This window comes from Bos mutus, chromosome 13, assembly GCF_027580195.1.
Source record: "Bos mutus isolate GX-2022 chromosome 13, NWIPB_WYAK_1.1, whole genome shotgun sequence".
Classification (NCBI taxonomy): Eukaryota; Metazoa; Chordata; class Mammalia; order Artiodactyla; family Bovidae; genus Bos; species Bos mutus.
The window spans coordinates 59,208,777-60,362,209 of NC_091629.1; the positions used below are offsets into that span (position 1 = coordinate 59,208,777).

Here is a 1,153,433-nt window from a genome sequence, read left to right on the forward strand (position 1 = left end):
CCTTCAAGGAAATACTGCACAGACTCTTCCAGATAATAGGAGATAATAGGAGTAACAAGAGGGAAGACTTACTTTCTGAGAGTAGCTAAACTTTGATACTAAAGTCTGACATGGGAAAACAGGAAAGAAAACTCACATGCAAATCAAAGTGAGTAACATGTAAAAAGGATCATCCATCATCACCAAAGAGGGTTTATATACAAGATGAAGATATTTTAAAACATTATTTTTGTATTTATTTTTGGCTGTGCTGGGTCTTCCTTGCTGCATGAAGGCTTTCTCTAGTTGCGGCGAGCAGGGGCTACTCTTCTTGCAGTGCACGGACTTCTCATTGCAGTGGCTTCTCTTGTTGCAGAGCATGGACTCTAGAATGCATGGGTTTCAGCAGCTGTGGCTCCTGGGCTTAGTAGCTGTGGTTCCCGGACTCTCGAGCACAGGCTCAATAGTTGCGACACGTGGGCTTAGTTGCTCTGCAGCATGTGGAATCTTCCCAGACTAGGAATCAAACCCATGTCTTCTGCATTGGCAGATGGATTCTTTCACATCCATCTGCCATCTTCCCATCCCATGAGCCACCAGGGAAGCCCAAAGATGCAGATTAACATTAGAAAAAGAATAAATGTAATTAATTAACAAATGAAATAAATCCTATAATTACCTCAACAGATCCAGAAAAATGTATTTGATAAAATTCATTTCCGCTTATGATTTAAAATTCCCAGGAATTGTGAATAGAAAATAAATTATTTGTAAACAACCCAGAAACCGTCCATAAATTTCAGATATAATGATGAGTCATTGGAAGCTCCCCTTTGAGTTCAAGAAAAGACATGAATGTTCATTACTACTTTTCAATTCAGCATTTTAGTAGTGCTCCTACGCAGAGCAATAAAGCAAGAGGAAGGCACAGAAGTTTGATGATTGGAAAGGAAGAAATTAAACTGGCATAATTCAGGTATGACATGGTTGTGTTTGTAGATCAAACAATGTAATTCACAAATAAAATATTAGAGTCAGTAAGAGAGTTTAGCAAGGTAGCTCCATATAAAATCAGTATACAAATTCCAATTTTATTTCTGTAAAGCAGCAAATTCTTAAAATTATGATTTACAACAGCATCAAACAAAGTCAATTATCTATGAATACGTCAGACTAGGGATACACAAAACCTTTAGAGGAAAAAAAAATAAAAAATTTCAGAGACATTTATCGATTTAAATGGGCTTCCTTGGTGGCACAGTGGTAAAGAATCTGCCTGCCAGTACAGGACATGCAGGAGACTTGGGTTCAATTCCTGGGTTGGGAAGATCCGCTGGAGGAGGAAATAGCTACCTACTCCAGTATTCTTACCTGGAGAATTCCATGAACAGAGGAGCCTGGAGGACTCAGTCCATGGGGTCGCTTAAGAGTCAGATGTGACTTCATGACAAAACAACTTCGGGAGGTGCTTTCACACTACATGGTTATGTTCAGGATATGCTTACCAGGAATGACACAGAAATTTCACTCCTAGCTATACCCTGATACATACACAAGAAGGTTCACAGCAGCATTTTTTATAAAATTAACCCAAACTGGAGACAATTCAAACTGTCATCACTGGCAGACAGGATAAAGATATTGTGGGATTTTTTTATAAAGTACAATTTTTATAGCAATGAAATTGGATAAATTACAGCTGCACACAAAATAGATACATCTTATTTAAAAAATTAAGAGCAAGAGAAAATTTATCATCCCACTTAAGAAATTTGAAAACAAGCAAAACTAAACACATTATCTATGGATACATGCATGTATGATGATAATATAATGTAAAGCAGGAAATGATTAGCATAAAAGTCTGGATAAGTGGTATCCTCTCATGGATGGGAGGGGAGTTGGGAGTAGGAAAGACAGCACAGATGAGTCACTTCTGTGTTAGATAATTTCTATTTTTTGACCTGGGTGGTGGTTGTACTGGCACATGGTTTTAAACTATTTGTTAAACCATACATGTACATTTTAGACATAGGTAATATTTCACAATAAAAATACGTGTATGTGTGTGTGTGAGAGAGACTGACTGATTCTTGGTTTGGTTTATGTGGCCCCAAGAAACTTACTATTTACTGAAGCAGGCATTTTCCAGCAATAATAAAAATTTTTGCTGTCTTAGAAAATGCACTGAAGATGAGAAAAGAAACATCCAGCGTTCCCAGATAGCGCAGTGGTAAAGAATCCACCTTCCAAGCAGGAGATGCGGGTTCGACCCCTGGTCAGGAAGGAAATGAAGAAGAAAATGGCAACCCACTCCAGTATACTTGCCTGAAAAATCCCACGGACAGAGGAGCCTGGCAGACTACAGACCTTAGGGTTGCAAAGAGTCAGACATAACTTACACATAACTACACAACAACAAAGAAACACTGAGTTATAGGAAAAGCAGCACGTAGTTCAAACATAGACAAGGGTTGAAATGCTAAAGAGCCTATGAACTTCAGCATTTCAGTTTCATTCAGTGCTATTCTTGCCCCTATGTGCTGAATTTTTCTAAGTTCATAGTGGCTTCTCAAATACCTGCCTCCCTGTTTTCTCTTAGAAGTTGTCAACTGGGGGAAAAAAAAAAAAAAGCACAACCTAAAAACTGAGTTATGTTTTATTCAGCAGATACCCTGAGGACTTCAAGCCTGGGAGACAGGACTCTCAGATCACTCAGTGAACACTCCGAGGAGGTGAGGAGACAGCCAGGATAGATAGCAGTTTTTGCAACAAAGACCAGGTAGTTGGAACTTCAAGAGATTACTGGTAACTAAAGAAAATCAGACAACTTAAGGTAAATAATTTAGCTCTTTTTTTTTGTATGCTATGCTATGCTAAGTCACTTCGTGTCCAACTCTGTGCGACCCCATAGACAGCAGCCCACCAGGCTCCCCCGTCCCTGGGATTCTCCAGGCAAGAACACTGGAGTGGGCTGCCATTTCCTTCTCCAATGCATGAAAGTGAAAAGTGAAAGTGAAGTCGCTAGGATTTTCCAAGCAAGAGTACTGGAGTGGGGTGCCATTTTTTGTATGGGAAGATGCAAGAGTTTGGGCTCACTGAAATCACTGCTTTGATCTGCATCTTAGCTAATGGGGCCAATATCCTATGCTTTCTCATCCTGAGTCTCCTTGGGATACGTTGTTGAGGTGGGGGACAGGGGGTGGCTGCAGCAGTTGACCACTAGATGGCAGGCATCCTTTTTCCAATTGAGTTCCCTCAGGGTTCATTGTCATTGGCTGTATTATGATGACTTGATGACTTCAGTATCCTTTGTTCACTGATATGGCAGGCGACATTTTTTCCATGGACAAAGTAGATGAAATTAGAACAAAATAGTTTTATTTTTTCCCCAGCTGAAGCTCTCCTATTACAGGAGGTAGTGAATGAATCCTATGTCTTTGAAGCTATGAGTTTACAAAGTACAGTAGCAAAAAGGAATAACAGGATAATTCTTGAGTTGTGTTTCTAGAAGTTGTTGTTGTTTAGTTGCTAAGTCATGTCCAATTCTTTGCCACCCTATGGACTATAGCCACCAGGCTCCTTTTCCATGGAATTTTCCAGGCAAGAATACTAGAGTGGGTTGCCATTTCCGTGTCCAGGGGCTCTTCCCAACCCAGGGATGAAACCTGTGTCTCTTGTGTCGCTTGCATTGGCAGGCAGATTCTTTACCACTGAGCCACCAGGGAAACCCATTTTTAGAAGTTAGACGGTGCATATTTTTATTTCAGCAGCTCTCCACTGCTATGGAAATACTACATTCTTGGTTTTGTTCTTCACACTTATAAAGATAAACTGTAATTTTGTAACTATATATTTAAAAAAACTGTAACTTTAAATAGCACTAAGAGTTCACTGTGAAACTTAACTCCCATGAAAACAAACAAATATAAAACTAAAACTACCTTCAAACACATGAACACAATAAAACCCTCATCAAAATGACTTCCTGTAACTGGAACAAATATGACTCTACATTCTAAGAAAGTAAAAAAGATCTGTATGTTCTGTTGAAAATAATCACATTGAACATTTGAGTAAGAGGAAGTTAAGGGAACTACAAATCCTTTCAGGGGAGAATAAATAGCTAAGAGAGTTAATGAAGGGTAAGTTTATGCATTCAGGCCAGGATATTGCTAACTTAGAACAAGCTGTCTTCAAATGTTTAAAATAATCATCCTGGAAAAGATAAATTAAATCACTGTAATATGGTTTAAATTAGAGTAGTAGAGTAAAATTAGGCAAAAACAAAATTATATATTATTTTACTTTAAGGCTAATTGAAAAAAATCTTTCCAGGATGATTGATTACTGTATGAAAATGACTTTTTAGGAAACAAATAATTTTCTCAAAGATTTTTATAAGACTGCTCCTTTCTCGGCTTGGAGAACACCAATGAGTTAAAGTCTGTTTGTTCTGGTGAAGGATTTTTTCCCCTTTTTTGCATCCCTACTATGCCAGGCTGGAACCTCCAGTTCTTTGCCACTGAGATGAGGAACTCAAATGAAGAGAACTGGAAGGAAAGGACCGTAAGGTAAACTTTACATGTTTGTGTACAGAACTCCAAGAACTTCAATCTGGATCCTAAGCTCTTAATAGCCACATAATTTAGAACAAGACACTCAAACTTTATAGGTCTGTTGCTTTGATCTGTAAGCTAGGGATAAAATTACTTATCTTGCCTACATCATTGGGTTGTTAAAAGGATTCAATAAATAATGTGCTATGAAAATACAAAGTTAAGGAGAGGATCATTATTACTTCAGGACAACTCCAGGCTGCCTGTTTCACCCCACTTTCTCAGCATCCTTTGTCCTGATCCAGCTCTGGTCTTGCTGTTGGAGCTCCAAGCTCTGTCACTTGAGCCAGTCATAGGACAGCAGCAGTAGTAGTCTTGAAGCCACACTCCTTGGATGGGATTCAAACCTGCTGCACCTCAGATGAGACTTGAACTCACAATCCCTGGGCTTAAGAGAGCACTTGAACCAACAGTCTTCTGATTGAAACTGCATACCTGGTCTCAGGACTTACTGAAGCTCAGATTCTTTATGTTTCTGCAGAGAAAGAATTCATTCAGAGGCAAAGTGACAGGTAAGAAGTGCACTTAACACTATAGGATGCTTGTGAGAAATACAAGAGGGCAGGCAAGTGGGTAACGCACCAAGAGCTGAGTGGACTATAGTTTTATAATCAAGGGAAAGTGGAGAGGGTGAGAGTCTTTCCTCATTCTTGGAGTCTTTCATCATTAACTCCTCCTACACATTGGGCAAGGGAGTTTTTGACCCTGTTTGGCCCAACCAGGACTGTTTTGGGGCTCTAGAAATGAGCAAAAGGGCGGTAACATATACTAAAACATGATAAGTTATCTCAGGGTTCAGGTATAATGCCACCTTTGCCCTATGTTTCTGCTCTTAATACATGCAAAAGAAGCCTCTTCCCAAGGATCATTAGCATGCAGACTTCAATGGGCTAGATGTAAGTCTCATTCCATCATTGTTTTATTGTTTGGGGTCATGTCTCCTGCTTCTGCTGCATGATTTTGTTGCTAAGCAAACCTGCTTTCTTGAGTGATCATTATACAGATTCTCCCATACTTTTCTCTCTACTTGTGATTTCTTAGTGGGATTAACTATTTAATCACCCCCTTTGTCCATTTAATCTGTCCCTATCAGTCTGGACAATTGGAGATGAAGAAGCTGAACAGAGCAGTCCTAATAGCTAATAGCTAATAGCAGTCCTAATAGTTCCTTGTAGCTCAGACAATGAAGAATCCGCCTGCAGTGCAGGAGACCCAGGTTTGATCCCCGGGTCGAGAAGATCCTCTGGAGAAGGAAATGGCCCACTACATTATTCTTGCCTGGAGAATCCCATGGACAAAGGAACCTGGCAGGCTACAGTCCTTGGGGGGTCACAGAGAGTCGGACATGACTGAACAACTAACACTACACTACTGAATGGCTCAGTTACCACCGGTTACCAGCTATGCTCTGTTAGATTCACAACCAGAAAGAACATTCCTGACAATTATTCTCTAATAGTAGAAATGTTTCTGAAGAATTTTTTTTTCTAGCTTGGAGTCCTCTCATTCTGATCTCTAAAAATGAAGACCTGGGATTTTTGTTATCAAGCGCAACTCTTCACTCTGGTAGAGAAGCCATCACCTTCTCTACCAGAAAGAGCTCCATCCTCATAGTTGAATCATGAAATGAGTAGGGGATGGTGGAATTTGGTCTACTGAGTATTGTTAGAGATAGGCAGCGCTGTTCAGGCCTACGAAATGGTGACATGTTACAAAATAAAATATATCCTCTAGTGGGTTGTGGAAGAGTGTCTAATGGCAGTGTTTTCTAGACTTTTCTGGGCAGAACACAAGCTTTGTATTGGTATTACAAGTAAAGAATTTATATGCCTAAATATATAATTACAGGGTCAATTTAGAAAGGAATTTTCCCATTCATTATGAGAGTTCACAGGCCTAGGAAGGAATACATTAAGGTTCAGGAATGTTAATAGGTACTTGGGCATCAACAAAGTTGAAATCAAGACTAACCAGACTAACTTGCCTTACTGTTAAAACAAGATTTCTCAACAGTGGTGCTGTCCACATTTTGAACTGAATAATTCTTTGCTGTAGGTCTGTGTCCTGTGTATTGTAGGATGTTCAGCAGCATCCCTAGCCTCTGCTCATTAGATGCCAAAAGCATCTCCTACTTGTGACAACCAGAAATGCCTCCAGATATTGCAAAGTCCACTGGGAAGCAAAATCAATCCTGGTAGAACACCACTAGACCATTAATTTCACTTACTGCATAAAAATACTGTTTTTACTTCTGGAAGTTTTCTCTCCTAAAGTAATATACTTTACAAATAATCAGCAAATGTTAGTTCTCACTAATTTAACCAACAATGTTTATGACTTTCTCTCTCTGTAATTGCTAAATCGTGTCTGACTCTTTGTAACCCCAGGGACTGTAGCCCACCAGGCTCCTCTGTCTGTGAAATTCTCCAGGCAAGAATACTGGAATGGGTAGTCATTTCCTCCTTCAGTGGATCTTCCCAACCCAGGAATCAAACCCAGGTCTTTTGCAGGGCAGGCAGATTCTTTACTGTCTGAGCCACCTTTATGACTTTACAAGTTACAAAATACTTGTAAAAAATACTTCTACATACAATATTATGAGGTGAAAGAAGGAAAGGAGGTAATGTTTCCTGGGTATTTACTATGTGCCATTTGCTACAAATACATTTTGCTACAAATACATGTGCAATTTGCCATTGTTTCAAATACATTCATCTACTTCAGTTCAGTCAGTTCAGTTGCTCAGTCATGTCCGACTCTTTGCGACCCCATGAATCGCAGCACACCAGGCCTCCCTGTCCATCACCAACTCCCAGAGTTTACCCAAACTCATGTCCATCGAGTCGGTGATGCCCTCCAGCCATCTCATCTTCTGTCGTCCCCTTCTCCTCCTGCCCCCAATCCCTCCCAGCATCAGGGTCTTTTCCAATGAGCCAACTCTTTGCATGAAGTGGCCAAAGTATTGGAGTTTCAGCTTCAGCATCAGTCCTTCCAATGATCACCCAGGACTGATCTCCTTTAGGATGGACTGGTTGGATCTCCTTGCAGTCCAAGGGACTCTCAAGAGTTTTCTCCAACACCACAGTTCAAAGGCATCAAGGTGCTCAGCCTTCTTCACAGTCCAACTCTCACATCCATACATGACCACTGGTAAAACCATAGCCTTGACTAGATGGACCTTTGTTGGCAAAGTAACGTCTCTGCTTTTGAATATGCTATCTAGGTTGGTCATAACTTTCCTTCCAAGGAGTAAGCGTCTTTTAATTTCATGGCTGCAATCACCAATCACCATCTACAGTGATTTGGAGGCCCCCCAAAATAAAGTCTGACACTGTTTCCACTGTTTCCCTATCTATTTCCCATGAAGTGACGGGACCAGATGCCATGATCTTCGTTTTCTGAATGTTGAACTTTAAGCCAACTTTTTCACTCTCCTCTTTCACTTTCGTCAAGAGGCTTTTCAGTTCCTCTTCACTTTCTGCCATAAGGGTGGTGTCATATGCATATCTGAGGTTATTGATATTTCTCCCGGCAATCTTGATTCCAGCTTGTGCTTCTTCCAGCCCAGTGTTTCTCATGATGTACTCTGCATATAAATTAAATAAGCAGGGTGACAATATACAGCCTTGACGTACTCCTTTTCCTATTTGGAACCAGTCTGTTGTTCCATGTCCAGTTCTAACTGTTGCTTCCTGACCTGCATATAGGTTTCTCAAGAGGCAGGTCAGGTGGTCTGGTATTCCCATCTCTTTCAGAATTTTCCACAGTTTATTGTGATCCACACAGTCAAAGGCTTTGGCATAGTCAATAAAGCAGAAATAAATGTTTTTCTGGAACTCTCTTGCTTTTTCGATGATCCAGATCTTGGATAATTTCTATAGGAGAGTTATTTCCCTACATTTGTAGATCAGGAAACAAGCTTACAGATGTTAATCTTTTCCTAGAACTCTAACTTAGCATCTTGACTTCAACTTTTACTTATCCCACATAACAGCTGCCAGTGAGACACTGATCTCTTATACTTGAGGGTGAAAATAGCAGTTATAATCCATGTGTTAGAATTAACTGTCACGTTAAGGGCTCACTTCATTTTTTTATGGTGGTGTCACATGGAGAAGGAAATGGCAACCCACTCCGGTGTTCTTGCCTGGAGAATCCCAGGGACAGAGAAGCCTGGTGGGCTGCCGTCTATGGGCTTGCACAGAGTCGGACGAGACTGATGCGACTTAGCAGCAGCACACTTTTACAGCGTAAGAGTCTGGCCTCAAATCACCAAGTTGCAGGCATGTAGCACCCCACTCTAGTACTTTTGCCTAGAAAATCCCATGAACGGAGGAGCCTGGTGGGCTGCAGTCCATGGGGTTGCTGGAGTCAGACATAACTGAGCGACTTCACTTTCACTTTTCACTTTCATGCATTGGAGAAGGAAATGGCAACCCACTCCAGTGTTCTTGCCTGGGGAATCCCAGGGACAGGGAAGCCTGGTGGGCTGCCGTCTATGGGGTTGCACAGAGTCGGACATGACTGAAGCGACTTAGCAGCAGCAGCAGCAGCATTAAAAGAAAATTCAATTCAGTGTCCTGCAACAGGCCAGTTAACCAAATCATCCCACACTCCCCCTGGATCAGTTTGTAACACTAGAGGGCAAGTGTAACTAGGGTAGCAGATGTTACTGGGGATTTGCAACAATGGAAGGGGTTTTCATTGCAGCCACATGAACAATTGAGCATTAAATACTAGATGCCTCTTTTCTCAAAATTCCTTTGGCTGATGCATCTCAGAGTTCATCCCATTCTTCCTGGTCATCCTTTCCCCGGTCTTCAATCTGCCATCACACAGGTTAATCAGTCCTGTCCCTTGGGTATCCCCTCGTATTCTCCGATTCTCCAGATCCTTTCACCTTTGGCTCTCTCCTAAATTAGATTTCCTTCATTTGCAGAGCAATTAGCTTTCCACTTCCTTCTCAGGTTGGGGGCCACTTCCTGGTGGCTCAGATGGTAAAGAATCCGCCTGCAGTGCAAGATATCCAGGTTCGATCTCTGGGTTAGGAAGATCCTCTGGAGAAAGGAATGGCTTCCTACCTAGTATTCTTGCCTGGAGAGTCCCAGGAACAGAGAAGACTGGCAGGCTACAGTCCATAGGGTCGCAAAGAGTTGTACAAGATTGAGTGGCTAATACTTTCACTTTTTTACTTTTCTGCATATTCAAAGATGCATCTGTCACTCTGCCAAATGGAAACCCGTCTCCTCAGGAGCTCACCCTGTGCAGCTCTGAAGGACTCGAAGTCCTTGCACTGTCCGTGTGTCCTGTGTCCCCAAACCACCCCCATTTTCCTCCTCCCAAGCTCTGTGAGCCGAAGAGTTCAACACAGACATTTGTTTTCCCATCGATAAGAATTATCTAGCCACCCCCATGCACATAATGAAAGGAAGCAACGGTCATTTGGTTTTCATTTTTTTAAATACTTTGTTTTGAAGTATAAAATACAAACTGAAAACAGTGCACACTTTATACATATATATCCCAATTAATTTTTATAAACTGAACACACTTGTGTAATCAACACCTAAAACAAGAAACAGAACATCACAAGCTTTCCAGAACCTCTTTGTTCCCTCTACCAATTTTTGTAAATGACAGGGTTTGTATATGCCAGCATGTGCTTTCTATCCAAGAGCATTGCAGTGAGGAACTTGGTTTTATTGCTGTGTTGCATTTGATCAGAAGTTTACCATATGAAGCAGAAAGGTTCACATTATTTGCACACAAGTTACTGAGCATGTAGTGACTGTGTTAATATTGTGGTTTAGGGGTTCAAGAGGACAGAAAGACCTCCTAGGTCTTCTTCCTGGGGTCTCCTAGAGCCTCAGTCTTCCCTTGGTGGGGTTCTCTCCTAGTTACCCAAGAACTCCCCAATGTCTTTGAGTTCTATGAGTGTTATCTCTTCTGATAAGTGATTACAGCTCTTCCAGCAGAGCTCACACTAATTCCATGTGAAACTATTGCTCCCAGAATCACCACCACCACCACTTTACACTGTCTCAATGCACATGAGACCCTGAACTTGTAGAATTCTCTCCCCCACATGAATCTCATCCCTGGAAGCCTATGAGAATTATCTGAAGAATTACTACCCTCCCCCAGCTTCCTTTGTGGCCCAGCTGGTAAAGAATCCGCTTGCAATGCACGAGACCTGGGTTCGATCCCTGGGTTGGGAAGATCCCCTGGAGAAGGGAAAAGCTACCCATTCCAGTATTCTGGCCTGGAGAATTCCATGGACTGTATAGTCCATGGGGTCACAAAGAGCAACTATCATTTTTCCCAACCCCCAAAACAAAAATCATGGCCACCCCAAACCAATGATATCAGCATCTCTTGAGGGATAGGGTCCAGCATCAATAGTTTAAAAATTCCAGGTTTCTGGAGGGTTGGAAAGCATTGCAGCTTCTCTACTGGAGAAGTTGGAGCTCCCTTCCATTTCAGTTTGAGGCATCTCAGAAACTACACTAATGTTCTGAAGGTGACTAAACATGCAGACTAAACTTGATTCCCTAGCCACCTTTCAAACATAGGGTAGGGCATTTTTTTTTTGAAAGCAAGGGTTTATTTAATACTTAAGTTATCAGAAATTGGCAAAATATCTCCATTATCTCCCTATGGAAGGATGAGCTTAAAACTGTTTGCCTTGGGCCCAGTTTCAACGCTGGGGCTTAAAGGTAAATTTATCAAGTGGTATACACTTACTTCCAACAAAAACATCTCTTTGATCATTCTGAGCAGATCACTCAATGTATTCTCCTAGCGTTCAACAGAGGAAAATGTTAGGTTAAAAGGAACATGAAGGGCAACTGAAATGAGGGGAAAAAGAAAAGCAGCATGTAGAGACGACAGAAAGAAAAGGTGGGATTTCCAATTCCTTTCTTTGAAACTTGTGAAGAAAGATGTAACAGGGGTCAGAGGTATTTGGGGCTAAGTTCTTATCTGTATATGAGCCCCAGGCCAGAGTGACAAATCACCTCTGAGATGCTTTCCCACCACTGCCCATCCTTCAGTTACTGCATCACTCAAGTGGTGGAGGCAGGTTACAGTTCCAAGAACATCTTCTGGACCCAACATGTCCTATGGTAGAGAAAGCCTCCAGAGAAAGCAGGCGCATGATGACATCAACCGAAACAAGGACTGATTGTTTTCTGTGAATGATGTCCTCCATGACCCTGTCAGTGCTCACACCTCTCTCTGGATGCTCTGAGCTGAACTTCCGGGATGAGCTCTTTCCAGCCAGCCACCTGCAGCAAACCCAGTCTCCTCACTTCGCTGTCCCCCTCCCATCACCACTGACCGCTCACAAGCTACCAAAATGAAGCTGGTGAGTGACTGATACTTGTTGACAGTAAAATCGCCTTCAGAGACAAAAGAGAGCCACTTGTTTCCTGAATGGGTCAATTAAGGACTTTCTGGTTGACAAGTAAGGGAAACTCAAACTCACCCTGACTTGAGAGAAAAAAGACACACTAGCAAAATACCAGAAACACCAGAGCGAGAACGATAACTACAGTATTTGAAGTGAGCTACAGCTCATCTCACCACGTAGTTAAATCTCCAAAACATAACACTGAACATAACTGAATGTAAATATAACTTGATAGGGTCAAGATGAAGAACTGTCTATACAACTTGATAAAATTATACAGTTATAAAAAATATGTTAAAAAAAAGAAGCTTAAGGATAGATAGGTAGTAAAAAATATAATATCATGTGTGGGCATGATGAAGCCTGAATTTATGACAGAAACTGTCTCTGGGCTGAGAGGTGGGATCAGAGTATCTCAAATCTGTCTTTAATCCTTTATTTTTAAGACATCTAAAGAATGGATGCTTAACAGATTTGATTAAGCTGGCTTTCATCATACAATTCTCTACTCATATCTCTATGTTTAAAGTATTTCATGATTTTCTTTAAAAGGAGGAACTACTGGCTTACATGGCTTCCCTGAAAGGTCAGTTGGTAAAGAATCCATCTGCAATTGACCCTTGGTTGATTCCTGGGTCAGGAAGATCCACTAGAGAAGGGATAGGCTACCCACTCTAGTATTCTTGGGCTTCCCTGGTGGCTCAATGGTAAAGAATCCACCTGCAATGCAGGAGACCTGGGTTGGATCCCTGGGTTGGGAAGATCCCCTGGAGAAGGGAAAGGCTACCCACTCTAGTATTCTGGCCTGGAGAATGCCACAGACTGTATAGTCCGTGGGGTTGCAAAGGATCGGACACGGACACCACTTAGTGACCTTCACTGGCTTATGTAACAGAAGTAATTGGCTCAATCATCTTGCTCAGGAGCTTTTTGTTTCCATATCTTGGTTCTGCTTTCTTCTTCTGGGTTCTATTTCTTATTCAAATTCCTTATTCCTTATTCAAGCTGCCAGTAGCTGCACCCCCATGTCCTAACCTTTCAGCATCTCTTGTAAAATGGATTTCTCTCTTCTGAAAATTTCAGTAAGAGTCCTAGAATTTCATCCCACTGAATCGTGACTGGCCATGAACTGACTCACTTTGACTAGGGGAGTGAGCTGATTAGCTCAGCTTTGGTTGTGTGCCTCCTCCTAGAACTGGTGATTTGGAGATCAGCTTTTCCCAAATGACATTAAGGGAGGCACTTCATTAGTGTTTGGGCTTCCCTGGTGACTCGGTGGTAAAGAATCCATCTGCCAATGCAGGAGACGCAGGTTCAATCCCTGGATTGTAAAGATCTCCTGGAGAAGGAAATGGAAACCCACTCCAGTATTCTTGGCCTGGGAAATCCCTTGGACAGAGGAGCCTGGCAGGTTATAGTCCATGGGCTTGCAAAAGAGTCAGACATGAGTTAGCAACTAAACAACAACTTTCTGGAGGAAATTAGGAAAGTGCTAACAAGAAGAAGGGGAAATTGTTTAGGGGTAGTCAGAAACAGCATATGTCTACCACGATAAATCTGCCACAAAAAATTGCCTGTATGTGTGCTATTAATATATCTATGATTATCTTAGGACAATGTGTCGTGCTCCTTCATCTCTAAGTGAAAGTGACTTACAGGAAAAGATAAATCAGTCTCACTTAGGGATATATTTATATGTGCAAACTCACAGATGAAGTGCCAGAAAATATAATTGAACAGAAATAGAGGAATAATTTACCAAAATCAGTTAACATTTACCATGGCATAGAATAATATAACAAAATCCATTATTGCATCACATTGATAAGCTATGGTGAATGATAAACAGTAGGTAAAACTCTATAGATAGTCCTATTAAAATTGTTTAGTTGCAAAGTCGTGTCCAACTGTTTGTGACCACATGGACTGTAGGCTGCCACACTCCTCTGTCCATGGGATTTCTCAAGCAAGAATACTGGAGTGCACTGCCAATTCCTTCTTCAGGGGATCTTTCCAACCTAGGGATCGAACCTGAGTGTCCTGCATTGGCAGGCGGATTCTTTACCACTGAGCCACCAGGAAAGCCCCCTATCAAAATGAGGAACTAGAAAAAGTAACCCACATCATTATTTTTTCTGAAATGCTACTCAGTGCATTAAGCACATATAAAAAGTATCATAGATAGAAGGTGGGAGAATTTTTATAGCAATAAAAGACCAAAACTAACAAAAGGGAACATATTCAGTCCAGTTTATCAACAAGGAGAACCTGATCTAAAGGACAAGGATACAAGCTTGCTTTGGCACGAGGACAGTGGGAGTACAGATACAGAGTCAGGTTGTTCTCAGAATTATCTCAGAACTAGAGAGGAAGAACAACCAGACTCAGTCTCCTGGAAATGGGGTTGGCGGGGATGAAGCAGGAAGCAGGTCCAGCCAGCTGGCTAGATAGCCAGAAGACACTAACACCCTAGCATTGACAGTAGGGAAAGCCTGAGCCCTCAGGCCTTTCAGGTCAAAGAGAGTCAGGTTGGGGCCTAGTCCTGCCACGTTCTCTGTGTGTCAATGACTCTGGTGTACTAGAACTGTAGATACACCTAACATAAGCATGCTCAAGTGAAAGCAAAGGGCAAGAGGTTTTGATGTGGTGCTGGGCTGGCAGCCTACTCCTAAATGGACGCTCCTTTGACAATATAACTGGACTGAGAAGTTTTCTTCTCGTGAGACGAGTTTGGACAATGTCCTCCATGTGTATCAAAAATGTGAATTACATATTATAAACTCAATCTATTTATGAAAGACATTCTGTTGAAGTTTGAGCTTTTGACAAAGGTGGTCCTCCTCTTACTCAATAGTGCTAGCCCTGTGAATAGAGAGCCAGAGATTCCAAACTCCAAAGGTCAAGGGATCCAGTTTCAGGTAAGAGGGAATAAGTATATTCTACCGTTTCCCTCCCACTGAATGAAGTTATAAAACTTGGAATGTATATTTGGAGCAGCTATTTGAGGACTCTGAAAAGTAAATAGTTCCCAGGTGCTGCAGTGGTAAAGAATCCACCTGTCGGTGCAGGAGATGCAAGAGACCCAGGTTCGATCCCTGGGTTGGGAAGATCCCGTGGAGTAGGAAATGGCAACCTGCTCCAGTATGCATGCCTAGAGAATCCCATTGACAGAGGAGGAGCCTGGCGGGCTGCAGTTCGAGGGTCACAGAGCCGGACACGACTGAGCACGTGACACACACGGCATATGGCTTGGGGAAGACCTCAGGTCAAAGGGCCATGAAGTAAATATGTCAGCTCTCGCACCACTGAGGTAAAGGTGAGTTCCTTCTCTGGACTTCATTTCTTCCCCTTCTCCCTAGATAGGAAGCAACAGCAACAGAAATGGATCCAGAATTGGAAACCGTAACTTGGTATTGGTCAATCAACCCTACAGCTTGGGTCTGACTTGCTATCTGGAATACAGCCATCTGCCCCCACCCCTACACCCCTATTACCCAGGTCTCTTTGAACTATTAAGTAGGAAAGAAATTAACATCTTTCTTATCTGAACTACTGTATTCTGAGGTCTCTTTATTATAGCAGCTTAGCCTGTACTCCCTATGGGCTTCCCTGATAACTCAGTTCATAAAGAATCCGCCTGCAATGCAGGAGACCCTGGTTCGATTCCTGGGTTGGGAAGATCTGCTGGAGAAGGGATAAGCTACCCACTCCAGTATCCTTGTGCTTCCCTTGTGGCTCAGCTGGTAAAGAATCCACCTGCAATGCAGGAGACTGGGGTTCAATCCCTGGGTTGGGAAGACCCCTGGAGAGGGGAAAGGCTACCCACTCCAGTATTCTGGCCTAGAGAATTCCATGGACTATACAAGTTGGATACAACTGAGCAACTTTCACTTTCTTTCACTTTAGCCTGTACTCCAGCTTACATATTCCTAACATGATCAATGGATTCTTCAAGGAGTAGGTGCTTGTTATGTTTTGCTCTTCAACTCAGTTACCAAGATTAATAAAATGCTGAGTTGGAAGGGACGTAGGAGAGTTTACTGTAAGCTACTTGTTCTTTTGAGGCTAGGCTTAAGGACTGAAAAGCACAGTCTTGTGGCAGTAAGCCATTTTAAGACCCTGGAAACAACCCCTTAGTATTGGTTAAGATTCCTCCTTAACCTGCCCTTCTCTTCACCTATGCCAGTTCTCTGATCTACTCTGGTTGTCACCATTTCAGTGTCCTGCTCCCTCCCACCCACTCATGTGGCCTCTCAATGCCTTTGTGCTTCACTTTCTCTTTTATTTCTTTGGCTGTGCTGTAACCCTCCTCTTCTAATACAGCGTTGATGTGCACTGTCCTTTTATTGATTAACTTCTGGGCTCGATACTGAGAATCTTTAAATCAGAAACTATAAATACTCTTTCTAGTGACCAGTCCCAACCTTAAGCCATCCAGGAGCCTACAGAGTATTGCTTCATTAGAACAAAAGACGTGCCTATTGCCTAGGAAATCCCACAGGGTTGGGTGACTCTCTGTAAGAGGCTCGTATTGGTCTCACCACTCAGGAAGTTACAAGCGGTTTAAGAGCTCTGTATCAGGAACTGTGGGTGGAGACCAAGCATGTATTTCTTATTATGTCACCTTCCCAAGTCTTTACTTTTACATGAGGAAACATGTCAGAAAGACTAAGTGACTTGTCAGTAGTTACAAAGTCAATGTGTAGCAAAGCCAGGACTAGAATTCAAGTATCTTCACAGGACAAGAGTTTGGCCACTCTGTAATTTTGCTTCCAGGTATATCCATACTAGTTTATCTCAATTTTAGATTCTCCTATTACATTGATTAAAAAGTCACAATTAAGTTTACATTAAAAAAACAAACTCACCTCTAATACTATATTCTCTGTTGAAATACTTTGCTAGCTTATCTTTAGTTGGCTTTTTGTACTCTGAGTTATTAGCCATGGGCACCACGGTTGTCTTACTATTCAGTCTGAATTTTAACTATTCATTTAGTATGACTTCAAGAAAATCTACTGCCTGCCTTGAATCGTGGTCCATCTATTCTGCCCCATGTTCACATATCAGACAGCTCACACAGCATTTTGAACTGAAAATATTATCAACATGAAATATCTAAGAAGCTCTAGTCAGTGGTAAAAAATGAACATAATGCAAGTATCTGCATAGCCCAGAACTCATACCCATTGAATCAGTATTCTCCAAAGTCAAATTCTCTTCCTTTCTGGATTGTTGATGGTTAAAGGATGAAACTAGAAAATAACCAGAGGAGTTAGGACTTACCTTCCTATAATCAGGAACGGGTGAAATAAACTCTTCCAGTTCAGCTAAAGTGTGCACAGCGATGATGCTAATAGGCGTAATGGAGCCTATTAGGACAGCTGCACTCCGTTCTCAGCCCCCAGTCTTCTGACCCAGGGAAACCACTTCAACCCTGTGAGGCTCTGTCTCTTTAATTGTAAAGTGGGATTATTAGGTGTTCAGTTCACAGTGAAGATGTAAAGAGACTGGCGGTATCAGTCTGGGTCCCAGCAAGGAACAATCCAGTTCAGATGTCTCAAGACACTATCATTAAGGGGGCTATTTACAGCATTGTGGTCAAGGGAGGGCAACCAGCAAAGGATAAACTCAGAGATGAACAGAGTAGGAAGTCTTCCCCACTCTAGACCTGAAGGGGAAGAGGCAGGAAATAGTGCTACCAGAGCCCAGACAGATCAGGGGCCATGGTGGGAGCCACATAGGAGGAACAAGTAACCAGACCTGGGAAGTCAGATGCTCCCCGTGGACTATGAGCCTGTTAGGAAAGCAGAAGCATCATTGGTAGGCTGCATTCTGTAAGAGAGCACCCCAATCTCACCAGATACCATCAGGATATAGTGCCTGCTGGCACTACAATGGAGCCTGCATTAGGCCCTTCCAGTCTTATCAGCCCAGCTGCTTCTGGGTGGTGGGCTATGGTGGCAACATGGGTGAAGTCCAAGAGTGCACATGAGCACACCTTTTGTTGAAGAATGAATCCCTGAGTAGGAAGTGATATTGTGTGTGTTGTAACAGATATAGGGTCAAATGAGAATGAGATGGTTGGATAGTATCATCGACTATTCAGTAGACATGAACTTGAGCAAACTCTGGGAGATGATGAAGGACAGGGAAGCCTGGCATGTTGCAGTCCACAGGGTTGCTAAGAGTCAGACATGACTGACTGAACAAGGGTCAAATGTAGAATTAAAACACAAGACCATCTTCCCAGGCTCAGGTATACTGTCCCGTGGGCCTTGAAACAGCACTGTCTGCATAAAATAACAAAGCCTCATCTGGCTCCTCCAGCTCTTGATCCTGACCTCTCGTCCTAAGGGCTGGAATCTCATCCAAGGGGCCAAAGGGGCAGGCCAGCTCCCCACTCCTCAGACTCTCCCTCTCACCCATCTCTCCCAAGACCCCAAGTGTTAGTTGATCAGTCATGTCCAACTCTTTGCGACTCCATGGACTGAAGGGCACCAGGATCCTCTGTCCATGGAATTCTCCAGGCCAGAATATTGGAGTGGGTTGCTGTTCCCTTCTCCAGGGGTTCTTCCCAACTCAGGGATCGAACTCAAGTCTTCTGCACTGCAGGCAGATTCTCTCACAACTGAGCCACCAAGGAAGCCCCCAAGTCCCCAGGACCTTATCAATACAACTAACAAAGGAACAATCTCCTCCTTCACTGCAAACCAAAGTTCCCGTGCACAACAATGGAGGTAGGAAGATACCCGGAAGGTAGGGTGTTGTTCTGGAACCTCTGCTTAGCCAGGGGCCAATGGAGTTTATGGGGAGAGGAGGGGAGGAATGCTGTAGGACTCTTTCTCACCAGTAGCACCTGAGCTGTAGCCACAAAGGCCTCTCATACTTGGGTAGGAGCACCCCTGGACAAGCTGTGACTCACAGTGCTCATGCTGCCACCTGTTCAGAGCATGTGAATTCTGCAAGCAGCATTTCTAAGTCTTCTCTTCCCTGATGCTGAGAGGAACAGAAAAAGAGGCAGAAGAGGCAATGGTCCAAATTTGATCATTTTTTCCCCTTTGCTGACCTGGCCCCTTCTGAACCTGCTGCTGCTGTGGGAATGTTTGCAGACAGCACAGATTTAGGGCGCCCTCCCGTCACACTTCTAAGTCGTTTCATAATTACAATCCCTTCCTCCAAACTAGGCTTGCTCATGCTGCTGCTATGCTGCTAAGTCACTTCAGTCGTGTCCGACTCTGTGTGACCCCATAGACGGCAGCCCACCAGGCTCTCCTGCCCCTGGGATTCTCCAGGCAAGAACACTGGAGTGGGTTGCCATTTCCTTCTCCAATGAATGAAAGTGAAAAGTGAAAGTGAAGTTGCTCAGTCGTGTCCCACTCTTAGCGACCCCATGGACTGCAGCCTACCAGGCTCCTCCACCCATGCGATTTTCCAGGCAAGAGTACTGGAGTGGGGTGCCATTGCCTTCTCCGAGGCTTGCTCATAGGTCATCCCAAACTTCAAGTCTTAAAAATGTTCTCTTATGACTATGAGCTTCCTTGATGGTTCAGGCAGTGAAGACTCCGCCTGCAATGCAGGAGACTTCGGTTAGATTCCTGGGTGGGAAGAATCCTCTGGAGAAGGGATAGGCTACCCACTTCAGTATTCTTGGGATTTCCTGATGTTTAGACGGTGTAGTAAAAAAAAAAAAAAATCCGCCTGCAATGTGGGAGACCTGGGTTCGATCCCTGGGTGGGGAAGATCCGCTGGAGGGAGGAGGGCACGACAACCCACTCCAGTATTCTTCCCTGGAGAATCCCCACGGACAGAGGAGCCTGGCGGGCTACAGTCCACGGGGTCGCAAAGAGTCGGACACGACTGAGCGACTAAGCACACAGCATACACGGTGGTTGGAACTAAAATTAAGATAATCATGCCTTCGCGCACAAAACTTCCCACTGCAGTGCAGCTGTTCTGAGAAGCTACTGAAATAAAAGAGCACTATACGCCCCTAACTCACACCTCTTCCAAGCACCAGGAAAGGACGGTTACGTTAACTTGAGGCAGGAGAAATACTCTTCAGAATTGCGTGAAACCGAACCAGGGCTCTCTTCCTCTGCGCTTGCGCAGGGGAAGACGGTCCCTCCCCGGAAGGAAGCCCGGTCCTCCGGGTTTTACGCAGACGCAGAGCTCTACCTCCGGGCGGAACTGGGGCGTCCCGGGCCCCTGCAAAAGCTAAACACCCGGTGTGAAAGGAAGGTGGCCCCGGGCGGGGCGGGACGCATGCGCGGCAGCACGCGCCGGGGGGGGAAGGGCTGAGGAGCGGAAGGGGCGGCCGGCTGCTCGCGGTGCGGAGCAGGGTCAGGATGGACGAGGACGTGCTGACCACCCTGAAGATCCTCATCATCGGCGAGAGCGGCGTGGGCAAGTCCAGGTGAGACGGGTCTGCGAGCCGTGACGACAGTGGCGGGCTCTCCTCCTCGGTGGCGGCTTGTTTCTTGGGGCCCCGGCGGGAACGGTAAACGGCGGCGGGCCGGGCCGGGCCGGGCCTGGCCGGGGCGAACTCGGCTCGCGGCCCCGCGGCCTCGGCCCGGCCTGGTTCCCTGGATCGCGTCCCCTGCTGTCGCACCGGGAGAAGAGCGATTCCGAGGGCGCCGCTGGGCCGGCCGGGTCGCCGCCGCAGAGGCGCCTAGGGCGTGGCGGGCGGGTCGGGGCCCGAGTCCCGCGGAGGGAAGAGGCCTCCCAGCCCCAGGGATCGAGCTGCCTGTCACCCCGCGAGCGGAGAGCTTGTGACTTGACCATCGTGGGATTTCTGTCGGGCTTTCTCTAAATACGTGAAGTTCTGCACAGGAAGTTTCGTGACGCCATAGGTCACATTCCTGGCCTATTTGGGTGCACCCCGTAGCCAATTATTCTTTTTTTTTTTTTTAATGAGTCAGCTGTGAAAGAACTCGTAAGTCTTCTGACTGCTTAAATAATTCACTTTGGTCTAAGATGCAGGAGCTTAAGCTATGGGCCACTTTTGAGAATCCAGTGTAATTGTTGTTTCTTGCTCTGCCACGTCATATAGAGGTAACGAAACACGTTAGTATGTGTCTTTTCTTTTTGACGGTTTTTGCCGGGGGCGGGGGGCGGGTAATAATGTTGACAGTAGTTAAAGTTGAGTATTAGGGAAGACGTGGAGCCTGCTGGGTGTTGGGCAAGAGCTCTGATTTCATCCAGGTCTTAGAGCAAAGTTCTCCAGGTGATGTTATCCTTGTCATCCGATTATGAGTAGGGTGAGTAGGGTGTGTCCCAGGCTGCTTTGATCTTTAAATGAGATCCAAATTCCAGAAGCTGTAAACAATTTCATATTTTAGCTATGCCTCCTTATAAGCTTATCTTTCAAATTACTTCGTGAGATCTTATTTTTTTTAAGATATTTAAGCATTTGAAATCTGTAATGTGTTCTGCAGCTTTATGTACTTTTAAAGCATGACAGTATATTTTCATAGTTTCCCTCTTTTGATGTACTTTGTGTATTGGAATGAGGAATTTGTATGTAACAAGGAATAAAGAAATGAAACACTGCAGACTAAAAAAAAATAGTATGTGTGTGTGTATGTCTTATTTAAAGGGCTGAGTAATATTTTCATTATCAGTATCTAGTATATGTGAGAGTTAAAAAGTTAAGTAATATGTGAACATTGTCTTAGGAATTCCCTGGCCACGTGACCTTTTTTTCTTCTTGAGATGTGACTCCCGTTTAGGTTAAGGCATATGAAATTGCTGATTTTGAAGTCAAGAGTGGTTGGATGTTGTTTTGTGTGGTTCAGCCCAAAACATGATTGGTTGGTGCCTATTCTAAGTGTATTGGAGGGATGATTGAGTGAAGCTCGCTTTGTCATGCCCCACTCTTTGCAACCCCATGGACTATACAGTCCATGGAATTCTCCAGGCCAGAAGACGAATGGGTAGCCCTTCCCTTCTCCAGGTGATCTTCCCAACCGAGGGATTGAACCCATGTCTCCTGCTTTGCAGGTGGATTCTTTGCCTCTGAGCCACCAGGGAAGCCCAAAGTACACTCCTATTGTTGTTATTGTTCTGTAGTTGCTAAGTCACAGTGAAAGTTGATATTCTTTCTCTGGAGTAAAATCTGTTAAGTGGATTTATTGGTTTCCTTGGTCCCCTCCTGGCAAACAAATTTATTTGGAGCTTATCTGCTCCAATTTTAACACCCTTACCTCTTGAAGAAAGGATTACATTTAGGGAGAAAGTTACCTTATCTTTCCAGCTGGATATACATTACTGGTGGACATGATATGCTCTGGAAAAAAACTTGGAACGCTTATCTTCCTAGATAAAATGAGAATAAGTGACTTTAGAAGCCTGGGCTTCCCTCATAGATCAGTCAGTAAAGAATCTGCATGCAACGCAGGAGACGCAGGTTCGATTCCTGGGTTAGGAAGATCCCCTGGAGAAGGAAATGGCAACCCACTCCAGTATTCTTGCCTGGAGAATCCCATAGACAGGGGAGCCTGGCGGGCTACAGTCCATGGGGTCGCCAAGAGTCGGACGTGACTTAGCAACTGAACTACTACTTAGAAGCCTATGCTTTTTAAGGGGCCTCCCAGGTAGTGCAAGTGGTAAAGAAACCTGCCTGCCAGAGCAGGAGACACAGGAGACTTGGGTTCCATCACTGGGTCAGGAAGATCCCTACTCCAGTATTCTTGCCTGAAGAATTCCGTGGACAGAGGAGCCTGGTGGGCTACAGTCCATAGGGTTGCAAAGAGTTGGACATGACTGAAGCCATTTAGTGTAGCATGCTTTTTAAGGTGAGTTAGTACAAAAACATTTGACATCAATACAATCCTACAGGATTGTTCTAACCAATAGTTTCTATTTCTCTGTAAATCTAGAATTAATGAAAGTGAGGCATCACGTATGTTGTTGAGAAATCATTGCACAACAAAGGAGATCTTAACTCATTCAAACTAGTGGGTTATTTTTCCAGTTTATTTTATACTTAGAGTTAATAAAACATGTGAGAGCAGCCGGGAGATCAGAATGATGAAACTGGTGCTGCCACTTGTGTGACCTTGTGTGTGACACTCAGACACTCTAGGCCTTCATCTCTTTGTTTCAGAAGTGAGGTTGGAGTAGAAATCTCTCAAACCTATCTAGTGTTAGATGTGTAGTATTCTTTGATTCCGTGGCTAGCGCATAGTGAAGTAAAGAAGTAGCAAGGTGTTTCAGAACTGGAAGGGATTATAGAGACCTGCTGTTATTTACTTTGCTGTCCCTTCTGTGTCTCTTACATCCCTGTCCTTTTTGACCAGTTTCATTTGTAAACTGAGAAATGCACCTTAGTGATAATCACACTGATTAATTATAGATTTGGTCTCCTCCAAGTGGAATGGCAGAAGTTATTCCTTCCATCTACAGCTCAGTATTTTGCTCCTTAACCGTTGAAAATGAAGGCTTAACCATACATGCTTTAGAACGGTGTTGCTTAATCATTTTCGGGTTGTGGATTCCTTTCAAAATCTAGGAGAGAAGTAGACTCCCTACCTAGAAAAATGCACATGTAGAATTTAGGATACATTTTCATCTGACAGTGTAGCCATGGCTAAGATCTGCTCCCTTATCCTCAGAGCCTATATTAAAATTTGTTGTTTTACCTCCTTGCCTTTCCTGACAAAATACCGTTAATGACAAGTGATGTTTTAAGGATTAGTAATTATATAAGAAAACCCCCTGGCTCAGTATCTGGCTCGTTGTCCAAGTTCAATGAATAATAGCCCATACTGTTCTTATCAATTATGTTATTGTTATGGTATCATTACCACTAGTGCTAGGTAAGGGTCTACATTTTTGTAATATTTTCTTTGGTGACATGAGTATAAATACACAACTTTTCTATTGTTAAATTATGAGTAACTGAAATTTTTTGGCTTCCCTAATTTGAAGTTTAATGTTGGGGAGAGAAGAAAATTTTTATGAGTAGTCTTTTAAGATTCTTATTAGTGCTGTCACCTAATTCATGTTGGAATTAAATAAAATTATAGTTCAGTGTTAAGTAGAAAAAGCTCCAGTTTGATTCTTTTGTCTTACTTTGCTTTTGTCGTGCTGGTTTTGTGATCACCAGAAAGCAAAACTGGGAAAGGGAGAGTTAGTCCTTCAAATTGAATTAATGACACTGGGTTTGGAAAGTGCCAAGAGGCCATTATGTTTTGCAATATACCCTGTGGACAAAAAAAAAAAATCTTTAGCAGCAGTAATTACAGTCTATAGAAATAGTCATACATTTTTTTGTCCCCTGAAATTCAGACATAAGATAGTTATTGTCTTGATTTTATTAATACAATTAAGTCAATAGAATGGTGTCATCCTACTTAGGGATAATGTGAGGGGAGATTTATTAATTTTATAAATCTAAAAGCAAGGAGATCAAACCAGTCCATCCTAAAGGAGATCAGTCCTGGGTGTTCTTTGAAAGGACTGTTGCTAAAGCTGAAACTCCAATACTTTGGCCACCACATGCGAAGAGTTGACTCATTGGAAAAGACCCTGATGCTGGGAGGGATTGGGGGCAGGAGGAGAAGGGGACGACAGAGGATGAGATGGCTGGATGGCATCACCAATTTGATGGACGTGAGTTTGGGTGAACTCTGGGAGTTGGTGATGGACAGGGAGGCCTGGCGTGCTGCGGTTCATGGGGTTGTAAAGAGTCGGACACGACTGAGCAACTGAACTGAAAGGGCTTTAATAAAAACTTAGGTTTTAGTTTTGAAGAACTTCTAATAACTGACATTTCTGCCTTATATTAAATAAAATAATTCTGGAAGATAAAATCTTGGAATACTTTTGTGATTATCTTTTCCTTTCATTTCATGCCTTCCTTTCTTTCTTTACCATTTCCTAGGTGTACTCCTTCATTATCCCTTACTATAATCATGGCAGTTGTCTTCTGTTGATTTTCTTAGGGTTTTTTTTTTTTGCTGGCATTAACTTTTCAAAATATAGAGCAGTTCCTGCCATTCCTTTCTTTGACAGCCTTTGGTAGCTGCATATTGCCGACTTGCTTTCATGTGCCTTACCCAGCATTGCCAGAGGAAACCTACTCTAGCCAGCATGTGACCTTCAGCCTTTACTTTTATTGTATCTCTTCTTCCCACTTGGTAATAGTCAGACTACTTGTTTCAAAATGCTCGATTTCACACCTTTCTGTTTTTACCTGAATTCGGAGTGGATGAAGCATTAGATTTCTTAAAATTTTAATTTGTTGCATTCCAAGAGACTTCCTCTTCCCCTTTTGTCCATGTCGGTTAAAGCATTACATGTTTGCTAATACCATTTTCTCAGAAGAGCATACCAGTAGTTATATAAAAAAAAAACAAAAACCTCTTTTCACACTTAGGAAATGGAGCATGGGAAATAAGTTTTCTAGTAAACTACTTTGCTTTGGGGATTCTTTAATTGCCTTTCCAATAATTTAATTCCTCTGAATATACCTGCAATGAGGCCATGTTTCTGGAAGCTGACTACATTAGCTCTTTGAAGTTGTGTCTAACTTGTGACAAAATACAGCAGTCAGGAAGATTTATCAAATGTTGAGAAAGAAAAGTTGAATTACTAATCTGTCTTTTTGACATCTCTTTTAGCCTGCTCTTGAGGTTCACAGATGATACTTTTGATCCAGAACTTGCAGCAACAATAGGTAAGCCCATGTTTAAAATTTTAGTAGAAATGCCAAATACTTTGTTGCCTTCAGGCTGTTTTATCTAACTCCCCCTACCCATCCTCTCACTACCCCACTGCTTCCATGTCTGTCAAAATCTTACTTGTCTTTCTAGTGTTACCTTTGGTAGTCATTCAGTTTCCAAAGTCTTTGTAGATCTAATCAAGCAAAAATGTAACTTCCATTGCTGTTGTCTTATGGTTCTTTGTTAACACTGAGGATGTTATGATTATCTTTATACACATTCTTGTGCTGTGGGACGTCTTTTATTTAGCAGCATACAGTCATTTGAATGTTTATTGTATGCCAGGCACTGTCCTAAGAGGTGGGTTATGGTCATCAATAATACAAACGTGGTGTCTGTCATAATGGACCTAGCAGTGTCACTCACAGTAGAGTGTGTTGGTTTTGTATTTTTAGCATTTCATATAGTATCCAACATGTTTCTGGCAACATATTTATTGATATTAGTTATTAAAGACTTGTGTGCATAAATACCTTTTAAAAACTGAAGTTTAGATTGCCTGAAAGTGGTTTGCCATACCAGCTTATTAGAATATATGAGAAGATAGAGCTAGATAATTTGGTATCACATGTTTAGGGAATAGATGACAATGTAAAGGTTCAAGAGACAACTTGTAGTAGTAGAAAGAGCTGAGTCAGAGCAGTATGATCATCTTGGCTCTGCCTCAAACGTTGTCATCTTGAGGGAGTCATTAACTTCCTTGTCCTCATCTGTAAGTTGGAAGTAATTTGGGCGAGAGAATACATTTTTCTTCCAGCTCTAAAATTTGATGATCTGATGAGTAGAATGTAGTAAAGATCTGATCTTGTATTACAATTAGGGAAAGTGTCTTTATCAGATTCCTGAAATGTTCACATTTATAACATATGCTTTAGCATTCTCTCCACATACACATGCACAGTATTCTTGGTTTTTTCGAATTGTTTGAGAGAAAATTGCATTCAGTATCTTCAGTGTCTTTAACTCTAAGTACTTTAACGTATATGTCCTTGATGAGCATGGATACAGTTCTCCTGTATACAGATAGATTTTTATCAGTTGTCCCGCTAATATCGTATATACCAAAGGAAAGAATTGTTTCTGGTCCAGAGTCCAGTCCAGGATCCTACATTGAACTTTGCTGTCATTTTTCCTTAGTCTCTTTTAATCTGAACAGTTCTTCATTCTTTCTCTGTCTCTGTGGCCTTGGCATTTTTGAAGAGCATGTGCAGGCCAGTCATTCTGTAGAATATCCTTCCACTGCAGCTGTCCATGTGTCCTCATGGTTAGATTCAGGTTGTGCATTTTGGGCAGGAATTCTCAGCGGAGCTTCTCAGAGCGTGCCGTGTATCGGTGCCGTTAGTGGTGACTGGCCTCCGTTACTTGGATGAAGTGCACCATGTCTCTTCATGTCCACTGTCATTCCAGCTCCGGTGGTTGTTGAACTGTGGTTTTTCAAATCCTATCTTTCCATTTACATTTCTTACTTAGAATTCTGTAAGGAAGAGCTTTGGATGTGAGTCTGAGCAAACTCCAAGAGATGGTGGAGGACAGAGAAGCCTGACGGGCTACAGTCCTCGAGGTCACAAAGAGTCGGACAGGACTTAGTGACTAAACAACAACAGCAGAGGAAAGGCTCTTCTTCGTTTCTATCAACATGATCTCATGGTGCCTCTGAATTTAATAAATTATATCAGGCATTACTTCTCTTTTGTATGACATATTAGCATTGACAGATTTACCGTTATGTATGAAAATGGAATCATTTAAAACACTACTAGTTCAAAATCTGTTTAATTTGGTTTTGGTATATTATTTGCTTCTTTAAAAAATGAGCTATTAGTAAAACTTGATTTTACTCAGAACATCCCTGGTATTGGATAAGCAAAGAGTAGAAGAATAGTAACTGGCAGGGAAAAAAATGTACCTAGAGTTAAATACTGGCTTCCCTGGTGGCTCAGACAGTAAAGTGTCTGTCTACAATGCAGGAGACCCGGGTTCAATCCCTGGGTCGGGAAGATCCCCTGGAGAAGGAAATGGCAATCCACTCCAGTACTATTGCCTGGAAAATCGCATGGACAGAGGAGCCTGGTAGGCTACAGTCCATGGGGTCGCAAAGAGTCGGACACAACTGAGCAACTTCACTTTCACTTTCAGAGTTAAATACTAAGGGAATGATCCTATATATAATATAAACTTGTTCTTTAAGCTCTAAGTCTTGTCTGACTCTGAGACCCCATGGACGATAGCCTGTCCTCTGCTTGGGATTTCCCAGGCAAGAATACTGGAGTGGGTTGCCATTCTTTCTCCAGAGATTGTTCCTGTTCCAGGGATCGAATCCTCAATTCCTGCATTGGCAGGCAGATTTTTTATCGCTGCCAGGGAAGCCCATAGTATAAATTGTCTTCGTTTCAAACCCAAATGTCATTGGGTTCTTAAAGATTGACAGATGATTTGTTGTCTTTATTACTAAAAAGGTTCTGCTTTAAAAACAAATACTAAGATTAGCATACTGAAAGAACATGCATAATTTGTTCCCCCAGTCGACCCTGGGTCTTGAAAAGAATCTTTAACATTTTGGCATCAGATAGTTTTCTGCTCTAGGTTATAACCAATATACACATGAGGTTTTGAAATAAAAATAATTATCTTAGTTGTTAATGGCCATATGAAAAATAGTATTTTGTGGAAAGTTAGTATTTTACCTCACAATGTAATAGTAAGTAAAGCATACCTTTATCTTTCAGTAATGTAGTGAGACATTCAAGTTTCTATCATGTATAAAATACTAAGGTTAATTGTTGGACTTTGGGTTTGAAGATGGTACTATTAAGTTGGCATTTTCTTCTGCTTTCTGGGAATTGGCTATTAACAACAAAGAGGGAAAAACTAAAATACAAAGCACATGGTCTGCTAAGCCACAAAACTGGAATGGCTGCCTGAAGCAGTGGAGACCAGGCAGGCCACCTATGAGAGAAAGTGGACGATGCCATGGCTGCAGAGCTTGGAGCCAGCAGGAGATGCTTCATGAGTTTGAGAGGCCCACCTTGAGGTGCAAAACCTGTTAGCCTTTGTAAAAGCAGAATGGCTTCTCAAGCCAACGGCAGGAGTTTCCCTGTCTCTGGTTTGATTTTGAGAAGTTGGGAAATGAAACCAAACAAGGCGTCACACAGACAAGGGGAGGTGATGCCTTTGACTAATGTTAAGGCCTTCCGTCTGCTCTGGATGTTGAGAAGTAAATAGCTAACTGATTCTCATGTAAAACCCTGAATCAAAACAAAATTTTGCTGGTACAGAACTCATCCCACTATGGCCTTCTGTATTAGCTTCCTGTAGACAGCTTGTCTAGGAAAACCTCATCACTTTCAGTGATGAGTTGGCAGAAAGAATCCAGCTAAAGGCCGCTACTGCCATTCAAGAATTGAAAAAGGAGAAAGGAATGGAAAAACAAAGGACAGGTGAAGAATATTCATCAGAGGAAAATATTGCTGTAAAGAAGATGAAAATAATGATCCAACATCTTCCATGAATTTAAGACCCTTAATGGAAATATTTATCAGTGAGAACACAAAACAGTGGTATGAGGTCAGGGAAGAGACAATGTGACCACATGAGAAAGTGCAGTGTAAGCTGACTGAGTGGAAAGAAAAATAAGATAAAATAAAACTATGGCTGAAGTGAAGATGAAATTGGAGGGCTCACAAGGGACAGTAGAGACTGTGGAAAACACAGTAAAGAACAATAAGCTAGAAATGGATGAGTGGTAGAATTTACCCAAATGAATAAGAATGTTAAATTAGAGTGAGAAAACATGGGAATCACAAAAGAAGATTGTTATATAGTCTGTTTTCATCTTAAAGAAGAAACATAATGAAACAGCCAATATTCAATGATATAATCCAAGGTAACATTTCTGACATAAAAATAAACACACACACAGACAAAACTGTAAGAATATTTGACCAGGCTTTTGTTACATGGGAATGTTTTGGGGGGAAAAAAACATTAGATTTTTCTTTTTTCCATGGCCAGGCCATAAGATGATGCTTAATCATGTCTTTATCTGAAGTACTTAATCAGCTGCATTAGATACAGTTGGTTGAATTTAAGCGTGGATGTTAGATCTAGTCTGAGTAAGTAGCCACAATTTTCTTTATGTATTCTGTTTGTTTTTTTAATTTACCCTTCCTAAAGAAACCTTTGAATACAAAAAGTGCTTTAAATAAAACCTTTCAAATAAAGAGAAAATTTAGAACGCGTTCTCTACTTAAGACAGGTTCACAAACTACTTCTTAATTTGTAAGACTTAAAGTTGTTACAAATGCTAAATTATTTTGTGAGGGTTGATGCATTTCAGCTAAAGTTACACGAATTCTGGTTGTTGTTGGTTGACTTAGGTCAGTGATTCTTATTACCTCCTTAGTAGGTTTTTAAAAATACCCATTTTGGCTTCTCAGTAAAGCGTCTGCCTAAATGCGGGAGACCCAGGTTCAATCCCTAGGTCGGGAAGATGTCCTGGAGAAGGAGATGGCAACCCACTCCAGTATTCTTGCCTGGAAAACCCCATGGACAAAGGAGCCTGGTAGGCTACAGTCCATGGGGTCGCAAAGAGTCCAACATGACTGAGCGACTTCCCTTTCACATTTTGGCTTCTAAGGGCAGATATAAGATCTCCATCCACATGTTACTTTATCGTTTGAGCTTACGTAACAGAAAGATGACTTAATGAAAATAGAAAGCAGCTAATACATCTTGTTTAATGTCATAACATAAACTTGTTAAAATACTTGGAAATGTAATATAACCTAAAGAAAAAAAGAACTATTCTATTTCATATAATTTAATTTAGGTAAACATTTTAAATGGAGTAAAGCAATAAATACGGCTCTGACATTTCATTATTTCAAATAATGTCAAATGGTCTTCATCATATATAAATTGTTTCTTTTTTCCAGTCTACTTAGAGGCTTTATTAGGAAAGGTTGTGATTTTTTTTTCCCATGTGCTTTTCAGCTCCAACTTAAGGTTGATAGACCTTTTTATACTGAAACGTCCTTGCTTTCCTAGTTAAGTCTTTACTTGCTTTGTTTGATGTATTTCTGGATTTGGTATGTTGCTTTGGGTGGTGTAGTCATTTCCCCAGCACTGATTCTCCCAGTCCACGAACATGGTATGTCTCTGCACTTGTGTCACCTTTGATTTCTTTCATCCAGTTTCTACAGTTTTCTGTGTGCAGGTCTTTTGCCTCCTTGGGGAGGTTTCAGTTCAGTTCAGTCACTCAGTCGTGTCCGACTCTTTGCGACCCCATGAACTGCAGCACGCCAGGCCTCCCGGTCCATCACCAACTCCTGGAGTTCACCCAAACTCATGTCCATTGAGTTGGTGATGCCATCCAACCATCTCATCCTCTGTCGTCTCCTTCTCCTCCTGCCCTCAATCTTTCCCAGCATCAGGTCTTCTCAAATGAGTCAACTCTTCGCATGAGGTGACCAAAGTATTGGAGTTTCATCTTTAACATCAGTCCTTCCAGTGAACACCCAGGACTGGTCTCCTTTTGGATGAACTGGTTGGATCTCCTTGCACTCCAAGGGACTCTCAAGAGTCTTCTCCAACACCACAGTTCAAAAGCATCAATTCTTTGGCACTCAGCTTTCTTTATAGTCCAACTCTCACATCCATACATGACTACTGGAGAAACCATAGCCTTGACTAGACAGACCTTTGTTGGGGAGGTTTATTCCTAGGTTATTTTCTTTTTGTTTTGGTGGTAAATGGGATTGTTTCTTCAATCTGTCCTTCTTATCTTTCATTGTTAGTGTATAGGAATGCTAGCAATTTCTGTGTACGTATCCTGGAATTTTACTAAATTCACTGATGATCTCTAGTAGTTTTCTGGTAGCATCTTTATAAGGTTGAGGAAATGTCCTTCTATTTGTAGTTTGCTATTTCTACCTTCTGTCTCTATGAACCTTTCCTGCCTTCTGTCTCTATGAACTTGCCTAGTCTATAGAATCCTTGTATTAGACTCATATAATATTTTTGTAGACTCATACAGTATTTGTCAATATTTGTAGACTCATACAATATTTGTCCTTTTGTAATTGGCTTATTTCACTTAGCATAGTGTGTTTAAATTTCATGTGTGTTGTAGCATATATCAGAATTTCATTCCATTTCATAGCTGTGTATATCAGAATTTCATTTCATTTTATGACTAATAATATTACATCGTATGTACATACCACATTTTGTTTATCCTTTCATCTCTCCGTGGATACTTGAATTGCTTCCACTTTTTGCCTTTTGTGAATAACAACTGCTGTGAACATTGTACAAGTATCTGTTGAGTTCCTATTGTCAGTTCTTTGGGTCTGTACCTAAGAGTAGAATTGCTGTGTTATATGGTAATTATATTTTTAGCTTCCTGAGGACCCACCAAGCTATTTTTTACAGTGGCTGAACCATTTTACATTCCTACCAGCAATGCACAAGCATTCTAATTATGTCCTTGTCAATGCTTGTTATTTTTTGTTTTTTCTTTAATAATAGTTTTTAATCCATTATGATAGTGTCTCAGTGTGGTTTTAATTTGCATTTCCTTAATGGATAATGATGTTGAGCATCTTATGTGCTTGTTGGCCATTTGTGTTTATTATTTGAAGGATTGTCTATTCAGATCCTTTACCCGTTTTTAAATCATGTTTTCTGTTGTTGAGTTATAGTCATTCTTCATATTAGAAAGCTTTCAAATATTTTTTCTCTCTCTCTTTTTTTAATTTTTGGCTGCACTGGGTCTTCGTTGCGTCGTGTGGGCCTCTCTTGTTGTGGAGCACGGGCTCTGAGGACGCAGGCTCAGTGTTGTGGTGCGCTGGCTTCTTGAGTTGCAGCACAGGCTCTCCAGTTGTGGCCGCTCCCATTTTGTGAGATTTTTTTTTCATACCCCTTTGATGTTGTCCTTCAATGCACATAAGTTTTTAATTTTGATGAAATCCAGTTTATCTACTTTTCTTTTGTTGCCTGTGTTCCTGGTGTAATAGCCAAAAAAATCATCACCAAATCCCATGTCATGAAAATGTTTTTTCTATGTTTTCTAAGAGTTTTTAAGATCTAGGTGTTACATTTAAGTCTGATACATTTTGTGCTAATTGTATATGGTGTAAGGTAAGGGTCCAACTTCATTCTTCTGTTTGTGAACATCTAATTTTCTGAGCACCATTTATAGAAAAAACTGTCCTTTCCCTACTGCATGTTCTTGGGTTCCTTGTTTACAAAGTCAGTTGGCTGTATATGTGATGGTTTATTTCTGGCCTCTGCCATTGGTTTAAATGTCCTTTATGCTGGCACTGTTCATTTTAGTTATTGCAGTTTTGAGTCAGTTTTGAAGTTGTAAAGTTCGAGTCCTCAATTTTTTTCAGTACTGTTATGTTATTTAATGCCTCTTGTAATTCTGTATGAATTTGAATGTCAGCTTTTCCATTCTGCAAAAATGCTGTTAGAATTTTTATTGGATTGCATTGGATCTGTAGATTACTTTGGGTAATATTGTTATCTTAACAATATTAAGCCTTCCAACTCATGAACAGAACATGTCTTTCACTTACTTGTGTCTTCTTTAATTTCTTTCATCAGTGTTTGGAAGTTTTCAGTGTATAAATATTTAAGCTCCTTGGTTAGGTTTATTCCTGAGTAGTAGTATTGTCATCATCTATTTTTAAAATATTTTATTTTTTTGATGCTATTGTAAATGAAATGATTTTTTTTTAATTTTATTTTTGGATTGTTTATTACTAGGATATAGAAGGAGAAGGCGAGAAGGCAATGGCACCCCACTCCAGTACTCTTGCCTGGAAAATCCCATGGGCGGAGGAGCCTGGTGGGCTGCAATCTGTGGGGTTGCAAAGAGTTGGATACGACTGAGTGACTTCACTTTCACTTTTCACGTTCATGCATTGGAGAAGGAAATGGCAACCCACTCCAGTGTTCTTGCCTGGAGAATCCCAGGGACAGGGGAGCCTGGTGGGCTGCTGTCTATGGGGTCGCACAGAGTTGGACATGACTGAAGTGACTTAGCGGAAGGAGAAGGCAGTGGCACCCCACTCCAGTACTCTTGCCTGGAAAATCCCATAAACAGAGGAGCCTGGCAGGCTTCAGTCCATGGGGTCGCTGGGAGTCGGACACGACTGAGCGATTTCACTTTCACTTTTCACTTCATGCATTGGGGAAGGAAATGGCAACCCACTCCAGTGTTCTTGCCTGGAGAATCCCAGGGATGGGGGAGCCTGTTGGGCTGCCATCTCTGGGGTCGCACAGAGTCGGACACGACTGAAGTGACTTAGCAGTAGCAGCAGGATATAGAAATGCAGTAGATTTTTGCATGTTGGTTTTATATCCTGTAACTTTGCTAAATTCACTTAATAGTTCTAACAGTATTTTTGTATGTGTGTGGAATAGAGTCATTAGGATTTTCTACATATAAGAAATGTTGTCTACATGTGGTCTGTGAACAGAGATAATTTTACTTCTTCGTTCCCAATTTGGATACCTTTTATTTCCTTTTCTTGCCTGATTGCTCTGGCTAGGACTTCCAGTACTCTTGATAATAGAAGTGGTAAGAGTAGACATTCTTATCTTGTTCTGATCTGAGAGGGAAAGCTTTCAGTTCTTTATCAATGAGTATGATGTTAGCTATGGGGTTTTCTTATATATTCAGTTGTGTTTTTTTCTGCATGTCTTAATCTGCTGTTAATCTTATCCTGTGTATTCTCTTTTTAATCTCAGATGTTGTCATTTTTGTCTCTAGATGTTTGTTTTGGATTTTTTTAATCTAGCTCATGTCTGCTTAACTTTCTGAACATGTGGTATATGGCTAGAATTGTTTTTAATATTTGCTAGTTCTCACATCTCTGCTAGTTCTGAGTCAGCTTCTCTTGATCGCTTTTTCATCTTTGATAAGGCAGATGTTTCCATTGTTGTGTCCTGGTTTCCCATTCATTGGTATTTCTTTATGGTGCAGTTAATAATGCCTTTGGTAAATTTTCATGTCTCACTTGTTGCTTATTTCAAAGGCTTTGTTGATTATATTACCTAATTTTAGCCAATTTAACCTTCATAAAATAGGCCTGTGCCTAAGGAAAGATTCCTGCAAAGGAACAGAATTGAATATTGTATCAAAAATGCAAGCCCAAATGAACAATTAAAGAAAAGCTGAAGCAACAGTTCTGTGATTTTATAGTTTATGTTAAGAAATATATGTTTGATTCTTGCCACAGAACTCCTAAACTACTGGATTTTCTTTTTTATTATCATTTTTTACAATTTAAATCTATTTCGAATTGGAGAATAATTAATTCACAATGTTGTGTTGCTTTCTGCTATACCCTTGGATTTTCTTAAGTAATAAGAATCATTAAAGATGTCTTTTGTTTATCTGTTCTTTCTTTCATTTTTTTGGCTGCACCGCACAGCTTATAGGATCTTAGTTCCCCAACCAGGAAGTGAACCCAGGCCCCGGTAGTGAAAGCACCGCATCCTAATCTCTGCACTGCTAGGGAATTCCCAGGATGTTTTTTGTATTTTCAGGCTTTTTTCAACTACACCTGAATTTAGATTACTAATGTGACTTCTAGAAAGCCTCTAAGCCTGGAGGAGAACCAACCATGTGATTAAAGCATTGGAACTTTAGCTCTAGTTTATCTTCCTTACTCCCAGGGTGGGGAAAGGAGCTGGAGATTTTGTTTGTTTAATCATCAAAGGCAAAAGATTTAACCAGCTAAGCCTCCATAAGAAAGCCCATGGATTCAGAGAGCTCTGTGTTGGAGAACACATGGAGATACTGGGAGGATGACATGCGTGGAGAGGGCGTGAGAGCTCTGCCAGTTCCCCACACGGTGCCCTGTGCATCTCTGCCATCTGGCTGTTCCTGGGTTGTGCCCTTTTCTAATAGAATGATTATCTAGTAAGTCAGTAGACTGTTTTCCTAGGTTCTTTGAGCCACTATCTCAAATTAAGTGGGAACCTCTAGTGTATAGCCAGTTGGTCAGAAGCACAGGTAATAACCTGGACATGAGACTGAAATCTGACGTGGGGTGTGGCAGTCTTGTGGGACTGCACTTTTATCTTGTGGGATCTACCTTTTAATGTCAGGAAGATGATGTCAGAACTGAACTGAACTGTGGGACACACATCTGGTGTCCCCGGAAAGTCAAAGAATTGGTTATTAGTGTGTTCAGTGCTGTAGAGGAGGAGAGACAGGAAGGGGTATTTTTTCTAAATAGTCTGCTTCTTTTATGACCTCCTTGTTTGTCATCCACATGAGGTTGAAAAGATAGTTTAATCAAATACAGTGAGAAGTTGGCAAAATCAAATTTATCAGAAAGATTCCCACTGCTGCCACCAATAAAGGCAAATTAATAGCCACTTGCAAAATAGAAGATCCAGACATGGAGAAGAAGCAGATTGAGCATGTAAGAGCTAAAGGGGTCAATGTCTGCACACGAGATTCAGCGGAGGAACCAAGGGAGGATAAATGGAAACTGAAGGTTCTGAGTGTAGATGAAGTACCTTTTCAGGCTGCTTGTCTTTAACTTGGATAGTGGGACTCCAAGGGGAGTGTTTCCTGAGGGTGTTTTCTGTAGGTTTCAAATCTGTCAGAAGAGTAATTTAGAGACAGTTATTCAGAGACAGTCATTAGACTGCCAAGAAATAAACGCAAGAAAGTATAAAAGGGAAAGAGGAAGTGGGAAGGGAGGAGAACAAAAGCACACTGGAACATAGAGTTTCTTTTCCTGGGTAGACTGTGTAGCTGGAGGCTAGCAGGGCCAGTCTGCCCTTGGGCATGTTGTCTTAGGTGTTTAAGGGAAAATAAGTTCTTTGTATTTTCTCTGAAGAACCTTGAGAATTTAACTATAGAGTATATATGACAGGCTGTCTCTATGAAATGTCTACCAATTGCCTTCATTTAGTACCTTGACCAAGTCAAAACCATTCTCATTTGCATTTTTCAAGTTTTTTTTTTTTAAGCAAATATAAGTAGAATGTAAAAATTCCATATTTTTAATATAGTTGGTGTGGCATATTTCTTTATATAGGCCTGGTGGACACAAGATTTTTTAACATAAAATTTTTTTTGTTTGGCTACCAAGAAACTACATTTAGGCTACATCCTTGGACTTTTGCAGTCAGCACTGTCCTTTAACTCATGGTTGCCTGACATTCTAAACATGTCTTTATGAACTTCCTTATCACCTTAGCCCAAAACACCACAAACTGTTGTTTTAAAATCCTTGGCATACAGAAAGACCTGGTGTAATGCATGTTTTGAAATGCATTGTATTACCTTATTTGTGTATATAATGGATTACCAGAAGTCATCCAAGAATTGCTAATATATTTCCATATTGATGATAGATGTTCTAGGAAGCATTTAGTATATGAGCATGTATATATATCATGTTAGTTGTGGCTGTCCTGAATTAATTGCAACAAGCTAAAATCTTTTGCAAGTTTCTTTCCAAGTGTCTGGAGTTAATGTTTTCTCTGGCCAGTGAGAGAGACTGCTTATTATTTTGATACTGTTAAGACACTGGGCAGTCACTGCTCATTTAAGCCAGATGGCATGTGTCAGCTCCTTTTTCTGGAAAGGGAGAGGTTTTGCAGGGCTGCTGTAGTAAACCCTTATGACTTCTTATGGAATTCGTCTTCTCTTTACATAAATCAGTGCTTATAGAGTCTCACTGCTCCTTGAGCACTCCTCTTCACTTACGAATATTCTTGAAGGATTGGGCATAAATGTTTTTGTGTGTAAATTCTCTTTTTGCAGTCATACAGTAGCAAGTGATTATTGATAAAGTTACGTAAAGCGAATACTTTTCTTTAGGACAAAAAGAAAGACAAAGAATTCATAAGGCAAGGAGAGAGTGGCTCTTTTGTAATTTTACCAATCTTCCAAGATGCCCACAGTCAGAATCTGATTTAGGGTGTTGGCCAGCTATGGACAACACTCTTTAATGATAGCTTAGAGCACCTCTGGTAAAGTGCCCTCATCCAGAGATCTTCTCTGCATTAGCACTGTGAATTCTAGCTCTTGACTTTTAATGCGCAGTCACCACCTTACACTGAATTTCTTTTTTTTTTTTTAAGTTTTTCAAGAAGTACTGGTGGATGAATGAATTCTACAAGCATTTGGTTTTCATTTCCCTGATTAAATCCTAACCTGCTAAACTTTAGTGACACTTTTCCTTTCATCTTCACATCCATAACTAAGAATTTGGATGTGAATTTGGGCGTTTAATAAAGTGGCTTTTTTCTTTCTTGGTTTTCTTGATAATTGATTTTTAAAGTTTATTGGAATTCTTATAAAATTTTTCATTTTTTCAAGGTGTTGATTTTAAGGTGAAAACAATTTCAGTGGACGGAAATAAGGCAAAACTTGCAATATGGGTAAGAATTTTTAAAATGTATTTTGTGTAAATATTAAACTTGTACTTTTTGAAGACGCAAAGATTGATGTGTATAGTGTCCTACAGGAGAATGAGCAATTTGTATTAAATAACTTGGGAGATTTGATGCTGGTTACTGGATAGACAATAAGTAGTTATGTTTTATAATTCTGTAATTAGGCAGAGACCTGTTTCACCTGCTCAGATTTTTAAAATATGTAGTCTCTTCAGAATATTTGAAAGCAGTATTTTTTTAAAAAGTCATCTGCCGCAGAGAATCATTGTTATTGAATGTGTTTCTTTGAAGTTTTAAAAAAGACAAGTTACCCTGAACTAGTGCTGAAGGCGGTTGTTGGAGAAGGGAATGAAGTAATACTTAGAAAACATGATTTTTCATGTTTGTTAGTGTAAATATCTATAATACTTGAGTTTGCCAACTTTGGATTTTTTGAATACTGATGTCCAGTGTTTTTCCTTACTGGCTTCTTTTCATTTGCCTGTGAACCCAGCTGTTCTGGTCCACATTCTCTGCTAAGTCGACCCCTCCATGGCAGTGCTGAGTGTGGCAGCACTCGCTGTCAGAACCCCCAGGACGCCCAGTCTGTATCTGTTTGCTCCTTCCTGTCTCCGGCCTTCCTGTCTCTCAATCTAAATGTGATTGCTTATATAGTAAATGTGTTACATATAAAATGTATAAAAATACACTCATCAAATCCCCACATCTGCTATAGTTAAATATCTCAGTATATTTTTATAACATGATAATCACATTAGAACTGGTCTGCAGTCAAGTTGAATTATACTTCATCATGGTGGTTAAAGAGTAAATGCTGGCTGGGTGTCAGTTACAGATTGAACCAGCAAGTGTTCATGCATTGTATGATGTCATTCATGTTAATGGCATTCTCTGAATGGCACTCTATTTCCAACACGCATTTTATTCCAAATGACTGTGTGTCTTACGGCTTTTTTTTTCCCCCCATTAATTTCTTTCTAAGATACAATATTTTACATGATTGTATCTTGTTTGACCATTCCCCTAAATAAATACTATCAATCAGTACAGTAATGCCTAATAGAAAATAATTTGGAAAATGTTGGACTAGACCATAGTAAAATATATGTTGAGGATTGCTGCCTTCTTTCTGTCCTGAAGTGGAACCTGATTTTCCATGTTTTTCTTGCTTGATTTATAAACTCTTCTGCCCTTGCTCCTGCTTTGAGAAATAGTTTAGGGTGGGATCTGAGGTTTGATGGTTGCTGTGAGATCTTACTTTGATACAGGAGGTTTTTTGTTTGTTTTTAATTTACTTTCTAGTTCCTGCTCAATAAAAATACTAGCTGGCAAGTATTATTGTAGTGACATCTTTATCATAAGCTTATCCCTGTTTTTTTTTAAATGAGAGGCTTCTCCTGACTGTGAGGATAAAAAAATAGTCTCATTCTATTGATAAAAAAGGATAACCAAAGGATAATAGAGAAGAAAGTTCATTTTTAGTCAACGTGTGTATTTTAGTGAACATTCTATAAAATATGTTGAACGCATGCACATTGTCACATGTGTTCATATGCAATTTTCCAAAAGAAAGGATTGTATTTTAATCCTTTCACCTGCTGTCCCTCCCACCGCCCCCCCCCACCACGCACACATTGTATACATTGTTCTGTGTCAGTACAGAAGTCCATCAGTTTAAATGACCATTTGTATAATGACCAATTATCTTATGACTATAATTTAGTCAACCCTCAGTGAAAGATATTTACAGTGTTAATAGTTTTTCACAAAGATCATCAGTGCCTTGGTGAGCCTCCTGATTTTTACATCTTTGTGCACTTGTCCAGTTACTTTATGATGTATACTTAGAAAGTGAATTATTGGCTGAAAGAATGTGAAGATTTAACATTAAGATTTAGGAAGAAGGTCTTCTGTACTATATATTGTTAATCTTTCTCATTTTTGCCTCTCTCTAATAGTTTTTCACTTATATGTGCATTTCTTTTGATTAGTGAGATTTTTTTCTTATATATGATTGTATTTTAATGAATTTTTGTTAATATGCTTTGCCTTTTTATATTGTGCTCATTTTCTTCATGATTAAAGTCTTTATACAATAAAATTTCTAGCTTTTTGTCATACGCCACGTTTTTTCCACTCTGTCATTTGTCTTCAAAACCTTAAGATGAGTATTTGTTAATGTTCTTGTATGTGTAACACTCTGTTATATGCTGCAGATTTTTTCCCCCTAGTTTGTGATTTACCTTCAAATCTTGTTGAGGATGAGTGTCGGGGGCAAAAGGGGGTGAGTGTGGTGTTGGGGAGAGATTCTTAGGTCATACCAAGGTTTTAATCTTTACATGATTGAATTAGTCATTTTCTTCATGCTTCTGGGTGTCATGTCGTATATAGGAGGGCCTTCTCAGTCAGTATTAGAAATATATGAATCTGTTGTTGCCTCTCATTTTTCTGTGGTTTTATTCATATATAAATAAAATCAATTCCTCTCCCTGTTGGATGCACGTCCTGGGATTACTCAAGTAGAATAGCTGGGCCTCACCCTGCTCCTCCTCCCCTGGTGGTGCAGCGTGTTCATCAGGACCTACGCGGTACCCACCTTCTCTGAATCCTCCTGCCCTTCCGCTCCCCAGTTTCTGTTATTTAGCCTTTCCAGCTTTGTCCATTTCCTCTGTCCATTTCTGTCTTTAATATCCCTTCTGTCTTCTCCCATCAGAAAATAAAACCACAGATAATAAACTTTGCTTCTTTTATCTTACAAAGATGTTATACTCTTACTACGAATTCCTGTTTTGAAGGCAAGCAATGATCTAACTTCTGACTATTTATTGTATGGTTATCATAAGTCCTGACCCAGCTGAGCCTATGCTTGCCCCATAGCTAAACCCACACTCAAAATCAGAGGACTGGTTGATGTTTGATGTGTCTTTATTTTTCTTCAGGTCATTTTACATTAGCAGACTGCAAATTTTTTCTTTGAAGGCAAGATAGTAAATGTTTAGTCCAGCCCCAAGGTGGACCATACGGCAGTCCATATGGCAGTACACAAGTGAATGGGCCTGGCCGTGTTCCAGTCAGACATTTAATAAAAGCTTATGTAATGAAACAGGTGGTGGGCTAAGGCAGCAGTTTGCAGACTGCATATTTGCATAATCTTAGGTAGACTTGAAGCCACAGTCCAAGGATGGTAGAAGGAAGACAGAAGGAACCAGGCCCAGAAGAGACTTGTTACTAGTTTTCTTTCTTTTTTTTTTTTCCAACAAAATTTGAGCAACTGTCCTATGGCAAGAATTTCTCAGGCTCTGGGATTAAACTGGTCATTGAGCAGAAAAATTCCCTTCCATATGAAATTTACATTTCCTAGCTAGGGTACATCTTATATTATACCCCAGGTATGAGTCAGAAACATAATAAGGAGTGGTTTGGTTTTCATGCGTTTTTCTGGAAGAAGAGACCTAGAAAATATTTTTAAAAGTACAACCTAAACACTGCTTGTCTGAAATAAAACACCCCTGTAATTTTCTTTAACAGTAGTTCTCAACCTTTGACTTTATGTTAGAATCACCTGAGAAGCTTATTAAAGCTTCTCTCATGCCCATATTAAATCAGAATCTTTGTGGGTTGAACCTCAGTATCTGTATTTTTCATTTCCCAGGGAATTTTATTGTGCCACCAGAGTTGAGAACAATGGCTTCCTATGAATGGGTTTCATATGTGATAAAAATCTTGAGTCCAAGTGGTAGAAAATCTGAACTTTGTTACATTTTTTCCCTAGAGATGAGGCAGTACTTGTTAATTTAATTTTTATGTAGCATTTGTCAGTAAAAGAACACATTTAAATTTTAAGTTTTAAATAAGCTTGATGTTTTAACCATGCTATTAACTTTCTACTCTTAAATTAATATTTTGAAGATCTGTTATTTATCCAATGTTTTGTTTAATAATAATTGATTGTCACTTTTAGGATACTGCTGGTCAAGAAAGGTTCAGAACATTAACTCCCAGCTATTATAGAGGTGCACAGGGTGTTATATTAGGTAAGGTTTTACTTTACTGTGTAAAATATATTGTTATTGTATTACTGGAATTTCTGATTTTCCTGTTTGTGAAGGTCAGTAATTTTTTGCTTTATTTTTCTTTACGGCTGCTTTTATGTGACTTTATATTAACTTTATGTAATATTAGGAAATATTTAAACTTTTAAAATTTTGTTTCAGCCCTTTGTCTAGCAATTAAAAAATAAAGATCAGAAACATGTAATAAGAAGTGGTTTGGTTTTAATGCATTTTCCCAAAAGAAAATACATAGAAAACATTTTTTAAAGTACAGCCTAAAAATTGCTTACCTTTATTAAAACCCCTCTATTATTTACTTGGTTTAAAAGCACGTGTTGATGAGTACATAACTGAGGACCTGTCCTTGTGTCATTGATCTGTCTTAGAGTATTACCAGGGACTGATCTTCAGTTAGCAGCTTACTGATATTTACTGGCAGATTATAATGGAAGGAGTGTTGGTTGCTTAGTGGAATCTTTTTTATTAGTCTTGAAAAATAGCACAAAGCACTTAATGCTATTGGTTTATAATCGCACAGAACTTGAAAACCAAGTGTGGATTTTCGGTATAATTTGTTGAAAAGTGCTTGTTCTTAATATTGCTGGGAAACTGTCTAAAATGAATACTGTTCAACTGTAGGGAGAGACCTCATTTTATATCACAACTTGTGAGGCTTTGGTTTCATTTCTGTTAATTTGACAGTGACTCTCGGTTTTGGTTCAGTACCTCCTAAGTTTAGAAAACACTTTAACAAATTATTTCCTATAATGCAGAATGATGAATATGTAAATAGAGGAAGATAATCAGGGTTCCACCCACTGACCTTTTTTTTTTTTTGTATTTTGTATTGAGGTATAGTCAGTTAACAACGTTGCGATAGTTTCAGGTGGTCAAAAGGCTCGGCCATACATGCACATGTACCCACTCTCCCCCAAACGTGCCTCCTATCCAAGGCTGCCACGTAACATTGAGCGGAGTTCCCCGTGCTATACAGTAGGTCCTCATTGCCCACCCTCTTAACTTTACATGTGTTTTCAAATTTGCAAATTCTGGTCCTTGTAAGAAATAAGTTAACAGGTTCATAAATGTTTAAATTTATGTAAAACTTTTTTGTATTTTGCCACAGATTTGGGTCTAAACACCTTTTAGCTTTTAGACAAACCTTTTTTCTTATTGGGCTTCCCTTGTGGCTTAGCTGGTAAAGAATCCACCTGCAATGTGGGAGTGCAGACCTGGGTTTGATCCCTGGGTTGGGAAGATCCCCTGGAACAGGGAAAGGCTACCCACTCCAGTATTCTGGCCTGGAGAATTCCATGGACTATGGGTTGCAGAGTCGGACACGACTGAGCAGCTTTCACTTTCACTTTTTTTATTGTTATGAAGGCAGCTATTTCATTTCTGTAACAGCATATGTTAATTAAATTGAAGTGTGTATATAAATGCATTTTTTAAAAAAATACACTTGTTTCTTCTATCTGGATCAGTGGACATTGATTTTTAAAGCATTAACAGCTTAGAAAAACAGACTTGCCTGTATATTAATGTCAGTTCCTAGTACATATCAGAAATACAATGTCATTGCTTCTTGCTTTTGATATTTATTTAATAAATGATTCTTTTTATTTTAGTTTATGATGTCACAAGAAGAGACACCTTTGTTAAACTGGATAATTGGTTAAATGAGTTGGAAACATACTGCACGAGAAATGACATAGTAAACATGCTAGTTGGAAATAAAATTGATAAGGTGAGAAGTCAGACACTTGGCAGTTTGGTTGTATATTTTGATAGCTTTTTTTAATCTTTGCATTTATCTTTTAGGAAAATCGTGAAGTTGATAGAAATGAAGGCCTGAAATTTGCACGAAAGCATTCCATGTTATTTATAGGTAAGTGTGTGAATATTTATCTTTTCATTATTAATGAAGAGTTTTTAAATGGAGTTTCTATTACATTCTTCTCTTTATGAACCATAAAAAATATGTATTTAGTTCATAGCTGCACGGTAAAACTAGCTAACTGTAGAAGTAGGTTCCTTATTTTTCGCACTGTAAAAAAGAACAGGATCACTGTGAGGCCGTATGGAGCGCAGCACACCGTTCTCTCCTCCCGTGACCCAGTGCTGTAGGCGTGCATGCCTGCTGGGCCGTGTCGAGCAGCACCACCGTTGTCAGAAATGCTTCATTTGAGGCCCAAGCCATAGGTTCTGAATTAAAATCTGCATTCTAACAAGATGTGATTTGTATCATGCTAATATTTGAGAAGCACTGTAGAGCAAGGGTTAGCAAGCTACAGCCTGGACCGGATATGGCCCCGCCATTTGTAAGGAAGCACACCGTGCCCGTGCCCTGCCATCTGCATTATTGTCTGTGGCTGCCCTTGTGCTTCATGCCAGAGTTCAGTCATTACATGGAAACAATATGGCATCACCACCCAAAATATTTACTCTCACACAGAAAGTTGATTGACCCCTTGTCTGGCAGAGTGGACTGGCAGTATCACTTGGGGAGCTTTAAAATAAATTACAACTCTCTGGGCTTTACTTACGACAAGTCTGAAACAGAGCCTTGAAAGCAGTTTATAAGAAACACCCTAGCTGGTTGTGATGTCAGGCCAGCTTTAGGAATCAGTTTTCACTGTTCCCTACTGTATGAACCTAGTAGGAATCAGGAAATGGAAATGGGAGAACATCATATATGGATAGAAGTGGGGTGGTACAAATGGAAAGTATAGGAAATTTTAGAATGGGCTTGAGTAGCACTGCTGCTGCTTACTTGCTAGGTGTCTTCCATTTCCATGTATTAGTTTGTTCAATTAACATTTATTGAACACAGAATAGAACAATGAACAAAATGGTCCAACTCTCTGCCCTCAGGGAGCTTACAATTCCAGTATGGGAAGCAGACTCGAATTCATAACTAGTGCTCTGCGTGAAATAAAATGTTGTAAGGGGAGAGAGAATGATGAGGGTGGGAGGAAATAAGGAAAAGTTCTTTGAGAGAGCACCATTTGAGCAAGAATTCATGGTATGAAGATCTAGATAGAGAGCATCTTATTCCTGAGGCAGGAATCAGTGTACTGTGTCCAAGAAACAGGAGAAAGCTTGTGGGCTGGAACAGAGTGTCGGAGGAAAGGTTGGTGATGATGGAAGTTAGTGTTGGACTTCCTGGGATATGGTAAAGAAATGAATTGTATTTTAAGTGTGGTAGAAAGCATGGGAGTAGTGCTGTGGTGATATTCTTTTAAGATTCATTTGGCCATAAGAAGCAGAAGAAAAAGTGTGGCAGTAGTAGTGGGGGAAAGTTGGTAGATCCAGGAGACACTTCAAAGGTAAAGCTGTCAGGTGGATAGGTGGGGTGTGCAGGGTAAGGAAAGAGCAATCAAGGGTGGGTTCAAGTCTTATCGTGAGCAGCTAGGTGAATGGTGGTGCCGTAAGTAAGATGTGGAAGGTCGAGACAAGAACAGGTTTATGCAGAGGAGCAGGGACCCAAGGTTTCTGCTTAGACATAAGAATGAACTGTCTTTGAGACGGTGAGTAAACATCATGGTCATTGACATTTAGGTGGCATTGACAGTCATGAGATTGGAACAGTCACTATAAGAAAAGCTGGATAGAAAAGGACGAAGATTGAACCCTGAGGTACTCCGACAGTTAGAAGTCAGCAGAAAGAGGAGGTGCCAGGTGAACGGTGTGCCAGTGAGAGAGGAGCACCAGGAGTGTTCAGCTGTCTTGGAAGTCAAGTGGACAAAGTATTTAAAGGAGAAAAGTGACCAGCTGTATCAAATGCTGCAAGATGTCAAATAAGAAAAGGATATTGGATTTGACAAGCTAGCGGGTGTTGGTCACCTTTAAAAGAACAGTTTCCATGGAGTGGTGGAATCAGATTAGTTTGAAGAAAAATTGGAGATAAAGTGGTAACAACTTATATAGATATCTCTTTATCACCATTTTGTTTTGGAAGAGAGTGGGGAAAGTAGGTGGCTACTAGAGGATAAGTCGGCTGGAGGGCAGGTTGGTTAGTCGGGGGGTAAGTGATTAATAAGATGGACAGTAATTTTGGTGGGCTTTCAAGCTGGTTGGTGTATAATCCAGTAGAGCGGGTACACGGTCCTTCAGTGAATGAGGAGGGTTGGGATCCCGGGAAGTAGACAAAAGGATGGCCCCAGCCGGCAGCCAGGAGGGTTCCCCCATTGTAACAGGAGTGAAGGCAAAGCCTAAAGACAATGCAGGTGGGTTAGTCAGTCTATTAGTGGGGTGATCAGTAGTTCTTGCCAGATTGTTTCTGCTTTTCCCAGGGTGGAGCTGGATCATCAGTTGAGGTAGAGGAGCTTTAAGATGAAGACATAAAATAGTCATCAGACTGGGAAAAAGTCAGTGGGGAAACACAAGATGAGAGAGCAGTCCTGCGTATCCACATGGGTCTCCTGAGCATAAATTGAAAATGGAACTAGTGTTCACAGTTTGTACATCACTTATCCAGCCACCTATGGCTGTTCATTGCAGGCACAGAACAACCTGATTTATTGTTTAACTTGGAGTTTAAATTTCCTTATTCTAAAATGGGAATGATGTCTGCTTCAGAGGCTAATTTAACAAGTAACCAAAAAGTTAAGAACTTTGGCACACGTACGGATATTTGAGTAGGGCGTTAAAATGTACAATTCTACCACGAGATGTTGAGCTTACATACCACTAGTCTTATGGATAGAATTTAAATAGCTCAACTTTCAGAGTTGCAGGAGATTCACTTATATTAAACCTGTGGGGAGAAATCATATATATAAAAATATATTGTCCGCTGATATTTCTGCTATAATAGTTTTCCAGGAAAACATAGAACTATGACTAGAAGAGAATATACTTCTTGACGTTTTTCCTTGAATTTCAGAGGCAAGTGCAAAAACCTGTGATGGTGTACAGTGTGCTTTTGAGGAACTTGTTGAAAAGATCATTCAGACCCCTGGACTGTGGGAAAGTGAGAACCAGAATAAAGGAGTCAAGCTGACACACAGGGAAGAAGGCCAAGGAGGCGGAGCGTGTGGTGGTTACTGTTCTGTGTTATAAACTCTGGGAAACGCCATCTCTTGCGTATTTGATCAGATAATGTCATCTTTCTGTATATAAACTCTCTTAACTGCTATTTTAGGGACCTTGCAGTTTGCACATATTTGTTTTGTATCATGGCAGTAAATATTTGTGAGAAAGCCCACTCATTGACTTTTCCAGGTAAAACGTAAGCATGCAAAGTTTGCAATCTGCAGTTTTTTATGTAACATAAAATAGGTGTACCTTTATAAGTACATTTGATTTTATGATTTACATTCATCATGTGATTTTTTAAAAATCCACCTCTCTAGTATATGTTGATACAAGGTCTGGTTTTGGTCTCTTTTTCGCTTAAATACTTATCAATTACTGAATTAATTGGTATCGTAGAACTCCCAGGACTACTGGGAGATAAACAGATGTCATCAAACCTGGCAGATTTCCCTTCAGGAATAACAAAGAGCATGATTCCACAGCTTTCCTAGGATGTTCGCTGACGGATTCTCTTTAGTACTAAGCAAAATCCTCTTTGCAGGATGTGGTCGAGGCCAATTTATAATTAAATCCCCGTTTGTTCTGACGATACTTCAGAAGTAGCATTAATATGTTAAAGAAGTTTGGTCTTCCTTGACTTGAGGAGCAGCTCATTGCTTAGCTGGAGTTTTAATTCTGTGATGTGTACATGGCTTCATCAGCCTCTGTGCAGCGTTTTGGGTTGTGTGGTATTTGACAGAATCGCAATAAGATTCCCCCATTTTGGTTTCAGAAGGACAGGAGTAGTATGTTTGTGTAACTCATGTAGCACTTATCACCTTTAAAACCAACACCTTTTCCCATAAATGTTGGTGGTGTTTGTTCCGGTACTTCAATTATAGCTTGTGTAATGTTAATGAATATCTGTATCTTATGACTTCCATAAATGACTAGTTGATATTCAAAAACATATTTCTGTGTTTTGAGGGTTGGGGGAAAAAACACTAAACTATAATTTGAAAAAGGCATATTGCTTCCAGATTTCGATGTGTATGGAAAAATACTGTTGCAGTGAAAATCTTGGTACAAACTTGTACAGACTAATAAATCTTTTACACAGTATTCAGTTTTGTAACCTCCTGCTATTGTACATTGTATATTTTTTTCACTCATGTATTATTTAATATACATTGATCTCTGCTATTTTAAGCTTGCAGATAAGTGATTTGCCCTTTCAGGCAGGCCACTTTAATACCACTCAGTAAGATTAATAAGAAATACTAATTTCTGGGCGGTTTGTTCTCTATATACAGTTGCAAACGATAAACATTTTTGTGGGTCACCTTTACAATGCTTGTGATAATAGACTGAAATGTATATCTTCACATAAGAAAACCTTAACATACTACATGGTTCACACTTCTTAGACTATATTACATGGGATTAAAGGTTTTATGCATTACGTATGTTTTTACAGAAAATGAAACATATACTACTACTTTAATGTTAGAGAAAGATAGCTAACACATGTACTTATGATTTGTTGTTACATTAAAACTGTAGATTTGTATATGTGGTTTCTGTATTGACATTTCTGTTTATTGCTATTTGCTCCTTGAGCCATAGAATATTCTTCCTATGCATTGGATTGTCTTTATTTGGTCAGAATTTGGATACATATGAGTCACTTAACTTTTAACAACTAATTTTGTTTGATTTATATTGTAACCTTTTATAGTTTTTTAATAAATCTAGCCTGCTTTCCCTAGATGCATTTGTGCAGGAAGTATTATACATTTCCTTGTTGCTCTCATCAGCTGAGGAAGTCCTGAATGTTACACTACTTCCTATATTCTGTAGGAATATAGAATATATATTATATATATATAACTCTTGTTGCAAGAGTTATTCTTGTTGCAAGCTTCTTGTTTCATAGTGTAGGTTTTCTAAATGAAGTAGTTGTAATAGCTAAAAATTGTCACTTAAATAACAAGATTTTGTCAGTTCTTCATTTCTGAAATCATTTGAAGTTGAGTGCCTTTTGCAGATGGAGCAAATTAGAACGATTAGAAGTTAGGCTACCACTCCAGTATTCTTGGGCTTCCCTTGTGATTCAGCTGGTAAAGAATCTGCCTGCAATACGGGAGACCGGGGTTTGATCCCTGGGTTGGGAAGATCCCCTGGAGAAGGGAAAGACTACCCACTCCAGTATTCTGGCCTGGAGAATTCCATGGACTATATATAGTCCATGAGGTTTCAAAGAGTTGGACATGACTGAGCAGCTTTCACTTCACTTCATTCTGAGTTCTGGGAATATTCATATAGAGCTAAACAAACAAATTCGGTTTATATTAAGAGGGATAGTTAACATTTATTGAAGCTTCCTTGATGTCAAGCCCTGTTCTAAGTGCTGGTTTATCTCATTAAACCTCACAGCAACCTTGAGAGATTGGTTGGTACTGCTATTAGGCCCATTTTAAAGGTGAAAATAATAAAATACAAATATTTTAAGGAACTTCCCAAAGATCACAAAGCAAATCAGTGAGAGTTGGATTCCAGTCAAGGCATCTTCACTCCTGAGTCCATGCTCTTAACCACTGCTCCCTTTGCTATGGCTAGTCACTAGCTTTCTGTTTTAAAATAGCAGGGTTATCATTCTTTTGTTATGTGTAATAGGTGTATTTCAGATTTTTTGGTTATAGAGTAAATCCCATTGATGTAAACCAACTGTGTAAGTCATTTTACCTAAAAGTTAAGGTAGAAGAGTAGGTGGTCTCCTAGTTCTTTTACCTCCTCATGGTGGAATGAAAATCTTTGACCTAGAAAAGTCAGAACTTATGGCACCTTAATTTCCTGTTTATAATTGGACATGAGAAAAGTTATTAAATCTGGGAATGGCCTTTTGCTCAAAATTAAAATCTAGGGGATGTTTTCATTTCAGGTACTCAGCTGCCATGTTCAAATTCACACTTGGCTTTCTAATTGAACACAGTGGGATTGGTCTTGATTTTGATTCATTGTGACTCGTGTACTCAAATACACATGATTACATGATTCTGTTCCAAGTGTGGAATAGCACAGACCTACCTCATATCTATAATATATTTAAATACAATTTAATGTGTCTTTTTTCTGATTTTCAAATGAAGTGGGATAATCCTCTTGATCCTATAGGTTGTAGATCTTTGCAGTATTCAATCCTTATGCTTCTATATTTTGAGGTTCATTTCACCAGTCATACTTAGGAGATTTTTATGTCCTTCATTTATTTTCCCAAGTTAGAGATGGGAATAAGATAATTTAATCAGTTTTAGATGATTTTATACTAGTTCTGACCCCAGCTATGCTGAGGGTAATCAACTATAGATTTCATCTTGGATTTTGTCTAGAAATGTTGAAGGAACAGAACGGAAAGAATAAGCCAAGTCAAGATTTGGAGATAAGGAATATAGGTTTACCCAGAAATCTCTGGGGTTTTTTTGTTGTTGTTTGTTTTTAATAGTAACATCTGTCAGGTTGGAGGAAAGGAAACATGACTCAAGTTCTGTTACATTCTGGCCTTTAAGTTTTCCTATTTGTTGCTAGCCTTTTGTTTCATATTTATGAATCAGTAGTGTTTCTAGGGATGGTATAAGCTCGTTTCATTGCCTCTTGGAGTTAGAGCTGTTTTGTCACAGACATTTCCAGTAGTGGTTGAGCTTTTAGTTTTCGTGGGGCCTGCTTCCTCACCATCTCTCTCACACACAGCAGTGTCTTTTTCTTTCACTAACCTGATAAATAACAAAAGTATGCAATTTTATTATATTTCTTGGATTACTTGTGTGGTTGAGCACTTCTAGTATTTCATCGGATATTTGTATTATTTTCTTTTATTCCTTTTTCATGTTATGTTGTGTTCGCCTATCCACCTCCTTCTCAGAATACCATCCCCCTTTTCTTTGGATAGTGGCGGCCCATCACACACGCAGTTTGAATGAGACTGTCACACCGTCAGCTCCAGAGCTGACCTGGTTCTCTTAAACCAGTGCCACTGGCCCCCTCCCCCCAGGACATGGTTCAGGGATGGGTGACAGACCCGGATCAGGCCACTTAGTTACAGCATGTTTGCTAAGCCTCCCTCGGGAACTGCAGAAGGTGACACTTCGTTGGAGATAACGTGGTGTGATAACTCTGAACTTTTTGTAGCCAGTTTTTCTGATTTAAAGGAGCCAGCTTGAGGGCTGTACTAAGAAAAGGAAAGGGAGTCGGAGTTGGAGCTTTGATGAAGTCTGGAGCGTCTGGATCAAACTGCACCTGAAGTTAGCGTTACTTCTGGACTTGTCACTCACGTGAGCCAATAAATTCTGTTTTTGTTTAAGCCAGTTTGAGTTGGATTTTTTTTTCTTGTAATCAAAGCTTTGCTGTGGTGTATGTGGTCTTCGTGGGGACTCTTCCTACATGGAGTTCAGTGTATTGATCACTATCACTTGAAAAGCCATTATTCTTAAATAACTTGATATTTTAGTGGGGTTACTTTCATATATTTTTTTGTGGGTATATACAAGTATCTATTTAAGGCAAAGGAGAAGAGGGTGGCAGAGGATGAGATGATTAGAGAGCATGACCGACTCAATGGACATGAACTTGAACAAACTCCAGGAGATAGTGGAAGACAGGAAAGCCTGGCTTGCTGCAGTCCGTGGGATCACAAAGAGTCGGACACAACTCAGCAGCTGAACAACAGCAATATAATTTTGAGGGCTTGCTTCATAGGGTCTCGTGTTTTTTTTTTTTTTGGTTTAATTTCTTCTGTCATCCTAACACTCACTGTCCCCCTTTCCTCCCTGAGATAATCATTGTTACAATCTGGCACGTGTATCCTTTCTGCTATATATATGCATTATTTTACTCTTGCTATTTTACAAAAATGAGATTATCTGTATATTCTTCTCTGCATATTGGTGTTCTTACCTAACAGTAGATTCTGAAAATCCCTTCAAGCCAATTTGGATGCATCTAGCATCTATTTCCAGAGAAGGCAATGGCACCCCACTCCAGTACTCTTGCCTGGAAAATCCCATGGATGGAGGAGCCTGGTAGGCTGCAATCCATGGGGTCGCTAAGAGTTGGACACGACTGAGGGACTTCACTTTCACTTTCACTTTCATGCATTGGAGAAGGAAATGGCAACCCATTCCAGTGTTCTTGCCTGGAGAATCCCAGGAATGGTGGAGCCTGGTGGGCTGCCATCTATGGGGTTGCACAGTCAGACACAACTGAAGCGACTTAGCAGCAGCAGCATCTATTTTGGCTCCCCAGGTAGCACTAGTGGTAAAGAATCTGCCAATGCAGGAGACACAAAGAGATTCATGGTTTGATCCCTGGGTTGGAAAGATACTCTGGAGGAGTGCATGACAATCCACTCTAATATTCTTGCCTGAGAAATTCCATGGACAGAGGAGCCTGGTGGACTACAGTCCATGGGGCTGCAAAGAGACACAATTGAGCATACACAGCATCTGTTTCAATGATTTCACAATACTAATATTCGATGCTGTGGCTTATCACAGTTTACTTAACCATTCCTCTACTATTGGGCATTTATGGTGTTTCCATTTTTGCCTTTGCAGATGGTGCTGCAATAAATAGCCCTGTATGTATACCTTTTTGTTTCTGTGGGATCCAACTTCAAAGAGTTGCATCTATCGGCCAAAGAAAATTTATTTTTTCATTTTGATGTGTCTTGTAAATTGCTTTCCAAAAATCTGTAACAATTTACATTTCTACTAGCAGTATGTAAAGATATCCCCACCTGCATTCACCATCAGGAGCAGGAGGTGTCCTCAAGTTTTAAATTTTGCCACTTCGGTATTTCTAAGATGTTCGCTTACGTTAGTTTGCATTTTCTGTAGAGCATTTTTTCATGTTTGTAGGCTATTTGCAGTTGCTCTTTTTTGGAATGATTATTCACATCCTTTGCCAATTTTTCTATTCAGTTTTTTTTTTTTTTTTTTCTGATTTCATGATGTTATATGAGCTCTCTATATAGTACAGATGGGATTCTCCAGGCAAGGATACTGGAGTGGGTTACCATTTCTTTCTCCAGGGGATCTTCCCACCCAGGGATTGAACCCTGGTCTCCCACATTGGAGGCAGACGCTTTAACCTCTGAGCCACAGGGAAGCCCTAGTACAGATACTAACCCATATATTTAAGTTTTGAGCATTTGTTTCTACCCCAGTGTTTGCTTTTCAGTTTGTTTATGCTGTATTTTTTCTTACAACTTTAAAAAATATTTTATTATACCTGGTGGCTCAGACGGTAATGCGTCTGCCTACAATGCCTACCATGTGGGAGACCCGGGTTCAATCCCTGGGTCAGGAAGATCTCCTGGAGAAGGAAATGGCAACCCACTCCAGTATTCTTGCCTGGAAAATCCCATGGATGGTGGAACCTGGTAGGCTACAGTCCATGGGGTCGCAAAGAGTTGGACACGACTGAGCGACTTCACTTTCACTTTCGGGTTCCTCAGCTCTTAGACTATATGTGCAAATCTCCTTAACCTCTTCTGAGACTGTTGTTTTAGTTTTTTCTTTTTAAACCCTTAATAACTTAGAGTTCACTTTTGTTTATGACACAAGGTAGGGAACCATCTTCTTTCTCATATGGGAGCCAGCACTTGCCCACTGAGCCGAAATAATCATTTTGCCCTTGATAAAATTCCTGTAAGTAGTGGAGTCTACTCTGGCCTTCTATTTTTATTTTAGTGTCTCTTCACCATGGAAGGTTATGGATTTTAGTGTGTCTAGATTTCTTTAATCCTGTGTGTTTGATTTATGCTTTAAAAGCATTCTAAGAAGGGCTTTGCAGGTTTCATCAGACAACTCCAGAGGCCCGACAAAACCAAGGTTTTCATGGTAGTGGCTCTATAATATGTTCGTGACTGATAAGGCAAGTTCTTTCCCATTCTTTTTCAATTTGTTTTTTTACATATGATCCTTCATTTTATTATCCTTTGCCCATTTTTCCTTTTCGTGGTCTCTTTTTTTTAACACAGGAGTTCTTTATAAAATGTGATATGAGTACTAGTCTTTTGTCACTAATGTATATTGCTGGTCTCAAAATAGCAGTTTGTCTTTTGAATTTGTTTGAAAAGTGCAAAGTTAAAAAAAATTTTCAGTAAAAATTTAATTATAAAAACTAGAATGCTTATTGAAATCACTTGATAAATATTTCTGTGTTAATTGTGAGAAAACTGATAATCTAATGGTAAGACTTGCCATTAGGAAACAAGATATCTTTCTATTCAGAGTTTATGCTATTTTTATATTTATACTTTTGTTTACATAGGTTCTGAACCTTCTTTTTAAAAACTATTCCTAAAAACTTTTTTTTAGTGTGAATAGATTTGGTCTTCTAATTTTGGAATCTATGTAGTTGATGCTAATAAGGAAAAGCTATTCTATCCAGCTGACTAATCAATTTGGTACTTTGTTTTAAAATAAGATTTCTTTCGTTTTCTAGGTAAAAGAGAGAAAATGTAATTGTAATTTTGTCATCGTTCAGTCGCTAAGCCATGTCTGACTCTTTCCAACCCCATGGACTGCAGCACACCAGGCTTCCCTGCCCTCCACTATCTCCTGGAGTTTGCTCAAGTTCATGTCCATTGAGTTGGTGATGCTCTCTAACCATCTCATCCTCTGCCATTCTCTTCTCCTTTTGCCTTCAAAATTGCCTTAAAATTGTAATTTTAATACACATATATGTTTATTTAGAGGAAATTACAGCCATCTGTTTCATTTCTAATACCATTTTGAATTTGTTTTCTGACAAAGTGGAGGAAACCTCCCGTTTCACAAATGCTGCTAAGGTCTGCAACCTTCCATTCAGTTCCTCAGTAAGCCCTCCCAGACCCCTCCCAGGCCAGGGCTCTTAGGCAGGCCAAGCTCTCAGGGCCACCATTTTCTGCTTTTTACATATGCAATCATAGACTGGGCTGTCATTTCTATTGATGCTAGCTTCATGTCTTGCAAGATTCATAAACTTGAGGATTCTTTTTCTACATGCTGGAATACTTAATTTTAAAAATGGGTATTGCCTATTTTTTTTAATTATTTTAATTGGAGGCTAATTACTTTACAATATTGTAGTGGTTTTTGCCATACATCAACATGAATCAGCCATGGTGTACATGTGTTCCCCATCCTGAACCCCTCTCCCACCTCCCTCCCCATCCCATCCCTCTGGGTCATCCCAGTGCACCAGCCCTGAGCACCCTGTCTCATGCATCAAACCTGGACTAGCAATCTGTTTCACATATGATAATACACATGTTTCAATGCTATTCTCTCAAATCATCCCACCCTTGCCTTCTCCCACAGAGTCCAAAAGACTGTTGTATACATCTGTGTCTCTTTTGCTGTCTTGCATATAGGGTCGTTGTTATTGTACGTATCCTAGACTTGGGTCTCAGTTTGTTCAAATTGAAAATGAGATAATAATAGTCTCAACACTTTCTAGGGTTGTTCTGAGCACTAAATGAATTAAGACAGTATAAAGCTCGACAGTACACTTCAGTATGTTCGTGAAGGTGAAAGTCGCTCAGTCGTGTCTGAGTCTTTGCGACCCAATACAGTCCATGGAATTCTCCAGGCCAGAATATTGGAGTGGGTAGCCTTTCCCTTCTCCAGGGGATCGTTCCAACCCAGGGATCGAACCCAGGTCTCTCACATTGCAGGCAGATTCTTTACCAGCTGAACAACAGTACGTTTAGCTGTTATTAATAATAGCATGGTTGGTGATGGACAGGGAAGCCTGGTGTGCTACAGTCCTTGGGATCACAGAGTCAGACACAACTGAGTGACTGAACTGAATGATAACATATCGTGGTTATTGGTCTTCTCAGTTTTTCTATTCCTGAGTCCGTTTTTATAGTTAATGTAGAGGAAACAAAGTTGTTTGGTTTTATTTTTCCTTTGGAGGTTTAAAATTTTTCTGGAACAAAAGTGGATATACTCATTTGAAAATTAGTTTTGTAAAAGATTATAGTTTCTCATTCCACACATGTATATGTATATTTTCCTTTTTTCTTCAGCAAGTGCTTTTTCTCCGTGGTCTTTTTAACAAGCGGAAAGGTAGTGTAGAACAGTGAACTGAAAGTGAATGATAGAGTGATTTCCAAGGAGAGCCATTAAGTGCAAATGAGGGATCTGTTGAAAATGCTGCCAGGTTCCCTGCATTGTGAAGTCCCAGATGTTGTCAGCCAACCTCACATCAGGCTCTAAGGCATCTCGTGTGTCCCAGCCTCTGAAATTCAGACCTGCCACCACATCAGGAAGTGGTCTAGACTCCTGGCCATGAGGCAGTTGTCCTTTTGAGATTCATGTATCTTCAGCCATATTTTCTTCACTAGGAATTTTAAGCTACTTAAATATTCCTGTGTGTCACACTCATACCACCTCTTTTTTTAAGTTAGAAAACACAAGCAACATCTAAGTTTTCTCTAAAACAACACTACTAAATCTTGCAGTGCTGGGTAGAGACGATAACCATGTACATTAATAAACATGCCTGTAACCAGTCCATTCTGAAGGACATCAGCCCTGGGATTCCTTTGGAAGGAATGATGCTAAAGCTGAAACTCCAGTACTTTGGCCACCTCATGCAAAGAGTTGACTCATTGGAAAAGACTCTGATGCTGGGAGGGATTGGGGGCAGGAGGAGAAGGGGACGACAGAGGGTGAGATGGCTGGATGGCATCACTGACTCGATGGACGTGAGTCTCAGTGAACTCCGGGAATTGGTGTTGGACAGGGAGGCCTGGCGTGCTGTGATTCATGGGGTCGCAAAGAGTCGGACACGACTGAGCGACTGATCTGATCTGAACATGTACCTCTTGCACATTTCACTGTTCATTAATAGAAGTACAAATAAACGATTCTTACAGAATGACTTCAGAGTTGTAATACCAAGGGAACTACCAAGCACGAACCTGCTAAGAAAATGTCAAGATTCACTTACATTCTTTTTTGACCTTAAGGTGTTTATCTCACCATGGATATACCATCAAGTTGTTCAAATTACTTAGTTCATTTGTTCCTGCTTATATTCAATTTTGGCTGTGGTAAAGAATCTGCTTGCCAAGCAGGAGACGCAGTTTCGATCCCTGGGTGGGGAAGATCCCCTTAAGAAGGAAATGGCAATTCACTGCAGTATCCTTGCCTGGGAAATCCTATTTACAGAGAAGCCTGGCAGTCTACAGTCCCTGGGGTCCCAAACAGTTGGACATGACTTAGTGACTAAGAACAGCAACATAGTTGCAAGAATCTTCCTGCCAGTTCAGGAAGAGGAGATCTGGGTTCAATCCCAGGGTCAGAAAGATCCCCTGGAATAGGAAATGGCAATCCACTCCAATATTCTTGCCAGGGAAATCCACTGGACAGAAGAGCCTGGTGGGCTATGGTTCATGGGGCTGCAAAAGAGTCAGACACCACTGAGCATGCATGTGTTATCCACACTATAGTTGCTGTACAATTTTTACATAATTACAGTTGTCTTGAGAGTCCCTTGGACAGGAGGGCGATCAAACCAGTCAATCCTAGAAGGAAATCAACCCTGGATATTCATTGGAAGGACTGATACTGAAGTTCCAATACTTTGGCCACCTAATAAAAAGAGCCGACTCATTGGAAAAGACGTTGATGCTGGGAAAGATCGAAGGCTGAAGGAGAAGGGGACCACAGAGGATGAAATGGTTGGAGGCATCACTGACTCAATGGACATGAGTTTGAGCAAGCTCTGGGAGATAGTGAAGGACAGTGAAGCCTGGCATCTTGCAGTTCATGGGGTTGCAAAGAGTTGGACACAACTTAGTGACTGAACAACAACACAGTTATACAATACAATAAATCACAATTTTAAAAAGTTTTACTGCACTCACAGTTATTATTAAATAATGGCTATGTTCCCTGTATTGTCAAGTACATCTTGTGCATGCATTCTCAGTCACTCAGTCGTATAGCATGCATTTTGTAATCCCCTGCCACTGTACTGCTCCTCTCCCCGTTTCTTGCCCCAAGGGTAACCACCAGTTTCTTCCGTGTATCTGTGAGTCTGCTTCTTTTTTGTTATATTCACTAGTTGTATGATTAAATTCCACACATAAGTGAACAGTCATTGTTAACTAGTGGGGTCAATAGGAAATTGATTGGGGGAAAATGGTAGAATCGAAAAATGAGTGTTCCCCTTAGGCCAAATATTTCAGAATCAATATATTAAAGCTAGTGAGCTGGAACGACAGGCAATAGTGGAGAGATGCTTGATAATGAGATTCTGGGAGTAAATCATGATTATAAACGTGTGATTCCTGACATGGGTAAAATTTGGAAGTGAAGGGACCAAACTGGTCCTGGATGTTTTTTCAATCAATAGATAGGCAATTAAATAAGTTCTCAATTCTGTCCTGTTCAGCAAATGTATCCTGGGCCGAACCATGATTTGTAGTGTGTTTATAAAGCAAGCTTTCCCCCCCCGGTCACTACTTTTTTTTTTTTTTAACAACTTATCTTGGCAGTCATTTTATCCAATTAGAAAATAAAGTTCTTTGAAATTCTGACAGGAGCCTCATTACATTTGTGTATTAATTTATAAGCTGACATTTTAAGAAATCTTTTCATCCAGAAACATGGCATATCTTTCCATTTCTTGAGTTCTTATTTTATGTCTTCCAATAAAATTTCAGAATCTTCTTGATACACACCCCCTATAATGTATTCCTGGGCTTCCCTGGTGGCTCAGACAGTAAAGAATCCACCTGCAATACAGGAGACCCCAGTTCAATTCCTGGGTTGTGAAGATCCCCTGGAGGAGGGCAGGGCAACCCCTCCAGTATTCTTGCCTGGAGAATCCCATAGAGAAGCCTGGCAGGCTATAGTCCATGAGATTGCAAAGAGTCAGACATGACTGAGCAACTAAGCTCAGCGCAGCATAATGTAGTCCTAGGCATTTTATTGTTACTCTCACTGTGTTTTTTATTTTTCTCTGTAATTTAGCTTATATGTTTCTTATAATCCTACTGAAATTTGTTAATACTAATCTCTTTAGTGTTTTTTACTTTCTGGGTTCATAATAATCTTTTTTATTTTTTTTAGGTTTATTTATTAATTTTTGGCTGCGCTGGGTCTTCATCGCTGTGTTTGGGCTTTCTCTAGCTGTGGCGAGCAAGGGCTACTTTTTGTTTCCATGTGCGGGCTTCTCATTTCAGTGGCTTCTCTTTTTGTGGAGCCTGCACTCTAGGGCATGTGGGCTCAGCAGTTGTGGCTCACTGGCTTAGTGGCCCTGTGGCATGTGGGATCTTCCTGGATGAGGGATCAAACCTGTGTCCCCTGCATTGGCAGGCAAATTCTTTACCACTGGGCCACCAGGGAAGTGCAGGTGTGACAATTTTTATTTTACAGAAAAGGAAATAGAAAAATTAAGTAACTTTTTCAAGGTCACACAGCCAATAGAGTTGAAATTCTGATTCATTAAAAAAAATGTTTCATGGATATCAGAGGTTTAATATATATCATTATAGAGAATAAAGTTTTATACATTGTTATTTTGTGTATTTGAGCCATCAAATTCTGAAAGAGTTGTATTAATGGGTATTAGCATGATAGATGATTTTATCAAGTTCCTATAGAGCTGTAAGATTTAGCTTTATGTTATTTAGTCCATAAAGAAACAGAACATATATATTCTTTATGATTGTATCTTTTATCATTACATAAACTCCCTCTTGTTAAATCTATTTGCATTTTTAATTTTGTTTAATAATATAACAACCATGTATTTTGTTTTTATTTCATTAATTTTTTCATCTTTATAAGAGAATATGGATAATGTAGATATGTTATTAAGAATAATATGATGAACACCCATTGAGGTCCTGCTGTGAATGTGTCTGTATAAAACTTATTTTGGGAAATTTATTCAATTTCTATACAAATCAGACTTGGTAATAAAATTAAAAATAGACTTTTACCTTTAGATTTTCTCTTCCAACTTTGGAAAAATTTGAAGAATGTTCAAAATACAGGAATCCAGATTTGTTCTCAAATCATGTTAATATCTAAGTGGGAGCTCAAAACAGTTATAATAGGGCTGAAGTAGGGTCAAAAGTAGGTGAACAAAGTTATAAAAGTCTTAGTTTTTACACAGATTTGATGGAGAAGAGGTCCTTATTGAAGCATTCAAAGAAGATATGGAAATACCAAAACTCACTTAGTTTCTAAGAATTAAGATGCAGCTATTGGGAACCCCATTTCAAGCTCCAGTGATGAATATAATTTGTATAAATTGCATCTTAGATGCATCAATTAACTAGATGGGGGAATGCTTTCACAATCCATATTTATATCAAATCATCATGATATGCACTTTAAATATCCTACAGTATTTATTATGCTTCCAGTAAAGCTGGATACAAGGAGCTTTTCTTTTTTTCAAGAATGAGTCTTGACTTACAAAGCATAAGCATTAGGTTAGTATTTGAAAATAGAGATCGAAGTAAATTCAGTAGTTTCTCAAAGTTCATCCTCTTTGAATTTTTTTTTCCTAGACAGTTGTTTATTTTCATTCCACTATCAACCAGCCGGCAGCCTCCTGTCATGGGACTTTCAGAGCCCTAGCAAGGGCCCGAGGGGCAGCCCCATTCTGAAGAAAAGTCACTCAGCCATACACAGAGCAAGTCCAGGCGGGCAGCCAGTGCCCCCTGCTGGCCAGTGGGGGTTGCTGCAGCTGCCCATGCTGGTCCTCTCTTCCAGGTGGCTTGGGGCTAGGGTCACTTATACTGCAGGAGGGAGAAGGGCACAGCCCCCCCATCTTCTCCCTGCCCTTCATTGAGCTCAGCTCCACCAGGCTTACACACTCCAGCAACCTCAGCCCGCAAGTGGCCCTGCAGCTCACAGGCGGCGTGCATGGTTCCACCAGTGGCGAGCAGAACAGTCCACAACCACCACCTTCAGCTGATCCCAGGGCATCTCTCTGGATTTCCAGTTCAGCCTTCCCGTATTCCAGCGCATATGAGGCATGCACGGTGGTGGGCGGCAGCTTCCCTTGCTTTTGGATGAGAACGTAGTCCGAGCCCAGCTCCTGGGCCAGGGACAGACCAAACAAGGAAATCCGCGGGAGTCTAGGCCCGGCGGTGTAGTCGATCCTGCCACTGTGGGCCTTTTTCAGGTGATTCACCAGGAGGCTGATGGAGGCTCGGAAAGAGTTGGGGACCTTCAGGACTGGCGAGATGTCCCTGAACAAGACCCACCTTTGTCACTTCCGCACGTGTCATGGGCACGAGGGGCCGGCTCCTGTTTTAATTTTAACTTAAGAGAAAACTTACCTAGTTTTGTGGATAGATTTCTGTCCATATGACATCAGGTGCTTTGAAAAAACTTAGAAATGCAGCCAAGATACAGGTGCTAGTGGGAAAAAAAGTGATGATTGTCATTGTGTAAACACCAACGTTAATTTTTGCATTGACACGGAAGTGTTTTAAATTGCCTATGACCTAGAACGAGATAGACAAGTTCCCTATTTTCCTGGAATTTATATTCTAGTAGGATGAGACAGGCAATTAAAAGATTAGATTTTGAGGTCACTTTTTGCCTGGATCAAAATTCACACTACAGAATACTATTCTCCCCTGAAAAAGAAAAAGGCATGCAGCTTTGCTTTGCTATAAGATATGAAAATTTCTTGCAAGTGAATTTATTGAGCTTGCCCATTTCTATTGCTAGGATCACAGGGCTTGACATAAGACATGAAATTGGAAAGACAATACATAAGACAAGAAGGAAAGATTTTTGATTTTTCAGTCAGGTTGTTTCAGGAAAGGTGGATATGAGGCCATAACATCACTTTCAACTTTACTATTCTCTGCTGCTGCTCCTGCTGCTAAGTTGCTAAACTTTGCAATCTCACTGTTAGATTTGTAGAGTGTGTGTTCAGGGAAGAATTGTAACACATAACATCAGACTGTTCTCCCCACAGTCATGCTTGGGAAAAAAGAGTTTAACATCTTAATCCAAGTAAAAACTTACAGTGAATTTCTATATTTTATTCCTTTACTATGCATGTGCTATATAATACCACAGTCATCAAAAATTAAATCAGTTATTTTTAATTATATGTCAAGAATAGTGGGTGTTTTCTATAGAAAATGTTTGTGGCTCTTTAGGGGAAAAAAAAAAAAGTCCCGAAAAAGAGAAGTCAGGATATATTAATAAATGTGTGAGTGCAGAATCAGTGCTTCTAAATGAGATCTTTCAGTTTACCATGAGGGGGCAGCAGCACTTCAGTTATCTGAGATTTCCGGCAGTGACGGTCACAATCAAAGCCGTGACACTGTCCAATATTTTTGAGAATTTTTACAGCCTGTGGGGTTGTTTTTGTTTCCTTTGTTTTGTTTTGTTTTGTCTTGCCATCTTCCTCCTCCCTGTCTCCTGCCTTCTCTCTCTTTCTCGCTGTCACTATCTCTTGTTTTTGTTTCTTTTCTTTTTCCTTTCTGGCAAAGCTCAGGCACAGATCACCTTTTTATTAGACCTGAAGCTTTCTGTTCTGAAATGACCTACTTATACCAAAGTCAACGGATAGACTTTATAACAGTCCTTACGGTTGTCTTGGCTGGAGGTGGAGAAAATGGAAGCATAATTGACTAGTGTTTTGGAAGAGGACTGCTTCCTTCCTCTCGTGTGCCTTTATATCTTTTTAAAGAGAAGTTTTGGGGGATTGAATAGAGACTTTCCAGATAAGATGAGGATGCCACAAATATTCTGTGAAACTGCATTCATTTAAGGCTTTAAAATTATTGACTTTTTTTATTTTAAATCATTTTAGAGCTCAGAGAGGAGATTATATTAGGCTTCAAAAAGTGGGGACCGAGAACTTTTCTGGAAACACTCAGTTAAAGGATTTAAAATTGCACTTCATTTTCCACCAAACTTTTAAAACTAAATTGTTCGATGATTTTGACTCCAGTATACTGAATGCACTTAATTCTCATAGGCTATTTTTCTACAAATGTTTTGAATTATAAGACAATTCTGTCATTGTATTCTTCATCAGAATCTGGCAGGACCTCTCTTTCTCTGCTTACTTTGCTTAAATGGCACTGTTTCTGGACTGAGTAATGGCAGACATGCTTGGTATAAATATATGTTTATAATGTTAGTCATTTTTAGAAGGTTCAGAAGTCTTTTTTCAGTTAATGTTCTTGATCACCCTTGCCACTTTTAAACTGTTGGTTTTATTGATAATGTCTATACTTTTACTGGTAATGTTTCAATTTTGATTAATTCTTCCCTCTACTTAAGGAAACAGACTTTATTTTTTTTAATAGTAGTTCACAGTAAAAACTGAGCAAAAAGCAGAGTTTCCATATACCCCTTGCCCTACATATGCACGTGTGTGCATGCTAAGTCACTTCAGTCATGTCTGACTCTGCAATGCTATGGACTCTAGCCCACCAGGCTCCTCTGTCCATGGGACTCTCCAGGCAAGAATACTGGGCTGGGTTGCTGTGCCCTCTTCCAGGGGATCTGCCTCCCCAGGGATCGAACCCACATCTCTTGTGTCTCCTGGATTGGCAGGTGGGTTCTTTACCACTAGCACCACCTGGAAAGCCCCTACTAGCAATAAATTCCCTCAATTTTTGTTTGCCTGAAAAAGTCTTTATCTCTCACTTTTGAAGGATAATTTTGCAGAATACAGAATTCTAAAGTATTCGCTTTTTTTTTTTTCCTCTCAATATTTAAAATATTTCACTCCACTTTCTTCTTGCTTGCATGGTTTCTGAGGAGCTTTTTGATATAATTCATATCTTTCTTTCTTAATAGGTAAGTTTTTTTTTTTTTTTCCTGAAGACTTCCTTAATATTTTTTCTTTATCTTTGACTTTGTGCACTTTGAAAATGATATGACCAGGTGTAGAGTTTGGGGGGCTTTGTTTTATTGCATTTATTCTGCTTGGTGTTTCTGAGCTTCCTGGTCTGTGGTTTGGTGTTGGACTTTAATTTGGGGAAAATTCTCAGTCATTTTTTTAAGTTTATTTATTATTTATTTGGCTGCATTGGGTCTTAATTGCAACATGGGGGATCTTTGCTGAGCATCATCTGGGATCTTTTGTTGAAGCACTTGGACTCTAGTTGCAGAGCATGGGCTTCAGAACTTGTGACTTGCAGGCTCTGGAGTGTGGGCTCAGTAGCTGTGGTGTGTGGGCCCAGTTGCCCTGCCACATGTGGGACCCTAGTTCTCCCACAAGCATCCTCTGCGCTGTAAGGCAGATTCTCAAACACTGCACCACCAGGGAAGTCCCCTTAGTCATTATCGATTGAAATATTTTGTATTTTCTATCTCTCTTTTCCTTCTGGTATTTCTGTTATGTGTATGTTATACCTTTGTATTTGTTTCACAGGTTTTGGACAGTCTGTTACTTTTTTTTATTCTTTTTTCTCTTGAAAGTTTCTATTGACGTCTCCTCAAGCTCAGTGATTCTTCTCTCAGCCATATACAGTCTACTAACTAGCACGTTCAAGACATTATTCATTTCTGTTGCAGTGTTTTTGATCTCTACCTTTTTTATTGTTTTAATTTTTAATTAATTAATTATAAAGGAAGTTCATCTCTTTTTTTATAATTTTTTTCATTGTGGCAAAATAGACATAAAATTCACCATCTTAATCATTTTAAAGTATACAACTTAGTGATATTATATATATATTCTTAATGTTGTGCAACTGTCCGTCTCCATAACTCTTTTCATCTTGTAAGACTGGAATCCTATACCCACTAAACAGTGACTCTCCATTTATTTCCTGCCAGTTCCTGGCAACCATAATTTTAATTTCTGTCTCTATGATTTTGACTCTCTTCAGTATTTCTTGTTTTTTTGTGACTAGATTATTTCACTTAGCATAATGTCCATGGGGTTCATCCATATTAGAGCATGTTGCAGAATTTCCTCCCTTTTTAAGGCTGCATGATGTTTCATGGTTATACCACATTGTACATCCCCATTCATTCATTGATGGACACTTGGGTTGAAGCCATGTTTCAGTTGTTGTGAATAATGTTGCTACTGAGCTGTGCAAATATCTCTTCAAGACCATGCTTTCAATTATTTTGTGTGTATACCAAGAACAAATTGCTGAAAATGTGGCAATATTATTTTTAATTTTTGAGGAGCTGCCATAATGCTTTTCACAGTAGCTTTATGACTTGACGTTCCCACCAACAATGCACAAGTGTTCCCTTGCCAACACTTCTTATTTTCTGGACTTTTTGATTTGAAATGGGTGTGAAATGCTATCTCATTTTAGTATTGATATTTCATTTTCCTAATGATGAGTGATATTGATCATATTTTCATGTTTTTATTGACCATTTGTATATCTTTGGAGAAATGTCTCTTCTAAGTCCTTTGCCCAGTTTTGAAAGAGATTGTTTTTACACTGTTTAAATTTATGCTGTTGTTCTCTATATTTTGGGTTTTACTCCCTTATCAGATATATGATTTGCAAATACTTCCTTTCTGTGGGTTACCTTTCTAATCTGTTGAGATTGTCTTTTGATGTACAAAATTTTTAATTTCTCATAAAATCCAATTAAAATTTTTTATTCTATTGCCTGTGCTTTTGATGTCATATCCAAGAAATCATATTGATGTCATTCCATAGAAATCAATGCCAAAATCTAGTTTGTGAAACTTTTGTTCTGTGCCTTTTCCTAAGAGTTTTATAGTATTACATCTTACATTTAGGTTTTATTTTTGTATATGTTGTTAGGTAAGGATCTATCTTCATTCTTTTGCATGTGGATATCCAGTCTTCCCAGCACAATTTATTGGTAAGACTATCCTTTCCCCATCTAGTGACTGAATTGAAGCCTTTGACTGTGTGGATCACAATAAACTGTGGAAAATTCTGAAAGAGATGGGAATACCAGACCACCTGACTTGCCTCTTGAGAAACCTATATGCAGGTCAGGAAGCAATAGTTAGAACTGGACATGGAACAACAGACTGGTTCCAAATAGGGAAAGGAGTATGTCAAGGCTGTATATTGTCACACTGCTTATTTAACTTATATGCAGAGTACATCATGAAAAATGCTGGGCTGGATGAAGCACAGGCTGGAATCAAGATTGCTGGGAGAAATATCAATAACCTCAGATATGCAGATGACACCACCCTTATGGCAGAAAGTGAAGAAGAACTAAAAAGCCTCTTGGTGAAAGTGAAAGAGGAGAGTGAAAAAGTTGTTTTAAAACTCAACATTCAGGAAACTAAGATCATGGTATCTAGTCCCATCACTTTATGGGAAATAGATGGGGAAACAGTGGAAATAGTGGCTGACTATATTTTTCTGGACTCCAAAATCACTGCAGATGGTGATTGCAGCCATGAAATTAAAACATGCTTACTCCTTGGAAAGAAAGTTATCACCAACCTAGATAGCACATTCAAAAGCAGAGACATTACATTGCCTACAAAGGTCCATCTAGTCAAGGATATGGTTTTTCCAGTGGTCATGTATGGATGTGAGAGTTGGACTGTGAAGAAAGCTGAGCGCCAAAGAACTGATGCTTTTGAACTGTGGTGTTGGAGAAGACTCTTGAGAGTTCCTTGGACTGCAAGGAGATCCAACCAGTCCATTCTAAAGGAGATCAGTCCTAGGTGTTCTTTGGAAGGAATGATGCTAAAGCTGAAACTCCAATACTTTGGCCACCTGATGCGAAGAGTTGACTCATTGGAAAAGACTCTGATGCTGGGAGGGATTAGAGGCAGGAGGAGAAGGGGACAACAGAGGATGAGATGGCTGGATGGCATCACGGACTTGATGGGCGTGAGTCTGAGTGAACTCTGGGAGTTGGTGATGGACAGGGAGGCCTGGCATGCTGCCATTCATGGGGTCGCAAAGAGTTGGACATGACTGAGCAACTGAACTGAACTGAACTGAACTGATCCTTTCCCCATTGAATGGTCTAGGCAGCCATGTCAAAAATAATTTGATCATTTATACAAGGGTTTATTTCTGTGCTCTCTATTCTATTCCCTTTGTCTATGTCTGTGGCAGTAACACACTGTTTTGAGTTTTGATTATTGTAACTTTGTAGTAAGTTTTGAAATCAGGATTGTTCTTCCTATAAAAAATTGTTTTGGCTGTACAAGGTTACTTGAGATTCCATAGAAACTTTCAGTTCAATTCAGTTTAGTCGCTCAGTTATGACTCTTTGAGACCCCATGGACTGCAGCACGCCAGGCCTCCCTGTCCATCACCAACTCCTGGAGTCCACCCAAACCCATGTCCATAGAGTTGGTGATACCATCCAACCATCTCATCCTCTGACATCCCCTTCTCCTGCCTTCAATCTTTCCCAGCATCAGGGTCTTTTCCAATGAATCAGTTTTTTGCATCAGGTGGCCAAGGTATTGGAGTTTCAGCTTCAGCATCCAGTCCTTCCAATGAATATTCAGGACTGATTTCCTTTAGGATGGACTGATTGGATCTCCTTGCTGTCCAAAGGACTCTCAAAGTCTTCTCAAAGTCCAACTCTCACATTCATACATGACTACTGGAAAAACAAAACTTGACTAGATGGACCTTTGTTGGCAAAGTAGTGTCTCTGCTTTTGAATATGGTGTCTAGGTTGCTCATAACTGTTCTTTCAAGGAGCAAGCATCTTTTAATTTCATGGTTTCAGTCACCATCTGCAATGATTTTGGAGCCCCCAAAAATAAAGTCTGTCACTGTTTCCACTGTTTCCCTATCTATTTCCCATGAAGTGATGGGACTAGATACCATGATCTTAGTTTTCTGAATGTTGAGTTTTAAAACAACTTTTTCACTCTCCTCTTTCACTTTCATCAAGAGGCTTTTTAGTTCTTCTTCACTTTCTGCCATAAGGGTGGTGTCATCTGCATATCTGAGGTTATTGATATTTTCCCAGCAATCTTGATTCCAGCTTGTGCTTCATCCAGCCCAGCATTTCTCATGATGTACTCTGCATGTAAGTTAAATAAGCAGGGTGACAATATACAGCCTTGACATACTCCTTTTCTTGGAACCAGTCTGTTGTTCCATGTCCAGTTCTAACTGTTGCTTCCTGACCTGCATATACATTTCTAAAGAGGCAGGTCAGGTGGTCTGGTATTCTCATCTTTAAAGAATTTTCCACAGTTTATTATGATCCACACAGTCAAAGACTTTGGTGTAGTCAATAAAGCAGAAATAGATGTTTTTCTGGAACTCTCTTGCTTTTTCAGTGATTCAACGGATGTTGGCAATTTGATCTCTGGTTCCTCTGCCTTTTCTAAATCCAGCTTGAACATCTGGAAGTTCATTGTTCACGTACTGTTGAAGGCTGGCTTGGAGAATTTTGAGCATTACTTTACTAGTGTGTGAGATGAGTGCAATTGTGTGGTAATTTGAGCATTCTTTGGCATTGCCTTTCTTTGGGATTGGAATAAAAACTGACCTTTTCCAGTCCTGTGGCCACTGCTGAGTTTTCCAAATTTGCTGGCATATTGAGTGCAGCACTTTCACAGCATCATCTTTTAAGATTTGAAATAGCTCAGCTGGAATTCCATCACTTCCACTAGCTTTTTTTGTTTGTAATGATGCTTCCTAAGGCCCCTTGACTTTGCATTCCAGGATGTCTAGGTCTAGGTGAGTGATCACACCATTGTGATTATCTGGGTTGTGAAGATCTTTTTTGTATAGAAATTTTAGAATGAATTTTTCTATTTCTGCAAACAATGATGTTGGGATTTTGATAAGGATTGGGTTGAAACTGTAGATTGCTTTGAGTACTGTCATCTTATACTGAGTTTTCAGTCAATAAATATGGGATGTGTTTCCATTTACTATATCTTGTTTAATTTCTTTCACTAATTTTTTTTTTAGTTTTCATTGTACAAGTCTTTTACCTTCCTAGTTAACTTAATTTCCAAGTATTTTATTTTTTTTTTGATGCTGTTGTAAATGGAATAGTTTTTGTAATTTCCTTTTCAGATTATTTATTGCTAGTGTATTGAAATGCAGCCAATTTTTGTGTATTGACTTTAGATCCTGCTGCTTGCTCAATTCATTGATTAGTTCTAGCAGTGTGTGTGTGTGTGTGTGTGTGCATGTGTGTGTGTGAGCTTTATGTTTTTCTACATAGAAGATCATATCATAGGCTGCTGCTGCTGCTGCTAAGTCGCTTCAGTTATGTCCAAATCTGTGCGACCCCATAGACAGCAGCCCACCAGGCTCCCCATCCCTGGGATTCTCCAGGCAAGAACACTGGAGTGGGTTGCCATTTCCTTCTCCAATGCATGAAAGTGAAAAGTGAAAGTGAAGGCGCTCAGTCGTGTCCGACTCTTAGCGACCCCATGGACTGCAGCTTACCAGGCTCCCTCATCCCTGGGATTTTCCAGGCAAGAGTACTGGAGTGGGGTGCCATTGCCTTCTCCGGCAGACAGAGATAATTTTACTTCTTCTTTTCCAGTTTGGATGCATTTTATTTATTTATTTTTGCCTAATTTCTCTGGCTAGAACTTACTACTATGTAGAATAGAAATGATGAAAATGGACATTCTTGTCTTGTTGCTGATTGTAGAGGAAGAGCTTTCAGTCTTATCACTGAGTATAATGTTCACTCTGAGTTTTTCACATATGGCTTTTATTATGTTGAGATAGTTTCCTTCTATTCCTACTCTGTTGAATGTTGTGTTTGGTTTTTTTGTTTTTTTAATCATGAAAGGGTGTTGAATTTTATTAAATACTTTTTCAGTATCAATTGAGATAATGTACTGGTTTCATCCTTCATTCTGTAACTGTGCTGTATGTATTATATTGATCAAATTTTGCTTTTTTAACCATTCTTACATTCCTCTTTCTTCCTGTTCCACGAAAGGTACTTCTCTTATTTGTGTCTTTTTAACAAAATATGTTTTCTGCTTTGGTTATGTTTTGGCTGACGTTAATAGTGCCAAAGTGCTAACATTTACTTAGTTTATCTATTTCTATCCCATTATTTTCCACTTTTGTAGCATTTTGGTTTATGTGTGTATTCTGTAGACAGTGATTTATGTGTGTGTTCTTAAGTTGTTTATGCTTTCTATTTGGGTTCCGTCTAAGAATCCCCCTGCCCTCCCAGACACACTGGATTTAACCCATTTATTTTTACTACATTAATTGAAATATTTAGCATTATACTTCCTACCTTGGTTTATATTTCCCATTTATTTTACTTTCATTTTAAACTAATGTGTTCTTATTTCTTTTCCTGTTTCCTTTCCTCCTTCTCCCTCATCCTTTCATCCCTTCTGTCCTTCCTTTTTCAATATTTTTGTGGTTTGAAAGTTATACATCTTATTATTATTCTCCAAATTGGTAACCTTATGTTTTTCTATAAAAAACATCTTCTTTACTGTCTTCTCTCAACAGCTGAACAGTCAGCAATTTGGCACTTCAATCCCTCTTTTTGTCTACCCATTGGACTGACTTTCTGAAAAGCATGTGGAATTGATATTTGCAGATTTTTTTATTTTAAGACCTTGATTCCTCTACTTTTCAAGTAATGGTTTCTTAAGTTGTATTGTGCGTCAAAGCCATATAGAATAAAAATGTCATGATTTTACTGGTTTCATTACTTTGCATTATTTGTTGAACTTCATGATGGCTTTTCCCCAACTTTATTGTTATTTTGTGAAGTACGCCATCTAGTAATTCCATAGGAATAGGTTCCAGGAGAGGTCAACTTTCTATAGAATCTTCCTATTTGAAAATATCTTTTCTTTTTCTGCCTTTAAAATTATATGAAGTTTTGGTTCTGTATTTGAGTCCCAAGCTTAAAATTATTTTGCTATGGATATAACATATTGCTCTATGCACTTCTTGCAGATGTGGAGCCATATGCTAGTCTACTTAAAAACTTGTAGGTAACCTGTTTCGCACTTTGCCCTGTCCCCTCCCTCCCTCCCTTCCTTTGTTTCTTCCCTCTCTCCATTTCTTCCTTGTTTCATTCCTCATTTCTTCCCTCCTTCTCCCCCTTTCTTCCTTCCTTTCTTCCTTGGCACCTAAATCACTCTATCCTTACCAAGAATTTCAATTAGATGTATCTGATATGACTTTCCCCCAACAAGTCATGCTAGACTTTCAGTGGACTGTTTACCTATTTTTCCTTGCCTCTTTTTCCTTATAATTCATTACTGTTTATTTTTCACTCTATTCCTGAAGAATCCCTCAGCCCTTGTTTTCAGGTTCAATTTAATCTTCACATTTCCATTATGTAATTCAGCTTCAGTTCAGTTCAGTCACTCAGTCGTGTCTGACTCTTTGCGACCCCATGAACTGCAGCATGCCAGGCCTCCCTGTCCATTACCAACTCCCGGAGTTCACCCAAACCCATGTCCACTGAGTCGGTGATGCCATCCAACCATCTCATCCTCTGTCGTCCCCTTCTCCTCCTGCCCTCAATCTTTCCCAGCATCAGATCTTTTCAAATGAGTCTCACGTAGTGAAATTTGTTTGTGGAGTTGGGGAATAATGATTGTTTCTATTTTCCAACTACTCTGATCACCTTTGTGATACCCTTATTTTTCTTGTTGGGATAACCTCTCATCTCTCTAAGGATACTAATGACTATTTTCCTCTGGTCTACTATGAAAATCATGTTTCCTTAAGTGTCAGCTCTTTTTTCATGTTTTCTCAGGCATCTGTGGTTCTTGGAAATATCCTTATGTTTATGGGGAGAGATTTTTGTTTCAGTGCTTTTAGCTGAAAAGTATTCCTTCAGCAAATTGAGAACTTTTGTTTTCCTGGAAGGTAATATTCCCAAGATTGTGTCAGAAAGACAAGGCGGATGTTCATGCTGGTGGGTTTTTCTTACTGCCAGTAGCTACCTTGTCCTGTGGGTATGGGGCTCCCATGTTTCTTGTCAGTTGACATATAAGTGGAATAGTACCCGTTTCTGTGGCCCCAGTGAGAGTCTTTCACATTAGGTTCATAATTTGTTTAGAGGAAAGTATGTGCAGCATATTAAAACACAACAGGTTTTCCTCATAGTCAGTAATGACACAAACTTTGAAGCCTGGAGAGGCGATCAAGATTTGGAAGAGTGGAGCTATCCAACTCTTCGGTGAGTGGAGAGACATACTAGTTTCCTACTGTTGCTTCAACAACTTGTCACAGATTTGGTGGCTTAAACAACAGTTGCATTATCTCGCAGCACTAAAAGTCAGAAGTCTTAAAATCCATGTCGACAGGGCCTGATTCCTTCTGGAGGTTGTAGGGGAGAATCCATTCCCTGGCTTTGCTCTTGGCCTCTTAGAGGCACCTCCACTCCTTGGCTCATGGCCCCTCCTCCATCTTCAGAACCAGGATCTTTGATCTGCCTGTTTGTCTCTGAATCTTCCTCTGATCTCTGTTTTCCTCACCACATCTCCTTCAGTGAGTTGGATCCTTCTCCGTTTCTCCTATAAGGACCCATGTGATTACACTGGGCCCCTTCAGGTGATAGGCTAACCTCCCAGTCCCAACATCCTTAAGTAAGTCGGTTCTGCAAAGTCTCTTTGCCATAGAAGAGAACATATTCACTGGTTCTGGGAGTTAGAATGTGGACATCTTTGGGGAACCATCATTCTGTATCCTCGGCGCCTATAGAGATAGGCTGTTGATGCAGAGCAGGGGATGGTCTCTGAAGCAGGTGAGGAGGAGGCCTCCTAGGTTTGGGTGGATCCTCTGATTGTGCCTCTGCCCTTTCCCTGTCAGTTTCCCCACTCCCCCCTCACCCACCCTGCTATTGCTTCACTGCCCCCATGGAGCCCACTTATTCCTTTCCTCTCCCCTTCTTGCTCCTCAACACTAAAATCTCAAAGTCATCCTACAAGGACACAGAAGCCATACCACCCAATTAACACAAGCCAAAGGATAAATGTCAACGATTTACACAGAGTATTGTCAGAATATAAAATGTAGGAGGGTTCTTTATGGATTCTGTAAGGGCCTGTAAAAATCCAATTTATGTACCAGAAATGACTACATATGTTATACCATCGAAATACCTCTACCAAGCCCTGAAATGTATGTGTGTCAGGCCTGCATTTAATCTAGCGTCGTCTCTTTAGATTATGATGTGAAATGCACTTTTGAGGGCTTTGATGAGAACCACATGGCAGAGCTCTGCGGTCGGCTGTAGAGTGGGGCAGGCCCGCCCCAGCACACTGATTCCTGTGTAGGCTTCATGTGTGATGGATGGCTTGCTTTTCTGTGCGTGGAGCACATGCATCTCTCTGACCCAGTGAAATCTGAGGATAGAGCCTGTAGTTAATATATTTTAACCTGAGCTGTTGATAGAGTCAAACACTTACTCGTTGGGGTTGCCATTCTTCCTTTGCATTGAAAACAGACTGTTATTTGTTATTCAGGTTTCTTTGTTACTGTGTTTTCCCTGTTGATCTGGCCAGTGTTTTTTCCACAGCACTGTGCTCCCAAGAAAGGGCAGACAAGCCAAAGACCAATAAAGAACAGAGAGGTAGGAAGTAGTGTCAGGTCCCAGCTAGCTCATTTGCCACATATTTTGGATGGCAGCCAGCTAAATTTTAATTTCATCATATTGAAGAAGACAGTGTGTGATAAACAATTTAATAAAATAAACATAATTTCACAATCATATTTGGTTAAAATGCAATGCTCTTGATTAAAATGAAATGTTTTATTTTATAAAATAATATTTTTTTAATTACAAAATACTTCTAACAGAAAATCAACGGCAAAACATCTATGTGTTTAAGAACCAGATTTAGCAAATATTAATGTGTGCTTTGCTGGGGCTTCCCAGGTGGCACAGTAGTAAAGAATCCACCTATAAAGCTGCAGATGAAAGAGTCAAAGGTTCAATCCCTGGGTCACGAAGATCCCATAGATGAGGAACTGGCAGCCCATTTTGGTATTCTTGCCTGGGAAATCCCATGGACAGAGGAGCCTGACAGGCTACAGTCCATGGGTCATAAGAGAGTCGGCCATGACTAAGCATATATGTATGCACAGCTTGTTGACTTTAGATTTTTTTTTTTTAATAGAAGGTACAGTGTGTGTGCTATGCTCAGTCATATCTGACTCTTTGCAATCCTATGGACTGAAATCTGCCAGGCTCCTCAGTCCATGGGATTCTCCAGGCAAGAATACTGGAGTGGGTTGCCATGCCTTCCTCCAGCAGATCTTCCCAACTCAGGAACTGAACCCAGGTCTCCTGCATTGGCTGCAAATTCTTTACCATCAGAGCCACCAGGGAAGCCCTAGTGTCCTAACGTTCCTTCCAAAAAATGCTAACCGTTGATTACAGTAGTTTTGATTCCAGTAGCAAAAGACACTCCACAGTATTTCCTTTGAGATCAAACTGAGCACTATTTTACACACCCAGGAGTTGGCTCCCTTTGTTGACAGAATATTTCTCTAGATATGAGTGTGGCATCCCAGGAACAAGAGCAGGACTCTGCAATCTTGCTCTCAATTTTTCATCCCATCAGTGATGAAGGCTGAGTTTAATTTGGGATTTTCTTCACAAGCTAAAAGGGAATATTAGTTTAAAAGATATGCACATCTGGTCGCATTACCAAGGGATTAACTATCCTGGGCTTTCAGGCAGAAACACAGAGTTTATGCTCAAATTCAGTGGTAGAAGCAGGGTGGGTACCATGTCTAGAGATGAGGATCTTGGGCTGAAAGGTCCATGTCCTCCCTTATCCCTGTATTAACTCATCAGAGGAACAGCTCTGAGTCATTCTGCAAAGATGAAGTGGCTAGAAGTATCTGCGGTAGAATTTTTAAATTAGTTTATTTCACACACTGATTGTTCTTGTTCACCTACTCCATCACCTGGGTTCCAAAGAAGAATTTTGAGACATTCTTCCTTTGATGCTCTTCCAGGAGTCCACATATTTGAAAACAGATATATACTCACATATCCTAAAGTATAGTTGCTGTACCATATTATATGTTACAGGTGTACATTACAGTGACTCATAATTTTTAAAGGTTATATTCCATTTATAGTTATTATAAAGTGTTGGTTATGTCCCCTGTTATACAATATGTTCTTGTAGCTTCTTTAATTTGTGTCTCTTAATCCCTTAACCCTGTATTGACCTTCCCCCTCTCTCCTCACTGGTAACCACTAGTTTTGATACCGACCAGAATTCTTGGTCTTCCCCAAGCAACAGAAACTGACTAGCGGCCAGACAAGAAATTCAGAGAAGGCTTTACTGGGGCTCCTATGCCTGCTGCAGGAGGCAGCAAGAACAAGTAACAGGCTCCCTTGCCCACTCTCTGAGGGAACAGGAGCTTGTTCATTAAATGTGGTGTAGGGATGTGTCCAGGGGTCAGGCTGGAGGGGTGGCTTAGGTGGTTTGCTCACCCTTTGTGGCGTTGAGTGCAGGGGGCTTTACCCTGCTTTTGCTTCCGGCTCTTCAGAAATCCGGCAGTTGGGTGGTGGTTTTTTTTGGCTTTGTATCTTTTGGTCCAGAATTTGCCCCAATTGTGCGTGTACAGTTATTTTTAGTCTCATGCAGTTCCTTTGTATTTTGTAGCTGGAGGAGAGATGTGTCCAGGTGCAAGCTTTGCCTCATTGCAGCAAAAGGTCCCAGGTCCCAGACCTGTCTCAGTCTGTTCCCTATAAATCTGTGAGTCTCTTTAAATAAAATATGGTTCAACCATACATTGCGACAAATAAGACATCTTTAAATATACAAATTATAGAAAGACATCTTTAAATATCCTCATTTTAGAAAGACTTCATTTGTTAAATGAAGGAAACACATCGCAACGTAGTGTATGCTGGCTGCCATTTGTGTAATGAAGAACATATATATATTTTATTTGAAAATACAGTCTCCAGAAGAATATGTGAGAAATTGGCAACAGTGCTTATCTCATAAAAGAAGAACCATGTGACAATCAGACAGAGGAGAAAAGGGTGCTTATACATTCCATATATTATTCAGATGTTTATTAATTTTCAAATATCTGGAGACATTTTAGATATATTTTTGTAATTAATTTCTAATTTAATTCTATTGCGAACAGAATATTTTGTGTAAAATTTCAGTCCTTTGGAATTTATTGAACATTTTTATGTACAAGCACATATGATCTATTTTAGCAAACATTCCATGTATTGGAAATTGAACTCTGTAAATATCTATTGAGGTAAAAGTGATTAATAGCGTAGTTTAGTTAAGATTTTTTGTTTAGTTGTTCTCTCAGTCACTGAGACTGCAGTTAATTTCCCCAATTTCAATTGTGAGTTTCTCTATTTCTCCATTCAGTTCTCTCAACTTTTGCTTTGATTAATTAGGGAGATAAAATTATTAATGTTTATTTTGAAATTAAGTCCATGCACACTTAGAATTTTGCCTTCCTAATTAATCAGCTCTTTTATCACTATAAAATGATAAAATTCTCTTTTTCTCGAAGTCTACATTGATACCATAGACACAGCAGCTTTTTACAGCATGAAACACTGTTTTGATCCTTTTACTTTCAGTCTATCAGTGTCTTCAAATTTAAGTGCCTCTCTTGTAGGCAGCATATAATTGGATTTGGCTTTTTTAAAAAATCTGACGATCTCTGTAGTTTTAGTTAGAATATGTTGTATAGGGCTTCCCTCATGGCTCAGATGGTGAAGAATCTGCCTGCAATGCAGGTGACCCAGGTCCAATCCTCGATCCCTAGGTTGGGAAGATCCCCTGGTGAAGGGAACTCAGTCCAGGGTTCTTGCCTGGAGAATTCCATGAACAGAGAAGCCTGGCGGGCCACAGTCAATGGGTTCGCCAAGAGTCAGACACAACTGAGCAACTTTCATTCACTTACTTATTAAACAGTTATTGAAACAGTTGTACACATATCTACCATTTGGTGATTTGTTTTCTACTTGCACCATCACTGCTTTGAGTTTTGTGTTTTTGATGTTGTTGTTCCTCTCTTCTTTCCACCTCTAAAATCTAAGATAATCTCAGTTTCAAAACACTTTCTGAGAAATGTTTCTATTACCTTGCTACAGAACCACCTCGTGAACATGTTATTGCAAATATGACTGTCTCAACTTTCCAGGATGCCCAGTTTTAGTACATAGTGACTAGCTCCTTTTTTCCACTTCCTTTTCTTCATTTATATTATGTGAATTTAATTATTGGTATCATATCTTGATACTGTGGTTAATTTCTCCTGCCACTGCTGCTATTATTTTTATCAGAACAGGACTAATTCCACGATATTTTTTGAGTCTCTAAGAGTTTGAAGGTTTTTGGTCTGAGTCATGTATGGGATCTTAAGATAAAAATTGATGGTTTTTGAAATGATGAAGCTCCACCTTGGCTTTCTGAGATATCTTGCTATGGTGACAGGACGGCTGTGCCTCCAGTCTCTCAAAAAGCAGAAAAGTGAGAAAAAACTAGCATCTTAGGTTCATGTAGCTCTTAAGTGACTTCGGTCTTTCTACATTTCAAGGGGAAGTAAACTAGCAGTATTTACTTGCTTTTATCTTTTGAAACTTTTCCTCCAAGAGTCACTGACTTTCCTCCAGTTTTGTGAACTTCTATTTCTTCATGATTCACAGAGATTTAAATTTTTGAAGACCTAGTCCTAAGAGATAACTATTGCTTGAGTACAGATTTTTAATAAAGCAAAATAAAAACTCTTTCAGAATAACTGCCACCATATTTTTCAGCTCTGAATCCCAAAACACAAAATCATCATTTAAGAAACACAAGTAAGGGATTTTCTCTGGAAACCAATAACAACAAAAATCCCTTAAACAGCAAAAAGAAAAAAAGTAAATACATTATAATTAAGGAAATGTTTTAAACAATCCTGTTATTAATCTAAATGCTGATGTTTTTATCCTGTTTACAAGAGTTTAGGATTGAAACTCAAAAAGAATGCTTCAGAAGAAAATTAAAACATTAATTGTATCATCTTTGCCTATGTTCTCCTGAGTAGAGGTGCACTCTGATCTGCTCATATAATTGTCATACTAATAGTAACAGGAACAAAAATGGTTCTATTTAAACAATTTCAACTTAGCAGATGTCATCCTAAAACATTTTGTAAGCTCAAATATTTGTTTCAAGATTAATTGATTGGTTAGAAAACACTAGGATAAAACTTAATGACATTCATTTAAAATGAATCTACATGAAATTTATTTTTTAATTATGCAAACAATATAAGGTCATTTTAGGAAAATTAGAAAATTTAGATAGCCAGGGAATATGAACATATAAGAGTGAACTTACATATTACTGATTCCCATTCTTGACCCAAAAACCACTCTCAAAAAAAGACTAAAGAAACAAAGTTTGGGGGGCGGTAAGAGTAGATAAATATTGAATTTAGGAAAATGCCAACTACCTGTACAAAAATCGTGGAATTCCTGCTGCATAAATTACAGTTTGGACCAGGTGAAGGGAGTGTCACTTGGAAGGGAGTGTCACAAAAAAGGTCTCTTCCTTTTCTGAGAAAGCAGTAGTGTGTTTCTGGAAGTGAAAAAGGACATTCTGGAAGCAGTGGTGTGGTTGGGATTGGGGGGACAACATTGTAAGGGCTGGATCTGAAGCAATGGCAATATCCTAGTCTTCAGGGGCTGAGTTGTCAAGATAAAAAAAAAAAAAGAACAAAGAAGGAACTGGGTCAAATTTATCTGGGGATATTTCCACAGCTTTGTACCAAAACTAGGAAAGGGAAGAGAAGCTATGAATACCCTCATCACACAGAAAGCTGATGCTCACTAAGGTTTGTTGGGTGTTTTTGTTTGTTTTTTTGTCGTCATTAAAGTTCTTGGCAATATGGCTGGTTAACACTGCTGCAGAAAGACACACTGAAATCCCAGCCCTGTCTCCCTGATAAGCCATTTATGCACCTCTCAGTTGCTATACTTCCACCAGGAACATGGTTCAAGGAAACCAAACAAATAAACTAACAATAATATAAAAAAAAAAACAGAAATGAAGTTGCCGAAGACAAAGTTCCTGGGCCCATGACACTCACAATCCTCCATAGTATATGTCAGACTGTTATGTAGGCATGGATAACAACATAAACCTGCATCCTTCTACTTATTTTTAATGTAAATATTTTAGTTTTGAACATATAATACATATACATGTTAATTCACAGGATGCAAAGTTCATTTTAGTAATCAGAAATAATCCTTTTTTATTTTTTTATTTTATAATTGCAAAAATTGATGTCTGCTTCTCATAACAAGTGTACAGGAATCACTGACATGAAAAGGGAAAGCTGAGATGTATTAGTTTCCTATTGCTGCTATAACAAACTGCCATAAACCAGGTGACTGAAGCTGAAACTCCAATCCTTTGGCCACCTGATATGAAGAGCTGACCCATCTGAAAAGACGCTGATGCTGGGAAAGACTGAAGGTGGGAGGAGAAGGGGACGACAGAGGATGAGATGGTTGGATGGCATCACTGACTCGATGGATATGAGTTTGAGCAAGCTCCAGGAGTTGGTGATGGACAGGGAATCCTGGAATACTGCAGTCCATGGGGTCTCAATGAGTCGGACACGACTGAGCTACTGAACTGAACTGAACTGAACTGAAGGTGGCTTAAAACAACACAAATTTATTCTTTTATTGTTCTGGTGCTAGAAGTCTAAAATGGATTCGTTTCCTAATCTCCATTTGTGGTGTCAGAGCTTAATGAAACAATCTCAGACATACAAGGCTTCAAAAGGATCATTACACAAAGATCACAAACATTCTTCAGGAAAGTCTTCAAATATGAGGAAGAATGAATCTAGGAGATGCTACAAATAATATGGAAAGTTAGAAGGATCAAATAACTATGCAGATAACACAATATGTTAAAACAGAATAAAAGTGAACATAAATGAAATGAGGAAGAAATTGTGTATATCACAACTGAGAATTTAAATTTTAGGAAATATCACAAGACCCAGGTGACGAGGCAGGTAGAGAAAGGAAGGAACTTGAAAATGTGTGTATTTATTTATTATTTTTTGAGTTTTTAAACTTTGTATTTTGTATTGGGGTATAGCCAATTAACAATTTGAGGTCGTTTCAGGTGAACAGTGAAGGGACTCAGCCATACATATACAAAGTTCTAACCTTGGAAGGAGAATGTCGTGGGCTGAGTTTGTCCCCAGAAAGGTGGTTCAAGTCCTCATTCACATTACCTGTGAATGTGACCTTATTCAGAAATAGGGTCTTTGCAGGTGTGCTCCAGTTAAGATGAGCATCACACTAGATTAGGATGGGCCCCAGATGGGCCCCAGTATCTCGTGTCCTTATTATGAAGAAAACATTTGGGAAATTTCCTAGTGGTCCAGTGGTTAGGATGCTGCACTTTCCTGGCCAAAGGCCCGGGTTCAATGCCTGGTCCGGGAAGTAAGATCCTCCAAGCCCGCAGTATGGCCAAATTAGAAAACAACAATAAAAATAAAATAAACAGAGAGAAAGGAAACATTTGGGTGCAGAGAGATGCAAACACGCAGTGGGGAAGGCCATGTGAAAACGAGGCACAGATGGGAGTGTTGTAGCTGCAACCAGGAACTTCAAGGCTTATTGGCAATCGCCAGAGGCAGGAGAGAGGCAACTGATTTTCTCCCACCGAGTCCCGGGAGAGGGCAGGGCCCTGACAGCCCCTTGCTTTCAGACTTCTAGCCTCTGGAAGGGCTTCCCTGGTGGCTCAAATGGTAAGGAAGCACAAAGAGTTGGACATGACTGAAGTGACTGAGAGTGCACACACGTGCGTTACATATCACATTTTGCTGGTTCGTTCCCATCAGTGGACACTTGGACTGCTTTCACCTCTTGGCTCACAACTCTCAAGTTGTACATCTTTTTTTAATCAACAGTTACGGTGACCGACGAAGCAACCCAGAGTGGACTTCCTTCCTTCGACTGGACTCCACAAGGAACTGGAGCTTTGGTACCAGCAGCGGCCCCTTGCGCCCATCTGCCTCCTCGAGGAGTGCAGACGAATTTGGGTAAGTCTCTCCTGGTTCTTGGGCTTCCCTGGTGGCTCAGCTGGTAAAGAATCTGCCTGCAATGTGGGAGACCTGGGTTTGATCACTGGGTTGGGAAGATCTGGAGAAGGGAAAGGCTACCCATGCCAGTATTCTGGCCTGGAGAATTCCATGGACTATATAGTCCATGGAGTCACAAAGAGTTGGACACGACTGACTTTTTCTTCACTTCACTTCACCTCTTGGCTATTGTGAATAGTACTGCTATAAGCATAATACTCTTTCTTTTTTGAAGTTCAAAAACACACTTAGAATAAACATCTTTTTTTTTAAGTCATGTTAGATAAAAATATTATAAGATATCAAGAGGATGCTAAATAGAAAGTTCAGAGTGGTTGGTAATTTGAAGCAGGGTTGAAAGGCCAGGGGAAGAAATGGGTAGAAAGATGATCAGAGTTATAGTCCTGCGGCTGACCAGACACTTGTGACTCCTCATAACATTATGATAAATGCATAAGCAAAGAAATAAAATAAATAAAAGACAATGCATGAATCTTTTTATTTATTCAGTTGTGTTCACCTGAGTTTCACTAGCAAAACATTTGAGACAACCCCCTCTGTGGCATGCATCCATTTGCAGGTGCTGAGGCAGCTGGCAAATAATTTGATATGTTTTAATTCATAAAATTCAGAGTAAACTGCTTTCTATTGTATTTTGAATGGCTTTACTAAGGTATAATTGTTATACAATTTTTGGAAGCAATGCACTAAGGTATAACGGTTATACAATTAACTGCACATGTATAAAATAAATAATTTGATGTTTCAATATATTTATACACCCATGAAACCATCACCACAATCAAGCTAACTAACACAGCTATAATCCATAAAAGTTTGTGACCCTTCCCTTTTGATTCTAACCATCGCCCTAAGCCACCATTCTGCTTCCTATTCCAAGAGATTTGTTTCTGTTTTCTGGAGTTCTGTATGCATGGAATCATACCACGGACTTCTGTTGGCTGGCTTCTTGCATTCAGAATAATTGTTTAGAGAATCATGCATGATTTCTTTTTATTGGCAGATAGCATTCAACTGTATAGTTCTACCACAGTTCCTTTACCCATTCATCTTTTTAATTTTAGTCATTTTTGTAGGTGAATACTGTTGTCTTGTAGTTTTAATTGGCAGTTGCCTAATAACTAATGAGAGTGAGCATCTTTCCATGTATCTTTGCCATCTATATATTGTCTTTGTTGAGGGGTCTATTAAAATCTTATGTCATGTTTTTCAGTCAAGGTTTTTTTTTTTTTAATTATTGAGTTTTTATAGTTCTTTAAGTATTCTAGGTATAAGTTTTTCATCAGATATATAAACTGCAAATATTTTCTCCCAGTCTGTAGTATGTGATTTTTTGCTAAGAGTGTATTTTGAAGAGCAGGTATTTTCAATTTTTATGAAGTCCCATTTATCATTTTGTACTTATGCAGGCTGTGTTTTGGGTGTCATATTTAAGAAACGTCTGCCTATCCTAAGGCCACGTACATTTCCTCATGTAGTTTTTCTAAAAGTTTGATCATTTTAGGCTTTAAATTTAGGTCTTTGACCCATTTTGAGTTAATTTTTGTATATTGTTCAAGGCATGGGTGAAAGCCGATTTTGTCTATTGCATGTGGGATCCAACTGTTCTAGCACCATTTGCTGAGAACTGTCCTTTACCACTAAATTGCATCTGTATCTTTTTATTTTTGGCCACGCTGCATGGCATATGGTATCTTAGTTCCTTGACGAGGGATTGAACCCAGGTCCCTTGCAGTGGAAGCATGGAGTCTTAACAACTGGACTGCCAGGGAAGCCTCTGTGTCTGCATCTTTATTGAAAATTGGTTGTTGGTGTTTCTACGGATTTATTTCTGGACACTTTAATCTGTTCTAGTGGTTTGTTTGTTTGTTTCCAGTACCACTGTCTTGGTCAATATACACAGAGAGAAATAACATACTGAACACCAATAAATGCAACTTAACTGTCAGTTGACTTCCTACTTCCTAATAGCTACATCGAAAGCCAAAGGCAGTGGTAAGATATATTTAATGCAATAAGAAAAAAAAAAAAACCTAAGAATTGTATACCTACAAAAATTATCTTTGAAATAAGGGTCAAAAAAGAATTTTCAGTCAAACCAACATAAAACTGTTGGGTAACAGTAGAGGGGCCCCCACTATAAGAAATTCTAATGCCTGTTTTTCAGGAAAAATGAAAATGATCCAAGGTGGGTGATCTAAAATATAAGAAAAAATAAACAGAAAAATTGGTGGTAAAGAAGCAAACATTAGTCAATGTGAACATTAATAATAATGTCTAAGTTGAGTGTTAAAAATAAAGTAGTATCAAAATTGAAAGAAAAAGATGATCAAAGTAATGTTTCAGTGTTCTTATATTACTCAGGAAGAGAGGAAGGATATTAATGAGTTGTTAAATATGCTTATTAAAATATCTAGAGAAACCTATAAAGATTGATTAAAAAAATAAACATTAACTGAGTGGAGAGGAGAACTGTTTCATTCCAAAAGACAAGACCAGAGGTAGAAAATCATGGAAAAGGCTGGAGAAGGGAATGTATAAAATAATACAGGAGGAATAGCTATAAATGCTATATATTTAAACAATAAATGTAAAGATACTATGTACTATCTAGAAAAAAGAAAGATGAGACTTTTAAAAAAATTCAGCTGTATTCAATTTTTAAAGATATACCTAAAGCATAAGAACTCAGAAAAATTAGAAGTTCAAGATAAAAAATGGTATACTCACTAAGATAAAACTGGTGTTGCTATATTTATACCAGATACAAAATATTTTAATGCAAAACTCATTACTGATAATAAAGAGGGTTCCTGCATAACATTAAAAGACTCAGTTAACTAAGAAATAGGACACTCTCTATGCTTCTATGCCCTTATTACCATAGCCTCAAAATAAGTGAAGCATATATTGAGAAGTATGAACCCAGCATCATAGTGGGAGATAAGAGCACTTATTTCTCAATATTTCACAATAAATGTCTTTATTCTTTCAGCAAATATTTATTGAGCACCTACTATGTACCAGCCCTGGAGGATGAAATGGCAACCCACTCCAGTGTTCTGGCCTGAATGTTCTGGCAGAGGAGCCTGGGAGGCTGCAGTCCATGGGGTTGCAAAGCATCGGACATGACTGAGCGACTGAGCACGCACTATGTACTAGCACTGAGAATACAATAGTGGATAAAATAAGCAAAAATCCTTACCTTCAAGAAACTTTGATTCTAAGGTTAGATAGAGCAACAAAAAAATTAGTAAGGACAGAGAACATTTGAACAGCACAATAAAAAATCTTTATCTGATGGACATGTGTGGAACATGCAAAACACTTAATAAAACTGATTTTTTGCTAGGTTATAAAGTCAACATACACACAAAATCTAAGAATATTATACAGACCATGTTTTCTGACCACTATATATTAAGCTAGAAATCAAAACTAAAACTTTCAGTAAAGATTTTTCTGCCCTTCTGTAAAGCTAAAGATGTGCATATTCACTGACCCCATAATTACACTCTTAGGTTTCTACCTTTGAGAAAATCTGACACATGTGAGCCAGGACGTATGCACAAAAATGCCAAGGAAGTTTTTATTGTTATTGTTTAGTCACTAAGTCATGTCTGACTCTTTTGTGACCCCATGGACTGTAACCCACCATGGGATGTCCCAGGCAAGAATTTGGAGTGGGTTGCATTTCTTTCTCCAAGTGATCTTCCCAACCCAGGAATTGAATCTGCGTATCCTGCATTGGCAGGCAGATTTTTTTTTACCCCTGAGCCACCAGAGAAGCCCCCCATAGATGCTATACCTGTTTTTTAAAAAGACAATTGGCGATAGTTTGTCCAGAAACAAGTGTTTTCCTGCAAAAGATAGATTAAAAATAACTGTGGTCTATTCTTATAATCAGTAATAGACATTTATGAATGACACCTGCTTGGATCCATATAGATGCAAAACTCAAAAGGTTATTTTCATGTTATTTCAGCTAGACTAGTTTGAAGTTATGTACTTACTATGGAATGGCATGACTTCATGTTGTGTGCAAGTGTGATGAGGGGCAAAGAAAAGTAAGGGCAGGCGAAACCCCAAATTCAAGATTGTAGGAAGGGGTAAGATCAGGGAGGTACTCACAGATGATGAACAATGTTTCCATCTTTCTACCTAGGTACTGGCTACAAAGTGTGGCATGAATGATGGCCTCAATGATCTCTGTCCCCTGGTGTTCCACCTGTGATTATGTCACTTAATATTGCAAAAGGATTTTATAGTTGTAATTAAGGTGACTAGTCAGTTGATTCCGAGTTAATCAAAAGGAGATTGTCTGGCTGGTCTAACCTGATCACTTAAACTCTTTAAAAGCAAAGCATTTTCTCGAGCTAGTTGCAGAACAAGAAGTCAGAGAGTCAACACATGAGAAGAGTTTGATTGACATGTCATTGCTTTCTTGATGACAGAGGGGGCCACACGTCAAAGAAGTGAGGACTTAAATCCTACAGTTGCAAGGAACTGAATTCTGCCAAGAACAAGCTTGGAAAATGACTCTTCCCCAAGGCCTCCAATGAGAATTCAGCTTGGCCATAACCCTGATTGCATCCTTGTGGTAACTTCAGCAGAGAGCCCTGTCCAGACATGCTGGGCCTCCATACAGAACTGAGAAAAGGCTGCTGCTTGTGGTGATGATCAGTAGGGGACCGATGTACATGGACATTTATATTGTTGGACTTGCACCTTTTACTTATGCTACAAATAATCTTTTATTTATAGCATAACAGTGTGATTTCATTCTTTAATAATGTTTTTAATTTCTAGAATTAAAAAATTTATTTTTATGGAGACAGTTGAAAGATAGCACTGTGTGAGTGTAAAGTGTTCAAAGTGTTGATTTGATACATTTATATCTTAAAGATAAAGCTAGCTATGACTTCATATATTATATTCATATATTATATGAAGTCAATTACTAGCTTTCTCTTTAATATAATACATATTATATTATATCTTATATATTATATAATAATTTATATATTAAAGAGAAAACTGCCTCTTGACCGTACAGGAGCTTCTGAACAATGCAGGTGATGGGGCTAGTTGTGCGTGAAAAGAATTTAAAGTTGTGACCTACCCAATAATGACAAAGTGTCTTCAAGACAAATCATGAATTAGGAGCCATGCCCAAGACCATTTTTATGATGTCTTTTATTAGATTGCATAGTTACAATGCAAAGATTATAACACTAAGCCAAGAATGCAGACTGCTGTTTATGGAGGCCCAGAATTTGGGAAATGGTTCAGTCCTGTTTATTCTATGTAATGATGTTATCGTTGCACTAAACATAGGGGTTGTAAAGCGATTCTCTATGTTAGTTTAAGTGTGTAAATATTTCTGTTATGGCATCCTTATGTACACTGACCATGAATATTTTATTTTATAGTGTGCTTGAATTAAATCCGTTATAACCAAAGAAGGGATTTGAACATGGAGTAAAGTTGGCTTGACTGCCTGTATCCTGACCCCATCAAGCACGGAATCACTACTAACAACATACGTGAAACATGATCAAAAACCCTGGAGGCTTAAGACAGCAACTCCATTGACTCCAACAGGCACTTCAACAGATTTTAACAGATGTGAGATGAATGACACAAAATAAATAAAACCTAATGTGAACAATCAGCCACAAGATGGCATTTGAATACTAATGTATTTAAAGTTTGGGGCAGTAACTTAAACACATGGCTATTTTAATCTTTTCCCTTCCCCGGTCACTTTTTCTCATATTGCCATATAAGAAGATCACAACTTTATTTTCCCTGTAGCCTAAGTCTTAAACATTTATTTATCAGCTTACTTTTAATCTCTTGTGATGGTTGATTTTATGTGTCAATTTCACTGGGTCATGAGGTGCTCATTTTCTGTGTGTTTCTGTGGGGGTATTTTTGGATGAAATTAACATTAAATTGGTAGACTGAATAAAGCAGATTGCTCTTTATAACATGGGTGGGCCTCATCCAATCAGTTGAAGACCCTAACAAGGTTGATCCTTCATTACTTAAGAGAGAATTCTCCTCTTTGATGACCTCAAAACTGGAACAGAAGTTCTTCCTGGTTCTAGAACTGCCTATTGGTCTTCAGATTCAAACCAGCACATTGGCTCTGCAGATTTCAGACTTGCAGTCTCCATAATTCCATAAGCCAATACTTAATTATCTATCTATCAGCTACCATATTGGTTCTGCTTTTCTGGAGAGAACTACTGTATCCCTATATTTATTGTTAATTAACTGCCCACTATAGTAGAAGTTCCATAAAGGCAAGAACTTTGTCTTGTGCTATTACATTTCTAATGTCCAGACCAGCTCATAAAAATTATGCAGGCAATCATTTGTTGAGTGAAAGCATCGTGGCAGGGGAGCAATGATGCAGGTAGATGTTTTGAGGGTGGCACTGAAGGGGTACAGATACGTCAGCTTTAGAAAGTGGTATCTTTGGGTGGATGTTGAAATCATGCCACAGTGATATGAAAAATAAAATGGAGGAAAATTTTAAGAGAGTCAAAGCATGTTGCTACTAAATGGGGAAGTTTATGTAAACACTGCTCAAAGGAAGAGATCATCTATTCCTGAGTCTTAAACGTTGTTTACAGGCATTTGGAAATTATATACATTGGTAACAAAATTTGAGGCTGTTCTACTGAAATTTTGGCCAGCACCAAAGTCTGCAATCGCACGTTTCTGTTGCCCTAGAGACCCTTAGTCTCACCCACGTCATTCAGCTGAAAGCAAATCATAGAGAAATCAGCGTCGATTATGATTACAAATTTTGGTTGCCATTCTTAGAAAAAGATGGAGGAGACGGGAATCAAGGGAGTGAACAAAAGGGAACTTTGTAAATGTTTTGTTCATGGTGATCAAGACCGTGAATGTGAGTTGAGGGGATCACATGTCATGCTTGGGAGCTGCAAATTCTATTGCAAACCACCATGTCCTAGTACAGTGTTACCATGATAAAGCAGGTAAATTCTCTATTGTAACCAGTCTTACAAAGATATTTTTTTTAATTGAATGAGAACTCTATCCTGTGTAACTGACCGCCTTAGTGGGCTGAACAAAGTGAGGGTACATTCGGGAAACAGAGCTATTTCTTTTCTCACCACTGCCTTTAAACGAAGTCTCCATCACCTCCCTTTTCTCTGCTCGTCGATGACAACTCAATCCCATGCTTTTCAGTTCACTTGCAGCTGTGAGAACTGTCACATTTCCAGACACTAGAAGTCCAGTCCAGTATAACACAAAACTCAACCTCGCCTCCAGTTCTAGCCTCCTCTCTCCTTGCTTTCCAGCCCCCAAGGGTTGGTTCAGGAGTGCACAGCAGGGCGGGGGTGGAGGGCTGTGCTTTCATTAATGCTCCACCTTGATCTGGCACTCTCTTCCCCTCACTAACATTTTCCTAAGTGGAGGTGGGACAGGGAAGGAGGAGAAGGAGTTGGAGGAAGAGGGGCAGAGTTCTCTTCACATAGAGGGTACTGTTTATAGCTACAGTTCTCTGCACTGTCCAGTTGCCCTCTGTCATGTGCTCAATTGCTCAGTTGTGTCCGACTCTTTGTGACCCCATGGACTGTAGTCCACCAGGCTCCTCCGTCCATGGGATTCTCCAGGCAAGAACACTGGAGTGAGTTGCCATCCTGTCCTCAGGGGATCTTCCCGACCCAGGGATCAAACCCCTGTCTCCTGCATTGGCAGGCAAATTCTTTACCACTGAGCCACCAGGGAAGGCCCTAAATCTTTTAACTTTTGCCAAGTATATAGGCCTCAAACTGTATCTCCTTCCTCTAGTTTGAAAAAAATTATAAATGAAATCAAGCATTTTTTATGGCTAGCTCAGTTGATAGAGCATGAGACTCTTAATCTCAGCTTCATGGGTTTGAGCCTCACGTTGGACGATGTTTCTGGCTTCCCTGGTGGCTCAGATGGTAAAGAATCTGCCTGCAATGCAGGAAACCTGGATTTGATCCTGGGTTGGGAAGATCCCCTGGAGAAGGGCATGGCTACCTGCTCCAGTATTCTTGTCTGGAGAATTCCATGTAGAGAAGAGCCTGGCGGGCTACAGTCCATGGGGTCACAAAGAGTCAGACACAACTGAGCAAATTTCACTTTCTATATTGCATTCGAACTTCTATTTCTTCTAGAGTGAAGGTTCTTGCCTGGAGAATCCCAGGGACGGGGGAGCCTGGTGGGCTGCCGTCTCTGAGGTCACACAGAGTCAGACACGACTGAAGTGACTTAGCAGCAGCAGCAGCAGCAGGGATACTTTTTCCTTTCTTGCCTTTCTGTTCTCACTCTGGAAGTCCCACTAGGTCAGAGTTAGTACAGACTGACTGAGATGTTTAATACTCAAGTTTTTCAAGAGCCTGTCAAGTGGCATTACCTCGTGGCAGCTTACTGCACTTAGCGTGGTTTTACCCACACACAGGGGACGCTTTTTGTGCAGACAAGCAATTGTACACTGTCAGTCAGGCTAAGATTACCTAGTGCAGTTGGTGTGTGGGCTGGTGGGCCTGAGCCAGGCAGAGCTGTGGAGGCTGCTGTGTGGGGAGGGGTTTCAGGCTGAGGCTGGGGCATCATATCCTTGGTTCTCACTGGAATAGCGTCTTCAGGAAAGACTGAAGTGGGGTTAGACCTCCTCAAGCACTGGCGATGAAAACAATGTTTGCTTGCGTGCATACTGTTGCTTGTTATGTCTGATTCTTTTGCAACCCTGTGGACAGTTGCCTGCCAGGCTCCTCTGTCCACGAGATGCTCCAGGCAAGAAAACTGGAGTGGGTTGCCATGCCTTCCTCCAGGGGATCTTCTCAATCCAGGGATCAAACCTGCATCTCATTGTATTTCCTGCATTGGCAGGTGGGTTTTTTACCATTAGCACCACCGGGGAACAATGTTCAGTGCTATTAAACTGCAAAGGAGCTGCATTCTACCTGTGCCATAGGGCACTAGGCAGACTCCAGGCTGACGTGGTTACTGGGCCCAGGTAAGCAGCACTGGACCAGTTTGCTCCAAAAGGCAACTCCCATTAAGGCCAAGGGAGGGAGTGTCTGTCCTCAGGCTGAAGAGTCACCCCCACCACGTGATGTCCATTTAGCTCTAGATTGGAGTTGCCAGATTGAGCAAAATGGAGATACAGAATGCCCAATTAAATCTGAATTTCAAATAAACAAAAAAAAAAAATTGAGTTTCTGAGTATATCCCACACAGCATGTGGCATATGCTAGAAAGTATGTGTTGTTTATCTGAAATTCATATTTAACTGAGGATACTATCGTATTTGACTACTCTATATTAGATCTATCAATTATACATACTTTTAACATAGCTGTAGATGCCCAGGACTGAAACTGCACAGCTTATTGTATGAAGGAGCAGACTAAATAGAAGCATGATTTTCACTAGGGCTCTAGGAATCCAAACACAGTTAGCAACGGCAGTCTTGATCTTCTGGCTGAAACAGAAATGGAGAATGAAACCCATTTCATTCAAACCCATAGAGAAACCACCCCTGGAGGCGAGTTTGGAGGGCTTCCACACAAGAGTCCCTGTAACACAGCATTGAAGATGCCTCTTCATGCCAACAGAGAGACAAATGAAATGTTTCTTGTACTTATTTTCCAACACATTCTTATTTTCTCAGAGAACATTCTAGGAAATGGGTTTATGTAAATTTTGTACAAGTCTTCCTAGCAAAATTCTTGTTAGCTTACTTTCCAGTTACCTTCCTGAAAGAATAAATTCTGGAGTCTGGAAAAAAGAAAGAAAGGAAAGGACGAGAGGAAGAAAGAAAAGATGCTCAATATCAGTAATTATTAGAGGAATGCAAATCAGAACTACAATGAGGTATAACTCAAGTTGGTCACAATGACCATCATCAAAATATCTACAAACAATAAATGCTAAAGAAGGTGTAGAGAAAAGGAAACCCTCTTACACTGTTGGTGGGAATGCAAATTGGCAGAGCCACTCTGGAGAACAGTACGGAGGTTTCTCAAAAAAATAAAAATAGAGCTATCATATGATCCAGCAATCCAACTCCTAGGCGTATATCCAGAGAAAACCAGAATTCAAAAGGATACATGCACTCTATGTTCACTGTAGCACTATTAACAATATCCAGGGCATGGAAGCAACCTAAATGTCCATCGACAGAGTAATAAAGATGTGAAACATGTATACAACTACTCCTCAGCCATGAAAAGGAGTGAACCAGTGCCATTCACAGAGACGTGGATGGACCTAGATACTGTTATACAGAATGAAGTATGTCAGAAAGAGAAAAACAAATTATTGTATAATATCTCTTATATGTGGAATATAGAAAAATAGTACAAATGAACTTATTTGCAAAGCAGAAATAGAGTTACAGATATAAAGAACAAACTTATGGTTACCAAGGCTGGAAGGGTGGGGTAGGATCAATTGGGAGATGAGGGTTGACATATATACATTACTATGTATAAAGTAGATAACTAATGAGAACCTACTGTATAGCTCAAGGAATTCTACTCAGTGCTCTGTGGTGACCTAAATGGGAAGGAAATCTAAAGAAGAGGGGGCACATGTATAAGCATAGCTGATTCACTTCTCTATACAGTAGAAACTAACACAACATTGTAAAGCAACTATACTGGAATAAAAATTAATTAAAAATAAAACGAATGTTGAGATAGTTTTACCTTTCTTTGAACACACTGGACTTTTTAAAGACAGGCTAGTTTAACCTGAGTTCAAGATGAACCACATCTTTCAGAGGACCCCCAGGCTGCAGGTGCTGACCAATGCTCACTCTACCCAAGCACTGAGGACCGTCCAGTGATGCCAAAACCGTCTAGTTAACACAAAACGGCAAATGCTTTTGGATATTATCTTTTTGGACTGTAACTTAAGAATTTTGGATTTTTATCTCTTTAGGATTTAATCTTCAAATTTTAATTTCTCAGGATGAAATTCATAATAGGGTAAGGTTCCTATTCAAACTGGAAGTAGCAGTATATTATTGGGAATTTACCATTTAACTTAAATAATAAGGGATTTAATACAAACACATAATGGATTATCTCCATTTCATTGAAAAACCTCTAACAGCATGGGTGGATATAATTGGGTTGGAAAATATAGAAGAGGAAGTGAGTATTCAGCTTTGAATACAAATTGCCATAAAGAAAAGAATTTATCTATTTAAACTATTCTAGACTGTATTAAGGGCTTCCATGGTGGCTCAGCAGTAAAGAATCTGCCTGCAATGCAGGAACCTCAGGAGAAGCAGGTTCAGTCCCTGGGTCAGAAAGATCCCCTGGAGGAGGACATGGTGATCCACACCAGCATTCTTGCCTGGAGACTCCCATGGACAGAGGAGCCTGGCAGGTTGCAGTCCACAGGGTCGCAAAGACTCAAACAAGACTGAAGCAACTGAGCACACACACGGACCATATTAAAGGGTGCAAAGCTCGCTAATTAATTTTATGATGCTGGCATAATCTTAACATCAAACTCTGATATAAAAATAACAGATAAAGCTATACAGCCAGTTCTTGTTATTTGCAGTACTTATGTTCTATAAAGTTGTCATTAACACTGAATTAGTGAATACTGATCCACCACTTCAGGGAGAAATATATGGTTAGGCTTCTGTGAGCCTCTTGTCATAAAATTTTCTCAACTTACAGGTGCATAACCTTGTTTTATGTGTGTTTATGTTTAGAGAAACCTTGTTTAATACATACTGTTGGCTCATTGGGCTTCCCAGGTGGTTCAGTGGTGAAGAATCTGTCTGCAATGCAAGAACTGTAGGAGACTTGGATTCGATCCCTGGGTCGGGAAGATCCCCTGGAAGAGGAAATGGCAACCCACTCCAGTATTCTTGCCTGGGAAATCTCGTAGACAGAGGAGCCTGGCAGGTTACCATCCCTGGGGTCGCAAAGAGTCAGACACAACTGAGCAACTGAGCATGCACACACGTTAGTTCGTTAACACTGAGCTCACAGCCAACTCAGACCTATAACTCATGCCTGCAGAAAGCTTTTCTAATATACAAATTTTCTCTCTAAGGCACGTCACAGCTTTATTGCACCTTGGCACGTTGGATGACACTTCAGCACCATGCTCAGGTGGCATTTTAAATAGCAAAACCACCAATAAAAAGCACAAAAATGCAAAAGTATGGCACTAAATACACCATGAGAAGGATACGTTTATGGAATAAGCTGACACAGAAAGGCTGAGTGTTGCCTTGTTCAGCCTCAGCTGCTTGAACAAGTTCCCAGTCCTCAGCTGGGAACTTGCATATCAAGTGATTCCAATTTTTTGCCTGTGACTGTGAATGACGGAGAAGCACAGCCATACTGACTTGAGATTACAGGTACATTCTAGTGAGTAGGTGAGTTTACACATATGGGATTTGTGAATAAGGAAGATTGTTATTAACTACATGGCAAAGCTTCATTCATATTAGCAGCAAAGTTCTCTTTGTGGACAAATAACTCAAGTGAAGATAATCATAAAACAGTATTAGAGGGCATTAGACAAGATCTAGGTACATGGAAAGGTCTTAATCTCAGATATTTCTGGATGGGAAGACTTAATCACACAAGATGTAATTCCAACCAGAATTTCAGTGGGCAGTTTTTTAGTGCACAAAGTATTTTTTAAGTTTTTATGTAAAAATCGATATGTTAGAGTTGCCCCCAAATATTTAGAAAAAAATAGACTATTAAATTTTACTATGAAAGTATTATAAAGAAAACAGTGTAGCATAGGCACAGGAATTTAATAAAAGAAGTTTAGAAACAGATCCATGGGACTTAATATATGACCCAATGGTATCCCAGCTCACTGGAGACCAATGTGTTGTGTTATAGATGGCATTGTCGTGATGGACTTCACAGAGAAGAAGAAATAAACAAGACCCGAACCTCACATAATACACACAACAATAGATTTAAGATGGATGGGTTAAAGTTCTTGATCTTTTTAACTAAGTATTTTTAAAGAAAATTTAAGATACATATTTTATAAACTTGAGCGGCAAAAGCCAGAATCCATTAAGAACTGACTCCCTAAAAATTAAAAAATCTCTCTGTGTCAAAGGACAAGATTAAGAGCAAAAGTAAAAGACAAACAAGTCTGTGGGGAAAAAAATTACTAACACATGTGAAAGACCCAAGTGTTAATGTTATTCAGCTTTTGCAGATTCATAAGGAAAAGAACATAATATGGGTGAGAACAGGCATTCACAAAACCAGAAGTCATATGCAGATATGGTCAACCTGACATAAAAATGCAGACAAGAAGAATAAGATCATTTTATAATGGACACATGTATATACATGGCTGAGTTCTTTCTCTGAAACTGTCACAATGTTGTTAATCGGCTGCACTCCAATACAAAATAAAAAGGTTTTTAATTAAAAAGATCTTTTCATGCTCATCAGAGTGGGGAAGGGGAGGAGAACTAACCTGTGATCACAGAAATGTGGGAAAACAGATGCTTGTATCTACTCCTGGTGGAAGGAAGACTTGTTATTGTAAGTTTTGAAAATAACATGACAATATTTACTGAAATATCAAATGTCCATGCTTGTTAACACTCTTAACCCATTCTCAGTGACTGGAGGAATCCACCCTCTGGAAATTGAAGCAGCATTTTAATTTATATTAACATATATTTACTTATCCCTTGCTACATTGTTTATAACAGGAAAAGAGCCTGGAAACCCTGCCCACAGTAAACAGTGCAGTGGTGCCATGGAATAGTCTGCATCTGTGAAAAAGAATGTCTGTAGGCTTTTTCTTTTAATGCAGGGGCTCTTTCCCAAGATTATGCCTTTAAGACCTTGTGAGATCTTGCTCTAAATTTCTTTAGAAATTTCCTTTGCTTTCACTGCTGGCTGAGCCCCAGACAGGATAGTATTATGGAAAAATTGTGTTTGTGATCCTGCATTTAGTAGCAAAACAGGTGTCCCTCTCTGGGGCCACCCACACGATCCTGCTTATGTACTTAATGGGTTCATGGCTTCCCCCCAGACCCCAGGAGGCAGAGGAAATAACATCATCCTTCTACCAAACCATTTGGGTTTCACTGGCCCTGGTGTACCCTGCTCCATATCCTTAGCAACATGACCACTTGGGTGGAACCATGTTAAAAGGTTTTTCTCTTTTTCTCAAATGATTTAAGAAAACTCTGGGGGAGAGAGTAGGTGGGGATAAAAAAACACAATATGGGTTTTTCAATAACAACTTGAACTTATAACTCTGTGAAATATTGTCTTTGAGCCAGTAATGAAACCCACATTGCACCAGTGGCCTTGATGTTGAACAAAGAATGGGAGGACCACGCATTACTGTCCCTCGGAGCTCTGGGCTCCTCGTTGTGTTCTTGTTCCTTTTTGAACCTGAAGATGCTTTCTGGAGCTCCCATTGCTTTTGTGACATTTCTCCTGCAAAGACCTGGTTTAGAAGTTCAAATAGTGCTTGACTGTATGTCCCATGCCTGCCACCTGTGCAGCGTGAATAACTTTTGGGGACCACTGTCCCTGGCCTGCACTCCCCAGTTTGGGTTGATGAGAATTCTCCCAGAACCTAAACCTTTACAATCAGCCCAGTGCAGTAGCAGTCTTAAAAAACAGTAGGGGTCACAGGCCCTAAAGGAAATTGGAAATCTTAGAAATCAGAGATTTTTAGGCTGATAGAGACTTTGAGTTGTTTTTTTTTTAATTTATATTTTTTAATCTGCCCCCATTTACAGACAGAAAGGAAATATGAATTCAAGAAAGGAAAACCTAGTTTAAATGTCAGATGGTAACTCTGGACCTGGCTGCCCATTATGCTGTGCCTCTCCAGTGTGGTCTGTGGACCAGTTGCTACAAATCGTGGGAGCTTGTTAAAAATGCAGATTTCACAGGGACTCCGGTTTGGTAGGTCTGGAATGGGACCCAGAAATCAGATTTTAAAGTCTGCCAGGCGATTTATACATTCTCCAGACTGCAAGGACCAATGCACTAGTGGTACCTAGAGATGCTTCTTTTCCACTCAGCTGCATCTGAGATTGTTAGACAGCTGAGATTTAGAAGTTGAGCCCATAAGCCACCCAAGACATGTTCATTGAAAGGCAGAGCTGTTCTTCCCGATCATTGAAAAGATTGTGACTTCCAGTATAACTAAAACGGAAGCTGACATTTTGTCTTAGTTCTGTGTCTACACAAGCAAATTAGTGATGCTGCCCATTTAGGGAGGTTGCCATTATCCTTGGGCCAAGGTGATTTGATGCCTTGTCCACCTGGGCTTCCTTCTGCCTGCAGAGGGTGCGCGAGATGCTGGCATCCGGCAAGGTTGGATGAAAACAGGCAAGAATGGCTGATGCTTTTTTTGTGCAGAAACATAGATCTTTTGAATCTGATAGAAACCAGGGACATCCTCCCAGAAACATGTATATACACAAACTTTTGCATAAATTTCTGAAGGCTCCTGAATTCAAATTTAAGGGCCTAAGAGATCCTAAGAGAGGGTCTTTCCTACTTTAACTGAGTCTAGGGACTCACCCAAGGTATACTGTAGTGGATTTGGAATTTAAAAGAGCTAATTTTCAAGAAAACAATGAGTTGGGGAGCAGCAACAAACCTTGTAAAATGCTGGTCATTGTTGAGGCTGGGTGATGGTTGTATGAGGGCTTATTGCTCCCTTTGGGATATAATCATTTCTGCAGCAAAAATGGGGGGAAATGAAATATCTAATCTCCTTCTATCCAATTTATCTATTTGGTATCTCAGCTGCCGAGGGAATCTTGGGTGTCAATTGAATGTCAGTGAGGACCAGTCACCCACATTGATAAGATATAATTCCCAACTTTTGCTGCTGTAAATATCCTATTCAGTTCAGTTCAGTTCAGTCACTCATTCATGCCCGACTCTTTGCGACCCCATGAGTCACAGCACGCCAGGCCTCTCTGTCCATCACCAACTCCCGGAGTTCACTCAGCCTCACGTCCATCGAGTCAGTGATGCCATCCAGCCATCTCATCCTCTGTCGTCCCCTTCTCCTCCTGCCCCCAATCCCTCCCAGCATCAGAGTCTTTTCCAATGAGTCAACTCTTCGCATGAGGTAGCCAAAGTACTGGAGTTTCAGCTTTAGCATCATTCCTTCCAAGGAAATCCCAGGGCTGATCTCCTTCAGAATGGACTGGTTGGATCTCCTTGCAGGCCAAGGGACTCTCAAGAGTCTTCTCCAACACCACAGTTCAAAAGCATCAATTCTTCAGCACTCAGCTTTCTTCACAGTCCAACTCTCACATCCATACATGACCACAGGAAAAACCATATCCTTGACTAGATGGACCTTTGTGGGTCATGTTGCTAATATTCTGTGGACAACACAAGTCATGTGGCAGAGCCCAAAGTCAAAGGAAAAAGAACTTTTCACCTAGAAGGAAGAACTAAAATCACATGGCAAAGGGACTAGGTACAGAGGTACCAATAATTTCTTCACTGTAGGGCCAGACTTCCAATATAAGGAAATGGGAAGTGACCTCAACCTCTTTTTCAGGAAAGAGGGATCACAGGAAACTCTCTCCCCAGACCAGATTTCCCTAGGCTTTGGAAAGACCATTTTCAATCCTGGCTCTCTGATCTCCTAAAATTATTACATCGCTGAGTAGATGGTTATACTATGCAAAATCCAAAGGCTTTTGAATTGGATCTAGCCACCTAAGGGATGGGGGCTTCCCAGGTAGCTCAAATGGTAAAGAATCTGCCTGCAATCTGAGAGACCTGAGTTTGATCCTTGGGTCGGGAAGATCCCCTGGAGGAGGGCATGGCAACTCACTCCAGTATTCTTGCTTGGAGAATCCCATGCACAGAGGAGGCTTGATGGGCTACAGTCCATGGAGTCGCAAAGAGTTGGATATGACTGAGCAACTAACACTTTCACTTTCACCTAAGGGACAAATAGCACATTAACAGAGTGGGTGCATATGTGAACCCACCAGGGTGCCGAAGTGATGTCTCTGCTTTTTAATATGCTTTCTGGGTTTGCAGTAGCTTTTCTTCCAAGAAGCAAGCATCTGTTAATTTTGTTGCTTCATTCACTGTCCTCAGTGATTCTGGAGCCCAAGAAAATAAAAGCTGCCACTGTTTCCACTTCTTTCCCCAGCTGAAATCAGCCATTCCTGCCCAGATCAGCAAAGCTGCCTGGTGGACCCAGAGAACTTGAGCAAAGGATAAATGTCTATTGTTCAATGCCCCCTAAGGTTTTGTGGTAAGCAATAAAGGGTATAAGAGGACTGAGGGAGGCCAATAAGAAGGGAACCTGCTGAACAGAGGGGGATGGAAGTAAAAGACCATGGAGACCAGCCCAAAGGGGTGGACATTGGCAGAAAGAAGTGAATTTGTTAATGTTATTATGCCCCCAGGTTGGTTAATGATTACCGGAATAGCAGATTTTTATTCCACAATATCTTCCAAACATTGAAGAGTTGGATTCTCAGATAAAATAAGACTTTTAAGCAGAAGGATGCTTAAAAGCTAGTTTAGGGAGAGATTGAGTGTAGGGGAAGGGTGGTGAAATAGGGAAGACTGGCCAAAACCTCAGCCCATATTGCTTGCAGATGCCCACTTCCTTCTCCACAAGATGTGTCAGGAGAGTTCAAGAGAGTCCTTTCAACTGACTTTTGGATCTTGAGAGACTCTTCATGAGAGCCACAACTTAGCATGGCCAAGGAATTTTACAAGTGCCCTGTTCTTTATGGCACTGGCATTCTCTGGGTAGGTTTTAGATAAACTGGTGGGCTTTGTCTCCTGAAATGATGAAATCTAGTGTAAGATCAGGTATTTTCCTCTCCAAAGAATAATTCCCAAAGCTAGTTAACTCCTCAGTTCTTCTTGACGATGGAAGACAGATGCGTTAAAAAAGTGAGGCTGTGATTTTAGCAAGTCAGGCTTCCTCTGTGTCTCCTACATGGAAGAGGCAGGATTTCTCAAGCAAGCGCATGGCTGTCCAAGAGCTCCCAACCTGCCAGTCCAGCTGCCTGCATGCAAGTCTAGCGCAGAGTCACCCTGGAACTACCTTCCACCCCACACTGGCCACCATGAGAGACTAGTGATGCCTTCTCACCCACATGGTACTGAACTGTACTCTCTGCCCTGTACTCTCAATCTGGGAGCAATACATTTCTTGTATGTTTAAGGCACTTCATACTTTAAAAGTGCTTTCAGTCTCTTAACTCATTTTATCATAAACATTAAAATGATTCACAAGGACAGAAGGGTCTCCTTATTTTATAGATAAGTGAGAACTGAGAAACCTGTATATAGGTCAGGAAGCAACAGTTAGAACTGGACATGGAACAATAGACTGGTTCCAAATAGGAAAAGGAGTACGTCAAGGCTGTATATTGTCACTCTGCTTATTTAACTTATATGCAGAGTACATCATGAGAAATGCTGGGCTGGAGGAAGCACAAACTGGGATTAAGATTGCCGGGAGAAATATCAATAACCTCAGATATGCAGATGACACCACCCTTATGGAAGAAAGTGAAGAGGAACTAAAGAGCCTCTTGATGAAAGTGAAAGAGGAGAGTGAAAAAGTTGGCTTAAAGCTCAACATTCAGAAAACTAAGATCATGGCATCTGGTCCCATCACTTCATGGCAGATAGATGAGGAAACAGTGGAAACAGTGTCTGACTTTATTTTTCTGGGCTCCAAAATCACTGTGGATGGTGATTGCAGCCATGAAATTAAAAGACATTTGCTCCTTGAAAGGAAAGTTATGATCAACCTAGACAGCATATTAAAAAGCAGAGACATTACTTTGCCAACAAAGGTCCGTCTAGTCAAGGCTATGGTTTTTCCACTAGTCATGTATGGATGTGAGAGTTGGACTATAAAGAAAGCTGAGCACCGAAGAATTGATGCTTTTGAACCGTGGTGTTGGAGAAGATTCTTGAGAGTCTCTTGGACTGCAAGGAGATCCAACCAGTCCATCCTAAATGTGATCAGTCCTGGGTGTTCATTGGAGGGACTGATGTTGAAGCTGAAACTCCAATACTTTGGCCACCTGATGCAGAGAGCTGACTCATTTGAAAAGACCCTGATGCTGGGAAAGATTGAGGGCAGGAGGAGAAGGGGACCACAGAGGATGAGATGGTTGGATGGCATCCTGACTCAATGGACGTGGGTTTGGGTGGACTGCAGGAGTTGGTGATGGACAGGGAGGCCTGGCATGCTGTGGTTCACGGGGTCGCAAAGAGTTGGACACGACTGAGCAACTGAACTGACTGACTGACTGAGACACAAAAGCTCAGGGGTGACCCAGGAGTCTGGAAGCTTCCTGTGTGGTATTGACTCAGCTCATACACTTGTTAGCATAGCTCTCATTTTGGAAGGACGCTGCAGGAGACCTCTTCCCAGAGAACTTCTGGAATCTTCCTGGAGTGGCTCTTTTACTTTGCTCACGTGAAGCTTTCCATTTTGATGCCTTCGAGTGAGTGACAGCAGAAGGGAGGGAACGAGTGTGTTTTCATGCTGCTGAGTCTGATGACAAGTAATTAGCTCCACAGGTACTGTTTTCCTAGACCTTTCTTCACGTGGAGTCTCAGGAAATTCCATTACTATCGATCCCTTCCAATTTTAATGCTGTAATGACATCGTTTCCCCTCACAAAGGAAATGATTATGTGCACTCTGCATTGTGTAAATACATATGTACATATTTATGTACAGATCTCTGTTGTCTTGGCAGAGCTCTCAATGCTGTTAAAATGGTCTGTGAATGCCTTTCCAAAGCCCCCTCCAGGTACGTCCAACAGCATACTTAAACCAGACTTTCCTTTTTTTGTTTGTTTGTTGGTATCTGGTTTTAACGTGCTGAGCATTTTAAATTATACAAAAGAGATTCCTAGCAAAAAGTTTTCTTCTCTTTCTCAATTTCTCTCTCCCAACCCCTCACCTCCCAAAGAGCTCTTTTTCAATGTAAAAAGTCAAACACTTCCTGTGTTATTCTTTGCATGTCTCCCCACAACATTCAAACCTTTGTCTGGGCCAGAAGAAGAGTTTGAGGAGGCTCCCTTCAGACTGGCAGCCAGCTTTCAATGTTTCCCCTTTCCAAGTAGAGAAATAAATTAAAGCTGACACTGGGAGTGTGTGGACGCCCGCTGCCTTTCGATCTGTGCTCTTGCGTGCTTATTTATTTTTGTTCCATTGCAAAAAGATTTATGACCCCTAATTATGAATTCTGACACTCCTGTGCTACATGGATGCACTTAGATTAATTTTCACTTTCTGATGGCTTTGAAAAGCTTTTCTTTTCAGTTCTAAACCCTCAAGGGCAACAAGGGTCCCTTTTGAAAGAGGGTCTGGCTGGTGCCACTGCCTTCAAACGTGTGTTTTCCTGGCTTGGGCTTAATCTGGGCTCAGGGATTGACTGATGGGTAGTAACCTCAGCTTCTGCTTTATTTACTCTCCTGGCCTTTTTCTCTTTCAGAGAATCGAATATATTAAAAATGTGCTTCTAAATAAAAGCTGGCGAGCAGAGTGTCAGCGTGGAAATAACTTTTTCAAGACATTTCAGGAAAACAAGAATACTTAACAATTTGAAATTTTAAAAAGACAACCACTGATGGCTGGTTTGCCTGGGAGTGTGATGGTTTTGCAAAATAGGAAGATGCATGCAGACTTCATGAACAATGCTTCTAAGCCAAAATAGGATGAGGCAGGCCTCTTTGTTTTTCTTCTGTGAATGCACAGGTCATGGCTTTTCTTCAAAAGTTAGCAAGAAGAGAGGTTGATCTGAGGGCTGGAGCAATAGCTGTTGGACTTGGAGTCAGCCTAGGTCTCAAGGATTGCAGGAAAAATAGGGGTTCACCCCAGAGGAGGGGGTGCAGTGAAGCAGCGGTGCCCAACCGGGCACCTCACAGGAGGTGGGTGGTGGGCAAGCAAGTGAAGCTTCATTTGTATTTGCAGCCGCTCCCCATCACTCGCATTACCACCTGAGCTCTGTCTCCTGTTAGATCAGCGCTGGCATGAGATTCTCACAGGGTCTGGAACCCTACTGTGTTTGACTCATCCTGAAACCATCCCCACCCCATCCATGGAAAAATTGTTTTCCACAAAATCAGTTCCAGGTGCCAAAAATGTTGGGGACTGCTACAGTAAAGGACTTGCGTGCATGCATGCTAAGTCGCTTCTGTCTTGTCTGACTCTCTGCGATCATGTGGACTGCAGCCGACCAGGCTCCTCTGTCCATGGAATTCTCTAGGCAAGAATACTGGAGTGGGTTGCCATGCCCTCCTCCAGGGATCTTCCTCACCCAGGGACTGATCCTGCATCTCTTATGTCTCCTGCATTGGCAGGTGGGTTCTTTACCATTAGTGTCACCTGGGAAGCCCAAAGGACTTGAGCACCGTCTAAAATTCCAGGCGTATCGTGGAACCCGGGCAGGGTTCTCAGCCCCTCCTTTCCTACCTTCCTCCCTAAGGCAGTGTGCTGACCTGATTCTTGGGGCATGGGGTCGGGGGAGGGGGGCACTAACGGCCCTAGAACGTCACCTCTCACACCGGAAAGTGCAGCACCCTGGGGGGCTCTCAGGGGGTTGGAATTTTTTTATCAGAGCATTTTGAGGGAAAAACCAAATAGCTCAATTGATTAAATATTTCAAACTTTATAATTTTAAATTTCATTTTAATTAACTAATTAAACAACAGAATCTTATTTCTGGAGACTGGAAGAAATTTCAGTTCTGGAAGCTGGAAGGCTGAGGTCAGGGCACCAGCGCTATTGCAGACTTGTGTCCTCACGTGATGGAATGGGCTGGGGACCTCCCTGGAGCCCCCTTTATAAAAGCACTGACCCCACTCATAAGGGCTCCACCCTCATGATTTAAGCATCTCTCAAAGCTCCCCCAACTAATGCCAGTCCCTTTAGGGGTCAGCATTATAACACATGAATTTTGAGGAGACACAAGCAGTTCCAACCACAGCACCCACCTGAATCGCACTCATTCTTCAAGCCCTCCTCCATGACATCCTTGCAAACTGATGCTGGTCACCAAGGGCTCCCTCCACTGAGCTGTGAGCACATGGAATTCCGTCAGAAGAGCAGGACGTTAGTGGGAGCCGTGAAGACGTTTCTTTTCAAACTTTCCATATTTCTCCTCTTAAAAGCTCCATAGGCAGCCAATCCTGTCATTACCTGAGAACCTTCCAGGCTGCACCCCCCACTAGGAGGGACAGAGTGCCCAGCCCCAGGATGTGGGACATCTACCTCTGGATGGCTCCACTGTTCCCACAAACCCGACGGCATGACACATAACAGTCTCAGCTTCCAGGGAACAGGCTGCTTTCCCAGGGGCCACCCTCCCTCACTCCTAGGTGTTTGAGTGCTTTTATTTTCTGAAAAGTGATCGTCTGTGACTCTTGCTATGGCTGCCCCCAACCCTGCCAGGTGAACAGGGTTGAAATAAATTTCCTTGCTGAAGAAGATAGCTAAATTTCATTGGTAAATCCAGCCTTGTGGGAACTAGAGAAGCCACCCTGGCCTCCTCTTTCTCCCCCATATCCTCTGTCCAAAGTTTTACTGTTAAGCCTCAGAGAAGATGGCATGTGCCAGAGTCACCAAGTTTGGGTGTCTGGGTTCCTAAAAGGTTGCTTTAACCACAGGGAACAATGAAAAAATCACTGCAGATGGTGACTGTAGCCATGAAATTAAAAGACACTTGTTCCTTGAAAGAAAAGCTATGACAAACCCAGACAGCATATTAAAAAGCAGAGACATTACTTTGCCACAGTCTTTGCAGTAGTCATGTGTGGATGTGAGAGTTGAACTATAAAGAAAGCTGAGCACCGAAGAATTGATGCTTTTGAACTGTGGTGTTGGAGAAGACTCTTGAGAGTCCCTTGGACTGCAAGGAGATCAAACCAGTGAATCTTAAAGGAAATCAGTCTTGAATATTCATTGGAAGGACTGATGCTGAAGCTGAAGCTCCAATACTCTGGCCACCAAATATGAAGAGCCGACTCACTGGAAAAGACCCTGATGCTGGGAAAGATTGAAGGGAGGAGGAGAAGGGAATGACAGAGGATGAGATGATTGGATGGCATCACCAACTCGATGGACAAGAATTTGAGCCTGTTCCAGAAGATGGTGAAGGACAGGGAAGCCTGGTGTGCTACAGTCCGTAGTAGGTTGCATAGAGTCAGACACAACTGAGCGACTGAGCAACAACACTGGCCTCGCTTCTGCCACCCGCATCCCTAGTGCCTGCCTGTGTCCTGTAAGGAGAAGGAGCGCAGGAAACATCTGTTGATGAATAACTGAGCACACGAATGAGTGGACGTCTCAGGTACTTGCTGGTGGCTGAGGATCAACAGCAAGAATCAACACCTACCAACCTCCATGGAGAGGAGACAAACCGTCAGATGCTCACTCCCCCACCTTGGTTCCGTGGCAAGGCTGTGAAGGAAAATCTCGGGGTGCAGGATGGATTGTGACAGGAGGCTGGCCTTATGGAGGGGCCCAGGGAGTGCTTCCCTGGAAGAGCAATATAATCTGAAGCACCAGGGGATTTTTCCGCTTGATAACCTGGTGTTAACTTAGTCATTCGCTTGACTCTAAGCAGATTACACATGAGAGAAGGAAATCGTGTGTGTGTGTGTGGTGGGGCAGTGGCCACTCCGCGGAGCCCAGTGGAGTTCGCTGCACAAGGCTTTTTACACTTGAATTCACTGACTTTCTCCCTTTCCTTTCCTTCTTTTCTGTTTTTCTTTCTGTTTTTTTGAAAAGCATTAAGAAATTCTCCTCAACAAATACACTGATTTTTTTCAACCCACATTTGCATCCCCCCAGTTGTTTATATTTCCAACACAGGTATTTCAAATGCCTAGTCCTACATGTTTTTATCTTTTCTACTTGTCAGATGGTGACAATTTCATGTGTGTGTGATTGGAGCGAAGCTGCTCCTCCTCCTTCCAAAGTCAGCTCAACACTACATGGTAGCTTCCCCATGCGTGTCACACATGCACGCATACACACATACACGCACGCACACACAAAGTCAGAGTGCTGCGGCACAGGGGCCCCGGCATCTGTCATGGGCAGGTAGACTGTGTGCCTGAGTCACTCACTTCTCAAAAGGATGATATAGGCAAATAAGACGTCAGCCAGGCTCTGCCAGGTACGTTTTTGTTTCTCCTTAAACTCTGTGCAGGTCAAAGGAGATTTCTTCTGTGCATTTCCTCTTCATTTAAATCAGCTTCTGAAGATGGTGGTGGGAAGAGCCATCTGGAGCACGATAAGTTTCTCTGTCCCTTTTCACCTTTCCCAAAGCACTGAAAGCCAAGTTAAGTACAGGCTAGGGACTTAAGAGCTGCCTGAGGTTTTAAATGCTCTTCGCTAGGAAAATCAGTTGTTCCACTGCTTGTCGTTAGGGCTCCGCTTTTGTAGGGTGGTTCATCTTTTCAGCTGTCTCAACTTCAAGGTGAATGAAGCACTGAAGTGACCCAATCCTGCCCTCTGCAGAAAAACAGAACTCAGTGGAGTAAATTTTCAAGATCTCATTGCCTTTGTTCAATGATTCAATGAATCAGGCAGCATCCACCTAGCAGATAGAAATGAAAGATTTTTTTTAAGAAACTGAAATATAGTTGATTTTCAGGGCTTTCCAGGTGGCTCAGTGGTAAAGAACCTGCCTGCCAATTGCCAATGCAGGAGACGTAAGAGATGTGGGTTCAATCTCTGGGTTGGGAAGATCCCTTGGAGGAGGGCATAGCAACCCACTCCAGTATTCATGCCTAGAGAATCCCATGGACAGAGGAGCCTGGCGGGCTACGGTCCATAGGGTCACAAAGAGTTGGACATGATTGAAGTGACTTAGCACGCATGCACGCAGTTGATTTTCAATATTGTGTTAGTTTCAGGTAGACAGCATCGTGATTCAATATTTTTGCAGATTATATTCCATGGTAGGTTATTAGAAGATAGTGGGTATGCTTCTGTATGGATGCAGTACATATTCTAGTTGCTTATCTATTTTATACCTAGCAGTTTGTGTCTCTTAATCCCATACCACTAATTTGTCCCTCCTCACTTCCCTTTCTCCTTTGGCAACCACGAGTTCATTTTCTGTCTGAGAGTCTGTTTCTGTTTTGCATGTGCATTCAAGGTTAAAGACTCTTATAGCCAGAAGGGAGTGGGAAGAGAGAGGCAAAACAGTGGGCTGGTTTTGACAAGGTCACATTCCTTTAGGGGAAGAGGCTACCAGGCCTAGTGCTCATCAGGTGATTCCTGATTGGACTAGTTTAAGATTCCATTTTCTGGGGGAGGGTGGTCAAAACTGTAAATAAGTCTGATTCAGTGATGTGAAGTTTAGCCTAAGTGGCTCTATTTGGGGTTGTTGTCTTTAACACCTCCATGCCTTGACTACTTGTACACTTTGAGAAAAGGACTTCCTGTCCCAGAGAAAGACTTCAGTTATGCCCAGTTAGAAAACACTATTTTTCTGGACCAAGAGTTCAAGTTCCAGCAGTTAGACTGATGCATGAGCTCCTCTTTAGCCAACTGCCACCCTCCAGAGGACAGTGTGTTGGAATCCAGCACCTGGAATGTGCTGTATGGCATGAACAGATGGTTCCAAACTCTCAGGACAGTAAGTTCTCCACGTGCCTCCTAAATACAAGGAGCACATGAATCTTTTAGGAGACCTGAGGTCTCCTGTCCGGAGAAGGCAATGGCACCCCACTCCAGTACTCTTGCCTGGAAAATCCCATGGACGGAGGGGCCTGGTAGGCTGCAGTCCATGCGGTCGCTAAGAGTCGGACATGACTGAGCGACTTCACTTTCACTTTTCACTTTCATGCATTGGAGAAGGAAATGGCAACCCACTCCAGTGTTCTTGCCTGGAGAATCCCAGGGACGGGGAGCCTGGTGGGCTGCCGTCTATGGGGTCGCACAGAGTCGGATAGGACTGAAACGACTTAGCAGCAGCAGCAGCAGAGGTCTCCTGCTGTGCGCGTACACCTCTGTGGCTACAATGGAAAGATGAAGACGACTGTTGAAAGCCTGTGAACTTTGAACAACTGATTGAATGCAAAGTTGATGTTAATCCAAAAAACACACATTTTCACAAGGATCAGATCTTTGCAGGCAGTAATTATCACAAACAACAACAACAAAAGGAAGTCCTTCTTTGAGGGTAGGGATGCTTAGAAATCAACAAAAAAAAGTACTCTCATGAAAAAATTTTCTGAGATATTCCTCTAAGTCAATCTCAGTCCTCACTTTAGGTAAAAGTTAAGATGGGAAGAAAAACATATTCAGGGGAATGAAAAAGCTTACAACAGGGTTGTGGAAACGGTCTTTTTAGACAGATGGATGTAGTTTTAGAATTGTTTTTTGGAAATTGTTTCTTAACTCTTTGACCTGAAATTGTGCTTAACATTTTGCAGAATAAAGAATGCTTTTGGTGTTGGTTATATAATGTCTTGTTAAGAATTCAGCATTTATTTTTATCAAGAGATATTTTTATCTAATAAGATACGAATATATTTTTTCTCTGCCAGTTTCTTCAGACTGAGGGAATGAATGAAAACTATGGAGTTCATCTTTTAGGGGCTGGCTGGCTATTTAACAATGGGATCTCAATTCAAGAACCTAGAAAGCAGGAAGGTAGGGAGAAAGGAATGGCCCAGGCTCTCTGCACTTCTGGTTCATTTGAGATGAAGTAATATTCATTGAATTGCATGTCTTCCAGAATGTATTGTTGTTGTTCTTTAGTTGCTAAGCCGTGTCCAACTCTTAGGGACCCTATAGACTACAGCCCACCAGGCTCCTCTGTCTATGGGATTTCCCAGGCAAGAATACTGGAGTGGGGTGCCATATCCTTCTCTGAGAGATTTTCCCAACCCAGGGATCAAACCCACATCTCCTGCACTGACAGGCGTATTCTTTACTGCTGAGCCACCAAGGAAATCCATTCCAGAACATACAAGACACTGGTAATCAGGTACTTCTGAGTGTTCAGTTCCCATTTTTGCTGACTTTTCAAAATTCTGCTGAAGTTCTCCCACATGCTAGATTTCTCAATATATGTTTCTTGTTAAATGGACTCATGGTTTAGCTTTTGCTTGTTAAAGTTATTTACATGGCCTGAGGTCAGATGGTGTTTTTTTCACATTTTGCTTGATGGAAACCTTACTGGACCCCATTGTTTTTATAGCAAAAGATCGGTTTCAATGAAGTGGTAGAGAACTTCAGTTCTAATGTGTCTGTTTAGCAATACATTTACCAGGCACTCAAATCTCCTGGAGAAGATATAAAATCTTGAGGTCTGTATCTGGAGTTTTGATGTGGTGGTTCCTGATCTGAGCCGGGTGGATTCGCACATTGTCAGCCTCGCACACCAGCAAGGGAGAAGGTCAAGCATCACATTCTTTCCAACAGAGGCAATGGCGAGGTGGCTTCGCTTTCTGGAGGATTATGTAAGAAACTGTGATGTCTGGAGGTCATCGGTGGTAACTGGAGGAGAAAATTGAACTGAACAGGCTGCTTCCACTTAGCCAGGCTTCTCCAGAAGATTATTTACAAGTCTGGGTCCAGCTCTGGTGGAGCTCAGTTTCATGGAGTCAGAGAAAGACTGTAAAATAATCCTAAATCAGGCCATCCAACATTCTGAAAAAAAGCGAGGAGGGAGGGGGGACACTAAGGAAAGGAAGCAAGAGGACTCATTTCCAAATCTGCCCAAATTTATTCCTTTCCTCTTTGTCTTCGTCTCCTTGGCTCTCATCTCTTTCAAGAAATCTGCAAGCAGAGCAAACAGAGGTGAATAGCCAAAATGGTAGCCCACTCTGCTGCTCTGGTAGGAAAGCCTCCGGACTTAGGCAGCCATTTTCCCTTGGATCATGGATGTCCAAAGTCACATTCTATTAGCTCAGCAGCACATGCAAAATAATAACCATAAACCCAGAAATGTGCTGTGGAATTTTCTCCAGCTCTCTTAACGAGCTCTGCAAAGCTCCTCTGTCAAGGAGAGTGGGGAATGTGTAATTTCAAACACATTTTTAATAGTTTCTCTTGGCTCCCTCCGAAGAAGAGGGAGGCACGCTGACGCGGCCCTAGGAGAGGCAGCAACTTTACAAGAGTAATGTGAAACAAATCACCCAGGTGCTAGTAGCACTTGGAAAGCACAGGGAGCTGCCTGGGGAGCGGTGGCTCATCAGCAAAGAGCGATGCTGGGGTCGAATGTGTGGCTCTGGAAGTCAAACCAGTGTGGCATACGGTGAGGACAGAGGAAGCAAGGCACCCTCGAAGCTCTGACCAAATCAAGACCCTTTCCCTTTATAACCAAGCGGGATTTTGTAAAAACAGAGGAAAGAGGTAACTACAGTGGAAATGGTAGCAGGTGCCAGACCACCAAGGAGCATCCGTTAGGATGCCCGGAGCTCTTGGCTCTTGGCTGTAGCAACAGATGGACACCTGGTGTAGCTCAGTGTCTTAGGCACATTGAAGAGGACTCACAGCTGGAGACCAGGAAGCAGGAGGAGGAGGTGTGTCTCTCCTTGGCTTCTCTGGCTCAAGAATCCACAAAACAATGTATTGGAAAGGATATGGGGTCTTCCCTGGTGGCTTGGTGGTAAAGAGTCTGCCTGCCAATGCAGGAGACAGGGGTTTGACCCCTGGTCCTGGAAGATCCCACATGCCACGGAGCAACTGAGCCAGTGCACCATAACTGTTGAGCCTGTGCTCTAGAGCCCAGGAACCATAACTCCTGAGCCTGCGCCCCCCAACTATTGAAGTCCAGGCATCCTAGAACCTGTGTTCCGAACAGGAGAAGCCACTGCAATGAGAAGCCCGCACACGGCAACTAGTTTCACTAGCCAAAACTAGGAAAAAAGCCCTCGCAGCAATGAAGACCCAGCATAGTCAAAAATAAATAAATCAGTAAATTATTTAAAACAGTCACATGAAACATGAACTCTAGGCTCTTCTGTCTTTCTCCATTTTCCCACCAGTATTGTGAAGTACCTGACCATGGTTCCTTAACTGAAAATCAGAACCCATGGTGAGACAGCAGGTCAGAATATTTGAAATCCTGACAATTTTGAAAAACCTATGACTGTGGTTGGTCACCACACTATAGGCTTGATTCATAAATGTACTTAAGTGATTTGCTCTTCAAATTAGGAAATGCCGCTTTTGTTGAAATAAAACCTTTTCTTTTATCTGATAACTGATCTTGGAGAAGTTATTTCCTCAAGATCAATTTCAATGTATCACCTGTTGTGAAGGAAGAGAGGAAATGGACATTTACTGAATCCAGGGAACAGAAAGTTATCTGTTCCCAGCCCCTCCTCGTTTCATAGAAAATGAACCTGGGGCTCAAGGGAACAACCAAAACAGTGGCTGACTACCCAGAGCCCCTGTTTTTAAGCTCAGTGTTATTTCTCTGCATTCTGCAGCCCATTCTGTATCTGACTCAATGTGGGCTGATTCTGCCTTGAGAGGTCTGCTCCCAGCCACCTCCCCGCCCGCTCTCCGTGTCTGCAGTGGAAGATGGTGGGCTGAGACTTCAGCTCCTAGCCTCGCGTTGGGCAGCTCTGCAGCCCCAGTGGGAAGGGAAATGCTGAGTGGGGTCTGGCTTTGGTACAAGTAGGCTAATCATGGTGAGTGGCTGGTAGGAGCTGTGAGAAAGACATGAGCTCCCTGCGGTCCCATTTTCTTCCCCAAGCCCTGAGTTTATCCTCCTGGCCTCCTTTAGGTCATCTATTTCTTTCCTGACAAAAACATCTGGTTGTTTCAAAACTGAAATTTTCATGCATCTCAGCTCATGTAGGAATGTCGAAAAGCTGTTCTGAAAAACATAGCTCCTCCGGGTGCCAAACCAGTTGGGCTGGATTGAACAACTGTTGTGATAAATCTCTGCTCTGCTGCTTCAACAGCCCCAGAAGGTACAAAACAGAATGTTTCATGAGACCAGCCAGTCGAATTGAATAAGACCTGCCTAGAGGAGCCCTGTGCCTTAAGAGTGTGGAGCCACCCCTTTCTCTCCTCCCTCCTCAGGCTCTCTTCTTCTTTTAGACAATTTCTGGGACTGCTGGAAAGAGGACAGCGTGTCAGGATTCTCTGTGTTCACAACAAATTCTTTTGTATCCTTAAGTGGAAAAATATTTTATGACATGGCAGAGTAACTGCTTGTTCTATGAGTGATTCACAAGGAAAACTCAGCGACCTAATGATGTGTGTCCTTGCCAAGACTGAGGCAAGGAAAAGGATTAAAAAAAAAAAAGTGACCCAGAATCAAAAGTCTGAGAGGAACTTCTAAGATGTTAGACCACCTTTCCACTAAGCAGTTCCCACCATGGGCTGTGGAACTTCCACTTTTGCTGTCCTTTATTTCAAACCCACCCTTGTCCACAAGGTGAAACATCCACCCCCAGAAAGTCCATGCACAAAACCTCCTGACCACTCGGGCTTTGTTTTAGTGTTTTGTTCTCTGTTCCCTATTTCCTAAGATGTGCATTCTTATCAAAATGGTCTGTTGTAATGCTTGGAGCGTGCATGCGTGCTAAGTCTCTTCAGTCATGTCTGTCTCTGTGTGACCCATGGACTGTAGCCCACCAGGCTCCTCTGTCCATGGGATTCTCCAGGCAAGAATACTAGAGTGGGTTGCCATTTCTTACTGCAGAGGCTCTTCCCAACCCAGGGATAGAATCTGTGTCTCCTGTGTCTCCTGCATTGGCAGGCAGGTTCTTTACCACTAGAACCACCTGGGAAGCCCATGCTGCTGCTGCTAAGTCGCTTCAGTCGTGTCCGACTCTGTGCGACCCCATAGGCGGCAGCCCACCAGGCTCCACTGTCCCTGGGATTCTCCAGGTAAGAACACTGGAGTGGGTTGCCATGTCCATACTTCTGTATAATTCAGAACTGTAACTAAAAGCTTCCTTGGTGCTCCTGGAATCAGAGGACATACAGCTTGTATTTCACCACATTTTCTACAAAAATATTGTTGGATGTTTTGTCACATATTTTGCGGAAATCATTGCACAGCATGTCCACTCAGTTTCCTCATCTATCAACCTGCAGATGCTATAAAACTGGAACTAAATCTAGAATAGAAAACTGTGTTGGTCGTGTGGGCAGAAAATTTCTATTCTAAGTAACCACATGAACTTATTTGCTTCACTGCCTTTGCTGCTGGCATCCTTCTTGGTTTCCCTTTGGGATCCCCTTGCTTCCTTGTTCCAAGGACCAAGATACCTTTCATGTACCATGAAAGAATTTGCGTAATTTGTTCCCTGAGCTCCTGTTAGCTTGTCCTCTGAGATAACGCCTGCATTTTAACAGCAATCCTCTGTGCCTCAACCCAAAGGCATGGGGCTGGAGAATTTGTGGCAACACCAAGGACCAGGGTCGTCACATCTCATGGGATCTGCTGCTTATTCCATAGAGGTGACCTCTTCTCAATCTGCTTGTTTCTATGTCTGGCAACTCTTGCTGTGCCAACAACTCCCCAAACCTACCCCCACCCCCAGCATGGCAGACAGGCGCTCTGGTTACACAGTGGGACCCCTCCATGGGTCCTCAGCCAGGCTTATTTTAGCCAGTATTGGAAATGGCCTCAAGGGATTTTTCCCTTCAAAGCTCTTGCCTAAACTGTGCTAAACCAACTTAGACCAGCCAGCGGTGAAAAATCCCATCTCTTTTTTTTTTCTTACCTCCCTTCCCAACATGCTCCTTCATTACCAACAAGCAAGAGGGTTCATTCATTCAGCAAAGAGTTGTTAAGCATATTCTGTGCACCAGTCTGAGGTGGTACTGGGGATTCCGAGGTGAGCCACACAGCATAGTTCTGCTCTTGAGAAGTCACTGGGTCAACTAGGAAGACAGTTTTTAAACATATAAAAATGGCTGTGTGAGAAGAGGGTTATGGGGAGGACAAGCTCTTACCTTGCTCCAGAGGGTCAGGGCAATGATGTGGGAGGTGACATGGACAACTTGAGCCTGAGAGAGGCCAGCTGTCCCTGGGGACGGTGCCCAGAGTCCTGTCCACCCAAATTCTTCTGAATGCCCCTGTGGTTGAGGGCTCCCTCGTTGTCTTGGGAAGGTGATCTAATAAGATCTCACTTCACAGCTCATCTCAATTTAAATTCTGGGCTTGTCCCAGACTTTGTTTATCTGCAGAATATTTACCAGCCTGCAGGGTGATTTATTTTTGCAGAAGAAATGCCTGCAGGATTTCTGGCTCATTTCTAAAGTGGCCAGCTCTTCCCCTTCCTCTTTGAAACTCCAGCTACCGCTCAGAAGTGCCTCAAACTAACCAGTTAGAATCAGAATTCCTGACTGTTCTGTCCCAAGTGAAAGTCGCTCAGCCATGTCTTACTCTTTGTGACCCTATGGGCTGTAGCCCCGCCAGGCTCCTCTGTCCATGGGATTCCCCAGGCAAGAATACTAGAGTGGGTTGCCATTTCCATCTCCAGGGGATCTTCCCAACCCTGGGATCGAACTCTGGTCTCCTGCATTGCAGGCAGATTCTTCACCATCTGAGCTACCAGGGAGATATTAGATTTCAGAACTAGCGCTGGGACCTGGGTTTCTGACGACTCTAACCATAGCTCCGTGTATGTAGCCCAGTGGGATCAGCGGAGGGCACTGTCAGCTAACACCCTCTTCTGAGGGGGGCTTCTAGATCTTCTGACACACAAACCCCCTAGACCTGCAGAATCTACGCAGCCAGAAGAAAAGCGCAAGTTGATGAGAAGCGTTTGCTCAGCCTTGGCCATCTTGGGAAGGGGCTGCTTCACCCCTGGACGGCCCCCACCCCTCACCCCCTACTTGCTTGTCTTGTTCCTACCTCGGTCCCCTCCCCCTAACACCCCACGAGGCTGCACAGGCCCTTTGTCGCCTTGCTGGGCGACATTCCCGTTCCCGGACCAACCCGCGCTCTTTCCCTGCAGAATCTCCTTTGCACTGAGCCTGGGGGTTGGAGCGCCGCGAAAAGCATCTGCAAACGTGGAAAGTTTCCCTTGTGCGTTCTCCTTAAACATTTGACAAGAATTAAAGTTTCCCCCAGGGGAACCAATTTCACATATTAAAACCAAACTTTTTTCCTGCTTACAGTCTCTCTCCCTCTCCCAGTCGCAGACCCGGGAGGAATGATTTCCTGTGAAGTCCGGGCGCTCGCCGCCCCTGCGCAGCGGTGAGCGCGCCGCCGGCGGTCGGACCCAGGGCTGCGCGCGGCGCGATCTGCATCCTCCATAGCCACGCCGGGCCGGGGCGGGCACCGCTTTCGCTGGAAAAATAATAAAATGTGGGGTCAGTTTCTTTAAAGCTGGCTTTCTGTTTCACAATTCAAGTTTTCTGTCAGGAAATGAGTACCGGCTAGCCCTTTAGGGTGGGGGAAGGCGGAGGGGAGGGGACGGGGTGGAGGAGGGGAGGGGGCTGCGCCCTCTGTCCACAGCGAGGCCGCCTCCGGCTGCACTGGGGGGCGTCAGGCCCTCCGTTTGTCCCTCAAAACCCGCCCGCATGGACCCTTCCATCTGCGCGGGGGTCTTTTGTGCGGCTCCAGGAGGGGCCCCCTTTAGAAGGGACAGAGTCCAGCATAACCAGACAGAATATACATCCGTAATGAAGCCGGGCGGCCACTGGATGTCTGCAGACGGGGTCATTTTAGGACCATGGGGACGCGCCAGTAAAAAAAATCCCAGGCGTCCCTGGAGAAGTCTTCTTCCAGGAAAGCAAAAATGGAAATGGGGGCACGGGGCTGGGAGAGGATGGTGGGGGCGTGGGGGTGAGGAGACGCGAGGAGACTAAAGACAGAGTTCCAGCCATAAATATGCATGTCTGGGCAGCGTGTGTTTCAAATGGAATGTTAACGCGCACACGCAGGGTATCCCGGAGGTTGTTTGTGAACGTCCCCCAAAAGGGTGGAGGGGTTCGAACGCACATTTGGAATTTTCATTGGAAACACATGCACAATTAACAAAAATGAAAGCATATCTTAGAAACATTGAACTTGCACCCAAGCAATTAGCAAGCTGGTTCATTTTGATTTGCTGGGTTGTGGGGCTCGGATAGCCAAACCTTTATGCTGCGGTGCTGGGAGTCAAATACCTTTTAAGTCCAGGGAAGACTTTCCAGAGCCCTGCTATGGCTAAGGGGGCAGGATGGAGGCTGGGTTTGTTACAGTTAACATCCTATGATTCCCAAGCGATTCGGTTTGGAAACAGGATTTAGAGAGAAAATATTCATCCTGCTTTAAAACTTCTTACAACATGCGTGCAGAGAAGTGTGTCTCAGGTCAAAGCACTTTCTCATGCTGAACACGTCTGTATGATCAACACCCAGAAGCCTCACTCAGCTCGCTGCCAGGCACTGCTCTCTTCTTCTCATCATTATATTTTAAATTACAATTTTCTTGTCAGTTACTAAAGACGATAATGGTTTATTTTGTGCCAGAACTTCAGGGCAAAGTGAGTCCAGGCCAGGGGTGTGCTGTGCACACACCCAGAGCCTCCTCAGACTCCACTGGCTGCCTGCGTCTTCCTCAGGCTTCCAGCACCACCCAGAGCACAGCGTGAACACTGTGGCCCCAAAATCTATCCAGACCACTAGCTCCTCCATTCCAGAGGCCCTTGGAGTTTATAAAGTTACTCATTTTATATGTTGCCTTAATCTGTTCAGGCTGCTGTAACAGAATATCACAGACTAGGTGGCATTTCTCAAGTTTTGGAGGCTGGAAGTCCAATATCAAGGTGCCAGTAAATTTGGTGTCTGGTGAGGACCTTGATTCTTGCTCTTCTCCCTGTTGCTTCACATGATGGAAGGACTGCGTGTGTTAGTGTTAGTCACTCAGTCATGTCTGACTCTTTGCAACCCCAAGGACTATAGCATGCCAAGCTGCTCTATCCATGGAATTCTCCAGGCAAGAACACTAGAGTGGGGGCCATTCCCTTCTCCAGGGGATTTTCCTGACCCAGGGATCGAACTCAGGTCTCCTGAATTGCAGGCAGATTCTTTATCATCTGAGTCACTGAAAGAGGTTCCTATTCTACCGGCACAAATCCCATTCCTGAGGGATCCATTCTTATGGCCTAGTCACTTCCCAAAGTCCCTATCTCCTAATACCATCTACTTCAGAATTAGGATTTCAACATAGGAATTTGGGGAGGACATAAAGATTCAGTCCACGCCATACATACTGAGAGCCAACCAATACCAGGATCTCTACTCCTAAGGAGCTGAACAATCTATAAGAGAGAAAAACAAAGAAACAATAGGGTGTGATCTCTGCTAGGGCTGGAATTAGCACAGGGGAAGGGAAGGATCTGAAAGGGAACATTGGTCTTCAAAGGTGGAGGAAGTTTTCCTAGAAGAGCCTCAGCAGAATCCTGAAGGAACACCAGGTGAAGGCAAGGGTGGTAAGGAGAACAGAATTCCAGGCAGTGAGAACAGCATGTGGGAAAATGGGAAATGAGTGGGGTGAGGGAGGGGAGATTGGTTTGGATCAGCTCAGGAAGATCCCGTGTGCTCCGGGTGACCAGATAGCCCCACTTGCCCTGGGATGGTATCTACCTACATTTGCTGCTCTACATCACAGCCACCTTCTCCCCTCCTTCACTCTCGGTAGTGACTGATTTGGACCCTAAAATGATGTAGTCACCTCATCCAAGCCATGCCAAAGAAATTGAATTCAATCTTGAAGGTCCAAGGAGCTGGTGAAGGCCTTTGAGGAGGGAAGAAACCACAATCACATTTGCATTGTAGAAATATTACTTTGGCTGCAATGGAAGAATGTTTTGAAGAAAACAATGATATTTTAGGAGTTTATTGCCTTCATCCAAGGTAGAAGTGATGGTGGCCAGGGTTAAGAGTTCAATCATGATGATGGATGAATTCAGAATGAATGAGAAATATTGTGTAAGAGGACTTCCAAGGACTTGGTGATTGTATTTACTCTGTGTTCATTGAAAGTGAAAGTGTTAGTTGCTCAGTCGAGTCCGTCTCTTTGTGACCCCATGGACTGTAGCTCACCAGGCTCCTCTGTCCTTGGGATTTTCCAGGCAAGAATACTGTGTTCATTGGTCATTTATATATTGCCTTCTAAGATTTCAAGGAAACGGCAACCCACTCCAGTATTGGAGAATTCCATGGACAAAGGAGCCTGGCCAGTTACAGTCTATGAAGTCGCAAAGAGTCAGACATGACTGAGCAACTAACACACTTCAAGATTTAAAACTGGATTCTGCTGGCAGCCTGGTGCTCGGGTTCCAGGAGTACAGAAGCCTTGGAGGAGCTGGAAGGGACGACGAGAGTGAGCATAGGCCTGGCTTGGGGTTTTCCATCTCTGGAAGGCAGAGCTAACCTGTACTGAGCCAGGTCCCAGCAGTGGCCTGGGTTGAGGCCACGGTCAGGGCCAGGGCAGGGTGGCGCTACCTTGGGGTGGTACAGACAGCATGGTGGCACTGGGGTGCTCAGCAAAGACTTCACTCTTGGACTGGTAGGCAAGTTCACATCCTGTAAGTTTGAGGAATGTTACAAGCTTGTGAATTACATTGAAAAAAAAAGTTTTTATCAATACCTCTAAAGTAGTAGGAACTCCAGTCCTCACCACATGTGTTTTCCATGTGTGTTGCGACTGTAGAAAGTAACCAAACAACTCTGTATTGAACTTGTCAGAATATAATCAAAAATTCCGCTAATTACTTCAGCATGAAGCCCATTGAGCTCTCTCCCTTAATCATCAAAAGTTAGTGAGCACCAGCACTCGGCAACAGCTCTTGACTGTGTTTCTTGGACAACTGCAAAAGCTTATCTTTCACTGCAAGGTTTTCTCATTTTTGGAAACTCTGTCCCCATTACAGTCATCATTACTAACTACATCAAGAGTGCACGACTGAGAAAGGTACATGCAAAGAAATTCCTGAAATGGGAACAGACATTCACATTGCAGTGGTAGTTTTTGCCAAAAAAAAGTTAAACTCGAGCAAATGAATTGATTATCCTAGGCTGCTGGCTTCATTGCTCAAGAAAGCAGCAAATGCAAAATTCTGCCAGCGAGTCCACGCTGTTTAGCGCATTTGTTTTACCTCTGAAAGCCGGTAATAATCACAGAAGAAAACTGATGGAGTTTTGAGCCCAGAAAGAAAAATTAAGAGGCTTTTAATATTTACAAAGAAAAACATTATTTCCCTTTAATCTTTCTTGTCTCTCCTTTCAGTTACCATTAAGCATCTGCACCGTGGGGGTGGACAGGGGGGAATTGTGGAGAGAAGAAAAAAGAGAAAGTGAAAGCAGTGAAAAGAAATAGTAACTTCTCAAACAGAGAGAATGTATAATAATTTATACGGATATGAGAGAACCTTAGTGCAGAATCTGTAAATGTTTATATTTGGTTTCTAAATGAAATATGGTAAGCCCTATTTACTATTCAGAACTCCAAATTTATAAAACAGATTTTTTGTTATTGTTGTTAGTGGGAAGAGAAGTGGAAATGAGTTGGAATGGGAGTTTATTCACATTGCATAAAAATTCTGTACTTTGCAAAATGATTCACTGAAAGCTTCCTTTAAATAACAGCTCTGCTAGTGCATTTAATTTACCAAAAAAATCAATTTTAAACAGAATTTTAGGAACAACGTCTGTGTTATGCAGTGAAAATGCAGTAGGCATTTTAAAATAAAAACAGATTGGGGTGAATATGAAAATAAATGTGTATTCTTTGAGTAAATTCTTACTAGGCAAGTATCAAAATGGTGGCCTAGAAGTATGATGGGAGGGTCATTGTGCAGGAGAAAGTTGAAGGATTAGGGAAGGGAGTATGGATTTAACTTTAAAAACTGGACATGATATCATCTAAGGAATGAGTTTTAATAGGAGACCTTGCATCAGTAAAAGTAAACAAAGGGATTTCTAATTCAAGTTGCAGATAACCTCCCCTGCATTTAAGCAAGCAGATAATTTTGCTTAGATCCCAAATTCCCATTGAAATAACCAAATACGTAACAGAAAACTCTACATCAGTGTTCAAGTGGTTTTTGCAAAAGCAAATATGACAGAAAAGAGCAGTAAAGGGAAGGAAAACTGATCCTAATATTTGTAGATGCAGCTCCTGGGCAGATTGATAAAAATTACTGGGACAGTAACAAACATAATGTAAAAAATTAACATTATTAGTAACCTGGATCCAAAAGCTTAGATTATTTCAACAGCAATCTAGATCCGGGGGATATGAAATAAAAGGCTATTAAGTGTCTTATTTTACTGGCGGTAGGGGCAGTGCTTGATTGTGATCAAGAATTTTGGCTCAGACAGAGAGCTGTGGGTTCAAGATGGCGGGCGCCAAAGGCGGCCCGGGCGACGGTGAGCTGTGGCAGACCTGGCTGCCCAACCACGCCGTGTTCTTGCGGCTCCGAGAAGGACTAAAAAAAAAAAAAAAAAAAGAATTTTGGCTCAAATATTATTGAAAGGCAACTTTCAAGACCAAATGTAGGAATAGAGAGAGGTAAAAAATCATAGTGTAAGTTATGTCAAAAGGAAAAAAAACGTCTTTATATTGGTCCTTTCAACATATATAGACAATTCGAGGCAAAGACTGAAGTTAAAAACACATGTGGGGACTTCCCTGATGGTCCAGTGGTTAAGACTTTGCCTTCCAATGCAGGGGGTGCAGGTTCGAACCCTCATCAGGGAACTAAGATCCCACATGCCTTATGGACAAAAAAATAAAACAGAAGCAATATTGTAACAAATTCAATAAAGATTTTTTAAATGGTCCACATCAAAAAAAATCTTAAAAGAAAAAAAAAAAAACATGTAAATACTTTGGTGCTGGTAAGCACAAGATCCATAAAACGCATGCCCCTTTTCTAACATAACATGTTTTTTTAATTTTTCTAATGTGGACCACTTTTAAAGTCTTTATTGAATTTGTTACAATATTGTTTCTGTTTTACATCTAGCATAGCAAGTTAGTGAGTTTGGGGATTTACAAAGGTGGGTAGGCTTGACTAGGAATGGAGAGCTAAAATATCTGTGAAATGTGACTGTACAATGAGAGATATAAGTCAGATTTACATGGTGAGGAAACAATCACCTGTGGTGGAAGGTGGTTCACAAAGAATCTATAATGTCAGGATAACCAAAGAAGTTTTAAAGACAAATTTGCCTCATTTGATATTACTCATTATTGTGCTTCCCAGGTGGCACTAGTGGGAAAGAACCCGCCTGCCAATGAAGGAGACATGAGAGACCCAGGTTCAATCCCTGGCTCTGGAAGATCCCCTGGAGAAGGGCATGGCAACCCACTCTGGTATTCTCGTCTGGAGAATCCCATGGACAGAGGAGCCTGGTGGGCTACAGTCCACAGAGTCACAAAGAGTTAGACACAACTGAAGCGACTTAGCATGCACACATGCACTGCTATAAGTCATAATCTCTTCATCACCTCAAGTCTTCAGTAAAGGCTTTGCAGAAGGTTTGGAAGTAATTAAAAGCGTTAGTATAAGATTTGAAGGGGTGGAGAGGTTGAGGAGGAATAAAGAGAACGTGAACAGAGAAACATCTGGGCCAGGACAAAGCTGTGGTATCCCACAGCCATGGGAAATGCTCAAGAGATGTTGAGGGTAGAAGACACAGACAATCAGAAGCAAATTTGCCATGAAAATACAAGTCCCTATAAATTTGCCCAGATCATGGAAAGGATGGTAGATTTCTCATTGAATGTGGTAGCAAGGGTCAGTGGTTTTGTTTTGAAATCTCAAGAAGCCATGTGATATCTGTATACATAGTGTCTACAGTATTAGAGTTGAAAAGATAAATCTATCAAAAAGTAAAATGAAAAATAGCCACAAAGCATTAAATGAAATACAAGAAGTTAAAGGAAATAAAATAGTTATGTGAGTAGTTAAATGTGCCATTAAATGACAAGGACTCAAGAGACTTGCACTTTATGGCAGAATAGAGTAGGTCATAGTCACTCAATGTTCTCACTATATTATCTAGAAAAGTCCTGAAAATTTCCAAAATTACATACCAAAGACATAGGAGAGTTGTGGAAACAGAACTAGATGAATTGGAATTCCAGGTTTAAGGTCTTCTGGGAATTACCAGCGATTTTCTTTCTAAAACCAATTGTCAATTTGGTTTTCTAAAAAGAAATGGACACTATGCTGTTTACAAGAGACACGTTTTAAACAGAAGACCATTTACAAGAGACTTACTTTATTTATGAGGACACAGGAAGATAGAAAAATAGGAAGAGAAAAATGATATTCCATATAAACACTAACCAAAAGGTAGCTGATATAGTTGTATTAATAGCAAATGATAAGATTTAAGGCAAGAGATGTTAAAAGAGACAGAGGAAAATCCATAAAGAGTCAATTTATCAAGAAGACATAATAATTTAAAACTTGGTTATACCTAATAGTTACAAAAGATATAAAGCAAAAGTTGATAGAACTAAGGATTTGATTTAGGTCATACCTGAATGGCCTAGTGGTTTTCCCTACTTTCTTCAATTTCAGTCTGAATTTGGCAATAAGGAGTTCATGGTCTGAGCCACAGTCAGTTCCTGGTCTTGTTTTTGCTGACTGTATAGAGCTTCTCCATCTTTGGCTGCAAAGAATATAATCAATCTGATTTCGGTGTTGACCATCTGGTGATGTCCATGTATAGAGTCTTCTCTTGTGTTGTTGGAAGAGGGTGTTTGTTATGACCAGTGCATTTTCTTGGCAAAACTCTATTAGTCTTTGCCCTGCTTCATTCTGTATTCCAAGGCCAAATTTGCCTGTTACTCCAGGTGTTTCTTGACTTCCTACTTTTGCATTCCAGTCCCCTAAAATGAAAAGGATATCTTTTTTGGGTATTAGTTCTAAAAGGTCTTGTAGGTCTTCATAGAACCGTTCAACTTCAGCTTCTTCAGTGTTACTGGTTGGGGCATAGACTTGGATTACTGTGATATTGAATGGTTTGCCTTGGAAAAAAACAGAGATCATTCTGTCGTTTTTGAGATTGCATCCAAGTACATACATTCAGGTATGACCTAAATCAAATCCCTTATGATTATACAGTGGAAGTGAGAAATAGATTTAAGGGCCTAGATCTGATAGATAGAGTGCCTGATGAACTATGGAATGAGGTTCATGACATTGTACAGGAGACAGGGATCAAGACCATCCCCATGGAAAAGAAATGCAAAAAAGCAAAATGGCTGTCTGGGGAGGCCTTACAAATAGCTGTGAAAAGAAGAGAAGTGAAAAGCAAAGGAGAAAAGGAAAGATATAAACATCTGAATGCAGAGTTCCAAAGAATAGCAAGAAGAGATAAGAAAGCCTTCTTCAGCTATCAATGCAAAGAAATAGAGGAAAACAACAGAATGGGAAAGACTAGGGATCTCTTCAAGAAAATCAGAGATACCAAAGGAACATTTCATGCAAAGATGGGCTCGATAAAGGACAGAAATGGTATGGACCTAACAGAAGCAGAAGATATTAAGAAGAGATGGCAAGAATACACAGAAGAACTGTACAAAAAAGATCTTCACGACCTAGATAATCACGATGGTGTGATCACTGACCTAGAGCCAGACATCCTGGAATGTGAAGTCAAGTGGGCCTTAGAAAGCATCACTACGAACAAAGCTAGTGGAGGTGATGGAATTCCAGTTGAGCTATTCCAAATCCTAAAAGATGATGCTGTGAAAGTGCTGCACTCAATATGCCAGCAAATTTGGAAAACTCAGCAGTGGCCACAGGACTGGAAAAGGTCAGTTTGCATTCCAATCCCAAAGAAAGGCAATGCCAAAGAATGCTCAAATTACCGCACAATTGCACTCATCTCACATGCTAGTAAAGTAATGCTCAAAATTCTCCAAGCCAGGCTTCAGCAATATGTGAACCATGAACTTCCTAATGTTCAAGCTGGTTTTAGAAAAGGCAGAGGAACCAGAGATCAAATTGCCAACATCTGCTGGATCATGGAAAAAGCAAGAGAGTTCCAGAAAGGCATCTATTTCTGCTTTATTGTCTATGCCAAAGCCTTTGACTGTGTGGATAACAGTAAACTGTGGAAAATTCTGAAAGAGATGGGAATACCAAACCACCTGATCTGCCTCTTGAGAAATTTGTATGCAGGTCAGGAAGCAACAGTTAGAACTGGACATGGAACAACAGACTGGTTCCAAATAGGAAAAGGAGTACGTCAAGGCTGTATATTGTCACCCTGTTTATTTAACTTCTATGCAGAGTACATCATGAGAAACACTGGACTGGAAGAAACACAAGCTGGAATCAAGATTGCTGGGAGAAATATCAATAACCTCAGATATGCAGATGACACAACCCTTATGGCAGAAAGTGAAGAAGAACTAAACAGTCTCTTGATGAAAGTGAAAGAAGAGAGTGAAAAAGTTGTTTTAAAACTCAACATTCAGAAAACTAAGATCATGGTATCTGGTCCGATCACTTCATGGGAAATAGACGGGGAAACAGTGGAAACAGTGTCAGACTTTATTTTTTAGGGCTCCAAAATCACTGCAGATGGTGACTGCAGCCATGAAATTAAAAGATGCTTACTCCTTGGAAGGAAAGTTATGACCAACCTAGATAGCATATTCAAAAGCAGAGACATTACTTTGCCAACAAAGGTCCATCTAGTCAAGGCTATGGTTTTTCCTGTGGTCATGTATGGATGTGAGAGTTGGACTGTGAAGAAGGCTGAGCGCCGAAGAATTGATGCTTTTGAACTTTGGTGTTGGAGAAGACTCTTGAGAGTCCCTTGGACTGCAAGGAGATCCAACCAGTCCATTGTGAAGGAGATCAGCCCTGGGATTTCTTTGGAAGGAATGATGCTAAAGCTGAAACTCCAGTACTTTGGCTGCCTCATGCGAAGAGTTGACTCATTGGAAAAGACTCTGATGCTGGGAGGGATTGGGGGCAGGAAAGAAGGGGACAACAGAGGATGAGATGTCTGGATGGCATCACTGACTCGATGGACGTGAGGCTGAGTGAACTCCGGGAGTTGGTGATGGACAGGGAGGCCTGGCGTGCTGAGATTCATGGGGTTGCAAAGAGTCGGACAGGACTGAGTGACTGATCTGATTGAACTAAAAGTAGAAATTGATAATCCACAATTACAATTAGAGATTTAATACATCTTTCTCAGTAAATGATCATAATTCATAGTAATACATAGAGAAAAAATTGGTATGATCTGAACCTAATTGACAAATACTATATAGAACATCACACTCAACTGCAACGCAGTCTTTTCAAGTTTACATGGAACATTTACCAAAATAGATCATATGCTGGATCACAAAGTAAGTCAAAAAATTTCAAAGTACTAAGGGATATACAGGAAATGTTTTTTGACCACAGTAAAACTAAACTTGAAATCAAGAACAGAAAAGTTAGTAGAAAATCTCCAACTTCAGTCATATATGTATCAATAAAGAAATCACTGTAATAGTTATGAGATATTTTGAACTCAATAATGATAAAAATTTGGCATATCAAAACTTGTGGAATGTAATTTCTGACCAAAAAGATAGTTTTAAACGAGTACATACGAAAAAAGAAAGTTGAAAATCAATGATTGAAGTCTCTGTCTTAGGAAATTACAAAATAAAAGGCAAATTAAATCCTATTAATAAGTAAATGGAAGGAAAGCTAAAGCTAAAGGGGAAATCAATGACATAGAAAGCAAAGATATAATGGAAATGAAATAAAGTGACAGTACATACCATTTAAGAAAGCTGTATAGCAATATCTATTAAAGATAAACATGGGGTTATCCTATGATCCAACAGTTCTCTTTGGGTGCATACCAAGAAAAATCAGTTTTTACGGCATATATATATATGTGTATATATATATAATAGGATACATATAAGGCATGAACTAGACATATACAAGAATATTAACAGTAACATTTTTATAATAAGTATAAATGAAAGCAACCCACCTTTCCATAAATGAATAATGGATAAATAAATTGTATATGGAATACTGCTGCTGCTGCTGCTAAGTCACTTCAGCCGTATCCGACTCTGTGCGACTCCAGAGACAGCAGCCCACCAGGCTCTGCCTTCCCTGGGATTCTCCAGGCAAGAACACTGGAGTGGGTTGCCATTTCCTTCTCCAATGCATGAAAGTGAAAAGTGAAAGGTAAGTCACTCAGTCGTGTCTGACTCTTAGTGACCCCATGGACTGCAGCCTACCAGGCTCCGCTGTCCATGGGATTTTCCAGGCAAGAGTACTGGAGTGGGTTGCCATTGCCTTCTCCGAAATGGAAAACTATATAGCAATAAAAATAATGACTTTTGCTACATGTAGGAACATGATGAATCTCACAGACATATTGTCGAACAAAATTAACCAGAATGAAGTGACTGCATGCTTTGATGTTCAATTTAAATGAAATTCAAAATTAAACAAAACTAATTTGGGCTTCCCGATGGCTCAGCAGGTAAGGTATCTGCCTGCAATGCAGGAGACACAGGAAGACGTGGGTTTGATCCCTTGGTTGGAAAGATCCCCTGGAGGAGGAAAATGACAATCCACTCCAGTGTTCTTCCCTGGAGAATCCCATGGACAGAGGAGCCTGGCCAGTTACAGTCCAAAGGGTCGAAAAGAGTTGGACACGACTGAGCGACTAAGCACAGTCTACGGTGATAGAAGTTAGGATGCTATTTTCCTTGGGAGTTTACTGACAAGGAGGATACGGCAGACACAAGGAGGCACTGCCCAGGCCCCCCTTCAGGGAAAGACTTTTTCTCCAGCCTCTGGAAGTGCTGTCAGTGAGCAGCCTTCAGCTAGTTATGCAAATCATACCTCAGAAAAAAAAAAGAACAGACTCAAAATGCATTTAAAAATGCAACTATATGTTGTTTTCAAAAGACAGATCTCAGAATAAAGGATAGAAAAAGTTTAAAAAATAGTGGAAGCACACAACAGTGTATTGGAAATTCGAGTTCTACTCTCTCCAGAGATTCTCCTGAAATGGCTATAAAAGAATATTGAAAAGGTTTAAATCCACAAAGACAAGAAGAGAAGGATAGAGAACAACAGCAAACAATGTCAACATTCTGGAAGCAGGAGAATGGTGACTGACTTAACAAAGTAGAGAGAAAGTTGAAATCTAAGTCTATAGGCAGAGAAACCAACAGGAACTGAGGTAGTTTCCACACACAGCTCCAGAGAAGCTCAGGGAAACAGGAGCACAGCAAGCAGCTGAGATCAGGACAGTTGGTTGAAAGTCCTCATAGTGAGCAGTTAGACCCCTGGATCCTTTCCCTTGAGCCCACACTGTCACCATCTCTCCATTTTCAAGGGAGGTCTGAAAGCTTTCTCTTTGGAAAGGGTCAGTCTGACAGGCACACCCAACACAGCAGAACAGTGAGTGTGAGGTGCCATACTGAACACAGAGGATCGGATGAAAGTTGATGTCCTCAGTGGTGAGACCTTGGTCCTCTTCCTTCACGTAGATCTCAGAAAACTAACAGCCAGCATGAACCATCTAGCAGAGGATGAGTTGGTTCTTTTTCTCTGAGGAAACTGCCCAGCCCAAATAAAAAGACTGCTCTCATCCTTCCTTGCAAGAGCCCTGTGTTCTTGAAGCCCAAGCAACTGGGTTTCAGCAGGACCCAAGTGAGTCAGCCAGTCAGCTGAGGAGCCCAGGCTACTAGTTCGGTAGACTCTGCATGTCACCTGGAGAACTTTTAACCAATATCCCAACCTATCCCTAGGGTCCACCTATCCTGGGTTTTCTACTCTATCTAGGGGAAGGTTTAGTAGTGAAGTCGCTCAGTTGTGTCCGACTCTTTTCGACCCCATGGACTGTAGCCTACCAGGCTCCTTTGTCCATAGGATTTTCCAGGCAAGAGTACTGGAGTGGGTTGCCATTTCCTTCTCCAGGGCATCTTCCCAACCCAGGGATCGAACCCGGGTTTCCCACGTTGTAGGCAGACGCTTTTACCATCTGAGCCACCAGGGAAGTCAGGGGAAGGTTTAAGACAACTCAATTTGAATGTTTAAAAATGTGTGATAAATTTTAAAAGAGGAATTAAAAAAAAAAACTATAATGATGTTAAGTGCTCCCTAATTTAATACTCATTGGCCATGAATTTGAGCAAACTCTGGGAGACAGTGAAAGACAAGGGGAGCCTGGTGTGCTGTAGTGCATGGAGTCGAAAAGAGTTGGACACAACTTAGCAAGTGAACAACAATTTAATGCATTGGAAGGACCATTGCTGAAGCTGAAGCTCCAATACTATGGCCATTTGATTTGAAGAGCCAACTCATTGGAAAAGACCCTAATGGTAGGAAAAGACTGAGGGCAGGAGGAGAAGGAGGCAGCAGAGGATGAGATGGTTAGATAGCATCACCAACTTAATGGACATGAATGTGAGCGGACTCCAGAAGATACTAGAGGACAGAGGAGCCTGCTGGGCTACAGTCCATGAGGTTGGAAAGAGTCAGACATGACTTAATGACTGAACAACAATAACAATTTAATACATAAACCCTAATCGTCTTTAACAAGATCAGTCAGATGATCCTAAATTTCATCCAGAATAATAAATATAAAAGACAATACCTTACTTATCATGTAAGCTATTAATATTAATCATAAATTTGCAGAAATTAAAAGAGTGAGGCTCTGCTGCCAGAAAGGACAGATCAGTATAACAGAGTAGGATTAAATGTGAAAATTTCACAGATGACAAAAATGGCATTTTGTATTAGCAGAGAAAGAGTAGATTGTCCAGTGAATTGTGTTGATAATCAGGAGAAAAAGGACAGGAAAACGATTATATTTCTTTTTCAGTGGTTAATTAATGAAGATTTCTGGAAAACTGGGTGCTCGGTGTCAAAGCTGGTCCCTGTGACTACTCATGTTACCCAAGCAGTAAAATAAAACACAATCAGATGAAGTGCCCACGAAGATTCTGCTCAGCTCAAAAGTCCTGTAGTCATTCTAAACTAAGGTAGTTGCTGCTTTTGTTTGTCTTTTTCAAAGCTCAATTGAGCAGTGGCATTCTGAATGTCAAAATAGAAAGACAAAAGTAAAAATAAACTTGCCTGACTTTCTCCCTTGAAAGAAGAGGCAAGATGACTGGCCGTTCTAACCTCCAGGGCCTGAGGGACTTTGGAGCTTTTTGACATGCACTGTTTGTTTTCAATGGGAAATTACTCAAAATGTAATAAGGAAATATTTTGCTGAGTAAATAGATTCGTTTACATCTTGTGGCATGGACGGTTAAGAAGAATCCTGGCTTTTAAGCTCACTTGGCTGAAACTCCCAGTCAAAGAAAGGGATTTCTCTTCTCCCTAGTATTTCTGTCTTTCCAAGGGACTCTTCCTCCTCCCCCTTTTGAAATCAGATATTTTAAGATACTTGAAATCCAGGGAGGGAATAGAGACTTTATTCTACTGTGACGGGGAAGAACATCATTAATGTTTTGTGGTCACAACCTTTCCGGAAGCCCTCCTGCCTCTCCCGAGGTTCTGGCTTTGTCAGCTCAGAGTGTGCGATGTGAAATGGAGGCAACGGGTGGACAGACACACAACTGGATGAGCCAAAACGTGGGGTTTACGTTGGAAAGGACCAGATTATTCATGAGAAGGACCACTGGAGATGAAAGGGAGGAGGGACAGGGAAGGAGAGAGAGGAGCAGGACTTGGCCACGGAGAGGGCTGGACCGGGAGCTGAGATGGAGGGACAAGGAGGTTTCTGGAGTCAACTGCGATTCGGGGGTGAATATTGAGAGTGACAGAGGCAGAGAAAGGACCCAGCATGATTTCTGTGCATTCAAAGTGTAGTTCTCTCTACATTTCTTGGCAATTTTTCCCTAAGTAAAAGTTGGAGCTGATTTCATTTATATATTTCAGCAGAGTGTGGTTCTTTGAATCAAAATGTATGTGCTGAGGCTACGCCAAGTGGGTTTCAGTCATATTTGGGTTATGCCACAAAAGCCAAAGGTTGTATCACTCTTGGCCCTGTTCACTCACTTTTCTCTTGGCCTCGCCCTGTCTTTTTGCCTCACATAAGGGTTCTGCTGTTTCTTGCTCACGGGCCTTCTCTCCACTGCAGACTTGTTGCTATTTAGTCCCTAAGTCGTGTCCAACACTTTGCGACCCCTTCCTCTCATTCCAATAAAGGTAAAAATGTATTTAAAAATATCCATCTTGAAAACTACCAATATCATCTCATCTTTGTCCTCACTTGCAGCCTCTGAAGAAAGTTTGAGTTTGGAAATGATTATTCCTTTCAAAACAACTGCAGGATGGTCCCTACCAATGTTGTTACTCTGAATCACAAACCCAAACGACAGTGGAAATGCGCCACGCTGGGTCCTTGCTCGTTCACACGCCCATCCTCTGCCTCCAGACACACAAGCACCCACTGAAATGGCAGTTGCCAAGTATTATATTCATGCATTCATGCAGCAAATAGTTTCTGAGCACTGGGTGCCAGGCGCTGCTCAAGTGTTGAGGACATAGCAATACAAAGACAGAAAGCAAAACAGACGCCCCAAATCCTGCTTTCCTGTTGGTTATAATACCCACCAGGCTCCTCTGTCCACGGGATTCTCCAGGCAAGAATACTGAAGTGGGTTGCCATTTCCTTCTCCAGGGGCTCTCCCTAACCCAGGGATTGAACCTGGGTCTCTTGAGTCTCCTGCTTTGGCAGGAGAATTCTTTACCACCAGTGCCACCTGGGAAGTCCTAGTAGTGCAAGCTAAGACTTAAAACTGAGACAGGGATAAGGATGTCAGGATGGTTGGAGGTGGTTGATGTTTTAGATGGGGTAGCCAGTGGAGTTCTCACTGAGGTGACACTTGAGGATAGACCTGGAGCACGTGAGCAGGGGAGAGTTTCAGCGGACGGAATCCCTAGGGGAAGGCTGTAAGGCAGGAAGGTGCCTGACAGAGCAGCTGGAGCTGTGGATTGAGGCCAAGAGCTGCCCAAGATGTTTTAAGAGAGGTCTCAGGGGCCATGGAGGTTATAATGAAGACTTGAGCTTTTTCCTCATGTGAGATGGGAAGCTGTGAGAGGAGTTTGTGGAAAGAAGGGACATGATTTAAATGTTAAAAAGTTAACATTTAACAATGTTAAAATTTTAACATGATTTAAATGTTAAATGTGATTTAAATGTTACCAGGATCATTTTGACTTCCATTTTGAAAACAGACCAGGAATGAAGCAAGGAGATCAGCTATTGTGTCTGTGGATGAGACAGGATGGAGGTTTGTACAGGGATGGTAACGGTGGAAGTGAGAGAAACTCGATTTTGATTTATTTTCAAGCAAAAGCTGACGTGTTGATTAGTTTCCTTCCATTCCTAGTTTTTGAGTGTTTTTATCAATAAAGGGTTTCACTTTTTCAATTTTGTTTCTGCATGAATGGAGATAATAATGTGGGTTTTCCCCTTCATTCTGTCAATGTGGCATATCACATTGATTAATTATTGAATGTTTAAGTGCCCTGAGATCCCAGGAATAAATCCCACTTGGTCATAGTGCTTAATTTTTTAATATGCTTTTGGGTTTGGTTTGCTAGTATATGTTTGAGGATCGCTGTGTTGTATTCATCAGGGATATAGGTCTGTAGTTTTGTTTGGTTTGTAGTGTCTTTGTCTGGGTTGGGTATCAGAGTAATTCTGACCTCATAGAATGAGTTAGGAAGCGTTTCTTCCTCTTCAGTTTTTGGGAAGCATTTGAGAAGGACTGTTCTTTTTTTAAATGTTTGGTATAATTCATTAGTGAAGCCATCAGGTGCAGGGTTTTTTTGCTCTTGTTGTTGGGAATTTTTGATTACTGGTTCTATTTCCATACTGATATGTTATAGGTCTATGCAGATTTTTAATTTGTTATGAATTAGTCTTGTCAGGTTTTGTGTTTTTAAGAAATCATTCATTTCATCTAGGTTATCCAACTTGTTGGCATACAATTATTTTAGTGCTTTTTTTAATAATTCTTATTATTTCTGTAAATCAGTAGTATTATCCTCACTTTAATATCTGATTTTAGTATTTTTAGCCTTATCCTTTTTGTTTGTGGTGCTCTAGTTAAATTTTGTCTAGTTTTGTCTAAATTTGCTCTAGTCAATGTCAATCTTGTTGATCTTTTCAATTAAAAAAAAACCTGTTGATTCTATTAATTTTCTCTATCTTTCCCTGGTCTCTATTTATCTCTATCTCTCCTTTCTTCCACTAGCTTTGAGTTTAGTTTGTTTTTTTCTAGTTGCTTTACATATAAAGTTAGGTTGTTGATTTGGAATCTTCTTTTTAAATGTAAGTTAATATATATATTTTACTCAGCCTTGCTTTTGCTATATTGAATAAGTTTTGATACATTGTGCTTTCATTTTCATTCATCTCTAGATATTTTCTCATTTCCCTGGTGATTTGATCTTTGACCCATTAGTTGTTTAAGAGTATGTTGTTTGATTTCTGCATATTTGTAAATTTTCCAGTTTTTCTTTGTTAGTGATTTCTAATTTCATCTAATGGTGGTTGGAGAAGAAACTCTATATATTTATCTTCTTAAATCTATTGAGACTAACTTATGGCCTATCTAACATTGAAGAATGTCCCATGGGCACTTGAGGACAATTTGTGCATACTACTGTTGTTGGATGAATTATTATGCACCTTTGTTTATAGTTTTTATGTCATTTTGTTGTTAATATATAGTTTCCTTCTTTGTCTCTTACAATATATAGGTTCTTTCTTTGACTCTTGTAAACTTTTTTGATTTAAATTCTACTTTGTCTGATTTCTATAGTCATCCCAGCTCTCTTTTAGTTACTATTTTCATGGAATACCTTCTTTCATCTTTTCACTTTTTAAGCTATTTGTGTTTTTGGATCTAAAGTGAGTCTTTGTAGGATATAGGATATAGTTGGATCATTTTTTTAATATAAATTTATTTATTTTAATTGGATCATTTTTAAAACCCATTCTGCCAATCTGTGCTTTTGATTGGACAGATTAATCCATTTACACATTAAGTTATCACTGATAAGAAGGACTTCTGCCATTTTGTCATTTGTTTTCTATATACCTTATAGCTTTTTGTTGCTCATTTCCTTCATTTCTGTCTTCTTTTGTGTTTGATTTTTTTGCGGGGCAGGGGGGGGGAGGCAATGAAATACTCAAATTCCATCCTCATTTTCTTTAGTATATATTCTACAGATATTTTCTTTGTGGTCACCCTGGGCATTGCATTTAACACCCTAAGGTTATAATACTCTAATTTGATGTTAACTTCAATAGCATACAAAAACTCTGTCCCAATATAATTCTGTCCCTATCTCCTTTCACTTATTGATGTCACAAATTACATCTTTTTTACATTGGTGTCCAGAAACACAGCCTAATACATTTTAAATGAATTATATAGAAATTAAAAAGTGGCGTTACAAACCAAGATTACAATAAAACTAGCTTTTATGATTGCCCATAAATTTCTCTTCACTAGAGAGCTTTATTTCTTCATGTGACTCCTAGATACTGTCTAGCATGCCTTCATTTCAACATGAAGGACTCTTTTTAGTATTTCTTCTAAGGCAAGTCTAGCAGTAATAAATTCCTTCCATTTTTGTTTATCTAGGAATATCTTAAATTCTCCCTCATGTTCTGAAGGACAGTTTATGCTGGATGTAAGATTCTCGGTTGAAAGTCATTTCTTTCAGCACTTTGAATATATCATCCCACTGCCTTCTGTCCTCCAGGGTTTCTGACAACATATCTGCTGATAAGGAACACGTTAATTGTCTCTTGAATCTTCAAGATTATCTCTTTGTCTTTTGACAGTTTGATTATAATGTGTCTCTTGGAGGGTCTCTTTAAGTTTATCATACTTGAAATTCATCAGGCTTCCTGGGTTTGTAGATTCACATATTGTATCATATTCAGTAAGGTTTTGGCCATTACTTCTTCAATAATCTCTCTGCCCCTTTCTCTGTCTTCTACTTATGAGACTCTCACAATGCATATGTTGATCTTCTTGATAAGTCCTACAGGTTCCTTGGGCTCTGTTCACTTTTCTTCATTCTTCTGGTTTTGTGTTTCTCAGATTTGATATTTTAGGTTTTGGGGTTTTTTTTCCTTTAAATTCACTGTTATTTTTGCTGCCTGCTCAAATCCACTTTTGAGTCCCTCTAGTGAATTTTTCATTTCAGTTATTGCAATTTTCAATTCCAAAACTTTTTTCTATATTTGTATATTTACGTTTTGTTCATACATCCATTTCTTGAATTTATCTATATCATTCTTTAGCTCTTTGATGATCTTTAAGACAGTTGTTTTAAAATCTTTCTGGTAAGCTGCCATCTGATCTTCCTCACAGGTATTTTCCTTTGATCTATTTTTTTCCTTTGGGCCATATTTTCCTATTTCCTTACATGCCTTGTAATTTTTTATTTAAAACTGAACATTTAAATCTTACAGTGTGGTAACTCTGGAAATCAGATTCATCCCCTTCCCCAGGGTTTGCTTCAAAAATTCTCATAGGGCATCTCTGCCTGGGAACAGCATGAGGCATAACCCTCAGATCTCAGTTTTGTTTTTTTCTGAGTCTGTGTCTTTCCCTTGGGCATGTGTAATGACTTTATAAATTGCCTGGGGTATGTGGTTGCTTTTAAATGTCCTAATCCTTAAATGTTAGGCTCCAAAAAGGGAAAAAAGGAGAAAATGAAGAGTAGAGACTGTTTCTTTAAATTCACTGGAACTCACTGCAGTCAATGGATGTGTCTTGCAACATGGTGGCCCACTTCTGCATCTGCAACTTTATGATCAGAAACAGCAATCAGAGATCAGAACACAGATCCCCAATATTTGCAAGGTCCTTCTTGGCTTCTTGGCTACTCTGGTTCCCAGGAATTACTTTTGTTGGCATGGTTGCCTGCCGTGGGGCTGGGTCTGGGACCTTGGTAGCCATTACCCTACTAATAGCTATTATCAACTAAAATTAACCTCAGTTTACAGACCAAGACTTCCCCTGGAAGCTGCAAGTTTTGAATAGACTCAAGAGTTGTAAAACAGACACATCAGACAGATCCTCACAGGACAATTGTTGTAAAGGTAGAGAAATGGATTTCTGGAGATTCTTACCCTACTATATTCCCTGATGTCAGTCCTCCACTCTCTATATTTATACTATTTCCAGAAATAGTGTTAATAAAATCAGGCTAGGAATAATGCTTGATTACTGTCTGATTCAGCAAAGGAATTACTCACATCATGAATGTCAGTTGATAATTTTGTTTATTTTGATTAAGAAAAAAGTTAAGCAACATCGAAGCATGCCAGGTCTTTACTTGTTTGGTAAGGATGTGAAAAATTTCTTTGTTGAACTATACAATAGTTTTTTAATACTGGGAGAATATTTTCCCAATTTTTGTGCTAATCCTAACACTAAAAGTCACAACACTCTCAATTTTAACAATTAAGTATCTGCATCTTTGGGCATCAGTAATCTCAGATATGCAGACGACACCACCTTTTTGGCAGAAAGCAAAGAAGAACTAAAGAGCTTCTTGATGAAAGTGAAAGAGGAGAGTGAAAAAATTGGCTTAAAACTCAACATTCAGAAAACTAAGATCATGGCATCCGGTCCCATCACTTCATGGCAAATAGATGGGGAAACAGTGGAAACAGTGATGGACTTTATTTTCTTGGGCTCCAAACTCACTGCAGATGGTGACTGAAGCCATGAAATTAAAAGACACTTGCTCCTTGGAAGAAAAGCTATGACCAACCTGCTGCTGCTGCTGCTGCAAAGTCGCTTCAGTCATGTCCGACTCTGTGCGACCCCATAGACGGCAGCCCACCAGGCTCCCCCGTCCCTGGGATTCTCCAGGCAAGAATACTGGAGTGGATTGCCATTTCCTTCTCCAATGCATGAAAGTGAGAAGTGAAAGTGAAGTCGCTCAGTCGTGTCCGACTCCTAGCAACCCCATGGACTGCAGCCTACCAGGCTCCTCCATCCATGGGATTTTCCAGGCGAGAGTACTGGAGTGGGGTGCCACTGCCTTCTCCCATGACCAACCTAGACAGCATATTAAAAAGCAGAGACATTACTTTGCCAACAAAGGTCCGTCCAGTCAAAGCTATGGTTTTTCCAGTAGTCATGGATGGATGTGAGAGTTGTACTATAAGGAGAGCTGAGTGCTGAAGAATTGATGCTTTTGAACTGTGGTGTTGGAGAAGATTCTTGAGAGTCCCTTGTGCTGCAGTCCATTGGGTCACAAAGAGTCGGACATGACTGAGCAACTGAACTGAACTGATTCTTTGGGTTTCCCAGGTGGCGCTAGTGGTAAAGAATCTGCTTGCCAACGTAGGAGGTGCAAGAGACGCAGGTTCGATCACTGGGTTGGGAAGATCCCCTGGGGCAGGAAATGGCTACCCACTCCAGTATTCTTGCCTGGAAAATTCCATGGACACAAGAACCTGGAGGGCTACAACCCATGGGGCCGCAAAGTATCAAACACGACTGAGCACATCTGCATTCCTTACATTTCCTTTTTATTTCCTTAAATCTAGACCACATTGGAAAACTATTTTTGTAAAGAAGCACAAAGTAAATGTAAAAATAAAGTGAAAATGGCATTGCAGGCCTTACTGACTCTATTATAATGATTCCACTTTGGTGTTATAATGCAAGTTGTTGTTTAGTCAAGAAGTCGTGTCTGACTCTTTTGTGACCCCCATGGACTGTAGCCCACCAGATTCCTTTGTCCATGGGATTTCCCAGGCAAGAATGCTGGAGTGGGTTGTCATTTCTTTCTCCAGGAGATCTTCCAGACCCAGGGATTGAAGCCACATCTCCTGCATTGGCAGGTGGGTTCTTTACTACCGAGCCACCAGGGAAGCCCCAGAGCACAAGGTAGCAATCAGTTCAGTTCAGTCGCTCAGTCGTGTCCGACTCTTTGCGACCCCATGAATTGCAGCACGCCAGGCCTCACTGTCTATCACCAACTCCCAGAGCCATCTCATCCTCTGGTCATCCCCTTCTCCTCCTGCCCCCAATCCCTCCCAGCATCAGAGTCTTTTCCAATGCAATAGACAATACATAAACATGGCTATGTGCCAATAAAACTTTATGGATGCTAAATTCTGAATTTTATTTAATTTTCACATAATTAAATACTCTACTCAGTGAAATGCTTGAACTAAACATTTCTGACTACTCTGTTAAGTGTAGTCCCACCCCAACTCCTCATGCTCTTCTATACCTGATGCAGTCCTTCACATAATCCAGCACAAGCTGGAATTATTTTGTTCATGTGTATGTTTTCTTGTTTACTATTTTTCTCTCCGCATTAGAATGTGAGCATCATGAGAATAGATTTCATGAGAAATCTTACCTTCATATTGCCAGCACCTATAACAGTGCCTGTATCTAGTAAGTGCTCATAATTATGTTTTTGAAGACTGGAATTTCAATAGTAAACCCATATTCGTCTTACCATTGCTTTTATTCTGGTACACGTTTCTGTGAAACAGAGCCAGAGAATATTACAAATGGCGCAGAGAATTCCCACTCAGTTTTGCTCCTAAAACAGCTGCAAAGGGCCATGCCCTTCGAGTCTGCAGGAGGCCCTACAGCTCCTCACAGAACGAAAGCAGTGTTTCAGCCAGGGCGGCTGCATAAGGCAACGCTCTGTTGGAGGTTGGTTAAAAACATTTGGGAGAAATGTTTTCCTTAGTGTTCACAGCTAATGGAACGTTGTTATTTTAAAGGTGCCGTCCGGGGCCAGTCGTGTTCCTCGACCGTGTTCTCCCTGAAACAGCTCAAAATGAGTTTCAGGCTCTCTGGGGACTTTTTTGATAGAGACCAAGTTTGGCAGTTCCTGACTTGGCTGTGTTTGCTCAGGGAGACAGACTTGCCTGTCCAGCTTGGTCACTGTGAGCCAGAGCTTCTGAAGAGCCCAGCAGTCCCATGAAGGACTCCTGTGCGCGCAGATGATGCTTCTGCTGGTCCTTCCAACGTGCTTCAAGTTGCTCTTCTGACTCTAGATGCATCTCCTGACCTGCAGAACTTTGACTAGGTCACCACAAGGCACACTGTAATAAAACCGGTCATGGTCATAGTATGGAATCATGTCCAAGCAGAGACAGAGAATCTTCAGTTATTATTTGCTACTTGTTCAGACATTGCAGTATATAAAAGAATGGTATATTGTCAGTTGGAACCTCAAAATTATCTACATCAACAAGCATTCTTATGATATGTGTGCAGTGACTGTGCTCCAGAAACACAGCTTAAGCAGATGTTCCACAGGGTCTTGCAAGAAGTACACAGAGAGGATCACGAAGTCCACGAATATCCTCTCAGTCCAAGGGGAGGAGAGATGACCCAAACAGAGAAGGGAAGCCCCAGCCGGAGTCTTTTTTGGCCCCCCAGCCCAGGGCCCCTGTCAAAAAAGACGGCGCGGGGAGGGGGATGTCTCTGCAGCGGGGATAAGGGTCTCTGTCAACGTGCTCTCTCGGGGAGGAGCCAGGCCAGGGCAGGGCAGACGGTCTCGGGCCCGCGCATACTCAGGTTTCTCTGGCCACAGCATCAGGCAGAGGCTGAGCAGGAAGAGGTTGTCTGGGTCCAGGGCTGCGGCCCCAGGGAGGCTGAGCCCGAGGAAGAAAAGCTGCAGACCTCTGAGGGGGCGAGACTCCGGACCAGGCCCTGGGAATGGGGGTGGGGGTGGGGGTGGCCTCACCGAGGTCCCCAGAGCCTCTGCCTGGAGGGTCAGTCCTCGCCTCATCCCCACAGGTGAGCGGCCAGCGTAGGAAGCACGGCGCCTTCCGAGAGGAATCCTTTTGGCACAAATACTGGCTCCATATAGAACCCTCATTGTTCAGAAGACGAGAAAGGAAACCGGGAGGCAGGAACCGGGAGGCCGAGCTCCAGGATCCACTGCTCTGCCTCCGGGGCTATCTTGGTCCCTGGAGAGGCTGATGAGAGGCGGCGGGGGGAGGAGGGAGGAGGCAAGATGAGGCCCCTGGTAGGGGCTCAGGCTCCCAGCACACTGGCTCCTCTCCCCTGCCTGTGCCAGCACTACCCCCCATCCCAAGCCCCGCGTACCCCCGCAAACGTCAGGCGGCCGAGGCTCTGGCTTCCCCAGGCAGCCGGTTCCATTCTCCACCAGCACCTCTGCTTTTATCCTCCACCCTGGGCGGCACCTCAGCGTTCCTGTCTGACCTCGCACCTCCTCTATCACCACCTGCCGATTCTCCCTCTGTAACTTGCCGGTTTGAAATATCCAGGATGTTTATGTTTTCCTGATTGAATTCTGACTCACACAGGTCTTAGGAAGGAATTCTCTAATAAGAAGAAAAACACAGCAGTCCAAAGGGTAGAGGGAACCTAATTCTATAAAAGATTTATTGCAGAAAAAAGGAGCCAAGACTCAAAATTTAAGAAAATGTGAAATCTATGAATAGGACCAAAATCGGTCATCAAGCTGAGATTTTCTGAAAAAGCTAAATGGGATAAGGAAGAACGCTATGAGATACAAGATGAATGGAAAGATCCGAATTCCCCTCTTAGAATATCAAGTTGGTAATGTTGAAGATGGGGCTTCCTAGGTGGTGCTAGTGGTAAAGAACCCACTTTGCCAATGCAGGAGAAGTAAGAGATGTGGGTTCAATCCCTGGGTCTGGAAGATCCCCTGGAAGAGGGCATGACAACCCACTCCAGTATTTTTGCCTGGAGAATCCCATGGACAGAGGAGCCTAACAGGCTATGGTCCATTGGGTCACAAAGAGTCAAACATGACTGAAGCAACTTAACACACCCTCACAGCTTAAAATATTTGTCAAAATGAAGAGAAAAGGAAGAAAAATTATTCTGAGAAAATAGTTTTAGAAGCTATCTTTGTAGACTTAGCAACAAGTTCTACTAATATATTTTGGTAAATGCAAAATGGAAATGTATTATAAATCGGAGGGACCCTTGGTGAAATTAAAAAAAAAAAAAAGTTGGGTTCTAAAAAAATGTTTCACAGTTTGCACCAGGAACTGTGAATCTGATTTCACCTGAGAACAGTTAAACAGAAAGTCATGAATCCTGTTCTCAGAGATTTTATTGAGTGGATCTGGGACAGGGCCTGAGAATCTATGATTTTTGTTTGTTTGTTTGTTTGTTTAAGTAAAAAGATCTCACTCCGTTTTGACACAGCTGGTCAGGACCAGGGTTTTAAAGCTACTGGTTTCCAGGAAATTTTAAGCACTACTCCACCTAGTGGTGGAATACCCTAATTGCAGATTCTGTGGGGCGTGGTTGCTGGCTAGAATAAGACATTGTTTCTTAAGAGTTTACTCCATTGAGCAAAAGTTAGTAGCTGGCTGGAAATATTTGGGGAAGAAAGGAGATCATTAAGTGAACTGGAAGGAGAAAGCAAAAGAAATCCTAACTTCTGTAATAAATTTAGTATCAGCAGGGGACTCCCATTTTGGGGAGATACCCTGAGTCCCTGCCACAGAGCATCATCCATAGGGTCATGCAACCTCAGGGATTCACTGAATCCTTAAGACACTTGGACCTAAAATTTGCAATGAGATTCTTTCCTTGACTCCCTAAGAATCCTCTGATCATGGATGGGGATTACCAAAGGGAAATAAACGTAGAAAACACTGAAAGGGGAGGCTGTATGCTTGCTTTGTGAAGTAGAGTTGTGGCCCAAGGTCACAGCCAGGTGGGGGACCCAGAATGTCACATCTGGCCTTGCTTTTTGACTTTCTTTCCTAGGAGTCAGTTTGAAAACGCCACACTTAACAACCACAATTTAGGAGTATCCCCTGGATCTCAGACCCTGTGATGTCCAGACCAAGAAAAGCCAAACCCTCTTTTACACCTAACTGGGTTCGTGTTCTTGGTTCCAATTTCCTTTCTGAGGCTCAAGCTTCTTTCCCAAAGAAGTTGGCCCAGGAATCTCTCCATCTTTCCAGTGAGACTCCACCCACCAACGGGGGTGGAATCCAACCCTTGTGGATTCAACAGTAAAACCGTATTAAAACACAACAACAATCCTGTCATCTTCATTCTATGAGGTCCCCAAAGACAGTATAAGTTGGAGTTTTCAGAAAGAAGGTCTCACACTTGAGCTGCTGGGGTTTTGTGTATTGTGTGTGTTCTATTTGCTTTGATCACTAGAGCACTGACTTCTACTCTGAGACAGAAACACCAAGGAAAAAGGAGGGAAGGAGGAGGGGGATGGGCAAACAACTAAAGAGAAGTGAGAATGTGAAACAGAAGCATGGGGTCCAGGCAGAGAAGCAGCGAGCCTGTGTAGGCTGTTTGGGGACAACAGTGGCGGAAAAGGGAGTGAAATGTAATCCCAGGTTCTTTAGTGCCGTTTGTTGGGCTTTGATCTGAGCGAACAGCACAGGAAGCAGTCAGCTCCACTCTGGTTTAACGTGATCAGGAACCTTCCCTCTGGGGTGAAATGCTAAAATCCACTGGCTCCTTTCTGAAAGGTCTTAATGAGCCAGCTTGAAGCTGAGGCTGTTTCTCCATTGGCCAATGGCAAAAAGTATGGAAAATTCCAGACAGTGGATAAACAAAACTTTCCAATGTATTTGGCTTTGGGGGTGCATGATATACGACGGTGGAGCTCTCAGTAGCAGATTTCCTTCCTAATGATGTTTTTCTTAGGCTAATAGGCAGCCCCCTTATGCTCCTGCACATTTGTGGCTCTGGCGGCCATGCTGCCTCAGAAGCTCTGCCACTTCTTACCACCTCCACCTGCTCATGCGAAAGTTCCTCTGATGATTCTTAACTAATTTAAGCAGATATATGCAATAAATCTCCACTTCCTGTGTTCCCCAGAACCTCTTTGTCACAACTGAGTACAAGAATTTACTATTTAATCAATGCATTTGGCATACTACTTCTCTCCTGCTGTGGTTATGTGACACATTCGACTTTTTTGAGAAATCTGAAAATCAACTTAAAAGAACCAGCATTGGTTCTAAGGGGGAATCGCTGGGCTAGACACTCCCATTATCCGAAAGCAAATTCGCTAAACCTCCGCTCACTCAATGACTCACTTCTTGAATTAATAAGGGTTCCCTCCCCCCGCCCCCCTAGTTTTGTGCCATGGCTTCTGCACAGGTCTCCCACCCGGCCGACCTCCCGGCCGACCTCTGTCCTGTCGCTGCAGTGGTGAGACGGTTTCCTGTTTTTCCTGCTCTGGCAGAGCTGACCCCTGGCCTGGGCTTCTGCTGCAGCAGTTGCCCCTGCCTCAATCATGGTTTAGAAAGAAGAGAGGTCTTCTTCTTTGAGCACTGTTTAGGGATTTCTCTGTCTTGGCTGGTCTGTGCCCCACAGCTGTTCTTGAGGCCCTGCCCGTCCATGGCCTGGACCTGCCTCTTGCTCCTGGCAGTAAAACCACAGCAAACTGGCCCCCCTGACCTGAAGGATTAAGCCTGGAGGCAGAAGACAAATGGTCACCAGCCTACTTGGTGATTTGGAACACGGGCCCCAGCATGGCCTGGTTCCCAAGCGGCCGGCAGGGCTGAAGTTATGGTTCTTCACAGTCAAAAAAGGCCAAAAACTCAGGAAGTGACTGCTCCGAGTGCCCTCCTGTCTCTCTTGAGGGGCTGCAGAGGGACAGGAGCCACGGTGGTCTCTGCCCAGAGTTCTCTGAGCCAGCATAGAACTGGGGAAATGTGTTTTATTAAATCTCAGCTGGTTGGAATTGTCACAGCCACTTTCCCATGGCCGGGGGGCAGGGGCGGGGGTGTTGTGTGTGGGGAGGGTGGGGAGGGGGAGCGGGTGGGACTCCTGCAGGGAGTGTCACTCTGCTTCAGAAGTGAGCAGAGGGACTTTGCAGTGGGCAAGGGTGGGAGAGAGGAGCCAAGTGGGGCTCCTCCAGGAGGGAGAACCAGGAATGGAGAGGGTGGGGAGGGTGACGGTGAGAGAGCTACTAAGACGTAGTCCAAGGGTCTTTCTTTCTGAGTGAGGAGAAGGGGTCCCAGGCAGGACCTTCATGGTTCCCTCAGAAGGGCTGGAGGAAGTGGAAGTCCTGAAATGACATCCTGACATTTCAATTTTAGGTAAGTCTTTTTACAAACCATGGAGAGTATTTTAAAATGCACAGTTAAGTTGTTGCACAACTATCACAACTATCTATTTCCAAAACTTCATTGCCTCCCAAAGAAGCAGTAAATCCCCATTGCCGGCTCCCTCTGCAGCCCCTCAATTCAATTCAGTTCAGTTCAGTTTAGTCGCTCAGTCGCGTCAGACTCTTTTCAACCCCATAGACTGAAGCACGCCAGGCTTCCCTGTCCATTACCAACTCCTGGAGCTTGCTGGTTAATCTATAAAATCCACTTTCGATCTCTATGAATTCACTTATTCTAGGTACCTCAAGGGCTGCTGCTGCTGCTGCTAAGTCGCTTCAGTCATGTCCAACTCTGTGCGACCCCATAGACAGCAGCCCACTAGGCTCCTCTGTCCCTGGGATTCTCCAGGCAAGAATACTGGAGAGGGGTGCCATTTCCTTCTCCAATGCATGAAAGTGAAAAGTGAAAGTGAAGTCACTCAGTCGTGCCCGACTCTTCGAGACCCCATGGACTGCAGCCCACCAGGCTTCTCCGTCCATGGGATTTTCCAGGCAAGAGTACTAGAGTGGGGTGCCATTGGGGTAGTCATACAATATTTGTCCTTTAGTGTTTGGCTCATGTTACTCACTGTCTTCAAAGTTCATCCATATTGTAGCATGTGTCAGTAATTTCACTCTTTTTTGTGGCTAAATGTCAAGGCTGTATATTGTCACCCTGCTTATTTAACTTATATGCAGAGTACATCATGAGAAATGCTGGGCTGGAAGAAGCACAAACTGGAATCAAGATTGCCGAGAGAAATATCAATAACCTCAGATATGTAGATGACACCAGCCTTATGGCAGAAAGTGAAGAAGAACTAAAGAGCCTCTTGATGAGAGTGAAAGAGGAGAGTGAAAAAGTTGGCTTAAAGCTCAACATTCAGAAAACTAAGATCATGGCATCTAGTCCCATCACTTCATGACAAAAAGATGGGGAAACAATGGAAACAGTGGCTGACTTTATTTTTGGGGGCTCCAAAATCACTGCAGTTGGTGATTGCAGCCATGAAATTAAAAGACGCTTACTTTTTGGAAGGAAAGTTATGACCAACCTAAAGAGCATATTAAAAGGCAGAGACATTACTTTGTCAACAAAGGTCCGTCTAGTCAAGGCTATGGTTTTTCCAATAATCATGTATGGATGTGAGAGTTGGACTACAAAGAAAGCTGAGTGCCAAAGAATTGATGCTTTTGAATTGTGGTGTTGGAAAAGACTCTTGAGAGTCCCTTGGACTGCAAGAAGATCCAACCAGTCCATCCTAAAGGAGATCAGTCCTGGGTGTTCATTGGAAGGACTGGTACTAAAGCTGAAACTCCAATACTTTGGCCATCTGATGCAAAGAGCTGACTCATTTAAGAAGACCCTGATGCTGGGAAAGATTGAGGGCAGGAGGAAAAGGGTACGACAGAGGATGAGATGGTTGGTTGGCATCACCAACTCAGTGGACATGGGTTTGGGTAGACTCTGGCAGTTGATGATGGATAGGGAGGCCTGGTGTGCTGCAGTTCATGGGGTCGCAAAAAGTCGGACACGACTGAGCAACTGAACTGAACTGAATGTTCAAAGTCTCTTTTTTTTAACCATTGCATTTTCCCCACTTTGGATACCTTTGCAAAAACAGAAGGTCCTCAGTAAGATGTGTGAAGTCACGTATGTCATCAAAGGCTTTGCTTTAAGAAAAGACACCAAGGCTGGTGGAGTAGCAGCTGCTTACGAATCAGGCTAAGGAAGAAAAAAGTTCTGCCTTAGGAACCCAAAGAGGGCTCCATCAAGACTGACCACATATGACCTTTTAGAATTGGTCAGACTTGGAAGACTGACCCACCAAGGAGTTAATAAACATGGAGGAAAGACAATTTGATATCCATTTTAATCTTTGCCTACACCTTAAAGAAATGTTCCTAATTTGTGGTTATTTACAACACTGTAAATCAAGCAAACACCATGAGGTGCCAATAAAAATTTTTAAAAATCAGCCTTAAATAGCTAAACTCTCAACAGCAGCTCATAAAGTGAGGCTTGGCAGTTGTTAGGTAGTTATGGTTAAATTGACAGTCCTTTGGGGAGTTAAGATATCCAAAAATGCAGAGGTAGTTAAGACTATAGTGATAAATGGTTGGGCCTGTTGGTTGAAGAGATTTTACAGCACACATTTAAAGCTTAACCGCCTGTGAGAAAGTGAACAGGAAATAGAGGTTATCACTTCTTCGCGGCCACTCCATTCATTATTGACCTCAGGGGGTCGGTGACACACAAGGCAAGACTCAGGCTGTTTGAAGGAAGAAGTCATTTCTAGGTAACATGATACTTATCAGGCAGAAAGGGGGGTTAGTGCCGGAGAGTTCCGCAAATCTAGCAAAGGTACAGAAAAGAAAGTAAAAACAAAATATCAGAACCAGAATTTTTAAGACTACAATAAAGAAAAATACTAAGACTGTAATCCCCCCTGAGACCTCTGTTAGAAGATGACAGAACAAAGTTATATTTACTTGACTCCCTTTCCCAGGGTTTCCCACAAGTTCCAACAGGAAGAAAAACAGAGAGCAAAGCTTCATCTTTGATGAAACATGGCTTCGACACGACCAGGGAACATGAAGACTGTGTGATGTGTATAGAGACACGGGGATCATTCTAAGGGGTGATGTAAGAACTAATGCATAGACCTCTCTACATCTCAAGCAGGATATAGATTACCTAAAAGTGAGTGAAACAAAATCCTAAAATAGCCAATGAGTAATCTCTTACTTTGGAAGACCAGGGCTTGGGTCTTAGGCAGGTCACAGGAAAAGAGGTAAATCCCATGGAGCATTTAGTTTCATAACTTCAAGACTTATTGTCTACTATGAAAAAATGGACTAGACTGGAAAAGGAAATGGCAACCCACTCCAGGGTTCTTATTTGGGAAATCCCATGGACAGAGGAGCCTGGCAGGCTACAGTCCATGGGCCCACAGAGTGGGACACGACTGAGCACAGCACAGCAGCAACTTGCAGAGTATATTCACTGCCCTAAAACTTCATCTGTGCCCTGCCAGTTCATTCTTCCTTGTCTCCCAACCCATGGCAATCTCTAATCTTTTTTCCTATCTCCATAGTTTTGCCTTTTGTAGAATGTCATACAGTAGGAATAATACAGTATATTGCCTTTTCAGATTGACTTCTTTCACTTAGTGATATGCATTTAAATTTCCTCCCAGGTTTTTTCATGGCTTGATATTCATTTTTTTTCAGTGCTGAACCATGTTCCATTGTCTGTACCACATGATATTTATCTGTGTGCTTAGTTGCTCAGTCGTGTCTGACTCTTTGTGACCCCATGGACTGTAGCCCACCAGGCTCCTCTGTCCATGGGGATTCCCCAGGCAAGAATACTGGAGTGGGTACCATGCCCTCCTACAGGGCCCAACCCAGGAATCAAACCCACATCTCCCACATTGCAGGTGGATTCTTTACCATCTGAGCTACCAAGGAAGTCCAAGAATACTGGAGTGGGTAGCCTATCCCTTCTCCAGGAGAACTTCCCAACCCTGGAATTGAACCGGGGTTTCCTGCGTTGCAGGCAGATTCTTTACCAACTGAGCTACCAGGAAGCCTGATAACTATCTATCCAATTACTAAAAAACCTCTTGGTTGCTTCCAAGTTTGGGTGCTGCTGCTGCTGCTAAGTCACTTCAGTTATGTCTGACTCTGTGTGACCCCATAGATGGCAGCCCACCAGGCTCCCTTATCCCTGGGATTCTCCAGGAAGAACACTGGAGTCGGTTGCCATTTCCTTCTCCAATGCATGAAAGTGAAAAGTGAAAAGTGAAAGTGAAGTCTCTCAGTTGTGTCCAACTCTTTGTGACCCCATGGACTGCAGCCTACCAGGCTCCTCTGTCCATGGGATTTTCCAAGCAAGAGTACTGGAGTGGGGAGCCATGCCTTCTCCCCAAGTTTGGGTGATTGTGAATAATACTGCTATAGCCATCCATGTGCAGGTTTTTGTGTGGATCAGATTTCAACCCTTTTGGATAGATATCAAGGAGCACAATAACTGATTCATATGGTAAGAATATGTTTTGTTTTATAAGGAACCACCAAACTGTCTTCCAGAGTGGCTGCACCATTTTGCATTCCCACCAGCTATGGATAAGAATTCCTGTTGCTCCACATACACACCAGCATTTGGTGATGTCACTGTTCTGGTTTTGGCCATTCTGATAGGTGTGTAGTGGTATCTCATTTTGGTCTTAATTGCATATGATGTGAGACATCTTTTCATATGCTCATTTGCCATCTGTATATCTTCTTTGGTGAGGTGTCTGTTAAGATCTTTAGACTATTTTGAAATCAGGTTGTTTTCTTATTGAACTTAAGAGTTCTTTGTGTTCTTTGGACAAGAGTCTTTTATCACATGTGTTGTTTGCAAATATTTTCTCCCAGTCTGTGGCTTGTCTTCTCATTCTCTTGGCATTGTCTTTCAGAAGTTTTAAATTTTAATGAAGTACAGTTTAGCACTTTTTTTTTCTTATGTTTCATGTCTTTGTTGATGTATCTAAAAAGTCATCGCCATACCCAAGGTCATCAAGGTTTTCTCTTATGTTGTCTTCTAGGAGTTTTATAGTTTTACATTTCACATTTAGATCAATGATCCATTTAGAATTAATTTTGGTGAATGCATGAAAGTTCTGTTTAGATTCTTTTTCTTTCCCGTTATATGTGGATGTCCAGTTGTTCCAGCACAAATTGTTAAAAAAACTGTTTTTTCTCCACTACATTGCCTTTGCTACTTTATCAAGTATCAGCTGACTGTATTTGTGTGAGTCTATTTCTGGGCTCTCTATTCTGTTGCTCTGTTGAATTTGTTTACTTTCAGCAACACTACACTGCCTTGATGACTGGAGCTGGATAACAAGTCTTGAGGTCAGGTAGTGTCAGTCCTCCCACTAAATTCTTCTTCAATGCTGTGTTGGCTATTCTGAGTCTTGCTTCTATATATAAACTTTAGAATCAATTTGTCAATATCCACAACAGAACTTGGTGGGATTTTTCTGGGGATTGTATTGAATCTATAGATCAAATTGGGAAGCACTGACATCTTGACAATATTGAGTCTTTCCAATCATTAACATGGAACAAATTTTTTACTTCTTCTATGATCTTTGATTTTGTTCATCAGAGTTTTGTGGTTTTCCTCATATAGATTTTATCCATAGTTCATTAGATATACACATATTTAATTTTTAGAAATGCCTAGCTCATTTTGAGTGTCAAAATAAATTGCCAAGAGATGTAAGATTAAATATACAAAAATAAACCAAAGAACTAAGAGCAGAAAAGTTAGATGAATCTTTTTATAATCTAGGCACTAACTATGTACCAGGTACTATTGTTATACGTGCTGTTGTATATATAACGAATTTAACCCTCACAATGCTAGGAAGTAGGTATCATTATGATTCAAATTTTACAGATAAGGAAGCTGAGGTTAAGTGTCTTGTCTAAGATTGTAGAGCTACTAAGCAGAAGAGATAGAACTTGAACCTCAACAGTCTGGCTCTAGAGCCGAATTGCATCTATGATGACCAAATGTATGTAGTTCCCGCTTACACACTGTAGGTGTATGCACGTGTGATGTTTAAGGTTCTAAATTTTTTTAATATTATAAAGTGAAAGTGAAGTCGCTTGGTTGTATCTGACTCTTTGTAACCCCATGGACTATAGCCTACCAGGCGCCTCTGTCCATGGGATTTTCCAGACAAGAGTACTGGAGTGGGTTGCCATTTCCTTCTCCAGGGGATCTTCCCAACCCAGGGATTGAACCCGGGTCTCCCGCACTGTAGGCAGACGCTTTACCATTTGAGCCAGTAGGGAAGTACTTTCAATATTATAACAGAAATAAAAATATATTAAAAACTGGGGAACTATTTGCAACCTATATTATAGACAAGGTTGTTGTTGTTGTTGAGTTGCCCAATCATGTCCAGCTCTTTGCGACCCCACGGAGAGCAGCACCTCAGGCCTCCCTGTCTATCCCATCTCCCAGAGTTTGCCCAAGTTCATGTTCCTTGCATTGATGATGCTGTCCAGCCATCTCTTCCTGTTATGGTAATGAAGTTATAAATACACAAAGAGCTCATACACATCACTAACAAACAGACAAGAGAAAGAAAGAAAGGGAAAACAGACAGACAGGTAGGCAGTTCACTGAATAGAAATACTAATGGCCAATAAGCTTATGCATAATGTTTCTCATCATTAAAACAATGATATAATTTTTACTTATGACATTTTCAAGTATTGAAAAGCGTAGTAATATTCAATGTTTTGACCAAGAGGAGGAAAACGGACACTCATGCCCTATTGTTAGAAGTGTAAAATGGTAAAACTTTAAAATGGTAATTTAGCAATGAACATCAAAAATTTAATGTACCTATTGTTTGACATTAATTCCACATCTAGTTATCTATTTGACAGATGTATAAGTGGCTGAGGGCTTCTTAGGTGGCTCAGTGTTAAAGAATCCACTTACCAGTGCAGGAGATATAGGACACGTAGGTTCAATCCTTCAGTCAGGAAGATCCACTGGAGGAGGAAATGGCAACCCACTCCAGTATTCTTGCCTGGAAAATCCCATGGACAGAGGAGCCTGGTGGGCTATAGACTACAGGGGTCTCAAAGAGTCAGACGTGACTGAGCAACTTAGCACACTTAAGTGGCTGAAGACATATATACACAAATACAGAGCTACTCAAATATGGTCTGCATAATGATGGTAGTCTATAGGTGGCTTGTTATTTGTCTGCCAGGAGATCAGAGGCCAGAATGTAGATCAGTCTCACTTTTAAGAGCACTATGAGTCCAGGTGACAGTTTTTTTTCGTAGAAAGACTTTCTTAAGAAAGCAGTATATTGATTTGTATTTGGTGAAAGCCCCTCATCTCACTGTGAAACAGCACTTTGAATAGCACTAGTTTATAATAACTAAAAACTGGAAATAACTCAAAAGTGTTTAGGGGTATTTGTTGGATAAACTTAATAACCCCAAACCCAAATTCTATGCATTCATTTAAAATAAGGAAATCTACACATGGTATATACACATATACACTCTCTCTCTATATATATGGGCTTCCCCAGAGGATCAGCAGGTGAAGAATCCACCTGCAGTGAAGGACTCGCAGGAGATGCAGGTTCAATCATTGGGTCAAGAAGATCCCCTTGGTAGTTATGAAGAACTCACCTGCCAATGAAGGAGGCATGAGACCTGGGTTCAGTCCCTGGGTTGGGAAGATCCCCTGGAGGAAGGCATGGCAACCCACTCCAGTATTCTTGCCTGGAGAATCCCATGGACAGAGGAGCCTGACAGGCTATAGTCCGTGGGGTCACAAAGAGTCGGACACAGCTGAAGCAACTGAGCATGTACCCATGCACTGTATATGTATACACACAGGATGGAGTGGAAGAAATTTTGCAAAGCAGTAGGAATAGATTAATAGTAAGAAGTACAAGATGAAGAAGTACAAAAGTACAAGATGAAAAAGTACATGTACATAGAGTGTCTGGAAGCACACACAAGACGGTTTTGAACCATGGTTATCTTGGGGACATGGGATAGGGTGTGGGGCTTTTATGCTTATGTCCCTCTGTATAGCTTAAATGTGTCTACAACTAGCATAAGTTACATCTATGATGTTTTAAAATATGAATTAAAAATTTTGTTCAAAAGTAATGAATCAGGCTCACTGCAGAGTGAATTTCCAGAAACTGTAAATTTGAGCTGAAATTTCTTTCAGAATACTTATTGAGATAATCTTTAAATGGGATGGGATGAATTTCCATGGAGGCATTTGTGTGAAGATGTAAGAACACATCAGCTTGTCTTTCCTAACTCAGAAATCCATTTTTCTCACCTTATTATGGCCAATGCACACACCTCCCAAGGCAAATTTTAGTCCATCTCCAGGATGGATCTCAAAACTAGGAATTGGTGAAGTCAGGACTCTGTCCCTGCGGTGTGACAATCAGTGACCTAATTCAGATCGTGACTGTCACAAAGAAGTTCAGGACCAAAAGATACTTTGTGCTCAAAAAGGCCCGAAGATGGTGGATCATAGCAAGTCTTTTCAAAATCTAGGGTTCCTATATGCTTCATGGAAACCACAATTTATTCTGCCAGAAATTATGGGATATTAGGCCTTTCAGAGTCATCTGGAACACATTAATAATCATTAACATTTGTACAGTACCATGCAGTTTGCAAAGCACTTTCTTATCCACTGTCTTACTCAATCCTCATAACAGACCTTTGGGGTAGGTAGATTTTATAGATCAGGTTTTATAGATGTAAACACTGGGTACAGAAGGCTTATGTTTATTCCCAAAAGACACTGAGGAGTGAAAAGGCGAAGCCAGGCTGTGGCAGCCTAGATTCTTACCACCACCCCACACTGCCTTCCAAGGCATCTGACTTAAGTGGTGCAGACAGAAGCGCCTGGGCAGCTTGCTTTTATTCTCTGTGTTTATTTGCCTGATGTTATGCCTTTGAGCTGGATGAGTTTTAAAGCAGACCATGGCTGTTGCCACTGTTTGTTAAACATCGCTACTTGGAGTGAGCAGAGAGTACAGACAGCAGTTTGAGTTCTTGGTCATCTTGAACAGGATCAAGCAGGACAAACAGAGGGGAAAGCAATTCTTGTTGACGGAATGAAGGAAGCCATAGCACACGCTGCGTTTTCTATGGGCACATCTGTTCTTTCTACCTTGGTTCTACTTTAAGCTTTTCTCCAGGAAGTTCAAAGTGACGGTAATAAAATGATCTTTCTTGAAGGCCTAGTTTTGATACCTACTTTAACTATTTCACGCAATCTTCCATGTCAGAGAGCTTTTCTTTCCCAAGGTTCTTTATTAAACTATCTACATCTCGTATTCCACTTATATTTCTACTTCCTTGCACATAAGCTCCATAGAGAGGAATTAAAATTATATGATAATACCTTCCAGTTACTGAGCACCTATTAACTGCCAAACAATGTGGTAGGGGGCTTCCCAGGTGGTGGTAGTTGTGAAGAACTCACCTGCCAATGAAGGAGGCATGAGACCTGGGTTCAGTCCCTGGGTTGGGAAGATCCCGTGGAGGAGGGCATGGCAACCCACTCCAGTATTCTTGCCTAGAGAATCCCATGGACATAGGAGCCTGGTGGGCTGCAGACCCATCAGGTCGCCAAGAGTCGGACACGACTAAGCGACTCAGCACACAGGCACCCCCTGTGGCAGGCACTTTGTATATCATATATTATCTTTAAACCTTGCAGCACACTCTACGGGTTATAACTCATTGCTCTCACTTTGCGGGACTGGGTCTGGACCCATCGGTAGTGAGTGGCAGAGCTGGGATGGATGCAGGCACACATCTGTGTAGCCTCAAAGCCAAGGTTCTCTCTAACTCACAGCTCGCAATAATAATGCGTATTGTATTAGCTACTGGAGGAAGGTATTTAATGAAAACGTTCATTTTAAAGTTCTGTATTTTAACAGTGAGCATCATACATTCTTTTCCTCAGCTCTTAAAAGGTGGGTTGGTGGTGATCTCAGGTGGTCTCAGGTGATGAAATTCAACGCTGATCCAAATGTGAAGCTCCCACATCACATCCCTGACCAACCTTAGGAGAATTATGGCACATAATGGACCCTTTTGTTCTGCTTCTCTTTCCACCTGGTCAGCTCTCAAAGGAAAACAACATTCTTATGATCATTGTGAGGTCTAGAAATTAACTTTTATTTTAAATCTGTCAAGAACTCCTGGCAGTTATTAATTTTATTAAAATGATTACATATGGCAAAACAAAGAATAGAGGTAATTCTATTTCTCTACAACATAAATTATGAGTTAGGGTCTCAGCTGCTGACTCAGCATTGTTGAAGAATTTTTTTTAAAGGATTGGGGGGAGGACTTTAATTTCCAGAAAATATTAAAGCAGCATAAGAAAAAAAAAAGTAAAAGTAATTGCAACTGGAGATACTGCCTAGGATGTGCTAATTATATAATTGTCTTGATGTATTTATAGACCAGACTCCAAGCTTTGGTGTTTAAAAACAAAAAATCATGTGAAGAGCTGTCCTTATTGATTTGTCATCTGTAATTTATAACATAGAACAAATTTGCTGATTCTTTTTGAAAAGGTGGTAAAAATCAATTATGACTAATTTAAATAAAAAAGCAACCAGCATTCATTTATCTAACTGAAATATGTAAAAACAAAAACAATTTTATTAAAATATTTAATACCAGAATAACTTATAATAGTATGAAAAAGAGTGAAGTACTTGTCCTTAGTTTTCACTGACATGATCACATTTTGGCAAACTTGTTTTATAAAGATTCCAAAGTTTTTATCATGGATCTATAACTATTTAAGGATCTTATAAACCAAAAGAACTCATACTTCATCTGATCATACAGTCATAACTTACATATCTTGCTTTGCACTTACTCTTACTGCAAACAGCAACTTAGAAAACAAAGTAAAAATATATATATATACAAAATATTTTTATATCAAATTATTTTCATTACACTAAATAAAACCCAACCCCAAATGTTATGTTACATGAAAAAGTGTCCTACAATTTATATCAAGACTGATACTGTCCATATATCAACTAGAGCAGCCTTTGGTTTTAAATGTATTTTGCAAAATAAAGAAAAATATCACCATGCGGCTGCACTGCTGGCTGTCATTCACACTCACAAAAATGCTTTCCAGTTTTTAAAAAAAATTATAAAATAGATTACATACCCAGAAAAAACATCCCAACATAAGAGTCAAGGCTCTTTTACTTCTCTGAGCACAAATACTCTGTTATATTTGGCATCTCTTCTGTTTATTCAAACTTCAAGCCTCCCCAAGCTGATGAGAATACTAACGTTTGACTGAAAAAGATCTTCTTTCTTGATATTGATTATTCTCACTCAATGATAGCCTAATTTAGAAACAAAATGTACTTTATTTTAATGCATGATTTCATTTTAATGTCCTACTTGGCAAAATTCAGAGACTGTTCAATGTTTGTTTTCCATATGTCTTAAATTTAAAAATCAATGTTGTGTGTATATGTATACCCACAGAGATCCATTTCCTTTATTGCCTTGTTCTCAATGCAGTGTAAGTTGCCCATCAGCAATTGTGATTTGAAATGAACCAAATAAAAGGTTTTTCCATGTGAAAAAGAGCTATTCCGTATGAAAAACAGTTTCCATCACAAAAAACACTGACTCTAATGCAAATGGGATTATGTTTTAAAACTAAATTATAAATTGAGTTTTACACAAGAAAATTTCGAGTTACTGAGATAACGAAGTTTTTGAAAACTTCGGCAAAACTTGAGAAAAAAATCCATATCAATTCTAAAGAGCATCATGGTGTCTTCCAGCAGTGCTTAAAGACTTATTTTTCTGATCGCATTCATTGCCATTTTCCTTGAATGTATACATTATGTGATTCCCAAGCCTTTCCTTTTGGAAGTTTGTAACCTACCAGATATCCAGGCAGGATACATGCATAAAATTCTCACTGTCACTCTGCAAAGCACATTGAACAATTTTAAATATTGCAGATTTTTTTTTTTAAAAGGAACATTTCATCTGGGCTGAAGAGATTTCCAAGCTTTAACATGGGAACTAGTGAACACATTTCAAGGTGTTCAGCAGTTTTGGTTCCAGTCCTGGCACCGGTGGCAGGTCCATCCAGAATAAAGCTCACAGTTTAGTAAGCATTGTGGTGCTATCGTTTTGAGGCACTGCTGCTCTGCTGTGCCCACGTTGTAACTTATTTTCAAGAAGCAAGGCACTTACTGTAACGGCAACACAGACATTTTACGCATACTTGGAGTAACATAAAATAAGTTAATATTTTTGATTAAAGTGGAGTTTTATAATTTATATGTCTTTTACAGAAGCAACTAAATGATACATTTAGGATGATTAAAAATAAGAAGAGGTTTGAGAGGGAGTCATTGTCACTCCTGCTCCAGCTCTTAGGATGAGGGTTTATGAAAAAACACTGATGCGAAGAACTGCCATCCATCTGAAAAGTGACAAACTCTTAAAACTGCGGAACCAGGGGCACTTTGACCGTCTTCACTTCCGCAATGTGGGACGACTTCTGGATGATGCAGCTGGTGGTCCCCTGCGGCTTGTCCTTTCCCTGCGCGAGATTGGTTAAGGCCATGGCTGCGTTGATCTCCTTCCAGTATGTGTCATCCTTGCTCGGTCCCTTTCTAGTAGCTGCACTGGATTTAAGCAGAACAGAAAGAAAATGATCAAACTCACAGCAGCATACGTAGAAAAGATCATCACTGAAAAGCATGGATGGCAAATAAAAACATACCACTCACCTGTCACCCTTATTAGATCCATTTTCCAGAGTGTCTGTAAAGAAAAGCAAAGATTGGATTACTTTTCTTTTTTTGTTTTCTTTTTAAAAAAAAAAAAAAAAAACACCCAGTATTTACTTATTTCTGGCTGTGTTGGATCTTTGTTGCTGCTTGGGCTTTTTCTCTAGTTGGGGTGAATGGGGGTTCTCTCTAGTTGCGGTGCACGGGCTTCTGATAGGCGTGGCTTCTTTGGTTGCAGAGCACAGGCTCCAGCACACTCAGGCATCGGTAGCTGCAGTGCATAGGCTCAGGAGTTGCAGCTCCCAGACTCTAGAGTGCAGGCACAATAGTTGTAGCATACAGGCTTAGCTGCTCCACAGCATGTGGGATCTTTCCGGATCAAGCATCAAACTCTCTTCTCCTGCACTGGCAGGAGGATTTTTTACCACTAAGCCACCAGGAGAGCCTGAACTATAAAATAGGGGCTCCTGGATGATCTTTGGAGTGCCTGTAGCTCAACAGTCTATGGTTTCCTGGAAATCAAACCTCATCTCAGGAAAAAGACTGGCAAATAGTCCCCTCTGGCAAGTCAGCAGATGAACATGACCCAGTGCTGACAGCAACCTGGAATTCCTGGTGTATCAGAACAAGCAGCTCTGGTGTGTAAGGTCCACATAAGCCCTGCACCCTTCATTGCAGGGAATGAAGCGTAGGGTGTGGCCTCTGCTCATGCATTTTCACCTTTGGTTTAGATTGGCTCCTTCACTCAGAACACGCATGTCTATCAAAACCACATTATTACGAAGGAGGATGAAATGGGTTTCTGGTCTGGATTAAGCCTCTCTAGGGGAACTCCTTTGGCCAAAAGAACGAGATATTGGGAACACAAAAACAGACATGCTGGAGGGAAAGATTCCAGAGGGTAAAGAAGTGGGGGAAGAACAAAGAATGGGGTTGGGACTCCCCATCAGCCTTCAGTTCAGTTCAGTTCAGTCACTCAGTCATGTCCGACTCTTTGCGACCCGTGAATCGAAGCACACCAGGCCTCCCTGTCCATCACCAACTCCCGGAGTTCACTCAAACTCACGTCCATCGAGTCGGTGATGCCAACCAGCCATCTCATCCTGTCATCCCCTTTTCCTCCTGCCCCCAATCCCTCCCACCATCAGAGTCTTTTCCAATGAGTCAGCTCTTTGCATGAGGTGGCCAAAGTACTGGAGTTTCAGCTTTAGCATCATTCTTTCCAAAGAACACCCAGGACTGATCTCCTTAGAGACCCCAAAATACAGTAGTTAAGTCACTGCCATCAACAACCACCACTACCACCAAGAAGCTGCAGGAGGCGCTGTGCCACACATGAGAAGCACAAGAAACATGGCATTTGCTCACAGCTGTCTCTGAACTCGATGGTTTCTGGAAAGCTTTCTCCTGCTCCCAGTCCTCTCCTTTTCTTCTTCTCTCCTAACCCAGTATTTCTGAAGGCCATTTTTTTTTTCTCTGCAATTCTCAAGGCTAGTTAGGCCATGCACCCCAATGTCCAGCCCTGGGCTCCCAGAGGGTTGTGGAACCAGGAGAGACCTGGGGGGAAGAGCATGAACATGATAATAATATAGTCCAGCCATGGCGGCACTTCCAGGGACGAGATGGAAGAGAAAACAGCAATATGGCCACTTCGACATAGTAGCTAAACTTTGATGCCTTCAGAAAAGAGTCAGTGAAGTGTGTTCACACATCCTGAGTCAGGCCGTGCAGTGAAGACCTGAGACAATAATGGTCGCCGTGAGCTCTTTGCACAACCTTTTACTCAAGGCCCACCTCACCCCCGCACCAAAAAAAAAAAAAAGGAAGACATCAAGCGAAACAAAAGCACTTAGTGAATAAATGACAAAGTCGTTAAATGAATTTAATAAATAAATAAATGAGACTACGTGTGCTGCTGTGCTGTGCTTAATCCCTAAGTCCTGTCTGCCTCTTTGTGACCCCATGGGCTGTAGCCGCTAAGCTCCTCTGTCCATGGGATTCTCCAGGCAAGAATACTGGAGTGGGTTGCCATGCCCTCCTCCAGGGGGTTTTCCCAACCCAGGGATATTACCCTGGTGGATTCCTTACTGTCTGAGCCACCAGGGAAGCCCAAGGCTACATGTGTCTGGCCCCAAATGGAACAATAAATGTTAGTCCCTTTGGTTTTCTTTTAAGGCATCTTTGGAAAAATAAGTGGATCCGTGAGCAGTTGATCACCTTCTGGACCTTCTGGCCCCTGCAAGGTCAGCTTGGACGGTTAGCTCCACCTCTGCTGCTTGATAATTTTGGAATTAGAATATTACTCATGTAAATAGAAGAAAAACAATGACAACTTTGAATTCACAGAACTGTGATGATCCTAGCTTACTATGTCCTATGTTCCTTGTATGATTCTAGGCACTTTGGGTCTAACTTATTTGGTGTTAGTAACTTTGGCCACCTGATGTGAAGAGCTGATTCACTGGAAAAGGAGGAGAAGGAGCCCACAGAGGATGAGATGGTTGGATGACATCACCAACTCAATGGACATGAGTTTAAGCAAGCTCCGGGAGATGGTGAAGGACAGGGAAGCCTGGCGTGCTGCAGTCCATGGGGTCGCAAAGAGTTGGACATGACTTAGCGACTGAACAACAACAAAAAAAACTCTGCGTGTGGGCAGCAAGTCTCTGCTGTCTATTAAGTCTTTCTTTGTTTGGTGCTATTATCTGCAAATCTTTGCTCAATGATGACAGAGACAACAGAGAATAAGTCAATACCTTTGTTTAGGACAAGAAAAGCTAACAACATTGGACATTTTACACAGAGAGAGAATAAAAAAGGGGGTTAGCCTTTGCTCACTTTTGTCCACAAATTGCAACCATTCTGTTGCCAAAGAGAAACAATAGGTGTTGGAGATATTTATTCAATGGAAAGTCTTGGCAAAAGCAGAGTAAGGTCCATGATTCCCTAAACAACGTTAGGGAAATAACACAACCTAATTTAGAGAAGACCATGTGACTCACGTTCTGGCTCAGGGATGGAGCTCTCTCGAATGTTCAGAATCAGATTCCCCACCTGGACTGTGAACAGTGAGTGGTTACAGAGCAGAGGACAGGAAGGAAGCAGGTGGCTGCCGACTGCACATGCAAGGAAGACACAGACATCCCTGTGAAGGTCCACGGAGAGCTTCCTTGGCCCCCTTGCCAGCTAGACACTGCAAGCACTCCCTAACTTCATGACTGCTTGCTGGAAGCATTCCACCAACAAACACCTTGACCACAGCCAACTGTGAAACTGTAAAACTCTGCTTACTCTTGGGGCCTATGTGTTTTACAGTTTGGTGCTTATGAAAATACACTTCAAAGTGTAAGCACAGAGACCCCATCCCCATTTGGGAGTTCTTCATTAGTTTCAGGAATTTTCACAATGTCCTTGCAACAAAGAGGATTCCTGTGTTTTATTTCTAGGGCAGATGGGCACTTAGTGTCATTAGGTATGGGTTCAGGTTCCTTTCCCAACCACAGAAGAAAAGGTTTCATAAAAAAGGAATGAAAAGAAACAGTCTGCTTCTGTATCAGTCCAGTGTTAAAACAGCATGTAACAAATTTCAATGTCAAAGATTTCAAACCGAGAAGGAAAAGCTGACTGTGACTGCTTTTGGGGGTGGGGGTGGGGGGGTCTCTGAACCAGGTTTTGGTTCAGAACATACACTGGTGTTAGAAGGGTGTGCTTTTCCTACTACTGGGTATTATGTATCTGAGAGACACCCCCCACCCCCGCCCCCTCAGAGGCGCAGTTCCCAGAGGAAGCAGCCAGGGGAAGACAGCAAACAGGGGCCCTTTTACTCTGAAACATTCGTGCTTTTGTAGGAAAGCGAAGGACTATAAAGATCTGGCAGTTTGGGGAGACTTTTTTCCCCCCTATTCCTTGCGCTGAGATGAAATCTGGGGAAATGCCCCAGATTATCTGAGGGGAGTTCAGAAAATGCATGACCTGCTCATTCTATGAAATAATTGTGTTAAATGTGATTTTTTTTTTTTCACATGCTCTTTTCCTTTGAAGTATAAACCGGCTGGCAGTCATTTGGTTCAATGGCTTTGTGTCTTTTCAGCTGATCATCAGGATTTAAGGAAGGGTGGGTTTCTGAACACCCCCCTCCCCACTTCCAACTCAACGCCACTGCAGCAGATGGGTGGTCTCGTTGGCTCTCCTCCAGGAGTGGCACCCAGTAGCTCAAGGAAGGATCTGACAGGAGAAGGAAGGGCTCTGAACGCTGCTGAAAAGAGGGCAGTCTGAGCCAGAGCAGGCGTTTCCCTGACGCTAATTACCATGCACAGACCCGAGGTCTATGCATGTCCTACATTCAGCTCAGCCTATCTCCTACTCTGCAAGTAGCTTGGCTCAGCCTCTCCCACGTCTGAGCTAAAATGCCTTTTTAGATCCTCAGGTTCCAAAAATCAGCTACGCTGTCAATTACCATAAAAGCAACTGGTTGGCAGGAACAACTTACTGAACCAGCCAAAAGAGCATGTTTTAAGACCAAAAAAGAAAAGGAATGAAAAAAAAAAAAAAAAAAAAGGCTTGCGTAGTTAGGAAAATCTTGGATGCTGTAAAACCCAAACCATGTTGAAACTTAAAATGGGGCTATCCTCAGTTTGGACATGTGTTTCCTTATAAAGTTAAGTAGAGAAACAATTATAAAGGAAATTCAGTCCTACTGCACCTCAGAGTCCTGTGAGCGCAAAGCCCTGTGGGCAGAGTGTCCATTCAAGTTTGAGAAACATGGTTCAGAAATATTAACTCTGAAATATATATTCCTGAGGTAACATTTCTGGTCATAAAAAGAGACAAAAATAGGGCCAAAGCTTTTGTGCTGAGATGGTTTTCAAATTTAATCAGTTAAGTCCTAAAGTTAGGAATGTCTTGGAATGTTTCCCCAAAGACTACTCACACCACAGAAAGGTAAATAAAATTATGTCTAAGAACCTGAGTATCTCTAATTAAGTGATCTGAGTCATCCATCCATTGTGTGTTTTCCTAAATGAAGGGGGAGAGAGAGCTCCAGATGCTTGACATCTGTACCCTCTCACCCTTGGTCGGTTTGGGGGCCGCTGCTGGAGACAGCAGGGGTGGATACCCAGGCCCAGTGCTTCTCACCTCAGCGTCCTGAGGGCCCCTGGCACACCACCCGGATCATCTCTGGAGTTACTTACATACTTGGCGCAGCGGACATAAAGACTGAGACTCTTGGGGAATTGGCCAGATATGAAGCCTCACTAAGATTCCGAAATACTGATTGCTCCAAATTTTCAGGATCTCATAATAGACAGATCCCCATTCCCATTGTTCTGTCTGTCCCTACTTCCCTAGGCACTAGGTCTGGGCTGGGTTCACACACCTGGCTGACTGATTCCACTGTAACTCTACATTTATTTACTTTTAAAAACAGAATTTCGGGACTTCCCTAGAGGTCCAATGGTTAAGACTTCGCTTTCCAAGGCAGAGGGTGTGGGTTCGATCCCAGGTAGGTGAGCTAAGATCCCACATGCCTCCGGCCAAAAAAGAAAAACAAAACATAAAACAGAAGCAATATTGTAACAAATTCAATAAAGACTTTAAAAATGGTGGCAAAACTAATACAATTATGTAAAGTTTAAAAATAAAATAAAATTAAAAAAAAATGGTTCCCATCAAAAAAAATCTTAACAAATAAACATTTAAAAAAAATAAAAGTAGCATTTGTTGTTGCTCTCTAATAAGAAAGTCATGTAGGTTTGCTGCAGAAAATACAGGAAAAAGTGGAAAAGAGAAAATCGAGCGCAGTTTAGGGATAACTCGAATTAATATTTGGATGAATGGCCTCCCAAAGTAAGTTTATATACATTTTTTTAAAAAGAGAGTCATTTTGTACATGTTTTAGAACTTGCTTTTCCACTGAACGTCTACCTTTTCCTTACCTTTTGCTAACAAATAAGATAATACTCTATCACCTGGCCTACCCTGATGTGGCAACATTTGTTTTTTCTTTTTGAACCTATGAAAAAGAAACAGCTTGAAAAAATTCAAAATCTAGCTCCACTCAGTTTAAACTTGGATATTGAGAATCTTGAATGTTATAAGAAGGGGCTACCATTAACAATTACTAGCATTTCATCATTGAAGCGATCTTGGTTGATAAAGCCACCTTCAAAGACTATGGCAAGGTCAAAAGCATTGTTTACATAGAAAGCCTATTAAAAACCTATCAACATCTTTTCCGGAGAAGGAAATGGCAACCCACTCCCGTACTCTTGCCTGGAAAATCCCTTGGAGGGAGGAGCCTTGTAGGCTACAGTCCATGGGGTCGTGAAGAGTCAGACACAACTGAGCGACTTCACTTTCACTTTTCACTTTCATGCATTGGTGAAGGAAATGGCAACCCACTCCAGTGTTCTTGCCTGGAGAATCCCAGGGACGGCGGAGCCTGGTGGGCTGCCGTTTATGGGGTCACACAGCGTCGGACACGACTGAAGTGACTTAGCAGCAGCGGCGGCAGCAACATCTTTTCTGTACTTTTTGCTAGTATTTTAGACCATAAAGATACCCCCCGCCAAAAAAAAAAAACAACACTTGGTGTAGCGTTAGTTGCTCAGTCATGTCTGACTTGTTGCCATCCCATGGACTGTAGTCCACCAGTCTCCTCTGTCCATGGGATTCTCTAGGCAAGACTACTGGAGTGAGTTGACATTTCCTTCTCCAGAGGATCTTCGTGACCCAGGGTTCAAACCCAGGTCTCCTGAATTGCAGGCAAACTCTTTACCATTTGAGCTACAGGGAAGACCTCAAAAAGGCTTATCTCCTTCCTTATTATTTAATCTGTAATATTAAAAAAAAATGATCCAAATCACGGAATAGGAAACCTAAAGCTCTGTTGAGCTCATCCTTGCACTTGAATAATTTTATTCATTTATTTATTGGCTGGGCTGGGTCTTCATTGCTGCATAGGGTTTACTCCAGTTGCAACAAGGGGGACTACTCTCCAGTAGAAGTGCTCCCGCTCCTCACTGCGGTGGCTTCTCTAGTGGCAAAGCACGGGCTCTAGGGCACGTGGCCTTGGGAGTGGTGAAGGGGTTCAGTTGCCCTAAGGCATGTGGAAGCTCCTGCCATGTTTCCTGCACTGGCAGGAAGATTCTTTATCATTGAGCTACCAGGAAGCCCCATCTTTGCACTTTAAGTTAGAGTTACACTCCCTAGCAACAGTGGTCCCCAACCTTTTGGCTCCAGGGAATGGTTTCATGGATAACAATTTTTTCCACGGACTGGTGTGTGAGGGGGATGGTTTCAGGATGATTCTCATAAGGAACATGCAATCACTTTGCTGACAAAGGTCCGTCTAGTCAAAGCCATGGTTTTTCCAGTAGTTATGTATGGATGTGAGAGTTGGACCATAAAGAAGGCTGAGTGCCAAAGAATTGATGCTTTTGAACTGCAATGTTGGAGAAGACTCTTGAGAGTCCCTTGGGCTGCAAGAGATCAAACCAGTCAATTCTAAAAAAAAATCAATGCTGACTATTCACTGGAAGGACTGATGCTGAAGCTGAAGCTCCAATACTTTGGCCACCTGATTTTCGAAGAGCCAACTCATTGAAAAAGACTCTGATGCTGGTGAAGATTGAGGACAGGAAGAGAAGAGGGAGCAGATAGCATCACTGGTTGGATAGCATTACCGACTCAATGGACATGAGTTTGAGCAAACTCCAGGAGACAGTGAAGGACAGGGAAGCTTGGCATGCTGCAGTCCATGGGGTTGCAAAGAATCAGACATGACTGAGGAACTGAACAACAACAACCATCTAGCTCCCTCGCATGTGTAATTCACAGTAGGGTTTGCGTTCCTAGGAGACTCTAATGCCACTCCTGATCTGACTGGAAGCAGAGCTCAGGTAATGCCAAACCATGGGGAGTGGCTGTAAATACAGAAGAAGCTTTGCTCACTTGCCCCGCCCTTCACCTCCACAGGCCAGGGACTGGACCAGCCTTTGGCCCCGGGGGCCTCTGTTCTATGATCCCCCTTGCATCACCAGGAGGGAATAACTGCTAAGTAACTGCCAGACAGCTGTTACTGCATCACTTTTAGAGGAAATGTTTGTGGTTATCCTCTCTTTAAGGGTAGTGAGAGCTTTTGAATGAGTAAAGATAAATCATCCTGAGTGATTCTGCCCAAAAAGGAAGGGAAAAAAACCTATCCAACAACCTGTAACATTTATCTGTTGATGATTCAGCTGCTTTTTTTTCCAGCGTCACAGACCAAAAGTGAATTGCACTTTAAAAGTTCAGCATGACAGGAAAAGATTGCCATGAAAACTCCGTGACTATCAAGGCTATTGCTCATGGAAGGATTATGGAGCCTTTTGGAATAGTGAAGTGAAGTGAAGTGAAAAGTCGCTCAGTCGTGTCCGACTCTTTGCAACCCCATAGACTATACAGTCCATGGAATTCTCCAGGCCAGAATACTGGAGTGGGTAGCCTTTCCTTCTCCAAGGGATCTTCCCAACCCAGGGATCAAACCCAGGTCTCCCGCATTGCAGGCAGATTCTTTACCAGCTGAGCCACAGGGGAAGCCCTTTGCAATCGTGAAAATTACAAAATGAAACCCACCTCAGCTTCATGGATGGAAGTGGTATTTTTTTTTCCCTTTTGCAATATACTAGCTACATTATTTATCCTGGGGCCTTAAAGAATGAGTGGCTTCCAAAATTATTTGAGTTTAGAGAAAAATCTTTTCCAAAAATTAAGCCAGTGTTTCCTCTAGCCATGACTTCCACCATTTGGCTGAGGATTCTTCTCCTTCCTGTTACCTCTCATGTGGGCTGGCCCCACACTACAGCTATCGGTGCCCAGATGGCCTGCATCCACATGGTCCTCACCTTCACTTGCCTTTCTGTCAATGCAGCCTGCTCTCTATCTCCTCCCAGAAAATAAAACATTAGAAACCACACCCCTCTACTAGACCAATAGTGAAGAGGGGAAAGCTTTCAGGATAGGTTATAGTTGCATGAACAAAAGCAGAACACCTTCCTTGTTCCAGGAGCACACGTGCCTGTGGATAAACCTGTAAATGTTGTGGGGTCCTTATCAGTTAGGGGGCTACAGAGCCTTCCTGTGACTTTTCTGACTATGCAGAGGGCCTCCTTGTTAATTATGAGCTGAACCTTTGTTCTGGTAAAACAGTTATTTTGACCTCATCAGTCTGGACTAGAGGACTAAAGGCACAGGAAGTGGGATTTGCAACTTGAAAGTAACATTTCAAATATGCACAGTACCACCCAATTAGAATGTCTCAGCTCCACTTTCCATCTTTCCCACTAAAGATATTAAATGTCCTCAATCCTAAATTACTCTGCGTGGTCCCATTACCAAGATCGCTCCTCTGTGATCTCAAGGGCTTCACCTTCCCAAAGTTGAAAACCTTCAGTCTGAAATTTCACTTTGAAGATCAGAATGTAGTCTCTGGGGAGGAAACTGTTGGTAAGTAACCAGAAAGGGGGTCTGGAAATGTTAAGTATTCTCATTTCTATTCTTAGCACGTCATTGCTAACTCTGAGGGTGGTCTGGTGTGAAGTACAGAGGCAGTGTGGGCCAGTGGGTAAAGCCCAGACCCTAGAGCCAGAGGCTGGAGTTGGATCTCTGCTCCACCACTGATTCTCTGTGTGACAGTCTGCCATCAGATTGACCTCTCTGTGCTCTGACTTTCTTACCTAGAAAGTGGGGCTAATCACATTAGATTCAAGGTTGTTATGAGGACCGTGTGATTTCATATTTTCTGAAACTACTTACAAGAAAGCTTAAGCATATATACCAAGAACTACTGATACATAAATCCTTGTAAAAAATTAACCTCTCAGAGAGGTTGAATGTAGTCACCAGAAAAATTAGTATTGTTCAGAGATTTGATATGAAAACCATTATGTAAGACGGAATATTTTAACTCTGGGCAAAGCCCATCAGCCTAGATTAATGGATTAAGTGTGCAGAATCTATCATCTTCAAAGACAAAATGGCTCTTCTGATGCTATTTTGTGCCAAAGTACGGTAACATGCCAAGACAGAGAACACTGGAGCCACATTAAAGAATATCCACTGACTTTAAGTGTCTAATGGATTTTGTTACTTTATTTTCTCAAGGGGAATACTGGAGATGTCACCCAAATGTTTCATTCATGAAAGTGAAGTTTTCAGCCAAAATCTCAGAAAACGACTTCCTAATTATACACGAATAACTTGTGTGTGTGCCTGTGTGTTACAAGGAGCATTAATTGTTTATAAAAGTGCTCTCTTTTACATGCAAGTTGGGCTACTAGTTCTAAAAACAGGGTAGACTTACTCTGATTCTTGGCTAAACTTTAGTTTTGTCCCAAGGTGATGACATTGACATTCATCCACCAAGTTTTCCAACAATGCAAAACAGCCATGGGTGTGGCTGCCACACCGCAGTTCTAGGCGGTTGATGTTTAGTAAATATATAGCTGAATAGTGTTAGGTTAGAAAGTACTAATACAACTTCCTTTAGCGGAAAAAAAAAAAAAAAAAGGCCTTTTAAATGGAAAAATGTGTATTTGTTATAATCTAGAAAGTGGCTGGAAAATCTGGCTCCATCTATGTATTTTTAAGCTCGTCAGTATCTCTGAAAAATCATCAAAAAGTACTTCTGCTTTGATATATGAACTGTAGTGTATCCTTGACTTGGCTCACATTATGGCCATGCTTTTCAAATTCCTTAATACCATCTCCAGAAATGACACTTCAGACTAGGCGATCTTGCTGTTAAACCTGTCTGAATGCATTAACACCAGAAATGACACAATAAGAGAGAGGATGTTTGCCAACTTCTTGGCTCTTTCAGAAGAGGAGCAAATGACAGTTTCTCTACTCACAGTTCATCTGCTGTATTTATTAATAGAAAAGAAGCATATTTCAGACATAGAGGAACTGTACTACCAGTCCTTCTCCTACATTTCAAGTACATTTGGATGTTGCTAATACACTTGAAATGTTAAAACTATACTTGGCATGTCAGGGTTCTATGTTCACACATTTCTACACTTAAAAGGTTCTGTGATTTTCTGCCTTTAATTTCAGGGACAGTCATTTAAAGTCTAAACTAGGGTGGGGAAGGACTTTGAAATGAAAATTGGGAAGGTTTTTGTTGGTGGTGTGGAAGGCAGGAGGCATAAAGATGAGGTAGAAGATTTTGCTGGCCGTGGGTGCGGCTGTAGGTCCAAGCATTCCCCTAGTCTAGAAGTCTTCTGATGACCCCCTTGGACCAAGAGAAGACCACATAATCACCAGGAATCTATTTGTGAAATGGCATAGGGGCTTCTTAGGTGGCATAATGGTAAAGAATTTGCCTGCCAATGCAAGAGATGCAAGAGATGTGGGTTGGTTCCTGGGATTAGGAAGATCTAGAGTAAGAAGCGGCAACCCTCTCTGTTATTCTTGCCTGGAGAATCCCATGGACAGAGGACCCTGGTGGGTTACAGTCCATGGGGTCACAAAGAGTTGGACATGACTGAGCACACACACAATGGCGTATATAGGTCCTATTCCACTGCTATCACCCAAAGGTAGGATATAAAAATTTTCTTTAAAAAAGAAGGGGATAAGTTGCTTACCTCTAACAAGTTGATCAGTTTGGGGAGAAATCAAAAACATTTTATAGGTCAAGCCCATGATTTTGTACAGTAATTTCTCTAAGTCGTAGGATGTGTCTTAAGATCACAGGAAAGTAGGTGTGGGCTCTCTAGGAACAGGACTTGCGTGAGTCACTTACGTGAACTGCATCTGAAGGCCTCACCCAAAAATGGGGAAACAGTAACTGTCCCTCCTGGGCTTGCAGTGAGGATTCAACGTGGTGGCCAGCGCCCAGCTCTTAAAACAGAACCTGGCCTGTAGGAACGGCTGCTGCTGCTGCTGCCGCTGCTAAGTCGCTTCAGTCGTGTCCAACTCTGTGAGACCCCATAGACGGCAGCCCACCAGGCTCCTCTGTCCATGGGATTTTCCAGGCAAGAGTCCTGGAGTGGGGTGCCATCGCCTTCTCTGGTAGGAAGGGCTATGATGCTACAGTTTCCCAAGTGAAGTGACGCTGATGCTGTCAGCCACCCATCACCAACCGAGGGGGCCATTCCAGGCTCCTCATTGTTGCCAAGCGCCCTAGGCCTTAGTAGGGACAGCCAAGGCTGCAATTAATGCTCCAAGTTCCCGACTCTATCTTTGTATCAGTAGCAGATATAACACCTGTATTAGGAAAATCCGTTCAGAAATGGGTGACTCCAGGTTCAAAATGCTTTTGTCTATTTTTGCTTAACACCACTAAAAAAACACAAAAAAACAAAAAACCTGCCTTTTTATTAATAGGAGGAGTAATAAAACTTTGGGCTTCCTTGGTGGCTCAGCAGTAAAGAATCCACCTGCCAAGGTAGGAGATGCAGGTTCAATTCCTGGATCAGGAAGATGCCCTGGAGAAGGAAATGGCAACCCACTCTGGTATTCTTGCCTGGGAAAGCCCATGGACAGATGGGGTTGCAAAGGAGTTGGACACAACTTAGCGACTAAACAATATATAAAACTTGACTTGTGTTATTTCCCCCAGGTGTTATATTTTTTGCTACGGAGTGATGTATAATTTAGGAGGAGTCATTACAAATGCAACTTAAGAATAAAGGAACCCACCATTTCCACTGTAAAACATGGCACAATTCTTCAAAATAATCAAATCACCCTTTTTCTTCTAACTGGAACAGCTATGGTAATGACAGACTGTTACAAGATCTGTGTTTTCTATTTTGAAAATAAACATGTAGACCCACTTCTATATTGCTGTGATGGTAGGGCCTTTTATTTTCGAGAGTCTTATATTTTTCTAAATTTTCCTTTGGGAAAATAGAGTGACAAATAGTAATCCAGATGGGGGTCATCAAAAAGTAATTATTCAATGTAATGCAGATTTTTTCTTTCTAGGGTAGGATAAAAAGCCTTTATAAAGTAAAGTAAACTTAGTTTCTGTTGCCCTTAGTAGAATATTTTGTTCAGGCCTGCTTCAAAAAGAACAGACCTTGGTTTTATTACACACGGTGATGAGGTTTACAAACAGTTTTTGGTTATTTTTAATCTGTTATTTTTACAGCAGCCCCGAGAGGTAACTGGAGCTATATGATCTCTAAAGAGGAACGGGGACAAAGGGAACAGAACCACCATGCAAACAATGTGGTCACCCCCGGGACCAAAATCACTAAAATAGAGCTCAGTGGTCAGGATGCTGAGCTGAGCTGTGAAGGAGGTCGGAGGGGCTCCTGTCTCAGCCTGCTGATGGCTTTGCTTCTGAACAAGAGCAGAAATGGCAGAGACTCTGACTCAAAGGGCTGAAAAGGATCCAAGTACTAAGGGTTGTCACCTCGAAGCCCCCAGAGATCCAGGGGCAGGGTGAAAACTGGAAACAACCCTCAGCCAGTATCTGCTGGGTTCCTTCTTCCTGCAGAGGACATGGGTTCTTCCTGTGCTGGGACCACCACCCGCCAATGCTGACCCAAATTAGACATACAGGCTCCACACCACAGCCTGAAGAAGTTCAGTCTCCAAGGGGGTGTTTCTCTCACAAGATAGTAAAAATGTAGTAGTTAAACATGAAGCAAAGAAACTGTAAAGAGAGCACTCTTAGGATCTTAGATTAAAAAGAAAAAATCCAAGTGCTTGATGATCATCAGAAAGAAGAGTGAGCTTAATATACAGAAAAGTTTCTGCACAGCCATTTTATGGAAATTTAAACACAGAAGACTGGCATGCTCGCATGATTTAAATATATTTAAATGCTCAGCAGCTGCTGTTCACAATGTTCTATAAATGAGTTCCCTTCTCCAGGGGACCTTCCCAACCCAGGGATTGAACCGAGGACTCCTTCACTGCAGGGGATTCCTTACCAGCTGAGCCCTTAGGGAAGCCCAAGAATACTAGAGTGGGTAGCCTATCCCTTCTCCAGCAGATCTTCCTGACCCAGGAATTGAACTGGTGTCTCCTGCATTGCAGGCAGATTCTTTACCAGCTGAGCTACCAGGGAAGTCCTGTGTTATAAGTAAATAAGACACCTCAAAAATAAAAGAGAAAACATATTTGTTTTAATCATTAAAAGTGACTGATTTAGAGAAAAGGACAATGAATTCAATATTATTTTTGGACTAGAAGCAATCCTCTGCTATTATATTTCTACCCTTTCACATACTTTCTGATGACTTTTAGAGAGAAATATGTTTCAACAATCAGTTGTGTAAACTAATTTTAAAATAAAAGAGAGAGAGGGAAAGGCAGAAAGCTGTGCAAAAAAAGAGAAGAGAAACAAAAGTTACCTTTCCAGGACCAATCAGATCCACTTAGTCACACTTCAGCATTTGGTGATAAGATATATCATACATACCCAAAAGTGACTTAAGTATTAAATCTCTAGACAGCCAGAAATAGGCGATGAGTGAGCACAGTGAAGAAGACTGAAGTCATTGCTTTGAATCAAAGGACTAAATAAACAGCTTGCCTCTCATAATCAAGAGAAAACAAACTACATATTGTCATCATGAAAGGACAAAAACTTGCTCCTTCTTTAGGTACTAACAGCAGGAAAATCGTAATTCCTTGCAAGATCCCCAAGTTCCTGCAGGCAGGTGGCCTCTCCCCTCCCTTGTGGTGATTCTAGTCACTTTCTCCACACTTCTAGACAGGGAAACAGAAGGGACCGGTCTTGGACCTGAGGGCAGAACACTTACAAAAATAGCAGAGCTGTGAAGGCTCCTGAAACTACAAACGTGCCATAGCACTGCTCTCTGCATCCTTCTCTATGTCAGCGGTCTGTCCTGTTAGACACACCCCAGTTAAAGCCAGCAGGAGTGAGCCACGCTTTGCTACACATACGGTTTGCATGTGGGTCCCAAGCCAGGGAAGCTGAAGGCATCTACTGAACACAAGAAGAGAATCCATCCTTCCCAGGCCACCCACAATGGGAGCTGGACAGGGGACATTACAAACACGCAGGAAGAAGTGAGCCATTGTTCCTTGGGCTCTGGGGCAGCAATTAATTACACAGCCCTCAGCACAAGAGGAGAACAGGAGTCCGTCCATAGGGTATTTCTCTTATGTTTCATACTCTAAGTAACTGGATATATTATCTAGCTGATTTTCAGTCTACTTTAGGAGGTTTATAAAAACCCTCTAATAGAGAAAGACAAATACTGAATGGTATCACTTACAAAGTGAAGTGAAAGTCGTTCAGTCGTGTCTGACTCTTTGCAGTTCCATGGCCTATATAGTCCATGGAATTCTCTAGGCCAGAATACTAGAGTGGATAGCCATTCCCTTCTCAGGGGATCTTCCCAACCCAGGGATCGAACCCAGGTCTCCCGCATTGCAGGTGGATTCTTTTCCAGCTGAGCCACAAGGGAAGCCCAAGAATACTAGAGTGGGTGCCTATCCCTTCTCAAGCAGATATTCCCAACCCAGGAATCGAACCGGGATCTCCTGCATTACCGGCAGATTCTTTACCAACTGAGCTATCAGGGAAGCCCGATATCACTTATATATGGAATCTAAAAAATAAAACAAGCAAACGTGTACAGCAAGACAGAAGCAGGCTCACAGATACAGAAAACGAACTCGTGGTTACCAGTGGAGACAGGGAGGAAAGAGGGGCAACCTGGGGTGGGGGAAGGAAAGGTGCAAACTACTGTATATAAAATACAGGGAATATACAGCATATATATAATCCCTGTAGACACAGGGAATATAGCCATTATCTTGTAATAACTGTTAATGTAATAAGAGGATAACCTGTAAAAATACGAATCACTATGCTGTGACCTGAAACTAATATAAATATTGTAAATCAGCTATACTTCAACTTAAAATATAGAATGATCTGCTTAGAAAAATAATAAAATCATGAGATTAATTTTTAAAAATTAAAAATATTAAAGTTATAAGACAGTTTATTAGACAACATATAGATTCTTATTTGGACAAAAGGATGCCCAAAAATACTTTCAGGAACGTGTATTTGCGCTGATTTATAGGAGCTCATGGGTTTCCCTGATGGCTCAGACAGTAAAGAATCTGCCTGCAATGCAGGAGACCTAGATTCAATCTCTGGTCAGGAAGATCCCCTAGAGAAGGGAATGGCTACCCACTCCAGTGTTTTTGCCTGGAGAATTCCATGGACAGAGGAGCCTGGCAGGCTACAGTCCATGGGGTTGCAAAGAGTCAAACATGACTGAGCGATTAACACTAATAGGAGCCCATAGGAGAAGCATAAAGAAACGAAGGACGTGTAATGATGAAAATGCACTGAATTATTCACATGAATAGTCATCATCATTATAATAATTAGCAGGGCTAGGAAAAGCAGAAAGTGGGCCCAGAAATGGAAAAAAAGATGATTATTTTTACACTGGAGAAAAAAAGAGGTAACGGGAGTTGTGTGGGGCAAGCGTTGAAAGCATCTGTCAAAAGGTGGCTTTAGAAATGGGAGTCCCAGTTCATGATTAATTGAAAAATTATTCAAATGGAAATTCCATGCTAACATTAGCCGTCTTTAAGACAGAGAATAACCAATTAGTTACTCAAATTCCTACAGCTGCTTTTAATGGGATTCGTGCCTTTTATTGGGTTTATCTTGCATTGAGAGATTGAGTGCACCTGTTGGCTGCTCATCAGTGTGACCTGGGGAGGGTGGAATTCACTTAACCACATGTTACTCCTCCAACAGTAGGTGCACTGGGAAGAGAGGAGATTGGAACCAGAGAGCTGGGGGTCCTAATGCCAGTGCTGCTGCCTATTAGCGTGTGGTTTGGGGCAAGTCAGTTAATATCTCTGCGTGATATTTTTTTTTTCTCATCTGTAAAATAGACACAAAACAGGGAACAATGAAGGCTGTTGTAGAAATTAGTAATAGTTTCCCTACAAAACATCAGGCAGCCAGGAGTTCTGAATAAAGAGCAGCTACAATTATTTCACATTGGCAAATATGCTTCTTATAGTGGCAGCCATCAGGGATGCACGTGGAAGATTTACCCTGAAATGGAACAGATAACGAATAACACAACAGTCCAGCGTAGTCTTTGTATTAGAATCGTCTCTGCCAGGTCAAGGGCAGGCATGTTATGTCTATGACACTCTAGTGTGGAAAATTCCCTGAAGGGCAAGACTGCATGTCATGGAGACTTCAGCTTTGCAGTCCGCTTGGAGAAGGTCACTTCCGTTGCTTAGTAGCCATAATATGAAAAACATTAGGAGAGTGAGAATAAGCATACCCCGTGGCAAATTCCAGGATTATGTCAGCAACTGGTCTTTGCTATTCATTTCTGGGGTTGGTGCATGTGGCTGTTATCGGACTGGCAGTTCACACATGTTACCCGTGCCATCATATAGGTATGCTGGAGTAGTTTGCTCTTAATGGCTTGGAAAAAGTTTTAGATGTGAAGGTCTTTATTCAAGGTAGAATATAACATTTGGATGTGGGCAAACAGCTTTGGGAATGCCCAATTCTTAAAAGATAGGTCTTTAATCTCTGCTATTAAAAATTTTTTATGAAGAGCTAACTGATGTACTTCCACAAGGGAAAAATAACAACTTAAAACATACATTACCTAAAAGAACTTCATTGCTTCATCCTAAACAGCTGTGCACAGTATCCTTAAATTTTTAGGTTGGAGCAAGAATTTATTGATTATTTAAATACTCCTGATATCTTACAAAGAGACCAACATCCATTAACAAGTTCTTCCCACTTTAAAGAAGAATGTGAAATACTCAATTCCATAGTGTATAACAACACTGCAGTGAAGCTGAACTTATCCAAGTAAAACCCAAAATTTTTTTTAATGTCAAATGGAAAATTACACTTTGTACACATTTTACCCCCCATCCCTTTTGGGAGCATAATTAAGGTCTAGATCAACTTAACACAATTCACAGTGGTGACAACAATATTTATCAAGCATTTTGCAAGTCATAAATGTGCAATTAATCTAATTTCCTTTCTGTGCACACATATCATTTTCTCCATTTTATAACTGAGAAACAGAAAGGCTGACTGACAGGTCCAAGGCTAAGCTGTTAGTACACAATAGGGCTGGCGTGTGCGTGCATGCGTGTTCAGTTGCTTCATACATGTCCACCTCTTTGCGATCGTATGGACCATAGCCCACCAGGCTCCTCTGTCCATGGGACTCTCCAGGCAAGAACACTGGAGTGGGTTGCCATGCCCTCCTCCAGGGGATCTTCCTGACCTAGGGATCAAACCCTTGTCTCCTGAATCACAGGCGGATTCTTTATTGTCTGAGCCTTGGGGGAAGTCCAATAGGGCTGGTACTAGAAGCCACATCTTTCATTTTAAGTTCAGCGGACTGGGCTGTTCTTATGGGGTCTTCATTCACTACTTTAGGGGTTTACTGGTTGGTTCAGCAAACATTTACTGAATGCACCCTGACCATCAAGCACCATGAGAGGCCCTAGAAATCCCACAAATTACAAATGGGTCTCATCCCCATGCAGCTCACTGTTTACCGAGTAAAGGACAAGAGCTCAGTGTGGGAAGTGCTGAAGGAGCGATGGTGGGGGCAGGGGTACAGTGCTCCTGAAAGCAGCTCTGATTGAGACAATGCCCTTTGGGCAGCAGAGGAGAGGTGCTGGGCAGGTATGTCCAGCAAGCCTCTTCCTCTATTCATGCCAGGCCCAGCCAGTGTTACCATCGCCTGGGCATCAGGCCCAGGAAAGATGGGAAAGCACAGGCTGGGGAAAGATGGGCAGGAGAGGCCGAGGTAAAGATGGGGGATGGCGTTCCCGGTAAAGGGGCATCTGTGAAAGCACAGGTGACGACACTCTCACGGAGCCCTTCGGGGAGCTCTATCTTTGATGCAGCTGAATAATATGGGGTGTGTGCAGGGTCAGGTGGGAAACGACCCAAGAGAGACTATAAAGGCCAGGAACTGAGGGTTTCTGGGTTTGCAAGCCAAGAGCAGGAATGTGAATTTGATCCTGAAAGGTATCAAAGTGAAAGTATTAGTTGCTCAGTCATGTCCGACTCTTTGGGACTCCATGGACTGTAACCCGCCAGGCTCCTCTGTCCGAGGGATTCTCCAGGCAAGAATACTAGAGTGGGTAGCCATTCCCTTCTCCAGGGGATCTTCCTGACCAGGGATCAAATCTAGGTCTCCTGCATTGCAGGATTCTTTGCCAACTGAGCCACTGGGGAAAGGCATGGGGAATGACCAAAGGATATGTAACAGTGACAGGATCAGATCTGGATTTCAGAATGCTCCCTCTTGCCTTAGGGGAAGACGGGGTCAGAGGAGCCAGGCAGGATCTTGGCGGGAACATCAAAACAGAAGAGGAACCCTGGGAATAAGGAAGATCTCCTGGAGAAGGGATAGGCTACCCACTCCAGTATTCTTGGGATTCTCTGGTGGCTCAGATGGTATAGAATGTGCCTGCAATGCAGGAGACCCAAGTTCAAATCCTGGGTTGGGAAGATCCCCTGGAGGAGGGTATGACAGCTCACTCCAGTATTCTTGCCTGGAGAGTCCCATGCACAGAGGAGCCTGAGGGGACTACAGTCTATGGGGTCACAAAGAGTTTGACATGACTAAGTGACTAAGAACACACAGTGGAACTGTGGTGTTGAAGAAGACTCTTGAGAGTCCCTTGGACTGCAAGGAGATCCAACCAGTCCATCCTAAAGGAAATCAGTCCTGAATATTCATTGGAAGAACTGATGCTGAAGCTGAAACTCCAATACTTTGGCCACCTGATGCGAAGAATTGACTCATTTGAAAAGACCCTGATGCTGGAAAAGATTGAAGGCAGGAGGAGAAGGGGACGACAGAGGATGAGATGGCTGGATGGCATCACTGACTCAATGGACATGGGTTTGAGTAAACTCCAGGAGTTGGTGATGGACAGGGAGGCTGGGCATGCTGCAGTCCATGGGGTCGTAAAGAGTCGGACACGACTGAGTAACTGAACTGACGGGGCAAACTTGCTGAATGGCTAGAGGGGGTTTGGGAGCAGGAGGCAGGATCTGCCTTGGATGACTGGGAGGATGGTGGGTCTCTGAACCAGGGATTGAAGGAGGAAGAACGTGTTTCACCCAGGAGGAGACAGGTTGTCATGAGTGTGATGTTGACATGCTGAGAACATGAGGTGCTTTGAGGACCTTCACATGTGGATGTGATCAGGTGCATAGGATGTCGCCCTGAACAGTAAAGAAAGCAGCATGGCTGCACTGCTTAGCAACATATTTAGGAAAACTGTGGTGTTTCCTCCTCAAAATATTCATTTTAACATCGAGACTGAACAGCATAAGGTAAGAGAGGTATGTGTGTGTGCGTGCTCAGTCACTCAGTTGTGTCCGACTATTGCGACCCCATGGACTGTAGCCCGCCAGGCTCCTCGGTCCAAGCGACTCTCCAGGCAAGACTACTGGAGTGGGTTGCCATGCCCTCCTCCAGGGGATCTTCCTGATCCAGGGGCCAAACCCGAGTCTCCAGCCCTGGCAGAAGGGTTCTGTACCACTGGGCCACTTGGGAAGCCCAAGAGAGGTGTACATATAAATGAATACGGACAGGTCTTACATAAATCTAGCTACAGAATGACATTTTAGCACAGATATCTAAATATTCTCCCAAATGCTGGTTAATATCATTCAACACGTAATTTAAAAAACAATCTCCAACACAGAAGTCTCGAAAGATGAATTATTTTACAGTCTTCATGAGTCATGCCCTCTATCCACACTACATGTACTTTCAGAAGGAGGGTGAGAAGGAAAAAAACAGTTTCCTTCAATGAAGGAGCAGACAAGAGCAGCCTATGCACCTGGCGACCTGCCAGTCAAAGGACTCTGAAAAGCTAGGAGTTTCAAGGCAAATCTACACTAATCCATCTTTTACCAAACTTCTCACTTAGAGTCTACCTTTTAACATGAAATATTTAATGGGAACTTTAACCACGAAGTGCCCTTAAAAAAAAAATGTAACACTGGATTCCATCCTAGGCTAAAAGAAGAACGTATTAGGTTAAGTGGGAAAAAAAAATGTATTTAAAAAAACACAGAAGAATAAAAGGACTTGTGAAAAGCATAAAGCACTTAATGAGAATTTCCACCGAGAACCGAAAGTTACTGACAAGGCAAAGTTTTTTCACTATTGAGGACAGATGCTTCTTAGAGAATGGATAAGTCAATAAAGTCCATTTTCCAGTGGCATTTGGAGCCACAGTTTTAATCTGTTGAAACAGCACAAAGACAAAAACCAAAATACAAATAAACAACAACAAAAAAGGTTTTCTTTTCAAGAGGAACACCATTTAATTGGCTTCCACTCTCACGGTTTAAGTTGAGCTCCTTAAGCGGGAAGTTAACTCCCTCAGGAGGATGACTTTTTGTTGGGTATGTGCGTGATGTTCATCTGTCTTGCATCTAAAAATTAGAACATAACAAGCTTCTAATCATCACTTGTTAATTTGAAACAAAAAGAATTCTTTTTTCCATTGAAAGCAGATTGCTGTAAAAAAAAAAAAAAAAAAAAAAACCCAGCAGCATTCTCCAAGGTCATATGCTATTGGCAAAGCTCAAAAAACTCTTATAGTCCAAGTTGCTTATGTTCAGCTGTGTTTACTTAGACTTAACTCGACAAAGTCTGCCTCTGATTACTCTGAATAGTCATCTGCCCACAGATAAATAGATATTACACAAACTTTTAGAGGGAATGACATTTGGCCTCCATAATTTTGGAATAATTTACTATGTACCCTCCACTTAAAACACCAAAATGCTCCACAATATCTTTTGGGATTGGAACATAAATATTTCATTTCACAGAGGGAGCAGTGTCCATGACCTTCACGGATTTCAGGTGATTTACTAAAAAAGTGCCGCCTTGCCCCAGGAGGTGTGGAGTTGATCTGCAACAGGCAATTTCAAGGCAACATCTATTTCAGTCTTTTCAATAACCATCAAGATTTCAAGGAATTTCTGTAAACAAACTGTCACTTAAAGAAAAAAACTTTCCATCAGTATTTTTGCAACAAAGTCTCCAGAACAGAACATGCATATAAAAATAGGAGTTAACTAAATTATTTCCAGAAACTACATGTTAGAGTAATGTTTACAGTATTGGTAGAAAGCAAAAGCTCAGTGTTTTACCACTATTTCTTACACTAAATGTGAAATTTTGCTTTGGGGGTAATGTAAACCATTTGCATGGCAGAGAGTCTGTTCCTGATTACCTAAGAATTGATGCTGGCCCATCTTATTTACTTTGCTTGCTGTTATATTTACATAACAAAAGATATACACACTCTCCAAACTAAGATTGTCTCAGAGGTGGAAGTATTCATTAAATTCCCCAGTGATCAATCAATGAAGCATCAGTCAGCAGATCTTCACCGCATTTTGCCAACAACCGACAATACAGTAGTGAGCAAGGGAAGATGCTTTCTGTACTCTCAAGTCTATCTAACGAGAAAAGAGATACACTGCACACATACTGTCGTCTTCTATGTCCTTCACTTTATTTTATATGATTATGAAGTGTTTTCCCTGCTGAAACTAACACATTTTCTTCCCTGACTCTTGTCTGATTACTGAATTACCCTCGGGATGGGGCCCTTCATTTGGAATTGCTAGGTGTGTTAAGGGAGCCATGGATACTCACTGGACCAGCTCCTTCTAGCAGTTCAGGCTCCGTCTGTAACAGGGTTAGTTCTTGAGTGATTCATTTAATGCTCTCTATTTTGGCTTTTATACTAATGCGCTATTTTGGTTTGAAAAGCTCTCTGTGAAGTGAAATAATGTAAACAATGGTACTGCTACTCTTGGAGTGGCTGCCATTCACGCCTAACGAGACAGGGTTTCCAAATTTCTCCTGAAGGGACTGAATCCACTGATGGACCTCAAAGCACACTCTCCATTGTTTTCTCTCACGATACTTTGGCTTTGAGGTTCACAAAAGATGCTTTTGCATATATAAATAAAGAAGGAATATGCTTCCAAACATGCCTACCTTTCAAGATCAGCTAACAAATCCAGAACACATGCTGGAGACTGCCAGCCTTCAGACTAATCTTTGTGAGAGAAAACAGATAAGGCCTCCTCATTAGCTTTTAGTGCAAAACTGCACCCACAATCATTCTATGGACAGAAAAGGAGAGTCTTCAAATTCAACGTGTAGTCAGAGAACTGAATCCAGGAAAATGAGGGAGTACGAGGCTGACTTCCGAAGCCCAGCCATGTGACAAAACCAGAGCCCTCTCCAGAGCCACAGAGATACCAGCAAGCCAGATGAGGAAGGCTGCTGATGCTTGAAAAAGGAACTTTCCACCTCAGTATCTAGGTGCCCTGAGAGCCATCTAAAAAAGGAAGGTAAGCGGAGTTGGAGAACACGTGTGCTAAGTCACTTCAGTCGTGTCCGACTCTGTGCGATCGTATGGACTGTAGCCTCTTGGGCTCCTCTGTCTATGAGATTCTCTGAGAACGTGCAAGACATGCCAACAACCACACATTGTACATTTCAAGCATGGAGGGAAGGAACAGCTGATACCCTTCCAGTGAAGAATGTAGCCCTCTACTTGTGGGTGGTTTCTTACAAAGGAAAAGTCAATTGGCAAATTTTATCAGATTGAACAAAGACATAACTTCACAGAAACTAATACAGAAACTCATCTTGGAAAAGGAATACAAACCCCTACACATGCCAGATACTGTACACCAGAGCAAGTCTACAGAGAGCAGTGTGATGTTTGAACAGCCGACACATCTCCAGACACTTGGTTCATTATCTAAAATGCAAAAGAATTTCACAGAGAGGTAGAATTTAGTTATGGGTCACTGGCTGGAATTAGCTTGCAGAAGATCTGTTGTTGAATCAAATTTATATGGCCCTCTCAATGCTAACTGAAGTAGGAAAAAAAAAAAAAAAAAAAAAAAAAAAAGGGAAAGCTTTCACAACCAAAAATCTTGAAAATTTTCCTATATTTTTCGGTTTCGTTTTTCCCAGAACTGAAACCCCACAAAATAACACCACCTCAGTGCACTCACTCACATCCAGCTCAGTCAGGAAGTGCTGAGGTACATAAACATTTTTTATTTCACTTTTTTTTACAAGAAGGTGACCAACATTTTCTTAGCCTTCCAAAAAGCTTCAGGTTTGGAAGACATTTTGGTTAAATGTCAGCAAAGGAATTTGCTCATCATTCAAACAGCACTTTTTCTTTCCAGCCTTGGAGTATGTGTAGGAACTGTGCTGTGAATGGAATTACAAAACAGCTCAGAGCCACAGAGGGGAAGGCAGTCCTACAGCAGGGAAACATTCATGCGGGAGAAAACCGGAGTCACAAGGCGTGTTTACACACACAGCTCATCAAGGGCTTTCACAGTTATCATCAATAGCTTTGAGACACTGGGATCTTTCTTTCCCTCATTTTAAAGATACGACATAAATCAAAAAAGTTATATGATTTACCAGATGTTTCTTAGTTATTCATAATTACTGGTAGAGAAGAAAATCTGAACCCAGATCTTTGAAGTCTAAAACCATAATCTGAAAGGACAGTCACGGAAGCCCAAAATCCAGCATCACAAGTGATGCGAAAACATTAGCAGTATGGTCAGCAAGGTCAGAAACAAGGCAAGAATGAGCCCCATCGTTACTATTACTTAACACGGAGCTGCAGGTACAATCTAGGCAAGAAGCCAGAGAAAAACTTCATGGCAGAAATTTTAGAAAGGAGGTAGAATCATTACTATTTGAAAATAATAGAATTATATTACTGGAAAATGTAAGAAAGTTAACTGAACAAACTACCAAAACTGATAAGCAAATTCATGGTGGTGGCAGAGTACAATATTAATATACAATGTTAACATTGCTTATGTAAAAACAACAGTTAAAAAAGCTGTGGAAGAAAGGACCCTGATTACAACAACATGACAACAAAAAGATAACATGTCTAGGATTAAATTTAACAAGAAATGTTCAAGACCTAATAGGAGGACTCAACTGAAGCAACTTAGAACGTACGCATGTGATCAGGGCAGGTAGGTGCTCAGTGGTAAAGAATCCCCCTGCAATTCAGGAGACATAGGTTTGATCCCTGGATTGGGAAGATCCCCTAGAGAGGAAATGGCAACCCACTCCAGTATTCTTGCCTGGGAAATCCCATGGACAGAGGAGCCTGGCAGGCTATAGTCTTTGGGGTCGCAAAATAGGAGGACACAACTTAGCAACTAAAAAACAACAACGACCACAAAAGGAGACCTAAACAAACGTACCAAGGTTTTGGACGCATGAGTCTACATCCTAAATAAAAGTCCATTTTCTGTAATTAGTTCATAAATGTAACACAATCCCAATAAAAATAACATTTTTTTTTTGAGGAGACAAGTTGATCCTAAAGTTAATATTGAAAAATAAACCAGCAACAATAGCTTAAAAAGCTACGAAAAAAGAAGACTGGGGAAGAAATGAGCACAGCCAGGTGTTAAACATATTCTACAGCCTCAGTAGTTAAGACAGTGTGTGATGGGAGCATGAGAAAAAAAAAAAAAATTTCATAGGAGACAGAAAGATAAGATAGACTCAGCTTAAAATGTAGTATTTCCAAATAGGGAAGGAGGAGAAATTGATCAATAAACAATATTAGAATAACTAGGTAGCTCTATGGAAAAAAATTAAGTTGGACATTTTCTCTACACTGTATTATACCATTTCTCAAGCTAAGATACATTCCAATGAAATAAAATATTTGAGATACAAATTGAGACTCACAGAAACACCAGAAGAAAACCTGAGGCACTCCCTTTAAAAAGGTTTTGAAGTGAGGAAGTTCTATTACATAAAATCTAGCAACCATACAAAGCAAGATCAATACATGTAATTACATTTTGTTTCAAAGACTACATGGGGAAAACCGAAAGGAAAATCAAAGTATATATAACTAATTAGAACAAAATATCTGTTACTCACAAACATCCCAGGCTTATCTCCCTGCTCCATAAAGTGCTTTTCAAGTTAATAAAACATTATCAATGGAGGGTCGATAGCAAAAAGATTATGAATATATACACAGAATAAACAGACTGTTGCTGAAGCTGAAATTCCAATACTTTGGCCCCCTGGACATGAATTTGAATAAACTCCGGGAGATAGTGGAGGACAGAGGAGCCTGACGTCCACGGGGTCGCAAAAAGTCGGACATGACTTAGCCATTGAATAACAACTATATATATATATATCCCCTTCCTCTTGAGCTTCTGTCCCACCACACCCCACCCCCAACCCAGGTTATCACAGAATACTGGCTGGCTGGTTGGGCTCCCTGTGTTACACTAGCCACCTATTTTACACCTGGTGAGTGTATATATGTCAATGCCACTCACACCACGCCAGAGGCTGTGGTACTGGGGATCAGGAGACAGGAACCCAACATGCATAAAGAGACGTAAAAGAAGCACAAAAATTCAACCATGCCAATCTCATGGTTGTGGAAGCTCCCCTGCTTCCACACCAGTGTTTCTCTACCCTCTCTGACAATTACTGCTGCAACATTTGGCAACCAGTAGCATTAAATATCGGAGAAGGCAATGGCACCCCACTCCAGTACTCTTGCCTGGAAAATCCCATGGATGGAGGAGCCTGGTGGGCTACAGTCCATGGGGTCGCTAAGAGTCGGACACAACTGAGCGACTTCACTTTCACTTTTCCCTCTCATGCACTGGAGAAGGAAATGGCAACCCACTCCAGTGTTCTTGCCTTAAGAATCCCAGGGATGGGGGAGCCTGGTGGGCTGCCGTCTATGGGGTCACACAGAGTTGGACACGACTGAAGCGACTTAGCAGCAGGAGCAGCAGCATTAAATATGGGCTATATCTGCAAAAATATCTTAAGTTTTGAATTTCAAAAAAAGAAAAATAGAACTTTCTTCCTACCCTATGCTAAATATTCCTCTAGTTAATTCATTTGTTTTTAAGAGAGATTAATTTAAAGAAAACAAACAAACAAACAAATGTGTTTTTCTAAATGGAAGCTTATATCCTATTTTTTAAAAAATTTTGTTTGAAATCACAGTGACTCATGTCATATGGGTACAGGTTAAATTACACTGGGATCTGTATTATTCTATCAGAAGTAAGCAGGTTAAACCAGTGGCAAATTTGTGCCCTTAAAAAAATGAGAAAGTGCTATTGTACCATACATGGAACTCTGCTCAATGTTATGTGGCAGCCTGGATGGGAGGGGAGTTTGGGGGAGAATAGATACATGTATATGTATGGCTGAGACCTGTCGCTGTTCACTTGAAACTATCACAATGCTGTTTGTTAATCGCCTGTACCCCAATACAAAATAAAACGTTAAAAAAAAAAAACGGAAAGTGGATGATGCCAGCATTTATAAATTTTTTAAATAACGTTTTCCTACATTTTATCCCTGAAGAGGGAAACTATTTACCTCTCCTCACTGATTTAAAGAAATTTTTTTAAAGCTTAAGAAATACTTCCAACCATAGACTATTAAAGAAGTTAACAGCTGGTACGGCACATATACCAACCATTTCGAAGACATGTTGGCTGGAGAGACCGGGACACGGGTGCCCACCATTGAATATTTAACACGTGTTGTAGAAAAAGATTTGCTCCCAATTTCACGTGCTTTCTCCCCAATTTAGTTCACTGACCATCACAAGGTCTTCGCTAATACACCTGAACCTACAGAACCTATATTATTTTTGTGTACCATTCAGCTATGTATTTCTGTATTTCTTGAATGCACACAGAAAATCAAGCATACACCAGATTATGTTGGGAGCTCGAGGTGAATGAGACAGCCTCTATATTGTAGGGAAGTCAGAATCTAAGGAGGGCAGCCAAGTAGTTCTGTTCTTCACACTGATTTCTGAGATCTGGTGACAATAGTAAGACAAAGGTGAACTGACTGATAGGCGGCTATGGTTCGAGGCCACATGCATGAAGGACCCTGAAGACAGCAGAGCTTCCTTAAGATCATCTCTGCATCTTTCACCCACTCGTCTCCCGCCCCCCTGCACCACTAAGGCACTGCTGTCCAAGAGAATCACATGAGATGAGAGCACAATCAGGCGACAGCACACATGCAAACCTCAGAAGCAGTTTTAAATTGTCTGGTAGACATGCTGAAAAAAGGAAAAGGAAAAAGAAAACATAGTTTTAATAAAATATTTTCTTCAACTCAATACAGCCAAAATATTACCATTTCAACATGGAAACAATATAAAAATTATCAGTGAGATAATTCCCACGTTTTCTCCCTCCCCCTATCCATGCTAACACACATCACTTTGGACTGATCACATTTCAAGGGCTGTCACCTCACGTGGCCAGTAGCTAGCATATGGACAGCACAGTTTTATGTGGCCAGTAGCTAGCATACGAACACCACAGTTCTAAGAGACTCTGTAGAATGCAAACGTGAGCTATTCACTAAATCTCATAGTGAGAGAGTGAATTCTGAGGAATCTTCAAAAGTACAGAAATGTCCACAGTTTGCTATAGACTTCCTGTGAAAGCAGAGATTCCCAGAGCTGCCCTGCAATGAAACAGGTGAAGATAAGTTAGGGCTGGCTTGGTCACCAGATATTCTGCTTCCTGTTCTTAATCTCTGGCTTAGTCAGTCAGTTCAGTTGCTCTGTCGTGACCAACTCTTTTTGACCCCATGTACTGAGGCACGCCAGGCTTCCCTGTCCATCACCAACTCCCAGAGCTTGCTCAAACTCATGTCCATCGAGTCGGTGATGCCATCCAACCATCTCATCCTCTGTCGTCCCCTTCTCTTCCTGCCTTCAATCTTTCCCAGCATCAAGGTCTTTTCCAATGAGTCAGTTCTTCACATCAGGTGGCCAAAGTATTGGAACTTCAGCTTCAGCATCAGTTCTTCCACTGAATATTCAGGACTGATTTTCTTTAGAATTAACTGGTTGGATCTCCTTGCAGTCCAAGGGACTCTCAAGAGTCTTCTCCAACACCACAGTTCAAAAGCATCAATTCTTTAGTGCTCAGCTTTCTTTATAGTCCAACTCTTACATCCATACATGACTACTGGAAAAAAAATCTCTGGCTCAGTGGAAAGGATTCACTACTTAGGCCACAAAGACCAGATTTCTTCTTTCCAGTCTATCTTGGTCTTGGTACTGGCCTAAGAAGGAGCTGTTTGCTGAGGGTGCTGACTCAACGCATTTCAGCACACTATCTTTCCCTTAAAGATGCCTTCCCTTAAAGGCCCACGTTGCTCATAGGCCCCTGGGAGAAGAGTGGACAAACTTACACTTAAACTATATCCCTCAGTACTTGGTAAGTAAAGAATACCGGTGTAAAGACTCAGCAGTGCTCCTCTAGATGAGATCCGCAAACCTCTTCAAGGGCCCTTTCAGGCCTAATTTGCCTGTTGTTGCTGTTGTTGAGTCGATAAGTCATGTCTGACTCTTTTGTGACCCTATGGGCTATAGCCCATCAGGCTTCTCTATCCAGGGGATTTCCCAGGCAAGAATACTGGAATGGGTAGCCATTTCCTTCTCCAGGAGATCTTCCCAACCCAGGGATCCAACCCATGTCTTCTGCATTGGCAGGCCGATTCTTTACTGCTGAGCCACCGGGGAAGCCCGAACTTGCCAGTAACTCCTGGTATTTAGGGATCCTCTGGTTCTTAGCAGGCAGAACTTGACCCATCTCCCTGTTAGGTTCTGACTTTCTCTTCTCCCCCCAGCTCTCTCCTTTTTAATCCAATCACCTTTCCAAATGTCCTTTTCTCCACATCACTGTGAAGTTTTCTCAGATCTTTCTCCACCAGATTTTCTTTCCTGTTACTCATTGTTTCCTTTATCTTTCTGTCTCTGACGTCATTATTTCTTATACCTGGCATGCAATCATATTTATACTTAATATCGTTGTCCTGGATGGTTCTTTCTCAAAATCAGATTCTCTAAGTCTTCAGTGATGTATTTATTTGATACACAGTCAAATATTATGATATCCCTTCCTTGCCAGGAAGGAAATTTATAAATAAATTGTCCCAAGTGGTCATTGGTTAAAATAAAGAGGTGAACCCAGTGATTTTTGACCCTCGATGATTTTTTCTACAAAGGCAGGAAGGACTTGCAGAGGCCAGTCGAATCATGGAAAGCCAGTGAGACAAGACAAAACGTGTCTGAAGTCGCTTCTTTGGTTTAACATCCCAATCCTGCTTCCTCCCAGCCTTCTTCCAATCGATCAGAGAGTGGTGCCCCACTGGTGGAAGGAGGAGGTGTGGATAGGGCACAGTGTCCAATTTTAGAATTTCTACCTCTGCAATGCAACTTAGGAACAGCAGTAGGTATAACAACATCTCTGGTCTCACCCCAGCCCCAGACCTCTGTCAGTTTCTTAACTGTGTTCACCAAGTCACATCATGATCCTGGAGTTTCCTTCAGAAATATGATAAATTCCAGCTCAATCATATCACTGCTTTAAAGTCAGACAAAAACCTTTTGGGACTGCAGAGTCACAGCAAGAACAAAGCTGTACAGGCCGGGACACCCTGACACAGAGGAAGATGGCAGGAAATCCTCTGACGTCACAGACCAAGGAGGGGACCTCGTCACTGCCAAAGAGAATTCATCTCTCGGAATAACACAGCTTCAGATTTAAATCCAATGAAAAAAAGGAATGATCTAAAAAGACTCCTTTCTAAAATCGCTATGCAGCTTATTACACAATTTATGCCATTTTCTATTCCTATATCATGTTTTTCACTTCTCCTAATAATACATGTATCATTTTCTCTTTAAAGAACACAAGCATGAATCACAGTGGCTTTTGTTGGATTAATTGATTTGTCTTCTTTTTTTCCCAGAAGTTTCGATACCAATCCTCAGTTTCTAGTCTGGCCAGCTGAGTGGAACGAAGTAGTCCACAAGCAGGGGATCCAAGCCCAGGGATGGCCTCTACACCAACTCTCCCGACTGGAGAGGACTCTGCACTGGGCATGAGGGTGCTCTGCATCTGATCACTAAGTCTACCCCAAAGAGGAGCCCCAGTTAAGTCCTGAACTCACACAACCCCAAGCAGACCAGAAACCCCAGAGCTATATCCAAATGGTATTCCAATCCTAGTGGGGTTTTAGGAAATCGCTGAGACCCCTGAAATAATGAACAGGTATAAAAGAAGAAGGTAAATGGAGAAGGCAGCGGTAGAGAGTGAGATGGTTAGATAGCATCACCGACTCAAAGGACATGAACTTGAACAAACTCTGGGAGATACTGGAGGACACGGAAGCCTGGCATGCTGCAGTCCATGGGGTCACAAAGAGTCCGACACAACTTAGCGACTGAACAACAACCACCACAGAATAAGAAAATTAATTGCCATTTCATATCACAAATGTCTTAGCAGGAAGGTGACAGGTATGAACTACAAGCTCCTCTGATTTGCTTAGCACCTGGGGAGGGGCTGAGGACACACAGCAGGCCTGGGATGAAGTTTTGTAGCTAAAGCAAGAAAGAACTAGATTACACAAGCAAGAAAGAGCTAGACTGTGTGAAAGGAACCTGGAGACTTTGGAGCCACTTGAGAGTTAGGCAGTGAGCAGGAAAAGATGGAAGGGGGAGGCATGGGTCTGGAAGATGCTGTGCTGCTGGGGACCTGCTGGGCCAGAGAAGGCAGGGGTGAGTTCCACTTGCAGTGGCTAAGGAGAGCCTAGAAACAAGGAAAGCAGTGCTCTGTAGGAAGTGGGGTGAACCACCCTAATGTAAGGCCCTCCTGTGCTCTGGTATGCTCAGTCACTCAATCGTGTCCGACTCCTTGCGACCCCATGGACTATAGCCTGCCAGGCTCCTCTGTCCATGGAGATTCTCCAGGCAACAGTACTGGAGTGGGTTGCCACGCCCTCCTCCAGGGGATCTTCCCAACCTAGGGGTCGAACCCAGGTCTCCTTCATTGCAGGTGGATTCTTTACCATCTGAGCCACTAGAGAAACCCAAGAATAAGTGGGTAGCTTATTCCTTCTCCAGGGGATCTTTCTGACCCAGCAATCGAACTGGGGTTTCCTGCATTGCAGGCAGATTCTCTATCAGCTGCTGCTGCTGCTAAGTCACTTCAGTCGTGTTCGACTCTGTGCGACCCCAGAGATGGCAGCCCACCAGGCTCCCCCGTCCCTGGGATTCTCCAGGCAAGAACACTGGAGTGAGTTGCCATTTCCTTCTCCAGTGCATGAAAGTGAAAAGTGAAAGTGAAGTCGCTCAGTCGTGTCCGATTCTTAGCGACCCCGTGGACTGCAGCCCACTAGGCTCCTCCATCCATGGGATTTTCCAGGCAAGAGTACTGGAGTGGGGTGCCATTGCCTTCTCTCCTCTATCAGCTGAGCTCTCTCCAAATTTTCCACACAGTCCAGGACACGCACATGCCTTCTGGGGGTGGGGAGTTGGGCGGTGGGGGTGGAATCTTCTAGAATCTGAGGACAGGACCACATTGCACATCAGAATCAACGTGATAAAGAGCAGGGACCACAGGTGTGGGAGGGCAGCATGACCACAGACTGAACGCACTGTGGAAAGTAAACGTTTCCGACACGCTTTGAAGATAGAACCCTCAGGCATCGTCAGAAACCTTCAGAAGGGTCTGCTCTTCCACAGCAGGAACTGTGTCCTTTTTGGACCTAAAGAATCAGAGTCAGCCCTGTTGCTGTTCCTGGTTGCAGAGAAGTGCAGGCTGGGGACGTGCTTGTGCTTTTCTTTGGAGAAGGATCCAAAGCTTTTTAACCAGTTTTCAAAGCAGTCCATGTACAAAAGGAGGAACAGCTCCAAATAAGTTAAGAGTCACTGTTTTGGAGAGGTCAACTCTATAAATGATTTTTTTTTTTAATCTGAGTACACTTAACCAGGATGGAAAACACCGTAAAATCGAGTGGAAAGAGTCTGAAGGAGAAGTGAAAGACTCAAGTCCTCTTTCTGGCTCTGCCATTAGGTAGCTGGGCCCCAGCAGGCCCCCTCCCTCCCACCTGGTGAGAAAAGCCAAATAATTATCCTCACTTTTACCTCACAGAGTTGTAACGAGGATCCAATAAAATGACAGATGTCTGTGCACTTTCTACAGTACACAGAGCAACACAATATATTATTAAAGCTAATGTGGCATTAGATCTGCTAACCAAATACCAGAATAGTAAGTACAAAAATGACCTTAGTGAAAATATTTTTACAATTCAATCATGGACATTATCCCCCTCTTCTTGCCATAATAAATAAAGGCATCCGACTTTAAAGGATATTTTTATCATTCATCTGACTTTTGGAGTTTCACCGTGTTCTAGCCTCGCTGTACAAGTTCTGTTTGTGACTCTTGCTCCCTACTGCTTTGCTCCTCTGTGGGTGCATGCCGAATTTGTGCAATCACAAAGGAAGCTTCGAAGTTTTTTTCTATGCATGGCAATAAGCATGACATTCGATCTTACATAGGGATTAAGTCATTCATGAGCGGAGCCCAAAGGGAAGAACGGCTCCAAAATAACAACCAGCCTTGCTGGTACTACAACATTCAGAAATTCATAGTCACTTCTGCTACAGTTATAATTTGTAGTCTGTCTGGCACTGAGAAATCTAACTGCAGTCTCTGTGGTTTAAATAAAATGTATCTACAGTAACTTGGAGCCATGTTTTAAAATGTTCCATGTTATTTTAGTTCAAGGACAAGCTTTTAAAATTAAAAGAAAACTTTGGTTTTAATTATAGATTAAAAGTGAAAGTTTTTTGGTTTTTTTTTAAGGAATGCTATGGAGTCCCAGTTTTGGAGAAAACAATTGAAATTAGTTCTCCTAAGGTAACAATCTTTATTAATATAGGAAGCTGAGAGCACACACTCACACACAAAGACAACATTTTTGTGGTTTTTAAACTATGATAGTCACAGTTCATCTACTCAGTATTATATTTTCCAGTGATTTCAGTTGTATTTTATGACCAGGATGCAATATTTTAACAGGCACTACTGCTGAAACAATGACAGAACTAATAAAAGGCAGTTGATAGTGTTGTCTAACTTTAAATTTCAGAAAACCCTAGTAGAACCTAAATTTATAAAACACAGAAGTTGAGTTACATTGTTCATACAACAAAAGGATTCACTGCCGGATTGTTTTAAAATACCAAGTATCTGTGCTGGCCTTAAAATCTGATTTAATTTAAATCTAATATTTTTAGAATGTATCTATCTAAAAATTCAAGGCACAAGTTTATTATACTCTGTGGATTGATACAGAGTGGCCTAAAATAGAAGCTCTAAGTCAAGTGCACCAGCAGGAGCAGTAAGTAAATGCTTAGACCCCAGGCTCCAGGCAAGGGCTTCCCACTTTATGCCCTCGGCTCTTTTGGGCCACTCAGGATGCTACAGGAAGGAATCTGGTTGCAGTCTGCTTATTTTCTCAACTGATGCTCTGCTCCTTTCAAGGTTAACATCTCCCTCTACCCCATCAACTCTGTTCTGTGATTGTTTTTGGACTCTGTAGCTTAAGGCATGGTGCTTCCAGTAGTCATGTAAGGATGTGAGAGTTGGACCATAAAGAAGGCTGAGTGCCAAAGAACTGATGCTTTCTGAACTGTGATGTTGGAAAAGATTCTTGAAAGTCCCTTGGACTGCAAGGAGATCCAACCAGTCCATCCTAAAGGGAACCAACCTTGAATATTCATTGGAAGGACTGATGCTGAAGCTAAAGCTCCAATACTTTGGCCACCTGATTCTAAGAGCTGACTCACTGGAAAAGACCCCGATGCTGGGGAGATTGAGGGCAAGAGGAGAAGGGAGTGACAGAGGATGAGATGGTTGGACATCATCACCGACTCAATGGACATGAGTTTGAGCAAGCTACGATGGTGAAGGACAGGGAAGCCTGGCATGGGGTCACAGAGTCAGACACGACTGAATGACTTAACAACAGCAAGTTTTGTGTTCTCGCATCCTCAAAATAAGGATTGTAACACATGTATCATAGAATCACTCCAGGGACTAAAGTAACACATGCAGGTGGAGCACAATGCAGGCACAGAGTGAGTGCTCAGTAAACTGCAGCTATTCTCAGTAAGTGCAGACCATAGGGAACTCTCCAGCCATCAGCCTTAGACACACCCTGTCAATTGTCTGATGCCTGTCTGCATGTTATAGATAAGAGGTATGTACCCTTCAGAGAAGCAAGACTAACCGAAGGTATAAAGAGAATACATATGCGTGTTTCTTTGTGCTTATATGTAAATAATTATGTAAATTTTAACTAATTTACTTCGACAAGATTTGATTACTCAGTTTACAGATTATCCATACCCAAAGCATTTACAGCAATATCTTTCTTATACTTTATAATTAATGGATCACACTAACGATGACGCTTGTTGTCCAAACATTTGAGGTTGAAGAGGCAAAACCTCATTCAAATCCCCCTGCTATGTGATCTCTGCTGGGATAAGCAGAATTCTGCCCCCCATAACTTTCCCCTTTAGTGTCACATCTGTGAATGTGCTATGTTATTCATTAAAAGTGACTTTGCAGACGGAACTAAGATTACCCATCAGCTGATGTTAAATGAAGGGTGGGCTCAATGTAATCACACGAGCCCCTTAAACACAGAGCTTTTTCCTGGTTGGGGCCACAGAGCAGAGGCAGAGCAATTCAAGCTTTTGGAGGATTGGGCATACTGTTGCTGGTTTGAAAATACAGGGACCGGAGAGAAGGAATGGTGCAGCTTCTAGAGGCTGAGATGTGAGGGGCAGGACCTCAGTCCTACAGCCAGAGGGAAATGAATTCTGCCAGCTGCCTAAATAAGCTTGAGTAGGTTCTTCCCCAGAGCCACCAGGTAAGAATCCAGTATGACCAAAACCTTGATGTCAGCCTAGTGAGACTCTGAGCAGAGCATTCAGCCATGCTGCATCAGACTGTCCACTGAAATAATATATAATAATATTTATTATATAATAATTTATAATAATATTTGTTTTAAGTTGCTAAGCTTGTTAAGCAGCAATGCTGCTGCTGCTGCTGCTAAGTCGCTTCAGTCGTGTCCGACTCTGTGCGACCCCAGAGATGGCAGCCCACCAGGCTCCCCCGTCCCTGGGATTCTCCAGGCAAGAACACTGGAGTGAGTTGCCATTTCCTTCTCCAATGCATGAAAGTGAAAAGCGAAAGTGAAGTCGCTCAGTAGTGTCCAACTCTTAGCAACCCCATGGACTGCAGCCCACCAGGCCCCTCCGTCCACGGGATTTTCCAGGCAAGAGTACTGGAGGGGGTTGCCATCGCTTTACCAAAATATAAGCATATGATTTACAACCACAGTCATCACTTTTGAACCTGTGATGGTTATTTAACTAAAAAACAGCACACTCCATCCCTAACCGTGACACAGAAGCTGCCATTTCTGCCAATGGATGTGCTGTGATTTCAGGCTAGCCTTCTGACATTTCTCTGTCTGTCTTAGTTTCAGGGGCCTCACTTAACACTTTCTGAAAATAACTGCTTGGATCTGTACCTGCTCATGTAGCATCTCTAGCAGAGGGTGTGCAGGGTCATTGAAGAGAAACCACGTGGTGCTCTTAACCTCATCCTCACTGGGAGGATTCTAGTACTTCTGTGGATGTGCCAAAGCATCAGTACATCGTTCAGGGAAAGAACTCCTCTTCCCCCAGGAAAACAGACACCGAACAGATCATGAGCAAGGGACTCTGGGAACGTTAGACATTCCAGCAAGAGATGGTGCTGCTCTCAGAATGATATTGGCAACAGCAGCCCATTTTGAACTCATTAGTGTTTAATCAGCACAGTGTCCACATGCTGACAGCTGGACAATCAAGCATATCCTTAAGGGAAGAAAGAAACCTCATAGAAAAGTATTCTGTGGTCAGTCTACCGCTGCCCAGAGACAGAAATATGGTGAAATATCCATCAACTGAGCCACAGTTGAACAAACCGGGAAAGAATCTGGACAGCAGAGCCCTGAGCAAAGACAAGGGACTTCACTGTTAAAACAGAGAGAAGAAAAGAGACGGAAGCAGGGAGACAGGGAGAATAGCAGGAGGAAGGAAGGAAAGATGGAAGAAGAAATAAGAGAAAAAAGAAAGAAGAAAGGAAAGAAAGATGTTAGAGGAAAGACAAGATATTTAGACATCATTCAAATAACTTGAACATTTAAATTTCAATATGTACTTTTTTAATGTATTTTTAGGGGCTTCCCTGGTAGCTCAGAGGTTAAAGCGTCTGCCTGCAATGCGGGACATCTGGGTTCGATCCCTGGGTCGGGAAGATCCCCTGGAGAAGGAAATGGCAACCCACTCCAGTATTCTTGCCTGGAGAATCCCATGGATGGAGGAGCCTGGTGGGCCACAGTCCACGGGGTCACAAAGAGTCGGACACAACTGAGCAACTTCACTTCACTTCACTTCCCATGTCATTACTTTATTTTGATAAATAATTTTAATTAAATACATTTGTACCACTAGCTAAAAATCATTAAAGTAACTGAAGTATGAGAGGGGAAAAATAATATAAAGCAAATTTAATGCTCCATTGATACTTTGCTAGAAGGAAAGATTGGCAAAAATGAATGGAATTCTTAGCTTCCTGTTTTTACTTAAAAATTCCCAACAGTACTCGCTCAAACAAAGAACTTAAGTTTTCCACTGGAAGGACAAAAAGAAAAGTTAGTTCCAGCATGTCCTGCCACATGCTTCACTTCAGAGACTTCAGAGTAAAATGGTATTGATTTGGATTCTAATCACATTTCAAAAGTGAAGTATTTATTAGGTGCATGACCGTCAAGTACCACTATATCATAGTGTTATAATTAGAGGCCTTTTTAAAAAACTACATTGTATTTAGTGCTTTATTTCAAACACTATAGTTGATGGAAAGTCTTTCCCATCATAACATGTCATGTTTTTGTACATGAAATCCATCAGGAATTTTCCAGGAGTTCCCACATTCCACTCTGCACACAATTTCCTTTGATTTTCAGAATTGATGCCTAATTCTGAATGTATGCAAATTCCCAGTAAAACAGAAACAAAGGAAACATCTCTTATGATAAAATCATTTACTGGAAGTCTGTGCTAGAGTTCCCTTTAAGATGGTATACTGACTAAGCTTGATTTACTTCTCTCTCAAAACCCCATTAAAATCACAGACTGTAAATTTAAAACCAAATGAATGCCTAGCAGTCCTCAAAAACAATAAAGGGTACCATCGCCAAATCAGAAGAGTTGAGAAATTCATGGAAGATGAAATGCATGTGGCATCTAGCGGGTGGGGAAATTCAAACAGAACCACAACTCAAACCATGTGGAGGGCAAGACCGTGGCGGAGCATGAGCTGCTGCTCCCAGCAGGGCATAGAAGATATTCCAAGTCACAGAGTAAGCGGGTCAGGGCTCCTGAGGGTTACCAGTCAAAGGACAGCTAAGGGAAGAGCTAGGCCATGCTGCCTTCCTGAGTCTGGGGTGGGGGTGCAGGGCAGGGGGATATGCCTCTGGTTCATCTGGCCCAGGACACAGCTTCTGCAAATGTTCTTTACACAAGGTAATTGTTGTTTAGTCACTCAGTTGTGTCAATTCTTTCACGACCCCATGGCCTGTAGCCCACCAGGTTCCTCTGTCCATGGAGTTTCCCAGGCAAGAATACTGGAGTGGGTTGCCACTTCCTTCTCCAGGGGACCTTCCTGACCTAGGGATCGAACCCACGTTTCCTGTGTCTGCTGCATTGCAAGTGGATTCTTTACCTACTGAGGCATCAGGGAAGTCCTTACACAAAGCAGGAAACCTCTGTAAAGAGGGTGCCCTGCATGAAGGCCATAGAGACAGGCAGAGCACAGACCCTGGCAACTTCTGATCAACGTGGGATCATGGCTGCTGTGAAGAAGGAGTAATAAGAAAAAAAGATGTTCTTGGAAAACAAAAATGAGATACTACAATGAGAACTGCAATAGGTTGATTAATAAACTGGAAGTGGTAAAGGTGAAGGTTATGTTAGTGACCGGGAGGAAAAAGCTGAGGAAACTGTTCATAAAATAAAGAAGAAAATGAAAAATGTGAGAGGAAAAGGAGAGCACTAAGAACACCAGGCCAAGATCATTTCACAGGTGAATTCCTTCAAACCCTCAAGGTACCAGAAAGAGCTAATCCATGCTTCATTTTAACTTTTTGGAGTAGAAAAAGATGAAATACTTTCCAGCTCATTCCACAGTATCAGTGTGACTCTAACCTCAAAACTGTTCAAGGAGAGCGTTAGAAAAAGATAAAATTACAGACAAATCTCACTTGAGAATTTTGATATAAAATTACTAAGTAAAACGCTAATAAACTAAATCCAGAAATCTCTTTAAAAGAACAACATATCTTGATGGAACAGAACTTTTCCTAAGAATTCAAGGCCATTTGAACACTAAGAAATTTAAATAGATTAAAGGTGGACAACTAGATGATGCTCTTAAAAAAATGTGGAAAAGCATTTGATAAAAGGAGCAACCTGTTTAGTTACATGGGCAGGGGATTCCTTATCAAATAATCTAGGAATGGAAAGAGAATCCCTTAACATGACAAAGTGATCATATCAGAAGCTTGCTGTGAAAATTATACTTGAAGGTAAAATATAAGGAAAATTCCCTTTAGTGTCTGTCATCACTGCTATTACTCAACACTGTTTTAGAAAACTTGGTCAGTGTGATGCAGTACCTGGAAGATGGAAGAAAGGGAAAGCTGGGAGGAAATAAAAACCTGAAACTGTTACTCTCTGAAGGTTATATATGTTTGTGTGTCTTGACAATTCAACTGGATATAAGAAAAATATACAAAATCCAACAGATTTTTAGGATATCTAGTGATGACTATTATAAAATGTAACGGACAAGTCATTCACAATAGAAACAATAAGAGTAACAAAAGAGAGATATGAGAAATTAATGAGAAATATGCAGACCCTATGTAAATGAAAACTACAAAAACGTGTTTAGCATCATGAAAGATGCTCATAATAAATAGAGAAATAAACCATATGCCTGCGTGGGAAGACCTGACACAATAAAGATATTAAATTCTGTGCTATCCTAATTTCCAATGGGATTTTTTTAAGTAGAACTTGTCAAACGTCTTCCAAAGTCCAACTAGAAAAGTACATTCAATAGTCTAGACGAGAATACTTTGAAAAAAGTGAACATAAAGTAGACACAGCCTGCCAGACGTCAACATGTACAGCAAAGCCACAGTCGTGAAAGCAGTGTGCTACTGACAGAGGAGCAGCTTTTAGGTTTGACGGTATTCAGTACAGTCTATCGGAGAAGGCGATGGAACCAGACTCCAGTACTCTTGCCTGGAAAATCCCATGGACGGAGGAGCCTGGTGGGCTGCAGTCCATGGGGTCGCTAAGAGTCGGACACAACTGAGCGACTTCACTTTCACTTTTCGCTTTCACGCATTGGAGAAGGAAATGGCAACCCACTCCAGTGTTCTTGCCTGGAGAATCCCAGGGACAGGGGAGCCTGGTGGGCTGCCGTCTATGGGGTCGCACAGAGTCGGACACGACTGAAGCGATCTAGCAGCAGCAGCAGTACAGTCTAGAAACAGACACACACATAAGGGAAGCACCGCAAATCAGTAAGGAGCAGTGGATGCACTCAGGGTGTCCTGCTAGGACAACTGGCTATTAATGTGGGAAAAAAAATCAGATCTTTAGCTCATACCATTTATAAAAACACTTTAGGTAGATTATAAACATAAAAGTGAAAGTGTTAGTCGCTCAGTCCTGACTCTTTGCAACCCCATAGACTGTAGCCCACCAGGCTCCTCTGTCCAAGAAATTATCCAGGCAAGAATACTGGAGTGGGTTGCCATTCCCCTCTCCAAGGGATCTTCAAACCTGGGTCTCCTGCACTGCAGGCAGATTCTTTACCGACTGAGCCCCCAGGGAAGCCTGATTATGAGCATATAAGTGTACAAATAAAATAATACAAGCAGTAGAAGTAACTGTGGAAGCAAACGTTTATAAAATTAGGAGTCTTCCTAAAACGACACAGATAGAACCCCTGCAGATTTAACAAGGGTCCCTCGCCTACCTCCTGGCCCAGCACCTGGGCAGATGGTCTACCTGTCACCGGTGCGCTGACCCCTGCTGGGCTCCCTAATACTCCTGCGAGATGTTCCCCTTGTTGCTCAGAGCCTAGGTTCTGTTTCTAACAGAGATAATACGGTCTGTATTTAACTATGACTTTCAGTAAACTGTGGGCTCCCTTCTCTCCCTAAAAATGTCACAGGATCTCAGATGATCAAGGGTAATAAGGTAATTCCCTGGAGAAGGAAATGGAAACCCACTCCAATATTCTTGCCTGAGAAATCCCATGGACAGAGGAGCCTGGCAGGCTACAGTCCATGGGACCGCAAAGAGGCGGACATGACTCAGAGACTAAACAACAACAACAAAAAGGTACTTATGGATTATCTTGTCATAAGCCCTCATTTTACAGCTAAAGGAACCAAGGCCCTTGGAGCACATTATCAATTGCTAGCAGTTCTGGGTGAATATGGAGAGCCTAATGTCTAAGGCGATGCCATAACTTTCTATGGCTAAATCTACCCGATTTCAGGTCGGGTAAGAAGGGAGGCTGGAGAGAAATTTGGGGCATAGTAAAGTCATTTTCCAAACTACAGATGAAGTAGCAGATATTTCGGAGAAGGCGATGGCACCCCACTCCAGTACTCTTGCCTAGAAAATCCCATGGATGAAGGAGCCTGGTAGGCTGCAGTCCATGGGGTCGCAAAGAGTCAGACATGACTGAGCGACTTCACTTTCACTTTTCACTTTCATGCATTGGAGAAGGAAATGGCAACCCACTCCAGTGTTCTTGTCTGGAGAATCCCAGGGACAGGGGAGCCTGGTGGGCTGCTGTCTTTGGGGTCGCACAGAGTCGGACATGACTGAAGTGACTTAGCAGCAGCAAAATATACATTGAACTGGTCATGCTTCCACTGGGCGTCGACCCGGAGCTTTATACTATCGTTTTAATTAAAGCACCAGAGAGAGTGAGGTCAAACACAGATCATTTACCTTTCTGCTTCTTCTCTGAGTTTCCTATTAGCGTTTCACCAAGTGTGTGTAGGGGGGTGGGGATTAGGAATGGTATTTGGGGGTTGGTAATATGTCATGAAATCATAAAGTTGAGCTTTTTTTATATTTTCCTAATGAGAGAAAAGTTATTCTAACTATAAACTAAAAGTTTTACTGCTTCAATCATAGTAACCATGAAATAGAACTCAAACACCTTTCAAGATAGTTGAGAATGACTATTCCAGATGATTTACGTTTATACTTTTTAAAGCACATTTTAAGAAAAAAAAAAATCCTGGAAGAAAAAAGTACACAGGTTAGATAAACTGGAGGTCCCATGGGTCATGAGTAAATCTGAATTGGTGCCATAATTTCTGAAAAGGTCTAAAGTAAAGGAACCCAGGAGACACAGTAAAAACCACAACAAAACCAATTGCACTACTGACAAAGTTGTGAAAAAACTCCTTGATCCAGCTGGAGACATTTAGCAGCCCCGGAGAGGAGAAAAGGATGAAAAAATACAGCAAGACGAAATGCAACCAAGACGATTAAGGAAGATGCAAAACAATGATAACATTCGGCCTCGGCTGCAAACCAGGGAAGGCTGGTGGTTCTCAAGCAGCCATTTAGCTCTGTGCTGGGCGAAGACATCACAGCAAAGGCACTTGGCACCAAGTGACTTCTGGTCGGGAGTTTACGTTTAGAAATGTAAGACCCAGTAACATCTAAGGAATTCTTGTTCTTGCCAGACAGCCACCCTTTTGCCCCAAAGCCATGTGACAAATGATCCCGAATACCACTCTGCCTTTTACGCATCTGCTGTCTAAATCAGTGCAGAAACTGGAAGCAGCGACTCTGAATTTTGGCCTCAGCAAAAGGGTACATTTTAGTGTCATAATGACAGTCTTGGCAGAACAGGGTCTTCTTCCTTGCAGTGTCTCTGCCATACTGAGAGCTCTGTCCATCGTAACCTGCATCTGGCTCGAGAGAGGGACCATCAGTTCTCAATTTCAAATGCAGGGGCGATGGTGTGGGAGCTTGAGAGCAACTGTTTCTTGGAAATTCCACTTTATGAATGGTTGTCTCCAACTTTCAGCACTTTAAAAAGGTTTCCTTTTCATCTGCGTTGTTTTTCCATTTTAATTTTATCTCACCAAATGAGTCCTCTCAACATCACTGTTTTAAAATGTTATTCTCTTCATTTAAAAGAAGCTCAATCAAAGGCAGAACTGCTTTATACAATGGTGCTCAAAAAGGAACACAGTCTTTGTGTCAAAGATGTCCATCGTGGTCCCTCTATCCAAGCACTGAGTCAGTGGGCAAGAGGCTGCTCTAACCCCATTGCAGCCCAGGGGTTGTGGAAGATGCCACACAAACTCACAGGGCCATCTGGCCACACAGCAAGGTGCTGCCCAAACCTGGGGCCTGGTGATATCTACACTGCAATTCAGCTTTTCCCACACTCACATAGTGGAGTGTCTTACCTGAGGGAAAGCTGCAGGTGAACCTGACCCCAAAGCACCTTAGTGTTATCTTTGCACTTCAGCGTCCTACTGGCCTGACGGAAAAAAGACTCAACACTGTGAGGAGCCAATGAGTGACGTCACTGCTAAGCTGAGTCCAATCTAACTTCCCAAACCATCTCCAATTGGATTGTTGGTATCTCTCCCATGTTTTTCAGACCACTTTCAGGTAACGAGGCGAGGTCTTTAGGGTAGACCCATGACAGAGGAAGGATACCACTGGTCATTTTCAAAAGCCTCTTTGTTTTCCGAACTGTGTTTAATTCTACTGCTATGACTGCTACATACACACACACACACACACACACACACACACACACACACACACCAAGAGACTTCTGCTCCACAGCAGGGACCACTAGAGATCTTCTACAAACCATTTCTCTTCTCGGAGCAACACAGCATAAACCCTAGGTACCAGATGTCTATTACAGTCTACTATCTACCAACACGTGTGAAGACCTTTCCACTGCAGCCATTAAAACAGACAAGTTTCTGATTGAAGCCCGTGTGCCTAGAGCCTGTGCTCCAGAAAAAAACCCACTGCAAAGAAAAGCCTGTGCACCTCGACGAAGAACAGCCCCCTCTTGCCACAACTCAAGAAAGCCCTCACAGCAACAAAGACCCAATACAGCCAAAAGTAAATAAATAAATTAAAAAAACAAAAAAAGAATCAGGGAAAGGAAGGTAGCAATAAGAGACCTAAGCTATCAAAAAAGATGAGTTTTTTAAAAATGCACAACCATCTATCCTAAATTCTGAAAAGTTCAACACTAAAGACATGATTTTAAAAATAAAATTCAATTAATTGAAATATCCAAAAGCCATAGACGTACGGTACCAATCATCAGGATCACATTTCCAAGCAACGCGACCACCTGCATACAAAACCTCAGCCATCTCAGTGCTCAGCGTAGAACCCAAAGCGATGTCCTAATCTGCAAATTAAGGGATTGAACTGGAAGACCCTTTAAAGTTCACTGCTGAATTTATAAAAATCCTTGACCATTTTCCTCTTTAGTAAGATGAAAATAAGACAAATTGGGTAACGAAGAAAAGAAAGGTTCATTACACAGCTGCCATTTAAACATGCCATCCTTCATTTAAACTGAAAACCATGAACAATTCAAATGTGAAAAAAATTGAACAAAGTGAACAAAATTATTATTACTTTTCTTCCTCAAAAACCACAATTATAGATAATATAATGTCTAATAGAAAACAAGAACAAAATTTTAAAGTACCCAAATTCTGGGCTAGAAGAAAACACGTATTTATTCTGAGTGAAAATTCTGTTACATCAACAAGACAAATTTTGACATAGAAAAATACCTGTTTAATTTTAGAAACAAAGTCGGGAGGCAGAAGGGAAAAACTAACTGTGACTCACCAAAAAAGAAAGAAAGAAAAAAAAAAAGAAACCACTTCCATGTTCATTAAACAGAATGTCTTGTTATTTTCACAGACAGTAAAAACTTTTTGACATCCTTCTCAGTCCCAGGCTGGAGAGGTGTCAACAGATCTTATTTGGTCTTGTCAGTGTGTAAAGAGTTTACAAACCTGACTAAATTTAGAATTAGCAGGAGTTAGGCACTTATATTCCTTATACACAGAAGAAGGGGGAAAAAGGTCCTTTTATGCCAGCTTTGAGTTTGGCTTGAGTTTTTATGACTTATTTAGAAGCCCTAGGGAATGAAAAGAGTCTCTTAATGGAAACACTGACACAGTATTAAATGCAGTGACATGAACTAGCACTTCTATGAAACGACACCAGGTGTGACTGACCACTGCAAGTCTGAAATGCACAGAGTGTCAGAAAATCAATTACCATAGACGGAATGCCAGGAGACAGTCCTGCCAAAATACAGGGGATACCCCCACAGAATCAAAAGGTAACGCTGATGAACTTGTTTTTAACAGGAAAATAGGTAAAAATGTATGAGATCTATAGTCTTACATGTGGAGGACAGAGAAAATGTAAAATTTCTGCAGAGACTTTCTCCAATTTCACCTTAGGATTAAAAACAGTCATTCTTAAAAAGCCAAAGAAGTCATGTCAACCCTGACAGTGAATGGGACAGAAGAGTTTAAATCACTGGATCTAAATCTGCACTGTGTTTCTTAAATCTCACCCACAATGTGACGACCTAGATAAGTAAACAATAGATATCATTACTTAATGAAGTCAAATCCATAAAAGTTCCTTTTCTATTTGCCTGTCTGCTACACTTTTTTATTCTTCAGTGGATTTTTTTAAACTGCTAAACTTTTCCACTTATCATCCTTACATTTTCCTGAAAGTCACTCTTTTAACTTGAAAATTGGTTTCATTTTATACTTTCTAAGTTTTTGTTTCAACTCTCTTAAACATCTCGTAGTTCTAAGCTTCATTCTGTTTAGTTTTTTCCACGAGCTTTAACTTTCTCTGCGTTTGCCTATTTTTAAAATCCATTTAAACATATTTGGGACCATTTTCTTTCCCTTGTCATGTTCACAGACACAGATCAACATGTACATACGTACGTTACAATGTCTTTGGTGATTTAAGAGGCAGACAGATGAAATCATGAAAACACTAACTCATTCACTTAAGAAAAGAGTTCCGGAGCAAATATGTGAGACACACTGTATTAAGTGCTAGGGGGACAATAAAAAGGAATAAAATACTATTTCAGGGCATTTGAGGGCTTTTAATACACACAAATCGGTGAGTATCAACACAAAAGGAGAGAGACCATACAGCTGCACTCCAGGAAGCCGTCTCTCTACAGTCATACAAATTTGAAAACAATGTTGCCATCATTCTAAGGCTCCACTTGGAGAAAACGATATCAGATCAGATCAGATCAGTCGCTCAGTCGCTCAGTCGTGTCCGACTCTTTGCGACCGTATAAAAGGACAAAAAAATAGACAGCTCCAACACAGCCCTAAAAAAGGTGTACATTTTCTCAATGAAGCTGCTATGCATTTTCAATTTGTTTGTAAACCAGGCTGTTGAATGGGGTTGCTAAGTCTTAACATCTGCATATAGACTTTTTCCGGCTCTCACATGATACTATGAAATGAAAATATCTCCTGCCATATCAATAAATGAGAAATGTCACAGACATCAGTAATTTCTGGCCTTCAAATGTGAATGAGGCCTCCCAAAACTGCGATCCAGCGGATGCTGCCAGGCACCACGGTGACTGCTGAGGGGCTGGGGAAATGCAAGAAGTATGGTGAAGAAGGAAACAGGACTGATCCAGATACATGAGGTGCATATATGAAAGCAATGAATTCAGTGAGCCCAGAGGCTTGCATCTTTGCATACATAGTAAGCTCCGTAACTTTATGCCTGATTTTTGATGTTCAGATGGCCTGTTCCCTTTGTTGAAAACTTGTATGTAGTCTGTCGTTCCTCCTGCCTCCTTGGAGCAGTTTTCTCAGAGCTACTGAAATGGACTCGAGTCCTAAACATTCCCAGCAAATAAAACAACTCTACATTCAGGTTGTGACTATGTATTTTTTTAGTCGACAATACCAAATAACAAACAAAGAAAAGTGAATGAAAAACTAACCCCTGAAGGAGCTTATGCCAAACTGCTTATGCCAAAGCTTGTTCTCTTTTTCTATTTTTGTCTGCCACGAATCTCTTAGCCCTTTAATATTACGTGGAACATTTAAGCAGCTTCATTTAAATTTTGCAAGAAGAAAATTTACTTTCAAAAGTCAAGCTAATGTGCTACTTCAGAAATAATCCAAGTGAATGTGTTTTGCCATTGTCATCACTGATAAATATTTAAACATCTACAGTGTTCATAATATCATGCTTAAATTTTTATAATTCTATCCCAAGCCTCCCCAAAGGTCAGAATTTCTATAAGCCTCATTTCAAAGGTTACTGCTCTGGAATAAGTAATTAGGAAAGACCCCTTTATAAAAAGGTTATCAGAAAGACACTGTTCAAAGGTGTCAGGAGCAAGTTTAGTGTGGAAGCATATAAAAAGCAACAGGAGGAGGAGTTTAGGGAAGACGTGGGGATGCTGAGACACAACCCACAGGCTGTGTCTCATCCTGTATGTCCAGAGGAACAGAAAATTCTATCTTTTTAAAAATCAGTCCTGAAATATCTATCTGGAAATTTCACTTCGGTGGAAAACCTCATTTCCAGATGGTATCTGATAGGTGAGGTATTATTGTAGTAAAAGACACAAGACAGAAAAAAAAATTTGGATAACCTTTCAAGTATCCTTTAAATGTCACTAACTGGGCTGGTGACAGAGGGTTTTATTATTCTCTGCTGGAGCACATCAACAGTCATTTGCATGCCAGGAAAAGAATGTCTGGAATCATCCAACAGGGCTGAGCTTAATCTTTCACTAAAAACAAGGAAGTGACAAGCATAAAAAGGGAAATAAAAGAAGATGAAAGTATCCAAAGTCGACTTACTGGTCAACAAAATTCCAGAGAAAATAGCAAGGACACAGAAACCCACACCATCCTTAAGAGTAAAGCCTTCTCTCAGCTCCCATGAGGCTTTTTTTAAGCTACCCCCCAAACACCTGAAATTGATGAAACAAATCAAGCGTCGTCATTCAGTGTTCAAAAAGATCTGGCAGGCAGTTCTTTAAATCTTTCCCTCTGCTTCATTTAAGCTATGATTTTTTCGACAAGCAGCCCAGCATAAAACCCAGGACTCTGGAGAGCCTGGAGTGTTTTTGATAAGTGACATGAATGCCTGAAGGATACCTCGTACGTGTCTCAGAAGTGCACTGTGAAGTCAGTGGTTGAGAACGGAGACTGCCATTTCTCCAAAGAAACGATGCTATATAGATTACAGTTAAATCCCAGGTTAATCCAATGGTTTAGTCAACTCGTGAGCATCCCTATGTTTTACTATGGAAAATACCAGCTTAATTTCTAAAGTACACGAGAATGCAGGAAGAGAGTGAAAAAATAACATCTCCACCACCACCCCCACTCCCCACCTACTGGGGTCATCGTTAGCCAAGAACAAAATTTGGAAATGGCATTTAGCCTTGTGTCCTCACAGATTTACTTTCTGCTGCTTCGTTTGTCTTTCCCCAGTAACCAAAATCCCTAGTTCCCTCATTTTGCAGGCCATTCAAATGGACATTTCCTCCCAAAGACTCTGGTTTACGGAATAAATGATTTATTTCTTCTTTCCATCAAAATCTCCATTGCTTCAGGGATATTCACCTTCATCAAGTGGAGGGAAAGCTAATCTGGTTAATTCACACTAATACAGAAAAGAGTTCTCTCCACCAGTATGTTTTTGCTATACCAGATGTGTATAATTAAGAGGGATTTCAGGCAGTTTAGTAAGATGAAGTGGAAACATTCAGGCTTTAGGGAGCAGAGTAAATTTATGAATTACATACTGGGGAGGTACTGGGGCTCAGAGAGTAATCATTAGCATGTACTAGCCATTTATAAGCTGATCACTTGTGAACTGTGAAAAGGAATAGCAGGATAGGAACCTGTCTGCATGCCAGCAACAGAGCAGGGAGGTTCACACATTTTATTTCAAGAAGTGCCTGTCCTTCCCCTCATCAAGCATACTTCTTAGAAGTGACTCCTCTCTTCTTCACTGAAGAAGGAGATTTAACAGGCTTGGTTTGGAGGGTAAATTAAACTCGAATCCAAGTTAGGAAAGGCTCTATGGAAGATGCCCTCTGGAAGATGCTACAGATGTTCATAGATGGTTCCATTTTGAGAACTCAACTACTGAGTCAAGAGGAATGGAGGTGGGCATGAAGCTACAGCCCTTATCCTGATGTCTCTGAGAGCAGACCCATCTAAGGACTAGAGACCTGGAGGACAGTTTGCAATGGGAAGTTACTCCACCCAATATCTGAAAATTACCATTGGAATGGCAACCCGCTCCAGTATCCTTGCCTGGAGAATTCCATGGACAGAGGAGCCTGGTTACAGTCCATGGGGTTACAAAGAATTGGACACGACTGAGTGCCTAACCGGAGAAGGCAATGGCAACCCACTCCAGTACTCTTGCCTGGCAAATCCCATGGAGGAGGAGCCTGGTAAGCTGCAGTCCATGGGGTCGCTAGGAGTCGGACACGACTGAGCGACTTCACTTTCACTTTTCACTTTCATGCACTGGAGGAGGAAATGGCAACCCAGGGAAGGGGATGCCTGGTGGGCTGCCGTCTCTGGGGTCGCAGAGAGTCAGACACGACTGAAACGACTTAGCAGCAGCAGCAGCAGAGTGACTAACACTTAACCTAACATGATGAAGAGGACTGTAATTTTAATTTAGATGATTTCATTGAACAGATGAGACCGAGTGACTAGATTTTCTTGCATATTACTTAATTCTATTTAGAAGGAATAACCTTAATAATTCTGGTCAATTCTATGTTATGATTGCTGCTATCAGAATACATGTATATGTGTGTGTGTGAGAGAGAGAGAGAGAGAGAGCTCAGTCATGTCTGACTCTTTGCGGCCCCATGAACTGTACTGCCCACCAGGTTCCTCTGTCCATGGAATTTTCCAGGCAAGAATACTGGAGTGGGTTGCCACTTTTTTCTCCAGGGGACGTTTCCAAGCCAGGGATCGAACCCGCATGTCTTTTGTCTTCTGCATTGGCAGGCGGGTTCTTTACCAGCAGAGCTACCAGGGAACCCGTCAGAATACTTACTGATAGCCTGCTATGCCCTTGAAAAAATATCTTTTCTTTCTACATGATGTGATAGATTGCAGATTACAGAGAAATATTTAATATCTACATAAAACTTAAATGTTTGTATCTACTTGGATGGTGTCTAGTAATATCTTTAATTAGGATTACTGCTTTATGATCTCCCAGACTTCTCCCTCCTAGAATTTAACAAGGGAAATGAAATTCAGTGATTACCCTCCCAAAAACCAACTCTTTCTTTCACTTGGCTTTTTGCCTCCGTATATTTAATGAAATGCATCATGAGATTGCAGCTGTCTTACAAAAATGGGTGGAAGAAATGGATACAATTTCTAAGCACAGATAAACCAATAAATTGTATTTAAAGGTGATCGATCTCTTAGCAGTCTTAGAAATTTGCTGTTAAGGTGAGGAAAAAAGATATAATCAGAAAGAACTGAAGAAATTCGGAACAAGCCTGTGTGCCAGGGAAAACCAAAGCAGTTTCTCAGAAAGTATTTATTGAAATTCCCTGTTCTACTACTCACGCATGACTGCTAACCCAGCGACAACTGCAGCAACATTGTCAGTTTTCACAGAAGACAGTCATTTGGTGTTTTGGTCTGAAATTTAGTAGACCAGTCTTAGACCAACAGCTCTTGCTTCATTTTCCATCCACAAACTCTACAATTTTATTCTGTTCTTTTAAAGCTTATACACATGCAAGAGAAACCAGAAGCTTACGTGTCTAGGCTGTGATCTCATTGCTTGCATAACTAAAAGATAGGTTTTTATTTAAAAATAGAATTTGGCAAATGAATAGTCCATAACCCGAACCAAGTGCATCTGGAATGCTTTAATAAAAATAAATGGCCAGGCTATTTCACTTTGAAAAGCATCGCCTGTACAGGATGTTAGTCCCTCTCTGATTTTAAATTTTGTCACTTTTGAAAAGAGCTTGCATTTTCAGAAGACCCACACACGCTGGGGAAATTTCACAGGCACATGACCTTATTTTTACTGGGCAACATAAATTTATGAGAAAAAGAAAAAAAATTTTTAAAGAACAGATCTCAATTACCCCACCTCATTCAACTGTAATTTTTATTGTTTTTATCTTTCTTGTCTTGTCCATACACACTTGTCATATTCAGGGCATCCTCAATTAAAAATTTTCCACTTAACAGTAGATGATTATCAATATTTCCCACATTGTTTCATAGTCAGTATCAGTACCACAAATAAAAATTTTGACTTTATGCTGTCATCTGGTTTGAGGTTAGGAAAACATTTACATTTTTAAAAATTGAGATACTTCCCATGTTTTTATATGTTCCAGAAACATATACAAAGCATAGGAATTAATTATTTCTTTAAAGTTTGAAAAAGAAATCCAATGGCTTTATCAAGCATTTGGGAACTGAGTTTACTAAAAACCATAATTTTTCCTGCATTAGCAGTCATTTAAAAGTTTTCTTACTATGAATTAACAATTTGTGTGGATAATAGCAATTCACTTCATCCATACATTTGCATACACCTATACTGTCAAGCGATTGTGTATAGTACTTTATAATAATTTTTAAAAATACTATTTTAATCAAAAATATGTTGATTGCTATATCCTCTTTCTCACTTCCAACTTTAATTTGAGTTAATTTTTGCTTATTTCTTTTACTACTGACTTCGAAGAGCCAACTCTTGATTTATTTATCTGTTTTTCAGTCTTTATTTTACCATTTTTTGTTTTCTGTTTATTCCTTTTTCAATTATCTGTACTTGAATGACATGATTTTTTTTTCCTTTTTCTGAAAATAAACATTCTGAATTACAAGTTCTGGTCTGGCCACATCAGTTAGGTATTAACAGATAGTTTGAACTTTTTTGTTTTTGGCTAAATTATCTTTTATTGTATGTTTTACTTCTTTCTAGACACAATTATTACTTACAAGCCTATGTATTTCCGAGTGTCTGGAGATGTTTTAATCGTCAGAGTTGGAAATACAAACAGAAAATGAGATTAAGTCATTAAAAATGTATGAATCCTTCTGAATCCTCATAGTGTATCTTGTACATATTTGTAGACACTTGAAAATCAGATGACTAAATAACCTTAAGGATATATTCAGCAGACCAACTTTAAATGTCTTTATAAAGCTCTATTGTTTATATATCAAGGTTCTTGATATTATAATGACTAAGGGTAGTAGTACATGCATAGTATTTAGCATAGAACCTAGTATATCAAAAATATTCAATTAGTGACTGGTGACAACATGTGTAATAATAACAGTAACAGCAGTCTAGCAGTAATTACATTCCTCGGACCTCTGGTGCAGGCTCAGCTGCACTGCTGATCTATAGAAGAGTCACTAGCAGTCTGTTCTTCGTCTGGGCTTTCTTATCTGTGACATAATACGGTTGAACTCCATGCTTCCTGAAGTTAATTCACGGGGTAACATTTCTAAATCTCACTGCCTGGCATTTTCAGGACATGGACTCTACCCGTACCAGATGTAGGACACACACAATCCTTTGTCCTGAAGCAAACTTGCTCAAACACTCTTTACATGCAAAGCTTTGGGGGAATTGAAGTCAAGACAGAAAATTTTACCAAGCTTGCCACTCCATCTGAAAGCTGAGGACAGGTAGAAATTGATTCATTTTTTCTGAACTAAAAGTAAAGATTTCAAAGCTATTTATCAGCCCTACTTGTGCTTTTCAGAAATAAAAGTAAGATTTCCAAAGCAATTTAAGCCACTTTTCCTTCACAAACATCTCGCCATCCATGCTAGTTTATATTCATTTTCCATCAATATAAGCAATCAAAGAATTTAAGAGAAAAGATAGAATACAAAATATTTGCATGGCTAATTATGATCTGGGACATTCCTCCATTATAATTTATTCTTAAAGCCAACATTTATCTCCTCTAAGTAGGTTTATTGCTAAGATTGAAGATCTTCATTGAGGATGAAAACTTCCCTGTAGACCATCATCTGCTAACAAGCGTATCTGCTAATGAAGAACAAAATGAAAGGTTTCAAATCGAATTATGGGCCACATGTGCAAATCTGATGCGCAGGCTATAAAAATTCTGTCTTGACATCTGTAGAAAGAAGGCCCTCTGCTGCAGCCTTCATTCTGTTTAAACAAGGTTATCACGAAAAGCACAGACTTACCTGTGCGGTAGACAAAGTTGCCTTCCGTTTCTGATGACGAGGGAGATACCAACTCCTCCTCAAACTCATTGGAACTAAAAGATCCCGAATGGTTTCTTTGCCTTGTCTTTCCCATCATGGCCGCATTTGTGACCATGACGTGTCTCAAAGAGTCGTTAAGGTAACGATTCAACAAGCTGCTCTTGTATTTGGGGGGCGATACGTAGTCCTCACTGGCTCGTGACTCTGGCCGTACTCCAGCCTTTATGACTGAGCTCTCACTTTTAATTACGGGATGGTGAACTGGATTATTATAGCCTCCGTCATTCATGTGGTTTCGTGGAGGGTTTTCTCCATCTAAAAAGGAAAATACCACTAGGTAGTTCTTACATGTACTTTTCCCCAGACACCCAATTGTTATATTTAATGATTTAAAATATACATATAAGAAGAATATTTAAAGTGTGTAAAGTTATCTTTGATATTTAAGATTAATTTTTAGGCAAAGAAAAGCAGGAATCTAAGTAATTTCTCCCTTTGGTATTTTAATGTTAATAAACTTCACAGAAAATATTATTCTGACACATGATAAATCTATGAACAAGAGGAAACAGCCGTAATCTGGTTGGTCATTTATAGTATTATAAAAGTCAAGTTATCCTGTGCAATAAAAAAGAACCATTATGACAGCATTATGTTTTGTGGGATCAACCTTAGAAATAGGAATTGAGGTGAATGACTCCTTACAGAGGCAGAGTAAAGAAAGCAAGATAAAAATATTAACAAACCTTCAGAACAGGAGTCATCACTGCTCACACTGAGCCGCTCAGCATTCCCTTGAACATACTTGTTGTATAACTTTATTCTTAAGGCCCAGCTTAAATCTGGCTGTCGAACAGTATTCTTAAGCCGACGTCTTGCATTAGCAAACCAATTTGACACCTAAAAAGGTTTTATTTCTCAGTTAACACAACATAAAAAATTATCCATCATACAGTTACTTTCCCAGAAAGGACCTAAGCCTCTCTCATAATCTCTGATTATTACATATTCTCAGACACAACAGTACTGGAATTCATATCTGTTCATTCATTCATTCATTCAACAAATGTGCTAAGCCCTTACTGTACAGACTGAGCACTAGCTATATCCTAGGAATAAAAAAATATTAAAGGACTTTGCCCTAAAATTTTGAGGCTAGTAAGAGAGGTAGGAGAATACACAGATAACTCTAAAATCTATTCACCATTGCCAAGACATGGAAGCAACTTAAATGTCCATCAACAGAGAAATGGATAAGGAAGATATGGTACATATACACAATGGAATATTACTCAGCCATAAAAAAGAAAAAATGCCATTTGCAACCACATGGATGGACCCAGAGATAATCAAACTAAGTGAAGAAAGTCAGAAAAAGAAAGACAAATACCATATGATATCACTTATATGTGGAACCCAGAAAATGACACAAGTGAACCAATGAAATAAAAACAGGATCAAGGAATATATATGTTTATGTCTATAACGGAATACATATATATCTATAATATATAAATAGAACACATATATATGTCTGTAACGGAATCACTTTGGTGTACAGCAGTAATTAATACATTGTAAATCAACTATAATTCAAAAAAATAATTCTAATATAGGAAAGAAAGTGATAAAGGGCTTAAGATGCATTAAAATAAAATGTTACAGCAGTGAAACAGAAGGAGGGGTTACTTTCATGTGACTCAAGAGTTCATGAAGCTAGACTTTGAAGGAATATGTCAGGGATAATGGGGGGGAAGTGTGTTTCCAGTACAGACTTGGAACAATAGAAATCAAATTACAGAGACATGATGGGAGGTAAATAAGAGGGAAGAATTAGAGATGCCCTTGAGTTATCAAACTTATGTAAGAAGAGAAGACAGTGCCATTCTGAGGAAGAAAGAATTGTTTGAGGGTGAAATGATGGGTTTGGTCTGGGAACATTTAGTTTGAGGTACCAGAAGAGCATACAGGTGAAATGTGCCAGTGAGAAAATAAAAAGGCCGTCTGAGATTCAAGGGCAAGGAAGATCAGATCTGGGTCAAATGCACAGAAGTGAGAGCTGAGGTTGTGACAGTAGGTAGAATGAAAAGAGAGTCAAGGAACAAACCCTGGAAACCTCTAGCAATTAAGGAGGTAGCAACTGGCAAAGCAGAGATAGAGCAATCAGACAAGTAGAGAGAGAAAAAGCCAAATGACACCCAGCTTTAAGCTAAAAATTAAGTGCTTCTAAATAGGTGATGGCAAAGAAATGAATACTGCAAAACACAGTTAGTCCCGTTGTTTTTGTTTAAGGTGCTGCTGGATTTCTGGAGGGCTTCCCTGGTGGCTCAGATGGTAAAGAATCTGCCTGCAATGCAGGAGACCTGGGTTCGATCCCTGGGTCGGAAAGATCCCCTGAGAAGGGAATGGTTACCCACTCCAGTATTCTTGCCTGGAAAATCCCTTGGATAGAGGAGCCTGGCAGACAACAGTCCATGGGGTCGCAAAGAGCTGGACACAATTTTACAAAGAGCTGGACATAATTTCTAGAGGCTAAAATGACACTTGATATTTCTTTTTAAATATCATGTTCTTATCTAAATATACAGATATTAAAAACCTGAAAGGCCAATATTTGCCTTTAAAAGGATGAAATGTGGGAAGAAGATTATGTCTTTCTGTCAATTTTTTCTATAACATGATCCCACAGTATATTAATGGTTTGTGTGGTGATACTTGCTCTGGAATTTCTTTTTTTTTAACATTTAGTCTATAAATACACTCTTTTTTTTTTTGCACATTACTCAAGCCTTAATTATTGAATGAACCTGTGGTGAATCCTACTTAAAAAAAAAAATCTATAACTCATTTTTCTTTTTCCCCCCATGGGTAAAATAGGGTAGTCTATCCCAGTGTGTATACACACAAACCATATCATACATAATATATATATTCAATTCATATATAATATACATATGTTCAATGTTAACCTGTCTTTGTATCTTAAGCAATGATGATTGTCCTCAAATTTATGAGCAGTGGTATAATACCTCACCATGGCATTTCAGAAGCCTTAGACTCCACCGACCACTCTTCCTGCCAAACTGTGCTATTATTACTATGGTTTTAGCCCGACTTCAAATTCTCCATCTCCTCCAACCTCTACAAACAGAAAACTTCTGGGGCTATTCATTCAACAAATACACACTGAGAAGGTCCTGTATGCCACGGTGTTAAGTGCTAGGAATGAATAACCTTTGTCCCCTACACACACAGAAGGAAGTGAAGAGACTGATCGTGACACACGGGGGAACCTGCACGATGGAGGCATGAAATGCCTGGCCAATGTTTTCTCAAACCTCTCTCTGTTCTCCAGGTCATGGCCAAAATGTTCGTCCATGTCCTCGTCAGTACTAACATTTAGAACATTATTTTTTGAACTTCCTTAACTTTCCTTCTGCCCACGTGAATGGATCTTAACAACCGCCATCAAATTCAAGTGATGATGCACTGTTAGGATTTAATTACTTAACATCTTCAAATCCTCATTCATGTCCTGTCATCCTCCAACTGTGGTGTAACAGAAAGAGCCGGGTTTCCTCTTTTGACTTTACCAAAAACAGGCTGTGTGAGTTTAGATAAGTCATTCAACTTTTCAGAATTACATGGTTCCTGACATCCTTGCCAGCTCTGAAAATTAAAATCTGCGACTTACTGTCCACACTCTCCTACACAAGTATTAATCCATCTCCTTTATGGTTGGTACCAACCTACCTTCTGCCCTTGACTACCACTTCTTCAGCAATCACGGATGGGTGCTTAATGTCCTTCTCTGCTCCTCTCACACATAGGACAGCCTGCAACTTCCCCCATGCCATGTCACTTATGCTTAAAAGAATCCAACTCCAGAAATTTTTTGTTACTTTCTCTACTAAACACCATATAATTCAGAGGCTAATCTTAAATCTTAACTGACCTTAACTCTTAATACAACCAACACATTGTACCACATACTGTAAAATCCAATTCTTATGAAACTCTTCATATTTTTATTAAAATGCAGTGGACTTCTTATTTTAAAAAATCAACACACTTACAATTCTAACATATAAAAATAGGAACCTTTAAATGTCATGGTGGGATTGACCAGCTTTTCATATATAGGAGTCACATTTTTCTTTATGTTTTACATATTCATAGTTCCTACCAGAGTATATTAATCATACACCAGGAGATTTTCCATAAAGGTTTGCTGGTGTCTAACAGGTTCTTTCTAAACTGATTTCAGAAGTCTGACTGGCACCCAATCTACTAACACATTTACTCTGCCAATGTTTTATTATCAGAAATTTATAGTACAGCCTTAATGGCTGTATATAGTCAGGGGTGTTTAATATCTTCCTGTGTTAAGTTATGCAAACAGCAGATGATAGGTGGTGAACAAATCTACATAAGTATCATTTCGCAAGGTTTTTCCCAATTAATTGATGCAAAGGCCCTCTGTTTCACTGAAGGTAAAAACACCAGTTCAAATTTGCCACCTTTAACTTTCTATGGATTCCTTCAGGTTATCATTTAAATTCTCTTGAAATTCTATTTTACATGCAACAAGTCTCCTTACCAAGGACAGGTGCTGCAATAGCATTTTAATGTCAAATTCAGAGCTTTAAAAAACACTGTATTTTATAAGGAAAGCTTACAGAACCAAATATCTAGAAGCTGGAAGAAAAACTAAATCATTTTTATTCTACTCTAACTGAAGTGTTTACATTCATATTGGTAGAGCAATCATTATGGTAAACCCACGGGGATATTCTGGTATCTGTCTACCTTTGAATGCACAGAATTAACTTATACTCAGATGGCACCCCACTCCAGTACTCTGGCCTGGAAAATCCCATGGACGGACAAGCCTGGTGGGCTACAGTCCATGGGGTCGCTAAGAGTCAGATACAACTGAGCGACTTCCCTTTCACTTTTCACTTTCATGCATTGGAGAAGAAAATGGCAACCCACTCCAGTGTTCTTGCCTGGAGAATCCCAGGGACGGAGGAGGCTGGTGGGCTGCCGTCTATGGGCATAGAGTTCGACACGACTGAAGTGACTTAGCAGCAGCAGCAGCAGTAGCAGCAGTCACTCTACTGAAATACTGAACACCTCATTTTTACATCATGTAGTTAGTTCTCAGTTCAGTCACTCAGTCATGTCTGACTTTGCAACCCCATAAATTGAAGCATGCCAGGCCTCCCTGTCCATCACCAACTCCTGGAGTTCACCCAAACTCATGTCCATCAAGTCGGTGATGCCATCCAGCCACCTCATCCTCTGTCATCCCCTTCTCCTCCTGCCCCCAATCCCTCCCTGCATCAATCTTTTCCAATGAGTCAACTCTTCGCATGAGGCGGCCAAAATATCGGAGTTTCAGCTTTAGCGTCAGTCCTTCCAAAGAACACCCAGGACTGATCTCCTTTAGAATGGACTGGTTGGATCTCCTTGCAATCCAAGGGACTCTCAAGAGTCTTCTCCAACACCACAGTTCAAAAGCAGCAATTCTTCGGTGCTCAGCCTTCTTCACAGTCCAACTTTCACATCCATACATGACCACTGGAAAAACCATAGCCTTGACTAGACGGACCTTTGTTGGCAAAGTAACGTCTCTGCTTTTGAATATGCTATCTAGGTTGGTCATAACTTTCCTTCCAAGAGTAACTGTCTTTTAATTTCATGGCTGCAATTACCATCTGCAGTGATTTTGGAGCCCCGAAAAAAAAAGTCTGACACTGTTCCCACTGTTTCCCATCTATTTCCCATGAAGTGATGGGACCAGATGCCATGACCTTAGTTTTCTGAATGTTGAGCTTTAAGCCAACTTTTTCACTCTCCTCTTTCACTTTCATCAAGAGGCTTTTTAGTTCCTCTTCACTTTCTGTCATAAGGATGGTGTCATCTGCATATCTGAGGTTATTGATATTTCTCCTGGCAATCTTGATTCCAGCTTGTGCTTCTTCCAGCCCAGCGTTTCTCATGATGTACTCTGCATATAAGTTAAATAAGCAGGGTGACAATATACAGCCTTGATGTACTCCTTTTCCTGTTTGAAGAGGACTTCCCTGGTGGTCCAGCGGTTAAGAAATCTGCCTGCCAATACAGGGGACATGGGTTCAATCCCTGGTCCAGCAAGATCCCACTTGCCTCAAGGCAACTAAGACCATGCACGGCAACTACTGAAGCCAGAGTACCCTAGAGCCTGTGCTCTCAAACAAGAGAAACCACTGTGAAGAGAAGCCTGTGCACCACAAATAGAGAATAGCTCCTGCTCACCGCAACTAGAGAAAGCCCATGCACAGCAACAAAGACCCAGAATGTCCAAAATAAAAAAAGAAGAATGCAGGACCAATTTGAGATTTTGTTGAAAATTTAACAGTAGCCATAAGCCTTGCAGTTGATAACTGCACACATATCTCAGCAGACGCACTCAATATTAAGCAAAGGCTATGTCAACACAGAGGCAAAATCTTGCAATATAGCAGATTTCACCAAATGATACATGGCTATACGACAGGAATTTGGAATGTCTACTATAAGTGTATGGCTTCCCTGATAGCTCAGTTGGTAAAGAATCTCCCTGCAATGCAGGAGACCCTGATTCAATTCCTGGGTCAGGAAGATCCGCTGGAGAAGGGATGGGCTACCCACTCCAGTATTGTTGGGCTTCCCTTGTGGCTCAACTGGTAAAGAATCCACCTGCAACGTGGGAGTCTTGGGTTCTCTCTCGCTGGGTTGGAAAGATCCCCTGGAGAAGGGAAAGGCTACCCACTCCAGTATTCTGGCCTGGAGAATTCCATGGACTGTACAGGCCATGGGGTTGCAAAGAGTCGGACATGACTGAGCGACTTTCACTTTACTTCACTTCAGTTAAGTGAAGGGAGCATTAACATCCAATCACTCAGTACAGTCTCAAACTCTACTTGCATTGCATTCTGTATTGTTATCTGAAAAAACCCCATCATTTCACTCTTATAATCCAGAAAAAAATATTTTTTAAATATACTTGCATAACCAATAGGAAATATTGAAACCAGGTACAGCCCCCATCTGCCCTTCTTTGAAAAACTTCTTCAGAGTCAGTTATTGCCTGGGTAAGCTCCACATCCTAAAATAACACAAAACCCCAATCACATACTTGTTGTTCCACAATAAAGTTGTTTATATTTTGAGAGTAGAGAGTGTATTTTTACAATGTTTGAACAATGGTCAGTCATAGGAAATAAGCACAATGGAATTGTTTTGGTTGGTTAAAGTCAAAACACGTACACAAATCATCTTCCTGTTAATTTTTTATAAAAATCCTTATATCTTATTAGGATGATGGCAGATTAATAATGCAAACAGTTATAACTAATTAAGACAAGTTGCCAAGTCTAGTGGGTAGAAAAAGATGAAGTTTGCATAAATACCTCTCTCTGCTTCATCTTCCAGGGATGAACAAAATGTAGTCTTGTTTAATGTCCTTTAGAGCTTCTATTTATTGGAAAAAGTAACTTATGTGATCCTAAAACATTCCTTCTGTTAAAGTTTCAGCTTTTTGGTTCTAGGCTTAATGAAGATGACCAACCAGGTTTTATACCCTTCAGAGTAGCAAAATAAGGCAAAAGCACTTTTTATGAAAAGTTTGAGAGTTTGACCACACAACCAAAAGGGAAATATTAAGTATAAAAGCAATTTTCAAAAATATGACACTCTTGTAGTTAATGAATAAATATGCTGATAACTTAATATAAATTAGGAGAAGCAGAGATAAGAAGTATTATAATAAACAAAAAATACAGTCTGAAGCCAGAAATAAAGGAAATATTCCATGTTTATCTATAGACATAAAATATGACATATTTCTAGATAAACCAAAAATAATAAGGTCAGTTGCATGCTTGTTCTGTAGAACCAACATGTGTCATTAAAGATAATTCATTCATTTTCTGCTGCTCTCCATGTATTTCCTACAATGAGATAAAATTTCAAACCAGAATATCTTCCTCTGATTTCAAGACATTCTCCAGTTTTCAGAAATATGTCTGGGCAAGTCACATGGTGATTCCAGTAGTATTCCCAAATTAAAACCTATTCAAACATGTATGAAGAGTTTACTACATGGAAAGTACTGGACTGGGGTGAAATGGGAAGATGAAGATGGATAAAACATGATCACTCTTGTCAAGAAGGCTAAGTGAATAGGAGAAATTGATTCAATGGGAGAACCTGACTCCTGAAACAGAAGTCTAATTTCCAGGGCTCAAAAAGCTTCAGATCACAGCTTGATATTTTTCCCCTAGAAGTAAAAGGCATTGACATAATTTATTTGGTTTCCACAGAGTCAAAATTTGCTTTGGATGTTTAATACATGTCTGACTTATACAAACTCCTTATATTCATAAATACATATTTTTTCTTTGATAGACATTCCATTGTGCCTAACTGAGAATAAATAGATCCAAACTGAATGCTATATAAGGGTCCCTTGGTCATTCTATATATTTTGAATTTTTCCATTTATCACTTTAATGTTCTAGAAATTAACTTCATTTACTATAAAACTTGGAAATCATTAAATGGGTATCAATTATAATCATAAACAAGTACCTCTGCCCCATTTAAAAATGGCATTTTATTTTCTGAAGACCATAGTGTAATAGAAAAAATAATGGCAAAAGTTTTCATACATGAATAAAAACTTCATGTAAATTAGAAAAATGCAATAGTTTTACCAAGATCTTAACACAAAAAGAATTGTTAACTGCATTTGAATGACCATTTCAGGTAGAAAACAATTTGATTTTGTATTAAAAAATAACTTTCTATTGCAGCTCAAAAAATTATTGCACATAAAAATTTAAATGTCTCTGCTAATGACAAATACAGTTCATGTTTAAAAATGTCCTAAATATGTCATAAACATTTTTTGCTTTCTGTCTGAAAGAATGGCAAGTATTAAATATGGAACTATATAATCAATAATCTAATGCTTTACTGTTGACATCAGAGTGAAATATTCATACGGCTCTATAAAGTAGTGTATTTTCAAAATAAATAGCATACCAGTTTAAACTGAAATCTGAACACATGCATTTGTTTTCTTAAGTCAAGTTTTTCTGATTGGAATAATTTATTTAAAAACTAATTTTGAACATCACTAGTTTATGTTAAAATAAAAAATCATAGTTTTATGTTAAACATATATTAAGCCAAGAACACTAAATTAATTTTCCCCTCCAGTGCTGCAGCAAATCACTATTAATACTATTGACTGTTAATATAAAGCAAAACAGATGTTTTTCTCTACAATCATACTCTGAAAATAAGCAGAAAATGCATATTACAGTTTTAATAAGGCTGAATACAAGTCAATTTTCATGCTTTGTCAAACTTTCTAGTAATTCCTAAAAGGACAATCTTACACTCTGGAAAGAAATCTTTGTTATCTAATAGTTAAATATTCCCTTTCATTTGGGGGTTCTCACTATAACTTTCACAGAATGACCAAAATTTCACTGTGCAGTGATGCAGTACTACTATAATGCATGAGATTTCTTGGCTCATTTAGCGCCTCCTCCTCCTCCTTTTTTCCTCAGTTAAATGCTTTGTTTGGTGCATAAACGTTTATTTTACTACATTTATGAAAGAAAACTTGTGTGATAGAAAGAGCATTTGATATAGAATTACATTATTTCCAGGCCTTCCCTACCCCTAGGAACACAACTTCTTCCTGCCTTGATTATATCATCTACAAAATGCTGATAAGTGCTCTACCTATGTCACCCAAGCTTGTGATACGATTATGGAGGGGAAAAACTTGTCCAATGTAATTCACTAGACTGACAACAAACTCACACCATTTCTTTACATTTGACCAAGTAACCCTACCATTTGAAATCTGCCTCTTCTTAGCCTGAGTAGAAAGATAAACAGCGGCAAAACTGTGTGGATTCTAGCTAATGCCCTGGGTGTCATTTATTAAAAAAGAAGAAAAAGAAAAGAAAATCCCAAACCCACTTCTTGCCTTTCCAATCCACCTCCTAGCTCTGTCAGGAATGGTTAATTTAAAAGTTATCCTGTACTTGACCTTTAACATGGGGCCCTGATGTGGGGTGTCCTTCTGTCTGGTTTTCAAAGTGTGGTGTCGGGCCAGCAGCTTCAGCATCACCCCAAGAACTTGTTAGAATGCAAATTATCGTCCTCGCCCAAGGACTACTACAAACTCCGGGTGGGGCGCAACAATGCGTGTTTTAACAAGTCCTCTTGGTGAGTCTGATGCGTACACAAGTTTGAAAATCACCGCGGGGGTAGTCCCATCCGTAGCCATCTATACTTGTATAGAATCCGGACACCTTCTTGTAAGTCTGCCCTTGACTTTTCACTGCCCTCCTTAACGAACACCACACAATCCCTCCTGGACCAAACTGAGATAAGATGAGAGGAAACTCAGAGGCTCTTCCCGCATCAGAACTCTGCCCTGTGCCCGCCTCGCATCATCCACAGGCCGGAGGAGCGTCCGGACCGGCCGATTTCGGCCCGTCCTTTCCCAGCAGCGGGGAGGAGAAAAGCGGCCTGCGCCCCGGCCTCACCAAGAGAGGGGCAGGGGCTCGTGGCCCGGATTACCTGCACGAGCGTCATCTGCGAGCCGAGCGCCAGGAGAATCTTCTCGGTCTTGGTGGGATACGGGTTGTCGCGGTGCTTGTACAACCACTGCTTCAGGGGCCGCGCCATGTCCTGCAGGGCCTGCCGCTTGTGCCGCACCTTCCCACCGTTCTGTCGGGCCCTGGGACAGCCGGAGAGGAGGGGCCGTGAGCTGCGCCCTCCTCTGTGACCCCAGGGGTCGCGTCTGCACGCGTCTCAGCCTGCGTGGACTCCTGCCCCGCGAGCGCGGACATGGAGGAGGCATTGGCGGTGCCAGAGCGCGGATGGCCTGGGAGTCACAGGACAAGGCCACCAGCTTTATACTGAAAGGAGTGGGGGCGGGGGGGAGAGATCCTGAAGCCAGAGGCTGGAGAGTTAGGTGGTCAGATCTGCGCAGCAGGGCTGTCCCCGCCAGGGGCCCTGGCCTCGCGGGCCGTGTACACTCTCCAAGAACGTTCTTTCAGGGATTCAAGCCCGCCGCTGAGGCTTCCCGTCGTCTGTGGTCAAAGGTCACCACTAGACGGTGGGAATAAAGCTAGAAGGTGATGGCCGTCCCCTGCCCTGGTTCCTCTGCAAAATTTCCCTGTATCCTTGGTTCCTTTGGGTAAAGGAGAAACTGTCCAAGAAAGGGTTTGTGGAGGAAATATGCTGAACCGGAAAAAACAAGTAACCCAAAACACTGTTGGGGACTTTTCACGACATAAGGAAGAGCTTAAAAGTATGGACAGGTCTGTCCCACCTGCTAAAGTAAAAAGACCTCAGGAAGAGCTTTTTTCCAAGGAGGGAGAGCGGGCCGGGGTGCTGGGCGCTGCGCTCCTCGGCGGCTCCGGGAGGGGTCGCCGCGCCGCCGCCCGCGCGTCCTGGCCGCTCCGCGAGCACGCGCGCCTGCGCCGCAGCCTCCAGGGCTTTTGCCTCTTTAAACTCTTTGAAATCCAATTCCATCCGTGAGGACTGGTAGTAACATTTTGACGAAACCCGATCTCTACTTCACTAACAGGCAACGCTGCAGAACAAGCAGCTGATGCAATCTCTCAGATGGACCGGCCAGCACGGCCGCCCGCCGCCCCCCTCCCCGCCCCACCCCGCGGGGCGCTCCCGGAGTCGCCTGGACGTGGCGGGGCCGCAGACGGCCTCTGCACCGGAGCAGCTGGCGGCCTGCGAGCTCTTGCGCGCCTCCCACTCAACCCGCAGCCCTCAGCCCGCTAAACCGAAACCCAGGCCCGCGGCACCCACCCTCCGGGCTCGCGGCGGGCTCCGCCGAGCCGCGAGCGCATCCTGGGCGTCCTGCGCAGAGCCGCCCTTCCCAACACCTTGGCCGATGCAAGGCCCTGTCGTGACACAAGATGGGGAAGCCCACGGGGCCGGCCTGACCCGGGGAGCCCCGACTGCCTGACCCTGCCCGGTGCTCGTGCATCCCAAGCAGGCCTTTCTGCCTCGTCCTCAGCCGCGCAACTGCATCGTGGTCCGGAGAGGGACAGTCACCCCCACCCCACCCCCATCCCTGAGGTCCAGGCTTCGGATCACTCAGGGGCGCTTTCAGGTGTCCTCCGTTTCCAGAGAGCCTCTTTTGAGCTGTTCTAACGAATCGATCCCCCACCCCACCCCCATACTTAGAATAACTAGTATCTTAAAATGAGAATGAGCGAAACAGGGTGGCGGAGACCTGTCCTCCCAGGAAACTCTGGGCCCCTGACCCGCAGGCCCGGGTTGCCCCCAGCGCGCCCGCGTCTCTCTGTCCCCACCTCTCCCAGCAGCCGGCAGCAGAGGCCCCGGGAGAGTGAGCTTACCCGGTCCTCCGGTGTCTCAGGCCCAGGTTGTCCTTGAGGGGCGGGCCGTCCGTAATGCCCACCTCGGGGCGAGCGTGGGGACTGTCCAGGACGCCGCCGTAGGGCCGGCCGCCCCGATCCCGCTCCGGAGCCCCGCGGTCCTCAAAAAGCACCGCGCCGCTGAGCTTGTTGAAGACGATCGTGTTCATGGCGCGGGCAGGCAGGGGCGCGCGGCGCGGCCGCAGCGCCTTGGGATCGGGCCGCCAGGAGCTCCGCAGGGCTCAGGTTCTAGGAGATAAAGATGAATCACATTACTCGCGGAGAGTGCTCATACTCCGGAGCGTCCCGAGTCCGAAGCTGGCCTTGGCGCGGGGCTGCGGAGCCCAGGGGAGGAGCGACGCCGCGGCACCTGAACCCGGGGACTCCCGCCTTCCCCTACCTGGTTACACCGCTCCCCGGTAACCCGGGTCACCGCCCCCGAACACTCCCGGGACTGGTACCCACGCTCCTCTCTGCCCCGGCTTCCCAGCCCGCAAGGAATGTCAGCCAGAAACAGTTTACCCGCCTGACAAAGGAAAGTGATTCCTAAACAAGCCTTCCAGAGTTGGTTTTAATCTGGATGAAGCACACTCCGGAAAGCGGGGGAGGACAACGCGGGGCCGTGCGTGATTCTTCAATCACAACCGGAGTCTAAAGCCTCCCAGAGCTCCCACTCGGGCTCGTCAGGAAGGGTTGGAAAAAAGGAAAAATTGGGGGTAACACGAACGACCGCATCCGCCAGCCCCAGTTAATGAGTCCCAGTGCATAACAGGATTTCAGGGATTTGCTTGTTTGCTAGATCCTGGGTGGTTTGGCTGAAACCTCTGCGTCTTTTTTTTTTTTTTTTTTCCAGCTACAGCTCCTGGGGTGGGGGTGACGGCAGGGAAAGTTAGCAGATTCCACAGACAGAAAGTTAAGTGGCCTCAGGGAGTTAAGCGGCCCTCCCCCGAGGCTCCTGCCACCCCTCCAGTCGCTCCGGATGCGCAGAGTCCGCGCAGGTCAAAGGGGCCCGAGTCCCGGCCCTCGAGAGCTGGTTGTCAGCGCTGTCCTCTTCCGCAGCGCGGGCGCGAGCCGCGAGCTCGGAGTCCTTTCCCTCCCACCCCTTTCTGGGGTCTCGGGGAACCATTGCAGAAGTTGCAAAAGGTGTTAAAAGAGCGAGGGAAAGGCGTCACGGTCCGCGCTCCACAGAGCCTGCGGGGAAAAGTCCGTGGCTCACCTCCCGGGCCGAGACCGCCGGGAGCCTCTGCCCGCCGCGCGTGAGCCTCGCGGGCCGGTCCGCGCCGCCCGGGAGCAGCCGGGTGGCTGCCCGAAGGCGCGCAGCCGCCCCTAGCCGCCGCACCTCCTCGTCTCGCGCCTGGGGAGGAGCGGGGGGGTACAGCTCGCGTGGCTTCCGAGCCGCCCCCGCTTCGCGATCCGCGTCCCCTCACCCCGTCCCGCCCCGGCGAGGGCAGCCACCCCCAGGCACACACGCCGGGTGCCCACGCTCGCCAGCGCCCACGCCCCGCCCTCGGGCCACCGCAGCAGAGGCCACGCGCGATGTTTAGGGTCGTGACCGCAACGGTTAAACTTCAGCTTGCGGACAGTGTTCGTAGAGAGGTGGAGTCAGACCTCTGCCGGCTGCTGGGTGTACGGCAGCGCCGAGCCCTCCCGCGCACACAGGTACGTCTGGGGTTCAGACAGCCTCAGCGAGCAGCGGGGAAAGCGGACATCCGCGCTCGCAGCCCTTGTTCCCCTATCCGGACGCGCCTTGTTTATCTTTTATAATCTGTGCGTTAGTGATTTGCGTCCAGGCTGCTCTGTTTGGGAAGCACACTCGTTCCCGGCCCGCGGTTTGTCCCCACCTCAGCCCTGTTCTGTGTGCGACGGCGTGTTTTCCCTGGCCATTGCGCCGCGAGGTTCGCCTTGCCGACCCTCCCCGCTGCCCCAAGCCGGTACGGAAGGCCCACTGCAGATCCCAGCGCGGCAAAGGGCCGAGAGCTGGGTCCCCGACGTCCGGGGTCGTGTGAACTGCAGCTCCTAACCCTCCCCGGGGGCCCCCGCGCGGTCCCCAACGCCGCCTTTCGGATCCCGAGCTCCCCTACTTACCCAGATTCACTCCACTGTGGCTTGGGGAGAGCCCTCCCTTCGGATCCGTCCCGCCCAACCCCCGCGAACAATTTTAAGCAAAGGGGCGCAGCCAGGTGGGCTTTCCGAGTCCTCGCAGACCCTCCAGCCAGCCTCGGCCGCCACCCCTCCCCCCGCCACCCCCCTCCCCGGCGCGTCCCCGAAGGACCTCGGAGGGAGGTGGGGGAAGGGCCGGGAGCTCCAAGAGCCGGGCGCAGAGAGAAGGGGCTGCTAAAGAGGGGAGGGAGCCTCCCTTCCCGCGGCTCAGCGCGGTGATGGCGCGGCCGAGGCTGTACCTGTCGCGGTGGGGCCCGCGGCCGGCGGCAGAGCGGCTGGCTCTCCCGCGTCGAGGCTAGGCGCGCTCCCATCCCCGCCGCATGTTTTCCGCGCGGGCTCCGGCGCGCTCACCGCCGCCACCGCCAGCGTCGCGGCTTTATTTACCCGGACCGGCGCGCGCAGCCCGGGAACAGGAATAGCGAGGCCTTCTCATGTTTCCTGACTGCCCAGCCCAGCCGGCGAACATCCTGCGGGCGCGGTATACACGTTCCCGGGCCAGCGAGAGGAAGCCACCGCAGGGACCTCTGTTAACCCTCGCCGCAGAGGAGCTGCCGCAGCCGGCGCCGCCGGGGATTCCCTGGCCCGCGATTCCTACCCTGTCGGGCCCGGCTCCCAGATCCCTCGGCATCGCAGGCAGGGAGCAAAAGGGGCGATTTCCTTCTCCTTTCGGGGAGCGATTGGAGAAGATGCAGTAGCTCCCGGCTCAGGCTCTGGAGCTGAGCGGCTGCGGTGCGCATCCTGTGTCCTCGCTGGCCCGAGCGCCGGAAATTTCGCCACGGGTGGCTAGGCAGAAGTGGGCCCTGCGACGCGCCCCCCCTCTTTTTTTCCCTCCTCGCGATGAGCTGGAGTGAGGTTAGCTAGAGCTCGGTTTGTGCCTCTAACGCGTGAGAACGGATCGCAGAAGGTGTTTGTGCCCTTTTCTCGTCGTGTCCTTGGGCTTCTGCGGTCCTGGCTGCCTCCAAGCCAGGCACGAGTCACCTTCCAGGGCCAGCGCTGGAGAAGAGGGAGGCAAGGCGGGGTAAAGGCGGGCCCAGGTGCGCAACCCACGGCGACCCAGGTGTGGAAGAGGCGGCGAGTGCGTGGCCAGGACCTGCGTGGAGCAAAGGCGATGGAACTCGGAAGGACCCCGAGCCTGGACACAATGCAAGGAGAGAGAGACTCCTATCAGATTCTCTTACAGGTGAAACTTGCCTTCCCACCATCGCCTCAAATATGAGAGGAGCGAAAGCTGTGGTTTAGGTACTATTGAAGTTCGGGGCTTCTGGTAACCTGTATGGTCCCCACGGCGCGGCGCGCGTTCTCGCCGTGGGCCCCACTGCGGCAGCGACACCTTTCATTTTTTTTTTTTTTTCTTTTAAGAACGAAAGTAGATTTCCCCCAGGCCTGAAAGTTATGACATCATTTGTTCTTTTCTCCCCTAAATGTGTCTGGCCAGCCTGGCGCGGTGGCCCACCCAAGCTTCTTCCTTTTAATGTGGCTGGAAGTGGTTAAAACGTACACTAAAGCCATTGTTTCCAGCACTGGTCACCCCCGAATTTTCCATTATGTTATCCCCCGAAATACGCGACTGTGCCCCGGCAGAGGCACCGTCTAAAGCAGAGAGAGGCGATGGTTTAAATTTGTGTGCATCCGGCAGACAAATATTATCTATCATTTGTTCCCGTTTCGAGATGCCCTTGGTTCTCATTTATCGCACAGTTTGCGGTTGTGGCACTCTCACATCTTGCCCTGGGCACTGCACTTGACTTCTGTAGGGTGGGTTCAGTGCAGTCGTGGGTCTACAGACCTCGCGGTGGGGACTTGAAGTCAGGGATACACCATAAAATTTGAGCCACTGACTTGCAGCGAATAAGTTTCACAACTAAAGCAGATCCAGTTTATAATTCATAGGAAGAAGAGGCTGGTTCTCTTCAAAGGACTCTGACTGATGGTGGTCATCAGCCATATATAATGGAATTGAATCGGCTGTAACACGCCCCTCTGATATATATTTTGGTCAGCTGTGCTGGATAAGGCACCAGGCATGCATGCAGTTGCTTGCAATTTCACAGTATTCTACTGCTTACCTAACTGTTTCTTGTAGTATTTAGTCTAGTAGAGGACAAGTGAATTTCATTGTTTAGTCTTAACTGTATTTACTCAAATGTAAAATGTATTTGGAGGATTTTGACTTTTTGAGGCATTTTTACACGTAAGATCATTATAAATCTGATATACACAGCAAAAAGTTTTTCTGCAAAATGTTTTTAATTTGTCATAGGAATAACATACACCTCAGTCTCAAGTCATTGAAAAATTAATACATGGTAATTCCTTTAGACTGTAGCCTAATAATTGGAATCCATTTTAAAAATGAAAAAGAACAGTGGAGGGTCCATTTTAAAGTGAAATAGTGTGGAGAATCTCTCTCTAGTATACAAATGAGTGTATACTGTGTAATAGACCAGAATTTTATTTTTGCAAGTGTCATCTTCTATGCAAGAGAGAAATTCCTTCTTTTAATCCACAGTACAGATGCATTTATCATCTTAAATTTTACCTTTTTCTAAAATGAATTTTATTCAGTTTCTTATGCTATATTCCAATCTCCAGTATATGAAATACTGTTTTATAATCCTCAAAAGTAAAACTTTCAGTTTTAGAAAGAACTATCAGAAGATTTGAGAAAGTGTGTGTAGTTTGTGGATACTGGCCACATATGGGGGAAAAACCGAAAACTTAGGCCACAAGTCACAAAACTTGAACCCTAATCTTAATTCTAATTAATCTGATATTGGTTTAGCCTGAATTTACTAAAGTGTAAAATACAGATTTTAAGGTTTCCACAAACTTGCCTTATGCTACTAAGTTTTTTTTTTAATGTGCAAGTAACAATTGCTATTGCTAAAACTAGAAAAATGTTAAGAGCATTTGGCAGAAATCTTAATCCATCCTATTGAACTTTGAGTGTAATTATAAATGTAAGTAATTTGAACTTTCTCATAAAGAAAAAAATAAGAAGCCTTCATTATAAGCCTTTTGGTATATTACCAAGGAACCTGACATTTCAGAACAATTATTGGTCAAAGTTTTTGAAACTAATATTGCTTTTAAACTCTCTTTCAGTTATTACTTATAAGCAATGTAATGAATTACAAAGCCAGGGAATGACTGTTGCTCCCCAGCCAAATAGTATAAAGTGGTAAATTTATAAACAAATAGCCAGTCCTCCTCACACTTGGCCAGTTTGACTTGTAAAGATACACACTGGAGTGCGTAAGTGAAACAACAGAGCAAGCAGCAAGAGAACCAGCTGCAGAGACATCCTGAGCAAACTAGGAGAACGGATGGCCCTGACGTATCTCATTTTTGCTTTCTTTATAATGTAACTCTAACTGCATACACGGTACAGAATAAACTCCCTCAGAGAGGGCCTTCTCCATAAATGCACTCTCAAACATCAAAGAAAAGAGTACACGTGAGAGTTCTTCAGCCAGCTCCACCCAGTCACATTTCTGAGAGGCAACCGCCAAGAGGTGGCCATTCTTTTCAACTTTTTTTCCATGTAGTGACATACACAAATATAAGCAGATCATTGTTTTGTTTTATGAGTTTTTGAAATAAATGAGACCATACTTTACATATGTGTACGTACACACACACACACACACACAATAGTAAACTATAACTTGCTTCCTCACTCAATGATTTCATAAAGAACTTTCATACCGGGTCCATATAAATGGAACTCCACCTTTTTAACTGGTATGACATGCACCATAATCTGCTTATGCATTCTCCTAGGAGCTTTTCTTTCTTTTCAGTTTTCACTATTATAAACATTAAATATTCTTGTAGGGGACTCTTTCTGCATGTATGTGTTTCTCAAGGAATAAATAAATAAAGTAGAATTGCTCGACTGGGGGAAACAGGATTTAAAAATTTTGATAGGTCCTCAGAAATTTCCCCCCAACTTATACCCCCAATCTTCTCCCAACTTATACCCCTACAATGTTTCCATTTCCTCATATGCTGCCATATGTTTGGTTTTCATCACATTTGCTTGTATGATGAGTCAAAAAAGGTCTCATTGTTTGAGAGACTTTTCATTAATTTATAAGCCATTTGTATTTCTTAGTTGAAGAAATGTGCTTATATCCTTGTTAGATGCTTATTCATTTATAAAAAGGTTCTTTAAAAAACATTTCCCCATGAAATATATACTTTATATATTGACAATGTGAATTAAGAAGACTGCCTTTTACCTAATTTGGTTTTTGCCTTTGGTTTAAACATGAACACAGGTCAGTAGATGGCTTCCCAGATGGTGCTAGTGGTAAAGAACCCGCCCACCAATGCCGGAGACATAAGAGACATGGGTTCAATCCCTGGGTTGCGAAGATCCCCTGGAGGAGGGCATGGCAACCCACTCCAGTATTCTTGCCTGGAGACTCCCATGGACAGAGGAGCCTGGTGGGCTACAGTCCATAGGGTTGCAAAGAGTCAGACACAACTGTAGCAACTTAGCAAGCACGCAAAAGTCTATGTTTTCTTCTAATACTTCAAAAAATGGTTTTCACTCAGCTCCTTAATCCTTTTGGGATGAATTTGCATGTGCTGTAAGGGAGGACTCAAATTTGATTTTTTTTCTTCTCCAATTGAATGGTCAATTATTCCTATGGAATTTATGAAAGAGCTTTCCCCCCATCAGTTTGAAATAACTATTCTCATATATGTGGAGAATTCCTTTCCATATGTAGATTGGTCTAACAAGGTTTTGAGAGATGTTACACCCAATAGACTGTAATAAATTTAATCTTCAAATTTTTAAAATCGTCTTGGGCTCCCAAAACTTCCAATATTATTCTGTTTCTAATTTCAGAACATGTCAAGTATTAGAATAGTAATATGTGCGGCCTGGTTATGGTTCTCGTTTAAAAGGCTAATTCAGTACTGTTCTAGGATGAAGCTGCTTTTTTTTTCTGTCTTCGTCCTGCTAAGAAACAAGAGAGTAATTTCAGGCAGCCATATTCTCCAGGATAGAATACAGCTGATTGGAGCTCTTCAAACATACCAAGTGATAACCAACCACCAGCAATGTTATGTTTTTTGTAAAAGTGATGAGTCCCTGCCATCAGTGATTTGAAAAAAGAAAATTCATCTTTTTTCTTGCATAAATACTTATAGAATGTGAATTAACACCGCCACCGCCCCCACCAAAAACAGCAAGTCAAGAAGAGGACCTTTGATAGGATCGCAAACTAGGCAAGTTCACTTGGACAAAAATGCAAAAATTTTATCACTGCAATTTAAAAAAATTACCTACATACAAGTGCAGAAAATACTTGTAATAAGCAGTGAGCAGAGCTGAGATCTGGGTGAGTTCATGTCTTCTTCTACATCATAGAGCTTGAGACAGGACTGGAAGTAACTCTGGAGCCCTAACTGAGGCTTCATCTTTTCTCTTGCTTCCAGAATATTTTCTGTCTTTACTGCATGGGTCCTGAGGAGAACCTGGAGAACATTTTGTCCTCAACATGTGCATTGAAATATGAGAATTTCTTGCAGAAGTTCTAGCTTAAAAATAAATTTGTCTTCACATCAAAAAGTGGCCATTTTAATAAATATCGTGAAGACTTTTCATCATAAGCAAGGATGACTCTCCATATTTGGAACCTAAAATGGACTTAAGGCACTCAATAGGTCTTTAAGATTTAATTACAATATGTACTCCATGGCTGTATCAAGTTTTTGGTTCACTCCACCCCCTCTATCCACCCTCCCTGCTTTCACTTTCAGCTTCCTTGTTTTCATCTCTGGGTAGAATCTTTCTTAAACAATTTATTGGATGATTTACATGGTTGATTTACAGTGGTGTGTTAGTTTCTGCTGTACAGCAAACTGTGTAGAATATCTGAATAAGTTCACCAAAGGAAAGCTTGTGAACAAAACTGATGTGTGCAACTTCTGCTTACCATGCTGAAAAAGAAATTTTGTTTGCCCTTCTTTTTAATTGCTCTTTGTTAAGGAGGGCTGGGGCACAGGTGTGGGAGTGCCCTGAATGGGCACGGATGTAGGAGTGGCCTGAATCTGCCAATCGGAAAACAACCTCTAAAACGGGGGAGCCAGTGCAAGATGAAAAGAACCTGGAGCCTTGGATGGACCACCTGAGTTAGAGCTCCCTGGCTTGGGCTCAGCATACTATGTCTGTAAAAGGCCGGATAATAAATGCTCTTAGGCTTTGTAGGTCATAATCTCTCTGTTCTATTTTGCCATTTGTAGTGCAAAAAGTAGCAGTAGATAATACTAGACTGTGAATGAGTTGTGGGTCAGTGTTCCTGTAAAATTTTATTTAATGGACACTGAAGATTGAATTGTATAAAGTTGTCATGTGCCACGAAATATGCTACCTTTCTTTTTTTTTTCCCCCAGCCATTTAAAGATGTGGAAACTACTCTTACCTTAGACAGCAAACTAGATTTGACCCCAGGTCTGGCTTCCCTTGTAGCTCAGTTGGTAAGGAATCTGCCTGCAATGCAAGAGACCAGAGTTTGAAGATCCTCTGGAAAAGGAAATGGCAACCCACTTCAGTATTCTTGCCTGGAGAATCCCATAGACAGAGAAGCCTGGCTGGCTACAGTCCATGGAGTCCTAAGAATCAGACGCAACTTAGCACTGACTAAACCACCACCATGTTTGTTCCCCTTGCCCCTCTCTCCCCCCACTACCACCTAGGCTACTGAGCTCTGGACTCTACTGGGAGACAAACTTCCTCTTCTTTAAGTTGCTATGTTTTGAGGGTTCTGGCTAAAGGAACTTAGCCAGTACCCTATGTAATGCACTCCTGTGCAAAGATGATCTTAGTTACTTTGAGTGAGCTTGAGGTGTGCTTTTTGCGTGGCTAGAAGCTGCCACAAACAAGAACTGGAATGGAGATGGAGTGACAAATTGCTTTCTCTTCTCCTATGAACAGGCTGTGTGTTTAGAGAATCAGTCTAATTACTTGCACAAAAGTTTTGAGGCCATGTACATTTTAAATTTTAAGCGTCTTTTAAGGTATTGATATTTGATTTTTGATGTTTGTTTTTTGTAGTCATGTAAAATAGTGATTAGTTGATAAGAATGACTATTTCTGGCTTAGCCCTCCCCTACCAAAAAAGTCCCACAAAATTTGAACTGTTTTTTCATTGTTTTCTTTTTTAGTAATCAACAGTCAATATTTATGGGGCACCTGTATGCAAAATCCTGCCAACAAATGCATTAAATTTACTTTAAAAGACATGATCCTTGCCTAGCTTTCAGACCTGTTAAAAAAAAACACAGGGAGACATACCTACCTCATCTAAAAAGTTTTAGAGTGTCTGATATAAAGATTGCTTGAATCCAGTAATCTGCAAATCATCTGTGGAAACACATGAGGGACCTTGAAGATGATAGAAGGGCCATTTGGTGTGTCTGCTAAAAATTTTGTAACCATATTACAGACAGTCCTTCCCAAAAACATGCAAAAAGAGATCATTATTTCAGAAATTTGAGCCTGATTGAAAAACAGCATCTTGACCTCTTACATCAGACTTTTTCTAGGTTTATGCCCCAAACCTCTGGGTTTCAGGAGAGAATTTTAGGGCTTCTGTATGAAGCAATAACCAAAACAGTAAGAACAAATAAATATACAGAGGTTAGTGCACCATCTTTCTTCCTTCCCATGTCCAGGCCTCTTTGAACCTTCCTCCACTTTTACACTTTTAGGAAAAGTGTTGAAGGGAGGGAGAGAGAGGTTGCAGGGGAGAAATTATAACTGTGGCCCATATGTCTGGGCCACAGAGCCACAGGAAAGCAGCTGCACCTTGGACTGTGTTTGTGGCCCTGAGTAATTCTCTGTCTCTTTGTTTTGGTGTTCACTGACCTTCGTGAAGTGGGCTTTGATGTTGTTAGTTGCTAAGTCATGTCCGACTCTCTTGGGACCCCAAGACTGTAACCTGCCAGGCTCCTCTGTCCACGAGATTTCCCCAGGCGAGAATACTAGAGTGGGTTGCCATTTCCTTCTCCAGGGGATGTTCTCGATTTAGGGATCAAACTGGCATCTCTTGCATGGACTGGGGGATTCTTTACCACTGAGCCAGCAGGGAACCCCTTTGATGTTGTAGGCTATCACAGTACTGCTCAGAAGGGAGCTTGGGCTGGGAGAAAGGGAAAAGGAAAAAAGATGTTAGGCCAATTAATTATTCTGTTTAAGTGACCTAAAGTCTAGGATAAGGGGAGCCTTACAATGGACAAATAGCCCAGATTTTTTTTATTGGACCTGCAGTAGTGGTCTGCTCAAAACATATGACCTCATTTTTAATAACTTGGATGGACATGGAGGGTATTATAATAAGTGAAATAGGTCAGACAGAGAAACTGTCCGATGTCATATGTGGTGTCTAAAATATAAAACAAAGGAATGAATAACAAATTGGAAATAGACTCACAGATAACACTAAATAAACAGAGAATGAGCTAGTGGTTACCAGTGGGGAGAGGGCAGGTAAAGGGGTGAGATAGGGTAGAGTATTAAAAGAAGTACAAATTACTATGTATAAAATAAATAAGATATAAGGATATATTGTACAGCACATGGAATATAGCTAACATAATAACTTTAGATGGAGCATTATCTATAAAAATATTGAATCATCATGTTGTATACCTGAACCTAATATAATATTGTAAATCTACTACACTATAATTCTTGAAAAGACATATGTCCTAATACTACTCCTTCAGATCTTTTAAATGGGGGCATAACTAAGAATATTTTTTTTTGCCCTTACTACATGAGATGGTTGGATAGCATCACCGACTCAATGGACATGAATTTGATCAAACTCCAGGAGATAGTGAAGGACAGGGAAACCTGGTGTGCTGCAGTCCTTGGGGTCGCAAAGAGTCGGACACAACTCTTTGCGACTGAACAACAGTAACGCATGCTCCCACACTCTTCTAGGAACCCAACCCATATAATTCTCACAGCCATCCTTTGGGGAAAGTACCCATTAGTATCCATCTTGTAGAAGAGGGGTAGAAGTGCCCTACGTCCCTAGTTGGTAACTGGTGGAGTCAGGATTTGAGTGGAATCAGGCAGATACCAGAGCTTGTTTGCTGAGTCGCCCAGCTCAGACTAACTGCTTCTTTGAAGGTCCATAGGCAGGACAGAGAAAAAGAGCTGTGAACGCTTGCTGGATAATCGTAGGCACAGCTAACTGTGTGGTTGCACATCTTCTGGCTCCTCACTGAACCGCATGGCATTTGAGGCCACTGTGTTCTTTTTCCCTTCTGTCCGTGGCCTTTCTCCTGGGTGGGGAGAATGTGGACTCTCAGTGTTACCTGGATATGACATCCCATGGCTCAGACATGGCGATGAAAAGGCTGTAGGTCACGTCAGTCTGCCTGTGTGAGCTCACTCAAAAGTCAGTGACTTCTGCATCTTCTGCGGGTTCTCTAAATCCAGAGAGGATCCTTCCCATTTGGGTATTGAAGTGGTTCAGCAATTAAAAACAGCATGCTTTAGCACAATCGCAGCAGGCTGGAACACTGTCTGTTATAGGAGTGGGCACAGCACAGTTGAAAGTGGCATATCTTGAGTGCGGTTAAAGCCCAGCAGCTTTGATTAAGAGGCTTTGGTTAAGATGGTCCTTACAACTTCCTAACCCTCAGCTTGCTGTTTTGTCTCTGTTATGTTTTGTTTTGTCTTGTTTTCCTTTGTCAGGCCTGCCTCTAACATTTGCAGAGCCCACGGCAAGAGTACAAATGAACGCCCACAGACCGTATGTCTAAATATTTAAAAGTTATAAAATCAGCTAAAACACAGTTAAATAAAATATGTTCCATCCTTCTACCTTGACAAATATACCATCATGGTAAAAAGTGGAAAACTAAGTAAAGTTATGGCTTTTGTTGGGAAAATATCGAAGACAAGTAAGCGTAATTGTTATTGCATATGTCTGGGTGTTTTGTTGTTGGGCTGGAAATGTTTAGATGAGTGATGAAATGAAAGAAAAATAATTCATAATTTACTATCTATCTCATTGAATTGATTTTTTTGTCTGCATTTCAGTAAAAATCACTGTATCGTTATAATCAATATTCTATAATTTGTGTCCTGAAGGGTTGCAAATACACTGTAATTCTACTAAAAGTGTCCAAAAATTTGAATATATGTTTATCAAGAATGTGTATTAATATAAATATGGGAAAATTTAAGTTAAATTTATTTAATACATATTATTTATAATATGCTATTTTTTATGCTAAAATACTCAAATTATACATTCAAATAGAAAAGAAAAAATTATAACTAATGAATATAAGACTTTTATAAAAAGATGAAATTTTATTTAATTTTTAAATTTTTTTATTTATTTTATTTTATTTTATTTATTTAATTATTTTATTTAATTTTTGGAAAACAAATTTGAACTATTTTAAGCAAATAGAAGTATTTGCTATGCTAATGTAGCTGGTTTTCAAGGTAAAGTATTGGTATTCGATTTCATGAATTACTTGTGTGGATTTATAGAGTTACCAACCTGGTAGTGATATGAATTGACAGTAGAATGTTCTGCTGCCAGGGGCAACTATTGCAAGGATTTGCTAAACGTTCAAAACCTGCAGAACCGTGTATTGAAGAAGCAAGAAAACAGTGCCAGGCCTGCTGGGAAATGATACTGCATGAGGGAAGGCCTTTGTGGGGTCTGCCAGGTTGATTCATTTGTCTTTTCTGCCTGCTCTTGAGGCAGTGTTCACCTCCAGTGTTCTGAGCAGCATAGCCCAAACCTTTACAACGTTTCGATGTAAACACCTTCTATTTTGAGGACACACAGCAAACCCATTTCCATGGGTCCTGAATGGAGTTAGTCACAAGAGCAGATGTTGAATTTTAAAGTTTCACTGTATCCTTGTTGAGTCCTGACTCCCAAATGACAGAGATATCGTATGTTCTTTAATTTCCCTCTGCGTGTGTGTGTGTGTGTGTGCGCGCGCGCGCGTGCGTGTGATGCTGCTGCTGCTGCTGCTGCTGCTAAGTCGCTTCAGTCGTGTCCGACTCTGTGCGACCCCCTAGACGGCAGCCCACCGGGTTCCCCGTCCCTGGGATTCTCTAGGCAAGAACACTGGAGTGGGTTGCCATTTCCTTCTCCAATGCATGAAGTGAAAAGTGAAAGTGAAGTCGCTCAGTCATGTCCGACTCTTAGCGACCCCATGGACTGCAGCCCACCAGGCTCCTCTGTCCATGGGATTTTCCAGGCAAGAGTACTGGAGTGGGGTGCCATTGCCTTCTCCATTGCATGAAAGTGAAAAGTGAAAGTGAAGTCGCTTAGTCATGTCCGACTCTTAGCGACCCCATGGACTGCAGCCCACCAGGCTCCTCTGTCCATGGGACTCTCCAGGCAAGAGTACTGGAGTGGGGTGCCATACTGGAGTGGGGTGCCATTGCATGTGATGCAGGGCCTTTCAAAGAAAGGCTCAGGGCAGTGGCCCTTTGCCTCGGTCTAAAAGTGGTACCGTTTGGGGAAATGTTTTAAAATTTGTGTTATTTGTTTACTTACATTTTACTTTTTTTTTTTTTTTTAAGTTTTAAACTTGGACCCTCAGCTGCAACAAAATGAAATCACACTTGTGGGAGTCTTTCCATGAGTTTGTCCTCTGATGATCCTGCAATGGTTAATACAGGCCACCACTTCTAAAACTGCAGAAAGCAGTCATTTTTTAAAACTATTTATTTATTTATTTATTTTGGGTTGCTCTGGGTCTCCATTGCTGCTCTCAGGCTTTCTGTAGTTGCAGTGAGCGGGGCTACTCTTCATTGCAGTGCATGCACTCTCACTGCTGTGGGCTCTCTTGTTGCAGGGCACAGGCTCTAGGCACACAGGCTTCAGTAGCTGCCACACTCAGGCTCAGTATTTGTGGCACACGGGCTTACTTTCCGCAACATGTGGAATCTTCCCAGACCAGGGATCGAACCCGTGCCCCCTGCATTGGCAGACGGATTCTCATCTACTGTACCCTAGGGAAGTTCAGAGTCATTTTTAAAGCCCTTCTGGGGGCCACATAGATTTTCAACAGGGTGGATTATTCCAGAATCATCCTTTAGGAAGTAATGTCTTCACTGGGGGTCAGAAGTTCATACACTGGGGAGAGGTCAGTTTTGCAAAGTCTTTCCTTCAACTTTCAACAAGGCTAGCAAGGAGACAGCTGATGATGGTCATTGCCTATGGCACATGGCTGCCACACACAGGCACTTGTGGTCTCCATAGGAGGCTTTTTTTTATTTCCTTCAGTACCTTATATATATATATATATATATATATATATATATATATATATAGCCCATGAACCACCTGTAGTAGGGGTGCTTGTTAAAAAGGCAGTTTCTAGATCTCAACTATACATGCCCAAGTGAGGTTTTCTGAGCTTAGGGTCTAGAGTGATACTGACACAGATGCTTTTCAAACCAGGTTTTGAGAAAAATTCATCTAGATTAATGAACCTTACACTTTTTAATTATACACCCTTATCATTAAAATATTTTGAGCAAGTGGATCTGATATATAGTCAATTATTTACACACTGTATATATGGACATTATGCTAATATATCATGTAAATAGTAAAACATACAAAACAAAGTTTTCTAAAAGGCAAAATGATATAAACAATATTTTGAAATAATTTTGTTTTATCTCTTGATGATACAAAAATGCTTTTTGTTCCCATCAAAATGTCACTGTTAATGGATAAATAATTATTGATATGATAAATAGGCTATTTTTAGTGAAAACTATATAGTTTGAATTGCTTTATATATATTTTTAAAAATCTAGATTTAATAATGATTTAAAGATTGGGACTCAAGTTCAGGTTAATTAGAGACTTGTTTTTAATGCCATCTTTAACAGAGATACTTCAAGACAAGCTAGGTTCATGCAGAAGAGGTGAATTTCTGACTGTATTTGCTACCTGTTTTCAGTCCTATCCACAAATTATATAAATGGTTTGGCTGAAGTCATGCTTATAAGTGTTCTTTGAGATCTGTCAGTTCTTGTCAATTTGTCGTAAAGTGTTACATTTTTATTTTCAAAAAATTGACTTTAATAATTTGCTGAAACTTTTTGAGAGGTTTTAAAATAGATTTGAAAATTCTGTTTCCAAGTTTTTAAAATGTGATGAGTTTCTGTTGGCAATACAGTCATTTCCAGGAATAAAATCACACCACGAAGGGGACATTTTTAATCACATGCGTTTTAGAAAGCAGTTACTTTTGCAATTGTTGTGAAATGTCATCTTTACCTGAAGGGGGCAGATGAAGAGTGTTTTATGGTTTTCATTTTTAAATAACTGTAGATTCTCATGGAAATCACATCCTGGAGAAGGGGAACAAATTACTATGGTTTAGGCTGAAGTTGAAGAGGTACTGGGCTTCCCTGGTGGCTCAGATGGTAAAGAATCTGCCTGCAATGCAGGAGACCTGGGTTTGATCCCTGGGTTGGGAAGATCCCCTGGAGGAGGGCATGGCAACCCACTCTGGTATTCTTGCCTGGAGAATCCCATGGACAGAGGAGCCTGGTGGGCAACAGTCCAGGGGGTTACAAAGAATCAGACACCACTGAGCACTGACTGAGGAGATACTAAGGAAACAGTGAAAATCACGACACTGCCAAGGAATGGGCAAAGGCTAAATAAGGAGAGGCCTGTATTTTATGCCCAAGGCTGTTGTTTCTATCTTCTGAGAACAGAGCAGTCATAAATGGCAGTCCTGGACATCCCAGTTCACTGTGGAAGGGCTCGTGGCCCCAGCGGATGGACGATGGAATCCTCGCTGTGAGATAGAATAGCAACAGGTATGGGAGCTGACTGTAACAGAGCCCTTGGGTGCAGGCATTGTTCTGGGGCTTCCACGTGTAGCACTTCATTTAATACATCAACCTAATTAGAGATACCAAGGGAACATTTCATGCAAAGATGGGCTCGATAAAGGACAGAAATGATAGGGACCTAACAGAAGCAGAAGATATTAAGAAGAGGTGGCAAGAATACACAGAAGAACTGTACAAAAAAGATCTTCACAACCAAGATAATCACGATGGTGTGATCACTCATCTAGAGCCGGACATCCTGGAATGTGAAGTCAAGTGGGCCTTAAAAAGCATCACTACGAACAAAGCTAGTGGAGGTGATGGAATTCCAGTTGAACTCTTTCAAATCCTGAAAGATGATGCTGTGAAAGAGCTGCAATCAATATGCCAGCAAATTTGGAAAACTCAGCAGTGGCCACAGGACTGGAAAAGGTCAGTTTTCATTCCAATCCCAAAGAAAGGCAATGCCAAAGAATGCTCAAATTACCGCACAATTGCACTCATCTCACACGCTAGTCAAGTAATGCTCAAAATTCTCCAAGCCAGGCTTCAGCTATACATGAACCATGAACTTCCAGATATTCAAGCTGGTTTTAGAACAGGCAGAGAAACCAGAGATCAAATTGCCAACATCCGCTGGATCATCGAAAAAGCAAGAGAGTTCTAGAAAAACATCTATTTCTGCTTCATTGACTACTCCAAAGCCTTTGACTGTGTGGATCACACTAAACTGTGGAAAATTTTGAAAGAGATGGGAATACCAGACCACCTGACCTGCCTTTTGAGAAATCCATATGCAGGTTAAGAACCAACAGTTAGAACTGGACATGGAATAACAGACTGGTTTCAAATAGGAAAAAGAGTACATCAAGGCTGTATATTGTCACCATGCTTATTTAACTTATATGCAAAGTACATCATGAGAAGCTCTGGACTGGATAAACACAAGCTGGAATCCAGATTGCTGGGAGAAATATCAATAACCTCAGATATGCAGATGACACCACCCTTATGGCAGAAAGTGAAGAAGAACTAAAGAGCCCCTTGATGAAAGTGAAAGAGGAGAGTGAAAAAGTTGGCTTAAAACTCAACATTCAGAAAACGAAGATCATGGCATCTGGTCCCATCACTTCATGGGAAATAGATGGGGAAACAGTGGAAACAGTGTCAGACTTTATTTTTTTGGGCTCCGAAATCACTGCAGATGGTGACTGCAGCCATGAAATTAAAAGATGCTTACTCCTTGGAAGGAAAGTTATGACCAACCTAGATAGCATATTCAAAAGTAGAGACATTACTTTGCCAACAAAGGTCCATCTAGTCAAGGCTATGGTTTTTCCAGTAGTCATGTATGGATGTGAGAGTTGGACTGTGAAGAAAGCTGAGCGTGGAAGAATTGATGCTTTTGAACTGTGGTGTTGGAGAAGACTCTTGGGAGTCCCTTGGCCTGCAAGGAGATCCAACCAGTCCATTCTAAAGGAGATCAGCCCTGGGTGTTCTTTGGAAGGACTGATGCTAAAGCTGAAATTCCAGTACTTTGACCACCTCATGCGAAGAGTTGACTCATTGGAAAAGACTCTGATGCTGGGAGGGATTGAGGGCAGGAGGAGAAGGGGATGACAGAGGATGAGATGGCTGGATGGCATCACCGACTCGATGGACGTGAGTTTGAGTGAACTCTGGGAGTTGGTGATGGACAGGGAGGCCTGGCATGCTGCGATTCATGGGGTCCTAAAGAGTCAGATACGACTGAGCGACTGAACTGAAGTGAAGTACAGTCCAAGTTCCAGCCTTTTTATGGGTGAGGACCCTTAGCGTAGGGTATTACAGCTGGTTAGTAATGGAGTCAGGAGTCAGCATGTCTGGGGACACAAGAAGTCACAGTGTTGTCAGGGCCTGGACCTACTCAGTAGGACTCAACTCTGCCTTCCCAGTCAGATGGAGGAGGCGCTTGAGGACACCTGGGGTCTGAATGCTCCACACTCAGAACCCAAAGTTCCCTCTTGAAGAAGCTGCCCTCTTCGGTCTTAAATCTAGAGAGCAAAGACTGAAATATCTGAGATTATCAGCTGATCTTGTGGGGCATGGATTTCCTGAGGTCTGCAGGCACAGAAACCCAGTCCAGTATTCCTGCCTGGAGAATCTCAAGGAACAGAGAAGTCTGGCAGGCTACAGTTCATGGGGTCTCAAAGAGGTGGACTTGACTGAAGTGACTTAGCATGCATGCATGCATGCAGACTTCTTGGCAAGAATTTTCTGTCTGGCTGTTTTGGACATCATTAACTTCAAAATGTGTTTTTTTAATTTTGGTGACATATACAGACGTAATATTAGTGGCTGGGGCATTTTCTTAGACTGTTGTAAGTATTAGTTTATGTTTTCTTGGAACGCTTCCTCCAAAAGTGTCAATGTATAAGCAACCATTCTGTTCCAGATGTTGTGTTAGATTCTTGAGATTCAGAGGTTTCAAAGATCCGTCACTTACTCTCAGGAAAATGACAGTCTAGAGAAAACCAGATAAGTAGGTGTGTAGTTCATATACTATGTTGAGATTGTTTATAGGGACAAGTGGCTGTTCACAGGACTCCCAGGTGGTTCAGTGGTTAGGAATCTGCCTGCCAATGCAGGGGACACAGGTTCGATCACTGGTCTGGGAAGATTCCACGTGCCATGGGACAACTTGGCCCACAAGCCACAACTACTGAAGCCCATGTGCCCTAGAGCCAGTGCCCCACAACAAGAGAAGCCACAGCAGTGAGAACCTCGAGCACTATACCTAAAGAAAGCCTGTGCACAGCAACAAGGACCCAGCACAGCCAAAATAAAAATAATAATTTTTTTTAAATGACTGTGCACAGATGGGTAGACAGACAAGGCTTGCAGAAGGAATGGTCTGTGGCTGCTGGGTGGAGTGGTGGCCTTTTTCCATTTGTTCGTCACAGAACCTGAAAATGGATGTCACCTGTTCCTCTTTTCACTCCCCACTTCCCTTCCCATTTCCTCTGCACAAATTTCCTCCCATCCGTACTTCTATGTTTGTCTTCTTTTCATTAAAATAGAATTCCTTTACCATCAGAAGATATATTATTAGCAGTAAACAAGAAGGAGAAGAGCAAATCTTCACCAATACTTTTTTCCTGGGATTAAAAGTTCTCTGTTTAAAGGAATTTAATTTTATTGCAGTAATAGTGCCAGGTACCAGAAAGGTCTGAAACTTTAGGCTCATTGAATCAAGGCATGCCCAGCTTCAGCATGTGCTTTTGTTTTTTTAATAAACAAATATGTGTTATTGTTACAAAAGCTGTATATGGTCCTTGAGAAAGACAAAAATAAGATAAAAATAAGAAAATAAAAGCACTGAATTCCTACCACTGGAGATTATCTTTAATATAATTTTGGTTACATTTTCAGGTACCATGTGTGTGTATTTATTAAGATGAAATAATACTTTGCAAGTTGTTTCATATCCTGATTCTCTAGCTTAATGAACTTTACCTTTATAATTCAAAACTTCTGTTTGTCTAATAGTCTATCCACATGTAAATTTCCTCTATTTTACCCAAAATACCCTTTAGACCTAGATTGCCCAAATTTGAGTCTACTTCAGGCCCACATGTTGAATAAAGTTGTTACACCCCTTAGTTTTCTTCTAATGTAGAATCATCTCTAATTTTTTTTCCATTATACACTTGATCCCAGACCAAGGATCCCAGAAGAATGATTCACCTTCATTTGTCTGGGTGCCTTCAGGGGCAGTCAGTGAACTTCCCCCATTCCCTCTATTTTCTTACAGTGAAAATCAGGTCTAAAACTCTGCTGGATGCATGTTAAACACTCTGACTAGAATACTCTGCAGCCAATGGTTTGCACTTTGTTGTGTGCCACATCAGGAGACACGACATCTGATGGTTCCCCATTCATGGGGCTAAATGTGACCACTGCATTAGGTGATGAAAATCTGATCCCTCCAAAAATGTACGCTTACATTTATTGTGTGGCTGGGAGGAAATTTCTGTGGTGTTACTTCGGCACCCTGTGAAAGTCAGATTCCCTGCAAACCATGGCACTTCATGCTTTTAACACTAGTTGACGGTTCTTGCCCTGGGTCAATAATTTCATTAGGGAATGATAACAATTAAAATCTAATTCAGGGGTTTCCTTGGTGGCTCAGTGATAAAAAATCTGCCTGCCAATGAAGGAGACAGCGGTTTGATCCCTGGTCCAGGAAGATCCCACATGTTGAGGAGCAACTAAGCCTGTGTGCCATAACCATTGAGCCCATGCTCTAGGGCCCAGGAACCACATCTACTGAGTTGCAACTACCAAAGCCCGCTCACCACAACTACAGAGTAGCCCCAGCTCAGTGCAACTAGAGACAAGCCCTCACAGCAACAAAGACCTAGCACAGCCCAAAATAAATAAAATTATTTAAAAAAATCTAATTCAATCCTTCTTTTTCTCTTAATAGATAGCATGCTGCTGCTGCTGCTAAGTCGCTTCAGTCGTGTCCGACTCTGTGTGACCCCATAGATGGCAGCCCACCAGGCTCCCCGTCCCTGGGATTCTCCAGGCAAGAACACTGGAGTGGGTTGCCATTTCCTTCTCCAACTCATAAAAGTGAAAAGTGAAAGTGAAGTCGCTCAGTCATGTCTGACTCTTAGCGACCCCATGGACTGCAGCCCACCAGGCTCCTCCGTCCATGGGATATACTTCTGTAAAATAAAGCTTTCTCTCATCACATGAAGTTTTTTGGTGGGGAGAAGTTACTATGAAATACAGTCTTACTGGAAATGCAGGATAGAAATGTACTTTTTCCCATTAGATACATATTATCAGAGGAACTCACCACATGCTCAGTTGGCCAGTCATGTCTGACTTTTTGTGAATCTATGGACTGTAGCCCACCAGGCTCCTCTGTCCATGGGATTCTCCAGGCATGAATACTGGAGTGGGTTTCCATGCCCTCCTCCAGGGGATCTTCCCGACCAGGGATCAAACCTGCATCTCTTATGTCTCTTGTATTGGCAGGTGGATTCTTTACCACTGCACCACCTCGGAAGCCCATTGTCAAAGGAAAGAGATGACCTAATAACTACTTCAAGATGATGACATATAAGTGGGAGGCTGCTTTCTCTCTCTCTTTTTTTTTTTTGGAAAATTATTATCTATTCATGGATGTTCAGTGATTCAATCAGTGCCCCTACATTGCTGCAACATTTTTGGTCCAAGAAGTTGTTAAGTTGAATAATTCAGTATCAGTTGTCTTACTATTTAGTGTTATTCAGGTACAGCTCAATCTACAATTTTATGAACATTTTGAAAAAATTAGATTAACCAGACAGTAAAAATCACTTTCATTACACGGGATGGGTCACTCATCCCAGAAAATGTCCCCCACCAGGTGTGGTGCCTGATGTTCAATGTGTCAACATCACATGATTAAAATGAATTTACTCTTGTAAAATGGGTTTACTGAGACTTGAAGGGAAATATCATTTCAACTACTGTTCACCTGTATGCAGTGCAGAGAAGATGTTTCTATTTGAGGTGGCACTAGTGGTAAAGAATCCATCTGCCAATGCAGGAGAAGCAGGAATTATGGGTTCAGCCGTTGGGTCAGAAGATCCCTTGGAGTAGGATATGGCACCCCACTCCAGTATTCTTGCATGGAAAATTCCAAGGGCAGAGGAGTCTGGTGGGCTACAGTCCCCAGGGTTGCCAAGAGTCGGACACGACTGAGTGACCGAAAACCACACCACCATGGCTATTGAACTTTATACTTTATCCTTTTTTAAAAAATGAGTTGCTAAATGACTTAACTGCACAGTTCATTACATAGCACATCCATTGAAAAGAGATTTATATTTGGTTATTATTCTCCCCTCTAAAATGACTTTAAACCCATATGAAAACGATAATGGTAAACATGTGTGAACATGCACACACACACACACACACACACACACACACACACACTGATAGGTGTTTTGCTAAATTGTAGAGTGACCAGTTGTCTCAGTTTTATAACTAACGTTATGTGTCGCAGTAAGCACTCCAGTCCCAGGCAAAATGGGATGGTTAGTCACCCAAAATTTGTTAGATAAGTAAATTTGTCAGCCTGGCATTCAAGCAACAGATCTCTGATGTATTGTCCTAGTCTTGACTCAGATGTTAAACAAAGCCTTTAATTCAGAAACAAACTTATATGTCGAACTGGCAGGAAAATAACTTTTAAGTACATTTGAATTGTTAGAAATATCAAGAATGCACTAAAAGGGTCTAAAACTGCCAGTATAAAAGAGTCCAAGTATCTCACTACTTTCAAAGAGTTAATATAGTTGCCAATATTTTGAATATTTCAGCCAAAGCTTAGAAAATGGAATGGTGTAAGGAACAATGTGCTTGAGTTGGATTTTCACTATGGAATTTTATTTATAATAAGTACTATTTCTAGAGAGACTAGTCATTGAAGGTTAGGTTGAAAGGGACCTTGAGAAGAGATAATGTTTATCTTCCCATGTCTAGTCAAGGCCACAGTTAGACCATAATGGAATTCTGTCCAGTGTATTTTTAAATACCCTCAAAGAGGGAAATATTCTATTACTAATTTCATATCTTACCTAAAAGTTCTCACACTTTATGGAAGACCAATCTTTTTTTTCTGGATGATGCTAGTAATTGTGAACCACAGGGGAGCATTCTTTGACAAAAGTTTAGAGGTTATTTTTTAATTTCCTTTCAGTATTTTAATTCTGAAAGATTTTAAGTTTTTTCAAAGTTTGTATTTTCAAAACTTTAGTTACATTTGTGGCTCTCTGAATTCTTGGAGCATAGATTTGGGTGCCAACAAAGGTCTGTCTACTCAAGGCTATGGTTTTTCCAGTGGTCATGTATGGATTTGAAAGTTGGACTGTGAAGAAGGCTGAGCGCCGAAGAATTGATGCTTTTGAACTGTGGTGTTGGAGAAGACTCTTGAGAGTCCCTTGGACTGCAAGGAGATCCAACCAGTCCATTCTGAAGGAGATCAGCCCTGGGATTTCTTTGGAAGGACTGTTGCTAAAACTGAAACTCCAGTACTTTGGCCATCTCATGCGAAGAGTTGACTCATTGGAAAAGACTCTGATGCTGGGAGGGATTGGGGGCAGGAGGAGAAGGGGATGACAGAGGATGAGATGGCTGGATGGCATCACCGACTCGATGGATGTGAATTTGAATGAACTCCAGGAGTTGGTGATGGACAGGGAGGCCTGGTGTGCTGCGATTCATGGGGTCGCAAAGAGTTGGACATGACTGAGCAACTGAACTGAACTGAACCAAGCAGGGCTGCAAGCAAAGGTTTTTCTTTGGAAGAAAACAATTTCTACTTTGTAATATAGGTTTTTATAGTTAAATTATAGTGCTCATGAAACTGACATTTTTGTAATGGAGAAAGTATTATATAAAAACCTATTGTTGAAAACCATCAGTAATTTCACATATCAAGGAATAAAACTATTTAACTCATCAGAGTTTAATAGATTTTGTAGGATCTACAAATGGTTCTACATGTATGACATCTGATTCTTAGGATTTATCACTAAAATCTCATTCTTCATCTCAGGACCAGAGATGAGCCTAATCCTGATGCTTTCTAGTAAAAAAAAAAAAAAAAAAAAAAAAAAAAGTGCTTTGAGCACATAAAAGGGAAAGACTATGATGCTATGAGACATACATTTTAATTTTAGTCCTCTTTCTGGTTTCCAGATATTTGACCTGAGTTATTGCATTTGATGGGTTGTTTAGGGATTCAGTTCAGTTCAGCCGCTCAGTCGTGTCTGACTCTTTGCAGCACGCCAGGCTTCCCTGTCCATCACCAACTCCTGGAGTTCACTCAAACTCATGTCCATTGAGTGGGTAATGCCATCCAGCCATCTCATCCTCTGTCATCCCCTTTTCCTCCTGCCCCCAATCCCTCCCAGCATCAGAATCTTTTCCAATGAGTCAACTCTTCGCATGAGATGGCCAAAGTACTGGAGTTTCAGCTTTAGCATCAGTCCTTCCGAAGAAATCCCAGGGCTGATCTCCTTTAGAATGGACTGGTTGAATCTCCTTGCAGTCCAAGGGACTCTCAAGAGTCTTATCCAACACCACAGTTCAAAAGCATCAATTCTTCCACACTCAGCTTTCTTCACAGTCCAACTCTCACATCCATACATGACTGGAAAAACCATAGCCTTGACTAGACGGACCTTTGTTGGCAAAGTAATGTCTCTGCTTTTCAATATGCTATTAAAAGTATTTTATTTAGGTGGTTAGTATTTTGGAGATTCAAAGAGCTAACAGAAGTTAAGGGGTATTTTCCATTTGATGCTAGTACAGAAAAATTGAAAAACAGATTTCCCAGACTTTAACATGCAGGCAGATTCACATGAGGGGTCTTATTAAAATCCTTTCCAATACAAGGTAGTCCAGGCTCTATGCTACTAACAAGCTCCTAGATGGTGCTGATCCTCCAAGAACTACATTTTGAATATCAAGATTGTAAAGAATGTACCTACAGCCTAATTAGCCTTTCTCTTCTCAACCTAGAAAAACAAATAGCACCCAGTGAGATGATATCATTATCGAGATAGGTGGGGACATGGGTAGGGATGAGAAAAAAAAACCTTTATGCTATTATTGGTATAGCAAAATACTTGAATTTCTAATTAAAACTATTCATAAGCTCGGAGAAGGCGATGGCACCCCACTCCAGTACTCTTGCCTGGAGAATCCCATGGATGGAGGAGCCTGGTGGGCTGCAGTCCATGGGGTCACTAAGACTCGGACACGACTGAGTGACTTCACTTTCACTTTTCACTTTCATGCATTGGAGAAGGAAATGGCAACCCACTCCAGTGTTCTTGCCTGGAGAATCCCAGGGACAGGAGCCTGATGGGCTGCCGTCTATGGGATTGCACAGAGTCGGACACGACTGAAGCGACTTAGCAGCAGCAGCAGCACAATTAGTTTAATAAGTCCACTGATAAACTGATGAACAAAACTTGTAAAATTAAGAAAGCTATTTCTGTAGCACAGTGAGTAGAATGTGGCTATAAATCTGAATGCTATATATAATGGCAGCTGTAATTGCTTGATGTTTTATTAATAGTTTGAATTTTTAATGCACACTTTGCAGCTAGAGTTACACTTATTTTACTTCCCTTTAATGAAATTTATTTTTCTCTATTTTGTATCAGGAAAATACCAAATAACATTCTACAGAGAAACTTCATATACAGAAATTTGGTATTACAAATACCATAAACCAATTAAAATTTTATATTTTATACCCAAAGTTCACATTTAGATATTTTGAGCCATGTCTCAATAGCCTTATTTCATGTACTGCTTACTTGAATTCATGGTCACTTAATAATTCAGTGAAACATTTACTGAGCAGCTCTTTATTCATTAATTATACTTTTTAATTTTTGCCTGATCTGTTAGGATTGTTTGATTGTGAGGGACAGAAGAACACCAAATCAAAATGGTTTCAACAAGGTCCTAGCTTACTTCTTATATCCACAAGTCCACCTGGCATTCCAAGATGTCAAGGATCTAGTAACCTTCTGTCTTGTTGCTTCCCAGTGCTTGGCTTTCAGGCCAGAGATTATTATCTGGGCCAAAATGGCTGCTGGAGTTTCAACCATTACAACCACATCCCACGCAGAAGAAAAGGAGACAGAAGATGAAAATGCTTGCTTCTTGCACTCCCACAATACCTCTCTGTCTCCCATAGATGATGTGCCACATTTAGCTGCAAGGGAGGCTGGGAAATGTAGTCTTTATTCCAGGTGGCCATGTGCATATCTGCAAAGTGCAAGGTGCTGTTACTATGGGAGAAGGGATTGGCAAACTATGATTGGCTGGCTGAATCTGACCACTGTGTATTTTTGTAAATGACATTTGATTGGGACCTTACCATGCCCATTCATTTACACAACGCCTACTGTTGATTTCACAGTGCAGTGGTGGAGGTCAGCAGTTGAGAAAGCAATCACATGGGCCACAATGTCTAAGTATTTTCTCTCTGGCCTTCTAAAGAAAATTCTTGCTGATCCCTGCTATGAAAGAAAAGGAGGGACAACTTGAAGCCTCTGTTACATTTCTTAGGTGATTTCTCCCTCATGTCTCATCTTTAGCCAAGTTTCAGTCATTTATAAAATCCAGCAGCTTCTACAAAGTGCTAAGAAGTAGGGTCTGAGCAGGAGTTGCGCTTCCCATGGTATGTGCTATGCTAAGTCACTCAGTCATGTCCAACTCTTTGAAGCCCCATGAACTGTAGTCTGCTAGGCTCCTCTCTCTCTGGAATTTCCACAGGCAAGAATACCAGAGTGGGTTGCCATTTCCTCCTCTGGGGGATCTTCCCAACTCAGGGATTGAACCTGCATCTCTTGCATCTCCTGCATTGGCAGGCACGTCCCTTACCACAAGTGCCACTTACGAAGCTCCCCCCATGGTACAGGATATCAGGAAAAACTTACCAAGATGTCCCTCCATATCACTGTCTTTTTCTTTATTTTATCAAGGTAAGATGTATAGTTGTTCCACATCTGGGTCTAGTCTTAAACTGATGCAAACAGAATCCACTTTAGCTAGTTTAACCAGGAGAGGTTATTACAGGATATTAGTTCAGTTCAGTGACTCAGTCATGTCCGACTCTGCGACCCCATGGACCGCAGCATGCCAGGCTTCTCTATCCATCACCATTCCAGGACATTAAATGACATACAAAATCATTAAGACTTAAAACAAGAAGAAGGGATGTGCTAAATAATAAAGTCTGGGTCAATTTTTCAGAAATGACTCTTTACACCACAAGCAGGACCACCAAACAGGTTTCTATCTTGTCCCTATCCAGGAGGGATTTTGGAGGTTTGCCCTGTGACCTCAGTTCTCTGATGGATCTAAGAAGAGTTGTTGATTCTGTTTGTTCAGACTTTTTTCTTTTGAGTGGCCAGGAGAGGTAGATGAGTTCCAAGCTCCTTGCATGCTGGGCTGGAAACTGAAAGCCTTCAAAACCTTTTACAAATAAACTGAATAAATCCTATAAGAATGGACAACTATTGGTTGCTTCACTACCCTTGTTTGCTCTATTGTCACAAATCTGAACTGTATTTTAATCAATCACAACATAATTGTACAGGAAGAGATGCACTGTCATTCCAGCAAAGGGTGCTTCTCAGACATGATGGTGATCCCCTGTGGTTGAATATTTTAGTGCACCAGACTGTTTGCATGGTACAGATGCTAGGCTAAGTCACTTCAGTCATGTCCGACTCTGTGCGACCCCATAGATGGCAGCCCACCAGGCTCCCCCATCCCTGGGATTCTCCAGGCAAGAACACTGGAGTGGGTTGCCATTTCCTTCTCCAATGCAGAAAAGTGAAAAGTGAAAGTGAAGTGGCTTAGTCGTGTCTGACTCCTAGTGACCCCATGGGCTGCAGCTTACCAGGCTCTTCCATCCATGGGATTTTCCAGGCAAAAGTACTGGAGTGGGGTGCCATTGCATTGTACAAAATGTCTATATAAGTTATATTACCCATTTTAGTTAGTAATTCCCTGAACGAAAAGCAATGTATTCTAAATGTATTGATTACAGTATAGCCTAAGCTACAAAAGGAGGAGAGCATGGCAACCCATGTCAGTATTCTTGCCTGGAGAATCCAGATGGACAGGGGAGGCTGGCGGGCTACAGTTCATGGGGTCGCAAAGAGTGGGACTTGAATGAGTGACTAAGCACACACAAGCTATGATAATAAATACTTCTTATGTAATAGAGGTATACTTCTCTCTCAAGGGAACTTTTGGGAGAAGATAGCTGACCAAGATGGACAGGCCAAAGTTAGTGTAGAGACCTGGGCTCCTTATGTGTTGTGCCTGCTGCTGTGTTGTTCTATCTGCATGTTTGAAACTGGTTCAGCTCCTTGTCCAGAATTCAGCTTGCAAAAAGAGAAACTCTAGAGAGCAGGTGGTTTTCTTGATGATGCAGAGCTTGCACAATCACCTGTACTCCCTCCACTGACACAAACTTAGTCCAGTGGCCAACTAGCTCTGAGGGAGGCTGGGAAATTTAGTCTCAAGCTGTGTGGCTAGATGTCTGGAGGATGGACTGAGGGTCAATTCAGGATCTTCTCCAACACTATGTGACTCTGGGCCCATGCATGACATAGTCTTGCTTAGAAGTTTTAAAATGCATTTTGAAGTCTGACAAAACTACCTGTATTTATAGGTGATATCAACATTAGTAACTTTCTCTTCTTGAAAGTATGTTCAAATAAAAAATCTTACACAGAAAGCACTCTGGAAAATGCACTTTAGTGACTTTGCAGAGTTTTAAAGAATAATCAATATATAATCTTGATGCTGGCTGTTTACTTAGGAAATATTGCATATGATCAAAGTATAAAGTATGTGTGTGTGTATTGAGAGAGTGGCTTCAGATGAATCAGTTTTAACATGGTGTTCCATCTGAATAAATATATATTCCAGTGGCCCAAAGTAACTTAAAAGGAGTTTCAATATTTTATATGCATTTCTGCAGAAAGGTTAAGATCTATGTTATAACCCACAACTACTATTTTTAAAGTATTATCTCTCTTCCACGTTTCTCCATATTTGTTCCAGAGTCTCTCGAGCTCCCCCAGTTTTCCTAACATCCACTGTTTATGGTTTCTGTCTTCTATCTCCTGCCCCCACATCAAAGCTCCTTCTTATTTAGATCAATTTAGAGTTGAGTTTCTTTTTATAGTTTCATTTCTGCTTTGCTCATTACCTGGACTCTCCTCAAGAAGGAACCCAGGGCTGACCCAGAAAGCAAAAATCCTTTCCCTTTTCTTAATGCATCTCCCCTGTCTCCTAATTTCACATCACAAAGATGCCAAGAACTGGACTGGCAAAGAAAGGATGCCAAGATGGTGAAGGAAGGATAGAGTCTGCCCCAACAGAACAGGCAGGCTGTGAACGCTAACGCGTTCAAATGTCTTGTTCCCATCACACATATATCATTAAGAGCTCTAGTGAGGATAATGTGGACTGCTATAACTCCAAAACAGATGGAAAAATCTCTCAGTTTAAAAATATTCACAAAGCTGGATTTATACAGATGTTCCACCTGAAGGCAGAACTGAACAAATTAAGGCTCACAGTGGACTATGAAACTCTAATCTATAAAGTGCAAAGGGAAGGGACGGGAACTAAAAGTTATCGAGCACTTACTCAAGTGTTGTGTTAAGCTCTTTAAACAATGTCAAGCCATCCAAAACCCCCATTAACCCTTCAGATCAGTGTTCTCAGCTTGGGGATCTACAGATCATATTCTTGATAGTCCACGAGTGGTGAGATTCTAAAAGGCTTGTGTATTTGCAACAAAAATAGTATTAAAATGCTTAACACGATGTAGTGTAAATGCCTGACGATAAGTTGAATGGAAGTCCCTGACACAGCTTTTGATTTCAGAAGCATCCGTTTCAAAGATGTCATCTCCTATAAATAGATCGCCAGCTGTGTGACAGTTAGTAACTAAACAACTTGATAAGGACCAGACCGACCTCCTTACCCATGAAGTTCCCCTTTTAGAAAGTCTGGGGTAATCTTGACAGCTGACTGCTGGAGGGATTCCACTTTTTCCTTCCTGCACCCTAATTCCCACCTTATTTTAAAATTTACCAATAAAGAGTAAACCCATAAAACCCTAGGCACCTACCCTCAGACTCCAGTAAAGGCAGAGTCCCAGGTCCACGCTCCCTCTCTCTCCACTGGTGACCTTGCTATGTGGTACCTGGGCGTGTTGTGTACCCACCAGAACGTGTGAGCAGTAATCCTTGTTATTCCAGTCCCCTGATGCTTGTGGCTGAGGTGCATCTTGTATTCATAATAAGTACGACAAGGGCTGGTCCAGCCATGGCATTGGCTCTCATTGGTCAAGGTCTGCGGGGCCGCACGCCAGGTTATATGGGCCCTGGTAAGAGCCTTCTGCATAGGGATAACATCACTGTCAACAGATGAGACTAATACAAAACCCATGAGCATATTCTGGATCGTCAGGAGAACTGATTTCATAATCAAATACTCATAACCTAGGAGTCAGACAGTATCTCAGTGTGCTACTTTAACTGAGGTAGACCAATGAGAAAGGCGCAAAGGCAGACCTAATAAATGACACGTGTGCCAAGCAGAGGCCGAAAGACTTCATATTTTGTGAAATGAATGGTGGCTTTGCAGGAGTTTAGATTCAAAAGATGGCTAGGAGACACCCCTGGCATATGGCAGTAGAGTCATCTTCTAAAGGACATCATCAGGGCAGTGTCAGGTTAATAATTTTGTACAAACAAGACAATATCATCTGCTAATGTTGTTTCTTTGAGTTTTGTTATTTTTATGAGTATTGTAACGAATTTACAAATTTGTGTTGATTTACATTGGTGTGGTAAGTTAGATTTTTCTTCCCAATTTTTCAGTCTTTCTCTATTAGATTATGATACAGCCAAACTTGTGTCCTGTGACTTTGCAGTACCTTCTACCAGAGAAGGCAGAATGTTATAGGTATCTGTGAAAACAGCAGCCTATATTACTTGGCAGTGAAAATTAGCAAAACTGTCACTTTCAATGACCTAAAGGCCAAAAAACAAAAAACGTACCTAATGAACTTAAAGCATTGGACAGGGAGGTTCTGAATCAGAATGTGGAGTATCTGGACAGGCTGCAATTCACTGCATTTGAAAGGTCCAAGAAAGTGATGAGCTCAGAAAAGAATTGGCCAGTTTGTAGGCAAAGCTAAGAGGGAATGTGGAAGGCTAGAAATTCCAGCAGCTGTAGAGGTGATAAATAAAATCATTGTTCTGTTTCCAATCAGTAAAAGAGAAAATTGAAAAATGCCTTGTATTCGAAAGACCTACTAAAATAGCTTCAGGGAAACAACAAAATTCAAGTATAACCCCAGTAAGAGAAACCTTAAGGCCATGTCTGACAGTACATACTTTTACCTGGACAAAAGGACTTTGAGAAAAGCGGCTAAGTGCTCTTGATGGATACCTGGATTAAGAAGAGCCACATCTGGCCCTGGGGAGAGCACAGGTTCTGATCTGATCTGGCTCTGGGGAGAGCACAGGTTCTGAGCCTGATTCCAAGATCATGGGATGAGGCTATGATGTGTTTTGAGGGGTGGGGAGAGTACTTTACATAAGAAGACAAAGTGAATAGTTACTCTGAGGGAGATTGGTGAATTGTTCTTGATTTCTTCTCTGTAGACTCACACTTTCATGCTTTTCACTGTGGGACTACACAGCCCCTCCAATACAGAACACGCAGAGTGTATTTCACTGGAGGCTGAACTTGGGTGAGATGTTAATGAACGTGACACAAGATAAGGCTTTAAAAATGTATGCATGACTTGGTTTGATCTTTGCTGTCCTGTGATACATCAGAAGGCTTCCCTGACAGCTCAGTTTGTAAGGAACAGTGAAAACCAAACCAACTAAACAAACCCTAAAATCCATGCCCTGTGTCACCTCTGGTATCAGAGTGAAGACGCATGTGGGCGTGGGGAGCAGAATGAACCTACTTGTAACCTAGCGCTAATCCTTATTCAGTCCAGCGAAACTGAGCCAAACCCTGCTATGAACTGAAAAAAAAATTAATGTGTAAGTTGCTGAGATTTAGGGGCTGTCAGCTCTGCTGCACTATTTTAGTAGTTGTTGACTAACACAATTGGCATAAGCATAAGTATAAAAGAAATCATACCTAGTCTTCTATTTACACATCAGCAACATTACATTAGAAAACATTTTGAGTCAACACTAGAGTTCTTATTTTTTTCCTCTTTTTTTTTTTATTAAAAATTTTTTTTATTTTTAAGTGAAGGATGATTGCTTTACAATGTTGTGCTAGTTTCTGCTATACAACAGCATGAATCAGCCATAAGTACACACATGTCTGGGCTTCCCTGGTGGCTCAGAGGTAACTAATCTGTCTGCAATGCAGGAGATGAACCCACAGGTTTGATCCCTGGGTCAGAAGATCCCCTGGAGAAAAAAAAAAGCAACCCACTCCAGAATTCTTGGCTGGGAAATCCCATGGACAGAGAAACCTGGTCAGCTACAGTCTATGGGGTCACAAAGGGTCAGAAATGACTTAGTGACTAAACAACAAATACATATGTCCCCTCCTTCCTGAAGCTCCCTCCCACCTCCTACCCCATCCCCACCCTCTAGGTCATCGCAGAGCGTAGGGTTCTATTTTTTAAAGGTCTCCATATATTAATCAAGTCTTAAAAACCCATGAAGAGTCCTGATTAACCCCATTTCACGGATGAGGAAACTGAGGGCACTGAACGAGGCCACAGGGTCTGACTAGGGCCTGCCTGATCTTCATCATGAGTATTTTTCTACTACACACCTCACTGTCTCTTTTTATTGATTTCAAGTAGCTTCTCTTTGGTTTGGGTGACTATTAAATTGAAGTTTGACATAAGATCATACAGAGATCAAAGGAAAGAAAAAAAAAAGTTTTCCAAAAGGAAAGACAGAAAGGACAAAGATAAACTGCCAAATTCATATGATGAAGCCTGGAGCAAACCTGGAGTTATCCAAACCCTGGGGCATATTTTCACCATCAGAGGATTGTGTCTCCTGTGTCTCTACTGTTAGCAGTTAAACAATGTTTTCAAAATACTTCAAAACCTGTGACTGTCCACCCGTCTGACTCAAACATCAAAGCGTGCAGCCTGGGAAGGGCTGGACTCGGGGCGCGGGGAGTGAGGCCTGGACAGAGGGGTGTTCTGGAGATCAAAGGGCAGATTCCTAAACAAGCAGGTTCTTTTTACGCTCAAGAGAGATTTTCTTGTTTAAGTTTTTCCTCGTTGGAACATAATTTGAGTAGTTTCAGATGTGAATCACATCATGAAGGCGGGGGAGAAACCCCTTCAGAGGATTATTTTTTCCTGTGGCTTGGTGTTAACAGGTTCTTTTAAACGTGGAAGAAACTCATAAGCTCCTTGGGATCATTTTTCACAAACTGTCCGTTCGGAACCCTGTCGACAGTCAGGCGGTGATGAGAGTCTTTGCTTCCTTAAATCATTGCCTCCCTGCGTGAGGAGAGACCCTAAACACCTCGGATGTGTCAGCAGCCCAGCTCCGCCCTGTCTGTCTCGAGGGACCTGTGATGACTACATGGGGAGGCGAGTTGATAACAAGAATGTGTTGTTTATAAGCATCGCTTCCTCAGGGAACGCTGGGGGAGTGCTCAGTGGTGAAAGGAAGGAAAGGGAAGACTCATAGGCAAAGGAGGACAATAAATCCTCTCCTCCAGCCATGGATGCCCAGTTTCCTTCACTTTTGAAACTCCTTCTTTCTTTCTGAAACATCTCAAAAGATGCCCACTTCTTTTTTTAAAAAAGATTTTTTTGTTGCAGACCATTTGTAAAGTCTTTATTGAGTTCATTACAATATTGTTTCTATTTTAAATTTGGGTATTTTTTTTTTTTTGGCTCTAGGGCATGTGGGACCTTAGATCCCCAATCAGGGATGGAACCTGCACCCTCTGCATTGGAAGGCAAAGTCTTAACCACTGGACAGCCAGGGGAATACCCACCCATTTCTCAATTTACCCATCATCTCTTGGGCAAAGGACTTCCCTCTTTCGTAGGACACTCAGGGACACAGTTGCCCTGGAAACAGTTTTGAATCAGGACAGTCACTGCATGGATTGGGGGTGTCTCTTTCAGGAGCAAAAGCACTTTGGTTCAGGCTGGGGACGTGAAGTGAAAGTTGCTCAGTCGTGTCTGACTCTTTGCGTCCCCATGGACTATAGTCCATGGAATTCTCCAGGCCAGGATACTGGAGTGAGTAGCCTTTCCCTTCTCCAGTGGATCTTCCCAACCCAGGAATCGAACCAGGGTCTCCTGTATTGCAGGTGGATTCTTTACCAACTGAGCTATGAGGGAAGTGAAGCTCCTTATAAAAACTCCCTTCGTGGCCTCACTTACCATCCTGGGAAGGTCCCTTCAAAGTTTGGAGTTTCTCCCCTCAAGTCCCCAGTCCTGGCTCTTTGTCAGTGATGGCCTTGGGAGCAGAGAACAAGGAGAGGCTTCATTCTGCAACATCCTCAGGAAAATAACACTTCAGACTCTCATACTGGCATTGACAAAAATCAAGGATTTTTTTTTTTTTTTTGGACAAAATCGACACTCCCATGGATAAGTTCACTATTGATTAATGGATTGATTGCTCTTTCCTTGACTGTAGATGCATATACCACTGCCTCTTTTGCGACCACCCCCACCCCCACTCTTTTCTCTGAGTGCTAATTCAGTTCTTCATGTCCTGGGAAAAGACACAGACAAGGAGCGTGGCTGCGGAGTTTCAGAAGGAGTGAGGTATCAACCATCTTCTCTGTAGTTTTTGCAATAGACTTTCATTAAAAACTACGTCACAAGGCTTTCCTGGTGGCTCAGTGATAGAGAATCCACCTGCCAATGCAGGAGACACCAGTCAATCCCTGATCTGGGAAGATCCCACCTGCCTCAGAGCAACTAAGCCCATGTGCTGCAACTATTGAGCCTGTGATTTAGAGCCCAGGGCCCCACAACTACTGAAGCCTGTGTATCTGAGAGCCTGTGCTCTACAACCAGAGAAGCCACTGAAATGAGAAGCCCACACACCACAGCTCGAGAGCAGACCCACTCACTGCAACTGGAGAAAGCCCACACAGTGATGAAGAACCAGCACAGCCAAAAATAAATGAGAAATAAATAAAAATTTTTTTAAAAAACCACATCACATTGAGCTTCTAAGATGTTTGAAACAAACTGATATGGATATAAACACATATTTTGACAATTTTAAAACATATTTAAGTGAAATATCAAAATACTCTCAAATGCTTGAAAACATACGCCTAATTTTTTTTTTTATTGAATTAGACTTTTTCTCTGATCTAAAGTTAGATGCGAAATCATTAAAATAACTGTTAGATGCTTGATAAAATGTGGCGGACTAGGCGTAAATCTGAAATTAACACTATTGACATAGCTATGTCTTATGCGTGTATGGAGCTTCTTTCACAGCTTTTCTTTTTTAATAACCGAATTTAGCCTCTAGTTCCATAAGGATCTCACAGTTATAGTGTCTTTGTTTTATTTAGAGAACAGTTTTTCAGGCTTTTTTTGGGTGAAAATGCCACAGTTTCTGCGGGGTCCTAGCTTAGTACTATTGTAAAATTTTAAGTGCATGACTGTCTACAAGCCTGTAGCTCACTTTAACCTTTAATTGAGGCTGTTCGTGATGGAATGATGGTATTTTGCTATCTATCAGTCCTTGCCTACATGTGCTTGGGGCTATGGACACTCACCTCTGGTTTCCTTTTAATTCTAATTGTTTTTTGTCCTAAGAAATTCTTCAGCATATCTAGACTGAGCATATTATTATAGAAAACCTGGAAAATGAAAAAACATAAAAGGAAGGAAAAAAGATCTGTTACCCAATCACCTCAAAACGATGACTTTTTTCAGCCTTAGGAATTTTCTTGTAATCCTATGAAACAACTATTTATAATCATAATATAGGTATTTTTGTTTCTTTTAAATTTAGCCTTATACCAGAAGTCTCTTGTACTATAATGGCTTGTTTTGTAATGAGTGTATCATTTTTTAAATCACAATTTCCATGGTTCTAAAAACCCTATTTTTAAAATTTATACACACTTCAGCATCTCCCCCCATTTCCAGCCCAATCCTTGGCACCCACTGTTCTGTTATTTGCTTTTATGTATTTCACTATTATAGATGCCTCATGTAAGTGGAATCATGTAGCATTTGTCCTTTTGTGACTGGTTTATTTAACTTGGCATAATGTCCTCAACGTTCATGCGTATTTGTCACATGTGGTAGGATTTCCCTCACTTTAAGGCTGAGTAATATTCCATTGTATATATAGACTATACTTTATTTATCCATGTTTGTAGCATGTAGATGTACTTCATCTCTTTTTGTTTCCAAATAATATTCTGTCCTCTGGCTTTTTGTCCAGCTCTTTTTGACCCCATAGACTGTAGCCCGCCATGCTCCTCTGTCCATGGCATTTCCCAGACAAGAATGCTGGAGTGGGTTGCCATTTCCTACTCTAGGGGTTCTTCCCAACCCAGGGATCAAGCCCACATCTCCTGCATCTCCTGCATTGGCAGGAGAATTCTTTACCACTGAGCCACCTGTGAAGCCCATGACTTTAGCACATTTTGTTTATTCATCGTCAGTTAATGGGCATTTGGACTGTTTCCACCTTTTACCTTTCTCAAATAATGCTGGGATGTCTCAGGGGTCATAAATGGGGGGAAACCCTAAGGATTTTGGTCCAGGCATTCTTAGATGGTGCCGTGAGATATTCCCCTGGGTCTCTCCACTCCATCTTCCTATTCCAGCAAGCAGACTGTCTTTTCTTCCCCTTCTTTCTCCTTTGCTTTCTGTCTGTGTAAATCCTCGTTTACTGCCATCTGCGCCTCATGTTGACTGCTCCCCAGGGTCTGCCGCCTCTTTTCCTTGTCAAGATAGTCAAGAACAGAGAGTCAAATGTTTTCCCCTGTCAGTGGTGAGATGCTGACAAAGGGCTTGTCCTTTTGCAAGAGCTGCTTCTGTTCTTGTCCACACTGCTTCCCCTCTCTCCCAGTGAGCCTCTCCCCAGACTGAGTAGGGATCACAGCATGTTTGGGATTCCTTCTTCTTCACTTCCCCACTGTCTGGGAATGGAGAGCCAGGAGTTCATCCACATGACATAATTTATTGTCTCTCTCTTGCCCCGACTGCCACTTTTCAAGTATTATTATAAGAAGTTGGCCTTCTGAGTGCTGGCTTTTTCCTTCTGCTTTTACCTATTTGTGCTCATTTCACTCGTTTTTAAGGGGAAGGGCACTTTGCAAGTTGGCTTTGCTTTTTCTGGGAAAGTCTTCTCCAAAAAGATTACAAATTATTTATTTAATTGCTAGATAATAGTCCACTGAGCGAATTGTAGCATGATTTATTTAATAACTCCCCCTATTTTTGGACCTTACATTTGTTTCCATTTTTGGCTATTATAAATAATACTTGGAGGAGCAATCTTTGCAAAAATCTTTTTGTTTTGAGATCATTTTTTTTGGCTGAACTGCCAAATGTGTAATTATCTGACCAAAAACCAGGATAGTTTTTTAGATCCTTGGAACATCTATGCCAAATTGGGTCCCACAAAGATTATTTTAATTTATATTCCCACCAGCATGGGTTAAGTGTGCCTCTCTGATTGAATCCTTGCTTTTACTGAAACAAAACAAATCAATAAAACACACAACAATTAACTTCTCATCATTAGAATTTATAGTGCTTTGGGGGGTTAGAAAGACCATAGAAATAATTGCTATTGCCTTAAAAGGCATAAAGGTATAACTATGCTATTGTTACTGTTGTTGCTGTTATTATTGCTTTTTATATGTGCACTTTTAAATTATTTATTTCAGCCAAAAAAGTTGAAAGACATTTGTTGGTATCAGTGTGAGCTAGCAAATTTGAGTATAATTAAGTAGATTTTTCAGAATCTTGACTTTATTCAGGCTTCTTTTTAACAACTTTATCAAGGTAGACATATATACTTAATGTCAATCCTAAAGGAAATCAACCCTGAATACTTACTGGAAGGACTGATGATGAAGCTGAAGCTCCAATACTTTGGCCACCTGATGTGAAGAGCCAACTTATTGGAAAAGACTCTGATGCTGGGAAAGATTGAAGACAAAAGGAGAAGGGGGCAGCAGAGGATGAGACGGTGAGCATCACCAACTCAGCGGACAATAATATGAGCAAACTCTGGGAGGTAGTGAAGGACAGGCGAGCCTGGAGTGCTGCAATGCATGGGGTTGCAGAGTCAGAAATGACCTAGGGACTGAACAACAATGACAATAAGTTGCATATTTTAAAGTGTACAATTTGACAAACTTTGACACGTGTGCACTGGTGGAAGCATCACCACCGACATGATGAACCTTTCCATCACCCTTGAGTTTTCTCTTGGCCCTTCGTATGCTTCCCAGATCCTACCTGCTCGCCCCCCGCCCCCGCCCCGTTACCCCATTCGCTTTTTGTCACTAAGGACTAGTTTGAATTTTATGTTTCAAATACATAAAACCATGAATCATCTACTCATGTTTGTCTGGCTTTTCTTTGAATCAGCATAGTTATTTTGAGAGTCTTCAGTGTTGTGTTCCCAGTTCAGGGCTTTTCCAAAACTATTGCTGTGAGCATCCGTGCTACAAAGCCTTTGTAAGACATGTGCTTTCTCTTCTTTTGGGTGAGCACCTAGGGATGGGACTGGCCGGTCACAGGTGAGTGTCTGCTTAACTTTTAAAGAACTGCCAAATGCCATCCAGCGTGTCTGTCCTGTATCACATCCCACCAGCAAAGTATGACTCCAATTCCCCCCCAGCCTCATGAACACGTGGCACAATCTTCTGGGTTTAGAAATCCTAATTGTAGTGGGTGAGTGCTGGTTTGTCACTGTGACTTTAACTTGCCAACTGGGCTACTTTGATGCTGTAAGGAAACAGAGGTATAAAATTGAACTGTTCATTCCCTTTACAGTTTGGTGACATTGGATAAATTAATATCTCTGTGCCTTGGTTTACTCATCTAAAAAATAAAGATGAGGAAAACTGTACTGCATATTTTAACAGAGTTGTTATTAAAATTAGTGAATGCAGTGAATGTAAAATGCTTTGTAGGCTACATAAGTATTAGATATTATCATGATGATAGTTAAATTGCTGCATGATTTTAGGCAAATCACTTCAACTTGTTTGAGGATTACTTTCCAGCCCTATAAATTGAGGGGCTATGTAAGGTGACCTCTAAGTTTCCTTCAAGTACAAAAATGTTCTTGTCTAAAAAGTATACTGATGTTCCAATACCACATGTATATAACACATTTATGGAAAAGTACTCTTTAATGTGGAAAAAATGATAGCTAAATATTAAAAAAACACGCATACGTTGTAATTTCTTATTATTGTAGCTATGCCAGATTTTAAAAATCGACCACAGGTTTCTATTCTTCTGCATCCTATGTGGAGGTAGTTAGTACTAAATTGTTCCTTTATTTCTGTAATTAATCTGATCCAAAGATAAATCAATTTTAGCATATTCAGAGAAACATCTTTTATATTCCAAATCTTCAAAATAATGTGATAATTTCACCAAATATCATACAGTGAGTTCTAAGTATTTTTGCAAAGTTTAAAAAACTTTATCTGTTTATTCAGATCAAGAGTTATGCCAGATCTGGGGATTATAAAAGGTCTAAGAACCACATTTATTTGGATTTGTATATAAATGGAATCATTTAAAGAAATACCTGACTGAAGTTGAGAAGACCAAATGAACTGTGGTCTAAGCTATTAGGAAGATGCCAAGCTCTTTTTTGAAATAATATCTGCCAAGCATCTGCTTTATTACTTAAAGTCAGGTAAACAAGTAATATGAAATTTGATAGAATAGCAACTCAAACTTGATTGCTAAATTATTGAGAGCTTTAATATAGTGTCTTGAACCTAATTCGTGTATTTCTTAGTAGTTGACTACTAAGTATTTGTTTTGTTGTTGTCGTTCAGTTGCTAAATCATGTCTGACTCTTTGCAACCCCATGGACTGCAGCACGCCAGGCTTCCCTGTCCTTTACTATCTCCCAGAGTTGGCTCAAATTCATGTCCATAGAGTTAGTGTTGCTATCTAACCATCTCATCCTCTGCCGCTCCTGCTTCTCCTTTTGCTTCAATTTTTCCTACCAACAGGTCTTTTCCAGTGAGTTGGCTCTTTGCACCAGATGGCCAAAGTATTGGAGCTTTAACTTCAGCATCAGTCCTTCCAATGAATATTCAGGGTTGATTTCCTTTAGGATTGAATGGTTGGATCTCCTTGAAGTCCAAGGGACTCTTGAGAGTCTTCTCCAGTATTACAATTTGAAAGCATCAGTTCTTCAGCGCTCATCCTTCCTTATGGGCAAACTCTCAAATTCATACATGACTACTGGAAAAATTATAGCTTTGACTATACAGACCTTTTGTCAACAAAGTGATGTCTGCTTTTTTAAGATGCTCTCTAGGTTTGTCATGGCTTTTCTTCCAAGGAGCAAGAGTCTTTTCAATTTCATGGCTGCAGTCACCGTCCATGGTGACTTTGGAGCCCAAGAAAATAAAATCTGTCACTGTTTCCACTTTTTCCCCATCTATTTGCCATGAAGTTTATTGCTGATAGTTTCAGTGACTTCACTGGTATACTATGATATGGTTTAACTGTGTGCTTTGAAATATACTCACTGTAACATTTTTTTCTTCAAATTTCCTTGACTGCTTTATAATATATCCATATTTCACAGGGACTAACAGTCATATTTAGATAGATGATGGAAAATAGAAAGCCGGCACCAAGGCCCTCCTTCCCGTTCTCTAGTATTTAACAAAATTACCCAATGATTTCCATTTCTGTTTAAAAATTCTATCTTTCCAGCATTTATATTGAATGTATTTGACATATAACATTGTGGACATTGAAAGTGTACAAATTGTTACTTTATATAATGTAACATGATCATCATCGTAATGGTATTTATCACATTACATGATTATAATACTGTATTATTGTCATATAATGCAATATGTTTATTATACTGTACATAGAATAGCATACTGTCATATAATATGTTTATTATTCTGTACATAGATCTCTGCAGCTTATTTACTGCTCATTGCAGGTTTATACCCTTAAACAACATTAATCTTATCCCCCACCCCCATACGCTGGTAACTGCCATTTTACTCTCTGATTTTTATGAATTTGACATTTTTAGTTCCGTGTATAAGATTAATCATACAGTACTTGTTTTTGTCCATCTGACTTACCTCAGCACAATGTGCTTGAAGTCCACCTGTGCTGTCACAAATGGCAGGATATACTTTCGCTCATGGCTGAATAAAACCCCACTGCTTATATGTGTCGGATCTTTTAAAAATGTATTCATCTGTTGATGGGCAGATTCTCTCCATATCGTGGCTATTGTGTATAGGGCTGCAGTAAAAATGGGAGTGCATATACATCTTTAAAATACTGTTTTTATTTCCTTTCGCTATATACCCAGTAGTGGAGTTACTGGAGCGTATGGTAGATACATTTTTTAATTTTTGAGGCACTTCCATATTGTTCTCCATGGTGACTGAACCAAGTTACATTTCCACCCAGAGTGTACAATTGCTCCCTTTTCACCATCCTCGTCAGCATCCACTGTCTTTTGTTTTCTTAATAATGGCCAATATAGCAGGTGTGAGGTGCTCTCTCGTAGGTTCAACTTGAGTTTCTCTGTTGATTTGTGATGTCCAGCATCTTTTCATGTGCCCGTTGACAATTTTGATGTCCTCTTTGGAAAACTGTCTGTTTAGTTCTTCTGCCTATTCTTTAGTTGGACTTTTTTTTTTTTTTTTTGCTATTACGTTATATGAGTTCTTTATATATTTTGAACATTAACCCCTTATATAATATATGACTTGCAACATTTTTCTCCTATTCTTTTTGCTTCTTTTGCTGTGTGAAAGCTTTTGAATTTGACTGTAGTTCAGTTTATTGATTATTGCTTGTATTGTTTGAGCTCATGGTGTCATGTCCAAAACATCATTGCCAAGATCAATACTGAGGACTTTTCTGTACACTGTCTTCTAGGAGTTTTATGGCATCAGGTCTGTTGAGTTCATCTTTGTGAGTGGTGTTGAGGTAGGGGTCCGCTTCCATTGTTCTGCATGTGACTCTCCAGTGTTCTCAGCCCATTTGTTGAAGAGCCTCTCCTTTCCCATTGGGTGTTCTTGACTCCTTTGTTTAATACTAGTTACTCGTGTATACTGAGATTTAATTCTGGGCTCTCTATTTTGTTCCATTGGCTCACGTGTCTATTTTTGTGGCAGTATCATACTGTTTTTACTACTACAGCTTTGTAGTATGATTTGAAATCAGGAAACATTTTTCCCCTCACGATTGCTTTTGTTATTCAGTTCCATGCAAATTTTAGGATTGTTTCTTCTATTTCTGTAAAAAATGCCTCTGGTATTTTGAATTGTAGATGGTTTTGACTAGTATGGACGTTTAAACAATATTATTTCTTCTGATCCATCTTATTCAGTTTCTTTCACCAAAGTCTTGCACTTTTCATTGCACAGATCTTTCACTTCTTGGATTAAATTTATTTGTATTTCACTGTTTTTGATGCTCCTGTTAATGCGATGGTTCTTTTTATTTCGTTTTCACATGTTTCATCATTCATGTATGCATTCATGAATGCAACTAAGCAGCAGGTTTCTATATGTTGATTTTCTATCCTGCAACTTAATAGAGAAGTTGTTGGTTAGTGCCAACAGTTTTTTGATTGACTCTTTGGGATTTTCTCTGTATAAGATTATTTCATCAGCAAATTCTTGATGGCTTTTATTTCTTTGTCTTGCCTAATTGACTATTTAGGACTATCAGCAGATTTATTGGATAGGAGATGTGAGAGAGGGCATCCTTTTTTTGTTTATTTGCTCATGAGGTTCTTGCTATCAAATACCATAATCTGGAAAAGTCTCCCACCCAGCCCTTGGCACATGGTAGTACTCAATAAATGTTGCCTATAATAATAATAATTGCTTCAATTTCTATTATATTACAAAGCAGTTGGTTCTGTTCTATTCTACTGAGGAGCTTGTTATTATATTTAGGTAATCATGTATTTTCTCAGAACTTCCAAGGTCACAAATTTTCTTCTATGGAGTAATGTGGAATAAATGTAATATCTCTTCCAACTGAGGAGACTTCAACTATTTGGAAGAAATGTACAATGTTTTGTACTTTGGACATTCCTCCCCATCTTTCCCCCTTCTTTTGGCAGATTGCCTCTGCTTCATTGCATGCAGCATCAAGAAAAAGATAAGCCAAATGAATTAGTTTGCTCAGTCTGCCCTAACAAAGCACCACAGACTGAGTGGCTTAAACAATAGAAATTTATTTTTTAACAGTTCTGGAGGCTACAAATCCAAAATCAAGATGTCAGCATGGCTGATTTCTTCCGAGGCCTCTCTCCTTGGCTTATAGACAGTCATCTTCATATTCATGGGGAATTCTCCCTCTGTAGGTGTCTGTGTCTAAATGTTCTCTTCTTGTAAGGACGCTAATTATCTTAGATCAGGGCCATGCTGATGACCTCATTACAACTGTGTGTGTGTGTGTGTGTTAGTCACTCAGTTGTGTCCAACTCTTTGCGACCCCATGAACTGTAGCCCTCCAGGCTTCTCTGTCCATGGGATTCTCCAGGCAAGAATACTGGAGTGGATTGCCATTCCCTTCTCCAGAGGATCTTCCCGAGCCAGGGATCGAACCCTAGTCTCCTGCACTGCAGCCATATTCTTTACCGTTTGAGATACAGGGAAGTCCCATTACAACTTAATTACCTCCTTTAAGACCCCCTCTTCATATACAGGCATCACGTCCTGAAGTACTAGGACTTCAACATACGAATGGGAGGAGGGCACAGATCAGTCCACTTCACCACACTCCAGACTCTTCTCCAGGACTCTAAATCTCAAGCACAATGGCCAAGGGGAAACATGACTGCTCCAGCAGGGCAGGAGTGTCTAGGAGGGTCTCTCTATCAGATCCCCATGGTTGCTGTGTCTTAATTTCTGTCCTTCCTGACATTTATTTCTCTTTTTTTCTATGAGTAACCCTGGTATCATTATGTTAAATTATTTTTCTTTTCCTGTTTAAGATAGCCAGAGTCCATTTCTACTGTTTTCAATAAAAAGACTCTGAGACCTACCCCTAAGTCCATTCCCCAAATGTGTTTTCTAGACCATGGCTGCTAGAAACGAGTCTCACCTCTTAGAAGTTCCTGTTACCAGAACCAACACATTCCCAATTTGAGTTGGAACTAAAGAAAACTCTCTGATTGTGTATGTGTTTCTACAGATATTTCACTTTACAATTGGATTAAATTGTGTATATGTTTAATATTAATATGTGCTGTAAAGTATTAGGATAAAGTGCTCAATGACTTTTTAAAAAAATTATCGAGAACCATTATTATAGGCAAATAATCTTTTTTGTTTGCTTAGTTTACAACTGCGATCTGTGATGAAGACCAGGAAAAAAGCTGAGTTAGCAGCAGTTTCGTTGGAGCACAGGTTTTGTGTGCAAAGACAGGTATTGCTTGGGGATCAAAGGTTACAATGGAAGGTCAAAGCCATAATGCTTGACTCTCAGGAAATAGTTGGCGGCTCTAGCAGATACTGCTAAACGTAGTCAAGATCCATGTTTTGTCTTTTTTATATTGTTGTTATTGTTTAGTCACTAAGTCATGTCTGACCCTTTTGTGACCCCATGGACTGTAGTCCACCAGGTTCCCCTGTCCACAGGATTTTTCAGGCAAGAATACTGGAGTGTGTTGCCATGTTTTCCTCCAGAGGATCTTCCTGACCCAGGGATCGAACCTGTGTCTTCTGCATTGGCAGGAGAATTCTTAACCACTGAGCCACCTTTACGGTATTAGACTATTCTAGCTGGGCACATGGCCACCCAGAATAAAGGTGGTGTTTTCCAGTGTCTTTTGCTGGTAGGTGTGACTGTATATGACTGTACTCACCTGGATGAGATACATACACATGTTTTCTTGATGGCATAGGTGGTAAAGAATCTGCCTGCAATGCGGGAGACCCGGGTTCAATCTCTGGGTTGGGAAGATCCCCTGGAGAAGGGAATAGCTCCCACCCAGGACTCTTGCCTGGAGAATTCTATGGACAGAAGAGCCTGGTGGGTTCATGGGTTTCAGAGTCAGACACGACTGAGAGACTAACACTTTCACTCTCATCATATATGCAACCTCTGAGGTTTGTACATCGTCCTTTTTTTCTAATTGTCAATCTGGTGAGTTCTTCAGGGTTATGAATACAAGGCAACACTGCAGAGGATTACTAAGCTAAGAGAGAAAGAGCACAGACATCCAACGATCATACAGGATAGAGCTTTGATACCAGCTTGGATGTTTGTGTGATGCAGAAAAATAAGCATCTGTCTTGTTTCAGAGTCTGTATTTTTGTTTGACCTGCAACAGTTTTTATGTTCTAAGTGATATGCATGCATGCATACTAAGTCACTTCAGTCCCTTATGAACTCACCCCCATCTCTTATGTCTCCTGCATTGGCAGGCAGGTTCTTTACCACTAGCGCCACCTGGGAAGCCCAGTCAGTTCAGTTCAGTTTAGTTGCTCAGTCGTGTCCAACTCTTTGTGACCCCATGGACTGCAGCATGCCAGGCCTCCCTGTCCATCACCAACTCCCCAATAGTGGCCATTAATATGCTTTCTATCCTTGATTAAATATTGGGACAATAAAGACCATTTCAATGACTTCTGGTGGTTTGCTAAAGGAACATGTGTTTCAGTCTAATTGTTTTTGTTAATGTTTGATTCTACCACTTTAGAGCCAAAAATAACTTAATTTTTAATGTTGAGGATGAGAGAAGAGAATGTCTTAAGAAAACCCAACTCTGGTGCAAACAGCTCTATCACTATGTGTATGACTTCTCAAACACTGAATATTCAATTTTCTTCCATCTTTAGAGGGAAAAAAAATAATGACATCATATTGGGCACATTATAAAACCACATACATGTGCTGTAACAGTGGGAATGCTTTCCAGAGTCCAGTGAAACCAAAGAATGGAAACCATTTGCTCCAAACTCCCAAGTCGAAGCCTACAGCAGTCCAGCTTTTGAGTGTGTTATATTCCTTGATTTAGTCTTTGACAGAATGTTGAAAGTAGTTGGAAATTTCTCTATAATTTCAATCCAGATATCCACATCCATTTGTCAGAGCCAGAAAACATTTTCTGCCTGTTCTGATGAACTGTAATTGTGAGTTAGAACTTTCTTATCTGGTAGAATAAAAAAGAAAAAAAAATTTGGACCTGGACCCTGACCTAATACTTAGCTATTCCTTTTTAAGATTGATGTAGATTTTTGGTAAAAAGATTATAAATGCTGAAATCCTTTGACAATTACATATATTTTTCAATCCTTATGAATCTTTCTAGAGAAATTTACCTAAAAATGGATGGTCCCTATACACATCCAATGTCCAATTAGAAATATAAAGAAAATTACTAAAATTTAAAGAAACTTAAAAGAAATTTAAAGAAAAACTACTCAAAATCCTTTTTTTTCCCCCCTAGAGTTTTCATTCTCAGATTCCTTAGGATTGAGATTCTTAACTTGGATCCCTGAGTGGATTTCTGGGACTATAATATGGATAGAAATGACAGGCAAAATTTCGAGAATACAGATCCATGGGTTTCATCAGATGCATATAAGAGTCTATGACCTCCAAATAGATTAAGAACCTGTAAAGTATCAAATAATAGGTAGTAAATAAGTATCTAATATAAGCCTGGCTCTGTAGCATTTAGAAGATTAAAGCAGTTTAATCCTGTTGGAATGACAAAAGCAGAACATCTGTTGCAAGAGTCCGTGGTTTTCAAAACCTTGCTGTTTTTCCTCAAGTGTGCAAAATCCTGCTTGCTGTCTATGACACTGAAGCCAGAGCCTCGCAGAGGCTTAATGGAGGCTATAACCCAAGATTGGGATAAGAGTTTGATGTTTACTGCATCAGTTTCAAAGTCCAGCTGTAAATATACTATAGCTGAGAGATGGAGCAATATAATCTTTTCAAGCTTGAACAAACAGTGATGCATAGCCAAATACTTGGAACTGTTTGCTTATTTAAGAAGAAGTCTATTTCAAGATTTGATTACCACTAACTCAGACAACTTTTTCATCACTAAGTCCTTTCAATTCCATATCATGTGTTTCAAATTTAGTCTGCATAACTTATTTTTGTTCTACTTTTCTGTCAAAAACAATGTGGAAATCCCAGGTTATATAATTGAGGTCTTGGAGAGGCAATATACATGTAGCCAACCAAAATAAAATGAAAGCTATTATCATGAAACATGCTTAAGGAAGTCTATCCTTTGTTCAGTTATGAGTGCCAACATTTGTGATCCTAGGATGAAGTCAAAGGAAACTAAGATGGGTTTTCCTTAATGCAACCATGTGCAGAATCGCTCTTTATTGTAGCAGATGATCTGTAAAAATATTTGTGGATTTTTAAATACCCATGAGAAGAAATCAATTTAAAATATAACAAGAATATATTATTTTTATAATGTAGGTGGAAGCTAAAATCATTATATGCATCCTCCTTAGTTAAGTTTATTATCATCCCTATTAGACAAGTCAAATGAGAGACTCTTCTGCAAACCCACTGTCTTCAGGGCGGACACTAAAATGATCATTTCTTCCTTCCTCTTTCTTTGCATCAGGTTGATTACACAGTTCATTTGAGTTATGCTAGAAGGGATGTGTTGTATGGTTTTGCACCAATAGAATAAAATAGAAATCCATAGATTTTTAAATTCACATATGAGGAATGTTCCAGCAAGAAATCACCAGTGTGCAGAGTTGTGAAGCTAATGATGAGTAGACAAGAAGATGGTTAGTTTGGCAATACCTGGGGCAATTTCTTGCTCGCGTGGTCCAAGAAGGGAGTAAGAGACTCGTTTGATAATCACCTGATAGAATAAAGAAAACATTCCTGTGTGTGTGTGTGTGTGTGTGTGTGTGTGTGTGTGTGTGTGTGTGTGTGTGTGTGTGTGTGTGTGTGTGTGTGTGTGTGTGTGGGGGCAGCACAAAAAGGCTAACCATTACTGAACTGGCTATTTCTGTAAAATTGCCACAAAAATGCTTACTAAAGAGAAAATGAACAGCATATGGACTCTAGTTGAGACTTCACGGAAACACCCAGGGAAAGAAAGAACAGAGGGCAGTCTTCCCAATGAGCATGGAAGAAGTAAAATGTTTCCCTAAGTTTTTCTATCAATGTCAACATTTTGGATGGAAATATGCTATTAGGGGAAGATTAGCTTCGGTTTGCTTAGAAAGAATTTTCCCTGCAAATAATCCTGGGTGAGCTTTTAATATGTAGGGCTTACATTGTCAATCATTTCTATTTGGCTGTTTTTAATATGATTTCTTTTTTACCCATGAATTATTTAGAAGTGGGTTTTAAATTTCTGAATATATTGATTCTTGGCTATCTTTAGCTATTGATTGTATTTATAAATTGTATTTCTAATTTTAATGCATTATTTAAGTAGTGCTTTAGGGTGAAGAATATGATCAGTTTTTGAAGATGTTCAATGTGTACTTGAAAATAATATGTAAACTATATTTCTGTGGGATTATATACATGTACAGTGGGCTTCCTAGGTGGTGCCAGTGGTAAAGAATCTGCCTGCCAATTCAGGAGATGCAAGAGAAGCAGGTTCAATCTGTAGGTCAGGAAGATCCCATGAAGTAGGAAGTGGCAACCACTCTGGTATTCTTGCCTGGAAAATTTCATGGACAGAGGAGCCTGGCAGGCTATAGTTTGTGGGTTGCAAAGAGTTGGGCGTGACTGAGTACATGCGCCACACAGGGTGCTTAGAACTCAGTTGAAACGCAGCAGAAGAATGTTAAAGGAAAGTAAGAAAGACTAGTAAATCTGAAGTTATGACTTGTGAGTCTTAGTAACTTACCAAGGAAAAAGTTCTGCCATTTCAAATGCCTTTGAAAGCCAATAGCCTTTGAAAACCAATCTGTGCCTCAGTTTCCTCCTCTGTAAAATGGGATAATAAATAATACCAACTCCCTTTAGGTCTAGTCTGAAGACAGGGTGAACAGAGGTAAAATGGGATAACAATAATATTACAATTAAAAAAAAAAAAAAGGTAAAGTGGAAGCCACTCAGTTATGTCAGACTCTTTGTGACCCCATGGACTATATCCTGCCAGGCTCCTCTGTCCATGGAATTCTCCAGGCCAGAATACTGGAGTGGGTTACCTTCCCTTCTGCAGGGGATCTTCCTGACCCAGAGATCAAACCTGGGTCTCCTGCATTGCAGGCAGATTCTTTACCATCTGAGCCATTTGGGGAAACTGCCAACATCCACCAGATCATCGAAAAAGCAAGAGTGTTTCAGAAAAACATCTATTTCTGTTTTATTGACTATGCCAAAGCCGTTGACTGTGTGGATCACAATCAACTGTGGAAAATTCTGAAAGAGATGGGAATCCCAGACCACCTGACCTGCCTCTTGAGAAACCTATATGCAGGTCAGGAAGCAACAGTTAGAACTGGACATGGAACAACAGACTGGTTCCAAACAGGAAAAGGAGTTCGTCAAGGCTGTATATTGTCACCCTGCTTATTTAACTTACATGCAGAGTACATCATGAGAAACGCTGGGCTGGAAGAAGCACAAGCTGGAATCAAGATTGCCAGGAGAAATATCAATAACTCAGATATGCAGATGACACCACCCTTATGGCAGAAAGTGAAGAGGAACTACAAAGCCTCTTGATGAAAGTGAAAGTGGAGAGTGAAAAAGTTGGCTTAAAGCTCAACATTCAGAAAACGAAGATCATGGCATCTGGTCCCGTCACTTCCTGGGAAATAGATGGGGAAACAGTGGAAACAGTGTCAGACTTTATTTTTCAGGGCTCCCAAATCACTGCAGATGGTGACTGCAGCCATGAAATTAAAAGACGCTTACTCCTTGGAAGGAAAGTTATGACCAACCTAAATAGCATATTCAAAAGCAGAGACATTACTTTGCCAACAAAGGTCCGTCTAGTCAAGGCTATGGTTTTTCCAGTGGTCATGTATGGATGTGAGAGTTGGAGAGTTGGACTGTGAAGAAAGCTGAGTGTCAAAGAATTGATGCTTTTGAACTGTGGTGTTGGAGAAGACTCTTGAGAGTCCCTTGGACTGCAAGGAGATCCATCCAGTCCATCCTAAAGGAGATCAGTCCTGGGTGTTCTTTGGAAGGACTGATGCTGAAGCTGAAACTCCAATACTTTGGCCACCTGATGCGAAGAGTTGACTCTTTGGAAAAGACCCTGATGCTGGGAGGAATTGAGGGAAGGAGGAGAAGGGGACGACAGAGGATGAGATGGCTGGATGGCATCACTGACTCGATGGACATGAATTTGGGTAAACTCTGGGAGTTGGTGATGGACAGGGAGTCCTGGCGTGCTGTGATTCACGGGGTCACAAAGAGTCGGACACGACTGAGCAACTGAACTGAACTGAATGATGTTTTTGTTTGTTTCTTATGGGCACAACCACCAACTTTAACTTTTAATTTTAATGCTGAATTAACTGATTTCTCTTTGATAGAAGCTCTGGTCTGAAGGGGATCTTGGCAGTCACCGTTGGAGGGATGGCACTAATTACTCATAAAGTTCATGACTCAACCTCTCTATGATGATGTTGTCACTGTTGTCACCTGCCTGGTCAACGTAGGTGACAGGACACCTCAGCTTCACCTGTCTTTGAGGGGATGCGTTATTTGGTCACTTACTTGACCAGATCTGCCTATGGATATCCTGGCCCCTGGTAGTAACAGAGAAAAATATCTGAGTGGTGCCTCCATACCACTTCACATCCACAAGAACCGCAGGGCACACTTCTCGTGGGGTTCAGAATGGTTATTTAAGCAAATGGTAACATAGTCACTAATAACTTGGTTTTTATTACTGCAGCTGATTAAGTACTTTCTGATGTCTTTTATTTCTACCCTACCCTGTATTATCTTTCCCACTTTTGATGTGGTCCCTACACATTTGTTCATCCTTGGTGATCTGGCTGGATGATGTTTCTTAGTTCCCTAATTTGCCTTTCAGACCTTTGCACAGCTCTGGTTTGCCAATCTGGCCAGCTGTTCCCTGTCCCGCACGCCCTGTGCAGTCTGTTCACCTGCCAGAATTGTTTGTTTAAAGACCATCCAGCTCTTTGGGCTCCTTTCTTCCTAACAGGTTTTTTTTTTTTTTTTTTTGCCAATGCCCTAAACTTGCTGAAACTTGCTTTCCCAGAACTGATTATTTTTTTCTCATCAGCTTCTTTCCTTTTCCTTAGGAATGTTCAGCCTTTTAAAAATTATTACTTTCACAGACGTTTCAATTCTCTTTTAGTTCTTTATGAACCCTGCCATTATTAAAAATTGAATTAGAAAGGATCTTTGCCTTCTGATGAATTTGGTAACAAGTAATTATCTCCAGTGGACTTAAAATCTATTTCACAGTTTGTGGGTGACCTATTTTCTATAGCAAATAGCAGGATAGTTAGAAACCTGTCTGACTACCACAGTGGAATGTTAAGATGCATGTCCTTATGTAATTCTGTATTGGATAAAACAAAACAAAGAAGCCGTAAATATGTATTTATGTTGTTGGCTTATCTTAAAGACACTACAAAATTTAAAATGAAATTAACATCATAAACCCAGGGGACTTTTATTTTTAATGCCCGTGCCCCAACACACACACACTGGCCCTATTTCTATAAGTTCTTAGGAAGAGACAACCCAGAGGCTTCCTTGATGACTCAGAGGCAAAGCATCTGCCTGCCAGTGCAGGAGACACGGGTTTGATCCCTGACCCAGGAAGACCTCACATGCCTTGGAGCAACCAAGCCTGTGCACCACAGCTGCTATTGAGCCTGTGCTCTGGAGCTGGAGAACTACAACTACTGAGCCTACATGTCGTAACTACTGAAGCCTGTGCATCCTAGAGCCTGTGCTCCACAACAAGAAAAGCCACGACAATGAGAAGCCCTCGCACCGCAACTTGAGAGTAACCCCTGCCCACTGCAGCTCGAGAAAAAGTCCACGCAGCCGCGAAGACCCCAGCACAGCCAAAACTAACTAAATAAATAATTTCTTTTTTTAAAGAGACAACCCAGAACTTTAAGAGGTGGTCAAAAAATTCCTCTGAGGGGGGAAAAACATAATTTTTTGTAAAAGCAATTTAAGAATTATTGATTGTGGAAAGATAGCCCTAAGGATTTGTCCTGGGTGGGTTCAGAGTGAGGCAAAGAGAGCTAAATGGCTGTCTGTCAGGGAAGTGAGAAACTGTAGTAAATTATTGGCTAAATGCGCTGGTATTCCCCACCCACCCCCAGCCTGCCACGGGCACACCTCCTGCAGGGTGACTTGTAGCTCACGCCATCAATGGAGACATCGCACTTGCTATGACCGAAGAGTGCAGCGAAGAGATGGCGGATCAGTTGTTCCTAAGGTTCAAGAGCCTTGGGTGCTTCTGCTTGTTCTTATAGAAACCAGCCCAACGTCTTTGTGAACAAGCCCTGGCTAGTCCACTGGAGGATAACAGACTGCCGATGGCAGATTCAAATCAGCCCATTCGACCCAGCAGAAGCCCCAGGGAACACAAGAACTCAGCATCTAAAAACAAAGTCAGTCTGCCCTGTCCGCAGATGCCTGAGGTGCCCAGCCAAGTCCAGTCCAAATTGCTTCCCAGCAGATTCATGATTCATGAGGTCAGTAAATGGTTGTTTGCAATAGGTGACTTCCCTGGTGGCGCAGACAGTAAAGAATCTGCCTGCAGTGCAAGAGATCCCTGGATCAGGAAGACCCCCTGGAGAAGGGAATGGCTACCCATTCCAATATTCTTGCCTGGAGAATCCCATGGACAGAGGAGTCTGGCAGGCTGTAGTCCCTGGGGTCCCAAAGAATTGGATGTGACTGAGTGACTAACCCTTTCTTTTCACTTTTGGAATGGGTGGTGAAGCAATAAAAACTAGTTGATACAGAAATGTTTAAGTCTCTAAGGATAGCCTCATGGGGGCCAGGAGGTGGTGTGGGGGATGGGCAAGAGTCTGGGAAGGAAAAATAGGTAGTAAGGGAGAAAAGGCCAATATGCTGTGTTAGTTTCAGGCGCATAGCAACATAATTCAGTTATATTTTTCAGATTATTTTCCACACAGTTTATTACACGATGTTGATTACAGTTCCTTGGACCATACAGTAAATCTTTGTTTCTTATTTATGAATAGTAGTAATAGTTTGTATCTGTTAACCCCATACTTCTGGTTTACCCCTTCTCCCCTTCCTCTTTGGTTTGTTTTCTATGTCTGTGAGTTTGTTTCTGTTTGGGTATAGATTCGTTTGTAGCATTTTTTTTAGATTCCACATATCAGTTCAGTTCAGTTCAGTTGCTCAGCTGTGTCTGACTCTTTGCGACCCCATGAATCGCAGCACACCAGGCCTCCTTGTCCATCACCAACTCCCAGAGTTCACTCAGACTCATGTCCATCGAGTCAGTGATGCCATCCAGCCATCTCATCCTCTGTCGTCCCCTTTTCCTCCTGCCCCCAATCCCTCCCAGCATCAGAGTCTTTTCCAATGAGTCAACTCTTCGCATGAGGTGGCCAAAGTACTGGAGTTTCAGCTTTAGCATCATTCCTTCCAAAGAAATCCCAGGGCTGATCTCCTTCAGAATGGACTGGTTGGATCTCCTTGCAGGCCAAGGGACTCTCAAGAGTCTTCTCCAACACCACAGTTCAAAAGCATCAATTCCTTGGCGCTCAGTTTTCTTCACAATCCAACTCTCACATCCATACATGACCACTGGAAAAACCATAGCCTTGACTAGACGGACCTTTGTTGGCAAAGTAATGTCTCTGCTTTTGAATATGCTATTTAGGTTGGTCATAACTTTCCTTCCAAGGAGTAAGCGTCTTTTAATTTCATGGCTGCAGTCACCATCTGCAGTGATTTGGGAGCCCTGAAAAATGAAGTCTGACACTGTTTCCACTGTTTCCCCATCTATTTCCCAGGAAGTGACGGGACCAGATGCCATGATCTTCGTTTTCTGAATGTTGAGCTTTAAGCCAACTTTTTCACTCTCCACTTTCACTTTCATCAAGAGGCTTTGCAGTTCCTCTTCACTTTCTGCCATAAGGGTGGTGTCATCTGCATATCTGAGTTATTGATATTTCTCCCAGCAATCTTGATTCCAGCTTATGCTTCTTCCAGCCCAGCGTTACTCATGATGTACTCTGCATATAAGTTAAATAAGCAGGGTGACAATATACAGCCTTGACGAACTCCTTTTCCTGTTTGGAACCAGTCTGTTATTCCATGTCCAGTTCTAACTGTTGCTTCCTGACCTGCATACAGGTTTCTCAAGAGGCAGGTCAGGTGGTCTGGTATTCCCATCTCTTTCAGAATTTTCCACAGTTTAGTGTGATCCACACAGTCAAAGGCTTTGGCATAGTCAATAAAGCAGAAATAGATGCTTTTCTGGAACTCTTTTGCTTTTTCCATGATCCAGCGGATGTTGGCAATTTGATCTCTGGTTCCTCTGCCTTTTCTAAAACCAGCTTGAACATCTGGAAGTTCACGGTTCACGTATTGCTGAAGCCTGGCTTGGAGAATTTTGAGCATTACTTGACTAGCATGTGAGATGAGTGCAATTGTGTGGTAGTTTGAGCATTCTTTGGCATTGCCTTTCTTTGGGATTGGAATGAAAACTGACCTTTTCCAGTCCTGTGGCCACTGCTGAGTTTTCCAAATTTGCTGGCATATTGAATGCAGCACTTTCACAGCATTATCTTTCAGGATTTGAAATAGCTCAACTGGAATTCCATCACCTCCACTAGCTTTGTTCATAGTGATGCTTTCTAAGGCCAACTGGACTTCACATTCCAGGATGTCTGGCTCCAGGTCAGTGATCACATCATCGTGATTATCTGGGTCGTGAAGATCTTTTTTGTACAGTTCTTCTGTGTATCCTTGCCACCTCTTCTTAATATCTTCTGCTTCTGTTAGTTCCATACCATTTCTGTCCTTTATCGAGCCACATATAAGTGATGTCATACAATATTTGCCTTTCTCTGCTGACTTATTGCAGTTAGTATGACAATCTCTAGGCCCATTCATGTTGCTGAAAATGCAAGATTTCATTTTTTTATATGGTTGACTAATATTCCATTATAATGGAATATATATATATATATATTTTTTTTTATTTCTTAAACCAGTCATCTGTTGATGGGCCCTTGAGTTGTTTCCATGTCTTGCCTATTGTAAATAGTGCTGCTATGAACATTGGGATGAGTGTATTTTTTTTCCCCAAGTTAGAATTTTCTCCAGATAAATGCCCAGGAGTGAGATTGCCAGAAGTGGGAGGTTCCTGATGGGGAGAAGATTGGGAAACAGAGCTGAGGTTGGTATCACAGAGTGAAGTTTTCTTCATGCTGCCCTAACCCCAGAATCTTCTGCAAATGTCTCCTGCTCATATTTGTCTTGAATGAGTGGCATTTTTCAGAAATCAGAGAAAAGGAGTTGTGTTACATATCACATACCTGCCATCACACAGGGAGGAAGGGAAGAAGGAAAGGGAAGTTGCCAGAGGTGAGGCTGGAAAGAATTGAACATTTAAAGGAAGCAGGCAATGACAAGAATCATGAGGTCACTTGGAAGAATATGTCCTGCTCAAGAATTCCTGGAAATGCTCAGAGTTGAGTTTTTCACTCTATCGAGGTTCAAGCCAATTTTTGTCTAAATCTTAGTGGACAAAATCACACCCGCAAACCAGAGAACTTTCAGCCACCAGGAGCTGGCATCAAGTTATACAGAGTTTCTATTGACCATACACAATGTTTTTCATTTCATTCATTTTGAAATTGTGTGGCATATCAGTTCAGAATCAGTATGAAGTCGTTTTCATCGCTTCATTGCTAACATGTTTTTAATACATCTGGAATCAAAGGAAAAATTTCTCACCAACCAACATGAAAAGCCAGACAACAGCAGAGCGAGTGTGAAGTCAAAACCGAATTCCTGGATATGTTTGAAGGGACGGGAGCAACATGGGCAAGATGTGGAAGCAGCATGGTCCAGCATATTTGGGGGAATAGAAACAGTTTAGCTTGGCTGATTACAATGGGCAGTGTTTTGAAATGCCATACAATGTCTTTTTCCTCCTTAGTAGTTCCAGAGTTGGTTTTCATGTTTGTTTATTTGGTTAGTTGGTTGTTTTTAAAACCCTGCAGCCTTCCCCTCCATTGAGCCAAGAAGCTGAAGATATTTTTTTACAGGGAAAAGAAGACAAATACTACCCAGAACAAAAGAAAGCCTTGCTCGGTTTTGCATTTCAAACTAGATTTTTCAATATAAAGTTGATAGATAAATAGCAGTCTCAAAAAATTAGACTTCCAAGCAGGAATCGGGTATTTTTTTCAGACCTCTTCCAGCAGAGTTTTTATATAAAAAGCTTGGAGGGTTGCCTTCAGAGAAAAATGGAGAATATGTTTCTAGAAGGGCAAGCCACACAAAGGAGAACTGAGTGCCTGGCAGCGTTAGGAAGAGAAGGGAAAGCTGTTGCCCCAAAAGCTTGGCCTGCTTGGAGCTTTGTGGGAAATGAGATTGGAGAGAGCCTAGAGCGGCTGCGGCCTCCAGAGAAGTTCCGAGTCCGCAAAGGAGCAGGTGTGGCTGGGCTGATGTAGCTCAGGGAAGCTTCCCCAAGTCCCTACATCCGGCTTTACGGTCCCGGCCCCTCCGAGGGCCTGGCTCTGCCTCCCAGACCCTCCCCGACGCCAGAGGAGGCCAGGTTCCCAAAGGAGGCTGCAGAGATGGGGAGCAAGGGGACCCAAGGCACTTTCGGGGTCAGAGCCCCAAGGACACCGGCGGATCAGTACCTGGGAAGTCTCTGTGCGCTGCCCCCGACCTCCCGCCGCCCCCCCGCGCAGGGCGGGGCGGAGGAGGAGAGGGGAGACGATAAGAAGCAGGAAAACTCTTAAGTCTGTAGGAGTTAACCCCAAGGAGCAGTTTTTGTTTTTGTTTTTAAATCCTTTTTCACCTTTATTGGGGCTTTCCTGGTGGTTCAGCTGCCTGCAATGCGGGAGACCTGGGTTCCATCCCTGAGTTGGGAACATCCCCGGGAGAAGGGAAAGGCTACCCACTCCAGTATTCTGACCTGGAGAATTCCATGGACTGTATAGTCCAAGGGGTCACAAAGAGTCTGACGCGACTGAGCGACTTTCACTTTCACTTTCAAAGTGAATCAGCCATATATACACATATATCCCCTCATTTTTGGATTTCCTTCCCAGTTAGGTCACCTCTGTCCGTGGAATTCTCCAAGCAAGAATACTGGAGTGGTCACCATGCCCTTCACCAGGCAATCTTCCTGACCCAAGGATCAAACCCCGTTCTCCCACACTGCAGGCAGATTATTTATCATCTGACCCACCAGGGAAGCCCATTTAGGTCACCACAGAGCACCAAATAGAGTTCCTTAATGCTCTACAGTAGGTTCTCATTAGCTGTTTTATACATGGTATCAATAGTGTATAAGTGTTAGTCCCAATCTCCCAATTCATCCCACCCCGTCTTTCCCCTCTGGTATCCATATGTTGTGACTTCTGTTTGTTTTTGATCAGAGTACATGTGGAGTATATTTGGAGCAGAACCTTGAGGGGAGGAGATGGGATGGTAGGTTGAAATGAGCACACAGGAGAAACTCTGAAGAGAACGGTTGGGGTTATTCTTGATAATGTGGGAATAAATAGAAAGCTTTCTCCTGGAGGACATTATGCTTAGTGAAATAAGCTAGTCCTCGAAGGAGAGATAGCACACAATTCCACATCTAAAACTGTCAAACTCACAGAGGCAGAGAATACGGAGTGGTTGGGGGTGGGGAAACGGGGATATAGACGTTCAAAGGTGTCAAGTTTTATTTAGAGTTACACTGCCCTAAACAGTGCTAGAGAGAGACCTTTGTACCCATCATTCCTATAGTCCCAGACACTATGTACTTCAGATTTATTCAGAGGGCAGACCTCATCTTAAGTTCTCTCCACCCACAGCACACACACAAAAGCTGCACACAACTCTGGGAGGTGTTATATGTCTAGTACCTTGACTGTGGTGCTGGAGTGACTGGTGTTTGGTGGGACCAAAGTCCTCAAATTGTGCACATTGAAAGTGTGCATTATTTGTCTATCAATTGAAAGTGAAAGGGTTAGTCTCTTAGCCATGTCCAACTCTTTGCGACCCTAGGCTCCTCTGTCCATGGAATTCTCCAGGCAAGAATACTAAAGTGGGTTGCCATTTCCTTCTCCAAGGGATCTTCCCGACCCAGGGATCGAACCTGTGTCTCCTGCATTGCAGGCAGATTCTTTACTGGCTGAGCCACCAGGGAAGCCCACTGCATATCAATCAAACCTCAATAAAGCTGTTTTGTTTTGTTTTTCAAGAACTGAGGGTTGTCTAATGCTCATGAAGTATTCTTTCATTCTTTCTCTGAAATATCAGTCCTCTGCTTAAAGGGCATAATAAATACCCTTTTTGAGGAAATGATCGACAATATTATCCCCCCTAAACGAAAGTCTCACACAGCCAGAGTGGAGGGAAGGTCCGTTTGAGCACCTCTGGGCCCCTGTTCAGAACCTGCAGAACTCGGAGGAGGTGGGCCACAGTCTTGGCTGGAGCACATCTGTCTCCTGCATTCATTGACGCTTCTTTCCTTCTCACCTTCAACTCTGTTGTTTTAGCTCATAAGTAATTCAGTTTAAGAGAATAATCCGAATAAATTCACCTCAGGGATGACAGTGTGGTCGCTTGTCTTCTGTTTTAAATTAGTGGTGATCCCTTCATGCTTTATACCTTGCAAATGAAGATTAGGAACAACCATTGACGCTGAAAAAGGCAACACATTCCCTTCAAAGCAAAACAGGGGTCTAACTGTGACATCCTCCCCACATGTGCACAACATACAAGCGAGATTTGCTTGGGGCCAACATCTCTCTGTCGCGGAAGGGACGGCAGTACAGACACAGACAGAGGCATCTGCAAGCCGTCAGGGAACCAGGCACACCATCTTCATGGGGCCTGGATCACACCCATGATGCAAACTGAGCAAATTCCCATGGCAGCTCCCACCCTGCGAATAGTTCTCACAACTCCAGCACTCACTTTTCAAAGGCCTCCAGCCTCTTTTTCTCTCTAAAAGTGCTGAATTGTTCACAGGAGTTGCAGAAAACTCACATTTGCCTTTTAGCACAACCTAAACATCACCCAATGGAATTTATGAGAGTTATGATCATTTTTAGGCCATTTTGATACTATTAGTGGCACAGTGGTAAGACCTTACTATTTTTCCAAAGGTATGACTATGTCTTCTTAAATGCCTAATTTGCACCCACTGAATCACACACTGGGAGAACTTGGCTCATTCAGAATTAAAAATATACTGAACTGACTGAGGTAACATGAGAGGATTCTTTGTCTATGAGTCAGTGACTGTGTGACTGTTGGGATGCTTAATAAACAGAGTGCCTGCTAGAGACTCTGTGGAGTGCATCTCATGTCCACTGATTCTGCTGGTAAGGATACCCCGAACCAACTTTTTTAAATCATTATAGATTTGACTAGTTAGGCTTGAAAAAAATAATTTTATTCAATCCAGCTATTCCACTCTTGGGTGTACACACAAGATAATTGGAAACAAGGACTTGACCAGACGTTTGTACACTCATGCATATGGCAATGTTATTCACAACAGCCTCATGATGGGAGCAGCACAAGTGACCACCCGTGGACAGATGGGCAAGCAAAACATCGCAGGGCATACAGTGAAATATTATTGACCCATAAAATAGAAGGGCATTCTGACACTCGCTACAGCAGGGAAAAACCTTGAAGACACTGTGCTGAATGAAATAAACCAGACACAAAAGGACAAATATTGTAAATGGTGCTGCAAGGATCACTGGGGTAACACATGTCTTTTTGAATTATGGTTTTCTCAGGGTATATGGCCAGTAGTGGGATCACTGGGTCATATGGTAGTTTTATTTCTAGTTTTTAAAGGAATTTCCATACTGTTCTCCACAGTGGCTGTATCAATTTACATTCCCACCAACAGTGCAAGAGAATTCCCTTATAAAAGAGAACAGACCTGTTGACACAGCAGAGAAGGAGAAGTTGGGATGAATTGAGAACGTAGAGCTGAAACATATGCATTGCCATATGAAAAACAGACAGATAATGGGAAGTTGCTATATAACACAGGGAACCCAGCCCAATGCTCTGTGACAACCTAGAGGGGTGGGATGAGCTGGGGGGTGGAAGGGAGGTTCAAGAGAGACGGGACATATGTATACTTATGTCTGATTCATGTTGTTATACAGCAGAAACTAACAACATTGTAAAGCAATCATCCTCCAATTAAAAATAAATTAAAATTTTTTTAAATTAAAAAAAAAAACAAAATAGACAAATATTGTGAGTCCACTTCCATGAGGTAACTAGGAAGATCAAATTTATAGAGACACAGTGGTGACCAGGGACTGGAGGAACGGGAGATTGGGAATCAGTGTTTTTAAAGGGAGCAGAGTTTAAGTCTGGGAAGATGAAAACATTCAGGAGATGGAGAGTGTTGATGGTTACACACAACATGAAAATACTTAATGCCCTTGAACTGTACAATTTTAAAAAATGGTTGAAATGGCACATTTTGTTATGTATATTTTACCACAATAAAAAATGAAAAATAATTGTACACAAATATAATGTTGACTGTGGTCTTCTAGATGAATTACATTTAAAAATTCATATCAATTTGAATTTAAAAAGTCATCATGTCAACAGAAATAGCATGACTGAGGGGTCTGTCAGGAGAAAAAGACTAAGATGGCTTAACCCAGATAAACAGTAAAAACCCACATAAATTGAAACAGTCTTGATAAAAGAAACCAACCCCTTAAACTAGCTAAATGGATAGACTAAAACTTATCGATCGACATGGTACCCTGTGGCCACATAAATGTGGCTGGCCCTAACTGAACTGTGCTATAAGTGTAAAATACACACCAGCTTCAAAGATTTAGTGAAAAACAATGTAATATATTTCATTAGTAATTTTTATGTTCGTTAAATATTTTAAAAGTTAAAGTCAGTTGCTCAGTCGTGTCTGACTCTTTGCTACCCCATGGACTGTAGTCCGCCAGGCTCCTCCTTCCATTGAATTCTCCAGGTGAAAATACGCGGGTGGGTTGCCATTTCCTTCTTCTGGGCATCTTGCTGACCCACGAATCGAACCCAGGTCTCCAGAATTGCAGGTAGACACTACTGTTTGAGTTACCAGGGAAATGTTTACAATATTTGGGAGACATTTGGTTAAACTAAGAATACTAAAATTAATTTCATCTGTTTTATTTTTTACTTTTTTTTTACTTTAGCTACTAGAAAATCTTATTTTTTATATGCATGCAATGTGTGTATTTTATTTAAATATAACTGATATATAACATTATATTAGTTTCAGGTATACAGCATAGTGATACGGTATTTCTATCAATTGTGAAATGGTCACTACAATAAGTCTACTTAACACCTGTCACCATACAGAGTGACAAAAATTTTTTTCTTGTGATGAGAACTTCTCAGATTTACTCTCTTGGCAATTTTCAAGTATGCAGTTCAGTATGATAACTATAGGCACCATGTTGTACATTATATCCCCATGACTTATTTATAACTGGAAGTTTTGTACACTTTGAAGTTTCACCCATTTTGCTCACCCTCCAACTGCCCACCACCACCACCTCTGGTAACTACCGAACTATCTTTTGTATATCCTATCCTATCTATGAATTCAGTTTTATGGGGATTTTTTTGGGGGGAGGGTTTAGATTCCGCATTTATGGATCATATGGTATTTGTCTTTATGCCAGATTTCACTTAGTGTAATGCCCTGAAGTCCCATCCATATTGTAGCAAGTGGCAATATTTCATTCTTTATTGTGGCCAAATAATATTCCATTGTATCAATCAGTCAGTTCAGTCGTTCAGTCGTGTCCGACTCTTTGCGACCCCATGAATCACAGCACGCCAGGCCTCCCTGTCCATCACCAACTCCCGGAGTTCACTCAGACTCACGTTCATCGAGTCGGTGAATCCATCCAGCCATCTCATCCTCTGTCGTCCCCTTCTCCTCCTGCCCCCAATCCCTCCCAGCATCAGGGTCTTTTCAAATGAGTCAACTCTTCGCATGAGGTGGCCAAAGTACTGGAGTTTCAGCTTCAGCATCTGTCCTTCCGATGAACACCCAGGACTGATCTCCTTTAGGATGGACTGGTTGGATCTCCTTGCAGTCCAAGGAAGGGACTCTCAAGAGTCTTCTCCAACACCACAGTTCAAAAGCATTAATTCTTTGACGCTCAGCTTTCTTCACAGTCCAACTCTCACATCCATACATGACCACTGGAAAAACCATAGCCTTGACTAGACGGACCTTTGTTGGCAAAGTAATGTCTCTGCTTTTCTTTTTTTTTTTTTTTTTATTCTTCTTTTATTTCTAAATTTTTAAAAGAAAATCCATCCTGAACCCTCCTCCCTCCTCCCTCCCCATACCATCCCTCTGGGTCATCCCAGTGCACCAGTCCCAAGCATCCAGCATCGTGCATTGAACCTGGACTGGCATCTCATTTCATACATGACATTTCACATGTTTCAATGCCATTCTCCCAAATCTTGCCACCCTCTCCCTCTCCCACAGAGTCCATAAGCCTGTTCTATACATCAGTGTCTCTTTTGCTGTCTTGTATACAGGGTTATCGTTACCATCTTTCTAAATTCCATATATATGCGTTAGTATACTGTATTGGTGTTTGTCCTTCTGGCTTACTTCACTCTGTATAATAGGCTCCAGTTTCATCCACCTCATTAGAACTGATTCAAATGTATTCTTTTTAATGGCTGAGTAATACTCCATTGTGTATATGTACCACAGCTTTCTTATCCATTCATCTGCTGATGGACATCTAGGTTGCTTCCATGTCCTGGCTATTATAAACAGTGCTGCGATGAACATTTGGGGTGCGTGTGTCTCTTTCCCTTCTGGTTTCCTCAGTGTGTATGCCCAGCAGTGGGATTGCTGGATCATAAGGCAGTTCTATTTCCAGTTTTTTAAGGTATCTCCACACTGTCCTCCATAGTGGCTGTACTAGTTTGCATTCCCACCAACAGTGTAAGAGGGTTCCCTTTTCTCCACACCCTCTCCAGCATTTATTATTTGTAGACTTTTGGATCGCAGCCATTCTGACTGGTGTGAAATGGTATCTCATAGTGGTTTTGATTTGCATTTCTCTGATAATGAGTGATGTTGAGCATCTTTTCATGTGTTTGTTAGCCATCTGTATGTCTTCTTTGGAGAAATGTCTATTTAGATCTTTGGCCCATTTTTTGATTGGGTCATTTATTTTTCTGGAGTTGAGCTGGAGGAGTTGCTTATATATTTTTCAATATGCTATCTAGGTTGGTCATAACTTTCCTTCCAAGGAGTAAGCGTCTTTTAATTTCATGGCATTTTATATATTTACATTTTCTTTATCTGTCAACTGATGGACACTTCGATTGTTTACATATCTTGGCTACGGTAAATAATGCTGCAGTGAACAACAAGGTGCATGTATCTTTGCAATTTAGCATTTTCATTTTCTTCAGATAAATACCCAGAACTTGAATTGCTGGACCGTAGCTTAGATGGTAAAGAATCTACCTACAATGCAATCTATCCCTGGGTTGGGAAGATCCCCTGGAGGAGGGCATGGCAATCCACTCCAGTATTCTTGCCTGGAGAATCCGCATGGACAGAGGAAACTGGTGGGCTACCGTCAATGGGATCGCAGAGTTGCATACAACTGAGCGACTAAGCACATGGTAATTCTGTTTTTAATCTTTTGAGGAAGCTCCACACTGTTTTCCATGATGGTTGCACTAATTTACATTCCCAAGAACAGTGCACAAGTGTTCCCTTTTCTCGACCTCCTTGCCAACATGTACTCTCGGCCTTTTGATGATAGCCATTCTGATGGATCTGAGATGTTATCTCCTTGTGGTTTTGATTTGCATTTCCCTGATGATTAGTGATGTTGAGCAGAAAACTTTAAATTACACAGTGTCTTGTCTTGTGTTTCTGTTGGATGGCACTGCTCTAGAGGTATATGGGGTGGTTCGTGGTATGACAGCACAGAAGTAGATTTCATCTCATGACTATGGGCTTCTTCTTTAAGGCATAAGAGACCAAGTTTTAAGACTGTCAGTTCTGGTAACTTTCTATTCCTATGCTTTAGTCTTGGCCTCTATAGCAGCCCCCCTGTTCATTCTTTTCATTCCTCTCTATATTCTGTTCGTTGCACCCCCACCAGATTAACTTTTAGGAAATCCTTTGTATACATTTTCTTTTTCATGATCAAAAAAATTACCACCTGGGAAGTTTGCAGGTTTCCAGGTTTGCAGAAATCCAGGTTTCCCAGAAATTCTGTATGGGTAGGTTGGGGGCAGGACTGACACTTTGCATATTAACAGATATCCCAGATTGGCCTTATGCAGAAGGCCTGGGGAACACTGGCCTGTAGGATTAAGCCAATTCCTCAAAATATTTCTCAAGGCTCTTTTTATCTTCATAAACTGGTTAGTCTAATCTGTCTTAGAGAGAATGGGAAGCAAATACCTAGATATCCTTTGCAAGAGAATCAGCCTCTGTCCTGAGCAGCTTTGATTGAGGGCAGGTAGTTGAGCCCTACTGAGTGACTTCACTTTCACTTTTCACTTTCATGCATTGGAGAAGGAAATGGCAACCCACTCCAGTGTTCTTGCCTGGAGAATCCCAGGGACGGGGGAGCCTGGTGGGCTGCCATCTATGGGGTTGCACAGAGTTGGACACAACTTAGCAGCAGCAGCAGCAGCAGTTGAGCCCTAAAGTTATCTCCAGTTCTGTGATTCTTTGACCCTAAACCTAATCATGATTATTTACATCCTCGGAGTAATTTTTCCAAGCGTTAGCCTGAATTTGAGGAAGTCAGCCTCTTCGATGCTGCATTCTGTAGTGCTGACATCACAGTATAAATCAATATGAACCAAGACAGTTTTGACATGTGCCCTTTTCCACAAATTATTTTCCTTGCTTTTCTACTGATTAGCTCCAGGCATCATTAGGGATGTTCATGTCAGGACTTTACACTCTCATTCTAATAGATAAAGATGATGACATTGTAGACTGACAAGCTGAAGGCCATATTTGGCTCAGGGAAACATTTTGATTTTTCTGCATGGTTGCTGTTATTCACTGCATGCGGGTGTATGTGTGTGTGTGTGTGTGTGTGTGTGTGTGCTCAGTCGCTCAGTCATGTCCGATTCTTTGTGACCCCATGGACTGTAGCTTGTCAGGCCCTTCTGTCCAGGGATTTCCCAGGCAAGAATACTGGAGTGAGTTGCCATCCCTCCTCCGGGGGATCTTCTTGACCCAGCGATTGAACCCACATCTCTTATGTCTCCTGCCTTAATCCCACACGACTAGTGTTCTTATAGAAGGAAAATATACCAGAGATTAATCTCTTTGTGAGCACACAGCAAGCTGGGAAAGAGGTCTCATCAGAAACCAACCTGTCAGCCCCTTGTTCGTGGTCTCCCAGCATCTCGAGCTGTGAGAAAAAGAAATGTCTGTTGTCTGTCAACAAACTGGGTGGCTTAAACAACAGACATTTATTTTTCTCACAGCTGGCAAGCTACGCCAATACATAAAATTTGGGAGAGTGCCTATAAAAGTCTGAATTTCTCTTGAAAAACTATAAGATCTGGTACCAGTTAGCTAGAGATGAGTAGTCATTTGTCTTCACTCCCCATCTCTCCACAGTCTCCACAAGCCCCTCTTGTCTCCCAGACATGGAGGCTAACGGTCAATTGGCAATTGTATCAGTATTATGACCTTTAATCTAGCTCTTATCATTCATTTACATTACTTACCTTCAGATCAGTCCAGTCGCTCAGTTGTGTCTGACTCTTTGCGCCCCCAGAACTGCAGCACGCCAAGCTTCCCTATCCATCACCAACTCCCGGAGCCTGCTCAAACTCATGTCCACCCTACCATTGTGAATTTAGGTTTGCAACTGATATTGTAACTAATCTACTGACAAAGATCAGTTTTCTTCCAATAATGAAGGAGGACTTGCACTGAACTATCCACACTATCTTATCTGAACTCCCTTTTGATAGACGGTCTTTCTTTATGGGGACACTACCCAGCTGTAGATTCTGTATATATATGAACCACACTGAAATACACTATTATACCTGTCTATCATGAAAATAAATTAGGACATAAATCTAAATTGTAATGACAAATCTCAACTCTGAACACCATGAACCAATTACATAATTTGCAAAGGATGTCTTTTATCAACTAATAAATCAGGGTGGTATGAACTGGCAAAAGAAAAGCTCCCTTTTGTCTTGACAGATGTAAATAAAGAGTAAATTACTTTTACCTGAAAATTTGAAAATAATGGATTTGGAGTATTAGGATTCTATCTGTTACATGATTTCAAGTCATGTAACATCAGTCATGACAGTTACATCAGAAGCATATTGAAATATTAACTTTATATCTTGCATTTATAGAAATTAAAGCATGAGACATTTTAAGAAGCAGAAAATACAATAACCATTTGTCAGAGAAAATGGGAGCAGAATCTGGAGACACAGAAAGTAGAATGGAGGAAAAGCAGGGAAAGTAATTGCTTGAATGAGGGGAAATTAATGTAACAGAGGAAAGAAAAAATCACAAAGAAGAAAAACATGATGCTTTAAAGGAGAATAGAAGTTTATGAAACTGTACTATATTTATTTATTGATTGGGGGTGTATTTCCATTAGACTAATTCAAGCAAAATATATAAAGAGACAGTAAATCACAATAATGTTTGTCTTAGGGATCTACAGCAATAAACAAATGAATGGATCAAAATCATTCTTCTCTTTTCAAAACAACAATGCTGTATAAAGCAATCTGTCAGTGACTTTTGAGCTATTTTATTTGTTTTCAGTGCCCTTGGAATAGAATTCAGCTGTTAAGACAAAAATAAAAGTTCAGAATTTACTATGCGCCATTTCAGCATGCATCAAGTATTGCTGTTGCTGTTCAGTCGCTAAGTCATGTCTGACACTTTGTGACCCCGTGGACTGCAGCATGCCAGCCTTCCCTGTCCTTCGCTATCTCCCAGAGTTTCCTCAAACTCATGTCCATTTAATCAGTGATGCCATCCAACCATGTCATCCTCTGGTGCCCTCTTCTCCTGCCCTCAATCTTTCCCAGCAAGTTCACTGTATATACTTCAGTATGCTTCAAGTATACTGTACTATTCTTAGCTGTAGTTGAAAGCTATTACAAATGTCTGTTTTGTAGATTAAAATATATTATAGGATTTTAGGTGCTGAAACAAACTATTCTTATTTTATATATAAAAACTTATTTATTTTAGGTATGTTCATGGCATCTGGTCCCATCACTTCAAGGCAAATAGAAGGGGAAAAAGTGGAAGCAGTGACAGATTTTATTTTCCTGGGTTCCAAAGTCACTGTGGACGGTGACTGCAGCCTTGAAATTAAAGCAAACTTGTTCCTTGGAGGAAAGGCTATGACAAACATAAACAGCAAATTAATAAGCAGAGACATCACTACTTTGCAGACAAAAGTCCATCTAGTCAAAGCTATGGTTTATCCAGTAGTCCTGATGGATCTGAAAGTTGGACCATAAGGCCAAGTGCTGAAGAATTGATGCTTTTGAATTGTGGTGCTGGAGAAGACTCTCAAGAGTCCCTTGGACAACAAGGAGATCAAACCAGTCAATCCTAAAGGAAATCAACCCTGAATATTCACTGAAAGGACTGATGCTGAAGCTGAAGCTCCAATACTTTGGCCACCTGATGCTAAGAGCTGATTCATCACAACAGACCCTGATCCTGGGGAAGATTGAAGGCAAAGGGAGAAGGAGGTGGCAGAGGATGAGATGTTTATCCTCTGATGCATCACAGACTTAATGGACATGAATTTGAGCAAACTCGAGGAGACTGGAGGACAGGGGAGCCTGGTGTGCTGCACTCCATGGGGCTGCAAAGAGTTAGACATGACTTAGCACCTGAACAAAAGCAATGAGGAAGAATGTCTACCTTAGAAGTTTCCAAAGAACGAAAAAAAGAAAATTCACTGGGAGTGTTATCATAAAAAAGTAATTCATGTTTATTGTAAATTAGAAAACAGAGATGAACAAGAGAGACAACAGAAATCATTCTTATTCCACCATTCAGAAATAATCAGTTCTTTGACTTATCACAGTTTGGTGTGTATAAGTCATTTTCTTTCATTGTGACTGCTGCTGCTGCTAAGTCGCTTCAGTCGTGTCCGACTCTGTGTGACCCCACAGACGGCAGCCCACCAGGCTCCCCCATCCCTGGGATTCTCCAGGCAAGAACACTGGAGTGGGTTGCCATTTCCTTCTCCAATGCATGAAAGTGAAAAGTGAAAGTAAAGTCGCTCAGTCGTGTCTGACTCTTAGCAACCCCATGGACTACAGCCTACCAGGCTCCTCTGTCCATGGGATTTTCCAGGCAAGAGTACTGGAGTCGGGTGCCATTGCCTTCTCCTCATTGTGACTAGCTATGTGTATATAATTTTTAAAATGCACTCACACTGTATACACTGCTTCAGAATCTGCTTTCCAATTTAACAGCATCTTATGAAAACCTTTGTCATGAACTATTATCCTACAATACGTTTTTATGCTAAGGTTGAACCTGAATGGAATTAACCAATTTTTCCCAAATATTTTCATCACTATAAATAATGATGTTGTGAATACCCTTGTACATAAACCCTTGCATATAATCCAAAAGGCACAAAAATGTTTAGAGCTTCTGGTATGCATTGCCAAATTGTCCTTGTGGAATAACTGTGCCCATTTCGACAGACCCTAGTATGATCTGAGATTAGGTATTTCACCGTTTCTCTATTTTAAATGAGATAGAGGGTAGGAAGTACCTAACACAGTGCCAGCATTTGGTAGCATCATATTGCATGTTGTTCTCTTCCTACTCCTCTCATTTAGAAGAGATTTCTCACTTTCTGAACTTATGTATGTGAGGAACATAGTTATCTTCAGGAGCTTAATGCATTTGAGGCAGCAAGGTTCTTAAATAAGTGGGTGTCCCTACTGTTTTCACTGAATCATAAGAATGGACATCAACTACTCCATCCTAGTCTTTTATGGAATGAGATTACACACCGTCAATTATTAGAACTATGAAATAAGTTCTCCTAAGTGGAAATAAAATTTCCAAGTATTTTGAATCATTGACCTTCAAATCCATGCAAAGTCCATGCCTTAGAGAGGCATAATGGTAATTCCAAAATCTATCAAAATGATAGGATTTGCAACATCATCTTACAAGACATCTAACCTTCCACTCACTTTCAGAGCCTAGAAGAGTTTTAAAAAGAAATTATTTTAGTGCAAGTCATTCTGAAAGAGGCAAAATAATAGTGACTACAAGCAGCAGAATGATTGTGGCCAGGATTTCTAAAAGGAAACCTTGCAAACTAAAGACAGTGGAAAAGCAAAGAACATCTATTTAAAATTCCTTCCACCTTCAGGTTCTCCAGGCAGAAACAGTCAGCTATCACAGAGAGCATATTGGATTCCCAGGATGTCCTGGGGAAGAATAAAACCTAAAAAAGAACTTGCCGCTGAAAACTCAGAATGAATGTCACCAGCTTTAAAGCAGAAAATAACGCACAAAAATCTTATCCAGAAACCTAGGCCAAAAAAAAAAAAAAAACAACCCAAGGTGTTCTTCCATGGAGAGCGCCAAGAAATGGTCCTTTGGCTTGGAGCAGCAAAGAAATGGTGTGATCCTGGGCTTGTTTGTTCTGTTATCTCTGGATACTTTCACTCACTGCCTCTGACATTTTTCTAATAAGGTCAGAGTTTTCTGTTATACGGTTATACACACACATACACACACAGCCAAAACTGACCTTTAAATTCAGTTTCTCTTTTGTTTAAAGGTACTACATCCCTGGTACATGCATGCTCAGTCCTGAGTCTTTACGACCCCATGGACTGTAGCCCGTCAGGCTCCTCTGTCCATAGAATTTTCCAGGCAAGAATATTGGAGTGGGTTGCCGTTTTCTCCTCCAGGGGGATCTTCCTGACCCAGGGATCAAACCCACATCTCCTGTGTCTCCTGCATAGGCAGGCTGATTCTTTACCACTGAGCCACCTGTGGGAAGACCACTACATCCAGGGTGCTTACCAATTAAAAGGACACAACTCTTAGAAATACCCAAAATGATTTTCATGTTAGCTTACTGTATCTGTTCCCACAAGTTCAGTTTCCTTTAAAATGGTACTGTTGCTCTCATTTTATGTCTTTAATAATCATAGAAATGAAAGTCCCACACTTGCACATGGTAAAGGAACTTATCCTTCTCAACTACTCATCCAGTTCTCTTTGTGCTGCTGCAGATGTTTGATTGTTTGTTTTCTATTGCTTCCTTCCCCTCTCATCCATGCATACTAAGTCACTTCAGTCAAGCCTGACTCTTCGCCACCCTATGGACTGTAGCCCTCCAGGCTCCTCTGTTCGTGGGATTCTTCAGGCAAGTTCTTAGGACCCTCTAATTCCAAGAATATGAACAATCTTAAAATGATGGAGAAAGCTTCCTTTAATAATAATGTAACAATAATATATTTATTCATTTTCTATAACTGTCATAATCCATGATTTCTAGATGTGTTTTTAATATTAGTGAAACACACCTAACCAGTGTCTTTAATAATACCTACTGTTGAGAGTTTTAGGATTTACACTATTATTTAAAGAGCTTCCTTAGTGGCTTAGATGATAAAAAATCTGCCTGCTATGCAGGAGATCTAGGTTCGATTCCCGGGTCAGGAAGGTCCCCCGGAGGAGGGCATGGCAACCCACTCCAGTATTCCTGCCTGGAGAATCCCCACGGACAGAGGAGCCTGGCCGGCTATAGTCCATGGGGTCACAAAGAGTCCGACGTGCGTTTGAGGATTTACACTATTATTTAAATTCAATTCTTTGTTAGCATTGATACCATTTCCTTGTTTCTATTATCCTCTTTTATAACCTCCTTTGAAAAGCAATAAAGATGAATTGGTGTTTTACAAAATCTTAAAATTCTCAGAATCATCAGGATAATTTTCATCCTGTATGGGGTTTTCATTTCATACAAATTATTTACATTTAATTCAATTAAGTTTACGGTCTTCTCCAAATTATGACAAACATACACAGTACTTCATATTTTTCAATAAAACCTTGCCTGCTCTTTAAAGAGTGAGACTGTCGGTTTACTGAGCGGATATACAAGAAGCTGTTTTCCTAGCTAGTTCTAGATGGGGGGACGGTCAGTTCCCAAACATTGTAGCACACCAAGGTTACATCTGTGATTCTTTTAAGTGGCTTCTCATGTTTCTATAACTTGATAAAATGCTATTAATCCTTTGTAGCCACTTTTTAAAAAGTACTTTGTATGCTGAAAACAAGTTCAGAAACTCCAAGCAAGTTTACGTGAAAGTAATATTATCCTTGTGTTGTGAGGTGTGCGTACATCGGCATAAATTAATTCTTTCAATAAAATGTTGGTGTATCCTGTGAGGGAAATAAAACATTTCACTGTTTATGCCTGGGAAATGCAAAAGTGAAAATCTCACTCAGTGCTTATGTTTTTGTGATTTGTGTTATCTGGGACAGTGACAGTTATACGTTGTCTTTTCAGATGTTTGACAGCTTTAGGAGAAACTTGGAATGACCTCAGGATGTTCTCTCTCAACCCAGCTGCTGAACTCTGAATTCTGTTCCATAACCATTTGTCAAGTCAGCACATCTCAGAGCTCTCCTGAGGGTTGCAAGAGATCAAACAAAACTATAGTGACGGGACAGTTAGACTGGTTTAACAGAAAGGGATTTCTAAAGACACTCATGGATGACTATAAATACACACAACGGGAAGACCACATCTTTTATTAAAATCACCACAAATACAAAAGCATTGCTGAAATATATATATATATATAAGTACATATATATATATATATATCTGTATACATATATACAGCTGTATACATGTATATATATTCTCAAATTCCTGAAAAAATTATCACAAATATATTGGGTTTATGTGTCACCACATGGCATATCCCTAAATTAGAACAAAAATACCCATACAATTTTGGGGTGAACCACATTCTCTGCATTTCTAACTTCCTGTGTTTTCAGTCAGACATTTGTTTCTAAAGGATCTGCTATGAAGTGTTTCCCAATTTAGGCTTCACGGCTCTGGGAGTGACACATACAGGGTCATGTAAAATTTGGTAGCTGTCATGCCTATTCAGGTTCAGCTGTATCTCGCCTTCTCAATAGCAAGAGCCAACCTGCGAATGTTGGATATACAACCTGCAGCAGCTTCCTGGAGTTCCTCATCAGGTGACCCAACCATGTCCAGGAGAAGCTGCCACACATGGAGGGAGAGGGGGAGGAGGGAAACAAGAATACAAACATTAATCTAAACCTGTAAAGTCAGGCTATATAAATACATTATATATGAAATAGTTTTTAAGTCACCAAAAAAAAATCCTAGAAATTTCATGATGGCAAAGGTAAATATAAATGGTATTTAATCAGATGCAGGACTCTCTCATGAAATTCTCATGTTTTTATCGTTTAGAGCTGAGCAAGACTGAAGTTCCAATGCTTTGGCCACCTGATGCAAAGAACTGACTCATTGGAAAGGACCCCAATGCTGGAAAAGACTGAAGGCAGGAAGAGAAGGGGACATAGGATGAGATGGGCATCTCATCACTGACTCGACGGGCATGAGTTTGAACAAGCAAGCTCCAGGAGTTGGTGATAGACAGGGAAACCCGGCATGCTGCAGTCCATGGGGTCGCAGAGCCAGACACGACTAAGCGAGTACACGGAACTGAACCTGTTTCTCCCTTCTTTCTTTAGTCATCTGACTTTTTCTGCTTTGGAATTTCTCTTGCATCCACTGTAGCTTTTCTACCTCCTGGGACAAGCCAGCAGCATGTCATGCCTAGCCTGTTACTGTATCCTCTTAGATTGAATCTCTCTTCATTCCAGTCTGCCCCACCATGTCATGACCTAGGTAAGTCAGTCCCTTAATAGAGACTTTCATTGACTCCAGGGCAACTAACTAGAGTCCAGTCTCCTAACGTGTCCTTGAAGGATTTCTGTGCTCTGGCCTCAGCTTACCTTTTTGGCTGTTCATCTTTCTCCATGTCATCCTGTACTCCAAGGTCACACTTTCCCATTTCTTTTGCCTTGATCAGTGCCACTGCTCTATCTAAAATGCCCTCCTGTCTCCTCTAACTTTCTGTTACCCACCTTTCATGACCCAGTTAACTTTTCTACAAAGCCTCCACCGATCTCTGCTAAACAAAGTGCCAATGCTCCCTCATCGGAGCTCTCATAGTCATTTACTCAAATGTCTGTTGCTACATTTACATTCTTCCCTTTTCCACAGATATTCGTATTCATGCTTCTTGTGCTCCTTTAGATTGTAAACTCTGGAAGAATCTTATATATATATATATCTATATATAGATATATATATATATATATACACACACATACACACACACACTATATATATAGAATAAATACAGAATCTACTATATACTGCTTGATACAGAGTAAATGCCAAATAAATATCAAATAATTTAATTAGAACTTTTAAGATCTATCAATTATAAGTCTATCTAATAGTTCTGATAAAAGACTTAAAATGTAATTTGAATTAACCATTTTGGACTCTTTACCAGCTTGTGGCTCAGCTGGTAAAGAATCCGCCTGCAATGTGGGAGACCTGAGTTCAACCCCTGGGTTGGGAAGATCCCCTGAAGAAGGGAAAGGGTACCCACTCCAGTATTCTGGCCTGAAGAATTCCACGGACGCACAGTCCATGGGGTTGCAAAGAGTCAGACACGAATGAATCACTTTCACTTTCACAAATATGGATAATGTCATAGAATGGGGATATCTTGATAAGCAAAGAAATATTGTAAATAAAAATATTGTGAAACATCTTAAATATGACAGGCTTAGGAGCCTGGCTTTTATTCTGCAGGGAATGAAAGGAAGTTATTGAAGCACTTTAATCAGGAGAGTGATGTGGTCATATTTGTATTTTAGAAAAATAAATTTTATGGACTGTGGAGGGGGAAGATCGATGGGTACTATAGTACATCAGCCCAGAGTGATATGGACTGAGTAAAGCAAAATCAGTAATAGCATAGATGGAAGGAATTCAAGGGATATTTACGAACTAAGTTATTCAACACATGGCCCAAGGACAGTTGGTTATCCAAATGGAAGAAAATAAAAATGGTACTTTCATATCACACATAAACATCCATCCTAGGTAGACTGATGATTTAAATAAGAAAGCAAAATATGAAATGTTTAGGAGGCTGTATACGAGACGACCTTGATCAGGCTAGGGTACTGAAGGCTGTCTGGCCTCTCTGTTTCTTGACCCCCCTCCTGTCAATGGTCTTCACCACATTTGAGCTCCCACTGCCAGAGTCACACCCTGGTTCTTATTTTCAGCACTCTGAACAGACTAGCCTCCAAATTCTCTTACAACAACTTCTTCCCCTCTGATTTGGCCACTGAACTTGTTTGTTCTCATCATGACCTCCAGTCCATTGGCCTATATGCTTTTCCTTAAATCATGTCCTGTCTTCACTTCCTCCCATGACCAGTTTAGATTCCACAGTCCACCTTCTCATTCTCTTACCAGTTTTTTAAACCTCCTCAGCCTTGGGATTTCTTTGGAAGGAATGATGCTAAAGCTGAAACTCCAGTACTTTGGCCACCTCATGCGAAGAGTTGACTCATTGGAAAAGACTCTGATGCTGGGAGGGATTGGGGGCAGGAGGAGAAGGGGACGACAGAGGATGAGATGGCTGGATGGCATCACTGACTCAATGGACGTGAGTCTGAGTGAACTCCGGGAGTTGGTGATGGACAGGGAAGCCTGGCGTGCTGCGATTCATGGGATCGCAAAGAGTCGGACACGACTGAGCGACTGATCTGATCTGATCTATGACATCCATCCAACAAAATCATAATCAACTCTGTCTTCCCCATGCCCTCAGCTCATCCAGCCCTACTGGGCATGATATGTGCACAACAAAGCAAAAGAATTCATCATAAATCCAACTTCAGCTGGGTTCTCTCACTCCGCAGCAATCTAAGTATGTCTCTCTCTAATTAGGTTACTTCCTTGTTCTTCTTGATCCCTATTTAAAAATCCTCCTTCTTTTCTAATTGCCAACTCTTCCTCAGCAGACAACTTGTCCGGGTTCCTTTACAAGCTTGCCAGAAGTCATTAGACAGGAGTTGTTCCAACCAAGTCTGCAAACATCCCTACATCATGGGGCTTCCCAGGTGGTAAAGAATCCACCTGCCAATGCAGGAGATGCAGGAGACACAAGAGACATGGGTTTGATCCCTGGGTCGGGATGATCCCCTAGAGCAGGAAATAGCAACCCACTCCAGTATTCTTGCTTGGAAAATTCCACTGATGGAGGAGCCTGGAAGGCCCCAGTCCGTGGGGTCACAAAGCTTGGGACATGATGGAACACACATGCATGATACTACATTAAAAGCTTGGTTTCCACAAGCAAATGGGATGTAGAAAGAGTCTAGTATCCAAATGTCCAGCATATGTTGTGTAAGAAGTTGGAGGGAAAGAGATTTGCAATGACCATCTACAGAGAATTCACCTAATACCTCCCTCCCAGGGCCTCTGCTCTAGTCTCTGTCTCTCCTTCAATAGTTTTTTGTTGTCGTCGTTTTTAAACCTGGGGAGAGATGAAATGAAGTTCATTACTCAGGTGGTGAACCCAACTACCTGAGTAAGGAACTAGGCAGCTGCCTTATGCTGTTCAGTTCCTCTATGGAAAAGGGTGCATCAAATAGAGGTCAAAGTCATAGATGCTGAGATCATAGCTGCATGGATTTGTATCCTGATTCATCCACTTACTGGACAAGTTATGGAACCTTTTGGTTCTGCCTTCTCAAGTGTTTAATGGGAAGATGGGTCATCTGAGGGTCAATGGGAAGATAAAATGAGACAGGACACACCTTTAATAGAAATGCTTTTCCACCTGTGTTCACGGGCTCTCTCTATATATATATCTTTTGATCTTTGTATCTGCCCCTCTCCTTCATCCTGTTTTGTGTGATTGTTTCCTGAGTCTTCTGTGGATCCAAGTGTGCCACGTATGAAAGGAAAACTCAAACATGTAAAGAAGCACAGGCAGGGGGAGTTTATACCGGCAAGGGCAGAGGATTCCCTGTGGGAGAGGAGAGAACCGCAGGTGGGGAAGCAGAGGAAGGAGGCCAAGGGAGGAAAGAGCTCCCTCCCACCCTGTTTTGAAGAGAGCTTGGGAGTACAGGGGTTATTTTGGGAGCAACTTCAGAGAGAGAGAATGCTGAGTGGAGCAAAGGTAGGAGATTTTTAAAGAGCTTCACAGTACACACTTGTGCTCTTCAGCTTCAAAGACAGTGAAACTAGGGTAACAATTACTTTCACTTGCTCCTTGCCTGCCAGGTTTCTGTGTCTAGGACTTCACGTCCCAGTCACGAATGGACCGTGAGGAGCTTGGCTCTATACAGGTTACACATTCGAATCCCATAAACCCAGGGCCCAGGACAAGGTTAAGTGCTCCGTAAATGCTATCCATTATCAGAGTGATGACTTCACCAGGTCTAAAGTCTGGTTCTGGCATTTACTCTTTGGAGCCCAGCCCTGGTTGGTCTGAAGGTTAGTGTGAGAGGGACAAAGGAGCAGGAGTTTTGGCCCTGGGGTCAGTCTGCCCACTTTAGCACTTTGCTTCTGGGGTATCAGTGGTCCAGGCTTCACGTGGCATCACCACTGCCCCCGCTGCCTTGCAGACTCCCTTAGAAAGCAGCCCCTCTGGCTGATGCCTGTCAGAAATAAACCACTGTTTTGCCCCTCCTCCCCCCAGACCTGGTGGTGGTTCTGTGGTTCCCTCTCCAGATTTCCGAGAGTCAGAGGCATTTATTCCCAAGCCCTTGATGCCAGTTACATAACTTCATATTACATAAACCAATGAAGGGTACATGTGAAACATCTGGCATGCTGTGGGCACCTGGGTCTTTGATGGAGCCCACGGTGTGCTTGCTGGCTGTCCCTGGAGTCTTCTGGACAGGGTTTCTAGAGGCGCATGCACCAGACCATCACACACATTATGTCCAAATCCAGTGTTTCCTCAATGGCGGTGCCTTTTATGACTCAACTCCATACACGACATTGTTACCTAACTTATAGTCCTGAGTTCATCAAAATGACTCCTACTCTTTGTGGAGTTAACTTTCTTAAGTTTCTTGCACTAACCATGAGGTTTCCTTCCACATCCAATAATGGTGGTTACTGAATGTTTAGCCTAAAAGCTTGATCAGTGGAGTCCAGCAGTCCAGACTTTAAATGACTAAAAGGTAGACAAGGGTTGAAAGTTTTAAAAATAGATGAAAGGAGAAAAGTATGGCTTAGAAAGGTACTTGTGGTGGGCAGTGAGAGCGGCTTCCTTAAACAGAACTTCAGAGACTCATGTGACTCATTGGCCTCAGGCCACAGCTTACCTAACATTTGTACAACGTGAAATGATTTTATTAGCTACCAAGCTTACTCTGTGCCAGGCACTGGAATTCTTTCTTTATTGGTTAATTTTATCCTGCTCTGGCCATTTTCCTTAGCCAGGAACATTCTCAATCAAGGGTACAGAAATGGAAGTGTAAAATTTTCTGCGTGCTAGAGGCCTGGAGAAGGGCATGACAACCCACTCCAGCATTCTTGCCTGGAGAATCCCACGGACAGAGGAGCCTGGTGGGCTGCAGTCCATGGGGTCGCAGAGTTGGACATGACTGAGCGACTAAACACAGAGGTATGAAGGGCTTGACACCTGAGAGGCATTTCTAGGCCTTCTTTTGGTGATGCTGCTCTGTGAATTTACTTTGCCTAAACTTTATTTTGCTCTCAATACATGCTACTCATTGCATTGTTAATATACCCAGAGGCTGTGCAGCTAATGCTGCTTCACAAATTGTTTAAGGATGTGTCACCTTTCCCAAACCACCCTCTGAACAACATGTGCTGGGTATGTGTCTTGGTTTCCAATCAGGTTCAAGAATAGAGGCTTTTATTTTTCTTAGGAGCTTCATAAGCAAACTAGGCCACCCAGAGGAATGCTTTCAAATGGCTCTAAACAGCCACATAATGGAAACTCAGGGCAAAATCTTGCATTTGAAGGGCAGCTAACAGAAAGTAAGGAACAGCATGACTAACACACACGGCAAGGGGAAGGTGGTATGTGATTCTTTGCAATCATTAGTTAACAGGAGTGTTTTCCTTAGGAAGAGGGCTTCTCTGGTAGCTCAGGTGGTAAAGAAGCCACCTGCAGTGCAGGAGACTCCAGTTCAATTCCTGGGTCGGGAAGATTCCCTGGAGAAGGGCTAGACTACCCACTCCAGCAAAAAATCTTGCATTTGAAGAGCAGCTAACAGAAAGTAAGGAGCACCACGTTTTCAAATCACTAACACACACGGCAAGAAGGTGGTATGAAATTCTCTGCAATCATTACTTAACAGGAGTGCTTTCCTTAGAAAGTGAAAGTTGCTCAGTCATATCTGACTCTTTGTGACACCATGGACTATACAGGCCATGGAATTCTCCAGGCCAGAATACTGGAGCGGGTACCCTTTCCCTTCTCCAGGGGATCTTCCCAACCCAGGGATCGAACCCAGGTCTCCCACATTGCAGGCAGATTCTTTATCAGCTGAGCCACAAGGGAAGCCCAAGAATACTGGAGTGGGTAGCCTATCCCCTTCTCCGGTGGATCTTCCCAGCCCAGGAATCGAACCAGGGTCTCCTGCACTGCAGGTGGATTCTTTACCAACTAAGTTATCAGGGAAGTTTCTTTAGGAAGGAGAGATGAAAATTGGGTACAAGTGATTATGGAAGTGGTATGCATTTTTTTCTGGTATATATTTTTTGATTTGTAGACTTTTTCCAACTATAAAAGCATTTAAAATATTATGAGAAGGAAAAACACCTCAGGTTTACTTTTTTGAAGTGTTTGTTCCTTTCAGAAACTTTCCTCGTTTTCACCTCCCCCTCCCCCAAACACACCCAGGTCTTACATTTATTGGCAGTTTCATATATGTGCTGAAGGAAAACCAGCTCCCTTGCTTCAGAACTTAATTGCACAGAGCGCTTTAAAACATCATTCAAACACATAACTTTTTACAGTGTTGGCGTGAACAAGAACAAGGGGAGGGGCAACAAGAGTGGTCTGCGGACTGGGCTCACGCGAGTGCTTCCTCCAGTGGCAGAGGCTTTGATCACAGGCACAAACCCTTGGAACACAGCTGTGACCCGAACTTCACATCCCCCTTGGAAGGCGAGACAGAGGTAGCAAGGGAACCTGTATCTGCGTCCAATTTCTGCTTTTACATCTAACAGTTCATGACTTTTATATAATATTTCAGTTGTATGAAAAGTATGTACCAATTTGAGTGATAACAGATTTTCTTGTGGTTTGACTTGACATTGTTTGGGCAAACCCAGACTGGAAATAGGAGTGCTCATTAGAGCCAGAGGAGCCCTGAAATACCTGCATGCACACCGAGCTCAGCGGGTTTTCCAGGCAGTCCTGGCATTTCTAGAGCTGATCTGAACCCATCTTCTGTTGTCTGCTTACCAGGCAATGAGGTGAGGTTTGCACGACCTGGGAATGAGCAGGGCCTTTGGATCATGTCCTGCAGGCCCTGGGGCCCCCAGGATGTCCAGGCGGCTGGGCTCTGCTGCAGAGGCTCCCAGTGGACCCCTACCCCCACGCTGAGCCTTGGTAATTCATTTCATATGGCAGCTCCCCAGAGCCATGGGCCTCAAAACACATTTTACATTTGATGGTGGAGGCAAACCTTTGATTCTCTTTGGTCAGTTTAGTTAAGCAAAGAGTTTGCCCTTTTGTGGTGTCTCTTTGCCTCCAGGAAACAGGAGTGCATGCCCTGTGATCTGAGATCCACGTCCACACAGTTCGGGAGGGGTCTGTTGGTTCCATCTAGTGCCCTTTCTGCACAGACAAACATTCCTTCACACTGGAGTAGGCTTGTCCTCTGGTTTTTCAAGTTGTCTTTTCATGAGCCTTCCACTACAGAGTTTCTGTGCCCAGAAACACACCACACCACACCACACCACACATACACACATACCACACACATACACACACATGACACTAACACACACACACACACAGAGGCATACTACTCAAGCATAATCAAGAATGAAGTTTTGCCATTTGTGACAACATAGATGGGCCCTGAAGGTATTATGTCAAGTGAAATAAGTCAGAGAAAGACAAAGACCATATGATTTCATTCACGTGGAATCTAAAAACAGAATGAACAAACAAAAACTCATAAATACAGAGAAGAGATTGGTGGTTAGCAGAGGGGAAGGGAGTTAGGAGGTGTGTGAAATGGGTGAAGTGGGCCAGTTGTTTGGTGATGGACGGCAGCTAGGCATTTAGTAGTCATCTCTTTGTATTGTATACAGATGTTGAATTATGTATACCTGAAACTTAATGTTATATATCAGTCTTTCAATAAAACATGGCAAAGATTGAATATGCAGAAGTTAAAGGAAACAGCTAAAGTCAGAATTTCCAGCTTCTGAAAAAGACAAAAATGGGATCATGAGTGCAGTAGGTGGGAACAGCCTGGAGAAGAAATGCTGAAATGCCAGAGAGATGTTCACACTGAACCTAGCTACAGGTGAATCTGTAGGTGTGGGAAGTTGAGGTAGTTTCAGATGTACATTATAATTCAATGTCTGTATACAATACAAAGTGATCACCACCAAAGGCCTAGTTACTTAACATACAGCCTTATAATTTATAATTTCATGTAGAAGTATTTTAAAACAATAAGAGACATGCACTCTTCAATGTAAAACAATGACCTTAATTATATAAAGGCATTTTCTTTTTTTTTTTTTTTTTCTTTTTATTGGTTTTGCCAAATATCGAAGTGAATCCGCCACAGGTATACATGTGTTCCCCATCCTGAACCCTCCTCCCTCCTCCCTCCCCATACCATCCCTCTGGGTTGTCCCAGTGCACCAGCCCCAAGCATCCAGTATCGTGCATCGAACCTGGACTGGCAACTCGTTTCACACATGATAGTATACATGTTTCAATGCATTCTCCCAAATCTTCCCACCCTCTCCCTCTCCCACAGAGTCCATAAGCCTGTTCTATACATCAGTGTCTCTTTTGCTGTCTCGTATACAGGGTTATCGTTACCATCTTTCTAAATTCCATATATATGTGTTAGTATACTGTATTGGTGTTTTTCTTTCTGGCTTACTTCACTCTGTATAATAGGCTCCAGTTTCATCCATCTCATTAGAACTGATTCAAATGAATTCTTTTTAATGGCTGAGAAATATACCATTGTGTATATGTACCACAGCTTTCTTATCCATTCATCTGCTGATGGACATCTAGGTTGCTTCCATGTCCTGGCTATTATAAACAGCGCTGCGATGAACATTGGGGTACACATGTCTCTTTCCCTTCTGGTTTCCTCAGTGTGTATGCCCAGCAGTGGGATTGCTGGATCATAAGGCAGTTCTATTTCCAGTTTTTTAAGGTATCTCCACACTGTCCTCCATAGTGGCTGTACTAGTTTGCATTCCCACCAACAGAGTAAGAGGGTTCCCTTTTCTCCACACCCTCTCCAGCATTTATTGCTTGTAGACTTTTGGATCGCAGCCATTCTGACTGGCATGAAATGGTACCTCATAGTGGTTTTGATTTGCATTTCTCTGATAATGAGTGATGTTGAGCATCTTTTCATGTGTTTGTTACCATCTGTATGTCTTCTTTGGAGAAATGTCTATTTAGTTCTTTGGCCCATTTTTTGATTGGGTCATTTATTTTTCTGGAATTGAGGTGTAGGAGTTGCTTGTATATTTTTGAGATTAGTTGTTTGTCAGTTGCTTCATTTGCTATTATTTTCTCCCATTCTGAAGGCTGTCTTTTCACCTTGCTAATAGTTGCCTTTGTTGTGCAGAAGCTTTTAAGTTTAATTAGGTCCCATTTGTTTATTTTTGCTTTTATTTCCAATATTCTGGGAGGTGGGTCATAGAGGATCCTGCTGTGATGTATGTCGGAGAGTGTTTTGCCTATGTTCTCCTCTAGGAGTTTTATAGTTTCTGGTCTTATGTTTAGATCTTTAATCCATTTTGAGTTCATTTTTGTGTATGGTGTTAGAAAGTGTTCTAGTTTCATTCTTTTACAAGTGGTTGACCAGTTTTCCCAGCACCACTTGTTAAAGAGATTGTCTTTTTTCCATTGTATATTCTTGCCTCCTTTGTCAAAGATAAGGTGTCCTTAAGTGTGTGGATTTATCTCTGGGCTTTCTATTTCATTCCATTGATCTATATTTCTGTCTTTGTGCCAGTACCATACTGTCTTGATGACTATAGCTTTGTAGTTTAGTCTGAAGTCAGCCAAGTTGATTCCTCCAGTTCCATTCTTCTTTCTCAAGATTGCTTTGGCTATTTGAGATTTTTTTGTATTTCCATACAAATTGTGAAATTATTTGTTCTAGCTCTGTGAAGAATACCGTTGGTAGCTTGATAGGGATTGCATTGAATCTATAAATTGCTTTGGGTAGTATACTCATTTTCACTATATTGATTCTTCCAATCCATGAACATGGTATATTTCTCCATCTATTAGTGTCCTCTTTGATTTCTTTCACCAGTGTTTTATAGTTTTCTATATATAGGTCTTTAGTTTCTTTAGGTAGATATATTCCTAAGTATTTTATTCTTTCCGTTGCAATGGTGAATGGAATTGTTTCCTTAATTTCTCTTTCTGTTTTCTCATTATTAGTGTATAGGAATGCAAGGGATTTCTGTGTGTTGATTTTATATCCTGCAACTTTACTATAATCATTGATTAGTTCTAGTATAGACCAGTTAGACCTAATTGATATCTATAGGACATTTCATCCCAAAACAATGAATTTCACCTTTTTCTCAAGTGCACATGGAACCTTCTCCAGGATAGATCACATCCTGGGCCATAAATCTAGCCTTGGTAAATTCAAAAAAATTGAAATCATTCCAAGCATCTTTTCTGACCACAATGCAGTAAGATTAGATCTCAATTACAGAAGAAAAACTGTTAAAAATTCCAACATATGGAGGCTGAACAACATGCTGCTGAATAACCAACAAATCACAGAAGAAATAAAAAAAGAAATCAAAATATGCATAGAAACGAATGAAAATGAAAACACAACAACCCAAAACCTGTGGGACACTATAAAAGCAGTCCTAAGGGGAAAGTTCATAGCAATACAGGCATACCTCAAGAAATAAGAAAAAAGTCAAATAAATAACCTAACTCTAAACCTAAAGCAACTAGAAAAGGAGAAATGAAGATCCCCAGGATCTTTATTTCATAGTAGAAGGAAAGAAATCCTAAAAATTAGGGCAGAAATAAATGCAAAAGAAATAAAAGAGACCATAGCAAAAATCAACAAAGCCAAAAGCTGGTTCTTTGAAAGGATAAATAAAATTGACAAACCATTAGCCAGACTCATCAAGAAACAAAGGGAGAAAAATCAAATCAATAAAATTAGAAATGAAAATGGAGAGATCACAACAGACAACAAGGAAGTACAAAGGATCATAAGAGACTACTATCAACAATTATATGCTAATAAAATGGACAACGTGGAAGAAATGGACAAATTCTTAGAAAAGTACAACTTTCCAAAACTGGACCAGGAAGAAATAGAAAATCTTAACAGACCCATCACAAGCACGGAAATTGAAACTGTAATCAAAAATCCAGCAAACAAAAGCCCAGGTCCAGACGGCTTCACAGCTGAATTCTACCAAAAATTTAGAGAAGAGCTAACACCTATCCTGCTCAAACTCTTCCAGAAAATTGCAGAGGAAGGTAAACTTCCAAACTCATTCTATGAGGCCACCATCACCCTAACACCAAAACCTGACAAAGATGCCACAAAAAAAGAAAACTACAGGCCAATATCACTGATGAACATAGATGCAAAAATCCTTAACACAATTCTAGCAATCAGAATCCAACAACACATTAAAAAGATCATACACCATGACCAAGTGGGCTTTATCCCAGGGATGCAAGGATTCTTCAATATCCGCAAATCAATCAATGTAATACACCACATTAACAAATTGAAAAATAAAAGCCATATGATTATCTCAATAGATGCAGAGAAGGCCTTTGACAAAATTCAACATCCATTTATGATAAAAACTGTCCAGAAAGCAGGAATAGAAGGAACATACCTCAACATAATAAAAGCTATATATGACAAGCCCATAGCAAACATTATCCTCAATGGTGAAAAATTGAAAGCATTTCCCCTAAAGTCAGGAACAAGACAAGGGTGCCCACTTTCACCATTACTATTCAACATAGTTTTGGAAGTTTTGGCCACAGCAATCAGAGCAGAAAAGAAATAAAAGGAATCCAAATTGGAAAAGAAGAAGTTAAAACTCTCACTATTTGCAGATGACATGATCCTCTATATAGAAAACCCTAAAGACTCCACCAGAAAATTACTAGAAATAATCAATGATTATAGTAAAGTTGCAGAATATAAAATAAAGGCATTTTCAATGGAAGGATTTTGTTTTGGTTTACAACTTTGCTCTAGGAAATAGTAAGAATTTATAAAATCTGAGATAAATCTATAAAACTGAATCTTATCAAGCTAAGAATTCTAAATTAGGCCAGGCCAAGAATCATCTAAATATAGATATATTAAAATGGATAAAAATATTCCATAATATAGTCCACAATAACCTAGCAATATAGTCCAGACTATTCCATAACATTGTTGCTGTTCAAGGACTTATTTATAGCACGTGGAACTCTATTCAACATTATGAGGCAGCCTGGATGCGAGATGGGTTTGATGAGAATGGATACATGTATACATATGGCTGAGTCCCTTTGATGTTCACCTGACACTACCACAACATTGTTAATCGCCATTCCCCAAAACAAAATAAAAAGTTTAAAGTTACAGAAAAAAAAACAAACATGTTGTTGTTGTTCAGTCGCTAAGTCATGTCTGACTCTTTGCGACCCTATGGACTGTAGCCCGCCAGGCTCCTCTGTCCATGGGATTCTCCAGGCAAGAATACAGGAGTGGCTTGCCATTTCCTCCTCCAGAGGAACTTCCTGACCCAGGGTTTGAACCCTCGTCTCCTGTGTTTTAGAGTCAGTCTAAATTCTTAATGTTATCTTGTTTGTGTTTATATGTATCTCTAAAAAACTGGCACATTATTAGAAGGAATTTGAAATTAAAAACATGTTGGTATTTAAAAATACCTTACTGGGTTTGGAATTCATTCCTCATAGGAGTAAACATGGAAAGATATCCAAAAGAAATGAAGCCAAAGAGTTGAAGAGGGGGAAAAAAAACCTTTAGTTAAACCACTTTCCCAACTTTATTTTGATTTCTTTTTAACTTTCAGAAGCAGATTAATATGGAAAAATAAAGCACAAGCCTGGAGGAAAGAGCCACAATTTTTCTTCTTCAGTGTCAAAGAAATAGCTTTCCCTGCTCCTACTAAATTGGAACTAAGCTCATAAGGTTGAAAATAAATGACTAATTTCTTGGGAAATAACCTTAAGTGAAAGAGTCTTTTGGCCCAATGACTGCTTTTCTTAAACTGCAGTTGACTTAACCTCGTTCTCAAGGCCTCCTCTCCCTTCCTTCCATCTCACTCTGTCTATATCAAGTGACCTTAAAAGTCGGTCTCGTCGATTGCTACCCATCTCGGGAATGTTTTCCTTCTCTGATACAATTTGTGGGCAGAAATATGTCAAAAGCGATTGTGCTCTCTTCATTTCTCTTTTAAAAACTTATCTCTGATGTCTAAGATCTTTAAAAAATGGAACCGAAACAATATTACCACAAAATTTCACAGACGTTTTTACCAACTCTGGAAAAAACCATGATTACCCTCTAAAATGTTTTAATGCATCACTAAATGTTAATTTTCATCTTCTCCTTTTGCTAAATTTATACAAAATGATACTTCTTAGTCTCATCTGTATAAGAACTTCAAGTTTCAGTGAAAGAAACAATGAATTTTATAACAGAATGATCTCTTCCTCTTCTGGCAACAACCCTGTTCATTTCAGAGCCCATCTTGCATTACTTTTTACCAACTTCAGCTGTTCAGAACCGCAGGGCTGGCTCTAAGCATGGTATCTAAGCCAGTGATTAGAATTTTTTTTTCAGCAGCAGAGCTCTTTTCCTTTCCTTAAAAAAAATTTACTGAGTATTTATCATGTTCACTGGAAGGACTGATGTTGAAACTGAAACTCCAATACTTGGGCCACCTGATGCGAAGAGCTGACTCATTTGAAAAGACCCTGATGCCAGAAAAGATTGAGGGCAGGAGGAGAAGGGGACGACAGAGGATGAGATGGTTGGATGGCATCACTGACTCAATGGACCTGGGTTTGGGTGGACTCTGGGAGTTGGTGATGGACAGGGAGGCCTGGCGTGCTGCGGTTCATGGGGTTGCAAAGAGTGGGACACGACTGAGCAGCTGAACTGAACTGAACTGAACTATCACTATGAATTGCTGTATTAACAATGTATAATCTCATTTCCAGGCATATTCAGAAGCAAAGTTTACAAACATTTATCATAAAATATTAATAGTAAGTAGCAAGAAAAATAAAATTTTGTTAATCCCGGAACTATCTTGCAATATTAATAAGAATATTTAGGGCTGAAAGCTATTGGTACAAACTGGAATGATGAAATACATCTTTACCAAATGCAGATGCATTTTTTTTGTATCACATATATCTCCTCTAATTTTTATTAGCAGTGCCTTGAGTTGGGAGAAATTTTAACACCTAGATGTACCATGTAAAAGTAATAACTATATAATTTTTTGAAAACTGTTTCAGTTTAAATGGAAGCATTCCTTAGCTGTATAATGATTCTTAGCATCTTCCTTTTAAATGTAGTTCTCAAAAAAGGATAAATACATTAAACTCTGAAAAGTTTTGATATATTTTCTGGCACATCTGCAATTGGTTATTATAAACTTTAAATACTTAGTCATTTCTTTCTTAATACATAAATGAATTTATATATACTCTTCCCTAAAGTTCTGGAAAGACTTAGGAATAGAAAGTCCTAGGAACTTTTAAAGAGTAGGAGAACTGTATTCTTTTTTCTCCCAAAACAAAAATTCAACTCTTCTACAAAATTCACAGGTACATAAACATACTATGTAAAGCAAAATGGAACATCAAGAGGGGATGCAGGGTGTGGGTTCCTAGAACTCTTCCTGTTCCCTCTTGGTCCCCACACGGAACCTCAGGATCTGGACCACTCATCTCCGTAACCTTTGACCCTGTCACCTGTTCATTTCCATCCTCACAACAGAACAGCTCCCTTTGCTGCTCACTCCACACATATCTTCTCGGTCCACACTCACTCCACCACCAGTTGCCCCACCATCCTAAAAATGGTCATTCCCTCAGTTCTGATGGTCTCAGCTAGACAGTTTGGAAAGGAATAGTTTAAGCACACCCCTGGCTCAGTTTTAAATGAGTGACAGACTTGCCTTATGCTTCTTGGATTTCAAAATTTGCATTTTTAGGCTCAATATTTAGCTTACAAGATTTCAAATTATGTACCAAAGTGATATGTCTTAGGCGGTACAAATGAAAGAGTTGTATCAAGGAAGGGCTTTGGGGCCCCCCTGAAGTGATACACATAGAATATTGTTTCTGTGTGACTTGAGTCAAAATCCTCCTGAGGAAACCCAGATGGACCTGCATCCCTGAGCCTGCTCCAGGACCAACCCAGAGCTCCTAATCCAACATGTCAATGTAGTCATCCTTTCAATCTCACTTTAAAGTCAATGTGGAACCCAGGTACTATGTGTATCTTACATGTCTGGTAAGATTTTCCTTTTAATTTCTTCCCCCTCACATTTTTTTGGCCGTGATGAGCACAGGTGGGCAGGTCTTTGTTTCCTTGGCAACCAGACAAAGCCTTGGCTGGTCACCTGCAGTGTGATGTGAAAGGCACGATGAGGGAGTCATGGGCTAGCCCTCGAGGAGGGTTAGGGGGTGCAGAGCGAGCCAAGTGGCGGACGGCAGTCCAGGCAAGCAGCCCTCCTCTGCCCCATGTCCTCAGACTCAGAGCACAGGTGTGGGCTGTACCTCTCCCCTTTTACAAAGCAAAGTCTAAGCAGAATACAAGCTAAAAATCAGGCAGGCTTTTCTCAGTTCATCACCCAGTCTCTATCAGAAATGACGTTCCCCACCCATCCCACCATAGAGATCCAGAGAAGGCAGGGAGGCTGGCTATCTCTCAAGGAGAAAGGGGGTAATGATAACAATGACCAATATTTCAACCAGCAGTTAGTGCTCACCATATATGAGGCACCATCAAAGCGCCCTGTACATACTAATACATTTAATGCTCTCAACAAACCCAGAGTTAAATATTATTAATATTCTAGTGTTACAGATGAGGAAACTGCAGCCCAAAGTTACAGAGCTTGGGAAAGCCAGGATTTGAACAACTGGATTCCACGCTTCTACCCATTATGAACACTGCCTCCTTTGGCATGAGTGTCCATGGAGAAGCAGCTGGTCTGGACTGGTCCCTGGACTCCTGGTGCTGGCATTCCCCGAGGCCATCATGCCCACACCCAGTGCTGAAATCTGTAGTCATAGTCAGCTGCCTCTACTTGCAATGATCCCACTCAGAGGCGCCTCTTTGTTTCTGCGAATGCTCCCTGCGGGTCCCCTGCAGACCAAGTGCAATCTGTGGGGTCCAGGCCCTACCAGGGGCTGACCTTCTAGACGTTTGTCTCCACCAGTGGTGCACCATCACCCTGGCACCATGTTGACCTGCAGTGTGCTTAGAGCTTCTCCTGAAGATTGAACCCCTTCCTTTCATCTGCGTATCCTCAGTGGCTATGACAGTTCCGCACTGTTTTGAAGTTACGATGCTCTGCATATTTCAGCTTCAGTAACAAACGAGGCTGAGATGGTTTTGAAATTACTCCTCTGATCCTTCCAGTCATATCCATTTTGAAATGTACTTGAGCTATTTTTCTCTGATACAAGAGAAAACTTGTCAGTCACTCTTTCCACTCTTTTGGGCACAATGTCTGGATCTCTCTGGTTTAATATTCCTAACAGCTTACTTGCGCTCACAGACCGCGTTCCACTGTGTATGTTGTTTTTCAAAGTGTTCCACAAGATTCTTCCCAATACTGACCCTGGAAGAATGTTGCCAAGGACGGGTGCTTCCTCTGTCTACTCTGCCTCTTGTCCCTGTCCCCTTGGCAGGTTTCTCACCCATAAAATCTCACCCCTTGTCAGGTTTCCCAACCATAACAAAGCTTACCCTCCCCCTGCCCTCTGTGTTGTTCCTCCTCAAAAACACACACACATTTCTTTTCAATCGCTTCGGTGTAGAACTTTGTCACAAATGTCTTAGAAATCTACATAATGACCAGTTTGCTCCTTTTGGGGGCAATCAAAGAGTCCATAAACTACCTGTGAGCACATTTCAAGGATTTCCCAAATATACGTAACCAGAAATGCTCATTTTCCCCCCTCTAGCCTTACTGCTTCACATGTAGGGCAAAATGACTTAATGAAGCATTTCAAGAAGATACAGTGCAAATCTTATTCTCCATTAGCCAATGGTATGTTAAAGCTCTCATGCAGTAAAGCTGAACATCTCTTTTTCAGTCTGTCAATTTATTCTGACACAATCCGTTGCTGAGAAAATTAAACAAATGAACATTAGAGGAATAACTAACATAAACAATTAAAAAAAATTATTTCAATAAAGTTGGAGGGTATAAGAAGAAAGTATCAGGGCAAAATGGCTCTGCCAACTTGGCAGGTGGAGTCTCTGATGAAATTTTTACCTTAATGCAACAGAATAGCTTTCTCTTTTGCCCAGCCATGATTTTGAAGCTTTTCATGTACCACAACATACATACTAGAGGGCAGTTAAATTTACTCCGCACCCCCAGCTACATGACCATGGCATATTTGGAGGTGACTATGAGGTGCATTCCCAAATATGGTGCAATGCCTTCTAAATTTACAGTCTGATTTCCTGCTGCCAGTTATGACTGCCAAATGCTTCTGACAGTGCGGCCAGTTTGTGGTGTCCCTAAAAATCATCAGCAATTTGAAAACATTAGCACCCGGCAATAGTCATACTTTGCCATCATTGCCTGTATTTATCACCTAAATTTTCCAGGGGACAAATTGAAAAAAAAAAATCAAAGAGAAAAATTTTCTACTCAAGCAGCAGGGAAAAATACAGAGTTGAAAACCAAGTGCATTAGAGGAACTCAGCCCTTTTCTACATTGTCCATAAATTAAACAGTTTGAGCGCCAGGGCTTAGGTGGCTACGGTGAAGAAAAATATTATAATATGTTTCCCTCTGTCAAATCCTTTTCACTTGGTCTCCACATTTGCAGGCTATTTGGACATTTGGATATTACGGTTATGTGGCAGGACTGAAAATGCGGAGAGTTTCATTGCTTCATTCAACAAATATTTACTATGTTCTGCTGTGTGGCATGAACCACGCCTGGGAATGCAGAGGTGGACGAGATAGGCCTGGCTTCTGTCTTCAGCAACCAGGGTCCCCTGAGACCCACAGTCCCATCATGGCAGAAAAGAAGAGATGCACAAGTCTCAGGAGATACAGATGGGGGCAGGGGGTAGGAGGAGACGTCCCTGAGGTACAAGAGGGAGTCTGAAGCCTGAGAGATGGATGTGGAAACACAAAGTGTGGTGCGGTGGGCGGTGGGGGGCGCGCTGAAGGGCACTGCAGGCTGAGGGAGGGCAGTGGGGACACCTATAAGGGATTTGCAGAGCACAGACATGTGACATCCAGCCCTCCACCCCGCCCTCTCTCCACTTGTACATCCTGGCTGGTGGCTGCCTCCAAGGGCATGTTTTTCTTCACATAAAAGTAGCCAGAGCTTGCCAAGCCATGCCCCATGAATGCATTACTTTGAGTCCAGGATAAACAGTTTACACATAACAACCCCCAAACCCTAACCCTAACCCAGTTTAGTGGTTTAAACAACCTAGAAGCTTGTCTTCCCTTGTGTAACTCTGCAAATAGTCCAGGGCTGGTAGCGCGGCTCTGCTGTCTTCAACATGCTGGCTAAACTCTAAAGGCTAAAGCTGCCCCAGTGGCCTCCACCCCTCAGCCACTGAGTTAGGAATGGGACCCAGGGATATGCATGCATCCTTGATGTGTTGCAAGAAACACAAGTTGCCCACATCACTTCCTCACACATCCTGTGGTGAAGAACTTAGTCACGTGGTCACAGTTAGGGTCAGGGGAGGCTGAAAAACGTGTTCTGTGCTGTGCTGAACATGGTGGGGGAAGGAAGAGGCAAGATGGTGGCAGAGAGGCAGGCAAGACTCAGGTTGTGCAAGGTCTTGCTCAAAGGAAAGGTCAGTGTTATAAGAAGCGCAGGGACAGACTTAGGAGAATTTGCTTGCAGAACAGGCTGGATCATGGTAGACACAAGCTAAGGTTCCCCCCCAGTGAGTCTCCCTTTTAATTATCATGTGTCTTTGTTCAGCAACAATCCAAATTCTGCATTCAGAGGATACATATCTGAGTCACACAGCCTTGAAGGAGCTACTTGAGAGCTTACATTTCAACAGAAAGGTTTTGGTGGATACAGACAGAAACCTGAAATAGCCTGTATTATTCAGCTTTCCCCTGTCGTGACCCTCGGACATGCTCCGAGTTTATGTACAGTCCCAGGTCCCAACAAACCACACCCCTTTTAAGGTGCAGAGGTGACATCATCTGTAGATAACAAGTGTGGCCTGCACCCTGGCTGAGCCACAGGAGGACCAACCCACTCTCAGGGGTGACACAGACCTGTCAGCGGCCTCTCTGAGGAGCTTCTGATCCCGCCAAGGGTACAGGATCCATCCACATGTCACTCAGCCCCTCAGAAGAAATGCTGCAGGAAGCCAGCACCTTAGACTGTGTCTACACTGAAAACCTCGAGGCCGAGGACATGAGAGCTGCCATCTGATCTGGTTCACTGCACAAGAAGAGGATTTGGTTCTCAGGAAGAGTGCTTTAGATACCTACCCCAAACCCACAGCCTTCACCAGTCAATATTCTGCTCCTGATAAAAACAGCGGCAGCATTTGAATGTACTCCCGGCAGGCAGGCTCTTAATATATACAAATCTCTCTATGTATATTCATTCTTCTCCTTTCATCCTCTCTGTAACCTTCTGAGGAAAATATCATCATCCTTCTGGAAGCAGTAAGGACAACTCAGGGCATCAGGGTGCCTTGGCAGCTGTACCCAAACCAGGACTCAAGCCCATGTCTAGTCTGGCACCAAACACATGCATATTTCTCTGCACCCTGTGTTATTTATTTAATGGGTAGTTTTCTCCCTCAGATTTATCAATTTTCTAAATTGGATTAATGAACCACCTTTGGGATATCTGTCTAAATTACACTTGTATATAGTACATTATGGATCTAAGCCACTAAAATGATTTTTTCCCCCAAAACCTATCTAAATTTGCATAAAATCACTGACTCTATCCTATAAAAAGTTCTCATTCTTGCAGAATGGTTTGTGGTAGCTTTAGTGCCTACATGCTGTCAGGATCCTTGCTTTATGGTTCACTATCAAATCATTCTTTTTTATGACAGGCCATCACTTCTTTTAGGATTTCAATGAATATGAAAAATATGGGTAAGCCATACTTGGTTTGCATCTCTCTGATGACTAGTGGCATGAAGCATTTTTCACATGCTTGTGTTTGCCATCCATACGTCTTTGCTGAAGTGTCTAGAAATTTTGTGAATTTTCAATTAAGCTGTTTATCTTCTTCTTGAATTACAAAAATTCTTTATGTAATTTGTATAATACAAGTCTTTTGCAGATATGTGTGTGTGTATATATATATATATGCATACACAAACTAGTGGCTTTGATTTAATTATTACAAGGGTTATCAATTAAATTCTGATTCATCTATTATTAAATTGAACAGTTAACAGAGTTAAAACTTGAAATGGCGCTAAACCATGGCTGCTGCTGCTAAGTCGCTTCAGTCGTGTCCGACTCTGCAACCCCATAGACGGCAGCCCACCAGACTCTGCCGTCTCTGGGATTCTCCAGGCAAGAACACTGGAGTGGGTTGCCATTTCCTTCTCCAATCCACAAAAGTGAAAAGTGAAAGTGAAGTCACTCAGTTGTGTCCGACTCTTCGCGACCCCATGGACTGCAGCCTACCAGGCTCCTCTGTCCATGGGATTTTCCAGGCAAGAGTACTGGAGTGCGTTGCCATTGCTTTCTCCGCTAAACCATGGAGGACCGATTTAATAAAAGTCATACCTAATGAGGATAGTTAGTGAATCATGACTCAGCCTGGGGCTTCTTTTACTTGGCCCAGTGTTTTTGAGACTAATCCATGTTATGGAATGTGTCACTGGTTTATTCCTTCATGTTGCTGAGTAATATTCCAATGGCACAAAGGCAACCACAGCTATTTGTCCACTCACCTATTGAGGGATATTCTGTTTCTGTTTGGGTGACTGTGACTAATTCTGCTGAAACTATTCACAGAGAGGTCTTTGTGTGTATACACATTTTCGTGTTTCTCTTAGGTAGGTATCTGGGAGTGAAAGTGTGGGTCCACATGGCATGTTTAACTTTTTGAGAAATTGGCAAACTGCTTTCCAGGGTGGGGGTAGCTGTACCATTTTGCAATTTTGTCAGCAGTGTGTGAGGGTTCCAGTTCCTCCACATCCTTGTCAGCTCTTAGTATTGTCAGCCTTTTGAATTTTAGCCATTCTGATAGGTGTATGGTTGTGTCTTATAAAGTTTTGGTTTGCATTTCTCTTATGGCTAGTGGTGTGGAACATCTTTTCATGTGCTTGTGCTTGCCATCCATATATCTTTGCTGAACCATCCAGATACTTTGTGAATTTTTTTCTTTTGAACTTTTAAATTTGTCCAGGGGTCTAGACAATTAACAATGCTGTGATAGTTTCAGGTGAATAGCAAAGGGACTCGGCCATACATATACACGTATCCATTCTCCCCCAAACCTCCATTCTCACCCAGGCTGCCACATAATGTTGAACAGAGTTCCCTGAACTATAAATAGGTCCTTGTTGGTTATCCATTTTAAATACAGCAGTGTGTACATGAACATCCCAAACTCCTTGTCCGTTCCCCTGGCAACCTTAAGTTCATTTTATAAGTCTATGAGTCTCTTTCTGTTTTGTAAGTTTATATCATTTCTTTTTAGAGTCCACATATAAGGGATGTCATATATTTCTCCTTCTCTGTCTGACTTACTTCACTCAGTATGACACTGTCTAGGGCCATCCATGTTGCTGCAAATGGCATTACTGCCTTCTTTTTAATGGCCGAATAATATTTCATTGTGTATATATACCTCATCTTCTTTATCCATTCCTCTGCCAGTGGGGATTTAGGTTGCTTCCATGCCTTGGCTATTGTAAACAGTGCTTCAGTGAACACTGGGGTGCATGTATCCTTTTGGATCATGTTTTGTGAATTTTTAGTTGAGTTGTTTATCTTCTTCTTGAGTTGTAAAAATTCTTTACATAGTTTGAATGATTCAAGTCCTTTGTCAGACGGGGACATGCATGGGGACTTGCCCTTTTGTAGAAAACAGCTGGACCCAGTGTTGCTTTAGTCAGGCTCCTGAGGCTCCCCTTCTAGATCCCAGAAAGCCCCACTGGGAAGGTTTCCAGGACTTGTTCAAGCAAGACTGAGGGACATTGTGGCACAAGAAAGGCATGTGTCCAGATATATGATAATCTGTCATCAACACACAATTTCACTTACAACAAACCAGCACCTTTGCTGTCTCTCCCAGTCACAGAGAGGACATCACATGTCCATCTGTGCTTTCCTCAAGCCACGCACAGGCGGCCGGCTCTCCAAGATGTGTCTCTAGGTGACCAGGCACCACAGCTTGGATGAGTGTTTCTACACTTCTTTGGCCAAGATGACAATGTTCAAAGAGGCTTTTATTTTTTACTTCTCTGCATGCAAATTGGAATGAAAAATAGTGGGTCAACATTCTGACATGAAGTTTTACTGGCAAGTGACTGACCATCTAAGAAAAAAGACCTTAGAAATTTATTTTCACAGAAATTTGATCAGATTTCCCCCAATCAGAAGATCATGGTCTAGTGAAAAATATCAACATTTGCAGTAGTCAGTGTGCACATTTTAAGTTACTTCTTACAATAATCAAAGGTATAAATGCTAAGCCCCGAGTTGTAAAGAGACCCCCTCAAACTGCATGCCGATTTTCCTTGCTGTAAATGGAGCATTAGGAGAGCTTTTCTGATTTTTTTCCTCCTCAGGGATTCAAACTTTAAACTTGGGTTATAAAGAATGTTAGCTTAAACTTTAGAAATATTTTTCTTACTTTTACTCACAGGTAAACAAAGACCTAGAGAATGAAGTGATTGAAAAACCAAAAGCATATTGCAAACTAGGATATTATGAACAAGTCTTAACTTGTTAACCAGAAGCGTAAGCCATTCTGTTTGATCACTCCTGAACCACAGACATCGTTGTTTTAATTTAAATATGCACATCTTATAATTAAGCTGATTTTTAAAAATGTAACTCTTGTTGAACACATGTATTTTTAAATTTGTATCCAAAGGCATTTCAAAGGGAGACATCTTACATCATGGCAATGGGTTGCAAAATAGAGAGAGATCACAGCCTCTATGAACTGAAGGGCTTTGTGTTTTTTTAATTAAAAAAAAAAAAACTGATTGATCTTGAAGGAAATGAAAAAAAAAAGAAGCCTTAGAAGGGACTGTTAATGCATGCATAATTTCGGTACCTTAAAGACTTCAACTCGCTAATTCAAGCTCTGTTTACTTTCTGTATATAACAGGATTGCTGTTTTCAAGGGAAAAACAGAAGATATTTTCTGAGTGCCAAAGACTACTTATTCATGAAGTCTGAAATACCATTATTATTATTAATTCTTATGTCTAGCATCTGTGAATAGCTTCTTATACGAGAAAACCATTTTGGGTCAGCTGGAGGCCAAAAATAATGAGCTGGCCTCCTGCCTTTGTGCACTGAGGCCAGTAGCTGCCAATTAATAAAATTGATTTTTTTTTCTTTTTTGTTCCCGAGATAAATTTCAGAAAGTGAAAACAAACAGTTGTTGGTGCTTTTTCTAAATTTCCAATGGAAACGATGTATTTCTCAGAAGTTTAAAGACTGACAGCACTGTAAGTAACCAAACAATTACGAGAAGCTTCCCGGTATATTTCTGTGGTTTCAAAAAAGGGCCAAGTCGGAAGGAAAAAACATTCCCGGCATTTTCTGAAGCTAGATAAATACAGAGAAGAAATACAGATGAAACATGGAACTACTCTCTAGAACTCCTGCCAGATTCCTCGACTTTTTGGCAGGCTGATTGAATTTGGCAAATGCAGCCAGTAGCACTCTTTTCCATTAAAAGGAGCAGCGTATACTTTATTTTACCATACTGTTTGTGCATTTTTGACCCTCTCAGACTGACTCTCTTTTTTAAGAAAGTGATTCTTTCTGCAGAGTTGGCTGCAATTGCATTGATTTGAAACAGATCATTTATTACCAAAAAAGCTGTGGGGCAACAACTACTGCTGAAGGGCTCGACGGACCTGCAGATCGACAGGAAAAGCATCTTTTTCTGAGACCAGGAGATGCTTTACCTGGGCCAAGAGCATCTTATGCCAACCTAGCACCTTGATAGCCGGATCCATTCAAATTTCAGGAGTCCCAGACTGTACAGTTCAGGCAAGATAAGCTACCTAGTCCTGTCATTTTATCTGTGATCAGAAAACTGTAATAGAGCCCGATGTTCCTAATTTTGGTGACATGATTAGGTTAAGAGAAAGACTCACTCTCCAGCCCCACATCTGAATTCTGTGGACTCTAACACCTCTTAGCCCTAAATTTTTTTATTTGGCAGTGATTCCATAGTCAACTTATTAGGATGTATGAATAACAAGCTCTAGAAATGTGATATTCAGGAACAGATATCAAGGTCACGGTTTCTGGCTTCACCCAACTCAGGAGGGGAGGTGCACATCTGAGAGTCTTCCATGTACTCAGATGGCAATGACTTTTTGTTTTTGCCTTTCATTGGTTTCCTCTAAACTAAATGAAAAAATTTTTTATAAATAGTGTGTTCACTTTTTGCTGTGAAGTTTTTGAATACAGTGTGACAGACAGATGTTTGGTTTTTAAACAGCCCCAAATTCAAGCAGCCTTTGTATGTGAATATTGATTTGACAGTAATTTGAATATATTATTGTTCTGATGTTATTTGTCATCTTGTGCATCACTCTTAATCACAAAGTAGCAGCTCATTTAAAGACAGGGAAAAGCATTACCTTGGTGTGAGTGCCAGGTAAACCCTGTGGTTTCAATTTAAAGTTTGGAGCCAACAGTGACAGATATAAAAATAAGAATCTGTAATTTGCCAAGTTTAAAATCCCAAAACCAACATGTGAAAGCTTCACAGGTTTATATGTGCATAAAATGAAGACTGTTTTGCATAGCATTTTAAATGGTGAAGGAGTGTCTTTTCTTAAACTTCAGTTGACAGTGTAATAGTTTAATCACAAAGTATTTGACAAAAAAAGAGCCAAAAGTTACTGTTTTAAATTTCAGAATGCTAAATCCATACTAGCAGTTGGCAATAGTAAGATCTGGAATACTTTCAGTAAAAATTATAAATAATTACCTCTCACATTTTATGGTTTACATCCATTTAACTCACAAAGCTTGCTTTATGAAAGAGTTCTTTAATAAAAATAAAATACTAATAATAAATAAAGTTAGCCAAAGCTGTTAGCAGAATTTATCATTTTAACAAAAAAGGCACATCATTTTAGAAGTATTAGGTATATTTTTGAAAGACTTACAATGAAACTAACAAAAGTATAAATATATAACTTTAAATACAGGCAATAATAGCACAGAAATTTCTCATGTTGGTGGGTCCAGAAATCTAAGTTGTGGCTTGTCGCATTGGTGTGCCCCTTTCTGCTGCCTTCTCAGCTCACCAGGAACACCCCTAGCTGTCCTCGTCCCTCATCCCCAGGGGCCACCTTGGCAGCCATTTGGTAAGAGAATACACTGTTTTCTCATCCACAGCTGATTGGACTAAGGGTAGGTACTTTTCTCAAACTGTGCCAATCAGATTTCTTTCTCTGAGATTTTTGAATTAAAAATGAAAATAATATGTGGCCTCCCGGGGTGACTGCAGAGTAAACCAGGCCCAAACAGTGGAGACAAATGTGGGAAAACAGAGACAACTCTCAGAGAAAGAATAAAATGAAACAGATACAGAAAGGAAGTGAGAACACAGATGAAAGAAAAGATGCTACAAATGCTGAAGCTCTTTTCCACCCAGCAACTTGTGCTGCTTTCTGGCCCATAAGATCTGTCACAATGCCTATGGTTCTCCTTTGGAGCCCAAGTTTATCTGAGTTGTGTTGTTTGTGATTTCTGGAATCTTAAATGGATCCTACATTCTCTCTATGGGACATTCTATCCATGGGACATTGGGCACATCACTGAGACTGTTGAACTAATGCTTCCCAATCTTTAAAACAGGCATGGTAATGTCAGGATCAGGGGATGACTATGAATATAGTGAGAGAAAGAATAAAGCACCTAGCCCAGCAGAAAACACTAAGTCATTGGCTGCAATTTTAAGAAGAGATTATCCTGTAATATATGTTATAAAAATATATATAATTATTCATATTAACTAATCATTAGTCTAAGAAAAGCACTGCAATCTCTTATTATTAAGTCCAATAGTCTAATATTTGCTAACTTTTCATTTAATGGATGACTCCAAATTACCTGGTGAAATTTAAAATGAAAATGGACTTGCAAGCCACTGTTATCACTATTACTGTTTCCCTCCTTATAGCACTTGGTCTGTGCTTATGTCCACCAAAAAGTTATGTCAAGGATGCTCAGAGAAGCAGCATTTGTAATAGACCAACTCATTCTCACTCTGGGCTTCCCTTCTAGCTCAGCTGGTAAAGAATCAGCCTGCAATGTGGGAGACCTGGGTTTGATCCCTCGGTTGGGAAGAACCCCTAAAAGGCTACCCACTCCAGTATTCTGGTCTGGAGAATTCCATGGACTGTATAGTCCACAGGGTCACAAAAAGTCAGACATGACTGAGCGACTTTCACTATTCTGACTCTAATAGGTAGAGGATTCTTAAAAAAAAATGCTTCATGTTCAAATTATCCATTCACAAATTTTTTTGGAAGTTGGATAAATACTGTATAATTTGTGACCAAATGTTTGAAATTATAAATAAAATAATATATATTCCCTAGAATAAATTAGAAACTGGTATCTAAAATGAACTAGAAAACCGTATCTGGAATAAATTAGAAACTGGTGTCATTGTTAAAAAAGAAAATAGACTGAAGCTACTTGTGGAGTATAAAGTCTTAGAAAATAAAATAGAAAGAGCCCATCTGCACACAAATCTGTGTGTGAAAATCCTGAGGATTAGGAAAAGATTCAGCTGGATAAATAATAATAATTTGTTTCCTTGGAAAATACTGCAGTGGCTGAGCACCATTGTAGTGGATGCTCCACAGTGTAACTGAGTAGAAAAGTAACTGGTTGATGAAAAGCAGCTCTTCATGTATATGATTACTTGAGAGGTAGCTATAAATGTTAGCATTTAAACTTAACAAATTAAGATTACTAGTGGACTAAACGTGAACTAGTTCATCAAATTTCAGGGCATTTAAACAAAAGGGTGTCCTTTCCAACTATGAAGTCAGCAATGCTGGGGAAAATAAAAGGTTGTTTTATATGGAGAGTAGGAGATTTAAGGATTTTCTTGTTTAAATGGTGGTTTGGGATAAATATATGAAATACCTAAGAAGGGCTTAGGAAAGTTATAGTGACCACATGTTCTGATCCCTAACCAGAAATTATAGCAAATTATAGAAAAAAGTTTTATAATCGCATAAAAATCACATCTAAGTCAACTTTGCAGAATGTGTTCAAGCTACAACAAATTGGAATAGCTGGTAAGGGCAGGAATACTGCAGTATTGTTTGGTTTCTTTTTCTAAGTTTGTCTGAGAGGATGTGCCTTATCCAAGGCTTCTCAAACTTGACTGTGATACGAATCATCTGGGAATCTTATTAAAATGCAGACTCCGATCCAGTAGGTCTGGAATGGGGTCTGAGATTGTGCCTTTCTAACAAGCACCCTGTGCCTGGGACCACACTTTGAATAACAAGCCCTTAGTCCTGGGGCGCCAGGAGAGGCTGAGAGCCAGGAAGGGCCCCCGGCCAGCTGCCTCCAGACCCCACAGTTTTGCCCATTAACAAATATTGAGTGTTTTTCTGATGACAGGAAAAAAAGGTTATTCTGTAGGATAATCATACAACATACACTTTGATATCCTTTCAAAGGCAATTAAGTTAAACTGGATTGGCCCGGACTGGCACACTGTCAGATCCTACATTCCTATTTTCAAAGCTGCAAACTTTGAAGATGGTATTGTAAAGCAGGTAACACATAAATTCAGTCTTGTCTCAGTTAAAGGAAATTTTATTTTTATAATATTAGCAGAAAGTTCTCCTTGTCAGAACTTCCCTGGTGGTCCAGTAGTTAAGAATCCACCTGCCAGTGCAGGGGACATGGGTTCAATCCTTGGTCTGGGAAGTAGGATCCCACAGGCCAAAGGGCAACTGAACCCCTGTGCCACAACTACTAAAGCCCAAGCACCCTTGAGCCTGTGTTCTGCAACAAAACAAGCCACTGCAACAAGAAGCCTGCCCAATGTAGCTGGAGAGTAGCCCCCACTTGCCTCAGTTAGAGAAAGCCCGCACACAAGTGCCTGTGCACCACAATGAAAACCCGGTGCAGCCAAAAATAAATTACAAGTTAATAATAAAAAAGTCCCCCTTGTCTTGTCTTTGATGAGGAACAAATAAAGCATCTTAGACAGACTGTCTTCACACTGGCAGAGGTCCTGGAAAACAGAGTTCCACAACTGCCTGCCCTCCCTAATTTCACGCAGACAGGAGCCACATGATTCCTGTTCACCATGATATCACATCCCAGAGAATTCCAAGTGCACAACCAGCATTTTGTGGGTGCGAAGGATTCATCATTACCAGGGCTCTCTAGCTTTACCTTTGAGGAGGCTGAGTTCTGAGTGTCAGGGGATGACAAATGTCAGTGATGGTCTGGTGCCCTCAGTAGATCAGGGGTTCTCAAATTTCCATGTGTTTCCCCATCACCTTAGGAGCTTGGTTAGAATACAGTTTCCTGGTATTGTTTACAGAGTCTCTGTGTCATTCAGTTTAGGGTAAGGACCAGCAAATATGCGTTTTTCAACACATTCCATATTGCTTTGAGATGGGCAGACTGTGGACCATGCTCTGGGACAGGATGCTGTAATGGACCACAGTACCCTCAGGTGGCCCAGGAGTGGGGCTGCTTCTGATACTCAGAATATTGGTGAGGAGATAGGACAGTTTTGACTCACAAGATGTCATTTGACTTTAGGAATGGACACTCTCATTCATGATATGCTAAGAGGCCTGAGACTTTAACCCCAAGTTTCCAGGTTAAACTTAGATCTTGAATTTAATTTCTTTGATTAGGGATTTCTCATTTTATAGTGTCATAATTAGTAGTATTTATAATGCCTAGAAGTACATCCCTTGGTGGTAAGAGATGCTTTTAAAAGTAAAAACAATACAAAGATTGTGGAAGTTTGGAATATACCTCATGTAGACCTAAAAAGTTGCTGTAGATTAGCAAAAAAGTTTAAATTCAGCACAAAGCTTAATGGAACTGTATTTTAGTTCCAATTTTCTTAATTCTAAAAATGTCAAGTATATACATACACACAGAGCATAAAATGCCATTCATATTAACTAAATTAACCAATATTAACTAATATATTATTACCTTTGAAAAAGGAAGCTACCCTTATTAAGCTCAGTTGGTAAAGAATCTGCCTGCAATACAGGAGATTCCAGTTCAACTCACAAAGACCCACTGGAGAAGGGATAAGTTACTCACTCCAGTATTCTTGGGCTTGCCTTGTGCCTCAGCTGTTAAAGAATCCACCTGCAATGTGGGAGACCTGGGTTCAATCCCTGGGTTGGGAAGATCCCCTGGAGAAGGGAAAGACTCCAGTATTCTGGCCTGGAGAATTCCATGGACTGTATAGTCCATGGGGTTGCAAAGAGTCAGACATGACTGAGTGACTTTCACTTTCAAAGATTAGAAATGTAACATTTTAAATCATAAAATCATCTGGTTTTAAGTTTACATACTATAATTCTTTCTGGTAATAATGTTTAAATGGAATACATTAAGAATATGCAAGAGCTTCAAGGACAACATGAGAGGCTGGAAAATCATGAAAACGAAGGAGAAAATTATAGCATTTTGGACATAATTCAAGAAAGGATGTGAGGGTTAGGCTTAGGAGCAGGCACTCAACCACCACAAGCAAGCATGTTCTCTGCCAAGTCCCATTCCTGTTCTTGCCTCCCCAGCAGCTACTCTGCCCCATAAAGCAGACTCAGTCGTCCAGACACAGCCTTCAGCACCAGAATCTACACCCAGGTGTGCACTGGGGGGGCTTCAACTTCATTGTTCAAGGGGGGTGAAGAGAACAGACTCTGCAACCAGATTCCTTGGGTCCCTCTTTCTCACGACCTGGATGATTTGGGGCAAGTTACTTAACCTCTATGAGATTTTGTTTCTTTATCTAAAAAGGGAGAAAAATGACAATTCCCATCTCACTGGTTAGTGGAGAAGAATGAATGAAAGAATATATGTGAATGTGCTTTTAGAATAGAATCTGCACATACGAAGCTGAATAAATGAAAATGATATGACTTTCATTATTATCTAGTGCTTTTGCTTTATATGCAGCTATCCTCTCATCCTGTCCCACCTTTAGCTTTCAAGAGGCGGTGGGTTGTTTTGTAGGGGTGAGGGAGGCTGGTGGGGGGGTGAGGGGGGAGTGAGTGAGCAGACACAGGGTGGATTCCTTCCAGTGAAGCAGAGCTGGTGTGAAAGAAGACACGTGTTCTGTTAGCTCAGACCCTCTGAGATACAGTCAGTTCTCCCCAAATGCTGCCTGAATGCTTGAAAGACCACTGATCACCTCAAGGGCAAAGGCATTGCCTAAAGCTCTCCAATGGAAACTTATACTAAAAAAGAAAAGAGTCTTTCTCATATCAGATTTTTATATGCAGTGTACTTGTCAGAATACAAAGAATTAAGATTAGAATTCTTATTTTCTACTGGAGAGATTCTTATTTTAGAAACCTTCTATCAAATGAAAGCAAAATGCAAAATAAATATGAAGAGGATGTCTCCTATTAGGTTGCATAAACAACTACTAAAGGACAACATGGCTTCGGGCAGTAATTTTTGATTCTTTTTAAAACAGCCAAAGCTTTTATGAAGCAATCTCCTACACAAGTTTAATACACAAAGTGGAAAAAATAACTGCTCTAACATGGGTGACTACACCCTGCCTGCCCTGCTTCCTGGGGCCTGACTACCGGGTGCTGATACTTACCCAGGGGAACTCTAAGGGTCATGAGACATGGTTTGAAATTCACTCATCTAGTGGAAACAGCACTCAACTAGCCATCACAATCATTAATGATGTTATGACCTCTATTGACTGTGCAGTTTCAGGAACTTCACTTACCTGGCTCTTTGTTTTCTCATCTGCAAAACATGTGTTTAAAATGGACAACTTGCCTCTGCCAGCTATCACTTTCCATGAACTTATTACATAAGAGAAAATATAAAAGGAAAATAAGAATTCTGCTTCATGCCAAGATAGGGTAATAGAGACTGGATTTGCTTTCCTGTCTCAAGTAATGGAAAAATATAAAAAACAATGGCCTTCAAGTCATTGGACATCAGATGCAAACAAAGCACAGTGATAGCTAAGAAAAGAGAAACAAAAATGGTGAGCCCTAAAGGGTCTCCCAGCCTACTGCCTAGAGAAAATTTACTGCCTGGAGGGACTTTGCTGCCTGGAGAGAGTTTCCAGGTTGCAGCACAGGAAGAGAGAATGCACACAAAGCTCAGCCATCTTCCTGAGCTGAGAGTCAGAGAAGGGAGTCTGGGGACTATGGTGACTCGAGTCTTCAGGGCAGGTTACTAGAGGGGAGAGGCAAGACCTCGCTCTGCATCAGTGCCCCTGGACCTCTGGGGCAGTACTGATCATCACCTGTGTGTTGGGAGACCATTCGAGAACAGGAAAAGGACCACCTGAAAGATGGAGCAATCTCTGAAGTTCACACACAGTCAGGAACAGTGCCTCAGAGTAGAAGACTTCGCAATTTACAGGGTGTCAGGTAGAATAACCAGAAGGATCTTTTGCCTGGGAAGTGGGGAAGAATGAGACCTACTCTATTCCTACCCAAACAGCATAAAAGCAAGAACTGAAAGGACCTATTTGTGTCAGAGTCGCATAACTGCACCCCAGAACAAAACTCAAGGATACTTATATAAATACAAGAAAAAGATATCCAATACTCAACACATTAAAAACTCATGCTCTGATGTCCAATGAATCATGATAAATAGAAAAGTCAATCGACTGACAGCAACCCAGAAATGATATTAGAACTGTAATTAGAACTCAGCTTTGTACATGCAAGAAACCAGAGAGAAGACTCACCATATTAAGTAGAGATATAAGACTCAAATGGAATTTTGAGAGGCGAGAATTATAGTATCTGAAATGTAAAACTCGCTGAGTGTAAATAAACACTAATTAACATTGCAAAAAAATTCTCCTTGAGGACAAAGAAATAGAAATTTCAGAAATTAAAACCCAAAGAAAAAGGACTAAAAAATCTAACACCATGGGAGGGAGCTGGAGGAAAACTTGAAGCAGGCACATATCAGTGGAAATGGAGTTTCCAAGGACAGTAGAAAGCGACGGAGAAAAGGAAAATATTTGAAGAATGGTGGTTCCAAAATTTCCAAATTTGATGAAATTAAGCCCACAGATCCAAGAAGCTCAACAAACCTCAAGCACAAGAAACATGAAAAAAAAAGGCACAAAGGCACATCATAATCAAGTTGCCCAAAATCAGTGAAAATAATACAATTTTAAAGTAGCCAAAGAAAAAAAGACACTTGACATATAGGTGAAGCAACATAAAGACGACAGCAGATTCTTTTCAGAAATAAGGCAAGTGAGAATAAAATGGGGCAATGTGTTTAAAGTTCTGAAAGGAAAAAAAAAAGTCAGTGTAAAATTCTACACCCAGCAAAAATATTTTTCAAAAACAAAGACAAAATAAAATCTTTTATAGACATAACAGAAGCTGAAAGAATTTAGCATCAAGAGAAGTGTACTCTAAGAAATGTTAAAAGTGCTTTGGGCAGAAAGAATAGGACACCAGATGAAAATCTGCACTACAGAACAGAAGTAGACTTTTTCCTGTTGGTTTAAACATCTGTAAACAGTAACTACTTATAGCCCCAAATGAGGACAATGTATTGTGGATTTTATGGAGTCGCAAGAGTTGGACACGACTTAGCGACTAAACTACCACCACCAGGAGTCAAGTGCATGGCAATGACAGCTCAAAAGTTGAGAGGACAGAAATGAGCTTATGTTGTCTGATTCTTAGACTATCTGTTTCTATGTGTGGCGTAACTTGAAGTCCACTACTATGCTGAATTAAATATGTATACTTAAATATGTATACTTTATATATATTAAATATATATACTGAATGTAAATATGTATACTAAAATACAAGAATCATAACCAGTAAGGTGACAGAAGAGATTAAACGGAATAATAAAAAACTTAATAAAACAAAGGGGAGACAGAAGAAGCAAAGAAAGAACAGATGGGAAAAAGAGAAAACAAGCAAGATGATATATTTAAAGCCAGTCATATCAAAAGTACATTAAATGTAAATAGTATAGGATCTCCCTCTTACATTCCCCACAAAGGCAGAGGCTGTGATTTGAATAAAAAAGCAAGTGCCAACTACATGCTGCCTATAAATAACCACTTTAAACAAAGACATACAAACAGATAAATGGATAGAAAAAGCCATAGAATTTAGCATGCTACTAGTAACCAAAGAAAAAATATCAAGGTTTCTATTAATAGTAGAAAATGTAGACTCCAAAACAAAAAATATGACCAGAGATAAAAATCATGTCATAGTGATAAAGCATCATTGATAGGATATACTATTTCTAAATATTTATGCAACTAATAAGAGAGCGTCAAAATATGAAGGAAACAAAAACTCATAGAACTGCAGGTAGAAATTGGCAAATCCACAATAACTGAATACTTGAACAACAATATTAACCAACTTGACTTTATTAAACTTTATAGGACACTTTACCCCAACTACACCAGAATACTCATTTCTTTCCAGTGGACATAGAATATTAACAAGTCAAACCATGTTCTGGGACATAGAACAAGTCTGAAATGTTTTAAAAATATTTAAATCATAAATGTGTGTTCTTTGACTACAATGGAATTAAATTTTATAATTTAATAACAGAAAGAATCATATATAAAGGATCATTTATAATTTAATAACAGAAGGATCTCAGGAAGACCACTGGAAAAATCCCCAAGTATTTAGAAACTAAACATCACATCTTTAAATAATCCACAGGCCAAAGAGGAAATCAAAAGGGAAATTATAAAGTATTTCTAATTTAACTTATGAAATGAAATAATAAAAATGAAAATATAACTTATCAAAACTTCTGAGATGCAGTATTAGAGGAAAATTTGGACAACTAAGCACATTTATTAGAAAACAATAAAGGTATCAAACCAATTACCCTGGTTTCCACTTTAAGAAACTAGACAAGAAAAAAATGAGACCCCAAAGTAATCAGAAGATAGGTAATAGAAAAGATCATAAAGGAAATCAATGAAATAAAAAGCAATAGAGAAAAATCAATGAAACAAAACTGGTTGTTTGAAAAGATCAATAAAATTAAGAGACTTCTACCCAGATTGATCAGGATAAAAAAAGGAAGACAGAAATTACCAATATCAGGAATGAAAGTTGTGCTATAACTACAGATTCTATATATATTAAAAGAATAAGGAAATACTTTAAATAACTCTAGGCCAAAGCATTTGACAATTTAGATGAAATGAAATAATTCATTGAAAGATACAAGATATCAGAGCTCACTCGAGAAGAAATAACATGAACAGTCCTATATTGATTAAAGAAATTGGATCCTACCAAACATTTAGAGAAGAAATAATACCAGTGCTATAAAACTCTTCAGGAAAATTGAGTAGGAAGAAATACCTCCCAACTCATTCACTGAAGTCAGCATTATCCTGATAGCAACACAGAGGAAAGACATTATAAGCAAAAATAACACTATAAAAACAAATATAAATGCAAAGCTATAAGCAGCATGTCAGCAAGTTAAGTTCAACAGTGTATGAAAAGGATAATACATCATGACAGAGTGGGTTTACCTCAAGAATGCTGGGTTGGTTTAACATTTGAAAATGGATGCAATTCTCCATAATAACAAACTAAAAAAAATCATAAGATGATATCAATAGATATACAAAAAGCACTTGACAAAATAAGCATTTATTTCTGATTAAAAAAATCCTCATTAAAGTAGTAATAGAAGAGAACTTCCCTAACCTGATAAAGACTACCTCTGAAAGACCTACTGCTACCATTAAACTTAATGGTAAAAGAGTGAATGCATTACCTTAAGACTAAGACATCTGCTCTTACTGCTTCTTTCCACCATTATGCAGAGTTTTCTGGCCAACACAATCAGGAAAAAAAGAAATAAAAACATCCAGATTGGAAAGAAGAAAGTCTTTATTTGAGATGACAAGACTGTATGTGAAAAGTTGGCAAGCCACAATCTGTTTTTGTATGGCTTACAGAATATAGAGCAGCTTTTCATTTTTGTATGGTAAATTATAACAACAATGGCAACAATAAAAGAAAGATGAATCTGCAATATAGACTATATGCCACCCATAAAGCCTAAAATATTTAATATCTGACTTTTTTTAGTATCTGACTTTTTATAGAAAAAGTTTGCCTACTCCTGGTCTAGGTAGAAAATATGACAGATCTCCAAAAACCTACTAGAATAAATAAATAAGTTAGTTTCGCAAGATTGCAGGATATAAGATTAATATACAGAATCAATCACATTTCTATATAATAGCAATTAACAACAGAAATTGAAATTCAAAAATACTGTTTACTGTGGCATCAAAAAAGCTTGATTACATAGGGATGATGTGAGAAACCCATATGATGAACACTACATAATGTAGCTGAGAGATTTTAAGTAAGATCTAATTTAATGGAAACATAGTTCTTTTTAATGGGTCATAAGATTCAATATTGTTAAGATATCAATTTCCCCCTAAGATCTACAGATTTAATGTCATTCCAATTAAAAATGTCCAGAAGCATTTACTGTAGAAAGTTATGAACTGATTTTGAAGTTTGTATGGAAATGTAAAAGAACTAGAATAGCCAAAACAACTTCAAGACAATAAAGTAGGAAGACTTATCCTATGTAACTTTAAAGCTTTTTACAAAGCTGTGGTAATGAAGATAGTGTGGTACTGGCAGAAATACAGATGAATACAACAAGGGAACAAAACAGATATGTATTCACTGATTTTTTCCCCATAATTGCAAAAGAAATCAGTGGAGAAAGGGAAATCTTTTCAACAAATGATGTCCTTATGCCTTTCCCTAAATGAACTTCAATTCACACCTAGCATCATAAACTAAAATTTCCTCATAATGGGTCATAGACTTAGATGTAAAACCAAAAGTTGTAAAACTTCCAGAAGAAAACATGGAAAATCCTTGTGGCCAATGTGTTAGGCAAAGGTTTCTTAGATGTAACACCAAAAGCATGATTCACTTTTTAAGATCAATTGGATTTCATCAAATTTAATAATGTCTACTCTTTAAAAGACACTGTTAAGAGACTAAAAAGACTAGCTACAAACTGGGAGAAAATATTTGCAAATTATACCTATGGTAAAGAACTTGTATCCAGAATATATACAGAACTCTTGAGATTCAATAATAAGGAAACAAACAGTGAAATTTTTAAATGGTCAAAAAATGTGAACATTTTCTCAAAGGATTTATGAAGCTAGCATATAAACACATTAAAAGATATTCTATATTACTAGTAATTAGGAAAATTGAAATTGAAGCCATGAGATACCATTATACATCTATCAAAACGTCTCAAAAAAAAAAAAAAAGATTGGACATACCAAGTGTTGGTAGGGATGCTCCCAAACATTGCTGGTGTGAATGTAAAACAGCATGAACACTTTGGAAAACAGATTTGGCAATTTCTTCCAAAGTTAAACATGTACCATATGATCCAGCCACTCACTCATAGGTATTTACCCAAGAAGACTGAAAGCACATGTCCATATGAGACTTGGACATGAATATCTACAGAAGCTTCATTTGTAATAACCTAAAATGGGAAAGAACTCAAAAGTCCATCAACAAGTGGAAGGACAGACAAATTGTGGTATGTCCATACAATGGAATACTACTCAGCAATAAGACTGAACTAGTGATACATGCGGGAACAGAGACGAAGACAAAAACAACTCAGCTGAACTGAAACAAGTCAAACAAAAAGTCGAGCACATACAGTATGACTCTATTTATGTTAACATCTAGAAAATGCTAACATATAAAAACTAATCTATATTGATAGAAGGCAGATCAGTGGTTGCCCCAAGACAGAGCAGAGCAGGAAAGAAGGTTTGCCAAGGTTAGCAGAAAACTTTGGGACATCATTATCTTGATATTTTAATAGTTTCATGTGTGTGTGGGGGTGTGTCTGTGTCTGCGTGTGTGTGTGTGTGTGTGTGTATGCACAGTTCAGTTCAGTTCAGTCGCTCAGTCGTGTCCGACTCTTTGCGACCCCATGAATCACAGCACGCCAGGCATACATCTAAATGTCAAAATTGACCAAATAATATACTTTAATTATATACATGTGTATGTTAATTACACATAGAGTTAATAAAGCTATTACATTTGTAAGTTAAAAATAAAAATAAAATGAGGAAAACACGACACATAAATAATATTAAAGTTAAATATGATAAACTAAAACCTAACTTATTGGAACCCTACTCAAATAGAAGCACTCTTCCCTCACTCTGCCACTGCTGGGACTATTCCAGGTTACATTTCTGCAGCCTCTTCAATTTCCTGCCTTTCAGAAAGACATTGGTAGTTTTTATCTGCCTGGTATAGACATCTGCATAAACAAACCCACTGTCACTATGGAGAAGGCAGTTTCATGCCTCTTAAAGGTACTCATCAACTTTCTATTTGATCACTTTTCTGTCTTAGGAAAGGGCTTGTCTTGCTCAGTTTTTCTGCAACTTCTTCCCCTCTTTCAATCATTTTCTTATGTCACAGTCTTGTTATGATCAGCAAATGACTTTGATTTATCTCCTGGATGTCTTATATTTTCAATATAGTTGCCAATAGCTCTGCTTCCGTGTTCACAAGGTTTTGTGATGACACAGACCATGGGCTGATACTTGGAGAAGGAAGTCTGCATGAAACCATAAAAGGATAAGAACTGGATTATTCCTGTCCCATTGTATCCATCAGAGCAGGGTATTTACTAGTTCCTATAGAAGAGATTTTAACATGGAGAGGCTCTACTGCAAGGATTATTTTTTAACAACTCTTTATTTTATATTGGAGTATAGCCAGTTAACAATGTTATGATAGTTTCAGGTGGGTAGCATACAAGGATTATTTTTCATCATAACTGAATTAGGAAATCTTTGTTGACTGCTTAGCGTGTTTAAACACAAACCCTTTGGTAACCTGTTCTTTCTTTGGCTCCCAGAACTCCTGGTTAACCTGCTGACTTCCTAAGTTCACTGTGATGGCTCTTCTTCATGGTTTACAGGCTCCATGACTGAAAATGTAGACATTTCCCAGGCTTCTCTAAACTCTCTGCCAAAAACATCTTATCCACCCTCCATCATGACTTAATACCTCTCCAATGACACTTCCTGAATCTGCCTGCTCTTCTGTTCTTAGGCCAATGCTGTGGAATAAGAAAACCACTAACCACCTATGGAGAACTTGAAACATGGCCAGTCCAAATTGAGATGTATCATAAGTGTAAAAACATTCACCAGATTTGGAGATTTAGTACCAAAAAAATGATAATGTAAAACATTAGCATTTTATTTCAATGATTATATGTTGAAATAATATCTTGAGTATACTGGGTTAAATAAAATATATTACTAAATTAATTTTGCTTGTTTCTTTACCTTCTCTTAAACTGGGGTTACTAGAAAATGTAAAATGGCATATGTAGCTCACATTACATTTCTACTCGATAACATTGCTCTAGACCTAAAACTCAAGCTGACCGTTTGAATGGAACACATTAGAAACTGAACTCAATCTATTCCAGACCCTCAAGCCTGCTCCTTTGCTGTTACTACAGAATAAACACCAGTTGGCATGAGACAGATACACTGCATAATGGCAGCTGCTACTGTTGAGGAAATTGTACAGGGAAACAGCTAACTCTAGAATAAACTACTTCTGAACAGGGTGACAGGATGACTCTGGTAATTGTCAAGGAACCTGTCCACATGGCTCACAAGCAGCTGCTACAGGAGTGTTTGCAGGTCTAGGAAATAAAACCACACAGCTGTCCCTCAGGGACTGGTTCTAAGACTCCCGTGGATACCTAAATCCATGGATGTTCAAGTGCCTTGTATAAAATGATGTAGTATTTACATATAACCTACTTTAAAAAGTCCTATGTACTTTTTAAAACTTTTTATTGCGGTATAAGTCAATGGTTAATATTATGTTAGTTTCAGATGTACAACACAATGATTCACAATTTGAAAAGATTATATACTCCTTTATAGTTATTACAAAATATTGGCTATATTCCCTGTGCTGTACAATATATGTGTGGATGCTAAGTCACTTCAGTCGTGTACAACTCTTTGTGACCCTATGGACTGCAGCCCACCAGGCTTCTCTGTCCATGGGGTTCTCCAGGCAAGAATACTGGCGTGGGTTGCCATGCCCTCCTCCAGGGGATCTTCCTGACCTAGGAATGGAACCTGTGTCTCCTGCAACTATTGCATTACAGATGCATTCTTTACCACTGAGCCACCAGGGAAGACCAAAATGTATCCTTGTAGTTTATTTATTTTATACATAGTAGTTTGTATTAATGGGCTTCCCTGGTGGCTCAGGTTGTAAAGAATCTCCCTGCAGTGCGGGAGACCTGGGTTGGATCCGGGGGTTGGGAAGATCCCCTGGAGGAGGGCATGGCACTGCACTCCAGTATTCTTGCCTGGAGAATCCCCATGAACAGAGGAGCCTGGACGGCTGCAGTCCATGGGGTCGCAAAGAGTCAGAGACGACGGCGACTAAACACAGTGTGCATTAATACTTTTTAAACCCTCACCCCTATTTCTCCCCATCCTACTTCCTTCTCCCCTCTGCTAATCGCTAGTTTGTTTTCTGTGAGTCTGTTTCTTTTTTCTTATATTCACTAATTTGTTGTCTTTTTCAGATTCCATATATAGTGATAACATACAGTATTCACTTTTCTCTGTCTGACTTATTTTACTTAACATAACGGCCTCCAAATCCAACCATGTTGTTGAAATGACAAATTTTAATTCTTTTTTATGGCCGAGTAATATTCTATTGTGTATATATACATACATTCTATTGTGTGTGTGTGTGTGTGTATATATATATCCACATATTATGCATATATACACACACCACATCCTGTTTATTCATTTGTTGATGGATACTTAGGTTGCTTCCTTATCTTGGCAATTATAAATAATGCTGATATGAACATTGGGGTTCATGTATCTTTTCAAATTAGTGTTTTGATTTTCTTTAGATATACACACAGAAGTAGAATTGCTGGACCATATGGTATTTCTATGTTTACGTTTTGAAAAATCTCCATAGTGTTCTCCATAATGGCGGCACCAATCCACATTTCCACCAACAGTACACAAAGGTTCCCTTTTCTCCACATTCTTGCCAAATTTGATATTTGTGGTCTTTTGATGACAGCCATTCTGATGGTATGAGGTGTTATCTCTCTGCAGTTTTGATTTGCATTTCTCTGATGATTAATGATGCTGAGCATCTTTTAATGTGCCTGCTGGCCATCTGTATGTCTTTAAATCTCTAGATTACTTAAAATATGAAATACAATGACCCTGATGCCAGGAAAGATTTAGGGCAGGAGGAGAAGGGAGCAACAGAGGATGAGATGCTTGGAAGGCATCATCACCTCAATGGACATGAGTTTGAGCAACAGGAAGATAGTGACGGACAGGGAAGCCTGGCGTGCTGCAGTCCATGGGTTGCAAAGAGTCACACATGACTGAGTGACTGAACAACAACAAATACAATGTAAATGCAATGTAATAGTTCTGAATACAATGTAAATGATATGTAAATATTTGCCAGTACATGTGGCAAATTTCAGTTTTGCATTTTGGAACCTTCTGGAATATTTTTTTCTGAATATTTTCAATCTATGGTTGGTTGAATCTATGGTTGTGGAGTAGAACCCACCAATAAGAAGGGCTGACTGTCAGCATTTGACTAGAAAGGTGCTGTAGCATTTAGGAACAAAAACAGTCAGGGATTTGCCAAATTAGTGGATAAAGTTTATGTACATTTGAAGTCAGAAATGTTAGCATGTTAGCAGTTACACAATGTGACACATTGACTGCAGGTACTGTAACACCCTGATATGCCTATGAGAGCCGGACCATAGAGAAGGCTAAGCACCAAAGAACTGATGTTTTGAACTGTGGTGCTGATAAGATTCTTGAGAGTCCCTTGGACAGTGAGGAGGTTAAACAGTCAATCTTACAGGAAATCAACCCTGAATATTCATTGGAAGGACAGATGCTGAAGCTCCGAAACTTTGGCCACCTGATGTGAACAGCCGACTCATCGGAAAATACCCTGATGCTGGGTAAGATTGAAGGCAGAAGGAGAAGAGGGTCACAGAGGATGAGATGGTTGGATGGCATCACCAATGCAATGGACATGAACTTGGGCAAACTCCAGGAGATGGTAAGAGACTGCATGCTGCAATCCATGTGGTTGCGGAGTCAGAAAGGACTTGGTGACTGAATAACAACAAGTGCCTATATTTTCTTGCATTGTCTTGGTTGATGGAAACTTCCTCTTCACTTAGCCCAAAACCTGGAGTTAATTTTGACTCAACACTTTCCTTTATTCCTCACATCCAAGAAACTATCAAACCCCACTGGGTTCTACCAACACCCAGTACACTATCATCCACAATTTTAACTCTTTAAAACCAAAGAAGGAGGACACAGGTCCTCAGGCTTCCCCCATGGCCACATGAGGGAGAGCCCACCATAAAGACAGTCTCTGTGTCAGGACAGAGCAGCCTACAATAAGCTTATAAGAATCATATTTTTACACTCATCCTCTATTAGAAATGGCAGGTAGTTGGGAATGCAGGTGAGCAAGGCAGAGAGAACCTCAAGACACCCTTAGCTGACCTGGGAAGGGGTCTCAAGGGCAACAAACCCAACTTTCTTTGTTGTTCTCTATCCTGTCCCTCACTCTAATCATTTTTGTTACTTTATTTTGTGATTTACATAAAGCTATGTGGGTGGGTGAACACGGTTTCAACACTTTTCGTAGCACAGCACAATTCGTAAATGAGTTTAGATTACCTATGGACTTGTGTTAGAAGAAATAATCGAGACTTGCATTTATAGCTGGTATAAATGGAAATTGAAGTGTAACAGGTAAACATTATTAAATTTGAATTCTGAGTAGTCTATAAATTCTCTTCTTAAAGGAACTGGCAATTGTCTAAGCATGGTATATGTCTGACACTTTACCAGCTACTTAACTTTTATAGCTTTTAATTTTTTTAAAAGTCTTTAGGCTATGCATATTAGACTGTACTTATTCAATAATAGAATGTATAATTTTAAGTTAGAAAATCTTTTTTGAAGTGTGAACATGATCACATAGAAGTGATGGCATTTTTACCATTCTTTAGCAACTTGAAGTTAACATTCCAGTATATCTTTTATAATTAACTTTAAAAAATTGGTGCTTAGTTTAAAAGGTGCTTTTTTTTTTTTTTTTTTTTTTTTTTTGCTTGAAGAAATCAATATGGCCTAACTTGTGTGCTGTAAAAATGGATTTATAATGGAAAAGCTGACACACTTGGGTTTAATCGGGTTTAAATTCAGAAAAATTAACATCATATTCTTCAACTCTAATAGGTTTAAAGGATAAATTAAAAGAATCACCTCAAAAAATTACCAACTGGCATTTTAAGAATCTTATTCCTCTGAAGATGTTTTGTAAGTTAAGAGTTAGTTGCTCAGTTGTGTCCGATTCTTTGCAACCCCATGGACTATAGCTTACCAGGCTTATCTTCATATTCAGCACATATAAGTTTGAAAGATACATTAACTGAAGATTTTATTAGCTTTTGTTTAAAAGATCAAGCTGACTTTGGACATATATTTCAAAATGTAAATGCCTCTGGCTGTCATAGGCTCCAAGCTGAGACACTGGACAGTAAAATTACATTGTACAAGGAAACAAGCTGTAGAAAAGGACTATTAACTTGAAACCAATTTTTCCTAATACTTGTAAGCTATTCATGTACTCCTAAGTATTTTTATATACATTGTCATAAAAATACTTCACTCAGAAGCTCTAGGTAGTTCCCAACATACAGATACATCAAAGCCTATGCACAGAAACTTTCCTACTGGATATTAAAGGCAAAGAAAATTTGACGCACAGTTTTTTTCTTTAAAAAAATGTCTTTGAATTGGCTCTTTGCTTATGGGTAAGACTGGCAAGACTATCTAGTTGCTGTTTGTCAGCTCCTTTCCTGTGTAGTTGGTGCCTCTATTTACTATATAGGTGCTAAGTAAATAAAACATTAAGCAGAATTATGAATATCACTGATTGTTCATACACTATATATTTTGTTTGAAAAGTGTTCCTTGCTCAGTTGTGTCCAACTCTTTCAGACTCCATGGACTGTAGCCTACCAGGCTCCTCTGTCCATGGAATTTTCCAGGCAAGAATACTGGAGTGGGTAGCCATTCCCTTCTCCAGGGGATCTTCTGACTCAGGAATTGAACTGGGGTCTCCTACACTGCAGGCAGATTCTTTACCATCTGAGCCACCAGAATCCCTCCCTAAAAACATATGTTTTGTTTAATCCAATTCGAATTATGGAACAACTACTTAGTTAACTGAGTATATATTATATTCTTTGATTTAGAAGGAATTTATTTTCACACAACTTTTCTGCAGGACAAACCATGATAATGGTAACACATAACCCACCCATAGTCGTGATGCAACAAGTGGGTAGTTTTGTGTGTTCAAACACCCCTTCTAGTAAAACCTTCACATTACTTAAGTTTCTTTCCAGCATACACTGACTTAACTTGGACTATCGCACAAAGTTGATCAACAGTACCTTCACGGCTCCATTCTCGTGCATGGTAACGCAGTTGTCGGCATCTTCTGAGAGCTGGTACAAGGCTTGGGCTGTTGCTCTGTGCACGTTGGTGTCATTTGATTTCAGGTACCGCACTAAGGGAGCCACCGCCTTGTGCTCGCCGAAGGCCACTCTGTTTCTGCCCCACATACAGCAACGTGAAATCGTTTCTGCTAGGTGACGCCTCAGTTTGTCGTTATTCTGCACAAGGAAAATGAACTGTGGTATGTGCATCGTAATGACCCTGTGATGTTTATGCTCTAGATGAGGGGTCCCCAAAACTGAACAACAGCAAACGTCTAGGCTCTGATGCCTGATGATCTGAGGTGAAGCCGATAATAGAAATAAAGTGTACAATAAACGCCAATGTGCTTAAAAGTCAAAGTGTTACTTGCTCAGTCCTGCCTCACTCTTTGCAACCCAGTGGACTGTAGCGCTCCAGTGTCCATGGAATTTTCCAGACAAGAATACTGGAGTGGGTAGCCATTCCCTTCTCCAGGAGATCTTCCCAATCCAGGGATTAAACCTGGGTCTCTTGCATTGCAGGCAAGTTCATTACCATGTGAGCTACCAGGGAAGCCCTTGAATCATCCTGAAAGCGTCCCCAACCCCCACTCCTGGTCCATGGAAAAACTGTCTTCCACAAAACCAGTCCCTGGTGCCAAAAAGGTTGGGAACCAGTCTTAGATGTTAACTACCCACTGGCTACATAGTTGGTGTCTAGATGGAAACTAGTATTTTGGTGGGTCACCAATGGATCAACGTTCTTTTTATGAACTGAATAGAATACATGCAGGCAAAGGTGATCAGGTATCAGGCATTAGTTATTTGCTCAAGGCTCAATTTCCTTCTGAGTAAGTCCACTCACAACACAGACCTACAGATCAGCAAGTAGTCAAATAATAAAAAATAATTAAGGAATATTGGACATTCTTAAGGGACCCTATCAGACAACTTGGATAAGCAGATTCATCCTACTTCTTCACCCTAGGAATACTTACACATCAGTAAGATACCTTGGTTCCTAAGAGGGAGAAGACAATGCAGTAAACAAGGTCAGGTGCTGAGTCCCCCATTTTCCTTTCTGATTGTGTGTGTTAGTCGTTCAGTTGTGTCTGAGTCTGAGCGACCCCATGGACTGTAGCTCACCATGCTTCTCTGTCCATGGGATTCTCCAGGCAAGAATACTGGAGTCGACTGCCATTCCCTTCTCCAGAGGATCTTCTTGACCCAGGGATTGAACCCTGGTCTCCTGCATTGCAGGCAGATTCTTTACCCTTTGAGCTACAAGGAAATCCTTCTGTATTGTTTATGTAGACTACATCCTTCTTTTTGGATGTTATTACCTCATACATGTATAATACAACTGAATAATGCTCTAATTTTCTGTTTGTTAATTACACTGTTCTCTCGATTAAGGACTTGAGAGTCCTTAACTGGAACTGGCAGATATTCTTAGGAATTCAGTATGAGACTGGCCCAAAAGTCTTCTAGATCAAACAGGCTTCCAATCACTGAATTTCTGCTTTATGACTTTTCTGCCAAGCAGCAGACCAAGCCATGCTCAAATATCTATGGTCATGGTGAAGTCATTATCTCTGAAGGCTGCTTGTTCTATCTAGTACAGCTCTGGATAAAGAATACAGTGATTGCCAAAATCTTCTAGCTCAAGAGTGCCATCGACACAGGCTTGCTAAGCTTAGAAAGGAGCATTTAAGTTCTCAAGTTGGCATGAATAATCATGTTAAAGATCATAATAATGATGATGGTGATACGATAGTTAACACTTCTATAGTAACGTTTATATTTGCCACCACTTTACTTGCCAGTGATAAGTGAAAAATAGCCTCTATTTTTACAAAGCTTCTGCATATTAACACTTTACAGTTTGAAATATACTTTCACGGTTATTTGTCTCAGAGAAATTAAATGAAATGAATTTACTAAATCTCATACCTCATAAGTGATGGATATTAAACTTGAATCCAGGTCTCTGGATTTTGAGCTCATTGTTTTTGCTACTACTATGACAATATGCATTTTGAAATAAAAAGATACATTACTTACTGTATTTGCTAGCTTGGACAGTAAAGGAACAACTCCATGATCTGTGATAACAGCTAAATTTTCTTGATCTTTTGCTATATTCGTAATAACAGCACATACACTGGCCAACACTTCTTTATTATCTGATTTCAGTAAATTGACAACAAGTTCCAAACCACCAACGAAGGAACGAACCATTTCTCCAGCATCCTAGATAACAATAAAAATAAAGATGATATCAAAAATAAACCCATATTTAGCATTTTTTAAAAAAGCACAAAGTAATGATAAGGCTGTGAGTTGTACCTTTGGTATGAAAAAATTCAGTTTATTCATATGTTATGTAATTTTTATGTATGTATGTTTGTATATGTAACACATGCTTCCCTGGTGACTCAATGGTAAAGAATCCACCTGCCAATGCAGGAGATGCAGTTTCAATACCTGGGTTGGGAAGATCCCCTGGAGAAGAAAATGACAACCCATTTCAGTATTCTTGCCTGGGAAATCCCACCGACAGAGGAGTCTGGTGGGTTACAGTCTATGGGGTCACAAAGGATCATACACGACTGAGCGACTAAACAATACACAGCACATACACAGACACAGCTCAGTTTCAACAAATGCAGACTGAAGCACTATTACATGAGTCAATGTGATAACTACTGGGGATACAGAAGTTAACAAAACCCAACTGAGTCTTAATTAACAAAACACAATTGAGCAAGGCGAAGACAATGGGAAGAAGAGACAGGAATGTACAGCTGAAGGGAAGAGTTCATTTCCTTCAGGACCAGGTCAAAACAACATTCACGTATTCTCCCAATCTCCTGTCTTACTTCCCAGTCTGTTATTGTTGCTGTTAGTCACTGAGTCGTGTCTGACTCTTTTACAATCTCATGGACTGTAGCCCGCCAGGCTCCTCTGACCATGGGATTTCCCAGGCAAGAATACTGGGGTGGGTTGTCACTTCCTTCTCCAAGAGATATTCCCAACCCAGGAATTGAACCTGTGTCTCTTGCATTGCAGGCAGATTCTTTACCACTGTGCCACCTGGGAAGCTCTACTTCCCATTAGACTCTTCTGCATAAACAATGCTCCGGACTCTAGGATTATTGCTGTTCCCTAAAGTACCAAGTTATTTTCTTTACCTGGAGTTTAGCCCTACCCAACTACACACTCCTGCTCTGTTCTGAAAATCTGACGTCTTTTAATAGCAGCTTAAATAACAGCTCCTCCATGAAGTTCCCCACCCATCCAACCGGCCTTCCCTTCTCAGTGTGGTCACTCCCTCCCCTCCACATTCTTGTAGTTTTCTCCAAAAATCCATTTCCTCACCCTCTTCTGTTTGCCAAGTCCTGGTTTTGCTTGGTTGTCTAATTCTCAGACAAGTATCAGGAGAGACTGCCTCTGACCTGGAGCTTCCACCCGTCCTGGAAGTCTCCTACCCCTTGCCAACACTTTGCTTAGGGGCAGCATACATATGGCCCAATTATGGCACATGAGCTCTGGATGATAAATCAGAAGTCTTCTGGAAGGGTTTTCCTATTTATAACAACACTGAGAATGGTAAAACAGGAGGAGGACAAGAGCCTGGTTCTTGTAGACACTGCTGAGATGCTGAATCAAGTAATGCTAAAGTCTGATCTGGCTATTTAGAACCAAAGGAATCTATAGCCATTTTTTCCATCATATTGTAATGATTTTCTTATGGGTCCTTTCCCCATTAATACATGAGTTCTTCAAGAACAGTCACCAAGTGAGTCAGAAAGAGAAAATCAAATATTGTATCGTAACACATATATGTGGAATCTAGAAAGATGCTATAGATGATTGTATTTGCAAAGCAGAAATAAAGATACAGAGAGCATATGGATACCAATGGGGAAGGGGACGTGGGATGGACTGGGAGATTGGGACTGACAAATAGACACTTTGATATTATGTATAAAATAGGTAACTAATGAGAACCTACTGTATAGCACAGGGAACTGGACTCAGTGCTCTGCGGTGACCTAAATGGGAAGGAAACCCAAAAGGGAGGGGATATATGTATCCGCATAGCTGATTCTCTTTGCTGTACAATAGAAATAAAAATCAAATAATAAACTGTAATAAGAATTAAATAAAATTTTATTTTATTAAATTAAGTATTCAATAAAAATTTTTTTAAAAAGAGAGACACCTGGTCTTTGACTCTCACTTGGGCTATCTCACTCTGTCACTCAGAGGACTTTCAATAAATGTTTGTTGAAAAAATAAAAGGAATAAGAAGACTATAACTTTTAAGATACTTCACCACAGTCACAAACAGTAAAAAGAAGAGTGTGCTAGCTTGGTAAGACAGAGTATAAATGAACTGGCCTCCAGTCTAGTGACTTCCTGGTTCTCTGACAGCAGTTATCATGGAGCCTGGGAGCCGCAGCACTGGGGCAGCCCCAGGACAAATAGCAAAAGTGGCCACACCTGCCTCTGATCTGGGACCTCCCTGAGGTGTGTGGTGCGAGATCCAGCGCACCGGTGTCAGCAAGGTCATGGTGCGGCTCACAAGGGTCTCATAACAGTTTATGTTGATAATCTGTGCTACACTCGAGGCTATAGGCCCCTCCAGAGTTCGTTTTGAAGGTGAGCTTTTTTTTCGTTTTTAGGTTCAAAGGTTTTAGACACATGACTTCTTGCCTCACATAGTTTCTATGGAAAGGGAGACAGTATACTTGAGGATGGAAAAAGTAATTCCTCTGCCAAAACTGTCTTTCACTAATGCTGAGCGACTGGGCAAATTCACTACATTTTCCACCTTCTCACATATCTTAAAAACTAGTCTTTGCCAGTTTTGCCGCTGGTACAATATTGGCTATAGACAATTCAACTTTTTAATGGAAAAATCTTTAATAATGATGATGATAATGATGATGATAATAATAGTAGTACAATAACAAGAGCTTTTTTTTTTTTTTTTTTTGCAATTTACAGAAGACTTCCGCATACTTTATCTCTTCTGCCTAGGGAACCATGGCGCCCTCATCTTACAGACAGGCAGTCTGAAGGTTCATGCACAGTGAGTGACAAAGCTAAAAAAGCAGATCTCTCGATTTCTCATTTAGTATCTTTTCACTACACAACTGTGTGCGTGGACTTGGAAGTACCAATAGTTGAAGTTGTCACATTAAAGTTAGTTTATAAACAGTCAGAAGAAGCCTCCCAATTTAGAGAGTTAATAATTCCAAAAGGGATGAAGCTATTTGCCAGTGACATTTCCTAAGACAAAAACCATAATTAAAAAGAGAATATGAAACACCTTCATGCTGCTATGAGCTTGAATGGTTGAATAAGTAGGGAAAGGGGACAAGTTCAAATTAAACAAAATTAAGTATTTAATGTTAAATGTTTTTGGTTAAAATTCAACTAATAGGAAAACACTAATGCAGATTATTATTTACAGACTAATGAATAAAACAGAAAACTGGCTGTTTGGCACACAGCAAGTAAACTAATAGGCTTGAAATCCCCTCTTTCGCCTCCAGCAAAAAGAACCGGCAGCCTTCTGATGAGGTGAGATACATACAAGGCAACTTTAAAGCACATGCAAGGCAAGTGTGACGTGACTTAAGACAAAAATTTTTGACCAGAAGGGCTATAAAAACACTACACTACTCTGGCCATATAGAGACCATACAATGCATAACATTTGAAACAGATTTTAAAATAGCACCCTGCATATAAAAAAAAATTTCAAAAATGCTATATTCACATTAGAATAGCACATCAGAGAAACTAAAACTGAACAGGCAAATCTTGTCCTAAAGGTAAATTCAATAAATTTCTTTTCAAATTCTAAATATACCTCTGTATACTCAAGAACAGTTCGTTTGTGGGCTCTATCATAATAAGGTCCTTGTTTCTGTTGCTAGTAAACAAGTCCCACAGCTTAAATATACACACACATACATATACATACATACATACACACATATACTATACACACACACACACACACATATACATGATTTGGAGTTACCTGACACTTTCAAATATAGTCCTTCAAAACTGGAAAGCAGAACCTCAATTATTATTCCTTTCCTTCTGAACTGATGGAAAAATAAATTGACTTTCGGTAAAATAAATAATGCAGTGGCTCAGTCTAGATCTATGTAGCAGAAAATGTATTAAACTTTGAAGGTGGCTTTATCCAATTAATTTACACAAGACAATTTTTTTCTAAAGTTAATGGTTCTGATTTTCCTCTATTTCCTTAGCCGAATTTAAGATAATTTTTTAAAATATCACCGTCAACTGTGATTTTTTTCCATTTTACTACACCTTGTGTTGATTCTACTTTAGATGCAATTCTATTAATGAAAAAGTCTAAATTGTGAGGCACTCTTGTGAATCAGCCTGCAATGCGGGAGACCCAGGTACCATCCCTGGATTGGGAAGATCCCCTGGAGAAGGGAATGGCAACCCACTGCAGCATTTTTGCCTGGAGAATTCCATGGAGAGAGGAACCTGGCAAAGAGTTGTACACAATTGAGCAACTAACACTTTCACTTTCACTATTGTATATTCAGAGGCTTATAGAGGCAATTAAAGGACATTTTTAACTGATGACATATTTTAAAGAAGTTTATAAGTACAAGATGCTAAATAATATAAGACATATTATCATCTAGTAGCTATTATATGTAAATCAACTGTGCATGTATAAGTTTATATATATTTTAATTTTAAAATACATATATTTAGAATTTTTCCCACTTATAATCAGTAACCCACAGATTAAGATGTAAAACACTTTCTGGTTAAGATTAATCAGTGAGTTGTATGGGTCAGGCTAAGAATAATAAATAATAAATATTTTTTATTTTAAAATAAAATAAAATAATAAAAAATAAATATTTTTTTAAGAATAAACTTAAAAAAAATTAACTGTATCAAATACTACACTCTTAAAAAAAGTCTCTAATTTATGAAGAGGTTCTTCTCCAACAGTTTACTTGTTGGGTCTGTTACATTATATTTTCCTGTTGAACAAATTGGGTTATGAACTTTGCCTCATCTGCCATATTCACCTGACCTCTTGACAATCAATTACACTTCAAGCATCTTGACAACTTTTTCCACAATCAGCAGGAGGCAGAGTTCGTCAAATCCTAGAGTGGATTTTTATGCTACAGGAATAAGCAAACTTATTTCTCGTTGGCAAAAAGGTGTTGACTGGAATGGTTCCTATTTTGATTAATAAAGATGTGTTTGAACCTAGTTATAATGATTTAAAATTCATGGTCCAAAACCACCATTAGGTTTGCACCAACCTAACACCTGCAATGAATCCTCATGCTCAGGAATGTTCTAAGATCTGAAACTGGCTTTCTGGTCTTCCTCCTCTTCTGTGTTCCTGTAACTGATTTTTGTAGTAAGTGGTTTTCATTGGTCTTCCCTCTCATTTATCAGCTTCTCTGAGAACACACCTCAAATTTAGCAGATGTGGTCTGACTGGAGCAGAACTTGGCAGACTTCTCACCTCCAAGAGCTCCACTCAGTGCTTCTGCTGTGGCGGCTACTTCAGCAGGTACAATGAATTCATGTTAAGCTCTGCAATTCAGCCAAAACCCCTACATCTTTTACAAGTGAGTTACTGTATAGCTAACGCTCTCCTATCCTGCATTTGTGAGGATTCTAGCTGCTTTTTATTGTATAAATTGGGTTGGACGATTTTTCATGTAAAAGAGATAAGTTTTTGATTAAATTTCACATGGTAAAATTTATCTATTTCTGTTTAATACTGTCCTTTGAGAAACCAAGTAAGCTACCTAGGATATTTAGAGGTAAATAATTTATCCAAGCATTCTCATCTTAAAAAAAAATTCCTTAAGAAGGTAAAAAAACAGTTGTTAAGGCAGTAGTTCTTAAACTTTGTGGCACATTAGCATCACCTGGGAGACCTTTTCATGTTCCATCAGCTCAAGTTGGGCCAAGTGAATCAAAGCATGTGGGGGTGGGAGCCAGCGCCCAGAAGGTCTTTAGGTGACAATGCCAATGTGCATCAAAGTTTGGGAAGCCCTGGTTTAAGACTTTGAGTCACATAGTGAGAACAGCTGGGAGCATAGCTTGGTTTCATTACTATTGGCTGTATTGCTTTGAGCCACTACCCAACTTCTCTAAGTTTCCATTTCCTCATCAGTAATTAAACAACAAACTTGTAAATAACCACTGAGTTAAAGAAGAGATAACTATTTCCTAAAGAAGAACACAGAAAAACAGTAGAGAAAAATCAATGAAACCAAGAGTTGGATTCTCAAAAAGATCAACAAAACTGACAAATCCTTAGCTAGATTAAGGAAGGGAAAAAAAAAAAAAAGACTCCAAATCCAAAATGAAAGAAGGTACAAGACAATTTAGAGAAATAAAAAGGATTGTAACAGAATGCTATCAACAATTGTATGCCAACAAATTGGGTAACCTAGAAGAAAAAGAAATGGATAAATTTCAAGAAACACGTTGTTGGGAAATAACAATCAGCCAAAACGGCGGTGGTCAGACTCTCATCACATGTTCTCTCTCTCTCGCCCCACATTGTTTACAAAGTCTGTAAACAGTGACTTTGCATGGTATGATGCAACAGCTGATATCATTTATAGCAGAGCGCACGTGCATCATGCCTACATAAGCACCACGTGAAAAGCCTTTGCAGCCCACTGCAGAAGCGTCAACCATTAGTGAATAAAGCATTTTGGCCTTGCAGCTGCGAATAAATACTGTCTACAGTACCTACGGCTCCTCATAGGGACTTTTTCCAGCTTTCCATTTTCTTCCAGCTTCCCTGCTTGTCTACCCTGGGTTTAGCAAACAATGAGACACACATAACCTACACCAACTGAACCATAAAGAAATAGAAAATAGGAATAGATTTATAACTAGTTAGGAAATTGAATCAGTAATCAAAAACCTCAAACATACAAAAGCCCCAGGACTGGATAGTTTCACTTGCAAATTCTATAGAACATTTAAATAAGAATTACCAGCAATCATCAAACTCCTCCAAAGAATTGAAGAGGAGGTACCACTCCCAAAGGCAGTGTACGAGGCTAGCATTACTTTGACACCAAAACCAGATAAAGACAATATAAAAAAGGAGAACTACACTCCTCAACAAAACACTAGCAAACCAAATTCAGTTGGATTATACCCCATAACAAAGTAGAATTTATACCTAGAAAGTATGAGTAATTCAGGGCTTCCCAGGTGGCACTAGTGGTAAAAACCCCTTCTGCCAGTGCAGGAGATGTAACAGACGCTGGTGTGATCCCTGTGTTGGGAAGAGCCCTTGGAGGAGGGCACGGCAACCCACTCCAGTATTCTTGCCTGGAGAATCCCATGGACAGAGAAGCCTGGCAGGGTACAATCCATAGGGTTGCAAAGAGTTGACACAATTGAAGGGACTTAGTGTGCAGGCATGGGTGATTCAACAAAAGAAAATCAATATACTGTCCTACATTAACAGAATAAAGGTCAAACCCATAAGAGCATGTCAGATGATGCAGAAAAAGTATTTGACAAAACTTAATGTCCTCATATGATTTTTTTTTTAAGTTCAACAAACTAGGAATAGAAGAAAATGATCTCAACATAATACAGGCCAAGTAGGAAAAACCCACAGCTGAGATCATATTCAATGGTGAAAGACTGAAAGTTTCTCTCCAAGATCAGGAACAAGTGTGCCTGCTTTCAGGGTATACAGCCAATATTTTATAGTAACTATAAATGGAATCTAACTTTTAAAATTAGTGGATCATTGTGTTGTACACCTGAAGCTTATATCATATTGTAAACAACCATATTTCAATTTAGAAAAGTTAAAAATACTATGTGCCCAGAGAAATGGAGGGACACAACATTGCATCAGAAACTGGGGTCCTAGTCAATGTCCTAGTCTGTGAACTGTGACAGCACAGTTTCTGATGGTGGTCAAGTACAGGGTGTGTTCCTCGGAGTTCTTGGCTGAGCGGGAGATAATGATGTAACTTAATGGATGACATTTTTCATTTAACAAAGTAACTGGTAGCTGATAAGCTGTTGTTCAGTTGCTAAAGTCGTGCCCAATGCTTTATGACCCCATGGGACTGCAGCATGTCAGGCTTCCCTGGCTTTTACCATCTCCCAGAGTTTGCTCAAACTCATATCCATTGAGTCAGTGATGCCATCCAACCATCTCATCCTCTATCGCCCCCTTCTCATCCTCTATTGCCCCCTTCTCCTCCTGCCCTCAATCTTTCCCAGCATCAGGGTATTTTCCAATAAATCAGCTCTTTGCATCAGGTGGCCAAAGTATTGGAGCTTCAGCATCAGTCCTTCCAATGAATATTCAGGGTTGATTTCCTTAGGATTGACTGGTTTGATCTCCTTGCTGTCCAAGGGACTTCCAAGAGTCTTCTTCAGCACCATAGTTTGAAAGTATCAATTCTTCAATGCTCAGCCTTCTTTATGTCATCTGTACATGACTACTGGAAAAACCATAGTTTTGACTATACATACTTTTGCCAGCAAAGTGATGTCTCTGCTTTTTAATACGCCTTCTAGGTTTGTCATAGCTTTTCTTCCAAGGAGCAAGAGTCTTTTAACTTCATGGCTACAGTCACTCTGCACAGTAATTTTGGAGCCCAAGAAAATAAAATATGTCACTGTTTCCACTTTTGCCCCATCCATTTGCCATGAAGTGATGGGACAGATAAACTGTACTTTCAAATAAAATGGTTCAATGGGGATGTCCCTGGTGGTCCAGAGGCTAAGTCTCCATGCTCCCAAAGCAGGGGGCATCCTAAACCAGCAATCTCATTACAGCCCTCTTCAGAACAGGGGCTGAGAAGCCTGGAATGGGAAGCAGTCGCAGGGCAGGAGGGGAATCCAAAGCAACACATCTGCCCCACGGATAGTGGTCCTTTCAGCTGGGATCTGAAGACAAGCTTAATCACACCCTCACTTGTTGTGGCCCTTTAAGTCCCAAGCTGAAAATCAGGCACACAGAAAAAATATCTGTAATACAGTTCACTTTAGTTTATAGGATTTTAGAAACCGTGGACTAGATAAGGAGCATACTTGGAACTGCTTGACTTGAAAATAACCCTAGATAGGTGGGCCACCAAACACGGATTTCATTTTAAACAGCTTTTCAGTGTTTTAAGAACCTGTGCAGCTTCTTTGGCACATGGTGGACAGCTATACATTCTTTGGCAAATGTGAGCTCCTTAAGCCGTGTCTGTGGCAGTCGTCTCAGTGTGAAATTACAGCTCTATGTACTTCTTGTCCAGGTTCTCTCTGGCTTCCTCATTGGACATGGCTCATTGGGCAGCTGAAGTTAAACAGAGGGTGATGTCAGATTCCTGCCCAGTTTCATCAGCTGTGTTCTGTCACACCTGTAGTCAGGAAGCTAAAACTTCCCAAGCTTGTATTCTAATCTCTCAGAAATTAACTTTTTCTCCTTTCTTTTGGGGAATAGCTCTCAAACATCTTCTAATTGGCTTCTGTTTGGGGCAGATCCTGAGGCCACTGGTTTTAAAGTTACTAGAGATTTTTTTCCCCTCTGAGATAAAAATTCACAACCAAATATTATTTTCTAAACAAGCAGCAAAATTGGGTTTAAGAAGGTTACAAGGCCAAGTGATCACATAGATACATTACTGATTTGGTAGACAGGTTGAGTTTTCTTCCTAGTGTGACAGCTGTTTTAATTATAGAGAGTATTTATTTCAAAATAAGATACCTGTTTCCCATCTAATTCACAAGGAAGTGGTGACTGCAAATTAATATGAATTATGTGAATCATTTCTTATAAAAAGGCCAATAGAGCCTGGTGGGCTACAGTCCATGGGATTGCACAGAGTCGGACATGACTGAGTGACTAACACTTTCTACTTTTTATTAATAAAAACTTTTAAAAGTCATTAATGAAAAGGAACAGAATTAAGAAAATTAAGTACTATCTTACATCATTCACAAAAAGAAAATATTAAAAAAGGCAGTCATAGTTTAAAAAAGAAACATGCTCTTATCAATGCTGGAAAAATGCTTGAGGTAAGTGGTGTAACATAATTATACATTCTTTATGTGAATTCTGTAATTTTTCATTATCTCATTGTTCACAGAGCACAAATTTGAGTTGATTTTCTGCAGCATGAAATTTTGGTTCTTAAGAACAAAGAATTTAATACACAGATCTTTGCCAGATTCAGTTTTTGCATTCTTTACATCACAAGTTCATAATGCTGAACACCTGTTCAACCACTGTTTTTCTCCAAAGTGTGTTTGATCATTCAGCTGGAAAGGGACAGCTTTTCACTTCCATTTACAAATATCTCTCACTTTTTACAAAACAGCTCTTCATCTGCAGCCAGACTTCCAGCTCATGAATTTTACTAAATAACATCACTACAGAGGTCACATCTTACAATCTCTGTCCTTTTTAGTAATCTGAACAGGGAAACAACAACAAACTTTCCTTAAGTCTTAAATAAATCCTTTTAAATAAAACTACTTAGAAAAATATGCAGTGAATTTTTATGCTTAGTTCACTTTTAGTTCAGCCTCTGTTCTTTAGATCTTGAGAGACTGAAGAAAGTTGAGCAGCTTTTAAACTGAAGATGCTCATTTCCTATCTTAAATACTCTTTAAAGTTTAAGGCCATAAAACAGACTTACATTTCACACCCTGATTTTTCAAACATATAAGGTCCGGACAGATAATTATTAGGCTGGTAAAACATTTATCTTTCACTTAGTACATTTTTTAATCACCAATTACTGATCAAAAACTATAATATATAGGCTTCCTCCAGAATGAAGGAATATTTGAAGCTTCTAGCTGAGACACTGGCCTCCTGGGAAAAAATGTCAATATTTTGTACTACAAAAACCCCACATTCCATTTGTTAATACATCTAATTACAACATAATACAATGCAAGTCCAGTGGCAGCTTACGTGGTGACTCTTAATTTGTCACAATTATTCCACGATTCATTACTGAACTACTCTGTTGCCTCACTCATTCTCTGATAGGGAGCTTTTAATATTTCCCTGCAAGAAAAGAGGCAGTCCATTCACTACATGTAATTTTCACATCTCATTTTCTTAACAGATCTGAAAATGTGTTCTCATGGATATGTTGTTAACGGTATAAAAAATGGGTAACATCTGTCTTCAACAGCTGACATCTCACCACATCGACTCCACATGGACACGTACGTAGTGTGCTCAGCTTTTACGACGCCTGACAGATGTTCAGGGACCCTGAAGTAGAAATGACCTGTCTGAAGACATGCCTTCTACTTTCTTCCCACTGGGGCTGCCCTTGGCTATAACTGACAATAGCTGGTTTCTGCCGCATTGATGTCAGTGCCATTAATCTAGACAAAGAAGTTATTTATTTCAAAATGATGCCAACTCCTATGATTCATAAGTTAATAATTCTAAAGTGACTTGCAAAAGTATCTTACGTCAAAAATGTGGAAATGCTTTCTTACCAAATAAAAGGAAATTTTTCCTAGAAAGCTGAGTCATAAACTTACCTGAAACAAGGAGGCATGAGGAGGAGGGGGAAGGAAGAATGGGCCAAAATATTTGGCAGGACCTCGTCTGATTCTGTTATTTCACTGTGAGCAGGATGCCCGGCATGTTCAAAGTGTTTCCTGCCTCTATTCTCCCACAGAACTTACTCTTATTTGAGAAAATTTAAATTCACCTCCAAATAATAGAATATACAAAATACTACTTGAAGATTCTAAATTGAACATGCTGCTGCTGCTGCTAAGTTGCTTCAGTCATGTCCGACTCTGTGCGACCCCATAGACGGCAGCCTACCAGGCTTCCCCGTCCCTGGGATTCTCCAGGCAAGAACACTGGAGTGGGTTGCCATTTCCTTCTCCAATGCATGAAAGTGAAAAGTGAAAGTGAAGTCACTCAGTCGTGTCCGACTCTAGCGACCTCATGGACTGCAGCCTACCAGGCTCCTCCGTCCATGGGATTTTCTAGGCAAAAGTACTGGAGTGGGGTGCCATTGCCTTCTCCGAAATTGAACATAGCTAAGTGGATTAACCTAGAGAAGGGAATGGCTACCCACTCCAGTATTCTTGCCTGGAGAATTCCATAGACAGAGAAGCCTGGCTGGCTATAGTCCATGTGGTCTTTGGTGGGAGTGGAGGGCAGTGGAAGGCAGGAGAGGTTCAGGAGGAATGGAGCTCTCTATGGAGGCTTGGGTCTGGACTGGTCCTTTGGGCCAAGGGTTTAAACACAGACAAGATGGGTTGTTTTTAAAGTTTGAATGTGGTTAAGTTTAGGTTGTTAGCAAAGAAGACCGGTTGGGTATTCAGGACAGAAATCCTGGGCAAGAATAATGAATATGAAAACACTAGAAAATCTTTTAAAGCCAATTACAGATAAGTAGGCAAATTTAGAGTTGAAATCCATAGGAATAAAGGATGTAATTAACATGTAATAACAACATTAATAGAAATGTTATCCATAAAAATGGTACCTCACCAATGATAATATTAAATTTCTCTTTTCAATGATGATTGAGAGTTAACCGGTATCTCTAACAAGCTTCTCCAGGAAAAGGAAAGACCTTTGGTATGCTTTTACCTCTTACCTTCCACTACCTAACATGGTTTTTAATCATTTGATGGTCTAGATGCTGACTGTTACTGTGACAATACCATGTTTTATTTTAATGGCTTTTATTTTATGCCACTATTTTTAAAGAAATTCTTTCTCAATAATTTGATAAAAATTGAAAGCCCTATTATAATACAAATTCTTATTTAGCAAAAAGTCTAATGATTTATTTGTTCATTATTATTTCTATAATTCATGTTATTTTCTTTCTTATAATCTTCTGTTTTGCTGGAAAACATTCTAAAGTAAAATTTTTTTTCAGAGAAGACTCATGGAGGATAACTTTCCTGAATCCCAACATTTCTAAAAGAACAATGTCTTCATTCCATCCTTACCCTACACTCACTCAGGTGCTAGTTTTGCAGGATATAGAATTCCAGGATAAAAAATGCTTTCCTTTAAAGACAGAAAAATTTTTGTTACATTTTCCTTAGAATTCACTGTGAATGATGTTGATTCTTGTTCTTATATAACTTTTTCCTTTCCTTTAATTTCTGGAAATGCCAAATTTGAATTTGTGTCTAGGTATAGATAAATTCATTTTCCCTACTTGGCACTAAATGGATCTTTCAATCTGGAGACTAGAGTCTTTCTTCAACTCTTCAGCTTATAGAAACCACCTCCCCCTTTTATAAATGACTGTTTATTCCTTTTGCTTTCCTTTTGTGTGCTTGCAATTCCTATTTTATTTTTACATTTACTTTACATTTTTAGTTGTTTACTAGACTTTATCATCCAGGTCTCTTCTTACCTTTGCATATCCCAGTACCATACATAATGTAGTATTTGTCTCTTTTATTAAATGTATTGTTTCCAAAATATATTTTTAATTGCCAAAAGCCCTTTCTTAATCTATGAATACTTTTTATTTAGCCATTTTGGGCTTAGCAGCATCCCTTGGGTCATTCTAAGGATATTAATTTTAAAGATTTAATTTTGTCTTCTTCTGTTCCTCTGAAGTTAGTTCTGCTTATCAGTCTTGGTTTGTCTCTAAAACCAATTAGCTTTTCTTAAAGATAATTAAGATCATTAAAGATATGAAAGATTGTTTAAGGAGGATTAAGATCTTTCTTAAAGAATATCCTTAAAGAAATCCTTCAAAGATGTGTAGCAACCTTTCCTCAATAGGCTTCTTTCTTGCTCCCTAAATAATATCATTTATATTTTATATTTTTAAAAATTTTTTCGACCTTATATAGTAGGATTATACTGTATCTCTGCTTCTGAAACTTGCTTTTATTTTGGTCAGTGTGTTCACAAGATACACTGATATCGATGCAGACATTGCTGAAGTACATTCATTTTTTATTGCTGCACTGGATGACGTATTATGACTGTGCTGTCATCTTGTTATTCATTTTCCTACAGGCTGACATTTGAGGTGTTTTTTTTTTCCCTTTTTTGTTGTTATAAAAAAACAGTCCATTAACCAGTTTGTAATAAGTCTTTTCTAAATATTAGTATATATCACAATTCACTTTTTACAATTACTTCTAGTCACAAATTTTAGGAAGATAGAGGCATGTTAAATTTATTACAGGAATTAAATGCTTTCTGTAAAAATACTCGACAGAGAGAAATCTCTAGACTTTACATCTAGTCTTTATTAACAGATAAGAAAAGTGCAATTCATGACATTATGTGACTTTTTCAAGGTAACAAAGAACTTAGTGATTTTTCATGGTAGTCAATCAGGCAGTAAGTAAGATAGAGGTTATCTTGGGCTTCTGAAAGTAGCAGTAATGTAATTTTTCTTTTCACCCAAGAGGTAAGAACAGTGTACTTTCTTTCCCCTTGATGTACCTGCGGTATTTGTTTCAATCCCACCAGCCAGGTAGGACATGGTAAGCTCGGCCATCTTAGCCCAGTTTCATGTGACATCTAAAAACTGACCAGGAAAAGGTATTGCTCAAAAATTATTTTGGCATAAAAGTTCAGTATTCTTTTTCGCAGGTAAAAATCTGACCATAAAGAAGTGAAAAGCAGCTGGTGACCTGTGGTAAATCATTCACCATGGTATCAGAGATTCTAGGATGGACTGACTCGCGGTCTCTTCTTACCTTTGCATTCTGGATACAGGGACAGAGGGCCCAAGCTGCACTGGCCTTCACGTCCGGGTGAGGGTTTTTTAGCAGGGACCACAACAAACGAACTCCATCTAAGCGATCAATTATCCTATTGTGAAACAAACAATTAAAAAAAACCCAGAGGTATATACTGTAATTGGAACATGAAAATAAAATTTAAATGGCTATCCACACAGTTCTAATTATTTTTTTCTCCTTTTGACATTTTGCTTAGCTATTTTTTTTCCCAAAACTTTAACAACAGCAGGGACTTAACATGCTGTTGATTTGTCAGTTCTCTGATTTCAGTTTTACACTCGTGATGCAGAAAGCAAGCTCTATAATAATTATGATTCACATAAACTAAAAATCAAGCCATGTAATTTTTTAATTAGCTGTATACAGTCTGTTGCCTGAATGCAAAAATACTGGTTTCTTTCATATAGTAACATCTAAATACTTTCCAAGACAAATATTTACACCTCAAAACTGTGCAGTTACCTTTTTTATTTGGTCTATGTTTAATTGACTTACCGTACGGCATGACATATTTTAAACTCCTCCAGTCCTAATCTAGCACTAGGAATTAAAATCATTACGCCACACTGCCTCCTTTGTTGGGCAGCAATAACACGTAACTTGTTTTCCATGTGCTTGCTTCCCAGAGAGACTAACATTGCAGACTGTGTTATAATTACTTAAACACACTGTAATCAAAATATCTTCTTGACTAGCTGAAAAATGAATTATCATCAGAGTCATCTCCACACCATCTGTCTTCTGTTTATACATCAATCAGTCCAGGGAGCATAACCTCGCATTAAGGTCTGTTGAGTACTCACAGTTGAGAAGAAGGCCAAACAAAACTTAATATCCTTTACAAACATGGCTTTGTTCAGAAAGATACACTAAACTATGAGCAGATGGAAAAAGATAAAGAATATCAAAATTCCTTTGATTTTAAACCTCGAGTTAAATACATGTAGTACTTAGCCACAGATAGAATAAATACTCCTAGCTTAGTGCCATTCAATTTTTTTCTTGAAAATTGACTAAAAATAATACTACATTACTTAATTATCTGAGATGAGTTTGCCAGGAAAAAAAAAGTATTACTCAAAAGGTTCCAAGTTGGATATAAGTTTTCCATAACCTTAAAAAAATTGGAAGTGCAAATAGCTTATAGTAAGATATAAACTATCTCTTTAAAAGATGATCTTTAATGAGAAAAAGTACATTGAGAAAGTGTTTTAACCCCATGTTTAAATAATTTTCTAAAACTAAAGCTCTCTGTCACTATCTTGCTAAGGGAAATTAAAGTTTTTATTTCTCAATTTACACAAAGTATAAAGAAAGATGGTGAATATACTGTACTTCACAATGAAGGATTTACTTTACCAACTTAAAAAAGCTTACTGTTTTACACATGCCACTGAAAACATAATTAATGGAGATCCCTGGGTCTCTATTTTTTTTCATGTGTGATTTCCCAAAGAACAATAGTGAATGATAATCTGTCCTACTCTCTCACCAATGTAGTCAGTACTAATATTTGCATTAGGAATATTCAGCCATACAATGCAGGACATAGCTTGTCATTAGAGTGGAAGTCATTAGGATGGCACACATTTTCAGTTATAAAGAGGGATAATTCAACTTTGGATCCCTACCCCAGGCAAAAGTTCACAATTAACAATAAAAATTCACTGTTCATTCTAAAACCAGATATACTGTCCTTAACTGTCATCCCAAACCCTAGACAATTCCTCAGCTGCTTAGTTACAATGGATGAGGACTGTGACCTCATTACAGATGACTTAAAAGATAGCATGGTACACAGTAATTACCTGAGATGAGGAAAACATCAAAAAAAAAAAAAAAAACTGCAAACAGAGGAACTAACAAAGTCAAGGGCAGCAAACTTCAGAGTTTAATCTTGTTCCTCCATTTCCCTCATCCTCTGGATTGAGTCATACTGTGGATTTGCTTCACAGTAAGTCAAGCGTCTCCCCTACTTCTCTCTCTCCCTGCCAGCACCCTAACTGTAGTCTCTGTCACCTCATATAGAGATAGCTACAGCAGTAACTTGGTTTTGTGTCTCCAGTTTCTCTCTGGAGTCCATCCTAATCCATCCTATAGAAATTAATCCTGCTGAAAGAGTATTTTAGAGCTTCTGCAGTATCTCCTTGCAAGCAAGGCCCCAGAGATATTCATTCTGTCCATCACACCAGCCAACACATCCAATTACTGCTTGGTGAACAGTTCACAACTGAGAGATCACTCCCAGGGGACAGTCTCGGACGGCTTCCCACTGCCTGCATGGTATTCACACCCCAGTCTTGAACTCAGTATTTAACATTTCCAATGAGCTGGTTTATTCCTCCCAATTCCCTATATTCAGGTGTTTGCTCATAAAACTCTGTGGCCACCTTCTAAACACTAAGTGCTGAGCATACAGAAGTAACAGATACACTCAATTCTGGCTGCTCAGGGTAGTTAAATTGTATAAAGTCACAGCAAGCAGTGAATTTGTAAATACCAAAAATCATTGCTCTCTGGGGAATATGAAGTTTTGTTCCTAAGAGCCTCTGGTGAGAATACTTTCATTAACTGATCAATGTATAATCTTGTTTTATGTGTGTTTCTGTTTAAAGACACTTTTCTTAATAATACTTTTTTGATTCATTAACACTGAACCCACGAGCAATCCAGCACACACATTTTTCTCTGTAAGGCACATGGCAGTCTTCTTGTACTTTGGCATTAGGCTTAGGGGCCATTTCAAACAGGAAGATCACCAGCTCAAAGCACAAAAATGCAAAACATGTGGCACTAAATACTATGAAGATGACGCATTTACAAAAGGAGAGCGGAAACAAGAAGGCAGAGTATGGCCGTGTTCAACTCCAGCTGGAAACACATGCATGGAGTAACTGCAAAAATGCTATAAGGATTAATTAGGGGGATCACAAATACGTTTCAGCAAGATATGAATACAAGAAGAGTGAAGTGAAGTCGCTCAGTCATGTCTGACTCTTCGCGACCCCACGGACTGCAGCCTCGCAGGCTCTTCTGTCCATGGGATTTTCCAGGCAAGAGTACTGGAGTGGGTTGCCATTGTCTTCTCCAAGAATACAAGAATAAAGGCTCTGCAAATAAAAGGGATTTTCACTGTCCTTCAGGAAACTGCAGTCTAGTGAAGGTGATAAAGAGACCATTGCAATCTATTCTGGTAAATGCTATAGGACAGTGGTCCCCAACCTTTTGGCACCAGGGACTGGTTTCGTGGAAGACAATTTTTCCATGGACCAGGGGTTGAGGGGATGGTTTCAGGGTAATTCAAGCACATTACATTTATTGTGTACTTTATTTCTATTATTATTACATCAGCTCCAACTCAGATCACCAGGCATCTCAGATTCCAGAGACTGGGGACCCCTGCTAAGACAGGTGGGTGTCAGGTTCCACGTGAACACAGAGGGGAGACACTGGTTAACTCACAAGTCACAGAGATTCTCCCAGCTCTAACCTTTTCCCACACCACCTCCATCTTTCGCTGTGACAATGCATATTTTAAGGTCTACAATAAAACCTCTCCTCAAATCCTCTGGCTTCTCCCTCCTCTGAGAGCCTTTTGAGTTTTGCTGCCCTCGTTTCTGGCTCTCATCATATACTGCTTTGCAGTGTGGTCATGTGTGTATGCATCTTATCTCCCCAAGTGCCGTGTAATCTCCTTGACAGCCGGAATCTGCTACTGCACACCATGCTTAACGCACGTTCCTGAGCCAGTGAAGATTGGTTAAATGGACCTGAAACAGAAGTCTTTGCCTACTCCGCTTTCTGCTGAATCAAAAATCTCTCCCAACACAAATACACTCATTTTTAACCTCATACTTGAAAAGCATATGTTCAAATTCAAAATCTAACCAGTAAATTTTTATTTGGAGTTCCTTCTAGGTTGAAAGTGCATTTTCATAGATCTTCTTTACAATTTTATTGCTTTTTGAATATACAATGATGGGCTTATAGGCGGTGTTAATTATACCACTGTCCATTTTCAATGGACGTAGTGTAGTGTCTCCTTTCATACAGTTCTTTAACTTTACTAGTATCTTGCTCTGATTTCATTTCCAGCAATATGTTAACTCTTCCTGTTTTTATTATCAGTAGAATTTTACATTAATACTTTGATATTATAAAAACAAAACTGAATTACATGTTTCCAAAATCTTCAGGTTTATCATAGAAATCAAATTGTGGGCTGACAAAATAACAGTTCTCGAAAGATGAATACATGTTAACTGACTCTTTATAAAAAGAAAAAAACACACAGCGGCTTGTTGTGAGTCTCAGTTTCTCTTGTTATGTTAACTCTTGTCAGGATTGTTAAGAAGTCTGGCTGGCTTGCCTGCCCACCAAGGCCACATATACGAACAAACGTGGACAGTCTGCACCCACATGGCCAGTATGGCTGAAGTTGCAGAATTTCTGTCTGGCAATGCCAGTACATCTATTTTGAAACCATAATTTGGCATTGTGTCTAAAAATTTCATAATGTTTGCAAATTATGCTGATAAATACCATTGTCAGACAATGGCTCAACCTAAACGCGGTTAGCCTGAAAGAACATGATGTTCTTAAGCCACATTGTAAATTGCAACTGAAATCTATACATTTTAAAAACCATGTTGGCAATTCTGCAAAAATGGAAACATAAATGCAGGTCAGAATTAATGACTGTGAAAAAACTATGATTAGAAAAAATTTAACATTTTTATAAAAATTCTCAAAGTTTTAATGTTTCTATCTCTATGAATTCTTTTAAAGAGACTGCTGCTGCTACTGCTAAGTCGCCTCAGTCATGTCCAACTCTGTGCGACCCCATAGAGGGCAGCTCACTAGGCTCCTCTGTCCCTGGGATTCTCCAGGCAAGAATACTGGAGTGGGCTGCCATTTCCTTCTCCAATGCATGAAAGTGAAAAGTAAAGGTGCAGTCACTCAGTCGTGCCTGACTCTTAGCGACCACATGGACTGGAGCCTACCAGGCTCCTCCATCCATGGGATTTTCCAGGCAAGAGTACTGGAGTGGGGTGCCATTGCCTTCTCCGTTAAAGAGATTATAGGAGACCATATAGGCAGCTGTGTGACCCTGGAGCAGCTGTGAGGAGATAACCCACGTCCAGGAGCAAAGGAGAAGCCCCAGCAAGATGGTAGGAGGGGTGAAATTGCCTTTAGTATCAAACCCCATACCCACCAGAGACGCTCAGAGGGCTCAAAAATACCTTGTCCACACCAGGACCCAAGACCCCGCAGAGACTGAGACAGAACTGTGTTTGGTTGTCTTCTGTGGAGGTACGGGTCAGCAGTGGACTGCTGGGGGCAGGGGCTCTGGGTGCAGTAGACCTGGGTATGGCATAAGCCCTCTTAGAGGAGGTTGCCATTAACCCACCACAGAGCTGCCAGAACTTACATAGGGCTAGGGAAACAGACTCTGGGAGGACAGAAACAGAACCTTGTGTGCACCAGGACCCAGAAGAAAGGAACCGTGACCCCACATGAGACTGACCCAGACAGACTTGCCCATGAGTATTCAGGAGTCTCTCGCAGAGGCATGGGTCAGCGGGAGCCTGCTGCAGGGTTGGGGGCACTCAGTGCGGAAGTGCGTGCATGGGACCTTTTGAAGGAGGTCCGCATTATCTTCATTACCTCCACCATAGTTTGCCCTCAGGTCAAACAATAGGGAGAGAACACAGCCACGCCCATCAACAGAAAATTGGATTAAAGATTTACTCAGCATGGCCCTGCCCATTTAAATAAGACCCAGTTTCCCCCTCAGTCAGTCTCTCCCATCAGGACACTTCCATAAGCCTCTTATCCTTCTCCATCAGAGGGCAGACAGACTGAAAACCACAATCACAGAAAACTAACCAAACTGATCACATGGACCACAGCCTTGTCTAACTCAGTGAAACTATGACCATGCTGTGTAGGGCCACCCAAAACAGACAGGTCATGGTGGAGCGTTCTGACAAAATGTGGTCCACTGAAGAAGGGAATGGCAAATCACTTCAGTATTCTTGCCTTGAGAACCCCATGAACAGTATGAAAAGGCAAAAAGATAGGACACTGAAAGATGAACTCCCCAGGTCGGTAGGTGCCCAATATGCTACGGGAGATCAGTGGAGAAATAACTCCAGGAAGAATGAAGAGACAGAGCCAAAGCAAAAACAACACCCAGTTGTGGATGTGACTGGTGATGGAAGTAAAGTCCAATGCTGTAAAGAGCAATATTGCATAGGAACCTGGAATGTTAGGTCCATGAATCAAGGCAAATTGGAAGTGGTCGAACAGGAGATGGCAAGAGTGAACATTGACATTTTAGGAATCAGTGAACTAAAATGGAATGGAATGGGTGAATTTCACTCAGATGACCATTATGTCTACTACTGTGGGCAAGAATCCCTTAGAAGAAATGGAGTAGCCATCATAGTCAATGAAAGAGTCCAAAATGCAGTACTTGGATGCAATCTCAAAAATAACAGAAAGATCTCTGTTTGTTTCTAAGGTAAACCATTCAGTATCACAGTAATCCAAGTCTATGCCCCAACCAATAATGCTGAAGAAGCTGAAATTGAATGGTTCTATGACTGGAATGCAAAAGTAGGAAGTCAAGAAACACCTGGAGTAATAGGCAAATTTGGCCTTGGAATACGGAATGAAGCAGGGCAAAGACTAATAGAGTTTTGCCAAGAAAATGCACTGGTCATAACAAATACCCTCTTCCAACAACACAAGAGAAGACTCTATACATGGACATCACCAGATGGTCAACACCGAAATCAGACTGATTCTATTCTTTGCAGCCAAAGATGGAGAAGCTCTATACAGTCAGCAAAAACAAGACCAGGAGCTGACTGTGGCTCAGACCATGAACCCCTTATTGCCAAATTCAGACTGAAATTGAAGAAAGTAGGGAAAACCACTAGACCAGTCAGGTTTGACCTAAATCAAATCCCTTATGATTATACAGTGGAAGTGAGAAATAGATTTAAGGGCCTAGATCTGATAGATAGAGTGCCTGATGAACTATGGAATGAGGTTCGTGACACTGTACAGGAGACAGGGATCAAGACCATCCCCATGAAAAAGAAATGCAAAAAAGCAAAATGGCTGTCTGGGGAGGCCTTACAAATAGCTGTGAAAAGAAGAGAAGTGAAAAGCAAAGGAGAAAAGGAAAGATATAAACATCTGAATGCAGAGTTCCAAAGAATAGCAAGAAGAGATAAGAAAGCCTTCTTCAGCAATCAATGCAAAGAAATAGAGGAAAACAACAGAATGGGAAAGACTAGAGATCTCCTCAAGAAAATCAGAGATACCAAAGGAACATTTCATGCAAAGATGGGCTCGATAAAGGACAGAAATGGTATGGACCTAACAGAAGCAGAAGATATTAAGAAGAGATGGCAAGAATACACAGAAGAACTGTACAAAAAAGATCTTCACGACCCAGATAATCATGATGGTGTGATCACTGACCTAGAGCCAGACATCCTGGAATGTGAAGTCAAGTGGGCCTTAGAAAGCATCACTACGAACAAAGCTAGTGGAGGTGATAGAATTCCAGTTGAACTATTTCAAATCCTGAAAGATGATGCTGTGAAAGTGCTGCACTCAATATGCCAGCAAATTTGGAAAACTCAGCAGTGGCCACAGGACTGGAAAAGGTCAGTTTTCATTCCAATCCCAAAGAAAGGCAATTCCAAAGAATGCTCAAACTACCACACAATTGCACTCATCTCACATGCTAGTAAAGTAATGATCAAAATTCTCCAAGCCAGGCTTCAGCAATATGTGAACCGTGAACTTCCTGATGTTCAAGCTGGTTTTAGAAAAGGCAGAGGAACCAGAGATCAAATTGCCAACATCCGCTGGATCATGGAAAAAGCAAGAGAGTTCCAGAAAAACATCTATTGCTGCTTTATTGACTATGCCAAAGCCTTTGACTGTGTGGATCACAATAAACTGTGGAAAATTCTGAAAGAGATGGGAATACCAGACCACCTGATCTGCCTCTTGAGAAATTTGTATGCAGGCAGGAAGCAACAGTTAGAACTGGACATGGAACAATGGACTGGTTCCAAATAGGAAAAGGAGTACGTCAAGGCTGTATATTGTCACCCTGTTTATTTAACTTATATGCAGAGTACATCATGAGAAACGCTGGGCTGGATGAAACACAAGCTGGAATCAAGATTGCTGGGAGAAATATCAATAACCTCAGATATGCAGATGACACAACCCTTATGGCAGAAAGTGAAGAAGAACTAAACAGTCTCTTGATGAAAGTGAAAGAAGAGAGTGAAAAAGTTGTCTTAAAACTCAACATTCAGAAAACTAAGATCATGGTATCTGGTCCAATCACTTCATGGCAAATAGATGGAGAAACAATGGAAACAGAGACTTTATTTTAGGGGGGCTCCAAAATCACTGCAGATGGTGACTGAAGCCATGAAATTAAAAGACGCTTGCTCATTGGAAGAAAAGTTATGACCAACCTAGGCAGCTTATTAAAAGGCAGAGACATTACTTTGCCAACAAAGGTCTGTCTAGTCAAGGCTATTGTTTTTCCAGTAGTCATGTATGGATGTTAGAGTTGGACTATAAAGAAAGCTGATCGCCAAAGAATTGACACTTTTAAACTGTGGTGTTGGAGAAGACTCTTGAGAGTCCCTTGGACTGCAAGGAGATCCAACCAGTCCATCCTAAAGGAAATCAGTCCTGAGCATTCATTGGAAGGACTGATGCTGAAGCGGAGACTCCAATACTTTGGCCACCTGATGCAAAGAACTGACTGATTTGAAAAGACCCTGATGCTGGGAAAGACTGAAGGCAGGAGGAGAAGTGGACGATAGAGGATGAGATGCTGAATGGCATCACCGACTCCATGGACATGAATTTTAGTAAGCTCCAAGAGTTGGTGATGGACAGGGAGGCCTGGCGTGCTGCAGTCCATGGAGTCACAAAGAATTGGACACGACTGAGTAACTGAACTGAACTGATAAGAGACCAAGTACCTAGGTAGTCCTCATCATGGAGAAGAACTCATTCTCAATAAGCGTTAAGTGGAAGTTAGTCATCATTACAGTCATCAGATACTAGTGCTGTCATAGTGAACCTCTACTCAAGTGCTTTCATTAAAAAACAAAAATAGAAACAGGTAAAGTGGCTTAACTAGTGCTGTATAATGTATTTATTGTATAAGCAAATAAAACAATTTATCTTTCCTTACTTTCAAGAAAAAAAGGCAAATGGTTTAGATGGGTGCATTAAAGACAGGTGAGGGAAGGTTCACTCAGGGCAGAAATAAAATGAACCAATGCAAATGTTCATATGTGTGGTCATATTCATACAACCACCCTTCTGGATATAAAAGAATAATTTTGTAACAGTGGTCTGAGGAAACTATAAACATCCCTAAACATTTGGAGTAGTAAAATAAATTCTTTCTCAAAGTAGTTAGACATTGTAAATCATTACTGGATACATTTACATTTGTATCTGTATTTGAGGGGTTTTATGATTATGAGTTATATGACTGTAATCATATGATTATGACATGTATTATCACTACAGGGGGCTTTCCTGGTGGCTCAGATGATAAAGAGTCTGCCTGCAGTGCAGGAGACCTGGGTTCAATCCCTGGGTAAGGAAGATCTCCTGGAGAAGGGAATGCTGCCGCTGCTGCAGCAAGAGTACTACTGGAGTGGGGTGCCATTGCCTTCTCCGGGAGAAGGGAATGGCTACCCACTATTCTTGCCTGGAGAATTCCATGGACAGAGGAGTCTGGTAGGCTACCGTCCATGGGGTCACAAAGAGTCAGACACAACTGAGTGACTAACACTTTCATTTTTTCTTTATTTCATGATTATGACTAAGTGGATACTCTTCAAAAATAACAAAATAGACAAAGGAATAAATTTAAGAGTAATCAACACCTAAGTGTGTATCCTGTTTATTGAGAGAGCATAAGAACTGTGGTGTTGAAGAAGACTCTTGAGAGTCCCTTGGACTGCAAGAAGATCCAACCAGTCCATCCTAAAGGAAATCAGTCCTAAATATTCATTGGAAGGACTGATGCTGAAGCTGAAACTCCAATACTTTGGCCACCTGATGCAAAAAACTGACTCACTTGGAAAAGACCCTGATGCTGGGAAAGATTGAAGGCAGGAGGAGAAGGGGATGACAGAGGATGAGATGGTTGGATGGCATCACCGATTCAATGGACATGAGTTTAAGCTCCAGGAGTTGGTGATGGACAGGGAAGCCTGGCATGCTGCAGTCCATGGGGTCACAAAGAGTCAGACATGATTGAGTGACTGAACTGAACTGAACTGAAACTAGATAATTATAAATCATGTATTCAAATACCAGGACTACTACCTAGAATCATGATATTGGGCAAATATTTAATCTCCTGAAACTTGAATTTCCTCATCTATTAAAATCAGGTCATATTATCTTACTAATGAGATATCCAATATAATTAAAAATATATATGCAATTAATGTTAGTTTCATTTCCGAGGTTAATAAACATGCAGATAAACTCAGATTGATCTATGGCTCTATCTATATCCAGTAATTAGGCTAAGTCAAGTTTTAAAGTGAATATTTATTCAGAGTATACTATAAACTTACTAATATACACCAGAAATATAAAGTATTGAACCAAAAAATTCTGATTTTATTCAGGCATCAGCCTCACTTGAGTATATGAGCACTACGTTATCAGTAGAGATAGGAAAGATAATATAGTTGATTTGGATTTGAATTCAATTAAGTAAATTTGCATTGACATTCTATGTGATCAGTGAAATAAATGGTTCTACTTTAAACAACAAAGATTTATCATACACTATTGATTAGAATATTGCAAGAATTCCACATTTTAGTGGTGAATTTAAATCCCTATTTAAACTTCATCAGGAATGTCAGAATTATACTCATATAGACTAAGAGAAATGAAAGAGGCATTTGCAGGCTAGGAAGGTGAGCAGACAGGGAAGGAGGCAACGTGGGAGAACCAGAGGGACAAACACTGAGAAATGGAATCACTAGGTAAGGATTCTATATATTTTAAATTTAAATATGTATCAACAGACTATCTTCCATAAAAGTTATGTTAATTTGATTCCCATAAACAGATCATGAGAATACTAGTCACCATCAGCTATCTTATATTTTACCATTCGATTAAGTGCAAAAAATCTTTTTTCCTTCCTTCTCAATATGAAGAATTTCAAACACACTTAAAAGAGTTTTCTTAAAAACAGTAAAATAAGCACCAATAGACACAGCCTTCAAAATTTGATCTACTTGTGTCATCTATCAATATGAGTATTCATTTTTTTTAACTGTTTACAAGTAAGTTACAGATACAACAGCGTATAAATAAAACTTTCACGTTTCAAAAATAAGCACAATCTTTTGCACTATCATTATACTATTCTTACATTTAAGAAAGGAAAAAGTAATTCCCTGATATAATCAAATATCCAGCTCAGATTCAAATATTCCCAATTTTCAAAACTTTCTTTGGAGCTTTTAAAAAGGCAAATGAAACCTGGATTCAAATAAGGATCATACACTATGTTTTTGATATATCTATTTAGTCTCTTTTAATCTAGAATATTTTTTTATGGCACTGACTCTTTTAAAAGATGAAGACTCCTATAGAAAGTCCCACCGTCTGGGTTTGTCTGGTTGCTTCCTCAAGGTCTCATTTGACTTTCCCCTCTTAAGCTCTGTGACTTCCCTGGTGGCTCAGACAGTAAAGTGTCTGCCTGCGATACGGGAGACCCGGGTTCAACCCCTGAGTTGGGAAAATCCCCTGGAGAAGGAAATGGCAACCCACTCCAGTATTTCTGCCTGGAAAATCCCATGGACAGAGGAACTTGGTAGACTACAGTCCATGGTGTTGCAAAGAGTAGGACACAACCATATTTAACACATCTAACCTACTGAACATTAAGCTTAGCCTGTGAGCATGCATGCTCAGTTGCTCCAGTCTTGTCCAACTCTTTATGACCCTGTGGACTGTAGCCCAGCAGACAGCTCTGTCCATGGAATTTTCCAGGAAAGAATACTAGAATGGGTTGCCATTTCTTCCTCCAGGGGATCTTCCTGACCCAGGGATTGAACCCACATCTCCTGCATTGCAAGTGGATTCTTTTACCACTGAGCCACCTGGGAAGCCCTTCTACCCTGTTAGAAGGACTAAATTAAAAAAAAAAAAAAAGGAACACTAAATGTTGGCACCAATGGGAATGTAAAATTGTACAACCACATTTGTGTACTATCTGGGAGTTTTTAATAAATTTAAACTTCTACCCAATGAATCAGAAATTCTACTCCCAGAACAGGCAAAACTAACCTATAGTGAAGGAAATGAGACAGTGGCTGCTTGGGGTTAGGGTGGGGACTGACTGGTAAACAGCATGAGTGCACTTTCCTGGGTGAAGGACATGTTTTACATTTTCTTTTGGCTGGTGGTTACATGATTGTATACAATTGTTAAAATGCATCAAACAGAACAGTTAAGTATTAAAATAACCTATAATTCTGAACAAAAAAATCAGACAAAAATAAACACATACTACATGCTTCCATTTGTTCCCAAATAGAAATAAAACAGAACTATACTTTACAGGGAGGCATTCTCAAGTGTAAAATGTGTAAAACACGGCAAGATAAAAATTACCATAAAAGGTAAGAGTGGGCTCTCCCCAGCCTGCAGGGAAGTGGGCACGGGGTGGGTTGGGAGAAGGACAGGCAGCTAGGGGGTCTTGTAGGGTGACAACAATATTCTGTTTCTTGGCTTGGGGGGCAGGTAAATGAGTCTTCCCTTTTTAAAATTTACTAATGTATACACTTGCTAATGTATACACTAATGTATACATGTACTTTATGTACACAACATTTTACAAATTAAAAGCTTAAAAAATGTGTTTTAATTTCATTGTAAACACACACACATACTCTCTCATACACAGGAAATAGTACTGAACAATTAATTTATTCAGCTACTGAACTTATGCACATGTCACAACTGGATGAATAAGATATATAATGCAGATAGATAAAATCCATATAACCCTCAAATTAAACATCTTCAGAGCTTGTTTAAAATGAGAAAACTAAGACTCAGAAGATAAAATGATTCACATAATTACTTTTCATGTGGCATTTCGGTATCTCAGTTAGATTCATATACTTTTGCAGATATGTATATATTCATATTCATACACTTTTGCAGATATGTATATATTCATATACATATGCAGATGAGAAACAAATAACCAAAAAATGTAAAACAGAAGGAAAAATATTCTTAATGTCACAAACATATGAAACATATATTCTATTCTATATCTTGCATAAGCTCTAAAAGGTCACAAGGACTGGTTTTGTGGTAAATGAAATTTCTGAGCGGCCTGTTTGTATGCAAACAAGCATAGCTTTATTTTTTCTACCCTTTTTAAAAAGAACAAATAAACCCAATGTAAAAAAAAAAAAAAACTATGTAAATGCAACATAATTATGTTTAAACCACAGAAGACAGGAAATTTAGAGTTACAGATTCCATGGTAAGTTTTAATTCTATCCTTGTGTATATGTTTCATAAAAGAGTCTTTCATTACATGATCACATAACACTGGACTATGTAACAATCAGTTCAGCAAATGTTTGTTTTATAATGTGTGGAAGGAAAATATTTTATAGGATACATTGTAGGAAATTAGTATATTATTTAGCAACATTGTTACGTAAAACTTCTTAGAATCTTGGGCATTTACAGAATATTAATATAAATATTTTTCTTGATTATCTTCTAAAAAACATGAAATTTAATCCTTTTGTAGGCTCAGTAGTAAAGAAGCTGCCTGCAATGCAGGAGCCACAGGGGACAGGGGTTTGATCCCTGGGTCTGGAAGATCCCCCAGAGGAGGGCATGGCAACTCACTCTAGTATTCTTATCTGCAGAATCCCATGGACAGAGGAGCCTGGTGGGCTACAATCCATGGGGTCGCAAAAGAGTCGGACACGAATGAAGTGACTTAGCATGCATGTAGGCAGACACTTACAGTTGAAAGCTGATCTGTAGGTTTAAGGTTATTCTTAAGTAATGAAAAACTTGAGACATTAGAACTTTAGCATGTTTTGAATCATGTATGGCAGGAATTCTGTCTTAAAATTAACAGCAGAGACTGAAGTAAACCATGAGGATATATAAGTTCCTATTAAGTCCGAAAAACAGCCTTTATCATCACTGTTGGCATTTGCCAGGGCTCCTGACAACTCATGTATCTGAAATTTGACTTTTTCAAAGGGAGAAAAAAGCATTTATCCTGATTTTTCTGTAACTAAAAAGCCTCTTGATGAAGGTGAAAGAGGAGAGTGAAAAAGTTGGCTTAAAACTCAACATTCAGAAAACGAAGATCATGGCATCTGGTCCCATCACTTCATGGCAAATAGATGGGGAAACAGTGGAAACAGTGTCAGACTTTATTTTTGGGGGCTCCAAAATCACTGCAGATGGTGACTGCAGCCATGAAATTAAAAGACGCTTACTCCTTGGAAGGAAAGTTATGACCAACCTAGATAGCATATTCAAAAGCAGAGACATTATTTTGCCAACAAAGGTCCGTCTAGTCGAGGCTATGGTTTTTCCAGTGGTCATGTATGGATGTGAGAGTTGGACTGTGAAGAAAGCTGAGCACCAAAGAATTGATGCCTTTGAACTTGGTGTTGGAGAAGACTCTTGAGTCCCTTGGACTGCAAGGAGATCCAACCAGTCCATTGTAAAGATCAGCCCTGGGATTTCTTTGGAAGGAATGATGCTAAAGGTGAAACTCCAGTACTTTGGCCACCTCATGTGAAGAGTTGACTCATTGGAAAAGACTCTGATGCTGGGAGGGATTGGGGGCAGGAGGAGAAGGGAACGATGGAGGATGAGATGGCTGGATGGCATCACTGACTCAATGGATGTGAGTCTGAGTGAACTCTGGGAGTTGGTGATGGACAGGGAGGCCTGGTGTGCTGCGATTCATGGGGCCGCAAGAGTCGGACACGACTGAGCAACTGAACTGAACTGAACTGAACTGAATTCTATTTCAGGTTAACCAAATGATTAGCAATGAACTCTAAGATAAACCTGGAGATGTGGGTAAAAGTATTAGATCATAAAGGTAAAGAAAAATTTCTCAAGGCCTCCAAGCAAAAAGATCAAAAAACTCACAAAGAAAAACAAATTTGACTAATATCACAATTTTCACAAGAAAGGTATAAAGTAAGGCAACAATGAAGCAGACTTTTTTTTAATTCAAGAAAGAAAATGGAAACCAAGAATTTTATATCTAGCAAAGCTGAAATAAAGAGAAGAGCAAATATAACAGAATATGAATAATTATAAAATATTGTGAGACCAAACATCAATGAGTGTACATGGGTTTACCTCGATTATTAAAAATATGTTTAATTTGGTGTACAAAGCAAGACCCATCTATAGACTACATAAGACAGCACACCTAAAAGAAAGTGGTTCAAGAAAGACTAAAAACAAAAGGCAGGCCAAGATACTCCCAGAAATGGAAAAAATATGAGAGCAGGGGTAAAGATTCTTATATCGAAGTGGAAATATCAAGCCAAAACTCATTAAACATGACAAAGAAGAGCTCTTGAAGTATTAAAAGCTATAATTCACAATGATTAGAACATTTATGCACCAAATAATATAGAGCCTGCCTTTAAGAAGCAAAAGCTATATGAGCTGTAAGACAAGACATGTAGAAGCACGCTAATAATGCCATCACGTCCAGTATGAGACAGATCATGTGCATGAAAAATAAATAGTGAGGATAGAGGGCGGAGAAGGCAATGGCAGCCCACTCCAGTACTCTTGCCTGGAGAATCCCATAGACGGAGGAGCCTGGTGGGCTGCAGTCCATGGAGTCTAGAAGAGTCGGACACGACTGAGCGACTTCACTTTCACTTTTCACTTTCATGCACTGGACAAGGACACGGCAACCCACTCCAGTGTTCTTGCCTGGAGAATCCCAGGGACGGGGGAGCCTGGTGGGCTGCCGTCTCTGGGGTCGCACAGAGTCGGACACGACTGACTCGACTTAGCAGCAGCAGCAGCAAGGATAGAGGGCTTATGTAACATAATGAAACAGATCTTAAGAATATACATCAGATTCTACCCTCTGTTGTGTATTCTTAAGATCTGTTTCATTATGTACCCTCTGTTGACCTCTGGTGGCTCAGGCGGTAAAGAATCTGCCTGCAATGTGGGAGGCCCAGGTTTGATCCCTGGATCAGGAAGATCCCCTGGAGAAGGAAATGGCAACCCACTCCAGTATTCTTGCCTGGAGAATTCCGTGGACAAAGGAGCCTGGCAAGCTACAGCCCATGAGGTCCCAGAGAGTCGGACATGACTGAGCAACTAAACCTTCATTTCACTTCTAGCCTCTGTTGAAAGGGAATATATCTTCACCCAAAGCACCTATAGATGTTTTGTAAAAATTCATCTTATAGTAAGTCATAAAGGAAACACCAGTATGTTCCATAAAAAGTAGAAATAAAACACTCTGAGTAAACTGCAACATAATAAGGAATAAGAAATAGCTAAAATAAGCAAAAAATAAAAAGCTTCCCTTTTGTGGAATTAAAAAAAAAACCATTAAGCAACACATGGTCTAAAGGGAAAATACAAACTGAATTTAAAGAATTTCTTAAAAATAATGACAATGAAATCACTACATATCAGAATCTACAAGGGACATTTAAAGACGTGTCAAAGAAAAGTTCATAGCACAAACTACTTTTATTATTATAAAACGAGGGAAGTCCCTGGCAGTCCAGTGGTTAGGAGTCCACATTTCCACCACAGGTGGCCTGGGTTCAATCTCTGGTCAGGGAATTACAATTCCACAAACTACACAGCACAGCCAAAAAAAATAAAATAAAATATCTTCTAAGCTCAAAAAATTAGAAAAATAGTTACAAAATAAATTCTAAAAAGACAACATAAAGATAAAAGAAATTTATGAGGTAGAGAATAAAAGCACAGTATATCTAATTAATAAAATTTTTTTCAGAAAAAATCAAAATAGGGGAACTATACTAGATAATTTGATTAGGGAAAAACAGAAGAAAGCTCACACACACAAACATAAATAGACAAGTGGGAAATAACCATTGAAAAAAGACAAAGTTTAAAAATCATAAGACATTGCTTTTCAGATCACTGTTTAAATAAATTTGATAATGTAAATGAAATTGATCATTTTATGAGGAAATGCAGATTGCCAAAACTGACCGCATTCGAGTAAAAAGCATAAATGGATCAGATTTCATAGAAGAACTAGAGGAAACCAATAAAGAACTAATAAAACACATACAGATTGGGCCCACATGACTGTACAGTATACTTCTACCAAACCTTTATCCCATTGTTCAGTAAATTATCCCAGAGCATTGAAATAAAAGAAAACTTCGTAATTTCTTTTTAAAGCAGGTATAATACTGATATCTAAATTTGATAAAGATAGTCTTTTTAAAAAAGGAAGGAAGGAAAAGAAACAAACTACAGACCAAAATTAACTTGATATCATTATGGAAATACTAAGATTAGCCAACAGAATCCTATACCACATTAAGAAATCAGCACATCATGACCAAGTGAAACTTATTCCCAGAATGCAAGGTTGGTACAGTGTTTGGAAACCCATGAGTATTATTCATGATGTTGATAGATTTAAAGGGAAAATCATACTGGAGCAAATGGAGCATAATCTCCATAAATGCTTAAAAAGATATCTGACAAAATTTAATACCTATTTCTTTTTTTTTTCTGTGAAAAGTCTTTTCAATGCCTATATGTGACTTAAAAACCACTCTTCAAAAATAAAAATTAAGAGGTTTTGAAAAATATGATAAAATGTATATACCTTAGTCCTCAAGACATTATTTCACCTAATAAAATAGCACTAAAGGCATGTCCCGGAGAAGGCGATGGCACCCCACTCCAGTACTCTTGCCTGGAGAATCCCACAGACAGAGGAGCCAGGTGGGCTGCAGTCCATGGGGTCTCGAAGAGTCGGACACGACTGAGCGACTTCACTTTCACTTTTCACTTTCATGCACTGGAGAAGGAAATGGCCACCCACTCCAGTGTTCTCGCCTGGAGAATCCCAGGGACGGGGAAGCCTGGTGGGCTGCCGTCTATGGGGTCACACAGAGTCGGACATGACTGAAGTGACTTAGCAAGGCTAGCAAAGGCATGTCCACTAAAACCAGTAATCTCCATTACTAGTCAGCATCGTGGTAGGAAATCAGCTAATGAAATCAAACAAGAAATCAATCTAAAGAATAAGAATTTATAAAGAAGACATAAAACTTCCTCAGGAATATCCTAGGGAAGAATTCAGCAAATTTCAAAAATCAAGCCATGGAGAAGGAAATGGTAACCCACTCCAGTATTCTTGCCTGGAGAATCCCATGGACAGAGAAGCCTGGCGGGCTACAGTCCACAGGGTCACAAAGAGTTGGACACGACTGAGCGACTTCACTTACTTACTTAGCAAGTATATTAATCTTTGTGGGTTATTTGGTCTTTGTCACAACTACTCAGCTCTTCCATTTGTAACATAAAAGTCACCAAAGATAATATATAAATGGATGGGTGTGAATATGTTCCAATAAAACTTTATTTACAAAAACAGGATTTGGTCCCTGTACTATAGTAAGTCAACAACTGTGCTAGAGAATCAATAATAAAGCGAACTTGATAAGAGAATTCTGTTAGGTAGCAGCATATAGAATTAATACCCAAAATTCAATAGTTCTCATAGAGACAACCAATTGAAGAACATAATGACAGTGAAAAAAAATTATACCACCAATAAGGAAGATTAAATACTTGGGAATGAACTGAACAAAAAAGGACAAAATCCACATACCACACTCTTCAAATTCTAAAACATTAGACTTGAACAAATAAAATGTGTCTATAATTTCACCATGGTGTGTAGGATGTTAAGGGCATGTGGGAACTCTCTATTCCATGCATTCTATATTCTTGCGACTTTTCTGTAAGTCTAGTGTTATTTCAAAATAAAAGTTTAGTTGGTGGGAATGTAAATTTGTGCAGCCACTATGGAGAACAGTATGAAAGTTCCCTTAAAAACTAACAACTGAGCTATCATATGATCCTGCAATCCCACTCCTGGGCATACACTGAGACAAAACTATAATTCAACAAAATACATGCACTCCAATGTTCATTGCAGTAATATTCACAATAGCCAAGACAGAGAAGCAACCTAAACATCCTTTGACAGAGGAGAGGATAAGGAAGATGTGGTACATATACACAATGGACTATTACTCAGCAATAAAAAGAACAAAATAATGTCATTTGCAGCAACATGGATGGACCTAGAGATTATGATACTAATTAAAGTAAGTCAGGCAGAGAAAGACAAATATTCTATGTTATTACTCACATGTGGAATCTAAAAAAGAATGATACAAATGAACTTATCTTTACAAAACAGAAACAAACTCACAGACATGAAAACAATGTCATGGTTACCAAAGGGAAAAGGTGGGAGGGATAAATTAGGAATTGGGAGTAACATATACACACTACTACATATAAAATAGATAAACAACAAGGAACTACTGTATAGCACAGGGATCTATACTCAATATTTTGTAATAACCTATATGGGAAAAGAATCTGAAAAAGAATATATATTTTATGTATATGTATATATATATATATATACACAAATCACTGAAACTAACACAACATAGTAAATCGACTATAATTCAATAATTTTTTTAATTTTCTAAAGGTAAGTAAAGAGCCTGAGGTATGGAAAAGAAATTTTAGATGTTTAAGTTTTTAGCTTCAATACTTTTTAGTCATTTGAAATTTTATAGTACTTTATGAGAAAGTTACATTCCCCAAAACATAAGCGTTAACAGTTTTTTGCAACGTTGGTGTGATTTTTATATACTTGAAGGACAAATTACCTCCAGATGAATTCTGTACATATCAAATGGGCACTAACAAGTCAACAAAAAAAGAAAATCCAGCATGAATAAATCTACTTTTTCATGAACCTAATACATCAGGATACCGGCTGTTCATGTCAGGTCCTCAGGAAGGGCATAATTAATATGAAACTATTTATACTGAGTCTTTAAGTAGTCTGATGTACTGAGAAAAGTCCGTAGAGTTTTCTGAAATCACTGGTGTCTTATAAAACAATTTTGGTTCAGTAGCTAAACTGTTATTTTTAACATGTTTTGTATTCTTACTGAAAAATAGATATAGGAAGAGAATTGTGCATTCTATCACAGAGCTAATAAAACTCTGCTATGTGTATAGATGTTCACCCTAATATGCCACACCTAAGTTTTTGGCCACAGCCACAGCCACCTCAAAAACAACATAAAACTGCTAATCATTAAAACAAGTTCCTAGCCTATGAATTATTTAAAGCTTACACAAGAGAGAGGAATTTGTCATTTCCTTACCATTTAACTTGAAGCTTGAAGACTCAATAAATCCTACAAATCTAGCAATAATAGCCACGTCTGAAATATGACACCACATGTAACGCTGTTGATCCTTACCAAACTTAAAACACTGTTTTCTAAAACTGACTTTGTGTGTTTCTAAAAATATCTGTAAGAAAACCATATCCACAAGTACAAGTGTGTTCATCAACCTCCTTGCTGCACAAGAAAGAACAGTTTAGTCCTTATCTTATGAGACTCTCAGAGAATTTGACACTTTTGACCACATTTCCCCTTAAAGGCTCTCTTCCCTTTATTTTTTTCAGTACCTTGTTCTTCTGGCTTCCCTCACAGCTGGGGCTGTTCCTTTGCTCTTTCTTTACAGGCACCTCTTCTCTGGTCCACTCATTCTCCTTAGAAGATAGGATTCTGTTTTTGTCTTCTTTTCCCTTTTCTTTCTCTTCCTCACAACCTCACATATATTCATCACTTGTTGCCAAATGTTCATAATACTACATGCCCAACCCACATCCTATCCTAAGTTTTACACATGAATGAATATCCAGTTGACTAGTTATCATCACCACAAAACCTCAATGTGTACTGAATGTAACTGAATTCATCATTCATTTTGTGTACTTATAAATGTTCGCTGAGTGCCTATCCTGAGCCTGGGACTGGGTTAGACAATGAATGTACCATGATGAATAAACTGGCTTTGTTTCTGCCCTAGTGAAGTTCATTCTGCCTTCACCATTCCTCCAGCTACATCCCCTATATCAGTAAGTGGTACAAACATCCATCTCATCTATTCATAGTTATTCAAGTCAGAAACCGCAGGGTAAAGATTCTTATATCAAGTGGAAATATCAAGCCAAAACTCATTAAACATGACAAAGAAGAGCTCTTGAAGTATTAAAAGCTATAATTCACAATGATTAGAACATTTATGCACCAAATAATATAGAGCCTGCCTTTAAGAAGCAAAAGCTATATGAGCTGTAAGACAAGACATGTAGAAGCACGCTAATAATGCCATCACGTCAGTATGAGACAGATCATGTGCATGAAAAATAAATAGTGAGGATAGAGGCGGAGAAGGCAATGGCAGCCCACTCCAGTACTCTTGCCTGGAGAATCCCATAGACGGAGGAGCCTGGTGGGCTGCAGTCCATGGAGTCTAGAAGAGTCGGACACGACTGAGCGACTTCACTTTCACTTTTCACTTTCATGCACTGGACAAGGACACGGCAACCCACTCCAGTGTTCTTGCCTGGAGAATCCCAGGACGGGGGGAGCCTGGTGGGCTGCCGTCTCTGGGGTCGCACAGAGTCGGACACGACTGACTCGACTTAGCAGCAGCAGCAGCAAGGATAGAGGGCTTATGTAACATAATGAAACAGATCTTAAGAATATACATCAGATTCTACCCTCTGTTGTGTATTCTTAAGATCTGTTTCATTATGTACCCTCTGTTGACCTCTGGTGGCTCAGGCGGTAAAGAATCTGCCTGCAATGTGGGAGGCCCAGGTTTGATCCCTGGATCAGGAAGATCCCCTGGAGAAGGAAATGGCAACCCACTCCAGTATTCTTGCCTGGAGAATTCCGTGGACAAAGGAGCCTGGCAAGCTACAGCCCATGAGGTCCCAGAGAGTCAGACATGACTGAGCAACTAAACCTTCACTTCACTTCTAGCCTCTGTTGAAAGGGAATATATCTTCACCCAAAGCACCTATAGATGTTTTGTAAAAATTCATCTTATAGTAAGTCATAAAGGAAACACCAGTATGTTCCATAAAAAGTAGAAATAAAACACTCTGAGTAAACTGCAACATAATAAGGAATAAGAAATAGCTAAAATAAGCAAAAAATAAAAAGCTTCCCTTTTGTGGAATTAAAAAAAAAAAACCATTAAGCAACACATGGTCTAAAGGGAAAATACAAACTGAATTTAAAGAATTTCTTAAAAATAATGACAATGAAATCACTACATATCAGAATCTACAAGGGACATTTAAAGCGTGTCAAAGAAAAGTTCATAGCACAAACTACTTTTATTATTATAAAACGAGGAAGTCCCTGGCAGTCCAGTGGTTAGAGTCCACATTTCCACCACAGGTGGCCTGGGTTCAATCTCTGGTCAGGGAATTACAATTCCACAAACTACACAGCACAGCAAAAAAAAAAATAAAATAAAATATCTTCTAAGCTCAAAAAATTAGAAAAATAGTTACAAAATAAATTCTAAAAAGACAACATAAAGATAAAAGAAATTTATGAGGTAGAGAATAAAAGCACAGTATATCTAATTAATAAAATTTTTTTTCAGAAAAAATCAAAATAGGGAACTATACTAGATAATTTGATTAGGAAAAACAGAAGAAAGCTCACACACACAAACATAAATAGACAAGTGGAAATAACCATTGAAAAAGACAAAGTTTAAAAATCATAAGACATTGCTTTTCAGATCACTGTTTAAATAAATTTGATAATGTAAAATGAAATTGATCATTTTATGAGGAAATGCAGATTGCCAAAACTGACCGCATTCGAGTAAAAGCATAAATGGATCAGATTTCATAGAAGAACTAGAGGAAACCAATAAAGAACTAATAAAACACATACAGATTAGGCCCACATGACTGTACAGTATACTTCTACCAAACCTTTATCCCATTGTTCAGTAAATTATCCCAGAGCATTGAAATAAAAGAAAACTTCGTAATTTCTTTTTAAAGCAGGTATAATACTGATATCTAAATTTGATAAAGATAGTCTTTTTAAAAAAGGAAGGAAGGAAAAGAAACAAACTACAGACCAAAATTAACTTGATATCATTATGGAAATACTAAGATTAGCAAACAGAATCCTATACCACATTAAGAAATCAGCACATCATGACCAAGTGAAACTTATTCCCAGAATGCAAGGTTGGTACAGTGTTTGGAAACCCATGAGTATTATTCATGATGTTGATAGATTTAAAGGGAAAATCATACTGGAGCAAATGGAGCATAATCTCCATAAATGCTTAAAAAGATATCTGACAAAATTTAATACCTATTTCTTTTTTTTTTCTGTGAAAAGTCTTTTCAATGCCTATATGTGACTTAAAAACCACTCTTCAAAAATAAAAATTAAGAGGTTTTGAAAAATATGATAAAATGTATATACCTTAGTCCTCAAGACATTATTTCACCTAATAAAATAGCACTAAAGGCATGTCCCGGAGAAGGCGATGGCACCCACTCCAGTACTCTTGCCTGGAGAATCCCACAGACAGAGGAGCCAGGTGGGCTGCAGTCCATGGGGTCTCAAGAGTCAGACACGACTGAGCGACTTCACTTTCACTTTTCACTTTCATGCACTGGAGAAGGAAATGGCCACCCACCCAGTGTTCTCGCCTGGAGAATCCCAGGACGGGAAGCCTGGTGGGCTGCCGTCTATGGGTCACACAGAGTCGGACATGACTGAAGTGACTTAGCAAGGCTAGCAAAGGCATGTCCACTAAAACCAGTAATCTCCATTACTAGTCAGCATCGTGGTAGGAAATCAGCTAATGAAATCAAACAAGAAATCAATCTAAAGAATAAGAATTTATAAAGAAGACATAAAACTTCCTCAGGAATATCCTAGGAAGAATTCAGCAAATTTCAAAAATCAAGCCATGGAGAAGGAAATGGTAACCCACTCCAGTATTCTTGCCTGAGAATCCCATGGACAGAGAAGCCTGGCGGGCTACAGTCCACAGGGTCACAAAGAGTTGGACACGACTGAGCGACTTCACTTACTTACTTAGCAAGTATATTAATCTTTGTGGGTTATTTGGTCTTTGTCACAACTACTCAGCTCTTCCATTTGTAACATAAAAGTCACCAAAGATAATATATAAATGGATGGGTGTGAATATGTTCCAATAAAACTTTATTTACAAAAACAGGATTTGGTCCCTGTACTATAGTAAGTCAACAACTGTGCTAGAGAATCAATAATAAAGCGAACTTGATAAGAGAATTCTGTTAGGTAGCAGCATATAGAATTAATACCCAAAATTCAATAGTTCTCATAGAGACAACCAATTGAAGAACATAATGACAGTGAAAAAAAATTATACCACCAATAAGGAAGATTAAATACTTGGGAATGAACTGAACAAAAAAGGACAAAATCCACATACCACACTCTTCAAATTCTAAAACATTAGACTTGAACAAATAAAATGTGTCTATAATTTCACCATGGTGTGTAGGATGTTAAGGGCATGTGGGAACTCTCTATTCCATGCATTCTATATTCTTGCGACTTTTTCTGTAAGTCTAGTGTTATTTCAAAATAAAAGTTTAGTTGGTGGGAATGTAAATTTGTGCAGCCACTATGGAGAACAGTATGAAAGTTCCCTAAAAACTAACAACTGAGCTATCATATGATCCTGCAATCCCACTCCTGGGCATACACTGAGACAAAACTATAATTCAACAAAATACATGCACTCCAATGTTCATTGCAGTAATATTCACAATAGCCAAGACAGAGAAGCAACCTAAACATCCTTTGACAGAGGAGAGGATAAGGAAGATGTGGTACATATACACAATGGACTATTACTCAGCAATAAAAAGAACAAAATAATGTCATTTGCAGCAACATGGATGGACCTAGAGATTATGATACTAATTAAAGTAAGTCAGGCAGAGAAAGACAAATATTCTATGTTATTACTCACATGTGGAATCTAAAAAAGAATGATACAAATGAACTTATCTTTACAAAACAGAAACAAACTCACAGACATGAAAACAATGTCATGGTTACCAAAGGGAAAGGAGTGGGAGGGATAAATTAGGAATTGGGAGTAACATATACACACTACTACATATAAAATAGATAAACAACAAGGAACTACTGTATAGCACAGGGATCTATACTCAATATTTTGTAATAACCTATATGGGAAAAGAATCTGAAAAAGAATATATATTTTATGTATATGTATATATATATATATATACACAAATCACTGAAACTAACACAACATAGTAAATCGACTGTAATTCAATAATTTTTTTTTTAATTTTCTAAAGGTAAGTAAAGAGCCTGAGGTATGGAAAAGAAATTTTAGATGTTTAAGTTTTTAGCTTCAATACTTTTTAGTCATTTGAAATTTTATAGTACTTTATGAGAAAGTTACATTCCCCAAAACATAAGCGTTAACAGTTTTTTGCAACGTTGGTGTGATTTTATATACTTGAAGGACAAATTACCTCCAGATGAATTCTGTACATATCAAATAGGCACTAACAAGTCAACAAAAAAAGAAAATCCAGCATGAATAAATCTACTTTTTCATGAACCTAATACATCAGGATACCGGCTGTTCATGTCAGGTCCTCAGGAAGGGCATAATTAATATGAAACTATTTATACTGAGTCTTTAAGTAGTCTGATGTACTGAGAAAAGTCCGTAGAGTTTTCTGAAATCACTGGTGTCTTAAAAACAATTTTTGGTTCAGTAGCTAAACTGTTATTTTTAACATGTTTTGTATTCTTACTGAAAAATAGATATAGGAAGAGAATTGTGCATTCTATCACAGAGCTAATAAAACTCTGCTATGTGTATAGATGTTCACCCTAATATGCCACACCTAAGTTTTGGCCACAGCCACAGCCACCTCAAAAAACAACATAAAACTGCTAATCATTAAAACAAGTTCCTAGCCTATGAATTATTTAAAGCTTACACAAGAGAGAGGAATTTGTCATTTCCTTACCATTTAACTTGAAGCTTGAAGACTCAATAAATCCTACAAATCTAGCAATAATAGCCACGTCTGAAATATGACACCACATGTAACGCTGTTGGATCCTTACCAAACTTAAAACACTGTTTTCTAAAACTGACTTTGTGTGTTTCTAAAAATATCTGTAAGAAAACCATATCCACAAGTACAAGTGTGTTCATCAACCTCCTTGATGCACAAGAAAGAACAGTTTAGTCCTTATCTTATGAGACTCTCAGAGAATTTGACACTTTTGACCACATTTCCCCTTAAAGGCTCTCTTCCCTTTATTTTTTTCAGTACCTTGTTCTTCTGGCTTCCCTCACAGCTGGGGCTGTTCCTTTGCTCTTTCTTTACAGGCACCTCTTCTCTGGTCCACTCATTCTCCTTAGAAGATAGGATTCTGTTTTTGTCTTCTTTTCCCTTTTCTTTCTCTTCCTCACAACCTCACATATATTCATCACTTAAGTTGCCAAATGTTCATAATACTACATGCCCAACCCACATCCTATCCTAAGTTTTACACATGAATGAATATCCAGTTGACTAGTTATCATCACCACAAAACCTCAATGTGTACTGAATGTAACTGAATTCATCATTCATTTTGTGTACTTATAAATGTTCGCTGAGTGCCTATCCTGAGCCTGGGACTGGGTTAGACAATGAATGTACCATGATGAATAAACTGGCTTTGTTTCTGCCCTAGTGAAGTTCATTCTGCCTTCACCATTCCTCCAGCTACATCCCCTATATCAGTAAGTGGTACAAACATCCATCTCATCTATTCATAGTTATTCAAGTCAGAAACCTAATTATCATCCACGACTCCTCCCTCTTCTTTGCAACTCATGCTCAGTCATTCACCCGGTTTTGTTCTTCTTTAACCTGTCACTGAGAGTTGGACTGTGAAGAAAGCTGAGCACCGAAGAATTGATGCTTTTGAACTGTGGTGTTGGAGAAGACTCTTGAGAGTCCCTTGAACTGCAAGGAGATACAACCAGTCCATTCTTAAGGAAATCAGTCCTGAGTGTTCTTTGGAAGGACTGATGCTAAAGCTGAAACTCCAGTACTTTGGCCACCTCACGCGAAGAGTTGACTCACTGGAAAAGACTCTGATGCTGGGAAGGACTGGGGGCAGGAGGAGAAGGGGATGACAGAGGATGAGATGGCTGCATGGCATCACCAACTGGATGGACGTGAGTTTGAGTGAACTCCGGGAATTGGTGATGGACAGGGAGGCCTGGCGTGCTGCGATTCATGGGGTCGCAAAGAGTCGGACACGACTGAGTGACTGAACTGAACTGAACTGAATCTGTCACTTTTTTATTCTTTAGTATTATATATATTATATTCCATATGCTTAGTGTAAACCACCTTCACCTCTGGCCCACAATGGTTTCCTAAATAAGCTTCACTGTTTCAGGTTATGCCTAAAATCCTTTAGTAAACTTCAACCAACTTTAAAACAAAACCCAAGCTTAGCACAGTACACAAAGGCCTGAATTATAATCACCTACTGACATGTCTATGCCACACCCTCAAAGTTCCTGATTGCAGCTGAGAGGACCCAAGAATAAGATTCTCTTATTCTTGATTTATAGCAAGTTAAATAACATGATTAATTTGATATAAGAGAAATGGACTCATTTATAGATAAGTACAGATACTAGACACTCTGACCTTAATTTTGTATTTGTGTTATTACTGGTTTAAATTGCTATTAATTAAAGCTATTGCTATGTGAATGATACTAGCCAACACTTACCCAGCACTATTATTAAGTACTTTACATACATTAATTCACTCAATCATTACAACAATCCAATGAGACAGGTACCATGACTGTCTCCAAGTTATATATTTAGGAGCCAAGGCACCAAGTACTTTAATAATTTGCTGAAGGACACATAGTAAGTGGTGAGACTGGCATTCCAGGCAATGCCTCCAGAATCTATACGCTGAACCACTGTACACTATTCAGGAGAAAATGAGATTGTGCAAGGTACTAAATAAGAACTTTATTTTATTTTAAAGATGATACATATTTATCATACAAATTGTGTAGAAAATATAAAAAAGAAAGTACAAAAGATCCCAAAGACTACCATGCAGAAATAACAATCATAAAAATTATTCCAGGGCTTCCCTTGTGGCTCAGTGGTAAAGAATCTGCCCGCCAATGCAGGAGACACAGGTTTGATCCCTAGTCCAGGAAGATCCCACATGCCACAGGGCAACTAAGCCAGTGCACCACAGCTACTGAACGTGTCCCTAGAGCCCTAGAGCCACAATTTCTGAGCCCACTTGCTACAACTACTGAAGCCCATGCCCCCTTGAGACTGTGTGATGCAACAAGGGAAGCCAACACAAAGAGAAGCCTGCACACCGCAACCAGAGAGTAGCCCTGCTCACTGCGACTCAAAACAGGCCCGAGCAGCAACAAAGACCCAGCACAGCCATAAATACAATTATTTTAAAAAATTGTTTCAGCTATCTCTTTATGCCTACAGCTAGATAAAAGGATGTAAGGATAGGTGAGAGAGATAGAGAAATGGATGGATGGATGGATGAATGGATACATGGATAGATAGATAAAATTTCTGTTTTAAATACTATCTATTGATTTAGAACTTGCACACCTACTCATCCACTCTTCCCTTTTTGTCAGCTGTATTATTATATTACTGTTATCAATATCTATAAAATATAGATGATTCCCCTAATGAAAATTCCACTGTTTTGATTGATCACTGGGTACTTTAGTCAGTACCCTCCAGTTTATTCAAGGGAACAATCTGGCTCTGTAAGTCCGATTTGGTCACCTTGCGGTTATTTATAAGCACATTTTACTCTCTCATCACTCATGCACACCAATTCTAAAAGATGACACTCTTCCATGACTTCTCAGCATTCCTTCTAACACTCTCAAACAAAACCTTTCAGCCTTGAGGATCACTTACATCATACTTTCGGGCTCCACTGCACAAGCACCAACTGCTTTTGTGACATTGACAAGAAGAGCTTGGTTTATCCCGACAAGAAGGTTCACGAGGGGCTGGATGCCACCACATCTCCGGATGATGACTCTGTTCTCGTGTTCTTGGCAGCATTCTCCCAACGCACCAACCACGTTCACAAGCACTTCCTCGGGCTGGTCAGTTAAAAGTCCCACCAGGGTTTCGATGGCTTTGTATTCCCGAAATCTGAGTTCATCACAAAGCAAAAGAGGGTAGGAAGGGAAGGAAAGAGGTGAACAGTGTTATTTTTGATATAAAGTTGGCTGATAGCAATCTTAGTGATAATATTAATAGCTAAAATGTACTAAATGCTAACCATATGCTCATTCAATCATTATAACAATTCTGTGATATGAATACTATTATTACCCCCTTTTTCAAAAGGCTAATCTGAAGCTTGGAGAACAGTGAAGCCTGGTGAACAGTGAAGCCTGTATCCACACGCACTGTCTGTGCTCTTAAGTACCACACTATACAGCCTCTGAGAAAACTACAACTTTTTTCAAATCTGAGCATCAACTATCCCACTGCCCTAGGGGTTTTCCCTCACATTTCAGGAATTATGTTACATGAACAAAGCAAAATAAATCATCATTGTGTTAAAGAGAACATATAAATTTCTTGTCAAAGAAAAGCATCACCCTGAGATAGGAAAAAGCTTGCCTAGAACATCCATCTTAGAGTGTGTAAACTCTAAAAATATATAAAAAGATAAATTCAAAGATTAAAATCAATCATATGATCATAAAGTTTACAAATACTTTAAAATTCAATGAAAGCATATTTGAAAATGACTACACTTGAAGATTAATTGGTTAGTTGGTCTTTGGCTGATTCATCTTGTTTATCTTTAGAAAAAGAATGAAACCAGTTCCTTGTCTAAAGATTCTATGGGAAATTCATTCTTTCACCTTGAATGGTCTCTACAGGAAATATCAGGGGTGCTTCTCATTTAAATGCCTGCCCACATGCAAAACAGCCCATGGAACAGGGAGATGACGTCAGTCCCTTCCTCCTATTAATGCACGAAAATCATTTCCGGGTGGTGGGCTGAGAAGCAGGCACTTTCATTTCTAAGAATCCCTTATTTCTACCAATTTAGTCCAGAATGTGCAGCTTTCAAAAGTATAGGAATAGCATTAGAATCAACTCTTTATTAAAATAGCATTAAAATGGAAGGATGTGTTTTGATGGCCATAGCTTAATACAAAACACTGAATGCCTTCTCTTACTTGGTCACATTCTCTTTGCTGATGGAACATTTCCATATGGCCCCTGTGACAGCGGCCAACCGCTCTTTGTTGTCAGTGTTGTTGAGGAGGGAGGCCAGGGGTTTAAGTCCTCCATGCAGCCTAACCAGGTCGCGGGTTTCCTCGTCTTCCGCACACTACACAAAAAGCCAAGTCAGACGCTGTCATGGTCAAGGTTTATCAAGCTTTCAGTGACTGCTAAAGAGGCTGTCAATCTAGTTGCCAAAAAAACTACTTTTAAAAGAGTGTCGTTTTCTGAAGGAGCCTTCAAGTAAGACATAATTCTAGTCTATACTGGCCACTATCTGACAGTGTCTCTCTTCCTTTACGTGGTTTTGGCAGTATTAGCAGTGTTTATATGCTGGGCTAACCTCCCAAGCCAGTTCTGGGGTAATCTGGGCTTCTACCAAGACAGAGACAAGGTCAGTGAGGAACCTAGAAAACCACATGCATGGCTGGAGAATTTCTGCAGTGACGTAACCCACAGCCTTGGGAAAACACAGTAGAGAAGACAGACGAGAGAAGGGAGTGCAGCCAGATCTTTAATGACCCCCAAAATGAGGAATTTCCCCAACAAAGCCCAGAGCAGCGGGTTGTATGGACAGCAACCGACATTTTATTCACAGATGTTTATCCGTATGTTTGTGTTATCCTTTGAAATAACACTAAGACTGCATAGCTGTTCCCAACTCGTGATGCTTCCCAATTTATAAAGCCAAAAGATGACACATGTAGCAGAGGTTTGATATTGTTCTAAGCGTACAGTTGGCCTCTAAGGTTGTGGGCTGCATGTCATGTACCATATGTGCCATGTACAGCCCACGGAAGGACTTGAAGGGCATTATGCTAAATAAAGTCAGTCAGAGAAAGATAAATACTGTATGCTGTTGCTTATATGTGGAACCTAAAAAATACAACAAACACAAATATAACACAAAAGAAGTGGACTCACAGTTCTAGAGACCAGACTCGTGGTTACAGTGGGGGAGAGGGGCATCGAGGGGTGAGTGAGGGGGAGGGACAAGGTACTGTGGATGAGACAAGATTAAAACTTATACACTGTACAACATGGGAATACAGCCAATACTCTGCAATAACTGTGCATGCTAGTCGCTTAGGTCATGTCCAACTCTTTGCGACCCTATAGACTGCAGCCCGCCAGGCTCCTCTGTCCGTGGGATTTCCCAGGCAAGGATACTGGAGTGGGCCACCATGCCCTCCACGAGAGGATCTTCCCAAACAAGGTATCAAACTGGCGTCTCTTACATCTCCTGCATTTGCAGGTGGGTTCTTTATCACTAGTGTCACCTGGGAAGCTCTGTGACAACTGTATATGGAAAGTAACCCTTAAAATTATATAAAAACTAAAAATACAAAAGTTTATGATATATCCCTGCTATGTGTGAGCTGTTTCCTCTCACAACTCAGACGTTGAGGGCCTCACCCCCCTATGTCAGAATGTGATGAAGGTAGTTATGGTTATATGATATCATGGAGGTGGGCTTGAGTCCAGAGTGCCAGGTGTCTTTATAAGAAGAGAATGTCAGGCCACGGAGGAAGACACGTGAAGACAGAGGGAGGAGGGCAGGGGAATATGAAGATGTCCGTCCACAAGCCAAGGAGAGATTTCCCAGAAGGAAACAATCCTGCTGACACCTCCCCTGAGACTTCCAGCTTCCAGAACTGTGAAGAAACCTCCTTTCTTGTCATTGAGCCACCCACTGTGCAGGGCAACCCACTCCAGCATCTTTGCCTGGAGCCTCTCCATGGACAGAGGAGCCTGGTGGGCTACAGTCCATGCGGTCACAAAGAGTCGGACACGACTGTGCAACTAACACTTTCACTCATGTGCAGTTACGGCAGCTCCAGAAAACTAACACAACCCTTCACTGACATGAACCTTCCTCTGACTCCATCTTTCTGGCTCATTCTCTCACTTTGCACATTTAAAATGTGTTCTTCTAGAAAGGAAATCTACTCTGATTAGGCAGAAACTGGTGCTGCTTGTAGCCAGCCAGAGACGAATCTGTCAAGGCTAGCTCTCCGTCCCCTTTACCATTCTAATCTGGTGTTTTGGTATACTATGGAACTTGTAACCCACAAAGTGTTAAGGAAGATTTAAAAAAGCAAATACATAAAAAGATAAAATTAATAAAAAGATAAAACAGGAATACACACACTCATTCATCTATCGTGTCTTGGTGGGAGATGTATTTCCCAAAACTATTGTGTTTGAATAGGACATACGAAAGGCAACACAGAGCCACCATGTACATATCTGGCTATTTTACACAAAGCACATCATAACAGAAGAGTAGCTCTCAGACCTACGTGTGCATCAAAATCCCTAGGGGTTCTTATAAAGAATGCAGATTCCTGAGTCCCACCCCTGGGCAATGGGACCTCAGGAAACACCACCTTCAACTCCACGCAGGAGAGCCCACTGTACCTGGTAGATGGCCATGGCGCAATGCTCCTGTAGCTGTTCATTTTCACTGTTCAGGTTCTTTACCAGATTTTCGATTATCCTTTCAGCTTTGATTGCAGCTCGGTAGTTTTCCTAGGAAAATAAACTTATAATAGTTACACAATGCATAAATATGCATAAATGTGTCTATTCACATTTGTTAATAACAACAGTGAAAAAACTTTCTTAATAAACACCATAGTCTGAGCTTAACATACTGATATAACATTAAGAGAATTTAGTCAACATTTTAAAAAATATATCATTCAGGTACCAATGTAATTGGGCTTCTCTGGTGGCTCAGTCAGTAAAGAATCTGCCTGCAATGCAGGAGACCTAGGCTCAATCACTGGGTCAGGAAGATCCCCTAGAGTAGGAAATGGCAACTCACTCCAGTATTTTTGCCTGGAGAATTCCATCAACATAGGAGCCTCGCAGGCCACAGTCTATGGGGTCACAAAGAGTTGGACATGACTGAGCGACTAACACCATTGTAATTAATTTTCTATCTGATTAGAAAATCTCTTGCTTTTCTAAAAGAATGGTGACTTAAAAAAAAATTCCTTAGCAGTTATGATAACTTCATAAATTATTTTTCCACTAAAGGAAGTCAAGGTAAATTACAGCACAGTGAGCAGAGCTGGCCTGTGTACCTCTGAGGCACATTCCTGCAACGTCCCCACCACCGGGATAAGCATGTTTTCATGAGAAGTCTTCAGGAGCCGCGCCAACAAAGGGATGCCTCCTGCTTTACGAATGGCCTCTTTGTTCGCATAGCTCTTGCTGCAGCTCCACAGTGCCAGCGCCCCACAGCGGGCCACCTCCACGTCTCGGGTCTCATACAGGCTGGACTGAGCAGGTTCTCCAGAATGCTTCCCACAGTCAAGCAGAGCGACCTACGAGGGCAGATCAATACAACACAGACAGGGATCTTTAAACCATTCACAATAGCCAGGACCTGGCAGCAACCTAACTGTCCACCAACAGAGGAATGGATAAAGACGCTGTGGTACATCTATATGATGGAATACTACTCAGTCGTAAAAAGGAATGAAATTGGGTCATTTGTAGAGACCTGGATGGACTGAGAGACTGTTACACAGAGTGAATTAAGTCAGAAAGAGAAAGACAAATATCATACCTATATTTACACATATATGTGGGTATATGTGTTAGAAAAATGGCATAGATGATCTTACTTGCAAAGCAGAAATAGAGACACAGATGTAGAGAACAAATGTATCGATACCAAGGGGAAGGGGTTGGTGGAATGAATTGGGAGACTGGGACTGATACACACACACACACACACACACACACACTATTAATACTATGTACATAAAATAGATAATTAATGAGAACCTATTGTATAGCACAGGGAACTCTACTCAGGGCTCTATGGTGACCTAAATGTGAAGGAAATCCAAAAAAAGAGGGGATATATGTACATAGACAGCTGATTTTCTTTGCTGTACAGTAAAAACTAATACAACATTGTAAAGCATCTACACTCCAATAAAAATTAAGTTAAAAAAATAAAATACTATTTGAAAAAAGAAAAAGACAACCCATCCTGCAATCACCTCAGGGTTGCTACTAAGCTCACCTCCCTCAAAAATAAGAATCCTTTAAGAAATTAACTTTCAGCAGTCAAAGGAACAAACAGAACCTTCAAAACAATGTCCTCCAGATTTGGGAGCTTTTATATTTCCTTCCCACATGAAATTTAATCCCCCCAAGATAGCATTTTCTTAATATGGCTCTAACGTCTAATGAGGAAGATTTGCAAACCACATCCTGATTCCTGGTATCTCAGAAAGTAGGCTCCCTAAAGCCGTGAGAACTTTACAGAGAGAACTGAAAAGTTCTCTGGCCTGTATACGCTTAAAACCATGAGGCCTTTCTGGAGGACACAGCCATCACCCTGAACTTTCGAAACCAACTAGACCAAATGCACAGCTGTCAGGCCCCTCTCTCCTCTCTGCAGTTACCAATCACTGAAGCCCTCAAGGGAGAGGCAAGGTAATGCACACAGTGGGGTGTCAGGCTGCCCGTGAAGGACAGGGTGTGAAGCCAGCCACCCTGAGCTGTCTTTATCCCCCGTATGTCTCCTCCATTCCTCTCTCACCAGAGACCAAATTCCATGGATACTGCCCACTTAATCTTGACTGCCGTTTAGAAGGGAGCAGCAGACAATTCTTAATTCCACTAATTCCTAATTCCAAGATCATAGAGAGAGGACACTGCCTTTAATTAGTGCTCACTCATGGACTTCTCAGGTGGCTCAGTGGTCAGGAGTCTCGGATTTGATTCCTGGCTCAGGAAGATCCCCTAGAGAAGGAAATGGCAACTGACTCCAGTATTCTTGGGGGGATGATCCCATGAAGAGAGAAGCCTCACAGGCTACAGTCCATGGGGTGGCAAAAAGTCGACTGAGCACACATACACAAGCACGTGGTCTAAACAGCACATGGTCTCCACCCAAGGACAAGGGTGGAGACTATTTAGTGGCTTTCAGGTAACTTCTGGGCACAGGACAGCAGGAAGATGGGCTTGATCACAGGGAGAACTTTCTAAAAGGACCTGCCCATTCGTTACACCCTCCCTTACTGCACCAAGTCCAGTCTCCATAGCTTACTGGATAAGACTGTGTGTGATCCCCATGGTCCTCCACCTTCATCTCTCACTACTCAGCCCATCTCATCCTGGGTCTGGCCATGTTACACCACCTACTTTCCAAGCATGCAGTGTTGTTTTCTAGCTCCAGGCTTTACCAGCACAGCTCCATCTTTAAACGCTTTTCCTGATGTGTCTGCCTAGCACATACCTGTTCACCTTTCAAGATGCACGTGACATCTCCTCTCTTCAGTCTCTCTTTTTTAAATTTATTCAAAATTTTTTCTATCTTTATTTATTTAAATGTTTAAAATTTTATTGAATTATAGTTGATTTACAATGCTTTATTATTTTCAGTTGTACAACATTCACTATTTCTATATACTCCATTTAAAGCTATATATTTAGAATTAAAATTAAATAGATGTCATTATTTTGATTAGGGGACTGCAACTGTCCAAACTCCAGTCTACAACACACATTGCATAAGATGCCCATAAAAACATTTTATTGTTGTATCATTCTTATGAAGTAGTTTTGGTAGACAGTCATACCAGCCTATCACATGAATTCATTATTTAAGTAGAATAATGATAATCACAGTAATAATTCCCTTTCTCTCCAACATTTTATTATGAAAATTTTGAAATCTTCATGAAGGCTGAAATATTCATGTGGCAACATCCACACATCCATCCCCTAGGTCCTATAATTACCATTCTTCCACATTCTTCTGTTTCATCACATAGCCATCTGTTTATCCATCTATCCAGCCACAAGTCCATCTTACTTTTGAGGCAAATAACCCTAAGCTTTAGTGCTCTACAGATCACAAGCGACTACACGGCATCTCTTTCAGGAAATTTCAGAACATGTTTCACCATGTACATATTCACATGGAATCTGCACTCATTCAATAGCTATTTCTTAACTGTTAATGTGTGTGAGGTCCTGGGTAAGGTGCTGAGGATGACACTGAGATGAATAAGACATGTCTCTCCTCTTCAAGAAACTTAAAGTAGGAAAGCGGTGATGTCATCCAGTGTGATAAATGCTGTGGGAGCGACTCAAGACACAGTGAGGATGAAAACGCACTTCCATACTGCACGTTCTAAATATCCCTCCTGCTGGGGCAGGGACCCTGAGCCAGCTTCTTTCTCCCAGTGACAGTTATTGAAATAATCATGTTTTCTGATTATATATGTAATATACCAAACTGGCCAATGTAGAATAGTAGGGAAGAAATTTGGTAGTCGTTTCAGAGAAAACCCCTTAGGAACAATTTTGATTATTTTAAGTGATTTTTCTATAGTTGTTAGCTAAGGTCTTTAAAAATTGGGTATCAGTTTTTAATCCTGCGATGATTTTATATAATATTAAACATACATTTGGGGCTTCCCTGGTGGCTCAGATGGTAAAGTATCTGCCTGCAATGCAGGAGACCCAGGTTCAATTCTTGGGTTGGGAATATCCCCTGGAGAAGGAAATGGCAACCCACTCCCATATTCTTGCCTGGGAAATTCCTCTGTTCGAGGAGTCTGGCGGGCTACAGTCCATGGGGTCGCAAAGAGTTGGACATGACTGAGTGATTAACATTTTCACTTTCACACATACATTTATTCCTTGTTACTAAATAAACTTCTAAGATACAATACTGACAGCTGACAATGGATACTTGTTGTGGATGTGTCACTTAGGGTTTTACTAATCTCATCCTGTGAAACACGTTGTTTTCAGTTGTCACTTCTGTAAGTAACAGCAGGATGAGTGTCTGCCGCTCTGTCTCTGTGGGGACAATTATCTCTATGTCCTCATAGGATGTGGGTCTCCAGACGGTGTCCACCGCAGAGGGCTTCATCCATTGTCACCCTCTTTTTTTCAAACTGCTTATTTAATATTGGACTATAGTTGATGAACAATGTTGTGGCAGTCTCAGACTGAGTGAAGTCAGTCACCACCCTCTCGCCGACACTGCCCCCCCATATGAATGTGTATCCCCACTTGTGTGATAGGTGAAAATGACATCTATTTTAAAAAATTCATTATTTCTTTGAAAAATTAGGTTGAACATGTTTTTTTGGCTGCTTGCCAATGTACATACACAAAAATAATTTTCAAGGGCATGTTACACAAGAAAAAGATTCCCAGAACACAGCCAGGAGTTACTGAGTGTCCAGGAGGAGCAGGGAAGGACAGGGGATGCCCAACCCCATGAGTGGCACCTACTCACCAGCTTGGTGATGCCTCCATGGCGTCTCACCACCCGCCGGGCTCTCCTAAACTTGGCAACATTCGCAATTGTCTCAGCTGCCAAGCATTTCAGACTCTTATGTGGAGAATCAAGTATATTAACCATAACTGGTAAGCCCCCAAGGTCAACAATATTACGTCTGATTTGAGGATTATGACTGATTTCCTTCAGGATTTTTAATGAACCAATCTAAACGAGAAGAAAAAGTTATAGATGAATGGATGCTTAATGCAGAACCAGTGCTATATTTTTAAAAAATTCCAAGTCTACCTAAATCCTTCCCCAATTAAGTTTTTTAAGGGAACTGTTCCTATTCCCAGGTGTTATACACATCCCCCGATTCCCTGCATTTTCCTGCAGTTAAATAAACAAACATTCATCATTTAAGAAGCATAAGCTAATGGAAAGGAGCCAAAAAGACAAGGAAGAAAAACAGAGTCGACAAGGGAAGCTAATTGTAGTAGAAGTGAGTTATCAGTAAAAAATAAAGACCAAAATAAATAAATAAATAAATAAAGACCAGCAAGAAGCAACAGGAAGGGCAGATGCCCAGCACTGAGAAGAGAAGTACGTGAAGAGACCCACGAGAAGCATGTGTGTATCAAGGCTCCTCGTCCACTGTGATCAAGACACTCACCTTACATTTGACTTCATCTGTCTCAAGTAAATTTATTAAAACTTCAAGGCCTCCAACATCCCTGATCGCCAACTGGCAGGTCTCTTGTGCTAAGTTAAAATCCTTCATTGAACACAATGCAATCACGGTAGCCGTCTGATTTCCTCCCTGCAAAGACCCAAGACCACAGAAAGGTTAAATAAGATCACGCTCCCATAGAAATTTACTAAACGTTGATGAATCCATGAACTGGGAAGTACGTGTCCCCATACATAGCATGTTTAGTTTTTTAAAATTCTCTGAGTAGGTTATAATCTGTTAAATGGATTATGCTGAGCTAAAGCACAAGAAAGCTGTTCAGGGTGTCATAAAACATTATTCCAATTAAGAGTTGCCATGTTAAGGTGGTCTGTCTTCTTTAAACAGCTACAACATCAGGTGGAATTATGATATTAAATAGAGTCAGGGGCAAGCCTTGAAAGAGATTCTGAGGAAGGTGAGGTTTATGTGGGGTTACAGGCAGTCCCTGAACTGTGTGTGCTGCAGTGCAAACTGTGTCTGAAGATTATTCTTACAGATGTTTACAGAATAGTCTAGAACACAGAAAACGTGAAGAAAGCAAACTGCCTGGTAGGCAGCACAGTGATCCATGTGGGATGGAGAATAAGCAGGGTGAGGCTGTGAGGCTGGGAAAGAGGAAGCAATTCCTAAAACCTGGGAACTGATGGGTGGACTGAAGGAGAGAAAAAGATCGTTTCACTGTCTTGAATGAAATGCTGGCCCAATAACATGCAAATCAACGTCTGTTTAGCTAATCACCACATGTAAAGAGCAGTGGGGAACAGCTTCTTCAAAAAATCCAAGAGATATAAAAAATTTTTAATGATGATCAGTGAATCAGGCCTGCTAGGAAATTAAGTAACAACCACTGATCATTAATGCTTTGAAAACTTTTTAAGAACATAGCATATATTATTACTTCTACATACATATATTACTGCAACTGCTATTGAGAGTGTCTGCTAAATAAGAGTTCCTGGAATAGTTAATAAGACAGAAAAGCAATACTTCTAATGGAGCCAAGAAAAAGCTATTTTATGCAAAAGGTGTTCATAAAACACAGCCTTGGGATTCTATGTCAAAACGCAGTAGCAATGGCCTAAATACATCTTTTTCTTTTTCTGAGGGAAGACATCTTCAAATTATATTTACTATCATTTGCTAATCATGGTTTTATATTGCTATGTTATACATATATATTATATGTGTAGGTAGACTTAGCACAAAAAAATGGAAATTATACTCAAGCTTCCCACCTTCATATCATGCAAATACACACATGCCAATCCTCTTATAAATTCAACACAATATGTTTATAACTAAAGTGGGATCTGTAGAGGGTGAGCATCAAGAAGTGAAGAAGGAAATGTTTAGGCTTCAGAGACTCTACTTGCTCCCTTCCAGAATATTCCCTCCACGTCTCTAAAAGTGCTCTGAACGACATTTCTGCTTTTCTTTCTAATTTTCCCTCTGGGTAATCTAGGCTGTCCTTTATATTCAAGATTAAGTTTAGAATGACAAGAACCTTAATTTTATTACTTACATTTAAAACAATAAGTTTTGTTCTTAGAGCTTTTAGCATCTTTTTCTAAATAACAAGAGAAATGTAAATGCTACCAATTTCCCCACAGTTGGTTTTAAAACATAAAGCACTGTGTCTTCTATCGTTACTGTCAGTATCATGAACCCCCTGTTTGGGACACAGGACCCCTCACACCAGTTCCTCCAATGCCTCTCTTGGAAAAAGGTACATATTTTGTAAACCACAAGAGAGAATCTAAATACTAATCATAATTAACTAAGGAAAATAACATAGAAAAAAGAAAAGCAAAGAAGATAAGAGAAACAACTCATTAAACAAGGCTCTTTTTCTGAATTTAAATGGTGAAAAGAAAGCAGAAAGTTCCTCCCAGGCACCTGCAGGAACAGAGCTGGGTTCTTAAAGGTTGGACAATGGAAGCTGAGAGCCTCAGATCAAGAGGATTCTTCAGGCAGTGGCTTCAGACTCAGCGCAAGCAGGAGTCTGATCAGGAAGCAAGTAGTTGTCCAACAACGTGTCCAGCCCTAGTCAGGCCAGGAAAGCCCTTCCCACCAGGTCCAACTCCCCAAAGAAGAATTTCTGTCCTGCTATCCCCAGTTATATATGATGGGGAATCTTCCTGACTCCCTATTCCTGTGTCTAGTTTCTTTGGTAGCAGTTTTCTGCTTAGACATTCAGCACCAGCTTGGCTTCCTCTTTCAAGTTCTTCTCATTTTTCTCTTGTAGAGTATTTCCACCTTTTGAGTTTTACTTCATTATTTACACTATAACGGATGACATAAACTTTTAAAAGTCATGTAATTGCAGCTGATGCCCAAAACATAAGATCTTGTATTTTGCTGAACTATCTTTAGGCCAATTTTGAAACCAAATGATGGAAAATATACATTTATCATTAAGAAGTTAGATCTTTATAGAAAAAAAATTTTTTTTTCTGTAAATCATCAGCTTTTTCTGAAAATCTGGAAACATATTCATAGGCTTGAGGGATTTTTTTAGAACAGTTTTTTATGAGGGAAAGTTAGTTTTTCCACATTTCAGGATTTACTTCTACTCTTGTCACTGACCACATTCCCCAAAGGATTATAAATCTTTCAGAATGAATACCAGCGGATGGGAGCCAAAATATTCAATGTACAGAGCCACAAACGTTAGCCAATTGCTATTCTTTAAATACCAACTATGTCGAAGGATTTTCAAATGTCCATTCTACTTTGACCAGATGCCATAAACATCTTACTGAAGAGAAGTAGTACAAATATGCAAATATGCTCCTTTTAAATTAAATCTCCCCGAGAATGTAATTAGTTGCCAATACTTATTTTCACATTTTATCACAGATTTACGTTTGTGAGGCTTTTTAAGAGCTGGAGGAAAACATAGTAAAGTATTATTTTACTAGCTTCTGAAGGGTTTTGAAGAATGCTTCCAATAAGCTTTTCCATGTCTTGAATTAATGCGATTCCTTTGCTAGTTGTCCTCCTTCCCCTCCTGCTTCTTAAACACCTCCAACGTCTGCCGGCCTTCAGATATTTTACAGTTCATGCGCCTTTCCCTGACCAGCAGGCCCTCATGCGTGGTTGCAATTACGCTTCAAACACGATGAGACTGGATGAACGTTGCTTCTCGCTTTTCTCAAAATTTCTTCTTAAAAAATGAATAGAGGATTTTTTAAAATAATAATAATGTTTTCCTGGACTTAAATAAAATTTTTGAAATAAGTATATTACCCCATCTAGTATAGAGTAATATCCTCCCTTACTGTTGATAAAGAAGCAATACACATTGCCTAAGTTGAGATGAAGAATGTATTCAGGAGTAAAACAGAGAGAGAGCTGCCTGAAATCACTTTTGTATTCTTTCATTCAGCAAATTTGCTTACTATTTACTTAGCTAGTTGCCAAGTCTGATGCCAGGCCCTGGAGACATCCTGGGAAACAAAAACAGACTTGGGCTCTGCTTTTATGGAGCTCACAGTTTAGTAGAGAAGAACGATTTTAATTTTCTAAAGTCCATCCCAGTAAACGGAAACTTTAAGTCTGAGTGGTGCCATAAGGGAGGGGGCACAGGGCCAGGGAAACCCACACCAGGGAGGCTTTAACTGGGCCAGGGGGCATCAGGGAAGGTTCCCCTGAGGAAAGAATGCCTGGGCTGATGTCTGGACAGAAAGCAGGCTCAGGTGATTCATCAGGCGCTGTAACGGCTTCGAGTAACCCAGTTCAGGAAAGGATGCCAGAGTTGGCAGATGGCACTGTGATGGCAGACATGCTCACAGGGTCATCCCTCCTGGCGTCCTGTGAGACCCAGGGAGACAGCACGGTGGGCAGGGGTGGCAAGGGGAGCAGAGGTCACTCTGTTCCCGTCTCCACCGTCCACAATCAGAAGGTGGTGGGTAAGACCTGTGACGCAACCATCACAGCCATCCAACTGGCTTCCAAGGTGCTCAGCAGTTTTTCCTCCAAACATGCCACTCACCGAGCGAGAGCCATGACCCCTGCCAACGACTGTTTATTAATGATGACAGGGGGGCAGGGCACCCAGTGCGAGGCTTGGCTCAGAGACACTTTTCGTCTCTCAGGAGCAGAAATGGTCGAGAGTCAGAGCCCCGAGTGAGTGGCACAGAACTACATAAGTTGAGGTAGTAAAACATATCGCTTTGCCTTCTGTTTATTTGAAGACTGATTTTATGCTGAGATTCGGTACTCATAAACCTGGGCCGCAAGAGATGAGACTCAAAAGGAAATTGCAAGGAAAAAGAGAAAATATTGTTCCAGAAGAAAAAAGAAATTAGGCTCAGATTGTTGGATTACAGACTTGCTAAGAATTTTGTTTTTTTGGTTAGGAATGGTTAAGGAACAATGCAAGGATTCCCTACGCATTCTTTTTAAATCACCATGGAACATTTACAGAAATTGATGATTTACTGGAATGTTACTGCAATGAGGAAAAGTCTGTAGGAAATGTAACAGTCTTTCTAGAAAGATTCACAAGAATGAACTGAATAATTATGATAATTAATAAAAGTAGCTCAGTAAAGTGACTGGATACAAAGGAAATATTCAAAAGTGAGTAGCTGAGAATAACAAATCAAAGTATGTAATTTGAAAAAAGTTCCTATGCCAGTATTGGCAAAATAATAGTAGTAAAAATAGCTGAGTGAATCTCACAAGAAATGTGCTGCAAATCTTTGCAGGAAAAGCTATGAAGTTTTACTGAAGTATATTAAAGATTAAATAAGTGAATGGTCATACCATATTTCCTAATAGGATAATTCAACAGTATTAAAACTGTAATTTATCCAAAAATAATTTACAAATTAATGTAAGCCAACCAAAACCCTAGCAGCATTTTTTAGCTTTTAAAAAAAAAAAACTTGGCTCTGGAATCGTCAAGATGATCTGGAATGGAAAATATACAAAAAGTAGTTTAAAATATTTTAAGAAAACTCTCTGGCCAAATATTTAAATATACCAAAGCTATAATAATTAAAACAGCACAGGAATATCCAAATAAATCAATGTAGGAAGATCTGGACACAAACTCTTAAAGTGAAATGACAATATTTGATAAAAGAAGCAATTCAGATCACTGAAGGAAAGAGCGGATGAACCTGTCATCTGACTTTGATATATGACAAATTGAGAGAAATTTGCACATAACAAAGGATTAATTTGCATCAAGAATCAAAAGACATCCACACAGGAAAACAAGCAAGGTACACAATACTACTTGACATATGAAAACTCTATCAATCTCACTAACAATCAGGAACATGCAAATTCACATAAGATACATTTTTTACCCTATAAAACAAAAAAAGACTGCAGGTTAAAATTTATAACAGTAAATCTTAATCCTAGTTGAGTAATTTTAATACCCTGGGGAGATTTTAAAGACTATCAATGCCCAGACCCCATTCCAAACCAATTAAATCCAAACTTCCATGAATGGTACCTGGGCATCCGGTCTTTGTTTTGTTAAGAGCTGGGCTGATTTCATTGTGTGTCTGAGGTTGTAAACCTTTGATGTTATTACTGATAGAGTGTAAATGGATGTTTACTTTCTGAAGGGAGTTATCAAAAATTTTTTATGTGGTTGATTACTTTTCATTATATTTCCCTCTAAAATAAAATTAAAAAATGCAGTATTTCTCCAGCTTCACTGTGCACATATTCTTTTTTTAAAAACACGTCTTTACTGAGGTATAATTGATATGCAAAAATACTATATATATTTGATGCACACAATTTAATGAGGATGGACACATTCATATACCTGTGAAACCAGCACCACAATCAAGACAATTAATATACTCATCAACTCCCAAAGTTTCTCTATGCCTCCCCATTTTTTGTATGCTAATAGAGCATGGCAACCCGCTCCAGTATTCTTGCCTGGAGAATCCCATGGACAGAGGAGCCTGGCAGGTTAAAGCCCACGGGGTCACAGAGTTAGACACGACTGAAGCGACTCACACACGGCACAACACAATGTGAGATCTCCCCCTTACATTTTTTAAGTGTAAACAGCATTGTTAACTACAGGTTCAATGTTACAGAACTCGTTCACCTTTCATAACTGAACTTTTACACCCCTTGAACAACAACTCCCCATGAGAACTATCAACATTTGAAATGTGCGTACTCTTTCACGCAAGCAATTCTATTTCAAACAATTCATCCTATGGAAATACATACAACGTCCAAAGCATACGTAAAAATATTTGCGGCTGCATCGTCAGAACAAAAATTGATTTGGGGAGAAAATCTAAAAGGTTACCAACAAAGGAATTGTTAAATTACTGATATATGTATAATGAAATACTATGGAGCAATTAAAAGGAGTAAGGTATATATGAAAGATCACCAAGACAGAGTATGAAATATTAAGACTAAAGGTACAATGTAGAATCATAGTCTGACTGCATTTTACATATGAAAGTTACATATGTGTATATATATACACAAACATCTGGAGGGCGTTCACTTTTATTCTTTGGCATGGCTTGAATAGGTACAATGAGCATATGTCAATGTGTTATTTTATAATACTCTAAATACAGAGGAGATAAAGGATGGACCAGAAGAGGAACACAAGCCTCTGCCAGGCTCTGTGTGTCATGGAAGTATCAGCAGGGCATTGCCAGCCAGACCAAGAGCTGGATTAGAATCCACAGCCACTGCCAGCAGGAAGCTCAAAGGCTAGTGGATGAAAAAGGGACAGAGGATTTCTAGATATATGTGAAGTGAAACATCATTTATACCAAATCTGGTACCTCTTACTCCTCAACCCCTACACTTAGAAATTCTTCAGCATTCAAACTTCTATAACATGTGTTTTTAACCCAAAAAAGTGAAGCAATCCACTGGATTACATAATCAGGAACTAGACAAAAACTTCTTTTCTCTATTTAGCCTCTCAAATAACTTTGGGTTGGAGGCATGCTTTGAGGAATAAAAAATATTGTTGTTGCAAACACATCAGTCAGCAAACTCCCTGAACAGATCTGTTACATTTTCAGATCATTACACAAAACTGCCTTAGATATCAATAATCTTTCTAATCAAAAATCATATGAATTGCTAGATGGCAGTGTGTATGCTCTAATTATGCTCTACCCGGATTAGTTAGTGGTACATGTTCTTGAGAGAATGAATAGAGTTAAACTTTAAGAGACCTCCCTAGAGACTTTTCATATGGTCATTTTTCAGTAGTTAAGTGGATGTGATTGCATAATGTGAGCTAGGAGCCATATATATGGTTATGATTCAGTGGTGTATTTACCATACTCATATAGTTATCTTTGCTTTTTCTCCACTCTTATTTATGATTGCCCAGAGGCAAAGCAAGTTTAAAGCTCAAAAACTGAAAACAAGTTACTGTTGTATCTGTAGAGCTCAGAGGGCAAGTCCCCTTCACCACTTCCACTGTCTCTTCTGCTATAAAAATAAAAGATGATTAATCCTTCTTAGTGGGCATTATACAAGTCACACATCTCAATCTGAATAAGTAAAATTATTACACTACACCATTTAGGGGTTTCTCTGGTGGCTCAGACAGTAAAGAATTTGCCTGCAATGCAAGAGACCAAGGTTCGATTCCGAGTTGGGAAGGTCCCCTGGGGAAGGGAATGGCTACCCACTCCAGTATTCTTGCCTGGAGAACCCCATGGACAGAGAAGTCTGGCAGGCTGCAGTTCATACAGTTGCAAAGAGTTGTATACAACTGAGCGACTAACACTTCCACTTCACAGTATTTAAGAAAATGTAAATGCAGACTCTGCTGAGTAGGAATTTCATTAGAAAACGGAATTGAAATATCTTCTGATGACTATCAGGTAACTTTTTTTAAAGTCCTCCCACTCTTTTCATCTTGGAGACTATTTTCAAAATCAACTCATAACAATGTCAAAACATATGCATTAACTTAAAGCATGTTTCTCAGGAAAATGGTACTAATTTTCCTTCTCAACTACTGGAGTTTATCTGGATGCATAAGCAGTGACCACTGTTTCCCATTTTTGGAAGATTCTTTTTAATAATAATAACACTGCTCTTTCACATTCTTTCCATCTCTTTAAGTAAAAAGCTAGTGCACCCTGATCCTGCCTCCCAAAAATGAACACTGAATTCCTTTGTGCAGAAGTAGTCCATGCGTACCTAGTCACTTACTCAGAGTGAAAAAAAAAACAGAGAGAAAATAGGCGTGTTCAACAGTGAGGCCTTTGGGTCCCCTGGGCTCTGAGCTTCTGGACAGAGGGACAGAGCAACCAGGCAACGAGCAATAACCATAGACCCTGGACGCCTTCCCGGCCCACAGCCACCTTCTGTGTGGCCTGGAGTGAAGTATTTCTCAACTTTTCCACCAATGAAACAGGGATCACACTACCTGCCACTCCATCCCCAAAACCAAGTAATGGGAAAGGAATTTAATTAACTGTAATTGACACAAAGTACATCAAAATTCCTCTGATGAAAAACCATATAACTCCCAGCTTCCACTTAGGAGAACTCTCTAACCAATGAAGGCCGTGTGTGTGTGTGTGTGTGTGTGTGTGTGTGTATGTCTATGTGTGTGTCTTAATCAATTCGTGGAAGATCATGCAGGAACTGAGCCCCACAAATGCAGTCTTTAACAAAGGTTTTCAAGTCTGAAAATGTCTTTGCCAAGAATACTCCTCCAGAGAGGAAATCGAAACATTCCAGGGAAGGAGCCTGGAAAGTCTCTTCAGAAGCCTCCTGGGATTTCTGATGTGACATCCTTTATTAATAGATGTTGCCCTGAAGTAGAGTCCTTGTCACTGCTGAGCTGGGGAACCACCATGTATCTTCACATCTCATGGCCTGAGGATACAGAGCTTGTGGATACATAACAGAAGAGGAACCAGCAAGATCCTTGGCTCACATGAAAGGTGAAACCCACACAAGTTTAACCACATAGAATAAATAAAGTAGTCACTAGCTCTCACCACACATCATGGATGGCAGGAGAGGATTAATATGTGATGCCTTGCCATGATCATAAGCTGTCACTCAGCAGTCCACACCAGCCACTCTCTGCTGAGTGACCTGTGATCAGATGCCATGGTCACCCTTCTAGAACTTGGGAACAAAGTTTGCCCCAGCATCATACTCTAGGCTGCTACCACATTTCTGAATTTAACAAGCCCTTCTTTCCCCAGCCTTCATATATCTAGCTCTTCACAGTGTTAACATGTAGGAGTTATCAATTGAAGAGAAAATGACTTTAAAATAAACATTTTTTTTTCTCTTCAGTTTCAAAAACTTTAATTTTTTGTCTTCCTTTAATTAATCTTTTTAATCCACTAACTGGTTGCATAAAATAACCAAATAAAATGTTACCACTTTTTAAAGATTTTTTTTTAATGTGGACCATTTTTAAAGTCCTTATTGAATTTGTTACAATATTGTTTGTGTTTTGGTTTTTTTGGCCACAAGGCAATGCAGGATCCTAACTCCCTGACAAGGAATCAAACCCACACCTCCTGCATTGTAAGGCGAAGTCTTAACCACTGGACTGCTAGGGAAGTCCCAAATGTTACTTTCTTTAAGAAAAAAAAAAAAAAAAGGACCAAAAAAGCAATCTGCTTATAAGGTGGCAAACTAATATTTAAAGGCTACCATTTAACATAAATATTTTGATTCATAAACAGTGTTGGTTGTATGTACTAATTCAAGCACTGTAGCTTCTGGTTAGCTTGTTAAGAGGTCACATTCAATCATGAATAAAAAGACACAAACAGGCTCATCTGCTCCACATTTTCCTAAGCCTTTCATTCCTCTACCAAAAAGGTAACCCCATTTCTAACCAATAATTGGAGCGTCAACCCTTTATTTCCAACTATCGTATGGATCTTTCTATTTGGATATTTCACTCTTTCCAAACTTAATCTGCACCACCCCAGACCCTCCTGAGAAACTGGCCTGGCTTCTCTCTTGGCCCTTTCCTGACTGCTCCCAAGAACACTACTCCATTCCACGGCCCCAACACCCTCCATCAGGGCCACAGGTCACTGGCTTCCGGTCTTTCCACTGGGATTCATTTTGCAAACCACCTGCTGCTGAACTCAGCTTTTTAAAGCAATGCTTTTGTCTGCCTGTTTCCCCAGGGTGGACCTGGATCAAAATCTCAGGTGCAGAAACAGTCATCCTGCAGGGAGGAGTTACGCCTGGGGAAGTGGCCCTGGGGAACACACCCTGGATTCCTCCATTAGGGCAGCAAGTACTCAAGAATAAGTCCAGAGGAACAAAGCACTTCCCAGAAGGGCTCCAAATCTGCTTGCTAATGTCATCCCAGATGAGCCTGGGGCTTCGGGGGCAGAGGTCTTATCCTCAAATGACATCCCTCCAAAATGCCCATAGCCAAGACATGGAAGCAACCTAGATGTCCATCAGCAGATGAATGGATAAGAAAGCTGTGGTACATATACACAATGGAGTATTACTCAGCCATTAAAAAGAATACATTTGAATCAGTTCTAATGAGGTGGATGAAACTGGAGCCTATTATACAGAGTGAAGTAAGCCAGAAGGAAAAACATAAATACAGTATACTAACGCATATATATGGAATTTAGAAAGATGGTAACAATAACTCTGTATACGAGACAGCAAAAGAGACACTGATGTATAGAACAGTCTTATGGACTCTGTGGGAGAGGGAGAGGGTGGGAAGATTTGGGAGAATGGCAATGAAACATGTAAAATATCATGTAGGAAATGAGTTGCCAGTCCAGGTTCGATGCACGATGCTGGATGCTTGGGGCTGGTGCACTGGGACGGCCCAGAGGGATGGTATGGGGAGGGAGGAGGGAGGAGGGTTCGGGATGGGGAACACATGTATACCTGTGGTGGATTCATTTTGATATTTGGCAAAACTAATACAATTATGTAAAGTTTAAAAATAAAATAAAATTAGGAAAAAAAAAATTTGAAGAAAAAGAAAAAAAAAAATGCCCATAGAGTAGATAAAGCAGGATTCTAAAGCCAGCCTCTGAGATCCCTTCCAGCTATCTAAAAGTTCACCAACCATTTTCTAGTCTCCTCTATGTTCTCTTGAATTTCCCGATCCTATAGTTTTAAATTCCATATCCAAACCACCTTCAACCCACAAAGAAATGGATTCCAACAGGCTTTCAATTCTGGATCCAGAAATTCATTCTTCAGTTTTAAGGATACTTACACCAAGGCAGTTGGAGAAGGCAATGGCAGACCTACTCCAGTACTCTTGCCTGGAAAATTCCATGGACAGAGGAGCCTGGTAGGCTGCAGTCCATGGGGTCGCTAAGTCGGGCACGACTGAGCAACTTCACTTTCACTTTTCACTTTCATGCACTGGAGCAGGAAATGGCAACCCACTCCAGTGTTCTTGCCTGGAGAATCCCAGGGACAGAGGAGCCTGGTGGGCTGCCGTCTATGGGGTCGCACAGAGTTGGACACGACTGAAGTGACTTAGCAGCACACCAAGGCAGTAACACTGTGTGGATCACAATAAGCTGTGGAAAATTCTGAAAGAGATGGGAATACCAGACCACCTGACCTGCCTCTTGAGAAACCTATATGCAGGTCAGGAAGCAACAGTTAGAACTGGACATGGAACAACAGACTGGTTCCAAATAGGAAAAGGAATACATCAAGGTTGTATATTGTCACCCTGCTTATTAAACTTATATGCAGAGTACATCATGAGAAACGCTGGACTGGAAGAAGCACAAGCTGGAATCAAGATTACCAGGAGAAATATCAATCACCTCAGATATGCAGATGACACCACCCTTATGGCAGAAAGTGAAGAGGAACTAAAAAGCCTCTTGATGAAAGTCAAAGAGGAGAGTGAAAAAGTTGGCTTAAAACTCAACATTCAGAAAACTAAGATCATGGCATCTGGTCCCATCACTTCATGGGAAATAGATGGGGAAGCAGTGGAAGCAGTGGCAGACTTTATTTTTGGGGGCTCCAAAATCACTGCAGATGGTAACTGCAGCCATGAAATTAAAAGACGCTTACTCCTTGGAAGGAAAGTTATGACCAACCTAGATAGCATATTCAAAAGCAGAGACATTACTTTGCCAACAAAGGTCCGTCTAGTCAAGGCTATGGTTTTTCCAGTGGTCATGTATGGATGTGAGAGTTGGACTGTGAAGAAAGCTGAGCGCCGAAGAATTGATGCTTTTGAACTGAGTGTTGGAGAAGACTCTTGAGAGTCCCTTGGACTGCAAGGAGATCCAACCAGTCCATTCTAAAGGAGATCAGCCCTGGGTGTTCTTTGGAAGGACTGATGCTAAAGCTGAAACTCCAATACTTTGGCCACCTCATGTGAAGAGCTGACTCATTGGAAAAGACTCTGATGCTGGGAGGGATTGGAGGCAGGAGGAGAAGGGAACGACAGAGGATGAGATGGCTGGATGGCATCACCGACTCGATGGACGTGAGTTTGAATAAACTCTGGGAGTTGATGATGGACAGGGAGGCCTGGCATGCTGTGATTCATGGGGTCACAAAGAGTCGGACACGACTGAGCAACTGAACTGAACTGAACAACAAGGCAGAGGTCCCCAACCTCTGAAATCTAATGCCTGATGATCTGAGGTGGAGCTGATGTAATAATAATAGAAATACAGTACACAATAAATGCAGTGCGCTGGAATCATCCCCAAACCACCCTCCCATTCCTGGTTCATAGAAAAATTGTCTTCCACGAAACCTTTCCCTGATGCCAAAAAGGCTGGGGACTACTGCACTAAGGTGTATGAAATGTAGATCTACTTATAATTATGATCTTTTAACATTTTTTATCATGTTACTAAAGAGTACCTGCATGCATGTGTGCTAAGTCACTTCAGTCATGTCCGATTCTTTGCGACCCTATGGACTGTAGTCTGCCAGGCTCCCCAGAATCCCCAGATGGGATTCTCCAGTCAAGAATCCTGGAGTGGGTTGCTGTGCCCTCCTCCAGAGGAACTGCCCAACCCAGGGATCAAACCCTCATCTCTTACATCTCTTGCATTGGCAGGTGGGTTCTTTACCACTGATACCACCTGGGAAGCCCAAAGAGTACCTACTTATATTAACAATATTAGAATACTTGTGATGAAGAAATCCACATTTCCAAGACACAACAAATCCCCCAACTTGCCTCCTATCTCACAAAGGTGCCCAATACATTTCTGACTTAGAAATGAGTAAAACTTGCTGTATTTTTAGTGTTAGTGTGGGGTATAGACCTTAGCAACTGTTTCCCCCAATCACTGATACTCACATATAGCAAAATATTTTTGTTGCAAGATTTTGAAGCAACCATGAATAGGGAGAAGATAATATTCATACAAATGTGGCAAGGAAACAATACGTCTCCAAGGAGAAGGGGTCAAGAAAGGGAGGAGAAGGGGGAGCAAGAGAAGGTGGAGAACGACACCAACAGCAGAGGGAACAGCACTATTCTCAAGGAGCTGAGAGTGAAGGATGGTCTGGCCCCTTGGGAAGCTCATTTTGTCACTGTCCCTCCTGAGCAAAAGATTGAGAGGCAAGCCTGTGCTCATTTGAAGACATCCTGCAAGATTCAGAAATGAGATTAATCAGCTGTAGCTAATGAGATAGACAAGCTGTGAGAAGGTAAGTACAGAAGGTAGCTGAATAAGGAGCTTATTACTTCATTTAGAATTGAAGCCCAGAGTCACCAGTGATGTGGGGGGAAAGACATTGGAAGGTTGGGGAATAAAAATGCAATGTATCCATTAGTTTAAAAATTAAATTGTGTTCTAAAACTCCAGATTAAAAGAATATACACAGATGTAAAATGTCCAAGTTGAAATGGATGTGTGTCAAAGCCAAATCATTAAAGACTTAGTCCCTTTATCATGTGCCAAGATCTGAGCTCATAGCTCTGGATAAATACTAAGCTGTATCACTCATTTACTTGTTTGGCTATTAATGAACTCATCAAAACTTTTTCAACAATCACAGACATTGCTGTACTTGGAAAATGGTAAGTGAAGAGTCAGGTCAACATGAACATTTCTCTGCTGGAAGAAGTCTAAATTTACATAATTTTGTAAATTACTGTATCAGATTTATTTATTTTGAGATTATCTAGAGATGTTCAAATTTGCATTTCATAGATTTTTCATATCCTTTTGTGTCTCCACAGAAAAACATTTAACTGTGTTGAAAATCCTGAAAGCTTTTGTAGATATACTTTTTCTTTTATTGGCTATGTTAAGAATATTTACCTGTGGGGAACTATAATAATTTCAAGCCATTTACTGTCTGGCCAAAAGTATCACATTTGCACATGAATTACTGAGGGGTAACTTGTGTGAGTTTGAGTAGCACTTCATCAATACACGCTTTCCTGAGCTGTTCTGGGAGCGCAACAGTGCATCTCTTTTTGATCCACCACTATATGCATTTATCCCAAATAGTTGAAAAATGCAAGCTAGTGACTCAATAATGAGACACTCTTAGCGGTGTTCATGGGGAGGATACTGTGGAGGACATGGGGCACCACCAACCCACTGTCTGCCCCCTTACGCTCTTGAGGAGGAAATTCTTTCTGTTCTTAGCACCAGGATCAGTTACACTCATTGGCAAGGGGGTTGTTTTTACCTTATGATGGAAAGAGTCCCTCACTGTATGAACTCACTGTATTTCTTCCTTTTATTGGTTACCAGAATCTTAAAGCAAAAGCTGAAGACCATCTGTGCGGGTCATTAGACTCCCCACCTTATGTTGTTTATAATAATAATGTGCAGTAGAAAGATTTATCATTGCTAACAGGGGCTGAGCCCTTCATGCTAAAGCACTTAGATGTGTTAGATCTCACCTAATACTAATAATAATCCTAAAAGGTGAGATCTTTTATCTTGCCATCTGGAACAATTAGGAGACCAAAGCTTACAGAGGATGGCCAGCACCCCCAAGGCTGCTGAGATAGTAGGTGGTGGAAGCCCAACTCAGTTGAAGACTTGTTGACATTGAAGGTTGTCTTTCTAACTGCTCCATTATTCTGCCTTCTGACCTGGCTGATGCTTCTGCTGTTTGGACTCTTTATCTCGTTTTATTAATGAAAAAAAGTTAACAGACCCAAATTCTATGCATAAACACCAGGGCTCTTCCAAATCTTCTTCCAGAGGCCGTGTCCAAGCCCCAGTGCCTGACTCAAGTGTTGGTGGCAGACATCTCTGTGGCCAGAGCGTCCTCAGATAACACTCTCCTTGTGCGTAGAGGCCATGGGTGGCCCTGTGATTCAGGAAAGGCCAGGAAGGTCTCCAGAGTCTGCACATGGCTGCCCTGCCTGCAGGACTGGCCACTGTGCTGATTGGGTGGTTTGTGCACAAAGACTCCTGCCAAGGTGGGGGCAGAACTGTGGGACCGAAACGTCAGCCTGTGCTCCACAAGACTGCCTCCAAATTCCCAGCAAATGTGAATCTTCCAGATTCCAGAATAAGAAACTGGAATTCCCAGAAGTTCTCAGGAATTCCTGAAATCATGTTATTTCATATGTGTTGCTAAATTTTATTTATTTACATGCAACTAAATAGTAAGGATGACTATAATGGTAAATTATTTCTGTAATAAACCACACGTCTTTTTTGTGATAGAAATACTAAAAATTTCAGAGGTTTTTTGTAAGGAAAAAAAAAACACTATACATATTACAATCCCATGTAAAAGTGATCTCCACCTGATATTTGATAACAGTAAACACTAGAAGAGGGAATATCACACAAAATAAATGGTAAATAAAATCCATTTAAAAAGTTGAAAGAAAAAAGTAAAATATTTAACATTTATAAGATATTCTTAAAATACAATTTTAAAATACACAAAGCAAAGCATCAATTGTCCTATCCAATAGTCTTGATTTTTATTTCAGTACAAATATGTCCGATATTAAAAAATTTTTTCTTTCATTTTGCATTGACAGCAGTCAAATTGTTAAGAAGCTTTCAAAAGCAGAGCCAAGGTGGGCATTAGGGTTTGCTTCATATACCCTCATTTTCTTTTTCAATGATGAAAATATTTTATCTGCTTGCCCTGATTCTGATTTAACCATTGAGGATAAATGGTTTGCTAATTATCATTAGATAATCAGATCATTTGCTAACTCAAATTTTACATCAGTTTCTGGCATCATGATGGACTGTTGCACAACGTACATTCACATCTTCCTCACTTTGGATTTCTTCTGTTAAATTACTAGCAAAGAACAAATTGTAATACACAGTATACACAATACAGTGAATATTTAAACACTGAAAAAGTGTCCGAGTACATCTAAATGACTTACCGTTGAGATTTCCAGCAAGTTCAGCAAGGCTACAAGAATCACAGGTCAAAATTTCACATTTAATGACTTATTTCGCTTCACAAATTTGTTATTTCTTAGAACACCACTAATAGGATTTGTGTAAAGGATATGATGCATATAAATGTACCATTTATTTTTACAAGAATGACTCACCATCCTGCACGGACACATTCGGGGCACGGCAATAAGTGAGGCTGACCGCCTGGGCTGAGACCACTTATCTCTCACTGGCTCCTGTCCTGATGCCTGGAAATGTCTACCTCCACCTTTGATTCTGCTGCCAGAATTTTCTTTTTCTAAACTTTATTGAGGGATAACTGGCAAATATAATTGTATATCTCAGCAGTCCCCAACCTTTTTAGCACCAGGGACCAGTTTCATGGAAAACATTGCACGCCTCACATGCGATGTTCACAGTAGGGGTCGCACTCCTATGAGAATCTAGTGCTGCCACTGACCTGATGGGTGGCGTAGCTCAGGTGGTAATGCAAGTGATAGGGAGCGGCTGTAAATACAGATGAAGCTTCACTCACTAGCCTGCCACTCACCTCCTGCTGTGTGCCCAGTTGCTAACAGGCCACGGCCTGATACAGGGGACCCTGATACATTGGGAATCCTTGGTATATCTCATGTGCACAGTGTGTTGCTTTGACAACCACAAACACTGTAGAATGATCACTAAGATAATCAACTTGTCCTGCTCTCCATGATGTCAGTAGATTCCTTTGAACCTGTCATGTCTTCAGGAAGATTATCAAACTTTAACTGTCAACTTTAATTCTAATTTCCCATTTTCCCAATTTCTTGACTAATTTTTCTCAGGATTCAGGAAAACATAAAAGAATTCTTTGAGACGTGCTTAGAGTTGCAGCTGAGATGATGCCAACAGAGGAAGTGGACATATTTTTCTTTTAGGAAAAACTTTTTTAGCTTACTTATACCTATCAGATTGTTCACCTGGCGGGAGGGAGGAGCTTTTCTGAATTCATGAAAATATGCATATAGACTGTTTGAGCTGTCAGCTTGGGATGACCTCAAAGGTACAGGAAAAGTACCCTTTAGTAATTTAGGAGTCATGTAAATTTCTTTAAATATGCAAAGCCTAGCAAATGGAGGAGGACAAGCTGAGGTAAGTCAGAGTGTTGTTTTCAAAAGGACTTCTGGATGGTAACTTTAGACAGGGCCTAGCTATTACCAAGATTCACTGTCCAACATCAGAAATTAATATTGATCTGGGTTTGAGCAAATCATTTTCCTTGCCCCACCCTTATCTGAGGACTTAAATACAATATTATATGGGTCATTTATTTATTATTACAAAATGTTTTCACACATGGCATCTCACGTAAGAGAGTAGCAGAAACACATATTTTAAGTACCTACAATGTATCAGACACCACACCACATCTTTCACCTGTGTTTTCTCAGTCCTTAAAATAATCCTAGAGTGGATATTACTAATTTTACCCCATGGGTCAGGAAGATTAAGGCTGCAAACCATACTTTTCAACAGTCACAGATAGTTAGCAACACAATCTAGAATTCAGTCTAAGTCCAACTTCAAAACCCCTTGCTCTTTCCATCATGCCATCCTGCTAGTCACACAGTGGTGTAAGTCACAATATCTGACGGCTGCCATGGTCCACTGCCTTCTCCCCACCTAGGGGAGAGGGCTGGTACCAGGCAGCCCAACTGCTCCATGAGGACAAATCTCACTATCCTCAGAGTAATAAGACCTTCCCATGTGCACACTTAAATAATAATAGGGATAGTTACTACCGTTACTTGAAAGAAATATATAGTAAACTTGAAAGCAGAATATATATTTTGGGGAAAAAATTTAAAATAAACATTGCAAATACAGTATAAAAAGTTTCTCTCTCACCTTCAAATATTTCACCAGCTTCTGAATTTGCCAATATTCTGATGGCAAATCTGCATTTGCTTCCTGACGATGATCAGGTTGTTCTTCATCTTCCTCACTTTCTGAGGAGCTGTCACTAATAATTTCCTCAATCTTTTCAACACTCTTACTAGGAACAACAACATATAATAAGTATGTTTATGCTACAGTATGCTTATGTTACTATTTCAGCAACATACATTGATACATAAACTATGGATAAGATACCAACACCATCAGAATTGTGGCAGATCTTTGTTAACATCTACATGAGGTGATGAATAAACACATGCCTTTATAGCAGGTGCATTTCAATATTATTGCTCTGGTGCAATAATAATAAAAAAAAGTAGTAAAAAATGAAAAAGGTATTAGGTAAATGACCTAAGACTCCCACTTGTCATAGTGATAAAATAACTTAAATAATGGGTGGCTATTTATATTTATGTTTCTTCCATTTCTTTACTTGAGATTGAATACAATTGAAAATTCAGTTTTCCAATTGCACTGGCCACACTGCAACTGCTCAACAGTCATGTATGTCGAGTGGCTACCACACAGGACAGCTCAGAAATAAACCATTTCTATTACTGCAGGAAGTTCAGTTGGGCAACACTGCCAGTGCCCCAAAGGGAAAGGCATTTTTTCCCTTACCAAAGACAGTTAGTTCACTTTATTCCATCCTGCTCTGAGGCTTTTAACTCAATATCAAGGTCCTGGACACATGGAACATATTGAATTCACTCTTATTTTCTTTCTTTCTCTCTCTATCCCCCCAGATGTGCTCTCCATAAACATCTTTTTTTTTTTTTTCCATTTGGAAGCATAGTATAGGAGGACAGGTAGTTGTCCAGTTTCATTAATTCTAAAGGTTCTACCATTCTCTTAATTTCTCAAAGACTTTTTGGCACACAGAGCTCCAATTCTTGTACTTTCAAAAGTCAGAATGGTACAACTGTGCTCTCTGAGCCACAGTGCGGTGAAATCCTGAACCGAAGTGTCTGGTCCAACTAAACAAGACACATGAACTGAGTGTCAGATTTATGTATTCTCTTGTCCAAAAGATGTCAGGAAACCTGAATTGGTTACAGAGGAAAATCTGATAGATCGGATTAGTAGACCTGGAAGGCATTATACTAAGTGAAATTAGTCAGAGTAAAACAAATACTATATCACTTCACTTATATGTGGAATCTCAGAGGAAAAAAAAAAAAGCAAAAAACAACCAAATTCATAGAAATCAGACTTGTGGTTACCAGAGTTGGAGGGAGGAGAAATTGGAGGAAGAAGGTCAAAAGGTACACAGTTATAAGATAAATAAGTACTAAGGATGTAATGCACAACATGTTGACTACAATTAACACTGCTGTGGGGTGTATTTGAAAGTTGCTTAGAGAGTAAATCTAAGTTCTCATCATGAGGAAAGAATTACTTGTAACTATATAAGGAGATGAAAATTAACTGAACCTATTGCAATCATTCCACTTCAGTCACTTCAGTCGTGTCTGACTCTGTGCAACCCCACAGATGGCAGCCCACCAGGCTTCCCCGTCCCTGGGATTCTCCAGGCAAGAACACTGGAGTGGGTTGCCATTTCCTTCTCCATTGCATGAAAGTGAAAAGTGAAAGTGAAGTCACTCAGTCGTGTCCGACTCTAGCGACCCCATGGACTGCAGCCTACCAGGCTCCTCTGTCCATGGGATTTTCTAGGCAAAATTACTGGAGTGGGGTGCCATTGCCTTCTCCAACATATATATATATATATATATATATGTTATTAAGGGGGTGTGTGTGTGCATATATATATATATACATATATATATATGTTATTAAGGGGTACACCATAAGCTTTGACTGTGTAGATCACAACAATCTGTGGAAAATTCTTCAAGAGATTGGAATACCAGACCACCTGACCTGCCTCTTGAGAAGTCTGTATGCAAATCAAGAAGCAACAGTTTAACTGGATCTGGAACAAAAGACTGGTTCAAATTCAGAAAGGAGTACCTCAAGGCTGTATACTGTCACTCTGCTTATTTAACTTATATACAGAGTACATCATGCAAAATGCCAGGCTGGATGAAGCACAAGCTGGAATCAAGACTGCCGGGAGAAATATCAATAACCTCAGATATGCAGATGACACCACCCTTATGGCAGAAAGTGAAGAGGAACTAAAGAGCCTCTTGATGAAAGTGAAAGAGGAGGGTGAAAAAGTTGGCTTAAAGCACAACATTCAGAAAACTAAGATCATGGCATCTGGTCCCATCACTTCATGGCAAATAGATAGGGAAACAATGGAAACAGTGAGAGTTATTTTCTTGGGCTCCAAAATCACTGCAGATGGTGACTTCAGCCATGAAATTAAAAGACACTAGCTCCTTGAAAGAAAAGCTATGACAAACCTTTTTAACAGCATGTTAAAAAGCTGCTGCTGCTACTAAGTCGTGTCAATCATGTCCAACTCTGTGCAAAAGACATTATTTTCTGACAAACTTCTGTCTAGTCAAAGGTATGCTTTTTCCAGTAGTCATGTATGGATGTGAGAGTTGGATCTTAGGGAAGGCTGAGCACCAAAGAATTGATGCTTTTAAACTGCGGTGTTGCAGAAGACTCTTGAGAGTCCCTTGGACATCAAGGAGATCAAAACAGTCAATCCTAAAGGAAATTAACCCTGAATATTCATTGGAAGAACTGATGTTGAAGCTGAAGCTCCAATACTTTGGCCACATGATGCAAAGAACTAAATCATTGGAAAAGATCCCGATGCTGGGAAAGATTGAAGGCAGAAGGAGAAGGGGACGACAGAGGATGAGATGGTTGGATGGCATCACCAACTCAATGTACGTGAGTTTGAGCAAGCTCTGGGAGTTGGTGCTGGACAGGGAAGCCTGGCACACTCCAGTCCATGGGGTCTCAAAGAGTCAGACACGACTGAGCAACTGAACTGAACTGAAGAAAAGAGAAGTCTCAATTCAGTAATCTAAACTCACATCTAAAGAAACTAGAAAAAGAAGAGCAAAACAAACCCAAAGCAAAGAGAGAAAAGAAACTAATAAAGAAAAGAATGAACAAAACTGAAAACAGAAACAACTTGAAAAATCAATTTAAAAAACTGCTTCTTGAAAAGATCAATAAAATTGACAAACCTCTAGCAAGACTGACAAAGAAAAAGAGAAGACACAAATTTCCAGTATCAGAAATGAATAAGATGTAGCATATCACTTCAGATCCTGCTGACAACAAAAAGATAATAAAACTATGAACAACTGAACACAGACTAAACTGATAATTTAAAGAAATTGATTCCTTTAAAGGTACAAATTACTGTCACTTAACCAATACGAAACACATGATTCTTGCCTGGAGAATCCCTGGGATGGGGGAGCCTGGTGGGCTGCTGTCTACGGGTTCACACAGAGTCAGACACGACTGTAGTGACTTAGCAGCAGCAGCAGCAGCAGCAGGCTTCCCTGGTGGCTCAAATGGTAACGTGTCTGCCTGCAATGTGGGAGACCTGGGTTCAACCTGGGTTTGATCCCTGGGTTGGGAAGATCCCCTGGAGAAGGAAATGGCAACCCACTCCAGCACTCTTGCCTGGAAAATCCCGTGGATGGAGGACCCTGGTAGGCTACAGCCCATGGGGTCGCAAAGGGTCGGACATGACTGAGCGACTTCACTTTCACTTTCATGGCTACTAATGGAATTAATTCATAACTTAAAAAACAAGTGTCTTCAGTTTCAGATGATTTCACTGGAGAATTCTACCAAGCATAAAAAAACAAACACGAATTTTACACAATCTCTTCCAGAAAACAGAAGAGAACTGAACTCATTTTATGAAGTCTGATATCAAAACTGAAGTACATACAGAAACAAAACACTGCTATTGAATATCCCTCATGAGTGTAGATGCAAATATCCTTAACAAAATGTTAAGCACGTATAAATATATATATGTAAAGCTGGGCTGGAAGAAGCACAAGCTGGAATCAAGATTGCCAGGAGAAATATCAATAACCTCAGATATGCAGATGACACCACCCTTATGGCAGAAAGTGAAGAGGAACTCAAAAGCCTCTTGATGAAAGTGAGAGTGAAAAGTTGGCTTAAAGCTCAACATTCAGAAAACGAAGATAATGGCATCTGGTCCCATCACTTCATGGCAAATAGATGGGGAAACAGTGTCAGACTTTATTTTGGGGGGCTCCAAAATCACTGCAGATGGTGACTGCAGCCATGAAATTAAAAGATGCTTACTCCTTGGAAGGAAAGGTATGACCAACCTAGATAGCATATTCAAAAGCAGAGATATTCCTTTGCCAACAAAGGTTCGTCTAGTCAAGGTTATGGTTTTTCCAGTGGTCATGTATGGATGTGAGAGTTGGACTGTGAAGAAAGCTGAGCACCGAAGAATTGATGCTTTTGAACTGTGGTGTTGAAGAGGACTCTTGAAAGTCCCTTGGACTGCAAGGAGATCCAACCAGTCCATTCTAAGGGAGATCAGTCCTGGGTCTTCATTGGAAGGACTGAGGCTGAAGCTGAAACTCCAATACTTTGGCCACCTCACGCGAAGAGCTGGATTGGAAAAGACCCTGATGCTGGGAGGGATTGGGGGAAGGAGGAGAAGGTGACGACAGAGGATGAGATGGCTGTATGGCATCACCAACTCGATGGACATGAGTTTGAGTGAACCCTGGGAGTTGGTGATGGACAGGGAGGCCTGGCGTGCTGCGATTCATGGGGTCACAAAGAGTCGGACATGACTGAGTGACTGAACTGAACTGAAAGCTATATATATGTAAAGAAGGACCAAGTGCGGTTTATTCCAGGAATGCAAGTCTGCTTCAGGATTCAAAAATCAACCAGTGTAATCCACTACAGTAACAACCTACAGAAGAAAAATGGAATGATCATACTAATTGATGCAGAAAAAGCATGTGACAAAATTCAACACTCAGTGGTATTAAAACTCTCAGAAAAACAAGAGTAGCGGGGAACTTCCTCAACTTAAAGAATATCTGCAGATAAACTCTGAGAAGGCAACGGCACCCCACTCCAGTACTCTTGCCTGGAAAATCCTATGGACACAGGAGCCTGGTGGGCTGCAGTCCAATGGGGTCGCTAAGAGTCTGACAGGACTGAGAGACCTCACTTTCACTTTTCACTTTAGTGCATTGGAGAAGGAAATAGCAACCCACTCCAGTGTTCTTGCCTGGAGAATCCCAGGGATGGCGGAGCCTGGTGCGGGGCCATCTATGGGGTCGCACAGAGTCAGATATGACTGAAGCGACTTAGCAGCAGCAGCAGCACAAAAACTATCATCATACTTACTGGTGAAAGACAGAATGCTGTCCTCTTAAGACTAAGAAAAAGGAAGGAAGGACTTTTACCTTGATCATTGATAGTTAACAGTACTGGTGTTTCTACTTCTGGATGTAAATCTAACAAAACATGTACTGGACTTTTATGCTGAAAATTAGAAACTGCTGGTGAAAGAAACCAAAGCCTTAAATAAACAGTCATACAGTCTACACAGTAAAGATATCAATTTTCTCAAAATTGAGATAGGGTTTCAATGTAACTTCTATCAAAATCTTCAGTTGTTGTTGTTCAGTCACTCAGCTGTGTCTGACTCTGCAACTGCATGGACTGTAGTACGTCAAGCTTCCCTGTCTTTCACCATCTCTCAGAGCTTGCTTAAACTCATGTCCATTGAGTTGGTTGGAGAAGGCAATGGCACCCCACTCCAGTACTCTTGCCTGGAAAATCCCATGGACGGAGGAGCCTGGTAGGCTGCAGTCCATGGGGTCGCTAGGAGTCGGATACGACTGAGCGACTTCGCTTTCACTTTTCACTTTCATGCATTGGAGAAGGAAATGGCAACCCACTCCAGTGTTCTTGCCTGGAGAATCCCAGGGACGGGGGAGCCTGGTGGCTGCCATCTATGGGGTCGCACAGAGTTGGACACGACTTAAGTGACTTAGCATAGCATAGCATTGAGTTGGTGATGCCATCCAACCATCTTTCTTCTGTTGTCCCCTTCTCTTCCTGCCTTCAGCCTTTCCCAGTATCAGGTCTTTTCTAATGAGTCAGCTCTTCGCATCAGGTGGCCAAAGTACTGGAGTTTCGGTTTCAGCATCAGTTCTTCCAATGAATATTCAGGATTGTTTTCCTTTAGGATTGACTGTTTTGATCTCCTTGCAATCCAAGGGACTCTCAAGAGTCTTCTCCAACTCCACAGATTAAAATCTTCAGTAAGTTTTTTTTTTTTTTAGCATGATCATTCTAAAATGTATGTGGAAAGGAAAATAAGTAGAATAACTCAAAACAATTTTGGGATAAAATAATAAAGGGAGAGGAATCACTTTACCAGATTTCAAGAATAACTATAGAGCTATAATAATCAAGATTGTGTGCTATCAAGATTGTGTGCTAGGGCTAGATATAAAAATTAGCTGAACAGAATGGAGACTCAGAAATAGCCCCGAGTACACCCACCTGATGCTTGACTAAGGTGAAAACACTGAACATCAGTAGGTTACAAAAAAGAATCTTGATGTATATATAAATTTTATATAAAATTAAACTCAAAATGAATACCAGCCTTAAATGTAAAATTATTACAACTTTTAGGAAAAAATCATTGGAGATAATCTTCAGGATCAAGGGCTTCATGAAGAGTTCTTAGACATGACATCAAAAGCACAATCCACAGAAGAAAAACTAATAAATCAGACTTCATCAAAAACTGTTCTCCCAGAGGCCCTATTAAGAGGAGGAAAAGACAAGGTACAGAGAGGGAGAAAATACCTGCAAACTAACATATACAATGAAGGATATCATAGAGAGATAGATGAAGAACTCTCAAAACTCAACATTTTGAAAAACAAATGATTCAATTAAAAATGAGCAAAAGATATAGACAGACATTTCACTGAAGAGCGTAAACAGATAGCAATAAGTTCATGACAAGATATTAACATCATGAGCCATTAGGGAAATGCAAAGACTGCAATAAGCTGTCACTGCACAGATTTTAGGACAGCTAAAATAAAACAACAAAACCAAATATTGGCGAGGATGAGGGGAACTGAGTCTCTCATACATCACTGGTGGGAACACAAAATGGTGCCACCACTCTGGAAAAGCTAGTTTCCTAAAAAGCTAAAAACACAATTACCATATATATCAGCAACTGGGCATTTACCCTAGGGGAATAAAAACTTTCATCTGTACAAAAACCTGTATGTGATTGTTTATAGCAGTTTTATTTTTAAAAGCCAAAAGCTGCAAACAGCTAAAATGTGCCTTAATACATGAAAAACTTTAAAAGCTGTGGTATATCCATACAATGGAATGCCACTCAGCAAAATGCATGCAACAATTAGGTGGATCTCAAGGGTATTATGGTGTTGGAAAATAAGTCAATATAAAAACAACATATGAATCTATCTATACGGCAGTCCAAAATGACAAAATTATGAAAGCAGATGACTGTTGCTAGGAAGTGGGGATTATGGGGGAACAAAAGTGGTTGTGACCATAACAGGGTAGCCGGAGGACACGTATGGGGTGAACAGTTCTCTAGCCTGGTTGCCACGGTCACCATAACAAATTACACATGATAAAATGACACTGAACTATGCATTGTCCCAATGGAGGGAAAGAGCAAATTAGCCAAGATGGTGGTGGTCAGGCTCTCTTGCCCCACAGCCTCTCACTCTTGCCCCACGTTTTATAAATACATGGTTATGTGACAGCTGACATCACTTACAGCACTGCACACCCGTATCATGATGTACCCACTTGGCCGTGGGCCACTTCTGCTCTGATACCCGAAAAGCCCTGGAGGCTGCCTTATGTCTGTGTTACAGCCATGTTATGGCCGCGTTAGGGACGTGTTATGGCTGTGTCTGCTGGGTCAACCACAAGAGAATACAGCGTGTCTGCTGCTACAGCTGCTATGCCAGTCAGGAGAGAATAAACGTGTCTGCAGTTTCTACGATTCCTTACATTTTCTTCCAGCTTTGCTTGTTGCCTACCCTGGGTTCAGTGAACAGTGATATAGCAAAACACATATACATTGTACCAATGTTAATTTCTTGGTTTTGATCTTGTACAGTAGTTATGCAAAATGCAGGATTTAACTGTTGGGGGGAACTAGGTGAAGGGCGTATGGGATCTCTCTGCACTATCTCTGCAACTTTCTGTGACTCTACAAATATTTCAAAGTAAGAATTTTTTAAGAATTGTCAAAATTTGAATAATTTATTATTCCTAACTTTCCAAGATGGCATATATGTTTTAGAGTGTCTTAAAGTTTGTTTTCTTTTGAACTGTGCAAATTTTATAATATGAAATTCCTGCCATTTCTCCCTGCCTCCCAAACTTAAAAGCAGCTGAACTTTCTCCCCAGATATGTCACTTTTATTGTCAAACTGAAAACTGGGTAAGAAGCTTAACAGTTGGTTTTCGACTAATGGCTGTTTTAATGAGAAATTACATATGTCACTTTAGAATTAGCAGAGCCATTGGTGATCAGTAAGTAAGGCTCAGAAAGATGACGATTTTGCTATGACAGAGGCAAGAGATTAGCTAAGAGTCCTGTTTTGCTACCATTCCCTGGGTTGGGAAGATCTCCTGGAGTGGGAAATGGCGATCCACTCCAGTATTTTGCCTGAAAAATCCCATGGACAGAGGAGCCTGGCAGTCTACAGTCCAAAGGGCTGTAAAGAGTTGAACATGACTGAGCAACTGAACACACATGCAGTTAACAGCTTTTTGCAGTTAACTGCTTTTTGCATTAAATATATGTGTTTACAAACAGTTAGCTAATACCAGTAGATCACTGTATTTAATTCCACATTAGGGACATACAGTTTTCTGGGGCAGAAGCCCACTGTACCCCTCTTTGTCTGGCCAAGCAATAAAGCTATTAATTTCTACTTTATCCCCAAAATAGCTCCACATTGAAAATTATCCTATATATTTAAAGAAACCCATTATTACCCTTCTTACAGCATTTCTACTATATCAGTATAGATATCATAAGACCCTAATGTGAAAGTAAAGCACCATTAACCAGTATTAACTAGCTGTTATGTAGGAGTGGCTTTAAAGAACTGATCCTCAAGTGGTAAAGAATCTGTTTGCAATTCAGGAGACTCAGAAGACATGGGTTCAATCTGCAGGTCGAGAAGATCCTCTGGAGAAGAAATGGCAACCCACTCCAGTATTCTTGCCTGGAGAATCCCATGGACAAAGAAGCCTACTGGGCTGCAGTCCATAGGGTCGCAAACAGTTGGACATGACTGAGAACGCACACGTTAATAGAAACTCACCGAATTAACTGTGCTCTTCCAGGTGAAACAGATGATCTGGACTTTTCAAGTTTTCCTCCATGTTTTTCTACTTGGGTGTCTCTTAGTGTATTTCTGCTCCTAAAGAAATATTAATTATATTAATTACTTTATGCTAATAGAATATTAAAAATATAAATGTGTACAAATATTCCATCATTATCATGCACCCAAATGATATGTTTTCCTGACAGAGAATGACTATGAGTTTCAGTCTCATCTGACACCTGAGAGGTCCCTTCTGTCCTGTCCTGCAAGCAGAGCCATGAATTTTATATAATGGAGAAACACTTGTCCAATATTTCTTTGGCCAGAAACAGGTCTTCACAGGTTGCTATCACTGGAAAGGTCCTTCAGTCTATGTCTTCTACCCTGAGTCCCAACTGCCTGTGTTCTCCTTGCCCACCCAACATCACAGCAGGGCCTGTGTCGATTTTCTGGACATTCTCAAGCTTAGTATACTTTTTGGAATATACTGGTTTGCATTAAATCCTTGTTTAGTAAATTCTTAACTGAAAAAAAAGTGAGCACATGGAAAAAGCAGTATTTTATAATTCATCCCCCAGTTAACAGATGAGCCCAAACACTTATCATTTTCAGACTCACCCTTTCAAAGAGAGCCACAAGGTCAAATACCCGCAAATCAGGGAGAATCAGAGGAGCAAGGTGTCTCACCTCCCACAAGTCTCCCCTCTCTCAGCTCTCTGAGTCTGTGTCCAAAATACAATCACCTGTGCTTCTTGGAATCCCTATAGGTGAGGGTCCCCACATGACCAGTAGGGAGCCCGTTCTTAATAAGGGGACAACATGGAACACTAAAAATACACTGAAACTTGTAACCCATTTGCTAAAACTTCACAAAGTGCTCTAGGTGCTTCTGACTGCTTTGGTGTTGGCAACATTGGCCTTTATTCTTTGCTTTGGCACCAATTTACAAAGGGTCCTGAATGGAGCTGCTGCTGCTGCTGCTAAGTCGCTTCAGTCGTGTCCGACTCTGTGCGACCCCATAGACAGCAGCCCACCAGGCTCTGCTGTCCCTGGGATTCTCCAGGCAAGTACATTTCAGACTTTCATAAAACCAGTGTCCACTTTACTCAGGCCTGTCACATGTTTCAGATTTTATCCTTTTTATAGTATTCATTTAAAGTTCTCTTAATACACATGGTACCACCGCTATGAAGTTTCCCCTAATTAACTTCACATGATTTTTTATTTTTTTAACTAATTTATTTAATTGGAAGCTAATTACTTTACATTATTGTAGCAGTTTTTGCCATACATCGACATGAATCAGCTATGGGTGCACATGTGTTCCCCATCCAGAACCCCCCTCCCACCACTGGTCATCCCAGGGCACCAGCCCTGAGCACCCCATCTCATGTATCGAACCTGGACCAGCAATCCGCTTCACATATGATAATATACACGTTTCAACACTACCCTCTCAAATCATCCCACCCTTGCCTTCTCCCATTGAGTCCAAAAGACTATTCTTTACATCTGTGTTTCTTTTGCTGTCTCACATACAGGGTCATCGTTAACCATCTTTCTAAATTCCATATATATGCGTTAGTATACTGTATTGGTGTTTTTCTTTCTGACTGACTTCACTCTGTATAATAGGCTCCAGTTTCATCCACCTCATTAGAACTGATTCAAATGCATTCTTTTTAATGGCTGAGTAATACTCCATTGTGTATATGTACCACAGCTTCCTTATCCATTCATCTGCCGATGGACATCTAGGTTGCTTCCATATCCTGGCTATTGTAAACAGTGCTGCGATGAACAAGATGAACATTGTCTCTTTCAAATCTGGTTTCCTCAGTGTGTATGCCCAGCAGTGGGACTGCTGGGTCATATGGCAGTTCTATTTCGTTTTTTTAAGGCATCTCCACACTGTTCTCCATAGTGGATGTACTAGTTTGCACCAACAGTGTAAGGGGGTTCCTTTTTCTCCACACCCTCTCCAGCATTTATTGTTTGTAGACTTTTTGATGGCAGCCATTCTGACTGCCGTGAGATGGTACCTCATTGTGGTTTTGATTTGCATTTCTCTGATAATGAGCGATGCTGAGCATCTTTTCATGTGTTTGTTAGCCATCTGTATGTCTTCTTTGGAAAAATGTCTGTTTAGTTCTTTGGCCCATTTTTTGATTGGGTCATTTATTTTTCTGGAATTGAGCTGCAGGAGCTGCTTGTATATTTTTGAGATTAATTCTTTGTCAGTTGCTTCATTTGCTATTATTTTCTCCCATTCTGAAGGCTGTCTTTTCACCTTGCTTATAGTTTCCTTCGTTGTGCAAAAGCATTTAAGTTTACTTAGGTCCCATTTGTTTATCTTTGCTTTTATTTCCATTACTCTGGGAGGTGAGTCATAGAGGATCCCGCTGTGATGTATGTTGGAGAGTGTTTTGCCTATGTTCTCCTCTAGGAGTTTTATAGTTTCTGATCTTACATTTATATCTTTAATCCATTTTGAATTTATTTTTGTGTATGGTGTTAGAAAGTGTTCTAGTTTCATTCTTTTACAAGTGCTTGACCAGTTTTCCCAGCACCTCTTGTTAAAGAGATTGTATTTTCTCCACTGTATATTCTTGCCTCCTTTGTCAAAGATAAGGTGTCCTTAAGTGTGTGGATCTATCTCTGGGCTTTCTATTTCATTCCATTGATCTATATTTCTGTCTTTGTGCCAGTACCATACTGTCTTGATGACTGTAGCTTTGTAGTATAGTCTGAAGTCAGCCAGGTTGATTCCTCCAGTTCCATTCTTCTTTCTCAAGATTGCTTTGGCTATTTGAGATTTTTTTGTATTTCCATACAAATTGTGAAATTATTTGTTCTATTTCTCTGGAAAATACTGTTGGTAGGTTGATAGGGACGGCACTGAATCTATAGATTGCTTTGGGTAGTATACTCATTTTCACCATATTGATTTTACCAATCCATGAACATGGTATATTTCTCCATCTATTTGTGTCATCTTTGATTTCTTTCACCAGTGTTTTATAGTTTTCTATATATAGGTCTTTTGTTTCTTTAGGTAGATTTATTCCTAAGTATTTTATTCTTTTTGTTGCAATGGTGAATGGAATTGTTACCTTAATTTCTCTTTCTGTTTTCTGATTGTTAGTGTATAGGAATGCAAGGGATTTCTGTGTGTTAATTTTATATCCTGCAACTTTACTATATTCATTGACTAGCTCTAGTAATTTTCTGGTGGAGTCTTTAGGGTTTTCTATGTAGAGGATCATGTCATCTGCAAACAGTGAGAGTTTTACTTCTTCTTTTCCAATCTGGATTCCTTTTATTTCTTTTCTTCTCTGATTGATGTGGCTAAAACTTCCAAAACTATGTTGAATAGTAGTGGTAAGAGTGGGCACCCTTGTCTTGTTCCTGAATTTGGGGGAAATGCTTTCAATTTTTCACCACTGAGGATAATGTTTGCTGTGGGTTTATCATATATGGCTTTTATTTTGTTGAGGTATGTTCCTTCTATTCCTTCTGGAGGGTTTTTATCATAAATGGATGCTGAATTTTGTCAAAGGCCTTCTCTGCATCTATTGAGATAATCATATGGTTTTTAATCTGTCAATTTGTTAATGTGGTGTATCACAATGATTGATTTGCAGATATTAAAGAATCCTTGCATCCCTGGGATAAAGCCCACTTGGTCATGATGTATGATCTTTTTAATATGTTTTTGGATTCTGTTTGCTAGAATTTTGTTAAGGATTTTTGCATCTATGTTCAGTGATATTGGCCTGTAGTTTTCTTTTTTGTGGCATCTTTGTCTGGTTTTGGTATTAGGGTGATGGTGGACTCAGAATGGGTTTAGAAGTTTACCTTTCTCTGAAATTTTCTGGAAGAGTTTGCATAGGATAGGTGTTATCTCTTCTCTAAATTTTTGGTAGAATTCAGCTGTGAAGTCATCTGGTCCTGGGCTTTTGTTTGCTAGAAGATTTCTGATTACAGTTTTGATTTCTGTGCTTGTGATGGGTCTGTTAAGATTTTCTATTTCTTCCTGGTTCAGTTTTGAAAAGTTCCACTTTTCTAAGAATTTGTCCATTTCTTCCAAGTTGTCCATTTTATTGGCATATATTTGCTGATAGTAGTCTCTTATGATCTTTTGTATTTCTGTGTTGTCTGTTGTGATTTCTCCACTTTAATTTCTGATTTGATTCTTCTCCCTTTTTTTCTTGATGAGTCTGGCTAATGGTTTGTCTATTTATCTTCTCAAAGAACCAGCTTTTAGCTCTGTTGATTTTGGTTATGGTCTCCTTTGTTTCTTTTTCATTTATTTCTGCCCTGATTTTTATGATTTCTTTCCTTCTACTAACCCTGGGGTTCTTCATTTCTTCCTTTTCTAGTTGCTTTAGGTGTAGAATTAGTTATTTATTTGACTTTTCTCTTGTTTCTTGCAGTAAGCTTGTATTGCTATGAACCTTCCCCTTAGCACTGCTTTTACTGAATCCCATAGGTTTTGGATTGTTATGTTTTCATTTTCATTCATTTCTATGCATATTTTGATTTTTTATTTCTTTTTTGATTTCCTCTGTGATTTGTTGTTTATTCAGAAGTGTATTGTTTAGCCTTCATATGTTTGTATTTTTAATATTTTTCCAGTAGTTGACATCTAATATTACTGCATTGTGATCAGAAAAGATGCTTGGAATGATTTCACTTTTTTTTAAATTTACAAAGGCTAGATTTAAGGCCCAAGATGTGGTCTATCCTGGAGAAGGTTCTGTGTGCACTTGAGCAAAAGGTGAAATTCATTGTTTTGTGGTGAAATGTCCTACAGACATCAATTAGGTCTAACTGGTCCATTGTATCATTTAAAGTTTGTGTTTCCTTGCTAATTTTCTGTTTAGTTGATCTATCCATAGGTATGAGTTGGGTATTAAAGTCTCCCACTATTGTGTTACCATTAATTTCCCCTTTCATACTTGTTAGCATTTGTCTTACATATTGTGGTGTTCCTATGTTGGGTGCATATATATTTATAATCGTTATATCTTCTTCTTGGATTGACCCTTTGATCATTATGTAGTGTCCTTCTTTGTCTCTTTTCACAGTCTTTATTTCAAAGTCTATTTTATCTGATATGAGTATTGCTACTCCTGCTTTCTTTTGGTCTCCATTTGTGTGAAATATCTTTTTCCAGCCCTTCACTTGCAGTCTGTATGTGTCCCTTGTTTTGAGGTGGTTCTCTTGTAGGCAGCATATATAGGGGTCTTGTTTTTGTATCCATTCAGCCAGTCTTTGTCTTTTGGTTGGGGCATTCAACCCATTTACATTTAAGGTAATTATTGATAAGTATGATCCCGTTACCATTTACTTCGTTTTGGGTTCGAGTTTATAAAGCCTTTCTGTGTTTCCTGTCTATAGAAGATCCTTTAGCATTTGTTGAAGAGCTGGCTTGGTGATGATGAATACTCTCAGCTTTTGTTTGTCTGTAAAGCTTTTGATTTCTCCTTCATATTTGAATGAGATCCTTGCTGGGTACAGTAATCTGGGTTGTAGGTTTTTCTTTTTCATCACTTTAAGTATGTCCTGCCATTCCCTTCTGGCCTGAAGAGTTTCTATTGAAAGATCACCTGTTATTCTTATGGGGATCCCCTTGTGTGTTATTTGTTGTTTTTCCCTTGCTGCTTTTAACATTTGTTCTTTGTGTTTGATCTTCATTAATTTTATTAAAATGTGTCTTGGGGTGTTTCACCTTGGGTTTATCCTATTTGGGACTCTCTGGGTTTCTTGGACTTGGGTGGCTATTTCCTTCCCCATTTTAGGGAAGTTTTCAACTATTATCTCCTCAAGTATTTTCTCATGGCCTTTCTTTTTGTGTTCTTCTTCTGGGACTCCTATGATTCGAATGTTGGGGCATTTGACATTGTCCCAGAGGTCTCTGAGGTTGTCCTCATTTCTTTTTATTCTTTTTCTCTTTTTTCCTCTCTGCTTCATTTATTTCCACCATTCTATCTTCCACCTCACTTATTCTATCTTCTGCCTCGGTTATTCTACTGTTGGTTCCCTCCAGAGTGTTTTTGATCTCAGTTATTGCATTATTCATTATTGATTGACTCTTTTTTATTTCTTCTAGGTCCTTGTTAAACTTTTCTTGCATCTTCTCAATCCTTGTTTCCAGACTGTTTATCTGTAACTCCATTTTGTTTTCAAAATTCTGGATCATTTTTACTATCATTATTCTGATTTCTTTTTCAGGTAGATTCCCTATCTCCTCCTCTTTTGTTTGGTTTGGTGGGCATTTATCTTGTTCCTTTACCTGCTGAATATTTCTCTTCCTTTTCATCTTGTTTAGATTGCTATGTTTGGGGTGGCCTTTCTGTATGCTGGAAGTTTGTGGTTCCTCTTTATTGTGGAGGTTCCTCCCTGTGGGTGGGATTGGACGAGTGGCTTGTCAAGGTTTCCTGGTTAGGGAAGCTTGCATCAGTGTTCTGGTGGGTGGAGCTGGATTTCTTCTCTCTGGAGTGCAATGAAGTGTCCAGTAGTGAGTTTTGAGGTGTCTATAGGTTTGATGTGACTTTGGGCAGCCTGTATATTAATGCTTAGGGCTATGTTCCTGCACTGCTGGAGAATTAGCATGGTATGTCTTGCTCTGGAACTTGTTGGCTCTTGGGTGGAGCTTTGTTTCAGTGTAGGTATGGAGGCTTTTGGATGAGCTCTTGTCAATTAATGTTCCCTGGAGTCAGGAGTTTTCTCGTGTTATCAAGTTTTGGATTTAAGCCTCCTGCCTCCGGTTTTTCAGTCTTATTCTTACAGTAGCTTCAAGACTTCTCCATCCATACCACACCAATGATAAAACATCTAGGTTAATGGAGAAAAGATTCTCCACAGTGAGGGACACCCAGAGAGGTTTGCAGAGTTACATACAGAAGAGAAGAGGGATGAGGGAGATAGAGGTGACCAGGAGGAGAAGAGGAGGAATCAAAAGGGGGGAGAGCAATGTAGCCAGTAATCAATTCCCTATGTGCTCTCCACAGGCTGGAACACCCAGAAAGGTTCACTGAGTTACACAGAGAAGAGAAGAGAGAGAAAGGAGAGATGACCAGGAGGAGAAGAGGGGGAGTTAAAAGGAGAGAGACAGATCTAGCCAGTAATCAGTTCCCTAAGTGTTCTCCATAGCCCAGAATATCCAAAGAGATTCACAGCACTGGGTAAAGAAGAGAAAGGGGAGGGAGGAGATAGAGGTGACCTGGGGGAGAAAAAGGAAAGTCAGAGGGAGAGGGCAATCAAGCCAGTAATCACACACCTAAGTAAAAATGGGTACTGAAGATTGGATTCTTAAAGGTACAAAATTGATAACAAATAACAAAAAGCAAAGATTAAAAATCTAGAGTAGAGGTTAGACTCTCAAAAATACAATAGTAAAAATACAAAACAAAATCACAAAAAATAATTTAAAATATATATGAAATTTGCTTTAAAAATAGGGTCTTTTTTGTCAAGGTAATAGCAGGCTATAAAAATGAAAATTAAAGGAGTAATAAAGGGCTTTAAAAGATGCTTACTTCTTGGAAGAAAAGTTATGACCAACCTAGACAGCATATTGAAAAGCAGAGACATTACTTTGCCAACAAAGGTCTGTCTAGTCAAGGCTATGGTTTTTCCAATGGTCATGTATGGATGTGAGAGTTGGACTGTGAAGAAAGCTGAGTGCCGAAGAATTGATGCTATTGAACTGTGGTGTTGGAGAAGGCTCTTGAGAGTCCCTTGGACTGCAAGGAGATCCATCCAGTCCATTCTGAAGGAGATCAGCCCTGGGATTTCTTTGGAAGGAATGATGCTAAAGCTGAAACTCCAGTACTTTGGCCACGTCATGCGAAGAGTTGACTCATTGGAAAAGACTCTGATGCTGGGAGGGATTGGGGCAGGAGGAGAAGGGGACGACAGAGGATGACATGGCTGGATGGCATCACTGACTCGATGGACATGAGTCTGGGTGAACTCCGGGAGTTGGTGATGGACAGGGAGGGCTGGCGTGCTGCGATTCATGGGGTCACAAAGAGTCGGACACGACTGAGCAACTGAACTGAACTTAACTGAAAGGGCTTAAAAATAAATTTATTTTTTTAATTAAAAAATGATAATAGTAAAATATATCTAGGAATTTCTCTAGAGCTGTTGTGGGTAGTATGGGGTCAGTTCAGTTTCAGATAGTTCCTTGTTCCAGCTTATACTTCTTCTCAAGGCCTACAGGCCCCTTCCAATGTAGTAGGTGCTAACTATAGGGTTTTAATCTGTTGCACCTGTCACTTTGTTTATTTTGGCTTCTTCTGTTTGCAAGTCTCTTCAGTGTCTAGTTTCCGCTCTGACACAAGGGGGTGGAGGTGGTCACTTATTTAGGCTCACTTGTTCAATTGTGCTGTGGGGAGGGAGTAACACTGCAAACAAATATCACTGGTGTGTGTAGGGAGCGCTCACAGTGTCTGGGCCACAGTGGGTTTGCCCCCATTCACGGAATGTGTGCCTTTGCAGTCTACACTGCTCAAGCTCCAGGTTGCTTGGCAGGGGAACTATCTAAAGCAGGCCCTGGGTTGTATGCACTTCCCAGGTCTAAGCCACTCAGGTTCAGGTTCTCGGGTACTCCACAAAGGCACAGACTCAGTTGGGCCTGTGTTCTGTGCCCTTCCCAGGTCCAAGCAGCTCAGGCAAAAAGGTGCTTGGCAAGTGCACTCTCCCCAAGTGTGTCTTATCTCCTCCCCTGTCCCAGCTGCTCTGTTTCCTGGGTGCACAGCGGGAGCGCTGTCTCAGGTGTGCTGTGTGTCTCCTTTAGGGAGCTGATCACTGGCTGCAACCTTCCTGGTGGATGTCAACCGTCCAGGATCTCAGGAAGACTTGGTTAGCAACTGGGAGCCTGCTCACAGTTTGGTAGAGAATGCCATCGCGGGCAGAGATTGCCCCTTGCTGGCTCTGGCTGCCGCCCACCTGCCTCTCTGCCTCCAGTGGGAGATGGGCTTGTCTGCAGCCAGCTAGCTCTTCTTTGGTATTCACTCAGTCCTTTGTTCTGTGAGCAGCCTGGCAGTGCCTTAGGTTAGAGCTTTTTGTGGGAAAGTTCTCTCTCTCACACGCTTTCTTTTTTTTCTCTCTCTGGCTATCCCACAGTTTGGGTTGCTATCTCACATTAGCTCCCTCAGATTGCCCTCAGGGCATTCAGGCCTGGTCCTTAACCTAAGCAATACAGCCTGTGCCTCCCTGTTCAGCCCCCACTTGCTGGTGGCAGATGCGAGCGTCTGGGCTACTTCTCTGCTGGGAGTTGTAGTTAGGCACGTAATCTGTGGGTTTTATTTATTTATTTTTTCCTCCCAGTTATGTTGCCCTCTGAGATTCCAAAACTCCCCTTAGACCTGCCACTGAGAGGGTTTCCTGATGTTTGGATACTTCTCCTTCTTCACGACTCCCTCCTAGCATGGGTATCCGTCCCTAACTCTTTTGTCTCTCTTTTTATCTTTTATATTTTATCCTACCTCCTTTTGAAGACAATGGACTGCCTTTCCAGGTGCCTGATGTCCTCCACCAGTATTCAGAAGTTGTTTTGTGGAATTTTCTCAGTGTTCAAATGATCTTTCAATGAATTTGTGGGGGAGAAAGTGGTCAGGAGACCACTTTCCTATTCCTCCACCATCTTAGGACTGCCTCCTGATTTTATATTTAATCACATAATTTAACACTACTTAATCAGGTCCCTACCACAATGTTTACATTCCCCCATGAGATTCCTCCATGTGTTTTATCATCATTTTCATTTGTTATTTGCCCTGACTCACCAACCACATGAAAGTGAATTGTGCTCTCCTTCCATGGTCCTCTGTACACAAACCCAGTTTGATGTCAAATCTTTCTTCTTGGAACATGAAGAGGGGAAAAGGGAACCAACCTGTAATTACTTTGGAGGGAGGTGTATGTATATACTATGTATTTTCCTCCAGTGAAATGAAGTTATGTGAAAAGTTAGATAAACATGTGGTAGGGAAGTATATATCAGAAAACCCATTACGTTAATATCTACCTACTCTTTGGAACTGACACTGGTCCTCCAGTTTAAACTTGGCTCCAATCTCTTGGTCAGTTGACTCCTTCCCAGGTTAATTCGGTTCTTCTCCTGTGTACTCTTGCGGGAAGTAACACTAGCTTTGTGTGTAATGGCCACTTCCTCCTTAGGTGCCTCATTAGGCTGATCCTTTTGTGGTTGTTCACTGAATTTAATTTCCTTCAATTAATAAAAAAAATAAAAAAAGAGCGTATTTTTATAATGATACTGTTTCTGAATTATCTCATGCTATCTGAAAATTCACCACCCTGGTGATAAATTCAAGATGTCTCAAGATGCTCTAACTTGTGTTGCTTAGCAACACAAATTGAATCTGGACAACTTCAAGACTAAGCCCTCTACTGGAGTTAGGCTGACAGTAATGGGATGATCCTAAACTCACAGCTCTTAAGCAGCCCACACAGATACTGCAGCAGGGCTGGATTGACTCACTCCTCACCACCACCTGAAAAAAATTATACTCAAACCCTATAAAGGCTGAGATGCATCTTAGTCAAATTGCTGAGACCAAGGATAAAGAGATCATCTTGCAGGTAGCTAGAAACTGAAGACACTTTATAGACAGAAGAAGAAACATAACAATTAAAATACACTTCTCATCAGAGACAATGCAATCCAGAAGACAAGGGAGGGATACAGTTAAGGTGATGAAAAGGGAAAAAATTCACATCCTCTCAACTCAAAATTCTATACAGAGGGAAAAAAATCTTTTGAAAATAAGGATAAAATAGACATTCACAGATGAAGAAAAGCTGAGAGAATTCATTATCAGAAAGACCTAGGATAAAAATTGTTCATGGAGCTCTTCAGTCAGAAGGAATCTCATACTACACAGAACATGGATCTACATAGAATAATGCTGAAATGATAAAAATAAATATAAAAGACTCATTGTGGTGAGAGGTTACCACACCACATATGTTACTAGTAACCACATGTTGTTACTAGTAACAACAACATGTTACTAGCATGTTGAAGTAAAATTCATGACTACAATAGTACAAAGGACTGGGAGTGGCATTTGAAGCCACTTGTAAGGTTCTTAGACTAGTGGTAAAACTGTAAAATATTGTTCCAAGGCACACTCTATAAATTAGAGACATATATGCCCAAGTGAGATACTTCTAAAAAGTAGCACAACTGATGAACTAATAGCATAAATAAAATGGAATCATTTCTAAAAGTTCAATTAATCCAAAAGGGGAAGAATAAAAGGAGACAAGGAATAAATGACACTAATAAAAGCAAATAGCAAAATAGTAAATGTAATTTAACTCTATCAGTAGGAACTTTAAATGAAAGTGATTTAAAGACTTCAATTAAAAGAACTCATCACATTGGACGTAAAAGGAAAACCTAACTATTTGTAGTCTAAAAGAAACCACTTTATATATAAAGGTATAAATACATTATAAGTAAAAGGCTGAAGAAAAATATTCTATGAAATCGAGAATCAAAGCAGAAATGCCTATATTAGACATTAGACAATCAGACAAAAAGGGACTTCAAAACAAATAATATTATCAGAGGTAAAGAGAGAGACACACAATGACAGAGCCAATTACCACCCAATTCTAATTATGTTCACAATAGAATTTCAAAAGACATAAAGCAGAAATAGAACAGGAAAAACAGATAAATCCACAATTAGGAAACTTCAAAACTCCCCTCTCAGAAATCAACAAAGTGAGCAAAACAAAACTTAATAAGAATATAAAAGACCTGAGGAAAACTATCAACCACCTGAATGTAACTGACATTTACGGAACACACCACACACAGCAGCAGAAAACACATTCTTCTCGAAAGCACAAGGAAAAGTCCACCAAACTGACCAAATTGTAAGCCATAAAACAAACATCCACAAATTTAAAAGAACTGGAATCATATAAAATACTTTCTCTTAATAAAATGGACATAAGCTAGAAACTCGTAAAAAGATATGTGGAAAATCTTCAGATATATTGATTTGCATGAAAACATAGAGTCTCTGGGAGACAGTTCACATGGTGCTGTTAAAGAAACTCACAGCATAAAATTTCATATTAAAAAATATAGGTCTCAAACCAATTCCTAAGCTTCCAACTCAAGAAATTAAATAAGAGCAAATTAAGCTTAAAGAGATCAGAAGGAATAAAAGTATAAGAGCAGAAATAAAATAAAGTAGAAAGAAAACAATAAAGAAAATCAATGAAACAAATAATTGTTCTTTGAAAAGACCAGTAAAATTGATCACTTTTTTCCAGATGAGTTAAGAACAAAAAGAAGATATAAGTGACCAATATTAGGCATGAAAGATGGATCCTTTAGAGAGCAAATCCTCTAGACATCAGAAGATAATAGTGGAGTAGTATTTGATGTCAATACATTAGGTAAGTTAGACAAAATGTACAAATTCATTGAAAGCTATGAACCACAAATGCTTAGCAAGAGAAAGAAATATCAATAGTTCTGTATCTATTAAAGAAATAAAATTCTCAACATAAACCCTTTCAACAACGAAACCTTCAAGTAGAGATGGCTTCCTTGGTAAACTCTACCAAACATTAACAAAGAAATAAGACTCAATCTATATGAAGAATTCCAGAAAGAAGAAAAGTAGTGAATACTTCCAAATTCATTTGTGGCCACATTACCCAGATACAAAAACCAGACAAAGACATTAAAAGATAACTACTAAGCCACATCCTTCATGACTATAGATACAAAAATCCTCAGTAAAATATTATCAAATTAGCGTTTAACAATGCTAAACAGGGTAAGAGATCGTGACCAAGTTGGAATTATCCTGGGATTCAATATTAGTTCAACATTCAAAAATCAATGACCATATCAACAGAATAATTATGTGATCATCTCAAGAGATGCAGTAAAATCACCACCTCCAAGCAGGAATGGACTCATTTCCCATGGTGTAAGTTGAGGCCTCATGGGAAGCATGTCCTCCTGGCCAGGTGAGTGTAAGCAGAGACGCAGTGGGGAGACCAAACTTCTACTCACTGCCCAGTGGTGTTGAGGCACCCTACACCACCAGGTTCCCAATGGAGTCTAAGTGAGGAACTTGGATTTTTACATGCACTTTGCAGTACCCCAGACCTACACCATGAAGCCTACACTTAGAGAAATCCTGCTAAAACAAGACTGCCATAAAATACAAAGTTTCATAATATAATCCAAAAATGTCCAAGACACAATGTCAAAAAAATCACTCACCATACCAAGAACAAGGAAATGTCACAACCTGAATGAGAAAGGACGTTGAATAATTGATGCTTATACCAAGATAAAATAGATGATGGAATAATCTCAAACAGATGTCGGAGTAAGATTTTAAAGCAGCCATCGTAAAAATGCTTCAACAATCAATAATAAGACTTGAAACAAATGAAAAATTCGAAAGTTTCAGCAAATAAATAGATGATATAAAGAAGAACCAAATAGAAATTTTGAAATTTAAATTTACAAACCAAAATAACTCCCTGGATAGTTTGGCAACAGGATGGAGAAGAGAGAACCTGTGAACTTGAGGACAAACAATAGAAATTACCCAGTTTGAACCACAAAGAGAAAATACATTGGAAAAATAAATAAATAAACAGAGCCTCAAGATCTGTGGGACAGTAGAAAAAAATCCAACATTCATGTTATCAGAGCACCAGAAGGAGAGGAGAAAGAAGGTCAGACTCTAAGAATGTCAGAAGTTTTCCCCAACTTGGAAAAAGACATAAATGTAAGATTCAAGAAGTTGAGCAAACCCTAAACAGAATAAACCCAAAGAAATTCCTATCAAGAGACATAATAATCTAACTCCATAAAACCAAAGTCAAGGAAAAGTAACAGCAATGAGAGAGAAAAAACATTTTACCTATAAGACAGAAACAATTAAGAACAGATTTCTCATTAGAAAACATGGAGGCCAGAAAGACTGGAAACATTTTCCAAGTGCTGAAAATAAAGAACTGTCAACACAGAATACTATATACAGTGGAAGTATTCATTAGGAATAAAGGGGGATTTTCAAGATGTTCTCAAATAAAGGAAAACAAAGAGAATTTGTCACCAACAGACCTACCTCCAAAGAATAAGAAGTTCTGAAACAGAAAGGATATGATAAGGAAATTGGCAACACCAGAAAGGAAGGAAAGAATCAGAGAAAGAATAAAAGCATGGGTAAACACAAAAGACTTGCATCCTCCTCTTGAGTTTTCTAAATGATGTTTGATGGCTGAAGCACAAATTATAACATTGTCTAATACAGTTTATCAATGTGAAGGAAACAAAGACAAATATAAATGAGAGAGGGTATAGGGACTTAAAGGAAGACATGGTTTCTATACTTTACTCAGGTGGTAAAATATCAAACCAGTATATTATGACAAATTATGTATAACACAATATCTACAACAACCACCAAAAACTCTACACAAATAGATATACCTAAATACTATGGAAAAATCAAAATGGTATTTAAAAAAAATGTTCAAGTAAGCCAAAGAAGACCAGGAAAAAGAAAAAGATAAGCAAAACAGAAAACAGAAGGAAAAAACAGAAAATAAAACTAAGCTGGCAGACTTAAGCCCTGATATCAATAAGTAAAAGTAAATAATCTAGGGACTTCTCTAGTGATCTAGTTAAGAATCCACCTGTCAATGCAGGGACATGGGTTCAATTCCTGGTCCAGGAAGATCCCACACGCTGCAGAGCACCTAAGCCCATGTGCCACAACTACTGAGCCAGCATTCTAGGGTTCAACAACGGAAACCACCGGAATGCGAAGCCCTCACACAGCAACTAGGGAGTAGCCCTACTCACAGAAACTAGAGAAAGCCTGGGCTCAGCAACAAAAACCCATCACAGCCAAAAATGAAAGAATGAATGAAAACAAATAGGCTTTTTAAAGTAAATGATCTAAACACACCATGGATATGATACATCAATATATAGTTTCAGAAAGTGGATTTTTAAAATGACTCAACTATATGTTATTCACAAGAAACTCACTTCAAATATAATGATATAGGTAGCTTGAAAGTAAAAGAAGGGGAAAAGATATACCATGCAAACATTAGTTAAAAGAAAGCCAGGGGTACCTATATGAATAGTAGATTAGCCTTCAGAAAAAAAAGAAAATCATCAAAGACAGAAAGGGACATGACATAATGATAAAATAGTCAATCAAGAAAATGTAATCCTAAATGTGTATACAGAACTGCATATACAAAAACAGAACTAAGAGGAGAAACAGACAAATCTACAATTATAGTTGGAGGATTTCAAATCCCTCTCAAAACTGATAGAAAATCAGCAAGGATATGAAGAATTCAACCACACTAAAAACCAAATTTATAAAGTTGTTCAGAGTTTGTTCTCCAAATACAGTGGAATCAAACTAATAATGAACCATGTAATGGGAAAATCTAACACTAAGTAACAAACTGCTAAATAATCATGGGTCAAAGAGGAAGCCTCAAGGAAAAAAAAATTATGAGGTACAGTTGACTTAAGGGAATTGTTTTAAATACAAAAACTGAATGAAAATGATTAGAATAAAACACCGAAATGTGTGACAGGTGGGAAGTTCTGCAAGGAAAATTTACAGCACTAAATACTCACCTAGAAAGGAAGAAAGCTCTCAAATCAAGACTCGAAGCTGTTACCCTAAGAAACTAGAAAAAGAAGAGCAATGTAAACTCAAAACAGGCAGAAGGATATAAAAGCAGACACATCTCTGAAGTGTCAAAGCTTTGCTGAGAGCAGGAAAGTGGAGTGTTCCCAACATCTTACCACTGCCATGCCTGAGAGAGGTGCTCACTGTGTCTGAGAGACAAAATGTCAGAATGTGTGTCCAAAAGACAAACAGCTTCTCTACAGATGAATGTAGACGGAAGAGAATTCTTTATCCTAATATTAGTCATACCCAAAATCACCAAAATTCCTTTCAATGCAAGTATGACTAGATTAAATGTATGGTTTTAAAAAAAAGCTAGAGAAGAGTAAATGAAACCAAAAGTGACTTCTTTGAGAGAACTGAGTAAAATGATGGACTTCTAGCCAGATGGATCAAGAAAAAAATAAAACACAATGATTAATATCAGGCACGAGACAGGTAACAATAGTTACAGCTTCTACAGTTGTTAAAAGGTTAACAAAAGAATACTATAAACAAGTTTATACCAATCAGTTCAACAACTTTAGATACAAGGGATACACATTCCTTTAAAAACCACCTAGCAAGCACCCTCAAGAAGAAACATAACCTGAAAGGCCCGATAACTAGTAAGTACATCATATTTGTAGTTAGAAACCTCTCCACAGTGAACACTCCAGGCCCAGATGGCGTCACTGGTGAATTCTACACAACAGTTAACACAGGACACCAATTCTAAGCATTCTTCCAGAAAACTGAATAGGAGTTAGAATCTTCCAACTCATTCTATAAGGCCAGTATTAATCTGATACTCAAACCAGACAAAGATATTGAAGAAAAGAAATCTACACATTGATAATCCACACATTGATAATCCTAAACAGATGCAAAACTTCTTGATAAAATGTTAGCCAATTAAAAATTTAAAATAAATAAATAAAAAGGGTAATACACCCTGCACAAATGTAGTCCCAGAAATGTAAGGCTGGTTTCTCTTTCAAAAATCAATATAATTAACCAAGTTAAACTAAAAAATAAAATAAAATGATTAACGCAATAGGTACAGAAATATCATTTGATAAAATCCAACATCCAATCCTAATAAAGTTCTCAACAACTTTGATAGAGGGGAACTTCCTCAACCTTATAAATTTCATCTATGAAAAGCTGACAGGTGACAATAATTAAAAACTGAAAGTTTTCCCTTTACCACAAGGAACAAGAAACCACGTCTACTCAGTTCTGTACTGGAGGTTCCAGCTAGTGCATTAAGGAAAGAAAAAGAAATAAAATGATGGAAATTGGAAAGGAAGCGGTAAAATGATCTTTATTCAGAGACAATATGATCATCTATGTAGAAAACCCCTCAGAATCTACAAACCAGACAAAACTATTAAGTGACTTTAGCAAGGTTTCAGGATATGAAATCAGTATACAAAAGTGTATTTTATATACTAGCAACAAATAACCAGAAATTGAAACCTTAAAACTATTGTTTAACAATAGCCCCGAAATAGGAAATATTTACAGATGGTTCACAAGAGGTGTGCAAGACGTGTGTTGTAAGTTACAAAACAGTGCGGAGAGAAACTGAGTAAGATGGAGAGACACGCTGAGTAACATTAAACAGGGAGAAACACTGAGTTCCACGACCTGGAAACTCCAATATTGTTAAGATGTCAGTTCTTAAATTGATTTATAGATTCAATACAGTATCATTCATAAATCCTTAGGGGTTTTTATGAAAAAACTGACAAGCTGACTATAAAATTCGAATGGACGTGCAGAAGATACATAATAGCTGGCAACTCTGAAGAACAGCAGCAACATTGACAATACCTGAACCGAGACTGACTGACGACAGTAACCAAGACAGCATGGCTCTGATATAAAAATAAACAGATCAGTGGAATAGAAATACACCCATACAAATGGACAACTGGGCAAAGAAAGGACAATTCTTTTTCAGCAAATGATGCTGGAACCATTAGGTGTCTGCATGCAGAAGAAAAAAATGAACTCTGATCCATACCTCACAGCATGTACAAAAAATATATTAAACCGGATCATACGCCTAGATATAAAACCTAACATTTAAAAACTTTTAGAAAAAAAAAAACACAGGAGAAAATCTTTGTGACACTGGGATTTGGTAAAGCTTTATTACCTACAACACTCTAAAAAATTAGTAAGTTGGACTTCATCAAAATTGAGGACATTTGTTCTTTGAAAGACTTTTTGGAGAATAAAATGACAAGCCACCACCTGGGAGGAAATATTTGACGAATCCTATCTCTGAAAGAAAATATAAGCTTATATGTATGTGTGTATGTAGGTAGGTAGGTAGGTATATATCTCACAACTAAATAATAAGAAATTAAAAAAAAATAAGAAATGGGCAAAAGATCTGAATATATACTTTACCACTTAAGATATATGAATCACATTCAATAAGCATATAAGAAGATGCATTCAAGAAGTGCAAATTAAAATTCAATGAGATAGTGCTAAGTCGCTTCAGTCATGTCCGACTCTGTGTGACCCCATAGACGGCAGCCCACCAGGCTCCCCCGTCCCTGGGATTCTCCAGGCAAGAACACTGGAGTGGGTTGCCATTTCCTTCTCCAATGCATAAAAGTGAAAAGTGAAAGCAAAGTCTCTCAGTCGTGTCCGACTCTTAGCGACCCCATGGACTACAGCCCACCAGGCTCCTCCGTCCATGGAATTTTCCAGGCAAGAGTACTGGAGTGGGGTGCCATTGCCTTCTCTGCAGTGAGATGGTGGTACACACCTATTAGAGAAAGTCTAAAATAAAGGAATGACAGTACCACTCATTGACAAATATGTGGCACAGCTGTCAGTCTGGTGCACAGAGTGGATGGAAAATGTTACAATCACTGGCAAGCAGTTTACCAATTGTTTAAAAAGTTAAACATATAACCGCCACATAACCTTGCCATTTCGGTCCTACGTTTTACCCAAGAGAAATGAAAGAATATGGTCTGAAAAAATATAAACACCCAAAACAAAACATTAAAAATTTGAAAGCTTAAATTTTAAAGATTTACACAATGTTTGGAAGACAAAGTAAAGGTGTATTTCCAGAAAGTGGCGTGCGGTATATGAGAGAAAAGAAAATCAGAAGATCAACCTCAGAGGCCCCAAAATCCAACTAGAATCTCATAAAGAGAACAAGGAGAACAGAGAGGGAAAAAATGATTAAAGATGTAATACAAAAAATATTTTCCAGTTCTAAAAGACATATGTCATCATTAATGAAAAACAGACACGAGCACCAACCATATCATCATGAAAATTACAGAACATCAGGGATAAGAGAAAATCCTACAGACTCATTATATGAGCAAAGCCAAAACAAACAGGTCACATAGGAAAATGCCTTTAAAATTCTAAGAAAAAAATTATTTTGAAACTGTCATTATAGAAACAACAACTAAGAGAGAAGAATAAAGATATTTTCAAACATGCTAACCCTCAATTTTTCTCCTCCTATGTGCCTCTTTTACTCAGGAAGCACTACCAAAATGATGGGGTACACCAAGAAAAAGAAAACGCATGAGACAATAAAGGCCATATATGGAAAGCCCACAACTAACATCACGTTCAACAGCAAAAGCCTGAAAGCATTTCCCCTAAGATCAGGAGTAAGACAAGGAATCTACTTTGGCCACTTCTATTCAGCATAGTTCTGAGAGTTCTAGCCATGGAATTTGGTAAGAAAAAGAAATTTAAAACATCCAAATTGGAAAAGAAAATGTAAACTATCTCTGTTCACAGATGACATGATCTTAGACGTAGAAAAACCTAAAGATTCAAAAGAAACTGAATTAAATAAATTTGGCAAATTAGCTGGATTCAATTTTGAATTTCACATTCCAACATTACTTCTGATTTTAACACTCAAATATCAGTTGTATTTCTATATGCTAAGCAGCGGACAATCAAAAAGGAAATGAAGAAAACAACTCTATTTGCAATAGCATCAAAGAGAATAAAATACTTCGGGATAAATTTAACTAAAAAGACAAAAGACTTACATGAAAACTACAAAATACTGCTGAAAGAAGTTAAAGTAGACATAAACAAGTAGGAAAACATTCCACATTTGTAGGTTAAAAGATAATATTATTAAGATGACAATACTATACAAAGCAATCTACAGAGTCAATACAATCCCTATGAAAATCTCAATGATGTTTTTCTCAGAAATAGTAAAACCAAGACTAAAATTCACACAGAAAGTCAAGGGACCCCAAATAACCAAAAAACGGTCTTGAAAAAACAAGGACAAAGTTTGAGGATTCATACTGCCTGATTTCAAAACTAACAGAAAGCTATGATAGTCAAGAGTATGGGACTGGTATACAGATACACATACAGACTGATGGGATTGGATTGAGAGCCCAAAAATAAACCTTGAAATTTTTAGTTAATTAATTTTTAATGAGGATGACAAGACCATTCAGTGGGGGAAGAATAATCTCTGAAACAAATGGTGCTGGGAAAACCGAACATCCATGTGCAAAGGAGTGAAGGTGGACCCTAATGTTATACATAAAACCTAACTCCAGACGAATCAAAGACCTAAACTTGAGAGAACTAAAACAAAAAATTGTAGAAAGGTAGAAAAGTTAAGGGCAAATCTTTATTATGACAGATTTAGCAATGGTTCCTTAAATATGATACCAAAAGCACAAGTAACAAAAGAAAAAATATAAATTAGACTTTATCAAAATTTAAAATATTTATATACCAAAGGGCACTATCAAGATGAATATAAAGATAACCCACAGAAAAGGGGAAAACATTTGCAAACCTTCTAATAAAGAATTAATATCCACAATATATAAAGAACTCTAGCTCAAAAATGAGACAATTTTATAAAATGGACAAAGGATTTGAACAGACATTTCTTCAAAGAAGATATACAAATCACTAATAAGCACATGAAAATATGCTCAACATCATTAATTATTAGGGAAATGCAAATCAAAACCACAGTGGGATACACCATGTTCACACTTACTAGGATATCTATAGTAAACACAAATACACAAAAATATCAGATGTTGGTGAGGACGTAGAAAAGCTGGAATCTTCATACACTGCTATTGGGAATGTAAAATGATTCAGCGGATGTGAAAACAGCTTGGTGGTTCCTCTAAAAGTTAAATATAATTACCACATAAGCCAGAAAATCAACCCTGATGTGTACACCCAAAAGAACCGAAAACAGGGACTCAAAGAGATACTTGTACACCAATATTCATAGTATTTTTCACAATAACCAAAGGTAGAAAACCCAGTGTTCATCAAAAGATGAACAGAGAAACAAAATTTGGTATATACATAAATGGAATGTCATCCAGCCATAAAAAGGAATGATGTTCAGATACAGGCACGTCACAGATGAACCTTGAAAACATTATGGTATGTGAAATATACTAAACACAAAAGGACAAATATTGTGTGATTCCACTTATATGAAATATGTAGAATATGTAAATGCATAGACACAGAAAGTAGATTAGAGTTTACCAAGAGTTGGGGGAGAAGGAAGGAAGAGTTACTGCTTAATGGAGTTATTGCTTAGTTCCAGATGATGAAGATGATCTGGAAATAGTAGTAACGGTTGCACAGCTTTGTGAATGTACTTCATGCCACTGGATTGTACACTTAAAATGGTTAACACAGCACATTTTATATTTTATGTATATATGTGTTTTATGACAATAACAACACCACCAATGGAAAACCAGGGTCCAGGAAACCGGTGATCAAAGACCAGGAAATAAAAAGAATTCATGAAATGATGACAAGGGGCCATGCTAGGCTAAATGACAACAGTCTGGCAAGAAAACAGCAGAAGCAGCAGCATCAGAAACACAATGAGCCTGACCAATGAGCTCTTGAGGGGGCGTCTATAGAGTTGCCATCAGCCTGAGAATCAGCCCAGAACATAAGTGGATCATGTTAGTATTCTTAGAATTTTGTTTTCTACCTACATCAGCTTCAACCAAAATTTTATTTCACAAAATATCACATTGACTGATTTCTTTGTTCAGCACTATTTTACAAACCATGGAAGACATAAACAGTGTTCTTATACACATGTAGTTGACACACTTTTCAAGGCAATCCAACTAGGTAGTAATCATACGATTCCCGGAAAGGATGAAAATAATCAAAACATGTAGGCTTCGTTACCAGGACTGAGTCCTTTGTTCTCAGTGTAATTAATTCAAAATGGAAAATGAAAAAGTCCTATTTAGAAAGCACTTTGAAATATCATTCCTGTCACCTAAAGAAAACCAGAAATATTCTTAAATTGCTACATTTACAACATGTATTACTTTATACTATATTGTGGAAAACACTCCAATAATTGAAAGTACTGTCCAAAACAATGCAGCATTAGTCCCCAATTTTTTATACTACAGAAAGTTGCAGCCAAAAACTATAACGATATAAAAGTTCAAAAGAGACTGTAAAACTTACCTGTTTAGACATATTTTCTGAAAATATTGCTGATTTTTCTTTTAAAAGTGTGACAAGGTCTTTATAAATTTCTCCTTTTCTTTCATAATTAATTTGCCCTTCATCATCTGTTTTGCCCTTTGGAAGAAAAAGTTTGATGCTGTAATTAATGGACTAGCAACATAAGAATCTGATCAATAAATCACAACCCAACCACAAGTAATGTTTTCTTCTCTAAAGGATCCATGTGCTTGTCTTTACACATGAAACATGCAGGCAAACCCTTCCCTCTTAATGTAATGTAAATTCATTTATGTATTCACTCATTCAGCAAGCCTTTACCAAGGGCCTCCTAGACACACAGGGCTTCTAGACACACATGGCTCGCTGCTTCAGCAGAGACCTGAAAGCCCCTTCCCTCTACTCTTCTGTCCTGTGAAAATGCATTACGACTTCATGAGACTTTGACGAAGTCATAAAGGCCTCTGAGGTGAGAATGTTACCACACAAAAGCCTATGTTTCTGTTGGTCACACCCTGCTCTTATTCTGTGTGGAGTATGATTACTATAGGCTCATTTTTCAGGGGTCTGACCTCCGTGTACCATCTGTCCCTCTTCCCTTGGCCTCTGTCTGTCTTTCTTGTCTCTTTCCTTTCCTGTTCCTATACCATACACACACACATATACACACACATACACAATACACTGTAGTGTGTTACATATATAACTGTGTCTCTCTCTCTGTGTGTACATATATACATATAAAACTGTGTGTGTGTGTATATATGTAACTTCCCAGGTGGCTCAGACAGCAATGGAGGAGACCTGAGTTAGATTCCTTGGGTCAGGAAGATCCCCTGGAGAAGGTAAAGGTAACCACTCCAGTACTCTTGCCTGGAGATTATGTGGACAGAGGAGCCTGGTGGGCTCAGTCCACGGGGTCACAGAGTTGCACACCACCATATATATATACACACACACATACACATATATATATGTAAAGTGAAAGTGTTAGTTGCTCAGTCATGTCTGACTCTTTGTCGTGTCCTCTGGAGGAGGATTGCCATTCCCTCCTCCAGGGGATCTTCCCAACACAGAGATCGAACCAACATCTGCTGCATTGCAGGGGGATTTTTTTTTACTGACTGAGCCATCAGGGGAGCCCCCTGTGTGTACATATATATGTATATATATACACACATATATAACATAGTTATACATATCGACTGTAGTGTCTAATACATTTCCTTGTGATTACTGAACAGCTTCAGTTCCTTGTCTTCCATTTATTAAGCTGAGGAACACCCGGATATTTCCATATCGAACCAAGTTGTATATGCATCAACAGCCTTTTATAGAAGCAAAGGCTCCTCACCCCACTCTGGAAGGCCAAAGAAAAGCATTCCTCTTTTTTTCTCAATCTCTTATTTTCCAATTGGATATTCTGCTTTTCTATTAATAAAAACAAACTGAAAGCAAAATCATATTTAGGTTGTCTGCTTCCTCTGTGCCGAAACAAGCCCAGGGTTGCACTGACAAGATGAGCACTGAAAGGCAGGTTAGAAGACATGCCTCCTGCCACTAAGAACACGGCACCGCATCTCAATACCCACCCAGGCCGAGGCATGAGCACTCTCCAAACAGTCCTCTGGAAAGGCTGGGTCCCCATTAAGGAGTTGGATCCTCCCTGCAGAATTTTGCTGTGAGGCCCAAGTTTACATGAAGACAGTGAGGTCAGGACTTTGCAGAGAAGAAAGCTGAGTTGCTCCTTCCAGCCAAGTTGAGTACATATGTGTGGGCCTCAACATCCAGGGTTTAATCCAGAAGATTCAGAAGGCCATGTGCCACCTCCCTCAGGTGGAGGGCCACCCACCCACACTTTGCTGACACTCGGGCCGAAGTCTGTAGAGCTGTTTCTTCATTGCCAAGCCGGCTGAATTTCCGTCAGCAAGAGGGGAGAGGTTGCAGGGGAGGCTGGAAGAGGTAGGAGGGACTTGCTCCCTCCCACGTCCTCTCAGAGTCACCCAGCAACGGCCCCTCACCCCACAGTGGCAGTTGCTTCCAGTAGCAACAGTTGGTTCTAGTTTCTGGGGTCTTTTCCCAGAGGCCCAGAACCAGGCTCATCAGGATCCCTCAGAAACACCAGCAACAGCTGCTGGGGCCCCTCCTCAGAGACCCAGCTCTGTCAAATCCTACTCAGCCCCTGAGATGCCAGTAAGAGTGGCAGCACCACTCTTCAGGGGCCCCAGCTGGTTTCAGGGAGATACCTGGGCTCCGAGGGAACCAGCACTGCCTGGAGGTGCCTGTTCTGCAAACGTGTGAGCCCCAGCTCTGTGGGGACCCTCTGAGCATCTAAGGGACCACCACCAAATGCAAGCAGGGCCCGCTCTTCAGAGGCGTAAGTCCCAGTTCCGTGCAGGCGCTGTCCTGAGATGCTGAGGTCCCAGCACAGCCTGGAAGCCCCTCCCTGGGTAGCAGGGTCCCCTCTGAGGGAGCCCATCCTCTGTGGACCCCTTCCTCTCTTTTGTTAGTCCCGTCAGTGCTAAGGACAGAAGCCGGTTACGGCTTTCGTTACCTTGGAGCTCCTTTTTTGACTTATTTTTTTCCCTCTAATACTTGTATCATTATTCAGCAAACTGATCATGTTAAAGAGGTTTTAGTTTTAGATAGCAGAATGGGTCACTATGAAGGCCACTTCCTAGAACGCTGACTTGAGGACCTGTAGGGGACACTGAGGCAGCAAACACAGCAAAGGGATCTGCTTGAATCCCACAGGACAACCCTTCAATTGCCTGGTTTTGGGGTTCAATCCTGGAGACGTGCCTGCACTCACAAATCAACCTCAGGAGTAAAGTAAATACTAGTTTTTTTAAATAAATTACTTACACCATTTAAAAACACTCCTTCTTTGCTGCAAGTAACGCACAAAGTTTCAGCATCGTGAGGTTTCACCAGCACATAACAAATTTCACCTTTAATCTGTCTCCAAGGTGGGGCTCGACATCCATTTGAAAATTCATAATCTGAAAGCAATTATCACACAAGTAAAAGGAGCTCCTTAACCTCAACTTGTAACATAGCTTGGCTTCAAAAAACAGGATTGATATTTCAAGTTTTTGTTTCTTAAATATTTAGCTATTGAAGCATTTTGAAAATGTAATTATGAAGATAAATAGAATGTAACATGAACCTGAGGTGTACTCGATAGATTCCAAGACTGTCTGTTTTCCCTTTCCTGAGAACTGTTTAAGCAGCTCTATGTCATTCTTCACAGTCCCTGGATTTAATCGTATTTCTCTGAAATAAATGTTTAAGAAATTCATTTGAAATACTTTAAAAGAGAATCCACAGAAAATAACATGAAAACATTCTATTATATTGGGGAATACTGTTGTCATAATTAAAATATCAGTTAAATTATACATCAACAAAATTGTAGTGAATTTTAACCATGTTACAATCTCATAGCACTGCTAGACATTAAAGAATTAGTGATTTGCATTTAATGCTGAGAATGTTGAATGTTAACACTTAAATACACTCATTTAAATAGTCACTTCATTTCTTAATGAAAGTATCAAAGTACTAGAAAAGACTAGAAAGATGAACAAGTTTTAAATCTGACAAACTCTACATGATAAGTGAATTATAATTTAAAAATCTATCTAATGATTTAAGAGACTTTGGGGATAAAAAAACACATAATGGCTTCAGAACTAGATTAAATTCTACTAGAATGTTTTAGCTGAAAATTTTACTATTTGGAACTAGAAATAGTCATGAAGAACTAAAATTTTATTCCAAATAATGTAATGTTAAATCAATAGCAAACACTTCTAAACATTATTTTTCTTATGTTTCCTCTAAAGCTCTAAAAGTACTTTTCAGAACCAATTTTCAGAGGTTTCTTAAAAAAAAAAAAAAAAAAAAGACTCACAAGGAAATATGTTTCAGAGAATGATTGAGTAAGTGCAGATCCAGCTGCTTGAGTTGCAAGGCAATCTTCATCTTAATCTCACTTTCAGAATCATCATCTTTGGTAATTTTGTCAAGAATATTAGATACAAATGAGTTTCCAATTTCTTCACTTATTATATTATAATCCAAGCCCAAGATTTTTGCTACTGGATTTCTGTTTGCTGACCAAAAAAGTAAATTTTGAAAATTATCCTCTTGTTGTCTATTACTAGAGCCATATAGAATACCAAGTCCTTTGGAGCCCACTCAAACACGTTCATTTCATTAAACTGTCTCTGACTGACCCAATTTGAATTAATCTCTATTTCTCAGATTCTGTTGTACTTAGAAACTTTCTTACTCCTCTTGAGATGTTCACCTTGTGCTATAATATCATGTATATATGTCATCACCCTAATAGGCCAGAAGTCAAGAGGTCTGTTTCTTTTTAAGTTGACTATGGGGCCTTATTCAGAATAGGCATTCAATTAATACATCCAGAATCGATTTGAAGATAGAGAAATATTGGTCTCCTTAGAAAAATGATCACTAGAACTGTATGTCTGTGTGTGTGTGTATCAGTGAACAGTATTCACAAATGTTTTCTCTCCAAAAGAGCATGTTTTTCTCAGTCTACAGATCTACTGCCAATCTTTTCCACCTGTTTGAACTGTTTATATTTCCAATGTCCTTAGATGTTAACTGGGAAAACAAATATAACAAGTATTTACATAAATGCTAAAATTATAGTGAAAACTTAAAATCCCAACTCATAACCAAGGCTGAAAGTTGAATCTAGAGATGTTGAAAACAGAATAAAAGCCAAAATGGGGCTTCCCTGGTGGCTCAGATAGTAAATAGTCTGTCCACCTGCAATGCAGGAGACCCAGGTTCAATTCTTGGGTTGGGAAGATCACCTGGAGAAGGGAAAGGAAACCCACTCCAGTATTCTTGCCTGGAGAATCCCATGGACAGAGGAGCCTGGCGGGCTACAATACATGGGGTTCACAAAAAGTTGGACATGGCTAAGCCACTAACACTTTCAAAAAACTGTATGGTTGAAAATGAGGGATAAATGGGCAAAACCATGTTTAGGAAGGAGAAATTCAAGTCAGATGAAAATACATATGCATTTGGATTGAGGGGGATGCCCATGGGACTAATTCAGAAGGCATGACCTGATGGACATGAAGAGAAGATGGCAATGGTTTTTAACTTTCCCACAGGAAATGGACTGTTAGCAGGAGAGGCTGGGGGCTGTTAGAAAAACCTGCATGGGGTAGGGTGCAGGCATCACGAGAAGGAGACCCAGGGACCAAGCACTTAGCGAGCATCTCCATTCACCACCTTAACAACTGTCATCTCTAAAGATTATGAAGAGAAATATTAGGTGAATTCTGGGGAAAGACACAAGCTGACTTCCAAACTGCCAGTTCAATTCAGTCAATTTGGACCTAAAACTAAGAGCTTTACCTAGAACTCTTACAGAAAGGCAAAATGCAGCAAAGGTTGCATATTTAGCCAGATTGGGTATATAACACTTTGTGGATTTAAATTTACAGATTAAGTTGAATTTAATGTATGGGGTGTGCCCTCAATTAACTCTTCTGAAATTCAGTTTTATTCTCAAGATATCATCCCTCCTCAGAAAAGTAACTTTGATGTATAGGAAGAGTAGACAAGACATAAAAAGAGGCTGCTGTCCTAAGGTTCACATCTTTCCAAAAATCAAAAGAATATAAAATGACCAATTTTCCATCTCACAGACACAGACAGTGGCAATGAATGATGAGACAGAACTCATGTACATTATGCCTGGGAACCACACGTCACATGATCACAAAGAAGCAAAGCATACACATGACATAATTACCTGCTAATAGGTATTTCTACTCATAAGAAATATTTAAAGCCCAGTTATAGCAGGTAATAATATTGTTTTGCATGTCAGATGATTAGGCAATAAGAACATTTTATAACTATAGTGAAGAGGAAAAATATTTCCCACTGAATGAAAGTAACAATGCACAGAAAGCTATGTATTCGGCTGAGACAAATGGGAAGTGAGCTTATTGTGGGTTGTCTGCTAAAGGAAGAGGCTACATTCATTTTAAAGGAAACTGATCACCATCTGGTACAGCAGAATGCAAGAGGATGGCTCCTAACACTGGCCCTGGACATCTGTCTCTTTCCCTGACATGAACCTTAAAGGCCGCGGGTCTTTCCAGAAGCTAAGAAGGCTCGCTTTAAACCACACACAGAGATTAGAAATCTAGAAGTTGACTAATGGTAAAGCATTAGGGTTTTCATTTAAAGTGGAAAGCTGATATGAGCATAACATTTCAGCCAAGAAAAATTAAGGACATTTTTATGAAGCTGAACTTAGTACTTTTTACCTTTTAGAGAACTTTTTCAAGAGACTATAACAAATGATTCCCTCCCCAGCCCCCAAGATTATGTTTCTGAAAGTTCAAATCACAGACTGGAGTATAAATATCACCTTCAATACATGCTTGTGCTTCCTTCAGCTTCATATTTTTAGCAATATATAACATACGTGACAGCTGCCCAAAGCTCCTGATTTTAATTTGTGGTACAGAGAGATATAGCAAAGGCTCTCCATTTTTATCAACTTCTTCTGATTTGACTGTTGTTCCACTAAAAAATGAAAAAAAATTTTTTTTTTCTTGAAGGCTTAGGGTTACCTGAATGCCAGTAGAAGTTAATTTAAGACATCTCAACACATTATTTCCATGTCTCATGGTAAAATACAGAGAATATAAATAGGTCTTGTTAGAAGCTCATCTATTTTCCCACTTTCATCCACTTTTAGGCCCTTAAATCCCCAAACTTCTTTAGCAATATGATATATCCAGGAAAAACATTTTTAAGCAATCTCCTGAATACCTATGTAAACTCACAGTTTTGGGTTTTGTTTTTCTAATAATGCATTGGACATCTTTTTTAAAATCACTAGTTCTGTGGGAATCATTTATGTTTTGTGGATTTCCAATGTTATTTTATTTATAAAATTTTTACACCACAGTAATTAGTGGTTAGGAACTTTCTTGGCTACTCTGTTTCTGAGCAAAAAAAAAAAAAAAGAGAGTGCTATGAAAAAAGACAAACTAGATCCCCTCTGTGGATTATTTTCCCCCTCCAAACCCCTAATTTGGTTTACTTTAGGATAACAAGCAGTTTTTCTAACTAGGCTTTTTCCTGATCAGAAATTGTTAGCTCTCTTAGATTGGTATTTTTCCCATTTTAACTTTTTTAGGTTGTCATTTCTAAAATATTAAGATTATTTTTTATGGCCACGATATATCTATACTACTTACAACATTACTTAAACTGCCCAATTTTTCATTACATACTGATAATCCCTAGTAAAAGTGTCCACATCTGATATTTTTTATTTTTTAAATATGTACCTATTTATTTATTTGGTTGTACTGGGTCTTAGCTGAGGCATGTAGGGATCTAGTTCCCTGACCAGGGATGGAACCCTCACTCCCTGCTGTGCTTAGTCACTCAGTCACGTCTGACTCTTTGCGACCCCAAGGACTATAGCCTGCCAGGCTTCTCTGTCCATGGGGATTTTCCAGGCAAGAATCCTGAAGCGGATTGCCACACCCTCCTCCAGGGGATCTTCCCGACCCAAAGAGCAAACCTGGGTCTCCTGCATTACAGGCAGATTCTTTATTGTCTGAGCCACCAGGGAAGCCCTGCATTGGAAGGCAAAAATCTCAACCACTAAACCACCAGGGAAGTCTCAAGACCTGCTATTTTAAAATGTAATACAGATAAATAGTTGTGAGATGTTGACAGTTCATCATAAAAAGTAAATCGACAGACTCAGTCAATCTATTACTATTTCACTAAAATAGAAAGAGGGTCAAAACTGGGGGACGGGGGGTGTCCCTGGAACCTTATGTGGCAAAAGGGACTATGCAGACGGCTGACATTAAACACTGTGAGATGAGACGACTGCTCTGGGGTATCTAGGTGGGTCAATGTAATCAAAGGGATCTTCAGAAGAGGCAGTCTGAGATGGCAACATGACAATGGAAACAGGGTTCAGTGATGCGGGCCACAAGCCAAGGGATACAAGTGGCCTCTAGAAGCTGTAGAAGGCAAGAATGAAGGAACACAGCCCTGCCCACACTCATGTTTAGAATTTTTGTCACCTCCAGAACTGTAAGATTTAAATCCATGTTGTTTTAAGCAATTAAGTGCATTGTAATTTGCTGCAGCAGCAACCAGAAGGGAAGACAGGAGCTTTATTGGTCTCCCCCACTGCTCTGTTCCCAGGACCTTGAAGAGGAACTGCACACAGAAGGTGTTTGACAGACGCACGAGGAATAAACGAAGGAGCAAAATGGTTTTAGATTTGCCAGTGCTGGGCATAATTTACAGAATGTTTATTTTCCCTGGAATAAAGCTTTTGAAAAGAACTCCCTTAGGACTGAGGAGTGGTCTTAGAGGCCTGTACTGGGGCAGGGCCACTGGTGCAGAAAGGATGAGGAGAGGATGAAGTCACAGGCAGAATGAATACCCACAGGATCAAGCTCCTGAACTTGAGAAAGTGAAACTCCTGGGGAGACCAGGAGAACAGCAAGGCATGGGGACATGTCTCACTGTCCTGCCAGCTGAAGCCTGCAGCTGAACAGAGCCGGAGGAGCTACAATGCTGGCAACCGAAAGGATTCTTGAAAAGCAGGCTCCCATTTCAGGCTCGCAGTCTCTAGCCCTGAAGACAGAACTCTTTGGAAGAAAACTATTGTAGACATCTTGATAAGGTTAAGAAGAATTAAAGAATAAATGAAATCCATCGACCTGATAAAAGACTTTTAAACTGGAATTGAGAAGCGAGCTAAAAATGCTCAGCTTATACAATAGAGAGCAGGAAAAATGTCTCATTTATTTAATCCCCAATGTCAAGTTCCATGTCCAGAACACAGTAATTACTCCACAGTTATATGTCTGAATAGTAACATAGGAAATAAGGCTGTAGCTGAGAAACTATTCAGTAATCTCAGGGAGGAGAAGCAAAGAGTTCAGTAACAGAATTTCAGGCCACTGATCTGTGACTTTGAAATTTTATCAAAATAAAATAATCATTGTCTCATCAAACAATACCATTTTAAGGCTGGAGATCATGTGTTTCAGCCCTTAGTGATATTGATCAGAAGATTAAGGACCATAAAGGTATGAATTGGGTGTGAAATGTGCATTTCCAGTAGAGGAGGTGTCCTGCTCCAACGTCCTCATGTCTCATTCACACAGAACTAACCACTGAGACACAGCAGACAGTCATTCACAACTAACATACAGCAATATTAAAGCAGACATGATTCAAAAATCCTAGTTCTACCAGAGGGGAGGAAAGAACAGGTAACATCATTTTCACCAAGTGATTCTGAATGCTTACCCAATTAAAAAAATACACGGATACTAAGGGAGAAAGAGGAGGTGGAATGAACTGGGAGATTGGGACTGACATATATACACTGTTGATACTGTGTATAAAACAGACAACTAATGAGAACCTACTGTGTAGCACAGGGAACTCTACTCCATGCTCTGTGGTGACCTAAATGGAAAGGAGTCCAAAAAAGAGGGGATGTATGTATACATACAGCTGATTCACTTTGCTGTACAGTAGAAACACAACATGGTAAAGCAATTATACTCCAATAAAAATTATAAAAAAGAAAAGAAAAAGGGCAAAGGACTTGAATATACATAGCACTAACAGGGATTCACAAATGGCAAATAAGCAAATAAAAACTATTCAAAAATAACTAGCAATTACACATATTCATGAATCGATTATTTTTCAAATTCTTTTCCCATTTAGGCTATTACAGAGTATTGAGCACTTTGCTGTACACCTGAAACTAACACAACATTGATAATCAACAGTGCTCTAGTATAAAACAGAATTTTTTTAAAACAAGAAAAAAATGCCCACGCTACTCTGTAGAGACTGTAAGTAACACTATCACCCACAGATAGTGTCACCACTGAGTGCTGTCACCTGTCCTTAATTTACAGTGATTTGGGGTTCATTCTGAGGTGTTTTAGGAAGATTATTAATCTCATCCTGTGTGAAAAGAACAAAAACAACTGGAAACAGTGATAAAAGAGACCTATGATTTCCATCAAAATGAAAGCAGAGATATTTCCTCCTCAACTCTGAATGTGGAGAGATAATACAGGATGAACAGGTGCACCTCAGGAATGAGTCTAAAGGAGACAACAGAATTGGGCCAGTGCTGTGCTCATCTAGTCAACTAATAACCAACTGCACAAAAGGAAAGAAGATGGTGGATGAAACATAAAACTTCCTCATTGTGTGAGTAAAGGATCAGTTTCGACATCAGATGCCAACAAGTCTAGCTCAAAAGAAGGCTCATCACACCTGTGTTGACAGCTACAGAGTGTGCCCTTGGAGATGCACTGTAGCTGAGAAGTAAGGCCACACGTACAAGTGTGGTCTCCAATATATCTGCAGAGATCAGCAAAAGTCGGGGGGGGGTCATTTGGCTGCTTTAACAGAGTTTTGGCATAGATGAAATTGCCTTGCTTTGGAAGAAGATGCGTGAGAGAATGAATAGCCCCAAGAAGAATCTGCCTTTGTTCTGAAACATCCAAGGATATTACTATTTGGTAGAAACATGTCCGGAAACTCCAGGCTTAAATCCTCATGACGACTTGGGTATCCACATGGTCTTACAGATATGAATCTTGACTAGGGGGCTTCCTCCACTTTAAATAAATGAATAAATGTGTTCTAAGGCCCTGCAGCTAAGCAAGAGTGCATATGAACCAAAGAGCAAAGAAAGAGGCAGAGGGACTGTTTAATTACACATTCTTCTTGCCATTGAGGGCATCACTGGTTTACATCATGTGATGTGCTGCTGGATGGACCAAACACCACGTGACTTTGGGTGCTGAAGGTTCCTTGGTTTAGGGGACAGAGCACAGAGTGGGTCAGGACCTGGATGTGAGAGCATTTGGTATTCTCCTTCACTCCCTTGTAGTTCAGTCGGTAAAGAATCTGCCTGCAACGCAGGAGACCCAGGTTCAATTCCTGGGTCAGAAAGATCCCCTGGAGAAGAAAATGGCAACCCAGTCCAGTGTTCTTGGCTGGAGAATCCCATGGACAGAGGAGCCTGGTGGGCTACAGTCCATGGGGTCGCAAGAGTTAGACATGACTTGGCGACTAAATGATGACCACCAAAATCTCAGCTATATCTTTTGCCTTCTTTGGGTCAGTCAGTATCTACCTGGTTTCCATCAAGACACACAGGAATAGTTTCCACCCTCCTATGCAGCAACGGCTACTATCACACCCCTCTCACTTCTTCCATCATCAAAGAGATCATCGACCAAGGTCAGAAACAGGAATGACAAATAGAAAAACTGGCCCACCGAAGAGCTGCATGGTAAACTTGACGGAAGAAAGACACAAAGGGTTAGCTGGTTCAAAACATACACGGTGTCAAAATGTCCAAACATCCTGCTTGATGCTACACTGAACTCAGGTGAGAGAAATAAAACACTTTGGGAGAAAGTGACCATTAGCACTGTTAAACATAAAATATAATTTAAAAAAAAAAAAGGTTTCTGAAAACTCAGAGAGAAAATAGACCATGATATCAGAACCAAAGCGCCCTTGAAATACAGTTCAAGAATGATTTTCCAGGGACTTCCCTGGTGGTCCAGTGATTTAAGACTTCCAGTTAAGGGTACAGGTTTGATTCCTAATCAGGGAGTTAAAATCCCACATGCCTCGGGGCCAAAAACCCAAAACATAAAACCGAAGCAATATGGTAACAAATTCGATAAAGACTTTTAAAAAAAAGAATGATTTTACAGTTCTAAAAATTAAATTCTGAGTTTATGCTAAAAAATAATCCCAAATGGAAAAGGCATGTACAGCAAACTTTGGCCAGAGAACTGTTTTTCATAAGATCAGACTTTAAAAGTTCATATGCAAAACTAAAGAGGAACAAAGGAAGTGGATCAGAATGCCTAAAGTGACACATAAGCTGAAATTGACCAAAAAAAAAAGAATATATGAATTTACATATATTTATCATCTACAATGTATATTTACAGAATACATTTTATATAAGTAGAATTATATTTACATAAACCTATGTAATTTATATAAAATATATATTTAGCTATGATTAAAAGAGAAATTGCTAGCCTGCTGTTTGAGGTGGAGGTAGAATTTTTTTTTTGAATCTCAGATTTGGAAGGGTCTCATTTAAGGACAATGCTAATTGTTAAAAAGTCTTTTCCTTATAGTAAGCAAAATGTACTGCTCTCCCTTTGCTGCCCCACAGATTTAAATACCAGAAGGGGTTTTGTCTTTATCTCAGGTCACGAAACCAATGCCTGGTGGCATCTGGCAGTTCGTGTGAGTGGAAAGACCAGTCACAAAGCAACAGCAAATGTTGGAGAGTGCAGTGACCTGGAAATACATTCCCTATCAAAAGAAAATTCAAATGTAAAAATTAGATAAACAGTGTACTGGCCAACTACACATCCTCAGATTTCACCCAAGTGCCTCCAGGTTTCTGAGAGTTCTGAGAGTCACACAGGTTAAGCGATTTGCCTTAAACCTACAATCAATCAATAAAAAACATACAACCGAAGACATTAAACTCTAGAAGCAATTCACTGGCTTACCTGACAGCATAGCCTGATCCAAACGCTGAGGGGTCCAAATTTGTTTTCCATTCCAGCGGTTCTACAAAAACATAGTTTGCCTCTTGGGGATATTTATAGATAAAACTCTCCACAAACATAATAATTTCTTTCACTATAGCCTCATTGAGAGGAGTAACTTCCAGGGTCTTAGCCCCATGCCCCGCAGCAGTCCACTGCGCAGACCTGGTCAGTGCCACGCCCATGGGATCCCACGATGCTCAAACCTGAGCTCAGCACACACACTGCATCAGAGCAGAGAGAGAGAGACAATAGCATCCATCTTCCTAGAGGAACATTTCTCATTTTCAAGATTTTAAGCTAGTACTTACCCAACCCACATTCTGCTTGTTCACCTTAGAGATTTTTTTTTTTTTAATTATCCAATTGCTCTTCAAGTCAATAAAATAGTTAATGTTCCCTGAACCAGCTCTAAGTAAAACTGACCCAAGGACATAAGGATTTTCCAGTATCTGCCTGCCCTGGAATGAATAACTTCTTTCTCATTTTCAGCCTAAGACAGAGAATTCCGGTCAAAAAACAGAAACATAAAAGTCCAAGAGCGGAAAAAAAAGAATCGGAGGAGGCATGCCTTCTGGTTTGCAGCTCTGCTGGGGCCAGCGATTATAAGAGATGCTCTTTTGAGCTGGATCACACATTGTTTAGAATTATGCTATTAAACTGAATTTTGTTATTCTTTGCTGTAACATACATCTATATCTGTGCAATGATGGCTGATGAAAGTTTCCCAAATGCCCTCAGAATTCATAAAAAATAGAATAAGAACATTAAGTAAAATAGAATTTTAATTTTTTTTCTGACAATTCATAAGGCACATATTGATGGTATTAATCAACATATTTGAGTAATTCAAATTCCATACTTCTTGCATATATCCTGCCCAGAATATTTTTATCATAATTCATAACTTGCTTAAGAGAAAATGTGAGCATGAATGAGAACCTTTTTAGCCTGTTTATCTAAATTATCAGAGGATTCTAGCATTAAAATGTAAAACAGAAATTGAAATAAATTTCACTTTCGATAAAATTAGCCTTTAAAAGAGGTATCTGAAAAGATAACATTATCTGCACACTTAAATAAGAGCCAAGTTAATAAATAAGTCCTGATATCACTATATTATGGAGCTTTGTCTTTTTTTCAGATAATCTATACTTGTTTATTTTCTCATTGGCAATTAACACTGATCATTAAAACCTTTCACCTGGAATAATAGAAGAACGGTTTAAAAGTTAAATAAAAAATATAATTAGCTTCCCGCTTCCCATAATTATTACAAAAGCTCAGAACCAAGATTTTATAGAAATGGTTTGGAGATTTTACTTTCCTTCCTGTTGTTATATCTTCAAATCCAGTAACAGGGACATCTAGATCAGAGGTCCTCGACTGGGCAGTACTGGCTGCTGAACAGCAGTGAAGAAGTATCGTACAGATGTTTTATTATCAAAACGATAGGGGACATTGTGAGCACTTAGTGATGAAGACCGAGAATGCCAGATGTCTGCCATGTGCAGGACGGTTCCCTAGAAGGAAGAACTATGATGCAACCTCCAACATTTAGCACGTAACCAATTTCAGATAATTCATACCTGAGCCTACAACCTATTGCTACTTTACAAATAATCACAAAGGATTTTTCACAGTTTAAATATGCATTGAATTTTCCAGAACTGAAACTACCATATAAATCAAAGGATGGTTGTAAATACTTATTTTATATAGACCTTTACCAGGAGGTCAGCATTTTGCAAAATCATATCATTGATTGAAATTCTAGTCACACAATTTAAGTTTGTGGCACGACTGTATTTGGGGCCACTGTATACACAGCAATTGAACATAAGGCTGGAGTAATTGATTTTGTTGTTCAGTCACTAAGTTGTGTCCAACTCTTTGTGACCCTATGGACTTCAGCACACCAGGCTTCATTATATTCTGCTACCTGAGCATTTGCATGCTGATATTTTATTACAATTATCTTCTTTTATTTTACAGTTAGAGCACCATTGAGATTTAAAACTATGATTTTGATTTCAGAAGAGTAAAGTGAGTATTACAAAATATTATAAGAAGCAAGTATTGGATCAGATAAAGTTTAGAACAACATAATATACATACATACACATAATATACATACACATACATATGTATATCTGTAAAAATGCTAGTGAAATAAAATGAATACCAAAAAGGTATAAATTTGTTCTGTGCATTCATTTTAGTATTCCAGTTTCTATTGCTAGATTCTGAACACATAAGCAAGCACTGATGTTCATGTATGACACTCTTGAGTTTCCCAATACTATGAAAGAAAGTGCAGATAGATCTATTTCATATGGAAAGGCTCAGGTGGATGGTTCTGTTTGTTTTTAAAGGTAAATTTGTTTCAGTTTATAAAGTTATTGTTTAAATCACTTCCTTCTTGTACCTTTTTTTTTTAAAAAATGTGAAATTACATAAGGCTATAGCAGTCCACATACCAGATACTAATTTTCTGGAAGATACTTAAAAAGGAGCTAAGAAATGCAAAAAGTTCTTTTTTTTATCATGATAAATTTTTTTATGAATGTGTGTAACATATTCGACACCATTCAAATTGTTTTTCTGAGTCTAATAAACCCAGGAGCTGCAGCAATGGGCAGGTTTGCCTTAAGAAGGCCTAAGAAAAAACTGGGGCTTCCCTGGTGGCTCAGTGGTAAAGAATCTGCCTGCCAAGCAGGAAATGCAGGCTCGATCCCTGGGTCGGGAAGATCCCCTGGAGAAGGAACTTCAGGAGTGGCAATGCACTCCAGTATTCTTGCTGAGTTAACCCCATGGACAGAGGAAGACTGGCAGAGCCTGGCAGGCTATAGTTCATGGGGTTGCAAAGAGTTGGACATGACTTAGTCAATACAACGACAAGTGAGCCTATGACCATCCAGAAAACAAGCACAATATTATTAGAATTAGTATTGGGGGGAAAAAAGTGGAACAGAATAGCAAAAAGAAGACCATGTATAAAAGATTTTTTTTTAAAAAGGCTTTGCAGACCCAACTGAGTTTCTAAAAGAAAAAACAGGTAGTCTTGTATTTTTTTTTCTTCTTAAGTATGAGAATTTCTAGTGACCTCTTAATTTGCAAGGAGAACAAAAGCTACAGCATTTATTCCTCTAATTCCAGTAATGTTCCAAAAATTTAAACACTAATTTTTTTTATCAAGATAGCTTGATGGGACGTTTACACCCAGCGCCAATCCCTGAGATCTTAGGGCCTGAGAACCATGGTTACAATGAACATATGTGAATACATAGTACTTATTTTGAGTTAAACCAAGATTTTGAAATTTAACAATGACAAGGGAAAAGGTTTTTGTGCATGTTTGTCTCCATAAACTGAGAAATCACTTTACACTCATATTGTCTACTCATCCGATAGATACAACAGTTTGTTTTTTCTTTTTAAGGGTCCGTTGCAAGCCTCCAGTATCATTATAAAATAAAACCCATTCGTGAATAACTTCCGGAACACCTGAGTAGAAGCAAAACTCAATTCTTTACGAGACTAGGGAATATAAGCGTCCACTCTTAAGATCTAGCGGGTTAGGAACAGTGCCTGCTCTGGCGTCCGGAGAACGAGAATACCAGGCGATAAAACCTGCAAAAAGATTGGTTTCAGGGCTGACAGGAACCGAGCCCTGAATAAAAACAAACAGACCCGATGTGGAGATGCGCAAGGATGGCACCAGCCGGTCCTCGAACTGAGTAAAGTCAAGTATTGGCGCGGGAGGCCGCGGTCCTGGGCTGGGAGGACGGAGACGGGCGGGAGGAAGCGGCAGCGAAGACGCACGGATATGCAGGCAAAGCTGCGGAGACGGAGGAGGGAGAAGGGAAGGCAGGCCAGGAGCAGCGGGAGCAGCAGCCGGGGAAGGGGGACGCGGATGCGGCCCGGGCTGGGGGCTGCAGAGTCAAGGTCCCAAGGCCGGGAGGAGCGGTGTGTCCGCGGGGAAGCAGGGGCTGGACGGGATGGGAGAGACGCGGAGGGGGCGGATACCGGGTCCGAGGAGAGAAAGGGAAGCCGGGAGGGGACAGAAGCGAGGCCTGAGTGCGGGTCCTCAACTTCTCCATCCCCGCGGACTGCTGCAAATACGCCAGCGCCCGCCCATCGCACTCACCGCAGCACCCGGCTCAGCGCCCCGCACTCCGCGCTCCGCCCGCGCGCCCGCCGGTTGCTAGGACGCCGGGTAAACACGGTGCCGGGCGCGCGCCCGCGTCCAGCCCTGAGTCCCGCCCCGGTCCCAGCCCAGGTCCCAGCCCTGTGTCCAGCCCGGAGTCCCGCCCACGCCCCAGCCCCGCGCCCAGTCTCCGAGTCCCGCCCCCGCCCCCGTCCCAGCCCCGCGTCCAGCCCGGAGTCCCGCCCCCGCCCCGAGCCCCGCGTCCAGCCCGGAGTCCCGCTCCCACCCCAGCCCCGCGTCCAGTCCGGGAGTCCCGCCCCCGCACAGAGAGCCCCGAGTCCAGTCCCAGAGCCCCGCGCCGCCTTGGAGACAGATGCGCTCCGTTCTCTCTTCTCCAGCAACCCGAGGTCGCGTCCTCCTGGCTCCACCAGGTGGGAAACCTGTCACCTTCCCCAACGCGCGGTGAGAGGCTTTAGCAGCAATTTCACGGTAGAACCGAAAGCAAATGGAAAATAGTCATTGGAAACGCCGTTTTGTTTCCCCCTAGGCTTCTAGACAGAAGTCCCATCACGTTCCTTGAGGAATTATATGTACCCGAAATCTTTCCTGGGTTCTGAAAAATAGCACAGGGCCTCTTACAGGATGTTTGAGATGCACATTTTTCTCTCCAGAAAGCAAATAAACTAGAATTCTAGGATATTAACTGGAAAAGCAGAAACTGCTCTTGGATACTCTAGTTCATAGAACTAGGATGAAATGAGGACTTTTCCCCGTGTTTCTAAATGCCTTTCGCCTCTGTGTGCCAAGATGACTTTGACCCCACCAGCAGACACTCTACCATCAGGAGTTGTTGTTAGGTCTTAGTTGGGTAAGTCGTGTCTGACTCTGCGACCCCATGGGCTTTAACCCTGCAGGCTCCTCTGTCCGTGGGACTGGGTCGCCATTTCCTTCTCCAGGGGATCATCCTGACCCAGGGATTGAACCATGTCTCCTACATTGGGAGATGGATTCTTTACCACTGAGCTACACTAGGAAGCCCACTAACAGGAGACCAACCTTGAAAAACCAGAGGGAGGGAGTGGAAAAAAGGAAAATATTTGTTGGGTGAAAAAAAAAAAAAGAGGGGGAATGAGCAGTGTACTGTCTTGGCTGATGGAGTGTTTGGGTACAGCCAGGATAGTTGGGGGGGGGGCGGTGGGGGAAGGGAGGGAGGGAGACAGTGTTGAGGAACTAGAACTGGATTGTTTTTCCTTAAAGCCAGCAGATCTGTGAGGATGTCAAGTGCCACATGTGAGGGTACTATGTTGTTGCCACTCAAAAACAGCTTTCTGCAGACACAGAGAAATAAGGTTGATGTGACCTTTGCTTTGGGTTCTTATCTTCTCTTTTTGAGATTGTGAAACTTGTTAGGAGTGGAATCTTTTTGCCTGAAGGGACCTCCCTTCCAGAGAAGCCTAGAGTTGCAAGCACCAGAAAGGAAGATTATATGCCAGTGGGTGTAAGGGGCCCAATACAAAATTTTTTAAAGGTGGTAAGATTACATTCAGGAGCACAGGATCATGCCTGTAGAGCTGAAGCAGGGTTATGACCAGTCATGACCTGGTGAGGGTCAACAAGCTGGGAAGGGGCCACCTTTCAGAGGCATGAAGCTTCTTCTGGTATTTCATTTCACGTGTGGATTTTAATCAGCTGTAGAATATGAGAACACATTTACTGGGCCCAATGTAGAAACTGGCCAGAGATCTACAGAATGCTGGACAGTTGACCTTGGTTTGCAAAGCAGAAACAAACCAGCACCAACCAAGATCTGAGCATTGGCCAAATTCATGCCAAGTCAGAATCTATTATTCCTTAATCCTATTCCAAATTGGAATTTATTAGCTTCAAGAAAAAAAAAAAAGAAAAGAAAAGCTTCTAACAATATTTAAATTTGTAGAATTCCCAGCAGGCTTCTTACAGTTTTTTTCTTGCCACGTGGAAGCACTAACTTGGCTGACCTTCAGCTCTCAGCTTAACTGACCATTTCTCAGGGTACGCACCATCCCACCTAAAGAAGCCTTCCAGTAGAACTTAACTCCTCTTAGTCTTTTTGCCTGACTCCTGCCACTGCAGTCAGCACCATGAAACAGGGACCTTTTCTGTTTCCTTCCAGTGTGTATCCCTAAGAGCTGGAAGACAGACTGAGCTGTGGAAGGAGCAAAATTGATGAATCATCTGACCGAAGATGGCTTGCTACCTGACATTCTTTGTTGAACCAGGAAGCAGACAGGTAAGGCCCACGTTTCCCTGGACACACTTGATAGAACCAGTTTGACGATTCTGAGTGGCTGTGTTATGGAAAAGAGCTTTCAACACTGAGGGTGCACAGGTGTTTGCTGTAGCAGAGGGCTCTCCCAGCATTGCCTGCAGCTGAAACATGACCCAGTTTTGTCCAGTGGAACTTTAGAGAAAGTCTGCCATCGGCATCTGAGAAAGGTTGGAACGTTTTTGGCTAAATAAGCTCTCCATGAAACCATCCACCCCGGCTCAGGGTGGCTCAGCTCCCCTGGTGGACAGTAAACGTTGTAAGCATTCTGTGTAAGCATTTGCTAGGATTGCCTAACAAGGTACCATAGACCTTAAACAACAGAAATATATTGTTTCACAGCTCTAGGAGCTCAAAGTCCAAAATCGAGGTGTTGGCAGGGTTGATTCCTCCTGAAGGCTGTGAGGGAAAGATCTGTTCTGGGCCTTTCTCCCTGGCTTGTAACGGCCATCTTCATGTCTTGGGATGTCCCCTGTGTACACCTGTCTCTGCAAAAAGCCCCTTTTCCAAAGACAATCATCGTGTTGGACTAGGGTCCGTCCTCATTAACTCATTTCAACTTGCATTACCTCTGTAAGACCCTATCTCATACACGTTTGCATTCTGAGGAACAGGACTTCAACATATGATTGGGGAGGGGAGAACACAGTTCCAGACATGGCATTCTGTAAACAGAGGAGTCGGTGGGTTTCAGGGGCCCATTCATCTGTGTTAGAATGGGGCCCCCTGGTGTGGGGCAGCCAACAGGAGCATATACAGGCCAGAATCAGGAGAAGGTTGGTCTGAGTGTCTGATACCTCAATCCGGAAAGGACTGACAGTGGAACCTCACAAATCTAGCCGAAAAGTACAACCACTCTATTGTGCAGTAATGGAGTTAAGTCTCATGTGGGGACAAGATCTCCTGTTAATGGAATTTTTCAGACTTCAACAGAATTCTGATATTGGGACATTTGCATGAAGTCTGATGAAGCTATAAAGGCCAAATTCCCCAGGTCCAACCTTTGTTTAGAGACAGAGACCAACCATCAAAGAATGGCAGCCTCAGCTGATGGACTATGGACCAAGTCCATGGTCTGAAAATGAAATAGCTCTTTCTGTGTACATTCTAACTTCCTAGACTTTCATTTATTTGATCAGTATTTTTTTTTGGATACTGGTATGTACCGCCAGGCACTTTGTTCACAGAACTGGGTTGTCCAGTTCCAGTTCTGGGTAAAAAAAAAGGAGTCTGTTAAACTCTATTCAAAATCCCTGGAGTAAGGCCCGTAGCAGGGAGCACAGTAAGCAAAGAGGAAAAGAGGTTGCAAGGTGGGCAGTCACAGAAGGTAGTACCTTGAAGCCATGATGAAGAGGTAGATTGTATTCCAAGAGCAATTGAAAGTTATTGGAGGATTTTAAGGAAAGAGTGGCATGATCTGATTCATGTTGCTAAGAAGTCTAGCTGTTAAGGTGCAAGAGTAGAAGCAGGATGACTATTAATAACCTACCACCGTGGGTCAGGCCCCTAAGAAACAGTCCAGGATGGAGAGAGGCCTGTGAAGGATGCATTGAGGAACTCTTCCAGGGGAGTGAAGGCGACAGGACTGGATGGGGAGAAAAGCTAAATTGCCCTGGGTCTGGGATGGCCCTACAGGGTTTTCCCATATTAAGGCGAGGGGACTGGTGGGCCTTTGTATCTCGTTATCTTTACATTTTCTACCCCCACATCCAAATCTTTATTCATTTGTTAACCTCCATTACACACTAAGTTCATCTTTTTGTCTCTCAGTGTTACTGACGTATTTACATATAGCACTGTTGTAAGTTTAAGGTGTACAGCGTAATGACCTGACTTACATCATAAAATGATTGTCACAGTATATTATCACAATGTCTTCTTGTCACAAGTTTAGTGACCATTCAATCATCTCATATAGATATAAATTGTAAAAATAGAAAACAGTTCTTCCCTTGTGATGAGAACACTTAGGGTTTACTCTCTTAAGAACTTCCATATATAACCTACAGCTGTGTTAATGATACTTATCATGTTGTACATTACATTACTAGTAATTATCTGTCATAACTGGAAGCTTGTATCTTTCGACCACCTTCATCTAATTCCCTCCCTCTCAACCTCTGCCTCTGATAATCACAAATCTGATCACTTTTTCTATGAGTTTGCTTGTTTGTTTTTGAAGTGTAATTGGCCTGCAACACAATGGGTGCATATGCTCAGTGGTGTCTGACTCTTTGCCGCCCCATAGGCTATAGCTCACCAAACTCCTCTGTCCATGGAATTCTCCAGGCAAGAATACTAGAGAAGGTTGCCGTTTCCTACTCCAGGGGATGTGCCTGACCCAGGGATTGATGAGTCTCTTGTATCTCCTGTATTGGCAGGTGGATTCTTTACCACTGCACCACTTGTGAAGTTCCATCTACCAGTATGGCACTGATTTAAACAGATACAGTGTATCCATAGGAAGGACTATTACACAGCTGTTTTAGAAGAGTGAGCCAGATCAGTGTTTATTGTGTGTGTATACCACATTGCTTTGATTACTGTAGCTTTCTTTGTAATATAATTTGAAATCAGAGTGTGACACCTCCAGCTTTGTTCTTCTTTCTTAAGATTGTTTTGATGATTCGGGATCTTTTATGTGTCTGTACAAATTTTAGAATTATTTGTTCTAGTTCTATGAAAAATGCCATTGATATTTTTAGGGATTGCATTGATTTGATAGGTTTCCTTGGGTAGTATAGTCATTTTAACAATATTAATTTTTCTAACCCATGCTAAGTTGCTTCAGTCGTGTCCGACCCTGCGTGACCCCATAGACAGCAGCCTACTAGGCTCCCCTGTCCCTGGGATTCTCCAGGCAAGAACACTGGAGTGGGTTGCCATTTCCTTCTCCAATGCATGAAAGTGAAAAGTGAAAGTGAAGTCGTGTCCGACTCTTAGCGACCCCATGGACTGCAGCCCCCCAGGATCCTCCGTCCATGGTATTTTCCAGGCAAGAGTACTGGAGTGGGGTGCCACCATGAGCACAGTATATTCTTCCATGTGTTTGTGTCATCTTCAGTTTCTTTCATCAGTATTTTATAGTTTTTTGTTTACAAACCTTTTACCTCCTTAGGTAGGTTTATTCCTAGATATATTATTGTTTATGATGTGATGGTAACTGAAATTGTTTTCTTAACTTTTCTTTCTGGTAATTAGTCACTAGTATATACAAAAGCAACAGATTTCTGTATATTAATTTTATATCCTGCAACTTTACCAAATTTGTTGATGAGTTCTAGTAGTTTTTTGATGGTGTCTTCAGGATTTTCTCTGTCTAGTACTAATATCATGTCATCTGCAAACAGTGACAGTTTTACTTCTTCCTTTCCAATTTGGATTCCTTTTGTTTCTTTTTCTTCTCTAATTGCCATGGCTAGGACTTTTAATACTGTGTTGAATAACAGTAGTGACAGTGGGCCATCCTTGGTTTGTTCCTGATCTTAGAATAAATGTTTCAGCTTTTTACCATAGAGTATGATGTTAGCAGGACAGGGAGGCCTGGCATGCTGCAGTCCATGGGGTCACAAAGAGTCAGACATGGCTTGGCGACTGAACAACAACAGATGTTAGCAAAGGGCTTGCCATATATGGCCCTTGTCATGTTGAGATATGGTCCTTCTATACCCTCTTTCTGGGGCAGTTTTAATCATAAATGGATAATAAGTTTTGTCAAAAGCTTTTTCTGCACCTATTGAGATGATACAATTTTATTCTTCAAATTATTAGTATGCTGTGTCACATTGATTGATTTACAGATATTGAACTATCCTTGCATCCTTGAGATAAACTCCACTTGATCATGGTGTGTAATCTTAATGTATTGAGTTTGGTTTGCTAGTACTTTGTCAAGGATTTTTGCACCTCTTCACCTGTATTGGCCTGTGATTTCTTTTTTTGTGTGTAACATCATTCTCTGGTTTTGGTCTCATAGGATAAGCGTGGCCAGCTTGTTATTTGTCCTTGGTCTTCACTATTTCCTTCCTGTAGTCCCACTCTAGCCCTTTAGGTGAGAAAGGACAGTGAAGGGAGAAGTAGAAGGACAAGGAGTCTCTATAAAATGTCCTGTCAAAAACTAACTCTGCATTCTTTGCATTAAGCCTGATCTGGCTCATTCTCTTATGAATGTTTTTCTTGGGATTTCAAAAATCTTGCAGTGTTGGTGTCCTTCTCACTGTATTTTGTACCATCCCTAAACAAGCGTCTTCCTCTGACTTTATTCCCTGGGAATCTATCTGTTCATACATTTGCTTTCTGCTGAGGCTTTATAGCTGCCATCCCACCTCCTCCAACCTCCACTGTATTTTTCACCCACAGACAAAATTTGACCCATGGGAAGCACTCATACATTATCTGCTCAACTAACAATGCAGGTCAGTCCTGTCACAATTGAGGCATGTCTCTTATCCCCCAGGCTCATCCACTGTCTCCTCCCCGACTCACAACTGCACAGTATGAAGGACATGTATTAAGCTCTCTAAGTAGTCTTCTTAAAGTCCCTCTTCTTCCTTCCTTCTAAACTGAGGTTGAAGGGCACGTGAACAGAAAAGAGATGGCCAGCACAGCTCTCTCCAAAAAGCTTTTCCCTGGAAATCCACTCATTTCCCTTCTATAACTTCAATATGGGTGAGGCAGGAAATTGACTTTCCAGTTATAACCTCTACAATTTTACATCTCAGCCTAGTGCCTTACTCTGGAATAAATTATCTATTGTATCTCGAATCCTAATGTCTTGAATGAGTGAAACAATTTTAACATATTATTTCTTAGTTGTATGTACAGATCATGGATGATGTACAGAACAAATCAGTACTATACGTTGCCTCAGAAAGTGGATGGATGGGGAAGAATTATGAATGTTTTTGTTTCTATACCTTCTTATCTTTTGGTGTGTTGCAATGAGCCTGTGTTCCTATAGTAAATGATTAGGACCATGTAAGAAACAATAGACATAGAATGCATGAGTAAATTTAAATTCTTTATGCAGATAATTCAAATTTAGGCCATATATCAACCATCATTTCATATGCATCAAACAAACTGATTTTTATTCTAAGGTAATAAAAGTATAGGATTGCCTTAAACATTTGAAAACACAAAAGTGTTTTCTCTGATTTTTATCTCACATTTACATGTTGTGCAATTGATTGGCCTTTAATGAGTGAGAAGATAAAATAAGAAAAGTCTCTAATTGAATGGGAAGGGGGAGTCTAGGGCTAGTATGTTGTATGCTTCATTTCCATATAAGTGAAAAATGAAAAATAAACCCAGAGAGGTGCATTCTCTTATCAGTTTGAGGCACATCTATAATAATGATAAAAACTGGTCTGTAGGATTAATTAAACCTAAATTTCTAATCAAATATGTGCATTGTGCACATCACCAAAACCCACAAAAATGACAGTGAGGAAAGAGAATGGGAGGGAAGGTGAAATGGGTGAAACATACCAACAGAACATGGGTAATAGAGAACAGAAGAGTGGAAATGGCCTAACCAAGAGGAGAAAGCTGAATCCTAAAAGCTTGAAGGGATCAAAGCCAATAAAAATAAAACATTTGCAGAAAAATGGACCCTGGAAAACCTCAGAACTTGGAGGGATCTCTGAAGGTGCAGAGTGGACTGGAAACAGGAAGACAGCTTGAAAGCCTTGTTCAAGGAGTAGCTGGACATATAAGTTTTTCCCTCAATCTAAAGGTTTATCACTCAGAGCACCAGGAACAGCTGAAAACACTGTATGGAAATCATGGAACTCAGGAAATATGGGCTCCTGATTACACACACACACCCTCACGCTCACCCTCCCTGCTATCTCCTGGCCCCCTTCCTCACACTGGCAACCCGATGTCTATTTTCAGGCAGGCCTGACGCTGAGCAGCATGGACACAGAGATCAACAGGTGCTGACGCTTGAGAGTTCTTCCAATCAAATGGACAAGTGTTGCAAGAGGGAACATGTGTGGGTAGCAGGGGGCAGGAATGGTGCCAACAGAATCATACCCTCTACTTCCAAAGTCAGAAGTCAACAATAATTCCTAAAAAGGAAAACCAAGCCATAGCAGTTTAAGGATGTCATTTAGAAATTTAGAAACATTGAGCAATACCAAAGATGAGTAAGAGTCTTGCCCCTCTCTGTGATTTTTATGGAAAAAAAAAAGGATTCAATCAGTTTCTCAAGAAGAACCAGGGCCAACCACTTTGTGGAAGGCTTGTGCTCCATCATCCATCACACAGACACCCAGTCCTGATGAACTCAGACATCAGAAGAGGCAAGGCTTCTGTGACAAGTAGCTAGTCTGTAATACTGCTGCATAACCCCACTCAGTAGTACACATGAATTCATACTTGCACTCACAGACCTGTAGGTCAGGTGCAGTTTCTTGCAGTTTTGGCTCATCTAGATGAGGCCTGAGTAAGTACTCTGGTTCAGGCTGTGCTTCTAGGCTTGGTTCCAGGCTGTGAAACCTGTTCCACATCTCATTCCAGACTCAGGCAGAGGGCCAGTGGCTATGTATGGCATGTACTTGTCATCATGAATCACTTTCATGAGCATTCCAACTGACATCCCATGCATTGTGTCAACTGACATCCCATGGATCCAAAAAATCACATGGTCAAGCCCAAAGCCAGAGGTTGGGGAGCTGTTATTTGACCACTATGAATTCATGGCCAGGGTGTAGATAATCTGACACCACTACAGCAGATTAAAGAAATTGCTAGAACTGATAATCCAGTCTACCAGCACACCTTCCTCAATGTATCATTCAACAAGTGTGTTTTGATATTGGTCTTCATCCCATTACATCATCATGGTAGTTCTGTCACCTTATCATATTCTCTGTCCTCTAGCAGACAAATCTAGGATTGTATACAAATAATTTAAACACATTGTAATCATTTGTTTAAAAAAAGAATATCTAGGATGAATAGCCTAGAGAAGTGTTCTGATTTGTCTCTTTATTTTTATGCAGTTGAGTCTTTAAAAATCTTTTTATAAATTACTTTGTTCAAAGTCTCTCTTTTTGTTTTAAACTCACTCTTTTATCTAAATAAGAATATAGAATTCCATAAAAAAATGTACCCCATTTTATGTCAGGTAGCACTTTGTCCCTGTTCTGGGTTTTTAAAAAGTAGAAACTCAGAGCAAAATACACTGGAATGCAGGGAAAGTTATTTGATATAGAAAATGTGTAGTCTAGCCAAGAAGTGATTACTCCAGAAATCCTCATGGAGAATAAAGGATTTAATGTGAGACTTGATATTTTGGAAAAACAAACTGAGGATTAATAATATCCGGGTGATGTCTCCCAAAAACACCAAAGGAAACAGTGAAGACGTCTTAAAAGAATGGCTTCCAGATGCCTAGTAAATCATGTGTCTCTACCGAATGAGAACATGACTAGAGGGGGATATTACTTATTTTGAGAAAAGAAGCATTCTTTGAGTGACTAGTCGTCTTTTGCCCGTCAACTCTATAATACTATTAAAGATCTAAAAGCCAAGAGTATTACCCTTTTCAAATAATGAAATGATGGATACATTATTTGCAATGAAAATTAGTTTAACTGCACAGTGTGATTTATTTGTAAGAAAATAAGTAAGTTAGGGTTTTATAGTGAGATGGATTGTCTTCTTTAGTGACTGGAATACATCTCGGAGTTTTGTTAGGTGGAGGAAGGATGATTGTAAAAAGAGAGGATGGGAAAACCAGGATGGGGCTTAGTGCTTCAGAATATATTTAGGTACATTTCAGAAACAATTTGTAATCTGGAAACTGGTTTCCTATAAAGTATCTAGACCCACAGACCCTTTTGCAAGAGTTCATGTGTTTCCAGTTTGGAAGCCACTCACTTGGTTCCTTGATGGAGCGTCTCAGGCCCCGTGTTCCTCTGTCTTTTGCGGTCTTAAGTCACACCCTCCAGTAGGCTCCAGTATGGATCTGCACCACTCACAGTGTGCCAGAACCCATTAGCTTTCGGACTTGGGGTCCTGAAGAGCAGTTATTGAAGTCACTGGCATTGGTTTTCCATATTGAAATCTTCCTTTGACTTTCTCAGTGACTCATAGTCTTATCCCTGTAATATTATCTGGCAAGTGTTTGAGCTCGAAGCAGTTTTTCTCTGGGTTTTGTCACTGGATTAAAAAACAACAGCAACAGCAGCAGGAATGAAACTAGTCTCTAGGGATGACAAACAGATTGTAATCCGATATCATAGAACAGAAATTAGAATGCGTACATTCTCTCTGAGGGCTATTGCATTTACTCAATTACATTTCCTATAGAGGATTTTAAACACAAATGGGCCATTTTGTAATTTCCATGGATATTAAGTTCTTAAGGTAGAAAAAGGAGGAAAAAAGGAAGTCTAAATGAACTAAATTAATCTTCTATTTCCTTCCTAACTGACAAATCAGCTGAAAGAGGCAGAAGCACGATTAATAAACCATATGCAATACATTGCCAGTTGTCATTTGAGGAAACTGTTTTTTCTCCTGTCTTATTGATTACCTAAGTGTTATAATAACATTACAGGAGCTTTTGGGGATTAGGAAAGCCATGATGATTTTCCCCCCTCCTTTGCAAATGTGTCTACTTCCTCAACTTCTGTAAGCTCACTCTGTATTAGTTAAGATTAGGTTCTGGTGTGAGAAACAGAGACTCCAAAAACAGTGGCTTACAGAGGACAGAATTTTATTACAACAGTAGTCTGCAGCAGCAGTCAACTCTGCAAAGTCCTAGGGGATTCAGGCTCCTCCTCCGCTGGGCAGGACTCACATTTCCAAGGTCTCCCTCCTCTCCAGCATGAGGACCACTTTCCAGCCAACAGGAGGGAGGAAAGCATGAAGAGGGACAAAGGTCATGCACTGGCTTTCTTTTAAGGAAATTGCCATTCCACAGTTCTACTTATATCTCAGTGGCCATAATGAATCACATGAAACATTTTGGCTTTTTACATTCTGAAGCTATATTAATAGATACACAGAAATTTAAATGAGCCAAATTAATTTTTTTTTTCTTTTTTGGCTGCACTGCACAGAGCAGCATGTGGGATCTTAGTTCCCTAACCAGGGAATGAACCTGCAGCCCCTGCTTTTCAAAGCACAGAGCCTTAAGCACTGGACTTCCAGGGAAGTTTCTTCTTCTCTTTTCTAAAGATCTGACCCTTTTATCATTAAAGAGTTACCCTGTTTTTCTCTAGTAATGATTTTTGCCTGGGAGTATATTTTGTCTGATTTTAATAGAGGTACCTCAGCTTTCTGTTTGGTGTTTTTCTGGTGTATCTTTTTCTATCCTTTTACTTTCAATTTTTCTGGAAACTTACATCTCAGATATGTTCATTGTAACAGAATATAGCTGATTTTTTTAAAATACAGTCTGACAGTGTTTGGAATTGATATGTACATGTTGCTATATTTAAAATGGATAACCAACAAGGACCTCAGTTCAGTTCAGTTCAGTTGCTCAGTCGTGTCCGACTCTTTGCAACGCCATGAATCGCAGCACGCCAGGCCTCCCTGTCCATCACCAACTCCCGGAGTTCAACCAAACTCATGTCCATCAAGTCGGTGATGCCATCCAGCCGTCTCATCCTCTGTCGTCCCCTTCTCCTCCTGCCCCCAATCCCTCCCAGCATCAGAGTCTTTTCCAATGAGTCAACTCTTTACATGAGGTGGCCAAAGTACTGGAGTTTCAGCTAAAATTTTCAGCTTTAGCATCATTCCTTCCGAAGAACACCAGGACTGATCTCCTTCAGAATGGACTGGTTGGATCTCCTTGCACTCCAAAGGACTCTCAAGAGTCTTCTCCAACACCACAGTTCAAAAGCATCGATTCTTTGGCGCTCAGCTTTCTTCACAGTCCAATACTCACATCCATACATGACCACTGGAAAAACCATAGCCTTGACTAGACAGACCTTTGTTGGCAAAGTAATGTCTCTGCTTTTGAATATGCTATCTAGGTTGGTCATAACTTTCCTTCCAAGGAGTAAGCGTCTTTTATTTCATGGCTGCAGTCACCATCTGCAGTGATTTTGGAGCCCCAGAAAATAAAGTCTGACACTATTTCCACTGTTTGCCCATCTATCTGCCATGAAGTGATGGGACCAGATGCCACGATCTTAGTTTTCTGAATGTTGAGCTTTAAAGCCAACTTTTTCACTCTCCTCTTTCACTTTCATCAAGAGGCTTTTTAGAAAAAAAAAAAAAAAAAAGAGGCTTTTTAGTTCCTCTTCACTTTCTGCCATAAGGGTGGTGTCATCTGCATATCTGAGGTTATTGATATTTCTCTCGGCAGTCTTGATTCCAGCTTGTGCTTCTTCCAGCCCAGCGTTTCTCACGATGTACTCTGCATAGAAGTTAAATAAGCAGGGTGACAATATACAGCCTTGACGTACTCCTTTTATAGCAAAGGGAATCCTGCTCAGTACTCCATAATAATCTAAATGGGAAAAGAATTTGGAAAAGAATAAATACATGTTTGTATATGACTGACTCCCTTTGCAGCACACCTGAAACGAACACAACATTGTTAATCAACTATACTTCAATATAAAATAAAAATTTTTTAAATAAAGTAAAAAATAATATAGATATAGTCTGACAACCTTTGTGTTTAATGAAGGCATTTAAGATATTTACATTAGGTGAAATCTTATTTTATGTTTCCATTTGTCCCTTCTTTTCTATGATTCTTTTTCTCTCCTCTGTTGCCTTTTGCTTGAATTGATTTTTTCCTAATTCTTTTTTATCTACTACTATTTAGGAGTTGTGCACTCTGATACTGTTCTTTTTGTGGTTACCCCCAAAATTACAGACATAATTAACTTATCAAAGTCTCCGATTAGTGTCTTTGGCCAGCTGCTGAGCCCTCATCCATGCTGGAGTTGTGTCCCTTTTGGTACAACATGCTACTGCTGCTTTATACAGTCGTCATTTCATATTGTTTGTTTCTGTGCGTATATTTACCACTTTCTCTGCTTTCCTTTTCTTTGGAAAAAAAGAATCATCAAGGTATGACTGATGTTCAATAAACTACACATGTTAAAACTATACAATTTGATAAGTCCCAACATATATGAAATAGTCACTACATCTAGGAGAATGAACATCCTGTCACCTCTCAGAAGCTTGTCATGCCCTGTTTTACTACTTCATCCAGCGTCTTTATTCTGTTGGTGGTGGTGGTGCTTCAGGCAAGAGCCTAAATCCAGATCCTGTTACTTTGTCATGGCTATACATCTCTCCAGTTGTATCTCAGACTTTGAATATGATATCACTTTCCTTCTCTGTCTCTCTTATACTCAGTTAGATTTCCCCTTAGTAGAGGTCTGCTGGAGAAGAAAATGGCAACCCATTCCAGTATTCTTGCCTGAGAAATCTCATGGACAGAGGAGCCTGGAGGGCTATAGTCCATGGAGTCCCTAAGACATGACTTAGCAAGTAAACCACCACCCAAAGATCTGCTAATGGCAAATTCCCCTCAGTTTTTGATGACCTGAGAATGTCATCAGCTTCAGTTCAGTTCAGTTCAGTCGCTCGGTCGTGTCCAACTCTTTCCGACCCCATGGACTGTAGCACACCAGGCTTCCCTGTCCATCACCAACTCCTGGAGCTTGCTCAAACTCATGTCCATTGAGTCGATGGTGCCATCCAACCATCTCATCCCCTGTCATCCCCTTCTCCTCCTGCCTTCTCTCTTTCGCAGCATCAGGTTCTTTTCCAATGAGTTGGTTCTTCACATCAGCTTGGCTTCATGCAGAAAAGATTTTTCTTCCCTCTAAGAATAGAGGTCTTGGTTAAAAATAGTTTTCTCTTTGTACATTGAATATATCACTTCACAGTCTTCAGACTTCCTTTTTTGCCATCAAGAAATCAGCTGTCGATTTGTTACTCCTCTAAAGGTAGTACATCTCCTTTTAAAATCTCTTTTCATTCTTTCTTTTTGAATAATAAGCATTTATAAAAGTCATAGGGCATAGACATAGAGAAAAAGCTAGTAACTACCAGTAGGGAGAGAAATGGTGGAGGGGCAAGATAGGAGTAGTGAATTAAGAAGTACAAACTATTATTTGTACAATAAATAAACTATTAATATAAAATGTATTGCACAACATAAGACATATAGCCAATATTTTAAAATAACTGAATGGAGTATAACCTTTAAAAATTGTGACTCACAATATGCTGTATAACTGTAACTTTATAATATTGTGCATCAACTATATCTCAAATAAATGTTCAAAATAGCTGAGAATAACAGTATCATAATAATAACTAAGAGCAAAAAAAAGCATAAGATGTATAAAGACCAAACACAGCTTGCTTCTTTTATAGAATTGAGGATCTCTTTTTCTTTGATGCTCTACAGCTTCACCATGATTTTTCTAGTTGTGAGTTTTCTTCATATTTATCCTGCCTGATTTTTGCTGTGCCCTTGAGTCTAACCAAAGATCCTTTTCAACAATTCTGGAAGATTCTCAGCCATTTTATTCTCACACATTAACTGTGCTCCCTCTCTCTTTTCTTTCTGAAGCTCTGTTCGTCCTAAGTTGCTTCAGTCGTGTCCAACTCTTTGTGACCCCATGGACTGTAGCCTGCCAGGCTCCTCTGTCCATGGGATTATCCCAGCAACAATACTAGAATGGGTTGTCATGCCCTCCTCCAGGGGATCTTTCCGAACCAGGAAGCAAAACCATGTCTCATGTCTCCTACTTTGGCAGGCAGGTTCTTTACCAGTAGCGCCCCCTGGGAAGCTCCAGTTAGGCACATATCTCCTCTGTCCACCCATTTTCTTAACCTATTTTCCCATATATTGCATGTGATTTCTGTGCCACCTTCTGGATAACGTCCTCATGATTATTTGTCCTTGAGATCACTAATTCTCTCTTCAGCTGTGTCTAAAGTGAAGTCGCTCAGTCACGTCTGACTCTTTGTGACCCCATGGACTATAGCCTACCAGGCTTCTCCATCCATGGGATTTTCCAGGCAAGAGTACCAGAGTGGGTTGCCATTTCCTTCTCCAGGGGATCTTCCTGACCCAGGGATTGAATCCAGGTCTCCCATACTACAGGCAGATGCTTTACTCTCTGAGCCGCCAGGGAAGCCTTCAGCTGTGTCTAGTCTACTGTTAAACCTATCAGTTGAGGGTTTATTTTGTTCATTTCAGTAATTATGTTTTTCATTTCCAGGTACTCCACTTGCTTCTTGCTCAGATTATGGTCATTTTATATAGTCTATTGTTCTCTATACAGATTTTCAAACTTTTATTTATACATGCTAAGCATAATACTTATTTATACATGCTAAGCATAATTACGTTATACACATAATATAACAGTATCTGAAGTCTTTTGGTTTTATTTCTCATATCTTTATTCTTGCTGCTTCTCGCTCATGGTACCTTGTTTCCCTGTGTGTTGAATGGTATTTTGCTGTTAGCTGTTCATTTCCCTTGAAATTTTTTTTTTCAATGAATTCTTTGAGAACTGGGGGAAAAAGTTTCCTGTAGAGAAGATTGGCCTTTGCTTCTGTCAGATTCCTGTATATCTAAGGCTACTTTGAATTCCTGGTATCATTTTGTATATTTGGTCTGTAATTTTTCATTTAACAGTATATCATGAAATGTGTGTTACTCTAGATAAATTCACCTACTCATTATTTTTAGGGCATTCTATAAAAATGATATATTATAATTTATTTAATCCTTTGACTGTGTGGAACACAACAGACTGTGGAATATTCTTATATGGGAATACCAGACCTGCCTCCTGAGAAACAAGAAGCAGCAGTTAGAACTGGACTTGGAATAATGGACTGGCTCAAAATTGGGAAAGGAGTATCTCAAGGCTGTATTTTGTCACCCTGCTTATTTAACTTATATGCAGAGTTCATCATATGAAATGCTGGGCTGGATGACTCACAAGCTGGAATCAAGATTGCTGGGAGAAATATCAACAATCTCAAATATGCAGATGATACCACTTTAATGGCAGAAAGTGAAGAGGAACTAAAGAGCCTCTTAATGAAGGTGAAAGAGGAGAGTGAAAAAGCTGGCTTAAAACTCAACATTCAAAAAATGAAGATCATGGCATCCAGTCCTATCACTTTATGGCAAATAGGGGGAAAAGTGCAAACTGTCAGATTTCATTTTCTTGGCTCCAGAATCAATATGGATGGTGACTGCAGCTAACAAAATTAAAAGACGCTTGCTCCTTGGAAGAGTACCTGTGACAAACCTAGACAGTGTATTTTAAAAAGCAGAGAAATCACTTTGCTAACAAAGGTCCGTAAAGTCAAAACTATGGTTCTTCCAGTAGTTTTGGAAACTAACCATACATGACTAACGGAAAAACCATAGTTTTGTATGGTTGTGAGAGCTGAACCATAAAGAAGGCTGAGCGCCAAACTATTGATGCTTTCAGACTGGTGCTGGAGAAGACTCTTGAGAGTCCCTTGGACAGCATAGAAATCAAACCAGTCAATCCTAAAGGTAATCAACCCTGAATATTCATTGAATATTTGAAAGGACTGTTGCTGAAGCTGAAGCTCCAATATTTTGGCCACCTGATGCGAAGAACCAACTTATTGGAAAAGACCTTGATGCTGGGAAGGATTTAGGGCAAGAGGAGAAGGGGGCCACAGAGGATGAGATGGTCGGATAGCATCACTGACTCAATGGACATGAGTTTGAGAAACTCAGGGAGATAGTGAAGGACAGGGATGCCTAGTGTGCTGCAGTTCATGGGGTCACAAGGAGTCAGACACAACTTAGCAACTGAACAGACCAACAATTTATCCTTCAACTGTTTACTTTTTAGGAGATATCACTAAAAATGTGCATCTTTATATACATAACTTTACATGCTTGCATAATCATCTCTAATTTTTATATACATATAAAATATATATACCCTCTAATCATATACATTCATTATTCAATAACATATATTGAATGTATTCATTTACACATTCAAATATATGTAATACATACATTATGATATATACGTATATATATGTTCCAGAAAGTTGGACTGCTATGGCCAAAGAAAATGTGTACTTTAAAAATGTTTAAAACATGCTACCCATGACCTTCTAGAAAGATTCTGTCAATTTGCAGCCCACCAGTGTATACCCACGCCCTTGACAATGCTAGATATTATCAGTCTTTGAATTTTGCTGATCTGCTGAGAATATTATTATTTTAATCTGCTGATATCTCACTACTAATGAGGCTGAACATATTTGCTTATATATTTGACGGCTGTTCTCTTCTGTATGATTGCTGTTTATTTATTTTGCCCATCTTTATAGTTTTTTCTGAGTCGTTTCTTATAGATAGTCCTTGAACCTTACAGATTTTAACATCTTTCTTTTAAACATTTGATCCAGAAACAACTTTTACAATGTAAATATGAACTAGTATGAATTGGAATGGAAATGCTTTCATGATAGATACTGTTCTTGGGACAAAGCTGTGCCGTGAATAATTGTAAACGGTGTACATGGTGATGGTCTGCTCCATCAGCTCTTTCATAGTCTCGGGTTTTACACCATGAATATGATAGTGCTCTTTGTAACTACTTTTAGAATCTGTATTTTCTCATTTCCTGTTTCTGATCATTATCTAAAGTGAGTGCTTTACTTGACTAAATGGATATTTGAATTGAGGCAAAAGAAGCTACCAGTAGTGATTGTATATTTTATTGTTGAGAAAATTAAGCCTAATTGTTTCCTGAGTCTTTAAAAAAGGTATTAGGCATTCATGTACTAATAGTCATACTTAGGGAGCTATTTCTGGTTAGATTTCTGATGGTTTACTAGAGATAAACTTATTTTCAGAGACCTTAATTTTTTTAAAATTTCAGGTGTTTTAACATGTAGCCAGTTTTTACCAGATGTTTCCATCATCATTATTTATCTAAAGCAGTAATATTTATATTTAACAACTATTGTTGGAGGGAGATTACAGCATTGTTGTAATTTGAAGTTTTATTAATGCATATCTTACTGTTTTGGAAAATGTCTAGTATTTCTAATGACTGTTCAAATCTGTGTTTCTTATGAAATTCTTGGTTTCTATAGTGAATTCTTTTGAGCTATGAATTTTTTGTAAAGTTATTGGAAAAGCCATTTTCTGACAATTATAAGGCATTGGCTCTAGCCAACGATGATTTTTATAAATGTTTATAGTGTGAGAGAAATTTGACTTTGCATACTGAAATAAACTGAAAATTATGGAAAGTTTCTTAATTCTTCCGTAGGAATGCATTCCTTAGTCACAGAATCATACAAAATGATATAATGCCAAAGATTTTTTAAACTTCTTTGAATTCATAGCTTATATAGTTCGTATAACTAGGAGCATTTAGGACATCATCAACTCAAATTGGATAAAGAATGTGTTAATTGTCTTAAAAATCTACATTTTAAGAAATAAAATTGGTTAAGAATCATCAGGGCTTAGAAATTATATTTTTCAGAATTTTCCCAAGAAACTTACAAATAAGCATGCTAAACATACAAATGCATCTGATTCGAGACTGACCCAAAATGTAAAAAGATTACAAAGTCTTAGCAAATTTTGTATTTCACTGAATATCTGATTAAAACAGTTTAAACATTTTTGGCGTTTAAATAAAGTCAGATATTCTTTCTTATTTATTATTTTCAGAACATATAATTTAAGGTTACAAAAGTTTAAATTATGCTTTTTTTAAATGTCAGATCCATTTGACCATTTAAAATTATTAAAAGCAGACAGGATAGAGGGCTGATACTGAATTCATGATTCAGTATGAATTTGGCCTGAGAGAATAAATGACTACAGCTACTGGGAGATAAGAACTATAAACCTTGCACTTCATCAGTTAAGTGAAAGCATTTTTATCTGGTATGTTGTAAGAGATGCTGGTCCTTATAAATGTGATAATCAGATTATTTGGAACCTGATGCAGGCAAGTAAAAGTTACCTTGCTAAGTTATCAAGCAACTTCTAAAATTCTCTGGATTTAGGTATCAGCCAGGGCCAAAAGAGATCAAGACCAAAAGGGAACCAACATAGCAAACAGAAGAAGAATTCAGAAATACTGGGGAAATCAAAATAAGAACTTGAGCCTCTAGAGATATACCAGTACAACCAAGTTTACAGAGAAGGTGGGTAGGCAGAACTCAGTGGGTTACACTTTTACCCCAGCCCACTATCAGAGAGATACTATCACAGAAAAAAAGAAAGAGTAAAGAAAGACTTACCTTGTAATCTGCCCCAAGGTAAAAACTTCAGCTACCCTAAGGAGTCTTCAAATATGTTCTAGTCTTAGTAAATCTGGAAAACTGACCCTAAACTTCATAACAATAAATGTGTAAGTCACATTAAGTACTGTGTGTGTCATATGTAACTATTTACTATCATTTCAACAATCAGATAATTTTCTTTTTAAAATCTTTTCATCATCTATGCTAAATATTTATTAGTAGCAACTTCTATGACTATTTACAAACTAAATATTTAACATAATTCATGTGTTACTTGGCAGTGTATAAGCAAAGAATCTAGTCAGTGCTACATTTTGCTTTGCAGAAGTGTTTAATTAACTTCAGTTCAGTTCATTTCAGTAGCTCAGTAGTGTCTGACTCTTTGCGACCCCATGAATCGGAGCACACCAGGCCTCCCTGTCCATCACCAGCTCCCGGAGTTCACTCAAACTCAAGTCCATCGAGTCTGTGATACCATCCAGCCATCTCATCCTCTGTCGTCCCCTTCTCCTCCTGCCCCCAGTCCCTTCCAGCATCAGACCTCTGTACTTAAATCAGTACATACAGAGTTCAACAAGCCATGAAAATCAATAAGTAAAACTACATTTGGGGAAAGTACTTCCCTGGGGAGAAAATGTTGTAGTCTTCATTTTCAAGCTGGCAGACACCATCGACTTAATTAACTTTCAGTTGTCTATTGAAATTAATTCAATCTGATCAAGAACCAAAATACAAACAAAATGTTTACGTTTGTGAAAGTTGAATAGGTGTTTCAGTCTATACCGTTTTCTATATTTAGAACCAGAAAGTGACATGAATAGCCTTCAACAACTTATTTATTGTCTTATTTTTGATCTCCAAACACATCCATACGCCATGTGCTCTGAACTTTCAGTCCCAAAAAGAGAATCCCAAACATTCACTACATACATATGTCTGTGATTACTTCTGACCCCAACAAAACCTTCAAGTGAAAGTGGAAAATAAGAATGCAGGAGTTTGTTTCTCCAACTTGCAACTTTTTTATAAGTACACACAAACACATTAATACCAACTTCGCCAAGCAGGATACAAAAATTATATGTAAATGATGATTACAACTATGTAAAACTGTAAATGAAAAAAAGATGGGAGGCTAGGAAGCCACTAAAATTGTGACAGTGATTATGCTAGGGTTACAGGGTCAGGGGTCTCTTGTTTGCCTTTTTGTTGATTTTCCAGATGCCCTGCAGTGTGGGGATACTACGTAATGAGTCTGCTGCTCTCGTCTTCTTTACTGAACACCCCCAAAAGACTTCACTCGAAAAATACGTAGTGATCAACATGCAGTTTATTGGCAGTTTGGTAGGAGAGGATTTGCATCAGAATTCGCAAGTCCCTACACAGGCTTTTGTGCGTTGGTATCAGGAAAGCGCTTCGTCCTTCCCCTCGCCTTCTTCTTGCTGCCTTACTGCTCTCATCGTTAGCCTCCGAAATGCCATGCGTCTCCCATTAACTTTCTTCCTCTTGAAATTATCTAGGAAGGTTTAACTATGCCTTGCATTCTCCCTCTAAATTTGCTTATCAAACCCATCCCATCAAAGCACTCAGGACACAAATGGATTTTGGAGTCACCAGTAGCCCCCTTCATTATGTTTCTGTGAGTGTAAACTGGCATGATATTCCGAGAAGAAAATATATCAGTCTCTCTCAGAGTTTAAAGTATAGATACCTTTTGGCCTAAAATCCCACAGTTAGAAATTCATTCTATGGAATTAGATCACCAAAGATCACCAAAGGAAAATGTACATGGATATTTATTGCAACAGCATTTGTCATAGCAAAAACTGGAAATACATGAACCATCCAGCAGTATGAGTGCATGTCAGTCATGTCAGGCTCTTTGTGACCCATGGACTGTAGCTCACCAGGCTCCTCTGTCCATGGGATTCTCCAGGCAAGACTACTGGAGTGGGTTGCCATGCCCTTCTCCAGGGGATGTTCCTGACCCAGGGATCGAACCCAAGTCTGCATCTCCTGTATTGGCAGGTGGATTCTTTACCACTGCATCACTTGAGAAGCTTCATCCACCAATATGGCACTGGTTTAAACAGTGTATCCATGGGAAGGACTATTACACAGCTGCTTGAAGAGTGAGTGAGAACATGCTAATCCAGAAAGCGCTTGAGATATGTATATCAATGTATATATAATAAATTAATAAATATCCATGTATATATATTAAAGTCAAGATATTAAACAATCTTTAGGGATTTTTCAGAGGGTGAAATCCAAGCTATATACTAAACCAGAGGTCCCCAACCTCTGGGATCTAATGCCTGACAATCCAAGGTGGAGCTGATGTAATAATCATCAAAATAAAGTGTACAATAAACATAATATACTTGAATCATCCCCAAACCATCCCCCACCCCACCCCTAGGTCCGTGGAAAAATTGTCTTCCACAAAACCGGTCCCTAGTGCCAAAAAGCTTGGGGACCTCTGCACTAAACCAGATCCTAGAAAGAAAAAGCAAGTCTATGGAGGAGTACAGTGGGTCCTGCCATGAAGTCGCTGGGCCTTTATCAGCTGCAGACTGCAGGCGGGGAAGTGAGGCTAACCTTTCCGGCCCAAGTCCTGAGCCAGCCATGTGATCTTTGGGGAGATGCATTCGTAGTGCAAGTAGCTGATATGGCCAGCACAGCAGGTAGTCACACAAGAGAGCAGATCATTTCTGCACAGCTGCCCTCAGGTTGCCCTGTTGTGACCCACACGGGGCAGCACCGTGGCCAGGACAGGGGCAGGCTGAAACTTGCCACGGGGAGAGGGTCTGGTGAGTTCTGCCTCGCTGTGCACTTTTCATTGTTTTGGCCTTGTGTATTCCTATTTCTTGGGGAGAAGCCAGATGGACCTGATTTGTCTGGTGAGTTGCCGTCACACATGACCTGTGTTCCTTAGTTTCTTTCATTATATCGCTTTGAGATGCTGAAACATCACCTCCGCACTTTAACAAATAGCACCTGGACGGTCTCATCTTGTTTCTTTGTGAAGCAATCACAAAACACTTCAGTAAAAAAGATTTATGACAGCTCTTCTGTTTTTTTCCATTTTATATGTCTGCTAAATTCCATTTTTTAAAAACATTATAGAGAAAGCCACTGGTGGAATTGCAATGTCTAGAAACGTTAACGTCTCCGTAAAAATAAGGCCACTCGAATCTTGTTAAACTGATATTGTATTCGTTGTGCTTCTTAATGCCCACGTTCATTCCAAAGGACTTATAAAGTGAAATCATCAAAAAGTTCCCAGCTGCACAAGTCTTTTGAAACTTTTCTGTTGTAACAGAGTCTGCATTACCCATTACAAAAACATGCAAGGGAGCTTAAAGATAGTTTAACAAAAAGACTAGAAACGGAGAATATCCAGGTGGCTTTTTAAGTGTGGAATATAATAAAACAGTGTTTGGAAAGTACGATGCCAAGATATAATAACTAGAAAACAAAAAAGGCCATTTATAAGCTGAAGTGTAACTTTCAATCATAAATAGAAGAGATGTTGAGCATGCAAGGAGGGGAAATAACATGAGCACTTAATAAATATGTAACAGACTAAAAGCCTTCAGAAGAGCAGTAGGACAGTATGTGCTGGGCCCATCCTTCTGAAGCTCTGATCTAAGGCTTTGAGTTATACTCTCTATCATTCAGGGCCTCCTCAAGGAAGAGAAATCACTTGAGTATTTAAAACAGAGGGCCTGATGCAGAAAACTGGTCACCCATGGGAAAGCAGAGCGGAAATGCCCAATAGCAAGACAGGGAGGCAACCCAGAGGTTAGCAGACCATCCCTGGGCCAGACTGAAGATGCAAAAGGCGAAGGTAATAACAGAGGAACCAGAAGTGTCCCACTGTTGATCAGATGTTCCCAGGGACAGAAAGGGAGCAGGAGAAATACCCTGGCTTCTCCGTCCTTCCTCCCCCTATCTCCTGCTAGTATCTGCCTGGCCACTCCCAGCTTGGGAACTGGTCCGCCGGGCTCATTGCTGCCGCAGTACAGAGGACTAGATCCCAGGACAGACAGATCCAGGACCAGCACAAATATTTCTGCATTAGTGGATGCACACCCTTCCTCCAGTATGTTAGGGGAGAACTTCCCTTGAAGGGACATGTACCACACCGGGATGACCAGGGACTCTGTCCTGCACGTGATACTTCACTCAAAGCAAGTAGAGTCACCCCTGACTGCTCCCTGTGTCTTGACAGAGTTGCTCTGCTGCATTACTTAAAGTAATATTTCAGTTTGGTCATACACATTTTTAAAGGGCTAATTTGGCTTGTAGTCTGGATGTCCTTCTGTAATTCATCCACTGGCCTTTGGGCAGAGCACACTTCATAACACCAAGGGCAGGTTAAGTGGAAGCCCAGCTGGGCAGTTGTCCAATGCACCAACCAACGAGAAATGCTAAGACATCAATGGGACATTAAAGCATCTCTGGAAATGTCACTAGCTGGGGAGAAAAAACAAACAAACAAACAAAAAAATCCTTGCGTTACCCCAAATTCCTCCAAAGGAGATAGAAGTTACTTTATCTGGTTGAATGTTGGAACCCACTTTCAGGCACTGCGTCATCCGCACTCTCAACCTAAAACTGCTCTTGAGAACAATCAGGAAGCCAAATCCAAACATTAAAGGAAATCTGTTGGCTCATATAATTTTAAAAAGGATGAGTCAAGGTGACCTTCAGGCAAGTCTTGGTCTGCAGCCCAGTGATATCCCCAGGCCCATGTCTTCCTCATCATTAGCTCATGGTTGTAGGAAGACTCCCAGTGGTCTGTCTACTAGGTTAGAAAAGCCCTCTTCTCTCAACACGAGATATTCAGGGTCACCAACAATTACTGGCCAGGTTTTGGCTTCTTGGGAAATACAGTTTCCTTAAAAATTAGTGTTTCCTCCCCATTTGTCTGGTCACTAATGCATAACATAAGGTGTTTGAAATGAATACAGGGAGTGAGAGGACTCAGGACTAAGCTTACTCACATTTATGAGAAATTTCCACCTTCCTACTTTCTCTGGCACCTACCTCAGCTTGTGAAGGAGGATTAGCTTTTCCAGCCTTGAGAGGCTTCAGATGTCTGGGCCCCCAGACACCATGGATGGCCGGTTCCCTTAAGTATCTCTTAGCAAAGTCAAACAGTAGAAACCTCTTAAACACAGTGGTAAGGACTGCTTATAGCTCAATTTAAATTCAAAAGGAAACATAAAGAATAAAAATCGATTATAAACATTTTATTTTCACTCATCCATTCATCAGTGCTTTGGCATGAGGCCAAGGCCTTTTCTTCAAATGTGAGTCTTTTCTCACATTAAACCTTAGACGTAATGCATTGAGGCATAAGATTTACTTTCTTCTATTCTTGTTTTCTTTTAATGTATAGTGAGAATTTAAAGGAACATGTGATGTGAGGAGAGAAAAATCCTTTAAAATTTTTACAATTTCCCCCAATTTTTATAGTTTGAGAGCAGTTTTTAAGCTGTTGACTTTTATCAAGTCTTTCCAAGCATTTAATCTAGCTTTCCTAGGGTGAAAAAAAAAAATTCCCTCTGTTGTCATGCTCATGGCTCATTGGTTTCTGTAATTCTTTATTTCTTACTAACTTATAAAATTATAATAAACGTAACTGGCATAAATAAGTTTAGGAGAAAACACAAATAAATTGGGAGCTGTAAAACTCAGTTCGTGGAAACAAGTGCCTAAATCCATAAGCATTTGGAGGAGTATGGGCTTATGTTAAAATGTTTTACAGATGAACAGAACATATTAAATGGCCAAGTATTCAGTTCAGCAGACATTGGTTGAGACAGAAAGGCCACCTGCAGCCTAAGCTTGTATCACTCACAGAAGACCTACCTCAATGTCACAGTACATATTTAAAATCTCAAAAATCCTGATTTTTTTATACCAGATGTCAGTGCCACAGCCTTGTTAGAAATGTACTCAGAGTCTAGAAACACAATAGGAAATATTTTAACCCACTCTTTGCTGCGAATACAAAGGTGTCCAGCTTCCCTGTTTGAGATCTGTAGGATCATCCTGTTACCCTCCAGCCCGCCTGTCAGCTCACACAGTTCCATGTTTTTTAATCTATTCTTTGTAACACCTCATTTTATGGTAACAGATTCTGCATGAGTTGTGAAAATAATAGAAGAGATTTAAACTGGCTTAAACAACAAAGGAAATATATTGGCTCATTTAAAAACTTCAGAGGAAGAGCAGGTTTCAGGCAAGGCTCAGAGATCCAGTGTGTAGTTGCACAGTGTGTGCGCTGCTCAAAGGTGCCTGAGCAAGGAAGCAAGTGGGAGCTGGATCCAGCTCACAATCCATATGCCCAGGCATGGAGCTGAGTCTTCCTGGAGGAAGGGGTGCTGTTTTATTCACCCAAAGGAGCCATGTAGTTAGCAAAACCATGCTTCTACAGGCAGAACTTTTCCAGTTCATCCACCCAGGAGTACTTTAGGTCCAAAACAGTGGGACCCCTACTAACACAGCAATGTCAGCCAAAGGTCCATTTCTTTCCCCCTGTCTTTTCTACATTTTCCTTATGTTAGCAACATCCATAGGTTGACTCACCCTGCTCACCAGGTAAAGACCAGCATTAACTCAGTCATCCTTTTCCTTGCCCAGTGGGAGACTGATTCCCTGATTACTGACTGGGCTAACTTTCTATTGGGTCACTCTGGGTCCTATATCCATTGCTAAACCAATCACTGTAGCAGGTGACTGAAATACACTAGTTGGCTAAGGTAGGATTTACATCTGCCGTTTTGCTATTTTTCTTTCATAAGTCTTTTCATTTCTGTTTCTCTAGTAGTACCTTCTCTTCTGTTATACAAACATTCGCTAGTATATCATTTTAATTTCTTTGTTCTTTCTTTTAGAGTATTTTGTTTTTGTCTTTTTAGGGTATTTCTTTTAGTGGAATTGTTTGTTTATTCATTCACCTACTGAAAGATATCTCACTGTTACTTTAATTTCCATTTCCCTAACGACATATGGTGTTGAGCATCTTTTCATATAATTATTTGCCATCTGTAATCTTCTGTGGTGAGGTGTCCAGGTCTTTTGCCTATTTTTCAATGAGTTGATTCATCCTCTTACTAATTTTAAAGAGTTCTTTACATATGTTGGATAACAGTCCATTGCCAGATGTCTTTTATAAATATTTTCTCTTCGGCTATGGTTTGTCTTTTAATTCTCTTGACATTATCTTTTGCAGAGGAGAATTTTTTAATGAATTCTACCTAATGAATTATCTTTTTCATAGATTGTGCCTTTGGTGTTAAAGGTTGGTTTTTTTACCGTAGGAGTTTGAAAATTCTTTATTTATTCAGGACTACTCTTTTGTCATATATGTGGTTTGCAAACATCTCCTCCCACTTTGTAACTTAAAAAAAACCTTAATATGGTCTTAAGTAGAGCAAAAACTTTAAAAATTTTGATGGAGTTCAGTTTGTCCATTTTTTCTTTTAGGGATCAAGGTTTGGTCTCAAATTTAAGAACTCTTCAGAGATGCAAGCGATCATCTCCTTTTTTTCTAAAAGTATTTGTAGTTCCATATTTTACATTAGAGACTATTTTAGTGATCTGTTTTGAATCAGCTTTTGTTTTAGGTGTAAGACTTAGATCGAGATTTTTTTTTTTTTTTCCTGATCTCTGGATGTCGTATTGCTCAAATAGCAGTTGTTGAAATGCTATCTCTCCTCAAGGGAATTGCTTTTGCAACTTCTCCAAAAATCAGTTGAGCTTATCTTTTTTCTCCTTTTGGAAAGGCCAATTCATTTTTTATAAAGCTTTGATTTATAGCATTATCTAAGTTTCATGTGTATGGGATTATATTTCTACTTCTGTATACCCTACAATTGGAGAAGGCAATGGCAACCCACTCCAGCACTCTTGCCTGGAAAATCCCATGGACAGAGGAGCCAGGTAGGCTACAGTCCATGGGGTCACAAAGAGTCGGACATGACTGAGTGACTTCACTTTACTCACTTCATACTTTATCACTAGAGAAGGAAATGGCAACCCACTCCAGTATTCTTGCCTGGAGAATCCCATGGACAGGGGAACCTGGTGGGCCATGGTCCATGGGGTCACAGAGAGTCAGACACGACTGAAGTGACTCAGCAAGAGAGATATTGGACTCTCTCTCATGCTCACCACCAAAAATTTAGTTTCCATCTATATGGAAACTCAGCACACAGTTGGTCCCCTTTATCTATTTCCCTCACCTCTTCATCTACACTGTTCTATCTAATGTATCTATGTCACATTTCTTTTAATACATTAAACCTAACTGGTGCCATTGGCAGTATCAAGGGAGCATTTAAAATAATTATTTTGAAATTGCTCAGTTTAGATTGGGACCAGTTGAATCTGATGATAATATGTCATCCAAGAAGAAATGACCTATGTGCAACTGGAATAATGGAAATATGGAATTAGGGCTCATTTGTGAAGTTGAATATCAAGCTTACTAGTCTTACCACTTTTTAAAAGAGAACTTTGCTTTCTTTCTTTTAGCTCATAGTTTTTACCTAGATTGAGTGTAGTTTACTATGGTGAAACAGAAATCAAAATTAATACCTGGCATACTCCTCTCTAGGTTGTGTGTACAATCATACATAGGAAGGAAAATTAATTTTCTCTGTACAGTTCAGAAAGTTTGCTTGTGTCCTTTTTATCCTGCTGTTACTTACTTAGGCTATGAATGCAAGGATGCATTTCAGAGAGAAGCCAAAGCTGAAATGCTCTGTATGCTCTGTTTTTTAATTCAGGTATAGTCAATTTACAATGTTGTGTTGGTTTCCGGTGTACAGCAAAATGATATACATGTTCTTTTTCAGATTCTTTCCCATTTTCCATTATACATTATTATAGTGAATATAATCCCTGTGCAATACAGTAGGGACTTGCTATTTATCTGTGTTGTATTTAATAAATAGTTTACATCTCTTAATCTCATACAGTAAGTCCCCTCCATACAGATGAGTCCATTCTGAGAGTGCATTCATAAGTCCAATTTATTCATAAGACTGACAAAGTTAACCTAGGTACCCAACTAACACAATCAGCTATATAGTACTATACTGTAATATGTTTATAATACTTTTCACATGATTAACACATAAAAAAATATATACAACATTTTAAATCTTACAGTACCTTGAAAAGTACCATAGTACAGTATAACAGCCGGCATCCAAGGGCTGATATTGAGTGAACAGGCAAGAAGAGTTACTGACTGGAGGAGGGAGAGGAAGTGGGGGATTGTAGAGCTGACGTATCGAAAGTTGTAGATGGAGGGCGAGCAGCAATTTTGCTCACACCTAATGTTGGTGTCACAGGTTCTGGTTCCTTGCTGCATTCATCTATAGCTACCCTCTTGAAAAAATGCTCCAGTGATTTTTTAGAAGTAGAAATAAAATATCATACACATGAAAAGAAAGGTACTGGGTTAAGTACCTTTCTTTTTCTTGGCATAGGTGACATGGTAGCACTGGATTGTATTCTGAACCTTGTGTACCATTTTACATTTGGGTTCTGTGCCTCAAAACTGAACAGTGCCTCCTCAAATAAAGACAATCCCCTCACCATTTCCTGCTCATAGATCTGTTTGGTTCTTCAGTTACTTCTTCTTCCTCTTACCTCTCTTTGTCCTTTCTCTGAGTCTCCAGTTCCTTGAGGTCTTCATTAGTAAGTCCTTGCGTTGGCCAGCAAGGAGTTCAGTGAAGTTGTCCTCCAGCAGATCTCTAGTCCCAGCTTCTTGCTGAGGGTTACTCAGTTACTGAAGACCTCTTTGGACTCCTCATCCACCTTCTCAAATCCACGAAAATTGTGAATAAGCTGTGGGCAAAGATTATTCCAAGCCCCATTCATGGTGATGACCATAACTTCACACCAAGCAAACTCAGTGTTCTTTATGGACTTGTAGGTGTTAGAGTCATTCCAAAATTGTTGCAAGGTTGTTCCTGATTCATCAGTTGCCTTCACTGCCTGATGAAAAGTGTGACATATATAATCTTGAAAGTCTCTGCAGTATAACTCACTGGTCCATAGGTTGGATGTGCATGTAGTACTTGATGGCAGATGCACTACCTTGACATTGGAATGAAAGTCATCCATGAATAGGGGCGGCCTGAGCATTGTCAAGCAGCAAAAGAATGTTGAATAGGAAGGATGTTCTACTTGTGGGATTAAGTGGTGGAAAAACCAGTCCTGGAAAATGGCCTGTGTCAGCCAGGGTTTGGGGTTACCCTTCCACACAACAGGAAGAGCGCCCGTGGCTGTATTTTTAAGGGCTCTTGGATTCTCTGAATGATGAGCTGAGAGGCTCCAGCTTCATTTCGCTGGAAGCACTGCCACCAAACAGGTTTGCCTTTGCCACTTGATAGCCTGGCATCAGCTTTTCCTCCTGACTGATGTAACCTCGGTCTGGCATCCTCTTCCAGTACAGTCCTGTCTCATCCACCTTAAAACCTTGCTCGGTTAAATACGTGCCTTCATCAATAATTTCTCAGAGCTTTTCAGGAAATTCCCGGGCACCTACCGTATCTGCACTCACTGGCTCGCCGCTTATGTTACGTCATGAAGGTTGGCTCCTGCCTTGAACCATCTGAAACCAGCCATGGTTGGGCATTAGAAGATGAACCCTCTGATTCTTCACTGTGTTTCTTCTTCAGGTCTTCATAAAGGCTTTTAGTTTTCTCTTGAATCAGCATTAAGCTGAGCAGGACTCGACATTGATGCTGATCCTGCCCCTGAGAAGTTTCTGCATCTCCTCCATCACTGTTCCACACTTCTTCGATATAATTGTCAACATCATCAGCATAGCAGACTTCATGTGTTCCATGATCTCGCCCTTGTTCTTTAGAATTGTGCTGATGGTTGAACAATCCGTGTTAAAAAAGTGCCTGACTCCTCCCATCTTTTCACCTTGCTCCGCTCTCTCATTTTCACTTTTGTTTCCATCGTTACTCCTTTGCTTCAGGATGTGCGGGGCTTGGAAAAAAAGATACTGTACTGCTGTACTCTATACAGTACTGTACAATAAAGTACACAAAAGTATAACCACTTGTAGAAGATGTACTCACATGACGATGTGTGTCAGACACATGAACTGATTTATGTGATTGGACATGGGGACACGCATTCGCATCTTTGAAAGTTTACAACTTGAAGGTTCAGAAGTAAGGGACCTCTGTATTCCTGATTTACCCCTTCCTCCACTTTTCCCTTGGAAAACTATAAGTTTATTTTCTATGTCTGTGAGTCTATTTCTGTTTTGTAAATAAGTTCATTAATATCATTTTTTTTAGATTCCACATATACGTGATATTACGTGATATTTGTTTTTCTTTGACTTGACTTAGTGCAATTATGTCTAGGTCCATCCATGTTGCTATAAATGACAGTATTTCATTCTTTTTGTGAAAGCGGTATTCCATTGTGCGTGTGTTATGTGTGCATATTTTGTATGCCGTGCTTAGTCGCTCAGGCGTGTCTGACTCTTTGTGAGCCCATGGACTGTAGCCCACCACCCCGTGGACTGTAGCCTGCCGTGCTCCTCTGTCCATGGGGATTCTCCAGGCAAGAGCACTGGAGTGGGTAACCCAGGAATCAGACCAGGGTCTTCTGCGTTACAGGTGGATTCTTTACCAGCTGAACTACCAGAGAAGCCCCATATGTGTATATGTGTGTATATATATAGATATACATGCATAATCTTCTTTATCCATTCATCTGTCACTGTGCACTTACGTTTTTCCTTGTCTTGGCCATTGTAAATAGTGGTACTGTGAACTTTGGAGTGCATATCTATTTTTGAATGATAGTTTTTGTATTTTCCAGATATATGCCCAGGAGTTGGATTGCTGGATCATATAATAACACTTTTTAGTTTTTAAGGAAACTCCATACTGTTCTCCATAGTGACCACAACAATTTATGTTCCCACCAACAGTGTAGGAGGATTCCCTTTTCTCCACACCCTCTCTGGCATTTATTATTTGTAGATTTTTTGATGATGACCATTCTGAATTGTGTGAGATGATGCTTGATTGTAGTTTTGATTTGCATATCTCTAATAATTAGCAGTGTTGAGCATCTTTTCATGTCCCTGTTGGCTGCCTGTATGTCTTCTTTGGAGAAATGTCTGTTTGAGTGTTCTGCCCATTTTTTGATTGAATATTTTGTTTTTCTGACATTGAGTTGTATGAGCTATTTGTATATTTTGGAAATTAAGCCCTTGTCAGTCTCATCATTTGTAAATATTTTCTCCCATTCTGTACATTGTCTTTTTGTTTTGTTTTTGGTTTCCTTGGCTGTGCAAAAGCTTATAAGTTTGATTAGGTCCCATTTGTTTATTTTTGCTTATATTTCTTTTGCCTTGGGAGATTGACCTAAAAAAACATAGCTACAGTTTATGTCAGGGAATGTTTTGCTGAATGTTATGTTCTCATCTAGGAGTTTTATGGTGTCATGTCTTACACTTGAGTCTTTAAGCCATTTTGAGTTTATTTTTGTATATAGTGTGAGGGAGTTTTCTGACTTCATTAATTTACATACAGCTGTCCAACTTTCCCAGCACCACTTGCTGAAGGGCCTGTCTTTTCTCCATGTATATTCTTGCCTCCTTTGTTGACTGTAGGTGTGTGGGTTTATTTTTGGGCTTTCTGTTTTGATCCTTTGATCCATATGTCTGTTTTTTTTGTCTGTGTCAGTAGCATGATATTTTGATTACTGTAGCTTCATAGTATTTTCTGAAGTCTGGGAAGGGTTATGCCTAAAGCTTTGTTCTTTTCCCCTCAGAATTGCTTTGTCAACTCTGGGTCTTTTGTGGTTCCATATACATTTTAGGAGTATTTCTTTTATTAATAGTTCTGTGGAAAATGTCATGGGTAATTTGATAGGGATCACACTAAATCTTTAGACTGCCTTTGGGTGGTATGACCATTTTTAACAATATCAATCCTTCTAAAACAATGGTATGAGATATCTTTCCATTTCTTTACATCATCTTCAGTTTCCTTTATCAGTATTTTATAGTTCTCAGTGTATTAAGTCTTTTACCTTCTTGGTCAGGTTTATTTCTTGATATATATATATATATATTTTTTTTTTAATGCCCTTTTAAAGGGGATTTTTTTAACTTTCTCTTTCTGATACTTCATTGTTAGTGTAAAGAAGTGCAACTGATTTCTGTATGTTAATCTTGTATCCTGCTACCTTGCTGAGTTTGTTAATCACTTCTAATAGTTTTTGTATGAAGTCTTTTGGGTTTTCTATATATAGTATCATGTCATCTGCATATCATGAAAATTTTACCTCTTCCCTTCCAATTTGAATACTTTTTATTTTTTTCTTCTCTGATTGCTATGGCTAGGACTTCCAATATTATGCTGAATAGAAGTGGTGAGACTGGGCATTGAAATCTCTTACTTTTATTGTGAGATTGTCCACGTCTCCATTTAACTCAGTCCAATTTTGCTTTGTTATTGTGTATGTTGGAGAAGGCAGTGGCACCCCTCTCCAGTACTCTTGCCTGGAAAATCCCATGGATGGAGGAGCCTGGTAGGCTGCAGTCCTTGGGGTCACGAAGAGTCAGACACGACTGAGCGACTTCACTTTCACTTTTCACTTTCATGCATTGGAGAAGGAAATGGCAACCCACTCCAGTGTTCTTGCCTGGAGAATCCCAGGGATGGGGGAGCCTGGTGGGCTGCCATCTATGGGGTCGCACAGAGTCGGACACGACTGAAGCAACTTAGCAGTAGCAGCAGCAGCATGTTCCCTTTATACCCACTTTGATGAGGTTTTTACCATGAATGGGTGTTGAATTTTATCAAATGATTTTTCTACATCTGTTGAGATGATCATGTGGTTTTTTAGTTTTCTTTTGTTGATGTGGTATATCACATTGGTTGATTTGTGTATGTTGAACCATCTTTGTGACCCTGGGGTAAAACCAACTTGATCCTCTTTATGTGCTGTTGGATTTGGTTTGCTAATATTTTATTGAGGTTTTTTGCATCTATATCCGTCAAAGATACTGGCCTGTAACTTTTATTTATTTATTTTTTTTGGTAGTATATTTGTCTGGTTTTAGTGTCAGGGTGATGGTGGCTTCATAGAATGATTTTGGGATGGTTCCTTCCTCTTCAGTCTTTTGGAAGAGTTGAAAAGGATCAGTACAAGTTCTTTGTATGTTTATTTGAATTCCTCAGTGAAGGCATCTGGTCCTGGGCTATTGTTTACAAGGTGTTTTTTCTGTTTGTTTGTGTTTTTTTTTAAATTACAGAGTCTGTTTCACTTCTAGTGGTCAGTCTGTTCAAATTCTATATTTCTTCTCGATTCAGTTTTGGTGGGCTGTATGTTTCTAGAATCATGTATGTATTCTGTATGCTTCTAGAATCAGTTGTTATTTCTCCTGTTTTATTTCTTCTTTTTTCTTCTTGGTGAGCCTGGCCAGAGGCTTGTTGATTTTATCCTTTTAAAATATGAACTCTTGGTTTTACTGATTTTTTCCCCTAATCTCTGTTTTACTTATTTCCTTCTTGATCTTTATTATTTCCTTCTTTCTCCTGACTTTGGGTTTATAATTCTTTTGGATGGTAGGTTAAGTTGTTTATTTGAGTTTTTTTCTTGTTTTTTTTGAGGAAAGTCTATATTGCTGTGAACTTCCCTTTTAGGACTGCTTTTCTCCATCTCATAGATTTTATATGGTTTTGTTTTCATTGTCATTTGTCTCAAGGTATTTTTAAATTTCCTCTCTGATTTCATCACTGACCCATTGGTTTTTTTTTAGTAGCATGTTGTTTAGTCTCCATATAATCTTTTTTTATCTCTTGTTTCTGTTTGTGTGGTGGATCAGTTAAGCATGTTTTTTGTGAGTCTATTTCTGAGTTCTTGATTCTGTACCATGGATCTGTGTGTCAACTCGCCCATCAATACTACAGAATCTTGATTACTATAGCAATAAAGTAAGTTTTGAAATCAAGTAGAATAATTCCTCATACTTCATTCTTCTTTTTTGAAAAAAAATAGTCATTTAATTTCCTTGACCTTCAATATAAATTTTGCAATAATTTTGTCTATACCTAAAAAAGTCTCACTGGGATTTTGAAAGGAATTGCATTAAACCTACATATCAATTAATGGATAACTGATGTCTTTACTATGTTGAGTCTTGTAGTCAATGAACATAGTATGTTTCTCCATTTGTTGAGGTCATCTTTGATTTCTTTCATCAGTATTGTGCAGTTTCTGGCATACAAGTACTGCTCTTATTTTGAGATTTACACCTAATATTTTAAGTGATTATAACAGCATTGGATTTTTAGTGTTCACATGTTTATTGCTAGTATACAGAAATTATATTTCATCTTTCTCTTGTAACCTGTGACTTTCTTAAATTTCCTTAGTTGTTCTAGTTCTTTTGTAGAATCTTTGGAATTTTCTATGTAGACAATCATTTCATCTTAACATAGGGACAGCTGTATGTCTTCATTTTCTATCTCTATGTCTTTTATTTCCTTTTCTTGCCTTATTGCTCTGAATAGAACTGTCAGCACTATGTTCTCTGAGAGTTGTCAGAACAGACATCCTTACCTTGTTCTAGGTCTTAAAAGGAAAGCATATCATTTATCATTAACTAGGATGTTAACTGTAGTTTTTTTATACATATTCTTTATCAAGTTGTGGAGATTTCCTGCTCTTCCTTTTTGTCTGATTTTTTTTTTTAATCATGAATAGGTGTGGAATTTTGTCAAATATTGTTTCTCTATTAGTTGATATGATCATATGATTTTTCTCCATTAGCCTATTAAAGTGTTGGTCCATTGATTGATTTTTGAAGATTCTACCAAGCTTCTATCCCTGAAGTAAACCCCACTTGATTTTGTGTACATTCTTTTTAGGTTCCTAATATTTTGTTAAAGGCTTTTATAACTATGTTTAACATACTTTCTGTAACTATGTTTATGTTATAACTATGAAAGCTATAGTTTCCACTAGTCATGTATGGATGTGAGAGCTGGACCATAAAGAAAGCTGAGTGCCGAAGAATTGATGCTTTTGAACTGTGGTGTTGGAAAAGACTCTTGAGAGTCCCTTGCACTGTAAGGAGAGCATACCAGTCAGTCCTAAAGGAAATCAGTCCTGAATATTCATTGGAAGGACTGATGCTGAAGCTGAAACTCCAATACTTTGGCCACCTGACGTGAAGAACTGACACATTGGAACAGACCCTGATGCTGGGAAAAATTGAAGGTGGGAGAAGAAGGGGACGACAGAGGATGAGATGGCTGGATGGCATCACCAACTTGATGGACATGAGTTTGAGCAAGCTCCAGGAGTTGATGATGGACAGGGAAGCCTGGAGTGCTGCAGTCCATGGGGTCACAAAGAGTTGGACATGACTGAGTGACTGAACTGATGAGAGATATTGGCCTGAAGTTTTTTTAATTGTATTTCTCCGGTTTTGGTGTCAAGGTAATAATAGCTTAATAAAATGAATTGACAGGTACTCTTCCCTCTTCTGTTTTTTGAATGACACTGTGTAGAACTGATGTCAGTGTTTTACAGCCTTTTTCAGTGAAATGATCTGAATCTGGAGATTTCTTCTTGCACATATTAAATTTTTGAATTTCATTCTCTATTATAGGAGGGGGATCAAAAAAGATCTTGCTGTGACTCATGTGAGAGATTGTTCTGCCTATGTTTTCCTCTGAGAGTTTTATAATACCTGGTCTTAGATTTAAGTGTTGATTCCATTTTGAGTTTTGGTGTTAGAGAATGTTCTAATTTCACTCTTTTACATGTAGCTGTCCAGTTTGAGACTTCTGTTTGATAGATGGTTTATTGGGAAGTATGTTACTTAATTTCAAGTTTTTAAAGATGTCCTTTTTTTTTTTAACATTTTGTTACTGGTTTCTAGTTTGATTCTATTGTGGTTAGAAAACATATTCTTATGATTTCCATTCTTTTAAAATTTGTTGAGGTTTCTTTGATAGCTCAGGATGGCATATGTTGCATGGATGCTTAAGAAGAGTATGTATTCTAACATTGTTGGGTGGGCAGATCTGTAGATATGGGTTATATCTTGTTGGTTGACAGTGTTTTCAGTTCTAGTCATTCTATCAGTTTCTGAGATAGGGATTTTGAAGTCTCCAGCTGTAACTGTGGAGATATCTACTTGTACTTTCAGCTGTCTTTCAGTTTCACAAAACTGGAATCCTGTTTTTTGGTTCAGGCACATTTTGGATTGCTAGATCTTGATGGACTGATCCTTTTATCATTATATAATGCCCTCCTTTGTCTCTGGTAATTTTCTTTGCCCTGAGATCTATTTTATCTGTTATTAATTAAGCCATCCTTCTGGTATTTAATTTTTATGTATCTTTTCCCATGCTTTCAGTTTTACTCTGCCTATATTATTTTCTTCTTGAGCCTCAGTCCTCAAAAGCTATGATCCAATCATGTGATGCTTCTTCCATATTCCTACCTCTGCGCCTTCAGCCTCTGCTCTGGATAACTCTGCTGACTGTCTTCAGGTGTTGGCTAGGATGCCTTCTTCTAAAAACACTTCCCAACTCCACATGTCTAGATTATATGCCTGTTTCATGTGCCATATTATTACACGGGAGTATACCTAGTGAGAAATTGACCTCAGCCCCACCCATGGAATCCCAGGGACGGGGGAAGCCTGGTGGGCTGCCGTCTAAGGGGTCACACAGAGTCGGACATGACTGAAGCAACTTAGCAGCAGCAGAAGCAGCCACCCATGGAAGGCACTCTGACCATCATGGACTGGAGGGCTGGCTTATAGTCATTCATCCTCCACTGATGATAACCCCACTTAAAGATGACCTTAACTTCACTTATATTTGAAGATTAGAAATTAACACTTGTTCTTAAGCTGGAAGAAAATCTATTTAAATATGAGTAAGAAATCTGGTGTTGGAGAAGACTCTTGAGAGTCCCTTGGAGTGCAAGGAGATCCAACCAGTCCATTCTAAAGGAGATCAGTCCTGGGTGTTCTTTGGAAGATCAGATCAGTCGCTCAGTTGTGTCCGACTCTTTGCGACCCCATGAATCGCAGCACGCCAGGCCTCCCTGTCCATCACCAACTCCCAGAGTTCACTCAGACTCACGTCCATCGAGTCAGCAATGCCATCCAGCCATTTCATCCTCTGTCGTCCCCTTCTCCTCCTGCCTCAATCCCTCCCAGCATCAGAGTCTTTTCCAATGAGTCAACTCTTCGCATGAGGTGGCCAAAGTACTGGAGCTTCAGCTTTAGCATCAGTCCTTCCAAAGAAATCCCAGGGCTGATCTCCTTCAGAATGGACTGGTTGGATCTCCTTGGACTCTCAAGAGTCTTCTCCAACACCACAGTTCAAAGGCATCAATTCTTTGGTGCTCAGCCTTCTTCACAGTCCAACTCTCACAGCCATACATGACCACAGGAAAAACCATAGCCTTGACTAGACGAACCTTTATTGGCAAAGTAATGTCTCTGCTTTTGAATATGCTATCTAGGTTGGTCATAACTTTCCTTCCAAGGAGTAAGCGTCTTTTAATTTCATGGCTGCAGTCACCATCTGTAGTGATTTTGGAGCCCAGAAAAATAAAGTCTGACACTGTTTCCACTGTTTCCCCATCTATTTCCCATGAAGTGGTGGGACCGGATGCCATGATCTTCGTTTTCTGAATGTTGAGCTTTAAGCCAACTTTTTCACTCTCCACTTTCACTTTCATCAAGAGGCTTTTTAGTTCCTCTTCACTTTCTGCCATAAGGGTGGTGTCATCTGCATATCTGAGGTTATTGATATTTCTTCTGGCAGTCTTGATTCCAGTTTGTATTTCCTCCAGTCCAGCATTTCTCATGATGTACTCTGCATATAAGTTAAATAAGCAGGGTGACAATATACAGCCTTGACGTACTCCTTCTCCTATTTGGAACCAGTCTGTTGGTCCATGTCCAGTTCTAACTGTTGCTTCCTGACCTGCATACAAATTTCTCAAGAGGCAGGTCAGGTGGTCTGGTATTCCCATCTCTTTCAGAATTTTCCACAGTTTATTGTGATCCACACAGTCAAAGGCTTTGGCATAGTCAATAAAGCAGAAATAGATGTTTTTCTGGAACTCTCTTGCTTTTTCTATGATCCAGCAGATGTTGGCAATTTGATCTCTGGTTCCTCTGCCTTTTCTAAAACCAGCTTGAACATCAGGAAGTTCACGGTTCACATATTGCTGAAGCCTGGCTTGGAGAATTTTCAGCATTACTTTACTAGCGTGTGAGATGAGTGCAATTGTGCGATAGTTTGAGCATTCTTTGGCATTGCCTTTCTTTGGGATTGGAATGAAAACTGACCTTTTCCAGTCCTGTGGCCACTGCTGAGTTTTCCAAATTTGCTGGCATATTGAGTGCAGCACTTTCACAGCATCATTCACGATTTGGAATAGTTCAACTGGAATTCCATCACCTCCACTAGCTTTGTTCGTAGTGATGCTTTCTAAGGCCCACTTGACTTCACATTCCAGGATGTCTGGCTCTAGGTCAGTCATCACACCATCGTGATTATCTGGGTTGTGAAGATGTTTTTTGTACAGTTCTTCTGTGTATTCTTGCCATCTCTTCCTGATGTCTTCTGCTTCTGTTAGGTCCATACCATTTCTGTCCTTTATCGAGCTCATCTTTGTGAAATGTTCCTTTGGTATCTGCTAAAGCTGAAACTCCAATACTCTGGCCACCTCATGTGAGAGTTGATTCATTGAAAAGACTCTGATGCTGGGAGGGATTGGGGACAGGAGGAGAAGGGGACGACAGAGGATGAGATGGCTGGATGGCATCACCGACTCTATGGACATGAGTTTGGATAAACTCCGGGAGTTGGTGATGGACAGAGAGGCCTGGCGTGCTGCAATTCATGGGGTTGCAAAGAGTCGGACACGACTGAGTGACTGAACTGAAGAAATCTGGAATTTAAATTTTAATTAATTCACCTGAGGGGTGTGTGTGTGTGTGTGTAGGGGAGGGGACTTGAAAATACACACAAATAAGACATCAGCTTCTGATATCTTATTTGTGTGTATTCCCCCAGCCAGTACATTTTACTTTATACTGTTAAGGTTAACTTGATGAAAGTGTAAGTTTGGGTAAAATTGAGAGAACAAGAGTAGAGGGTTTATTTGTTCTATTTTTTGCCTGCCCTGGGTCTTCATTGTGACATGAAGGCTTTCTCTGGTTTTGGTATGCAAGGGCTTCTCTGTTGTGGTGTACAGGCTTAGTTGCCCTGTGGCATGTGGTATCTTAGTTCCCTGAACAGGGATCAAACCTGCATCCCCTGCATTGGAAAGCGGATTTTTAACCAATGGACCACCAGGAAAGTCCCAAGAGTAGAGGATATTATTTATAGGAGTGTCAAAATTCACTATCTAGACAGACTTTTTTTTATTTGACTTAAGAGCAGAAACCCACACATCAGGAGTATAAAAAAAAAAAAAAAAAATTCTTTTTCATTGTGCTCCTGGCAACAGCCTGGAATAATTCTGCAAAAACTCCAGCTATGAAGAAAGTCACTCTGACTATGTCACGTCATCTGAGTCCCTGCCACTGTGCTTTGTGCTTGGGCATTTTTCACCCACCTGGTTCTAATTGCCTGAGCAGGGCTTCCATTCTCTGTGGGAGAAGTGAGGCTTCCCTAGCCTCATTTACAGGACACGCCAGATGTATGAATAGATACAGGCTCTGAAGGGTAGAGAATGGATGTAGCAAGCCCTTCCTCTTCTTGGGGAACTATACTCCAACGTCCTATATGCAGATCAGTGGTTCTCTCGGTGTGGTCCCTGGACTGGCAGCATTAGCCTCACTCAGGCATGAGTTAGAAATGCAAATTCCCAGGCTCCACCCCAAACCTCCTGAATCAGACATTCCAGTGCAGGGCCCAGAAATCCACGTTTTAACAGACTCCCTAGGTAATTCTGCTGCTACTACCATGGGGAGCCCCCCTCCTTCCCTAATCTCAGGCACCCCAGATCAGGAGTGGAACACACATCCTGTGTTTGCCTAGTTAAAGTAAATGTCTTGACTTCATCCGAAGCTCCCAGAAGACTCCTGTTCTTCCAACTGCCTTGGACTCAGTTCCTTGTACAGCTGGTTTGTAATCCCAAATGGAGAACCTGTCTGAGAATGAAGCCAGTGAGTGGAAGAAAGCCTCATGAGCTGGGCCAAGCCCTGCGCCTTGGGCAGAGAGAACCAGCTTCTGATAATACTACTGGAGCCCGACATCCAGCACACTCGAGCCAGCTCTGCCGTGGGCTATCCAGATAGAAACGCAGATTACCTTTTTACTTAAGCCAGTTTGGCCTGCATATCTTGACACTTAAGACTGAAGGAATTCTAAAGAATACAACATGCAAACACTATTCTAAGCCAGTCAGTGAAGATAAGTGTTTTTTTAAAAAAACAAAAAACAAAAAAAAAACCCCCACTAATCTAATGAGAACTCACTCTTAGCAGAGAACCTTCTCTCCTGATTTATGGATAAACTTAAGGACACTTGGACACTCTTATCAACATGGTCCTTTTCTTCCTCCTTTCTCAGATACGGTGGTAACTCCGGGGGAGGGCTTCCTCACCCCTGTGCCTGTGACCCTCTGCCTTCCTGTGCCTCCCAGGACCTTCCTTCTTAGGTCACTCTTCTCCCTGCTGTGTGCCCACCTCTCCGTCTCTGAAGCCTCCTTACCATGAAGTGAAGTGAAGTCTCTCAGTCGTGTCCGACTCTTTGCGGCCCCATGGACTATAGCCTACCAGGTTCCTCTGTCCATGGATTTTCCAGGCAAGAATACTGGAGTGGGTTGCCATTTCCTTCTCTAGGGGATCTTCCCGACCCAGGGATCGAAGCCGGGTCTCCTGCATTGCAGGCAGATGCTTTACCCTCTAAGCCACCAGGGAAGTCCTCCTTACCATAAATATACTCAAAATCCCCATTCTTGGAGTATGGTCCAGCTTAACCACCACTTCTCACTCAAACCTTACAAGTAAAGTAGCATCAGTTTACTATTTTCATTGCCTCACTTCCTAATGTACTTCAGTTTGACTTCTCTCATCACCACTTATTTGAAAATGTTTCCTTTAGGATTACCAGTGGAATCCTAACTAGTGGATTACCAGTGCCCAACCCATGCTGAATCTAGTGGATAATTTCTTAAGTTCTCGCTTGTGTTTGACATCATTGGTCATTGCTTTCTTCTTGATATCTTCTAATTCTTTGACTTCCGTGATACCACACTTTTAATTCTCTCCACAGTTTTGGCTTTTCCATCACTGCCTCCTTTATTATTCCCTCTTCCATGTACCTGGTAAAAGTTGGCATTATCTAGGATTCTGTTTTTAGCACATTATTCCTTCCCTCTTACATGCTCTCCATATGCTCTTATTCCATTCTTCTCTCTTGACTAGCACTGTGTTCCATGGATTCTAGAATCTGGATACCTATCCCAGACTTCCCCCTAAGCTTCCACCTCTGACAGCCCACTTGTCTCGCATTCAACAGGTCCAAAATGGACCCAGTAATACTCCCCCAGCCCCATCGGATCTTCCTTCTGTTACACATTTACTAGTTCAGTTGGCAACACACCACCACCCAGGCACTCAGGTTAGAAACTTGGCCCCTCCCTCTTCTTGACCTCTCACTTCTAATCCAGCACGCATCCTACAGATTTTGCCTACCAAAGACTTCCGGAATGTTTCTTCTCTCCATCTTCACCACTTCTCCATATCCAAACCATAGTTTGGATTATTGTCATTATCCCCATGGATTAGGTCTTTCTTTTTCTGTTCAAATTAAGCATTTTACAAGCCTCCAGAAGGCCTAGTATGGAAATGTACCCAAGCAAAATTCCACTTCCCCGTAGCCTGTGCAGTTTCCTTCATTGCCTCCTCATTGCCAACAGTGTTTCTCAGATTGTCAACCAGATAGTATCCTCATCAGGCTTACCTGAGCTGCTTGTGACAGTGCTGATTCCTGGACCTTACAACAGTCCTGCTAGATCATACCCTCCAGCGGCTGCCTAGAAATTTTGAGTTTTCCCGCATGTACCTCAGTGATACACACATTAAAATGTTGGAACCTTTGGCCAATGATACACAGGACCGTCCTGATCCTGGCTCTTGCTTCTCCCATCTTCTTTCTCACTGTTCACTGACTTTAGCTCCACATTTTTATGGTCCTAAATGCCCATATTTTACTAAACTGTGTTGCATTCGATGATTTTGTTCATGTCTCTACTGAAATACCCAGATCCTGCCCCTTACTCTACACCCTCCTTGCTTGGTTATCTCGTATTTATTCACTGAGATTTTTAGCTCATGTCTCCTTTCTTGCAGCAAGCCTTAATGTCTTATCCTCCCAATCTGCTTCTCTCCCTCATCTTTTCCACTTCTGTTCAGCAGGCCAGATCTTCTTTTAAGCTTCCATGTGTATATCTCCATTATTGCTCTTATGATGGCTCTCAAAATGCCCAATTTGTGTGCCCCTTTCTCCCTCTACAATGTGAGCACCTTAAAGACAGGGCTGTGTGCCATTCAACTCACTAGTCCTCATGCCAAGCACAGGCTGGTAGACAGCAGGCACTCAAATGTTTCTTCCATAAATAAAGTGTGCATACTTGTTCTTCCTACCCTTGCTAGCTGTTTCTCTGCTACAGAAATGGGAAATTTGTTAATAGTATAAACAGACAGAGGGGCAGATGGTAAGAGAGCAACGAGGAGGTGGAAGGTGGGAGTAATAGTTAAAGTGTTAAGAATAAACCAAAAGGGAAGATGCTTATGGAAAAGGGGGCCATTAAGGCCATTGTAATGGTGGAGAAAGGAGATCATGAGCTTCTGAACACAGAGGTAATTTTCCTCTTTTCCTAGTTTATAAAGTCAGTGAACAGTGAGAAAGAAGTAAGATGGGAGAAGCGGGAGCCAGGATCAGGAGGGTCCTGTGTATCATTGGGCCAAAGGTTTATGTTTTTATTATGAAAAGGTGTTGAATTTTATCAGGTATTTTATTTGCATTTATTGAGATGTCCATGTGATTTTTATCCTTCATTCTATAATATGGTATATCACATTAATTTTCATATGTTAAACCATCCTTGTATTCCATTGATAAATCCCATGTGATTATGGTGTATGAGCCTCTTCATCTGCTGCTGAATTCATTTTGCTAATATTCTGTTGAGGCTTTTTATATCTATATTCATTAGGGATATTGGTCTGTAATTTTCTTGCAGCATCCTTGTCTGACATTGATATTGGAGTAATTCTGTTCTTATAAAATGAGTTTGGAAGTGTTTCCTCCTCTTCAGTTTTCTGGGAAGAGTTTGAGAAGGACTGGCATTAATTTTGCTCTAAATGTTTGGTGGAATTCACGAAGTGAAACCATCTGGTCTTGGACTTTTCTCTGTTGGAAGGCTTTTGATTATTGATTCAGTCTCCTTGCTAGTTATACATCTGTTCACACTTTCTATTTCTTTGTGATTATGTCTTAGTAGGTTGCATGTTTCTAGGAATATTTCCATTTCTTATAGGTTATGTAGTTTGTTGGTATATGTAAAGGACATATAAGAAAAATCCATTGTTAATATAATCAATGGTTAAAAAGTGAAAGTTTTCCCATTAAGATCAGAAATAGGATGAGGAGGCCCACTCTCACCACTTATATTAAACCTAGCACTGGAAGCCCTGGTCGGAATATTTAGGCAACAAACAAAAGCAGAAATATAAAGGTGTTAGCCTATTCCAGGCTGCTTTAACAAACTAGCACAGACTGGGGTGGTTTATAAACAGCAGAAATGTTTTGCTCATAGTTCTAGGGCTGTAAGTCCAAGATCAGGGTGACAACATGATCAGGTAAGGGCCCTCTCTGGGGTTGTAGACTTCTTATTGTTTTTCCCACATGATGGAAGAGACTAGGAAACTGTGGGATTTCTTTTTGAAGAGCCCTAATACCACTCATGATTTTCCAACCATACTTAGGACCTAATCACCTCCCAGAGGGCCCACTTTGCGGGTTACGATTTCAACATATGAATTTTGAGGAGACCCAGACATTCATACCATAGCAAAAAGGCATCCAAATTGAAATAAGTAAAACTGGCCCTGTATGTGGTGATATGATCTTATATAGAGAAAACCTAAAGACTCCACACAGAAGAACTGGGAGAGCTAGTAAATGAATTCAGTTAAGTTTCAGGAAATAATATCAATCTACAAAAATCAGTTGAATTTCTGTACACTAATAGCAAACTGAAAAGGAAATTAGGAAAACAATTTCATTTACAGTAACATCAAAAAGAATTAAATAGGAATAAACTCAAGACATTCAAAGACTTGTACACTGTAAACTATAAAGCACTGATGAAAGAATTAATGACACAAACAAATGGAAAGACATCCTGTGTTCATGGACTGAAAGACAATATTGTTAAAATGTTCATACTACACAAAGAAATCTATAGATGAAATGCAATTGCTATTAAAATCCCAATAGTATTCTTTTACATAAAAAATTCTAAAATTCATATAGAACTGCAGAAGACCCAAATAGGCAAAATGGTCTTAAAAGAGAAGAACAAAGCTAGAGATATCACAACTCCTAATTTCAAAATGTATTACAGAGTTTTAGTAATTAAAACAGCATAAATGCTATATATATAGTGTGTGTGTGTATGTGTGTGTGTGTATATATATACACACACATATCAGTGGAACAGAATAGAGGGCCCAGAAATAAACCCACAAACATATCTTGTTAACTGATCTTTAACACATGTGCCAAAAATACACAAAACTTTAGTCGCTAAGTCATGTCCGACTCTTGCAACCCCATGGACTGTAGCCTGCCAGAGTCCTCTGTCCATGGGATTTTCCAGGCAAGAATACTGGTGTGGGTTGCCATTTCCTTCTCCAAAAAATACACAATAGATAAAAAATAATCCTTTCAACAAAAAGTGTTGGAAAACTGGATATCCACATGCAAAATAGTGATACTGAACCTTTATCTGACACCATACATAAAAAATCAACTCAAAATGGATTAAAGATTTAAGTGTAAAACCTGAAATGATAAAACTCCTAAAACAAAACATAGGGGGAAAGCTTCATGACATTGGTCTTCACAGTGATTTCTTAGATGACACCAAAAGCACAGATAAGTGGAACCACATCAAACTACAAAGCAGAGGGTGAAAAGGCCACCAGTGTAATGGGAGAAAATATATGCAAACCATGTATCTGATAAGGGATTAGGTTCCAAGATTTGTAAGGAACTCTTACAATTCAATAAAAAAAAAATCTTGATTTAAAAATGGTCTCAGGACTTTCATAGACATTTCACCAAAGATTTACAAATGACCAACAGTATATGAAAAGATACTCAGTTCAGTTCAGTCAGTTCAGTCGCCCAGTCGTGTCCAACTCTTTGCAACCCCATGAACTGCAGCACGCCAGGCCTCCCTGTCCATCACCAACTCCCGGAGTTCACTCAAACTCATGTCCATCGAGTCGGTGATGCCATCCAGCCATCTCATCCTCTGTCGTCCCCTTCTCCTCCTGTCCCCAATCCCTCCCAGCATCAGAGTCTTTTCCAATGACTCAACTCTTCACATGACGTGGCCAAACTACTGGAGTTTCAGCTTTAGCATCATTCCTTCCAAAGAACACCCAGGACTGATCTCCTTCAGAATGGACTGGTTGGATCTCCTCGCAAGGGACTCTCAAGAGTCTTCTCCAACACCACAGTTCAAAAGCATCAACTCTTCGGCACTCAGCTTTCTTCACAGTCCAACTCTCACATCCATACATGACCACTGGAAAAACCATAGCCTTGACTAGACGGACCTTTGTTGGCAAAGTAATGTCTCTGCTTTTCAATATGCTGTCTAACTTTCCTTCCAAGGAGTAAGCGTCTTTTAATTTCATGGCTGCAATCACCACCTGCAGTAATTTTGGAGCCCAAAAAATAAAGTCAGCCACTGTTTCCACTGTTTCCCCATCTATTTGCCATGAAGTGATGGGACCAGATGCCATGATCTTAGTTTTCTGAATGTTGAGCTTTAAGCCAACTTTTTAACTTTCCTCTTTCACTGTCTTCAAGAGGCTTTTTAGTTCCTCTTCACTTTCTGCCATAAGAGTGGTGTCATCTGCATATCTGAGGTTATATTGATATCTCTCCTGGCAATCTTGATTCCAGCTTGTGCTTCTTCCAGCCCAGCGTTTCTCATGATGTACTCTGCATATAAGTTAAATAAGCAGGGTGACAATATACAGCCTTGACGTACTCCTTTTCCTATTTGGAACCAGTCTGTTGTTCCATGTCCAGTTCTAACTGTTGCTTCCTGACCTGCATATAGGTTTCTCAAGAGGCAGGTCAGATGATCTGGTATTCCCATCTCTTTCAGAATTTTCCACAGTTTATTGTGATCCACACAGTCAAAGGCTTTGGCATAGTCAATAAAGCAGAAATAGATGTTTTTCTGGAACTCCCTTGCTTTTTCAATGATCCAGCAGATGTTGGCAATTTGATCTCTGGTTCCTCTGCCTTTTCTAAAACCAGCTTGAACAGCTGGAAGTTCACGGTTCACATATTGCTGAAGTCTCGCTTGGAGAATTTTGAGCATTACTTTACTATTCAGTGTCACTAATTATCAGGGAAATGCGAATCGAAACAAGAGACCAGAATTGTGGAGAATCAACGGTTGTACTCTGTTGCTGGGAATGCAAATGGTGCAACCACTATGGAAAACAGTATAGAGGTTCCTCAAAAAATTAAATATAGAACTACCATATGACTCAGCAACCCACTTCTAGCTACTTATCCAAAAGAACTGAAATCAGGATCTCAAAGAGATATCTTAATTTCCATGTTCATAGCAGCACTATTCACAATAGCTAAGATGGGAAACAAATGTCCACTGATGGAAGAATGGATTTTTTTAATGTGATATATACATAAAAGGCTTCCCTGGTGGCTCGGATGGTAAAGAATCTGTCTGCAGTGAAGGAGACCTGGGTTCAATCCCCGGGTCGGGAAGATCCCCTGGAGAAGGGAATGGCAACCCACTCCAGTATTCTGGCCTGGAGAAGTCCATGGACAGAAGAGCCAGGTGGGCTACAATCCACGGGGTCGCATAAAACAGCATGTTATTCAGCCTTGAAAAGAAAGAAATCCTGCAATATAAGACAACAAGGGTGAACCTTAAGGAAGCTATGCTAAGTAAAATAAGCTAGTCACAGAAGCACATGTATCACATGATTCCACTTCTTTGAGTTATCTAACATAATCAATCTCCTAGAAGCAAAGAATAGAACAGTGGTTGTCAGGGGTTGGGGAGATGTGGAAATGGGGGATTACTAATCAACAAGTATATTTTAGTTTTACAAGATGAGTATTAATAATTAGAGATCTGTTTATAACATTGTGCCTAGAGATGACAATAGCATATTGTAAACTTTAAAATTTGTTAAGTTCAGTTTAGTCGCTCAGTTGTGTCTGACTCTTTGCTACCCCATGGACTCCAGGGCTCCCAGTCCATCACCAACTCCTGGAACTTGCTCAAACTCACGTCCATCGAGTTGGTGATGCCATCCAACCATCTCATCCTGTGTCATCCCTTTTTCCTCCTGCCTTCAATCATTCCAGCATCAGGGTCTTTTCCAATGAGTCAGTTCTTCGCATCAGATGGTCAAAATATTGAAGTGTCAGCTTCAGCATCAGTTGGTAGGTTTTAAGTGTTCTTACCACAATAAAGTAAGAGAAAAAGAGAATGTAGGATGGAGTTAAGAGATTTCTGATAGGACTCAGTGGCTGAACATCCTAGTTTTCCAATCCTCAGTAACACTACAAACTTAGTAGTTTAAAACAACACTCATTTTGAGCTCACAGTTCTGTAGGTCAGAACAGGCATGGCCGAGTTCTCAGCTCAGAGTCTCACAAGTCTAAAGTCAAGGCTTCAGCAGGACTCACTGCTAATCTCACTTGGAGCTTAGGGTTCCTTTCCAAGCTCAGCAGGTTGCAGGCAGCATTCAATTCTTAGTTTGAAGACCGAGGTCTTAGCTTTCTTGCTGTCAGCCAGGGGCTGCTCTCAGGTCTTAGAGGCTAATCGCATTCACTGCCTTGTGGTCCTCTCCGCTGTCAAAACCATGGACAGGGAATCTCGTCAAACCATGGACAGGGAATCTCGTCAAATCAAATCCTTCTCAAACTTCAATTCCTTCTTTGTTGTTCAGGAAAAGCCGAGTCACTTTTTAAGGGCATACTTGGTTAGACCAGGTAAATCCCGCCCCCTTTTTTTTTTTCCAAAGGCAACTGATTTGAAACCTTAATTGCATCTGCCACATGCCTTTCTAGGAGGGCCTAAGTTAGGGCTTGGCTGAACAACTGAAAGTGTAGGTACACCAAAGGGTGGGGTTTCTGGGGGTCAGCTCCACTTTTTGCCTAACACAGTGGAGAGGTGAGGGTAGCCTGGGAGAGTCCTGGCTGGAGACACTGGAGGGAGCCTACCCTAAAAGAAATGTTAAGGTTCTCATGAACTCTCATAATTTTTGCTTATCTGAGTTGTTGTTTTTTTTTTTTAATCTCTCCTATTCTAAATGATTATCTTGTTCAGTAGATAATCCTAGGTTGCAGGTTTTTCCCTTTCAGCATTTTATATCAGGCCACTCCCTTTTGGCCTGCAGTTTCTGCAGAAAAAGCTAATAGTCCTATGGGAATTCCCTTGTAGGTGACTCTTTTTCTCTTGGTGATTTCAGAATCTCTCTGTGACTTATGCCATTTTAATTATGTCTTGGTGTGAATGAATTTGCATTCACCTTGTTTGGGACCCTCTGAGCTTCCTGTACCTGGATATCTGTTTCTTTCTTCAGTGACGTTTTCAACCTAATTTCATCAAAATTTTGACCCCTTTCTCTCCTTCTGGGATCCCTATAATGTGAATGTTGGCATACGTGATAGAGTCCCAGAGGTCCTTTAAAGTGTTCTCATTTTTTTTTAATTTGATTTTCTTTTTGCTGTTCTGATCGGATAGTTTCCATTATTTTGTCTTCCAGATCTGTCACCTTTTTGTTGCTTTCAGTCACTCAGTCGTATCTGACTCTTTGCGACCCCATGGACTACAGCACGCCAGGTTTCCATGTCCTTCATCATCTCCTAGAGCTTGCTCAAACTCATGTCTATTGAGTTGGTGATGCCATCGAACCATCTCGTCCTTTATCGTCCCCTTCTCCTCCTGCCTTCAATCTTTCCCAGCATCAGGGTCTTTTCACCTCGTCTATCAGGATCTCTATCACCTAGTCTATTATTAATTCCTCCTATTGTATTCTTCCTTTATGACTGGTCCTTTTTTACATTTTCTAGTTCCTTGCTAAAGTTTTCACTGTGTTCATCTATTCTTTTCCTTAATTGAGTTAGTCTTCTTATTGCTGATGCTTTGAACTCTGTATCTTGTAAATTATGTATTTGTTTCATTAGGTCTTCCTTATTGTTTCAATTGAAACAAATCCTTCTGTCTTCTCATTTTGCTTATCTTTCTCTGTCTGTATGAATTGAAGTGAGATAGTTACCTCTTCCCGCCTTGAAGGGATGTGCCCATATGGGAGTGTACCTGTACAGTCTGCAGGTGCCCTGTAGCTTTGGTCAGTGAGCTGGAAGAGGTAAGCACCAGTCACGCTTTCTTCCAGGTGTGCTGGCACCTGTTACCTTGGTAGGAGGTGGGACTTGACATGGATGGGCCAGGGCCGTACTAGCCAGGCATTCGTGCCAGTGCTTCTCCTCTGGTCAGTGACCAACCTCGCCCACTGCAGGGTTGCTCAGGTCCTAAGTTGCTGGAATGGAAGTCCTGAGGGTCTGGTCAGAAATGACTCTGTTCCATCCACGTGTGTATCCTCCTGCCTCCTAGCATCAGCACCTTTGCCCCAGAGAAGTAGTGCTGGAGCAAGAAGGGGCTGGAGTGAGCACTTGGTGTATGGACAGTGCCAATCCTGGCTCCAGAGTCCTGGGCCTCTCTCTGAACACCAGTAATGGCTGTCCCTGCCCCATTCAGATGCCATTCCAGGCCCAAGCCAACTCCATCTGTCCCCTCCCTGAGCACCCGCCTCAGCCATGCCAGCTCTCATGCCTAGTGTGAAGCCATGCCACAGGGCAAATGGGGCCAGAATGGGTGCTTGGCTCAGGCTGGGGCATGCTGCAGGGTAGTTGGGGGAAATTGGCTAGAGTCCTGTGCAAGTTGCACTTTCTCCACTTTGTTTCAGGAGTAGGCAAGTCTGTGCCCTCTCTTCACAGGCACTCTAGGTTTCTCACAGCCCTCCTGTTAGTCCCACTGATTTTCAAGCCAGCTGAGGTTACTCGTCTTTCCAGTGTCAGACCTCAGGACTGGGGTGCAGAATATGTGGCTCGAAGCCCTCATTTCAGGGAGAATCTCCACCCACATAACCCCCATCTTCTGTGTCCCCTCCCAGGAGCACAAAGTCTCAATCTGATCACTTCCCTTCCCACCTAATTCCATGTGGATTTTTTTACAGCCTTGGTTGTAAGGAGTGTTTCTGCCAGTCTCCAGTTAGTTTTCAGCGAGAATTGCTCCACATGTACATGTACTTCGGGAGTGTTCAGGGAGGGGAGGGGAGTCTGTCCTCCCACTCTGCCATCTTGATCTCCTCCTTTTTGGATTTACCTGCCATGTCTCAAGATTTTTCTAAAATCTTATGCTGTTAAAATTGTATTCTGGGAGAGTCTATGATCTTTTAGTATTTAGGTCTGCAATAATGTCTCGTCTCTTAGTTAATTCCATTACCTAGTTTTGGAAAATATTTTAAACTGTAAAGCTATTTTCTTCTGCAAGAGCCTATTCGTAGCAGCAGTATACTCAAGGATACTACTTGATGCTCAAAATGTGTGTGTGTGTATCCGTGCACGCTCAGTTCTATCTGACTATTTGAGACCCCACGGACCATAGCCCTCTTCTATCCATGGGATTCTTCAGGCAAGAATACTGGAGTGGGTTGCCATTTCCTCCTCCAGGGGATTTTCCTGACCCAGGAGAACCCACGTCTCCCGAGTCTCCTGCACCGCAGGCAGATTCTTTACCACCGAGCCATCAGGGAAGCCAAGTGCTAACAGTAGATACCTTCTACGACTGTAGCCAAATTTCAACGTAACTTGATGCTCAGTTGCATATTAATCATATCAAAACATAATATTTTTAAAACCGCATGAGCTGTATAGCTCAAAGCCTGCACCATAAATGGGATCTATGTGGCCATCTGTCTGAAGCAGCAGTAATCACTCCCTATCATACTCAGTGTTCCTTGTCTATAAGAGATTTTGTCCCAGAAACTTCCCTGGTGGTCTAGTGGTTAAGAATCTGTGCTTCCACTGCAGGGGGCACAGGTTCAATCCCTGGTCAGGGAACTAAAACCCCGCATGGCACATGGTGCAGTAAAATCAAATAATACAATGGAACCCCATTATAATAAAAGGGAGAAAGAAAAGGAAAGCAGTGGAGAATAAAATAGTTCATACTGTGAGATATAAATGCTCAGGCAGCAGTCCTCCGAAGACAGCAGTGATCCATGCATAGGGTAGGTTCGCACACTGTGGCATGGCTGTGTCCAGACACGCCGTGCAGGAGACTCTGACACGACGGGTGCTATTGCCATTAATGACATGATGTTCCAAAATAGTGAAGAAAACTTGGTAGGGTTCTGAAAAAATGAAGCACAGTCTTCCTTTGATTTACATGGTAGCGCATTCCTGGAAAAGTCAGTGTATATTATAACCTAGCCAAAATACCACTCATGTTATTCTTTCCCGAGTTGCTTGAGCCAGTGTTTATTTTTATTTTTTTCCCCTTGAAAAGCTTTTAAGGCAACAAGTTTTCCTGAGCTCAGTTTTTCAGTCCTAGTCCATAGATTCTGATAGTTATGTTGTTATTCTCCGAATAATCTACAGTTTTATTTTTAATTCCTCCATGATCAGGATGTTTTGTTTTGCTGTTGTTTGAGTTTTTCTGAGAGGTCTGTTTTGGTGTCTACTGGTTATTCACTTTAAGTTCTATTGGACTGTAGTCATTAGATGTGACTTGAAGTACTTAAAATATTTTGGAATTTAATGAGGCTTTTCTTGCGGCTTGCTTTAGGATTGGGTTTTGTAAATTCTCAGTGTGGCTCTTGAACCGAAGGTGTAATCTGTTTGCAGGAAAAAGCATTCTTTCCATGGCTATGAGATCAGCTGAGGAGTTGTGATACATGAAGTTTTGCGGGGGGCTGTGCTGGGTCTTCACTGTAGCATGTGGTATCTTAGTTCCCCGACAGGGATCAAACCCACATCTCCTGCATTGGAAGGTGGATTCTTAACCACTAGGCCACCAGGGAAGTATATGGACCTTCTATAACCACTTCTTTTCGAGGTCTAAGAGAAGTATTTTAAAGATGACCAAATAATGTGGTTTTATTGACTGCACTCCTCAAGGTTTTACTCAGTGTCTTTAACACTGTTCCTTTTATGGCTTATACCACGGATTACTAAAGAATGACTTTTTGCCCCAAGCATTTACCTCAATTTTCATATTATTATTGTGTTTTCTGCTTTTGGTTTCCTTCTGCCTTGCATTTGCACATTTTTGCCAATCCTCTTACTTTAAATCTTTCTCTTCTTAAAGAATATGGTTGATGTCCATTTTTGATGTAGTTGAAAAATGGTCTCTTACTACATGAGTTTATGCCATTTAAATCTGTAATGAGAGACCCATTTGGCATCTTTTTGTCTTCTCATTTAATGGAGTCTCTGATTCCTCTTTGCATTTACTTTCAATTCCACAAATAATTGCCTTCAAATACCTAAAATATTTTAACTAATATTTAAGCATGTTTGTTTTTGTCCTTCTTTCTTCCATCCTCAGCTGTTTTGGTATCTTCTAGGTTCCTAAGAGCAATATATTTTCCTCAGTAATTACTTCATACTATATACCTTTCATTAGCATGAACAGTAATTATATTGTTTTGTAGCCATTGTTATTTATACATATTTCTATTTCGGTCCTTTATCTGTTTAAGTAGAGCTGATGATCACAAACAGGTCACCTACTACTAACAAGCAGAGTGCCTGGCACAGGGCAGGGGCCTGACAGATGGAACTTTCAGGTATTACTAGTGCCCAGGTCAAATTTAATCACAGAGATATCACTTTGCCAAAACTGTAGACTCACAACCATGATCAATTTGTAAATCTCAAAACACAAGAACAGCTTTCCCCAAACTTAAATGTTATATTGTGGAGGAAAAAAAAAAGTGGAACCCAAGCAAAATAAAATGTAAATGGAGTCTCTTGCTTTATTTTATGCTACAAGTTACAGAATGTTTTAAGGTTCAATGCTTCATTGCAGGACAAGTGACATTTTTGGTAAGTGATGCAGGCACTGGGAGTGGCCTGGGTGGTCATGGATACTGCTTTCCATTAGGAATGCTTCCAGCAGCAAGCAAACAGCAGCCTAATAGTAACACTTTTAAGAGAACATCTTCTCCAGTTTTGACATAAAGTTGTGTAAGTTTAACATGTACAGTGTGGTTTGATATATGTATATATGGTGAAATGATTACCACAATAAAGTTATTTAACACTTTCACCACCTAATTACCTTGTGTGTGTGTTAATAACATTTAAGATCTACTCTTTTAGCTACTTTCAAGCATGTAATACAGTGTTGTTAACAATAGTCAACATGCCATTACATCCCCAGAACTTACTCATCTCATACCTGGAAGCTTGTGCCTTCTGACCAACATCCCCCTTTTCCATCCAAGCCCTGGTAACTACCATTCTACCTTCTATTTCAGCTCTTGTAGATACCTTATACAAGTGGTTGTTGTTTAGTCGCTCAGTTGGATCCAACTCTTTGCAACCCCATGATCTGCAGTGCACCAGGCTTCCTTGTCCTTCACTATCTCTGTGAGTTTGCTTAAACTCACATCCATTGAGTCAGTGATGCCATCCATCCATCTCATCCTCTGCCACCCCCTTCTCCTACCTTCAATCTTTCCCAGCATCAGGGTCTTTTCCAGTGAGTCAGCCCTTTGCATCAGGTGGCCAAAGTATTGGAGCTTCAGCTTCAGCATCAGTCCCTCCAATGAATATTCACGGTTGATTTCCTTTAGGATGGACTGGTTTGATCTCCTTTCTGTCCAAAGGACTCTCAAGAGTCTTCTCTAGCACCACATATAGTTATTTGTCTTTCTCTAACTTATTTTACTTAGAATAATGCCTTCAAGAAAGATACAACCATGTTGTCACAAAAGGCAGAATTTACGTATTTTTTTTACCATTGAATAACATTCCTTTTTATGTGTATGTAAATGTGTATGTGTACATGCCCTAGATTCTTCATTCATCTGTTGATGGACATGTTGTTTCCTTGTCTCAGCTGCTGTGAATAATCTTGCAGTGCATGTGGAAAGTGGGGATGCAGAACTCTTTTCAAAATAGTGATTTCATTTCCTTCAAGATATATGCCCAGGAATGGGACTGCTGGCTCATATGGTAGCTCAATTTTCATTTTTTTGAGGAACCCCCAGCTACCGATTTCCATAGTGGCTACACCAATTTACATTCCCACCAACAGAGCATAAAATAACATTGTCTTGATTTGCATTCTGCTAATACTGAGCAGTGTTGAGCATTTTTTCATGTGTCTGTTGGCCATCTGCATGTCTTCTTTGGAGAAATGTCTGTTTAGGTCTTCTGCCAGTTTTTCTGATTGGGTTATTTGTTTTTCTGATATTGAGCTTCATGTTTATCTGATATTGAGCTTAATGAGCTGCTTATATATTTTGAATATTAATCCTTTGTCAGTTTAATTTGCAATTATTTTCTCCCATCCTGAGGGTTGTCTTTTCATTTTAAGTTGCTGAATAACACAAGGAGCTCAACCTGGTCCTCTGTAACAGCCTAGAGGGGTGGGAGGGAGGTTTCAGAGTGAGAAGCCATATGTATACTTGTGGCTGATTCATGGTGTTGCATGGCAGAAACCAACACATTATAAAGAAATTATCCTTCAATTAAAAATACATTTTAAAAAAAGAACATTGTTTATTCAGTAATTAGAGGAAAGAGGTCCCAAGGATTTTTTCAACAGCTCAGTGACGTTATGGATTTAGGATCTTTTCTTGTTTTTTTTACTCACTCATCTATAGATTGACCTTTATCATCCATTGATTTAGGGTTAGGATTATGGCTGTCATGTTGTTAAGCACCACAATGTAATAGAAGCATCTCAGACAGGAGGAATGGGGGCAGGAGCATAGAGGATTTTCACCTTATGCAGGTGTTTGTTTAAACTAGGGAAACAACTCAACTCACAGCTCCTCTGACAGACATTACCTGGAATCGAGTGGCTGGACCAACTCAGATCAATCCTGGCGGAGAGGAGATTATCACAACTGATTAGACAAATCATGCTCCATCATTAAAGACTAGGACTCAGACAAAACAGAAAAATTGCGTATTATGCTAACTTTTTTGTATGCTTTTGATAATCATCATTGTTTGAAGTTCAGTTCAGTTGCTCAGTCGCGTCCGACTCTTTGCGACCCAACGAACCACAGCACGCCAAGCTGTTTGAAGATTAGCCAACAATAGAGGCATAGAGAAATCAAGAGCTATCTGACTAAAGCAACAGTGTTGTGAGAAAACTCTTTGTAAATTGCCTGTGCATAAAAAGGATGAATAATCACTTCTAATTACCAAATCTCACCTATTTCCAGAATTGACTCAAGTTATAGCAACACCAGCAAGCACAGTGCAGACATCCTGGTGTTGGAGGAGCCTGACCACAATTGAACCCCGATCCTTACTCATCACGCCTGTTACCTTGGGCAGGCACAGAAGCCCGCACTTCTATGTAAGGTACTATACTTCCATATAAGGTACTACTTCCATATAATGCCGTTATGAGGATTAAATGAAACTGTATACAAATCCTACAGATGTCTGATGATTAATATGACTATTTTATCTGGCAGTACGTAGCCCATGTAGGTATATGTGAATAAGAGCTGTTATAAAAGTACAATATTCCTTGCCCTCCAGATAACTAAGTGCAAGTGAGCAAGCATCTGGAAAGGTGTGGCAGCCTAGGAAAGGGCATGAATACAGGTAAGGGACACTTCTTTCAATCGATATCAGTTATATTCCCTATCAGCGGCTAAACATAAAACTTGGCTCACTTTCCTGTTGAGGACCACCAAAAACAAGACTGGGAGCTCACTGTGGCTCGGATCATGAACTCCTTATTAACAAATTCAGACTGAAATTGAAGACCATTCAAAGTGAAAGTGAACTCGCTCAGTCGTGTCCAACTCTTTGTGACCCCATGGACTGCAGCCCACCAGGCTCCCCTGTCCATGGGATTCTCCAGGCAAGGATACTGGAGTGGGTTGCCATTTTCTTCTCCAGGGGATCTTCCTGACCCAGGGATTGAACCCGGGTCTCCTGCATTGCAGGCAGACGCTTTATCCTCTGAGCCACAAGGGAAGCCCCTAGACCATTCAGGTATGACCTAAATCAAATCCCTTATGACTATACAGTGGAAGTGAGAAATAGATTTAAGGGACTAGATCTGATAGACAGAGTGCCTGATGAACTATGGATGGAGGTTCGTGACACTGTATAAGAGACAGGAATCAAGACCATCCCCAAGGAAAAGAAATGCAATAAAGCAAAATGGCTGTCTGGGGAGGCCTTACAAATAGCTGTGAAAAGATGGGAAGCTAAAAGCAAAGGAAAAAAGGAAAGATATTCCCATTTGAATGCAGAGTTCCAAAGAAGAGCAAGGAGAGAGAAGAAAGCCTTCCTCAGTGATCAATGCAAAGAAATAAAGGAAAACAATAGGATGCGAAAGACTAGAGATCTCTTCAAGAAAATTAGAGATACCAAGGGAACATTTCATGCAAAGATGGGCTCAATAAAGGACAAATGGTAGGGACCTAACAGAAGCAGAAGATATTAACAAGAGGTGGCAAGAATACACAGAAGAACTGTACAAAAAAGATCTTCACAACCAAGATAATCATGATGATGTGATCACTCATCTAGAGCCAGACATCCTGGAATGTGAAGTCAAGTGGGCCTTAGGAAGCATCACTACGAACAAAGCTAGTGGAGGTGATGGAATTCCAGTGGAGCTATTCCAAATCCTGAAAGATGATGCTGTGAAAGTGCTGCACTCAATATGCCAGCAAATATGGAAAACTCAGCAGTGGCCACAGGACTGGAAAAGGTCAGTTTTCATTCCAATCCCAAAGAAAGGCAATGCCAAAGAATGCTCAAACTACCACATAATTGCACTCATCTCACATGCTAGTAAAGTAATGCTCAAAATTCTCTAAGCCAGGCTTCAACAATACGTGAACCGTGAACTTGCAGATGTTCAAGCTGGTTTTAGAAAAGGCAGAGGAGCCACAGGTCAAATTGCCAACATCCGCTAGATCATGGAAAAAGCAAGAGAGTTCCAGAAAAACATCTATTTCTGCTTTATTGACTATGCCAAAGCCTTTGACTGTGTGGATCACAATAAACTGTGGAAAACTCTGAAAGAGATGGGAATACCAGACCACCTGACCTGCCTCTTGAGAAACTTATATGCAGGTCAGGAAGCAACAGTTAGAACTGTACATGAAACAACAGACTGGTTCCAAATAGGAAAAGGAGTACGTCAAGGTTGTATATTGTCACCCTACTTATTTAACTTATATGCAGAGTACATCATGAGAAACGCTGGGCTGGAAGAAGCACAAGCTGGAATCAAGATTGCTGGGAGAAATATCAATAACCTCAGATATGCAGATGACACCATCCTTACGGCAGAAAGTGAAGAAGAACTAAAAAGCCTCTTGAAGACAGTGAAAGAGGAAAGTTAAAAAGTTGGCTTAAAGCTCAACATTCAGAAAACTTAAGATCATGGCATCTGGTCCCATCACTTCATGGCAGATAGATGGGGAAACAGTGGAAACAGTGGCTGACTTTAATTTTTTGGGCTCCAAAATCACTGCAGGTGGTGATTGCAGCAATGAAATTAAAAGATGCTTACTCCTTGGAAGGAAAGGTATGACCAACCTAGACAGAATATTAAAAAGCAGAGACATTACTTTGTCAACAAAGGTCTGCCTAGTGAAGGCTATGATTTTTCCAGTGGTCATGTATGGATGTGAGTGTTGGACTATAAAGAAAGCTGAGCGCCGAAGAATTGATGCTTTTGAACTGTGGTGTTGGAGAAGACTCTTGAGAGTCCCTTGGCCTGCCAGGAGATCCAACCAGTCCATCCTAAAGGAGATCAGTCCTGGGTGTTCTTTGGAAGGACTGATGTTGAAGCTGAAACTCCAATCCTTTGGCCACCTGATGCGAAGAGCTGACTCATTGGAAAAGACCCTGATGTTGGGAAAGATTGAGGGCAGGAGGAGAAGGGGACGACAGAGGATGAGATGGTTGGAAGGCCTCATCGACTCGATGGACATGGGTTTGGGTGGACTCCTGGAGTTGTGATGGACAGGGAGGCCTGGCGTGCTGCGATTCATGGGGTTGCAAAGAGTCAGACATGACTGAACGACTGAACTGAACTGAATTAATTTTGGGTGTACCATTTGAAAGTAATGGAACTTTAAAACAACGACAAGAAAACTGGTAATAGAAATTATTTAGGAAGCTCCCTATGAATTTACTAATATGAGGAACTGTCAGGTAATTAAGAATATTTACGCAATTACTTTTAAGTTGTGTGATATGAGGCTGATCACTGTGTCAACGAGCTCATGATCAGTTAAGTACTCATTGCCCAGGCTTGTCTAGCACATGGCATAGATCTTTTGTTTATCTTTGATTGGCTGGACTGGGTAAGATTGAGGCTAGTGGATTTCATCTCTCCAACAACTTTGATGAAACCAATTAATGTCTGGAACAAATATGAAATTTTGTTTTAGACAGAGGCAGTTCAAATCACATGGTGTCAGTAAAAGAACAACTTGTTCTACCATCAGAAACAGTGAAGTAGATACCAAGTGCAAGAGCAATCTTCAAGAAACTATACATATAATTTGAAGATATTTTATTACGCTCAAAGGTTTTCCATTCCTTTTATTTATAAACTCTTACTAGTCAAAAAGAAAATAAATAATAAAAATCTGTCTCTTCAGGAAACTTTTAACAACATAGTTTTGCTTTATATGCTTGTCAATTTTAAATTATTACAATTTAGATACATTCAGTCATCACATGATACCATGATACCAGGAAGGTCAATCTTAAAGATATCAATAATGTCTATACTGGTAAGTAAAATAATGGTAAAAAATGGTATTTCAATTTCACCTAAAAAAAAAAAAGCAAACAGATTCCAGTTTGTTATTGATGGGAATACAGACTTACCTTCTTAATCTTGGATATTAAATATTTGGACTTAAAAAAATAAATATTCCTGTTCTCTCAAATAGTGGCTGACATTGTCTTGGGAGCAGGCTGCCTAAAGAACCAGTCTCTCCTCCCTCAAGAGGGAGCCAGGGGTGCACCAAGTACAGGATCAAGGGCCCTTTGCAACATTTATCCCCAAGCCCATGGAGCTACTACTAAGTCGCTTCAGTCGTGTCCGACTGTGCAACCCCATAGATGGCAGCCCTCCAGGCTCCCCCGTCCCTGGGATTCTCCAGGCAAGAACACTGGAGTGGGTTGCCATTTCCTTCTCCAATGCATAAAAATGAAAAGTGAAAGTGAAGTCGCTCAGTCGTGTCCGACTCTTAGCGACCCCATGGACTGCAGCCTACCAGGCTCCTCCATCCATGGGATTTTCCAGGCAAGAGTACTGGAGTGGGGTGCCACTGCCTTCTCCTAGCCTTACTAAATTAAAGAGAACGGACTCTCTTTCTAAGCATCAAGGTGTGTACTACTGATGAAAGATTTTTCAAATTGCTGAATTGCCCCTTTTCCATTATTTTAAAAAATACTTTTCAGCTCTAGTGTAAAAAGGGAGAGAAATTGGAAAATATATTTTTATAACACCTCCATCACCACCCCCACCACCAAAAGGGACTCCATTTTTATCACATGCTGTCTACCTCCACAGTAAAGAATTGAGGCAAAAAATAAAAACAAACCATGTGCTATTTCTGAACAAAGAATTCAGACTACCTAAATTATAATTCATTTCCTAGAAAGTCAATGTATTGGAAATTTTGATCAGTGTTGAAAAAGAATATTACCCAAACCATCCAAGGAAGACTTGTACTTTCTTAGACCAGCCACACAACCATGAAGTATGGCTTCAGTATTAGACCTGGCAACCCCAAACCTCTTTTTAAACTGAATTGGTTGCTGTTTACTTAATTAACTTAGAATTTGCTGTTTGGATTAGGCTGTCAGGTAACATTGGTTATCTAACTATTTAGCTGCGAGTGTGTATCAGGTATGAAATCTCACATGTATGAAGGAAACCCAGTAAGTCATGCTATCAAATGTGCACAGAGCACACATGTGGATCTGAGAACAAACAAAGGTCAAAATATTTACATGGAATGTTGACCCAGATTTAAAAAACTATTTTAAATTAATGACATCTTTACATACAATTTGTTTTATGAATAGCCTCATTTGATAATTAAAAAAATATGCCTTTCAAATATTTCATAAATATATAAAATTTCACTACACTATTTTTCTTTAAACAGGACATCTAAACTCTCTTTAGAAATCAACAAAAATATTTTTTTTTCTGTTTCAAAGTCACAGATACGATGATTCTCTGATTGGCAGTGTCTTACTGCATGCAAGAATGGGACGCATATTCTCTTATACAACTATGCACATTTCTAGTATTTTGAGCTGTATAATTTACTCGCTGAAGGTCAGTAGTATCAAAGAAAAATGAGAGATCCCATCTAGCTATTTACAATATGAGAGTCTTTCTTAAACTTCTTTAAAAACAGCAAGATTAGGATGGTATCTGGCCAATGTAAAGAAATATTTTGATGACAAAGAAATAAGTTAACATTACATGAACAGTTTTCTAAAGTACAATTTGTAGTGAAATTTAAATATGGTGATCAACTGTACATATTTGGGACAATGATCACATTTTCTTTAACTGTATCAGTAACATGTAAAACCTACATTTAGAATAGGATTCATTCTTATAATCTACTGGGAAAATGCAAAGTCAGATAACTGGCTCCAGAATTTCTGGTGAGTCCAGAAAGAAATGTCTGAGAATTTATAAATAAAATTGTCCTTTATAATCAGTCCTTTTGGGTATGTAATCACCGTTCTAACAAGGAAAGGTTTTTAGTTTCGTATGTAATAATTTTCAAAGCCTACCCTCCCTTATTAAACATTTATTGAGTCACTAGTGTATGTACTCACAAAGCCTTCTCAAACTATAACATGAAGGCCACTCACTAAGACAGATTTTCAGTAATTCCTTTAAAGAGAGATTCTTGAGTGCACACACTGTGACTATACTGTGTCTATGTAAGAGAAAATGTTGCACTTTTAGGATAGTAAGAGGACCACCTTACTGCCAGTCCAGGTGCATCTATGATGATCCACCCAAAGTACACCTAAGCTGTCCTGTCTGGAGCTGCTCAAGGCTGTAAACTTATCATCTTCAATGGCTGACATGCAAATAGCAAAGGCAGTGACCGCGTCTGAGACCAGCAGAAGCACTGGACGCCCATGTATATACTCTAGCTAAGACTTTCTATAAAAAGTTCAACCCTCCTCTTGGAGGTAGAGCTTTGTATTCAAGACAGCCAGACGGTTCAAAGCTCTGCTCAGAATACAGTACTGTGCACATTTAAATTCTGGATCTTATACTCAAACACTGTGTTTGAAATAAGACTTTAAAAAGATAAAAAACCAACATTCAGTTTTAACCAGGATTGCACATCTCTAACAGTGATATAGATTAAAAAACCCTACCACCAAAATGGTAACTGATTTAATCATGCACTCTACAAAAAAAAGATAATTATGAAAACTTCCCTTAGTTATGAATGTAACCAGCTCACTGGAACCCAATGAGTATCTGTCTCCAATTTGTCAAAAGTTGTTTTCAGCTCATTGAAGGCCACAGCAAGATCATCATTTACTATAGTTTTGTCAAAAAGATGACCATACTGACTCTCCATTATCTGGGCAGATTTAATCATTTCTTGAAAGTCGTCTTCCTACAAAAGTATTAAATAGAATTGGTTAACCAGGCAGTTTCATCACATCAGTGCAGTTATTACACAACTGGTTTATCTAATGCTGTTCTGTGTTCACTATTTCACCTCAGCCATGAAAGAAAATTACCCTCTTTAACTGTAAATTCTTCAGAAGCCGTAATTTCTAATATTCTCTATTTGCTTGTAACTAAAACTGCTCTGACAAGAGTCAAAAGTCCCACCTTTCAGGATAATTAGTCACTTATCATTACAGGGATGTTTCAGTATTAAAGTAGAAGTGTTTATCCTGATGCTTTGCCTGCATCGTCCACATTTATTCATAGCAAGGAATGTATAAGAAAAACTACTTTTTCAGAGGTGGATACATTTATGAAAGGACATGTATACCATCTCCTTCTTTGTTTCAGTACAAGTGGGTAAGGGGCCCTCCATACATTTTTGAAACCAGGAAGAATTTTAGTTGGTTATATAGCAAGACCATATACATAAATGTGAGTTAAATCTTTGGACTATGTTATCGTTTATTATCCTCACTGAGAAACCTTTACATTGTACAAGACTGTAATAAATAATACGGTAATTCTTTATACTGTGACATCCTGAATCATTTCAGAGTCGATATCTCAAGGTCACAGAAGGTTTTCACAACAGAGATTTTAATTTTAGTGTTAATCCAGAGCCCTGAGTAATTAACATCATATAACAGTACCTACTTCGTATGGTTGTATACTGTCAGTACTTTAGAAAAAAAGATATTTTAAAAATACTGGAAATCAAAAACATCATGTGTATTTGATACCCACAATTAATAGTTTATACATTAATATGGACTTGGAAGAAAAGTTATGACCCACCTAGATAGCATATTAAAAAGCAGAGCCATTACTTTGCTAACAAAGGTCCGTCTAGTCAAGGCTGTGGTTTTTCCTGTGGTTATGTATGGATGTGAGAGTTGGACTGTGAAGAAGGCTGAGTGCCGAAGAATTGATGCTTTTGAACTGTGGTGTTGGAGAAGACTCTTGAGAGTCCCTTGGACTGCAAGGAGGTCCAACCAGTCCATTCTGAAGGAGATCAGCCCTGGGATTTCTTTGGAAGGAATGATGCTAAAGCTGAAACTCCAGTACTTTGGCCACCTCATGCGAAGAGTTGACTCATTGGAAAAGACTCTGATGCTGGGAGGGATTGGGGGCAGGAGGAAAAGGGGACGGCAGAGGATGAGATGGCTAGATGGCATCACTGACTCGATGGACGTGAGTCTGAATGAACTCCAGGAGTTGGTGATGGACAGGGAGGCCTGGCGTGCTGCGATTCATGGGTTCGCAGAGAGTCAGACATGACTGAGCGACTGAACTGAACTGAAGGTTAAAGATGAGTTACTTAAAAGAGGGAGGGGAAAAATGCTTCTGCCATTCTCTTGATCCTAAAGTATAATACACTGTCTCAAGGTTAAAAAACAGAGACCATGCCAGTCATTCTAATCATTAACCCACCACAGCTGTGATTTCTTTTTTAAACCTTTTATTTTATATTGGAGTACAGCCCATCAACAATGTTGTGAAAGTTTCAGGTGCCATTTCTAACAATAGTCAAAGGAAATACAAATTGAACACTACAAGTCTATTTGTCCTATACCCCAAATGATGCTTTTTCTTTTATTATGCTATATATGATGTTGGTACAAAAGGCAAATTATTAAATCTTCATCTAGACTATTAATGAGTAATAGTAACCGACCGGTATTTTCCCCTTTAAAAATAAGGCTAGTTGAAAACTCAGTGGTTTTTTTACATGTGCCTTCAGAAATTTTATAAGTATGCATAAAAGCATACAAAATAGTTTTTGAGTCAATGTAATATGAAGATCCGTTCACAACAGCAGAAAAAACAATCAGGGCAATCACTTAAAATGTATGTACCCAAATGCAGTTCTGTCCTGCCTGGATGTTTGGACCACAGCCTCATCTCTCAGTCTCCTTAATGTGGTCACTACTGCATATATGACTTTAACTCCTGCTTATGTATTTTCAGTAAAGTATCCTCATACTCACTGTAAAGGGCTTCGCAGCACCTTGGTCATCTCTGCTTGAGATAATCTTTGCATTTTTTCTTGTCTCCCTCAAACGCTCTATTGATGGAGGCTTTATAAATATCACAAACGGCTTAAATTCTAGTGTCCTTAAGTGCTTCACTGTCTGCAAGGAAGGAAATACATTTTCTTTCATTTCTTCATAATATCAGGAGTATGTTTTGTAGTAAAACTGAATTTTCTTTCTAAGGAGAAAATTCCTTAAAATTATTTCCTAATTAAGGTTAGCAGGCCTTTCACTATATTATTGTTCAATCATTTGTTGACAATTAAATGTTACTAGATACCTCTGGACAAATGGAGAATGTAACCTGTCTTTAAAATGCTTTGAAATATGCCATCATTAAATCCTGAGGAGAAGCAGCTAAAAATACCAGAAAGCTAGTTCTTAGATTTAATACCCAAAAGACACTATGAGTTAACTGTCTTTCATGCAAGTCTTCCAGCCATGCCATCTAAGCCTCCTCCTGCTCTCAGAATGAGGTGTCCCTTCTCTTTCATCCTGCCTTTGGAGTCCCCTTCAGGGGCAAGTCTCCTGCTTTTAAGTCAGCACTGCTCCCGGGTAGTAAGGAGCATGCTGTGGGTGGGCCTCTGCAGGGAGGGGGTGGGGGGGGTGATGGAGGTGGTCTATGTTGAGACAGGAAAGTGAGCTGCTTCATCCACCGTCTCTCAATCCACCTGTACCGAGTCCCCAGGGTGCCAGGTGAGCTCTACCCGGCAGCTGTACAACTCCTGTGAGATGCCCACGGCTCTTGCCAGGGTTTTACATTTCTAGGCTAATTATAGATCCAAAATCCATGAAAGAGGACCAAGAACCAAAATGTCCATTGCCAACAATTATGAACACTTATAATACATATAGGAGAATACATTATACATACAATGTAATATATTTTTATATATAAAATACATAGAATAAATAAGAGTCATTATACTTGGCAAACACTGAATCTAAGAGTTACAAACACATCTCCAGGCTTCTAAAAACATTTTTTTTTTTTTTTTTCCAACAGAGCCATCTCAAATTACATTTAAATGCTTTTGTCACCTTAGGAAAGGCACCTAAATGCCAAAAGTGAGTAGATTTCAGATTTACCCTCTAATGAAATGCTCAGATGGGCTAGAAGTGTGTTGACTAGGTCACTGTTCACTTACATGAGGCTGAACATCCAACAAACAAACTTTGTTTTTAGCCAGGACAGACCGAACTGAGTCTATACTTGTGCCATAATAGTTGTTTTTATATTCACCATATTCAATAAACCTGTAGAAATTAGAATCATTTGTGAATTACATGTATATATACACACATATATATATGGCAGACATAATTCATATATATAAAAGATGTTTTGCTGAACATGTAATTTTCAAACTGTTTTTAATAAAATAACTAGGTCCAAGTACTTCAGAATGTCAATTTCTAAAAAATCTTCTATTTTACTTTTTCAAATCAGTAACACTTGCTTGTATTACACTTAAGCAGAAAGAAGTACTTTAGTCCAGCAGTACTAATGTTTTCCATCACCTCTTTTTCAGAGCTAATGCAATGCAATAAAACAGTGAATAAACCAAACAATAGAAACTACTGAAATTTCACTACACACGAAAGAGTAACCAAGCTCAGCTTTAGCATAAGAGGAGGGACTGGCTGGTGGCTAATGGAACCAGGGTGGCTGATCACGTGCTATAAAAACTCAAAATCACTGTGCCAAACATGAAAAAGCATTTTGATGTTTCAATAAAATCCCACAATCTTGCATTAATACACACATTGCTCCCTGATAGCCTAAAACATTCATCCTTAAGCAAATGGAAAACCTGAGGGTAGGAGACTTAGGGCTTGCTAGAAGATATGGTCTAAGCAAGATGATTAACATTATTTTTTATTTAACTTTTTGAAAAGCTAATGAGAGACAGAGGTAGGTGGCAAATGCTGGAACTGAGGCAGGAGGTAGATGGGCCCTACCCACACCCCCCATCCCCACCCCCTCTCGGCCCCCATCAGCATAAAGAGATTGGGAGATTCATTCCCTATTGACTGTAACTCCAGAGGAGAATAGCAGGGCAATTAAGGGAGGAAGGAGTCTGGGCCCTGCCCAGATGACATATTTCTCAAAGTCAGGAAACCTCCCTGACCATACACGTGCAAAAAAGGCTCCTTGGAGGCCAAAGGGGAGTTATGTTAAGGGATGTTCCCCACCCATATGTCTTTGTGGTAGGATCCATCTTGGCTAAGAGATGCATGTGCACACATGGAAGGATCCTGAGATACACCAAATATGGACTGTGCACCAGGCAAATCAAAATGATTAGTCAAAGGAAACCCAGAAGAAAACTCCATAAAAGTAATTCAGACTGCCACGAGGGTGCAGCTCAGCGACTGTCTCTCAGGCCACTCGTTTCTGTCCACACTTCATACTGTACTCTTTTTTTCCTGTTAATAAATACTTCAGTTGCTTCACTACTTTCCGTCTTTGTGGAAATTCTTTTCCGCAAAGCCAAAGGGCCAGGGCCCTTGTCACTGACCATTGGTCTAGTGGCTACCATCTGCTGCCTTCACCATCATGACCCAGCCCCATTTCTGGCTGGGAACGAAGCCCCGCTTCAAGTCATTACAGGCCAAGGCCACCCGAGATCATATCTAGGGATCTATTACACAGTTACTAGTTTTTAAAATAAACTTCTACCCAAATTCTATGTTAAGATTCAGTTAGTGGGGTGGGATGGAGAAGGCAATGGCACCCCACTCCAGTACTCTTGCCTGGAAAATCCCATGGATGGAGGAGCCTGGTAGGCTGTGGTCCATGGGGTCACTAAGAGTCCGACACGACTGAGCAACTTCACTTTCACTTTTCACTTTCACGCACTGGAGAAGGAAATGGCAACCCACTCCAGTGTTCTTGCCTGGAGAATCCCATGGACGGAGGAGCCTGGTAGGCTGCAGTCCATGAGGTTGCTAAAAGTCGGACACGACTGAGCGACTTCACTTTCACTTTTCACTTTCATGCATTGGAGAAGGCAAGGGCAACCCACTCCAGTGTTCTTGCCTGGAGAATCCCAGGGACGGGGGAGCCTGGTGGGCTGCCGTCTATGGGGTCACACAGAGTCGGACACGACTGAAGTGACTTAGCATAGCATAGCATAGCGGGGTGGGAAGACGTGACAGGAATACACTAGCTACATTCCCTTACTCTTCAAAATAATCCCTACACATTGAACTTAACCTGATACACAACAGCTCTAGGTTATTGAAAAGTTAAAGGCAAAGGTTAGTAATAACCATTAATTGAATTATATTTTATCAGTTTCAAATATTATAAAAGTGAAAATTCACTTCAAATGGAATTGCTTATAACCACATATATGGCCACATGCTTAAAAACAGTAGTTTCATGAAAATTCTTAAAAAAAACTTCCACATACTTGTTATTTTGTACATCTGTCTCAAACAAATGCTTGGAAATGAAAATATATTCAACACCATCACTCTCCTGGCTTCTTCTTGGTCTGGTGGTATCTGTGATTTAATTAAAAAGAGTTCAAAAGAGTATCTACATCATCCACCCTAAGAGAAATACTAAAAAAGAAATTATGTATTTGATTAAAGGATTTTTCGTAAATAAGATTTAAAACTTAAAAAAAGCACATTAGCTAATAAAATATAGGAATCCCATTAATTCAGTTTTTCCACTAATACTAAAGTTATATTGACTTGAGGGTGGATTAAATATTGAATTGCATTGTGTTTATGCCATTAATTATTCTGAAGGGGCATTAATATGTTAATTAATAAAATGGTATTTAAACTCAAGGAAAAATTTCCTTTTTTGCAAATAATATGCTTATTATCATCTTTTATTGATTCTTTATTCATTGAAGCAAGTTTACTGCTCACTAGGTTGAAAGGTAAACTCTGAAATTATTTTATTTTACACATGGTACATAGGGTATGCCATTAATGTTTGCTTTACTAATCAAAGACCTCTATTCACTTCTCCTTTGCAAAATTATAAATATCTTCTTGAAATACAAGTGAACTTCTAAACTTTTTAGTGATTTTGCCTAATTATTTGCTACTGAATTATAATGGAGCAGAAAATACAGTATTAACTTTAAAAACAAAAGTAAAACCCTGAGGAATTGCAGTGCTGAGGTGGCAAGTATAAAACTGATTGCAGTCCATCCCTCCTGATTACAACTAAAAACTCTGAACCCAAAACATCTATTTTTGTTTTGAGCATTTAGAAAACAAACAAAGCAGGTAGACTGTGGAAGAGAGTCAGCCTCAGTAAGGGAGAGTTTACCTTTTATTTCCCTTTAGCTTTGCCCTATGGGGGACTTCCCTGGTGGCTCAGATGGTAAAGCATCTGCCTGCAATGAGGGAGACCCGGGTTCGATCCCTGGGTTGGGAAGATCCCCTGGAGAAGGAAATGCCAAGCCACTCCAGTACTCTTCCCTGGAAAATTCCATGGACGGAGGAGCCTGGTAGGCTACAGTCCATGGGGCTGCAAAGAGTCGGACATGACTGAGTGACTTCACTTTCTTTCACTTTGCCCTATGGGTGGGCTTGTTCACAGAGTAGTATGGAGGAATGTGTGTCTAAATTCCAACAGAAGCTCTGACTTTTTGGTGAAAAGAACCAGGAAGAAAACTCCCCTGTACGTTGAAGAGTGTGCAAGGAATCCAGGAAGGGAGAAAGCTGGAGAAGGAAATACTCCCAATTCTGTGAAGAAATCAACACTAATCTAAGAATAACCCCTAAGCTGTGCACATGAAGCCCAGACTCCAACCAGCAAAGTTTTAAGAAGTGAACTAAGATTAGAATCACTTCCCAGTGGGCTTGGTGATAATCAATCTGCCTGCCAAGCAGGAGACCCAGGTTCAATCCCTGATCAGGAAGATCCCCTGGAGGAGGAAATAGCAACTCATTCCAGTATCCTTGCCTGGGAAATCCCATAGACCGAGGAGCCTGGTGGGCTACCATCCATGCAGTTGCAAAAGTCTGACACGACTTAACAACAAACAACAACAAAGATTAGAATACACAAGCTTCAGCCTAGCCCACAAGTAGAAGCACAGAACATGCCCAAACCAATGTACAGAAGGCATAGAGAGTGGAGCTAAGACCTGCACTATTCACGAAAGTTGCAGACTGATCCCTTAACTGCACAAGACAGGGCAGACTCAAACCAACAAAGCAAAGCTTAGAGAGTTGAAGTGAGATTTAAACCATAATTTATAGAAAATGAGATAAAACTTATGGTCTAAACATAAACTAGTTGGTTACTTGCTTACTATAATAAACATTACCATTTTTCAGAATATTATAACAGGACCTGAAGTCAATACAACATAGCATTCATAATATCCAGAATGCAATTTTATATTATTCAACAGAAAAGAACTGGAAAAAAAAAAAAAGGGCATTTACTTCTCAAAGGGAAAGATAATAGAAGGCAGCCCTGAATGACCAAGAAGTTAGAATTATCAAAGACTTTAAAGCAACTATTGCAACTATGCTTCATAAGGTAAAGGAAAACACACCTGAAATGAATGAAAACATGAATTCTTAGCAAAGAAATAGAAACTATAAAGAAGAAAACAATGGAAATTTTAGAACTGAAATATATTTTACAAAAACCAACCACTAGATAGGCTCAATAGCAGAATGGAGATGACAGGGAAAATAGCCAGTGAACTTGAAGACAGATCAATAGGAACTATAAAATCTGGGCAACCAAGAGAAAGAAAATTGAAAAAAAATATAAATGGAACCCTAGAGACCTGTATGAAAATGTTGACTGAAATGTCAAACAGATGTGTAATGGGGATGCCGGAAAGACTGAGGCTTTAAAAAGTATTTGAAGAAATAACGTCCCAAACTGCTAAAATCTGATTAAAGACATACATTTTACAAATTTCAGAACTCAACAAATCCCAAACAGAAAAAATTCAAAGACAGTAATGCTTGGACGTAGCACATCCAAACAACTCAAAGTGAAAGAAAAGTAAAGAAAAAGTCTTGAAAGCATCTAGAAAACAACAAAAACAAAATCACAGTACATACACGGGGAATAGATACGTGAGTTCAATGACTACAGATTTCTTACCATATGCATAAAACATCAATGAAATTACATCTTTAAGGTACTAAAAGAAAAGACCTTTGACCAAAATACCTTGCAGGATTAAAGGCAAAATAAAGACGTTCTTGCATGAAGGAAAACTAGTAGAATTCATCAGCAGATCTGTGCTAAAGGAAATATTCAAGGAACTTTTTCAGACTGAAAGGAAATGTTAAGAAGGAAGCATATCTTCAGAAATGAATAAAGAATAGGAAGAATTCATAGTTGAGTAAAAACAGAAGTCTACTTTTTTCTGCTTAAGTTCTTTAAAATACATAAAGCAGATTTAAAGAGAAAGTTACAATATTATCTGGTGGAGTTTTCAATGTATGCAAATATAATACATTTGACAACTACACAAAAAGAAGTGGAGGTATAGGGACTTATATAATTTCAAGGTTTCTATATTTTATGTAAAATGTCACAAAGTTACTTAAACTGTGAATGGTCAGATATATGCATATTGTAATCCCTAGAGCAACCAGTAAAAAAGCAATGCAAAGAGATATAAGCAGAGAGCCACTAGGTAAATTAAAATGGAATACTAAAGAACATTCAAATACCACCCTCACAAAGTAGACAAGGATTAAAAAACAAAGGGAATAAACGGAAAACAAATAATAAAAGTGTGGCTTAAATCATTTCATCAATTCAAAAAATGTTAATGGTCTATATATTTCTATTAAAAGGCAGAGAGCCATAGAATGGGTGAAAAAGCAAGATCCCAGTACATACTGTCTACAAGCCTATAGGAAAGACACATTAAATATAAAGACACAGATATGTTGATAATAAATAGAAGATTATATACCATGTAAACAGTAAGCATAAGAAGGCTGAAGTGGCTACTTAGATAAGATACCTCAAGGAAAAAAAGAATATTTTAAATGATAAAAGATAAATGCATTCTGTGCGACCCCAAAGACGGCAGCCCACCAAGCTCCCCTGTCCCTAGGATTCTCCAGGCAAGAACACTGGAGTGGGTTGCCATTTCCTTCTCCAGTGCATGAAAGTGAAAAGTGAAAGTGAAGTCGCTCAGTCGTATCCGACTCTTAGCGACCCCATGGACTGCAGCCTACCAGGCTCAGCTGTCCATGGGATTTTCCAGGCAAGAGTACTGGAGTGGGTTGCCATTGCCTTCTCCGACATACGTAATAACAAAGCAAAATTGGACTGAGTTAAATGGAGAAGTGGACAATCTCACAATCAGAGTAAGAGATTTCAGTGCCCCTCTTGCAACATTTGATAGGACTAGACAAAATGTCAGCAAGACACAGGTGATCTGAACACCACTACCAACTTCCTGGGTCTAGTTAATGTCCACGTAACATCACATCCAGTAACAGCAGAATACACATTCTTTTCACATGTAAAATAGTAAAGAGCAGAAATTAAAAAAAATATTTTTAGAAAACAATAAAGGAAAACAATTTTAAAAAACTGAGTCACACTGATCAAGATAAAAAGAGAAAATCACCAATATAAAGGATGAAAAAGGGGTGTGGGAATGGAGATTATGGAGTTAAACATCAAACAGAATACTGGTGGTATAATCAAAGCAATTTTTCTCTAAATAATCATGACTCTGCCTAATAAAGTCTTTTACCTGCTGCGTGTTGAGTCGCTTCAGTTGTGTCCAACTCTCTGAGACTCCATGGACTGTAGCTCGAGGCTCCTTTGTCCATGGGATTCTCCAGGCAAGAATACTGGAGTGGGTTGCCATTTCTTCCTCCAGGGGAGCTTCCCAACCATCAGCTGGCAGATTCTTTACCACAAGTGCCACCTAGGGAGCCCAAACCTATCTAAAATTCTAAAACTGCTCTTAAAAATATCTTCTTTAATTAAATCATCCACACTTGATACTACAGCTGTATTTCCCACACATGTCTAATACAGTGAATCACCCGGGATGCTGGCTGTGAACACAGATTTTCAGGAATTCTGTCAGATCTCCAGAAGGAGAATCTCTCTGGAATCTCAAGGGATTCTTATTATCAGGCAAGTATGGAAAACATTGTTCTGGGGGTCTTTTGACATTAGCACCTGTTTAAGAAGGATAATTACTCCTTTAGGGATTTCTTTGGCGAGTCTCAGCCCTAGAACATTTCTGGATGTTGTTCATTTCTATAACAACTTTAGATGTAGATAATATTTTAATAGATGGATAGACTGAGTCCAAGGTGCTGTGGTGACTCTTTGTGACCCCATGAACTGTAGCCCATCAGGCTCCTCTGTCCATGGAATTCTCCAGGCAAGAATACTGGAGTGGGTTGCCATTTCCTTCTCCAGGGGATCTTCCCGACCCAGGGATTGAACCTGGGTCTCCTGCATTGCAGGTGGATTATTTACCATCTGAACCACCCAAAACTACTGGGGAGGGTTACATTTGATAGACACTCTTGTTAAGATTTATCCTCTTCAAAAGAAGTTAGTTTTTACTCTAGGTGGTGCTAGTGGTAAAGAACCCGCCTGCCAATGCAGGAGATATAAGAGACGTGAGTTCAATCCCTGGGTCAGGGAGATCCCCTGGAGGAGGGCATGGCAACCCATTCTAATGTTCTTGCCGGGAGAATCCCATGGACAGGGGAGCCTGGCGGGCTACAGTTCATAGGGTGGCACACAGTTGGACACGACTGAAGTGACTTAGTGCACACACACTCATTGGGCTACAGTAAAGAGGATCTGGAGCTGGAAAGGCTTGTGTAGTGTCATGTGGGAGGAAGAACATGAAAACTGGTTTCAAATCAAGTGCGATTATTGCCTACAGAACTTCTGGATAAGTCAAATTATCCTTTTTACCTATTTCCTCCTCTGTGAAATGGGGATATTGACCATCTTATACCATTGTTGGGAGGACAAAATAAGACAAAGGCAATGAAGAAACTAGTAAATTATTAATTTTTTTCCCTTTGTAATCTGTTTTTCTCTAGGATTTATCTGTAATCACTCATCTGTAAGCTTATTAATTGTTTTTCAAGATTTTCTAATGACTTGCATATTACAATCCAGCTTTTGTGAGAGTAGTGCATAATTAAAGGAAAAATAAAAAGAAACTGTTTAATTACATGTTTCCATTTTTCCTTTACTTTCATCTCTTTTGGTAGAAATTAGCAACCCTATAACTTATGGCTGAAAATGATTATAAACAATAACTTGGAAAAATGTAGTAATGAGGTTACAGAAAACTATAATTTTAAAATAAAGTCAAACTCGTCCAAAATTGGAGAACACTGCTAAGGGCAATATACAACTTTTTTTTTAAACATTACTAAAACCACTTAAAAAGCCAACATTTCAATCTAGTCTTTTAGATGGCTCCCTGATAACAAACTATTAAGTAGTTAAATGGCATTTATTCTGAATATCAAAATGCTTCCAGGATGATGTTTCATTTGTAAGCATGCCTGTGAAAACCAGTTTTCTAAAAACAGATCTTATTCTCTATACTGAAAAGAAGCCTACCACATTCAGATTATATGGCCATCAAAAGCTCATTTTACTATATGTCAATGACTACAATATGAAAAGTAATTAAGAAACATTTATATTACAAGAAGCCTCCTTTAGCTCTCTGTAGTTAGGTCCTTCTAGTCTTAAAGCTTGTCGAAAACTCTGGAAATTAAAGAAGTAGAATACACTTCTGTTTAGAAGAAAACGTTTAAGTAATAATTAATGTCATACATGCACTAAAATTCACCATAAAAACTGAGTGGGAAGCTGAAATCAACAAATACCTTGCCTGTGTAATCTGGGGCTTTTCCCTGAACTTTCAGGCCTCAGTTTCCTCCTCTGTAAAATGTGGATAAGGTCACTCTGTCCTCCCCGGGGCTGGGGTTAGGACTAGCTGTGAATGCTGGCAGCCAGCCTGCAGCACGCATGCGTGTAAGTGCTGGGCCAGCGTGCGCAGCGTCAAACAGTACAGAACTTACGGGGCACTGTCACGCCGTAGTGCTGTGTGTCACTGATCAGCAGCTTTCGTTTCAGTTCATTCAAACCTACTCCGACGGGACCTGAAAGACAGGAAAATAGAAATTCATCCCTCAACAAAACACCATAGAAACATTCCCACAACTGACCTGAATCCATGAGACAGACTGAAAATGTGTATCCAACTTCATATGCATCCCAAGTAAAGAGATGATCTCTAGTCAAGTCGTACGTAAGAAAAAACTAGGGAGTTACCTGTACATAAGAAAAAGCTAGGAGTTATCTGGTGGTTTTTCTACTTTTTATTTTTTAATTATTATTTTTTGTATTTCACTTTTCTACTTTTCAAATTTAAATTCCCACCTTGCCATTAAAAAGATTAGAAATCTTTGTTTTCAATGAAACATACTCAAGAATGTTTGAGTACATTAACAGGTAACAGTATCCAGAAGAGGTTAAAAAATGCGTTCACCTTTAAACAAAGTGGAATTACACAGTCTGGATAGGGATCCCTTCAATTTTAAATATTTTTTGATCTTCAAAAAAGAAAATCTTTGAACCTTGATTTTAGGTGCAAACCTGGCTATCCATTTTAAATTTGCACAACTGTCAGCACCATGTTAAGACCCTCTGCAACCCTGTATATTCTCAGTTGGTCCCTAAGTCTTTGAAAACTTACATAGACCTTGTGCTGTGCTGTGTGCTTAGTCGCTCAGTGGTGTCTGACTCTTTGCGACCCCGTGGACTGTAGCCCACCAAGTGGAGTGGGTTGCCATGCCCTCCTCCAGGGGATCTTCCCAACCCAGGGATCGTACCCAGATCTCCTGCATTGCAGGTGGATTCTTTACTGTCTGAGCCAGCAGGGAAGCATAGACCTTATAGATTCAAATCAGTGTGCACATACTGAACAACCTGGAGCGAACAAGGCATATGTAAAAGCTGTGAAGAAGAAGAGACGATGCGTGAAGTTTGCCTTCAAAGAAAAATAACTAGGTTGGGAGAGTGACAAGAAATGATTAGGAGACAGGGGCCAGAAAACAAAAAGCAGTTTCAAACACAAGTCTGAAATCAAAAGTCAGAAGGACACAAGCCCTGGACAGCTAGCTGCCCACAGCACTACCATCAGGGTCTGTTTAGTGACCTCCACTCTTCCCTTCAGCTGAAGCCCCAGGTGGCTTCCCCAATGGCTCCGTGGGTAAAGAATTGGCCTGCGGTGCAGAAGCCCCAGGTAGTTCTGATGCATCCTTCAGAGTTCTGCTCAAACAACCCTTTCTCAGAGTGTCTCTCCTGCCCCTGTGTGTCATCCTTAAGTTATCAGAGTATCCTGACATCTCCCTCATAATAGTTAAAAATCATAACAAACAACTGGAGAATGCATTGCTTAATGGCCTAGCGTCTGCCCACAATGCAGGAGACCCGGGTTCGATCCCTGGGTCAGGAAGATCCCCTGGAGAAGGAAATGGCAACCCACTCCAGTATTCTTGCCTGGAAAATCCCATGGACTGAGGATCCTGGTAGGCTACAGTCCAGGGGGTCACAAAGAGTCAGACACGACTGAATGGCTTCACTTTCTTTTCTACCACCAAACAGAGGCACCGTGAGAGTAGGAATCATATTCTGTTGTTTCCCTTCCCCATAAGGTCAGCCCTCCAGATTGTCGCTGAATGAACCTAACTTCTACGGCTCCCATCACCACATCAGGCTCAGGAGACCTCAGCGACGCAGAGAACAGAGATGCCCACACACGCATGCCTCAGAGTCCTCCCTGAAAACACACACATCTAGATCTGGCCGCAGCCCCCCAACAGCCTTCTCTCCAGGCGCACGCCCGACGCCTTCTCTTAGGAACGTCTCCCTGCGTCTTCACCGCTCGGGCTTTCTGTTTCAAGCTCTTTTCCAACAATACTCAAAAAGTTAATATTGTCACATACCTTAAAACAATAAGAATGACCAGGAAAACTCAAAAACACCTCCCCCTAAGCTTATATTCTCCTCCAAGTCACTGCACACTCCTGTCCCAGCATCTCTAGGCTTTAGTCACTTCTCACCAGCATCACCCATTCTTCCTCCACCGGGAAGAGACTCAAATATGAATCCTTTGACAGGTCTGCACAGATTGCATGTTGGGAGCCACGTGTTTCTCCATAACCTTCATTCTCACCTCTCTCCGCACACTCCAGCCACATGAGACCCCCCACCACGTCCTGGAATGTAGCAAATTCTCCTTTCTGCTGCTGGGTCCTCAACACGTGCCTCTCACTTTTACAGAAACAGTCCTGTCCTTTCCTGGCCTGCTAAGTCATGCCTGTTGTTCGGGAGTCAGTTTAGCTGCGGGATTTTCCCCTAACACTTTAAATGTGGGTCGAGTGCCATCTTCTTGTGCTCCCTGTACTTGCGCATCAATAGATCACACTCTGCCGCAGTTGTCTTCTTGTCTTTATCCTCTAACAGACTCAGCGATGTCATCTGTTTGTTCACCAATTGCTTCCTTTGGCAAAATGTAGGCACTTATTAGTTTGCTTTATTTATTTCAGTTACATTCAGTAATTACTGAGCACCTAATGGCTCAGATGGTCAAGAATTTGCCTGTAATGTGGGAGACCCAGGTTTGATCCCTGGGTCAGGAAGATTCCCTGGAGAAGTGTGTGGCAACCCACTCCAGTATTCTTGCTTGGAGAATTCCATGGACAGTGGAACCTGGTGGACTGCAGTCCATGGGGTTGCGAAGAGTTGGACACGACTGAGCAACTAACTCTTCACTTCAGTCATTATGCTGTGACAGAAGTAAAACTATTTGCCAAATGAACCCAAGGTGTGGGAGTTAAAGGAAGAAGTGTTTGCACCTAGAATGTCTGGATGTGCTGGTTAGATAACATGCTCAAAGTCGTAACAGAGGTTGGTGAAGCTGACATTTGAACTTGGCTCCTGAATCTTAAGCCAAGCAGAAGGGAGGGTGATGGATTTGCCTCTGCAACACTGAGTTTAAGGGACAGAAATCCGTCCCCCTAAATTCAGGAAAGGAGTACAGTGTGATAGGAGGTACAGGTGGGGGTCTCCCTGTGAGTGAAGCAGAGGGGAGAAAGAATGATGAGCACTGATCAGTTGTCTCCAAAACCCAGGCACCATGCATGGGCTGATGTGTTTTATCTCCTCTGAAAGGACCAGCAACATTTTGAGTAAGTGCTCAAACTTCCTCCTCTAAATAAAAACAGAAAACAAGAAAAGCAAGGGGTTTTACGATGCTTTGTGGATGATGCAAACCTGATTGTATATGCGCCAAAAAAATGAAAAAGCAGCAAAGAAAACACTAAAACTTAACTAGTGGGTGGGCCCTGGCCTGTCTGCTGCCCACCAAGGCACCAAGAACTAAAGGGGGACATGAATTCACTGCTCCTTCAGCAGGTCTAAGTTCTGGAGTACTTCCCAGAGTGTGAGCTAATTTGCTGAGTGAAAGTCTAGCATTTTTTCTTTTTTTTCTTTCTTCTTCTACCCATGCCAAAAAACCACAGTGATTTATTTTAACTCTGGAGGAAAAAACTAGGTATGTTTGAATTAGTGGGGGAAAAGTATGCTGCTTTTTAACGTGATACCCTTAAATTTGGACTACTTTCAATTCCAGCCCTTATAACCTAATTCTTACTAGGGACCTTGCTTTATTACACACCCACGGACCATGCCAAGAATGTGCAGTGGCAAACAATTTTAAAAATTTCCCCTAGATTAGGTTATTTGAAGACATTATCTTCACGGTGGGATACTGTGTGGGATACTCTCACAAAATAACTAAAATAGGGACGTAATTTTAATCACTCTTATACAAAATTGCCTGGCAGACCAATAAACAGCATTCTCCCTGGTCCTTGAATCAATTCTGTTATCCATACTAGTGAGTTTCTAGGTGTTTTCCTCTTTTAGATCCTGACCTTAAGATCACATCTTATATCTACACTCCTGCCCTGTTCTCTGCCATAGGGCATGTGCTCAGTCTCATCCAACTCTTTGCAACCCCTGGACTGCAGCCCACTGGGCTCTTCTGTGCATGTGATGCTCCAGGCAGGAATACTGGAGTGGGTTGTCATTTCCTTCTCTAGGGATCGAAGGGCATACACTCACATTTTTAGCTGAATGGTTTGTATTTAGACTACTTACACCACAGTTGGCTTAGGGATGCACACAGAGTTAGGGTCATTCATACACCTGTAACCAGACACATTCATCTGCTTGTCAGTGTATAAATTTTTTATCACAATTGGTGAAATGCACTGACACATATGTATACAAATAAGTTACTCTAGAGTTTGTGTCGAGCTGTGGTTGTCCAGGGCTTCTCTTGTGGCTCAGCTGGTAAAGAATCCGCCTGCAATGTGGGAGACCTGGGTTTGATCCCTGGGTTTGGAAGATCTCCTGGAGAAGGGAATGGCTACCCACTCCAGTATTCTGGCCTGGAGAATTTCACAGACTGTATAGCCCATGGGGTTGCAAAGAGTCAGACACGACTGAGCAAGTAGTTGTTCATGCTAAAGAGAAGCAGAGAAGACAGTTTAAATAGCGCATATTTAAATCACAGACAGGAGGGTTTGGAAAGGCAAAGATGATGACGATACAATGAGGTCAGGCTTGTATCACGTGGTTCACATACACCATGACTAATCTTCAAAACATCCCTGCAAGAAAGGTATTATTATCCTCGCTTTACAGATGAGAAAACCGAGATGATGAAAGGGCAAGTAATTTTCCCAAGATCGCACATCTGGAGTGTGGCTTAGCTGGTATTCAGAAGCCTGTGTGTCTGCTCAGGAGTCCACATTCTTTCCACTCAATCCATCATCTTATCGAAAGAATGTTGACAGGACACAGGCTCAGGTAACGAGGTGCTCAGCTGTTTGTAGCTGTGACCCATAACTTCACAGAGTCTTTCACCCCATTCCAAGTTGCCTCACACTTTAAACAGTGATGAAAAGTTATACTTGTGGAATACAAGACTCAGGCTACAAAAAATGGCAGAAGTCAAATCCGGTGAACTCAAAACTTACCCTGTGCAGAACTTCTGAGAACTCTAAACTAAACTTAATGAAGATGACAAGCATACCAGGTCTGGACAACATGCAGAGGGCATGTCTATTCAGATTCTTGATTCAGGACTAAGGAAAATCAAACGGACTGATGATATCAAAGGAGAAGCCAAAAAAGCACATTAAAAAATCATTTTGGAGTTCACTAATTTGGAATGCATGTGGTAAATGTTATTCATACAGTGGATGGGCTTGCTAGCTTTAAAAACAAAGGAATGACTCTATTCAAAGCAGAAACGTAAATAAGTGTCTGGTTTTTTTTTTAATCTCATAAGAATTTAGAAAATCATTTTGCATGCAAATTCTAGAAAGAATAAAGTCATAAGTCATCTGCATTAATTGAAATTCTTATAAAAAATACATTAAATGGAGAAGTAAGATAATTAGAAAGGTATATATTTTTCTTTTTTGGCTGTAGATTATGATTTTATTATGTATTTTCACCCAGAATACCACAGCAGTGATAATATGTCTTGTGTTCTTCAGAAAGGCATATTACTTTCAATACTTGAATGCATTTAATTAGTAACTCCTTTCTGAGAGTAGGCAAATGTGTTGTGTGTGGTTTTATATAAAGGCTCATTCATTTCAGCCACAGAAATACAGCCCATTTGGGGGTTAATAAAATGATGCTAGTAAAATTTCTATTTAAAGCTTTACATTTAGGAAAATATGCCCATTAACTAATGTAAAAATGCCTTTATTTTTATCTTATAAAGAAAGATTTTGGAGGGTGGGGTCAAGATGGTGGAGTAGGAAGACTGAGCTCACCGCCCACCATGAGCACACCAACATTACCAACCATTTACAGGGCAACCATCAATGAGAACAACCTAAAGATGGGCAGAAAAGACCTTACACAACTAAAGTTATAACAAGTCCACAACGAGATGGGTCGCAGGCGTGAAGACAAGGTACAGTCAAGACCACCGCCCGAGGTAGGTGGCCCACAAACAGGAGGAAATTTACAATTGCAGAGGTTCTCCCCAAAGAGCAACACATCCAGGTCCCACATCCGGCTCCCTAGCCTAGGGGTCCTACATAAGAAGATGAGCCCCCAGAACTCTGGCTTTAAAGGCCAGAGAGGCTTACTTTCAGGAGAGCTGGAGAGCTGTGGGGAATAGAGACCCCATTCTTTTTTTTTAACTTTACAATACTGTATTGGTTTTGCCATATATCAAAATGAATCCGCCACAGGTATACATGTGTTCCCCATCCTGAACCCTCCTCCCTCCCCATACCATCCCTCTGGGTCGTCCCAGTGCACCAGCCCCAAGCATCCAGTATCGTGCATCGAACCTGGACTGGCGACTTGTTTCATAAATGATATTATACATGTTTCAATGCCATTCTCCCAAACCATCCCACCCTCTCCCTCTCCCACAGAGTCCAAAAGACTGTTCTATAGAGACCCCACTCTTAAAGGACAACTACAGAACCCTACACACTCTGAATCCCAGCATGGGGCAGAAATTTGAAAGGAAATTTGAAGTCTTTCCTATTCTATTCTTTCCCTCTATTTCTTTGCATTGTTCATTTAAGAAGGTCGTCTTATCTCTCCTTACTCTTCGCTGGAACTCTGCATTCAGTTGTGTATATCTTTCCCTTTCTCCTTTGCTTTTTGCTTCTCTTCTTTCCTCAGCTATTTGTAAAGCCTCCTCAGACAACCACTTAACCTTCTTGCATTTCTTTTCCTCAGGGATGGTTTTGGTCACTGTCTCCTGTACAATGTTACGAACCTCTATCCGTAGTTCTTCTGGCACTCTGTCTATCAGATCTAATCCCCTGAATGTATTTGTCACTTCCACCGTTTAAAATCGTAAGGGATTTGATTTAGGTCTTAGCTGAATGGCCTAGTGATTTTCCCCTACTTTCTTCAATTTAAGCCTGAATTTTGCAATAAGGAGCTGATGATCTGAGCCACAGTGAGCCCCAGGTCTTGTTTTTGCTGACTGTATAGAGCTTCTCCATCTTGGGCTATAAAGAATATAATCAATATCTGATTTCAGTATTGACCATCTGGTGATGTCCATGTGTAGAGTTCTCTCTCATGTTGTTGGATGAGGGTGTTCTTACACTCTATGTAAGAGGCTATGATGTTCTTACATAAAAAAAAAAATAAAAAACCACACTGTCTGACAATGTACTTTGAAACTTCAACCATCTACTTATTTATGTTACAGCACAAAGCCTGAGTCACTGAACAGTGAATAATTATTTACTAGAACAATAATGTATTACTATTGTGAAAATCATGTTTACAGAGACCAATGAAATATGGTATTTTTTTCAAATGACACTCATGTAGTCCTACAAAGAGTTAGCATAAAGTAATTTCTCATTTGTAAACATCAAGTACAGAATTTAGTTGTAGTTTTTCTTAAGGCTGATGAATTTAATTACGTCGGGATGGGTGGTACCTTACACATAAAAGATCAATATGCTAAAAATCATAGTATTAATCTGTCAGGAAATAAACTTCTCAGAAAGAGATTCATGTAGGTAGAGATTAGCCCAATTAGTTTTAACATACTGTACACTCATCTAAAAGCCATAGTGTATGAGAAGATAATTTTATTTACGTCTGATAGTAAATTGTATATTGGAAAGAAATCTGTTGCTCTGGCCAAGTACTAGTCACTTCTGCTCCTGATCTTTGAATGGGTTGGCACAAACATGAAGACGGTACGTTATGTGGAAAGCAACTGACACAGATGCAGCTTTTACTGCGTGTTCACCTCCAGTGTACCTGTACTGCTTAACATGACAATCCTTCTGCATTTTCTCCCAGACATTGGCCAGACTTGTCACTCTTACTATCCGATGAAACATCAGAATTACTGAAGACTGCAATAAATATCCAAACTGTTTTTGTGACCTAAAAAAGCCACACTTACTCATTTGATTTATTGCAAAACAAATCAAATGAAATCTCTGGGTATCCCTTGGATCAGACCCACGTCATAAAAAGTCTACTTATCATATTGTAGCTCTACTATATTTGCTGCTCAAGGCATAAAATAAAAACAATCAAGCTGACTCACAATCTTATAATGATCACATTAGTGGGTGGCTGGATTTTTGTGTTGGGGAGTGACAGATCTGTTTATAAAGCTCAATTTAAAGTTCCCTGGGAATCAAACTACATAGAAAACATAGCAACTTAGCAGTTCATAACGAGCCTTGAGAGAAATTGATTTTCTTTCCTTGATTTTCTGTTGCTTTCATAGTGAGAGAAAAATACAATTAATGAGGCATCAATTTTTATGTTGCTGTCAGGAGGAGGAGGAGAAGAAAAAAAGGAGAGGGAGAATGAAAAGAAAAAGGAAGTAGGAAGCTTGTTGAAACAGCATTATTTTTTCCAAAGCAGCTATTACACCAGACTTAGATAAGAATGACTTTTAAGTATTTGTCTCACCCTTGACTCAGGGTTATGACAAGAGTGCAATAAAACTAAAAGGCAAGATAAAACCATCCTTGAGTCTTCCTTAGCTGAGTAGAACAAAGCATGGATAATTTCCTTACTTAACAGTTTGTTCAAAAATGCAACTTTTTCAATGAGGCTCCCATGATCTTTATTTAAAATGGCCAATGCCCAAGTCCCCTGATTCTACTCTGCTTTTATGTTCTTCTACATCATTTATCACCCTCTAAGTACAATATGATTGACTTTATTATTTATTAATAATTTATTATGAATATGTTTTCTGTCTATATATCCTTCCCAGGGAAACAATGTTTGTGCTCTTCAGTGATGGACTCACAGATCTAGAACAGTGCCAGGCACCATCTGTTCCTTCCCACACAAATCCACTGAATGAACATCAGTGTGATTTACACCCAGAAAGGCTGCCAGAGTATAAACACGTAAGACAGACCAACAGCATAAAAAGCCAACTGTGGTTCTAATAAAGATCATATTTACCTCCTATATACAAGGATTATAATTTTAAATCCATCACACACTCATAGACTCATTTATAACTTTGGTGTTTACAGTTGTCCATATAAAACCCTGCAGAGCAGACTCTTAATTCCTACCAACATTCAATCAACCTTCAACAAAAGTTACAGGAATTCTGATAAACATATTAACATTTACAGTTAGTCTTGACTGCTTACTTTCCTCTCTGCTTTATGTGGAAGACTTTTTGTTTTGCCAGTTTTATGGGAAAATGGTGACAGTCTTATAAAGGTCAATTTATTCAAACTACTTCCCCAAGGCAGACTTTAGGCGACATACAAGACTCTGCAGAAAGGAGAAGGAATAGTACTTTATGCTTAAGCTAGAAACGTGAAATATACAGAAAGATTTATTGTCAGTTTCCTCCTATGTCTCATAACCAGACAGAACAAGTCACAAATTGTCTGACTATCTGCAAGATGAATTTGTGCTCTTTACTGCCTTAAGCTGTGAAATGTTTTAGTAGCGTTTTAACACCAAAGCTTTCTCTCTGCAAACACGCACTTAGTATTTGGCTTTATTACTTTACTCTTTAAAAAGTCAGGTTTCGCTAAAGATAACACTCATATAGAAAATGCACTAAATGGTCTAAATATAAATTTAGTATACTTAGTTTTAACATATAGAAAATGCACTAAATGCACTAAATATAAATTTAGTATACTTAGTTTTAACATACTTTTGGAAAATACTTTTAAATGCAGATGGGAATATAACAGAAACTGTCACAGAGATGTTTTAGTGGCTGAAATGTAGCTTGAAATAGCATCTTTTCAAAATGAAGAGAAAATTAAATACTTCTGATCAAGGTTCAAATTCCCCTGTCATATTTTTGTCATGTGAACAACTTGGATAATTTAACTTCCTGAACATTAAGCCCAAGAATTAAAATCAGACAATATTATGGTTAAAAAAAAATGTAGAGATTCTGAACAGCCTTTTAATGATACTTATCTAACAGTTTCAGGGCAAACACCATCATTCCCAGTGGCTTTGCGAATACTGGGAGGAAGCAAATGAGGCTGGAGGAATATGCTTATATTCTTTCCATCTCTGTACATTATGGGCTTCCCAGGTGGCGCTAGTGGTAAAGAACCCGCCTGCCAATGCAGGAGACATTAGAGATGTGGGATTGATCCCTGGGTTAGGAAGATCCCCTGGAGGAGGGCATGGCAACCCACTCCAGTATTCTTGTCTGGAGAATCCCATGGACAGAGGAACCTGGCGGGCTAGGGTCCATGGGGTCACAAAGAGTTGGACACAACTGAAAACTTAGCACACACACGTTACAGCATCTGAGAACTATTTTTTAAATATAATTTTTACAATCAGGAAAGGCAAACAGTTAATGCACGAACAATGAGAATTTCCAAAATTTTAATTCACTGCTGGACACACTCTTTTAGATGATGATAAATGGCTAAATGATCTAATTTATTAAGTACTTTGAACACTGAGCTTCCAAATCAGCAGAAGCCTATTCATATTTGAACATTTCAATAGTATTTTTAGCTAAGATACAAGAGCTCCATTTTACTAAAACGTTAGTAGGGCCAGGTATTGGTCTAAACCCGTTGTAAATATTTCCTTTAGCTCTCAAACAAACTTAGAAAGCAGGTAATCTTGCTCTTTTCATTTTTTAGATGAAGAAACTGCAGCTAGAGGACATTTGAAATGTACAGGTGTCGTGTTCCCAGATACTGAATTACAGAACTGAAGAGGGATAGGCCTGTCCTGCCCAGAAGTCTGCTTGTCACCGTCCACGCTGTCCTGCACTATACCATCATGGGACCTAATAGACGGAGATTCCTCGAGACAATAAACGGATACCTTCAACAGTACCATATGGGACAAGCTGGAAGATTTTCTGAGTGGTGAGCACATAGAAGAAAGTGAATAATGGGAAATTCTTAGAAGCCCAGTCTACAGAGGCCACAGCGCAGGAGAAGACAAAAGACACAGCTGAAGGCCACTTCCACACTTCCACCTGTACAAGCATTCCTGATTTTAAAAGGTTTCCAAACCCTTCCTTTAGTAGAAACAAGAGAAGTAGTTTGTGTGAATTTAGTATTTTAATGTGATTTTTTCTCTATTTCACATAGAGATACAGGATATTCTATTTGCCTGGGTATAATATGTACTTTAACATCACAAAAAAATAAGACCAGTATTCTCCATTAAGTCTGTTCTACTATAATGCAATAATATGGACTTTAAAAGTTCTGCATTATTTAAAAACTATCTTTTACCAGCACTTGTTCCCAAATAGGGAAATGAAGTGTAAGGAACTAGAGTTTCATATAAACTTATTTTTCCAATAAAAAATTTCAGATTAAAAATAATAATAAACCAGTTGCTCTAAATAGATAAATATCAAAATAAATAAATAGATAAATATCACTGAGCAAATTCAGAATAGAGTAAGACAACAGATTGTCTATTAAGACAAAATCAGAAGTTTTAAAACCATCATTATAACATATGCATGACAAAGAACAAAATGGAAGTGTGATGTTAAGAAAAGTAGAAAATCAAAATACTGCTCAACCCAACCTTTTGGGTTGGCCAAAAGGTTCATTTAGGTTTTCTCATAAGATGTTATAGAAAAACTCAAATGAACTTTCTGGTCAACTCAATAAATTGCAGCCAGTTGGCAACAATCAACAAAGAACGCATTGGCAACTGAACCCAACCAAACAGAGCAAGGGGCTTCACTAGGGTGTATGGGCTGAGCACTTCAGTGTCACAAGGAGCAACAGGTAAAAAGCAAAATGCAGAATCTCTGGCCTCACCTGGGACTCCCAGGTCAGAACCTGCATTTTTACAAGATTTACAAGTGACTCAAATGCCTTTTGAAGTTTCAGAAGAGCTGGAGTCCGGGCTGGCTGAGTCAGGGCTGGTGGCCTCAGGGATAGCAGGGGTCTCTGTCTACACCAGCATGACAGGACTGGCGGACTGAAGGCTGTAGACAAAGCAGGTGGTAAAAGCAAGCCCAGCAATCTTCCCTGGTGGCCGAGAGGGCTGCAGGGTGCAGGCCAGCCGAATATGGGGGCAGACTGGAGGAGAGAGAAGCCAAACCTGCTAGGATGCTTCAGCGAAGTGCTGGCAAACTCAAGGATCCGGAAAGTGGACCGGTCATGCCGTGTGCAATGTGGTGCCCCCTGTGGCCAGCGCGGGGGAGGCAGAGCTGACCCGACCCTGGCCCAACCCCCGCCAGAGGAAATGTGACTCAGGCTGGGGCTCTTGTGCACAGAGAGGCTCTCAAGAGACTCGGAACTGAACTTTGACAGCATGTCGAGGTATCTGTTAGGAAAATGAATGGAGGGCCCTAAACCAAAGGGAAAAAGAGAAAAGTAAGATATTCAGGACTGGCACACAGTGTGGACACAGCCCTGATTTTGCAGATCAAAAGCAGTGTTCCATAGGGAGATGAGGAACAGGCTCAAGTATTTGAACTGTCTGGGGCAGAATGGGCTCCATGGCTTAGAGGCTGGATCCAGGGCCAGTGACTTACTTCTCATCTGTGTGCTTGAGTTTCTTCTTCTGTAAAATGGGGACATGAAAAGTATTTACCTCATAGCCACAGTGAGGGCTGAGGAAATAATAACAGCATACCCCTGAGCACAGTGCCTGGACTCAATACAGATCAGCCACTGTTATGACACAGGGCTCAGGAAGGGCGGGACCTGCCTAAGAAACAAGTTAAAACTGAAAAAAGAGTTGGGACAGTTTGAAAGCAGTTGGGAACAGCAGAGAGTAAGAAAACATTACACTTGGATCTCAGTTTGTAATAGAGAAACCTAAGTCACAAAAAGGGGTGTTTTAGTTGTTGATGAAGAAATGTGGTGAATTATTTACTCAAGGCCTGGAAAACTCCAAAGAGGAAGGACACGTTAGTGGGGAGAAATGCATAGCAAAGGACATAGGACTCTTCACTGACTATACTGCTTTGAAGCATCAACACTGAGCATCTCCAGTGTGGGAGTATCTTGGAGTTAACACCCCTTTGGAGAGATGAAAGGAGAATTTCCCCTAAGAATCAGGTCTCAGAAACCTAAGGAATTCCAAGAAGGAGACAGTTAAGAGCAGTCACTGCAGGCTGAGTGATGTCACAGGCTGAACAACTAAAATTAAAGTGAAGAAAGCCCTAGGAGCTGGCCTAGAGCATAACATCCAGTGACAAGAGCAGGCAGTATGTGGTTAGAAACTAAGGCACCTGGCTCACTAGACAGATCCACATTCAACTTACAGGTCAGGTGCCAGGAACCCAAAGATCAAGGGACAAAGGGGATTTAGGGCAAGATCAGTTCAGTTCAGTCTCTCAGTCATGTCCGACTCTTTGCGACCCCATGAACTGCAGCACACCAGGTCTCCCTGTCCATCACCAACTCCTGGAGTAAGTACCCACAATTAAATTAGCCTCAGGACTCCCCTGGTGGTCCAGTGGCTAAGAATCCACCCTGCAACGTGGGGGACGCAGGTTTGATCCCTGGTCGGAGAACTAAGATCCCACATGCCACGGAGTAACTAAGCCTACACACCACAGCTACTGAGCTCATGCACTGCAACTAAGACTCAATGCAGCCAAATAAATTTAAAAAATAAAAAATTAACTTCTTCATTAAAGATTTTACCTGGATATATTTTAGTTCAATGATCATGGATCTAGACAATCAGTGCTCATGTAAAGCAGCACCCAAAACACTGCAGATCACTGTGATTGGAGCTCACAATGGAATGCTGATACAGTTTTCTGGGAGCATTAATTTACCTGAAAAGGTAGTTGGGGTGATGCTGTGTTTTCATTCTGCCCCAACACCCTTTGAAACTAGGTAGGAAATATGTCAGTGAGGACTGTGTTGTCCAGTTCTGAGGAGGCTGATTGGGAATGCCTGTCTCCACAGAGGCAAGCTGTGTATGATAGGAGTTCCAGCTTCATGCTGGTGGGGAAGCTTAACACAGGCTGTCTGTCCCACTGATTACAACTGAAACCTCTGGACGGCACACTAAAAGCAATGATCTAGGGGTTCTGGAGAAGCAAACAAAAGCAGGCAGAGTGTAAAAGGAAGTCAGGCCTAAGAGGTGAGCCCCAAGGACGTGTGGTGGTGGTGGTTTAATCACAAAGTTGTGTCCAACTCTTGCAACCCCATGGACTGTAGCCTGCCAGGCTCCTCTGTCCATGGGATTCTGGACAAGAATACTGGAGTGGGTTGCCATTTCCTTCTCCAGGGGGATCTTCCAGATCCAAGGATTGAACCCAGGTCTCCTACATTGCAAGCAAATTCTTAACCAACTGAGCTATGAAGGGAAGCCTCCAAGGGGTGAAGGTTCCCGTTTTAATTTTCTTCTCTTCTTTGACTTTGCCCAGAGGATGAGGCTCTGTCTCAGAGCTGCACTGTGGAGCAGCAGGCTGTGCAGCTGAGATCCCACAAAAGTTGTGATGACTGAGATGAACCCGAAGAAGCACAACAGAGGCTCTGAGAAATGAACTAAGATGTAAACCAATGTCTAAGTCTCTTACCCCAAGGGTCACATGCATGGCACAGACCAGAAGCAGTGAAGAGCCTGGCCAGGTTAATAGCCTGCTAAAAACAGCATAATCCAGAAGAATTTAGTAAGACCCAAAGTCTATATGAAATACTGTTCAGAACATCCAAGATATGGAACAAATGATTCGACAAACATAACAAGGTAAAGGTGAACAATTCTCAAGGAGAAATACAATCAACAGATGCCAACCCTAAGATAACCCTGATGCTGGGATCATCTAAGACGAGAGAGTGGCTAAGCTTCAGAAGGTAAAACTAAACACACTTGAAATGAATGGAAACGTACAGTTCTTACAAAATAAGCAAAAACTATGAAAAGAACTAGTAATTTCCCAAATGAAGAAAATACCTGAAAGAAAAAAAAATTGCTCAGTGGGATAAACAGCAAAACAGATAATGAGGAAAAGAGTCAGAGATCTTGAGAGGAAAAAAAAAAAAAAAAAAAAACAAGAAATCATCAAATTTGAACAACAGAGAAGCTCTGGGAAAAAACTTGTAAGAACTTGTGAGACCACCTTAAAGGGTCTAATGTATGTGCTACTGGAGTCTCAGAGTAGAGGGGAAAGAGGTTGGGTCAAAAAAAAAATCTTGGAAAAAAAAATGGCCAAAAATTTGATGAATGTCATAAATTTTCAGATTTGAGAAATCTGGGAAATCCAGACAGGTTAAATTCAAAAAATACATCAGTGCTAAAAATCAAAGATAAGGAAAAAACTTGAGAACAACTAATAATTACACATAGAGATAAAGCCAAAAAGTCAGCAATATATTAATATCAAAAAAGAAAAAAAATAATCACATTACCCAAAAGAAGGCAGGAAAGGGGAACAAAGAAAAATTTTGAAAAGTACAAGGGGCTAAAGAGAAAACAAATCATAAAATATCAATAGTAGGCTTAAATCCAACCATATCAATAGTTAAATGTAAATTTAATATGAACATATATGTGTGTGCTTAGTCACTCAATTGTGTCAGACTCTCTGCAACCTCATGGAATGTAGCCCGCCAGGCTCCTCTGTCCATGGGGATTCTCTAGACAAGAATTCTGGAGTGGGTTGCCATGCCCTCTTCCAGATGATCTTCCTAACCCAGGGATCAAACCCAGGTCTCCCACACTGCAGGTGGAGTCTTTACCATCTAAGCCACCACAGAAGCCCTATATTAAACTTTAAACATATCAATAAAACACACTTATTATTAAATTGTATATCTAAAACAAGACCCAATACTATCCTGTCTGAAAGACACAGATGGGTTAAAGTAAAAGAAAGTGATGTACCAGGCAAACAATAAGCAAAAGAAAGCTTGAGTGGCTATGTTATATATCACATAAAGTGACTTCAGGATAATGAATATTACCAGGGGTAAAAAAAAGAACATTACACAATAAAAGTGACTTCACTAAGAAAACATAATACTCCTAAATGTGTATCCACCCAGCAACAGAGCTTCTAAATCTATTAAGTAAAACTGGACTAATGTAAAAAGAGAAATAGACACATCTACAGTTAGAGAATTTAACAGTCTTCTCCCAACAATAAACAGAACAAGTGGACAAATAATAAAAATACAGAAGACCTGAATAATAATATCAACCTACTTGACTTACATAATATGTATAAAACACTCTATTCAACAACAATGGAACACATTCTCTTTAAGTACACACAGAACTGTATTCTGGGCTAAAAAAAAAAAGTAAATTCTGACAAACTTAAAAAAATAATTGAAATCATACAAAGCATATTCTCTGACTATAATGGAATTAAATAAGAAATCAATAGCCAAAAGATACCTGGATAATCCCTAAGTATCTGAAAATTAAATAACACATATGTAAATAACTCACTGATCAAAGAAGTCACAACAGAAATTAGAAAATATCCTGATCTTAATGATATGTTATAAAAACACAATAAATCAAAACTTGTAGGATGCAGTGCTTAGAGGCAAATTTAAATTTATGCCCAGTTAATACTTGAACATTTTTAAAGGGGTTTTTGCTCAGTGATCAAAAATTCAACTTGATAAAACTAGAAAAAGAAAAAGAAATCCAGAGAAGGCAGAGAAAGGGGCTTCCCAGGTGGCGCTAGTGGTAAAGAACCCACTTGCCAATGCAGGAGACACAAGACACGGGTTTGAATCCTGGATCAGAAAGATTCCCTAGAAGAAGGCATGGCAGCCCACTCCAGTATTCTTGCTTGGAGAATCCCATGGACAGAGGAGCCTGGTGGGCTACAGTCCAAACAGTCACAGAGTCGGACACGACTGAACTTAGTACGCACACACTGCTACAGAGAGAAGATCCAGTAAAACGCCAGTCCCGTGACACAGGTATCTTGAAAGTCTCAATGTCATAAGTACAAAAAGACTACAAAGATTTCATTTTAGAGGCCAAACGGTGTTCAAGATGAGATTTATTTTTTCCACTTGAACACTTCCAGCATTGTGCCCTCTGAAGTTAAATTCTCACTGTCTTACTTCCTCAGCATCACACAAACCATCACTTACCAACCAAGACTATGAGTCTGTATTTCTCGTTCGTCTGCCGTCGATACGGTGTTACTTCCTCATACGTGGGCACGTCGGCTGTGTCATACTGGTCACTCCTCTTGCACTCGTACATGGATTTATTTGTTTTCTTATCTTTTCTACTAAGACGGAAACTTCTTCTAAAACCAGCTGCAAATACAAAAAAAAAAAAAGTTTTAGCAGTTAGAACTAAAAAAAGACACCCCCTCTAAAAAAAAATTTTTTTTTAATCCCTCAAAGTTGGGCTGGATTTTATTTACCATAATAGCATTACCAGTGCACTGAGTAAAAAAAAGGGAAATAGATCCTCCATGATTTCATAAAAACAACTGATAAAAGAATCATCTAACATTTAATTATAGCTATAATATTTTAAGTTTTATTTGCTTCCCAATCATAAAGAGTTCTTTTCAAAAATCAGGAAACAAAGAGGTCAGATATCATAAAGAACATTTTTTCACAGATGAACACAATTGTAAGAAAAAGTTTAAAAAGCACTGCAGAAACCTTTTAAATATAAATGATGAATTCTCCCATTCATAAATACTAGAATCTTTTACACTGTGTTCTAAGCACAGCCTAACAACATCCTTGTGGCACAGATAGCATCTATTGTTAAACAGAAAACTAAAGTTAGGGAGCTGCTGCTAAGTCACTTCAGTCGTGTCCGACTCTGTGCGACCCCACAGACGGCAGCCCATCAGGCTCCCCGGTCCCTGGGATTCTCCAGGCAAGAACACTGGAGTGGGTTGCCATTTCCTTCTCCAATGCATGAAAGTGAAAAGTCAAAGTGAAGTCACTTCAGTCGTGCCCTACCCTTAGCGACCCCATGGACTGCAGCCTTCCAGGCTCCTCCGTCCATGAGGCCTCTGCTTGGATCAGGCAGACAGAACCAGACCATCACTGACAGCAAGTTACCTCACCGTTCTGAGACCCCAGTGGGTGGAGTAAATGACCAAGCCTCAGGTTCTTTTCTCCTATAGAAATTCTATGCTAATACTGAAGTGAACAGCCTTTCCCTTCTCTGGGGCATCTTCCTAACTCAGGGACTGAACCTGGGCCTCCTGCATTGCAGGCAGATTCCTTACTATCTGAGTCATTAGGGAAGCCCTTTATAATGTGAAGCTGACTGAAATTTGAAAATAAGTTTCTGAGCCACAGTTGTGTACTCTTATTAATACCGTGTCATATTTTACTAAAACACCTTTTCAAGTATTTAAGTAAGTTTCCTGTCTGCTTAAACAGCTCCCTCCAGCACACTGCTGTCATTTGAAATGTTGGCTTAGAAAAGCGAAGGCAAAAGTTCCTTGTCTCAGGCAAACCCTATTTCATTCTGCTTGTTCTTCACATAGTTATATCATTCTGGTTTAATGTCTTTTCTTGAAGAGTGGTATTTACCATACACATCATTCAAGGATTCTTGGCCTAACCAACACACTCAAAATCCAGACTTTAAAGGGAGGCAACAGTCTGCTTATTACAATATGATAAATATTCTATATCAGTTTCATAACAAAACAAATGCAAGCATATTTTTAATGTATAAAAACAGATTCTCTTTAAAAAGAATACTAATCAAATCTGGTAAGCAGGAAAAAAACTTTAATAAAGGTATTTTATAATAAAATGCAATAATGTGAATTTTAGAGAACACAAAGAAAAATAAATATTACTGTTGGATTTAAAAATTAATTTTCAAAATAAAGGCAGTATTAAAAAAAAAACAGTTAATGAATGTCCACAGAGTTCTATCACTCACCTTATAGATCCACAGTTTAATAAAAATCAAAATATTAAGAATGGAGTGATAAATATGTTCTGATAATATGTTCCTGGAATCCACTAAGAGTCAGTCTGATCTTGAGATACTCGGATTATTTGAGAGAGAAGATTTACAAAGAATTTGAAACAAGGAAGACAGCTACTCTAATAATCTCTTATTAAAGACAAAAGGAAAAAGCAAACAGAATAAATGATGAAACATATCATCTTACAAAGAAAGGTGAGATCTCAGGGACAAAGAGGAAGTGTACTAACCTGGTCCTAGGATGAAGAAAAGATGGGTGAATTCTAAGAATCTTAGCTGCACAGAGACGTCAGACTTCTATGGTGAGGGTCCGAGGACAAACTGTAATTATGTTTTGTATTTTTTGGGGAAAGACTCATGAGACATCCTGTAGGATTAGCAGGTAGAAATAAAAATCCCTTCACAGTTATTCCTCATACGGAGGGAGGGGTTTCCTCAAGTCACTACAAACATCTGGCACAGAAATGGATTGAAGACATATATGCCTCATCCACAATGAATCCAAAAGTGAAAACCGGAAAAATTCCTGATCGACGAATCCCAGCTAAACCCTGAATTTCAGTGAAAATGCTTACCTAATGGAGTCTTTATGATTAACTCAAGTTTTCACCTTTGTCATAAACAATAATGAGATAGTGGGGGAAAGAGAAAAGGGAACCAGATTTCTAACGTGAGATCTCCATGGACATGCAGGGTGAGGAGCTGGGGGTCACTAGGGTGTGTGAGCTGTACAGCACTTGGTACAGAAAAGGTACTTAATTAAAGTAAAAGGTAAATCTCTAGTGGCTCAGTGGTAAAGAATCTGCCTGCCAATGCAGGAGCCGTGGGTTCATTTCCTGGATGAGAAAGATCCCTTGGAGAAGGAAATGGCAACCCACTCCAGTACTCTTGCTTAAGAAATCCCATGGACAGAGGAGCCTGGCAGGCTATATATACAGTCCCTGGGGTCGCAAAAGATTCAGACATGACCTGACAACTAAAACCACAACAACAAATTTTCTAAACAGGATTTTTAAAGGCAACCCTAAAATTCTACTATCGTTCCTGTTTCATTTCCTTAATGTAAATTTTGACAAAGAAAGCCAGACACATTTGGGATTTTCACAAAGATAACCATACGAAGCCGACAAAAGGGACACAGCACCGTGTTCATGAAGGTTCAGAGCCGAGCAGCCCGGAGAGGAGAGCGTCAGGTTGCTGAGACCCCGCCCAGCCAGCACATCAGGGACACTCCTGCACTGGCCCGCACACCACGACCGGCCCTGACCTCGCTCACGTGTTTTCCAGGTGGCCACGACCATGCATGCAGAATTCCCACAGGTTCTGAGGCCTGAGTGTCTTGGCCCAGCGCCTCATTTAGAAAACAAAGGGGAAAAGTCAGCCAGGTCCACTGGGATCCCATGGGTGCAGGGGCTCCGCGCTGAGTGTTAAAGGCTCAGATCTGGGTCACTGGCTTCCTTACCAACTTGGGTGACTTGCCAATGTTTTTAAAACTTTCTGAAGCTTCATTTCTCAGCTTTAAAATGAGGATAATACTATCGACCTCTCACAGGATATTAAGGATTAAACAATTTATGTGAAGCATCTGCCCAGGACCTGGCGTGTGGTAAACGGCTTACACAGTAGACAGAGATTAGCACCTGACTGGGTCGCACCTAACCTGAAAGTGCCTCCGAGGCAGGAACACACTGCGTTCGCTGTTGTTCCCATAGCACACGTCTGTCTAGCAGGAACGGGAAAAGCAAATGAAGGGGCTTCATGTTTGAGTAACGTCATAAAAGACACAAAATATTAAATCCAGATTTAAATACGTTAACTATTAAAAGTAGCTTATTAAAGCAGTAAGGCATTTTTAAAGAGATAAAGATTCAGTGTATGTTACCTACCTTTTTATTTTTTTTTAGGTACTCTTCCTAGGGATGTGCTATCTCTGTTATTACAGTTACATTTAGAGAGCATCTCTCTTTTCTGTCCTTACTTATGGCCCCTCACTCCCTCAACACACACACCTATGTATGTCACATATTTACACCACACAATAAATAGATACACTCATGTACCCATGCATATGGATACACACATACATACACACACACACATACATGTCGTTTTGCCGTTTATGTCACTCATTCGTGTCTGACTCTTTGCGACCCCCACCTATGGACTGTAGCCCGCCAGGCTCCTCTGCCCATGAAATTCTCCAGACAAGAATACTGGAGTGAGCTGCCATTTCCTCCTCCAGGGGATCTTTCCAATCTAGGGATCGAACCCACATCTCCTGTCTCTCCCACATTGTAGGCAGATTCTTTCCCCACTGAGCCATCGGGAAACACACACACACACACACACACATCTATGAATATACAAAATTAGAGTCAGGAAATGAGAAATCCCCAACCCAGAACAACTAATAAAACAGCCAGAACAGAGGATATAACAAAAGGCATGAAATCCAGAGTTGTTACTTGTTTCTCAGATAAAAACAAAGCCAAACCAGATAGCACAGAAGCCTGCCACTCAAGGCAGCATAGAGACTGTCATTTTCAAATTTCAGTGACACAGTGTGGGCATGTCAGCACAGCTTGGTTAAGTCTAAGCTTAAAGGAGAGTGAGGTCGACGTCAGGAAAAGGGGTTAATCATTTCTGGCCTTTGGGTCTTAGGTGGTTCTCTTATTAAAAGGAAGCTCAAGAATGTGTACTTAAATTGAAAGCAAGCAGAAGGTTCTTTCCAGTAAATGGGAATAAATCACCTAGAACGTATTTCATTCTAGTTCGTTTTTGGTGCACAAGTCTTAGCAAGAGCTGGCTCTTAGACACCAGGAGCGGCAGAGCAGCACTAACAAGGAATTTGGAGTAAGGGAACGGTTTCATGCAAAATATATTTTTCCTTATATTTCACATTTTTGTAATTTATAATTGGCTCAACATTTTTATGGACAAGCTTTTTCCATGGCTCTTACCCACAGCTGCTAGAGATTTTTTTTTTTTTTTCAAGAGAACAGCACGTCAGCTTTATTACAATAGGAAAGTGGCTTCACAGAGAAACCGCAGGTGCGGGTCAGCCCTTCATCACTCGGAGACACTTCTTATCTAATATTTTCCAGCAGGAATAATTTACGATAACTCACTAACTTACTTAGTTGCGTGGTTCTGCTTAAAGTAAATTTTATTTTTTTATTATAAAAGATGACACAAGTTGCAATAAACATTCCTGTACATTCCTGTTACTCTGTGTCACTGATGACTTCATTAGGGCAAATTGCAAGAAGCTTGATGGATCGTGTCCAAATGCTTCTCAGATGGGTTAATAAGAACATACATCTCCACTGGCAGCAAGAACAACTGCGTGTTTTACCATTTTCTCATCAAAGGACTTCTAATCATTTAAAAATCTTTAGTGATCTTACAAGTGAAAAACTGTATACCGTTTCATTTTAACTGTTAAGTTGAACCTGTTTTTCACATTTGCAACTCATTTGCATTTATTTCTTCTGTGAATTGTTAATACTTGTTGATTGTTTTTGGGGGAGTCTACATAAACAGCATACACATACATGTATCTTTTAAGGTCATAACCCTTGGCCTTATTTATTGCAAAGATGTTAAGATTTTCAGTTTTCCTTTTCAAAGAAATTTTAAAGGTTTATTTATTTGAATCTGTGAATTTCTTTCCTTTGTAATTTCTTTCACTATTTTTATGACTTTCCTACCCCTAATCTGATAAACACCCAAATTTTCTTAAATTAAAAAAATAGGTTACATAGCTTTACACTTAATTTTTTAAATCCATCTGGAATTACTCAGGTATGATTATGAGATCAAGTTTGTGAGATGAGGCTGTAACTTTATAGTTTTCTAAATAATTAGCCAATGGCCCCAGAAATCCTTACTGAACAACCCTTTACCAACTTTATGTTAATACACACTTTGTACTGAAACACCAGATAGTGAGTTATGATGTTTGGACAAAAAAAGAAAAGGTGATTCTTGGTCTGAGTTTAGATCATTCCCCTATTGTTAATTTCAATATCAAAACAGCGGAAGCGGTGGTGGTGGTGGTAGTGGGTATTTGTTGAGAACTTACAAATGACAGACACCGTCTGAAGCACTTACATGGATGCGTTCATTTAACTCTCACAACAACAAATGGGGCAGGCATAACAATCTAACAGGTTTAAGTAAGTCTTCCTTTAGTGTCATAGAGAGAAAACAATCCTTGGTTCAAATATTAAATCTTGAAAGTCCAGAATAAAGCTTGAAATGTTATTCTACACACACAGATGTTTAAGAGAAAAACTGGTAAGCTTTCAGTGACTTTTGTTGTTTTACTAAACTTTTCATTTTGTACGTGAGTATGCCTATTAACAATGTTGTGATCGTTTCCGGTGGACAGCAGAGGGACTCAACCACACATATACTTGTATCCATTCTCCCCCAAACTCCCCTCCATCCAGACTGCCACATAACACTGAGCAGAGTTACCTGTGCTACACAGTAGGACCGTCAGTGGTTTTATGAAATAACTTACTAGGAAAAGTTTATCAAAGAGAAGCAGCAGTTTAATTCAGGGAGTAAAAATCATAAGCTCTTTTTCTGTTAGAAGATATTTTTCAAATATAATTAAATATGTATATTTGATATTCCTCTGTATTTAAGATGATGTGTAAAATAGAAAAATATATGCAACAGTGTCATTGCCCTCAAAGTATTCCTGATCTACTAGGGGAATAGAGATTATTCCAAATACTTGTAATTTAAGTGTTTTCACAACACAGGCTCAAGACAGAAACTAAAATTTTTTAGCAAGTACTTCTAATCTGATTTGACTTGACATTTCTCTTAAGAAGAAAAAAAAGAAATTAAACTCAGGCAGTTGTTATTTGGTTATTTTCAAAACTACTTCACTATATTTGATATAATAGTATTGATATAACACCACGGATATAACTATTCAGCAAAAAGGGTATTAAATTTAATGCTTACATATGTAAATTAAGAATCATTTGGTATTAAAATTAACTTCAAATAATTATAGATAAGTATTATATCTATGGGAGAAGGCAATGGCACCCCACTCCAGTACTGTTGCCCGGAAAATCCCATGGATGGAGGAGCCTGGTAGGCTGCAGTCTATGGGGTCGCTAAGAGTCAGACACGACTGAGCGACTTCACTTTCACTTTCCACTTTCATGCACTGGAGAAGGAAATGGCAACCCACTCCAGTGTTCTTGCCTGGAGAATCCCAGGGATGGAGAAGCCTGGTAGGCTGCAGTCCATGGGGTCGCACAGAGTTGGACATGACTGAAGCGACGCAGCAACAGCAACAAAAATTATATCTATCCATCCTATAATTTCGGGCTTCCCTGTGGCTCAGCTGGTAAAGTATCCACCCATAATGCAGGAGACCTGGGTTCAATTCCTGGGTTGGGAAGATCCCCTGGAGAAGAGAAAGGCTACCCACTCCAGTATTCTGGCCTGGAGAATTCCATGGACTGTATAGTCCATGGGGTCACAAAGAGCTGGACACGACTGAGCAACTTTCACATCCTATAATTTCAAATGTTAGTGATATTTTTAATAGTAAAAAACACCTTGAAGCATTCAAAATATATACAAGTATGGGAATGATTAACTATGAAACACCTTTTCAAAGAAAGGGGGCTTAAGACACTGCTGTATTTAAAATATATAACCAACAAGGACCTACTGTATAGCACAGGAAATGCTGCTCAATATTCTATAATAACCTAAGTGGGGAAAGAAAAGGAATAGATACATGTATATATATATAACTGGATCATTTTGCTATACACCTGAAACTAATACAACACTGTTAATCAACTATACTTCAATGTAAAATAAAAATTTAAAAAGAACTATACAACACCATTAAGAAATGTATTTGCGATACCAATAAATGGAGAAAACTGGACATATACAATAGTCATAATTATACTGAGTTTTACTAATATAAAAACTGGTTTGAATACAGAAAAAAAGTATAAAAGCAGACAATATACTAGGGGGAGAGGGCTGTAGGCAACTATTTTGTCCTATTTTTAAAAGACTTTCCATAATGTTACATAATTTTACAATTTAAAAAAATACACAAAAACACCAAACAAATGAAATCCAGGATTGGTAGACGTATCTGTGAGGTTACATCAATATATAACAGAAAATACATTTTGCCTGTGTCTCAGAGGCAGGTTCCACTTTCCTGTATTTTGAAAATAGATCAAATTTGTATATTCTTAAAGGTTAGGAATACCCAATAGGTTAAAACACTTAAATACTTAAAAAGCAATGAAAGCAAAAACAATGGCAAAAAAATTTTAGTGAGAATATAGTATAAAAACTAAAGATCAAAGATCAAGGAAGATAAAGAGAGAACCAGTGGACTCACCTAAGAAGTGAAGAGAGTAAAAGAAAAGCAACCTGGGTGTTGGAAATTTAGAACTACACTAATAAAACTGAATGTGATTTTTTAAAATCACAAATTGTTATCAGTTTCTTTGGCTCCCATAAATAGTTTCAGTGAAGATTTTTACAATGTAAATATCATTTTAATGATCTTATTTTCATAAAATTTTGACATTTATGATGACATTTTATTAAAAAAAAATACATGATCATTTTATGGGCAGTATCTGCATTAACAAAAAAGGCCTTCCCCTCCTACAGAGTCATGGTAACTCACCACCAATACTAACAGCCTCAAATCACATGTATGAACGAGAGTGTGACCTGCCTCTCTGTTAACCATAAGAAAATACATACTAGTATGTGACCATTTGGACTTTTCAAATGGTACAGGTTCCATCTTTGGTGATATTTCTGTAACCAGTCTGGTAATAACATTAGAAACTATGCATCCTCAATGTTTCTAAGAAAATAAGCTTTTAATATGTTAAATGTTACAGATGCCTGCAGATTGGGACGGAGTTTCAGTGAAACTTGCTTGAATTAATAACAAAGCAATATCAGTCATAAGCATCTGAAAAATTAAGAGATTTATAGAAGTTCCTAATTTTTTGAAAAAATACATTTATTTTATGCAAACACAGTGAAGAAAAGGGCTTAGTTTCTTAAAATAAAAATAAGCATTTTAATTCTCTCCTCTCACCTTAAATATACTAAAATGTGCTACTTTTAAAAATCAGGAGAACTGCCAAAAATACTGTATGAAAGTTATTTTCTTAAAACAATGAATTAATTTGACCAAATATTTAATGAGTTCAGTAGGTATCTTAATTACAAGGAAGAGAAAATATTGCGATGAATGAATTTTTTAAGACTTTTAAAAAACTCATGTACACATTAAAAAAACTAAGTGGCTGGAAGTGATTATATAATGATAGGCTTCTGACAACAAAATGTTGAAAATTTCCATTAAAATAAACATTTTGAATATAATGCCAATCTTGTTATGATGATATAAATCATAATAGACATGTAAAAACTATGTAGTAACACGATCCTATGACAAAGTTATTGTTGAAGTGATGCTCCCAGAGTATGCCAGCCATAAAATTATCCCAAAGACAAAGAAAGATAATTAAGAACATCTTAAAACAACAAACAAGTAAAAATCTTGGGAAGAAGTTTAAACTGAAAAGCAATGCCAGCACAAAACTGTAAAAGTTACAGAGATCTGGAGATGGAGAGACTGAATTAGTCACCTTCTACATCCACCTTATAAAACAGTATCAGGGAGGGGGGAAAAAAAAAGAGAAACATGAATGTCATCATGGATTATATTAACTCACCATACAGTGCTAATTTTGTATATAAAGGAGGAAAAGGCTTTTGAACAGGGAAAATTCACTTCTGAAATGTTACAAGTACAAAGTTGCTCTGAGTATAAAAGAAATGTTCAAATGCCATAAATACCCTTGAATTTTTTAGCTCATCTCCAGCTAAAAGTAAAAACAGAAACTCAAAGTATCTAACGAAATCATGGAAGCTAATATAAAATATCAACCTGCAATTTCCAAGAAAAAAAAAATCACCTGGGTCTTAAAAAGTTTTCCTGATACCATCGACAATTTTTTTAGTATAGCACAGCATTACCATTTAAGAAAAAGAAAAAACATATGAGAATTTAATCTTCTTCCAGCCAGCTAATAAAGAAATGAGTCTTACTCTTTCAAAATTATAAAAAAATACAGTATGCACACATAAAAATGAATATAAAAATATAATTCTGAAAAGGGGAAAATTGGATTTGAAATTTTAATGTTATTTTTTTAAGTTGAGTCTATGCAACCTAAAATTCTCCAAGCAGGAATGGTTTCTGTCAGACAGAATATTTCCAAGTAGTATTCCAGACATGTTGAGATTATGCAGAGTTCTTTCTTAACCTGTACCGCGTTTGAAAGAATACTTCTAAATGTTCTCTTTGTATAAATTTTATTTTTTGGAAAAATATTAAAGCAGTATATTTTGACACAGCTGTACTTACCTACATAACATTCTTTAATAAAGTGACTGAATATTGGAACAAATGGAATCTCATGCTAGATTTATACAATAGGCAATGTAACTAGAGGCTCACTGGTGCTTAAACATGGGACAAATAAGAAACAGGGTTAGGAAGAAATACAGAATTAGAGATGGGTAAATAGTTTTAAAAGAAATAACAGCAAATGAATGGATTTGTTTTTACTGAACTTTATGGTAAACACTTTCGTTAAATAGAAAGAACAGTCTTAACTTACAGAAGTCCCAAAACTGATCTTGTTTTAAAAGAATGCATGAAGTGCTCCAGCAGGAGCAGAAGTGGAGAAAAACTGATGATTTTTCAGGAGATCATTTGCAAGAAATTGTGTTGGAAGACACATGCGTGATAAGCAGTGCTTTGTGAATTGTTTATAACACAATTTCTATAATGAATTAAACAGAGCGAAAACATTCTGTAATTCTTACCAGTTAAAGAAAAGGCCAGTTACTCTTCATAAGAACTACTTTGTATTGTAGTAGGAAAAGGGAGACAGAATCTTTAAAGCTTGCATTTCTACCACTGAGAAGCAATCACCCTTCGGAAGTCAGCATATGCACGTGTACACACACACACCAAAGACACACTAACTCTCACACCACCCATCACAACTAAAGGAAGTTGTTTAGAGTTTATAGGAGGAAGTGAGTTATTAATTACGTGTGTGTCTATGTGTATATACTTTAAGTATTTATATATACACACACACTTTCAAAGGTGTAATTTTCTACAATTCATATTTATAGCATACTATCAATTTAACCTCAGTTTATTAATTTTATGCAAACAACGCACAACTTACACTGCCTAGTCAGTAAGCTTTTTTCCTTCCCTCCACTAGTAAGCAAACATCTTTTATTGATAAATACAGTGACCTTTAAGAAACCCAGCGTTACACATCAATAAGAATCCCACGACCCAGTGTACCTTCGCATCAGTGGTGGCTCACTGAATACGGTTTCAAGATATAATTCTTACACAAAGAGACATTCAGTGCTTGGAGTATTACAGTGCTACTGCTTTCAAGAGTCAACTTAGATCAATTTGACATAGAATGTATTTTCAAAAATGTAATCAGTCATCAGGGAAATGGCTACTTATACTGTTTTGTGCTTGACTTTATGCACATCAGAGAAAGTGAAAATGTATTCACTAAATGATTATCGGCCTCACTTAGATCAATAGCGACCCTGGGCATTTCCACTTGGGGTCCAAGAATATTCTGTCTGCAGGGTAATCATTCCCGCTGTCCTTCTGCATCTGTGGACTCAGGAAATAACAGTGTGGAGGCAGATAAGGAGTGAGGGGAAGAAATTCTTCTATGTAAGTAGTCCTTGGAAATGACCTCATGAGAAGGCAGACTTTCTAGGAACTCCCTTGGCCATATTCCAGAGGGGTCCTACAGCTGGAGAAGGTGTCCGGTGCTGAGGATGGATACAGACCCATCCTGTGCAAAGGCTGTTCTTTAGAACCAGGCGTGTCTGAGAAAGCAGCGGTAGTGGCTGAACTCTGGAGTCACCAGAGTACTGTATGACTTGTAGTAATCGCCTGAAATGTCACAGATCCATTCCATGTTGTTGACTTGTATGGTTTAAATTACTTCTTTTAGTGAGAGAAACATTTGATGTGCAAGACATATCAAATTTCCAAAGGGTAAATTTTCCCTCACCACAGTAATTACCATAGATATATTTAACGTACAGTAAGAGACTGGAGAATGTGACACTTAATCTTATGTGTCAACTTGGCTGGGTCACAGTGCCCAGATAATCAAACATTATTCTGGATGCCTCTGGTAAAGGTGTTTCTTGGACAAAGGCTAACATTTAGATCAGTAGACTTGGAATAAAGCAGGTTACTTTTTCTTTTTTTCCTTCTATTTTTTTATTGGAGTATAATTGCTTTACAATGTTGTGTTAGTTTCTGCTATATAACAATGTAAATCAGCTATAAGTTTACATATATATCCCCTCCCACCATTCCCCATCTAGGTCTTTACAGAGCACCAAGCTGAGCTCCCTGTACTATATGCAGCAGCTTCCCACTCCTATCTACTTCACATGTGGTAATATATATATGTCAATGCTACTCTCTCAATTCATCTCACCCTCTCAAAGCAGATTACTTTCTATAATGTGGGTGGGCCTTATACAATCAGTTGAAGATCTTAATGGAAAAGAGACTAACCTCTCCCTGAGCAAGAAGGATTTCCAGCAGCAGACAGCCTTTGGCTCAAACTGCAACTCTTCCCTGGTCTCCACTCTGCTACCTAGCCTGTAGATTTTGACTTATTAAGCCTCCACAGTCACATGATCCAATTCTTTAAAATCTCTGTGTGTATGTATATGTATGAGTGAGTGATAGTCACTCAGTCATGTCTGACTCTGAGACGCCATGGACTGTAGCCTACCTGTCCTCTGTCCATGGGATTCTCTCCAGGCAAGAATACTGGAGTGGGTTGCCATTCCCTTCTCCAGGGGATCTTCCCAATCCAGGGATCAAACCTAGGTCTCCTGCATTGCAAGCAGATTCTTTACTGACTGAGCCACCAGGGCCACCTCTACTAATGACATTTTGGTTCCAGCTACAGTCACTTCTTATCTGGATGACACACAACTGCCCACCTCTGCCCTGGCTCTCTTACAGCCCGTTCTCAGCAAATCAGCTAGAGTGACCCTGAAGCTCACAGCCAGGCACGTCACTCTGCTCCAAACCTGTCTGACTTCCCATCCCACACAATAAGAGCCAAAGGGGTCAGCTCAGTGCCCCTCACACCAGCATCCTGTTATCTCACCAGCCTCAAAGCCTGCCGCTCTTTCCTTTTTTCACTCTGCTCGGGTCACACTGGTCTCCCTGCTCCACAGATGCCCCAGGGCCTATCTCAGGGCCTTTGCACACGACTGCCCCACTATTCCTTTTCCACAAGGCCCCTCAGGGGTGTTCTCCACCATGGCCTCAGGGAGGCCTTCAGTGACCACCCTGGGGAAAACTGAAGCTGTGTGTCCTTACCTCTCCCAGTGGCCGTTCCAGCTTCACTTTTCTTCATGGCATGTCTCACCACTGAATGTATTATGTAATTTATTTAGTGCAATTTATTTAGTTATGTCTTCACCCCAGTCCCTTACTCTATGAAAGGGGGTCTGCTTTTGATCTCTGTTGAAATGCTGAGGGTCCAGAACATAACAGGTGCTCAATAAATATCAGGAAACCAATCGAGAAATACCATTACAAGAAAGTTATATTCTGCAAATACCGTAAGAATCTGCTAACCAGAGCTAAAGTGGGATCTTTTGAAGGAGGACGTGACACCAAAGAGGAAGAGGAGAAAAGGTTCCTGCTTTTGCCTACAAGAACTTACAATGCCATTTCACTTTTCAAACGATTTACTAAATAGAGCTATTTGAAACTGTTGACATTCTGATGACTTTAGACCTACAAAAAAAAAAACCACAGCAATTTCACATGCTTCCATCTAATGTACATATTACTTTGCAAAAGATATAAATTAAAAATTTTGGTGTGAGGGAATACAAAACTCTGAAAACAGAGGAAAGAATTCACAGATTTGACTATGTAAAAATTAAAATGTATATATGATGTTGAACTTGACATTTAAAAAAAAAAGGTAAAATGCACCAAAGGACCAGAAGAAAATGCACACAGCAGAGAGAGGGCTAATGTGCATGATACAGAAAGAGCTCATAACATTAACAGGAGACTGATAAAGAACCCGATAGGAAAAAAATAAATAGGTAGAGACATGATTATTCAACGGGAGAAAAGAAGAAAAGTGAATAAAACGTCACACTATCTCATTACATCACTATATTTAAAGTCAAAGTGAAAACTGTTAGTCGCTCAGTCATGTCCAACTCTTTGTGACCCCATGGACTGTAGCCCACTAGGCTCCTCTGTCCATGGGATTCTCCAGGCAAGAATACTGGAGTGGGTAGCCATTCCCTTGGCCAGGGGATCTTCCTGACCCAGGGATAGAACCTGGGTCTCCTACACAGGCAGATTCTTTATATTTAAAGGTGTTTATCAAATAATATTTATACCAAAAAATAGCTTTGCCATAAATGTTAGCATGCTGCTTATGAGACTGCTTTTAAAAATGTATAAAAATCTGTAGCATTTTGAGGGTTTGGTTCTTGGTGGGAGCCAAAATAGCATTCCACAAGGCAGTCCATTTGCTTAGTCTATTTATAACAAAGTAACTCTTTAATAGTACTAAAACTAACCAGAGAAGTACCATCAAACTTGTGTATCCCGCAGAAAGACACAATTTCCACTCAGTAGTCATTCATTGAAGGGCTTCCTTAAAAGAAAAAACTTTTATCAGAAACACTATTAATTTCTGTATCCTACTATGTCATAGGAACACAAAGCTGTCTTACTGTATGCTTCTCTTCTCAGATATCTGACCCCACCTGTAGCTACATGAACCTCTAGGTGCCTCGAATCTGTGGCTCTCTTGCTGCTATTATATCAGAACAAGCATTTAGACCAGAAAGAAGAAAGATGTCATGACAGACATCTACAAAAACATGTCGACCTTGCTCTCCTGTTGGCTTGTCAGGTATGGAAAGGAAAACTCGTCTCCACGACCAGGAGTTGAACGGAGTCGAGAGTTAGGCTCTATAATCAGGGCTTGCAAAATCCAAAAGCCAACAGAAGCTAGACGGGCAGAAAAATCTTAAATTGCATTCTGTCAACACTGACACGATTTGTACAGTATTCACTCCTCGAAGAACTAGGTGGTCCCATTTTCCCTTAACTGCTCTTTGGTTACTTTTATTTCCCCACGTTTGAGAACTGGGACATAAAGAAAGACTTCACTGTTATATAGCACAAGCATCAACACGACTGTTAGAAGAGTGTCGCGGGATCCCGTCTCCGGGCTGGCTCGGCCACAGCACGGCGAGGCTGTGCTGAACTGGAGAGCTTGTGTTCATTTAAGGGGCCACTTGTAACTCAGCCTCTGCTTTTTTTTTTTTTTTTTTTTTTTATTCTGCACCTCGAGGATGGGGTGACCGCGCAGCCGAGAGGCTCGGCGTCCACCAGCCTGGGCTCCCTACTCACGCTCTCTGCTAATTCTTAACACTGGAAAACGAAGGCCTAGTTTGGTCAAATCTGTTTTGTCAAAGGAGCCAGGAAACATGAAATTTCTCATGTTTGTGGGTCTAACAAAAATGGATCTTTTGCCTAAACACAGCCTGACAACTGTCTGTGAACCCCTTGATACAAGTTATTAAATGACTCATGATATTCCCCTTTCACCTGGATTGTGCCCTATTTTTATCCATAATTGGGGGGGGCGCAGTGCAAAGCGGGTCTTCCCAGGTGGTGCTAGTGGTAAAGAACCCGCCTGCCAGTGCAGGAAACATGAGACACATGGGTTCAATCCCTGGGTTGAGAAGATCCCCTGGAGAGGGGCATGGCACCCGCTCCAGTATTCTTGCCTGGAGAATCCCATGGACAGAGGAGCCTGGCAGGCTACAGTCCATGGGGTCACAAAGAGTCAGACACAACTGAAGCAACTGGAACAACCACAGAGTGGTCTCTTGGAAGGACTAAGCCCTCTGCACTTTCTAAAGAATGTTTTCCTGGGACCTGTGGTATCTGCAGGCTTCACTTGATCCAAGTGATAAAGATCCTGTGGTCTTAATTCCATCTAATCTCATCTGCTTTGGGATTTTGATCAAGGAACTACTTTCTATCTCAGAACTTAATCCTTTACCATCAATCCTTTATCTCTGCCTATAGATATGAACCAATTATCCTCTCCCACTAAACTACTCCTATCCTCAACTACACAAACCACCTTGACCTCAGCTGACCTCTCCCTTCACTGTCCACCCTCACTTGCAAGGCTGTGGCTTCCAGGAAAGTCATTTCTCAGGCAGCAGCAGTGATTCCGAGTTGCCAGATGCAATGGCATTTTATCAGGATTCATGCCCTTTGAGCTCTTGAAAGCAGCCCATTGTGCTAATCACCTTTGCTTTTGAGTTTCAAGTCATATCTACTAAATATTAACTTTATAAAACCCTACATTCTATCAGAGACATGTAGAATAAAACCTGTATTTCATTCTTTATACAAAGAATTATGTGAGTCCAAAAACCAGGTAAATGCTAATAAAATGTGTAAGTTCCTTGGCCTGCCGCTGAAGATCTCACGTCATCAAGCAGGATGATCAGTTTCCAGTGCTGCCATCTACCTGTCGCCCTGTGCTCTGCAACAGCCACCTCCGTCCATACTGCTACTCCTGCCCTCATCCCCGGGCACTAACTGTGATCCCGCCTAAACAACGGAGCCTGTTCCAGCATCCCCTCTCATGCGACTGACTCCCTCATTGCCCCAGCCTCAGACGATCATCACATCCTCTGAATTACTGTATTTCATGTGAAGTGAAAGTGTTAGTCACTCAGTCGCGTCCGACTCTTTGTGACCCCATAGACTTGTAGCCCACTAGGCTCCTCTGTCCACAAGATTCTCCAGGCAAGAATACTGGAAAGGTTTGTCGGTCCCTTCTCCAGGGGCTCTTCCCCACCCAGGGATGAAACCCAGGCCACCTGCAGGGCAGGCAGACTCTTTACCGTCTGAGCCACCAGGGAAGCCGACATTCATCCAATAATGCTTCATGCCATAGTTCTTCAGTTCAGTTCAGTCAGTTCAGTCGCTCAGTCACGTCTGACTCTTTGTGACCCCATGGACTGCAGCACATCAGGCCTCCCTGTCCATGACCAACTCCTGGGGCTTACTCAAACTCATGTCCATCGAGTCAGTGATGCCATCCAACCATCTCATTTACATGGCCCTGCCCATTAGAACAAGACCCAGTTTTCCCCTCAGTCTCTCCCATCAGGAAGCTTCCATAAGCTTCTTATCCTTATCCATCAGAGGGTAGACAGAATGAAAACCACAATCACAGAAAATTAAACTGATCACATGGACCACACCCTTGTCTAAGTCAATGAAACTATGAGCCATGCCGTGTAGGGCCACCCAAGATGGACAGGTCATGGTGGAGAGTTCTGACAAAATGTGGTCCACTGGAGCAGGCAACAGGAAACCACTTCAGTATTCTTGCCTTGAGAACCCCACGCACAGTATGCCACAGTTCTTCACTGGAGAGATACACACAGACCAAGGATAGGTGCCCCTCTTTCTAGTTTGGAGACAGGCAGAAGTTTGCAGTGACGGCTTCTCCCTGTCCCCCAACTTCCAGGGCAGTCCACCCCTCAACCCCCGACAGACTCTGGCATGGCCACAAGACTTGTTCTGGCCAATGGGCCATCAGCGGATGTGATATAAGCAGAGGTTTCATCACACTTAGATACCAGCGATGGTTCTCTCTGTGGCTCTACAGAGCCCCGAGACCTCTACATGGGTAGCTTACTGGAGGGTGAAAAACTATGTGGGACAGAAACAAGTTTGCCCAACTGAGCACCCCTGCCCCCCAGACCAGGCAGACCCCAGCCAAACCACCAGCCTGCAGCCATCCGTCAGGCCGACACAGACCAGAGCTGCCCAGCTGACCACAGAATCAGGAGACTAATCAATGCCTCTGGTTTGCAGCCATTAAGGCTTCTAAGATTGTAAGAGAGGATCGATTAATATACAGAGTATCTGGCACATTGTATTGTTCTGAATTGAGTGAAGAATTGAGGAAAAATTTAACCTCTCTCTGATCATCCAATTCTCTCTCTGTAAATTATAGTTTTCCCAGCATATAAATTAAAATACCCTATGTTCTGCAATTTTTTTTTTGTTTGTTTTGTAGAATGAAAAGCTAGAGGGCAGCATACTGTAAAAGACACAGTAGGTATTATACCTACATAGCTGTGGATTTGAAATCAAGATGCAACATTTATTGTCTTTGGTAAATCCTGTAAGATTTCTGTGTCTCAGTTTCTTTTTTTTGAAGTGGAAAAAATACCACCAATTTCGCCATATGAGAGATAAGATTTTTTTTTAATTTAAAAAGGGAGGTAAGATATATATTAAATAACAAATGCAGGATCTGGCACTGTTCTTCAATAACCAAGAGATATTATCATCATGTACATAAATATTGCTAAATATTAATCTGAAAATAAGGAGGTTGAAAGATTTCTCTCTCAAACTGAGTTTCCATACCACTATCCCTCACTACTGCAAGTGAAGAATTTGTCAGTGTCCCGACACACAGCAGAGTGAGGAAAGGTCTGAATTGAGATGAAGATAACTCTGAAGGCTTTAACAATCTCTGGATATCTTGACTTTTGTTTATATCATCCCTTGGCATCTCCAAAGTGGAAAATTTTCCATCCAGAACAGAGGAGCAAGTTAATCATAAACTTTAATTGTACAGGGAGCTGATCAGTGGGTATTCTGAGGGGGGTTATGGGAATAATAAGTCATTAGAAAATGGAACCAAAGTTATTTAGGAAGATGCAAGTTATTTAGAAGTTTTGAATAATTTACAGCTAGCTAGATAATTTAGAGAAATCCAGAGACAACTAATTCAGTAAACTTACTTAGCACAGATAGATGCTTTGTCATCCTCTATCAAAAAATTATCATGGTTTTCAAAAATAGAGCATCTGGGAAGCTTCCTGAATAATAAACCAAATTTGAATTTATTTATTTTGAATTCCTTTGTGTCCAACCAATTGAGCCAGTTTAAAATAAAGGTTCATGCTACCCCCGACTGATAGCAGAGCATGCTAATGTAAATATGCTAATTTAAGACAAAACAGTGTAATGGCTTTGAAGAAAGCAACAGAAAGAAAGAACTCCTCTTCCATGACTAATTGCTCACCTAGATAGGTTCCACTGCTGATACCACCATATTCAGCATCTTCTGGATGGAGTGTAAGAGCAGACAGAACGAAAGCCGAGAAACAAAGCAGAACAGTTAGAAGCCCAGCCACAGATGCAAAAAAATAAATCACTTCAAACAGTCACAAAGCACAGCAAAGAACAGCCCTCACAATGCTACTCTTAAACATAAAACATTTTGTTTTATATTTAAGTTTACAGTAACATTTTGAAACAGCATGCAATTCTTTTTTCACGCTTCTTTGGAAGTGCCTTAATTGCAGTTCCAAGAACATTTTAACAGACTTGTCTGATACATTTATATTTTGTCAATCAAGAAAATTATACCACTTGATCCCTAAAGTAAATTTATTTTTGTAAGTCAGGCTCCTTGAGACTATGTAAAATATAACACTTATTTTGGCTCACTGGAGTAGACAGAAAGGTTAAAATGAAGACACAGCCCTTCTTTTGATTAAAAAAAAAATGAACGATGAAAACATTTTAAAATAAACAATATGCTATTAATTATTGCCAAGAATTAAACAAATACTGGGTTTTGCAAATCTTAAGTTTTTAATTTAAGTAGTGGGGTCCTAATTATTTTAGGCTTCTCATCTTTACACAAATATACTTCTAAAACTAATAACACAGACTGCAGAAATCAAATAGTTAAGAAGACGCTCCCCACATCCTTAGGTAATAAGTCTGTCAGTAGATATGAATAGCACTGTTTTCTTCATTTATCTTTGAGACTATTACAGATAAAAGTAATGTACTACATTAGAATACTGTGTATACTGCTGCTTTATGAAGCAAAAAAACAAGTGTACATTTCTTTCTAAAACAAAGTCCAACCATGACTGCGGGTACTATAATGTCAAGATCAAAGTTAGGATGTACAATGATCTTTTAAATATAAACTGCTTACTATGGTCAATTTAATCCTCTACATACGTGCACTAAACAAAATTACTAGACTATGCAGGGAAACTTGTATACATGTACCTTTAATTTCCTCTGAGAAGCACAAAAAAAGAAAAGGAGGAAATGATTAAATGTGCAGAAAATACAATTAAAGTAGGAAGATAGATACTGCACCCAAGGGACCAAAAAAAAAAAAAAAATCCACCTACCACTCTCAACTGTCTCCTCATCTTAGAAAAGCCAAAGGGAAAAAACAAATGTATTTTAAATATTTCAAAATAATCAGTCAATGAATAAAATAGAATAGAATAGAATCTGAAAAACTACATTTTAGACTATACTGTAGTTGTGGTCTAAAAATAATGTATACACGTAAGCAGTGAAAACACAAAAGTCTTCATATAGTTTATTAAATACCCAAAAGGGAAAATAACCAGAAAAAACCATCAGCATTTCTTAAAAATACCTTCTATAAGGGGATTATATTAATTTTCATGGTACAGTTCTATTTCTAAACTATTTAGAACTAAGGATATTTCATGATGAAAATAGTAAAAAAAAAAAGTAAACATTTTCAAAGCAACAAATTTTGCCCTTAAAGTGTCTATATATCCTGTAAATGTAACAATATCCTGACAACTGTCGTCAACTTATTATACATATGAAATGAGTCAGACAGAACCCTTTATTTTTATTCTGTCTATATTACATGATGAAAAGTATTTTAAGAAGTAATCTGAAATAATTCTTAAGTTACTAACAAGAAGGCATTATGAGTTAGGTTTGACCTAGGAGACTCCTCTTCAGTTAATGAAGGAGAGAGAACTGGATATTTAACAGAAGAACATTGTAACCACAAGTCAAGGCAGGAGATGTTTTGCTACCTGACCTTACTGAGTGAACAGGACCAATCAGAATAGCTCTCTGCTGGCTTCTCTCTTCACAGGACAGCACAGAAGCCAAAGAAAACACTTAGGAGAAAGTGTGCACAACATCTTATTTTTACTTTTCAAATACCCATGGGTCTTCAAACTGCGTTAGCTTTATTGGGACAGTCATTTGCCAAGATGACAAGCTAATTATTACTATTCAGGTTTATAGTATGAGTCACTCAAGTTGTGAATTTATTTATCCTCATTTCTTAGGAGCTCTGAAATGCCACGTCATCTAAAACAAATGATTAGAAAACAAACAATGAAGGGATGTGACACAGGATAGCCAAGCCCAACATCTAAGTAGAAATAAAAACAAGTCATGTTAAAGATTGACCAACCTGTGATCTCAGACAATTCTGCTGTAAAGCATAATAGATTGTCAAACAGAGTGTACTTTTGTGATAATACACAATAAGATAGACTGAATATTGCACTCTTGATTAAAGACTCCACATTACATAAATCAGATGATAAAAAGCCATGTCTCTCTCTCTCACACACACACACAAATTAAAACACCAAGTCCATCCACATAAAAATAAAATCTGTAACTTAAAATATATGCAGCATATGTACATTTCATATTCTAATAAGAGGTCCTAAATATGCTGCATAAATTCTCAAAAGAACATTTCCTCCTTGCAATTCTAAAGTAGGAAGAGATGGTATTTTTAGCATGACAAAACATACACATAAATATCCAATAGCAAGTATCATGCTTAATAGAACCCAGTAGAAAAAGCAAAGAGGAAAAATATATAAAAGGTGGATCTCAGAGGAGAGCTGGGGTAAGCTGCAGAACTCTTGCTTCAGTTAGGCACTGCTGAATGCACATCAAATGGATAATGTTACATAATTCTCCAACAACCCTATGAAGCTGGAAGTATTATCCCCATTTTACAGATGAGAAATCAGAGGTAGAGAGGGATAAGGCACTCATAAGTGGCACATGGGACATGGACCCATGCAGTCCAGTTCCAGAGTCTGAGTTTTGAATTACCATGCAATCACCCCAAAAGTCACTTTTTAATACCTGGAGCTTCAAACTAGGAAACCTAAGTTAAGGGAAAAGTCCCTGGAAATAACAGATTTCTGTCAAGTTTCCCGACTACCTCCCTCCACCCTCCACTACTCCAGCCTGCTGCCCGCCCAGAATCCTCAGCCTCGTAGGTGTTTGCCTGCCAGGGGAGCCAGGGAAGGGCCTTCTCCTCTCCCAGCTGCAGCAAGAGTCTGCTCTACATCACTGAGCACCGACATGCAGAATGCAACAATTATAAAAAGCAGAGAGGAGAGACAGACCAAGGTCACAATGAGAGAGAGCAGTGTCCTCAGAGGGAGGAAAAGCACTGCATCCCCGGCAGGATGGACTTGTTGCTAGAGGTTACCAGAGTGGGACCCATCAGATGCTCCTGACAAGTGGAGAAACTGTGTCTGTATTGGTGGGATATTCTCTGGGGCAGAGTTAGGCCCCACTCTAGAAACTGCTTTCTCAGACCACACACCCCTCACTGTACTCCCCTAAAGGCTGCAGTGATCCATGACCACAGAGCAGACCTCTAATCACTGGTCAACTCTCTTACCTGTATGAACCAGGGTCCCAGGACAAAAGGCAGAAGACAGTACGGTTGAGAATCTCTCACATGGAAAAGCTAAACACATACACCCTGACAGTCTTATCTTTATGTGTGTGTTGCTAAGTCACTTCAGTCGTGTCCGACTCTGTGTGACCCCATAGACGGCAGCCCACCAGGCTCCCCCGTCCCTGGGATTCTCCAGGCAAGAACACTGGAGTGGGTTGCCATTTCCTTCTCCAATGCAATTATGTGTGTGAGGAGATCACAGTCTATTGAGATGAAAACTAAGCAACAACAAGAAAGGTCTTCACCTCAACCATCTCATGACCAGATGTGCAATTTACAACTTAATTCATCTACACCTCTTTCTACACAAACTGATCTTTGATATCTCCCAAAAGGTGTCGGGGCAAAAAAGTATTTCTCATATTTTTAAAACCTCATATGTTTCTCTTACACACAATCCCACCAATATTCAGAAAATGTGTGACAAAGTATTAGACACACAAATTTAAGAACATACTCTATTTGTTAATTTTTGAATTAAATGTATGTATGAAAACAGTAAATAAACATTATCTAAGATGCCAGGAAGAAGGGGCTTACTCAGCTTGGAAAGTACTGTTACAACAACCTGTAGAGTAATGATATATACATATATATCTTGTTTGGCCTTCCAGAACACTGGTACCATGTGAATGAATTCACTCTTTTCCTCAATGTTTAAACTGTATTGCTAGTAGACTGTGATCTTCAGTTCACAAAATATTTGTCTTTGAATGAACCTGGTGACACTCTATTTAAATGGACACCCTTTGACTGCAGTTAAATGTTTTCTTTTTTACCCACATGATAACAATCAAAATTGGTTAAAATAAATTCTAAAATATTTTGTCTCTACCTTCTAATTTTTAAAAAGTCAGTAAGTTGTACAATTATTTTTTATAACTGGAATTCTATTAAAGCTATTTTGTAAAAGGAAATATTTTCATTAATATTCAATCATCATTATTAGAAATATTCAGGTATTTATACTTTGATAACTAAAAACAGGTAAATAAGCACTGTAAATAAATATACTTGAACATTCTGCAGTAAAATAGACTCCATGAATAAGAGCCTTTTCTGAATCCCACACAGACTCGATTTAAATATAAATTACATCGAATTGAAGTTAAAGTTTATGCTACTAAGAAGCTAATTCCTAACTTATATACTTACGTTTCAATAGAAAGGGAACAAATAATATTTCAAGTAATCAAAGAAATTCATATTTCTTTTTAGAAGTTAGGTGACATCATATGGCATTACATACGCAACTGAACTATAAAAATCAGTTTTGACAGAAGAAACATAGTTCCTTTAAATTATATTGACACAAGTATCGCAAGCTGCCAAGTTGTCTGTCAGGATATCTATCCCTACGTACCACTTGAAACATAAAATGTGCTCGTACTCAGCCCCAAACACCCTGTGTCCTTCTGCTGCTGCTGCTGCTAAGTCGCTTCAGTCGTGTCCGACTCTATGCGACCCCACAGATGGCAGCCCACCAGGCTCCGCCGTCCCTGGGATTCTCCAGGCAAGAACACTGGAGCGGGTTGCCATTTCCTTCTCCAGTGCATGAAAGTGAAAAGTGAAAGTGAAGTCACTCAATAAGTGTGTCCTTCTGGTGACTATCTAAACCCTCATCACAGCAAAGAACACGTGTCAGCCTTCCAGCTCTGTTCTTCTGTCTGTATTATTAACATTCATTATGTGACAGCCCAGCATTAGATGAAGCAGGGAAGGCAAGCAGACAAAACTGCATATGAACTTCTTTGTTGGAAAGACCTACTGTACAGCACAGGGAACTCTGCTCAATATTACGTGGCAGCCTGGATGGGAGGGGAGTTTGGGGAGAATGGATACATGTAGTATATGGATGGCTGAATCCCTTTGCTGTCCACCTGAAACTATCACAACATTGTTAATCAGCTACACTCCAATATAGAATAAAAAGTTAAAAAAAATTTCTGTGTTGGATAAGAGGAGGAGGAGGAAGTGGAAGAGGAGGAGATGAATTGCTACGTCAAACTTCTAAGATTCAGGAATGTTTTAGTTTTAAGAGTTCATGTTTTAGTTTTAAAGAATGTGTAAGAAGCAAATTATTTTGTTTGAGGAGCCCATTTTTCTGGATATGTATTAGATATACATGGATTCTTAAGGAGAGGAACTATAATTAAGCATCAAGGTTGAATACCACATACACTCAGAATTTTGCATATAAGGATGGCAGTTGTAAAGCCTGAGGAAGTCTTCTAATTTTATTCAGAATAAAACTGATTTCCTTTATTCTGGGTCTCATGGAGCCAGGAACGAGAGTTCTAGCACAAACACAAAGGCAGAGATAACACAGCCCTGGGATGCTCCAACCCTTCTTGACTTCTACACTCACATTAACTGAACCCCTATAGGACCAGGGCCATTACCCACAAACTTTTCCTCCATGCAGACTTCAGTTATAAAGTTTACTCTTCATTTAAAATAAAGAGTAAAACACTAGTAATGCAAAAGCAATCACTTTGTGAAAAAGTTAACTGGCTAATTTGACATTTTTAGATTAGTCATTTTTCTAAATTCCATGCCTTAACCATTATCTTTCGAGGTTTTAAGTGCCCTTGTGAAATTTTGTGAATAAAATTTTTATAAACATGAGTTTTTTCCATAAATTTATAAATACCAAGGTGGATGATTATTCTTTTAGAAATTTTATATTAAATCAGAAACTTTAAAACCTATTATATGTTATTCAATGTAATTAAATAGAATGATTATAAAATATATATAGATTTTTTCAATAAAATGAAATATAAAAATAAAAGACTTTATATTAGCTTTCTGCTTTTCTTCATAGTATTATTCTACAATTCAGCAAAGGGCATGAAAACATGAATGTCCTACTCCAACAATCTAAGTACCAAAAGTTGAAGTCCAGGAAGTGTTGAGTCAGACGGCTTTTATGAGATTCTGTTACATTAAAAAAAAAAATCATTTTCAAATACACAGGCTACAAAACAAAGTGCTTTAAATGCTTTTAAAAATGTTCAGATCCAGTGCAATGATTTTTGCATAACTTTTGAGTTCAGGGGTTTATGAGACAACATTCAAAGAAATTTCAAATGGAATTTCAATTCTTTGAGAATAAAGACATTGGCTTTCTATTTAATTTTCACAGAAATATAAAGCTTCTCTGAACAAGGCTGTATTTACTATATGCTAGTGATTTATTCCAGCTAATATTGACCAGATTTATTTTTATTTAAAAATAAGGAACACCTAAATATGAGAACAATGCATCTCTCAGTGAATCAAAATCTAGGTTATAAAAGAGAGAGAGAAGAAGAAAAGGAAAAAAAGGTGAAAGGACCTCCACATTCCATAACGACAAGTCTTCGGGCTCAGATACCAGAGTTTTAACATATAAAAGAAATTATGTACATTCAAAGACAAAAAATCTCCATTATAATTAGTGCTTCTACACACACACCCACAGACAAACACACACACCCTCTTACATTCACAAACATTTACACTGAAACCAGTGGGGAGAGCTGTTAAAAAGACAACCTCTCTACTTTGTACAGTTCTTTAAAAAAAAAAAAATACATCTATCAAAAATTTTACGTAAGTGAACATTCATAATTATAACCAATTGTACATTTCTACATTGTCTAAAACCCAAGCCAATTTGAGTATGCATTCAGATTTGAGTAGAATCACATCTACTTCATTTTCAGGTTACACATATTTTGTCCCACATATATAAGAAGTGTGCAGGCCCTCAAATTCAAAAGTCCCTCAGAGAGCAAGTCAGGTAGGGGCCTCTGGATGTGCTCCCAGTGAAAATTCATCACGCTGAACAGCACAACACTCTGGTTAAACTTGAAGCCCTCAGTGTCACAGTCCATTTGGCTGTCTACGATAAGGGTTTCTTCCTTCTGCCCAGACTGAACAGAGCAAGAACAAGCAGGCTTTTGCATCAGTGCTCTGCTTGAAGCCTGCTGGTGAGATTTATACTCGACTGCAGTTTGGCTCCCTTCTAACGTGATTCCTGGGCTCTATGCTCCTACTAACTGACAGAAATAACAGGAGATGTGAAAAGCACAGCGATACCAAAAACAGATGTTGGTGTATAATTCCAGGACCGTTTATTTGCTCATTTCACCTTTTAATGTACAATTTCTATGCTGAAAACAAAGGGCTTTTAAAAAACTCTTAAAATACCTAGAACCATGAAACAAAGAAGATAAAACGGGACATTTAAAGATAAGCTGGGGACTTATAAGAGGTGGGAGATGGGAAGTCAAGAGAGGCTGAGAGAAGGGTAGGTTGAAAGAAAAAGCACACTATCTCTTCCAGCAATCCTACATCCTTGTTTTTCTTACTCTTATTTTCTTTTAATCTAGTCTGGTAATAACTCTGAACAGACAGGGTGAAGGTCAGAGCTTCGTTTTGACTATGATGTCAAAACAAACAAGGAACAAAACAGAACAAGAACAACCGTTTTAGGCACAAGTCCTTTTGTGCCCAAGAAAATGATGGATTTTTTTTCCCCTCTAATCTTTACCAAGAATTATCTAAACCAAACCTCTTAGCTTTACAGAGATAAGAGATGCATTTTAGGTTACAATATAAAATACCTAAATTCAGAAAACAAAAGAGTAGCAATCTTTATTTTTTTCCTTAAAGAGTGAGTCATGGGTTTATTATAAACAACCCCAAAGACCCCTTTCTTCAAAAGATTCACTTTGCCATTCCCATTACAAATTTCTTACTTGTTGGTTCTTATGAAAAGATGATCCAAAAGTTACCACATGTAATAGGGCCTCTTATTCTACCACAAACACCTGCTATAATAGTCAAAAATAAACAGCAAGGTTTAGGTTTTCTGCATTCTTATTAACAAACTTACATGATTTCCTACTGGAAACTTTCAGGGGCTGGACTAATATTTCTGGTCGTCTCAGAGCCAGTCTCCTGAGGAAAAGAAGGTCAATATGCCTATCAATTTTCAGGACAGATCCAAGACTAATATAATACCAAAATACTAAAAGTCTTAAGAAAAAATGGAAAGTTGGAGGAAAAAATGAATACAATGCAATCTACTCAAATTAAGAAATAAATCCTCTAACTTCCAAATTTTTATAAATTCTCCTGACTCTGAAATCACTTTTTTTTCTTCTAGCTTTCACATCAATGCAGTTTCAGATATTAATGTGCTATTTTCCATTTGCTTCATAACAAAAAGTGAATATGACCTGAGACTGTCATGTTATTTTTGGTCATTATTCATACTTCATTAGACAAAACAGAAATCCAAACCTGAGGGATAGAGGCTTCGAAGGCAAGGTTTCAGGGCTTATTTTATCACAACTATGCTGAAATGGTATTTTGCAGGGAACAAAAGGTCAGCTGCAGACAGGCCATGATTCTGCGCCAGGAACTCACCTTTCCTGGAAATGCTTAGAGGGAATCAGTCCTGCTCTGGGGTTGGCATCTCCTTCATGCTTTGCTTGCCACCACGTTGCATCATCTTGGCTCATAATCTGAAGAATATCTCCCTTTTTGAAAGAAAGCCCGGCTTCCTTACATGGAATTGCTTTATCCTCATTAGGGTCATAGTCAAAGAGGGCTTTGATAAACATCTAGAAGAGAGTTCCATTTACGATGAATAAATATAAAGAGTAAATGTGAAACGGCCAGTATTCATCTAACTCTGATTTATTTAAAAAACAGAATATTAAGGTCAACTTGCTGAAACAAAAAAGATATGTATTGAATGGAAAAACATTAGTTCCTCCTGGGGGGAAAGAAAAAGGATTTTTAAGGAATGATTACCTTGCCTTCCTTCGATGGTGTCTCTTCTTTGATGCTGGGTATAATCTTAAACGTTATTGCACCCTGCGACTGAGCCTGTTATCAGAGGAAAGAAAGTGTTATAAGAAAACCTCGGGAACCAAAGAGAAAGGAACTAAAATAGGTAGAAAATGAAATGATTCTGAAAATTTACAAGCTTGGGATTTTCTACTCTTAGATAAAACAAACCAAGGAAACTATTTTTGTAGAAATTCCTGTAACGTGAGAAAGTGCTAAAGTTTGTCAAATAAGTTAAAAAACATTAACCACTAAATCCACTTTTACCTCCTGTGTACTTTAAAAATGCCGGTGAATATATTACCATCCATGTTACTTCAAAATAGAAACACACTATGCACAGTGCCTTACACAGACAGGATTAAATGCAAAGAACAGACTTCGTGTGAGGCTCAGACTTTCACATCCAAGGATCTCATTTTCAGGGACAAAATACCTGCAACTGTCAGCAATGTGGTTATAGATACATGACCCAATCAGTTGCAAGGTTCATCAGAAACATAATGAAGAACACTCATCTCTATAGATTCTGGTTAGTAAGTAAAGTACCAAATGATGTAGATTAATTAAAAGATGAAAAGATTATCTAATTTAATGAAAACAAGCAACAATACCCACGATTCTTTGCTGACTACCTCACACGACAGTAGGTAACAAGGACCTACTGTCTAACACAGGGAACTCTGCTCAGTATTCTGTAATAATCTATATCAGAAAAGAGTCTGCAAAAGAATCTGTGTGTGTTACTGGATCACTTTGCTGTACATCTGAAACTGGCATGACATTGTAAAGCAACTATACTTCAGGAAAAAAAATTTTTTAAGAGGAGGTCTTCCTTTAACACATTCTTATATCATTCTTTCCCTTCTTTTAGCGTTTGTCATAACCAGATCTATATAATTACTTATACAATTATTTCTTAATGTCTGTTGAAGAAATCGCTTCCAAGTTTTACTGATCAAACTAGTTATGTTTCAAGTGAACATGAAAGGTACTGAAAGTGTTAGTTACTCAGTTATGTTCAACTCTTCACGACCCCAGGCTCCTCTGTCTATGGAACTCGTGAGGCAAGAATACTGGAGAGAGTTGCCATTCCCTTCTCCAGAGGATTGAACCTGGGTCTCCGGCATTGCAGGTGGATTCTTTACCTTCTGAGTCATCAAGGAAGCCCTAATGTCTGTCACACCCACTAAACTGTAAGCTCTGTGAAAGCTCTAAATATCTGGTACATATTTAAGAGGAATGAAGGATGGAAGAAAAGAGGAAAAGGTGGAGACAGGAAGCGAGGGAGAGAAGAAGAGTGGACCTCTCTGAGGCTCAGCCATCAGCAAGTGCTGTAACCAGGACACTGTTTGGTTAAAAAGGCCCCGACTGGTACTGTCTGTCAATTTCCATGATGTGAATACTCCCACCATGGCCAATTTTAATGTATCAGCATAAAGTCACTGAAAGTCAAGATGGGAAAAGCTGCATAGAGTCAGCCTTTTTTCACTTTTTAAAATTTTTATTAGAGTATAGGTGATTTACAGTACTGTTAGTTTCTGCTGTACAGCAAAGTGAATCAGTTATATATATACCTATTCTTTTTTTAGATTCTTTTCCCATATAGGTCATTACAGAGTATTGAGCAGAGCTCCCTTTGCTCTACAGTAGGCCCTTAATAGTTATCTATTTTATACATAGCAGTGTGTATATATGTCAATCTCAACCTCCCAATTTATCCCTCCCCCATTGCCCCCGGGAACCATAAATTTGTTTTTTTAGATCTGTGACTCTGTTTCTGTTTTGTAAATAAGTTCATTTTTTAGAGCATAGAATCAGTTTTGTCAGTATATGGAAGCAACTCTAGTGCAACATAGACATTCACATAAAATGGGAGTTTAACAGCATAAATATCAGAATTTCATAAAGGAGTGATTTCAAAATGATAATATTGTTGCTATTGCTTATCATAAAAGTAACTCACTAATCTTACTAAGAGTATTGAAAGAAAGTAGAAAGAAAGCAAGTCTTCTCAATAATCTCTTCCCATTCTTCTAGTTTGTGCATGTGTTTTAATTTATGTAAAGCCCTTAAAACAAGTATCACTAAGGGCTCAATCAGTGTAAGCAATCACTAGTACTATTGTTCGGAGAAGGCAATGGCACCCCACTCCAGTACTCTTGCCTGGAAAATCCCATGGACGGAGGAGCCTGGTGGGCTACAGTCCATGGGGTCACTAGGGTCGGACATGACTGAGCGACTTCACTTTATTTTTTCACTTTCATGCACTGGAGAAGGAAATGGCAACCCACTCCAGTGTTCTTGCCTGGAGAATCCCAGGGATGGGGGAGCCTGGTGGGCTGCCGTCTATGGGGTCACACAGAGTCGGACACGACTGACGCGACTTAGCAGCAGTAGCAGCAGCAGTACTATCGTTATTACTAAATCATAAGGTCTATCAGCCAGTGTGGACACTTCACAATAATCCATCACTTGGGTGAACAATTATTCAATCAGTGCAACCTTAACAGTTTCTAGACATTTTTAAACTATCTTGTTTATACACATTTGCCAAATTATTTCCTTAGGGTTAATTTGCAACAGTTGAATTTCTTGTAAATGCTTTTGTGTTTGTGTGTGTGTGTATGTGTGAGAGACCATGCTGCATGGCATGTGGGATCTTTGTTTCCTGACCATGAATTGAACCCATGCTCCCTGCAGTGGAAGTGCAGTCTTAATCACTGAACTGCCAGGGAAGTCAATAGCTGAATTTCTTATTAAAGAGTACACAAATTTAGAGTGGACAGTTTCAGCTAGCCATCTCAAAAGATGCTATTAGTTTATCCTACCAACAGAAGCATATAAACATTATTTCCTTATAATCTGGCTAAACGGAGAAGGCAATGGCACCCTACTCCAGTACTCTTGCTTGGAAAATCCCATGGACGGAGGAGCCTGTTAGGCTGCAATCCATGGGGTCGCTAAGAGTCAGACACGACTGAGCGACTTCACTTTCACTTTTCACTTTCATGCATTGGAGAAGGAAATGGCAACCCACTCCAGTGTTCTTGCCTGGAGAATCCCAGGGACGGGGAAGCCTGGTGGGCTGCCGTCTATGGGGTCGCACAGAGTTGGAAATGACTGAAGTGACTTAACATAATCTGGCTAACTCTAGGTGTTATCAAGCTTTTAAATAACCACCAGTCCAATATTTTTCAGACATCATGTTTTTTGGTCATTTTTGTCTGTACATATGCTTTGCTGTTCTATAACTGCTTTTTTCTTAATGATTGTTAAGAACTCTCATATACATTAAATATGAGCCTTTAATCATATAAATTGAAAATATTTTGCCTATAACCTCATTTGTCTTTTAAATTTTATGTACAGCATCTTTTCCTGTAGAAAAAGTTTTCAGTTCTAGTCATTACATCTATTTGAATTTCACATCAAGGTTAGAAATTCTTTCTTGGCCTTTTGGCTAAGATCAAGTGTAGTATGGGGGCTTCTCAGGTGGCACAGTAGTTAAAAAAAAAAAAAAAGTAGTAAAGAATCTGCCTGCCAATGCAAGAAACACGAGATGCAGGTTCAATCCTTGGGTTGGGAAGATTCCCCGGGAGTAGATGGCAACCTGCTCCAGTATTCTTGCCTGAAAAATTCCATGGACAGAGGAGCTGGTGGGCTATAGTACATGGGGTCACAAAGAGTCAGATGTGACAGAGCAGACATGTCATGAGAGTCAGACATGACAGAGCACAATGATTTTTTTAAAAACTGAATTTGGGGGAATTTAGTTTTGTGTGAGTTGTACAATAAGGACTATTTTTCTAACTGAATAATCAATTAATCCAATACCATTTATGAAACAATCTCACTGCTTTCACACTCATTTAAAATGCTATCTTAATCATTTACTAAATTTTCATATACACTGAGATCTGTTTTGAGATACCAAGACTCTTGACAGGTTAATAATATGTTTTTATACATAACAGGGACAATGTCTCTTTATTTTGTCCTTATAAATAAACAAATGAATTTGAGAATTTATATTGCCAAGGCCTATAGTAGTTTCATTCCATTTTAGACTTCAGATATCTAAGTTAGTTTCACTACTTTATATACCTGGAAGATATAGGCCCCAGAGATAAATGTATCACTGGCAATGTGTATTAAAGTCCTAATTTGGGACAGGCCCTGTCAAACTCCTGACCTACAGGAGCTCATTGAATCTTCGAACCCTCCAGTGAGAGATTTACCACTTCTTATTCTAATTTTGTAGATGAATACAGGGAAGCAATAAAAAGATGAAGGTATTTTCCAAGGACACACAGGGATTAAGTTAATAGAGTCAGGATCCAAATCCTGGATTGCCGAATCCAAATCCTGTGTTCATTACCAGGTCTGAAACACAGCGATTCAATTTCATTTTCATGGCAATTTTAAAATAAATTTTCAGCTTACCAAGATCTGGATTATTTCCTCAGGCCTTTTATCCTCGACCGGTATCCCATTCACTTCCCTAAGTTCATCGCCAACATGAATAAGACCTGAGAGAAAGCAAATTCAGAAAACCAGCAGCATTACCTACAAAAGAAACCATGGTTTGTGACTGTGTCCACACTGAACGCGCCGTGTGGTCCCCCAGTGCCTGTGAGGGCAACATACCTCATGCCTCTCAGGTTTCAGAGGCTGAGCCCCCAGAGAACGACTCCAAGACCACAACCTCACCAAAACTGCCAAAGGAACAGCAGCAGCATCTCAGTCTTTTTCTAAAAATGCACATTACTTTCATCTTCAAAATAGTATTTTTAAAGGCTGCATGCTTCAGTAGTACTTTTGAAATCAGAAACATTGAAATAAGTCTTATAACCTTGGAAGCCCATATAAGCGAAGATCATAAAGCAAAATGAGATTTATCATTTATTTAAATAGGTTCATTTGAACTATGATGCTGGAGAAGACTCTTGAGAGTCCCCTGGACAACAAGGAGGTCAAGCTAGTTAATCCTAAAGGAAATCAACCCTGAATATTCATTAGAAGGACCGATGCTGAAGCTGAAGTTCCAATACTTTGGCCACCTGATGCGAAGAGATGACTCACTGGAAGAGACCCTGACGCTGGGAAAGATTGAAGGCAAGAGGAGAAGGGGGCAACAGAGGATGAGATAGTTGGATGGCATCACTGACTCAATGGACATCAGTTTGAACAAGCTCCAGGAGTTGGTGATGGACAGGGAAGCCTGGGTGCTATAGTCCACGCGGTCTCAAATAATCAAGACGCGACTTAGCAATTGAACAATAACCACATTTGAACATAGAGAAAAATACCTTATTACTGTTTTGTTGTACTGTCTAAATCCTGCTATCCTTTCAGTTATATACCGGAAATGTGACACACGAAGCCCACATGACTCGTCCACACCCGCCAAACACGTGTACACTCTCACCGCTTCTGTCTGCAGCGCCCCCTCTCATGATCCTGGCCACCACGATGGCCCCAGTCTGCTCATCCTTTTTAATAGTGGCTCCCTTTAAAGAAAAAATAAAATAAAATTTGTGGGTAAATGCACATACCGGGTGGTAAGAAAGAGGGCAGAAATAAGGACCTTATCTGGAAAATGTAAAAACAGCTACAAAAAAATTAAAAGGAGGCAGAAGGAACAGATATCATGTCAGGCACCTCACAAATACTCATCACTAAACACACAATCTTCTACAGCATATATCATCTAAGGTTTTCAGCACAGTCCAAAAATTTTTGAATCTTCATTCCCTTCAATACTATGGAGTATACAAGTATCTTCTTTCCATTATGAACCTTACATTTGAATACTATTTGTTTTTTGACAGTATTTCCTCATTTCACTTTATCTTTATCCCAAGCCCTATAAGGTCATATACATAGAGAAGGTGAAGCGAATAGAAAATAAACTAGAAAACTAAAACCCAGACCACCTGACCTTGAGTTCAGCAACCCTTCTACTACAGTATTACAGTAAACAAACTCAGTGATGATAATAAACAAAATGGAAAGAAAAAAAAAAGATCTGATACTCCTAGTTTTTATGTACTAGGATTACACTTAGCACAAATGGAGCTAACATTCTGGCAGGAGATTAGGAAATAATTTCAAAAAGAATCCAGAAATTCTTCATTTATGGGTGTTTAGAAGCAAATCAACTGAACACTTTCTGTCAGCATAGCAAGCAGAAATGGTTACTTTGAATGCCTCTTCATGACTTTCTTCCAAGAAACTGGCAGTGGTTTAGACAAACCATCTATGTCACGTTACACAGCTAGAGAGACGCACATTAGGTGGGAGCAAAGTTCACCCCCAAAAGAAGTTTGACAGTGAACACATTTATTTATAGCATTACAAAATAGATATTACAAAAGGATTCCTAGTTTTGTTTTCATATGCATTTTATATATGATATTTTATTTTATATGTGATAGCTATCAAATACATACCTAATAACAACAAAAAATTAAATAATTCCATGCTAGGATGATTTTGTGGCATTTTAATCACCTACACATGCCCTCAAGGCTAAAGACTTGAATGAGTGCCTCTCCATGGTTATAAACCTTAGACTGTCCAATTCCTGGTATTTTCTGCAGGTAGCTTGTAGCCAAGATGACTAGAAATGTAATATTCTTACTACAACTAATTAGTGTAGTTAGATCAACTTTTACTTTAAGAATGTGTCTCCAACTGACTAAAGTATGCCTAATGATCAGAAAGGTCTAGTAATCGAAAATTGTTTATTGTTGTTCAGTTGCTAAGTCGTGTACGACTCTGCGACCCCCTAGGCTGCAGCATGCCAGGCTTCTTTGTCCTCCATCTCCCAGAGTTTAAGACTATTTATCTATCTTTTATAGATGAGAAATTGCATGACAAATGGATGACTTGTCTAAGATCAGACAACTAGTATGTAGCAAAATCAGAACTTATCTAAGGCAAACTGAACAGAATTGCTGTTTCTAACCTTATCATTCAAAACTAATAATCTTCTGAATCTTTCTATAACCCTGTATTCATAAGGTTGTAAATATACTACTTTTGCAGATGCAGATTATCAGTTCTTCCCTCTCTGAATGTGCCTATCAGGTGCCTACATCGAGTGGTGAATAGATTCCAGGGCATCTAAGGCTGTGGGAACACTTGCAGCTGGGTCCCTTGAGACACAGTATCTGTGGGACATCAGATGCTATGGCTTTTGGCTGAGTAACTGGAAAGATGAGACTGTCCACTGGGGAACCACAGGGTGGAACAGATTCGGGGACAAAGATCGGCTGACTTTTGGACACGTGAAGACTGAGATGTCTACCAGACATCCAAATGGAGATACTGGGCAGAATGATGGACATACAAACTTAAAAGATTAGAAGAAAGAGAAATGTGACCTGGGAGTCACCGGCACACAAGTGGTTTTTAAAGTCACAGCTGGAGGGACCACTTCCAGAATGTGCAGAGAACAGAAAGTACTCGACACTTAAAGGACTTGTTAAAGGCCCTGAAATATATTTATGCATCAATATAGATAGGACCCTGGAATAGAAATGCTAGCTATCTGCCGATTCTCCTGGTCCTTGGAGGGAAAACATGGACCTGAGAAATGGTGTCTCACTTTCTACAGGATACTATTAATAGCACTTAACTCAATCTTCTTTTGATCCCTACATTCCTGAAGATTTTCTATTTCCATATTGCTTTCCAAACCCTTATGAGCACACTTCCTTGAAGTATTCTTAGTGCAATGTACTTGCACAAAAATAAAATCAAAACCCAATAAAACAAGGGCACATTCCATGTGACACTGTACAAAAGCACCCCTTGGCTCCTAGTCTCATCACTCCAGCCCTTGCTTCATCATCACATCTCTTTTTGTAACTCTAACCCTTCTGTCTCCCTCTTTCACTTTAATAAGAACCATTATGATTACCTTGGTCCCACCTGATAATCCGAGACGGTCCCCACGTCAAGATCTTTAATTACAAAAAGTTCCTTTGGCCTTGTAAGGCTCTGAAGATAGGACTCGACACCACTGGGGGTGTGTGGGAGGCACTGTCCCACTACCACAGGCCCTGGACATGACACAGAGCTGCCTAAATCCTGGTGCTAAAACAAATAGCTACATCTACATTTTGAACTATCAGATTCCTGGTTAATTTCTCATCACTTTAAAATCAATCTGCTTTCTAGAAAAGCCATAAGCAATTATTTTCAGTTGCACTTTTTAATCTCTAATCAGCTGCAGTTGGTGCATGTCATGTCATCTTTTATAAATGCCAACCAGTAACATTTTAAAAATGATTGCTATTTATAATCAAAAGAATGCCATTTTCTTTGGCTCTGTTTTAATTTTTATCCATCATCTCCTTTAGATGTGAATGCTCCGTTTATTTCTGAGTTTGAAGACACAGAGGAAGCATATTTTAAAGAGGGGAATAAATGATATGCACCCATCACACTGGTCTTTATCATGGTATCCACTCATAGCTGAGCATAAAAGATGGACCAAAACTCACCAGTGGTTCTCTATTTTTGACCAGGCGGATGATTTTCACCGAGTCTTCCTCATCGTCAATGTCATCAGGCATAGGAGGCAACACAGGATCATAATTCTTCTGAGCCACAGTGTCATGCACAGAGAGCAAAGCCTATCAAAGTCAAAGGTGAAAAGTGTTTAATATAAAACCCTAAGCACACCCAACTATGAGGAAAATGAAATCGATGTTCTAATTGTGGCACAGCAAAGATAATAATGCAACTACTTGGAAAGAAACCCCTTACAAATTGGGCAAGGGGGGTGCAGAACAGCAGAGGCAGCCCTCCACGGTCACTAACGGACACCAAGAATCAGCATACGGCACCTTCTAAGCTGTGTATTCTCTGGTTCATCCTAGAAAGGTGGCAGCTGGGGAGGGGTGTGTGTCGGGGGGTGGGGGGAGTTACTTTTGAAGGGAGGGAGAAAATGAGGCTATAAATACATGATCAATGGGCCAGCAGGAGACTGGGGAAACCACGCATGTATTTTTTTTTTCCTTTCCTTCTATTAGCAGAAAACACAAAAGTACTGATAATACAACTGATGAGTCTTCATTCTTCTGTGGTATTCTCACTTTTTAATGTTTGGTGTAATAGATGACTAATGTGTATTTTTAAAAAAAAAGTATTTCTAGTCATGACTGTTATGGTAGTAAAAGTTCTCAAAACAAGTGCGTTGTCACTAGAGACCAAAGGTGAGAAAAACGTGACACATCAGTATATGTGGGGTGACTGGGTCTAGACTTTTACCTGATTTGTTCCCCAATCACCCAATCAGTATGATACATCCGTTCTTCCAGCCAGAAGCTTAGAAATCCTTGAAACCGCTCCTCTCAGCTACACTCCCAACATCCAGCCCACATCCTGTTAAATCTGCTTCTAATACGTATGCTAACACTTGTTATCTTCTCTCTAGTCCAGGGCAGAGGTTGGCCGACTATGCCACCTATGTTGTAAATGAAGCTTTGTTGGAACACAGCCACACTCATTCATTGATGTATGGTCTGTTTATGTTGGCTGTCATGTTACAATGGTGAAACTGAATAGAAGCCACACACGGTTTTTACATAAAAAGCTGGCATATCCTTGGTCTAGATCATCGATGCCATCATTTTTTACCTGGGGCATTTTTACCTGGAGCCCCAACTGGTCCAGCTGCATTCACCTTTGGCTCATTTTCAAATCCATGACCCACAGTGTAGCCAGAGTGATTGTTTTGAAACTTAAAAGAGTAAATCATGTAACTGGTCTACTAATAACTCCTGTAAATCTACACCGGTTTGGGGATGAAGAATGAATGAATGAAAGTCGCTCAGTCGTGTCTGACTCTTTGTGACCCCATGGACTATACAGTCCATGAATGAAGAGCATGGGATGAAAAGCAAACTCAAACTCTGAAGCACGTTCTAGTCTTGTATTTGTCTCCAACCTTATCTTACCTCCACTGTCCTCCTCACTCAGCTTACATAACTGGCCTCTTTCTCTAGAGGAGTGACTAAAACATCTGATGTAAAAGCAGACCCCCAGGTTACTTGATCTCATAGCACCATCTTCTTTGCTTTAATACATGCTCATAACTTTTAACCACATTTATGTTATTATGTATATATTTGCTATCTGCTGAAACAGAAGCTCTTAAGAAGGCAAAGAAATGGTTTCTTTATTGACTATAAGCTTTCTTATTGACTATAATAATTCATAAGCGTACGTACTGTAATGTGAATCTTCAAAAATGTCTATGTCCCTGTAAATATCCCCAAGCAAGAAACACAACATTAACAGAACTCCAGGGGCCCCTTTAGTATGCTCCTTCCTAGTCACCATGACCTCTACTTAAATACTGCATAAATGGAATCATAAGCAGATGTTTCTTTTTCCTGCTAATAAGTGAGATTCATCCATGCTGTTACTGGTAGCCATTCTGTTTTCATTGTGCAGCACTCCAACATGTATATATTTCACAGTTTCTTTACCCATTATGCCTCTGAGGGACACTGAGGTTGTTTTCACTTTTGGCTGTTAAAGCAATTCTATTATGCACATATCTGTTGATGCATAGATACGCTAATTTGGGTTAAGTGTATTTAAGGGTATAATGTCTGGGTCATTCAACACAGGCAGATGAGACAAACAGGTTGCTCCAGCTACACTTCCACCAGCAGCTATGTGAGTTCTAGCTGTGTCTCAGGATCCAACAGTTTACAGTATTAGTTTAAATCTGACCATTCTGAGTATACAGTGGTATCTTCTAATGGTAAAGTTCATCTTTCTCATAACATCTTTTATGAAATGTCTGTTCAAGATCCTTGCACATTTTTCCATTCCATCTATCTTTCGCTTCTTGATTTGTAAGATCACATCAGATCAGATCAGGCGCTCAGTCGTATCCGACTCTTTGTAAGAGTCCTTTATAATATGCTGGATCCAAGGCTTTGTGCCATAAATACATTCTCTCATTCTCCCGTTTGGTAACTTGTCCTTTCACTTTCTTATTAGTGTTTTTTGATTTTAAAAAAAGGATCCAAATTAATGAGCCCAATAATACTTTTTCCTTTACGGTTTGTGGTACCCAACAAAATTTTCAAAGGGATAGAATGAACAGCATCAAGATGATAAAATATCTGAAGAGATAATAGCTGCAGATTTCTGACAGTTGATGAGAAACACAATCTGAAGATTCAGGAAGCAGGAAAAATAAAAATTAACCCATGCTTACATACATCATAGTGAAAACACAGAATGCCAGAAACAGAAAGTAGTTCTTAAAAATATCAGAGAGAAAAACACAGATCATGAGAAAGGAAAAAAAAAATGAGAACTGAGTGCTCAGCAGCAATATAACTAGAAGATAAAAACACATTAAAAAATAATAGTCAGCTCAGAATTGTGTATCTAGCAAAAGTACTGTTCAAGAATGAGGATGGAAACGAAGGTGAAGTTACCAGGTACCTATTAGAGAAAATTTTCAGAAAAAGATAATGAAGCAATGGTTTTTTAAGACACTGGACATGAAATAAGAGAAGGACAGTGACCACTGAGAGACAGGAAATAACTGTGGGCCCTAAGACTGCCCAGCTTACTGTCTAGAGCAAGGTTCTCGGCTGTGTTGGAAGAGAAGGAACCCAGGTGGAATGCAGCAGTCTTCCTTAGTGGAGACAAGAGAGCTGGGAATCTAAGGAGGTCAAGGGGTTAAAGTTCTCAGCGAAGGGATGAGAGGAGAGTGAGCGACACAGACACAGAGTTTCTTGAGTCCTTAGCCAAGGCTTGTGTATGGACAGCTCCCAGAAAGGACTAGAAGAGTGGTCGGGAACAGAGGGCTGTCTGGGGACATCTTTGGTTTGTCATGATTCAAAGGATGCCACTGCCATCTGGCTTCCCAGGTGGCTCAGTGGTAAAGAATCTGCCTGCCAATGCAGTAGATGCAAGAGATGTAGGTTTTATCCCTGGGTCAGGAAGATCCCTTGGAGGAAGAAACCGCAACCCACTTCAGTATTCTTGCTTGGAAAATCCCATGGACAGAGGAGTCTGGTGGGCTACAGTCCACCGGGTCGCGGAGTCAGACACAACTGAGCGCACACGCACACCCTGCCATCTAGTGCTCAGAGGCCAGAGATGCTCCCAGGCAACCGATACCAGGCTGAACAATCCCCGCCCCGCCCCAGATAATTAACTAGTCCTCAAACTTAAACCCTTCCGAGGCTGAGAAACCCTGCATGAGAAGAAACGATCCCCGAAGCTTGCACAGGGCAGGGATAGCTCCGGTTCCCACAAGTTAAAAGGAAAATTCTCACAATTCGCTGGGCATTGAGGAGAATTAGTAGAAGGGTACTGTCTTCATAGTGGGAAATAATTAGCCTGAGATTACACACTGCTAAGATCTTACCTAACACAGCTTAAAAGCAAGCCTCTGAAGGATCAAAATGTTTCCAGGTTACTTAACTACATGATGCGAACTCAAGAATATTATCTATAAATATACAAAAATATGCAGCATCAAAGGAAGTAAAACTCACAATGACTGTCAGTCAAAAATTACCAGGCATGTAAAGAAAGCAGAAACTACACAATGATGAAAAATATAAAGCTATTAATTAAACCCTGAAAAATTACACAGATGTTAAAATTATACAGAAATCTTCTAATTACAGACAGATCACAGAAAAGAAAATTAACAGTTATAATTGCACTCTAAATGTTCAAAAAGCTAGAAGGGCTGAACATGAGACTTGGGATATACAAAAAATATTCAAATCAAGCTTCTATAGATTAAAAGGTACAGTGAATGAATGAAAAAAAGTACACTGAATGAGATGAACACTTGTAGGCAAAGCAAAAAACTATGTAAAATGAAACATAAAGAAAATATAATGAAAAATTATGAGCACAGGATTATTGAGCTGTGGGACTTCAGTGGTCTATTACATGCACCTAATTGGCATCTCCAAAGACAGGAGAGGTTCTTTAAAAAGTTTGAAGAAATATGACAGAAAATACTCCAAATTTGATGGAAATAAAAAAGCCCAAATGTTTCAAAGCACAGTAAACAGAAAAAAAATAACATCAAATTGCATAAAACTAGTAAAAAAGGAAATCTTAAAATCAAAGAAAAAAAGCACATTACATACAAAAGAAGAAAGATAAAAATGTCTCCTCACTTCCCACCAGAAACAGTGTGAGCCACAGGACAATGGAGCAACATCTTTAAAAATACTCAAAGAAAACTACTGTCAACCTAAAATTCTATACCTAGCAAAAACACCTTTTCAAAGCAAGGAATATTGTGAACTTCTTAAAGACACACAGAAGCTGAAGGAATTCATCACCAGCAGACTTGCATTACCAAAAATGTTATAAGAAGTCTTTCAGACAGGAGGAATAATCTCAGATGGGAACACAGATCTAATAAGAGCACTAGAATTGTTCACTATCTGTGTATCTATGGTGACTATCTTGCACATAGTAAAAATAATAGTGAATGCGAATGAACATATTTTAAAGTGGATATGATGGCTGGGGCTTCTGTGATGGCTCAGACAGTAAAGAATCTGCTGGCAATGCAGGAGACCCAGGCTCAATCCTTGTGTCGGGAAAATCCCCTGGAGAAGGGAATGGCTACCCATTCCAGTATTCTTGTCTGGAGAATTCCATGGACAGAGGAGCCTGCCGGGCTACAGTCCATGGGTCACAAAGAGTCAGACATGATGAGCAACTAACACTTTCATGATGGTTCAAAGGCAATGATAAAACACCAGCTATGTATTTTTCCTCCTTAGTGTTGTATTTTCATATCTGGATTCCAAAAATAAAAAACTTTCAAGATTTACAGATACCAAGTTCATAATTTTTAACAGCTTTGCTGCATAAGTAGTTTTGGTTACCAACATTTTTATTTTGGACAAGTAAAAGTAACTTTGTTTTCCACTCTTCTGTTTTAACCAATTTATTCTTCACTATACAGATTTTCCTTTCAAAAGGCAATACCTAAATGAAATTGTGTTTCCATATGCCATAGCCACCAATCACAACTGATGGGTTTACCTGTTGCTTAGAAGAATCTGCAGGAAATGGAACACTGGGCTTTGTAACTCATCAGGCTCCTGAGCTCTTGCTGCCTTGGACCCCCTGGAGTCAATTCTGTGTTCTAAGTATCTGTCAGGTCCTTAGAATTAAGTGTCTAACTCATAAGGATGAGTAACCTTGATTTATTCCTCCAGAAGGAAGCTTAACTTTTCCCTTCAGTATGCTTTAATGAAGTCTCATCCATTCTGCATGCCCGGGCAATGAGTAATTTCTGGTAAGTGAATGTTTTGGAAAGCTAAAAAATTACAACAAATCTTTTTATTTTATTGCCTTTTTAAAAATCTACCAAATTTTCCCTGACTTCCTAAATTATAAAACCATGTTCTAGAGATGATGTCACCTCACTTTTATCAAAAAAGAGCCACTGAATGACAACTCAAAGAGGCTGATTTGCCTTTAATGTGGCAACATGATGCCTAGGAAGTGCTTTTATTTACTGATGATTCTGCTTTCTCTGGAAACAAAGTCTCTGTAGAAATCAGGCTCCCTCCTTCAGTGCCCCTACCTGGGTCCTTGCCCTCCCCCACTGCAGCATGCTTTAGAGTGTGTTACATCTATATGGCCTTTTGTGACAGACATTTTCTCACCATGTGGCGTCCTTTATACTTTACTTTTCCTGGACTTTAAGATTTGGACAATAAGGCTGGATTTTGTAGACACTATTGAATAACAATTATTAGTTTTTTGTATATGGCAACTGATCAATTCAAAGACTAAGTGTAATCCAATACAGGAAGTAGTGCATCCTATTACCCTATTTACAACGATGGGAAATGTATATGCAATATTTTTGTATACAAAAAAGAATGAAAGGTAATGCAGTCAAGATGAACTATCACTAAAAGTATATGAATACATGATTTACAGAAGAAATAAAAAGTCATTAAGCATATGAATGGTCTTCACTAGGAAAGCAACGGATAGAGACTTCTATTTTCTAATTTAAATTCAAAACACAATTATGTATTATCCAAAATTGCTTTCTGTTTATTTCTTAAAGTTTTATCAAGTCACTATGTTAAAGGTGAAACTAAAGCCAAAGTAGTAAACTATTGGAAAGACTGTTGCTGAAGCTCCAGTACTTTGGCCTCCTGACGCAAAGCGCCAACTCATCAGAAAAACACTCTAATGCTGGGAGAGACTGAAGGCAAAAGGAGAAGGGAGCAGCAGAGGATGAGATGGTTAGATAACATCACCAAATCAATGGACACCAATCTGAGCAAACTCTGGGAGCCAATGGAGGACAGAGGAGCCTGGCATGCTGCAGTCCATGGGGTCGCAAAGAGTTGGACACAACTTAGCAACTGAACAACAAATAAACTAGCATATCTTATTAAAGGCAATATCATAAATCATTTATAAAGATGTTATTCCTTCCAACCTTATGTATGAATTTTTTAAAAACTTTTCGTGTGTGTGTGTGTCCAAATGTCCCTGAAGCTGCAAATGCTCTTTTTCTATCCCATGATTATGGTTCAATTTTTACACTTCCATCTTTAATATATTTGGATTTCATTTTAGTAGGCCTCTTTCTTATTTTTCCCAAATAATTAAGCAGCTGTCCCAACACCTTGTATTGAAGCTACATCCAATTCCACCTATCTCCCACTCCCTTGCCTCCATCCTTCACATTCTTTGTAAGGACCACAATCACATATCACCCTAATCATTTCTACAGGCTCCCACCTTGGCTTCCTCCATTCGGGACCCATTCCTCTCATCCTGCCACCACCCCTCCACCCCAGGGAACTGCTGTGCATATTACACTCAAGACTGATGGCGTCACTTATTCAAACCCTTCTGATGACTTTCCACTGCTCCTAGAATGAAATTCAAACTTTTGAATAAGCCCATAATTAGAAAGTCCATAGAATATATCATCTAAATAAGGAAACAAGTAAAATTAAAAGGGAGGTTGTTAATAACACGGGAACCAGTCTGGCAAAAACAAGACTGTCCTGGGCAAACCAGGATGTCCAGCCCTGACTCACAGGCACTACTATCCAGCTCCTGCCCTTTCCTTTTTTACAAGCTATTGATCAGCCACAGTTCAAAGTCTGCTTTACATCCTCGAACTTGACAAATTATTTTCTTTGTGGGACTTCACATACTAGTCACTGTACTGAAACCCTTCTTTCTTCGCCTCCCACTCCTGACTGATGCCTGCCTCTTCTGGTCACCTCACACTCAATCTCCGGCTGTCACCTTATATGAACCACATCCTCTGTCTGCAAAGTATTCTTCAACCCTGTCTCCATTCCTATGTGCTCCACACTATTTCTGGGTGTTCCCTCTTTTTACCCACTATTTCTCCTATCGCCTTCACTATTCTTCATATGTGCTCATGTATCTTCCTCAAGGTGTATCTATGGGGACTGCACAGAATAGGCGCTGAATTTATATAAGAGTAAACGGACAAAGATCCAACTGTGCTGACATTTACAAATTACTGAAGAAAGTTTTAACGCTTTTCAAAACTGAGTTGGCAGATCTATAGAAATCACATATTATCGTGGGCTGTATACTTGGTTGTATACATATATGCGTGTTTTTAAAAAAATCATTATTACTTCGGAGGTACACTTCAGGTCTCCTTTCAATATTGTGAATTAAATATTTTAACTGGAAGAGCAATCTTCAAAAAGTAAATAATTAGTTCCCCTATCTCCCCTAATTAGAGAAGGAAATGGCAACCTACTCCTGTCTTCTTACCTAAAGAACTCCATGGACAGAGAAGCCTGGTGGGCTACAGTCCCTGGGATGGCAAACAGTCGGACCCAACTGAGCAACTTGCACTCACTGTTCATGTATATATGTTATATTCTACTGCGCCTTGCTTTGCTCTCAGAAAAATGAAAAAAAAGCAAATATTTTCACTTGTTCCCAAGACAAAAAGTATCTGATTATGTTTTGAAATAGCTTAAAACTTATTTGGGAACTATACCTCTTAAAGTAATTACCTTCAAAAGAGAGATTTAGCGTGATGGTGGTTAGTAGAAATGATTTCGAGGAAAGTAATGTTAAACATTAGGGCAAACTGCAAAGAAAAATATTTTCTCCTCAAGACTAGTGAACTAGAAATTGTCACTGTCAACTGTACTGTCATGAGTCTGCAACATTACCCGTTTTCTACATATCATTTTCCTACATGAAAGGTGAATACACACCTTTCATGCTGACTTCTCACCCATTCCTTAGCCACTCTGTTATATAAATGTGAAAATAGACAAAATCATTCATCTGAGGTATTTTTGCCATAACAAAGTTTAAGCACTCAATTATAAAGCTTCATCCAATGGTGTTGCATGATGCCATCGTAAAGGGAAGAAAACCCACATTTCTCTTCCTTCTGGAGTTTGTTTCCTTTCCTCCTGTGTGCCTCCCTTTCTGCTCACACAAAACAAAACTCTCATTACCAAATGTGTGGGGGGTTTTCTCAACACCACGCGTTTTCTATGAGGCCAACCAAGTGTCCTGCAATTCAACCCAGTTCTGAGTTCATCTTCCAGGAGAGAGCACCAGGTCACCACTGCAGGTTGCCACCTGTGCTTCTGGTCAACCCACTGTAGATCAGAGGTTCCAATAACCCCCTCCATGGGTTTGAACAACTTGCTCCAGCAGGTCACAGGATTCAGGGAAGCACTTACATTTACCAGTTTATTAAAGGCTATGATAAAAAGACATAGATGAACAGCCAGATGAAGAGTTACACAGCGGAGGGTAGGAGTTTCTGCCCCATGGCACTGGGTGCATCCCCTTCCTGGTACATGGATGTGTCCTGAGCCTGAAAGTTCTCTAGACATTACACTTTGGGGATTTTGTGGGACTTTCTCATGTAGGCATAATCAATTCATCTATTATGATGCTTCCATGTTTGTAACATGAAGTCAAACTGGGGAGTGGGATCATTACTTAAAACTCATATGAAGATGAAAGCTTTGTTCCCCCCAAATAACCATCAACTTTATAAAATCTTTAATTTCTAAAACATAATTGGTGAGAGAGTAAGGCTGAAAATTCTAAGCTTCTAATCCTGGCGTGGTCTTGCTGGTGACCAACCTCCAGATAGGAGCCTACCCAGAGTTACCGCATTAGAACAAGAGATGCTCCTATTGCCCTTATCACTTGGAAAGTTACAAGGTTTCCAGGAGACCTGGGCCAAGGACTGGGTCAGAGACATACGTACGTACAACAGACGCTCCCAGTGCTCTCATCACTCAGGAAACTATCTAGGAACCTGGGGCAGACACTGATACACACACATCTTCTATTACCTCATAACCAACTGAGATCCAACACTGCTCTCTCCAGCCAAACACCAGTTTCCATCCAGTATACCCTCCTAATTACTAGCTTTTCCATTTCAAACATTCTTGAATGGAATACGAAAAACACATTTTGTTTGCTGGGGGTCAGAAACATTCCTCTTTAGTTTCTAAAATTCAAACCAAGATAATACTCTCAAAAAGGAGCTTACCAAGCACATCAATGTTACTCTCCCTATGTTCTGATTAATGTCAGCTTTCCACGTGCAGAACATGGAAGGGCCCAGTGAAGAACTTTCCAGAGCATTCATGAATCTCCCCTAAGCTCTTCACTTTCTGTGTACTCTTTCTTCAATATCAGGCAACCATTTTACAGTAATAGGATCTTTCTTCTTCTAGAACTAAATGCGACAAACCTTCTCTGCACCAGCCAATTCATCTCACATCACTAATCATAGTTCATTTACCCTTTTTTCAGATATACATTCATATGCTTTATATTTGCTTATATGGTTGAGAAATCATAGGCCATACATGTTCTCACTTTATGTTTTATTTAATACTTTCTTTTTCTGAATATCAGCTTAAGACTATATATAGTACCACTGCAAAGGAGATTTTTCAAAAAAGGTAGAAATCATCACTTTTTGCATTTAGGTGGACATTTTCATTCAACAGTCTATAAATGCTTAACAGAAATATGAGATACCTGATCACTTTAATGACATAATTACCTATCTATATGTTATTCTGACTCCTGAACAATATTTCACACACAAGTAGATTAGTTATCAAATCCAAAATGTATAGGTTATGTTGACCAATCACAGCTGGAGGAAAAATAAGTGATAAACTTGTACAAAAAATGGTGGGGAGAATCAAGATGGATCTACCAATATTTTACTGGAAAACTGCATTGCTCTATAAAATAGCAGGGTGCATTAAAACACAAATTGATAGAGGAGGGGGCAGGAAATGGAGAGGAAACTGGAGGAGGAAGAGGAATGCTGACAAGGTCCCATAGAGAAATAGATATTGTTGTCAAACACACTGGCACACCATTAACTAGCCAAGTAAAACAAACCTACACAAAATCACTTAATAGGTTCTGTATCCTGTACTCTAAACTTCATTTAAAAGAAAAATGACCTTGAAGCTCCATTCTGTTTTCCAACTTAAATCATGAGCCTCCCAATTTAAGTATTTTATAGATTGTCACAACATCATCATCAAAAACTCAACTCTTCTTCCTTAACAGGATTAAAGTGATTAAAATACTGTGCACTATTTGAAAACACATTTACTTGAAAATTGATGGTTGAAACAAAATTCATCTCAACTCCCAGAAAGTGGCCCTTTTTGGAGATATTTATTACGGGTGTCACACATCCTCACCTTCACATTGGGTTTTGACAGTAGCTTCAACAGCTCTCTGATCTCACTGTTTAATGGCTTGTTCTGAAGCTCCTCCGCCAGCTGCACGGGAGATCACATTGACATGAAGAACAGTTAGTGAGAACAGGGTGTGCTCCACCTGTGACAACTGAGAAGCTATCTTGCTACTTTCCAGCGATTAAGCTCAAGTCAGCAAGAAAGAAAACAGACTATCAATCACTGCTCTTCTTTTGAGGCTCTTAGTAGCCCTGCTTTCAGACCCAGCTCTCGGCTGAGTACAACTCAAGAAATCGTATCAGCCAGATCCCTTTCTGATTTATTGCAATGAGGGCAAACCCCAGCACTTCATCTGCAAAATGGTCTTTTGCATGCAGACAAAGGACCACTTGTAAAAAGGACTGGATCAAGCGTTGACATCGTAAAAAGAAAAAAAAAAAAAAAAAAACAGAAAAAAGAACTTCTGAATGAGGTGGTGAAATCTACAGGGTTTCCAAAAACCCACAGTAGCTTGCTGTTTAGAGCTGGGGTAAAAAGAACGAGAATGCCCCTAAAAGAGCAAATGATGTGAAACTTTTATTATGTTTACCTACACAGTCTGTTACATATAAAATAGGTTAATCATAAAATGACTTATAATAGCTTGACAACTATGCTGGTCCCACAGATCCTGACTGTTCTCTGACCAGGATTATAAATTCCCATTGGTCGCTTCCAGCTAGAGAAAGGAGCAGAGCTTGGACCCTACCTGGTATTCTTCATAAAGAGGGGCTTTTTATCAAAATCTCTATGCAATCTTAGGCTCTAAGAAGGATCATAACATTTTCATAAGAAGAAAAGCAAGATTCAAGTAGGAAAAAAAAAAACATTCAAAATATGAAAAATGCAGCACAGAATGCAAAATATGTACATATATTTTCATTTAAAAACCCTTCTCAAAACACTGCATCAAATTTCCATTTGTCCCTATAGTTTCTAGCAAGTTAAAAATAATTGTTATCTCGGGAAAGGACTTTTCTCTAAATGAGGGGTGTAATAATAAATTATACACAGAAAATAAGACCAGATAAAATTGATACATTCACTGAATATATTTCAAAAGGTACTTTTCCTTTTTCAAGGTAACAATTTTACAAAATTTTTAATTTACAAAAAGACACAAAGGGCTTTTTGCACTTTTAAACATTTAAACACTTCTGAGATGAATTACAAAATGCTAAGATTATATTTGCAAAAAAATCTCTAATTTAAAAAATGTACAATATGTTGTAACATGATTGGGCCTCAATTACATTGTTTTATAAATAAATATTTTCCCAAACTCTCAACAGTAAATGTTTTAAAACTGGTTTTCAAGGTTTTCCCAAGTTTCAAGTGTTTAGGTTCTGCAACTCAGAGGTAAGTTTCTTCACAAAACATGTATATTGCAACATCCTTGTAATTTGTAATCTCTGTAGCCACAAATGGAAGAAAGAAACGGGAACTAAACAGAAAATATACAAATAGATTCACCATACAAGCTTTATTTTCTACTAACAAAGAAAAATCAACCTCTGAAGATGGTTCGTTTTTGTTTTTATAATTATTATACTTATAGCTCTAATCTCTTACTAAACTGAACTATAGTTTTATCATAGTAGTTTAAAATATTAAAAAACATGGCGGATTCATTTTGATGTTTGGCAAAACTAATACAATTATGTAAAGTTTAAAAATAAACTAAAATTAAAAAAAAAAAAAAAAAAAAAAAATAAAAAATAAAATAAAATATTAAAAACAGCAGGCTGAAGGATGTCACTAAAACCAGCTTCCACACCACATGTGCTTCTTGTCCAGCTTAAGTGTCCCCCTCCAGTTTATCCAGGTCTGTGCTCAATTCATCTGAGTCCGAAAGTTAACAGTAAGAAACAGCAAGTTAGTTCCCTGTCCCACATTTAAAATAAAATTATAGCTACAGGAAATTAACTACTCCATCAATGCCAACTGCAGCTCAAATTTATTTTTTGGTTATGAAGGTAATTTGGAAAGGTCTCACATCCATAAATCATTACCATGCTTTATAATCCATTTTAAAAACAACCCTGTCTTTTTATGTATTTCATCCGCCTCATTCCTATGCTAGCATCTGTCGTTTTCAGGACTGTCAGCGATAGAGCCATCTCATTTGTCTCTATTTCTCCAAAGCATTTCTCTTGCCTGGGACTTTCTCAGACACTGACAGCTGATAGCATCTCTCCCCACAGAGGCACAGCCTAAAATTTCTATTCTGTAGTTACCAAGGCAGGACTAGAGGGCATCTCCATGCAAAATCTTTAAGATAGGAAAGTGAAGGAAAATCAGCGTAGCGTCAGTGTAAACTCAGTGGTAAACTCAGGCCTTTCAGTTTGCAGTCCCAGAGTACACGCATCTGTCTGCACTAGGATGAGTCCTGCCCCCGGGGGTCACGGAGGACGAGTCCCCCTGAGCTGGGAAGGCACACTTACATCATCGGCCAAGGCTGCCGCGCCCTGAAGGATGGGCACAGGGTTCTGCTTCTCGTAGTAGTGAAGTTTCTCATGAATCTGGAAGAAAGGCAAACGAATATAAGTTCACCTGCTAGCGAACCACCTGAGACATTTACACATTCTGATCATTTCAATAGAAACTGGTCTACTGAACATTCTAGACAAACATGTTTCTATAAACCCACAGATGACAATAGGTGTGCATAGTTCATCTAGTAAGACACTTCCATGTTTGTAACATGAAGTCAAACTGGGGGCGGGGGGTGGGATTATCGTGACACAGAACTCATGCGAAAATGAAATCTTTGTTCCCCCAAATAACCATTAGTTTTATAAAATCTTTAATTTCTAAAACATAATTGCTTCAATACTTCGAGCAGTGGTCGTAGGTTATATTCCTGCTAAAAACATAAATTATGATTAAAGCTAAGCAAGAAACTGGCAGCCACATCCTGACAGTTGGGGTGTAATAACGGCCCAGAACGAAGAACCAGGCGACATGCAGACTAAGGGCCACCCCTCCAGGAAGACATCTCACCCAGCACAATGCTCCTTCACTCCTTTTTTTTTTTACCCCCCGCACCCATTCAAACTTCTACAAAACAAAGGGATTTCTCATAACTAGAGACATCTCTCATAACTATTCAGCTTCAGTTTTTCATTGTGGAAAACCAGTAAAATTCTCTTAATCAGGATAATTTTATTCTTCACTTCCCATCACCATTACCCCAGGAACACAAAAGAATATATTTTAATGCATTATAAGCCAACTGAGTTCCTTAAAAAAAAAAAATCTAGAATGATAGTTAATAAAAAATAAATTTAAAAATACAAGTAGAAAGATAGTTACGAAACGAAAGGTGCTTTGACAAACGTATAACTCTCGGCACCTAAGTGTAATCTATTTCAGCTCTTACATGGGTGCCTTTATATTTTATGCTTGAAAATATACGTTAGCCTCTTTGTATTTACATTTGAGATGACTGCTCCCCCACTTATATATGAAAAACGGTTGTATCTCATGATTTCCTGTTTTTAATAGGTATCAAGTAAAATACTCTCTTAATTATGCTTGAAACTAAGCAAACTCTCGTAAAAAGTCTGGAAGACAGATTTTATTTTGATTAGCCAGATGCTATTGCTAAGAGAGGATTCTCTTACCTTGTTGGCAACTGCAATGCAGAGCATCAGGGAAAGAGTTTTGACACTTATGATATTACCAGAATGATCAAGGTAATGTTCTTATTTAACATCTTGGAAGCTTGCAACTTTTATCATATTATGAAAATAAATTTTAGAGAATACAAGCTATGAAACAAGTAATAGTTGATTTGAAGAAACTATTAAAGTATACTCTAAAATAAAAACCAACCATCCTAAAAGTTAAACTCATTTTGCTTAAATAATTATCAATAATTAGGTCACTTGAACAGATACTGACATAGAATACTAAACTTCCTTGCTCACAAAACTCATCTAACTGTATTGCAGTTACTTGTGTAAGCGTCCTGCCTTCCTGCAACAATAAACCCCAAAGCTTATCCAAATCAGGCTTTCACCATATGCCTGTACTACCTCAGACTAGTCATTAGTATTCTTAATAATATGGCTTCAATGAGTTTAGTAGATTTTAATTCCGTGACCCTCACAAGAACACTGAAAGGTAGACAGCATCGTCTTACAGATAAGCAGATACACAGTTAAATGACTGGCTGTGGTCCCACAAATAGTAAATGGAGGAGCTGGGATTTAAAACTCAGCCATCTGGCTCAGCATCAGAGCACTTAATCACTCCACTAGTCTGTCTCAGACTAACATCTCATCTACATTCTCCACTGACCTCATTCACAGCTGAGTGAATGTGACAGAAAGGAGGCTGGACAGAGAGGTGACAAATCACAATGGCTGTTGCCAGTGACAACAGGATGACTGACAGTTCCCGTCCACCCCTCCCCCTTGGTTTTTCCTTTCTTCTGGTTGCTCATTTTTCTAAATTTATCAAACTACTATAATTATAACCTAAAATTACATGCCCCAAATAAGTGCTTTATCTCTCCATTTAATTTGCTTCTTCTGAGTGTCTTTTAAAAACAGCTTCCTCTTCCTACATCATCCTCTCTAGATCCTCACCCAGGGGTGTAAGAGTCCATCCCTCCTTGCCCATTCCTGGACTCTGTACTATACTAGCAATATTTTAAATGTTCTCCTAGAATTTCCAGATACTGGAAACCCTTTGTTCACACGTGTGCTACTTCAAAACATAATTTTAAAAATTAAGTTGGTTAGCAAAGTAAAAATTACTCTAAATAATTTTGAACTGTTCACTGTTTCCAAACATACTGAAATTCTGTTTTTTTACTAGTATTTAAAACGGCTGTTATTCAGTAGCTCAGTCGTGGTCACTCTTTGCAACTCCATGGACTGAAGCCCGCCAGGCTTCTCTGTCCATGGGATTTCCCAAATAAGAATTCTGGAGTGGGTTGCCATTTTCTTCTCCAGGGGATCTTCCTGAGCCAGGGATCAAAGCGACATCTCCTCCATTGCAGGTGGATTCTTTACCACTGAGCCACGAGGGAAGCCCAGTATACTAGGAACAAAACTTTAAAACCAAACTGATGTAAAAAACTCTAATATACAAACAGGTGAAATGTACAGACGTGGCCCCAAGGTTCACAAAGAAACATTCTGAGGCTGGACCTGCCCTGCTTGCCAGTAGCTGAGTCACTGGCCATGGGGTTCCTGGACTGAGCACGGCTAGTGGATCTGAGGAACTGAATTTTTTATTTTCATTTAAACATTCCTATGGGACCAGTGGCTTTTATATTAGATAACATGGCATCACTTTATATTATTCACTCTGTAATGCCCCAGAAAAGTTCACGCTGATATATAGTTTGGCAAGTTCCCCTGAGGGGTAACATTCTGGAATCCAAAAGACAGATAAATAATCCAAGATGTCCTTTAGCAATAAGACAAATAGCATCCCTTACTAAATACAATGGATTACCAAATCTGAAAAATCTCATTTATTTTAATTAAACATTTCCCTTTGCAGATTCAACTACATAATAAAAGTGTACTTCGTTTTTCTCCCTTTTAGAATAAGAGAGCAAAAATGGAAGAAACTGAAGATAGAAAGAAGCTAGAGGTTAAAAAAACTGGACAGAAGAGGAAACTCTGGTTACATTAATTTCATATGTTAAAAATATATGCAATTATTCAAAAAAAAATCCTAATAAGGAATGGCATGTGTTAAAATGTTTACAACACACTATTAAGAAAAAAGGACAATTCAAAACATATATATATTTATGCGCCATTAAATAGTTTTCATAAGGGCTTGTTTTCTATAATTATATTTCTAAACAGAAGAGAAGTCATTTAAAATAAAAATCATTTCTAGAGGTAACCAGGTCTTATAGGAAAGTTCTAAGTACCTTTATATACATTCACATCTTGAAAATAAATGTTCAATGTTTGTAAGGAAATCTGGTGCCAATATTCTGATTTTGGTACATGTTCAGTAGAAACTGCCTTAAATAAGCTTCAGTAAATAAAGCCTGACTAGTCTCGATGCAATCATTTGTTTTAAATGACGTCTCAATGACGTGTGGAGGTAAACTGCCAAACACAGCCGAGGTTATCTGATTGATAGTAAATAAATCAAAGCTGTAAAATCCTTTCCTTGCCTTCTATTATGAGTATTAAAAAGCACTGAAAAGAACCACACGGTAGTTTGAATCTCTGCTGTGTTCAATCACAGTACTCATCCAAAAGTCGCACGTGTTTGCATACAGATACTACATGCACGCACATGTGTGCACACACGCCCCATCTCCCTCCTTTATTTAAAACACAGAGAGGAGGGAATTCGGTATTAAAAGAAGATCCACTGGTCACAATGACAGCCAAGAATTACACATGATATTGTGTAAACATTTCTTTAAATGAAAGTATTCTAATGGCTGAGACCCTCTTTTAAAACTAATAATTTACTCTTTCTCCAAAAGGAAAAAAAAAAAAACTTTAGCTCAAGAGAAAAAAAAAGGATGCGGAAGAGACGTTGTGAATTTAAAACTAAGAAAACAAGAAAGAGCAGAGGCAGCGGTGCCAGCTGCGCGTCCTCCCGTGTCTCACAGACCTCGTCTCCCTCTCAGGGCTAATTTTCTTGGCTGACACCTCCAGAAAAAAACAAAAAATGTTATAAAACTGATGAGAGTTGAATGCTTGTTTTATTCTTGCTTTTAAGGTGATAAACTGGCTTCACAGCGCCATAGACACTATCTTGTGAAATCAGTATCTACACGCTCTAAATTTATTAAGAGTATTTTTAGAGAATGAATGCTCAAATCCACAAAATGTGTTATAGTACATACATACTGTTTTTCCTATCTGACCAATTAATATGAGTTCTCTTTAGAGGTTTCCAAGTACCAACCCATCCCTGTATTCCCACCATGAACTTCATGTGTTATAACATATTGGTCTTTAATCAGTGGAGAATTCCATTGACCAATACTTTATTTAGAATTTCTGCATCAATATGCATAACTAATACTGCTACTTCTTTTGGTCCCTACTGGGTCTTTGATATCAACGCTACACTTTGATTATTTTGAAACTATGGAAGCTTTCTCCCTTTATGTGTTCTGCTGCCGCTGCTGCTGCTAAGTCACTTCAGTCATGTCCGACTCTGTTCGACCCCACAGATGGCAGCCCATCAGGCTTCCCCGTCGCTGGGATTCTGCAGGCAAGAACACTGGAGTGGGTTGCCATTTCCTTCTCCAATGCATGAAAGTGAAAAGTGAAAGTGAAGTCGCTCAGTCATGTCCGACTCTTAGCGACCCCATGGACTGCAGCCTGCCAGGGTCCTCCGTCCATGGGATTTTCCAGGCAAGAGTACTGGAAACATCTAAATACCAGTGGAGTGATATCTTTCTTAAATATTTGATGGTGTTCCCCTGAGAAACCAGCTGACTCTGGTATTTTGATATTTTACTTCCTCTGCTTTGTTAATAGCAATTCCTCCAATTTGTTGTTTCTATGTGTCCTAGTAGGTGCAGAAAATACTATTCCCTAGAAAGTTACCCATTTTTGTCTGGCTTTAAAAAGAGCTATCTGGAGCTACTCAAACAAAATAGTCTCTTAGAAGTCTGTAAATTTACTCCATAGTTTTTCTCTTGTTACCATTTCTTATTTGGTGTTTGTACTTTTGATCTACACTCTCGATATTTAGTAAGACCAAACTTCTTAGCCCTTTATTCTTATACAAAGCTTTTTGGATCCTATAATCAAAGAAGAACCAAGTAGGTATGTCTTAATTTCATTCTCTCTCTGCATCCTGGGAGTTTTCCTGAGATCTAACTTCCCTTTTACTCTTTTAAGCCTTGTCTAATCTCTGATGAACCTAGATACAGAGTTTTTGGGGTGATTTTTTTCTTTTTTAATGACTATACTTTTATTTCTGTAGTTCAAAGAATTTGACAGATCTTTCTGTTCTCTTTTCCTACCACCAGTTATTATGATCAAGGCCTTCTTTTGTGACTAATATCACTTTAAATATCCTTATTTTATAGGCTATACAACATTGATTATATAGAGTGCTTAGGTTTTAATCTTGCTGTTGGTGGTGTCTGGTGATTAGACGCTGAAGATAAACTATATTCTCAAACGCTCTGTAATTGAGGGTTGTTAGAAGTCTTCAGTTGGGTGTTACATGAAGGAGTCCTAGGTAAAAGGTATCAGATCAGATCAGATCAGTCGCTCAGTTGTGTCCGACTCTTTGCGACCCCATGAATCACAGCACACCAGGCCTCCCTGTCCATCACCAACTCCCAGAGTTTACTGAGACTCACGTCCATCGAGTCAGTGATGCCATCCAGCCATCTCATCCTCTGTCATCCCCTTTTCCTCTTGCCCCCAACCCCTCCCAGCATCAGAGTCTTTTCCAATGAGTCAACTCTTCGCATGAGGTGGCCAAAGTACTGGAGTTTCAGCTTTAGCATCATTCCTTCCAAAGAAATCCCAGGGCCTTTACAGAAATATTTTTTATTTGCTTCCGATAGGTGACATAGAACCATCACCAGCCCCTCTGCTTAATTTCACAGCCCAGGGCGCTTGGATTTTGTAGGTAAAAAACTCAAACCCCAAGCCATGGACCAACCAACTCATGGTTATAATTCTTAAAGTAGACTTTCTTCTGTTCCTACCTAATCCCAAGAAGAGACAGATCAGATTCCTCACCCTCCCCCGAGAAAGTGACTCAGAATTTTCCTTCCCTTCCCATTCACTAACAGAGTAACCATTTTCTCTGTTTCTCAATATCTCCTGCAGCCAGAACGTCAAGACAGTGGCCCCCTACCCCACCTCTGGCCATTCCCCTCATCACAGACACAACTGAAGCTCAACAGCCAGTTACCTGTAGAGCATTCCGTTTTCACCTCATTTCTAAAACAAGTGATTTTCCTTTCTTTCTTACAAGCTCAGTAATGTATTTTTTTAATAGCTTGCGATTCTTACCCAGAACTTCGAAGAACTTCTTGTAAGAATTACAAGACTGGGTCAGTAATTTAATGTAAATTAATTCTGGCATCTAATAAAGTAGCATCCGGTTCCCTTGTGTAGTATTATTAGAAAAGTGAGGGGAAAAAAATCACTTTTTGCTTCTAGGAGGAGATTCTAGGTACTTTTATATTTGAACTTTCATGAGTAATTAGGTTCATTTGGCTAGGGAGATCCATTTTGGTCAGTGTTTCTACCTGAATAGTTCATTTAATTTGAATTAACTTTTTGATGGTTGAAGGAGAGACCCTTACGTTTGTCTTCAGACTGTTGTTCTCTGTGACATGAGTTTATGAGTATGCTTGTGCTTACAAGCACAACAGAACTTTGAGCCTGTAACTATTCCTGGGACACAGCCAGAATGGGGAGAGGGGAGCCCTTGCTACTTTGCCTGCAATTTAGGCCAGGATGCTGGCAACATTGCTACAAAAATTCTTATAAGGGACATAGGATAAAGTGGTTGTAAATACCAAAAAAACAGTTTTTAGGTTTAAGATAAATTATAAAAAGCAACAAACTTGATTTTGGTTGACTATGTAGTGCTTCTATTTGAAACTACTTCCCAGAACTTTCTCGGCAGATCGGATTCCTTTAGTTCCCAGAACAATATTCTAGAGGGAGTAGCCAGGGCATTAAAGTGTCTTTGGAATGTGTTAGTGATTCAACAAAAACTGAACTTGAATTATTCACTCCAGAAGTATATAAACCATCCAATATTTGTACATACCTCGTTCATTCTTCCCCTCATAGTGAAATGATCAGATTTGCCATTAAAAAAAGATCTGTTATTTCAATAATAATTGAAAAGCCAGGAACTGCTAAATGTTCATCAGAGAGATGGAAGATGGTATCGCGAATGGCAGATGGGGTAATGTAAGGTCATGGAACTGGGACAGGTCTCAGGATACAAGTAGCAATAATTATGTTCTAGGCTTACTTGGAGTTTACATGTTAACATGCAAGCACTGTCATTACAGCTGTAAAAGAAAGTCTTCATGTTTCATATGCTGCCACTTACTCCCCTAATGTGATGTTACCAAGAGGTGGGTCTATAGGGGGTGATCAGGTCAGGAGAGCAGCGATCCCCTGAAAGAGGTTAGTGCTCTAAAAAGAGAGATCCCAGAGGGTCCCTCCCCCTCCTTCCCCAGTCCACAGGGGAGGACACAGAACAAAATGAGGGATGTTTATGGTCCAGGAAGCAGGCCCTCACCAGACCTCAAACCTGCTGCAGCACTGATCCTGGAAGTCCAGCCTGCAGAAGAGCGTAACAATAGTACCTAGAGTGCCTATTCTTGTTGTGTAGTGGCAACGTTGTGTCCAGCTCTTTGTGACCCCACGGACTGCAGCCCACCAGGCTCCTCTGTCCATGGGATTTCCCCAGGCAAGAATACTGGAGTGGCTTGCCATTTCCTTCTCTAGGGGATCTTCCCAGTCCAGGGATCGAACCTGTGTTTCCTGCATCGCAGGTGGATTAGTTACCACTGAGCTACCTGGGAAGCCCTAAAACCTATGACATAGGGGTACTGTGAAAATTAAAGTAACCATTAAAAGAGCTTCACAGTGTCTCTAGAAAATAGAAGATACCCCCAAAATGATAGAGTATGTCCTGATTTTCCCTCAGACCCTCCACTAACATTCCAAGGAGAGGACACACTAGTTTCTCCTTGACAATATCACATCGCACACACATAAGATACAGTTAATGCCTGAAGATAAAACGTCGAAGCAAAATTACCACCTTGGTGCAAGCAGAAAACACACGTTTCTGATTAAATGCCATCCCCTATCCCAACATGTCTTCAAAAACAAAGTAAAAGAATAAATGGACTTGAATGAAGGTAGTGGCCACAGGGTTAAGAAAGCCCGGGTGAACGCAGAAAAGGAAGATGTTAAATCTGACCACAGCAAGTAGCAAATGGAGAGAGCACAAGACCCATGGGATTTCCTGGCAGAATGTGGTCTGTGATGAAAAATGTAAATGGGCACATTTGTCCCCCTGTGAAAAAAGGACCCATGTAAAGCAAGCATCACTCTGGATGCCCTGTTCCCAAAAAAGAAAGTCCTGTCTTTCGGGAGAAGAAAGGACAAACTCCTCACACAGAAAATTAACTGCTAGATGGAAGGGTTCTTGGAAAAGGACAGTCGCCGCCAGAATTACTTCGGAGACCACACCAAACTAGCCATCATGGTTGGCTCTCATCTCCCTATGGGAATTTAAAGACCCTTTGCCCACAACCCCAAGTTCTGTTGAAGTTGATGAGGAAACGCATAGTTTTGAGATGAGCTAGGATCTGGTAAAGAGAGTGCAATACATTCCAACGTGACTATATGGAAAACGAGTGTTAGAATCCAGACTTCACTCACAGTAGAAACACCCAGCAATCATAAATTAGTTGTCACTTCCTTACTCAGATCTGTCTATGCTTTGACACTGCACTTGAGATTAAGGGTAGGCTGCCAGTGCACCTTGAAATTCAAAGTAGCTGGGCTCCTGCATGGCCCAGCCCCTACCTGATTCCAGCTGGAGCTGTGCCTCCAGCAAGTGCCAATCACAGGGACTTTATGCTAGTTCCTCACCCCCCGGGCCTCCTCCTCCATCAGGGCATTCACTCTGCCTGCTATGCTGCTGAGCTATGCGGGTGCCCCCACACAGCTTTGGGTCTCAGCTCAAATGTCACTTATACAAAAACACAGCCCGAGGGTCCCACCCACTCAAATTAGCACCCCCCACTATCTGTCCTGATATTCCCCCCTTTTTTTGATCATCACCCTTACCAGATTTCAGATTCGCTGACAATTTCTCTATTGGCTTGCACCTGTCCCCATGAGATAATGAAATGCATAAACTAAGGGCAATGTCCCTAGAGTTCCTACTATATCCTTCGCTCCTAGTCCAATACCCCTCATAAAACAGAAGCTCAAAAGTTATCATTATTATTCATGATAAAGGGATCTATGAATCTTGAAATCCCAACTAGCCAGTAACATTCTAAGATCACAGTTTAAAAGGATGGTGTGATTTTTTTTCCTTCTTGCCTCCAAACTGATGTCTAGTGCCCATAGCTGAAGAAAAAGTGCTAAGTCCACGTGCGTGCTAAGTCACTTCAGTCAGGTCCAACTCTTTGCAATCTTATGGACTGTAGCTGACAGGCTTCTCTGTCTATGAGATTCTCCAGGCAAGAATACTGGAATGAGTTGCCACGGCCTTCTCCCCATCTCTTATGTCTCCTGCAATGGCAGGTATGTTTTTACCACTAGCTGTTGGAAGCTACCTGGGAAGCCAGTTAAGTCCCGTCTAAGAAAATATCCAACAACTAGAAATGTATCTGTCGAGAGCTGTAGAGGTGGTTGAACTATAACCATCGACCATGGCTACTGCCCCATCTGTCCCTTCCCTGTGTGTGCATGTAGAGAGTATGTGTGTGTATGTAATTCTATGCAAAAGAAGACAAAGAAAAATCATCTTATCAAGGCAGGAAAAGAGAAAACTAGGAATAAGGAGTCTTCAGCCTAGCGAAGCAATCCTCTAAGAGAATCCCTCACGGAGAATGAAATACAGATAACAAAAGATACTGAAAAGATACTCTCCAGCTCAGGCGGCCAACTAGTTGGTTTAGCCTTTGTGTCGATCTAACCAGAGGATGGAGAGCAATGAGAAGAGATGGCAGGATAAATCTAGAGTGGTGGGGGCACTCCCGCTTGGTCTGCAATGACATTTGGATTCCCTGGGTGCGTAAAGGGCCCCCTTTGAAGGTAGTAGCTTGAGCTGCCTTGCTGGTACCCCAGCCAACTGCACAGCAAAGGCTGTCATCACACCAACTGTGCCCCAGGAGAGATGTAACTTCTGTGTCCTTAACACAAAGAGATACACATGCCAGGAAGTGTGTCAGTCTGAAAAGCAGCAACAATGTGGACAATTAAGCAAAAAATAGTGTCCCATTCCCCCCCCACAACCTCTTTTTGGGAGTAAAAACCTCCCAAACTTGATCTCCCAAGAGTAAACCAGGCCTTCTCCAAGGGGAGACAGAGAGAGAGAGAGAGAGAGACAGATGAGGGTAAGGGGTGGAGGGGAGAGGGTGAGGAGTTGTGTTTGTGTGTGCATAGAGGGGTGAGGGGATGAAACGACATACTGCCTACCCCACCCCATCAGCTTGGCTACCCCTGGCTGGCCCTAGGGAAGGAAGAAGGTGAGATATAAATCCGATATGACATGGGAGCCTTAAACTGGTCCTTTAATACCTGAAAAGGTCTTGGGAGTTATAGACTTTGAAAGAAATTTTGCTTAAGAGATAGAAAAGCTAGTCTCAATGTAACAAAGTTTGGTACAGGGACTGAAGGAAAATTAAAACTGCCTTTTATTTGCACTGAGCTGTTCAATGTGCTGATAACAGTGGTTCCAAATAACTGCCATCTCACACTTTCTGTATCAGATCCCCTTCGTCCTCTTAAAATTCACTGAGGACCTCAAAGAGTTCTTGAAAGTGAAAGTGTTACTCACTCATTCGTGTCCAACTCTCTGAGACCCCATGGGCTGTAGCCTGCCAGGCTCCTTTGTCCGTGGAATTCTCCAGGCAAGAATACTAGAGTGGGTTGCATTCCCTCCTCCAGGGGATCTTCCCCACCCAGGGATCGAACCCGGGTCTCCTGCATTGCAGGCAGATATTTTACCATCAGACTCTTATGTGAAGCAGATTCTTATGTGGGTCTTTTTCATTGATATTTGCAGCAGTGAAATTAAAACTAAGAATTTTTAAATTTTTAGTAATTTAGAATAACCACTATGTTAACATTTTTCATAAAATGCAAACATTTTCAGAATAAAAATTTTAGAAAGAAGTTATACTATTTTACAAATTTATCAATATCTTTCCATTCTGGCTGAAGCAGCTGAATTCTCCAGTGTGCCTCTGCATTCAGTGTGTTGGGACAGGTCACTTTGGTTGAAATACAAGAAGAAAATCAGGCCTCACATAAGCTGGGAGGAGGAAGTCATATTATTTCCACTGATTGTGGAGAGTCTTGGGACTCAGTGCTCAAGAGATGGCTACAGGTGGCAGGCATTTAGGGGTGAGCTGCAATGTGAACTCTGAGGCGATATCCATGAGCCTCCCAGATTACATCACAATTATGGACCTCCTCTGCCCTCCACATGGCCCTCTGTCCATGTATAATTTTGTGATTTCAGGCATTGTTCATGTGGAAAACAGTGCTTCAACGAGTTACGTGAGTTTTCCAAATATTTACACATTTCATGGCACAACAACAGAATCATATTCACTAATATAACCACAGATCTCATGGTGTTGGCCGACACAGGTCTTCAAAATTCTAGCAACTCTTTGAAAGCTTGAATTTTTAATCATTGGCAACACTATGGTGAATTGCCATCCCTGAAGTGACAGGCTGACTTCAATTATTTGAGAAAATGTTTTCCAAACATCACCTCATCTGAATAAATGTAGTTTCTATATTGGTCATTCTGAGAGGTGCAAATGGTATCCTATGAAAAAGGTAGCTGGTTTAGTTCTCAATCCTACAACTGCTCTGATCCAAAGGGCTTCTGAGTACATCTCCCATCTTCTGTGTTACAAGGACTTGAGGGTAGAAAGACACGTCCTCCATAGTTGTAATTTAATGCAATTAATCTTTTTTTGCTTGACCAAGCACATTCTTAATTAAATCTGACATTTGTTTCCTACTGTGTGTGTGTGCAGTAGTAAGAACGTAATGATGACCAACTGGCACCACGTGGGACCACTGCCCCGACTTCTGTGGACACACCGGTACTCTTACCCACCAATGCAAATGCCAATCCAGTAATAAAAAGTAAATAACATCATAGTATTATTACAAAAACAGCTTTGACCTTGCAGACCCCTGAAAGTCTCTAGGACCCTCAGGGTTCCGCAGACCACACTTTGAGAATCAAGTCGCCACTATATAAAATTCTGAGTGCCTATGGCATCACTGACTCGATGGACGTGAGTCTGAGTGAACTCCAGGAGTTGGTGATGGACAGGGAGGCCTGGTGTGCTGCGATTCATGGGGTCGCAAAGAGTCGGACACGACTGAGCGACTGAACTGAACTGATGGTAAATGAAAGCAGAAGCTAACATTTCTTTGTGGCTGTCCCACCCACAGTGAACTGTTCTGACTCTAGAAAAACAATGTTAATATTTTCTACATTACTCACACTTTCTTTGGGATCCAGCATTTGACCTGAAACCACAGGTCCGGGTTCCTGATACCTATTACTCTCAGAATGAGGTGGTGCACATGTGCAGGCAAAGTCACTTCAGTCATGTCCGACTCTTCACGACCCCAGCAGACTAGCCCACCAGGCTTCTCTGTCCATGGGGATTCTCCAGGCAAGAATACTGGAGTGGGTTGTCATGCCCTTCTGCAGGGGATCATTTCAATCTAGGACTGAACGCGTGTCTCCAGCACCTCCTGCATTGGCAGGCAAGTTGGTTCCTGATACCTATTACTCTCAGAACCAGGTGGTACTTTTCCATAAAGCCATGTGTTTCAAGTCTGAAAAGTGGTGACGAGAAGCTTTAAATGAAAGACTGGTGGTGGTTTAGTTGCTAAGTAGTGTCTGGCTCTTGCGACCCCATGGACTGTAGGCTGCCAGGCTCCTCTGTCCATGGGATTTCCCAGATAAGAATACTGGAGCGAGTTGCCATTCCCTTCTCCAGGGGATCTTCCTGACCCAGGGATTGAACCAGCATCTCCTGCATTACCAACTGAGTCACCAGGGAAGCCAAGTAAAAGACTAAGTATACTTTAAAGAGTTAAACACTTGCCTGGAAAATCCCATGGACAGAGGAGCCTGGTAGGCTGCAGTCCATGGGGTCGCGAAGAGTTGGACATGACTGAAGTGACTTAGCAGCAGCAGCAAAGAGTTAAGCAGAGACACACAACAGGTTTCAGCATTCCATGAAATTTAGGTTGGCTCCATCCCTTAATGTCTCATTATTCACATTTTTGTCAGAGTCCTGACATTTGATGTCTTTCACTCTGGCCTGTTGCTGCAAATGTTAGTACATTTAAACCTATGCAATTTATAACAGTGTCCCAGACCAAGTGCCTCTGGCATCAGCCCAAGACTGCTCTTATCATCTTCTTTTATTTATTGCACTGTTTCAAAACTGTTCTTTCACACATTTATGTAAGTTTTTCAATTTCTATTCTTGCTTTTTATACATTTTTCTATTCTAAAATGCTCTTCTATTTTTCTGCTTTCTCTAATAACATAAAAAGCCATTAGCTTGTTCTATTACCATCACAGCCAGAATACTTTAATGCCCTTAAATAATTGTATTTGCAATTGTAGCAAATCAACGGCAAGTGTAGCACATCTACAAAAATTATTTTCTTCCTCCTCTAAGTTTTATATAAGACACAGCTAACCACTCCTCTCTTATTCTTGGCAGAGTTAACTAATGTTTGTCTTTCTATGAAAAAGCATTTTTAAACAGAAAAACAAAGCTGCTAATATACATGAGGCTTTGCAGGCATGAATAATCAAATATACCTCTTGGTCAATAGAAACAAAAACTTAAAATGACTTTGCTTATAGAGAGATGGTCTCTGGGTGTGCTGGAAAAATTCAGACCAAAATTACCATTTTAATCTTGTTCCAAAACAAAATTTTCCAACCACCTCAAAGCTAAATGTCCTAGACTTTTAAAGTGTAAGTTTAAGTATCTGTAATTTATTTCTAATAAAAAAAAGAACCCTCAATTTTCTAAGATTATTTTTCCAAATTTTCACTCTATTAAGTCCTTAGAACTGAAAGGGTATATGTGAAAACATCTTTATGGAAATGAAGCTATAAACCTTTTATGCCTTTCTACTAGCTTTAAAACTATCTCAGATACCAAAAGGTATATAAATATAAAATCTAATTATTTTTAAACGGTAGAGGTTAAAATAGAATTACTGGTTTGGTTTAGGCCTCCAAATTCCAAGTCACAATTCAAAATATAATCCAATTCAATCTTCAGAGCTGAATCCGTCAAATCTTACCTCTGAACTTTAAAAGATGGAGCTGAGCTTCCCTTCAAATCAATTAAAAGAAAGCATTGTTTAATACTGAAACCTGAATGAAACAAGATCTCAAGAGACGCAAAGATAACTCTCTGCAAAAGCAAAAGAACCGTTTTCCCATCAACTTAATATTTCATGTGGAAACATCAACAATCCCAACTCCAGGACAGAAGAGCTTCCATTTTAGAGATGGTGAATTGTGTCCACCAATTCATCACCCCTCTTACTCAGGATCCCACTGAAATGCCCACACAAGCCACCAGGGAAGCCCTAGTTACAGATACTGAAATAGAACATTAACCTGGATCATTCACGTGGGCCCCGGGTAATCACAGGGTCCATATAATCGGGATGCAGAAGTATTAGACAGAAGGCCATGTGATGATGGAAGCAAAGAGGAAAAAAACCATGTGATACAGGCCCCAGGGAGGAGAACAGCACCTAAAAGCTGGAAAAGGTGGACCCCTCGAGGGTCCAGAAGAAACCACCCCGCGGACACCTTAATCTCAGCTCAGTGAGACATCTGGCCTCCAGACTGTGAAAGAATAAATTTGTGTTCCTTTAAGCCAACGAGATTGTTGTAATTTGTTGCAGCAGCAATAAGAAAGTAATACTTACAGGTTTAGGAGGCTTAGGAACTGCATCAGTGCAGCGGACTGCAGCATTTGCTCAGAATATTTACTTAGTACAGACAACAAAGCATCCTAGGTCTTAAAAAATCCCCCGGCCCCAGCACCCAGCTTGTCTGAAAGGAGAAAAAGTTAGGTCTCTTCAGGCCCATTCATCCTATGAAGCCAGGAACCACCACGCTTAGAAGGGGAACTTGGCCAAACCAACCATCTCCACTTGTCAGACTGGACTCGCGTATTAATAAATGAAGACGCACCAAATTCATGATGAAAATCACAGAAGGGCAGTCACTGCAGACATGGTTCCAGTGGGTTGTTACACTGAACATGAGCTCTGTCCGACAGTATAAGGACAGGATGACTGTGGTCACAAAGATTTTAAAGGCAGCCAAAGTGCATCACATCAAAAACAAAAGAACCTGGGCATGACGTCTTCCAAACATCATTCTGCTAAGCGCTGACCCTGTCAGACCAATCAAAATAAATCAGACCTGGAATGTAGTTTCCCACATGGTCCTGAAGATCCTCATCTTCCAAGCAAACCAGCAAAATGTTCTCTCTTAAACAAAAAAACTCCTTGTAACTTGTATGCGAATGTTTCCCTAATACAGGGTTCATGTTCAGTTTTGCTTGTTTGTGAGCCTCACAAAATAATGTCAGACTGTACGTAGTTTTCTGGGTCTTTCCATCCACACCCAACATTATGTTTTGAAAATTCACCCGTTCTGTTGTACATCTTCTAGATTTTTTTTGCTGCTGCATAATACTTCATTGTACAAAGAAAGCCCAAATTATTATCCATTTTCTTTTAATGGGTTTCTGAGTTATTTCAAGTTCTGCTGCTGCTAAGAATGCTGCAAACATTTCCTGGCACACAGAACTGCTGGGTCACAGAGTATAATTATTTTTAACTTGATGAGTTAATGTCAAATTGCTCTCTAAAATGGTGGTATTTAGTTACACCCCCACTAGCAAAATGTTCATCCACATATTCAACCAGTACTTCCTTTTAACAGAGTCTTAATTTTTGCCAGTCTCATGGGGTAAACAAACAGCTACCTCACTGTGCTATTAATCTGCAAGCCATGCTTACTGATAATTACATTTTCTATGTCTTCTGGTCCAATGGTTTTCTGTTGCTTTTACCCATTTTCTACTGAATTGTTTTTATTCCTCTTACAGGTAGTTCTTTAGATTTTCAGGAAGTGAAAGCTTTGCCAATTTTAAGTATTATATACCTATGGCTGATTCATGTTGATATATGGCAGAAACCAACACAATACTGTAAAGCAATTATCCTCCAATCAAAAGTAAATACATTTTTTAAAAAGTATTATAACTCCCAATTTGTGGCTTGTCTTTTCACTTATTTATGGGCTACTTTGACAAACCATTTCTTAGTTTTAGTGTAGTCAAAATTTTCACATTATTTTTATGACAAATAGAATGATACTCTCCCATCTCCCCCAAAGATTTTCAAGTTTTGCTTCTCACTTTTGGATCTATAATCCACTGAACACTGGTTTTCATTATGAAGTGAGTTAGAGATCCAAATCCACTCTTTTTTTTTTTTTTAATGCAAATTCTTTAATTATCAACATTTTTTTTTTAATTTTATTTTTTAAATTTAATTTTATTTTTTTTTTTAACTTTACAATATTGTATTGGTTTTGCCATATATCAAAATGAATCCACCACAGGTATACATGTGTTCCCCATCCTGAACCCTCCTCCCTCCTCCCTCCCCATACCATCCCTCTGTTTTTTAATGTGGATAAATCAGGGTGACCCTACACTTGAAGGTCTGTACCAGGAACTCCTGTGTCCTTGGTTCTACCCTATGCCTGTAGCAAGACCAGGCCATCTTCACAATGGAGACTTCCTGATAAACCTTGATCCCTGGTAGAAGTACCACCACCCCACCATCCCCCACCCTTATCTGCATCAGGAGATGCTAGCTCTTGTTGGCACTTTGCTGGTGTATATATACTAAAGCTATAAGAGCCTGGGGAAATAAATGGCAACTTGACAATTCTGAGTCTTCCTACAGGAACAGGGCATCACTCTCTACCTGCTGTATCTTCTCTAATGGTTCAGTAAAGGCTCATAATTTCTTGTGTATAAGTCCAGCATTTTTGTTGCATTTCTTCTTTGGCAACATGGCTTTTGCTGCAATTGTCAACAGGGTAAAAAAAAATATTTCATTTTCAGTTGGTTGCTAGAGACTATAATCAACTGATTTTTGTGTACACCTTGCAGTCAGCCCACCAGTGCTACCCTCTCTACTAACAGTCTGTAGAGGAGTTGGCTCTGTGGGGACAATCGCATCCTTGGTGAAGGATGACAGCTTTGTGTCTTTTTCCCACTCCTTCATTCCCTTCTCTTATACCTTTGATTAGGATCTCCATTACCAAAGAAATTTAAGTGATCATAGAAAATACTTTTCACTTCTTCCGATTTTAAAAGGAATGGTTCTAATTTTTCTCCTGAAGAATATGAATTTCTTATAAACTTTGATAGATATCTACAAGAAAGTTTCCTCCCATTCCTCCATATAATCATTCCTCAATTTGGGGATTGAATACTATTCCAGACACTGAAGATAACAAAATCTTCAGATGCTCCAGTCCTTAATATAAAATGGCAGAGTATTTGCATATAACTGACACACCTCCTCCCATATACTTTGCAATGGCACCCCACTCCAGTACTCTTGCCTGGAAAATCCCATGGACAGAGGAGCCTGGTAGGCTGCAGTCCATGGGGTCGCTAGAGTCGGGCACGACTGAGCGACTTCACTTTCACGCATTGGAGAAGGAAATGACAACCCACTCCAGTGTTCTTGCCTGGAGAATCCCAGGGATGGGGAAGCCTGGTGGGCTGCCGTCTATGGGGTCGCACAGAGTCGGACACGACTGAAGCAACTTAGCAGTAGCAGCAGCAGCAGCTGACTTACAACTTCCCTGGAGGCTCAGTGGTAAAGAATCTGCCTGCCAATTCAGGAGATGTGGGTTTGATCACTGGGTTGAGACAATCTCCTGGGGAAGGAAATGGCAACCCACTCCAGTAATTCTTGCCTGGAAAATCCCATGGACAGAGGAGGCTGACAGGGGTCGCCAAAGGGGTCCAAGGGGTCACAAAGAGTCGGATATCACTTAGCAACTAAGATTTACTTACTTACATATGATCAATTTATATTATGCATCCTGTGTATTGAAATCCTACTGTAATGAATCTGTTGAATTATCTCTCCTTAATAAATTTTTGCTTATTCATTTTGAGGCAGTTTTGTTGCATGTACACAAGTTTCAAAGTGAACAGTTGTTAATTCATCATTTTATAATGACCTTCTCCATCTCTAATACTATAATGGCATTTATTTCAACGTCTACTTTGCTTGACAGTATTATAACTTTCCCCACTTTGGTTCAGTATTTGCCCTAATAATCATTTTCCATTTTCCACCTCTTTAAACTTTATGTTTTAGGCATGTTTCTTACAAATAGTATATGACTAAATTATATTGTTAACAGTCCGCGGGTTTTCTAACTCCCAAGGTTAGTCACTTTTATACCTGTTGTGACTACTGATACGCATGAACTTTATGTTTACATCTTGTTTCTTTTCGTACTACTTTTCTTTTTCTCGCATTTACTTTTGTATTGACTGCCTCATTTTCTTGTGTTGCTCTTTTTTCTTTTTTCTTGTTTTTCTTCTTTTCCCCCCCTCTCTGAATGGTTGGAAACTCATGATCTCTATTATGTGTAGGGTCACCTTACATTTTTCCATGCACCTTTAACATAAAGGAAATACCATCTTAATTACCATCAGAACACTACATGGACTTCAAAACCCTTTAAATTCTATCATTTCCCGCCCAACTCAAATGCTGCTGGGTCCAAAATGATGCTTACAGTATTCTAGCTTTGTCTTTATTTTAGACAACCAAGTCTGACCTTTCAGAAGTCATTTTACATAAACAATACTGTTTAGAGGGACACATATGATGGCATTTTTATTTGATCATCACACCTTACATCATCTCAAGTCATCCACTTCCATCTGGAATTCCATCTCCCCCTAAATCCATCCCTTAGCTGTTCCTTCAGTGTAAGCCTCAGGTCAGCAAGCTTACTCAGTGTCCCTTATACTGTTGACCTTGAAAAACGAAGGAGTTAATCCACATATAACTTAAATTGTGCCCTCAGCATCCTTGGAGCCAACCAACCATGGACCTTGTAGGACTGCAGCATTTATTACTGAAAAATAATAAATATAAGTGGACTCAGGCAGTTCAAACCCACACTGTTCAAGTGTCAACTGTACAGCATTTTTATTCACTTCCTTTCTAGAAAATAATTCTGCAGAGGTATGTCTAGGTTAACAGTACTTTTCTTTCAGTACTTGGAAGGTTATTACTATCTTCTGGCTTATATTTTTTGATTTTGAGAAGTCCGCTAATGCTTGATTTATCGTGCTTAGTCCTTTCTCTCTGGATCCTTTTACACTCTTCTCTTTTCCTTTATTGCTCTGTGGTTTCACAACAATGCACCTAGACATGGAGATACTTTAAAATGTCTTTTATATATATATATATATATATATATATATATATATATATGTTGAATACACTGTGCTCCCTGAAGCTGTGAAATCATGGTTTCCTTCAGTTCTGGAAAACTTATAGCCACTCACTCTCAAGTCTCTCCTCGTTCTTCAGATCCGCTTTAAAGTTCACCAATTCTCTTTAGTTGTATCTAATTCACAATCTAAGCTATTAAATCCACTTAGGCTTTTAATTCAACAGTTACATTTTTAGAAGTTTCATTTTCTACCCAAGTCTGCTTGCTTGCTAACCATTAATCTCTCACTATAGCTCATTTCTGGGACAGTATCCTTTATATCTCCGTTTTCTCCCTTTAGTTTCCTGCTCAGGTAACAGGCTGAGGAAGGTTGTTCTCTGACATAACTGCTGCTGTTGTTCAGCCACTAAGTCGTGTCCAACTCTTTGCAACCCCATGGACTGTAGCACACCAGGTTTCCCTGTCCTCCACTATCTCCCAGAGTTAGCTCAAGTTCATGTCCATGATGAACTGTGATGTTAGACAGTCGGTGATGCCATCTAACCATCTTATCTTCTGCCGCCCTCTTCTCCTTTTGCCTTCAATCTTTCCCAGCATCAGGGTCTTTTCCAGTGAATCAGCTCTTCGCATCAGGTGGCAAAGTACTGGAGCTTTAGCTTTAGCATCAGTCCTTCCAATGAGTATTCAGGGTTGATTTCCTTTAGGATTGATTGGCTTGATCTGACATTATTATGTAACAGTTATGTAATAAAACCTAATCACTCTGAACTGATTTAAACAACTTCAGCATCCCACAATGGTTGCAAAAGATAAACTTACAAAAATTCTAAGAATGTCACATTATATACAACAATACAAATAAATAAGTGTCTACTAGGTGTCAAGTAATGCGGGCTTCCCTGGTGGCTCAGATGGTAAAGAATCTGCCTGCAATGCATGAGACCTGGGTTTGATCCCTGGGTGGAAAAGATTCCCAGGAGGAGGGCATGGCCACCCACCCCAGTATTTTTGCTCAGAGAATCCCCACGGACAGAGGAGCCTGGCGGGCTACAGTCCATAGGGTCACAAAGAGTCGGACACGACTGAGTGACTAAGCACGATGTCACACATGGGATAAAAGATAAACATAATACTTCCTTGAAGTTTATAGTACACCAGTTGAAAGGAATGACAAGCCACTCACTACCTACAATTAATTACAGTTGCTTTAAATCAATTTTTAAATCAATTGCTTTTTAATCCATTTTCTTCAAAAAGAAAATGAACAGATGTGAACAAAAGAAAAGAGAAATTGATGAAAACCAGAAGCAGGAAAGTCAGGGAAATTTTTGTGCCTGCTACCTCTAACTTGTCTTCTTTTTATTTTTAACCTCAGAATCCTAAGCTGTGGGAAAAGTCTATTTTCCTTATGGTTTTATATTTTAATAGCTAAAGAAAAACAAGTTCTGGGTAGGCTTGGTGGCAATAAGCAAAGGAAGCCAAACTTTGGAGTCAAGAACACTTCAGATGAGGCCAGAGATTTTTAAAAGTACAAAATATGCCATCTCAATGGAAAGAGCAACTAAAATTTAGCTGGGTCTTCTCTACACGTAGACTGAAGTTTTCGAACAGGTTGTGGTTAAAAGAGTATGCTTGGGACCAAACTTTTTCAGCGTACCGTATTTTCAACTTGGCAGGTAAAGTAAGAATTTTATGGAACCCTCAGACAAACAATGGAGAAGGAAATGGCGACCCACTCCAGTATTCTTGCCTGGAGAATCCCATGCACAGAGGAGCCTGGCGGGCTACAGTCCATGGGATAGCAAAGAGTCAGACACAGCTGAGCGACTAAGCATATAGACAAACAAATCATCAGTAATGCTTGCACATGGTCTCTGTAAGTCTCAATTACGAGATCCTACACTTGCACTGCATTTCTGCACTTTTGTTCAGTCTTTCTCCAGAGCACACTTTTGATAGTTTTGTAATGTCTTTCCTTTCTGGCCCATCTTACGTCTTGCTCATGTCCTGTTCCAGAGAGGGTCTCATGAGAAACAAGAGAGGGAGAGCGGCTGGCCTCCCCGTCTCATGCAGTTCGTCAAGCACCAAACTCCTTTCCACCCCAGTGGCTCCACCGTCCCCGAGATCATTGCAGTCCTTCCGTGGACACGCTCAGTAGCTTTGCCAAGGCCAAGTCATCACTGTCCGGCAGCACGGGGGAGCATGTGCTAACATCTCTGCAGATTCCACAGACTGCCAGACTCAGATGACGCAATGGACTTTCACTGGCCTACAGAGAGAATGATGTCACAGACCTTGGCAGCATAGCTCCCTAAAGTTGCAAGATACCAAATCAAACTGTCCTAATGAATTTCAAGAGCATATTTTACCAAAATGTAAGTTAGGGACTTCAACACACCATGGATAATTTTAATATAGTAGAAATAAATATATCACTAGGTAAAATGTGTGATTTTGAAATACTCAAAAAAAAAAAAAAAGGAATACTCTTGGAACTGTATGAAAAACTGTAAAAAAAAAAAAAAAAAGGCTAGACATTATTCAATCCTCTCCCACTTCTGATTTATATAGGAAGATTAAAAACCTCTGGGTAGCACATGTATAAATCGTATTTCATTCTAGACTCCTGCTCTGTTTTCTACTTCTGCCAAAGCAGCTACTGTTCAGGTATCAAGAGTCTGTGATACCAACTCAGATAATGTGGGTATAACAAAATACTTGCCAACGAGAGGTAGCAGAGAATTGCTTTTCCAGCTGAGATGAAATAATGCTTTTCATCAGGTTCCAAACGAGAAAAATAAACCTAATAAAATATTAAGGAATGCAATATTCCCCTAAAAAGGGTTTTCTGAGTTATAGAAATTATACCAATTATACTGATTGCTCCTTGTATATCTAATTACACATGTTCGCCAAAGAATGAGTCAGACTAGTAATAAACTAGTCCTATTCTCTACATTTTTCTTTGAATCACTACCAACTTTAACACTGTATTCAAGTAGTTATTTACTTTGTTGAGTGTATGAATATGGCCTTTACTAATTATTACTAATAATTGTAAGACCAACCAACACTGCGTGCTTACTGCAACCTGTACTGTTCTTGACAATTCACGGGGATCGGTTCCTCTAATGTTTTCAATAATCATATAAGCATTATGATTTCTCACATTATAGACTGTCTGTATATCACTGGATTTGGTTGAAAGGACATAAAATGTTTCAATGATTTTTTTAAAAAATAAATATAAGCCAAGTGGAGGCAAGATGGCAGCACAAGTTGCCTCGCAAAAAGAGACTGCAAGACAGAGATGCTGGAAACAAAAGCAGTGTGAGCAAGACAGAAGCCTGGAGGGACAGGGCAGAGAGAGCTCTGAGTCAGTGCAGGAGGGGCCAGAGAGGGCAGATTCTACAAGGAATAAAATGGTACCTGCGCGGAGAAAAACCTTTTTGATCATTATTCACATTTCACAGCAACAGACAAAGAAGCAACGGGAGGCACAAATCTAGAAAAATTACTCTCGAATATCACCCAGTCTCCCACAGCTGACCTCCCTCCACCCTCTAAAGGTACAAAGAGACTCATTTCACTCAAACATGGAGAGAGATTAGAAGGACAAAAAGAATGAATAACATACAGAGACACAACGAAGGCACGGCAGAAAAATATGACCAAAAAGCAAATGAAAATCCTAGCCTAACATTTCAAACTGAGTTAATGGAAATGAAGAAAAGATTGGAAGCTATTAGAAAATAGCATGATCAGAATTAGAAAAGGCTCAGAAAAGAGATGATTAGAAAACAGGATGATATGAAGAGAACTGGAACACGGGAGACACATATTTTTCAATCATGAAGACTAAATGAGAAGCAACCCAAGAGACATGGAAAGTTACAATTAAGGGAAATAAACAATACAATGAAGAAACAAAATTTAGATCAAGTAGTAATGAAGAAAGGTGGAAAAGAGAATTCATGGGGAAAGACTCATTATTATAATGTCCATTTAACAATGCTACTAGAGGTCCTGGAATGAAAAGCATGAGGTAAATACACAGAAAAATAAATGACTGATAGATGGATTGATAATATAAGGATGATAATGGAAAAAATAATAGTTTTGCCATTATTAATAACAACAACAAAACTACAGTAAATTAATCAAATTTCTAAGCAAATTGCAGGGTACAAGGACACTATATTGCATCAATACATTTCTGTGTACCAGCAGCAAACAATTAAAAATAACATTTTAAATACCTAGAAAGAAACTAATGATGGGTAGTGAAGTGAAGTTGTTTCAGTCCTGTCCGACTCTTTGCGACCCCATGGACTGTAGCCTGCCAGGCTCCTCCGTCCATGGGATTTTTCAAGCAAGAATACTGCAGTGGGTTGCCATTTCCTTCTCCAAATCAAGGATTTGCAGGATGTAAATTAAAATTACAAAGTGTTACTAAGAGAAATTAAAAACCTAAATAAATGAAAAGATAGACCATATGTGTGCATTATAAGATACAGTACTGTAAAGGTATCTATTCCATCCAAATTGAACTAGGAATCCAACGCAATAACAGTCAAAACCCTAACATGCTTTCCTGTACTTAAGACAGCATGACACTGGCATAAGGACAGAAAGACAGAAAAGGAGAGAGAGCCCAGAAACAGACCGTGCATATCTGGACACAAGATTCATGAGGAAGTTAGTGCTGCAGAGCTGTGGGGAGAAGCTAGCCTTTCCTCAGATGGATTCCTATCTCACCCCACACCCCAAAATCAACTCAAGAGAGACGGCAGATCTAAATGCGGAAGGTAAGATAATAAAGCATCTACCAGTGAAGCAGGAAGTATCTCCATGATCTTGGAGTACCCATGGTTTTCCTAAGTAGGATACAAAAAGCACTAACCACCGAGGGAAAGATGAATAAACTCTGCTATGTTATATACCAAAATCCTATTTAAAAGAAAAACCATAGTGGGTAGGAGGTATTTGTAATACACAAAACCAGAGAAAACTGGGCAGAAGACCTAACAATCTTAACTTATCCTAACTTCATCAGAAAGGATGCTCAAATGGCCAACAAACGCCGGAAAAATCGCTGGGAATCCAAATTTAAAACCCATTGAAACACCACAGGTAGTTTGAAAACAAAATAAAATGAAACAGAACGCCTTAAGACACCAACGTTTAGTCAGGATGTGTGTGGAGCAGCAGCAACTGCCCTGCGTGTGGCAGGAAGAGAAACAAACACTTTGAACAAGACCCTGTTGCCACCGTTATTAAACACATACACCCAAGAAATGTGTGTGTGTGTGTGTGTGTGTGTATGCCTCACTGCACACACTCAACACATCCAGGAGTAAACCAAAGACCTGTATGGCAGCTTTATCCACACAGTCTAAATCAGAAACAGTCAAAATGTCCATCAACAGCTCCATAAACTGCAATGTACTTACAGAACAGAATATCCTTCAGCAACAAAAGCAAATGAACTATCTACTCATAACGTAAGTGAACCACAAGAACATCATTCGAGTAAAAGATAGTCAGACACAGAGATACAATTACATATCGTGCAGTCCCATTAAAACTTCTAAGAACAGTCAAGTGTGTATGTGCTCAGTCACATTCAATTCTTTGCAAACCCATGGACTAAAGCTGGCCAGGCTCCTTTGTCCATGGAATTTCCCAGGCAAGACTCCTGGAGTGGGTTGCCATGCCTTCCTCCAGGGGATCTTCCCGACCCAGGAATCGAACCCATGTCTCCTGTGTCCCCTGCACTACAGGCAGATTCTTTACCACTTGAGCCACTGGCATATATTCTGGTTTCTCTTCAGATTGTATAAATCTTTCGCCTTTCATTTGAGCCATAGGGGGAGCCCAAAATGAACCCTAAAGTTTAAAGTCAGAATAGTATTTTGCCCTTAGGAAGTAGAGATGAGGAGAGGTGTATTTTGAGGGGATTAAAAAACTACCATGAAATAAAAGCATGTGATAAAAAGGACAAGTGAATACTTGGGAAAACTAAAGGCCAACACTGAGAACGATTCTTTAAGAATTTAAAAATAAAAAGGAAAATATCCTTTAATCATCAAGACAAAAACAGAAATAAAGGAAAGAAGTTATGTTGGCATCAGACTCAGGCAGGAACACTGTATGCCAGGAGTTGAAGAGGGAACATACTTAAGATACCCAAGATTTCCATTTCAGACAAACTGACCCTCAAATATTAATATAAAGACCACAAGAACTTTTAGGAAAACTGTTCCCATGAGCCTTGCCCACGAGAAAGGTACTAGGGAATGAATTTCTAAAAAAATTACAGAAGCTTCAGGATAAAGACTGTTGGTCACCTAACAATCCAACGCTAGACGAATGGTAGGGCTAAGGGTGAAAAAGCAGATCTGGAATGTGGGTCAAATACAAGCACCAAAAACTAGAAAGAGATGGGAGAGAATACATGGAAAATAAATAAACTCACTGATCACCTAGTAGGCATTAAAGGAAATAAGTGTTAGTTGCTCAGTGGTGTCTGACTCTTTGAGTCAGACTGTAGTCTGTCAGACTATTCTGTCCATGGGAGTCTCCAGGCAGGATACTGGAGTGGGTTGCCATTCCCTTCTCTAGGGATCTTCCTGACTCAGGGATCGAACCCAGGTCTCCCTCATTGCAGGCAGATTCATCATCATCTGAGTCACCAGGGAAGCCAACAGGCATTAATTGGAAGTAAAAAATAGAATAAAGCAAATGAGAAGCTGCAAACAGCAGAGTAAAGGAGTTTCTATTGGTCACTGTTAGGAACTGACGGTATCTGAAAAAGACAGCATCCCATTTCTGTGAATCTCCCTTAAAATACACAGGGAAAAAAAAAATGTGTATTTTAAGCCTGAGACACTCTCTCAAGCTGAAAAACAAGGGAGCACAGTCCAACGGTGCTGTGTCAAAAACCAAAGAGCCAAACTGAAGAGGTTCCCATGGGCCAAAGGTGGGGTGACTGGAGCTTCAAAAGGAATGACTACAATGAATTGACACCTACCAAATATTTTTTTAAAAATCCATAAGTTCATAATAAAACATAAAAAAAAAAGATTACTGACTAACTTTGGCAAATGTTAAGGTACCAAAACAACATTCTGAAAATTTTTTTAATTTTTTTAAAGGTTTTTTTGATGTGAACCATTTTTTTTAAAGTCTTCATTAAATCTGTTACAATATTGTTTCTGTTTGTTATGTTTTGTTTTTCTGGCCAAGATGCATGTGGGATCTTAACTCCCCAAGCAGGGATCAAACCCACACCGCCTGCATTGGAAGACGAAGTCTTAACCACTGGACTGCCAGGGAAGTAATTTTTAAGTTAAAGCAAAGACTCTGGCACATGGCCCCAATATAAGCTGCATTTCGAAGTAACCTAGAACTTGATAAGAAAAACTTCTAAGAAAATGAATAAATTTTGGTATAAGCAGCTGATGGATTGCAGTATTAATAATAATGCCTATAACATTTATGGTTACTTAGTTTAGTGATTTACACCAGACAGGAATCTCTTCTCCAACCTCAGATGCACTAAAATGATGTTTTTAAGAAAAAAAATGAAAAATAGTGGTTATGTGGCAGTCAGAAGACTAGACAATGAATTTCTATTAATAGAAAAGGGAAGCCACAACACAGAATTAGAACAGACTGGGAGCAGTACAGGAAGAAGCCAATCTGGTCCAGGGCTACTGTGATGCTCAGAGTCACCAGGCGTGGGGGGTGACGAAAGCTAGACCCTGATGGGGGTCTTATCCCCTCCCCTCCCCAGAGTGCCACTCGGCCAGCCACAGTGAGTCCCAGGCAGCAGATCTCAGGTTTCCATGATGAGAACACTGGAAACTGCAGGGGAAAAGGCCTCTACAGTATGCAGTATGCAACCTTCCACAACCAACAATAGCTCATTTTTCTTCCCTTCACTCCAAAGCTGGGTTTCTCCACCTTGACACTACTCATATGTTAGGCTGGATATGATACTTTGTGATGGGAGCCTGTCCTGGGCTTTTTAGCAGCATCCCTGGCCTCTATCCGGAGAAGGCAATGGCACCTCACTCCAGTACTCTTGCCTGGAAAATCCATGGACAGAGGAGCCTGGCAGGCTGCAGTCCATGGGGTCACTAAGAGTCGGACACGACTGAGCGATTTCACTTTCACTTTTTACTTTCATGCATTGGAGAAGGAAATGGCAACCCACTCCAGTGTTCTTGGCTGGAGAATCCCAATGACAGGGAAGCCTGGTGGGGTGCCGTCTATGGGGTCGCACAGAGTCGGACACGACTGAAGCGACTTAGCAGCAGCAGCAGCAGCTGGCCTCTATCCACTAAATGCCTGCAGCACTCTCCCTTCAAACCCTGACGATCAAAAATGTCTTCAAATATTGCAAAATCTCCCCTTCTCCTCGGTTCTCTCCAACTCCCCTCCCAATTTGAAAAACCACTGTTCCAAGTCCACCAGTTCCAGACCAAGAGCCTCCCATGAGCCTCTTAACACCTCACTATTAAATACAGGCAGATAACCAAGAATGAACAGACATCTGACAGAAGCCTTCAACAGGACAAACACCAAGCAGACCAACAGAAATAAAGTCCCAGAGTAAAGAAGGATTTATTAATAAAACAATAGAGAATTGAAAATAAAATCAAAACCATTCCACTGAGTATCTATAAACCAGCAGAATAGCTTGATTTTTTTAAATTGAACTGCAGTTGATTTATAATATTGTGTTAGTTTCAGGTGTAGAGCAAAGCGATTCAGTTTTATATGTGTGTGTGTGTATTCCTTAAGATTATTTTCCATTATAAGTTATTATAAATATTGAATATAGCTCCCTGTGCCATACAGAAGGTCCTTGTTATTCACTTACTTTATATATAGTAGTGTGTCTCTGTTAACTTCAAACACTATATTTATTCCTCCCGTAGCCACTTACCCTGTTTGTTTTCTATGTTTGTGAGTGTTTCTGATATGTAAACAAGTTCATATGTGTCATATTTTAGATTCCACATATAAGTGATATCACATGTTATTTGTCTTTCTCTTTCTGACTTACTGAACTTACGATAATCTTGAGGTCTATCCATGTTACTGCAAATGCCAATATTTTATTCTTTTTTTGAGGCTCAATAATATTCTACATCTTCTTAATCCATTTATCTGTCAATGGACATTCAGGTTGCTTCCATGTCTGCTGCTGCTAAGTCACTTCAGTCGTGTCTGACTCTGTGCGACCCCATAGACGGCACCCCACCAGGCTTCCCTGGCATTGGGATTCTCCAGGCAAGAACACTGGAGTGGGTTGCCATTTCCTTCTCCAATGCATGAAAGTAAAAAGTGAAAGTGAAATCACTCAGTCGTGTCTGACTCTTAGCGACCCCATGGACTGCAGCCTTCCAGGCTCCTCCGTCCGTGGGACTTTCCAGGCAAGAGTACTGGAGTGTGGTGCCATTGCCTTCTCCATGTCAGGCTGTTGCTGCTATGAACAACTGGGGCACAAATATCTTCTCATATTAGAATTATTGTCTTTTTCAGATAGATGCCCAGCAGTGGGATTGCTGGATCATTGTCTATGGGGTGGCACAGAGTTGGACACGACTGAAGCGACTTAGCAGCAGCATGGTAGCTCTATTTTTAGTTTTTAAAGGAACCACCATACTATTCTGCATAGTAGCTGCAGCAATTTACATTACCACCAACAGTGTAGAAGGGTTTCACTTCCTCCAAACCCTCTCCAGCATTTATTATCTGTAGACTTTTTGAAGATGGCTATTCTGACTAGTGTGAGGTGATACTTCATGGTTTTGGTCTGCATTTCTCTAATAATTAGTGATATTGAGCATCTCTGCATGTGTTTATTGGCCATCTATATGTCTTCTTTGGAGAAATGTCTATTTAAGTCTACATAATAGCTAGATGTTAAATTCACAGACCAACCCGGGTTCCAGACCAGATCCACCACTTAACTGCTTGTGTAACCTCAGTCAAAGCCATACGTTGTTCTAATCTTCACAATAGGGATAAAGACTAGTTAGTACACATCTCTCAGAGTTACTCGAAGAGCTAAACAAGGTATATAAAACTTTGAAAAGCACGTGGCACATAAGCAATCAATACATAAGAGGTGGGGTGTTTTAATTATTCTTAATTCTACAGTGCACCCATGGTATAAGATTAGGATATGAAAAAGGAACAGCGACACAGACACACACGCAAACATATTTGGAATTACAATTTTAACAGCATATTTTTTACAAATTAAGTAGAAAGATGGAAAGTTGAGGATATCTTTCAGAAAGCAAGAGCAGAAGGGAAAAAAATCAGACTGCTGATCGAGAAAGACCAATACATAGCTAAAATGACTTCCAGAAAGATGCAAAAGGCCTGAGGAAAGGAAATTATCAAATGCATAAGAACTGAAGAACAAAGTCTCCAAACTGAAAAGGCCTACTGGATCCCTCTACAACCCTGGGTGCAGAGAACCCCCAAAACAGTGATGCTCCTTGTGAAATTCCTGCCTCAATCCACTCTTACCCGGCTAGTTCTTAAGCATCCCTTAGACATCAATAACTAGCTTAATAATCACTTCTCCAGCAAAACCTTCCCAAACATGAGCAAACACTCCTGCCACCCCCATTACACACTCTAAGTACCAAAAACCTCTCTGTATATGGCTATAAAATTTACCCTTATTTAAGTGATTATTTGAGTATTTATTTCAAGAGTCAAGTAGAATACAGACCACCATATCTATTTTTTGCCATCATATCCCAACCCCACCTAAAACCAGGTATGAGAAATGTTTAAGTACTTTTTATACGAAGAACCTATATAATAAAATCACTTGGAAATATATCCCTTGGAAATATATTACTAATAATAACGACCTCTATCACAAAGTTCTATGGCTCTTTACAGGACATAAGGAAATTTCACATGTTTTTCATACTGCTTTGGCCTGCTTTTGCTTCTTTTTATTTGTAATCCTTCAGTAACAATCAGCAAGTTCCTTGAACGCTCAGATTTCCTAAAGGAGCCAGCGCCACCTAGTGGACGGACAAAAGATCAAAAAGCACGGCAAGGCAATGATGCGAATCTTGGTAGGCACACAGTAGTGACCACACAAATATTTACTCAAAGTGGAAACCAAAGATGTAAGTCAACTTTATCACGTAGTGAAAATCAAATTTTTATCACTTGCATAATCTAGAACATTCCAACTTGAACAAATGAAATGTATAAATACAGCATATTTTTAAAAGTTGACAGTTAACACTGTTTCATTTGGCTTCTAACTGAACTAAACACAGAAATGAAAATAAGGGAAAAAAGCACTTACAGCTGCTATTCTACCAAGGTATAAAAGAAAAGGAAGGCACTATTGAAACACTAATTGCACGCAAAATCCATGACTGGATATATTAAAGGCCATTTTTTAATTAGGAAAGGTCTTTATCAGAACATACATATTTTATATTTTATTACACATATATTTTATATTTTGATCTTCAAAGTCCTCTTGTTAACCCAAAACAATCTCATGAAATTTAGTAAGAAAACAAGGAACTGTGAGAACAACATAGATGTAGTCATGATGAGAAAGAATATGAAGTTAGAGATGGATGACCCAGGCCAGCACACCCTACTGCACAGCTACTGCTGCTAAGTCACTACAGTCGTGTCCGACACTGTGCGACCCCACAGACGGCAGCCCACCAGGCTCCCCCGTCCCTGAGATGCTCCAGGCAAGAACACTGGAGTGGGTTGCCATTTCCTTCTCCAATGCAGGAAAGTGAAAAGTGAAAGTGAAGTCGCTCAGTCGTGTCCGACCCTCAGCGACCCCATGGACTGCAGCCTTCCAGGCTCCTCCGTCCACGGGATTTTCCAGGCAGGAGTACTGGAGTGGGGTGCCATTGCCTTCTCCGCTACTGTACTGGGAACATCACAAAAAACCAGTGAAACTGTAAAATGCACGTCTCCTTTCCTCAAGCCTTGCCATAGCAGTTAGGAGGGAGATGCATGCGTATCAAGAAAAAAAATATTACTAAGTTTTGACAAGAAAACAAACTCTTAACTTTTTAATGCATCTTCTTTACTGTGGTAAAACATGCATAATATTTACCCTTTTAACGATTTTCTTTTTGCATTTCCGTATAAAAATTTTTATTGGAGTACAATTGCTTTACAATGCTGTGTTAGTTTCCACTGTACAACAAAGTGAATCAGCCATACATATTCATATATCCCCCTCCCTCCTGAGCCTCCCTCCCACCGACCCATCCCTGACCTCTAGGTTATCAGAGAGCACCGGGCTGAGCCCCTGGGCTACACAGCAGCTTTCCACTAGCTGTGGAAAGCTACATATGGTAGCGTATGTACATGTCATTGCTAATCTCCCAATTCAACCCACCATGCCCCACGTCCACACATCTGTTCTCTATGTCTGTGTCTGTTTCTGCCCTGCAAACACTAACTTTTTATAGCACGACTGTCAGATCAATAGCAACCACTTAAAGGAATAAGCTTCAAGCAAAGCCTGCACTGTGAACATGCATTTATCTTCACCACTACATCACCCAGCTGAACATGAAAAATAGAGAAACACCACACAGCAAAGGCCCCTGTTGGGTCTGAGTGGGGTAACCTGTGGTGATAACCACCCCCCGAGTCTTAGCGGCTTCTCACAGTGAGGCCTGTGGTCCCGTTAACACTGCAAGTCCTGGGGACTCTGCTCACACGCCCACCTGCCAGGCCAAGTGGAGGGCACCCCAGTATCTCATACCCCCGATAACCAGCAATGGCCAGAGATGAGGCAACCATGGCCCGGCTCCTCGGGGCTCCTGGCTGCAGTCACATCTCACATCCACTCCCATTTTATTGACTCCACAAGTCTTTCGCCCACATCAAGGGACACAGCCAACGTGACTTCACATGTGTCTGCAAATAGTATTACCAACGGAGAGATGGCAGGATGGATGTTTCTGTGACTCAGTGTGAAATCATTTAAAATTAATTCATTGCATTTTATATACACAAAAGCCTATGATTTCACTTTGAGGGTTTTTTTAATAATAAAATTGCATTAAAGTCTTGGTTTTAAAAATTCTAATAGAGCATTTTAAACAACATTTTGAAACCTTTGAAAGTACTTCATTTGAAAATGTTAAAGATTTTCTAAATATTTTATGTGAAGATGGAAAGAAAAATAAAATCATCCGTACACAATATCCCAATCATGACCCCCAAAGAACACCTCTCATTCCTAAAGAACACCTCTCATTCCTACTATCTGTACTGACATATAAAAAAACATTAACAGCACCTTTCATTTTAAAACAGGTGGATTAAAATCTTTACTGTCATCTATCTGTAATAAAGACGACACAACTTACACAACTTGAATTCTAATTGAAAGTGATTTAAAAAACAAACTACACTATCAGTTATTTATGAAGGACCTTAGTATTGCAATAAACAAACTCAATGGAATGTGAGCAAAAGTCACTATGCCCTCAGCGGGTACTTGAGTATTTGTAAAATAAATGGAAACCAAACTGGGCAAGATGGAGCCTGGAAGGGAAGGTGTCCAGTCCCTCTCAACAGCAACCCTCCCCCCAACACCTACATCACCTGTAAGCCACGTGGAATATGCAAGGATGGATTATACACAGCTCCTGCCAGAAAGGACTGGCTTCAAGGAACACCATACCCATAACTACAGTAGGTGCCAAAATACGTCACATAGATGCTTACAATATTAGATCAGTGCAAACAGCCACAGAATCAGCATTTAAAAATAACTCAAACCTCAGTCTTGGGCGAAGGCTATGCACCTCACACCCTACTGCATGTTCTCCAAACCCACGAGCTAAGGATTTTGTACTGGATGGTGGGTCTGTCCAAGATGCTTCTGTCTTCTGCATTTAAGACAAATAGAATCTGTGCAAATGTATGCTTGGATGCAATAAACTATCATAAAAAGTGAGCGGAACACAGATCAGAAGATACAACACATACAAACAGAGATCCAGTATCAGATATATGAAGTAGTTCCCACAAATCAACCAGATGAAGACACATAACAAAAGAGAAACAACAGGCAAAAGATATATAAAAAGGCATAGAAAGGAAACTGGAATAGCTCAGTCTCTAGTATTCAGATGAGTAGAAACTAAAATAAGCGAACAATATTTCAAATTGACCCTGTTGGCAAAAATTAATTCCAAACGTTAATACAGACATAAAGCAATGGAGACTCTCCTTCTGCTGGTGGGACTGTAACAGGAAACAAGCTTAGAAGAGCAACCTGGTAATACCTAAAAAAGTGTGAGATGCACCCACTCTAAGAGGAGCAGCATCTCCTGTCTGCACCAGAGGACTCTTTGCAGTTCAGTCGCCCACTCGTGTCCGGCTCTTTGCAACCCTTCCTGTCCCTCACCCTCTCCCGACATTTGCCCAAGTTCACTCTTTGCTCAAAGTGACATGGAGACAACACTGGTTTCCAAGTGAAGGCATCCTGAATGTGAAGGACACCTTTCAACGTAAGCAGCCATCACCAGGAGAATAAACAATTTGTAATTAAGTCAAAGGATGCCATACAGCCATGGAAATTACTGAATCAGAGTTATCTGTATCACCATAAATACATCTCAAAATATATAGCAAAATGTTAACAACAAAAAAAGAAAGCTGTTGACTATCATTCTAATTATAAAAAGTTTTCAAACACACAAAGTAATATTTTGTATTTTTCCGGAAGAGAAATTCAAGATAAGGTGACCTCTGGCAGGTGAGGGAAAAAAACAGAAACAAGAGGGACATTCAGGCTTCAACCGAATCTGCAGTGTTTTCTTTCTTAAGCTGTGCGGTGAATATGCGGGTATTCAAGCTGCGGTTCTGCCTTTTCTCATGCCCCAAATATTGTATGACATTTTTAAAGTGAAGGAAAAGTTAGAAAACATATCTAGCCAACTCAAAAACTTTTTCAAGAATTTCAAATCATAGACTATATTAATTTCCACTGCAATTTCACAGAATGAGAGCAAGGAAGTAAAAAGGCAAGAACACAAGTTTATTAAGGCAAGACAACATCATCGTGAAAAACACAGAACTGTAGCCAAAGGGATGGTGAAAAGAAAATAGTGTAAATTCTGGGATAAGCACTGCACATAGCAAAAAGAAAGAAATGCGGGAGGTTTAAGATGATAACCACCACAGCGACTTATGTACCAGACCATTTAAAGTGTGTTTCATATATTCATTCGTTCAGTCCTCACAACTACTACTGTCTCCACTTAATACGTAAGGAAAACGAGACACTCTGAAGTAAAACACTATGACTGTTACTGTCGGTACATGTTCTTGGCACAGCCAGGATCTGAGACCCAGCAATGTGGCTCCAGCGTCCCAGCTCTGAGCCACTACTGCAGACATGTGTCCACATGAAGGACAAGAGTGGAACACGGAACACTCCTCAGTATCCCCAAAAGTCCATGATTCATGCACTGCTCACAAGGCAGCTAGATGAACACAAGGAGAATGAAATGACTGCAAGAATGAGAGAAAAAAGAAAAAAAGAGGCAGACAAAAGTCCAAAGGTAATCTGAATAATCAAAGCTGTCCCTGGAGCTTCCAAGATTCCTCCCTCTAGAAATTACCTGTTGAGCCACATAGGGAACCCACTCATTCACTTAATGATTATGAGCTGAGTGCCTGACGCACCAAACTAAACTCCAGGGAATATTATCCAATCCCTCCCTCCAGATCAAATGGAGTTTACACCAAAAGTTTACTTCTGCTTCTTCTTATTTTTTTTTTTTTTTTTAAGATTTGGAGACACATGCTAGAAACTACAAAAATCTAGGACTCATTGGAAAAGTCCCTGATGCTGGGAAAGATTGATGGCAGAAGGAGAAGAGGGCGTCAGAGGACAAGATGGCTGGATAGCATCGGTGCAATGGATATGAACTTGGGCAAACTTCGGGAGATGGTGAGGGACAGAGAGGCCTGGCGTGCTGAAGTCCATGGGGTAGGAAAGACAATTCTAGAAACACTGTTTAAAATGGCAGCTAGGTCTCCAAGCCAGCCCACAAAAGCATCTCTAAATCTGTTATGTGAAATTCCACCTCAACCTTGAGTCTTCTGTGAACAGCATGTGTGTTCCTGCACGCCTTCCAACACAGCCCAGAGAGGCGAGGACCTAGCTCGACGCGACCCTGCCACCTCATAGTCCATCAGGGCCCTGAGCAACAGGCCCCTCCCTTTTCCTCTCTGGGTCCACAACCATCTACAGTCACTGTACTTTGAGAACCAATTCAGAGCAGGAAGACCACACTCATGGCCCAACAGCATCCTAGGAACAGGACACGAACAAATGCCCGCCCTTGCCTTAAGGCAAAGTCTCCAAAAACACCACAGTCCAGGGATTGGGATGGAAACGAGAGCCGATCCAGGCACCAGAACTGCAGACATACAACTCCCTGAGCCAACCATTCCCTTGCCGGTTATGTCCAGCCACACCTACAGAACAACTCAGCAGAACCTAATGAAGGGGGATGCACAACTTGGCCCAGTGACCCCACTGCTAGGTAGAAAATCCAGAGAAGTTCCATGTATTCCTACTGAAATTCCAGTTCTCTGGAATTGGAGAATAGCAGGAATCACCTCCACAAGGGAAGTGAGAGGATTACTAGTTTCCTGCCTCTACCCATTCTAAGGAATACATTGTTCTTTTCTTTTTTACCATTTTATTGGAATATAATTGCTTTACAAAGTTATGTTTCTGAGTTTCTGCTGTACAGCAAAGTGAATCAACTGTATGTACGTGTGTGTGCATATATATACACATATACATATATATATATATATCCCCTCCCTCTTAAGCCTCCCTCCCATGCCCCCTCCATCATACCCCTCTAGGTCATCACAGAGCATCGAGCCGAGTCCCCTGTGTTATATAGCAGCTTCCCAGTGGCTATCTATTTTACACAAGGTAATGTATGTATTTCAATACTACTCTGTCAATTCATCCCACCCTCTCCTTCCCCCGCTATGTCCATAAGTTTGTTCTCTACGTCTGCATCTCTATTTCTGCCCTGCAAATAAGTTCATAGTACCATTTTTCTAGATCCCATATGTATGTGTTAACATACAATATTTATTTTTCTTTTTGTGCCTTACTTCCCTCTGTATGAGTCTCTAAGTCCATCTAGATCACTACAAATGACCCAATTTCATTCCATTCTATGGCTGAGTAATAGGGCATGAACTGCTCTTTAAATCAGGTAGGATACCCAACACGTGCGTGTGTGTAGAGTAAACAGACTCCCTGTTAGTCAATTATGAATATATGCAAATTAAGATGACTGCTCTAAAGCGAAGCATATTCAAATGAATATCTAAATCTCACAGCAACTTTCAAAAGGTGCTATTCCATGATGTGAAACACACACCCAGCAGGAGGATGCAACCCCATCAAGTACCCACAGTCCTGGCCCCCTAGTCCCCCCATCCCGTCCTGAGCAAATCTCTAAGAAGGGTTACATATGGCCTCTGTTTTGAGAGTGTGAATTACAAAGGCAACAATTTACTCAGGGTCTCAGGAATTCATATCTTCAGCAGACTTCACATGTTTCTGTGCCTGAAAAAATGTAAACTATAACGTAAGAAATAACTTCGTCTGGCTCCTCCAACAGAGCTGGCCAAACAATTACCTTTGATTGGCCGAGGAGCGTTACCAGCTGCTGACACCCAGCTCGCCCCTCCGTCAGCCCAGGTGGCCAGGGATCATTCGCAATGTCTGACTGCCTTTTCCTTTTCCTCCCACCAAGGCAAATGGGATTGCAGAGGCAAGTAACATAACCTCCCCACCGGGCTTTCTCTCTGAACCCCACACCCCCTCTCCCCTCCAAAACAGCACAATTTGTTTCTAAAGAGCTGGGACCAGCAAGCTTCTTGTAAAATAGCCTTTCAGCCTCGAAGCTGATTTACTACCGTGTAAATATCACCTTCCCCAGCCCCATACGATGCTTTCCATTGCTTCTAGATGAAAAGAAGAGAAGAACGTGGAGTGCCTGCGTGATTATAAAACCACTACCCAATAAAATTATCTGTCTCTCTCCTTTATGGCTCGACTATATCAATTATCCTGGAAATAACTACTTTCCAGGCAAGTCTCATGGTGCTAATGATTAAGAAAACTGGAATTATTGGAAGATTAAGATCAAGCATTACCTTCAAGCTGGTTTTTCATTTCCTGAAGTTTCCAGGTTGGAGATATAAAATTTTTAAAGTACATTCTCATTCACACGTTGCTTTCTGAGCATCTGCTCAAGACTTATTTTCAGACTCAAGAGTAAGGTTTTCACTTTTAAAATCCTACCTAACTTCACAAGCATTAAAGACGTCACGAATTCACATTCATATGGAGATGGAAAATAAACTGCCACTAAGTTATCCCTCATACCTTGCTTCCACGTGTCAACTACCCTGCCCATGACATCATGTGTTTCATTAAAAATAAAACTGCAGGACATCTTTAAGAAGAGAAATTAAATATTTTCAATTATAATTTGGTAAGAAGCAATTATCCAAAATAAAGAACTCTTGCAAATCAATAATGAAATCACAGCCAAATTAAAAAGAGGGCAAAGGAAGATGTCTGGTTTCAGCTCAGACATGTGAAAAGAAAGGAACTTGCAAGACAAACTGTCACCTGAAATCGGGAGGGAAAATCATGGCTGAAATCAACTTAGCAGGGGTAGAAACTGCTGGAGCCAGAAACTTGCAGGAACCCTTAACCGGTCATTTTGACAAATTAATGCTGGGCAAAGGTAACTAGCCTGAGGGACTCAGTCTTGGAGGAGAACCTTGCACTTTCCTCAAAGAGCTCTACCCCCCCCTCCCAAAAAAAGCCCTACCAAGTTCTCATGGTGAAAACAGGAGAAAAATCCCCTAGTGTTTCAAGCAGGGGAAGGAGAAAAGTAACCATTTTGCAATACAAAGGCCAAGAGCTCTCTCCCCTCCAAGCATGCATACATGCTAAGTTGCTTCAGTTGCTGTGCGACCCTGTGGACTGCAGCCCACCATGCTCCTCTGTCCAAAGGATTCTCCAGGCAAGAATACTGGAGTGGGTTGCCATGCTCTCCTCCAGGGGATATTCCCAACCCAGGAACTGAACCCATGTCTCTTCGCCTCCTGCACGGGCCGGTGGGTTCTTTACCTCTAGCACCACCTGGGCAGCTGCCTCCCTCCGAGTGAAAGTGAAAGTAGCTCAGTCACGTCCGACTCTTTGCAACCCCATGGACTACAGTCCATGGAACTCTCCAGGCCAGAACACTGGAGTGGGTAGCCTTTCCCTTCTCCAAGAGATCTTCCCAACCCAGGGATCGAACCCAGGTCTCCTGCATTGCAGGCGAATTCTTTACCAGCTGAGCCACGAAGGAAGCCCAAGAATACTGGAGTGGGTAGCCTATCCCTTCTCCAGCGGATCTTCCCAACCCAGGAATTGAACCAGGGTCTCCTGCATTGCAGGAGGATTCTTTACCAACTGAGCTATCCCTCCAAGAGAGTGGCTTTACTTATCAGAGCTGTATTTGACCTGGGAAAAGGGCAGTAAGAAAACTTAACCACATCCCCACCTCCCGGCCTTCCCATCTCAAATAAGGGAAAAAAGGAAAGAAAACAAAAAGGCTAAGAAACGCTTTTGAAGGTCCTCATATCCCAGGGACTGACATTTAATCAGAATATTATACACCAATTTCTCTCTCCAAGACCTCACCATCATTAATAGGGCTCCAGTAAAATAACACTGGGTTATAACTGAAACAGCCAAAGACACAGACTCCAAGAGCATTCTTAAGGAAAGACAAAGGGAATGGGGGTGGGGCTGAAGGTGAGGGTGGTGGGGTGAGAGACACATTAAGGAAACTGGAGTCTCGGGTACTGAGAGCTTCAGCAAACATTAAACACAGCCAGGTCAACGCCAAAACTCACATGTAAAGTCTCATCACCTCAGTACATATTACCCAATACATCATGTCTAACTTTCAATAGAAAATCACAAAGCATAATAAAAGGCAATAAAAGCCCAGTCTGAAGAGATAAAGCAAGGATCCGAAAAAGACTCAACTCTGACACAGAAGTTGGAACTATGAACTAGGGAATTTAAAATACGGATGATTAATAGGCTAATAGCTTTAATGGAAAAAGTGGACAACATGCGAGAACAGATGGAAAATGTAAGCAGAGAGATGGAAACTCTAAGACAGAATCAAAATGAATGCTAGAAACAAGGAACACCATAACAGAAACGAAGAATGCTTTTGATGTGCTCGTCAGTAGACTGGACAAGGCCAAGGAAAGAATCAGTAAGATTGAAAATATGTTAATGGAAAGTCCCCAAACTGAAACACAAAGAGAAATGGGATGAAATTTTTAAAAAGGAACAGCATATCCAAGAACTGTGGGACATGTTCCATACATCTTTTGTAACAAAGAGAAAAAGAAGAAATACTTCAAGTAATAATGACTGAGAATTCTCCAAAATTAACGACAAAACACCAAACCATAGACCCAGGAAGCTCAGAAAATATCCAACAGAATAAATGACCAATAATCTACCCTTTGGTACACCATATTCAAACTGCAAGATCTAAAAATAAAGAGAAAATATTGAAATAATTCCAAGTGAAAAAACACCTTCCCTATAGAAGACAAAGACAAGAATAACATCAGACATCTCATCAGAAACTATGTAAGCAAGGAGAAACTGGAGTAAAATATTTCAAGTGTTGAAAGGAAAAGCCACCACTCTAGAATTCTGTATCCAGTGAAACTGTACTCTGAAAGTAAAGGAGAAATAAACACACAAACTTGAAAAGAAATCTGCTGTCAGTAGACCTGCCTTGCAACAAGTGTTAAAAGAAATTCTTTAAGAGACAAGGAAAGTGATATAGGTCAGGCACTAGAAATACATCAAGAAAAGAAGAGCATCAGAGAAGGAGTAAATAAAGGTAAAACAAAATCTTTTATTTTTCCTACTCTTAATTGATCTGACAACTCTTTCTTTGTTCAAATAACAGCAATGCATTGGGTGACGATAGTATATGGATAAGTGACATGAATGACAGCAATGCGATAAAGAATGTAGAAAAAGGAATTAAGAATATTCTTTATAAGATACCTGCAACTACCTGTGACAAGGTACAGTGTTACTTCAGAGTAGACCTAGATTAGTTGTTAATGTATGTAGCAAACTCAATAATGGCAAGCACTAAAAAAACTTTGATATGTTAGGAAGGAATCGATGGAATCATGTAAAATGTTCACCTAAAAGCAGAGTACGGAGAGAGAGGGTGATTTAAAAAAAAAAAGAACAAGTGCTATGAACAGAAATCAGTGGCTGCTGCTGCTGCTGCTAAGTCACTTCAGTCCTGTCCGACTCTGTGTGACCCCATAGGCGTCAGCCCACCTGGGATTCTCCAGGCAAGAACACTGGAGTGGGTTGCCATTTCCTTCTCCAATGCAAGAAAGTGAAAAGTGAAAGTGAAGTCGTTCAGTCGTGTCTGACCCTCAGCGACCCCATGGACTGCAGCCTACCAGGCTCCTCCACCCATGGGATTTTCCAGGCAAGAGTACTGGAGTGGGGTGCCACTGCCTTCTCCATATAGACCACGCTAACACTAACCAAAAGAAAGCTGAAGTACCCACATCAGTTCCAGACAAAGTGGAGAGCAGAACAAGGTAAACTGTGAGCGATAAAGGAGGGTATTACATGATGAACAGAGAGTCAACCCTCTGAAAAAACGTAATAACCTTCAGTGTGTATGCATCTAACAAGACAGCGTCAAAACACATGATGCAAAACTGATAAGACTGCAAGGAGAAATGAACAAAGCCACTTTTGTACTCGAAAACTCCAACACTCTTTTATCAGTGATTGACAGATCCAGCAGGCAGAAAATCAGTATTTAGCACCATCAACCAACTTAATCAAATACTTCATCCAACAACAGCAGAATACACATTCTTCTCAAGCTCACACAGAACAAGACAGACCACATTCTGAACCACAATACACCTTAACAAAATGGAAATCATATAGCATATGCTCTCAGGTCACATGGAGTTAAAAGAGAAATCAATAACAGAAAGACAGCAGTAAAATCTCCACATGTTTGGGAACTAACCAACAATTCTAAAGTACACATGGGCCAAGGGAGAAGTTTCAAGATAAATTTTTTAAACATTTTGCAATAAATGAAAATATGGTTTAACAAAATTTGTGGAATGATGCAGAAGTAGTGGTTAGAGGGAAAGCATGGCATTGAACATTTAAAAAAAAAAAAAAGAACTAAAATCAATTTTCTAAGCTTCTACCTTAGGAAACTAGAGGAAACAGAGCAAGGAGAAAAAAAGAAAGAAAGAATAAAATACAAGCAAAAAGCAACAGAATTGAGACAGGAAACAGGGGGAAAAAAAAAATCAATGAAACCTAAAGCTGGTTCTTTGAAAAGATAAATTGATGAACCCACAGCCAGGCTAACAAAGAAGAAAATGAGGCACAAACTCCTAATAATATCAAAAATGAAAGAAGAGTCATCATGGATCCCAAGGACATTAAAAAGATAAAGATTATAAACAATTCCATGCCCTCAAATTTGATAACTTACATGATTCCACCAATTTCTTGAAAGATACAAATGACAAAAACTCTCACACAAAAATAAATAGATGATCTAAATAGGCTTATATCTACTAAAGAAATCAGTAGTTAATAACCTTCCCCAACAGTTAGCACTATGCCCAGATGGTTTCGATGGTGAATTTATGGAAAAAATCCTACCAATATTCTACAAACTCTTCCAGTAAAAAAAAACAGAAGCAGAGAGTGCACTTCCTAACTATATGCCAAGCATTACCCTCCTATAAAAACCAGATAAAGACATTACAAGAAAGGAAAACTACAGACTAGTATCTCTTATGAACAGAGATGTAAAAATCCTCTGCAAAACATTAGCAAATCAAATCCAACCAAGGATAACATGAACTATATACCAAAACCAAGTGGGATTTTTCTCAGGAATGCAAAGTTTGGTTCAATATTCAGAAGGAATAAAGTAATCCGTCATAGCAACAGGATAAAGAAAAGTCTATATGATCAAAACAGTAGATGTGAAAGAATCATTTGAAAAAAAAAAATATCCAACATCCATTTATGATAAAAAAAAAAAAACACTCAACAAACTCGGCATAGAGAAGAGTTCTTCAACATGCAGTTTTAGCTTAAAATACCAGTTCCTCCTCCAGTGCCTCTCTGAGGCCAGCATTGAGGGATGCACCTTCTGCATATCAAAAAGCTGAGCCCGTGGGCCATGGTGGAATGCGAATCACCATGTCCTCTGGGGGGTTGAAGACCCTATAAAACAAGGGCTAAACCTGCTCTATTAGAAATTATCCCCGGTGTCCTACATAGTGTCTGGCACAGAGTGAGACCTCAACAAAGACAGCAAGAACAAAAGTCAAGCATCAGAAATTAAAACTACGTAACTAAAAGTTATCAGGGTCTGGTTGAGTTTCACCATGACTCCCTCAAGACTGAAATCACACAAATACACACAACAATGCAATCAGAACAGGAAATTTTCCTTGGAAATCAGAGTTGTGTTTTGTTGAAATCCTTCAGAATCTCCAAAAGAATAAAATTCAGATTGCTACCTTTTTTTCTCCTGCCCCATACAAATATGCAACTATTTGAAAAGGCAGGGGGAAAAAAACACAGGCAGCTATTTAAAAGGTACTAAAATTTTTATATTCTTATCCTAGAAATCCAACACAATTGTGAAATAAGAACAAAAATTTCTTGAAGAAAGAGAACTACCAATCTTCTTTAAAATTAACAGTTAAGTAAGTCTTTAAGCCACATATTATTGGCTTAAAATGAACTCAATCCAGATTATAAAAATACACACAATGTAACTGAATAAAATAAAATTTAAAGTAAGTAAAGGAATTTCAAAAGGAAAAAACACAAGGATAGGAGATACGATTTGGAAATGAGATTCAGGCACAAAAAATATGCTTCATGGGTCTGTAAATTTGCAAAAACATGGATCCAAAATGTGGCTCTGTGCACCCATCAACTTCACTAGATAATGTGAAAACTGATGTCCTTGTCTGGTCTCACATTAGATAGGATATTTCCATTCTTATATATAATATTTCCAAGGTCTTCAGTAGGTACCACCTTTCTTCTTTTTTTATTTATTTTTTATTTTTTGGCCATACCATGCAGTATGTTGGATCTGAGGTCCCTGACCAGGAATTGAACCCGTGCCCCCTGCATTGAAAGCAGAGTCTTAGCCACTGGACTGCCAGGGAAGTCCTGATATCAACTTTCTTCTGAGTTAACCTTAACCCCTTTTTGGAATCTCATATTCATGGTTTTTATTATTCAACTTTTCTATTTAGAAATTTTTCTTTTAAAAAAATCTTCAGTTACAGTACAGGACCATCATGGTTCTCTTCCAATGACAACTCACAACCTATAGTATTACCCTCAGAGTGGGGCTTGAGACCTTAAGGTGCCATGCCATACCTGCTGCAGACCCCAGCACCAAACCTGCCTCTTCTTAAGTATATTTTACATCAGATCAGCAAGTTGTCTGTTTAAAACTGCGAGGCAATTTACCAACCACTTTCTTTTTTTACCCAAAAGATGAGAACTGTGAAGATTGGGGGCTAGAATAAAATCAGGTTTTCCGTTCACCCAGTTCTAAATCATGTACCAACAGCGTCAACTGTAGGCAAAAGAGCATAACATCAAAGCACACAAAACCAATCTTTTCAAACAAATTCCTTTTGCTCTACCGAGATTTATGTATAGAAGCCGAAGCCTGCTCTCCTCCACCCTGCAGTAGAGGCTCTTGGAAGACGGGTAAGCAGATTGTTCCAGCTGTTTAAACTACGCTCCTGATCCCGTGAGACCGGCCTTCTGGAGGCATCCTAGGTTTTCCTACTTGAAAACTAACATAATGGGTCAGTCAAAGGACACCTTGAGTCTGCGCATGAGAAAAGCAGGGGGGCGCGTCTAGTGAGAAACTGAGAACATACTGGAATTACATAATAAAACTCATTTTTAAAATACATTTTATGGCAATTACTGAAAAACATTTGGAATAGAGCACATGTTATTATGCTATTTAAAAGACTAGCAACATCCATTTATTTGCTACATTGTTCTTATAAACCAGATATTGGTAACACTACGCTTCCTACCCACTTAATTATGGACACACACTTTGAATAACAACTTGTGCTGAAAACTCAACAGCTAGTGTAACTAAGAATTTTTTACTTTAGTTTTATTCTTTTAATATTAAAAATAACCACCATCTCTGCCAATTCTTTTTAGTCCTTCACATGCTATGATAATTAAATTTAATCATTTATTCACCTAACCTATATAACTACCAAAAGAATTAAGATCTTCACTATTTTATTTGAAACTCTTTGTCAACAAACAACCTTGTCAAACAGATACAGACTCACAGACTTAGAGAACAAAGTTACGGTTGCAGGGGGCAGGAGGATGGAGGAAAGGGATAGTTGAGGAGTTTGGGATAGACATGTACACACTGCTACATTTTAAATGGATAATCAACAAGGTCCTAGGTATAGCACAGGGAACTCTGCCAATATTATATGGCAGCCTGGTGGGAGGGGATTTTGGGGAGAATGGATACATGTATATATGTGGCTGAGTCCCTTGGCTGTCCCCCAGAAACTACCACAGCGTTGTTAATCGGCTATTCTCCAATACAAACTAAAAAGTTTAATTTAAAAAATCTTGTCAATAGGTAATATAATTTCCATTTTATAGACAAGGAAACTGAGATAGTAGCCACAGTATAAATAAATACAACATACACATCCATTGTTTGGGGGGCATATTTGTTTACTGATTAAGAAGTGATGGTGCTATTTTAAATGTGTTTTATTCCTTCTATCAAGAAACCAAGTCAATCTAAACAATCCATAACTGTCCAACTTCCAAACATTTAATACAGGAGTATTTTCATGATTGCTTCACTAAGTCATAAACTTCACCAATTATTAGCCCAAGACCATTTCTAATACATCCCAAGAGAGCAACTACCTAAAATTATTTAGAATACAAAGATATCTTGGCAATAATACAAAAACTAAAAAATTTAAAAAACAACAGACACAATAAAGCACTCTTTAAATGTAAAGCTAGGGAAATGCCACAGATCAACACTTTAATTTCTTGAGAATTGCTACTGCTTAAAGCACACAAATTTCAACAAATTTGACCAAAAAAAAAAAAAAATGCAGTAAGAATTGTCCTGTCCTGTGAAACAACGGTGCCTCATTTCCAAATACTATACATCAGTCAAAAAGCCTCTTATCACAACAGACAACCGTAACAGATGGAGCCGAATTAAGTATAGGATCAGATACTGTTGAAGCATACGTTTCTGTCTCCTGCAGACTCTGTAAGACTTTAAATTCCTTTCAGCTTGAGTTAAATGGGAGAAAATGCAATTCATATTTCCAGAAGCAAGAGTGGCATATTTTCCAGTAAGTTCCTTGTTCTCGTTTTACTATTTTAAGACTTCTGATCACTCCCAGCACTGCTGTGTGGCAAGATCTGATTTCTGGTGGTTGATCATTTCCAGGGTATGACGCTTGGCGAAACCGGTCTCCAAACACTGTTTTTTATTCCTATTTAGCGTCAGTGTATTTATACACAAAATACCATGTCAGTGGCGCTGGGCCAAGAAGAGAAACAGCTTGCTAGAATTTCATTTGACTTTGTTAGAGGAAATTATTTTAAATTAATGTGGCTACTGAACAGCTGCCATCCTTAACCTCAGAAAATATATTCCTTCTAATTTTTGCTGCGAACATTTATTTATTTAAGTTAAACTCCAGCTCATGAATGTTGACCATGAGGAGTCTAAACCTTCTTGCGAGGATTTCACATTCTTTTTCTAAACAAGGGCAGGCGCAGGCTTGCTCTATTAGTATGCACGGCCAGGTCGCCACCATTAAGTGAAATCATCTATGTATTTTTGGTAGAATCTTTTTTAACAACTTCCACGCCTGTCAGTGAAATGGAACAAGGCTGTTTTGTTTTTGGAGGGCAATAATTTGATCTCTGCTTTACTGGATGGCGCTCAAAATATTTTTCCATATGTTTTTCCGCAAAGAAAAATCTGACATCAGCATGGTTTACCTTGACTAGTGAATGCAGGCTTTTTTCACCAAACACATCCCAGAGGAAGGTCAGGTCTTCCTGGCTGTCCACATGTGGCTGCAGCTGGGCTGGCAGAGCCACCAACAGCTCATACAGACCTATAAAACGAAAATAAAACACAAAGTGTAATCTCAGAGTGATCTCATTAATTTCGCTTAAGGTGTGTGTAATTGACGGCTGGAACATGTCGTTTTTACTGGATCTGTATTCTGGGCCATCAAGCAAAACTCTTCTCCAAAGAAACAAAGGAAGCTTTTGGATTTTTAAATTTTAAAGATGTATGTATAGCAGGCCTGCTTTTACCTCCTGCAGTGGTCAACATTTTACAGTCCTCCAAGTTTACATAACCCGAAACAAAAAAAAATATGTACAAGCTTTCAAAAAAAAAAAAAAAATCGAAAAGAAGAAAACGCATACATTCCTTCCCTTAATCGTTATTACATTTCCCTCGACGTTAGCCAAAGAGTGAAGTGAGTCATGAATAGGAAAAACTTCTTTAGAAGAGCAGAAAATTGATAGCGTGGTCCATTAAAAAGGTTTTGTGGTTTCCAAACAGTTCCTAATAATATATAGCTTCAAAAACATTTGCATTATCGAACGTCCAAAGTCAAGTTCTAAAAAGCCAGAAGAAACCGTACTTGGTGTGGCATTCTTTGTAGTCACCCTCTTTTTAACAACAACAAACTCTGCAGCACTTAGCCTAAATGCAACTCTAATTTGAAGGTATGTGATGCCCTTGGGAAGAGTCAAGGCAACAGATGCAGGTCACGCATGTTCTCGCTGGAAGCTCCCTCGAGCAGACAGTAGCACAGTGTCCCGGGAGCGGGCTGTGCAGACCATCCATCGCGTTCAGGGGCCGGCAGACTCCTGTCCAAGAACTGTTGCAACAGTGCTTGCCCGGACTCTTCAGGGAGGTGACCTGGCAGAAGTCAGTATCAACTCAGAGCACATGTTTCATTTTCCAGCGGGATTACATGAGGTAAAAAGGACAAAATTCCTTTTATTTCTGTCTGCTGTCTACAAAAACACCGAGACCTCCTGGGATTTACTAGCACATGGGACTGTTGTTATTTCTGGTCTGAATAAGTGCTGCTGTTCATCAGAGAGACAGCTTTACAAGATATTCCACCAGCAAAGACTTGTAAATTATGGCCTTCTGATCAGTGTAGCTGTTATCTTCCTAAAGCGTTATAATATTCTGATAACGTGATTAACTCACAACCAATTGCATTTGGTAAAACTTTGGAAGTGAGATATGTAACTTGAGATTCGATTAAATTGAAACATTCCTGGGGCTGTATTTGGCCACAAAGATCTAAAATACTCTAGGGAAAAGTAAATAAATAAAACCTTCTCCCAATTACATTCTTAAGTATTGGTGGTTTATATTTGTTCCCATAAAAACCTGGCACCCTTCCTAAACTAGCACTTATTTACAATTCAGTAAAAATATTTTTAAGGTATCTCAACCTAAGTCAATGTACAGGTCTCAGTTTATACAAATACATACACACACACACAGAACCACCAAGATCAGCAGTTAAGGTCAGAGGTTCAAACTATGAAATTATGTAAAAAGAAGGTAGAATTTCACTATTCTATTACCGATTTCAGGAGTAGTAAAAATGATTACCTATTTCTTAGTAATATGATTAGAGCTGAACAATACAAATTCAACTGTGATATAATTTATATGGTACAGTTCTTGCGGGGATTAAATGAGTTCATACACTTTAACAGTCCTGGCACGTGGTAAATACTTGATGTTTCATGTGTAATGCAAGTTTCAGCCATTGTATTACTGATTACGACTGTTATCCATCATTATTATTACTAAAAAAAAAAGCAAAACTCTGAATCAAACAGTCCTAGATGCAAACCTCAGGTCTCCATTTTAAGGATTTCACATAACTTATATAAGCCTTGTTACCCTCACGTGTTGAAAAAGAAATGATAATCTACACATGTGGTAAAACTGCATCAGTTCAATTGCTCAGTCATGTCCGACTCTTTGCGACCCCATGAATCGCAGCACGCCAGGCCTCCCTGTCCATCACCAACTCCCAGAGTTCACTCAGACTCACGTCCATCGAGTCAGTGATGCCATCCAGCCATCTCATCCTCTGTCGTCCCTTTCTCCTCCTGCCCCCAATCCCTCCCAGCATCAGAGTCTTTTCCAATGAGTCAACTCTTCGCATGAGGTGGCCAAAGTACTGGAGCTTCAGCTTCAGCATCATTCCTTCCAAAGAAATCCCAGGGCTGATCTCCTTCAGAATGGACTGGTTGGATCTCCTTGCAGTCCAAGGGACTCTCAAGAGTCTTCTCCAACACCACAGTTCAAAAGCATCAATTCTTTGGTGCTCAGCTTTCTTCACAGTCCAACTCTCACATCCATACATGACCACAGGAAAAACCATAGCCTTGACTAGACGAACCTTTGTTGGCAAAGTAGTGTCTCTGCTTTTGAATATGCTATCTAGGTTGGTCATAACTTTCCTTCCAAGGAGTAAGCGTCTTTTAATTTCATGGCTGCAATCAGCATCTGCAGTGATTTTGGAGCCCAAAAAAGTAAAGTCTGACACTGTTTCCACTGTTTCTCCATCTATTTCCCATGAAATGATGGGACCAGATGCCATGATCTTCGTTTTCTGAATGTTGAGCTTTAAGCCAACTTTTCCACTCTCCTCTTTCACTTTCATCAAGAGGCTTTTTAGTTCCTCTTCACTTTCTGCCATAAGGGTGGTGTCATCTGCATATCTGAGGTTATTGATATTTCTCCCAGCAATCTTGATTCCAGCTTGTGCTTCCTCCAGCCCAGCGTTTCTCATGATGTACTCTGCATATAAGTTAAATAAGCAGGGTGACAATATACAGCCTTGGCGTACTCCTTTTCCTATTTGGAACCAGTCTGTTGTTCCATGTCCAGTTCTAACTGTTGCTTCCTGACCTGCATACAGATTTCTCAAGAGGCAGATCAGGTGGTCTGGTATTCCCATCTCTTGAAGAATTTTCCAGTTTATTGTGATCCACACAGTCAAAGGCTTTGGCATAGTCAATAAAGCAGAAATAGATGTTTTTCTGGAACTCTTCCTTTTTCCATGATCCAGAGGATGTTGGCAATTTGATCTCTGGTTCCTCTGCCTTTTCTAAAACCAGCTTGAACATCTGGAAGTTCCCGGTTCACATATTGCTGAAGCCTGGCTTGGAGAATTTTGAGCATTACTTTACTAGCATGTGAGATGAGTGCAATAGTGCGGTAGTTTGAGCATTCTTTGGCATTGCCTTTCTTTGGGATTGGAATGAAAACTGACCTCTTCCAGGCCTGTGGCCACTGCTGAGTTTTCCAAATTTGCTGGCATATTGAGTGCAGCACTTTCACAGCATCATCTTTCAGGATTTGGAATAGCTCAACTGGAATTCCATCACCTCCACTAGCTTTGTTCGTAGTGATGCTTTCTAAGGCCCACTTGCCTTCACATTCCAGGATGTCTGGCTCTAGGTCAGTGATCACACCATCGTGATTATCTGGGTCATGAAGATCTTTTTTGTACAGTTCTTCTGTGTATTCTTGCCACCTCTTCTTAATATCTTCTGCTTCTGTTAGGTCCATTCCATTTCTGTCCTTTATCGAGCCCATCCTTGCATGAAATGTTCCCTTGGTATCTCTAATTTTCCTGAAGAGATCTCTAGTCTTTCCCATTCTGTTGTTTTCCTCTATTTCTTTGCATTGATCGCTGAAGAAGGCTTTCTTACGTCTTCTTGCTATTCTTTGGAACTCTGCATTCAAATGCTTATATCTTTCCTTTTCTCCTTTGCTTTTCACTTCTCTTTTCACAGCTATTTGTAAGGCCTCCCCAGACAGCCATTTTGCTTTTTTGTATTTCTTTTCCATGGGGATGGTCTTGATCCCTGTCTCCTGTACAATGTCATGAACCTCATTCCATAGTTCATCAGGCACTCTATCTATCAAATCTAGGCCCTTAAATCTATTTCTCACTTCCACTGTATAATCATAAGGGATTTGATTTAGGTCATACCTGAATGGTCTAGTGGTTTTCCCTACTTTCTTCAATTTAAGTCTGAATTTGGTAATAAGGAGTTTATGATCTGAGGCACAGTCAGTCCTGGGCTTGTTTTTGTTGACTGTATAGAGTTTCTCCATCTTTGGCTGCAAAGAATATAATCAATCTGATTTCAGTGTTGACCATCTGGTGATGTCCATGTGTAGAGTCTTCTCTTGTGTTGTTGGAAGAGGGTGTTTGTTATGACCAGTGCATTTTCTTGGCAAAACTCTATTAGCTGTCGCCCTGCTTCATTCCGTATTCCAAGGCCAAATTTGCCTGTTACTCCAGGTGTTTCTTGACTTCCTACTTTTCCATTCCAGTCCCCTATAATGAAAAGGACATCTTTTTTGGGTGTTAGTTCTAAAAGGTCTTGTAGGTCTTCATAGAACCGTTCAACTTCAGCTTTTTGAGCATTACTGGTTGGGGCATAGACTTGGATTACTGTGAAAATTGCATAGAACTAAATAAATACACACACACGCATAAGCACATGTAAAACCAGGGAAATCTGACAAAGGTCAGCTACTCGTGTGGATGACGCTCTCCCAGCTGTGACACACCACCACAGTCATGAATAACGTTACCACAGGGGAACTGGTGAAAGTACACAGGATTTCTCTGTGTTATTTCCTACAACATGTGACTCTATAATTATCTCAAAATAAAGCTGAAACAAAAGAAGAAATTGTGGTAAATACAGTTGCTGTAAGGATTCAGCGAACAATTCACAATTTGCAGGCATTGGTTAAAAATAACAATATCCATCTTTCCTCAGTTCGTTTCCTAACAAGGAAAATCTCAGTGCAACGTTTCTAAGTAGACACCCAGCTTAGCGGTAGGTGCCAATCGGACAAAACACCATACTCAGAAATGAAACCACTCTGGTCTTCTAGACATGGAAATTGTTCACCTTGCCTACATACTCCTTAGCTTTTTGTGGGAATAATCCGTGTCAGGTCAGTTATTAAAATAATAACAACTTCTTTGTTAGTCAAAGCACAGAAGCCTGAGTTTTCTGTGCTTCTCTAGCTCTGTGCAATCCTAACTTGCATGGTCCACTAGAGCGCAACAACACTCACTCCTCTTCATCTCCCCGATCTTGCGTGCTGTGCTTAGTCACTCAGTCATGTCTGACTCCTTGCGACCCTATGGACTGTAGCCCAACAGGCACCTCTATCCATGGGGACTCTCCAGGCAAGGATACTGGAGTGGGTCGCTATGCCCTCCTCCAGGGGATCTTCCCAACCCAGGGATCAGAGCCAGGTCTCCCGCATTGCGAGCAGATTATTTACTGTCTGAGCCATCAGGGAAGCTCATGAATGCTGGAGTGACTATCCTACTCCCTCTCCAGGGGATCTTTCCAACCCGGGGATTGAACCAGGGTCTCCTGCATTGTAGATGGATTCTTTACCAGCTGAGTCACCAGGGAAGCCCCTGGTATCCATACCTTGTACCACAAAACAAAGCCAGAGAGACAGGACCATGCCAATGAGAAATTCAAAAGATGGTAAAGAGAGCTGCCAGGTGCAGAGCACTGCTAGCTGCATGCAGTGTCAATGCAGCAACAAGGACAAGCACTTCCACTCAAACCAGCGACCCAGGCCCAGCAGACACCTCAAGTCCATGTCTAAAACTGGGTCTGTGTACTTCCGTGTGCTTTAAAGGAGTCCTATACTCAGTTTCTTGAGTCCCAGTCATGAAGAATACTATGACACACAATGGTCCTTGAAATTCAGAGAGCCAAAACAAGAGTTGAGAAAGCAATGTGTGTCTTTAAAACTTTTTCCTAAATCCACCTGTTCCCTGAACAAGAACTGGGGCCATGAAAGTCAACCTGTGCTCCTCTGTAGTCATCCAAGGTCATTTCCATGAACATCTAGGCACTCATGAACCCAGAGCACCCACAGCTCTGAAGGTCTAAGACAAATCGGACGTGATTTCCGTCCACAGGCGTCTACAACAAAGTTATGTGCAGGACCGAGTTAGACTGTGGGGCGGAGACAGGGGAAGTGGTCAGTTCCTCCAGGGGAAGGAAGACAACATCAAGAAACCTTTTGGCAGGAAGAACACCTGAGCTGGGGCCATGAAGGCTCCATTCCCAAGAATCAGCGTGTTATGAGCTCTCAGAGTCAGAGCCCCGGGCACAGAACTAAGCACATAATGTAGTGCTATCTCTCCCCAGAGAGCTCAAAACCTTGGATGACACAGAATGCAGTCCATATATGAGCAAGCAGCTTTCAATCCTAAATATAACAATCTATTTGCCCAAGTTAAGATCTGAAACATTTTCTCTTCCAAGCAAAATAAATAGATGTTTAGGCAGCTGACGACACAAACAAATGTCACTGATGTTACTAAGATGTTCATGACCACCTCTAATATTTAAATTGCAATTTAGTTAGAAACACTGTGAATTACCTATGAAGTAAAATACATTAGAAGAAGAAGAAGCTGAAGTTGAACGGTTCTATGAAGACCTACAAGACCTTTTAGAACTAACACCCATAAAAGGTGTCCTTTTCATTATAGGGGACTGGAATGCAAAAGTAGGAAGTCAAGAAACACCTGGAGTAACAGGCAAATTTGGCCTTGGAATACAGAATGAAGCAGGGCGACGGCTAATAGAGTTTTGCCAAGAAAATGCACTGGTCATAACAAACACCCTCTTCCAAAAACACAAGAGAAGACTCTACACATGGACATCACCAGATGGTCAACACCGAAATCAGATTGATTATATTCTTTGCAGCCAAAGATGGAGAAGCTCTATACAGTCAGCAAAAACAAGCCCAGGAGCTGACTGTGGCTCCGACCATGAACTCCTTATTACCAAATTCAGACCGAAATTGAAGAAAGTAGGGAAAACCACTAGACCATTCAGGTATATTGGATATGAGAATTGGACTGTGAAGAAGGCTGAGCGCTGAAGAATTGATGCTTTTGAACTGTGGTGTTGGAGAAGACTCCTGAGAGTCCCTTGGACTGCAAGGAGATCCAACAAGTCCATTCTGAAGATCAGCCCTGGGATTTCTTTGGAAGGAATGATGCTAAAGCTGAAACTCCAGTACTTTGGCCACCTCATGCGAAGAACTGACTCATTGGAAAAGACTCTGATGCTGGGAGGGATTGGGGGCAGGAGGAGAAGGGGATGACAGAGGATGAGATGGCTGGATGGCATCACTGACTCGATGGACATGAGTCTCAGTGAACTCCAGGAGTTGGTGATGGACAGGGAGGCCTGTCATGCTGCGATTCATGGGGTCACAGAGTCAGACACGACTGAGCAACTGATCTGATCTGATCTGAAAATACATTAATGTAGATTGTGTTTTTGCCCCATTTGCACATTTCACACGACCATTTGAATTCTTCAGAGTGAGATTCTTCCTCATCACAAGTGCCACTTGAGAATTAGAATAGATCGTTTTCACTTCCAGGTCAGTTGAGATGCAACACTGTTTTGAATATGAGATGCCGTCACTGAGAATCTGGGTAAAGCTGATTGGTTTTTCATCAACAAACCTACTTACATACTCTTTAAAATTCTATCAAGTGCAAATGTGAGGTTTTTAACCCTTCTTCAAGGGATAATTAAATCTAGTCTAAACTTCATCTCCTTTAAAAAAAATAAAATTCTGTCAAAGGAACTCTCAATAATTTCTAAAATTATGAATTTCGTTATATGTGAATACTTTTAGTTTCCCCATTCCACACGCTTTTGCGCACGTGAATAAACAGAGAAAGTTCTCTGTAAGAGATTTTGTACGGACCTGACTATAAGCCAGCTCTCTCTTCTCCAAGAGATCATTTTATGGAGGGAAAAAACTCACTTTATATTTGGGCACATACAACACAGGACACTGTCCAGGATACCTGTGAAGGGTTTCAATAAACTTATTTCATAAAAATATTCCAACAGAAAAAAGATACTTTTAAATGAGTGCATTTTATATGCTGAGAAAAAGAAATCAATCAGAGCAAAACTAAAATAGGTGGAGGGTCACCTGATTAATATATATATAATAATTATTACAGCAATTTTAAGCAGAGAGCCATCAGTGGGGTCAGAATGAAGCTGGCAGGCCATGGGCTGGGGCCCGAAAGGAAGAAAAGCCCAGGAGGGTGAGTCTAACTGGGGTAAGGAAGGTATTCACAGTAATAGGAGCCAATTGCAGAGACGCAAAGATGCTCGAAAGATCTCTGAGTTGGTACTGAAGCCTGCTATCTACGAGCTCAGTAGTAACCTCTTCTCCCCTTTCCAGAGGAAGGTGAGATGACAAATGCTGGCCGTCTGACATCATGAAGAATAACATCCTACGGAGAATGCTTTCCGTACAGTATAAACTGCCCATTCCACCAGGCAGTTCATTAAGCCAGCACACGTGTGGACCACCACGTTACTGACTTAGGTACCTGATTAGAGCTACATGCGCTGACTTCTCTGAGCTTTGCTGTACTGCAGGGCGAAATGCTAGTCATTTTCTTTAAAGATGAATCAAAAAAAAACAACAAACCACCACTCACAGTCGTCCCTTGGTATCCAGAGGACCCACAGAAGATCAAGCACTACAGTTGCCCTCTACATCTGCCGTCCACAAGAACAGATGCAACCTCATGCTGACTACACAGTACCATATTTATTGAAAAACTCTGCATATAAGTGGACCTGCACGGTTCAGGTCCATGTTGTTCAAGGGTCAACTGTACATGCCTGTTCTCTCTCAACAATCTATGCTCAGAGCATGATCTTGATGCCTCTGAAGCCTGGTAAAACAAAGGACAGAGGGCCAGCTGTAGTGCTTCTGTGGCCCCATGGACTGTAGCCTGCTGGGGCTCCTCTGCCCATCGAACTTCCCAGGCAACAATGCTGCAGCGGGGTGTCATTTCCTACTCCAGGGGATCTTCCCAACCCAGGGATCAAACCCGATGCATTTTCTGCATCGGCAGGCAGATTCTTCGCCACTAGCACCACCTGGAAAGGCTCACTGTTTTACCTACAGATAAAAAAATTTTGGACTCTTAACCACTGGCTTCTCAGGTGGCACAGTGGTAAAGAATCTGCCTGCCAACGCAGGAGACACAAGAGACAGTTCAATCCCTGGGTCATGAAGGACCCCAGAGGACCAAATGGCAATCCACTCCAGCACTGTTGCCTGGAAAACACCATGGATAGAGGAGCCTGGTGGGCTACAGTCCACGGGGTCACAAAGAGTTGGACACAACTGAGCACTCATGCATAAATATGTTGGTGCTTTAGCAACTTTAAGTAAGTTGTCTTTCAATCTTTTTTTTTTTTTTTTTCTCACAATATTTAGATAAGAGTAGTATTGTAAAGCTTTCCATCAGGATCTTGTATGTAAGTCAGAAGCAGGAGATTTGATCAAGGATTGTGGAAGGCAGATAACACTGACCCAATTATGCTTAATAAACAATTCACCCGGAGTCATAATACTTTAACCAAAAGAAAATTATAAATTGTCATCCTTACATTAGAATTTCATTACTTTGTAAGATTTACCAATTTACCAAAATATATGATAGTAATTCTAACTGTACATAAAGTTTGCTATAATCATAGTCAGACCCTGAGTGATTCTCACCCTGCCTAAAACTGTGCTATGCTGTGCTTAGTCGTGTCTGACTCTTTGCAACCCCATGGACTATAGCCCCAGGCTCCTCCATTCATGGGGATTCTCCAGGCAAGAACACTGGAGTGGGTTGCCATGCCCTCCTCCACAGGATCTTCCCACGCAGGGATCGAACCCAGGTCTAATGCATTGCAGGCCAATTCTTTACCAGCTGAGCCACCTGGGAAGCCCACCTAATAAAACTAGCTGCTAAAAATTACATCTATTTGTCTCCCCTTCCTTAATCTATCCTTCCCACCACCAACCCCTGAAGCTTCCCAAAATAATACTTAGTAAAAATTATTACCAGAAGCAGTTCCTAGTAGTATTAACCATACCTAATACTGTGGTATGAGCTATGGTAAAGTGCTTTACAGGTCACCTCACTTAATGCTCTCCCCATCAGCAAGTCCTATTCCTATCTCCATTTTACAGGAGGACATACACTTTGCCAGTAAGTGGCAGTCAGGACTTAAACTATGTCTCCCAGAATAACCCATCACATAAAGCTTCTATTCAAAAACCTTCAAGAGATCCCTCAAAAGTTAAATGTCTAACTGGACACCCAAATTACAAATGGATCAAATATTTCAAATATAATCTAGAGGACAATCTCAAAGAGTATTTTTATCATCTTGGAGTTAAATGTTAGTCTTAGAAAACAAAGAATCTAGAAATCACAAAAAAATTATGGTAGAATTTGTGACAAAATTTTCATGCATCAAAAAACCCAAGAAGTTTACAGAGAAACGGCCAAAAATTATCTCCAACAAGCAGGTGATTGATATTAAGAATAATAAAAGATGAGTAAAAGAGAAACTAAAAGAGAAAAAATGGGCAATAGCATATGAACAGTCAAATGGTGGCAGAAGAAATAGATGCCCCTCAGAATCAGTATATAAAGTAATGCTCAATCTAAACAATAATATAAAATGATTCTTATAAGTCAAAGCAGGATTTCACTGGTGGTCCACTGGTTAAGAATCCACCTGCCAACACAGGGGACACAGGTTCAATCCCTGGTCTGGGAGGTTTCCACATGTCGTCGAGTAACTAAGCCAATGTCCCACAACTACTGAAGCTTGTGTACCTGAAGCCTGTGCTCTGCAACAAGAGGAGCCACATGCAATGAGAAGCCCCAACTTGCCGCAACTGGAGAAAAGCCTACACGCAGCAATGAAGATCCAGTACAGTCAACAAACAAATTTTTTTAAGTTAAAGCATATCATTTTTCTTTTACCAATTTAGGAGATAATTAAGTTCACAAATACCCATTCTTAGGGCATGAGTGTGGTTTCCCTGGTGGCTCAGACATTCAAGAAGCCACCTGCAATGCTGGAGACCTGGGTTCGATCCCTGGGTTGGGAAGATCCCCTGGAGGAGGGCATGGCCATCCACTCCAGTATTCTTGCCTGGAGAATTCCATGGACAGAGATGCCTAGTGGAATACAGTCCATGGGGTCACAGAGTCGGACACGACTGAGTGACTAAGCACAGGGCATGAGAGCAGACGCCCAGCAGTCACTTGGTGGGATGTGCACTCATTCATTCAATCAGCATCCACTGACCACTGTACATTCTCCGTGCTAGATGCTATTCAAGGTGTCTGGATAGATCAGCAAAGAGCCCTAGATAACACTTCGTGTGTGTGACAGTCACTCAGTCGTGTCCAACTCTTTGTGATGTGACCCCATGGACTGTAGCACCCCAAGCTCCTCTGTCCATGGAATTCTCCAGGCAAGGATATTGGAGTGGGTTGCCATTTCCCACTCCAGGAGAACTTCCTGACCCAGAGATCGAACTCTCATCTCTTGAGTCTCCTGCGCTGGCAGGCGGATTCTTTACCACTGCGCCACCTGGGAAGCCCAGATAACATTCTAGGGGGAAGGCAAATAATAAACAAAAGTAAGTAAATTATACAGTATGTAAGAAAGTGACATATATTGATAGAAAGAGAGAAACCCGAGCTGTGTACGCAGATTCAGGGCTGGGCCACCGGCACGGACAGGGACAGAGGAGGTGGTCAGGGAACATACTCTGGTGGTCACAGACAGGAAGAAGGTGACAGAGTTGGTGGGCATCTGAGGGACAAGCACTCAGGGAGAGGGACCAGACGACACAGAAACCCCAGCCTCTAAGCCTGGAGCGTCAGAGGAAAGCAAGGCACCCGGTGTGACAGGCAGAGGGAGAGAAGGAGAAGAGACTTGATGTCAGAAAGGAAACGGGGACCAGGTCACGTAAGGCCTTGTAGGACAGACAATGCAAAGAACTTAACTTTTATTTCATAGGGACACTGCCATTGCTGGGTTTTTGAGCAAAGGAGTAACATGATTTGAGTGACATATTAAGAGCATTGCTCCAGCTGCTACATTGAGAAGAGGGGTCAGGGGAGCACAGAGGCCGAGAACGAGTCAGATGGTAAGAGAGTGACCCAGACGAAAGAGGACCAGCACCAAGGAGCGTGGGGATTCTGGACAGATTCTGAGGGAAGAGCCAATGATGGATTTCTGTCTGACTGAAGGCGGGCTATGAGAAGAAAAAAAGAAACAAACATGATCGCCAACACTGAAGCTGCTGCCAAGGGAGATGAGAAGCTCAGTTTCAGACCCAATGAGCTGAAGACGTGGAATGAATGTCCTGGGGGAGATGCAGTGGGCGGCTGGAGGGAGGGGTCAGGAGCTCAGCGGAGAGGCCTGAACTGAAGACATACACGTAGGAGTCCTGGGCAGGGGGTTGGTATTTAAACTCAAGAGACTGGATTGAGACCCCAAGGGTGTGAGTGTGGACACAGTAGAAAAACAAGGACTGAGCCCTGGGGTCTCCACTGTCTGACCTCAGAGTTTCACAGACAGGTTTAAGATAACACACTTGACATGAGGAGGAGGGACACAGACATGTGCTGTCCTGGTGGCCCAGTGTGGCGGGGAAGGATGACCGACCTGAGGCAGGAGAGGCCACAGTCAGGGCAGGGAGAACAAGGCCCGAGAACTGCCCATGAGGTCCAGCCGCCTGGACTGGTGATGGCTGAAGAGCATTAACAATAACAGGTGACACATTGGAAAGAGCAAATATTGACTACTCTTAGGAGGAGGGTTGGAGCAAAAGAGAATCAGTGTCTGCTAGGGGTGGGGGGATAAAGATTTTTTAAAATGAAAAAAAAATAGACCATATGTGCACTAAGGGCTTTGATCTACTGGAGGGGAAATGCTGACCACGGGGCCATTGCTGGTGGCCCCCTCTCAAGAGGTGAGAGGAACAGGGTCAGTGCACATGCGGACAGGGTATCCAGGGCTCCCAGGAGGGAGGCAGATATTGGGGTGAAGCGGGGGGACCTGGAGTGACTCCTTCAGGATGGATCGTAGCAGTATTTTCGGTAAACTATGAAACGTAATTGCCCATGGGGAGTGAGGACACAGGATCAAAAGCCTGCACGAGAAAGAAAAGGTTAGAAAGAGTCACCTGGGAGAACGGAAAGATGAATAAAGCAGGGAAATCATAAACTGGTCGTTTACTGGCAATATGAGGATTTTAAGCCTACGTGCATTCCCTTTGGTCCGGCTTGTTTATTCCCTCATTCATCCCACTTCCAGGGAGCCTAAATCTATATCCAACTCTATCAGCATTTAATCCAGGAAGAGAAACTAAAAGGAACAGGAAATAATTAGTTACATTTTACTATATGTGTATTTCATATTTGCTGTGCATATATATATAACACATACATACACACATATTTTTGCATTGTTTGATTTTTTACAAAATAGACATTGTTTTTACAATTTTAAAAGTTTCATGCCTCACTCCCCAATTCTGTTCTAGCCACAGTGGACCGCTACTGGCTGTCCCCTGAAAGCATAACTGTTTCCAGATATCTTACACCAACTCACTAAATAATTAACTTCCTGGAGATCGCTACTGCTGTCATAGTCCCCTCCCGCAGGACCTGAGATTATCTGGAAGACAAAACAAGCTCGGTAACTGTCTGACCTCAGAGTTTCAGAAACAGGCTTAACATAACAAATGGACAACGTCTTGAATGTGTGAAGGGAGCTGGCAAACTCCTGAATTCCTCTGTATCTCAAAATTCCTCTAGGTCCTTTCCAGCCTTCCTTCTGCAAATACAGAGTGCTCACCATGGACCAGAGTGCTGAGGGATGGGCATACAGGGGGAGGGAGAGAAAGGGAAGCAAAGACAGTCATGCCGCAGTGTGCCAGTGGAGATGGGCATCGTACATTGGGAATACACATGTGAAGCTGTAACTGTGAACTGATGCAAGGGAGGGGGTGTAAACCACGACAGGGTAAGAGCGGGTGTGAACGAGCTCAGGGAGAGCTTCCTCGGGGAAACGAAGCTTGTGCTGAGATGGTCAAAGAATAGACATCAACTGGGGATGGTGAAGGAGGAGGCAGAAAAACCCTACAGGGAAAAGAAATGCATAGACACAGGCCCTGGGGTAGACGCTTAGACTCTGCAGCCAAGTAACATAAATACAAGTCCCAACACTGCAGCTGTTAATTGGTTCACATCTCTGTGCATCCAGTTTTTAAACTGTATAAAGGTACAGTTATACTAGCCTGACTAGGGTCGTAATAATGATTAAATGAGCTATTCGTAAAGCTCAGAATGATGCCTCATTTCACTGTATAGCCTCATAAGCATGTTTAAAATAAATTCCACATTAAATGTTAAAATGTATGCATATGCCAAGGCATCACAGAGACAGAGGAGAAAATGTGAGTTTATATACTGCTGGACAGCTTTCCACAACAGGCAATAAAGACAGGCAGTGATGGACCCCACGTACTGGGTAAAGCGTGAACTAGAGAGAAGAGAAATGAAAAAAGTGATCTGATGCCCGACGTGGGTCAGTCTAGACATCTATACCGTAAGGAAAGTGAAGAAGAAAAATGCCAAACAGTCCCAGCTTTAAAATAGCTTAAAACTTTCTCAATAAGCATCATGCAACAATCACTTGCAAGAAGTGGCAATAACTATAATTTTGATTATATCAATGTCATGTAATCATTGACAAAGTTCTCACGACAATGGTTTATGTACGTATGTCGACTTACAGGCTTAATTCAAAATCCAGACTGAAGCTCCTGGGAGCCCATCATTCATCATTCAGCCTAAACAGGCTGAATAATTGGACTCATCTTAACATGCTTCATGTGATTACAGAAGAATACTAGTAATCCCTTCACTGAGATAATCAGATATACTCCTCGCTTTGTCCACCCTGCCAAGGTCAGACATAACAAGGAAACACTCTGGAGATGAACAGCCACACCACACCAGAACGGCCTCACAAAAACAAATGACTCAGAGCAGACCTGACAACAGATGTTCATTCAAATTATTCAATCACTCTGGACCTTGGGGTCATTGCCTCTTGAGAGGACAGTGGAAAATGGCTCATCAGATACTGGATCAGCTTTGTCATAAAATCACTCATATCGTCCTCCTTTTGGTGAAACTAAGCCTCAGGGAACCCGGCTGCGTGCAGAAATAGAGGCAAAACCAGCCAGCAGCATAATCCATCTCAAGAGGTAGTAGTTGTCTTTAAAAAAAAACAACAACAGATCTTGTCTTTGAGCCTTTTAACAATTGGTCTCTCAGCAATTTTTCCCATGAGTTCTTGATATAATTAACATTTTCATAAGAAAAAAGCCAAGAATATAGCAGAAACTAATACAACATTATGAAGCAATTATACTCCAATCAAAAAAGAAAAAGAAAAAAGAAAAAAAAGCCAAGAATTCCTCTTTAAGGATTCCTGTTTACAGTTTAAGTGCTGAAACATCTCTGACTTTTATCTTCCATTTCAAAGTGATACAGTTCTATCAAAATATAAAAGATTCTGGAATTTGAAACTTAACAGACATCCTTCACACAGAATACAGCATCTTCAGAAGTCAAGAAAACTGCATCAGTCAAGAACTTATACCAAAAAGTCACAAAGAGACTTTACCATTTGGCACAAACCACCACAAAACTGATCTTTCTTGTGAAAATTTTCTTCTGAATCATTAAAATAGGGTGGTGGATGGAGAACAGGAATAATGGATAAAAAAAGGAATCAGGCAATATGTTTATTTCCTGCACAGATGAGAAAAAGGCCTAACGCTTCGTAACAAAGGAAAGTGACCAGAGTTATCACGTTTGTCAAACAAGAGAGAAGTGTCTTTTATCAAGGAGACTGTAAAGTATTAGACGCACCATCTGGACCACATCAAAAGTAATCCAAGGGCAAAGCAAAAAACAGAAGCCCCTAACCTACCCTAGTGCAGGGGTTCAGAAAGTCTGAAGAGAAGTGGGCAAAGGCGGGGGGCTATGATTTTACTACTCATTAGAGGGAAGATGGTTCATGGCTGCTGTTGCAAACTTGAAGTCTAAATGAAAATAACAAATCCTACTGCAACTTAAAGTCCCTCGGGGGCCAGATCAAAGTGATGAGTAGATAACCATTCAAAGCAGCAACAAGGACTAACCTCACAGCAGTGGGGACGGGATGTCCACAGTCTGATGGCAAAGTGGCCGCGGGTCCCCTGAGGCAGTGATGGAGTGGGAGCATTGCCAGGTGGCAGGAGGGGTGGGCAGAACATTGAGCATCGTGATTTAGTGGAGGAAGAAGGAATCTTCGGACTAAAGTACAGATAAGACACTAAGACTATTTACCCATCCAGAAACCCATGTTCCTGGACACTTGAGTAACAGAACCATGTGTAGGAAGAAGGACCCCCACAGGCCTCGTGTTTCATCTGAACTGATGATGGACAGCAGGTGAGGCAGATGCCCACAGACTAAACACCGCTAAACTGGGAAGCAGAAGAACATCTTACCTAAGTGAACAAACTACTGAGCTGTATACCTACAGTGCTGCTGCTAAGCAGCTACTAACTTGCTTCAGTCGTGTCCAACTCTGTGTGACCCCTTAGATGGCAGCCCACCAGGCTCCGCCGTCCCTGGGATTCTCCAGGCAACACTGGAGTGGATTGCCATTTCCTTCTCCAATGCATGAAAGTGAAAAGTCAAAGTGAAGTCGCTCAGTCGTGTCCAACTCTTAGCGACCCCATGGACTGCAGCCCACCAGGCTCCTCCGTCCATGGGATTTTCCAGGCAAGAGTACTGGAGTGGGGTGCCATTGCCTTCTCCGAATACCTGCAGTAGGTATCCACAATGCATGAAGACACTAGTAAGACCTAACAGAAAGCAGTCCAGTTAAAGATGCTGGCTCACGTCTTAGGCAATGACACCTACCTGCCCTGCTGTAACAATCAAGCCAGGCCTCAGCAACACTACATCCAAACACAAGGACAATAAAGTATCAAGACTCAGGAGAGTCTCGTTCAGAGTCAAAAACTTACTAAACAGGGAAAAAGGTTTTACTGTCTTTAAACACATACATACACACACACACACACACACATACAAGAATTTAAAAAAGAAAACAGAATGAGAAATTTCTACCAACTTAAACTTATTGTAAGCGCCCAGCATGATCCAGGGCTAATCAGAAACTTGACTCCCTATTTGAGAAACGTTTTCACCAAAACTTAACAGAGAATTTCGCACACTCCTTCCTTCCCTCTCCAAAGCAAACATTTTAGGAATTACATCTATGCCATAATACAGGTAGAAAGTATCACAATATATATTGTAGATAATCTGAAAATTGAAGAAAATAGATAACAAAGTATAGATCATAGATTTACCTATATAAACCAGAAAGCAATCTTTGTTTAAGACAGTTTATTTTCTATTGCTTTTTCAAAACTATATTTAGACAAATATAAATGACTAATATAAATATAATAATAAATTAATTAAATCAACGGAAATTAATGACAAGATGTGACACTCATTCTCAAAATAACATCTCAAAAATACAGAATACATGAAGAAGTGAAGATATTTCCCCAGTTCCAGAAAAGTGCCTCTGTAAAAATATAATATTCTGTACAGGACAGTAGTTCCTAAGAGAATAAATGGCTCAGAGTTTGATGACAGTCTTCCCGCCGTGAACAATTCACTCTTCTCACAGATTCCAGATGCTCAAGATTCCTGCCATCAGGATGGAAAAATTTACTGTGAGTCTAGAGAAATTTAAAACCACCATTCTTGTCATTTCCCTCATAGCTTCATTATTAGAACAAGTCTGGGGAAGCTATTAACCTACGTTAAATGATAAAAAAGATGTTCTCTGTGTCCAATCATATTAGATGCCATACACAACCAAAATATTTAGAAATCATATAGAAAAAGACTTGGGGAAGAGAAAGATAGAGATTCAATTTTTTTCCCTTCGTTTTAATATGTGCATTCTGTACAGAATAGCCAGGCATAGAACTAAAACGTTTTACTATAACCATGGGCTAATAAACACTAAAGAACATATATCGACGCCCAGAACAACACTATAAAACTTTATTATATTAATAAAATGGGATACACCAAGCTTTAAATTTTCCACTTTGTCAAAGGTAAAATAATCAGCACTGTTCGGTGCCATTCATAACAGGCCTCAATTTTTCTCATTTAAACTAGGTTTTATTTCCAAAAGTACCTATACTACTAAAATATTTTAATTCAACCCTGAACAGAGGCATTCTCTTTTTCACACACTCTCTCCCTCTCAACTGCAAATAACTTATTAAAGCATTCGGCAGGCTGGGTTTTTAACTATGCAAAATATTAATAATTTAAATAATTATAAAGTGGCAGATTGCTTAGTAACAGCTTATAGGATTACAAGCCTACCTCAGAGACACTACACTTCGGTTCCAGACCACCATAAGACAGCAAATATCGCTATTAAGTGAGTCACACAGATTTTTTGGTTTCACAGTGCATATAAGAATTATGATTCACTATACTGTGGCCTATTAAGTGTACAACAGCATTATGTCCAAAAACCCAATGTGCTTGCCTTAATTAACAAATATTTTATTGCTAAAAAATGCTAACCATCATCTGACAATGCAGGGTTGCCACAAACCTTTAATTTGTAAAATCAGTATCTAAGAAGTGCAATGAAACAAGGTATCCTGTACCTGAAAGTCTATAAATCCAGGTAAATTAACAGAGGTAATGCACACACTCGTACATAACTTCCATTTTTAGACACCGTCTCTAAGTTCAGGTCAAGTCCAATTTGTAACCAACTATCCACTGGCAGTCCATGGTCTTGTACCAGTGTCCTCTACCCTGGCCGATGCAACAGAACTTTGATTCCAAAAGATGAAGATGAAGCCACTGCAAAGGGGAAATAATCTGTAAAACTCTTATAAAGTACAGCCTAAAGTTGTCTTCTAGAAAACTGGATGCATTTATACTGTATTTAACCAGTTACAGGGCCTCCTGGCCTGGAACCATTGGCCGCAAAAGCTAAAGCACTATATTGTAGTTAATGGTACAATAGGATTTATTTCCATTTATTTCACTATTTGTAATATATTTAAAATTTAGCATAACATGTAGTGAGACCAAGTCAAACAGTGTATCTGGATTTTAACTTACACTGCAGGACGGCAACCTAATCTTAACTAACTCTAATCTTACTCCTGTAGCTTCAGTGTATTAAATGGTAAATAATGAACAGACCAGAAGGTACCTGCGTTCATCAAAGAGAGACGGAGTAAGCAGAAGGTTGTTCACTGATTGCACAGAAAGAGGTAAGCGTTTCTCCCAGGACAACTGCAAGAATCGCAGAGATAAAGAAAGGGCTCAACACCTAACTTACACCTCCCTGTTCTACAATGGAATGAATGGAAGAAATACACCTGGACCACCCTTAGTAACTAAACAGGTAACTGCCACCATCCTTTTTATCATTTCCTCTCGGCAGTTTGTTAGCTGAATTAATAAGCAATTAAGTGAAAGGAAAGTCCCGAGCCGAGTTCAAGAGACAGAATCATCTTCAATGGCTTTCTTTTCAAAGATTCTCCTGCAAAACCCTTCACAACAATCTGCTTCACAATCATGTAATAGCTGTACTCCAAAGAAAACCTAGGTTAGCAAAAACATTTAAAAACTGTTTCCATGGGGAAAAGATGTGGTAGGTGAGACAGTTTCTAACTAATGAGGACAAAGCACTTCCAAAAATGAATTTTAGTAATAAATGGAATGATCTATAGTGCCACTACATTTTATTTTAAGCTGAAAATAAACTGGTGGTTTGAAACTGATAACCACTAACCTAAACACTTCCCGCCCTTCCAGTCTACACAAATCTTCTTTAAACTGCTTGAAATTTTGTCTGCAACAGAAATCATAATCACCAGGGGTAAACCCCACCCTCAAAACTCCAAGAGGGGCCAGTTAAAGCTGCTGAAATGTAAGAGAACATCTGGAAAGAGACCTGATGCATATAAAGAATTGAGTGTAAGATAAAGGTAGCCTTGCAAACCAGGTGAATAGTGAGAAATCATTCTACTATGAGTGCTACATCACTGAATCACCTTTCCAGGAAAAAAATAAAATCAAATACTACACTAGATCCCTACATAATGAAGGCAATCCTAAATAACATCTTTGCATTTAAACTATGTCATAAAAAGTCAGTCTAAGAAATATCGGCTATCACAAAAATCCTTTCACGATATTTACAACAGTGGTTTTTTCCCCCACAATCCTCACTTGTCAAAAAGCAGCTAAATATATAGCCTTGAACTAGTCTACCCTGTATCTTAAAACATGTTCACACATACTTCTTGAACAGTATTTAAAATTTTAGGAGGTTCAAGTACACTATATCAGAAAGAGAATTTTAACATATAATGTGAGTTTGGGCAAATAAAATGTTTTTAAAATTGTACTGATTTCAATAGCCTTATAATTACTGTTCAATCACATCTTAACAATATAAAACCATCTTCCTGGTTTTGTTACCAAGGTGGTTGTCCCAGAATTATACTCCTGCTTCTCCTAGAAGGGACACCAATCGCTCATATCTAAGTTTTAGGAGGAAGCTGCAAAGAGAAAAACAAGAACTGGTTGGAACCAGCTAAACCCAAAATGGCAGAAGATTTGCCTTCCAGTGTCCTTGGGCCTCATGCCACAGTTAGCTAAATGCATTAGCTAAATGACACACCCATCAGCCCAAGACAGTTGACAGTTGGCATGACAATAATCAGAAAAGCCCATACAAGGGTTGAAAAGGAGTCCAAACCACACCCCTGTTCTCGAATAACTCATGAATATTCCTCCCTCTCTTCCCAAGTCCCTCCCTTTCACCTCGAGCCCCTGCCCTCATATATGTGGTGTCTTAATTTCATTTGGCTTGAGAAATTGATATTCAAACTAGGTTCCCATTTCTCCATCATTTGACCATTTAATAAAGCTAGTTCTGCTGCAGTATCAGCATTGGTTTCAGTACTGGCTGCACGAATCCAGTCAGAAAAACAGCTTCCGTGGCTAGGACAGGGGGTTAACCAATTTGGTGACAGTTTGGTTTTGTAACTGCTGCGTGTCCCTCAAGTTTTCTTCTAAAAAGAAAAACCAGTCACATCTCTTGCATGCCAAGTTCCCAGGGCAATATAAACCCACTAAATAAAGTTCCAACTGTCAAAGAGAAAAGAATATTTTATAATGAACAATTCCATGCAACAGGGATTTAAAATCTACCAAGGTCACTCAAACTGTCAATAACCCCCTTTTAAAACTAAACCCTAAGATTATATTAAGAGTATCTTTTTAGGCAAAATTTCTTTTGTGATAAGGAAAAATATTGCAAAACAAAGCCTAGTGATTTGGCTAATTCTAGTTAGCACATATTTGTTATCATTGTTTAGTTGCTAAGCAGTTTCTGACTCTTTTGTGACCCGTGGATTGTAGCCCGCCAGGCTCCTTGGTCCATGGGATTCTCCAAGCAAGAATACTGGAGTGGGTTGCCATTTCCTTCTCCAGGGAATCTTCCCAACCCAGGGATCAAACCCCATCCTGCACTGGCAGGTGGATTCTTTACCATCTGAGCCACCAGGGAAGCCCTAGCACATACATGCCATATACACAAGTATATATGAAATTTGAGCTGTAAAAAGAGACTCTTGATATAACTATCCTCATTTATTTCATAGAAAGAACACCAAAAAATGCTCCCTTTAATTTAAATGTCACTTAGCACAGTATGTTCTACCAATCAAGAGATTGCTGGGGAGAAAGGAAGGCACTTTTCCAAGTTTGGAACTGGGTTTAAAATCTCTCATGAAATAACACAAGAGAACAGATTAATTCTATTTATTATTATTATTGAAACAAAATTTATACAACATATGTAACACAGTATTAGTTTTAGGTGTAAGGCATAATGAAAGAGCAGATCAATTCTTCTTTCTTAAGGTGCCTCCTGCTGAACATTTCAGGGTCCAATGGTCTCTTAGATAGTCTGCAGGCACTTTTTCCCACTGGGAATTTAGCACTGGCCAAGAGGAAAAAAAATCAAAATTTTGTTGACCCATATTCAAATTTTCAACAAAGGGATGCTTTTTTTGCAGAAATCTAGTGCTATCATTGTTACAAAAGCCGTACAGGTGATGCAGAGGTTATGCCAGTCAGAACTCTTGTTCCTTCTCATCAACTTCCATGGTATCTCTTTATTGCTACTTGTAATTGGAAAATTAATGCTTTACACAACGACAATTATATCAAGTCAGATGTTCAGACTCACTCACAGAAGCATAAAACAGTGATGGAAAATAGTAACACAAACATAGAGGTTCCTGATCTTCTGAGTATTTATGATCTGAGTACCAAATGTTCAAGGTTACAAAGGCAAGCAAACATAATAATATTCACTAACAAACTTACAGCCTACAATATTAACCCTCATTCGATGTCCTTTCCTATCAAATACATGCCTACCACACTAACATTATTGACTTTTATCTTTGATGACACAAGTAAAGGTGAAAATGACAAGAAATGAAGGTGATGTATGAGCTCCTGAAAGAGGTCTTTCCTAACAAGCAAGGAAGAAAACACAGGCCTGACGTTGCATCGCACTTCAAGAGGGAACAATCTGAATGACAAACTTAAAAAAAAAAAAATCAAATATTTTTGTTAAAGTGCCCTTTTTATAATCCTGTTGGAAAAGTTAAAGTGCCCTTTTTATAATCCTGTTGGAAAAGTTAAAGTGTCATTATAAAGTGCTGTCAGCCATATCATGTCAACAATGAAAATTTCAGGATGCTCCATTCTTCGTTCATGCGAAGACTAGCACAGAGTTGCAATTATACTATACCCTAAAACACTGTTAATTAAATTAAAATGTGGTCACAGCGGGGCTCGTACCCATGAGACCCACTGGACTGTGGGAAACTGAGAAACAGCCCTTAAAGGGCCCCCACACAGATTCGCCCACCTCAGGACCAACAGACAAGGAGCCTTGGAAAAATCACCCAGACTTTAAGTGAAAAAGATTTATTTGCTAACTTTAAAGTGTTGGTCTGAGGGGCAGGGGGCTCCTAGGATTCTCTCCAAGGACAGAAGGTGGTGGGGACCATCTCCCTACTCTCCTTCTGCCTTGTGTGGACAAAGTCCTCAATGAATATCAGTAAACAAAGAATGATGCAGCCATCAGCCACAGCAGCTGTTCCCCACCCCCCGCAAACTCCACCCTGAGGGAGATTCAGGATGGAGAAAACCAGGATAGATGGCCCTAGATAGCTACAGTTATATTAAAGGAATGATTTCAGTGAATCCAGATCTTCACATCCTCCCATACACAGAAAACTGGTAATTTCATTACATGAGATGTCTGTTTTAATTATCAGTAATCTTTTGATGTTCCAACTACCTGATTTTTGTTCCAAACTCCTATATATCCTGGATCCTCCCTTACCTCTTCAGAACAGTCTTTCAAAGTGGTCTGAGAGGCTGCCTCTTGGGCTTAAGTGCTCAGAAAGTTTGCCAGATAGAATATAATTCTCAACTTTCAGGCTGTGCACTTTTCAGTAGACACTTGCTAAAGCCAGCAGGTGTCTTTTTTTTCTTCCCTTTCTGGTGGGTGTCATCTTCCATACTCTCCCTCTGCCTTGCTAAGACCAGTGGGCACCATTTTATTTTTCTTTTTTTTCTTTTTTCAGTAGATGCCAACTATGTACACCTCCTCTCATTCCAGCCAGTGTGCAACATCTTCACGCTCTCCAGAGCACCAGCATCTCCAAGAGAGAAGCTTCTACACACATCCAATGACCCAGTTTTTGTGGCTACCACCCAGTGGACACCTCGGGCTCACCTGGTCTGTAGACAGCAGGGCTTACACTCACAAGATGTGATATATAGCTACATCCTTTAAAAGCTACTGCTTGAGGGTCTGGCTTCCAATCCGACCTTGAACCTAGGTGCTGACCAAGATCCTCCCCACTGGGACAATGACTAGTCTTGGCACACCCTCAACAACTGGAAAACTCCTAAAAATAAAATAGGATGGTTGGAAAATCACAAAGGTTTTAGAGACAACAGCTAGGGCAGGGTTGAAAAATAAGGTTCATCTCCTACACAAGGCCAACCCTTCAAGACTTGGAAAGGTAGCTATTTCATCTAATACATAGAAACCAACAGAGTCAAGCAAATGAAGATACAGAGAAATACATCCCAAATGAAAGAATAAGGTAAAAACCTAAGGAAAAAACCTTAATGAACAGTGATATGTCACATACCTCATAAGAAGGAAAATATAATGGTGATAAAGATGCTCCCTTGACTCAGGAGGAGAATGGATAAACACAGTGAGAAGTACAACTAAGGGACAGAACATACAAAAAGTACCAAAGAGAAGTAACAGAACTGAAAAATAAAGTAACTGAACTAAAACTACATTAAAGGAGTTCAACAGTAGACTATATGAATAAGAAAAAGAGGATCAGTGAACTCAAAGACACCAAAGAGGAAATTAGAGGAGAAGGAAATAAAAAAAAAAAAAAAGGGTGGGGGAGTAAAGACAGCTAAGGAACTTATGGGACAACATTAAGCAAACTAACATTCAAAATATAGGGGTCCCAGAAGATGAGAGAGAAAAACAGCAGAAAACTTATTTGAAGAAATGCTAACTAAAAATTTCCATAACCTGGGGAAGGAAACAACACCCAGATCCTGGAAGCCCAGAGAACTCCAAATACAATGAACTCAAAGAGAACCACACCAATTCACATTACAATTAAAACATCAAAAGTTAAAGACAAGGAGAGAATCTTATAAGCAGCAAGAGACTACTTTTTATGTAAAGAGAGCCCCCATGATATTATGAGTAGGTTCTCAACAGAAACTGCAGCCCAGAGGAAGTGGCATGATGTAGTCAAACTGCTAAAGAATAAAATTTTCAACCATGAATATTCTACCAGGCAAAATTACCACTCAGAATTAAGAAAAGAGTTTTCCAGACAAGTAAGAGCAAGAGTAGTTCATCACCACTAAACAGGCCTTAAATGTTAAAGGGACTTTTTTAACCTGAAAAGAAATGATGCTCCTTAATAATAGGAAAATCTGTAAAAGTAGCAATCTTATTGGTAAAGGTAAATACATAGAAAAGGTAGTGGATTAATCACTTAAAAAGTCAATGTGAAGTTTAAAAGGCAAAAGCTGTGAGCATGACTATAACCACAATAACTAGTTAAGGGATACAAGATAAAAAGATGTAAAATGTAACACCAAAATATGTGGACATTAAATAATATGCTGCTGAACAACTAATGGGTCAATTTAGAAATCAAAAGAGAAACTAAAAAATACCTTTAAAGAAATAAAAACGGAAATACAACATACCAAAACTTAGGTAATGCAGCAAAAGCAGAGGGAACTTCATAGATATGAATACCAAACTCAAGAAACAAGAAAAATCTCAAATAAACTTTATAACTCAAGGACCATAGAAAGAACAAAGGGGGAAAAAAGATCAATAAAACCAAGAGCTGGTTCTTTGAAAAGAAACAAAACTAACTTACCAAAAAAAAAAAAAAGGACTCATAAATAAATCAAGAATGAAAGAGTAGCTGTTACAACTGATACTACAAAAATGAAAGGATCATTAAGGGACTACTACAAACAATATACACTAACAAATTGGACAACCTAGAAGAAATGGGTAAATTTCTTAGAAACATACAACCTACAAAGAGTGGATCATAAAGAAACAGAAAATGTGGACAGACATTACTAGTAAGGAGATTGAATTAGTAATCAAAAACCTCTCAACAAGCAGAAGTCCAGGACCAGATGGCTGCACCATACCAAACATTCAAAGAATCAACACCAATCCTTCTCAAACTCTTCCAAAAAACAGAAGGACCACTTCCAAACTCATTTTACAAGGCCTGCATTACCCTAATAGCAAAACCAGGCAAGGACAATGCAAGAAAAGAAAATCACAAGCCAATATCCCTGATGAACATAGCTGTAAAAATCCTCAACAAAATATTAGCAAACCAAATTCAACATTACATTAAAAAGTGGATGCACCATAAGAAAGTGCATTTATTCCAGGTATGCAAGGATGGTTCAGCATCCGCAAATCAATTTGAGATACACATTAACAGAATAAATAATAAAAGTCATATGATCATCTCAATCGACGCAGAAAAAGCATGTGACTAGATTCAACACACCTTCATGATAAAAACTCTCAACAAAGTGGGTACAGTGGAAACACATCTCAATACAATAAAGGCCGTCTATGACAAACCCAGAGCTAATATCATAGTCAGAGGGGAAAAGCTGAAAGCATTTCTTCTAAGATGAGGAGCAGAACAAGGATGCTCCCTCTCACCACTTTTATTCAACAAAGTACTAGAAGTCCTAGTCATGGCAATCAGACAAAAGGAAGTAAAAGGCATCTAAATCAAAAAGGAAGAAGTAAAACTGTAACTCTTCACAGATGACAAGACATTATATATAGAAAACCCTAACGACTCCACCAAGGGAAGTTAGAATAAATAAATGGATTCACTAAAGTTGCAGGATACAAAATCATGGACAGAAATCTACTGTGTTTCCATACACTAAATTATCAGAAAGAGAAATTAAGAAAGCAATCCTATTTACAATTGCACCAAAAAGAATAAAATACTTAGAAATAATTTTTTTAACCAATAAAATTAAAGACTTGTTCACTGAAAACTATGTCACTGATGAAAGACACTGAGAAACACAAATAAATGGGAAGATATTCCACACTTATGGATTGGAAGAATTAATATTGTTAAAATGTCCCTACTACCCAAAGAAATCTACAAATTCAGTGCAATCCCTATGAACATTTCAATGGCATTTTTCACAGAAATAGAACAAACAATCATAAAATTTGTACAGAACCATAAAAGACCCCAACAGCTAAGGGAAGCTTAAGGAAGAAAAAGGTGGAGGCATGTTCCCTGATTTCAAACTATGTCACAAAGCTCTAGTAAGCAAAACAGTATGGTAAGATGATAAAGAAAAAAAAAGACACATAGTCCAACTGAACAGAATAGAGAGCCCAGAAACAGGCATCTATGATCATTCAATTTATGACAAAGGAGCTAAGAATATACAATGGATAAAGGAGAGTTTCTTCAGTAACTGGTGTTGGACAGCTAAGACAGAAAAAAAAAATGAAACTAGATCATTATCTTACACCTTACACAAAAGATTAACTCAAAATGGATTAAAGGTGTGACTCTAAGATCTGAACCATAAAACTTCTAGAAGAAAACATAGGCTGGAAGCCTCTTTGACACTGGTCTGAGCAATGATTATTGGGATTTAACACCAGAAGCGAAAGCAGAAAAGCAAAACTAAACAAGCAAGACTATGTAAATTTAAAAAGCTTTTGCATGGCAAAGGAAACCATCAACAAAATCAAAAGGCAATCTACAAAATAATAATGTTTGCAATTCATATATCTCATAAGGGGTTAAAAAGAAGGCAGGTTATCCGAATAGACATTTTTCCAAAGAAGACACACAGTGGGCCAACAGGTACATGAAAAGATGTTCAACATTGCTAATTATTAGAGAAATGCAAATCAAAACCACAGTGAGATAACGCCTCACACCTATTAGAATGGCTAGTATTAAAAAGGTAAGAAATAAGTTCTGATAAGGATGTGGAAAAAAGTGAATCGTAGTACACTGTTGGGGGATTGTAAATTGGTACAGCCACTATGGAGAACAGTATGGAGTTCTTCAAAAAAAAATTTTTAAGTAGAACTACCATATGATCCAGCATATCCATTTCTGGGTATTTACCCAAGGAAAATAAAAACACTAACTCAAAAAGATGTATGTTCATTACAGCATTACTTACAATAGCCAAGATATGGAAATAACCTAAATGTCCACTGACAGATGGATAGCGAAAATATTTCACACACACACACACACACACACAGAGGCATATTATCCAGCCTTTAAAAAAGCAAATGAAATCTCGCCATCTATAACAACATGGCTGGACCTGGAAAGTATTATGCTAAGTGAAATAAGATAGAGAAAGACAAATGCCATTTGATCTCACTTAAATGTGGAATCTAAAAAACAACAAGCAGCTCACAGATAATACGAACAAACTGGTGACCGCCAAAGGCAAGGGTGGGAGCTGGACAAAATGAGTGAAAGGAATAAAAAGGTACAAAATTCCAGTTATAACAAAAATAAGACATGGGGATGTGATGTACAAAAAGCATAACGATGTAGAAAAAACTGACCTGTGTCATTCAAGGGTCAACTGTACAAATGGCCAACAAGGACGTGAAACAAAGCTCGACATCATCAGTCATGTGTTGTTCAGTCGCTAAATCGCGTCCAATGCTTTGAGACTCCATGGACTGTAGTGCGCCAGGCTTGCCTGTCTTTCACCGTCTCCCAGAGCTTGCTCAAACTCACGTCCATTGAGCTACTGATGCCATTCAACCATTTCATCCTCTTTTGTATCCTTCTCCTCCTGCCTTCCATTACCAGTATTAGTCATTAGGAAAATGCAAACAAAAACCACAGGGAGCTATCACTTCACACGTACTAGGATGACTGTAACTTTTAACATACATAAAATAACAAGTATGGATGAGGATATAAGCTCTCATCCTTTGCTGGTGGAAATATCAATTGTGCAAACTGCAGAAAACAGTCAGGTGCTTCCTCAGAAAGCTAAATTCAGAATCTGACCAGGAAATTCTGTCCCGAGGCACATACCTAAAAGAACTGAAATCAGAGATTTAAACAGATACTTGAACTGCAATGTCCATTACAGCATTACTCACAATAGCCAGAAATAGCATCTCAAGCGTCCATCAACAGAAAAAAATAAACAAAATTCAGCACACAGAAGCATACACACATATATACATACAGAAGAATATTCTTCAACCATAAAAGTGAATGAAGTTCTGATACATAGATCATAATGTGGATATTATCTTGTAAACATTATATTAACTGGTATAAGTCAGTCACAAAAGGACAAATAGTGTATAACTCCATTTACAGGAAATATCTAAAACAGGCAAAACAGAAAGTAGAATGGTGACTGCCAGACACGGGTGGTGGGGGGCAAGTGGAGTCATTGTTAAGTGGATACAGAGTTTCTGTTTGGGGTGATGAAAATGTTTTGAAATAAACAGTGGTGATGTTTGCACATTTTGAATATAATGAATGCTACTAAATTATACACTTCAAATGGTTAATGTATCAAATTTTATATGCATTTTACAATTTTTAAAAACTTCAAAGTAAAAAAAAAAAAAAAAAACTACAGAGACATCACTAAATACTGCACTCCTTATAGCTAAGTAAGGAGTATAGCTAAAATAGGTCACACTGTAGCCATAAAGATTGCAAACTAAGCCTCAGACTGAAAGACAAATACTATGCAATGAATGAACATTACTGGCAAAATTATTGCTTGAGATGATTCTGTTGGACTCCACAATGGTGAAGGTATGCACGAGGAAGAGTGAGTGCTATCACGTAGTCATGCTGGCAGATGCTGACCATACCTTTGCAAGAAACTATGGGCAGGACAGAAGCTGAGACGCAGATGCCACTTGTGAGCCACAGGGAGAAAATGCCACGTGGTGATTTTTCTATTCACCACTGAAAAAGCCACACGACTTGGAGAAAACCTCTTCATTTGGTTCATAAACATTGTGTGAGCAGAGACAAGGATGAAAATAAGTGCACCGCTTCAGTTAAAAGGAGCTCAAGCACCATGTAGACTGTAACCAAAAAAAACCATACCAAACGTGGATGCACACACTGCTTTTTGTTCACAGAGAACAGCTACCAGTTAACCACGTGTCAAATGAGTTCAACTTGCTGTGAAAGGGAACTGTGAACACACAGAGCCTAACAACTCATTTCTATCCAGCAGCTTTTAAGGTATCATGTGTTCACCTTCTGGCTCTTCAGTTCAGTTCAGTTCAGTTGCTCAGTCGTGTGGACTCTTTGCGACCCCATGAATCACAGCACACCAGGCCTCCCTGTCCATCACCAACTCCCAGAGTTCACTCAGACTCACGTCCATCGAGTCAGTGATGCCATCCAGCCATCTCATCCTCTGTCGTCCCCTTCTCCTCCTGCCCCCAATCCCTCCCAGCATCAGAGTCTTGTCCAATGAGTCAACTCTTCGCATGAGGTGGCCAAAGTACTGGAGTTTCAGTGTGCCCAGGACACTGAAAAAATAACAATACTAACCTAGAATTCTATGCTTAGTAAGAATACCTTTCAAAATAAAGGCAATGAAAGCATGTCAGACATGATCACACAGAGAGTTGGACATCAGTAGACCTTCATTGATCAATAGATAAATGAAGCAGACCTTCGATAATGGAAGCTCTAAAGATTTTTACATTAGAAAAGTTATTTTGGATTAAAATACCAAATTGTAAGATGCTCTAAATATGAAATAAAAGACTCTTCATTGTTTGGATTTTTTTAACTGTCCACGTGTACTCACTCAGTCATGTCCAACTATTTGAGACCTTATGGATTGTAGCCCGCCCATGGGATTTTTCTAGGCAAGAATACAGGATAACAATAGAGGTACAGATTAAGAGGAGATTTTATAATAAAGGGTGCATGTTGTAATTTCTAAGATAGCTACTAAAAAAAAGAGAAAGAGAAAGTATAACTTCAAAATAATTAGCTGGGAAATTTAAAATGATAAAAGGATTCAAACGAACCCCCTCCCCCAAAAAAGAAACAGAAAAGAATGGTAGTAAAGACTCCTTCCAACACACTGCACAACTGTGAAAATCTGAGATAATAAGAAAGGAGAATTATAGGCTAAACTCACTCATAAACACAGACATTAAAGTTGGACATAAAACGTGAGCAAATCAAATTAAGTAGGCTATATGAAAAGGATGATAAATTGTGAGCAAATTGGATTTATCCCTAAAATGGTTTGACATTCAAAACTTAGTGAGATTAGTCAGTCTGTTCAATAAATGGTGCTGGGAAAACTGGACATGTTAAAAAAAAAAAAAAATGAATGAAATTAGACCATTCTTTAACACCAAACACATAAATAAGCTCAAAGTAGATTAAAGACCTAATGTGAGACCGGACACTACCAAACTCCTAGAGGAAAACATAGCCAGAATACTCTGACATAAATCAGAACAGTATCTTTTTCGATCCATCTCCCAGAAAAATGGAAATTAAAAACAAAAATAAACAAATGGGACCTACTTAAACTCAAAAGCTTTTGCACAGCAAAGGAAACAACAAACTAAATGAAAAGGCAACCCACAGACTGGGAGATCATATTTGTAAATGATGTGACCAACAAGGGATTAGTCTTCAAAATTTACAAACAGCTCATGATACGTAACAGAATTAAAACAAGCAACCCATTCAAAAAATAGGCAGAGGACCCAAATAGACATGTCTATTTCTCCAAAGACAACATACAGATGGCCAAGAAACACATGAAAAGATGTTCAACATCAATAATTATTAGAGAAATGCAAATCAAAACTACAATAAGATATCACTTTACATCAGTCAGAATGGCTATCATCAAAAAAATCCACAAATGATAAATGCTGGAGAGGGTATGGAGAGAAGCTAACCCTCTGCATTGTTGATGGGGATGTAAATTGATACAGTCACTATGGAGAATAGTAGGGAGGCTCCTTAAATTAAAAAAAACTAAAAACAGAACTACCACATGACCCTGAAATCCCACTCTTGGGCACAGATCTAGAGAAAAACATGATCCGAAAAGATCCATGCACCCCAGTGTTCACTGCAGCACTGTTTACAATAGCCAAGACATGGAAGCAACCTAAATGTCCCTTGAGAGAGGACTGGATAAAGAAGATGTGGTATGTATATACAATGGAATATTACTTGGCCATTAAAAAAGAATGAAATAATGCCATTTGCAGCAACATGGATGGACCTAGAGATTGTCATACTGAGTGAAGTAAGACAGCAAGAGAAGGAGAAGTATCATATGACATCCCTTAAACATAGACTCTAAAAAGGAATGATACAAATGAACTTACAAAACAGAAAGAGACTCACAGACTGGATGCCAGGGGAAGGAATGGGAGGATAGAGAGTTTGGGATGGACATGCACACACTGCTATACTTAGATGGAAAACCAACCAGGACCTATTGTACAGCATATGGAACTCTGCTGAGTGTTATGTGGACGTGAGGGCAGTTTAGGGGAGAATAAACACATGTACGTGTATGGCTGAGTTCCTTAGCTATTCACCTGAAAGTATCATAACATTGTTAATCAGCTATACCCCAATACAAAATAAAGTTTTTTTAAAAAATCAGTGAGATTTGTTATATTGAGATTTACATGAAACAAATCATATTGATTACAATAATAAATAAAAAGCACTTGATAAAATTCAATGGCTAATCATTGGAAAAAAAAGTTTTCTGCAAACTAAGAATAAAAGGAAACTTCCTTAATCTAATAAAAGGCACACATGAACAAAACCTTGAGCAAATATGATAAAGAAGAAACAAGAAACATTGACGTGATTCCTTTTCAGATCTAGAACTAAAAATGAGGATGGTACAGGTCACGCTGACATCAACACTGTAATGAGGGTACCAGCGGGCAGCTGTGTGAGCAGGGGAGAGAAGGTGGTCTTCACAACCTCATGGTGGGACAACTGGACATCCTGGAGCCCAACTCACACCTTATACGAAAATTTGTTCTAGAGCATTAAAATCAAAATGTAAAAGAAAGGAGGAGCAACTTCCCGACCATAAGCTAAGGAAATATTTCATGAATAAAATATAGACATCACTAACCATAAAGTCCATGATAATGAGCTACACTGAAATGTGTACCTTCTACATGTGGACCACGGAAGGAAGCATGAAGGAGAAGACAGCCCCAGATGGAGAAAGGATGGTATCACACGGGTAACCAGCAAAGCTTATGAAGCACAGAATGCATAACATAAAAACATGTCCTACACAGAAGACCAGGCACTTCAAAAATGAGCAGAAGATTTAAATTGGTACTTCAACAAAGAGGAAATCTAAGTTGCCAATGTGAAAATGTGTCCAACCTCATAAATAACCAAGAAATGAAAATGAAAACTATTCAATACCATGAGCTATCACTACACATGGACCACAGTGAGCAACAGATACAAGAGATGAAGAGACAGGATCACTCCCGCATTCTGGAGGAGAAGGAAAGGGACTGAAGGCAGAGGTAATCATGGGTCACGCTTACATGTTGAAGGTATCATAAAAACCCCAGTACTATGGATCCAGCGAGTTTCTACACACCAGGAGGCTTATAGACCCCAACTCCCTGGGATAGAGTCTTCTGATCTCTGGACCCCTCCATACCTCACCCTACATATCTCTTCACCTGCATCCTTCACCATGTCCTTTATTATGTGATATAATATAATATAACCTGACAAAGGGCTCCCCTGGTGGTTCAAATGGTAAAGATTCCACCTGCCAATGCAGGAGACACCAGTTCAATCCCTGGGTTGGGAAGATTCCCTGAAGGAGAAAAGAGCAACCCACGCCAGTATTCTTGCCTGGGAAATCCTATGGACAGAGGAGCCTAGTGGGCTACAGTCCATGGGGTCTCAAAAGAGTCAGACATGACTTAGCAACTAAACAACAACAATCTGACAAAGACAAGGTCAATGTTTCCCTTAGTTCTTTGAGCTGTTCTAGCACATGACTGAATGCAAGGATGCAGTTATGGGAACCTCTGACTTGCAGCCGAGCTAGATAGAAATTGGGGTAACCCGAGGACCTAGTGCTTGTAATTGGTATCTGAAATGGTGGGAAGTCTCAGGGAGCTGCACCCATAACCTGTGAGGTTGGCGCCACCTCCAGTGTGTGTCAGAACTGAACTGTAAGACACCTGGCTGGAGTCGCAGAGGAAAAAACCCACAGAACTGGTGTCAGAATCACTGTGTGTCAGAAGGACTGTCTACACAAGTAACCTGCGCTTCCCCTTTACAGACCAGAAGGTCTTAAAGTCAGTATTACAAAATCATTGTCACAGGCAGAGACGATCAAAAAGTAGATAGTCAAAAAATAAAGAAGAAAAACAAGTACAGAGGTATGTCAAGCAGTAAAAATATTTTGCTTTTCCTCTGGATTTTGTAATATTTATTTTATGTATCCACTTTTGGAAGGAAAGTTATGACCAACCTAGATAGCATATTCAAAAGCAGAGCCATTACTTTGCCAACAAAGGTCCGTCTAGTCAAGGCTATGGTTTTTCCTGTGGTCATGTATGGATATGAGAGTTGGACTGTGAAGAAAGCTGAGTGCTGAAGAACTGATGATTTTGAACTGTGCTGTTGGAGAAGACTCTTGAGAGTCCCTTGGACTGCAAAGAGATCCAACAAGTCCATTCTGAAGGAGATCAGCCCTGGGATTTCTTTGGAAGGAATGATGCTAAAGCTGAAACTCCAGCACTTTGGCCACCTCATGCGAAGAGTTGACTCATTGGAAAAGACTCTGATGCTGGGAGGGATTGGGGGCAGGAGGAGAAGGGGACGACAGAGGATGAGATGGCTGGATGGCATCACTGACTCGATGGACGTGAGTCTGAGTGAACTCGGGAGTTGGTGATGGACAGGGAGGCCTGGCGTGCTGCAATTCATGAGGTCGCAAAGAGTCGGACACAACTGAGTGACTGATCCGATCTGATCTGATCCACTTTTAAAATTTTATAATTTATTATTTTTTTCACATTCTACATCGTCACCTAAAAAAAAAATTCATACACTGTAATTCCATTTATAAAGCTCAACGACAGGTAAAATTAAACCAAAGTGCCTAGGGATGTTTAAAACGTATCTTTTGTGCACCATGTGAGGTAGGAATCTTTTCCTTTTCTGTCCATCTCTAAAGAAGTTGTGTGTGTGTGTGAGTCGCTCAGTCATGTCCAACTCTTTGCAACCCCATGGACTATAGCCCACCAGGCTCCTCTGTCCATGGAAATTTCCCAGGCAAGGATCCTGCAGTGGGTTGCCATTCCCTTCTCCAAGGAATCTGCCCGACCCAGGGACTGAACCCAGGTCTTCTGTGTTGCAGGCAGATTCTTCAGTCTGAGCCACCAGGGAAGAGGAGGTGCTGAATGGGAAGAAGTGCTTGGATTGCTCTCAGAGTGTTCAATTTCTTTACTCAGGTGGTGGTCACTTGAATTATAATCACTTTTAAAACTGTATTATAAAAAGTTTTATATGCATTTCTGTATATATATATATTACATTTCACATCATATGATATTTGTAAAATCCAGACCTAATGAATTTATAAAACTAATACTAACATTTAAGCACTATGCAGGGAAAGAATGATCCCATAAAATTCAGAACAGAATGGTACTATCACAGGAACAAAACAAGATCAGCTCTCTGGTTGATAAAAGCTGTTTTTCAAAGAGGACAGGTAACAATTCAGATATTCCTACACACATACACTGTGTAAATAAATAATTAGGTAGAAGGATGGATATATGGCAGCCAGTGGGATCTACAGACAAGAGAAAGAGGCTAAAACAACTTATTTCCTATGGATTAGAGCTGGAAACATCAGTAAGTACTCACAAAAACCATTAATGTCATCAAACACAAGGAAAACCTAAGGAAACTTCAGAGCCATGCTCACACTTAGCTTAATATACTTACAGATGATTGCATGTAGAAATGTTCATATATGAGCAACACTATGCAAAGCTATCATCCAGATCTTGGCTTCTACCCATTCCCTAGTGGTCCTTTGAAAACTGGCTGATTCTAAATGGGGCATGGCAAGATAAACCCAGAGCACCTCATCGTGCCCAAAGGAAGGAAGCATTAAAAACAAACCCTCGGTGGATGGGGATATGTCAAAGAAACGAACTGAAAAAGCTCCTGTGCCCAAAGCTGGGGCAATCTGAACCACCAAATAAATGAAGTAGAACTGGGTGATGTCCCAAAGTATAAACAAACATCCAAGAATCCACACTGATACAGACTGAATAAACTGATGGGAGAGAAGAGACAAATTATTTCAAACAACTTACATGGATACTTCACCCGGAAGGAAAGGGGGCAGGGCACACTCTCCTCCAGAGTAGGTGGCACATAGAGACTGCTGGTTCTTCAACAGGGAAATATGTTAAGATTTGATTAGATCCCTGTCTCCTCCCATGTCCAACTAGTCCAACTAGTTTGGACTAAAATTCCAAATAATGTAAATACAATTTTTTTTAATTATTAAGATTTTGAAATCCTCTTGGAAAGGTCTTCTTAAGCAGAAGGAAAAAAGCATTCACCATTCAGAATATACCTGCCCATATGAACACTTTCAACTTCTATTTAACAATGGTACTATTTAAGGAAGAAAAAAAGGGCAAATGACTGATGAGGAAAAATGGTGTTCAACCTAAAATGACCCAAAGGATTAATATCCAAAACACAAATAAAGAGATACTGCAAATAAATAAGAAAGTGATAAACCAATAGAATGATGGGAAAGGGATATGAACAAACCAACCAGAGGAATAAATGACCATTAAAAAAGTGTTCAATGTCAGGACTGATGCACACTTCACACTTAAGACACCCTGTTTTCCCCCATCAGATCAGTAAAAATTATAAGGATAGAATACTGAATATTGACAAGAACACAGCGGAAATGATTTTGAATGCAATGTCCACATACTGTTAAGTGGTCCAACCCCTCTACAGAACAATCTGGCAACATCTATTAAATGCATACATCTTTTCTCCTAAAATAACACAAAAGTAACAAAACCAGGGCTTTCATTAAGAGTAGTCTGGTTCGTTAAACTGTTACACAATAGAAAAACTATGCATTCACTTAAAAGAAATTGGAGGATATACATATATCTATATATACAGGCATATATATACACACACACCTCATAGAAATATGTCTCTTTGAGACATATTATTTGGTGTAGAAGAAAAGCTATGGAATAATCCACAGAGTATGATAAAATCTGTGATTAAAACATAAAAAAGACAAAACAATGTTATTTATGTACATACACTTTTACGTACATATGCATGTAGGTGTTTAATGTACAGAAAGTTCTTGCAGGACACTCATCAAACAGAAAGAAAAGGACATGGAGGGTGAGGGAGAAAAGTGGTTGAAAAGATTTCTTTCCTTTTTTATCTGTGTGTCTTTGACAGCAGGAATGTTCTTCTGCGTTACTTGTATAACTAACTGTTTCAGAGAAAGAAGAAGTGGTAGAAGTTTACACAGGAAGTATTTCCCCACGTGAGCACTGGGGTCATTGTGAGTCCCCCCCTGTTCTTGCATGAGGTCTGCCTTCAGCTATGCTAACTCTGTTCCCTGGGAGACTTAGAACAGCAACCTCCTTGCTAAGCAACCTGCTAACAGTATCAATGACCCCTGACTGGCCAAGGGCATGTGGCCTACAGGGAAGGACAGGGAACCTCAGCACATCACAGGTGCCCACACCCTGGGGCGCCCCTGACCGCGGTGACTCTTGTAACAGTCTCCTCTGCCCAGTGCCAACCTTGCTGGGACATGCTGGGCAAAAAAATATTGCAAAGCCAGGTGTGTCACAGCAGCATTTCAGGTTTGCACCAAGCAGGCCTGGGAGTATCCTTTCTCCATTCTAAACAGCCTATGGTATTTTTTTATGATTGACGCCTAAACTATAAATACTCCATTTTAATCATTCCCCATGTAAGGTGTAATCAACAAAAATATTTTGCATTCAATTAAACTAAGGCATTTTTTGGTGAATGGCAAAGCATAAAACTTATTCATTACATAAACTGTAGTAAATTTATGGTTCAAATAAATTTTATCTATAATTTCCCAAACCACTACGGAAACTTAAATCATTCATTTTATATAGTCGAACACAATGTGGGACTACATAAAAATTGAAAAGAAAAAAAAAATTTTTTTTTCCAAAGGAGCTGCTTCCAAGTTCACGTCTTGAGAAAAAAAGATTTTCATGCAATTTAAAAATCAAAATCACTTCCTAAGGAAAACTAATGCTCAGTATAAATCACAGTAGAAAAACATCACTCTTGATGGATAAAGAGGAGACAAAATTTGCCAAAGTGAATATCTCAGCCTGAAATAGCGAAGAATGACCTGAGAACACAGTGCAAATGAGAAGGCCAGGGTAACCTACACAACACAACATCACATCTGTGATTTGGCTCTTTTGAAACTATGGTGCCCGGACCTGTCCAGGATGAGACAGGTCCCGGTTGGTTGCAGAAGGCTGTTGGGACCAAGTCAGCGTGGTCAGTGCCACAAAGAACATCCCTCATAGTCACATTCTTTGCCACCCCTGCTTTTGAGTGGTCTTAAAAACTCACGCCGGACTTCCCTGGTGGTACAATGGATAACAATCTGCCTGCCAACGCAGAGAACAATGCATTTGATCCCTGATCCAGGAGGATCCCACATTCCAGGAAGCACCTAAGTGTGCTACAACCACTGAGCCTGTGCTCTACCACAAGAGAAGCCCCCATGTTGAGAAACGCATGTACCGCAACTAGAGAGTAGCCCCCATTCACTCTCAATAAAAATAGACAACTTAAAAAAAAAAATGCAAGCTATAGCTCCCCAACCCCAGTTACATTCTGTTTTAATAATTCTGAGGAGGGTCCAGGAATTTACATTTTTTTAAAAGTGCTAACTCTGGGGAATTCCAGAAAAGGGGCACTGACCACCCCCACCCCACCTCCTGAATTAGAGCAGAGGAGGGCATTTCACACATATCTACATGCGTGAGCTTTTTTCCCTTTCTTGGAAATCTTTATTCTAAGTATCACTAATTCTTACAACTGATAACAAGGTGAAATATTTGTTTTAATTGAGTCCTTTAATGACATATATCAACTGCAGAACAGTTTGTATCTCTAGACAAGAAGAAAGAAAATGGAAAAAAACGGGGAGGAGGGGGCAGGGGGCGTGGAGAAAAAAATGAGAGGTCTGAGCAAATATGGCCCAAGAAATTCATAGTTATGATTAAACTGGAGCAGAGGGTAATATGAGTAGCATGAAACTGTCCACACTCTTCTGTATCTTTAAAAAACTTAATTTAAAAAAAAGTGTAAATGTACGACATTATTCCAAAACGCAGGAGAGGACAAGAGCATCGGTAGGAGCCGTCACTACCCGGAGAAAGCCACTTCCGCCCACGCCCTGAGGTCACGTTCATCCTGGAAAGCCAAGGTTGGCCCTGGCGTTGGTTACCGAACAACAAGCATGACCTGTCTGCACTGGCTTAAAGCAATGCGGGTTTTCAGTGTGAAAAGGATGTTTGTAAGGATGGGAGGGGAAGCGCCCTTGTGGGCTCTGTACCTGTGTCGTTCCCCGAGCCTGTGGACAGTGCGGGCATGATGCTGAGCCCGGCCGGTGCTGCCAACTCACTCCCCTGGAAGGCGGCCGAGATGCCAACCCCTGCAGCCACTCCCGGGGCCGACTACCGAGATGTGTGTGTCCCCGTGCAGGCGGTTTCTACAAAGAAAAGGAACACATTAAAAAACAGAAGAGGCAGGATGACTACATTGCAACTTGCTGTAACTAATTCAAAATGCTGATCCCAACACATTATGAGATCACAAGCCTCACCGTTTCGTCTAGAGAGCACAGACAAATAGGAAGTGGGAGAGTTTTTGATTTTGACGTGGGACTTCTAATTAAAAACACGCAAGTTCTTCGTGCATGTGTCAAGCCTTCTGTAAAGATTTTTACAGTTGCTTTAAAAATCGCTGACGGCACAGACGGAGGACTTAAGGAAGCTTTTGTAAGCCAGTATCATTCTAAAACTCTTCCCCTTCATTAGAATTCTAAACTGTATTTCTAAATGTAGAAAAGAGTCTGTAAGTTGTCAACAACTTAGAACTAATTTAAGTAGGTCATCCTAATAAGACAACTGCAAATTTGCTAACTGAAGATCACAAACGACCTTGAAAGAATACTCGGATTAAAGCAAGATGTCATTTTAGATTTACAGAACTGTTGATAATCTAAACTAAACCTCACAATCCAAGCTAATAAATGAAAATAAATTGTTGTAGTAAAAACTAAGCTTTGCTGGATCTTGAAAAATATTGATTCTTTAAATAACTGTTTTCAGTAATGTTTATCCCCAAATAAGCAGTAAAGGCACTATTGTATAATAACTAAAAGCAAGGGCTCTAGAGTTTGGCTCAGTCTCTAATCCTGCTAGCCCTGTGATCTAGTTGTTTAACCTCATTAAGCCTTAATTTCCTTATGTGCAAATGAAGATAATGGCAATTTAGAGTTGCTTGACCTTCCAATGAGCCAGAGGATACAAAACAGCATCCTGCAAACAATGAATATGATGACCGGGTTTTTTAAATTCAGGTAATGAGATTATAAAATGAAAACATAAAAGTAGCAAGATTAAAATTTACATTGGCCTGACACCTAGAAGGAGGCCATGTGGTTTAAATTTGGACCACAGCTGCCTAATAACGGAAAATACACTGCATTTACATTTTTCAGAAATCAGAAGAACCACACAATGGGTTTAAACTCACTTTTTAGTGCATTTCCCCTCCCACCCCGTTCTCTATAAAGCAAGATCAGTGATTTAAAAGCATATTTTAACATATATTAACAAGAAAAACAGATACTGTAAACATTTGAAAAACTGGCTCACTTCAATTCTTAAAAGCGTTTAAATTGCTGATTCACATTACAGAATAAAGAAAATGAGCTTGCCAAATTCTTCGTGAAGAAACCCAGACTATAAAATTCTATTAGAGCTTTCTAAATTAGCTTTTTAATTATCAAAGTAAATATTAGTATAAAAATATTCACCATCAAAAAGACTATCTTGGACCAAGTAACCGGGTGCAGTGTCTTGAGTTCTGTTTTATGTTACAAAGGTTAACGTGGTGAAAATATGCATACAAATCCATACAGAGATCCTCTCTGTGTTAATTAAAAATGTGGTGGCCGTTATTTTAAATACCAAGTGAAAATACAAATCACTAAGCTAAAAATAAGACAAAAAGGGAAAATCAAAGTTTCATTAACCCACATCTCTGAAGCTATTTTCCCTAATAATTTTAAAAGGTAACACTGCTTCGTTTTCATAAGCTATCCTAACAATCCAGATTCAGATTCAACTACATAAAAGTTTTCCTCTATTCAAACACAAAGAAAATAAAAAACAGACCATACGTAATTTTAAAAATGCATTCAATTAGTAAACTTTTGTTCTGCTGCCGAGAAGAAAAGGAAAAACGGTTATAATTTGTAAAATGTATGCACACATATTTCTACCATTAGGACAAAACGTATATATGCAGGTATTTATTATAGTGTGTATGTATGTAATTTAAGTTCTTTATGCCATAAATCACAATTTGTATGGTACAGATTATCTAACTACAGAAATACACATACTACATAATCTATACCATGCAAACTACAACTTTCTTCAAGCCTTAAAGAATTTACAATGTTTTAATTTCATAAACCACATACAGCATATAATAAATCGATTTATGCTTGTAACAAACATCCTATTAAAACTAAAAACCACCTTACATTTCACATCATAACATCCTTCTGAGTTGATGCTGCAGCCTTCCACGTATGCCATAGACAGAAGATTTTATCGTAGCATTTCTCACCTTTTATTTCACAGTAAACACTCAAGGTAATTTTTTCCAAAAATGTATTATTTAAGAAATATACGCTACAAGGTAATTATGTTCTCAGAACATATACAAGTATATCAATAAAAAAAATAAGTGGCTTGATAAAATCTCATCAGGGAAAATGGTTAATATTCTGTGGAACGAAGCGGAGTTGCTGGGTTTAACTTTCAAACTGAGTTAAATTTCTGTAGTAATCATGATATTTTCTTTGGCTAAACTTACTGAAAATGCTTTGGAATTTGTCAGAACCCAGTTGTGATTATTACTGACTGTTGTATGGAATCGATTTACTACAACACAAAAATACCAGCTGTTACAGTATGTCCTGAGAGGGATTACCGAATATTCTTAAATTGAAGTTCAATCCATCTTTCCATAAAAAACAAAAAAGAGAGACCCGAACGCCAGGAACGAAACCAGTGTCAAGTGCACCTGAAACATTTACAATCCCCAACAGAACTATTACAACCCTCCTCTAAAAGGGCTTATTTTTGAAATTTCATTATTCCAGTCATACCTTGCTTCTATATATCACACTGTATCAGGTTCTGCTGGCATCGATCATGTGGAAACAGTGAAATATGTGAAGGTCCTGAGCCTACAATGTTCAATTTCTACCCGCCCTGGGCAGCCCTTTAGGGGCTCCCAGGGCTCTTGTGACATCTAGTGGTCAACCACAGAAGTGCAAGCATCTGTAGCAGAAAGCGTTCTAAGATCTCCATTTTTTAAAAAAAAATTTGTCTTCATTGCATCCAGTGAAATAATTATCTGAAAAATTTTTATTAATGTGCACACACACTCCTCCTGTGTGTCTCCTCTACTCTCAATACTTCACTACAACACTACTTCATTTCTGACACCCGATGTGGTTTTCTACACATCAAGCAATCCTGTGACCCAGCTGGGTGTCCTTCAATCTAACTCAGTTCTGACACCATCTATCTGGAGACAGCACCAGACCCCACAGGGTGAGGGCTCAGTCCTATAAGATGAGCCCCCTTCTAATGTTTATATCAGATCCAGGTTGTCACCTGTCACCTGTGCTTCTGACAAATCAGAGGTTCCCACAACTCCCTGAGGTTCAGCCCTCAGCACTCAGGGGAACATTTGCTTATTAGATTGAGGGTGGGTGCTCAGTCATGTCCGACTCTTTGTAGCGCCATGAACTGTAGCCCACCAGGCTCCTCTGTCCATGAGATTTTCCAGGCAAGAAGACTGAAGCGGGTTGCCATGCCCTCCTCCAGGGAATCTTCCCAGCCCAGGGTTCGTGCCCTCTCTTGTGTCTCCTGCATTAGCAGGCGGGTTCTTTACCACTTAACGCCACCTGGGAAGCCCACTTATTACATTACTGGTTAGTTATAAAAGGAAAGAATAAGGAACAGTCAGAGAGAAGAGACACACAGGGTAAGGTGTGTGGGGCGGGGAGTGGAGTTCCCATGCCCTCCCCAGAAGCAATGTCCTTCCCAGATCTCCACATGTCCTCCAACCTCGAAGCTCTCCAGACCCTACACTTTTGGGCTATTATGGAGGTTTCATTACACAAGCATGGTTGATAAATCCCTGGCCTTTGGTGACTGAACTCACTCTCCAGCCCCTCTCTCTTCCCAGGAGGTCGTCTGGTGGGACTGAAAGTTGCAACCCTCCAATCAAGGCTGGTTCCCCAGTAACCAGCTCCATCCACAAGGGCTTCCCAAAAGTCACCCCATTAACACAAAGGTATGACTGAAAGTAGTAAAAACAAAGGGCACTTTCATCACTCTTATCACTTAGGAAATCTCAAGGGTTTCAGAAGCAGAGAGGGTTACATAGACACGGTTATACACACAGTTATTAACACAGATAAACAGGAAATCAAGTGCCAGACCTAATTTTCCAAACTCATGTCCTCTCTATTTGGAGGAGTATTCAAGAACATGAAAATGTTTAATTAACTGTCATCATAAATAAACTAATAATAATAATATCTCATAATTTCAAGAGACAATAATTGTGGCCGGTAATCCATCTGTAAATTACTTCATGATCACAAATACTTTCAAGTTACACTTTCAAAACCTAATACAGTGAAAAAAGAGTAAACTTTTTTTTCTTTTTTTTTTTTTTAACAAATCTGACATTAAAAAAAAAAAATTCTACCTGAAAGATGTATGAATTGCATTAGCCAATGCAAGCAGCACACTGGTATCTGTTACATTATTCAAACTTTCATAAATTATAATTGTTAGAAAATAAAGGAAGCAATGTAGATAAGTGGCATTAATCTGCTTACAGAAAATGGCATTAAACCTTTTATGCCATCAGTTCTCAGTGCGGTCTGCAGACCCCAGTGGTCTCTCAGATCCTTTCACAGGCGTTCTTTGAAATCAAACTACACTCATAAAAATAAAGATGTTATTCACCTTTTGCACTGTGTGGACATTTGCACGAATGATGAAAAGCACTGGTGGATAAAACCACTGGTACCTCAGCACAAACCAACATAACAGTACCAAACAGAAACTATTCATCCTAGTTAGGAAGAGTATTCTTCCCTGCCAAGTACTTTCATAAAAAACAAAAACAAAAACAAAAGCAAACAAAAAGGCTGACTTTAGAATGCCCTTCATGAAGTAGTAAAAGTAATAACTGACCCTTGAGGTATTGCTAATGATAAAGTGTAAACATTCAAGCATAAAAATACTGGGCTGACCCAAAAGTTCACTCAAGTTTTTCCATAAGATGTTACGGAAAAACCCAAATGAACAATTTGGCCAACCCAGTAGAACTTTATAAAACTTGTGTTCACTATGGTTGTCATCGCCTTCCAAGGCACTGTGTTAACCAAAATCCTGGAACTTGTTCCTACTCTGTACAGGTACATCAGCATCCGCAAACCTCCAGGCTCTTCCAAGATCAGTGGAAATACGCACAAAAGTGAGGTTTTTTTCATATTGTGTTTCAACCTTTGGATAGTGAACCAGTATATTTTTTAAATTTTCAATGCATAATATTTTTAAAATGTGTGAATAAAAGATCCATTCAGGGACCTCCGTGATGGTAAAGTGGTTAAGAATACACCTTGTGAAGGAAACAAATTAAACTTGAATTTTTAAAAGTTAATCTGTTTCTCTAAAAAGATACTCTACTTAAACTATTCTAAGACATTTTGATAAAAGCAAGATGAAGTATTAAAAAAAAAAAAATACACCTTGCAAGGCAGGGGACGCAGTTTCAGTTCCTGGTCCGGGAACTTAGGTTTTACACGCCGCAGGGCAACTAAACCTTCGCACTGCAACTACTGAGCCCTCAGAGCACAACTAGAGAACGCTAGAACAGCAGTGAAAGATCTGACATGCCACAACTTAGACCCAACACACGCTTCAGTCGTGTCCGACTCTGTGCGACCCCATAGACAGCAGCCCACCAGGCCCCCCCGTCCCTGGGATTCTCCAGGCAAGAACACTGGAGTGGGTTGCCATTTTCCTTCTCCAAAATAAATAAATTTTTAAAAATAATTATATTGTTTAAAAAAAGATCCATTCAAAATGCAGGATATACCATCAGATTGGAAAGTCCCAGTGTGATACATCTATTTATATATTTTCAGATTCCATATTGCAACCCTGAAACTACCACACGTCGAGCTGTGATGTACAGTTAGTTGACCTTGAACAACAAGGGGTTTGATCTGCGTGGCGCCATTGGCACAGATTTAAAAGGACCACAGGATCTACAGTTGACTGAATCCATGGAGACAGAAGGCCAACTACAAGTTATAAGTGGATTTTCAACTTCATAGATGCCTATCGTCCCTAAACCTCACACTGCTCCAGGATCAGCTGTAGTAACAGAATAGCTACGATTAACTCAACAGCTTATTAAAATACACAAATCTATGGCTGGGAAAGGGAGGAGCAAGGTTGGTTTGTCTTCATCCTTCAACCAAAACAAAGAGCAAAAATGGAAAGTAGATGCACATCTAAGAACGTAACTGTCTCCAATTCGGCCAGGCCTTAGAGAAATCTTCAATTCACTCATGTTTTTGTTTTTGGAAAATAGTTATTTTTCATAAAAACATAACTTATGTTAACAAGCAGCAAGTTTAGTACTCTTCTTTTTAAGTGAATTGAAACCATGTTTTTAATTTGTTTTAATTTCCAATATGGTAAATATCAATATAATATACATAAACAAAATTCTTTGGGGTCTTCAATAATTTTTAAGAGTGTAAAAAGGTCCAGAGACCCCAAAGTTTGAGAACTGCTCCACATGGCCCAGGCAGCCAAAAATGTTCCACAAACAGTAAACACTTTACACTCTGTGGTCTCAGGCTCAACACAGACAATATGCAAATGCTGGGTGTGACCCTGCTCCCAAGTATAAATTTATTTCCAAGAGAGCAAAGGGGCAGATTTGCTGCAGTATCCTACAGATTACACCCTATGTGTCAGTGACACATCAAGAGTTGCATGATTTCTGGCAACAATTTTACTGGTTATTCTTTAAGTATTCAAAAAAAGTCAGTTCAAATTTTTGTCAATTTTTTATTATGCAGAAATGTATCCAAAATAAAAGATATGAAATTTTAGACTACACAGTTCCTAATCAGAAACCCAAATCACATTTCAATTCTGTCTATTCCAAGAATCTTAGATTTTGTCAGTAAACATAAGACAATAAAAAAAATATGCTTACCACTGACAATGCATTTGGTGTCATATGTATGAAACTATGCTTCATATAACCCAAAGCAGAAAGCAAAAAATAGGGGGGACACTTAAAAAAATTAAAACATCCTCACATTTTATCAAGTCACCAGGGTTCAATCGGTATGCAATACAAAACTTAACATATCACAAATGGAAAGGAACATACAAAAGCCACAGAAAAGAGGGCTCCCATTGAAAGCATCCTATAAACCTTTGTAGGCAAAGGTTTGTTTGACTATACGGACCTTTCAAAGCTATGGTTTTTCCAGTAGTCATGTACGGATGTGAGGCCTGGACAATAAAAAAGGCTGAGCACCGAGGAATTGATGCCTCAAACTGTGGTGCTGGGAAAGACTAAAAGCAGGAGAAGGGGATGACAGAGGATGAAATGGTTGGATTGGCATCACTGATTCCATGGACGTGAGTTTGGGCAAACTCAGGAGACTGTCAAAGACAGGGAAGCCTGGCGTGCTGCAGTCCATAGGGTCACAAAGAGTCGGACACGAATGAGCAAATGAACATAACATAAACCTTTGATGACTCAGAAGAGGAAATGTAAGAAACACTGCTTTCTAACCCCCAAGTGAGGACACCCAGGTTTCAAGGCTGTCAGGAAAATCACAGAAGCCCAGGTCACCTGCTGGAAGGGGCATCAGGGCTCTCATGGGAGGCACTGCCTATCACTCATCCATCTGCCCCAGGTACAAGGAATGAACTGCGCTCACCAGCTGTGACCCCACTCCAGGTGACCCAAACCATCCACCGTAACCAGTGCCCCATGGCCCGTGTTTATTCTCAGATGGTCCACAAGGAAACCCAGCAGCCTTTCCAGCTGTGCATGGTCCCACCCCCACAGTAAAACCTCTCTTTCGATGATGACCTTTTTTCATTATATTTATCTTCTACCACCCTGGCTCAGATGGTAAAGAATCTGCCTACAAGACAGGAAACCTGGGTTCGAGCCCTGGGTCGGGAAGATCCCATGGAGGGAATGGCTACCCACTATAGAATTCTTGCCTGGAGCATTCCATAGACAGAGAACCCTGGCGGGCTACAGTCCATGGGGTCACAAAAGGGTTGGACATGACTGAGCAACACACACACACACAACCAAAAAATCTTGGACAGTCTTCAAGATCACATCATCAACCAACCACTTTTTTTGGTTTTTGTTTTTTTTTTTTTGTTTTTTCTTTTACCCACTTTTTTGTTGCATTTAACTCTTTCCTCTAACTGGTTGGGGCAGGAGAGAACTGATAATTTCTGAATTATATTTTCCTTGCATGTGTGTGCTTGCGTGCTAAGTCGCTTAATCGTGTCCAACTCTTTGCAACCATTTTCCTTGACTAATTCTCAATTCCAGACCCTTCCCAAAATTCCATCAGCATTCCCTAAATCCTCTCTACTGGAGAAACCAGCCATTTTGGACCATTAAGACACATCAATTGGGCTTATGTCCCCCACTAGACTTCTTTGAGGCTGGCGCCTGCATCACCATACCTCCCTTAAAACTGCAAATAGCCCCCAGTCAGAAGTGCTTCTGTGTGTGACCAGCTCCAACCTGCTAAGGGCTCAAGAGCTTCCAGAACTCTGACCTGATCCTTCAAAGTCAGTGTAACTTCATGATTTTACATACAGGGAGACAGCACAGACTAAAGATGAAAGGGTAGATTGGACACCAGACAGACCTCAGATCAAGAGCCCAGCTCTGCCTTCCAGGTGGACTCCAAAATCTTGGCCAGGCTATTTAACGAAATGAGATTAGATGCAATGACATAAGTAAAACACCTAACCCAGAGGAGCCAATCAACACATGACAGCTTTTATGCATACTTTTCAATCACACTTTCATCACCCTCTACTTCTCATTTCCTCTAATCTAGCAAATATTTAAGGCCCTATAGTGAAAAGAAGACAGGCTTTTGTGGGAGACAGTCCAGTCCCCTGATTCTACCCATTCCTACATGCACAGCTCACAAGGTGTGAGACCTTGGGAAATCCAGTAAAACCAAAGAAAAAAATACAGACACACACACACATATATAAATGTGAGTGACAGACACCACGGAATGCACTCAATTTCTCAGACATTAGGTTACATGCTCAACATGTCTCATTTAATTTCCCCAATAATCTCATAACATGTACTGTTATCCGTGTCTTACAGATGAGGAAATAATTCTAAGCCACTTGCCCTAAGCCACAGCCTGAGGGGATTCTAACGTCAGTGTGTGACTCCAAGGGGCAGGTTGGTAACCACACTACACAAGCCATCTCTTCACTCTTAATTAATCCCGTCCGTTCAGTCTGCTCAAGTGTCAGACAGAAATCATTTCTAGGACTCATGTCTTGTGATGACTAAATAAAAACATCTGAAGCACTGAGAACATAGCAGATGCCCAAATATTAGCTTCGCCACTCCCTCAGTCGCCACTCCCTCAGTCTTCCCCTTGATATCCTTTTATTTTATCCTCTTTATTTATAAGAAAGCTGTCCTTCTCAGATCCACACCCTCCCTTGCTCTTGAGTCACCTGACGACATGACTTCTCCAATGGACCCTGACACCTTGACCTGTAGTAACATGGAGGCAACAGGCTGTTTACTTCCAGGAAAATGCAATTAAGAGCCTCCATGAGATTTGACACCTCGTCTTTCACAAGCTTCCCACGTTCCAGACACCAGCATCTCCATCAGCCCACTTGCCTAACAGAGGACAGCATGGAACAGCACCCCCACCAACACACGATGGACAGACAGCAGAAGCAAGAGACGAATGTGCTGGACTGTTTGCTACTGAAGCACAACCGAGCCACTCCTAACGGATAAACTGATCATGTGCAGAAATCAATGGCATAATTTCTAAACAACATAAATCATATAAGTATTTACACTGCTATTTACTAGGTACTAATTAATATTGTGTGGTTCAAAACAATAGTGCCTTAAAATGTAGCCTGCTAAGAACACCTGAAATGAATCTGGACATTTATAAACATGATTTCATAGGTTTATTGATAACAGAAATGATGCAGATTGTATACTGCTGTCGGTTTCTCAGGCCTGCAACAGAGACATCAAAAAAATAAACTTTTCAAAAATCAATTCTTATGTGCAAAATATTAATTATGTCATAACACCAATGTTAACTATTTTCTGGAGTGGGTTGCCATTTTCTTCTCCAACTGGGAATTCTTGTAGCTGATATTCTAATGGGAAAGACAGAAGACTAGCTAAACGAAATACAGTGATTAGATGGTGATGAGCACAGAGAAGAAACATTAAGTGAGGGTAGGTGTATGTGTGGAGAAGCATTAAAAATGTGCATTTTTAAAGCCATGATAGTGATAAAACAAAACATCTAACTCAAAAGCCCTCTTCATTTATAACACAAACAACTTTGTACTAAATTTTCTTCCATACTCCTAAAGGAAACCCTCACGTTATTGCACATGAGATTTTGTTCAAGTTCCTATCTTTTAACATTCTCATCTGCTTTGCTGTTGTTCAGTCGCTCAATCATGTCCAACTCTTTGTGACCCCATGGACTACAGCACACCAGGCCTCCCTGTCCCTCACCATCTCCTGAAGTTTGCCTACGTTCATGTCCATTGCACTGGTAATGCCATCCAGCCATCTTATCCTCTGATCCCCTCTTCTCCTTCTGCCCTCAATCTTTCCCAGCATCAGTGACTTCTCCAATGAGTCAGCTGTTCACATCAGATGACCAAATTACTGGAGCTTCAGCATCAGTCCTTCCAAGGAGTATTCAAGGTTGATCTCCCTCCTGGGATTGACTGGTTTGATCTCCTTGAAGTCCAAGGGGCTTTCTGGAGCCCTCTCCAGCACCACAGTTCAAAGGCATCAATTCTTTGGCACTCTTGCCTTCTTTATGGTTCAGCTCTCACAACCATACATGACCACTGGGAAGACCACAGCCTTAACAATGGAGAAGGCAATGGCACCCCACTCCAGTACTCTTGCCTGGAAAATCCCATGGACAGAGGAGCCTGGTGGGCTGCAGTCCATGGGGTCGTGAAGAGTTGGACACAACTGAAAGACTTCCCTTTCACTTTTCACTTTCATGCATTGGAGAAGGAAATGGCAACCCACTCCAGTGTTCTTACCTAGAGAATCCCAGGGACAGGGGAGCCTGGTGGGCTGCCGTCTATGGGGTCGCACAGAGTCGGACATGACTGAAGTGACTTAGCAGCAGCAGCAGCACACGTGTGTTTCTCAGGGAAGACAGGTCCAGGTGGGAAAAGCAAGTGACACAGACTCTGAGCACACAAGCATAGCTATTGGGCTGCATGGGTCTCTCCCCAAATGGCATCTCAGTAGACTCCCTCGGCCACCCTTTCCAGAATCTCCACACATACACCTGCCCTCACTTAATGTTTCTTCTCTGTGCTCACCACCATCTAATCACTATATTTCATTTAGCTAGTCTACTGTCTTTCCCACTAGAATATCAGCTACAAGGATTCCCAGTTGGAGAAGAAAATGGCAACCCACTCCAGTATTCTTGCCTGGGAAATACCATGGACAGAGGAACCTGGCAGGCTACAGTCCATGGGGTTGCAAAAGAGCTGGACACAACTTAGCAACAAAACAACAACAATAAGAAACAGGTAGAACTTGAACCCAAATAAAGTTCTATGTCTTTTCTAAGGGAAAAAAAAAAAAGAATTCCCAGTGTCTTAGAATAGTGTTCGCCAGTACACAATAATAGGTGGCTCCCTAATGTTTGTTGAACGAAAGAATGAATGAGTCAACAGTGGATCCACTGTCAATTCCTGCTACGATGATATTTTGTTTGTGTTGCTTTTTTAGTCTATTTTACTTTTTATTGGAGTATAGCTGATTTACAATGTTGCAGGTACAGCAGGTACAGCTGTACAGTTTCAGGTACAGCAGAGTGATTCAGTTATACATAGATAAATATTCACTCTCTTTTTATATTCTTTTCCCTCTTGGCCATTACAGAATATTGAGTAGAGTTCTCTGTGCTGTACAGCAGGTCCTTATTAGTCATCTATTTTATAGACAGCAGGGTGGGTATCATATGCTTCTGCCCACCCCCTTCCTAGTTTTCCTGCCCAAAGGAGGGAAGAGTTGCTAGTCCCGCTGGTCATGACGTGAAAGTTAATAGACCAGAGTCGGCAAATTTCCTATCTTCAAAGGTCAGCGTTTATGCCCAGTGCCCACTGGCACTTCCGGCTCCCCACTCTCCACCACCCCGAGGCAAGCAGCCTGTGAAGCTGCCAGGGGCCTGCCTGGTGTGTGTGCACTGTCTGCCTCATGGGTGGGTCAGATGACACTTGCACTAGGTGCACACCTGCCTCCTCACACCATCCAAGGGCCTGGCCCTTCTTCCGCCTCGAGGGGAAGGCTGGCCCCCTCCTCTGCAATGACCTCTCTTTCCTCCCTGGGAGAAGTGGGCCATGGCCTCAGCCAAGAACACTGGCCTCTTCAACCACTGAGCATGCTTGACATTTTTTCTGATAAGAAAAAAAAAAAACTTTTGAAAGTTTCTATTTAAAATGTTAAGTGTTCACCATATATCCATCTCCCAGTGTCTCAAAAGGAAAAGCGGAAAATGCCAGGGAACCACAAACTAACCACTAAACCAAGCCTTTGTGCCCTCATGCCACCTGTTACAGGATTTAACAGAACCTGTCATCTTTACCCCCAAATCCTAAACTCTCCAGATTTTATCTCCCTGGACATCTCTCCCATGAAGTCATTCTGGAGAGATGCTTGCTGATGTACTAAGAATGTCCAGTAAAGACATCTGCAACTTACTCTCAAGTACTCCAGGAGAGAGAAAGAGGGGAAGTGAGAGGAGAGAGAGAAAGAATGAGGATCACGGAAGGTAGACATGTGGGTATTCACTGTACTGTTCTTTCTACCTTCCTGTATGCTTGTAGTTTCGTGATGAAGTTTCTTTACAAACAAACCAAGTATATTACCCAGCTCCTCAGAACTCTGTCTGTCTGTCTCTCTCTCTCTCTCTGGGACCCTACTTAGCAAATGCCTGACCGTCCAACTGCTCTGTCCCCACTCCAACCCTCCTGCCCACTGCTGCCAGCATCCTCTTTCTAAGATATTTACATAATCCAGTTACTGCTGGGAAAAAAAAAAACAAAACAAAACTATCCAATGATTCAACAGCACGTTCATGATAAAGTTTAAATTCCAAAAAGGATACCAGCCCTCTGTTCTTACCAGTTTCTTTTATTGCAAAGCACCACATGGACGCCTCTGATTTTCTGCATGCCCCATTATTTCCTGCCTCTGTAGACTTGCTCACTCCAGATCTTCTGCCCACATCAAACTATGGGTTTAATATATACAATGGAATATTACTCAGCCATTAAAAAGAATGAAATGCCATTTGTAGCAACACAGATGTAGAGACTGTCATACTGAGTGAAGTCAGAGAGAGAAATATCGTGACACCCCTTCTATATGGAATCTAAAAAGAAATGATACAAATGAACTTATTTACAAAACAGAAAACAGACTCACAGACTTAGCCCAAAAACTTACGGCTGCCATTGGGGAAGAATGGTGGGAAGGGATAGGTAGAGAGTTTAAGAGGGACATGTATACTCTGCTATACTTAAAATGGATAAACAAGGACCTACTGTACCTCACAGGGAACTCTGCTCAATGTTATAGGCAGCCTGGATGGGAGGGGAGTTTGGGGGAGAATGGATACATGTGTACGTATAGCTGAGTCCCTTTTCTGTTCACCTGAAACTATCACAAAATTGTTAATTGGCTATGCTCCAATATAAAACAAAAAGTTTAAACAATAAATTTTTAAAAATGCTCCTCACAGTCAAAAAAATATGGATTTAATCAACTATCCGTCATCACACTGCCTAATAATGACCAGTAACAAAAATCACCATACAAGGGACAAGAAAGTCTAACGTGCACATTTTTTCATTTTCTTAATCAAACCTGCACATTACCATTCAGCAATTCCTTTCAAATTCAGTAGAGGGTGCCATAATGTCACTTTTTAAAAGGAGAATTTAAGTCATATTAACAAAAGCAGCTTTCACAACTTCAGCTCTGTTCAGTTCAGTCGCTCAGTCGTGTCCGACTCTTTGGGACTCCGTGAATCACAGCACACCAGGCCTCCCTGTCCATCACCAACTCCCGGAGTTCACTCAAACTCACGTCCATCGAGTCGGTGATGCCATCCAGCCATCTCATCCTCTGTTGTCCCCTTTTCCTCCTGCCCCCAATCCCTCCCAGCATCAGAGTCTTTTCTAATGAGTCAACTCTTCGCATGAGCAAACCCTAAAAATTATATTTCTAATAAATTAGAAATTTGAAAATGAAAATAAACATCCAATATTTGTGTAATGTGAACAAATGCCTTTTTTTCCCCATTTAAGAAAGAAACCACATGATAATACACCAAAATTCTAAATGTGTCTATACCCTCTGAACCAACAACTTGACTTATTTGTAGGAATTTATCTAAGAAAACAAACAAGTAGGCAACAATGGATCAATCAGTTTACACTGAAGTACACTGGGGAAAAGGTCCACGTTTTCAAGGACAGTGTCTTCACTGCAGCTACGACTCCACTCACAGCATAACCGTGGACCAGACTCTTAACACACAATGTCCTGACCCCAGTGTATTTGCACCAACACATGGGCCCCTGCTCCCTTCTACCTCTTCATTCAAACCTCGGCAGTTTCTTTCATTTTGGGTCTTCTGGTCTATAGATTCCTAAACCAGTTAGTTCCTAATCCATTCTCAGTTCTGGTTTTGCAATTCCAGAATTTTTCCAACAGTTACACAAAGCAAACCAAGCAATTGTGTCCACGCAACTGTTTTGAGACATCACTTCCCAGTTGCTAAAAAGAGACTTGTGCAATGTCCAGTCCTATGTCTGGGTTGTCTTCAACTGCACTGTAATCTCTTTGGATGAAGAAACTGTGACAATGTCTCCAAAAGATTCTTTTTCCTCTGCCCTCAACCACTTGAGAGGGACTTCCCTGTACTCAGACGGTAAAGCATCTGCCTACAATGCAGGAGACCCAGGTTCGATCCCTGGGTCGGGAAGATCCTCTGGAGAAGGAAATGGCAACCCACTCTAGTACACTTGCCTGGAAAATCCCATGGACGGAGGAGCCTGTTGGGCTACAGTCCATGGGGTCGTAAAGAGTCGGACATGACTGAGCGACTTCACTTCACTTCAATCACTTGAGAACATTTCTAAAACCATTAATTTCACAAAGGAGCCAAGATTTCTAACAGAAAAATCAGAGGTATACAGATTCTGAAAATCTTGCTAAACGTGTCTGGCAGTTCAAGGACTGTCTTTCTTGCTTGTCTTGTGGTTCAAGGGTTGTGTTTCTTCGCCCTAACCACTGAGGATTAAATTGCTACAGACAGGAAAGAGGGAAAGAACAGGCCCAATAAAATAAAAAGTGACCATATGGAAAGGAGGACAAGGGGACGACAGAGGATAAGATGGTTGGATGGCATCACCAACTCAATGGACACGAGTTTGAGCAAGCTCTGGGAGTTGGTGATGGACAGGGAAGCCTGGTGTGCTGCAGTCCACAGGGTCACAAAGAGTCGGACACAACTGAGCAACTGAACTGCTCTGGAAAGCAATGATATTGTTGTAACAGATGTCTCAGGGAGGGAGGGTTTATCTAAAAGCATTGGGCATATATCCTTAAATACTAATTTTGCAAAGCTATTCCCAGGTGGTGCTAGTGGTAAAGAACCTGACTGCCAATGCAGGAGATGGAAGAGATGTGGGTTCAATCCCTGGGTCAGGAAGATCCCCTGGAGGAGGGCAGGGCAACCCACCCCAGTATCCTTGTCTGGAGAACCCCATGGACAGAGAAGCCTGGCAGGCTACAGTCCATAGGATGGCACAGAGTCAGACAAAGTCACTTAGCACTCATGCACAGCGAACACAACTAATAAATACATCAGTGCTGAATTATCCTGAGTGAATATCTGATCTTATCCTTTTAAATATTAAGGATTCCTAGATTATATCTGAACTAGCAAATAAAAAATGAGACTAGAGATAATTACTTAAAACCTATTCAATGGAATTATCCTGAGTGGAGATAATGTGTATTATGCAAAGAACCACAAAAAAGATTTATCTCAGAATGAAATCTGGGGCGGGATGCACCAGACTGAGTCATTCTCCTGCCTCTTCTTTCACTGGGTCTCCAGCAACAAGCACAGGAATGGCCAAGGAAAAAGCAAGGTCAAACTTGCTGTCTTTCTCACTGACGGTGCGTTTAGGCTAGGGACCCATGTCCCACCCCAGCACATGCAATCAGCCCAGGGAGACCTCAGGGAGCCAGCCCACGGAGTGTGTACACAGGGGAGCCTGTACAAAAGTCAGGGGTCCACACTCTAAGCCTCCACAAATCGCTATGTACCGCAGGTTCAAAAACCACTGAACAAGGGTGGGAGACCTGGGGTGGGGTCCGGGGGAGAGGGGAGGATTCCCTCTGCAACCAAACAACAAACATGAACTTGTTGCAACATGGAAATGGGAGAATCCTGAATTTTTAGCATTTGCCCCTTTTATCTGCAAATTATGGGGCTCATTCAAACTCAGTGCAAAGAGATTTGGGGGAAAAATGTGTAGGAGAGATAGGAACTCATTTTTTCTTAATTCTACAAATATATTGTTGAAATGCTTGTTCCTGGTGGATTTTAACCAGCTAACAAAATTCTGATCCCGGAGCATCCCAACCCAGAGAGATAATACCAGCATGCTGTCATATCTGTGGGTTAAACAACCAGAAACATTTCTGGGCATAACTGAGATGTATCCCAGAGAGTCTGTAGAGAAGCACTGGTAGGAGGAGAGAAGAGGGGACAGTAAACAGGTCATTCCTGCCCAGGAATGTCATCTTTTAGGATGAGTGAAATGTCACTCTGTACATAATTTGGCACTGATGGAAGACCCCAGCCATCAGAATTGAGCCTGACCAAGGTCCACGGGGTATGAGGACTGGGAACAGTGTGGGAAAGAGTGATCCAGACAGGGGACAGGAGGGCAGGGGTGGCTCCCAGGGCAGGAGGCGGCAGCGAGGGCCCGGGGCGGGGGGCAGCTGAAGATGAACCGGGGACAGACACGGACAACCCGCAACTCCTACAGACCTCTGCAGATGCTGCCGCCAAACCACAGGACCGTGGTCCTCCAATTTCTACAACTAACACGCCCACAGTGTCCTAAGTTCTAAGTCACCTTTTAAAGAAAAGCCTACTAATTCTAAGGATTCTAAGAACGTATTCAACCAGTCCATCCTAAAGGCAATCAGTCCTGAATATTCATTGGAAGGACTGATGCTAAAGCTGAAACTCCAATACCTTGGCCATCTGATGCAAAGAACTGACTCATTGGAAAAGACCCTGATGCTGGGAAATATTGAGGGCAGGAGGAGAAGGGGACGACAGAGGATGAGATGGTTGGATGGTGTCACCAACTCAATGGATATGTGTTTGAGTAAACTCAGGGAGTTGGTGATGGACAAGGAGGCCTGGCGTGCTGCAGTCCATGGGGTCGCAAACAGTCGGACACAACTGAGTGACTGAACTGAACTGAAGTACTTATTCAATTCTTATATAATTAAAAACAAAAGGTTTAACACTACGGCCATCTTTCAAAACTTCACAATTCCATCATCAGTTTCAAGGTCTATTTAATCAATCATTTTATTTAATACATTTATCTAAGTATCTGATTTTCCTCTCCAAGAAATCAAAGATTTCTTAAGAAATATAAATTCTATTCCACAATGCCTGGCACAGAGAAGCTCATTAAACGTATGCTGATGGCTAAGACTCCACGCTTCCAATGTAGGGGACCTGGGTTTGATCCCTGGTCAGGGAACTAGATCCCTCATGGCACAACTAAAGATCCCACATGCCACAACAAAGGTCAAAGATCCTGAGTGCTGTAACTAAGACCTGGTACAGCCAAATAAATAATTTTTTTTTTTTTTTTAATATATGCTGAGTGAATAAACGAGCAAGTACACACATGCCCAAAGGTTACTGGGCGACCACACCTGGTTAAGGTGAGGACTGGAGATTTTCCAAGGCATGTCAGCCTGACCAACTGCAAGGATACAAATGGTTCTCAAGAAACTGTATACATTTCAAAATGCTCCACAATCCCATAGAAGGTTGTAGGCCCCATAGATGGACTCTAGCCCAAAAACACCCACAGTAGATTAAGAACTAAATGACTCCCCTGGAAGTCACCTCCACAGCGTTAAAAAAAAAGTGAAGTCAATGAAGTCACTCAGTCATGTCCGACTCTATGCAACCCCATGGACTGTAGCCCACCAGGCTCCTCGGTCCATGGGATTTTCCAGGCATGAATACTGGAGTGTGTTGACGTTTCCTTCTCCAGGGGATCTTCCCGACCCAGGGATCGAACCCCAGTCTCCTACATTGTAGGCAGACGCTTTACCATCTGAGCTACCAGGGATAAAAAGCAGCAAATGCAGTTCAATGTTTCATGTCATGGCACAGAATGGAAATATTTTTCTGGTGCCTGGATGTCTGCTTTTGGAAAAACAAATCAACTATGCTTTCCTTATATCCTATAATTATGATCAGGAAACTGAACTACAAAGTATTAGGGAAGATATTACATAAAGAATTTATACAAAACACCCAAAGAAAATCTGCTCAGATTTTTTAATAAGCTTGTTTCTGTAAACAAACTTTCTTATACTGGGTTCTGAGCTTGTTGATGAAGCACAGATAAGCTCTTCATATTTCGGATACAGCCCCAACAACAATAAACTTTGTTCACACAGGTAATACATTTAAAATCAAATCCACAAAGTGAGAACCATCTACACACAGAAAAACGAATTCTTCTTACACTCAAACTCTTGACAAAACCTTTCTTTGGGTCTACTGACACGGAAGTATGAAACAGTGAAATTGGCATACTGATCCATTTCTTTGTATAAAGACAAGAAAAGGGGATGGGGAAAGATGGAGGACCAGAATTAAACTTTAAGACAGGATGTTGTTAGATTCACTATTTTTAACAATATCACTTAATAAAGAATTCAGATTTATAGCAAACTTTTATATAAAAGCTTCTCTGTGGGTAATAATAACTTGAATCAAAGTTTTTTTCAAAACAACTCTATACTTTTTGATCAATGCCACTATACTATCAGTGAACAAACTTGTGAATGTTTCTACAGCATCTTATATGCTTTGACTTGTTCACTGATCATTAAGACTATTTCCAGCCCTGCAGTGTGCTGGTAGTACATACAAATAATGTTCTTCCAACTGTGTGTCTCCAAGAGTTCTATGGAGTTCTATTAGTAAATCTTCATTCATAACTTGTGTTGATTCTTCTTGAAATTTCTTGTGATTTCATACTCTTCTATATAAATGTTGTCTCCATAAGTCTATTAAAAATATTACACAGAAGTAAAATATTTTTACATTTTCTTTTCTTCACTAGTTTCTGACATAGTGTTCAAAGTTTCCATGACAACGCAGCAAATTAAGCAATTCAGAGTTCTATAAAAATAATGGATTTCAGTCTTAGTAACGAATTGTGTAACTAGCTTCATAATTCAACCTAAGGGTTATCGGATCAGATCAGTCACTCAGTCGTGTCCGACTCTGCGACCCCATGAATCGCAGCACGCCAGGCCTCCCTGTCCATCACCAACTCCCAGAGTTCACTCAGACTCACGTCCATTGAGTCAGTGATGCCATCCAGCCATCTCATCCTCTGTCGTCCCCTTCTCCTCCTGCCTCCAATCCTCCCAGCATCAGAGTCTTTTCCAATGAGTCAACTCTTCGCATGAGGTGGCCAAAGTATTGGAGTTTCAGCTTTAGCATCATTCCTTCCAAAGAAATCCCAGGGCTGATCTCCTTCTGAATGGACTGGTTGGATCTCCTTGCAGTCCAAGGGACTCTCAAGAGTCTTCTCCAACACCACACTTCAAAAGCATCAATTCTTTGGTGCTCAGCCTTCTTCACAGTCCAACTCTCACATCCATACATGACCACAGGGAAAATCATAGCCTTGACTAGACGAACTTTTGTTGGCAAAGTAATGTCTCTGCTTTTGAACATGCTATCTAGGTTGGTCATAACTTTCCTTCCAAGGAGTAAGCATCTTTTAATTTCATGGCTGCAGTCACCATCTGCAGTGATTTTGGAGCCCAGAAAAATAAAGTCTGACACTGTTTCCACTGTTTCCCCATCCATTTCCCATGAAGTGGTGGGACCGGATGCCATGATCTTCGTTTTCTGAATGTTGAGCTTACTGAGCTCAAAAAAGAATTCTGCTTATTTTGCCTTTCCAAACATTTGAAAAATTACTAATCTAGGAAGCATAGGATGAATGCTGTGTTTTAAGATACCAGAGCAGTCTGCTTAGTACCACTGCTTCATGCAATAACTTTCCATGCAAAGAGGTATTTAGGTTGAGAAAAAGAAGGATTACCAAGGTATGTATGCAAGGTCAAATTTGAGATGATCTTTTATTATGTTATTTAATTAATGCCAAAGTCTTAATTTTAGCCTTCTATATTTATCTTGTTTATTATTTCAGGCGTTACTTCAAAAGTTTTTCACGAGGATGGGAAAACAAATATCCTAAATACAAATCATTTACAATATGAGGACTTAAAGGGATTTTCAGTATTTACAGTTTCCAAATGTCAATTTTTCAAAATATTTTTAGCTTATCTTCAATCTAAGAATTTTAAAATAGTCTCACAGTAAGCAAAATACAAAGAGATAAAATTTTCATTTATTAAAAATTCTCAGAAAGTAGTAAATTATAAAATTATATGCATATGTAATCAAGACAGAGACAATTACTTTCATAAAGCTTGAAAGCTAAAGGTCCCTTTAAATTCAATTCAAATTCAATTAGGTTCAATTACCTGTTTTGAGAAATAAACATTTTTATTTCTTTTTTAAAAAAGTCATAAAATTCCATCAAAATCAGTCTTTGGCTAATTGTCAACTTCAAAAGTCAAGCATAAATAAATGTAACAATTATAAAAACTAACAAAAACCAGTTTATGCTCTACCTAGCAACTAATTCCAAACAATGATAATAAGAAAAAAAAAAACTAGAAAACATGGATAAACATTTTTTTAATCTACCTGAAAGCTAAAAAAGAAAACAAACACACCTTGCAAAGTGGGAAGTCCCACTTTGGCCAAGATCCTGGAGGAAAAAGGATCTTGAGATGTACCTTTAAAGAGTACACAAACTGAGATGTACCCAACACTGCTTTCTCCCAATTCGTAAGAAGTGAAGATAAAGAGGTTAAGAAGATACTACTACTACTACTACTACTACTAGTACGTCACTTCAGTCGTGTCCGACTCTGTGCGACCCCACAGATGGCAGCCCACCAGGCTCCGCCATCCCTGGGATTCTCCAGGTAAGAACACTGGAGTGGGTCGCTATTTCCTTCTCCAATGCGTGAAAGTGAAGTCGCTCAGTCATGTCTGACTCTTCGAAACCCCATGGACTGCAGCCCACCAGGCTCCTCTGTCCATGGGATTTTCCAGGCAAGAGTACTGGAGTGGGTTGCCATTGCCTTTTCCATAAGAAAATAAGGAGAAGACAATTGTTTAAAAAAAAAAAAAAAAAAGAAGAAGAAGAAGAAGAATTAGGACTTCCTTGGCGGTCCAGTGGTTAAGACTCTGCACTTTTAATGCAGAGGGTGCAGGTTTGATCCCTGGTCAGGACTAAGATCCCACAGGCTGCACAGTGGGGGCTTAAAAAATAAGTTTAAAAAAAAAAACATACACACAGAGTTAAAAAGAGCCTCAATCAGTGTGACTGGGCTGGGAAGACAAAAACTGAACTTCAAGAACTAATAGGGCAACTCGAACTTGAGGGGCCAGAATTCCAGTGAGAAGAAAAGCACAAAGAAATGAATCGAGCAGTCTGAGCTGCCTTTCTTCTCAAAGCACTCACTGGTTCATCAGCAAACCGAGCCACAGGGATGAGAAGTTAATAGAATTCAGCAACGGAGGGACTGAGAAGCTGAGCGGTGACAGTCTATCTCATCTGGCTGGAAAGATAAAAACTGGAGTTTGGGGCCCCACCAGGCAGAAGAGAATTACTAAATCCCACCAGTTTTCAGCTGGGACCCCAATAGACTACAACACTGCAATTTTCTACAATGTCCAATATTCAACCAAAAATTACCAGACATATCAAGACAGAGCCAACAGAAAAAGGCAACAGAAATAAATTAACTGGTAATTCAGACATTGGAGAACATTATTAATCACAGACATGAACATTATAATCACAGTTTATACTGAAGAAAATGTAAGCCATGAAACAGAATTTCACCAGCACCAATAAGGCTCCCCAGTGAATCAGCAGTACAGCCAGGGCAAACAATCACTGGACTTCTGAGTCATTCAAACCTGGACTCAAATCCAAGCTCTGCCACCTACCAGCATTCTTTTCCCCCTAAACAGAAACAACAATGTCTTCCTCAAAGTGTGAAATTTAACTAAATGCCATTCACAGTACCTGACATATAATAGTCAATGAACATTAAGTCATGTATCATGGTCAATAAATGGTCCATCAGAACTTCCTGTAAGCTCCAAGTAAGCTTCTTGCACACTTGCCTCTCAAGGTCACAGAAAATAGGACACCACTATCAACTCCTAACAAAAGTATCTTTCAAAGATGAAAAGAATTATATTTTATTTTTGTTTTGTTTTAAATCACCCATAAGATATTCTAGAACTACCAATGTTCTTCAGAAAAAAAAAATTATATAAACAGTTAAAAGAAGTATTTATGAATTCATACTGACTCCTTCCCCCCAAAGATCGAAGGTACCTTACAGAGATGCAATAAACAAGGAGGCAGGCTTTTGTTTGCGGATGGGGGCTTTGTTTTTGTTTTTCAATGAGAAAAAGGCAGACAGGTTATGTTGGGGGGAGGGATGAACACAAAAGTTTCCAGGTAAGGCATTTATAATCATGTGCTAACACTTACGGAGCCGGGCTCAGGTGGCTCAGTGGTAAAGAATTCGCCTGACTGCAGGAGACACAGGTTCAATCCCTGGGTCGGCAAGATCCCCTGGGGGAGAAAATGCCAACCCACTCAAGTAACCTTGCCTGGAAGAATCCCATGGACAAAGGAGCCTGGTGGGATAGAGTTCATGGCATTCATTCCAGTTCCTGAATATTCATTGGAAGGACTGATGCTGAAGCTGAAACTCCTATACTTTGGCCACCTGATGGGAAAAACTGACTGACTAGAAAAGACCCTGATGCTGGGAAAGATTGAAAGCAGGAGAAGGGGATGACAGAGGGTGAGATGGTTGGATGGCATCACCGACTCGATGGACACCAGTTTGAGCAAGCTCTGGGAGTTGGTGATGGACAGGGAGGCCTGGTGTGCTGCAGTCCATGGAGTCGCAAAAAGTCAGACACAACTGAACGACTGAACTGGACATGACTGACCACACACTTGGGCTGACACTTAGAGTAGGAAATAAACACACACTCCTGCAGATCCCAGCAATGCTAAATACACAGCTATGATTTCATGTGACCCACGACCCTCTGAGGCAGGTTACACCTCACTTCACCCTTCCTGTCCCAGATCCACACAACAGGATGCGAACAGACCCTGGCCTAGAACTTCATGTTCTTTCCACTCCATCAGGCAAGCAGAGCCAGAGATAGAGATGGTGCAGTCCCCACTCTGAGGGCAGGCTGTGTATTAGGGGAGAGAGTTCTATGTGAAGCAGAAAAGTAAAAGGCTGTGGAAATACCAGGTTACTGCTGCAATGAACAGCTAAGGGGGAAAAGAAAGGGCCTACATCAGACAAGGAAAACGCTCAGGGCTCAACCTTGCAGGGGAAACAGCTCCTCAAATGGAACACCCTGTCTTAGTCTCCAGTTTACTCTTAACTCTTTAAAATATATCAATTCCAAAGTGTTCAATTCCGCTGAACTCTGTTCTTTAACACCAAGAACCAGTGAAAAGTCACAGTCCTTATTCAAGGTCACCACCACCTCCATTCTTCCTCTGACCTTCAAGTATACTGCTCCACAGCACAGCTTTCCACATCAGGTGACCCCTGAGTGTGAGCCATGGGCATAAGAAGCCTCCAGTGACTGACATGGAACATCTTCCAACTGGCGAGGTGGCAACGTCTGCTCATATGATAACCACAAGCTGCCAGACTCCTACAGACAAGTTCTCTCTACATATACATACATATTTATAATTTTTGACTGAACTAGTAAATTAGGGTGAAACAGCACAGCTCAATAAAAGGCACAATGCAATACACTCGGTGTCCACCATCACAAGTCCTAAATTAGGCACATTTAAAAACTGCCACCCGTGTTGTATGTTACCATTTCAGTTCCATAAATAATACTGAGTACAATGGCCTTTGGCATTTCAGAATCCAATGATATTTTTGGATCTGGTGAAAACCACCGACCTTCACAGAAAGCTGCACCTAATCCAGGCAGATGGTGGAGCCAGAAGACTCTGTCCATGTACCCAAGCCAAGAACTCCTGCTCCAGAAGCTTGATAAGCCTAACACACCCCAGTCTCACACGTGAGAAGAGGTGGCTTCAGGCTGCTGCTCATCTGTTTGTCTAAGTACCTGATCATATTTCAGCCGGATGCAATTATAAAACACTGTCAAGGAAAACTGAAATTCCTTGGTGGTAGCATAATCAAATCACTTTGTACCTAAACACACTGAAAAGGCCACCAGGAGCTCTCGAAATTTAAGGAATTAGGGATTTGATGTGATGGGAGGACAGGGGTTACAGGTACTGAGGCTGTGCTTTGCATAGCTCTCCAAATAAATATTAAGAAAATAGCAACTGTTCATATCAAATAATGGGGGGGGGATGATAGCACACTTCACCACTGTCAGCGGGATCTTGAAATACTCCGATGCTACGTTTTTCCATCAATGTTTATGACTATGAAAAACTGGATTAGCTCATGAGACATACACGGAAAGCCTTTAAAATCAACACTGCAGTATTTCTGAAGCAGGACCCAGGTAGTTAGGAGAGCAGGCAAGGGATCCTGGAGCTGACCCTGCTGCAGGCAGGAGGGGAAGGGGCAATGGGGAGAGGAGAGGGAGATGAGAAGACCACTGGCTTAGACTTCCAGGAGCTGCAGCTGAGAGCATAAGGAATTACTGACCAAGCATTGACCAAGCACCCTCAGGACCCCCTGAAATCCTTCATAATCCAGGCCTGACTCCAGGGCTTTCTGCATCGCCCAATTTCAGCAAGAATCCTTCTCAGCCAGTTTAACCAGAACCTCCCACCCTCGGTATCTGGTCGGACCCAGCTCCCTCCACCTCCCAGGTAAGGCCCATCACCCTGGCCTGCCTTCAACAGGAATCCTCTTAGGTTGGTTTGGACAGAATCCTCAGACAGTCCCTCCCCTGCTCCCCGTTTTCAGTAAATCTCCACACAAGGATGCCCACCCTGACCCTTGACTTTGGCTATAAACTCCTACTCGCTCAAGCTGTCTGTGTACTTGAGTCTGATCTCCCCACCCCACCGCCCCCTGACTCCAATACCCCAGCACAGTGGTCCCTCCACTCATCGCAACGGCCTCTATTGAATAAAGTCAGCCTTACTTTCACAGGTATCATAAGTAATTTTTTAACAGTTCAAACAGGAGCAAGGCAAAACATCTAATGAACACGGGAAACTTCATCATGACTCAGGGGCTGGAACTGTCAGGAGAGTGTAGGTATGTGACACTTACCTACCTAGGTATGTGGCTTATAATTAACATACATTTGATCTTCCTCCCCTACCTGGCACAGAGCTCCTAAAACCTCTGATATTTCTTAACTGATAAGAGCAATAATAGTATTTTTTGTTACTGATAACAAACTCCTTTCAACCACACCTGAGCTTCTGTGAATAAGGTGACTTTGGGGAAGCCCATGGACAGAAGAGCCTGGTGGGCTACAGTCTACAGGTCAAAAGAGCGACACACCGAAGCGACTAACACGTACACACATAAGGATGGGGTGGCGGCCAAGCGACCAACCTCGATTGGAGGGTTGGAACATTGGGTCCCACTCTGACCTCCAGGCTTCCCTGGCGGCTCAACTGGTAAAGAATCCACCTGCAAATGTGGGAGACCTGGATTCGATCCCTGGGTTGGAAAGGCCCTCTGGAGAGGAAACAGCTACCCACTCCAGTATTCTGGCCTGGAGAATTCCATGGACTGTATAGTCCATGGGGTCACAAAGATCCGACACAAATGAGTGACTTTCACTTTCTTCCTTTGACCTCCAGGGAAGGGGGAGGGGCTGGAGACTGAGTTCAATCACCCATGGCCAGTGAAATTAATCAACCATGTCTGTGTAATGAGGCCTCTATAAAACCCCAGAAGGACTGAGTTCAGAGGGCTTCTCTGGTAGCTCAGACAATAAAGAATCTACTTGCAATGCAAGAGACCTGAGTTCAATCCTTGACAGCCCCTGGAGAAGAAAATGGCAACCCACTTCAGTATTCTTGCCTGGAGAATTCCATGGATGGAGGAGCCTAGCAGGCTACAGTCCACAGGTTCACAAAGTCAGACATGACTGAAAGACTCACACACACGCTGAGTTCAGAGACCTAGTTGGCTGGTGAACGGGTGTTGGTGCAGGGCACATGGCACCTGGAGAAGGAATGCAAACTCTGCCCATTCCCCCATGCCCTCCCTCTGCATCTCTCCCATCTGGCTATTCCCAGGCTGCATCTTTTTCTAATAAACAGGTGATCCAGTGAGCCACTCTAGCAAAGTAACTGAATCCAAGAAGGGGGTCGTGGGACCCTCCAATGTATTCCTGGGGAGTCAGAAGTGCAGGTTCAGCCTGGATTTGTGATTGGCGTGGGGGAAAAGGGAGATAGTCTTGAGAGATTGACCTGGCACTGCCTCTGGGAAGACAACGTCAAAAGTTAATTAAAACAACGGACACCCAGCTGGTGCTACAGAACAGACCACATATTGGCTAAAGTGGTCTTGTCGTAAGACACTGAGAGGAGAGGACAGGCAACAGGCAGCAGCTATTCCTCTGCCAGGTAACTGTCCCCAGTCACGCAGGTGCTCTAACACACCTGGGAGTCAGGTGGGGAGGGATGTGGTTTGCCCTCCAGGAAGGCAGTTCCACAGAGCCCCAAGCCCCAGACTCCCTCCACTCCAGAGGTCCATCCCCAGAAAAGGAAGATTGAGTGGAGAAGCCCCAGCCTAACAGAGACCAGGACTCAGAGCAGCAACTGAGCCGGAGGACCCCGGATCCCAGTCTAGTCAGTAATAAAGTACATCCATGCAGGGAACCTCCGCTCAGCCCTGAACCCAACCACCAGAGCCTAAGGACGGCCCCAAGGGCAGACGAGCAGCTCAGCATTTAATTCCACCTTCCCGGTGTCTGCCTGGACCACTGAGTTAGAGTGGAGACAAGCGAGACAGACACCAATCCCGGCCTCAAAGAATTTCTGAGTATTACAGAAATGCCAGGAAAGTCTGCAGAGCCCCGGCATGAATCCCCGCCGGCTCTGACAGCTTGAGCAAACATATGGGAGTGGGAAGCAGAAGACACGCTAAGGAAACTGTTTATTACAGTTGGGAGAAAATACAAGGTAAGTGTTGGAATGGAAGTGGGAGCTACGATCAGTGAAGAAGGATCCTGAATGCCAACCCAAGGAGTTTATGGGAGGAGGGGGCGAAGGATGGCAAGGATGTGCTCAGAGCTGAGTCTAAAGAGTGAATTCACTGGCACAATCGCAGATGCAAAGGGGAAGGAGTTTCAGGAAGAAGGCATCAATCATCTCCAAAGGCTGTCGATACTCAGAGAAAGAAAAACACTGCTTAGAAGACACCCGCCATCATCCCAGTTTTATTAGATGGAGGGTGGAGGCAGGAAGGCAGGTTTCAAGGGCAGAACCCGGCAAAGACACATCTGCAAATAGTGATGGTCAGAAAGGAAGAAACGAGTACCGTTCATGCACCGTGAACACACCCTGAGGAAACAGCAGTGCTCAGCACACACAGCACTTTGAGAAGTCAGGTGTGAAAAGGGGAGAGTTCCCCAAGTTCCCATAGAGACACTGGGTTTCTACACAGGCAGACCTGAGCCAAGAGATTCAAGATGCAAAAAGTAACCCTGGGTAAGAGATAAAACATGGGAGAGCCAAAAGGGACAGGATTGAGAGCCCAATTCACATCAAGATGCCTTTACACCCAAAAAGATTAACTCAGAATCTTTTTCTTACAGTTTCACAGTGTAAAATTTCTCTAAGTTTCTCAGTGTGTTGAGAAACTTGTTTCTCAACCTGTTCCATTGTTCAACCACCAAGAAATAGATTCCATAGCTTTAACTTGATTGAGTCAATTAACATATTTTAAACAAATTGTGCTTTTTTTTTTTAGTGAAAGGTTATGAGCATAGTAAGTGGAGTAGGAAAGAGAGATGGGTTTTCAAATTTTCCAGACCTACATTTCCAATGTATTTTTAGCCTTCAACACAAGAACCTCATGGCTTGAAAATTTCCAAGTATGAGTGCTTCTGTGTTAACTGATTTGCAAGACACATCTGATCTTCACAACAAGCCTCTGAGTTTTAAGGGTCAACAACTGGCCCAGGTTGAAAGGAAGAGGTTGGGCAGGACCTGAATCTGAGTCTGACTCTAAGATAACCCTTCACTGACCCAAACCATAAGGCCTGCCTCCGTCCCCTGATTCCCTGAGCTTCACGTCCTTGTAGTATCTTCTCCAAAGCTTTGCTGTGAAGTAAAGCAGGTGTCCCATGGACAGCACTCAGCACACGCACCCAGCCCATCATCCCACAGCTCAGACATCCCCGAGACCCACATGTGTGCCCCTGACAGCCCTGAGGACTGCCTGCGTCATTGTGTCTCACATGTCTGCTTCTCCTAGTCAGGAAGCCGGTCTCTGTGTCCTAGTTTCTAGGGTGTCCAGCATGTAGTCAGAGCTCAAGAACTGGTTCCTGTTTCAGTTAATTCTGACCAACATGCAACCCAAGTGCTCCCTGCGCTCAGGCTGCCTTCTGGGTAAAATCTGCATCAGAGGGAACCTAACCAGGTATGTTATCACGGTACACTGTCTGTAGGAGCCAGCAGACTACAGCAAGCTGGCCATTTCTACACATCAAGGCTCACTGGTGCCCAGTCCCCTTCTTTCACCCAGTGTCCACACCACGCAGGAGTTAAAATGGCAGAGCTGAGTAGCTGCCAACAGAGTCACAGAGCCTGCGAAGCATCAAACAATTACTAGCTGGCCCTCCAGGAAATCTTTGCTGAGCTCTGCATGGGCTCAATCACTCAGTGAGTCAACTAATGTGAGAAGATTTCCTACAAGGCAGTCCCTGCCTTTCAGTGCCAAGTATACAGTGGGGAATGGAAGACATGGCCCGTGTATTCATGGAGCTGCTAGTCTGAGGCAGGAGACAGATGGGCTCTGGGTTAGACATGTACAACTGGTCTCCTGTTTCCATTTCCTGAGACAAGAGATAGGGGGGCTCCAGGGAAGGGATTTACAATCAGCCTCCTGCTTGTCCTCCAGAAACGGAAGTACAACAGAAACGGGGTAAAGAGCCAGGCCTTGTCTCTTATAAACACCTTTGGATAATAGTCATGGCAGGAACAGAGAGGGGCAAAACCCCATTTCAGCAAAGGATTAAGGGATCTCTGCCCGCCCCGCTTCTTAGGACAAGAGACACTACACACACCGAAAGGCTCCTTGGGGATCAAAAGTCCAGGGGCAACACCAGGCCATAGACGTCTTGCTCCTCCCAGAAGCCTTCACTTCGAGATCCATCTTGGCTGAGGGGTGCATGAGCACCCAGAGGAGGGTCCTGAGACAAATTAGCCAGGGAGGGGGAGGGCAAAGCAATATGACTGGCCTAAGAGATGACAAAGACCCAGAAAACAGCTGCCTTATAAACTTATAAACTCCCAAAGATGCAACTCTGAGTTCCGCTGTACTTTTCAATAAACATTTTTTTTACTATTCTCTTTACCTTCTGCCTGCTCACTGGAATTCTTTCTGTAAAAGCAGGCAAGGAGGACTAGGGGCCCAGGACCCAGCCGCTGGCCTCTGAGGTCCAGTGGTTAAGACTTTCGGTCCGGGAACTAAGGTCTTGCTCCCCGCTACTGCTCACTGCAAGCTGCCACTTACTGCTGTGTGCATCCAAAATCAAGTCTAGCAAGCAAAAAGACAAACCACACAAAAGGAGCCAAATATATAAATGAGCAATAAATAGACCACTCAGTGCAGGTCAAAATTCAGTTTCCAGGGCTCTGCACAACATGAATATCCTCCAGCCTTTTTTTTCAGATTTACTTAATTTTTTCTTAATTTTGGGGGGGTATAGTTGCTTTACAATGTTGCATTAGTTTCTACTGTACAGCAAAGTGAATCAGCTATACATATTCATATATCCCCTCTTTTTTGGACTTCCTTCCCATTTAAGTTACCACAGAGCACCAAGTAGAGTTCCCTGTGCTATACAGTAGGTTATCTATTTTATATCTAGTATCAGTGGCGTATATATGTCAATCCCGATCTTCCAATTCATCCCACCAACACCTCCCCCAATCCTATTTTCTTACCTGTTCAGTAGGAAATGAAAGTTTATTGTAAAAGATGTATGAAAATACCAAATGATCACAAGTTAAGCATGGCTCTGAGGAAGCGGCTGGATTGGAATTTATTAGATACGAGCAGCTGTACTGCTTGGGCTACTGGTTTTGAGGAGGAGAGAGCTGTTTTGAAGATGAAAGTTCTTGAAATAAGCAGGTGTTACTTTTCCTTGAATGACACAAACAAACAGCAAGGATGGGACTGCCCCCGACCATCTGCTTCTGGATGTTTTAGTACAACAGTAAGCGAAACAGCTGGCAGGCTCCAGAGAACCAGATTCACAATAATTAAAGGTAGAAATGCGCTGCTTTGTCATGGATGGCAACTGGGGTGCTTTAATTAAAATATTAATCAATAGCCAATATTTTGTAATAACTGTAAATGAAAAGTAGCCTTTAAGCATTGTATAAGATTTGTTTTAATTTTTAAAAACATTATGTTGAGCAGAAGCAGCCAGTCACAAAAAGACTATATATTGTATTGTATTATCCACATGAAACTAGAAAAGATACATGTAGTATAAAGAGACAGAAAGCAGTTGAGTAGCTGCCAGAGCTGGGGTTGGGGGAACTCACTGGGAAAGGACTTTGTAGAGTGATGAAATGTCCTATGTCTTGACTGGTGGTATAAATTTGTTAGAATTCACAGAGAGAGTCACTTGAAATCTGCATTTTATGATAGATAAATAACAGAAATAAAAAATATCTCGATGAAGTTGATTTAGGAAAAAAGCTCCAGTTGCGAGGGGAAGTGATAAACACTCATTATAAACAATGTAAACAATAAGGGAAAGTACAAAAGGAGAAAAATAACATCATCCTAAATATAGGATGCTACTGGGCTTCCCTGGTGGTCCAGTTGCTAAGACTGCATTCTCAACACTGGGGGCCCTGGTTTGATCCCTGGTCAGGGAACTAGATCCCATGTGCCACAACTAAGAGTTATTAGCATGCCACAGCCTAAAAGATGCCACATGCCACACTGAAGATCAAAGATCCCATGTACTGCAACTAAGACCCGGTGCAGCCAAATAAATATATAAAAATAAATATTAAAAATAACAATGTTTCAAAAATTAAAGTAGGATGCCGTTAATGCACAAATAAAAACATGAAACACTAAAGAAAAAAAATTCAGAGAAGGAAAAGGCAATCCATTCCAGTATTCTTGCCTGGAAAATCCCATGGACAGAGGAGCCTGGCAGGCTACAGTCCATGGGGTAGCAAAGAATGGGACATGACTGAGCACACTAAAAAAATTGTATTAATCAAAATGTTTCACAAAAAGGATTATAGACCTCAATGTAAAATGCAAAATTTGAAAACCCCTAAAAGATAACAGAGAAGAAAACTGAGATGATCTTGGGTGTAGATACAACACCAAAGGCACAGTCCAAGTAAGAAATAATTGACAAGCTGCGCTTCATTAAAAACTTCTGTTGTACAAAAGACCACATCAAGAGAATGAGAAGACAAGCTGCAGACAAGCCACAGAGCCACATCATGTGTCATCAAGGAAATACAATTAACAATGAGCCACCAATACACACCTCTCAGAAGGTCCAAAACCTGGAGGGGCAAGGGGTACGGTGGAAATTTCTGTACTTCCCCTCAGTTTTGCTGTAAAACTAAAAGTGATCTTAAAAAATTCAGTCTGAGGAACAAATTTAATTTTTTTTCATATACCTAACTCGGAAAGGTGGGCTTCCCTGGTGGCTCAGCAGTAAAGAATCCACCTGCCCATGCAGGAGACGTGAGTTCAATCCCTAGGTCAGAAGACCCCTGGGAAAAGGAAATGGCAACCCACTCCAGTATTCTTGCCTGGGAAATCCACTGGACAGACGAGCCTGGTGGGCTACAGTCCACGGGGTTGCAAAAGAGTCAGATTCAACTTAGCGACTAAACAACAATTCAGAAAGGCACAAAAGTGCTCACAATTTCTAAGCAGGGTAGATTCAAACAGAGCTGCCAGGTGCAGCCTGTCCTGTTGGGAGGAGCAGAGACATCTGTGGACAGACAGTGGTCACAGACTCTGAAACCCAACTGTTTTGCCTGAGAAGGGAAACTAATTTCAGGCTTCCCTGGTATCTCAGCTGGTAAAGAACCCACTTGCAATGCAGGAGACCCCAGTTCTATTCCATGGTTGGAAAGATCCCTGGAGAAGGGATACACTACCCACTCCAGTATTCTTGGGCTTACCTGGTGGCTCAGACAGTAAAGAATCCACCTGCAGTGAGGGAGACCTGGGTTCAATCCCTGGGTTGGGAAGAACCCCTGGAGGAGGGCATGGCAACCCACTCCAGTATTCTTGCCTGGAGAATCCCCAAAGACAGAGGAGCCCAGAGGGCTACAGTCCATGGGGTCACAAAGAGTCGGACATGACTGAGCAACTAAGCACAGCATAAACTAATTTCCTGACAACACTTGTCAACATCACATCAACTAAGAGTTCAGTAAAATTCAGTCTGTCCATAAAACATAACAATGCTGTGCTCATGCTACTGGCTTGATCCAGGAGTGTATTTTAAAATAGCTAGTATAATGTGTGTGTGTGTGTGTGTGTATATACACACTGCTTCATTCAAACAAGTGTTTAACAAGACTTTCATGAGACATACACAAATCCATCTTCCTTGACAGAAGTCTAAGGGCAGGGCTGAGATCCTCCCATAGAGCTTTGGAGCAACAATGATGCACTTGGGCAGCTGAAGGAGGCAAGACTAAGAATCACCTCTGACACTGAAACTGGTGGATGATCAAGATTCAAGCCTACGTAGCTTGACCTTTAGCATTTAAGTCAAAAAGACACCCAAGATGTAAACAATCAGACATCTTCAGCCAAACTACAATGCACCTCTAGATTCATGCCGTAGATCAACGTTTCTTGCTGTTACATGAACCTAAGGTAATTACTTGTAAAGTATACTGAAATATATGCAAATACATCTGCTATTTACACAGGTGTGTCCAACTTGTTATACTGCGACAAGGGTACTTTATGTACTTGTAAAAGTTTTATTTATATCTGTACATGTATTAAATACATATGATATAAATTCATATACATCAATGTGTATATATATATAATAATTAACACAGGTAATATCAGGTATTGATAGAGACTCAAATAATGAAAAGGTGACATTTTGTGGAATTGCTATTTGCAACCACCTAATAGCTGAAAACAGTACTACAAAATAATTTAGTTCCAGTAGCAACTGCTGATGAATCATCAAACACAGCTAAAGGCCTCCCTCAACTAGATTCATTAACTGAATACTCATAACCATTTGCTTGGATTTTAATGTCGTACATACTTTCCCTTTTAAAAACACATAAAAGGAAGGAAGAAAAAGAACTGGAAGGTGTAAGGCTATCCAGGAACTGATGGCTGGAGATGCTGGAGCAGTTTCAGGGGTTTCATACACTAGTCATTAAACTGTACTACCTCTTACTACCGCCTATGAAAAATAATGACTTCATCACCAACCGAGTGAAACAACCCACAAGACCATTTTATGACCAAAACTACCTGGGGTAAAGGTTCAAATGTTGCCTGGAGCAGACTGAAAGAGACTGATAAGTCAGTGCCATCTAAATTAACCAGAAGTCTTTTCTGTATCATTTGGCACAATCACAAAAGACTTTTATTGCGAGAAAGATCAGCCTAAAAAAGAGTAAAAGCACGTGGATCAATGTATTTGTCCAGATCTCTTAGGTAACCTCTTTACTGGCACAGTTATCAGTAACTGGAAACATCCGTAACCAGTTATTCAGCATAGTAGGGAGAGTAAACAGTGAAATATGAAAACCCACCCACACCCACCTTAACATCTAAGGGATCATCACTAAGAACTTATGAAAGCAAAGAATCTAAAAGTCTTCTGTCTACTTTAAGGCAATGGCATCAAGAAGGCCATCACAAGATGCAAGTGCCTCTCTCCCAGTAGTCACTCTTTACATTAACAGCTCAAAGCCCTGCATTTGTTAGACTTCCCATCCCTAGACAAACGAAGTGAAGCCTGGGTGGTGCTAGTGGTAAAGAACCGATGCCAATGCAGGAAACTTGGGTTCGATTCCTGGGTCAGGAAGATCTCCTGGAGGAGGCATGGCAACCCACTCCAGTTTTCTTGTCTGAAGAATCCCATGGACAGAGGAGCCTGGTAGGCTACAGTCCATAGAGTAGCAAAGAGTTGGACACTATTGAAGCAACTTAGTATGCATGCATGCATAGAGATACACATCTCAGAATGTTGACTAGCTCAGTTCAGTCCGACTCTCTGCGACCCCATGAACTGCAGCACGCCAGGCCTCCCTGTCCATCACCAACTCCCGGAGTCCACCCAAACCCATGTCCATCGAATCGATGATGCCATCCAACCACCTCATCCTCTGTCATCCCCTTCTCCTCCTGCCCTCAATCTTTCCCAGCATCAGGTGGGAATGAGTCAGCTCATTCCCTCTCCTCTAGGATCTCCTCTAGGATGGACTGGTTGGATCTCCTTGTAGTCCAAAGGACTCTCAAGAGTCTTCTCCAACACCACATTTCAAAAGCATCAATTCTTTGGCGCTCAGCTTTCATTTTAGCCCAACTCTCACATCCATACATGACCACTGGAAAAACCATAGCCTTGACTAGACAGACCTTTGTCGGCAAAGTAAAATACTACATTTAGAGTCACTAAGGCTCTCTAAACTGTGCCCCATATTCTTCAACCATCAATAGTATTTCACACAACATTAACACCATGGAAACAATACAGGTTCATAAAATATGCTAATTTTCTCATAGCTTTTTAATAGATTAGAACTCTGACTTCCCTATAACCAGTAGTAAAACCCATCTACAGAACAATCACAGCCATGCACCCAATGCTCACGCTGGGCCCACACCACACACACTCGAGTGTCACCCTGCTCAGACCACAGATCTTGGAGGCTGCCTGGACAACCTCCTCCCTGCTTCCTGCTACTGAAAGGGAAAGAAACCTAATGTCCAGTAAAAATCAACTCCCTCCCTCCCCATGCCCTCCTGAGTTTCTGCATGCTTTCAAAGTCTGCACCATAAATAATCAGCAAACAGCGACCCTCATTATTCGCCTTTCTAATCATGTTTCATTCTGCTTTGTTCAATGTTTAGGTAGCTTATCTTTAAATGCTAAGGTCCCAAGAGGAAAACTAGACAATATCCCTCTTTGTGTCTGCCCAGAGCCTAACATTGTGCCTTTTAAATAACAGTACTGGACAGACTTTTGGGAAACAGTCAGCTAAAATTGTTATGTTCCATACCTGAAAGGTACTGTTGAACCCGAAAATGTTGCCACTAAAGAATAGCAAATGAAGAAACAAACGTCACCCGTAAGCAGAAACTGTAGTTCTCCCACTTCCCACCCAAGATCCAGCCTGTGACCAACAACATCCTCACTCCATGTGCAGACACCCCTCAGACGCAACACGTTTAAAAATGAATGTCTTCCTGCTACTTCCCAGACCTGCCCCTGGACGCCCACATCAGAACTCTCAGGGTCCCTGTGGAGGCCGATCCCTCCTTCCCTCCTACATTCAACCATTCACCACATCCTGTCGTCCTCCTCATGTTCCTGAAATTAGCCCACTTCCCCCCATTGCACACCACCTCCTACCTCACCAGCCTCCCAATCATCCTTACTGTGGCCCTACAACTGTCTGCCTCCACATGACTAAAGAGCAATTGTTTAAAAAAAAAGCTGTGTGTGTGTGTGCATACATTCACGCACGTCTATCTTGTATTAGCTCACTTCCTAATGTATTAGCTGACCTAATGTATTAGCTCACTTCCAACCTGAAAACTTGATCTTAGAATCTAATCTAAAAATCTAGAAGATGGCTTAAGAAGACCTTAGACAATATAACCCCTCCTCCCCTCACCAGCTCATCTGGGATCACATTCCCCTTCACATTCAGTGCCCCAGTCTCAGATGAACAACAAGGTCCCATTGTACAACTTGGGGAATTACATTCAATACTGTGAAAACCATAGGGGAAAAAAGAATATTTAATAAATCACTTAGTCGCTCAGTTGTGTCTGACTCTTTGCGACCCCATGGACTGTAGCCTACTAGGCTCTTCTGTCCATGGGATTTTCCAGGCAAGAATACTGGAGTGGGTTGCCATTTCCTTCTCCAGGAGATCTTCCCAACCCAGGGATTGAACCCGGGTGTCCTGCATTCTGTCCTGGTAGGCTGACACTTTACCATCTGAGCCACCAGGGAAGTCATAGGGGAAAAGAACAATAAATCACTTAGCTGTACAACAGAAATTAACACAACACTGTAAATCAATTATACTTCAATTAAAAATTTATAAGGAAAAAAACAGAGAGTTCCGGTCTTAAATACCTGCAGTCTACACCACAACAAGCTTTGTCTCAGCTCCCAGTTTCCATGGACACTGTTCCCTCGGCCTGAAACACCGTTCCAGGCCCCATGCTGTCAGCCATGCTCAGGTTCTGTTTAACCACCACTTCCTTAGGGTGAGCCTAGACTAGATCAGCTCCCTCTGCTCCAGGTACGACCTGTGCCTCCCATGCCCTACTGAGCACACTCTCCTCCCAGCTCTGACAGCAGCCTTCCCTTCAAACACAAGCAGAAATCCTGTCCACCTTACACCCCACCATCATACTCTTGAATACCAGCTCTTGCTGAGTCCACAAGTACCAATATTCATTCACGTGTAAAGTAGTCCTAGCCAAAAAGACTTCAACCCCAGAGCATGAATGTTACCAAGTAGCAAGCTTCTATCAAGATGTTATTAAGTATCTGGCATTGGCCAGGCTGGAACAGTAGTTGAAAACAGGAGTCCAGTCCAGAAGGGACTTACAACTGAGATAAGGAAAGAGCTTCCACATAAAGGTACTAAACTTCCCTGGTACTAAGGTACTAAAGGCACCAAACTTCCTGGACTTCCCTGGTGGTCCAGTGGTTAAGATTCTGCCTTCAGCACGACAGCCCTTATATGTGGAATCTGAAAACAAATGATACATGTGAACTTATCTACAAAGCAGAAACAGACTCAGAGAGAACAACTTATGGTTACCAGTGCAGAACAGGGGGAAAGGGCAGTTAGGGAATTTGGAATGGGCATGTACACATTGCTATAATAAAAATAGTTAACCAACAAGGACCTACTGTACAGCACAGGGAATTCTGCTCCATGTTATGTGACAGTATGGATGGGAGAGGAATTTGAGGAGGATGGACATTTTTACATGTATGACTGAGTCACTTTGCTGTCCACCTGAAACTATCACAACATTGTTAATTGGCTATACTCCAATATCAAATAAAAAATTTTTAAGAAAGACTCTGCCTTACAATGCAGGCAGCACAAGTTTGAGGCCTGATCAGGGAACTAAGGTCCTATATGCCTCCAGGTATGGCCCAAAATGTTTAAAAGATTAAAAATAAAAGTACTAAACAACAAGGTATTATTTAAAGGTAAACAAAATAATCCATGGTTGTATAGTGTTGAAAAAAACACAACAGAAAAGAGGATCTTTGAGTGGGATTATTAAAGGATGGGGAGAATGTAAATATCAAGGAAGATACCACAGGTAGAAAATGCTGAAGCATCCAGTCGGGCAAGTGTACATACTTACAGGAGTCCGGGTTTACATACATGCAAAAGTCTGATTGGAAGGGAAGGGGATAAAAGGTCAATGAGACTGAACTGATTACAGATCAAGTTTATAGTTTTTAAAGGTTAAAGCTGAATACTTAGAGAGTAGCACAATATGAAAAACAATGGAAGCTGGGTGAAGGGACAAAGACTTGATCTGATTAGGACTAACAGCCTGAACAGCGGACCGTGCCAGCGAGTGTACTTCAAGTGTGTTCTCTGACTTCAAGCCCTTGACACCCCTATAACCTGTATGCTATTATTAGTGCTCAGTTAACACATGAGAAAACCGAGTCTCAGAATATTTACAACATGTTGTTGTTGTTCAGTCACTCAGCTGTGTCCGTCTCTTTGAGACCCCATGGACTGCAGCACACCAGCCTTCCCTGTCCTTCACCATCTCCTGGAGCTTGCTCAAACTCATGTCCATTGAGTCTGTGATGCCATCCAACCATTTCATCCTGTGTCGTCCCCTTCTCCTGCCTTCAGTCTTTCCCAGCATCAGGGTCTTTTCCAAGGAGTCTTGGAGCTTCAGCTATTTAACAGCATATTCAAGGTTAATATAGTTGATAAGTGCTAGAACTGGGGCTTGATTCCAGCAACTTCAGAGCCCTTAAGGGTCCACAGGGGAGAAGTCCTCTTTGAAAATAGTGCAAAGCAAGGAGTGTTTTTAAACCTAACAGGGAAGAGCCGACTCATTGGAAAAGACCCTGATGCTGGGAAGGAATGAAGGCAGGAGGAGAAGGGGACAACAGAAGATGAGATGATTGGATGGCATCACTGACTCAACGGACATGAGTTTGAGCAAACTCTGGGAGATGGTGAAGGACAGGGAAGCTTGGCGTGCTGCAGTCCATGGGGTCACAAAGAGGTAGACACTTCTGAGCGACTGAACAACAACAGGGCACAGAGGACTCAAAACCAGTGTATTCAGTGAAGCAGCAGCTAGAGCAGCAGCAGCAAGGTCAGAGGTGAGCAAACTCAAACCAAGACAGAAATCCCGTTACCAAGAAATTAGTGCAATAGGATGTCAAGGGGCGAAGCAGATCTAAAAATGAAAAACAGATGTTGGAATTCAAAAATGACACTACAGCTGCTAATCTCAGATAGGAAACAAGATAATCATGCCATAAACAGGACTTTGGGTACATTTAAAAGTGGACCTGTTTTTCCGTGTTAAGTCTTTGCGTGAGGTCACCATGATCAAACCAGTTGCAATGTCCACCAGACAGTGTGGACAATGGTAATGGAAGCTTGCTGAGAAGAACAGGTGAGGTTAATATTATCAGTACTAATGTTATGCTTAAGAAAGGTATACTTCTTAAACCAAAGGAGACATCGTTTTAATAACAAACAAAAAAAACTAGTAACTGTTAGCCAAGAAAAGGAGGAAAAACATCTAATAACACACTCCCCCACAATCCCATCTTCCCTAAGCAGTCCTAGCAACAGCGCTTCTGCATATGTCAGCTTAAGACAGAAACTCCCAGCCACCCACCCACTCGTCCCCTGCACACGATTCCACACCCATTGCAATATCTTTGCAGCATCTTTTTGGAGCAGAAAATATTGAGACTAGCCTGCCGAAGTACATGTAGAAATCTCAGCCACAAATTAGGCTTTCAACTTACAGTAGCAATTTTTAAACTTCTAACCAGTTTAAAGCATTACAAACAAAAAGATTTCTATTAAATGTTAGGGAACCAATGATGGATTTCCATTAGCAACGAGGTACAAAAAGACATCTGCAGACAATATAAAAAACTAGAATTGAAAATGTCATCTGATCTCCTTATTTCCATGACTAGCTACTATCAAAACAATTTTTCAAAAGCAAGTAACAGAATAAAGCATGCAATATATCTTTCCTGCTGCTGATCATTTTCACACCATCTATGCCCTTATGATTACAGAAACAACCATATGTTAAAGCACATTTAGAAAAAGATGGAAGGATGCAAATTCTTGTCCACAATTGCTCGTGGGGAAGAGAAGGCAAGAGAACTGGGAGGGGAGACAAATTATGCTTCAACTTTATCTACCACGTTTCCTTTCTTTCAAAAAAAAAAACTGAAGTAAATAGGCCAAAATGTTAACATCTGTTCATCTGGGTTGAAGGGGATGCGATGTTTACTCTGGTCTCCTTGTCATTCAAATGTTTCTGAAATTTTACCCCAATTATTCAAAAGGAAAAAAGGATCCAAGGCTCTCAACCTAATGAAAATACCACCCAGAATATATCTAATCCATCTTGCTGCCTGAATGACCCCAGCTCCACTGGGTGAAGTTCACATCTTTGCCACGCAGCCAACTTCTATTCTGGACGTATTCCAGAAGAGCCTAATTAGCAGATCTGAACTGATATTCCCCTATGGGGTGGGCCTTAATTATGGGCCAGTCCTCAGTGGCGACAACTAGGAAAGCATCCATGTCTCTTAGGGGAGCTGAGAGAAAGATTCCAGAAGGAAGAAGCTGCTACATAACTCATCTCCCTCCCACCTCCATCCGTTCCCGGTTCCCTGTCCTGCCCCCTGCATCTCCCAGGGCCAGTCCTCCATGGGGAAGCCCAAAGGCACCTCTCCTCCAGAAGAAACCCAGCACCAGTCTCCTGGGCTCCTCCTCGGCTCACCATGGAGACGCACAACAGCTTCTAGAAGAAGCCAGTTACTCTCTTAACCATCCCTGAAAACAGACGGGCAGGAGGACATAAGCATAAGGGCAATGCCCCCTCCAAGGACATGTCTGTCCATCTATTCACGCTGCCTCCTCTGTTTCTTAAAGTGCCCCTAACACCAAACCCGAGGAAATCAAATCTTAACTCTAGCTAAATGGTCCCGTAGGATTATTATGACACAGGATGACCATGGGCGCCCAGGAAAGAAGAACATTCAATGGAGGTCAGGCCTTTTAAATGGGACAAAGGCCTGGGGCTTCCCCACTGTACCCAGAGCACAGCAGGGGACTCGACACGGCTGAACCCAGGGCTTCCAGAGGACAAGGAACACATGAGCTCTTGCATCTTGTATCCTCCTTTTTTTTAAATCAACAAGGGATTCATTTTAGCAACTGCCAAGATCCTTTAAACTAAGAGGACAAAGGCACATAAAAGGCAACACTACTGTGCACGCACTCAGCCCTTTCAAGTTTTACGAAGAGTAAGATATAAAGAAGCAACACAAAGATGCTGCAGTTCACACCGCCAGGAACAAAATACCTTTAATAGGGTTTCGGCATAAAAAAGATGGTGCAATTTCTAGTGCTCTAGACTCCAGTTTAATACTAGAGCAATGAAACTGCTTAGACTCCAGACCTCTAACATAAGGCCAGGGCCCAGCCAAGAGGGGGTATGAGGACCGAGGCTTGAGCATCTTCAAGCCAGGAACCTCTATACAACAAAATCTCAACTGTCAGGGGTCAGAAGGTGGGCACATGCCTGTGACTCGGCCCAGGATGTTGGCTCAGACTACATGGAAGGCGATACATGTCCCAGAATACACCCAACTTTGTGACCGGAGTAGAAGGTCGGTAATGGGAAACACATGTACACCTGTGGCAGATTCATTTTGATATATGGCAAAACCAATACAATATTGTAAAGTTAAAAAAAAAAGAAAGAAAGAGTAATGGAAAATAACCACAAGCGGGCCTAAATAGGACAGGCTTTGAAAGTCACAGGGTTAGAATGGGAAGGCCAAAGCATGGATGGCCACTTCCACAAAGGATGATCACATCTGCACCGCCACATGGTCGAGAAGGGATGGTAAAGGGCAGGGACGCGCTGGCCAAGCTGCCTGGACAAGAGACAAGCAGAAGTGGTGTCCGAGGAGCAGCTGCCACGAAACAGCAATAAGGAAGACACAAGAGCATCTGCTCACTGACAACCACAAAGAACAGAACATCAGCCTCCAGGCCCTCTGTGCTGTGCTGAGGTGCTCAGTCATGTCTGACTCTTTGGTACCCCATGGACTGTAGCCCACCAGGCTCCTCTGTCCATGGGATTCCCCGGGCAAGGATACTGGAGTGGGTTGCCATACCCTTCTCCAGGGGATCTTCCTGACTCAAGGATCGAACCCAGGTCTTCTGCACTGTAGGCAGATTCTTTACCATCTGAGCCAGGGCAGGAAGAAACTCTTGGAGGTGATGAATAGGCTCCTGGCACAGAGTGCAGTGATGGTTTCCAGACATACGTGAATCTCGAAACCAAATAAATCGCAGACATCAGTTTTTTGTATGTCAATCATACCTCAATCAGGAGGTTTGCAAAAATATTTTTTGTCTTATAGTTTACATTCTTAACTGTTACGATATAAGGCCTTAAGATTTTCAGTGACCCGGGCAATAAACATCAATTAAACTAGGAAGCGAGTTGGAGAAACAGTCTCTAGGACACAAGAGACTGGAGGTGGAGTCACCGTTCAGAATTCAGCCTGGGTGCCCCACAGGGTGGGAGGAAGACAGGTTTAGCTGAAAAACTCAGAGGACCTGCTGTTCATACATAATGCCTTAAAGGAAGCACGTGGATCATTCCTGCAGCCCTCCTGGGAACACGACACAAGCCCTGACATTCTTACAGGTAGGTGCCCAGGGAACCACGGGCCAGAGAAAGGGATCCACCTGAGTGTTGCCTCAGATCTACCCTCCAGGAGTCCTGTCCCTTCGGCTGATAAGACAGGGATCTGAGTGGGATACACAGTGGACTCCCAGATGTTCTCTCCCAGCCAACCACAGACGGCCTAAAGAGGTCATCGTTGGTTTTAGACAAAAGAGCAGTTCAAATCAATGCTAACTCTGAGACACTCAAACATCCAGGTGATGCCACAAAGCGACTGCACACCTGCTTCCAAAAATGAGTCTCAGGTGGGCTCAGTGGACCAGAGTTTGCTGGCACTGCGGCAGTTCAGAGTCGCTCACACAGAAAGGACGGCCAGAACTGAGATAACAGGCAGTGGCATGCGGTGGGGAGGACGGCTAAAGATGGGCCAAGGACATCCATACACACATCCATGGAGCCACTCCCACAGCTGAGGCACAGGAGCAAGGAGAAAAGCCAGGGGCAGAAAGTGAGCAGAGCAGAAGCTACACGGTCTGAGAAGTAGGAGAACGAAGCTCCCCAACCTGGCATGAAATCCATTCCATCATTCCACCCAAATCTGCATCCGACCCACCCCTGCCACAGCGCCCCCACCAAGTCACCTCCTCGCCAGTGTCCCTCTGCCCTCCTTCCCCATCCAACCCCCACTACTCCAACAGGGTGCATTATCTAAACCCCACCTGTGACCAGGACATCACCGCAAAGTCCGACAAACTTGTTTCTCCAACTGAGGTCTCTTGTGGAGGATGAAGGGTGGGCATGAAAACGACACATCTTTCTGGAATGTTGGGGCTTCTCTGCTGGCTCAGAAGGTAAAGAATCTGCCTGCAAAGCCGGAGACCTGGGTTCGATCCCTGGATTGGAAAGATCCCCTGGAGAAGGGAATGGCAACCCACTTCAGTATTCTTGCCTGGAGAATTCCATGGACAGAGGAGCCTGGCAGGTTATAGTCCATGGGGTCACAAAGAGTCGGACATGACTGAGTGACTAACACTTTCATACTTTTTCACTTTTCTGGAATGTCAGTGTTACACAATGGCAAATGATGTTGAATCTGTCGAATCAAACAAAAACTTCAGAACAACTTTATGCTTGCGGTGGGCTACTCTTTGAAGAGCCTCAGCCTTCTCCTAGGCAAATTTCTGTTATTGAGGGGTGCACTGTGGTGAAAAATTTTAGTACGCTGGCCAAAGTCAGTCAGACTTGTGTTTCTCCAGATTAAGATAAGAAGCCAAAGAAAAAAAGACTGAAGACGTATAAAACAGAAAAAGTCCAATATGAATTTAAATCATATGGTAGTCTCTTACTTTCTGGACTGGTGACCTGGCTTTGAATCCAAGCTTGATCACTTCCTAGTTATATGACTCAGGGCAAATTATTTAACTTTTCCGTGACTTGTTTTTTTTTTTTTCTATTTGTAAAATGAAAATGACAATAACTCAAAGGGCTGCTGTAAGAATTAAGCATAAATATTCTAAAGAGAGCTAGCTTAGCATAGTGCCTGGTTGACAGCATGAGATTGGCTATTATTTGTAAATTCCAAGTCCGCCCCAGTTTGTTAAAGTGTTCTGAGGCTTTTGTAAGTCCACAATTAGGCTCAGACAGGAAAACGTCTATTCTGATAAGCAGTCCTGCCATACCAGTCAGTCTGTCCCTGAGGGATATTTTAGGCTTCATACACAAAAGAGTACATTTAATTACCCAGCTCAAGAGTCCTCTTGAGATCAGAAACATGGAGAAAACCAGAAGCCAATCCAACATCATTCTTTGTCATTTACAAAGTTCAAGACACTGAACCAAAAACAAGTTAACAAACCTCAGTGTGTGAACTATGTACACTCTTCCAAGGACACCAACCTGAAATACACAGAAGAGGAAGGTCTGAAGAATCCCACTGCTGACAGCTCTTACTAATCAGTTGCCACGAGGGGTTTCACAAACGTACACAAATACTGATATCATCTTTTGTCATCTAGGTACTGAGTATCGCTCAAGTGATGAGATGGAATGTGGGGAGGGAGGGGTAGCTGAAAACCAGCCTGACCTGAAGCCGAAGGACCTGCTCCACTCACGGCTGGCACCAGCGGGCAGCAGGGTGAAAGTCTGCTGGGAGAGACTGGAAGCACCTGCCCTTTTTCTCTCACCCGAATTCCAACAGACTGTCTACTTCCATCTGACTTGTAGCCCAGATAACATGTCACCTACCGCTTTCGGTTTCTCCTAAGAAACTCCTTATTTTCTATCATCTGTTTCTCAATATTATAAATTTTTAAGAGGGGGAAATAATAAATACAGAGCCACAGAGCCCAAGCACTGCAATTAGAGAGTAGCCTCGACTTGCCACATCTGTAGAAAAGCCCGAGCAGCAATGAGGATCTGGTGCAGCCAAAAATAATAATAAATAAATAATTTTTTAAAGGGCAACTTTTCACCTATTTTATTGCACTATCAACACTTTCAAGGCAGGGTGCCTTTTACACTTTCAAATCTGGTCTCAGAACACAGTGTAAGATACATGAACAGATAGTCATACATAATAAATACATCACTGTGGAGGCAAGAAAAGTCTTGGTTTAACTAAAAAAAAGTTCCTAACACCACCAAGAAGTGTCTACCATTATTTTTTTTACTTCAAATAAGTTAAGCTACTTTAAGAATACAACAAAAGGACTTTTCTATTCATAGTTTCCTTTGGATTTACTTCTGCAAACCAACACAATTTAGGCTGCTGTTTCAAAGAAAAATGATGAACCCATTTCTTCATCCTGAACATGCTTCTCTTATAATCTTATACTGTTGAAAACTAATTTTTAAACCGAATATTTAACCTGCCTTTCTATACTAACTATATCTCAAATAATATAATTCCTCTTTATAAAGATATCCTAATAAATTAGAAAGGGAGACAGAATTTAAATATCACCATTTTGCAAACCCCTCATAAAATAAAGGGGTTTCCCAGGCAGAGCAATGATAAAGAAGGTAGGGGACTCGAGAGACACGGGTTCAATCCCTGGGCCAAGAAGATCCCCTGAGAAGGAAACGGCAATCCACTCCAGTACTCTTGCCTGGAAAATTCCATGGAGAGAGGAGCCTGGCAGGCTATAGTCTGTGGGATCACAAAGAGTTGGACACAACTGAGCAACTGAGAAATAAAATAATGGATCTAGAGAATGATTATTAATGACCATGAATATTACAAAGAGACAACCAACACTGTCTGAATCCAGCTACAAGTACACCACACCACTGTGAAGCAATATTGTCCCAAAAAATAGACACTGAATCAAATCAAGATCAGGTTACCATTTACAGGAAATAAAAGAACAGAAGAACAGGTTAAACCACACATTAAATTGAAAGCATCACAACAGGTTACTACCTGTTATAACTCTTTTTAATTATGATGACGTCACCAAGCAAATATTTTTTGATACACAGACACAGGACATTTCTTGCAGGTTTCTTTGTGATTATCTCCATCTAAAAAGAGGAAAATCAGCCAAGTAATAGCATGTTTACAGATGTGCTTATGCTGTCAAGAGAGAAAAATGGGCCCCTTCATACAGGTCTGGAATTGCCAATCTCAGAAATGTTTGCTTTCCTAGTGTTACTAAGCTTTCTTTCGCTGGGAAAAAATACAGCCCTGCTGAGCCAAGATGTAGCAAGTCCCTGCTTCTAAGAAGATCACTTTGGGAGGAAGAGAAGAGGTTGGATCTGGTTCAGCACCCCAAGGAGACAGAGCAGAATGAGGGGCTGGCGCTCAGCTATGCTGGAGGTGTCAGGAGCCAGCTCTTTGCTCTCAGGATCCAGGAACTCTGGGGCTCCTCAAGAACCTTTCAGGACATCCATGACATTAAAAATATGTGACAACGTTAAGAAGCTGTGCCTTTAAATAAAATAAATAAAATTTCCTGTTTGAAACTGCAAGCCAATAAATACTAATAGATACAACCCATGCAAACAAAAACATCCTTAATAATTTTTAAGAGTGTGAAGCATACTGTGACCAAAGGTCTGAAAACTGCAGCTGTGAGAACGGAGGTCAAGGCCATGCATCTTCAAAGGAGCTATCAGAGGTGACTTTGATTTCTCCTTCAAAGGAAGCACCAAAAGTTGGCAGCCCAGCAGGAGCAGGTGGCAGAGCACTTTTAACTCCACGTGGTTAAAAGTCAAGATAGTGAATACGAGCAGGAGACTGGCATCCAGGGTCCCAGTAATGTTCTGTGTCTTCACCCAAGTGCTGGTTACACAGTGTGTCTGCTTTGTGAAAATTCAGTGACCTGCACACTTAGGACAGTTGCATTACATATTTCTAGGTACCTGGTGTATGCATTTCTCTAGGTATGTCTTATACTTGAATAAATTTTTTTAAATTCACAGTTTAAGATGCACAACAACTTCAGGTTTGTCCTAAGGGGAGTCATTATACACAACTTACTTTGGAAGAGCCTGATGAAAATAATCAAATATTTAACTTAAAAATTTTAATTTAAAAGCCTCAATACAGACAACCGTAACTTTTCTGGGTTAAGAGCTATATACCATCTAGGTTGGATTCCTTGCCAAGATCAGGAAGAGAATTCTGTGCTTACCTCTCGCATTTTTTAAACTGCAACAATGAAGTCATAATTTCTTAATGAAATCAAATACAACTGTAAAAAATGAAATCTCCCAACTAAAGGCAAAACTAAGGCCGGATTCCCTCCAGGGTGTTAAAGTGATCAAGTGGCCTCTATCCCTGCTAATCTTCACTGATCACCACAAGTCTAGACAAATGCAGTGAGAGACCAAACACAGAGCAAGGTGGTGAGAAGCGTAAGGAAAAGACACACGGCCATTATGTAAAGATGAAATAATCACCTTCATAGAACACCCAAAAGAAAAAGTAACCGTTAAAATACAACAGACTCAGCACAATTGCTAGGCCTGCAAAAAAGGTTAAATATAGACAGGTTAGCTAACTGACTTACATCAATACATACAGACACATCTGTATCAACAGGATTCCCTCCACAAGGGAGAAAAAATGGGGAGAACAGGAGTCAAAAGTGTCATTCACACAGAAACGAAAACTGATATACCTAGGAATTAATCCAACAAAGACGACATAGAATGTGGAGAAACGAAAACTGTATTGAAAAACCATAAATATCTTTTCCTTTTTTCTTTTTAACTGGAGTACAGCTGCTGTACAATGTTGTGCTGGTTTCTGCCGTACAACGTGAATCAGCCGTAAGTACACCTGTGTACCCTCCTTGCTGAGCCTCCTTCCATCCCATCCCACCCCTCTAGGCTGTCACAGAGCACCAGGCTGAGCTCCCTTTTTACACAGCAGTTTCCCACCATACACATACGTCAATGCTACTCTCTCAAGTCCGTTCTCTATCTATTATTGCACTGCAAATAGGTCTCTCTGATACATGGTTTCAACCATGGCCCTAGGTCAGTATCACCCGAGGCCCTTTTTAAAAATTCAACTGCGGAGCTCCACTCCCTAGAGATTCAGTTGATCTGGGTTAAACAGGCATGTCTCTAACTATCCAGTTAATTCTAACATAAAGCCAGAGTTGAAAACCACCAGCTTAAATAATTTTGAAGACGCACAGATGGGACACGCTTCCACATAGCAAAACACGTAAATAAGTTGTAATAGCGAAAATAAAAACAAAAACCAGTGTGGAACTGGAACAAACTAGAAACCCACCTTTGTTAACTAAGAATGGAGAAATATGTCCTTAACAAGACCCGGAAGGTGGAATAAATGGATGGATCAAATTGTAACAAAAATTAAGATTCTGTTCAATAAAAAAAACAACATGCAAAAAAAGGCTAAGAAAATATTTGCACTGTTTAAAATCTAATAAGAGATTAACATTGAGAATATACACACACAAAAAAAAAAACCTGCTGTAATTTAAGGCTGAAACATGTGAAGATAAAGAAACCCAACGCAAAGAACATGTCAATGCCAATTCACAAAAGGCAAAACCCACACACCTAAGCAGCATCTGACAGGATACTTAACTGTACTAGTAAACAGAGAATTGCCAATCAGAACAGTAACATATGTGCCCAAGATTGCTCCATCTGTGAAATCAGATTGGAAAAAATTATAAGGTCAGAAATGATCAAATGCTAGCAAGAACGCAGGGAGTAGGAGCAAGCCACAGCCAGCCCAGGTAATAATGTGGCAGAACTCAATGAAATTACATTTATGCCCAGGAGAGAGTGCTGATGTGGGGAGGGGGAAAACACAATAAAACAACATGAGTGGCTCTGCCTGGACCCGTATTGATAGAGGGCCAGTAACTCCAGTCTGCACCCTCAGCTGGGGAGGGTCCCAGTCCCGACCACCTCATACACCCATCACAGTATGTAGCAAGTCACACACTAGACACTGTGCCCTACGCTGGGGACACAGCAGTGAAGACCAGATCCCTACCCTCAGAGCTGACATCCAATGAAGGAAACGTAAAGAGGAAACAGATAAAATTATGGTAAGCATGTGACAACTGCTACAACGGAAATAAACGGGTGTCTGTGCCAGGAAGTGATGGCATGCGGGGCTGGGGGTTGGGGGATGTCCGCCAGAGAGAGGTGGGCTCTTGGTGATGGGGGGGGGGGGGGGGTGGGCGAGGGAGGGAGCCAGGTGTCCAGCAGCTGGGGTGGGACCTCCATGAATGCCTCCAGGGCATCAATGGCAGTCACCCCTCCCCAGGGGAGCCTGCAGGTATTCAAAAGATGACTTCTCTCCTGCAGTGAATGCCTAAAAGCCACCTTTAAGATGCCTGCTCTATAAAGTGTGGACTACAATGATTATAGCTAAACTCCAGTATATTCTGACCAAAGAGTTCAATCTTTTAAGGCGGGGGAAAAAAACATACTACCAATGTGAATATTCTACGTCCCTAAAAAAGGTTTCTCAAACTTACTAGGATCCACAAATAGCTCCTTCATTCATTAAACAGAAGTCAAGCATTCATATATCTCTCCCACAGCACACTGAAGGGAAATGAGAATACATGTAAATGTTTCTGTCTTTAAGGAACATACTTCAACTTACAAGATTCAGGATCCTATGTATTTCATTCACTAATTGATTTGTATGACTAAAAGCCAGCATTTACAGCATGCTTATAACCCTCCAGGCACTGTCGTATATGAGTTTTTACATACATTCAAGGTCATGTGATACTCTCAACATCATAATACTACATTATTGCCATTTTAGAAATGAAAACCAGAGGTAAGAAATTTGCCTGTTGTCAAAGAAAGTACTAAGTAGCAGAGCAGGAATTCAAAGCCAGATCTTTCAAAAGTCAAAGTCTGGGTTCTTCACCACTACATTTACATTCCCCCTGGAATCATGTCAGTGGATTTCGAAGTGTGGTCCTGGACCAGAAGCATCGCTAGCCATCACCCTGGAGCTTATTAGCAATGCTTATTCGCAGGGCCTATTCCCAGACCTGAGAACTTAAAAACTGTGAGTATGAAGCAGCCGCTGGAATTTTAACAATCCCTCCCCACAGTGATTCTGAGACATGGTAAAGTTTGAGAACCTCAGCTTAAAGTTTTTATACTCAACTTTGTATATGTTAAAAATGAAATGATTTCATTTTGAAAATTCCAAAATAAGAAATTTTGATCCTATTTAAAAATACTCTAAACAGATAAAAATGATATTAATTCCTCTCCTCACTGCCCACAGCCCAACATTTCCTCCCCCTGAACACTGTACCCTGATGAAATCGTCTAAAAAACAGTCAACTCTGATGGGCCTTACTGGGAACTAAATTCAAAACGTGGAAAGAGCACAGAGGTCGAAAAAGAATCTTCAAGTCAAATCACAAGCCATATTAGGAAGAGGAGAAAAAGTGGATTCTATATCAGCTGTAGAAACTTCCTAAGTCTTGGTCCATTGCTCCATAAACGATTTTATCTTTGGCTCGACTCCAAATTTTTACAACATCATTTCCACAAACTTCCAAGTGCCAGAAAAAGAAGTTATAACTCTCAGAAGTATTTGATTCTCAAGATTCAAACTGCTTTAAGTACACATACAGAGGCATTGTCTTGCAACCAGCAAGTTTTTAATCCTGGGTAAAGCTGATCAGAGACTTTTGCCACATGTACACATACACGTATAGTTGCTCAGTCGTATTTGACTTTTTGTGACCCCATGGACTGCAGCCCACCAAAGCTCTTCTCTCCATGGAATTTTCCAGGCAAGAATACTGGAGCAGGTTGCCATTTCCTCCTCCAGGGGCTCTTCCTGACCCAGGGATCGAACCTGCGTCTCCTGTGTCTCCTTCACTGGCAGGCAATTCTTTACCAATGAGCCACCTGGGAAGCCCCTTTTCCCATATACACATACAAACTACAGCAAAAGTGCTGCGCTGCTGCTGCTAAGTCACTTCGGTAGCGTCCAACTCCGTGAGACCCGATAGACAGCCCACCAGGCTCTGCTGTCCCTGGGCAAGAACACTGGGAGTGGGTTGCCATTTCCTTCTCCAATGCATGAAAGTGAAAGGGAAGTCACTCAGTCGTTTCTGACTCTTCACGACCCTATGGACTGCAGCCTATCAGGCTCCTCCATCCATGGGATTTTTCAGGCAAGAGTACTGGAGTGGGTGTCATTGCCTTCTCCATATTCAAGCCTACCTATTTCTAATAAAGCCTGTTTCCAGAGGGAGTAGAAGAACATTATCAAAAATAAGTATATTGGAGGAGGGAGGAGAAGGGGATAACAGAGGATGAGATGGTTGGATGGCATCACTGACTCAATGGACACAAGTTTGAGTAAACTCTGGGAATTGGTGATGGACAGGGAGGCCTGGCGTGCTGCAGTCCACGAGGTCGCAGAGTTGGACACAACTCAGCAACTGAACTGAACCATAATTTTAGAACCTAACATACGCTAAATAATTCTTTTAAGCTGTTCACTTGCATACAAAAGTCATTCATTTTACCAACTTCGGGATTCTGCTTATTTTACATAAATTTGAAGACGGAAGCGTTAAGTGGCCCAAGCCTGGCCCTGGAGCCGCTATAATCCTGACTGAGAATGCTCAGACTTGATTCTGTGGGCTCAGGTGCAGAGAACTCCAGGAAACCCACGCTCGGGCAGCTTTCTCATCTCCCTCGTTGCTTACAACCACCCACCCTCCGTGCCCCAGCCCACACTCTCCCAAGAGCTGGCAGCTCTGCCAGGAGCTTCCCTCCTAGAAGGAGCGTCACCAACTTATTTCCCCTTCCCAAAGCGCCATCAAATCCCTTGACGACCAGAACTACTTCCAAGAAATTATACCAAATTACCAAAGCTCTCCTGCCCACGTAAAGTCAGTGGAACTGAATTATACAGACACATAGCACCCGCCAAAGACCTTCCCACTTGAGTGCTCATCTTGCCTTTTAAAAGTCCAGTGTTTTCTGCAACACCTCACAAAATGCAATCACCCTAACTAGTCCTTCTTCTCCACTACCATTTCTATACCTGGTGTGGCATTATCAAAGCAGCAGCTATGTTTTCTCATCTCCCTCCTATAACAATTAGTGAGCAGCAATTAACCAGTAACTAGCAAGCCAACAGTTCCTGCCTTCCAGGGGAGAAAGCTCCTCTCTCTTTCCTACTTGAAGCTGATAATCATGTTTTTCTAAAAGAATAGAAAGATTTATTAAGTGAGCATTCAAGGAAAAAGCAAAAAAACAGTTTTACATGCCTGGGAAAAAAACCGTTTATGTGTTTGTTCATAGGAGGCATAAAACCACACTCAAATAGCTCATCATAGTTCACATAAGATTTAAACAAAACACAAACCATTAAAAACAAACAGGTTCAAGTGTATAGAAATAAAGACCAATAAACTGACACTGTTCCAGGTACCTGTCTACAGCAAGAACCAGTTTTCTCACAGGTTATTTCTAAAATTACTAACAGCTTCCTTTACTTTAAATTCACCTGCCATGTCCTTCCAATTAATCTCATTTAATAAAGCTGACTTAAATCACTCATTGCAATTCTGTCTGAACTTCAGTGATGACAGCTGTTGTACGTTTGTATCTTTGTCAGTGAAATGCTTATTTAAAAAAAAAAAAACCTGAAATCTGCAGTAAATAGCACCCGGTGCACCATCTAGTGGAAGTACTGTAATGTTGTAATTAAATCTTTTTTGAAGGGTAGAAACCCTTAACATCACAGGGGGCTATGATCCCTAGGTAAGAATACAGGTAAATACTCTACAAGGCTTCCCTGGTGGCTCGGCGGTAAAGAATCCACCTGCAATGCAGGACAGTGGGATTCAATCCCTGGGTTGGGCAGATTCCCTGGAGAAGGAAATGGTAATCAAATCCAGTATTCTTGAATGGAAAATCCCATGGACAGAGGAACCTGGCAGGCTACAGTTCCTGGGATCACAAAGAGTCGGACATGACTTAGCGACTAAACCACCACCACTCTGCAAACAGAATAAATCTTTTTCCAACCTCCCACATCACAATGCAAGAGATGCTTATCAAAAGAAAGCTCACTTTCTGTACAAATCAGCAGATGATAAAGGTTTCTTTATGAAATGTTCTGCTTGGGTGCTAGAAATTTTAATTTGACCAAAAGAGTAAAAATTAAGTAAAGATACTGAGTGCAAAAAAGAACAAATGAGTAAACAGAATCAGAACTGGACTAACAAGGCCTATGTGAAGGATGCTTTACTTAACAAATAAGTTATTTCAAAATGTACATGTTCCACCCAGCAGAGCACCTGCCATGAATACAAGGGGTTACTTCATGATCAAATAGTTCCATTCAGTAATAAATAAGGCATTTCCATGTTCCTGATGACTAATAAATTTAACATAACCTAACAACTCCCTAGGATTCCCCACGCCTTGGGATTATTCAAGGAGTCCCTCCCATCCATCCAACTAAACCTACTTGCCATTAATCCTTGAACTCCCTTGTGTTACTCTGATCAAAGGATAGAGGATTTTACATGTTTGACACTTCTAAATTTATAGCAAAAACTTCCTGCAAAAAAAAAATCATAACCAAAATGTATTACCCTTCATTCTTATTTGCCTTATGAATATTAACTAATTCAACTGAATTCAGAAAACACTACTCAAGCCCAATGCTAAGCCAGAGATGCAAACAAAGAAAAGATTTTCGAATGTGGAAAACCTCCCAAAACTTAAAATAGAAATTTTTCACTAGGTTAAAATAGAGATGGCACCTCTAGGTTTTCTTGCCTGTGTGAAAAATGACCTTTCTGGTGAAATTCAAACTATCTTAGCAACCTAGAAGTAAAAAAAAAAGCCTAAGAGAATATTTCACTTGGAAATAACCATCTCCGCCTCTGACTGGTGTGCATGTGAACCAAACCGGCACGCAGAGAAGCTTGATTGACAGCAAGTATCTTCCTGGATCCTGCATTAAACCCCTTAACAGGTGTGTAAGAGCAGAAGTCAAGTGACCTGGGGCAGAATTCCCCTCATCTCTAGGGCCTTCAGTTTATGTACCTGCAAAATGGGCGTGGGGTGCACTACCTGCTTCCGGAGAGTTAAGAGAATACTAATATTGATGGAGTGCGGTGAGCTGCTCAATTAAAAGACCTAAATGCAGTGCACCTGGAAGGGAGGACCGTTGCGAGAGTCCTCCCTGTGCCATTTCTACTCAAACTCGTGACCTTCATTTCACTTGTGAACAAATGGAAAGCGAGAAAAGACTTTTAAGCACGTCAGAGAAAAGGTAACATCAATCGAGGTGCTTTATTAGAGGTGAATCACACCACTGCAGTCAACTGCTTAGGATTTGTCTGCAGAGTACTACTGCCTGGGTAGCAGGTGCAGCCCCCTAAAACCTAAAGCCCAGAGACTATGTTTAGAAAGGTTTTTTATTATTATAATTATTCGAATGCTAACGTTTAAAGAAATAAGAATCGCAATTCAACACCCACCCATGGAGGGAGGCAAAAAAAAAAAAAATCCCACCCCCACCATCTTCCACACCAGCTCGGCATCCTCGCCTCACCCCAACCGCCCGGCCCCCACTGCAGCCCAGACAAAGGTGAGTCACACTGCTGGGTCTGCTTGTCACGGAAGAAAAAAGCCCCAAGTAAGTTCACGTTAGAGGCTACTTTGAATTTCAAAATAATAAATAAGAAGTAAATCGTGTGCCTGGGTAAACGCAGTGCAAAGCGCCGTTTCCAGGAATGTGTAACTCACACCATCTAAGTGCAGATACCTTTCTCGCTTAAAAAAATAAAAAGCCGCCGGGCTGCTCACCGCTTATCAGCAGGTCCTTCTCCCCGGAGCCCGGCTGACTCAACTCCGCGTTTCCCTCCACCTGCACATCCCCCGCCCCGCCGGACCGGCCGCCGCCCCGAGTCCCGCCGCGTCCCGGACTCCGGGGGTCCCGCCCCCACCGCCTGCCAGGTGCAGCGGCCGCGGATCCCGGCGGAGGCGCCCGAGGCGGGCGGAGTCTCCGGGAGACGCGGCCCGATCGGCCCGTGGCTGCGGCGGGAGAGCAGGGAGCTGGCCCGCCGCCCGCCCCGCGCTCGGGCTCGGGCTCGGACACGCGCTGCAGCCCTGGCGCCCCTTACCTGCTCCCAGCGGCCGTGGCCGCGGGAGGAGCACTCTCTCAGGCGTCGGCAGCCCGGGGCCGAAGTACGGAGGCTGCGGCCGTGGCCGCCGCTAAGGACAATCAGCAGCCTGCGGGTTTCGGCACCGCAGCGGCAGGCGCAGGACTCTGGAGCCGGGAACCCGGCCCCCCAACCCTGGCTCCAGTCGCGAGTCACAGCCTTGGCCCCCGCCCGCGGAGGGGCGGAGCCGCGGCCGGAGGGGCGGGGCGGGAAAGCTCCGCCCACGGGGCGAGAGCACGGCGGGTGCCGTATAAAAGGCGCCTGATGATTGGTTGCGATAGGAGTGGGTGTCTCCGATTTGGAGACAGGCTCACCAGCAGCGCTTCTCTCATTGGTCAGTACAAGAAAACAAAGCTGAGTCCTGATTGGTGGCAGCCCTGTAACTCCTCTCCCTCTATGCCAATCATGGAAGCCCCGCCTCCTCCCGCTCCGCTCCGCTCCCAGGTGGCTGCGGTACTCGCGGTCTTCTACATGAGGTACCTCCTTGAAAAGAACCCGGGGTACCCAGGTTCCTTTGCTGGAAGTGAGCTTCCTTGTTCCACCGAGAGTCTTTGATTTCCGTATGAACTTGGTGAATAACAGCTAATCTTCAGCATCGCCTGGATTTAGAGCGATCTCTTGGGTATTTTTTTTAATGCTGCGTAAGATTTAGAAGGAAATTGACATGCAAAGAAAAGGCATGCAGTGTTTTCACCCTTGGCAAGATTATGCTGGAGTGTTTTTTTTAATTACCTTTCCCTGTTCCGTATTAACGTGTAATTACTTTTATAATTAGAAAAAATTAATAGAAAATTAATAAGGTGCAGAGAATGGTAAAGGCAAACTTTGACGGTATCCAGGGGCTAATACTTCGACAACAGAAGAAAATAAACGCAACACCTGATGGCCATCAAAAACGTGTAATACGATCTGGTATCGGCCCCCTTCAGTTGTCTTATAGAACTTGATAAATACCCTTTCCATATAACTACTATTTGCCCAATACACACTGTACAATGACTTACACTGTAAACAGATTTATAGCAAGAACTGAGAATCCAAAGTACAAAATAAAGCTTTAATCAAAAAGGTAGGCTACAGAAAGAAATTTAGAAGATAAATTGGAAAAGTCAGCTAATGGAATTTAAGAAAGAGAAGAATGACAGTCTTCAGAGATGAGAGAACTTTGCAGATTGAAGGCAGAGGCGGGTGGAGGGAGTGGAGATGAAGACCAGTGACCTGAAATTAGAGTCATCTGAGCTCTCAGACTGCATCAGCCCCTGTTGAAAGGCAGTGAAGCGGATCTCACCTGGAGACCACACTTGCTTAACACTCTAGCCGCTTTCCTCTTGTTTGTTCTCTTTGTCATTCCCACGAGGTTCTGAAATAGGCTATTTGAAGTGAAGCACTTCATCCAAAGGGCTTCCCAGGTGGCTCAGTGGTAAAGACTCTGCCTGCCGATGCAGGAGACACGAGATGGATAGGTAATGGCAAGCCACTCTGTTATTCTTGCCTGGAAAATCCCATGGACTGAGAAGCATGGCCGGCTACAGTCCATAGGGTCATAAAGAGTGGGATACAACTGAGCACACACCCACACTTCATCCAACAACTCTGCAAATTTTATAGTATTGAGAAGAAATGGATTTCCACAAAAGTTAAACGTAAGGAAAGAATGTTAGGATAAACATGAACTGAAAGAGTCATTAGGACAGGAGTCCTAATACAAAGAATGAGACCAACCTTTTTTCTGTCATTTCTAGAGAATAAAGATCTTTGGAGGACACAGTAACCTCATTACCTACAAAGATATTTCTTTACAAAACTCTTGTAATAAAAGGAATTCTAAATGATAGTCTGAAAATGTGTCCCAGAGTATGCTGAGAAACTAACTTACTGTTGAGATCTAGTTATGTTTAGAAGAAGAAGGAGGGTGGGCAGAGAAGAAGGGCTTAAATTGCTTGGTATGAACAAATTGGGAGGAAAACTTTCCAAAAAGTGTATTCCACAATAACACCTAAGATTCTGTCACTAAAATTCTTTCTTTGGGATTAAATAATTTATATCAAAGATTATTCTTTTATTCACTAACTCACCAAACAGGTAATCAATATGAATTACCAAATGTTAGTTCCTGCCATGGCTGGCACTCTGCTAAGTATAGTCTTGAATGAGACAGTATGGAAGCTATTCATCAGCCAGGGAAGACAGACAACGAACCACTGAACAGATGAAGTTACAGAAAGGGATCAGAGCAAAGAAGAAAACAGAGACTTGAGAGATGAAGGAGTGACTTTAATTTGGGAAAGGTTAGAGAGAAATACTCTAAGGTGAAATGCTGTACAAGAAATGATAACATTTGTGTTGCCACCTAAATAAGAAACCCTATGTCTGCAAAGTTCTAAGACTATGGCCTTCCTGGTGGGGGAAACAGCAGGGCCCTAAGCGAGGAAGAGAAGTGACATGCTGAAGAAACAGAAAGAAGGCCAGGTGGCTAGGCTGGTGCAAGAAGGGTGGAGGTACCTGGCAGGGCAGAGAGGGCAGCATGGTCTGGGAGGCAATGATTAGAAGTCTTAAAAAAAATAAAGTAAAATAGAAGTCTTTATTCTGTTGCATGGATTCCTGATATTTTTTTCTTTCCTGTCTGTCATTGTTTTTGTGTATTTGGATCAATACCTCAAACATTCATTGAAAGGTTGGCCTTCTCTCCATTTCCCTAGGTGGGCCATGTTCTTTCAGAGAGGGGCAAAGAAGACTTCTTTCTATTTAGTTGCTAAAGTTGGAATAAAATCATTAAGTGTTTAAATGGGCATTCATTCACTAAGTCAGTCTGTCAGACAAATCTTTGAAGACCATACTGTTTGCCAAGACAGGCTGGGCATAACACAAAGACCCTGGTGGATCCACCAGCAAACAAGTTTTGTACCGATGATAAGGAGACCAAGGGAGCTGTGGGAACAGAATCCTGAAGGTTCTGAGGACATGGTCCTGAAGGAAATGAGGATTCACTAAATCAGGAGTCATCCCAGTGAAGAGGGACAAGGTTCTAGGTCCAGGGAGCAACAGGCAGGAAGAAGGGACTCTAATGTGAAGCCTTAGAGACCGTTGCGTAAAAAATTAGTTCTCTGCATCTCACAAGCTGGCCTTGCATGGATGGCCCCAGAAGTGGAAAGAAAAATGCAATGAGTAAAAAGCTTCAGAAGGCAAGGGAGCTGACAGGGTATGAGAATTAATAGACTGATCGCTGTTTCACGTCATCTCCTTCATTTCTTCAACAAAAGTCATTAAAGATAGTGGACACCCACTTGTCACTATGATGTTCTTTTTTGGGATAGTAATGGGTTAAGAGTGCTAATCCTATTTGACCAGAATTAGGATGGAGCTGAAGCCCTTGAGGTAGAGATCCGTGCTTCTAGTTGCAGCCATTCCCTGTGCTGGTTGGCATGCTTTCTCTTCATCAGTTCAAGTTACAATTAGCAGATATCCATAAAGGAAGAGACCCAGCACATGCCACAGGGAGCCAGTGAGAGGAAAGGCTGGGGAATGTCAGAGACTCTCAGTATGGCTGGTTGATGGCGTGACAAAAGATGAAGTAACTAAGAAATAAAAAATGCAGTCTTTACAATGTCTGACATAGTGCTTCAAAGTCACTGAAAAAGTAATCCCTGTACCCTAATAATAGAGTTCAAAATTAATTATAAAGATAGGAGGGGTGCCTTATACAATCCAAATATAAGCAAAAATAAGCCAGTCTCCAAGAGCCTGAGAGCTTCCCAGATGGCACTAGTGATAAAGAACATGCCTGCCAATGCAGGAGACATAAGAGACACAGGTTTGATCCCTGGCTTGGGAATATCCCCTAGAAGAGGGCATGGCAACCCTCTCCAGTATTCTTGCCTGGAGAATCCCATGGACAGAGGAGCCTGGAGGGCTACAGTCCATGGGGTCACAAAGAGTCAGACATGACTGAAGGAACTTAGCCCAAAAGCACGCCAAGAGCCCAGGAGCCAGAAACTAAAAAGTCGTGAGGAAGTCACATGAAGTTTTCTCTGTCTTCAGACCTGCCTCTCTCTACATTTCTGCTCTGTTCTTCTTCTGGGAAAATTGTCTTCCACAAAACCAGTCCCTGGTGCCAAAAAGGTTGGGGTCTGCTTGTAATATCTCTTAAAGAAGAGGGGTGAAAATGTCATCATGATATGTGGGTGAAGGAACCTTGATTATACAAACCTGTATGTAGGCCTCAGCATGGTATGTCACCATTATTAGCAGTTAAGGACCTCTGGGATGATGAGACCTGTTAATTGCTTAAATGCTAGTGTGCTTACTTGAGAAGCCTCAGGCTTTATGTGGTCTCAGATGTGCCTGTAATGCACATCTGTCTGACTGACACACACACACATACACTTAACATTTCTCATATCCAATCAAATATGCCTCCATCCTCCCAAGTTTATTCTTCAATCCATGGCATTTGAAGTTAGGATAAGAAAATCATTCTTTAATTGCATTTGGCATTTTTGAGAAAGACCAAAGTTCTTTCTGCCGTGATTATAAAGAGAGAACAATGATAAAAGTACCCCCAAATGAGTCTTCTTACTATTTAGCTATAGTCACTGTGCAAGGACAGCCCCCAAGGAATAGTGATTACCTTCATTTTGTAATATTTGCTTATGATTGGAGTAAGCATTTACATTGAGAAAGGAAGCCATTGATAGAAAAGTTGAGAAAAGTAGAGAGTGAAGTGAGTTACTCAGAATTTGTATTTAATTATCAGTCATCTTTGTACTTACCTCACTGAGGTCACAAGGGAGGATCACCTGCTGAATCACTGTCGCTCTACTTAACATCCCCTGGAGACTACGATCCACCATCCTTCATTAACTCGTGCTGACCTGGAAAGCCGATGCTTCCTGATCAAGCCACTTGGAAACTGACGCCTTCTTATATATAGAAAATTAAGAAATGTGTAAGGAGAAGCCATAGCAGAATTGTTGTTATTTAGTCGTTAACTCTTTAGGACCCCATGGACTGTAGCCCAACATGCTCCTCTGTCCATGGTTTCCCAAGCAAGAATACTGGAGTGGGTTGCCACTTCCTTCTCCAGGGCATCTTCCCAACCCAGGGGTTGAACCTGTGTCTCCTGCATTGGCAGGCACATTCTTTCCCACTGAGCCACCAGGGAAGCCCCCATAGCAGAATAGAAAGCCATGAAAGCTGCAGGAAAAGAAACAACTTGCAACTGTGCACACCCATACAGAGGGTTCACCCAAGACTCCAGTGCACTGCCCACAAAGATGGTGCTTTAGCAGATTCTCCTAAATTTAGCATTCTTGCTTCACTGCCTCTGTTTTCTTAACTCACGCAGTTTTCTAATGACTATTCCTTTATCCCTGAATTCCCTCTCTCTGGTAAAGAGCAGGCCACAAAGGAACTTAATAGATAAGTCTCTCATGTGTAAGCTTAAATTCTAAGGTTAAAAAAAGAAACCATGTAAGCAGAAGAGTTTATAAAGACACCCTGCTGCTGCTGCTGCTGCTAAGTCGCTTCAGTCGTGTCCAACTCTGTGCGACCCCATAGACAGCAGCCCACCAGGCTCCCCCGTCCCTGGGATTCTCAAGGCAAGAACACTGGAGTGGGTTGCCATTTCCTTCTCCAAAAGACACCCTAAGTAATAGTAAATTTGAGATTACAGACCTGACTGATATCATCTTAGCCAGGTGATCAAAGCCAACATCAACAGTGATAAGTCATGTTGACAGTGTGTATGGTCTTTCTTCCCAGAACCCTGAATCCCAGTCTGATCATAGGAAAAATATCAGACAAATCCCAGCATGGGACATTCCACAAAATAGTTAACCAGTGTACTCCTCAAAACTGTCAAGATCATCAAAAACAAGATAAGTCTGAGACAGTCACAGCCAAGAGAAGGTTAATGAGACATAACAAGTAGATGTCATATGGCAGCTCAAATGGAATCCTGGAAGAGAAAAAGGACACCATGTAAAACTAAGGAGATCTGAATAAAATACAGACTTTGGTTAATCACAGTGTATCAATATTAGTTCATTAATTGTGATAAATGTGCTGTATTGCTAAAAGGGAAAACTAGGTGCAGGGTATATATGGGAACTCTCTGTACCATCTGTGGAATTTTTCAGTAAGGCTAAAACTGCTTTAAAAATGTTTACTGATGAGAACCTACTATAGAGCACAGGGAACTCATTGCTCTGTGATGACCTAAAATGGGAAGGAAATCCAAAAAAGAGGGAATATAGTTGATTCTTTTTGCTGTACAGCAGAAACTAACACAACCATTATAAAGCGACTATACTCCAATAAAAATTAATTTTAAAAAGCAAAGTTTATTTTTAAGAGATTATGTATATGTGCATGCACATAACATGACTCTACGACCCCACAGACTGTAGCCCACAAGGTTCCTCTGTCCATGGGATTCTCCAGGCACAAATACTGAAGTTGATTGCCATTTCCTCCTCCAGGGGATATTCCCATCCTAGAGATTGAATCTGTGTCTCCTGCATTGGCAGGAGGATTCTTTACCACTGACCCACCTGAAAAGCTGATACATGTATATGTATTCTGTATATTAGCTGATAAAGTCAATATCCTAAAACTTCAAGGCTAGACATTCCAAAACAAAGCAGCAGCATCCTTGCTATTTGCAATTGCCATTTTACATGCTAGCAAAACTATTCTATTGATTACAAAACTTTATGAAATCAAGATTCATAAAAACTGACTTCTGAAAAAAAAATACCATGTCGTCCCCCAGCACTCAAGACTTCTAAATACAATTCCTTAACTTTTTAAAAACTATTTTAAGAAAGTCTACAAGGGCTCGTGGTGATGGAAACCATGCGAGTGTTGCCACATTGATACAGAGGCAGGGAGACCAGGGTGATGGAGACCCCCAAGGAGAGGCTTGGGATCATCAACGGTTGAAGGAAAGAAGGGCTGTCACGCCAGCCTCCGCCAACCCATTGGCGCCTTGGCAGAGATTAGGAAAAGACATCCCTCCTTGAGATGCTTCATTTCCATTTGCTGGAAATTTGCTTCAATGTGCTGTTTTTGGTAAGACAAGACACTTCAGTGCCACCTGCCAAGAATAACAAAAGTTGCAAACGTGTGATGCCCACGTTTGCCTGTGTGCTGCCCAAGCCACACGACCATATGCTGTCACTCTGAGTGCCTCTGTTATGACAACCTGTCATCTATTTAGAGCCGTGGCAAGCTTGCATTCACTTTCATGCCTCCTTGTATATAATTCTCCCAACAGAGTGGGCATTCTGTCACAGGTAATCGTCATTTTGTTTACCTTGGATTGAAATAAAGAATCCAGCTCTTGCACTGAGCCTATAATTGCAATGCCTTTAACCATAACAATGGGGATAACAACATTCGTGGTGCCGAGGTGTTAGGATCTTTAAGTGGGAAAACACATCAAAGCACTGTGTGCGGGACCTCACCGATCTTGAGTCTCTCCTGGGATACCCAGTTCCTTCTTCCCTACATGGCTCACCTACCAAGTTGGGATTCTCTGTTGAAAGGTCACAGGATGTTCACGCAAAGGTGCTTTCAGATACAAAGTCCTCGGACTTCCCTGGTGGTCCAGTGGTTGGGCATCTGCCTTCCAGTACAGGGGATATGGGTTCAGCAGGAAGATTCCACATGCCCCAGAGTAACTAGGCCCGTGAGCTGCAGCTGCTGAGCACGCTACCCTAGAGCCCATGCAATGGGCTAGCCCATTGCAATGTCCAGCCCATTGCAATGAGACAAGCCCCCACAGTGAGAAGTCTGTGCACCTCAACTAGCCCCGGCTAGACGCCTTGCACACAGCAACGAAGACCCAGCACAGCCACAATAAAAAGGAAATAATAAATAAATTAAAAATTTTAAAGATACACAGTCCTCCATCTCTATGCGCAGGGACATGAAATAGTGTCTTTTTCTTAAGTGTCTTCTTTTCACTTCCCTGCTTAAGTGACACCAAACCCAGATAAACACCATCTGCTGTAGACAATGTGTTTTTAAAACTGTATTTCATGAAGCAGGTTATGACTCATAAGTTTATAAATAAATAGATAAATGTATTTATAAAAATAAATTAATTAAAATAAATTTACTTAAAAATTTGTTTTAAAAGTTATAAACTTATTAACTAAAGAAACAGTTTCTAAATATAGCATGATGAAGCTTTAGAAATCCCTTTCGAAGACATTTTTCCTTGAAAAAGTTTTGCTGGCTTTATTTATTTACTCAGAATGAGATTGTGTGTTCTAAATTAGCTACATTATGAATTACATTTGGTTATACGGAAGTAACCTGGTGGCTCAGTTGGTAAAGAATCTGCCTGCAATACGGAAGACCTGGGTTCAATCCGTGGGTTGGGAAGATCCCCTGGAGAAGGGAAAGGCTACCCCCTCCAGTATTCTGGCCTGGAGAATTCCATGGACTATAGAGTCGGACACGACTGAGCAACTTGCACTTACTTCACTCACACAGAAATAATTAAGGACCTGAATTCAGAGAGGGTATTTAAATATTTGAAAATTGAAGACGCCGTTCATAAAACGTCACATTTATCCACCCAAATTAACCTTATGGTGCCCTTCTTTGCCTCAGGAGGGAAAATGCTCTGCTGAAAGTTCTGTGAGGATGCTGTGTTTACTTCTTCCAGTCACACCTGGGACAGGTCTACTAAGGAGTCACTTAGTGTCTCTGGAGGAGTAAAGTGTGAGATATCAGCACAAATGGGAGGAAGAGAAATTAACTGAGAGAGAGGGGGGCAGAGGGGCTTGAAGGAGGGACTTCCTTTGGAATTCCCTATGGTTAAGGTGTTCAAGGCAGAAATACGAATGTAAGTTTGGAGAAAAATGAGGATTCCAGCTGGAGCAGAAAATTTTGGTCTGGAAGAATTGGACAACCATGGAATAACCCAGATTGCCAGGCTGAGAGATTTGGATCAATTTTGAAAGCCAAAAGAAATTGCTAAAGCTTTTTCGCATGTGAGGAAAATGGTATTTTAGGAAAATTAATCTGGTAGAGGAAAAAAGACTATTTCAAAGTAAAATCACTGAAATTACTTTTATTTTTTACAAGACTAGTAAGAAAGGAACCTTACAATAAGCCTACTTAAAAAATGAATACAACTATTGAAGTTACTTGAAATTATTGCAAATTCTTTTCATACCCTTTTTGCCTTATGTGCTCTTAGTATTCAGGATGGGGTCCAAGTCTTTGCTTCATAGTTGTGGATGAATAGTTGTATTTTATTCAGTAATTTAAAATAATTATTTCATTTCCATTAATTTCTATTTCAGATCATCTGTTTCCACATGTTCAATTTCTAATGTGTCTTTTGGGGGGGGGTGTGTGTGTTCTACAGTGGTCGGTTGCAAGGAAAGGACCTGGGAATGGCCCTAGGTACAGCTCATCACTGTCGCTGTAACCGGATGTAATCATGGGAACAGAGAGCTCCCTGAGCATCCTGCATCCCAGAGGGAGAGGCTGGCCCTGGGATCCCCTCAGAGCCAGTGCCCATCCTGAAACACTCTGCTCAGAGAAGCTTCCTTCCCACGGAGGACCCAAGAAGTTCACCACTCCCAGACCTATACCCATCCTGAACTTGGATCTGGAAGGTTTCAAACCGTAATGATGCTGATCAAATTCAGAAAAAAGAGCTAATGTTTCAAACATGTAAGCAATTTTCTATCCCACAAAAGAGAGAGACCAGAATATATCTTTGGAGCAGACTGTTTTGGAAAACCAGTAAAAGGTTAATTACAGGTCTGAAAATAGATACCAAATGAAAAAGATCTTTTCATGCTAGTGATCTGTACATCTAAATTGCTCCATGTCAAATAAAAGTAATAGTGAATACCTTTTAAATACCTTACCTGGATTCTGGCATTCAGTCCTCACAGTAAACACGTGGGATATATATTATTATCTCTATTTTTTAGATGAGAAAACGGAGGCTAGTTCAATTATGTTAATTACCCCCATTATTATTACTATTATTTTGGCCACACCACATGGCTTGTGGAATCTTAGTTCCCTGACCAAGGATTGAACCCACACCCTCAGCAGTGAAAGCTTGGAGTCCTAACCACTGGACTGCCTGGGAATTTTCAATTGCCCAAATTTAGATAATTGATAATTGGCACAGCTGGCAATTAAACCTGTCTGCCATGTGTCAAAGTCAAAACCCTCAACTGTCACTCTTAACCTTCAGATTAAGTTTTCTCTATAAAATTGTTTTTTAAAGAATTTGTTTAGACTGCAGTATGTCTGCAAGCCATGACTAGCAAAACTGGGATCTGGACATTTGTTAAACAGATACCTGTCAACTGTCTACTATGTGCCAGATACATGTTAGGTTCTGGGGATACACAGTGAACAAAACAGAAAGACAGTCTCTGCCTTCATTAGCATATGTTCCAGCAGATGATAATGGCTATATTTACCTTTTAGCAGTTATTGTGAGAATTAAATGAGATAATAATATTGAACAAATATATCATGATTATTATGTGCCAGGAATGACTGTAGGTACTCAGCACATGTATTAATTCAAGGAGTCTTTGCTTTTTCTTGGCTGTCTAGTGGAGCCTACCAGGGATGGGACCCAAGAGAAACAGAATCTGCCTGCCAATGCAGGGGACACAGGTTTGATCCCTGATCTGGAAGATCCCACATGCCTCGCAGCAGCTAAGCCCATGAGCCACAACCACTGAGGCCTGAGTGTCCTACCGCCCATGCTCCATAACAAGAGAAGCCACCGCAATGAGAAGCCCATGCCCCACAACTAAAGGGTAGCCTTCCGCCCCCACAGGTAGGGAAAAGCCGAGCAGCAATGAAAACCCAGCACAGCCAGAAATAAAAGAGAGAAACAAAATATATTGAGACTGTTGCTGATACAAGAAAAATTATATGATAATCAAAGTGGGTTTTTTTCTTTCTTAACACATTAAATAATAAGATCCAGTGATGTGCTTAATGATACCAAAACTTTGAAAAACTAATGGGCCAGATGTAACTAATTCCCCCATTCAAGTTCACATGCATTCACTGGTTTATAGACCCCAGTATTAATTTAATCCTCATCATAACCCTCTGAAGTAGGTATTATCATTTTTATTCCTTCTTGTAGATGAGAGAGCTGAAGCTCAGGGAGATTACATGACTTGTCCACGGCTCCTAAGTGATGGAGCTGACATGTGGCTCCACAGCCTGTGTTCTTAACAACCACATAGAGTGATTTTAGGTGAAGGTTTGCCTCATGGACAGGGTCAATACCATTGGCTGGTAGTTGAAAGGAGTCATTGAATAAGTGGTAGAAGCAATTAGTAAGAAAATATGACCGGGGGTGAGGAATAGTTTGGACCAATATTAAGAAAATCCTTAAAGGGAAAAATCCGCTGTGTAGCGATGAAGTCCACATAGGACACAGCCGACCTTGACCCTCTAAGTCTCAGAGGCTTGTCCTAACCCAGTGCTGTCTGGCTGTGAGCATCCATTCTAGAGCTGGACACCAAAGACTTTGGGGGACGTGATGATGCATAAAAATGTTCTTGGGTCGATGAAAATCTATTATTTTCATTTGTATAATCCTATATTAATTACTGGGATTTTTTTTTCTGCACTTCTAGTAGGTACTGTCACCAAAAGACCCTAGGACCTAAAGCAGTCTGGCAGAATGAAAAGAACTCTGTTTATCTTGCAGAGAAGGGGGGTGACTTTCCTCCGTGCTGTCGTCTGGAAACGTGAAAGGTCAGAGGTGCAGAGACAGGGTAGGTCCTCTAGGCACCTTATAAATAGTCATTGAATTGAAAGGTGTTGAAAGGTAAAGAAACTCACACTTCTCCAAATGGTGACAGGCCACACTTCAGTTGCAATTTTTTAAACGAAAAAGACCAAGAAAAGAGTCCAGATCATTAGCAAGGCTTTCCTGGGGTGTGGGGTGACAGCCTCCGCAGCTCCCAGGAATGCTCGCTCCTAGAGAAGCGTGAGAGCGCCCTGCCTGAGGCTGTCGGAGCAGAGTGAGACAAGTTCTTCTTCCCCATGAGTCTGCTCTGGATGTTTTTCTAATGTCTGTCCACAGCATATTTTTACTGTGACAAGGCACTCAGTTCCTTAACATTCATCTGGTGCACTGATCCCAGAAACAAGGCAGAAAATGTGATGGGGGGCGGGTGGCGGGGGTGGTCCTTATCCCACCATGATGGTAAAGACCAGGCCATTTCCCAGGCGCTTTGTAAACCCCAGTTCCAGCTCTCCCTACAAACTTCAGCACTAACTGTACAAAAGGGAGTCAAGTGCTGGTTGGTAGCCACTACGCCCAGCATTCAGCCCTGAGGACCGTGAGTATCAGCTAACAGCAGAGGACCAACAAGGTTGGGGATGCTAGAGTGTCTCACACATTCCTCTCCAGGTCACCAGCCTGGACTTGGGGAAAGAGTACATGTGACTGGCTGCTCTGAAAAATACCGTCGTGAGCCTTCACAGAGCAAACCAGATGGCTCCAAGCCGGCAGTAAAAATAGCTCATCGTGCAGCACAGCCCAAACTAGGAGCAAGGCAGCGCCTTAGGGCCACTCAGGTTTTGATTTCAACTTGCCAAAAAGGTTAAAAAATGTTTTAATTCATCTGGGAGAAAATCCCTTGGAAAGACACCTTAGAAATACAAGTGTTCTACATTTTACCTGCCTTCGTTCATATTCATTTGACTGTCATCAGCAGAAGAATGAAAAATATCTGCAGCTAGAAAAAAAAATATTTGTCTTTCTTGTTTGACCATAATAAGGAAATCTGGCAGATCAGCATAGTAACTCAGTAAAAAATTTCTCTAATACTATGAGAAGGCTAGGATAAAGAGAACTAAAAACTTGTGTTTTATATTTCATGATTTTTAAAGACTCAGATTTACAGATTCACTGGAGTCCTAATTTGTTTATTTTGTTATTTATTTGACAGAAGCAGTTTAACCCATTTCCCATTGTTCCAGTGAGGTTTCTATTTTTACCAATGGGGGTGAATCACACTTGACTATTTAGGGACATGTTTAGAACATGGTTTTTCAAGTCAAGACCCAAGTGAAACTTTGATTCCCAGACCAGAGCCTAGAAGCTCAGCACAGGGCAGCCATTGTGCCCTGGCCTGGTGTTGGCTGATTGTGTTGCACAGAATAGAGGTGGTTGGAAGAGCTCCATGGACCAAAAATAGCTCAGATAATAACTCCTTATAAGATAAGAGGAAATAAATGGCACTTGGCTTGGGGTTCCCTCCGTCCCCCTGACCTGGTGAACAAGAAAATGCCTTTGTATCTTTTGGTTGTTGACATTGACGTGGTCTCTGTTCACATTCAATGACAGTAAAGACGTTCTTGTCCTCACACACACTGTTGTTCTGTCCTGGGAACCATGAATGCTTTTCTTATTTGGCTTCAACTTCTAGGGCCTCATTAATAGAATAGACTCTTGATGCCTGCTTAATAAAAAATGTCATCTCTGTTGGATCTACTTTTGAATTTTTAAATAAAAGATAAAAATAAGTAAAACTGATTAGAACTTTCACTTACATGCAATAAAGAGGTTCAGTGTTCAAATTCACATTTTCAGAAGTATAGAATAATTGTTCTTGAAGGCCTATTTTATAGTTTTTAAAAGTATAAACTCCTTAAAACTGAACATTATTCCTAGTGCTCCTTTTTTCCAGTCAGGCAGAATTTTAATGTGACATGGATGAAGTCTGTAAGTTTATAAAGTCTTGGTAGGATTCTCAGGTTTTTCTCTTTGAATGTCAGAAGTTTACTCACAGTCATTCCTGAAAAATATAAAAATAAAAATGCTTCCACCTTGAGATTTTTCCTTAACTACATTTTGATTAAAAGTTGATTTCTATTCCAAATAGAGAAACTCATAGTTCTGATCCTATTTTTCTACTGAAAAGAAGGAAGGTTTATATGCTTTCTCCTCCATTGGAAGACTTCCATAATTATAAACATTTTGACCCATTTTTTTTAATAACTCATAGTTCTATTTTTACCTTTTACGTTTTCTATAGAGCTGGAATTTATTTTGGTACAAAGAATAAAGTATAAACCCAGTTCTGTATAATGGCTTTCCATTTGTCCAAATACAATGTAGCACTGATTTGAAATATTTTTTTTATACTAAACTTTTATGTATACTGGACTCTGTGTTCTTTTCCATTACTGTATTTATTTTAATTACCACAGTTTTAACCAGTGTATTTTTTATGTTACCACACCATTTTAACCACTGTAGTGTATCATATTTTATATTTATTATACCATATGTTAAAATGTATTATAAAGGGATACTGTTCATTTTTTCTATTCTTTTCCAAAATGACCCTGGCTACTCCTTGAACCTATTAATAATCTATAGCCTAATCTAAGTCATCTGGCCTGCTCCATCTCCTCCAATTGATTAGGATATCTATCAATTTAGATAGTACTCAGCCTTGAATCGGAGAAGGCAATGGCACCCTACTCCAGTACTCTTGCCTGGAAAATCCCATGGATGGAGGAGCCTGGTAGGCTGCAGTCCATGGGGTCATGAAGAGTCGGACACAACTTCACTTTCACTTTCATGCATTGGAGAAGGAAATGGCAACCCACTCCAGTGTTCTTGCCTGGAGAATCCCAGGGACGGGGGAGCCCGGTGGGCTGCCATCTCTGGGGTCGCACAGAGTCGGACACGACTGAAGCGACTTAGCAGCAGCAGCAGCAGCCTTGAATACTGCCTTGAGCTGAATCATAAAGTAATTCAGTATTCCTTGAATACTTCCTCCTTAAGTTTATTCCTAAGTGCTTCACATTTTTGGTTTGTTGTTGTGACTGGGTGAACACTGTCTCTCTTACTTGATATTTTCATCTTCTTTTCTGAGTTTAGAAAAGTTTTTTGTGTGTATTACTTTTAAAACCAACCAGTTTGCTAAATTCTTTTACTATTTCTAATTGTTTTTCAGTTGCAAAACTCTTTAATAGATAATGCATAATTGGATCACATTTGTACTTTAAATCACCAAAATGTAGCATCTGAAATAATGAAATTTTGCTGTAACTGAGGGCATGCACACGTCTATACAACTTTTTTGCTTTTGTAGCTGTTCTGATGTGAACCTTGACCAATAAGAACAAAATAAATATAAAAGTTTACAGCCCACTCTCAATCCATTGGCTAAAATACTCTGGTCATAAGCACTTTCTCCCCTTCTCTCTATTAGGGGTTTTGCTTTTGTACAATGGGAAGACTGATAACTCTTTTCTCCCTACTTTGAGGTGATATGAGGATAAATGAGACAAGAAGCCAGGTGCTGTGAATAGTTTCCCATCAGATGCCACATTGCATCCACCAAACACATCTGGTAGTGCTCACCAATGAGGATACTATCTGTGGGTTTTAGTGTTGATAAGAGTGGAGGAGCTTGTACTGCACTGTACTTACTTTTGATATAGAAATTATAAACTCTGAAATAATTTTTTAATGGTTTGAAGGCACTGGGGAGAAGCCAGGTGAAAGCTTCAGGGTATAAAGGTGGCTGGGAGTCAAGAAGAAAGCCGTGGACTTACTGGACTGAGGGATAGAAGGAGAGTGGCATGGCTGAGTGGTTGGATATTGATGGTAGAAATCCTGGAACAAAGGGAGCCATGAAGGAGGAAGCCCCAGAGTCTGAATATAAACCCTCTCAAACCCTCTAATGACTCAAACTGTGCATACACTGGGTGGACTGCAAAATGTCTTCAGAAAACAAAAGACAGTTGAACAGAGATTCTAACCATTCCCACCAAAAAACAAATGAAGTACAGAATTTTGAAACCTACTGAATTAGAGGAGTTTGGTAGACATTGCAGAGTTTTTTGTTTTTTTTTGTTTTTTTTTGAAACCATAGAAGGGCTCTCCCTGACAAGTAAATGCTATGTCCCAGGACTGAGGGATTCACCTCAGGAGTAAGAGCAAAACACAAACAGACATGCCCTAAATAATCAAGACTCCACAGGTTAAAATAGATCATTCAGTAATATAACTGCCTGCAATTACAGAAGTCAACACTCTTCAAGGAATATAAGAAATTCTAAAGTGTCTGCAATGTGTCATCTATAATGCCCTGTATACCATAAAAATTACTATATATGTAAAGAACCGGGGGAATGTAATCCATACTTAAAAGAAAAATCAGTCAGTAGAAATATATTCTGAATGACTAAGATGTTGGAATTAGCAGGCTTGAATTTTAAAGCAGATATTATAAGTTCCAAAATATAAAGGGTAAGATGGTCATAATGGGTGAGAATGGAGATGGAGATAGAGAATCTCAGAAAAGAAGTGGAAACTATATTTTAAACAGAAGAAGGGGAGGGAAGGAAAAGGGGAAGAAGAAATGAAACTCTAGAGCTGACAAGTATACTATCTGGAATGAAGAAAGCTTCCTGGGTAGGTTTCACTGCCAATGAAGAAGAAAGGGTCTGTGAATCTGAACACAAATCACTAGAAATTAACCAGCTTTAGAAAGAAAGAACACACCTGAAGAACAAAGAGAAAAAGGATCCAAAAAAATGTCAAGGAAAAAGGTATAACTGGGTGTCTCTTAAGGACCTCATCCAGATGCAGGATTTGATCAATTCAATTGGGTTTCTATATTCCACACAGCTGGAAAACTATCATTCATGGCTCCAGTGAGCTCTCTTAGAACTGCTTCCAAAAGACCTGATTTCATGGAAGAACAGGTTAATTTAGGCAATCTCTCTGCTTCTTCCCAGGCCCATGATCCCAGCATTATCCTTGTTGATCTAATGGAAACTATCCTGAGGTTTTCCCCTTTCAAACAGAAGGAAAATGTGCTTGGAAGCATCAGTCGGTTTTTCAGAAGCGGTCCTTGATTTTATGAATAAAACAACCCTTGACTTTCCCATTAAGGTAGGGTACTTTACCAAAATGTACTGAATGAATGATTGCACAACCTGAAAGAAAAAGAACATTGGGACCAAGAGGGTCACTGAGAAAGTGGGTCATGTTGTTCACTGACTCGGTAGGAGCCAAGCACGACCAGAAGAAAACAGATGAACTGAGCAGAAAAGTCAAAGGCTTTTTAAGTGGAGGCTTCAAGGAGATCGAAGAATAGATGTAGTTGGAATAAAGAACTGGAGAGGGAAAGGCTCTGCTCAAAGAGTGAGCATAAGATTGGAGAGGCAATCTGTTTCTGGGGGTGACAGGATGTAGAACTATCCACCCAGTCCCAGACGCTTCAGATGAAAATAGCACATCCGTGCAGACCCAGCAGGGGAGCTCACCACGTTAGCAAAAGCATGGATTCTTCTTCTCCAGAACTGAGCTCTTGATTTCCTCCCCAAACCTGTTTCTCCCCCATCTTAGCCACCTCCAACTGCCTAATTATATCCTATCAGAAAGCTGGGAGTAATTTTTAATTCTTCCCTCTCTTCGCTTCCACATTCAACCTATCAAGAACTATTGGTTCTTCCGTCTCCACTGCCATCATCGTGCTTCAGGCTGTCATCATGTTTGTCCTAAGCTATTGAAAACGTAGATGTTTATTTGATTTCTCTGCTTCCCACTCTTGTCCACCTTCATCTTTTCTCTACACATCAACCACAGTGACCATGTAAGAATATAATAAATTCAATCATTACCTCCCTACTTAAATCAATAGCTTCCATCACACCTACCACCAAATTCACATTTTTTACTGTACAATCAAAACCTCACTTTCCCAATCTCATCACTCACAACTCTTCACCTAGATTATTATATTCCACTCATGCCAACAGTGTATATACCACCACTAGCATGGCAAACCCTTTCCTCTGTGGACACCTTCAGAGGAGATGTTCTCTCTTGTGACATGATCTCCTAGCCTCATCAAATATCTGACTCCTTTCCCTCTGGGCCTCCACTAAGAAGGCCTCTTCCTTAGAAATGCTATCCCTTGCTTCCTTACCTGAAGTCGTTCTGTGTTCTCCTGCACAGCCCCCTATTCATTTTGTGGTACTTATGGCAATTTGGAATCATGCGTTCTTTTACTTGTTTATCTACCATCTTCCCGCAAGAATACAAATTCAGTGTGGGCAGTGTCGCAGCAATTTTGTTCAGCTCAGGACCCAGCATATAGTAGGTGCTCAACAAATGTTTGATAAATGACTCAATGGAGGGCAACATCTTCATCGTGTAAACCCCTCCCACTTCCCAGATCCTCACTGAGGGAACCCTGCCTTTTATCAACTTCTGTCTTCTCTTCCCCACAATACCCCACTGAGAACAGGGGCCTCAACCAAGTATAACTGTAAGTTCCTGATGCCAAGTTCAGGGGAAGTCTTTAGAAACAATTTTAAGTAGCTTTAAAATCATAATAGGCATTGTAAGGCAAGAAACTACACACTCGATACCATAGTGCTCTGTTCAACGCCCTACATTGGACTTGCTCGTTCATATTTTAGCAAATCAGCCTGCAATGAGAATAGCTACACAAATTAAACGTGCTGTCACAAAAAGTGATTTTCAGTTTGTAGTTTTTAAAATATTATCTTTGCTGAGAAAATTAGAACAATCTTCATTCTCACAATTCATCTCTTGGTATTACCGAGGTCACAGACATTAATTCCAGGCTTTAGACGTTTAGAAATTATATGTTCTAGCCTTGATACAGGAGTATGGTGCTACTGACTCACTCTTAATTGAGCAGCCATTGGCTTTTGTTTATTCAGCTGTGGTCCTGGCTTGGGTTACCCCATCTATCCTTTCCTCAAGTTCTCTTTCCAGCTACCCTAAGACACTGGGGACTTTTTATTCTTACAGAAATTAAGTGACCTGCAAATCTTGGTTTCATTAACACCATGTTTTAAGCAACTTAGGTAATATCTGAGACACATGTATTGCCAGTTTGTCAAAAGTGTGTCTGGGTGTGTGTGTCTTTGTGTGATTAATAAATTACAGGTGGCTTATCTTGACACAGTATTTCTATTTCCCATCTATTCCCACAGGACTGTTCTAACCCTATCCCAGCCTCACTCCATTTAAGTGATTTATGATGTAAATTAAAACTGAAAGGATATCATTAAAATTTTTTTGAAGCATAGGAGTTTTAAAGTTACTGTTTTACAGTTTTGTTTTCCTTGGCAGTTTAGACACATTTTATAACCTAAATAGTAATTTAGAATATGAATAGTATAAGCCTGTTAGAATTATTATAGCTAGAAAACTTTATCATAGTATGTCATGGGTGTGTATAAAATCAGCATTATTGAGCACTTAAATTGTAGCATATATTTTATAATATGTTACCATGTTTAACTCTCATATTACTCTGCAACTACATATTATCATTCGATTTTACAGAGGAGGAAACTGGGGCAGAGAGAAAGTATGACACCAAATGTCCAACAGCTGACACATACGTCCAGGATTTGCACTCATTCAAAGACTTGGCTACAAAGTTTGTGCTTACCACACTGTGAGAATTCTACTAATTTAACCCAATGTGTTAAAATTCCAGTATTCTGGAATGTGTTGTTCTAATGCCTGAGTTATGCAGTTATATGGTGCTGTTTAGCACACACATCATAAATTTTCAGCTGGAGTAAATCTGTCACTCAGAAGTAACAGGAAACAGTTACATGCAGTTCTATGATGCTCTGTTTTGCAACTTGATACATTTTTGAAACTACAACAACACAGGAAATAATGTAACTAAAGTCTGCTAAAAATTTGGCAGCACAAACAACTTTAATCTCATTTCTTAGAATGTGATTTTTTTTCAAGCATTTTCAAAGAAACAGTTTCCATTTGAAGAGAGACCCATGCAGACACGTTTTTTTCAAGAGATACTTGGAAAGCACCTGGAATTGATTTTTGTTAAGAAACAAAGGCAAGGCAGAGGGTTCCTCTCAAATATATAAATAAAATAAATTGGGGCTAGGAGAACCCTTTGTGAGTGTTGAGGGGTTGGGGAGATGAGAGTAGGGGTGAAGGTTGTCGCAGGTATCACCAGGAAACAGTGAAAGAGGAAGAATTCTCAAAACAAAATTTTAAAACAACTTAGGAAGAAGTGAGTGGAAGTTCCAGTTCAAAATATTAAACATAAGAGATCAGATCAGATCAGTCGCTCAGCCGTGTCCGACTCTTTGCGACCCCATGAATCGCAGCACGCCAGGCCTACTTGGTCCAAATAGAACAGAAGAAAACACACTTGGGTTTTTCCCTCTAAACCCTTGACTGTTCACGGCAACAACTGAATCCACTATGAGATGATGGGGAGGTGTCTTACTGAAACTGAGGTTTTGTTTCTTTTTCTTTAGTTGCCAAGCAACATGTTCACTTAGAGGTTATTTCCTATTATGTTTATGTTGTATGCCGGGTATTTATTTGGTGTGATACAAACCATGTACAAACTTACAGGGGTTAAAATATCTTTTGCAATTCTAATACTGATATTTTATCTTTATGGACCTCTATTTCTCTCAACAATTTTTTCTTTATAAATATATGTGTGTGTGTGCACAGTTGCTCAGCCATAACCAACTCTTTGTGGCCCATGAACTGTAGCCTGCCAGGCTCCTCTGTCGATGGGATTTCCCAGGCAAGAATACTGGAGTGGGTTGCAATTTCCTTCTGCAGGAGATCTTTCTGACCCAGGGATCAAACCCATGTCTCTTGCTTCTCCTGAATTGGCAGGTAGATTCTTTACAACTAGTGCCACCTGGGAAGTTCTATGAAATACATATTTTGTCCAAATAGCTACGGAATATTTTAAGTGAAACAGTGCAATTACGGTTCAAGACAGATTGCATAAATTTTTTTGCTCCTTTTCAAAATCTATCTATGAGTTTAAATGTATTTCAAAATTATATTAGTTATATACTGTTGAGTAGCAAACTTGAGGGCTTAAAATAACAATTTTTTTTCAATTCCACAGTTTGGTGGGAATTAGGGAGCAGTTTTCAGCCTAGAGTCTCTTGCTGCTGCTGCTGCTAAGTCGCTTCAGTCGTGTCCGACTCTGTGCGACCCCATGGACTGCAGCCTACCAGGCTTCTCTGTCCATGGGATTCTCCAGGCAATAACACTGGAGTGGGTTGCCATTTCCTTCTCCAATGCATGAAAGTGGAAAGTGAAAGTGAAGTCGCTCGGTCCTGTCCGACTCTTAGCGACCTCATGGGCTGTAGCCTACCAGGCTCCTTCCATGGGGTGTTCCAGGCAAGAGGACTGGAGTGGGGTGCCATTGCCTTCGGGCAGGCAGGGCTACAGTTGTCTGAAGACTTGACTGGACCTGAGGGACTGATTGTCAAGCTCACTGCCATGGCTGAGGACAGGAAACCTCAGTTTCTCAGCACGAGGGCCTCTCCATGAGGCTGCTTGAGCGACCTTGTGAGGCACCTGGCTTCCCTCAACTCCAGTGACCCAAGTAACAAAGGTCAAGGTGGGAGTCACCATGTCTTTCACGACCTCGCATCAGAAGTCCAGCTTCTATTAGTCACACGACTAACTTTCATACAAAGTAGGGAGGAATCCGCAGGAATGTGACTTTGAGAACAAGGAGATCACCGGGAGCTTTTCTTGGAGACTGGATACCACAAAAAGAAAAATCCATAACAGCAAAGTAAAAGGGACATGACTGCCATCCAAAGATCAGAAAATAAGAGGACTCTGGGAATGGTAGAAAGCAGATGAAACTATGGAATATTGACAGACAAGTAAAAACAAGAATCCTGGATATAAAACCTACGAATGTTGTCAAATTACTACTCAGAGGAAAAGGCAGAGCTGTAATTCATTATTATAAAACCCAGAATATGGAAAATATATTATCTAAAGTTTTAACTCAAATAATTATAAAAACTCATTAATTTCAGCTTTTGTCTGATATAGTTATTTTATCTATATCTGTTTTGAACACAAAAACAAAATATGTTTCTTTAAAAATGCCCAAAAGTAGCAAAGCTTTTTGAGAATCTGATCAAGAACAAAAGAGAACAGATTTATATAAAAACTAAAATAAACCAAACCACAAATTATGAGAAATAGTAAATCACTGCTTTAAGACATAAAGTGTTGTGGTGGTTTGATACATAGCAGTGGACATTGAAGACTCAGAGCACTTAAACCTTGTCTAGCCAGGGTTAGGGTTGGGTCAATGACATTCTGGCCAATTAGAAGAACTGGCACACATCTTCTTTCGTGGGCACCTGATAGTAAATATTTCAGGTGTTTCAAATATTTTGGCCCCTTTATGGGCCAAATGATCTCTGTTCAAATATTCAGCTATCACTGTGGCATAAAGACTGTTATAGATAAAAATATATTGAATTGTGAGGTGTTTTTCGATAAAACTTTATTTACAAAAACAGAAAGCAGACTGGATTTGGCCCATGGGTTGCCTTTGCCAACCTGAAGATTAAAGCATCACTTTTCTTGGGGTTTGGTCCAGGGAAGGGTACATGGTGCAGTCAGATCCATGGAGACTCAATTCTAGGACCTTGTGACTCTGTTGGAAAGAGAAAAATCACCATTTCCTCCTGTGATTGTCAACTAGAAGAGGGAAGCTTGAAGATGCTGCTGGTGTCTTGCTGCTGTGAGGGGACCACTGTCTAACACTAAGGAATACATGTCCAAGAGGTGGAAAGAAGGGGACTTAGTGACAATATTCAAACTCTTGGATCCAGGTGAGCCTGAAACTACATTTACCTTTGGACTTTTCAAGTTCTTGAACCTATATATTCTTTTATTTATTTAAGCCTATTTCAGTTGGGTTATCTATCATTTATAACCAAATGAGTCATTTATTTCTTTATTCCTTCCTTCATTGAACAAATACGGATTGTGTTCTCCTGTATATAAAGTGCTGTTCTAGGATCTGGGAATATAACATGGCATGAGGCAAATGAGTTCCCTACTTTTATGGAGCTTATATTCCAGAAGAAAAAGTCAGGCAATAAACAGATTAAATGAATAAATAAATACTGTAATGGCTTCCCTGGTGGTCCAGTGGCTATGACTCTGTCCTGCCAACACTGGGGTCAATCAGGGAACTAGATGAGTGGCGGCATCTTGCATGCCACAACAAAGATCAAAGGTCCGCAGGCCTCAACTAAGACCTGGCGCAGCCAAATAGATAAATACTGTCATTTCAGATACTGATCAGTGGGGTGAGGAAATAAGCCAGGAATGAGGGACAGTAGTCACTTCGATCTAGGTGGTTAGAAGAAACCTCTCAGAGGAGAGGCCAGAGTGATGAGAAGGAACCAGACACATGAAAACTCTGTAGGAAGAGTGCTCCAGGCAGAGAAACCAGTGAGTGTAAAGTGTGGAGTCATTAATAAGCTTAGTCTGTTTCAGGAACTGTAGGAAACCTACTGCAGAGAACACGGGATGGGCAAGGCAGAGGGGGATGCAGGATGAGAGCGGAGGCCCAGATGGGAGACTCCAAACAGCTTGGAATTTCTTCTTCCTAAGTATAACAAAATGCCAGAAAATATTGTCTCCTTTTTTTTTTTCTTTTTGCACAAAGAACAACATGAATTATTTGTATATTAAGTCGCTTAAGAGAATAGATCTTAAAAGCTCTCATCACAAGCAGAAAAAATTTAACTACGTGTGCTGATGGATATTAATTAGACATAGTGTGCTGGTCATTTTGCAATATACATAAATAGCAAATCATTAACTAATGGAATGTTCTATGTCAATTATACCTCAGATATATATTGATTCTGTAGTTGCTATGGATGGAAGAAGAATGAAAGCAGAGATTATTCAGAGGCTCTTGTGGCCCCCAGACAAGAGTCAGGAGTGGGGTCTTGGCCAAATGGAAGTCAGATTGATGGTGAGCAGTGGCTGGATTTAGGGAAATGAACGGAAAGTTGCTCAGTTGTGTCCGACTCTTTGCAACCCTATGGACTATACAGTCCATGGAATTCTCCAGGCCAGAATACTGAAGTGGGTAGCCTTTCCCTTCTCCAGGGGATCTTCTCAACCCACGGATCGAACCCAGGTCTCCCACATTGCAGGATTCTTTACCAGCTGAGCCACAAGGGAAGCCCAAGAATACTGGAGTGAGTAGCCTATCCCTTCTCCAGCAGATCTTCCAGACCCAGGAATTGAACCAGGGTCTCCTGCATTGCAGGCAGATTCTCTACCAACTGAGCTATGAGAGAAGCCCGGGTGGATTTAGGGTGTATTTTAAAAGAGAAGAACAGAGTACTTACTGACAGGTTGTGTTGTGAGGTCTTAGGTTGTAGCATAAACAACTAGCAGCACCACTATCTGAGAAAAGAATGATTCCAAAGTGGGTGTGGGAAGGGGCTGAGGACCAAGTGTATGGTTTGGGCTTGGTGAAGGTTGAAATGCTGATGAAACATGCACATGGATACAGGAGTTAAGTATTTGAATACTCTAGACAGGAGTCCACTGAAAATCTAAACATGGGAATCATCAGCAAATATTGTGCTCTCAAAGTCATGGAAATAGATGGAAAAGAGGGCTAAGGACTGAGACCTCAGCATAGCAGGACCTTCTGCATTTAGAGGCCAAGCTGAGGAAGAGGAACAAGTAAAGAAAACTGAAAAGTAGAGGATAATGAAGTGGGGATAAGCCAAGAACACAGACTTCCCTGGTGGGTCCAGAGGTTAAGAATCCGCCTTCCAGTGCAGGGGATTCAGGGATTCAGGGATCATCCGTGTTGGAAGAACCAAGATCCCACATGCTGCAGGGCATCATTTGAGCCCTCACACTCTGGAAAACACATGCCACAGCTAGAGGGAAGCTCCCGTGCCACAGCCAAAGATCCCGAGTGCCACAACTAAGACCCAACACAATCAAAGAAATAAATAGTTAAAAAAAGAAAAAAAAAGCCCAGAAGAGCACAGTGTCCAGATGCCAAGAAGAGAAAGGGATTCAAGGAGAGAAGGTCAAGGGCACAATAATAACACTGCTGAGGTGAGGACCAATCATTGCCCATTAGATCTGGCAAAACGGAGCCTCTGTGACTTTGGCAGGAGTGGCTCCAGTGATGCCGGGTTTGGGGTGAGGATAAAGGCATGTGTGCAGTGGGCAAGAGAGATGTGGCAGTCGAGGAGACAGAAATACGAGTCTAGGCGAGGTTTTCAAGGAGCCATAAAGAGGTGTTGTGTTTAACGGTGGGACTGTGCCAAATGCTGCAAGGACTCTGGAATCCATATGGTCATAAAATTTTGGAAAGAAAATAGAGATTTGTAGAAAATGGAAGAATTTTTTTCAAATAGGAAATTTTACTAAGAACAGACTGTAGAAGTTTCCTATTAGTGAGCAGGAAAGTATTCAAATTAAATTTCAGACTCCTAACTAGTATCTCCCAAAACCAGAGTAAACAGCATTGTCAATGATAAAATAGAAGTATTAATATAAGGATCAAATCAAGAATGCCAAATAACACTACCATTATTTCATATTGTTCTGGAGTCCTAACCCACGCAGTAGGCGCAAATGAAAAAAAAAGAAAGAAAGAAATGAGTGAGATGTAATTTTTGAAAGGAAGAGAGACTTTCATTATTCAAATATTTTAAAATAAGGACTGTGGTGATACCTGTAAAATGGGTTCTCTGAATGTAGTTCCCAGATGTTTTCATTTCCATGAAGGAGTAAGAAATTTGCCTTAACTGTACTTTGTTCATCTACTATGTGGACTTCTTCTTGATTAAATTGTAAAATAGTTTTTAAATACTGTAAGAGTATTTCCTCAATTTTTAGTATTATTGACAATGTAATGACAACAGATGTGACATATTTTAAAATTTAATCTCCATTATTAATATTTTCTCCATGCTTGTTGCCCAGAAAAATCTGGAGAATTAACAAAATGATTCCTGAAGACCTGTTTTGTAGCATTTGCTGATTTTCGTGCTGTCAATCTCTCATCATCGTTTCTTTCAAGCTACTAATTAAACCCACTGAACATGAGGTTGGGAGCAATCCACTGTAGCACACACACAGAGTTTCCACTACACAGAAATACTAGAAAAAATAGGAGGCTGGGATTAACATACACACACTACTATATATAAAAAGAAAGTGAAGAAGAACTAAAGAGCCTCTTGATGAAAGTGAAAGAGAAGTGTGAAAAAGTTGGCTTAAAACTCAACATTCAAAAAACTAAGATCATGGTATCTGGTCCCATCACTTCATAGCAAATACATGGGGAAACAATGGAAACAGTGGCTGACTTTATTTTCTTGGGCTCCAAAATCACTGCAGATGGTGACTGCAGCCATGAAATTAAAAGACACTTGCTCCTTGGAAGAAAAGCTACGACCAACCTAGACAGCATATTAAAAGCGGAGACATTACTTTGCCAACAAAGATCCAGCTAGTTAAAGCTATGGTTTTTCCAGTGGTCATGTATGGATGTGAGAGTTGGACCATAAAGAAGGCTGAGCGCTGAAGAATTGATGCCTTTGAATTGTGGTGTTGGAGAAAACTCTTGAGAGTCCCTTGGACTGCAAAGGAAACCCAACCAGTCAATCCTAAAGGAAATCAGTCCTGAATATTCATTGGAAGGACTGATGCTGAAGCTGAAGCTCCAATACTTTGGCCACCTGATGTGGAGAACTGACTCATTTGAAAAACCCTGATGGTGGAAAGATTGAAGGCAGGAGAAGGGGACGACAGAAAATAAGATGGTTTGATGGCGTCACAGACTTGATGGACGTGAGTCTGAGCAAGCTCTGGGAGTTGGTGATGGACAGGGAAGCCTGGAGTGCTGCAGTCCATGGGGTCACAAAGAGTCAGACATGACTGAGTGATGAACTGATATGTAAAATAGATAACCAACAAGGACCTACCGTATAGCACAGTGTGCTATGCTCAGTATTCTGTAATCACCTATAGGGAAAATAATCTAAAAGGGAGTGGATATATGAATAACTGAATCACTTTGCTGTACACCTGAAGGTAACACAACATTGTAAATCAACTACACTCCAATATAAAATAAAATTTTAATTTTAAGACATAAAAAAAAAACCTTCAGAGCATAGGTAAGGGGTGGGTGAGAGCTGTACCCCATGGGATAAGTCGCTGGTGGTGCCCAACAGAGCAGAAGATGGGGGAACATGGGCTGGAGGCACTGTCAGGGCAGCACCCCTCCCAGGCTTTGTCCTAAAACGCCTTCTGGAGGCTGACCCCAGAGGCTTGGATCCCAGCTTTCTTTTGTGCTCGAGGTCCTGAGGACCTGGGCCCCTCAGGCCCTTCAGAAGAAAACCTGGACATGGAGTCTTCACTGAGATGATGGAGGCCAACATGCCTGGCTCTGCCCACCTCCCAAAGGGGACCACAAGGGACATGATGCTAAAGTTTCCTTACAGTTGAGAGGTACCTGCAACCACAGAGCTCTGAGGTCCTAGGTCAGGCATCCATCTCCCCAGAGTCCCTGTGGCTGCCCAGCAAAGCTCCAAGAAGGGAGTAGGTCTTCTCCTGCTGCTGCTGGGGACCCCCAAAAGGAGGCAGCAGGTGCTGTAGTGGAGCTGCTGCTAGGGTGGGTATCCCCTGAAGTTGTTCCCTAGCTGCTGGAGGGAGCATGATGAGGACGGCTGGCCAAAGCCTGGGGTGGGGGCTGGGGAGCTTAGAGGAAGTTGCTCAGAGGCTAGGAGAGGGGAAGAGGGAGGACTTCCAGCCCAGGATGGCGCCAAGCTGGACACCCAGGTGCCCCAGAGCACCCAGAAGGGTGAGTCGATGCCTTCCTCCTGTAGAAGTAGTGATGCTGGGTGACCAGAGGACCCAAAGGTTCACCAGGCCTTGGATTATTTTTTGTAGTTTAGACATGGTAAAAGATTTCCTTAGCAGGACACAAAACCAGAAGCCTGAACGTGATAAAGGAAATGCAGCACAAGAGACAGATTCCTAAGAACAATGTTTGCATTTCAAGAAACTCTGGAATTCAATAAAAATTAAGTTACAGACTGAGAAGAAATATTTGCTACAAATGTAGTGGTCAGTGGGCTTCCCAGGTGATGCTAGTGGTAAAGAACATGCCTGCCAGTGCAGGAGATTTAAGAGACCCTGGTTGGATCCCTGGGTTGGGAAGATCCCCTGGAGGAGGGCACAGCAACCCACTCCAGTATACTTGGCTGGAGAATTCCATGGACAGAGGAGCCTGGCAGGAGACTATCCATGAGGTCTGCAAAGAGCTAGACACAACTGAGTGACTATCACTTTCACTTTTATGGTGGTCAATGGATAGGTGCTAGCAATATATCAAGAGCCCCTATAAATCAATAAGAAAAAGATAACAATACACCTAAACCAAAATCCTAACATCTCTGTCCAACAGGAATATCACGTGAGCTATACAGGTAATTAAAAAATTTTCAGTAACCACATTAAAATTATCTAAAGCAGCATGTGCATGATATTATTACTTGAACATGCAGTCAATAGGAAAACATTCATGAAGTATATGATACCCTCTTTGAAATCTCTAGTGTATTTTATGCAGACTGCACGTCTCTGTTCAGGCTGGCACATCCGAAGTGTTCAATAGCCACATGTGGCTCATGGTCGTCGTGTAGGATGGCACAGATCTGAACAGTTCACAGAAGAAGTGTAAATGGCCAACAGATTAAAATAATGCTTCACTTAATTCATATGAAATGCGAGGGAGAGAAATAAGGAGATTGCAAGTTTCACCCATCACACTGACAATCCTTGAAAGAAGGAAAATTGTTAGAAAAGAAACTTAGGTACAAAGAAGTTTATGATAGAACTGTTTGTGGGACTTCCTTGGTGATCCAGTGTTTAAGAGTTCACCTTCCAACACAGGGGACTTGGGTTCAATCCCTGGTCAGAGACCTAAACATCCCACATGCCCTTGAACTAAGCGCGATCATCACCATGCTTGCTGCAACTAGAGAAGCCCCACACCCCACGAGGAAGACCCAGCACAGCCAAAAAAAAAAAAAAAAGTAACAGCAAAAGGAAAAGAAGGAAAGGGAAAAATAGGAAGGAAGGGAAAATAACTGCTTCTGGAGCAAACTGAGCTAGGCATGTTAGATGGCTTTATGCAGTAGAAACCGTAGTGACCAAAAGGAATTATTTGAACTGTTAAGTACTGGCATGGGACATTCTCTCATAAAAAATGATAACAAAAAGAAACGAACTTGTGGAAATTATTATGTGATAAGATTTATATAACACAAGTCATTTTTTAGGTTGATTGGCACATATACACATGTTTCTAAGTGCACTGAAAACTATCGGAAAGGATATGAATGCAAGTATTAACAACGTGCCCTCTGGTGGGAGTAGGGGGAGACACTTGTTGATGGTGGGGAGGGAGACACCTCGTTGTTCAATATGTAGCTTTCTGCACTAAGCACAAGTTAGATCTGAAATTGGCAAAAGGTTTCTTTTTAAACACTGGAGGCTCCATAAACCACCACTGAGAATTCAAAGTTCTCAAGATCCAGATTCCATGGAGCTGGTTCTCACAACTACTGTAGTCCTTACAAATACTCAGAGGCCATCCCAGGGAAGGTTCAGTCAGTTCAGTTCAGTTCGGTTGCTCAGTCGCGTCCGACTCTTTGCGACCCCATGAATCGCAGCACACCAGGCCTCCCTGTCCATCACCAACTCCTGGAGTTCACTCAAACTCACGTCCATCAAGTCAGTGATGCCATCCAGCCATCTCATTCTCTGTCATCCCCTTCTCCTCCTGCCCCCAATCCCTCCCAGCATCAGAGTCTTTTCCAACGAGTCAACTCTTCGCATGAGGTGGCCAAAGTACTGGAGTTTCAGCTTTAGCATCATTCCTTCCAAAGAAATCCCAGGGCTGATCTCCTTTAGAATGGACTGGTTGGATCTCTTTGCAGTCCAAAGGACTCTCAGGAGTCTTCTCCAACACCACAGTTCAAAAGCATCAATTCTTTGGCACTCAGCTTTCTTCACAGTCCAACTCTCACATCCATACATGACTACTGGAAAAACCATAGCCTGACTAGACGGACCTTTGTTGGCAAAGTAATATCTCTACTTTTTAATATGCTATCTAGGTTAGTCATAACTTTCCTTCCAGGGAGGGTTAGCTTAGGATATATATTTTTAGAGTTGTTGCAAGTATCTAGGGGCCAGTAGTTAACTTTTGACAGTTCCAATCCAAACAGCTCAACATTGAAGGTATTTCACTCTATGCAAATTTTCTGTGTATCCAACCATCTATTTTTCTGAACATACACTGGAGGGCAAGTCCTCATATTAGGCATTGAGAGAATATCAGGAAAGAAGACAGGAATCTGGCTTGGGAGGACTCATCCGACTTAGAGGATCATTTTATGGAGCAGAAAAGGAAACCACTTTGGTTTTCCTAACAGAAGTGTGGTCCTCATTTTTCAACAAGCTGTTAATGATAGGTAAGAATTTGTTAACCCACTCCAGTGTTCTTGCCTGGAGAATCCCAGGGACGGGGGAGCCTGGTGGGCTGCCCCCAGGGGTCACACAGAGTCAGACACGACTGAAGTGACTTAGCAGCAGCAGCAGCAGCAGCAAGAATTTGTTAGCCTATTTTACCCTTTACCCTTCCCCACTTCTTTGAGCCTAGAATAAAAATATGTCATCTCTGAAGAGAGGACAGAAACCACAAGCTAAAGAAGGTATTGAAATCCTCTAAATATCACCAGGCTCCCTGTTAATAAAGCAACATTCAGTTGATTAGAACATTCAGTTGATTAGAATGCAGGAAGGGAGCATGCCCCCTGGACAGTCTTGGCAGGGAGTCTTGATAAGGAAAGTGCTGTTGAGAGTGACCCGTTTGCCCAGGGAGCAGACTGTGGCCTCAGATACAAAGATGGGCAGAAATTCCCTGAAGCAACAGGGATATAACATATTGGTTAGTTATATCCTTAGGCAAAGTTTTTAGAACCAACAATGCAGCCATGCTTGGTTGAACATTTCCACATCTAGTCTTTGTTCTCAAATTCTCATTTTTTTTAACCTGGCAGTTGACACGAGTAGTCCAAGTTCTGAGTCCTACTCCCTGTACTGTTAAGAACAGAACTTTTCTTTTTCCATTAAGTTTGTGCCTAGTAAATCACTCAGTTGTGTCCAATTCTTCCGCGACCCCATGGTCTGTAGCCTGCCAGGCTCCTCTGTCCATGGGGATTCTTCAGGCAAGAATACTGGAGTGGGTTGCCATGCTCTCCTCCAGGGGACCTTCCTGACCCAGGGATCAAACCCAGGTCTCTCGCATTGCAGGGAGATTCTCTGCTGTCTGAGTCACGAGGGAAGCCCCTCGCTGTACTGCTGAAGCAGCTGGATGCAGTTCTGAACGGAAAGTGGAGTCTAGAAGGAACCCGAGTCCATTACAACTTAACAGCACATCAGGCTCTGCCCACTTCCAGGTCTCTTACTGTGTGGCTTACACTTAAGCCAGTGTAATTAGGTTTGCGTTATGGGCAGCAAAATTCAATTCCAATCAATGTACCCTGAGGAAGAAGAGTTATCTTGTGTTAAGCAGCCCCATGCTCTTAAGGGATTTTCTGAAAAGAGAAGTAAATGTGGGCAAAGGATGAAGGTCCTTTTAAGCCATGCTAAGGAGAGTGGCTTTTATCTGTGGTGTAATGGGGACCCTTTTAATAATTAAGCAAGAAAAACTGATTCATAATCAAACTGTATATCCCCATTTTGTTCCAAGACATGACTGATCTGAGAGATCAACTTTATTTTCTCCCTAAGCGTCAATACAAATTTAATTAGAATTGCTTTGTTTCTCTCAATATTAATGGACTGATGTTCACGTAGTTTTGCAAAGAAACTTGGCAATAACCAATCTGAAAGAACTGAACTCTTCATGGACCAGTGTCTCAACAGAATAAGAAACATCAAGAAATTTTATACCCCAAATTTTGTTTTGTGAATCCAATAAAATTCTTGAATGTTAAAAAAAAATAGGCAAAAAAAGTTACCAGATTTGTGTTCTAGAAAGTTCCAGTGGCGTTTTGACAATTAAATTAGAGAGAGGCAAGATTGGAGCCAAGAAGACTTATGGGGAGGCTACAGTTACATACCAAAACAAAGATTAAGAATCTGAGCTGTGCTGGTGGGTGTGAGAAGTTACTCCTTTATTCCCACACATATATTGAACATTCACTACTTGCCAGGCACTGGGCTAGGCATTGGAGATTTGATGGTAAAAAACCAAAACAGTCCTTGTGGGCTTACAATCTAACCCATGTTAAGGGCCTTCCGTGTGCCAAAAGCTTTGTGTTCATAATCTCATCTGCTCTTCAAAAATACTGTATTACTGTGTGTGTGTGTATGAAAGTGAAAGTGGTTCAATCGTGTCTGACTCTTTGTGACCCCATGGGCTATACAGTCCATGGAATTCTCAGGCCAAAATACTGGAGTGGGTAGCCATTCCCTTCTCTAGGGGATCTTCCCAACCCAGGGATCAAACTCAGGTCTCCCACATCACAGGCAGATTCTTTACCATCTGAGCCACCAGGGAAGCACAAGAAGACTGGAGTGGGTATCCTATCCCTTCTCCAGGGGATCTTCCCAACCCAGGAATCAAACCAGGGTCTCCTCCATTGCAAGTAGACTCTTTACCAACTGAGCTATTAGGGAAGCCTAATAGGGAAGGGACACTATTATTATCTTACATCATAGATGAAACCCTGAGGACACTAGGGAAGTGGAAGAAAGGACAGATATGAAGGAGGATGACCAACCTGATTTCTTCTAACATAGAGTGTTGCTGATCTAAGCTAGTGGGTTTTGCTACACATGAGGATTCTCAGACACATGAGTATTTTCAGCAAGTAGTTCCTACAACCCTTGCCCTGTGGGGTGGTCAGCAAACACTGAGCAACTTCATTTCCAAACCCAACTTTTGTCCTCAAACCAGCAGTTTCATGTGAAGCAACTTGACACTTGATGCTCTCAGGCTGGATACTAATGGAGACATATTATTTTTCATCTGCACACCATCTTTCTACCCCAGGTAATGCATCTCAGAAGAATCCCACCTCTACTCATCATGCTTCTTCTACAAAAATGCCTTCCCTTTCTTTACCCTGTTTCATTCTCTCACTCAGCTGAGCAAATTCTGCAATACCATTTTAGATACTTAACTAGGAAATCTCCAGGAAACATCATCACATCTCAGTAATAAGAAGAGAGGGACTTTGTCTTTGGCTGGCCCCCTAGCATGGTGACAGAATTCCGCCAACAATCTTCCTCTTTTCTCTTAGAAATTCCTTGAGTAATAGCTTGTGAATTGACCAACTCCTTAAATTCTTCCTCTTTCCTACTTGACATTGCAGGCCTGGTGAAACGGCTCTTAGAATCATCCCATAGATCTTATGATTAAGAGCCTACAAGCAACCTCCTGGGAGCTCATCAGAGATGATGAATGGTCCTTTGAGTAGTCCCTCAAAGTGTCTGCTTTTCCTCCTTCCTGCTCCTTTCCCCACCTTTCTTCTCCTCCTTCTCTCATTCTTCTCAACATCCGTTAAATTCCTTTTATCCACTTGGAACCGTAATACAAGCAGCAGAGGCCAGATCACACTTCTTCCTCTCACCTTTCCTGTTCCCTTTTCTTCCCCAGTCACCTGTGCATCATTTCCTCCACGATGGCCTCATTCTTGGCACCTTCTCTCTGCACCGGAGTCTGTGCCTGCTTCCCACACTTCATCCCCACTGCCCTCCCTAAGCTTCAAATCTTTCTCCCCAGCCTCACCCTCAACTCCTACGTCACCTTCAGTCCTCTCAGAGCAGATGTGGGCTCTTTCAGACTGCCCCTTTCTTCCCCGGATAGGCAACAACTTTTACTTTTAGAGAAATAGAATATAAAAGAGTACGGTCATGATGTTTGTAACATGATATCACATTACCTTTGACACAAACAGTCTAAATCATTTTCTGCTATTATTCATAAGTCCACAGAATCAACAGAGGAAAATACAGAGACATATGCCTTTCATTATTGTAATAAATTATAGCGGACACTAATTTTTCAATTGTCAGCTTGTATTATTCTAATCTTTCAGTCACCTTCAGAAGTCATGAAATAGAGTTCTTGATTCCCACCTGCCTATCTTGCTGCTAATGAGGAGATTCAAACTGTCAAAATGATTGTGAAAACCCTGCAGCCAAGCTCCACAGGCATGTGATACATGACTCTATAATTTCCCCCACCTGTCACATGACAGACCTTGGGAGTCTCACAGTATCTCTGTGTTACCGATGGACTCATTCCCACTTTATACCCGAGAAAACAAGCAATGATTATCCACGATCAAAAGTCAGACGAATATTATAACTGAAAAAAGACCTCCTATTTCTAGTCCTTCCTGTTTTATAAACTTCCTGTTTTGAACATGGAGCTGTAGCAAAATTATACATGGAAAATGCATGTGATCTAATTTGTTCAAAGCAGCTTCTTTCAGTGCAGCATAAGTGTCACAGTGTTACCTTTTAAACTCAGCAGCTGGATAAAATATTAATTACTATGTATGTGCAAATTAAGTGATAGAAAGCACTAACCAAATACAGGGGTGATTTTGCTGTACATCCTATGATTATTGGTTGCTCTTGTTGCTGTTTAGTTGCTAAGTCATGTCCAACTCTTTTGCAACCCCATGGACTGCAGCCCACCAGGCTCCTCTGTCCATGGGATTTCCCAGGCAAGAATACTGAGTGGATTGCCGTTTCCTTCGCCAGGGGATGTTCTCGGACCAGGGAATGAACCCGTGTCTCCTGCCTTGCAGGCAGACTCTTTACCATCTGAGCCACCAGGTTGCTGGCACCTAAATCAATTCCTTTATTCTGAATAGCCATGTTTGTGCCACTCCAAGTATTAATATTTTAATACTTATTGAAATATTACTACCCACTAATATGATACATTTGAGCATTTATTTGCCAATTTGTGGAATGATGTGCTTCTCTGAACACAAATTGAAATTTTCCGTAAGGTAAATTAAGGAAATTTTAATAAATCTTTGAAGCCCAGTAAAACCTGCTTTACTGACAAACTCAATCATTTATGTTTCAGTGAGCCAACAGAAGAAAACCATTTCCTCTAGTTAAAAACAACAGTCACTATTCATAATTTTTTTGTTTAAGAAATATTTCTCTTTTCAGAATTGCAAAGGTTGCTTTACCCTCCCCCTTGAAAAAAGCCCTATTAATCATTTTGAAACATTTTGTAGATAAATGATCAAATATTGGTTATATTACTTTAAAGCAACCCCCAATAAAACCAAACACCAATCTGTATTAACAAAAATTTCTCCAGTAATGATCAATTGATCTCCAATAATGATTTGTCCAATAGTTTGAGTGCTGATCTCTTTTAAAAAGGCTTCTACTTTCTTGTTGAATAAACAGAAAAACCCAGTAGGTTCCAGGATTTCCATGGTGGTCCAGGGGCTAAGACTCAGAGCTCCCAATGCAGGGGTCCTGGCTTCTATCCCTGGTCAGGGGACAAGATCCCATATGCTGCAACTAAGATCCCGTGCAGTCAAATAAATAAATAAATATTTTTTAAAAAATCCATTAAGTTCCAGAATAAAAAAAGAGCACAGTCTAACAAATAGATCAGTAGAACTGAATAGGAGTCCAGAAAGTAAGCCACATATCCAGGGTCAAGTGATATTCAACAAATCACAAGGGTAAATTAGAGCAAAAATGATTTTTTTCAACAAAAGGTGCAGGAATAATTGGATAACCAAATGCAAAAAAAAAAAAAAAAAGCTTTGATTCACACTTCATGCCATATAAAAAAAAATTCTCTTAAAAAGATCATTGGCCTAAATGTAAATATAAAACTATAAAATTTCTAAAAGAACTAAAATTTCTAAACGATAAAATTTCTCCCTGGTGGCTCAGCTTGTATAGAATCTGCCTGCAATGCAGGAGAGCGCCTGCAATGCAAGAGACCAGCGCTGGATCTCTGGATCAGGAAGATCCCCTGGAGAAGGAAATGGCAACCCACTCCAGTATTCTTGCCTGGGAAATCACGTAGACAGAGGAGCCTGGCAGGCTGTAGTCTGTGGGGTCTCAGACATAACTTAGCAACTAAACCACCACACCATAAAATTTCTAAACACATCATTGGCCTAACTGTAAATAATAAAACCATAACATTTCTAAAGGATTTTTTTTTCAGTTGTAGCATTTATTTTGCTATAGAAAGTTATTTAAAACAGTACATTTTCTGTATCATACCTGAAAGTTCACATCCAGATGTCTTTTCTATCAAACCCATGAAAAACTACTTGTGACTTGTGGCAACATTTCTTAGATATGATCCACAAGAGAAAAAGGTGGACTTGATTAAAATTAGGAACATCTGCTTTTTGTAAGACCTTGTTACAAGAATGAAAAAAAAAAACCCTCAAAATGGGAGAAAACATTTGCAAATAACATGTCTGATAAAGGTTTTAGATTCAGAAAACATAAAGAACTCTTAAAACTCAATAAGAAAATAAACAAATTTTTCAAATGGGCCAAAGAGCTGAACAGACACATTATCAAAGATACACAAATGGGAAACAAATACATGAAAGACATTTGAATCATGTCATTGGCAAAATGGAGTGCTTTTTAATATCGGGCTGTTTAATTCATCTGAGAAAACTGCGTACCCTTGAACTGTAATTTGCATTTATTTAATAGTCTTTAGTGAAAGTTTCATAATTTATTTGACTTTATTTTTGTTCGTGTGTAGTAAATGATGTCTTCAATCAATATAAATAATTAATTGATACTGAAACATTACTGTTTTCCCTGTACCTTTGAAGCTCTCTTTCTCTTGTATTCTTGAATAAAGTAAATCTTTGTTTCATATATTCATTCAAAATTTATAAGAGCTTGTTATGTGCTGGCTTCTGGCAAGGCCTGAGAATACAAAGATTAGTGAATCCAATGATGATTCTAAGGATTTATTGCCAGCATTGTGTGGTACAATTATCTGCTAACTCCAAGCTGTTTTATTTAGGTATTTTTCTGGAAGGTGATACCATACATTATTTCATTTTTATACTTTTCTCAGTCTAGAAACATTCCTGTGAAGATGAGGACTGTCTTAGACTCTCCACTGCAGGCAAAAGGACAATTATGAAAAGGGAATTAGGAAGGTTTACCTGGACCAACAGATTGCCAATGGGCTCCAGGATGCACAAAGAGCCTGTGGTCTCACTAGATCCCACACTGTTGGGGTCCTGTGTAGACAGCCCCACGAGTGAGTGACCAAGAGTGGTGGCCACCGCCTGTATTCATCAGGGATCTTCAGAGAACCAACAGGTAGAGATATTGATACAGATACAGATTTAGATATAGATCAGATTGAGTGTAATATATTATGGTATTACATATCATATATGTGTATAAAGAGATTTATTATAGGAATTGGCTCCTGTACTTATGGAGGTCAAGAAGTCTCACCATCTGCTATCTATAAACCAGAGAACCAGGAAAGCTAGTGTATAATTCAGTCTGAGTCCAAAGGCCTGAGAACCAAAAGCACCCATGTGCAAGGGCAGAAGATGATGTCCCAAGTCCAGCAGAGAGCAAGTTTGTCCTTCCTCTACTTTTGTGTTCTGTAGAGTCCCTCAAGGGACTGGCTGATGCCCACCCATGCTGGGAGGGACCACCTGCTTTACTCACCAATTCAAAGGCTAATCTTTTCTGGAAACACCATCACAGACACATCTGAAGTTGTGCTTTATTAGCTCCCTGGGCATCCCTTAGCCCAGTCACACTAACATGTGGAATGAACTATATAGCATCAATAGCAGGAGTACGAAGGATTGTAAGTGAGACATGGGCAAAGGGGTACTCAGAGGCTTTTTTTGGTAAAAATATGGGGCACATTGTTCTTAGGATCAGTATTTCCTACAGGTGAAGGAGGGGATCTCCTAGAATTTGTGTAAGGGAGCACTGCAACAAGAGTAATAGCATATTAGAAAAAGAATAATAGAATAAAATGTGTTGTTATTCAACTAGTAATATCATCGAGTAATTGTTTTCATCTACTGTTTTTATTGATTTATTGATGCTGCCCTGGGTCATAGTTGCTGGATTTTCTCTAGTTGTGGTGAGTGAGGGCTAGTCTTCCTTGCAGTGCACAGGTTCTCTCTGTGGTGGCTTTTCTTGTTGCAGAGCACAGGCTCCAGGGTGCAAGGGCTCAATAGTTGTGGTGCACGAGCTTAGTTGCTTCACAGCACGTGGGATCTTCCCGGACCAGGGATGGAACCCAAGTCCCCTGCATTGGCAGGTGGATTCTTAACCACTGGACCACCAGGGAAATCTCCATCAGATAATTTAAATTGTGACTAACTAGATGCTGGGAAAGATTGAGGGCAGGAGAAGAAGGGAGCGACAGAGGATGAGATGGTTGGATGGCATCATCAACTCAATGTACATGAGTTTGAGCAAACTCTGGGAAACAGTGAAGAAGTGAAGCCTGGTGTGGTGGAATCCATGGGGTCGCAAAGAGTTGGACACAACTGAGCAACTGAACAAGTCAGCTTAAGGCTTCTCAGGTGACTCAGTGGTAAAGAATTTGACTGCCAATGCCAGAGACGCAGGTTTCATCCCTGGATTGGGAGGATCCCCTAGAGGAGGAAATGGCAACCCACTCCAGTATTCTTACCTGGAAAATCTCATGGACAGAGGAGCCTGGCGGGCTACAATCCATAGGGTTGCAAAGAGTAGAACATGGCTAAGCAACTGTGCACACAGAGTCAACTTAATAACTAGAATCAAGAAATTTTTTCTAAAACAGAGGCTGCTGTGATGATCCGTTATACCAATTATTTTGAAAAAAATCTTTTAAAAAACTAATGATAACCTGTAAGGGAAGAGAATCTGGAAAAGAATGTGTATGTGTGTGTATAACTGAATCACTTTGCTGTAATATGAAACTGACATGATATTGTAAACCAATTATATTTCAATTTTTAAAAAAGAAAAAATACTAATGAAAAAATTTAAAAGGTAAAAAGTGAAAGTGAAAGTTAGTCACATATTTATGTCCAGCTCTTTGCGATTCCATGGACTATAGCCTGCTGACTCCTTCGTTCATGGAATTCTCCAGGCAAGCGGCTGCCATTTCCTTCTACAGGGGGTCTTCCCAACGCAGGGATCGAAACTGGTCTCCTGCATCACAGGCAGATTCTTCACCAACTGACCACCAGGGAAGCAGGTAGAAAAACCTCAATCTACCCACAAGTATGAAGCAACCATGCATACTTATAATCTTAGCCTTGATTTTAAAATAATATTGAAATATTTATAAGTCAAAAATTCTTAAATTATTTTTAATAGCTATTATGACAGTGTAATTTTTTAAAAAACATTTTAATGCCAGAGTACCATATGGAGACATTAAAAGAGGTTTCATCCTAAGCATTTCCTTGGGTCCCTATAAATGTTTAGAAAGACTGAGTTATTACTACCACACGAGCCAGTGGTTTCACATCTCCTTCCAACATCAGGTTGTATGACATGAAATCCAGAACTTTCTCCGACGGTCTACAGCCAGGGGTTGGTGTGGAGGGTGGAATTTTAGAAGAAAGGGAGGTTAAAGAAGAAAATAAGAAACGAGGATTAGGAAAACAAAGTATACAGGGAAGGAGTTGGGAGAACAAAACAAAACAGGTTGAGAAAAATAGAAGGAAAAAACAGATAAAGGAGAAAGAGAGTAATGAAAAAAAGTGTTAATAAAAGGAAACTGAAAAATGAGCTGCTTATGCAGATAGAGTGTTACATATAATTTGCTTCTATCTTTACAGATTGGGGCATGTGACCCAGTGGCTTTTAGGTTTTGGTTTTATTATTACTGCTTTTTAAAAAGCTAGAAATCCTTATAATTTTCTTTTACTTCCTTCTCAGCCTCTCCTCACCCACCCACAACGTTCACATAGAAAAAGGGGAAGGAGAGAAAGAAGCGGAAGGGCTTCTAGTCACGTATGGCCTGTGGTCGTTACAGAGAATGCTTGCTGGAAAAGGTGAGCCTGACAGAAACCCTCTCACGGTGGACGCAGCTGAGACCCCTGCCAGCTTCCAAAGTGTGAGACGACGTGGCCTCCTCCGTGCTCGCTCTCTGGGCGGTCGTCACTTTTCTGCTCCTGAGAAGGGTTTCCTTTGCAGAGTCAAACTCTCTTGCCAAGCCATCTTTCAGCCAGAACTCCTGTTCCTCTAATTCACAGGAAAAGGAGGAAGACAGAATCCCACCCATCCTTTTCTCAGCTGATTATTTTCCATTTGAAATTAATGAGCTTCCCGCAGGGAGGCCAAGTTGCTCTGCTCAGATAACGAAGCTGGACTTTTGCTTGTGGATCTCAGCCGTTTAGGGACAGAGTCCTTCCCATGGCTAAAAAGAAGAAAGGCCACTGTTTGATGGAGACTGAAGTTAGACTCGAGTTTCTCTCCAAATGTATCTGCCCACTCTTAACACGGGAATTTCCAGTGAAAAGGTTAATGTTCAGTCAGGACCTTTCACATGTGGATAACACAGTTTATGCGTCTTCCAGGTGGCCAGTGTTTTAGAATATACACTCAAGACAGTAGAGGAAAGAGTGGTGATCCTGGACCAGGTATATGTCACCATTCTCTACCATACAGAAGGCTCATCTCACAGGAAAAGCCCACCTCCCTGTGAGTTGGCATCAAGGAGCCCGCACACCTGGGGGTCACTAGAGACTCACGCCTTCTCACAAGGAGCAACTGAGAAAAAATACATAGCAAGAGTCTCCTTGGCATAAATTCTTCTCTACATCTCCCACCATCTGGATGCCCTTAAAGCTGAGAGAATTAAAAGGCAGAGCTAGAAGCTATTCCTGAGCACAAATTAGAAATTACCTTCAGTTAGAAGAATCGGAAAAATGTGGCTAGGACTTTCCTGGTGACACAGTGGATAAGAATCTGCCTTCCAATGCCCAGAACACAGGTTCAATCCCTGGACTGGAGCAATTCCACATGCCCCGTGCACGACAACTATTGAGCCCATGCTCTAGAGCCCGAGTGCTGCAAATACTGAAGCCCGTGCCCCTGGAGCTGGTGCTCGGCAGTAAGAGACGTCACCGCAAGGAGAAGCCCGCACACCCCAGTAAAGAGTAGCCCCCCGCTCACTGCAACTAGAGAGAGTTGGCACATAGCAACGAAGACCCAGCACAACCAAAGACAATTAATTAATTAATTAATAAAATTATTTTATTAATTAATAATTATTTTATTAATAAAATAATTATTAATTAATATAATTAATTAATAATAAAAGAAAGAAAATGTGGCTATTTGTCCACTCAGGCTCACATTTAATGAAAGTACCCAAGTCATAGCCATTAGAACAGCTTTAGCTTCCTAAGAAAAGAAGGGAGATGGTGTCTGTATCCTGCCCACCACCTGCAGGCCCACCCACCCCTGGGCCAAAGGGCAGGGGGTGGTAGTAGAGGGTTCAGAGAGATGTGAACAGGGCCAGTGGAGGAAAAATCACAGTGGGTCAAGCTTTGGGGCGAGAGTGGCTGTTTCCTACCTATTGACTTGGGCTCTTGGAACAAAACTTAGAGAGTAATTTTCAGATGACTGAATGCATGTAAAATGTCAGCATTTTTCATCGCTAAGCGTGAGTTTTAATTTGATGAATTTGTTGTTTTGCAGGTGAAGATGAAGAAGGCAGAAAGTAGACATTTCTATACTGATGAATTTTCGGCATGTGTGTGTGTGCCCAGTCATTCAGTTATGTACAACTCTTTGCAACCCCATGGACTATAGCCGGCCAGACTCTGTTCATGGGATTCTCCAGGCAACAATACTGGAGTGGGTTGCCATTTCCTCCTCCAAGGGATCTTCCTGACCTGGGGATCGAACCCGTGTCTCCTGCATTTTCAACAAAAGGTTTCATTTTGTTATATGCCTCTTTATACCCTGATCACATCCTAAAAGATGATGACACCAGGGAGAAGGGAATCAGGACAAATTGTGAAGTAATCACTAGTCATTTTTACCTTCACCTCCATGCAGGGCCAGGGAGTAAAATTACAAAAAAAAAAAACCAAAAAACAAAACCACAAAACACTTAAGCACCTTAGTGTGGAAGGCAGATTTCATATGAGGAGAAAAGTTCATTCATTTGACAAATATTTCTCAAACACCTACTGTACGCTCTAGCCACTGGGTACTGAGGGTGCAGCAGCTAATGACACAATGTTCGTGTACTTCTGGGCCTTTGTTCTAGTCAGGGAGACAGAGTGTATACAAATAAACAATACAGTGTTAGTGAGAAGTAACAGGAATAAAACTAAGCAGAGTGGGGGTGAGAGTGTAAGGGTGATGCTCTTATATGGAATGGTCAATGAACAAAGCCCTCCCTGAATAAACGTCTTTTCAGCAGAGATCTGTAGGAAGGGAGAAGGGGATCTTGTGCTGGGTGAAGGAAACCATGTGTGCAAAGGCCCTGAGGTGGCTGGTAGACACTTGTGGGGAGAAGCATACAAAGGATGCAGGATGCTCCAGGCAGAGCTGGAGAGGAGCTGGTCAGGGTGAACTTCTTCCTCTGAAGTCCCCCTTCGTGGTGAAGGAGTTGAATGGCAAAGGTTAGTTCCCTAATTCATTGTCACTTCTTTTTAAAAAAATCAGTTGGTTTGGCTGCAACAGGTCTCAGTTATGGCATATGGGATCTAGTTCCGTGACGAGGGATCAAACACCCTGCGTTAGGAGTGTGGAGTCTTAGCTGCTGGCCCATCAGAAAAGTGACCTGATTGTCACTTTTATCCAAAAGGTAACAAACCTGGAGAAGGAAGTGACTTACCTGAGGTCACCTCATTGGTTTCTGGCAGAGTCAGATCTGCCTTCTAGGACTGCTGCTGGTCCTTCTGGGACCTTTGGACAAATTAGGAAAAAGTGTCTCTTCCTTTCGGCAATGGCGCCTGGGCAAGGGTAAGTTTCCCGGCAGGTGGGGTCTGGCCAGAGTTTCAGCTCTCACGTGCCTCCTGGGGTGCTGCATAACTGGGCCCCCTGTGCACAAGGATACGTGTTGGCCTGGTGTTAACACTCTCTTCCCTGTCCCACCGTACCTCCCCTACCAATGACCCTACAGGTCCCAAGTCATTGGTTCTGGGTCTGAACTCGAGTTCATTCTGATCACACAGCTCATTCTGCAGCAGTTGTGCAGCACAAGGCTCTTTGGAATCCCCGGGGTCTGTGTTGGAAACGGTAGACTGGTGGGCTGGCAAGGAAGCTTGGCCACAGAGGGAGTGTGAGATGGGTATGGGTTTCTTGTTGCTGCTGTAACAAATTACTGCAAATCTGCTGGCTCAAAACAGCATAGATTCACTGTCATATAATTCTGGAGGCCAGAGTCCTAAACTGGAGGTGTCAGCAGCATCTTATTCCTTCTGGAGGGTCCAGGGCAGAAGCCACTTCCCATCTTCTCCAGCTTTCAGGGGCCGCCTGCACTCCTCAGCTTGCGGCTCCTTCCTCCCCTCAAAGGCAGTAGTTTGGCATCTTCAAGTCTCTCTCTCTCTGTCCCCTTACCTCTCCCTCTGTTGTCACCTCTTCTCCTCTGACTCCAACCCTCCTCCCTCCCTCTCGTAAAGGCTCTCACGATTGCACTGAGTCTGCCTGGATGATCCAGCATAATCTCCACATCTCCCCTGGAGGAGGGCACAGCCACCCACTCCAGTATTCTTGCCTGGAGAACCCCGTGGACAGAGGAGTCAATAAGGTCGCAGAGAGTCAAGCATGACTGAAGCTTCTTGGCAGGCAAGCACAGTGTTCTTAAATTAGTAAACACTCACCTCAAGACTTTAGAAAAGAAGAAAAGAAAATCATAAAATCCTAACAACATGAGAAGGAAAAAAGTAAGGTGATTCATGAGTGAACAAGTTAGAAACCGAGATAGCATTTAGATTAATAATTCCATTCCAACGAGGTTTCTTTCATAAGAAAACTGCCCACCAAAATAGACGAATCCTGAAACATTCTTTGAGAAAAGCACAAATGAAAGGAAAGAAAAAGAAAGAATAAAAAATGCCACGGAGTAGATGAATAAATGAGATCACTATAAACACTTGAATATATATTTTCATTTAGACAAATGTTCTTTCCCCAAAACTGACAAGAGAAGAGATGTAAAGTGGGAACAGACCAAATAGGAAAGGAACTTCCCTGGCCTGGGATCCTGTTAAATCTTCCCAGGAATGTTCAGAATGCTGTTTGCATCTCTGCGCTCTGAACTCCTACCCTCTGCTTCCTCCTTCCTTTTATCCGCCCTGCTCCCCCCACCCAGACCCCTTCCTGCATCACCACCCTATTCCATCCGCCCCTCCCCAGCCACTCTTGTGCCTATGGGACACAGGCTCAATTCTGAACAAGCTCCCCTGCAAGTTTATGTATTTTTAATTAGCCACTTACTTATGCAATTACCGTGTTGTGAACAAAATAGACCAGAATCGCTGTTCTCTGAGAACTTACATTTTCAGTGGAGGAAGGTTCCTGGTTGTAACACCCCCAGGGGTGATAAGAGGAATAAAGAAAAGTGAAGCAGACCCTGGGCCTCATGGTACAAAAAGTCTGTCTGAATCACTATCATAAACTGCGAGGTGGATTTTCTTCTGCCTCTGTCCGTCACTGGATTTTCCCAAGATTAATCTGACACCCTTTGGTCTAATTATCTAAACTAAAAATAGTTATAGGCATAGCCATGCACTTAATCCTCATAGCAAGTCTACCAGGTAATATCACAATGTTGTTATCACACTCTTTTTTTTTTTTCCCAACAGATGCAGAAACTGAGATCCAGGAACTGTCTCCCAGCTCCAGAGAGTCTGAGCTGCTATTTGAATCAGACCGTCTGTCTCTGGAGCCTGTACACTTTACCGCTGCAGGTCTGTCTACACTTCAGACCAGTCATCTCACAAGAACCCTTTCCACGATCCTCCCCGTCACTTCAAAATTTCTGTGTATTTTCAATCTTCTCTATATTTGCTCAAAACTCCTCACTCCTCTTGCCAGGCCTCGCCTCTGCAGCTTCACACCCCCAGTGGTACACCCCTCTGTGGCCTTTGGAAAATAAGAAACGGAGCACGCGTGTGAGTGAACACGCTTTCTTTCTGTCCTGCTCAGGATACAGAGCTTCACTGCGGTGTCTGGGGGCGTCTGTGAACCGGGAAGGAGATTAAGATTGCCATCAAAGGAATGGCAGCAAGTTCCTAAAGGGGAGTCATGACCGTCTTCTGACTTTCAAAACAGGATTTTGCCTTGACTCCTGCCTACCCTCTCATTGCATTTAACCAACGGGGCTCCACAGGGTCAGTCTTCAAGTCCTCCTGTTGTGTGGGGGAATCCCAGTCAGAGCAGGCTTAGCAGGGCTCCGGACAAGCAGAGTCAGAGGAGAAAAGATTTTGGGGACTGTGAGAAAAAATAGAGCTGGGAGACCTGGGTCCTGGCACTCCCTTTCCAGGCTCCATCTGGGAAGAGGGCAGAGAGTTGACTCCTGCCAGCTGCCCATCTGGGACGCAGGAGACTGTCCATCATACCGCCCCACCGTGGGCCTCACCCACCCAAGGGGCATCCTGTCCACGACAAACACCATCCCACCCGCCTAGTCCTCCTGTCTGGTTTCCTCTTGTAACATTTCACCTGCCCCAGTTCCCTCTCTGCCTTCCTTCTTTCAGTGTCTGTTCTCCAGAGTTTCGCCCGCAGCGTTTTCTCCTTCCTCCAGTGGTCTCACTCCTTTCTAACGATATTAGCAGTCACCTCCAAGAAGGTTTCTCCCAAATCCATATACCTGGTCAAAACTTCCCCTTTGGATTTCTGTGTTTTATCTCCAAGTGCTCTTACTTCCACCTGTTCTTGTCTGTAACTCCAACTCAATACAATTAAAATTAGAAATATTCCTTATGGTCATTCTTTCTGCTTTCCTATAAGTGTTAATGACATCACCATTCTTCGTGAATTACCCTAGTTTCCATTTTGAGGGAAAAGCTTCAAAACATCTCACGTATGTGTGCAATAACTTGGTCCAGGACCTGACACGTAATGGTGATTGTGTGACAGGCACGAAGGGCTGCCCATGTGCTAACTCATTTAATCCTCACAGCAACCCTATGAAATAGCTACTATTATCATTACATTTTATAGTTTTGGAAACTGAGGCAGAGAGGTCAAGATCACACAGTTAGTAAACAGCAGAAGTTGGGGTTTGAACCCAGGCAGCTAGGTCTAGAGTCTGTACTCTTTACCACACTAAACCACTTCTCACTAGATAATCAGTAAAAAACTGATGTGAAGCTGTATGCATTACACAATCACAACTATATCAAACAAGCAAACAAACAGTCTAAGTAACTAGGTAGGAAAAAAAAGACTGGAAGGAAATACACCCAGATATCACTAGTGACTATCCTGGGTGCAGAGAGGACTGAGCAATTTTATTTTCTATCCTCTACTGTTTTGATTTTCTACACTTCCTCTTACAATGTTTATAATGAAAACTAATACATTACACATTTCATTTTTAAATGACTGCAATATATTGTAACATGGAAAATAAAATTCTCCTCAACAGAAAAATAAATTACACAGCTAACTCCGCCTTTTCATTTCCCCACCCTGGCCCTGGCTATCATTATCTTTCATCTACATCCTACATACCAGATTAATCTTCTTAAGACAATATTTTCTTTATATCACTTCCTATTCAAGAGGTTTCTATCTTCCTACTACTCATGAAATTCAACTAAATTTTTAGCCTGGCCTTAAATTTGTCTACAATCCAGCCCTAACCATCCTTGGAGGCTTTTCTTCCACTTTTTTCCCCATATGTTTCCTAGGACTCATTCAGCCCCATGTCAACCCTCTGTCTGGCTCTTTCCTCCCTCTAGGCAGCCGCAAGGTAACCTTGACAGACTGGACCAGCAGACTGAGCCCAGCTTCTTGAGTGGTTTGCAATTAGCTCCTGCTTCTTGAGTCCCTGTGGCTGCAAGGAGATCAAACCAGTCAATCCTACAGGAAATTAACCCTGAATATTCACTGGAAGAACTGATGCTGAAGTTCCAATACTTTGGCCGCTGCAAAGAGCCAATTCATTGGAAAAGACTCTGATGCTGGGAAACATTGAAAGCAGGAGGAGAATGGGGGTGACCAAGGATGAGATGGTTGGATGGCATCACCAACTCAATGGACATGAGTTTGAGCAAACTCCAGGAGATGGTGAAGGATAGGGAAGCCTGGCGTGCCACAGTCCTTGGGGTCGCAAAGAGTCAGACATGACAGAGCTACTGAACAGCAGCAACCTGCCTCCCGTGGCTGATGTCTCTGGCTGCTGAGCATTGCCCTGTCCCGCCTGGGATCCTGCAGTGCTGGAAGCCAGGGGGCCTCGGGGGTCTCAGCATCACCAGCTCTCCTTCCAGATGAGCTCTCGGCCTATGGGGTGGGCTCTTCTGCCCTGCATTCCACTCTGCCATCTGATGACCCAGTGTTCTGCACAACTCTGGCAGGATTTAAGCTGAGCCCCACCCAGCCCTCCTTACTTCTTATTGGACAAACAGCTAATTTCCCAGCACAGTCTTCTGCTCACTGAATCAGACCTCTGTGTATCACCTGACACCCCCACCCCAGGACCCTGGGTGCTGGAGGCGACCAACTCCTGAGCTGTTCAGTCTGACCCCAGACTCTGCTGCCTCACCCTCTCTTCCATATCTGCTCTGCCATCACCTGTCAGCCTTGCGTGGCCAAAGCATCACCCAAGGTACCTGAGAGTTTTTGAGATTTGACAGCTTCTGCTCAAAAAACAAAACAAAACAAAAAACCCTCAATCTTTTCTGTCCCTTGAACCTATTCCTTTTGCCCAGAACGTCCGGTGAACACAAAGTTCCTACCCAAACTTTTTTTTTCTTAATTGTGGTCGGGCTTCCCTAGTGGCTCAGCTGGTGAAAAATCTGCCTGCACAGCAGGAGACATGGGCTTGATCTCTGGGTTAGGAAGATTTCCTGCAGGAGGGCATGGCAACCCACTCCAGTATTCTTGCCTGGAGAATCCCCATTCTCCAAGTGCCTGGCAGACTACAGTCCATGGTGTTGCAAAGAGTCAGGCACGACTGAGCAACTAAGCACAGCACAAAATATATGTAACACACATTTTTACCATTTTAACCATTTAAAGTGTTCAATTTAGTGACATTTGGTACATTTACAGTGTGGGACAACCATCACTTTATGCATCTCCAGGAGTTTTCATCACCCCAAACTGCCCCCATGAAACACGACCTCCGCGTTCCTCCTTCCTCCAGCCCTGACAATGAACAGTCTACTTTCTGTCTATGAATTTGCCTTTTCTAGTCTCCTCATACAAGTGGAATTGATAGGCTCAGAGTAGGATAATTAGTTAGTTTAGAAATTCCACTATGGGTTAAAGATAGAAAGGGAATTTTAAGAGAGTTTAGGAGACTCTTGTAGGCTAATGACCACTCAAGAAAAGAATGCAGTAACCTAGCAACAACCTACTCTACCTTGAAGGAAGAACAGGTACTTCCAAGTGCCAGGCACAGTCAAGCTACAAACCCTGACAGCTAGAACATAAGACAATAGATACGAGGTCTGAATCTTGTTACATGAATTCAGGGAGTTAATAGTCCTTAAAAAGTAGCATTTCTGCATGTAGCCAAGATAAGAGTATAGGCGAAAGGGGAAAGAAACCAGGTGAAATGGGGCATTATAGCAAAAGCTGAGATGAATTGCCATATTTTATTTAATATGTGTTATCACCCTTCTGGTTTCCCCGGTGGTTCAGTGATCAAGACTCCACCTGCCAATTCAGGAGACACAGGTTTGATCCTTGAGTCAGGAAGGTTCCCTGGAGAAGGAAAGGCAACCCATGCCAGTATTCTTGCTTGGGAAATCCCATGGACAGAGGAGTCGAGTGGGCTACAAACCATGGGTTCTCAAAAGAGAAGCACACGACTGAGTAACTAAACATCACCCTTCTGCTAAAATACATATGATTTAAATAGTGCCGTGACAGTTGCAGTTAAACCACAGAGGGTCAAAGGAGGAACTAATGATGTAGGCTTTGTGTGTGCCCAAGAATGAGGAAGAAGGTGGTCTTCTCCCCTCCCTGCTTTTTCTTTGATTATAAAAACGTAGCCCTCGTTGTTCTCAGGGCTGCACGCCCTCGCCTGCCCTCTTGCATTTCTCACAAGCATCCTATGCTAATAAACTCACCCTCTACCTATTGCTTTGCTTCACACTGAATTCTTTCTACATTGAGACAAGAGAACCTGAGCTTCAGTGAGTCCTGAGACCAGGTAAGCAGTTTCAATTAAAAGACAGTGGGTTTGAATTTCATTTGAGCAAGAGTGTGGTTTCAGAATCATATAATATTTGTCCTTTTGTGTCTTGCTTCTTTCACTTAGCATAATATCCTCAAGGTTAATCCATGTCAAAGCAGACTCTCTTTCCTTTTTATGGCTGAATAACACTCCTTTAAATGGACCTACCGTATTTTGTTTAACCATCTGTCTGTTAATGGATTTACCTAAGATCCATTTTTAAAATTGTTATTTCAGAGGTATAGTTGATTCACAATATTGTGTTAGTTTCAGGTGTACAGAATAGTGATTCAGTATTTTTGCAGATTATATTCCATTATAAGTTACTACAAGATAATGGGTATAATTCTCTGTACTTGTTATATCCTTGTGCTTGCTAAATCATTTCAGTTGTGCCCAGCCCTTTTGCTACTCCATGGACTATATAGCCCACCAGGCTCCTCTGTCCATGAGATTCTCCAGGCAAGAATACTGGAATGGGTTGCCATGCCCTTCTCCAGGGGCTCTTCCCGACTCAGGGATTGAACCCACATCTCTTACATCTCCTGCATTAGTAGGTGGGTTCTTTACCACTAGTGCCACCTGGGAAGCCTGTTATATCCTTGCTGCTTACCTATTTATATAAAATACCTTGTAGCTGTTAATCCCATACCCCTAATGTGTTTCTTCCCCAATCTCTTCCCCCCTTGGGTGACCATAAGTTTGTTTTCTATAAAGTAAAGTGAAGTGAAAGTCACTCATTCGTGTCTGACCCTTTGAGACTCCATGGACTATACAGTCCATGGAATTTTCCAGGTCAGAATACTGGAGTAGGTAGCCGTTCCCTTCTCCAGGGACTGAACCTGGAGATTCTCAACCCTGGGATTGAATCCCAGACGGATTCTTTACCAGCTGAGCCATGAGGAAAACTGCTTTCTATACATATTCATTCTAAATGCCACATCCTCCAGTGGACCCCTCTTTACAGGAAGAACCTGAGGAAGGATCACCTTCCTTTCCCCATGACACCTGGCACAGTGCCTTTCCCCTAATAGACACCCAGCAAATACTTAGAATGAGAAGTTAGTGAGTGAATAAATAAGCACAGGCTTCCCAGGTGGCAAAGTGATAAAGAACATGAGTGTCAATGCAGGAGACATAGGAGATGAGGGTTCGATCCCTGGGTTGGGACGATTCCCCGGAGGAGGGCGTAGCAACCCACTCCAGTATTCTTGCCTGGAGAATCGCATGGACAGAGGGGATTAGCAGGCTACAGTCCATAGGGTCGCAAAGAGTCAGACACAACCGAAGTGACTTAACACGCACACACGTAATAAACACAACTAAGAATCCTCCATTTTTTCTACGTTTCTAGTGAAAACAACCAGTGTTTACTCACTCATTTTCACAATTTCGTTATTTAAAGAAAACTCCTCAAGGAAGCACGCAAATGTTATCTGTATATCATCTTGCCAAAAATAATGATCCATTGTAATCATACAGTTATCTATTATCTAAATGCTCTCTTAAGTTGAAATAGGCCAACTAATTTCTCCGGGAAAGAAAACTGACCCCTGTGAGTGTCTATATCCAGAGTTTAACTTGACTGTGTGATCAGATGCCTGAACTTTGATAAGGGGTGGTTTTAATTCTCAGACAGCCTTCTGAGAAGTCACACTCTCAGAAAAGTTATTTAATTATGGAGAAAGAAGCAGCCATGGGTTTCCTGTACGGAATTCAAAACCTTGCCTAATGTGAATGCTGATCTACAAAGTTTCAGATTTCACAGAACAAGTATTCTCAGAAACACCCAACCACACATGTTAAACAATTTTTACAAGTTTATCAGCGAGTGAATGATGTGGAAGAAAGGAGAAAAAATTAGTGACCCTTAATAACTGGAAATAGACACCATTCCCTGTGCAGCAATTGAATATATATATATATATATATATATATATATATATAAAATATATGTATGTATCAGTGGCTCAGGTGTGTCCAACTCTTTTGAGACTCCACAGACTGCAGCCTGCCAGGCTTCTCTGTCCATGGGAATTCCCAGGCGAAAATATTGGAGTGGGTTGCCATTTCCTCCTCCAGGGGATCTTTATGATCTAGGGATCAAACTGACATCTCCTGTATTGGCAGGTGGATTTTTTTTACCACTGAGCCACCCAGGATTCAAATTATGTAAATCATCTTTTGAGATGAAAAAGTAAATGTGAAAAAGATTCCCAAAAGTGTTACCGACTCCATGCTTACTCTGCTTGCCACACGACAGGCCAATAAGTTGAAGTAAGGAATATTTTATTTAGAAAGCCAGTCAACAGAGAAGAAGGCAGATCAATGTCTCAAGATAACCATCTTATTGGTGTCAGGATGCCAGATTCTTTTGTAGAACAGAGACTTGGGGGTGGCGCTGGGGAGAAGGTGAGGAAACAAAGGAAGAAGGCCATTAATCTTGCAAATATCTCCTAGAATGGCAAGCCTCAGGCAAGGGATGTGTTTATTTCTTCCTTCCTGACATCCTTAGGTGGACAGAGTTCTGAACAAAGGTACTTAACAGTCAGGCAGAGGGGCAGGTTTTCTCTGAGGCAGGCCATTATGTATGATTATAATAACAAAAGCAAAGGAAAAGAAGTCAAAGAATCCGTTCCAACAGGGAGTCAGAATTGGCTTTTCCTTGAAAGAAAAGTGGTTTAAAAGATCTTAAGAAAAAATCTTAAGCAAGTGAAGACAGGGAAGAGAAAATTATGTTGGGATGTCCACATCTGCCATAACTGTAACATCGCAACCCTGTAATTATCTCAGGAACTCCAGGCAAGGACCAAGCTTGGGCCACCACCTGTCTCCACAAACACAGGGAACTGATGTTTCCTGCGCCTCTTCCCTGGGTCACTGTAGAAGGTACTAGGCTGCCATCTGCTGGCTCCCCACCAATATCGCTGGGAAAAAGGGTGAAATTCATAGAGGACCTCTTCTCTTTTTTTCTTTTAACCTCCTTCTCTTTGCGGGGGGAATCATCCTCCAGAAGAGACCACAGTAAACCTGAAGAAGGAAGTGCAGAGCCCTTTTGTCTTGGTTCCCAGTGGTGGATTTCAGCCTCTGAATTCTGGAAACACTCTTGAGTAAATAAACAGGACTCTCCAATTCCATTGAAAGTGTGTGTTAGTCGTTCAGTCATGTCTGATTCTTTGCGACCCCATGGACTGTAGCCCACCAGGCTCCTCTGCCCATGGGATTTTCCAGGCAAGGATACTGGAGTGGGTAAGCCATTCCCTTCTCCAGGAGATCTTCCTGACCTGGGAATCGAACCGGGGTCTCCTGCATTGCAGGCAGATTCTGTACCATCTTAGCTCCCAGGCAAGTCTCTAATACTACTGAGTGGTAACCAAGTCCTCCAAGGCCTAGAGAATTCAGAAAACAAACAAATCCTATTCTGGTTTCACAATCCTGACAGAGCTTCCAGGGAGGGGGCTGTGAAGCATGGGACGTGGGAGTCAAACCAGAGAAAAGCACTTCAGCCTTAAATTCAACAGTGTTTCAGCTGCTGCTTTTCTGTGAAATGGGATTGGCAGCAGGACGTGGAGAGATTTTTCCAGCTGAAATCTGGAATGTGTGCTATTCCATCTCGGTCATTCTCTGGCATTCAGGCCCAGAAACTGGCCCTGCAATGGGCAACGTAGCAGCTACCAGCCACAGATGGAGACCGTGCTCTTGAAATGTGGCCAGTTTTGCTGCTATACTTTTAAGTATAAAGTACTCCCTGAATTTCAGACACTTAGGATGGATAAAAAAAGATATGGCTATAAAATGTCTTGCTAATTGTCTATATTGATTATATTAAAGTAATAGCATTTTGGATATATTGAATTAAATATTAAAATGAATTTATCTTTTTTTCAATGTGGCTTCTATAAAAATTTAAATTACACACATGGCTCATGTTATTTTTCCACTGGACAGCACTGAGCTTGACTAATAATTACGGCCAATGTTTTTTAGAAAGCTTATTGGGTCCTAAGTGTTACCTCACATGTGTAACTATGAAGGGTTTTATGGATGTTGGTTTTTCATCTAATCTTCATAATAGTATTGGTGGTGGTTTAGTCAGACACTAAGTCGTGTCTGACTCCTGTGACCCCATGGACTGTAGCCTGCCAGGCTTCTCTGACCGTAGGATTCTCCAGGCAAGTATACTGGAGTGGGTTGCCATTTCTTTCTCCATCATAATAATATTAGAAAGATGTATTATTACCATTCTCGGTTTACAGGTTAGGAAACTCAGAGACAGTTAGGAACAAGGCTACGTAGTTGGTGTGACCGTCCCTGGACTTCAGGCTGGATGATTAAGAAGCTGAATCCAGGCTCTACCCACAAGGTGCAGACCCTGCAGCCGGGCTCTCCTGGGTTTTGCCTCTGAGGAAGTCGATCCCTTGCTCACATTCCCTGATCTGTCCAGTGGCTCTTTCCTCCTCCATCCGTCCACCTAACTGTAAATTCTATAGTCAGGTAAAAAGAGGTTTCCCTCCTTAACATATTTTCCTAGACCATATTAAATAGCAAACTTAGAGGTAGAATGGTATATAAAGGTAAATTCTTTCCAACGACTCCAAATTTTTGACCATCTTGGCTTTCCGTGTCTTGAGGTATAAAATTTCTCAGACATTATAAATCCTTGAGAAAGTGTTGTAAGGGGTTTGAGATGCAAAGAGATTTTCCAGATTTGCCTGGAATATTTTTTAGCTTTTTGCAAAGAAAGAAAATTCTGTTTATGACAAAGCACTAGGCAGAATTTCTGTAAGCCACAAACCCTTCTGTTACTTGTGTACATGAAGGCTACACACACACACACACACACACACGCATGCACGCACACATATCTGCTGAAGTCATTTATAATCTCTCTTACACGGAAATAAGGCTTTGATTTTTGTTTTTGTAAAGCAAATCTGAAATTTCTGAAATAAGTAAGAGCTATTATTTTTGGAGTAATTGTTTAGGGTTGGATAAATGTAACCTCTTCCACATGTCCAAATACTTCCTGCACTGTCTCTAATTGTCTTGATTCTTTCTGGTTGTGAAGTGCCAAGAACTTTTTAGCAGTGTCTAACAGAGCAAAATTCAAACAAGTCTTTTGTTAAGTAATATAGTTTTCAAGTGCAAGCAAAGAAAGCGAAGATTAGATTTTGTAAGACTTACCCATCCATCCACCCATCTACCCATCTTCAACCACTCTTTTATCCACTTATCCATTCATCCATCCATCTACCAACACATGCCAGGCATGGAGGAGAATAGAGATTCAACAATAAACAAAGCAGAACTCAACCCCAACTTCATAGTTTCTTATGGGAAAGGCAGATCATAAACAAGGAAACAAGCAAGTAAAAACTACAAATTGAGACCAGTCCTGTGGAGGAAGCAGAGACAGAGGGCAACCTGGTCAAGGAAGGCCCCTGCTCTGTGGAGGCTGGTGGAGGAAACGGTGTAGCATCCAGGCAGAAGGAAGTCCAAGTGCCGTCAAGAATGGCCAGTTTCAGGAAAGGGATGTGAATACTGATGGCACAGCGAGCGAAGACCAGCACGCAGGAGCTAAGGTAGAAGCAGCAGGTATGGGAGAGCTCGCCCAGGGGTTTCAGAGAGAGTGAGGAGGCTGGGTTTTGTTCAGAGTTCTGTGGGAAGCTACTGAGAGTTTCTAAGTATATGAGGGACACACTCAGATTTGCATTTTTTAAAGAGTACTCTTTAAAATAGTGGTGGAATAAGCAATAAATGCTAGAGAGGAAGTGGAGAGAAGGGACCCTTCTACACTGCAGGCGGGAATGTAAATTGGTGCAGCCACTATGGAGAACCATGTGGAGGTTCCTTAAAAACCTAAAAATAGAGCTACTATCGGTTCAGTTCAGTCGCTCAATCGTGTCCAACTCTTTGCGACCCCATGAATTGCAGCACGCCAGGCCTCCCTGTCCATCACCAACTCCCAGAGTTCACTCAGACTCACGTCCATCGAGTCAGTGATGCCATCCAGCCATCTCATCCTCTGTCATCCCCTTCTCCTCCTGCCCCCAATCCCTCCCAGCATCAGAGTCTTTTCCAGTGAGTCAACTCTTCGCATGAGGTGGCCAAAGTGCTGGAGTTTCAGCTTTAGCATCATTCCTTCCAAAGAAATCCCAGGGCTGATCTCCTTCAGAATGGACTGGTTGGATCTCCTTGCAGTCCAAGGGACTCTCAAGAGTCTTCTCCAACACCACACTTCAAAAGCATCAATTCTTCAGTGCTCAGCCTTCTTCACAGTCCAACTCTCACATCCATACATGACCACTGGAAAAGCCATAGCCTTGACTAGACAGACCTTTGTTGGCAAAGTAATGGCTCTGCTTTTGAATATGCTATCTAGGTTGGTCATAACTTTCCTTCCAAGGAGTAAGCATCTTTTAATTTCATGGCTGAAGTCACCATCTGCAGTGATTTTGGAGCCCAAAAAATAAAGTCTGACACTGTTTCCACTGTTTCCCCATCTATTTCCCATGAAGTGATGGGACCGGATGCCATGATCTTCGTTTTCTGAATGTTGAGCTTTAAGCCAACTTTTTCGCTCTCCTCTTTCACTTTCATCAAGAGGCTTTTGAGTTCCTCTTCACTTTCTGCCATAAGAGTGGTGTCATCTGCATATCTGAGGTGATTGATATTTCTCCCGGCAATCTTGATTCCAGCCTGTGTTTCTTCCAGTCCAGCATTTCTCATGATGTACTCTGCATATAAATTAAATAAACAGGGTGACAATATACAGCCTTGACATACTCCTTTTCCTATTTGGAACCAGTCTGTTGTTCCATGTCCAGTTCTAACTGTTGCTTCCTGACCTGCATACAGATTTCTCAAGAGGCAGATCAGGTGATCTGGTATTCCCATCTCTTTCAGAATTTTCCAGTTTATTGTGATACACACAGTCAAAGGCTTTGGCATAGTCAATAAAGCAGAAATAGATGTTTTTCTGGAACTCTCTTGCTTTTTCCATGATCCAGCGGATGTTGGCAATTTGATCTCTGGTTCCTCTGCCTTTTCTAAAACCAGCTTGAACATCAGGAAGTTCACGGTTCACGTATTGCTGAAGCCTGGCTTGGAGAATTTTGAGCATTACTTTACTAGCATGTGAGATGAGTGCAATTGTGCGGTAGTTTGAGCATTCTTTGGCATTGCCTTTCTTTGGGATTGGAATGAAAACTGACCTTTTCCAGTCCTGTGGCCACTGCTGAGTTTTCCAAATTTGCTGGCATATTGAGTGCAGCACTTTCACAGCATCATCTTTCAGGATTTGAAATAGCTCAACTGGAATTCCATCACCTCCACTAGCTTTGTTTGTAGTGATGCTTTCTAAGGCTCACTTGACTTCACATTCCAGGATGTCTGGCTCTAGGTGAGTGATCACACCATCGTGATTATCTGGGTTGTGAAGATCTTTTTTGTACAGTTCTTCTGTGTATTCTTGGCACCTCTTCTTAATATCTTCTGCTTCTGTTAGGTCCCTACCATTTCTGTCGTTTATCGAGCCCATCTTTGCATGAAATGTTCCCTTGGTATCTCTAATTTTCCTGAAGAGATCTCTAGTCTTTCCCATTCTGTTGTTTCCCTCTATTTCTTTGCATTGATCACTGAGCTACTATATGACCCTGAAATTCCTCTCCTGGGCATATATCCAGAAAAAAACATGGCCTTGTTTTTAAAAGTATGTGTACACCCCAGTGTTCATTACAGCACTGTTTACAACAGCCAAGACATGGAAGCAATCTAAATGTCCAAGGACAGAGGAATGGATAAAGAAGATGTGGTACACACATACAGTGGAATATTACTCAGCCATTAAAAAGAATGAAATCATGTCATTTGTGGCAATACGGATGAAAGTAGAGATTGTCACAGTGAAGTAAGACAGAGAAGGAGAAATACTGCATGATATCCCTTACATGTGGAATCAAAAAAGAAATGATGCAAATGAACTTACGTATGAAACAGAGACTCGCAGACTTAGAAAATGAACTTATGATTGCAGAGGGGGTGGGAAGGATGTAGAGAAGAGAAAGGGAGTTTGGGCTGGACATGTACATGGTGCTGTATTGAAAATGGATGACCACCAAGGATCTACTGTACAGCGCAATGAACTCGGCTCAGTGTTATTCAGCAGCCCCATGGGAGGGGGCTTTGGGAGATGATATGTGCGGCTGGGTCCCTTTGCTGTCCACCTGAAGTTTCAGGTTATACCCCAATACAAAAGAAAAAGTTTAATAAAAAAACTAGTGGCAGAAACTAGACAGACGAGGCAGGACAGGGGCGTCTCCTGACCTGGGGCATTTTTTTCTCCTTACATCCCTCTTCCCCAGTTTTGCACTGGTAACAATTATGTTCCACCAGATTCCCAAATCGCTCCACCTTTTTCCCAGGTTAAAACCTTTACATTTTCTTTCTTGCTGTTTTTATTTGTTTTCCATCTGTACGTCTAGAATCTTTAAACTCCTAAAAGAATACTGTTTCTTTCCTGGGGCCCGTGAAACATCTGGATGTGATGTAGTGGAAGCCTGCCCTGCTCCCAGGTGTGCCCAGGTGTGTCCAGGTGTGCCTGGTACAGGCCCAGCATCAGCTTGGAGACTCTCCCTGCAGCACTTCAGGGCTTCTTACTGCCAAGCACTGGAGCTTGTTGGCAAAGGTCTTTCCACGGTGATGATGAAACAGGCCTGTGATTCTGACAGAAGCTTTGGAGGACACCTCCTGCCTCTGGCACAGTTTCTGCCCTTGGGGGACCCTCCCTGGAGTGGATGGGCTCGTCCACCCCCTCTCCCCTGTCCCAAGGGGCTGACTTGGTGCTCCCTGCACTCGGGCATCAGTGTGCTGCCTGGGTCTCACGGTCCAGTGCTCCCCACTGGTCATCCCTCCACCATCGTCACTCCTCCGCCACCTCCCTACCGTGCTGGTTCACAGGGCAGATGGCGGTGACCTCTTTCTCAAGGACTGGAAATACTTCCTTCCCTGGAGATATTCCATTTGTCCGTCTCAAGCCCTGCCCTGAGCCCCCAGGGGGTCATCCTGCAGGCACCACCCAGGGGTCCTCCGGCTTCCAGCTGGGTTTGGCCAGCGAGGACCACACAGGAAAGGAGAGGGGCCCAGGGTGGACCCACCACCCTGCCCAGCTCTTTCCACGTGGCCCACCTGGTTTGTGTTCCCTCCTGATGCCCCTGAGGCCGAAGGACATTCATGTCCCCCTACTGGTTTATGTCTCAGGACCCCCTGCTCCTCCCCTTGTCTCTTCATTAAATGCTCCTACAATTATCCCAGGTGGAAGGTGCTGTCTCTTTCCTGATAGATACATCATTCTCCTTGAGGGTCCCTCTTGCCCTCCCATGCCAGGATGTAATGACTGACCTTTGACCTTTGAGAGAGTGACCAATGTCTTGCCCCACCCCTTCCTCCTTTCACCAGGACAGTCCTTCCCGACAGGACCACACCCTGCTCTCCCAGGGCTGGGAGACCCTGAAGTCACCCCCACTGAGCAGCAGCGCCACAGAGAAACTAAACAGCCCCACCAGCAACCATGGCCTAACGTGCTGTTCACCCTCCTTCACTCTCAGCGAAGACCAAACTCGGGATGTGTGTACATTAGCCCTAAAAGCACAGCAATATCATACAGTGAAGTGAAGTTGCTCAGTCCTGCCTGGAGAAGCACGTGGACAGAGGAGCCTGGTGGGTTACAGTCCTTGAGGTTGCAAAGAGTCCAACACCACCAAGAAAATTTCACTTTCAGTCTGACATTAGAACATTGGTTAAAGCAAAGGTCTATACATTAAGGTCTTCTATTGGTTCACTTTGATAGAACAAACTTAGATTTAAAATCGGTTGTTGGGGAAGATAATTAGATCCCCTCAGATGTTTGCTTTTTAAAAAGGGATGTGATTCATTTATAGTAATGATTCTCCAACTATAATGTAACCGAAATCACTGGGGGTGGGGGGCCGTGGGGGTGCTCCTGTCAGAGATAAAGACTCTGGGGCCCCCCATCAAACTTCTGAACAGGAATTCCCGAGGCATCTTCACAGGCAGAATGATAGCTTCCCAAAGATGTCCACATCCAAATACCCCAAAACTTGTGAATATGTTTCCTTACATGGCAAAGGGAACTTTGCAGATGTCATTAGACTAAGGATCTTGAGATGAGACAACTATCCTCCATTGTCTAGGGAACCCAACAAACTTTCAAGGATCTTTATAAGTGAAAGAAGGAGGCAGAGGAGATGTGGCAACAGAAGCAGAGGATGGAACCAAGGGATGCTGTGGGCTTTAGCAGTTGGAAAAGACCAGGAAATAGCTTCTTGCCTAGACTGTCCAGAAGTCACACACCTTCCTGACCCATCCTTGACTCTTGATCTTCAGACCCAAAAGACAACACATTTGTGTTGCTTAAAGTCTGGAGGTTTGTAGTCATGTGTTACAGCAGCAACAGGAAACTCGTACAGACAGTTCGCAACTTATGATGGTGTGCAAGTGATACACATTACCTAGAAACTGTACTACTTCTACTTGTGAATTTGTTCTCCTCCCAAGTTAGCGATATGCAGTGTGATATGCCCTGGAGGACTGGGCAGCAACAGAGAGAGAGCTCCGGGTCAGCCACGTGATTAGAAGAGGAAACAACCCCTACACTGAGAGCCAGTCTGCTTTCCACTCTCAGTACAACAGTCAGTAAATTACATGAGCTATTTGACACTTTATTATAAAGCGGCCTTTGGCGTAGATGATTTTGCCCAATTATAGGCTCATATAAACATTCTCAGCACATTACGCATAGGCTAGGCTAATCCATGATGTAGGTTAGGTGCTTAAATGCATTCTCGACTTTAACGATATTCTCAAATTACAATGGGTTTATTGGGATGCTATCCCATCATGTGCATGCTGAGTCGCTTCAGTCATGTCTGATTCTGTGTGACCCCATGGACTGTAGCCCACCAGGCTCCTCTGTCCACGGGATTCTCCAGGCAAGAGTGGGTTGCCATGCCCTCCTCCAGGGGATCTTCCCAACTCAAGGGTTGACTCTGCATATCTTAAGTCTCCTGCATTGGCAGGTGGGTTCTTTACCGCTAGCGCCATGTGGGACTCCTACCAGTCATAAGTCAAGGAAAACCTGGACAAGGGTTAGCCCAGGAATCTGCATTTGTAACACTTTCTTTTTTTTTTTTTTTCACGTCGTAACACTTTCTGAGTGATTCTTTCATAGATGTTCTTTGAAGAACTCAGCCTTAGAGCAAAAGCCTAGATGCAGGCTCTGGACACAGGAGAGATGAGAATAAGTTTATCCAGCTTCTCCTTTTTAAAAGGAGAACACCCCCGCCTACCCTCAGCCCCCCTTTCAAAATTTAAAATAATATTCTGGTCTTTCATTTTTAAAATATAGGTCATCGACTTCCCATGTGTATGAGTAACTGATCATGACTTAGTCATGAAAGAAGCACAGTTACAGCAGTAAAAGTGTGGCACTTACAGTTGGCTGCACTGAGGTGCCCCCACATCTGAGGTATGTGATCCTGTAGTTTCTTCACCTCCACAAGCCTCCGTTGTAAACTCTAGGATAGTAACACCCCAAACATGTATACCTCAAAGGGCCTGGCATAAGCAGCAGCTAGTAACAGATGCCCAGGAAAGCAAAGTCCTTTCTGTTTTCCATGTTTCTCCAACTTCTTTCCCAAATTTAATGACAAAACACTGGTAAGATTCCGTGTGTGTCAGTCGACACGCAGCTCATGTTCCTTCTTTGTTTCCACAAAGAGACCCCAGCCCACAGGTGCTAACTACTGCCCCCCCAACCCCTCTCTGCCCAAAGTGAGGCTGGGCCACCTGGCCACACTCACAATTCAGATATTCAAACCCAGTTCTTTATACTTAACCCAGATCCCATCTTGAGGGTATACGATATTTGCAGCTGGAGATCAGACAAGATTTCCCTGGAGAATATAATATGATTGATGTGCTGGAACGTTTCTCTGCCACAGGAAAGCGTGGCAATCACTTTCACTCAGAGGTGTCTGCTGTGCGCTTGAAAAAAATAATTTGCAGTGAGCTGCGTTTTAGGAAAGTGTCCGAGCGCCCTCTGGTGGCCGATCGAAGGGATGCGGTGCGTGTCCGATGGACCCGGTGTGGCTGGAAGGGCGTGGAGATCTCAGACCTCGCCAGAAGGGGAGAAGGCGGAGCTGTTCCCCCGGAATCAGAAACTCGGGAGTGAGTTCTGCTTGAAGCTAAATGAACAGCTGATGAGATGTCCAGTGACATGGGGAGGGCACCAAAGGACCCCCACGCCTTCCTTTTCTTAGTTTCGCAAATGGACTGTTCAACAACACGTTCTATCATTATTCCAGGGTTTGAGGACAAGCTTACTGACTTTAAATTTCTGGAATCTTTCTCCTCTTAAAAAAAAAATAGAGTATTTGCCTCCATCAGCTACTTTTCAATAAATAACCCCACAGAAGGGACACCAGCAGGTGGTATCAGGGAGGAGAAAGGAGACTACAATTATTTTCATTTCACATCCCCTGAGTCCTGCCTCTTCCGTATAATGATTTTTTAAACATATTCAGTGTAAAGGGAAAAGTATATAAGATCATTATGATTTTTCAGAAAAAAAAAATCGTATTCTGGGAAACGCAAACATTTCTATAAGAATATAAAGCTATTTAGTACCCTTTGAACCATGCAGAAACCATCTGCTCACAGTTTTGTATATGCATTCCTGGATCCTCTTCCCTGCTTAGTGGGAAACAGCTCAAGTTTCTAATTGTAACAATAATAGATGCTCACTGTTAAAAAAAAAAAAAATCACCAAATACAGAGAAGTTTAACCAAAAAGTGAAAATAGCCTCTAGTCCTAACAATAAGGGCTAATTACCAGTAACGTTTGGGGATGTTTGTTGGAAAGTTTGTTTTTTCATACTTCCAGATTCATAATTCTCAGATCTGGGAAAACACCGCTTAGGGAGAAAGCCCGCTAGTCTCCGTGCAGGAAAGCAGTGCCTGAAGCTTCCTGGAGGGGGCGCCCTCGGCAGCCTCTGACTGAATGCGGCCTGAGACTGTAGGTCCGTTATCTGTGGCTCCTTTCCCACTGACAGGGAGGCTTTGGACTCAGTCTCTTTGTTCAAATATAGCTCGGAGGTCACCACTTGACCCCGGTGAGCTATTTAACTTCTGCATCGCTCAGTTTCCTCATCTGTAAAATGGAGGTAATAACAGATACCTTATCAGTTTGGGGAGCATTTCATAAGACAACAAATAATTAGCGTTGTGTCCAACATACAATAAGCTCCCAATAAATGTTGGCTTTTTATCACACCTCTCTTTCACCGACTCTGGGAGCAGGTGCTGTTTGTCTGCCTCCTGGATTTCTACGAGAGAAATTCAATCCCTGTCCCATGTGAGAGCCTCTAGCATTTGAAGGTTTCCCTCCTGCTGTCTCCATGGGATGTCCATGAATGTGTCAGTGCTGTGAAAGGGTGCCCACTGGAGGGGGACACAGGACCCCAGACAGGGAGCTTCGTGCTGCAGGGCACTGCCATGGCTGGTCACTGGCACCATTTCTCACCGTAGACTCGTCCTGATCTTTTTCCTGGACCCTGGTCCCAGCCTTTGCCATTGTTTTTGAAATTATATGCAACGCTATACATCTGTCTCTACTCGTTTTCACTATTATACTTTGTAATCCACTCTTCTTTTGGAATGTGATTCTGTCAGAGAACGAAGTGAAAACTCTTTCTCACTCTGCACGGTTTACACTTTGTGACCACACCTTCCTTTTCTTAGTTCCGCAAATGGACTGTTCAACAACCTGTTCTATCGTTTTTCCAGGGGTTGAGGACAAGCCCTGGTGGCTCAGAGGTTAAAGCCTCTGCCTGCAATGCGGGAGACCTGGGTTCGATCCCTGGGTCAGGAAGATGCCCTGGAGAAGGAAATGGCAGCCCACTCCAGTATTCTTGCCTGGAGAATCCCATGGACAGAGGAGCCTGGTGGGCTACGGTCCACGGGCTCCCAAAGAGTCGGACAGACTGAGCGACTTCACTTTCACTTTCACTGGCTTTAAATTTCTGGAATCTTTCTCCTCTTTAAAAACAAAACAAAATTAGGGCAGTTGCCTCCATCAGGTTCTTCTCAAACATGATTATCCAGGGATCATCATTATCTGTTTGGCAACACTGCAGAAAATTCTTTTAGGACTCTGAGGTGTTATTTATTAAAACTTTCTTCATGGGTGGTTTCCTGACTTGGAAAGTCATCTGCCTGGGCTTCCATTTCTATCAATGAATCTACTTGCCTTCTTTGAGATAATGACATGAGACAAAATATATTCAATATATTTCTTCCATAGTTTCCTTGTCTGCTCATATTTATATTTAGGTGGGAGTATGCAATTTCACGAGGCTTCCCTGGTGGTTCAGCGGTAAAGAATCTGCCTGCAATGCAGGAGACCCAGGTTGAATCCCTGTGTCAGGAAGATCCCCTGGAGGAGGGCATGGCAACCCACTCTCGTATCCTTGCCTGGAGAATCCCGTGGACAGAGGAGCCCGCGGGCTACGGCCCATAGGGTGTCACAGAGTCAGGCACGACTGAGCAACTAAGCGGCGGCAGCAGCATGCCATTTTCTGCGTCTTACTGTTATGTCATGTTGCTAAAACTTTTTGTTGATTCGCTTAAGAGATGACTTAAAAACATACCACAGTGACGACGACAGCAATGATGGGGAATTAATGAGAAATAGTCAACATTTAACATAAATATTAAATTGCATCAGGTTACCTGCCGGGTTTGTTTCCTCTAGAGCTCTATCCACTTCTTCTTTTTGCTATTTCTAGCAATAGGAATTTAAAAATATAACTTTTTGTCTTTTGAATAATGAACTTATTTTGCAGAAAATGGATTTAGTGGTCTCAGTTTGGTCTTTAGTGGTTTTATCATTTTAGCTTCTAGAAATGTACCACTCTACATTCAAATTGCATAGATTTTTGTAATACATCTTGTCCCCTTAAACTCATCTTTAAATACTTTCTCAACATTGCTTTATACAAATGTTATTCTATACATTGAAAATAATGTGGACTCTACTTTTCATTCATTTCCTTAAAACTAGTATTTCTCTGTTGATTTAATCAATTAGAGTATAATCAATCATGCTGAATTGCTTAGATCCTAAAGTGCATTGATAGTAACAGATTTTAGAGGAAAATAACACATTAAATGTATATGTTGATTTTCTGGTTCATCCCATCTTTGTGTGCCAGCTTATTGACTTTGTACCACAGGTCCTGTGATAGAAAATGCTCCCTCTCAGGTCCTGAGTTTATATGATACAGATACAAGTCACACCAAGTCTAAACTGAGCTCTCTCTTCTTTTCCCCTTCCTCTTCCCTTTCCTTCTTCCTCTCTATCCTCAAGGGTTTCTCAGGTGGTGCTAGGGGTAAAGAACCCACCCACCAGTGCAAGAGGGTTCAGTCCCTGGGTGGGGAAGATCCCCTGGAGGAGGGCATGGCAACCCTCTCCAGTATTCTTGCTTGGAGAACCCCTTAGACAGAGAAGCCTGGTGGGCTACAGTCCATGGGGTCACAAAGAGTCGGATACGACTGAAGCGACTTAACAGCTCTATCCCCAACCCACCAATTTAAACTGTAAACAAAAGAGACCCCCTGGAAGCCCCATTTGAGTTAAGGAAGGACCCACTCAGTCCAGTGACTTCCATGATGCCAGAAACTCCCCTGGGGAATTGTGAGGGAAGAGGTGGGGAGGCAGGATTAATTTGGGAAAGAGGCAGACACTCCAGAAGTTGTCTACTATAAGAGCAGAGTGACCTGATTTCCTTGCTGCTCAATATATTATGTTTTTTATTGAACTGGACCAAGAAGAGAGTTTTCAAGAGTTTAGTAATTCCTGCAATGATCTAATTTGGGGATAAATGTCTTTTTGGACAGTTATGTAATAGGAATACCAATAACCAACTTTCAGTGCAATTTTATTCAGGTCATCATTTTGCCACTCACCATCCCAAATTGTAACTAAATACTAACAGAGTGATAAGTGAAAGTCCATGTGTTTCCTTAAAAAAAAAAAACAACTCAGAATTTTGGATGAAAAAAAAGTAAATTTCTTAGTCCTTGGGGAAAAAAAAAAAAACAAAAGCTTCAGAGTTTGTTAGGAAAACTTGCAAGATTCTTGGCATTCAAATTGCTTTTACAAAGCAATACTGGGATGAGTCAAGTGTAATTGAATCAGGAACATATGGATTAAATTCTCCTGTAAATACACACGGGTATAAATACGGAGGGGAAGAGAACTTGCCAGATGGGTTACCAAAACAAAACACTTTCAAAATAACTCAAGATCGTCAACAGATCCCAAACACAGCTGTGTTCTCTTATGTCTGAAAAAATGCATTTTCCCTTGGATGTCTTGATATGTTAATTTAATTTTTGTTGAGTGCCTACAGCACATCAGATACCCTAGAAAGCTCACCACGTCTGCAGGAAGGGCTTCTTATTTGGAAACCCGGACTCTTCATGAAACGACCAGTGCACTTCTCTTCCTGCTTTTCCACATCTATTTTGAATAATTGTTTATGTCTGTGCGGTAATGGGCGTCCCTGACAGTCCTGTGTCTGCAATAGATCTTTATGGCTCTGACCAACTTAACAGGAGTAAACTTCTTGGAGAGGGTGAACTCTGATTTGGTTTTTACTGGAGTAAGTTCTGGCTGGCGAGGGGCCCCCAGGGCCGTAGGAACGGCCAACACCAGTTCTACAGACACCAAGTTTGCCAGCTGTTTACTGCTGTAGCAGAGTGATCAGATCTTCGTTTATACATGCTGACTTCTTCACTTTTTCAAAGACTAGAGTTTTCTCACTGAGTCTGGGTGATTTTATGAGGTTTGGAATTTTCCCATTATTTCCACATTTGTCTTTCAACACAGTGAATTAGAAGTCAGGTTATATCACACTTGAGAACTTTCTAGCTCTCCTGAGTTCTACCTTGGGCAACACGCAGCCCATCAGGCCGAGGTTAGCCTCTCGAAGCTGGCTTCTGGAAGGGGGTTGCTTATTTCACTCACTGCGGCCACCAGATTCCTGACAACAAAGAGTCATCAGGCTCTGTCTGAGCCAGATACGTTTCAATTATAGTGTCTCAGGGTGTTCATTACTCCAGGGTTTACAAAGGCAACAAAAGATAGGTTGATCACTATTGAGGATCATGTTATATTATGTCAGGCTTCCCTGGTGGCTCAGACCATAAACAATCCGCCTGCAATGAGGGAGACCTGGGTTCTATCCCTGGGTCGGAAAGATCACCTGGAGAGGGAACAGCTGCCCATTCTAGAAACCTGGCCTGGAGAATCCTATGGACAGAGGAGCCTGGCAGGCTACAGTCCATGGGTCGCAAAGAGTCAGACATGACTGAGCAGCTTTCACTTCACTTACCTTATGTCATACAATAGATCTCGTTTTTACTATGCAAGAAACGAGGAGTTGGGACTCCCCTGGTATTACAGTGGTTAAGAATGCACCTTCCAAAGTAAGAGACTGAGGCTCCATCGCTGGTCAGGGAACTAAGATCCCACCTGCATTGGGGCAACTAAGCCCACTCGCCATAACCAGAGAGCCCGTGCTCCGCATCCAGAGAAGCCATCGAGCTACAACAAAGAGCCCAAGTGCCGTAATGAAGACCTAGCGCAGTCAAAATTTTAAAAAAGGAAAGAAAGGAAAGAAATGAGAAGTTCACGGATCTAACTAGATCTAGCAGACAGGGAGACTGGACATGAATTTCTGGCCTCACCTCCCCAGAAATCCTCTGGAAACCCGGTCAGTGTGGCTAAGAGAATAATCTCTCCTCTAGACTGAAATCCTTTGTCTGCTTTTTTTCTAAATTCTGCTGAAGTTTGTCTGCATGTTCCTGAGTGAATCTGTGTAGGATGTTACTAACTGGTCCTTGCTACCAGTGGCACAAAAGCATCAGCCTCTGCCTGTACAATTTCTCAAAAATGGCAATTGACATAGACTTTAATCGGCGATGGTCCAATACTGACCTGAGGATTCCGCTTTCTAGAAAGTGATCCTCCAGAATTGCTCAGGTGTCCATCTTCCTCTGGGAGAGTTGCTCTTTCGGTCGGAGAGGTCCTCCCCTCAGCTGGTCTGACCTGCCTTCTGTTTTCTGTACAACCTCTTCAGCTCTTTTGGGCTCTACCATCCTTGTGCTGCTGGCCAAACGGTACAGCAGTGAATGGGTTCATCCTCAAGGCAGCCAAGCAAGGAAGCCGGAGAACAAATCTCAAACCCGTCTCCCCCGAGGGCAGAGGCTGGGGTATTTACGGGGCGACAATTAGGCGTGGAGAGTGTGGGAAACATGGATTGGAAACCAGAAAAAGGTGAGGTCATCGCTATCTGTACAGACGCATCTAAGCTGTGGGCTTCCTCACATGACACAGGCTCAGAAAATAGTGCTGTTAGCATAGGTGGTGCAGTGGTAAGGAGTCCGCCTGCCAATGCAGGAGACGCAAGAGGTGCGAGTTCGATCCTTGAGTCAGGAAGATCTCCTTGAGAAGGAAATGGCAAACCACTCCAGTATTCCTGCCTGGGACATCCCATGGACAGAGAAGCCTGGCAGGCTACAGTCCATAGGTCACAGAGAGTCGGACATGACTTAGCAACGCACAACAGCACAGTTTGAGGATGGAGTTTGGGGCTCTCTGATGTCAAATGTCACTGAGCAAACACCAGCCATGTCCAGTTGGAGGGTCAGTGGTCCTAACCAGCCTTAATGGGCTGCAGCTGAACTGGACACAGCTGACTCCAAGTTCCTGAGAAACGACTCAGGCAAAAGTCTATTTAGGCTGTGTGGCACTTGGAGTTCATGCAAGTTTTCTGTAGTGAAACTAAAAGCACTTCATCAGTGAAGACAGTTTGCAGGTGTGATGGATCTAAGGGATGATTATGCTTAATTTCATGACAGCAATGCAAACTGTGAGCACAGAAGAGTAACTTCTCCAGCTGAAGGTAGATTGTCCCCACCCCACCCCCTTTTCACCCTGTCGGGGAGTTCAACTCAGTGAGTATTTATGAGGTGGCTGCTATGTTGCCAACACTGGCCTAGGTGCCAGGGGTATAAAGAGTGACAGGATACGGTCTCTGCCTTCCTAGAGCACATGACCTACTGGGGAAATTATAGAAATCTGTGTGGTGGGTCAGGAAGATCCCCTGGAGAAGGGATAGGCTACCCACTTCAGTATTCTTGGGCTTCCCTGGTGGCTCAGACGGTAAAGAATCCACCTGCAATGCGGGAGACCTGGGTTAGACCCCTGGGTTGGGAAGATCCCCTGGAGGATGGCGTGGCAACCCACTCTGGTATTCTTGCCTGGAGAATCTCCATGGACAGAGGAGCCTGGTGGGCTACAGTCTATAGGGTCACGCAGATTCAGACACGACTGAGCAGCTAAGCACAGCACAGTGGTGGGTACAGAGAAGGATGCCCAGCCCCGGGAGGTGGGCAGGGAAGGGGACAGTTCTCCAGAGAGAGGTGTGTTAGTTCTCTGTGGTTGCTGTAACAAATACCCACAAGCTGAGTAGCTTAAAGTGATGCACATTTATTCTCTTGTGGTTTCAAGATCAGAAGTCTGAGATGGGGTTCACTAGGTTGAAATCCAGGCGTTGAGCAGGCTGCACTAGGGGAGAACCCTGTCCTTGCCTTCACCAGCTTCTAAGGCTGTAGTCCTTTGCTGGTGGCCCTTTTCTCCATCTCCAAGGACAGCATCATAGCATCTTCAAGTCTCTATCTGCTCCATCTTCACCTCACCTCCCCTTTTGTGTAGTAAAGCCTTCTATACTTCATTTCTTACCAGTTGCAGTTAGTGACCACCCAGATAATCCAGGATAATGTCTCCGTCTCAAGACCCATGACTTAATCACACCTGCAAAGTCTTAGAACCTGGTGTCTTTGGAGGGGGGCCATCCTGCAGCCCTGAGGGTGGGAAAGTCTTCTTTCTCAGGAAGCTGGAATAAGTATTCCAACAGAAGGGACGACCTCAGAGAGCATGCAGCCTGGGTCTGTGAGGAGCTATGGGAACCATTTGTAGTTTAGTGTTATTGGAGCATAAAATGTGAGCCAGGAGGGAGGGGCTGGCTTGGAAAGGATGACACGTGCCAGGCAAAGTCACTTGGGTTTTATTTTGTAGGTTCTAGGCAGTGGTCTCCAACCTTTTTGGCACCAGGCACCTGTTTCATGGAAGACGATTTTCCCACGGCAAGGTGGGAATTGGTTTCAGGATGACTCAAGCACGTAATATTTATTGTGCTCTTTATTTCTATTATTATTACATCAGCTCCACCTCAGATGATCAGGCATTAGAGCCCGTAGTTTGGGGATCCCTGTTCTAAGGAGTCTATGAAGGCTTTTCAGTAGGGCAATGATGTGGTCAGATTAGCCATTTAGAGAGATCATTCATGCAAACAGATACAGTCAGAGATCATGAGTCTGAAACACAACAGGGATTAGGATGAGAAGATGTACTGAAAAAGAAAGTTCTCCCAATCAATAGAAACAGTCACTAACTGGAAGGTGGGGGTGAGGGAAAGATAAATCTGGGATGATCCTCAATTTTCTGCCCAGGTGCACAGTGGCACATTAAATATAAGTAAGTACACAGAGAAAAAAATACGTTCAAGGTAGAAACAATTGGTATTTAGTTTGACTGTGTATAATTTGAAGATAATCTGTGTGCAGGACCAGTTTCTGGGGCTTGTGACCTGTGCGGTCGCTCAGAGTTCCACAAACAGAGGAGCCTCTCGCCTGGTTTAACGTCTGGCTATAACCATCTTGAAAGTCTTAATTGCTTTTAAACAAAAGACATTATATTTTTATTGTGCACTGGGCCCCACAAATTATTTAGCCAGTTCTGCTACTGGGTTAAGAATTCAGTGCTAGAGCAGCAAAAGATCTGAACAAGGGCTTCCTTGAATTCACAGTCTTTCCCAGGAGCACAATCCCACCTTCCCCACTTCTACCCCAACAGTACTTGCCCCTGGAGAAAGCCATGTACCCCCCTCCAAAAAAAAAAGGGCTCTTGAAGCAAAGCTCAGTGAATAAAAAAGGCCCTGAAGTGGGCTCGCTCTTCTCCACCAGCCTCAGTTCAGAGGCCCAGGGAGTTAAATATGAGAGCCTAGAGGTTTTCATGTGAGTAAATTTGGTGAACAGAAGAGACAACCCATGGGGCGTGTTAATTCCTTTTGACTGAGGAAGCACTTGTGACACTCCTCAGTGACAGTAGAGTAGAAATGAACATTCAGAGGATTAATTTTGGTGTGCTCTGGAATGCTCCAGAATTAGCGGAAGGAGTACTGCCCCTCCCCGACCCATCTCTGCCTCCTCCACCCTCCTTCCCACCTCCTCTACTCAGGCTCCCCCACGTTCAGAACAAGTCCCAGCGTAGGAGAAGCCCCCGCTCTAAAAGACACCTGCCTAAATATCTTCTCTTTGAAAGTGTGAAAGTGTTAGTCATTCAGGCCATGTCTGACGCCTTGTGACCCCATGGACTGCAGCCCACCAGGCTCCTCTGTCCATGGGATTTTCCAGACAAGAAAACTGGAGTGGGTTGTCATCTCCTCCAGGGGATCTTCCCCACCCAGGGATCAAACCTGCAGTCTCATGCACTGCAGATGGTCTCCTGTACTGCAGGCAGATTTTTACCATCTGAGCTACCAGGGAAGCCCATCTTTGCCTTACCTAGATGGTAAAATCTTGTCGGCTGCTTTTTTCCAGCTACCAGATCTTGGTGTCCTTGTTTTAGCTTTGATCCTGCCTTCATTTGTTATACGGACTTAAACCTTTGCCTTCTGAAGAGCTTGGGGTCACCCCACACTGTAAACTTCACTTTCTGTTTTGAATCAAGTGACACTGAGGAGTCAGACAGAGACCCACGGGACAGCAGAGCAGGCACCCAATCCCTGTGTCTCAGGTCTTACTGCTTTCCAGGTCCAGAAATTCTTTCTGGAAATAGAAAGGAAACTCCATCTCAAAATATACAGATGCGTAAACCAGAAAGAGAAATTTATTTAAACAGTAGGAGTGAGCAAGGGAAGTAACCAGTTTCTTTCTAGAGATAGGAGTGCTGGCAGCGTCTGGCTCGTTTAGTATATCAAGGTATGTGGGACACTAAATTATTTATTAGGAAGTTATTTAGAGCAACAGGAGATGGATTTTCCTAAGGGATAGTTTATCCTCCAGGACACAGTGAAACTAAGATCCGTTCTCAAACTGTGCGAAGAGTAGAAGCTGGGTGTCTGGCAGACTTGGGAACTCCCTTCCCTGGACACTTGGCAGAAACAGTGCAGTGGATTCCCTAAACCAGCTAACCTTCCTCAAGGAAGACTCTGTAGAGACCCTGGGCTGGAATCACTTTGGGGAAGTCTAGTTCTCTCAATAACCACGTGGGGACCCATGCTAGTCCCAGTGGACTCCCAGCAGGACAGAAAATCCATCTTTATTGTGTTCAGATACTATTTCAAGGCCGTTTGTTATAACACTTAGCCTCTCTTGACTCATAGAGAAACTATCCAATAAGCTACGACAAGCACTTACTTTTGGGGGGTCCTCTTTGAAGACTGTGCCAGCAATTTCCATTTTATGGCTATGCTCTTTTTTCCAGACAAAGTAAAAAGCAATTGAATCATTTAATACTTTAGCCAATTTCCCATTGACTTACTACTAATACAGTTGATTGAGCTGAGGCTTTGTGCTTATTGGGACGACCCCCCCAGCCACCTACTGGGAATCTCAACTCTGGAATTAGCTCAACTCTCTGGTCTCTGCAGGATGCATCAGTTCTCCAAAAGCTGATCTTATCTAGTGAATGTTTCAAGTCTTTTTTTTTTTAATTAAAAAAATTTTTTAAATAACTTCTTTTTAAAATTAAATACATTTTTTAAGAAATAGAATATATAAAACATAAGGAAAATTAAAATCACACGAAACTCTATAAGCCAATAATTTTGTGAATATCCTTCTTTCCCCTTCATATACAAGCATGCATACCAACAGATATATAGGAATACACGCATATATCTGCATACACATATGAACATATATACATAAACACCAATATGGTGACTATGTGTTGTGTGTATGTGTGCATAGTGTTATTTTTAAACAAAGTGCGCTCTTGCTACTTTTTTAAAGTAATTCTATATTTATTTGCTTATTTGGCTGCATTGGGTCCTGGTTGTGACACGTGGGACCTTTCGTTTCAGTGGACAGACTCTTTAGTTGTGGCTCGGGGGCTCAGCAGCTCTGGCTCACAGGCTTAGCTGCTTTGTGGCACATGGCACCTTAGTTCCCCAACCAGGGATCGAACCTGAGTCCCCAGCACAGCAGGCAGATTCTTAACCACTAGAACACCAGAAGTCCCTCCTACTACTATTGTAGGTATTTTTCTCCCCATTTCATTATCTTTTAACTTTGTGGGGTTTTCCATATTAAAGATGTTATGCAAACAAACATATCACTTTTCTTGGGTTTCAGGATGTCATATGATGCTTTCAACCTCAATGCCACGCTTTTTGCTTAAGTTTGATGTTTTCATGTTTTGCATACAATCTCTGAAATTTTTTCTCATATAAAGATGATTAGCTCGTTTTTTCCCCCACAAATTATCATTAATTAATATTACTACCATTTATTGGGCATTTACTCTGGGTCCAGCACTAAGCGCCCCTGCTCACCCCAACTAGAGAAATGCCTGTGCAGCAACCAAGACCCCGTACAGCCAAAAATCACTAAATAAATAAAATTATTTTTAAAAAATAAGGAAGAAGACAAGCCATTTTTCTACTCTGGCATCCCTACCCCTGCCCTCTCCAGGCCCCAGCCCTCCTGATAAACTGGGTGTGTCTTGTGATACTGAACACTAGGAAGAGGGCACCAAGGTCAGGGTTCAGGGTGAGCGAGGTCTGTGCCTGAGCCTACATCAGTGTTCTTGGGAGAGACAGGAGGGTAGGAGCAGATTGTGACGTGGGGAAAGCTGGCCTTCCCAGCCTCACTCTGTCTCACCTCTCAGCCTGTCCCCTTCCCACAGCATCTTGCTCTATGAAATGAACAGCTGCTATGAAACAACCCCTGAGAATATCTCTGGTATCAGCTTGAGCATGTATTCTCTCTTTAGAGATACTTTCAGAATTGAAAATACATATGAGGACTGACTGGTGAGAGACACTGAGTAGTGCAGAGTGCTGTGTCCGTAACGTTACTCAGCTTGACAGCCACTTTCTCCAGGGTGAAAATAGCTGGAAAAATCACTGTATAAAGTATGTCCAGCATGATCGGTGCAAGGAGAATTCAGACAGTTCAGTTCAGTCACTCAGTCGTGTCCGACTCTCTGCAACCCCATGAATCGAAGCACGCCAGGCCTCCCTGTCCATCACCAACTCGCGGAGTCCACCCAAACTCATGTCCATCGAATCGGTGATGCATCCAGCGATCTCATCCTCTGTCATCCCCTTCTCCTCCTGCCCCCAATCCCTCCCAGTATCAGGGTCTTTTCCAATGAATCAACTCTTTGCATCAGGTGGCCGAGGTATTGGAGTTTCAGCTTCAGCATCAGTCCTTCCAATGAACACCCAGGACTGATCTCCTTTAGGATGGACTGGTTGGATCTCCTTGCAGTCCAAGGGACTCTCAAGAGTCTTCTCCAACACCACAGTCCAAAAGCATCAATTCTTCGGCGCTCAGCTTTCTTCACAGTCCAATTTTCACATCCATACATGACCACAGGAAAAACCATAGCCTTGACTAGACGGACCTTTGTTGGCAAAGTAACGTCTCTGCTTTTGAATATGCTATCTAGGTTGGTCATAATTTTCCTTCTAAGGAGTAAGCGTCTTTTAATTTCATGGCTGCAATCACCATCTGCAGTGATTTTGGAGCCTCCCAAAATAAAGTCTGGCATTGTTTCCACTGTTTCCCCATCTATTTCCCATGAAATAGATGGAGAAATTAATCTTTGCTAAAAGGATCATGCCCAGAAATTGGGGCTTGAATATTTAGCATCTTGTGAATATGATATCCCAGTAGGAATAAGGAAGGTTTCCTGGTTATGCTGATGGGGAGAAGGAAATGAATCTGGGCAAAAAGTAGGAGTTTGTGGGGAGGGCTTGTGGATTTTCTATGCAGAAGGTAGACCATGACAGAGTTGTGAAGACCCCAGGAGGTGGATTCACAGAGATTATGGGATCTGTTATGTAGAGGTAAAAACAGAAAAAAAAAAAAAAAAAAGATTATGTAGAAATTTCTCTGTGGGATTTCAAGTGAATGTCTGGATTACTTTTAACTGAAGCCAAAAGGTTGGATCTTGGATTAAAAGAGAGGATGAAAGAGTGACCCACCCAGAGAAGTTAAGATCAGAGCAGGGCCCAAAGGGGAGAGGGGTCAGGGAGGGAAGGACTGGGACTATGGGGTTAGCAGATGCAGACTATTATACAGGATGCATGAACAAGGTCCTAGTGTATAGCACAGAGAACTACATTCAATCTCCTGTGATAAACCATAGTGGAAAAGAATATGTAGAAGAGTATATATATATATATATATATATATATATATAACTGGATCACTTTGCAGCAGAAATTAATACAACATTGTAAATCAGTTATACTTCAATAAAATTAAAGGAAAAAAAAGTCAGAGCATAGTTAAAACTCCAAGTTCTAAAAGGCCGCATTTACAGGAGAAGCCCACATTTCTTAACACAGCTGGCAGGCATAATAATTTGGCCCCTGGTTGATTTCCTTCATGCTCACAATACTTCAGTTGCATCTACCTTTTCAAACATTTCTAAACACAGTGTGTGGTGGGGCCTCATTGTATGCATAACCCATTCTCCCACCTGGAAGGCTCTTTCTGTGCTGGCTGGCAGCAGAGTCCTGGCATCCTTCAGGATGTAGCCAAAACATCACCACCACCGAGGAGCCTCCCTGACTGCATCTTCCTGCAGGCATCTGCCCTGGGCTGTGAAACACTGGGTGTGTATGTCTATTAATATTTAATAGACTCTTTATCACACTCATTTTATAGGATCCCCTCAAGGGCAGGGAGCACCGTGCTTTATCTGAGAGTCTAGCCCTGATACAATGACTGGAAAGCAGTTGGAGTTAACACATTTGAGATAAATGGGGGTGGGGGAGGGTTACAGGAAAATTCCAGAAGAGGAAGGGAATATTTTGTGATATGATTTGAAGAAGATTATGAAACATACCCTTGACATAAATTTCTTTTTCTCTTCTTCAAGGTGGTGACAGTGAGAAGTGACTTAAGGGCAGGATTGCCTGATGGGTGACCTGGCGTTTAAGGGGACAAGGTGCGTGCCGACACTTGTGGCCGGGGCAGTAAAGGGGCAGTGGGCGTGGCTTCCCGTGTACCTTCCCACTTCCGCAGAAGCAGGCAGGGTGTCCATGGGGACAAAGCAGCCTGCACCATCATGAGACACACCCGGCTTGTGGGCACCAAGTCCAATTCTGGATCGGTGGTTCTCACCTAGAAAAGATTTTGCTCTGTCCGCCAATCAATGTTTGAAAATGTCTGGAGCTATTTTTGGTCGAAATAACTAGTGGGTTGTGATGGTTATTTAACTTCTATATAGAAGTTATTTAAGTTCTATATAACCCTGCTTATTTAACTTCTATGGAGAGTACCTCAAGCAAAATGCTGGGCTGGAAGAAGCACAAGCTGGAATCAAGATTGCTGAGAGAAATATCAATAACCTCATTTATGCAGAGGACACCACCCTTATGGCAGAAAGTGAAGAGGAACTAAAGAGCCTCTTGATGAAAATGAAAGAAGAGAGTGAAAAAGTTGGCGTAAAACTCAACATTCAGAAAACTAAGATCATGGCATCCAGTCCCGTCACTTCATGCCAAATAGATTGGGGAACAATGTAAACAGTGAGAGATTTAATTTTGGGGGGCTCCAAAATCATTGCAGATGGTGACTGCAGCCATGAAATTAAAAGACACTTGCTCCTTGGAAGAAAAGCTATGACCAACCTAGTCAGCATATTAAAAAGCAGAGACATTACTTTGCCAACAAAGGTCTGTCTAGTCAAAGCTATGGCTTTTCCAGTGGTCATATATGGATATGAGAGTTGGACTATATAAAAAGGCTGAGCACCAAAGAATTGATGCTTTTGAACTGTGGTGTTGGAGAAGACTCTTGAGAGTCCCTTGGACTGCAAGGAGATCCAACCAGTCCATCCTAAAAGAAATCAGTCCTGAATATTCATCGGAAAGACTGATGCTGAAGCTGAAATGCCAGTACTTTGGCCACCTGATGCGAAAACCAACTCTTGGAAAAGACCCTGATGCTGGGAAAGATTGAAGGTGGGAGGAAGAGGAGACGACAGAGGATGAGATGATTGGATGGCATCACTGACATGATGGACATGAGTTTGAGTAGGCTCCTAGAGTTGGTGACGGACAGGGAAGCCTGGCGTGCTGCAGTCCATGGGGTGGCAGAGAGTCAGACACAAATGAGTGGCTGAACTTAACTGAACTGGGATGGTTAGGGACTTCACACAACTGAGTGACTGAACTGAACTGAACTGATCTGGGATGGTTAGTGGTAAAGAACCTGCCTGTGAAGGCAAAAGACATAAGAGATGCTGGTTCCATCCCTGGATTGGGACGATCCCTTGGAGGAGGGCATGGCAATCCACTCTGGTATTCTTGCCTGGAGAATCCCATGGACAGAGGAACCTGGTGGGCTACAGTCTATAGGGTCGCAAAGAGTTAGACACGACTGAAGTGACTTAGCACAGGGGTGTTACTTGCTTCCAGTTGGTGGAGGCCAGGCATGCTGGTAAACAGCAACACAGTTCACAGGACAGCTCCCCAGCGAAGAGTTATCTGACCCCTGATGTTAATCACACTGAGGTTGAAGAAGTCTGCTGTCCATCATGATGTCATGGGAGAGGTCAGTCATTCTCAGAAACACCAAGCCTGACACTCCACTTAGCCACTCTGGGCAGGCATGCCCAGAAACACGTCAGCATCCTCCTGAGATTCTGGATCAGGCAGAGTCACAGTGACCTCACTGCTCACTGCTCATCACTCTCACGTGGGGGCCTGGTCTAACGCTCTGTCCCCTGCCCTGGAGCCCAGTTCCTCTCCTCTTTCTTCCTCTGGCTCTACCTGTGACAGGACCTGCTCTGTCTGGTGTGTCCTCCATTTCCACGGCTAGTGTCCCCACCTGGACCTGGAGCTCAGCCTCTCCAGCCCCCGCCAAGACCTTCCTCCACTGCCCCCACCTCCCCCTGTATGTTCAACCTCCTCAGAATCCTGGCTCCTTGCCTGAGTCTGTCAATAGACATGAGATTCTGCATCCTTAAAAAAAAAATGAAAGTTGTCTTAATCCAACTATGTCAAGTTTTTACCTTATGTCCCTCCATCCTTTTACCACCTAATTTATTTCATTAATCTGAATACATACTGTCATTGTAAAAAATTACCAAAAATTTGAATAAAACTCATTAACCCATACCAGCCAGTCACAAAGAAATCTCCAGTAATTGGCCTGAAGTTTCCCTCTAGACCTCTGTCTGTGTATTCCTTCTGCTATATAATTAGATTTACTTTGTGAAGTTTTTATTCTCCCCTAAATGGCACTATTTTGTGTGGGTTGGATGGCTGTTTTTTTTTTTTTTTCTCTTTTCTATAGATAGACTGTTACCTGGGCATCATCCTTGTTCCTTCCTCTGTCCTTCCCAGTGTTACAGGGCCTGAAAGCCAGCTCCCAGACTCCCTCGCTCCGAGTCTCCAGTTTAGCTTCCATTAATTTCCAGTCCTTGCTTGAGATTTGGAAGGTGAAGGAGAAGCAGAGCCCTGGTTTAGGAACAGGGCTGGAGCAGTGGGCTTCTAGGGATGCGAGCATAATTTCTAGACATGATTCAGTTCCTCCTGGAAATCACCTGGGTGCTCAGGCTGCCGGGCTCGGCCCCACCATCGTCCTGTGATTCCCGAACTTCCTGATTCCCCAGGTGTTAGTGCTGCCTCTCCTGCCTCTCCTGCTCCTACAGTCCTGTCAGCAGTGGCATTGAGCTCCAAGCCCCTGAATTAAATCACCTGAATGATGTGTTTGTGTGAGTCCCAAATTCCTGAGTTAAATCACCTGAGTCATGGGTTTTCCTGATTGAACCCTGATGGTACAGTGTAGTATTCCTTTTTCTTATTCATTTAGTAATATTAACGTTAATTATTAAAAGAATATAACTGGTGAATATTACATTGATTGCATCAATAATGTGTTGATATGCATATGATATAATTCAAGTAATAATGTGATGTAATGTGTAACCATTCAGAAATGGCCTTGGGAAAGAAATCCATGAGGATGGGGCTCCAGGATTAGGTATCTGATCTGGTGGATAAGAAAGTTGTGGAAGATGGAATTCTGATAGTCCATGGCTTGGAGTAACAAGCACATTTTAAAATTATCACTTGGAGTTGTCTGGAGTGAAGAGCATACTGAAAGGGAGGCTTTGTGGGACCAAGCAGTTGCCGTGGAACGATGATGACAGTAGAAGTGAAGACTAAAGGTGCTGAGAGTGGGCTGGTCACTTGGATTGCCCAGCAGAGGAGAAGAAAGGCAAAGACACATTAGGTGCTCCGAACTGTCCACTGACGTCCGGTCAGAGGACCCAAGTGCTTCAGAGACAGGGGTCTCTGGTCTCTCATTGCTGTGGGCAGGTGAAGAGCAGACCCAATGTCTGAGACTAGAGATCCTCAAATTACAACCTCCGCCAAATTCACAGCTTCTCTGGGTCCTCTTTATGCTAATGTCAGGGAACTGGTCCAGAAAGAATGAGTACAGAGAATCTGAACTGGACACCCCTTGACAAGGAAGCAACCCCTTCCTCTGTCTGAAGAGAAACTTCCTCTTGCTTGAAGACCCTGCAGGGTCCTCATCAGAGAGAGTTTTCTTATAAGGAGATACCACGTTATCCTCAAAGCCCACCCTTTCACCTCTTGCAACATCCAGACCCATAACTGGAATTAGACCCCTGCAAACTTTAGAGGGCAAGTGCAAGCAGTAAGCATGGAGAAGGAGACGACACTGCGGAGGAAATCAGACTTTGGTAATAAACATCCACTGGTGCTCTCCACCACTCTCCTGATAGGTCACACGCTCTGTATTTTCTTTGTGGATCTCATCACATTTGATAGTATCAAACTCAAATTTTTGTCAGTCTGATGGAAGAAAAAGGTGTCTCTTTCTGCTTTGTCTGCATGGCCAATTATATTTTCATATGATTATTACCCTCCTGTACTTCCTTTTCTGTGAATTGCATAAACACATCCTTGCCCATTCTCATGTAAGTAATATTCATTTTTATCTAGTAATATTAATGTTAATTATTTAAATAATGGGCTTTCCTGTTGGCTCAGGTGGTAAAGAATCTGCTTGCAATGTGGGAGACCATTGTTCAATCCCTGGGTTGGGAAGATCCTCTGGAGAAGGAAATGGCAACCTACTCCTGTATTCTTGGCTGGAGAATCCTATGGATGGGTTAGCCTAGAGGGCTACAGTCCATGGGGTCTCAAAGTGACCAGCACTTTCACTTTCATTAAAGTAATATAACTAACATATATTAGCTAGTATATTGATTTTTATATATAATATGTTGATATGCATATTATATTATCCAAGTAATACAATGATACAATGTAGAACTAATGTATATGGTATTAATAACAATGTATGGAATATTTAATGATGATTACATATAATAGTATGATAATATTAACTATTAATCTTTACAAAAATATCAGTTGATATTAATACAATTATTTTATTTACTATAATAATACATATTAATGTATTATTTTAGTTAAATTATATTGATACATCATTAATATATTAGTGTCATGAATAGTTATGACTTTTTGTTGTATATGTTGCTAAATTTCTTCAATAGAAGTGAATGTTGGATTACAAAGGAAGTCCATGTTCATTGCTTTTATTTACCTAACTTCTCAGTAAACCTCTTATGATTTGACTTCTGACCCTAACATCCTACAGAAATTCCTTTCATTAAAGTCTTCTGTGATCTTCAGAGTCAAATCCAAAGATTTATTTTTAATCTTGATCTGACTTATATGGAGCCTTATATGCATTCTGAAACTGTTTTCTTTCTTTTTTTTAATATAAATTTATTTCTTTTAATTGGAGGCTAATTACTTTACAATATTGTATTGGTTTTGCCATACATCAACATGAATCTACCACGGGTGTACACGTGTTCCCCATCCTGAACCACCCTCCCACCTCTCTCCCCATACCATCCCTCTGGGTCATCCCAGTGCACCAGCCCCAAGCATCCTGTATCATGCATTGAACCTGGACTGGCGATTCATTTCACATATGACATTATACATGTTTCAATGCCATTCTCCCAAATCATCCCACCCTCTCCCTCTCCCACAGAGTCCAAAAGACTGTTCTATACATCTGTGTCTCTTTTGCTATCTTGCATACAGGGTTATCGTTACCATCCTTCTAAATTTCATATATATGCGTTAGTATACTGTATTGGTGTTTTTCTTTCTGGCTTATTTCACTCTGTATAATAGGCTCCAGTTTCATCCACCTCATTAGAACTGATTCGAATGTATTCCTTTTAATGGCTGAGTAATACTCCATTGTGTATATGTACCACAGCTTTCTTATCCATTCATCTGCTGATGGACATCTAAGTTGCTTACATGTCCTGGCTATTAAAAACAGTGCTGCGATGAACATTGGGGTACACGTGTCTTTTTCAATTTTGGTTTCCTCGGTGTGTATGCCCAGCAGTGGGATTGCTGGGTCATAAGGCAGTTCTATTTCCAATTTTTTAAGGAATCTCCACACTGTTCTCCATAGTGGCTGTACTAGTTTGCAACAGTGTAAGAGGGTTCCCTTTTCTCCACACCTTCTCCAGCATTTATTGCTTGTAGACTTTTGGATAGCAGCCATTCTGACTGGCGTGAAATGGTACCTCATTGTGGTTTTGATTTGCATTTCTCTGATAATGAGTGATGTTGAGCATCTTTTCATCTGTTTGTTAGCCATCTGTATGTCTTCTTTGGAGAAATATCTGTTTGGTTCTTTGGCCCATTTTTTGATTGGGTCGTTTATTTTTCTGGAATTGAGCTGCAGGAGTTGCTTGTATATTTTTGAGATTAGTTGTTTGTCAGTTGCTTCATTTGCTATTATTTTCTCCCATTCTGAAGGCTGTCTTTTCACCTTGCTTATAGTTTCCTTTGTTGTGCAGAAGCTTTTAATTTTAATTAGGTTTATTTTTGCTTTTATTTCCAATATTCTGGGAGGTGGGTCATAGAGGATCCTGCTGTGATGTATGTCGGAGAGTGTTTTGCCTATATTTTCCTCTAGGAGTTTTATAGTTTCTGGTCTTATGTTTAGATCTTTAATCCATTTTGAGTTTATTTTTGTGTATGGTGTTAGAAAGTGTTCTAGTTTCATTCTTTTACAAGTGGTTGACCAGTTTTCCCAGCACCATTTGTTAAAGAGATCATCTTTTCTCCATTGTATATTCTTGCCTCCTTTGTCAAAGATAAGGTGTCCATACGTGCATGGATTTATCTCTGGGCTTTCTATTTTGTTCCATTGATCTATATTTCTGTCTTTGTGCCAGTACCATACTGTCTTGATGACTGTGGCTTTATAGTAGAGCCTGTGGAAAATTCTGAAAGAGATGGGAATACCAGACCACCTGACCTACCTCTTGAGAAACCTCTATGTAGGTCAGGAAGCAACAGTTAGAACTGGACATGGACCAACAGACTGGTTCCAAATAGGAAAAGGAGTACATCAAGGCTGTATATGAAGCCTTGTTTAACTTATATGCAGAGTACATCATGAGACACGCTGGACTGGAAGAAACACAAGCTGGAATCAAGATTGCCGGGAGAAATATCAATAACCTCAGATATGCAGATGACACCACTCTTATGGCAGAAAGTGAAGAGGAACTCAAAAGCCTCTTGATGAAAGTGAAAGTGGAGAGTGAAAAAGTTGGCTTAAAACTCAACATTCAGAAAACAAAGATCATGGCATCCAGTCCCATCACTTCATGGGAAATAGATGGGCAAACAGTGGAAACAGTGTCAGACTTTATTTTTCTGGGCTCCAAAACCACTGCAGATGGTGACTGCAGCCATGAAATTAAAAGATGCTTACTCCTTGGAAGGAAAGTTATGACCAACCTAGATAGCATATTCAAAAGCAGAGACATTACTTTGCCAACAAAGGTCCATTTAGTCAAGGCTATGGTTTTTCCTGTGGTCATGTATGGATGTGAGAGTTGGACTGTGAAGAAGACTGAGCGCCGAAGAATTGATGCTTTTGAACTGTGGTGTTGGAGAAGACTCTTGAGAGTCCCTTGGACTGCAAGGAGATCCAACCAGTCCATTCTGAATGAGATCAGCCCTGGGATTTCTTTGGAAGGAGTGATGCTGACGCTGAAACTCCAGTACTTTGGGCACCTCATGCGAAGAGTTGACTCACTGGAAAAGACTCTGATGCTGGGAGGGATTGGGGGCAGAAGGAGAAGGGGACGACAAAGGATGAGATGGCTGGATGGCATCACTGACTCGATGGACGTGGGTCTGGGTGAACTCTGGGAGTTGGTGATGGACAGGGAGGCCTGGCGTGCTGCGATTCATGGGGTCGAGAAGAGTCAGACACGACTGAGCGACTGAACTGAACTGAAGTCAGGCAGGTTGATTCCTCCAGTTCCATTCTTCTTTCTCAAGATTGCTTTGGCTATTTGAGGTTTTTTGTATTTCCATACAAATTGTGAAATTATTTGTTCTAGCTCTGTGAAAAATACCATTGGTAGCTTGATAGGGATTGCATTGAATCTCTAGATTGCTTTGGGTAGTATACTCATTTTCACTACGTTGATTCTTCCGATCCATGAACATGGTATATTTCTCCATCTATTAGTGTCCTCTTTGATTTCTTTCACCAGTGTTTTATAGTTTTCTATATATAGGTCTTTAGTTTCTTTAGGTAGATATATTCCTAAGTATTTTATTCTTTTCGTTGCAATGGTGAATGGAATTGTTTCCTTAATTTCTCTTTCTATTTTCTCATTATTAGTATATAGGAATGTGTCGATTTTATATTCTGCAACTTTAGTATATTCATTGATTAGTTCTAGTAATTTTCTGGTGGAGTCTTTAGGGTTTTCTATGTAGAGGATCATGTCATCTGCAAACACTGAGAGTTTTACTTCTTCTTTTCCAATATGGATTCCTTTTATTTCTTTTTCTGCTCTGATTGTTGTGGCCAAAACTATGTTGAATAGTAGTGGTGAAAGTGGGCACCCTTGTCTTCTTCCTGACTTTAGGGAAATACTTTCAATTTTTCACCATTGAGGATAATATTTGCTGTGGGTTTGTCATATATAGCTTTTATTATGTTGAGGTATGTTCCTTCTATTTCTGCTTTCTGGAGAGTTTTTCTCATAAATGGATATTGAAATTTGTCAAAGGCTTTCTCTGCATCTATTGAGATAATCATATGGCTTTTATTTTTCAATTTGTTAATGTGGTGTATTACATTGATTGATTTGCAGATATTGAAGAATCCTTGCATCCCTGGGATAAAGCCTGCTTGGTCATGGTGTATGATCTTTTTAATTTGTTGGATTCTGATGGCTAGAATTTTGTTAAGGATTTTTGCATCTATGTTCATCAGTGATATTGCCCTGTAGTTTTCTTTTTTTCTGGCATCTTTGTCAGGTTTTCGTATTAGGGTGATGGTGGCCTCATAGAATGAGCTTGGAAGTTTACCTTCCTCTGCAATTTTCTAGAAGAGTTTGAGTAGGATAGGTGTTAGCTCTTCTCTAAATTTTTGGTAGAATTCAGCCGTGAAGCCATCTGGACCTGGGCTTTTGTTTGCTGGAAGATTTCTGATTACAGTTTCAATTTCTGTGCTTGTGATGGGTCTGTTAATATTTTATATTTATTCCTGGTTCAGTTTTGGAAAGTTGTGCTTTTCTAAGAATTTGTCCATTTCTTCCAAGTTGTCCATTTTATTGGCATATAATTCTTGATAGTAGTCTCTTATGATCCTTTGTATTTCTGTGTTGTCTGTTGTGATCTCTCCATTTTCATTTCTAATTTTATTGATTTGATTTTTTTCCCTTTGTTTCTTGATGAGTCTGGCTAATGGTTTGTCAATTTTATTTATCCTCTCAAAGAACCAGCTTTTGGCTTTGTTGATTTTTGCTATGGTCTCTTTTGCTTCTTTTACATTTATTTCTGCCCTAATTTTTAAGATTTATTTCCTTCTACTAACCCTGGGGTTTTTCATTTCTTCCTTTTCTAGTTGCTTTAGGTGTAGAGTTAGGTTATTTATTTGACTTTTTTCTTGTTTCTTGAGGTATGCCGGTATTGCTATGAACCTTCCCCTTAGCACTGCTTTTACAGTGCCCCACAGGTTTTGGGTTGTTGTGTTTTCATTTTCATTCGTTTCTATGCATATTTTGATTTCTTTTTTGATTTCTTCTGTGATTTGTTGGTTATTCAACATCATGTTGTTCAGCCTCCATATGTTGGAATTTTTAATAGTTTTTCTCCTGTAATTGAGATCTAATCTTACTGCATTGTGGTCAGAAAAGATGCTTGGAATGATTTCAATTTTTTTGAATTTACCAAGGCTAGATTTATGGCCCAGGATGTGATCTGTCCTGGAGAAGTTTCTGTGTACACTTGAGAAAAAGGTGAAATTCATTGTTTGGGGGTGAAATGTCCTATAGATATCAATTAGGTCTAACTGGTCTATTGTATCATTTAAAGTTTGTGTTTCCTTTTTAATTTTCTGTTTAGTTGATCTATCCATAGGTGTGAGTGGGGTACTAAAGTCTCCCACTATTATTGTGTTATTGTTAATTTCCCCTTTCATACTTGTTAGCATTTGTCTTACATATTGTGGTGCTCCTATGTTGGGTTGCATATGTATTTATAATTGCTATATCTTCTTCTTGGATTGATCCTTTGCTCATTATGTAGTGTCCTTCTTTGTCTCTTTTCACAGCCTTTGTTTTAAAGTCTATTTTATCTGATATGAGTATTGCTACTTCTGCTTTTTTTTGGTCTCTATTTGCGTGGAATATCTTTTTCCAGCCCTTCACTTTCAGTCTGTGTGTGTCCCCTGTTTTGAAGTGGATCTCTTGTAGATAACATATATAGGGGTCTTGTTTTTGTATCCATTCAGCCAGTCTTTGTCTTTTGGTTGGGGCATTCAACCCATTTACATTTAAGGTAATTATCGATAAGTATGATCCCATTGCTATTTACTTTATTGTTTTGCGTTCGAGTTTATACACCCTTTCTGTGTTTCCTGTCTAGAGAAGATCCTTTAGCATTTGTTGGAGAGCTGGTTTGGTGGTGCTGAATTCTCTCAGCATTTGCTTGTCTGTAAAGCTTTTGATTTCTCCTTTGTATTTGAAAGAGATCCTTGCTGGGTACAGTAATCTGGGCTGTAGGTTATTTTCTTTCATCACTTTAAGTATGTCCTGCCATTCCCTCCTGGCCTGAAGAGTTTCTATTGAAAGATCAGCTGTTATCCTTATGGGAATCCCCTTGTGTGTTATTTGTTGTTTTCCCTTGCTGCTTTTAATATTTGTTCTTTGTGTTTGATCTTTGTTAATTTGATTAATATGTGTCTTGGGGTGTTTCACCTTGGGTTTATCCTGTTTGGGATTCTCTGGGTTTCTTGGAGTTGGGTGATTATTTCCTTCCCCATTTTAGGGAAGTTTTCAACTATTATCTCCTTAAGTATTTTCTCATGGTCTTTCTTTTTGTCTTCTTCTTCTGGGATTCCTATGATTTGAATGTTGGGGCACTTAACACTGTCCTGGAAGTCTCTGAGATTGTCCTCATTTCTTTTAATTCGTTTTTCTTTTTTCCTCTCTGATTCATTTATTTTACCATTCTATCCTCCATTATTCTACTATTTCTTCCCTCCAGAGTGTTTTTGATCTCATTTATTGCATTATTCATTATATACTGACTCTTTTTTATTTCTTCTAGGCCCTTGTTAAACCTTTCTTGCATCTTCTGAAACCTTGTCTCCAGGCTATTTATCTGTGATTCCATTTTGATTTCAAGATTTTGGATCATTTTCACTATCATTATTTGGAATTCTTAATCAGGTAGATTCCCAATCTCTTCCTCTTTTGTTCGGTTTTGTGGGCATTTATCCTGTTCCTTTACCTGCTAGGTATTCCTCTGTCTCTTCATCCTGTTTATATTGCTGTGTTTGGTGTGGCCTTTCTGTATGCTGGCAGTTTGTGGAGTTCTCTTTATTGTGGAGATCCTCACTGTGGGTGGGGTTGTACGGGTGACTTGTCAAGGTTTCTTGGTTAGGGAAGCTTGTGTCGGTGTTTTGGTGGGTAGAGCTGGATTTCTTCTCTCTGGAGTGCAATGAAGTGTCTAGTAATGAGTTATGAGATGTCAATGGGTTTGGAGTGACTTTGGGCAGCCTGTATATTGAAGCTCAGGGCTGTGTTCCTGTGTTGCTGGAGAATTTGTGTGGTATGTCTTGCTCTGGAACTTGTTGGCCTTGGGTGGTGCTTGGTTTCAGTGTAGGTATGGAGGCATTTGATGAGCTCCTGTCGATTAATGTTCCCTGGAGTCAGGAGTTCTCTGGTGTTCTCAGGATTTGGACTTAAGCCTCCTACTTCTGGTTTTCAGTTTTATTTTTACAGTAGCCTCAAGATTTCTCCATCTATACAGCACCATTGATAAAACATCTAGGTTAAAGATGAAAAGTTTCTGCACAGTGAGGGACACCCAGAGAGGTTCACAGAGTTACATGGAGAAGAGAAGAGGGAGGAGGGAGTTAGAGGTGACCCGAATGAGATGAGGTGGAATCAAAAGAGGAGAGAGCAAGCCAGCCAGTAATCACTTCCTTATGTGCACTCCACAGTCTGGACCGCTCAGAGATGTTAACGGAGTTATACAGAGAAGAGAAGAGGGAGGAAAGAGACAGAGGTGGCCAGGAGGATAAAGGGGGGAGTCAAAAGGAGAGAAACAGATCCAGCCAGTAATCAGTTCCCTAAGTGTTCTCCATGTTCTCCACCGTCTGGAACACAAAAAAGAGGTTTACAGAGTTGGGTAGAGAAGAGAAGGGGGAGGGAGGAGATAGAGGCGACCTGGTGGAGAAAAAGGAGGGTCCAAAGGGGGAGAGAGCAGTCAAGCCAGTAATCTCGCTCCCAAGTAAAAATGGGTACTGAAGATTGGGTTCTTAAAGGTACAAAATTGATAACAAATACCAAAAAGCAAAGATTAAAAATCTAGAGTAGAGGTTGGATTTTCAAAAATACAATATTAAAAAAAAAAAAAAAAAAACAAAGTCACAAAAATTATTAAAAATATATATATATGAAGTTTGCTTTAAAAAATAGGGTCTCTTTTTTTTGCAATGCAATAGTAGGTTATAAAATGAAAATTAAAGGAGTAATAGAGGACTTAAAATTAAAAAAATTGTTTTAATGATAGTAAAAATATATCTAGGACTTTCTCTGGTGTTGTTGTGGGCAGTGTGGGGTCAGTTCATTTTCAGATAGTTCCTTGGTCTGGCTTATGTTTCTCAAGATCTATAGGCCCCTTCCTATGTAGTCGGTACTAACTACAGGGTTTTAATCTATTGCACCTGTCCCTTCCAACACGGTTCCCTCTGTTTTAGCTTCTTCTGTTTGCTGGTCTCTTCAGTGTCTAATTTCCACCCTGACACAAGGGGGCGGTGGTGGACACTTTTTTAGGCTCACTTGTTCAGTCGCACTGTGAGGAGGGAGGAACACTGCAAACAAATAACACTGGCGCGTGCTCACAGTGTCTCAGCCACACTGGGCCTGCCCCGCTCACGGAGCGTGTGCCCTCCCTGCCCACACAGCTCAGGCTCTAGGTTCCTCCACTGGGAACCATCCGAGGCTGGCCCTGGGCTGCATGCACCTCCCAGGTCTAAGCCACTCAGGTTCAGGCACTCAGGTAGTCCTCAGAGGCGCAGACTCGGTTGAACGTGCGTTTTGTGCCCTTCCCAGGTCTGAGCAGCTCAGGTGATGAGGTGTTTGGCGAGTGCAGTCGCTGCGACTTATCGTCTCCCCCATCCCTGCGGCTCAGTTTTCTGGGTGTACAACCGGCGCACCTTCTCAGGCAGATGTCGACCTCCCAGAATCCCAAGAAGTCTTAGTTAGCAAAGAAGCCTGCTTGCAGTTTGGTAGATAATGCCTCTCTGGGGCTGCGATTGCCCCTTTCCAGCTCTGGCTGCCTGTCACCGGAGGGGGATGGTCTGCAGCCGGCTAGCTCTGTTCAGTCCTTTATTCTGTGAGCCGGCCTGGCGGTGTCTTAGGTTAGGGCTTTTCGCGTGGTAGCTGTGCCACAGTTTGGTTTGCTAGCCCAAGATAGTTCCCTCAGATTGCCCTCGGGGCATTCAGGCCAGATCCTTACTGTAAGGGATGCAGCCCACGCCTCCAAGCCCAGCCCCCGCTTGCTAGTGGCGGGTGCAGGCGTCTGCGCTGCTTCTCCACTGGGGGAGTTACCGTTGGGCAAGTAATCTGTGGTTTTAATTATTTATTTATTTTTCCTCCCAGTTATGTTGCCCTCTGTGGTTCCAAGGCTTGCCACAGACTCGGCAGTGAGAGTGTTTCCTGGTGTTTGGAAACTTCTCTCTTTTTAAGACTCCCTTCCTGGGACGGAGCTCTGTCCCTACCTCTTTTGTCTCTCTCTTTGTCTTTTATAGTTTTTCCTACCTCCTTTCAAAGACAATGGGCTGCTTTTCTGGGTGCCTGATGTCCTCTGCCGGCATTCAGAAGTTGTTTTGTGGAATTTACTCAGCGTTTAAATGTTCTTTTGATGAATTTGTGGGGGAGAAAGTGGTCTCCCCGTCCTATTCCTCCGCCATCTTAGGACTGCCTCCCCAACTCTCTTCTTTCTTAAAGTCCAGCACCTGCTCTTCTGGTTCTCCTCACCCCCATACACAAAAGTGAAGGTATTAGTCACTCAGTTGTGTTTGACTCTTTGCAACTCCATGGACTGTAGCCCATAGCCTGCCAGGCTCCTCTGTCTATGGAATTCTCCAGGAGAGAATACTGCAGTGTGCAGCCAGTCTCTTCCCAAGTCTCCAACAACTGTTCATCAGTCTTTTAGGCTTTACCTCCTTTGACTTCCCTTAAATGTTTGCATTCTTCTAGCTTCTTTTTATGGGGCAGGGAGGTGCTTCACAGCATGTAGGATCTCAGCTCCCCAACCAGGGATTGAACCCACGGCCCCTACATTGGAAGATGAAGTCTTAACCACTGGACCACCAGGGAAGTCCCTATGTTCTGTCTGTGTTTCTGTCTTTTGTTCTTGTTTCCCACAGTCTTCTTTGGTGATTTCACCTAACCTCAGGTTTCAACAACCACTTAAACATTGTTACAAACCAAACATATTTTTTGCAGTCAAGACATGTCACTCCATTTACAGTTTTTTGTATCTGACTCTTCTGGAAATCTCCACTTCAATACCACACAGGTATACCCAGTGCAATATGTCCAAAATGGCAATCTCACCCCTTCACCACCAATTTTCTCAAATTGCTTACTTTCACAATGAAAGTTGTGATAAATATAACAGTTCATTATAGTTGTGACAAGTGTGATGAAAGAAATGTTCACTGGTGCCAGGAGACCATGTGTTAGTGAGATCTAACCTGGCTGAGAGAGTCGTGATGGGTTTCCCTAAGAAAGGGACTTCTAAAGTGAGCTTCCCTGGAGCTCAGTGGTAAAGAATCCCCCTTCCAATGCAGGAGACACAGGTTCAATCCCTGGCCTGGGAACTAAGCCCATGTGCCGCAATTATTGAGCCTGTGCTCTAGAGCCCGGGAGCCACAAGAAAAGCCACTGCAATGAGAAGCCCACACACCACAACTAGAGAAAAGCCTATACAACAACAGAGACTCAGCACAGCCAAAACTGAATACATGAATAAATAAAGCTCCAAAGGATGAATAGAAATTTTCTACACAACCACCGAGTGGAGAGCTCCTCAGGCACAGGAAACAGCTTGTGTGAAATCTGCAAAGCAGCAGGGGATTTAGTGGGATCAATGGACTGAAAGGAGCTGAATGAACAAAAGAGAGGAGTGAGAAGAGAACGCAGTAGTGGGCAGGTGGCGGGGATCATACAGACCCTGGAAGGACTAAAACACTGGTCTGCCTAAAACCAGAGTCAATCCTTCCAAAAGTTAATCGCCATTTGCAGATCTGTTTTGCAAGGTTGCCTACTTGCTAAAATGTATTTGTAACCACGATATTGATACTGATGGCACTTCAGCCATCATTTAAAGATACATACCGTCTCCTCCTGCACAGGTTTCCAGCTAAGGCTGAACAAGAGGACACCACCTTCTTGTTTCAGCTCCCCCTGAACAGGGACCTTTCTGCAGTCTGTTCAGTGCCACATCTTCCACATTTCTGTGCTTTTTCTTGGTGATTATTCTGTTTGAAATAGCCCCCAAGCAAAGTGCAGTCTGATGTTCCTGAGCACAAGAAGGTTGTGGTGTGCCTCTGGAAGAAAATATGTGTGTTTAATAAACTCTGTTCAGGCATGAGTTACAGTGCTATGTCTATAGGTTTAATGTTAAGGAATCAATCAAACGCAAGCAAGCAAGCAATCGCTCAGTCATGTCGACTCTTTGTGATCCCATGGACTGTAGTCTACCAGGCTTCTCTGTCCATGGGATTTTCCAGGCAAGAGTACTGGAGTGGGTTGCCATTTCCTCCTCCAGGGGATCTTCCTGACCCAGGGATTGAACCCAAGTCTCCTGCATTGCAGGCAGACGCTTTACCCTCTGAGCCACCAGGGAAGCCCATCATATGGGGCACCCAGAAAAAGGAAGAAGAAATTCACTGGCCCTGCGTCAGGCCACTCCAGAAAGTACTAAGTATCTGTTGTGTGTGACAAACCTACAGGAGAGATGGAAAAGAGTTTAACCTTGCAGATTTGAAAGAGAGAAGAGCAGAATTAACACCATGTCGGAACTGCCTGCATCATTCTTCACCCTACATATCCCATCACTTTAGCTCTGCACATAAAGAGTTAAATATTAGAGAAATGTTGCTTGGGCATAACTAGCTGTTTAAGGTACCTGAAGAAAGTTCCTATAACACTGGCCAGGGTTAGTTATGGCTGCTACTTGTAGATAAGCTTGCTTTCAGCCTAGAAGCCTTGCTGAGATAAGAGATAAGAATGCTAAAGTAAAAATAACTGCTAACAACTTGAAATTTTTGCAGGAGATTTGTGACACAGCCTATATGAGCAAATAGAAGAACAGAGACACGTTATGCTTCCTTGAAGGCTAGGTGTCCCCAAGAAGTCTTCGCTCCATGTTTACCCTTTCAATCTTGACTCCTCTGACTTCCCCTTTTCCCCTAGCATAAAAGAAGCCTGGATGCTCTTCCAAGCTAAGATAATTCTTTAGAACATTAGCCCACCATCTTCTTGGTTTGCTGGCCAAAGTCACTATTTCTTGCCCCAACATTTTGTCCCTTGACTTACTAGCCTGTTTTGTGGAAAGCAGTACAAGTAAAACAGATTCAAAAAAGAAATACACAGTGGACATCATTGCTGTGAGGCTATGAGAGCCAAAGAAATTTACTATCACATTCCCCAGCATCAGGAAAACATTAGACTCTTGTGGGCCAGTGGTGGCTCACACATTTCAAAAGCCAGTATAGCATGAAAAACGTGAAACTTTCAGATATGGCAGGCTCTGCAGGGCAGGAGGCTGGGGAAGAATTTTTTTAAATGTCTGCTAAGTGTTATGTGTAGGTCTTCAGGACTGATGAGACGGGCTTGTTTCACAAGGATGCTGGCAAAACAGAACACGAGTGGTGTTTTGGTCGATGATAACACAGGCCAGAAGCCTGCGGGAACGTCATCCTCTGTTTCCCCTTGGAGCCGTAGCTCAGTATTACCAGATTCAACATTCGTGGTGACCCTGTAGCACATTCAGTTCAGTCACTCAGCCGTGTCCAACTCTTTGCGATCCCCATGGACTGCAGCACGCCAGGCCTCCCTGTCCATCACCAACTCCTGGAGTTTATCCAAACTCATGTCCATTGAGTCGGTGATGCCATCCAACCATCTCATCCTCTGTCGTCCCCTTCTCCTCCTACCTTCAATCTTTCCCAGCATCAGGGTCTTTTCCAATGAGTCAGTTCTTCGCATCAGGTGGCCAAAGTATAATTACCATGAATAATGGAGCCCGTATGGATGGGAGAAGGGAGAGTAGCACCTCCTCTTGAGGTTTTTTCCAAAAATAATTTTTTTTATTTATTTATTTTGGCTGTCCTTGTCTTCATTGCTCTGAGGGCTGCTAGTGGCGGCATGTGGGAGCTACTCTGTTGCCATGTACGGGCTTCTCATTGCGCTGGCTTCTCTTGGGGAGCACAGACTTGAAAGCAAGCAGGCTTCAGTAGTCACGGTTCCTGGGCTCTAGAGCACAGACCCAGTATTTGCGGTGTGTGGGTCTACTTGCTCCTCTGCCTGTGGGATCTTCTTGGTCCAGGGATCAAACCTGTGTCTCCTTCACTGGCAGGCGGATTCTTTACCCCTGAGCCACCAGGAAGTCCAGCACCTTCACTTTATACCTAAGAATTCCCTCAATACTTTTGCTACAGTCTTCATGGTTCTAGGTTCTGATGGTTTTGCAGTCAAATACCCAAGGAATGAATTTTTGTGCCAGGGGATACACTGAGAGTCTTTCAAATATTTTTAAAAGCTTTAGCATTCACTGCTATGTGTCTGTACTGTGGTGAGTGTATATATGTGTGTGTGTGTGTTTGTGTGTGTGTGTGGCGGTCAGGGTAAGGAGTCTCCCATAAACTCCCAATGTCATCTGTACTGCTGGTCACTGTAGTTAGGTGGTTTCCCTCCTAACCTCCTCTGAACTAGTTTTCATGCCTGTTACTCCACTGAAAATGCTTGTCAACTTCACCAGTGACCTCCTTATTGCCAAACCCAATGAGTCTCTGACTTCAAAGTTCCCTAATTCTCAGTAACTTTTGACTTAGTTGACCACTATCCTATCCTTCTCTCGGTTCTATGATATCTTTGTCTTACTCTGCTTTTTTTTTTTTTTTCTTTTAGGTCTCATTTGTTAAGTTCTCTGTGTGTGTGTGTCAGTCAGTAAGTCCTTTCCAATTTTTTGCAACCCCATGGACTATAGCCCTCCAGGCTCCTCTGTCCATGGAATTCTCCAGGAAAGACTACTGGAGTGGGTTGCCATTTCCTTCTCCAGGGGATCTTCCTGACCCTGGGATGGAACCCAGGTCTCCTGCATTGCAGGCAGGTTCTTTACCATCTGCACTATAGGGAAGTCCCTAAGTTCTTCTCGACTCAATCATTAAAATTTGATCCTCCTCAAAACTTGGTTCTGGGTCTTCTTCTCTTCAATACCTAAATATTTTTATCCACTGCAATATCTTCACTTACATTATACACGTCACAATTTCTAAATTCGTATCTTCAGTTACATCTCTCTCCCCAGCCTCAAAGTCACATATCCAACCACACACGTGGCACCTGCCACCTGGTGTCTTCACAGATACCTCCAGGTCCATGCATTCAAAACAGGACTCCTAGTTGTCACCTCACAGCTCCAGGGTTCTTCTCCAATCCCACTCTTGGCTCTCCCCCGTAACAACAAATGGTAATACATTCGTCCAGGAACCAGAGTTAGAAATCTAGAAGTCATCCTTGACTCTCCTCTTGCTCATCTCTTGCCTCCAGATCAATCCTTCAGAAATTCTACCTCCAGATATACTTCAGCTCTGGATCTCCTTCCTCCGTATCTGCTATCCTGGGTGTCCACCGTGATGCAGGTGAGAGAGAAGAACCATGGACAGGATCAGGTTTCTTAATCTCAGATTTGTGACCCTAGAAGAGAGAGAAAGCTTCTCTCGCCCAGCATTAACGTATGAAACCCCAGAGAAAGGGCCAGGTTTGGGTCATTTGCCAGTCATTTTGACCAGAGAGGTGTGATGTTGTGGTTTTTCAGGCCTTGCTTCTGTGTCTAACCCTGTGGCCAGGGATCCAAGGAATGTGATTAGAATCCCTGGAGAGACGTGGAGGAAAAACAGCCATTTGCCAAAGGGATGGTGGTGCTGTTATCAGAAGAAGATGAAGATGACACTGTGAAGAGTTGGGGCGAGTAGTCTAGACCTCCACCTGCCTTGTTAGTGCTTTGCTGTCCTGTGTACGTGTCCCCGGAGAAGGCAATGGCACCCCACTCCAGTACTCTTGCCTGGAGAATCCCATGGACAGAGGAGCCTGGTAGGCTGCAGTCCATGGGGTCGCAAAGAGTCAGATACGACTGAGCGACTTCTTTCACTTTTCACTTTCATGCATTGGAGAAGGAAATGGCAACCCACTCCAGTGTTCTTGCCTGGAGAATCTGAGGGACAGGGGAGCCTGGTGGGCTACTGTCCATTGGGTCGTACAGAGTCGGACACGACTGAAGCGACTTAGCAGCAGTAGCAGCAGCAGTACGTGTCCCAGAGGGATCAGAACGCTGGGTGTACTTGACTCCTAAATGGGTTGGCGTCATCATAATGCCGATAAGCTTTGAGGATTTCCTGGAATGGTGTTGTGTACTGCTTACAAGTCAGATGGAGTCTTTAGGACTTTGAAAACACTCTATGAGGTTCTGTTGAGTGAATGGGTCAGGTAATAAGTGGAAGCTGTCTACTTCTGAGTTCTTTTTCAGTATCTTAGGATACTTTCAGCTGAGTTCCCCAGATTGGCAGAATACATTAGTGTCCATTCTACTCTCTGAACTGTGATGTACAATTATACACATGAGAAAATTATACACATGAGAAAATCTACACTTGAAGAGCTAAACAGTAAGACCTATATAAAAAGAGGTCAAACTAGTTTTCTTCCACCTCAAGCCCACATCCAAACACCCTCAGTACTTCAGATTAATCTAATCCACTAAAATGCATGAGTTGAACATTTTTAGAATTAGGAAGTGCAACTGGAATTTTGATCTCCCAAAACAGAAACCAGTTAGGAGAAGCCTCCCAGGGTCAGAGAACAATTCTAATCATTCATGTTCTTCTACTGAATGACCAGCAGAGGGCGAACAAGATGACAAAATCAGAGGCTTGGCGAAGGCTGAGGAGTGGCTTTTCTTCATGATCCCTAACTTAGGGAGTGAGAAAAGAGCGAATACTGTGTTGACTTAACCTTGGCATTTTCAAGTTGTTTCCAGAAAATCTTAATCTGTGATAAAGACGAAATCCTTGCAGCCAGGACCCACTCAAATCACAGTCTCCTAGAGACAACTTAGGGGAAGATGTGCCAGTGGAGAAAACCAACATATTTTTATTTTAATGATAGGACTTGGCAGGCTTGTAGCAACTAGAACCTAACCTCCCCTGAATACTTAAGTAATCACAAGGTCCTTAGGTTTGAAGGGGAAAGAACTGGTTTTCATATACCCTAAGTTTCCAACTGAAGTCATACAGAAGCATTATGGGAAGAAAAGACAAGATTTCATAAATCTTGATGCTAGATAAAGGTGAGAACGTTCTATTAAAAATTTAAATATATAATGTATGGTCTCTTCTCTGTTTGGTTGCCTTATAGGTCTTTTGGGTAAAGTATTTGTTATACTGTAATTCAATGTGTCAAAGATCAGCTATAGTCACCCACTAGATGAGAAATTTTATTATAAAATCCAGTTTGGGGACTTCCCTCGTGGTCCAGTGGTTAAGAATCCACTTGCCAATGCAGAGATCACAGGTTTGATCCCCAGTCCAGGAAGACCCCACATGCTGTGGAGGAACCAAGCCCAGGCACCACAGCTACTGAAGTTCTTGCTCTTAGAGCCCACTCTCCACAACAAAAGAATCCACCGCAGTGAGAAGGCTGAGCAAAGCAACAGAGAGTAACCTCCACTTGCCCCCGCTAGAGAAAGCCCGCTCAGCAACGACAACCCAGTGCAGCCAAAACTAAGTCAATAGATGAGAGTGTGTGTAAGTCCAGCCAGTCTCACTAGACTCTTTGTGACCCCATGGATTGTAGCCCACCAGGCTTTTCTGTCCATGGGATTTCCCAGGCAAGATTACTGGAGTGGGTTGCCATTTCCTTCTCCAGGGAATCTTCCTGACCCAGGGATCAAACACATGTCTAAGAATTGCTAAATGCTAAAAATATAGTTTTTAAAATATATAGATAAATAAATAAAATCCAGTTTGGGCAAAAGCGTGGGGGAAATAGATCACCATGTATACATTGTTGGCTGGAGTATAAATTGGTACAACTTTTGGAAAGCAGTTAGGCAAACCTCCCTCTGTGTGAACAGCCTACATAACCCTTCATCCTCACTTCTGTAAAAACACTAGTAAGTGTTCAAAAATATACGTACAAGAACGTTGATTGTAGCACTCCTTGTACCAGCTACACTTTAGAAAGAGCTTACGGCTCCGTTAATGAATGGAAGAGGTGACGGATATGGGACAGTGCTGTGCGGTTCTTCATGTTTCCTTTAATCCTCACTAAAACATTTTGTTACAACACAGTTTGCATTAGTTCCCGTTCTTATTCCCTGCAGTCTAACTGCTCTTCTTGCTCTGCTGTTGGAAAAATAATAAGGAAAGTGTGTATTTACTGATATGAAAAAATATCTGTAACACACTGTTAAGATTTTTAAAAGTCAGCTGTTGAATATGTATGAATAGTATAATCACATAAAAACGACGTGACAATCTATTGATAGAACGTGTTACGTTGTTAGACATGGTTTCCTCTGGGGAGGGGACTGAAGGATGAAAGTGAAAGGTAAGCACGTTCGCCTTTTCTGCATGCAGGTGTGTGCTTTTTATGTACACAAACACAAATTTCTGCTATAGAGATTTTTAAATACCGAAGCAAAAGCTTACGTATCTAGCGCTTCCACCTGGGACATCTAAGCCAGCTCTGTCGTGAGGGAGCCATAAAGAAGTCGCATAGAAGGTTAGGTCTGAAAGATCAAAGAGAGCAAAGCCATGGAACTGCAGTGGATCAACTGACATTTTTTAGTGATTCTTTAGACCCGGATTTGAACCAGCAATATAGATTAACTGATTGATCTGACAATCCTTGGACTCAACTAATTTTATATCAGATGCTGATTCTAAACTAGATAGCTGAGAAGGGTGGATCCACACGTAATTGCTGAAAAATGCAAGCATTATAATCTCAACCTAATTGACTAAACCATGCAACCCATAAAGTTTGATTTCTAAGTAGCATTGGGAATTCTTAATTAATATAAAAGTGAAAGAAATATTATACATTCATAATTAATGTGGCCATTGTGATGATGACAATTGCCATTTGAAAAATTCTCTTTGAAAGACAAATACCATATGATATCACTTATATGTGTAATCTGAATATGATGCAAATAAGCCTATCTACAAAACAAAAACAGACTCACATACATAGAGAGTGGGTAAACAACAAGGTCCCACTGTATGACACAGGAACTATATTCAATATCCTATGATAAACCATAATGGAAAAGAATATTTTAAAAAAGAAAAATGTATACATGTGTATAACTGGGTCACTTTGGTGTACAGCAGTAACTAACACAGCATTGTAAATCAACTATATTTCAACTTTTAAAAATTGGTGGGAAAAGATTATTTAAAATGGAAAAAAAGAAGAAAGATTCTCTTTCCTAAGCATGAAAGATGGTGGCTTTTGTAAGATGACCAGTTGTGATCCATACTTTGCCCATGAAAGGGATCATTCTCAGGGGAAGGTCTGGTTGGCTCTCCTGATAGGCAGCCCTCAAGATGGCTCTTATTTCTGCTTACATGGGGCCCGTAAAAGTGTTTCTTTTTCTACATACTCACCTTCTGCCTTGCATACTCATCCTGGCTTTCAATTGACATGTTCCTCCAATCTGGCTTTATTTTGCCTCAGCCTCTCCCCAAATCAAAGCTCATAAGAAGCCATAGAGGTGTGGCAAAGAAACCAACATTGCTGGGCCTGTGCTGTGTGCCAAGTACTAGACGAGGTGCTTGTCATAAGTTTGTCACTTAGTTCTAACGACACTGGAAGGCAGGCCCTAGGGACTTCCCTGGTGGTCCTGTGGCTAAGACTCCATGATCTCAATACAGGGGGCCTGGGTTTGATTCCTGGTTAAGGAACTAGACCTCACATGCTGCCACTATGACCCAGCATAGCCAAATAAATAAATATATTAATAATAATAAAAAGATAAGTTGTAGGACATCCCCTCTCCCAGTGAAAGAATAGATTCAGAGAAGCTGAAAGCTAGCCTTGGGTCATGCAACTTGTTAGTGACCCAGCTGGGGTTTGCCCTGGGTCTGCTGACCTCCAAAGTTGACACCCTTACAATAATCCACACTTCACTCAAATATGTATTTATATTTCTTGTGTTTATATCACTGGCTGTCAGATCTTTCCGGAGCAAATGCTTAGCATTTACAGAGTCATGAAATCCTGTGAACGTTAATCCAAACCCACTGCCTTTTCCCCAGCTTCCATCCAAACAGAAAGCTAAAAACTTTTCTGAACTGGAGGACTTTCCAATACAAAGAACACAGGTCTGTTCTGTCCAGTAAATGAGCATTTGTGCCATAGGATGCATTCTAACACAAGGATGTTAGAGGAAGAGTGGAGGTGCTGGGGTGGCTGAAGAGGAGGGGGCAGGTCACTGACATCTCAGCCTTCCTCCAGAAGGTTAGCATGGTAGCTAACCTTCTGGAAACTCCCGCTTTGGTCAATCTTCCACTTCCTTGGAATGTGAAAGATTTTCAACCTGCTGGTGGAACTCTTTCTCAGAAAAGGAAGACCCACCAACACATTCTCAACCAAGGGGTGATCGTGTAAGCAGGAGGCAAGCAGTGTTTTGAGGCTGATGACATTGTGACACTCACATGGCTAGATTTGCTGGAGGTCAGCCATGAAGTCCAAGAAAAGACTGAGTGTATCAGGAGTGTACAGACATGCTTAATGGCAAGAAGCAGAGCTCTTTAAAATACCAACTCACGGTAAAATCGCCTTGCTTTTCAAGATCTGGATTTAACACTTCATTCAACCACCCATACCAGACTGTTGTTTGCAGCTTTGGTTTTATGGATGAGTTCAAGGATCCCCAGTTTTCTGCTGGGAGGTAACCTTGACCAAGAACTCACCGTAATAAGGAGTGAAGAGACTAGATTTTTCTTTATTGCAAGACAACATTTTTTCTTTTCCTTAAAAATGACTTCTATTGTCTGCATTGTTGTTCTTAATCTGGGGATGATGCATGTCCGTTGAGAAGAATTTGAAAACTATCAAAGAGAATGAAGGCAAATAAAAAAAATTACAGCACCACTACTCACAAGTGACCAGTCAGCATTTTGGTGTCATCTTCCAAGGTCAATGTCTATATAAATATAGACTTGAGGCTTGCTTTTTAAAATCTGGGTTATGCTGAGCCTACTGTTTTATTAGTAGCCTTTTCCACCTAATTTGTTTAGAAAGGTTTCTTATTTTATTAAGTACTCTCTTCAAATATTAAAATAATTGATCAATAAAAATGGAGAAATAACACAAAATGTTTCATCTCCAGACCCAACCATCCTGAGCACCGTGATCTTACCCGCAAGTTTGAACCTAACTGAGCTGTGTCCTATGTCAGCAGCCTCAGGTCCAAGAGTAGGGCGAATCTCTCTCAGTGGTCTAATCATATTTCTCTGAAAGCACATCTCCCCAGGTGAAATTTTTTTCTCCTCTTCAGGGGTCTTCTCTCCCATGATAATGCAAAGAACACCAAGAATAGCTTCAGGCAGGTGATCTTAACTACCACGGCCTCAGGTAATGATAAGTGGAAAGCTGTGCATTGGACAAGGATTGGCACCTGTGGTAATAAACCCAACATTTCAGCTGCTGAACCTAACATAAGCTTATTTCTTATTCACTTGGGGGTTCAAAGGTGTCTTCCTTATTGGGGGTTAGCTGATGGGGAGCAGCTGTCTTCAGTCACCTCTCAAGATGACCTTGACATCTAGCCATCAGAAGGGGAAACACTCTCCAGGGGGACCCTCATGGGTCCTCCCCAGCATCCCACTGGTCAAAAGTCATGACATGCTCCCCCTTGCTGCCGAGGAGGCTGGAAGCTGCAGGTGGACTGTCCTCTAGAGGGAGGAGAACAGGATTTGGTGAGCACTATTGGTCTTTGCCACCTGCTCCTCTTGGCACCAAATGCTCATTGGCAGCCTCCTTCCTGCACCATAGAACACACCCTCCCGTCCCCCTCCGTGGAAAGTGCCGTCTGGCTCCTGCATAAGCCCACACTCCAGAGCCTTCTTTGATGCATGGTTTTCTCCCTCAGATTTGGGTGGGGCTCCTTGTGGTCTGGGGCAGGGAGGAGGCATGAGCTAAAATCAAATAATCCCACTTCCATCCCTCCAAATACACACTCAGCATACGGTGATAGAGCAGGGTCATGTCAGCCACCATAAAAGCTCCCCTTTGGAAATGGGCAGGATGACAGACTCCTACCAGTGACAGATTTGCAGCCACGATGACCTGCAGGGGACAAGACACCTGCCATGGTGGAGTAGGAAGCTCCCGGGGGAGACCCGGGCCTGCCAGCTGGGAGGAGCTGCCTTGCTCCTTGTTCCGCACCTGGAGTGGGCACAGGGTGCGCGCCTCCTTCAGAGCTTGCAGCAGTGACTGCTTTTTCACTCCTGGCCAGCCAAGGGTTGTTTTGAAAGAACAAGGCTCTTTTCAGGTGAGGGTCTTAGTGTCTTCAAATACATAATTTCCTCAGAAAACAGAGCACACCTCTGGTCTAGTTCTTGCTCAAGACTCAATTCTCAAGATTATTCATGCTTCCTGTGTCCATGTCATCTCCAACCCTGCCCCCCTGCCTAAAAAGGGTTACCCTGATACTATGAAATAGCAGCTGAATCTTCAGAGCAGGGTCGAGTCCCTCTGTTCAGTTATGGAATCTCAGGGCCTTTGTCTCTCCAAATCCTTTCCCATCTTATTTTCTGCTGTTGGGGTCCAGAGGCAGCTGGCTTTTCAATTGATATCTTCCTTTTGTTGTCATCAAAGCTTTATTGACCTTCACCCTCAATGTTCAAATTCCTTTGACTATAGTGTCTTCTTCATTCTTGTGTAGTGTAGACCAGTGCTCTTGGATGGGATGTCTTTCTACAATTTTCATTTATTTGGCCAAAATACTTGGAGCAACCACCCTGTGCCAAGTACTGGATACAAAGATACTGATTCTGGGAGGCTTAAGAACACACGGTTATCCAAAAAGGACTGAGAGAGAGCCCAGGCAAGGGAACACAGGGAAGGTCAGGGAAGGCTTCCTGGGGGATACAATGTTGAAGTTAATTTGAAGGCTGAGTCAAGGGTTTCCAGAGGTTCACAGAGGCAAAGGATTTGTCATACTAAATGAACAGTGAGTACAAAGAGCATGCGTGCATGCTCAGTTGCTTCAGTCATGTCCAATTCTTTGCAACCCCATGGACTGTAATCCTCCAGGCTCCTCTGTCCATGGGATTTTCCAGGCAAGAATACTGGAGTGGGTTGCCATGCCCTCCTCCAGGGCATCTTCCTGACCCAGGGATCAAATCCGCGTCTCCTGTGTCTCCAGGACTGCAGATTCTTTACCGTTGAGCCATCTGGGAAGCCCCATGTACAAGGTAGCTTCAGCTTATTCCAGACAGCTTTTCTCTCTCTAGGCAATTGCTTAAAGCTCAGATTTTAAGTACTGAGTGTCTATACATTATCCTTTGACAGGCAGGCTACTGAAATTCAGATTGCACACATGCTCAGTCGCATCTGACTCTTTGCAACCTCGTGGACTGTAGCTCGCCAGGCTCCTCTGTCCATGGGATTCTCCAGGCAAGAATACTGGAGTAGGTTGTCATTCCCTTCTCTGGGATATATTACTGACCCAGGGATCATGCCTGTGTCTCCAGCATTGGTAGGTGCATTCTTTACCACTGAGCCACCAGGGAAGATTGGTCATGTCTAAAACCTTTCTTCACCCATGCTCTTTCGGGCAGGCATCATCAGTTAAGTTCAGCTCAGTCGCTCAGTCGTGTCCGACTATTTGCGACCCCATGGACTGCAGCACACCAGGCCTCCCTGTCCATCACCAACTCCTGAAGTTTACTCAAACTCATGTCCATTGAGTCGGTGATGCCATCCAACCACCTCATCCTCTATCGCAGGCATCAAAGAGTGTACTTAGAGATTCTGGTAGGGAGTACAGACACGTATGCACCCTTGATGGAGAAATGTCTTCCTCTGCTGTGTGAGGAAGGAAGTGTGTGCTGTTGTCACCAAAATCTTGACTCTCTGTGCACTGACGCTGAAAAGAAATACAGAGACAGAGTTTGGGAGTAAAGAGAAAGACTAGTTTTATTCTTTGCCAAGCAAAGAGGGAACACAGCAGTTTAGTGCCTCAGGAACAGTGTCCCCATCCCTGGAGAACAGGGACGGGTCTTATAGTCAGGGCCCATAGTTCTGGGGTAGGAGATAAGGCTCAGAGCAGGGATGGCTTGCATTCTTCTTTCTTCTGCAAGATTTCAAAATGGCTACAGCTGGCATTAGGGCTGGTCCTTTCCAAAGTTATCTGCCTGTGGCCTTCTTTCTGAAATGAAAATGCTACGAGGGAGTGGGGCAGGGGGAAGAATGCCAGGTGCAGGATAGAATTCACTGAGTGATTAGAGAGTGATTAACAAAGCAACTTTGTGAAGGACAAGTCTAGTTATGTGTGCCATAGATGAGAAACAGCTAAAGTAAAGCCAGGATTGCTTCACTCTTACAGGCCTTTTCTTGGGGGGTTTTAGAGCCATTTTCTCTTTCGTTTGTTTCTCTTGAATGTTAGCAGAAAAAAAACCCCATTTTCCATTTCTGTTGTAACACTGTGGAGACACGGAATGTGTCCCCACACACGTCAGCAGGATCAACCCTGGCATCAGCAGAGAGATGGATGCTGAGACCACGTCGACCTCCCCCCCAGCTCCCCTCTCTGGCTCTAGCTGTCTCCACTCTTCATGGCACAAAAGTTGAGGAGGTATGTCTTCTAGAATATTCTGCAAAATGCCTGCTGCCTAGGAAGTCACGTCTCATGCTGAGTTAGCCATCTTTCTCCTCTGTGGAAACCTCGCTCCCACATCTGTGTCCCCATCCTATTGTGGCCTTGAGACGGACCCTGCAGGTTAAGGATGCTCTCAGCATTTCCCCCTCCTGCTAGTGCTGGCTGAGGTCTGACTCCTGAGCTTTCACTTGTGAATGTTGCCATTACACATCACCCTATATATTTTTGCATTTAAAAATATATATTTATTTATTTGGGGCTGTGCTGGTCTCTTGCTGTGAGCAGGCTTTCTCTAGTTGCAGCAAGTGGGAGCTATTCTTTGTTGTGATGGGCAGGCTCGGTAGTCGTGGTCCACGGGCTTATTTGCTCTGCAGCATGTGGGATCTTCCAGGACCAGGGGTCGAGCCGGTGGCCCCTATGTTGCAAGGCAGATTCTTAGCCACTGGGCCACCAGGGAAGCCCCTCTGCATATTGTTTAATTGAAAAGGGGAAAAACTAGAAGGTCAATGCTCACCTAGCATTACTGAGGTATTTTTATTCACTTTTCAACTGATCTGAATAAATTCTTAAAAGAAAGTAAATTACTGAGCTGAATCATTTGGGTATCAAGGACAGAGTCTAAGTTACCTCAGGAAAGGGAGATTAAGGACAGGCCCCAGACCATGGGGGCCCAGGGACAGTCTCAGGAGGGGCAAGGAGGAGGGCCCCCTCAGCTTCCAAAATCAACGCCCCATTCCCTGTTTCAAATTCCCAGGAGAGAAACTGCTGCTGCTGCTGCTGCTGCGTCGCTTCAGTCGTGTCCGGCTCTGTGCGACCCCATAGACGGCAGCCCACTAGGCTCCACCGTCCCTGGGATTCTCCAGGCAAGAACACTGGAGTGGGTTGTCATTTTCTTCTTCAATGCATGAAAGTGAAAAATGAAAGTGAAGTCGCTCAGTCGTATCCAACTCTTAGCGACCCCATGGACTGCAGCCTACCAGGCTCCTCCGTCCATGGGAGTTTCCAGGCAAGAGTACTGGAGTGGGGTGCCAGAGCCTTCTCCAGGAGAGAAACTAGGTCAGCGCAATTCACTTTTCCCACCAGGCCACCAGATTGCAGGTTTCAGGCCTGCCCTGTCAGGTACCCTCCCCAGGATAATTAGCTGTGGCCCTGGGGAGTGAGTGCCAAATGCCCCCTCTCTCTACACACACAAGGGGCATGGGGGTGGGAGCCAGCCCCAAACATACTTGATGTACCGTGAGACCAAAGGTGGACATTAAGAACTATACTCTGGACCCAGAGTGCCTGCTTCCAATGTTGGCTTCACCCCTTCCTAGCTGTGTGACCTCAAGCAAGTTACTCAGTCTCTCTGTTCCTCCATTTTTTTATCCTTAAAATAGGACATATGAACAGTGGTAAGGACTAAATGAAATGAGAACTCCTAGGATTGTAACCTGATGGACAGGGTGACTGGCAGGGATGTTTAGTGCAGTGAGGGACTCTGGGCGTGGAGCCCACTGCCAGGTGGCGGGCTGATGGCCCTGGAACTTCTGCATCAGGGAAAGGGTGACCGTTGCCTTTGTAACAAGTACTTGCTCCGGATTTGGATGTGGCTCCCCTGCTGTCGTCATGCTGTCGCCACCACTCTCTCTACGGACTTGCTGGACAGCTTATGTTCTCCCCCACGACATGTCTTCTGACCACGGAACCCACTTTACAGAGAAAACCCAGGCCGTGGGCTTACACGCATGAGACTCCCTGACCTTATTAGGTATCCCAACACCAGAAGCAGGCAGCTCAGGAGAAGGGAGGGATGGTCTGTTGGCAGCCAATCCTACGCCAGCTGGAGAAGCACCGTGCAGGGATGCAGCATATGCTCTCCCCAGCGTTGCTGGTTCTCCCTTAGGGATACTCCCAGAATACACTTGGCCAGGGACCCAAGGGGTGGTAGTGGTGATGGTTAAAATTATACCTACCAACTTACCCAAAACCATCTGCCTCCTTTACTCACAGATTCCATGTGGGACATTTTGGTACCTGGAGGGACAATGCTTTCACCTGGAGACAGTCTCCTAAAAGCGACTGACTGGGCCATCCTGTTAGCCAAGCCAATGAACCTTTAGCTAAATTTGATTTCACGTAGAAAAGTAAAGACTGGATTTTCATTGTACATATGGAGCTCTTCACACTCACATGGAACCTATGTTTCCAGGCCCAGCATCTTCCATGGGGATCCAGAGTCCTTGCCTCATCACCCTCCATGACCTCCACGGCTGAGTCTTCCTGCTGCCGTGTTCCTCCCTCCCAACTCCCCACTCCAGTCTCATGTCTACTGTCTACCAGGCTGCCCAAAGGAGCCTGTCTGCGGCCCTCACATGAGGGGACCAGTGTCCCTGCTGACTGCCCTTTAATACAATACCCCAGGGACCGGGGCGGGGCTGGGGTCCACCTTTGCATGTTGCACAGGGCCACTGTAACGCTGCACGTCCCCGAGGGTCTCCCAGAGTCTCTCTCAGAAGCAGACACTTCTGTTTTATTCTTTGTTTCTTGCCTACAAACAGCAAAAAAAAAAAAAAAAAAAAGCTAACAGAAACCCTTTTTCCACAGGAACTCGCACCAACTTCATTTCCATAGAGCCAAACCTCTCCACCCCAAATCCCAAATCCAAACACCACTCACCGAAATGCGCAGACATCAGCAAACCCCTGCACTTTTCACCGCCTTCCAGGGAGTGGTGACATCCCTGCTTCTTCAAGAGTTAACAGGAGCTCCTTTTGGAGTAGGAAAGGGTCTAATAAGCTGCCTAAAACAGAGTGGGTACCAGTCACTCAGGCCTTAAGCTCAGGTGTACAAGAAATGTACATTTTTATAATTATGTTTTTGTCTCAGACAATCACTACTGACCACCACTCCTCATTCTGCAGGGTGGCAGAAGTGAGGTCTTAATCAATTCAGATCACGACTTCTCAACCATTCAGGTACCCAGGAAGGAGTGGGTGCATCTCAGTTCTGGAAACTGGGGGGAGGGGTGGGACTTACAATCTGTGTAGGAGAAACCTGAACTCCCCCTCCTCCTCTGAGCATCCCCTGTCCGCCCAGGTGGTCCTCACAGTGCCCTCTCCTGGCTGCAGGCACACTGCCCTCACCATGCAGGGAAACGCCCCAGACCCCAGGCATCCTTTGGGACTCTGTCCTTCTCTGCTCCCGAGCCGCACTGCATGGGTGTTCTCAAGGCTGCCGGCTCGCAGATCCCACGGCTCCCCTCCCAGATCTCCTCCCTTACCTGGGGGTTATCACTGGCGAGTTTGGAGTGTGGAGCTGCCAGGGACTGCCTTTCCTTAAAAGGGAACACTGATGCAGGTGGACTCCTCACCCTGATGCCCAGTTCTGCCTCCCCTGCTCCCCACCTGCCTCTGCGGTCTTGGCTGTCGAAGGATAGAAGGAGGGGGCTGAGCCTTGACCTCTGCAGTTGTCAGGGTTCTTTCCAGTTCGCAGAAGTCCCATGCCCACCTTCATTTCTGTGTGACAGTCCACTGCCCAATGTTTTGTTTGCCACTGACAAAATCAGGAGGAGCAGAGAAGGCCTTTGTTCTGGAAACTTTCAGAGGCTTTCTCAAAACAAAAAGGAAAACCTCATCCCCTTGGGGATGGGGAGTGCTTTGTCCCTCTGGTGCTGGAAACTGGGATCGTCCTTCAAAGCACAGCTTGTCTGCAGTGGCTTCATGGCAGGTTAAACGGGGTCAGTTTGCCTGCAGCCCAGGGCCCTCTACCTGGGTGGTCAGAGTTGGGGTCCTTGATGTGGAACCATGAGCTACAAGAGACAAAACTCATTTCTTTCCAGGACAAAGTTCAGCTCACATAGGAATTCGCAGAAAAGCTTTTTAAACACTCCTTTTCTACCCTTAAATGTACTTCCGCTGCATAGGCTCAGAAACCATAGCTCTTTATTTAAAATGCATGCTCACCCAACCCACTAGTACTTCTAAGTCCACAACTTTCTCAGAAGTTCGCCTTATCTCCACACACCAGTTTTCTCATGTCCTGGGGTGACCTGTCCCAAATTCCATTCCAGGGCTTGTCATGAGACTGTAGGACCAACGTATACTTTGACCTTGGGTTATCCCTTCACCTTCTCTGTGACTCAATTTTCTTCTGTAAAATGGGGCAGTGTTATCTCTAACATCACATGGAAAGCCCTTAGAACAGAACTTGGTATATAATAAGCCGTCAATGAACACTATTGAACACTGTTATTACAACTATTTTCAATCCCACACGAATCCCAAATGCAGTGGGGTAGGTCTCAGGCCACAGCTAACAAATGCAAAAAATGTAACTTTCTTCATTTCCCCCTAGGTTGTGTGCCCATTGCACTGGGTGGCAGAAACTTCTTTCCAATTGAGTCAGGGTGATCTCATTCAATTTAATTACTTTTAATTAAAGAAATTTTTAACAACTCAACAGTCTTTGTTCCCATTCCAGACCTACATTTTTCCAGACTCTGGGGCTCCAGAGGTCATCCTGGTGGGATTCCTTAGACAATTACAAAAAAAGAAAAAATTGCCTTCATGACTCTTACTGTCTAGTAGTAATTGTGATCCAAGATAGGAAGTTCTGAGTGTTCTTAAAAAAGAAAAAAAGGTAATGACATCAGAGATGATTTACAAGTGAGAGGGATAATTTCTATCAGACAGAATCAGGGTAAATTTTGTGGAAAAGGTGGCATTGGAATGTTGACTGTTGGGGGGAGTAGGTACAGAAAAGGAGAATAAGGGAGGGCACCCCCTAAAGAGCATCCATGGGGAGAAAGAAGCTGTTCCCTATGGAAAGTGAAAGTCACTCAGTCGTGTCCAACTCTCTGCGACCCTATGGACTGTAGCCCGCCAGGTTCCTTTGTCCATGGAATTCTCCAGGCAAGAATACTGCAGTGGGTTGCTGTTCCCTTCTCCAGGGGATCATCCCAATCCAGGGATTGAATCCAGGTCTTTCGCATTGCAGACAGATTCCTTACTGTCTGAGCCACCAGGGAAGCCCCAAGCTACATATAGAATCCCCATCTTTCCAGGGGTGTCCACCTTCAGGGCCTTTGCAGGGTGCTAATGATCTGGCATGGAGAAGGAAGTGGTGACCCACTGAAGTGTTCTTGCCTGGAGAATCCCATGGACAGAGGAGTCTGGTGGGCTATAGTCCATGGGGTCCCAAAAGAGTCGGACACAATTTGGTGACTCAACAACAACAATCTGGCATCTGGCCAGTAGCTGGCTAAAGTCACCCTAGATGGTTCTGGGCCAGCTGACTCTTCAGGGAACCCAGCTTCCATGCAGGTTTTCTGCCTGGGGAGGGGGTGGCAGGGACCCCCTCTAAGGGCAGACAGCTTCCCCCAGGAGTTCAGAAGGAATGACACTAGGGAGGGGCTGTGGTGGGTACTTTTCAGATTCCTAGACCATGTGTTTCTCATTGCTGGTAGTTTATTTTTACCCCATGCCCTTTACTGGTCAGAGTCGACTGTAAGGCCACCCTTGTACATCTCAGGGAAGGTTTATTACATCAGAGAAGCGGAGGAAATGCTTTTTGGAGGTTCATACATCTGGGCTTTTCAGTATCAAAAGCCTGGCCTTGAAAGAGCCACAGCATCAGTTTTATGCCAAAAACACGAGATTGGAAAGAATATGAGGTGACGGTGAAAGTCAGGGTTTCCAAGCTGCAATGAAATGCACATTCTCTGAGTTGGGGGAGGGGAGAGAGGAGTGCCAGAAAGGAAACAGGGAAATAAGAATGGGGGAGGGGATTAGTAAGCATAGAGGTTAACAGTCAAACTGGGACACTGCGGAAAGCAAAAGAGAGCTCTGCGAGGAGTGATGCTCAGACAGCAGGCGCCAACCAGGACTATCCTAGGCAAAGGGGCGCAGATGGACCTGTGTTCACCCTAGGTAGGGGCCAGCTTCACCACCACCCCCCACCCCCCAGCCCAGGACCGAGCGGAGAAACCACAGACATGCTGGGGGATACAGAGAGCCCACCCCGACCCCGAGTTCCTCCTTACTTAGCAGACAGCGCCCAGGCCCCCAGCTGGCGTGAGACAGCAGCCTGGCTCCAAGCTATAGCTCACAGAGGGGTGGGGAAGCCGGATGTCATTCCCCACACACCCACCTGTCAAAGAAGCGTCAAGTGTTTTCTCTGCCCCGGGAGGTTGGTAGGAGCTGAGGAAGAGCCAGGCCTGGTATCTGGTATCTCAGCTGGGGCAGAGAGATACAGGAGCATCCCTGCAGCAGGGTCCATGGGGGTCCAGTCCCGTCTTGGTCCTCCACCACAGGCAGCCCTGCCATGGGAACCGGGACTCCAGACAAAGCCACACAGTGACTGGATGGGGATCTGCTCGTCTGATTGACACTTTGCCTCTGGTGCCAAGCAGAGGGGAGCTTGACATAGAAGTGAAATGATTATGAAGACATGAGTGTCCTGTGCAACATGGAGATGGTGAGCTGAGATGCACACCCACCTTACAGTAAGTCAAAGCACCTGAGTCAGAGGTCCAAGGTCTTGCAACTTTTCACTGACAGTTCAGTTCAGTCACTCAGTCGTGTCCAACTCTTTGCGACCCCATGGACTGCAGCATGCCAGGCTTCCCTGTCCATCACCAGCTCCTGGAGCTTGCTCAAACTCATGTCCATCGAGTTAGTGATGCCATCCAACCCCCTCATTCTCTGTTGTCCCCTTCTCCTCCTGCCTTCGATCTTTCCCAGCATCAGGGTCTTTTCAAATGAGTCAGTTCTTTGCATCAGGTGGCCAAAGTATTGGAGTTTCAGCTTCAGCATCATTCCTTCCAATGAATATTCATGGTTGATTTCCTTTAGGATTAACTGGTTGGATCTCCTTGCAGTCCAAGGGACTCTCAAGAGTCTTTTCCAACACCACAGTTCAAAAGCATTAATTCTTTGGCACTCACCTTTCTTTATAGTCCAACTCTCACATCCATATATGACTACTGGAAAAACCATAGCTTTGACTAGATGGACTTTTGTTGGCAAAATAATGTCTCTACTTTTTAATATGCTGTCTGGGTTGGGCATAGCTTTTCTTCCAAGGAGCAAGCATCTTTTAATTTCATGGCTGTTGTCACCATCTATGGTGATTTTGGAGCCTAAAAAAATTAAGTATCTCACTGTTTCCATTGCTCCCCCATCTATTTGCCATGAAGTGATGGGACCGGATGCCCTGATCTTAGTTTTCTGAATGTTGAGTTTTAAGCCAACTTTTTCACTCTCCTCTTTCACTTTCACCAAGAGGCTCTTTAGTTCTTCACTTTCTGCCATAGGGCTGGTGTCATCTGCATAAATTAGGTTATTGATATTTCTCCCAGCAACCTTGATTCCAGCTTGTGCTTCATCCAGCCCGGCATTTCTCATGATATACTCTGCATATGTTAAATACGCAGGGTGACAATATACAGCCTTGACGTACTCTTTTCCCGATTTGGAACCAGTCTGTTGTTCCATGTCCAGTTCTAACTGTTGCTTCCTGGCCTGCATACAGATTTCTCAGGAAATTATTTCACTGACAGTACCTCATTTTTAAAGACTTCCTGTGGCTAGTCTTCCAGGGCATCTCCTCATATATACATGTGTATCTACACACAGGACCAGAGGGAGGCACTCAGATGGTATATTTATTAATATATTAGAACAAAACCCTGAGATGCACGGAAGCTTCAGCCCAGGGCTTGATTTCACAGCTCCTGTCTTAGGAAACTAATGGCCCATGGGTGTACACAGATTTTCAGTACTCTTGTTTCTGAGAGTGGAAATTTGGAAATACCCTGAATGTCAGTCAATAGGGACAGGGTCAAGTAAACAGCTGCATTTGCACACTAGGAAATACTTGGCAACAAGTTTTGGGGTTTTTTAAAAGTCCTATCTTTTTCTTTTATTTTTGGCTGCACTTGGCCTTTGTTGCTGCATACGGGTTTTCTGCAGTTGCGGTGGGAGTTACTTTCTAGTCACGGTGCTCCGGCTTCTCATTGCAGTGGATTCTTGTTTCTGAGCACGGACTCTAGGCACGTGGGCTTCAGTAGTTGTACTGCATGGGCCTAGTTGCTTGGAGGCATGCGGAATCTTCCCTGACCAGAGGTTGAACCTATATCCCCTATATTCTTAACCACTAGACCACCAGGGAAGTCCCCAGGCAGCAAGTTTTCAAAAATGTGCTATGGTTTATATTGTTCTGAAGCAGAAAAATCCTCACATGTCGACTTTAAAAAGCAAAATGTGGAACAATATACACAGCATGACACCGCTTATGTAAACAACACACATGTACTCACACGCCCCAAATCTAGACATGAGAACCTGTGTTTGTCAATATATTCCTATGTGTAAGTATGAAAGAAATAAAGATCTGGAAACATAGTCACCCAATTGAAAACAGTGGTTATCTCTGAGGCAAGGACTCCAATTAGGGGAAGAATGAGCAGTAATACTAAAATGAAGGGAGGAAAATGCTAAAGACTAATTTCTATTGCAATTTTGGATCAAACATTTGTTTGCAGGGCATGGAGAGCCCTCTTTTGCTTTACTTGCTCATCATATAACCAGACACTGGGTTTACTGTAGATCTGAAGTTAAACCCTCCAGGGCAAACTGATATCAGCTAGGACCCTAAATCTGCCAGTGCTGGGCAGGTTCAAGCTCATGAGAAGAAAGATAAAACATCTTCAGTGTTCTACTTGGAAGAGTTGTGGGTGTTGGGGGAGCCAGTTCTACTTGAATCCAACAAGATGGTGGAGTCTTTGTATTTACTGTCTGGGTTGGGAGAAGAGGAGGTGCCTTCAGCTGTTTGTTTTTTCTTTCATTTTAATACCTGAAAAATATCATTAAACTCAAATCTGAGAGGATAAAAAACTATGTGCTGGCCAAATCAAAGTGCTTCAATTTTTATTTAAAATTGTATTCATGCAGTGAGGCATGGTCAAAAAAAAAAAGACTTCCCTGGTGGTCCAGTGGTTAAGACTCTGTGCTCCCAATTCAGGGGACACAGGTTTGATTCCTGATCAAGGAACTAAAATCCCACATGCCACAAGGCATGATAAAAAATAAATATAAAAAAATCTATCTTTTAAACCTTTAGGTACCTTTATGTAAGTCATTCCATGTTCATTGGTTTCCGAAAGAAAGAGAAAGGAAAAAAAGAAAGAAACCAGACAAAAAGAAAAAAAGTCACATATAATCCAACTTCTCAAAAATAATTGCAGTTTTTTCAGTATGCATTCATTTAGATTTTTTATATGCATATATAACATTATGTATACCTCTAAAAATAAAATTGGATCATCTCAATCAAAAACTTTGTGACCTACTTTTTAAATTTCCATCTTTAAATAATACATCTTAAAGAGTTTTCAGGATCTTTGTTCCCTTTTATATTAACTTGTCAAAATATAAACAGCTTTTACCCTAATTACAAAAAGAATAGACACTAAATGTAAAAGAACTGTGAGCAATATGGAAGTATATAGAAAAAAAAGAGGAAAAACCCCCAAAGTATTTGAATTAGGAAACCATAACTTTAATTGGCATAAACACCTAAACAGAAAGTTCAGAGATAGGATGAACTCAAGGGTGTCATCAAGATCCCAGGGTTTCTGTTTGTCTCCTCTGCCATCTGCCGACCTCATCTACAAGTTTGTTCTCATGGTCACAATGGAGAAGGAGATGGCACCCCACTTCAGCACTCTTGCCTGGAAATTCCCATGGACGGAGAAGCCTGGTGGGCTACAGTCCCTGGGGTCGCTGCGAGTTGGATATGACTGAGTGGCTTTGCTTTCACTCTTCACTTTCATGCATTGGAGGAGGAAATGGCAACCCACTCCAGTGTTCTTGCCTGGAGAATCCCAGGAATGGGGGAGCCTGGTGGGCTGCCGTCTATGGGGTCTCACAGATTCGGATACAACTGAAGCGACTTAGCAGCAGCAGCATGGTCACAAGATGGCTGCGTAGTCCATCTTCATGTTACCCTGCCATGGACTATAAGCTGGTTCTTTGAGTCTAATTGCACCAACATGTGTCACATGCTTTCCACAACCCGTAACAATGACCAAGGCGATCCTATTCACTGATGAAACAAAACTAGTGGTACACAGAGCCAGAAAGTGGGGTCAGCTTGTTCTGAGTGTGGAAGAGCATGGATACCTAAACCAGTAGGAATGCCATCAGGAAAGAGGGGAGGAGGATGTGGGGTTACATAAACAGTTGGCAGGGTTCACACTTCTCTGGTGATCCAATGTACCTATACTTGTTCCCATCTGTAGATTTCAAACAATATTCACAGCTTCATGAAATGCACTCAGCCTCCCTCCAAAGGACAGCAATGATTAAGATTTCCAGCCACTGCATGTACTGTATAAGTTCCTCATCTCTGTGAGGCAGGAAGTCTTTTCCATTCTGTTATTTTGATTGAATGTTTCTTTTTAACTTACTTAAGCTAGACTCAATTTTCTTCCAAAGTGAGCTTTTTCTTATGTATTTTGACCTTCCAAAACAGAGAAAAGCAAACGTGACTCCATATTGGGTCTATTCCTTTAGCTCTAACGGCTGTTGCTTGAACTTAGTCATATTGGTTCTGCACCTTTTTAAAACAATATTGCCTAGAGCCTGAAATATACTGGAGAGCCCATTCTCAAGGCTCTGACTGTTAAAGATATAGCACTTTCTGATTCATACAGAGATAGAAAGCTGCAGAACAGAAAATAACAATTGTCTTGTTGAAGGTTTAATGGAACATTGTGACCAGACCTTTGTGCAAGAACAAAGGATTCCAGCACCAGTGAGTTTGCAAAAACCAGCTACACCCCCTTCTCTTTTAGTATAAAAGAAGCCTGAATTCTAACTCAGGTAAGATGATTTTGGGGATATGAGTCCACAATCTTCTTGGTCTTCTGGCTTTCCAAATAAAGCTGTTATTCCTTGCCCTAACAACTTGTCTCTTGACTTATTGATCGTCCCGAGGCGAGCAGTGTGAGCTTGGACTTCCTAACACTTGTTTCCTCCTCTTCCTTTTTTTTTTTAAGAGAGTGAGGGGCAGAATTATTGCATGGATCCCAAGCTGGGTTTCTTCTTACTTAGTCATAGCAGTCTATTCTACATGGGCTGCTCTTCACCCTGAAATATTGGGTTGACCCAAAAGTGCATTTAGGTCTGAAGGAACTTTTTGGCCAAGCCAAAAATATCCACATGGTCTTTTCACTCCCTGTTTACCTGAGCACAATCTGCATCTTCCCTGTAGAGATGAGCGAGCTGGGACTTAGATCAGCATCACTTGTATCTGTCGGCCCCGGTTGTCTGAGAAGAGTGGGGAGGGGAGTCGTTCTATGAGCCCTTAAAACTGGCGACAGTTTTCACATTCATCTTGATTTTGATTCTGTTGAAACCCTTGTGTAGAGGCCCAGTGCAGGGAATAAAGAGCCTGCCCTGGTCTGTGGATGGTGGTGGGTCTGGAGGTTTGGATTTGTCTCCCCTCCCTGGAGCTGGAAGCTGGAGTCAGAACTCAGCGGGGTGGTGTGAACGCCTTGCCTGGTGTGGCCTCGGGCACTGTCCCCACCCAGCTTGCTCTGCTAGCAGCTGCTGTCCCCTCAGAGAGAGTTGCACATTTCTGGCCTCTCTCCCACCACTCTGACCTTTGACTGATGTTTGGCTTTCACTCAGGAAAAGGGCCCCGGGTGGAACATTTCAGATCTTTTCTCTTGCCAACTCAGGCCCCATTTCCTGTTCCTCCAAAGTGAGAAGATTTTTTAGTCGGATTTTTCAGAAATTCGGCCTCTTCCCTCCACATCGTGCAGCTCACTCCATAAAGGGAGGTGTGGGTTGAGTCTCAGAATTTTATATCCCTTTAGGCTTAATTGTTTTGTATTTTGGATATATCAGATGTTTTGTATTTAGATCTGTATTTCCTGAAGTCTGTGGTATGAAGCTGGGAAATTTTCCTGGATTTGTTGTTGGATGATGTTTTCTTTGGTGTATCTTGTTTTCTTCATTTCAAGGAGATTTTTGTAAATCTGCTAACACATCCCTGTCTTTCCTGGCTGCTCCAGAAGTACCTTAATGGTTATACAGTACCAAACCCATGGATGAGACCAAATGTTCTTAACCAACTTCCAACTGGCAACTTTAGGTGATTTCCAATTTTTTATCATTATAAAAATGCTGCAAAAACTTTGTATGTACTGTGTACACACATCTCTGATGATTTCTTTAGTAAACAATCACATTTTCAATGATGATAAGAAGTTCAACTTTATTTTGCCCCATTCTCAGCATTGTCTTAGTTCTGTAGTTTGACAGTTCTAAATAAAACCATCATGAAAATCCTCTGCCATATTGTGGAAGAGCCTCAGTACCTTCTCTTTCCGCTGGACCATATGCTGACCCAGATACACTAATCTGTCCATCTAGCCACCTGATTGGTCCACCATCCCTCTAGCCACGTGATTGGTCCACCAGAGATATACATCATCCCCAGTCCCTCTCTTCCTTTACACCTGCTCACAGTCCTTGCGTCCTGCACAGCATTCCACAGTGCACTTTCTACTTATTCTCTTTCATTTTCGGCTATTTCTCTTCACACACTTCTGAAGTTTGGGGATCCACTTCTCCCAAGGCTTTTGTTTCGTAGAGATCAACGAGAAGGAACAGCCATCTGCTTCCTAGTGTTCCACTCCTTAGAATATCTCTCTGTCTCTGTCTCTCTCTCTCTCATGTATGCTGAAACCTTAAAGTATCACTGTCGGAGAGCAGAAACCAGTCACCTCGTGTGCACCAAACTACGAAGGTGATAGGCAGGAAAACCCTCAGAGGTGCTTGTTAAAACCCAGATTCCTGGACTGCACCTCAGGTTTGCTGGATTAAAAGTCTCTAGCGACACAGGGAGCTCAACCCAGTGCTCTGTGACAACCTAGAGGGGTGGGATTGGGAGGAATATGGGGAGGGGGATCCAGGAGAGAGGGGACACATGTATACCTGTGGTTGATTCATATTGATGTATGGCAGAAACCATCACAATATTATAAAGCAATTATCCTCCAATTAAAAAAAAAATCTCTAGGGATAGGGACAAGGAATTTGTATTTTATTTAGCTGTCTAATGATTCTGGTACTTATTGAAATGTATGATCATTTTAAATGATATACCAAAACTCAACTCGTATAAACTGACACAGTAACCCCTTTTCTATCATGCCCTTATAATAAAAACTCTATTAGTTGTGTCTTGGACAGATGGTAACACAGACACAATCTACACACAGCCAGAGGCTGCAGTGTGGTAGAAATGACAAGAACCACCATATCTGGTCCTCCTCCCCTTCCTAGTTGCTTGCTGTTAGGTTGGGGCCACATGACCAGTTCTGGCCACAGGGCTGTGAGTAGGGTTCAGTTGAGTCTTTCACACTGTGCCTTTCCCATGGAGCCCCTGAAGTCATGTGCTGAGATGCAATGTCACGAGACAGTGGAGCCAATGGCCGCCTGAGTCTTCGATGGTCAGATGGAGCATAACTCCTGTCACCCTTCAATGGATGTGCCACGTGGGCAGGGATAAGTCAGGGAGATTTTAAGGTCACTTGTCATGGCAGCGAGCCCTAGTGTTGTTCTGCATCATAAAACTAAAACCCTGATTTCATCTTCACGAACCAATGTATATGAGTGTGGTCTGGTCATTTTAAGTTATAAAAAGAAGTCTCCAGCTTTATTAGAATATTGACCTCTTAACATCAACTCCTGTCTTCATAGCTGATTTTACCACATTTCATCCATGTGAATGAGAGAAAATTTTTTTTTCTGTGGGTGAAAAAAGGACACTAAATATCTTAGGAAAAGTAAATTAGATACAGTGAGTCAGTGAGAAAGAACCCAGAACTTGCTTTGCTTCATGATTGACAACAAATTCACATTAACCAAATTCAAATCTCTACCTCTAACTGTGACAGGAAACCAAATTTCTCTTTAATCCCAAATGCATATGTCCTATAAACAATAAATACAGTTGGCCCTCCCTACCCTCGAGTTCAGCATCTACAGATTCAAATCAAATTGGACCCAAGGTTGGCTGAAGTGCAGACGTGGACCTCAGGCAGAGGAGAATCTGTGAACTACGCCATTCCAGGTAAGAGACTTGAGCTCCGCAGGATTCAGGTCTCTGTGAGTGTCCTGGCACCAACACCTCACAGACATTGAGGGACGACTGTACTTAACTTGCCACATCATTTCTGGTTGAGTCAGAATCCCTTGTTATTGTTTTTTTTTTTTTGTCTGCCTGGGTCTTCATTATGGCCCGAGGGCTCACTCTAGCTGTAACTAACTCACGGACTTACATGTTCCATGGCATGTGGGATCTTAGTTTCCCGAGCAAGGATGGAACCCATGTCCCCTGCCTTGGAAGGCAGACTCTTAACTGGGTCACCAGGGAAATCCCTGGAATCCCTTTTTAACCTGTGATTATCTTACCCAACACTGGTTGTGGCTCAGTTCAGCCATATCTGCCGTTTAAACTTAGGACCAGCCTTAAAAACAGTGCCAACCCTTCCTAATCCCCTAACTGTACCCTTGCTGTGGAGGAAAGAGGAAACACAGACCCTGCATCCTTTCACACCTCTTGATGTTAGTTATTTGAGTCTTAAGGCTGGCTTTTGTTTCTCTACAGATGACAAAATTATTTTATATATATATATGTGTGTGCATATATATATATGAAAGTCACTCAGTTGTGTCTGACTCTTTGTGACCCCATGGACTATACAGTCCATGGAATTCTCCAGACCAGAATACCAGAATGTGTAACCTATCCCTTCTCCAGGGGATCTTCCCAACCCAGGGATTGAACCCACATTTCTCGCACTGCAGTCGGATTCTTTACCAGCTGAGCCACCACGGAAGCCCAAGAATACTGGAGTGGGTAGCCTATCCCTTCTCTAGGGGATCTTCCTGACCCAAGAATCGAACTGGGGTCTTCTGCATTGCAGGCAGATTCTTTACCAGCTGAGCTATTAGGCGAAGAAAAGTAGAAAAAAGATAGAGATTGGTGGCAAGAACCACTTTCCTTTTTTCCTTTTTTCTCTATTACTGATACTTGCCTTCCTTGTTTTCCATCAGCATAGTCTCTGGTCTCTATTGCTGTTTTTGCCTTCCATGTCAGATCATTTAGCACGTAAATTATTTAAATGAGTGACGTGGGACTTTCAGAATCTGATGAATCTACAAAAATGCGGAAAATTCGCACATATACTACATTTAGAACCTCAAATTAAGTCAGCTTTATAAGAACTAGCTATCCTGTCCTCAACTAAAAGGCTCTAGTTCTTGGCTCCTAAATTATTTCTCTGAAATCCTAAGAACCTGGCCCTGGCATTCTCTTAGAATTTGTCAATTCCATTTTCTCAGTAATAAGTTCTTGAGGTTGACCCAGAAGGCAGAAGTCAATTGATTGAGGAGTCATGGTGGATGGTGTAGAGAGCATATATTTTGGGGTAACCTGTGCCTGTATTAGCCATGTGACAGTGGAAAGAATATGAATCTCCCCTCATCTCCCCTTTGCTTCTCTTCTATAGGTAAGGTAAGAAATGGGCTAAAGCAAATGTAAAATAGATAAAGCCAGTGAGAATTTGCTGTATGACTCGGGGAACTCAAACAGGGGCTCTGTAACAATTGGGGAGGGAGGTTCAAGAGGGAGGGGACATGTGTATACCTACGGCTGATTCATGTTGATATTTGGCAGAAAACAACAAAATTCTGTAAAGCAATTATCCTTTAATTAAAAAATAAATTAATTAAAAAGAAAAAAGAAATGGGGTAAGGAATATAAAACTAATTCTGGCCCATGGCTGTTTCTAGCACTCTCCTGAGAAAGAATGAGCTCTTAGCATTCACCGGTACCAACATGAAACTCAATGGAAACTCTAACACAATAAGAACAAAAATTTTTAAGTAATGTTTTTCGCTCATAAGCAAGACATAAATTCATATCATGCACATCATGAATTAGAGTTGAGATTAATCTGATGCCGCCAAAGGATTATTTTTTCTTTTCCCCCTTTTTCTTTGAGACATCCTTTTGCATAACTTACTGATTTTTTTCTCTTTCTTCATACCATGTAGTACTTGCTCACCATGCTTTCTGCTCCTTCATGACTTTAATATTATTTTTAAAATAGAAAACAAGATACAAGAGAATCCAAACTCACATCCACGTCCTCCTTATGCACTCACACTATTTTTGCACTATTTGATTCTAGCCACACTGAAATGGCAGGGATTTATTATTGTTAGTTCAAATAAGATATAAAACAAAATGTTATTTTGTAAATATAAACAAGTCACAGAACCTATAATGTTTTCCATTACAACTCTAACAAAAGAAAAAATTGAATGGAAATATGAATGTCTTCCAGTATTCTCACCCAGAAAATCCCCTTGGACAGAGGAACTCGTGGGCTACAGTCCATGGAGTCACAGAGTTGGACATGACTGAGGGACTAAGCACATTGTCTGTTTCTATGAAAGAGCGATTTCTCATGGTTTTGAGGTGGTTCCGCCTTATTTTTCTACTTACATTTGTGGGTTTAACACAGGTCATTCACGAATGTCAGAGGGTGGTATGTACTCTGACAGCAGCGCTGGAAGACTGCTCGGGGCCCCGCAGAGCCCCGAGGGGAAGACTGAGTGCTGCACCCTTGTGAGGGCAGTGAGCACAGGGCTCACTGGGTGGAGCAAGGGAGGGAACAGAGGGCAAGGAAAGTGTGGTTCCTGAAAGATCAGCCCTTTCTCACCTTGGGCCCTGTTTTCATAAAATGGACAATAAATGGGGCTTATGCCCAGGAAGCTCCAATACTTCGGCCACCTGATGCAAAAAGCAGACTCACTGGAAAAGACCCTGATGCTGGGAAAGATAGAGGGCAGGAGGAGAAGGGGGTGGCAGAGGATGAGATGGCTGGATGGCATCATGGACTCAATGGACATGACTTTGAGCACACTCTGGCAGATACTGAAGGACAGGGAAGCCTAGAGTGCTACAGTCCATGAGGTCGCAAAGAGTCAGACACAACTGAGCGACTGAACAACAACGTCTGGGAAAGGTAAAGGATGTGTTTAGCTGGAACTTGAGGGCAGGTGTATAATCCAGGCACCTGTGTATGCCTCAGTCCAGTGGGAAATCCAGTCTTCTCCTGCCCTGGGTGGGTAACAGCCTAGGGTCATGTGAGTTGCCACGAAAGATGTTAGAACACTGGAGACAGGGCCCACGTCCAGCGACCAGTTGACCTGGCCTCTCTCAGTGAGACACCTTGGGGACATCAAGCATGGCCTAGAGCCCACTGTCACCCGTTGCCCGGTCCTGTTTCTTTCCTTGCTCTTCCTTCCTCTGGTGCCGGGGCCTCCCTTTTGCAAACATCCTGCCTGCTCATCTCCAGCTCAGAGTTAGCCTCCTGGGGACCCAAGTCTCAACACTGATATTTGCTTCACTGTCCAGAAAACAACAGCTCATGCTTTCAGAATTTTGAACAAAATTCTGTCTTAGTGTGGTACAAACTTCTTGAGGGACTTTGGATTATTGATGTTTAAAATATTGAGCTAATGTCAGAAGATAAATGATTAAACTGGTAATTAGTGCTTAGTTTTGTTTTGAAAATGAGAACCTTTAAGATCTGAAGGCTTTGCAATCCAGGGACATGAACTTGGAGTCTGAGGGGTTCAATTGACTGATGTGATATCAGGGAGTCAAATGAGCCCAGGTCAAACAAGCTCCAGTTCACAGCCAGCAATTTTTAAAATTTTTAGTTGTTACTCAGTTGAACTCCTGTCTCCACCTCCACTAGCAGAGGAGTGGGAAAATATACATTAGCAAATCTCCCCAAATGAAATACCCTCAGCTGTTTCCATTCCCTCAACAAAGACAGAAGGAAAAGGCCTCTGAACCCAAGGCACCTGTGCTTATATAGAAATAGGGTAATTACTGAGCAATGGAGTAACCTCTAGGGACAAGACTGTCGGTGAGTGCCAGAAATAGAAATAGAACTAGTTGATACTCCTTTACCCCCAGGAGAGAAAGAAAGAGAGGGGAAGAAACGGGGAGAAAAGGAGGTGAGATATTTGGGGGGATAAAAGAGAGATCTGGGGAAAGGCAATAACAGGAAGTCCCTAATACATCAAAATCCCAGTTTGTGTTAAAAATTGCCATAATGTAAGTTAACTCTTCTGATAAAGATCTGTTGTCTCCTGGAAGAGATGAAACCACAGGCAAGTCAAATGACAAATTAAAAAGATAAAAAGCAACAGAGAGGTGCTGATTTTTTAAAGTTTATTCTGTTCTTGATTTTTTTTTTTTTTTTTGCCCCAGAAAGCAACTGTTTAAAATTAAGAAATAGCTGCAATCCTTCTGTAATAAGCTCTGGGGAAGGAAAAAAGAAGAGGAAGGAGAGCAGCTACAAGATTACAAAAAGCCTCGAGGTGCTGGCTTAAATTGGAAATAGTCTGGCCTTTCTTCAGAAAGGAAAAAGCAATGCAGAAAGAAATAGATGAACAAATCAGAGAGAAAAACAATAAAATCCTCATTATACAGAGGAAAAATTAAACTACTTGAGAGAACTTATTTAAAACACTTTTGTTAGTATATTCCTTTGGGAAGAAGTGGAAATCCTGCCCTGAGAGTGAGCTCCGTCTGATTTTTACCCTGCACAGGACTTTAAAGACGTTAATAAAGGAATTACAGGCGCAGGGGTTTCTCTCCAGCCACGCCCTCTCCTATGACCACCCCCAGCCTAAGATCATGCCTATTCCTTTCTGTGACTGAGAGGCCCAGGGTGATCACAGGGAAATCTATCAAGAAGCCTGTAGAATATGGTTTTATATGCTTACCCTAACAAGTCAACAAAATCACAGATTGCAAATTTTGAATGTTGTCCTTGCAAATACTGTGCCACTTCAAATGCAGTCCTTCAGGTAATTACATTTGATTTGAAATCATAAAAGGTAGAATTTTCTTTCTCCTTTTTTACTTTTAAAGGTTTTTTTAAAAAATAAAATGTATTAAAATACAGTTAATTTATGACATTGTGTTAATTTCAGGTGTAAAGCAAAGTGATTCATAAATATACATATTCCATTATAGACTCCTAGAAGATATTGAGTACTCTTCCCTGTGTTAGAGGTTTTTTTCCTTGGGCTCCCCTGGTGGCTCAGATGGTAAAGAATCTGCCTGGAATGCAGGAAACCCAGGTTCAGTCCCTGGGTCAGGAACATCCCCTGGAGAAGGGAATGGCAAACCACTCCAGTAGTCTAGTCTGAAGAACCCCATGGACAGAGGAACCTGTGGGCTACATACAGTCCATGGGGTTGCAAAGAGTCAGTTCATAACTGAACACTTCTTTTCTTAGTTGTTTCAGCTAGAGCACACCTTTAGCCTGATTGCCTGATAGTCTTGGGAGGTACGAGTGGCGTGTAGATAGAGGTGAAAATGATTTATAGAATTTTCTAAAAGAATAATTCATTGAGTTTGGATAATCTATTTTATACATATGCTAATCTCCTTATCAGTATTTTACTCTCTGAGGTAAACCAATTTAGGTGTCAGGGCCCATGGGTATAAAGAGATAAATCGAAGTACAACCCAAGGAGGAACACTTATCCTTGCCTTTTGGATTATCCTGCACATGAAGTCCACCCCGAAGTAGTTTGTGATTCATACTTTGAGTAGCTGGTATATTTTTCTACTTTTCTACCAACTGTGTCTATTTTGGAATGGAAGCCTTGAACAGGTGTGGAGGTGGATAAACACCCCCACAAATCCTGTGTCACTCCTCCCCTCAGGGGGTGGAGCTTAGTTCCCTCTCCTTGAGTGTCAGCAGGATCTAGTCATTCACTTCTAGCCAATAGAATTTAATAGAAATGATGAGCTGTCAATTCTATCTTATTTTTAATTTACTCTTTAAAATTGTAGTAAAATATATGTAATACTGATCCTTTTAACCATTTTCAGTACAACAGTTCAGTGTACAGTTATCTTGTGAGAGGCCCAAACTCAGAATCACCCAGCAGAGCTGTTCCCAGATTCCTGACCCACAGGAACTGTGAGTGGGCATCTTCCATTCACATTGTTGAGCAACCATCACCACCATTTACCTCCAGAACATTTTCTTCATCCCAGACTGACACACGGCACCCACTAAACAGCTCCCCATTTCCCCTTGACCCCACCCTCTGGCAGCCATCATTCTTCTTTATCTGTGAGTTTGGTTATCCTAGACACTTCCTACAAAAGGAATCATATTTGTCCTCTCGTGATTAGCAAACTTCATTTAGCCTAATACCCTCAAGGTTCATCCATGTTGTGGCATGTTTTGGAATTTCCCTCCTTTTTAGGGCTAAATAATATTCCATTGTGTGTATATTCCATATCTTGTTTATCAAGGAGCACTTGGGTGGCTTCCCCCTTTGGCTACTGTGAATAACACAGCTGTGAACATGGGCATACAAATCCCTGCTTTCAATTCTTCTGGGTATATACTTATGAGCGGAATTGCTCGATCATATGATAATTCAAAGCTTAACTTTCTGGATGAACTGTCAAATGGACTTACATGGCAGTGGCACCATTTAACATTTCTACCAGCAGTACACAAGGGTTCTGATTTCTCTACATCTTCACCAACACTTGTTCTTGTTTTTTGATTATAGCCACCTTAATAGGCATGAGATGAGATGTCATCTTTAAGACATAGGTATTCAGAGATTGGAGCTTGGGTCTCAGATGTATGTGGTTCTCCGTCTGCCTCACCCTTGAATCACTCATATGGGAAAGTCAGTCACCTGCTCTCTGATAGGGACAACGTGGGGAGAGAATCACAGTGCAGGGTTGTGAGTCTACTCTGGCAGCTGGAAGTGGTCCACACGGTGAAGAACAGGGACTCCTGCAACAGCCTGGGGTGAGGGTCGGGGGCATGGCAAGGGAGCCTCCTTCAGGTAGCTTTGAGATGACCACAGCCTAGAATCATCCAGCCACACCAATCCCAGAGTCCTGAACCATAGAAACCATAACAAATGTGTATTGTTTTAAGCCATTAAATGTGAGATGATTAGTTAGGCAGTGGCAGGTAACTAATAAGGGATCAATAACTAATAAAGGGGCAATGTTGGGTCAACAGTTTCACAAGTGTCTACTGGGCAGTTCTGCTGGGCAGTTCTGGGCACTGGGGTGACCACAGCAAGCACAGAGGAAACTTCAGGGTGTGAGTTCCATAGACCTTATATCCTCAGGTACCGTGTAACTCTGATCTCTGCACACTTGTCTGAGACAGCGTCTGCTTTAGGTGGTAATGACTCCAGGACATTTGAGCACAAAGGGACTCTACAGGGGATTGGGTCGGCAAAATCTTCAAAAAGTCTGGAAAGGAAGACTCTGGTGGAACTTTCAGAGCTAACTTCAAGACCAACATCGCAGAACTGGCCCCGTGAGTAAATTGCCTCCTCGGTCACCGTGTGAATCCAAGAGCCAGGGACCTGCCGCCCCACGTAGGTCCTGAGAGTGCAGGGCTTTCGCTGTCGCAGGGAATCGCTTTTGCTGATCCCCACCTCAGAGCAGGGGCCTTCAGCTTACGTCTTGGCTTCTCCCATCTCAGAAAAATCAAATGCTTCTGGAAGCAGCAGAGGGGCAGCCTCTGTCTTCCCTCACCTTCTACAAGTAGCATGGGTGTGGCTGTTGGGTGGAGGCTGGGTGTGTACACGGGGGACCCCAGCTGTACACACAGTGGGGTATTCGGTCTCTACCTCATATATCTGCAGAGTAAAGCTTGCTCAGAGAGGCAGAGTAGGGCAGAGTGAGCCAGGCTAGGATCTGTCCTCTCACATGATCTATGGGTGGACAAATGTCCACAGATGCTGGTGAAAAAGCAGGACTAGGGTGGACATGCTGTGTTGATAAGTATCATTTGAAGAGAACTGAAAACAGGGGGCACAGCTATATGGAGTAGATGCTATGTGGCTGGGACTAGATTATGAAATTTGTGTTGTTGTTTTATTTAATACTCACAACAACCTTACAGAATAAGTGTTACTACCCCACTTTCAGGTGGAGAAAGCAAGGCTCAGCAAGATCGAATAACTTGGGCACCGTCCCATGATAGAGGGAGGTTAAAAAAAAAAAAAAGAACCAGGCATTTCCTTTGGAGCCCAGGGAACAGGATGCTGCATTCTCAGGGCCACAAGACATAATGATGTAGTGATGGGAGAAGTTCTCACCTATTGAGATGTGAGGAAGTCATTTTGGCTTATACATGATTGAATCTAAACTTTATGGTAACTAAAACAGCCTGTTTTGTGGCCCATTAAACATGCACTGTACATCTGCTTTAACCTTTAAAGGAAAGAATGCATTTGAAAGTCAGACTGGAGTCACTGTGGTTCAGGCACCCAGCTGGAGCCGGTGACCACTGTGGATGTGATTTCAGGCACTTTCCTGCATCCGTGGGAACTTGAATTTTCTGAACTATATCAGATTCAAGGACATCACCAGCTGTTCTTATAACAGTGTCTGATGGCAGATGCCAGCTGCAACCTTAGGTCTCAGGGTCTCCTCTTGTAACTACACAACCATTTCAGATCACAATCAATCCTTGCTTAGCAAGCCTCCTTACTTCTTGCAGCTCCAATCTTAATTCTTGATGAACAGCTGCTGTGATTTTGCAGTTTTTTCCTTTAAAACCTCCCCTGTTTTGTAGCCCAGGGGAACACATTTCAAGGGCTTTTTGAATCTCTATCTCTCTGGCTGTAGTCTTCAGTTTGGCATGAATAAGACTCCTTTTCATTTCTATTACAGACCCTTTACTAATGATTTCCATCAACAGTGGGCAAGGCTGTTTGTTGCTGTTATTTTCATTTCTGTTTGAATCCATCAAAATTCACATGTTGAGGCCCTAACTTCAATGTGATTCTATTTGGAGGTAGAGCCTTTATGGGAGTAATTAAGATTAAATAAGATTGTAAGCTTGGGGCCCTAATTTGATAGGGGTATTTCTTGTACAAAGAGACAAGAGAACTCTCTCTCTCTTACCCCCACCCCAGGAAAGAGCCCTGTGAGGACATAGTGAGAAGGCAGTCCTCTACAAGTCAACAAGAGAGCTCTCACAGCAAACCAACTTCCAGACCTTGATCTTGAACTTCCAGCCTCCAGAACTGTGAGAAAACGAACATCTGTTGTTTAAATTGCCTAGTTGATGGTATTATGTTATAACATCTCAAGCAGACAAATACAGTCTCATAGCTATTATTTGAGAAGGTTATAAGAATAAAAGCATGAACTCCAGAACCTAATATTTTGGGTTTGAGCCCCAGCTCTGCTGCTTCCTGGCTTTGTGACCTTATGCAAGTTACCTTTGTGCCTATCAATAAGATTTACCTCCTTTGTAGGGTTATTAAGAGGATGAAATGAGTGAATATTTGTAAAACCTCGCTCATGGTAAATGCTATATAAGTATGTGACAAATTAATAAGAAATCAGACTTCCCTGATGGTCCAGTGGTTAAGAATCCATTTGCCAATGCAGCCAACACAGGTTTGATCCTTGGTCCAGGAAGATCCCATATGCCAACGAGCAAGTAAACCTGTGCACCCAACTACTGAGCCTGCGTGCTTAGAGCCTGTGTTCCGCAGCAAGAGAAGCCACCGCATGAGAAGTCCACACACCATAACTACAGAGTAGCTCCCACCGCCTGAAATGAGAGAAGGCCCATGCACAGCGATGAAGATCCAACGCAGCCGAAATAAACAATAAATACATAAAAGTTTAAACAATAAGAAACTAAGTCACATGGTATTAGTCAGGAAAATGGTAGCCACCTAAGTAGTTTTAGTGAGATTACTACTGGAATCAGGAATTTAGCCTCTGAAGATAAGGAAGATGGGAATGACAGGGATCAGAGAAAAGTTCCCACCAGTCCATCCTTCCTGAAGTGGGGGGTGCTCAGTGCACAGCTGTCTGTGTCTGCAGGTGCGCACCAGCTTCTTGGAATAGACATGTGTTTACCTTCCACCCACTAGCATCTCTCGATGCTTCTGTTGGCAGGGGAACGTGGAGGGTGTGGGTTTTAGACTGTCCACAGCCCCTGGGAAAGCTCAAGATGGCAGGACTGGCACCAAGATCAAACTGATTGGGTTTCAAACTGACTGAAGATTAGAAGTTGGAGGTTTTACTTAACGTCTGATGACTATTATGTATGTTTTGCCTACATTTCTTATTCAAATACTAAAGGAGCTGTGGCCTGGCATGCTGCAGTTCATGGGGTCGCAAAGAGTCGGACACGACTGAGCTACTGAACTGAATTGAACTGAAAGAGATCTTCTGTTTATAGCTATTATCAATTCCTTAATATAAGACCATAGATTACACTTCTTTTATCTGCCCTTTGTGCCTCAATAGATTATTGCAAACATAAGGTATTAATACCATGAATTCTCAAGAAATGTTTAATTTATTGAAAAAAAAAACTTTATAACAAAAAGGACTATAAGCAATACAACTCAAGGCACAACAGAGCAGCCTGAAATTCTTATAGGGGAGATTTGCATTTATTTCAATTCATTTTTATTTAAAAATTTTTTTCAGCAATCGTAGAATTTGTTATTACAATGCAGGTTTAAAGAAAAAGCACCTACGCTCCATCACAAAGACTCAGGAGCCAACTTGATGGGGCTTCCACAGGCTGGGTCCAGGACAATGTGAGCACCCCAATAATTGCGTTAATACATTGTAAGCCATGGGGAAAGTAGTAATCCATGAGTCCATATTAATAGGTAATAACCACAAATAAGTGATAAATGACTGGGGGCTCACTGGTCAAGGTGAAGGGTGTGCTGGAGCTGAAAGTTCACAGTAAAGCCTGGATCAGGGAAGAATCATCAAGATGCTCAATCCAGGCAATTTGGTAGATGCTTGGTGTCTCCCCCAACAGACTACTTGTTGGTTGAAAGGGAGAAGAAAACAGCAAATCATATGCTCTAGATCGAAATCACCAATGAGGAACAGAGGACTACCACATGCCTCCAAGAGTGATCCGAGAAGGGTATATTACCTGTGTAGTGTTTCGGTCAAGAAGGTACACCTGCATCTCATCATGAGGAAACTAGGCAAATGCACAGCAAGGAATGTTCTATTTTAAAAAGGGGTGAAGAGCTGCATTCTTCAAACACTTAAAGAAAAGCTACAGAAACGTTCTAGATTGAAAGGTGACTGAAAGAGACATGACAGCTAGATGCAACAACAGACCCCGGATTCAGTTGTGTGCTGGAGGGAATAAATTTTCTATAAAGGACATTATTAACTTAAGAAGACAAGACTGGAACACTGATACCGATGATAGATGGTATGCATGCATGCTCAGTTGCTAAGTCGTGCCCATCTTTTTTCAAACCCATGGACTGTAGCCCGCCAGGCTCCTCTGTCCATGGGATTTCCCAAGCAAGAATACTGGAGAGGGTTGCATTTCCTTCTTCAGGGGATCTTACTGACCCACAGATCGAACCTATGTCTCTTATGTCTCCTGCATTGGTAGACAGGTTCTTTACCACCGAGCCACCAGGGAAGCCCAATAATAGATTAAATTAGATAAAAGCATACGTGCATGCTAAGTCGCTTCAGTTGTGTCGGACTCTTTGTGACCCTAGGGACTGGAGCCCGTCAGGCTTCTCTATCCATGGGATTCTCCAAGGCAAGAATACTGGAGTGGGTTACCATGCCGTCCTCCAGGGGATCTTCCCAATTCAGGGACTGAACCCACATCTCTTATGTCTCCTTCATTGGCAGGCAGGTTCTTTACCATTAGCTCCATCTGGAAGCCCAGATAAAAGCATAGCATGGTGTTAAATTTACTGAAGTTAATAACTGTGAAACTGTTAGGAAATAGTGATGTTTATGGAGATAAAGAGCTTTAGTGTATGTAACTTACCCCAAACAATGCAGGGAAAAAAATATTAGAGCAAATGATAAACTGAAGGGGGAAAAATACTACTAATAAGGAAACAATTGGATTTTCTTAGTACTATTCTTATTCTTTCAACTTTTCCGAAAGTGTGGAACTTCCTTGGTGGTCCAGTGGTTAAGAATCTGCTTGCTAATGCAGAGGACCTGGGTTTGATCTCTGATCCAGGAAGATTCCACATGCCTCGGCAACTAAGCATCAACTGTGCAACAAGAGAAGCCACTGCAATGAAGAGCAGCCCCTACTTGGTGCAACTAGAGAAAGCCCATACACAGCAGTGAAGACCCAGTGCAGTCAAAAATAAATAAACAAAAATTTAAAAAGATAAAGTAATTAAGACACAGCATAAACACATCAATGAAACAAAATGTAAGGTCTAGACTCAAAAGTGTACAGTCAGCTGATCTTCAATACAAATTTCAAGACAATTCAGTAAGGAAAGTCTTTCCAAACAAAACTTTCCTGTATGTGTGAAATTATTACCACAGTTAAAAAAAAGGGAAAACTTTTAGTCTATGAAATCATCTTTCACTTTTACCTATTTTAATATTACAGATTTCAAACACATAGAAAAACATAAAGGAAACTCTAACCAAATCCCATATATGTACTTTTTACAAAGAGAATTTAACAATAAAGGTCAAGCTGATTCTTGGATATGGTCTGAAAACTTAGTAACTCGGAGGGTAGAAACATTGATGGGTGCCTGTGTTCCTAATATTGATCAGAAACAGCCAAATATTTCTCCTGCAAAGAGAAGTTTATTTGAGATCAGCAGAGAATTGCAATTTGAGGTCTGCAACGATGGGGGACTACATGCAAGTCACTGCACAAAAGGGGAGGAGCCTGATTTTATAGAGGGGAAGGGAAGTCGGATGGGAGGGCCATAGTGAACAAGGAGTTCAGGGCTTGTCATTGGTTGAGTCCCCAGCAGGAAAGAGAGGGAGTCTTTTCTTCCTGTGGGGCTCTGCTATCATCATAGGGCGTGAGAACGCCCCCTGCTGGTCTCAATTCTATTTAATTGGGGTTTCTAATTATTGATTTTTTTTTTAATTTCACTAAACTTTATATTTTTAAACACTGTTTTAATTGAAGGATAGTTGCTTTACAGAATTTTGTGGTTTTCTGTCATAAGGAGGCCACCTCCAATAATCTGATTATTATTATTATTATTTTTACATCAACAAAAGGGAGCTTGCAAAGTGATGACTTGGAAAGGACTGCCTCTGTCATCCTTGTGGGCGAGCTTGCCGGGGAGCAGGTGCTCTGTGGACTTTGTTGTGTGGATGAGTGACTGGGTATTGAGGGCACAGCTTGTCCCTCTGAGCCCTGTCCACCCCCAGGCAAGCTTCAAGGCGGTGTTATAATTTCTCCATTGTCACATCACCTTGTCTCCAAGTTCACCCATTGCACGTAGGAGGAGGAGACCTTCTGGCCTCACCTCTTTCCTTGTGGCTCCTCCAATAACTCTTCTAATCTACAGGGCCTTGCTCTAGAGATTTTAAGTTACTCAGAACTGAAATGCTTTTCTGCATGTTTAGGTCAACAGAGTTCATTAGTCAATACAGGTAGTTCACATGCATATTCTTTCATGACTAAGTCTTCCTTCTTCTAATGAATGATGTTTGGACCTGAATTCAGGAAGTACTGCTGCTAAGTCACTTCAGTCGTGTCTGACTCTGTGAGACCCCATAGACGGCAGCCTACCAGGCTCCCCGGTCCCTGGGATTCTCCAGGCAAGAACACTGGAGTGGGTTGCCATTTCCTTCTTCAATGCATGAAAGTGAAAAGTGAAAGTGAAGTAGCTCAGTCATGTCCGACTCTTAGTGACCCCATGGACTGCAGCCTACCAGGCTCCTCTGTCCATGGGATTTTCCAGGCAAGAGTACTGGAGTGGGGTGCCATTGCCTTCTCCATCAGGAAGTACGTTTGGTCCTAAATTGCACATGCAAAACAGAATAGTTAAATAGTGATTTTGTGCAGGTCCTCTGAGAAGCGGATGCCAAGCAGGGATGAGATGGATAAGAGATGTACTGGGGAAACACCAGTGAGGGATGATGGGGAAGGAACAGGAGGAGGCAGGAGAGCCAGCAGACCCTGAGGCAGGTCTGGCGCCCATGAAGGAGAGAGGGAAGGGAGATGGAGTGGGAGGAGGAATAAAAGTGCTGAGGAATGCCATGGGCTGCTCTGTGGTTCTAAGAAAATTTCAACCAATCTGGAAGGGGCTTTTGAGCCAAGGTCCTCCATCAGAACAGCCCCTTTCTCCCAGGAGTGAAACCCCTAACGTGCCTGGTCACTGGCCAGTGCAGCCTGTAGGAAGATTAACCTGGCTGCCAGCATGTCAGCAGCCACGACTGGACGCCAATTTTACCTCCTGCCCTAGAAAATCTGAGAGGCACATTCTTCTGGCCACAACAGACAGTAATTTGCATGACTTTAAAAAAAAAAGATTTATTTTTTTAATTTTTATTGATTTATTTTTTGGCTGCACTGGGTCTTTGTTGCTGCACATGGTCTTTCTCTAGTTGCGGCAAGTGCGGGCTACTCTTCCTTGTGGTGCACAGGCTTCTCATTGTAGTGGCTTATCTCGTGGTGCATGCAAGCACGCAGGCTTCAGAAGCTGCAACCGCAGGGGCTTCAGGAGATGTGGTGTACGGGCTTAGTTGCCCTGTAGCATGTAAGATCTTCCCAGACCAGGGATGGAACCAATGTTCCCTCTGCATCGCAAGGCAGATTCTTAGCCACTGAACCATCAGGGAAGCCCCGGTAATTTGCATTATTCAGGCTTCGAAACCCTCAGATTCACCTGAAATGGTGGTTTGATCCAAGGCACGTTTGGGACTTAGGCCTTAATCTTCCTGTAAGACTTGCAGTTAGAGCATTGTAAGTGGAGAGCGAATAAAGGATCCACATCTTGCTGAAAACGTTAAGCTACAGCCCTGCTGCAGAGTGACTTCTGCTTTCATTTCAAAATGCAGTAGGTTCATCACTTCCCTCCGGTCTCAGAAAGACAGCAATTCAGGATGTTGGGTGTTGGATGCCGGTTTGACTCTCCAAAACTAGTGGCTGTCACGTTGAAGGCTTACTTAATTATTTTTATAGACTGATGTATAGACCAAGAGAGCTTCAAATTCGCTTTTGCTGCCATATGAGAAGGGGTTTTCCTGGTGGCTCAGCGGTAAAGAATCCACCTGCAATGAAGGAGAGGCCAGTTTGATCCCTGGGTCAGGAAGATCCCCTGGAGGAGGCAATGGCAACCTACTCCAGTATTCTTGCCTGGAGGGACCCATGGACAGAGGAGCCTGGTGGGCTACAGTCCATGGGGTCCCAGAGTCAGACATGACTGAAGAGACTTAGCACACATGATATATGAGAATGGCACCTTCTGAAGGGCCACCTTTGCCTCCATGATCCATGATTCTCAGGATCTCTGCCACCAGTTGGACAAGTAGAGCTGACTTTTGCAGATAAGGTGATGATTTAGGAAGCCGGTATTCTCAGGAGGGCTTAGGAGTAGGTACTGGATTCATGGTCACTAATCAGTGATATTCAAAGGCACAAGCCATGCTCTCTCCTGGATGGGCTGGGGAGGGAGAAATGCCCAGTTTGTGGGGGCTGGGGGTAGAGAACCATGGAGAAAAGCAGCAACAAGTTCCCCACCTTCTTAAGGGAAACGTGAGCACTGAGGTGCAGACTGTAAATGGGGAGCCAATCTCCCAGAAATACTGGGGTAAAGAGTCAGACTTCAGTAGTTAGAGTCTGATTTACTGTTGGGCTGGTGGTCTGTGGACTTAGGGCTCTTTGTGTAGTTTACAGAGCATCTGACTTAGTCCAGAGTCTGGAACTTTCCTGCTTTGCAGACAGGATTGCTAAGCAGGCCTGGAAGCAAACTCCTAGGGTTTAGAACATCATAACCTCAAGAAGCTAGAAGTATAACTTTACGTACTCACAATTTCAGATGAAAATTTCCCTAATAACACTATGTGATAGAAATAGACCTTTCACACATTGAATGTCAATTTACTAAAAAGTAAGAGATTAAAAAAAAAAACCACACAGTAGGGACTCCATTATCAACAGGAGACTAAAATAGGATCACAGAATAACTGTAAATTGGCCTGTACTCATGTGTCGTCCAAACCACTGAGAAATTCTCAAGTTTTCATTACCTTTTGATAATGTGAGGAGAGTAAACAGTCCTTTCATATCATTGATGTGTTGGCTGCCATCTCCAGGCACAGGACAAGCACTAATGCTTCATCAAGGCTGAATGTAGGCTTCTGCGACATTCAGAAGAAAGTAGGCTTCTGCTATATTCCTGTTCCTTTATAGGAATTTAATCTCTATCTGATGAATTTCACAGTAGAGGCACTTCTTTAAAGATTATTTCTTTAAAGGTACTTAATCCTCTAATTAGCAAGATTAACAGAGATACTTCTAGTTTTAGGAATGCAGGGTAAGTTTAACAATCTTTATTTTTCTTTAAGCTTTTTTTTTCCCCCCAAAATATGGATCATGAAGTGCATAATGCAGCAACCTTATAGGGTTTTTAAAGGGAAAAAATAAAGCTTTATATTTAACTTACTCTTAAATACATAGGGAAAATTACTAAATCACATAGCTAAGTCAAATTTAAGGAATTTGGGACTTAGGGGAAATTATACTGTGTTTTGTATATTTTGCCTTCTTCCCTGCCTGTAAAAAAATACTGATGGAATATAATGTAGTTAAAATTAGATTTTGAGGGGAATAGAGATGGGGAAAAGAGACAGAGAAAAGCAGAGGCTTTGAGAGAGAAACAAGTAAGAGAAAAGTAGGTGTGGGTTTGGCCCAGAGACTGGGAGGCCACTTTATAGACTCATTTTATTTATGTGTGTCTGGTAGTGCTCAGGGTCCTTGTTTAGTATCAGCTTACTATGAAAGTGAAAGTGGCTCAGTCGTGTCCGACTCTTTGTGAGTCCATGGACTGCAAGTCCATGGAATTCTCCAGGCCAGAATACTAGAGTGGGTAACCTTTCCCTTCTCCAGGGGATCTTCCCAACCCAGGGACCGAACCCAGGTCTGATAGATTGCAGGAAGATCCTTTAGCAGCTGAGCCACTAGGGAAGCCCAAGAATACTGGAGTGGGTAGCCTATCCCTTCTTCAGAGGATCTTCCGGACCCAGGAATTGATCCGGGTTTCCTGCATTGCAGGCAGATTCTTTACCAACTGAGCTATGAGGGAAGCCCATCAGCTTACTCTGATACATCCCTTTCCCTAATTTACTGCCTTTTTGAGTTTGGTGCCTGGTGTCTAATGCCTGGGCTCTCCGATGACTGTTTTGGTGTGTTTTACCCAGAAGTGGCTCTGTGCCCAGCATGTTCTTCTCTAATAAGTCTGACTTGTTCCCAAGGCACATCTCTCTGTCGTGCTGATTGTTAAGACAATGGATTGTTTATTAACGAGTTAGGAATCAAGAAACTGTGTTTCTAGCTGCGTTATCTTAGACAAACCATTTAATCCTTTTGATTCTGATTCCTTGTTGTTGAAATGAAGAGGTTAATCTTTCAGCTTTAAGTGTTTGTCTGTATATTGATCTTCACGACCCAGATAATCATGATGGTGTGATCACTGACCTAGAGCCAGACATCCTGGAATGTGAAGTCAAGTGGGCCTTAGAAAGCATCACTATGAACAAAGCTAGTGGAGGTGATGGAATTCCAGTTGGGCTATTTCAAATCCTGAAAGATGATGCTGTGAAAGTGCTGCACTCAATATGCCAGCAAATTTGGAAAACTCAGCAGTGGCCACGGGACTGGAAAAGGTCAGTTTTCATTCCAATCCCAAAGAAAGGCAATGCCAAAGAAAGCTCAAACTACCGCACAATTGCACTCATCTCACATGCTAGTCAAGTAATGCTCAAAATTCTCCAAGCCAGGCTTCAGCAGTATGTGAACCATGAACTTCCTGATGTTCAAGCTGGTTTTAGAAAAGGCAGAGGAACCAGAGATCAAATTGCCAACATCCGCTGGATCATGGAAAAAGCAAGAGAGTTCCGGAAAAACATCTATTTCTGCTTTATTGACTATGCCAAAGCCTTTGACTGTGTGGATCACAATAAACTGTGGAAAATTCTGAAAGAGATGGGAATACCAGACCACCTGACCTGCCTCTTGAGAAATGTGTATGCAGGTAAGGAAGCAACAATTAGAACTGGACATGGAACAACAGACTGGTTCCAAATAGGAAAAGGAGTACGTCAAGGCTGTATATTGTCACCCTTCTTATTTAACTTATATGCAGAGTACATCATGAGAAACGCTGGACTGGAAGAAACACAAACTGGAATCAAGATCGCCTGGAGAAATATCAATAACCTCAGATATGCAGATGACACCACCCTTATGGCAGAAAGTAAAGAGGAACTCAAAAGCCTCTTGATGAAAGTGAAAGTGGAGAGTGAAAAAGTTGGCTTAAAGCTCAACATTCAGAAAACAAAGATCATGGCATCCGGTCCCACCACTTCACAGGAAATAGATGGGGAAACAGTGGAAACAGTGTCAGACTTTATTTTTCTGGGTTCCAAAATCACTACAGATGGTGACTGCAGCCATGAAATTAAAAGACGCTTACTCCTCGGAAGAAAAGTTATGACCAACCTAGATAGCATATTCAAAAGCAGAGACATTACTTTGCCAACAAAGGTCCATCTAGCCAAGGCTATGGTTTTTCCAGTGGTCATGTATGGATGTGAGAGTTGAACTGTGAAGAAGGCTGAGCGCCGAAGAATTGATGCTTTTGAACTGTGGTGCTGGAGAAGACTCTTGAGAGTCCCTTGGACTGCAAGGAGATCCAACCAGTCCATTCTGAAGGAGATCAGCCCTGGGATTTCTTTGGAAGGACTGATGCTAAAGCTGAAACTCCAGTACTTTGGCCACCTCATGCGAAGAGTTGACTCACTGGAAAAGACTCTGATGCTGGGAGGGATTGGGGGCAGGAGGAGAAGGGGACGACAGAGGATGAGATGGCTGGATGGCATCACTGACTCGATGGACGTGAGTCTGAGTGAACTCCGGGAGTTGGTGATGGACAGGGAGGCCTGGCGTGCTGCGATTCATGGGATCGCAAAGAGTCGGACACGACTGAGCGACTGATCTGATCTGATCTGTATATTTAACCCTGGAGAAGGGAATGGCAATCCACTTCTTGCTCGGAGAATCCCTATGGAAAGAGGAGCCTGGCTGGCTACAGTTCATAGGGTCGCACAGGTCGGACCCAACTGAAGCGACTTAGCATGGCACTATATATTTAACAGTTACCCTTTACAAGTATTTGTTCAAGGTTGATATTTCCACTGGGAGCTGGGCTGATGAGAATAACGTGTAAGTGTAATTAAAAGATTCATTAATTGCTACTACTGTAAAGAGAAGTAAAACGTATTTGTTAGAAGGGGATATTTTCATTTTGGAGTAGGCTGACACGAGTACTTACCCATTGTGGACTCATTCAGACTCAATTCAGAATCCATATATTTTACTCCTACGCTGCCACTAGTTACTTTTGTTATTTATGAGTCATTTATGAAATGAGTATTCATTATTAGCCAACCTCTTTAGATCACTGGGTATGTTTCTGATAAGAAAACTTTTATAAAATTTAGGAAAATTATTAAGCATTTATTAATGTTTAAGTCTCTATTTCACTAATATATCTTAACTGTGACAAGAGAAATATAAAACATTGAGAATTTAAATATATCTGAAGCTGACTTCTTTTTATTTAGATCACTTTCATGAATTAAGAATCTAAGTCAACATAAATTTCCAGACACATAAAAAAAGAATGAAAGAAAATTTGACAGATTGAGAGAGATGTAGGATCTATCGAGGAGGACAGACACAATTTCAGAAAGAGAATGCAGACAGTAACCAAAGCAACAACAGAGGAAAATGTAAGTTTGATGCAGCCATCATGTGCCAAGCAGAATACATTCTGAGAGACTGATATTTAGTGACATCCTCCTAAAATTTTACAAGAATGACAAAAAACTCTTAGAAGCTTTATGACATAAAGAAAACAAAATAAACAATGAGTTCTAAGGCAAAAGACCCAGGGATTTCCCTTGTTGTCCAGTGGTTAAGAATCCACCTTCCAATGCAGAAGATGCAGGTTCAACCCCTGGTTGCGGAACTAAGATCCCACATGCTGCAGGGCAACAGCCCACATACTGCGACCACTGAGCGTGCCTGCCACAACTAAGACACGGCCAAATAAATACATAAATGTTTCTAAAAGTTAAATAATAAGGCACAGGACCCATGCTTCCAAGTTTAAAAAATTTTCCAATTTTTATTGTATTCATTGTCATATACATTTAGTTCTTGGGTCTATCTTCTCAAATCTTGTCACTCGTCAAACTCCTGTGTTTTCTCATATGTATTGTGTATTGTCTCAACTGGAAAACTGGAAATGACTTTTTAGCTTATTAACTTTCTGGTCAAGAACATTCTTTAAACATAGGCTACTGTACTCTTTGTAGAAATACAGATTTAAGGTTTTTAGTAACAGCTCACATGGTCCCTCAGTTCAGTTCAGTTCAGTCGCTCAGTCATGTCCGACTCTTTGCGACCCCATGAACTGCAGCACGCCAGGCCTCCCTGTCCATCACCAACTCCCAGAGTTCACTCAAACTCATGTCCATCGAGTCGGTGATGCCATCCAGCCATTTCATCCTCTGTCGTCCCCTTCTCCTCCTGCCCCCAATCCCTCCCAGCATCAGGGTCTTTTCCAGTGAGTCAACTCTTCGCATGAAGTGGCCAAAGTATTGGAGTTTCAGCTTTAGCATCAGTCCTTTCAATGAACACCCAGGACTGATCTCCTTTAGAATGGACTGGTTGGATCTCCTTGCAGTCCAAGGGACTCTCGAGAGTCTTCTCCAACACCACAGTTCAAAAGCATCAATTTTTCATCGCTCAGCTTTCTTCACAGTCCAACTCTCACATCCATACATGACCACTGGAAAAACCATAGCCTTGACTAGACGGACATTTGTTGGCTAAGTAATGTCTCTGCTCTTCAATATGCTATCTAGGTTGGTCATAACTTTCCTTCCAAGGAGTAAGCGTCTTTTAATTTCATGACTGCAATCACCATCTGCAGTGATTTTGGAGCCCCCAAAAATAAAGTCTGACATTGTTTCCCCATCTATTTCCTGTGAAGTGATGGGACCGGATGCCATGATCTTCATTTTCTGAATGTTGAGCTTTAAGCCAACTTGTTCACTCTCCTCTTTCACTTTCATCAAGAGGCTTTTTTCCTCTTCACTTTCTGCCATAAGGGTGGTGTCATCTGCCTATCTGAGATTATTGATATTTCTCCCGGCAATCTTGATTCCAGCTTGTGCTTCTTCCAGCCCAGCGTTTCTCATGATGTACTCTGCATATAAGTTACATAAGAAGGGTGACGATATACAGCCTTGACGTACAGCTTTTCCATTTGGAACCAGTCTGCTGTTCCATGTCCAGTTCTAACTGTTGCTTCCTGACCTGCATATAGGTTTCTCAAGAGGAAGGTCAGGTGGTCTGGTATGCCCATATCTTTCAGAATTTTCCACAGTTTATTGTGATCCACACAGTCAAAGGCTTTGGCATAGTCAATAAAACAGAAATAGAAGTTTTTCTGGAACTCTCTTGCTTTTTCCATGATCCAGCGGATGTTGGCAATTTGATCTCTGGTTCCTCTGCCTTTTCTAAAACCAGCTTGAACATCAGGAAGTTCACGGTTCACGTACTGCTGAAGCCTGGTTTGGAGAATTTTGAGCATGACTTTACTAGCCTGTGAGATGAGTGCAATTGTGCGGTAGTTTGAGCTTTCTTTGGCATTGCCTTTCTTTGGGATTGGAATGAAAACTGACCTTTTCCAGTCCTGTGGCCACTGCTGAGTTTTCCAAATTTGCTGGCATATTGAGTGCCGCACCTTCACAGCATCATCTTTCAGGATTTGAAATAGCCCAACTGGAGTTCCATCACCTCCACTAACTTTGTTCATAGTGATGCTTTCTAAGGCCCACTTGACTTCACATTCTGGGATGTCTGGCTCTAGGTGAGTGATCACACCATCGTGATTATCTGGGTCGTGAAGATCTTTTTTGTACAGTTCTGTGTATTCTTGCCACCTCTAAACAGCACTAATAACTAGTTTCACATAATAAATTGAATCTAAGTTTTGCTTTTTGTCCATATTACATTTTAAACCAATTTTGGTCAATGGTTATCTAAAAAGATTTTTAAATGTATCATGTCTTTGCAATTAAGTAAAAATTATATGTGTAGACTTAGATGGCAAATAAATACATTCTAATAGAAGGAAAGTTTCTCTATTAGTACTTACTCAAATAAGGAGAAGGGTATGTGTTTCCCTTCGTTGCTGACTACAGTGTTCATGTAAAGATTAGGAATACTAATTTTGTAGGATTAGGTGGCTGCTCTTTGATCAAGGGAAGACTATTTTCCACATGCATCCCATTGGCTACAATAATAGGGATGATGACAATGTATGATAATGACAATGACAACAGTTAACATTTATTGAAATATAATCACTAAAACAGGAGTCAGCAAATTTTTCTGTAATGGGGCAGATGGGAAGTAATTTAGATTTTACAAGCCACAGTCTTAGTCTCAATTACTCAGCTCTGGTATCATAGTATTAAAGAAGCTATTGTTCAGTCACTAAGTTGTATCCAACTTTTTTCAACCCCCTGGACTGCAGCACTCCAGGCTTCCTTGTCCTTCACTATCTCCTGGGGTTTGCTCAAATTCATGTCTATTGAGTTGGTGGTACCATCCAACCATCTATTTCTCTGCTGCCCCATTCTCTTCCTGCCCTCAATCTTTCCTGGCATCAGGAATCTTTCCCCACCATCCCATTTCACTGGGTGAGCTCTTCACATCAGGTGGCCAAAGTACTGGAGTTCAACTTCAGCATCAGTCCTTCCAATGAATATTCAGGACTGATTTCCTTTAGGATGGACGGGTTGGATCTCCTTGCTGTCCAAGGGACTCTCAAGAGTCTTCTCCAGCACCACAGTTTGAAAGCACTTTGGACAACACATAATTAAATGAGCATAGCTGTGTTCCAATAAAACTTTGTTTACTTTATAGGTCAGACAAAACTTTATAGGTCAGGGTTCAGATTTGGCCTGAGGGCTGTAATTTGCTGGCCCCTGGATTGAATAATGGAGGATATTTGAATTAGCTAAGTATTGTATTTCTTTAACTCCTGCTTTAAAGTCCATTATTCTTTAAAATATTTCTGGGCTCAGACAGTGAAGAATCCGCCTGCACTGCAGGAGACCTGGGTTTGATCCCTGGGTTGGGAAGATCCCCTGGAGAAGTGAATAGCAACTCACTCCAGTATTCTTGCCTAGAGAATTCCATGGACAGAGGAGCCTGGTGGGGTTGCAAAGAGTCAGACATGACCGAGCAACTAACACTTTCAGTATATAAATAAAGATATATTAGATTTATTTTAGTCTTAAAAAATTATCTCCATATCATGCATGTTTGCTAAAGATTTAAAGCAAAATTTTCTGTTTGAACAATAATAATTAGCATCTACTTTTAAAGTAATGGTGTTAATTTTTACTGTATAACCAATCATCCCCCAAATGTAATGACTTAAAAAGCAGAGTATCAGTATTTGCTCACAGTTCTGTGGGTCAGTCCTTTGGGTTCGTCTTTGCTCCATGTAGGGTCAGCAGCTCTCAGTTCCCTGGCAGTGTGTAGCTCTCACCTGGAGAAGCTGGATTGGTTGGCATGGCTGGGTCCTCTTTCCATGTACTCTGGGTCCTCTCTCCATGTACTCTTTCATCCTTTACAGGACTAGCCTGAGCTTTTTCTGAAAAGTGGTTATGTGATAGGGAAGAGCAAATGTGAATCCATATTGGATCTGTTTCTTTTTCATTAACCTTTGTACTCTATGCTTTTGTTACAAGTTCATCACTAAAGGGATGTTGTCTATAGCTTAAAATGTACATAATGGTCTATCTCCGGGAATCCTGCCTCCCATGCCTGAGTGTTAAGGTTGAAAATACCTTTGTTTAGCTTATGGGAAACATCCAGTGAAGCCCACCTGTGAATGGATGCAGGAAAGAAGAAATTAACCCACCCCCTCTGGAGTCTGGCTGGAACCAGGAAATATTTACTACAACTTATCACCTTTTTCACTTTACTTGCTCACCTTCCCCTCTTTGTTCTATAAAAGAAACTAGCATTCATACCCCAGCAACGTGGACCTTTGGGACACTAGTCCACCATTTTCTTTGCCTGCTGACCTTCTGAATAAAATCACTATTCCTAGCCTCAGCAGCTTATTTCTCAATTGATTGGCTTGTTGCGCATTAAGCAGTATGAGCTTAGACTTGGTAACAGGCAGAGTCTTCAACAGCAAGGGAGGGAGGGGCTGTGTGCACAGGTACTGGTCAAGCCTCCACTTGCACTGCATTTGCAGGGCAAGTCCCATGGTCAAGTCCAGATTTAAGGACTGGAAATAGACAGTCTCCTGAGGAAGGCACTGCAAAGGCACATTCAAAAACACACAGGTACACCAGAGAGAACTGAGTCCACAAGACGGACTGGTGTCCTTGGAGTCGCGTCACATGTGCTCCCTTACTCCAGATCTGCTTTGTTGTCAGCCATGTAGGGTGTATAAACCAGTTGACTCCAGAACTGGCTCATCGTTAGGCATGGATTTTGTACAACAGGGGTGAATAAGCATATGTGTTGCTTAAAGCCATTTAACTGATGTCCCTGCACAGAGTTGTCATTTAGACTGTTTTCAGTTTTCATTCTTGCCCACGTCTTTCCACGACCAGGCCAAGACCAGAGCCATATAGTTAGTTAGCTTAGATACATACAGACCCTATCTGCTACTAAGAGGATTTAAAGCAGCTACTCAATTTCTTGTTCTGTTCTCTTGCGTAGTAGAGAAACACATTCCTCTCCATCTGAGCCCAAAGCCTGGCCTCCAGTCTAAGTAAAAGATGCACTCTTGGTGGCCAAATATACCCCTACCCAGTTTAACACTAAAATGTTCTTAACTCCAGTTCCATTTTTCTGAGAATTTGGTGTCAGGCTTCTCTCTTTTAAATGGTAGCTCTTGGGCTCTTAAATCCTTGCAGAAAGCATGGTTGCTCTAAAAACTTAAAAGTATTTTTGATTTTTCTCAGTGTTTACCAGCCCATCTCAGTGACACAAGGCTCGTACTCTGATTTTCTTTGAAACCGTTGTCTTCTGCATTAAATATTATCATATGCCTATCACCCAATTACCAGGATAGACTGCCAAGTCTATATTTATTTTCAAACAGAAGTTGCGAAGTCTACAACTCTCCTTTTTAAGGTTTTGGCTTTTCCTAACAAGTGCCAACATGTTTATTAAACAAGTCTCCAAATAAAAAAAACCTTTTCTACATGTCTGCTGCTCTGTAACAAAAGTATATGCTAAATTTAAGAAAAATACATGCTATAAAAAGCGTATGCTATAAAATGAAGCCTAAATTGACCAATTTTTTAATTCTTCCTCAAGTCTTAGTCTTGATACAGTCATTCCTCTTTAAAAGCTTCTGTGCTTGCTATCACTGATAGAAAAACAAAGTTGGTTTACAAAATATAGCAGAACTTGGCCAAAGTTGAGACACACTGTTAATATGGAAAGGGAGTTAACAGGGTAACTCCCAAAGAATGGGACAAGAAAAATGCTCTTTTGAGAAAACAGAGTAGAAAGATTTTATCACAATCTATTTTTTTCTCTCTACCTCTTCCTACTTTGGACTTTAATCACAGTCTTAGAGTTGCAGACAAACATCTAGGAGTATCCCACTCTCAAGACTTTTTGTATTTGTCTAATACAGTATTCATTTTCAAAGTAGACTATAATTTGGGGCGGTTTGGACTTTTCAGGATTTCTGTAACCAGTGATCATGTTGCTGGAAGTTTTTGGTTAAGAGCAGTCTGGTACCTGAGCAGGATCCTATGGGGCATTCCAGGGACAGATTCCCCACTGTGTCCTCTGTCTGCCTCTTGTTTATGGAAAAAACTTTAGTCTCTGAGGCCTTCCTGAGTTCCAAAGAACACATTTAATCAGAGAAGTAAGAAAATGCAGAAACAAAGGAAAACAGTCCAGCAAGACACGATAATGATAGTTTAGCCATTAAAGTCAAGAACATTTAGCTCCTCTTCAAGGGCTACAGATAATATTTTGAGCCATATCCTTGAGCTATTTTGCAAGTACTGAAACCCCCACCAGGTAGAAGTTAAATGCATACTGATCACCAGCTTGTAAACACAAGACCAGTTGGAATTGGAAGGTTTCTGATTTTCATTCCTGATTACCTCATCACCAACCAATCAGAAGAATGTTCATGAGCTGATCACATACCCTGAAGCCCTCTTCTTCACACTGTCCTTAAAGACCTTTCCTTGAAAGCCTTTGGGGAATTTGGGCCTTTTGAGAATTAACTGCCCATTTTCCTTGTTTGGCCCCACATTGGGGCCAAGCTGAAACAGGAGGCTGGGAATTTAGAGAACAATCTTGAAAGGAATGACATAGCCTGAGGACATAACATAGACTGAGAGGCATCAAACAAATATAAGATGGCAGACAATTGACTTTCACTAGACCTTGAGTCTCAGTGTGCACTTACTGTAACATATCAGCAAGTTAAGTAATAACCCTACAGACATCATGATAGTTGCAAGTCCATAAATGTCATAAAGGTGGGCCATGGCCCAATTTCTGAAAACCCCCACCCTTTCCCCAGGTGGTGCTAGTGGTAAAGAATCCACCTGCCAATGCAGGAGACCTAAGAGATGGGGGCTCAATCCCTGGGTTGGGAAGGTCCCCTGGAGAAGGGCATGGCAACTCACTCCAGTATTCTTGCCTGGAGAATCCGATGGACAGAGGAGCCTGGTGGGCTACAGTCCATTGGGTCGCAGAGCTGGACATGACTGAAGTGACCTAGCACATAGCCTTCCCCAAGATAGCTGGAATACCCCTCCCACTCACCAGCCTAAGAAATGATCCACCTTTATAAAAACTGACACCCTCCTACTGAGCTGCAGCTCTTGCCTTCTGAGGTGGCCCATACTTTGTGGAATGTGTTTCTCTCTAAATAAATCCACCTCTTACCTATCATTTTGTCTCACACTGAACTCTTTCTGCAATGAAATATCAAGAACCTGAGCTCCATTAAGTCCTCAGAGCAGGTGTGTGATCTCAGTTAAAAGACTTGGTTCAAATTCCAATCTGGGTTTTGCCTGGGTTCAAGTTTCAATCTGAGTTGCACAGTTTCAAAATGCTGCACTTTCCTTCACCAGACCCTGGGGTTTTTATGGTCTGTAGGTGAGTGGACCCAAGTTTGGTTCTGTAACAGTCCCTTTTACTTAAGCTCAACAAAGAAAAATGTGAAAACCAAAGAGGTAAACCTAAGATTTTGTTTTAGCTGATTTGAGGGAAAATGTGAAGCCTCGCCACAAAGTACTTGTCAACAAAGCATGCCTGGGTGAATGTCCTGGTGAAATTCAGGCCAGAGACAGACGCGAGTGAGCCCTGGTTTGCTGCATTGGATTCCCCTAGTGAAGGGTTCTGTCCTCCTTTGGAAGAGCTTTGTTTGGAAGGGATCTGAAGAAGAAAGAGGGAGGAACAGGTTCTGAAGGTTATCTCCATCCATCAGATTTCCACGGGAGCCCCTCCAGGGCTGCTGCGCCCAGCACCTGTGGCTTTCTGGAGCTCCTGTGTTGATGGTGCAAGGAAGCTGCACTTGGTAGGGATTGGTTCTCCTGACTTCCTGAGATCTCAATGGGCTCTAAATCTCTGTAGAGTGTAGGTTTGTCTGTAGGTGCAGGGAGCTCACTGGAACTGATGGAAATAACGGTGTCAGGAAGGGAGGGTGATGAGGAATTCATGGTAGCAGATGGAGCAAGCCTGAAGGAGGAGCTTGCCAAAGGCTTGCACCCATGTTTCTCCTGACAGCCTCCCTTTCTTTTCGGCTTGCACCCATGTTTCTCCTGACAGCCTCCCTTTCTTTTCCTTTGCAGGGTCTGTCTCTTCACCTCTTTTTCTTTTTTCCTATTTCTTCCTTCTTTTGTTATTGACTATTCACAATTTCTTTTCCTTATTGTACTTCTTTTGGTATTGCTTGTGTGCATGCTTAGTCACGTCCAGCTCTTTGTGACCCCATGGACTGTAGCCTGTCCAGCTCCTCTGTCCATGGAATTTTCCAGGCAAGACTACTGGAGTGGGTTGCCATTTCCTTCTCCAGGGGATCTTCCTGGCCCAGGTATTGAACCTGAGTTTCTTGTGTCTCCTGCATTGGCAGGTAGATTCTTTACCACTGCGCCACCTGGGAAGCCCATTTTATAGAATACACTTATTATATTTTTGCTCAGCATAGGTAACTAAACTAAGAAATTTGACTAACACATTTCACATTTTAATTTCCTTTCCTAAAAGTTATACACTAAGAGCCTCGTGTCAGTGACCCGTGGATGGCTGCTTGTGGTGGGGCAGTTAGTTACTGTTTGACTGCCTGATTTGGACTCTCAGCCTCTGTTTTGAGAACCCTTTACTGTGAGTCACTTTTGGAAGAAGTGGCTTCTTTCCTTCATGGGAACAAAAGGCTGTAGGACCAGGCAAATAGCAGGGAGAGGAGTATTGAGCCTGTTATTGAGGACTGGATAGTTAGACATTCTTGAGACTTAATGTTGAATCACTGAAGCACTGAGATGAAACAGTTACCAGCTGAGAAGACATTCTTACGGCTGCAAGAACTTTGCTGACAACTTGCTTGCTGACCCTTGAGAGCAACTTGGTTCCTGTTCTTTGTCCAAGTTGGGGGACCCAACTTTCCAGGAATTCTCTAAGCTCTTCTAATAAATTCCATTTTGCTTATTATAGCCAGAGTCGGTTTTTGATGTTCTCAAGAAAGAAAGAAAAAAAAAATCCAGATTCTATTGCCAGAAATGCTCCAGGATACCAACTCAACAGTGCTCTCTGAGGATCATGAGTCACTCTGGATACTTCAGGGACATATTTACCATTTCTAAATGAATTTTGATATTTAAAGTGAAAATTTAGAAAATTCAGCAAAAAAATAGAAAAAAAAGTTCTCACCAGTTCAATACAGCTACTTAAAATTATTTGTAGTTATCTCAAAATCAAAAAAGCACATATTTCTACATATCTACCCATCTATTTAAGCATGAATACGTTAGAAATTCTTTTCTCTTTTCGTCTTTGTTACTTGGTCTTTTTTTCTATCTGTAGCCAGTTCTGTATACAACAGATCTTCATCAATGTTGGAGTATTTCAAGTCAACCACAGAAATTTCTATGACATTTCTGCTAAAGACCAGTATTTTGTTTGTCCAGTTTGCAGGAAAATAGAAGTCAGGAATGTGTTCAGGCCATATTGTCTTTTACAGCTCATTTATAGTGGATGGTAAACACTTAAATTGCCCAGTATGAGATGAGGATTTTGAAGCTTGATTTTGAAACCCTGGGTTCATAGGTATTCCTTGCATTTACTTGCTGTGTAATCTGAGGCATATTATGTGATCTTTATGCTTTAGTTTCTCTATTTGCAAAAAGGGGATGAGAATATCTGCCTTCAAGGTGAATGTGAATATTAAAGATAACATATGAAAAATGCCTGGTCATTCATTGTGTGTGGAACCTCTATGGTCCCTGTGTCATCTATAGAAAGTAGGCTGTAAACTACAGGTAGTGTTAAATATAAAATGAGAGCAGCTAATTTCATAGTTTTTCTCCTCTTACCTATTGCCTTAAATCAGTAATGCTTTTTTTTAAAGTAATATATTTATTTGGGTAACTGGGTTTTAGTTGCAACATGTGGGATCTAGTTCCCTGACCAGGGATTGAACCCAGGCCCCCTGTATTGGGAGTTCGGAGTCTTAGCTACTGGACCACCAGGAAAATCTCACCTTAAATCATAATTCTTTTTTTTTTTTTGAGTACCCCTTGAGACCAAAGAAAGCAATGGAGTCTCTGAAAAAATAAACATCACAACACATGCCCAGAGTTTTGTATAAAATCTAGTGCAATTCTCAGACTATCTTAAAGCCATTCCATGGACTCAATATTAAGAATTCCTGCTTTAAATCAAGTGGCTCTTTTAAGCTGCCTGTTGTGCCAGGTAGTGTCATAAATACGCATGTTTCCCGGAAGGTGGGATGGGGCTGCAGAAACAGTTGTGGCCCAAGGGCTTTGAGGGGGAAGAACATAGGACCATAATAGGCAGGTGTGAGTTCTGTTTTCTTTCCCATTACAGAAGCTGAAAGTATCAATAAAGGACTTTAATGTGGAAGAGCTGTAAAATGTAGGCATTCCACATCCCAATCCCATGTCTCTCCTCTCAGTAGGAGGGCCACCAAGGAAACCCACCTGACCCACACTGGATTAGGAGGGGATGGAGGGATAAATCTGTGTTGTGCAAATTTCCCGAGAAGTCAGAGTGCCTGGAAAGGCAGCTAGTACTGATTAACCCAACTGATACACCCCCTCTGCTGACACATAAGGCCTCAGAGAACTTGGATCAACCTGGACCATGTCCATGTTAAATTGTTGTTTTTCAGTTACTAAGTCGTATCTTACTCTGGGACTCCATGGACTGCAGCACGCCAGGCTTCCCTGTCCTTCACTCTCTCTGGGAGTTTGCTCAAATTCATATCCACTAAGATGGAGATGTTATCTAACCATCTCATGCTCTGTTGCCCTCCTTTCCTGTTGCTTTCAATCTTTCCCAGCACCAGGGTCTTTTGCAATGAGTCAGCTCTTCACATCAAATGGTTAAAGTATTGGAGCTTCATCTTTAGCAGAGTTCCAGAGAACAGCAAGGAGATAAGAAGGCCTTTTTCAATGAACAGTGCAAAGAAACAGAGGAAAACAACAGAATGGGAAAGACTAGCAATCTCTTCAAGAAAATTTGAGTTATCAAGAGAACATTTCATGCAAGGATGGGCATAATAAAGGACAGAAATGGTAAGGCCCTAACAGAAGCAGAAGAGATTAAGAGGTGGCAAGAATACACAGAACTATACAAAAAAGGTCTTATGACTGGGATAACTATGATGGTGGGTCACTCACCTAGGCATCCTGGAGTGTGAAGTCAAGTGGGCCTTCAGTTCAGTTCAGTCGCTCAGTCGTGTCCGACTCTTTGCGACCCCACGAATCACAGCACACCAGGCCTCCCTGTCCATCACCAACTCCCGGAGTTCATTCAGACTCACGTCCATCGAGTCAGTGATGCCATCCAGCCATCTCATCCTCTGTCGTCCCCTTCTCCTCCTGCCCCCAATCCCTCCCAGCATCAGAGTCTTTTCCAATGAGTCAACTCTTAGGAAGTATTATAATAAAGCTAGTGGAGGTGATAGAATTCCAGCTGAGCTATTTAAAATCCTAAAAGATGATGCTATTAAAGTGGTGCATTCAGTAAGTCAGCAAATTTGGAAAACTCAGCAGTGGCCATAGGACTGGAAATGGTCATTGTTCACTCCAATCCCAAAGAAAGGCAGTGCCAAATAATGTTCAAACTATAGAACAACTGCACTCATTTTGTGTGCTAGTAAGGTTATGCCCAAAATCCTTCAAGCTAGGCTTCAGCAGTATGTGAACTGAAAACTTCCTGATGTGTAAGCTGGGTTTAGAAGGGGCAGAGGAAAAAAAGGTTAAATTAAATCTGTATATTAATAACAATAGGTTTATGAAGTGCTTGTTCAATGGACGTGCACATATCTCACTGTATTTTTACAACTGTAGGAGGGCAGGGATTAGTATACATCTTCTATGGATATAGCAAACTAAAACTCAAAATCTAGTGCCTTGTCCAAACACACTAGTGGAGACTAACACTTTTACGATGCTGTACTTTTACAGAAATATGTCTTAGAATGTTACTGCACCTGTAATAAAATCTAATCTAGCAATTCATTCATCCTAGGCTTGTTCTACAAGACGTGAAGTGGTTCTATTTCAACTAGATTCTACTTATTAAAGGGTTTGGCTAAAGTGGACGTTATATAGAGAGTCTGCTAACTTTCTGGAATTATGTAGTTAGTTCAATTACTGAAAGGTTTCAACAACAACAAAAAACCACATATACTTGATAAAAATGGTTAAAGCAATATATTATTGAGGAATTTGTTAATAATATGAATTTTATATTTTACATTTCTTTTTGTCAAAAACAGAATATTTGCTTCAAAACAAGTGAAAGGTGTATTTTTAAATAAACCACAAAATTCACGTCTTTAATCCTTTATTTTTATGAAATATATTCAGAAAAGCACATAAACATATGTACAGTTTAATGGATTAAAAGTAAATACACATGCATCCACCATCTAGATCAAGAAATAAGGTACCAGCCCTCTAGAAGCAATCATCTTCAATACAAACTTCACTTAATATTAATTCAACATTAATTTCCTGAATTCATTGAACATGAATTTTCCACAAATGCAACAGACACAAGAATTGAAAATAAATACAACAGAGTCTGTTAGCAAATTTAAAGTAGCATGGTATTTTGCTTTAGATAACCTATTTCACTTGTCAAGACATATTATTCTTTCAAAGGAAGTGAACATCATGGTAAAGGTACCGACATCTTTGGGAAGAAAAACTGAAGTGAGCTGTATTGTTTTCTTTTTTTTACTGTGGCGACATTATTCAGATTTGAATTTCTTCATCAAATGGAGATGCCATGATCACCCACCCCAAATTAAACAACTTAGAGCACAGTACAACATAGTTTCAGATCATTTCTTCCCATATTTGAGAGCAGACTTAGACTGAGCTATGAGCAAGAAGAAATCCCGTGTTACAGTGGCTTACCAAAATAGCAGATTATTTTCTCTCACAGAAAAAAAATCTGGCTGTCGGTAGTCTCTCTTGGGCTGATACGCCTGTCCACTGTGCCAGGAAACCATCCTTAGCACACAGCTTCCACTTCACAGCTCAAGATGGCTAGTTAAGTTCCAGCCATCACATCATGTTGTGCCAGAGAAAGGAGAGGTGGAATAGCCCTTTCTCTTCAAGGATTCCGTAGAAGTTCCATGCACTTCTGCTTATATCCTGCTAGACAGAAGTTGATCAAATGGCAACCTCAAGATACAGGGTTTAAATAAGGAAATACAGTCTTCTGGACAGAGATAGTCCCACTAAAAATCAAGTGTTCTCCTAAGAACAAAAAGATACGGGCAGGAAGTCTTTTTTGCCACAGAGAGCTTTCATATTTGTAGTGTTCTGTAGGTAAATCTATTCACTACATAAACAGGTCAATATTCCGTCGAATAGGGTATTTCCCTGGTGGTCCTATAGCTAAGACTCTGTGCTCCCAAAGCAGGGGGCTTGGGTTCCATCCCTGCTCAGGGAACTAGATCCCATTTGCCACAACTAAGTGATGGCATTCTGCAAGGAAGATCTCGGGTGCCCCAGCTAAATCCTGGTGAAGCCAAATAAATAACAAGTAAAAATATACATTTAATATTCCTTCAGACAGGAAAGTCACTTTCCATGTAGAAAAACACCGAATATCGATTTTACAGTTTTGCAGATGAAATTTTTTAGATGTTGAAGTAAGATGGCTTTTAAAATACATAATGATGAATATCCCTTTTTCTAAAAGTATACTTCATGATGCAAGAAAGGATGAAAAGTCAGATGAAAAACATTTTAAAAGGAGGGAATTTGGTACCACAGAGTTGCACACTACCTGTATCAAGCAGTCAACACTAATACAAGTTTGGAGCTGTGCCGATGGAGTCATATGGCCCTGCTGTGCTGGGCTGGGCTGCAAGTACAGACACCTGCTCAGAAGTCCCGTGTGCTCCCTGCTGCCATGGGTTTAATGCAGTGGCCTAAATGCACATAATGCAGGCCGACAGTGAGCTTAAAAGAATATCTCTACCAAAGTTACCCATCTTGAAATGAAGCTTAATTAGGAAATACTGGACATTGACATGAGTGATATCACAGTATTTCTCTAAATTCTGCAAGAAAAACTGGGTACCATATAAATTCTATCCTAAGCTGGCTTACATTATACCTCTCAAAGTGATGTGAAAGTCGCTGAGTTGTGTCCAGCTTTTTGCAAATTCTCCAGGCCAGAATACTGGACTGGGTAGCCATTTCCTTCTCCAGGGTATCTTCCCAACCCAGGGATCAAACCCAGGTCTCCCGCATTGCAGGTGGATTCTTTACCAGCTGAGCTACCAGGGAAGCCCAAGAATACTGAAGTGGGTAGCCTATCCCTTCTCCAGTGGATCTTCCTGACCCAGGAACTGAACTGGGGTCTTCTGCATTGCAGAATATTCATTACTAGCTGAGGTACCAGGGAAACCCACTATACCTCTTATGATTTCCCCAATCCTGCAATATCTCAGGAGTTGATGGAACAAAATATCTGTGAGTGAGTGTTTGGAAGGTTTTGCAGAAATGATATCCTGTAGGGAGAGTGTTGACAGGGGTAGCGACTGCTATCTGCAGGACCAGGAGAAACCCTTCTTTAACAAGAAATCATTGCAAACTGCATTAGAGCCTCTAGAGTCCACCAGTCTTTTTTTTTTAATTTTAAAATTTATTTATTATTTTTGGCTGAGCTGGGTCTTTGCTGCTTTGAGCAGGCTTTCTCTAGCCGTGGAAAGCTAGTCTTCGTTGTGGTACGTGGGCTTCTCACTGCGGTGGCTTCTCTGGTTTTGGGCTCTAGAGCCCAGTTGTGGTGCATGGACTTAGCTGCTTTGAGGCATGTGGGATGTACCTGGATCAGGGATCAAACCTGTGTCTCCTGCATTGGCAGCTGGCTTCTTCACTAATGGACCACTGGGAAAGTCCTAGAATTCACCAGTCTTATAGGCAAATTGTGCTTTACCAAACATACCAAAGTGGTGTAATTTCTCCAAAACTTAACGGACTAAAAGGGCCCCAAGAAACCGCTTTTAGGCTTTCCCTCTGCTTTGATTCAAAGACAAATAGCTGAAGGGTGAAAGAGAAGCCTTACAGGCAGTGATAAGCTTTTTGGGGGGAGAAATTTTGCTAGTTTATATAGTTCCTAACATTAAAAAAAAATTAAAAACCATTTGTTCACAAAAAGAGTAAAATTGGTAAAAAGTAGATACAATGAACGTTTTTTAAAACAAAGAATCAGTTTTTCTGTTTGAAAAGTTGCTTACCTTTCTCCTGAGGTTTGATATTGTTTTGCAAAGTCAGCAGAGGAAAGTTTACACTGAGGAACGAGCTGGATAAACCACGGATCAATCAACCGGAGCAGTAAGGCCTGTGTACCATCACCACAGCACTTCCACTTCCTCCCCAAGAGGTGCTATCTCCCTTACTGGTTGGATGACTGGCTGTTTTGGGGTAACTTCCTGGTAAAATGGAGTGCTTCCTTTTTGGATCCAGCCTGCTTTACTGTAATCTGAAGTAAAGCCTGGGACTTCCCTGGCGGTCCAGTGGTTAAGACTCTGTGCTTCTACTGCATGGGGTGTGCGTTTGATCCCTGGTTGGGTAGTTATTGGCATCCCACATGCCTGGATGAAGCCCCAAGAAAACCTCCCAAAACCTAACATGTGAAACTTTAAACAATGTTTTTGTCAGACTACAATTTTCATCAGTGAGTATATGTGCTTATATACTCGCAGTGTCATGCAAATTACATTGAATACTATGGTTTTGTGAGCAGGGACTGGTCCATAACTTGGGGTCACCCATGCACCATGTCTGAGTATCCATTTCACATGAGATGCACAGTATTATGACTCAGGTTGTATTCTAAGTTCTGTGGGTAATTCCTCATACAGTTGTTTTTTTTTAAAGATTGTACTGCAGCATGTATATGCCATGTGGTGCTAAATTATTTACCGAACCTCATTCACTTTTTACAGACAGCCCTTTACCCAATCAAGCCAATTTTGGAGACAAGGAAGCATAATCTTGGAGACTGTGGTAATCTGTACAATGTTACACTGCTAATCGTCAACCATGTAGCCATAGCGCTAGATCATGTCATTCCGATTTCAAAAACCATGCTCTGAATCACTACACTGTGTCAAGGCACAGGACAGAAAGGCAAGGAGAGGAAAAAAAGAGAAATGAAAAGAGGTAAGTAAAAATTTCAGGGAATATATTTATTTTGTGACCCTTTAAATATTCTAGCAAAACCTTTTAAAGTCTCTTTTACAACTAGAGGCTTGAGGACATGAGTTTTTTATTCTTCCTCCACCAAGAGGATGGTGTTAAAATCAGGGTCACCGATGCCTTTTGCTGATAGTTCTCCCCTGTAGTGGCTGACATGTATTAATTTATTGGTTGAAATACAGATCTCCTGCTCATTTACAAATTTGAGATCTCTCATTAGAAAGGCATGCAAGTAATCTACATAAGATTAGCTACATATGCAAATTTATATACATTTTCAAATGTTACCTTTTACAGTATTTTATATTAGGGATAATCCAGCTTTTCCCCATTTAATTTGTGACAGCAGGACTGAATTAATAATCCTGTTTGTTCTAGAGAGCAAGCAGAAATAAAACCATATACTTTTTCTCTTGAGACTTAACAATATTTTGCTACTTCCTTTGCACATTTTTGTAGTTAAATCTTTCACTCAACAAATATTTATCTCATTCTATCACATAGAGCCTTCACTCTAGTGAGAGCCAACCATTAAATGAAATACACAAGACATAATAGGGCAAGTGGTATAAAGGGAAACTGAGCAGAGTAAGGAAGAGTAAGAGAGAGTAAGTGGGGTGCTGTTTACATAGTTCTCAGAGTACTGACCTTTTCGAAAGACATCTGAGGAGAGACATAGCATGAGCATAGTTGCTGCCAAGGGAAACGGCACTCAAGCAGGATACTAGAGTAGAGATCTTGAGACCCAGACATGCTTGGTGTAATGGAGGAAAGTGGAGGGTCGAGAGGTGGGAGAAGACCGAGCAAGCAAAAAAGTCCTGAATGCGAAACTGGGGATAACGTAGGTGGGAGTGGTTTATGCAGGGCCTTGTACACCATGGTAAGATTCAAAGTCCACGGCTTTCATTCTGAGATGGGAAGCCATTAGTGGATTTTAAGATAGGCGAGGAGCCAGCAAGGAGACTAAGGAATCATTTAGAAAACAGGAGAGACATAAGAGAGCAGAATTCCAGCAGGCAAGAAAAGGAGCTTCACGAGGAAGAGAATAAGTCATCAGCTATGAGTTATCAAATGCTGCTCACAGGTGAAGTAAGATGAAGACTGAGAAATGAAAAGTGGATTTGAGAACACGGAGGCTCCTGAGGATCCAGAGCATAAGTTTAAGTGGAGTTTGGGGATCAAGTCTGACTTTCAGGTTTAAGAATGAGTAGCAGACATTCAAGTTTTTCTGTATAGGAGTGGATCAGAGCAATGGGGTAGCATTTGGAGGGAGACATGATCAAGATTTTTTTCCCCCAGAGGGCGGTTATTAGAATGTTTATAAGTAGACAAAAATGATCGAGTGGGGAAACTTTTACAAGAGAACAATTCCAAGAGTAAAATGGAACTCAATGTAAAAGTAGCCATTTTGGTCTTGGATAGGAATTTGGACTGTCCATTCAGTTATGGAGGCTAGTAGTGTATTCAGATGGAGGAATGTTGCTAGATGCAAGAGTGGGAGTAGGCCGGAGCTGTTATACATTTCTGATTCCATTTTCTTACAGAAACAAGAAGCAACGCAGCAAAGACTCAGGATGTAATGTCAGGTTTGGAAGATGTTAAACAGCTGGGTAGGGTACACAGCTAAGAGAAATTAGGGAGAGGTGAAATTGAGCAGGGCCCAGTCAGGCTCCTGGGCATAGAGGCCTTTCTGTTCCCTATTTCTTGTAGGAGACTCCAGCCTCCACGACCTTCTCTAAGCTCCAAATGGCAGACTAAGGGAGAAGCACACAAGAAACAATCTGAGGCAAGATTAAAGGGACCATCAAGATTAGGAGACCGTCCACCTGAGATGAAGGGCTTCCCAGGTGGTAAAGAACCCGCCTGCCAATACAAGGAGATATAAGAGACGTGGGTTCTATCCCTGGGTTGGGAAGATTATCCAGTATTCTTGCTTAGCAAGTCCCATGGACAGAGGAGCCTGGTGGGCTCACATCCTAATCTTGTTAGAGACCCCAGCTTTAAACCACTGTTATAAAACCCTAACATCAAGTCCTCTGGGGTTTTTCTAGGCAGAAACCTGGTGTGTTTCCCTTTGCTTGGTGAAGTAATAAAGATATTTTCTTCTTCACCCTAAACTCTGTCTCCAGGATTTGATATGGCACCTGTGCAGAGGCTGAGCTTTCAGTAACATAAAGGGTGAGGAATACTGGCAGCTCATTTTCCTCAAGCATACAGTGAACTGAGCAGGGTATACGGGTCAGGTAGGTCAAGTAGAGGAAGACAAGAGTCATAACAACAGATGATGGAATTAGATTCTTACAGAGGTGAAATTTTTTAAAAAATGGGTTTAACGTTTAGATATGTACTTTAGTAAATAGTCGATTCTCATCATCTGAGGCAGCTGTGTTCTGCAGTCACTGGGAACACTGAACTGCTCCTGGGGAAATAAATACATGGATGGGGTCCTGAGATACTCTGACCACATTTTCGTCAACTGATTCAACTGATAACTTTATGTGTGTTTCTGTTTAGGCATGTGGTGGTGGTGGTTTAGTCACTTCCATGTCTGACTCTTTTGCTTCCCCATAGACTGTAGCCCACCAGGCTCCTCTATCCATGGAACTTTCCAGGCAAGAATACTGGAGTGGATGGCCATTTCCTCCTCCAGGGGATCTTTGAGACCCAGGGATCGAACCTGCATCTCCTGCACTGCAGGTGGATTCTTTATTGCTGAGCCACCAGGGAAGCCTCTGTTTAGACATCTTTTGTAATATATTGTTGATTCATCAGCACTGACCTCATCATGGGCAAGAGTACTAATGATATACCTAAATCAACCCGATGTAGTACACATTTTCTCCACAAAAAACATCACAGCCGTTTTGTGCTTAGGGGTACTAGATAATAGTTCAGCACTGTGTTTGGGGTGGGAGTGGAGGGGCACTTAAAACAGGAAAATCACCAGTAAAAAGCAACAAAAAAAATGCTAAAAACATGACTATGTGTGTATCGTGAAAACCACGTTTACAGTATGAGAGCTGAAATAAGACTGAGTGTTGCCTTTACCCTCATCAGTGCCTATCAGGCAAGTCACATTCTCTACCATGAATGTCCAGAAATACTATGGATATTGATCTGGGGATTACAAATAAATTTTAGTGAGAAAGTGAACTTGCTAATGCAGTATCTGTGAATAACCAGTATGGACTGTACACTGCTAAAGCTGTTTCTCTCTGTAGCTCAGCCCAGTTTGCTGTTTTGATCAAAGGGCGTATAACAGGTTCAGCAAACATCTAATCATTAAACAAGACATTAGTAATAAATTTTGCTGCCAGTTTTCAAGATGTTTGTGCATGATACTTCTGTACTATTTTCTGTGCTGTTCCAATGTGATGTCTTGTTACAAAAGTGTTAGAAATTGCACTTAAAAGACTCCATTTTTCTTTTTTCTTCCATTTCAGTCACTGGCAGTTTTCTTCTTAGTTACTGACAGCATCTGAAGGCACTAAGTAGGCCTCTACTGGTCCTCCCAAACAGCAATAATCTGACCTTTTGACAAATAAGGCTACCTGATTAAAAAAAAATTGTTTTCCATCAGTTGCGATTTCTGGCCCTTTCCCCCAACATCGTCCCATCTCTTGATTAGGTCAGCAATAATGTAACCAGTTAGATACCATTTAAATCAGTTTTTTGAAGGGATCTTGTTTCTTCTGATTTCCTACCTTGCCTTTTTCTTCCATGTAAATGGCTGTATATTTAGTTTACGTTTATTACTATCCTTTGTAGTTAATGCTGTCTTACAAGAAATAAAACCACCTGAATACCATCACCCTCAGTAAAGGCTGGGCTTCTCATGGTGGTGATAGTGGTAAAGAACCTGCCTGCCAATGCAGGAGACAAAACAAACTTATGCTTCCATCCCTGGGTCAGAAAGATCCCCTGGAGAAGGGCATGGCAAGCCACTCCAGTATTCTTGCCTGGAGAATCCCATGGACAAAAGAACCTAGCAGGCTACAGTCCATGGGGTGGCCAAGAGTCTGACACAACTGAGCGACCAATACACACATAGACACCGCCCCTCCCCCACCTTTAACTGGGAGGTAAGCTTGGATTTTTTCACTCTTCCAATATGCCTATTAGTCACTGTGTAGTGGCAGAGTCTGACACCACTGAGCGACCAAAACACACACACACACACACTCCTTAACTGGGAGGGTATACTTGGATTTTCCTCCTCCAAATATGCCCATGTTGCCACTGAGTCTGTAGCAGTCTATAAAATTCAATTTGCAGCAAATCATTTAGCGCCCCGCCCGCCTTGCCCCGAGGCCTTTATTTGTGCTTCCCTGGTGGCTCAGTTGGTAAAGAATCCACCTGCGAAGCAGGAGACCTGAGCTCCAACCCTCGGTTAGGAAGATCCCCTGGAGAAGGAAATGACAACCCACTCCAGTTTTCGTGTACCTGGGAAACCCCATGGACAGAGGCGCCTGCTGGGCTACAGTCCATGAGGTCACAAAGAGCCGGACACGACTTAAGGACTAAACCATCACCAACACACACACACACGTAAAGCTTAATTGGGGAGTATACTTGGATTTTTTCCCCCCTAAATATGCCACTGTGCCTGTAGCAGTCTATAAAATTCAATTTGCAGCAACTCACTAGCGCTTCCCAGGTCTTATTGGAGCTTCTCTGGTGACTCAGTTGGTCAAGAATCCGCCTGCAATGCAGGAGACTCAAGTTCAATCCCTGGGTTGGGAAGATCCCCAAGAGAAAAAAATGGCAATTCACTTCTGTATTCTTGCCTGGAAAATCCCATGGACAGAGAGAGGAGCCTGGTGGGCTACAGTCCAAGGGGTCGCAAAGAGTCGGCCACGACTCTGCGACTAAACCACCACCACCACCACCACCAGGCCTTAGTTCACCTGCGAAAAACTCCAGATGACTGGATCTGAGCGCGGACGAGCTAAAAGAGAGAAAAACGAGAAATAAAGGAGACGGTGGGGAGGTCGCGGCTGGGGGTGGAAAATATGAGTGTCCCCCTACATCAGCAGGTTCATCGGGTGTTTCAAAGCAGCGGCGCTCGCCCTTCCTCCGCGGGTCCTCACCTTGGTCTTCGAAGGCGCACGGGCTTCGGGCACAAAGCACGGTGACCGTGAACACCACCGGCCCTTTCCCCGCGCTTCCGGGGGTGACTTACTTCTGTGAGGCCGAAGGCCTAGCTCCGGGTCTGCCCGCCGGTCTGAGGCGGGAGCGAGGCCCCGGTTTCCTAGGAGAGGGCCTCGCGGGAGCTCGCGCCGCCGCGCACGGAGCGAGCACCTGGGCCCACCACCGTCCGCCCGCCGCCCAACCACGGGCTTCCCGGCCGGAGCCAGCAGGGGCAGGGGCGGGGGCGGAGGCGGGGGCGGCGGCCGGCGCGCTCCTTCGCGCGCCCCCCGCCCCCCGCGCCGCCGGGCGCACGCGCAGCAGCGCAGCCGCCCTTATTTAGTCCGCGATGGCTCCGTGCACGCCCCACCGGCCTCCTCCCATAGACGCTGCCCGCCCCGCGCGCCCCGGGGCCCCCGGGACCAGCCTCGGGCGGCTCCCCGAGCCCGACTACCCCTAAACCGGAACGGCGGCGGCCGAAAGGGCGCGTGCGGACCGGTAGCGGCGACCGGAAAGAGCGGACGGGTCGCGAGGAGGCGAACCAGGCCGCGGAGGAAGAGGAGGGCCGGGACGAGCCGAGGTTTGCCGAAGGCGGCGTTCCGGCGCGCGCGAGGGTGGGAGAGGAGGGGCGCGGCGGAAACTGCCGAGGATTTCCGAAGGCCGCAGCGGCCGAGTTGCCCGGATGTAGTTGGTGGAGCGGCAGCGGCGGCACCAGCGGCGGCGGCGGCGGCAGGAGGAGGAGGCGGCGAAGGACCCAGCGGCGGCGGCGGCGGCGGGGGGAGGTGGGGAGGAGGCGGCGGAGCGGGAGGAGGAGAAGGCGGAGGAGGCAGTCGCGCTGTCCGCGGGGCGAGCAGGACGCGTCGTGTTGCCCCCTCCCCCCCACCCCCCGGTTCGCCGCTGCCCGGCCTGAGCTGAGCGTGAGCGTGGTGCGGACGGAGGAGATGGCCCGGGAGCGCCGGCGCCAGTGACGGGGAGGTGCTGAGCGTCGCCGAGGGCGCGCCGGGCCTGCGCCGCCCGCCGCCTGCGCGCCCGCCCGCCGCCGCCGTCTCCCGCGGCCGCTCCCCCCTCCCCGACACACGCTCACAGGCCGGGCATTGATGGTAATGTATGCGAGGAAACAGCAGAGGCTCAGTGATGGGTAAATCGTCTTTTCGTTTCGAGGCGGCGGGGCGGGCGGCGGGGGGGCGCTCCTTCTCATCTGGGCCGGCCGCGCCGCCATTTTTGTTGTTAACCCTGATCCGGAGCGACCGGGAGGGGGAGCGGCCGCGCGGGCGGCGGCGGGCGAGGGGGGAGTCGGGGGTGGACGGCCGCGGGCGGCGGCGGCCCCTCGCCGGCGGGAGCCCGTGTGAGTGCGTGTGAGAGGTGTGAGCGAGAGCGTGTGCGCGCGGCGGGAGGGCGGGCTGCCGGGGGCCGGAGCGCCGCTGGGATTCGGGGCGGGGGGCTTTCTGCGGGCTCCGCGCGGGGGGCCCGTTCTCCTGCCTCAGGTGGCCTTTTCTTCTGTTTTCCAGCTGTCACGACCGGCGGGGGGACGCGCAGCCTTACCAGGTACCACGGGGCGGGCGCGGGCTTCGGGGCTGGCGGGGCCGGCGGGGGAGGGAGGAGCCGCTACTCGAGCGCAGGCTTCACAGGTCGCTGCAGGCCCTTCGGGGCCACAGACGCGAAACCCGCTTGGCGGGGCCGGAAACCCTGCTCTCGCTTCCCGGGGCGCTCGCCGGCGAGGGGTGGGGGCTTAGTTTGACAGGTGACGGGAGGAAGTTCAAGTTCTTTTTGCGGGGGGGTGGGGGGGGTGGGGGGGAAGGGAATAAAAATTGATTCTCATCCAGGAAGGACCTGACTCGGTTATTCGGGTGTGCGGGACTCGGTAGGACGAGGTGTTCAGTAACTCTGGAATCACCTTCATTTGTTGTTTTGGGGGAACTAAAAGTTAGCGCAGAGGTATCAGAATTAGACGGAAGGGCAGGAAGAAGTCACTAATGGGTTTGCAACTCTTTAAGTGTGTTGTAAACCATTACCCCTTCCCAGTTTGTTTTCAGTGCACATAATTGTCTTTAGTGAAAGATGGCGCTTTTCTTTCTGTAGAAATTGAGATCTTTTGAGTACTTGGGTAATTCATTGTCATGAAAGGAGTTCTAGGTACATAGTTTTCTTTTTGTGACAGCTTCGTGTAACATTGTAAAAAATTTTTTGAAAGAGTTGGCCCCTGTTTTCCGTGGGAGGGAATTTCATTAATTTGTATCTCTGCGGTGACCCTAGAAGTAAATACTTCTTGCATCTGACCACTTAAAGGATAGGAGAGCGGGTTTCCAAGCTAACGGTTGTGTTTCTGGATAGCATGAGTTAAAGTTCTAGTTAAAAATCTAGGTTCCTTGACGGGTAAAACATTGTGCATTACATTTGGATAGGTCAGCGATTAAACTGTTGAATCACACTCTAAAACATGGTTAACTATGCATTTAAAAAGACAGCTATATAATGGTTGTCTTAAATATATTAAATGTTTTTTGAGGGAGTTCCATTAAGTTCCATTAGGATAGGTCAGAAATAAGAGCCTACATCTATACCTTAAAATTGTTTCCCATGCCTGCAAAAGTAAACTAGATCTGAAATGCCTTACTTACTTGAATCCAAGAATTGGAGAAATTCTGATGATTCTGATGCTTTTTTTAGGTCAGATTGAAGAAACGTGTTTATGCTTATTTGTTTGTGTTAAGCATAGTTGCAGAGCAAAAACATTACAGTAGTACTCAGTGAATACTTTAGATTAAACTTTTTAACTCCCAGAAAAGCTTGAGTTAATTTGCCAAAGGGTTGATTTCTTGTGTTTACAAGATGATTAATGGAAGGTTTTTTAAAAAAAACATTTTGATATGTGTGAGGAGCCTTACAATAACTCATGTTTAAGTCTTGTGTGAATAACTTAAAGGCAGAATTAAAAAAGAAAATTTCAGTTTTACCAATGCATAAAACTGAATGTAGTTAATATAGCAAATTTTATGATAGAACTTACGAAATTAAAAGTTTGATTTCTTTTTTATTTTGGGGGGGTGATGTTTTACAGGCACTTAAGTATTCATCGAAGAGTCACCCCAGTAGTGGTGATCACAGACATGAAAAAATGCGAGACGCCGCAGATCCTTCACCACCAAACAAAATGTTGCGGAGATCTGATAGTCCTGAAAACAAATACAGTGACAGCACAGGTCACAGTAAGGCCAAAAATGTGCATATTCACAGAGTTAGAGAGAGGGATGGTGGTGAGTAGCTTTTTTTTATTGAAACTTACATTTATTAATAATTCTATGTAAGACAAAAAGTTTGTCATATTTCCAGCTTGCAAATGTTACTAAATGGTTATGTCATCAGAATATTTTGATTCCTAAACAAATTATGTAGAAATAAGATGCTGACCCCAGCATCCACAGCTCGACCCCAGTGGGTGATAATTAGAGGATGCATTTATGAATGTAGCCTACCAGTGCTTTATTAATGGTGAATGACATGCAGGACATTTCTCCAAGAAAGGAACTTTCAGCTTTTCAACTTTCCAAGATTGAAGTTTGGCTTGGTTAATTTTGAGATCCTTGTTTCTACTTGAATTTATTTTTTAAGGAGTTCAGATGTGTGTTCTTGTGGTAAAGTATGAATTTAAAAATTTAGAAGGTTTTTTGAGACAGTTCGTGGGTTAAGAAAGTCATTTGTGATATAGGAAATTTTTGTTAGATTTTTTAAGAAAAATACTATTTTTCATATTTTCCAGAGTCTTATTAATGTAACTTTTATATCTACTCAGATACTCACCTTTTTAAAAGTTCATTTCAGTGGTTTTACCCTTCAGCTATTACTTTGCTTCAAGTTTTTTGTGGTAGGAGGCTGAAAATAAATTGTTTTCAGATTTAATGTATCCAAAATTTACCAAAATAATCAGATTTCCTGTCTACATATGGCATTCATTGAGGGACAAACCGATTTCGCTAAGTCAATCATCTCTATTATTCATGAGATCTTAAATTGCGTAATAGATAATGTGTTTGAAATAAATACACCATTTTGATTGTGCTTTTATAAGCTTATAAGGAAACTCAGAGTCCCTCATGGCTTTCTGTCTCTGATTTTCAACTGTCTTCAAATCCTGCTTCTTCTAGTTCTCTTTTTGCCTCCTGGGATAGAAATCAGCTATATTCAGTGTGATGAGATATTGGAAAACATTGACCTCCTCTGTATATAATTGCTGGGTTGAGGAAGTTAATAGTGGTCAGAGATTGCATGGAAAAAAAAAAGATTGCATGGATTTGGAATATTTGGATGGTTATTGAATGGGAGGGGTATATAGTTCTCTGTTAAATATAGCATAGCTGTATGCTACTTACACATATAAACATATTTGGAAATAACAGCTGGTGGATTTGGTTAATAAGTGTTAGAATTTGGGGGGCAAAATTAATATTAATCTTCGGGGTAAGTTTTGTGTAGTGTTACGTTTAGCCTGAGATTCTATTACCAGTCACTATTATAGTGAATTTCATTTCAAATGTTAGGTCTTAGAAGGCAGTACTGTTTGTGCTATATTGTGCTTTGTCTTTTTAAAATTTTGGTGATTGTGACTAAATAGGATGTGGCACCTCATCTCCTTAAAGATAATAAGTATCCCAGGTTCTCTTTTAGTGATTATGATCTGGTTAATCTGTCATCTACCCCCAAATCCAGAAAAGGGTTATTTTAGGTGCTCTAGGAAACTTCTGTAAATGCTTTCATGCATTTACAGTGAACTGTGTCTGATTAAGTTCTTTTACAGGTGAAATACTCGCAAGAACATTCTGTTGCTTAATGCTTAAATATTGAGCAAACATTGGGCGTCCACTGTGTGTCAGCAGTTGTGTGGTGTGCCTGGAAGTAATGCTGAGATGTGGTCCTGTCCTTGAAGCTGTTGCTAAAAGCTCTGACTCTGGAGAGCTACTTGTTTTTAGCTTATTGCTTTTTTTTCCTGTACTCTTCCCCACCCCCCCCACCCCCCGCCCCTTCATTTTGATTTTCATTTTCCTTCCTCTTGTTTGCTTTTAGTTTCCTTTTTATTTGCATCTGCTTGCTGATGTTTCTTTAGTTCCATTTGTAAGAAACTTATCTTTCTGATCTAGTCATTTGCTAAGGTAAGCCCCTTTTCTGATTTGCTTTTTAGCTATTTGCTTGTCTTCCTCTGGAGCCTTTTAACTAATACTAACTTCATCTCTGGTCTATATTATCTCTCATACACTTGGCTGCCATATTACTTTACACCACGGAGGAATAATAGCAAATACTATAAAATGAGATCTGTATTCTCGAGTGCAGAGAGCATCTTTGATGTTAATTCTGTGTTCTAAAGATGTGAAGTGGTGATTCTTCCTCAGTTAATTCTTAAGATATTTAAGTCATTATACTTTGACTCTAGCTGTTTTTTTCTTAACAATGAGAGTTTGAAACTAACATTTTAAAGTGAATATGTGTAATTTCATTGTAGGTGTTTGTATTCCCTGATACTTTTATCTTTATAAACTCAATTGTATATGTAGATAAATTTTTCACATAAAGATCAAAACCATTATTCAAAGTCAAATGCAAGTGAGCTGGATTCTCTGTGTACTCAGCATGTGTGAGTAACAATATAAGAACAGGTTACTATATTATTGAACTAATATAAAATTGATTTTTATTTTAGGATTTTAAAAAATCTAATGATTTTAATAAATGCCTAACTCAAGCGTCTATATACCCTCTACCTTACCCTACACTGCCCTGCCGGGCTTTACTGGCATCTGTCCACATCACAGTTTTTTTTTTAGTTCTTCATGTCACCTTAGATTTCCTTAAAGTGCCAATTTAGAGTAATATATAAAAAGACTTTAAGACATACTAATACTGTAAGAAATCAGAAAGTAGGGATTGAGGATTGTTACTCCCTGCAGAAGATTGAAGTCTGCAGTGTAAAAGGATTTATTCCAACTAAGTTTGTACAGTTAAAGGAATTAGAGACTTTTATCCAATAGGATTTATGAAAGGGAGTTTAGATTATTTATTGTAACTAAGGGAAATTTTGTGACATAATATTACCTAAAAGTTAATTACTTGGTGGAAAGTTATTTTTACATATACTGTGATCAACTTGCAAAATATAATCTTTTGTTTAAAAATAACCAAAAGCAAGAATCTAAGGTACAGTCATTTGATTTTTTTTTTTTTTATAGCTTAGGTTGAATTTGTACTTAATGGAATTTTTAAGCTCTTTCCATTTCAGGAAAGTATGTTTTTCTTGACTAGTTCTACCGATAATTTTACCAAGTAACTTTCAGGATGATGCTAGTACCAGTGAGTTTAAGAATGAAGGGTAGCTTTATAGGAATTATGTAAAGCTGTTCCACAAAAGTTCAGCCTCTTGGGGGTTGTCCCATTTTTCTTATCTTCCCTCTAAGAATTAACTGTTAGAAACATCTTTTGGGGGGAGATAGCTTAGCTCAGTTGGTTAATTGAAATCGAAAAAAATTACTCTCTTCGTTGCCTGAATTGTGGGAATTAAGTGATTTTCTATAGCTTTTAAAGTTAGTATTCAAATATTTTTGAGTACAAAGGAAAAATTGCCTTAGTGTTTACATTGCTAAATTTTTTTTAAAGTTTTTCCCTGCATAATGGAAGAACCCCCCCTTTTTTTGGGGTCATTTACCCATATTTGGAGAAATTGGGAAATTTAATCCAATTTTCAAACGACAATTACTGTAACATTTGAAGGAATTGTTATTCAGTAGGAAGTATTTGGGGATAACTTGTTTTTATAGTTTTTAAAATATAATTTAGTAATATTTTAGTATTCTCACATTAAATAGACTGATAATTGCATAGTATGACTTTTGTGGTTCTTTGAATAACCTTACACTGGAATAAAATGAAATGTGTTTTGCATTTGTTACGTTAGAAAGTGCTATAAAAATGAACAGTCTCATTTGATCCTTGCATTGACCCTGGAAGGTAGGTAGAACAAATAGTATCCCTGTTTTATAGTTTATGGATGAGGGAATATTGACTTGTGTGAAAGGAGCCAATAGTAAGATTCGTCTAGAAACGGGCTTCCCAGATGGCACAAGTGGTGAAGACCCTGCCTGCCAATGCAGGAGACATGAGAGACTTCGTTCTATCCCTGGGTTGGGAAGATCCCCTGGAGGAGGGCATGGCAACCCATTCTTGGTATTCTTAAAGAGGTGGTTATTATGATATAATGGATTTCAGTTCACAGTCAAAACTATTTTGGTATGGTTTACTTTAAGATCTTAAATTTTAAGAAAGAAGGTGAAGTTGCTCAGTTGTGTCCACCTCTTTGCCACCCCATGGACTGTAGCTTGCCAGGCTCCTCCGTCCTTGGGATTTTCCAGGCAAGAAGACTGGAGTGGATTGCCTAAGGCATTATTAATTGAACTGATTCAGTTATGCAAGATGTATTTAAAGTTCTTGGTGAACATGCTTAGGATTTGGGGTTCATAATTCACAGAAAATATATATTCTAGATGATCTTTCTGTTAAGCCTCTTTTTGTCTTATTCTTTTGTGCAGGATGGTTTGGGTTAAGTTGTGAATCATTTTGTTACGGTGCTGAACAGAGTGGAGCTAGCAGTGAGCTGGGGTATCTTCATACCCCACATATGTACCTGGACTCTGCTTCTGGGACCTTATACTAAGTATTGGAGTTGTTGATTGTCAGTCATTTCAAAACCAGTGTTTTGGGGCTTGAAAATACATCCTACGAAGAGTCTCCTTTTTATGATTTATTTGATGCCTGGTAATTTTGAAAGCCCTTTTATATCCGGTCCCACAACCCTTTGAATTAGGCTGATCAGGATTATTCCTGTTTTACGATGAACATATAATCCAATTATGTAGCCTACTGTTAGCTATTGAAAGTAGAAAGCAAGTGTTTTTGCTATATGTAGAACCTTATCTCTACCTTACAGTTGTACTCCAACTATAACCATTTGGTTACATCTCAATAAACCCATCAAAAGTTGAAAATTCCATAAGTTGGGAATGCATTTAATACGCCTAACCGACCTTAAATGTTCTGAGAACACTTACATGAACCTGCAGTTGGACAAAATTACCTAACACGGAGCCTGCTTTATAATAAAGTATTGAATATCTCATGTAACTTTCTACTGTACTGAGAGTGAAAAGCAGAATTGGCTGTAAGTGTAGGAGTTGTTTGCCCTTCTAATTACGTGGCTGACTGGGAAGTCCGTCTCCCTGCTGCTGCCACCCCATCCTTGGTATATCACTAGCCTGGGAAGAGAGCAGAATTCACAATTAGAAGTGTGCTTTCCATTCTGCATGCCTGTTGCTTCCACATCATTGTAAGGCCAAGAGATCCTAAGTTGAACTGTGGTATATACTTAAAATTGTTATTCTCTCCTCTTACCTGGGCTGTTCAAGAGCCTCTTAAGTGGTGTCCCGCATCCTTTTTGCTTCATACTGTTATTCACAACACATAGCCAGAGTGGTCCAGATAAAATGCCAGTCAACTTACATCACTCAAGCTCAAGACCCTCCCTTGACGCTCTTACTTACCAATGCCTGTAATAGGCTCTTTGTAAAATCTGGTGTCTGGGTGTTTGTGCTGCTCTGTCCGCATTGGCCCTCAGGAAATTTGTTCTGGTCTCAAGAGTTCAGCTCCTTGTTTCTGGGATGCTCATCTTTCTGAATGTCCTCCTGATGCCGTCTGATTCCAGTAGGGTGTCAGCTTCAGCACCCCCTCCCCTAGAGGCCCACTTACCCTTCTGATGACTCAAACAGCTCCCTGTCATCCTCTGTCCTGTCTGCTGCTTTGTTCCTTCCTTGTACTTAAAGTGACCTGATGTTATTTATTTCTAGTCATTCTGTTATAGCACATGTTACTGAAAGTTACCATACCGTGCAAAGTTGCACCCTGGGATTTATAGGGAAAATGTGATAGGGACACAGTATTCAAAAACATTGTCAATGACACATTAAAAGAGGAACTTTACAAATATTTTGATGTAACTTTGTTAAATGGTTAAGGAGTTAACTAACAGTATAGTTAATAGTAGCATTTTAGTTTGCTAATGACCTGAAATTAGCTTGTGGAAAGGTTGCAGTTTATGAGTTACTGTGAAATGATGGAAGGAAGGTTATCTGAAGTAACCCTCTGAAAATTGTAACCAACTGTGGGTGGATATGACTCCTAACTGGAAGAACTGGGGTAACTGGCAGGTATTTGAGATGTGTGTCTGTCCTGTGAATGTGTATGTAGCTTGGTCAGCTGGGTGCAGCTGGTGTTTCTCAGCAGATGAAATTGTTTGTAGGTAAGTGGGAAATTTGTGTTATGCTCAGATAGTTTCCTGATAAATCAATAAGACTCAAACTAGATTTTAAAAAAAAAAGCAGTGTTATAGCAGAACTGACAGTTGCTTGTCCTCTGGAACACACTCCACCAGAATAGGGAGTGAGTTTCTTAATGTTTTTATCCCCTAGTATCCCAGTGGCCTAGAACAGTGCTCCACACTATGGAGCGTTTTAGTAAATGGGTAGATGAAAGAATACTGGGTTTGTCATTATGATTTAAGGAAATGAAATTGCGGTTTTCTGGAACAGTGTTTCTCAAACTTGTATGTGTATACGAAACATCTGGGGATCTTGCTGAAATGCATGTTTTAGTTCGTCAGTCTAGGGTGGGGCCCAAGGCTCTGCCTTTTTAAGAAGATCCCAGATGTTGCCCATGTTGCTGGTTGCGCATGAGTAACAGGGTGCTAGAGCACACTGCCCAGTGGAGAGAAACTGTGAGCCACAAAGGCAAATCACCTGTGCAGATTTCTGATAGCCATGTTGAAGTAAAAGTGAAGTGAGTTTAGCATATTTTATATAATGTAATGTATATAAAATATTCATTTCAGCACATACTTGATTTTTTTAAAACTAAAGATTCCAATTTTTTGCAAAGTCTTTGAAATCTGTTGTTTTGTGCTTATAGCATAATAAAGTTGGGACCAGCTTCATTTCCTGTGCCTACTTGCCACATGTGGTTAGTGACTACTGAATTGGACAGCAGAGTTCTAGAGAATATGGTCACTCTGTTGACATATTTAGCTTTACACATATTCCTGTTTTTCTAAAATTTTTTATCCGCTTGAGTTCTGAAATAGGACGTTTATGCAAGGCAAGGTTGGAGTTAATGGGCCCTTGGACTGTTTAGTGCTGCTTGTACTAAAATTGTTCTTTGTTCTTACAAATTTATTATAGTAAAACCAGGAAATGCAGAGGAGGGAAAATGACATTGCCTCAAATCCTGTCAGTTTTTATAGGACTCCTCCTTGTGCCATAAAATACCAGAAGAATTCTATACGTAGCCTTTGTAGAGTTTCTATTAAAAATGGTTAGATTTTATGGTTTTATTTGACTTGTCTTTAGTATATTTTCTCAGTGGATTCAATACTAGGTATGTTGACAGTATCAGTCTGAGAGGCCTGAGGAGGTAAACTTTCAGTTAGTGCTCAGAGAATGTGCATATTTACCTTTCATCCTTAACCAGTGGGTGAAGCCATTTTTCAGTTAGTTGTTTAAGGCCAGGCGCTGATACTTGTAGTGGGGTGGTGACTTTAGGCCTGTTACTTAATGTGTGTTTTTGTGTCCGTTCCCTGAGCATTGTTGTGGGGTTGAATGCAAATTATGGTATTTAAAACACTTGTAAAGCATTTAGCTGAGTGTTCAGACTGACATAGTGAGTTATTAGGTTTATTCTTATTCCTTGACTAATTAGGAGTTGGTGTCAGTCAGATCAGCAGCCCCAGGCCTCAAGCTACTCTTGGATTCTTACTTCTTCCGTAGAAAGGAGCATCCTAGATATTTCACTTGCCAGTTGAGGAACCTGGTCAGTGAGAGCTGCATGAAGGGGCCTGCAGGGCTGTGCTGACTTGCTCCCTGCTCATACCCAGAACTCTGCAGTTGAGAGATTTTTAGGATTGATGGAAGGGGAAACCTAAACACATGTTTATTATGATTACCCCAAATTGGGCTGTCTGTTCAAATCACCTAGGAAGCTTTTAAAGCTGAAAGTTCCTGAGTCCATCTGAAGTACCGTGAATCAGAGCAATGGAGGAGGATGGAGCATAGAAAACTGAATTTTTAAAAACAAACACTGGTTTAATTTCATATTTACCAACTGCATATGTAGGGAGAGTACACACAAGAGGAGGATCCTCGGAGAAAATGAGATATTAAGGAATGTGAATTTTATCATTAGGACTCTAGAAGTAGGGTGGTTGGTTGCCAAATCATAGTCTGCTTTCTTGAGTTTCAAAGAATTCTCTTCTGTCACCTTCTGTCTGAGTCACAGATAATAGTATAATTTGTATGCACTTACACATTAAATAGTGAAGTTAGCATCCTGTGGCATCTAATGTGGTAGTTAATGCCCTAGAGTAGAACTGGTATGGCCACTAGAGTGTCTTACTAGTATTAGCAGCTCGACAGACCAGTAGGATCTATTTGGGTAGTACCTGAAGCCACTGCTATTTCTTCAGATGAAATGTCTTTGGCACATCATGTCTCCCCCCCAACCCTCCCATTGCCATGACATCAGGCTTTCCTGAGACAGTTCAGTGCTAAACTTGATTTAGTTTTTGTCCTTTTGGAAAGTAAAGCCTTTACCCAAGTTGGTATACTCAGATTGACTTTGGGTATTAGCAAACAGTTTTCTTGAAATTGACCTTTAGGAGTAGGATTGACCCCTGAACAGGATTTTGAGTTGGGATGGCAACAGACCTCCCCCACTCCGCACTGCAATTCTGTGTGTTAACTTTATACAGTCCATCATCCTTACCCATGATTCCACATTTCAGATTAAACTAACTTCTGGTCGTGTAGTACTATCAATGCATTTATTGAAAAGACATCTATGTGTAAGTTGACCCATGCAGTTCAAACTTCTGTTGGTCAAGGGTTAACTGTAATTGCTTTTTAAACAAAACTTTAAAAATTTAAAGAGGCCACTTAAGTCTTCCATACACTATGTAATGAAAATTAAAATCATTTAATTTTCATGAGCATGGCTGATGTATTTAGATAATGCTAGTCTTTTGGTTTAATCTCTGATTCCTTCTGAGTTACATGACAGCATGCCCAAAAGAGCATGGCATTGTGTTGGCATCTTCTGAAGGGTTTTGACTAAACTGTATTATATTCAGAACTGGTCCTTTCTGGTAGCCAAAAAGCAACTCTAGTAAAAGATATTATTTTGGAATGTTTGGTCAGATGAGATCATGGTGAATATTTCTGCATTTAATAATACACTTACGAAGAAAAAGATTTTCTGACTTTTCAAACTTTTTTATAAAGTGTGAGCTGGTTGATAATGCAAACTTTTGTTGAAGCCCTGAGGGAAACATGGGATCTGTGACACAGTAAGATGGGCAGTTAGAAGTGGTGTTTTTTGCTGTCCTACAGCCTTTTCTGTGATGATTTGTCCCTGCTGATTGTTAGCTCCTTATTCAGGTTTTAAAGCCTTCTTATTTAATACTGTATATGTAGAGATTAAGTCTTGTTTATCATGAGATGTTTAAGTTATAAGGAATATTGTTAAGGGTTAAGTCACAAGGCTATTCTTTCTAAAGCTGAAGACTAACCTTAACTTTGTATTTTTGTGTAATTATGGTAGTTCCTTTTTAATATAGCTTAAATGTCAATGTTCCTTATTTTGCAAAAGTAGACCAAGTTACTTGGTCCTTCAAAATCTCCTCTTTGATTTGGGCCAGTTTTATTTATTATTTCCTCGACAATCAGTTTAGTAAGTGACACTAAAGCTGAAACTCCAGTACTTTGGCCACCTCATGCGAAGAGTTGACTCATTGGAAAAGACTGATGCTGGGAGGGATTGGGGGCAGGAGGAGAAGGGGACGACAGAGGATGAGATGGCTGGATGGCATCACTGACTCAATGGACGTGAGTCTGAATGAACTCCGGGAGTTGGTGATGGACAGGGAGGCCTGGCATGCTGTGATTCACGGGGTCGCAAAGACTCGGACACAACTGAGTGACTGAACTGAATATGGACTTTAGAATTGGGGTGTTCTTGATTCTTGGGAAGAACAGATTTTAAAATGTAGCACTCGTTTTAGTATTTAAATGTTAAACTATTATTTTTAGTGCAGACGTTGATAATTACTACTTAATTTATATATAAGTTGATTTTCATTTTCATTACATAGTGTATGGAAGACTTAAGTGGCCTCTTTAAAGCAAGAGAACTACTAGGGGCCCTCATTTGCTAGTTGTTCAGTTGGACTTTGTTATCTTAGGAATCACATGCTTGTTCACGGCTTTTCCCCATTATGTCCTTGTTCATGGGCACACTGTACAGTTACGCTTTTTTAAAAAATTTATATTTGGCTCTGCTGGGTCTATCTTTGCTGCATGTAGGCTTTCTCTAGTTGTGGAAAGCAGGGGCTACTCTCTAGTTGGAGTGCTTGGGTTTCTTGTTGCAGTGACTTCTTGGTGACTTGGCTCAGGCTCTAAGGTACCTGGGCTTCAGTGGTTGCTGCATGTGAGTTCAGTAGCTGCAGCACATGGGCTTTGTTGCTCCACGGCACGTGGGATCTTCCCAGACTAGCAATGGAACTGGTGTCCCCTGCATTGCAAGGCAGATACTTAACAACTGGACTACCAGGGAAGCCTTACAATTAGGCTTTGAGGTTGTCCTTTTGTGTACTGATTTGGGGCACATTTGCCAGCCTTTGGTTATATAAAGCCTTGTATGGTTAGCACTGCTTGTTGTACTGTAGATTTGAGGTGATTAGGTTTTGGCTTAAGGAGGTAGAAGTAGAATTTAAGAGGGATTGCACTTGATTGTATTTTGAAGGAAAAACATTCTGGTGTCAAATCTAGATAGATCAGTTTGAACATGTATTTGTCATTGGGTGACCCATTACAGTCTTGTTTGTGAACTCTTATCAAATTTCTCTAGTAGGGAAACTTCTGAGTCATACACTGTAAAGTAAAATGGATTGACCTGTAAATTTTCTAAACTTTGCTGCTTTATTCATATTGCATTGATTTTAATGCAGAGTTATAGAATGATTTCATTTTAACTCAAGCCTAAATGTGATTTCAGTTTTGATTTTCCTTTTTTTAAAAGCCAAAGCTGTTTAAAAAGTATGCTTTCAAGTTTCTGAATGAATTTTATAAATCTGTATTTTAAAAATTGTTTGACTTTTTGCTATTCCAATTTTATTGGCCTTTTGAAATTAAGATTTTTCCTGTTATCTCAGAATACTTTAATTCTAGCAGAGGTTTTTGAAATGTTTGAAAATAATGTATTTTTCTCTTTAGATCTAGTTTAGAACTCTTTAAATCAAGTCCTAAAATGGATGCAGTAGATTACTATTGCTATACTATACAGATTCTATCATATAATACTATGCAATAGAAACCCTTGTATTTTTAATTTTTACTTGATCTGTTTTTAACAGGTGATTTTTTCCCATACATGATAGTTGATTGTACTTATTTTTTAAAAGCATTTTTTGCTCTATGTGTTCTACCTTTCTGTACACGTAAAGATTCATCACTTATTTTTTTATAGGTGGTAATCTGAGGCTTTGCATGCTCAAACATGTCTTCATTTTGTTTCTATATATGGAGAATGATCTTTTTGCTAGATTAAAATCATTTTTCCTTGAATCTTTAAACATTTTATTTTTTGACACTACTTCTAAATTGATAACTGATCATAGTTGCAAATGAGAAGTCCACATCAAACCTAGTTCTTGTTTATAAGTGGCTTATCCTTTGGGATGCTGTGTCTTTCCCCTGCTCTCCTGTCCAGCTTGAGAATCTTAGGATTTCACCTTCACCAGTCTCTCCCTGTGTGTAGTCTTATTTGGATACTTTTGCTAAGGGCTATTTTAGCCTGAGGATAGTCCTTAGAAAGAGACTTTGCATCCTTTCTCCTCTTCCTGCCACCCTCCCCCATTCTTTAAAGTTATTTCTGATTCATCTCCCTTTGGAATCGGTGTTAGATGTGTTTTGGTTTCATTCTTACCTCTTGATTGGTAAAAAGTAGGTGTTGGGATAACTTTTTGAGTGAGAACAGAGTACATTATACTCTGGGGAGAAGACTCCCATGACAGATTCTTCTAATGCCATGCTGCTGCTGCTGCTAAGTCGATTCAGTCGTGTCCGACTCTGTGCGACCCCATAGACTGCAGCCCACGAGGCTCCCCCGTCCCTGGGATTCTCCAGGCAAGAACACTGGAGTGGGTTGCCATTTCCTTCTCCAGTGCATGAAAGTGAAAAGTGAAAGTGAAGTTGCTCAGTTGTGTCCAACTCCCAGCGACCCCATGGACTGCAGCCTACCAGGCTCCTCCGTCCGTGGGATTTTCCAGGCAAGAGTACTGGAGTGGGGTGCCATTGCCTTCTCCATCTAGTGCCATAGTTATACTGAAAGCTGTGTTCATTTTATTCACCTGTTAAAAGTTTTATTTTTTGGATGATTTATTTTTAATTTTTAAATGCCTTATAATTTGATTCAATAGAAACTCTTGAGATTTTATATAATATTTTAGTTTTTTTCCATGTCAAATATATGACCGCAGAAAGTTTTCAGTCGGGGTTTGCTGCCTCTCTTGTATGTTACTGATTTCCTCAGGCATTTGCTGTTTGAAGTTGTCTGTTCATGTTTGAAAGAGTTTAGGTTAGTTAGTCACTGTCCAAAAAAATGTGTAGTTGAAAGTGTTGAATATCTGAGCTGTCCAGTGTGGCAGCCACTAACCACATGTGCCTATTGAGTATTTGAAATGTGGCTAATGCACCCAAGAAGTTTTAATGCTTTTAAATTTAGCCCATTGCTGTTACGGCATTTTCTCTCTGCAGTATTGTGATTTCTCCTTTTGCAATTGCTAATAATCTTTTGGCTGCCAAGTCCACTGAAAACCTTCCAGATGTTCTTAAGACCTTTGAAGTGATTTTGCCTTTCTTATTGATAGCTTCTTGATGTTTAATTTTCTTGGCTTTCCTTTCGTTGCAGCTGGTAGCAGCTCTTTCTGAGCTCCGAGTCTCATTTACCTGCACTGACATGTCAGTGTTCTTTGCATTGTTCTGTCTTTGCTGCACCCTATCCTTGGATTTCCAGGCTCACAGGGTTTCTTGCTTATTAGGCATATTTCATGTGATGTTCCATGGATTCCTGAAGTCTGTTCTTGAGTATTCCCTGACCTGGGTACTACTTGGGAAGTTATCCTTGATTCCTTTTCCTTTCCTTTCCTCATGTGTTTAGGAGGAATTCTAGACTGCATTACTCTCTTCCTAACTCATTTTTACAGGTGTGTCTGTTGTCTCTTTCCTTATGCATTGCTGTCTGAGTAAAGACTTGGCACTAGAAATATACATACTTTATGAAATAATATAATAATAATATACATAAATATTATATTATGTGTTAACAACATGATTGTCCAAATCTGTGAGTTTTCCTCCCTAATTCTTCATACGCTTACTTACCTGGATAGTCTTCCTATGTAGTATACATAGAAGACCCTGAAATGAAAAGAAAAGCTTTTACGTTCATGCTGGAAAGCTGGCAACTCAGAATAAATTTTCTGCTTGTAATGGTAGCTAGAAAACTTGAATTAAAAATCTTCTGGGAAAAAAATACTCTGAGTCACCGTGGCCGAGTCCAAACTTATCTCAGCCACCCTCTCCTCTCTCGTACAGTCGTGTCCAGTCCTAGAACATCAAATACTGTTGTCCCCCTTGTCTATGGTTTTGACAGCAAAACTGTCCTCTAGTCACTCCGCTTGGCAAACCTCTTAATACTTCAGGATCCCAATTCTTTATTATATGAGCCTTCCCTGAACCTATTTCTCTTAAAGTTCCTGTCCAGTGAATTGTAATTGTTTACATACATGGTTTGCCTACTCTTAAGCTCCTAGAAGGCAGAGACTGTGTTTAATTTTATTGTATCAGGGCCTGGCATATGAATGTAGGTGCTCAGTAATGTTACACTTACATGCCATTTGACACACATAGTACATGTGAGAAACAGGTGAATGATGGTAAACTACAGTTTGTTTTCAGGTGCATTTAAGAGTAAAATAATAAGAATTTACTGTTCCAAAATTCTTAAAGTGATTGGATTGAAGTTGCTTTTGTACTGTTTATGAAGGAAACAAATCATTCATTCATGTTTTCAGGAAACTAAACTTCAAAAAAATTGTGTACAGTAATTGGTATGTTAATTCCAACACGTTATTATCTGTTCTTTTCTTTAAGTTACCTTGATAGTTAGACTGGTATCAGTTGCCTTATTCTCTTTAATATATTTAATTTGAATAATGACATTTACATTTTTATAGACTTTATTTTTTTTTACTGTTCCTCTTACAAATTATTGTTTCTCAAATCCTTTTAAATTCATGCCCCATTATTTAAGAAGATCTCTTACAGTTTAGCTTTCTGTGATATATTAGGCAGAATAATAATTTGGTTTTGTTTTTGAGGGCTTCCCCCTTTTTTGGTTGGTGGTCTTTTTTCCAGATTTTACAGTATTTGAATATTAAATAATGTTTTTGAAGCTTATTGAAATTAAGAATTTTCCTAGAAATTCTCACATGTGGTGCTCTATTTTTCACCCTTGAGAATTACTGCCCTAATTATTTTTAATTAGTGATTCATTGTGTTGTGATTTTATTCCTTAAAGTGACTAAAATGTTAACTGAAGATCGTTTTGTATCAGCAAAAAAAAGAATACAGCTATAATATGGCATACTTTAGCTCTTGACAGTAAAATTTTGAGAGAATAATGACTTTTAAAACTCATTTAAAGAATGTAGACTATTTCAATCCAGCAATGGATTGAAAATCAGTTGAAGTCTTCAGGGGTTGAATTCTCATCTTACTGAAAATCAAGAGCCATAGTAACAGATTGATCTTCATTTCTCTTAAATCCCATTTGGTTTTGATCTGAAACAATACTGACCAAACAATATTGGCCAATTTTACTTCTACCCTTTTCCCCAGTATTTTCATTGAATTGCTAGTTTTTAATAGGCAAATTCTTTGATGATTAAAGAATTAGCCTATTCACTTCAGTAAATATACTCCAAGCTTTCAGAGGAGAAGTTCTTAAGTGCTAGTTTTCATCATTGGAGATGCCTTAAGGTGAAGGCTTTAAAGGTTCCTATCTGACTTTTTTTTTGGTATATGTGTATTCTAATGTTTATTTTTTTTAAATTATCACATTTGTCACCTTAATTTTTTCTCTGTGTTTATTCTTAAGGATATGTGTGGTTTTTGAAAAGCTGTCTTCTGGCTTTCAAGCACTAATTTATGTTGGAACACTGTATCAATATGCTTTCTCCCATATCTAGACTTGTGCTTGGGTGCCTGCTAACTTGCTTCAGTCATGTCCGACCCTTTGTGAATGTTTGGACTGTAACCCTCTGTCCGTGGTATTCTCCAGGCAAGAATACTGGACTGGGTTGCCATTTCCTCCTCCAGGGGATCTTCCTGACCCAGGGATCGAACCCATGTGTCTTAGGTCTCTTGAATTGGGAGAAGGGTTCTTTACTATTAGCACCACCTGACTCAGGATTGATCAAATCAGGTGGAGAAAGTCAGGATTGTTGGTCAGAGTAGTGCTTAAATTTTGGTTTGTTGACTGTCTATTCTTGGACATACTAGATATTATCTCTCTGTAAACCTTTCAGTAGCATTAAGATGGGTGTTAGTGGAGGAAGCCAGGGATGCGTGTGGGGAGCTTCTGTTTTGCATTCTGTAGTGTCCCACTCCAGTGTTCTTGCCTGGAGAATCCCAGGGACGGGGGAGCCTATTGGGCTGCCGTCTATGGGGTTGCACGGAGTCGGACACGACTGAAGTGACTTAGCAGTATTATATCAGAAGATCCTTGTTGATTGGCGTTTGGGTTTTAATACACATGTCAAAGCATCATGTTAAAGAACTAGTACCTAATAAAATTTGAAACCTAAAAAAGAGAAAATGTTTATCATAGAGCCGGAACCCTTTGGATTGAGTATTAACTGGATTTAAACTGCAAAAGAGTTCCTTTGTACTTGGGTGTGTGTATCTTTTAGAATGGCATGCTGTTAGAAGTAGAGCCTTGTTAGCTTGGTAACAAGGGTTAAGGTGAGAAAATGTACAGTGAAAGAGCACCAGTCCTGAGGTCTGGATTTGTAGTTTTTGTTTGCTGATTCTTAGCTTTTTGATTATGGGGAAACCTTACAACTTTATGGATGCTTTCTCTTTCCTTCCCTTTTTTTTTAAACAAGATTGAATTAATAATCTACAAGGTACTTTCCAAATAAATGGCTTGAAATGTGTGTAGGAGAGCCTTCTGAATTTTTGTGCTTTAATTTACGCTTTTAAATATTTGCTGTGTGTCCTGCCATTCCATGGTTACCAAAACTCTCTCCCTGCCGGAAGTATAGACTACTTTTGTTTGTATAGACTACTTTGGAATATTTTTCTCTGATGTTCATTTAATATTTTCATTACTGTTCAGGGCTTCCCAGGTGGCGCTAGTGATAAAGAACCTGTCTGCCAATGCAGGAGACGGAAGAGACACGAGTTTGATCCCTAGGTTGGGAAGATACCCTGGAGGAGGGCATGGCAGTCCATTCCAGTGTTCTTGCCTGCAGAATCCCTGTGGACAGAGGATCCTGGCAGGCTACAGTTCATAGGGTCACAGAGAGTCAGACACAACTGAAGTGACTTAGCATGCACACGCATGCGTCACTGTTTAGAGAAGGATTGAACAGCATGATAGCTGGAGAAACAAGGGTGAGCGTTTTCAAGACTTACAAACACAAACCCTGAAGTTTTCACTGTATGGTATATTCTTTAAAAGTCATTTTTGTTTATACAAGAAGTGGTTTAGTTTGTAGTCCTGTCGTACAGCTTCCAATTTAAGTCTTAAGATGCCTACCAAATAACAATATTCATTCTTTTGCATTGTCAGGATAAAATCACTGTGACTCTCAAAACATTGAGTATTAATATTTTTTATTTAATCTATTGGCCAAATACCATTTTCTGGTGGGTTTACTTTTTAAAAAGCGAAGAAACACTAATTTCATATTCCAGAAATTCTTGTTTATTCTGAACATACAGCCTTTTCTCATTTTTACTTTACAGAATTCTAAAACAAAAGTGTCATGCAGTTGTGGAGTTTTAAGGTTGAGGGAAGAGTCTTAAGTTTAAAGTATATAAGTAGAGTGTAAATGTTTATACCTAAATTTGGCAGTTTGTTTTTGGTGAAAATGAGTATTTCAAAATGCACATAATTTAGTGTAAGTATTTATAATGCTATGTAGGTAGCTGTGTGATTCAGTGATGTGTGGGTGAAGTATCCTGATTGTCCATTTACTGGTTATATGGACTTAAGTTCTCTTTGCATCTTGGTTTCCTTTCCTTTGCTCTTGACTTCCTTAATGCTGTTATCCTTCCGTTTCCCCAGTATCCACTTACTGAGTCTCTTGGATTTTACCTCTGAAATAGCTCTCGAAGCCACTCATTTTTTTTTTCTAACTGGGATCAGGATTCCCTCTTCCCTAAATGAAAGCATTGGTCTATGACCCCTTCTCTCCCCAGTTCATTATCCACCCTGCTGCCAGAATTGCCTTCTAAGAAAAGCACATTTGCTCATTCTTTATGTAAAAATCTTTCAGTGTCTTCCCAGTGCCCCTAAGATAAAAGTACAAGTGTTTCCCTAAACAGCTTGCCGCATGTCTGTTTCTCTAGCCCTCTTTTAGTTGTTTGAAGATAATAACTGGAGTTCTGTCATGCATGCTGTGTCTTTTTAGAATACTGTCTCTCCCTGCCTCAGTTTGCCGAGTTCATTTTTTCCTGTGTTTCATCTTCAGTTTAGAGGTTGCTTCTCCAACCTCTCAATCCCCAGTCTGGGTTAGTTAGCAAATCAGATATCCCATAAAACACTTTACTTCCGGTGGTAATATTGTAGTGCCCAAACTGAGCTGCTCCTTTTCCCCCCTCAAGCCTGCTTTTCTTGCTGCTGCTAAGTCGCTTCAGTCGTGTCTTGACTCTGTGCAACCCCATAGATGGCAGCCCACCAGGCTCCCCCATCCCCTGGGTTTCTCCCGGCAAGAACACTGGAGTGGTTGCCATTTCCTTCTCCAATGCATGAAAGTGAAAGTGAAGTTGCTCAGTCGTGCCTGACTGTTAGCGACCCCATGGACTGCAGCCTACCAGGCTCCTCCATGGGATTTTCCAGGCAAGAGTACTGGAGTGGGTTGCCATCGCCTTCTCCATCTACATTTTGTTAAGTAGAAACTATAGGCTTTCATTTAGTCTGACCAATAATCTCGAGCCTCCTAACCAGTCTTTCTCCTTTGCTACCTTCTGAATCTACAGTTTATTAGCAGTGCAGCAACCTTATCATGTTACTCCTTTGCTCAGAACCCTCTCAGATGTCCTCAACAGTGGCCCACAGGCCCATGCGATTTGTAACTCCAGCATTGTCACCTCTCTGACCTGTCTCTAGATCTTACTGTTCACTTGGAAAGATTTACCGCACTGGCTTCCTTGTCTCCTCAAGCATTTCAGGTACATTCCTGCCTCACGGTCTGGGTATCTTCTATCACTTAGCTAGTTGACTAAAGCTAGTCCATTATTTAGGGTCTACAAAGGGCTGTTTTGAATAAAAAGTGACCATATATTATAAAATATACTGCCAGTAATTCTAAGTCTTCTCAGTTTTTCAGTCTTCTTCAGAACATACTTCAGAATGTCTCAGAGAAGTCTATATTGTGTTTTAGAGAAGCATTCTGTTTTGTTTGTTTTTTTTCATGGTCAGAAACATGTACCATTTTTTCACAGTGGTGTTCATGGACCACTTGCCTCAGAATCACTTGAGGTGTTTAAGAATGCCACTCAGTTCGACCTGAGTCAGAAACTCTGGGTACTGAGACCTGAATGTCAGCAAACCTGCGGGTTGGTGTGCATAAAAGTTTGACAGCCACTGCTCTGTGCTGTATGAATAATGGAGTTACAGTGACTCCCATATTATGTTAGTGGCAGAAAGGTCTGGGTTAAGCTTTAATTAAATTTTTAAAAAATATTTAAATATATTTAAAACTTTATAAAGAACTATAACTCAAAACTTTGATACTAAGTGAACATGAGCCCTGTAAGTCTGCAGAAATGTCCTTCATTTTTTTCTGGAAGCAAGTGTGACCAACTTTGGGACTGAATAGGATCCAGTTGGAATTGTGAACACTTGCATGCCTTCTAATCCTTAGTAACATTTTATCTGTAGTGTGTCACACTGAGAACTTTGGGATAATCTTTGATTCAAACCACAGAAACATACATTCAGTGTGTAAAGATTTTTGCATACCCTGGCTTTCTGGGCTTCCCTTGTGGCTCAGCTGGTAAAGAATCCACTTGCAATGCGGGAGACCTGGGTTCAGTCTCTGGGTTGTCAAGATCCCCTGGAGAAGGGAAAGGCTACCCACTTTAGTATTTTGGCCTGGAGAGTTCCATGAACTATAAATATAGTCCATGGGGTTACAAAGAGTCGGACATGACTGAGCAACTTTCACTTCACTTGCTTTCTAGGGAAATGTCTCTCATGTTAGTGCTTTGGTTGCATCAGACAATTTCAGGTGTTTGTTACAGTGATTGTGAACTGTTTTACATTAGCACTCAGCTTTTGGCCTGGATGTGAATGGGTTATTTTGGGTTGTAGAAGACTGTTTCCTGTCTGCTACCAGTTGTTTTGCTAAATGAAAACTTAGCACTATTGTCATTATATGAAATGTATAAGAGTTTTAAGATGGAGATTGCCCTAAACATTTGAGACTGGTAATTGCTTACTTATAGTCAAGGTTATTGAACTTGAAACGGTGTTTTTCTAAAAACAAGTAGAAATTTGAGTATACTCTTAGGTGTAATTTATCACGTTTTTAGTGCCAGTTAAAATCACATATTGATGCAATATAGCAGCAGTGTTATAAAACTGTGTAAATGTTACACATCAACATTACCTATATAAAGAATATGAGATTTAGCAAATTTGGTCTTTAGAACTTTATTTCTGTGAAATTATTTTTCTTCATTTTTTTTCCTGCTGCTACCTGCTTTGTTCTCTAATGTTATGTGCAACAATCTACCTTTTATAAATACAAATTGTAAGAAGTTTTATGTAAGCGAACCAACCTAGGTAAGTTCAGTTTTACATTTCTGGCTTTATTGTTGCACTTTACAGTGTCCAAGACGACAGTTACAGGTATTAGTGAAAGCAAGTAAGATAAAGAGTTTGCTTCAGAATCAGTAAGATCTAGTACACTCAAGAAGTTCAGGGACTCCCAAGGTGGGGCTGTCCTGGGGAATAAAGATACTCTTCAAAGAGTAAGACTTGATTTTTATGCAATGTAGGCTTTTTAGTTGATATCATTGGCAGGCACCTAAAAGTCAAAGGTTGATAAGAAGTGAAAGGTTAGAAGATAGCAGAAAACTGTATAATGTGTAGTTGGAGAAGGCAGTGGCACCCCACTCTAGTACTCTTGCCTGGAAAATCCCATGGACGGCGGAGCCTGGTAGGCTGCAGTCCATGGGGTTGATAAGAGTCGGACACGACTGAGCGACTTCACTTTCACTTTTCACTTTCATGCATTGGGAGAATCCCAGGGACAGAGGGGCCTGGTAGGAGGCCGTCTATGGGGTCGCACAGAGTCGGACATGACTGAAGTGACTTAGCAGCAGTAGCAGGAGCAGTTGTACAAATCAATCAAGGTGAATTTGTTGATAAAACAGATGAAATGTGTAAGGTAGAAAACCATTGCAGGAGCATGGTACTTTCCCTGAGACATTGATAGAGAACGCGTAAATGTGTTGAGCACCTCCTATGTGTCAGGCTCTCTGGATATTGCAGATAGTTGACTGTGTCCTGACAAAACTGACACTGTCTTGCGAGAGATAATAAAGTGGTAATATATGAGTCAGAGAAAAGTGCCCCTTGTAGAAAAGTAGAGCTGAATAAGAGGAAATAAGATAATCTTGGGAAGTAGGGGTTGCTATATGGAAATGTTGGAAGTAGGGAAGATAATGATTGCTGTATAGAAATGAGAAAGGTGAGCGTATGAATATAGAATGAAAGTGAAGATTGCTCAGTCGTGTCTGACTCTTTGCGACCCCATGGACTATACAGTCCATGCAATTCCCCAGGCCAGAATACTGGAGTGGGTAGCCTTGCCCTTCTCAAGGGGATCTTGCCAACCCAGGTCTCTCACATTGCAGGTGGATCCTTTAGCACCTGAGCCACCAGAGAAGCCCAAGAATACTGGAGTGGGTAACCTGTCCCTTCTCCAGCGGGTCTTCCCTACCCAGGAATTAAACCGGGGTCTCCTGTGTTGCAAGTGGATTCTTTACCAACTGAGCTATGAGGGAAGCCCTATGAATATAGGGAGTGTATTCCAGAATAGTGTCAGGGCCTTCTGATGAGAGCATGTTAGATGTGTTAGAAAAACAAGATGGCTAACCTGTTTTCAGAGTGGGGAAGTAATAGGAGATGATCTCAGAGAGGTAGCAAAGGCCAGATCATGGAGGCTTTGAAAAGGATTTAGGCTTTTACTCTGAAAAAGATGAAGAGCCGTTGGAGGATATGGAGTCATTTAATCTCTGAATTAGAGAAGCAAGATCACTTAGTGTATAAATTAAAGATTGGCAGTAGATTGGTGCATTAGCAGTTCATTGATAATAAGTAGGAATATATACACACAGACACATGCTATTATAGTATCTATACATATTATTGTTTACCGTTTACTTAACTATAGCTGGAGATAACATTGTAGTACCATTTTTTTGGTTAAATAGAAGGATTAATTTTAAATAACTGTCCTCATTTTGTTGTTTGTCATGAATTTGACTGTTTTGGTTTGGTTTCGTTTCTTAAAGACACCTGTATACATCTTCTTTTGACAACTACCTGAAAAGTTCACTTTTAACTGGTGCTTGTAATAAAAAATAGTTTAAAACAATTTACTTTTGGATATGTGGATGTGTGTGTTTTAATGGTGGGGGGGGATGGACTGGATTACAGAACGTGTAGTTTTTTCATTAGGTGGGATGGTGGGTGAAATAATTACAGCTTCAGTAAGGATGAGAGAGTATATGAGGGCAGGGAACAAGGAACTGGGAGCTGATTGTGATCTGTGTTAGGCTGTAGACATTTGTAATGACTTCTGTTTTCTGATAGATTTTTCTAAATGTTTTTTTTCCCCTCAGTTCCTTAAGGGCAATGATGTTAATTGAAAAACTGACACAAAGAGTAATCTGATCATTTCCAGTGTGCTTTTTGGTCTGGTGCATCTTGTTCCTGAACACAGTAGATGCTGAATAATATAATTTAATGAGCAAATAGTTTTGGTTGATAGTTGTTTCTGAATTTGAATATAATTTAAGAATATACTTTTAGGAGATCAGAAAGGTAAGAAAAATTAATAAAATTGACAGTACTGGGCATTTCATTCTGTCCTTTATTTGAAGAGATTGAACTGATTCAGTATTGGCTCTCCTGTACCAGATGCACTTGTGTAGATTGCGCTGCTCTAGCAGTGGGTGCTCTGGTACAAAGAAAACAATGTAAAATTAAGACCGTCAGGGCCAGGGCTCTAACCCTTGTCTTCTACACAGTGACTCTGTAGCCTTGGACTCATTATTTAAAACTTTTCCATTTTTTTGAACTGTAACATAGGCATTTTTACTATTCCCTCAAAGATTTGCTTGAGAATTAAGTGGAGTGATATACTTGAAATTGAAGGCAAAGGAGAAGGGGTCAACAAGGATGCAGTGGTTAGATAGTGTCACTGACACAGTGAACATGAATTTGAGCAAACTCCTGGAAGATAGTGAAGGACGGGGAGGCCTGGTGTGCTGCAGTCCATGGGGCCGCAAAGAGTCGGACACGACTTAGTGACTGAACACTATGCATGAAATCTGTAACAATTCCTGCCATATACAGGGTAGTCAAAAAATGTTCTTCTTTTTTCTGTTTTATGATAGTATTTGATGTGTGTGTGAATGCTCAGTCGTGTCCGACTGTTAGTGATCCCATAGATAATAGACCACCACGTTCTTCTGTCCATGAGATTTTCCAGGCAAGAATACTGGAGGTTGCCATTTCTTCCTCCAGAGGATCTTCCCAAACCAGGATTCGAACTCGAGTCTCCTACATCTCTTGCATTGGCAGACAGATTCTTTATGCTGAGCCACCTGGGAAGTCTTTTGATACTGAGTAAAAATGGGGCGTCCCTGGTGTCTGAGACGGTAAGGAATTTGCCTGCAATGCAGAAGTCTGGGGTTTGATCCCTGGGTTGGCAAGATCCTCTGGATAAAAGGAATGGCCACCCACTCCAATATTCTTGTCTGGAGAATTTCATGAGCAGAGGAGCCTGGTGAGGTCCAGTGCGTGTTGTGGTAAAGAGTTGGACAGTGACTGAGCAGCTAACACTTTGGGCTTTCCTGGTGGCTCAAATAGTAAAGAATCTACCTGCATTGTATGACACTCAGGTTTGATCACTGGGTCAGAAAGATCTCCATGTATTTGGATTTAGGCACAAAGAACCATATTCTTTCCGCATTACTCTTCCCAAGTAATCAGTCTTCTCCTATACTTAGGGTATTTAGTAATGCCTAATAATTTCTGCCTTTTCTTAATTTTGGCTTATAGCCAAACCATAGTGGTTGTATTCTAGAGATTTTGGAGTTGAAAGAAAGGAGGAAAGTTTTAAATAAGTCTGGGAATTTTTCCACACTTATGATAATTTAATGATAGCAACACAAGACATATTTTTAAGCAGAACATTTGAACAGGATTTTCTCTCTGAAATGGCATCAAATCTGGAAATGTTAACAACAACAAAAAAAAACCCTTAAAAATTAAGGAACAAGAACGGGGGAAAGAAAAGTGTTGTGTATAGTTCATTGACAGAATTGGCTGATATTGGGGTTGTCTCTAGGAGGCAGAAGGATGTATTTGGAGAAAGTTTTGATGGTGACTGATTCCAGGAAATGAGAGAAAAGCCATGGAAGTTCAACGAGTAATCAGGAGTGATTAAACATACATTGGTGGAGATTAGGAAGTTTAGTGGGGGAGAGTGAAGGGCAGTGATGTTGAAAGAACACCTTCAGCAAGAATGACTTTGATTAGGGCAATGAGAGAACAAAACCACACCACCCATACTTGTTAACAGGCAGAATAGGAGCGGTCACATTTGCGTTCTAATCCCAAACTGTTTGGTTTTGGCTGGCTACCTTAAATTTATTTATTTATTTATTTATTTTTTTTTGCATAATTATTAGTATACTTAGTGTACCGTCACAACCAGGAAATTGACGTTGATACAATTCCCTAATCGCTCAGATGTCACCGATTTTATTGAGTACATGCACTTTTGGGGTATGTGTCTGTTCTGTGCAGCTGTAGCATATGAGTAGATGAATGTGACGACCGCCATAGTCTGGATATAGAGCAGTTCAGCAGTTTCTTGTGCTACTCTTTTTATAGGCACAGCCACTTCCCTCCTTCCACTCTTTCCTAAGCCCTGGCAATCACTGATGTCTTCTCAATCTATAATTTTGTCATTTCGAAAATGTTATATAAATGGAATCACGATATGTAACTGTAAGATTGACTTTTGTTTTTTTACTCAGCTTATTCCCTTGAGAAGCAAGGGACTGCGTGTCCATGTTGTATTTCTGTTTTGTTGCTGAGTAGTAGTCTATGGTATAATGTACTCAGTTTGTTTAACCATTCAGTGTTGAATGACATTTGGGTTCTTTCCAGTTCTGGGCTATTACCAGGATTGCTGTACACTCATGTACATATTTTGGTGTGAAATAACTTCATTTCTCTATTACAAATGCCAGAGTAAATGAATTGCTGCTTAATGACCGTTGCAAGTAGAAAAATCATGTTGTCACCAATTATCAAGCTATTGCTGTTGTTAGGACTTAATCTTCATTTATTACCCTCCCTTTAATCACATTTTTCTGTAAGTCATTACACAAATATCTGAATTTTTTAAAGGAAAGATGTGTAATTACTGTATGCTAATTTAATGTTTAATATTTGTATCCAGCGTGAAGTGCTGGAAAATGTACCAGATTTGCTTTTCATTTTGCTCAGATAATAACAGACATTTCTTCTAGATGACCTGTGCTACCATTGTCAAAAAACTTAAAGTACAGTTAACAGTAAAATTACTCTGTTACTTAATCTGCCTTTGAAGATTTAGGTGACCAGGAGAGGTTGCAGTGCATTTAAACCTTGAACAATGCAAGGCTTTATCCTGGTGTGGTGTGATTTATAGGTGGCCCTTCATCTCCTCGGTTCCTCCAAGTCATCAGATTCAGCCAATCACAAACCCTGTAAGACTGTAGCATTTACTATTGAAAAATATCCAAGAGTTCAAACCTGCCTTGTTCAAGTGTCAGCTGTAACTGGCAGACCTGTTGTTCTTCAACCTGGTATCTGTCAGGTTGACAGAAAATATTCATATCATTAAAAGGGGTGAATGCGAATAGGTATTTTTCACTGTTTAAAAAGCACCTTTTTTTTTTTTTTTTGGATACATAAAGTTTGGAAAACTATACTAAGGTTCAGAGAAGAATGATTTCTGTACTGTTAGGTCTTGCACTGCCTTTGACATATCATAAATGTTCAGTAAATGAAACATTTGTTAAGTGAATGTTCTTTGTGTGTGTAGTGTTGACTGCTTTTAACAACAAAGGGAAAGTTTAAAGAGTGTGTTTTGAGTAAATTATTTGCTGTATGTCATTTGGTGCAAAAAAAAAAAAAAGGTATCAAAATAAACACTTTGAAATAAGTTGTGTTGATCCCAGATATTAAGGAGATGAGTTTAGCTTCGTTCAGTGCACACTGCCTGTCTCGAAAGTACAGCTTCTAGCTTCTCTGTTTATGCATTGGTTATTTTGAATTTTCTTAGGATTGTCTATGTTAGTCTGCTGACACCATCACCTCCCAAATTAAGACTACCTTAAGTTTTAAATTATTAAAATATTTGAGTGTCCTCTTTCAGTTGTAACAGTCTACTTGGAAAAATAATTCTCTGGGTCATATCAGTTTTTTTTCTCTTAACACATTGTCTTTTCTGTAGAGTTCTGAGATTTGTTGTTTAAGTGACAGGCTTCTGCCTGGATGATTTAAGAATTCTTCCTCTTCTTGTCTGACATAGTTCTAAGATATGTATCCTAACAGACTTTAGAGGAATTGGATGTTGGCTTTTTAGTATTTTTTTGCGGTTGAGCATGGATTTAATTTTCCTTGAAATCATTTGTCAGGACTAGTTTGTTGGATTGCTTGTTGGATTTGTTAATTTTTTTCTTTAGTTAATTTTGATAGGTTTTTATGGAGGGCACATGTAGAAAACTTTTGCTGCCTTGCTTCTGGGTTCTTCCTTCCCCAACCAGGGGATGGAACCTGGGCCCTTGGCAGTGAAAGCACAGAGTCCTAACACTACTCATCTGAAAATCTGCTTTTAGTGTAATTTTCATTGTTAAATTTAATGATGTCTGAATCATTTAGTTATTAAAATATCTTATTCCACTCATTCAATTAATGATTTTTAAAATTTTGAAACAATCTCTTAAGATGAGTTTTACATGGTTCTTTTTAGATACTGCCTATTCCATTTTAGCATGGATGGGAATTCCAACACCTAGATGGTAAATAGAGAACATAAGTGTTTTAGGATTACTTACATTATGCAGTGCAACGTGGAATATAATGTTGCTGTTAAAAATGATGTAGAACCACATTTAGTGAGGATGTTCTTGGGTATTAAGTAGAAAAATCCACATGTAAAGTAGGGTGATTCTATGAGTGTTAGATCTATGTGTGAGAAAAAACCTAGGAGGATACAGTTACCCTTCTTAATGCTTTTCTGTAGCTTCTGATTATAATATTGATATGTTCTTGATTTTAGAAAATCAATAGCTATTGCAATTAAAAAATAGTAAAAGACTCAATCGGAAATACGGTTCTTGGGGTTTAAAAGGGTATTGCTTGATGATGGGATGATCGTTATGTAAAGACCGTTCCTTATTTGAAGCTTTTCCATCTATTTGCTACAGTTAGTTGTTAACACTTTATTTAAGTCTTTATTTAAGTTTGTCAAATGTTTCTCATTATTTGTTGACAGAATGTTTAAAAAAGTTAAAATTTAAGATTCATATTCATGCAAGACTTCTAATATTAAGCTGTTGTGCATTCCTGGACTGAGGTGTGTATATAGATGTGAATCCTCTTCTGGTATTTTTCTTTGATTTTTGTTATTTTTTGCCAGAATTTTCTGGTTGGTTATTTTAATGATTGAATCTGATTCTGGAACAGATGATGTACTTTTTCCTTGAAAGTTTGAAACAGTTCCTCAGTAAAACTGTAATATCTGAGTCTGGCTAGAGCTGTGATTGGACAGGGTGGGTGTTGAGGAACAGAGAGGGGAACTCAAGGGAGAGTGAAGAGATAACATAATAATAATCTCTGCAGAAAGCATGTTGTAGTAAAATTGGTATGCAGGTTAAACATTATCAGCAACGTTATCTGTTGCAGCTTGTCTTATCCCTAATCATTCTGAGCTTCTGTTTTTAAGATACCTGGTAGTATTTTGCATGCACCATTTAAATGTTTATAAAACTGGTTTAGGTGATACAGCAGTATTTACTTTTCCCTTTAATATACAACCATGTCCCAGTTGGAGAAGACCTAGATACAAGGTGTCCAATCTCAGATCACCAGTACCCCACCCTAAACTGCAGACCTGTCTAAATACAAAGCAGGATGAGTACACAGCAAAAACAGGTGGGGTTTTTAGAGTAAATGCTGTTTGTGTGTATATGTCTGTATTAAGAGACACAGTTCAGTTCACTTCACTCACTCAGTTGTGTCCGACTCTTTGGGACCCCATGAACCACAGCACACCAGGCCTCCCTGTCCATCACCAACTCCCAGAGTTCACCCAAACCCATGTCCGTTGAGTCAGTGATGCCATCGAAACATCTCATCCTCTGTCGTCCCCTTCTCCTCCTGCCCTCAATCTTACCCAGCATCAGGGTCTTTGCAAATGAGTCAGCTCTTCGCATCAGGTAGCCAAAGTATTGGAGTTTCAGCTTCAACATCAGTCCTACCAACAAACACCCAGGACTGATCTCCTTTAGGATGGACTGGTTGGATCTCCTTGCAGTCCAAGGGACTCGCAAGAGTCTTCTCCAACACCACAGTTCAAAAGCATCAGTTCTTCGGTGCTCAACTTTCTTTATAGTCCAACTCTCACATCCATACATGACCATTGGAAAAACCATAGCCTTGACTAGATAGACCTTTGTTGACAAAGTAATGTCTCTGCTTTTCAATATGCTATCTAGGTTGGTCAAAACTTTGCTTCCAAGGAGTAAGCGTCTTTTAAGAGACACAGTACAACAGTATTAAAACTTCTCATCTATAGTGTTTTCCTTGAGGTAACTGCTGGAATATGCTGCCTTTTTTCTTTCATGTAGCTTATAGGTTTGGGGAAAGCACTTTTCCTAGGTAATAGAATGGAGGGTGTCAGTTTTAAAGTAAGTTTAAGTCAGACATTTGTAGTGAGTGTTTCAGGTCATGAATGTCTTCAAACCTATTTGCTGTGTCATATTTAACAGGTGGACTTTGTATACCTGCTTATGATACATAGAACTACTATCCAGCCTTTTCGAGAGCTAAACTCTAGGGATTGTCTATGTCATTTCTTTTTAAATGACACTGTATAGAGCCTAGAGGTTCCAAGAATGTGACTGAGCTATTTACCCTTAATCCCCCACTACCACCATTGTAGCAAGAGGCACTCCTGTTTGAGGTATCGGGTTTCCATTCATGTGTCTATTGAGAAACTCAAGCATTGTTGTAGTTACATCAGGTATTGTAGCATGGCATGGCAGCAAGGTTCCTATGCACAGGAAGTTTCTCTCTTGGTGGAAGAGACATAATATAAAGTAGACAAGGAGGGTAACTTCATGTTGTGATTTGTGTTATAAAGAAAATACATGATAATGGCAGGGAGGAAGGGAGGCCGGTGTAGGAGGTAGTCAGGGAGAGGCCTTTTTAGGGAGTAACGTGAATTGACATCTGAAGGATGAGCAGGCAGCCACGTAAGGAAGAAATTCTGTGGCTTGAAGCTGGGAGAGAATACTAGATAACCATTTCTCTAGAAAGAATCCTCTTAATCTTATTCTTTAGTCTTTCATGTTTTCCTTAAAGACATATTTTTAATCTGCTTTTTCATGATGCACCCAGTACTATTCAAAAGTACCACCAAAAAACCCCCCAAAAGCAAAGATAAAAATCTCCACACACACCCTCTTTGTTTGCTTTCCAGGGTCCTTGATGTCTTTGGCTTAATTTAGCTTAATATAGTTTTATCTCATTTGGGAACCATATGTTCCTGTCAGACTAGTTCTGCTCATTGCCCTCTGAACCCTTTCATTCTGTGCTCATATCCTTTTATGCCGTTTGCTCATATTGTTTGCTTTGACAGAATTTTACTCTCCATTTCATAGAGGACAGGGCACTTACTTGAAGATTCCTTTGTTCATTTGTTCATAGATTGAGGGGGTGCCATGAGGCTTCCAAAGTTGAACTCTGCCACTTGTTCAGTTGATTAGAGTCAGGAGATGAAAATACTAGGAGACCTAAAGGCGTGCCAGCCCCTGCCTCTTTCTTTTGTTTGCTGTACTGTCTCTCTAAAGGCATCAGGTTGGGAGAAGGATATTTTAAGTTTTTCAACTGCATTGTCTCCTACTCATGCTTTTAGAGTCTCACGATAATTTTATCAATTTAACTAAAAATTCTTGTTATTTTTCATACTAACCTATATTTTTCTTTCAAAGGAATGCATTTTGTCTTAGACTAGCCAGTCAGCTAATATAAAAATAAGAAAGCATAGGGAGCAATGTGAGATGTGGTTTAATTACACTGCATAAAAATAACTATAAAGGACAGATGTGCTGTGATGGGGGCTTAAAAAAAATTTTTTTTTTAAACTTTTTATTTTGTATTGAGATACAGCCAATTAACAATGTTGTGATAGTTTCAGGTAAACAGGGAAGGGACTTAGCGATACATATACATGTATCCATTCTCAGTGGGGACTTGTTTTTAGATTGAGGGATCAGGGAGGGCTTTTCTAACAACTTGGCATTTAAACTGGAACTGAAGGATGACCAGGAAGTAGTACACAGACAGCAGTGGGAGATAGTGGTGAGCAGGTAGAGTGTATGAAGGGTCTAGGGTAGGAAAGAACTGGGCATATATTCAGAGAAATGAAAGAGGCCCGTGTAGTCAAAGTGTAGTGAGCAATGAGAAGTTTGAATGGCTTCGCTCTGTACTGATTGAAATTCAGAAACACATGTCATGATCTGAGATACATGTTAAAAAGATTATTTTGATTATTCTGTGGTGAGTGTTTTGAACTGGAGATACGAATGAAAGTGGGAGGGCAGTTAGCTATTATGGTGAATCCAGTGAATTTCTACTGGAGTCAAGAAGAAGAGGTGCTTTTAGTCCAGGATTAAGCCTGTAGGGCCCTGTAGTGCTCACTGCCTGTTTACTCTGTGTGGTATTAGGGCCAGTGCCTGAGATCGCTGAAGAGTTGAGAGTCCTGTGTTGATAATTTTTTTAGAAATGTAAGTATGAGGCACTGAATCTTGAGGGCATAGGCAGTTTGAAGGCCCTGGACTTTTCATGGTTACCTTGTTAATACAGCCCTCACCAAGAGCTAACAGAGGGAGGATAAAAATCTTACTCTAAAATCTGCATCAGTCGCCTAGTACAAAGTCAGGTGGCAGAGGTCAAAAGAAGTTACTAATATCCATAATATGCATTTCATATTTAGTTGTCATTTTTTGCAGTCTTGCACACCATTGCCTTATTTGAGAAGTAGAGATTACTACAGAAGTTAGGTGACATCTTCAAGTGTAGAGGCAAAATCTTTACTGAAGCCCAGATTGCCTGAATGAGGCCTGAGTACTCTTCACTAAATAAGTGATTCTTAACTTAGTTAGACCCAATGTCCCCACCCTGCAAGAATTTTTAAAAGTTATTTTAAAAAACATTAAGATATAACTCACACACACACACACACACAAAAAGATATAACTCACATTCCACGCAGTTATCACCCCACCCCCTAGGGGGAAAAATTTTTTTCCGTACCTGTTAACATCATTCCCGTTTTTCTCCCTGCCCACTCCATACTGCTGATCTGCTGTCTTAATAGATTGTCCTGTTGTGGACATGTGGTCTTTGTGACTGGCTTCTTTCACTTAGCATGGTGATTTTGAGGTTCGGTTCATATTGTATCAAATATCTGTACTTAATTCCTGCCCCTGCACCAGGTTAAAGTTTATTCACCAACAGTTCTCAGTGCTTTTAAAGTTCATTCAAGTTTTCTGTAAAACGGTATCATGTGCAACTTTACCACATTCCCGTGACCACAAGAGATTGTTTATTTAAAGCATTTCATGGAGTAGGATTTGAGAAATGATGGCAGACTTCTAAGCTAGACAAGTAAAAGTCAAATATAAGATATATAAAATATATAAGACTTCGTATCCTTTTTTTGATGTGTAATTCACCTGCCATACAGTTCCTCCATTTACAGCTGTGCAGCCATCACCACAACCAATTTTAGAACGTTTTTATCATTCAGAAAGAAACTGTAGCTGTACCTGCAGCCCCACTCCCCTGTGCTACTGTATGTCAGCAGTCGTTCATCTCCTTTCTGTCTCTATAGAAGGGAATTGGCCTATAGGGACGTTTTATGTAAGTGAAATCCTACAACGTATAGTCTTGTGACTGGCTTGTTCACTTAGCTTAATATTTTCAAGGTTCATTGTGTTTTAACGTGTAGCAATACTTATTCCTTTTTGTTGAATAATATTCCATAGTATAGACATAGGATGTTTTATTCATTTGTTAATCATTTGTGGGGCATTTGGTGTGTTTCTGTCTCTTGGCGGTACCAAGTAGTGTGCAGTAAACATTTGGGGCCCATGCTTTGATTTTTCTTGGACACATACCTAGAGGTGTAATTGCTGTGTTATATGATAACTCTGTATATAACCTTTTCAGGAACTGGTAGCCTGTTTTCCAAAGCAGCCGAGTGTTTACTTCTGTAGCAGCAGTGTGTGGGAGAGTGCCAGTTCTCTACATCCTCACCAACACTTGTTAAGTCTGTTTCTCTGACTGTAGCCATCCTGATGGATGTGAAGTTGTATATCATTGCAGCTTTAATTTGTATTTCCTCGATGGCTAATGTTTAGCATCTTTTCATGCACCTTTTGGCCAGAGAGTTCCTACTAGATTTGCAGATATGTTCTCCCATTCTGTGGATTGTCTTCTCGTTTCTTGATGGTGTACCTTGAAGCACAAAGATTTTTATTTTGACCAAGTCTAATTTTTCTGTTTTTTCTTTTTTGCTTGTGTTTTTGGCAATGAGTATGCCTTTAAGAGTTTTATAGTTTTTGCTCTTATATTAATTTCTGTGATTTATTTTGTATGATGTAAGGAAGGGATACAACTCAGTTTTCCTTGCTGCATGTGTTTTGTAAACTCCCAGTTTCTAGCCTGTAGACAAGTGTGAGTAAAGTAATATATACCACCTGCACATGTTAAGAGTAGGAAATAAAAGGGCAGCTTCAAAGGAAATGATGTTAAATGTAATTTGCACAGAGTAGTTGGTATCACGGAGAAGGCAGTGGCACCCCACTCCAGTACTCTTGCCTGGAAAAATCCCATGGACGGAGGAGCCTGGTGGTCTGCAGTCCATGGGGTCGCGAAGAGTCGGACACGACTGAGCGACTTCACTTTCACTTTTCACTTTCATGCATTGGAGAAGGAAATGGCAACCCACTCCAGTGTTCTTGCTTGGGGAATTCCAGGGACCGGGGAGCCTCGTGGGCTGCCGTCTATGGGGTCGCACAGAGTCAGACACGACTGAAGCGACTTAGCAGCAGCAGCAGCAGTTGGTATCAATGTGCTGAAAATATTTAGCATATTCATTTGTTATAAATATACAGGATAGCAGTACTCTTTTTTAAATAGTCTATATTAATGAAAGTGAGAGCTTTATTAATCAGTGAGAGTTGTATCTCTTATTTATGTCTAAAGTTTAATTATTTTTGGTCCTAAGTCATGTCTCCTTGATGCCAGCAGGTGTAGTATATGGCATTATTGTTTGTGATGAGGTTTTTGTAAGAGTTGAACATTTTGGTAAAAGTTCAAAACAAAACTCAATACAGTACAATGTGTGCAACAGTTACATTTCTAGAAAATTCAGGTTGAATAAAGCAGAACCAGGTTCTAGGCTCAGTTAATTAGGAGCTGATTTTTTTCAGATATAAAATGGTTCTTTGAAAAATGTCCTGTGCAGAGTAGTTAAGTCCGGTTAGCTACAGCTTTGACTTTTCATTACCAGGTAGCTCATATGCAGTCGGTAAATTGGAGAATGGCATCAATATAATGAAGTTGTGTTGATTCATACATGAAAATTTTTTTTCTAGGAAATGCAAATCAGAATAGCAGGAGTAGGATATAACTTTCAAATAGAAAGGGAAAGCCCTTATCTAGCTGTACAGGCAAGACCTCTAAAGAAAATTCAAGTCTGCTTTCCTCACTTGGCTTGGCTTCCTCTCTGTGGCAATTTATACTTTTCTGTCCATTTTTTTTGATGGTAACCTTGTTACCCAGAATCCCATTTCCATGTTCTCAACCCCAGTAATTTAATATCCCTTGAAGCAATCTGCAAACATACTGAGCTGCTTATCAGTGTTCAAGTTTTTGTTAGTGCTCCAGTTATGATAAAGTGTAGTTTTGAGTGATTTGCTCCTACCCTATTTTCCCCATAAAACTTCTATTTTTAGTGTGCAATTTTGCAGAATTTAAGGTGTTTCAGGAAAATACTGATTGTTATGCAGAAATGCCCATTACAGGTAGATGACTTTTTTTGTGCACTCCCCCTGACCTTTAAGCATAAGTCTTTCTCTCTCAAAATATTTATGGCTGCATTGGATCTAAATTTTGGCACTTAGATTTTTGTTGTGTCAGGTGGGCTTTCTAGTTGTGACGTGCGGATTCAGTAGTTGCAGTGCAGGGGCTTAGTTGCCTGACCAGGGATGGAGCTCTGTCTTCTTCATTGGAGACCTGGACCACTAGGGAAGTCTGAAATCCCCTTATGTTTAAATATCTGTGGTCTCTGATTCTAACTTATGAGAGGAGGATACTTGGAATAAAGTGTGGCTGGATACTATTAATATATGTGTGCATGCTCAATGTGCCTGACTGTCGTGTGACCCCATGGACTGTAGCCTGCTGGGCTGCTCTGTCCATGGAATTTCTGAGGAGGGAATACTGGAGTGGGTTGCCATTCTTCTCCTCCAGGGGATCTTCCCAACCCAGGGATCAAACCCGCGTCTCTTATGTCTCTGGCATTGGCAGGCGGGTTCTTTACCACTAGTGCCACCTGGGAAGCCCTGGTCTGGATCCTGACCACCAAAACCATCTTGACAGAGAAAGTGCCTGTAAAAAATTAAATCTTAAGGTCCCATCTCATAGAGTGTGAATCACTATGAAATTAACTTTGAATTCTACATTTTTTACTAGATTGATATTTGAGGTCCACTGCTGAACCTTCTTCAGTCATGCACATTATCTGCTTGTATTAGTTTGAATAGCAGTTTGGGGTGGTGGATGTACTTGTGATCTTCATTTATTATAGGTGTACCTTACATATTCTTGCCAGTTTCTTGAAGAAAGCATTAAGACTTATTTTCTAAGTCTGAGGATGTCGTAGGGAATTCTAGTGGTTACCATGTTCTGAATAAGGACACAATGCCATATTTTGCCCCTGAATAGACTGGAAACTTATTTCATCTTTAGAAAAGCTAGTTGCATTTCTTAGCCTTGTTTGTTTATATAGAATTGTATGTACTTCCCACTTTCCATTTAATATCCAAGTTCCCTTTTCTAATGGGAGGGCAGTCTAATTGCTTAATGCCCATTTCTTGCTGAGTTAGGTGAGTTTCCCTACATTTTTTGTCCCATTTCCCATGGTACTCTTAGGACTTCATCTTTCTCAGACTGTAGGTTATAGCCTTGTCACTCTTAAGATCTAGCTTCTGAAGTTTAGAGGTTGACAAGTAGGAGGGGTTATTCTGCCCTTTTAAATAGTGAAGATTCTGTCAGGGAGGAGGGTAGCATCTTGCACTATTAACATGAACTGTCTGTCATTTGCCTGGTCCAGGAGTTGGCAGACTTTTTCTTAAAGGGCTGGATAGTAAAAATTCTAGTTTCACGGTCCACACAGTCATTGCCACAATTAAGAGAATAGAAGTAACTGTAGATAATACTTAAATGGCTGGCTGCACGTGTGTTCTGAAAGTCTCGAATACTTGCTTCATCAGACTTTAATTTCTTAAGGTTGGTTTAAATTTGTGTTACTTAAAACAGTTTCATCCCACTTAGTCACAGATTCTGCTTTTCTCAAGGAGATAATTTCTTTTTCTTTGAAGTGGACAGCCTTTTTCTTGGTAATGTAAAGAAAGCATAGAGGTCATCAGACGTGTAAACAGCTTTTGCTTCCATTACTTTGTTGAGCCAAGCAGCATCTATGAGACAGTCTCTCACCAGCATATACACATGTATGTCTCTGAATTTAGCATTGAAAGTCTGAGTTCAAGTTTTATGTGTGGCTGTATTTTTCTTTGGATATGTTACCATCCACAGGTCATTTATTCTTTCTCTCAGCCTGAGACTATGCATTATGCTGCTATTACCAAAATAAAAAACACTTTTCTTATCCTGAAACATACAAATCCATCATGGAGTGGGATATAAAAATTTATGGGAGTTTTCAAAGAAATACTGTTTGTAGCACTCCATAGGTATGGCAGTGGAAAATCGTAACCATAATCATTGCTCTGACCTTGCTTTTCTGCCTGCTTGATACTTCAGTTTGGAAAGAACTACATGGAGAAATTAATAGTCTCAATGGGATGCTCACCCCCAAATACTTTGGAAGATAATATAAACTGTAGCTTTTGTAATAGTTACCTTTGGTTCAGCCAATTATAGTCATATTATTCAGAGACAAATCTTCCCTGCCCTGAGTTCTTAAGTGCATCCTTCTGACCCTAATCTAGAGAGCCTGTTGCCTGCTTTATCATGCTTCCTGTACAACCTCTTACTTATTTTGGGTTCTATTTAAGAATATCAGTTTATTCTTAGTCTTTCGATAAAATATCTGTGTCTTAATCTTGCTCCTCACTTTTTTAGGGAGCCACACCTTTCTGCTTATGGGATCTTAGTTCCCCAACCAAGGGTTGGAAACCATGCCTTCAGCAGTCAAAGTGCAGAGTCCTAACCACTGGACTACCAGGACATTCCTCCTCACTTCTTTTTTTAAGTTGGTAGTTTTGCTAAGTGTTGTAGATGAATCTGTCTCATAGAATGTGGAATCTAGTCCCTATCAAAAAGCTCCTGTTTCTGAAAATAGCTTTCCTCCTAAAGGCTGATTGAGTTTTTTCTCTGGATTCTATTAAAGTCTTAGACTCGTGTGTCTTGATGCTTATGGTTTTTAATTGTTATGTTGTGCCCTCTGAAAACACTGAACAACAGACCTAAAAGCTATTTAACATGTCATTTGTTCAGAGGTTAAGCACTTTAGTACTAATTATCACTTTTTTTTGAATTTTCATTGATACGAAGAATAACACTAAAGTGAATTCCTGTGTCTTAAACTTAAGAGAGATCAGTAGATTTCATTTCTGATATGTCTTAGGCTTATAAAGGACTCTGCCTAACATGTCTTTTACCACATCTTTAGTGTGGCACTACTGTTTCATAGATTTACATCTTGCTCAAGAACGTATGCAAATAAATGTCAGGGCATCTAACCCAGGCTTCTTACAGAACTACTCTGGGGACCATTTCAGTTGGTAAGACTGGCCATTCTTTCCTTCATTATTGCAACATTTATGGAAATTTCCATGGGATCCTCAACTCATAGGGTATAAATGTGGTGTTCTCTAGGCCATATAACTAGTTCTCTTTCACTTGGATGCAACTGTAAAGCTGAGTTTTTAAAAATAGTTTTTAAGTTTACACCTGAAAAGTACAAATTTTGGTGTAGATTTGAAATTTTCTTTTTAAAAGTCTTAATTTGGATTTTTTTTCTTTTTAACTGAATGTGTTGGGGTCCCCAGACCACCCCCCAGGCTTGGTGATTGTCTTAAGAGGAGTCACAGGACCTAACATTCATTACCACGGCTTTGTCTTAATAACTGCGAAAGAACACAAAGTGACGTCGGCAGAGGGAAAAGGCATGTGGTGCAAAGTCTGGAGGACACCAGGTGCAGGCTTCTGAGAGTCTTGGCCCAGCAGAGAGACACAGCACACCCTTCCTTCCTCCAGCAGCGGATTGGGACAACACTGGTGAAATGTTGTGGACTGTGGAAGCTTATTAGAGATTTGGTACCCAAGGTTTTTATTGGATTTGGATTCTTATGCAGGCATCTCTGCCTGATTTGAACCAGAAGTCTGGATTCCCAGTAGGAAAGCAGGTATTCAGTATAAACCATATCATCTGCAGAAAGGCTTAGGCACAGTGAACCACTCTTAACAGTTGCTGTTGTGGGAACCCTCCTGAACAGTCATTGTGCTAGCCGAGGACCAACTGTGCAAGCAGACTTTTCTAAGAATAGCAATCTCAGGCTGGCATGTTAACGTCCCTGTACACGGAGCTTATCCTTGACTGATTGCTTCTTTCGATTGTGTTTGGTCTTAAAATGTTTATTGAAGAATTTATTTACTGTATTTTTTTAAAAGTTGAGGATGTTTTACATAAATACATACTATCCAACAAGGTACATTTAAACAAGTAGATGAAGAAACCACTAGGCATCTTAAGCAGCAGTCTTGTTTTGTTGGGAAATTTTCCTCTTGTATCCCTTATATTTTCCTAAGTACATATCTTTTGTCATATCATTAGCTTTATTGGGTCTCTGAGTCTGCTTCTAGCTTCCCCAATAAGCTGTGTTGTAGCCAACGTTAAATCTTGGTTATTCCCTTTCCTCTTGCCTTGCTGTTACTCATTCTGAGCTCATAGTGCTTGTTTTTTACATTACTGTATGCCAGTCCCCTACCTGTCACCTTTCCAATGGAACAGACTTCTTGCTCCACTTCTGAATTCTTAGAATCTGCTGACCATTCCAGTTGAGTATGTGAAACCTTAGGTTGTCTTCTGTCCTAATCCACCTTTCTTACCCATTTGGAGGCATGCCTTGGGTAGATTGCCATTTTGGTTCCAGACCATTTCAGTCAAGTGAATATTGCAATAAAGTGAGACACAAGTTTTTTTTATTTCCCAGTGCATGTAAAAGTTTATACTATACTATAGACTGTTAAGTGTGTAATAGCATTATGTCTTAAAAAATGTACATACTTTAAGCTCCAGTACTTTGGCCATCTGATGGAAAGACCCTACTCATTGGAAAAGACCCTGATACTGGGAAAGATTGAAGGGAAAAGGAGAAGGGGACAGCAGAGGATGAGATGGTTAGAGAGCATCACTGACTTTGGTGGACATGATTTGCATAAACTCCAGAATGATAGTAGGGACAGGGGTGCCTGGCATGCTGCAGTCCATGGAGTTGCAAAGAGTCAGACACACCTAAGCGACTGAACAACCATCTTAATTTTAAAATACTTTTATTACTAAAAAAAAAAAAAAATGCTATTTTGTGAGCCTTCAGGAATCCTAATCTTAAGGTCTTGCCTCTATGTTGATGGCCGCTGACAGATTGGGGTGGTGATTACTGAAGGCTGGGTTGGCTGTGGCAATTTCTTTAAGACAGTGCAGTTTGCTGGCTTGGCTCTTTTTTTCACAAATGTTTCTCTAGCATGCAGTCCTGGTTGATAGCATTTTGCGTCTTTCAAAATCGGAGTCAGTGATTTCCAAGCCTGCTGTTGCTTTTATCAGTCAAATTTTTGTAATATTCTAAATCCTTTGTCATTTCAAACAGTCTTCACAACATCTTTACCAGCAGTAGCTTTGCTCTTAAGAAACCTCTTTATTCATCCATGGGAAGCAGCTCCTCATCCATTCAGGTTTTATCATGAGATGCAGCAGTTCAGCCCCATCTGCAGCTCCACTTCTAGTTGTCTTGCTGTTTCCACCACATCTGCAGTTCCTTCCTCCACTGAAGTCTTGACAAGTCTCAGAGTCACCTGTGAGGGTTGGAATGCGCTTTTTCCATACTCCTGTTAATGCTGATATTTTGACCTCTTAACGTGCATGAATCATAAATGTTCTTGCTGGCATCTAGAATGATGAATTCTTTCCAGAGGGTATTTAATTTACTTTACCTAGGTCAGTCAGACTCACGTCTATGGCAATTATAACTTTATGAAATGTATTTCTGAAAAAGAACAGGAAGTTGAAATGACTCCTTGATCCATGGGCTTGCACAGTAGTTGTTACCAGGCATGAAAACAACAAGAATCTTGTATGTTTCCATAAAGCTCTTGGATGACCAGGCAAATTGTCAGTTAGCCCTAGTACTTTGAGAGGAGTCTTTTTTCTTAACAGTGGGCTGAAAACATGTTGTAAACAGATGTGCTGTCATTCAGGCTTTGTTCCATTTATAGGCAGAGAAGATTTAGCATAGTTCTTAAGGGCCCTGGGATTTTCAGGTGGTAAATGAGCATTGGCTTCAACTTCAAGTCGCCAGCTGCCTTAGTTCCTGAGAGAGTCAGCCTGTTCTTTTAAGCTTTGATGCCAGGCATTGACGACTTCTCTCCGTGAAAGTAATAGAAGGCTGTTTCAATCTATGTTGAAAATTTTGTTGTTTAGTGTAGCCACCTTCATGAATGTAAGATTTTAGCTTGATCTCCTGGTGACTTGCTGCAATTTCTACATCAGCACTTGTGGCTTCACTTTGATGTTACAGAGGCAACTTCTTTGCTTCAGCCTCAGGATCCAACCTCTTGGCTTAAGACTTTTCGCTGCAGTTTCCTCACCTCTCTCAGCCTTCATAGAATTGAAGAGTTTGCTCTGCACTAGGCTTTGGCTTAGGGGAATGTTGTGGCTAGTATGTATAATCTTTTCTCCATCTGAACTCAAACTTTATCGACATCAGCAGTAATGCTGTTGTGCTTTCTTCGTGTGTTCACCGGAGTAGCACTTTTAATTTTCCTGCAGGAACTTTCCTCCTGCATTCACATTGGCTAACTGTTTGGTGCAAGAGGCCCAATTTGCTTTCTGTCTTGGCTTTCAACCTGCCTTCCCCGGTAAGCTTAACCATGTCTAGCTTTTCAGTTAAAGTGAGAGGTATGTGACTCTTCCTTTCACTTGAGCACATAGAGGCCATTGTAGGGTTATTAACTGGCCTAATTTCAATACTGTGTGTCTCAGGGAAAATGACAGCCCGTGGAGAAGGGGAGACATGGGGGAGCAGTCAAAACACACACATTTATCATTTAGGCTTGCCATCTTGTGTGGGTGTTGTTTGTGGTGTTTCAAAACAAATTCAGTAGTAAATCAAAGATCACTCTCCACGGATTGCTGTAACAAAGATAATCACAGTGAACAAATTTGAAATGTTATGAGAATTAACCAAAATGTGACACAGAGATAAGAAGTGAACCAATGCTGTTGGAAAAATAGCACTGATAGATGTAAGATTGACACAAACCTTCAATTTGTACGAAACTCAGTATCTGTGAAGTTTAGTAAAGCAAAGCCCAATAAAGCAAAGGTAGGTCTGTAGTTGTTCTTGTTGATTGAAATAGTTAATTCTTACTCAATTGTTCTCATAACCACCCTGATTCTGACTGCTAATTAATTTCCAGGGCCACTGGACCATCTAAATTGCTCTTCCTGCTTCCAGCTTTTGTTCATTATCTTGTAGCCCCCATACCACTTGCTAGTTCATTTTTTGGGACAAGGAGTAGGTGGGAAGTTGAATTATGTTACCTTTATGATGAAAAATTGATGGAATGAAACTGAAATACTAACAGTTAGACTTGGGTAGTGGAGCTTTTTGTATTACTAATCAAGTCTGGATTTTTAGATCTTGGCTTTTCTTAAGATAAAACTGGCATCCCTGATGGTCATGGTTCATAAAATTCATGAGTTACTTTAAAGCAACTGTCCTGTTGTGAGGAGATATGATGTCATTTTCATCATCTTGAAAGCAAGCACCTTCCCTGAAACTTAACTTTTGAAAACTTTATACTGTTTTAGTTAAAATTTGTCAAAACTTGAAAAAGCAAGTGTGGAAACTGTTTAAGAAGTTGAAAAGTAATTGCAAAAACTTACTAGATAATTGAGGCTTCCCTAGTGGCTCAGATGGTAAAGAATCTGCCTGCAATACAGGAAACCCGGGTTTGATCTCTGGGTTGGGTAGATCCCCTGGGGAAGGGAATGGCAACTCAGCTCACTATTCTTGCCTGGAGAACTCCATGGACAGTGGATAATTGGGTAATTGTCACTTTTGTTCTCTCATTAGTGGAACTTTTGGCCTTTTTTCTGTGTATGTTGTGTCTTTAATACAACTTGTAATTTAAAAAAAAAAAAACACCTACAGTTTCCTAGAAATGATAAAAATTCAGGTTTACAATGATGAATTAGTGATATATCTGTAGTATGACAGAAGCCCAGTATAAACATCAGCTATGACTTACTTAAAATTGTCTTTGCTTTTTATTTTTTAAAGGGACCAGTTACTCTCCCCAAGAAAATTCACACAACCACAGTGCTCTTCATAGTTCAAATTCACATTCTTCTAATCCAAGCAATAATCCAAGCAAAACTTCAGATGCAGTAAGTATATAAACGTTTGCAGTTTTGTTTTTTGAATATATTGCAAAATTTTTAAAAATCAATGTTGATCTTAATGCACCTGAACTAATGAGCTAGCTTTAATATTAAAACTGAGGATAGTCTGAATATGCTATCTTGATATTGTTTCATTAACATTCTTTTGTGGAGCAAAATTTACTGTTGTGATACTTGAGATACAAAGAACTTCAGATTATGAAACTTGTGTCTTGAGCTTTTTTCCCCATAATCTTTAAACTTTTGTTATTAAAATCTATAAGTTGAGTATCTACTATATATTCTATACCCTATAAAACATTAGTGATAATAGAGATCTCGGTCCTGAAAGGCATCAAACCCAGTGAGGTACTGTAGGTTTTTCTAAAAATGAAGTAATTGTTAATGAAGTAGTTTGAACTTTTTAAAGTTAGGATTCAAATGAAAGTTCAATACATTCATGCAAAAATAACATTTCAACTTTCCAAGCAGATGCTAGATTTTTTATGTATAGAACAGAAAAAAAAGTGGAGACTGACTGTAGGTCCGTAAACCATTAGATCAGTACATGTTAAGGTCCTGGGGGAGCCCTCAAGAGGGGACTGAGCCTGGATGAAGAGGCTGTGCTGGCCAACAGGCTGACTGTAATCCATGTAGTGGAAGAGATCTGGAATTCGTGTAGCATGGAAAGGAACAGCACCTACAAAGACATAGAAGTGTGAAAAAGCACTTTGTTTGGAGAACACAGGTTTTGCTGGTGTGGAGAAATGGTAGGAGTTCAGGTTACAGAGAGAATGGGGTCAGATCACACAGCGTTTTTTGCTTCCCATGGATCATGGACTGTACGTGAAGGCAGTGGAGAGTTCCTCAAGGGCCTAGTCAGGGAAGTGCTATATTTGCAATTTAAAAACCATCAGATAGCAGTGTGGAAAATCCGTTACAGGAAGGACAAAAGGACAACTAACTGAAAGGCCAGGGAAGTATTGGTTGAATCCTACAGCCATTGCCTTGGTTATTCAGGTGGTTATCGTACCTTAAGTGGTATTTAAAACTCTTGGAGTTTATTATTTTTTGTTTCTTGTTGAATCAGTGTTATTAGTACATTTCCAGAGAAAATTGGGACATCAATGATTTTCATAAAAAACACTGTGCTTAGTTTTAAGTATTAGGGTATGTTTATGAAAACAAATCATACTGGTTATTTCAGCACAGAGAATTTCAAACACAGAAAACAAAAAGTAGCATAGATAGTGATTACCCTTGAGGACTGGAAACAAAAGGAAGAGGTTGGGGGTTATCAGAACCTAATTGCTCAGAGGAGGAGCCCAGCACAGTTCTCTGAGGGATATAATGAAAGTTTCTGATTCTGGATTGAGAGCTAGAAACTGGGATCCGCTGTGGCTGCTTTCTCCTGCCCTTCAGTCCTCTAATGTCTGGTATTGGCAGACTCTTAACAGAAAGCCAGCTGGCTAAGTAGAAAGTAATTTGCATTGTCCCAGCCTTAGCATCACAGAACATAGAAGGATGGTATTGAGATCCAGACAGCAGCTTGATAAACTTTCACAGGTGTTATCATCACACTGCTTCTGCTGAATCATTTTCACTAAGAAATATACTCAATATTTTACAATGAGTATCCATTTTTGTGAAAAATAGCCCCATTAATTTAACAGTCTAGCACTAACCTCATGTTCCCTTCATCACTGACTATTTAGATTTTGTATTCATCTGCTGGTAGGACAGAGGCAGGCCATGTGGACATTGTTTTGGTGAAAAAAAATTCTTTATTCAGGAAAAACAGTTTCTGATTATCTTGATTTTCAGGAAATAGATTGGCATAATGAAATCAGCATAAATAATGGGCATCAGAAAGTTTGCAACATCCAGATTCTAAAGGGTGTCAGGGGATTTCAGTATGTGAGTGGCAACAGAACAGGGATTAAATGTCATGTGTTTTTAGAATCAAGGTTCCCCTTTCTGTAAATTTCAACTCTAAGTATATAATTAACCTTCAAGTGGTAGTCTTTTTCATCATAATGTACCCAGTGGGCATGGCATTTTTTTACAAACTGATTTTAATGTTACCTGAGAAGCTGGCTTTTGAACATTAGCAATCTGAAGTAATCTGAAGGTTACTTTCAAACTATGTCTTAAAATCACTTCTAATGGACTTTTTTTTTTTGAGTAGTAAAGTAAAATATAAAATCACCATTCATTAATATTTTTGTAATGAAAGAGATGCATTGATGAATATTAGGTAGCCCAGGTTTAAAAAAAAAGATTATTTTAACCCAGGTTAAATAAAATATCTTATATTTGTCATTATACCTCAGTAAAGTGGAAAATAATACAATGGGAAAAACATTTAACACCTGCTTTTGCATATCAGCATTTTAATAATTTCCTTGTTTCTTTAAAAGTTTCTTCCTTAACCTGTTTTGAGGGATAGAAATAGGGTGGAGAAGATGAACTTAATTGCTAGTATGTGATTGTAATGCTGTACCCTGGAGCGCATTTTGTTAAGTAAGATATTAACTTGTACTAACCTAGGATTTGATAGACCCGTGCTCTTCAAGCTTCTCGTCTGTGAACTTTTAACTCACTGTCCTGCAGGTTGTGCCACAACGGAAATTAGTTGTCATTAAATACACTCTTTAGTTGAGCTATGGTATATGTTTGTTTTTTAAAACAAGACCTTGGGCTCGGGAAGCAGTGTGTTGATATATATTCTGATGTCTCCTCCAGGACAGGTCACAGTTTGCATAACCATCACTTTTGAAGAGCACTGGCTTAGACCTTTCTGTTCTACTCTGGTGTCCTCTGTCAGCCTTTAGACCAAATCTCCTTCAACCTCTTTAGACCGAACTAGTAAATTCGATGTAATCACCTGCCCAGCAAACCAAATCTTGCAAATACATCCATAGAGGGCTTTGTTAGCATAATAATTTAGATCTAGGGGGTGGTAGATGGTAGAGAAGAACCCTTTTGAATTTTGCCTTCTGTATTGGGTACCTGCAGCCTGGTGAAGCCTTCTCCTGGCTAGAGTCGGGTGGGTGTTGAGAGTTGACTCTCCCCTGATCTCTAGAGATTTGGAAGCACTGGGCTGATTTCCAGCAGCTTCACAATTTTGAAATAGCCTGAGAGCAGAATCTGCAGTGTTCTTCAGCTATGCTCAAAATTGTTGTGATATTTCCAAAATTGGTGTTGATTTAGTGGAAATAATAGGTACCCGGAAACCTGAGTTTTGGTCTTTTCTTCTATCACTCATTAGTTTTGTGATGTATGGACATGTTCTCTCAGCTTGTTCCTATGTGCTGAATTCAAGCTGAATACGCAGTGCATAAGAATTCATTTCCTGAAGTGTTCAAATTGTGTCCCTCTGCACAGTGGTGAGCAAGGAAGAAGGATGAACTCCCAAAGTATAACCTTTGCTTCATTTTAATCTCAGAGCTCCTTGGTAAACAGCTATCAGTAAATTCATATAATACTAGGATTTCTACCAGATTTCCTGGAGCCAGTGCAGGCAGTTAAACATTACATTGTTGAGATTAGTTCCATGAGAACTGGGCCTTTCAGGTAATTTTTAATTTCATGATAATTTTATAGTGTCTATGAAATGACCAGCAAGAGACTGTATCTGAGAACTAAGACAGAGCAATTTTAGTTCTGGGAAAATGAGTACTGCTGATGATCCTGTATGTTGTGTGAGACAAGTTCAGTTAATACTTGACATGTCTTGTGGATTGTGAAGCTGGAGCAAATTCATAGCTTTTAATATCCTGTCTTTATACTGAAGCTTTCTTGTGTATGCTTTTATCCCCCACTAAGTAACAGTGAATACAAGCAGGTTGTTCTCTGTTACACAGATTACTGTTGTGCCTTAAAGTGTTCAGAACTGATGTGCTTTCATGCCATCAGGTCAGTCAGTTGAGTGGATTCTCTGTATGACTAGACTTCAGCAGTTAAAATTGTGTTAATGGGGGTTTTGTAATGCTTTTCTAAGGTCAGTATGATATTAATTTCATGTCTTTCTTGTACCTAGTAAAGATACTGAACTGTTTAATTTGATACTTTATAGAGTGTACCATTGTTACAGTTGAAGGTTTTCTTAGACTAAGAGCTCCTTAAGTGTACATGCAGATGATTCCATCTCAGATGAGGGCACCTTTGTCTCAGGTCTTTTCCCCTATGTGTGCTTATAAAACCATTTACATTCTTGATATATCAAATGATTACATTAACATTTTCTAATTTTTTTTAAGCCTTATGATTCTGCAGATGACTGGTCTGAGCATATTAGCTCTTCTGGGAAAAAATACTACTATAATTGTCGAACAGAAGTTTCACAATGGGAAAAACCAAAAGAGTGGCTTGAAAGGTATTTGTGCTTAATTGAACAGTATTTCTCATTCTTGATTCTACAGGCTAACATCTTAGGATGCTAAACATTCTACATTTAGGTTTCTTAGTGTGCTATTCATCACTTCTCTACTTAATTGAAATGTTGACCATTGTCTGTGTTTTCCATAATTTCTCTTAAAAAACCAAAAAACTAGGACAGATGAGCAGCTGTTCACAAGGTCCTTGTAAACAGTATATTTAATTTTAAAACATATTGATCTACATTTATTCATCTTTTCTATAATTTGTATTCGAATTCTTCATCTTGTAGGACAGTGTTTCCGTCATGTAGAATGTAGAATTATTGTTACCGTGTTGAGTTGTGGGGTTCATGGCATGTAAATAATCAGTGTAATGTTGCCGTCAGTGAGAAGCATTACTATTGTTGCTGTGTCCCAGGTCCCACACCAGTTACATGACATCACTGCTTTGTTCTTTGATGTTCAATGTACTGTTTCCTTAAGCATTTGACCAGAATGTTGTGTAGGTTCATTGTATCTGTTGTAATTTTTATGGGTTTATTTTTTATTTTTAGAGAACAGAGACAAAAAGAAGCAAACAAGATGGCAGTTAATAGCTTCCCAAAAGATAGAGATTACAGAAGAGAGGTGATGCAAGCAACAGCCACTAGTGGGTTTGCCAGTGGAAGTAAGTATTAATTTTTTTCTTTGAACTAATGTAGTGTTTGATTCATTCCAGTAGTTTACAGATATATGTGCATTGCCACTTATAATGTAAAATAGTTAGAAACATAACAGGTTTTTTATGCTGGATCTGTCCTTGTAACCTACATTATTTTGTTTCTTGAAAAGGGAAAGAGTATATAATAGTACATAGTAGAATGAATACACCTGTGTATTCATCACTACTCATAATGGCTATGATGCCACTGAGTTGGTTAAAAAGTAAAATTTCATGCTGCCGCAACACCCCTCTCCCCCCATTTAAACTGGACACTGCAAACCTTCCTGGATTTCAATCTAATAATTAAATCAAAGGTACACAGATAGTGACATGAAATGCCTGTTTTTGTGTTGCCAGTGAGAAAACTTGTTTATCCTTGTATCTGGAAATGGTTTCATAATGATCATAGATCTGTGTGCTATCTCTGTACTGTGGGCATACCTTCATGTTCTCTTAAGGTCAGATTTTGTCCAAGTTGAACAATATGGGTAACATAAATTTATTTTTTTTAATTCAAGTAAAGTTTGAATTTAAAGATTTTACCACATATGTTCTATTCCCAGTGACTTGTCTTGCCCAGAATAAAATTTAAATGCCACATAGAATTCTTAGGCTCTTTATCAAGTTTTGAGAATTTTAAGATGTGTTTTGGAAATTCTTAGACTTAAGCATATTTGAGTTCTCATTCTGTAACTCAAAAAAGTAGGTATATATTTGGTCCCAATAAAGGATATTGAACTTTTGATGGGAAAAATTAAAGGTGAAACAGATAATATAGTTCTGTAGGGCTGAATGTTTAAAATGTGTTTCTGGAAACATTAAATTTGTTATATTAAATTGTACTTGAGTTTTAGAAAATGGTTTAAGGTACTCTAAGAAATTAAGAATATTGTATTTTGATACAGAAGACTTTGGTTGTAGTCTCATTTTACTTAAGTAACTGACTTTTGGTGAATAACTAAAAATGAGTGGCTTTTCCTTCCAGATTAAAAAATACATAGTGCCCAGCTTGTGGTCCTCTTGAATAAATTATGGGCATCCAGGAGAGTGGCTAGTTGGGTGTAAAGGTAACATACTTTAGTTATTAGGGTGGGCCTCTCCACACAAGAGGCTGGTGATTCCCAGAGAGGAAAAGATTACCATCTAGTGTGTCTCTTCCTCCAAAATAACCTAGGCACTTGTCCTCCCTTGCGGGTAATTAGAGATCTAATAGAAACGTTGACAGAAGTGAAAATACAAGTTTTGTCTGCTTAAAAAATATCTTTAAGAAAATAAAAACCATAGTTTTTTTAAAAATTATCTCTGTCTTGTTTTTACTTTCGGAAGTGAAGTCAGTTTTTCTTCTTTATGATTTCAGAAGTTAGACGTGTTTGTTACTAAAAATGAAAGAGGGAAAATATTTTAATCTCATGATTCAGGAACACTTGGAGACATAAACTTATTTTCTAGCTGCATATAATAGTATATAAAACTACATGTGTATGTATTTTATATCAAAATCAGATTATGTTACTGTTCTTAACCTTTTCTTCTGCTCAATAATGTTTCAAGGATATAGGACTTCGCAGGCGATCCAGTGGTTAAGACTTGTGCTTCCACTGCAGGGAGCAGGGGTTTGATCGCTGGTTGAGGAACTATGATTCTGCATGACTTAAGGCACTGCCAAAAAAAAAAAATTTTTTTTTTTTTCCAAACATATATTTGCTTGTCATTTTATAATTTAACTTTTATTATGTTGACTGCATGCTCAAAATGTTTTTTGGACATGCTCATGTCCGGTAGATAATCCTCTGTCTGTAGAGACTGGTATGGTTTTCAGCTTTTTCCTACAGTAAACAGTGCTGCTATTCCTGTGCTTGCCCACTTACCGGATAACTTAGTTAAATTCCTAGAAGTGTAGAGGAGGAGAGTGGGTCTGTGTTTGTGTTGAAATGTAGTCATATATTACACTTTTTGAGTTTACAATGTTTGAGAAAGGGTTTTAGCTGTATTGCTGCTTCTACTTCTGCTTCTACTTCTACTAAGCCTTTGAAGTACTTTGTCTACCAAAAACTGCTGGGAGAGTTTCCTCTGTGTCTGGTACATTGGTATGCATGTAAGGTAGCACTTAAAGCTTTGTTCTTCCTAACAGCCCACTAAAGAGGTGTGGAGCAGGGAGCAGGAGGATTGGGAACACTTTACATGTAAAGAGAGAAAGGTAGAAGAAAGGATTTTTAAGAGCATTTTGGGGTTTTGGGTTTTTTGGCAGTGTTGCAAATAATCCACAATTTGACACTGAAGTTGTATAGGTGAAATTTTAAATTTGATATCGCTGCTACTGTAATTGCACTGATGTGGTTGTATTGTGTTTTGTTTGATTTTTAATCTTTAATCTATGCCTCGTAGAGTGATTGCTCTGTGGTTAGAGAAACTTTACCTTGGTGTGTTCAACAGTGACACTACTGACATTCTGGGTCAGGTCATTCTTGGTGGATTCTATCCTCTGTTGTAGAATGTAGAGCTTGTTCCCACCTCCACACATAAGATCCCAGTGGCACTCCTCTCCTCGCCCCAGTCGTGACAGTCGTGTTTCCAGACACTTGCTTAGTGTTCCTGTTGTGGGGATGTGCAGATCAAGTCACTTGAACCGTGTTTCGTCTTGAGTTGTGAGTAATAGAAAACTGTTGGGGCCGTAGCATTCTCATTTGCTGTGATTTTGCTGCTGTGTCCCCCCCTCACCCCCAAAGTTTACACATGTGAGAAGTATCTTTAATTTTCATCTGAATACATTTTGGCTGTAGTCATACAGAACAAAGGGCATTTCCTTCATGAGGAAAGTGACAAGGTTGATGGGAATTGGGCATGTTTTGTTTTTTTTTTTTAAACTATTAAATCTATCTCTAAAAGCTTGTGGTAGTGTTATTTTCAGGAAGAAACTTTAGAATAAACTTTTAAGTTGTATATGCACTCAAATTGATAGTTTACTGATAATTTAATATCATGGAGCAGATGTTTGTGATCTGATGTGGCAGCTCAGTCTTTTTCTGGTACAGTAATAAATACATCTTTTGTAACCCTGATTTTCATTAAGTCTTCAAGTCAGAAGACCTTGTTTTGATAATGACTAAAGTTTTTTGTTTTTTGTTTTTTGTTTTTTTTTTACAGTATCCAGTACTATACCCAGTACCTTTTATTTGGCTATAATGTTAGAAGGTGTACATTGCCAACTTGAAAACTGACTTGTAGTTTAAGCATACTTCCTTCTTTGTGCTCTTGTGGTCTCTAGACTTGGAGGAACCATGAATTGGAAAAAAATAACACTGTATTCAACAGGGAGGGCATCCTTTGGTAATCACGTGCTTGAATCTTAAGATGTTTTTCTGCATGGAAGTTGCTTTAATCCTTTAGTTACTGGGGAGACTATTGTAATTTAGGCCGGAGAATTTTTGATAAATATAGATTTTCTTTAACTGTGATTGTTCAGATTTGCCTTCTTTTGTACTTATTTTGCAAAAGCAAAAGTATTTTGAGTTTAAAATTTATTTTTGTGGCTTTAAGTTGGAAGAGAATCTGTTTTTAACATAAGTATATTTTTCTGACTTTGCTGCAGATGTAGGGCTTCTATTTTCAGATAGCATTATCTATAACTTGATTTTATAACGAACTCTGGTATTTGTTAGCATTTTTAAAATATGAGTTGATTTACTTACTGAATGGAGAGTTCTTCACAAATTCAGCCATCCCTAAATGAGGTTGTTTTAGCCCCAGTACCAACAACTTTAGAGCCCACTAGTTAGCTGCTTCAGTATTCAGAAAAATCAGGCTAACAAAGTAATAATTCTTTGCAGTTGAACCACTGTGGATGATACAGTCAATTAGAGCCAAGATCCATATTTTAAAAGAATGGATCATTTGCTTTTTCTGTTTTTAAAATATTTTTTTTTAATTTGAGTAAAATGTTATAAATCCATATATTGATCTTTTAAAAAAATATTCTGTTTGAACTATGGTGTGGTTCTAAAGAATCCCCCAAAACTAGTAGCCCACTTGAAATCTGAGAATAGAATTAATATTTGTAGTCGATCTGAAATTCCTCTTCCAGTATTTGGATGTTTATATGCTAGTGGTAAAACTGCAGACACTAACTGGGCTTGCAGTTTTATAGAAAAGATGTAAGTACAAGTATGTTGCTAAATTAGCTGATGTTAAAGACAGGATTCTAACGTAATCTTTTTTCTTCCCCCTTCCGTCATTCCGACATCTCTTTTTCCGAACTCTGAACTAAAGTGGAAGACAAGCATTCCAGTGATGCCAGTAGTTTGCTCCCACAGAATATTTTGTCTCAGACAAGCAGACACAATGACAGAGACTACAGACTGCCAAGAGCAGAGACTCACAGTAGTTCTACGCCAGTACAGCACCCCATCAAACCAGTGGTTCATCCAACTGCTACCCCAAGCACTGTTCCTTCTAGTCCATTTACGCTACAGTCTGATCACCAGCCAAAGAAATCATTTGATGCTAATGGAGCATCTACTTTATCAAAACTGCCTACACCCACATCTTCTGTCCCTGCTCAGAGAACAGAAAGAAAAGGTATGCCGTTATTACTAGATGCTGCACGTTGAACTGTAGTGTGAGTTTCTGATTATATGACATGATTTCCGTCAGCTTCAGTGAGACTCTGAATTATAAATTCGTTTAAAAAGTCTTTTAGAATGTTACTGCATAGATTAGATCTTGAGTTAGCTGTAATTAGTTTTTTTCTCTTTATTTTTAATTATGGAGCCTCAGAACTGGTTTTGCATTTAACACTTTGAAGTCAAGTGCTTAATTTATAACAGTAATGGATAAAACAACTTGCTAAAGCTAAATGAGTGTCCCATCACACTTGTATAAAAGTAATTTTGGGTGTTTTGTGATAATTGTCTTCATGATTTACTCTAGAAATTGTCTCAGTTTTCACTTAAAATTTAATACAAAGAGAGACATTTAAAAACTTGTCATTTTTCACATAACACGCAACTGTTGGTTTCAGTTTGTGAATTAGACAGCTGAGTTATGGGCCATAAGATAAGGAGTTTTATGTCTGAATTAGGACTTAGTTGAAAGAAGAGGTTAAAATTTGCAACCCAAATTCCAGCTCTGTGCTAATAACCATAGAATGTTCAAAAAAGTTAGAAAAAAAATTGGGAGATGATGGATAATGGGAAGCACGGTGATGGGATAAGCATATTTGTATAGGCCAGTCACAGTCCCAGACTTAACACTGTTTTATGAAACTAAGGAAATTTAAAGGCATTAACTAAACACATCACTCTCATGACTAGACTCATTAGCAGATTAGCATCGGTAAACCGTTGAGGAATTTTTCTTTCGTTTGGGTTTAGGAGATGTGACAAGGACCTATTGAGTGTTTAAGCTTTTACTGTAATATCTGGCCCACTGTTTCACACTGACTTAATTTGTTGACAAAGGATTTAAGTATTTGGGTTTCTTTCGCTTCTAGTTTCTTCTCCTTTTATGTATGTTGTTTGAACTTCCCCTGTAGCAGTTTTTACACATTATTAAACCATGCTTTATCATATAGTGCATAGTACATAAGCAGGGTATTCCAAATGTTGTCAAATTCCCCAAAGATGGTGTATCAGAATTCATTGTACAAGTTATATTTGCCCTGATGCAGAACTAAATTTCCAAGAGAATTTCTTAGAAAATATGATTTAATGCATTAATTGTTAGTTAGTAGTACTTTCTAAAGGAAGTTTGGTTTTCCAGTTTTGTCAGTTTTATTTTGGTTACAGAACATTTTATTTTTAAAAGCCTTTCTCAGTTTGAAAAAAAAATCCTTTGGCCTTAAAAAAGATCTTTGGTATTTATCTCATTTTACCTCTTGTTCATTTAACAGCCTTTTTTTCAGCTCTTACCTTCATCTTGGAATTCTTTTCTTCCCTGACTTCTAGAATACTGCTGCTGTTCAATTTCCCCATTCTTCTCTTCTTGCTCCTTAAATGTCAATAGAGTTTAGTCTCTTACTGTGTTACTTTTCTTTTTTCTTCCCCCTAACATGTTCTCATTTGCTGGCTGGCAATTCTTAGGACTACTTTGTCTACATAAGTAACTCCCAAATCTTTATTTCTAACTCACACACATGTCTGCTTCTTTATCTAAGTAGTTGGTATCCAGAAGTTAACATGTACCAAATGCCTTCCTTTCCCCTAATTTGCAGGTTCTCAGCGATAACACTATCCTCCCAACTACTCCGTGTTCTTTAACATTCTTGGCCTTCTACCCTTACCCATCCATCAACAACTCTTGGATTCTTCCAGATTTTATTCGTGTATGTCCTTCCTCTTGCTACTGCCACTGCCATGAGACTCAGATCATGGCTCTTGAAATAACCTCTGATAACTGCTGTGCTCTGGTAACTGTGTGTGTGTGATAACTGATAATTGTGATAACTTCTACCCAGTCTGTGCACTTAGCATTGACATCATTATACTGGGTTGTGTTCTTTCTTGGCTTAAAATTTTCTAGTGGTTTTATCCAAAGGATCAAAGTTCATACTTCTCAGTAAGACAATAGCAAGTCCTTGACAGTCTGATTGCATCTGTCTTAACTAGCTTGATCCTCCAGTATTTTACTCTTACATTCTCTATATAATTCATCTGCTAAAAGCTTATACTTGATCACATTATGCTCTTCTATGGTTTGATCGTTTGCAGAAAAGGATATATTCTTTGCTCCATTCCTGTTCTGTTGAACTCAGGACTCTTTTTTTCAGAGCCAGCTATGATGTCCTTCTGTTCTCAGTGTCAGTTAACCTCTCAAACACTTTTCTTCTGGTCTGTTATTGCACTTACCACTTTATTATTTTAGTTCCTTCAATTAGACTGTCCTATGTAGGGTTAGACATTATGATTTATTGCTTTTTGTACTTTTTTTCACTCCTTGCCCTCCTTCAAAGCTTCAAGCACCATTCCTGAGAAACTTAACATAATAAAAAGTAAACTATACCTAGTTTGGTGCTAAATATTTTGATTACATTTTATTCTTTAAAACAACATTGTGAGGAAAAGAATTGTCTGTTAGCTATGAAAAGCTTGAACATTGCTGAAGTCTGAACGTATTGTGTAAGATGCAGTTTCTCCAAAATCCATGTTCTTTCCATAAAACTGTATGTCATGAAACAGATTACAAATAATTCATGTTTAAATTCTACAGAGTGTCTTTGCTGATCACAAACTTTATGTGAGAATTTTACATATAATTTTAAGCTTCTAGAAAGCAACCTGATAACCTTGGAATTGCCTGTGTGTATAAGGAAAATAGTACTTCCCCTTGCATGTGAATTGAAACAATATTATTCCCTTAAATAAATTGTGTAACAATTTGCATCTTTTCAGATTGTTTTCCAGTTAGTCTAAATTTGTAAAAAGGTCCATTAATTTGAAATACTTTTTTTTCCCCTCAATTGAGACATCTGTGTTATTTCAGTTAAGCTTCCTGTTGACTCTTCTCATCAACATAGTGATTTCCTTGTTTGGATTTTCCTTAACAAATAATTAAGAGGTTGATGGTTCATATTAGATGGGTCTTGGTCTTAAGTGCTAATAGTGTAACTAAGCTATATTTTAAGGGTGTCAGCAATAGAATGCTTTAATAAAAAATACAAGAGCAGGATCTCTGTCCTGACCACTTCTATATCCCTAGAATAGGCAGTCGGTATTTGTGATATGTGAATAAACTGAAAGAATGGTAATGCGCTGTTGAGGGCTGGGCAAGCACCTGCCTTGGTCATGGTTTAAAAATGTATTTGGAGAAGAAGTGTTACATATGTTGTGATCTAATTAAAGAAACCAGAAATAGATCTATGTAATGCCAGTGTATCTTCCATTAAAAAGAACCTAAGGCAAATCATTCTGTGCTTGCTTGAGGCATAGAAGTGTGGAGGAACTATGAAGCTGTTTGGTTTTGCAGAGAATAATAATTCTAGTGTTAGGTAGAGTGAAACAAGGGTGTCAGGTTACCTCCTTACAGATTTATATCTTTGTTACAGTAACATTTGAACATCTGGTGGCAAGATTACTTTATTGGACAACAGAGTACAGAGAAACTCTGAGCTTAAAAAATGCTGAATTTTTACAGATTGGTAGCCCGTTGAACATTCTAAACTGGTCCTGACTCCACCCTCCATTCCAGATTTGTGAAATGACAAAATAGGCAGGAGACATGGGTCCTTGTTTTTTGATTTGGCCAAACAAGTGCCAAAGTCAGAAGAGATTAAAATTTCTTATTTAATAATTTTGAGTTACAGTTTATTAAAATAAGTTTGAAAAGTAAACAGTAGCTGCAGAAGCAGACCTAGTCAGTGGCCTTAAGTAATTTCTCAGAAAATTTAGCATGTCTTAAGAGTCAGTCAGTCACATGCTGGCTCTATAGTTTTGTGCCTCAGCTGGTAAAGAATCCCCTTGCAATGCGAGAGGCCTGGGTTCGATCTCTGGGTTGGGAAGATCCCCTGGAGAAGAGAGAGGCTACCCATCCCCATATTCTGGCCTAGAGAATTAATGGATTGTATAGTCCACAGGGTCGCAAAGTGTCGGACATAACTGAGCGACTTTGACTTTCTATAGTCTTAATCTAATAAGAAAGGGATTAGTCATTCTTAATATGAGGTATAAGTTAGTCACCTAAACTTCCTTTTTGTGTTCGATGACGTTTGTCGACTGGGTGAAGTTAAAATGAACTCAAAGACTTTCCAGTGTATGTTAAGGCAGTAAGCCCACAGAGGAGGTCATAACTGGTTTTAAGTGGGCCACCATTCAGCCCTTCCTTGCTTTGCTTTAAACTACTTTTAGGGTTACTAAATATTCATATAAAATTAGACCAATTGGCCATAGAGGTACTCAGATGTTTGAATAACTGGGGACATTAATGGGGAGAGGTGGTTAGTCTGATTTAGTCAGTGAGTTTACTAAAATTACGTTAATAAAGATGGCATTTTGAATAGTGGGACAGAGGGAATACTGGTGGTGAAAGAATATTAGAAAATATTTGTTTATAACTTGAGAGTGAGTCAAGGAAGATCTTTTAAATCAGACTCAAAACACATTTGCCTTAAAAAGTTCATAATAACTTCTCTTTGACAGAGATACAAGAAACAAAGGTTGAAAGCAAATACTGAATTAAGAGAAAATATTTGGAACATATTTAAAACACAGTATGTTAAAGGATACATTAAGAATTCATCAAAGCAGTATGAAAAAAACAATCCAGTTGAAAAATGAGCAAAGGATATGAACCAGCAATTATAGAAGAGGAATTTTAAATTGCCTGTCTTGCTTTAGAATAGTTAGAAAAATTTACTCAAAATGGGACAAAGGCCTTAACTTAGGAGATAAAAGCTATAAACCTCTTAGAAGAAAACAAGGTAAAATCTTTATGACACTGGATTTGGTGCTGATATCTTGGATATGACACCGAAAGCACTGACAACAGAAGAAAAAATAGATAAATTGGACTTCATCAAAATTAAAAACTGCCTCAAAGGAGGCTCTAGAGTGAAAAGACCACCCATGGAATGGGAGGAAGCATTTGTTAAGTCACATCTGATCAGGGGTTAATATCCTGAATATACAGTCGTATGACTCAACGAGAAAGTGAACAGCCCAGTTCAGAAATAGGCTGCTGCTGCTACTGCTAAGTCGCTTCAGTCATGTCCGACTCTGTGCGACCCCATAGACAGCAGCCCACCAGGCTCCACCATCCCTGGGATTCTCCAGGCAAGAACACTGGAGTGGGTGGCCATTTCCTCCTGGGCAAAGGAGTTCAAAAGACATTTTTCCAGAGAACATAATCTAATGGCCAGTAAGCACATAAAAAGGTGTTCAGCATCATTAGTCAACAGGGAAAGCAAATCAGACCACAGTGAAATATCACTTTATACACATTGAAACACAGCCGCTGTGGAATACAGTTTGGCAGTTCCTCACCGGGTGAAACATAAAATTACCGTAGGATCCTCCAGTGATTCTTGCTTAAGTGTAATCAGGAGAATTGAAAGCTACAGAGTCAAATGGATATTTATACACCAAGGATCACAACAGCGCTGTTCACAATAGCCAAATGGTGGAAACAATCCTAGGGTAAACAAAATGTGATATATATATACATGCAGTATTACTCAGCCTTAGAAAGTAGTAAGATTGTGATACACGCTGCAGCATGGATGAACTTTTAAAACCTTATGCTCAGCAACACAAAAGGACAACTATTGTGATCCAGTTCTATGAGGTACCCCAAATGGACAAATTCATGAACACAAACTAGAGCTGTGCCTCCTTAGGGTTTGTGAAATGGGGAGCTATTATTTAATTGTTTGAGCATTTGTTTGGAAAGATGAAAAAGTTATGCAGGTGAAATTACGATGGTTGTGTGTCAGTGTGAATACACTTAATACTACTGGATTGTAAACCCAGAAATGGTTAAAATGATTAGTTGTATGTTGTATATTTTTCAGCATGAAAGTTCAAGAAAAAAAAAAAAAAAGAAATTTCAAAAGAAAGATTACCGATTTGGTATTGGAAATTAAAATATTTTTTTCACTCTTAAGATTAATGACAGTTGGTAAAAGTGTGTAAGATGATTATTGTGGAGGTCACTTAAGTAAAATCGGTTAAGCTTTAAAGTAGGTTTGTCCTTTGTATTATCAGAGATTTCCCTGATTGAATTAAAAACCAAGTTGCAAAAGCATAATTGTTATAGAACATCAATACCATACTTATTTTTATGTACATTTTAAATGCTTAGAAAAGTTATGGACAGACATAAGATTTAAAATTATGAATTATAAAATAAGGACAGTCACAGCTTATATATACCAGCTGTTGTCACCTAGCTATTTCATGGTTTTTTTTTTCCTTATTATACTTGTACACACTTTGTTTTCCCTTATGTCTCCATGTTGTACCCCGCTGTGTAACTGTTCCTACACAGTGGAACGTGCAGGCTGCCCTCGTTGCGTTAGTTGTTGGAGCTTTGTTCCTGTGTCCTGTTCAGTATCATTGCAGCAACTGTCAGAACATTGTAGGAAATTGTTTAGTAATGTAGTCAGTACCTTTTATTCTTTAAAGTGCAGTATCTCTTTAGAGATCTTTTTGCAGATTGAGGAGTTATTTGGCATACCAGAAAAATATGGGTCAGAAAATTTTGACTTTTAATATATGCTGTCATGAGTATTTTGAAAGGGTATCTATAGTTAGAAGAGGTGAGTGGATATTACTTAAGCCTTGAAAAGTTAGGTTATAATAACATTTCTATGTGAATGGTCTAGTCTTTGGTAGATTACTCCCTCTACTGGTAAAAATTGGAAATATAAATGAATATAAATGATTAATTCATAAAGAGACAGTTTTATCAAAGTGAATATATCCAATTTAAAATCAAAGGGTAACATACTTATTTCATGGCTTATATTAATTACTTGGTTAGAGAATTACAAATAATTAAAATATAGTTAGGAAAGTAACAATTCATTTTCAATTTAAAATATGGTAGGATGACATTGCTACATTGCCTTAAAAAAGTCAGACACACAAAATAAAAAAATATATAAATTTTGTTTCCTTTTGTTTTAAAGTTAAATATCTTTTTTTTTCATAACCAACAAGGTGTGGCAGAATCACCCATAGAACTCCTGCAAGTTTACCATATTCTTGGACTTCCCCACCCCCATTCTGTTCTTTAGAACTGGGGTGGAGCTCTGGTATCTTTTTTTTGTTTTTAAACTTCATGAGTAATTCTGCTAAAGTCATTCTCAAAATCAAACCTTTTAAAAAGAGAATTTCTGGCCTTTAGAGATGTTACTTGCTGAAGGTTCCTATAAATAGTGGTGTCAACTGGTTTCCATACTGTTCATCAATAATCTCTTAAACTGTGAAAGACATGTATCCATAGGATAAACAAACATTTATTTACATTATTACATTATCTCTGTGAGAGTGATATGTATTAGTTTTCTGTTTTGGAGTGTTCTTCTTTTCCTAGAATGAGGAATAACACTGAAGAATTTTCGAGCCCCTGTTAATTTTTCCAGTCTGGATTTAGCAGCACTGAAACAAACGTGGAAATAACACCTTCTCCAACTCCTGTCCTTGAAGGCAGAAGAAAACTTAAGTAAAAGCAACAAAAGGGTCATTTCAGAGGGATATAAGTACTGACTTAATTGTTCATAAAGGAAGTAAAAATAGAACTTGTTTCATTCTGAACATCATTAAGATATTTAAACTGTTTATTCCTTAAGCTGAACTTAAGGTATAATGATCTGGAGAAAACGGGTGCTATTGTCTAGAATTGCCTCATGAAATGTAGTAACTTTTCACAAGAAAGATCTTATTTCCTACAAGTTTCTTTGTACTTGTTTATGATTCCAAACAAATGTTTGAAAGCAAAGCTGAACATGGTAAGCAGTCTCCTAAGACTTACAGACCCTCCTTTAAAATGTGTGCTTTGTAAAATGAATATATCTGTCTTACAAAAATGAAGATGTGGAGACCGAAATGGATCATAAGAGATCAGCACATACATGAAATGTACTGAAAGCAGCTCTGAGTCTATATGTTAGAGAGCTATTGTCCCTAGTTCTTTTGACCATTACAACAGTGTTGTTAAAAGGCTGGTAGAGGAGGTTTGGTTTTTTCTTATTTTGCAATAAGCTTGCTATTAATTCCCAACTTCTTTGGGGCCATGAAGATTAACAAATGTTTAGTTCCTAGAATTGGAATTAAAGATTTGTACTTACTAGGTAGCAATGTGATATTCAAATACAGTGTTCCTGAAACTTTTATATACCGTAGTAGCAGTCTTAATTCAGTTGTATAATGTATATGAGCTTGAAAATCTTAAGGAAATGGGTTTATAGGGGGAATTAAAACAGCCTTTCTGCCAGGATTGTAAGAGTGTATGGATATCTTGAATAATCTAGTCTAAACATCATTACCTTCTGTTTTTAATTCTTTGCTTCATTAAAGTGACTGTATTAATAAAATATGATATAAAACTACCAGTTTGTGTTCCTTTTCCTGTTGGTAGACATATGGTTTGTTTCTAGTTTTGTGCTAAATTTTTTTTTTTATATCACAATACCATTTCAAGAATTATTGAATATTCTAATTTACATACATTAGAGTTTCTCTAAGGGTGTATACCTAAGGTGAATTAACTGGGTTATGAAGTACATGTACCTCCAGTTTTTCTAGAGAAGCCAAATTATCTTCCAGTGTAGTTATATGAGTTTAGGTTCCATCTGAGATGCTGTTTCTATTACTCCTTATCAGTATTTGGTATTTTCAGACTTTTGGACATTTTTCTAAATATGAATGTGAAAGAATATTCTGTTGCTTTTTAATATATATTTTCCTGATTATCACTGAAGTTGAGGATCTTTTGTTTTTTAAGCCATTCAGGTTATTCTGTGAATTGTCTTTTCATGTCTTTCATTCCTTTTTCTATTGTTTGTGTTTCTTTGATTTGTAGAAATTCCTTAAAGTATTTTGGTTACCAGTCCTTTGGGTGTAATTATTTTGCTCTTTGTCATTTTCTGCATCCTCACATCAAAGTTATTTTTCTGTGTTTTCCTCTACTATTTCTTAAGACTTAAATGTATATATAAAAGTTAAATCTGCCTTAAATTGGTTTTGTTTTAAATTTTCACTAGCTGTGTTCTTTTTCTTAAAGAGGTTTGTGGCTTTTACTAACCCATACCTCTTCAAATGCTACCAAAAATGCTGTTGGGATTTTAATTTCAGTTACCTTAAATCTATGTAAATAATTTGCAATGACAGCTTTCAAATTATGATAATTTTTCATGCATGTTTTATACATTTTTTTGTGTACATTGAAACACTGAGGTTGGGATTTTGTGGGAGGGTTTTTTTTTTTTTTTTTGCTATTAAAAGAATCTTTTTTAGTGCTGATAACCTTTAAATGATACAAATAGAGATAGTTCATTGCCTTCTATATTTAATTCCAGAAGAGGAGTATGTAATTCTAGAACTCAGTTGTTAAGTATAAAAGTTCAGAGTAGGAGTCTCCTCTTATTTGTCACATCTGTAGTCCATTCTGGGGTTGCTCTCCATCATGCCTATTCTGATTTTCATATTTAAGTAGACTGTTTTCATGGTGATGAACATTTTCACCTTACTTTACGATGCATATAAATTAATTCTTGGAGAATTGTATTGTCCCTTTATATCTTAATGGATCCTTATTTGGAAGTGTAGTCAATACAGGACAGTACCATGGAGGTATTGAGAGTTTGGTTCCAGACTACAACAGTGAAGCAAGTATCACAAATGAATATTTAGACTTCCTGGTGTATATAAAAGTTACCTTTGCATTATACTGTAGTCTGTTAAGTGTGCAATAATAGCATTATGACTAAAATCTGTGATAACCTCTAGAGGGGTGGGATGGGGGGGTGGGTGGGAGGGAAACTCGAGAGGGAGGGGATGTGTGTATATAGTATATACATGGTTGATTCACAGTGGTGTACAACAGAAAACACTATTGTAAAGCAATTGTATTCCAGTTTTTAAAAATACGTACCTTAGTTTAAAAAGAATGCTGTTGGGAAAATGTGTGGGTAGACTTGCAATACAGAGTTGCTGTAAAACCTTCCATTATTTGGGGGAGATGAAAAAGGCAGTAACTGTGAAATGCAATAAAACAAGATGTGCTTGTACACATATTTGAGACATTATTACTAACAAGCAGAGGGGTGCTTTGAAACTCAGATACAGGTTTGGTAGCATCACTGCCTTCCCTGATGACTTTAAGCAAGTTACATAGTTTTTTTTGTACAGTTTTATCATCTATGAAATCAGAGTGTGACATATCTACCTCATATCTAGTCAGCCAACTATTTCCCGAGTCCACTCTGTGGTACCTTGGTAATGAGATTACTTGAGTTAGGTACCTGGCACATGCATGGATCCTGCTTGTTTGATGTTGGTTACAATTTCCAGTATTCAAGTTATGGTTTTCAGCCTTATTGTCTCCTTTGTCTTTAGAATCTACATCAGGAGACAAGGCTGTATCACACTCTTGCACAACTCCTTCCACATCTTCAGCCTCTGGACTGAACCCCACGTCTGCACCTCCAGCATCCGCTTCAGCAATTCCTGTCTCTCCTGTTCCACAGTCACCAATACCTCCATTACTTCAGGACCCAAATCTGCTTAGACAGTTGCTTCCTGCTTTGCAAGCCACGCTGCAACTTAATAATTCTAATGTGGACATATCCAAAATAAATGAAGGTAAATTTTCATGGTAACAGTTTCTCAAAAGTTCATTTGCAGTGTGCAAAATGACATAATTAGTAAAATCCCCAGTATAATATGGAATGGTCTTTGTTTCATTTTGAAATTTACGTTGAACTGCATGCTTTAAAATATGATTGAATTAGCAATACTTTTTCTGTATATTCTCCAAGACTTGTCTGTGTACCTGGTAGTTAGCAGAGATAATTATAATTGTTTTGTTAACTTAATGTTTATGGTGAATTTTTTTTTTTAATGAAGACAGAAAAAAAGAGTATTTGTTAAAATTGATAGAAACGCTTAGTCTCTAACATATTTCAAAAAGCCTCCTGTATAATTTGAAGTATTTTAAATATGCTAATTACTAGGACTAAGCTAAGAGTAGGAATTCAGGTAGTTCTTGAACTACTTAAACATCTATGAGAAGGGAAGTAATGGATATGTTATGCTGTTTTACCTAGTTAAATTGCATTGTTAATTGCAATTTTGCTTTTCAGTGTACTACTAAAGTATTTAGACAGCCACCTCAAAGAAGTCTGAGTAAAAATGGATATAGTTTGTAAGCCATTCAGATTGAAGTATTAAATCTTAGGAATATCACAAAATTTTGTTTGCATACATTTTCATATAATATATTTAAAAGTACTATTAAGTGTTTAAGTTCTTCCTTTATCATAAAAATGGAGCTATCTCAGGCTAGTTGGTCATTAGTCTTCCAGTCTTATTCTTCTCAACATTTTTGTATTCTCTTGTTTGATAGGAAAAGGTTTTACTAGACAAAGTAGGACTTTTAAACAGTTTGAAGAAACCATAGCCTAAGAAAATGTTGATAATAAAAGATCTTACGCTTCAAAAATACATAGTATTCCAAAGTACCCCGCTTTTTAATATTCATTTTTGAAAGATTGTTGAGGGTAGGTGTTGATGTAGGATTTGAGTGCTCAGCTTATCTAATAAAGCAGTTGCATGAAACAGTTGCTGTTTATCCCGTTCATTCCAAGTAATGTACTAAGCACCTTGCCTATGTATGGATAGGTTCCTGGTATAGTCAGAAGTTCCAGTGAGTACTCTGCTGTTTTAAACATCTCAAGGAGTTTTCCTTTAACTGAACACCTAAATTTTACTGGAAAGGAAACTCTACTGTTTTATTGTATAAGCCCCTTCAGTTTCTTTGCCTCTGCCTCAGATCATTCCCCATGTCTAAACCTGTTGTATTACTCCTGTCTTCTAGACTTAATTTGGGAATTCTAGTATGAAACAATTTTTTTTCTGGGTTCTCATTTGAATTTTCAAGTTTTTACTAATACTACATATGCTGCTGTGTTTTTATTTGAATTTAAGATGTACTGTGTTTCTAGTTCTTACAGCAGCTGTGACACAAGCCTCATTGCAGTCTATAATTCACAAATTTCTTACTGCTGGACCATCTGCTTTCAACATAACTTCTCTGATTTCTCAAGCTGCTCAGCTCTCCACACAAGGTATTTATGTATTTTTAGATACCTCTAGAGTTGTGTCTTTAAGGCAGGCAGGTGAGATTAATAACATTTCTTTTAATCTTTGAAGAAAAAGTAGCTGTGATAATTTTATTTTGATTTTTTAACACTGCTTTATACAAGTAGTATTTTTCTTTACCTTTTTAGATGAAACAGGTTTTTCACATTTATCTTATGCTGTATATATGTTTAATTCAACATGTAAGTCGTTAATGAGGTATCCTGCTCCAAAGCTAAAATAAACTATGGTATGCTCTCAATCTTTGTGAATCATTGAATCTGTTTTCCGAGTTGAGCTTTGGTTTCAGTTGGTGTTAGATGATTTTTGATCAGAGGATGTGGAAATGCTTTAGTCCTGCCTTGAGTTAGCCAGCCCTCTTCTCCGTGCAGGTGTCTAGTTAGAGGTGACACCAAGGAGCAGATGGGAAATAAAAGCGTCCCTTGATTTATGCCTGAGCCCCAGTGCAGAAAGCTGCTCAAGTGAGCAGGACTGCTGATCAACCAGTGCAGTGAAAAGACTCTTGAGAGACCCTTTGGGTGGTCTCATGGGGTAGGAATCTGAGGGGGACAAGAAGTAAGGCTGAGATCAGGATGCTTTCCCGGCGAGACTGTGTTCAGACTTGGAGTGGGTGCTGCACTGGGTGGCTGGTCTCTGACGGGTCATGTGGTTAGTGTGGCCCCAGTGGGTAGAGATGCTGACTTTTTCAGATAGGTGTTCTCTTTGGGGTTATGGGGCATGTGCAGAGTTGTAAAGATCTGCCCCACATCAATTACAGAGGTTTCTGGTTTATTTTACTCTTCACAGCCCAACCATCCAATCAGTCTCCAATGTCTTTAACGTCTGACGCATCATCCCCACGATCGTATGTGTCTCCAAGGATAAGCACACCCCAGACAAACACAGTCCCCATCAAACCTTTGATCAGTACTCCTCCTGTTTCATCACAGCCAAAGGTAAGTTCTGACAAAACGTGGTCCACTGGGGAAGGGAATGGCAAACCAAACCACTTCAGTATTCTTGCCTTGAGAACCCCATAAACAGTATGAAAAGGCAAAAAGATATGACACTGAAAAATGAACTCCCCAGATGGGTAGGTGCCCAATATACTATTGGAGAAGGGTGGAGAAATAGCTCCAGAAAGAATGAAGAGACAGAGCAAAAGCAAAAACAATGCCCAGTTGTGGATGTGACTGGTGATGGAAGTAAAGTCTGATGCTGTCAAGAACAATATTGCATAGGAACCTGGAATGTCAGGTCCATGAATCAAGGTACATTGGAAGTGGTCAAACAGGAGATGGCAAGACTGAACATCAACATTTTAGGAATCAGTGAACTAAAATGGACTGGAATGGACATTTAATTCAGATGATCAAAATGTCTACTGCTGTGGGCAAGAATCCCTTAGAAGAAATGGAATAGCCCTCATAGTCAACAAAAGAGTCCGAAATGCAGTACTTGGGTGCAATTTCATAAATGACAGAATGATTTCTGCTTGTTTACAAGGCAAACCATTCAGTATCACAGTAATTCAAGTCTTTGCCCAACCACTAATGGTAAAGAAGCTGAAGTTGAATGATTCTGTGAGGATCTACAAGACCCTCTAGAACTAACACCAAAATGATGTGCTTTTAGGGGACTGGAATGCAAAAGTAGGAAGTCAAGAGATATCTGGAATAACAGGCAAGTTTGACTTTGGAGTGCAAAATGAAGCAGGGCAAAGGCTGACCGAGTTTTGCCAAGAGAATGCACTGGTGTTAGTAAACACTCTTCTTCCAACAACACAAGAGATGACTACACATGGATATCACCAGATGGTCAATACCAAAAATCAGATTGATTATATTCTTTGCAGCAGAAGATAGAGAAGCTCTATACAGTCAGCAAAGACAAGACCGGGAACTGACTATGGCTCAGATCATGAACTCCTTATTGCCAAATTCAGACTTATATTGAAGAGAGTAGGGAAAACCACTGAACCATTCAGATACGACCTAAATCAAATCCCTTAGGATTATACAGTGGAAGTGACAAATAGATTCAAGGAATTAGATCTGAAAGAGTGCCTAAGATCAATGGACAGAGGTTTGTGGCATTATACAGAAGGTAGTGATCAAAACATCCCCCCAAAAAAAGAAATGCAAAAAGGCAAAATGGTTGTCTGAGGACTTCTTAAAAATAGCTGAGAAAAGAAGTGAAAGGCAAAGGAGCAAAAGGAAAGCTATATCCATCTCAATGCAGAGTTCCAAAGAGTAGCAAGGAGAGAGAAGAAAGCCTGCCTCATTGATCAATGCAAAGAAATAGAAAGAAACAATAGAATAGTAAAGACTAAAGATCTCTTCAAAAAACCTAGAGATACCAAGGGAACATTTCATGCAAAGATGGCACAATAAAGCACAGAAACAGTATGCTGTGAAAGTGCTGCATTCAATATGCCAGCAAATTTGGAAAACTCGGTGGTGGCCACAGGACTGGAAAAGGTCAATTTCCATTCCAATTCCAAAGAAAGGCAATGCCAAAGAATGTTCAAACTACCACACAGGTGCACTCATCTCTCACACCAGCAAAGTAATGCTCAAAATTCTCCAAACTGCGCTTCAGCAGTTTGTGAGCTGAGAACTTCCAGATGTTCAAGCTGGATTTGGAAAAGGCAGAGAACTGGAGATCAAATTGTTGACATCCATTGGATCATAGAAAAAGCGAGAGAATTCCAGAAAAACATCTACTTCTGCTTTATTGACTATGTCAAAACCTTTGACTGTGTGGATCACAGCAAACTGGAAAGTCTTCCAAGAGATGGGAATACCAGACCACCTTACCTGCCTCCTGAGAAATATGTATGCAGGTTCAAGAAGCAACAATTAGAACCAGACATGGAACAATGGACTGGTTCCAAATTGGGAAAGAATACACCAAGGCTTTATATTGTCACCCTGCTTGTTTAACTTAAAAGAGTACATTTCACAGAGTACATCGTGCAAAATGCCAGACTGGATGAAGCACAAGCTGGAATCAAGATTGCCAGAAGAAATACCGATAACCTCAGATATGCAGATGACACCACCCTTATGGCAGAAAGTGACAAGGAACTAAATAATCTCTTGATGAAAGTAAGAGAGGAGAGTCAATAAGCTGGCTTAAAACTCAATGTTGAAAATACTAAGATCATGGCATCCAGTCCTGTCACTTCATGGCAAATAGATGGGGAAACAATGGAAACAGTGGCTGACTTTATATTTTTGGGCTCCAAAATCACTGCAGATGGTGACTGCAGCCATGAAATTTAAAAATGCTTGCTCCTTGAAAGAAAAGCTATGACCAACCTAGACAGCATATTAAAAAGCAGAGATTTTACTTTGCTAACAAAAGTCTGTCTAGTCAGAGCTGTGGTTTTTCCATTAGTCATGTGTGGATTTGAGAGTTGGACTATAAAGAAAGCTGAGCATTGAAGAATTGATGCTTTTGAACTGTGGTGTTGGAGAAGACTCTTGAGTCCCTTGGACCACAAGGAGATCAAACCAGTCAATCCTAAAGGAAATCAGTCCAGAATACTCATTGGAAGGACTGATGCTGAAGCTCCAATACTTTGGCTACCTGATGTGAAGAACTGACTCATTGGAAAAGGCCCTGATGCTGGAAAAGATTGAAGGCAGGAGAATGGGTCAACAGAAGATGAGATGGTTGTATGGCATCACTCTTTCGATGGACGTGAGTTTGAGCAATCTCCTGGTGTTGGTGATGGACAGGGAAGCCTGGTGTGGGGTTGCAGAGAGTCCACTGAACTGAACTGACTGGAAGGTACATCGCCTCTGAGGGGAATTGGGAAAGAACACACTTCTGGCTAAAACAAGTTTTCATGGTGTTCTAGACTGTGTATGGAGGAAGAGCCCTTTTTTGGGAGTGAGGTGGTGGGATGCATGGCTGGTGATTGAGAATAGATGCAGGTTAATCTCAGCCACTGGAGGGCTTGGAGGAGTGAGTTGCACTGGTGCCCCTTCTCTGCATTGATGCTGTTTTCTCTTTATTGATTTCATGGATAAAGAAGGTTTACTAATAGTCTTATTTTTGTAGAATTTTTAGACTCCAATCTGTGAGAGAACATGTTTTCCAGTGATTTCCCCGTACTTTTTTATAGAAATGAGTCAATTTCTGTGACAAGAGCTTTGTGTCTTAATTTTCACATCAGCTACTGTTTGCTTCATTTGATAGAAACTTAACTCTTAATCATTAAGTCTGATTTTCATTTTCATTAGGTCTTTCTGAATATAGAGCCCATTTTATGAAGCTATATTGCTTGTTTGTCCAAATAAAACCTTATGTTGTTGGCTCCTCACAGCACAGTTAGACTGTTGCTAGTCCCTGTTCTTACTGGGCTGTGAACAGGACCTTAGGATGCTGCTGTCGGATTTTACATTGCATTCTTTGACTCTTGCTCACAAATTCATAAGCAGTTCCCAGTCATCCTCATTCTGTGCTTTTGTAGCATACCACCAGTAAAACTTGAGCTATTTGGAAGTTGAAATGTATGCGTTTTAACTTTTTTTGAACTCTTACTGATAACTGTATGGGGAAATTGTTTTTCAAAGCTGTAAAACAGGGGGCTCTTTGACACTTTCATGGCAAAGAATGCCTTACTTAAATAAAATCATAAGCAGAAGCCTAAAAATAAAAATGTATTGAAACATGGCTTGAAGTGGATGGTAGGCCAGCTCTTAGGTCTTCCTGTTGGTTCATCCCTTCCCGACTTGAGTCATGTTTCTGTGTATGTTGTAGATTGCTGTTTTAAAATTTTGAGTTACAGTTGTTTTCTGTGTAGTTCCTTATTATTTACTTGTATTTTGATGAGAGAAGAATTAAAATGTGAGTTTCAGCACAAGAGACCTATTCTTAGAGCTTATAACTTACCTTGTGGTATTCTAAGAGCACAGGGAAAGATGGCTGTATACGGCATGAGTGGTTGTGTTGGGTTTATAGTTGATCGTAACATTGTCAACTTCAAATCCTGTAGGCAGATGGCTTGTAGTTTTTTGGGTTATAAACCTTTCAGATTGTCTTTAAAAGTAAGTGGGCATTTGATCTTATATAGATCTTATTAAAATGTTCTTTATAAAAGAACATGCTTTTGTACATATTTTGGACTTACATTGAAAACTGCTTGCTGACTGTCACATGTGTGTGTGAAAATGTATGTGTCCACAGTGGTAACCATGGACCTCTTGGTCTGCCTCTGTAGGGTGCCATCTCTCTGAAGCCCACTCCAGTTAAATTGCATATGGGCCATAGCTCATTCTCTGATAGACAAGTCTATACATTCTCTTCATTTGTGATTGAATTTTAAGCATCTTTATTTGTATGATGTGGTGTAATATATTTATTTTTATTGATACAGAAGTAATAGTAAATCAGAAAAGATGTTACAGTATATTAGAAAGAAAATGGGGTTTAAAATCAGGAGAACTAGTTTCTTAAGCTGGTTGGCTTAAGTAATTGGCCCTGGGCCATTTTATGAAGAAATTAGATCTAAGCCTCAAAACTTCCTTCTATCTACATGACCTTTGGAAACTCATTTGATTCCTCTTCTTTAAATCTCCATGTTTTATATTGTTCAAGATTACTAACTAGACTTGGAGGGATCTGAAGATTTGGGCCCTAAATGACAATAGTTTACATAATTAAGTGTGGCTGTATCGCTAATACTAATCCTATTGTGAACATTTAAGACAATTCTTACCTTTAAAAAAAATCACTCAACAGAAATAATTGGGGAGTTTTCATTGGCAGAACTTTTGCTCTTATCTAGTTTCCACTGCTGTTTGTCTATGTGGTAGAAGCCTGTCTCACCAGATTCTGACATTCCAGGTTAGTACTCCAGTAGTTAAGCAAGGACCAGTTTCACAGTCGGCCACACAGCAGCCTGTAACTGCTGACAAGCAGCAAGGTCATGAACCTGTCTCTCCTCGAAGTCTTCAGCGCTCAAAGTAAGTTGATGTTGTATGTTGAAACAACACTTTTTTCTTTATATTACCATATTATTTGGATATTATATATGCATAGTAGAACTTGATCTTGGAAGAATCCATGGATAGCCTAACATAGTTTGGTGTATTATAAAATTTACAAAGGCAAATCTTACTAGATTGTCTCTAGTAGTGAATCCTGATTATTTTGAAGAAAGTGGCTCTCTCTTTAGAATTTTGCTTGATGGAATACAGGGGCAGTAACTATATCTGACACTTCACTTGTAGAAGCACATGGTTTTATACTAGTTCATTCATTGGAAATGATAACTTCCCAATAGCAGTTTTAGATTTGAGTTTATTGATAAAGCCAAAAACCTCACATCTGAAACTTGGGTCAGTATTTTCCAGCTGATGTGTGTCAGACCTTCCTGATAGCCTCAGCTCTGAACCTTTAGTCTTTAGTGGCTGCAGTATAATTTTAAATATCCTTAGTGATGAAAACCCTTCATCTTTTGGGAGACTTCATTTTTGGAAATAACTGAAATTCATTCAGAGCAAAGTCTGGTGTGAGGCAGCTAGCAAGTCAGCTTTGGGGTATTACATTCTTGATTCTCACCACTACATCCCCAAATCTGGCCCAAACCATACAGGTGAAAAGAAGATAAGCAACCTCAGAGTGTTCCCCATTTTTGGTCTTATTTTGCCACTGAACTCATTCATTGTGAGGCAGTTAAAATGTCTGTTTTGCTTCACATTATTTCACCCTCTGATTACACACTTTACTCTGATTTTAAACAGTCAAAACCTCTGAACTTTTCACCCTCCATGTCTTCATGTATTTAAGATATATTGATGTGCCTTATATCTACAACTGTTCTAATGTGACCATTGCTTAGTCACATCCTTATTAGTGTTTGTAGTATACAGAGGCACAGGTTCCACTGTTAAGTTTGGTTGAGTACAGATATTTTAAATTCAGCCCTGACGTAACTGTTCAAAGGGCTCTTTTAACCTCAGACGTGTATTAGGAATATGATATAAGTATTCTTTGGATTTGAAATTATACTTATTTAATATTAAAATAATAAGTTGTTATTAGGAATTTGGGTATCTTTAAGTTAATGAAAGGTATTGACAGGCAATGTTTAGGATACCTAGAAACCACTTTTAACCATGCTCCACATTCGGTTATCTTTTCTCATAGCAGCCAGAGAAGTCCGTCACCTGGTCCAAATCACACGTCTAGTAGTAACGCATCAAATACAGCAGTTGTACCACAGAACTCCTCTGCCCGACCTCCGTGTTCACTAACACCGACGCTCGCAGCACACTTCAATGAAAATCTCATCAAGCACGTTCAAGGATGGCCTGCAGATCATGCGGAGAAGCAGGTACATCACAGTCACAGCAGGTGTTCTGCCTGTGGTTTGCTGGCAGCTCAATTCCACTTTGAGAAAGTCTAACCCGGACCCTGTGGATTCGAGCCGTCTTTAAAACAACTAATTTCTCATTAGGTTGTCTGTGGTTACTTTGTAAAATATTTGATATGTACTTACAGGATATTTGTGAAGTAACTTTCTGTGGTTTCACATATTCTAGTTATCATTATAGCTCCCATTATCAAGTGCTCAGCGTTTAGCTCTGTGCTAAGTGCTTTATATTTATTTGTTCCATTTTCTAAAACTACTGACCAGTGCAGATCATGAGTTTTTTGTTCTACTAATGAGGCTCTTAAGACCAAATGATCTGTACCAAGGTCACTCAATTACTAGAGTGATACGACTCAAAGCCAGCATGCTTTTCCTACTCAGCCAGCTACTCTGATCCTTTTAGTACAGTTGACCCTTGAACAACTTGGGTAGGGGGGCTGACTCTCCACACAGTCAAAAATCCAAGTATGGTTTATAGTCAGCCCTCCATATCCACAGTCCCTCACCCCCAGATCAGCCAACTGTGGATTGTGTAGAACAGCGGTGTTGATTATTGGAAAAAAATCCATGTGTAAGTGGGCCTGCCTGCACAGTGTAAACCTCTTGTTCAAGGTTCAATTAACTACTGAAAGTTAGAAAACACTTGTACTTGGGGATGAAGGACCAACCCTAGCACATTCCAGTTATTGCCACTGGCTGTTTCGTTTTATCAAATGACTAACCATCGGAAATGTTCTGTAAGCTCATGGTCATGCATTGTGTATCTCTTGATACAGGGATACAGTAAGGCCCCTTTATCAGTGTTACACCTGAACTTCATTTTGGCCGATCCAGCATTTTTTATTAATCACAAATCATGAGTCCTTCTATCTTAGTGCTGTACTACCATGAGACTGAAAATAGTATCTTCTCAAGAAGCCTGAGGGGTGAAATCTTAAAGGAATACATTTCACCATTAGAGATGGGTTTAAAAAAAAAAATTCCCCACCACCGTCCCCCCCCCCCCGCCCGCCCAAATCCATGAGCATTTTTGTGGATTTAAAAGAAAATATTTATTCTATAATCTTGATATAAAGTTACACTCTCTATTTTGTATGTGAATGTGACTTATATTTCATGAGATTTTCATTTCTTTTATAGGCATCAAGATTGCGAGAAGAAGCCCATAACATGGGAAGCGTTCATATGTCAGAAATTTGTACTGAATTAAAAAATTTAAGATCTTTAGTCCGAGTATGTGAAATTCAAGCAACTTTGCGAGAGCAAAGGTAAGCTTTTCACTGAAGTAAATTTAAAGTTCTCTTTGATATATCACATTCCATAATACTGTGAACTGTTTCATAATTTAGTAATATTCCTGACGAATGGTAATGGCATCTAGATTTTATTTCTCTTAACCCGTGGTATAAATGCTTTATTATTAAACTTTTTTTTCTTGGATAATGACTACATAAGGTACTTGTTTTATTTAAAAAGTGAGATGTTGACAGCGACCAGTTACCAGGAGTCCCCTCTTTGGTTGAGAGCAGTGCCCTCTTACTGAGGGTAAATATCTCAGTTGACATTCAAACTACTGATTACATTGTCCTTGAAGCATCAATAGATCTCTTGGAAATTACATGAAGAGTTTAGTTGTCTAGGAAGTTTAATGATGTATATGTGCTTTAATTGTTTTCACCTTAACTCTGTCTTGTATTTCTTAATGATGTAGTGTTTTATTCAAGTAGGATTTCTATATTGTGTTAAATAGTATAGGTTATTTTTTTTTCAATGCCTGTTACAAAATTGAGGACACATTTGAGTGGCTTCACATCCTGTCTGTGTTGAGTCACTGTGTCAGATGTAATCTTGTCATGAAACCACAGATGCCAAGTCATGGTTTATGGTAAACTTGGGAAAGTGAGTTTTTAACCTAACCTTTCAACGACTAAAAAGTCTGGAAGCACTTCCTGAATATCAGTTGGGATTTTTTTTTACTCTAGGATTGCTTCGAAAGTAGTTCTGACATATGTAAAACCTTACTTTGGCTTGCTCGACAGATGTGCAGCTACTGAAACACAGTCACAAACCACGTTTGACCATGTAGATATCAAGCAGTAATTGTCACAGTTCACTGAAGAGGAATAGTGTTAACGAAGTTCATAAAAATCTAGTTAGCTGTGGAGTTTGTGTTTTTATATTTTGTTTTAAATATGCACGTCAGCTGGACTTTGCTCCATTTTTATGAACCTACATTTATATTGAGAATTGTTCTTCGTAATTATTGAGAAAGGGTTAGAAAACTAGGAAATATTTTAACTTTTGTCATCCCAATGCTTTAATATTTGTCATATTTTCAAATGGTTATTTTGTCCTAACTAGACTGAACAGTTTTAAATTACTTCATCATAGCTAGTAGTTACTCATTTTCTTTGTAAAGCTACTTTTATAGTTAAAAGTTTGTTTTTTCTGTAAAATTTATAATGACTGCATGGGCTCTAATGCCATCTTTTATTTTTCAGGATACTATTTTTGAGACAACAAATTAAGGAACTCGAAAAGCTAAAAAATCAGAATTCCTTCATGGTGTGAAGATGTGAATAATTGCACATGGTGTTGAGAACAGGAACTGTAAATCTGTTGCCCAGTCTTAACATTTTTGAGCTGCATTTAAGTAGACTTTGGACCGTTAAGCTGGGCAAAGGAAATGACAAGGGGTCGGGGTCTGTGAGATTCACTTCAGGGGAAAGATACAAGATTGATTTGTAAAACCCTTGAAATGTAGATTTCTTGTAGATGTATTCTTCACGTTGTAAATATGTTTTGTAGAGTGAAGCCATGGGAAGCCATGTGTAACAGAGCTTAGACATCCAAAACTAATCAATGCTGAGGTGGCTAAATACCTAGCCTTTTACATGTAAACCTGTCTGCAAAATTAGCTTTTTTAAAGAAAAATTTGGGGGGTTAATTTATCATTCAGAAATCTTGCATTTTCAAAAATTCAGTGCAAGCGCCAGGCGATCTGTGTCTAAGGATGCGATTTTGAACCATATGGGCAGTGTACAAAATATCATGAAACAACTGTTTCCACACTTGCACCTGATCAAGAGCAGTGCTTCTCCATTTGTTTTGCAGAGAAATGTTTTTCATTTCCCGTGTGTTCCATTTCCCTCTGAAATCCTTGATCTGATTTTATCCATTTTTTAAGGCTCCTCTTTTTCTCCTTTCTTAAGGCACTGTTGCTATGGCACTTTTCTATAACCTTTTCATTCCTGTGTACAGTAGCTTAAAATTGCAGTGATTGAGCATAACCCACTTGTTTGTATAAATTATTGAAATCCATTTGCACCCTGTAAGAATGGACTTAAAAGTACTGCTGGGCATGTGTGCTGAAAGTACATTGATTGCTCAAATATGAGGAAATGGCCCAATGAACATGGTTGTGGGAGGGAAGAGGAAACAAAGCTAGTCAGATGTGAATTGTATCTGTTGTAATAAACATGTTAAAAGAAACAAAAATTGTTATTTTTCTTTACCTTCGGTCAATGCATATTAGAATTTGAACTACCTGGGGATTCTTTATCAAAACTATTCTTGTTGAACATTTATACTTCATTGAAATAATTCCTTAAGGGAGGTTTTGTTTAAAGCATATTAACAGGAAAATGTGTATAAGACTATTTAATGAAATAAGAAATTCAACAAGAACAATTAAGTCACTTCCCAAGTGGTTGTCATTTGTTAAAACCCTGGTTTACCTGTCTTGCTATTATGACATTTCATTTTGAAGGATGTTTGTGTTGTAGCTAACTGTTCAAGTCTGGTGCTGACTGCTGTTCTTAGCCATCACAAAACGCTAAATTTGTGTAATTGGAGCTTCCTGCTGTTACCTGGAGACAGTGGGAAAGCTCAGCTTTGTATATTGTTTCCTAAAGTATATTAAAATAAAAAAAGAAACTATTGCTACTATAAAATTACCTTGGCTTTTTTTTTTCTTTGCTAAAATATTGGTCACGTGGCCTTAGCATGACACTGCCAGTATTAAATCAGATCACAAGGGTTTCTTTATGCAGAAAAATCTCCTAGTTCAAAATCTTATCCAATTTAGAGACTTTTTTTCCTGTTGAGGCAGATGCATTCATGTGCTTTCAGAACTGCCAGCACCAAGGGCTTACTTTGTGATGTTAGACATTGTTGCTACATTCTGGGATGCAAAAATTCAAAATGCTCTTGTGCTTTAAGCATATTTAAAGTATAGAAGATAATGCTCAGACTTCTTAATACATTTAAAAAGGTAAAATGTGATATTTTCTAAATACAAAAATATTCCAGTGTAATTAAGAATTAAGATCATACTGGAAACTGACTTTTTTTTTTATTGTAACTTGAGGATAAAATGTAAGAAAAGACAAATGTCATAAATTATATCATCATGAAATGTTAATATCTGTGAGATTGTTAATATTTGCTGGGCTTGATTAGTGCATGTACATGAAGTTCGTAAGAGCTTTGTTAAGTTAGAACCCTTACTGATGTAGTCCTGTGTCTTTTCTGGAAAGATGATGGGGTAGGCAGATATTTCCCCATCAGATGGCAGCTTGGCTTGTGGTTTAAAGTAACTTTGAATTTAATTTTCTAATTGTTTATTGATCTGTATCACCTTATTCTTTGGACTTTTAAAAAGTGTTTTTATCCCTAAATTAGAATTGCTCATATATATATATATATATATATATATATATACACACATATATGTGTATATATATATATGAGAAGATGCCTAATTTGAAATTTCCCAGTGAATTTTTAAACAATTAAAAATTTTGTGGAAATATTTTTACACTATTTGATTCACTTATTCTGTAGTGAATTATTTTAAATACTGCACTTTAATACTAATACAGACTTGGTGTCCAGCTACTAACCTTCTTGAGGTAACCAGGGGATATTTATTAAAATAGATACTATACCCCAACAGAATATCCTTTAGTTGTCCTGTTGCCATGGCTTTGAGCATGTATCTCATTTTGTGGACACCGTGGTTCAGAGAATTTGAGAACAGAGATACAAATTGCCCCTAGGAAACCTCAGGATTTTATTTTAAAAGGGACATTAGTAGTGTTGCATTCAAATCTTAAAAAGTGATGTAATAAAATATTCTGTGAAGGTGGGTCTGTTAGAAAGTCTTAGCCTTGAAGAGCCAGCCTCCTATTTTTCCCTTTGTCTTCTGCTTAACTAATTTGACTAACCTTTAATTTGATAACAGGCTGTACCGCCAGACTTCAAGCACACTGAAAACTCTGTGTCAGCCTTTTCTTAAAGACATTATGCTGCTTTTAATAGCCCAAATGAGTGATTTTTATCTTCCAGATTTTATATATCTGCTTCATAATTGTAAAATCTTGGAAAGGAGGTGCTTAACACTTTGCAAAGAATTAATTGTTAACCCATATCAGAAACAATCTGTTCTCTTTAAACACAACCTTTAAGGGATTATTTCAAAGGGGAGGGGGCAGGGGGCGAAGTCATTCACTGCAAACCAGAACTATTGTAGTTCAGGACTTAAAGCTACTGTATTTAGATGTGGGGTTTGAATATACGGATTTCTTTTCAATAACTGTAAATATGGCTATATTCTTGTATTTGTACTGGAGTGTACAAAATGACACTGAAAAGTAATAAATATGTTTTGACTATATTGTGCAGTTATTTCAGAACAGTCTGTTTTGAAAGTCAGTGCATAAATTATGCACTTGAGGAAAAATAGTTAAAATACCAGGTTACTACAGAATTTTTAATAGCAGTTGTGTTCCAGTCGTGTTTCATATAATTTCTTAATCACATTATTTTAATGAAAAATTTGACTTAAAGTTGGGATTTGCTGTACCCTTTTCCCTGATTCTGAACTTGGGGAGTGCCCTAAAAATGCAGTCCACCTAAAGAATCCCACTCTTTGGTCGATTTCACCCAGATTATCTCCAGCCCTTGGCTCTTCTTGAGCTTCCAACAAGTGAGTTTAATTCTTGCCTTAACATGGCAAATTTTCTTAAAAGACAGGGTGAGGGAGGGGGGATCTTTCATCCTCCACCCTTCCCATTCTCAGTAGCTGACAGTATGGTTGCCCTAGTTGCTCAAGATCCAAATATATTTGCTCTAATAGCATGTGCTCACCCATCACCAAGGACCACAGGTCTGCCTTCATAAGTGTACTTGACACCTGAGAGCTCCCTGCCCCGAGGTTTCAATCCTCTAAGCCAGAGGCAACCTCACTCTCCTACCTTTTCATCTTGGTTCTAATGCCTGCCACACACGTGCACAGGCTGTCACACACACACACACACACATGCACAGGCTGTCTCACAAACACACGCACAGGCTGTCACACACACGTGCACAGGCTGACACACACACGTGCACAGGCTGTCACAGAACAAAATCCAAACAAAACTTGGCCCCGAGGTTTCACACACACACACACACACAGACACACACACATGTGCACAGGCTGTCACGGAACAAAATCCAAAACTCCTTTGGCTTACATGTTCAAACACCAGTGTCACCATGATCTCATGTCAGCTTTCTCTGCTGTTTCTCCCTTGTTGGCTGCAGTGCCCCTTTCCCCCCACCCCGGTGGTCTTCTCTTCCTCTGTCCACAAAGACCTGATCCTACAGCTGGCCGCCCAGTCAGTCTTATCTCAGAGGCCTGCCCTGACTGTCCCCCACCCCACCATCCAAATCAGTATCCCTAAGCTTGCATGCAGTTTTCTTCGGAAGTGTCTTGTACAGAGTAAGCACTCCATAAATATTTGTTGAATGAATTATGAGTGTTAAAGGGCTATGGACAGAGTCAGTTTACAAAGATAAGATTACTGAGTTTTTTTCTTCAAGTTGTGATTTTGATTCTCACCTTGAGAGACAAGAACAGGAACTAGCTTTTTTTCTTTTCTAAGAAATCACTATTGACTTAGTTATCAAAACCTAACTCCAAACCCATCTTAATTGCTAGTGTTATGAAATGTTTCAAATGATCAGTCAACTGAATCAGTAATAATCAGAGCCTCCTGTAATACATTTGAGGAGTAAAGAATCCCCTGAGAGGCAAGGTGCTCTTTCTGATGTGGTAAGCACAGGGAGATGGACCGCCAGGAACTGTCTCTGCTGTAGGGCATGACTGCATGACTGATAGGGCTGGGGACTGGGTCCAGGGTTCACAAGGTAGGAAGCCTTGATGGGGCCATTTGTTTGGTTTAGATGATGCCTTGACTTCCAACTAGATACTTGTATCTTTTAGGATGGGTGTAGACCTACTACATTCTAAGATGTGTCACTGGTAGAAAAGTGTCCTTATTACATATACCCATCCTAGAGGACCCTGATGCTGGGAAAGATTGAGGGTAAGAGGAGAAGGAGGCAACAGGGTGAGATGGTTGGATAGCATCACCTATTCATAAATAGGAGTTTGAGCAAACTTGGGAAGATTGTGAAGGACAGGGAAGCCTAGCATGGTGCAGTCCACAGGTCGTAAAGAGTCAGACACGACTTAGCAACTGAACAACAGTCCTAGAGGGAAACAACTGGGATGTGAGAATTCCGTGCTTTTGTGACTGGGTGTACTTTATAAGGGCTTTCCAGGTGGGGATAGTGGTAAAGAGCACACCTGCCAGTGCAGTAGACTTAAGAGACATGGGTTCAGTCCCTGGGTCGGGAAGATCCCCTGGAGGAGGGGATGGCAACCCACTCCAGTATTCTTGCCTGGAGAACTCCATGGACAGAGGAGCCTGGCAGGCTAGTCCATAAGGTTGCAGAGTCAGACACGACTAAAGTGACTTAGCATGCACATACTTCATAACTTAAACTCTGGGAGTTGGTGATGGACAGGGAAGCCTGGCGTGCTGCAGTCTATGGGGTCACAAAGAGTCAGACACGACTGAGGGACTGAACCGAACTGAATTTCATAAACGGGCATCTTTTTCCTGTTTTAATGTGCCTACTGTTTAATTGCCCAGTTTGACCAGCATATGTTGGTGTGAGAAGACTGTAAGTTTTCTCATCCTATTTAGGTAGTTTAGGGTTTTTACCTTAATGAAAAAGACAGGGTGCAAGAACAAGGTTTTTTGTATTACATATTCCCATCACCTAGAAAAATCAGCACCTAGAATGTGCTCAAGTATTTTTACATGAATGAATGAAATATACAGCTTACATATTTGCTTTCTAGGATCGCTCAAATTTGTATTTAAGCATAATGCATTCATTTAAAAAAATTTTTAAATTCATGATTAAAGAAAGATGGAGCAGTCATTCTGAAATATCAAGTCAACAAGCCACTTCATTAAATTTCAGTTTTTTTTTTTTCCACTTTGATACCTTAACATTCATCATGTTTATGAGCTAAAACTGTTAAAGTGATAAGCAGAAGGCACTTCTGTGGTTGGAGAAGCTTTAAGTTGTAAAATGCGAATACAGAGTCTCTGGCTCCACCCATATCTCTTTACCTGTTTCACAAGCACAAGTGTGCCAAAGATAGGACGAAAAATACACGACAATGGAATTATAGGATAAGATAGCTGATAAGATATCCCCCAGTGCTTAACCAAAGTATTTGAAGAGCCAAAATATTCCTCCACAAACTTCAAAACAATGAACAAAGCACAAGCCTGTTCTGTAATCTTTGAAAGGTAATGGCTGGAGAGAAGTGAAGATAGAACTGTTGGTGGAGGTCAGCACATCTAGTCACCCCTTACTTAGGTCCAGTCAGAAAGAAGTCACCCTGGGTATTTCCAAAGGCGGGAGTGTAGAACTGGTGGACGATAAACCAAGGCAGGCCTAACTAGAGGAACCAGCAAGGCAGAGACCCAGGAGGATGCTCAGAGGGGCAGCTCATGCCCAGGAAAACATGAGTCCCCTGACTAGGCTGCCAATTGAGCAGGGTGGGAGAAACCCCACTTCCCCACCTCCCCTGCTTCAGAGCAGAGTTTTCGCAGAAGCAAGAGAGCCTGGCACACACACGCTCTGCAGCCCTGAGACGGGAAGACATGGGAGAAACGGGGGCTTGAACACAAACAAGCAAATGACCAGCTTGCCCTGTGACCTCACTAGCAGAATCGAGAGAAAGGGTACCGATTTCAGCACCGTTTCCTGACAGGAGGTCATGGAGCACTCGTCTATGACGTTCTAAACAATGTTTGAGAAAAAGTGACCCAAGTGTTAACAGTGAGTTGTTCAAATATAAGAACAGCAGACACTCCCGAACAAACCAGGGTCAGAAACCTCAAAGAAAGCAATAACTGACCATATCTAACCAAAAGGTGAAGGGAGAAGGTGGTGGGAGCAACTGAGGGGTTGGGCCCCGATGACGGTCAGGTGATGTCAGAATAAGAAAATGGGAGGAAGGACAAGGGCAGAATTTTCTTAGCAGGGAGACAACTTGGAGTCCCGTCTGTAGAAATGTGCTCTATACTGGGCGGGTCAAGTGCTTGCTCCAGGGAAAGCAATGAAGAAGGCATAAACAGATTGAAAATATAAATGCACAGAAAATTTAGAATTCAATGCAAAATGCTTAGTACCTACAGAAATAGTTGCTATGAAGGAAACAAAATCTAATAGATTTGAGACCCACAAGGGAGAGAGGTGAGGGGTTTTACATCACGGAGCCTGGAAAAAAAGCCTCTCTTATGATGAGTTCTTGAGCTGAGATGTGAGAAATAGGAAAGAGAATAGGATAGCGTGTCAGGCTCCACGTGACACCGGGGCTCAGTGACACTACACTGGAAGCAGTCCCGCACAATCTCAGTCAGAAAGAAAGACTTTTTATCACCTCTGTCACTTTCAGTCCTGTTTGGGAAATACTGCTGCGGTGGTTGTAACATGCTGAAGCCAAGCTCAAGGGCACTGACTGTGCAATGATGCCCATTTATTCCCAACTCTATGTTTAATGACTTTCTATCAGCCGCTCGAAATTGGCCACAGTGATAATAGTGACACCACGGAAATGGGCTAACCCTCCAACCAGGCTTCACTCCCCCAGACCTGTTTTAAGCATTCATTAGTGCACTGATTGATGAACATTAGTGCCATACACGATGTCCAGTTAATAAATACATGGACAAGTCCCCTGGCCAGTCATCCCCGCCCTGGACACAACCAGAAGGAGGGCAGTGTGCAGGCAGCCCCACCGGACCCTCTCTCAACCAGGACCAGCCACGCGAGGAAAACGGGCTGCACTCAGTGGGGGCTTTCACAGTCTCCATCAGTGACCTTAGGTAAACCACACAGGGGGCCCTGGTGGCTCACTGGTAAAGAATCTGCCTGCCAGTACAGGAGATAAGAGTTCGATCCCTAAGTCTGGAAAAATCCCCTGGAGAAGAAATGACAACCCACTGCAGTGTTCTTGCCTGGGAAATCCCATGGACAGAGAAGCCTGGCAGGCTATAGGTCTCAGTGAGTCAGACACAACCAAGCAATTAGACAACAATAACAACAGCAGGCCTCGGGAAAAGGGATGTGGATTGGGACATAGAGACTTGCTTATAAAGCCCTCTACAACTATCCTCTGGCAGCCCAGGGGTTAGGCCTCCATGCTTTCACTGCCTTTGGGCCCCACCTCGACGCTGCTTCCAATTACGCAGAGTTGCATGTTTTTGTTTTTTAACCATTTTCTTTAGCTCAGTGTTTGTCCACAGCGAGAATGTTTGGGTGATGCGAGTGATAAACTTCAGGGGTGACACAGCCTCCGGCTCACGTGTTCCCATCACGCTCTGGGAGGATTCTCCTCCCGCCGTGTGCATGCCCCCTGTGCCCCCAGCCCCACGGGAGAAGGGCTCAGCCTCCACTTTGGGGCCCTTCCCAGTGTCCCTGTTGTTACTTTCTGTGTTGTTTCTGACTCCTCTCCTGCGCTCGTGTGAAACAGAAGAGGAATGTCATCTGGATGGAGAAGGAAAAGCGAGCATTTGGAGGGGGCATGAAGCTACACATGTAACATGTGCACACATTTGGAGGGCACACATGTTACACACATGTAACAACCAAGAAAGAGGGAACCTGGGCTCAAGCCAGGCAGGTGCTTCCCAGCAGGATCCTCCCCCTGCATCCTCTCTGCTTCCTAATCCTCACTCATGTCCCTCACCTCTGTCTGTAACGCCAGGTAAGGTTTACCATAGTCTATTTGGTTGGAGCCACCAAGCTTATCCAGCAGGGAAAGTCACTCATTTTCATTGGCTGGAATCCAGCCCCCCGGGATCTGATTTGTCCACAAGCAGCATGCAGGCCCCGAGACCCACACAAGGACACACACGGTGTCCTGAGTCTGGATATTTTTTTTTAATACACCATATACCTGTATTTTTATTATTGAATTCCAAATGTCATCATTGGGAATGGATAAATTAGGATATGACATCAACTGACTGTGACAGAGACCAATCATAAGAGAAATTTCAAAAAAGGAAAATAAATTATCTGGCGTATAAAAGGGTGAGCTAATAAGACAGTCAGGACTTCCCCAGGTGGTGCTAGTGCTAAAGAACCCACCTGCCAATGCAGGAGACGTGAGACGGGGTTCAATCCCTGGGTCAGGAAGATCCCTGGAGAAGGACATGGCAACCCACTCCAGTATTCTTGCCTGGAGTATCCGATGGACGGAGGAGTCTGGTTGGGCTACAGTCCATGGGGTCACAAAGAGTCAGACGTGACAGAAGCAACTTAGCATGCAGCATGCAATAAGACAGTCAGCTTCATAAAGTCACCTGAAGTCCAGCTCCCTCTGTGTATGACTTCACGATCTCTATGGACTGTGTCTCGTTTAGGTAGTAGAAGATGGCTGACCACCAGGCTTTGTTGTTGTTGTTGTAAACTATTTTCTGTTGGGGTATAGCCGATGAACACTATTGTGATGGTTTCAGGTGAGCAGTGAAGGGCTGAGTCTGGATATTGACACTGGGACCATGCTTGGCCCCTCTTCCCACACATCCCAGTAATGCTTGTGACTTTTTATTTTGAAAAACAGCAAACTTATGAAACATGAAGAGAACTGTTCACTGAACACCTGTGTGCTGCCTTCTGGAGTTAATCACTCACAACGTCACCACCCTGTCCCCTACCTCCCCCCTAAACCATCTGACAGAGTAGACATTGTAGCACCTTCCTTTACACACTCTTCCACGAATAAGGACATTACCTTACATAACCAGATAACACTGTATCACAAGAACAGATACAATGTGGTGGAATTTGGGAGCAAAGGAAAATTAGAGAAATACCCATACAGGGGTCAAGTCAGGGCCCCTTTGGCTTTGCCCTGTAGAAGTCAGTTTTCAGAATCATTCTCTGCAAGCATACTTGAAAGTTTTACAACAAGCATCTTCTTTTGCAGTCGTAGTGATAGTGTCAGTCATTCAGCCGTGTCAGACTCTTTGGACCCCATGGACGGGGCTGTAGTCCACCAGGCTCCTCAGTCCATGAAATTCTCCAGGCAAGAATACTGGAGTGGATTGCCACTCCCTTCTCCAGGGGATCTTCCTGACCTAGGGATTGAACCCAGGTCTCTTGCATTGCAGGCAGATTCTTGACCATCTGAGCCACCACGGAAACGGTTACGGGAGGGAAACTGCAGCAGGACTTGGGATGTTCTTAGACATTCAGTCGTGTCTGACACTTTGGGACCCCAGACTGCAGCCCACCAGACTCTTCTGTCCATGGGGATTCTCCAGGCAAGAATACTGAAGAGGGTTGCCATGCCCTCCTCCAGGGGATCTTCCCAACCCAGGGATCGAACCTAGGTTTCTGCATTGCAGGCGGATTCTTTACCATCTGAGCCACCAGGGAAGCCCACAGCAGTTCTAGTAGATGTGTGTGCTGCGGACTGGGCTGCCAGGCTGGTGACACTAGGTGGCAGTGTTGGGCTACATTCAGGCACATCAGCCAAGCAGGCAAGAAGCTCCCCAGGCTTCAGGGCTGCGGTGAGAGAGAAGGTGGCTATGCTTTCAAATAGCTGCTAGAACTGTGAGTGGACACTGAAGAGACAGGAATTTATTTTAATGAACACACTTCCTCTGGGAGGATATTGGGTGAGCACTCCCTGGGAGTCTGACTTGCTGAATTCAAATCCAGGCTCTCGGACTTCCCTGGTGGCCCAGTGGTTAAGAATTGCCTGTCAGCGCAGGGGACACAGGCTCTAGAGTGAAGGCTCAGGAGTTGAGGCCCATGGACTTTGTTGCCTGCACTCTAGAGCCTGTGCTCCACGATGAGAGAAGCCAGTGAAATGAGAAGTCCGTGATCCAAAACCACATATTCAGGGCAGGATGGCACAACCTCACAGAGATTGAGTTTTTATGTATTTGTGGCCTCACTCCCTCAGCTTGAGGAATAAACTCCACAAAGGCAGGGCTTGTGTGTGTCTGTTTTCTGCAGGGTCCCCAGCCCCTAGAATAGGACCTGGCATGTAAGAGTTTAATTAATAAAGGTTGATTGAATGAGTGAACCCTCCACCTCTTAGCTGGAAGCAATCACAGCTATGGTACATTCTCTTGCCTTTATATGAGCTCTCCTCCTCCCATTGAATCTGATGGTTCTGGGCCTGTTGGAATGGTAAACAGTGCCCACAACAATAGCTCAAATTTGCCTCCACTGAGATGCTTGCCTTATATACAGCAGTTGCTTTGTTGTTTTTGGCTATTTCTTTGTAAGTTTACTGTTTAGTGTTTAAATCATAGGGTTGGAGTTTTCAGAGCTGGAAAACACCCTCGGGGCACTATTCTGGTGCCCCTATGGACACATCACTTAGCTGTTCACTTGGAGATGAGTGGATTGGGGTAGAGCCTGGGAACAAAGGGGAAAATTTATCTGAGCAACATGGAACCTTCAGGAAGGATGTGCTGTTGCCGGAAGCCATCTGCCTACCCCCTCTATCTACTCTCGATAAATCCAAAGGCTGTGGCTGGCAGGGTTCAGGTTCTAGTCATCTATCACCCACTCTAATCACAAAAGTGAGCTTGACTGTCAAACGTGCCAGTACCCCTAGGCTGGAGACTGGTTTGGAAGAGAAAGAAACTGTGCTAACTGGAAACAGGAGAAGGAGAGGGAGGGAAAAGGGGGTCATTTGATGAGAGTGCCAGCAAGTGGGTGGGGCAGGTCAGGAGTCCAGGGGGACAGCAGCCCAAAGTGGAGAGTGATCCATTTATACAGAAAGATGCCAGCCAGGGACTGATGGCAGGACTGGTCCTCAGGGATGGGAGCCCAGATGAACTAGGAATAACAGCTAGATCACAGGCAAGGAAACCAGAGTCTAGCTCAACAACCATGAACACTTAATGCCTTAGACCAGGGGCACAAGGCTCCTGGCTTGCAAGAAACTCACAGTGTGGTTTAGGGCTAGGCTTTCTGTTCTCAGAAAGGGTCTGGATTGGAAGATGAAGAAACTAAGGGGGCTGCGTTCCAAGAGGATATCGTGGACAAGCTGAGGCTCAGCTTGGAGGTTCCATTAAAACCAGGGATATGTGCATTTGTTTCCTCCTCAGTCAGGTCTTCATTTTTGCCATCCTGTCAAGAGAAAGCATCATGGGGATGGGCAAACTGAGCTCATTAGTTATTTTTGCATAAGTGACTGCTCTGGGCACGGCATGTCTCTTGTCATTCACCTGCCCAGGTAGTGATGTGTGATTGGGGGTTAGACTAGGTCTGTGAATGAGACCAGAATGCCTCCTACTCTTCACTTTCTCTGACCTGGAACTACATCGAAGGGGCTGCCTCCAGCAGCCCTCCTGCCCTTTTTCATATTTCCTTCCGTCTTTGGCTTAAACCGGTGATACCAGTTTAATTCCAGTTGTGCAGCACTGCTGAGAGTCAGACACACGTACAAGTTAGCAGAAAGGAGTGTTCTCACAGTGGGCTCTGGAAGGTCCGGCAGCACCAGCAAGGGTGGCTTCAGGGCCCACATACAAGCTGTGACGTCTGTTGGTAAAGGGTGACATTCTTCTTGCCCCTTCGGGAGGAAATATTGAGCTCCTTCTCGTATGCCAGAAAATGTCCCTTATATTTGGGACACATCACTGAACTCAAAATTCCCTGGCCTGTGGAGCATGCGCACTTCCACTGGGAAGCAGACACTAAATGGTAAACATCGTTGTTGTTCAGTTGCTAAAATCGTGTCCGCCTCTCTGTGACCTGGTGGACTACAGCACGCCAGACTTCCCTGTCCTTCACTATCTCCTGGAGTTTGCTCAAACTCATGTCCATCAAGTCAGTGATGCCATCCAACCATCTCATGCTCTGTTGCCCCCTTCTTCTCCTGTCTTCAATCTTTCCCAGCATCAGGGTCTTTTCCAGCAAGCCAGCAGTTCTCATCGGGTGGCCAAAGTATTGGAGTTTCAGCTTCAGCATTAGTCCTTCCAGTGATACTTAAGTAAATTACACAGTGAGTTAGAAGGTGATAAGTGGTAGGGATAAAGCAAAAGCAGAGCAGGGTAAGAACATCCAGATGGATGGGTGGTGCAGGGATGTAGTGCCATTAAAAAGATTTTTTTAATTAAAAATTTTTGAGGGACCAAGAGGCATGTGAGGTCTTAGTTTCCCATCCAGGGAAACTCAAGCTCATGTTTGGCCACCTGATGCAAAGAGCTGACTCACTGGAAGGGATCCTGAGGCTGGGAAAGACTGAGGGCAGCAGAAGAATGGGGCAACAGGGAATGAGATGGCTGGATGGCTTCACTGACTCGATGGACATGAGTTTGAGCCCATGGCTCCTGCAGTGGAAGCTCTGAGTCTTAACCACTGGACTGCCTGGTAAGTCCCCTGTTATTGCCATTTTGAATGGTGTGGTGGAGGTCAGCACAGTTGGCAAGAAACACAGGGTTGAGATTTGGAGGACAATGAGCTGGCCACATTTGGGGGGACATCAGGAAGAGTAAGCTTCTGTGAAGGCCCCCTGGTAGAGCAGGCCTGGGTGCGGTGGGTGGAGTGATCAGCAGGGGAGACCGGCAGGAGATGAGGTTGGGTGGGTGGCCAGATCCAGACCACAGAGGGCCCGGAAGGCCTCGTGAGGACTTTGGCTTTAACTCCGAGTGAAATAGGTCCACAGGAGGGTTTTGGTCAGAGCACATCATGCTGCCATCTTCAAGGGCTGTGTGTTGAGAACACCTGAATGGAAGTGGTGTAGCGGGAGAAGCATGGCTCTTGGGAGCTACTGCAGTGGCCCAGGCTTGAGATGCTAAGGGCTTGGCAGAGACAGGACACAGGGTTCTGGGAGGACTAGGAAGGCAGCCAACCGAGATGCCTGATGGACCGGGTGACAGTGTGAGAGGGGAGGGGTCAGGGTGACCCCAGGGTTCTGGGAAGAATCAAGGAGTGCAGTAGGGAGGTTTCCGGCTGTGGACGATGCAGGGTCACCGTGGGAGCCTGCCCCGCTGGCCACTGTGATCTGGTGGAAGGACCCCTTTGCCCCCACTCAGTCCTCGTGGCCCTCAGGTGGCTCAGAGGAGCAGTGATGTTGGCCTCTTGGGTGGGTCCTCTAGGAAAGGCCAGGGGAGGTGCCAGGGAGGGGTTTCTGTCTTGGGCAGGTGAGGGCAGGGGTGTGACCATGGGTGTGGCCTCATTAGGACCTAGGTCCTCTGGGGGTGGAGGGACCCCAGTGGGGCAAGGACGCAAAGAAGCCCTATGGACCTGCCGAACACATCAAACGAGGTCACACTCCAGAAAAGCCCACCTTTGTTTCGTGGGCTTCCCTCGTGGCTCAGATAGTAAAGCATCTGCCTACAAAGTGGGAGACCTGGGTTCAATCCCTGGGTTGGGAAGATCTCCTGGAGAAGGAAACGGCAACCCACTCCAGTACTCTTGCCTGGAAAACCCCATGGATGGAGGAGCCTAGTAGGCTACAGTCCATGGGGTCGCAAGTCGGACCCCTGAGCGGACACGACTGAGCGACTTCACTTTGTTTCATGAGCCCTTTATGGACCCCTGGCGGTCAGACCCCAACACGAGGTAGGCTGGTAGCCATTCGGTCAGAGGAGGCAGGGCAGACAGCGCTGTGCCTCCTTGGATACTGACTGTCCCTCTCTGTACCCTGGACCGAAGCTACCCCAGCCCATCGGAGGCTCGGCCCGCGCTCGGACCACAGGCCTGGGGCTGTGCAGCTCACGTCCGCTGTCTTGGCGCCTCTGGTGATCCCGACCCTCCCTCTCGGAGCCCCTCCAGAGTGGGGAGCAGATCGTAAGGCCACCGGACAGGTGTTCTCTGGCCCAACGATGGCTGGAAGAAGGTCTGAACGAAAGCGGATTTCATCGTTCAGGTGAAGAGACCAAGTCTGTGTTTTTCTTTACTTCTGCTCCAACCACTGAACAGAGTCCAACCAGCTGACTGTTTCTCAGGAGGAACCAAGCCTGCCTTGTCAGAGGGTCGGGGGGCTTCGGGGGTTGGGGGTGGGGCAGTAAGGAGATGGGACTCCAAGAAAAAAAGGCCTCTTCTGTGGGAGTCGTGGAGGAGGGGGAGTCACACGCAACTTCTATGTGTGGAAGCCTCTAGAGGCCCAGTGAAAAGACAGGCAGGTAGAAGCGAAGCCAGGGAGCACACAGAAGTCAGGGCCCCTGTTCTGCCCCCTCCCATTCCCTTCTCCCCTTCTCCCCACCCCCAGACCTAAGGGACCCCTCCTCCTCCAGTTAATAAGCTCCTCTAACCTCCTCTCCGTGGGGAGGGGGCTGGGCCAGCCACCAGTGCTAAGGTGTGAAGTCTGACCACACTGTCATAACCCAGGTTTATAGAAGGTGCTGGAAACTATGTTGAACCTTCACCCCACAGCTGCTCTGGCAGGTGCCAAATAAATATTTGGGAGGAACAATTTTCCTTCTGCAGAAGGGGGCCCCTTTCTTGGTCCTGGGTGCTCCCTGATGGGTGGGGTGGTGGTGTTGGGGGAGGCTGCTGCCTGGGCCCCTACCTTGGGGGTGAAGGCCCTTCGCCAAGGGCTGGGGGTGCCGGACAGGTGGGTTCTCCTTGTCCAGGGCCGAGTGGCCATGGGGAAGGCTGGAAGAGGTAGGTGTGGTCACTGGCTCTGTCCCTCCTGCTCAGGGGCACTACGGTCCTGGAGGCTCCGCGGGGACCGTGAGGCTGTGGCCTCTGCCTCGGGGAGCTGCCTGAATGCCTGTCCTGTGGGGAGAAGGGCAGCCTCTAGGTGGACCCGGTGCTGGAGCATCTGCTCTTGTGTGCTGGCACCGAGTCCAGCACCTTCTCACGCCCCTGGGGTCCCCAGACATGACAGCGATGGACTCGTGTGTCCCACCACACAGACTTCCCTGCTCCGGGATGCCCGCCTCCCACCTCTGCCACCAGCTCTGTGACCAGGGCAGGGGGGGCGGGTGGGGCTGCAGTCCAGCTGGGGGACAGCTGTTCTGCCCTGCCAGACCCTCACCAGGCCTCATGGTGTCCAGCCCTGGGCTCCAAAAGCCCGGGCTGTGCCAGGCAGGACCAAGCACTGGAGAGGACCTGGAATGACTCAGGTAAGGAGAGGTTCAGGCCGTGACTTCCTGTGGTCCCCAGGCAGGTGGAGGGACATCACCAGAGGGATGGTGCTGAACCATCCCGTGACTCAACTAAGGATGCTCTGAGGGGAAATGAGACCGGACGTTCCTGTCCCGGGTGTAGGTTTGGCAAAGGAAGACTTCCCAGCTGGGAGGGTGTCTGAGCCCTAGGAGGGCTGCCGAAGGGCATGGGGACTCCTGGGTGGGGGTGGGGAAGACACGGTGGGAGTGCAGAGCTCTCCTCCAGCCTGGGGAGGGTCTGGGATCTGAGTTCACAAAGAACTGGGTTCGGGGAGGGAGAACCCTCAGCAGACAGCTGAGACTCCGGCGTGCGCAAAGTGTGCAAGGCAGCTGCTTGAGAGTCAATGCTGACACTTTCTGACTCAAAGGAGGAGTGAGGAATTCGAGTTCTGTGATGATAGTGTAATTAGACACCCTCTGAGCCTTGAACAGCCACCGTCGCCAGTGACACCCGAGAGGACCTGTGGATGGGGCCTGATATTTCTTCCAGGGGCTCGTGGGTACCTGATTCAACATGAGCTCTGGAAGCCTTCTGCTGATGCCAGATGAGGTCTGCACTCAGCAACGTTGCAGGATCAGGGCTGGGAGGGTTTATTTTTGTAGAAAACTGAATCGGGATTGGGCTTAAAACCAGAAGACGGTGACGTATCTAGACTGGAGCTGGGAAAACATCCCCCTTGTCCAGAGCCTTCTTGTGGCATCTCCTCCCTCGGAGTTTATTTGGGGTGGTGATGCTGCAAGTTCTCGGACTTTGCAGAAACCTCCTGTATTTTGTGGCCTTCCTGCACCAAGCTTCCAGAAATTTGTATTAAAGCCAGCCTGCATTTACAGTATTGGAGGGTTGCCATCTGGTCCGAGTTCTCCTATAGTCCGAGCAGCTTGCCTGGAGAAATTTGGGTTTGGGATAGTTGGAGGTAGGACCCTGCGATAAGCTTCCAGACCTTCAGTCGTTTGGTGAGAGCTTCTCCCTTGTTGAGGAAGGATTTACTGCTCAGAAGCACTCAGAATATACAATAGGTGTCCTCTCCGGCTCTTCCCCATTGAGCTACCCAGCTCACTCCCTCACCTCCCCCAGACCTCACTAAGATGGTCATTTGTAGAGAGGTATCCCTTGGTCGGGCTTCCTCAGCTGGTAAAGAATCTGCCTGCAATGCAGGAGACCCCAGTTTGATTCCTGGGTCAGGAAGAGCCCCTGGAGAAGGGATAGGCTACCCACTCCAGTATTCTTGGGCTTCCCTGGTGGCTCAGATGGTAAAGAATCCCCCTGCAATGCAGGAGACCTGGGTTCGATCCCTGGGTTGGGAAGATGCCCTGGAGGAGGGCATGGCAACCCACTCCAGTATTCTTGCCTGGAGAATCCCATGGACAGAGAAGCCTGGGGGAGGGGGTTGTGCAGCTACAGTCCAAGGGGTCGCAGAGTCAGAGACGACTGAGCGACTAAGCACAGCACAGCATCCCTTGGTTACTCCTGACAATGGCTCATGGCTCCCTGCCTCCCTCCCCGCTCTCTTCTCCCACCTGAGTACTTGTTACCACCTGGCATCTCCTTATGTTACTCAGCTATGTTTTGCTGTCAGTCTGCCTTCATGAGAATGCAAGTTCCAAGAGATATTTGAGTTTCTCGCTGTCTCCGTGATCTGGTCCGGTTCCTGGCATGTGGTACCTGCCCTGCTAATACTTGTTGAGTGCATGCATGCCATGCTCACCTGAGTGTACCCACCTTCATTGTGTGACTCCATTCGCTAGGTTGTCCTCTTTTCTCTTTTTCATCTACCAAGTCCTGTCTTTGCTTTAAAGCCCAAGTCAGTGCCAATTTCTCCCTGGTCCTTTTCCTGGTTTTATGTTCTCAAGAGTATTATAGAGTTCTTCCGCCACCCTCCCCCCACCCCACCCCACCCCCACCACTCCTGGCAGGAGTTACGGAATTAGAATCAAATACAGAAACCTGAACTTTTTTCCTTTCTTCTTGGTCTCTGCATATGTGCTTAGTCGCTTCAGTTGTGTCTGATTCTTTGCAGCCTCACTGGTAACCCGCCAGGCTCCTCTGTCCATGGGATTCTCCAGGCAAGAATACTGGAGTGGGTTGCCATGCCCTCCTCCAGGGGATCTTCCCAACTCAGGGATCGAACCCACCTCTCTTATATCTCCTGCATTGGCAGGTGGGTTCTTTACCACTAGCACCACCTGGTCTAATCAGCCTCACAACTTCTCAGTGACTCTTTTAGCTCCAAGAGACGCTTAGTTGTTCCTGAAACTATGAATGTTTATATGCCAACAAAAGTTGGGGTGAGGCAGGGTCGGCTTCTGAGTTGACTGTGTGGACATAAAGAAAGGAGAGAAAACCATTTGGTCTTTAGGCTGATTAACACCGTTGAAGTGTGCTTTGGGTAGATTCAAGTGTCCTGGTGCTACTGGAAATAAGGAATATATTTTCTTGCTGGTTTTCACTGCATTAGATCATGTTGTTTTAACCCAAGGGCCTCAGGAAGTGCAGGGTAAATTGAAACACTCAATCAAGTCAAAAAAAAAAAAGACCTTAAATGGAGTTATGGTTGATTGTGCCACAAATGTTAAAGTTCAAGTTGACATTCCAGCCTGAGCTCGTAATGTTATTACTGAGGACCCCGTAGCAGGGGGAGGGAGAGAGGGGGTATCAGACTTCAACACACTGGTCGTGACTTTTGTTACTTTAGAAGAAAATGAACCTTGTGATAACCTAACTCTTCTGTGTTTATTTATTTTCTCGCCTGTTCAAAGGTCAGTCCGGGCTGGACAGCAAGTGTCCATATACTTTGCTATTTGCTTGGTGGGCCTCAGCTGGTGGAGCAGAAGTGCCTTAGGGGAAAACTGCAGTCCCCCTGGCCCCTGCCCTGGCCACCCCATCTCTGCAGCACTGGCTGACTTGGGGTGGGATGGGTGGTCCTGTAGCCTAGAGGACACGCATCCCAGAGACTGTAGCATCTGGCATTATCTCTGCATGCTGTTGACCCGGGAACACACACAGCGAGTCTGCAACATCTCAGTTCAAAGACTGACAGTAAACCATTGCCCATGGAATGAGCCAGTCCCAGTAACACCACTGTGTTTGGGGAGCTGGACTTTTCAAAGATAGCAGGTTGCCTTTGGGCATAATTAAGGATGGGAGAAGTCTGTGACAGTATCTTCCTGGTTCTTCTTCCTTCATCCTCATCCTCCTGGTCACGGTCCCTCCTCAAATGTCAGCCCCTGTTGTTCAGTTGCCCCATCGTGTCCAGCTATTTGCGACCCCATGGACTGCAGCATGCCAGGCTTCCCTGTCCATCACTATCTCCAGGAATTTGTTTCAACTCATGTCCATTGAATTGATGATGCCATCCAACCATCTCATCCTCTGTCACCCCCTTCTCTTCCTGCCTTTGATCTTTCCCAGCATCACTGTATTTTCCAGTGAATCAGCTCTTCACATTAGGTGGCCAAAGTATTGGAGCTTCAACTTCAGCATCAGTTCTTCCAATGAGTATTCAAGGTTGATTTCCTCTAAGATTGACTGGCTTGATCCCCTTGCAGTCCAAGGGACTCTCGAGAGTCTTCTTCAGCACCACAGTTTGAAAAGCATCAATTCTTCCGCACTCTGCCTTCTTTATGGTCCAGCTCTCACAACTGGATGTGACTACTGGGAAGACCATAGCCTTGACTATACTGACCTCTGTTCACAAAGAGATGTCTTTGCTTTTTAACTCACTGTCTAGGGTTGTCAACCCCTTAGAATATAGTAACTGATCATCATGGCTTATGAAACAGCTTCTTGAGTGATACTTAGTTGATCCTTGTGACGTTCCCAGGCGGCAGGAATTATCATCGTGACCTCTGTTTGGTCAACAAGAGAACACAGGGAGACCCTGAAGCAGGAAACACTACTTGGTCTCACTTCTTAGATCATATGACCCGGGCAGCACATAGCCCCTGCCTGGAGCCCCCGGAGTCCCAGGGTCACCCTCACCAGACAAGGGCAACATAACAAGGAAGGCAGGTGCATCTCCCACGATGGGCGTTGTTTCAGGTTCTTGGCACACAACACCTCGTTCTTCTTCCCAGTAACCTTATAAAGCAGCTATTCTAGTCTCGTTTTTAAAATAAAAAAAATAAAGGCTTAGGAAGACGTGAAGACTGCCACCAAGTGTATGACAAACAAACAGCTCCATTAAATCCATTTTATTAAAAAAAAACAAAAAACAAAACTGGAGGAATCACGACCCCAGTGTGGCGCTGCCAGGAGGCAGGTGGTGTTTGGAGACTAGAGTGCACCTGTCCACAGCCCCCGAACCCTGGGGGAGAAATGCTTTGGGTGGATGTAGGGCCAGGAGGTTTAGAAGCAGAAAAGCATCCCTGTTGGACCATTAACTCAAAAGCCAGCAATTTCCAATTTAGGTGAGAAAGTCGCTGGTTGACTGCGTGAAACCCCAGCCAAGGAAACATCAAGGCAGAGCCCCACTGGCAACTCTGGATGGCTCTCAGTTCGCTAGAAATCATTTTGCCAAAACCTTAGTACATGTTTGTCAAACGCTTATTTTAATAATTTTTTTCTCCTTTTACTATGGCTGTTTGCACCCCAGTCCACACACAGACCAGGCTTTGCCCTTCTCTGCTCCGTCACTGCCTTCCTTCTAGGCCCAGCCTGTCTCTTGCCTACTGGGACTGGGAGGCTAGTGATCCAACTTTCAGGTTGGCCAGAAAGCCATTGATAGCTGTCCTTCCTTTTGCCCTTAGAATCTTGTCACAGGGCCTCAGGCTTGCTGGGACAGGAGTTTGATGATCAGACTGACTGCTCAACTCTCGTGGTACCAATCAGAACTCATGCCCCCACCCCACCCCACACCAGCCTCACAGCATCGCTAATAAGGGATATGAGGCCCTGTGACAGGTGAGAACCCTGGAATGAAGGGGCAAGGATTTTTTATGGTATTGATGATCAAGTATTTTTAATTTATTATTTTTAAAAAATTTTTATTTGAGTGTAGTTTATTTACAATGCTGTGTTAGTTTCAGGTGTACAGCAAAATGAATCAGTTATACATAGACATATGTGCATGCTAAGGTGCTTAAGCTGTGTATGGCCCTTTGTGACCCTATGGACGATAGCCCACCAGGTTCCTCTGCCCATGGGATTCTCTAGGCAAGAATACGGGAGTGGGTTGCCAGGCCCTCCTCCAAGGGATCTTCGCAGCCCAGGGATTGAACTTTTGTCTCTTTACGTCTCCTGCATTGGCAGGGGGATTCTTTACCACTACTGCCTGGGGTGGGTCATGAGTCCCTCCTCCACTGCTTTTTGGCTTTTTGATATGATCAAAGATGGGATCACTAGGAACTACAGTTTCCCCTTCTGAAAATATGGATAATAATATCTCTTTTCTATGTATCACAGGGTAGTCAGGATGAAAAAAAGAAGTATAGCAGAGCTCTTCAAAAACTGCAAACCACAACAGTGGAAACAGTGTCAGACTTTATTTTTCTGGGCTCCAAAATCACTACAGATGGTGACTGCAGCCATGAAATTAAAAGACGCTTACTCCTTGGAAGGAAAGTTATGACCAACCTAGATAGCATATTTAAAAGCAGAGACATTACTTTGCCAACAAAGGTTTGTCTAGTCAAGGCTATGGTTTTTCCTGTGGTCATGTATGGATGTGAGAGTTGGACTGTGAAGAAGGCTGAGCACCGAAGAATTGATGCTTTTGAACTGTGATGTTGGAGAAGACTCTTGAGAGTCCCTTGGACTGCAAGGAGATCCAACCAGTCCATTCTGAAGATCAGCCCTGGGATTTCTTTGGAAGGAATGATGCTAAAGCTGAAACTCCAGTACTTTGGCTACCTCATGCGAAGAGTTGATTCATTGGAAAAGACCCTGATGCTGGGAGGGATTGGGGGCAGGAGGAGAAGGGGATGACAGAGGATGAGATGGCTGGATGGCATCGCTGACTCGATGGACGTGAGTCTCAGTGAACTCCAGGAGTTGGTGATGGACAGGGAGGCCTGGCGTGCTGCGATTCATGGGGTCGCAAAGAGTCGGACACGACTGAGCGACTGATCTGATCTGATCTGATCTGATGTTCTCCTCTGAGACTAACCCCAGGAGACAGGCTGTAGGCTATTTGGAAACCTGTTGGCAGGTGCAGGTCTTGACATCTATCTGGAGGAGCCCCGGTCTTGCTGGTAGAGCAGGTGTACAATCCCTCAGCCATCTCTCAACGCATCTCCTGAGGACAGGGGGCGGTACTTGGTGTCTCTTTGAAGCTCAAGGCCAAAGGTTCTCAAAGTGTGGTCCCCAATCAGCAGCATCAGCGCCACTTGGGAACTAACTAGAAATGTAGATTCTCAGGCCCCATTTCTGATCTACTGAATCAGAAACCCATTAATCTGCTTTAACAAGCCCTCCAGATAATCTTCACACTTGTTCATGTTTGGGAACCATGAACTTGATCTTGGAGCCGCTGTCAAGACCAAGAACAAGGGCCCCACCTTTTTTTAAAAAAAGTATACTGAAGTATTAGTTGATTTACAATACTGTGTTAATTGCAGGTGTTGGCTAAACAATTCAGCTATACATGTACATATATCCACTCTTTTAAGATTCTTTTCTCATACAGGTTATCACAGAATACTGAGTAGAGTTCCCTGTGCTATATGGTAGGTCCTTGTTGGTTGTATATGCTGCTGCTGCTGCTAAGTTGCTTCAGTCGTGTCCGACTCTGATTGACCCCATAGACCGCAGCCCACCAGGCTCCCCCGTCCCTGGGATTCTCCAGGCAAGAACACTGGAGTGGGTTGCCATGTCCTTCTCCAATGCATGAAAATGAAAAGTGAAAGTGAAGTCGCTCAATCTTGTCCGACCCTCAGCGACCCCATGGACTGCAGCCTACCAGGCTCCTCCGTCCATGGGATTTTCCAGGCAAGAATACTTGAGTGGGATGCCATCGCCTTCTCCGTGGTTGTATATAGTAGTATGAATATGTTAATCCCAAGCTCCTAATTTACTTCTTCCTACCTTTCCCCTTTGGTAACCAGAAATTTGTTTTCGAAAGCTGTGAGTCTATTTCTGTTTTGTAAATAAGTTCATTTATATCATTTTAAAATAAGATTCCACCTAAGAGTGGTAGCCTGTGCTATTTGTCTCTCTCTCTCTCTGAAGGCCCGCCCTCCCCCCGCTTGCCAGCCTGTTACTGGCCCTCCACAACATGAGCAGGCATCACAAGGAAGGTTTGTGGAATTCTAGAGCCTCGAGGGACTCCAGAAGCCAGTTTTCAGGCTGGCTTATTCTGTAGCTGAGGTTCCGCAACCCCAAGGGGCTTAGTGACAGCCGATCCAAACCCAGACCCAGAGCTGGGGTCAAAGTGATGCTCAGCAGGGCTCCTACTGTCTCTCCTGCATCCATATCACAAAATTCCATGTACTTGCTACTCAGAGGAGGAGGGAAGCTGGGTCCCTGGAGGGCAGGGCCCCTGGGGTGATCCGGGCTGTGTTCCTTGATGGCCTGGAAGATGATGTCATCTCCAGGAGTGACTGTGTTGGGGGAGGGTCCTTCCATTCTCCTGAAGATGGAATTGGGTGTGGACCTTGGTCACAGCCCTGAGGGGTCCCTTCCCTGGAGGCGTTTTTCTTTGTGGGCATGAGCATCCTGGTTGGTAGGAAGGGTGTGATTCTCATTGCTGCTGTTTATGTATGGAATGATGCCAAGGTCAGGGTCAGGGTCAGGAAACATTTTCTCCAGGAGAAGGCCAAGGTCGGACACAGCAGAGGAAGATCGCAAATAAAACCCAGCATCAGGGAAAACAGTCACTGCCAGCTACCTAAGCTGGCTGGTTCCTGCAACGAAAGTTGAAATCCTAGAATGACCTAAAATCTTCCCAGAAATCCTTACTTCAAACTCCTAGGAAGTAAGGGAAGTCTGAGATTAACGATGATTCAATTAACTCATAAACAGCTTGATTCTCAGCAGCAAAAGTTATCTCTTTTCCTTTTCCCCTCTCCCTCAAATTGCTCCTTTGGTTCAGAGGTAATTCAACCTCTTAATAACGCCAAAATGTTTCTATGGAATCACAGAACACCAACAATTTCATCCCACATCCTGGTTCAAAGAGAAGTCTACCACAATTTAACAGTGACTGCAATGTCCGGGAATAACTTTCCAGCTTTGAGACGGCCCTACAGTAATGCCCTGAGCCCAGAGTCTCTGTGCAGCTGCTTGGCCCTGGGGTGGGTGGTGGGTGGGCACTGAACCGCCTCTCGGTTTCCTCAGCTCTAAAGTCAGAAACTTGAGTGATCATTTTCACGATGAATTTTAAAGGTGGCTGACAAGGCCTCATATAGCTCTTAGGACAGAGGAACTATTTGATTAATTTGATCAGTCTAGACTGGCGACTCATGTGGAGTTGGAGGGTGAATTACCCTGTTAGTTTCTTGGCTTTGATCTCGACCCAAACGAGAGTCAGGTTGCCAGGTCACGTGAGCGGGTGTAGCCCTCAGCCGCTTCCTCCAACACTGCCACCCTCAATATAGAATCAGGATGGTCAGTCACCTTCCTTTGGTGTTACATGAATCAGGAATGGAGGATGGCTTTATTTAATTCATCTGCTTGGAGGTTTTCTGTTTGCTTTTGAAAGCTGAAGCTGGCCAAAACAGCTTGTGGGCTTGTAGGAACAATGCACGCATTTAGAACTTAGAGGTTTGGGGCGATGCCTCTCCTGGATTCTGTTCGGTAAACACATTTCCATCAAAAATATGAAAAAGCAAGAAATGAACCAGGGTCACCCAGAATATGAACTCCTCCTCAGGAAGCACCCTGGCTTGTGTCAGGCGACAGTTTCTTGGAGGAATTTGAAAATCAAGTTATGGAAATGGGCCTCGTCGCAGCTGGACCTGCTGCTACCATCACTTTCCCTGGTCTCATGCACAAAGGAGCCTGTTTGTTATTGTCTGAAGCCCTATGAAGCTTCCGGAACAGGGCTCACAGCCCTCTTACTGAGGTTACCGCGTGATAGTGAGACAGGGTCGTTGAAATACTGAGCCTCAACTTCCCCTAGAATGATCGCTTCCCGCGTCAGCAGCAAAGCGCAGCCCATCTTCCCAGGTGGGTGCGCTGCTTCACTCTCGCCATTAGAGGGCGAGAGAGACCCACACCCAGGCCCAGGCCCGTTCTCCCCGGCCAGAGAGGACACCCCTCCGAGAGGGAAAAGCTGCACAACAGTGCCATTTAATTCTCTGAAAAACAAACGTGACAATGGTTGGGCAAGTTCCAGTGTTGGGTTAGAAAAAAAGGGTCACCCTGGTGTGTTTTTTTTTTACTTTTTTTTAACATTTTTTTCCCCATTTTCTAAAGAGTGAAGACATTTTAAATAATTTGTACGATGCACGTCTAAGAATCAAACGTGTGATAAAGGAGTGGCTGGTGACTTAGGGCAAAGGCCCTATTCCCTGCTTCGATACTCTGGCCCCAGGGCCCTGAGATGCAAGCTGGTTCCATTCTCCTTTTTGGAGGGTGTGGTCCCAGAAGCATCTCAAGGGGGACTTTTCAAGAATTTAAAGTAACATGTTACAAATGAACTTATCTATGAAACAGAAACAGACTCATAGACATAGTGAACAGAGACTGTGGCTGTGGGAGCAGCGGTTAGGAGGATGGGGGAGGGGAGATGGACTGGGAGTTTGGGATTAAGCAAACTTTTACATATAGCATTAAACAACAAGGTCCTGCTGTTTAGTATGGGAAATTATATTCAATATCCTGTGATAAACCATAAGGGAAAGAATATTAAAAAGAATGTATATATATATGTATAACTGAATCCCTTTACTGTATAACAGAGTCTAACACAGCATTGTAAATCAATTTTTTAAAAATGGAGAAAATAACATGTTAGCAGAAGTTGGGAAAATAAACTAGAATGAACCAGGAAGAAAAATGTAGGCTCTCTCCCTCCACCCTCCTCTGCCTTTTTTTCTTTTTTTCAGTCTGGAATTATGATATGGATGTGAAATGATTTCTGAGGAAGCTTTTTAGAGTCTGCTGAGTCTTTATTCCCAAAGTTAAATCTGTCCAGTTGGTGAGTGAAAGAAGATGGACTCCATCAGGACAGAAAGAGATTCAGGTTTGGGAGAATTTCTATCAGTTTAAAATGGTTCTGAGATTTTCTCCTTGGTCTTGTGTGGATCGCAAACTTGACTTGAGAGCCCAGTTATCAGCTGTTTTCCTGTGGGCCATCTGCTGTTTGCAGTCCACACTGTAATTCTCTGCCAATGAACCAGACCTGCCAGGTTAGTGAGGGTTGGGCCGTACTCTGCTTTTGTGTGTGAATTAGAAAAACTCTCAAGCAGTCAGGCCCAGCCCAGGGTGCACTGTGGTTCTGAGAATGGGAACTGAACTTCAGCCCTCACTCAGCCCTTCAGCGGTGTGTCCTTGGTCTGGAGCAGCTTGGGACAGTCTGAGTTGATTCTTAGGTCCTGAGTCCTTTCAGATGAGTTCCAGGGCCCAGTATTTCCCCTACTTTTGGAAAATGACACATTTCATCCATAACTAGAACCTGTGGCTGAAACTAGAGCATCTTCGTGTTGAAAGAGATTTTAAAGGATCACCTGCTCCAACCATTAGTTCACTCGTCCTTCACTGCTCTTCCCTTTAAGTGCCCAGGAATCACAGCCCTTCCAGGCTCCTGACAGCAATCACGCTAGGAAGGTCTTCCTTATTTTCAAGCTTTCCTGACAGCTTGCAGCTGGCTTCTGCTGGTCCTTGGTGCACCCCTGCCTTTATACAAGCTGCTGCTGCTGCTAAGTCGCTTCAGTCGTGTCCGACTCTGTGAGACCCCAGAGACGGCGGCCCACCAGGCTCCCCCGTCCCTGGGATTCTCCAGGCAAGAACACTGGAGTGGGTTGCCATTTCCTTCTCCAATGCATGAAAGTGAAAAGTGAAAGTGAGGTCGCTCAATCATGTCCGACTCTTAGCCACCCCATGGACTGCAGCCCATCAGGCTCCTCCGTCCATGGGAATTATACAAGCAAGTCTCCTTTTTTTACCATTGAAAGATTTCCCTTCACTTTTATTGTTAAGCATAACATTGAGTGCCTTTATCAACTTGATCACTCTTCCATCAGACACCTTTTAAGGTGCTCTACCTGCATCAGTTTCCAGTAAGACAGGCATTGTTTGGTGCAGGACTTTTTTTTAACTTGCATTGGCATCAAGTTGCCTTGTCAAATATGTCTGTTATTATCTGCACTGGTTTTTTTGTTTGTTTTTTTCTTAAAGATCTTTATTTATTTATTTTTTGATGTGGACCATTTTTTAAGTCTTTATTGCATTTGTTAGAATATTGTTTCTGTTTTATGTTTTGATTTGTTTTGGCCATGAGGCCTATGGGATCTTAGCTTCTTAATCAGGGACTGAAGCCTCACCCCCTGGTTTGGAAGAAGTCTTAACCACTAGACCACCAGGCAAGTCCCTCCGCGTCATTTTTTTTTTTTTTAATGTTTGGTTGCCAGGCTTCTTATTGCAGTGGCTTCTCTTGTTGCAGAGCACAGGTTCTAGGCACACGAGCTCCAGTAGTTGCAGCACTTGGGCTCAGCAGTTGCAGCTCAAGGGCTCTAGAGCTCGGGCTCAGTAGTTGTGGTACATGGGCTTAGTTGCTCCACAGCATGTGGAATCTTTCAGAACCAGGGATCAAACCCGTGTCCCCTGCATTCACAGGCGGCTTCTTATTCACTGGACCACTAGGGAAGGCTTGCATCTGTTTGTAAGGGACAGCGCTCCTAAAGGATAAGGTTAGATGGCTACTTTTTGGAGGCCTTCTTAAAGCATTTCTTGAAAAGTAGTAACTCCACTCTATGATCGGATAGAGAAGGTAGCCCTTGCACTGGATCTAGATTTCACTTTTGAGGCTCTTCCACAGAATCTGGAGATGATCTTAGAGATCTTCTACTGGTCCTACATGTATATATAAGGTAGGTCCTACCTGTTTATATAAACACATGTGGGGAGGTGTCTCCATGTTTGGCCAACATGGCACCCTGCTGGGCTGAGTCCCACCTAGAGCCCCAGGAGCAATGCCCCCTGCTGCCTGCCCCAGACACAGACACTTCACACTGCTTTGCTGTATGTTCCAAGTTTTCTACAAGGATGCACAACTTTTGCAATCAGGGAAAAAAAATATATGTTACATTTATATTATATTTATATAAATGTAACTGTGGTTTTTCCAAACACATCTCACTCTCCACCCCTAAACTCCCCTGGTCTCCTCTCTACACCTGCAGGGGGCCAGTCGGTACTGTCTATTCCATCACCCCTGACGGCTTATCATGAATGATTATAATATATAGTTCCCGATGCCCATTTTGATCGTTATTTAGACAACAATAAAGCCCTTTCTCATCCCATTCACCACCTTCCCTCACTCCCCTGCTCCATAAGCTCCACGGCTTGTTTTGAAGACCCCAGGGTGCAAGGGGAAAAGGGAAGGAGGTTCTGGGGGGATGTAAGGTTAAGATCTCCAACCCAATGGGGACGCGACGACACACGGGTCTCGTCTCCACTCCCTGCAGCCTCTAGCCTGGGGCGGGGGGGGGGTGGCTCTGAGCAGACCGAACCCTCGTTTATTTTGGACAAAGTCAGGGAGGAGGCGGGGAGGCAGAGAACCGCGGGGAGGAGCAGGCAGGTGAGCAGGTGAGCGGGGCGGGTGAGTGGGCAGCGGGGGCGCCGGGGTCCTGACCTTGAGGCTGCGCGGCAGGACTCCGGAGGACCGCGGCGGGTGCGATGAGCTGGGATGCTCCGCGCCGGGGCCCGGTTACCTGCAGTTAAACTAACTGGGTGTCTCTCCGCGCTCGGGTCCCCGGGACCTCGCTCACTCCTGCTTCCCAGCCTCCCTCCCCGCCTCTCCCTTTTCTGGGCGGACCCATCCTCTCCGGCCTCGCCCTCCTCTCTTCTTTTATCTTTGCCTGTCTGACCCTCTCCGGCCCGAGGCCTCTCTGGTCTCCCATCGAAGGGCTCAAAAGACACTGCTGCTGCTGCTGTTTTTTTCTATTTGCAACGGAAACTCAGAGAAACCTGCATTAAATGCATTTATTTTCTACCTAAACGCATATCTCCAGGTACACTTTTCTGCTTGCAGTAAACCGGGAACCGCGGGCCTGTGTGGAGTCTGGGGTTAACTTTCCCAGACTTCCTGGATCTGTCGGGATGAAAGATGCTCCTCCCCTCGCCCCCCGCCCCGCCCTATCTCTTTATCGCCTTTCTCTTGCTGAACTCCTGAGAATGACGGAAACAGAAAGATTTTAGATCTGAAAAGGCTTTGATTACACCTCCAGGCAAAAATATGGAAACCTAGGCTCTTTTTTTCTGCCTTATCTACATCTGTCAGGGGCCGAATTCACCTATTTCCAGAAAGATTTCAGGGCTTCCCAGGGGGATGACTTGAAAGATAGGGAAAAGTAACGTCAGCACCCTCCCCGCTCCCAGTTTCTACAAACTTTTGTTAAAATTAGACAGTCACCTATGTATACCGTGTGTGTGTGTGTGTGTGTGTGTGTGTTACTCGCTCAGTCATGTCTGACTCTTTGCGACGCCATTATCTGAAGCCCCCCAGGCTCCCCCGTCCCTGAAATTCCCCTGGCAAGAATACTGGAGTGGGTAGCCGTTTCCTTCTCCAGGGGAGCTTCCCAACCCAGGGATCGAACCCAGGTCTCCCATTGTAGGCAGATTCTTTACCGTCTAAGCCACCAAGGAAGCCCCTATTTATACATAGGGGCATGAAATAGATAACTAATGAGAACATACCATGTGGCATGAGGAAGGAACTCTACTGAATGCTCCGCGGTGACCTAAATGGGAAAGAAATTCAAAAAAGAGGGGATAAATGTACATGTATAGCTGATTCACTTTGCTGTGTAGCAGAAACTAACAGAACACTGTAAAGCAACTATACTTCAATTAAAATAAAATAAAGTTAGACAGTCACCAAAAAGGATGGCAGGGTTGTAAGCATTTTGAGGGCAGGAGGCTCTTCAGGAAATTTATTGATCATCCATGTGAGAGAGTGTGGTTCATGAGTAGTTCATGGCAAGTGTATCCATAATCAATCAGGGTTTTATTGGGAAATGCAGATAAGCAGCATCAGACTTTTTTGAAAAGTGCTGTTGAATTGGAGATGTGTAATCCAAAGGAGGGGGTTCCCAGGTGGCTCAGTGGTAAAGAATCTGCTTGCCAATGCAAGAGACACAGGTTCAATCCCTGGGTTGGGAAGAGCCCCTAGAGTAGGAACTGGCAACCCACTCCAGTATTCTTGCCTGGGAAATCCCATGGACAGAGGGGCCTGGCGGGGCTACAGTCCATGGGGTTGCCAAGAGTCAGACATGACTGAGCGACTAAACACCAACACACCAATAATGGTAAAAGGAAGGACCTACATATTCAACGCATGTATATCAATCATCAACTCTGTCTTCCACATCGAAGGAAGTGCAAAGACGTTTAAGACATGAATCTCATGTTTACAAAGCCCTTTCACATTTATTATGTGACTTCCATACAAGAATAAGCTGACCTCTTCATGAGCAGCATGAACGTGGTGGCTTCCAAGGAAGCCTTGAATCTGACCCTGATGGTGATTTGCTCCTTGGCCAGTTTCTGGCTCAGAAGGCAAAGCAGGCTGAATATTATGACTGGAGTCCAGGGGTCTAGAAACCTCCACTCAAGACATAGATTGAAGGAAGCCCACCCAATGTCCCCCACACATTAATTAAAGAAACTTTTTTGACTGAGTGTGCACACACACACACACTCCAAAGGAATCCTATTCCAGGGTGGAAGATTCTTCTTGTTTTTCCCAGAAGACCAGAGGCATGAATTATGGCTCCTGGGAGCAGCTAAATCTCTTGTGTAATGATAAGTTAGCTGACCAATTTGTCTCGGCTAATTCTTGGACTATCACCAGTCATGGGAGGTAAGTTTGTGGCAAGATTCTTGCTGTTTTTAGGGAGACAGCGTCACCCTGCCAGCCTGGCTTGGCTGCGGCCTTGTTTGTGCCCCAGATCCTCAGCTCCCAGGAGAAGAAAATCCTAAAACCACCTGGACAGCCCTGAAGCTATTGTCAATGCATCTAGATGATCAAAAAATGGATTTGATTTGCATAAAGCCTGTGATTTTAAGGAAAATCAAGTAACACTTCTATACAGTGTCACACTTGAAACTTGATAAGATGGTCTTATGTTCCTCTCACAGGAATCTCAGAGGCAGCCTGGTCACCTACCACAGCTGTCCCTTGTGGGGAGGGGGTGGTGAGATACAAAGGGGAAGATTCATCTCTCCTGGTCACCTGCTGAGTGATGGAGGGTGGGTTACAATTCAGGTCTTCCGTCTCCTGGTTAGTGCAGTTTCCTCATCTGCAAGGTTACCTCATTTCCACTGGAAACACCCTTGTTCACGTTCACTTATTAAAAATAAGATGTATTCAGGACCACACCGTGCCGGCGTCCAAGGGAATAAACAAGTGATAGAAAGGATTTCTGGTCCTTCAGGGTTTACAATCTCCTTGGGGAGCCTGATAGAAAAGGAAAATTTAGTAATGATGCAAACAATGCTGCTTCTTCAGAGAACTCTCTTCATACTCCTGTGATTTTATGAGGAACAGCTAAGTGGTATGGGGTGGGGCAGAGAGGGTGGAACTGTGAGGAAGCCAGTGACTCCTTTGGCTTCTGGGTTGTGAAGTTGATGGTTTTGGCTTGTGTGTTACATACAGACTGGCAGGCACTTTGGTCTCCAGTATTCAAACTACATGTGTGGAAAAAGCCAGATGACTATTCACCCCGAATACTCATCTTTCTCAGGCTACTGCATAGAAAAGCTCTTTCAGCTGCCATGTGTGTGGCGTGCTAAGTCACTTCAGTCATGTCTGACTGTCTGCAACCCGATGGACCATAGTCTGCCAGGCTCCTCTGTCCATGAGGTTCTCCAGGTAAGGATACTGGAGTGCGTTGCCATTTCTTTCTTCATTAGTTGCCATAGTCAACTGAAAAGACAGAAGAGTCCAGATTGCTGTCTATTAAAAATAATCCAAGTTCAAAGTGTTTTTTTCAGTCCTAGATTCTGGAAATGTTCTGCGTCTTTAGTTCACATAAGATGGGCCACCTTTATTTGGTTACATTAAGTTTTTATTTTATTTTTTTAATTTTTGAAATTTGGACATTTTTCAAGTTTGATTTCTTTAATTACTTTTTCTGAGCCCCTCTCCTGGAATTTTGGTTACATGTATGTTAGACTGCTGGACAGTAACCACAGGGGCACTGAGGCTCTGTTCTTTTTTTTTTTTCGGCTGTGCTGTGCAGCATGTGGGATCTTAGTGCTCTGACCAGGGATTGAAACCGTGCCCCTTGCAATGGAAGTGAGGAGTTTTAACCACTGGACTGCCAAGGAAGTCCCTTAAGTTTATTTTTGATGAAGGAGTTCCTTGGCAGTTCAGTGGTTAGGGCTTGGCTCTTTCACTGCTGGGGCTGGGGTTTCATTTCTAATCAGGGAACTAAGATCCTGACGGCAGCAAACACTAAAGTGATAAATTCACAAATTAATACTTGAAAGGAATAAGCTTAATTCCACTCACTCATACTTTTCTTATTTAAAAGGTGCATTAAATGTGAGGGGAAAGTTTCTCTTTACAGAAGTGTTCCAGCCAATAAATGAAGCAAAAACAATAGAATATCGTTGTTTTGCATCCCCCAATGAAACAGTGAATCTAGGCAATGGTTATAAATAACTTCATATCACACAAATATGCAACAGACAGAGTGAACTTCTGAGAGACATGCATATCATCACCTAGGAGACAGTCTTGCCAATTGAGTCTAAATCTGCTCAAGCCTTTTGATCTAACAACCAATTCACAGGAAATAACAGCAGGAAAGGGGAACATGTTAAGTGACACCATGGAGATGCAATCTCATGGAGAAGCAGATTCCAGACCACAGAAAACTCTGTAGCACATGTGATTTGATTTTTTCAATAAGTAACCAGCAAAGAAAAGAGGAGGGGAGGTGCAACTGATAACTGTAAAGAGTTTTAAGGACATATCAATCAGTCACAATGTATGAATCTTTTTTCAAGCCTAATTCTAACAGCAACAAAATAAAAATAAAAAGGAGAGTTAAATGATAACCTCATTTGTATCTGTGCATCATATATATATATATGTCATATGGCAGGCCAGCACCATAAGGCATAGTATGGCATATGTATGTGATATACCCTCTAGTCTTCCTGGTCCATGACCTTGATGAGGGGCAGCAGCTGTGGGCTTTTTCTTTTTTTCAGCCATCCTTGATATTAGCCAGTACCCTGTCCTAGCTGATCGTACCAAAAACTAAGCATTTTGAAATTGTCTCTCCATAAACTGAACAGCAACCTCTCTAACGGGGGCTTCTGATTGTATAAAAGCAAACAGAAGTTATGAAGTGCAAAAACTAGAAATGGGGGAAGGATGCCAGCTGTCCGTTAGAGAGGCAAGAAGCAAGGAGAACCCTGGGAAAAGGAGACCCAAAATGTTCTAATTTCCGGTTTCAGCGTTACTGGCTTCCAGGGAAGATAAGTAATGCTTATAAATGACCGACTAGCCATATACTTACAATAAACCTATTGTGTCTTCCCAAGAAACCCCTCCTAAAAGAACGCATCTTTAAGTGTGTCTCTTATTCTTCTAATTTAACAAATTTGACTGAATTATAAATGTGCACATTTTAAATGATATCTTTGAAATCATAGGCTAAAAATCTAGGCAAGTGACCCCAAACTATGAATGGGCCAGTGCTGGGGGGAGTTACTTGTGTTTAAACAAATGCACAGCAGAATAGGAGCTGATGTGTTAGGTGACCAAGGGGAACAAAGGAAGACTATTGAATATGGGGGAAAACGCATTGTAAGTTCTTCCTCTGATATCAAGGATGTGAGCAAGAATTGTTCAGTGATGTTCTTAGGGCAGCTCAGGGCTCTCTTCACAACCTCTGCCCATAGGGTACATTTCCCTGAAATGCATTAAATATTAGAAGATATGTTCATCTGGATGGCATTCCATTTCACGGGTTGAAGGCATACATCATATTTAATGTGTATCTTAATACTTTGTAAATGGTAAGACAAATGCTGTATAGCTCATTATTTCCTTGGAAACCGTTATGAAATAAGAACAGTGGCAGGGACAGAAACATGATGGCAAATATTAGTCATTTCAAAGTTCCACGGCAAAAGACATCATTCTGTTCTGGCAATGAGATTTCAGTTTGGAAGATCCAGCATTAGAGGAGAATAACTGGAGGAGAGACGTCATTAATGTAGTCCCCGCCTTGTCTGCAATTCTGATATCCACCCAAGGTTTTAGTTACCTGCTGAATTGTCCAAAAATATTAAATGGAAAATTCCAGAAATAAACAATTCAAAAGTTTTACCTTGCATGCCATTCTGAGCAGTGTGATGAAATCTCCTGCTGTCCTTCTCACCCTGGGATCATTCCTGTGAATTATCCTCTAGTTCAGGGTGTCCTGTCTCTTAGTTACTTAGTAGCCCTCTCAGGGCTTCCCAAGTGGCACAGTGGTGAAGAATCTGCCTGCCAATGCAGGAGATATGGGTTTGATTCCTGACTCAGGAAGATCCCTTGGAGTAGAAAATGGCAACCCATTCTAGTATTCTTGCCTGGAAAATTCCATAAACAGAGGAGCCTGGCAGTCTAAAGTCCATGGAGTTGCAAAAAGTTGTACACAATTCAGTGACTGAGCACACACACATACACACAGCCCTCTCAATTATCGAATGGACTGTCATGGTCCCAGTACTTGTGTTCAAGTGATGCTTACTCTTAATAATGGCCCCAAAGTGCAATGAGAGTGATGCTGGCAATTCAGATATTCTCTTACTGTGCCTAAATTATACATTAAACTCTTTTCTAGGTATGTATAAAGAGGAAAAAAATCCCCATAGTCTATATTGAGTTTGGTACTATCTAAGGTTTCAGGCATTCACTGAAAGTCTTGGAAGCTATTCCCCATGTATAAGTTTGAATAAATGTAGAACCGTGGAAATACAGGCGGGTTTTGGAGAGTAGGCAAGGATGCCAAATGTCAAGCAAGAGTCTAAATGTTGGATTGTCTAATGAAAGTATCAAAGCTTTGAATTTCAGTGTTTTGCTATTGTTGTTTAGTTGCTCAGTCATGTCTGACTGTTTTGTGACCCCATGGACTGTAGCCCTCCAGGCTCTTGTGTCCATGGGATTTCCCAGGTGAGAATACTGGAGTGGGTTGCTATTTCCTTCTCCAGGGGATCTTCCCAACCCAGGGATTGAACCTGCGTCTCCTACATTGCAGGAGGATTCTTTACTGACTGAGCCAACAGGTAAGCCCTCAGTGTTTTGTACATGAACAGTAAAAAGAAAAAAGAAAATCCCCCAAAAAGGCAAATGAAGTATTGCCAGTTGAGAAGATAGAACCCCAAATACTATTCATTGAATGAATTTGAACAGCGTTCTGGGTCAAGGATGTTCCTTTAAGCAGGAATTTAAGGTAATTTCTCTGCTTTAAAAGATTAACTTACCATTTTAGTTAAAAGAACAAAAGGGATCAGTCTGGTTATTTGACATCAGGTAGGCAAAACCAGTATAAATTATTGAATAACTTCCAGAAGTTCTACTGGCTGAAGTGGAGACTATATTAATATAAGTCAATAGAACAAAGACTGTATCAAGGATCACACAGAATATATTTGATACTATTTGATTATAAACGATGTCCACTGTTAAATTCATAATGTTCTTTTAATCTGTTTCTCACTGTATTCTTTCCTGTAAGTCTTTATTGAATTTGTTACAATACTGCTTCTGTTTTATGTTTGGAATGTTTGGTCTTGAGGCATGTGGGATCTCAGCTCCCCAACCAGGCATCGAACCCTCATCCTCTGCACTGGAAGAAATCTCAGCCACTGTATGACCAAGGAAGTCCCTGTTACTTACTGTATTCTAAACTTAGTTGCCTTAAATTTTTTTTAAGAAAACCTCAACTCAACAGATACTCCATGGATACTTTATAGAAATAAAGTAGACAGTTAATGTAATGCACTTGAATATTCTGGAAACCATCCCTGCCCCGGCCCGTGGAAAAACTGTCTTCCACCAAACCAGCCTCTGGTGCCAAAAATGCTGGGGACTACTGCTCTAGATTATCTGTAAGATCTATGGTGTTTGTAAGACTCGACAGCATTTTTGCTAGTTTGTGGGAGAATGGACGTTTGGGAATCTTCTTCTTTTTGTCTAGGCCCTATCACACTACCTCCTGGACTCTGCACCCTATTCTTTATCTCCTTTTCCATTTTGAAAGAAAAAAGAAAAGAAAAACTTTACACTAGACAGTCATTCCTTTGAGCTGGGCTAATCTCTCACCTTTGACCATATTCCAAAGAAAGTAAATTTTAGCCCTGCCCTCCTAACTTCTGAGAACAAAACTTCAAAAAAACCCTGCTACTGGGAATTCAAAGTGTTATCTAACCTCCGTGGATTGTTGGTTGGTAGGAGATTTGTATAACAGGCAGAAATGTTAGATTCTATCTCTAGACTGCAATAGTTTGCATGCTAGCCAGGAGCTTGAACACACTGCTTCTGGATAAAATGTACGAAGTTATTTTTCATCTGCATCTTGGAGAAAGGCATTGCTGAAATGGGGAATCTCGTATAATTTTGGGAAATAATGGCATTATTTGTGTAAGCAGAGATTGCAAGGGTACTTATATCTTTGTTAAAATGAGTTAGGACATAAAAACCCTCGAGGTTTTTTTTCTTTTTTCTCCTATTTAATATAAGAAAAAATTGTTTTAGTGTTTTTCTGTGGTATAGGACAACCATGAAAATGTATCATAGTGGCATATTGTGATTATATAGTATATAGTTCATATATATCACATTTAGAACACTGTTAGAAAGTATAAAACTATTATAATGTTTAATTAGTGCAAGTTTTCCATCTCAAATCAGCTTTCTGTTCTTGGGTATAGATAGCTGGTTCCCAGCTTATATTTTCAGAATTCTCTTCATAAGGGTAAAAAGAATTTTGGTCACTGATTTCATTTGTTGATTTAAATAAAAGAAAAAGCCCATTAGAGTTTACTATTTTCTCCTTATCAACCTACATGTGGGAAAGTAATAACCAAATTATATACAAAACAAGTAAAATTCTGTAGAGAAGCAATTTTTCTTGAGCCTTAAATTAAATTAAAATTGTTGTTCATCCTCTCAACTATTGATATAGCCTCATAATTGACATATTATTCCTAAACTGATTTTGATTTTCCATATTGATTCAAACACAAGTTCATTTAGTTGAAAAGTCCATGTCTGCTCCAAAACCATTAAAGAGCAGACTTGTTTCTCTTAAAACTAATTTTTAGCCATTTAAAAAGCTTGCCCATTAAGCTAATAATGAAAGCAAAAGAAGTAGAATCATTGCCTGATCATGACGTTCTCATTCTGAATTGTACTTGGAACAAAAAAATTATACATCCTGGAATAACAATTGATATTAATTCAGCAAAATATAAATATCAGTGTTTGAACCCTTTGGGTCAAAAGTAAAAGAGCTTAAGTAACAAGAGGACCTTATAGTTAACATCTGTGCCACCTTACATATCTCTGTCATTTTTTTTTCCTCTTGCTTTGCACACAGATGGACTCTGAATTTGTATTCCATGAAGTGACCTCTAGAGATTGACTAGCATCTCAGTCTAAAGACCCAGAAGAGAGAACCTAATTTGTCCAACTGTCATGTGACAAGCTATCGTCAGAAGGGCAGAGGGCCCTAGGCTGGCGGCCAATGCCCACTCCAGAGAAAATGGACAGTCTCTGAACAGGGCTGGGAAGGCACTCAGAAAGTGTTTACTACAATATGACTTTCATCAACACATCCCCCTACACCCTCTTCCATTAAAAAGTTATTTTTATCTGTATCACAGGTAAATATGGTTATTTCCTGGTGCATCTCTGTCCACTCCTTGCTCCACGTTTCATGCTCCAGCAATAAAGAATTGCTTGTCCACCCATCCACCTACCCCCTCCTTACCACCCACACGCTCCAGTGCGATCAATGAAAATCATGCCCAAGTTCCTGGAGTCCCCTGTGCTTGTAATGGTCCCCTCCCAATTCTTTCAGTCTTTAGGAGTCATGGTGCATGTCACTGCTTCCAGTAGAACTTCTGGACTTGTTTGTCTTCCTGGGCTGATTCCCTCTGCTTTCTTTATGCATCACCACTGTGCTCATAATCTCTATTATCTGCCAGCTCCATTGTTTGTGATTTACTTTTTAGTTTCTGACTTTTAACGCACAAACTGTGAGGCTGAACTACAATGGGTGGTCCAAAAGTTGAATGAATATACTCCAAGTTTCCTGTTAGCTAATAATTGACTCTAGAGTTAAAGGGAGTGTGTCATTACAAGAACAGTATTGTCTGCATAAACCCCTTAGAACTGTTAACTTGTCAAGGAATTAGATGTCAGGAAGTGCTAATCAAACTCCTTCTCAGGGCTGCTGGGCAGCTCCCCTCCTCGACCACTCCCCCAACTAAAGAACCGCCTGCTGTTTACCTGGTGCCCTAACCAGTTTAATTTCCTCTTTGACCTTCTGCTGGACCAGCCCTCTCCTCTTTTAGATGCAATTTTGATCTAGTGAAGTAATGGGCAGAACATCAGTTTATGAAATTATTTTATTTTTCTACATATAGACATTCTTTTTCAAAGGCAATTTCATTAACTACATTCTGAAGCTCTGTGGACTTCCAGCAACTTTTCAAGGTTCGCCTGGATTTTCAGTCCTAGAGACATATATACATAAATATATATAGTTTTTCTTAGTCTTAAAGCTCATTTCTGCACTCTAGTCCTCAAGGTTTGACTGCTCCTCCTGCCTTAACTTTAAATGCGCCTTTCTTCCCCGCCCCACTCCTTGACATTGTTATCAGGTCGCAAAATGTTGGCTGATCCTAAAAGGAAATTTCGCAAATGGTTGACTTTTGTTAATCCCAGGTTTTGGGGAGAGAGGAGGAAAGAGCTGCCCTCAGATAAGAGTTTTAAACTGAATTTCACTTCCACAAAAATAAAAAACAGCATCCTGCCACCCCCCCAACCGCCTTTGGGTACGCTGGGGCGGGCAGCCCCCCAAGTTCTAATAAATGAATTAGCATCTCAGAAAGGAGATCACCGCCAGGCTGATATTGATCAGGGTCAGCCGCTGTGTTTGCCTGCGACTGTTTGGGGGGTGGTTAATTGAGTGTCAGTCTCGGCCTGTGTCGTCTCGCTGGCGCCGGGTGCTTTTGGATTTGCTAATTTTCGTTAAGTGTCTGTAGCCAGCTACTCGTCCCGTCTACCCAGGAGAACTCGGCGGCTCCTGCTGATCAACAGTCTGTCTGTCTGGGCTTTATTGATCACAGGGCGGGCGAGCGAGGCGGATGCGCAGAGGGGAGGGGGAGAAAGGCGGAGAGCGCCCCGCGCCCTGAGGCCCTCCCCGGGCACAAGCAGGCCGGCAGGGCTCACTCTAGGGTCCGCCACGGCTTTCCCCGGGCTCCCGAGGCAGCCGCGCGGCGGGACGGGTCCAAAGGCGGCCACGCGGGTCCCTCGCGAGTTTCGGGGAAACGAAGAGGAAGCCACACGTTGGGGCGCGCCGGCCTGAGGCCGGGTGGGGAGGATCCCTGAAGCAGGGGCCAAAGGCAGGGCCAGAGGCCGAGCTCGACCCGCGGCTCCCTAAGGTCACGGACGCCCGGCCTCCGCGAGGGGGAGCGCGGGAGACGGCCGGCGCCGCCCGCAGCCCAGACGCCGGCGCCGCTCGGAGCCGCGGGGCAGAGCTCTCCGCCCGCGCCCGGCCCGCCCCCCGGCGGAGCGGCTGGAGCCCTGCGGCCAATCGCACGGCGCCAGGGGCGGGGCCCGGGCGGAGTCGGAGTGGGGCGGGGCCTGCTGGCTCCCCGCGCGGGGCGCTATTTACGGCGCGGAGCCGGTCGGACCCAGGCCGGCCCAGGCGGGAGCTCGCGGCGGGCGGTGTCTGCGCACTGGGTTGCTGGTTCCTTCTGCCGAGTGGCCGACCGACGAGAGCAGAGCCTGAAGCCCATCCAGCTGTCGGGCCGAGCGGAGGGAGCCAGGATTGCGGAACCGGACTGTGCCCCTCGCGCCCCTCCAGCCGCTCTCCATGCTCCGGCCGCGGCCCGGCCCCGCGCCCCGGGCATTACCCATGCACTACGCGCGCCGGGAGCCGTAGGCTGCAGCTGAGCCGCGGCTCCGGGAGCCGACGGGGGCGCCGGGGCCGTGGAGGGGGGCGTCCATGGATCGCCACTCCAGCTACATCTTCATCTGGCTGCAGCTTGAACTCTGCGCCATGGCGGTCCTGCTCACCAAAGGTGGGTGCCCGCCGGCCGGCGGGGCGCGAGCTCCCCGGGGAGGGCCGCGGGGTCCCGGGGCTTTGTTAGCGGCGGGAGAGGCGGCCTCCCGCGCCGAGCCAGCAGGTCGCGACAAGTTGTCTGTTCTTAGAAGTCGCGGCGGTGGCTTCGGGTCCACCCGCCCACCCCGGTGTCCCGAGGCCGGGCGCGTGGAGGTGGTGTGAGACCTCGGGGCGAGTGGTTGTCAAACTGTTTGTGCGAGTCTGTCGGTCGTTAACTTCTGAGCGTTTGCAGCCGCGGCGTGGGGCGGGAGTGGCCGGGAGGGACCGCAGTCTCCCGCCCCCCGTTGCACCGTGCCCGAGTGTTTCGTGTGTGTGTCCCGGTTTGAGTCCGAGTGTCTCGGTTTGTGTGCGCGACTCTGTATTTGAATGTGTCTCTGCTGTGAACGTGTGTCTGTATTTGAGTGTTTTTGTCCATGAGTGCACTTGTGTGTCTGTTGTGTGTCTCTCTGTATTGGAACATCTTCACTTGGGAATGTCTCCGTGTTTAAATGTCTCTGTCTGTGAATGTCCGTGTGTGTGTGTCTTACTGTCTTTGTGAGCCCTCGAGTGGTGCCTCCCCGCGTGTAGGTGTCCCAGGTGTGTGTCCGCGTGCAGCGGTGTGGGCAGCGCTACTGCTTGGGGGCTGGAAGGTGTGGACTCCGTCAGCGGTCCCTTTTCCCACTCACATCATATTTTATAAACGCTACTCAAAAAAAAAAAAAAAAAATTGCAGCGGTCAGTTTCTTTTTTTTTTCCTTTGCAGGCTTTCGCCTTTTAGGTGGAAATAACCCAGACAACTCTCTTTTGAATTTCAAGGGCCCTCCACCTCCCCTGCCACGAACTCTGCCTACTGTTTGTCCTGTGAACAGATAATTTTTCTAAAAAATAGGAGGCATTTTTAGCTTTTGCACCACCAACCCCCCCGCCCCCTTTTCTCTAATTGCCATGTAGCAGGCATGAGGTTGAAGGATCAGCCGGGCCAGCAGAGATGATGTGCTACAGTATTTATTTATTTTGGAAGAAAGGCTGTAATTAACCCTAAATAACAGCCCTCGTAGCAGCCTGCAGAGGGAAGCCTCCCGGTCTATCAAAGACCGGCCGAACGGGGCCGGACCGCGGCTGACATAAGTCACAGATACCGAAACTATGCGCCTGATAATGATATAATTAGGGGATCAGAGGTTTCTGACTGCTGCGGACTTCAAAAGCTTTAAAAGAAGCCAGCAGCCTCTCCTGTAGCCGTCCTGACTGAAGCAGACATTTTTGTTTAATCACCACGTACAGTAACCAGAAAGGGGGGCAGACAGAAGAGCATTGTTCCCTGCTTCAAAATACCAGTCCCCTCCTGGCCTTTTCGCATGCCACAGGAAGAAACTTTATGAAACGGCAGAAATATAGTTTTAATACAGTAACACAAAAGTCTATTCAACTTGCTCCAATGTGGCTCCAATTAAAAAAAAAAAGTTGTTAGAACTTTCCTAGTTACCTGTCAAATTTTTATTAGACTGTTTTAGGTCATTGAAAATATAGTCTTTAAAATAGGCTCTCATAAACATTTAAGCAGCATTTTGCTTGTATTCAGCTTTCTTTTTTTCTGCATGAGGTCTGAAGTGCATGGAATCAACATGGACTTTTAATCTGTTTTATTTCTTCTTTCAACCTATATGTGGAATTTGTCAGACTTAGGGATATTCAGTCATCACCCGCTTAAAATCAGTGAGCTTTCTGCAAAAACAGCGGGTAAGCTTGGAGAGAGGAGTAAAGAACTTGTGCAAAGCAGGATTCTAACTGGAAGGTCTTATTTACTGGAGAAGGGAAGGGACCCTGGCCCAGACCTAGGACAGGAGGAGGACCTCTGGCTTTGCATGGTGAAACTCAAGTTGGCAAAGATCTGTGTTTAGTTGGCTGGGTTTTCTTTCTTTCTTTTTTTTTTTTTTTAAAGAACTGAAGCACTAGGAGCCTTATGGTGGCATGGAATTTGGACAGATAATTAAATGAGACATCTTACTCAGGCATTCACGAAAGGAGGAGAAAGAAGAAAGGTGAGGCTGGGAGGAGATTTGTAGAGCAGCAGTGCCTGGTGTTGGTGTTTAGTTTCAGAGCTTTGGTTTCAGAGCTTTGGTTTCTGTAACTAAGACTTCAGATGGAGAAGCTGGGGAGAGGCATGTACCTGAGTTCAGTTCACAGCAGGCTACAGCCGTGGCCTGTGACAGTGGCCGAGGTCCACCAGGTCAAGTATCATGTGAGTGATCTTTCCCAGCCCCAGATTGTTTCAACCAGAAATTGACATGGAAGTCTCAGATCTTGTGGCAGAATGTTAACCCGCTTGCAACTCACAAACTAAGTTTTATAAAGGAAACTTTTAATCACTTCCTGTAGAAAAATTTGAGGTTTCCTTAAGGATTTTTCATTCAAGCAGCAGAGGATTTTCAGTTTCAATGTTTCCCGTTTTAGATCCCATGTTGAATTACACATAAAACTGGGGAGTTGAGGGGTGGGGGGAGGAGGGAGCCTTGCAGTTTCACCCCCTCCTCCCTGCCCCCAGTTTTATGACTTTCCATTTGGGCTGAAAGAAATTGACTTTGGCAAGCAAACCACTAATTGTAAACTGCCTAGTTCCTGTTTTACAATATCTGACTAAAAGCTCCCCTGCATGAACAGATCTTTATAGGCAAAGTTTGCCTTTTCTAGAGAGGTTGCAAATAGCTGCCCAGTTTCATAGTTTTAAAACCTCCTGACCAGAGCAATTTCTAGATTGTTGTGTTTCTAGTTAATAACTTTATAAGGTGTTAGCGAAAGCTCTTAAACCTTGGCACAGCCCTTCGAGGTAGTAAACAATTCAGCAGTTCCGATCAAATATTTATACTGACAAAATCAAAAAGCCTAGCATTTTACGTTGTATGGTCATGTAGGATTAAAACAAGTCAATAATGTAATTTACCTTACGGTAGGAGAAATCCTGGTGATGATTATTTTGCTTCAAAGACAAAAGTGTTTTTAATTACTTGCTAGCTTATCCTACACTGAACTTTCATCCTCTGCTATGTGGATTAATACATTTCTAAGATGATATTTACCTGACTTGGGATTCGAGCACTGACTTGCACAAGGGGCTCTAGGGATCCATGTGGTCAGCCCTTCTAAGCCCTCAGCTGAATATTCCCTAAAGTGAATGTCTTCGAAATTTGGGGTCTGGTGGCGCTAGCGGTAAAGAACCCACCTGTCAATACAGAAGACTTTAGAGACACAGGTTCAGTCCCTGGGTCGGGAAGATCCCCTGGGGGAGGGCATGGCAACCCACTCCAGTATTCTTGCCTGGAGAACCCCATGGACAGAGGAGCCTGGTGGGCTACAGTCCATGGGATCTCAAAGGGTCAGACATGACTGAGCGACTTAGCACAGCACAGTTGTTGAAGCTGATGCTTTATCTGGTCTCTGAAGCCATTTGATGCAATTGCCCATCATTTTCAGGTGAAATCAGATGCTACTGTGATGCAGCCCACTGCGTGGCTACTGGTTACATGTGTAAATCTGAGCTGAGCGCCTGCTTCTCCAGACTTCTGGATCCTCAGAACACCAATTCCCCGCTCACCCATGGCTGCCTGGACTCCCTGGCAAGCACAGCGGACATCTGCCAAGCCAGACAGGCTCGCAACCACTCCGGCAGCCCCTTGCCCTCTTTGGAGTGCTGTCACGAAGACATGTGCAACTATAGGGGGCTACAGGATGTCCTCACCCCGCCCAAGGGGGAGGCCTCAGGTAGGAGTGGCACCCCCCTGACCAAACCCTCGCTTGGCCTCTAGGCTTGTGACAGCCGTGGCTTTGTCTGTCTGCTATTGATTTTGTTGTTGATGTAATTAGAGACGGCTGAGGGAGAAGCCAGGCTGGGTGCAAAGATGCATCTCCATTGAGTGACTTTCATGTCTGCCTGAGCCCTAGATATCTGTCTGCATAATAGGTTTTGCCTGTTTTTTTTCCCAATATTTTGAAGCCATTAAAAGGCCATTAATAATCAAAATAAACAAATGTTTTTGGAAGCACCTCTGCCTCGTTGGGCAGCATTTCTGTTCTAAATGTTGATTGAATCGGAAACCTCTGTTTAAAGGGATTGCTGTTGTTCAGTCACTCAGTTGTGTCCAACAGTTTGTGACCCCATGGACTGCAGCACGCCCGGCTTCCCTGTCCTTCACCACCTCCTGGAGTTTGCTCAAACTCATGCCCATTGAGTTGGGGATGCCATCCAACCATCTCCTCCTCTGTCATCCCCTTCTTCTGCCCTCAATCCTTCGAAGCATCAGGGTCTTTCCCAGTGAGTCGGCTGTTTGCATCAGGTGGCCAATATATTGGAGCTTCAGCTTTAGCATCAGTCCTTCCAATGAATATTCAGGGTTGATTTCCTTTAGGATTGACTGGTTTGATCTCCTTTAAGGGGGGGTACTGCATTTAAAAGGAGAGATGCTCTCACAAAGCTCCAGGAAAGGGTGACCATGTTTGATGGGTTTGCTTTTGCCCCCTCTAGGACAAGGGAACAGGTATCAGCACGATGGTAACAGAAACCTCATCACCAAAGTGCAGGAGCTGACGTCCTCCAAAGAGCTGTGGTTCCGGGCAGCAGTGATCGCAGTTCCCATCGCTGGGGGGCTGATCCTGGTGTTGCTAATTATGCTGGCCCTGAGGATGCTGCGGAGCGAGAACAAGAGGCTGCAGGAGCAGCGGCAGCAGATGCTCTCACGTTTGCACTACAGCTTCCATGGACACCACTCCAAAAAGGGGCAGGTGGCGAAGTTGGACTTGGAGTGCATGGTGCCCGTGAGTGGCCATGAGAACTGCTGTCTGACCTGCGATAAGATGAGACAAGCCGACCTCAGCCACGACCGCATCCTGTCGCTTGTGCACTGGGGCATGTACAGCGGGCACGGGAAGCTGGAGTTCGTATGACTGGGCCTCACGGAACTGGATGTCTGGGACCCTCTTGAGTTCTGCTGGGTGGGAGCACTTTATCTGAAGAAAAAACTAACTCGCGTCATCATCTGCGAGAGATGGAATGACCTCTGCAAACAGCATCTTGGCTATTTCTTCTGAAGGATTATTTGCACAGACTTAAATACAGTCAAAATGTATTATTTCCTTTAAAATTATTAAAAAGCAAAGAGAGGACTCTGTACACTGTTACCAGGGTTATTTGCATCCAGAGGGAGCTAGAATTGAGTACCTAAATAAACAAATGTGTTCTCTGTAAGCTCCTACATCTGGATTTATTGTAAAGATTTAAAATATATATATATATATATTTTGTCTGAAATTTAGTGGTGTCTTGTCATAAATTAAAAACTAAGCCGGAAGGGCAAGGAACTACATGTTAATTATACAACTGAAGACCTATGATTGCTCAGTGTAGGATCTCAACTATAGATTTTGGCTTGACTCTTTTTTTCTTAACAAGACCAAGATCTTGTTTGTTCTTACATGGCCAATGTGTCATTTTCTTACAGCGTGGAGAATTTCTAAATGTGTACTGCCCATCATTCAGTGTCTTACCCACAGTTTTTTGTTAGGATAATTCTGGTTTTAGCTTTCATCAAAGAGAAATTGGAAACTTATTTATACCTGAGTCAGATATCATTGATCAATTTCCGAAGTTGCCTTAGCAAAAGGTGATATTTATCAGCTTGGTCCAAGTGCTCTGGAATTTGTTTTTAAATGTGTCTCTACCTCCCATCAGAAAAGGAAAAAAGCCTACTAAATGAATCTTTTTTTTTTTTTTCAAAGTTAATCACTGTCTACTTTTACTGTTAATTAATTCATCAGTTTATTCTGGACTTAATTAAATATTTTGGACCCCAAATTAGCCAAACATTATTGTCTCATGCTTGTAGTTTTTAAACCTTCCTTCAACAGAGTGTTATAATGATAAATTTTTTTTACTTCTCAATCTTAGAGTTTCAATAGTGAACATTATACGTCAGTTAAGATTTAAATAATAATTTCTCCCCCAAATGATTCTTTTATTAATATAATCAAATAGACTGTTGATTTTAGCCACTAACACACTAAATAATAGTGTTTCCACTCCTGGAGGACTTTGGCAATAAAGCCCAGCCTGAATTTAAAGCTATGCCAGATGTGTACTTTTCCTCTAAAATGGGTCTTTATTATTATCTTAAATATGAGAATAATTTGTAGGTTCTTTTCTTGATTCTTTTGTATATTTGAAACTTTTGCTTAAAAATTAACCTATAGCCTGCATATTTGAGTACCTGTGGGGTTTCCTTTTATGAATGTTAAAAAGGATTTTTTGCATATATTCGGGGATATTTTATGATCAGCATACTTTGGGTCCCTTAAGACAGGTGCCGTCACTCAGTTGATGGAAGAATCTGAGTTGAAATGAGTAGTCTAAAAATGAATACCTAGGTTATTTAATAACTAATAAGCCACAGCCCCAAATAAATTAGGCTATGGAATAAATACGCGTTTTAATAAATGACGGCATTCATATTGTGCTTTTTGAGACTGAGAATTCTTGCATGTGTGACTTACAGTTCATAAAGTGTTACATTTTCTGTGCATCCATTTTTTTTGAGAGAGTTAAAGAATTTGGGGGCCTAACTCTCCAAACCTAAGGGAAGAGAAGGAATCAAAATGGCCAGTTAGTGAAATTTTTGCCCTCACCATCTCTTTCAAGCTTTAGATCAAATTACAGTAGTTTTGGGGCTTGAAGATTAAAAGGCTTCTTGTCTCTTCTGTGTTCTTATGTCATGAGTGCATCGTGCAAGTACCATGGATTCTAAAGTGGCCTCTCCTTGCTCACCCTGCTGTTTCTTATTCATCACATTTCTTCCCAATACCAGTTAATTAGGAGCTCAGGAATTCATTAGGAAATAAAACCATGAAGGATTGAAATTCATCCTCTTTGAAACAATTTGACAACAGTGAACTCCAGGGAAGTTACAGGAACTTCCTCTGGAGAAGACCCAGGGAAGCCCTGGTGTGTGTGGGTGCTAAGATCACAGACCTTTAATAGATGAATAGAAAAGCCTCCACCTGGTTCTTTTGGGCTGAGCTTAAATCTGCAAGGCTGTTCACACTTCCCTGTTGGGTAGGCTGCTGGCTCTGTGCCCACAGTGGGGCTCTAGTTGTAGCCACGTAATAGGTGGGCCCTGTCTCTTTTCCTAACAAATCCTCTCCCTTATTTAATATTTGTGTATTGCTGCCACCAGTTTTAAAGTCAAATCTGCACATAACTTGGCCTTTCAGCAAAAATATTGTAGGTTTCTCCACTTTGATTTTTCTAAGAGCTAAATATAAAGTCTACTTTTGGTTCCCTGTGAGAATGTAGAGGTTGCCAAGAGTGGAGATAAAAGACCCTTCATGAAATTGCGACCTACCTGATTCGGTGATGTAAGGAGGATGACGGGTTTGTTTGTTTTTCCCTCGTAGAGATGTTTGCCGTTCCTTGGAGGTGTCAGTGCATGGCTGGGCTGATCAGGAACAGTCCTTGTTTAATGTGGACATAGAACTCCCCCCAAAAGTGATTTTCCCTTTTTAAGCGGAAATTTGCCCAAACCAGAGATAAATGGTTGTCATGATATTTCTGTATCTGCACCCCTTAAACATTCTGCCCCTTCTGAAAAAACTCTGTCTGTGGTTACATCTTTTATGTTATTCCCCCCTCCCCCTCCCCGTCCCGTCCCTTCCCTTATTTTGAATGGCTCCGAGGCTTCCTAGAAATTGACTGGTGTGTCTCTAATTTCTGCTGAACTGATTTTATTAAAAACACTGCACCATAGGGGGTTTGACCTCCCTCCTAAAATACCAAACATGTCTGCTTTAGAAAATCACAAAGGTCTCTTCTGAAGATCTTGTAAATCTGGTTTCAATATGGCTTGATTATAGACTAAAAGCTTGAAAGCGGTGGCATCTAGTATCGAGTCTGGAAGTAGCCTTTTTGGGGCCAGGACAGCTTTTTTCTTTAAAGCCTTTAATTGGTCCTCTTCTGTGTCTCTTCACCCACATAACTTTAAACCTTCAAAAGCTACATGGTGTGATGAGGTTGAACTTAGCCAAGGGAGCAATCAAGAGCACTTGGGCATCTCGCAGCCTGGATTCCTATGTAGACTCCATTCCCATCAGCTGTGTGAACTTGGGCACTTAGGCTCTTTGGCTACTCAAGTTTGGTTCCCCATACCATGGGGGCAGTAATTACACTTTATATGACAGTTGTGGGGAGGTATGGAAGTAGGTCGGAGAAGGCGATGGCACCCCACTCCAGTACTCTTGCCTGGAAAATCCCATGGATGGAGGCACCTGGTAGGCTGCAGTCCATGGGGTCGCGAAGAGTCGGACATGACTGAGCGACTTCATTTTCACTTTTCACTTTCATGCAGTGGAGAAGGAAATGGCAACCCACTCCAGTGTTCTTGCCTGGAGAATCCCAGGGATGGGGGAGCCTAGTGGGCTGCCTTCTATGAGGTCGCACAGAGTCTGACACGACTAAAGCGACTTAACAGCAGCAGCAGCAGCTGCATGGAAGTAGGTATTCCTACCAATACAAGAGTCTTGGATGAACTCAAGTGGCCCCTAAATCCTCAAAATTGTCCTGACAAGTTTTTATTTGTCCCTACTATTTATACAGTGAATATTTTTGTTTGACTTTTTAGTGTTTCAGATAACACATTTGAGGTTTGCAAGCCCTTCAGTCACCTGCAGACTGGATTTAGCTTTTTAAAAATTTGTTTTCAATTGACTGCTTTTATTGAATGGCATCACAGACTCAATGGGCATGAATTTGAGCAAACTCTGGGAGATAGTGAAGGACAGGGAAGCCTGGTGTGCTACAGTTCATGGGGTTGGTCATAAAGGGTCGGACTCGACTGAGTGACTGAACAACAGTCTCTCCTAGGTACAAATTATGTTGGTTTGTAACTATTTACTTTTGGAATAATCTATATGGCTACTTAGACGCTTACTTCTTGGAAGAAAAGTTATAACCAGCCTAGATAGCATATTGAAAAGCAGAGACATTACTTTGCCAACAAAGGTCCATCTAGTCAAGGCTATGGTTTTTCCAGTGGTCATGTATGGATGTGAGAGTTGGACTGTGAAGAAAGCTGAGCGCCGAAGAATTGATGCTTTTGAACTGTGGTGTTGGAGAAGACTCTTGAGAGTCCCTTGGACTGCAAAGAGGTCCAATCAGTCCATTCTGAAGGAGATCAGCCCTGGGATTTCTTTGGAAGGAATGATGCTAAAGCCGAAACTCCAGTACTTTGGCCACCTCATGCGAAGAGTTGATTCATTGGAAAAGACTCTGATGCTGGGAGGGATTAGGGGCAGGAGGAGAAGGGGACGACAGAGGATGAGATGGCTGAATGGCATCACTGACTCGATGGACGTGAGTCTGAGTGAACTCCAGGAGTTGGTGATGGATAGGGAGGCCTGGCGTGCTGCGATTCACGGGATTACAAGGAGTCGGACACGACTGAGCAACTGAACTGAACTGAACTGATAGAACCTTTCCATTGTGTGTACCTATTCTGTTTTTCCATATTTGACAGAATGAAGTTCTGTTAGAATTTCAGCTGCTCCGGGTGGTTAATCCATTGAGAAGATCACAGGAGCCAGGTTAGGTGAGAGAAGGTGTCAGAACTGCTTGAACAGTATGTGTCTGATTGATGCATTCAATTACATTTGGCCTCATAGGTAGTCCCAACAAAATCCAATGATTCTGTTGGCTTGGGGGACTTTCTGAATTTTGGGGGGGCACCCTACTTAGTGAGCAACTTAATTTCCCTGGATGAAGTTAATTTAGTTACTCTGTGGATCATAGTCATCATGAGAAAATAAGTTGCTCCAACATCCACATGCTCCCTCCCCACCTCACCTCCTGCAACTCATTCAGTGCATGTTGCCCTCACTCTGCAGACTTAAAAAAAATCAGATCATTGATCTGAGAATTTGAGATCCAATGAAATAATGAAATTAAACACTTTCAAGTTTTGACATCTCTTTACTGGAAGTACAGTTTTAGACTTTAAACACACCCTTGTTGATTTGCTAACACTGCTAACAGTTCTGTGGTGTGGTGGTATCGTTCCCTGGTCTGCCATTCCAGAAGTTTGGAGATGGAACTGAGAAGGGGGAAGGACTGAGTTTAACCAGATAGGGGTTTACTTTTAACAAGGCAGCAATTTTCCAATGGTTCTGCTTTGTAGAGTTTACAAGTATTTGTTACTAAGGGAGGGCTACCAACCATTCCATTCGGCTGCAAACTTTCCCCTTTGTATGAATATGAACGGTGGTAACCAGATAGGCATTGATGAGCAATCTTGGAAGATTCTTTGGATAAGCAGTTAGATAGTGTCTCAAGGCATTTAAGGAGATTGTCAAGACTTTAAGGAGATTCATTCTTCCTGGTAGCCAGTGGCCAGATGGCCTCTTGGGGGCTATTTCAAATTTGTATTTAGCTGCCTGTATCTTGCAGATTAGATTGATATTGGACTAAGCCTGAACAGAAGCCTGAGAAGATGAGTTGATAACTATTAGTATTTATCACACACTGTATGTATAAACAAAGGCCATTCCAGCCAAGGGTCTTAGTAATCCTGGAATGATTTTATGTTTAACAAATTTCAAGACAGTGTGAAAAAAAAAAAAAAAGACAGTGTGTAAGTAGATGTTGGAATTTGTCAGCGGTTTGTTTTTAGACATGTGAAGACTGAAAGATCTTGCGTTACAAACCTAATGGAACAAAAATTGTTTAAGCAGTGAAAACCAAGCGAAATGCATGAAGCTCCTTATCCTGGGTCTCTCCCTCTCGGAACTGCCCTGGGTCTGATGAGAACAGTGGAGAAACACCACACTTCAAGCAGTTTATCTCTTTTCAAGTGTTAGATGTTCAGGTGGAAACATGTTTTACTAAATGTAGTGGATGTGATTTTTTAAAAAAATTATTTATTTTTAATTGAAGGATCCTTGCTTTGATACCACAGATTTTAACTCACTGTTGCCTTGGTGAACTGGGTATTTCTCACCTGGACTTAAGGCTTAAACTGTGAACTCCCAGCAGGGAGGATCTAGGATTAGTCACCTATGTAGATTTCCAAAATCCAAGGGGAGAAGGAGATGAAGGAAAGATCAAGGCTTCTTGTCAACAGGTGCCTGAGTTTAGATTGTCAGTAAATAAACATTGTCTTTCTGTTTGTTTCTTTACCCCAAACTATTGTTTCTACCGGCAGCCTAAAGGAAAACGAATTACTTATGAAGGGTTTGAGGTGTGGCCAGCTTGTAAAGTTAGCGCAGCCTCTAAGCTCACTGAAGGAAACAGACTCACCAAGAAGTACGTCCTCACTGCGCATGAATCCAAGAGTTGTATTTTCATCTTATTATTTTAAAATATTCAAAGTTTCGTCAAACATGGTTTCTCTCAGGAGTTAAGAACAAGCCCCTGAGAGCTGTGGTCGTCACAAAGTTCAAGGATCCGGAATGTGCGGGCAGACACACCATTTCATCTTTAATGGTTCGTCTCAGCCCCACTGGGGCAAGTTCAGCAAGTGCTTTTTTCTTCTCTTGGAAATGAGCCTCTGACCAGAGGCTGTAATGAAAGCAGTGTATAGTTTGCTGAGTCTTTCATTCAAGAGCACACCAAAAGTTAAAAATAAATCCCCTGCCCCCCTCAAACATTTAGCATTTTGATTTGAAAATGCTTTCACTTCAAAACTCAAGTGGTTCTGGTGCATCCATTTACAGTTTTATAATTTAGACTTTTGCAGGGCTTTCTTTTATTGTATTATTATATAGTTTATATTATTTTAATATAATTATTATATCACTATGATGATATAATTAATATAATATCATAATGTGCGTGTTCCGTCACTTAAGTTGTATCTGACTCTTTTGTGACCCCATGGACTATAGCCCACTATGCTCCTCTCTCCGAGATTTCCCAGGCAAGATTACTGGAATGGGTTGCCATTTCCTTCTCTAGGGATCTTCCTGACCCAGGATTGAACCCATATGATAAAATTGATAGAACATCAATAGCATTAATTTATTGATATTGTTTATGTATTTCTACATATATCAATAACTTATTGATATTTATAATTTATATATAAATATACCAATAATTTATTAATCATATTAATATAATACCATAATATATAATATAATTTATATATACCGAGTGTAGCCAAAAATATTCTATGTGTGTGTGTTAGTTGCTCAATTGTGTCTGACTCTTTGTGACCCCATGGATTGTAGCCCACTAGGCTCCTATGTCCATGGGATTCTCCAGGCAAGGATACTGGAGTCGCTTGCCATTCCCTTCTCCAGGGAATCTTCCTGACCCAGGGACTGAACCTGGATCTCTGAATTGCAGACAGATTCTTTACTGTCTTAGCCACCAGGAAATCTGTAAAAACAATTCTATATTATATTATTATTTTTTATCATATCATTTATTATATATATATAATTTTTCTTAAGAAATAAATAACCAAAGGTAAATTTAAAAAAATGTATGGGTAGAGGATGATCATTTGTGCCTTTCCAATCTTTGCATTATTTCTAGTTTCCCACAGTCCCTTTATTTATTTAGCAATATTTTGTATGTACATGTATTTACATTTTCCATGAGACCTGGCTCAAACCAAAGTCAACCTGCCTCCAGTAGTGTTTGCTAAAAATACAGATAAAGTGTGGAAAGGAGAAACCCCATTTCTCCAAAAGCAGCACTGTTGTTGTCTGTCAACATTTTCAAAGGCGAACTTCCCTGCAAACCTGGTGTGGCTGCCAGCCCGCTGGACTCCCCCGGACTCTTCCTGTCCGTAAGCTTGGAGGGGGCACTGCTGTCGGAGGCTGCCTGAAGGCAGATAGTCCGTCCCTCTGGGATGCTAATGTCAAGGGTCATTTCCCAGGCCTGACACTTGATTGTGAAGCAGGTTCGGAGGTCAGCCTTTTCTGGCGCTGGTTTGTGACAAGCACTAGGAGTGGACCATAAACCCCCTCGTCCTTACCCATCTTGTTTAACCACAGGAGGCTGTCGGTTGGTATTTATATGCAAATTGGGGTGAGTACCTAACAGGTGGCTTTGAAATGTTCAATTTGTTTATCTCATCGTGGGAAGCCCCGCCTTTTCTCGGTGGGGGAAGATTTATGGGGCTGTTTTTCCTGGCTCTCAGCAGTGAATTAAGTCCAGCGGGGCCCTTGGCGTATTCATTCACTCAAGCTGGCCATCAGGAGTGGAAGCTCTGCTGGCCCTGGGGACTGACGTGGACAGAGGGGCCCCTGGGAAGGCACTTGCTCTCAGGTGGGGACAGCAGGCAATGGAAAAAGAAAAAACTCCTATTTTCAGAATACTACCACACAAATATCTCATCTGGAAAAAAAATAAACTGGCCATTTCCCTTGGCCTCCTCTCCACACCTGTTCCGGGAAAACGTCCGTCCTTCCTGGGCTTGAAGAAGGTCTGCCAGAAGTCTCTCTCTAGGAGGGTCTATGTAGGAACTTGTTTTAGTCAGAGGTTCAAAGTGCTCATTGTTACGTGTTAACAGTCCTTGTGGACCTAGGAGCCTGGTGGGCTACAGTCCACAGCGTCGCGGAGTTGGACACGACTGGAGTGACTGAGCGGACACACACACAGGGGTCAGGGTGGGTATGGTTTTGGCTCAAGGGACCTGGCTTGTCACGTGTGGTGTGGTCTCAGCCTAACCGTGAGCTCTGTTTCCTCACTGACACAATGAGGATGGTAATGTTATCTTACATAGATTGAGATTGGGTTGTTGGGAGGATTAACTAAGATAAAGATTTAGCTCCATTCCTTGCAGAGTTGTAAATGTTAGCCATTACTGCAAGGTATTGTTCCTTCACAAACCCTCTCAAAGATTAGAGTGCCCTGGGGAACCCCACGCCTACTCTACAGACCTGGAGCCAGACTGGATGAATTCACAGATCTAGTGATGTTTAATCATTTGTATTACTGAGTGTCTTTAATTTATCCAAGTTAGCCTTCCGTGTTTATAGTTTGCTCGAGACAGTAGGAAAGGGGCTTCCCTTTTCCTGGCGGTCCAGTGGTGCTCCGGCCACTGCAGTGAGAAGTCCATGCACTTCATCTGGGGAGTAGCCTTTGCTCACCACAACGAGAGAAAGCCTGAACGTAGCAATGAAGTCCCAGTGTACGGAAAGAAAAAAAAAAAAAAGAGTAGGAAAGCAACCTCATTTTGATGTAAAAATATTGAAACTACAATATCCTTGGTAGGAAAAGGTGACTTATTAGGAACCACTGTGATGTCCGCATTAGCCCAGAGCCCATTGTGGGAACACTCCCCACAGTCAGGAAGGGCATGTTACCTGCTCCCTTGGACAACATACGCCTGTTTTTGCATTTGCATTCTGTTAATGAATACACACCTGTCGACTGTGCGACTTTGCCCTGCTGACCTGTTGACGGGTGACCAGCCGCAGTTCACCGCTTCAAGCCCAGGTAACTCAGACTCGTGGCCCAACCCCCTGTCTTGCCACTTGGGAGTCCATGTGCTGGTCTGGTGAGGGTCACTCCTATCAAGGCAAGAGGTGAACTAAAATGTTGTACTGGAACATTCCTGGATTCTGTAAATAGAGTAAGGACTGTTCTCATGAGAATCCGTGTTTTTTTTTAATTTATTTTTTAATTGGAGGATGATTGCTTTACAGTATTGTGTTGGCTTCTGCCATACATCAACATGAAGAATCCGTTTCTACGAAATCTGTTGGTCCGACACCATACTGCAGTTTTGATGACGGGAGTGCTCAGTCGCTTCAGTTGTATCCGACTCTTGGCAACTTCAAGGCTGCTCTGAATTCATAGGCCTATGAATGACTAGCTGGGCCTTGTGGCATGAGATGTTACAGGTTTTCTGACCAAACGGTTGGCCCACGAAGGCAGCTGGTCAGGGCTGACAGCTACTTGCTCACCTGCAGAGGGTGAGCGGGGGCTCCACCCAGCCTGTCAGAGAGGGTCATCGCCTCCCTGGCCAGGCCGAGTGGGGATGTGCAACCCCTAGTGGTGGTCTCTGGTTGGTTGAGGATGCGTCACAGCCTTGGTTGCACATGGGGAAGAGTTGCAGAGCCTTCCTGCACGTTCTGGCCAGTTCCTAAATCCCCTGCATTGGCAGGCAAATACTTAACCACAGGACCATCAGGCAAGTTCGAAGTCAGTTTTCAGTGTTTGAAAAAGAAGCCATTTGTTCAAAGATTCCATACTGACTAGTGAGACTGAGTTAATCATGCCACCTTTTGCCTTCATGTTTTTCATTTGTAAAATGAGAGTCACAGTAACACTGTTTTCCTCCCAGCTCAAAAGTGAACTATGGGAAGTCTGTGCTGCTAGCAAGGTCCTCTGAGCTCCCTGGAAAGGCAATGAAAAATAAAAGTTATGGTGAAGATACTATTTTGAAATAAGGATAAGCTGTTTCTTGTGTTTCTGTATTTTTATTTCCTTTGTACTTTTCATTCTGTTACTCTTTCAGTCTTGGTTTTGATTCATTTCTCCTCTCCCTAATGTTTATAGTGGTTTAGGGGGTAAGTTGTGTTCCATCTCTTTGCAACCCCGTAGACTGTAGCCCACCAGGATCCTCTGTCCATCTCCAGGCAAGAATACTGGAATGGGTTGCCACTTCCTCCCCTGGGGGATCATTCTGACCCAGGAACAGAACCTGCATCTCCTGAGTCTCCTGCTTGGCAGGCGGAATTTTTACCACTGAGCCACCTTGGAAGCCCAGTTGTTTATAGTGAAACTATAAAGCTTACTTTATGAAGACACAACATGGTTTACACAGCAGTTACAAGGTTAAGGCCATCCTTCCTTTTTTTTCTACCAATATAAGCATTACCTGTTTGGAATAGTGTTTGAAATTGAATTTACATTCACCGAAAAACCTCAGGCTTAGAATTTGGGCCAGGGTAGGTAAAGAGAGAAGAGAGAAAAGTCCAAAGAGTATGATTATCAAAAGTTGCATGGACTTCCCTGGTGATCCAATGGCAAAGACTCTGTGCTCCCAATGCAGGGGGCCAGGGTTCAACTCCTGGGCAGGGAATTAGATCCTAAATTCCTCAACTAAAGATCCTGAGTGCCTTGACTAATACCTGGCACAGTCAAATAAATAAATATTTTTTAAAAAATGAATTGACTTCTAAAAGAAAATTGGCAGGAGCACTGTTGAATATTGTTGAAAACAAACATGCCGAGTTTTCTTAATGTCCTGAATGAAAATGAAGCAAAAGAAAACATCAAGTTCAACAATAACAGCAACAACAAAAAAAGAAGGAAGGAAAGATAAAGAAAATGACACAGCAAAATTAAAGACCTTAGAATTCTGCTTTAAAATGACCTTAACCTTTGTACTTTTTCACTACTTAAGACAAATATTATATACTGATGAAATGGTTTTTTGTTTTTGAAAAATTTGTACATTAGCTGAAATGTTAAGATTGGTAACCTGTGTCATGGTTAGAGCATCAAGAAGAAGTATTTATGTTTCTTGTTCACCTAGGCCTTGTGTTTAATATTTAAATATTGCAAATGGGGGCCTTTTTCTGCCTACCCCACAGTGGGAAGAAATTGGCTAAGTGATTTGCCTGAGGCAATGCTGTGAACAGGGATTTCTGCCTCAGACTACATTCCTGGGCTACATTCTCCTAATAGAGCCTGAAAGCTTGTGAGAAAAATAAAATCAAGTTCACAACATTTTATTTCTGAATGGAAACTGGACAATGGCACTTTGTCTGAAATCGGGTCTCTACCTTTCAAGAGGGCGAAACCACGTTAAACCCAAACCACACTCTTTCTGCCAAGTCTCACCTCATTCCTCCCAGTGGGGCCAGAAAGGAATTGTCTGCCTAGCTGACTTCTGGTGCTTGTAGGGGGCGGAGTGGGTGGAGGTTGAGAAGAAATTTCTTCTCTTCTTTCCAGGTTTATTTCCTCAAGGGAAAAGCCCATGTTTTATATGTTGTTCTGGCAGCAGTGGGGAAAAATTTTCATTCTTTTCTCTGATGACCGCCTGACGATGGAAAGAAGGAGAGGCCGTTCCTCACTTGCCTTTTTCTGGCCTTTGGGTGAGGCAGAGAGAGGGAGTGAAAATACAGTCTCATCCGTTCTCTTACTTCTGGTTGCCTCTTACCTTTTTGCAAACCACCCTTCTAGCCAAAAGGAGCAGAAATCAATTGATTTGTGTGACCTTTTGTGGTTACTATGAGTGAACCTTTCTGAAAGATCTCTTTTTGTTTGAGAGAGAGAGTAATTTTTCCCTTGGAAGCATAGATGTAGAAAAAAAATGATGTGTTGAATTTACTCTCTTACTAGTCTTGATTTTTAATTCTTTGTTAAGAACCGGGAGTTCCTGGTATGATTTCAATAAAAAGTATCTGAATATATTTTGCAAAGTTGTAAAATGTCAAACTTCATGCAAATTTTATTTCTAAAGCCTCAATACCACTTGGACACTGTAATTAAATCCGGACTGTTTCTTTTTCAGCAAAAGAGTCACAAACAGCTTTCTTTACCGTCATGCTTTGACATCTTCATTCATTTTACTTATGACAATATCTGATAAGAATTTTCTTTCAGATTGCAGTCAGTGATCACAACATAGGTAATTTTTTTTTTTTTGAATTTATTTATTTATTTTTTAAATTTTATTTTATTTTTAAACTTTACATAATTGTATTAGTTTTTTACACCACTGAACTCATGGAAGAGTAGCTTTCTGTTCCAGAATAATCAAAATGTTGAGCAACACTTAGCCTCTCAGAGAAAGATGAATATTTGATATTTCAGAACTTAAGTTGGGCGGTACGATAGGAATTGTCAGGTGCTGGTAACATGCTAGACTCAGAAAGTTAAGACATTAGGTTACATGGAGTCTAGCCGACAGAGGGTCAGTAGCATGGCAAGCATATAAAAGGTCAATGTTTAACTTCTCCAAGTTTTGTTTAAATTAAATGTCTAAGAGAGAGAGAAAAAAAATTCTTGGTTGGTTATATCAAAGCTTTCAAAGGTGCCCTGGACAGAGAATGAGAAGGACAAAGAGACGCCTTGTCTTGGTTTTCTATCTTACACTGTTGCAAATACATCCAGAGAGAGAGATGAAATGTAAACAAATAAACTAAAAGAATGAGGGGGGAGAAAGAAAACATACAGGAATATTAGAAGATGGGGAAGAGATTAAATTTTTTTCTCGGGTGTGGAAAAGGGATTAACATTTAATAAAATAAGCCCCAGGGTCACACGTGGGCTCCCAGGCAGCAATTAAATCTGGTGTCTACAACTTTGAGAGATAAGACCTTGGCATAAAGAGACAGAGTGCTAACAAAGGTTCTCTCCCCAGGGTTTGTACAGCAAGTCCCCTACATACCAACGAGTTCTGTTCTGAGAGCATATTCCTAAGTCCAACAAAGTTAGCCTTGGTACCCAACTAACATAATCGGCTGTATAGTACTATATAGTAATAGGTTTATGATACTTTTTACACAAATGATACATAAAAAACAAGCACAAAATATAAAGAAAACATTTAAAATCTTATAGCACAGCACCTTGAAAAGTACAGTAGTACAGTACAACAGCTGGCACACAGGGACTGGCATCCAGTGAACAGGCCAGAAGAGTTACTGACTAGAGGAGGAAGAGGAGGTGGGAGATGGTAGAGCTGAAGGGTCTCCCACAATGCAGGAGACATAAGAGACACAGGTTCGATCCCTGGGTGGGGAAGATCCCCTGGAGAAGGATATGGCAACCCACTCCAGTGTTCTTGCGTAGGAAATCCCATGGACAGAGGAGCTGGGTGGGCTACAGTCCGTACGTAGGTTGCAAAGAGTCGGACACGACTGAAGCAACAGTAGGAGACAGAGGGCAAGCTGATGTTTCACTCACACCTGACGTTGATGGCACAGGTTCTGGTTCCTTGCTGAATAGAATTCTATCTACCTTCTTGAAAAACTGATCCAGTGATGTCTGGATAGCAGCTCTTCTTTTTTCATCACAGATGACACAGTAGCACAGAATTGCATTCGGAACAGCTGCTGCAACCTTTGTATATCGGTCTGCATTTGGACCCTAAGCCTCAAAAAGTAACAGTGCCTCCTCAAGTAAGGAAAATTCTCTTGCCATTTCCTGCTCATGAATCTCTTTGGTTCTTCAGTTACTTCTTCCTCTTGTCTCTCTTTGTCCTTTCTGTGGGCCCCCAATTCCATCATGTCTTCATTAGTCAGCTCCTCCTGTTTGCCCAGCAAGGAGTTCATTGAAGTTGTCCTCTTGTAGACCTAGCTCCAGCTTCTCGCTGAGGGTCACTAAGTTGCTGGTGACCTCTTTGGACTTCTCATTCATCTTCTCAAATCCATGAAAATCAAGAACAAACTGTGGGCAGAGATTCTTCCAAATCCCATTCATGATGATGGCCATAACTTTACTCCAATGAACTCAGTTTTTTAATTTTTTAAATAACTTTTTAGATGTCATAGTCCTGCTATCTGCCATCTATCAATCAGAGAACCAGAATCACTGATGGTGTAAGCCCCAGTCCAAAGCCAGGAGAGGACCAATATCCCCGATCAGCAGGCAGGCATAGAGAGAGCAAATTCACCTTCTTTATACCTTTTTGTTCAACTCAGACCCTCAGTGGATTGGATGATGCCCACCCACCCCCACCGAGGAAGGTGATCAACTTTACTCAGTCTACCAGTTCAAAGGCTAATCTGGACACCCTGTGACACAGTGAAACTGACACATATAATTAACCATCGCAAGGGCAAAATAAATTCTAGGCTTCAACAGTACATGAACGAGAACTTTCAGATGTTCAAACTGGGTTTAGAAAAGGCAGAGGAACTAGAGATCAAGTTGCAAACATCTGTTGGATCATAGAAAAGGCAAGAGAATTCCAGAAAAACATCTATTTCTGCTTCACTGACTATGCTAAAGCCTTTGACTATGTAGATCACAACAAACTGTGGAAAATTCTTAAAGAGATGGGAATACCAGACCACCTTACCTGCTCCCTGAAAAATCTGTATGCAGATCAAGAAGCAACAGTTAAAAGTGGACATGGAACAACAGACTGGTTCCAAATTGGGAAAGGAGTATGTTGAGGCTGTATACTGCCACCCTGCTTATTTAACTTGTATGCAGAGTACGCCATGCAAAAGGCCAGGGTGAATGAAACACAAGCTGGAATCAAGATTGCCACAACAAATATCAATAACCTCAGATATGCAGATGACACCACCCTTATGGCAGAAAGTGAAGAGGAACTAAAATGCCTCTTGATGAAAGTGAAAGAGGAAAGTGACTAAGCTGGCTTAAAACTCAACATTCAAAAAACTAAGATCATGGCATCCAGTCCCATCACTTCATGGCAAATAGATGGGGAAACAATGGAAACAGTGGCTGATTTTATTTTTTTGGGCTCCCAAATCACTGCAGATGGTGATTGCAGCCATGAAATTAAAAGATGCTTGCTCCTTAGGAAGAAAAGCTATAACCAACCTAGACAGCATATTAAAAAGCAGAGACATTACTTTGCCGACAAATGTCCATATGTCAAAGCTATGGTTTTTCCAGTGGTCATGTATGGATGTGAGAGTTGGACCATAAAGAAAGCTGAGGGCTGAAGAATTGATGCTTTTGAACTGTGGTGTTGGAGAAGAGAGTCCCTTGGACTGCAAGGAGATCCAACCAGTCAATCCTAAAGGAAATCAGTCCTGAATATTCATTGGAAGGACTGATGCCGAAGCTGAAGCTCCAATTTTTGGCCACCTGATGTGAAGAACTGACTCCTTGGAAAAGACCCTGATGCTGAGAAAGATTGAAGGCAGGAGGAGAAGGGGATGACAGAAGATGAGATGGTTGGATGGCATCACCAACTCGATAGACATGAGTTTGAGCAAGCTCTGGGAGTTGATGGACAGGGAAGCCTGGTGTGCTGCTGTCCATGGGGTTGCAAAGAGTCAGACACGACTGAGTGACTGAACTGACTGAACTGAAGGCAAGATAAATTCCAGATTCTAACTGCTGCTGGACGGGGCTCCTGAAGGGGCCTCATTCTGATCAGACGTGATGCAGAAATGGCAGGAGGTCAGCAGAGAGAACTCAGGGGGACAAATCCAGAACTTGTGACATTCAGTTTTGGTGTACCCCAAATCATCTGGATTATATAAAAATCATAAAAGGAACACTGGGGCATGGGATCTTCATAGGTGGCCAAAGGGTACAACTCTTCAGGTAGAGAAACTGCTTGAAAAAGAAGAAAAACTCAATAAGAGAAAAATGAACCAGCTGGTTGAGTGTGTGCTGGAAGGGAATGGCGCTGTCTTCCTTCTTGACAAGCCTGGAATGGAAAAAGCTGTCAGTGTGGTGATAAATCGTCCATTACTGGAGCTGACAGGCGGAGGTCATCTGAGGTGGGAAGAGAGCACAAAGTCAGATGCTCAATGTAAATAGTAACATCTTTGCCTTTGGTGCCATCTACATGGTGAATGAGAAAGGAACCAGGGAAATGAAAAGATGCTGCAGGGGGCAGGGAAATTAGTGCTGATGTTTCTCATTAAAGCAGTAGTCATGGCAATAACAACTGGATGTTTATAGATGGCATTTCATCTATAGCTCTGGGATTCCACCGGGCTTTTAAACAGGAGGATCTGGTTCCCACCTTTTACCAGGAGAATGAATTACCTTCCAGCTCTCAGGAGTGGTGTGAAGGACATCTCCAAGGATCTTAGATTCATCAAACTGTAGAGCTAAGTATGGTGAGAGGTAAACTAGTCTGATATCCTTTTCTCATATGCCCAAAGAGGTTAAAATTACTGACCCAAGATTACACAGCTACTTAGTGGGATTGCTGGGACTGAAACGCAGTTCCGTTTCCTTTGAAGCTCAGCTGTCACTTTCTGTGTGTCTTTGGAAAAGTTATCTAACTCTGATGAAACTTTGTTTCATCATCTGTAAAATGTGGATAATGATAACACCTACACGAAAGGGCTCTTGAGAGGACTAAATGAATTAGCACATACTTAGAACAATGCCTGGGCAGTGGTGGTTGTTCAGTCCCTAAGTGGTATCCTACTCCTGTGACTCCATGGACTGTCAGCCAACAGACCGCCAAGCTCCTCCGTTCATGTGATATTCCAGGCAAGAAATACTGGAGTGGGTTGCCATTTCCTTTTCCAGGGGAATCTTTCTGACCCACGGATGGAACCCAAGTCTCTTAAGTCTCCTGCATTGGCGGGCAGTTTCCTGCATTGCAGGGAGATTCTTTTACTGACTGAGCCACTAGGGAAGCCCTAGAACAATGTCCAGCATATAGTAAGTGTTAAATTCATGATAGATAGATATTATGGACAATTTTTCTTTTTAAGAGTTCAGTTCAGTTCAGTTCAGTCGCTCAGTCGTGTCCGACTCTAAAAAGGCTGATGTAACCTCTTTTGAGTGCTAGTGATGTAAAAGAATCAATGGGGATGGAAATGGCAGGTAGCACCAGTGGTCTGAGTCCTCTTTTGCCCCAAATCCTGGACAACAGGGATGTTGGATCACTCTGAGCCTGAAGCAGTCCTGGTTCTCTGGACCCCTTCAGTGACAGGGCAGTAGAGATCTGGACAGAGCCTGTGGACTGGCTCCTGGCCAGGTCTCCACTGGAGGTTCCGCATGGCAGCCAGGTTGATTCTGGGGGGAGGTGTGCTTCCCAGGATTGGAGGCAGAGCCCCGGCTGGTGCTGGACCGTGCTGTCAGCAGCTGTGTGTTTGGTAACTGCTGGAGCTCTGCTGCCCTCTCCCCTGCATTCCCCCTACCCTCCTGGCTGAGGGTCTTTGGAAACCACTCCTTTAGATAAGACATTGAATTTCTATTAATAAACAAACTGGGGCCAGAGAAAACATTCTGGTCTACTGCCAGTTATTTAACTTTAGTGCAAATAAGTTCTCTCCTTTTTTCATTTTGGCTGTGCTCGGTCTGCATTGTGGTGAGTGGGCTTTCTCTAGTTGTGCCAAGTGGAGGCTGGTCTCTAGTTGTGGTGTGCAGGCTTCTCATTGCGGTGGCTTTTATTGTGGACCTCGGGCTCTAGGCAAGGGGGCTTCAGTAGTTGTGGTACGCCAGGTTAGTTGTCCTGTGGCATGTGGAATCTTCCTGGACCAAGGGTTGAACCCATGTCCCCTGAATTGGCAGGCAGATTCTTAACCAATCGGCCACCAGGTAGGTCCAGGTTCTCTTCTTTCTTGAAAGTGAGCTTTAAGGGGAGCAGAGGGTAGAGGAAGGAGCCGGGGTGGGATGGATATTGGAGATACTGAAATGGGGAGAAGAAAGGTCAGAGTTCAAGGGCAGATGTGTTGGAAGATGATGCTTCCTCCCTGGTTTAGCCTAATGTAGGAGCTTCTGGAAACCGACATACTGTACAATCAAGTGGCAGTAACCTGTCACCAAACTGAATTCTTTAACAACCAGCTGAGCCATCCCTACAACTTGTGGGCCTGGGTACTCTCTGTAAGCGCCCCTCACACAAATCCTGACCCTAAGCTGAATAATTCATTTCCTTCTACTTCTGCTCAAGGTAATTTATCAAATGTAATAATTTATGGGAAAGAGTTCTTTTTTTTTTTTAATGTGTTTATTTGGTTGCACTCGGTCTTAGTTGTGGCATGTGGGATCTAGTTCCCTGACCAGGGATTGAACCTGGGCTTCCTGCTGGAAGCACAAAATCCTAGCCACTGGACCACCAGGGAAGTCCCGGGAGAGAGTTCTTGGACATGTGAAACACGCTAAAAACGTTTTGGTGGTACTCTGTTGATAACTTTTCATAGCAGGCATGAGTGTGGCCTGCTGGTTACAGATATACCTCCTCAAGGCATAATATAGCCTTGCGAGGAACAAAAATAAAATAAATGTAAATATAAAGGAATAAAATAAAATAGCCCTGTGTTTCAGGCTTTAGGGGTGTGGGGTGAGAGTGGGGAGGAAAGTTGCTTTTGGCCATGTTGCTTCTGGAAGGACCTCTGAAGAATTCTACTTCTTCGCTGATGAATCCATGAAGGAATGAAAGGATGTCTCTTTGAAAAGTGAAAACGTGAAAGTCGTGTCCGACTCTTTGCAACCCCATGGACTGTACATAGTCCATGGAATTCTCCAGGCAAGAATACTGGAGTGGGTAGCTGTTCCCTTCTCCAGGGGATCTTCCCAGCCCAGGAATTGAACTGGGGTCTCCTGCATTGTAGGTGGATTCTTTACGAGCTGAGCTACCAGGGAAGCCCGTTGCTCAAGGGCAGGTGAGCTAAGCTGACCCCGGTGGGTGGAGCCAGCACAGCGTGGGACAGGGGCAACAGGAGGGGACCTGGGTGGCCTCCTGCATCCAGCAGGCCTGGTTCTGCTCCAAGGACTCATTGCTTACCCTCCTCAGGGCTCATCCCTGCCATCTCAGAAGGTTACATGAAAACACACACACACACAGCACTTGGCACAGTTCCTTGGACAGAGCAGCTACTGAAAAGCAGTTATTATTATTACTATGGAGGCAGGATTTGTACGTCTTTTCACCATAGTTCAGATTTCAAGCTCTCACAAATAGACACCATTAGCCAACTTGCTTCTTTAGCTTCTCTCAAAGATATCCCAACCTCTGATGGATTCTGCTTTTTATTTCCCCTTCAGGATTGAAGCTCTGACTGCTAGGAATTTAGGTGAGTGAATCATTCGGGGTCCATTTGGCACAAGGAAAGTTCCAACAATGGCCTTGGATCTTGTTTGTATCAAACTCACAGCGGCAGTGATGCGCTGTCACGATAAAAGCCGAGAAGCACGGTACACTCCATGAAAGGAAACGGGCATTAACTTTCTTCCCCAGACTGGTTACTCGGGACATTAATCAGCCCATAAAAGTGGGATTAAGTCAACTCTCAATTTAGGGTTTGTAGTTCACCTTTAAAACGTAACCGTTCTTTGTGTTTTCATATCAGGTGATCACATTTTAGACATAATGAAAGAGCAGGGGTATTTTCCCACAAATGTTTGTGGGGTTCGTGCCTACAGATGGAAACCTCCCTGAAGACATTTAATGAACAATTATTCAATCTGGGGGATGGCTTTGGAGGAGCCGTGCCAGCTGAGGGCACATTAAGCGAGTTTCCTAAAAGCTGTATAAATGAGAGGCTGGAGCAACCCTCAAACATACAGTCATCCAGTTTATCCTTTATTGCCTAATGAATATGTTATAATATCATGGGCCCATCAGCTTGAAACTGCACTCTGGCTCTGAGCCCCTGAAGGCAAACAGATGGATGCTTAAATCCTTCCTCTTAAAGTCTTACTGGATCGCAGAGCGTTTGCTGAGATGGAGAGCCTGAAATTTTCTCAAGTTCTAAGGCATCCTCCTGGGCTTTGAAGGTACTGCTCTGATGCTGCCCTAAAGGTTCGCTTGTCTCTTTGTCATTTTCCTTTCTCTAGGACACAAAGCCGGAAGGGTCTCTAGGGGTCATTCCAGGCCAGAGTGTCTACGGCTCCCAACTATAATAAAGAGAAAAATTCAGGCTGCAGTGGGTTTTCCCAAGCAACTACGTTTATTCAACTCAAAGAACAAAATCTCAGAGTCCAAAATCTCTGGACTCTGAGATTTTGTTCTTTTTTCCTTTTCTGGTATAAAATACTTCTTTTCTTAGATGATATTTTTAAAGTATCTTTTTTGAAATAAAACATTTTCCAAAAAAACCTTCCTTTTAAAATTTTTGCTTTAAAAGCCAAGAGTCTGGGGGTCAGGAGTTTAGCATCAACCTTCCATTTTTGGGGTCAAGGGTCTAATGTCAAGGCCATCGGGTTTTCCTTGGTCACTCCCTAGTTAGTGCAGGGGTGGGTGAGCAGCTGGCATCTGCCTCCAACCTAGTGTTTTTCCCTCCACCATGCGATCCCCCTGAAGTGGACGGAGAAAGACTGGCTAAGTGTGCCATAGCTCCTGGCCATGGGAAAGGCCATCAACGTCCTCCCAGGCATCTGGCTTTGCAGCGAGTGTCTGAAGTGACCATGTCCAGGGCAGGACACCTAGAGGTTAGGGTCCCACTATGGTTTGCTTCCAAGGGTCCTGGACCACACAGGCATGCAAGTGTTTCCTCTACCCACCTGAGATGCCCACAACCTCAGCCACTCCTTCCTTAGGCTTAGGCCTGGCCCTCCTGTGTGCTGTGCTGTGCTTATTCACTCAGTCGTGTCCAACTCTTTGTGATCCAATGGATTGTAGCCCACCAAGCTTCTCTGTCCATGGGGATTCTCCAGGCGAGAATACTGAAGTGGGTTGCCATACCCTTCTCCAGAGAATCTTCCCAACCCAAGGATTGAACCCAGGTCTCCCACATTGCAGGCAGATTCTTTACTGTCTAAGCCACCAGAGAAGCCCAAGAATACTGGAATGGGTAGCCTATCCCTTCTTCAGGGGATCTGCCCAACCCAGCAATCAAACCGGGGTCTCCTGCATTGCAGGTGGACCCTTTACCAGCTGAGCTCCCAGGGAAGCCACTGGCCCTTTCTAGTTTCCCATTTTTCCTCTCCCTCCCAAAGCAAGTTCCCTAGAGCATGTACCCATGAACCTGCATTGTCATTAGCAATTTCAGGATGAACAAGTTTATTGTTTTCTTTGGAAGTTACCTGAGAGCTGGAATTCTGAGAAGGGGAAAGAGATAGACCCAGGGGAGTTCAGACAGAGCAATAGTAGCAGCTCTAGGTCTAGGATGTACAGAGTGGGAGGGGAGGGCAGAGATGGTGTCAAGGCTCTGGTGCTAGTGATAGAAGGTGTCCAGACGGGAGGAGGCTCCTTGGATGAGTGGATGAGCAAAGTGGATAACCTTGGTCCTCTTTCTGGAGTCCTTTACCCGGCAGGAAGGATGACCCTGATGATGGGAATTTCTGAGCTTGATCTTGAGCTGGAGACCATCAAAGAGCTTGGTTCTATCCCTAAAGAGACTGCAAGCCCATCAGCTTAGATTGGGGCTTCAGGGGGCTCAGAACACCTCTTTGCTAGTGCTGTCACTCATTCTTTTTATTGAAAGACTTCCTGAAGGTAATCACAGAGCCCACAGTGAATGAATCCTTATGGAAGAAGCCAAGCTCCATACCCAGGTCCCTGACTCAAGTGGCTATTTTTGTCATTTGGGACATGGAAGGGAAGGGCCCTGGGATCCTGGGGGTGAGTGGGGAGGCTTTCTGCTTGATGTGAGCATGAAGGTGCCTCCAGCAAAGTTTCTCTATGAGAAATGAGGGAGCCCCCTCCATTGAAAAATCGGTTTCCAGAACTAGATCTTTTGGGAGTCTCAAATGAGAATTTTTAAGGCTGCCTAGTGGGTGCTGTGTTCCACTTTCCTTAAGTGTCATGGGATAATGCTTTAGCCGGCATCAACAGTGAAATTTTTGCAAACTCTAAAAATCTCAAGGTGCCTGTAAACAGCTCCAACCTGAAGTATTTGGCCGGCCCAAACTTCCATGCTAGGGACATTTCTCAATAGGTAAGAGAATTTTTTTTTTCTTATTACAAAGGTATTACATGAGCATTTGAACAAATTAGACATTACAGATACATAAAAAGAAGAAAATTAGAAAAAAAATTGCTTTTGAAGTGCTTAGCAGGAGTTCCTGTCACCTCTCATAATGTATTGTGAGTCTCGAACCTGAACTGAACTGGAATTCTGCTGAGCAGTCCACGGCCCAAGACAACATGATTCCATCTCAGATCAATTAGGAGAGTCTCTCAGGTCGAAGCAGAATTTCCAAAGGGCTAGAGGCTCCTGAAGGAACTTTTGGTTCCCAGTTAAAAACCCCGAGGGATCAGACAAGGATCCCAGATGGAAGAAACTGATGTTGCTTTGCAAGCGTGAAGTAAGAGCCTTGATGCACCTTCCAGGGGTCAGGCCGATGACTGCAATGAAAAAGGAGCGGCCAGGTTCATCCTGTCTTGTGCTGCTCAGGGCATCTTCATTCTGGACTGATTGGGAGCTGGTTCTACGTGGGTAGGCAGGTGAACAGGACCCAGCAAGGCTGCTTCCCCGTGTAAGAGGAATTGTAGAATCCACACCAAGCTGGGAGATGGGCAGGATCATCATCAATCCCCACGGGTGAGGATGCTGCTCAGATTCTGTGTTGGCAGAATGAACCACCAGGTGAAAGGAAAAGGCCTCTGATCATAAGCTTCAGACAGACCCAGAGTGGCTTTTCGGTCAATAGTTTCTAGAAGAATAAGAGTGGACAAACTCTGATCTCATTTGATGTCTGTGATTTTTAATGTAAAATCCTTATCCCCCCGGGGAAAGCTCTCTCAAGCCCAATGCCCTTTCAGACAAGGAGGTGACAGAAGATTCAATTCTTATTCATCTTCAGCCTGCAAAGTGCATTTCGCTCAAGTTTCCACTGCTCTTATCACTCAGACTTCCAGACCAGCAATTGCCCAGTAGTTTATTCTAGACAGAAGGCTATTTTTTGTTTCAAAGGAATGCTATTCAGAAAGATCATCAAAAGGTCATCAGACCTCTTGTTTATTTACTGGTTTTGGAGATCGAATTTCCTGTTCCTAGATGTGGGGTCTAAAAGAGAGCAGGACTCCCAGTCCACCACAAAAAGGATTGAAATTCACCAAGTAGCTTGAAGGGAAAGGGTAGTTTCTCCTTTAAGTGGAATGAAGCAGAATTTAATCCCTTACAGTTCCCGAGGTCTTTTTTTTTTAATTTTTTATTAGCACTGAAGCCCTTCAGAAATGGTCCAAGATCCAAATAATATTCTTATCTGTAGTTTTCTTTGGAAATCATTCAGCAGTAGATATAGATGTCCAAACATGCATTCAGCCCTGTCTTAGGGAGCTATATATGGGGAAGCTGCTGCCAGCTGGTAACACCCACCTCTTTTCTGGCTCCTCTTTCATTCTCCAAGTTGAAAACTTTTTTGGTTCACAGACTTGATCTTAAAAATGCCAAGTTCAAGGATGCCAATTCAAATGGTATCTATTTTTCAACAAAGCACACCCAGATTCACTTTGATCATTCTTTACCTTGCCACTGAAAATGGGAGCTTGAGTGTGGACTCCTGGACCGTCAGGATTCTCCAGTCTAAGACTCTGGACACAGCAGCCAAGACAGTGTTTCTCGAAGCCCACTTATCTGAGTGGGGAGCACCTAACTGAAGCATTTAGCCTGTGGTATGGGCTTGCACTTAACAGCATCCAAATGGTTGTTCTTTCTAGTTTTATTAAAGGAGCCGGATCCTTCTCATAAGTTTTCCATTAATGGGATTATAAATTGATATAATTTTAAGTCCAAGAATGCAGAACTGGTATGTGGTAAACATAAACATGTGTTTGGTGTTAGATGTAAACGAGCACAGCCAAAGTGGGCAAGTGTCGTAAACTTCAAACATGAAACAGATGGAAGGTAATTAGAGGCATGAAAGTGATGACAACAGCAGTGAACTGTAGCAATGAAATGAATTGTTAGTTTAGGCAGGAATCGCTGTGGCCCTGGCGGATTTATCACGTTTCTAGCTGCTGTATGAACTTGATGTTACCCTTCTCTAGAAGAATGCAAGAGTTGCTTTTTTTTAAATTCCCAGGCAGGAAGTACAACTTGGAAGCATGTGGACCACAGTACTGGTTTTCCACGTCTGAAATAAATGGATTGTTTTGCCTATTGCAAGACAATGGGTTCACTAGTTGGTGAACAACTTAAAATTTTTATTTCAACTCATTCTCTAATCTTAGTCGCAGGCTCTTAGACTCTGTCTGGTGATGTTTGGTTGGATCACAGATAGAAGTCTGTGTGATAGGTTCCCTCCCAAAAATGTTGTTTGGTCACTAAGTTGTGTCCAACTCTTTGTAACCCCATGGACTGACTGCAGCATGCTAGGCTTCCCTGTCCTTCAATATCCCCTGGAGTTTGCTCAAACTCATGTCCATTGAGTCAGTGATGCCGTCCAATGATTTCATCCTCTGTCACCCCCTTCTCCTGACCTCAATCTTTCCCAGCATCAGGGTCTTTTCCAATGAGTCGGCTCTTCACATCAAGTGGCCAAAGTATTGGAGCTTCAGCTTCAGCATCAGTCCTTCCAATAAATATTCAGGGTTGATTTCCTTTAGGATTGACTGGTTGGATCTTCTTGCTGTCCAGGGGTCTCTCAAGAGTCTTCTCCAGCACCAAATTTGAAAGCATCTATTCTTCAGTGCACAGCCTTCTTTATGGCCCAGTTCTCACAATGGCATATTTTAATGGCAAAACTTAGCCCTGGAGCAAGTGTCACAGTTCAGTAAAGCTAAAATGAAAGACACCCTCACTATCATATTCTGATGCCCAGAAAGTAAAATTTTAGCTAATAGGAATTTGAGAAAGAGTAATGGACTTTTCCTTCAAGGGTATCAACTGAGAACTTTTTCTTTTTTTTATCTAGCTATTTTTGTAATGACGAATCACTGTTAGGCAGCCAAAGGATCATTTTAACAAGTTACTTTTGATTTAGTGGGATCCAAATCAAACCCACTCCAGAGTCACTGGCATGGGCTACATTTGTTTTAAAAATTGTTCACGTCACAGCTGATAAAGGGCTTAATTCATGTTTGCATTGATTGATACAAAAATGTGTCCTGTGTCTATCTGTCCAGCTCTTGAAGGAGGACGACTGATGAATGATGAAATGAAGAAGCGCCTGTAGGTGCTGAGGAGCAAGTGAGGGGTGGGTCACATCAAGTCAGCTGGTTATTGGATGGGCCAAAACCAAGAAAGGCATTGACTTAAAAAACCACCTTTTGTTTCAAAGCGCAGCCTCTTCTGGGGACTCTAAAAACCTGGCTGATGAAGTAGTCCTCCTTTCGTTTATGAAACCTGGCTTTCGAGGTCAGGCAGCTGTCTTCCCTGAGACTCTTTCCCCCACCTGTAGCCATAACATGATTAAGTGCCATTAAATTATGAACACTCTCTGTCCCTCCACCATGGACAGGTTCCAACTTTAAAACATTTAAGGTGGTCCTCTCTGGAATGTTTCCTCCTTTTCCTCAGAGGCTCACATCTATCTTTTTTAAATGGTTTATCTTTATTGTTTCTCCTTTTGTCCAAGCCTGACACAGCGAGGGGTCAAAAGAAAGTTTAAAAAAAAAAAAAAAAAAAAAAAGAGAGAGAGAGGCTCATACACTTGCTGTTATTGGCCCGCTGCTGCTGATTTTTAGGAAAGTAAAGTGCTCTGGCCCTCCACTTGTGACTTTGTAAAATGAGGATAGTAACGTTTGTCCTTTCTACCTTCCCAGGTGCTCAAGCGCATGATCAACATGAGGGTGCTTTATCAGCGTTCTTCTCGCTTTGTGTTTATGCTGCTGTCTCTGTCTGGAATGCTCTTCTCTCCTGCTCTACCAGGCCAGCTCCTATTGAGCCTTTAGGACCCTATTGAGGGATTTCCCTGGTGGTCCAGTGGTTAAGAATCGACTTTGCAATGCAGGGGATGTGGGTTTGATCCCTGGTTGGGGAACTAAGATCCCGCATACACTACTGAGCAACTAAGCCAGCGTGTGGTAACTAGAGAATCCACGTGCTGCAGTGGAAGATCCCATGTGATGCAAGCAAGATCCCAAGTGCCACGACTAAGACCCAACACAGCCAAACAAATTACTAAGGATTAAAAAAGACCCTATTAAATTTTCCCCTCCGCTGCCAAGCTTCTTACTGCACAGGGGATCCTCCCCTGGACTTTGAGGGCACTCTGTTCCATCTCTGTCAACCAACCACGTAGCGTTGTCATTGTCTGTTTTGCGTTCATCTCTGCCGTAGGGCTCTGAGCTCCTGGAGCAAATGAGGGTGTCTTATTCTTGCTGTGTCCCCACCTTCAGATGTCATAGCTGCCTAGTGGATGCTTGAAGAAGTTTGTCTAATTAATGCATAGAGGACATTGTGTGGGCTTCCTTCAATCTGTATCTTGAGTGAAGGATTCTAGACCCCTGGACTCTAGTAATAACACACAGCCTGCTCTGACTTCCATGCCAGAAGATGGCCAAGGAATAAATCACCATCAGTGTCAGATTCAGATACTCTTTGGAAGCCACCATGTTCACGCTGCCACGTCACACTGGAGAGGTCGGCTTGCACTTGCACGGAAGTCAGATAATAGGAAAGGGCTTTGTAAACATGAGAATCGTGTCTTAAAAGTCTCTGCACCCCCTTCTATGTGGAACACACAGTTAATGATTAATACACATGCAATAAATGCCCAGGTCCTTCCTTTTACCATTACTGGTGTGTTGTTTAGTCTCTAAGTCTTGTCCAACTCTTTACGGACCCCATGGACTATAGTCTACAGGCTCCTCTGTCCATGGGATTTCCTAGGCAAGAATACTGGAGTGGCTTGCCATTTCCTTCTCCAGTTTACTTTTATTTTCAGCCACCAGAACATACGAGGGCAGTACCAAGTGCCTAGTGCTCCCCCCTTTCACCTCTTTCTGCTTTTTTCTCCATGGAGGTCAATGGACTATTAGCATTTCATTTAGTGTGCACAGGCTTGAGTGCAAATTTTGGTAAATATTTGTGGCTGAAGTTATTGGACTCTCTCCATATCTTAGCCCCCCCAGATCTAAAAGATTACCATCATGTAAGTAAAAAATGAGGACATTTATTTGAGGGTTTCTAGCACTGGTTCCCGGAGAAGGCAATGGCAACCCACTCCAGTGTTCTTGCCTGGAGAATCCTAGGGATGGGGGAGCCTGGTGGGCTGCCGTCTATGGGGTCGCACAGAGTCGGACACGACTGACGTGACTTAGCAGCAGCAGCAGCAGCACTGGTTCCAATTATTAAAAATGCTGGGAAGCTCTCTTTATTAAAAAACAATTTTTTTTACAAAGACTTAAAAATTTATTTATTTTTATTTTTGCACTGGGTTTTTGTTGCTGTGTGAAGGCTTTCTCTAATTGCAGCGAGCAGGGGCTACTCTCTACTATGATTTTGGAGATTAAGACATACAAATAAAGTATAATTTGCTATTAAAATCTGTGTATGACATAGCTATGTAAATCTATCAATATGCATATGCTGCTGCTGCTAAGTCCCTTTAGTCGTGTCCGACTCTGTGCGACACCATAGACAGCAGCCCACTAGGCTCCTCTGTCCCTGGGATTCTCCAGGCAAGAATACTGGAGTGGGTTGCCATTTCCTTCAGTGCATGAGAGTGAAAAGTGAAAGTGAAGTTGCTCAGCCGTGCCCGACTCTTAGCGACCCCATGGACTGCAGCCTACCAGGCTCCTCCGTCCATGGGATTTTCCAGGCAAGAGTACTGGAGTGGGTTGCCATTGCCTTCTCCCTATATGCATATAAACATACACATATCTGTATATACATATATATGTTATGTGAGATATATTAAAAACTCCATGAGTTCAGGGAAGGACGTTTCTTTGAGGGAAAGAAATAGTTCTTAGGTCTAATAACAGCAGTGTTGTTTGTATGAGGCTTCTCATTTAAAGATGCATAACATTATACATATATTTAAATGTAGAAGATAAGAAAGAGGCAGGATCAGGGAGGGAGAGAAAGAGTAAGATTTTTTAAAAATTATTTTACTTGATTCAAGTATAGTTGACCTACAATGCTGCTGTACAGCAAAGTGATTCAGTTATACATATATATTCTTTTTCAAATTCTTTTCCATTATGGTTCATTCCAGGATATTGAATAAAGTTCCCTGTGCTATATAGTAGGACCTTGTTGTGTATCCATCCTATATATACTAGTTTGCAATAATGTTTTGGTTTAATAGCAGATTGCTGAGCTGAATTTCCTGAGTTCTATTTCCATTTCCAAGTGGATGTTGGCACATTTTCAAATTGCTCTAAGTCTCACTTTTCTTTTCTGTAAAATATGAACAAGAATAGAATCTTCTTCATAGTATTGTTGCAAATATTAAATAAGATACTAAGCAGAAGGCACTGGACACATAGCTTAGAGTCGCTGATGCTTACATGTTAACACTGAATATTTACTGGGGTTCTCTGGTGTGGGCAGTGGTCCAGCTTTCCAGGCATCCTCCCATCTGGTCTTCCAGCAGCCCTGCCCAGGGACACGCTTGTTTCCCAGGTGAACTGACACAAGTGACTGTCTTGCAGGGTGCTGCCCAGGTAAGTAGGTGCTTGGTGTATCATTCATGCGCTCATTGAGTGAATTGTGTGAATTAATCGAGTTCACAGCTAAAGTACCTAGAAGGAGCACTGAGCCTAGAGTGAGGGCTGCATCCTGTTTGCTGTGCTTTCACTGGTGGCTGTCCCCGGGGGGAGGAGGAAAGATCCCCATTGTTGTCTAATGACAGTTTCCCAAGTCAGGGCTGCTGATGCTGGAAGCAGTGTCTGTCTTGTAATTAACCGTTTGGCTGCTGAGCTGCTGGTGACTTTGGAAGACCCAGGTGACAGTGGGTGCCTGTGGTCCCAGACTGTGGAATTACACTGAGTCAGGAGCTCAATGGCCTCTCACAGCTACTCATTTTCTCTTAAATTACATATGATTAGGAATATAATTACCGCTCCTTACTCTTCCCCCCAAAACACTATTTTTCTTTGCTCAGGCAGTACTTTGCGGGGGGGGGGCGGGGGGGGGGGGGGGGGGCGGGACAGAACACATGTTGGCGTCGTCGGCGGTGGGGAAGGCTGGGGAAGTAAGTGAGGAGAGAAGCTGCCAGGAGGTGGGGCGGGAGATGAAGCCCACCCTTTGTGGCACTAGGGCGCTCTGAAGTTCAAAAAATTCAGGGGTCCGAGTGAGCGTCAGAAAACGTCTGCAAAACGCTTTATTGAAATCGTACCTGCCTAGGGTTCCCTGGACAGCCTGAAATGATACGTGTGCTTACGTTAGAATTAGAAAGCTCGGCTGGAGATCTTTTTTATTTTTGGAATGTCTATCCCTTTAATTACTTTACAGTCCAAATGATTAAAAAAAGGAGCAGAGAGCAACAGATGATCCCAAATTGCCGTGTGTAGAGGAAAGGGTTGTCTGTTTGCGTGGGGCCCTCCCTGTAATGACAGCCGCTCCCGGGAGCTGTTTAGACAAACTCCTAACAGGGGGTCAGCGCTCGAAGCGGCCCGGGCTTCCAAGGCCAGGCTGCTTCTGCTCGGACCGAGCTGTGTTTGGAATTAATGGGTTCAGCTTCATTCTGAGCACCGGGGAAGGCTATTTTAGAAAGCAACTTCCCGGGCTGCGACTGGTCTTCACTGATGTGGCAAACCCAACCTCTGAGCAGACGGTCTTCAAATAGAACTGGCCCGGCGTCTGGAAGGCACAGCGGGGCTGCCCCTTTCAGGGCGCAACCCCTGGTGTCCCCCAGCCCTGGGTGACGTCCCGCCTCGCCCTGCCCCCATCCTGGCTGGCTGGAGGTGTCCTCCATCCACAGTAGCAGGAAGGCGGTGTGGGGGCGGGGGAGGGCGAGATCCCTCCGAAATGTGACAAAGGGAACAGCGCCAGGCTTCTGCCCAACAGCACGACCAAGCGCATCCCTCCCCCAGGTGCGTACCTCCAAGCCCCTCCTCCACGCCGCCCTCTCTAGCGCCAGGTGCGGATGCTCCGAGCTCCCGCTCCATCCCTGGCTGTAATGACTGCTCTAGGCTACCCCGCTTGGGGTCAACGTTCACCCCAGCAGAGGAGCCTCTCCTGGGCGGAGGGTCTATAGACAAACCCACCCAGGAGGGGCTCCTTGAAGAATCTGGGTTATTATTAAAGATAGCTTAGCCCTCACACATTTCCTGGCGTCTCTTAGCGACTGGAAGAGAAATTAGACCAAAGGCATTTCGTCCTTACTTTGACTTCTTAATTAAAAAATATCTTTCTTTTCCTTTGACTCAGGCCAAAATTACCTTCCATTTCTCCCTCTAAATTCTGGGGGATTTTTCAGGGTGTTGAAATCACTTTACTCTGGTAGCTTGAAAGGCCCCCCACTTCTTGATGACTAAAAAGGCCAGACTGGTTCCTTAGTTGCATAATCTTTAATGTCTCTAACTCCTACTGGAGGGGTACAGATGAAGTCAATACAATCTGGCCAGAGAATTAATTTTTCAAGTTGATACACTTGGCCACGTTTCAACTAAATCTATAGATTTCCCTTTGATGCTTGGAAAATTAATTTCTTCCCATGTAAAGCAACTTCGTATGTTATTAATTAATTATCAAGGGGAATATTTTAAAAACTTTTTATTTTATATTGGTGTATAGCCGATTAACAATGTTGTGATTGTTTCAGGTGGACAGCAGCCATACGTGTACATGGATCCATTCTCCCCTAACCTTCTCTCTTAAGGGGAATATTTTTTTTGAAGATTTATTTTTTTATTTATTTATGGCTGTGCTGGGTCTTCCTTACTGCATGGGGGCTTTCTCTAGTTTCTGCAAGTGGAGGTTACTCTCTAATTGCGGTGCATGGGCTTCTCATTGCCATGGTTTCTCTTGTTGCAGTGCTGGGTCAGTCACTGTGACACGTGGGCTCAGTTGCTCCACAGCATGTGGGATCCTCCCCGGTCAGGGATTGAACCCATGTTCCCTTCATTGGCAGCTGGAGTCTTAACCACTGGACCACCAGGGAAGCCCTTAAGGGTATATTTTGACCTAGCAAACTTAAAACCCACATGAGCAATATGCTCTCTTTATAAGGTACAATGAACTCCATGCAATATTAATTTTTATTCTCAACATAGATGACACAATACGTGAATCCTTCCACTTTTCTCCATAAGGAATAATGCTTTTGGTAGTTAAGTGGTATCATGAGTTTCAAGAAGAAGTCATATTTAGTATTTTAACCTCCTATCTTCCTCATTAATCTTCTTAAAAAGTTGTTTTGTCCAGTTTATGCAAGAGATGGTGAGATGTTTGGGTGTTTGAAGTGAGGTTTGAAACTACCTGTTGATTGAATCTAGTTTGGTATTTATCTCCACCGGCCTGTGTTGCCAGAACCTGAATAATTTCTGAGACCTGTAGCAGCTATTCATACAGTTCTTGTCGATGGACACTGACAGTCTGTCAAAGACAGATGTAATGCTGGGTGCAGGTTTTAGCCAAGAAAGAATTTTGCAGTGCTGTGTATTAGATCATTAAATACTTGGCATAAGAGAAAGTTAAGCTTAGAAGATAGTACTTTATCTCCTGTGATGAGACAGAAATTTATTTTTTTTAATTATTTTATTATTCTTATTTATTTTTATTTTTTTGGCTATGTAGCTGCATGGGACCAAACCCACACCCCCTGTGTTGGAAGTGTGGAGTCTTAACCACTGATTACCAGGGAGATCCTGAGGCAGAAATTTAAAATTTAAAGGAATTTTTCTAGATTACTAGACAGTAGAAAATTTGAAAATTGGAGAAGGAAATGGCAACCCACTCCAGTATCCTTGCCTAGGAAAACCCATGGATGGAGGAGTCTGGCAGGCTACAGTCTATGGGGCCGCAAAGAGTCGGACACGACTGAGCGACTGATACTACACTACCTAGCTAAGCTAATTTGCTTTCTTTTTTTCCTCACAGGAAAAAAAAAAAAAAGAAAATTTGAAACTGAATTTGACATCTATGTCTGATTTTAAGACCAATAGACTACAACTCTTTTCTCTCCTTCTCCTTGTCCCAAAACAAAATGAACAACAAAATTGCTTTTAAATCATAGATAAAGGGTATCTTCCCTAGTGACTCAATTGGTAAAGAGTCTGCCTGCAGTGTAGGAGACCTGAGCTCAATCCCTGGGTTGGAAAGATTCTCTGGAGAAGGAAATGGCAACCCACTCCAGTGTTCTTGCCTGGAGTAGTCCATGGACAGAGGAGATTGGTAGGCTACAGTTCATGGGGTCACAAAGAGTCGGACACAACTGAGTCAGTCACACTTTAAAGAAAAAGATAGATTAAGACATTAGGTTGGGAGTTTGGGACTTTGGACATTTGAGAATTCTACAAAACAGACCCAAAGATGCTGTGTCACCTGTTCTGGTCCTAAATTAAGAAGCATGTTCCTTCTGTTTTATGGTAGACTTTGAATCAAGAGGGGCTTCCCTCATGGCTTAGAGGGTAAAGCGTCCGCCTGCAATGTGGGAGACCTCGGTTCAATCCCTGAGTCGGGAAGATCCCCTGGAGAAGGAAGTGGCAACCCACTCCAGTACTCTTGCCTGGAAAATCCCATGGATGGAGGAGCCTGAGAGGCTGCAGTCCATGGGGTCTCAAAGAGTGAGACTCACTGAGTGACTTCACTTCACTTTGAATCAAGAATAAAAGTTCTTGCCCCTGTTTTCTGGGACTGGCTTTTCTCCTCAACTGCATATTTTAGAGGGGATGAGACTGACCCCTCCCTCTTCCCTCCCCCACCCCCAAGGTAGAAAGAGCCACAGGACTTTGGCATCTTTTTTGCATAAGGAAACAGAATATACTGTGGTAAAAATGGGCTCGGGTAAAACCATCATAGAAAGTAGTTCACAAGGAAGGCCTGTAAACTGTAACTGTTTGCAGGATTTTGGCACCTGAGCAAAGAAAATGCCAGCAAGGATGGTTAGCCGGTTACCAGGTCTGCAGTCAGGCACTGGGAGATAATTGTTACAAGGGGCTGATTCCACGGGAAATGAGTCTTCTGGTGCCACATATTGTCATGAGGGGACCAGTTCACTTTTGTTTTTTCTGCCCAGGGCAGCACAATCTTACCAAGAAGATATGTGGAAACCTTGACTGCAGAGCACAGTTTCAGAAATAATGAAACAATAAGCAAGAATCTGGTATTAATAATATGTGGGTTTTAAATTTTATGTCATTAGAAGATGTAAGGATTAGTAATTTCGTGTAGCCTACAGAGTAGAACAGCCCTCAGGACACATAGATCAGTGATTCACGTGGCGTTTTACCGTCCATCGGTAAATACTCTGCACATGGGTCGAGTTCCTGGCACTCACTGGTTGGAAGATGATAATGCCTCCCAAAGCCAGATTTGGGGATGAATCAGGTTGAAAAGACGTGGGGCTGAAGCTGCCGTTTGCATATTTTACAGCCTTTGCTGAGAAAGCCAAGGAGTTGCCGGTCATGGAGGGGAGGGTGATTAAAGAGGACACACACACAGGTTTTGAGAAAAACCAAACACAGATAGAGGATGGCGAGACTGCGTGTGATTTATATCACCTCGACATCAGAACAGGTTTCCCGCAGGCCTCGACGGAGCAACTTTTTGTTAGCCTACAGGGGGTTCTAGAAAGGACACGAGAGCTCTGCCTTTCATATTGAATAACTGTTCTCCAGAGCATCTACATTATCAAACATTTTTTCCCCTACTCATTCATCTTTTATAAAGGTCACAAGTGGGATAAAACCATTTGAAGAGATATTTTCATAAGGGTGACCAAGGAAACTGGCTCTGCTGTCTGCTTCAGGAGAGAAGGGGAAGGATTTTCTTTCCACAGGCAGATCAATCGCTTCAGCCAGACGCCTGCCGGCCACAGATCTCCACCTGTTAGGGGGACAGTTTGCCAGCCTTTCTTTCCACTGTTGAGGAGGACGAGGATGATGAACGTGGCTGGGATGTTCTGGATCTTGTCCTTTGATAAATGCATCCAGAAGTCAGCCAGGCATGTTCTATGACCCAATCAGAGAGAGGAGGGAAGGAGTGCCCAGGCCTTGACATCTCAGGACACATCACCTGCTGGCCTGGTGGCCCGTCTTAGCCATTTGTGATTGTGCTTGTTCTTGTTCTCAAGCAATGTAAGTGCCTTGGTGGAAAGTTGTTACAGAAACACGCACAGGTTTATGTGCTTTCGGTTTGAGGCCGGGGACCGCAAGGCCACTGCCTGTGAAATATAAGCTCTCAGCAAAGCACACAGAAGGCTGGGAACTCTGTTTCTAGCAACACTTGTGAAACTCCGAACAAACCTCTCTTCCCTCCCCGTGCCTCGATGGGACTCCAAAATGCTTCTCAATTGATAGCAATCGATTTACTTTAAAAAAAAAACTGCATTTATTAATTTATGTATTTTTGGCTGTGCTGGGTCTTCATTGCTGTGCTCAAACTTTCTCTCGTTGTGGCAAGCAGGGGCTACTCTCTAGCTGCAGTGCGTGGGCTTCTCACTGTGGTGGCTGCTCTTGTCATGAGGCACGGGTTCTAAGGCACACGGGCTTTAGAATTCTGGCTAAGTGGCCAGTGCTCGGGCTGAGTTGCTCCTTGGCATGTGGAATCTTCTTGGATTAAGGATCAAACCTGTGTCTTCTGTATTGGCAGCCGGTTTCTTGACCACTGGACCACCAGGGAAGTCCTCAGTTTTACATTTTTTGCTAGCCATGGCAGCGTTTCAAGGAGAAGAATCTTGTCATAGTGTAAATCCATGTGAATCTTCTCAGTGAATTAATTGTGCAAATTTCTGCTCCGCTAGAGAAATAAATACTTCTTTAAAAATTTACCTTGCCCAGTAGTCTAACCTTATGCCAACAGAGCAGTAACACCTGCCAAACAGAAAACTCCTGATAATCCAGGATTAAATAGCATAATATTATTTTTGGGAGCCCAGCGGGATAGTCCAGAGGAGCCATGATAACAGGGATTTGGTGGGTGGCAAACTCTGCAGAAGATCACATTAGAACAACAGTCCGTGTTTACAACAAAGGGGATGCTACACAATTTAAACAAGAGCAAAATTCAGAATGGAACATTCGAATACCTTGTATTTGAAAAGATCACTTCAGCCTATGAGATGTTTTTATACACAAAAACTTGTGGGACCGTCTTCCCCATCTGTAATGATTTCTGGGTGGGTATAATTAACCCCTCTGATGGCTGAGAAAACCGAGGTTCAGAAATATTAAGTGACTCAGCTGGTAGGTAGGAGAAATGGGCTCACAAATCTAGGTCTCTTAATTCTGACTTCAACACAATTTTGACTACATTTCTAATAATAGGGAAAATTTTGGATGAATTGGTTTTGCTCTGTTTCCGGTTAAGACCATTTGGAGAAAACTCTGGGAGACAGTGGAGGACAGGGGAGCCTGGCATGCTGCAGTCCATAAGGTCACAAAGAGTTGGTCATAACTTGGTAGCTGAACAATAAGAACAGCAAGAACAACAATAAAGACCTTCAAAAATAAAATCTGTATCACACGCTACTAAGATCCTGCATGCTGCAACTAAGACCCAGTGCAGCCAAATTTAAAAAAAAAATCTGTATCATAGAATGAAACATGGAGTCAGCCTACAAGGAGGCTCCTCCCGGGGGTTGGTGAAGAACCTCCAGAATGTTATTTGCCTCAAGAAAGAACATCTCTAATGTATGTGTGTATAAAAAAACACAAGAAGAGGGAAAGAGAATAGCCCAAGAAAAGAAGAGAAAAGAGAGGCCCAAGGCAAGGCTGGTGGTGACCAAGAGCAGAGGGCGGGGTTTGGGAGCCTGGCCTTTTGTGAGTGGTCCCCAGGCTGCCAGATGGAGAGCCTGAGGGGGTCGCCCTATTCAGTAAGGAGGGTATGAAGCATGCCAGATTGTAGGGGACTTCTAAGAATGTGGGTTTTAAGTCAAAACAGAAACTTTTCCTTACATTCTGACTCACAAGGGATTAGAACGTAGTGGATGGATTAGGCAAAAATGCTTCAGTTAAGAATTTAATCCTGTTAGGCAACAGTAAGTCACTTTTCTTAAAGACTGTCTTGCCAAAGAGCAGAAAGAAAAAGGTGCCTCCACAGTTCGGGAGATAATTGTTTCTGAAGCACTGCCTGCCTAAAGCCTCCGAAGGCCAGGTTCCCTCCAGTTTGCATGACTTTCTCCTCTAAAGAGAACAATGGATGTTGTCCTGGAGTGTGAGCTGGGCTAATGCAGGGCCTCCCAGCTGGGAGGTGCCTGATTATTGTCTGGGTCTGGGGGAGGTGCTGGGATACTGAGAAGGGGTGGGGGTGTGGGGGTGGGTGGGAGTGGTAAGGAGGGACTCTGGCTGCCTGTTCCTGTGGTCAGAGTTCAATTATGCAGCTGAATCAGACAGAATAAAACCGAATGGTTAAACTGATTGTTACTCTGTAGACTTGAAAGTCAGTTCAAAGCCTTCTGGCTTCTTATTTTCAACTGTGGTGTTGGAGAAGACTCTTGAGAGTCCCTTGGACAGCAAGGAGATCCAACCAGTTCATCCTGAAGGAAATCAACCCTGAATATTCATTGATGGTGAAACTGAAGCTCCAATACTTTGACCACCTGATGTGAAGAGCGGACTGTTTAGAAAAGACCCTGATGCTGGGAAAGACTGAGGACAAGAGGAGAAGGGGGCGACAGAGGATGAGATGGTTGGATGGCATCCCCGACTCAATGGACGTGAGTTTGAGCAAACTCCGGGAGATAGTGAAGGACAGGGAAGCCTGATGTGCTACAGTTCATGGGGTTGCAAAGAGTTGAACATGACTTAGCAACTGAACAACAACAATAAGCCTCTTATTGCTTCTAAAGACTCTTCTTAAAGGATGAGAACTTTGCATGGAATCTGGATTGTTCTGTTGTATTTAACCTGGGTGGAGAAAGCAGATAGATTATTAGCATGAAGGAGCCAGTGGAACCTGTATTCCTTTCCTTCCTTCCTTTCTTTTTTTCAGTTTAAACAGCAAAATTTATTCCTCAAAGTTCTGGAGGCAGGAACCCGTATTTCTTGAGTGACTTTTAACATCATAAAACCCCAGAAATTTGTATAAACACTGTGTGGCTATAACTCTTGTATTGCTTATGGGGTCTCCTACAGCAAGAAGTCTGTGAACAGATTTCAGAGAAAAGCCAATCCAACTTTAAATCCAGAGAAATACTGGAGACTGCAAATGAGTCTCCTGTGATTTGCTGGACCCCATGCTGAATCCTGGACTTTCCTGGTGGCTCAGACGGTAAAGAATCTGCCTGCAATGCAGGAGACCCAGGTTTGATCCCTGGGTCAGGAAGATCTCCTAAAGAAGGGGATGGCAACCCTCTCTAGTATTCTTGCCTGGAGAATCCTATGGACAAGGGAGCCTGGCAGGCTACAATCCATGGGGTCGCAGAGTATGACACAATTGAGCAACTGACACTTTCATATCGAATCCTAGAGTTTTGCACAAGCTCTGAGATTTGACGCCTTTTTCCAAGCTGTTCAGAATCTAGTTGCGGAGACAAGACAGATGATTCTGCCTCTACTGGCCACAAAGGCCATATCTGACATCAGCTTATAAAGATAGTTCAAGGTGAATAACCAAATGTCACGAGGCCAAAAGACATTTGCCCTTTTGTCATGTTGTCCTCTTATACTAGAGATGATTTTCCCTCTCATCTACTACTATGGGAAACATACATTATGATTACTACTCACTTGGGGTTGGTGTGAATTTTATGTCAGTCTGACTGGGCTAAGGGACGCCCAGAGAGCTGGGTGTGTCTGTGAGGGTGTTTGCAGAAGAGATTAGCATTTTAATCCGAAGACTGAGTAAAGAAGATTGTTCTCACCAATGTGGGTGGGCCTCACCCAATCTGTGGAGGGCCTGAATAGAACGGAAGGACAGAGGAAGGGCAAACTGACTCCCTGCTTGAGCTGAGATATCCATCTCCTCAGCTCTCAGAAGCTCTCTGGGTTTGAACTGAAACTACTCTAGCTGCTTTCCTGGGCCTCCAGAGTGTAGACGGAAGATCCTGAGGCTTCCCAAGTTCCCTATGGGCCTGACCAAATCCCTCATAGTAAATCTCTTTCTATGAACCTATTTATATCCTATTTGTTTCTCTGGAGGACCCTGATATATATAATATACTCAGTTAACAGGAGGTGGATGTTGCAAATAGAGAGACTGGTTAGGATGACAATTATCCAGGTTAAGAGATGAAGATGGTGGCCCAGCAGGGCTGTGATGGAGGTGGTGGGAAATGGTCTGATTCTCATGTATTGTGAAGGTAGAGAAGAAATGATTTCCTGATGGATTGGATATCGGTGTGAGAGAAAGAAAGAAGTGGATGTAAGCTGGGCTGGTCACCCGATGCAATGGGGCCTCAAGAGACCATCGCCATGATGGGTTTCTGCTGGCAAGCCAAAGTGATAACAGCATGGTGTTTAAGAATAAGATAGGACTATCTCTTCTCTTATTATGTGTTTACTTCAAGGGAGCTAAGACAGGCTGGGGTCCCAGTTCTACAACTATCTTATCCTATCCTATTATCTATCAACTATCTATCTATCTATCTACCTATCTCATCTGTCTCTATCTAGGGCTCCCCTGGTACTTCAGCTGGTAAAGAATCCACCTGCAATGCAGGAGACCTGGGTTCAATCCTTGGGTTGGGAAGATCCCCTGGAGGCAGGAACAGCTACCCACACCAGTATCTGGTCTGGAGAATTCCATGGATTCTATAGTCCATGGGATCTCAAAAAGTCAGAAATGACTGAGCAACTTTCACTATCATCTACCTACCCATCTCTCTTGATATCATAATAATTTAAGTTTTCATACCCAACAGGCATAGAAAAAAGGGAATTTTTTCCATAGCTGGTTATAGGACAGCTCTTTATGTATTTACCAGTTCAGTGATTTTTTTTTTCTTTTAATTTATTTCTTTATCTTTACTAATTCCTTTTGTCTGCTTTCCCCTGAGTTTAATACAGATCAGACTAATACAGATCTACTTAATACAGATCAGACTCTGTTTGATCTTTAGGTGAGAAAAATTCTCTGGAGAAGGAAATGGCAGCCCATTCCAGTATCCTTGCTGGGAAATCTCATGGACAGAGAAGCCTGGTGGGTTACAGTCCATGGGGTTGCAAAGAGTCAGACTTGACTGAACTACTGAACAGGTGATTTCTATCCCCATTTTACATACAAACTCAGATGCTCAGCAAGGTGAAATACCTTACCTGACTTCACAGAGATGGGATTCAATTTCAGGTCTGCCTTTGAGTCTAGACCTCTTACACTATACTAAGTTGCCTGTTCAAAAGTTTCAGTTTTTGTACTTTATTTATATAATTGTGCCAGGAAATGATGAATCCTTTCTAAATTGTTTTTGAAGATAGTCAAAGTTTAGCCATTTAAGCACCAACAATTTCAAAACCACTGTAGATATAAATATCTCTAGATTGTGTTTTCTACCTTCTTAAACAAAGCACGCTGAACAGATTTTGGATTTTGCTTGGTGATTCACATCATCTTTATGAAGAATAATTATTATGTAATGTCATAATATAGGGAGTTTCAGTATCTTGCCCTGGGCTAGACAGCTGTTACGTTGGGAAGCCATTCAGACCCAGGCAGTCTGGCTCCAGAGACTGTGTTCTTAGCAACCATGCTGTGATGCCTCACCGAGGACTCAGAAGAGCCAGACATCACTGTGGACTGGATGTGACTTGTCCCAGTGGGGTTGGTTGCTCCTATAAAGAGAAAGGAAGCAAGACCTGAATTCTGGCAGAGAGTAATCAGTGCAGAGGGAAGGACAAAGATCTACTTTGCTGACGTTTCAAACCAGAAAAATGCCAGGTCATAGCCCAAGTCCAGAAAGAAGTAGGGCAGAATTTGAGATTTATTTTATTAAAAAACACAACATGGATATCAAGGAATCTATGGCTAGGAGCCCGTGATCAAGTCATATGTAAATGTTTCGCAGGAGGACTGAGAAAAAGCACCCCTCTAACCTGCTCAAGCACTCCTCTAACCTGAAGCCACTGAGACACTTGGAGTAGCAGATGGGGCCTCACTAGACCTATATTAAACACTAAGTTAGAAGCCATGGATCATCAAGAGAAGTAAATGGACCTGAAAAGTAATCCCCCAATTCCACATTCTTACCCCACAGTTGTGTGGGCAAGGACCAGGTGAGAGAGTGCAGAGGAGCAGGGAGCTCCTGGTACCTGTGTCCATGTCACTTCTGGGGGAGAAAAGGGTGATGCTGAGCCAAGCACACCTAGCATTGTTCTTCTCAGAAGTCACTACACCTTCTCTTGGACAGAGAGGGTAAGAAGTGGAGAGAAGCCAGAAATCACATGAAAGTCTTTTCACATGGGAGGAAACAGCGGAAGTCTCTCCAAGGCTACAGCAAGTAGATTTTAACCTACTTTAACTGTGTATCCTTCAACTTTTCGGCCATATCATGTCCAGGTAGAATTGATAATATGTGTCTACCCCATCCTGATGTTGATGGTCCAGAAATGCTGGCAGAAGAGAGAGATAGGAAGTAAACCTGGATTTCAAAGATGTGTTGGATTTAAGTAAGAAGAGAGAAAGTGAAAGCGTTAGTTGCTCAGTCATGTCTGACTCTTTTTGACCTCATGGAGTATAGCCCACCAGCCTCCTCTGTCCATGGAATTTTTCAGGCAAGAATACTGGAGTGGGTAGCCATTCCCTTCTCCAGGGGATCTTCCCGACCGAGATTGAACCCTGGTCTCCTGCATTGCAGGTGGATTCTTTACCATCCGAGCCACCAGGGAGATCCCAAGAGGAGAAGCAAGCATATTATTCCAGGCAGGAGGAAAGGATGTGAGCTGGGACATAGTCATTCCATACCTAAGGGACAAACATGTGAGCTGACTGGTTTGAAGAGGTTTTGGAAAGGCATGTTTGTATAAGCCATGGCTGCTGAAGAGGCAGGTTTCCCAAGGTCCTGTGTGGAATCAGTCCTAGAATTGAGCTTTCTTTCCAGAAAAAACAAACAAACAAAAAAAATAACCCACAGATGTATAAATGCACTACATGTCTATGTTGGTCATCTACTTGTTTAAAGAGTCACATTTGGGCTTTCCCTGGTAGCTCAGTGGTAAAGAAGTCTTCTGCAGGAGACATGGGTTTGATCCCTGGTCCAGGAAGATTCCACATTCTGTGGAGGAACTAAGCCTGTGCACCACAACTATTGAGCCTGTGCTCCAGAGCCTGAGAGCTGCCACTGCTGAAGCCTGTGCACCCTAGAGCTCATGCTCTGCAATGAAAGAATCCATTGCAATAAGAAGCCTGCACACTGCAACTAGAGAGTAGCCCCTGCTAGCCACAACTAAGAGAAAAGCCCACACAGCAATGAAGACAAACACAGCCAAAAATGAATAAATAACATTATAAAAAAGAGTCACATCTATTTTCTACTCTCCCCTTACTGTGCTCTGTATCACAGGGAGCTGCATTTCCCAGGTTTCCTTAGGTGACTTCTGGCTGGTGTGGCCAGTAGGAGGCACTGGCATGGGTTTGGAAGGAAGGAGCTGGGAAAAGCCAAGATATTTTCTGTTCTTCCTCTACTCCAGGTGGCACTTCCATCAGGGATCATCTCTTCTAGGCTCCCACCTGAGGATGTCCCTTCTGCCAGGTGGCCCCAGATTCTGGGCTCTCATCACATCACCTCCTTCTTGCTAACCCCTTGCTTGCCTCACTGTCTTCTGGATCCCCAGACCCTCCAACAGTTGTATAAGCACTTCTCTGTATTAAACCCTTGGTTTGAAATGTCTAGAATAGTTTCCATGTTCTTGGTTGGACCCAGACTGACCCACCACTCCCACTCCTGCTCACCTTCAATAAGATTTATGACATTATGACAGATGTAGACCCAAGCTTTATTTCCTGGTGTAGAGCTTCCAAGCAGGGTGAGTAAGGGCACATGGAGTTTGCTCCTTAGAATTACTGCTTTGGTAACAGTGGAGAAGGTGGTAGATGCTGAGTCTAGAGGAGATAGACCTTGTCTGAAGACAATTGTAAGAGTCCAGAGACAGGTGATGAGGCTGGAAGTCAGGGAGCTGCAGTGTGGATGTCAAGGATGGATGAACTTGAAAGACACTAAAGGGCTAAAAGAGGTAGGGCCGGGTCCCTGATGAGGTGTTGGTCCTAAATAGATGATAGAGGAGCACCAGGTGACAGGACAGAGGGAGAGCTCTTGGCTGAGCTTAAAGACCCAGGAAGATCAGATCAGATCAGTCACTCAGTCGTGTCCGACTCTTTGCGACCCCATGAATCACAGCACGCCAGGCCTCCCTGTCCATCACCAACTCCCGGAGTTCACTGAGACTCACGTCCATCGAGTCAGTGATGCCATCCAGCCATCTCATCCTCTGTCATCCCCTTCTCCTCTTGCCCCCCAATCCCTCCCAGCATCAGAGTCTTTTCCAATGAGTTAACTCTTCTCATGAGGTGGCCAAAGTACTGGAGTTCCAGCATTAGCATCATTCCTTCCAAAGAAATCCCAGGGCTGATCTCCTTTAGAATGGACTGGTTGGATCTCCTTGCAGTCCAAGGGACTCTCAAGAGTCTTCTCCCAGGAAGAGGTGCATTCAATTTGGTGGCATGTTAACTTGGGCGGGGGGCACCCTGTTCTGGTGCTCAGGGAGGCAGGAGAGACTTATCAACAGGAATGCTGTGTGAAGTCATGGGTGTAGGTGAAGACCTTAATGGTATGAGTAGAAAAGGGCTCAAGACAGAATACGAAGAGCATCAGCATGGCAAGAGGAGGCAGAGGACTGAGTCTGAGAGCTCAGGGGAGAATCAGGGAAGAGTATACCTCATAGAAACCAAGAAGGAAGCAAGTTCCAAGAAGGAAACGGTCACTGCTGCCAAATGCCACGCAGAGGTCAAGTGGGATTAGTCAATGGAATGGGAGGATGAGCATAGATGCAGGTACATGGCAGATGTGGGGGCTGGAGATTAAGTCTGTGCCTGATGGTTCAACAGGTGCACATGATAGTCAGCGTCTATTACACATCATATGACTGGTCTAATGGGAAAGAGAGAGTCAGTCTTGGGCTGTCTTTCTGCTCTCTGCTCCTCTTTCCTGCATACTCAGCCCCAGGGCCCATCAGAAGACCCCAGGAGTCAGACCCAGGCTGCAGAGAGCTCTACAAGTCCTAATGGATGGACCCAAAGCTGTTTGGCTACAAAACATGCACTCTCTTTCTGCTATAGGGCTCTTTGCTAATTTGAGGGCTTTGACCCTGTCTGTACCAGTTCTGAGAGTCATTCTGACTTTAATTTTCAATGTCCTATGGCAGCCTGGCTGGACACTGGCCCGCCCAGCTGAAAGCACCTCCTGGTGCACCCAAGAAGATGCTGCCAATGTCCAGGCGGAAACACCACTGTTCCCTGGTGTCACTGCTGGGAGATAGTTTTCTGGGTTGTTTGATAGCCAACATTGTGGGCTCATATTCTCCTGGGTGAGGCAGGGTGTGGTGGCAGCTGGGGGTTTCTCAGGGGCCAGGAAAGGAACAGAGCAGCAAGCAGAGTCTCCTTGCCTTGAGTCACAGCCAGTGTCTGAAAGGAGCCCCTTTCCCTCCAAATCGTTCCTTGGTCCACTAGCAGAGCTGCCAAGATACAGAGTTGAGCCCATCTGATGGATGAAGGGTTCACTCGAGGGTCATTACTTGGCAGGTTGAGGTCATGTCTGCAGGAAGCCCCTGAGAGCCTGTGGTCAGTGTAGTCAGGGGAATCCTTGCCGGCTGTGCACTGGCTCCCCAGGAACCCCAAACACCCTGGGTCCCCCCGTCTGCCCTACCACATCCCTCCTGTCCCTGAACTGTGAGTCTGTGGTCTGGGACAGGCCTAGGAATCAGTGTTTTAGAAAACCTGCCCCAGTGACTCTGCTGTGCAGTGGGAATGGAAAATCACTGAGTTCAAAATGATTCCTCTGGGCTCTTAACAAGCAGAAACCTCTGGGCACTGTGACCCCGGCTGTGTGTGGGTGTGTTTGATTCATGCCTCGTGGCCCAATGACTGGTTGAGATGAGCTGCTCTGATAGACGGTTTAGGGGAGGTGGAGGGGGGCAATTTCTTGTCAGGATGGAGGTGGATGGGCCACTGTAGGGGGGCATTCTGAGCAGAGACCTGAAGGATGGAGAGAACAAGCCTGAGAGCAGTTCAGGGAGAGGGAGTAGCAGAGGCAACAGCAGGTGAATGGCCCTGAGCCTGTTGGACATTCACCACATGTGGCTGGAGACACAGGAGGGAGGGGAGATCGGTAGCAGGGAAGGTCTTTGTGGCCATAGAGAGCCTGACATCAAAGACCCTGTATTAACCTTACCCAAAGAGGGGTCTGGCTTTGCCCTTGAATCCTGGGAGCTGATGATCTAGGTTGAATGTATTTTCAGACCTTGGTCTTGGTCACACCAATGGCCCAATAATGTAACTTAGGATGGCAGCTTCATTTCCTGAGGGAGTGGTGACTAAGCCCGGCCATGTGGGCAGTCAATCATGTCTATGTGATTGAGCCCCAATAACAACTCAGGACCCCAAGCTTTGAGTGAGCTTCCCTGGGTGACAGTACTTGATCTGTGAGGTCACACTGTCTGCAACTCCACTGGGAGGGATGAGTAGCAGCTTTTTGTGCTTAATTGTCTTCACCTCTCTCCCCTCCCCTCTTCTCTTGGCTGATTTAATCTGTATTGAAGCTGATAAAATCACTGTCGTAAATTGTAAAGGTGAACATAACAGCTGTCAGTGGGTTCCGTGAGTCCTTCTAACAAATCACCCAACCTGGGGGTGATCTGGAGTGTGCCCCCATGACTGGACAGACCTATAGGGTCATTTTTATGGATTTTGGCTTTAGTTCCATGTGAGTTGGGGTCCATGGAAGGCTTTTGAGCAGAGGGGTGACATGATCTGAACTATGTTTTAATGAAATTACAATACAAGCTGCTCTGTGGAGGGTAGCTTAAGGGGGAGGGGAGGGTAAAGGTGATGAGAATATTTTGCAGGCTTTTAAAATAGAGTTAGGGCTTCCCTGATAGCTCAATTGGTAAAGAATCTGCCTGCAGGATATAAAATTAACACACAGAAATCCCTTGAATTCCTATATACTAACAATAAGAGAACAGAAAGAGAAATTAAAGAAACAATTCCATTCACCATTGCAATGAAAAGAATAAAATACTTAGGAATAAATCTACCTAAAGAAACAAAAAACCTATATATAGAAAATTATAAAACACTGATGAAAGAAATCAAAGATGACACAAATAGATGGAGAAATATACCATGTTCACGAATCAGAAGAATCAATATAGTGAAAATGAGTATACTACCCAAAGCAATCTACAGATTCAATGCAATCCCTATCAAACTACCAATGGTATTTTTCAGAGAACTAGAACAAATAATTTCACAATTTGTATGGAAATACAAAAAACCTCAAGTAGCCAAAGCAATCTTGAGAAAGAAGAATGGAACTGGAGAAATCAACCTGCCTGACTTCAGACTATACTACAAAGCTACAGTCATCAAGACAGTATGGTACTGGCACAAAGACAGAAATATAGATCAATGGAATGAAATAGAAAGTCCAGAGATAAATCCACGCACTTACGGACACCTTATCTTTGACAAAGGAGACAAGAATATACAATGGAGAAAAGACAATCTCTTTAACAGGTGGTGCTGGGAAAACTGGTCAACCACTTGTAAAAGAATGAAACTAGAACACTTTCTAACACCATACACAAAAATAAACTCAAAATGGATTAAAGATCTAGACGTAAGACCAGAAACTATAAAACTCCTAGAGGAAAATGTAGGCAAAACACTCTCTGACATAGCAGGATCCTCTATGACCCATCTCCCAGAATAACGGAAATAAAAGCAAAAATAAACAAATGGGACCAAATTAAACTTTAAAGCTTTTGCACAATGAAGGAAACTATAAGCAAGGTGAAAAGACAGTCTTCAGAATGGGAGAAAATAATAGCAAATGAAACAACCGAAAAGAATTAGTCTCAAAAATATATAAGCAGCTCCTGCAGCTCAATTCCAGAAAAATAAACAACCCAATCAAAAAATAGGCCAAAGAACTAAGACATTTTTCCAAAGAAGATATACAGATGGCTAACAAACACATGAAAAGATGCTCAACATTACTCATTATCAGAGAAATACAAATCAAAACCACAGGTACCATCTCATGCCGGTCAGAATGGCTCTTATCAAAAAGTCTAGAAACAATACATGCTGGAGAGGGTGAGGAGAAAAGGGAACCCTCTTACCCTGTTGATGGGAATGCAAACTGGTACAGCCACTATGGAGAACAGTGTGGAGATTCCTTAAAAAACTGGAAATAGAACTGCCATATGACCCAGCAATCCCACAGCTGGGAATACACCCCGAGGAAACCAGAATTCAAAGAGACACATGTACCCCAATGTTCATTGCAGCACTGTTTACAATAGCCAGGACATGGAAGCAACCTAGATGTCCATCGGCAGATGAATGGATAAGAAAGCTGAGGTACATATACACAATGGAATATTACTCAGCTATTAAAAAGAATGCATTTGAATCAGTTCTAATGATGTGGATGAAACTGGAACCTATAATACAGAGTGAAGTAAGTCAGAAAGAAAAACACCAATACAATATATTAATGCATATATATGGAATTTAGAAAGATGGTAATGATGACCCCATATAAAGTGAAGTCAAGTGAAGTCAAGTGAAGTCACTCAGTCATGTCCGACTCTTTGCGACCCCATGGACTGTAGCCTATCATGCTCCTCTGTCCATGGGATTTTCCAGGCAAGAGTATTGGAGTGGGTTGCCATTTCCTTCTCCAGGGGATCTTCCCGACCTAGGGATCAAACCCAGGTCTCCTGCGTTGTAGGCAGACCCTTTACCATCTGAGCCACCAGGGAAGTCCATGACCCTATATACAAGACAGCAAAAGAGACACAGATGTAAAGAGGAGACTTTTGGACTCTGTGGGAGAAGGCAAGGGTGGGATGATTTGAGAGAATAGCATTGAAACATGTATATTATCACATGTGAAATAGATTACCAGTCCAGGTTCGATGCATGAGACAGGGTGCTTAGGGCTGATGCACTGGGATGACCCTTAGGGATGGGATGGGGAGGGAGGTAGGAGAAGGGTTCAGGATGGGGAACACATGTGCACCCATGGCTGATTCATGTCAGTGTATGGCAAAAACCACTACAATATTGTAAAGTAATTAGCCTCCAATTAAACAAACAAACAAAAAAGAATCTGCCTGCAATGCAGGAGACCTGGGTTCAATCCTTATGTTGGGAAGATCCCCTGGAGAAGGGAAAGGCTACCCACTCCTGTAATCTGGCCTGGAGAATCCCATGGGCTGCATAGTCCATGGGGTTGCAAAGAGTTCGATATGACCCAATGACTTTCACTTTCAAAATAGAGTTCAGTGGAAGGACAATGGTGGTGTGGACCAGGGTGGCGAGATGTGTCATGGTTGGAAGGTGGGGCTCACAGAATTTGCTGAAGGAACAGGCATGTGAAAGAAAGAAGAGCTGAGGGTAACTCCAGGTTTTTGTTGTTTAGTCGCTCAGTCATGTCCAACTCTTTGCAGCCCCATGGACTGAAAGGTGGCCCGCCAGGTTCCTCTGTCCATGGGATTTCCCAGGCAAAAATACTGGAGTGGGTTGCCTTGCCCTTCTCTAGGGGATCTTCCTGACCCAGGGATCGAACCCACGTCTCCTGCATTGACTCCAGGTTTGGGTTTGAACAATTGGAGGAGAGCAGGCAAATTCCACCTAGCAGGAAGCAGACAAGTGGAATGAGATGGATGTGATGATATCGATTAGGTGTTTTTATGAAATTCTCAGTTAAAGTTCAATGGCTGCAGGGGGGACTTAATCGCTAAGCACTAGCCTTACCCTCAGCAAAGTGGGGGAAAGATACATACACAGATGCATCCATGTGTACATACAAGCATACATTTGTATCTAGAAAACATTTTGTCAACTACAGATTGGCACTTGCCATCTACCTCTGTGCTTAGTCGCTCAGTCATGTCTGACTCTTTGTGACCCCATGGACTGTAGCCCGCCTGGCTCCTCTGCCCATGGAATTCTTCAGTCAAGAATACTGGAGCAGGTAGCCTTCCCTTCTCCAGGAGATCTTCCCAACCCAGGGATTGAACCCAGGTCTCCTGCATTGCAGGCAGATTCTTTACCATGTGAGCCACCAGGGAAACATCTACCTCTACAAGGATTAAATCACGTGCTGCTACAACTATTGACCTTTAACACCTGCTGAAAAGAGTTTAGAGTGGAGAGCAGAACGGAGGCACTCCGTGCTGGGGGAAGGGTATGAAGAACACTGACAGGACAGGTCTTCAGATAGTTTATTTTCAGGAGGCAATGTTATAAGCCTAATTATTTTATCTCCTCATATCTAGAAAAGCACTAAAATCCTTTATGGTGAAAACTGCTTCTCTTGACCAGCAGAAACTTTTAGCAAAAAAAATATGTGCTTGATTACATGTATTCCCCCTTCACCAAAATCACATAGATACTGTCCTTCCCCACCACCTCTTTGGAGCAATTTCTCAGAGCTGTCTGAAATGCTGTCTCCCAGGTTGCAGTCCTCATTTTGCCCCAAACAAAGCTTAACTTGCAACTCTCACATTGTGTGCATTTTTTTTTTTAAGTTGACAGTTTTCTCTGCTTTAAAAATCAGAGGTGTAGCTTCTTCCTAAAAACAAATGTTTGTCTCCACAGGTGACACAAGATGAATGCTGAATCCTAGAAAAATGGTCAGAAGAGGGACCAGAGTTCAGCCTGTCTGATCCGGGATGTGAATGGACCCCTTGCGCCTTCTGACATACTGGGTGAGCATTTACTTCGTGTGGTATGTGACCTGGATGTTGGGGGGTGAACTGAGAATATGGCTGCAAAAGAGCAGGAAAAAGAAAGTTCTATTTAGATTGTGGATAGAGATACAAGATACACAGAAAACAAAATCGGCTTTCCCAATTGTTAAATTCCCTGGTGGCTCAGACGGTAAAGAAGTGAAGTGAAGTGAAAGTCACTCAGTCGTGTCTGACTCTTTGCAACCCCATGGACTATACAGTCCATGGAATCCTGCAGGCCAGAATACTGGAGTGGGTAGCCTTTCCTTTCTCCAGGGGATCCTCCTGACCCAGGGATTGAACCCAGGTCTCTTGCATTGCATTCTTTGAAGAATCTGCCTGCAATGCAAGAGACCTGGGTTCAATCCCAGGGTCAGGAAGATCTCCTGGAGAGGGGAATGGCAACCCAGTCCGGTATTCTTGCCTGGAGAATCCCATGGACAGAGGAGCCTGGCAGGCTACAGTCCATGGAGTTGCAAAGTGTCAGAGTATCCCATACAAATAATTATGCAGGTAATCTACCACGATGGTAAATAACATTCCAAGTACGTATTACATGAAAAATTCGGAGTCCCAAAGGATATCCCTTTTCTTTTTATAATTGTCCAGTAGTAGAGTGAAATAAGAGTTAGGCAGTTTCTTCCTTTCTCTGTAATGAGGTTTGTGTGCAGTTGTTGACAGGAGGTGGAGTAAGGGCTGATCAGATGGCTCCACTGTAGGTGCAGTCAGTGAAGGAAGGTCTGAGGTCAGAACTGGCGCCAGTTACTTGTGCTGTGATGACCAGGTAGCTTGGATCCAGGGGAGGGACAGAGTTGGAGAAAGACAGGAAGGAAGAGAAATGGGAAGCCCTGAGTGTAACACCAGGGGACTCTCAGAGGCTAATGAATTTAGAGATGGAAAGGCTTAGGATTTGAAATGATGGTGGGGGAGGTGCATGTTGCTGTGCAGGCAAATGACGTGATGACATTGGTATTTGAGAAAATTAGTCGAGTTTCTGTTTCCATCATTTAAAATATGCAAAGATTGAGAAATCAGTGTGGTATTTGCTCAGCGTCTCATTAGGAATAAGCCAGAATTTATTAAATGTGCACGGCTATTCTTGTTATTGGCAAGAACTTGAGGGTGTCCTGTACCCTGCAAGGTCCTAAAAGGAAGAAAGTGAATTTACAGGATAAAACAGGGCCAAACACTTTGTATAAAGATGTAGATGAGGTGAAACTATACTGGCTGGGCAGGACCTGCCTATAGTAGCAGCCCGCCCATCAGGGGAGCCAGGCTGCTGTCTCCAGAGTAAAAAGGAGAGATCTAGATTCTCCTGTCCTTACTGCCTCTGCCCTCCTTCTCCTTCCCGGTCTCCCTCCCTCCTTCGGCCTTCTCCTCCCATCCCCTGGCCTCTCTTTCTCTCTTTTCTTTTTCTTCCCTCTCTCATTCACTTATTCCTTTGCATTCTTCCTTCTTTCTTTACGTCCAAAAAATGAGGGTTGCTATTTTTCAGGATCTTGAGAACATAGAAGAAACTTTGACCAGGTCTCTGTCTTCCAGAATGTGACAAAAGGAAAACTCAGGCAGTGATACAAGGAGATGGCTAATAGACTAGAGTCTTAGCCCGGGTTTTCCAAAAAGCAGATATGGCAGCATAGTCAAGGCTCAGGGGCACGTGCTTTGCTGGGGGAGTGTGATCCAGGAGCAGAAGTGACAGTTAGGGATGTGATGCAAAGGATGAGAGTCAGTTACAAAGGCGTGCTGTTGACCTGGGCACAGCCCCTGTGACCAGGCTGCCTGGGCTCTGTCTCTTGGGACCATGAACCTAAGGGAAGAAAAGAGGGGACACATTCATCAATCAGTTCTGTCCCCTCCGTGGTCAAAGTTTTGCCCCATAGGGCATTAATCATAGTCTCGCCACTCCCATTTGTACATGTGCAAATGCCAAGCTGGTTCTCACATGACACTCACCATGCCGGGGCTGGCAGTGGGATCCTTAGCCTGGGTTTTGGCTGATTGCACCTGCTGGTCAGATTCTACACAGAACTGGTCCCAGTAGCAGTGGTTGCAAAAGAAACAAGTGAGGCTAAGAGAATGTGGGGTGGTTCCCAGGGGCACTTTGACCATCGCAAGGGGCTTGATGCAAGTAATGACTTCAGGAAACCTCATTTCCTGGAGATACTACTGTGTTATTGATGGAAATTGGTCTGTGGGTTCTTTCCAAGTCTATTGGTAATATCTACGGTCTACTATAGACAGCTTTTGTCTATCATAGGCCATTCACTGCAGTGGACTTTGCCCAACAGGAAGGGGGTCTTCGTGGATTATCCTTAATCAGAGAGTCAGGGTGTGGCTGAGGTCTGGATTCAGCTAAGGAAAAGCAGATGTTCAGTCACCTTGAAATTTGACAGAGAATGACAATGTGCCAAAAGCCTAAGTGAAGCTTGGATTGGCCTGATTTGGGAATGGCAGATTTCTCAAAGTCTCTTTTAGACTCTCATGAGAAGAACTGACTCTAGGTGAGAAAACCCTTGGGTGAATCACTTTAGAAATTGAGACCTAGAGAAGCAAGAGTTAAATAAACCCTCCCTAATGTTCCTCACTCATTCTATATCCAACTGAGTCATACAGTTCAGACGGGTGAGAGCAAACATCTGAAGGCATAGAGTCAGACAAGGGCAGGATGAGCTTGTGCCTGGTGGCTCATCTTTGAAAGCCATCTGGTCCTGCTGCTTCCTCCTCCATGTCCTCCTGTAGCTCAGTATTCTGGAGACAATGGGTAGAAGCAGATGCTTTATCATCCCGAAATAACTCTGTATCCCTGCGATGGTTCCGTCATCACACTTTACAGCGGGACAGGTCCTGAGCCGTTCTTGTGATAATTTTTAGGCTATGATGCCTACACTCAGAAGGCTGACATCTTCCTAAGTGCAATATGGTTTTCGTTCAAATGAATACACAGTTGATGCATGCTTGGCTAGAAGTTATAATGATAAATATAACCCCACTGTCTGAACTGTCATCTTTATTTGGGTTAAGCTTGTTGATTGGAATTTTGTAGTATAAGAACCTGCAACTTGGTTCCAAAATCAGCCATGTTTGTGCAAAGATATAGGTGAATCCACTTGTTTATAGTCACTCATGTGCTCCAAAGTGATTAAGGCATCATCTTTCACTACGATTGTTTACCCCCAAGTCTGATAACAATATCTTATTTTATTCCTTGACTAGAAAGCCTGGAATGTCCAGAATGCGCCATATCTTTGGAAGATCCTTATTTTTGCCTAAAGAAGAAAGTCATATGTTTGAGATAATCACATGAAATGATGTGGGTGGTGGAGATTCAAGAAATTACACTTAAAAAATTTCTACAGACATGTGCTCAGGAAAGCCAAGTGATCAGTATTAGCATAAAGAGGCTCCAAGAGAGATCTCAATGTTTTGTTTATTACTTTAGCAAGCTATTATTTTAAGAAAAGTATGATATTTATGCATATGAAAACATTTTTCGGAGCTGAGGAATCTAATAAAGATTTATAGCAACCCAGGGAGTGTTTAATGAAGAACAAAGCAGCTGGATTTTGGTAAGAAAGCACTGTCCCGTTTTTGGTCATCTGCCTAACATCCTCCATTTCCCAGCATGGTGGCAGCCATGTGGATAGTGTCTATTGTTCTTGGTGTGACTTGCTGGTGCCAGGGACTTAATGCAGATTTTGTTCTTACAATAATGTGATTGTGTGAAAAACCTGTCTGGTAGTTCTCTGATGGACTGGCACAGAGGCTGGCCTTTGTTTTGTCCAACTTGGGCTGGAATGGTTTTCTGGACAGCAGCAGAATTTGTTGAAAAATTCAACTCTGGCTACATGCAGCAGCATGAGTGAATTTTGCAGTGTTTAGTGAAAAAAAGTTAAATGACATATGCTACCTATGGCCACCTGAATTAAGGGATGGTGGATGGAGCAAGCACCAGATAGACACAAAAGCCTAGAAGAGGGGAGACTGGGAAGGAAATTTCTTGGGAGAATAAGGTCTTGGAAAGAGTCTCATATACAACTGGGGAAGCTGGGGTGAAATGTGTATGCGTAGGGATGGGTAGTGCTCAGTGAAGATCTGAGAGGACCCTATTCTTGCACCTGTGGTTGATCTGTGGGGTACAAGCAATCAAGAGGTGAAGGTTAAGGAAGAAGTATAGATGGCCTGACTTAGTGTTGAAGGAATTCCCCAGAGCCACACTGCAAAGACTAGAGAAGTATGCTTTTTCTTTTTGGCTCCAAGTATTTAAGAAAATCTCTGTCATGTTACTGATTGATCTTTGAGATAATGGAACAGAGAGTTCAATGACAACATATGACAAGGAATACAATCTTTTTAATACTAGTTTGGAAAAGTCACCAAACAAATGGATAATTGCAGCTATCAGCAATCAATAACAGCAAATTTCAGGGAGAGAGAGAGAGAATCATATTTCCAGAGTTATCACATTATATTATTAAAAATGTCCAGTTTTCAAAAAAATTACAAATCGTACAAAGAAAAAAGAAAGTATGGCCCATTCACAGGAAAAAAAAATTGACAGACATGTTCATTGAGAAAGCCCAAATATTGGACTTACTAGATGATTCTAACTAAACTCTCTTCAGTTCAGTTCAGTCTCTCAGTCGTGTCTGACTCTTTGCAACCCCATGAATCACAGCACACCAGGCCTCCCTGTCCATCACCAACTCCTGGAGTTCACTCAAACTCATGTGCATCGAGTCGGTGATGCCATCCAGCCATCTCATCTTCTGTTGTCCCCTTCTCCTCCTGCCTCCAATCCCTCCCAGCATTAGGGTCTTTTCCAATGAGTCAACTCTTCGCATGAGGTGGCCAAAGTATTGGAGTTTCAGCTTCAGCATCAGTCCCTCTTAAATAGGACCAAAAATCTGAAGAGAACAGGAGAATATATGAACAAATAGAGAATATCAATAAAGAGATGAAAATTATAAAATAGAACTAAGTAGGGATTCTGAAGCTGAAAAGTACAATAGCTGGAATGAAAATTCACTAAAATAAATAGTGAAGAATAGAAGAATAAATAATTAGAAAATAATTAGAAAATCTGAAGATAAGACAATCAGAATTATATAGTCAGAAGAGAAGGGAAAAGAATGAAGAAAAATGAAAAGGATCAACAGCCTCTGGAACACCATCATGCACAGTATAGTATTCCCAGAAGGAGAAAAAAAAGGGGCAAGATGAATGTATGAAGTCATAGTGGCCAAAAACTTCACAAGTTTGGAGAAAGAAATGAACCTACACATCCAAGAAGATTAGTGAACTCCAGATAGGATAAACCGAAAGAGATCCACAGCAAGATTGTTGTAATCAAACTGTCAGTTCCAAGTAAAGAGAGACTCTTAAAAGCAATAAGAGAGAAGCAACTTATAGCACGCAGGGAGTTCTCTATACTCAGTTTTTCATCAGAGCTCACAAGAGTGGAAGACAGTGAGATGACACAGTGAAAATATTCAGAGAAAAAGAATGTAAGTCAAGAATTTTATACCAGGGCTTCCCTGGTGGTCTAATAGATAACAATCTGCTTTACAATGCAAGGGACACAGGCTTGATCCCTGGTCTGAAAAGATCACACATGCTGTGAGGTAACTAAGCCTGAGTGCCACACGTACTGAGCCTGTGCTCTGGAGCCCTCAAGCTGCAGCTACTGAAGCCCAAGCACCACAGAGCCCATGTTCCATGACAAGAGAAGCCAGTGCAATGAGAAGCCTGCACACCACAATTAGAGAGTAGCTCCTGTTCTCTGCAACTAGAAAAAGCGCCCCCATGCAGCAACAAAGACTGGCCCAGCTCCCAAAAAATAAAAATAAGAAATAAATATTTTTTTAAAAAGAATTTTATATCATTGTTTTTAATGAATGAAAAGGGAATTAATACATTCCAGATTAAAGCTGAGGGACCTTACTGCTACCAGCCCTGTCTTACAATAAATGCTTTAGGGAGTCCTTCAGGTTGAAATGAGAGGATTCTAAACACCGACTTGAACCCATGTAGATAGATAAGTTCTCTGGTAAGTAAATGTATAGGTAAATAAAAGGACAGTATTTACTTCCCATAGTTCTCAAAACTAGAAAAGAAACAAACTACCAAACTACCAAAAGGAATGAAATAATAAAGATTAGAGATAAACAAAACAGAGAACAGAAAAATGATAGAATCAATGGATCTAAAAGTTGATTCTTGGAAAAGATCAATGAAATTGACAAGGCTTTAGCTAGTCTAAAGTAAAAGAGAGAAGATGCAAATAACTGAAATTGGAAGCAAAAGGGGAGCTTTCTTACTGACCTTATAGAAATTAAAAAAACGAAGAGAGAATACTATGAATAACTGTTTGCCAAAAAGTGAAATAACCTAGATGAAATAGACAAATTTCTAGAAACATAAAAACTATCAAAACTCAAGAAGAAAGAGAAAATCTGAACTGAGCAGTAACAAGGAGAGATTGAATCAGTAACCATAAACTTGTCAACAAAAAAAAGTTCAGGATACATGACTTCACCGATGAATTATACTAGACATTTGAAGAATAATTAACAAACCTTTTCAAGCTCTTTCAAAAAAAAATGATCAAAGAAGAGGAAATACTTCCTAGCTCATTCTATAGCCAACTGTTATGAAATCCAAGCAAAGACATCACAAGAAAACTATAGACCAACATCCTCTATGAATATAGATTAAAAAACACTCAAAAAAATACTAGCAAACCAAATTTAGTAGCATATTAAAAAAAGTAGCATGTTATTTACCATGACCAGATGGAATTTATCCTAGGAATTCAAGTCCTGTTCAACACAGAAAAATCAGTCTATGTAATACATCACATGAATAGATTGAAGGAAGACCTCAAATAATCATTTCAATCAATGCAAAAAGCATTTGTCAAAATACAACACATTTGCATGATAAAAACACTCAAAAACCTAGTTATAGAAGGGAACTTCCTCAACTTGATCAAGAGTGTTTATAAAAAACCAGCAGTTAACATCATACTCATGGTGAAAGACTGAAAGTTTTACCTCTAAAATCAGAAACAAGAGAAGGTTGCCTGCTTTCACCTTTGTAATTCAACATTGCACTCACAGTTCTAGCCAGAGACGTTTGGCAAGAAAAAGGAAGACATCCAAGTCAGAAAGGAAGTAAAATTATCTTTATTTGCCAATGACAAATATAAAAAATCTTAAGTACAGAAAATCCCAAAGATGCAACAACAAAAGCCTACGAGAGCTTATAAATAAGTTCAACAAAGTCACATAGTCCAAGATTTATACACAAAAATGAGTTGTTTCTAAATTCAGCAATGAACAATCCAAAAAGGAAAGTTAAAAAAAGTTTTATTACAATAGTATACAAATGAATAAGGGTTTTCCAGAAGGCGTAGTGGTAAAGAAATGCTTAAGAATCTATGGAAGAGAGTGACTTGTACACTGGAAAAGTATAAAATGTTCCTCAAAAAAGTTTAAGAAGACCTAAATAAATGGAAAGTCACCCTAGATTCATGGGTTGGAAGACTTAATATTTTAAGAGGGCAATACCATTCAAAGCAATCTGGATATCCAATGTAATACCTACCAAAATTCTAATGGCTTTTTTTTTTTCCCCCAGAAATGGAAAAGCCAATTCTCAAATTCATATGGAATTGCGAGAGACCTTGAATAGCCCAAAGAGTCTTGAAACAGAAGAACAGATTTGAAGACTCACACTTGCCTATTTCAAATCTTGCTGCAAAGTTATAGTACAGTAGTCCCCCCTTATCCACAGTCTTGCCTTCCATGGTTTCAGTTACCCATGGCCAAATGAGGTCTGAAAACATTAAATGGAAAATTCCAGAAATAAGCAATCCATAAGTTTTAAATTGCACATTGTTCTGAGTAGTGTGATGAAATCTTGCAAAGTCCAGCTCCATCCCATCCAGGACATGAATCATTCCTTTATCCAGCTCATCCTCTTCTTGATTATCAATCAGCTGTCCCAGCCATAGAGCTTGTGTTCAAGTAATCCTAGTTTTACTTAATAATGACCCATAGTGCAAGAGTAGTGATGCTGCAATATGGATGTGCCAAAGGGAAGCCATAAAATGCTTCTTTTAGGTAAAAACGTGAAAGTTCTTGATATAGTAAGAAAAGGAGAAAAAATTGTCTGGTTCCTAAGATCTACAGTAAGAACAAATCTTCTATCCGTGAAATAGTGAAGAAGGACAAAGAAATTTGGGCTAGTTTTGCTATCACATCTCAAGCTGCAAAAGTTATAACCTTAGTGTGTGAAGTTTAGAAAAGATGGAAAAAGCTTTAAATGTGTACAATAAGATACTGAGAGAAAACACATTCACATAATTTTCATTATAGTATATTATTTAATTGTTCTATTTTATTATTAGTTATTTTTGTTAATTTCTTAGTAATAGTAATGTAATGTTAGTCACTCAGTCATGTCCGACTCTTTGCCATCCCATGGACTGTAGCCCACCAGGCTCCTCTGTCCATGGGATTCTCCAGGCAAGAATACTGGAGAGGGTTATGATTCCCGTCTCCAGGGGATCTTCCCAACCCAGGGATCGAACCTAAATCTCTTATGTCTACCTGCATTGGCAGGTGGGTTTCTGACCATTAGTGCCACCTGGAAAGCCCAAGAGAGGGAGGAACTACTGTAATCAAAATAGTGTAGTTCTGGCATAAAGATAGATATTGAGACCAATGGAATAGAACTGAAGAGTCTAGACATAAACCCTAAAAGTATATGGCTTATTGATTTCCAACAAGCGTGCCAAGAGCATTCAATGGAGAAAGATTAATCTCCTATAAGTAGTGCTCGTGAAAAAGTTATAGTGTTATTTGCTCAGTCATGTCCAACTCTGTGTGGCCTTATGGATTGTAGCCCACCAGGCTCCTCTGTCCATGGAATTCTCCAGGCAAGAATACTGAAGTGGGTCGCCATTCCCTTCTCCAGGGGATCTTCCTGACCCTAGGATCGAATGCTGGTCTCCTTCATTGCAGGCAGGCTCTTTACCATCTGAGCCATCTTTTGGAGCCCTAGCTCACATCATATATAAAAATTAACTCAAAATGGGTTCAAGACCTACATATGAGTCAAAACTATAACTTTCAGAAGAAAACAGAGGTAAGTCTTTCTGACTTTAATTTGGTAATGGATTCTAAGATATGACACCTAAGGTCTGTACTCTAACATTAAGTAGAGTGATCTTACTCTGTCTTACTTCATGGTCACAGATGGCCTAGGCTGAGGTTGAACTTTTGTGAAATTGCTTGTATTAATTTCAGCACCAAGACCAAACTGTGGGGCTTCCCTAGTGGTCCAGAGGTTAAGAATCCACCTGCCAATGCTGGGGACAGGGTCAGTCTCTCGTCTGGGAAGATCTCACATGCTGTGGGGCAGCTAAGCCTGTGCGCCACAACTACTGATGCTCAAGTGCCTAGAGCTCATGTTCTGCGAGAGCAATGAGCAGCCCTGTGCACTGCAATGAAGAGCAGCCCTCGCCTGCCACAACTAGAGAAAGTCCACGTGTAGCAATGAAGCCCGTGTGCAGCAGTGAAGACCAAGGACAGCCAAAAATAAATGAAAAATGAATAAATAAATAGTTAAAAAAATAGACCTAGTTGTGAATCCTGGGGCATCTTCTAGCAGCATCAAGTCCTGGCTGACAGTACCAGGCCAACTCCTAGATATCAGGGACTGCTTTTCCTTTTCTCAACTTTCAGAATGTATTAGAGCTATATGTAGAGCTTAACTTTCAATCAGGTGATATGTGAGTTAGGGCTAGGTTTTGTCACATGAAACAAAATCAACATCCCCCAAGAGCAGTGGCTTAAATGATAAAGATGTTTTTCTCTCTTTCATATATAAAATAGCTCTGGAAGTAGGTCTTGCATAGCTGGAAATGTAGCTCTATGATTACCAGGGACCAGAGCTTTGGCTGTCTCAGTGTTCTGTCTTTTGTAGTTTTTTCCCCCGTGGACTTATTGTCCAAGATGGCTGCTCAAGTTCCAGCCATCACATTAACATTCCATTCAGCAGAAAGAGGAAGGGAAGAAGATGGTCCACTGGATCCCTTTTAGGAAACTTCTTGGAAGTACTCTTCAACACATCTACTTCACATTTCATACACTAGTGTTTGATCACAAAGGAAAGATGCTTGGAAATGCAATTATTTAGTTAGGTAGCAATGGGTTCATTAGAGTAATCTGGGTTCTCTTATTAAAAGAAAAGTCATAAGTGGCTACTGGGGACTACAAGTATCTCAAGTAGGGAAAACACAACTGCCATATTGCAGTCTATGAAAGGCAATTCTATGAGGGCTTTTGTGGTATGCAAATATCCCTATCTTTGGTGAAACAGCAAGTCATTAATTATCTTAAAGGATGCCTCCATTTTAGCCTTTCTTTTGTAACAATATCAAGAGTTCAAGTTTCAGAATTGAACTCTCTTTTCAGTAGCTTGAAGCTTTGTAGCTTGATTGAGAAGAATGTTGTGATCCAGCCTGCCACCGTTGCTAGGCTGCCTAACAATTTACCTCTAGCAGCAGGGAAGAAATAGTTGCGTTGTTGGAAATATCTAACTTAAAAATGGATTTAAAACATCATTCTTGCAAATTTGTTTTTCAGAATAACCAAATTCTTTTGCTTGGAAGAGCTGTAAAATTACTGTGTGTTCTTCTTCTTTTTTTTTTAAAGGAGGTGATAAATAAGGTGAATGAAATTGTAAACAAGAAGCTCATGTTGGCTCACTATAACTGTATGTAGACATCTGGGCTGGAAATGTGGGAAAATTGTAAAGAATTTGGAAAGGTTCAAAGGCTCAGGTTATTAAAGTTTTAATAATCTTCTTTTCTGCAGGGCTAACCCCCTGCTATTCTTTCAATGTAGGAGAAAAACAAAATATGGACAAAACTGTAGTTAATTAGAATCTAGTCTTCCTTGAAAAACCTATAGAAATTGCTTGGAATTTTTATAGTGGCTAAGAGTTGGGAGGTATGGGTTTGAAAAGATGCAACTTAATTTTCATTTAAGGAATATGGAAGATTTTAGTTAGGTTTTAATGAAATAGAATATATATATTCAAAATGTTTACCACTTAGTTAATATAATTGGTTGGAAAACACTACTTTGCAAGAATTATCTATGAAAATAATCTTACTTAGTATTTTAACTTGTCCTCATTGGTCAGTCAGAGCAAAACAAAATATTTACTGCCCATAGTAGCGGCATACTGAAAATCAAAAGACATGTCTTTAGTTAATTACCAAGTTGTCTTAATTAAAGAAACAACAATCTCTCATGCTTGAACTATGGTAAAATTGTAAAAGTGATTTGTCTTCTGAATAGAATGCATTTTATTTTTGTTGTAGACTTGTAATGTCAGTGTTGCTATTTTTCTGTTTGAAATTAATTTTCTTTTAAAAGCCTCTTAAAAGTATATAGTAAAAAAAAAAAGTATATAGTCGAGCAATATATAATGCAGAATGTATTTTACTATACATTGTATAAGACTATACTTGGCATATGAAATTTTTATCACAGGTATGTGCATATGTAGATATGGAAGTACGTGCATATGAAGTCACAAGTGTATATTTGAAATATGCAGACACAAGGAATACTTTTAATTGTGTTGCATCGAGAGGGAGAAAGAATTTTACTCATTAGGATCCAGCCGTGAGCATTGAAATATGATTTGCGAGAGATGAAGCTTGGAGTTGTTTTAATAGGCTAAGTGGTTCCAAATGCAAGTTCAGATCGTAGACTCCCAGGCTCTTTGTGAGGCTAATTGACTTTGCTGTAGAGTTTTGGCAAAGCTCTTATTATTTTTACTACATTTTCCTTTTTAATAATGTAAAATTGAACTAACTTCTAAAATTCAAGTTCCTCTTTATGAGTTTGTTAGTCCTTCCTTCATCAAATTAATGACTGACCATTCAGGACAGCCAAGAATGCTTACTGCTCTGGGCATTTGCTAATTGGTTGTTCGTTGGGCTATATAGGAGGGGAAATTATTGCTACTATAAACCAAAGAGTGTAAAGGAAAAGTAGTGATATAAACATGGAGCTGGAATAGCCAGGGAAAGCTAGTGATGCAAAAGTTCTGTTTTTTTTTAAAGGAACTTCCAGTGGTCCAGTGGTTAAGACTTTGCGCTCCCAATTCAGGGGGAAGGGATTGTAAGTTGCCACATGCTGTACAGCACGGCCTTAAAAAGAAAAAAAAGTTCTGTTTTTCTTCTAGATGGTTCCTCTAGGATGACTGCAAAACGCTGAAAATAAAATTCTGTACCCCAGATCATAAGGTGGAAATTCATTTTGGTAAGTCTTGGAAAAGAAGATTCATGGTTTTGGCTGGTTTGTAAAGCTCTAGTGATACATTTCTTTTGTTTTTTTAAAGAAAAGTTGAGCTCATAGACCAAATAAGAAGGAGTAAAATCTATTTCACCTCAAAAACTGCTACATAAATAATTTGACCCTCTGGACTGGGACAGTGATTAGGAAGAAATGAAAATTGCAAGACTGGAATTTTTGACCATTTAAGAATGGGAGGTGAATGTTCATTCCATTTCTCTAGGCCTGACATTCCTTGGAAATTTCCTTTGGAATATCTCGGGGGAAAAACATCAGAGTTGAAGGCAGAAACACCTAGTTCATTCCCTCATTGTCCACTTCTGTCCCTGTGCCGTGGTCTCTCCTGATTCTCCTTATAAGTGCCCAACAGACCGTGTCTGAACTCAGGTTGTAAGCCGGGGATTGAATCCAGGGGTCTGGCTCGTGTTGCAAAGGTTTCCAGCAGCATCAGGTAATTCACTATTAGCTTGGCTCCGTTCAGAATGGTATCAGAGACCTGAAAGGCTGCACGACTCATTACCAATTACCAGTTCCCTGGGCCATCCGGTTCCCTGGCAGAAAGGCTTCCGATGAATTTGCGATGCAAATTGAAAACATGTTGTCAACAGCAGCAAGTCCAAAAGATGTTTACCTTAATTTTTCCAAGGCAGGCTTTTTACATGTGGATGTTTTTGTTTATGGAGCAGCCTTCCAGATTCCCTCATTTCTGAGCTTGGTAGCGTTGTTACAAAGGGATTGTCACCGTCTCTTGATGGAGCGAGAAATGAAGAGGCTACATAAAGACTCACTCTTGGGTGGTGCCCCTGCCTTTTCAGTGGCTCCTTTCACAAAACTTTGCATGGAGCTTGGGGCGACAGATGCCAAGGCTGGCTCAGAGCCGTTCAGTTTCCCTATGGGACCGAGGAGATCAGCCTGATGAAGGGCTCCTTTTACAGGTAAACTGAAGTCCCCGTTGGTTGTGTCACTTCCCAAGGATGCTTGTGTAATCAGCATCACAGTTGAGTCTAGAAGTCGGAGTTTCCCGGGTACCCCAGGCATTCCCACTGTGTATGACCCCAGACTGAAAAGTTGTTAATGGTTGATGGGTATAAAATAAAGAATCAGAAATTAATTTGTACATTTCCATTAATATTGAGACCATTGGGAGAGAGGCCTTGAAGGAAAGCTATTTGACCTTTGAACCTTGTTTGAATGTTGTTTTTCGGGGAATACTAATCTGATTTCAGAAAGCACTGCTGGCAGAAGCCCATCTGTCCAGCCAGAGTAGAGGTGCGTGTTCATCCTGGGTTAATGTAATGCCCTGGTAGCCCTGGTCCCTGGGAGGTCCATTTGGGGCACCTCAGAGGCCGGACTCTAGAACTGTGGGTCACAGAGCCTCTGAGCCAAACCCTAAGGATGTGGGGGACCATCTAGTCTTCCTTTAAGGCTTGTTTTAAATTCAGAGTCTCCCCTAATTAGAGTTGAGTGTGTTTACTTAGATTACATGTCATCAACTCACAGGTCCTCCTTAAACATCAAACAAGCTGAGCAAGTCTGAAAAAGAAGATTAACCCATCATGAACTGGAGGTAGAAACAGGGAACCTGGTTTTGGCCAGAGCAGGAAGCAGGAGCCCCATTCAAGCCTAGCTGGTTTCACAGAGGGCTTCCCAGAGGCATAAGCCAGAGGAGTGTGCTAAGCAGGCATCTCAGCTGCTGCATGTGTAATGAAACCCAGTGCTTGGAGAGTATCTCATAGAGGCTGGGTGAGCATCACATAGAATGGTCCCAAGACACAGGAAATGAGAAAGTTCAGAAATACAGACCGACTAGGGACAAACTCCCAGAGACAATGGAACCAGGGGAGATGGGATTTCAGGAAACAATTCAGGGGCATAAAGTGTCTCTAGGCTGGGGCTTCCTTAGTTCCATCAGGGTGGAATGTTCTGGGCACCTGTCTGGCTTACCCTCAGCCTCCCCAAAGAGCTCCATCTGATCATGACCTTACAGACACAGAGGACAGGGGCACAGCTGTTTCTTATTCACTTTGTGAGTCCAGCAAGTCATTTAAAACTTCTGTTACCTCGCTGTTTTCTTGTTTATAGGAAGTAGTAAAATCTTCCTCATCACCTTCCAAATTCAGAAGCATTTCCTACAGCAGCTGATTGGAAGGTGGAGAGGGAAGACGTCGGGTTTTGGAATCATACAGATTTGGGGCCATCGCATAGAAGACATTCTACCTGTTGCCTGTTTTGAGCATATTATTTTTTGAATTAAAAATCAAAGATTTTTGCTGGGAAAAAAAAAAGGGTTCAAAATGGAGCAGGAAGATGCCAACCTACAAGACCAGAAAGTGAGACCTTACTTTTTTAGGACTAACTCTGAGTCACAATTCTACTCTTCTTGTAGGAAAGTAACTTGAAACATTTTTACCGGAGGTGACAAAATTGCTTGAGTAAGAAAAGTGCTGACTCCTAATGATGTTTATTCCCCACCGAGTTTGCACGTCATAAAATTTGACCCGGGCCACTTGATGAAGTGTGGGTCTTGGGAAAGAGGAATCCACGACTTCCATCCTCGGGAGGATCTTTGTTATCTAGCACAAACTCTAAAGGACGGTATATCACCATAGAGACCTGAGTCTAGGTTTGATGTCTCTTTCACTCGATCAGCTATAATGTCTTAGGTGGTTCAGGACAAACTATGATTGAGAAACCTTTCTTTTTGGAAACGGATGGATTTGAATATCAGGTTTCAGGCATTGGTTGGAGTTAAGTTGGTGATTTCTAGAATTCTGTTTCTTAGCTTTCATCTGCAAGTTGTGCCTGGGGTCAGGGCCATGGACTTTGGGTATGTTGTCACTGGGCTACTAGTGGGACCAAGGTCAAAAGACGTCAGAAGGAGTGGGTGTCAGATCCCGGCGTGAAATCATTTAGGTTGATGACCTTCTCGAAAGAGCCAACCGGAAGGAGAGAGTGGGACGGGACTCATGTCAAGGCTACCTTGAACAAGAGTGAGAACGTTAATAAACACAGAGGGAGGGCAGAGCGTGTAAGAGTCCAAGGCAGCTTCTGTGTTGTCTTGGCCTTGCTGCCCTGGAGGGTGCACTTTGGTATTAAACAAGCAACTAACTGACGTTTAATAATTTTCTGAAGCTATCTAGTGGTGGTCCCAACAGTACCCATGCTCAGCAGTTAATTTCCTACAACCTTAAGTATAAGTATTAATTATTATAAAGATTATGGGAATGAGCTATCAGATAGCCTTTGGAGTCTGCAGTCACTTTATTTCTACTTTTGAGAATCATGGCATTGGTAGTCACCATCTAAGATGGCTCACGGAAGGCTTCGAATTAACGCCTGGCTTAGAGCTCTCTGTGAGGCAGAGCTGGGAGACGGGTGCTCAGAGACGGCGGCTCACAGGACTTTATTGAGCATTTAATAAGCCTCTTCTAAAGGGCATTCAAAGTGGTGGTAATGTGACATAAAAGGGGCCACGTTGAGAACTGTTCCAATTTTCTGAGGACATAGGAATGGTTATCTAAGGAGGTGAAAAATGGGGCACTGAAAACAAACAAGACTCTAGTCTCCTTCCTCGTGTTTCTGGCTGTGTCTGTCATATATCTGTTGGCACGCTTTCTTTTGGGGACAAAGGACAGCACTGTTCAATCCTCCCGTCCATGCCAAACTCCAAAGGGGATAATTACATTCTGCCTCCTGAAATTCCCTTTGCAATTTCATCTGGGGGCAGCGCTCTGTACTGCCTGCGTGTTACTGTGCGCTGGGGAGCTATGTTTTATTCCTAGGTTGGTATTACTGTGGCCAGTGTGAGCACCGCATGGCTTTATTTTGGTCCCAGCATAGAGATCAGACTAGAGTCTCAGACTGGGATCTCTTACAGTAAAATGCATTGAGTGCAGTAGCAAACACCAGTTCACTGGGACATCATGTTTCTGACTGTCTACGGGGCAAGACTGGCATAATTGTGTCTGAAAAGTAACAGCCAATTGTCTAATCTTGTCTTTTAAGAAAAGGTACTGGTTCAGTTCTTGGGCTGGGAAGATCCACTGGAGAAGGGATAGGCTATGCACTCCAGTATTCTTGGGCTTCCCTGATGGCTCAGCTGGTAAAGAATCTGCCTGCAATATGGGAGACCTGGGTTCAATCCCTGGGTGGGAAGATCCCCTGGAGAAGGGAAAGACTACCCACTCCAGTATTCTGGCCTGGAGAATTCCATGGACTGTATAGTCCATGGGGTGGAAAAGAATCGGACACGACTGAGCGACTTTCACTTTCATTGTTTTTAGTGAAGGAGGTGGCAGAGGATGAGATGGTTAGATAGCATCATCAACTCAATGGACATGAATTTGAGCAAACTCTGGGAGATAGTGAAGGACACGGAAGCCTGATGTCCTGCATGCAGTCCAAGGGTTGCAAAAAGTCAGACATGGCTGAGTAACTGAACACACACACACACACACACACATACCCACCCACACACACAACATACAGTACGTGATAATGGTTTTGTGTTCAGGTGAAAAATACAATTCAGATATAATGTTTTGACCCTCCTAAAATCATTAAAGCTGATTGAAATTCTATATGTGAGACCTCAAAATAATTCATTTGGTTTCCTGAAGGTAATTATTCTTTCCTGAATAGCATGAATAGTTATGTTGTAAACGGGATAGAAAATTTCTTAGGGAAAGATAATATATGTTGAAATTCTTAGAACCAATCTTTGTAATATAAGGAAAATGAACCAAGCTTGTTAGAATGAAATCCAGGTGAAAATGTAATACGGCTTCCCTGAATTTTTGGAGAAATAGATACTAAGATGATAATTCCAATTCCCCAAAGGAAGCAGGGAAACCTGGACAAGAGGTTGGTTTTAATAATAGTGTTTCAAGCTGTTCCTATCCTTAATTGCATTGCAGAATGAAACTGTAGCCATCGAGCCCTAGCCTTTCAGCATGAGAGCAGAACCAAGGAAAGCAGGGACTCATTAATCACAGCAGTGACTGAAGTGGTTTAATAATTATGTCATTTCAAGGGGAAAAAAGGCTTTGCCTCAAGTAAAAGGGGAAACGAAGGACTGGTAAATAGAACTTGCTTCCATCCTCAGTAGTCAGCTAGTGGATCTACTAGTGGGAAAGGTCTATTAACTAATTGATCTGCTAGACTCCATAGAGAACTTGAGCTGGAGATCAAAGGAAACTCTCCGCTACAAAGGCAAGCAAAAGCCTTCCACCAGATGTTTTCCTTCCATCTCTGTCATGCTTGATAACTGCAAGTGTGGCTGAATCTGGCCATAGGCTTTGTCCACCCCTTGATATGAAAAGGGGTGTGTGTGTGTGCCTCCACAGGCAGAAAAAAGAGATGAGAATAGGGTCAACGTCAAAAAGATTCACCATTTAAGAGGGTTTGAAAGCTAAAAAATTACTTTTCTATTTCTTTGCAAAGCAAAGGGATCAAAGAATGTTGTCAACTGCCAACTTTAAAAAAAGTTACTATACATTAATCAGTCTACAGTTACCATTTAGAATAACTTACATGGATGCATTATAATATACATCTGTTACGATAAAATCAAGGATATTTTGAATAATGGATGAAATGACCAAGATTCAACTGCTACTATTAACTTACGTGTTTTCTTTTCTATTCAGAACAAAAGAGCTCAAAATCCAAACTTGATTTTTCTTTCTGCCATTACCCTAGAATTGCTTGTTTACATCTGTTAACCATCTTTATCTTTTCCAATTCTAACTCTGTATTCTGGTTCTGTTTTTTTCACATCTGGATAAGGTATTATTTATGATGATGCAAAATATTTGGTTTCGAAGTTTGTTGGAAATATATATAGATTTATCACTATTTCTTTTCTATGCACTTTAAAGATTCCTGTAGTATCAGACATTTTGAAAAATGTCTAGAATTACCTTGATGTGGTTAGTTTGGTCTGGTCTATGGACTTTATTAAAATACCACCTTGCTTCCTCAGTTGATCATTCAGTTCAGTTCAGTCACTCAGTCGTGTCTGACTCTTTGCGACCCCATGAATTGCAGCTCACCAGGCCTCCCTGTCCACCACCAACTCCCGGAGTTCACTCAAACTCACATCCATTGAGTCGGTGATGCCATCCAGCCATCTCATCCTCTGTCGTCCCCTTCTCCTCCTGCCCCCAATCCCTCCCCGCATCAGAGTCTTTTCCAATGAGTCGACTCTTCGCATGAGGTGGCCAAAGTACTGGAGTTTCAGCTTTAGCATCATTCCTTCCAAAGAACACCCAGGACTGATCTCCTTTAGAATGGACTGGTTGGATCTCCTTGCAGTCCAAGGGACTCTCAAGAGTCTTCTCCAACATCACAGTTCAAAAGCATCAATTCTTCGGCACTCAGCTTTCTTCACAGTCCAACTCTCACATCCATACATGACTACTGGAAAAACCATAGCCTTGACTAGATGGACCTTTGTTGATAAAGTAATGTCTCTGCTTTTGTATATGCCATCTAGGTTGGTCATAACTTTCCTTCCAAGGAGTAAGCGTCTTTGAATTTCATGGTTGCAATCACCATCTGCAGTGATTTTGGAGCCCCCCAAAATAAAGTCTGACACTGTTTCCACTGTTTTCCCATCTATTTGCCATGAAGTGATGGGACCAGATGCCATGATCTTCGTTTTCTGAATGTTGAGCTTTAAGCCAACTTTTCCACTCTCTTCTTTCACTTTTATCAAGAGGCTTTTTAGTTCCCCTTCACTTTCTGCCATAAGGGTGGTGTCATCTGCATATCTGAGGTTATTGATATTTCTCCCAGCAATCTTGATTCCAGCTTGTGCTTCTTCCAGCCCAGCATTTCTCATGATGTACTCTGCATATAAATTAAGTAAGCAGGGTGACAGTATACAGCCTTGACATACTCCTTTTCCTATTTGGAACCAGTCTGTTGTTCCATGTCCATTTCTACCTGAAAATATGCTTGGACAGGGTGGACGGAGGGAAAGGTAAAGATGGTCCCCCCAAAACAACTTTATATGCTTTAAACTTTGCTGAATGTCTTAAGAGCATATGAATCAGACCTCACCCTTTCTCAAGGTCCCATTGACAGACTAAATGGTTAATTGTCCATTGTGTGTTTGTCCATTCATAATTCTATCTAATGAAACCACAACAATCTGGACATCAATAAAGGAACCATAGGGTGTGAATAAATGCTAGTAGATAGAAAGCAGATGGACTTATATGAAAAGCAAACAAAAGAAAAAAACAGAGAGGGGGATTCCAGAGATAAGAGTGGGCTGGAGAAGCTCCAAGCTTGGAGCTATCAGACACGAAGGACAAGAATGCGTGGGAAGTGGGGGAGGATGCTTGTTAGAATGTTTATTTAACAGTCTGAATTCAGATCTTTGGGATACCCTTCTTCAACTAGAACTTCCTCCCTGCTCTTCCTTCTCCTTCCTCTCCTCAGTTTCAGAACAAACATGGACAAATTGTGTTGCTTGGATAAAATCAAATAACTTCTAAAGAGTAAAGAGTAGAGGTATATGGGTACTCAGCCTAAAGAAAAAAGCTGGAGAAAAAAGCAAAAAGCAAAAGCTGGGCTTCAGTAGCAATTACTGGGATAAGGACACTTTGCCCAGATATCTCTGCTTAAGTTTTTCATGCCCTGAGCAATTCTGGGTGGGGATGTCTCTGATTGCTTGCTTCGTACAATAGGGAATTCTGCCCATCAATACTTCTATTCACCCAGTGTCTTCACAGAACTCCCTCATTTAACAGAGTTCTGAGGAACAATACTTTTGTGCTGGTCAGTTTCATCCTTCAGCCATAGGTATAACACTGCTGCTGCTGCTGCTGCTAAGTCGCTTCAGTCGTGTCTGACTCTGTGCGACCCCATAGACGGCAGGCCATCAGGCTCCCCCGTCCCTGGGATTCTCTAGGCAAGAACACTGGAGTGGGTTGCCATTTCCTTCTCCAATGCATGAAAGTGAAAAGTGAAAGTGAAGTCGCTCAGTCGTGTCCGACTCTTAGCGACCCCATGGACTGCAGCCTACCAGGCTCCTCGGTCCATGGGACTTTCCAGGCAAGAGTACTGGAGTGGGGTGCCATCGCCTTCTCCGAAGTATAACACTAGATATTAGACAATACTGAGTTCATGAAAGAGAAGGATTAATATGAACACATAGAGTAACCAGTAGAAGAAAACAGAACTCAGAAAGCTAAAAAGAACTTTAAATATTCTTTTCAGCATTCTTAGAGTAATTCAGGATGATCCTATATCCTTAAAATAAGAATGAATTGTTGACACAGGAGGGATCAGAAAATCAGAAGGGCTTCTGATAATTAAAATAAGTGTGTTTAATAAACAGAAACAGACTCGCAGACTTAGAGAATGAACTAGTGGTTACCAGGAGGGAAAGGATATAAGGGATATTAGATCAACATGTACACATGACTATATTTAAAGTGGATAACCAACAAAAACCTACTGTATAGCATGGGGAACTCTACTCAATGTTATATGGCAGCCTAGATGGGAGAGGAGTTTTGAGGAGAATAGATGTATGGCTGAGTAGCTCTGCTGTGTACCCAAAACTGTTATAACATTGTTAACTGGCTATACTCTAAAGTAAAAGGTTGCAGATTAAAAAAAAAAAGTACAATAAGATTGCTAAAATTATAAATCAACAACTGGATTGAAAAATATGTTGGACATGACTAAAGAAATATCTTGGAAGAAAAATAAAGGAAAATTTTCAGCATGGACAGCAAAAAGACAAAGATGATAAATAAAAGAAGAATTAACAAGTATGAGCATAGGACCAGACGTTCAATATCCTTCTCATAGGAAAAGAATAGCTAACAGAGAAAATAAAGGGGATAAAAAAAAAAAAAAAAGTAGAGGAAAATCATCTTATGTAAAGGAAGACATGAATATTTAATTGGAAAACTTCCACTAAGTACTAAAAAGGGTAAATTAAAAATAAAACCTGGTGATACTTGAGGTATATACAAAGATAAAGAGAAAGCCTAAAGAGCCTCCAAAGAGAAAAAAACAAGCTGCCTAATAATCATACTGACATCAACAACATAGGACAGTAACTCAGAGCCCTCAGAGTTCTCATCAGCAAGAAACAATGAAGCAGAATCCCAACATTCTGAGTTACAATGATTTTAAATAAGGGCAGACACACTTTTCCTTTAAGGGGAAAGAGTAAATATTGCACATTTTGTGGGTCAGGTGGTCTTTTTTGTAACTATTCAGCTCTGCCAGTGTAGCACAAAAGCAGCCCTAACGTCCGTAAAGAAGTGAGCATGGCTGTGTTTCTGCAAACCTTCATTTACCAACACAAGTGAAGGGCTGGGTTTGACCAGTGGGCCATAGTTTGCCAACACCTGATTTTGAACACAGAATTCTACACCTAGCTAAACTGTCAACCAAAGATGAAGGTAAAATAAAGACATTCTCAGGCAAGCAAAATCTCAGAAAGTTTCATAACCAGGCACCCAAATGGAAAAAAAAAAATACTGAAGAAGTTGTGTTTGAGAAAAACAAAAAAGGAGTAAATGAGAGTGAGATGAAGTAGAAGAAACAGCAGAAGCTGAACATGACCTGGGAGTTTGGAACATTCTCCTTAAAGTGGCCATGGTTTATGACATAGGATCAGTTACTTTTCCTTCTCTATGGGTTCAGTCATATTATTTAAGTATTCCTGGAATACTATTTAAATACAGGCAGACGATTCCTGGGTTGAGAAGATCCCCTGGAGAAGGAAATGGCAACCCACTCTAGTATTCTTGCCTGGAAAATCCTATGAACAAAGGAGCCTGGAGGGCTACAGTCTTTGGGGTCGAAAAGAATTGGACATGACTGAGCATGCACACACACACACACACACACACACAGGCTTTGTTTTATTGTGTTTCATAGACATTGTGTCACAGCTGTTACCTCTGGTGAATGGATATGAGGATAGACATAAAGAAGGTGAGTTAACTGAACTTTAATTTATTTCTTTATAGCTTGATTTTTTTATCACATACAAGTATCCCCTTAATTTACAAAATAGTTCTATTAAAACTTCTATTGAAAATGCATTTAGGGCTAGAGAATTTATTAAATGAACTTGAAGCTTCAGTTCAGTTCAGTTCAGTTGCTCAGTCGTGTCCGACTCTTTTCGAACTTGAAGCTTGAAGTCTATTAAACAAAGAAAAATTAAGAAAGCTTTAATCTGTCATCTGTAGTAAATTCAATTTGCCAAAAACATTCTTATACTTTTTCACTGGGCAAGTTAATTGAAAAGAAAATTGACAAAATTTTATAAAATGTTTTTCTGAACGACTGTCAGTTCAGTCAGTTCAGTCGCTCAGTCATGTCCGACTCTTTGAGACCCCATGAACTGCAGCACGCCAGGCCTCCCTGTCCATCACCAACTCCTGGAGTTCACGCAAACTCACGTCCATCGAGTCAGTGATGCCATCCAGCCATCTCATCCTCTGTCGTCCCCTTCTCCTCCTGCCCCCAATCCCTCCCCGCATCAGAGTCTTTTCCAATGAGTCGACTCTTTGCATGAGGTGGCCAAAGTACTGGAGTTTCAGCTTTAGCATCATTCCTTCCAAAGAACATCCAGGACTCATCTCCTTTAGAATGGACTGGTTGGATCTCCTTGCAGTCCAAGGGACTCTCAAGAGTCTTCTCCAACACCACAGTTCAAAAGCATCAATTTTTCATCGCTCAGCTTTCTTCACAGTCCAACTCTCACATCCATACATGACCACTGGAAAAACTATAGCCTTGACTAGACGGACCTTTGCTGGCAAAGTAATATCTCTGCTTTTCAATATGCTATCTAGGTTGGTCATAACTTTCCTTCCAAGGAGTAAGCGTCTTTGAATTTCATGGTTGCAATCACCATCTGCAGTGATTTTGGAGCCCCCCAAAATAAAGTCTGACACTGTTCCCACTGTTTTCCCATCTATTTGCCATGAAGTGATGGGACCAGATGCCATGATCTTCGTTTTCTGAATGTTGAGCTTTAAGGCAACTTTTTCACTCTCTTCTTTCACTTTTATCAAGAGGCTTTTTAGTTCCTCTTCACTTTCTGCCATAAGGGTGGTGTCATCTGCATATCTGAGGTTATTGATATTTCTCCCAGCAATCTTGATTCCAGCTTGTGCTTCTTCCAGCCCAGCGTTTTCTAAACTTTGTTAATTCAAACTTTTACAATGTTGGTAGGAATGTAAATTTGTGCAGCCACTGTAGGGTTCCCTAAAAAACTAAAAATGGAGTTGTTGATGGACCCTGGGCATATTACCCAGAGAAAACTGTAATTCAAAAAGTTACATGCACCCTATTGACAATTAACCAAGATATGGAAACAGCCTAAGTATCCACTGACAGATTAGTAGATAAAAAAGATGCACTACATATATACAGTGGAATATTATTCACCCATAAAAATGCCATTTGCTACAACATGGATGGACCTCGAGATTAGAGATAAAGAGAGCCAGACATAGACAAATATCATATAATACCACTTTTATGTGGAATCTAAAAAAAAAGACACAAATTAACTTATTTACAAAACAGAAACATACTCCCAGATTTAGGGGAATGAACTTACAGTTGCCAACAGGGTTAGGGGGCAGGGGATAAGCTGGAAGGTTGGTATTAACATATACACACTAATATATATATATATACACACACACACATATATACATATACATATGTGTGTGTGTGTGTGTGTGTGTATAGCTCAGTTGGTAAAGAATCCGTCTGCAATGCATGAGACCCCAGTTCGATTCCTGGGTTGGGAAGATCCACTGGAGAAGGAAAAAGCTTACTAGTATTCTTGGGCTTCTCTTGTGGCTCAGCTGGTAAAGAATCCACCTGCAATGCAGGAGACCTGGGTTCAATCCTTGGGTTGGGAAGATCCCCTGGAGAAGGGAAAGACTACCCACTCCAGTATTCTGGCCAGGAGAATTCCATGGCCTGTTTAGTTCATGGGGTTGCAAAGAGTCGGGACACGACTGAGAGACTTTCACTTTCATATATATATATTTTACATATATATATTTATTTGCATATATATGTAAATAAACACACACATATATGTATACATTTACATATATATGTATATAAGATAATGAACAAGGAACTACTGTATAGTCTAGGGAACTATACTCAATATTTTGTAATAATCTATAAGAGAAAATAATCCAAAAAATAATAGATGTACATGTCCATGTATTACTGAATCAGTGTGCTGTACACCTGAAACTTACATGACATTGTAGATCAATTCTAATATGACCCCTCTTTAATAAGGTAACGTTTTGCTCAACTATCCTCAGAACACTTCTTATATAAGAATTACTGGGGTAGTCAGACTGCAGCCCCATGGCTGGCCATCTGATTTTGTGAATCAACTTTTATTGGAACCCAGTCACATCCCTTTGTATATGTCTCCTCTATGGCTCTTATGGCATGCAGTTCCAAAATATTTACCATCTAGACCTATAGGAAAAAGTTTGCTAACTCCCTATCTGAATGACCTGAGACTTTGCTAAAGCCCAGATTGCGGGGCCCCAATCTAAGGTTTCTGATTCAGTGAGTCTAGGGCGGGAGTGAGAATCTGCATCCTAAAGTGTCCAATCAGAGAAGGCAATGACACCCCACTCTAGTACTCTTGCCTAGAAACTCCCATGGACGGAGGAGCCTGGTAGGCTGCAGTCCATGGGGTTGCAAAGAGTCGGACACGACTGAGCGACTTCACTTTCACTTTTCACTTTCATGCATTGGAGAAGAAAATGGCAACCCACTCCAGTGTTCTTGCCTGGAGAATCCCAGGGACGGTGGAGCCTGGTGGGCTGCCGTCTATGGGGTCGCACAGAGTCGGACACGACTGAAGCGACTTAGCAGCAGCAGCAGCAGCAGTGTGTCCAATAGGCTGCCAGTCAAGGGACCACGGTGAGTAGCAACGGTGGAGACAAATCTTGCATTTGCATTTTTGCTGTATCCAGTGCAGGTCTGCATGAGTTTGGACAAGGTACTCAATTTTCATATCTTTGGGTTGGTTCATTTATAACATGAGGGTGATGACATTTCCTATCTTGGATTGTGGTGAGGATTCAGTCAATTCATGCATGTAAAGTTCTTTAGCATGGTACCTAGTACTAGGTACATAGTGATGAATCAATGAAACATTTACTATCCTGATGATAAAAGCACACACCTTTCTGAGTACTAATCAGTTATGAGAGAGATGAGGTTAGAATGTCAGCTGCTTGGGAAGTAAATCATTTCCCCTGGTCTCTAGATCTCATGCTTTGCATAAAAATTCCCCTAAATGCTGGACCAGCAGGAAAAAAAAAATAAAAGAATGGCTTTAAATCAATTTCCTTGGAATGAAGTACAAACTGAAAAGGATCACCAGCACTCTCGTGTTTTTATTGCTTTCTTGTTTGGAGTAATTTCAAGTTTAAAAAGAAATGTAGGGACTTCCCTGGTTATCCAGTGGTTAGAACTCCACACTTCCAGTGCAGGGTATGAGGGTTCCCACATGCTGTGTGGTGCAGTCCAAAAAAATTAAATGTATAATTTTTCACATGTGAGGGTACGCGGTCATCAGTAGGAGGCAGGGACATGCATATGAAAGAGGTGACAAATGAACATTTTTGTCCTCAAGGAATTTATAACCTAATTTTAGATAAGATAGACTCTCATGTCACATGAAAAGTAGGCACAGTCTAGGTGGAATCTGAGGAAAGATGAGAGATGCAGGTGAAGTGTACACCAAGGTATCGACAACGTGTTGGAAGAGTCAGGGGTCTCTTGAAGATCAGGTGGGATTATTTGAAGAAATCTCCCCCATTTAGCAAGAGAAATGGTGCTGGAAAGGCATGAAGATGAGGAAATGAACACAGAATGCTTGAAATCTAGCTAGGAGTTGAGAAAATCAGTCATGGTTGAAAAACTATGTAGGCAAGTAACTCTTGGAAGAGCAAATTCCATTTTTTCAAGTGTGAATACTTGTACTGTGGTTTTTTTTTTCAGGTGGCACTGAAAACTCTAAAGTAATCTCAAGTTCAACAATTGTGACTGATAGTGGCTCTGGCTCAAAAAAAGAAAAAAAATTCTGCTATCTTTGAAAACTCTGTCAACAGATTGAGTTGGCTCTCTGAAAGTGGAAAATCCTTCTGACTCTGGAAGATTCTGAGGGGATGAGCTGGAACAGGACAGGGACAGTCCTCATCTTTTTGTGTTGAGGCAGAAAGGCTGAGACAGAACACATTAGTGACCAGAGAGCCAAATAATCAGAGAAAATTGGCTTTGGGGCGTGGGTCTTGGAGAGGGTTAATTGTTCATCACTTGGGCTGCAGTTACAGAGGACATTCTCTGAGAGTAGACAGGTGGACCCCTGAGAAGAGCATCTGAAAGCACAATCTGCCTCCTTGTGCCTGGATCTGCTTGCAAACATCAGTGTACAGTGAAGAAAACTGCTCTTGGTCGCAAGGGCTGGCGGAGCATCCCTGGCTGAAAGCTGGTGTCTGGGGTGGCATCCAAGCCTGTTCAATTTAGCTCACCACGGAAGCAGTAGGGGTGTCTTTCTGGGGCAGAGCAAGACCCGTCGCTCCGTCTTAGCCAGGAACAGAATCATCTGATGCTACCGGGTCAGGTGATAATACTTGGGGGATGAATGACTGTGACCTCATGGAAAGAGAAGGGAGCCTCCCTCCCGCTGATTGGAGAGATGATGGCTGTGGCTTAGTCATCGCCTAGACAGGCATGGTTGGGGCTGTCACTCAGTTATCTCCTTCTGGTTTTCAAATTACGAGTAGAGATTTATGGAAAATCTCTGTGATTTCTCCCTCTCCCTGGGAGAGGATCCGGTCCACAGCCCTTCCTCCGCGACACCCCTGCCTGTTTAATCGTCTTAGCAGTCAGAACGGATTACTGCAGAATATGTCTCTTGAAGCGGTCTTTCTTCGTAAAAGAAAATGTTATACAGTTTCAGTGCATTTTGGTTTTCTCTGTGTTGTGTAAATTAACTTTGATTTCTGACTTTTTTTTTCCTGGACATTTTTGTAGATGGAGGACTGGGATGATTTGGAATACAAACCACAGAAGTACTTCACTGTTGAGTCCTCAGCTGGAGGTAGCTATCCTGAGCGCTGGCCACAGGGAACCTCCCCAGTTTCTAGCTGGATTCCAATGGTTCCTCCCTGATGCCGGGGTTGGATGACTTTCCTGCCACTCAGCCAAAGATATGGCCTGTCCTTTTCATCATCTGTTGCTCTTAATTTTTCTGACTGACATCTGTGCCCATGGAATGGATAATGAGAGATGTCTATACATCCATGTGTTTATCAAAGATCATCCCTCACCCACCTTGGGACCTTGTTTAAATTGTCCATGTCTCATTCAAGTTAAGCTTCTCAGAGACAGAATGTGCAGTGTCTTCGTCAAGTTTTACCAACAGACCAACGAGGGAAAGCCAATCCATGACTCTCTCTGTAAAGATAGCTTGCTGTTGTGCTATGCTCAGTCCTGTCCGACTCTTTGCAACCCCAATGGACTGTAGCTTGCCAGGCTCCCCTGCCCACGCACTTGTCCAGGCAAGAATACTGGAGTGGGTTGCTATTTCCTTCTCCAGGGGATCTTCCCACAGCAGGGACTGAACCCACATCTCTTACATCTCCTGCCTAGGCAGGTGGGCTCTTCACCACTAGTGCCATCTGGGAAAACCTGAAGATAGCCTAGTATTGTATAAACAGGGCTTCCCTTGTGGCTCAGATGGTAAAGAATCCGCCTGCAGTATGGGAGACCTGGGTTCAGTCCTTGGGTTGGGAAGATTCCCTGGAGAAGGGAAAGGCTACCCACTCCAGTATTCTGGCCTGGAGGATTCCATGGACTATACAGTCCATGGGGTCACAAAGAGTTGGACACGACTCTCACGTTATATAAACACTAGCTTGGGAATTATATATGTAATATATAAAATATATATTTATTATCTCTATATAAAATATGTAATTATATGCATATATTTGCATGTGTAAACATAGTTCTATATTTATGTATGAATATATAATTATGTATGTATATATAAAATATACTATATTTATATGTGAATAAATATATATCATTATGTGTATATATTTACATTATATAAAAATATAATTTCCATCTGGAGTAAGTATATGCCCTTTAATAAGTCCCTAACCTTCCTCCATAAGCTTAGTTTCCTGATCATGAAACAGATGTGAATTAGCTGTTTTTTCTTAGACACCCTCATATGTACCACATTATCTTTGTATTTCCCATAATTTTTTTTTTTTAATCACAACTTTAAATTTCTATTTCTTTTGCAGCTCACTCTAATATCTAGGTCAGCAAGAGTCAAGATTTTTTAAAAAAAACTGGTCCTTCTCGCTTTTAAATTTGGGGAATTATTTTCTTGCTTTGGGGAAGCCCTTGGGGAATACCATGTAAAGAGGGTGCTAGGCCAGTGCAGAGAGCAAGCTCAGTGTCCTCTCTGGCAGGGGGTGATGACTGAGGGACTTTGGCTGACCTTTCAGGGCTTTGACCTGGACAGGAGCGGCTGCTCCCAGGAGGACAAGCCTAGGACTGTTCCTAGAAGGCAGAGGCTGCCAGTGGCAGGCGCTGCTGCAGCCCTGGTTCTCCAGGGCCACGTTCTCTAGTTCAAGGAGGGAGCCTTGTGTAGAGGTGCAGCGACAGATTAAAACACCGAAGTGACTTTCTTTGGCATGTTGCCAATAAGCCCCAAAGATGCGTCTTTATGATGGAAGTAAAAAGAGGATGGAAGAAAACCTGGGCATGGTACTCCGAGCCTTTGTGGGCATTGGGTCAGGCAAGTGTTGGGTGAAGGCAAGTCCCAGATGACATGGAAACGTCACTTACGGACAAGGGCACCATCAAAACGATGGAATAGGAGTTTTCTCCCATCTTTCCCTCAAAGAATACTGATATTGACCATCACCCTCAGATGAGAGGGCCTTTTGGGGGTCTGACGAGGGCAATGGAGAAGTTCCCGCATGAGATTGGATGCACTGAAGAGACTAAGAGTGTTACTGACCAAAGTGCTTGGCCTCCTTCATCAATAGAAATTGATGAAAGGTCAGATAAGGAATTAAGGCAAGGCTTTATTGGGCCCCTGCTGCAGCGGGTGGGGTGGAGGGCGGTGAGAACAAGTAACAGGTGCCCTTCCTTGCTCCCTTAGGTGGGGCAAGTGTGTTCCTTATATGGGGTGAGGGTGGGGTGGGTTCAGGGGTCAGCCTGGAGAGGTGGCTTAAGTGTTTTGCCCACCCCTTTGGTGGTGTTGTGTGCAAGGGGCATGTGTGCAGTACCCTGCTTTAGCTCCCAACACCCTGCTGTTGCTCCTGACTCCTCTGAAGTGGCAGTTGGGCTCTTTTTGGGTTTTGTGTGTCTTTTCATTCATTGCACATGCACACAGTGAATTTTAGTCCCTTTTAAGTTTCTTTGTATTTTGTTGCTGGAGGAGACAACATCTCCTTTGTCCAGGCACAAGCACTGCAGCAAAAGGTCCCAGGTCACAGACTGTCTCAGGAGGAAGCCCCACTTTACCTGTGACCCCTCCCCCATGAGGTGGTACAGCCCAGGGGCCAGAGGACCTTGTCAGTGAGCACCAGGCTTCCCCAGCTCCAAGGGGCACCACCTACTTCTCTCTCCCACCATCACCGATGCTGATGAGCGTGTACCACTGCGGCAGGTGCTGGGAGGACAGCAGGCTGGCTTGGGGTAGGAGAACCTCATGAACTTCTCTTTGGACTCCCATCAGGAAGCCCACCCTGGAGCCATCAGGGACACCCTGACTGCAGATCCTTCCAACTGGCCCATGGGCACCCCAAACACTGCTGTCATCTCACCCTGCACACCCTTACCCCATGGCTGGCACTCCGTGGGCACTCCCAGTGTGGTGGCGTGAGCCTTGAGGATGGCTGTGGGCAGGACTGAGAGAAAGCACACAGTCTGAGAGTCTGTTTCTGTTTCACAAATAAGTTCATTTCTATAATTTTTTTTTTTTAGATTCCATATGTAACAGATATTATGGGGCTTCCCAGATGGCACTCCTGTAAAGAACCTGTCTGCCAGTGCTGCTGCTGCTAAGTCACTTCAGTCGTGCCCGACTCGGTGCGACCCCATAGACGGCAGCCCACCAGGCTCCCCTGTCCCTGGGATTCTCCAGGCAAGAACACTGGAGTGGGTTGCCATTTCCTTCTCCAATGCATGAAAGTGAAAAGCGAAAGTAAAGTCGCTCAGTCATGTCCGACTCTTCGCAACCCCATGGACTGTAGCCTACCAGTCTCCTCCGTCCATGGAATTTTCCAGGCAAGAGTACTGGAGTGGGATGCCATTGCCTTCTCCGTCTGCCAGTGCAGGAGACATAAAAAAGTTTCGATCCCTGGGTCAGGAAGATCCTCTGGAGGAGGGCATGGCAACCCACTCCAGTATTCTTGCCTGGAGAATCCCATGGGCAGAGGAGCCTGGTGGGCTACACTCATTAGTGTCTCAAAGAGTTAGACATGACTGAAGTGACTTAGCATGCGTGCATAACTGATAGTATATAATATTTGTCTTTGTCTTACTTCGCTTACTTCACTCATCTCTAGGTCAATCCATGTTGCTACAAATGGCATTATTTCATTTTTTATGGCTGAGTAGTATTCCATTGTATATACGTACCATGTCTTTATCCATTCAGCTGTTGATATATATTTAGGTTGCTTCCATGTGTTGGCTATTGTAAATCGTAGCACTAGTTTCTGAAATTCTCTGAGGAGACACAGGCAAGACATTTTTTTCTAGTTCACATTTTAGCTTAACATCTATTTCTTATAGAATCATGTCACTTCAGAGCCATGAGGGCTTAAAAATCATTGAGTTCAAAATTCTTTTAAAGATGAGAAAATAGAGATTGATATGCATGAGATGAATTGCTCTTTGGTAACAAATACAGACAGTCCTCTACAAGCTGTGAACTTTCAAAGATGCGAATGTACCCCTGTATGGCAATTGCTGTACTGTACTTTCCAAGGTACTGTACTATAGGATTAAAACTGTTTTATTCTTTTGTGTTTGTCCCTGGTGGCTCAGACGGTAAAGCGTCTGTCTACGATGCGGGAGACCCGGGTTCGATCCCTGGATTGGGAAGATCCCTTGGAGAAGGAAATGGCAATCCAGTACTATTGCCTGGAAAATCCCACGGACAGAGGAGCCTGGTAGGCTACAGTCCATGGGGGTCGCAAAGAGTCGGACACGACTGAGCGACTTCACGTTCACGTTTGTGTGAAAAGTATTATAAAGTATAACAGTACAGTACTATATAGCTGATTGTATTAGTTGGGTACCTAGGCTAATTTTGTTGGACTTATAAACAAAATGGACTTACAGCACTCCCTTGGAAAGGAACTTGTTTGTATGTAGGGGACTTGCTGTGCTATGCTTATTCACTCAGTCGTGTCCGACTCTTTGCGACCCCATGGACTGTAGCCCACCAGGCTCCTCTGTCTATGGGGATTCTCCAGGCAAGAATACTGGAGTAGGTTGCCATGCTCTCCTCCAGAGATCTTCCCAACCCAGGGATTGAACCCAAGGGGACTTGCTGTACAACAAGGGAAATACAGTAAGTATCTATGGTGTGTGGACAACATGTCAGGCCTGGGGCTGGGCTGCAAAGGCGGTAGCCATAGTCTACTGTCCAGGGGAGCTGGCCCTCAGAGATGCAGCTACACAGCGCTGGCAAGAGGTTGGATGAAGCAACCTGTTTCTGGAGAGTGTGTCCCTGAGCGAGTCAATGGCTGGCCTCAGAGGGCTTGCGGCCTGTGGGTGAAGCTTGACCAATGAGTTAGCATCTGATCATGGATGATCTTGTGCACATGCAGACTTTTTTACTCATCACCAGAGTTATAAGGGGTGACAAATCTTGAAAAGGGCCAGAGAGTAAGTATTTCAGGCTTGGCAGGCAACAGACATCTCTGTCACATGTTATTATTTTTTTCCTTTTACAGATCTTTAAACATGAAAGTTAGAAACCATTCATAACTTACAGGCCGGGTTGAGTCCACATAGTTTGCTGACCACGTAGACCACGGGAGTTATTGGAGACTCCGAAGCAGGAAAGCTGGGAGTTCAGATGGGAGCCTTGGCAGGAGTGCCTGGTGGCACAGGGTGGCAGAGAGACTGCGAGTGGGAGGAGGGTTAAGTCGTGGTAGGGAGGATGTGTTGAAGAAGACCAACACCATCATGGTCCGGGGAGAAATGGTGAGGGCAGGACCAGGGTGGTGGCAGCCATGTAACTGTGTCTTGACAGCTGGGCTGGATGAAGGGCTGGTGCTCCCTTTCTGTCTTTTCCTCCCACCAGCCCCACAGGACATCATCTCATCCGCTTGGGGTGCGAGTTACCAGTGGGGAAAGGTGCCATTAGGTTTCAGTCCCCTGCATCTGGCCTGGGGACACTGCAAATCCCTTTCCTATGGGTGGGACAGGTTCTCCCTCCAGCTGGTGGGGGCCCCCAGGGGCAACTCCCACCCCTCCCACCCTGGCTTGGGCTTCACACTGGGATACGCTGGGATCAAAGAATCTCCTTTTCTTTTTAAAACAAACATTGACAAATATCATATGATATCACTTATATGTGGAATCTAAAAAAAAAAAAAAATGATACAAATGAACTTATTTTACAAAATAGAAACAGACTCACAGACATAGAAAACAAACTTATGGTTACCAAAGGGGGAAGGTCGGGGGAGGGAGAAATTAGGAGTTTGGGATTAATATACACTCACTACATACTATACATAAATGACCAACAAGGACCCATTGTTTAGTGTAGGGAACTCTACTTAATATTCTATAATAACCTTTGTGGGAAAAGAATCTGAAAAAAATGCATATAAAATCTACACATACATGTATTATATAACTGAATCACTGTGCTATACACCTGAAACTGACACAACATTGTAAGTCAATTATATTCTAATATAAAATAAAAATTAAATAAAAAACAAGCATTTCTCCCCCGATCATCTTACTGCGTCTGCCAGCTCCACTTTCTTCCAATTGCCCAGAGTGCCGGGCAGCTCAAGCATGACACTTTTCACCCCATTTCTGTTGTTTCCTACAGAACACGGCTCCCGTTTCAGGTGTAACAGAGGGCAGGAGCAGGGGGACCTGGGCATCGCTGAATCATGTCTTATCCTACACTGCTGCCATGACAACGTCCCTTCTTGTGGGAACAGGCCTGCCTCCCGACAGACAACTGTGTCAGTGCTCTCACTAACTCCGATCCTTTCATCCCAGCCTCACCGCCACCCTTATCTGTGAGCTCTCCTTTCTCTGCAAGCGCCTCTTTCAAATTCAGGAGTAGTTTCTCCCCTCAGGACATGAATACGTTGTTTCAAGATTTCCTGGCTGTTCCCAGGGTAGAATTCCTGCCCTTTTTCTTTACTTCTTTCTCAAACACTCTCTGGCAGTTTCTTGAATTACCTCTTGAATAGTGAGTTACTCCTTGGGGTTAGGATATGTTTTCTAATGCTTCAAATATCTGTGACAACAGACTAAATGTTCTACTTTTCCCTTTCTCCCCCTGTGATTTTACTTGATAAAAATTTGTTGTTGCCTCTGCCTGGAAAATCCTATGGACGGAGGAGCCTGGTAGGCTGCAGTCCATGGGGTCGCGAAGAGTCGGACATGACTGAGCGACTTCACTTTCGCTTTTCACTTTCATGCACTGGAGAAGGAAATGGCAACCCACTCCAGTGTTCTTGCCTGGAGAATCCCAGGGACGGCGGAGCCTGGTGGGCTGCCATCTGTGGGGTTGCACAGAGTCGGACACTGAAACGACTTAGCAGCAGCAGCAGCAGCTGGAGCTGTAAGTGGCTCCTGTTCAGCTGTACTTGGTGGGATTGCAGCCTCATTGGGTTGTATCTAGACCTGGTTTGTGTAACTGAGTTTTGAGCATGTGACTACCCTCCTTGATATATGTTTTCCCCAGAGGTTGTTTCCTCCTTAGGCCATGGCTGCTTTAGTACATGGCTCTATTTTAGGGGCTTCTCTTTATTTTTAAAAGAGTATTTATTTGATTTTTTCATTCCTTATTTGGCTGTGCTGGGTGCTAGTTGTGGCATGTGGGATCTAGCTCCCTATGCTATGCTATGCTATGCTATGCTAAGTCACTTCAGTCGTGTCCGACTCTGTGCGACCCCATAGACGGCAGCCCACCAGGCTCCCTCGTCCCTGGGATTCTCCAGGCAAGAACACTGGAGTGGGTTGCCATTTCCTTCTCCAACGCATGAAAGTGAAAAGTGAAAGGGAAGTCGCTCAGTCATGTCCGACTCTTAGCGACCCCATGGACTGCAGCCTACCAGGCTCCTCCACCCATGGGATTTTCCATCGCCTTCTCCGTCTAGCTCCCTAACCAGGGATCAAACCCAGGTCCCCTGCATTAGGAGCATGGAGTCTTACCACTGGACCACCGGGGAAATCCTCCCTTCCTTTATTGTTTTTTAAAGTTGTTTTTGTGTGTTCTTAGCACTTCTGTCATCTGTTGGTTGTTTCATGAATTAGGATATATAGGAGTCAGGTGTTTAGAACTGGCCTTAAACTTTCCACCTGAGATGTATACGGGTGTGGTCACAGACCTCTTACCCAGCCAGGTAAGTTCCAAATCAGAATAGTTCCTCTGAGGCCTCCGATGGGTGGCAGTGGTGACAGCGGCTGTGGAGAAGCAGTGACAGTACTACGGCGGCCCTGACCGTCTTAGCTGACGTTTGTCCAGTGTTTACCATGCAGAGGACACGTGAAGCTCCACTTGCGTTACCTCATTTGGTCCCCACGGCAGTCTTCTGAGTTATAGACTTCTATCATGTCACTCTAATACTTTGGCCACCTGATGCAAAGAACTGACTCATTTGAAAAGACCCTGATGCTGGGAAAGATTGGAGGTGGGAGGAGAAGGGACGACAGAGGATGAGATGGTTGGATGGCATCACCAACTCAATGGACATGAGTTTGAGTAAACTCCGGGAGTTGGTGATGGACAGGGAGGCCTGGTGTGCTGCAGTCCATGGGGTCGCAAAGAGTCGGACACGAATGAGCAACTGAACTGAACTGACTGAACTGGGATGTCATTTGACAACTGAGGAACCAGAGAAAGAAAAGTGAAAGTCACTCAGTTGTGTCTGACTCTGAATTCTCTAGGTCAGAATACTGCAGTGGGTAGCCTTTCCCTTCTCCAGGGGATGATCTCAATCCAGGGATCGAACCCGGGTCTCCTGCATTGCAGGCAGATTCTTTGCTGGCTAAACCACAAGGGAAGCCCAAGAATACTGGAGTAGGTAGCTTATCTCTTTTCCAGTAGATCTTCCTGACCTAGGAATCGAACCAGGGTCTCCTGCATTGCAGGTGGATTCTTTACCAACTGAGCTATCAAGAGAGATGAGTGAATTTTACCCAAGGCTGGATGACGGCACCAGAATTCAACAGAACTCATCAGGCCATTTGTCACCATTTGGGTCGTCACAGGTACAGAGGCATTTTCTTAAGGCATTGTCAAAGGACGTGTCAAGGGGTGTGAATATTATTAATAGTTACAGTGCTTGGGTTTGTTCTGTCTCCTTGCCACCCACCGCTCCCCAGGAGTATCCAGCCAGATCTTGGAGGTATTTCTGCTTTGGTTCCGGGTCAACAGAATAAAGTGGATACTACAATAAAGTGAGTCACTTGAATTTTTGGGTTTCCCAGTGTACATAAAAGTTAGGTTTGGACTATACTGTAGTCTGTTAAGTGTGTATTAGCAGTATGTCCAAAAAACTAATGGGTATGCCTTAATTACAAATATTTTATTGTTAAAAAATGTTGACCATCACCTGAACCTTTAGGCAGTCATAATCTGTTTTGCAATAATAACATAAGATCACTGATCATAATCCCCATAACATATAACAATAATGAAAAAGTTTGAAATGTGGCAACAATTATCAAAATGTGAGACAGAGACATGACTGAGCAAATGCTGTTGGAAAAATGTTGCCAATTGACTTGTTTGAGGCAGAGTTGCCACCATCCTTCAATTTGTAGAAAATTCAGTATATTCTAGTACAATAAAGTGAAGTATAGTAAAACAAGGTCAGGATTTCCATTGTTTCTGTAATTAAGTTTCCATTAAGGTAAGGAAAGACAATTCTAAAGAATGCTCAAACTACCGCACAATTGCACTCATCTCACACGCTAGTAAAGTGATGCTCAAAATTCTCCAAGCCAGGCTTCAGCAGTATGTGAACCGTGAACTTCCAGATGTTCAAGCTGGTTTAAGAAAAGGCAGAGGAACCAGAGATCAACTTGCCAACATCTGCTGGATCATTGAAAAAGCAAAAGAGTTCCAGAAAAACATCTACTTCTGCTTTATTGACTATGCCAAAGCCTTTGACTATGTGGATCACAATAAACTGTGGAAAATTCTGAAAGAGATGCAAATACTAGACCACCTGACCTGCCTCTTGAGAAACCTGTATGCAAGTCAGGAAGCAACAGTTAGAACTGGACATGGACTAACAGACTGGTTCCAAATAGGAAAAGGAGTACGTCAAGGCTGTATATTGTCACTCTGCTTATTTAACTTCTATGCAGAGTACATCATGTGAAATGCCGGACTGGAAGAAGCACAATCTGGAATCAAGATTGCGGGAGAAATATCAATTATCTCAGACATGCAGATGACACCACCCTGATGGCAGAAAGTGAAGAAGAACTAAAGGGGCTCTTGATGAAAGTGAAAGAGGAGAGTGAAAAGTTGGTTTAAAGCTTAACATTCAGAAAACTAAGATCATGGCATCTGGTCCCATCAGTTCAGTTCAGTCACTCAGTCGTGTCCGACCTGGTCCCATCACTTCATGGCAAATAGATGGGAAACAGTGGAAACAGTGGCTGACTTTATTTTTCTGGGCTCCAAAATCACTGCAGAGGGTGACTGCAGCCATGAAATTAAAAGATGCTTGCTCCCTGGAAGGGAAGTTATGACCAACCTAGACAGCATATTAAAAAGCAGAGACATTACTTTGCCAACAAAGTTGCATCTAGTCAAGGCTATGGTTTTTCCAGTGGTCATGTATGGATGTAAGAATTGGACTATAAAGAAAGCTGAGCACCAAAGAATTGAAGCTTTTGAACTATGGTGTTGGAGAAGACTCTTGAGAGTCCCTTGGACTGCAAGGAGATCCAACCAGTCCATCCTAAAGGAGATCAGTCCTGGGTGTTCATTGGAAGGACTGATGCTGAAGCTGAAACTCCAATACTTTGGCCACCTGATGCGAAGAGCTGACTCACTTGAAAAGACCTTGATGCTGGGAAAGATTGAGGGCAGGAGGAGAAGGGGATGACAGAAGATGAGGTTGTTGGATGGCCTCACTGATTCAATGGACATGGGTTTGGGTGGACTGCAGGAGTTGGTGATGGACAGGGAGGCCTGGCGTGCTGCGGTTCATGGGGTTGCAAAGAGTCGGACACGACTGAGCAACTGAACTGAACTGAACTGAAGGAAATGATGTAACTCCCTCCCCGTTGCAAATTGACCCCATGTTCAACCGGCCACCACGGCCGACTTCTTCACTGGTGGGCAGAGTGCCCGAAGTCCACTGTACTTTTAGGGGCCTGTGATGATGTTTGCATTTCTTTTAAAGTCAGAAGGAAAACAAAAAGAACTTTTAGGCCAAAGAAAATGTTTTAGTATGTATATATAGTAATATATATATTGTATACATATATAACAAATACATAATAATACATTTGTCCTAGAATGAAGAATGTGCACGCTTAGTTGTGTCCAACTCTTTGTGACCCTGTGGACTGCCACCCACCAGGCTTTTCTGTTCGTGGAATTTTCAGGCAAGAAAACTGGAGTGGGTTACCATTTCCTACTCCAGGGGGCTTTCCCGACCCAAGGATCAAACTCACATCTCTTGGGTCTCCTGCATTGACAGGCGGATTCTTTACTACTATGCCACCTCGATTTGTCCTTATGTCAATGCAGTTGTCAACTATTATCAGACTGCTTAAATTAAAATATGCTTTATTTTCAGATAACATTGAACTCATGGCCTTGACTGTCTACAAGCTTTCAGCTTTAGAGCTGTGTAGGGTAGGGGTTTAAGACTAAGTAAATGGGATTAGAGTCAAGTTGCCTGGGTTTGGATTTTGAGTCAATCATTTACCAGCTGTGGGACTTTGGGAGGTAGATGGAGGTCTCTGGGCTTCAACCGTCTCATCTGTGCAATGTGGGTATTCACAGCAACTGCTCTTACGAGCTAAATGAATTGAAGGATTGAATGAACTAAAGCAAGGGGACCTTAGAATAGAGTCTAGCATGTGGCAAGAGCTCAGTAAATATTAGTTGTATTGTTGCTATTGTTACAGTTAACCGAGAAAAGAGCTGAGTTCTGAGGTTAGGCTCTCAGACCTTTCCCACTATTTATTTATGAATAGATTCTTTGCTTTCTACATCTGGTTGTTTATCCATTACATGAAGACGCCACTTTTTCTGGTAGTTTATTTTTCAGTGACTCCCTTTGGAGAGCTTGAGTCTAATGATGTAAGCCTTTTACCCAGCAGAATACCAATGAGATGCCCATGGGCACCCCCCTACCAGGCACCAAGCTTCAGCCACAGAGCAAGGTTCTAATTGACATAAGCCATAGGGGACTTCATGGAAGATGTGGTCGTGGAGGGTGGCAGAGTAGGAAACAGCAGGGAACAAAGATCACAGGGTCTATGAGAGCGATCCTTAGAAATGAACTCACAGATGCTTCAAAGACCCAAGAAGCAGGAAGGCATGTAAGTATTTTATGACCAGAACAGCCTGGTTGCCCCCGTGTCTTAGCTGTCCCTGGTGCAATGACTTGGCAGCATCCCTCGGCAGCCGCTTGCCCAGGGTTCTGGCTCAAGAGCAGGTTGGCTGGGCTTGGGTCATTGCCATTTTCTGCATCTACCAGATGTGGAAGGGAAAGTGAATATCTGTTCTCAGCAGCTTCTGACTCTGAAGTGTGAGACCCCATTCCTGGCTCACCTACCTGAAGTCTGCTGCCCTTGAGAAGGAGAATGGATGCTCAGGTCCCCAAAGATGCTGGGTCCCTCCTGTCTGTGGGAAGGACCTCACCTGACTGAGCTGAGATGCAGAAAAAGGTGTGGACTTTCTCCTCCTGTCTCTGTGGAGCTGGGCTGAGAATCTTCTAGCTGTTGGCTGCTGCCCCATTCATGGGCTGGGATTTGGTGATAAGGAGCTCTCAAATCCCTCCTGACACAGGCAGATCAACCCAAATCCACAAGACCTGCTGAGACTCGCCCAATCCATGGTTCTGTAATGTCCATTCTTACAAAGCATAGCCATTTTATTGAACCCAAGTGTTTTCTGTTGAGGGCTTCCCAGGTGGCTCAGTGGTAAAGAATCCACCTGCCAAGAAGGAGACTCAGGTTTGCTCCCAGGATTGGGAAGATCCTCTGGTGGAGAAGGAAACAGCAACCCACTCCAGTATTCTTGCCTGGGAAATGCCATGGACAGAGGAGCCTGGTGGGCTATGGTTCATGGGGTTGCAAAGAGTCAGACATGACTTAGCAACTGAGCATGGACGCACTTTCTGTTAGAGCTTAAGACATTGCCTTGCTCTGGATTTACAGAAGGTCACTGCCCTCACCCTGGTCTCTTGTCTGGAATCAATCTCTGTATCAACTACATTTTCTAGTTGCTTCTGAATGAGACTGGATTTAAGAGCTAGAGTCAGAGGAACTGTGGTTTGAGCAGGAGGAGAATCCTTCTCTTTCTCCATGATATGAAGCCAGACTGGGGAGCGGGGAGGCTGTGGGAGGCTGGCCTCTGTCCCTCATAGCCCTTAGAACAAGTGCTGGATGCCTGGGTCGGGGGGGTTGGGGGCCACCGAAGTGCAGCTCAGGCTTCTCTGAACCTCCCTCACTGCTGTAAAAAGATTTGGTTTAGAGCCTACTGATTAGCGGCTGTTGTTTTGCTGGTGATTTTTCTTTTCCAGGAAAGATCTCCAAGCAAAGGAGAAAGCATGAATTCTCCTTTTGTTGGGAGATGGCAGTTTTCAGTGAGAGTTGCAGCATTTCATGTTAGTATTTGTACCCTTGTTTCTTCAGCTCTAGAGCAGCCCCTGCCTCTAAGTTTCAGGCATTTTCCAGAACAGCCAAACACCTGGGCACTTTTCTAATCTAAGAAATAGCCTGTGTGCTTCAGGTTAGAAGGAAGGGAAAAGGTATCCTTCGCAGTTCTTTGCGATGCTACAGGGGTTCCAGTGTAAAATCCAGTCTTTCGTTTCAAGCAGAAGGGAGATTTTACAAATAATCAAATCTAATGCCTAATTGGACATAAAACCCAGAGGAATTAAATTACTTGTTCAAGGTCATATACAGGTCCCAGAGCAGGTCTTGAAACCTAGGACCCCTAACTCCCAACCCAGTGCTTTCCCTGTGGGACATTCATATAATGGCATTTCAATTGCCCCCTCTTATTTTTGTTCATTGGATAATTCATTTATCTCTAAATTTTTTTTTTAAGGAATATTCCCTATGTGTCTATTGCTTTTCCAGACATCAGCTCTGAGATCTTTGAAACGTCACATGTTATTTTCTATATTTAGTGGTGTTTCTGGTTTTATAGGTAAGTTAAAGCACTGGAACTATAGTCTTCCCTGAATAGAACTTTTTACAATGAGGATATGTGATTTAAAAAAGAAACGTATATGTTTTTTTGTTCTATTAGAAACTGCCCAACTTATTTATTTATTGAAGTATAATTGATTTACAATGCTGTATTACTGCTGTACAGCAAAGTGATTCAGTTGTATATATATATTCATTCATTTTTTAAAAAAATTCTTTTCCATCATGGTTTATCATAGGATACTGAATATAGCTCCCTGTGCTATACACTAGGACCTTGTTGTTTATCCATCCAAGATACAATAGTTGGCATCTGCTAATCCCAGCTTCCCACTTCAACCTTCCCTCAATCCCCCTGGCAACCACCAGTCTGTTCACTACATCCATGATTCTGAGAAACTGCCCAATTTTAGACGCATTTCAAGGGGAGTTTCTTTTCCTTGAAATGGAAAATGTGCTGGGTATACAATGGCCTTTGAGTTGTCAAGGTCTTTGCTGAATATCCTCTAAATAGCACACTGTTCTCTGTGCTGGAGGAGATGGTCAAGGGTAAGCGCTCACCAATGGGTGACCTGCTGGCCTGAGACTTCTCCCTCCCACCCGCCTACGTTCAAGGGCTGACCCAGATCACAGGAGTGAGTCGGCCATAACCTGGTCTAATTGGCATCTATTCTGGGTTTAGGAAAACAAATAGAAGGCAGAAGACGTAGGACGTGTGGACGAAGGCAGAAGACGTAGGACGTGTGGACGAAGGCAGAAGACGTAGGACGTGTGGACGAAGGCAGAAGATGTAGGACGTGTGGACGAAGGCAACAGTTTGGGTGGTGTCATAGTTAGGGGACTGGGTTTATTGTGAGCTAAAAGGTGACATGCAGGGCTAGGTGATGACGGACCATCACACAGTCTAGGCCTAAAGGCCTTTTTCTTGCCGGGCTGCTGGATCTGAAGGCATTTGATTGTGGAGCATCTGGGGCTCGACTTGGCTGGGGTTGGCTCCCGGGATGTGGAGGTGTCTGAGAAACTGACTGAAAACCTAATGAATGGATTTCAGGAATTTCCAGGAATACATATTCAATATGCCACTTTTTGTTGAAAAATGAATAAATATAGCCTGTGGGAATGAATGTAGCACTTAGCGGAGCGATTCTCAATTGGCAAAGAGTTTGTAGTGTATGTGTGCTTGGAGCCTTTGGGAGATGAGGGGAACAAGGCAGGCTTTGTTGAGAGCTGAGAACACGCTGAGATGCTTTCTGTGTATCACACAAGCCTCCGCATCATCACTCTGAATTCAGCACATAGATTGTTTTATTTCCAGGTTGTTTTTAAACTTGACATCGTCCTTTGACTTGATATGAGACCTCAGTTTCACAGCCAAAGCATACATCCTGAAGGAATAGTCACCTTTTCTTTCCCTAAAACAAGGACAACAGCAGTGTACTGGCGGCATCTCGTATTTATAAAGCGACACTTCCACATCTGCCTTGTGAATTTCTCTCTTAGACAAGTGGTCGTAAAGAAGGGGAAGATAAAAACCAAAAGAAGCAGGAGTAATTTAAGTAAAGAATAACTTCCTTTTTATTAGGTTTAACTTGAAACCAGGTATCGTATTTATATAAATACTGTGGAAAATATTTAACCTATTCATAGAGGTTAAGTAACTAACTGATAAGCTTTGTAGGGAAGGTCTGTTTAAATGTTCCCGTTAAAATCAAACCATGCCAGGCAATTTTTAAAATTTTCAAATGTATAACCATTAAGAAACTGGGAAGAAGTCTGAGGGATATAAAGAATTTTGGTGAACACATACAGTTGCTCATTGTAGAAATTGTTGCTACTTTATGTATCAGAGGGTGCCAAGTGAGTCAAAAAGTCAAAATAACAGGATTTAGATGAAAGCCTTAATGATACAATTTAGTCTTTGGTAAAGGCTAAGATAAATTCCTTCAGCTGCTGGCTAGAGGAAATCAAAGGGCAGGATATGTTAGCTGGGTCTCTTTCTCTGTAAATAATATATGAAATGGTTAGAGTAGCAAGGTTGAGCTGTCTGGGGATGCAAACGGAGCTTTTGGGAGACTAGCAAAACTGTTTCTTAGGATAAAAATCAGGTGGTGATACAGTTGTAGATTTCTCTTTTGATTAGAATGATCATATAGTTTATCCTCCGACCCAGGAAACTTTAAGGTAGAAAGTGGACAGTTTCATAACTATGCCAGGACGGCAGGCATAACCCAGGACCAGCACATACAGTTACCCTTCCTTTGAACTTGTCTTCATGGCTAACAGTTTGAATACAAACAATTACATAGGCCATTCTCTTTTGGTTTTGTTTCTTTGGGGAGGCTGGAGGTTCTTACCTACCTTTTAAAGGACTTGTGCTATTTCTGCCGCATTGAAGAAAAAATTTTCATAAAACGATCAGACAATAAAATGTATAACCAAAAAGTAAAAACCTTGTGTGTATTCCCCCAAAAGTGAAAATTCACATAAAACCTCATTGCCCACAGGCAACCATTTTTACCTTTTTAAATCTACCTATATAAATTATTAGATGATCTATCTAATTTTTAACATAAACAGCTTACAAGCTGTTTAGTAAGCTTAATTTTAGTCACATTAATTTTACTAATTTGTTAACATGATTAAAAGTGTGAATATCTTTCCATTTAATAAATGTTATTTTTAGTAGCTGCATAGTTTTTCATTAGTTCAAAAAGTACTGGAATTTGTTTAACCAGTCCCCTGTTTATGGACATTTGTTTCCAGTGCACTATAAATAGTACTATGTTAAAATTTGGTGCATGTGTACATTTTTTATACTCATTTGATTATTTCCTTAGAATTTATTCCTAGAAGTGAAATATGTATATTTTTTCAAGTGTCAGTCAATTTTCTGTTTAATAGGTTTAATAGATTTATGCAGTCACCCAAAGGAGTGTGAGAATTCCTGTTTCATCGTATCAGGGCTAACATGGGATATTAATGATTAAAATATTTTGCCAATCTGAAAGATTCAAAAGAGCATTTTGATTTACTATCCATTTCTGTGCTTATTGAACTTCCCTTGTGGCTCAGCTGGTAAAGAATCTGCCTGCAATGCGAGAGACCTGGGTTCGATCCCTGGGTTGGAAAGATTCCCCTGGAAGGGAAAGGCTACCCACTCCAGTATTCTGGCCTGGAGAATTACATGGACTGTATAGTCCATAGGGTCGCAAAGAGTCGGACACGACTGAGCGACTTTCGCTTTCTTTTCTGTGCTTATTAGTGAAGTTAAACATCTTTTAAAATGCTTATTGGACATAGGTATTTCTTATGTAAGTTGCTTTACCTGTCCTATAGGAATCTCTGATTTTCACAGCTCTCCCAAAGAGTGCGCGTCACAGCCTCTATCCAGTTCTCCTCATGTTCTGGTCAGCATCACCATCCACTCAGAACTGGCTTCCACTTCTGTCAACTTTTCCATCCACTCTGACACCCAGTCTGGTTTATTTCATTTCTGAAAATTTCTCTAATATGTTCCTCTTTTCCATTTCCTCAACCACAGATCCAGCTCAGACCTTGTCTTGTTTTACTTTAGTTGGCTCTTCACTGATAACAAATGGCCACAGATACCGCTGCTATGCGAGGCAGAGCCCTGAGGCTAAAGGTCGAATTTCCCCAAGTCTCGGAAAAGTCATTTTTATGAGACTAGCTGGACTATTACTTACTGATCTTTGTATCTCTGGTGTCTGACGTATGGTAGGTATGTGATAAACAAAGGAGGAGAAGGGGATGACAGAGGACAAGATGGTTGGATGGCATCACTACTCGATGGACATGAATTTGATCAAGCTCCGGGAGTTGGTGATGGACAGGGAAGCCTGGCATGTTGCAGTCCATGGGGAAGCAAAAAGTCAGACACGACTGAGCGACTGAACTGAACTGAACTGAAACAAAGGATGGAACTACTTTTCTTATCTCTGATGACTCTCCTAGGTTGTTACCAGAAATCTCTCTCTGAAACACAAATACGATCATGGTCCTCTCTTCTTAAGAAATTTTACTGATGCCCCATTGACATAGCTGGGTTTCTCCATCTCAGTCCCTTTGACCCAGATAATTCTTTATTGTAGGACACTGTCCTGTGCATTGTAGGATGTTGGTAGCATCCCTGGCCTCTACCTACATATGTCAGTGGCACCTCCTCCTTCGACTTTGGTGTAGCAACCAAAAGTGTCTCCAGACATTACTATATGTTCCCTGGGAGTCAGGGGTGGTGTGCAAAACTGCCCCTGGTGGAGAACCACCAGCCTGGGGGAAAAGTCAAACCTGAGTGCATGTGTGATCTGTGCTCTGCTTCCTCTCTTGCTGCACTTACTGCCTCGCCTGAGCATCCTTGGACATGCTGGCCCCTTAGCACCCGTGCCACTTCTCACTTGCTGCGTCTTCAGCATCTTAGCAGCAAGGAAGCCTGACTGCCACAACAGACAGACAGGGCACATCGACTCAGACAGGAGAAACTTATTTCCGCTCATGTAACCCACTGTGGGGTTGACCACGCTGCTGAAGCAGCCTTCCACCTGTCAGTCCTTCAGATTCTAGACTAACTGTGGACTTGCTCATAATTTGAATTCACTCTGCCATCCTTGATAGACAACTTCCAAGATGCGCTGGGGATCATCTCCAATCTACCTGATGAAAGGTGGAAAAGAGCCTTGGGGAGGAAGTGAAGATGTTTATAAATAAGATTGAAAGTGACCCAGGTCCCTCCCACTCTCATCCTATTGGCTGGAACTCAGTTACATGGCCACACTTCATTTGCAAGGGAGACTGGGAAATGTAGTCCAGCTGTGTCTGAGGATGAAGCAGATGGTGGGTTTTCAGATCAGCCAGCATGCTGCCACGATCAGCTCTTCAATTCAGCAAAACACTGTGGTTATCCTTAAAGGTGTCCCTATAGTTCAGACGGTAAAGAATCTGCCTGCAATGCAGAAGATGCAGGTTCCATCCCTGGGTTGGGAAGATCCTCTGGAGGAGGGCATGGCAACCCACTCCAGTATTCTTGCCTGAAGAATCCCATGGACAGAGGAGCCGGGCGGGCTACAGTCCATGGGGGTCTCAAAGAGTTGGACATGATTGAGCGACTAACACTTTGAAGTCCTAGCTCAACCATCACTCCTAGAATTATGAATTCTGGTCTCCCCATTATGATCTCTTTTATACACGCTGTTTATACTAGTGTCTGAATAGTATGATTGGTATGGCATAAAAAATCATTTTTTTCTCATTAATACCTAGGATGGCTCCTCATACATGGTGGGCATGTATCTGTTGTAAACATGAATAGATACTATTTAATTACATATTATTTCATGGGAATGGCTCACTGACTCACTGAGGGTTGTCTATTTTCTGATCTCTGTTCTAGGAATCTGGAATACTAGGACAATCGTATCACTAATACAAAGGTGAGACAAGGTTATTTACAATTTCTCAGCCTCACTTGAGGTCTCAGAAAGATGGAAGGAAGGTGTTCTCTTTCTTCTAGGGCCTCCTCTCCAGTCTGCCTCAGCTTCCCTGTGCTGTCCACAGATCACCTTTCCCCTGGCTTTCCCCACCCCCTACCTACCCCCCAATTCTTGGGGATCAGTGACAATCCTCCCACCAGAGATTGTTAATCATGAGGAATCACTGACTGATCCGTTACTTGTATTGGGAAAGAGTTTGGGATCTCTGTTCTGAAAGGCCTACCATGTTGCTTTTTTCAATCCACATTTGCAATCTGACATTTTTCCAAGGACACAAAAGTAATAGTTAAAGGGAGAAAGGTGCCTACCATGTATAAATTCTAGACAGATTTTTTTTACCAATGGGAATTTTGTGTCTTAGAAATAAACAAGTCTTCCTTTGAACACTGGCTCTGTAGTTGCCAAGGTAAACAGGAGTCAAGGTCTAGGTGCCTTTGATGCCTGTGTTCTTATTAACTAAATGGGGTAAGAATGAAAGCATTGCTGCAATGAATTCAAGGGAATGAGCACCCATTTAAGGCTGTAACCAGGCCAGAATTTCCTTTCTAAGGCCAAGCAGAATCCAGTCCAAAAACATGAACACAACAGGAATGTTTCTGGTCATTTTTCTCAAATCCACCAGAGGGTTCCCACTGAGTTTTCGGACACGCTTAGCCTATATACTTTCAGGACAAGGGAGCATTTATGTAAAATGTCTACCCCCGCCCCCCCGCCCTCCCACCCCAGCACACACACAACTTACTCTGACAATTCCAAGCCTCACTTTCTCCTCTGCTCGGGTTGACATCTGAGAAGGGAGACCACAATTGCATACCATTTTATGGATCCGCCTGATTAAAACCAGTTCTCTCTATAGGTCACATCATGTATGAGACACACGGTTTTTGTCAAGAGACCAGCTACCAGCAGAAAGGGTTTTGATGCTATTGCTAGTAAGAAATTAGTAACTAGATCCTGGGTCTGTTTTAAGCCAACTTTATAATTACACTGTTTCAGTGGTAAACCAGACCTTTGAGCCAAGGGTAATTTAGACATTTGAGATCTGTATTCTTCCCTCTCTCTGTCTTTACTGTTCATCTTTGCTGTCTCTCCAGCTTCTGCCTTCAAACATATAATTTTCCTCCATTGCATCCTCACCCCTGGCTCCTTGTTTCTGTGACCCTCTGTCACAAAAGGACAAAGGCTTCCTGTTCCCCCTTGTCCTTGGAGATCACGGGCAGCAGTCTCGGCTGTGTGAGCACACATCTCATTCTGGACCTGGATGCTGCTTGGTGAGTGTGTCACCAGCTCAGGCTCCCAGGTTTGCCCCTGGGATTGGAGGTGAACGTGGGGCCTTATCCTGTGTGTCCACTGGGTAACCTCTCTTGTCTAAGACTAGAACCACTCTGGAGATGACATTCTCCAACTCTTGAGCTCTGTTTCTGTAAATTTTTTGTACTCAGAGCTCTTTTTACCTCTGTGTGTATGCTTTCATTTTTTTAAAAAATTAAATTTAATTTAAAAAATTGAAGGATAGTTAATTGACAATGTTGTGTTAGTTTCAAGTGTACAGCAAAGTGATTCAGTTATATACCCACATATATATCTTCTTTTTCAGATTCTTTTCCATTGTAGATTATTCCAAGATCTTGAATATAGTTCCCTGTGCTATACAGGAGGTCCTTGTTGTTAACCTATTTTATGTATAGTAGTGTGTATATGTTAATCCCCAACTTCTAATTTATCAGAGCTTTTCTGATATAGAAAGATTTATCAAAAATTAAAATTGAAACCCATAGCTTTCCTGGGGAAAATTTTATAATCTCACTCAAGCTTACTGTCGTATTCTCTCTCCCCATCTCTCTCTTAACCTTCTTCTATTTTTTTTTCCCCCTCTGGTGCAATTGTTTTTCTACTGTTTAAGCTATATTTTGGGATGGTTAAAAAAATTCTCTTAAGTAGACCTTGAAAGCCTAAAATTTTCATTTCAGCTGAAAATCATCCAAACCATATGCCTTTCAGTTGAGCACGCCTCCAGCTGGCCTCACACTGCCAAAGACACCCCTGCCCCGCCGCCCCCACTTTATTTGTACCTGACCAAATTTCTTTAGAATCTGGCTGGAAATACACTGATCCAACCCAGAATCATTCAGGGATCACCACCACCAGGCTCCAGACCATTTTTTCACAGAGCTGGAGAGGTTCCGTTGTAAGAAAATTTGAATGTTTCTTCTCCAGAATTGCTTTCTTCTTTCTTTGTTTCTTTTCTTTACTCTTTCTCAGTCCACCTTTCCCCTCCTCCCAGGGAGCCTGGTTAACCACCCTGTGTCTCCCTGTCTCCCCGTGGGTCTCTCTCTGTCTCTCTCCTGGCGCTAATACTTGGCTGCCCATGGCACCGAGGGGCAGCCGGAATTTCCTTCTAGAGACAGCTGGTTTCCATTTCAGGAGTCTCAACATTGTGGCTGTGATGTGATTGTCTTTTCACCTCTAGGTTTGGTCTGAGTCGCAGCTAAAACAAAGCCGTTTCCCTCGGCCTCCAGGGCTCCTGGCTGAGCTCCGCCGGCTGCGGGCCCTGCCCAGCACGCCCTGCCACTCAGATGTCACTGGTGTCCCTGTTGGCCACACACCCCCCACCCAGGGGAGAAATTAAGGCGATTTCACCGAGGCCCACTGGTGAGGAAAATTGGTTGATCGAGTTATGACTAAATGGCTTTTCAAATCTTCTCATTATTCTGGGGGCAGGGAGTTCAATTGGCAGGGCCCGAGTCCTCGAAGACAGATAAAGCCAGACAGGCCTCCTGTGAATGCAGAGGCTTGGAGGCTGTGCTGTGGACATGGACCACCAGGCCTAACTCAGCAGGGCTGCCGAAGGCAACCAGTTCCTGCCTGTTTGAAGGGCAAACACTCCAGGATGCGAATGTGAATCCTGAGAGAGGATGTGGTGTAGAGAGTTGTGCTGGGGGTGGGGCGGGGGTGGGGGCAGCACAGAGTGTTAACGAATGAGCGGGCTGCTTCAAAGTGCCACCCCCCCCGCTTCCACTTCTGCTCCCAGGCTGTCTCTCCTTGGGAAGCCCTGACATAAAATCATTCATATTTTTTCTGTAAATCACTGAATCAAAGGGAAGCTTCCTTATCTGTGTTGTCTGGATGCCTAATTAGGTTGCATTTAAATATATTTATGAACCCTGATCATCTCAGCTACCACAGAGTCTTTTGCCTATATACACATGTATATTATGTACACGGGCTTCCCAGCTGTCACTAGCAGTAAAGAACCCGCCTGCCAATGCAGGAGACGGAAGCGATGAGGGTTCAATCCCTGGGTTGGGAAGATCCCCTGGAGGAGGAAATGGCAACCCATTCCAGTATTCTTAGCTGGAGAATTCCATGGACAGAGGAGCCTGGTGGACTACAGTCCATGGGGTGGCAAAGAGCTGGACATGACTGAAGCAACTTAGCATTGATATACATGCACAGAACAAGTAGACAGGGAGATTATACATGTATAGCCTCTCCATTTTGTATATATAAAAATGAAATCTCCTTGCATATGTCATCTGCCAACATCTTAACCTGGCTCTGTAACATCTGTATGGTGGTGCACATGTCAGGTAATGTCTCTGCATCTGGTTTGTCCATCTGTAAAGAAAAAGAGTTGAACTAACTGGTATGTTTGGTGGGGAGATACTGATCTTGGGAGGTCTTAGCCTGCAGTGGCGTGAAGCAGGGTTTTGGTTCCTGGCCAGAGATTGAAGTGGGGTTGCAGCAGTGAGAGAGCTGAATCCTAGCCACTCAACTGGTGATGGGGCATCACCATCAGTGACAAGGCCCTGACCCATCAGCTTTGCAGAAAAGAATCCCCACAAAGATGGGAAGTAGCAGAACAAAGTGTTAGGAGGATAAAGCATTTGTGGCTAGATACACGGCTGGACTTACAGAGTCACGCTCTAGTGGTGGTTTAAATCACTTATAAGGGACATTTCTTCCTGGTTTCCTTCAGCCAATCATTTTGACCTGGCTGGTTCTGAGTCCGTATTTGGTATATCTCAGGGTCCTTTCATGTGTACATGCATCTCTCAGCCAAGATGGTTCCCAGTGAAAAGGGCTATGGGTAGGATGACATCACTTACTTTGGGGTGGCGCCCCCTCCCTCTTTGACCTCCAAGGAGCTTTCTTGTTGGGAAGGTTTCCTTGACTTTGAGAATCAGAAGTATGTGGTCTCTGATCTCTTATCTGAGCAGGGCCCGGTCTCCTCTCTTGATTGTCCTGTTATTGATATTTTAGAGTTTCAGTCTACAGGGAATGAACTCAAATTGCTTACCCCTGGAGGGTCCATCTACCTCCTCCTCAATGCTTCCCTTTGATCCATACAGATCCAGGGATGAAGCAACATGCTGGGATGTCACAGGAGCCACCCAGTTCCCGAGGCTGAGCTCTAACATTGCATGATTTTCATAGTTTTAGGTGGTTCTGTTGCGAGAAGAATCTGCATGCTTTCAGGTTCTGAGAGAGGAGATAGGACTTACCTGGCTGCATAACTTACCGGCCAAGTGAGCTGCCTGTCTTTCTGGAGACCTAGACTGGCTTGCTGGGTTCCAGGCCGTGAACAGACCTCATCCAACTTGGCTTTAACGAGACATTGGACTCTGTCTAGGGCAACATGCTTATCAATAAGCCTCAGTGGAGGGCCCTTTGTCTCACCCCCAGATCGCTGTGACACTCACCCTAGTTCACCATCAGCATCTTCAGGGACATGGATGCCAGCTCAGATGTCTTCAATGTCACTCTCTTCTGTAAAATCCAAGAGCGGCCTCCCTGTTGCCGTTCTGATGGTTTCGAAAGCCCTCAGCTTAGCATTCAGCTTCACTGGGTTTTCAGCCATCCTTTCTTTCCAGCTTTATCTCTAGGAGTCTCCTATAGATCCATCTTTCCAGTGAGAGAGTCTTCTAATTGTTCTGTTCCACGCTGTGACACCCCACCACCACACCACCGCACCACCCTACCACCCACCGCCATCCCACATTTGATCTGTGTTAGGCTTTTGTGTGGCAAACCTGGAAGACTTCTTGTACAAAACTGATGTCTTCTCTTCCCCCATCCTAATCTGCCTTTTGAGCCCCAGATCAGGACCTGCCTCCCTCACTGAGGGCTCCCTGGTGGGTTTGTGGTGAGGGAATGCGCCTTCCTTTGACTTTTCAAGTCATCCTTAGTCTGTATGACACTGTCTGCCCTTGTTCCTTCTAGCCTGGGCAGTTCACAGCCCTCCTGGAGGAGCCAGATAGAACTTGGACAGAGTCAGAGGAGCCCAAGAGGGTGATGTGAAGCTGGAGACCCAGTTGAAGGAGCTGGCTTAGAAGAGGCAGAGACGCTTCATTTAAAGGAGAAAAAGTAGAAGATAACTTCACAAGAATCTAAGTTTATGATGAAGTATCCATCTGCATGTCCATGGGTGAGGGTAGATAGACACGGTATGCCCGTGGAGGCAGGGAAATTTCCTCCATGGTGGGTGCCTTTCAGGCTGGTGAGAATGCTGCAGGCTGGGGCTGGACCAAAGGCAGAAATCAGAAAACACGCCCCACTCTCATGGTTCATTCATTGTAGCCCAAAGACTTAAAGCTTTTAAAATGTCAGACAGATATTTGACTTGAGAGAGTGAAAATTTAAAAAGTAAATTAAAAACATACTTGTATTTAGAAATCAATTTTATAATCCCATGAAAACTTTCCTATGTTTCTCTTAATCAAGCCTGGAAATGAAAGTAATCTTAACATTTGCTTGCTTAACAGATCTGTGTGACTGTATAGCTATTTATGGAATTTGTTGTAAAAACAGAGAAGGAGAACTATCAATACTTGACAAAGTTAAGCAGTCTGGCCAAAAGAGAGATCCTTTTTATTATTGGAAATCACTTTTTTTTGACTTGCGTTTTTCTCTGGCTTAACTCCCAGGTACGTGACAGTCTTGTAATTGAAGGGTAAGCTGGGTTTCAAGTGTCATTTCACAGTGTCTCCCCCCACTTTTCCTCTACTTGTCCCCAGTCAAGACTCATTGACCTAAATTCTCCGTCTCTGGCAGAGGTCCTTCTAACTCATCTTACTGAAGTTTTCTCCATCTCGATTACTGTGCCTTTTTTTTATAGGGAACTTTCCTTTGAGATCAAAGACAATGTATAGCAATTTATGGGAAATAAAGGAAGTAGGAGAGGATGCTAAGTCATTTTAAGGGAAGGAGGGTCTGAAGAGGTGAATATGTGGGAAGATCTGGTCTCTGCTGTAAGAACTGAGGCAGAACTCAGCTCCCAGGTGTGGAGGGGAGGGACATGAGACCTGCTCTGTGGTGCATGGTCTCTTCATCCAGTCTCATCAGCGGTGCTCAGAGCTGACTGTGTCTCTGAGTCACCCGGGCTCCTTTGGAAGGTTGCAGACACCTGGGCCCTTACTCAAGCAATTTAACAAGTCCCCAGTGAGCTCTATGCATCTGTAGTTTAAAGCAGGTGTCTTGAGGCTTAGACAGCACCGATGACCATTGACCCAGGCCCAAGAATATTTATTACAAGTTCCTAATTCGTTCCTCTTTCCTTCAAATACATTTATATCCACACCGCCCCCCCCACCCCCCGCCCCCTCACCCACCAGGGCTCTAAGATAAGAATCTGGTTCAGACCAACTCTAGGGTATTCACTAGTGAAAAACAAAGGGAAAATTCACAAAAATGAGAAAGGTTCAGAAATAAGACTACATAAATTATTTTGGAGACAATTTTCCCTTCTCCTTAACAATTTTCAGAAGGATCTTGGGAGTAACACACACATACACACACAGTCAGGGAAGTGAGTAAACAGGAAAGAAAAGATTGACTTATATTACTTGCTGGTTTAAACTTAAATTTGCTTTTCTTTATATGTTGACTCCCCCCTTTCTTTCTCCCTTAGAACTGTATCAAGCTATTTTCAGGAAGGAGAAGTGGTTGCTTTGGCAGGGGCTGGGGGGGATGAAAACCATGACATCACCATGCTATTTTGAAAGAGTGAGAGAAATAGGCCAGTTTTAGGTCAGCTTAGTTTGGTTCTGTGTGTGTAGGAGCTGAATTGTGTCTTTTACCAATTCGGCTTCCCTTGGGATTGCAGCTCTTCAGGGGAAAGATAATATTTATTTAGAGCTAATTTGTAAACTTCATTTTCAGTTTAAGGTCTGGAACCAAAACGGTTATTCTGTTCTTCCAGGCGGTAACACAGACTTTGTGAGCATTTCAAAGGGAGTTGGCTTTGCAGGCTTCTTCCCACGCGCCCCTGTCTCCCCCAGCCCCCAACTGTCTGCTCGATTTTAGGTCAATCCAGGGTCTATCAGTTTGGAAAGCAAATCCTTAACCTGGACTTTTTGCTGCTGATAAGGGCTGTGTGGATGGCAAAGAGGCAACTTACTCATTTCTTTAGAATTTGCAGTGGAATCTTTTCTTGCTTGGAGTTGTTGTCAACAACTCCTATTTTCCCAGAGAGGTTTTGAAATGTTCCCTCTGATCGTTAATGTGTTTATAACATTTCTCAAATGGAACTCCACACTCCTAACAAACATTCAGCTTTTTGAAAGGGTTCACCGCACCTTTTCTACCCCTGGAGACAAAAGAACATGTCTGTGCGGAGCATGGAAAAGGCCGCCCGATGATGGCTGAAACTTGCTTTCTAAGCAAACTCAGATGTCATCATTTTCTTGTTAAGAGCAGCATTTTACTCCAAGGTTCCTAGCCTATTTCTGGGTCTGATAGATGGTTCCTTTTTGGCTGCCTGGAGATAAGCCCGGGTCAAGGAAACAGCTTGCACTTGTCTCTTCAAGTCTAGCTCGGCCTTGCCGTATCGTTTCATGATTTCCTTTCTTGTTATCTTCAAACATTCCCTCAGAGCTGAGCTTGACAAGAACAGGAAGGTTGGCAAAGGTCTGGCAGGGAGGTTGTTTTTCTTCGTGGAGGAAAATGGACCCTTTCCTTTCCCCGCCCCCATCCCATCCTCTCTTTTATGGCTGCCTCCTGGCCCTCTGCAAAGCTGATGGAAAAAAAGCTAAGAATGCCTCCTTCCCTCTTTACAGGAGGGTCTCTAAGAGGTTTCTAATCAGCTCACTGTCAGCCTGTTTCCTCTGATCAGCTTAAATAGGTCCACTTGAAGTTCACAACTGCTAAAGCGGGCGTTCAGATGGAAAGCAAGGGGCACCATAGGAGCAGTTAGGCACGTCCACCCGAGATTATCCAGGAGACTGTAATCCCAGGGAAAGTGCTGGGTCCTCAAACCCTTTCCTCTTGATTAAATAAGCATTTCCCCACTAAGGGGACAAGGCCTGCTAGTCCACAAGCTGATTCCTTTTCTCTTTCTACCTCCCCACTCCCCACACTAAAATGTAAACTTGATGCCTGTGTCCTTAGCAGGAGCCCGTCCTAACCATCTTGGTACGAGTGAACCTTTTAACCTCTCGTGGACAGCTTTCTGTCTAACTCTGTACAGGAACAAAAAGCCCAAACAAAAGCGGGACACGTTATCTCAGGCCGACGGGGATGTGGGGGCAGGAAGTCGGGGTTTCTGCCCTGTGGCCCCCAGGTCCTCTGCTGAGATTTTTCTGCTCTGTCTTCAGAAAAGAACAGCTTTGTTAACCATTAGCCACTGACAAGAGTGTGTCCATTTCAGCAAAATTAATAAGAGATAGCATTTTTCTTCCTTCTAAATGGCCCATGTCAGTAATTAACATCGCCTTTCATTACTCAACTTGAAAGCTGCCTTCCCTGGCCCCCCTGACCTCGCCCCGGCTTTGTTAAACTGTGGCCTCCAGCCTGTGAGAGACCTAAACGCAGAAAAAGCACATGGGGGGGCCCTCACCGAGGTGCCTTGAAAGAATCACTCCACAAATATTTATTGGGTGCCCACTGCGTGGAGCTACCAAACTGAATCAGACAGGGAGTCTTGTGGGAAGGAGACAGTGAGCAGGGATAAAGGGATGTTTAAAAATCACAGCAGATACTGGAATTGTCACAAACCAGAGCAGACCCAGTGAGGAGGGGGACCCTGGCTCAGACATGACCCAGGCGGGAGTGTTCTGGGGGAAGTGACATTGGAAGGGAACGTATTTAAAAAGGATGATCTTGCCTTGCACTTTTTTTTTTTAGAAAGAAGGGAAAAGAGCACTTTCGTAGTGAATATATTAGTTGAGGGCTCAGGAGAGAATTTTTCTCTCTTTAGGTGGATTGTTTCCCGGTCTTTGTAGCCAATCAGCTGTTGATATTTTAATAACGGCACTGCTCCTAATTTAGTCAACTCCCCGCAAAGTGTGTTAAATATATTCCTGTCATTTTTCTCCATCAGATCTGTGCTCCAGGAGGATTCTTGGTCACAGAGCTGGATGTGTTAAGCTCGGAGATGAGTTAAAATATACTTTACATATGTTGTTCACATCTTTCACCACGCATTCCATGCTTAAAAGAGCCGCCGAGCAAAATTGAAATGCTCTAAAAGGGGTGATGGGCTGAAAAATTATGGGGCATCAAGGGATGGGATCTAATTGCAACTATGATGCAACTATGATCTAATTGCAACTATGATGGTGAAGGTTTTTAATGATTTATGGAGAAGTAGAAGTGGCATGCTCTCGTTGTTGTGAAGAACATGAATAAATATATATGTTGAGAAGTATGGGCTAGAAGACTCAACACTGAAATCTTACCAGTGGTTATTTTTTTTACTAGCATTTTATTTATTTATTTTAATTAATTAATGTATTTTTAGCTGTGCTGGGTCTTCATTGCTGCGTCGGCTTTTCTGTAGTTGTGGTGCGAGGGCTTCTCATTGTGGTGGCTCCTCTTGTTCTGGAGCACAGGCTCTAGGGCATGTGGGCTTCAGTAGCTGGAGCATGTGGGCTCTGGCGTTGCAGCGTGCAGCCTCTATAGAGTGCAGGCTCAGTAGTTGTGGCACATGGGCTTAGTTGCTCTGCAGTGTGTGTGATTTTCCTGGACCAGGGATCAAACTCATATGCCCTGCACTGGCAGGCAGATTCTTTATCACTGAGCCACTAGAGAAGCCCAGTAGTGGTTACTGATGGCTGCTGAAAAATGATTTAAATTTCTCTTCCCTGTAATTTTCAGTGTTTTCCAAAATGGTGTATGTACATTACTTTTGTAGTCAAGTGAAATGCTTTTGAAGAATGAAGATGCTAAGGGGAAAAAGGACTTTATTAAGGTGAGAGGATGAACACAACTAGGAGGTCATTCTCCCTTCTTAAGCCACTTTGGTCGTGTAATCAGCTGTAAAAAAAAAAAAAAAAAGCATACCCATGCAGCAATCAGAACCAAACACAGGAGGTTTTAAGTAACAATGCACAGCATTCAATAAACCCCATGGAAACATTCTCCTTTACCAGCTTGAGTTGAAAATTTGAGAGTTAATTCTTTTAGAAATTTTTGTAGTGAAAGAACCACTTCTGTCTCTTTTCTATGGAACTTAGATCTAGTAGACTCCAGGTTCTGAATTACTCAAGGGTCAGAAATATCTTGCAGAGGCTGGCCTGATCATTTTTTCTGGGAGGTGGGTAAATCCTATGTTATTGTTCTCTTGTTCAAGCCCAATTATATAAAAATCTAAAAACCAGTTATTCATCTAGCGACGCCCTTCACAAACGCACAACAATGAACCTCTTTATTTTTACCTATTATTTTGCAATTTTCTTTTACTCAAGTTACACACATCAGGTAAGCTTATTTATTTCACCGTTGGTGGTAGTAAGTGTGCAGAGCGTCTCAAAGTAGGATGCTGCTGTCTGCAGGTCTGGGAGCAGAGCAAATAGCTGAGCTGCTTATTCAAATCCTGTGTTAGGTCATTTGCAATAGAAAAGCCTAGTTGGAGGGTATTGGGTGTGGATGGTGGTAGGGCTGGTGACTGGGTAGGGAAGGCAGAGAAATGGAAAAAATGCAAACCTGTAGTTTAAGTTCAAATGGGTTCCCAGCTGCTTTTGGCATTTTGTATCATTGGAGCCTCACAACTTCAAGAGCCCCTAAATTAGAGCAACAGCTCCGCCCCGGGGACCCTCCTCCACAACTGAGATGTCGATCGATGTCTGAGTCACTCAAAATTGTGGGGCCAAAACATATAAACAGAAGGAGAGAAGCCGTTTGCCCGGAGCACGCAACTTTAAAACTGTTTTGAGTCTTTGAGACAAGGTTCCTCCCTTCTTTTCTCCTTACAAACATTCAGAAAATTAAAAAAAGAAACTCCAGGAGATGCTGTCTTTGTGATGAAAGATTTCAGGACCCCGTCTGCCCTTTGTGGCTTGATAACAATCTAGCTGCTGGCAGAGAAGGGGACGAGGAACAACAACTCAGAACAGAGAGGCTGGCTGTCAGCACAGAGCCTGCTCCGTCTCCCTGAACCCCGGATGGGGGCGGGTGGAAGGGGCGGAACTGAGCTGAGTGACCTTGCCCTTGGGAATCTCAGGAGTTCAAGGGAAAAAGTCCTTTTCAAATCTGTTTTCCACCAGCTGGTGTCCTAGATGCTTTAGAAACACTTCCTCCTCTTCAATCTGTGCCTGGCTTCTCAGGAGATCAAGTCACTTATAGCAAATACAAATTAGAAACATAAAGAGCAAACTCTGCCTCAGGTACGTGGGGAGAGAAGAATCAGAGTAAGGAAGTCGCTGTGGCTGACTGAGCAAATTAACTCTGAACTTTCTGGCAAGAAATGCAGAAAAAAGGCCGGTGGGAGGAAGGCGCGAGGCATAATTCTGGTTCCTTATGAGGAAGAAACAGAGGCCCACAGGGCCAGCAGGGCCTTTCCTATCCCCAGGAATGAAGAAGCTTCTGTGTGACTTTGTATAGAATCCTCTAGAACTGTGGTTGAAAATGCTGTCAAGGAGGCTTTCTAACCATTTTGCTTTTCCTTTAAACTTTCTGGCTTATGTGTCCATTTGCTTTGGTTATTAAAATTTGTCCATTGATATTTCATTCTGGAGCTTTTCCTACAGAGGTGAACAATGCTGATAAATTAATTCAACAGGGAAGCCAGGAGACTCAGGTGGTAAACCGATGCCTTAAGCCAGGGATGCCTTGAGGCTGAGAAACTGTTGCCCAAGGACCACCAACGCCAGCAGCCAATAGGCTTTTCTGAATGAGACAAGCGCACTGCTCTGGCCAATCACATACTCTTGTTCCCTTTGCCGCAGCATCTTTGTGTAAGTCTTCTGGCTCACGGTTGGTGGAGTGCTCCAAACCCCTGCTGGTTTGGCCACCCCATTGTAATTGATTTTTGCTTGAATAATCTCTAAAGAGTTTTGATATGCTCCAGTTTATTTATTTATTGTCTTTTCTAGTTTATTTCAAAGTTCAAAATTCACAGTGCTATGGCTTTCAAACATTTTACTGCAATTAACACACTTGCACACATATAGTAAACACACATGCACTGACATGGAGATACGCCTACTTATATTGCACGATATATAAATAAAAGGTCTTAGAAAACAGTGGAAATGGCAACCCACTCCAGTATTCTTGCTTGAAGAATCCCACGGATGGAGGAGCCTAGCGGGTTACAGTCCATGGGGTCACAAAGAGTCGGACACGACTTCACTTTCACGTTCACCTTTCTATAGTAGGTGCAGTCTTGATATTTCCTATTCTACTATATCTCATTTAATTCTGTTTCATTTTTAAAAGCTGTATGTATTTCACAACATTAGTTCGAAAACTGGTGTTTAAATACATATTATATATCTCATGTGCTTTCGTCGCTCAATTGTGTCCGACTCTTTGTGACCCCATGGATTGTAGCCCTCCAGGCCCCTCTGCCCATGGGATTTCCCAGGCAAGAATACTGAAACGGGTTGCCATTTTCTTCTCCAGGGCAGTTTATCTTTCAACAATATAAAAATCAACAATTTGTATACTTAGAGTTAGGATTGAAGGATTGCAGGAATGCAGTTAGTGAGCATTTAACAAATACTTGCTGGATGAATGGATGAGAAATTAGTAATCCAATGTGGTGTAAATAAACAATCAGAGGATGCCATGAAAATATTTTAATTAAAATAGTAAAAAAAAAAAAATCTAGAAATAAACCTAATATGAAGAAAACTGTAACGTTTTATTGAAGGACCAAAGGAAACTTGAATAAGCCGACACATACTACATTGAATGGTAGATTCAGAATTATGAAGGTTCTTCCCCCAGATAACTAATTCAGTGTGATCCCAAGAAAAATTGCAAAGGGTTATTTTATGAAACTTGACAAGCTGATCTGCAACCTTATATAGATGAGAAAATGCACAGATTAATGAAAGGTTATTGAAAAAGGGTGAACACTGATAGGAGATTTATCCTACTTTATATCAAAACATACTTTAAAATGGTAGTAGTTAAAACAGTGTATTCTTAACATAAGAAAAAAGAAATAGATCAATGGAACAGAGTCTATAAATACCTCTATGTATGTTTGCATTGGAATTTAGTATTAAGACAAAAGTCTTAAGTCTTATAGACTTAAGACAAAAGTAACACTTTGAATTATGACTAAGCAAGAACCTATTCAAAAAACCTGTCAGGATAAGAAAAAAAGAGAATTTCAATCTCATCATAAATACAAAAACATAATTTGTATAAATTAAAGAGCTAAATCTAGGTAAAAACTATAAAAGTACTAAAACTAAAATAGGAGAAATTTTGTAATTCTTAGATGAGTAATATCTTTTTTAAGCAAGATGTAAAACTCAGAAACCATATAGGATACAGTTTTTTTAAGGCTGCATTAAACATCTTAAAAAAATTCAGTCAGTCGTGTCCGACTCTTAGCGGCCCCATGGACTGCAGACCACCAGGCTCCCCCGTCCCTGGGATTCTCCAGGGAAGAATACTGGAGTGGGTTGCCATTTCCTTCTCCAATGCATGAAAGTGAAAAGTGAAAGTGAAGTCGCTCAGTCGTGTCCGACTTCGCGACCCCATGGACTGCAGCCTACCAGGCTCCTCTGTCCATGGAATTTTCCAGGCAAGAGTACTGGAGTGGGTGCCATTGCCTTCTCTGAAGCTTTAATATAGTGAGGTATAAAAACATGAGCAAGAGTCTAGGGTAAAATATTTTCAAGCTACATAATAAAGATTAGAATTCATAATGTATAAAGAGTTCAAACAAATAAATAAGAAAAAAGTGGAAAGATAGGCAAAATTATAAACAGTCCAGTCATGGATCTAAATAAAAATGACCAATTTACATATGGAAAGATGCTTAATAAGTAAATAATGAACAAAGATCAAAGTAATGATGATAGATAATGCTTTATCCATGAGACTGAAATTTTTTAAAAACTCTATTTGCTTTCAATGTTGAGAGAGCATAAAATGGTATAGTCTTTTGGAGGTCAATTTGAGAGTATATATCAAAAGTAAAAGTGTCCATACTCTGAACTATCACTTCTATTTTCCTGTTTCTGTCCAAGTGATTCTTTCTACATGTGTACAGAGACGCATCGATTAGGATTTTCAGTGTAGCACTGCTTATAATGGCAAAAAATTAGAAACCATTTAAACATCCATAGTTAGGGAAATAAATTGTGATCCATCCAATATTACAGAATAAAATGATGAAGTAAAAGAGAATAGGGTAGACTTACAGTGCTCACGTGGGAAGAGTTATATGTCTATGTGAAAAAGTACGGATGGAACAATTCATACAGTTCACTCCTATGTTCAGATAGACCTTGGAGATACTGTGGATTCAGTTCCAATAGAACCAATATCACAATTAATGAGTCTCAAAACTTTTTGGTTTCCCACTGCATAGAAAATTTATGTTTAGACTATACTGTAGTTTGTTAAGTGTGTAATACATTATGTCTAAAAAAGCAAGGTATATATTTTAATTGTTGTTTAGTTGCTAGGTTGTGTCTGACTCTTTTGTGACCCCACGGACTGTAGCCTACCACGATCTTCTGTCCATGGGATTTTCCAGGCAAGAATACTGGAGTGGGTTGCCATTTTCTTCTCCAGGGGATCTTCCCGACCCAGGCAGACAGATTCTTCACCACTGAACCGCCAGGGAAGCCCTCATACCTTAATTAAAAATAATTTATTGCTGAAAAATGCTAGTTCAGTTCAGTTCAGTCACTCAATCGTCTGTGACTCTTTGTGACCCCATGGACTGTAGCATGACAGGCTTCCCTGTACATCACCAACTCCCGGAGCTTGCTCAAACTCATGTCCATCGAGTCATTGATGCCATCCAACCATCTCATCCTCTGTCATCCCCTTCTCTTCCTGCCTTCAACCTTTCCCAGCATCAGGGAATTTGGAAAACTCAGCAGTGGCCACAGGACTGGAAAAGGTCAGTTTATTCCAATCCCAAAGAAAGTCAATGCCAAAGAATGTTCCAACTACTGCACAATTGTACTCATCTCACATGCTAGGGAAGTAATGCTCAAAATTCTCCAAGCCAGGCTTCAACTGTATGTGAACCGTGAACTTCCAGATGTTCAAGCTGGAAAAGGAAGGAAAGGAAGAGGAACCAGAGATATAATTGCCAACATCTGTTGGATCATAGAAAAAGCAAGAGAGTGCCAGAAAAACATCTACTTCTGCTTTATTGACTATGCCAAAGCCTTTGACTAAGTGGATCATAACAAACTGTGGAAAATTCTTCAAGAGATGGGAATACCAGACCACCTGACCTGCCTCTTGAGAGACCTGTATGCAGGTCAGGAAGCAACAGTTGTAACTGGACATGGAATAATGGGCTGGTTCCAAATTGGGAAAGGAGTACATCAAGGCTATATATTGTCACCCTGCTTATTTAACTTATAAGAGTACATTTCACAGAGTATATCATATGAAATGCTGGACTGGATGAAGCACAAGCTGGAACCAAGATTGCTGGGAGAAATATCAATAACCTCAGATATGCAGATGATACCACCCTTATGGCAGAAAGCAAAGAGGAACTAAAGACCCTCGTGATGAAAGTGAAAGAGGAAAGTAAAAAAGTCGGCTTAAAGCTCAACATTCAGAAAACTAAGATCATGGCATCTGGTCCCATCACTTCATGGCGAATAGATGGGAAACAATGGAAACAGTGTCAGACTTTATTTTCTTGGCCTCCAAAAGCACTGCGGATGGTGACTGCAGCCATGAAATTAAAAGATGCTTGGAAGAAAAGCTATGACCTTGGAAGGAAAAAGCTATGAAAGAAAAGCTAAGACCAACCTAGACAGCATATTAAAAAGGAGAAACATTACTTTGCCAACAAAGGTCCATTTAGTCAAAGCTATGATTTTTCCAGTAGTCATGTGTGGTTATGAGAGTTGGACTATAAAGAAAGCTGAACACCAAATAATTGATGCTTTTGAGCTGTGGTGTTGGAGAAGACTCTTGAGAGTCCCTTGGACAGCAAGGAGATCAGACCAGTCCATCCTAAAGGAAATCAATCCTGAATATTCATTAAAAGGACTGAGTTGAAGCTAAAGCTCCAATATTTTGTCTACCTGATGAGAAGAACTGACTCATTAGAAAAGACCCTGGTGCTGGGAAAAGTGCTAACCATCACCTGAACGTCAGTGAGTCAGTCACCATACCAAGTGTAATAATGATGAAAAAGTTCAAACGATTGCAAGAATTACAAAAATGTGACACAGAGTCATGAACTGAGCAAAGTCTGCTGGAAAAATGGCATCTTTAGACTCGCTTGACGCAGGGTTGCCATCAACATTCAGTTAGTAAAAACATAACATTTGCAAAATGCTGCCAAAGTGCAATAAAGGGAGGTATGCCTGAAATTCTGTACTGTATGAACATTTAAAGGAATATATTCATTCTTAGTTATTCAACATTGTTTTAAAAATTTTAAATATTTTTAGTTGGTGTGCTTTTCAGAAAGGAGACATTTAATCCAAACTTACTTAAGCAACAGAAAGGGCCTCAGGATTTCTTAGTTATCAGGGTAAATGGAGTCATTTTTATGCTCTTTTCTGGAAGAATTTATTTCCTTTCGATGTAACAGCCTCTGGTCCGCGTCCCTCACCACCCCAGGGCCATTCTCCTTTCTAAGCAGGGAGGCTCTTCCCAGGAGACGCTACGCACAGTCTCTGAAGTGATGGAAGATCAAGGGCTTAAGCGCAGTTTCAAACCCTCTGCCCGTAACCCCGCTTAGCTGGTGGGGTTACCTCCTCACTATCCAAGCTGTTATTTTAAAGTCGCACGTTCTTTCCTCTACTGTGCTCTTTTCAGGTTGATGTCATTGTACAAAGTGGTCAATGGGGAAAAGAGTTTGGGCAACTCACACCAGGACAGTTAGTTCTTGCGTGATTGAAAGCTGGCTAGTTGGATTTAATTCTCCTTAAAAAAAAAAAAAGTCACAAAAAGTTACACTCGGTGGTCTGGTGCATAAATCAATATCTGACAAAGCTCCCCCTCCTTACAATGTGTAATGCTCAAAAAACGAGACACATTTGTAGGCCTCTTGGGTATCTCTGTTTGAATGACCCTCTTTTTTTTTCCCTCCTGACCTGTACTCTCCACACTGTATATCAAAATCCAGAGGCTCTTTTATTCCCCCCCGTCTTTGGGAAAATCATTTGGGTTTCATTCATGCCATGCAAACCTTACTTTTCTGTTCTAAGCAGTAAAAGAATATAGTGTCTAGAAAATAGCCCTTGGGCAGGACAGCACGGAAACCAATGCCCATCCCTTCTGCCAGCCTGAGGAGTGTTTCTCTTACAATTTATATGCAGTCGTTAAAAATCAGAATGATCTGCTCTGAGATCCAATAAAGTCACACTAGATTTACATCCCTGGGAAAATGTTTTTCCAACATCCCTTCAAATAAAATTTTAAGTTAACACTTTTTCTGGAGTCTCTCTCTCTCTCTGTGTAATGGGAAACTTTCTTTAAACGCACTGAAATAGCTCTTGTAGTTTGAGGCCATTTGTGTACAGATACATTATGATGGCAATTGCATATCACAGAGAAAACCATTTTTATGATATTAGGGTGAAGATCTGTCAGCGGATTACCTCTTGCTCTTTTGTCTGATTGTCCCTCCCTTTTCAGACTTACTCTTGCACTCAAACATTTTGGTGCATGTGTGCTTGTGTGCTCAATTGTGTTTGACTCTGCAACCCCATGGACGTAGCCACCAGGCTCCTCTGTCCATGGAGTTTTCCAGGCAAGAATACTGGAGTGGGCTGCCATTTCCTACTCCAGAGGATCTTCCCCACCAGGGATCGAACCCGCCTCCCCTGAGTCTCCTGCATTGGCAGGCAGATTCTTTACCACAGCGATACCTGGGAAGCCCCATTTTGGTGGTTCAGTCAATTTAGTGCTTGCAACACCACTCCCACCACAGGGTGACAGGTGACCAGTCAGGCCAGACAGTAGTCTTTTTCAGAGACTCATGTGGATGCTGAGAGTGAATGGTCTCTGCAGGGGAGAAAATTTTCAGAGCTGCTTGGGGCCAGTTTTCTGGCCATGTGGGTAGAATCTGCCTGAGAATGACATCACTACAGATGTCACAGATGCCACTGAAAGCAGAGGCAGGAAATGCATAGGTGGCTGGAGGGAAGGAAGGAAGGATGGATAGATGGATGATGAATGGATGGGGAGCTGGATAAATGGAAGGATAAATGATGGATGGGTGAGTGAGTGGATGAAGGGAAGGAAAGATGGATGGATGGATAGATGATGGATGGATGACAGATGGATGGGTGGGTGGGTGCATGGATGGATAGATGATGGATGGGCAGGTGGGGGGATGCAAGGAAGGAAGGACAGATGAATGAATAAGATGGATGGATATGGATGCTTGAGTGAATGGACGAGTGGGTAGATGAATGGATGGAGGGATGGATGAATAGAAAGATAAATACAATGTCACACCTGCTTTCCAGGTACCAAGTGATTGTCCAGGATTCAGGGACTGAACCAAAGAATCGAAATGAGGGAGACCTGTCCTGTAAGGAATTCTGCCCAACAAGATGGCTCCTTACTGGATGGAGACAAACTGGCCTCAACGGGCTTCTCTTGGGTGGGGAAAATCAGTGATGTAAGTCCAGAGCTCAGGGTGTTCTGAGCAGCACTGAGTAAGCCTTGCCTCAGCACTGAGTGAGTCTGCCTCTCAGACTTGGAGCACTGTAATTCCCACGCTTCTCTAGCTGCTGAGACTGCTTACAAGTTGGCTGAGTTCCCAGTGCATCCATTCTTAAACTCAAGTCCTATCACTAAAGACAATCCATGTGTCTTACTATTGCAACATCAAAGAGTCTAATTCAGGAGGTGACTTTTTAAAATGTTTTATAAGCTTACTGATAGTTTGGAGACACTGCAAATTATGGATTTGGGAGAGAGAGATCAGAGAGGAATAGCTGGGCGCATTGCAAAATAGGGAGTCATTTGAATGTGAAGAAACACTAGTGAACACTCTGCCACCTGGGCGAAGGCAAGTCAGCTAGATTTTGAGTGGGGGCTGGGGGCAGATGGAGCGAGTACCAGTTTTCCTCGTCATGAGCTGTGAGACCTGCTTGGCACCAGCTTCATTTCCAGTCTTGGTTTATGGAGTCCTTTTATGGACAGGACCCTGTTTCATCAGGCTCTGGAGGAGTCAGGCATGGCTCTTCTCTCCTGAGCCTGGTGGGGTGGAGAGGCTGGGCCTTCAGAGATAAGCCTGAGAGAAGTCTGCCTTGGGGAGAGTGGCCTGAGATGCATGCATGTTTAGGGTAAATTAAGTGCTGCCAGATGCCTGTGATTACTGGTGGGTCTGGAAGTGTGTCTCCAGCTCCCCGTGATTTGGCAGCTTTTGCTTTTCTCTGCTTGAAGCAAGGGTTATTTCCATCTGCTTCCTGATACTGTAGAGGTAGAAGGCCCGCCAGACAGAGGTCCTAGGGCTGGAGTCTGTGAGCACCAGTGAGTGCCTGTCTGCATTCGGGTTCACAGAGCCTGTGAATGATGTGAGAGTTGTCGAGAGTTGTCGCAGGGAGAGGAGGGGACGTGGGCGGCGCTGTGCCCCTTTGAGAGGGAGCTGGTCTCAATCAAGGGAAAAACTCTCAGCAGAGAACTGGATCCTCCCTCCACTCAATGTATTTAAAATGTGGTACGACTTTCCTCATTTTAAATACATTTTAAATACATGTGGTACGACTTTCCTCATTTTAAATACATTTAGTGGAGGGAGGATCCAGTTCTCTGCTGAGAGTTTTTCCCTTGATTGAGACCAGCTCCCTCTCAAAGGGGCACAGCGCCACCCACGTCCTCTCCTCTCCCTTCACTCAATGTATTTAAAATGTGGTACGACTTTCCCTGGAGAAGGAAATGGCACCCCACTCCAGTACTCTTGCCTGGAAAATCCCATGGACAGAGGAGCCTGGTAGGCTACAGCCCACGGGGTCGCTAAGAGTCAGACACGACTGAGCGACTTCGCTTTCACTTTTCACTTTCATGCATTGGAGAAGGAAATGGCAACCCACTCCAGTGTTCTTGCCTGGAGAATCCCAGGGACGGGGGAGCCTGGTGGGCTGCCGTCTCTGGGGTCGCACAGAGTCGGACACGACTGAAGCGACTTAGCAGCAGCAGCAGCAGCATGACTTTCCTCTGCTCTCTCCTCTTCCGGTTCCCCTCTTACCTCCTTATCTATTCTTCCCAGGACTTTAAAAGAGACAAACAGACCTTGAAGTTATGGGGTTTCCTCCCCTTTCCTCCTCATGCTGGCCAGAAGCACATTTCTTAATAATCTCTCCATCCCAGTCTGTCGGTATTTCCTAACCTCTTCTCTCTCTCTCCTTCTTTCCCTCTCTGTCTCTAGGTCCTTCTATTTTTTTCTTTCCTCATTTAGTCTTCAATTCTCCTTCCATCCCTCTTCCCTATAAATCACAAAATCTGAACACCCAGATTATTTTGTCTCTGAAATTTAGAGACAGCAAACTAATCTGATGAAAGAGAAATGAAAAATTTTCATGTCATTTCAATTTCTATCTTCTGCCATATCTTCTCAAACATGTATTGTAAGTAATAAAACATTTGATTCTGTTTGTTTTGATTTTCAACCACAGGCAACATATATAACTTTTTTCTTCCCTGATGAGTCCCTGACGGCTTCATCCAAATATCATCTCATCCAAATGCTTTCCTTAAGCAAGAGTGCTAATGTGTCTCCTTAAAATCGCCATTTTTTCAAAGGTGGGACAAGATGCTTCTTCGTTGGAATAGAGGAACAGGATACAATCTCTTGGTTCTGCTTTTCTAGGTTATAACTTCATGGTTTTGTTCCAGGAAAATATATTGTCTTCAGAAAAATGTAAAGCCACAGTAGGACTATACAGTTTTCTTTCCTCACTAAAAGCTATTATGACTGGGTGTCTGTCCATTCAGGCAGTCAGCTTGGCTGGCTGGCTGGATTCTTCCACCCATCCACATGCTGTTTAATAATAATTTATTTAGCTACTATGAAAGGTAAGCTCTGTGATAAAGAGAGGTCCCCAATCACATGGAGTATCTCCTTATCAGTGAGACAAATAAAATAATCACAAAATGAATGAACAGGATGGTTTTAGATGTGCGATGAAGACAATAAAAGAAGTTGATGTGACCCTGAGTGGGGAGTGGGATGTTAATTTAGAGGGAGGGGCAGGAGGTCTCTTGGCAGAAGAAAAAGCACATTCTAAAAGCTTCAGGTGAGAAGGAGCTAACATACATCTATGTGGGTGAGAGATGCACCGTGGAGAAAATTAGGTATCCTTAAATAAAAGTTTTAAAAGGAGTTTAAATGAATTTGACTTAAATTTCTTTTCTTTAGCAAATGTCCTCCTTCTTATCTTCCTCTTCTCCCTCTGATGAGGGGCTGACACAAGCTAATGGTCATCCTCAACCCCGACCGCAAAAGGCCAGTTTCTCTTTTACCACCTGTGGCCAGAAAGTCAGTTTCTGCACAGAGATCAGTTATCTTTCTGTCTTTTGGTTTCTTCCCAGAGGCCCAACAGCATCACAATTCATACCTTGAGGAAGAGACTGCAGTGGGCTCATTTGTCCCCTGGGATAAGTTTTCCCCCAACAGCAGGGGGATGTGATTTTCAAGATTACAGAATGGAAAGAACCCCACATCAGCTGTCCTGTTGACATCGTGGAGAATTTTTTTACATTTCTGTGTCTTTGATTAGCCTGAAAATATGTTGAGTGAAGAAGCCCTTTCAATAGTGTTTTAACCAAGATCAGAGAACTACATGTGGCTCCAAGAAGTTTATTTTGGGTCTCAAGCTGGCCAATGATTGGCCTGTGCCCAACAACTTAACCTAAGAGGCACTTAAGTAATGGAGAGCAAATAAAAAATAAAAGCAAATTACAGAGCATGGAGATAAGGGGAAAGCTGAAAAAAAAAAAAGAAGTGGCATTTCACCCTTCAAAGTTGGTGGAGATTGTGATCAAGCTTTAGATGCTGTCTGCCTGATAGGTGGCTTTGAGTTAATTTTATCACTTAACTTGGTCAATATGTTAGAATCCTTAGTGATCATGTGGATGGGGCCAGATCAGGACAAACTATCTTTAAGTGCAAAAATAATGTATAAGTGTTTCAGTGTATTGGTAGAAGTTTCAATTAAACAGGAAGTTCTGATTTTAAATTTGTAGGAACCTCAGCAGCAGCAGCAAGGCTCCACTGGAGAAGAGAGTGGCAAACCACTTCAGTATTCTTGCCTTGAGAACCCCATGAACAGTATGAAAAGGCAAAATGATAGGATACTGAAAGAGAAACTCCCCAGGTCAGTAGGTGCCCAATATGCTACTGGAGATCAGTGGAGAAATAACTCCAGAAAGAATGAAGGGATGGAGCCAAAGCAAAAACAATACCCAGTTGTGGATGCGACTGGTGATAGAAGCAAGGTCCGATGCTGTAAAGAGCAATATTGCATAGGAACCTGGAATGTTAGGTCCATGAATCAAGGCAAATTGGAAGTGGTCAAACAGGAGATGGCAAGAGTGAACATCGACATTCTAGGAATCAGCGAACTCAAATGGACTGGAATGGGTGAATTTAACTCAGATGACCATTATATCTACTACTGTGGGCAGGAATCCCTTAGAAGAAATGGAGTAGCCATCATGGTCAACAAAAAAGAGTCTGAAATGCAGTGCTTGGATGCAATCTCAAAAACAATAGAATGATCTCTGTTTGTTTCCAAGGCAAACCATTCAATATCACGGTAATCCAAGCCTATGCCCCAACCAGTAATGCTGAAGAAGCTGAAGTTGAACGGTTCTATGAAGATCTACAAGATCTTTTAGAACTAACGCCCAAAAAAGATGTCCTTTTCATTATAGGGGACTGGAATGCAAAAGTAGGAAGTCAAGAAACACCTGGAGTAACGGGCAAATTTGGCCTTGGAATACGGAATGAAGCAGGGCAAAGGCTAATAGAGTTTTGCCAAGAGAACGCACTGGTCATAGCAAACACCCTCTTCCAACAACACAAAAGAAGACTCTACACTTGGACATCACCAGATGGTCAACACCAAAATCAGATTGATTATATTCTTTGCAGCCAAAGATGGAGAAGCTCTATACAGTCAGCAAAAACAAGACTGGGAGCTGACTGTGGCTCAGATCATGAACTCCTTATTACCAAATTCAGACTTAAATTGAAGAAAGTAGGGAAAACTACTAGACCATTCAGGTATGACCTAAATCAAATCCCTTATGATTATACAGTGGAAGTGAGAAATAGATTTAAGGGACTAGATCTGATAGAGTGCCTGAAGAACTATGGATGGAGGTTTGTGACATTGTACAGGAGACAGGGATCAAGACCATCCCCATGGAAAAGAAATGCAAAAAAGCAAAATGGCTGTCTGGGGAGGCCTTACAAATAGCTGTGAAAAGAAGAGAAGCGAAAAGCTAAGGAGAAAAGGAAAGATATAAGCATCTGAATGCAGAGTTCCAAAGAAGAGCAAGGAGAGATAAGAAGCCTTCTTCAGTGATCAATGCAAAGAAATAGAGGAAAATAACAGAATAGGAAAGACTAGAGATCTCTTCAAGAAAATTAGAGATACCAAGGGAACATTTCATGCAAAGACGGGCTCGATAAAGGACAGAAATGGTATGGACCAAACAGAAGCAGAAGATATTAAGAAGAGGTGGCAAGAATACACAGAAGTGAAGTGAAGTTGCTCAGTCGTGTCCGACTCCTTGCGACCCCATGTACTGTAACCTACCAGGATCCTCCGTCCATGGGATTTTCCAGGCAAGAGTACTGGAGTGGGTTGCCATTAGAAGAACTGTACAAAAAAGATCTTCACGACCCAGATGATCACGATGGTGTGATCACTCACCTAGAGCCAGATATCCTGGAATGTGAAGTCAAGTGGGCCTTAGAAAGCATCACTACGAACAAAGCTAGTGGAGGTGATGGAATTCCAGTGGAGCTATTCCAAATCCTGAAAGATGATGCTGTGAAAGTGCTGCACTCAATATGCCAGCAAATTTGGAAAACTCAGCAGTGGCCACAGGACTGGAAAAGGTCAGTTTTCATTCCAATCCTAAAGAAAGGCAATGCCAAAGAATGCTCAAAGTACCGCACAATTGCACTCATCTCACACGCTAGTAAAGTAATGCTCAAAATTCTCGAAGCCAGGCTTCAGCAATACGTGAACCGTGAACATCCAGATGTTCAAGCTGGTTTTAGAAAAGGCAGAGGAACCAGAGATCAAATTGCCAACATCTGCATCATGGAAAAAGCAAGAGAGTTCCAGAAAAATATCTATTTCTGCTTTATTGACTATGCCAAAGCCTTTGACTGTGTGGATCACAATAAACTGGAAAATTCTGAAAGAGATGGGAATACCAGACCACCTGACCTGCCTCTTGAGAAACCTCTATGCAGGTCAGGAAGCAACAGTTAGAACTGGACATGGAACAACAGACTGGTTCCAAATAGGAAAAGGAGTACATCAAGGCTGTATATTGTCACCCTGCTTATTTAACCTCTGTGCAGAGTATATCATGAGAAATGCTGGGCTGGAAGAAGCACAAGCTGGAATCAAGATTGCCGGGAGAAATATTAATAACCTCAAATATGCAGATGACACCACCCTTATGGCAGAAAGTGAAGAGGAACTAAAAAGCCTCTTGATGAAATTGAAAGAGGAGAGTGAAAAAGTTGCCTTAAAGCTCAACATTCAGAAAACAAAGATCATGGCATCTGGTCCCATCACTTCATGGGAAATAGATGGGGAAACAGTGTCAGGCTTTATTTTTTTGGGGTGCCAAAATCTCTGCAGATGGTGATTGTAGCCATGAAATTAAAAGATGCTTACTCCTTGGAAGGAAAGTTATGACCAACCTATATAGCATATTAAAAAGCAGAGACATTACTTTGCCAGCAAAGGTCCGTCTAGTCAAAGCTATGGTTTTTCCAGTGGTCATGTATGGATGTGAGAGTTGGACTGTGAAGAAAGCTGAGCGCTGAAGAATTGATGCTTTTGAACTGTGGTGTTGGAGAAGACTCTTGAGAGTCCCTTGGACTGCAAGGAGATCCAACCAGTCCATTCTAAAGATCATTCCTGGGTGTTCATTGGAAGGACTGATGCTAAAGCTGAAACTCCAATCCTTTGGCCATCTCATGCGAAGAGTTGACTCATTAGAAAAGACTCATGCTGGGAGGGATTGGGGGCAGGAGGAGAAGGGGATGACAGAGGATGAGATGGCTGGATGGCATCACTGACTCGATGGACATGAGTTTTAGTGAACTCCGGGAGTTGGTGATGGACAGGGAGGCCTGGTGTGCTGCGATTCATGGGGTCCAAAGAATCAGACATGACTGAGCGACTGCATTGAACTGAACTGAAGGCTTCCCTGGTGTCTCAATGGTAAAGAATCCACTTGCCAATGCAGGAGATGTGGGTTCGAGCCCTTGGGTTGGGAAGATTCCTTGGAGAAGGAAATGGCAACCCACTCTAGTACTCATGCCTGGGAAATCCCATGGATAGAAGAGTCTGGTGGGCTAGTCCATGGGGGTCACAAAAGAGTGGGACACGACTGAGCCACTAAACAACAACACAATCATACATAAAGCAAAAATTGCCTTCAGGAGATGTTTGATAATGGTTTAAAATATGCCTCTCAATTTGCTGAATTGATAGATTCAGTAAAATCATCATCAAGAACGTAGATTTGGACAGCACAATGATGTTTACTTACTGAGACATGAACAAACACTCATATGTGTGTATATACGAATGTGCTCTGTGTGTATGTGTCCTCTGTACCTGGCTAGTGGAAACTACACAATCTTTTTAAGCACATATGGACTAATTAAAACATTTATTACTTCATAGTCATAAACCAAGCTTACAAATTTCAAGAGTCCCTAACAACAATAAAAAAAAAAAAAAGACAAAACAAAACTAGAAATTAACAGCCAAAAGATAAACTTAAAAAAAAAATCTCATATTCTTGGAAATTAACAACAAAAAAGGGCCTATGACTCAAAGAATTCATTATGGAAATTGAAAGTAGTTTAAGTTAAGTGATAATGGATCAGAGGTACTAGCTATAGAAACTTAGCAAGCTTGGCTAAAGCATAGCTGAGTGCCATTTGTGGCTTTAATTGCTTGTTAGAAAAGAAGAAAGGCTGACAAGAAATTAGCTATGTGTCCATCTTTAGAAGATAGAAAAAGAGAAAAGTAATTGAATAGGTCCAAAAAATAGTAAAAAACATAAATAAAAAAGAAGAAGAAGAGAAATAAATGAAATGAGAAATAAAACCACAAAATTATCAAGGCCAAATTTGCTTAGAAGGACAAACTTCTGACAGAGCACGAAAAAAGAGAAGTCCCAGTTTCAGGATGAATAAAGCTCATAAGTACTGAAGTATCAGAGATTAGATTTTAAAGGAATATTATGACCAAGCTGATGTCAAATACTTATAAACGCCTATGGAGCTGAAAAGTTCCTAGAAAAGTACAAATTATTAAAGTTGACTTAAGAAGTAATAAATACCTGGAGTCTCCTGTCATTTTGAAAGAATTCGAGTCAGTAGTTAAAAATCCTTCCACAAAATAAACACCAGTTCCAGATGTTTTTATGGGTTGTTTCTACCATATATTCAAGAAACAGATAGTTTCAGGCTGAGACAAACTCTTTGCAAAGAATAGAAAAAGAGAAAACACTTCTCACCCATAAGACTAATATAACCTTGATTCCAAAAGTTGACAAGGATATTTAGTGGGAAGGGAAATCACAGACCAATCTGGCTGTGAACCTAGGTGCAAGAATCCTAAATAAACTATTCACAGACTATGCTATGCTAAGTCACTTCAGTCATGTCCAACTCTGTGCGACCCCATAGACGGCAGCCCACCAGGCTCCCTCGTCCCTGGGATTCTCCAGGCAAGAACACTGGAGTGGGTTGCCATTTCCTTCTCCAATGCATGAAGTGAAAAGTGAAAGTGAAGTCTCTCAGTCGTGTCTGACTCTAGCGACCCCATGGACTGTAGCCTACCAGGCTCCTCCGTCCATGGGATTTTCCAGGCAAGAGTACTGGAGTGGGGTGCCATATAGCTAGCAATAATCAAGTAGCATTTATTTCTGGAATGACTGATTTAATATAAAACGTGTCATGTAAATCATCATATTTATAGTTTAAAGGAGGAAACTTGTGATCATAATAGATTCACATAAACATTTGATGAAATTCATCAAACATTCATAATAAAACCTTAGCAAGCTAACTTTAGAATGGTGTGGTGGTGGTGGTTTAGTTGCTAAGTTGTTTCTGACTCTGTGACCCCATGGACTATTGACTGCCAGGTTCCTCTGTCCATGGGATTCGCCAGGCATGAATACTGGAGTGGGTTGCCATTTCCTTCTTCAGGGGATATTCCTGACCCAGGGATTGAACCTGGGTCTCCTACCTTGCAGGCAGGAGATCTTTACCAACTGATCCACCAGGACACGGAACTTCCTTTATTTACACTAAATATCTTTTTACTGGAAAATCATGGAAAGTCATGCCTTTAACATCAAGAATGAAACAAGGACTGTGACTGCTCTTACCTCTGCTAATCAACGTTGCTCTGGAGTGCAAGCCAGCACACTCAAACCAGCAGTCAAAGTACAAGGGTCAGAAAGAAAAAAACAAACTATCACTGTTTGTAGATGATATAAGTTTCCATATACATCAGCTTCCCTGGTGGCTCAGACGATAATCTGCTTGCAATGCAGGAGACTCGGGTTCGATCCATGGGTCAGGAAGATTCCCTAGAGAAGGGAATGGCAACCCACTCCAATATTCTTGCCTGGATAATCCTATAGACAGAGGGGTCTGGTGGGCTATGATTTTCCATATAGGAAAAGCAAATCTACAAATTATGGGAAATATCACCCACAGAGCTGTATCCAGCTGGGGTCTCTACAGAAATCAGGTAGGATCCTTGATGTAGCTAGCCTTCAATGACTAGACAGATGTAGGAAGGGTGAAGGGGAGCCAGTAAAGGTGGTCAGCCCCTGTGGTAAGTAACACTGAGGACCCTCAGGTTTGTGCAATCAGAGGGGAGGAGTGAGAGGAGGGCGTGGTTAGCTGAACCTGGAGAGGGAGGGGACAGCTGTAGGCAACTTCTGAAAGTGGGAGGTGAGTGTTTGTTTCAGGAGAAGAGCACAGCCCTGCTGATTGGCTGCGTGAAAGACAGGGAGTGGGGTACAACACCCCGTTTTACTTTCTTCCTGTCCTCTGCTCTTCTCACCGTAGCTTCCTATTTCTGACTTTCCTGGAAGCCAGGACACACGGAGTCCCTGATGTAGAGTCTACAGAGTTTGTCTCCTGGGCACAGGGCGTGGTGGGAACAGTGGAGGGCACACTTGAGAGCAAAGAGAGGATGCCTAGCAAACATCTAACAGGGGCTATGAGGTTCCTTTATGTAGACACATATGACTGTATTCAACTGTAATAAGGGAAGCTAAAATAGAGAAAGAACCATATTCATGACAGAAAGACATAAAAATGTCAGTTCTTTCTCACATGATGAGAGATTGAAAACAATTTTAATAAAAATTCCAACAGGATATTTTTGCAGGACTTGATTCACAGATTCTAAATTTCAGTGGAAGAGTAATTGATAAGAATAAGCAAGACAGTCTTAAGAGGAACCAGGATATGTAACTCTATAACATATCAAGTCTTCTTATAAGGTTTTAGCAATCAAGACACTATTAGCACAGTGAGATCAAAGGAATAAAATAGCCCAGAAAGAGGCAAATCAAGCAGAAATGTCATATACGTCTAAGCTCACAATTGCAGGTCAGTGTGGAGATGATTCAACAAGTGTGCCGGGCTTGGTTATGCATGGGGGAAACCATAAAAACTGTCTTATAGTCTACATTCAAATGGCAATTCTGAAGTTAGAGGGCAAAGTGGATTAAAATCTAAAATGTAAAAGGTAAAATTTTAACAGACTTAGAAGAGAATATCGAAGAATATCTTTACAACTCTGGGACTAGAGCAAGATTCCTGAACAAGTACAAAGGGCATAAACCGTAAAAGAAAACTGGATAAATTCAACCACAATAAAATGAAGATCCTCTGTCCTTCAGAAGACATCAACGAGAGAGTGAGAGAGCAAGTCATAATCTGGGATATTTCAACACATAGCTGACAAGGATTAGTATTCTGAAGGTATGCACAATTGTTTACAAATTAATAAGGATATGATAAACCAATGATAAAAGAGGCAGAAAATATGAATGGGTGAGACACAGAAGAGGTCTGAGTAACTCATGAACATATGGAAAGTGCTCAGCCTCATTAGTTACTGGGAGAGTTGGTGATGAGATGTTACCACACATCCTCCAGAATGGTCCAAATTAAAATGTCTCAGGACAGCAAAGGGCTTCCCTGGTGGCTCAGATGGTAAAGAATCTGCCTGCAGTGCAGGAGACCTGGGTTCAGTCCCTGGGTTGGGAAGATCCCCTGGAGGAGGAAATGGCAACCTACTCCAGTATTATTACCTGGAGAATCCCACAGACAGAAGAGCCTAGCAGGCTACAGTCCATCCGGTCAGACACGAGTGAGCAACTGATATAGACAGGGAGTGTGGATCCAAAGGAACTTTCAAACACTGCTGCGCCTGTGCAAGCCAGTGAAACTATTTTAGAAAACAACTTATTGGGAATTAGGTCAAACACATGAATATCCTGCAAGCCAATCACTTGCCCAGTTTGATTTTCAAAAGTGACCATTTCATGTGGTCAGATCTAAGTCATCTCCTCAAGGAACACTTGCACTTTCTGAATGGGAGACACGTATAGGATGATTCATAGCAAGACAGCTCTGAAATAAAATGCCCTAGGATATCCTCCACGTCTAGGGATAGCATGCGGGATGAGCATACGGGGTATGTTGGGTAATGGAAGACTTTAGATATGTGGAAACGATGGATACTAAACACAGATCAGGTTGGACATACAGTGTTGCAAAAGCCAAAATAGGACAAAACAAACAAAATAGTAAAGTGTGGAAGAACTTATACACAAATCAAAACCAGGCGAAACTCAGTAGTGTTCTGTTTAAGGATGCCCTCACATCTGGAAAATCTAGAAGGAAAATCAAGGAGTGATTTATACAAAACTCAGAAGGGGAAGGTGGAGGGATTCCCAGGGCCTCTGGGTAATCAGGCATATTTGTTTCTTAAGCTGGGTAATGGGTACATGGGCATTTGATTTATTCATTTACTTTAATTTAAAAATTTACTTATTTATGGTTGCACTCTATTTGCAGTGAGCAGGGGCTGCTCTCTGGTTCCGGTGCACAGGCTTCTCTTTGTGATGGCTTCTCGTGTTGCAGAGCATGTGTTGTAGGGCGTGTGGGCTCAGTAGCTGTGGCAGGTGGACTTAGTTGTCCATGGCATGTGGCATCTTCCTGGACCAGGGATCGGACCCATGTCTCCTGTATTGGCAGGCGGATTCTTAACCACTGAACCACAGCAAAGTCCCTGATTCATTAGTTTTAAAAGTATAGTTCTTTAACATGTACATAGAGTAAATCCCCTATATTTGAATCTCCAAGTTAGAAACTCTCAAAGATGCAAAAGCGCATTCCATCAATATCAGGTGTGAGTGAAATGGCATCTTGCCCTCCATCTCCTGTTGCTGACGACGCTTCAGCTCTACCATCTCCCTCCTCCAGTCAGTAACTCTTCTTGCCTGTTCACTCGATGCCAGCCCTGGATGCCAGCTGTTGTACTGTACTACTGTACTTTTCAAGGTACTGTACTGGCAGATTGAAAATGTTTTCTTTATTGTTTGTGTTTGTTTCTATGTATTATTTGCATGAAAAGTATTATAAACCTATTACATTTTTTCTTGCTTTTTACCAAGCAAATTGACAACATTTGAAAAAGGATCATTGAAAGAATATGAGGAATCACATATTGGTGGGAATGCAAAATGTAAGTGGTGGCTAGTTCTATCCTAAGTTTGCAAAGTCCTGAAAAGGGGGGTTCTTTGATGTAGTAGGTGTACCTACGAGAACTTATGATCATAAAACCATCATAGATGTGTGTACAAATTTCCATTTAGTGCAGTACTTTGTATAATTACGTAAAAGGCACATGCTTGACAATCATGGTTTGTTTAAATAAGCTATGGCCCAGCT

The 1,153,433-nt window shown here is 41.2% G+C and overlaps 6 protein-coding genes, 4 long non-coding RNA genes and 1 pseudogene across 34 annotated transcripts; 5 read left to right on the plus strand and 6 right to left on the minus strand.

The window, feature by feature from the left end:
• Positions 1 to 9,132: 9,132 nt before the first annotated feature.
• Positions 9,133 to 20,175, minus strand: LOC138983933 (uncharacterized). The gene is made up of 3 exons (XR_011466607.1): positions 20,012 to 20,175; positions 17,296 to 19,008; positions 9,133 to 15,364 (listed from the first exon to the last, which is right to left on the minus strand). It is a non-coding gene; the product is annotated as an uncharacterized lncRNA (long non-coding RNA).
• Positions 20,176 to 20,267: 92 nt separating this feature from the next.
• On the plus strand, positions 20,268 to 48,809 carry RAB18 (RAB18, member RAS oncogene family). The gene is made up of 7 exons (XM_070381798.1): positions 20,268 to 20,425; positions 25,635 to 25,690; positions 38,092 to 38,153; positions 42,130 to 42,202; positions 43,849 to 43,967; positions 44,042 to 44,108; positions 47,109 to 48,809. The coding sequence occupies exons 1-7, from the start codon at positions 20,358 to 20,360 to the stop codon at positions 47,282 to 47,284; spliced, it is 621 nt and encodes a 206-aa protein (XP_070237899.1). The 5' UTR covers positions 20,268 to 20,357; the 3' UTR covers positions 47,285 to 48,809.
• Positions 48,810 to 60,806: 11,997 nt separating this feature from the next.
• Positions 60,807 to 61,630, minus strand: LOC102282981 (adenine phosphoribosyltransferase pseudogene; annotated as a pseudogene).
• A 91,051-nt stretch (positions 61,631 to 152,681) lies between these two features.
• Positions 152,682 to 223,650, minus strand: MKX (mohawk homeobox). 7 transcript variants are annotated; one of them, XM_070381811.1, is made up of 7 exons: positions 223,523 to 223,650; positions 220,750 to 221,016; positions 218,945 to 219,104; positions 209,059 to 209,212; positions 208,292 to 208,627; positions 154,830 to 154,863; positions 152,682 to 154,724 (listed from the first exon to the last, which is right to left on the minus strand). In XM_070381811.1, the coding sequence occupies exons 2-7, from the start codon at positions 220,935 to 220,937 to the stop codon at positions 154,538 to 154,540; spliced, it is 1,059 nt and encodes a 352-aa protein (XP_070237912.1). In that variant the 5' UTR covers positions 220,938 to 221,016; positions 223,523 to 223,650; the 3' UTR covers positions 152,682 to 154,537. The 7 variants fall into 7 exon arrangements, with proteins under 7 accessions (XP_070237912.1, XP_070237910.1, XP_070237911.1 ...); XM_070381809.1 differs by lacking the exon at positions 223,523 to 223,650 and adding an exon at positions 223,167 to 223,458; XM_070381810.1 differs by lacking the exon at positions 223,523 to 223,650 and adding an exon at positions 221,984 to 222,119.
• LOC138990466 (uncharacterized) lies at positions 222,257 to 307,415 on the plus strand. The gene is made up of 3 exons (XR_011466613.1): positions 222,257 to 222,426; positions 293,336 to 293,776; positions 306,269 to 307,415. It is a non-coding gene; the product is annotated as an uncharacterized lncRNA (long non-coding RNA).
• On the minus strand, positions 292,606 to 459,786 carry ODAD2 (outer dynein arm docking complex subunit 2). Of its 8 annotated transcripts, none has more exons than XM_070381801.1 (20): positions 459,667 to 459,786; positions 455,478 to 455,740; positions 449,273 to 449,430; positions 446,753 to 446,954; positions 446,006 to 446,112; positions 445,702 to 445,838; positions 442,837 to 442,953; positions 430,633 to 430,829; positions 420,581 to 420,679; positions 411,219 to 411,366; positions 392,926 to 393,072; positions 392,268 to 392,477; positions 388,075 to 388,317; positions 387,404 to 387,514; positions 384,937 to 385,091; positions 383,648 to 383,890; positions 354,308 to 354,422; positions 339,605 to 339,793; positions 337,517 to 337,738; positions 292,606 to 293,119 (listed from the first exon to the last, which is right to left on the minus strand). In XM_070381801.1, exons 2-20 carry the CDS (start codon positions 455,699 to 455,701, stop codon positions 293,006 to 293,008), a joined length of 3,138 nt encoding a protein of 1,045 aa, XP_070237902.1. In that variant the 5' UTR covers positions 455,702 to 455,740; positions 459,667 to 459,786; the 3' UTR covers positions 292,606 to 293,005. The 8 variants fall into 8 exon arrangements, with proteins under 8 accessions (XP_070237902.1, XP_070237903.1, XP_070237904.1 ...); XM_070381803.1 differs by lacking the exons at positions 292,606 to 293,119; positions 459,667 to 459,786 and adding exons at positions 330,739 to 331,537; positions 454,064 to 454,227 and having other exon boundaries at positions 455,478 to 455,608; XM_070381799.1 differs by lacking the exon at positions 292,606 to 293,119 and adding an exon at positions 330,742 to 331,537.
• A 142-nt stretch (positions 459,787 to 459,928) lies between these two features.
• Positions 459,929 to 547,471, plus strand: LOC138990465 (uncharacterized). Of its 5 annotated transcripts, none has more exons than XR_011466609.1 (4): positions 459,929 to 460,097; positions 461,819 to 461,935; positions 516,093 to 516,234; positions 545,356 to 547,471. It is a non-coding gene; the product is annotated as an uncharacterized lncRNA (long non-coding RNA). The 5 variants fall into 5 exon arrangements; XR_011466611.1 differs by lacking the exon at positions 545,356 to 547,471 and adding an exon at positions 540,560 to 540,732; XR_011466610.1 differs by lacking the exon at positions 545,356 to 547,471 and adding an exon at positions 532,646 to 533,715.
• On the minus strand, positions 519,411 to 744,870 carry MPP7 (MAGUK p55 scaffold protein 7). The gene is made up of 17 exons (XM_070381808.1): positions 744,730 to 744,870; positions 689,148 to 689,303; positions 649,636 to 649,754; positions 602,510 to 602,587; positions 600,030 to 600,110; positions 588,771 to 588,902; positions 585,686 to 585,767; positions 584,701 to 584,786; positions 580,219 to 580,293; positions 579,829 to 580,025; positions 579,293 to 579,357; positions 551,773 to 551,943; positions 534,679 to 534,759; positions 528,048 to 528,141; positions 525,777 to 525,885; positions 524,584 to 524,727; positions 519,411 to 522,536 (listed from the first exon to the last, which is right to left on the minus strand). Exons 2-17 carry the CDS (start codon positions 689,182 to 689,184, stop codon positions 522,357 to 522,359), a joined length of 1,731 nt encoding a protein of 576 aa, XP_070237909.1. The 5' UTR covers positions 689,185 to 689,303; positions 744,730 to 744,870; the 3' UTR covers positions 519,411 to 522,356.
• Positions 744,871 to 847,622: 102,752 nt separating this feature from the next.
• On the minus strand, positions 847,623 to 851,901 carry LOC138990547 (uncharacterized). Its single transcript, XR_011466685.1, has 3 exons — positions 851,577 to 851,901; positions 850,973 to 851,096; positions 847,623 to 850,844 (listed from the first exon to the last, which is right to left on the minus strand). It is a non-coding gene; the product is annotated as an uncharacterized lncRNA (long non-coding RNA).
• A 52,059-nt stretch (positions 851,902 to 903,960) lies between these two features.
• WAC (WW domain containing adaptor with coiled-coil) lies at positions 903,961 to 981,757 on the plus strand. 8 transcript variants are annotated; one of them, XM_070381819.1, is made up of 14 exons: positions 903,961 to 904,193; positions 905,122 to 905,158; positions 906,672 to 906,867; positions 948,436 to 948,542; positions 952,799 to 952,914; positions 953,473 to 953,585; positions 957,888 to 958,196; positions 968,669 to 968,914; positions 970,276 to 970,398; positions 971,219 to 971,367; positions 976,271 to 976,389; positions 977,576 to 977,762; positions 978,942 to 979,069; positions 980,303 to 981,757. In XM_070381819.1, exons 3-14 carry the CDS (start codon positions 906,729 to 906,731, stop codon positions 980,370 to 980,372), a joined length of 1,806 nt encoding a protein of 601 aa, XP_070237920.1. In that variant the 5' UTR covers positions 903,961 to 904,193; positions 905,122 to 905,158; positions 906,672 to 906,728; the 3' UTR covers positions 980,373 to 981,757. The 8 variants fall into 8 exon arrangements, with proteins under 8 accessions (XP_070237920.1, XP_070237922.1, XP_070237924.1 ...); XM_070381821.1 differs by having other exon boundaries at positions 905,122 to 905,157; positions 906,653 to 906,867; XM_070381818.1 differs by lacking the exon at positions 903,961 to 904,193 and adding an exon at positions 904,302 to 904,751.
• Positions 981,758 to 1,020,310: 38,553 nt separating this feature from the next.
• Positions 1,020,311 to 1,026,544, plus strand: BAMBI (BMP and activin membrane bound inhibitor). The gene is made up of 3 exons (XM_070381825.1): positions 1,020,311 to 1,020,722; positions 1,024,214 to 1,024,501; positions 1,025,262 to 1,026,544. The coding sequence occupies exons 1-3, from the start codon at positions 1,020,647 to 1,020,649 to the stop codon at positions 1,025,678 to 1,025,680; spliced, it is 783 nt and encodes a 260-aa protein (XP_070237926.1). The 5' UTR covers positions 1,020,311 to 1,020,646; the 3' UTR covers positions 1,025,681 to 1,026,544.
• The last annotated feature ends 126,889 nt before the right edge of the window (positions 1,026,545 to 1,153,433 follow it).

Excerpts from the sequence above, each read along its gene's own strand:
- BAMBI (XM_070381825.1), top strand. The coding sequence starts at position 1,020,647 with ATGGATCGCCACTCCAGCTACATCTTCATCTGGCTGCAGCTTGAACTC. Across the intron at positions 1,020,723-1,024,213 it reads GGCGGTCCTGCTCACCAAAG|GTGAAATCAGATGCTACTGT; the intron begins GTGGGTGCCCGC and ends CATCATTTTCAG. Across the intron at positions 1,024,502-1,025,261 it reads GCCCAAGGGGGAGGCCTCAG|GACAAGGGAACAGGTATCAG; the intron begins GTAGGAGTGGCA and ends TGCCCCCTCTAG.
- MPP7 (XM_070381808.1), bottom strand. The coding sequence starts at position 689,184 with ATGCCCGCACTGTCCACAGGCTCGGGGAACGACACAG. Across the intron at positions 588,903-600,029 it reads TGTCAAAACCCAATGTGAAG|GCTTTGCTCTCTGTGCATGA; the intron begins GTGAGGATGTGT and ends TGACTTTGATAG. Across the intron at positions 580,026-580,218 it reads CACCATCGAAGGAAGGCAAG|ATGTTTATCAAAGCCCTCTT; the intron begins GTAATCATTCCT and ends ACTCTCTTCTAG.
- ODAD2 (XM_070381799.1), bottom strand. The coding sequence starts at position 455,701 with ATGGGCGTGGCACTGACCAGGTCTGCGCAGTGGACTGCTGCGGGGCAT. Across the intron at positions 393,073-411,218 it reads AGCTGGTGAAATATTTGAAG|GGAGGAAATCAGACGGCTAC; the intron begins GTGAGAGAGAAA and ends GGGTCTTTGCAG. Across the intron at positions 331,538-337,516 it reads ACGAGAATGGAGCCGTGAAG|ACTTCCTTCTCCAAGTATCA; the intron begins GTACTGTTGATC and ends GGTTTCATGCAG.
- MKX (XM_070381811.1), bottom strand. The coding sequence starts at position 220,937 with ATGAACACGATCGTCTTCAACAAGCTCAGCGGCGCGGTGCTTTTTGAG. Across the intron at positions 208,628-209,058 it reads TGATGACTCCTGTTCTGAAG|ATGGAGAAAACCCTCCACGA; the intron begins GTTTGTTAATAT and ends TTTCCTTTTTAG. Across the intron at positions 154,864-208,291 it reads CAACTTTGTCTACCGCACAG|ACACTCTGGAAAATGGATCT; the intron begins GTAAGTCTGTGC and ends TTTTCTTTACAG.
- RAB18 (XM_070381798.1), top strand. The coding sequence starts at position 20,358 with ATGGACGAGGACGTGCTGACCACCCTGAAGATCCTCATCATCGGCGAG. Across the intron at positions 38,154-42,129 it reads AGGCAAAACTTGCAATATGG|GATACTGCTGGTCAAGAAAG; the intron begins GTAAGAATTTTT and ends TGTCACTTTTAG. Across the intron at positions 42,203-43,848 it reads TGCACAGGGTGTTATATTAG|TTTATGATGTCACAAGAAGA; the intron begins GTAAGGTTTTAC and ends TTTTTATTTTAG.
- WAC (XM_070381817.1), top strand. The coding sequence starts at position 904,711 with ATGGTAATGTATGCGAGGAAACAGCAGAGGCTCAGTGATGG. Across the intron at positions 905,158-906,652 it reads GGGGACGCGCAGCCTTACCA|GGGGGGTGATGTTTTACAGG; the intron begins GGTACCACGGGG and ends TTTTTTATTTTG. Across the intron at positions 977,763-978,941 it reads CAGATCATGCGGAGAAGCAG|GCATCAAGATTGCGAGAAGA; the intron begins GTACATCACAGT and ends TTTCTTTTATAG.